At 46.3% G+C, this 1055205-nt stretch overlaps 15 protein-coding genes, 1 non-coding gene and 3 pseudogenes across 51 annotated transcripts; 10 read left to right on the top strand and 9 right to left on the bottom strand.

The window, feature by feature from the left end:
• The first annotated feature begins 100573 nt into the window (after nucleotides 1–100573).
• Nucleotides 100574–131562, top strand: ZBTB43 (zinc finger and BTB domain containing 43). 2 transcript variants are annotated; one of them, XM_012458129.3, is made up of 3 exons: nucleotides 100574–100681; nucleotides 104264–104383; nucleotides 128619–131562. In XM_012458129.3, exon 3 carries the CDS (start codon nucleotides 128642–128644, stop codon nucleotides 130043–130045), a length of 1404 nt encoding a protein of 467 aa, XP_012313552.1. In that variant the 5' UTR covers nucleotides 100574–100681; nucleotides 104264–104383; nucleotides 128619–128641; the 3' UTR covers nucleotides 130046–131562. The 2 variants fall into 2 exon arrangements, with proteins under 2 accessions (XP_012313552.1, XP_012313553.1); XM_012458130.3 differs by lacking the exon at nucleotides 104264–104383.
• A 25344-nt stretch (nucleotides 131563–156906) lies between these two features.
• Nucleotides 156907–182335, top strand: ZBTB34 (zinc finger and BTB domain containing 34). Of its 3 annotated transcripts, none has more exons than XM_064377950.1 (2): nucleotides 156907–157007; nucleotides 175864–182335. In XM_064377950.1, the coding sequence occupies exon 2, from the start codon at nucleotides 175874–175876 to the stop codon at nucleotides 177386–177388; it is 1515 nt and encodes a 504-aa protein (XP_064234020.1). In that variant the 5' UTR covers nucleotides 156907–157007; nucleotides 175864–175873; the 3' UTR covers nucleotides 177389–182335. The 3 variants fall into 3 exon arrangements, with proteins under 3 accessions (XP_064234020.1, XP_012313551.1, XP_012313550.1); XM_012458128.3 differs by lacking the exon at nucleotides 156907–157007 and adding an exon at nucleotides 157433–157495; XM_012458127.3 differs by lacking the exon at nucleotides 156907–157007 and adding an exon at nucleotides 159860–159981.
• A 21836-nt stretch (nucleotides 182336–204171) lies between these two features.
• On the top strand, nucleotides 204172–521576 carry RALGPS1 (Ral GEF with PH domain and SH3 binding motif 1). Of its 10 annotated transcripts, none has more exons than XM_021674032.2 (20): nucleotides 204372–204402; nucleotides 249487–249608; nucleotides 253080–253187; nucleotides 266052–266102; nucleotides 320815–320898; nucleotides 341748–341837; nucleotides 344532–344624; nucleotides 363339–363465; nucleotides 460462–460599; nucleotides 463050–463143; nucleotides 469069–469136; nucleotides 487505–487631; nucleotides 488848–489005; nucleotides 491407–491458; nucleotides 502886–502969; nucleotides 504370–504475; nucleotides 504914–505006; nucleotides 505229–505334; nucleotides 507041–507132; nucleotides 517147–521576. In XM_021674032.2, exons 2-20 carry the CDS (start codon nucleotides 249552–249554, stop codon nucleotides 517174–517176), a joined length of 1758 nt encoding a protein of 585 aa, XP_021529707.1. In that variant the 5' UTR covers nucleotides 204372–204402; nucleotides 249487–249551; the 3' UTR covers nucleotides 517177–521576. The 10 variants fall into 10 exon arrangements, with proteins under 10 accessions (XP_021529709.1, XP_021529707.1, XP_012313543.1 ...); XM_012458120.3 differs by lacking the exon at nucleotides 204372–204402 and adding an exon at nucleotides 205242–205330; XM_012458121.3 differs by lacking the exons at nucleotides 204372–204402; nucleotides 341748–341837 and adding an exon at nucleotides 205242–205330.
• On the bottom strand, nucleotides 381984–417728 carry ANGPTL2 (angiopoietin like 2). Its single transcript, XM_012458126.2, has 5 exons — nucleotides 417283–417728; nucleotides 403197–404062; nucleotides 388772–388965; nucleotides 386708–386978; nucleotides 381984–383762 (listed from the first exon to the last, which is right to left on the bottom strand). Exons 2-5 carry the CDS (start codon nucleotides 404011–404013, stop codon nucleotides 383563–383565), a joined length of 1482 nt encoding a protein of 493 aa, XP_012313549.1. The 5' UTR covers nucleotides 404014–404062; nucleotides 417283–417728; the 3' UTR covers nucleotides 381984–383562.
• A 1507-nt stretch (nucleotides 521577–523083) lies between the features above and the next one.
• Nucleotides 523084–706796, top strand: GARNL3 (GTPase activating Rap/RanGAP domain like 3). Of its 8 annotated transcripts, XM_064377837.1 has the most exons (33): nucleotides 524367–525796; nucleotides 526936–527009; nucleotides 527975–528031; nucleotides 528250–528366; nucleotides 549420–549590; nucleotides 573870–573939; nucleotides 603257–603331; nucleotides 622960–623059; nucleotides 624796–624914; nucleotides 629184–629248; nucleotides 632040–632103; nucleotides 636871–636897; nucleotides 642299–642374; nucleotides 643037–643135; nucleotides 645245–645348; nucleotides 646140–646248; nucleotides 648114–648159; nucleotides 649363–649469; nucleotides 651937–652052; nucleotides 653870–653974; nucleotides 655076–655150; nucleotides 658873–658984; nucleotides 663734–663832; nucleotides 664180–664296; nucleotides 665147–665322; nucleotides 667085–667243; nucleotides 674160–674226; nucleotides 696889–696996; nucleotides 698476–698594; nucleotides 700764–700902; nucleotides 702113–702328; nucleotides 703852–703978; nucleotides 706332–706796. In XM_064377837.1, the coding sequence occupies exons 5-33, from the start codon at nucleotides 549448–549450 to the stop codon at nucleotides 706507–706509; spliced, it is 3117 nt and encodes a 1038-aa protein (XP_064233907.1). In that variant the 5' UTR covers nucleotides 524367–525796; nucleotides 526936–527009; nucleotides 527975–528031; nucleotides 528250–528366; nucleotides 549420–549447; the 3' UTR covers nucleotides 706510–706796. The 8 variants fall into 8 exon arrangements, with proteins under 8 accessions (XP_012313536.1, XP_064233907.1, XP_064233910.1 ...); XM_064377840.1 differs by lacking the exon at nucleotides 527975–528031; XM_064377845.1 differs by lacking the exons at nucleotides 526936–527009; nucleotides 527975–528031.
• Nucleotides 592222–593097, bottom strand: LOC105721186 (prohibitin 1-like; annotated as a pseudogene).
• Nucleotides 613157–614064, bottom strand: LOC105721187 (density-regulated protein-like; annotated as a pseudogene).
• A 3734-nt stretch (nucleotides 706797–710530) lies between the features above and the next one.
• Nucleotides 710531–722492, top strand: SLC2A8 (solute carrier family 2 member 8). Of its 2 annotated transcripts, XM_064377825.1 has the most exons (10): nucleotides 710531–710586; nucleotides 710676–710838; nucleotides 711140–711346; nucleotides 713400–713499; nucleotides 715997–716193; nucleotides 717137–717280; nucleotides 717435–717543; nucleotides 719514–719687; nucleotides 720012–720157; nucleotides 721695–722492. In XM_064377825.1, exons 1-10 carry the CDS (start codon nucleotides 710531–710533, stop codon nucleotides 721830–721832), a joined length of 1434 nt encoding a protein of 477 aa, XP_064233895.1. In that variant the 3' UTR covers nucleotides 721833–722492. The 2 variants fall into 2 exon arrangements, with proteins under 2 accessions (XP_064233895.1, XP_064233893.1); XM_064377823.1 differs by lacking the exon at nucleotides 720012–720157.
• A 9763-nt stretch (nucleotides 722493–732255) lies between these two features.
• ZNF79 (zinc finger protein 79) lies at nucleotides 732256–756872 on the top strand. 5 transcript variants are annotated; one of them, XR_010343212.1, is made up of 6 exons: nucleotides 732256–732954; nucleotides 735816–735904; nucleotides 742667–742793; nucleotides 743427–743522; nucleotides 751619–753071; nucleotides 754598–756872. XR_010343212.1 is itself a non-coding variant. In XM_012458109.2 (5 exons), the coding sequence occupies exons 2-5, from the start codon at nucleotides 735872–735874 to the stop codon at nucleotides 752785–752787; spliced, it is 1425 nt and encodes a 474-aa protein (XP_012313532.1). In that variant the 5' UTR covers nucleotides 732256–732954; nucleotides 735816–735871; the 3' UTR covers nucleotides 752788–756872. The 5 variants fall into 5 exon arrangements, 4 of the variants coding, with proteins under 4 accessions (XP_012313532.1, XP_012313533.1, XP_012313534.1 ...); XM_012458109.2 differs by having other exon boundaries at nucleotides 751619–756872; XM_012458110.2 differs by lacking the exon at nucleotides 732256–732954 and adding an exon at nucleotides 732969–733248 and having other exon boundaries at nucleotides 751619–756872.
• RPL12 (ribosomal protein L12) lies at nucleotides 754672–758364 on the bottom strand. The gene is made up of 7 exons (XM_012458112.2): nucleotides 758230–758364; nucleotides 757692–757765; nucleotides 756573–756671; nucleotides 756245–756326; nucleotides 755347–755433; nucleotides 754890–755002; nucleotides 754672–754726 (listed from the first exon to the last, which is right to left on the bottom strand). Exons 1-7 carry the CDS (start codon nucleotides 758264–758266, stop codon nucleotides 754721–754723), a joined length of 498 nt encoding a protein of 165 aa, XP_012313535.1. The 5' UTR covers nucleotides 758267–758364; the 3' UTR covers nucleotides 754672–754720.
• Nucleotides 755513–755642, bottom strand: LOC135277410 (small nucleolar RNA SNORA65). The gene has a single exon (XR_010345013.1). It is a non-coding gene; the product is annotated as a small nucleolar RNA SNORA65 (small nucleolar RNA).
• A 71-nt stretch (nucleotides 758365–758435) lies between the features above and the next one.
• On the top strand, nucleotides 758436–807715 carry LRSAM1 (leucine rich repeat and sterile alpha motif containing 1). Of its 4 annotated transcripts, XM_021674038.2 has the most exons (26): nucleotides 758459–758621; nucleotides 758884–759024; nucleotides 761055–761158; nucleotides 761614–761670; nucleotides 762184–762228; nucleotides 763630–763707; nucleotides 765764–765832; nucleotides 768947–769031; nucleotides 770012–770133; nucleotides 775344–775434; nucleotides 779530–779657; nucleotides 783677–783706; nucleotides 784425–784547; nucleotides 784882–785021; nucleotides 786252–786296; nucleotides 787618–787688; nucleotides 788953–789052; nucleotides 790930–791017; nucleotides 793263–793337; nucleotides 795028–795108; nucleotides 796588–796683; nucleotides 799404–799502; nucleotides 800036–800167; nucleotides 801299–801380; nucleotides 805004–805137; nucleotides 806968–807715. In XM_021674038.2, the coding sequence occupies exons 3-26, from the start codon at nucleotides 761087–761089 to the stop codon at nucleotides 807091–807093; spliced, it is 2169 nt and encodes a 722-aa protein (XP_021529713.1). In that variant the 5' UTR covers nucleotides 758459–758621; nucleotides 758884–759024; nucleotides 761055–761086; the 3' UTR covers nucleotides 807094–807715. The 4 variants fall into 4 exon arrangements, with proteins under 4 accessions (XP_064233867.1, XP_021529713.1, XP_021529715.1 ...); XM_064377797.1 differs by having other exon boundaries at nucleotides 758436–759024; XM_021674040.2 differs by lacking the exon at nucleotides 795028–795108.
• Nucleotides 807716–809313: 1598 nt separating this feature from the next.
• Nucleotides 809314–874217, bottom strand: NIBAN2 (niban apoptosis regulator 2). The gene is made up of 14 exons (XM_021674042.2): nucleotides 873973–874217; nucleotides 835660–835790; nucleotides 830597–830725; nucleotides 828909–829014; nucleotides 827240–827407; nucleotides 821620–821735; nucleotides 820934–821038; nucleotides 820602–820764; nucleotides 813992–814179; nucleotides 812935–813090; nucleotides 812381–812497; nucleotides 812046–812153; nucleotides 811821–811932; nucleotides 809314–811399 (listed from the first exon to the last, which is right to left on the bottom strand). The coding sequence occupies exons 1-14, from the start codon at nucleotides 874025–874027 to the stop codon at nucleotides 810807–810809; spliced, it is 2247 nt and encodes a 748-aa protein (XP_021529717.2). The 5' UTR covers nucleotides 874028–874217; the 3' UTR covers nucleotides 809314–810806.
• Nucleotides 874218–921078: 46861 nt separating this feature from the next.
• Nucleotides 921079–1010165, top strand: STXBP1 (syntaxin binding protein 1). 4 transcript variants are annotated; one of them, XM_021674043.2, is made up of 20 exons: nucleotides 921079–921242; nucleotides 967335–967384; nucleotides 969738–969819; nucleotides 975901–975977; nucleotides 977169–977247; nucleotides 979163–979266; nucleotides 981270–981418; nucleotides 983156–983240; nucleotides 984015–984145; nucleotides 985600–985707; nucleotides 987405–987465; nucleotides 989443–989508; nucleotides 990584–990664; nucleotides 993826–993964; nucleotides 994669–994778; nucleotides 996358–996459; nucleotides 998134–998219; nucleotides 1000329–1000483; nucleotides 1002265–1002390; nucleotides 1008238–1010165. In XM_021674043.2, exons 1-19 carry the CDS (start codon nucleotides 921206–921208, stop codon nucleotides 1002372–1002374), a joined length of 1812 nt encoding a protein of 603 aa, XP_021529718.2. In that variant the 5' UTR covers nucleotides 921079–921205; the 3' UTR covers nucleotides 1002375–1002390; nucleotides 1008238–1010165. The 4 variants fall into 4 exon arrangements, with proteins under 4 accessions (XP_021529718.2, XP_021529719.2, XP_064233849.1 ...); XM_064377778.1 differs by lacking the exon at nucleotides 921079–921242 and adding an exon at nucleotides 949675–949693; XM_021674044.2 differs by lacking the exon at nucleotides 1002265–1002390.
• LOC105721179 (DAZ-associated protein 2-like) lies at nucleotides 972714–973255 on the bottom strand (annotated as a pseudogene). The gene has a single exon (XR_001108273.3). The product of XR_001108273.3 is annotated as a DAZ-associated protein 2-like (transcript).
• A 15930-nt stretch (nucleotides 1010166–1026095) lies between the features above and the next one.
• On the top strand, nucleotides 1026096–1033255 carry CFAP157 (cilia and flagella associated protein 157). Its single transcript, XM_012458099.2, is given in 10 exon segments — nucleotides 1026096–1026256; nucleotides 1028420–1028691; nucleotides 1029585–1029738; nucleotides 1030222–1030489; nucleotides 1030822–1030952; nucleotides 1031200–1031350; nucleotides 1031687–1031769; nucleotides 1031771–1031848; nucleotides 1031936–1032122; nucleotides 1032754–1033255. Coding segments are annotated over 10 exon segments (1557 nt in total). The 3' UTR covers nucleotides 1032826–1033255.
• Nucleotides 1032585–1034558, bottom strand: PTRH1 (peptidyl-tRNA hydrolase 1 homolog). 3 transcript variants are annotated; one of them, XM_012458100.3, is made up of 5 exons: nucleotides 1034460–1034558; nucleotides 1033893–1034112; nucleotides 1033523–1033622; nucleotides 1033299–1033344; nucleotides 1032585–1033202 (listed from the first exon to the last, which is right to left on the bottom strand). In XM_012458100.3, the coding sequence occupies exons 1-5, from the start codon at nucleotides 1034553–1034555 to the stop codon at nucleotides 1033020–1033022; spliced, it is 645 nt and encodes a 214-aa protein (XP_012313523.1). In that variant the 5' UTR covers nucleotides 1034556–1034558; the 3' UTR covers nucleotides 1032585–1033019. The 3 variants fall into 3 exon arrangements, with proteins under 3 accessions (XP_012313523.1, XP_021529720.1, XP_021529721.1); XM_021674045.2 differs by lacking the exon at nucleotides 1033299–1033344; XM_021674046.2 differs by lacking the exon at nucleotides 1033523–1033622.
• A 509-nt stretch (nucleotides 1034559–1035067) lies between these two features.
• Nucleotides 1035068–1050095, top strand: TTC16 (tetratricopeptide repeat domain 16). The gene is given in 16 exon segments (XM_021674047.2): nucleotides 1035068–1035085; nucleotides 1035736–1035908; nucleotides 1036225–1036315; nucleotides 1036520–1036663; nucleotides 1038662–1038762; nucleotides 1038851–1038980; nucleotides 1041776–1041990; nucleotides 1042778–1042912; nucleotides 1042914–1043020; nucleotides 1043412–1043553; nucleotides 1044993–1045158; nucleotides 1045689–1045715; nucleotides 1045717–1045832; nucleotides 1045993–1046188; nucleotides 1048265–1048352; nucleotides 1049357–1050095. Coding segments are annotated over 16 exon segments (2427 nt in total). The 3' UTR covers nucleotides 1049935–1050095.
• Nucleotides 1050096–1050380: 285 nt separating this feature from the next.
• TOR2A (torsin family 2 member A) lies at nucleotides 1050381–1054379 on the bottom strand. 3 transcript variants are annotated; one of them, XM_012458096.2, is made up of 5 exons: nucleotides 1054209–1054379; nucleotides 1053437–1053702; nucleotides 1052521–1052696; nucleotides 1051407–1051534; nucleotides 1050381–1051124 (listed from the first exon to the last, which is right to left on the bottom strand). In XM_012458096.2, exons 1-5 carry the CDS (start codon nucleotides 1054357–1054359, stop codon nucleotides 1050880–1050882), a joined length of 966 nt encoding a protein of 321 aa, XP_012313519.2. In that variant the 5' UTR covers nucleotides 1054360–1054379; the 3' UTR covers nucleotides 1050381–1050879. The 3 variants fall into 3 exon arrangements, with proteins under 3 accessions (XP_012313519.2, XP_012313520.2, XP_012313521.2); XM_012458097.2 differs by lacking the exon at nucleotides 1053437–1053702; XM_012458098.2 differs by lacking the exon at nucleotides 1051407–1051534 and having other exon boundaries at nucleotides 1050892–1051124.
• Nucleotides 1054380–1055205: the final 826 nt, after the last annotated feature.

The raw sequence follows: 1055205 nt of genomic DNA, 5'->3' as shown, positions 1-1055205 counted from the left end.
GGTACTGGGAGTGGGGAGCGGTGTCTGGGAGCATCCCAGGCTTGTCCAAAACCTCAGAGGCAGGCAAAATCTTGTGAATCTCCTAAACGGAAAGAACAGCAAAGTCTGAGGGCAGGGTCGGACCGGGCAGGGCCTGGCTGCCGAGTAGAGAATAGATCCAATGAGATCGGAAGACTGGATGGAAGGAGGGAGGTGAATTAGGTCAGCAGGTGAGAGGTGATGATGGTTTTGACTAGGATGGCAATTGTGGGGAGAAAGGAGGGGGCAGATCCTGGAGATATTGGTGGGGGGCTGTCCAGGCAGCATCTAGGTCTCTGGATCACCAAGATGGGGGCACAGGAGGCACAGGAAGTGGGGAGATGTGTGGTCTGGCCATGTGAGCTGGGGATCTCATGGGCATCCAAGTGAAGACGTCCTGGGCCAGGGCTGGGCCTCAAAGCGACCGGACGCTGAACACTCAGCTCTTCAGCAACCAGGTGGCTGGCCACTGAGGCACGGGATGGATGAGCTCCCAGAGGAGTACGGCATGGGAGAAGGAAGAAGCTGAAGCCAAACTCTGAGTAATTGTGAGGCCCTGGGATGGGATGTGGCTGGGGTTCTCCAGAGACGGCAGCAGGGATGGCAAGTGTGGTGGTGACAGCAGACACTCAAGGGAATTTGGCTTTCAAGGTGGGTTCCTTGAAGTCTCATGGTTCCTCTGCATGTGTTGAGGAATCTCAGGGTGTGTGTGCACGTGTGGGCGCGCGTCTGTGTCTATGGAGTAGTTCTGTGGGCCGGTTTGCCTGGATGTGTCATGCATGAAGCTGGGCGTCCAGAAGTATCAGGACACCGTGCATGGCTGTGTCTCCTGGAGTGACTGCATGTCTCTGCACCCGGAGAGGCGAGTCCCCGATGTGGCGGTGTGCTCGTGGGGACGTTTGCCTACCCCAACATGGGGCGTCATTGCCTGTCTTTGCATGTCTGCATCTGGGCCTCCTGTCCACAGAACTAATGTCCCAGTGTTCTCCCCCTTCCCCCAGGCCTCTGGTTGCTCCTCGGCCTCCTCTCCCCACCCCTGTGGCAGGGGCCACCGAAGGCCACCTCGCCTTCCTCTGGCTGTCCACAGGCACCAGCGCCCCCTAGGGGCAGGCCCCGCCCTGCACCCTCTTCTGGGCTTGCCGTCCATAGCCCCTGGGCGGTTCCAGCTGCCTCCGCAGTCAAGCCACATGAAGGACCTCTGATTCACGTCCTCATCTACACCCCAGCAACCCCAAGAGGCAGGTCCCCATGTTTCTGAAGGGAAAACCGAGGCTCAGAAGACGAAAGCGACCAGCCCAATGCAGCAAAGCTAGCAAGAGACAGCAGAACCAGGATTCGAACCCAGATGCAGCTGTGTGGCCTTGCCACCATCTCAGCTGTCCCCTCAACGCCAGACTCTCTGGCCCTGTGATCCGGTCCTCCATGGTCAGGCCTAGGGCCTGGGGAACAAGGAAACTCCTACCTTCAGAGTGCCTCACTGAAGCTCAGAGAAATCAAGTCACTCGGCCCAGACTGCACAGCACAGAGGCAGGACTAATGGGCTTCCTGTCCAAGCCCCAGGCTGGGCTCGATGTCAGGGGCCCTCTAACCTCCACCCTCGCCTATAGTGGGCTGACAGCGCTCTTGCCGACAGCAACCGTTTAAAATCCTGTCACTAAAAAATGTGGGGTGGGGGGGTTAAGGGGAGGAGCTGTGCTAATCCGCCTCTCCCTTGTCACCTGCCTGTCTTCCTCCCCTAACCTGGAAGGTAAAGACATAGGTTGGCAGAGAAAATGTAGGCTGAGTCCCGGGGATAAGCAGTCACCCTCTGAGCCACCTTTCTGGGAGTAGATTTTTAATTTTGTTAGAGACAGGGCCTCACTCTGTCACCCAGGCTGGAGTGCGGTGGTGCAATCATAGCTCACTCTAAACCTCAGACTCCTGGACTCAAGCAATCCTCCAAACCGAGCCTCCCAAGTAGCTGGAGCTACAGGCACTCGTCACTATGCCCAGCTAATTTTTTCAGTTTTTCTGTAGACACAAAGTCTCACTATGTTGCCCATGCTGGTCCTGAACACCTAGCCTCAGGCAATCCTCCTGCTTTGGCCTCCCAAAGCTCTGAGATTACAGGTGCGAGCCACTGTACCCAGCCCAGGGGCCAACGTGAAACAGGATGGATATTTGCAAAATTCCCACCCTGCCAGTCTCAGGCTTTGGCCCACTGACCCTCACAACAACTCAGAACAACTCCTAGCCCATTGCACAGATACAGAAACTGAGGCTTGGAGAGTAACTTGTTCCAGAGCGATTCCTTCCAGGAATTTGTGATTGGCGGTTTAGGCCATGGATCCTGTGAAGTTGAGAAAGGAGAGGTCCCAGGCAAGGAAGGTGATTCTGAGGTCACCCTACAAAACACGTCTTCAAGGGCTCTGAGAGCCCCCAGTCCTGCCTCTGGAACCCCTCACTGCTGCCGGTCCCAGTCTCACACCCCAGATTGGAGAAGGTGAGGTATGTGTAGCAGCTGCACAGATTGACAATCAGCCTGGACAGATGGGCATTAGACGAGCCAACAGGCACGGGGGGACAGTCAGGAGGGCCACTGCATAGGGCCATGCAATCCCTAGCGCCATGTGAGTGGCACCCCAGATGCAGGCAGTGTAGTGGCAGGTCAACGCCTGGCTGGAGGAGAGGCAGGGTATTGGGAGAAGCCTGTTGGGTTCCCCTCGCTTCCCCATCAGCAGGGAAGGGAGCACTCAGGGAGCACTCCCACACACCTGATGCTGGCTGAGCCTCCTGTGTCCTGCCTCACTGACACCTCACAGCCCTGGGGGAAAATGATGTCCATTTGGAAGACGAGGACGCTGCCCTCCAAGCCCCATTCCTCCCTGGACTTCCTGTCCTGCAGCTGCCACTGGTCTGCCCCAGAAGCCCCCTTTGGCATGAGTGTCCCCTAACTCTATGCCAGGCAGACCCTGACCCCAGGCACTGATGGACACGGGGACTCTGTTCATGGCTTTGACTTCAGAGCAACCTCTGCAGCCTGACAGGAGAATGGAGAGTGGCTCTGGGCTGCTCCTCGCTCTGCCCTTCAGCCCTGGCTTGGCAGACCCTCCCTGGACCCAGCCCACCTGGGTGGAGCCTAAGAAGGAGTTAGGAGAAAGACATACAGGACTCAAAGCATGGCAGGCTGATGGCTTTGCCTGGGAAATCAGAGAAAGCCTCCTAGAGGAGGGATGTTCGGGATGAGACTGCAAAGATGTGTCAGCATGGGGTGAGAGGAGGCGGGCTCAGAGGCCGGAGCTGCCGAAGTCTGGGGCATCAGGGCACACCCAGCTTGGACTCAGAGTCTGAATGCTGGAGGTGGCGGGAGGTGAGAGCCTCAGCGCTACCACACTGGGCATGCCAGGGTCAGTCAGACCCTTGGCAGCAAGAGGCACTTGACACGTCACCTCCTGTTCTTTGATTTAGCAGGGAATAAAATCAGAGGGGTATACGTATTCTCAAACATACCTATTCATGGCCTAAAGAGGAGAGATAAACACTTCTTTACCCACTTCCTGGATAAAGAAAATGTACATTTTTAATTTCTTAGAGTCCAGGGTGTTCCCCCACCATGGTCTCAAGAGCTTTCGTTTCTTCACTGGGGAAACTGATCCCAATAGCTCAGCCACAGCACAGAAAGCCCAGAATCTCGTGGGAACGGGCCCAGGGGCAGGCGGCCCCTGGTACATCTTCTCTCTCCTTCGAACATACGGGTGGCTTGCTGCGGGGAGCACTCTACTTTCACTCCTCGCCCCCAACCCTCCTCCCCACATCAAATCTTGGGGCGCTTTGCGTTAAATCCCCAAAACAGACCAGAAGCGAGTTTGAATTTCACAGCAAACCTGCAGTCACCCATCAGGCCACGAGGTGGCGATCGGGAGTCAGGCATGTGCGCCCCACGCAGCCCGCCGAGCGCTGAGGGGCGGTGTGGGCAGGAGCGAGGACGCCGCCTCCCCAGAGGCTTCTGTGAGCCCCACGCTGCGTGGGCACTGCGCACCGAGGACACCGCGGATTCCCCACGCAACCCTGAGTGGATGCAAGCGCGCATTCCCATTTCACGGGACAGGAGAGTGGGCTCAGAGATTTAAGGAAGCTGCCTGAGGGCACACAGCTGGGAAGCGGCAGGATGGGGCCAGAACCAGGGCGGGGGCAGTGCAGAGACACGCGAGCAGGAAAATAGAGGGAGATGGGCAGGGAAAAAGCAAAACTGATAGCAACCGCTTCGGAACCGTGTTATGCCCCACCCACGGACTCCTCACGCTGACCTGTGCGGTGGGGACTGTCGCCACCCTGTTTTATTGCTGGGGGCGCTGAGGCTCAGGAAGGCTAAAAGCCTGGCCCCTGCCTACGGCGCTCCCCGAGCGCAGAGGGAGGGTCATGAGGAGGAAGCGGGGGGGGCGGGGACAGCTGAGCTGCCACCCCCCACCTCTCGCCCCCATCCCCTGAGCTGCCACCTCCCACCCCCACCCTCAGCCTCAGCCCAGCCGGCCCCTTTCCCTACAGCAGGGTCAGCAGGCTCAGGCCATGCTCAGACCCCAGGCCAGCTTCCCCTTCCCCAGGACCACCTCGGGGCAACTGAGGGGGCTCCCCGACCAGAGCGAGGCCCATGTCCATCCAGGGCATGAGCCGTCCCCTGTGAAGACCTCCAGAACAGGGGTCACGGGGTCACAGGTCACAGCTGGGAGCCCCTGACTGGGGGTCAGTGTTTCCTGCTCATCGTTTCATCACCGTGACCCGGCAATGCGGAGGCAACGGTTCTGGCAATGCCGAGGCGCCCACACCCCTTTAGGCCAGGGCAGCTTCTGCCAGCTGTGTTTCCTGCCTTCCTTGCCCCATCTCTCTTCCTCGAGGCTGAAGGGCAGCTGGCAGGGGAACAGACACCTGGGCCTCCCGGGACCACGCGGGCCGAGCCAGAGGCGGCATCGAGGCCTGGGCAGTGGGAGCTTGTGCCTGCCAGTCAGGCATCTCTGAGCCTGGTGGCCACAGCACCTCTTTCCTGTGACCCATCCAAGGCTGAAGCTGGGGAGCCTTCTTCGATCACGGTGCGGGGATGCGCTCAGCCATGTTCCTCGCCACGCGGGGGAGCCCTAGAGCTCATGGCCAATTCACAGGCAGAAGGAAAAGAGAGAGGGGCGGGCCCCAAGGCTTCAGTTTATGGAGGCTTAAAGGGCTAACAAATACATGGCCAATAAAGTATTTATTGTTTAAGCTAGTTTGAGTCTCTGTCACTTGTCACCAAAGAGTCCGCACTAAACCCCACACCATCTCACAGAGTTTTAGGTTTTGAGGTGAATAAAGTGAATAAATGAGATTTTTTTTTTTTTTTTTTTTTGAGACGGAGTCTTGCTCCATCGCCCAGGCTGGAGTCCAGTGACACGATCTCGGCTCACTGCAACCTCTGCCTCCCAGGTTCAAGCAATTCTCCTGCCTCAGCTGCCCAAGTAGCTGGAACTACAGGTGTGCACCACCACGCCCAGCTAATTTTTGTATGTTTTTAGTAGAGACGGGGTTTCATATATATTGGCCAGGCTGGTCTCAAATTCCTGACCTCAAATGATCTGCCCTCCTCAGCTTCCCAAAGTACTGGGATTACAGGTGTAAGCCACCCCGCCCGGCCAAATGAGATAACATTTTTAAGTTTCTGGTATAAAAATCAGTGCTCAAAAAAAATAGTAGCTAAAATGATTTTCAACAGAGAACAGTAACTATCTTTGCCCTTTCTTCTTCACATTTCAAAACAGCACTCCACTTCACTTACACAAATATGGTTTGCGAAAACTCTACACCTCACCTGTGCACGGATTTTGAGCTGGTATTTAAGAGGCATTATTTTGGAGACATTTTTTCCACAGATTGCATCCAACAAGATATTGACAAGAGATTTCCTGGGAACAAATGAAAATGATGATTTTTGATGTAAAATACACAATGGACCACATACATCATCTCTGCAAGACAGGTTCCTGCCATCACAGCTCTTGTGGTCACGAGCACCTGCCTGGTGTGGGATCTCCTCTGGCCCCTCACACACACAGAGCAGGGACAGCTCTGATTTACCCACAGCTGGAACTCAGTGTGTGCCCCAGAGGCAGGCAGCGGGGTACTTCATATGCAACAGAGTTCAACTGAAAAAGTGAATTATTGGTGCTGAGTTACTAATAAGCAAATAATCAGGTTATACCCATCACAAAAATGTCCACAAACAGAGTGATTGTGACAAGAGCAGAAAACTGCAGTCATGCTCTGCAAAAATGAAGAGAAGCTGCAATTCTGCAATAAGGCAACTTATAGTATTTGACCTTTTTGCTTCTTAAATGCCCTGCTGATGCCTATTAATAGTGGTAATAATGAGGAAGACCACCAGAATGAATGCTGCTGGGCTTTGAGTCCTTATCATGCTGACTCAGCACTCTCAGACATTATCTCTTTTTTTGTTTGTTTGTTTTTTGTTTTTTTAGATGGAGTCTTACTCTGTTGCCCAGGCTGAAGTGCAGTGACATGATCTTGGCTCACTGTAGCCTCCGCTTCCCAGGTTCAAGTGATTCTCCTGCCTCAGCCTCCCAAGTAACTGGGATTACAGGTGCACGCCATCACACCCACCTAATTTTTGTATTTTTTGGTAGAGATAGGGTTTCACCATGTTGGTCAGGCTGGTCTCAAACTCCTGACCTCAAGTGATCTGCCCGCCTCGGCCTCCTAAAGTGCTGGGATTACAGGCGTGAGCCACTGAGCCCGGCCGTGGTATTATCTCATTTAATTCTCACTCACAGTGTTATTAGTATCCCCATTCCATAGATGAAGACACTGAAGCTCTGAGGGGCAAAAGGGCTTGTTCAAGGTCACAGAGCTGGTGAACAGCAGTTTCTGAGAGCAGGTTACCAGGAGAAACAAGCAACTCTGCCTAGAAGAAAAGCCGGGACAAACCCAGACAGGAAAAGCCCCAAATTTTCTGCAACTATGCTATTCTGAGGGGTGGGGCAGCCTTCACCAACCCAAGCTCCAAGCCAAGGAGTGCCTTGGAGTGGCCTGAGGGACAGGGGTGAAGAGCTCTTTACAGTGAGGACTCAGCGGCAGGGTGAGAGGTGTGGCCCCTCCTAAGCTGTTCCCTGGGCACCAGCCAGCATGTTGGTTCAGACATGACAAGAGGAACAGGGAGAGAGGGAGACTGGGCACCAGAGAGCCACGCTCCTTCTTTTGGCCCATCCCAGCCCTACACAGACACAATCTGGGCTCCTTACATCCTTGCCTTGTGCTGTTCAGAGAGGAAAAGCAGATCTCAGACTGGTCAGTAGCTTGCTAAGGTCACATAACCAAGCACAGATAGGAAATGCTTTATAGAGTTGGAAGGGAAGGGAAGAAAATGGGTTCATTTTTTGCAGAATAAAGACCCTCCAGGAGAAGGCACTGGGTAGAATAGCAGCCTAGAAAGTTGTAGAACAGCGGGGCACAGTGGCTCACACCTACAATTTCAGTACTTTGGGAGGCTGAGACAGGTACATTGCCTGAGCTCAGGAGTTCTAGACCAACCTGGGCAACATAGCAAAACCCCATCTCTACCAAAAATGCTAAATATTATCAAGGTATGGTGGCATGCACCTATGGTCTCAGCTACTTGGGAAGCTGCGGCAGGAAGATCACTTGAGCCTGGGAGGCGGAGATTGCAATGAACAGAGATCATGCCACTGCACTTCAACCTGGTGACAGAGAGAGACCCCATCTCAAAAAAAAAAAATGGCAAACCGTAGGCAGGTGATATGGTCTGGCTGTGTCCCCACCCAAATCTCATCTTGAATTGTAGCTCCCTTAACCTCCACAAGTCGTGGAAGAGACTGGTGGGAGATGATTGAATCATGGGGGCGGGTTTTTCCAGTGTTCTTCTTGTGACAGTTTGTAAGTCTTCTGAGATCTGATGGTTTTATACAGGGCAGTTCCCCTGCACACGCTCTCTTGCCTGCCACTATGTAAGACGTTGCTTTGCTCCTTCTTCACCTTCAGCCGTGATTGTGAGACCTCCCCAGCCATATGGAATGGTGAGTCCATTAAACCTATTTTTCTTCATAAATTACCCAGTCTCAGGTATCTCTGTATTAGCAGCATGAGAACCAACTAATACAGCAGGTCAGGGGAAGCCAGAAGGAACAAGGATCATCCCATGGGGAGGCCAGGTATAGGAACAGGTGTAGGAACTGGGATTGGGAGGCTGGACAAGGCCAGACTGGGAGTGCTGGGGAGCCTGACCATACTCCTTGGGCCCTTTCCAAATCACTGGAGAAGGTAGACAATTTTAGTCTTTCCCTTATTGAAAAGAATAAATCCCCCCTATTTGTTTAGGTCTTCCTTAACTTTTTTCTTTTTTTTTGAGACAAGTTTGCTCTTGTTCCCCAGGCTGGAGTGCAGCAGTGTGATCTTCGCTCACTGCAACCTCCACCTCCTGGGTTCAAGCGATTCTCCTGCCTCAGCTTCTCCTGCCTCAGCCTCCCAAGTAGCTGGGATTACAGGCATGCACCACCATGCCTGGCTAATTTTGTATTTTTAGTAGAGATAGGATTTCACTATGTTGGTCAGGCTGGTCTTGAACTCCTGACCTCGAGTGATCCACATGCCTTGGCCTCCCAAAGTGCTGGGATTACAGATGTGAGCCACCACACCTGGCTCTTTAAATTTTTTTAAATAAAGTTGTATCATTTTCTGTATCAGGTCTTGCACACCTTTTATTAGATTTATTTTTACATTCCTGTCTTTGCTACTATAAACATTGTCTTTTCCTGAATTATTTACTTTTATAAACAAATATGGAGAAAAGCAATTTAGTTTTGAATATTAGTCTTATATCCTGCCACCTCAATTAATTAATTCTAACTTTCAAAACTTGTGTAATGAAGCAAAACAATACTTTATGGAAAATTTAGAGCTTTAAATGCTTTTTTTAAAAAAAAAAAAGGCTAATAACTAATGAGCTAAAGCATGCAACTTAAGAAATTAAAAAAAAAAACAGAGTTCAAAAACAGTAGAAGAAAGGATACAATAAACCAATTAAATAGAAAAACAAAGACTTGATAGAATCAACAAAGCCAAAAATTGAAAGTCTCAAGACTAACAAAGTAGATAAACATTTGGCAATATTTAAAAAGAATAAAGATATATGACACAAAGAAATATCATTAAGAATGGGAATTAATTCTAACAACTTTCATTAATTCTAACAACTCTCAGTAGATTACTTTGGATTTTTCTATGTAGACAATCATAGCATCTGGAAATGATAGTTTTGTTTCTTTCTAATCATTATTCATTTTATTTCTTTTGTTTTAAACACCTTGGCTAGAACTTCCAATAAAATATTGATTTTATTAAGGTAGCTATCAATTGGGATCCTTACCTTGTTCTATTAAGGAGAATGTTTTTCACTTTTTACTACTAGGTGTGATTTTGCTAAATTTTGTGACTTATGAAAATTCCCTTGTATTCCTAGTGAGATAAAAATTTTAATCATGAAAGGATATTGATTTTTATTAAATGCATTTTTGCACAGATTTTTCTCCTTTAATCCACTGTCACTACATTTTATTACACAGTTCATATACATGAAAATAGTATTATATGACATATAACATATGATATACTAATATGTAACATATTATATATAAGCCACATTTCTGATATTAATATGATGTTAATATATAATATGTATTAATGTTTAACCACCCTTGAATTCATGGTATAAACCCAGTTTGGCCATGCATTTTAAAGTATTTTGTTGTATTCAGTTTTCTACCATTCTTTCATGATCTTTGCACCTAGGTACATGCATGAGGTTGTCCTGGTTTGGGTGATAAGGTTATGTTGGTTTCACAAAGTGAGCTGATGAGTGTTTCTTCACTTTTATTCTCTAGAAGAGTCTATATAAAATTATAGTATCTAATCTTTAGATGTTTAAAATCATTTAGGCTTCGTGTTTTGTTTTGTTTTTTAATCTCTGTGTGTGTTTGTGTGTGTGTGTGAGAGAGAGAGAGAGAGAGAGAGAGAGAGGGAGAGAGAGAGAGAGAGAGACTCACTCTGTCACCCAGGCTGGAATGCAGACGGTTGATCTTGGCTCACTGCAACCTCCACCTCTCCAATTCAAGTAATTCTCCTGCCTCACCCTTCTCAGTAGCCACAGGCCTGCACCACCACACCTGGCTAATTTTTGTATTTTTAGCACAGATGGGGCTTCACCATGTTGGCTAGGCTGGTCTGAAACTCCTGGCCTCAAGTGATCCATCTGCCTCAGCCTCTCAGTGCTGGGATTACAGTGTGAGCCGCCATGCCCAGCCAGTGCTTGGTGTTTTCCATGTAAAAATATTTTAACTACCTCCTCAATTATGTTTAGTGGTTATGAGACTATCCAGGATTTTTATTTCTTCTTGGGTCAATTTTAGTAGGTTATATGTTTCAAAGAATTTGTCCATTTTGCCTGTTTTTAACGTTATTAATACAAAGCTGCTCAGGATATTCTCCTTATCTTTTCAATCTCTGCTCCATCTGTAGCAATATTTCCTTTCCCATTCTTAATGATATTTATTTGTGTCATATATTTTTATTCTTTATAAATATTGCCAAATGTTTATCTACTTTGTTAGTCTTGAGACTTTCAATTTTTGGCTTTGTTGATTCTATCAAGTCTTTGTTTTTCTATTTAATTGGTTTATTGTATCCTTTCTTCTACTGTTTTTGAACTTTTTTTTTTTTAATTTCTTAAGTTGCATGCTTTAGCTCATTAGTTATTAGCCTTTAAAAAAAAAAAAAAAAAGCATTTAAAGCTCTAAATTTTCCATAAAGTATTGTTTTGCTTCATTACACAAGTTTTGATGTGTAATATTTTCATTCAGTTCTAAGCACCTTTTAGATTTTCAGTGTGGGCTGGGCACAGTGGCTCACGCCTGTAATCCCAGCACTTTGGGAGGCTGAGGCGGGTGGGTCACCTCAGGTCAGGAGTTCGAGACCAGCCTGACCAACGTGGTGAAACCCTGTCTCTACTTAAAATATTAAAAAATTAGTCGGGCGTGGTGGTGGGTGCCTGTAACCCCAGCTAGGGAGGCTGAGGCAGGAGAATCGCTTGAGCCAGGGAGGCAGAGGTTGCAGTGAGCTGAGATCACGACACTGCACTCCAGTCCGGGCAACAAGAGCAAAACTCAATCTCAAAAAAGAAAAATTTAGTATGACGTTTTTCTTATTTATAAACATATGGGAATTTTTTTATTTGTTGTTTTGTCTTTGACTTTTAACTTAGTTGCATTGTGAGTCACAGAAACGTGATCTGTATATAGTTATTATAATTTGTTGAGAATTATTACATTGTGTTCTTTTTTGTGTTTTTTTTTTTTTTCTTTTTGTAGAGATGGGTTTTATCATGTTGTTATCATGTTGGCCAGGCTGGTCTTGAACTCCTGACCTCATGATCCACTTGCCTCAGCCTCCCAAAGTGCTGGGATTACAGATGTGAGCCACCGTGCCCAGCTGAGAATTACATTACGTTCTACGACCACAATATGTAGTCACTTTTTATAAATTTCCTATGTGCTCATGAATACATTTGTATTCTCTAATTGTTGGATTTAGGATTTTATTTACATCCATTTGTTCAAGTTTGTTAATTATGTAGTTTTAACCTTCTATATCTTTCTTAATTTTTACTTTGAAATATCAATACTTAGAAGAGATATGTTGAACTCTTCCATAATAATCATAGATTTATTAATTTTGCTCTGTGGCTCTATCCTTTCTAGCTTTGTGTATTTTGAGGCTACTTTATTAGTTGAATTGGTACATCTTCCAGGTGCACGAAAACTTTTATCATTATTAGAAACTTTCTTTATCTCGATAATAATGTTGACCTTAATGACTATTTTTTTGATACTAATAAAACCACCCTTATTTTGATTGGTATTTTTCTGATATACTCCTTTGAATATCTTTATTTTCAGTTTTTCAGTGTCCTTGCATTTTAGAAGTGGGTCTTTAGGCAATCTATAGACGAATTTTTAAAATCTTACATCTGATAATTGTCTTTTTTTTTTTAACTAAGGAGTTTAGTAGCACATCTACATTTCTTAAAAACGAGTGATAAATGTGGATTTGCGTTTTCCATCTAACTGTGTGCTTTCTTTCTGATTCACCCATCTTTTCCATAGTTTTTTACTTTTTAAAAAATCAATGATGGCCAGCGGGTGTGGTGGTTTACACCTGCAATCCCTGCTCTTTGGGAGCCTAAGGTGGAGGCATCTCTTGAGGCCAGGAGTTCAAGACCAGCCTGGGCATCATAGGGACACCCACTCTACAAAAAATAAAAATAAATAAATAGCTGGGTGTGGTGGTGTGCACCTGTAGTCCTAGCTACTCAGGAGGCTAAGGCAGGAAGATTGCTTGAACACAGGAGCTCAAGGTAGTAATGAGCTATGATCATGTTACATCCAGCCTGGGTGACACATGAAAGAAAAGAAGGGAAGGGAAGGGGAGGGAAGGGGAGGAAAGAAAGAAAGAAAGAGAGAGGGGGAGAGAGAGAAAGAAAGGAAGGAAGGAAGGAAGAAAAGAAAGAAGAAAGAAAAAGAGGGAGGGGGGAGAGAGGGAAGGAAGGAAGGAATTAAAATCAATACAAAAAAAGGAAAAAAAATTCCATTTATTTTCTTGTACATATTTGGTCATTTCATACTTTTTTGCTATTCTTTCAGTAATTACCCTGTAAATTTTGCCTTGCAAATTTAAAAAAGTCTAAAGTTAATAATTATCTTATCCTCCTGAATAATGCAAGGAGCTTAAAGCATATTAACTCCAATCATGCCTTCCAACTTGCATACAACTGATATCCAGTATTTGAGTTCTGCCCTTTTTTGTCCACAAAGTAGACGTTATTATTACTATTGATACCAATTTATACAGACAATTTCTGCTTAGACTTACGTACGTTTGCCAACTTTTTTGGTCACCATTTCTTCTTGTATATTAGAATTACTTTTTGAGATCATTTTCCTTTAGTAAAAGTCTAACAGTGGTAAATTCCCTCAGTTTTGGTTCATGTGAAGATATATATATATATATATATATATATTTTTTTTTTTTTTTTTTTTTTTTTTTTTTTTGAGACAGAGTCTCACTCTGTCACCAGGCGCCAGGCTAGAGTGCAGTGGTGTGACCTCGGCTCACTGCAACCTCCGCCTCCCAGGTTCACGCAATTCTCCTGCCTCAGGCTCCCAAGTAGCTGGGACTACAGGCGCGCACCTCCATGCCTAGCTAATTTTTTTGTATTTTTAGTAGAGATGGGGTTTCACCATGTTGGCCAGGATGGTCTCGATCTCTTGACCTTGTGATCCACCCACCTCGGCCTCCCAAAGTGCTGGGATTACAGGCGTGAGCCACCGCGCCTGGCCATGAAGATAACATTATTTTGATCTCATTCTTTAAAGATAGTTACACTGGTTGGGGGAGGTCACTTACACCCAGCACTTTAGGAGGCCAAGGCGGAAGGATCGCTTGAACCCAGGAGTTGGAAACCAGCCTGGGCAACATGGCAAAACCCCATCTCTACAGAAAATTTAAAACTCAGCCAGCCATGGTGGGGCACACCTGTAGTTCCAGCTACTTGGGAGGCTGTAGAAGGAGGATCACCTGAGCCTGGGAGACGGAGGTTGCAGTGAGCAACGATCACTCCACTGTACTGTAGCCTGGGCAACAAAGTGGGATTCTGTCTCAAGAAAAAAAAAAGAAAAGATAGTTATATTGCGTGTACAAGTTTAGGATGACAATTACTTTGTCTTAGCACTTCAAAGATATTTTTCCATTTCTTAGGGATTTCCATGGTGGCTGTTGATAAGTCACTAACATTTTGTTTTATTTGTTAATTTGTTTATTTATTCATTTATTTATTTATTTTTGAGTCAGAGTTTCATTCTGTCACCCAAGTTAGAGTGCAGTGGCACAATCTCTGCTTACTGCAACCTCCGCCTCCCAGGTTCAAGCAATTCTCCTGCCTCAGCTTCTTGAGTAACTGAGATCACAGGCATGCACCACCATGCCCAGATAATTTTTTTTTTTTTTTTGTATTTTTAGTAGAGATAGGATTTCACCATGTTGGCCAGGCTGGTCTTGAACTCCTGACCTCAAGTGATCCACCTGCCTTGGCCTCAGTTACTAGTATTTTAAATGTCATTCTTTTGCAGCCAACTTGTTTCTTTTCTCCGATTGATTCTGAGTTCTTCTCTTTACTTTTGGTCTTCTGCAAGTTTATTACAATGTGCCCAGGTGTCAATTCATATTTCTTATAAGTTCTGAAAAGCTCTCACCCATTATCTCTTTGAATGTAACCTCACCTTTACTCTCTCTGTTCCTTCCTGTGGGTCTCAGTTATACAGTAGAGCTTCTCATCTTTCCCTCGCTCTCTCTTAAGCATCTTTCATAGTTTACATCTCCTTTTTCTGTGCTGCAAATTACGCAGAAATACGTACTTTTGTAGATCTATTTTCTATTAGGTTGCTGCAAAAGTAATTGCAACATTGGCCATTACTTTTAATGGCAAAAATTGCAATTATTTTGCACCAACCTAATAATTCAGTTATCTCTTCAGCTGCATCTGATCTGTTATTTAATCATCTGATGAGATTTTTCTATCATCAATTATAATTTTCATTTATGCAAGTTCTATTTTGGTTGATTTTCCAATCTTCCTGAACATTTTTGATAAGTTTGTATTCTGCATTCAGTGTGTGTGTGTGAATTCATCTTGCATTTCTTTAAATATTTTCTACATAATTATGTTATTTTCTGTATTTGGTCATTCCAACAGCTGAAGTATTAAAGGGGTGTGTCTATGCATATTGTTTTATTTGCTCTCACTCATAGTGGCTTGTTTCTGTGTAGTTTGGTGAGAACTGATTGTGAGCTCATATTTTGTTGAACTTTAATCTGTGGGAATCCTGAGGGCCTACACTGGAGGTCTATTTCTACTAAGGCATTTGCATTTGCTTCTGCCAGAAGCAAGGGGCTGAGACTAACCTGGGATGACTTTAACCACCTTTAAGAGACTCTGGCACAAGCCAGGAGCCTCAAGTTCTCTCGCCTTGCCTCTGTCCTAGACTTAATTTGCCTGTCACAGTGCTTATTTCATCATTTAGCTCGATTTTCTTGTATCCCTGTTAGTCATCGCTCCATGCTCTGGCTTCAGCCCCCACGGTCTTGCCATGCTTTTCTTGGCAGAGGACATTTAGTCCTTAGAGATTTCCATTACTCTCTAGAAAGTCCAGCAATGCATTAAAATAATGGATTTTTGTTTTGTTTTCATAATTCTTTTTTTTTGAGACGGAGTCTCACTCTTGTTGCCCAGGCTGGAGTCCAATGGCGTGATCTTGGCTCATGGCAACCTTTGCCCCCTGAGTTCAAGCGATTCTCCTACCTCAGCCTCCTGAGTAGCTGGGATTACAGGCACCCACCACCACGCCCAGATAATTTTTGTATTTTGTTTTTCAGTAGTGACAAGGTTTCACTATGTTGGCCAGGATGGTCTTGAACTCCTGACCTCAGGTGATTCACCCACCTCAGCCTCCCAAAGTGCTGGGATTACAGGTGTGAGCCACTGCACCCAGCCTTATTTTTGTAATTCATGCAGAATCCAGTTATATTTTCATGGAGTGACCTTTGAGAGTACTAGTCCACCATCTTGCCAAAAGTAGAAATTCCATGGTGCTACTACGATCCCCATTTTACAGACTGAAAACCAAGGCTCATAAAATCAAATGTCTTGCTGGAGACCACATAACACACCAGAGCCTGAGTGTTTAACCAGAAGCTGTTGCTCGCCAAATAAGAGGAAATGCATTTTCAGGGTTGCAGCCTTGGCCAGTGCTCTAGGATAAACCCACAAGCTTCTTCTGCAAGGGAAGGAATGAGACCCACCCCAGCCCAGAGAGGGCAAGCCCCAGGCATCCAGCTCTGGCTCAGCCGGTCTGCACGGGGCACTCAGCCTGCAACTCCTCCCACCCTGGGAAGGAGCCAGCAGGCGCTTCCGGCACTTGGGTTTCCATGGCAACCAGTCACCCTGTGCGATGAGATGCAAAAGCCACAGGCAGTGAGTGGAACATTCCTGAATCTGGAGCCCGCTTTGCAGGTGGGTCTCCAGCAGCCTTGGGGACAGTGTGAGGGAGGCTCAGAGAAGAAAGAATTTGTGTGAAGGGGTCATGTTCAAACCAGCCACAATGCCACTTCCTAGCCCTTTTCTTTTTGCCTACAGCCCAATCATGATGGCCCCAGAGGCCCAGGTCCAAGGAAGTCCAGAAACAGGCTGGAGCCACCCTGCTGCTAAGTCCCACGCGATACCAGCTCTACCTTTTTCATTCGACGACAGTCCCCTCAGGCCTCCTCTGGCCAGGCCCTCAGGGCTCCTCTGACAGATGAGGGTCCCTGCCTGTGATGAACCATCTGGCTAGTGCAAGACCCAGACAGGTGCTAAAAACCAATTACAACCAGAGGATAAAGGAGCACAGAGGCCATGAGAGCACAGAAGAGTGAGTGTTCCCTGCAAGGCTTCTCAAAGCAAAGATATTTGAGCCAAGCCGCAAAAAAATTAGCATGCTAGAAAAGGGAGGGAAGGGTGTGGTGGCTCATGCCTGTAATCCCAGCACTTTGGGAGGCCGAGGCCGATGAATAATGAGGTAAGGAGTTCGAGACCAGCCTGGCCAACATGGTGAAACCTGGCTCTACTAAAAATATAAAAAATTAGCTGGGCATAGTGGTGGGCACCTGTAATCCCAGCTACTTGGGAAGCTGAGGCAGGAGAATCGCTTGAACTCAGGAGGCAGAGGTTGCTGCAGTGAGCTGAGATTGCACCACTGTCCAGCCCGGGTGACAGATTGAGACTCTAACTCAAAAAAGAAAAAGAAAGAAAGAAAAGAAAAGAAAAGGGAGGGAAGGGCACTACAGGCAGAAGGAAGCACAGTTTGGTAAACTCAGAGGCAGGCAGCAGCAGTGACTTTAGTAAAACAAGCGGAGGGAAGTAGGAAAGGCAACCACGGAGAAGAGCCATGCCAGAGCTTGTAGGACCTTGCTGTGAACTTGGGCTTTATCCTGGAAAGAGTGGGCCACCTTAAACGGTTTTAGGAGGGTGCGACATGGCCTTATTGTCTTCATGGCATCGAGGATAGATAGGAGTTAGGGAACCCAGCAAAGAGCCCCTTGCAGTAATGCAGAGGAGAGACCACAGTAACCAGCACAAAGGGTGTAGCTGCAGGGATATGCAAGAAAGGGGCAATTCCAGCACTTTGGGAGGCTGAGGCAGGTGGATTGCTTGAGGCCAGGAGTTTGAGACCAGCCTGGCCAACATGGGAAACCCCATCTCTACCAAAAATACAAAAAAAAAAAAAAAAAAAAAAAAAGTCGGGCATGGTGGTGCATGCCTGTAATCCCAGCTACTGGGGAGGCTGAGACACCAGAATGCTGGAACCCAGGAGGCAGAGCCAAGTTCAGGACACGACACTCCAGCCTGGGCAACACAGCCAGATCCCATCTTTAAAAAAGTGTGGAGGGTGGACTGCCGAGATGTTTAGAAGGACAGAGCAGCTGGACTTGGTGAGATATTGGGGTGGAAAAGACGGGAGCATCAACCTGAGGGGGGCACAGGAGCGGGAGGGACCAGAGGAGGGGTGGCCATGCTTTCCTCACACAGATAGATGCTGGGGCTGAGCTCCCTGGAGTATGATATCCAGGACATTTTCTCTCCAGGTCAATAGAGAAAAAGAATGTTCCAGAGCCTTCTTCAGGCTGGAGGCTTCTAGCAGGTTCCAGTCACTCTGTGGGGAGTACCAGCTGCAGTCTTGCCCTGCCCCCACCCACTTGCACTGCACAGCCTCTGCAGGGGGCACTCCAGGTGCCTCCAGGCCACTGGCCCCTGCATCTCCCAGACCAGTGGAACCAAATTTCTGTTCTGTGTCCCGTTTCCTTGTGGCTGCATGCAAGTCACAAAGTTATGTCTGTGTCAGCATGCTGTGTAGTCTGGGGCTGAATTAATAAGGAGTACATTGCAGAGGAATCAAGTTGGTGACTGCAAATCTAAGGCAGCTGGCTTGGGAGTCAGACAGAACCGTGTTCAAATCCTAATTGGCTCTGTGTCTTTGGGCCGCGGCTCAGACCCTTCATGCCCTCTGCTCACACTTCCTCCTTCCTCACCCCTCTGCGGTTCAAGCCCGTCTTCCCTCAGGTCCCCTCTTGTCACACTTATTTCCTGTTCATGCCTCCCTCTCCCCCTTGAAGCCCCCTCCCCTCAAAGCCACACTCCTCTCACGCCCACACCTAGGGCAGGTTCCCACTGTCTCGATTGATGCTGGTCAGTCACCTCAGGCTTCTGAGGGAAGAGCGCTGGGGCCCAGAGGCCACCCCACGCCCCTCCCTTTACCTCCAGCCCCCATCCTGGTCTCCAGGCAGGTGCCAGCCTGGGCTGACCTCAGGGACCTGGCTGGCCTACCCGGCTAGACCAGAATACTCCGCCCTGACTCAGGGTCTTGGGAACACCGCTCAGCCCCCAGGGGAAGTTGGGGGTGGCGGTGGCAACTGGGCTTCCAGGCTGGCCCTCACTTCCGCTCCTCTGACTCCCTCCCCCAGCAGCCCCCTCCCATCGCCCACCCCGCCGCGCTCCCGGGGAGCCGGAGAGAGGCGTGGCCCGGGAAGGAGCCAGGAAAGGGGGCGGGGCCGGACCTGAGCCGCTCCGAAGCCGGCCCCGCCCCCTGCGCCCCGGCAGCCCAGACCCACTCAGGGAAGGCCGGGGGAACAAGAGTGGGGCGCAGGCCGGGCGCCCCGCGGAGTTCGAACGCCCCGGGCCTGACCCGCGCCCGGCCTGGTGGGGCCACCCCTCGGCCGGGGAGGATCCCAGAGCCAGCACCCGCTTCCTCCCCAGGGCGGGGCCCGGCGGCCACGGGCCAAGCGCCGTAAAATTTAAAGAGGTGAGAGAGACACTTCGCAGAAACCTCAGCGGCTCGGGGAAATGAAATAAGGCCTCCCCCCGGGGCGCCCGCCCCCGCCTGCGCAGCCTGGGCCGCGGGTCACCCCGGAGGGTCCAGGTGCGGGCCCCAAGCTCAGCAGCCTCTCCCCCGGCGGTCGAGGCCCGGCTCCCTTCCCTCCGCTCCCCAGGAGCTCGGGGATCGGGGCCCAGCTAGCGGCCCCAGTCTCAGGAGGTGGCCGAGCTGGCCGAAGTCGCTCTCCCCCTCCAGGGCAGAGAGCGTCCCCTCCCCTACGTGGAAAAGCAGACCCAGACCACCAGCCCCTCCACTAGTCCCTCTCCTTTCCCGGTGACCACGGTGAGTCTGGTTGCCGCCCTTCCTCCCTCCCCGCGCAGCCTGAGACCGTCCCCCACACCCTGCCCCGGGCCGCCCCGTCGATCCCAGGTGATGGATGGAGCCTTGAGGGAGCCCGCGCGGGCGGGCTCGGCTCGGGCGGAAATGAAGAGGATAAGATCTGCGAGCAGAGCCGCCTGACACCGTGATATCCGCCTGGCTCGCTGCGCTCCGGGTGATGGATGGGGCGGAGCTCCCTGCCCCCCAGTCCCGGAACCCGGAGCACCTCCCAGAAACACTGCCCCGCTGCCACACACACACGGCCGCTGGACTCCCAGCCACCCGCGCACTCACGCGGCGCCCCCCACGCATCTGCCCGGCGCGCACGCAGGTAACCGTTCCTCTTCCCAGTCCCCTGGCGCTCGCACCAGTAAGACTGCCCTTAGCGCACACCACACCTTACCCACTTGGCCATCACACTGCCTCTTCCGCGCACGCACACACACATCCAGGCAGGATGCACTCCCCCTTCTCCCTCACCCCCACCGGACCCAACAAGTGTTCCTTCCTGAGTTTCGGAGCCACCCTGGAAGAGAGTGTGACTACAGTGAAACTCAGCCCTGGCCGGGAGTCTTGGGACAGGGAGCAGAACTGCAGTTGCTAATTGTGCTCAGCATCTTGTTCGGCCACCGAGCAGGTCGGGCTTGGCATGGACCACAACAGCTGCCGGGCCAGGACTGTCCGAGCAGGCCTTACCATCGGTGTTACCATGGTTACCATCTTCCTAGCCTTATCACTCAGCGACATCGTCGTTACCATGGTTACAGACACCGCATCTCCCTCGTCTGTGTTGCTGCCACTTGATTCCCATCACCATTACCATTCATTCATTCACTCATTCGTGTATCACTCATCCCCTCAATTTATTCATCAACTGGGGATACAGAGATGAGTCAGTCCGTCTCCACCTTTGAGAGCACACAGCTGAAATGGGGGAGGCAGAGAGGTAAGCAGTCAACAGCCTGGTGCATTTTGCAGAGCCCTGAGGAACAATGAGGCCTCGCCACATAGATGGCATCAGGCAGGAAGGACCACAGTAAGAAGAAAGGCATGCAACTGTCAACAGCGTCGTTGCCAAGATGAGGTGCTCCGTGAGCTTGGAGAAGAGCACACTCTGGAGCAGGCAGGCAGGGCAGTCATGGGCAGGCAGTAAAGAGAGGAAACTGATTTGGGCCACACCATGAAGGATCTTTAATGACTCAAGGTGGCTGGGAGCCCTGGCTCATGCCTGTAATCCCAGCACTTTGGGAGGTCGGGGCCGGAGGATTGTGAGGTCAGGAGTTTGAGACCAGCCTGGTCAATACGGTGAAATTCCGTCTCTACTAAAAATACAAACATTAGCCGGGCATGGTGGTGTATGCCTGTTATCCCAGCCACTCGGGAGGCTGAGGCAGGAGAATTGCTTGAACCCAGGAGGCGGAGGTTGCAGTGAGCCGAGATCCCGTCACTGCACTCCAGCCCGGGTGACAAAGCAAGACTCCGTCTCAAAAAAAAAAAAAAATGACCCAAGGTTCCTGTGGCACAGTGATTAAGAGCCAGGCTTAGGGAGTCTGATGGACCTGGGCTTGAATCCTGACTTTGCCAACCCCTGGCTTAGGGACTTTGGGCACGTCATTTCTGCACAGTGTCTGGCACTTCAGAAGTGCTCTGGAAGTCATTGTTTTCATTATTGTTCTTTTTCGACATGCAATGAAGCTTTGGAGAATCACTAGTATGAAAACTTTTGGCCTCTAGGAAAGCTCGGGTTCCTCACTTCCCGAACCTACCGCTAAGCCACACCCCCAAGAAGCCAAAGTGGGTGGTTAAGGCCAAGGGTATACTGGAGAGTGAAGTCTGGGAGTGGAGCTTTCCCAGAACCAGTCCACCTGTGTATGCCCTCTCTTTTGTCTTTGTGTGGCTACGGGCTGGAGGTCCAGAGGTTGTCTGTCATGAGGAAGGAGTTCCTACCCCTGCACATGCTAGGCAGGTAAAGGCTTGTTCCCACTTACCTGAGCCAGGGTTCAACACCATGGCTGGAACCAAGGCCTCAGATAATTGTTCTTTATCCAGGGTTTCCATCAGAAGCACTGCTGGATTTTTTTGAAATATGGGTGCCTGGGAAATTCTGACTTAGCAGGTCTTGAGTTTGGGTCCTGAAAGATGGCCTTGGGGATTCTGATGGGCACCCTGGTTCATTTCCGACATATCATGGCTGCTTATGCCCCTGGGACCAGCCTGCAGTGGGCATCTTTGGTGCTGTCTCGACAGCCCCCTTCTCTTCTCAAGGTCACTCCCCAGCCCCAGCCCACTTGCATATGTGTGGCTGGAGCACAAGTTACCATGTTCTGATATGATGCAGGTGATTGGTCCAGAAATGGGCAACTGACCCAGGATAGGCCAACCAGACTCCTTCTCTGGGATTTTTAGAAATTATTTTATTAAAGTTTTAAAATATGAAACATTTCATACACATGGAAGAACAGAGAGTAATCTTATACAACCCCCTGCCCATCACCCACATTTGGCAAACATTAAGATTTTGCCAGCCCAGTGCAGTGGCCCCTGCCTGTAATCGTAGCATTTTTCGAGGCTGAGCGGGGAGAATTACTTGAGCTCAGGAGTTTGAGACCAGCCTGGACAACATAGCGAGATATTGTCTCTACTGAAAATAAAATAAAATAAATTAGCAGGACGTGGTAGTACATGCCTGTAGTCCCAGCTACTTAGAAGGCTGAGGCAGGAGGATCTCTTGAGCCATGAGATCTAGGCTGCAGTGAGCTGTGATTGCACACTGCCCTATAGCCTGGGTGATAGAGCAAGACCCCGTCTCAAGAAAAAAAAAAAGGTTTTTGCTTTATTATATCTATCTGATTGTGCCTTCCTTGTCTTTTTTTATTACCTCCTTCACGCCTACTCACCCAGAAGTGATTTTTTTTTTTTTTTTTTTTTTTGAGATGGAGTTTCGCTCGTTTCCCAGGCTAGAGTGCAATGGCGCTATCTCGGCTCACCCCAACCTCCACCTCCCAGGTTCAAGCAATTCTCCTGCCTCAGCCTCCCAAATAGCTGGGATTACAGGCAGGCACCACCACGCCTAGATAATTTTATATTTTTAGTAGAGACTGGGTTTCACCATGTTGATCAGGCTGGTCTCGAACTCCCAACCTCAGGTGATTCGCCCTCCTCAGCCTCCCAAAATGCTGAGATTACAGGTGTGAGCCACCATGCCCAGGCGACTACTGCTCTTAACTGGTATGTATTCTGTCTGTTCTCATGTTTACACTTTTACTATAAAGGTATCTGTAAAAATGTAGCATTATTTCATGTATTTACATAAGTTGTTATAAACTGTTACATTCATATTTGCCTGACCAGAACCATTCCCAACTTTTGAGGAAACATTATTTTCTAGGATTTGTTCAAATTGATATATGTAGCTTTCATTCATTCATTTTATCTGATGATGAGTAGTCCATTGTACAAAACGACCGCAATTTCTTTATTTACTCCACTGTTTGTAGACATGCTGATTGTTTCCTGATTTTGTTGCAATGACAAATGAGCATCCTCATGCATTTCTATTTGTGTATTACAGCAAAATGGCTCTGGCACATGTACTAAGGAGTGGAATTGCTGGGTGCGAGGGTGTGTATATTGTCAAATTGTATTTCCAAATTGCTCTCCAAAGTTGTTGCCCTAATCTACCCTCCCACCAGCAGTGTGCAAGTCTACATTTCTCTACGTCCTTACTAATACTTGCTACGGCCAGACTTTTACATTTTTGCCCATTTGGAGGATGTGATATGATACCTTGTTAATCTATTAACTGTCTTCACTCAATTATTAGTGAAGTTGAGCATCTTTTCATTTGTTATGGCAGATTTCCATTTTCTCCTTTGCATATTGGCTGTTTACCCCTTTTGTCTACTTTTTTACTGGTTGTTTGCCTTTATCTTATTGGATTAAAGAAGTTGTTTATATCAACTGAATATAAATCCTTTACATTTTTGATTGTGAAAAATATTTTCTCCGACTTCGTGGTTTTAAAATATTTTTGAAAATATTTGGAAGGCTGAGGCAGGAGGATCTCTTGAGCCATGAGTTCGAGGCTGCAGTGAGCTGTGATTGCGCCACTGCACTCCAGCCTGGGTGATACACAAGACCCCATCTCAAGAAATAAAAATGAAAGATTTTGCCTTGTTATGTCTATCTAATTGTGCCTTCCTCGTATCTTTTTATTACCTTCTTCACATCTACTCACTCAGAAGAGACTACTGTTTTTTATTGAAGAGTGTTACTTCACATATTATTTCATTTTTAGATGACAAACCTAAATGTATATATTATATATTTATGGGGTACAATGTGATGTTTTGATACGTGTTTACATTGTGGAATGATCAAAGCAAGCTAATTAATAAATCAATCACTGCACATTCTTAATTTTTCATGGTCAAAACATAAAATCAACTCAGTAATTTTGATAAATTTTTTCTATACTTCAATGGATGTAAAAACTTTTAAAAATTTAGGATATCTTTATATGTAATGGCTCTGGCATGAGGATAGGCAAATAAAACAATAGAACAGAATGAACAGTCAAATTTACCAGCCTTCAGAGTTAGTGCTTTTCTTCCTCCCTCCCTCCCTCTTTCCTTCCTTTCTTCCCTTCTTCTCTCCTTCCTTTCTCCTTTTATTTCTTCCTTCCTTCCTTTCCTCTTTCCTTCCTTCCTTCTTTCTTTCTTTCCAATGCTGAAGAAATTGCTGGATGTGGTAACTCACACCTGTAATCCCAGCACTTTGGGAGGCCAAGGTGGGAGGATCACGAGGTCAGGAGATCGAGACTATCCTGGCTAACATGGTGAAACCCTGTCTCTGCTAAAAATACAAAAAATTAGCTGGGTATGGTGGCACATGCCTGTAGTCCCATCTACTCAGGAGGCTGAGGCAGAAGAATCGCTTGAACCCAGGAGGCGGAGGTTGCAGTGAGCCAAGATCGTGCCTCTGCACTCCAGCCTGAGTGACAGAGCAAGACTCCGTCTCAAAAAAAAAAAAAGAAATTTTCCCTAAACAAGACCATGAGATATTATTTAATAATTTCTTCTATCTCATTATTATTATTATTATTATTATTATTATTATATGGAGTCTCGCTCATTACAACCTCTGCCTCCCAGGTTCAAGCGATTCTCCTGTCCCAGCCTCCTGAGTAGCTGAGACTACAAGCGCATGCCACTACATCTAGTTAATTTTTGTATTTTTAGTACAGATGGGGTTTCATCATGTTGGTCAGGCTGGTCCCGAACTCCTGACCTCAGGTGATCCACCCACCTCGGCCTCCCAAAGTGCTGGGATTATAAGCATGAGCCACTGCACTCAGCCGATTTTTTCTGTTTTAAGCACTTTGATTTCTTTTACCTTTAGGCCTTCAATAACCTATAATTTGTTTCTATATATGATCTTCCAAATATTATATGTTATTTCATATTGATAGCCAATTCTCCTAGTACTATATATTACACAGTTCCCCACTTCTGTACTGATTAGTGAAGCTGTCACGGGTATATTCAGAGTTTTCATACATAAGGAAGTCAGTTTCTGGGCTCTGCTTTTTGTTCTATTGATCTACTGGTTTATCCTTTGCCCCACTCACACAGTTTTGATGATTGTATCTGTATAAGAAATCTTGACAGTGGGCAGGTGCAACAGAGACTGGCTAGCTCTTCACTACACCTGTTTCCTCTTGTTCTTTGGACCACAACTGGGCTCCATCTCACAACCTCTCTTCTAAGTAGATGTGGCCACTTAAGTGAGTTCTGACCAGTGACGTGAATGGAAACAACGTACACCATTTCAAGGCATTGCCTGTAAAATCTCCCGTGCATGACCCTTCATTCTCTTTCCCCTCCCACCATCTTGATGCAAGTAAGCATGATGACCTTCAAAGATGGAATCCCAGAATGGAAGAAGCCTGAATCTCCAAATTGCTACATAAAGAAAGCTGCCCACTGAACAGGAACATCCATTTTGGATTTTACACCAGCTGGTAATACATTTTTATTATGCTTGAGCCTTGAACATGTTGAGGTTTTTTTGTTTCAGCAACTAGTGTTACCCTAATACAGCATGGCTAAGTATATAGCTACCCTCCCCCTTGTTCCTCCTCTTTAAAATTGTCTTGACTGTTTTTGGCTGTTATCTTCACAGGAATTTTAAGATCTATTGACTGACTTCCTTTAAAAAAAAATTTGATATGTCTTTTGTTGGAATTCCATTTAATTTCTATATTAATTTGTGGAGACCTACTATCCTTACAATACTGAGTCTTATCATTCATAAATACAGTCCACTTACTTAGTTATTATTTACTAAATGTTATTAGATTTTATTTGATTTGATATTATTAGATTAACAAAGATTTATAATTTATTTTATACATAGATCTGTGTATCTTCCATTAAATTTAATTATAGTTATGTGGATTTTGTTGCCATTGTGTATTAATATTTTTCTTTTTTTACATTATATGTCTTAATTGGTTGCTGCTGTTGCATAGAAACCCAACTGGTTTTTGAACATTTATCTTGTATCTAGCAACCTTGCTTAATTCTCTTCTTAATTCTAATATATTTTGTAAATTTTCAGTGTAGAAAATCATATCAAAGATATTTCCACTTGCTATTCCTTTTGCCTGGAACTCACTTATCTGAGATATCTGTATAGTTTATTTCTTCACAGCCTTCAGGTCTCTGTTCAAATATCATTTAATCAGTCAGGCCTTCCTTGATATAAAGTAATACATGATATAAAGTAATACACATGTATACGGTGCTCTTTATTCCATTATCCTACGATATTTTTCTTTTTAGGACTGATATATTATAAATTGTTGGTTTGTTTTTGCCTGCTTCCTGTAATAGAATGTAAGCTCATGTTGGTCAGGCTGGTCTCAAACTCCTGACCTCAGGTGATCCGTCCACCTCAGTCTCCCAAAGTGTTGGGATTACAGGCGTGAGCCCTGGCACCCAGCCAATTAAATGCTAATTTCGTGAGGTCTGCATGATAGTGCTTCTTGGTTACTTTTGATTCTTCTTTTATGTGTTAGAATCAATCAATTTTTATAAACATTCCACATATTCAGAAAGAGAATGTATTTTCTCCATTTGCTACATTCAGAATTCTACATGGATTCTTTACATTAGCTTAATTCTGTTATTTAGTATTCTATATCTTCCTTATCTTTACTAGTTTTTTTTCTTATTCCCTCTGCTGAAAAGTGATAAAATCTCCCAGTATAATTGGGGATCTGTCAATTTTTGCTTAATGCATTTCAGGCTACATCAAGTTCAGTATTATATGTTCCTGAGAAGTTATTTATCATTAATTATCACCCACTTTTCTTAATAGTTCTCTTTTCCCTAAAGTTTATTCTGTTTAGAATTAACATTGCTCTACCAGCTCTCTTTTTGTTACTATCTACTTACTGTTTGTCTCTTTTCATATGTTTACTACAACCCATGTCATTCTTGTAGATGCGTCTCTTGTAAAGAGCACTTATAGCTGAATTTTGAAACCAATCCGAAAATCTCTGTCTTTTAATGGGTTGATTTAATTTGTTTATATTTACTGTGACTATCATTTTATTTAGAACTATTTATAACGTCTTATTTATGTCTACATGGGTCTCTTCACTACACTTTTCTTTGTCCTTTATTTCTTTTTTTCTGCCATCCATTGAATTAATCATTTCCCCTTTTCCCCTATTGGTTCATAAGTTATATATTCTATTTATATTATTTGAGTAGTTATTCACGAATTTTAACATAATTGACACAACAAAGCCAAGAGATAATAATCAGTATCTCTGTTATTCTCTGTAGCCATATGAGGACTAAGATATTTAATTCATGTGTCAGCCCCATCATCCATATCTGTATTGTCTAGCTTTTAGTTTCACCTTATTCTTAACTCTCCCATTAGTTAGTTAGTTATGTTTTACAGCTAAGGCTTACCATATTTTATCAAATCTAAGATTTCAGCAATTGTAAGAAACACTATTATTTTATGGTCCCCTAAGAAAAAAAGAGAGTGACATCAGCAAATGTGGCAGAGTAAGGTCTTCTGAAAGTTCCTTCCTTCGTAAAAGCAATGAAAACACTGGCAACAATTGTCAGAAACAGCTCTTTGAGAATTCTGGAAATTAACCAAAGGCTTGCAGCAACCTGGGAAGTATTTTTTTTTTAAAAAGCCAATAGCTAAATCTCAGTAAGAACAGCAAGTTCTGTGGCATTTTAACTTTCCCTATTCCCATATCCCCGTCCTCAGCTCTGAAGTAGCCTTTTAACTGCAATTACAGTAAAAGTCAACAGCCTGCTAGCCAGTGGAAGGGGCAGAAAGGGTTGCAGCACTTCAAAATCCCATTCCCAGAGAATTGTCATTATTTGACTTGTCTCGTGGTTCCACAGAAGATCCCACTTACAAAGCTGTCTTTATTCCACCTGATTCAGAGCTCGGCCAATAAAAACAACCTTTCTTCAGGGCCATATGTCTAAAATATTAGAGGTAACGGTTGAATATTGGGTGCCGGAGGCTGCCATGGCTGTTGGGGCAAGCAAGAAACTGACCAAAAAGCTTAAAAGGAAAATTTGGGGAGTGAAATGACAATGGGGGACTTTTAAAAGCTCTGACATATCCCAGGGAATCAAGAAGGCGAGACACCTCTGTAGGGCTATGCCCATGCTCAGAAAAGATGTGAGAAGGCCTTAAACTCTCACCTCTGGCTAACCTTGAAGCTCTGTGTCAGCAGGAAGTGAAGGTGAAACTGGACACTGCCTGTCTGGATGTTGAAGGCATGCCCCGAAACACACATAGACACAAATATAGCCCCTCAAAGAGACGTGGGGACTTATTGGTTCCAGGCATTTAAGAAAATGTCTGTCCAGTTATTACCTGGCCCAAGAAGGTAATTAGAGATTTCAGTAGCCATACATGACAAGGAATGTCACAGTAGCCACAGATGACAAAAAATATAGACCTTACAGAATTTGTTCAGAAAAGTCACTAAACAAACAAAGAAAACTTCCATAAAAACAAACCTTGTGGGGCAGAGAGGAGAGGAGGAATTGGATTTCCAGAGTTACCACATTAAATTATTTGAAATGGCCAATTTTCAACACAAATTGAGATATGCAAAAAAAAAAAAAAAAGCAAAAAAAATATGACCCACAAAAAGCAAAAAAGTAATCAATTGAAACAGTACCTGTGGAAACCCAGACATTGAATTTATGAGGAAAGGAACTTAAGGCAGCTATTTTAAGTGTGTCCAAAGAAGAGAAACCACATCTAAAAACTAAAGTGAAGTATGAAAATAATCTCTTATTAAGTAGAGATATCAATATCAATAAAGAGATAGAAATTATAGAAAAGGGCTGGGTGTAGTGGCTTGCACCTGTAATCCCAGCACTTTGGGAGGCCAAGGCAGGAGGATCACTTGAGGTCAGGAGTTTGAGACCAGCCTGGCCAGCATGGTGAAATCCCATCTCTACTAAAAATACAAAGATTATCCGGGTGTGGTGGCACACACCTGGAATTCCAGCTACTTGAGAGGCTGAGGCAGGAGAATTGCTTGAACCCAGGAGGCAGAGGTTGCAATGAGTGGAGATCATGCTACTGCACTTCAGCCTGGGTGACAGAATGAGACTCCTTCTCAAAAAAAAAAAAAAGAATTATAGAAAAGAACCAAATAGAACAGTTAGAAAGTAAAATAACAGAAGTAAAAAATTTACTAGAGGGGCTCAATGCAGATTTGAACAAGTAAAAGAAAGAATCAATAAACTTGAAGATAGGTCAATTGAGATTATTCAGTATGAGAAACAGAACAAAAAGAAAAAAAAAAGAAGAAAAATGGACAAAGCCTCAGAGACCTCCAGGACATTATCAAGCAAAGCAACATATGTAAAATGGGAGTTCTAGAAGGAGAGGAGTAAGAAAGCAGCAGAAAGAATAATGAAGAAATAATGACTTCAAATTTTCTGAATTTGATTAAAAATATTAACTACAAATCCAAAAGTTTCAATGAACTCCAGATGAACTCCAAGTCAGATAATTGAAGAGATCCACAACCTAAACACATCATAAACTGTTAAAAGACTATGACAAAGAAAGAATCTTAAAAACATTAGAAGTAGGCCAGGGGTGGTGGCTTATGCTTGTAATCCCAGCACTTTGAGAGGCCAAGGTGAGAGAATCACTTGAGGCCAAGACTTTGAGACCAGCCTGGGCCACATAGCAAGACCCTGTCTCTACAAAAAAAAATTAAAATTAGCTGGGCATGGTGTCCCATGCCTGTAGTTCTGGCTGCTTGGGGGGCAAAAGCAGGAGAATTGCTTGAGCTTAGGAGGTCAAGATTATAGTGAGCTATGATCATGTTACTGCACTCCAGCCTGGGAAACAGAGTGAGACCTTGTCTCAAAAAAAAAAAAAAAAAAATAGAAGTAAAGTGACTCACTGCAGACAAGGATCCACAACAAGATTAACAGCTGATTTCTCATCAGAAACCATGGAGGCCAGAATACAGTGAGATGACATATCAAAATACTGAAAGAAAAAAACCAAGTCAACCAAGAATTCTATATCTAGCAAAGTTATCCTACAAAAATGAAGGAGAAATTAAAACATTCCCTCATGAAGAAAAAATCCTAGACAATTTATTACTAGGAGGTTTGCTATAACCCTACAAGAAATAACTAAAGGAAGTCCCTCCAATGAAAGGACTGAAGTTCCAATCTGCAAGAAGAAATAAAAATCACTGGTAAAGGTAACAACATAGGTAAACATAAAAGAATAGTATAAATGTATTTTTTTGTTTGTAACATTTTTCTCCTATATGATCTAAAAGACAACGGAATAAAGAAATAATTTTAAATCTGTGCTGATGGACACTAAATGTATAGAGATGTAATTTGTATGAAAATAACAGCACAGGCTGGGCGCAGTGGCTCATGCCTGTAATCCCAGCACTTTGGGAGCCAGAGGCAGGTGGATCACCTGAGGTTAGGAGTTCAAGATAAGCCTGGCCAACATGGGGAAACCCCATCTCTACTAAAAATACAAAAAAATAGCTGGGCACGGTGGTGGGTGCCTGTAATCCCAGCTACTCAGGAGGCTGAGGCAGGAGAATCGCTTGAACCCGGGAGACAGAGGTTGCAGTGAGCCAAGATCAAGCCATTACACTCAAGTCTAGACAACAAAAGCAAAACTACATCTCAAAAAAAAAGAAAGAAAACAGAAAAAGAAAATAATAGCACAAAGAAGGAGGAAGGGACGGAGATATGTAAGAATAAAGTTTTTGTATGCCATTGTAGTCGTATTATAAACTAGATTGTTAGAAGTTAAAACATTAATTTTAATCCCTAGAGCAGTCACTAAGAAAATAAATCAAGTAAGTTTAAAAAATTACAAGATAATGAAAATGGTATCCTGGAAAAAAATATATTTAACACAAGATAAGGAAATAATAGAGAAATAGAAGAACAAAAAAGTCATGGAACATATATAAAACAATAGTAAAATGGCAAATTTAAACACTATCTTATCGGTAATCACATTAAATGTAAGTGAATTGAGTATTCCAACCAAAAGGCAGAGATTGGGAGAACCACTTATTTAAAAAAAAATCAAACTATATACTGTCTATAAGAGACAAACTTTAAATTTAAACATACAAATAGAATGATAGTATAATAAAGGATGGAAAACTGTATACTGTACCAACGTTAACTGAAAGAGTAGTAGAGTAGCTATCCTAATATTAGACAAAATAGACTTAAGACAAACATTGTTACTAGAGACAAAGGGCATTATATAACAAGAAAGGGGACAATCCTTCAAGGAGATGTCACAATTATAAACATATATCAATCTAATAGCAGAGACCTATAATACATGAAACAAAAACAGAATTGAAAGGAGAAATAGACAATCCAATATTCATAGTTGGAGACTTTAGTACCCACTTTCACTAATGGTTAGAACATCTACACAGAAGATTGACAAATAAATAAAAGACTTGAAAAACACCGTGTGCCAACTAGACCTAACACACATTAATAGAACACTTTATTAACAATAGAAAAATACACATTCTTCTTAGGTCACCAAAATGTCTCAACAAATCAAAAATTTTGGAATCAGCCAGGCACAGTGGCTCATGCCTGTAATGCCAGCACTTTGGAAGGCAAAGGCAGACAGATCACTTGAGGTCAGCAGTTCAAGACCAGCCTGCCCAACATGGTGAAATCCCATCTCTACTAAAAATACAAAAGTTAGCCTGGCGTGATGGTGCACACTTGTAATCCAGCTACTCAGGAGGCTGAAGCAGGAGAATTGCTTGAACTTGGGATGCAAAGGTTGCAGTGGGAGGTAAAGATTGCATCACTGCTCTCCAGGCTGGGTGACAGAGCAAGACTCTGTCTCTTATATATATTTAAGTATTTCTTCTTCAACCACAATGAAATGAAATTATGAATCAATAACAGAAGGAAATTTGGAAAATTCACAAATATATGGAAATTCAATAACATAGTCCTAAATAACCAATGGGTCAAAGAAAAAATCAAAAGGAAAATTAGAAAATACTTTGAGATGAAGTAAAATAAAAACACAGCATACCAAAGTTAGCTAAAACAGTGCTATGAGGGAAATTCATAGCTATCAATGCATGTATTTAAAAAGAATGATCTCAAATCAAGAGCTTAAACTTCCACCTTAAAAAACTACAAATAAAACATAAACTAAACCCCCAAAAAAACAGAAAGAAAGAAATAATAAAGATTAAGATGGAAATAAATGTGATAAAGAATAGAAAAAAAAAAACAGCAAAACCAAAAGTTGTTCCTTTAAAGGACCAACAAAATTGACAATCCTTTAGCAGACTGACCAAGAAAAGATTTAATTATTAAAATCAGAAATAAAAAAAAGAAAATGTTACTGATCTTATAGAAATAAAAAGGATGATAAGCAAATACTATGAACAAATTAAATAATCTACATGATCCGCAGGAATTCAAAGAAAGAAAAGAAAAATAATAATAACCTACATGAAATGGCTAAATTTCTAGAAAGACACAAACTACTAAAACTAAATTTAAATATTGAGTATCTAAATAGACCTATAATAAACAAAGAGCTCAAATTAGTAACAAAAAGCTTTCCACAAAGAAAAGCCTAGGTCCAGATGGCTTCACTGGTGAACTCTACCAAATGTTTGAAGAAGAGTTTATACAAATCCTTTACAAACTCTTACAAAAAACAGAAAATGAGATATTCCCTGTATTATCTTAATACCAAGACTCAGACAAAGAAATCACACAAAAAGAAAAGTACAGAACAATATCCTTTATGAATATACACATAAAAGTTTTTAACAAAATATTAGAAAACCAAATCCACTAACATTTAAAAAGGAGTGCACACTATGACCAGATGGGATTTATCTCAGGAATATAAGGTTGGTTCAACATAAGAAAGCCAATCAATGTAATTAATGAACCATATTAATAGAATAAAGGACAAGAACTACATGGCCAATAAATATAGAAAAGCATTTTACAAGAAAGAATGAGATTGACAAAACTCCAATGCAGGGCTTCAATTTTACACTTACTGAAAGCTTTCTAAAAACACCTATTAGAAGATTTATTTTGACATAGATGTTTATCATATATTACTCTCATGAATATATAAGAGGAAAATGTAAGTGAAATCAATGAATTCCTAAAACGTTTTCACATTCAGAGTACAACTCTTCTGAAGAATTGGTCATTATATACGTATATTCATATATTTGTATCAAAGTATGGAAATAATACTCAAAAATACTGCAGTCCTCATTTCTGCAATGGATGACATGGTTATAGTCAGTTTTCAAAATTTCCTTCTTTCCACCACCTAGTTCATAGTCCCTTGGCACTCATCAAGCACTCAGCTGGCTGTGGTTCCTTGCCTTCTAGATTGACCCAAGCTTTTATTCTGAAGGTCTGTGCCACCAGCAGCCTTGCCTGTATTGGGATGTGGTAGTTCTTCATTAACCTTTATTCCAGGACATGAGACTACCAAGAGGTACCCCCAAAACACTTCCTGTATTCCAGACATACTCCTCCCTGCCCTTATTATAGAAATCCAAATTCTGGATTGATTTCTTCATCAATCAACCTATACAGTATAATAAATCCTTCATTGCCATTAGTTCATTGGTATGAGGAGCCCAGTGTGTCCAGGTGGCAAACTCAACTTCCAATTTAATGAAACCACATCTATACCCTCTAATGAGAGCATTCCTCTCTTTGGAACCAACACCTCTAAACCAGCAGAGTCCCAAGTGTCAGGGACATGAAACAAAAATTTTGCTAGTGAACCACTGGGGTAAAAGTGAAAAGAGCCACTCTCATTTCCACCCTTTGATTCCAGGGCCTTGAATCTTATTTATGGAACAAATGAGGCCACATGTTGGTCACAATGATTCAGAGCATATACTATATCTTAGAAGATTCTGCCTTAGCCCTACAAGATGCTGTCACACATCTGGTGTCATAATGAGTCTTCCAAAAGTCATAGGCCAGCCGCCACAGAGTAATGGGGAACCTGATAAGACCAGTGAATTCAATGAGCCAGGAGCCTTCTGCCACACCTATTTTCTGTAAAATGAGTTTTCTCTAGCTAGAAGTGGTGTTGTACAGAATGCAATGACTGTGAATAAGGCTGTTGCTTAGTTTGGATATGGTTTGTCTGTCCCCACAAAATCTCATGTTGATATTTGATCCCCGAGGTTGGAGACTGGGTCTAATAGGAGATGTTCAGGTCATGGGGTTAGATCCCTCATGAACAGATTAATGCCCTCCTCAGGGGTCGGGAGTGAGTGAGCCCTCATTCTATGAGTTCCTCTAAGAGCTGATCATTAAAAAGAGTCTGGCATCTGTCCTGCCCTCTTGCTTCCTCCCTCGCCGTGTGATCTCTGCACATGTGGCCCCCTTTCACCTTCTGCCAAGAGAAGCAGCAACCTGAAGCCTTGACCAGAACAAGACACTGGCACCACGCTTCCTGTACAGCCTGCAAAACCATGAGCCAAATAAACCTCTTTTCTTTGTAAATTACCCAGTCTCTGGTATTATTCCTTTATAGCAACACAAAACAGACTAAGATAGCTGTGGATGGTAATTTTGAAAGAAGCATTGTGAGCAGAGAAAGCAAATCCACATCCAGAGTGTCTATTCCAGTGGCAACAAAGTGCTGCCCCTTTTATGCTGTAAGTAGCCAATATAACCAACCTGCCACCACATGTGGGGAATAGGGCCCCTGTGGGGCCCGTGGGGAGTAAGGCCATCTTGGGGGCTCAGTGTTGGTTTTTGCTGCTGGCCGGTCAGGCATACAGCAGCGGCAGTGGCCAGATCAGCTTTGGTAAGTGGAAGACCACGTTGCTGAGCCCATGAATAACCTCCATCCCTGGCTACATAGACACTTAGTTAATGATCCCATACGGGAGTAACGGGGGAGAGAGGTTGACTGGAGTCCAGAGAATGGGGCATCCTGTCCACCTGAGTGTTATGATTCTTCTCTGCTAAGGTTGCTCTTTGATGAACACTTACATGGACACAAATATCTTCACACCACGTGACAATTTAGAGAGGTTTATTCACGTATCTCTTCCCCAGATCTCTTTGTCACTAGCTATCCAATCTTGTTTTTTCCAAATCCCTGAGCATCCAACCAGACGATCAGCCACCTCCTGCAATTAATTTTTATTAATCACTGCAGATCTATGCCTTGCCAGCTCTCCTTCCAGGAGAAACGAACAGTAAGGTACACTTGTCAACTCTCCACTGGGAGAACTTCCCATTCCCACTGCTTTTCAGAACCACCCTGGAGTGTGATTTAGCACTACAGTGGTCAACCTATAGATTGTGCCAGCCTGTCTTGCAGAACCATTTATTTTCCAGTCCAAATGTTTTCTTTCTCAGATAACTGGTCGCTGGGAAACTTCTCATGACTACATAGGTACAGACTGAAAAGGAGGAGGTAACGTAGCAGAACCAGGAGTCACTTGTACCTTTCAAATCCACTCAAGCCCAACCTAGTACAAAACACTTCTGCTTGCAGAGGGATTGATGGAATATGATAATGTGGCTACTGCAGAGTTGTTTGGGGGCCCACTAGGCCCACAGTGAGGCTGACACAAGCCAAAACTCCATTAATCACCCAATTGCCGTAATCCCCTTCTTTCAAAGTGTCACTTTAGATCCCTAAGCATGCAGTGATCTCCAAAAATCTGGTTCTTTCCCCTTCCTCAGTGTGTAGTCACCCTGGGAAACGGCTGCTGGTCCCTTTAGGAAAGTCTAGGAGGAGGAGTCATGATGTATTGAAAAAGTTGCAGTACACACTTTTGGCAGTGTAGCATTCCTTGTGTTGATTCAAGTCAGACTTCCATTCACCAGACCTAGAGCTCTTTTTCTTATCTAAATCAAGCAAGATTTTAATAATCAATTACAAATGCTAAAGCATTCTTCAGATCAGACCATTCTGAATACTGCTTTGGCTTGGCTGTCCACTACGGGAATCATGCCCACCTTGTCTCTGTTAAGTGCTACCATTTGATCCCTGCTACCCCAGGATCCCATCATCCCTATTGAATCCAGAGAGCTCAGTTTCATGGCTCATGGCATCACTTCCCACTGTAATTCCTCTCTTACAGAGGATTGATACTATGGAACTCTTTGGAGTTGTTGAGACCCCTCATCAATACCAATGCATTGCTTCTTTCTTTCTTTCTTCCTTCTTCCCTTCCTTTCTTTCTCTGCCTGTCTTCCTTCCTTCCTTCTTTTTGAGACAAGATCTCATTTTAACACTTGATCATAGCTCATTACAGGCTTGAACTCCTGGGCTCAAATGATCTTCCTGTCTCAGTCTCCTGAGTAGCTGGGACTACAGGTATGTGCCACCATGCCCAGCTAAGTTTTTTTGTAGAGATAGGGTCTCACTATGTAACCCAGGCTGGTCTCGATCTCCTGGCTTTAAGCAATCCTCCTGCCTCAGCCTCCCAAAGTGCTGGGATTACAGGAGTGAGCCACTGCACCCAGCCTTATTTCTTAAAGACTTGGTGAGCATATTATTTCCTAAAACTAATTATTGGTGAGCTAATTATCTCCTAAAGCCTTGGTAAGCAAAAACGTAGGGCCCTCCTGGGGGACGTAGAGAAGGGGTAGGTGAGTAGGTCATAAATACTGACTCTATTCCAGCTTTCTGTCCTTAAGTTTTGGATACCTCCCTCTATAGTATATCAAGGAAGTTATGAAATTTTACCCTTATACAGTATGGTCCACATTTGAACCCAGATTTCAATCAACCAACTGAGCAACTGTTAGAACCACTCTCAGCCACTCAAACTACTGCAATAAATCTAGACTCTTTGCTTATATATTCATATCAATAAATTCAGCCAGATTCTACATTATATTGCTCCCAAATCTGACAGTTAGGGTCCATTCCTATGTTGATATAAGTTGGAGACACCTCACAATTCTTTTCAGTATGCACAATGCCTCCTCATGAGTCACACTTTGTGTTTGATCCCCTGAAGCTTGCTGGGGCTTGAGTTTGGTTATAGTTCTAGAAGCAATGATTGTGTGTGTGGGGGCAGGAGGGGGGCGGAGGTGTAGGTTCTGAGGAAGATGGCCATTCCCTTGTAGGAATATCATCTCAGGAGAGGCCATTAGAGATTTTCCAGGCAATTAGTGAGTAAACTCCCCAGGGGGAGAGGGAGGGATGCTTCCACTTACAAAAAGTTTGGTGGGATTGGGAGTTCAAGGTTCTTATCTTCATCAGAATCTTCCCAGATATCCCACCCCAATTTTTAGGGTCCCACTCCTGCACAGTCAATGACCTCTAACTTTAACATGAGACCCTCCAAGGTTGTAAATTCAATTAGCATCATAATTTAACTACCTACAGGATTTGGGTAGATTTGGAGTTTGGTTTTTAGAAATCAACCTGCAGAATCAAGAGGTAAAGTTTTGTTTTGTTTTTTGTTTTTTCAGGGAAGACGGAAGTGCATCTTGATTGTTTATCCATTTCTTGATCTGAGAACTTAAAGCCCTGCACTCATCATCATCTTCTCCAAATTTCCCAGTGCACTTAGAAGCAAATGACCAACCCCCAAATCCTTGTACCATTTATTTCCACCAAAATGTTCTACGGCAGTAGTTGCTTGGTCAACCAAAGTCTTGCCTTCTGTAGGCCTTGATGCCAAGGGTCTAAAGATGATAATTTAATAGCTCCTCTCCAGCACATGCCATCAACCACTGGCATCCCCTTTACTCCTAAAAGCAGTATCCTTAATACCTCTATATCTACTCAGACTGGAGAACCAGGATTCATTCCCATCCTTAACATTCTCTTCCCCAGAAAGCATCATCAGTATCGATAACTGTATCAGTCACGGTTTGGCTAGGGAAGCAAAGCCGCTGTGAGACACAGGATACAGACTTATTACGGGGATTAGACCTGAACAATGTGGGTAGAGCTAGGGAAGTGAAGGTGAGAGGGGTAACTGGAGGATCAGAGGCAAAGTCACTAAGTCATCCTCCTCCTGATGCACTGACTTGGTAGGAATCTAGGAAACCAAGCACACTGAGCCACTAAAATGGGACTGCAAATGGGTCCTTGTAGGGAGGTCTTCAGGATGCTGTTGTCTCTTGGTGGCTCCTCCTCTGTGAGTCCACAGCTGAGCACCTTGTGGGGGACATGGAGCTGTTTCTGGTGAACAAGAAGAGCTGGCTGTGGAGCAGAGAACAAGGAAGACAGGCTGGGACCCACCCAGAACCTCAGCATCTGTCTGTAACCATATTTGACCATGATGACGATCAGGGAACCATGGCAACTCCTGCACTTCCACCTGCCACCTCCTCTCTTGGTCCAGCGTCCCCTGGAAGGAGATTCTGGGAGTGGTATTTCCTAGCTTAACCGAGCTGGCACTAGAACATTGCAGTACAGGGAACATAATGGCTTTAGAGCTCATAAACTTACAAGTTATTATTTCAGATGCCGATTGAGACTAGATTGCTCTGTCAAAGCAATCTCCAAATGGCAAGGAGAGAGAATCTGATGGTCTTGGCTTGGGTTCTGTGTTCACAACCGGTCCAATCAGCTATGCCCAAGGGACACATGTTGCATGGTAAAACATGGCCTGTGGCCCTCTCCTGAGAATCAAGAAAAGGGAATCTGTTCACAGCCCTCAACTGGTATTGTGTAAAATCGAGAACTTTGCTAGAATGTTTGCTTGCTTGTTTGTTTTAGAGACAGGGTTTCACTCTGTTGCCCAGGCTAGAGTGCAGTGGCATGATCATAGCTCACTGCAGCCTTGAACTCCTAGGCTTAAGCGATCCTGCTGCCTCAGCTTTCCAAGTGGCTAGGATTACAGGTGTGTGCTACTATGCCCAGGTTTTTAAAATTATTTTTTGTAGAGATGGAGTCTCATTATGTTGCCCAGACTGGCCTTGAACTCCCAGCCACAAGCGATCCTCCTGCCTCAGCCTCCCAAAACATTGGGATTACAGGCATGAGCCTCTGCACCCAGCTGGAATTGAGAAGTTTGGAGAGCAGCTTACTAATGTAAGGTACCCTGATTACAAGAGAAAGTAGAGGCTGTGCCCAGAGAAGGAGCTCACACTCCATTTTGGGTGCCAGGATGGCAGGAACCAAAGGGAATATGGAAATCCTCAAAATATTTTCCCTATGGGCCAGGCACTGCATTGGGCTTCAGAACAAACACAGTATCAGCTTTTGTGGAACTTACAGATTAGAAGGTTTGAAGTAGTTGGAGCCTGGCACACAAAAGAAGAAGGGATCAGAAAACATGCTGAGCCTGCTGGTGCCAGGAGACAAGTAGCTTTTCCCATCAACAACCCCAATGATCCCCTGTGGTGTGCTCACCATTGGGACCACCACTGCCCCCTGCACTGTCACCAGAGAAGCTCATACGTGCAAGCAAAAAAGATTTCCTAAACATCTGTTGCCGTCTAGGAGATTATTCTATCTTCTTTCAGGTGATGGTCAGTTAGGTGAGGCCACAGCAGGGGACATAGGAGAGGCTCAGGAAAAGAAAGTGTATTATTCTCACAGCTCCTGGAGAGACAGAATCACTGCAGGACTCATGGTTGAGTGCCGTTATCAAGGGTCAGGGTGAAATGCACAAGAAAAGGTGCAAGGGAATTTTGTTGGTGGATTTGAATGTTACTAGGTCACGGTCAGCAGAGGGCAGGAGTCCACCCTGTCACATGCGTGCACCCAGTCACCTAGCAGGGTGCTCACAGCCTGTTTGTGGAGACGTGGAGGCAACAGGAAAAAATACAGTTTTAAAAATATGCAATACAGGCCAGGCGCAGTGGCTCACGCCTGTAATCCCAACACTTTGGGAGGCCGAGGCAGGCAGATCGCAGGGTCAGGAGTTTGAGACAAGCCTGGCCAACACAGTGAAACCCCATCTCTACTAAAAAACGCAAAAATTAGCTGGGCGCGGTGGTGGGCACTTGTAATCCCAGGTACTCAGGAGGCTGAGGCAGGAGACTCATTTGAACCCGGGAGGAAGAGGTTGCCGTGAGCTGAGACAGTGCCATTGCACTCCAACCTGGGTGACAGACCAAAACTCTGTCTCAAAAAAAAAAAAATATATATATATATATATATGCAACAAGGTAGGGCAAAGTGGCTCACACCTGTAATCCCAGCACTTTGGGAGGCCAAGGCAGGCTGATCACCTGAGGTCAGGAGTTTGAGACCAGTCTGGCCAATATGGTGAAACCCCATCTCTACCAAAAATATAAAAATTAGCTGGACATGGTAGTGGGTGTTTGATTGGCTGCCCAGCTACTCAGGAGGCTGAGGCGAGAGAATTGCTTGAACCCGGGAGGCAGAGGTGGCAGTGAGCCAAGATCGTGCCACTACACTCCAGCCTAGGTAACAGAACGAGACTCCATCTCAAAAAAAAAAAAAAAAAAAATGCCAATACAGAGATGGAGAAAGGGCTGGGGAGAATGGGCAAGAGAGGTAGATGCCGGAAAGAACTGAATCGACACAGTGGTTTGAGATCAGTGAACATGCCCAGGGTCTTCTTTTTCCCCCTCTCCGTCCCTTCCTTCCACTTGCCTTTCTTTCCTTCCTTCCTTCCTCCCTGTTCCCCTCTCCAGGAGAGATGAGGAGGCTGGGGCAGTCTGCGGCTCAGTGGTTAGCCGTTATATATTACTGGTCACATATTTTATACACTCGGCAGCATGAAAAAAGGGCATAAAACTGCAATTAAATGTCTGAACTGTTGCTATTTTGGAAATTAAAACAGCCTACATTATCCTCGGTGCAACTCCGATTACTGACTCAGGGCTGAGGAGCAGTTATTCCCACCACTTTAACCGACTTCTTTCCCATAAAAACCCGTTGTTAATGGGTCCCCGGGGACCTCTGAAAATAACAAGATCTGTAATAAAGAAATTAATAACATGCAGAGCAGGCCACAGCTAAAAAGCTTTTTAGAATACATTAATGGTTCTGTTCTGAATGAGGAATATTTGCACCCAAATTCCTCCCTCCTGTGTTTGATTTCGGGTTGATGCCAGGGGATGGGGGAAGGGGACTTTCTGGCTGCAGTGGCAGTGGGAGGGTAGTCCCCAGTGGTGGGGGGAGTCGGCCACTCCCTGGTCTCAGCCTTCCTGCAGACAGGAGAGCTGCAGTCCCGAACGCTGCCCGGCCTCTGCCTCCTCTTCCCTCTGCATTTCCTTAGTTGTTCTCATGATTTCTCTCTGTCTCCTCTTCCTCTGTCTCTGTCACTTTCTGTTGCCATCTCTTTCCTCTTTCTCACTACGATTTTCTCCTTCTTCCTGTCCTTTTTTCTTTGCCCTCCTCCCACCAGCCGCCCTCTCTCTCTCCTCTCTTTCTTCCTATCACAGCCTGTCTTTTTTTATGTCTCATTTCTCTCTCCATTGATACCTCTGCATTTGTGTCTCTCTCTTTGTCCTTCTGTGTCTCACTATATTCTGTTTTCTCTCTCTTCATTTTACATTTTTTTTTTTTTTTTAGATGGGGTCTCCCTCTGTCACCCAGGTTGGAGTGAGATGGCGCGATCTCAGCTCACTGCAACCTCTGCCTCCCAGGTTCAAGCGATCCTCCCACCTCAGCCTCCAGAGTAGCTCCTGTATAGCTGGGACAACAGATGCACCACCATGCTTGGCTGATTTTATTTTATTTTTTAATTTTTTTATTTTCGGTAGAGACAGAGTTTCACCATGTTGCCCAGGCTGGTCTTGAACTCCTGGACTCAAGTGATCTGCCTGCCCCAGTATTCCAAAATGTTGGGATTACAGGTGTGAGCCACAGCGCCCTGCATTTGTTTCACAGTCTATCCTTCCCTCAGTTTCTCTGTCTCCACTTCAATGCCTCTCCTACTGCATTTCTGCCTCTCTCTGTCGCTATCTCCCTAACACATACGCATGTACGTACATGCACATGTATGTGTGTGTATGTTTATATATGCATGCATATCACATATACTGTATGTGATCTTTCTACTCACTCTTTCTCAACCACCTGCCTCCCACATCTTGGCCTCCCTCCTACTCCACTATCTGGCCCTCTCTCTCCCTGGCTTTTCTGCCTCTTCAAGTTTGAAAGTCATATATTCTATATCTGTTCTTTCATTGATTATCTTTCAACTTTTTAACGCTTATTGAACAGTCTAAAGTTAATCAGAATCTATGTAATTCACCCCCCAAAAATGCGAGAAATTGGATATTTTTCTGATTCTTACACACACACACACACACACACACACAGACACTTTCAGGTTTGAATTGTGGTTGCAGCTTGTTACTTAAATAATTCCTTGACTTTCACTAGTCATTAAAAATCACCAGCATCATGTGTTATCATTTCATTGCCTTGCCATTGCTTCATATAGCCCACTATTTCCTTTTGGCTTTATTTTTCTTTTCTCTCAACCTCTCCCTCTCTCTCTCTCTCTCCTTCTCTCTCTCTCTCTCTCTTTTTTCTTGAGACAGAATCTTGCTCTGTTACCCAAGCTGGAGTGCATGGAGCGATCTCGGCTCATTGCAACCTCTGCCTCCTGGGTTCAAGCGATTCTCATGCCTCAGCTTCCTGAGTAACTGAGATTACAGGGATGTGCCACCACACCCGGCTAATTTTTTTGTATTTTTGGTCGAGACAGGGTTTTGCCATTTTGACCAGGCATATCTTGACTCCTGGCCTCAAGTGATCCACCTGCCTCAGCCTTCCAAAGTGCTGGGATTACAGGAGTGAGCCACCACACGAGCTAATTTTTGTATTTTTTGTAGTAACAGGGTTTTACCATGTTGGCCAGGCTGGTCTCAAGCTCTTGACATCATGATCCACCTGCCTCGGCCTTCCAAAGTGCTGGGATTACAGGCGTGAGCCACCGCGGCGTATTTGTCTTCTTTCTAGAATTCATCTTTTATTAGCCGTAAGTAGGTCACACACGGCCTACTTAGGGTTAATAAAAGATGGCCTTTCTTGAGTAGCTGAGATACCCTGAAATTTAAATGATGGTGTAGAATTCTAGGTTCAAAGTTATTTCCAATCAGCACGTCCACGTTACTACTCTTTTGTCTTGCATCTGCTGCAGCTGATGAGAAGTCTGATGCCCATTTGATTCTCAGTTCTTCATAGGTCATTGATCTCTTTTGGGAAGGACGGTCACTGTTAGGATTTCTGTAGCTCTAGTAGATAGGTGTTTACAGTTTCAAATCCAGTCTCCATGTCTTTTTTCTTTTAGACTTTTCCTTTTTTTCCTTATACTATGTTCTGGAACATTATTTTAGCTTGATCTTCCAGCTCATTAATTTACACTTCAGCAAACTTCAAAAAACTTTTCAACAATTACCTGCTTCTTATTACAAGGTCTCTAATCCTTCCTTCCTTCCTTCCTTCCTTCCTTCCTTCCTTCCTTCCTTCATTTTCTTTTTCTTTCTTTATTTTTGAGACAGGGTCTCACTTTGTCTCCCAGGCTAGAGTGCAGTTGTGAGATCATGGCTTACTGTAGCTGCCATCTTTCCTGCCAAGTAATCCTCCCACCTCAGCCTGCAGAGTAGCTGGGATCACAGGTAGGCACCACACACCCAGTTAATTTTTTTGTTTTTTGTAGAGACAGAGTCTCACTTTATTGCCCAAGCTTGTCTCGAATTCTTTTTTTTTTTTTTTTTTTTTTTTTTTTTTTTTTTTTGGAGACGGAGTTTCGCTCTTGTTACCCGGGCTGGAGTGCAATGGCGCGATCTCGGCTCACCGCAACCTCCGCCTCCCGGGTTCAGGCAATTCTCCTGCCTCAGCCTCCTGAGTAGCTGGGATTACAGGCACGCACCACCATGCCCAGCTAATTTTTTGTATTTTTAGTAGAGACGGGGTTTCACCATGTTGACCAGGATGGTCTCGATCTCTTGACCTCGTGATCCACCCGCCTCGGCCTCCCAAAGTGCTGGGATTACAGGCTTGAGCCACCGCGCCCGGCCTTGTCTCGAATTCTTGAGCTCAAGCAATCCTCCCACCTCAACCTCCCAAATCACTGGGATTACAGGCATGAGCCACCATGCCCAGCCAGATTCTTTTTCATAAATGCCTATTTGTATTGTTCCATAAATGGACTTCCCTCCTTTATTGCTATGATCATGACTAGCCTTAGTTCATAGTTATTTTTGGGGGTGGGGCGGGTGGAGTCTTGGTCTGTTGCCCAGGCTGGAGTGCAGTGGTATGATCTTGGCTCACTGTAACCTCCATTTCCTGGGTTCAAGCGATTCTCCTGCCTCAGTCTCCCGAGTAGCTGGGATTACAGACATGAGCCACCATGCCCAGCTAATTTTTGTATTTTTAGTAGAGACGGGGTTTCACCATGTTGCCCAGCCTGGTTTCAAACCCCTAAACTCAGGCAATCCACCTGCCTCAGCCTCCCAAAGTGCCGGGATTACAGGTGTGAGCCACCACGCCTGGCCTGTTGCTCTTCACTCTTGGTAGCGCTGGCACCTGGGTGCTGGCCGATTCTCAGCTGATGCTCACCTTGAAGAAGAGCTCCCAGCACAGGCTGCGGCAGCACAGCCTTCTTCTTCCTGCTGTGGCTTTTAGCTGCTTCCTTCTTTTAGAGGTTCCTCTCTATTTCTATTGCTCAGAATGTTCTCTTTTTCTTCTTGAGTACACTTTTGTTTTCATTAAAATATTTTATAAATCTTTTTCTACCATTTCTCGGGTTTAATGGAAGATGGCAAGATTTTTGTGCTCTCTTAGTCTCTGCCAGAAAAATAGATTGCCTGGCCCCTAGGAGTTGGGTGTTCAGCCAAAGAGTCACCCCAAGGCCCATGCAGACCAGGAGTCTTTGGTGCCATTCCAGCCTCACCTTTACTAATCAGTACCCAGAGTCCAGGAAGAAGCAGTCACAGCGTGGGTGAGGTTGTGATGAACCCCGAGAGACACCCTTAGGACAGCAGAGCATCCCCGGGCAGAGACGCTTCTGCCGTCTCCTCCTCCTAGTCTTCTTGTTTCTGTTGTTCTTTTTCTTCTTCCTCCAGCCCCAGCACCTCTTCTCTGCATTAATTAAAATTCTGAGTTATCATGATTTTTTTAAAAATCTACTAGTGGCCGGGCGCGGTGGCTCACGCCTGTAATCCCAGCACTTTGGGAGAAGATCATGAGGTCAAGAGATCGAGACCGTCCTGGCCAACGTGGTGAAACCCCGTCTCTACCAAAAATACAAAAATTAGCTGGGCATGGTGGTGCGTGCCTGTTGTCCCAGCTACTTGGGAGGCTGAGGCAGGAGAATTGCTTGAACCCAGGAGGCAGAGGTTGCAGTGAGCCGAGATTGCACCACTGCACTCCAGCCTGGCGCCTGGCAACAAAGTGAGAGTCTGTCTCAAAAAAAAAAAAAAAAAAAACTACTAGTTTAAGCAAAAAGGAGGATTTATTGGAAGAATCCTAGAGAATCGTGAACAACCAAGTTGAGGAAGGACAGGGGTGCGGCCAAGCCTCAATCCTTGGAACCTGGGGAGTGGAGTGCTGTGGGCTTCTCCATCTCTGCTCATCCCATCTCTCTGCATACCTGCTTCACCCTCCACTCCCACTGTAAACCAACTTCCCCTGCCCCTCAGCCCATATGTCCACAGGACAGGACACTTTTCCACCAAGGGCTCCAGGGTTGGCCATGTTACAGCCCCGCCATCAGGAGAGCCTGACTCAACCCTCTCTACATCCAAGATCCTAAATCCAGGGAGAGGACTCACTGGCTCAGCTTGGGCCCCCGGCCATGGCAGACGTGGAGATGCACCACCCAGATACCCCTTCAGGGAAGAACTTGCTGCCCTGCTGTGAGGAGGGGAGTTAGCTGCCAAGCCTAACGGTTCATTCTTTTGGGTCTGCCTCAGCTTTGCAGCCAAGGTCATGCTCTTGTTGGGGTGATCACAGCCAATGAATGCGCAAGACTGTGGTGAATGTGCCCCCAACACAAGACTCCTCCAACTGGCGGTCACTGTTCTCTGGAGCTCTCCACTGGGCGGGCACAGCCTTTGTCGGTTTGCACAATCATGTCATGGCTCCCACGCCCGTTCCTACTTCCTCCTCCTTTCTCCTTTCACAGGCGTACTTCTCAACAAACTGTTCGCATTCCTCACCCCTTCTCAGTTCCTGCTTCCCTGAAAACATAATCTACACGCAGTCCACCCCTTGGCCATCCTCTGAGCTTATGGGATCAGGCTGACATTGCACAAAGTAGCTGCTCTCACGGAGACGCATGCTTGGAAAGGGGACATCACCCTGAAGAAGAAGTGCTCAGAACACGCCTTCTCTTGCCCCTCCAGGTCTAGATTTTTATTTATTTTTATTTTTATTTTGAGACTGAGTCTCACTCTGTCACCCAGGCTGGAGTACAATGGCATGATCTCTGCTCACGGCAACCTCTGCCTGCCAGGCTTAAGCGATTCTCCTGTCTTAGCCTCCCAAGTAGCTGGGATTACAGGTGTGCACCACCACATCTGGTTAATTTTCCTATTTTTAGTAGAGGCAAGGCAGCAAGTTCTTCCCTGAAGGAGGCTGAAGCAGTAGAATTGCTCCATCTAGGAGGTGGAAGTTGTAGTAGAGACAGGGTTTCACCATGTTGGCCAGGCTGGTCTCGAACTCCTGATCTCAGGTGATCCACCCACCTCAGCTTCTCATAGTGCCAGGATTACAGGTGTAAGCCACTGCACCTGGCCCAGGTCTAGATTTTTTAAAATTAATTTATTCTTAATTGTGGTAAAATTCATCATCTTCACCATTTTTAAGTGTGCAGCTCAGGGGCATTAAGTATATTCAATTCACATTGTTGTGCCACCATCACCACCATCCATCTCCAGAACTCTTTTCATCTCGTGAAACTGAAGCTCTGTCCTCAATAAACACTAACTCTTCACTATCCACCCTTCTCCGGCCTCTGGCAACCACCACTCTACTTTCTTCAGAAATCTGACTTCCTTAAGTACCTCATATAAGAGGAATCACACAATATTTATCCATTTGTGACTGGCTTATTTCACTTAGCACAATGTCCACAAGGTTCATCCGTGGCATAGCATGTGCCAGGATTTTCTTCTTTTTTAAGGCTGAATAGTATTCCATTGTATAGATATACCACGTTTTGTTTATCCATTCCTTCATCAACGGACACTTGGCTTATTTCCACCTTTTAGCTATTATGAATAATGTGCTATGAAGATGGATGGACAAATATCTCTCTGAGTTCCTGTTCTCAATTCATTCAGGTATAAACCCAGAAGAAGAATTCTCAATCGCATGATAATTCTATTCTTCATTTTCTGCAGAACCAGCATGCTGTTTTTCATAGTGGCTGCACCATTTGACATTCCCACCGACTCTAACCCTTAGGCACTGAGTGTATTTAATGCCATACGCTCACAAATGGTTAAGATGACAGAGTTTATGTTTCGTGTATTTTACCACAATTTCTCCAGTACTCACCAACACTTGCTACTTTCTGGGGTTGTTTGATCATAGCCATCCTAATGACTGTGAGGTGGCAGGTCTGAATATTTAAATTGATACAGAATAATTTTACATACTTATGGGGTACATGTGATATGTCAATCCATGCATACGATGTGTAATGATGAGATGGTGACATTTAGGATACCCATCACCTTGCACATTTATCTTTTTGCGTGTGTTGGAAATGTGGAACAAACCTAAGTGTCCATCAACAGGTCAGTGGATTTTTATTGGATGGGCGTCCTGTCATCCCCAGTGACAGGCATGTCTGGGTGTCATGGCGGCTGTGATGAGCTACCAAGATTCCCCTCAAGACCAAGGCATTCACTCAGCTTCCAGAAGCATCACCTGCTGACAGCTCACAACTAAACTCCTTCCTCCCTGGGAGTTGCCCTTGGCTGAAAGGACCTGCCTCCTCCAAGCTTCCTAAGGATGCCACATGCCCAGTGACTGGCCGGTGCAGAAGGGCCCCAGCTTCAACTCAGAGCATCTCTGAAGAGCCATCCTAGCTTCAAAGCTCCTGGCACAATCAGCTGAGGTATCTGCTGTTGCTACATGGCAGTTCACCTTCACCCTCTGCCCAATCCTGCTTCCCTTGCTCCAGCTCTTGGGAGCAGGAGGGACCAGATAAAGGCACATGACAGCCTCCCCAAGGGATTCTAGCACAAATCTAAGTTTGAAGACCACTGTATTTAATGCTGGAGCAGTTCTAACCAGACTTATGGGAGCCCCTGACCACACTGAGTTAGCAGTAGCAGCGTGTGAGGCCCCAACCTCACACCTCTGGGCTTTGAGCTCCATCTGGAGAGCATACACTCCTCCCATGCCCTGGGAGGCACCGACTGACTCCTGCCTACACTTTGGTTCCCTGAGGACCAGTGCCTCCACCTTGATCACCAGGAGCTTTAAGGGACAAACGTTCCTCACCCAGACGCTGACGTGCAACCTACGGGACGGTCCACTGCACACTCCATGCTGTGACCCATGCTGGGACCCCATGAGGAACGCTCTTCCCACTTCTGCATCCAGCTCAACTGACCCCCTTCATGAAGCCTTTTCTGATGCTTCTCACCGCCACCCCACACAGCCAGACACCCCTCCCCTTTTGTGCTCCCACCATGACCCCTGAACCCCCTCCACGCATGTATGTGTCATTCCCCCACCTAGACTGGGCACTCCCTGAGGGCAGAGCTTAGGTTGGATTTTCCTCAATGCTGTCAGTGCCCAGCTAGCACCAGGCCCATAGCAGGCACGTGAGTATAACCTGCAAGGGACAGGCCTGGCTTGGCCCTGGGAACATCAACAGGATTTGTCTGATCTTGTCCCAGTACTGACTAGACTTCAAGGAGGTGTTGGTTCTGTCGAAGGTGAAACTGCTCCTGCTGCCTGAATCCCAGGGGCCTGCTCTGCCCACCAGCCCATGTGGAAGAGTCCTAGATGCTGGGCCAGGACCCAGGTGAAGCACACAGTGTAAGGAGGTGTCACCCTGCACCTGTATACATCTCAGAGTGAGCACCTTTTTATATTTTGCTCCCTGGAAAGCTGCTTTGTGACAATAACAATAAACCCCACACGTGGCTGGGCACAGTGGCTCACGCCTGTAATCCCAGCACTTTGGGCAGATCCCCTGAGGTCAGGAGTTGGAGACCAGCCTGGCCAACATGGTGAAACCCTGTCTCAACTAAAACAATACAAAAATTAGCCAAGGGTGGTGGTGGGCACCTGTAATCCCAGCTACTTGGGAAGGTGAGGCAGGAAAATTGCTTGAACTTGGAGATGGAGGTTGCAGTGAGCCAAGATCGTGCCATTGCACTCCAGGCTGGAAGACAGAGTGAAACTCTGTCTCAAAAAACAAAACAAAACAAAACAAAACAAAACAAAAACCAGCCACACGTGTTATCTGGGAAGCAGGTACTATGTGTGGGGCTCTGAGCCACTCGCACGGCAGTAAATCTTAATCCACTCAACACCCCAGTGAGATGGGAACCTCGGCATCTCCATTTTATAAATGAGGACACAAGGCCCAGAGAAGTAAATGACTGCCAATCTGATGCACAGAATTGCTCCCAGCCCAGCCAGGCACTGTCATCCTGACCCTGGGGAGGAAGCTGCTTCCCTCCGCGGAGCTCCATCATGTGCCCCCAACAGCCCTAGACTGTTCCCTCCTCTGAGTCTTTGCACGTGCTGTGCCAGGCACCAGGTGAAGTCATCCAGTGCCATGCTGCGCTGAGTCCTCGAAACAGCCCTATGTGGTGGGTGCTATGGTGCTCCTCATCTTACAGGTGAAGAAACTGAGTCTCAGGGAGGGATGGTGGCTCGGCCTTGGCCACCCAGGGTGTCAGGGGCAGAACTGGGAAGAGTTCTCTTCTCCTGCCTCCCCACGGGACTCCTCTGTGAGACCTTCCACCAAAGCTCACCTCATCAGGTATTTATGGTTTTGCCCATAAAAGGACAAGCCATTCCGATAAGATAGAAACGTTTTATGGGGCAACAAAAATATAGATAAAATTTTATAGTGCAAATCAGGGGGAGGAAAGTATTAAGTTCCACAAACACCTTTAAATTTTAAACAGCTCCCACTGCAGAGTCCCTGGAGCCAAACCGAAGTAATGGATCAGAAAAAGGATAAATCTCCCCGGTCCCCTGTGTGACGGGGGAGAGGCCTGATCGACAAGCAGACAGCAAAGGTGGGGTGCGGGCGGCGGCCAATGCAGCGCCGGGCCCCGGCGGCCGCAGTGCGGGCACAGAGCCTCGTCTTTATTGTACTTATAAAATATACATGGCCCTTTATTGAATTGCCTGCTGTCGAAATCTGCAAGAACGTTATTGCCTTTTACTGTCCTGGAGAGAAGCAGAGCAGCAACATCTGTGTAATTTCATAAGATGCAGGAGCCATAAATCTGATTGTGCCGGATATAAGATCGATCGTAAAAAATCACGCATTGAACATGGGGGATGCCGGGAAGCAGCAGGGGCAGGAGCAGCTTGGGGGGCCCGCTCCGCACCCCGCACCGCAGTTCCGGTGGGCGCTGGCCGGCAGGTGCTTGGCCTGCTCTGTGAGACATTGGGCCTCTGAGGGAAGATACCCTGTGTCAAGTACCCACCCAGAGAGAAGCATGAACCAGAAGGGGACCCAGGAGTCCCTGTCTTTGGTATAGAAGAGAGACGGGCAGCTGTAGACACAGACACACGCACCCACTCACTCACAGGCACTCCTGTGTCAGGGACAGCCCAGGGACACAAAGGCAGACATACCCCCCTCGCACCTCCACCCACCATGCCCCAGCGACCTGATTCTTCCTTTCTATTAAACCTTGCTTCATATCTTCAATTAAAAACTCAGTGATTTTGGGCCAGGCACGGTGGTTCACGCCTGTAATCCCAGTACTTTGGGAGGCCAAGGTGGGTGGATCACTAAGTCAGGAGTTCAAGACTAGCCTGACTTGGTGAAACCCCATATCTACTAAAAATACAAAAATTAGCTGAATGTGGTGGCACATGCCTGTAGTCCCAGCTACTCGGGAGGCTGAGACAGGAGAATAACTTGAACCCAGGAGGCGAAGGTTGTAGTGAGCCAAGGTTGCGCCGCTGCACTCCAGCCGGATCACAGAGCAAGACTCCATCTCAAAAAAAAAAAAAAAAAAAAAAAAACCCTCAGTGATTTTGGACCAGGTGTGGTGGCTCAGGCCTGTAGTCCCAGCACTTTGGGAAGCCGAGGCAGGCAGATCACTTGAAGTCAGCAGTTCAAGACCAGCCTTGCCAACATGGTGAAAACCCATCTCTACTAAAAATACAAAAATTAGCCAGATGTGGTGTTGCGTGCTTGTAATCCCAGCTACTCGGGAGGCAGAGGCAGGAGAATCACTTGAACTCTGGAGGTGGAGGTTGCAGTCATCTGAAATGGTGCCACTACACTCTAGCCTGGGCGACAGAGCAAGACCATCTCAAAAAAATTTTTTTAATAAAAATTTTAAAACTCAGTGATTTTGAATATACCTATTGATATTTGGGGTAGAGACAATGAATAAAACCCCTCTTTCCATCTGAGCTTGGAACTAATGGGAATGAAGTCACAGAGACGGGTGGAAATATGGATGGGCTGACTGATGAAGCCGGATTGGAGAGCACGGCTGCGTGAGCCACCCGGCGGGCTTCCTCGTGGTCCTTCTGGACTGAATTTGCCCCTTCCACTCATAGGCTATCCCTGCATGGGCAGAGGCTTCTGGGGGTGCCTACAGCACCCCTGTCATGAACAGGTAGCAGGCACCCTCCCTGCAGGCAGGTCAACGGGGTCAATAGAGCCCCACAGGGGCTGGGAGGGGTAGGCTCAGCTCCTGCTCCCAAATGCATGGTCAAGTCTCACCTCCCTTGGGGGAGGAATCAGTGAAGGATGCAGAGAAAAGTCAGGATTATTCCTCATGGAAGTATGAGTCCTCATAGCAACAAGGGGAGCTCCATCCCTGGCCTCTCTCCTGAGACAAAGTCCCAAGAAACTCATCAGAAAATGTGAGAAGGGAAAGGTTTGCAAAACACCTCTCTGTCCTCTGACTGCCTGTAAATTACTTTTTTCTGTTTTTTTTTTTTTTTTTTTTTGAGATGGAGTCTTGCTGTGTCACCAGGCTGGAGTGCAGTGGTGCGATCTCGGCTCACTGCAACCTCCGCCTTCTAGATTCAAGCGATTCTCCTGCCTCAGCCTCCAAAGAAGCTGGGGTTACAGGTGCACACTACCACACCTAGCTAATTTTTGTAATTTTAGTAGAGACGGGGTTTCACCATGTTGGCCAGGATGGTCTCGATCTCCTGACCTCGTGATCCTCCCACCTTGGCCTCCCAAAGTGCTGAGATTACAGGTGTGAGCCACCACACCTGGCCTACTTTTAATCACAACCACCCTTGCCCTAAACTTGTGTGAGAAGAGTGAATTTTTAAAGGGCAGGAAAATGATACCGAGAAAGCAATTGGTCACTCCTAAGGAGATGGTTTTCCAGCAGCGCTGGATTAGTTCTCTGTTGCTGTATGACAAATTACCCCAAAAGGCAGGGTCCTGAAACAAAACGCTTCTTGCAGGTCTGGACTCCTACAAGGTGAGGCTTAGCTGGGTCCTCTGCTCCAAGGTCTCTCAGAGGCTGCAGTTAAGGTATTGGCTTGAGCTGCAGTCATCCTAAGGCTAACTGGAGAAGGATCTCCTTCCAAACTCACTCATGTGGCTGTTGACAGAATTCAGTTCCAGTGGAATGCTGATCAAAAGCGCCCCTAGTCCCACCTTATAGAAGCCTTTCCCACATGACAGCCGGCATCACAAAGCACCCGAGCTGAGAAGGCAATAGAGAGGGGATGGCAGCAAGCCAAGTCTTTTGTGACCTAATTCCAGGTGCGACTTCTCATCACTTTTGCCATCTTCTATTCATCAGAAGCAGACCACGCCCATGGGAAGGTGAACACCCAAAAGCATGAATATCAGAATGTGAGGTCATCAGGAACCAAGTCAGAAGCTGCCACCTATTGCAAGCACTCTTTCTTTCTTTCTTTTTTCTTTGAGACAGAATCTTGCTCTATTGCCCAGGCTGGAGTGCAGTGGCACAATCTTGGCTCACTGCAGCCTTGACCTCCAGTGCTCAATTGCTCCTCCCACCTCAGCCTCCAGAGTAGCTGGGACTACAGGTGTGTGCCGCCACACCCAGTTGATTTTTTTTTTTTTTTTTTTGAGACAGGGTCTTGCTATGCTGGCCTTAGGCTGGTCTCAAACTCCTGAGCTCAAACCGTCCACCTGCCTCAGCCTCGCACAATGCTGGGATTACAGGTGTGAGCCACTGCACCTTGCCTAAGCACTCTTCCTAGAAGCTCCTCTTCTCCAGCCACAGCCAGGACCCAGAAGGATCCCTGAGGTTTGTATTTCGAAGCAGACTACAGTCAGAAGGCAGGCATGGTGGTTGCAGACTGGTGAGTGCCACCAGGGGCTATGATCAGGACGAGGGCTGTGGCCCTAAATTCAACCACGGGATTCTTTACATTAAGGCCTCAGACCTACACTTGGGTAGATGGTATAGCAGACCGTTCTTGTCTAACTAATCGGCCATTGCCAATCTCACTTCCCTCGCCACCATCCACTATAGGCCAGAAAGCTGTTACTCTTTTTCCCAGGCTCTTTTGAAACTGGGATAGTCATGAGATCCAGTTTCAGTAAGTATTCCAGGTGACTTCTGGTAAGAAGCAGTTAATGTCATCTTTCTTTCCTCCATTTTGCCAGGGACAGAGACATGCTGTCTGGAGTGGTGACAGCTACCCTGTGACCATAAAAAAAAGCGAGTGCAGGCCAGGTGCAGTGGCCCATGCCTGTAATCCCAGCACTTTGGGAGGCTGAGGTGGACAGTGTAAGGCCAGTTGCCTCGCTGGGAGTTCGGACTCACACACACCCCCGTTTTGTCCGAAAGTTCAGACATGCTCGGGCATGTTCCCTTCTCCCTTTCTCGCACAGCCTGGCTTTCCCTTAAAGAACCCAGTATACAAGCGGGGTCTTGTGATTCTAGCCAATAGCAGCCGAGTCGTTCTAGCCAATAGCAGCCGAGTAATTCTAACCAACAGCAGCCGAGTCCTGTATGCAAACAAAGGCTTGTAACCTTATCCAATAGTAGTCCTGCTCTCCCACAACCAATCGAGCTCCTTCACTCCCTATAAAACTCCACGTCTGAGCGGAGTCTGTGCAACTTCCCCGGCCCCTCCTGTCAGACCGCAGAACCTCACCCGGGAACCTGAATAAACCCTTCATATTGGATCTTCTTGCGTTGGCCTCAGTTTCTTCCTTTTAAACTTGGCAAGAACCCAAGAACAAACCTTACAGACAGATCACCTGAGGTCGGGAGTTCGAGACCAGCCTGACCAACATGGGAAAACCCCATCTTTACTTAAAAAATACAAAATTAGCCAGGAATGGTGGCAGATGCCTGTAATCCCAGCTACTCAGGAGGCTGAGGCAGGAGAATCACTTGAACCTAGGAGGCAGAGGTTGCAGTGAGCCTAGATCACATCATTGCACTCCAGCATGGGCAACAAGAGCAAAACTCCATCTCAAAAAAAAAAAAAAGTGAATGCAGGTTGACAATCAAAAGAAGAGAGAGGCCCATCTGCCAAGAATATTGAGTTAGAAAGAGAGAAAGAGTTTGGTTTTTTGCTTTTTTTTTTTGCCATCTCGGCTCACTGCAACCTCTGCCTCCCGAGTTCAAGTGAATCTCCTGCCTCAGCCTCCCAAGTAACTGGGATTACAGGTGCACGCCACCACACCTGGCTAATTTTTCTATTTTTAGTTTTTTTTAGAGACACGGTTTCCCCATGTTGGTCAGGCTGGTCTCAAATTCCTGACCTCAGGTGATCCACCCGCCATGGCCTCCCAAAGTGCTGGGATTACAGGCGTGAACCACTATGCCCGGCTGAAAGAAAGAGCTTTGAAGGTGTAAGGAGAGGGTCAGCCACCATAAACAGCCACCTTTCTCCATATTTTTACATGAGCAAATAACATATTTGTTTGGGCCAATGTGTGTTGGGTTTTCTGTCATCTACACAGACCAACGCAATCTCTGTCTGACCAATGATGGTAACCAACTGGGAAAATGCAGCTTTGAAAATGAGTCTCCCCCTCTGCGATGCAACACATTGCACCGTGTAGAGATGAAAAAGTGTTTAAAGGAAATGCCATCCAATTTGGCAGGAGTATGGGGAAATTATCATTCTTATGTACTGCTGGTGGAAGCATAAATTGGTTTAGCCTTATTAGAGGGCAATTTGGCTATATCTATTATACTATAAAATGCAGAAACTCTCTGACCTAGAAGCTTCAGCTCTATAAATCTATCTTAAGGAAATAATCACATGTGTGTGTAACGTGATAAGCATAAGAATGTTTATTGTAGCATTGCTTCTAATGGCAAAAATTGGAAGCAATCTATATTTCCATCAGCAGGCCCACAGTTAAATAAGTTATGGTTAACGCCTATGTCACCTTGTATAGTGGCCCCTGGCCACATGTGGCTACTGAGCACTTGAAGTGTGATTAGTCTAGAGCCAGCATGGTGGCTCACGCCTGTAATCTCAGCACTTTGGGAGGCCGAGATGGGAAGATCCCCTCAAGTCAGGAGTTGGAGATCAGCCTGGGCAACAAACTAAGACACCATTTCCACAAAAATTTAAAAAATATACATATATTAGTCAGGTACCCTCTATCCGAGTTATTTGGGGAATCGAGGCAAGAGGATGGATTGAGCCCAGGAGTTTGAGACTGCAGTGAGCTATAATTGTGCCACTGCACACTAGCCTGGGCAACAGAATGAGATCCCATCTTCTAAGAAAGAAAAATAGCTATTCCAAATTGAGATGTGCTGCAAGCATAAAATACATGCTAGATTTCAAAGACGTAATATTCTGAAAGAATATAAATTATGTCATTAATAATTGTATATAGTTTGCATGTTGAAATTGTAATTGTAATATACTGGACACATTGGATTAAGTAAAATATATTATTAAAATTAATTCCACTTGTTTCACTGGATTTTTTTCAACGTGGCTATGAGAAAATTCAAATTACCTGTGAGGCTCACATTATATTTCTGTTAGACAGTGGCGTTTTAAACACAAACGGAATACTACTCAGGCTTTAAAAGGGTGAGGTAGGCCAGCTGAGGTGTAATTCCAGAACTTTGGGAGGCCGAGATGGGCTGATCACAAGGTCAGGAGTTCAAGACCAGCATGGCCAACATGGTGAAACCTCGACTCTCCTAAAAATACAAAAATTAGTATCCCAGCTACTCGGGAAGCTGAGGAAGGAGAATTGCTTAAAGCCAGGAAGCAGAGGTTGCAGTGAGCCAAGATCGCACCACTGCACTCCAGCCTGGGTGACAGAGTGAGACTCTGTCTCAAAAAAAGGGAGGGGGATGAGGTAAATATGAATGTGCATTTAGCAAAACGCCCACAATATGATTCAGTTGACAACACATTTATAGAACTTGAGAATTAGTATGACTCCAATGTTGGAAAAGAAAAAAAGTGAGTGTCGTGTACATAGACAAAGTTCTTTTTTTTTTTTTTTTTTTTTTTTGAGACAGAGTCTTGCTCTGTCACCCACGCTAGAGTGCAGAGATATGAACTCAGCTCACAGCAACCTCCATTTCCTGGGTTCAATCAATCCTCCCACCTCAGCCTCCTAGTAGCTGGGGCTACAGGCCTGCACCACCACACCCAGCCTGTTTTTGTATTTTTGTAGAGATGGGGTTTTGCCATGTTGCCTAGGCTGGTCTCAAATTCCTGAGCTCAAGCGATCCACCTGCCTTGGCCTCCCAAAGTGCTGGATTAGAGTTGTGTGCTATAGCACCCTGTCCAAAGCTCTTAAAGGACATACTAAGCTGCTAACAGCGGTTACCTTGGAGTGATCTCAAGGAATCACTTTTCATTTTTTGCACGTCTGTTAACGTATTTCTTCTGTAACTGAAATGATTTTTAATGGGAAAGAGAGAGGAGTAACAGCAGCAAAACAGCAGCTGCTGCATTTTAATTATAGAAACTTGCACGTTAGAAACCAGATTTCTGTAAATACAGAGGGGCCAGTCAGGGAAGAGAAGAACTACAGAGAAGGCATCCAGACAAGGGGACCGTGCCAGGGACAGCAGCTCAAATGAGGCTGCCAGCCAGGGGTGAGACACTACACTTGCACAGCATCCTGGCGCACTGCATTGCCCTGCTGTTCTGCTCCGGCATGCCTGCCCTACTGCTTGTTAAATATGTGGAATCTCCTCCCTGACCTCTAGGGACCCAAGGCTGGACGCCTCGATCAAGCCCTCTTGAGAGGGGCACAGGATGTGAGTTTTCTATGGGCTGCTGTTTGCTAATGCTGCAAGTTCACTTCAGTGGGTGACAGATGAAACAGATAGACAAAACAGGCTATTGACAAGGAAAAGAATAAAAAATTGTTAGCGGATATCAAATTTACCATACTAAGTGTGAGAGAGAAGACATCTTTACAGAGTTCTGGAACAAAAAGGATTTTGAAGCTAGAATTCTTTTGATTTTTTTTTTATTTGATGCTAGAATTCTATTCCAGTCAGAATAATATTCATTAACAATAAAAGAAGTACAGACCTGTGCCATCAATATAACCTTTCTGAAAAAGTTACTTCAGGAAGTATCTAGTCAAAATAAGGAATTTTTTTAAATGTGGTCTACAAGAAACATGAGTAAGAAATCACAACTGTTAAGCTGATAGTTTATTCTAATGTCTGACAATGTGGTTGTGGAATTTTATCTTTTAAATCAATAAATCAAGATTTATTTTAATCTTTCAAAAGGGATTCTTGAAATACAAGAGGCATAGAGTAAACAATTAATAATAATGTGTAATTTACCATATTGTTAATTTAATAATGCTTTTGAAGTGTCAATGATAAGAGAAGAGACACTAAGACATTGTAAAGGACAACTCTTTTTTTCCTTTCCAGCGGGAGTCTCACTCTGTTGCCGAGGCTGGAGTGTAGTGGCAAAATCTCGGCTCACTGCAACCTCTACCTCCCAGGTTCAAGTGATTCTCCTACTCCGTCTCCCGAGTAGCTCGGATTACAGGCACACACCACCATACCTGGCTAATTTTTGTATTTTAGTAGAGACAGGGTTTCACCGTGTTGGCCAGGCTGGTCTTGAACTCCTGACCTCAGTTGATCCACCCACCTTGGCCTCCCAAAGTGCTGGGATTAGCACTGACCACTGTGCTCATTTGGGATTTTTTTATAATTGTATTGATGAAATATCCAATCATCAAGAAAATGTAATCATAGCCATTTGTTGAACACTTACATGATTAATTTCATTTAATCTCATAACAATTATGTGAGGTAAATGCTATATTGTTTGCCCCATTTGACAGATGAGGAAACTAAAGCTTAGAAAGATTAAGTAATTACTCTACCCCTACATATCTTGGAAGGGAAAGAACCAAGATTTGAACCCAGGTACGCTAACACCAGAGTTCATGCTTTTGTTTTTTGTTTTCTGTTTTTGAGACAGGGTCTAACTCTGATTCCCAGGCTGGAGTGCAGTGGTGTGAACACCGTTTACTGCAACCTCGACCTCGTGGGCTCAAGCATCCTCCTACCTCAGCCTCCTGAGTAGCGCTGGGACTACAGGTGCCAGCCACTGCTCCTGGTTAACTTTTCTATTTTGAGGAGGCAGGTCAGACAAGGGTCTCAAACTCCTGGGCTCAAACAATCCTCTTGCCTTCTCCCAAAGTGTTGGGCTTACAGGTATGAGCCACCTCGCAGGGCCTAGAGTTTGTGCTCTCAATCACTAATTGGCTGATCACCATCAATCTGAATCAGATACATGGGCAGAAACACTGAAAAGAATATATAAAGCAAAAAACAAAAATTGAAAAAGTAGGAGAATTTTACAAAAGCACGCAGAGTGGGAGATTTTAAAACACCTGTCTCAAAATTTAACAGGTCAGATACTTTTCAAATCATAAAGACAATCTAAATAACAAAATTAACAAGGTTGTTTTAACATATCTAAGTAGAATTTGAATAGGGAATTCTTTTTCTTCCAATGATCACAGAACATATAAACAAATTGATTAAATAATGAGTCTCAAAGTAAACCTTGATAAACTCAAACAGTAGAAACTACACAGGCAATTTCAACAAATCAATAATAAAAAGACAAATGACCAAATAGAAAAGTAGGCAAAGGATTGACAGGGACTTTTGTTTACTCATGAGGATACATAAATGGCCGAAATATGTAAAAAGATGCTCCAACTTCACTAGCAAACACAGAACATGAAATCGAATCAACGAGATACGATTTCTCTTCACCCAACACATTGGGGAAAAATAGAAAGTCGGATATCATTTGTTGGTAAGGAAATAAAGAGAAGATTTTTTAGAGTTCTAGTGTAATGCAAATTGGCATGCCATTTTAAAGAACAATTTAGGGTCAGGCTCAGTGACTCTTGTCGGTAATCCCAGCACTTTGGGAGGCCAAGATGGGAGGATCACCTGAGGTCAGGAGTTTGAGGCCAGCCTGACCAACATGATGAAACGCTGTCTCTACTAAAAATACAAAAAATTAGCCAGGTCTGGTGACATGCACCTATAGTCCCAGCTACTTGGGAGGTTGAGGCACGAGAATCGCTTGAACGCAGGAGGCAGAGGTTGCAGAGAGCCTAGATCTCGCCCCTGCACTCCAGCCTGAGCAACAGAGTGAGACTCCATCTCAAAAAATTTAAAAAATTTAAAAAGAACTACCCATTAATAGCTTAAGCATATGTAACGATGTCACACACCAATTCAGCGTGTAAATTCCACACGTGAGTTCTGATTCTGGCCCAGGCAGTGTGCGCCACCGCAGCTTCTCGTCCTGCTGACTGCCAACTAAAAAGGTCTGGACAAAATACAAAAGCACTGCCTGAGGATCCAGGAAATAACAAGCAGATTGGCAAGGGGGCCAAAAACTTGAAGAAATACCCTGATGGGGTGAGAGTTTCCAGGGTTGTGTTATCTTTTATTACACAGCTTTGACCCGAGGGTGGCCCAAATCTGGATCTGCGTAGCAGGTGCAGGAAACAAAAGCTCCTAGAGAAGCCCATCTTCCTGAAGAGAGAATTGGCAAAAGGGGCCTCTTGTGAGTGACAGAGTGTAGGGTATCTTTTTTTCTGTTTTCTCTCTTTCAACCTGTCCTGAGGGTGAGCCAGTCAGAAAGCTACACTTATGGTGGCAGGAGTGGTGGCACAGACACCCAAAACCCCCAGAGAAAACCCATCTTTCTTGCCAGATGAACCAGGAATGGGAGTATGAGGGGGGAATCCCCCTTGCTTTTTCTCTTTCTTTTCTCTCTGCATCACCCTGAGGGTGACCAAACCTATGTGGAACTAAACAATAGATTCTCCTAGAGTTTTAGCCACCTGTGCTATTGCAGAAGCCAGAAGACTGATCTAAACACACCAATTAAAAAAACAACACTGGCTAGGCGCAGCGGCTCACGCCTATAATCCCAGCACTTTGGGAGGCCAAAGTGGGTGGATCGCTTGAGGCCAGGAGTTCAAGACCAGCCTGGCCAACATGGCAAAACCCCATCTCTACTAAAAATGCAAAAATTAGCCAGGCATGGTGATGCATGTATGTAGTCCCAGCTACTTGGGAGGCTGAGCGTGAGAATTGCTTGAACCCGGGAGGCGGAGGTTGCAGTGAGCCGAGATTGTGCCACTGCACTCTAGCCTAGGTGATAGAACAAGACCCTGTCTAAAAAAAAAAAGGGCAACACTGTCAGATTGGATTGAACACACATATACACACATTTACACAAGACCCAACTACATGCTCCCTACATAAAACCCACTTTAATGTAATTACATATAGATTAAAAGTAAAATGATAGAAAAGTTTAAGTCATATAAATACTAATCAAAAGACAGCTGGAGTGGCTATATTCACATCAAAGTAGACTTCAAAACAAGCAATATTACCAGGGACAAAGAGAGATATTACATAATAATAAAAAGGTTAAGGCCAGGTGCAGTGGCTCACGCCTGTAATTCCAGCACTTTGGGAGGCTGAAGTGGGTGGATCGCTTGAGCCCAGGAACTCAAGACCAGCCTGGCCAACATGGTGAAACCCTGTCTCTACTAAAAATACAAAAATTAGCCAGATGTGGTGGTATGTGCCTGTAATCTCAACTACTCGGGAGGCTGAGGCATGAGAATCTCTTCAACTCAGGAAGCGGGAGGTTGCAGTGAGCCAAGATGGTGCCACTGCACTCCAGCCTGGGTGACAGAGCAAGACTCTGTCTCAAAAAAAAAAAAAAAAAAAAAAAGGTTAATTCACCAAGAAGATATAAAAATCCTAAAGGTTTGTGCATATAACAACAGAGCTTTTAGAAGAATGAATCAAAAGCTAAATAGAACTAAAATGAGAAATAGAGAAATCCACTATTATAATTGGTGAGTTAAGCACTCCAATAGAAAAAATAAACAAAAATTAGCAGGGATATGGAGGATCTGAACATCACTCTCAACCAATGTGGCCTAACTGATATTTATAGAACACTCTGTTCAACAAGAACAGAATATACATTCTTTCAAGTGAGCATAAGACATTCATCAAGATAAACCGTATTCTGGGCCATAAAACAAACCTTAACACTTGTAAAAGAATAGAGAGAATATAACATCCTCTGACCATAACATAATTAAACCAAAAACCAATAACAGGAATCTATCTTTTAAAATCCTCATATATTTTGAAATTAAATAACATACTTCTAAGTAACCCCTGGCTCAAAAATAAAGTCTCAAGGGAAACTTAGAAAATGTTTTGGGCCAGGCGCGGTGGCTTACACCTGTAATCTCAGCACTTTGGGAGGCTGTGGCGGGCAGATCACTTGAGGTCAGGAGTTCAAGACCAGCCTGACCAACATGGTGAAATCCCGTCTCTACTAAAAATACAAAAAATAGCAGGCATGGTGGCACACACCTGTAATCCCAGCTATTTGGGAGGCTGAGGCAGGAGAATCACTTGAACCTGGGAGGCGGAGGTTGAAGTAAGCCAAGATTGAGATTGCGCCACTGCACTCCAGCCTGGGGGACAGAGCAATACTCCATTCAAAAAAAAAGAAAATATTTTGAATTTAGTGAAAATAAAAATACTTATATAAAATTTTGTGAGAAAATTGTGGGTTGCCAGGGGCTACGGGAAAGGCAAAATAGGGAGTTGCTGTGCAATGGGTATAGAGTTTCAGTCACGCAAGATGAAAAAGTTCTAGAGATATATTATACAACAATGGTTAGCAATATTGTACTGTTTTATGTATACATAAAAATGTATTAATATTATATATTTTAAGTTATGTGTGTGTTTTTAAAATTTTCTCCCCTTCTCTTCCTATATATATGTGTTTTATTATAATAAAAAAGTTGTGTAATACAGCCAAAACATTGCCTAGAGGGAAATTCATAGCATTAAGTATTTTTATCAGAAAACTAAATAAAGGTAGCAGACTGGGTACTGTGGCTCGTGCCTGTAATCCAGCACTTTGAAAGGCCAAGGTGGGCAAATTGCTTGAGCCCAGGAGTTCAAGACCAGCCTGGGCAACATGGCAAAACTCCATCTGTACAAAAAAATACAAAAATTAGCTGGGCATGGTAGAGCGCACCTGTGGTCCCAGCTACTCGGGAGGCTGAGGCAGGAACCTGTGCCCAGGGAGGTTGAGGCTGCAGTGAGCTGTAATCAGGCAACTGCACTCCAATCAAGGTGACAGAGGGAGACTCTGTCTCCAAAAAAGAGAGAAAGGTATCAAATGAAATATATAAGCTTCCATTTTGAGAAATTAAAGACCAAATTAAACTCAATACAAAAAAGAAGGAAACTTATAATTGTAAACAGTGAAATCAATAACAGAAAAGCAATAGAGATAATCAATAAAATAAAAAGCTGATCCGGGCAAAGTGGCTCACACCTATAATCCCAGCACTTTGGGAGGCTAAAGTGGGTGGATCACAAGGTCAGGAGTTCAAGACCAGCCTGGCAAGACAGTGAAACCCCATCTCTACCAAAAATACAAAAAAAAATCAGCTGGGCATGGTGGCGAGTGCATATAATCCCAGCTACTCAGGAGGCTGAGTCAGAGAATTGCTTGAACCCAGGAGGCAGAGGTTGCAGTGAGCCGAGACTGAGCCATTGCACTCCAGCCTGGGCAACAAAGCAAGACTCCATCTCAAAATCTCAAAGAAATAAATACATAAGATAAAAAGCTGGTTCTTTCAAAAGATCAATAATATCAGAGTCCATGGGTTATTTTCACCCACACTTACTCTAATGACCTTAAACGATTTTATTAACAAAGAAGAAAGATTACAAATAAAGAAAGCAAGCATTCATCTCAAAAAGTTTGAAGAAAAATTTAAAAGTTGAAAGAACAAATTAATAAAGATAAAAGTAGAAATTGCTTAGGTTTAAATCCCAGCTCCACGTGTATTCGCTGTGTGCCCTTAAACAAGTCACTTACTGATTTTGTGATTCAATTCCTTTATTTGTAAAATTAGATAATAATAGTCCCTAATTCATAAAGTTGTTATGAAGATTAAATGAGTTAATATAGCTTAGAACAGTGCTTGGCACAGAGTAAACACTTTATAAATTTTTTTTTAAATTTAGTATGCTATTGTATTTCTCTACTTCCACTACTATTACATTTTTGATAATTCTGATGAAGAAATAAAAAGAAAATGCAAAAATATGTCATGAGTAAGATGAAATCTTTTTTCCCTTTTCTTTTTCTTTTCTTTTCTTTTGTAGAGACAGGGTCTCACTCTGCTGACCAAGCTGGTCTCAAACTTTTAGCCTCAAGTGATCCTCCTGCCTCAGCCTCCCAAACCACTGGGGTTCAGACATGAGCCACAGCACCCAGCCCTGAGATTAGACCTTTAAAAGAGAGGGACCCAGACACAGTGTCTCACACCTGTAATCCTAGCACTTTGGGAGGTCGAGGTGGGCAGAACATGAAGTCAAGAGATTGAGACCATCCTGGCCAACGTATTGAAACCCCCTTTCTACTAAAAATACAAAAATTAGCTGGGTGTTGTGGAGCACGCCTGTAGTCCCAGGTACTTGGGAGGCTGAGGTAGGAGGATCGCTTGAATCCAGGAGGCAGAGGTTGCAGTGAGCCAAGTTCGTGCCACTGCACTCCAGCCTAGTGACAGAGCGAGACTCCACCTCAAAAAAAAAAAACAAAACGAGGGAAAAACACAGAGGTTTTTAAAAAAAATCATAAGCTAAAACTGTTTTTATGCTAATAAATCTGAACTTCTCCAGGTAGACAGAATAAGTTCTTCAGCAAAATACAAATGACTCAAATTAACTCAATAGTAAGAAACCAGAAATGACTGATAATTTAACAAGTTTAAGGTATTTGTCGAAGGCCCCAGGGCAGATTTTACAGATTAAGTAGCAAACATTTGAAAAACAGATATTGCTTAAATTCCTTAAAAAGTTTTCAAAGTACTAAAAAGCACTAAAATATATGGAAATTTCTCAACTCATTTTATGAATCTTGGATCATCCTGACACCAAAAGAAAACACAGCACAGAAAAAAAAACTGTTGAAAAATTTCATCTACATGAGAAAATTCTAGAAAACATATGAGCAAACAGAATTGAGTAAAAAGAGTAGCACACTATTATCATTTATTCCTGGAAGCAAAGGGTAAGGTTGGTTTCCCTGCCGAGTGTGGGTTTTGGAGGTAAACTGCCAGATTTGCATCTGGCTTCTCTACTCACTAGGAATGAGCGGGGTGACCTGAGAAAGTGATGTAACCTCTCTGTGCTTGTTTTCCAGTTTGTAAAATGGAAATAATAATACATAAATCAGAGGGATGGGAGGATTACATTTAAATTATTCATTTGAGGAACTTAGTTAAGTATTTGGAACATAGCACTCAGTAAGTGTTAGCTGTAAGTAAACATTCAAAAAATAATTTCAAGGCCAGACACGGTGGCTCATGTCAGTAATCCCAGCACTTTGGGAGGCCAAGGTAGGCAGATCACTTGAGATCAGGAGTTTGAGACCAGCATAGCCAACATGGCAAAACCTCCTCTCTACTAAAAAAAACACACACACACAAATGAGCAGGGCATGGTGGTACACACCTGTAACCCCAGCTACTCGGGACACTGAGGCAGGAGAATTGCTTGAACCCGGGAGCGGAGGTTACAGTGCGCAGATCACACCATTGCACTCTAGCCTGGGAAACAGAGCAAGACTCCATGTCAAATAAATAAATAAACAAAAAATTCCAAAGCCCCTTGATGATGCAGTTGGAAGTTGGCTTGAGTTCTTCACCCAGTCCAAGTGCTCAAACTGGAATCAAGTACATGTCTCGGTTTGGGAGTGGGGAGAGTGGAGGGACACGGAACAGAAGGCAAGACAGGGCAGGAAACTCAGATTCAGGGAGCAGGGACCCAGAGGGTGAGTCCCTGTGTTCCTGGGATTCTTCCAGGCCAATCTCTGTATATTGGTTTGACAAAATTAGTACCACGTAACCTAGGGGATTGTGGAATTGCCGCTCCTATCCTAGAAGTCTCAGCCAGCGGGAGCTCAGAATCTTCCCCATAGATTAAGTCATAGCCGCAAAGAACCTCCAGAAGACAGCAATCTGCCACCGAAGCAGGGCACATTAGATGCCACAACCAGGCAGACCCTGGGAGCACTGGGTCTGCTTGCCGCTGGAGCTTCTCCATCACATGCGATTCTCTGATCCTGTGGGATATTTTGAACCACACATAATGCATTGTAGTGGAGTTTCACTATACTAATTTAAAAGAAGAGAATTGGCCAGGCATGGTGGCTCATGCCTGTAATCCCAACACTTTGGGAGGCCAAGGCGGGTGGATTGCTTGAGGTCAGGAGTTCAAGACAAGACTAGGCAACATGGTGAAACCCTGTCTTTACTAAAATACAAAAAAATTAGCCAGGCTTGGTGGCGGGCCCCTGTAATCCCATCTACTTGGGAGGCTGAGGCAGGAGCATCGTTTGAACCCAAGAGGCAGAGGTTGCAGTGAGCCACTAACGTAACACTGCACTCCAGCCTCGGCGACAGAGCAAGACTGTCTCCAAAAATAATCAGTCAATCAATCAATCAATGGAAGAGGAAAATTACCGACCATTTCCATAGACATTTAACAACCGTCTGATCAAATTAACTTATATTTCTAATTTTAAAAAACTCTCAATAAACCAGGAATTGAAGAAAATAGTCTTACCTCTATAGAAAGTACTTCTCTATTCACCCAACAATTCTTTTTCCAGAAATCACAGCAACATCTTACTTGGTGGTGAATTAGAACAGCAGGTCCCGTACCGCCTGCCCTGTAGAACACTACTTAACAGATGTTGAACGAGAAGGCACAGCACGTAAATGTCAGTGGTCAAATTAGTTCAAGACATGTCACTTAGTATATCTCCTTCTTCGACATCCACAAGGCAAGTCAATGTCAAATTTTCTGATTATTGTTGAAGTAAAGAAACAAATTCATCTTTGTTTAACCCAGCATATTCTAAATTTATTTGGAACCAGAACACTTTTTGTCCTCAATACAACTATTAGCATCCTGTGATCTGTGTTCTTCAAATGCCAGTTTTGAAAATATCACATTAGGGTCTTTCTCTTCAAGGTAGCAACATTTCAAGGGTGTCTACCATCACAGCTGTCACTTGTCTTTATTCTAGAGCTGCCAGCCATGTGAATAAGATAACCCATGGCACGGCAGAGACAAAATCCTCATTCTTTATAGACAATGTGTTTGTTCACCCTGAGAAGTCAAAAGAATAAACTGAAAACCTATAAGAACTAGTCACAGCATTGACTATAGAGGCTGACACAAGGTGATAAATATATCGAGATCAGTGCCCGTTCTCTACACCAGCAATAACAGGTTCAAACGCATCAGGGGAACAAAAAAGAACACACTTAGCAAAATAATGTACAAAGATATACTCCGCAGTTGGTTGATAGGCATTAAAAACAAGGTTTGAATCAATGGAGAAATTGATCTTCTTCTCGAACTGTATTGTAAAAGTGTCAATCCGCCTGCAAATAATCTATAAATTTGATGTGATTTCAATGAAAATCTCCACGGGAATTTTTTATCTTGAGAGGCAGATTCTATAGTTCATCTGGTGCAATGATGGCACAGAAGAGTCAAGAAATTTGAGAAGTAAAAAGAGAGTAATGAGGGGCTTGCCTTACGAAGTTAAATACCATAAAACCAAACGAATTAAAATGCTCCTGGACAGTCTGGCAAATAGACAAGAGAGCTTTCAGAAAGGGCACAGAAATCAGCCACGTCTCGGTGATGGTCTCAGGAGTTGCAGAGTAGAAACCACCATTCAGGTTAGTGTAGTCAAAAACAGGGACTTTGAGGAGAGTGTTAGATTATCTCACAGAATCCAAGGAAAAACCGGACAGCCAGACTCCAGAGTGGGCAGGAGCCAGGGCCACACTGAGGTGTCAGCAACACGAGCGTGGGTCCTTCAGGGGACAAGCCTCTGTCCTGCAGTCCCTGTGTCCATCTCCTCTCCTTCCATCTGTGTTTCTTTTATTTTTTTGAGATGGAATCTCACTCTGTCACCCAGGCTGGAGTGCAGTGGTGCAGTCTCACCTCACTGCAACCTTCGCTTCCTGGGTTCAAGAGATTCTCCCACCTTAGCCTCCCGAGTAGCTGGGATTACAGGCACCTGTCACCACGCCCAGCTAATTTTTGTGTTTTTAGTAGAGATAGGGTTTCACCTTGAACTCCTGACCTCAGGTGATCCGCCCACCTTGGCATCCCAAAGTGCTGGGATTACAGGCGGGAGCCACCGCACCAGGCCACCATCTGTGTTTCATTTCAAACCTCAGACTGCTGCTCTGGCTCTCCCCATTCCAGCTGGTTCATCCCTGAACCCATTAGATATGGTTTGGGGTTCAGGAACTTTCCTCTGGATGGAGAGAAGCATGGAGGTGCCTCCTTGATCACACTTGTTCTCTTCCTAGACACTTTCAACTCCACTTGGAGAAAATGAACACAGGGTCTCCCCGGACTAACCTGACCCTTCTCCTGGGGTTCTCTATTTCAGAAGATACCACCATACAACTGGTTGGCCAAGCCAGAAGCCAGAAGCCAGAAGCCCCTGGCCTCCTGGCTCTCCCCATCCCACATGTCCAACTGGCCACCAAGTCCAGTTGTTTTGAGTTCCCAAATATTCCTACAATCTGTCCACTGTTGTCCAACTCCACCACTGTTACCCTAGTTTAAGGGATTGTCTGTTTCACCTGGACCACTTCAACAGCCTTTTGGTAGGCACTCTTGCCCTCTGCCAACATTCACTACGTGACAACAGCAATCTCTGCTCTCCCTTCAGAGCTCAGCTCCGGGAATCACAGTTCTGATTTCTGTAATCACAATTTTGCCTTTTTTTTTTTTTTTTTTTTGAGACAGAGTCTCACTCTGTCACCCGGGCTGGAGTGCAGTGGCGCAATCTCAGCTCACTGCCACCTCTGCCTCTCGGGTTCAAGAGATTCTCCTGCCTCAGCCTCCCAAGTAACTGGAACTACAGGCATGTGTCACCACGCCTGGGTAGTTTCTTGTATTTTTAGTAGAGACAGTGTTTCACCGTGTTAGCCATGATGGTCTCCATCTCCTGACCTCATGATCTGCCCACCTCGGCCTCCCAAAGTGCTGGGATTACAGGTGCGAGCCACTGCGCCCGGCCATAATTTTGCCTTTTACAGGATACCATATAAGTGAACCCTATAGTATGTGGCCTCCTGAGTCTGGCTACTTCCACTTAGTCATCACATAATAATGTAATGGTTGCCTTCCCTGCCGCCACATGGGCTCTGCAGACTGAGGGACCACGTCTGACCCGGCAGCCACTGCATCACCCTCGATTAGCACGGCTTCTTTCACCTTTTTTCCCACTATTCTTCCTTTAAGAAGAAATTTAATTTAAATTCTCCCAGATGAGAGAAATTAATTAAGTAATTAGAACGCATCAAGCTCCGCCCTCCTATACCAAATCTTATTCCATTAGAACTAAGGAGTAAGATTTGATACAGAAGAGCGGAGCTTTGGAAGTGTCTCAGCTCAGACAGCTATAACAAATTACCATAGACTGGATGGCTTCAACAACATTTATTTCTTACAGTTACGGAGCTGGGATGTCCCAGATCAAGGTGTCTGGTGAGGGCCCCATTCCTGCTGCAGGCAGCTGTCTTCTCACTGTGCCTTCGCATGACAGAGAGGAGAGAGAGAGATCCAGTATCTCCTCCTGTCTATTGTTTGTTTGTTTGTTTTGAGACAGGATCTCACTCTGTTGCTAGGCTGGAGTACAGTGGCATGATCTCACTGCAACCTCTGCCTCCTGGGTTCAAGCGATTCTCCTGCCTCAGCCTCTCGAGTAGCTGGGACCACAGGCACACACCACCATGCCTGACTAATTTTTGTATTTTTAGTAGAGATGGGATTTTACCACGTTGGCCAGGCTGGTCTTCAACTCCTGACCTCAGGTGACCCACCCTCCTCGGCCTCCCAAAGTGTTGGGATTACAGGCATGAGCCACCGCGCCCAGCCCTCCTCCTGTTTTTGTGAGGCCTTAATCCTGTAATGAGGGCCCCACCCTCATGACCTAATCTAATCCTAATTACCTTTCCAAGCCCTCTTTCCAAAGTTACCTTAGCAGAGAGCAGGTGGCATGAGAAGCAAAGATACCACAAGGCAGATGCCTGGAGAACAACAGGCCTGAAGGGCGCCCAGCATGAAGAAGGTGGACCACTGAGAAATTCACGTTTACCGAAGCATTCACGTTGAGGTCGCAGCCAGCTTTTTGTTATTCTTGTTAGTTGTTTTGCTTTGTCTTGTTATTGCTAGGATAAACACTGCTGCCATGACTGTCTTTGGGCAGAAAGCCTTTTCTGTGCGTAGGATTATTTTCTCAGGATAGACTCTTAGAAGTGGATTAACTAGGTTAAAGGGTAACACCATTTGTGACTATTGATGTATTCTGCTATGTTGCCTTCCAAACGGTTATCCGTGTGTGGATGTGAGTGTGCTGTCACCAGTACAGGCAGACTTCAGTCATGTTCTTTTTTTTTTTTTTGAGAGGGAGTCTCACTCTTTCACCCAGGCTGGAATGCAATGGCACAGTCTCGGCTCACTGCAACCTCCACCTCCCAGGTTCAAATAATTCTTCTGCCTCAGCCTCCCAATTAGCTGAGATTACAGGCACCTGCCACCATGCCTGGCTAATTTTTGTATTTTTAGTAGAGACAGGGTTTCTGGTCTTGAACTGCTGACCTCAGGTGATCCACTGGTTTTGGCCTCCCAAAGTGCTGGGATTACAGGCCTGAGCCACTGTGTCCAGCCAGCCTTGTTATTTTTAATCTGTGCTAATTTGATAGGAAAGGAAAAAAGGAAGAAGGGAGGGAGGGAGGGAAGGTAGGAAGAAGGAGAGAAGGAAGGGAGGGAGGGAGGGGGAAAGGAGGGAAGAAAGTGGGGGAAGGAGGGAAGGAGGGAAGAAAGGGAGGGAGGAGGGAAGGAGGAAAGAAAGGGAGGGAGGGAGGGAAGGAGGGAAGAAAAGGAAGGAGGGAGGAAGGAAGGAAGGAAGACAATATTGGAGAGGGGGTTCCTTTCACATGCAGACCCAGGTTTATCTGTACACATTCCTGGAATCCTGACCCTGAACCATCTCCATGGAGCCCTGGCTTTGGCCTCCTTCCTGGAGGATGATCGATACCCCTCCTGGAGCTGGGGAAAGGCGAAGAATTGATGGCAGGCTTCCAAATTCCAGGAGAAGCTCTCCCTGCTGGGGATCAGTGCTTGGGTCTTCTTCCTGCCTCTCTGTTGCCCCCAGAGCTGGTGAGCAGGACCCCACCCAAACCCAGGGGGACACTCCAGCATCCCAAAAGCTCTGTCTCCACCCCCGCCTCGCAGGCTCAGACCACTCACCTGTCTTGGACCAGCTGCAGCAGCGCCACCTCCAGATCATCCCGGAGAAATGTATTTTCAGAACCCCATAGTGCACCTGGATGGGCTGGGAGGTGGGTGGCAGGGGCCGGGCTGACACTGCAAGCCGGTAGCCTGGGGACGCTCACATCTCCTCTCTGAGCCCCACTGTAAAATGAGATGTAACCCCTCAAGGCAGGGCTGTGAGGATAGTGAGAGAGCCACACTACACACCTGGAACACGCCTGGCCCAGCAGGAGCCCAGTAACCAATTCTGCCACAGTTTGATGACGTACTTGTCGACCTAGTTTGGAAAATCCCCAAACATTTCAACAATTTCTGAGCCTTATAAAAAGCATATGAGTGTCCTCAGCCCCCCTTCTTTTCTTTGTCGCGTTGGACCTCAGATGCTCGGAACTAGCTCAATCACGACCGTCAGCTCAGCTCACAATCGCTGTAGACCACACGTGGGTCCTCTGGTGTATTTCTTTTGATTTTGATTCTTTCTCCCACCCACTCCTGTCTCTCTCCCCTCTACCACAGGCAAGCATTCTTCTGTCCTTGATGTGTGCGTGTATCCATGAAATCATATATTGCAGCATTCATAAGTAGTATGTGCAGAACACTGTGTAGCATTACTTTTTTTTCTTTTTTCTTTTTTTGAGTTAGAGTCTTGCTCTGTCACCAGGCTGGAGTGCAGTGGCGCAATCTCAGCTCACTGCAACCTCTGCCTCCCGGGTTCAAGAGATTCTCCTGCCTCGGCCTCCTGAGTAGCTGGGACTACAGGTGCTCGCCATCATGCCCAGCTAATTTTTGTACTTTTAGTAGAGACGGGGTTTCACTATGTTGGCCAGGATGGTCTCAATCTCTTGACCTCATGCTCTGCCTGCCTCGGCCTCCCAAAGTGCTGGGATTACAGGCGTGAGCCACCATGCCCAGCCCTGGCATTACATTTTTACCATCTTCCAGAGCTAAAATGGATCATTCTCATTCATTCCATTGAGCTGCAGTGTGGGGTTTCATTATTTGCCTCTGTTAGCGGTAACCTACCCACTCCTTTATGAGCGGACACTTTGATTGTTTCTATCCCTTGGCCAGTACAAATAAATGCTTTCAGGAATATCCTCAGGCAAGTGTCTTCGTCTACTTGTGTGCGAGTCGCTCTGGGCATGTATCTAGAAGTGGAATTGGCTGGGCACGGGTTGCATACTCTCAACAATGGCCACACTGGTTCACTCTCCAGTGAACTGTGAACCAACTAGGACCAGAGTTCCTGAACCTTGTGTCCTCACCAGCAGGAGCCTATCTGATGGGGATCAAATGAGTTTCTCATCACCTCTCTCTCTTTTTCTATCCTACCCGTTCCTCTCCTGGAGGTGCCGCAGAAGGAACTGACGAGGTTTCCTATACTCGAGGTACTTGGTTTTATATATATTTTAAAATACATATAAAATATATATATTTTTTAGACTGAGTCTTGCTCTGTCACCCAGGCTGGAGTGCAGTGACATGATCTGGGCTCACTGCAACCTCTGCCTCCTGGGTTCAAGCAATTCTCCTGCCTCAGCCTCCCAAGTAGCTGGGATTACAGGCACACACCACCACTCTCAACTAACTTTTGTATTTTTAGAGACGAGGTTTCACTATGTTGGTCAGGCTGGTCTCAAACTCCTGGCCTCATGTTCTGCCCACCTCAGGCTCCCAAATTGCTGGGATTACAGGTGTCAGTCACCACGCCCGGTTCGGTTATCTTTCAACACGCATGGCGCCAACTGCTGATGCACCTCCTCATGCCCCATCATAACATCCACGTGCTGTGCTCCGTTAGGGAGGTGACACGGGCACTAACTTGGCTATAGCCAGCTGGACAAGGGATGGCGCATAGGGCTAAAGACAAACCATGGTGCATGGCCGGCCCCAAGATGGCCCCTCCAACTCCACTCATGCCAAAGGTGCCAGTCAACCCATAAAAATGCAAATGCATCAGCCTGGACCACGTCGCAAAACCCTGTCTCTACAAAAAATACAAAAAATGAGCTGGGCGTAGTGGCACGCACCTTTCGTTCCAGCTGTTTGGCTTGGCGGGCTGACGTGGGAGGATCGCTTGAGCCCAGGAGGTCGAGGCTGCAGTGAGCCGAGATCATGCCACTGCACTCCAGCCTGGGTGACAGAGTGAGACCCTGTCTCCAAACAACAGCAGCAACAACGACAAAACACAAAAACCAAAATTCAAATGCAGTTTGCTTGCTTGCCACCTCTCTCCAGGAAGTAGAAACATGCAACAAAAAACAGGAATCTGATCGGTGTGGTTTGGGCTCCTGTCCTGAGCCACTGTTAGCAATCTTCTTTGTTGTCTAAGAGGCAGGAGGGGCCGCTGCGGTGTAGGGCAAACTAGGGCCTGAGACTGGGTGGCCTGTCCCCTTCAAGCTCCAAATCCCTGGTGCTTTTGCATATAGCATATGCCTATAGCTTTTGCATATGACCTCAGAGTCGTAAGCTCTGGAATCAGAGTGTCCTGGGTTCAAATCTCATCTTAGCCACCTGGCAGAGCTGTTGTAAATGACAAAGACTCAGTATATGCCAAGAGCTTAGCAGGGCCCCAAGCACAAACTAAAGCCTCAAAAGCAGCAATCTATTACCATTAACAGCCCATAACATAGGAGGTACATTCTTCATCTTATGAATAATAAAAATGATTCCCAGAGAGGCTGAGTAGCTTGTAGGAAAACAGAATTCAAACCCAGGTCTGGGCTGGCACGGTGGCTCACCCCTGTAATCCCAGCACTTTGGGAGGCCAAAGTGGGCGGATAACGTGAGGTCAGGAGTTGGAGACCAGCCCGGCCAAAATGGTAAAACCCCATCTCTACTAAAAATACAAAGATTAGCCAGGCGTGGTGGTGCTCACCTATAATCCCAGCTATTTGGGAGGCTGAGGCAGGAGAATCGCTTGAACTCAGGAGGCAAAGGCTGCAGTGAGCCAAGATCATGCCACTGCACTCCAGCCTGGGTGACAGAGCAAGACTCCGCCTCAAAAAAAAAAAAAAAAAAAAGGCCAGGCGCCGTGGCTCACGACTGAGGCGGGCAGATCAGGAGGTCAGGAGTTTGAGACCAGCCTGGCCAACATAATGAAACCCCATCTCTACTAAAAATACAAAAATTAGCTGGGTGTGGTGGTGGGCGCCTATAATCCCAGTTCCTCAGGAGGCTGAGGCAAGAGAATTGCATGAACTCGGGAGGCGGAGGTTGCAGTGAGCTGAGATCACACCATTGCACTCCAGCCTGGGCAACAGGGGGGAACTCCTAAAAAAAAAAAGAAAAGAAAAGAAAAAAGAATCTCAGGCAGCCTGACTGACCTCATTGACCTCCATCCCCTGCCAGGGGCTGGGCTGAGTGGAGTACTAGACGCCTTCATAGAACTCTAGGTCCTTGTCTTAGGGTGGGGAGACCAGGCCTCCTCGGCAGGGATCCCTCAGGGAGTGGGAGGACCAGGGCAAACCTGGGTCCAGACCGGGCTACAAGAGGCTCCCAGGTGATGGGGAAGGGGGCTGCCTGGCCCTTCTCCAAGCACATTTAGAGTCAACCCAAGGGAAACCCCGATTCTGTCAGTGCTGGCACGCCTGGGGCACAAGCATCGGAGACATTAAATATTAAACACGTCGGCTGCCTTCCAAGCTTGGTAATTAAAACTCTTATTTCATATTTTACACAGGATGGACGGGGAGGTCACAGGCTGCTCTAAGAGGGTTCATAGTTCCTTGTTCCCAGATGACGAGGCTCTTCCGAAGAAAACCTCCTCTCACTTGGAACCCTCGTGCCCTATTTATAAAGTGATTTCCTGGGAGGGAGGCCAGGGAGTGGAGGAGATCGGGAAGATCTCCGGGGTGTAAGGCCCCAATCAGGGATCCCAGCAGGGTCTCGGGTTTTTCTTCTGCTTCTCCAAAATGGGTCTGGGTTCCCAGGACGCGGCCGAGGGAGCCTCGCCCCTGCTGGAAGAGCAGCCTCGGAGCTGGAGTTGGCAAACGGGAAGGAACGGGAGGAGGCCCGGGGGAGGGGGCGTCTTCCCTTAGCTTCTAGCGCCATCTGCTGGCTATGGGCTGAACTGCCGCTCTCCCGGAGGCCAGCTAGAGACCAATTTTGAGTTCTGAGCAGGGAGGGAGAGGAGAGGTTCCGGGAATATCAGGCATGGAGCTTCCAGAAACATTCCAACGACACACTTTAGGCTTTTCAATTGTTCACTCAGTCATTCTCCCGGGGTCTAGAGAGAAATCGGACTCAGATTCGGATCTTTGGGGACCTACCCCAGCATGATAACCCGGGTGTGCCTGGAGCTCATGGGGGCCTGGGGATCAGGGAGGCCCCTCACTTGCATTCACTGGGTGCTGAGCACTGGCCTACATCACCGACATTTATTTGTTTTGTTTTGTTTTGGTTTTTGAGACAGAGTCTTGCTCTGTTGCCAGGCTGGAGTACAGTGGGGCGATCTCAGCTCACTGCAACCTCTGCCTCCCAGATTCAAGCAATCCTCCTGTCTCAGCCTCCCAAGTAGCTGGGACTACAGGCATGCACCACCACATCCAGCTAATTTTTTGTATTTTTAGTAGAAACGGGGTTTCACCATGTTGGCCAGACTGGTCTTGAACTCCTGACCTCAAGTGATCCGCCCGCCTAGGCCTCCCAAAGTGCTGAGATTACAGATGTAAACCACGGTGCTCAGCCAACCAAGTTCTTTCTGACTTTAGCTCCTTGAGAGGCTGTTCCTCTCCTTGCCCAAGCAGCTTTTCTCTCCCTAAGTAACAAGGAGCTTTTCTCTCCTTGAGGTCCCTGGGGGTCCTGTTCCCTTTACTTCTCTAATTAAAAGTTCTCCATGTCATGGGAACGCCTCACAGAGGCATGTCCTGACCACCCTAAGGTGCACCTGCCCTGCCATTTTCTACCCCAGTCCATTGTTTCATTTTCTTCATTGAATGTATTGTCACTTGCAACAACTGTTTTTATTTGCTCCCTTTAAAAAAACAAATTGCCTTCCCAACTAGAATGTAAATTACGAGCAGGCAGGGAGCACATCATTTTGTTCATTATCGCACCAGACCTGGCACAGAGTAGGTGCCAAATAAATATTTGTGGAATGAATGAAAAAGCACAGTGCTAGGGCAATGGCAGGGTGCCCTGAAAGCAAAGAGGAGGGGCCCAAAACTGAGATATGGGGGGCCAGGGAAGCATTCCAGAGGCAGTGGTATGTGTAGCAAGACATGAAAAGCTGAACAGGAGTATCTCAGCAAAAAGATAAAACCAGGAGGAGGATCCCAGACAAAAGGATTAGCAGGTGAAAGGGTTGTGAGGTAGGAGGATGCTTGACACCTTCCAGAAACTAACCGTGGAAAGAAACCCAGTATGAGGGGGCCGGGCACGGTGGTTCACGCCTGTAATCCCAGCACTTTGGAAGGCCAAGGCAGGCAGATCACTTGAGATCAGGAGCTCAAGACCAGCGGCCAACATAGTGAAATCCCGTCTCTACTAAAATACAAAAATCAGCTGGGCGTGGTGGCGGGTACCTGTAGTCCCAGCCACTCGGGAGGCTGAGGCAGAATTGCTTGAACCTGGGAGGTGGAGGTTGCAGTGGGCCAAGATCGTGCCACTGCACTCCAGCCTGGTGACAGAGTGAGACCCCATCTCAAAAAAAAAATAACAAAAGAAAGAAAGGGGAAAAAAAAAGAAAAAGAAAGCCAGTATGAGGGAAAAGAAGTGAGAATGGGGAGGGTGCAAGACAAGACTGCAGCAGATCCGGGGCTACCGGATTTGAACCTGCAGCTTTAGGGCATGGGGACCATGGAGGGATGACAGGTAGGGAGGAACATAAACAGATTGTGTTTTTAAAATAACCACTCGGGGCCAGGCACGGTGGCTCATGCCTGTAATCCCAGCAATTTGGGAGGCCAAGGCAGATGGATCATGAGGTCAGGAGTTCGAAACCAGCCTGACCAATATGGTGAAATCCCCCATCTCTACTATAAATACAAAAATTAGCTGGGCATGGTGGCGGGCACCTGTAATCCCAGCTACTCGGGAGGCTGGGGCAGGAAAATCGCTCGAACCTGGGAGGCAGAGGTTGCAGAGCGCTGGAGGTTGCAGTGAGCCAAGATTGTGCCACTGCACTCCAGCCTGGGCAATACAGCAAGACTCTGTCTCAAATAAATAAATAAATAAATAATAAAATAACCACTCGGACTGTACGGTGAAGCATCGCAGTGTAAGGAGCAGGGTGGGGGAAGGCTGGAGTCAGGGAGACCAATTAGGAAGCAGCTGTAGTCAGGTGAGAGAGGATGGGGTTGGGGAGGGGTTTCTGAAGTAGGGAAGAGGAGACAGGAGTGGAGATAGTGGATGGACATGGAGATAGAAGCTGGAAGTAGAGCCCAAGAAGTATCAGTGGCTCACATCCCTGCAAAACTGGACATCTGGAGGTGACATTCACTAAAATGAGGCCCACGCCTCTTCCACCACATCTCATCTCACTGGCCAAGAGCAGTCAAGGGCGGGAGCATTTTCCACCTTTGGTGGGAAAGACCAGTTACATGGCAAAGAATGCGCATGCGCGGGGAGGCGGCAGGCTGAAGAATCGGGGCCAATGAAGCACAGGTTTTAGGTTTTTGGTTTGTGGTTTTTGTTTTGAGACAGATTCTTGCTCTGTTGCCCAGGCTGGAGTGCAGTGGCGCGATCTCAGCTTACTACAACCTCCACCTCTCAGGTTCAAGCAATTCTCCTGCCTCAGCCTCCTGAGTAGTTATGACTACAGGCATGAACCACCACACCCTGGCTAATTTTTTTGTTTGTTTGTTTAATAGAGACAGGGTTTCACCATGTTGGCCAGGCTGGTCTCAAACTCCTGACCTCAAGTGATCTGCTCGCCTCGACCTTCCAAAGTGCTGGGATTACAAGTGTGGGCCACTGCGCCCAGCTAGAGCACAGTTTTCTTCCTAGTAATAGACAGTGTCCAGAGAGAAAATGATGTTTAAGAAGCCACCTTCCCCTCGCACACCCTTGCCCTGGTGAAAGAGGAGTCTTGCTTGCTGGTTCAGCTCCTGGCCGCCCTTCTCTTGTGGGAATTCTGGATGAATGGTGAATCTCACATAACGAAGCTAGAAGGGCTCAGTTAATCTATCTAAAAAAGACCTGAGAGTGAGGGCAGGTTCGGGAGAGAAAACTGCTTGGGCAAGGAGAAGGAATACTGCCTGGCTCCCAGCAGCTCCGTGGGCCTCATTCCAGCCCTTCCTAAGGCCTTGCCAAATTCCCAGCATTAGTTCCTTTTAATACGCCATCAGAGGAGACTAGGCTGGGAGTGATGAGACCTGGCGTACATTTTTTAAAAAACACTCTGGCCAAGAATAGCTGAGATGCTCTCAAGGGCAACAGGTACCAAGTGTCAGGCCATCCTCATCACAATGCTCTAGTCATTAAAACAGCGTGGTTTCAGCACAAGGACAGACACAAAGACCAATAGAGGGGAAAGGAGAACCCAGAATCAGACTCTGAAACACACAGGCACATGATACCTGACAGAGGTGGCCCACAGAGCAGTGGGGAACAGAGAGAGTCTTCAGTAAGTAATTCTGGGACAAAATTGAGTACTCACATGGAAAATAAGAAACGGACCTCTACCCCAGGCCTCCCGGAGGGTCTGGAACCAGGCACTGGAGAGCTATCGGGACCGTGGCAGCTCCCGCGTCCCCAGCCCCTCCGTCCCCAGCCCCTCTCCTCCTCCCCTCCTGATGTTTACAGAGTGCATTTTAGACACTGGGTACTGTGCTAAGGGCTTCTTTGCATTCCCATTGAGTCTCCACAACATTCCTCTGAGGCCAGTGTTATGATCCCATTTTATAGCTGAGGAAACTGAGGCTCAGAGATTCAGTAATTTGCCCAAGGGTATATAAACCGTAGGATCAGCAAGGCACAGTGGCTCACACCTGTAATCCCAGCACTTTGAGAGGTTGAGGCAGGTGGATCACAAAGTCAAGAGATCGAGACCATCCTGGCCAACATGGTGAAACCCCATCTCTACTAAAAATACAAAAAAAATTAGCTGAGCGTGGTGACACCTGCCTGTAGTCCCAGCTACTCTGGGAGGCTGAGGCAGGAGACTCGCTTGAACCCAGGAGGCAGAGGTTGCAGTGAGCTGAGATTGTGCCACTGCACTCCAGCCTGGGCAACAGAGCAAGACTCCATCTCAAAAATAAATAAATAAATAAAAGGATGTAGGGTTGGCATTTGAACCCAAATAGGCCAGTTCCAGAGCCTACTGTGTTACAGCACCTGATATGGTTTGGCTATGTCCCCACCCAAATCTCTACTTGAATTGTACCTCCCAGAATTCCCACATGTGGGAGGAACCCAGGGGGAGGTAATTGAATCATGGGGGCCAGTCTTTCCTGTGCTGTTCTTGTGATAGTGAATAAGTCTCATGAGATCTGATGGGTTTATCAGGGATTTCTGCTTTTGCTTCCTCCTCATTTTCTCTTGCCACCACCATGTAAGAAGTGCCTTTTGCATCCCACAGTGATTCTGAGGCCTCCCCAGCCATGTGGAACTGTAAGTCCAATTAAACCTCTTTTTCTTCCCAGTCTCAGGTATGTCTTTATCAGCAGTGTGAAAATGGACAAATGCAGCACCCCTTCTGGAAACAGAAGTTTAATGTGACGGGGTCTGTGGTATTGGGGTTGCGGGGCTTGTGATGTGGAGTCTGGAAGGTGAAAGAGAGGGGTGGGAGGAGTGCCTGGAGAGGGGGGTAGAAACAGACCATCGAGGGCATAGACTGCCAACCAGGAAGCTGCCCCTCCCTCTCCAGGTAGGAAAAAGTGGGAGGGTTGAAAATCCAGTCACGCTGGCTTCTCCAATGCAATTTCCCTCATCACCAGACTATCCCAGGACCCCAAGCCAGCAGTCCTGTAAGAGAACTGTTCAGACACAGGCCGCTCCCTGCCAGCCTTCATCCTTGTCTCTTAGGCCTTAGAAGTGACCCAGTTACGTCCTCCCCTCTGTCATGCCAGAATCTGGCCTCACTGGATGCCACATCAGGGTGAAGGGGAGAACCGGGAAGTAGGCCAGCCAAAGCAGTTAGAATGTTCTGATTGTTAAAAAACAAAAAAGAAAAGAAAGAAAAAGAAAACCTACATGGATTGGCTAATGCCCTAAAGTAAGAATTTGATGTTTCAAACACTGAAAATCAGAAATGCCACCAGGACCTTGGAGGAACTGGAATAAATAAATATAAATCCAGCACTAGGCCAGGTGTGGTGGCTCACATCTATAATCCTAGTACTTTGGGAGGCCGAGATGGGCAGATTGCCTGAGCTCAGAAGTTCAAGACCAGCCTGGGCAACACAGTGAAACCCTGTCTCTACTAAACTAAAAACTTAGCCGGGCATGGCGGCGTGCACCTGTAGTCCCAGCTACTTGGGAGGCTGAGGCAGGAGAATTGCTTGAACCCGTGAGGTGGAACTTGCAGTGAGCTGAGATCACACCATTGCACTCCAGCCTGGACAACAGAGTGAGACTCCATCTCCAAAAAAAAAAAAAAAAAAAAAAGCAGGTGTAAAAATTTTGCTGAAAAACTGAAGACAAAAAGAAAAAGCAGCACTTTGGGGGCTGAGACGGAAGGATTGCTTAAGGTGAGGAGTTTGAGACCAGCCTGGGAAACATAGTGAGACCCCCCAACAAAGAAAATTGTTTAATTAAACAAAATAAAGCCACAATGAGATACGTTATACCCACTAGGGTGGCTATGATCAAAAAGACGGGCAGTAACAAGTGTTGGAGAGGATGTGGAGAAATTAGAAATTTTGTATTAATACACTGCTGGTGAGAATCAAAACTGCAACAGCCACTGTGGAAAACAGTTTGGCAGTGCCTCAAAAAATTAAACATACCGTTATCATATGACTCAAGAATTTTACATCTAGGTATATGCCCGGGAGATTTGAAAACATATGATATCCACACAAAAATTCACACATGAATTTTCATAGCAGCATTATTTATAATAGCCAAAAAATGTAAGTGATCCAAATGCCTGGGATATTCTTCAGCTCTGAAAAGGAAGCACTGATACATGTGACAACAGGGAAAAGTCTTAGAAGCATGCTAAGTGGGGCCAGGTGCGGTGGCTCATGCCTGTAATCCCAGCACTTTGGGAGCCCAAGGCAGGTGGATCACGAGGTCAGGAGATCAAGACCATCCTGGCCAACATGGTGAAACCCCATCTCTATTAAAAAAAAAAAATACAAAAATTATCTGGGCATGGTGGCATGTGCCTGTGATCCCAGCTACTCAGGAGGCTGAGCAGGAGAATCACTTGAACCCGAGAGGAGGCATAGGTTGTAGTTAGCTGAGATCATGCCACTGCATTCCAGCTTGGCAACAGAGTGAGAATCTGTCTCAAAAATAATAATAATAAACAAAGAAAAGCAACATGCTAAGTGAAAGAAGCCAGACACAAAAGGCCACATACTGAATGCTTCTATTTATATGAAATGTCCAGAAGAGGCAAATCCAAAGAGAAAATTGATTCATGGTTTCCAGCAGCTCGAGGGAGGGAAGAATGGGAAGTGATTAGGTACAGGATTTCTTTTGGGATGGTGACAATGATATGGAATTAGAGAGTGGTGATGGTTGCACAACTTTATGAATATGCTAAAAACCACTGAATTGTACACTTTAAAAGGGTGAAGCTTGTGGTATGTGAAATCATGTATCAATCCTAAAAAAATAAAACCTGCAGTGGCTCCCCTGACCCCGGGGACCTTTCATGGTCTAGCCCCTGCCTACCCTCCAGCCTCACCCCGTGCTAGTCCTTCTATTGCTCAGAGGAGCAGGACGTTAGGATTTGTCTTGAGATTGTGGAAGCTGAGTAAGCGGTGTTTTTGTCTGTTGCCCTGCGTCTAAATGCGTGCACTGCAACAGCACCTGACTGAGCAAAACCAAGGATGCTGCTTGGTCTCCACCTTCCTGACTCGTACAAATTTCTCTTGAAGCCAAACCTGACCCAGAGTCACAGAGGGAAGGGCATTCTGGGACATGAAGTTCCAGCTTAGCTAAACGGACACAGTACCAAGCCACCCGGGCTCTTCTCACGTGCTGCTTCCCTGCCCAGAGCATGGTCCCCCTTCCCTTTTTACCCACACATTCCTACTCCTTCTCTGAATCTCAGCTACCCTCGGGAAAGCTCTCTGGCCCTTGCTCTGTTCTTGGATGGGCTCCTCCTCCAATCTTCTCTGGCTTTAGGAGGTCCGGCATGTGCAGTTGTGGAGGCTGGGCAGGACTCCAGGAGCACAGTTCACACTCCTAGTCATCAGAGTCATCACACACACATCCTTACATGACTTTCCCCATGGAGGATGGTAAAGTGACTAACGCTGGAGGCATCTTTTTCTAACACAGGTGCTCATAGGCGGTCCCAGCACTGACTGTATTCCCTTTGTTTCAGCGAATGGAGGCACCTGGGTACCAGGCTGTTTCCCTTCCTAGACTGTGAGCCCCACCTGCCAAGAATCATGTCTGAACAGCTCAATATGGGGTCCCCAGCATTTAGCCTCTAGAGGGTCCAGCCCTATAGGGTTCTGTGAGCCCCTCCTTGCTGGTGCAGAGATGAGAAACTGTAGAAATAAAAGACACAGACACAGAGATACAGAAAAGAGAGTTTGGGCTCGGAGGTCCACGGTCAACCAAAGCGCGGAGACCTGCAGTGGTACCAAGTGCCTGGACGCTCTGACTTTTATTGAGTACAAAGCAGTGGGCAGGGAAGGTGGGATGAGGTAATGGTGGTCAGTGATAGGATCAGGTAAATCACGTGTCTTGAAGATAGGGGCTCAAGACTTTCAAGTAGCCAAGGCGAGGAGAAAACCTAATGCATCAGCGCTCTTCGCATATTTGTCAGAAATATCAAGGACACTAAGATTATGTTACTATTATTAATTCTTATCTTTTAAGGAAAAGTGAAACCAGGTGCAGAAGCAGGGCATGAAAGTAGACATCACATGGAGACAGGTAAGCCCCCGCATGTCTGTGGGTCTACCTGACAGCCGTCAGACCTTGCCACAAGAGCTTGGAGAAGTGGAGTTTTCTCCTAACTTCCCCAGGAAGGAGACGTCTCCTCCATTTTGGACATCTCCTTCCCTAGCCAGCTAAACAGCGGGCGCTTTCACAGCACTGGCGCTGCCGCACAGCCGAGGCGCCCTCCAGCAGCCCTTATGCAGGTGTGACAGAGGGCTTAGAGCATCTTGCCTTAGGATCACTTTATTCACAATGTCACCTCAGTTCCATGCTTCATAACCTGATAGTCATTAGTAAAATTAAAGGTAATATTGAGTATATATTTTTATGATTATAAGTAACTATAAGATTATATACGATTATATAAAGGAATAACTATGTGCCTACATGTCTAATTCTTTTCTAAATCAATTTTTATATGGGAACAGGCTGAGGCTTCAGACCCTTGCCCTGGCACTTACAGGGATTCCCCTCTACAAGCCTCAGGGCTGGCACACAGAAGAAGACGTCCATAAAACAAAGGAATGAGTGAATCTCTGAAGGATGAGAGAGGAGTGGCAGGAGAGAGTGCAGGATGGGTGAGCTGGGGGCTTCAGGAAGGGGGCTGGAGGCAGAAAGACAAGACGGCACAGCAAGGTAGCTCAGACTGTGGATTCAGGAGCCAGACCCTCATCCCCACCACTTACCAGCTGTGCGACCTTCAGTAAGTTACTTCACCTCTCTGTGCCTCAATTTGTTGATCTGTAAAAACAGAGCTAAGAATAGCACCTCCCTTGAGGGGTTGTAAGAGAATTCACTGAACTAATATTTGCAAAATCTATAGATAGGAGTACACAAGTGTTCATTAAACAAAGAAATATATACATGCATGCCTATGTACATACATGAACAAATGAACGGACAAATACAATAAAGGAAAGATGAATAGCTTTGTTTCTTTTCAAAGCCAGGACAAAATGCAGCAGAAGGTGGTACTAGGGTTCCCTATTCAGTGGCGGGAAGGCAGTGTAGTGCTTCGGCTCTGTAAGTACGTAGCTTTAAGAGCATCAAGACAAACGCCCCGGCTGGCAAGAACATCTAGATTAGAGGGTATTGCATTAGCGAACTGTTAGTTAAGGAATTATAGCTCTTAGGATACCAGCTTCTGCACAATAAAATGATTTTTAAAACATTTTAAAAACCCGATTAAAACATAATGCTCTGTTTAGTTACTGCCACAAAATGTTTTCTTTGCAAATTACAGCCTAGCGGATTTAATTTACTTTCTGCTGACACCCGTATTAGACGTGATGGACCAGGCAAGCGCGGCAAGGCTGCCGGCTGCAGAACAGCGTTGCAGGGATTGGAGCTTGCGGCTCCCCCATGGAGGCTCTGTGGAGGAGGCAGCATAGCCAGGCCTCTCCACTCCCATCACTGGGTCCTGAGGGTCTCACTAGTGACCTGTCACCATGGTCCTTCCCATAGGCTCTTTGCACCATGGAGGGTTTGGGGCTTCGCAGGACACTGTACACTGACAGCAGAGACTGGAAAGGGGCCAAGTTCAGCCACCTCATTGCTTGCCTGGCTCATATCGTCACTTCAAAAAATTTGAGCCAATTTTTTTTTTTTGAGACATATTCTCGCTCTGTTGCCAGGCTGGAGTGCAGTGGTGCAATCTTAGCTCACTGCAACCTCTGCCTCCCAAGTTCAAGCGATTCTCCTGCCTCAGCCTTTCGAGTAGCTGGAATTACAGGCATGCACCACCCTGCCAGGCCAATTTTTCTATTTTTAGTAGAGACGAGGTTTCACCATGTTGGCCAGGCTGGACTCAAACTCCTGACCTCAGGTGATCCACCCACCTTGGCCTCCCAAAGTGCTGGAATTACAGGTGTGAGCCACCATGCCCAGCCTGAGCCAACATTTAAAAATCAGGGGGTACCACTTTAAAAATCTGGATGTTTTGCTCCTCTTGAAAAATGGGAAGAATGGGCAACACTGGGCTGTCATTGTCATGGCAACAAAAGGCTAGAGTACGAGTGGTCACGTGCCTTCCGTTTGGCACAGTCTCTACCCTTCCTTACTGTCTCCCTCACATTCAGGAATCTGAGACACTGAAATCCTGTTTGCTGGTGCATGTGAGCTGTTGTTTTTTCTTTGGGTAGAGAAATATTTCCAGACTCCATAGATGTCATTCAGGTACCACCAGGAAACAGATGACACACTCAAGCTGAGTAATTGACAAGAGTTTAGCAATGAGATTAGTTACAAAGGTATGAACAGGGATTAACAAAAGCAACAAAGAAGGAACAATTCAGTACCCTGGGGCTAGGAACCCTGGGACTGTTAACTACCCTCAATTTGAAGGGGTGCAGGGAGGGGACCTGGAGAGAGAGGGCTACTGACAGGGCTGAGGGTGGGTCAAGGCTGTGGCCAGCCCATGGGGACTCCACGGGAAGGGATCCTGGAAAATAATCCTTCAAATGCACTCCTCCCACCCTCCAATCTCCCTTGGGGATCACAGGAGCCACACCAGCTGGAAGCCAGCAGACAGATAAGTCCATATGAGTCAGCCCCCCGGACACAGACTTGGGTGGGGAGGCAGAGAGGATCCAAGGAAAGAGTCAAATGGAAGACAACCAGTCTGTCATATGTCCTTCAAAAAAGGCAAGATGGTCAGGCATGGTGGCTCATGCCTGTAATTCCAGCAATTTGGGAGGCCAAGGTGGGTGAATCACTTGAGGACAGGAGTTGAAGACCAGCCTGGCCAACGTGGTGAAACCCCATCTCTACTAAAAATACAAAAATTAGCCAGGCATATTGAAAGTAGCCTACTTTGGGAGGCTGAAGCAGGAGAATCACTTGAACTCAGGAGGAGGAGGTTGCAGTGACCTGAGATTGTGCCACTACACTCCAGCCTGGGCAGCCGAGCAAGACTATCTCAAAAAAAAAAAAAAAAGAGGCAGGATAAAAAATACATAGAGAGGAGTCGATGTTAAGGACAAATGGGAGTGCATAGCTTTGTGTGGATGTTAAGAATATGCATCTTTATACGGTTAATGTGCAAATGTCTACTGTTCTCATTTGTATCACGGACTTTGCCTCGTGGGAAAGCTTGCCTCCCCTTGACCCCCTCATACCCCCTCTCACTCCACCACATCTTTTTTTTTTTGTGCTGTTTTCTCTTTGGGAAATGGATGGGACTCTCCATCCCCAAACGGAAATAGCATTAGAGGATCCTACCCTTCTGCCCCTCTGTGTGGGGAGGCAGAGGACAGGTGACAGTTCAGACACTGGCCTCCCCAGGACCTGTCCCCCAGGACTTTTCCTCATGAACAGCTTATCCCTTGTTTCTGCTCCTGATGTCAAACAGTAGCTCAGCAAGGCAGAGCATTCCTGCTCCAGGAGGAGGGCTCCCCTACAGCAGGGAGAGAAATTCTGTTCTTGAGGCTGGGTGTGGCGGCTCACCCCTGTAATCTCAGCACTTTGGGAGGCCAAGGCAGATGGATCACTTAAGCCCAGGAGTTTGAGACCAGCCTGGGCAACACAGTGAAACCCCATGTTTGTATTTTTGTTTCTACAAAAAATTAGCTCGGCATGGTGGTGGCACACCTAGCTACTCAAGGGGCTGAGGTGGGAGGATCACCTGAGCCGGGGAGGTTGAGGCTACAGTGAGCCATGATTGTGCCACTGCACTCCAGCCTCGGTGACAGAGTAAGACTGTCTCAAAAAAGTAAACAAAAAGAAAATAAAAGAGAAAAGAAATTCAGCTCTGAGAAGGGGGAGGGAAGAGTCAGTAGCCCCATTTTGGCCCCAGGTTCCAGCTGCATTCTCCAATTTAGATCTACCAAGAATAAAGCTGAAGCTATTATCTCTATTTGATCTCAGTTCCCTATGCCCTGTATTGTATTTTTTACTCCCTAGCGTGAAACTCCATCCTGTATTTGAGGAATTCCCCATTCTTTGAGACTTGGAGAGAGACAGAACCTACCCCACTGTAGAAGCCCAAAGGGCCAGTTCATCGCTTCCTCAGCCTCCCTTGCAGCCAGGAAGCAGGTGCTGGGCCAGGTTCAGCTAACCACAGGACTCTGACTCAGCAGCTAGTGGCACATGAGGGCAGTGGTGGCAGCAAGATCTGCTTCCAAAGCAGCAGGGGCAGCGCAGTGCAAACTGGAGGAGATGGGGGGGTCCAGGTGGTAGTGGCAGCCGCAGTGGCAACAGTGGGGCCATGGTGGTGGCAGCAGTGTTCTGGCCACCCCAGTTCTGTGGCCTGATTGTGGGTACGGTTTGGCCGCATGGTCACAGAGCTTGATTTTCCCACCCTCTTGGGAACCAGATCCTTTTAGTGAATTCCTTTTTTTTTTTTTTTTTTGAGATGAAGTCTTCCTCTATCACCCAGGCTGGAGTGCAGTGACGCAATCGCAGCTCACTGCAACCTCTGCCTCCCAGGCTCAAGCGATTCTCCTGCCTTAGCCTCCTGAGTAGCTGGGATTACAGGCACCTGCCACAATGCCTGGCTAATTTTTTTTGTATTTTTAGTTTCACCATGTTGGCCAGGCTGGTCTCAAATGCCTGACCTCAGGTGATCTCGCCCGCCTCAGCCTCCCAAAGTGCTGGGATTACAGGCGTGAGCCACCGTGCCCGGCCTAGTAAATTCCTTTTCTGCTGAAATCAGCCAGACTCCATTTCTGTTCTAAGCAGCTTAGAAGGCCTACCCATACATGTGCACACATGCCCCAAAAGCCAGAACCCTGGAAGAAAGAGTGGGTGAGTCCTCTGACCACTCCCCGCAGCAACCACCTCGCAGCCTATTGAAGACTGTCTGGACTGTAAAGAAACGAAAACAAAAACAAAATTGCAAACTGATGAGCAATGAAGGGAACGTGTTGGTTCACCTGGGTCTGGTCAGATGAAGCTGGATCCAGATTCTCACCGAGACACTGACTTTTCATTTCCAGCCCCTCCCACAGGCTCCTGAAACTCCAGGTTCTCCCCTTATAGAAAAAAAAAAGCTACAATAGTTCCTGACCTCACATCCTCCCACACCATCCAACAAAAGGTGTGTCTTCCAGTAGCTCCCCACAACTCCTGGGGTGTCCAGCTGTCCCCACAGCCTGAAGCAAGCCGCTCAGTTGAGCCCAGCTCAGACCAGCCAGCCCTTAGCTGATCTGCAGACACATGAATGAGAATAAGTAATTATTGTCGGAAGCCACTGAGCTTTGCAGCAGATTGTTTTGTAATAACAGCAGGCGGATGCAGCAATCGGTGCTGAAACTGAGAGCCTGCCATAACAAAAACCTCAAATATGAGGCACTGGGTTTGGGACCAGGGAATAAGCAACAAGGAAATATTTACAGGGTACCGGAAAGTGGTGAGAAAACTCATAGGAAACAGGAAAAGGCAGCCTGCGTTAAGTAGTGGGAAACATTTAGTAAAACTCCTGTGTATGAAAACTTGAATGAGAAAATGTATCTAATGAAGTTTTAGAAGACATTTAGAGGCAAAATGTCAAAAATAGGATTTTTTCTTGGCTGGGCACGGTGGCTGAGGCCTGTAATCCCAACACTTTGGGAGGCAGAGGAGGGTGGATCACCTGAGGTCAGGAGTTCGTGACCAGCCTGGCCAACATGGTGAAACCCTGCCTCTACTAAAAATACAAAAATTAGTCAGGCATAGTGATACATGCCTGTAATCTCAGCTACCCAGGAGGCTGAGGCAGGAGAATTGCTTGAACCCAGGTGATGGAGGTTGCAGTGAGCCAAAATCATGCCACTGCACTCCAGCCTGGGTGACAGAGAGACTCTGTCTCAAAATATATATATATATAATATATATATATAATATATATATAAAATAAATATATATATACATATTATATATAGGACTTCTTGGTGTTAGACAAATTTTTGCTAGGTTGGAAAAATAAAGGTTTCTAATGTCCAACCTCTCCAGACAGTAAAAGATTCTTAAATCAAAATACAATTTGGGGACAAAAATCAAATCAAGGGCATGGATGCTTTCAGCTGACAAAAGGGCTTCTAGAAAGATTAAGAGGTACTAAGGGTATGTTCCCTCAAAATTTTAATTCCCCTAAAGTGCCAGTAAGTACACTGAGTGTATAGAAAGAGGCACATGTCGAGAAAAATTCTAAGTGTAACTTTGTCATATGAAGTTGACTGGAATCAAATACATACAAAATCTACAATGTCTTTGAGAGCTGTGTACTGGCAAAAGTGCCACCAGTCTGGATGGAAAGAGGCAGAGATATCCCCAACTTTCCATGGGAATGTAGCAACCTGAGAAAGCTGATCAGCCACAAAAAAGTACATACTTTTCAGTGCTATCTTCAAGACATGCTTCAGAATTAAGCAAGGGAGTTGTGGTGAAAGGAAGGATTTCCAAGAGGGCAGAACCGAGAGCTGTGGAGAACTGACTGAGGAGCTACTCTCAAGGAGAAATCAAGAACCTTAATTCCAGCCTAGTGAGACCTGACAATGTTTTCCCCTGGGATTTTGGAATTGCTATTGACCTGTGACTGACTGCTATGAGCCTCCCTTTCTTAACCATGTTCAAATGAGAGTGTTCATTGCCGTTATCTTATTCCTATACTATCGCTGTATGTGGGGTGTGAGGGTGAGAAGCCAGACAACTCGTCTTTCTAGTTCATAGATGTTTTAGAACCCAGAGAAGCCACGTCTAGATCTGATGTAGATCACAAGACTCTGAACTTGGATCCTCATGAGGATTTTAAGTCTGAATAAGATTTCAGAAGGTCTTGGGATTGAAGTGAATGTGCTTTGCATGTGGGAGAAATTTGAACAATTGTGGGTAAGATGGCAGACTTTGGTCAGTTGGTTTATTGTTCCTAATCCTTCACCCCTCCCCGTGTACATGCCTGTTGTCATATGACTTTGTAGTTTCTCCCTCTAAAAGCGAAGTACACTTCCTGCCCTTGACTTTGGGCTGTCATGTGACTTGCATTGGCCAATAGAATATTAGCAAACAAGACATCCACGAAGGTTTAAAATATGCTTGCATGGTAGGGCTTTCTCTTTAGCCCCCTGACATCGTCATGGGATGAGCTCTTCCTGGGTAGCTGCTGTCCCTTTAGCCTGGACCTGCCTAAATTAATACATGTGAAGCAGACTTGACCCCCAACCTGCAGAGAGAAAAGCCAAGCTCCGCCAAAGATGCAGTTCAAAGCAGAGGAAAATACGTTAATATTGTTTTAATCTACCAAGTTTGCAGTTATGTTTTAACAATAGCTAACTCTGCACTTGCCTCTTGCCTCTGCAGTCTGCTCTCAAACTGATTGGTTTATCATTTGGAAGTATATCTGGCTACAAACAAGAGATAATCCCTCAAACAGTGGCTTAAATCGATTTGTTTATTCTCTCTTCTCTAGGTAGATAATATATAGAGAGGGATTTACAGAGATATCTTTGAGAGATACTCTCTTTTATATATGATATATATATCTCAAAGACATCTCTGTAAATCTCTCTCTATGTTATATATCTATCTTATCAATCTTACCTGAGATCTGTCAGTTTTATTAGTCAATTTGAACTAACTTTGGGCTTTTTTGATCTTTCTTATTGTTATCTCTGTTTTCTAATTAATATACAAACTTACCTTTCCTTTCACTTTCCTTGAGTTTACTTTCATTTATCTAACTTTTTAAGTTAAGTGATTAACTAATTAACTTAGACCTTTCTTTTTTTATCAGAATTGTTGGATATAAATTTCCCTCTTAAACTTTTTTTGCTGACAACATAGATTTGGAAGGTAGTATTTTAATAAACATTCAATTATAAATATTTTAAAGTTTTCATTATGATCTCTTTTTTTAACCTGTTACTTCTTTTCTTCCCCCCCACCCCCCCGCCCTGCCCACAACCCCCACCCCGAGACAGAGTCTTGCTCTGTCGCCCAGGCTGGAGTGCTGTGGCATGATCTTGGCTCACTGCAACCTCCACCTCCTGGGTTCAAGAAATTTTCCTGCCTCAGCCTCCTGAGTAGCTGAGATTACAGGTGCTCACTACCATACCCAGCTAATTTTTGTATTTTTAGTAGAGACAGGGTTTGGCCATGTTGGCCAGGCTAGTCTCAAACTTCTATCCTCGTGATCTAACCCACCTCCGCCTCCCAAAATGCTGGGATTACAGGTGTGAGCCACCGCACCCAGCCACCTGTTACTTATTTTCATGTGTGTTGTTAATGTCCAAATAGAGAATATTTTGACTGTATTATTTTGTCAATTCCTTACTTAATTCCATTGAGGTAAGAGACAGAATCTAGGTGATTTTATTTCTTTGAAAATTTTTAAGGTTTGCTTTATAGTCTAGCACACAATTTAAAAACTGTTCTAAACATGTCATATAATAAAATGATGTACATTATCCAATTCTTCTGTGCAGAGTTCTACCTATATCCTCTCCTAGTCTGTTTGTGCCACTGTAACAAAATACCTGAGACTGGGTAATTTATAAACAGCATCCATTTATTGCTCACAGTTATGGAAGCTGAAAGGTCCATAACTATGAGCAAGTTACTGATCAAGGCGCCAGCACGTTTTGTGTCTGGTGAGGGCCCAGCCTCTACTTCCAAGATGGCACCCTGAAAGCTGAGTCCTCCAGAGGAGTGGAAAACTGATGTCCTCACATGGTGGGAGGGATGGAAGGGGCAGAAGGGGCAAAACAGGGTGAACAACTCCCATGCACTTCTTTTATAAGGTCATTAATCGAATTTATGAGGGTGGGTCCTTCCCAAGTGCCCCACCTTCTAATATTATCACCCTGGGGATTAGGTTTCAACATGCAAATATTGGTGGAAACATACACTGAAACCATAGCAACTAATGAGTTGCACAATCTCCATATGAGAGTGCATTTGTCTATTTCTTCTTATAGTTCTATCAATATTTATACAATAGTTTGAAGCTATATATATATATTTGAGATAGAGTTTCATTCTTGTTGCCCAGGCTGAAGGGCAATGGCCTGATCTCAGCTCACTGCAACCTCCACCTCCCAGGTTCAAGTGATTCTCCTGCCTCAGCCTCCCAAGTAGCTGGGATTACAGGTGCCTGCCACCATACCTGGCTAATTTATAGTAGAGATGGGGTTTCACCATGTTGACAGGCTGGTCTTGAACTCCTGACCTTATGTAACCCACCCTCCTCAGCCTCCCAAAGTGCTGGGTTTCCAGGCGTGAGCCACTGCACCTGGCCTGAAGCTATATTTTTATATGGATACAATTTAGAATTATTATGTACTCCTGGCAAACTGAACCTTTTCTCATTATAGATCACCTATTTGCATTACTCATCTTTTGCTGAGTTAGGCCATAGTAACTGCATGGTAGCATGAATCATGCACTCGCTCTTAAAGTGCCCACCTGGAAATGATGCATGTTTTATAATACATTAGTGAAACAAACCTACCTGAACACATCTACCTTCAAAAATCTCTGCAGCTTACAACAGTAAGGGGTAATTTCTCACTCATGTTATGTGACTTTTGTGGGTCATTTGTGGCACTATCCATTCTTTATTCTATGTTCTCTTCATTCAGGGACCCAGGCAGAAATAACAATCAGTCCCAGACCTGTGCGGTGGCTCACACCTGTAATCCCAGCACTTTGGGAGGTCAAGGTGGGTGGATCACTGAGGTCAGGAGTTCGAGACCAGCCTGACCAACATGGTGAAATCAGTATCTACTGAAAATACAAAATTATTTGATTATGGTAGTGCATGCCTGTAATCCCAGCTACTCGGAAGGCTGAGGCAGGAGAATCGTTTGAACCCAGGAGGTGGAGGTTGCTGTGAGCCGAGATCGTACCATTGCACTCCAGCCTGGGCAACAAGAGCAAAACTCCGTCTCAAAAAAAAAAAAAATCAGTCCCATTTGGGACACACTTTTCTTGTGTCAGAGGGAGAGAGAAATGGTTCTGAAGGCTATGCTCAGGAGTGCACACATGACTTCCACTCACATTTCGGCGACCAAGCCTGATATCCATGGGATGGAAAGTAAAGCCTCACATAGGAACAGCCACCAAACTATTGAAAACAGCAGTACAAGCTACCACATACTTCTAGAAATGCTTTTTGTTTTAGAGTCTATTTATCCAATGATTTTTTGTTGTTGTTGTTGTTTTGTTTTTTGACAGTCTTATTCTGTCGCCAGGCTCCAGCCTGGAGTGCAGTGGCGTGATCTCAGCTCACTGCAACCACTCTGCCTCCCAGGTTCAAGCAATTCTCCTGCCTCAGCCTCCCAAGTAGTGGGACTACAGGTGCGTGCCACCACGCCCAGCTAATTTTTGTATTTTTAGTAGAGATGGGGTTTCACCATGTTGGCCAGGATGGTCTCCACCTCTTAACCTCGTGATCCGCCTGCCTCAACCTCCCAAAATGCTGGGATTACAAGCATGACCCACCCGGCCCGGCCTGTTTTTTTTTTTTTTTTGAGACTAAATCTCACTCTGTTGCCCAGGCTGGATGGAATGCAGTGGCATGAATATAACTCACTGCAGCCTCAAACTCCTGGGCTCAAGCGATTCTCCTGCCTCAGCCTTCTCAGTAGCTAGGACTACAGGTGTCACCACACCTGGCTTGTTTTTTGTGTTTTTTTGTTTGTTTATTTGTTTGTTTGTTTTATATAGGGTCTTAGTCTGTTGACCAAGCTGGAATGCAATGGTGAAATCACAACATACCGTGGCCTTGACCTCCTGGGCTCAAGTAATTCTCCCACCTCAGCCTCTCGAGTAGCTGGGACCACAGGTGTGCACCACCACGCCTGGCTAATTTTTTTATTTTTTGAAGAGATAGCATCTCACTATGTTGCCCAGGCTGAAATTTTTTAGTTTTTATAGAGACAGGGTCTCACTGTATTGCCTAGGCTGTTTTCAAACTCCCAGCCTCAAGTGATCCTCTCACCTTGGCCTCCCAAGGGTTGGGATTAGGGGAATGAGTTGCCACACTCATCCTTATTTATCCAATGTTAATATAATTTAACCAGCACAGAATCTTGCAATTCTTTTACTTCAAATTTTCTTTTTTTCCTTTTCTTTCTTTTTCTTTTTCTTTTTTTGAGACGGTTCTCACTCTGTTGCCCAGGCTTGAGTGCAGTGGCATTATCATGGCCCACTGCAGCCTCCACCTCCTGGGCTCAGGTGATCCTCTCACCTCAGCCTCCCAAGTAACTGATATTACAGGTGTGCACCACCACACTCAGCCAATTTTTTGTAGAGATGGGGTTTCGCCATGTTGTCTAGACTAGTCTTAAACACCTGGGCTCAAGTGATCCACCTGCTTCCCAAAGTGCTGGGATTACAGGCGTGAGTCACCATGCCCAGCCTTAAATTTTCTTCAGGTTTGTGTTTTAAATAGTGTATAGCTTGATTTTTTAAAAAATCTCATGTTTCCACTACACTTTGTGCTTTGTATTTTTGCTATTTTTTATTTTCTCTTGTTTCTGCCATTATCTTCTTCCTTCTTTTGCTTTTTTTTTTTTTAATTCTGCAATTTTTGGCCTAGAACTCTACTTCTATTCTTTCAGTGGTAACCCTCAAAATTTTAACATTCATTTTTAATTAAAAGTCTAAAGTTAATCAATTTTTTCTGATGAAGTCTCATTCTGTTGCCCAGGCTGGAGTGCAGTGTCATGATCTCAGCTCACTGCAGCCTCCACCTCCCAGGTTCAAGTGATTTTCCTGCCTCAGTCTCCCAAGTAGCTGGGATTGCAGGCATCTGCCACCATGCCTGGCTAATTTTTGTGTTTTTAGTAGAGATGGGGTCTCACCATGTTGGCCAAGCTGATCTTGAACTCCTGACTTCAAGTGATCCACCTTCCTCGGCCTCCCAAAGTGCTGGGATTACAGGCATGAGCCAACATGCCCAGCCCCAAAATTAATTAACATTTTTATGGATAATAGAAGGAACTTGGATTGATTGAACTAATAGCTTCAATTCTTCACTCCTCCCTGTGTGCAAACCCTTTGCCATAAACCTTCACGGCTCCCTCCTTCTATAATTCAGGACGCAGCTATGTGACTTACTCTGGCCAATGAGACGTAACAAGAGTCTTAAAAATGTGCTTGTGCATTTCCATTGGCTCCCTTTTGCCTCCCTGCCATTGCCATGAGAACTTACCCTGTCTACAAAGCTGGTAAGTGAGAGAAATACTGAGCAGTCAAGTCCCCCAATCAAGGTCATCATAGATCAGCTGACCCCAGATACATAAGCAAGCCCAGCCAAGCTCAGCAGTGCTTCCTAACCCACTCCCAACAGACTCCAGATGTGTGAGCAACAAATATAGGTGAACAGGCTGGGCAAAGTAGCTCATGCCTGTAATCCCAGCACTTTGGGAGGCTGAGGTGGGCAGGTCACCTGAGGTTGGGAATTCAAGACCAGCCTGACCAACATGGAGAAACCCTGTCTCCACTAAAAATACAAAATTAGCCAGATGTGGTGGCACATGTCCACAATCTCAGCTACTCAGGAGGCTGAGGCAGGAGAATAGCTTGAACCTGGGAGGCAGAGGTTGTGGGGAGCCAAGATGGTGCCACTGCACTTCAGCCTGGGCTACAAGAGTGAAAGTTCGTCTCAAAAAACAAAAACAAAAACAAATATAGGTGACCAGGTGTGTTGCCTCATGCCTGTAATCCCAGGAATTTGGGAGGGTGAGGTAAGAGGATCACTTCAGCCCAGGAGCTCGAGACCAGCCTGAACAACAAAATGAGACCCCCATCTCTATGAAAAAATTGAAAATTAGCTGGGCATGGTGGTGTGCACCTGTGGTCACAGCTACATGGGAGGCCAATGCAGGAGGATTGCTTGTGCCCAGGAGGCTGAGTCTGCAGTGAGTCATGATCATGCCACTGCACTCCAGCTGGGTGACAGTGTGAGACTCTGTCTTTAAATAAATAAATAAATATAGGTGTCTGAGGTTTTGTGTTTGATAGACACACACACTGATAGATAACTAATACTTTTATAATGCTTTAATTTCAATAATGCTCTTATACTTTGTATACTAATATTCCATTTTCTTGTTTGCCTTTCTTTCTTTTCTTTTTTTCTTTTTTTTTTTTTTTTTTTTTTTTGAGATGGAGTCTTGCTCTGTTGCCCAGGCTGGAGTGCAGTGGTGCCACCTTGGCTCACTGCAACCTCCGCCTCCGGGGCTCAAGTGATTCTCCTGCCTTAGCTTCCTGAGTAGCTGGGATTACAGGCACACGCCACCAGCACACACCACCATGCCCAGCTAATTTTTTGTATTTTTAGTAGAGATGGTGTTTTACCATGTTGGCCAGGCCTCAAGTGACATGTCCACCTCAGCCTCCCAAGTGCTGGGATTATAGGCATGAGCTACCACACGTGGCCTCTGCATCGGCTTTTACTATCACCTGTTATTCTTCAGTGTTCTCTAGTTTCACCAAAATGGATCTAGGTTTTCTTTTTCCTTAACCTGCTTGGGATTCATTGTGCTTCCTGAGGACTCTGTCAATTCTGGAAAATTCTCAGCCATCATTATTGGACAATTGCCTTGCCCGCATTCATTTTATTGTCTCCGAACATGACTGATACGCATAGGATGGACCTTCTCACTCTTATGTTTCCTTGTCTCTCTGAGATGCTTTTTAGGTTATTTTCTTTAAATCTCTCTTCCAGTGTATAAATCTATCATTTGATATTTAACCTTTCCAATGAGCTATACATATACATCCCAATAAGTTATGTCTATAACTCCTATATGGTTCACTTTTACATTTGCCCTTCCTTTCTTTCTTTCTTTCTCCCTTCCCTTCCCTTCCCTTCCCTTCCCTTCCCTTCCCTTTCCCTTTCCCTTTCCCTTTCCCTTTCCCTTTCCCTTTCCCTTTCCCTTTCCCTTTCCCTTTCCCTTTCCCTTTCCCTTTCCCTTTCCCTTTCCCTTTCCCTTTCCCTTTCCCTTTCCCTTTCCCTTTCCTTCCTTCCACAGAGTTTCCTTCTTCTTGTTGCCTGGGCCCGAGTGCAATGTTGAGATCTAGGCTCACTGCAACCTCTACCTCCCGAGTTCAAGCAATTCCCCTGTCTCCTCATCCTCCCAAATAGCTGGGATTACAGGTGCCTGCCACCATGCTTGGCTAATTTTTTTGTATTTTTAGTAGAGACGGGGTTTCACCATGCTAGTTAGGCTAGTCTTAACTCCTCCTGACCTCAAGTGATCTGCCTGCCTCAGCCTCCCAAGATGCTGAGATTACAGGCATGAGCCGCCATGCCTGGCTACCTGGCAATTTTTCAAGAGTATCTTGATACTCACTTGTGTTTTTAGCCCCTTTGTTTTTCTAAGCATGCTTGTTTTATGTTCTGGCTCTAAAATATCTAATATCTAAAGCAGGTACAGATCCACTTCTACTGCTTGTCTTCTCTGCTTATTTCCTCGGGGGCGGGGGTGTGGTTTCTGGTTGTGAGTTCTTATTTGTTTAGAACCCTATCTGTGAGAATTCTTTGAAACCTGGGTTGCCAGTGAGTTCTTCCAGAAAAGGTTTGTGTTTGTTTTGGCCAAATACTATAGGCACCACCTACCCAAGTTCATTCCAAATCAAAACGTTCAGATTGTGGGCTTTTGGACTATGCAAATTGTGTGGCCATGTGACAGCCAGACTTTTTGGCCATGAATCCTCTGGAGGAATGTTTTCCCCTTCCCCTCAGAAGCAAGGCACAGAGAGACAATTTTAATTGCTGCCCACATCTGTATGGCAGATTTTCCTCCTATAGTTTAACCTTCACCTGAGGACATATTTCTTCTTGGATCCCAATGTGATGTTGCAATTTGGCTCTTATCCTGCCTGGACTCAGGTGGCTGCTGCTATAGCTGGTAGCAGTATCAGTGTTTATCTATCTCCAGAGTGTAAGGTCTTTTAGGCTGACTGACTGCACCATGGACTGCATGGTAACCTCTGTGACCTGCACATACACCTCCAGATGAGTTCCTGGAACTAGGAAGTCTGAAGTAACTGGAAAACCACAAAAGGAGAAGAATGACCAACCCCTGTGGCGCCTAATTAACTTCGAGACATTCTTCTATTATTCCTTATTCCTGCCTCAACTGATAAGGCAACTGGACTTTGTAACTGACCTTGCTCAACTGATAGGTCAACCTTGTGACTCCAGACCCTACGATCCCCTCCCAGCTTGCCAAAAAATGCCCTGAACTGTAACTTTCCACTGCCTACCCCAAACCTCTAAAATCAACTGCCCATCCCTCAATCCTCCGCTGACTCTCTTTTCAGACTCAGCCCGCCAGTACCTGGGTGAATAAACAGCCATGTTGCTCACACAAAGCCTGTTTAGGGGGTCTCTTTATTCAAAGCGCATGTAACACAGACGTAATTTTTAAGATATTTGTCAGTATAGCACATGCGCCAATGGATTGGAACAGATGCAGACTGTACCTCTGCATAATTTCTGAACATCAATTGTTTAACTTCCCAGGCTTGTGTTCTTGTTTTCCTCCTAGCTTCAGATAATTTTCCTTTCTTGCAATTGTATCCAGCATTTAAAAGGGTATTCTAAATATTTCTTCTAGCAATTTTATATCTTTTGTTGCAGTAATATTTGGAGATATATAGTCCTCAATATTGCCAGAAATAAAGTCCAAGTAAGAAGTTTATTTGTCTCATGCAACAAAACACCTACAGGTGTCCAAAGCTGGAACTGTAGCCTAATGTCATATAGGACCTAGGTTCACTCAACCAGCCTTAGCATTTACTTGCCACTTCATAAGCACACGATGGCAGTTGAACTTACAAACTTCAGACCACTTACAGGCAGGAATAAAAGTGGCAAAACACTTAAAAAGTATACTCAACTAGAAGTCCTCATAGACTTTGTAAAAAAATACTCTTCCAGAATTCCCACTCAACAACTTCTACTTATTTATTATTGGCAAAAAGTTGGTCACCCCATCACGCCTAGCCAAATTACTAGCTAATGAGAATGAGATTACCACGAATAGCTTGGACCAGTTATGAGTCACCCATTCCACTGAGGTGAAAGTCTCCCTCCCAAGATCAAGGGATCACCTCTGCTACCTGAACAAAATGAGTGTTTACTTTTAGGGGGGCCAAAAGAGAGAGGAGCATTACTAGAATATCCTACCCTATCTGTGGGAATTCTTGGAGGCCTTGGTTAAGAGCCTGTGCCACAATTGGGTTAAAAAGGGGACTGGAGGCCGGGCGCGGTGGCTCACACCTGTAATCCTAGCACTTTGGGAGGCCAAGGTGGGTGGATCACCTGAGGTCAGGAGTTCAAGACCAGCCTGGCCATCATGGTGAAACCGCATCTTTAAAAAGAAAATAATAATAATAATTAAAAAAAAGGGGACTGGAGCATACATGCTTGAAGTAGAATCTTTGACAAGCTCTTCTGCACCCATTCCCATTTCTGTGCTTCCATATGTTTTCTTTCATTTTGTTTTCTAGAATTTTTTTTTCCATAATTCTCTAGGAAAGCCCCAGACTCTTCTGTGAACACTCCTGTATCCTAGAGCCCAACAATAAGCAAGGCAGGCATAACAGCTGGGAAACCAATCAGCTTAAACCAAGACAAACAGTATCATACAGGCATCTCTGGCCCCAAGAGAGCATCCACCCTTAAGCCAGAAAGCACTATGACCAAATCTCTTCAGCTGTCTGGATTTCAGGCATAAATAAGCTCTCCTACAAAGAGGGCACTTGGTCTGTAAACCGGTCCAAACGTGAGTCTTACCGCTAAGGACCTATCTCTCTTCTACACTAACATGGTGGCGCAGAAAGGGGCGAGAAAGAGGTATGGAGGATTTGGGGAGGGAGTGGGAGAATTGGAGGCTAGAGAGATCATTTCTGTCCCACCATCTTTGTGATCCCAGTGCCCAGCACAATGCAGCCCACAGAAGGGCACTGGTCCTTTTATTGAACATTTACTGAGCGTCTACTACATGCCAAACAGCGGGATGGGTGCTGTCGAGGAGGAAACGGATTTGGACATAATCTCCATTAGGCAAACAGAGGTCAAGGTTTTTGTTTGTTTGTTTAGAGAAGAGATGGAGAAGGTCAAGATGTTTTTGTTTTTGTTGTTTGAGATAGAGTCTCGTTCTATGCCCAGGCTGGAGTGCAGTGGGGCGATCTCGGCTCACTGCAACCTCTGCCTCCCAGATTCAGGCGATTCGCCTGTCTCAGCTTTCCGAGTAGCTGGGATTACACCTAATTTTTGTATGTTTTGTAGAGACGGGGTTTCATCATGTTGACCAGGCTGGTCTCGAACTCCTAGCCTCAAGCGATCTTCCCGCCTCGGACTCCCAACGTGTTGGGATTATAGGCGTGAGCCACCGCGCCAGGCCTATGTCAAAGTTTCAACAGGGTTTAGAATTCGGTATCCGCTCCCTTATTTCCAGCAGCGTAGTCAGTCCCCAAAATTGATTGACCCGCTCCAGACTGTACTGCGCAGGCGCCCGCTACCTCCGCGCTCTCTCCCGACGTTTGGCTCCAAATGTGAGTCCCGCATGCGCACTCCGTTTTCTCTCTGACGCAGCCCCGGAAGCACAGTCAGTTTTGGGGGGCGGGACCGGGAAGCGTTTCCGGGGGCAGAAGGCGCAGGCTGAATCTGTTGCGGCAGCGAAGGCTGGAACGGGCCTGCGCCGGTAGCTGAGAGAATTCCTGGTGCGGGGGATGTGAGTGCTGAGCCCTCGGCAGGTACCGCGGGGCCAGGACAATGGGCGGCAAGGGTAGGGGAGGAGAAGTCGGTGGGGGAGTTAAGGACTCCCCTGGAGGCCCCGACGCACGCGCGGCTTGCCCCACCAGGCCCGTTCCGTGGACCGGCTTGCTAAAGCCCTGCGCCGGTGGTTGGCGTCCGGGCTCCCCAGCTCCGAAACCCGCGGTCTCCTGCCCACATGGCGCGCAGAGCGCGACACCAAGGCCCTTGGGGTAGCCTCTCGCCCAAGGTCACCCCCGCGGCAGCGGAGCTCGGCCGGCCACAGCGCTTGGAGATCCCGCCCCCGTCTGTTCTCTGGCCTTTCGGGGCGTAGGGTGGGCGCGGCTTGGCGGCCTGGGGTTCGAGCCACCTGTGCGTGAGGCCTGACGAGCCGAGCTGGGAGAAAGACTGCGCCTAGACTTTGATCTTCTGTTTCACCCTCGTTGCTGCCTCTGTCACCTGTTGTAACCTGCCCTTTTTGTCTTTCAACCCGGTCCCTGTCAACTTGATATTTCTCTCCACTTTGTCTTTCTCGGGGTATCTGTGTGTATCTGGATACTGTTTTATATCTGTCTCCACCTTGTCTCTGTGTCTATTCACTCTGTCTGCCACTCAGCCTTTACTCTAATTCAGGGCCTGTCACTGGCTTTTTGGTCATCTGTCTGTTTCTTTCTGCCAACTCTTTTTTCTCTTGCTTCTCTTTCCTAACTGAGTTTGTCTGGGTGGGGCAGGACTGCCCAGACCTCTGAGCCATGACTCATGACCCCGTGAAGCTCCCTGCACTGGTGACACTCTGAGTGACTCCACCACAGTTTGGCCGCAATTCTGGCAGGTGTCGCCCAACTAAAGTGTCAGACTGCAGGAGCGTCTGTCAGGGAGACAGGAGGCCCATCTCAGGGCCAGAGTAGCTTGAGTCCTCGCCTTTTCTTGCCTGTGGTTTTTCAGGGCTGCACACCTTCCCAAATCCCTTTGCTCCATTCCCTTACCACGGGATGGTCTCTATGGATCTCTGGAGCCTACTCGTTGAGTTGCAGCTGTTTAACAGGCCTGTCTACAGGCTAAGGAAGGGCCAGGCTGAGATCTCCTTTGGGGCTTTTGGGACAGTAGCAGGGTTTCTGAGAGAGCTGCATGCTTAGTTAAGAGATTGTTCAGTATTTTCAGTTAAATTATAAGAAACCTAATAATGAGGGCTTTATTTTTTGCTTTACGAAAGTACCGCGGGAGAAATAAACCACACACAAAAGGACAAATATTGTTTGAGACCACTTAAATGAAGTACCGAGAATAGACCAGTTAAGAGACAGAAAGTGAAACAGTTTACCAGGAGAGGAGTTATTGCTTAATGGATACAGAGTTTTTGGGGTTGATGAATAAGGTCTGGAAATGGGTTGTGATAATGGTTGCACAACATTGTGAATGTACTTCACTGAACTGGACTCTTAAAAATGCTTAAAATGGTTGTCTTAAAGTTTTATGTCTATTTTACACAGCACAAAAATATTCATTGGAGACACCTGAAACCAATAAGCTCCTTTTAAATGTAATTTTTCAAAATTCCTTCTGTAGCTGTTAGGAACATTTAGTTGAACTTGTGTTTATTGATTCCTACTCGCTTTACAGCAGTGGGTACAGCTGAGAGTCTTAGAAAAGTTTAGTTAAATGAATTTGGTTAAAGTCTTCCTCAGGCTTTCCACTTAGCTTTCTGCCCTGGCTCTACTCCCTCCGCCTTTCTTGGAATCAGTGCAAGAATCTGCTCATAAGTAGGATACTTGATAACTATACTCTTCACAGGAAGAAAATTCTTAAGGTTGAAAAATAGCACTTTTATGATAGTGCAAAATTATGTGTTATTTCTTGAGTTTTCTTATAGGGGATGCCTTTGTGGTTTTTTCATTTTTAAAATTTCCTATTGAAGCTATCTGTTTGCCCTTGAGGTAGTTTATCAAGCTTTCTAATAAGATATAGCAAATGAATTACTACTTTATTTTATTGAATCCTAGATGCTGTGGATTATTTTATGTACCACCAAGGAAGAGAGAAGCACTGCTAATTTAACTATGGCTTAATGTGCTCTTATCATTTAGACTTTTTATTATTGAAAATACTTTTAGACTTAGACATTAAAAAACGATATCAGTGCCTATTCTAATGCATATATACAAAGGAAAAATAAGAATAAATTGGTTAAAGTGTTCATTGAACTTAACAAAGTTCTACTCTTCTGTATACTTTTCAGTTCAGAGTTGTGTCCATGTTTTTTCCAGTGTCATCCTTTGTGCCATCAAGAACATTGCTGAGGCCCTCAGCAGTTCTCTATCGTTGTCTCAGGCAGAGACAGTATTAAAACTCCCACCTAGTGATCACATTCTGATTTCAGGAATTTTAAAATGTGAAAAAGTACATGTCTGAAAATTAATTGAATAGTATCATTTTCATGAACTTTTCCTTTTTTTTTTTCTTTGTTTTTGTTTTTTTCCGAGATAGAGTCTCGCCCTGTTGCCCAGGCTGGAGTTAAGTAGTGCATTCTCGGCTCACTGCAACCTCTGCCTCCCGGGTTCAAGTGATCTCCTGTCTCAGCCTCTCAAGTAGCTGGGATTACAGGCATGTGCCACCATACCCAACTAATTTTTGTATTTTTAGTAGAGACAGGGTTTCACCATGTTGGCCAGGCTGGTCTCGAATTCCGCCTCGGCCTCCAAAAGTGCTGGGATTACAGGTGTGAGCCACCGAGTTTGGCCTGAACTTTTTCTTTTCACTCTGTTTATATTTGCAGTTAGAATAGGGGCTTTTGTCTTATTTGTAACATATTGAGGAAAAAAGATTTTTAAAAACTTGTCAATATGTTGTTAATTTCATGAAATGAGTGCTGTTTCTGCCTTCTGCTTTCTTGATTTCAACTTCTTATCCTAAATTCGAATGCACATGAGGGTACAGTTAAAAACGTTTCCTTGGCTTTATTGAAAGTTGATAGAAGGATGATTGATAAATGGGGGGGTTAGTTCCTAGAACATTACTTTCTCTTTTGAATCTCAGAGAGTTTGCTGTAATGGAATGTTTGTCCTGGAAGTTTTTAAGTAAAACATTCAGCCGTGGCTTAAAATTGAAGGGAGTCATGAATCAAACTTCATAAAGTAGGTGGCTTGTTTTTTTAAAAAAAATCTTAAAATAGATTTTACTAAGTTATTTGACCAGAGTGCTCTGATTAGGAAAGAAATATAAGAATACTGATTGACAATGGTCAGGAGACCGATAGTGCTCTTCCAAAGGATATATTAATTCTGCAAAATTACATAGTCATTGACCATGTTGGTTTTCTAGTTTTAATGAATATGCTGTAGTAATGGATGAAAGGTAGATGGAAATTATTTACTGTCTTTTCAGTTTTTTTAATGTAAAATTATTACAAAATAAGTTTATTTTCTTTTAAATACAAAGGCAGGGGCTATGAAGGTGCAGAATGGAATTTAATATAAACAAAAATGCCAGTCTTGATTACTTTTCTTTCTGCCACTAATGAACACCTCTAGCGAGCGCAGATGTACATAGCCTCTCTTTTACATTTTCACTATTACTCTTCCTTTCAGAAGTCAATGTGATTTTAATTTGAAGCAAAACTGAAATGGGTTCTTCCTCATTCTATTCATATTGCTTTTTGATGGCCATGGCATAAGGAACTTTACCCCAGGAATACAGCTTTGCATTAGGTAAGCTATAAACTTGCTCATAATACCATTTTTAAAATTACTTACTATGATCATTTGTCTTTTAGCACAAATAATGTATTTTGTTAAGATTTTTAATTACTCTAGACCAGAAGATTCTTACTTCTCTTCTGAAGAGATATTATACATTCTAAGGCCAACCAATGCCATACTTTGCACTGATAGGACATTTAATGTTAGAGAAATTTTTCTGCCAAGTGATTTTTTTTTTTTAACTTAGAAAAGTGTTAGATTTGGAGTTATACTTCTGTTTGAATCCAGACATGCCATTTCTGAGATGTGTAACCATGGGCAGGTCTTTTAATTTAAGCTTCAGTTTACTCATCTTTTAGAAAGATGCAATGATACAGGAGTGTTGCACAACCCAGGTTTATGTGTGCTTTGTGAACTGTAAAGCATTTCACTCATGTAACGAGTAGGCATAGGGTATTGGTATTTTTGTACATGTGTGCCAGGCTTTAAATTTACTGAAGCAACATTTACTATGTTTAAATGTGCTTTCTATAGTAAGCATGCAAATTACCATATGCTCTGATTAAAGAAATCTCTGAAGGACTTCATGATAAGTAGCTTGTGGGTCTGCTTTCCTATTATATTGCTGTCATCTGTGTTTTTAGGATGTTTAATCGGTGTTTAAATTACGTATAAAATTTGACTTAACAGTTCCTCAGCTGAATAATAAATAGTGGCTGCTATTAAACTCATCAAAGTTGGAAGGAATTTTGAAGGTCATCTAGTTCAGGAATTCTTCAGTATGTTGTCCTTCATCTGCTTTAAAAAAGCCAAACAGCTTTTAAGAAGTATGGTGGAACAGGCTGGAGTTGGTGTGTTTGCTTTAGAACTGTTGCTATTGGATTAAAAAAAAAAAAGTGCAAAGTGACATAAAACTGCTGGTATCTTATTAAGTCTTTTTTTTTTTTTGGAGTGCAGTGGAAATATCTCCACTCACTTCAACCTCTGCCTCCGGGGTTTAAGTGATTCTCCTGCCTCAGCCTCCCGAGTAGCTGGGACTACAGGTGCCCACCACCACGCCCAGCTAATTTTTGTATTTTTAGTAAAGATAGGATTTCACCATGTTGGCGAGGCTGGTCTTGAAATCCTGACCTTGTGATCTGCCCGCTGTGGCCTCCCAAAGTGCTAGGATTACAGGCATGAGCACCATGCCCCGCCCGCATTACTCTTTTTTAAACTGCTTTATAGAGACATAATTGGTAATTCAATAAAGAGGGGTTTTTTTTTTTAGTATATACACAGAATTGTGTACCCATCACTACAATCTAATTTTAGAACTTTTGTTTCCCCTAAAAGAAACCCAATTACCAGTTGCTCCCCATTTCTTCTACCCCTAGTTTCTATCAGCCACGAATCTACTTTCTGTCTCTATGGATTTGTCTGTTCTGGACATTTCATGTAAATGGAGTCATACAAGATACGGCCTTTTGTGTCCAACCTCTTTCATTTAGTGTAACATTTTCGAGGGCCAGCCATGTTGTCACATCTATCAGTATTCCATTCTTTTTTATTGCCAAATATCCTCTTCTAAGGATATATCCCATTTGTTTATACAGTCAAAAGTTGATGGAACTTATGATGGTTTCCACTTTTTGGCTTTTAAGAATAATGCAGTTACGAAAATTCATGTACAAGTTTTAGTGTGGACATCATATGTTTTCATTTTTCTTGGGTATATACCTAGGAGTAGAATTGTTGGATTACGTGATAACTCTGTTTAACTTCCCGAAGTGCTGCCACACTGTTTTCCACAGTAGCTGTACCATTTTACATGCCCACCAGCAGTGTATGGGAGTTCTAATACACATCTTCACCAACACTTGTTATTGTCTGTCTTACTTATTACAGCCATCTTAGTAAGTGAGAAGGGGTGTGTTGTAGTTTTTATTTGCATTGTCCTAATTACTAGTGATGTTGAGAGGTTTTCATGTGCTTATTGCTTATTCGTATATCTTCTTTGGAGAAATGTCTCTTCAAATCCTTTATCTGTTTTTCAGTTGAGTTATTTATCTTTTTATTCTTGAGTTGTAAGAGTTCTTTAGGTATTCTGGATGCAAGTCACTCATTTGTTACATGATCTGCAAATAGTTTCTCCCACTCTGTGGGTTGTCTGTTCACTTTCTTGATGGTATCATTTTTACCTTGTACTACTGCTGTATCTTCTGCCTACCAGTTCTGTCAGTCTCATCAATTCCACCTCTTTTCCATACCCACTGTTACTTTTTTTTATTTGAGACGTAGTTTCGCTCTTGTTGTCCAGGCTGGAGTGCAGTGGCATGATCTCGGCTCACTGCAACCTCCACCTCCAGGGTTTAAGCAGTTCTCTAGCCTCAGCCTCCCAAGTAGCTAGGATTACAGGTTTACACCACCATGCCTGGCTAATTTTGTATTTCTAGTAGAGACAGGGATTCACCATGTTGGCCAGGCTGGTCTCGAGCTTCTAACCTCAAGTGATCCACCTGCCTCGGCCTCCCAAAAGGCTGGGATTACAGGTGTGAGCCACTGTGCCTGGCCCACTGTTACTTTTATTACTAGTATATACTATAGACTATAGTTGTTGAAATCTTATAATTAGGTTCTACTGCAGACTTTCTTCTGCTTTAGTCCGTCAACAGATCAACCTTCCTTAACCTTGCCTCACAGCATGTCACTTAGAAGTTTTCAGTGCTGCCCCAATGCAGACGTCCCATTGGGCTTTTTCCAAATTTATCTACCATCACTCATTGTCACTTGTAGAAGGAAGCACAAGTAATGATGTGTCTGTCACCAGGGTTAGTCTTGAGTGGAAGAGAACCAAGGGAGATCTGAAATGGCTTTCTGATGGTAATTTCACCATAATCTAGGAACTTGCCCTTAGTGTGATCAGACTAATAACTCAGTTTCTTCAATGTGTCATACTTATGATATACTACACCCACAAGAGATTAAAGTATACAAACCAGAATGCCATGTGATTTATAATATTTCTACATTAATAAATGGGATTGGCTTGTACTGAAAAGTACTCAAATTTTTTGCTGTCCAATTTTGATACCATAGTTTTGTATAAAATTCATGAATTTTCTCCTATCCTGTTCCCTTGTCCTCCTCTTCCCCATCTATTTTTAACATTTCTAGTTTTATCACATTGTGTAATCCATTGTATAGTCACATGTAATCAAATGTGCCCAAGCATTTCTGCTTTGGGAAATTTATTGATCTCTGTAGCCACATATATTATCATTTTTGTAAATGTCCTGCAGACATTGGAAAAGAAGTATTATTTGTAGAGTATAGAGGTATTTCATTAAACTAACTTTATTAATGATAACTGTGTCAACCTATAGATTCTTACCCTTTGCCTACTTGATTTATTAAAAATTTAAGAGGGATATTTATATTTCTTACTACAATTACATTTCTGTTACTGTTGCCTTATTTTCTAACATTGTACTCTGACACATAAAAGTTCACAGAGTAAACTTTATTATGAATTATAGAATTCATCAGTTAACAATAAACTTTCATCCTACTTGATGATTTTTACATTGAAATTTACTTTGATGTTAGTATTGTGTTGCTTGACTTTTGTTTTCATGTGACCTTTTTTTTTCTTACTTTTGACCTTTTTGATGATAAAAATTCTTTTAACTTTTCTATGTCTGAAAAAGTGTTTTGCTTTCATTTTGAAAGATATTTTCATGGGTATAGAATTCTAAGTTGGCAGGCCTTTCCCTCCCACCCCGCCCTTAATTTCAGTACTTTAAAAACGTTGGTATGCTGTTTCCTGGCCTGCAATGCTTCTGAGGTTCTTTGTACACAAGGGCTCCTTTTTCTCTGTCTGCTTTTAAGATTTTCTCCACTGATTTTAAGTGATTTGATTATGATGTGCCTTGCTATAGTTATTTTCATGTTTCTTGTGCTTGGAGTTTGTTGAGCTGCTTAGGTCTGTGAGTTTGTAGTTTTCATCAAATTTGAAAAAGTTTTGACTGTTGTTTTCACCTGTGTATAAAATGTGTGTATGTGTGTATTGTTTTTACATATATATAGTTTTCAATATATAAAACAATATATAAAAAAAAAAACCATATATATGTTGTTTTCACATGTCTCATAGCTTATCATATAAAACTTTTTGCCTTCCCCACCACAATTATGTCTATATTAGGCATCTGGAAGTTGTCTCACAGCTCACTGATGCTCTATTCCCTTTTTGCCTTTTTTTCTTTGCTTTTTTCTCCCCCTCATATTTTATTTTGAGTAGGTTTTTGTTGCCATGTTTTCAAGTTCCCTAATGTTCTGTAGTGTTAATTCTGTTGTTATTCTCATCTCAGTGTATGTTGTGTGTTTTTTAAATCTCTAGATGTTTCATTTGGGTCTTTCTCTTTTTTTTTTTTTTTTTTCCCAGTAGTTTCCCTGTCTCTACCTAACATGCTTAATCTTTCCTCTACTTTCTTGAAAATATAGAATATAGAATTGTCCACCAGTTGTATAAATCTCTTGTCATTTCTGGATCTGTTTCTGTTGATTGATTCCCACCCCCACCTCACTATCCTGGGTTATATTTTCCTAGTTCTTGGCATGCCTGGTGATTTTTAAATTTGATGTCAGATATGAGTTTTACCTTGTTCGGTGCTGGATATTTTTGTATTATGTAAATGTTCTCAAGTTTCATTCTGGAACATAATTAAGTTGGAAACAGTTTGATCCTTCTGAGGCTTGTTTTTAAGCTTTGTTTGGCAGGACCAGAACTGCATTTTGCCTAGAATTAATTTGTCCCCACTACTGAGGTGAGGTTCTTCTGAATACTCAAGGTTTTCCACTCAGGGCAGTTTTCTTCAATTAAATTTATTTTTTTTATTTCACATATTCTGGTTGTTTCTCTTAAGGACATTAACAGGCTGTACATTGATCTCTTCTTGGTTCTCCTGCTTTATCATCTTCTCTCTTGCTGTTTTCATGTTTTTATCCTTTTCCTGTATTTTAGTAGAAGTTCCTTCTACTAAAGAAGGTATTTAGTAAAATAACTACTAAAATGCCTTCTACATTATCAAATCCATTTTTTTGCTGTTGTAATTCTGCTTCTTATCGCCTGTGTAAATTTCTGCTCTATATTAGTTTCCCGATACCCTGTCGTTAATTCAGCCTGCTCTTTTTTCATATCATTCTTCTGTTTTGTCTCATCTTCCTTATACGTTATTCAGAGACTATGTTTTTGTGAAGTTTGTGAAAAAACATCAATTTAAAATTGTTGTTTAAAATGTACTCTTTGTCTATTTCTTGCCATTTTTTCCTTTTTGAATTTCCAGAATATATCCACAGACCCCTTGTTGGTTTTATTTTAATTATTGAGAGGGAAACATTCTGTTCAGGTCTGAAATTTGCTTTTGAGTCCCTCACTGTATACCTGAATATTGTTAGAATCAACTCTTAGTTCTTAAGCTGGATGTAGGGCTGAACTACATTGACACCTGGGATTAGTTGACTGGAATGGCTGGGGCTAGAAGGGTAAGCCTTAGGTACTCTCGGGAGCTAGAACTCTGTGTACTTTCTTTGCAGTTGGTGAAATTGGTATACCAGGAGCCTCTGTTGTCTTTGGCACAGCTGGCAAATGATGGCTATGCTTTTATCTCCTTCCTGGGGCTACCGACCCCCATCCACTTATGTTAATATTTTTTCCTCCTGTTGAGGCAGTGTGCAACCTTTGGTATCCTAATACCACCCACCTCTGAGTTTTACCAATCTGCAGGACCTGTCTGTTTCTGGCTTTTAGCTCTGGGCCCTCCAAGTGAAAGAGTGTTACTTTACTGATCCTGTCAGAATTGCCTGGTATAGATAGGAAGTGGAGTTTCAGGCCAGTGTCTCCCTTTAACTTGGCCCCATTTCTACTATTTTTTTTTTTTTTTTTTTTTAGATAGAGTCTTATTCTGTCACCCAGGCTGGAGTGCAGTGGTGGCAATCATGGCTCACTGCAGCCTTGACCTCCCCTGCTCAAGCAGTTTACCCTCTTCAGCCTCCTAAGTAGCTGGGATGTCAGGTGCATGCCGCCATGCCTGGCTAATTTTTGCATATTTGTAGAGATGGGGTCTTGCTATGTTGCCCAGGCTGGTCTTGAATTCCTGGGCTCAAGTGATCTGCCCACCTCAGCCTCCTAAAGTGCTGGGATTACAAGCATGAGCCACCGTGCCCGGCTGGACTGTGAAATTTCTTGTCTTTGAAGTCCCCCACAGTACGTTGAATATAGTGTTTCATGAGGGTTTTTTTAAATTTTTTTTTTATTAGTGTCCTTATGACAGAGGCCCCACAGAGATACCTTGTCCCTTCCACATGTGAGGACACAGCTGGAAGATGCCATTTATGAACCAGGGCCCTCACTGGATATACTGGTGCCTTGATCTTGGACTTCCCGGCCTCCAGGACTGTGAATAAATGTGTGTTGTTTATTTTATTTTATTTTTTTTTTTTTAAAGGAAGAAAGAAAGAGAAAGAAAAAAAAGAATGAAGGAGAGGAAGAAAAAGGAAGAGAAAGAGGGAAAGAGAACGGGAGTATTGCTTTATTGCCCAGGCTAGAATGCAGTCTAGAAATGGGTATTGAAAACCTCTTTTATGCCAATAATTGTGCTTAACATGGAGACAGGAAGGAATAAGGGAGGAAAATAACAAACAAGCAGCCAACCAATATTTCATTTAAACCTATGAATGCTATGCAATTACTGAGGAGTGATTTACTTCCAATTATATAGTCACTTTTGGAATAGGTGTAATGTGGTACTGATAAGAATGTATGTTTTGTGTATTTGAAGTGGAGAGTTCTATAAATGTTTATTAAATTTACTTGTTCCAGGTCTGAGTTCAAGTCCTGGATATCCTTGTTAATTTTCTGTCTCGTTGATCTGTCTAGTATTGACAATGTGATGTTACAGTCTCCCACTATTATTGTGTGGGAGTCTAAGACTCTTTATAAGTCATTAAGAACTTGTCTTATGTATCTGGGTGCTCCTGTATTGGGTGCGTATATATTTAGGATCGTCAGCTCTTGTTGTTGCATTGATCCTTTTACCATTATGTAATGTCCTTCTTTTGCCTCTTTTGATCTTTGTTGCTTTAAAGTCTATGTTATCAGAGGCGAGAATTGCAACTCCTGCTTTTTATTTATTTATTTTTGCTCTCCATTTGGTTGGTAAATCTTCCTCCATCCCTTTGTTTTGAGTCTTTGTGTATCGTTGCATGTGAGATGGGTCTGGATGCAGCATACCGATGGGTTTTGGCTTTTTATCCAGTTTAAATAATAATATATATGAGTTTAATACTGCCATTTGATGCTAGCTGGCTGTTTTGCCCATTAGTTGATGTAAATTCTTCATTATGTTGATGCTCTTTACTTTTTGATATATTTTTGGAAAGGCTGATACTGGTTGTTCCTTTATATGTGTAGTGCTTCTTTCAGAAGCTCTTGTAAAGCAGGCCTGGTGGTGGTGAAATCTCTAAGTACTTGCTTGTTCGCAAAAGATTTTATTTTTCCTTCACTTGTAAAGCTTAGTTTGGCTGGATATGAAATTCTGGGTTGAAAGTTCCTTTCTTTAAGGATGTTGAATATTGGCTCCCACTCTTTTCTGGCTTGTAGGGTTTCTGCTGAGAGATCTGCTGTAAGTCTGATAGGCTTCCCTTTGTGGGTAACCTGACCTTTCTCTCTGGCTGCCCTTAGTATTTTCTCCTTCATTTCAACCCTAATGAATCTGACGATTATGTGCCTTGGGGTTGGTCTTCTTGAAGAATATCTTTGTGGTGTTCTCTGTATTACCTGGAGTTGAATATTGTCCTGCCTTACTAGGTTGGGAAAGTTTTCCTGAATAATATCCTGAAGAGTATTTTCCAACTTGGATTCATTCTCTTGTCACATTCAGGTACACCTATCAAACGTAGATTAGGTCTTTTCACATAGTCCCATATATCTTGCAGACTTTGCTCATTCCTTTTTATCCTTTTTTCTCTAATCTTGTCTTCTCATTTTATTTAGTTAAGTTGGTCTTCGACCTCTGATATCCTTTCTTCTGCTTGATCAATTCGACTGTTAAAACTTGTGCATACTTCGCGAAGTTCTCGTATTGTGTTTTTCAGCTCCATTAATTCACTTATATTCCTCTCTAAATTGTCTATCCTCGTTAGCATTTCGTCAAACCTTTTTTCAAAGTTCTTAGTTTCTTTGCATTGGGTTAGAACAAGTTCTTTTAATTCACAGAAGTTTCTTATCATCCACCTTTTTAAGCCTACTTCTGTTAATGGAACACACTCGTTCTCCATCAGGCCTTGTTCCGTTGCTGATGAGGAACTGTGATCCCCTGTAGAGGGAGAGGCGTTCTGATTTTGAGTATTCTCTGCCTTTTTAGGCTGGTTTCTTCCCTTCATTATAAATTTATCCATCTGTCGTCTTTGTAATTACAGACTTTCTAATTAGGTCTCTGAGTGGATGTCCAACTTGTTGATTCCCAGCACCGAAATCTGAGCAATCCACTGTGCCGGCCAAAACAGCAGTGTTAAGATTGATGGTGCTTTTCTGCCCGGGAATCTCTGGTCTGGCTCCCTTCTTGAGTCCGTCCTTCAATCAGCTGAATAGGCGATGCTGCCTTCCCGGAGTTCCAAACGTCGGCCAAAAGGGGACCCAGTCCCGCTTACTCTGCACCAAGAACCACCGCGCCAGCCACAAGAGTCGCTCTGGCGACCTGTGGGGCTCCTCCACTGGGAATCTCCTGGTCTGTGAGCAACAAAAATTCATCTGAAAGTGTGGCGTCCTCTCGTTCTCTGCGCTTTCACTGGGAGCTACAATCCCAAGCTGCTAGTGATCAGCCATCTTGGATCTCTCTCTCTCTTTTTTTTTTTTTTTTTTTGAGACGGAGTCTCACTCTGTTGCCAGGCTGTAGTGCAGTGGCACAATCTCGGCTCACTGCAACCTCCGCCTCCCGGGTTCAAGCAGTTCTTCTGCCTCAGCCTCCCGAGTAGCTGGGACTACAGGCGCACGCCACCACGCCCAGCTAATTTTTGTATTTTTTGTAAAGACGGGGTTTCACCATGTTGGCCAGGATGGGCTCGATCTCTTGACCTCGTGATCCACCCGCCTCGGCCTCCCAAAGTGCTGGGATTATAGGCAGTGAGCCACCGCCACCAGCTTGAGGTTTTTTAGTGAGCTAATTAATTACTTCTATGACATCATCTAAATAACTGAAACAGCAGCTATACTCTCTGTATAGGTCACAATTGCCTATGAGTTTGTAATAGGAAAACCTATAGAAGTTTAGCATGTTGCAGGTCAGAGAATATGGAGAAATGCCATATTCACCCAAAGTTAAGGGGAAGGGTTTTTGATAGGGCTTGCTTTCAATCTGTGTATTGCTTTGGTTAGTATTATTATCTTTACTATGTCTTCCAATCCATAATCAACATGGGATATCTATTTATTTGTTTGTTTAATTTCTTTTAACAGTGTTTTGTAGTTTTCTTTCTCTCTCTTTTTTTTTTTTTCTTTTTGGACAGAATCTCCCTCTGCCACCCAAGCTGGACTACAGTAGTATGATCACAACTCACTTTAGCCTAAAACTCTTGGGCTCAAATGATCCTCTTGCCTCAGTCTCTCGAGTAGCTGGGACTATAGCTGTGTACCACTATGCTTGGCTAATTAAAATATATATATATATATATTTTTCTTTTTTAGCCACAAGGTCTTGCTGTGTCATCCAGGCTGGTCTCAAACTTCTGGCCTCAAGTGATCCTCCCAAGTAGCTGGGATTACAGGTGGCAGCCACCACACATGGCAGCTTTTTAGAGACAGGGTTTTGCCATGCTGCCCAGACTGGTCTCAAACTCCTGAGCTCAAGCAATCCGCCCACCTCGGCCTCCCAGTGTTAGTGTTACAGGCGTGAGCCACCATGTCCAGCCTCTTGTTTTTATCATGAAAGGGTGCTGAATTGTGTCAGATACTTTTTCTGTGTCAGTTGAGATGATACGTGTTTTACATGTTTTTTTCTTCTTTCTGTTAATGTGGTGTGTTACATTGATTGATTTCGTATGTTGAACTATCCTTGCATTTCAGGAAGAAATTTCACTTGGTGGTGGTGTATAATTCTTTTAATATGCTGCTGAATTTGGTTTGGTAGTATTTGTTGATATTTACTCTGATGTTCAAAAGGGATATTGGTCTGTAGTTTTTGTATAGTGTTTTTGTCTGGCTTTCATATCAGAGGGCACTCCTGACCTAATAGAATATGTTAGGAAATGGTTTGAGAAGGATCGGTGTTGGTTCTTCTTAAAATGTTTGTTAGAATTTACCAGTGAAGCCATCAGGTTAGAATCTTTTCTTTATTGAGAGATTCCGTGTCCTTGATAGTTACAGGTCTTTAAGGGTATTGTTTAATTTCCACATATTTATCAGTTTTTCAATTTTCCCTCTTATTGATTGCTACTTTCATTTTATTGTGATTAGAAAAAATATTTTGTATTTTTAAAAAGACTCAGTCTTTTAAAGTGTATTAAGACTTGTTTTATGGTGTAACACATGATCTATCCCGGAGAATGTTCTGTGTGCACTTGGTGGTTGACATGTTTTATAAAGGCATACCTCATTTTGTGTTTCACAGATATTACAAATTGATAGTCTATGGCAACCCTGCATTGAGGAAGTCTGTCAGCATCATTTTTCCTTTCCTTTTGCACATGCTCGCTTTGTGTTTCTGTGTCATATTTTGGCAGTTCTTGCAATATTTCAAACCTTTTCATTATTATTATATTATGGTGATCTTTGATCAGTGATTTTTGATGTTACTATTGTAATTGTTTTGAGGCACTACAATCCACATCCATAAGGTACAGCAAACTTAGTCATTAAATGTGTGTTCTGACTACTCAGTGACCCACCATTCCTCCATCTTTCCCCCTCTGCTTAGGCCTCCCTATTCCCTGAGACACAGCCATCTTGAAATTAGGCCATTTAATAAACCTACAATGGCCTGGTGTTTAAGTGAAAGGTGTGATAAGAAATGGCCAGGGGCAGACCTGTGTTACTTAAATGATTACAAGCTTGCTTTGCTTTTTATACACTGAGATTTTGTGCCACGGATCATATCCAAACTATGGTGCAGTAAAATAAAAGCAGAGATCAAGCGGTAACAGGAGGCATATGGTAAAGACCATCTAAGAGCGCCCTAGAACCGGGGAACACTGCGGTGTGGCTGCAGAGCAGGAAAAACTGCTTTGGTCACACGTATCTGCCCAACATAGAGTTTGTGTAAGGATCTCATAAAGGGAGCTTATGCAAAAGACTCTGGGAAGGAAATGCAACCACTGCTCACAGTACTCAGGACAGTCTTTGCAGATGGGAGCTGGTAAGGACGGAAGGCCTTACGGGCAGATATCACTGAAACGCCACAGGCTCTGCCTGTGTTTTTAGAATATGGAGCAATTCCAATTGCTCTATGTCTGCAATACTCGGGAGATAAAAGCCCCTTGATGCATTGTGGGTGGTCAGACCTTACGCACCTTATCCCACTACATCTCTCTTGCCAAAACACCTGGTTAGACAATGGGTGCTAAAATCTCAGTATCCTTAGTTAGCATTTCTTAGGAGAACTACATCTGCTATTGAATGCTGTAAACACATCCCCTTCCCCCAGCTGTCTTCCTCCTCAACCTTCCTCCCCAGACCCTGCAAGATTAACAAGATAATGCACCCAGTAAAAGTACATGAAGCCTAGAGCTCAGTGCCAACCCCTGGACCCATGCTGTAAAATTCTATTCTTGTGTCTTTGTCTTTACTTCTTTTCTCACTCCCTCATCACTGCGGGGACACAGGGCACCCACCAACAGGGTTGGGCTGGTTCCCAACAAAAGGAAGAGTCATATGCTTCTTACTTGAAATCAAAAGCTAGAAATGATTAAGCTTAGTGAGGAAGGCATGTCAATGGCAAACATAAGCCAAAAGCTAGACTTCTTGCACTAAACAGCCAAATTGTGAATGCAAAGGAAAAGTTCTTGAAGGAAATTGAAAGTGCTACTATAGTGATCACGTGAATGGTAAGAGAGCGGCAGCCTTAGTGCTGATAGGGAGAAAGTTTCGGTGGTCTGGATGGAAGATCATACCAACCACAACATTTCTTTAAGCCAAAACCTAATTCAGAACAAGACCCTAACTCTCTTAATTTCTCTGAAGGCTGTGAGAGAGGTGGGGAAACTGCAGAAAGAAAGTCTGAAGCTCGCAGAGATTGGTTTGAGGTTTAAAAAAAAAATGTCTCCATAATGTAAAAGTGCAAGATGAAGCAGTGAGTGCTGATGTAGAAACTATAGCAAGCTATCTAGAAGATCTAAGATAATTGATAAAGATGACTGCACTGAACAACAGATTTTCAATGTAGACGAAAAAGCCTTCTATCGGAAGAAGATGCCATATGTGACTTCCATAGCTAGAAAGTGAAAGACAATGCTTGGCTTCAAAAGACAGGCTATAACTATCTCATTAGGGGCTAATGCAGCTGATAACTTTAAGTTGAGGTCATCGCTCAGGTACCATTCCCAAAATCCTAGGACCCTTAAGAATTATGCTAAGTGGCTGGGCACGGTGGCTCACACCTGTAATCCCAGCACTTTGGGAGGCTGAGGTGGGCATATCATAAGGTCAAGAGATTGAGACCATCCTGGCCAACATGGTAACACCCTGTCTCTACTAAAAATACAAAAAAAATTAGCTGGGCGTGCTGGCACACGCCTGTAGTCCCAGCTACTCGGGAGGCTGAGGCAGGAGAATCCCTTGAACCAGGGAGGTGGAGATTGCAGTGAGCCGAGATTGCGCCACTGCACTCCAGCCTGGCAACAGTGAGAGACTCTGTCTAAAAACAGAAAAAAAGAATTATGCCAAGTATACTCTGCCTGTGCTGTATAGATGGCACAGTGAAAACTTGGAAACAGCCTATCTGTTTACAGCATGCTTTACTGAATATTTTAAGCCCACTATTGAGACCTGCTCAGAAAAAGATTCTTTACAAAACATTACTGCTCATTAACAACACAGTTGGTCACCCAAGAGCTCTGATGGAGATGTGCAAGAACATTAGTATTGTGTTCATGCCTGCTAATACAACATCCATTCTACAGCCCGTGGATCAAGGAGCAATTTCAATTTTCAAGTCTTATTATTTAAGAAATACATTTTGAGCCAGGTGCAGTGGCTCACACCTGTAATCCTAGCACTTTAGGAGACCAAGGCAGGCAGATTGTTTAAGCGTAGGGGTTCAAGACCAACCTGAGCAGCATGTAAAACCCTGTCTCTACAGAAAATGCAAAAAATTAGCCAAGCATGGTGTCATGCACCTGTAGTCCCAGCTACCCATGAGGCTGAGGTGGGAGGATCACCTGAGCCAGAGAGTCAAGGCTGCAGTTAGCCGTGATCGCACCACTGCACTCCAGCCTGGATGACAAAGTGAGACCCCCCATCTCAAAAAAAAAAAAAAAGGATATTTTATAAGGCTATAGCCACTAGAGCTGCTATTGATAGTGATTCCTCTAATGCTCTGATGGATCTCTGGGCAAAGTAAATTGAAAATGTTTTGGAGTCAGCACAGTAGCTCACACCTGTAATCCCAGCACTTTGGGAGGTTGAGGCAGGTGAATCACTTGAGGTCAGGAGTTCAAGACCAGCGTGGCCAACATGGTGAAACCCTGTCTCTACTAAAAAAAAAAAAAAAAATACAAAAATTAACATGGTGGCACATGCCTGTAATCCCAGCTAGTTAGGAGGCTGAGGCAGGAGTATCTCTTGAAGGTAGGAAGCAGAGGTTGCAGTGAGCTGGAATCGTGCCACTGCACTTCAGTCTGAGCAACAGAGCAAAACTCTGTCTTAAAAAAAAATACTAAGAATCAAACAGAAAGAAAGAAAATATTTTGGAAAGGATTCACTATTCTAGATGCCATTAAGAACATTTGTGATTGGTGGGAGGACATCAAAATATCAGCATTAACAGAAGTTGATTCCAACCCCCACGGATGACTTTGAGGTGCTCAAGACTTGAGTAGAGGAAGTAATTGGAGATGTAGTGGAAATAGCAAGAGAAATAGAAACAGAAGTGGAGCCTGAAGATGGGACTGAATTGTTGCAAAATCATGATAAAACTTGAGTGGATGAGAAGTTACTTCTTAGGGATGAGCAAAGAAAGTGATTTCTTGAAATGGAATCTACTTCTGGTGAAGATGCCATGAACATTATTGACAACAAAGGATTTAGAGTAAGCTTTTCCAACCTGTGGCCCAGGACGGCTTTGAATGTGACTCAACACATACTCATAACCTTTCCTAAAACATGAGTTGTTTTTTGTTTTTTTTTTTTTGAGACAGAGTCTCACTCTGTTGCCCAGGCTGGAGTGCAGTGGCGCAGTCTCAGCTCACTACAACCTCCACCTCCCAGGTTTGAGTGATTCTCCTCCCTCAGCCTCCCGAATGGCTGGACTGCAGGTGCGCACCACCACACCTGACTAATTTTTGTATTTTTAGTAGAGAAGGGATTTCAATATGTTGGCCAGATGGTCTCCAACTTCTGACCTCATGATCCATCCACCTCAACCTCCCAAAGTGCTTGGGATTGCAGGTGTGAGCCACTGCGCCCGGCTGAGGATTTTGTTTTTGTTTTTGTTTTTGTTTAAGCTCATCTGCTGTCATTAGTGTTAGTGTGTTTTATGTGCGGTCCAAGACAATTCTTCTTTCACTGTGGCTCAGAGAAGCCAAAAGATTGGACACCCCTGATTTAGAATATAAACTTTATTGATAAAGCATCAGCAGAATTTAAATAGATTGACTCAAATTTTGTGGAAGATGTTCTACTCTGGGCAAAGTGCTATCAAACAGCATTGCATGCTACAGAGAAATCTTTTGTGAAAAGAAGAATCAATTGATGTGGCAAACTTCCCTGTTGTCTTATTTTAAGAAATTGCCAGGCCAGACATGGTGGCTCATGCCTATAATTCCAGTACTTTGACAGGCCGAGGCAGGCGGATTGCCTGAGCCCAGGAGCTCAAGACTATCCTGGGCAACATGGCGAGACCCTGTCTACAAAAAATACAAAAATTAGCTGGACATGATGATGCATGCCTGTAGTCCCAGCTACTTGGGAGGCTGAGGCAGGAGAACCGCTTGAGCCCAGGAGGTTGAGGCTGCAGTGAGCCGTGATCACACCACTGCATTTCATCCTGGGCAACAGAGCAAGACCCTATCTTGAGAAACAAAAAGAAAGAAAGAAATTGTTACGGCTACCCCATCCTTCCGTCCCCACCCTGATCAGTCAGCAGCCATCCACCCAAGATAAGACCCTCCACCAGAAAAAAGATTACAGCTGGCTGAAGGCTCAGATGATTGTTAGCATTTTTTTAGCAATAAAGTATTTTTAAATTAAGGTGAGTGCATTTTTTTAATACATCCTGCTATTGCACACTTAATAGACTATAGTATAGTGTAAATGTAACTTTTTTTTTTTTTTTTTTTTTTTGAGACGGAGTTTCACTCTTATTACCCAGGCTGGAGTGCAATGGCGCGATCTCGGCTCACCGCAACCTCCGCCTCCCGGGTTCAGGCAATTCTCCTGCCTCAGCCTCCCGAGTAGCTGGGATTACAGGCACGCACCACCGTGCCCAGCTAATTTTTTGTATTTTTTTTAGTAGAGACGGGGTTTCACCATGTTGACAGGATGGTCTCGATCTCTTGACCTCTTGATCCACCCGCCTCGGCCTCCCAAAGTGCTGGGATTACAGGCGTGAGCCACCGCGCCCGGCCCAAACGTAACTTTTATATGCACCAGGATACCAAAATGTATGTGGCTCACTTTATTATGCTGTTTGCTTTATTGCGTTGTTCTTGAACTAAACCAACAGTATCTCTGAGGTATGCCTGTATATGTCTTTATAGTAGGCTTAACTGGTTTATGATGTTGTTCAAGTCTCCGATTTCCGTATAGATCTTCTGTCTGCTTTTTTCTGTCCATTCTTGGAAGTGGGTTATTGGAGTCTCCACCTTTTATTATAGAACTGTCTATTTCTTCCTTCAATTTTATCCACTTTTACTTCATATATTTTGGAGTTATCTTGTTAGGTGTGTACATGTTTATAATTGTTATATTTTCTTGATAGATTGAACCTTTTTACTCAACATATAATTATTTGTCCCTTGTAACCTTTTTTGACTTAAAATCTATTATCTCTGAGAATACAGCCATCTCAGGCCATTTTTGTTATGCTTACATGGAATATCTTTTTTCATCCTTTTGCTTTCAGCCTCTTTGTGTCATTATATCTAAAGTGAATCTTTTGTAGACTCCACATAGATGAGTCGTTTTTTAATCCAACTCCTGGCAAGGATTCACTTTACTGTTTAGCTATTTGTTTTCTGTATGTCTTACATGTTTTTTATTCCTCAATTCTTCCATTATTGCCCCCGTCCGACTTTTTGTTATTTAGGGGTTTTGGGTTTGTTTTGCAGTACACCATTTTGATTCTTTTCTTTTGGTGTATGTTTTTAGTTATTTTCTTAGTAGTTACTTTGGGGTTTGCAATTAACATTTTAAACTTCTAACAACTTAGATTGAATAATACCAACTTAGGTTTAGTACAGTCACTGCAATGTATGTCTCCTGTCTGTCCACCTTCATGTTGTCATTGTCACTGATTACATCAGGTTTATAATTATTATTTTATGCATTAGACTTTTAATTCATATAGGAACAAAGGAATTATAAACCAAATGTGCAACAATGATGCCTTTTTTTTTTTTTTTTTTTTTTGAGACGGAGTCTCCTCTCTCTCTTGCCCAGGCTGGAGTGCAGTGGCGTGACTCTGCTCACTGCAACCTCTGCCTCCTAGGTTCAAGCGATTCTGCTGCCTCAGCCTCCCGAGTAAGTGGGATTACAGGTGCATGCCACAATGCCTGGCTAATTTTTGTTTTTTGGTGGGGAAATGGGGTTTCACCATGTTGACTGGGCTGATCACAACCTCTGACGCACCTGCATCAGTCTTCCAACGTGCTGGGATTATAGGAGTGAGCCACTGAGCCCAACCAATGACTTTTATATTTACCTATATAGTTAACCTTTACCAGCAGTCTTTGCTTTTTTGTGTGGCTTTGAATTTCGGTCTGATGTTCTTTTATCTCAGCCTGAAGGACCTTTTTAGCATTTCTTATAGAGCGGGTCTGCAGGTAACAAACATTCTTAGCTTGTTTCTCTGAAAATGTCTTAGTTTCTCCTTCATTCTTGAAAGGATACTTTTGCCAGATCTTAATTGACAGATTTTTTTTAAAAGCACTTAAAATAGATTATCTACTGCCTGTGGCCTCCCTGATTTCTGATGAGAAATTAGCTGTTAATTTTAGTGAGGATTCCTTTTATGTGAGTAGGAGCTTCTCTCTTGCAGCTTTCAAGATCCCTCTTTGGCTTTGGCTATTTCTGCAGTTTGACTATAATGTGTCTTAATGTGGATGTCTTTAACTTTATCCTGCTTAGAGTTTGTTGAGCTGCTTAGATGTGTAGGTTCAAATCTTTTATCAGTTTTTAGAAGTGTTTGACCATTATATATTTCTTCAAATTGGTTTTCAGCCCTTTTCTGTACCTCTACTTCTGGAGCTCCCATGATATGTATGATGGTGTCCCACAGGCACCTCAGGTTGTGTACATTTTTCTTTTGTTGTTGTTGTTTTGAGACAGGGTCTCACTCTGTCACCCAGGCTGGAGTATAGTGATGTGAGCATGGCTCACTGTAGCCTCAACCTCCTGTACTCAAGTGATCCTCCCACCTCACCCTCTTGTGTTGCTGGGACTACAGATGCATGCCACCATGCCCAGCTATTGTATTTTTGGTAGAGACAGGTTCTTACTATGTTGCCTAGGCTGGTCTCAAACTCCTGGGCTCAAGTGATCCTCCCACCCCAGCCTCCCAGAGTGCTGGGATTGCAGGCATGAACCACTGTGCCCAACCCATTTTTCTTCATTCTTTCTTTCTACTCCTCAGCTGGATAATTTTATTTACCTTATCTTTGAGTTTGTTGATTTTTTTTTTCCTTCTGCCTGCTCAAGCATGCCATTGAACCTCCTCTTACGAACATGTAATTTCAGCTTGTATTATCTTGCCAGGGCTACCATAACAAAATACTACAGGCTGGGTGGCTTAAGCAAGGAAATGTATTGTCTCACAGTTCTGCAAGTGGGCAGTCTATGATCCAGATGTTAGCAGGTTTGGCTTCTTCCGTGGCCTTCTTCCTCAGCTTGCAGATGGCCTCCTTCTCACTGGGCCCGTACAGAGTATTTTCTTTGTGCGTGTACATTCCTGGTGTCTCTGTGTGCATCCAAATCTCATCTTACAAGGACACCCATCATACTGTGTTAGGGTGCATGTAAACGGCCTCATTCAGGTTAATCACCTCCTAAAGGCCCTACATGTAAATATAGCCAGACTCTGAGGTACTGGGCTAGGGGAATGCATTTCAGCATGTAATACATCCGTTGTACTTTTCAGCTCCAGCTTTTCCATTTGGTCCTTTTTTATAATTTCTTTTTTTTTTTTTTTTTTTTTTTTGAGATGGAGTCTCACTCTATCACCCAGGCTGAAGTGCAGTGGTGCCATCTCGGCTCACTGCAACCTCTGCTTCCTAGATTCAAGCGAGTTTCATGCCTTAGCCTCCTGGGTAACTGGGATTACAGGCACACACCACCATGACCAGCCAATTTTTATATTTTTAGTAGAGACAAAGTTTCACCATGTTGGCTAGGCTGGTCTCGAACTCCTGACCTCAAGTAATCTGCCCACCTTGGCCTTTCAAAGTGCTGGGATTACAGGCATGAGCCACCGTGCTGGCCCCTTTTTATATTTTCTATCTCCTTATAGATGTTGTTCTCCTGATTTTCTTTATTCATCATTTTCTTTTGTTCTTTGAGAGTATTTAAAACAGTGGATTTAACCTCTGCAACTTGTGAGTACAGTGTCAGCGTTTCCTCAGGGACAGTTTCTAATTCTTTTTCCTTTGAATGCACCATATATTCCTTTTTCTGTGTATGCTTTTACTTTCTTGTTGAGAACCGGGCATTTGGAGTATGATATTGTGATAACTCTGGAAATCAGATTCTCCCCCTCAGGGATTGCTTTTGTGACTTGGTGAGGTTACAGTTGTCTGTACAATGACTTTTCCTATTTTGTAAAGTCTGTATTCCTTGTTGCATGTGGTCACTCACGTTTTTTTTTTGCTCTTATCCATGCAGCCAGCCTGTGACCTGGCAGTTTTCCTTAAAAGTCTGGATCTGTGTATGCACTTGTATAGATGTAGGTATAGGTGTCTTAAATCTTGTGATAGATGCCACCCCGGGAACCACTGTAGCTGAGGGGGCCCAAAAATGGTGAGCGGGTTTCCCAGACTGGCCAAAATGCACAACCGCACATTTTTGGAGGACGAGGTCCTTCCTCCACCTGCCACCCCTTGTATGAACCAGCTGCTGTGGGAACACAGGCCACCTTCCTGCAGGCTGCCTGTGGCAGGGCTGTGGAATGGGGATTTATGCACACTGATCTCTTCTGAGCTTTATTCAGCAGCCTCCCTTCATCCAGCACTCTCTTGGTTGCTGTGAGTGTCTGATCTGCTTCCAGAGTCCCGAAATCGTGATTTTGATTATTTTTCCAGCTTCCTGGTTGTATTGGTGGAGGGACCAACCCATGGAGCTTCTAACTGCACCATTTTCCATAACCTCCCTTGTGGCATTTATTTTTGTAGGACTGGTTTTTTTTATTTTTATTTTTATTTATTTTTTTGAAATAGAGTCTCCCTGTGTCACCCAGGCTGGAGTGCAGTGGCATGATCTCAGCTCGCTGGAACCTCCACCTCCCGGTTCAAGCAATTCCCCTGCCTCAGCCTTCCTAGTAGCTGGGATTACAGGCACACGTCACCACGCCCAGCTAACTTTTTTGTATTTTTAGTAGAGACAGGGTTTCACCATGTTGGCCAGACTGGTCTTGAACTCCTGACGTCAGGTGATCCGCCCACCTTGGCCTCTCAAAATGCTGGGATTACAGGCGTGAGCCACCGGGCCTGGCCTGTAGAACTGATTTTAAATGTCTTATACTCCGTCATCCAGAGTTTCACAGCAGATGACTTGAACTTTATGAAGACAACATAGGTTATTTGACAAATAGTGTTACAGAAATGGCTTGCCTTTATGGAGGAAAAAGGACTGGGTCCCAACCTTACTCTTCATGCCAAGATAAACTCCATGTATTAAAGGTTTTATTATTTTTTTTATGGTACCAGGATAACAACCTGAATAATTATTTTTATTTTCAAAAATAATTTTGGGCCAGATGTAATGGCTTACACTTGTAATCCCAGCTCTTTGGGAGGCCAAGGCAGGAGGATTGCTTGAGCCCAGGAGTTTAAGACCAGCCTGGGCAACACAGTGAGACCCTTCTCTTAAAATAATATTATTATTATTTTGGAGTTGTGAATGCCTTCCTATGTCTGACACAAACCCTTGGCAAAAAAATCTGTAAAATCAGCTAACTGAAAAAAAAATCACAACATAGGATAAAGTTAACTTTCTGAATTTTCAAAAAGCCCTACAGATCAATAAGATTAATTGCCCAATTTATTTGAATCAAGGATGTGACTGATTTTATAAGAAAAAAACACAAATGACCAGTAAACAAGTACAGAGTGCCAGCCTCATTCATAATTAAGAAAATACAGATCAGAACGGGAATGCATCATGTCACTTAGGAGATATGCAGACTTTATTTTTCTTGTTTAAATGATATCCAGTCTTGGTAAGAGTGCTAAATAGACACTGTCATTGATTGTTGGTGAGAGTGTGACTTGGTGTAGGCTTTCTGGCAAATAATTTGGTAATATGTATCAGAAATTTTTTAAAAAAATTAGCTAGGCATAGTGCCATGCCTATTGTCCCAGCTACTCAAGAGGCTGAGGCAGGAGGATTACTTGATGACCCAAGAGTTCAAGGCTATGTCAAATGCACAGCTCTTCAACCAGCAATTCCACTGGTAGAAATTAAGCTACAGGTATTTCCAAAGGTATACAAGATAGTTACGTAAAAATATCTATTGTAGCATTGCTTGTGATTTCAAAACCCCTGCCAACTGAAATTCTGTAAGAGGAGAACTGCTTAAATTACGATACATCCATATAATAGAAAGCTACGTGGTCATTAAACAGAATGAGTTAGTTCTTTTTGTGCTAATGTGGGAAGATCTCCAAGATATATTAAGTGACAAAAGCTAAGTGTAGAATAAAATGTAGGGAATGAACCCAGTTGAGTAGAGATTTTTAAAGGATGTATATGATTTATTCTGATATATGCACAGAGAAGTTTCTAGAAATAAAAACAGGAGTTTAATGGTGATTTCCTTTGGGGGAGACTAGGAATAAATGATGGAGAGATTTTTTTTTTACACCTTTCTATAAATTTTTTTACATGTGCATGTGTTATCCCACACCCCCTTTTTCAAATAGCTAAAAACAAAATTCTACAGTGGTGAGATCTAGCAGAGAATCTGTTCACCCAGATGTAGTTTCCAGAATTTACATACTTTTAGTCTACTCGTTTATATGGTCAACTTTTTTTGAAATTACGAATACCTAATAGTTTTTTTGTGATCTATTTTTGTTTTAAATTACTATAAAATGTTTTAAGATGTATAAAACTATAATACTTCACTCTAAAAACACTGACTTTTAAGATTATTAATGACTAATCTGGCATTTTGGGCATCTTAGAGGAGGCAGAGTGACGTGATGGGAAAAACAGCATCGAGACTTTAGAGTCATACGACCTGAATTTACATTTCAACTTAATACAAACTAGCTTTTAACCTTAGGAAAGTTACTTAAAATAGCTGAACTTCAGATTATCAAGCCCTGCATTTGCAGAGTAATTATAAAGATTAAGTTAAAAAGGTATGCAGTCCCTAGCATGTCGTAATTACTCAAGAAACCTTCATTTCTTCTCTTGTCATCTCTCCCTATCCCTCAAAGATGACTTTCAGTCTTTGTCTGCATTGTCTGGCTCTTTTATATCACACTTAGGAAACTTGGGGCTGGACGCGGTGGCTCATGCCTGTCATTCCAGCACTTTGGGAGGCCAGGCGGGCAGATCGCTTGAGTTCAGAAATTCGAGACCAGCCTGGACAACGTGGCAAAACTCTGTCTCTGCAAAAAATACAAAAATTAACCAGGCGGTGGTCATGCCTGAAGTCCCAGCTACTCAGGGGGCTGAGATGGGAGGATCACCTGAGCCTGGGAGTTTGAGACTGCAGTGAGCTGTGATCACGCCACTGCACTCCAGCCTGGGTGACAAGAGTGAAACCCTGTCTCAAAAAATAAAATAAAAAAATGAAAGAAAGAAAACTTGGTAATTTAGCAATGTTTGGATATAGGATCAGAGCAAGGTGACACAGCGGTGATAAATCGTTTGGGTGTTTTTTTGTTTGTTTGTTTTTTGTTTTAATTACAGAATTGCGGGGAATTTTGGAGTATGGGCAGGATCTCTAGCACAGCTCATCTTGTGTGCCATTGTTAGGAATTGTTTCTAATGCTTGACTTACCCCACAGAGTATATTTACAGTAGCAACACAGGCAATGCCTTATTCTTTGTTATAACTTTGTCTTCTGATTGACTCTGTTTGATAGCAGGGACATACTATCCTCTTTGGTCTATAACTCTTTAGACAATTTGGAAATCATGAGATAAGAAGAATGCCTCACCTTGCAGTTTCATTCGGTTTCCTATCCTCAGAAGCTCTTAAACGGCTAAAATTCTGGCAGCGGCTAGAGAAACCTGCATTGCTCAGGGCATGAGTAACTGTGCCCATCTGGTGCTGAAAGACCAGAGGTGCAATTGTCCTGTCCTTCCCACTCCAGCCCCCAGGCCCCTCATTCCCTGACTGTACTCTAGCCTAATGGTCTCCTTCTAATTCCTTGAAATTGCCAAATTCATTCCTGCCTCGAGCCTTTGCATACACTTTTCCTTGTTCCCACCATTCTGTTCTCCCTCCCTCACCACAGCCTGTCAAGTATCAGTTAAATCTGAGGCTTAGGGCCGGACCCGGTGGCTCACGCCTCTAATCCCAGCACTTTGGGAGGCCGAGGCAGGTGGATCACAAAGTCAGGAGATTGAGACCATCCTGGCCAACATGGTGAAACCCTGTCTCTGCTAAAAATACAAAAATTAGCTGAGCATGGTGACACATGCCTGTAATCTCAGCTACTTAGGAGGCTGAAGCAGGAGAGTGGCTTAAACCAGGGAGTCAGAGGTTGTGGTGAGCCGAGATCACACCACTGCACTCCAGCCTAGCAACAGAGCAAGACTCCGTCTCAAAAAAAAAAAAAAAAAAAATCTGAGGCTTAAAAATTCTATCATTTTGAGCTGGGCACAGTGGTGTATGCGCATAGTCCCAGCTACACAGGAGGCTGAGGTGAGAGGATCACTTGAGCCCAGGACTTCGAGACTACAGTGGCTATGATTGTGCCACTATGCTGCAGCCTGAGTAAAAGAGTGAGACTCTCATCTCTTTAAAAAAAACTCTGCCAGGAGCGATGGCTCATGCCTGGAATCCCAACACTTTAGGAGGTTGAGGTGGGTGGATCATTTGTAGCTAGGAATTCGAGATGAACCTGGGCAACAAAGCGAGAACCCCATCTCTACAAAAAAAAAAAATTTTTTTTTAATTTTTTTAAAAAACTGGCTGGGCATGTACATATAGTCCCAGCTACTCAAGAGGCTGAGGTAGGATGATTGCTTGATCACCCAAGAGTTCAAGGCTGCAGTGAATTATGATTGTGCACTCCAGCCTGGACAACAGAGCAAGGCCCGTCTCATTAAAAAAAAAGTTCTGTTGTTTGAATGGCTATCATGTTTGTTTGTACTTGGTTTTACTTAGGAGATTCGTATAGCTTACAAATCCTGTGACTGAGGATTCAGTTCTCTGCCCCACAGACACAGAGACAAAATCAGGAGTTCCACAAGGAGCAGTGGTGAGTCCTGCTTTTGGCAAACTCACACCTGCAAGCCTTGCTCTAGGGATTGAATTCTTCACCCAGTAGGGCCCATAGGCTAGGAGACTTTGTGGAACTTGGAATTTATCTTAATGATGGAGCAGGGGATAAAATCAGTTTCTCTTTGGACTGGAATTAGTACTAATTTTTCTTTCTCTTACAGCACCAAACAAGATTTGTGATGAAATGGAGCCTGGAACAAACTCTTTTCGGGTAGAATTTCCTGATTTTTCCAGCACCATTCTACAGAAACTGAACCAGCAGCGCCAGCAAGGACAATTATGTGACGTGTCCATTGTTGTCCAAGGCCACATTTTCCGGGCACACAAAGCTGTTCTTGCTGCTAGTTCACCCTACTTTTGTGACCAGGTACTCCTGAAAAACAGCAGGAGAATTGTTTTGCCTGATGTGATGAACCCAAGAGTGTTTGAGAACATTCTCCTATCTAGTTATACAGGACGTCTAGTAATGCCCGCTCCAGAAATTGTAAGTTACCTGACAGCGGCAAGCTTCCTCCAGATGTGGCACGTGGTAGACAAATGCACTGAAGTTTTAGAGGGAAACCCTACAGTCCTTTGTCAGAAGCTAAATCATGGCAGTGACCACCAGTCACCAAGCAGCAGTAGTTATAATGGCCTGGTAGAGAGCTTTGAGCTGGGCTCTGGGGGTCATACTGATTTTCCCAAAGCCCAAGAACTGAGGGATGGTGAGAATGAAGAGGAGAGCACCAAAGATGAGCTGTCATCTCAGCTCACTGAGCACGAATACCTGCCCAGCAACTCGTCCACAGAGCATGACCGACTGAGCACAGAAATGGCGAGCCAGGATGGGGAGGAGGGTGCCAGCGACAGCGCCGAGTTCCACTACACCCGGCCCATGTACAGCAAGCCCAGTATCATGGCCCACAAACGCTGGATCCACGTGAAGCCCGAGCGCTTAGAACAGGCTTGCGAGGGCATGGATGTGCACGCGGCCTACGACGAGCACCAGGTCACAGAGTCCATCAACACTGTGCAGACAGAGCACACAGTCCAGCCTTCGGGAGTGGAGGAGGACTTTCACATTGGGGAAAAAAAAGTAGAAGCCGAGTTTGATGAACAGGCTGACGAAAGCAATTATGATGAGCAGGTGGATTTCTATGGATCTTCCATGGAAGAGTTTTCTGGAGAGAGGTCAGATGGGAATCTAATTGGGCACAGACAAGAGGCTGCCCTCACAGCAGGCTACAGTGAGAATATTGAAATGGTAACAGGGATTAAAGAAGAAGCTTCCCACTTAGGATTCTCAGCCACCGACAAGCTGTATCCTTGTCAGTGTGGGAAAAGTTTCACTCACAAGAGTCAGCGAGATCGACACATGAGCATGCACCTTGGTCTTCGGCCTTATGGCTGTGGTGTCTGCGGTAAGAAATTCAAAATGAAGCACCATCTCGTGGGCCACATGAAAATTCACACAGGCATAAAGCCATATGAGTGTAATATCTGTGCAAAGAGGTTTATGTGGAGGGACAGTTTCCACCGGCATGTGACTTCTTGTACCAAGTCCTATGAAGCTGCAAAGGCTGAGCAGAATACAACTGAGGCTAACTAAAAATAGGATCTGGCCCTTGAGTGGCATGCACAAAAATAAACTATGGTAATTAATGCAAATCTGGGCACAGATGATGCGTGCTACTTGCTATTATGAGAGAAGCTTAAAAAAAAAAGGAAGATATTTCTGAAAGACCAGCTCTAAGTAGGCCAATTAAAAAAATCTAATTCCTGAAATTTGTGTGTTCCAGTCCTGGCCTGGAATGGGTAATGGGGTGAGTTAACCCACTGCCCAGCTGGCAAGGTAAACCTTCCGACCAGTTGTGATTGAGACAGGTGGACGGAGTCACCTGCTCTTGGAACTGGACTCCACCCCACCAGTTCCGTTTCGAGTGGCAACAGCTCTGGATCACTCATTGTTACAAGGTCATGCCGAAATTTTATTTTGCTCTTGCTATAGATACTTAGATAATATAGATTTGATTTGGTAGCTGTTTCACTGAAGGAAATGCTACTATGTAAAAGCTACAAATGATGGGATTTCTAGGATGAGAAATTGGTTAACAGAGCTCTCTTTCTGGTGTATTCTTTCTAAAGGATATTTTAACTAAAACTATGGAGATGCTAAGAGAGTGACTTTCTGATGAAACAGATAACTCACGGTACAAGTTTCAGTTTCTATAAGATGCCACTACTATCACAAGGTGTTTCAGACTCTTGATAAGGCAGTATTTTGTATTTTAGTACTAACATAGAGTTTGAACAGTTGTATCTAATGTAATTCTCTAGGGTACCAGAGAGAGAGATTTCTCATTGGTTTGCTTTCCCAAATCCTGTTTACTTAATTGTAGCCTCCATGCATTGGGGTCTACTCTGTGGCTGGTAGACACCGAGCTGCTGTGACTCTGATCACGGTACCACGGGCCACTGCAGCCCCCTGCTCTGTCTTAGATTATGGTGCTTTACAAAGAGGGCGGTCAGCCACCATGCTTATTGGGAAGGAGCCACAAGTTGTGGCTGAGAGTTCCCTGTGGACTTTAGTAGTTCATAGCGTGTAAGGCGACACTCCACCAATCAGTGGGAGTGCAGATAGGATTCTATAAGTGGTTATACCTAAGGGGAAAAAGCTCCCCAAGAAGAACCTTGAAAATACATTCTTTCAAGGTGGGGGAGATACTCTTTAGAGGGGTACACTGAGCTAATACTGCCAGTTCTTTATGAGTGCTGGAGTGTGCTTTTGAAAGGAGTCCTAAGTTTAGCAAAGTCGTCTACAGATTCATGCTCCCAAATTATAGATAAAGCTGCTTAAATTTACAAGTCCACAAAGCTCTGCCTACCAAAAAAAAAAAAAAAAGAAGAAAAGCAGCTATTCTGAGACCTTTTCTGCCCATCAGTTAGATGGTTTAGGTCAAAAAGAAAGGTATATTCCACATGCTTTTAAGCTGTGTAATCCACCTGAGGTTATTACCAGGGTGGGACAGGGTGCCACTACTATGTCATCTTTTCCATAAATGTACTGGTTTATTTACTTCTAAACAGAAACTTTTTTTCCTTAAAATAAAAATAATTTTTCTTGGATTTGGGGTGAAATTTTATTTTAATTTGGCTTAGCTGTAATGTAATAGACATTGCTGGCAATGGCCTCTGATTCTCAAGCTCCTAACACCAAGGTGTTCACTTGTTGAACATTGTCTGGAAAGAGGAAAGAAAATGCTTATTTACCAGTTAATTTTTGTAAGCAAGATTACAAACAGGGATTTATTCACAACACTGTATCATTCTCGATATATAAAAAGCACTTTGTATTTAAAACTTTATTATAAATATATATATATTGTTTTTTTTAAACCTAGAAACTAGATATTACCTCTTGGTTGTTTGCCACATGAATAGCTTCTCTTAGTATTGAAACGTTGCCGGTTAGCAGTCCTTTCTCTGTACCTGACACACGTATACAGAGGTGACTGTATAATCAAGCCTGATGTCTCCTTTTCATTTTCTCATGGTAGAGGCTAGTGGGTTTTTAGGTATGATCCTAGCCATTATATCTGAGGAGAAATTGTTTTATTACTCCTACTAATTTCAGTACTAAGGTGGTGATGCCATTTTGTTCTGCCAAAAACTGATCACCCTCTCCCATGGTATTAGCAGAACATTTCTGCCTGTTTGGAAGGTTTGGTGTGCTGTTTCTCATTAAAGACTATTCCTATGAGCATTAGGACACTGTGGGAGAAGAGTCTGCGAGGTGAAAATATAGATATTCCGGGAGAGTCGTGGTCCTTCAGTTCTGCTGAAATCAGCATAGTGCCCTTGTCACAAGGAAGAGTTTTTGTTCAGCTGAGAGTGGTGGCCAGCCCTTGGGTGGTAGTTTTGGAAGCAGTCAGTTGTGCCAGGACTTATTAATATGTTGTGAAGAGAAGAGTGTCTTCTTGAAAGCCTTATGTGTCCATCAGCTACTAAATGTAGAACTGAAATAAGTTTCTCACATCTGTTCTTTTTAAGTTTTCTGTGGTATTTGAGGTTTTGGTAGAAATTGGAATCGTTTATCAGGCAGCCAGACCCCATGAGGTGGTAAGTATCTGAAATGCTGGCCATGTTCAGAGAGGCAGGAGAAGGGGATTGCTTTAGTTTGAATATTAAAAGTGAATTTTTATAAACTCTGGGTTTTACCTTTTTTTCCTCCCCACCTTGGGTTGGAGGAATAGTCTCTTCCTTTCACCTCAATACAGCTTTAGAAACCTTTATCCTTCCTAATGAGTTTGGATCGTTGTGGGTAACATTGTTCAAATAGTCTTTCAGGGATCACGTCAATGGCCTACAACCAAGGTATTTGTCCCCTACTCTGAGTCTTAACTGTGGTTTTTCTTCAATCCCTGTGGGAAAGGGCTTCAAGGCACCCCCAGTGGTATTTAATATTCATACTTATACTGGCCAGACATGGTGGCTCACACCTGTAATCCCAACACTTTGGGAGGCCGAGGCGGGTAGACCACAAAGTCAGAAGTTCAAGACCAACCTGGCCAAGATGACACTCCGTTTCTGCTAAAAATACAAGAATTAGCCAGGCGGGATGGTGGGCACCTGTAATCCCAGCTACTTGGGAGGCTGTGGCAGAGAATTGCTTGAACCCGGGAGGCGGAGGTTGCAGTGAGCCTAGATCGCTCCATTGCACTCCAGCCTGGGCAACAGTGCGAAACTCTGTCTCAAAAAAAAAAAAAAAGGTTTATACTTACACCATGTTTTTACCTTTAGATACACACATGACAGTAATCCACATGGTGAAGTGTGTGTCACCATTAACTAAGGAAGGACTGCGATAACTTTCCCTGCAGGACTGTGGGGTGCCTGCAGGTGCTTCAGGGCCCAAGCCTGTTGATTCTGATTTCTAGGTCTCATCTTCCTCTGGTCCCTTTTGGCCATTACTTTAAAAGCTTGCCCAAAAGGATCCCTTCCATTCTCGTGGGCATTTGCTGAACTAACCTGACCCTAAGGTTGGCTTCTAACCACCGGGAAAAGCCACTTAGCCTCCGGGGCTCCCTCCTTGAGAGGCTCACACATCCCCAAGCTGCTGTGGAAGTGAAGCTGAGGCATAGCAGAAGCTTCAAAGCCGCGCTTTCCCTGGGGAAGGGGATGTGCTGCTGCCTCCTGGGTGGGCGTGGAGAGGGTGCCATCACAACAAGTCCATGTTTTTGCTTTTGGAAGGTCTGTGATGATTTAGGGTTGCTGGAAACCAGCCACATGTTATCCCCGATCCCTTCCATGCCACCAGTTTTGTGATTTAGGTTGCTTTAGTGGGTGACTAACTTTGTTCAGTGAAACCAGGGTTGGTTTGGGGTTTTTTCTTTGCTACTTACGTATTTAAAGGTACAAGTTTCTTATTTCAAATCTCTACTGATAGTGCCCTATGGGAAGATGCTGGAACACATTTTGCAAATGTGACTTATTTTTTTTGCTTGAAGCCTGTGTCATGTTAGTTGCTGCTGCCTTCTTTCCTTTTACAAGGTTCCCAATGTTTCGTCCAGAAAAGTACTTTATTTATGCAAGTCAGGTGACTCTTAGGCCACAAAACCATTTGATGATAAACAGATTATCATTAGGTGCATATCTTATTGATATTTTGTGAAATGTTATGCCTATGTTGCAAAAGTTGAATAGTTTTGTCTTTATATATTGCTGTCTTCAGTGCACAGCATGGTTTTACTTAATTGAATGTTAATGTTTAATATTTTCTTCTTATAGAAGAGACCATGCCCTTTTGTATGACATGTTTTAATAAATGTTATCTGTCAACTTTGTAAAAGTTTTGTTTTTCACTATGAGTAGGTGACCACATCTTGTTTGACCCTGGGTTTTACCACCTAAAAATAAAGTTATATGGTGACCTTTTGGTAAGTAAATGCCAAATAATCTGATCCAATGGGCAGTGAGTGACTGCCAGGCTGGCATTTATAGTGACATTTTACACCCCCACCAGCCCCCTTGGGTACTTGGGGTGTGCTAGAGGCTCTCTGTGTACCCCTCCGGGCCCCCTTGCTGCCATGCACTTCTTTCCAGGAGGCTGGCCACTGCTGACCTGTCCTGCTTTCTGTCAGGATCCACAGATACTCTGGGAGGAGAAGTCAGGGAATTCATTCCCCTGGCTCCCTCCTGCCAGCTGTGGGTTGGTGGTGGCTGGGCTTCTCTGCCAAGGCCCACAAGTCCTGTCAGGCAACTTCTTGGGGGTTAGTAGCCACACCCTCCCCTTGTCCCTCAAGCCAGTCTCAGTCCCGACTCCCTGCTTCTGCCAGGCCTCTGGTACATCACAGTCCTTATTGGAGTCTCTCAACCCTGCCTACACCCTTTGTAAATAGTCCCTTTATGAAACTCTCCTCGGTGACTCCATCTGAATGTGCCATCTGTCTCCTGCCATGACCCTGACCGATAGCTTCGGTGTCCTCATTTTACCGAGGAGCCAGGTGTGATTCAGAAAAGGTAGGTGAGGTACCAAAGATCATCCAGTGCCCAGAGCAGAGCTGGGCCTCTGTGCAGGGCCTGTGGATGGCACGCTTGGCAGTGGGTTTCTCCACTGCTCTGTCACACCTCCACGCACATTAGTGTTCATTGGATCTTTGCTTCACTTCTCTTGCCCTCCCCCATGCCCAAAGCCCTGCCCTTGAGAAGCAGCAGCGGTGCTCTTTCAAAGGCTGCAAGCGCTGCGTATTTCCTACCAACAGCTCATTACCAGAGACACTGCTTGTTTTAGACCAAACTCAACCACCTTCCCACACAAACCTTCTGTTACCACTGTTTGTTGTGCGGTTCTTCCCCTCCCCTTTGCTGATTCTGAAGCCAACTACAGATTGCCTCAGCTAGCTTAGCCATTTTCTGTATGGGGAAGAAGTCACCCGGAAAAAAACACTTCTAGCCTTTATTTGAGGCAGGGCCTGTCCATCCTGACCAAGGACGAGTAGCTCAGCCCCTGCAGCACGGTGACCTCTGTCACCCCCACTTTCAGCCCTGCAGAGGACCCTGCCAAGGCCCTGGTTACCAGCCGTGCACATCTGGGAAGCAGGCATCCCCACAGCACATGTATCTCCCCAGGGTGGAAGCTGGTGGGGTTGAAGGAGAGCAGCGCTGCAGTTCTTGGGAGGAGAGAGAAGATGGAGCGGTTCATTTGTGTTTGGGAACAGAAGGGGGTGGGATGTGAGGGGTGTTACCTACGTGGAGCATTTAACACCTGTGCAGTTATTTTGATTCCATCACAGTCAGCTCAGAGACTGCTACTTCCCACCCAACCACCGAAGCGTTCCTTCAGACAGTCCCCATCCCTGAGCATCTTGGAGGGTGCAGGGCTCTAGAATTTACCCCATCAGTGGACCAGTTAGCAGGTCATTCGAAATGAGGTAAGCTTGAACTTGCTGTAACAGTCTGTTATTCCATAAATGATGTAAAATATGTTCTTTCTCAGTGCACATAAGTGAAGGATAAGAACTCTGTGCCCTTGCTTCCAACTCTTAGGTTCTTTTTAAGAAAATGTTCTAGATGGCCGGGCGCGGTGGCTCAAGCCTGTAATCCCAGCACTTTGGGAGGCCGAGGCGGGTGGATCACGAGGTCGAGAGATCGCGACCATCCTGGTCAACATTGTGAAACCCCGTCTCTATTAATACAAAAAAATTAGCTGGGCACGGTGGCGCGTGCCTGTAATCCCAGCTACTCAGGAGGCTGAGGCAGGAGAATTGCCTGAACCCAGGAGGCGGAGGTTGCGGTGAGCCGAGATCGCGCCATTGCACTCCAGCCTGGGTAACAAGAGCGAGACTCCGTCTCAAAAAAAAAGAAAAAAGAAAATGCTCTAAAGTTCAGTGATTGAAGATGGGTACAAATAACATTTTTTTCCTTTAACAGGGAAATAGCGAAGTAGGGATGGGGAGAGGAGTCTTGGAGACTTTTTCTGAACTGGTTTGACTTGTTTGAATCAAAACCAGTTTTCCTGGTGCGCTGGCTCACGCTTGTAATCCCAGCACTTTGGGAGGCTGAGGCGGGCAGATCACCTGAGTTCGAGAGCAGCCTGGCCAACATGGTGAAACCCCGTCTCTACTAAAAATACAAAATTAGCCAGGCATGGTGGCATGCACCTGTTATCCCAGCTACTCGGGAGGCTGAAGCAATAGAATTGCTTCTCCCGGGAGGTGGAGGTTGCAGTGAGCTGCACTCCAGACTGGGTGACAGATACTCCGTCTCAAAAAAAAGTTGATTTTAAAATCTTGTACCACTTTTGATTTCTTCCAAATAAGCCCTGAGTTTAGCCTTGCAAGTAGCTTGATGCAATTACAGGAAGAGTTACCATTGTCCTTTGAGGGACTTTGTGGGCTCTATAAAAAAATAATTCATAAGCAATATTGTAGGTAAATACATATTATTTTTTTAAATTGGCTTTTTACTTAGACTACGGTGATTATGAGATCTATTTTTTTTCCTCATTCCAAAATAAGAAACCAATACGAAAGCCATTAAATGTATTTATAACTTAATAAGATACTATGTTACTCCCCAGAGTATTCTATTCTGGTCTGCCTTTGGCAATAGCTAACCTTTGTTAATGGAAGCTACGGGCTGCCTCTAGAACTGCCACCGTCCTGTTAATTTGAGATCAGCAATGCTGTGATAAAATCTCACTTATTAGGATTCTCAGGAAAGATCCCTAACTGCACAGCATTCCACTCAGGATAGAGGGGTGCCAGACCTGTAAATGCTGCTAGAATTCCTGCAGGATCTGGCGTAGCTAGAAATTCTAGGCGTTAACATGACAGCAAAGTGACCTTGAGCCAAACTAGAAAGGATTCATTTTTGCTTCACATAGAGCATGTCATATTGTGTGAATCTCTTTTGTCTATTCATAATATGAAGAATATAAGAGTGTTTTTCTTGGACAGAATTTTTACTGCAGTTCTGTATATTTATTGGACTCTGAACACCCACTCAACTCACTAAACACCATGCTGACTTTAATAGATATAAGAAAAATTGGGATTATGGAGTAAAAATAACAGCTCTAAGTGAAGACCCACTACATCTTTAACGTGTTAAGTACGTAACTTGGATTAACTCATTTATAACCGAACCATGAAGGAGAATTTCCTTCCAGGCCTCATATCTTGGAAAAGGGTGACAGCTTCCTATTCTGTTGGGGAGATGTTTTTCTTCTTTAGGGAAACCCCTCTAAGGCCTTCCTCCTGGGCCAGCAGGGATGTCTGTGTCTGGAGTGAGATGCAGACGATTGTCCCTCTCAGGACACAAAGCCCAGCTTCTGATGCTGGGGAGCAAGGACCTAGGCCAGGCTGTCCTTCTGATGCTCTTTGGTGGCAGGTGACTCGCCGGATCCCCCTCAGGCTCTTGCGCTGGGCTCTCTGAGGAGGAATAGAGACTCCACCCCCAGACCGTGCTCCAGGCCTGGCACCAGCAGCTAACCCTACTTGAACCCTCGGGTTTAGGAAATACATGTAGAAATTAACCCCAGGAATGCAAAATACAGTGATTTATTTATTTTCTGATGCAGAATCTTGCTCTGTGGCCCAGGCTGGAGTGCAGTGGCACCATCTCAGCTCACTGCAATCTCCACCTGCTGGGTTCAAGCCGTTCTCCTGCCTCAGTCTCCCGAGTAGTTGGGATTACAGGCACCCACCACCACGCCCAGCTAATTTTTGTATTTTTAGTAGAGAAAGGATTTTGCCATGTTGTTCATGCTGGTCTTGAACTCCTGACCTCAGGTGATCCATGTGCCTTGGCCTCCCAAATACTGGGATTACAGGCATAAGCCACCATGCCCAGCCAAAGTCCAGTGATTTTCAAACTAGTAGAAAAGCTTCATCAAGGTCTACTGCAAGGAATGGGCAGGGAAAAGGTTGACCCCCTCCCCATCCACTTCCGATCAGAGCAGTTTTAATTTCACATGGCATGGTGGCGAAGGGCTCACTCCTTGCTAGCATTTATATTTCCCTGGGGCCCACTGTGTTCTGCAGCGTGAAACACTTTCCATGATTAAACCTTCACCCTGACACCAACCCTGCCAGGTAGGTGCCATTGCTGTTCCTTCTAACAGGAGAACACTGACTTTCACAGACAGTAAGAAACCCAGGCAGCCGGTGTCCTGGGCCCCACTGAGCTGTGTGTGCTCTGTGGCTATCTTGTGACTGCCGGCCCAAGGACTGAGAAGTCAGAGGAAACCCCACTCTGCCTGCTGGTGCCCTAGTTAGAGAGGCATTCCAAAGGCCAAGGGCTTATCTGGGTCCCTGACCACTGCCCTAGTGTTTATCTCCAGGAGACTGTGGGTCTCAGCACCAGCAAAACCTGCTTATCCCTGGGTTGTTGGGCCCCAAGCTGGCCTGCCCTGTTCTCATTTGCTCTGGGACAGCCACTCCCTCACAGCAGCCTCCACTGCACACGCAGTCTGCTCCCCTTGACTGCTCCAAGGCCGCCTCCTAAGCAGATCTGATGCCATCACCTCCCACGTGAGGTCCGCCTGGTGGAATCTCAGCTCCTCAGCTTGGCCTCCAAGGCCCTTCCAGATCTGACATCAGCGCACTTGCTGGTTCTATTCTTCTGCGCCCCACTTGGGACCTGGCTGCTCTCCTAAGGTTTCTCTTGCTTCTTGCATGGATGATTCTGCCTTGAATATTCCTTTCTCTTTTCTATCCACTCCCTCTGACTTTTCCCCTCCTGGGTGAGCTCCTTCCTATTGTTCTAGGCTCTGCAAAAATTATTGCCATGACACCTTCCCTGAGCATCCTACCCAGCTGCTCACCACTTAGTGATCCCATTTCAGTTTTTTTGTTTTTGAGACAGAGTCTCCCTCTGTTGCCCAGGCTGGAGTGCAGTGGCATGATCTTGGCTCACTGCTACCTCCACCACCTGCATTCAGGCGATTCTCCTACCTCAGCCTCCACAGTAGCTGGGACTACAGACACCTCCCACCACGCCTGGCTAATTTTTGTATTTTTAGTAGAGACAGGGTCTCACCATGTTGGCCAAGCTGGTCTTGAAGTCCTGACCTCAAATGATCCACCTGCCTCGGCCTTCTAAAGTGCTGGAATTATAGGGGTAAGCCACCACGCCTGGCCCCATTTCATTTTGAACTTAGCTCTGCTGTGGTGCTTGTCACTTTGTAATTTTGTATATACCATCCATTCTTCACTCCTTCCCCCCTACACACCCACATGTCCCCTGCTAGACAGTGGGCTCCTCCAAAACAGGAACTATGACTTAATTGTCTGCCCGTTCCTGGCACAGTCCTGACCCACAGTCAATAAATACTGTTGATTATTTTTTTTTAAATGAATGCAGATTCGCTGTTGAGTCTTTATCTGCCAGTTACAGCCATGGACTTTTTGCTTCCAAGATCTTAGGAAGTACAGGCTCACAACAATCTTACGAAGTGCCCTCTTTCAACTGAGTGTCACCTAAGTGTTGCCAAAATTGCCTGTTAGCTGAGAATTCTGAGATAAGTATGGGTCTTCATTTCTAACCCAAGTGAAGATTTTATGTTTCAGCAGGCACTTAGCTGAAATACTGGACACTGGCTTATGTAGGTAAAGTCAGGCAGAAGAAGGCAATGGGATTGATCAGAAAAGGGTTGCTGGTGGAGTTAGTGTCTGTCAAGAGAATTACTGACAGCTGACAACTAGCTTTGGAGGTAGAACAAATGGAACTGACACATTCTCTATTGAATATACCAGACCTCTAGTTATAAAAAGTGACTAATTTTGTTGTTACTTTCTGCTGGGAAGCTTGTTCTAGAAGGGCATATTTTCAGTGAGATTTTGGCACAAGCTAAAGCAGATGGTTACATGTTATTTGGTGCTTCGTCTAATATTAAAATTTGTGGCAATTGATTAAGGACCGAAAGTTGCTTTTGGACAGCTTTCAAATTGTGATTGCACCAATCCGAGCTTCAAGTAACAGCAGCACGTTGTAGTCAGGAAGCACAGAATGTGGGCTAGACAACTTAGGTGGTTATACATACTAAAAACTGTTTCATGTGAATCAGCTCTGAAGAGCGTGGCGTGAGCCTATGCAGACCACCCGAAGTTAGAAAGGGCAGGAGCGAAGTCTGTGACTCACACAGGGAGCTCTGCCAAAGAAGTGCCATGCGATTATGCTAGCAGGAGCTTCAGAAGCATCTTAGGCCACTGTTTCCAATCTTTTCAAGTACTGCAGAAAGATCGGGGTTTATTTATTTATTTATTTTTGAGACACAGTCTCACTCTGTCACCCAGGCTGTTTCCAATCTTTGCAAGTACTATAGAAGGATCATTATTTATCTATTTATCTATTTTTGAGACAGAGTCACACTCTGTCACCCAGGCTGGAGCTCAGTGGCAGTATCTTGGCTCACTGCAACCTCTGCCTCCCAGGTTCAAGCAATTCTTGTGCCTCAGCCTCCCAAGTAACTGGGATTACAGGTGTGCACCACCATGCCCGGCTTTTTTTTTTTTTTTTTTTTTTTTCTCTTTTTTTTTGTATTTTTAGTTGAGATGGGGTTTCGCCATGTTGCCCAGGCTGGTCTCAAACTCCTGAGCTCAGGCAATCCACCTGCCTCAGCCTCCCAAAGTGCCGGGATTATAGGCGTGAGCCACAGCGCCCAGCCTGTTTTGAACATTGGAAAATTTTGCAGAGCGTCCCCTCCATCACATAATAGTTGGTCAAGAAAAATTCAAAAATCACAAAACTTGTGAATTCAATAATGCTTACTGCATTTATATCTATTCTTCAAAAAAATATACAATTGATAGGTAGTAGTGCAAATATATGGGAGACCTCAAAAGTAGCCCTATATCCTTCCAGGTCTGTTCTTTGGCTTAGTCATTCACGCCTTTATTTACCAAATATTGATTCCTGGGCCTACGATGGTGATTCCCTGTCTTCAGGGGTTGTGCAAATCAGTACAAAAAGTAGATTCCTGTCTGTATCTCATAATTGGCTACACCTCATGAATCCAGACCTGTAAATAAAATTTCACCATCAACTTAAAGAGAACAATTCTCAAAGCTAACTGTGCTTGGTAACTGGGACACTCTTAACTGTGAATGTGGTCCAAGCCACTGAGCTTGATTGATCTGTAGGACAGAACTAAAGGCCGCTTCTTGTAATAGCAATATAGCTACCTTCAATCACATCTCTTTGCTAATAACTTATCACCTGACTTTGAAAGGTGGCAAAACTTTCCCATCAAAGATTTCTACTTCTGCCTCCTAGGATTTTCCCACTCCCCTTTTTGAGCAGAACCCTTTTCTTATGTTTCCCCTGCCGTAGTTCAGCACGTTGACTTCGCAAGGGCAGTATGGAAGCTGTAGAGTAAGTCAGACCCTCAAACGGCACCATCCATCTAGTAGGCAGTCATGCTTTCAAAAAACCATAAGAGTCTAATATGTGCTGTTCTAACCACTGGCGATACAGCAGTAAATAAAACAGACTTTTTAAATTCCTGCTGTCCTAGAGTTCACATTCCAAAGACAGATAAGAGTGGTCCCTCTCCAGCGCTAATGAGAAGTACCATGGACTCTCTTGTAGGAACAGAATGCCTATGAAAGATGCAGGGAGAATGGGTAGGATTCTGACCTTGGGAAACGTGGATTGGAGTGAAGAAGAGGCCCTCTCCCGCCAACACCAAAGTGTCAAGAAAGGTACGGAGATGGGAAAGCAGGAGGTAGCTGTGGAAATACAGTAGGAAAGGTAGGTTGGGGCCAGATTGTTGCCATAGTAACGGCTATCAACTGCCGAGCATTTACTTATGCCAGGCTCTGTGCTACATTCTGGATGTGTAATCTCATTAGGTCCATACTACAACCCAGCTTGACAGGTGAGGGGAAACTGAGGCTGAGACTGGTTCAATGACGGAGCTGGAGTTCTGAACTAGGTCATCTGACTCTAACCCCAGCTCACGATGATTACACTGCATTGCTGCACAAGGTCATGAAGGGCCGCAGATCCCAGGCTGAGGAGCAGTGGACTTGATTTATAGGAGCTCATCAGAGCTGCCAGGAAGATTAACCTGAATGATAGGATCTAGGACGTGGTGTTTGTGCTGCATTCCCTACGTGGGCTGAGTGACTAATAATAGGCTTGCCAATATGGTCTCCTGGGTGTGGAACAGGTGCCTGGAGCGGGGAGCCACTAGGAGCCCAGGTAGGTCAAGTTCAAAGTCAGTGATGAAATGAGGCAAACCCAACTCCTAGAAGCCTAACGCAGGGGGCGGGTGGGGGGTGGCTCTTGTTAGCCTAGGTAGGACCATTTGAGAAGAAGGATTGCAGAGGTTCCTAAACCTGGTTTTCTTCCATGAGACTTTTGCCTCTGGCAGTGGTCACACACCTTCCAGTCATGTATGCCAAACTCCAATGAGCAATTCCTTTCATATAACTCAAGCATTTCTCCATCAGTGTCCTCAGGATGAGCCATGCTCATGCCTTCCTTTCTGTGAGGCTCATGCGGGGAAGGGCGACTGGCAGGGAATGTCAGAAACCCTGTCCCACACACATACTTCGGAGGTCCAATCCTTCAGACCTGGACGGTGATTGTCCCCACCCATCCTCATTGTGTCTCACCTGGGTGATGGCACCAGCCTGGCCTCCCCACTCCATGTCATCCTACACACTCCTGTCTGCCTCACTTTTCAAAAACCTCGTGCTGCCAGGCTGCTCAGAAACCTCCACAGGGTTCCCAGTTCCTGCTGAAGCAGACCTGTAGACCCATGCTTAGTCCAGACCGTAGGCTTGGACTTTCTTTCTGGCTTCCTTCCCCACTTTTGCATTCTACTTACTCTACTCTCCAGCCAAATCTCATATTCCTTGAACTTTCCGGTGAATGTAGGCATTGCTAATGCTGTATCCTTAGGGAGGCCCCCTTTGTCCTCTCTCCTTCTGCCAGAATCCTACCAATTAGGCAAGGCTATTTTTTTGTTTTTGTTTTTGTTTTTGTTTTTGTTTTTGTTTTTGTTTTTTGAGATGGAGTCTTGCTCTGTCACCCTGGCTGGAGTGCAGTGGCCGATCTCGGCTCACTACAACCTCTGCTATCCAGGTTCACATGATTCTCCTGCCTCAGCCTCCTCAATAGCTGGGGACTATAGGTGCATGCCACCATACCTCGTTAATTTTGTTTGTTTGGTTTGAGATAGAGTCTCACTCTGTCAGCAGGCTGGAGTGCAGTGGCATGATCTCAGCTCACTGCAACCTCCACCTCCCAGATTCAAGTGATTCTCCTGCCTCAGCCTCCTGAGTAGCTGGGACTACAGGCGCCTGCCACCATGCCCAGCTAATTTTTTCTATTTTTCAGTAGAGACGGGGTTTTACCATGTTGGCCAGACTGATCTCAAATTCCTGATTTCAGGTGATCCACCTGCCTTGGCCTCCCAAAGTGCTGGGATTACAGGCATGAGCCACCACGCCCAGCCTTTTTTGTTTTTTTTTTTTTCCAGAAGGAGTCTCGTTCTGTCACCCAGACTGGAGCGCAAATGATGCTATCCCAGCTCACTGCAACCTCTACCTCCCAAGTTCAAGCAATTCTCCTGCCTTAGCCTCCCGAGTAGCTGGGACTACGGGCACATGCCGCCACACCTGACTAATTTTTGTATTTTTAGTAGAGACGGGGTTTCATCATGTTGTCCAGGCTGGTCTCGAACTCCTGACTTCAGGTGATTAGATCCACCTGCCTCGCCTCCCAAAGTGCTGGGATTACAGGCATTAAGCCACCACGCCCAGTCTATTTTTTATTTTTTGACAGTATCTTGCTCTGTCAACCAGACTGGAGTGCAGTGGCACCATCTCGGCTCACTGCAACCTCCACCTCCTGGGTTCAAGTGAATCTTGTAGTCTCAGCCTCCTGAGTAGCTGGGACTATAGGCATGTGCCACCATGCCCGGCTAATTTTTGTATTTTTTTTTTTTTTTTTTTTGAGACGGAGTTTCGCTCTTGTTACTCAGGCTGGAGTGCAATGGTGCGATCTCGGCTCACCGCAACCTCCGCCTCCTGGGTTCAGGCAATTCTCCTGCCTCAGGCTCCTGAGTAGCTGGGATTACAGGCATGCACCACCATGCCCAGCTAATTTTTTTTGTATTTTTAGTAGAGACGGGGTTTCACCATGTTGACCAGGATGGTCTCGATCTCTTGACCTCATGATCCACCCGCCTCGGCCTCCCAAAGTGCTGTGATTACAGGCGTGAGCCACCGCGCCCGGCTAATTTTTGTATTTTTAATAGAGATGGGGTTTCACCATGTTAACCAGGCTTGTCTCCTGACCTCAGGTGATCCACCCGCCTCAGCCTCCCGAAGTGCTGGGATTACAGGCATGAGCCACTGCGCCCAGCCTAGGCAAGGCTATTTCTAATGTTACCTCCTCTAAGAAATTTTTGCTTTTCTAGCCCAGCATCATCGGTCCCTCCTTAGAACTCCATAAAGCTTAGGTCGTGTCCTGCACACCGGCATCATGTGGAGCACATTTCTAGTTCCGTGAGGACCAGAGGGCTAGATGACCAGCCTACTGTTCCTTACAGCCTAGGGCCTGCCCCCAACTGCTGCTTGTTCAGTTGAAGTCACAACAGTCTCCTACGGTCTTGAGGCAGGCTTGGGAGTGGCACTAGCAGGGTGAGAGACTAAGGAGACCGAAATACTCCCTGAGATCCAGAAATACCTAATTCCTGTTCTGGTGAGAGCTACAAATGAACAAAACTGCACCCTTACTGGTTGTGTTGCCCCTTGTAAATTCAATCATCCAGTTGGCGGGGCACAGTGGCTCACGCCTGTAATCCCAGCACTTTGGGAGGTCGAGGCGAGGGATCACCTGAGGTCGGGAGTTCAAGACCAGCCTGACCAACATGGAGAAACCCTGTCTCTGCTAAAAATACAAAATTAGCCAGGCATGGTGGCGTATTCCTATCATCCTAGCTACTCAGGAGGCTGAGGCAGGAGAATCACTTGAACCTGGGAGGCTGAGGTTGCTGTAAGCCAAGATCGTGCCATTGCACTCCAGCCTGGGCAACAAGAGTGAAACTTCTCAAAAAAAAAAAAAAAAAAAATCCAGTAAATACAAATTTTTCATAACCAGCCACTCCTAGCCAGGCAGGACTTGCTTCAGAAATTACTGGGTGTCGCAGGTCTGCTTTGTCACATTCAAGTTTCTCCCCTCTTGGGAAGTGAAATGTGCTCACCCACAGAGAAGCTCCTGCAGTTCCTCAACCAGCCTGGCCCACCAGCATCTGTCACAGCTGGCGTGCGGTGCCTGGGATCAGAAGCTGATCACAAGCCAGAGTGGTCTGACCGGGCCGTAGGTCAGTCACCCCCTACTCCACCCCTAGCTGAGCTGCTTCTGCCCCTCCTGGTCTCTGCACCCTCTCTGCAAATGGATATCCATGGTCATTCAGGCTGGATTTTCTTTTGGAACTTAGAAAAATGACTAGCTTAGCTGACTCTAAAAACGCAGTGTCTTGTTCTTTGAGTAATCTTATCAGGGTCACAAACCTTCCTTTTAGAAGTCTGGACCCCAAATTGCCTCCTTCTGCCTTGGGCAGGATGAAAGTCAACTTGTTATTCTACCGAATGCCTGGGAGGCAGCTTGTCCTGTGATCAGAGCTGGGGTGTGGGGGGATTCTACCGGGTAGAAGGGCAGCCTCCTTTGTGGTTGGGAGCCCATCCCCACATATGACCCTTATCTGCTCCAGGCAAAATTGTTACATGCTCTTACAGATTTTCTCCTGTACATCTGCACTTTCCAGCAGCTACTGACCCCTGGCCTCCATCGGGGTAATGATACAGAACTTGCACAGACAGTGATCCAAGGAAGAGACCCTGTATAAGTGTGCCCCCACACCCTTATTCACTAGAAAAGGAAGGTTTTCTCTTGGTAGAGTTTAATGACCCCTGTGGACACAAGAGAATTGGGCTGAATGCACCATTCTTTCCATTGCGCTGTTAAACTTAAAGAAATGTACACAAAAGCTTGCATTATCATTGTGTGATTCAGTCATGGACCTCAGGATTTCCTGCTGGCCACATGCACTTTTTTTTTTTAGTAACTGAAGTATGATCAAGCATAAAAGCACAAATCATAAATGTACAACTCAATGAATTTTCACAAAATCAATGGCCCCATGTCACCAAGTTTCTAGATCCAAAAACATGGAGCTCACAATCTCCCTCATTCTTCTTTCCCAAGGTAACGCAGCCTGACTAGTAGCCCTATAGAGTAGTTTTGCCTATCTTTGAACTCAATATAAATGGGATCGTAGTGGCTGGGTGCAGTGGCTCTTATCTGTAATCCCAGCATTTGGGGAGGCTGAGGTGGGAGGATTGCTTGAGCCCAAGAGTTTGAGACCAACCTGGACAACATAGGGAGACCCTGTCTCTACAAAATAACATTTAAAAAAAAAATTGCTAGACATGGTGGCGTATGTTTGTAGTCCTAGCTACTCAGGAGGCTGAGGTGGGAGGATTGCTTGAGCTCAGGAGGTCAAGGCTACAGTGAGTAGTGATTGTACCACTGCACTCCAGCCTGGGCAACACAGTGAGACCCCATCTAAAAAAAAAATTGTTCAGCAAATACTCTTGCATCTGGCTTCTTTTTCTCAATGTTATGTTTCTGAGCTTTGTCCGTGTTGCCTGTGATTATAATTCCCCACACTCGTTCTGAATTCATTTGTTCTTTAGAGGGGGTGATCCCCCAAATTGCAGCTCAAGCTCCATTAGAGTGCCATACTCCACAGCAGACAGTTCCAGCTATGATGAAGATAGTTGTACACAGTCCTCATCCTGCTAACCACAGCGTTCCCGTCTACAGGAACATGACACAAGCAAGGGACCATGGGTATTCGGGGAGATCGATGTGCAAAACAATATGGCTTAAGCTGCAATGAACAAAGAAAAGGCCACGCTTACAATTTTACTTTCAATTCTTTCTCATGAGTTCCTGGATCTCCTGACATAGAAGGCTATCATCCAACTGTCTTTGGAGTATGATTTAGAATTCAAGGCCTTTCTGCTGAAGAAGTTTCACTGGAAGAGGAATCCAAAAGCTAAGATATCCGCAAGCATGAAGAAGTGCCCCATCCGTTTCACTGAAAAGAATCGCTATCCCACAAGTGGGTTTCTGGAACACATTGTTGGTACAAGATTGATGATGGAGAAGAGGGTGATGCAGGTGGTTCTCCCACTGGGAGAGAGAACAAGGTCAGTTACGCCCAGCCTTCCTGGGGCTTCACTGTTGATCATCTCTTACGAGTGGACTCTGCCTGCTTTTCCACTCTATGGAAAGGCAGGGTGAGCAGCAGTTTTGAGAAGACATTGGCACAAGGACCCAGGAAGGCTGGCATGGTGAGAGATGTTCTGCCTACAGGCAGGGTGGTTGGAACATTGCCTAATCCGGAGGGTGCTATGAATCTGTGTTCCCTGGTTCCAAGCCATCTCATCCCCGCGGGAGCCTGACCTCTTTTTGTCCTTCCTTTGTTCCTTATTTTAAAACATTTACTGAGCACTTGCCTGTGTCCAGCATGGTGTGGGAAATAAGACAGTCCCTGCCCTCAAGGATACCCATGACAAATGGAGATGCTGGTGACTTCTAAGAACCACCAGAGAGCAAGACAAGGTCCCTGTGGTTAAGCTGCTTATGCCTGACAGTCAGCAGATGTCCAGGCTCAGTGTGATAGTTCCCAGGTATGTTGGTGATAGAGAAGCCACAGGAAAATAAGATCTCAACAAACCCCAACCTGGGTGTAATAACTATCTATTGCACGTTTATCACACACTAGACACTTTGTAAAGCACTAGACAATCATCACCTCATGGGACTACTCCCAACCACCCTGTGGGATCAAACTATGATCTTCATTCCATAGATGAGGAAACAGAAGCTCAGAAAAGTTAAGCGTCTTCTTTGTTCAGTGAGTTTTGACAATGGAAACTGGTCCTTAAATTATTGCTTGACCAGAAGTTGAGCCACCTCTAACAAGACTTCAGGTCTGAAAGTTCTGTTGAAGAGAATGGGTGCAGGCGACCCACCTATCTGAATGTCCTGTGAATACTGGAGGCAAGTTTTAGGGAAAGTCTTTCAGTATATTTTTGTCAGCTAAGCCAGGCTTCCAGGTTTGGAAATTAAAAACCTGCTTTGGTTCCAGCCAGGAGTAGGGATTGAAGCAGAGATACTGAGATTCTCTCTGTGCAAAAAAGTGCTCTGGATGAATTTAACCTAATGACTAGTTTGGCAATGAGCGTTAGGATTTCTGGAAGTTCTAAAATCTATTTACTCTCAGGGAGAAAAATGGTATCTTTCAAGCTTGGGAATTAGAAATAAAGAAAGGGCCAAGATACCCCAGACTTCTGGAGTCTTGATTGACAAGGAAGGCATCCTCCCCTTTGAACAGAGGCAGCTCTTCAGGCTATGAGGTGGGAGGGAGGGAGGGAGCAGATCAGTTGAAGGGTTTTCTCATTAAGTGGCCAGAGGCAAAGATTCCACAGAGCTAAGCTCCATGATGAAAGGGGAGCCCAGAATGACAGCAAGTCAGGGGTGGAATGGGGGAAGGGGAGGCCTGGAGGAGAGCAGGGGGAAACAAAGCCAGGGTGCGCCTCCACACGGTGCTGCCCCCTCACTGCCCCTGCATTGCTACCATCTGCTCTGCCCCTCCTGTGCCAACAGCTTCTATTGACCCACCATCAACTGAGTGCAAGGTTCTGCAGCCCACTTTGCCTCTGCTATCTCCTGGGATGCTTCTAACAACCGGCTGGGGCCAGTACTATGACCACGCCCATTTTACAGAGGAGAAACTTGGGGTTCAGAAAGTCTGATTAACTTTCCCAAAGGCTCATGGTTTTTACCACATGTGCCCAATCTTGGAAGTGCAGTGACAGAAGTCAGTTGCCCAGTAACAGTGGAAGCACCGAATGTGAAAACAAGGCCAGTGAAGTTCTGGGCCAGGGATGGTAGGCAGGACTACAGAGCTGGGACCAGGAGACAAAGGGGACCCAGGAGCTGATGAGGAGCAGATCCCAGAGGAGCCAGCAGAAGAGGACTGGTCAGGGCAGGGCAAGCACGCAGGGCTCAAGTAAACCCCTGCTCACCATCAGCAGGAAGGAAGACGGCCAGGAAGGCAGGTCACAGCACCAGGGGTCCCTGCTCCCCTTGGACATCCGTGAGCATCCTTTTATTTCATAGAGTAGGACAAGACTAGAAGTAAAGTAAGAATGCAAACTACTATTAAAACACCCTCAGTCGGGCGCAGTGGCTCACACCTGTAATCTCAGCACTTTGGGAGGCCGAGGTGGGCAGACCATGAGGTCAGGAGTTCGAGACCAGCCTGGCCAACATGGTGAAACCCCATCTCTACTAAAAATACAAAAATTAACCGGGCATGGTAGCGCACACGTGTAACCCCAGCTACTCGGAAGGCTGAGGCACGAGAATTGCTTGAAACTAGGAGGCAGAGGTTGCAGTGAGACGAGATTGCACCGCTGCACTCCAGCCTGGACAACAGAGTGAGACTGTGTCTCAAAGAGAAAAAAAAGCAAAAAGCAAGGTCGTGGTGACAGTGAACAAATGTTTACATTGGTCCAGACTCATCATACCTCATTAAAATTGATTAAAAGTAAAAAGGCAAAAATAGACTCTCCCTACTCCACTGTGCTTGGGACAATGATCTCATAGCCACCTGGGATTTTATCCCCAAAGGGCTCCTCTCCATTCTGATTCTCTTGTAACGAGGAAGGGAATAAAGGACTAGCAGAAGAAAAAAAAAAGGAAAGAGATTAAAGAGAGACTCCCTTCCCTCCTACTCTCCAGATCCTCACATTTGAAATCTTTAGTGAGGTCTTCAAGCAATCAGATGCCATAACTTTTATTTTTAAATAGCTCTAAACTCTGAAGAAAGCCCTGAAGTCATGTCTAAGGTCAGTGGAACTATTTGCTCTAGGGAAATTTACTTAGAGGGAAAAGGTTCCATCTTCCCAGGTATCTATTTAAAAAGCCTTGGTCATCAAAGTCATCCTGCAAAGCCCTCTGACTTCTGAGCGAAGGCGAGCAATGTTTCTGGTCTCACGTTTGATGGACAGGATGTTGGCTTTAGATTAAACACATGTGGCGGCGTGAATGCTCTTCACGTGCAGTTTGCTCCCTTCATTGAAATCCAGGGTGTGCTCAGCAGGTTTCTGCCTGGTTTATAACACTTACAGCAGAAAGTCTCCTCTTTAAACCAGGTTAGATCTTTGAAGATGTCTTCACTTTTCTGACTGCCTGTGAGAAAATGCAATGTGAGTTATATCAGTCCACCCTGAGACACAGCTTTCAAGAATGCCGTTGATTCTGAGCTATACTCTGGATATAATGACTGCCTTTGGGGCAAAAAGCATACAACCATATTAAATATGTGCATCGATTCTAAGTTGTCCTCTGATTCCAGAACAGAAATTCAGCGACATGAGTCCCTGTTTTCAGATGAATAAGAAAAAGTAAAACAGATTAAGTGATGCCCCTAAGACAACTTTAAAGACTCCTCCATTCTCTTCACCAGCACACAACACTGCCTGCCGCAGTACTGTGAGTGTGGTTGTGAAACTGCAATTAATGGCTTTGATGAAAATTGAAAGGAAGCTGCACTGTGTTGTAAAGTGGGTCCTGTTGAAGGCACCCTTTTTGTTTTTTTGAGATGGGGTCTCACTCTGTTACCCAGGCTGGAGTGCAGTGGCACCATCTCAGCTGACTGCAACCTCTGCCTCCCAGGTTCAAGTAATTCTCCTGCCTTAGCCTCCTGAGTAGCTGGGATTACAGGCATGCGCCACTGCACCCAGCCAATTTTTGTATTTTTAGTAGAGTCGGAGGTTTCACCATGTTGGCCAGGCTCATCTCAAACTCCTGAACTCAGGTGTTCCACCTACCTCAGCCTCCCAAAGTGCTGGGATTACAGGCGTGACCCACCATGCCCAGCCTGAAGGCACACTTTTTGACTAGGTAGGTGTGTCTTCTGAAGGAACTGGAGTAGAGAGGTCTATGCAGATTTCCTGAAAATCCTGTTTTTCTAATGAGAATTCCTTACAGATGTGGAAGGCATTTCTCTGTCTTTCACCTATTATCCTTATGGGTCAAGGGAAGCTTCCAGGTAGGGGCTGGTTAGGACCAAGAAAGCATTTACAGTGAGGGGAGAACCAGTCTTAAGGCATGATACAGGTGAAAGGGGAAGAGAAATGGGGCTTCAATCTCTTCATTCATTGATTCATTGATTCATTCACTTCATTCAGCAAATAGTGTTGCCCATTCAGTACCAGGTTCTCTGCAAGGTGCAGGAAAAGTGGATCAATAAAGCAGTCCCTGCCCTCGGGGAACATAGACTTAGAAGAAAAACAGGTAGCTTCTCATTGTCTGTTAATCCAACAAATATTTATTAAGTATCAAGCACTGAAGAAATAGCATGAAAGAAGTCAGACAAGTTCTCATCCTCATGGAGTTTACAGGCTAGTGGTAGGAGACACATATTAAACACACAGGTAATTAATTACCATTGTGATTACTACAAAGAAGTGCAGAGTGCCAGGGGAGTCAGTCATAAGGGAAAGTGCCGGAGAACCAGCAGGAAACCAGGAGGGAGCAGACCAGGAAGAAAATTACAGAGGAGAAGGACTCCAGAGGCAGCACTTGGGCCCAGTGAGTGTCAGCAGGGCTTGGGTCAGAGGGAGGCGGCACCCACATGGAAGCTGAACAGGTGAGACACGCAGAGTGGAGAGAGCAACCCATCTCTCCAGGAAGTGAGGAGTGGCCTGATGCAAATGGGTGGCGGCTCTTGAGGCCATCCTTTCTCCCTTTCTTTCCTTCCTTCCTTTCCTTGGTTTATTTTATTTTATTTTTCTTTTCTTTTCTTTTGAGACAGGGTCTCACTCCCAGGCTTAAGTGATCCTCCCACCTCCCACCTCAGCCTCCTGGAGTAGCTAGGACTAGAGGCACACACCACCACGCCCAGCCAATTTTTGTAGAAAAGGGGTCTTGCCATGTTGCCCAGGCTTGTCTTGAACTCCTGTGCTCAAGCAGTCCTCCCACCCCGGCCTCTCAAAGTGCTGGGATTACAGGAGTGAGCCACTGCACCTGGCCTTCCCTTGCTTTCTTACTGATCAAAAATGTTTATTGAGCATGCCATTCTGAAAACATTAAATTATTATCTTCTTTGTCCACTGAGGTAGATACCATCCCCACTGCTACACAGACGAGGAGGTCAAGGCTCGGTCGAGTCAAATGTCTTGCCCCATCTCAGGTCGCAGAGGTCTTGTATGGCTGAGCTGGGGCTTAGACCCCGATCTGCCTCATTGCTTGGCCACAGGATTCTCTACTGCCCCGTCTTGGTCATAGAAAGGAAGCTTTTCGGCTGGGCACAGTGGCTCATGCCTGTAATCCTGGCACTTTGGGAGGCCAAGGCGGGCGGATGACTAGGTCAGGAGTTCGAGACCAGGCTGGCCAATATATGAAACCCCGTCTCTACTAAAAAAATTAGCCAGGCATGGTGGCGGGTGCCTGTAATCCCAGCTACTTGGGAGGCTGAGGCAAGAGAACCGCTTGAACCTGGGAGGCGAAGGTTGCAGTAAGCTGAGATCACACCTTGCACTCAAGCCCGGGCGACAGAGCAAGAGTCTGTCTCAAAAAACAAAAAAAAAGCTGAATCCTTGGGTAATGGATGCTTCAATATCTCAGAAATCACCACTAAAGAACTTACTCGTGTAACTAAACACCACCTGTTCCCCAAAAACCTATTGAAATTAAAAAAAAAAAAAGGAAGCTCTTCAAATCACATTCCTCAGCATCACCATCATCAACCAGATGAAGAGAAGCTCCGAGGAGGAGACCAACTACCTGGTCCCCATCGCAAAGGCAGCAAGTGTCAGGGGGATCTCCAAGGAAGTGCTCTCCCTGACCCAGGAGGAATGCTCACTCTCCTCTACAGAGGCAGCCAGCTGGAAGGGCCCCTGACCTACTGTGATGATCTGGAAGTCAGTACACATCTTGGGGATGTCTTTGGAGAAAAGGCTCCCCCTGGGACAGTACTGTTCAGGGAGTGAGGCAGGTGGAAGGGCCATACTGGTGGGTCCTGGTGAGGAGGAATAATGAGGAAACCCCAAATAATTCATATAATCTTTTGTTTAAGGGAGACATGAGTTACGTGTGTGGGCTACAAAGATGTTAACAGGTGCCAACAGTTAATAGGTTTTGCCAAACTCTGAAGACTGCAAGGTGGACCAGAGCCAAGTCCTGCAGCCAGACTTCTGGCAGAAAAGGTCCCTGGTGGAGGCCAGCAGCAGAAGCTGGGACCAGTTATAACCTGGCTATGTTGGCTCTCCAAGTGCTCAGGAATCTGGAATCAATGAGAAGCGGAGATTCAGGCTGCATCTGTCCAAGGAGGGGGATAAGAGGAAAGAATGGGAAGGGAATTAACTTTTATGGCAGACTCACACATGCCAGGCACTTCACATGCTACCTCAATTAACACATGACATGGCAAGGAGCTTGGAGCTGTGTTTTAGCCATGTGCTGTGGAAGAAGAGAAGGCAGAACGCAGGTATTGATAAGCATCTGCCATCACCCTCACATAGGCTGACCCCCACGATGGGAAGCACTCCACCTTTTCTTTTTTTTTTTGAGAAAGAGTTTCACTCTGTCACCCAGGCTGGAGGGCAATGGCATGATTTCAGCTCACTGCAACCTCCCCCTCTTGGGTTCAAGTGATTCTCCTGCCTCAGCCTCCCGAGTAGCTGAGATTACAGGTGCCCACCAATACGCCCGGCTAATTTTTGTATATTTAGTAGAGACAGGGTTTCACCATGTTGACCAGGCTGGTCTTGAACTCCTGACCTCAGATGATCCGCCTCGGCCTCCCATAGTGCTGGAATTACAGGTGTGAGCCACTGTGCCCGGCACCCCCCCGCCTTTTTTTTTTTAAGAGACAGGGTCTTGCTCTGATGCCCAGGCTGGAGTGCAGTGTGGTGATCACGGCTCACTGCAGCCTTGACCTCCAGGGCTCAAGTGATCCTCCACCTCAGCCTCCCAAGTAGCTGATACCATAGGCACATGGCACCACACTCAGCTTTTTTGTTTGTTTTTGGAGAGATGAGGTTTCACTATATTGCCCAGGCTAGTCTCAAACTCCTGGCCTCAAGTGATCCTCCGTCTCAACCTCCCAAAGTGCCTGAGATCAGGAATGAGCCACCCCACCTGGCCAGAAAACCCCTTTGTAACTGTGGATTGAAGGGTAACCCCCAACTGCAACAAAATGTGAATTTGATCATTTCATAAATGCTGCTGGGGAAATGGATAATTGTGGAATAAATTAAGATGAGACTTGTACATCACTCCCTAGACTTCTTGATTTCAAAGGAGCTAATGGGTTAAATCATTTAAAACTGCCACAAAGATTATGGGAAAACAGAAACACATATGCACCTCAACTGTGGAGGAGTGACAGTTTTTTAACTAAAATTAGTAGAGACCATGACAGTCAGCTAAACAACAAGAACAAAAAAAGCAAGGGGCTGGAAAAATATGTAACTGATGAGTTTAGTGACCCAGTTAGGTGGGAGAGTAAATATAAACTATGAGGGAAATACCCAGCATCCAATGGACAGACAGATGGCCAACAACTTTGAGACACCTGGCAGAGGAGGGTCAAAAACTCAGGAACGTTTTAATCTTTATAGTCCTTAATGACATGCAAATACTGTATGACAGCCAAAAAGACCCTAACTCTTACCGACAAATTTAGCAAAAATCAGTTAAAATGATGAGGCCCGAGGCTGATCTATAGGAAAAACTCTGGCCATAAGAATCAGTTTAGCAGTCCCGAGGAAACCTGGCCTGACAAGATGTATTCCTGTGCCCTGGGTGCATGCGTATCTCGCCCTTGGGGACAGATCTCAAGAAAACAACTCAAGAGCGATAGCAATTCAAGAGCGAGACTACCTGTCTGCCCAGGTGCCTGCAGTTCTAGGCGGGTTACCTAAAATCCTGTGCTTGAATATTCTGTTACTCTAAGAAGGCAGAGAGACAAGGGAATTCATCATGTTTGCCATTTATTAGCTGTGTGACTTTGGATAAGTCACTTAACCTCTCTGAGCCTCAGTTCCCTCTTGTATTAAAACAGGAATAAACTGCCACCTCCTTAGGTTGTGTATTAAATGAGGTCATGGCTCTCAAGCGTCTACGCAGTGCCCTGCATGGAGTGTTTGACAAGGGGTAGCTGTTGTTTTGGAGGATGACCACTGGATGGATCCTGGAGAGACAGTTCCTGCTTGCAAAGGATGAAGTAACATCAGGAAGTCTCAGCAGCTTTCTATCCTGAAGAGGAGCTGGTACCTTTGCCTCCCAGTTTATTTTTATTACAAAGCAAGAAAAAGGAAAATAAACCTCTGCCACAACTACTGAGGAATCCACCAAAATGCAAAGGGAAGCTCTTCAGAGTGTTACACTGGTCCGAAGCTGAGAGGAAAATGCTGGGTGAGGCTCCCACTCCCACCCAACGGTTTGAAGATTGGGGTGTCCCCAAGGGTCTGGAATGCACTTTTCTGAGGCGTGCTCTGTGACTTGGGTTTTATAATAGTGAGTTGGGAATTTTCACCTCCGTTTTGTTTTTGAGACAGGGTCTTGCTCTTTCACCACTGCTATGTGCAGTGACAAGATCATGGCTCACCGCAGCCTCGACCTCCCGGACTCAGGCGACCCTCCCACCTCAGCCTCCTCAGTAGCTGAAACTACAGGCATGTGCCACCATGCCTGGCTAATCTTTAAAAATTTAGATGGGGCCTCCCTATGTTGCCCAGGCTGTCTCAAACTCCTAGGATCAAGTGATCCTCCCTTCTCGGTATCCCAAAGTGCTGGGATTACAGGCGTGAGCCACCTCCGTTTTGAGAGAGAGAAAACCTGCCCAAGGTCATAAGTCAAGAGACCCCCTATGGCAGGTCCCCAGAGCCCTGCTACCAACCACTGCACCTTGCTGCCTTCTGCTGCCCCGCCAGGAGCGACTTGGGTGCGTGGCAGGCGCCCGAAGAGCTGCAGGAGCGAGGGTCTTGGAAGGGAGGGCTGGGCTGGAGGCAGGCCTCCAGTGTTGGGGGGTTGAGGGTCCTGGGTTCCCTCCCACCCATTCGATTCCGGGAGCCCCTGGGGCGCGCCCCGCTGCGCCGCCCTCCTCCCGCCAGCAGGGAGCGCCGAGGAGAGCGCGGGCGGAAGGCAGAGCCGACGTCGCTCCCGGAGTCGGGACTCCGGGGTCCACACCAAGGCTGTCGCTCGCCCGCTCATCCGCGGCGAGGCTTTGGGACGAAAACCGGGCGGGACGCAGGACCCCGGACCCAGGCAAGAGGCCCATCCAGCAGCGCCGCCACCTGGGTCCGCGCCTGCCCGGAAGCGCGGGCGCTCAGGGGGCGGGGCCGGGAAGCGCTTCCGGGGGCGGGGGGCGCGGGCTGGGGCGGCAGCCGGAGCGGCGGGGACGGGCCTGGCGCCGGCGGCGGCGGACGGGGCGCCGCGGGCGGGCGATGTGAGCGCGGCGCTCTGGACAGGTGAGGCACGCTGTCCGGGGGAGGCGAGCAGCGGGCTAGGCGCGGGCGGGGCTGGCGGGGTGGGGGGCAGTCCCCGGGCCGCTGTCCGGCTCCCTCTGGGCGCGGCGGGGCAGGCGCCTCCGCGCCTGGTCAGTCCAGCGGGCGGGCGGCCGGCGCGGGCGGGAGCCGAGGCCGGGCGGGGTCCGGAGGCCCGGGCACCTGCTGGGGTCAGGCGCGCGCCCCAGAGGGGCCAACTGTGCTCGGTCCTGGAGTCCGGGCGCCGCTGGCCCGGCCAAGGGTAGCGGTCGGGCAGCTGCGCTGGGCTCCCCAGCCTCCGCCCGGGGCGTCTCGGGATCCCCAGCTTCCGGGCCCCTCGCTCTGGGGGCGCTCGCTTTTGTACGGGGAGGAAGGGCAAATGGTTGAGTTCCCTGGAGAGCCGGCCGGGCCGGGGGTCGGCCCTTCGGGTGGCTGCAGAGGAGCCACTGCCTCACGCCACCGCCTTTCTCCAGGTAAACAGGCTGCGGCGACGGGTTGTGCTTGGCCCCAGACGTCTCCATGGTCACTCGCGCTCAGTTGGTCCTGCCATTGCGGAGGGCTGGGCTGGGGCTGACCAGGGGTGTAAACAGTGCTCTTCTAGGCCAAGTGGCTGTGCTTGTAGGGCGACACTAGTCTGGGAGTCTCTGTCCTGAGGCTTTCCGGAAGCCCCTTCCATGCTGGGACTCAGTTTCCCCATGTGATCATTGAGGATTTCAGTGAACTCTCTAAGAACCCTTCTGGCTCTGTCATTCCATGTCTGTCTCAAATTGGAAGGGCTGTCCCTGGTTCAAGATACTGGGCAGTTTCGCTGAAGACTTTGTCAATGTGGACTTTTTAAGCCACTTACTGCATTTTGTTTCAGACAGGCTTTAAAATGATTTCAAGAAGCGCTTTCTAAACCTCACCTTAATCCTCTTTCATCCCTTGCTTTTGTCCCTGGTAGTAATCACATTCCGCCGAGTTTTTGCATGCAGAATTTTTTGTCGTTTATATTTGCCCATTTTCTCTTTGTTCCCTAGTCCAGGCCCTCTTTGCTTCACATCTGGATTATTGCAACAGCTTCTTAGCTGGTCTCTGACTCCAGAGGTTCCCCCTCCCCCATCCTTCCTTTATGCTAAAGCCAAACTTACTATAGGAGGTCAAAAAATAGTTGAGTGCTTGCTTGCTTATTAAATGTCAAGATGCTGTTCCATGTGGTGGGAAAGTAGTAGAAAGCACACGTAGTCTCCAAGCAGGTTTACACAGGGTGCTGAGACATTACCTGTGAACAGGTGATTTTGATGAGACAAGGCCGTGTGCTGTGGAATTAAGAAGGAGAGATGGAGGTCACTGTAGGCCGAGTGGTTAGGGAGGGCTTAGTGAGGGGGCGGGATTTGAGCCGGGTGTTAAAGGATGAGTAGCATTCAGAGAGGAAAATAGGAATCAGGCCTAGTGATCCTATGGAGTTAGTGAATAGACCAGTCTCCTGGCAGAGAAGGGTTTATATCGGAGGGAAGTAGGAGGAGAGGTGGTTCGGAGCTAGTTCCTCAAATAACTTGAACACTAGGTCAAAGTTGAAGCTATACTGAAGGCATCAGTGAAGAAGCTAGAGGCCGGGAGGTCAGCTAGGAGGCCATGTTCAAAGATGAGTGGTGGCCTCTTGCCTGCCACGGTGTGTCCAGCCACCGCCCACCCTGTCTTTTCAAGACTCTGTGGTTTGGCCCCACCCCACCTACCTGAACCTTATCATCTGCTTCTCCAAGTCTGTCTCCTGCAGAACTGAATTAGTTACTGCTGCTTGGGCTTTGCTTCTGTTGTTCCCCCTTCTGAAGCACTGGCCTCCTTTTTCTTTTATGTGCAAATTCTCCATTTCACTTCCTTCAAGCCCCTGCTGAAGATACACTTCCTCCAGAGGGTGTTCCCTCACTGCCCTGCCCCCATGGCTTTGTGGCACTCAGATTCAGCACTTGTTTCTTGGCTGTTGAACTTGTTCCTGTCCCAGCTGGAGTGGGAGTTTTTTTGAGGGCGTTGTGTCTTAATACTTCTCTCAGAGCCCTTACAGTATCTAATACTGGGGCTGGGCTTTCATAATAGGTACTCAAATACTTCCTGATTTTTGTTGGCAAACAACTTTTTTTTGTTGTTTGTATTGTAATTTGCCTTTTTTTTTCCTAAGGAGAATCTTATCAGCTTTCTGTGTCATGTATAACTGATAGGACGTAATGCTGCCATTCAAGGTGGATGTTTTCAGCTTTCTTAGGGTGCAGAAAGCACAAAACGAATCTTTGAAACTTTAAAACATTTACCTCTGATCTTGAGAAAAGAGGAAAGTCATGTGATTCTTCATTCAGAGACTGGGGAAAGAACAACAGCATTGGAATCAGACAGATGTGGTTTCGAATCCTAGCAGGTGTACACCAGCTCTGAACTGGAGCAATTTTTCTCATGTCTCTGAGCCTCCATTTTCTTATTTGCAGTGTGGACGATAATAAAATCCGTTTCATAGGGTTACTGTGAACTGTAAACAAAAATGGTATATGGACGAAGTAGCAAAATTTGCAGCACGTAGTAACTGCTTAGTACATTTTCATTATTATTGTTGTCATTATTGGGTGTACATTTATCAGGGTGGAGAAGTGATAAGCCGTTGAACTGTGATCCACTGAGTTTTGGATTTCTGCATGTCTCTGTATTCCCCCGCTTTTGCCTTCCATTTGAAGCACTTGTCTAAAATGTCAGTATCATGAATCTAGAATGCCATCATTACGTTTTATTTCCACTAATGTTCATGTTACTTTAGTTTAAATTCTGCCTAATGTTTTTCAAACTTCTTAATTGTGTCTATTTAATGTTTTGTAGCTGACAAACTGCTGAATTTAGCTTAGTGAAGGTCATCAACTGAACGCAGTTAAATTTCTAATGGTTGTTTTCTGGTTGATGTTGATGGCAAGGAAAACCTCATGGAAGAATGCAAGTCAAGGTGAGCTTTTCTAATCCTTTTGTCATAAGAGGCAGGATTTAGTGTATTTTCCAGGGCCATTGCCCCTGAAATGCTAGCCAGCAGTAAGCAGATAAGATGCTGTGCCTTAATATTTTTGAGTTCTTTGCCTTAAGAAAGCTTATTCTTTTACCTCAAACAAATCTTTCCAATCAATGATTAAAATAAGAAACATACTTTTGCCGACTTCACTGACAGAAGTAAAAAGAATGGGCATTTTGCAAAGAAATGTTTGCAAACCACTTGGAGTACAACATATTGTGACCCCGTAATCATCACCGTGTCAGACCCAGCCTGACTTTATCTGTGTGGTGGAACATCCTTAAATGGAGTTCTCTTTCTACTCGGAGTTGATCAGTAAGAATCCAGTAAAAATACTGCATCTCACCAGTATGCCTGGATTAAAATCTTGTTCTTATAAGAGATAAGAGTTCTGAGTCTGAGACTGACAAATCTAGGTCCAAATCCTGGCTCAGCCAGTCATTAACTGAGTGACCTTGGCTAAGTTTCTCAGTCTCTGAGTTTGCTTCCTCATCTGTAGAATGGGGAGAAATGCAGCCTCTTAGTGTTCTCTAAGAGCTCACTTAGCATACTGTACACAGTAGGAGTTCACTGACTGTTAGTCCTTGTCATTGTTAGAAAAATTAAAGAGACCATTCCGCCCCTGCTTGGAAAGCTTAGAAGAAGCTTCTGATGATGTTTTTGCATTGACTAAAAGACAAATCACACCCTCTTGGAATTAGTGTATCTGAGCAGACCTGGAGAATGTTAACGCCTTGGTAGGAAATGTAACAGTTTGGATAAAAATGTTCTTTCAGGCTCACATGAATTAATGCAGTAAGAACTCTAAACTTGTTTTCTTTTAAATTAGGATGAGTGCTTCATGAATATCCATCACAGAATGCCATTTTATTTATTTTTTTTTTCTTGCTTTGGGTTTCAGTAGCACCAGAATGTTTCACGCAGCCCTGGTGCTATTTGACTACTGCTTTCTAAAAGATTAGATTGTAGCTCATGACAGCTCAATTTTGGTTTTAATCTAGACCCAGGCAGAAATACCTAGAAAAGTTATTTTTATGTGATTGTTACTTCTGTTACCTTGCCTTTGTCTCCAGTGCTTCACTCTGTGGTCTTTTTAATGACTTCATATAAGAATGAAAATTAGGGATCTTCAGGTTTCCAGTGTCTGACAGAGAAAGCCTAGTTTGAGCTGTGTCTCAGGTATCAGCCAGTGACTGAAGCCAGCAGGTGCAAATCTGGGTTTGGAATCATGAGCATCTTGATTGAGAATAATGGGTACCTCCTGGTGCCTTAAACAACTTCCAAATTTGTAACTTTCCTTTCTTTTCTTGGAAATGTAACTGGATATTTTTAAACAAAGTGTAGTATCTTGTGGCGCAAATTAGAGTGTTTATAGGTTAGGTTGGAATAAGCCACCTTGCTAGATTTTGTGGTTGGCAGAGACTATCTTGCATCTCTGGGGTCTTCAGAAGAAGTTGAGAGCGGAGAATGCAGCTATAGTGGCAGTCCAGGGCTTTTGAGCCACCAGCTTGGTTTAGCTGACAGGTACTGAGAGCCTGTCTGTACCAGACACACTGCTGGGCTCTGGGCACACAGTCCCTGCCTCAGAGAGCCCACCACCAAGAGTGGCAGCCTAGCAGCACGGAGTTTCACAGAATCAGCACACTTCTAGTTGTTTAGCCTTTACATTTTTACTTTTGTTCTGGTTGTTGATATGCAGAGACAGTTCCAAGACTTCACCCAAGAATGTTGTAGAGAAGATTTTATGGCCCAGGTGGGTGTTTTGCCCAGATGGCATCTGAGAGCCCTTTCTTATTTTTCTGTTCTCTGCAGAATGGGTCAGCAGTGTGAGAGGATGTCGTTAGTTTTCCATTATTTAGTTTCCTCACAGCTTAACAGAATATGTGGTGCAGAATTTTATTTAAAGATACTAGCCAGTGGGGCTGGGCATGGTGGCTCATGCCTATAATCCCAGCACTTTGGAAGACTGAGGTAGGCAAATCACTTGAGACCAGGAGTTTGAAACCAGACTGACTGGTCAACATGGTAAAACCCCATGTCTAATAAAAATACAAAAATTGCTCTCGGCCTTAGCGCCATTTTTTTTCGAAACCTCTGCGCCATGAGAGCCAAGTGGAGGAAGAAACGAATGCGCAGGCTGAAGCGCAAAAGAAGAAAGATGAGGCAGAGGTCCAAGTAAACCGCTAGCTTGTTGGCACCGTGGAGGCCACAGGAGCAGAAACATGGAATGCCAGACCCTGGGGATGCTGGTACAAGTTGTGGGACTGCATGCTACTGTCTAGAGCTTGTCTCAATGGATCTAGAACTTCATCGCCATCTGATCGCCGATCACCTCTGAGACCCACCTTGCTCATAACCAAAACTGCCCATGTTGGTCCTTTGCCCTGGACATGTGACATTCTGGACTATTTCTGTGTTTACTTGTGGCCGAGTGTAACAACCATAAAATAAATCACCTCTTCCGCTGTCTTAGCTGAAGAATTAAAAAAAAAAAAAAAAAAATACAAAAATTAGCTGAACATGGTGGTGTGTGCCTGTATTCCCAGCTACTAGGGAGGCTGAGGCATGAGAATCACTTGAACCTGTGTGGCAGAGGTTTCAGTGAGCCGAGATCACACCACTGCACTACAGCCTGGTCACAGAGCAAGACTCTGTCTCAAAACAAAACAAAAGCAAAAGCAAAACTAGTCAATAGAAAGGCTTGAGAGGGCTAGGCGAGGATGTTACTTCCCCTTTTCATCAGGTGCTGTGGTTCCAACTCTTTTCTAGGAGCAAACACCCTTTCTATTCTCAGCCTTCTCTCCTTTTCTCTTTTTTTTTGGAAATGGAGTCTCGCTCTTGTTACCCAGGCTGGAGTACAGTGGCACAATCTCGGCTTGGGGTGATCTCGGCTCACCCCCAACCTTCACCTCCTGGGTTTACACGATTCTCCTGCCTCAGCCTCCTGAGTAGCTGGGATGACAGGCATATGCTACCACACCTGGCTAATTTTGTATTTTCAGTAGAGACAGGGTCTCACCATGTTAGGCTGGTCTCGAACTCCTGATCTCAGGTTATCCACCCAGCTCGGCTTCCCAAAGTGCTGGGATTACAGATGTGAGACACCGCTCCTGGCCCTCTTTTTTTTTTTTTCTCCCTGAGTAACCTCGTTTTAACCCAGCAATCCTCAGTCAGTACATGGTCACTCCCAAATCAGTATCTTCGGGTCTAATACTTCTCTCTAGCTCTAACCCCATTTCCCATGACCCTGTGAAAAACCTCAGCCCAGCTTGTCCTGGCTGAGCTACTTGGCCTCCAAGTGGACATCATGCCTCAGTCTCCAAGTGCTGCCATCAGAATTCTATTTGACTTCTTTGAGTATTCAAGGCCTTCCACCTTCTGACTGTGGCCTTCTCCTTCCATGGCTCTCCTTGTCCCTGAGCCAGGGCCACTGCATGCTGCCTGCTCTACCCGAGACGCCGCCTGTCTGCACTCCCCTGTGCTCTGTTCCTGCCTTTCCTTCTGTCTGGAATGTTCTTTCTGTTCCCTTTGAAATGCAAGGCCCTGTTCAAAAATATCTTCCTCCATGAAGTTTTCCTTTGTTCTATTTTGATTTTTTAAAAATCTTTTTGGTCTAAAGTAATCAGCCTTATATTGTTTCTTGTAGTTCTTTGTTTCTGCCTCTGTAAGTGTCTGCTTGATACAATAATTATTCATTTGCCACCCATCTTTCTCCTCTAGATTCTTTGGTTTAAAAAATTATATATTTGTAGGCACTAACCTACATGTCTTAAGAAAAACTTGTAGTGAGAATAATACAGTTAATGTGATTTTTTTTTTTAAATGCAAAGGTATAAAATAAAGTCTATTTCCCTTCCCTCTGCTCAGTCCTTTTTCTCCACAGTGACCACCATTAATAGTACCAAGTGGTTCCCTCCAGAGTGGATCCAGCAAGGGACATAATGTTATTCCTTTACAAAATGTACACGAAGGGAATGACATGTCTTACTGTTTTTGGTGAAATCTTAGAACTCCTTCCATATCAAAGCGTACAGATCTACCTGCTCTTCTTAATAGCTGCATAGTAGTTCATAGTTGATTTTGTTTTTGAAATGAGTTTCCTTTGGGTTTTTTTGTTTGTTTTGTTTTGTTTGCTGTAGCAAAGAAAAATGCTTAGTGGTTATTTTCATTATATATATCCTGCTACACTTCTGTAGGTCCTATATATTAGTAGGCTTAATTCCTAACCTTTATTTGTGGACCAAAAGGTAAATGCCTTTTATATTTTGATATTACCAAATGATTCCTCAGGACTACACTTGCCATCTCTTTTAAACTGTGTGCAAGGCTGATGGGTTAAAAACGTTATCTCATTTTTTTCTTTTTGTATTTCAAATGACTTTATTCAGAAGTAAAGTTTAGCATCTTTGCTTCTTTTTTTGTCACTTTTTTTTTTTGAACTGTTTGTATCCTGTGCCATTCTTCCATGGGGTGTTCTTGTGTGTTACCTAATTTGATTTATAAATTAAGGAATTTGGAAAGTAGTTTGTCAAATATGTGTATATTTCTCCTCAGTATGTCATTTATCTTTAGGCTTTTGGGGAAAAGGGGTTTTTTTTTTTTTTTTTGTCATATACTTTTATGTTGTTGAATGTATTTGTCTTTGCCTTTGTGGCATCTGAGATTTATGAGATGCTTGGAAAGGCCTTTATGTCAGTATTATAAATAACTTCACCCATGTTCTGTTTCATTTATTTTTTTGGTGATAAATCTTTTTAAAATACTGGCATAGGAATAGAATGGCATTAAGTGGAAGATAATAAGATCCTCCATACATTCCTTGGTGCTTTATAAGAAATTGGTAAACATGTGACACCTTTGAAAATTCAGGAGCTGTGTTTTCCATTGATGGGGCATGGTATTTTTTGTGACTCTCTAATGTTACATAAAAGGGTAGTTAATTGCCTTTTTACTTCTTTTACTAACTCAGTAAGGGTGAGTGGGGGTGAATGCAAGAGCAGGGGCTTGAGTCACTGGTTTCTGTTCACCATTCTGAGCATCAGCCGTGATGTTACATGATGGCCTGCTTGCTTTTCCTGGCTTTGTAGAGTGGTTTTTTGTTCTGGCACCCCTTCGGGTAAAATGCGTTAAACTGGATCAGGGGTGTCTTTCCCTTGTGTGTCGTGTTGCGGAGCAGCCTCTTGCTGTCCTGATGCACGGGCGCAGTGATGTAGCCTGTAGCTTTTTTGAGTGGGTTCTTGCGAAGATGTCAAGCAGCATTACTTACCAAGCCTGTTGTCACATGGTCTCGCATCAGACCTTAGTCTTCTTTTCAGTGCATCCTTGCATGCTTATTTCCAGAGCCCTTGCTTTGACTTTGTACTTCAGTTCTGTGGGAGGAGTGTCCCAGGATGGCTCGTGTGGTCATTTTCAGGCACTGCTGCTCTCCCTGTGGCTTGTACCCACAGTGCCTCCTGTGTGAATGGCCTCCTGCTCTTGTTGCCCAGCCGGCCGTCACTCCGCTGCGTGTGTTTGTTTTCTCCCAAAGCTGCTCACCCTCATCTGTGGTCACCTTCTCAGTGTGGCTTCCCTGTCTGCCGTCCTCTGGTGCTTTCAGACTTGGCTTCCTCACTGCTGGTCAGTCCTGGAGGGCCCCTCACAGTTTGCTCTTGCTTTCAGGGCGCCGGTCTCAATGCTGCTTTGAATTCTGTTGAACTTGGGCTGAACCCTGTGTCGTCTTGGCAGCATCTGCTTTCTGTGACTTTCACCTCCCAACACCAAAAGGACCGGTTTACTTGAGCCCTAGATCTGTGGTTTCTAATTAATTGAGGCTTTAGCATGTAAAGATAGCTTTTTATTTAAAGCAGGTAGGGTTAGCCAGGGTCCAGGACTCTGAGGAGGAAAGGGGGATCAAAGCTATGAATGCGGAGGGCATGATACACGGTGGCCGCGGGGCCTGCCTGCATTTTTCTCCTCATATCCCTTACCTCTGCCGGTGATTCTGGTCTAGAAAAGAGGGAGAGTTTGCTCTACAAAGAGGGTGCTTGACTAAATTCCTGCAGCTGAAATTGCTTGGTCACAGCGGATATGCAGATGGAATCTTGATGGATATTATTAAAATGTCTTCATTTGCCACTCTTTATTCTGGGCAGCAATAGGAGGATGTTTGCCCACCATCTGCCCCCCCCCCCACCACATCTCCATCCCTTTCCTTGACACTTTCCTAGGGTAGGCATGTAACACAGGGCAAGCTCGCTAAGGATAAGGGGTTGTTGTGTGGGGGCCTAGATGTGTACACTTCAGAAGGGTGCTGGGAAAGTCAGTCTCTTGGATCCTCAGTTGCCTCATCTTTAAAATGGGGGGAATAGTACCTGCCTTAATGGGGCAGGTTGGGAGGATTTAGAGACATACTGCATCCTAAGCCTTTATAACATGCCTGGCATGTATCACACATTCAGTAAAAGGTGGTCACGGATGATGGTGGTGGAGGAACTCTGCCAAGTAATCGTCTTTTATAGTTGCCCAGGCTGGTGTGGGGGCAGCTGGGCTCATGGAAGTAGGAGAATGTCAATCCCGCTCATATCAAAGGTGATCGTTCCCAGAAGCCACCTTGGAGACCAGTGGTGGCCTTATGTGGTCATGGCAGAGGCTGTGTGTGAGGTGAAACCTACTTCCACAGGTGTGAAATTAATCTCCTTCTTTGTAAGAAAGTAAGAATTTGAGGCCAGGCGTGGCGGCGTGTGACTATAATCCCAGCTACTCAGGAGGCTGAGGCAGGAGAATCACTTGAACCTGGGAGGTGGCGGTTGCAGTGAGCCAAGATCGTGCCACTGCACTCCAGCCTAGGTGACAGAGCGAGACTCCATCTCAAAAAAAAAAAAGAAAGTAAAAATTTGGAATTAAGAAATTGAAGGAGCAAAAAGACTGTCTTTCCATTGATTGAGTGAACAGAAGAGACGTGAAGAAGTTGAGGAGGTGACGATTTTGAACTTCCCAACAAACCATTTCAACAAAGTTCTATCCCTGTGTATTTTTTAAAAGAAGTATTTCAGATTCTTTTTCCACAGTATAGATTTTAAAAACAAAAATAAAATTTTGTTAAAATACATATTAATGATTTTGAAAAAAAAATCCAGTTTGTATGTGCTTGTTTTTTATATGAAAATAATAGCAGTGTAAATGTCTGGTTTGGGTGTGTTTTTTTCTTAGAATAATGTGACAGAAACAGCTATGATTAATCTCCTGAATTAAAGAATTCTGGTTCCGATGGTTTTACTGAGTGGAATAATCAAATTCATTACTGTTTTCTGAGGCAGCTGCAAACTTAATCTAAATGAAAAACTAATATAAATCACTACTCTGCATTATCAAAAATGAATTCCATTCCCATCTCTCTCTGAGTGGGGAAGAATCTGCATTAAGCCTGTATCAAACTGCAAGACTGGGACTTTTATTCATCTTTGAATTCCCTTTGGTTTTGTGTATGTAAGAGAATGATATTGAATGAATATTTTCTATAAATGTAAGAAAAATAATTTAAATTCCCAGTCACTGTGCCATTTAGTGATTGCAATTAAATCTAATACTTGCAGCACATATGACAAAAGGCTAATTTCCTTAATTTGCGAAGAGCTCTGACAAATCAATAAAAAAGGCAAATAAGGGCAAAGGATATGAGTAGGCAGTTCAAAGACAAACTTAGACAAATTGCCATTAAACGTGAGAAAAGATATCAACCTCATTTATAATTAAACAAATGCAGCCGGGTGCAGTGGCTCACACCTGTAATCCCATCACTTTGAGAGGCTAAGGCGGGTGGCTCACCTAAGGTCAAGAGTTAAAGAACAGCCTGGCCAACATGGTGAAACCCCATCTCTACTAAAAATATAAAAATTAGCCAGGTGTGGTGGCTCGCACCTGTAGTCCGGAGCTACTAGGGAGGCTGAGGCAGGATAATCGCTTGAACCTGGGAATTGGAGGTTCCTGTGAATGGAGGTTGCACCACTGCACTCCAGCCTGGTGAGTCTCCAGAGGGAGACTCCATCTCAAAAAAAAAGAAAAGCACATTAAACCAGTGAAGTACATCTTTCACCTGTCAGTTTGGCTGAAAAAGTAAAAAGATTTGATACTCATTGCTGGCAGTTATGAGGGAGCAGGTCCTTCCCTGCAAATGGATCACTGCTGCTACCTCTTAGAGGGTAACTTGGCATTATCAATTGAAATGAAAAATTTACCACAATTCTGCTAGAAGTTGAGGCTGTAGATTTACTTACGTAAGAAAGCCAAGATGTAAGTGAGGGTGTGTGTGTGTGTGCCCATGCCGCATTTGTAATGGCTATTTTAGTATCAACTGTAACTAGTTAAGTACCTTGTGACACAGCCATCCATGGAATACTATGAAGTTGGAAAAAATTAGGTCAATGTGTATGTGCTGCTGTGGAAAGATTTTAAGGTATATTAAATACATTTCTTTAAAGCAGGGTATTAGAACAGTTTATGCTGACAGATGTTTAAAATTTTCTCTGAAAGATACCCCAAAACTCCTACCAGTGATTGTCTTTGGAAAGAGGGGCTGGGGCTGGGAGAAAGTTTTGCTATTCCTATTCCATGATCTGAAGTTCTATCATATGTGTATATTTTATTTTAAAGATAAAATTAATTAAAAATTGGCCCGGTGCAGTGGCTCATGTCTGTAATTCCAGGACTTTGGGATGCCAAAGTGGGGGATCCCTTGAGTCCAAGAATTCAAGACCAGCGTGGGCAACATACTGAGACCCTGTCTCTACAAGTTTTTTTTTTGTTTTTGTTTTTGTTTTTTATGAGATGGAGTTTTGCTCTTGTTTTCCAGGCTGGAGTGCAATGGCATGATCTTGGCTCACTGCAACCTCTGCCTCCCGGGTTCAAGCAGTTCTCCCTCAGTTTCCTGAGTAGTTGGGATTACAGGCGCCTGCCACCCTGACCAGCTAATTTTTTTTGTATTTTTAGTAGAGATGGGATTTCTCCATGTGGCCAGGCTGGTCTCGAACTCCTGACCTTAGGTGATCTGCCACCTTGGCCTCCCAAAGTGCTGGGATTATAGGTGTGAGCCACTGTTCCCAACCTACAAAAAATTTTTTAAAAGTGGGGGTAATGGTGCTTGCCTCTAGTCCCAGCTACTCAGGAGGCTGAGGTGGGAGGATAGCTTGGGCCCAGGAAGTTGAGGCTGCAGTGAGCCAAGATTGTGCCACTGTACTCCAGCCTGGGTGACAGTGAGATCCTGTCTCTAAGGAAAAAAAGTAATTCAAAATTGATCTAACTTACGTATAGGCCCTCTGACATTCCATGTAGGGGAGAAAATTGAGACCGTCAAGAAACCATTGAGTAGGCCATGTTGCAAAACCGCCAGTGCAGAGGGACGGAGGATCACATTTGAACTTGAATTGTGCCTACATAAGAGGCTCTGACCTCCTCTATCCCGGGATCACTGGACCTGATAAATCCACACATTCAGTGTAGAAATTGTGATCGATGATGAGTTTCTCTCCCTTTAGTCTGGTCACATGCCTCAGACTGAAATTAACTGTAAGTTCACCATGTGCCAGTCATTTAGAAGCTTCTTGTTCAAAAGTGTGGCTTGTTAGCAGCTCTAAGGGGGAATCTTTGAATCTCATTGTCACTGTGGAAAGGAAGTGTTAATGTAAGGGAGAGGAGAGCAAAGCACTTCCTTTCTCATATTGCAGAAAAATGGAATCCCTCTTTTAGGTGTTAATCATGGTGTTCCGTTTTTCTCAGTGATTATCTTTCAAGTGTAGTTCTCCGCTTTTCTTCTGAGAAGTAGATAAGAAAAAAAACCACACAGAGGAGGAGGAAGCCTCATTGGGAAGCCGTTTTCAGTTGTACATTCGATTTCAGAAATGCTCTGTTGCTTTCTTTTCTGTACTGGTTTTTGCCCCAGAGTCCACACCTTTAAAAAGCCTGAACCTACCTTCCTTTTGCCCTTGCATTTCCGAAAGTCACCATTTACACACCCCGTGTCATGAGGATGCCATGATGAATAGGTAATGTCTGACTATGTTAGGTGCCAGCTGAGTTGCATTTTTATAGGTTTTGCCAATTTGAGAAAGAAGTATTTTGTTTCATGTTTATGTATTTATTTATTTTTGAGATGGTGTCTCACTCTGTCACCCAGGCTTGAATGTAGTGGCACAATCTCAGCTCACTGCAACCTTGGCCTCCTGGACTCAAGCCATCCTCCCACTTCAGCCCCCCAAGTACCTGGGACTACAGGCACCCACCACCTCGCCTGGCTAATTTCCGTATTTTTTTTAAGAGATGGGTTTCACCATGTTGGCCAGGCTGGTCTCGAACTCCTGAGCTCAAGTGATATGCCCACCTCGGCCTCCCAAAGTGCTGGGATTACAGGCACGAGCCTCTGTACTTGTCCTCATGTTGATGATTGTTTACTGATGAAGTTGTTATGCATTTTTTTTTTCTTTGCTTTGCCTTTTTTTTTTTTTTTTTGAGATGGAGTTTTGCTCTGTTGCCCAGGCTGGAGTGGAGTGCAATGGTGCGATCTCAGCTCACTGCAACCTCTGTCTCCTGGGTTCAAGTGATTCTCCTGCCTCAGCCTCCCAAGTAGCTGGGCTTACAGACACTCGCCACCACACCCAGGTAAGTTTTGTATTTTTAATAGAGACGAGGTTTCATCACGTTGGCGATGCTGGTCTCAAACTCCTGACCTCAGATGATCCACCCACCTTGGCCTTCCAAAGTGCTGAGATTACAGATGTGAGCCACTGGGCCCAGCCTAAGCATTTTTTTCTCTATGATTACAGGCTATTTTTATTTCTAGTTTAAAGTGTCTGTTCATAGTTGCTTTTTTCAGTTGTTATATTTGGCGTTTATTGATTTGTGAGACTCTGCTCTGCTGTGTATGTTCTAAGTATTTTTGATTGTTTTCTACCTTTTTTTTTTTTTTTGCTAAAAATGTATTTTTTGGATATATAAAAGTTGTATTTCTCCTATAGTTAATACATTTCTTCTGGTATCTTTGTGTGCTTAGAAATGCCTTTTCTAGAGGTTATTTTGACGTATGCTGTGAAGAAGGATCTAAATTTATTATTAAATCAAATTCGCTAAGCAGCATCTATTTCAGTAATTCTCCCCTATTTGCTGACTTGAAATGGCCCAAGAGGCCATCTCAGTCTGACCTCTACCTTGACAACCTCACATGGATTATGCCCTGCCCCTTGCGCTGTGTTCCAGCTGTGCACACACTTCCAGCACATCCTTCCTTCCCAACTCTTTGTACGTGTGATTCCTTCTGTCTGGAGAGTTGCAGCACCCGATACCCACATGTATCTGACTAACCTTTACTTGTCCTTTAGGTCTTATTTAAAATAGCATTTGTTCGAATAGGCTTCTCTGACCACTCCCCTATCATGAAAGATCTCATAGCTCTTACCACGATTTATGATGAGAGAATTAAAACTCCCATGGATCCCTAGTGCCTGACATTTAATACATACTTAGCCAATGAATTATAGCCCAATCATACATTTTGATGTCCATAAGTTTGGCTGTATTTGTCTATTTCTAAAATGTCTCTAGTATTTATTCTTCTAGATCTGCACTATCCAGTTCGGTGGCCACTGGCCACATGCAGCTATTGAGCACATGGAATGTGGTTAGTCCAAACTGAGACATGCTGTGTGTAAAATACACATCAGATTTCAAAGACTTAGTGTGAAAAGAATGTAAAGTGTCTCAACTTTCTAATACTGATTACATGCTGCAATGATATATTGGGTTATATAAAATATTATTACAATTTATTTAACTTTTAAAAATGTAACTGCTACAAAGCATTAAATTACACATGCAGTGTCTTATATTTCTGTTGGACAACAATGTTCTAGATGCATTTTTAAATTATTTTGTCAGGTTTCTAAGAAAAGATTACATTAGGCTATGTTATATTTATAAATTAATTTTGGGGGAAAGTGTCTGTCTTTACAGTCTTGAATCATTCTGCCAAAAGCATGTTCTCTCTCTTCATTTATACAGGCTTTTGTCCGTATTAAAGTGAATTGTATTTCTCTTGCTGACCCTGCTTTTTGCTTATCTTTCCCCACTCCTAGGTATTTTATAGTTCCTGTTGCTATATTGTTGGTTGTACCTTATTGTCATTATCTTACCCTTTTTTAATGTATAATTTTTTGAAACCCTCCACTTAGTAGATGCCGATTCTAACATTTTCCAAGTAATTCTCTTGTGTTTTCCTTGTAAATAGTCTGCATATTATATCTGCATGTAATAGTAATTTTGTCCCCTTTTTTAATGGCTATTTGCCTTAATTTTCCCTTGTCTTGTTGCTTTGGCTAGAAGTTCTAGAATAATGTTAAGTAAAGTAGCGATGGCAGATAACTTCACGTATCTTCCCAGGCACTGATGGGAATGACTTAAGGGTTTGCCAAAGTGTGCTCCAGGGAACACTAATTCTTTGGAATATTAATATGTATGCCTTGAGCGAACAGTTTCACCCTAAATGAGTTTGCGAACTGCTGAGTTAAACAGGATTCTTGTCTCCAGGAGTTTTCAGGTGGGTTATTATGCTAATGTGTTTTTTAATCCCTAGGAGGTGAGGATATTGGGGCTAGCTCTTGGGCTTATGTTCTACTCAATACATTTTGGGAAATGCAGACATTGTGTTTCCTTTTTTTTTTCTCTTTTCTTTCTCCCATTAAGTATACCAGCATGATGCAGTGTTTCCTTTTTAAGGATGATGTTGCCATTAGTTTGTAATAGATACTCTTTATTATATCAAGAAAGGATTGTTCTTGTTTCTACCCTATTTTTTTGCCTTACTCTAAAAGGGCATTTAGCTTTTTCTCACATGCATTTTTGACATAGTATTGATTTGGTCATATGGGTTTTTCTCCTTTGACTTATTGATGTTGCAAATTATATTCGTCTATTTCTGAACATGTAGCCATCCTTACATTTGTGAAACAGCTGTTCTTGGTCATAATATATTATTTTAATAGGTTGTATTTGCTAGTATTTCTGGTAGGAATTTAAAATCTATTTATTTAGATGAAGTAGACAGTTTTCTTCTTTCTGCTATTTGTCATCTTCTGGTATCAGATTTGTGCCATATGAACTGAGATGCTTTAAATGTTTTTACATGCATCTAGAACAGTGTGAACGGCCTGAAGATCATTTGTGCCTTGGCACTTCTGTTTCTTATTTAGTTCTGCCAATTTATGTTATCCTAAAAATATGTTCATTTCATACAGATTTCAAATTGATTTCAGTCATAATCTAGGATAAATAAGGGCACAGTATTCCTCTTTGACTAAAATGTTGTAACTCAAATTTTGACGTGATAAAAAAATTCGGACATGATTTAGTCACATTTAACTGATCCTTTCCTGTGAGCATCTTAGATTTAGATGCACATTATCTTGTCGTTAAATTTAAAAATTCCTTCTGTGATTCCGTGCTGTTTTTCTGTATTAGTTATTTTCCTGCTGTCTTGGGGCATCATGTGTTTTTCCTTTTTTGACCTCCTAAGTTGAGTCATTTCACTTGTTTTTAGTATTTATTGTTTGATGATAAAAACTCTTAAGGCAATGACTTTTCCTGTTACAGCTTTTCGTTACTAAAACTCCCAACATTTCATTTTGAAAAAACTTCAAACATACAGAAAAGGTGAGAGAATTTCACAGTAAGTGCCCAAATATCCACCATGTAGACTCTCCAGTTGTTAACATTTTACTGTGTTTGCTTTATCACATATCTGTCCATCTCTTTTTTTGGAGATACATTCTCAAGTAAGTTGAAGACATAAACTTCGCTTCTAAACACAGATTTTATGTGTTTTCTCATTGTCTAAATAGTTTTACTCCATTTCAGTTTTTTCTGATCTGATACTTAGATGTTGACATTTCTGTTGGTCAGGTTTTAAAATATAATTGTTAGATCTGGTTTTGTTGTGTTTGGGTCAGAGGATGGAGCCTGGACTATATGTACTTAAGTGGTTCTGAGCAATCTGGTGCTGCAGATTTTAGGCCAGAGGAAGGAAACCTGTTGTAGGTGTGCCACAGCTGTGAGCGCTAGTAGAGAGTGATACCTTCTGATGTGTCCATCACCCTTTTCACTCCTATTGTTGAAAATAACTACTGTCTAAAATACTGTCTTGGCTGGGCGCAGCGGCTCACATCTGTAATCTCAGCACTTTGGGAGGCCAAGGTGGGCAGATCACTTGAGGTCAGGAGTTTGAGACCAGACTGGCCAACATGGTGAAACCGCATCTCTACTAAAAACACAAAAAGTAGTCGGGAGTGGTGGTGCACACCTGTAGTCCCAGCTACTCAGGAGGCTGAGGCAGGAGAATTGCTTGAACCCGGGAGGCAGAGGTTGCAGTGAGCCAAGATCACACCGTTGCACTCCAGCCTGGGTGACAAAGTGAGACTCCATCTCTAGAAATGAAATGAAATGAGATGAATAAAATAAAATTAAATATTTTCTAAAATAACCCTTCACTGGCCGGGTGTGGCAGGTCACACTTGTAATCCTAGCACTTCGGGAAGCTGAGGCAGGAGGATCACGAGCTCAGGAGTTCAAGACCAGCCTGGGCAACACAGTGAGACCTCATCTCTAATAAAAAATAGTGATAATAGACCGGGCATGGTGACTCATGCCTGTAATCTCAGCACTTTGGGAGACTGAGGCGGGCAGATCACCTGAGGTCAGGAGTTCGAGACCAGCCTGGCCAACATGGTGAAAACCTGTCTCTACTAAAAATACAAAATTAGCCAGGCATGGTGGTGCATGCTTGTAGTCCCAGCTACCTGGGAGGCTGAGGCAGGAGAATCACTGGGAACCTGGGAGGCAGAGCTTGCAGTGAGCTGAGATCACGCCACTGCACTCCAGCTTGGGCGACAAAGCAAGACTCCATCTCAAAAAATAAAAATAAAAAGGTAATAATAATAATAACTCTTCACTGATAGAGACTGAGCATAGTAAGTCTCAGCCAAATCAACCCAACCCAAAAGGGATATAAAGGTGTACAGAGCTGAAGGGCAAACATACAAATCAAGACAACAGTGTGCTGCATACTTGGAAAATACCAATCAGAAATACGCAAGTAAGGCAGAACATTTTTAGATGAATTTAGTTTTGTTTTTGTTTTCTTTTTTTGAGAAGGAGTCTCACTCTGTTGCCCAGACTGGGATGCAGTGGCACGATCTTGGCTCATTGCAGCCTCTGCCTTCAAGGGTCAATCGCTTGATTCTCCTGCTTCAGCTTCCTAACTAGCTGGGATTACAGGCGCACACCACCATACTCGGCTAATTTTTGTATTTTTAGTAGAGACAGGGTTTCACCATGTTGGCCAGGCTGGTTTGGAACTCCTGACCTCAGGTGATCTGCCTGCCTCGGCCTCCCAAAGTGCTGGGATTACAGGTTTAAACCACTGCGCCTGGCCTGAATTTGGTTATTTTTCACAAAGTACTTCAAACCCTCAAAAGCACTTGAAACGAGGAAATATTTTTCCTAAGAGGATACCAATTTTTCAGTTTTTCAGTCAGAGCCTAAATAGCCCTACTATGTGTAGAATGTTTTACTTTTGATCAAGATGAATGTTAGGCAACTATGCCACTAGGCTAATTGAGCATTAGTTTATTTGGCTGTAGGTGAATTAACCAAAACATGAAAGGCTAAAACAAGAGAAAGAAAGCTTTGGGTAGAATTTAGGAGGTATGATAACCACAGTGGTATTGTTGTTGTAAGCTTGTGTTTATGCCACTTGTACTTAGTGAGGAGTCATTGGTGAATGATGCAAACTCTCTCTCTCCGCAGAGTACGCTTCATGTCAGTAGAAATGGACAGCAGCAGTTTTATTCAGTTTGATGTGCCCGAGTACAGCAGCACCGTTCTGAGCCAGCTAAATGAACTCCGCCTGCAAGGGAAACTATGTGACATCATTGTACACATTCAGGGTCAGCCATTCCGAGCCCACAAAGCAGTCCTTGCTGCCAGCTCCCCATATTTCCGGGACCATTCAGCATTAAGTACCATGAGTGGCTTGTCGATATCAGTGATTAAAAATCCCAATGTGTTTGAGCAGTTGCTTTCTTTTTGTTACACTGGAAGAATGTCCTTGCAGCTGAAGGATGTTGTCAGTTTTCTGACTGCAGCCAGCTTTCTTCAGATGCAGTGTGTCATTGACAAGTGCACGCAGATCCTAGAGAGCATCCATTCCAAAATCAGCGTTGGAGATGTTGACTCTGTTACCGTCGGTGCTGAAGAGAATCCTGAGAGTCGAAACGGAGTGAAAGACGGCAGCTTCTTTGCCAACCCAGTGGAGATCTCTCCTCCATATTGCTCTCAGGGACGGCAGCCCACCGCCAGCAGTGACCTCCGGATGGAGACAACCCCCAGCAAAGCTTTGCGCAGCCGCTTACAGGAGGAGGGGCACTCAGACCGTGGGAGCAGTGGGAGCGTTTCTGAGTATGAGATTCAGATAGAGGGGGACCACGAGCAAGGAGACTTATTGATGAGGGAAAGCCAGATCACCGAGGTGAAAGTGAAGATGGAGAAGTCCGACCGGCCCAGCTGTTCCGACAGCTCCTCCCTGGGCGACGACGGGTACCACACTGAGATGGTTGACGGGGAACAAGTTGTGGCAGTGAATGTGGGCTCCTATGGTTCTGTGCTCCAGCATGCATACTCCTATTCCCAAGCAGCCTCACAGCCAACCAATGTATCAGAAGCTTTTGGAAGTTTGAGTAATTCCAGCCCATCCAGGTCCATGCTGAGCTGTTTCCGAGGAGGGCGTGCCCGCCAGAAGCGGGCTTTGTCTGTCCACCTGCACAGTGACCTGCAGGGCCTGGTGCAGGGCTCTGACAGTGAAGCCATGATGAACAACCCCGGGTATGAGAGCAGTCCCCGGGAGAGGAGTGCGAGAGGGCATTGGTACCCGTACAATGAGAGGTTGATCTGTATTTACTGTGGAAAGTCCTTCAACCAGAAAGGAAGCCTTGACAGGCACATGCGACTCCATATGGGAATCACCCCCTTTGTGTGCAAGTTCTGTGGGAAGAAGTACACACGGAAGGACCAACTGGAGTACCACATCCGGGGCCATACAGATGATAAACCATTCCGCTGTGAGATCTGCGGGAAGTGCTTTCCATTCCAAGGTACCCTCAACCAGCACCTGCGGAAAAACCACCCGGGCGTTGCTGAAGTCAGGAGTCGCATTGAGTCCCCCGAGAGAACAGATGTGTACGTGGAACAGAAACTAGAAAATGATGCATCAGCCTCAGAGATGGGCCTAGATTCCCGGATGGAAATTCACACAGTGTCTGATGCTCCCGATTAAGATGGTAAAGAAGTGCACCCAAACAAAGCACATTAATCAATGCATATTTGTGATTTGCTTTGTTGTAATCTTTGGTTTTCCCAACCATCTGGAAATCTCTTGGTCTCTTGGCAGTTTTTCTAAAGTTTCTGGATGGAACACTTCGTTGTGTTTATCCTTTCCCCTGCCCTCCCTCCCCGAAGGAGCTCAAAGCATGAAGGGCAACGCATCCAGGGAAAACACAGGCTGACAGTATTCCTCTTTGGCTGAACTCTTAATCCAAAATCTGCCAGTGATTTAGCTATGCCAACTGGTTGACCCTCCATTCTCTGCCAAGAGGCATACTCTCTCATTGTGTGCGCTGGCAGCAGTGCACGTCCATGGAGAGAGATTAGGATGCCGTCAGCTGATTCAAATGGGTAACCTTTTCTAATTTAAAATTCCTTTTAGGGAGTAGTTAGACAATTTATATATATATAATAAAACTATTATTATATATATAGTATATATACATTCTCAAATTTGATTTTATTCTGGTTGAGGTGAATGTAAGAGGAATATATAATTTAATACAATGTGAACAGGGCTTTTGAGTCTGTCTCATCCCTACCTACTATGTTAGGGTTTTGCCCCTTCATTTTCCTTAAAAAAGAATGTTAGTAGGTTTATATTAATCATTGTGTCCAAAAGCAAGCAAAGCAAATCACAGTGTTCACAGCTCTGCTTCATAACAATACATAAACCAAATGCCATAAAATTTCTTCAACTCTAGTTGGAAACCGTTTGGAATTTTTGTTAGTTGTCCAGCAGGTAAGCTGGATGACCTGTGGTGCTGACCTTTTTACATAGTGTAGTGTTATATTAGCCAACCCCAAAGGAGCAGTGGTTTTCAAGGTTTTTACTGGCCTACAAATCTACCTTCATTCCGTACTGTAGAAACATACATACCAGGTAACTAAATCGAATCACTCTCTATCATGAGTTAGTACTCACTCGCACTTAAGGAAAGGGATTTGTAGTTCTGTCTACAAAATTCTCCAAGCAGTGTTGTGGGTTTTTTTTTGTTTTAGTTTGTTTTGTTTTTTTGTTTTCTTTCTCTTTTCAAACAGCCAGTTCAGGTGCACAGCAACTTTTTCTACATGCAGTTCCCAGGGAAACTGCAGAACTTAGAATTTGTACTTTTTGTAAAGCTATACTCTATGGGAATTGCAAGCAATATATCTATCTTAGTATTGTGTGTGCTAATGAGAGCCTCAGTGGCTCCCCCACTCTCTCAGTGTTTCCTGCTTAAAGAACCAACAGTTTAAAAGCCCTCTAAGATACTCTGTGTGTCACCAAATCTGTGTGTCACCATTTTTTGGTCATGTGGTGCTATTTTTGTTAAGTGTCTTTTTAGGTCAGTATAGTTGTAGAAAATGTGAAATCTAATGGTAATAATGAATTATAATTGTTTTTCTCTCTTGAGTTCATTGCTTGAAAAGAGACCTCAAAAGCATGTGCCGGCAAACACATTACTGTATGAAAATGTACCCAAGTCCTATTTGAATAATGTTTTATTAGTACTTTCAGAAACGTCTTCAGTTCTGTATGTGTTCACATACACAACAGGCTTTACAAGATTGCTTCGGTACCGTAAACTCTGGCAGAGAGTAATTTTGTAGGCGGTTTGGTGGTAAGTTTGTGCTGCAGGCTGCCTGTGGGATGTCAGCGTTCTGGTATCTGCCTGAGAACCTGGGCTCTGAGACGCACAACCAGTGTATTTCCATAGGTGAACAGTGCAGCCACCTAAAAGAACCAGCCTCAGAGGCTTGAAGTTAAAGGAATGCAGAATTAGATGTTTGCTGGTTTTCTATGTTTTTTTGGCTCTTAAAATACCAATGGTGGATTGTTTTTTTGTTTTGAGAAAAAAAAAGTCATTCAAGCCCTTTGTGTGTAATAGCCCCCAGGGGTGGCAGCTGTGCAGGCGCATCTCTTTAGCACACAGGATCTGTTCACGTGTGAACTGCTGCGCTACACATCAGTGTTAACTCCGTACAGATTACACTCTAATCCCGCTGCTCCCGAGGAGCGGCTTTTGCTAAATCGGGTATATAGTATGCCTTTTTCCTCGTCAAACTGCCTAAGTAGGGGTTTGTTCTCTCCCTGAAGCACTTGTTCAACTCCTGTTAAAGCCGCGTGCCTCAAGGGGAGGCTGGACCCCAAGTGTTTACCCACTTAAATATGTTCTGGGGTTTCAGGTAAATGTTTGTGATTTTTTTTTTTCCTTACATGAATAAGTTTGGTTTTGATTTTTTTTTAATTGAATGCAAAAAAAATGTGTTGTGATACAAATTAAGTTTGTGACAAGAAATGCCCAAATCCAAGGACATAAGAGGTCAAGCTCAGGGAAGGAACCTCCTTTTCACTCAGGCTTGGGGCCTTCAGTGAAGTCTCCAGAGCATTCCGTGGTATGAGAGACAGTGAGGAGGGAGAGCACCTGGCGCGGGCACCTCCAGCGTCCTGGCTGTTGGCATTGTCCGTCTTAACCTTATTTACATGGAGTTCTTTGTATTTGTGAATCTGTTTAACTGGTTTGAGTTTACCAAAGAGTGACTTATCCAAAATTGTCTTTGACAAAAATATCCATTGCTTTGATTGTACAGTTCAGGTTCAAACATTGTAATGGGACTGTTAAGGGGCAGAAAATTGATTGAGTTTCTCTCTAAAATCATGATTCCACATTTTGCAAGTTCCACTTGCTCCCATTCGTGTTGCTAACACTTTACCCTTTCCACTGCTCGCAGTGTTAAGAATGAATTCTCAAGCCATAACACAGTACTGTAAAGTTCCGCAGGGCTTCGAGGGAGGCAGCGCCTAGGCCAGCACGGAGCTGTGTAGCCTCTCTGAGCGTTCGCACTGTCATGCTTCCCAGGGGCGTGACTGGTGAGAGATTACTCCATTCAGATCGGGCAGCAGCAATTAATTGTGCCTTGCCACATGAGGATGTGTCAGGAGGATTAACATGACCACAGAACCGAAACATTCTCTCCCTGAAGTTCACTTCACGTCTCCACAGACGAAGTACGCTGTGTAACTCCTTAGAGCAACTCTTTTTGGAAAGCAAAGTCCCTATTTCTGTACAGTTTTAGGTTAGGTGTTTCATTTATAACAGATGCAGAAATCAATTAAGATAAAGTGATATGTGAAGAAATCTTTTACAGTAAAATATATCCTGAATTCATATAGGCTTGTTCATAATTGAGTCTCTTCTTGAGCTACCTTTTCAATATTAGACAATGTGAAGACAGTGACAGCGTCCTTTTCTAGAGATATTTAGCCTGTTATTACAAACTGTGAAGACAAAGAATTTTATACTTTTACTAATGTTTTGTGGTTTTAAACAGTTATTTTCATTCTAATCAGTTCTCTACCCTCTAATTTCTACTAAAGCTGTAAATACATTTAGAAATTATATTTGTAAATACAGTATATGGAGACAAGTTAATTTTCTGGTCAGTGGAAAGCCTCCCAACCAATTGGCTCTGCCTTGGCAGTTGTGGTTTTTGTTGTTGTTGGTTTTTTTAGTTTAGTTTTTTTTTTTTTTTTAAACAGCAGAAAGGATACTGTCAGTTCACTGTTGAGCAGAATATACTGTAGAAAGAAATTGATAATTTTTAAATCTTCCAGAGCATGAGTACATGTCTTTTCTAATGATAGCAAATATAACCAGCTCTTGGTTTTTCCCTTGGCCCAGACCATATAGACCTGCATATTTTTGTGTGGTTTTGTTTTGATTTTTGTTCTTACAGCCTAGATGGTAGGAAGAATTTGCAGGAACACAAAACAAGGGCTGGGGGGAACATCATCTCTGTGAATGAGCTTTACTTTAAAGAGATCAGTGTATTTTATTTTATCAGCTTTTCTCTTAGTTACTGTGATTGTTGTTGTCGTCCTCGTTATTGTTAAATTCTATAATGGTTTCCTGTGAAGCCTCCACTGAAAGGGACTCAAATATGCAACACCTAAACTATTTTCCAAGGGCACATGCCCCTTGAATGGTGCTTCTAGACTGGTCAGGGTTATTTATTAAATTTTATATATGAAAGTATTGGGGAATTATGTAAATTCTTTATATGAAACTAGTTCATAAATCATAGATTTCATATTACTCAGTGCAACTGAACTAAAAGTTCAGAAAAGTCATTCACATTGTTCCAAATTTGTAATGGTTGTCACATGTCACATGCGTTTTTTTCAGTAAGTGCCAGAGTGTTCCCACTGTTTCTGCCCAGTGCTTGACTTCTCGGCCCAGAAGAGAACCTGCTTTCTCTGGTTTCCTCCCTGGGTCTGGCACAGACAGGGCTATTGTAGTTCTTGATCAAGTCCTGGAGTCAGCCTTGCTTGGCGCTCCTTGTAGCAGATTCAGTACACAGACCTCTTGCTGCCCCTCAGTGACAAGTATGCTGTGAATTCAACCTTCGGACTTGCTGCCCAAGCCTTTGGTTGCTGCCCTGACTATTGTAAGAGGTAAACGTACCTGGTTTGTTTGAGAATGACCATTTTCCTAATGTGAAAACCATCTCTCTCACCACTTTTATTAGTAGGGCTAACATTTTTTTCCGTTATAAATGGTTGAGCAATTTGAATGACTTAACACAGTGTCATTATCTTGCAATATAAACTGGTAACCTCACAACTCCACACTTCATCACCATATGAAGTAAATGAAGCTAGCTAAGCGGATGCTGTATCAACTAGTAACTTGCCATTAAGGATTATTTTATAGCATGGATTTAAGACTATTTATTCAAATGATATTTTACTCTTGTATTCACTTTGTTTTAGATTTGTGACATGAATATTTCAGTGCTGCTTAATTTTGTTCTGAATTCTTGTTTCTTGCTTGTAAATGGCTTTTTTATGGTATAAATAAAGTCAATGGACATTGCTGTTTGTAAATAAAAATGCTGCTAGAGCAAATGTGCTGTCGTCTCCCTCTGCGCAGGCTGCCTTGGCCTCAGTGAGTGTCCCTGGCTCTGACAAACATTTGCAGTGTCATAGCTTCTGTAATCACTGTTTTTGAAAGGTTAGGGTTTCCTGAGAAGCTCTTGTGCCACTATCGTGCTGAGAAGAAGAGAAAGAAGTAAGTGTATTTCTGACCTCTCGTGTGGCGACTGCATTGTCAGCCTGGGTCTACACTGAGGCTCTCCCAGAACAAATCGCCGGTGAATCCCTTCCCCTCACGCCTGCAGAGAATACGCCTCGCTTAGTCACCCACAAAGTGTGGAATTACACAGGCTCTTCTGTCTCCGCTAAGCCAGTTAACTCGCCCTCCTCCTCCAGGTTCCAGCCAGGGGCTCCTCTTCAGCAGCCCCCAGGTCAGGCCTCTCTTACATAGCATTTGTTGAACTGTGTTCCTGCTCTTAGGAGCACCGATTTCAGTTTGTAATTGTATATTCATTAGTGAGATTATTCAGTTAGTCTATCTCCCTCTAACCTGGAGCCTCCCTGACAGCAGGGATTATAAACTCTTTTCTCCCTTGAGCATCCTTAGCACAGGACCCAGCACCACAGTAGGCACTCGGTGAGGGTTTGTTGAGTGAGCAAACGTGTCTCCTGGAGGGTTGCACAAGTCAGTGTAGCTGGGATACAGGCAAGATTCACCTTGGCTCCTGTGGGGCTGCAAGGTGACCTGCTCCTCGCCCATAAGTAAGGGCTGCTGTTAAGCAGATTCTCACCAGGCCTCTTTTGCAGTGAGATGGTGCACCGCAAGAGAGGTCCGTACAGGAACCAGCTTCACCTGCTGACTGGAGGCCTGGGGATTCCTGAGGGAGGCAAGGGAATGATGGAGAAGGTGCGTGAACCAGCCTATCTGGAGGTGTGGCTTTCATTCCTGCCTTTGACTGTGACTTGGAGCAAGTCACTTGCCTTCGTTAGCCCACAGTTTGGTGACGCTGAAATGTGAGGCAGTGCCTTCTGGTGAATTTGCTTACTCCCTAAGGCTGGGAAAGTAGCCCAACATCAAGAATCAGGGGCGAGCCTCTCCCCTAGCAGGGTTCGAGGAATATCCCAAGGGGGTGGGGTCCTGGAAATAGCAGCATCGACTGAAGCCAACGCATGGAGTCGGAGCAGATGTTGTGTAGACCACATTGAGCTGCATTGCTGGCAAAGGCCACTGGCAGTTGTTGGCTCATCTTTCATTTGTCCTGATGTCAGACCTATCTTTACTCTGGTTTCTTCCAATTATAATTCATACAATTGTTGGCCAAGTCTGGGTGGCTTCAGGGATGTTTATGAACATTCTTTATAATGTCGTAGGACAACCACTAATCCCTAATTGTCTGCTAGTCTTCACCTCTGTTTCCTGGAGCACTTCCCTAAAAGCCCCTCAATCCTTGGTGACTTTTTTTTTTTTTTTTCTGAGACAGGGTCTTGCTCTGTCACCCAGGCTCTCACTCTGTCACTGCAGCCTCGACCTCCAGGGCTCAACCGATCCTCCCACCTCAGCCTCTCGAGTAGCTGAGACTACAACTACAAGTATATGCCACCATGCTTCACTAATTTTTAATTTTTGTAGAAATAGAGTCTCACTATGTTGCCCAGGCTAGTCTCAAACTCCTGGGCTCAAGCGATCCTCCTCCTTGGCCTCCCAAAGTGTTAGGTTACAGGTGTAAGCCACCTTGCCTGGCCCAGTGGCACTTATTAAACATCTAGGATGTTTTCCTTTGGTTTTTCACAGCAGATCTACCTTGCACATCTTTTGTCAGCATATAGGGCTCATAACTTCAGAACACGAAAGAAATGACAGAGAGACCTCAGTGAAGGAAAGGCACTACAGACCACGTCAACTCGGGATCACACGTGGAGCCTGTGCTGTGTGCCTGCTGTGCAGTGCCTGGCCAAAGGTGCCTGGCCATTGCTAGAACAATAAAGCTCACTGTTCTAGTACTTACTGGTGTGTGCATATGTGTGTGCATGTTGTGTTGTATTTTTTTGAGCTAAAATCTTGCTCCGTTGCCCAGGCTGGAGTGCAATGGCACAATCTCGGCTCACTGCAACCTCTGCCTCCCAGGTTTCAGCGATTCTTCTGCCTCAGCCTCCCAAGTCGCTGGGATTACAGGCGTGTGCCAACACACCAGGATAATTTTTGTATTTTCAGTAGAGATGGGGTTTCACCATGTTGGCCAGGCTGGTCTTGAACTCCTGACCTCAGGTGATCTGCCCACCTTGGCCTCCCAAAGTTCTGGGATTACAGGTGTGAGCCACTGTGCTTGGCCGTGTGTTTTATTTTTTGAGACAAGATCTATGTTATTCAGGCTGGAGTGCAGTGGCATGATTGTGGCTCACTGCAGCCTTGACCTTTCTGCCTCAACTGATCCTCCCACCTCAGCCTCCCAAGTAGCTGGGAGTATGGGCACAGACCACCCTACCTGGCTAATGTTTTGATTTTCTGTAGAGACAGGTTTTTGCCGTGTTACTTGGGCTAGTCTCGAACTCCTGTGCTTAAGTGATCCTTCTACCTCAGCCTCCCAAAGTGCCCAGCCTATGTTTGTATTCTAAGTGTACAAATGAGAGTGAAGGTCATTTCAAATTCTTTTCCCTTCCCCAGAGTGCTGGAAGTAGAAGGGGAAGACCTTTGCAGTTTCCTAACAGTGGGAAAAGGACCTCACAGGTGAGCTACCACCTGGCTTGCCAGTACCGGGACTCCTGCAGCCGTCCACATAAGTAATCTCCAGTTACGGAAATTGGCTGCCTCTCAAGGAACTCTACAAATTTGACAGCTTTGGATGAGCCCCAAATCTGCCTCCCTGGAGCTTGCACCCTGGCTCTCTGTTCTACTCCATGGGCCCACAGTGTGTTTTAAATATTCAGTGACAATATCCCGTCCGTCTAGCCCTCTTTTGGGCTTCCCTAGGCAAAATGTGTCTCTGGGCTATCACCTTTCCCTGGAGTCCAGGCTGTGGGGACAGATTTCCCCTTTCTCTCTGCCCACCCCTCTTCAGTTTAGGGGCCTGTTTCTGACAGAATTTTCTTGGAACCGAAGTGGTGGAACCCATAACTTGAAGGAACACTTCTTTGGCAAGCAAATTACTTTTATGTATGTGACTGTTATTTTAACTAGCCTGTCTCTGCCAGACGATCTATTCATCACACATCTGGGGCTTGGGCGCTGTTTTCAGGGGTTTTTCTAAAGCCTTTTTTTCCTCTTCAGCCCATTCCTTCTCTCCCTTTTTCTCTCCAGATATTCGGGTGAGAATCAGAAGCCAATCATCACCTATACTTTGAGAGATCTGGGCTCTGAGCGTCTTGCACCCGAATTTCCCCGAGGCCTCTCACGTCATCCATTCCCTTCGAGAGCTTCCTCCCGTGTTGATCACGGATTCCGCCTGCTCTCCACGGTGCTCTGGCTTCCTCAGGGAGCCGGGCCTCAGCTCCCAGTTGCTGGTGCCCCCTCAGCTGGGAAAAGGGCTTCCTGCCTTGCTTGAGTATCACCTTTGCAGAGGGAAGACACTTGGGCCAGCTGGTGGTCTCACCCCCCTTCTCTTTGCCCTTTCATCAGTGGCTTCTCCGGGTTCCGGCCTCTCTCACTCTTTCTTGCCCACTGTGCCCTGGCCAGGCTGGTGGTGAAATGGGAATGCTATTAGGTTCAATAGCTAAGCTACTAGCTCCCTTCTTTTCCTTCCACTGTGTTGCCCCCTCTTCCCCCATAATGGGCCTCCAGGAACCTCCTGCCACCAGGCTCTGTTGAAAGGCTCCACTTCCAACTATGGTCTGGCGATGACCAACTGCAGGCCCTGTGAGTATTAGTGCCTTCCACCGTGAAGATAAAGCCATACCTCTCTGTGATTGTACTCTGGGAAGTGGTTCCCAGGCCAGCACCCCTATGAAGTGTTAGGCATTATCTGAATAGAATGGTCTGGCCCAGATGGAAAGGATTGAGTGGTTCCCTTCCTGGGACTCTGTGTGGAAGATATGGCCCACAGAACTTCATCAACTGCCTCCAGAGGGCTGGCAAAGGCCTGGCAACCCCGAGAGATCTCAAGAGGGCAGAGGATTCAGGAGCAGGGTATTCTGTACCTGGGACTTGCCCTGGGCACCAAGATGGCCCCTTGCTTGGATCCTGGAGGGCAGAACACAGGGAGAGCCAGTGGACACCTCCTGTAACTGGAGGCCTTAGCCTAGGGCTGATATTTCCTGGGGCTAGTTTGGAGGTCCCTTGAGAACTTATATTCTGCTGGAGGGAGGAGCCCTAGTCTGAAGGAGGAGGCCCAGCTAGGTGAAGAGGGAGCAAGACCATGAAACAAAATTCTGGTGAATTAAAACGTTAAGTACAGAGAAATGAAGCCATAAACTAGTTTTTAAAAATATATTTTTATTTTATTATTATTTTTAAATTAATTTATTTTTGAGATGGAGTCTCACTCTGTTGCCAGGCTGGAGTGCAGTGACATGATCTTGGCTCACTGCAACCTCCACCTCCCGGGTTCAAGAGATTCTCCTGCCTCAGCCTTCCGAGTAGCTGGGATTGCAGGAGAGCCACCACACCTGAGTAATTTTTGTATTTTTACTAGAGACACGGTTTCACCATGTTGGCCAAGATGGTCTTGATCTCCTGACCTCGTGATCTGCCTGCCTCGGTCTCCCAAAGTGCTGGGATTACAGGCATGAGCCACTGTGCCTAGCCTATTTTTAATTTTTATTTTTTTGAGACATAGTCTTGCTCTGTTGCCCAGGCTAGAGTACAGTGGCATGATCTCAGCTCACTGCAACCTCCGCCTCTCCAGTTCAAGTGATTCCCCTGCCTCAGCCTCCTGAGTAGCTGGGATCACAGGCACACACCACTACGCCTGGCTAATTTTTTTTTTTGTATTTTTAGTAGAGACAGGGTTTCACCATGTTGGCCAGACTGGTCTCTAACTCCTGACCTTGTGATCTGCCTACCTTAGGCTCTCAAAGTGCTGGGATTACAGGTGTGATCCACTGCACCCGGCCTAGTTTTTATTGTTTGTTTTTAAAGGAGTTGAAGATTTATTTGCTTTTGCAGTGGGGAAGATGTTATTAAGGATAAGACCAAAAAGAAGCAATCTTAAGAGGAAAAATAGATTTGACTATATACAATATAAAATGTGTTTGGTAAAAGCAAAACAACAAAACAAAAAAACCCACATAATTGAAATGTAAGCTACACATTTAGGGGGAAAAAACAACTTTGCAACATATAGAACAAGGATTTGTGAAATTAATAAGAAAAAAGATGAATATTCCAATTTAAAAGGGGAAAGAACGTGAAGCAATCCACAAAAGAAATACTCAAGGCTAATAAATATAATCCATGGTAAAGACATTTTACCTCACTAGAAAGCAATTAAAGTGATAATGAGAGCCAATTTTCCTACCTATTCAGTTGGCAGTACCCAGCATTGACAAGGGGAGGGGGAAATGAGGCATTCATATCCTGTTGTTGGAAATATAAGCTGGTATAACAAGTTCTGGAAGGTAATTTGGTATCATGTTTCAAAATTGTAAATGCATAATTCCTCTCGATATAGCAGTACTACGTTTAAGAATTCAATCTAGGAAGATACTCTAAGTAACTGAAGATGTACAAATTTATTCATCCTAGTGTTGATTATAATATTGAAAATTTGGAAGCCACTATAATGTCTATCTATAAATCTGGTACAATCCTACAATGTCATACTAGGGAGTCATTTCAAATGATGTTGTAAACCTGGCACATGGCTCATGCCTGTAATCCCACCACTTTGGGAGACCAAATTTGGAGGATCACTTGAGCCCAGGAGTTTGAGACCAGCCTGGGCAACATAGCAAGACCCATCTCTACAATTAATAATAATAATAAAATGACTTATAAATGTGTAAATAAACCGCTATGGTATGGGGAAATATCTATGACCCATTGTTGAGTGTGGAAAAGCAACTTATAAAAGAACATGTGTTGTGTGAGACTATTTAAGTTGAAGTATACATGCGTGGCCAGGCACAGTGGCTTATGCCTGTGATCCCAGCACTTTGGGAGGCCGAGATGCGTGGATCACTTGAGGTCAGGATTTCGAGACCAGCCTAGCCAACATGGTGAAACACTGTCTACTAAAAATACAAAAATTAGCCGAGCATGGTGGTGTGCACCTGTAATCCCAGCTACTCAGGAGGCTGGGGCACAAGAATCACTTGAACCCAGGAGGTGGAGGTTGCAGTGAGCTGAGTTCACACACTGCATTCCAGCCTGGGCAACAGAGTGAGACTCCATCTCAAAAAATAAATAAGGCTGGGTGCGGTGGCTCACGCCTGTAATCCCAGCACTTTGGGAGGCCAAGGTGGGCAGATCACCTGAGGTTAAGAGATCAAGACCATCCTGGCCAACATGGTGAAAACCTGGCTCTACTGAAAATACAAAAATTAGTTGGGCATGGTGGCGTGCACCTGTAGTCCCAGCTACTCGGGAGGCTGAGGAGGAGAGTCGCTTGAACCTGGGAGGGGAAGGTTGCAGTGAGCCAAAATCGTGACACTGCACTCCAGCCTGGTGATAGAGTGAGACTCCATCTCCAAAATTAATTAAACAAAATATACACATGTATATACAACATATGATGTTACATTATATAATGTATACATAATGCCCTCTCTATTTGATACCTATAGATTTCTGTTTTTTTTTTTCTCTCTTTTGGAGAAAGAATCTCTGTCACCCAGGCTGGAGTGCAGTGGAGTGATCTCGGCTCACTGCAACCTCTGCCTCCCAGGTTCAAGTGATTCTACTGCCTCAGCCTCCTGGGTAGCTGGGATTACAGGTGTGCACCACCGTTCCTGGCTAATTTTTGTATTTTTAGTAGAGACGAGGTTTCACCTTGTTGGCCAGGCTGGTCTCAAACTCCTGCCCGCTTTGGTCTCCCAAAATGCTGGGATTACAGGCGTGAGCCACTGCGCCTGGTGTATAGATATCTATTTTTATTGATGAGATAATGAGATAGTATATTTCATGAGATAAAATGTAGTAAATACTTTGTAAATCCTGGCAATTAGGAAATGAGGGTGGATAGGGTGGTTGGAGTCAGATATTAAGGTGTATTTTATTTCAAGCCGAGAAATTTGGATTTTACCCTGTGGCCATGGGGAGGCAATAGAACTCAATTTAGTGAACAGTTATGGAGTGTCTGCTGTAGAAATGTCTAAATGAAAAAGGTCTTTTTGTAGAGAATATTGCTACAGAGAATGCTGTTTGTATTAAGTGAAGGTCAATAAATTGGCTCTCCAAGGCACATTGCCTTGGGAACTTCATCAGCATTTGGGGCTAGCCCTCAGCCTTGTAGACCTAGAAATCTATCTTTGGGACACAGGGAAAGTGGGTCTAAATCTGCCACTGACTTACAGTCACTACGTGTAAAACTCACATATAGAATTAGAATATCACTGTGTTAAATTTCAGAGACATAGTGCAATGCAAAAATGAGACATATTTACCACATTATTTTCAACTACTTCTAGTAGTACTAACGTGGATGGCTGCCATTTATTCGACATTTAATGGGTGCTGGACAACATACTAAGTACTTTTTTTTTTTTTTTTTGAGATGGTCTCGTTCTATTGCCCAGGCTGGAGTACAGTGGTGTGATGTTGGCTCACTGCCAGCTCTGCCTCCTGGGTTCAAGTGAGTCTCCTGCCTCAGCCTCCTGAGTAGCTGGGATAGCGCCACCACCGTGCCCAGCTAATTTTGTATTTTTAGTAGTGACAGGGTTTCACCATGTTGTCCAGGCTGGTCTCGAACTCCTGACCTCAAGTGATCCACCCGTCTCAGCCTCCCAAAGTGTTAGAATTACACGCGTGAGCCACCGAGCCTGGCCAAACAATATACTAAGCACTTTTCATGCATTATTTCCTTGCATCCTCAGAACGACTCTGTGAGGTAAATACTATTATCTTCATTTTACAGAAGCAGAAACTGAGACTTCTGAAGATTGAGTTGGTTGTACAACACTGAAGTGCTGTGAAGTGGGGTGTGACTTCATAGCTTGCCCTACTTTAGATAGAACATGTCAATCACGTCCCAAACCTGTGCTAAGCATCAGGGCCACAGTAGTGAGCAAAGCTGACAGCCGGTCCTCATGGAAGCTTCGAGTTTAGCAGTGGAGAAACATCAGTTACATTAATCACATGACCAGAATAGTAGGTAATCAGAAAATGCAATGGAGAAAAGGTCGAGGGAACCAGGAGAGCCTATGGCAGGAGGATCTGACCCCACATGGGGGCCACAGGAAGTGATACTTGAGAGAAACCTGATGGTGAGTAAGTTACTAGTTATTGGAATAGCAGAGAAGGAAAAGCAGTTCAAACAGGAACAGCACACACAAGGGCCTTGAGGCTGGAAGAATCCTGACATATACAAGGAACCAAAAAAGGCCAAAGTGGCTGGAGCACCAGAGAATGGCCCGAGATGAGACTCATGGAGGGCCCGTTCCTGGTGTTCAGCTCTGCATTTCCAATGCGAACCTTGGTGACTTTCTTACAATGCCTCTGTGACCAAGCAACCTGCCTTCTAAAGGGTCCACTCCTCCTTTGAGTGGTTAACTTTTTTTTTTTTTTTTGAGACAGTCTTGCTCTGTCACCAGGCTGGAGTGTAGTGGCGTGATCTAAGCTCACTGTAACCTCTGCCTCCTGGTTCAAACGATTCCCCTGCCTCAGCCTCCTGAGTAGCTGGGACTACAGGGGCATGCCAGCATGCCCAGCTAATTATTTGTATTTCAGTAGAGTTGGGGTTTCACCATGTTTGCCAGGATGGTCTTGATCCCTTGACCTCATGATCCACCCGCCTCGGCCTCCCAAAGTGCTGGGATTACATGCATGAGCCTTTCTTTTTCAGACGACAGTCAAGTTTTCTTAGGCTGAGAGTCAACTTGTTTCTTTTTTTTTTTTTTTTTATGAGACAGGGTCTCACTCTGTCACCCAGGCTGGAGTGCAGTGGTACAATCACAGCTCACAGCAGCCTTGACCTCCTAGGCTCAAGCCATCTCCCTCAGTCTCCCAAGTAGCTGGGACTAAAGGTGGGTGTCACCACACCTGGCTGATGTTTTTTATTTTTTGTAGAGATGGGGTCTCACTATGTTGCCCAGGTTGGTCTTGAACTCCTGGACTCAAGTCATCCTCCTGCCTTGGCCTCCCAAAGTGCTGGGATTACAGGCATGAGCCGCTGCTCCTGGCCAACTTGTCTTTTTAAGTCGTCTTTGCATATCATAATTCTGCTTGCTTCACTTGGTTTTAAAGTTGGAGTTTCAGAAGACTGTCAGACTTCCTTTGTAGTTGTATTTTGGATTGTCCTCTCTCTAGCCTTAGATGATATTATTACTGGTCTTCAAGCAAGGAAAGGCTTTTTCTCTCAGACGTGAGGCCGAGCTGTGTCCCTCTCACAGAAGGGAAGGAAGCTCTCAGAGATTCAGGGGTCTGGGCTTCTCAAATTTATCTGAGTCCACTTGGATAGTAGAGCTTGTATAGAGTCTCTCTTTAGTGCCACTAAGATGCAGTGCATGGTGCTTGCTAGACACTAGGTCACGGACATAAAGTCTTTATGGTCCCATCCCCTGAACAGCTCACAGCCTCTGTTGTAACTTAGATTTCAAAAATGACTGGTGGGCCGGGCACGGTGGCTCATGCTTGTCATCCCAGCACTTCAGCAGGCCGAGGCGGGTGGATCACCTGAGGTCAGGAGTTTGAGCCCAGCCTGGCTAACATGGTGAAACCCCATCTCTACTAAAAATACAAAACTTAGCCAGGCGTGGTGGTGCATGCCTGTAATCCCAGCTACTTGGGAAGCTAAGGCAAGGGAATCACTTGAACCGCAAAGACAGAGGTGGCATTGAGCCAAGATTTAACCACTGCCCTCCAGCCTGGGCGACAAAGCAAGACTCCATCTCAAACAAAACAAAACGAAACACACTCAGCAAACTATACATTAAAAATGAGAATATTTTATTTTAATTATACCTGAATAAAGTTGATTTTAGAAAGAAAAATATATTAATATGGAAATACTGGGAGAGAAGTATAACCTATTTTCCAAGTATTAAGCTGGGTCCCTTCTCCAAACTTCTAAATCCTAATAACCCCAAGCCCTCCCATTTTATTCACCCAGCCCAAGGGAGGGTAGCTTCCTTCCACAGTTACTGCCTCTCACAATTTAGTGGTTTCTTTCCATTTTTTCTTAGATTGCCAATACATATTTAACCTATTTCTTAAGTTATCTCTGCTGAATTAACCAGTGTGATTTCTGGTTTTTTTTTTTTTCCTTTCTTTTGAGAAAAGGTTTCGCTCTGTCACCCAGATTGGAGTGCAGTGGTGCAATCACGGACTGCAGTCTCAACCTCCAGGGCTCAATCGATCTTTCCAGCTTGGCCTCCCAAGTAGCTGGGACTATAGGTGCACACCACCACGCCTGGCTAATTTTTGTTTTTGTTTTTGTTTTGAGACAGTTTCACTCTTGTTGCCCAGGCTGGAGTGTAGTGGCGTGATCTCAGCTCACTGCAACCTCTGCCTCCCAGGTTCAAGTGATTCTCCTGCCTCGGCCTCCTGAGTAGCTGGGATTACAGTTGCACGCCACCATGCCCAGCTAATTGTTGTATTTTTTTGTTTTAGTAGCGATAGGGTTTCACCATGTTGGTCAGGCTTGTCTCAAACTCCTGACCTCGTGATCCGCCCACCTCAGCCTCCCGAAGTGCTGGGATTACAGGCGTGTGCCACCATGCTTGGCCAATTTTTGTATTTTTTGTAGAAATAGGGTCTTGCTTTGTTGCCCAGACTGGTCTTCAACTCCTGAGCTCAAGCGATCCACCCACCTTAGCCTCCCAAAGTGCTGAGATTACAGGTGTGAGCCACCACACCTGGCTGATTTCTTTCTCTTGACTAGGCTCTGGCTGGTCTCTCCAGGATGGGGCTCTGGGACTGGTTTGGTCGTGCTCCTGGTCTTGAATGCACTGTTGCCTCACTTGCCAATGGGAAATGGCAAGTCAAAAATGCACAGCATATAGCACCGTCGTGACTCATGAAATGATCCTCTGAAGTTGATTTTGATGAAACGTGGCTGCCACCTTTACCGACAGGCAGGAATACTAACATCAAGGGCTGAGAAAGGAATATCTTTCTCTGACTGTGCTAGAGCACTTACAGAAAGAAAATGAGAAATTTCAGGCTCGAGTCATGGTTAGAGAATCCACGGGCTTTTATGATGGGTCAGAGCGAATCTCTTCCTTCTTGAGGTGTAGGTCAACCTCAGTGAAAACCAGACCCAAACTTTGTGGGTTGCAGAATTAAAATATTAGTTGAACTCACAGCCTTGCCACATTTCTCATGAAAAATTTAGGGCAGGCTGGGCGCGGTGGCTCACACCTGTAATCCCAGCACTTTGGGAGGCCAAGGCGGGTGGATCACGAGGTCAAGAGATCAAGACCATCCTGGCCAATATGGTGAAATCCCATCTCTACTAAAAGATATAAAAATTAGCTGGGCGTGGTGGCTGGCGCCTGTAATTCCAGCTACTCAGGAAGCTAAGGCAGGAGAATCGCTTGAACCCAGGAGGCAGAGGTTGCAGTGAGATCTCACCACCATACTCCAGCTTAGCAATGGAGCGAGACTCCACCTCAAAAAAAAAAAAAGAGAAGAATTTAGGTCATTGATTTAGAAAAATTGGAAGCCTGAGATTCTGAGTAGGGCATCCAGGCAAACTCAGATAAATTTGAGAATCCCAAACCCCTGAATGTCTCTGAGCTTCCTTCCCTTCCGTGGGAGGGACATGGCTTGCCTTCTCATGTCTGAGAGGGAAAGCCTTTCCTTGCTTGAAGGCCAGCAATCATCTCACCTGGGACAGTGGACTTGTATGGAAATGTCCATTCTCTCCAAGACCCACTCCATCTACCACTTAATCACCCCTAAAATTGTAGCTAGCATCAGATTTCAGCATGCCTCAGAATACAAAGGAGATAGTAAATACTACAGAATGATCTTGCCATTTATTGAAATGATTTTGCCATTTATATAAACAAAAACCTAAGGAGTGTGTTTGGCAGTGGTTAGACCTAGGAGGACCGAATAGAACACTAGACAGGGCTGAATTTATTTATATGGGTGCTTTTACCAGACAGGCTGGATTCACTGGGCCAACTCATGCAGTTAGAAGTCACACAGTTTGCCGGGTTGCTTGACTAAAACTTGGACTCATTGAGGATGATGGGACTCAAGTGACAAAAGTCAAGTGGCGGGTAGTCTTTAAAAACTAGGCAGAGACTGGGCATGGTGGTTCACATCTGTAAACCCAGCACTTTGGGAAGTTGAGGTGGGCAGATCACCTGAGATCAGGAGTTCGAGACCAGCCTGGACAACATGGTAAAACCCTATCTCTACTAAATATTTTTAAAAAGGCCGGGAACGGTGGCTCATGCCTGTAATCCTAGCACTTTGGGAGGCTGAGGTGAGCTACTCTGAAGGCTGAGGCAGGAGAATCACTTGAACCAGGGAGGTGGAGGTTGCAGTGAGTGAAGATCGCACCACTGCACTCCAGCCTAGGTAACAGAGCAAGACTCTGTCTCCAAAAAAAAACATTTCAGCATATGAGGCCGGGTGCCATGGCTCATGCCTGTAATCCCAGCACTTTGGGAAGCCACAGCAGGCGGATCACCTGAGGTCAGGAGTTCAAGACCAGCCTGACTAACATGGTGAAGCCCTGTCTCTACTAAAAATACAAAAATTAGGGCCGGGCATGGTGGCTCATGCCTGTAATCCCAGCACTTTGGGAGGCCGAGGCGGGTGGATCACGAGGTCAAGAGATCGAGACCATCCTGGTCAACATGGTGAAACCCCATCTCTACTAAAAATACAAAAAAATTAGCCAGGAGTGGTGGCACGTGGCTGTGGTCCCAGCTACTCAGGAGGCTGAGGCAGAAGAATCGCTTGAACCCGGGAGGCAGAGGTTGCAGTGATCTGAGATTGTGCCACTGCACTCCAGCCTGGGTGACAGAGCGAGATGCCATCTCAAAAAAAAAAAAAAAAAAAAAAAAATTAGCCAGGAAGGGTGATGCATGCCTGTAGTCCCAGCTACCTGGGAGGCTGAGGCAGTAGAATCACTTGAACCTGGGAGGCAGAGGTTGCAATAAGCCAAGATTGCACCATTGCACTCCAGCCTGGGTGACAGAGGGAGACTCCATTTCAAACGAACAAACAAATACCAGACAGAAGGTGGACATAAGGACCACCACGGGCAGCAAGAATACAGTGGCAATCAGAATTTTATGACATACAGGGAATCTCGGGGTGGATAATTAATCATTGTATTTCCAGGGATGAAACAGGTGGCCTACTGAAGCCTACTGAAATATGATTTGATTCATCTTTATAATAGAAAATATTTCTAATTTCAGAAACCCAACTTAAGTGCCCATAATGGGAAGCTATAACTTTTCACCTAGTTCTGGGCCTAAGACAATTCATAGCCCTAGAGTCCCATAGTGGAAGGGAGATCAGGTTTCCTCAAGAAAGGATTCTACAGTACTGGCACCCAAGGTACCTGTAATTATTTACTAAGGTGACTGTGCATCTTTTGAGGAGTACTAGATACTGGCTCTGTCTTCGTCTGTTCAGGCTGCTATAACAAAATACCATAGACTGGGCAGCTTATAAACAACAGAAATTTATTTCTCACCATTCTGGAGACTGGGAAGTCCAAGATCAAGGTGTTGGGTGAGGACCTGTTCCTCATAGACAGCAATCGTTTCACTGTAACTTTACATGGTGAAAGACACAAGGCATCTCTCTGGGGGTTTCTTTTATAATGGCACTAATTCATTTGTGAGGGCAGAGCCCTCAGGACCTAATCATCTGCCAAAAACCTTCCAAATGCCATCACCTTGGGGGTTAAGATTTCAGCATATAAGCTGGGCATGGTGGCTCACGCCTGTAATCCAAGCACTTTGGAGGCCAAGGCGGGTGGATCACCTGAGGTTGGGAGTTTAAGACCAGCCTGACCAACATGGTGAAACCCCGTCTTAAAAAAAAAAAAAAAAAAAAATTAAAAAAAAAAATTATTTCAGCATATAACCGGGCGTGATGGCTCATACCTGTAACCCTAGCACTTTGGGAAGCCAGGGCAGGCAGATTGCCTGAACTCAGGAGTTTGAGACCAGCTTGGGCAACACAGTGAAACCCTGTCTCTGTTAAAATACAAAAAAAATTACCTGGGTGTGGTGGTGGGCACCTGTAGTCCCAGCTACTCAGGAGGCTGAGGCAGGAGAATCGCTTGAACCCAGGAGGCGGAGGTTGCAGCAAGCAGAGATTGCACCACTGCATTCCAGCCTGGGTAACAGAGCAAGACTCCGTCTCAAAAAAAAAAAAAAAAAAAAAAAGATTTCAGCATATGAGGCTGGGTGCAATGGCTCATACCTGTAATCCCAGCACTTTGGGAGGCCTAAATAGGCAAATCATTTAAGGTCAGGAGTTTGAGTGCAGCCTGGCCAACATGGTGAAACTCTGTCTCTACTAAAAGTATGAAAATTAGCTGGGCATGGTGGCATGCACCTGTAATCCCAGCCACTTGGGAGGCTGAGGCAGGAGAATTGCTTGAACCCCAGAGGCAGAGGTTGCAGTGAGCAAAGATTGCACCACTGCACTCCAGGGTGACAGACTGAGACTCTGTCTCAAAAAAAAAAAAAAAATCAACATATAATCTTATTTTGTGTGTTACTGTTTAGAGACACTTTGTTAATATACATTGTTAATTTGTTAACCTTGAACTCACCTGGGTGTGGTGGCTCATATCTGTAATCCTAGCACTTTGGGAGACTGAGGTGGGTGTATCACCTGAGGTCAGGAGTTTGTGACCAGCCTGGCCAACATGGTGAAACCCCATCTCTACAAAAAATACAAAAATTAGCTGGGCATGGTGGTGTGCACATGTAATCCCAGCTACGTGGGAGGCTGAGGCAGGAGAATCACTGGGACCCAGGAGGTAGAGGCTGCAGTGAGCTGAGATCACACCACTGCACTCCAGCCTGGGTGACAGAGTGAGACTCCATCTCAGAAGAAACCAAGAAAACAAAAACAAAACAAACACACACACCCACCCATCCACATATGCACACACACATATATAAAACTCACACCCAACAGCACTATAACTTACGGCTGAATGAAGCTTTATCTAACTCACATATGTTCTCAGTAAGGTCCTGCCACAGCCAGCTCGAGCTCAGAACACCAGACAGCAGTTCAGTGCTACACCTGGGGCCACTTTAATCAGTGAAATCACCCAGAAAAAAACACAAAAATATAAAAAATATAGCACTAAATAGATGGAGAAAGGACATTTATTTATAATACAAGAGTTCAAACAAGAAGGCAGAGTGTTGTTTGACCTCAGCTGGGAACATATATATTGACCGATGCAAATTTTTTGCTGCTCTGTGCATGTTCATGAATGACCACAAAAGTGCTGCGAGTATTCATTCTGGGATACAAATAAAGTGTAGCAAGCAGGCTAATTCACAAATATGGAACTGGAATCCATGAATAACGAGGATCAACCGTATGTCTGTTTCAGCATGCCCACTTCTGCCATCTGCCAGGGTAGAGGAAGATGGTAGAGAATTTCCACTTCACTGAGGATTGGCCATTGTTTTTGCCAGGCTTCTGAGAGCCACCCCAGTAGCTAGGTTCCTTAAATCCCTTGTCCTGGCTGGGCGTGGTGGCTCATGCCTATAATCCTAGCACTTTGGGAGGCTGAGGTGGGTGGATCACTTGAGTCAGGAGTTTGAGACTCGTCTGGCCAACATGGTGAAACCCCATCTCTAATTAAAAAAAAAAATTAGCTGGGTGTGGAGGCAAGCACCTGTAGTCCCAGCTGCTTGAGAGGCTGAGGCAGGAGAATCTCTTTTTTTTTCTTTTTTTTTCAGTCCTACAAGACTTGGACCGCCTGAAGAGAACTTCTTAAACTTGGGAGGTGGAGGGTGCAGTGAGCCGAGATTGCACCACTGCACTCCAGCCTGGGCAACAGAGCAAGACTCTGTCTCAAATCAGTCAGTCAGTCAGTCATTCAATCAATCAATACCTTGTCCTGAGAAAGTGTCCCTAAGTTAATGATTTCTTGCTTATCAAATCTTACATTCCAGCTTCCCTGATCAAGCACCTGCCAAATCCAATCCCAGGTGTACTCCCCTGGCTTGAGCCAGTATAAACTGGTTAATTTTTGCAATTTATGGATAGCATCTCTGTTCTCCCTTGTTTGGTCCAGTGCATCCCCAGCCAGGTTACTTTGGGATTTAATCCTAGTTTCCAGCCTGGCAGCCAGGAGTGGAAGCAGGGGCAGCAACCAGAGGGGCATGAGTTGCCTGTGCAGAAGAGCCTCTGTAGCATCTTCCAGCACAGCAATAGCTCCAGTGCTAACTCAGGACAGGCAGGCCAACTTGGGAAACCCAGAGTGGCCTGGGGTACATGTCATGGAGTCAACATCCTCAGGGATATCCATCCAGATGTTTTTATCCTATGTTTCAGAATCCTTGGTTAACCCCAGCAGGGGATCCTGACCTTTACATAATAGACTTTCCTTGCCTGAGTATTCAAACATCTCTGGGGCTCTGGAGTGTAGCTTAGCTCTTCAGTCTGCCACTCAATTGTGTCTGTCCTTCACCACCACAGATAATAGGAGCCTCTTTATAAGCTACCACCAAAGCTCTCTGGTTCTCAGGCTTAGCCATTAACTGCTCCTCAACAGCTCTCAGTCTCTCCTTATCCTTCTGCAACACAGCCAGCCAACTAACTTCCTCTGTCTTTGTCCACATTGTTCTCCCCATATTTTTCAGACTCTGGAAAATACGTGCCCACTATAGCATTCTCCTCCATGGGAATATTTTCCCAGGTTGCCGTCAGTGAAATAATTAGCAAGTAAGCCATCACCTTGTTCCAGAGACTATCTGTGCTCCAGCAGAAGGGTATTCTCTTACCTATTGGGCAGTGGGTGAACCATCCCAAATCCACAACTCACCACCTATTTTTGGTGCCTATTCCTGGTACTTCTTGTGTCTGTCCAGGTTCACTAAGGAGCAGGTGTGACAACAGAATTAAATATGCAAGGATTTTATCAGGGGAAATGGGCAGGGAGCTGGGACAGGTTGAGAGAGCCATCAGACTGTGAATCAAGTCTGACCTCAAGTGAAGGAGAGAGTGAAGGGAGTGTGTGGAAGCATCCCATACTACCACACAGTCCAACAAAGGGTCAGCAACGCTGTCAGGCTGTCCTTGAGCCAAAGATTATCACCAGAGGACTCCCATTGTCACCCAGGGACAGGCCTGCCTTGGTATTCTTGCCATGGTGGGTCATTGGGTGCAGCCCATGGATAACATGGCTTTGGTGCCAATGCTTTGATGGATTACAGAGTGCAGAAGTTGGGCCCTTGGTCAAGTAACCTCCCTATAGTTGGAAGTCTCTCGGGTGCATTCTCATGGTCACTATGGGATTAACTCACTTTTCCTTAGGAGCACCCTGTAAGATAGGTACTCTGGATATTATCTTCTCAGAAATGAGCCAACTGAGGCATAAAGAGTTTTGGACACTTGTCCAAGGCCACATAGATGGGAAGCAGAAAAGCCAAGATTGTTCCTAGAACTAAATTCAAAATTTCACTTTCAGTCCCTATTCTTCCACCTCCTTCCTGCTGCCCATATTGATGGCTGTTTTCCCTGACGCCCCTTGGTGGCACCTCACCATTGTACCTGTGTGCACAGGAAAAGCACCTGTGTCCCTAATGACAGTGCTCTTTCCTGCACCCTATTTTCTGTCTTCTGATTTCCCCAGAGATACTAACCGCCAGGTTCTGGAGGATACTTTATTCCAGAATCCTTGTAACACCTGGATATGGATGGCCTCTGCACAGGGGCTACCTCTTAGGCAACAGAAAAGAGTGGGTTATGCCCTGAATTAGTTATCTTTTGCTGTGTAACAATTTTATCACAAATGTGGCAGCTTAAAATAACACGCATGTGGCCAGGCATGGTGGCTTATGCCTGTGATCTCAGCACTTTGAGGGCCGAGGTGGGCAGATCACAAGATCAAGAGATTGAGACCATCCTGGCCAATATGGTGAAATTTTTGTATTTGTAAAAATACAAAAATTAGCTGGGCCTGGTGGTGTGAGCCTGTAATCCCAGCTACTTGGGAGGCCGAGGCAGGGGAATCGCTTGAACCCAGGAGGCGGAGGTTGCAGTGAGCCGAGATCATGACACTGAACTCCAGCCTGAGTGACAGAGTGAGACTGCGTCTAAAAAAAACCAAAAAACAAAAACAAAAAACAAACAAAAAAAACCCCACACATTTATTATCTCAATGTTTCTATAGGTTTCTATTCCTTTCCCTCATTGAGAGTGACTAGGGACAGCCCAGCTAGGTACTCTTTTTCAGAGTCTCACAGGCTATAATCAAGGTGTTGGCTGTGGCTTCATTCGCATCTGAGGTTCAACAGGTGAAGGATCTGCTTCTGAGTTCATGTGATTGTTGGCAGCATTCTGTTCCTTTCAGGCTACTGGGCTGAGGGCCCCAGTTTCTTGCTGGCTGTTGGCTGGAGGCTGCCCTTAGTTCCTTGCTGCGTGGACCTCTCTATAGGGCAGCTCACACCATGACAGCTTAGATCTTCAAGGCCAGCCAGAGAGTCTCCTAGCAAGATGGGTTACAGTTTAATGCAATCATATGCATCCTAAAACCTTTGCTTCATTCTATTGGCCAGGAGCAAGTCAGGTCCTGCCCACACAAGGGCAGGGACTTCATGAGGTGGGGATTATGGGGGGCACCCTAGAGTCTGTCTGCCACACCTTCCTTTTGGTCAGCATCTCTAATGAGAACAACTCCCTGAACCATCCCAAAGTTTGGCTCTCCATGAAATGTAAGTCTGTGTGAAGACAGCTGGGTTGAGGATTGACCCTTGGTGATTTCTCCAATCCTCCTTTCCTCCTGTGGCTCAAAAATTCTTTTCCCTCATTAAGAGTAACTCAAACATATTAGATACTAAGAATGTGTTCATTACCCCAGCACATCACACTTTACAACGAACTCTAGTGGACACAGCTAAGATCCTCTCCACATCCTGTTACACATATTTAAGCATGGGAATGCGGGATTGATCAGACTTTACAATAAATTTTATTTATTTATTTATTGAGATGGAGTCTTGCTCTGTTGCTCAGGCTGGAGTACAGTGGTGTGATCTCAGCTTACTGTAGCCTCCACCTCCCGGGTTCAAGTGATTCTCCTGTCTCAGCCTCCCAAGTATCTGGGACTACAGGCGCATGCCACTGTACCTGGCTAATTTTTGTATTTTTAGTACAGACAGAGTTTTGCCATGTTGGCCAGGCTGGTCTGGAACTCCTGACCTCAGGTGATCTGCCCGCCTCGGCTTCCCAAAGTGCTGGAATTACAGGTGTTAGCCACTGCCCCTGGCCAACAATAACTTTAAAAAATAGCTTTATTGAGTTATAATTAACCCACTTAAAGAGTATAATTTGGCCAGACGTGGCCAAGGGTTCCATTCGCTCCACCTTCTCATCAACGTTTGTTATCGTCTATCTTATTTGTTGTAGCCATCCTAATGGGTGTGAAGTGGTTTTGATTTGCATTTCCCCAATGGCTAATGATATTGAGTGCTTTTTCATGTGCTTATTGACCACTGTGTATCTTCTTTGGAGACATGTCTATTCAGATCCTTCTCTCTCTCTCTCTCTCAGACTGAACTTGGTTTTATTGCTTTAAGAAACCTATTATTTCTCATTTATCACCATCTAAGGTTTCTCTGTCTTCTTTAAAGTTGAACTCCCTTCGTCCCTGCTTCATTTTTCTCTCATAGCACTTTTCTCTATCTAGCCTACTACTGTACATACTGATTTTAATAGCTGTCTTAGCCTACTAGAATGTCAGCTCCACGAGGACAAGAATTTTTGTCTTTTTTATTCACTGTTGTTTTCTCAGCATTTATAGTAGCACTTGGCACATAGCAGAGAACCATTAGATATTTGTAGAAAGAATGAATACATCCTTCTGGAAGCAACAAGAATGAAAATTAAATGACCTATTCCCAATTTAAAATTGGGTTTACAATAACTCTTAATATATCACAAAGAATCTGTGTTCATTGAAGAAAACTTAGAAAGTATGCATAGGCGTAATAAAATTATAGATACCATTTAGCAAGCATACATTGCACACACTGTGCTAAATTCCTTCTGTGCTTGCCCTAAGTCACACAGGTAAATAAAATAGTAGCCAATGTTTATTGAACTTCCGTTAGGGACCAGGCCCTCTTCTATGTATTATCTCATTAATTCCTCCCAACAACCTGTCTAAAGAGGCTGCTACTTTTATCATACTCATCTTTCAATAAAGAAACAGAGGCACACAGAGATGCTAAGTAACTTGCTCACATGCATGCATGCACACAGCTTGCTGGTGGCAGAGCCAGGGCAGAACCATTGCACTATACTGTCTCTTATTCTCCCCGCCCCCCCCTCTGAGACTGGGTCTCCCTCTGTTGTCCAGGCTGGAGTGCAGTGGCACCATCACTTGAGGCTCACTGCAGCCTTGATATCCCGGGCTCAAGTGATGGTCCCACCTTACTCTCCTGAGGATCTGGGACTACAGGCTGCGCTGCCATGCCCCACTAAGTTTTGTATTGTTAGTAGAGACAGGGTCTCGCCACATTGCTCAGTCTGGTCTCACACTCCTCAACTCAAGCAATCCTCCCGCTTTGGCTTCCCAAAGTGCTGGGATTACAGGCATGAGCCACTTCACCAGGCTCTTGTTCTCTTTATGCAAAATAATTAAGTACCTTCTTTCAGGATGACTGGCTTCTTAATACAAAATAGCAGAAACTTCTCCCAGAGGTCTCTTAAGACACAGGTTAACTTCTACTGACTCTATTTCTTTTCTTGTTTCTTTTTTCCTTTCATAAGCTTTGGGGAGCATAGTAACCAATCTTTCCATACTCATTCATGTTACTGCAAAATTACTTTGAAGATGGTAAAAATGACGTTCTATTTGTCTACAGGTCCAAGAATCTTTTGGAGTAGGGCAGGGAATAATACCTCCTGCCTGTGGGAGGCAGAACAGAGTTTTGCTGTGGTTCTAAACTTCCGGAGCTTCACAGACCTGGCTTTAATTGCCTTTGCAATTTATTATCCCTGCGACTTTAGCCAAATGACTTAACCTCTGTGCTCACCTCACCGTGCCTGGCACAGAGTCAAGGATCTGGGAGCAGGGAGACAGGATTTGGGCACATTCCCCAGCTTTGCACCTGTGTGGTCTTGGGCAAGTCCCTTACCTCGTTGGGCCTAACTTTGCGCAGCTGTAAAATGGGTGAGACCCCAGGATTTCTGAGGTTTCTTCTGGCTCTGACGTTTTGGGCGCTGTGCCTACCTCCCAGCTGTGAAGAATGGCGATGTCTCGCTTACAAAATCATTTTTGTTGAAAACGATAAATCCCAGGTACGGATTTAGGGGGGAAATTGGAGGAGGCCTGGACGGCCGTGTGGAGAATAAGATGCGCGGCTATTTCTAGGCAGGGGATGGGCGTGGCGGGCGGCGGGCCGGGTGTGCTGGCAGCGCAGCATCCCTGCGGGAGGAGAGGGCGTCTGCAGACGAGAGCGGAGGCCGAGGCCCAGGAGGACCGCAGATGCAGCGGCTGCGCACTGGCAAGACCAACCGGCCGATTTGCGTGTCTCCGCCCCTGCGACTAGCTGGTTGGGAGGGGGCTGTTCTGGCGCCGCGTGCCGATTGGCTGAGCAGCCTGCCGCTCAGGCCCCGGAGCGGACGGTTCCTACTGCGGCTGGGCACCGGCTCCGCTCCCGCGTCTGCCCGCGCTCCAGCTGCGCCCGGCTCGGCCCCAGCCCGGCTCGGCGCGGCCCCGGCCTCTGAGCGAAGGCGCCGCTGCAGATGGGCCGTTCGTAGGGCCATGAGGAAGCGGCGGCAGCCACTGCGGCCCGCGTCAAGGTGACCGGCCGGGACTGCGGCGGCGGGGAGAGAGGCGGTGAGAGGCGCGGCTGGCGGGGCGGGGCGGGGCGGGCTCTGAGGCCGGGCCTGAGGGAGCTGCAGGTGCGGGGGGCGGAACCCCGAGGGCCGCCGGACCCGGGGAGGGGCCTCGGTGCGGGAGGCTGGGCGGGGCCGTGTCTGCGTGTGCCCGGCGTCAGGGCCTGGCCCGGGTCCGTGGGTTCTGGAGTCCGGGGCCGGGCGCGCGCCGGTCTCCGGGAGCTTGAAGGACTGCGGGGGAAGAGGCGCGGGCGCGGGGGGCGGGGCCGGGGAGGCAGTTGGGCGGGGCACCGCGGCTGCAAGGTGCGGGGGGCGGGGCCGGCGGGGCTGCCGTCGGCGGGGCTGCGGGTGCGGCCGGCGCGCCCGGCCCGTGGAAAGCACAGGTGCGGGGGGCGGGGCCCGGGGACCTGCAGCGGCGGGGGGCGGGACCCAGGCGGCTGCGGGGCGGAAGCAGGGCCCCAGGTGAGGAGCTGGCGAGGGTGGGTGGTCGCCGGAGAAGGGAAGGCCGCCCTCTCCGCTGCCCAGTGGGGCTTGGGTGGGAGCGAGGGCTTTAGGCTCCCTGCAGATTCTGGGGGCATCCGGGGCTGCCGCTGGAAGGGCCCTTCGGGCTTGCTTGTGCTTCTGCTGACTCGGGCTTGGAGCTCAGCTGCGCTGGTTACAGGCCGGCTGCCTCCCCTATGCCACGCCGCGCCCTAAGTGGGGCGCGCTGTTTTTCGCACCTCAGGGGCTTTCCTGTTGCTGTTGAAGGGACATGCCTGGATGCGGGGAGGGGGCAGGGGGTTGGCTGTCATTGGTGATAGACTGTTGAAAAATGTGTTTGCTTGAGGGGTGTTGTGAGGCTTGGAGGGGTCCTGGCTTGCTGGCTCCTGGTACCAGAAGCTGCTGTAGGTCTCAGCAGTGCGTCTCAAAAAGACTGAAATGGCAGCCTGGTAAGTGGGGAGAGCAGGGATGAGAATTCAGAAGCTTTTGACTATGCTACCTGGGAGAGTTTTTCACTCTGTTTCCTCCTTTGCAAAATGAGCATCTTATTACCTGCCTGTGTGCCTCCCAGGGGCCTGGTGAGGATAGGATGAAACAGTGCCTACTGAGCAAATCGCTGGGTAAAGTTATGAGTTTCTCTTTTCTTTTGCCGACGGGCAGGTTGGATTCAGGGACTGGAGAGTCTAAAGAAGAGAGGGTTTGTTAGGAGGTGAGACTGGACCACTTTCTTTTCGCAGTTTGGGATGAGGTTTTGTTGGGAGTTCCCAAAAGACTCAGCTGTGTCTTGGATCGTGACTGCTTCTCCCTGTGAGGCCTCTGAGGGAGCTGCTGCAACGTGGCAGTGGCAAGTAGAAGCAGAAGCAGAACATTTGTTTGTTGACCTTTAGACCCCAACCCTGATGAGGACTCTGAGCTGGAGCATACTGCTCAGGCTTGAGGCTATGGAAGTCTCTCTCCCCCGATCCAAGTACAGACCCCAATTTCAGCACATTCAAAGAAGTCTGGGTGCGTTGGCTCTCACTTGTAATCTCAGCACTCTGGGAGGCCGAGGTGGGTGGATCATTTGAGGTCAGGAGTCTGAGACCAGCCTGACCAACATAGTGAAACCCCGTCTCTACTAAAAAATACAGAAATTAGCCGGGTGTGATGGTACGCGCCTGTAATCTCAGCTACTCAGGAAGCTGAGGCAGGAGAATTGCTTGAACCTGGGAGGGGGAGGTTTCAGTGAGCCGAGATCATGCCACTGCCCTCCACCCTGGGCAATAGAGTGAGACTCCTCCATCTCAAAACACACACAAAAAACTCGAAGACTCCCAAAAGAAGGTAATGCCAGGACTCCACTGGAGCAGGGAGAAAGCAGAGGACAGGGCTCTTTCTGAATTTTGGAAGAGTGCTCTGTACCCATATATGTGACCTTTCAAAGCCCAGTGCTTCTGCTTACTGGCAGTTGACCAGTCCAAACTGTAATGCCTCCTGCCTTTGTTGCATAGACAGAAGAGAAGGTAGGTGGAGGTTTTTCTACTAACCTGCTTTTTTTTTTTTTTTTTTCATCGTAGAAGGTATGGGACTTTTGGGGGCCAGAAACCATGGTGCTGGCCTCCCTCATTACCACTGGTTGGTACAGTGGTGACCCAGTGGCATTGAGGGGATTAGGTCCTTACTGGGGCCCGTGCTTGTGTGGCAGGTACCAGAGGATCTAGAAGCAGCAGGTGAGAGTTCTCCCACTCTGTCTTGGCAGAAACAGTGTTAATGACTCTCAGAGACTGCTGCTCTCTGAATGACCGTCATGCTCTTTGGGTTAGAAGGAAAGCCCAAACTTGGTGGCAAAGAAGAGCTAGAATATGCATTGAATAGTGAGGGGATTGGCAACATTTAGGGTCTAGAGAAAGACTTCATTAATGAAAAATACTGCATCTGAGGCTCTCTGATGTGGCCCACCTCTTCAAATTGATTTTCCTTTTCAGTATGAAGGGTAAGAGCTCTGACTTGGAAGTCAGTCAGGTCTGTTTGAAACTGCAGGCTGCCACCTCCTGCTGAGTGAACCAGCACTACTTTCTTAGCTTCACAGAGCTTTGGTTTCTTTATTTGTAAAGCAAGGATAACCATGCCCACCTTGTGAGGTGGTTATGAAGAATAAATGAGACAGGAGGGGGTAAGGCACCTGATCCACTTGGCCCTCATTGTTAGGGTCCTGTTCTGTCTCTCACTGCCTGCCCATCTTTCAACACAAGCCACTCAGAACAACATGTAACATGTAAGGAGAGCAGGACAGGGAATTCTGAGGCTTCTACTTCTTATATAACCTTGAACAAATCTCTTCCTCTCTCCAGACCTTGGTTTTCTTAGCTGAGTAAGGAGGGTGTTAGACTATGTGATCATCAAGAGTCCTTCTAGCTCTAGTCTTCTGGTTAGCATGCTGTCATATTTTCTTCAGAGGCAGGAGGGAAGAAACTAATGACCTGTTGTTTAGTTCTTCTCTTAAAAATATCTGTCTAGCACCTTGCGTGGCACGCAGTAGGTGCTCACTGAATGCTTGTTGAAAGAACAGATGAAGGACTTTAACTAGAAAGTAGGTGTGGCAAGTTGTCCCTGCTGCTTTTATGCATATGGTATCTACACCTTTAACATGCATTTTATTTATTGCACAAAAATATTGTAACATTAGTAAAATTAGTGAACCTCAACATAAAAGACAGAAGTTGTTGCATGGTTCCATTTCATCGCACATTAAGTTCATTGAATTTTTGTTCATAAACATACATAATTCTTCATGGTTGCAATTGTATGTATGTAAGCATTTGGGAAAGGGCCAGTAATAAATGGTTTCTTTAAATATAGTTTAAAACCTTTTTTTTTTTTAAGAGACAGGGTCTCTCTCTGTCACTCAGACTGGAGTGCGGTAGCGCAATCATGGCTCACTGCAACCTTGACCTCCCAGGCTCAAATGATCCTCCCACCTTAACCTCCCAAGTACTGTGCTACAACATCTGGCTAATTTTTAATTTTTTTTGTAGAGATGGGAGTCTTGCTGTATTGCCCAGGCTGGTCTCCAACTCCTGGGCTCAAGTGATCCTCCCAGAGTGCTGGGATTACAGGCGTGAGCCACCACATCCAGCAAATATAGTTTTCGTTTTATATTTTGAGGAAGTAAAAAAGTCACACATGGATTTTTTAAAGGAAAGTAGGGGAATAAATTGTACAGTTAGTGTCTTTCTTGCCTCAAGTTGACAGTTCCTAGTCCTTTTCCCTATAGGCAACCACTGTTACCAGTTTCTTGTTTATTATATATTCTTTCTCTTACACAAAGAATAGCATTCTGTACATACTCATTGCTGCTTTATGTATTCACTTTGGAAATTGTTCTAACATTGGAAAATATGTCAGTTGGTATGTACAGTTCCTTTTTTTTTTTTTTCGAGACAGCGTCTTGCTCTGTTTCCAGGCTGGAGTGCAGTGGCACGATCTTGGCTCACTGCAGCCTCTGCTTCCTGGGTTCAAGCAATTCTCCTGCCTCAGTCTCCTGAAGTAGCTGGGACTACAGGCGTGCGTCACCACACTCAGCTAATTTTTGTATTTTAGTAGAGATGGGATTTCACCATGTTGGCCAGGATGGTCTTGATCTATTGATCAGACCTTGTGATCCGCCCGCCTTGGTCTCCCAAAGTGCTGGGATTACAGGCAAGAGCCACCACGCCCGGCCACAGTTCCTTCTTAATAAATGTTTTTGACTGATAGAAGCACAATTTTTTACTTCCACCCTTCACTCACCAATGATGTTTACTCAGTATTGGTTAGCAGTCATTATTTAGAAGACTAACAAGAGACATCCTTTGTCCTCCTCTAGGAAAAAATGTGGCCTTGGTCCCAGTGAACAGTAGTTTAAAGGGCAATCCATGTATCTGGATGCAAGGCAGAGTACAGAAAGAGAAAGGAAAAGGAATTTGTTTACTGGTAATTGAGAACTGATTTTCCATTCAGGTCGTGATTCAAAGTCCAGCTCTGTCACTTACTGGCTGTGTGACTTGGAACAATTTACCTAATCTCTCTGCATCTTAGTTTCCATATCTGTAAAATAGATAATGGTAATAGGATCTGTCTTCAGGGATTTTTGTGCAGAGGAAGTGAGATCATGCAATGCAAAGTACATATAGCAATAGCAGTTCATAGTAGGTGCTTAAGAAGGAGAGCTGCTATGTTATTAATGATCTGAAATAGACTCTATTTTTTGTGAGCAGATCGTTACTGGACGTTTAAGGGGGATCCATGGAGAATGCCTAAAGTCCTTGCCTTTGAGGTGCTCCCATGCTCTGTATGGAGATTGGCACACAAGTCATGGATTACCGAACAGTATAGTGGGCCACGTGGTGGGAGGTGAGCAGTGTGTGAGGTCACAGAGGCAGGGAACAATGACTTCTCCCTGGGGTGATTTGGGAATTGCCTCCTCAGCTCAAACTTTCCCTCCTTTGTGAAACCGACTTAATTTTTCCAGGCAGCCTCCTGTTTTTACTCCCTTGACTTTCATTCTGTATGTACCTGGATCAGAGCACATGTCATGTTATTGCATGTGTGACGTTTTGCCTGTATCGCTACTCTGCATGAGGAAAGTCTCCTGCTTTCTTTGCTGCTGGATCTCCAGGGCTTGGCACAGGGTAGGCTCTTTTTGAACAATGTGATGGACCTATGCTGAGATAAATCATGCTACTAAATGGTGTCAAATTTTTATTTATATGTCACCACATCTCTGGTGAAACTTATTCTCTGGGCTCTACTTCTTCACTTCCCCAGTATTTGAGTGCTGGCTCTGAGACAGGCACGTGCTGTGCTGTATGCTAGCTGTAGGCTTTGGGTATGGCTGGTGATACTTGTCCTAAAAAGTCTTAGGGATGGGGAAGAAAAATATTTGTTGCAGATGCTGAAAGTCAAGATGAGGAAGCAGAAAAATGGACAAGTCTGAAATGAGCCACTCATGCTTGCTGAAACTCACCTCTCCTTTCTGCAGAAGTATGGCTGCTCTCCCTTCCCTTGGGCTGGGGTGTGGAGGAGCAAGCCAAAGGAGCCAAGTAGGTGGCCCATAGATTTTAACTGAGGGGAAGAGTTGGTTGGATTGGCTTCTGTGAGGAGTGTTTCTGGGCCTCCTTTCTTAACAGAGAATACACTTGATTTTCTTCAGGTGGGCATTCATTAACCTGCCTTGCTGGGCTCTTGCTTTGGGCTAAGCCTTGTACTGGATGCTGGACACGTGCAGATGCAGCTTTGTCTCTGCCCTTTGGGACCTCACAGTCAGTGGAGAAGTCACCCACAAACAGAAGGTGACTGAAGGTGATTGGCCATAACAGAGAACTTCTTGTGAAGTAGTCGAGCAGATTCAGGCTCAGAGCCAGGCAGACCCGGGTTCAAATCCTGCCTCTATCATAGACAACCTGTGTGACCATGGGCAGGTGTCTTCCCAGCTCTGAGTCTTGGTTTACTGATTTGGTAAAGTGGGGATAGCAGTATTACCTAACATAGGGCTGTTGAAGATTGCAGTGAAATAATGCAGTGCAGTGTTTAGCACAGTGCCTGCCAGGAAGCTAATGCTTACAGAGTGCTCACTGTTGTATTTATACATGGTGCTGTGGGAGAACCAAGAAGTACCTCTTGAGCTGTTTCCTCTGGGTCCTAGTGATAGTGTAGTAGTCATGGTGAAAGTTAGGCATTGAAGGTGAAGGTGATAGTCAAGGTGTCTGAGAAATCAACTCTGAAGTCATAAAGTGCTCAAGGAGTCCTCAGGACCTTCCTCACCAGCCCTGTTGGCACCAGGGCCATGGGCTTGTCTATAAGTGTTTCCTCCCCACTTTCTGCATGAGCTCTTCTGAAAGGTGGGTTTCACCCATCATCATTATGAGCACCTTTTCTTTGTCTGAGCGCCTGCACTGATCAATTTGATGACTTTTCCCCCAAAGAGAGGCATGAGTTGTTCTTGTCTCACCTGTGATTTCTGAGGAGCGCAGAGACCTGAAGACCCAGAACAGCAAATTATTCCTTGGTTTTTCTGTAGAGCTTTCAAATCTGTGGTGTTCTTCTTTGCAGGAGATTTATCTACTGAGCATCAGAGAGGCAGATAGGACAGTGCTTAAAACACAGACTCTGGAGTTGGGACACAAACAGATGTGGGTTTGTGTCCTGACTTCATCACAAGCCATTTGGCTTTGAGCAAATGACTATACCTGTTTCCTCATCAATACAAGAGGTGAGATAGTACATACCTTTGTGTGGTTTGTACAGGGTTTCAGGGAGATGCTACAGAATAGGGCTTAGCAGAGGACTTGCACATTGTGAGCACCCAGGACATGGGAGCTAGAATAGTGTCCTGTTTTCACCCAGGGTCATAAGAATTTTAGGATGCTTTTCTCAGGGTATTAATGTATTGCCTATTTAAGTTATGTGAGTTATTGCACAAGCAATGTGTTAAAACACACATGTACTTGGTGATGGGGGGCTGGCAAACACATCCAAGGCGGTAGGCAGAACTCTTCCTGCATTGGGATTGCAGATGCAAGCCTCAATTCCCACGTAGGGTACTGGTGAGGAAGAGGACAGAGCCATTCTGGGGGCAGGGCCTCTGTCTCAGGCCCATTTAGGAACTGGGGGCTGGCTTCTCAAGTTCTTTCTGTTTAATCATTCTATTATTCCATGTAAATGATGGGTATTTAATATGAACTAATAATGCAACATGATACTTTCTCTCATCAGGATTTAAATATTTCTATTTTATGGTTTTAAGGTCAAGTCAATTTTTGAGTAATCAGAAGAAAATTTAAATGTTCGGCTTTGACGGTCATAGGTTTCTTTTAAAATCATCTGAGATGAAAGGAAGAATAAGGAATGTATTTAAGTCCCTGTTTATTGGATACAATAATTATCACCCACTCTTGTATAAGCCTGATAACTAGGGTAAGGGAAGTTTGTGCTTTTGGCATATTTCTGAATAATTAAATATTTATAGAAAACAAGTTAATAGATTTAAGACAGTTTGCTGTGTCTTTCTGTGGCAATAAAGTTCGTTATGTGGAATTACAGAGAGGATTAGTACTCTCTGCAGCTGTTTTATTTTTTCCTTCTAGGCACCGTATCTCTAACACTTTCAGTCCACTAGCATTTATAGATTGTTCTGCTCGGCTCCCACAACTCTCTCACTGTGTGCCCTGCCGTAGCATACAGTACAGTTGTGCCCACCAATGACTTCCTCACGACCTTTCTCTAGACTTTAGAGAGTAAGAGTCCACATTTGTTCTTGCATATTTAGAGCCTACCCCAGGGCTGGTACAAGGCAGCTAGAATGGTCTGAGTATGTCATTCCCTTTGCTTAAAATCCTCCAGTGGCTTCTAATTTCTGTTAGAAAAAAGACCAAATCATTAGCATGGCCTGCGAGCTATAAGAATATGCTTTCTAGGGTGACTGCTGGATACGTCTCTCTCCCCTGGTGCAGTGCAGTCCCATCAGGTTATGGGCTATGGCTGTTTTGCCCACCAACAGGTCCTCAGTGCCTAGCCTAGCATCTGGCCTGTAGTAGATGCTCCATAAATGTTTATTGGATGAACAAACGGAGCCAATAGTGGGTGCCCAGTGACTGATTTGAATCTATAAAATGAGAAGGTTGTTAGATTTGAAGTTCCATCCATTATACAATATCTCAGTACTTTACAACACTTAAAAAGGTCTCTTCACACCTTTTATTCCAGACTTATATTGATTCTGCAGGTAGGTAGGGCAGGTTTTGATATGCATAGAAGAAAATGGAAGCTCAGAGAGGTTAGATACGTTGCCCAAGATGCAGCTATGAGAGAAGCTGAAGGTCCTAATGCCTCAGGGGCCTCTTCTCATGCTCCTGCTGCCTCAGGGTGTGGTTTCTGACATACTCATTGTAGAAGTCAGGTGAGATAAGGCAAAGGGCTTCATTGGAAAAAGGTACTTAAAACAGTTTTTCTTGATTTTAGATATTTCAGTTCCCTGATAATTGAATTTGAGGAGTTGAGTTAAATTTGGAATGATGGATTTAAGGTCTTGTTTCATTCCACGGGGCAGAAAATACTGAATTTTCCTGTAAATGGTTAAACTATAGTAATTATTGGTACCTGTGATGATTAGTTTGTAACTAGGGTTAAAATTTGTGTTGTTGAGAAGCCCTTTTTTTTTTTTTTTTTAAGAGAGGCAGTCTCGCTGAGTCACCTGGGCTGGAGTGCAGTGGCTATTCACAGGTGTGATTATAGCACACTACAGCCTTCAACTCATGGCCTCAAGTATTACTCCTCCCTCAGCCTCCCAAGTAGTTCCCAAGTGCCACTCCACCTGGCTGACAAGCTTTTTTTTTTTTTTTTTGAGACAGAGTCTTGCTCTTTTGCCAGGCTGAAGTGCAGTGGCATGATCTCGGCTCACTGCAACCTCTGTCTCCCGGATTCAAGCGATTCCCCTGCCTCATCCTCCTGAGTAGCTGGAAATACAGGCACACGCCACCACACCTGGCTAATTTTTTTTTTATTTTAGTAGAGACGTGGTTTCACCATGGCCAGGATGGTCTTGATATCCTGACCTCATGATCTGCCTGCCGCCTCAGCCTCCCAAAGTGCTGGGATTACAGGAGTGAGCCACCGGCGCTTTTTGATAAGATTAGAAGTTACTTGCTGATGGATACATAGCATCCTTTGCTGTTTTCAGAAGATAATTGTTGTTGTTTCAGTTAGTTTATTTCTTTACTATATCTCTGGCCGTATCTGCTATGAGACACCTTGGCAATGAGCACCACTATGGCCTTTGTGTGTGCTTATCACGTATAGTGTCTGTCTGTCCTGATGGTTGATGATGATTCAATGAATGATGGTTACCATTCATTGAATCCACTTTCCAGATGTGGATGGAGACTTTGCTAGAGTTTCCTACTCAGGTGTCCTGATTCCCCACCTCACAAAGACCATGAACTGAAACACATCTATATGCATATGGCAGTTTCTCAACAGCTGCTTGCAGTTCATGTACTGCTGGTAATAAACCATGCCCATGGTGAACCGTTTATCTCAGATGAAAGTGTCTGCTTCAGGAGCCTTTGCTGAATCTTCAATGTGGCTGTATGGGAACAAGGCCCAAACTTGACTTAGCACACAGCTCTAGTATCTAGTTCAGTGTTGGTGGCTAGCTAAGAAAAGACAGTGCCTCTTGTGGTCTGTTAACACCATCATGATCTCAGGGGGCTTCTTAAGGACTGAGAGATTCTTGGAACCTAGTTTTATCAATATTGCCAGTAGTACTTGCGGAACAGAGAAGCAGCCTGGTATATAGAAAGATCAATGAATGTGAAGTCAGAATGCCAAATGTGTCCATTTGCTTTGAGACTCCCACTTTCCAAGTAAACAGGAATATCTCTGGTGTGGTGTGCATGCATCCTTTTTCGGTAGGAAAGCCCCAGTTTTAATATCTGAGATTGTGTTATGAGGCTTAAGACAGAACAAAGAGAGCCGGATGATTATCAAGGATTGTATCAATAATTGAAGGTAACCTTATTCCTCATTCTTCACTGTCCTCCATAACTACTTGCCTACCAGCCCATCTGGCCATCCATCCATCCATCCATCCAGTTCTTGTCCAGGGTCTACTGAGTGCCAGTGTTATGCCGAGTGTGAGGCCACAGTGGTAGAAAAAGACAGATCTGGTTCTTGCTGTCCTTTAGCTTACAGTCTAGTAGCAAGGTTAAATAAATACAAAAACAATAACAAGTACATAAAAAAGTAATTATAGGGGCCGGGTGCAGTGGCTCACACCTGTAATCCCAGCACTTTGGGAGGCTGAGACAGGTGGATCACTTGAGGTCAGGAGTTCAAGACCAGACTGGCCAACATGGTGAAACCCCATCTCTACTAAAAACACAAAAAATTAGGCCGGGTGCAGTGGCTCACGCCTGTAATCCCACCACTTTGGGAGGCTGAAGTGGGCGAGTTACAAGTTCAAGAGTGGAGACCATCCTGGCCAACATGATGAAACCCTGTGTCTACTAAAAATCCAAAAAAAATTAGCCAGGCATGGTGGTGCATGCCTGTAGTCCCAGCTACTCGGGAGGCTGAGGCAGAAAAATTGCTTGAAACCAGAAAACGGAAGTTTCAGTGAGCCAGGATCGGGCCGCTGCACTCCAGCCTGGTGATAGGAGTGAGACTCCATCTAAAAAAAAAAAAAAAAAAAGATAGAAAAAATTAGCTGGGTGTGATAGCACGTGCCTTTAATCTCAGCTACTTGGGAGGCTGAGGCAGGAGAATTGCTGGAACCTGGGAGGCAGAGGTTGCAGTGAGCTGAGATGGCACCACTGCACTCCAGCCTGGGAGACAGAATGAGACTCCGTCTCAAAAAAAAAAAAAAAAAAAAGTAAGTACAGTGCACAGTGTTGTACACCTGTAGTCTCAGCTACTCAGAAGGCTAAGGCAGGAAGATTGCTTGAGTCTAAGAGTTGAGTCTAGCTTGGGCAACATAATGAGACCAGCCTGGGAAACATAGTAAGACCCTGTCTCTAAAAAAGAAAAAATCATAATTATAGCATTGATGTCTACAAAAGAGGAGTATAAGGTGCTAAGAGACCATACATTGAATAGCTTCCCTGCTAGGGGAGTCAGAGACAGCTTACTCGAGGAAGGGGCCTTTAAGCTGACACCTGAAAGATGAACTGAAGCTAGCCAGGTGGAGAGGTGACAGTTGCATCTGCCATCATCCTAGCTGGGGAAAGGGCATGGCAAACTCCAGATGTACTGGGGAGCCAGCATGGCTAAAGCACTGAGAGCAAGGGAGAGAGCAGTGTTCATGTTCTGGTCATGGCTTTGTTTCCTTGGACTGTGCCAGAAATAATGGACAAATTATGTAGCTGCTGACTCATTTTTCATAACTTCCCAGCTGTCACCAAAAGCATCTATTACTGAAACATTACCTGTGGTTTCCAAGGTAGCAGTTGCCCTTATTTTTATTGCTTTAAAGACTGGTTTCTTCCTTTGCTTCTTGAAGGTGTGGAAGAATACTTGGATCTCATTAATGCTTTTCAGTCATTAAGTAAACATTTACTAAGCATGTAATAGGGCTTGACACTGCAGACCCTGCCCTTAGGGGCCCCAAGACTTGACAGATAGAAGTAAATACACAATGATAATGCAGTGTCATGGGAAATATAGTAGTAGAAATGGAAGCTCATGGGACCGAATAACACTCACAGGCTCTTAAAGATTTTCACTTTTCCAGTTTAAGCGGAATACAGGCAGAGGAAGTAGATTGTACAGAGGTACAGAAGCAAGAGAGAGTATGATGTGCTTCAGGGACGGTGGACAGTGTGGTGTTGCTGGAGTGTGAGGTTTGTAGTGGAGGATGGAGGGAGGAGGAGCTGCAGGAGAGGAGGTTAGAGAGGTGGTTTGGGGTCAGTTTGCAGAGGGACTTGCAGGCAGTGCTTAAGAGTGTGGGTGTTATCTTGTGGTCAGTGGAGAATCGTTCAAGTTATAAGAGGAGAGAAAGATTGTCACTTACGGTCCTGGTGGCATTGTGGAGGATGATGGTGTGAAAAGAGTCTAGACATTGGGAGTTGAGTCAGGGTTATTACAGGAATTTAGGAGTGGTCTGATGGGTCCTGGCTAGGTGGATGGGGAGGAGAAAGCAGGTTCAAAAGAAACTGATGTAGAGGCCTCTTCTCCTGGTAGATGGGAGGAAGGGCAATGTCAGAGTTTCTCACTTGGTGCCATGAGATGGTAGGACCAGTCATTGAGCTATGGAACATGAAAGGAATACTGGTTTGGGCCATTTTGAGTTTGAAATGACTGTGGGATCTCTTGGTAGACCTGCCCTCTTGGTGACTGGCCTGCTAATCTGCAGCCGAGAGAGATATCTGGGCTGGAACAGTGGTTCTCATACTCTAGAGCATCAGAGTCCTCTGTGGTGTTTGCAGGGAGGGAAGCTGGTAGTCTTATGTTTAAGAGTTTTCCCAGATGTTTCCGATGCACCCTGGGCTGGGGAGAGATACTTGGGTCATTCTTGGGTAGCTGGCCAAGAATGTTGTATTGTAGTAGAGGATGGGATCACTCAGGAAGGCTGTGTGGTAGTGGATGAGAGTCCCAGCTGAAATGCTGGGGAACGTCAGTTTGAGGGGTGGAGGTGGGAAGAGTCAGGGAAGAAGCAAGAGGAGGAGTAGGCAGCTAGGAAGAAAGACAGGAAGATTGATGGTGTGGAAACTGGTGGTGGGGGCATCAGCCTCCACTTCCTTCCCTGAAGGGCTTCAGTTTTCCCATTTTCTCTCTAGTAATTCATTAGGGAATTATTGCCCTGTCCCCTGGAGCTGAGTCCTCTGTGCCCCTCCCCCCAACCTGTCAACGTTCGTTTACACTAGTGTCAGATCCAGTCTCCCATGAGAGGTTATGCTTCAGTTACCTTTGTCGCTGTGTGCAGAAGACTCTGAAAGAGGCCTCTTGCTGCAGACAGTCTCTACACCCTTTACTGCCTCCTAGCAACCTTCTCAGGCAATTCCCTCATGCCTTTTGTTGCTGGTCCTTTGGACTAAAATCTCTGTCCCCTGAAGTCGGAGAGTTGTGCCCTCCCCCGTCTAACATTGTAAGGTTCAGGATGGATCTGCAACCTCAGCGTGTCCAGGTCCTAGGAAAGGCAGCTGATGGGAACAGTTGGAGTCTGGGAAGATGATTAAACCATTCAGATTAGACTAATGTGATATGTGGGTAGGTATCTGTGACTTGGCATGGGGGTGTATCCCTGGTCCACTCTATATCCCATGCTTGGATGGCAGGGAAAAGCCTGTTATAGAATTTCTGGAACTTATGGGTGGGGTCTAAGAGTTAGAGTACTTGGAATCTACTCAGACTGCTGGTGGGGTTATGAGGGGTGGTATCCTAAATTGGTAAAAGTGGAAGTCTGTCCCTCTGGTAAGCCTAAGTGCCTGACTGCGCTCAGCTTTCAGAACCAGGTGAAGATCCTTTCATCAGACAGATCCAGTGGGAAATTGATCTGTGGTACAGTGTGTGTGTTGTTAGCATTACCTTCAACTGTAAGCCCTTGGAGTGTAGGACAAAGGCACAGACCTAGTTGCCACTGACCCTGGTGCTGAAAGCCACAGCTGAGGAGTAGTGAGAAGGATCAGGGTTAACTTGAGGGGAGTCCTTAATACCAGCACTGACCATCCTGGCTTAATGCCTTTTGCTCCTCAGGAAAGGAAGAAATGGAATTAATGTTGGTTGAGCTGAGAAACCCAAATACTGGGCAAAGAAAAGGGAACAGATCGATAGAAAGTAGAGTCAGGATGATGGGATATGTGAACCAGTACAGAATATAAAATGCTATTCAGCTCCTGTAGAATAGAACATAAAGAAATGTTTCAGAATAACAGGCAGACTGAGCTGTGTTCAGATCCTGCCTTTATGCATACTACCAGTGAGGATACTTACTGTTTTTTGAGACAGAGTCTTGCTCTTGTTGCCTAGGCTGGAGTGTGATGGTGCAATCTCAGCTCACTGCAACCTCCACCTCCTGGCTTCAAGTGATTCTCGTGTCTAAGTCTTCCAAGTAGCTGGGATTATAGATGCCTGCCACCATGCCTGGCTGAGTTTTGTGTTTTTAGTAGAGACAGGGTTTCACTGTATTGGCCAGGCTGGTTTCAAACTCCTGATCTCAGGTGATCTGCCCACCTCGGCTTCCCAAAGTGCTGGGATTACAGGCATGAGCCACCGCGTCCGGCCAAGGATACTCTTACTGTCTGTGAGTTCTTGGATACGTTACCTAACCTCTTTGGGCCTCAGTTTTCTCATTTTCTCTCTAATAATTCATTAGAGAATTATTGCATGGATTTGCTGGTATATTTTTACGAATAAGGTGCTTAGCAAAGTATCTGTCACAGAGTAATGGTTCAGTAAATGATGATGATAATGATGATGACCATCATCTGAGTACCTCTGTAGATATCTCCACTGGACCACATCCTGCCTATATAACATGTTTGAAATAAAGAACATCAACAGTAAGAAGTTCCGTATGAGATTAGCAACATATGAGAGGGAAAACCAGATCCACTGGCAGAAATATTGGAACACTGAGAGGATAAGGATAGCAGTGGAGAGTCATAAAAACGTTACATGATAGAAAATGAAGAGGCCCAGGAACTATTAAGTATGATCAAAGTAGTTTTACTGGCTGTGAAGAAGAGAGGCAAGAGATTCTGAATCAACACCTGGAGGTGATGAGGACAAGTAATCTTAGGCTTTAGTGATGATAGAAATTTTCATCGCCACTTCTACTTCCCCAAGTACTTTAGTGGATAGACGTTGAAGGGAAGTGGCATTAGGGATTTATTTTTATTTTTTCAGAGATGGCGTCTTGCTCTGTTGCCCAGGCTGGAGTGCAGTAGTGCAATCATAGCTCACTGAAGTCTTGAACTCCTTGGTTCAAGTGATCCTTCCACCTCAGCCTCCTAAGTAGTTGGGGCTACAAGTATGTGCCACCACACTTGGCTTAAAAAATTTTTTTTTTAGAGATGGGGTCTTGCAGTATTGCTCAGGTTGGTCTTGCACTCCTGGCCTTAAGTGTGCCTCTGTCTCAGCCTTCTGAGAATCTGGGATTACAGGTGTGACCCACTGAGCTTGGCTACCAGGATTCTTTACCTAATGTTTGTTTGTTTGTTTGTTTGTTTGTTTATTTTTTGGTTAACTCCAAAGTGCCACTGTTATAACTAGGCTTGTTACAGAGGAGCCTCGTATTGAATGGATAAGATGAAATTCAATTAATCAGTTCCTGGCTCTCTCCAAAGAAGTTTAAATGTAGTAGTAGTGATAATATTATATCTCCAAATGTTGGCAAAGATTTAATGCAGTTCTTATGAGATATTTTATAATACTTGAAAAAATAATGATGTTACCTGGAAAAATAAGTTGGTAAACAAATATTTATTGATTGATTTTATTTTTTTTTTGAAATAGGGTCTTGCTCTGTTGCCCAGCCTGAAATATAGTAGTACAGTCTTGACTCACTGCAACCTCTGTCTCCTGGGTTCAAACAATTCTAATGCCTCTGCCTCCTGAATAGCTAGAATTACAGGCCTGTGCCACCATACCTAGCTAATTTAAAAATATTTCTGGTAGAGATGGAGTTTCGCCTTGTTGGCCAGGCTGGTCTTGAACCCCTGGCCTCAAGTGGTCTACCTGCCTCAGCCTCCCAAAGTGCTGGGATTAAAGGCGTGAGCCGCTGCTCCTGGCCAAGATAGTTTTTAAAAGGAGTGAAATTGCCTTTATTTTTCCAGATTCTTACGCATTTCAACAAATGTTTGACTTGCCTGCTATATAAAAACAGTGCTAGACTCTTTGTTGAGGGAATATAAAAATGGCTGTGTTCTATTTTCTCATTTAACTCTTATCACTCTGCTTATGAGAGAGCCACTTCTTCAGCTTGTGCTATGAATGAGAGAAAATGCAAAATAACAAAGACATAAACAAGTTGGAAGTTTCTTATGTGCAGAAGTCGGAAGGTAATTAGCCCAGAGTAGGTATGGAGCCTGCATGGTCAGAGACCCGCGTTCCTTATAAGTCCAAAGTCACTTCACGGCCTAAAATGGCTGCAAGAGCTCTAGCCTTTCCATGTGCATTCCAGCCTTTGAGGGCTATTCTCCAGAAATTCTGCATGATATCTCTTAAATCTCATTCATTTAATCTTGGTCTTATGGCCACAGCTAGTAGTAAGGGAAGCCAGGAAATGTAATCTACACTCAGGGAAGCTATGTGTCTACCTAAAAAAACAGAAATTCAACTAAAGAAGAAAGGGAGGATGACTACTAGCAGGAAGCCTCATCGCAATATTATTAGTAATTGCCAAAAATGGAAACAACCCAAGTATCGATCAGTTAATGAACAGATAAACAAAATGTGGTGTATACATATAAAGGAGTATTATTCAGCCATAAAGAATTAACTACTGATTCATGCCTAATATGGATAAACCTTGAAAACATTCTAAGTGAAAGAAGCAAGACACAGAAGTCCACATATTGTATGATTCCATCTGTATGAAATGTGTAGATGAGGCAAACCCATAGAGACAGAAAGTAGATTAGTGGTTGCTGGGCCTCGTGGCAGGGCGAGTCCTGGAATTAGATAGTGGCAATGGTTGCACTACTTAGTGAATATGCTAAAAATCGCCGAATTCTATGGTTTAAAAGGTGAATTTTATGTTGTATAAGTTATATCTGAATTAAAAAACCTTTTATTAAATTTTAATTGTACAAAAAATAAGAAAGATAGACAAGAAAGAAACAGCCATCATCTCATTGTTAATACTTGGAGAGTATGTATCCAGACCTTTTTCGGTGTGTCTGCCTCAAAGTTGAGTTGATATACACTAAATTCTCTCTCTCCTGTCAGGAGCAACGTGTTGGGATTAGCATAGTCCACAAACATGTTTCTTTACTAGTGCTTCAGAATTCCTCTGTTGTTAAGGTGTTGTGTTGGAAACAATACTTGGTCACGGTGACAACCTTAGCATATTTGGAGTCAAAAGACCTGGGTGCCTCTTCCAACTCACATTAGGTGTGTGACCTTGAGAGAAGCACTTAATCCCACTCTCCTCATCTTGAAAAGGGATTGTGGTACTTTGTGATATCTTTCTTACTAGAATGGCTAAAATGAAGGGGGAAAAAGACAGTATTATGCTGAGGTTGTGGAGTGATCATCTTTCATACTGCTGTGGGAGTATAAATTGGTCTAGCCACTTTGGGAAATTGACATCATCTATCAAAGCTGAACATATATATACCTTATGACCTAGCAGTTCCACTCCTTGGTATCAACCCAGCTTTGAGACAGACACAAAGAAATGCATATGGATGTGTACCAGAAGGCATGCTCAGTCATGCTTCTAGCAGCACCATCTGTAATAGCTCAAACTGGAAACAATCCCAGTGTCCATTGGTAGTAGAATGGATAATACATGTGGTACACGCCCATGATGGACTACTGTAGTCAATTAGAGTTAATGAACAAGTCCATGAAAAAATCCAGATGAACTTCACAAACATAATGTTCATACAGATAGAAAGGTTATAGACTGTTCGAGTCCATTTATATAAAGTACATTAGTATAATGTACATTATAAAACAAAAATGTTGAAATATTAGAGCATATATTTAATTTACAAATACATATATGCATGTTAGAGGTGCTTTGCTTAATTTTTTACCTGTGAGTCATGAAGGATTGTAAAGTTTGATCAACCAAGGCTTGCCGCCACAAGAGGGGGCAGTCTGAGCCGAGGCTGGGCTGTGGACACAGCTGGGTAAGTGGGTGAGCCTCATGCTATTCAGTTGGCGGCCTGTGTTAGGGTTGCTCTCCTTGTTGTAGGATCATGAAGTGTGGGGCAAGGGAGGGTGGTGGTGAAGCTGGCGAGGGGACAGGGGCCTGGGACCCAGCCAGAGGGCTGAGAAGAGGAAGCTTAGTGAGAGGACGAAAGGAAGGCGGCACCGGCATGGCATCCAAACAGAAGAAAGGAGCCAGCAGAGGAGGCCGGAGACTAGCAAGGCTAAGGAAGTGGGAGGAGAAAGAGAGATGGGGGCATCATCAGGGCTGGAGGGATGACCTTAGAAAGAGGGGCTGGCGAGCAGGTTAAAGCTGCCATGAGGTGGGAGAGCCTTAGGCCACTAGTCTCAACAATTAGTAGTAGGAGGTTCTGGGACCCCAGAGGGGCCAGTGTGACCCCAGCACTCAGGCAGGGGTTGCTGAGCAGGTGAATGTCTGATGAGAAAGTAGCCTGGGGTTCTCAAGGGTCAAAGCTGTTGTGAAGATGTTCTCAGGCAGAAGGAAGGACCAAGGGAGTGGCAGAGACTGAGGTTGCAGGAGAAGGGGCTGACTGCCTGACTGGCAGCTGGGAGTAGACCCCAAGCCCAGGGCCTGCCACCAGCCCTGGATCTCAGCGGATGCCTTTCTCAGAGGTGGGAGGGGAAGACCAGGTTAGAGGAAGGCCCTGAGGGGGCAGAAGTCACCTTCCCTCAGTGAAGGAGGTTGTGAGGCCACCCACCTCACACCCTGCCCTGGCTGTTTGCAGGTGTAGAGTGAGATGTGGGTATGGTGAGGGGTGCTTTGGTACAGCTGCCATGGGAGACGGAAGATGAGCCAGTGGCCACTGGACCTGTAGAACCTTGTGCACAGTGCTTGTGTGTGCCTGCATGGGGCGGGGTTGTGTGCCAGGCCCACTCTCCTTGCCTTTATTCTCTTTCAAACAGCAACATCCTCCTGGGGCAGGAGCGGTGGTGTCCAGGTACTCCTGAGGTCCCTTCTTGCTGGGTGGTGCCTGAGGCCTTGGCTTGGTTTTTGGCCTGTCAGAATGCATTTTCCCACAGAGTCAGTTTTTCTTTGGGATTCATTCCCCATGCACACCTCACATGCTTGGGGTAAAGGAATATGGGCACCTACAGGTGCACACTGGGTACAGGGGAGCTGGGTGGTGCTGTAGTCAGAGAAACCTCCTGCCAAGCGGAGACCAGTGGGAATGAGGAGCTGCAGAGTGGTTTTCGGGACATCAGGCAGCCTCCGTGAACTACACAACAGGGGATGTGTTAGGGGCTTCTTACCAGATGAAGCTCTGAGGTTTTCTCTATTAGTTCTCCTGTCCAGGGTTTAACTTCTTTCTCTCTCTGTCTCTTTTTGCACACCTCTTGTAGCTACCCTGTGATGCTGTCACTCTTGTGTTCCCATGGGTGTCTGTTCCCCCGACAGCTGGGCTTACTTGGGCAACCTCCTCTCAACCTCAGTTAGGTCCCTGTACCTACCCAGAAACTTCCCTCCTCTCTTCAGTTCAGCTCCCTTCCTCACTTGGAGCTGTCCTTGCTTCAGACCCTTAATCAGAAACAGCCAGCTCATTGTATGAGTTATGTTTGGCCAAGGGAGAATGGGGTAAAGGAATATGAAGACAAATAAGACATGAGCATTGTCTTTAAGGAACTACAAACTGGTTGACCTCCCTTCCCCACCTGCTGAGGACCATTCTTGCTCCTTGAGATTCTGCCCACCTCGTTTGGCACCTCTTCTAAGAATTCTTTTCTGCTCTCCCCAGCTTGTGGGGAGACTCAAGGTCCGTCTGGCTCTCCTTTCCTTAAACCCTCATGACACTGTGGCGCTGGCCACATTCTGCATTGCATCATGCTGCTTTGATCTACCCTGTACTTCCTGCCTTATCTCCTTGACTAGACTGTAAGTGTCTTGCTCAATGCCTTACACACAGTAGATGCTCAGTAAATGTTACAAGACTGAAAACAGCATGAATCTGTTATGGTTCCCAGCATCCATCCCCTTTGTTGCCATTGCTCTCAGGACTTGAGTAACAAGAAAATATGGGAAGAAGCAAAGAGTGTTTGCCTGGAAGAATCCTAGGTGATTCAGTTTAGGTAGGAACAGCACCACAAATGTTAAGAGCTGAAATACTACAATATTTCTCAGATTCTTCTGGTAGTCTCACTCTTCTGTCAACCTATTTTCACAAAAGAGGCAGAAGGTAAAGTTTCTGATGCATTTTTGCACAGGGGCCCAGTTTTCTTTGGTATTGCATAATAAACAGCACTGTAAGTAACTCATATAGTACTTAGAAGAAGCACGTTCCCAAAACTTAGGTATCAGTGGATTGGTTCTCCTAAGAAGGATGCTAGAAACAACCGGTCTTGGTTTTCTCATATGCTCTCTGCTTTAAACCAACAAAGAGGAGTAATCTCAGAGATGAGATTCAGAGATGAGCAATTTCTCTGAAGTCACACAGCAAGGAAGTGGCAGAGTTGGATTGGACTCAAGGTCCGTCTGGCTCTAGAAGTGGAACTCTCTCCACTGTCTGATTAGAGTTGGATTCCATTAGAAGCACAGCAGCTGCCCACTTACTGCCCATGCTCTTGGAGGGGCTGGTGGGATCCTGCCAGTCCCAAGGAATCTTGGGCTGAATTGGTCCCAGTCCATTCAGCTGGGGGAGGACTGCCTCCCCCCATTGTCCACAGAGACCAAAGGGCAGAGAATCTGTTTCTCATTTCTCTTAGGAAGACAACAGTCTGCTAGCCCATTTCACCTGGGCCCACCTGAATGACAGCTGACCTGTTGTCCCGAGCCTCAGGCATGCTAAGGCAGCAGGAGCTCAAGCAGTGTGTTGTGAACAGGGGATAAGAGAACCTGCACTCACTGACAGGCAGAGACAAGTGACATTGCATTTAAAGGCTTCTGGCCATGGAAGGGAGAGAACGAAGCCAAGCTTCACACTTGGAGCAGTGGTGCTTTTGAGGCAGGATGAATGGAGTGACTGCATAAGAACTTTACAAGGAGAGAACTCCCAGAGAGAGGAGATTAAAATATATGAGAGGCTTTCTGGAACTAAAAAACAAGGCTTTTGAGTTTAAAAGTCAATGAAGAACTGAAATTAGTAGTTTGGAAGGTCAAATGAAAAATATTTCATAATCCAGAGTAATAATGAAAAGAAACAGGAATACTGAAAATGTGAGGTACTTGGAGGCAGTAAGAACAGATTTTTTTTTTTTTCAAAGGAATGAGAATTAGGCTCTCTTCAGGCTTCCCATGTGCAACTCTGGAGGCTGGAAGATAGTGGATGGTATCTCCAGACTGTTAAAGGGGGAGGGCCCCAAGTCCTCTGTATACCCAGCCAAGATGTCAGTCAGGTGCCATTGCAAAAGAAAGCCATTTTCAAACATGTGAGGATGCAAAACATTTATTAAATGTCCCTGAGGAAAATACCCAGCAAAGTTCTCTAACCGAAGGACAATGGAAGCAGAGTAGAGATATAGAGACAGGGAAGGAAGGAGTGCAGGAAACATGAAGAGCACATCTTTTTTTTTTTTTTTTTTTTTTTTTTTTTTTTCTGAGACAGAGTCTCACTCTGTCACCTGGGCTGGAGTGCAGTGGTGTGATACTGGCTCACTGAAGCCTCCACCTCCTGAATAGTTCAAGTGATTTTCCTGCCTCAGCCTCCCAAATAGCTGAGATTAAAGGCATATACCACCACACCAGGCTAATTTTTGTATTTTTAGTAGAGATGGGATTTCACCACATTGGCCAGGCTGGTCTTGAACTCCTGACCTCAGATGATCTGCCTGCCTCGGCCTCCTAAAATGCTGGAATTACAGGTGTGAGCCACACACCCAGCTGGAACAGCACATCTTTTAGTGCATGTAGTTTAATCTCAATGGATATTACTGCTGTGAGTTGGAATTTCTATTGCTAAATTATGAAGAGTTCTAAAAATAAAGGAGACCTATTGTAAGGGAAAACATGATAGGTTGAGACTAAAAATTCTAAACCATTTCTGCAAAACCTAAGGCTTTGGAAGGAATGATGAGAGAGTGGGGAAACAAGTGTTCCCCTTTTAGTACACTTAAGCATAGGGCACACAGAACATGGACACGTAGCTATTCATTGTGTTACAGAAGGAGAGGTAAGGGTTCAATTTTGACTATTAGAGATTAGAACTTACATTAGTTAGGACTATATTTGGTTGCATATCATAACCCCTGAATGACAATGGGTTTACACCATCACATACAAAAGTAAAAAGATGGGCAGCCTAGAGTTAGTATAATGGGATCAAAGACATCATGGACCCACGTTCCTTATATCTTGCCTCTCTTCCATCCATAGCAGATTGTGGCTGCTTGAGCTCCAGTCATCACATTTGCTTTCCAGAATTCAGAGGAGAAAAGCAGGAAGAAGGATGTGCCCCTTCCCTTTGAGACACTTCTCAGAAGTTTTACATAGTTTTAACTTGTGCATCTCCTTGAGTAGAGCTTAGCCACACTGAGCTGTAAGGGAGCCTAGGGGTGCTTGGCTAAAGATGGGAGCTAAAGAAGAAAAGGAGAAAAAAAGGAACTTGGCCTCAAAAGATAATCACTACCAGGATGCAAGTTAAAACAGTAGGTTAAATGGTAGAAAGGTTACAAAGATGGATAAAACCAGTGTTAGCAGATGAATGGGGGAAGTGGGTGGTCCTTTACTTTACTGGTGGGAGTCTGAATTGTTAAACTCTTGGGGAACGTGATCTGAAAATATCTAATAAATGTTAAACTATCTGTGTCTGGCAATTCAGCAGCATTCTCCTGTGAGTCTTGCAGAAATAAAGCACTAATGCAAAAAGTGGTACATACAATGCCATTTTCTGCATCATTGTTTATAGTGGCAAAAAGGTGAAAAGAAGGGGAGTACTCATCAGCAATGTTGGAAAGGAGCCAGCTGTCTATAAATTGGCATGGGGGAAGGCCAGGATATATCATGAGGTTTAAAAAATCTGCTACCCTACCTGAGGAGCTCTGTCTAACCGCCCTCTCTGATGCTTTCTTTGGCCAGTTGAATGCTTTACACCTTTTGAAAGCAGAAAGTTTTAGGTGGTGTAGCCACAGGCCCTGTCTGTCCCTATCTGTTAAACCTGCGGCTTCACCATTGATGTAATCTTTCTGGGCCCAGCAGGCATGGAGAGCATGACCCTGGTCTCTGGCATGAGCCCTGCATCATTACCTGTTGCTGGACAGAAAGGTGTGGAGGAATGTGCTCTTGGCAGCTCCAAGTGAGGTGGGTGGAAGTGGGAGGGTGTACAAGGAAGGATGGGTTGATGGCTTCTTATTTGTATACCCCTACTGGGTATGGCTATAGCAATAAGGATGTATTGTAAAGTAGGCTTGCTCAGAAAAGGGTTTGCGAGTCATGGATGCTGCGGGTGGCCACAGCTGTGACAGTCCAGTGAGGAAGATGAACACACAGTTCACGGCAAATGTTTTGAGTGTTATGGAGAAGTCTAGATGTCCTAAAAACTTGTAGGAGAAGGACCTACATAGGACATCACATGATTTCCCACAGGAAGTGACATTTAAATGAGACTGAAATAGGAAAGAGCCAGGAGTAGAGGAGGGAGGAGGGTTTTAGGGAGGAGAACTAGCCCCTGTTTTTGCTGGTGGTGAAAGAAGCAGGCTGGGTGTGGCCAGGGATGTGCCCTAATGACCTTCTGGGACCTGTTGTGGTATCCACAAATCTCTCCTTCCTTGGCTGGGTTGTACCTACAGTGGAGCCACTTTTAAGGGCTGGAAGTGGGAGAGGCTGGCAGAGGGTCTGCCCTTCCAGCACAGAACGTGCTCCCTCATGGGCTGTGTGATTCTCATTGCTCCCCAGTCCTTCAAGGCCGCTTGTGTCTGTCAAGGCATCTTCTCTCCCTCCAGTCCCTTTGTACTGTCCTTGAGCCTTTTGGGGCAGGAGAACCAGGCAGCTTGGGTGCTCATGGGGTAGCGTGAGCATCACAGTCTCACTCTGACCTTTCTTCTTTCTTTCCATAGTAGGCTGGTGAAGTATTCATTCATTTTTATTGAGAACACAATAGACTATGCTGGGCACTGTACTGGGAACTGGGGATGAAATAACAATATCTGAACACTTATCCCATGCCAGGCACTGTGATCAACACTTAATGCACAGAGATGACCTCAGTTAAGGAATTTAACACATACAGAGCACTTAGACAAGTGCCTGGCACCCCCAGTACTCCTGAGTGCCAGCTGTTGCTGTTAGTTAATCCTTACAGCAGCCACATGAGATGGGTACAATCCTGTATCCACACCTTACAGAGGGGGAAATAGAAGCCGAGAGGCACTTGCCACTTAGGTGGTAGATGGCAGAGCAGTATTCAAACCCAGGACAGTTGGCCTTCCTAGTCCTGTTCCTCTCTGCAGGTGAATGAGATAGACATAGAGGGTGAATGTGATAGACATGACCCTCACCTTACAGAGCTCTTATGGTTGAGCAGGGAGCAGCCACAATTGCAAGTCAGAATGACAAGTGTTGCAGAGGGCTAAGCAGAGAGCCTGCAGAGGAAGGCCGTGGACCCAGGCGGGGGGCCGCTTGGGTGAAGGGGAAGGAAACAGTATTCTAGGTAGAGTCCTCAGTGTGATCAAAGTCACCTCCTGCTCACCTGTGGGATACGTTTCAGTCGCCTCTGGGCTTTGGTGAGGAGGTACTAGTTCAGCCATCTGTGTACAAGCTATTAATGATTACTCATTTGAGTGCAGGGATGTGGCTACTCATCCAAGCCAGTGTCCTGGGCTCTTATCTCTAAGGCACTCCCATTGAGGCTGACCCCTTCTCTTCCGAGCAACCTGTGCCTTGAGGTCCTGTCACACTTCTTTATGATATTCCCAAGCTTCTTGGGGGACACATATGCAAACATCCTGGGTTATGAATCTGTGCTGCCCAGCCTGCCTCTCACTACACTTCTGTTGAGTGAGTGAGTCCATTCAGATGTCCTATTGGACTGTTCCGTTGCAGTTAGAAATAAAGGAATGAAGCATCATTATAAACCTATGATTGAAAATCCAAGCCAAATAAATGTCACTATGATCTTACCACCCAAACAGACTGAATAGTGTTTGTGTTTGTATACTTTTGTGTACAAAAGTGCATCGTTTCTTGCTTCCTTGACATGGTTGGTATGAGATTGAGTAGTTAGTTGATTGGCCACCAGGTGGTGCTGTAGCATCAGGCACCAGACCCCAACCTGGGAACCGCTATCTTTAATACCCGGCTCTGCTGCGTCCTTGTCTGTGGAAGTTCATTTTCAGTTATTTCCCCTAAACGCTGTGTCGCTCATAAATGTTTTCCATACTTATTTCAAAAGAAACCAGAAAATATTGATGTGTACAAAAATAGAAAGTAAAAGTGCTATACAACAATGCCTTTAAGAGGCAGTGATATTAACAGTTTAATGAATATCCTTCTGTACTTGTGTATGTGTGTTCACATGTGTTATAAAGATTTTTTTTATTTTTTTTGAGATGGAATGTCGCTCTGTTGCCAGGCTGGAATGCAGTGGTGTAATCTCGGCTCACTGCAACCTCTGCCTCCTGGGTTCAAGCAATTCTTTTGCCTCAGCCTCCCGAGTAGCTGGAACTACAGGTGCGTGCCAGCACACCCGGCTAATTTTTGTATTTTTGGTAGAGACAGGGTTTCACCATGTTGGCCAGGATGGTCTCGATCTCTTGACCTCATGATCCGCCCGCCTCAGCCTCCCAAAGTGCTGGGATTACAGGTGTGAGCCACTGTGCCTGGCCATAAAGATTTTAAAACATGTTCAAGTGTTATTTTCTAAGTGAGGACTTCTTACATAACCGCCCCCCCGCCCCCGTTTAAAATTATGACCTTGTCTAGTTGGGGGGAGGTGTTGGGGAAGGAGGGATGATTAATGGTACAAAGAATAGGAAGAAGAATGAGTAAAATCTAGTATTTGATAACACAACAGGGTGATTGTAGTCAATAATAATTTAATTGTACATTTACAAATAACAAAAAGAAGTCAAGTACGGTGGCTCACACCTGTAATCCCAGCACTTTGGGAGACTGAGGCAGGAGAATCACAAGGTCAAGAGATCGAGATCAGCATGGCTAATGTGGTGAAACCCCATCTCTACTAAAAATACAAAAAAATTAGCCAGGTATGGTGGTGCATTGCCTGTAGTCCCAGCTACTCGGCAGGCTGAGGCAGGAGAAGCACTTGAACTCGGGAGGCAGAGGTTGCAGTGAGCTGAGACCACACCACTGCACTCCAGCCTGGGCGACAGAGTGAGACTCTGTCTCAAAAAAAAAAAAAAAAAAAAAAGGAGTATAAATGGATTGTTTGTAACACAAAGGATAAGTACTTGAGGTGTTGGATACCCCATTTACCCTGATGTGATTATTACACATTGTATACCTGTAGCAAAATATCCCTTATAACTCATAAATATATGCACCCGCTATGTACCTGCAAAAATTAAAAATAAAAAATGTAAAAAAAAGAAAAAGGAAAATCATGACATGTCTCCCACCCTGCCTACTTTTCTCTGCTTTACTTTTTTCTTACCACCAGCTGGCAAACCTTATCGTTTACTGAATGATTTACTTACTGTCTGTTTCCCCCACTAGAATATACTGGGGGTTTTGGGTTTTTTCTTCACTGCTCTATCCATAGTACCTAGGATAGTGCCTGATATTTACTAGCTTTTCAGCAAATATTTGTTGAATTAATAATGAATGAGAGTGGCTGTACCCTGAGTTTATGGACATTGTTCTCTGTCAGTAAATACTGATCTACCTCATCCTTTTTATCCACTGCTTAGTATCCCATTGAATGGATGTGCTCTAACTGCCTGTACTGGAGCATATTTAGGTGTTTTTTGAGTGTTTTCCTGGCTTTTTTGTAGCCAGTGTTACAGTCAGTAGCTTTCCGGGAACATACTCTCTGATTGTCTATGTGATGGTTTCCTTGCTTTGTTCAAACTCTGGGCTTAGTGCTTTACAAAAAGATAGCTCATATTAATCCTCACACCAACCCTGTGAGAAAGATGCTGCTCTTAGTTTCTCTCTGACCCGATGAGAAAGCTGAGGTTTAGAGAGAACAACTCTCCTGCCCAGGTCCACTCGTCTTCCCAGCGTTGAGCCATCCTGTATTAAGGTTGTTAATTTATCATCTGCCATGTGACACTAGTTTATTGACTGTCTTTGACTTTTTTCATGATGTCTTTTCCTGTATAGAAGTTTTAATTTTAATGTAGCTAAATCTGCCAGTAGTTTTCTGTTTTTTTTTTTTTTATCACTCTTAGAGAGGACTTCTTTACTTCCAAATTGTTTTTAAAATTTGATCTGTGTTTTCTTTAGTATTTCTCCTTTTTTTGTTGTTAAGTCTTGAATCCATCAAAAGTTTATCCTTATGTATGATATTGAGTAAGATTTTAAACCAATTCCTCATTTTTCCAAATGAATAGTAAATTGTTTAATCAGCATTTATGGAAGAATCCATCTTCTCCATTGTTTGAAATGCCTCTTGGTCGTATGTTACTCCTCACATATACTGGATCCTGTGTTCTGGACTGTGTCCTGTCTTGCAAATCTGTTCCTCTGTTTCTGTGCCATTTATCATTGACTGTGGCTTCCTGGCAGGATAAGACCCTTCTCACTGTAGTTCTCTTTTGAAAACTTCTTAGCTATTTTTAATTATTCTTCCAGATGAAATTTTAAATCAATTTGTTGAGTTCCAAAATGAATCCCCCTAGGATCTGGAGTGAAGTTGCATTTTATTTATAGATTGATTAGGGAGAATTGATGGCTTTATAATACTGTCTCCTTATTCAAGGGAGTGAAATGTCTCTCCTTTGATATGTCTTTTTTTTTTTGGTCTTTTAGTAAGGTTTCATAATTTTCTTTAAATGATTTTTGTACATTTCTTTTAAAGTTTATTTCTAGATATTTTTCTCTTTTGTTAGTGGGCTCTTGGGCCATTACGCTTTCTAGCTGATTATTGTTTTTACAGAGGAAATTGTTGATTTTGTGGCTAGATATCATTCATAGTTTTGTCTTTAATCCACTTTCATTTGCTTGAAATCTAGAAATTCTTCATAATTTCTAGTTCATTGATATTATTCTTTCCTGTATTTTAATGCTGTAACAGATTTTTTTTTTTTTTTTTGAGATGGAGTCTTACTCACTCTGCTACCCAGGCTGGAGTACCTTGGCGTGATCTCAGCTCACTGCAATCTTCACCTCCTGGGTTCAAGCTACTCATCTACCTCAGCCTCCTGAGAAGCTGGGATTACAGGCATGTACCACCACGCCTGGCTAATTTTTGTATTTTTAGTAGAGACAGCGTTTTGCTATGTTGGCCAGGCTGGTCTCGAACTCCTGACTTCAAGTGATCCGCCCTCCTTGGCCTCCCAAAGTGCTGGGATTACAGGTGTGAGCCACTGCACCCGGCCTTACGTTTTATTTCCTTGGTCGTTTCAACAAGACCTGGAGAGGGGAAGGCAAATGTATGGACTCATCATCTTCAGAGTCTATTTTTTTTTTTTAATTGCATTTTAGGTTTTGGGGTACATGTGAAAAACATGCACGATTGTTGCATAGGTGCATACGTGGCAGTGTGATTTGCTGCCTTCCTCCCCTTCACCTGTATGTGGCATTTCTCCCCATGCTATCTCTCCCCAATTCCCCACCCCCGGCTGTCCCCCCCAACTCCCCCCCAACAGACCCCAGTGTATAGTGCTCCCCTCCCTGTGTCCATGTGTTCCCATTGTTCAACACCCGTCTATGAGTGAGAACATGCGATGTTTGATTTTGTGTTCTTGTGTCAGTTTGCTGAGAATGATGGTTTCCAGGTTCATCCATGTCCCTACAAAGGACGCAAACTCATCGTTTTTGATGGCTGCATTAGTTGAGGTTGATGTGAAAGTGTTGTTTGTCCCTGTGCCCTTCTGGCACCTCCAGTTCACACCATCAACCCTGCAAGTGCTCTCCATGGAATGTGGGCTGATCCAGAAGAGCCTCTGAAACTGGGCGCAGGTTTTCTGTTTTCCTGCCACCAGGGGTGTGCCCTTCACTCCTGAAGGCTTTCTCCTGCTCCTGCCTGGACTGCTTTCACTCCCCCTTTTCCAACCATACCTTGTCCACCCTGCCTGTCTCTGTAGACAACTTCCCTCTTATTTTAAGGGGAGGACCAGGCTGTTCATTACGAAAATTAGGGCTTAGGGGACTCCATGTTTGGGTTCCCTTCCACGAACACTCCCTTCGTGGAAGCCATCTTTCTCTCTCCTGGATTTTCCTGCTGAAGTCCCCTTCCACACTCTCGTGGAAGCCTGTCTTCCCCTCCTAAACTCCATCTCTCTCTCTATTCCCTTCCACTCAGTGTGGAAGCTGCTTTCCTCTCCTGGATTCCATCTTTCTGGATTCCCTCACTCAGCATGAGAGTTAGCTGTTTCTCTCTCCTCCTGTTTCTTGCCCTAAATAAATGACTTTCTACAGACAAACAAAAAAATTAGGGCTTAGGGCCAAGACTCAATGCTGTTTTTCAACAAGGCTGAATAATGTAATGTGAGTATCCTGTTCTCCCAAACTACCCCTTACCTCAAGGTTTCTGAGGTACCTCCTCACAGAAGGTACAGCAGCCAAGGAGAACTCAGGGACCCTCATTATGAGCCCGGCACCCCAACACAGGGCCCTCTGGTCACAGCTGGGTTGGAGCAGGTAACAGGCTCGCAGCCCATGGGGACCTCCCACTTGCCTGAGCTTGATCTGTGTCTTGATGGTCTCTTACCATCCGCCAGCCAGCAGCAGTATATGGGATATGCAGGCCCCGTGGACACCCTTAGGTGTGCACGCAGGAGTCAGAGAGGGCTGAGCTCAAGCAGGGGCCCTGTTCACCACACATTTCACAGCAGCAGTGGAGAGAAAAGAAGGCCTTGAATAGGTGATCTTTTGGCACTCAGCGACGCTAATGAATGTGGTCCTATCCTTACCTGGCCTGGTACCAACCAGACCAGTAATGCCTCTGCCCTTGGCAGGATCTAGGAGGGAGGGAAAAGTATCCCCTGCTCCCTACAGTGAACTGTCTCCACATGCCTCCACAGTCCACCTTAGACAGGGTGTGTTTGGCCCACACATAACAGGTGTAAAATGCATGGATGGATGTCAGCACCCAGGGCTGAAGTCCTCCAATAATGGTTTTTCACAGGAAATGTTGAGATCCCTGTTCTGAGACCTGTTCCTAAGGGATATTGTGGGGAGGGAGATTGGGTGGGGAGGGAGGTGGGAGAGGGTGGGATAGGATATGAGAATATAGAATCCTTAAATTTTTTAAAACTATTTATTTGGAGATTATTTTAGATTTATAGAAAAGCTGCAAAACAGTGCAGAGCTTACATAACCACAGTACGCTTACGAAATTTACATAGGTGCCATACCGTTTACTAAACTACAGACCTTTTCAAATGTCACCAGTTTTCCCCACAGTGTCCCTTTTCTGTTTCAGGATCCAGTCTAGGGTCCCTCAGTGCATTCAGTCATGGAGTCTCATCAGTTTCCTCTGGTCTGTGACCGTTCCTTAGTCTGTCCAGAAGGTCTCAACTGAGCTTTGATGGATGAAATATAGAGTCTAGTTTTGGTGATTCAATGTATCAAGCCTATAGAATGAAAGAGTCTCATCCAGCCCTGCAGGTGTTGTTGTAGGTGCCTGGCCTGGCTGGCACTCTCTGTGGACATAATGTTCCTGTCCACAGCTTTCCAGTGCTGCCCACCTCCAGGTGAGGTATAAGTGGGCCACTATACTCCTTCCTCCAGTTGCAAGGGAAGCAGCTAACAGGGTCTGACCCTTCCCATCTTCTCTAAGATTTTTTGTCAGGTGTCCTCTCTTTCTTTTGCAATTTTTTTTTTTTTTTTTGAGGCAAAGTCTCACTCAGTCACCTGAGCTGGAGTGCAGTGGCGCAATCTCAGCTCACCGCAACCTCCACCTCCCAGGTTCAAGCCATTTTCCTGCCTCAGCCTCCTGAGTAGCTGGGATTACAGGCTCCCGCCACTACACTCAGCTAATTTTTTGTATTTTTAGTAGAGATGAGATTTCACCACGTTTGGCCAAGCTGCTCTCAAACTCCTGACCTCATGATTCGCCTGCCTCTGCCAAAGTGCTGGGACTACAGGCGTGAGCCACTGTGCCTGGTCTTCTCTTTGCATTTCTAATACTTTGCCTTCTGCTAACTCTTTGAGTCCGAGGACATGCTTAGAAGTCTTTCTCAGTCCCCTCAAAACCCCAGCCTCAATCTGTTGCCCTCATCTCTTGCCTTCCCCTTTCTGCTGTACTTGGCCCTGGGAGAGTTAGGACCATGTGGTCCCCTTGTGCATTGGGCCTTCCTGACACTGCACACAGGGTGCTCTTGCCATTACATCCTCAGGCCCGTTCTCAGGTCTCATCCCAAGTGGTTCTGCAGTGCCTTATGCCTTTGATGGAATTCTTTCTGCAGTTCCTGCTTTCTGTTTCTATGTAATAAGATCATTGCCTGGGGCAGACATTATCTTCTCTTATCAGTCAGGGTATTTCTTCAGCTTCCCTCTGGAGAAGGGGAAGAAGATGCATTCTGTTTTTCTCCAGCTGGGTATGCTTTAGTTATAGGAAAATGCACCTTTATTTATTTATATATTTTTTCTTTAAGCCCTGGAAAATTAAAGCAATTAATTCAGGAAAATGCACCTTTTTTGGTGTGGTGTTCTGCAAGTTATGACTTAGCTTTTGAAATCACTCTATTAAGAATAAACCATAAAGGGCCAGGGGTGCAGCAGGGAGGCTGCGTAAGAGGCCGTCACAGTAGATGGGAGGTTTTGGTGGCTTGGATCGAGATGGAGGGATTGGAGGTGGTGAGACCTGGCCATGTTCCACAGAGAGGAATTTTCTCTGTCCAGGTGGCCCAGGACAGAGACAGGAACCCCTTCTAGTTCCAGACAGTGTTGCCTGCCTATACTCAAAGTAAATGTTCCCTGGACTCTGATTAATATTAAGATGGAGGGCTTGGCCAGGTGCGGTGGCTCATGCCTGTAATCCCAGCACTTTGGGAGGCCGAGACAGGCGGATCATCTGAGATCAGGAGTTCGAGACCAGCCTGGCCAACATAGCAAAACCAGGTCTCTCCTAAAAATACAAAAATTACCTGGGGATGGTGGCACACACCTGTAATCCCACCCACTTGGGAGGCTGAGGCAGTAGAATTGCTTGAACCTGGGAGATGGAGATTGCAGTAAGCCAAGATTGCACCACTGCACTCTAGCCTGGGCAACGGAGCAAGACTCTTGTCTCAAAAAAAAAAAAAAGATTGAGGACTTTACAGAGCTGGGGAAAGGAAATGGGGGATTAATTCCTGACCTGGCTACTGTGAACTGTGATTCCTAATACACAAGAGGGGAAGCTTCACTACTCAGGTTCCAGAATAGTAGGGCACCTCATGATGCAGCCAGGGCTTTTGTGGGTATTTGGTATGTCTGAGGTAGACCACCCTCTTTTCTTCACTCTCCCTTTCACCCTCATTTCTTGATGTTCCCTTTAAGCCCACCCCTAAAATATCCCCTGGCCTCCCAGTTTCCTAAAATTTGCCTCCTTTCCCTATGGAAGAAATCAGGTCTTTCCAGCTAGTGGCTGCAGGGGAGGATTTTTTCCTCATTCACCTGTCTTCTGCAGGCATCTTGTTTTGGAAGGCATCTACTTTGGAACCTTCGATTTCCAGAGTAGATTATAGATGCTTATGTGGGAGATGGAGGCGCAGTGGCCAGCCTTTCATAGAGGGTCTAAGATCAAACTCTCCTGCCAACTAGAAACCTTTTCCTGGTTTTCAGAGAAATGCATATTTCTCATTCACATTTGTTTTATTGCCTCACCTTCAAATTGATTTCTTGGGGTCTTAGGCTAAGAGAGCATTGTCTGTGCTTACTCCTGCCCTGGAAGTGCGGTGGTAGTGGAGGGTGTTACCAGAAACAATAGCTGTCATTTCTTGAATCCACGCTACCTGCCAGGCTCTGCACCAGCCTCTTCTACATACATCATCTTATTAATCCTTTCAGCCTCCTGTGAGGTAGGTACAGGAGTAGGTACAAGATGAGCATCTCAACTCTGATAATCTGAAATAAAAATGTTCCAAAATCTGAGACTTTTTGAGTGCTGACTTGATGCTCAAAGGAAATGCTCATTGGAGCATTTCAGATTTTGGATTTTGGGATTTGGGATGCTCAACTGGTAAGATAATGCAAATATTCCAAAGACCAAAAAATCAGAAATCTGAAACACTTCTGGTCCCAAGCGTTTTGAGTAAGGGATGATCAGCCTATACCATGATTCTCCCCAGAGGAGGAAAGTGGACATGGGTCAGGTCAAGCAACTGGCCAAGGACACAAAGTAAGTGAAAGTTGAGTGTTCAGACCCTAGTTCTCTGTCCCCTGAGCCATGGGGAAGAACCTGGCTTCTTTCACTTGTTCTGTAGCTGCCTTGTTCTGTGCTCCTACCAAGCCTGCATTGCAGCTTGTAAACCCTGGTGGGGGTAGGGGTTGAACTACAGGTGATTTTAAGGCCTCCCCAAATCCAGGTGTGCTCTTAGCCTGTCTATAGAATGAAGGGTAGGTGCTGGCTGTGCCTACCCCCTATTATTACTCAAATATATGTAGATACTGCAGTGATTGTTAAACCCAGGTGTTGGTGAATTTATCATGGCTTTTTGTTACAGAAGGTTTTTTCCCTTAAGAGAAGTCAAAAAGAGAACTACATTTTTTTTTTTAGTGTTGAAAGGCGGGTCTGTAAAGTGTGTTTACATCTATATTTCTATGCCTTTATATCAACATATGTGTGGATATGGGTGGGTGTCATGCATATAGGTGGGTGTGTGCATTAAGATGCTACCCAACACTATGGGAACTGTTAAACTTGGGGACAAGGGACTAAGGGCTTTGGGGAGAGGAGACTTTTATATTTTATATCTTTTTATCCAGTTTACATTATTCTACCATGTACATGAATTACTTTTATTTTAAAAATTCAGGCATGGTGGCTCATGCTTGTAATCCCAACACTTTGGGAGGCTGAGGTGGGTGGATCACTTGAGGCCCAGGAACTCAAGACCAGCCTGTCCAACATGGTAAAACCCCATCTGTACTAAAAAACAAAAAATGAGCTGGGCGTGGTGGTGCATACCTGTAGTCCCAGCTACTTGGGGGGTGAGGCAGGAGAATTGCTTGAACCTGGGAGGCAGGGGTTGCTATGAGCTGAGATTGTGCCATTGCACTCCAGCCAGGGTGACAAAGTGAGACTCCATCTCAAAAAAAAATTAAAAATAAATAAATAAAAATAAAAATTCAGAAAATCGTCATCCTTGAAAAGGTTAGGCATCCCTGGGCTGAACTGTAGGTTTCCTGAGGCCAAAGATGGGCTTTCTCCCCTTCTGCTTCCTCAAATTTAGCACACAGAGCCTGGGACATCGGGGCGCTTGACAATGCCTGTCACAGGATGGCTGCCTGTTTGTGCCAGCCCCACTTCCACTTTGTAAACACAGGCGCTTCCCTTCTCCAAGAAGATGCTCTTCTTGGCCCTTCTCTCCATGCTTGCTCAATCTCCCAAGTTCTCTCCCTTGTTCCTGGTACCTGTGGGGGACCCTGTCTCTAAAGCTAGCCCTCTTTACTGAGCACTGCTGACTTCTCTCCTCCAGAGACCCAGCCCCACATAGCATTTTAGACTCATAGTGACTCCTCAGCTCACTATCTTTCCTTTCTTGGGAAACAGGCCAGAGGTTGGGTGCTGAGTGGTGTAGTTTGAAAAGAGTCAAGGAGGGAGCTGGTAAACACTGGAGTGAGTGATGTGATGGCTATTCCAGTCTGACATGTGCTTACGTGGCCAGGGCTTCTCTTTGAAAGCCTCCAGACACTGCTCCTTGCCAGGAAAGGAGGCTTGGAGAGTTTGGAGAGCGTCAGGAGGAGGTAGAGATAACAGCATGGCCATCCCTGCACAAGGGGGCCTTTCTTGAACTCCTGGCAGGAGGTCCAGACCCAGAGTAATAGTTACCCTAATGGGAAACCTTTTGGTAATACAAAATCTGATGTGCTGTGGTGATAGCTCAAAGTGTGTGTGTGTGTGCGTACGCGCATGTGCCTGTGTGTACATATGTACACTTACTGTTCATGGAGTAGACTGAACAGTTGGTGGAGTGGAACAGCTGTGGGAAAATCCTTCTTTGTTACCTTCCTATTTGTCTTTGTCCAGCTTCTGTGTATGACACAGAAAGGAGGAGTAGGCTGCTGCGGAGTCGAGGAAGAGTTTCACGTCCATACTGCGGAAGTGGGCTCGGAAACGGTGTTTGGGATCCATTTTCATACTTGTCTGAAACATTTGGAAGAAATCACTCTCTTGTAATTGAACATTGCTGGATGTGTGTATTTTTTTTGAAACAACCTCCTTAAGCTTAGGAAAAAGTGATTATTCTGCCTTCTCAAGAGTGATCTCCCTTGGACTGTCTCATGTTATTTCTTGGTTTCCTGAACCTGAAATGTCAAAGGAGAATTCTGGAAGATTGGAAGGAAACCAAGGTTGAATATGGGATTTTCCTTTCCCTCTTTAGGAGCCCCTCACACAGACCAGATTTTGTCATAAGTAGAAAAAAGAGATGTGGGATTGTACTGTGGTTCTGATACAACTGCCACGTTCTTAGGAAGTTACATCATGAGAATCACTTTTTCTCCTGAGTGTTTTGGTTTCCAGGGAGGAATTAGCAGCAAGAGTATGTGTGTGCATGTGTACACGCATGCGTGTGTGTGTGTGTGTGTGTGTGTCTGTGTATAAGAGGTGAGAGAGGCAGAAGGAGAGTGAAAAGAATGGGGAATGGGGTTTTTGGTGCAATGTGGACTAATTTGCCCAAACTAAAAAAGCCGGTGCTCCTACCATTATGCCACACTGCCTCCCTGTGTAGTAGGTGACACAGCCTATGTAGATATATAAAAATGTAGCCCCTACAGTTTAATTTTATCTCTCTGAGCCTTAGCTGCCTCATCTGTAAAATGGGTCTTAAAAATATGAATCCATTCACCTGACACAAAGTAAGTGTCTAGTAAATTGTCACAATGACAATTATCAGACTGTGTATGAACTCCTAGAGGCCCAGGGCTGTGTGGCTCCCTACACAGAGCAGGGCTTGGGAAAATTTTTACAAATTTTGCTGAATGGATGAGGGAGTGAAAGGAGGCAAGATACTGTTGCTCTATTACGGAGTTAGTGCCATCTGTGGAAGCATAAACTTCATGGGGAGCCCTGCCTATCTTATTTGTTGCTGTGTCCCCAGAGCCCATTTAATCTGTGAGGGACATGGGACTGGGGAAGGTGGGAGAGGGCATCTGCTACTCATGCCCCAGCATGCTGGTGTCCCACCTATCCTCTTGTTCCCTGTGTATCCACACATGCCCAGCACCCTCCCCACTCTGCCCACACTTTACTTGGAGCCTCCCATTCATCCTTTAATACTCAGCTCAGTAGTGGTTCTTCTCAGTGATGTCTCTTTGACCCCCAAAGGCATTGGTCACTCACTTCTTTGTGCTCCAGTGAACCACCTATGGGTGAGTGTTGAATAAGCAAATGAACTACCAAGCAGTGTGTGGCAGTTAAACCCCCATCTACTTGTTCATAACAGCCCCGAACTTAGAAGGCAACCTTGGTTCCTCTCTCTTCCTTTCCCCCTACATGCAGTTCATCAGTAAATCTTGTCTGTGTTACCTCCAGAATATCTCCTGAATCCATTCCCCATGGCCAGCAGTCCAAGCCACTGCCATCTATTACCTCCTAACTGGCTTAACTGCTTCTGTTTTTCACTTTTCCAGTGTAATTCTCCACACAGTAGCCAAAGTGATCTTCCAGAACAGTGCAGATCAGATCATGTCATTCCCCTGCTTAAAACTCTAGCACAGCCAGGCGTGGTGGCTCATACCTGTAATCCCAGCACTTTGGAAGGCTAAAGCAGGTGGATCACTTGACGTCAGGAGATCAACACCGGCCTGGTCAATGTGGTGAAACCCTATCTCTACTAAAAATACAAAAATTAGCTGGGATTTAGGTGGTAGGCACCTAAAATCCCAGCACCTGTAATTCCAGCTGTTTGGGAGGCTGAGGCAGGAGAACTGCTTGAACCTGGGAGGTAGATGTTGCAGTGAGCAGAGGTCGCGCCACTGCACTCCAGCCTGGGACCTGGGTGACGGAGTATACTGGAGGGTATGCTAGAAAAACCTCTCTAGCATGCCCTCCAGTATACTCCAAATGAAACTCCAGCTCCTCACCATGGCCTACAAGGCCATTCATATTCTGGCCCCAGCCTGTCCTCCGCTTCCAGGTGACTCAGCTCCAGCCATGACCTCCTCCCTCCATCATAAACCTGCTAGGCTCATGTGCATCTCAGGGCCTTTGCACTTGCTGTTCCCTCTATAAAGAATACTCACATTCTCACTGGTTTGTATGGCTGCCTCCTTTCTAATATTTCAGCTCACATATCGCATCCTTAGAGAGTCCTTCATTGACCATCCTGGCAAATAACATCATCTATCCTATTTCATTTCTTTAGGGCATTTATCAGTATTGGAAGTTACCTTCTTTGTTACATGCATTTTCTGACTCCCTACCTAGATATAAGTTCCGTAGGAGCAGGGACCTTCTGTGTCTGCCCATCTCGCTTGCCCAGTGGCTGAGACAGAGGTTCTTGACCAGAGTATCTATGAATTTGGATAGAAAAAAGTGACATTCATTAACTTCTAACTGAAATTTAGCATTTCTCTCATTTATTAATATAGACAGTGAACCACAGCAGTATTAACGGTACCTGGGACTTTGTCACCAATAGAAATCACAGATGTTTTCATGTCACATGACATTTGTGCACAACTCAGAATATCTATGCTCATAACTACTTTGAAATTATGGTAGTTATTAGACTTCCCAATAGTTCTTGTTATTTAATACAATAATAAAGATGTATATTCCCTTACATAAAGAAGTACATATAGTTCTACGTAACAAATTATTTTAAAAAATAATTTAAGGCCATGTGTGATGGCTCACGCCTGTAATCCCAGTACTTTCGGAGGCTGAGGCAGGTGGATCATGAGTTCAGGAGTTCGAGGCCAGCCTGACCAACATGGTGAAACCCCGTCTCTACTAAAAATACAAAAAATTAGCCAGGCATAGTGGTACGCACCTGTAGTCCCAGCTACTCAGGAGGCTGAGGAAGGAGAATCACTTTAACCTGGGAGGTGGAGGTTGCAGTGATCTGAGATCATACCACTGTACTCCAGCATGGGTGACAGAGCGAGACTCCATCTCAAAAAATTAATAAATATATTTTAATTTTTTTGTATAATTTTATGCATTTAAAAGCATTTCTATGAGAAGGAGTCCATAGGCTTCACCAGACTGCCAAAAGGATCTGAGACGCAAAATCATTGAGAACTGTTGGTTAGGACAGTGCCTAGTTTGAGATAGGAGCACAGTGAATGAATGATGTATATCTTCTCCCTTTCCAGTGAGCCACTGCATTTTCAGGGTGTGGTTTCCCATGGATTGGCATGAACTTGATATTTAGGAACAAGCCTTTGTCAAGGTCTTGTGGAAATCTACTCTAACTGCCTGATGCTGACAGAGAGGCATTTATTGCAGGGCCCTGGGATGTTCTCCTTTTCTTTCAGACACAGGCTCTTTCTTCAATTCCTGCCTGTGCATCTACTTCCTCCCCCTGCTTTGATCCCTCTGGCCAGACTGTCCCTGCATGGGGCCACTGTCTGCTCCCGAGGGTACCTTAGCTTAGTTGACCAGCAGAGACTGGTATCTCAGGGTCCTGAGTTCCTAGGGGAACAAGGGGGTACCCTGGTCTAGTCAGTCTGACTTGGGAAGCACAGTTCCCTATCTTCAGGGCCCCTCTGTGGTAAGGAAACGGTTCTCAGGGAGGGGCTAGGTCAGGCTGACCCCCTCAATGGGAGTCTGCTCCCTGATATAAAGCTGGGGCTCAGCCAGGCCTCAGGGACTGAAGTTGGATGGGTGGGGTTTCTCTGAGTCTTGGAAAGGATGTTCCATTCTACTTGATCCTGTACTTTCCTAGCATGTGAAATATCATTTGTCTGGGAGTTGCTGCCCATAAATAAGGCCATTTTTGTCAGGGGCGAGACATGCACGAGTCAGATTGGAAACAAGTGCTCTATCTTTCCCTCTAGTTCAGGCCTCCCATAGAAAGCATAATGCGTAACACACTATGGCTGCCATACTTCATCTGTAGGTGGGCTTGGGCCACAGCAGGAGGTGGGCAGGTTGAGAGGACTCCTGCACTTGGACCACTGGACTCAGCTGTGCTCCCTGGGGAGCCTGGAACTCATTGCTGGGGATCCCCTTCCCAGCAGTGGAAGCCCATGGTTTTACAAAGCATGAGACTGTTCTTTCTCAGACATTTAAAGTTAGTTTTTTGTTTGTTTTAGGAAAAAAGAATAGGTATAAATGAACAGAAAATTGTAGGATAACACTGACACCAATAGTAACTGGTAATCTTGATTGAGTACTTTCCCTGTGCCTGGCCTGGATGGAGCATCTTATTTTATTTTTTAAAAAATTTATTTATCATACTTCAAGTTTTGGGGTACATGTGCAGATTGTACAGGTTTGTTACATGGGTATGCACATGCCATGGTGGTGGTTTGCTGCATCCATCGCCCCGTCGTCTACATTAGGTATTTCTCCTAATGCTATCCCTCTACAACACTCCCATTCCCTGCTATTCCTCCCCCAGCCCCCACCCCCTAGTCCCTGGTGTGTGATGTTCCCCTCCCTGTGTCCATGTGTTCTTATTGTTCAACACCCACTTATGAGTGAGAACATGTGGTGTTTAGTTTTCTGTTCTTGTGTCAGTTTGCTGAGAATGATGGTTTCCAGTTTCATCGATGTTCCTGCAAAGAACATGAACTAATCCTTTTTTATGGCTGCATAGTATTCCGTTGTGTATATGTGCTACATTTTCTTTATATAGTCTATCATCAATGGGCATTTGGGTTGGTTCCAAGTCTTTGCCATTGTGAACAGTGCTGCAATAAACATACATGTGCGTGTGTCTTTATAATAGAATGATTTATAATCCTTTGGGTATATATCCAGTAATGGGATTGCTGGGTCAAATGGTCATATTTCTATTTCTAGATCCTTGAGGAATCACCACACTGTCTTCCACAATGGTTGAATTAATTTACACTCCCACCAACAGTGTAAAAGCATGGAGTATTTTAAACATGTTTCCTCATACAGTGCTCACCTGGGCTCTTGCAAGAGGCAGTGTCAGGGATGGTGAAGAGCCGAGGCCTTGGCATAGACCAACCAGGGTTTGAACCTCCCAGTCCTGCCATGACCTAGCAGCAAGTCACATTACCTCACTGTGCTTCCATTTCCCTGAAGTCTAAGTAGTCTTTACCTCATGGGGCTGTTGTGAAGATTAAATGAACTAGTCATGTGATGCTTAGCCCGGCACCTTGCACAGCATCTGTACTCACTGTTAGTGCTTGTGTTGGTGTGTGGAGCAGAGTCACCCAGTGATACTGAAGAAGTGGGTAATGTGGTAGTGCCCTTCAGATGGGCAGAGGGTATGTGCTGATGGCCAGTGGCAGAAGAGGGCCTGAGAACTGTGTGGAAGGGCTGTGAGACTTGATAATTCAGTTGTTAGAAAAGCAGGGAGAGCAAGGCTTCTTTTTTGGGCCAGGCTGAGCAGATTGGGCTCCATGTCTGGGCTCCCCTTGGGAAGACCTGTGGAGTGCCAGGCACACCCAGAAAGGAGCTAAGCCCACTTCAGCCGGGGCCTGAGACAGGTTGGATCCACTCAAAGAGGATCAAGCTGGCTGTCTCCCATTTGGTCTCCTGTGGTGACTCTCTGTTAGGCCTGGATTGAGTCACTTTAATCCTGTTTGAACTGATCTGAACAGGTTCCATCCATACCAACTGGTTTGTTCTGGTTTAAAACAGACAGGCTGAGTTGGTTAGCCTCTGACTGCCTTTGAATCTTGAGCTGGATTTACTTTTAGTCTCAGTTTTTTGTTTTCCCATTTTGAAGTGTCTGGGTTTTCATGGGCGTTTCTGTTGGAGGGTCCCAGCCACTTCATCCTGGGAAGCCTTTCCTTGCCTTCAGGACCTGTTCCCCGCCTCTCAGTGCCTTTTGCACTAGACATTCCTCAAGGTTTTTTGCTTATTAATAGTATCCTGGCTAAGTGTGGTGACTCATGCCTATCTATAATCCCAGCCCTTTGGGAGATGAAGGTGGGAGGATTGCTTGAGGCCAGGAGTTCAAGACTAGCCTGGACAATGTAGTGAGACTCCATTTCTACAAAAAATTAGCTGGGCATGGTGGCAACATGCCTGTAGTCCCAACTGCATGGGAGGCTGAGGTGGGAGGATCCCTTCAGCCCAGGAGTTTGAGGTTGCATTAAGCTATGATTACACCACTGCACTCCAGACTGGGAAACAGAGCCAGATGCTGTCTTTTAAAAAAAAAAAAGTATTTCAAGGGTAATGGGTGAGGGAGGAGTTAAACATGTGAGTTCAGAGCACCATCGTGAAACAGAGCTGAAGGCGCTTCTTTATTATGGTATAATTAATATTTCATAAAATCCACCCATTCTAGTGGTATAATTCTATGATTTTTAGTGAATTTTTGGAGCTAACTGGCACCATGATCCAGTTTTAGAACATTTCCATCCCTCAGAAACTCCTGTGTCCTTGTGTAGTCAGTTCTGCCTCTGCCCCTGCCCCCGGCCCAGCAGTAATACACACTTTTGTCTCTCTAAATTTGCCTTTTCTGGACATTTCCTAAAAATGGAATCACACGGTAGATTCCTTTGCATCTGCCTTCTTTCCCCGAGCCTGTGTTTTCAGGTTTGTTGGTGTGGTGGCTATATCGGTGTGTCACCTCTGTTTTGCTGAGTAGTGCTCCATCCTGCAGATGTGTTGATTGAATTGTCTGTCCATTTACCAGGTGGTGAACATTTGGAGGGTTTCTAGCTTTTGGCTTTTATGAATAATGCTGCTATAAACATTCATGTTCATGTCTTTGTGTGGGCGTATGTTGTTTTTTTTAAGGAGACATCTAGGAGTAGAATTACTGGGTCATGTGATAAATTTATATTTAACTTTTTAAGAAACTACCAAACTATCTTCCAAAGTGGCTGTGCCATTCTGCCTTCCCACCAGCAATGCATGAGGGTTCTGTCTCTCCACATTTCTGCCAATATCGGTATGGCCTGTTGTTATTTTGTTTTGTTTTTCATTGTAGCCATCCTGGTGGGTGTGATGCGGTATATCAATATATACAAATACCATTTGTGTTTCCCTGATGGCATTTCTCTTGTTAGCTATTCGTATATCTTATTGATTGATTGATCGATTGATTGATTGATGGAGTCTCACTCTGTCGCTCAGGCTGGAGTGCAGTGGTGCAATCTCAGCTCATTGCAACCTCTGCCTCCTGGGTTCAAGCGATTCTTCTGCCCCAGTCTCCCAAGTAGCTGGGATTACAGGCATGTGCCACCATACGTGGCTGATTTTTGTATTTTTTTTTTTTTTTTTTGAGACGGAGTCTCACTCTTGTTACCCAGGCTGGAGTGCAATGGCGCGATCTCGGCTCACCGCAACCTCCGCCTCCTGGGTTCAGGCAATTCTCCTGCCTCAGCCTCCTGAGTAGCTGGGATTACAGGCACGCGCCACCGTGCCCAGCTAATTTTTTTGTATTAATAGAGACGGGGTTTCACAATGTTGACCAGGATGGTCTCGATCTCTCGACCTCGTGATCCACCCGCCTCGGCCTCCCAAAGTGCTGGGATTACAGGCTTGAGCCACCGCGCCTGGCCTGATTTTTGTATTTTTAATAGAGACGGGGTTTCACCGTGTTGGCCAGACAGGTCTCAAACTCCTGATCTCGGGTAGTCTGCCTGCCTCGACCTCCCAAAGTGCTGGGATTACAGGTGTGAGCCACTGTGCCTGGCCCATATATCTTCTTTTGTGAAATGTCTGTTCAAATCTTTTGTGCAGTTGCTTTTTAAACCTGCACCAGCTGTGGATCTGTGGTCCTTGGTGACAGTGAACATGGCTTCTCTCAGGACAAAAATGACTAACAAATGAGACTTCTCAGCCCGTCTCCTCTCCTTGCTCATGAAAGAGGACTTTGGCCTCTCCAGCTTAGCTTTTTCTCTAAGGAAAAACTTACCTCACCAGTTCTTTTTTTTTTCTTTTTTACTATGAAAATTATCAAGCACTTAGAAAAGTGCAGAGACTGGTACAGCAGACTCCTCTATACCCTCTTGTCTGGCTTCAGCCATCGTTATCATGTTGTCATGGTTGCCTTATCTCTACTCATATATATTTTGCTGACCCATTCGAAAGTAAGTTTTAAACTTTACATCTGTATGTTGACACACACCTCAGTAAGGGTAAAGACTTTTTCCTATATAACCACTACACTGTTATCATACTTAGGAGAATTTATAGCAATTCGGTGGTACCCTCTAAGATTCATAGTCAGCTTTTCCTAGTTGGTTCCCAAATATTGTTCATAGGGCAGGCTAGTTCTTCTGAGCATTTTTGGGAAGAATGGGAAAGTAGAAGGCTCACAGGATAGAACTGAGGAGGGGATATTTAAAGTGGATTATATTGGATTGGAGCAGCTATGAAGGAGGAGAGAAGAGCCACTGTCAGTGCTGAAGATGTACCAGAGCCTGGGTCATTTGTGGACGTTCCTTTTTGGTTGCTTGCCCCCGTTTCTTTGACAGCACACTGCTATTTGCTGGGCTCTGTGACTGAGGGACCTGGGAAGGTTGCAGATGGAGTCAGTATCATCAGGATTTTTCTTCTTTTTGAGCTACCTCCAAAGACTGAAGCCAACTGCAATTATCCAGGCAAATCATCTTTCCCAGTGACCTTTGGGCTAGATCTTGCCCTCCAGGACTGATTTTCTCATAGGCACCACAGATTCGGCATTTCCCAAATCAAATTTATCATCTTTCCCCCAAATCTGTTGTGTCAACTCTGTTCCTTCCTTGAAGAAGGGCATGCCATCCTTCTGGTACTTCATGCCAAAAACCGTCTCATCCTCAGCTGATACTTCTGCCTCACCTCCGCTTCAGTACCTGGGAGCCTCAGTCCTTCCTGTCTTCCTGTCTTTCAGTCTCTCTCCTCTCTGACTTGACTGCTGCAACCTCAGCGCAGAGGCCCTTCCTTATCTCCTGCCTGCATAACTGCAGTTGGTTCCAGTCTTTGTCGTCTTCTTGCCTCCTTCCACCCTGTCCCCCACACTCCTGGTCACTTGCTGCTAAAAGGCTGTCATTGGCCGCAGGTTTCTGTGTTCAGTGATGTGGTAAATGCTCTCCTAGAGGTGTGTGTACTTGGGTGACAAAACAACTGGGTCTGCTTTGGGTTGTTCAGGCATGATACCTGAAAAGGTGACATTCGAGCAGGGTCTTGAATGATGACAGGGTGGTATAGTGGCATGAACAAAGGCATCAAATAATGAGATATATGCCTCCCTGTGCCTCAGTTTCCCCACATGTAATAGGATGTAATGATTGGATCTACTTCAGGATTTTTGGGTTAATGTATGCTAAGAATGGCACATAGTACTATATGGGGTTGGCTATTATCCAGGTTATTATTGATGAAGAAGTATGGTGCCAGGGGAACACAGTAGAATTGGTTTGTCTTCTTCACCTTGCCTTTGTTTTAAAAGAAAAATCAAGGCTGGATGCGGTGGCTCACACCTGTAATTGTAGCCCTTTGGGAGGCTGAGGTGGGAGGATTGCTTGAACCCAGGAGTTTGAGACCAGCCTGGGCAACATAGCAAGACCCCACTTCCACACACACACACACACACACACACACACACACACACAAATTAGTGGGGCATTGTGGTACATGCCTGTAGTCCCAGTGACTCGTAAAAAGATCACTTGAGCCCAGTAGGTTGAGGCTGCAGTGAGCCATGATTGAGCCACTGCACTCCAGTCTGGGTGACAGAGAAAGACCCTGTCTCAAAATAAATAAGTGAATAAAACCAAGGTCACAAACTTTAGTGCCTGCAAGAGCCAGGCATGCGCTGAAATGGTTACACAAGCCACGTGGGAACTAAAAGGCCCTTTCTTTAAAGGTCTCCTCTGAGATGATCTGCTCAAGTCTGGTACAGCTTTCGCCTGGTGATGTGGATAAGTTTGTTTTGAAGACTGTTTTTTATGAGCCCCTTTGCCTTGCAGGACTTCTCCAGACAGGTTATGTTACCTGCAGAGGCTGCCCTGAAGCTCCCTGCGGCCTGGAGACTATGTACAAGAGGAATGGTCTGATGGCTAGCGTGTTGGTCACCTCTGCCACTCCACAGGTACTGAGGCTGCAAGAATTGGGACAGTGGGTAGAGGGGTCTCCTTTCAGCTAACCCAGGCCCCAGCTGAGCTTTGAACAGCAAGGCTGTAGGGCTCTGTGAATACCATCATTCTCAGCACTCCCAAGGCCCCTGGCCACGCCAGGCGTGAGATTTGGGAGGCAGTCAGCCCTGAGTATCAGTATGTTTTCTGAAGTCGTTCTCGTCAAAGAAAAAAAAATACCTGCCCAGTCCAGTCGTTACAAGTGGCACATTCCATTTTGGTGTCAAGAAGGGATCAGACCTTTCCCAGGAAAAGCCGCTGCTGATTATAAATAAGTCACACACATTCCGGAATGAAGTCAGACAGAAGTCATTCCAACTGGCCCTGGGTTCTTATTTACCTTGCTCAGTAGGAAATGGTTGTAAGGACTGGTGGTCTGGAGTGGCCTGGGCTAGGGCCCCTGCTGTGGGGTTTGGGAGTTTGCTTTCCATGCTCAGTAATGGCACAGAAGCATGCAGGAGGATTGGGTGCCATCTGTTACCCAGATGCCACCCTGTTGTGTGTATAATGCCTGCTCCTCTGACAGATTGGCAAGGCTATGCCAGGGTTTGAGCCCACAAGGCCCTCCTCGTTATGCTGGGCTTTTGAAGTGATCCTGGGTAACCAGCCAAAAAGTCACAGGAATCAGTTCATTTCTTATAAACCTTTCAAAAAATTCTGTGTTTTGATCTCTGGTCCTGAAATCAGGATAGGTTTAAATAAAGCTGCTGCTGCAGCAGAATTATCATTACCCTCATCATCATCACCAATAAATGTATTTGAGGCAGCTTTTAATTGAACAAGTCCCCTTGTATGAGTGTGTGTGTTTGGGGCAGATACAATCGTGTGTCACTGGAAAGTTAAAATACCCGAAATCCCAGGAATGGACTCCTTTTTGTAACTAGAGGAGTCAAACTTCTGTTTTCATCAAGAGTGAAACTTCTTTTTTCTCTGCCCTCTGTGTGTATATATGTATGTATATATATTTGAGTGTGTATATATATATATGTGTGTGTGTATACACATACACACACACATATGTGCTGTGTATATATACATGTATGTATCTAGCACAAGGTAAGTACTCAATAAATATTTGTTGAATAAATGAATGAGTGAATGAATGAATACATTTGTAACTGAAGTGCTCAATAAATTTTGATGGCTGAATGATACATTTGCACCCATATAGCCCCATAATTTGTTGCTTACTATATACCAGGCACTTTTTTGCATGTTCCATAGGTGTTGTCTAATTTAATATTCACAATAATCCCAACCTCATCAGGTTTATATTATTTTATCCCCAGTTTATAGATGAGGAAACTAAGGCACAGACAGGTGAGCAAACTGTCTTGGAATCACACAGCTGCGAGGTAGTGGGGATTCAAAGCCAGGCCTCCCTGACTCTTGAGCTCGTGCTCCTAACCGTGACATTATACCATCCAAAAGAAAATCCACCCTGTCACCCTGATAGATTCAGCTTCCTGGAAGGTGGGTGTAGAAGTACAGAATGGTTTGTACAGAATTGTCTGCTTAGGATCTACATATAAGGCTGGGAGATAGAGTAGAATGCCTATGTCAGAAGCATCAGGAGTAGTCTTTATAACTGTTCGAAAGTTCGCTCTGCACAGGTTCTCCTCAGGAGAGAATGTCTTGTCACTGTGGAATTTTAAAAATAGCCATGCCTGGGCTGGGCGCAGTGGCTCCTGCCTGTAATCTCAGCACTTTGGGAGGCCAGGGCGGGTGGATCACCTGAGGTCAGGAGTTCAAGACCAGCCTGCCAACATGGCGAAACCCTGTCTTTACTAAAAAAATACAAAAATTAGCCAAGTGTGGTGGTGGGTGCTTGTAATCCTGGCTACTTGGGAGGCCGAGGCAGGAGAATCATTGAACCTGGCATGTGCAGGTTGCAGTGAACCGAGATCGCACCACTGCACTCCTGCCTGGGCAACAGAGTAAGACTCCCACTCAAAAAAAAAAAAAAAAAAGAAAGCCATGCCTGAGCTCACTCCAGTCCCCTTGAATCAGCCCTCCTGGAGGTGGGGGCAGATTCTGCCAGTACTTTCTAAGCTTCATTTTATAAAACCTGTACTATAGCCCAGAAGTAGGTTTAATATCAGCGTTTTACAGATGATAACTGAGACTCAGTAAAATGAAGTTATTTGTCTGAGCTAAGACAGCAACTGGTGTGGAGCTGGCATTTTAACCAGACCTATCTGACTTCAGAGCTCTTAACCACTCTGGTATACTGCTTCTTAAGATCATCTTAAGAGTTTTTGGTATAGTGGAGTAATTTTAAAACCTTTTGATGACACAGGCCTATCAAAATCTACAGGTTTAAGTTCCTGCTCCTCTTTTTAACCTTACATTTGCAGTTGTTGACTATTAGTTTCCCTCACTGACCTAAAAACACTCTAGTTTCCAGGAAGATTGCAAAGTTTTTCCAGATACAGCCATTTTGGAAAGAGTGAAATAAAGAATAAAAGCATATTCTCTAAATCCCAGTCCAAAATGTTGAGGTTAATGGAAACCACAAAATCCTCCTTCATGAGCTGAGACAAATAAAATCATTTATGAACAGGGCACAATTTTTGGGTGGTAAGCTCAATTGAGCTTGGTGAAGTTAAATTAAAGGGAAAGTATATTCGACATTCTGGGATCCCCACAGTGTTGAGATTCATGAAATCAGCCACATTTGAGGAGTTTTAACCTGGCTTTTTATGGGAGACTCTTTCATATACATGCAGGATGCAAAGTATCCTTAGCACAAAGGACTCTACTAAATATAACTTTTACACCGGCCTCCAAAGCCAGTTGGTTACTTCTCAGCTCATTAGCAAGCAGGCTTTGAATTCCAAGTGGCCTGCATGAGAAATAAGCCTTGAGAGCCACTTTTACATTTTGTGTAACAATTTCCTGCAATGACTTCAAGTAGGAAAAAGAAAGGTAAAACCAGGTAATGTTTGAAAGACATCATGAAGCAGATTGTCTCCTCAGGCTTCCTAAGACATACAGTCCTATTCTCTCTCAAGGAAGATTGGGCTGTAATTTTTTATCCCACCACTAAACCACTGGCCAGAGAAAGTTAGGGTGTGGCAACTGAAGGTGTGTGTTTTGGGGTCAGATAGATACAAAACTAAGTTTACTTCCTAGCTTTCACTTTCATAGCTGAGATACCTTGGAGAAGTAACATTGCCTCTACTTCCTTATCTATAAAATGGGAACAATAATAATGTATATTCATAGGGCACACGTGAGAAGGAAATAAGATGATACACATGAAGTGCTTAACACGGTGCCTGGAATGGGGTAAGGCACTAAACAGTAGAAGCTGTGTTTATTGTACTGTTTTGTTGCTCTCCCATCCTCGATTCCGAGGAGGTTTGGGAGGCAGTGATTCCAAGCCAGATCTCTCAGTTGGCACCATCTCTCCCTGCTCTCCACAGGGCAGCAGCAGCTCGGACTCTCTGGAGGGCCAGAGCTGCGACTATGCCAGCAAGAGCTATGATGCCGTTGTCTTCGATGTCTTGAAAGTGACCCCAGAGGAATTTGCTGTAAGTGACACAGAGCCGGTATGGGTGGCTGGGCACCACAACAGGGCACTAGAGGGAGCCACCACTTAGGCTTTTTGCTCAGATTGGAAACATTCTATATGCCCAACAAGAGGGAGTGTTGAGTAAAATACGTATCACCCTTTATGAAATACCATGCAGCATTAAAAGGGTGCTGTCTAGAAATTAACTACCTTGGAAGGTCCTACGCTATATATATAAAAGTGAAAGGAGCAGACTAAAGCACTGTTTATGGAGAACATGCAGTTTTAAAAATGCATGTACAGGCTGCGCATGGTGGCTCACACCTGCAATCCCAGCACTGTGGGAAGCTGAGGCAGGAGGGTGGCTTGAGCCCAGGAGTTTGAGACCAGCCTGGGCACATAGGGAGACTGTCTTGACAAAAAAATGGAAATAAAAAAATTAGCCAGGTATGGCGGCACACACTTGTACTCCCAGCCACTCAGGAGACCGAGGTGAGAGGATTGCTTGAGACTGGGAAGTTGAAGCTACAGTGAGCTGTGATCATGCAACTACATTCCAGCCTGGGTGACAGAGCAAGACCCTGCCTCGGAAAAAAAAAAAAGCATGTATAACATACATATGACATAAGTATTTGCGTGGGGTCTAGATTTTTTGTTTATGTATTCATACATATCTAGATATATATACCAAACATATTATTTACTGTAGTATTTGGTTATAGATTCCAGGTAATTGGAATTTAATTTTTCTTTTTGTTTATTTATACTTTCTACATTTTTATAACAACTATTTTCTGCAATGGTAAATGATATTGTTTGGGCAATTTTTAAAAATATAAATTAAAAAAAAGATTTATCTTCAACCAGTGTGTTGCTCCCAGTCTGACTAAGAGACTGTCCCTTGTGGTGGAGCTGTGTTGGCTCCTTGTTTGGCCATGACTTGGTTTCCTCCTTTTGCACTTTGACGGTAGAGGGAGAATATTGACTCTGGGGTGACCTCAAGCCTGATTTTGAGTATTGTCCAAGCGTTGAACTCATCTCCAGAACCCTGGACGTGTTTCCAACCCATACCCACTTCTTCTCTACCCTCTTTGGTAAAGAGTTTCTTGTCCTCCAAGGTGCCAAGGGAACTAGCTGGGCCCCATGTCATTGCTCTGCCATCATTGGCTTCTTCCACATTTACTTTGTGCCAGGCCATACTGAGCCTAGCACATGCTTCATTTCCTTCAGTGTGTCTGAGGGATCCTTTTAAAATCTTCAGACTCTCTAATGGCTCCTTCCTACTAGAATGAGACCCAGAGTTCCTCCTGAGGCCTCTAGTACTCTTGTGGTCCTGTCAAGCCTCCTCTTCTGTCCCCACCTCCATGCTCTCCTGCTGTTTCTTTCTTCCCCAGGCTCACCTGCATCCTCTGTCCTTTTCTTTTTCAGTCTTATTTGCTCTTCCTTAGCTGTCTGCTCACTCTGTGTTCAAATGTCTGTCCTTAGGACTTTCACTGGGATAAAGTAGCATCTTTCCATCATTATCTTTCTCCTTACTCTGCTCTGTTTTTCTTCATAACTGTTATTACTACCCAACATTACATTATAGAATAGTAGTTTGTTTTTTTTTTAAAGACAGCATCTCATTCCATCACTCAGGCTGGAGTGCATTGGGACAATCACAGTTCACTGAAGCCTCAAACTCCCTGGCTCCAGTGATCCTCCTGCCTCAGCCTCCCAAAGTGCTGGGGCTACAGGTGCACACCACCATGCCCTGCTAATTCTTTTGATTTTTAGTAGAGATGAGATCTCACTGTGTTGCCGTGGCTGGTCTCCAATTCCTGGACTCAAGTGATCCCCCCACCTTAGCCTCCCAAAGTGCTGGAATTGCAGGTGTGAGCCACCACTCCTGGCCTATATAATAATAATTTTTTATTTTATATTTCCTCCACTAGAATATAAACTCTTTAAGGACAGGAACTTATCTGACTTGTTCACTGCTTTTTTTCCCAGTGCCCAAAATATGCCTGGCTCATAGTAGGTGCTCAATAAATGTGTGTTGCCTTAAAGAGTTTAATTCTTTTCTCTCTCTCTCTCTCTCTTTTTTTTTTTTTTGAGATGGAGCCTTGCTGTGTCGCCAGGCTGGAGTGCAGTGGTGTGATCTCGGCTTGTTGAAACCTCTGCCTCCCAGGTTCAAGCCATTCTCCTGCCTCAGCCTCCCTAGTAGCTGGGATTACAGAAGTGCACCACCACGCCCAGCTAATTTTTATATTTTTAGTAGAGACAGGGTTTCACCATGTTGGCCAGGATGGTCTTGATCGCCTGACCTCATGATCTTCCTGGCTCAGCCTCCCAAAGTGCTGGGATTACAGGCGTGAGCCACCATGCCTGGCCAAGAATTCAAGTCTTACAACAACTCAATGAGGCTTATCATTAGCTCCCAATTTTCTGATAAAGTAAGGATCCAAGAGATTAATTTTCTTGTATGGATTATATAGCCAGGTATTGGCAGAGCCAGGTCTGAAACTCTCATCATCTAATTACCTTCTAATACTAGGAGGTAGTAGTAAGATCATCTCCTGTTTTTGAACACTGATTATGTCTAGGTCTTGTGCTAAATGTTTTACATGCTTTAATCTCATTTACTTTTCATAGCAGCCTTATAAATAAGGTGTAGTTATTATTCCCAAGTTACTGATAAGCAAGTCAACATTTAGAGTAGAAAGTCACCTCTTCAGATGGATAGTACATGGCGCAGCTGGGCTTTAAAACCTGGGCTGTCTGATGCTGTAGACCAGTGATTTCCAATAGAAATATAATGTAAGTGGGCCGGGCGCGGTGGCTCACGCCTATAATCCCAGCACTTTGGGAGGCCGAGGCGGGTGGATCACAAGGTCAAGAGATCGAGACCATCCTGGTCAACAAGGTGAAACCCCGTCTCTACTAAAAAATACAAAAATTAGCTGGGCATGGTGGCGCACGCCTGTAGTCCCAGCTACTCGGGAGGCTGAGGCAGGAGAATTGCTTAAACCCAGGAGGCAGAGGTTGCGGTGAGCCGAGATCATGCCATTGCACTCCAGCCTGGGTAACAAGAGCAAAACTCTGTCTCAAAAAAAAAAAAAAAAAAAGATATATAATGTAAGCTACATATACAATTTAAAATTTTCTAGTAACCACATTAAAAAATAAAAGAGATAAATTACTTGTAATAGTATGTTTTATTTAATCTTGTATTTCAAACTATTATTTCAAAATATAAGCAACATAAAATTATTGAGATACCTTATATTCTTTTTTTTCAAACTAAGTGTTCAAAATTGTGTGTCTGTGTGTGTGTAAGAGATAAGTCACTATGTCACTCAGGCTAGATTACAGTGGCTATTCACAGGTGCAGTTACAGCACACTGCAGTGCCTTGAACTCCTGGGTTCAAGCCATCTTCCTGCCTAAGCCTCCCGAATAGCTGGGACTATAGGTTTGTGCCACTGTACCTGGCTCTAATGGGTATTTTACAGTTTGTAGTGCTAAGAACATTTCAATTGCTCAGTAGCCACATGTAGGTAGTGGCTACTATGTTGGATAGTATAACACTAGAGTCTGCACTCTTAGCCACAAAGCTGTATTGCCTCTCCTTTAGAAGACTTCGTCAGTCTTGCAGGCTGATGGCCTAGCTTCTGTGTTCTATTTATGTATGTTTACTTGTACTTTTAAGAGTCATGTTTTTTAGCTGCGCAAAAGGAAAGAAGCAGCAATGAGGCTTAAAAATCCCTTTATAGCTGTTTACCCTGTGGAATGGCAGAGAGTTAGAGTGCATCATAGAAAAACATTGTTTAACAGGACTCCTTGGTGAGACTTGGGGCCGGGTTTTCTAGCCTCAGCCATAGGGTATTGCTTGGCTTGCTTCAGGCCACCTTTCTGAGGCTGGGAAGACTGTAGGGAAGAATAGTGAATACTTTGGAAATGTAGTGCTAAAACTTTGGCTGTCCCTGCTGGAGCTAGTGTGTCTTTAGCTTACATGAGAAACCAGGTCTCTGGAGTCTTTGGCCTCTGGGAAAGCACAGGAGTGCTTAGGTGTTAGAATTGAATCAGACCAAGTGGCATTTTAGTTTCCCGTCTAGTGAAAGAAAGAAAAAACCCAGACATAAAAACCCACTGAAAGAATTATTTAAAGATTCTGGGAAGATGGTGGTGGCAGTAGCATATTTTTAAATTCTCTCTTAGACCGTGTTCCCCCTCTGCCCCGCTTTGAACATTCATAACTAGATCACAAACCCTGAAACCCATGAACAAAATTACAGTAAACCTAGGTGACAAGTTATTCCCATCACCCCCAAAATAGAAGTGGTTGAAGATATACCATCAACATCTATAAGATCTTCAGGGTATCAGCATCTATAGAGGAGAAAGCAGAATAAGCACTGGGGTATTTGATAGACTTGAGAATAGGAGAACCCCAAAGCTGCCAACAGGTATTTGCTGGAAAGTTCAGTGAGTCAGGGTGGGAATAGCAGCTGAAATTGACAGCGAGTTTGACTATCTAAATAATGGTGAGTAGAAGAGATCTGTGGAATAGCCATTATGATCTCTTGAAACCAGCCATCTAGGGGGTACCTTCTAGAATGATGCCGCATACCTAAGAAAGTCAGTATGGAGTAGAATCAAAATGACAAGGATAGAGATAGTTGTGGCAAAAGCAGCTCTCTCTCTCTCTCTCTTTCTCTGTGTGTGTGTGTGTGTGTGTGTGTGTGTGGTGAAATCTCAAGAAATAGTGGCCATGGTGTTGAACACTACATGAAAGCAACCTAAAACAGAGCTGTGTGAAGTTCGAAAAGGCACTCTGAACCATATTGCTCTCTAAAAGCTCAGGAAAACTAATTTTGCATAAAAATAAGCAACAGGAAATTATTGCTGTCAAATCTCATTCAAAGTTATTATACAAAAAAAGAGACCAGAATCCCTATAGACAACGAAAGCATGCCAGAAAGGCATGCCACAAAACAGATAAAACCTGTAACTATTTATTTTAAAATGAACTAAGAGATGTTAAGATCATGCATAAAGAACATAAATTAGAAATAAGAAAATCTCAGAAATGAGGTGACAGAACTTAGGAAAGGAACATATGAAAAAAATGCTCATCATCACTGGTCATTAGAGAAATGCAAATCAAAACCACATTGAGATACCATCTCACACCAGTTAGAATGGCGATCATTAAAAAATCTGGAGACAACAGATGCTGGAGAGGATGTGGAGAAATAGGAACACTTTTACACTGTTGGTGGGTGTGTAAATTGGTTCAACCATTGTGGAAGACAGTGTGGGGATTTCTCAAGGATCTAGAAACAGAAATTCTATTTGACCCAGCAATCCCATTACTGGGTATATACCCCAAAGAACTAGAAATTGTTCTATTATAAAGACACATGCACATGTATGTTCATTGCAGCCCTGTGTACAATAGCAAAGACTTGGAATTAACCCAAAAACTCATCAATGATAGACTGGATAAAGAAAATGTGGTACATATACACCATGGAATACTACACAGCCATAAAAAACGATGAGTTCGTGTCCTTTGTAGGGACTTGGATGAATCTGGAAACCATCATTCTCAGCAAACTGACGCAAGAACAGAAAATCAAACACCACATATTCTTACTCATAAGTGGGTGTTGAACAATGAGAATACATGGACTCAGGGAGAGGAGCATCACACACTGGGGGCAGTTGGTGGGGGCTAGGGGAGGGACAGCAGGGGGTGGGGAGGGTGGGGAGGGATAACATGGGGAGAAATGCTGGATATAGTTTGCAGCTGTGCAACAACCCTGCATGACTCACATATGTACCCTAGAACCTAAAGTAAAATAAAATAAATAAATAAAATAAAAAATAAAAATTCTTTTGGAAATGAAGATTGAACTGGAAAGAACACAGGAACACATAAACATAACAGAAAATACCTTAAGGGAAAAACTTTTTCACATGAAAATAAGTGAAGAAAGAATAAGACTTTGAGGAAAAGTGACAAATATTCATGATAGGCAAAGAAGATCCAACATACAGATAATAGGAATTCCTGAAAGGGAGCAAAAAGGTAAGGGAACTTCACAAATAATTAAAACTAAAATTTAGGAAAATGTTCATGAAATTAAAAAAAAGATTTGAAATTACATACTGAAAGAGCACACCATGAAACTGAGAATGTCAACCCCAAATGGTCAATACTGAAGACATATTTTTTGTAAACTACTGGGTTTTAAAGGAAAAAAAATCATTTGGGCATTTAGGCAAAAACATTAAATGACATATACAGGAAATTATTAGATTACCAGCAGTCTTTTTGACAGAAACACGTTTTTGACAAAAGGAAATGGAGCTACATAATCAAATAAGGAAAGAAAAAAGTGAGCCAAAGAATTTATAATATATCCAGCAAACTGACTTTAAAGTATAAAGGACACAAACAAACTGTTGTGAACATGCAAGACCTTATTATTTCCCTGAGCCCTTCCTGAGGAATCTATTAGAGAATGAGTCTTAGATAATGAACATAATTAGCGAAACATCACTATAAAGACAGGAGAGAGCAGTAAAAATGCAATTACTTGTAGAATTAAGACTGAATGAGGGTTAAAGGTAGAGGATATAGTTTGTAATGAATGTATGCCCAGATGGTAGATATAGTATGACTGTTTATACAAAGATATAGTATGACTGTTTATATATAGTATGACTGTTTATACATAAACTTTTTTAAAATGAGGGAACATAGAACATATACAAAAATTTTGTAACTTTTTTCAGTAATGATATTGCTGGTGATAGCATTAGTATTGTTATTCTGAGACTGTTGTGTGTGTAATGTAGGAGAAAGTAAATGAAAACTTAGGGGATGCTGCAATCCTAGTATATTCTGTGTCCTTAAGACCAATATTTTCAAAATAGAAAAAGGAGATGCAGATATAATACAGAAGAGGTTAAGTAAGTTTTAAAAAATGTCCTGAATTTGAATTGGAAATATTAATATGAATTCTGCATTGTGGTCTTGAAATAGCATTTCTTGCTAAAGGAACCCAGGGCTTCCAGAGAACTGGTTGATTGCAAGTCTGGGAAAAGACATGTTCAAGATGAGCCTGGTTCATCTCCCCAGTGCCCAGTGAGGAAGCTGTCAAGGAATAGGAGGGTTCATGGCAAAAGGACTCAGGTGCTAACTAGAAGAAGCTCCCATTATTCCATCGTGGCACAATTTGGGCTTCAAAAGGATAATAATTGCAAATAATTTAAACTCATCAAACAATAGGTCACCTTTGGATGATAATAGGGGCAATTTATCATCTTAAAAACTGATAAATGTGAGGAAAGAAGCATTTGTCCTGCCTTTGGCTTTTGAACTAACTACACTGGATAACCAAACAGTAGATAAGGGAAAGTGTCTGTTAAATTAGTCAGTTAATAAAAAGAAAAGAAATGATAGAATTGGAATATCATCATTTTGTAACCCCAGTGAATGAAAATATCTAAGCAATGAACATCAACAGTCACTAAGATTACAAAAAGGGGGGCCCTTGTGTGCCTACTGATGAAGCAGTGCGCCACCACCTATAGTCTTGCTAAAGGGATGAACCTGTGTCTGAAGTCCGTGGGTCCAGCTACTGATGTGCAGACACACCAAAGAATGGAAGAACACACATTGACCTGCTCCATAAGTGTGGAGAGCTGCGTAGGTCAAATGGTTTGGATTCTTCAGTAGATATATTACAAGGAATATAAAGGGATGGAGAGAATATTTGTAGATTAAAAGAGATTTAAAAAGTATGCATCAGGTTGGGCATGGTGGCTTACATCTGTAATCCCAGCACTTTGGGAGGTTGTTGTGGGAGGATTGTTTGAGGCAAGAGTTATCAACCTGGGCAACAGAGCTAGACTCCATCTCTACAAAAAAAAAGTTAGCTGGGCATGGTGGCTTATACCTCTAGTTTTAGCTTCTCAGGAGGCTGAGGCAGGAGGATCACTTTGAACTTAGAAGTTTGAGGTTAGCTCACTAGCTATGATCACACCACTGCACTGAAGCCTGGACAACAGAGTAAGACCCTATCTCTAAGATAGATAGATAGATAGCACTTACCAATTTTTAAAAAAAGTGGATAGGACTACCCTGTGATGTGTAGGTGTGTATACTTAAGTGATTAAATTATTTAAAAAACTTGAAGAAAGGATAATGGTTACTTTTGGTGGGAGAGAGACTCGTGATTGGGACAAGGCACATTGAAGAACTTTTGGGGTGGCTCTTTTTTTTGTTTTGTTCGTGGTAAAATATACATAATATAAAATTTACTCTCTTAACTATTTTTCAGTGTACAGTTCAGCGGTGTTAAGTACATTCACAGTGCTTTGCAACCAATCTCCAGAACTGTTTTCATCTTGCAAAATGGAAACTCTGTATCTGTTAAACAACTCCTCACTCTTCTTCTTCCCAGCTCCCAGCAACCGCCATTCTACTTTCTGTCTCCATGATTTTGACTCTTCTAGTTACCTCATGTAAATGGAGACATTCAGTATTTGTCTTCGTGACTTTTCTGTAGATTTGACTTTTTTTTTTTTTTCTTTGAGACAGAATCTCACTCACTCCCAGGCCGGAGTGCAGTGGCACAATTTCAGCTCACTGCAACCTCTGCCATCTGGGTTCAAGCTATTCTCCTGCCTCAGCCTCCTGAGTAGCTGGGATTACAGGCATGCACCACCAAACCTGGCTAATTTTTGTTTATTAGAGACAAGATTTCACCATGTTGACGGGCTGGTCTCGAACTCCTGACCTCAAGTGATCCGCCTGCCTCAGCCTCCCAAAGTGCTGGGATTACAGGGATGAACCACTGAGCCAGCCTGGTTTGACTTTTTTTTTTTTAATAAAAAGGTTTAAAAAGCTTTAAATAAGTTACTGCTAGATTAATTTTCAAAAGGAACAGAACAATTCATAGGCCCATCCCCTGACTCAGTTCTAAATTGCCAGATCGGGCTTTCTGCGGTTCTATGAGTCAAAGCAGGAGAGATCTTTGGAGCTGATTACTCTTTGTTCTGTGAGCCCTCTTGGCCTGCCTTGGTGGAGTTGGGTAAAGCCAACAGCGTTTTTTGTTTGTTTATTTGGGGTCTGGAAGATCCTTGCACTAAGGCTAAGTAAGGCTTGGAAGAGAGGATTTAGTCAGCCACTGTTAAGAGAAATATTACATGGAAAAAAAATTTTTTTTTTCCTTTTTGGCTAACCAAGTAGCTTTCATTTATCCACATAATAGCACTGTTATGTTAGAGCCACACTGTGAAGTGCTCCAGTAGATCCCTCCACCCTGCAGTATTCATCTCTGCAGAAATGATGTTTGGAGATCAGGCACTTCCCTTAACAGCCTCGATTTTTAGAAGGCCCTGGAGTGGGAGGAAGGAGGAGATGGGAGAACGGACTAGGATTAAGGAAGCCATTGCCAGGTGACTAGCGTGACTGGACATCCTATATTAAGGCTTTATTTCTCAAAACAAGGATAGTCCATTAGGAGACTTATTCATGAGTGTTCTTCAGCCCCACCACTGGCCAGATTTGCTGCTTGGAAACGAGAGTGGGAGGCTCCTTGTCTCATGTTTCTGTTGAGGTTGTAACATATCCCTAGAAAATGCCTTTTCTCTCCAAGAAACCAGGGTACCTCTCCTGAGGGTGAGACAGGGTCCTGAGGTGGTCCCAAAAGCTGGCTGTGAAGTGTGACAGGACCTGACCTCACCTCTTACCACTCCCTCATACCCATACTCCCCACCCCGCTTTTTGGTAAAACTGAGTACTCTTGAGGGTTGAAACTTCTGGGGAAGGATTACTCATCAGCAACCTCTTTAACATGTGTTTGACTTTGTAGTAAAATGGCATAAAATTGATAATCTGATGATCTTTATAAGTATCTTGTATCAAACTATCCCTGCTCTAGACACTGTATCTTCTTTGGTCAGAGTTGAAAGGATAGAAATAGAAGAGAGTCTTCTGAAACCTCATTATGTATTTTGGACTAGCTAGTCTAAGTTTGGTGACCTATGTTGTTGTTTGTTTTGAATAAAACATCTGAACACATTTTCTGACTTACAGTCTGAGCAGAAAGCAGAATATTTGAAACTTGGACCATCCAAAAAATATGAAATGTAAGGTCACTGCTTTAATAAATCATCTGGAAATTCAGTAGCAAACCCTAGAACTGATGGCAGGATGGAAAGGAAGTTTTCTCATTTTCACATTAGCAGACTTTTGGTTCTTTTCCTAAATGACATTGCAAACATCCTGCCGGTTCTCCCGGTTAGGGTGTTAACTTGAACTGCAGGGGAGATCTCCAAGGCCCTCTGAGCTTTCAGTTCAAATCTCCTGTCTTTACAAGGGCTTTCTGTTCCCCAGGATGGCAGACTTAATCCAAATATGAGAAGCACTTGGCTAACAATCTTGATGGGTCTGGCAGAAGAAATGCCAGTCTGTTTGCACTGCCCAGGACATAGCTCTGAGCCCTGTAGCTCTAGGCCAAACACAGACCTATAGACCTTCAGGGCTTACTAACTCAACACCCAGATTATGGGGGCCAGATACATTATGCTGACGTCAAGAGTCCCCTTGACATCAAGGGGTGTTGGGTGGAACCCAGAGGCAGAAGAGCTCAGATTCTGCTCCAGTGCTTCCTTATTCCTCGTGCTCTCTACCATCTCTCAGCCAGGCTTCCATTAGTGGCAGCATTTCACCCCTGTTTGCATGAGGAACACTAGCCCCTGGGAGAGGACAGAGAGGCTCTCCCCTGAAGCCAGCTGCACGTTTTCCTCTCCACTCCGCCTGAGGATGGTATGCTTTGGCTTGTATCCCATGCTCCTCAGAAACCCAGTGACCTTAGACCAGCTTTGAATTGTGCCAAGAGCTGACCACACTTCATCTAGCCCTGGATTGTAGTCACAGTTGGCACACTCTGTGTATTGCCATTTTTCTCCAATATGTCTTAATACAAGGGTTTTTACTGGCTCAATGTAGCAGCCTTTTAAACATGTTCTCTAGAGCAACCTCAGTGCATGGATATTCAACCAAATTAATGGTCCCTTATTTCCTAGCTTGTGTACTGGTCAGGAACCATAAGTTCACATGCCAGTACATGAGCCCATTTGTGTGGCTTCACTTTTGACTGACACACACAGGCACACACTCTCTCATACTTCCATACACATGCACACACATTCACACACCCTCACACATACACACACTTACACACTTACACTCACACACTCTCACACAGTAATACACACACTCACACACACACACTTAGATACATACCCATACATACACTCTCTTATGTATTTATTGAGCATCTGTCAGGTGCCAGGAGCTCTACCTCTTGTCTTGAATTTTCACCAAGATCCTATAAAACAGGAATTATTGTCATAATTTTCTAGATGTGGTACCTGACTGAGAGAGGTTGTGTGTCAAAGAGAACATTGCCGTGAAGTGACAGTGTCCAGACACATACTCAAGCCCTATAGATTCCAGAGCCCATTTGTTCCCTATATCATGTCATCCTGGATAGCCTGTGTTCAGTGGACAGGGTGTCTTCTCACATTAAAGGCATCCAAAGGACTTCAGCTCTCCTTTCCCTGACGTGTCACAGAGGAATCTCTTAACTGACATCTGGCATACCATGTGACATGGAAGTAGGTGGATCATGTCAAGTCAGTTCAGTTCATGCCTTGGTCTGAAAAATGGTCAGCATGATGCTTCCTCTTACTGTCATCAGATGAAGTTTTTTTTATTTTTTAATTTTTGAGACAGAGTCTTGCTCTGTTGTCCAGGTTGGAGTGCAATGGCACTATCTCGGCTCACTGCAACCCCCGCTTCCCGGGTTCAAGTGATTCTCCTGCCTTAGCCTTCTTAGTAGTTGGATTGTAGGCATGCACCACCACACTCTGCTAATTTTTGTATTTTTAGTAGAGACGGAGTTTCACCATGTTGGTCAGGCTGGTCTCGAACGCCTGACCTTGGGATCCGCCCACCTGGGCCTCCCAAAATGTTGGGATTACAGGTGTGAGCCACCGTGCCTGACTCAGATGACACTCTTATGATGGGTGAACCTTTTAACCTGATGTGTGTTTTCTCTGCTGATCACATTACTGCCTCTTAAGCTGGCTGTGGTGAAAGACTAGATTTTTCCATTTTCAATAATTTGAGACTGTTACTTAAAATATATATATACGTACACATATGTATATATAAAATAGAAATGTCATGGTCATGTCAAAAATTGTTATACAAGTTCCAAATGCTTGCTCTCAGCTTCTGTACTTCTCTCATTGTGGGCTGGTGGAATAAACAGTTTGTGGTCCCGCGCTGGTCTGCGGGTGCCTCTTGAATAGCACTCTACCATATAATTTTGGGGCAATATCAATGACTTCAAAAGAAAAATATAATTTCTATAAGCCACAACTTTAAAAGGAACTTAATTTATAGTAATAAGTAGTGTTTCTGTTTAACATTCTAATTTTAAATATTGTTTCTGCAACTTTAAAAAATTATAAAAGTAGTTCATGCTTGAAATAAAAATTCAATAGTACAAGAATTTCCAAATAAAACTGTTCCTTTTATTCCCAGGCCCACCCTCCAACTTTTATCAATTCCTAAATTGAAAGTTCATCTCACATTCAAGAAAGAAGGGTGTGGATCAAGATTTATGAAGAGGGAAGGGATGGGAGAGGCATTTCAGAAATGTATCCAATTTTTTGCTCTATTCTATCTTGTTTTTTATCCCAAAGGGGAAAGAATAACTTTTATGAATATATATTACTCTGTATAAAGTAACATGACAGTAAGTTATCTTTGATGTATAGTATTTTCTAACATTGATTCTCTTTTGTTGCAGAGCCAGATTACATTAATGGATATACCTGTGTTTAAAGCTATCCAGCCGGAGGTCTGTACTTTGTTTTCCTACTCTTCTATTAATGCTGTGGGTGGGCAGCAAGGATTTAGTCAGCCACTGTTAGAGTGACTACGTTTCTCAGTTTCTCTCTTGAAGGCTCTACAAATGCATGTTATCGATTTAAACCCGATTCTATTCTTGATGGTGCTCATTTTTTTGAGCCCAGTACTTGGATTTTCCAGAGACTGTCTTCTGTTTGGCCTACTCTGGCAGGGCTGGAAGTGGCTGATATCCACAGGCCTCCATGCCTGAGAGTCAGGTCTTAACATCCTCATTCCTTTTCCCAGGCTGCTCCTGCTGAAAATGTTCACTTTCAAGAAATGATGTGAGGGAACATTTTTCTAGAAGTTTTCTGTTTGTTGATCCCAAATTCTTGTTGTTGCCTTGTTTCTATTTTTGGAACCATTTGCCATAGAAAAAAATATACATATTTACGTTAACAGCATATATTGGTTAGGTGTGGTGGCTCCTGCCTGTAATCCCAGCACTTTGGGAGGCTTAGGTGGGAGGATCGCTTGAGGCCAGGGGTTTGAGACCAGCCTGAGCAACATAGTGAGTATTAAAAAAAAAAGCATATGTACATGTTTAGAAACAGTATAGTCAATAAAGAATAAAAAATTGATTTTGATCTTAAAAAGAATTCCTGGAAATGTTTGGCAATTGATAACAAGGTTTTGATTATTTTACCCAGGGTGTGTGTGTGTGTGATCAGGTAAACAAAATGCATTTCAAAGTAGCTGAATAGGGAGGCAGGAGAATTGCTTGAACCTGGGAGGTGGAGGTTGCGGCGAGCCACGATTGAGCTGTCGCACTTTAGCCTGGGCAAAAGAGCGAGAGAGTGCCTCAAAACAAAGGTAGCTGAATAGGCTGAAGAGGAATTTATTACAAGGATAAAGGGGAACTTTACAGAATTCATGGGGGTGAGTTCAGGCAGCCCGGAGAGCTACTAGGACACAAGCAGTCCCTGCTTCCTGCTCTGCTTCTCCCTCTCCTTCTCTCTCCTGCTTTCTTGTCTGATCTGACCTGATTTGGCCTTTCCAAAGGGCCTACGTTTACATGATCTCCATTTAAGTCACTATCCCAGACTAAGACCAGCAGATTTCAGTCCTGGGTGTCTAGTGCTGATCCAGTCACCTAAGACCAACAGTATGTGGTCAACATGAGCAAACACTTAGGGACCCAGCCTTGTGAGTGAGGTTCAGACCTCAGAGTAGTGGAATGTGGTTGGGGAGATAGGTCAAAAAGTGCTGCAGCTATGGTGAATTCCAGAATACTCTTAACTTAATGTCTTTCTTCTTACAGAACTGTGACTGTTAAGGCTTTGCAAAACAGCATATCTTAACACAAAGTCAGAGTGTTCAAGCCTTCTGAGAGCTAGCACCTAGTCTACTAAAAATTAGGAGAAAACTAGTACCACTAGTTTTGTTCAACATTTATGTGAAGACGTGGCAATTATTTGTATTACTGTATTGTGTGTGTGTGTGTGTGTGTGTGCACGTGTCTATGTGCATGCTTGTGTCTGTGTGTGTTATGTTCATTAGGGTTGGGGAGCACTGCTTTGTTTGCTTTTTTCTGAATTGGCTGACTTCCATTCTTTTTCTGTTTTGTTCTAATGTGGTATGATCCATTCTTTCTAATTAAAAACAACATCAAATCACTAAATCATTACCTCTTGGAGCCTTTTGGTGGAATAGGTGTGTGAGATGGTTGCCTTAGTTATCAGCTGAAGCTATTTCTGATTATGTTCTCTGCTTAGCTCTGATCTGGAGCAGTTTAGACATTTAGGGCTTTATTCTTCATTTGAACATCAAGGAGGGCAGCCCACCTGCCGTGAGTCCTGAACCTGCATGTGCCCAGGAGACTGGGATCACTGCCCAGGCCATTGGAAGGAGGGAAGCAGGTGGGGGCTCCTTCCTCTTCAGAGACATAGCTAAGGCCAGACCAAGACTTTTCCCCAGGGCGCTGCAGTTTGGAAGGTACTTCATCAACACATATCTTAGTTCAAGTTGTGACAAGACATTAAAGTGTAGATGTTTTATTTTAAAGACTGTAGCTTGTAGCAGTGGTTCTTAATCATGACTGCACATCAGAATCACCTGGACAGTCTTGGAAACATGGTGATACCCAGAGCCCCCTCCCCCACCACTACCCTACAGACCATTAAATCTGAACCTGAATCTCTTGGTGGGAGTCTGACACCTAATCAGCCCTATTTTCTAAAAGTTTCCCAGGTAATTCTGAGGCAGAGTGAGGATTCAGAACTAGCTGCTTTGAGGTATCTGGAGAAACCCCAAACTTGAACATTTTGGATCTATAACATGTTAGCTAAAAATGGAAGGGTTTGTTCCTCATTGTCAAAACTATGGTCAAAGGAAGGACCTGGGAGCTGCCCCAGCTTTTTTGCTGATGCTATTATTGTTAGCAGGCTAAAAACTGAAAACTTTCCTTTTGAGAATGCTTGCCATGTTGTGGCTGGACCACCCCAGAGTTGGAAGGGCATGAATAAAGTATAATTATAAGTAAGCAGAGGCCAGCATCTGAGAGCAAGATGGGTGCTGTGAGTGACCTGGGCTCCCAGGAAATCAGGAAACTTGGGAACCAGTGCTACTCCACTTTCAACCCTGGCTGTGTATCAGAATCCACTTGGGAATTCTTTAAAAAAAATTACAAATGCCTAGACTTCACCCTTAGAGATTCTAAATGCTTAGGTTTAGAATGGGACTTAGGAATCTGCTTTTGACTGGGCACCCTAGTGAGTTCCCAGTTGGATGAGAACCAGGGATGTAGTGATTCTAAGACTCGTAGCAATTTTAGACATTTTCTTACCTAGTTACTACCATTACCCTTAATTAAGCCCACAGAGATAAGAAGAATATTAGCCATGGACCCTGTAGCCAGGACTTGAATCAGGCCTATCTGAGCCCTGAACCTAGAGCTCAAGCTCTCAGCCCCTGTTGTATATAGGTGTAACCTGACTCCTGCACTGCACAGTGGGCTCTTACCTCTTTTGATGTGTAAACAGCCATCTTACCAGGTCTCTATTGTGTAAGTAATATAGTTTATGAGTCCTTCCTAGGCTGTTCAGATCCTTTACAACTGGAGAAGTGTTGCTGGCTGGGGTTAGATATGGTGATTTGGACTTGGGTTGTCCTGGAAGGCATCACCCACTTCCTAGCTGTTTGTTTTTCCAGCCTGGCTCAGGTTTCTGCTTTCCCATCATGCTGTTTGCCAACTCTGTGCTTATTAATGAGGAGCTGGGGGTAGTTAGCTCAAAAAAAAAAGATTCCTGAGGGACATGATTCTTGTCCTTGGAGATCTGAAAGGCTTTGAGCAGGCTGTGAGGAGTTATGGTGAGACCTGGATACTTTTGGATGCTGTTAGGGTTGGTCCTGGAAGTCGTTCCAGGTGGTGAGATTAGCATGCACAGAGGCTGTGGTCAAGGAGACTTGCATTGATGGAGGAGTTGGGGAGATTTTAAAAGAGACTTTTAAAGCTCTCCCAGCCATAGGGGTCCTTGAGTGTCTGGTGTTGCCTGGAGGGCAGCTTCCAGTGATGGAGTGGTGGGCAGCACCCTTGCCCATGCAGACCCTTGTCTGTGTGTCCTTGCTTGACTCCCTAGCCCTCTGACCTAACCCCTGAATGCCCAGTGGCCCGCTGTGCACAGGTTTGAAAAGAGGTGGGTGCTGATATGGACTGTTGTTAGGTAGCCTGGGCTGTTCACATTTTCCTGAACATTTACTGTGTGCAGGCTATAGATTAGGCACCTTAGATGTAGGGTCTCATTTAATCCTCATCACAATCTTATGATGTACCTGCTGTTACTGTCTTTGTCTCCCAGTTTTTATATATGAGGAAGCCAAAACTCAGACATGTTAAGTACTATAATTTGCTCCATGATTACTGTATTAGTCCTCTATTGCTATGTAACAAATTACCCCCACACTTAGCAGCTTAATAATAAGGATTTATCTCTCACAGTCTCTGTGGGTGAAGAATCCAAGAGTGGCTTAGCTGGGTGATCCTGGCTCAAGGTCTCTCAGGAAGTTGTATTCAAGATGTTGGCTGGGACTATAGTCATCTGAAGGCTTGACTGGGGAGGGGAAGTCTGGTTCCAAGGTGGTTCATGCACAATTCCTGGCTGTCGGCAGGAGTCCTCTGTTTCTTGCCATGTGGAACTGTTCATAGAGCCATGGAGTGTCCTTATGGCATGGCAGTTGACTTTCCCTAGAATGAGTGATCCAAGAGAACAAGACAGACACCAGCAATGATTTTTGTGATGTGGCTTAGAAGTCACATACTACAGTATCCTATTAGTATCACAGAGCAGCCCTCTTCACTGAGGGGGGCACTATATAAGAGCCGGACACCAGCAAGTAGGAAGTGGGGGACCCCTTGGAGGCTGCCTACCACAGGCCTCAGGTCAGATGAAATACAGGTGGTTTAACTCTGGAGCTTTCACAATTCTGCCTCTGCCAGTGCCCCAGCTGTGTGATCTTGGGTAAGTCACTTTGCTTCTCTGTTTTAGTTTCCTCATTCATAGAGTGGGGATAGTAAGAGTACCTCCCTCATAGGATTATTTGGATAATTAAATGAGATAATGCATATAGAGAGTACTTAGCACAGAGGCTGGAACCTAGTAAAACAACATCAACTGTTTTTGAATGTGTAGTGCATACCAGGCATTGTGTTGAGCGGTTAAAGACTTTATATGTGTTACCTTATTTAATTCTCAATTTACCCTGGCAGATGCAATTATTATTTCATTTACATCTGTGTTGCCCAGGCTAATCTTGGACTTCTGGCCTCAAGTGATTATCCTGTCTCAGCCTCCCCAGTAGCTGAGATTATAGGTACAAACTGGCATACCTGACTCTTATAGCTGAAATTCTTAAGAAGAATTTTTCTTCATCAGCTAGGACTACTTGTATGTACTTAATTCTTTCCTTTTAATTATCAATTTTCAGAGTAAGCAGTTGGTGCCCCACTTATCTTTAATAGTGACTTGTGGGTTTGTAACTGCTTAGTTTTGTTTTTGGTGAGCAGTCTCTCTCCTCCATCATAATGAACTCGTGGATGTTGGTACATCCTTTGTGTCTCAGTCAGCTGTAGTCACCATTCTTTTTGGTATATAAATTGCTCTGTGTTTGACCAGTAGGGTCCCTTTTATGTTGGCTCCTTTATCTTTTTAACATGATCCCGTTCATTTTTTATCACTTCCCTGCTTTTTGGCCCAACAAGATCCCCAGGGTTATGTTGAATATTTTCTGCTGCAGACCTGGAATTAGGCATTTCTTCAGGGGGTTTCTTTTAGTAGGGAATAATATTTAGAAACCACAATGTGGGTGAAGGCTGCTCAGTATTACTGGGTGGCCATTGCTTTTAGGCCTTTGCCATGAACAGAGCTAGTAAATAGTTATTTTTTAAAAGGAAAAAGTCATGAGTTCATAGTTGGAGTAGATGATATTATTTCACCGTAATTCTTCCTTCTCTCCTTACTCCTTGTCTTACCTTCACTGTGGGTGGTGTATATCTCCCTACCCTATTGACTTTGGGCTTGGCCCTGTGACTTGGTTTTGCCCATGGAATGCGGGCAGCGTGGCAGTGTGCAGATCTGAGCTGAGCTGGTAAGAGGCGTGGCAAGCCTTGCCCAGCTGTCTTGGAACTTCCTTTTTCTCTATGATGTACCAGTAACTCTTGCTTGTTTATCCTTAGTCCTCAAAGGAGGATATTACAGATGACCTGAACTGACCTGAGGTCTAGATTGCACATTAAGACAAGCCAAAGCCAACTCGGCAGAGCTGAGCTGAGCTGAATGGCATCATCTGTAGACCTATGAGCAGGAAATCAGTGTTGTCATTGGAAGCATCTGAGATTTGAGGATTGTTATGCCACATTGTCTTGTAAAAAATTTGACTAATATAATATTGATCTTTCCAGTTCAAATCTAACATTATAGCTATATTATAGTTGTTACTTAATTCCTTTGATATTTATATATTTTATTTTACAATGACAATTTTGGTTCCTAGCAACATTAGTTACTTTTTTTATATTATCCCATCATATATATGTAAAATAACTTAAAATAATAATATCAGTATTATTTTACTGATATTAGTAGTAGTCTACTAATCAACAGCCTACTGGTCAAAGTTTAACATTTCTTTGCAGTTTCATTTGCAGTTAGTTCTTTTACTTCTTGTCTTCTCTCTTTCCTGCTACTTACCTACCGAAGGAGGCCTCCCTCCTGGACTTTTCCCCTAAAAGTCTTTGGAAGCACCAGGACAGAAAAGGAGGGTTATGCTAACTTGGTTCTGGAAGGTCTGCATACTGAGATACCCTGTTGTAATCCCAGTACCTGGAACACATTACATACTCAAGAAATATTTGTTGAATGAGTGGAGTATGAATGGATGCCTAAATGAGAGGGGAAGCTCCATAGCAGAACATTATCTGGCTGTGTTTAGGCACATTGCCAAGGGAGTGTGTCAACCAAGGGAGTGGTATTACCACGGTGTCTGTTTTGTGGTGTAACCACTTCCCTCAAAGCAAGGGTATTTCCTGGTGAGCTCAGCCTTTTGAAGATTCACATTTCCAAAAGCAGTTGATAACTGAGGGTGGAGCTGTGGCTTTTCATGACTTCTGCTGGTTTCAGCAAGGGGGACCACAAAGAACATTTCAAGGCTTAGAGGAAGCCAGGCAGACAGTGAGTTAAGGATTGGCAGAGAGTAAGGAAAATGGAAGTTACAAACACGGAGCCATAACTGCCCTGTCCCCTGGTGACTCTAACAAGTGACCAAGTTTATCAAAAATTGGTGTCTTAATGCAGATAGAGCTTTGCAGCATAATAGCTTACATCTGTTTGAACTTACAAGTTGTGGCCTAGAACCTCATTGCCACTGTGGTAGATTGGATTGCAGGGTGGATTCCTGGATGGATTCCTGTCTGCCAGGGCTTAGGGCAAGGGCTGCATTGTAAGGGAGGTCTGTCCGAAGGTCCTGGTGGCAGCAGCCTTTATAAGAGGGTATGTTTTCAGGGTGGTGGTTTGTCTCTACCAGAATTCCCTACCAAATCTGTCTGTCGGTGTGCCCAGTTCTCACCCTATGGAATTGGAAGGTGCAGCAGTGTCTCAGAGGCTAGTCTGAATGTCAGAACTGTTTTTGTCATTAGTTTTAACATGGAGCAGCATCAAGGGGGAACAGCTGTTCTTAGAATGTGCTGAAAATGGTCACAGCCTGTGCTTTATTCAGCCCAGGGTTCTGTCAGAGCTGAGCTCCTGGGTCTGTTAAAGCTACACAGCTTGAAGAGCATGAACTTTGATCTGATGAAGCTGAGGTTGAGTCCCAGCCTCACCCTTCTAGCTTGGAGACTTTGGACAAGTCATGTATTTTCTTTATGCCTTGATTTTCTCATGTATTAAGTTGGTAGGGGGCAGAAATTGTAGCTTTTACCTTACAGTGAGCGTGTAAGAACTTAGTATGGTGACTATACAAAGCAAGTTCCTAGTCACACGTGGCTATCATTTCACCATGTATAGTTTGAATACGCACTGTGGGTTATGGATGGGAGGTTGTTGCTTAGAATATTCAGTGATGCCTGTGCAGGAGCCAGTGCCCCACAGGAGATGATACCTGAGTAGCAGAGTGTTTAAAAGCATGCTACCTGGGATCCTTCAGACCTAGGTTTCACATCCTGGTCCTCTGGAGAGCTGGGAGGCTGAGGTCTAGAACAAGACATACACATGATGGTGCCCTGTAGGCCCTGGAAACATCATGTGGGATGTTTGGACATTAGTGATAATGTCCCAACCCCACTCAGCCTTGACTAAGGAATTTGAGCTTTATCTTGTTAGCCCTGGGCATTCACTGAGAGATTAAAAAAAAATAAAGACAAAGTCTTGCTATGTTGCTCAGGCTAAAGTGCAACCCTTCTCAGCCTTGGGGTTGGGACGTTATCACTAGCCCTTGAAGGCTGAAAGAGATCATATCTTATTGATGATTTGGGGAGTTGGGGGCAGTTGGAAAGGAAATTTCAGGCAGAATGAATAACCCCCTGAAAAGACAGGTGATGTGTTTAGCAAAATTTAATACTACTTTTGGTGCTTGGTGTTCTTGAGAGAAGAAAAGGAAAACCTGCTCTTCCCTTAGGTCTGTGCTCTGCCAGGGCATCATTGCCAGGGATATAGGTGCATGCCAAAGGCTTACCAGAAGTCAGTGTTTCATTCTCTGCCTACTGGCAGGCGGGGCATGGGTATACAGTGGGCCCCATGGGTATACAGTGGGCCCCAGTGTGATGGAAATGAACTGCAGCGAGGTGGGAAGCTTCTCTAAGTGCTCATGATTTTTCCAGTCTTCTCACTGCCCCTGCCAACATTGTTCCATCCCCACTGTCAGATTTCCCAGTAGTCAGCCCTGCCTTCACTCATTTGCTCATTTATCAGTTACCGTGCTAAATGCTGGAGAGATGATGATGAAGAGGACCTCGGCACATTCCAACTTGAGCCAGGCAGATGTGTAAATAAATAGTAAACAAGAAGTATTCAGGGGTGGGAGGGGCTGGTGTATCAAGGAGAGAGTGAGGGTGGGATGGGCAGGAGGCAAGAAGCGTGTCCCACAGGAGGGATATTTGAATAAGAGAGCCAGGAGAACGGGGTGGCCAAAAGCATTGCAAAAGCAGAAAGATTCAGAAGCGTGTAGGTGTTTGGAGAGCAGTGAGAAGTTTGTCATGACTGGAGAAGTGTATCTAGGTCTCTTCTGCAAGACCAGGACCAAAATCCAGAGGATGAGTGGCCAGGAAATAGAAGGACCAGTGGTGAGGTCAGCAGCAAAGGAGGTGGCAAGAAAGGAAGAGCCTCAAGCCTGGCTGGGGGCGAGAGATTCAGAGGCCTTACACTGAAACCTGGACACACAAGTCCTGGCATCTCTTTGAGGAGCATGGACATGTGTCAAGAGAGCAAGATTGGGCCAGGCAGTTTGAGTTGGGCTGGAGAGGGCAGTGAGGCTTGGAAAGGAGGCTTAGATGTGCCTGACTAAGGAGTTGGAGCTTTATCTTATTAGCCTGGGGCATTCACTGAAAGATTAAAAAAAAAATAGAGACAAAGAGACAAAGTTTTGCCATGTTACCCAGGCTAAAGTACAATGGCATGATCATAGCTCACTGCAGCCTCAAACTCCTGGGCTGAAGCAATCCTCCTGCCTTAGCCTCCTGAATAGCTGAGACTATAGGTATATGCCACCACACCCAGCCCTCTGAAAGATTTTAAAAGGGGAGCACCACGGACATATTTGTATCTTGGGACGTTCGTTTCAACTGAGACAGAACCAAATGCAGTCAGGGAAGCTAGTTAGGAGGATTTTGCAGCAGTCTGCATGAGGCAAAGTGGTCACACTGGAGAGAAGGGGAAGGCCTGACGTTACACTGGTTGTGAGGTTGCTGCAAGGGCCAAGATGAGAGGAAGCAGGCTTTAGGTGTGCCTGGAGAAAAGTGGGCTGTCCACTTAGGGAGCAGAAGGAAGAGCAGGGTACAAGGAAGGAGGCAGAGAAAGTGGTCCTAGAGGTAGGAGGAGGCCTAGTTAAGTCAAACAGGGTGATCAGCAATGTTTGCCTGTAGGGAGGGAGGCCAGAAGGGCCAGAGACAGCTGATGGCCTGAAAGAAGGCTGAAGGACTTGGGGGCCTAGGTGGGAGAACTACTTGAGCTTAGGAATTTGAGGCCGGCCTGGGCAACATAGCAAGACCCCATCTTATCATCATCATCATCATCACTGAAGGACCAAAAGTCAAGAAGAGAGCAAAGCACAGATTTGGTTAGGGGAAGAAGGGGGAGCCAGGAAATAATGGAGGGAGATGGACTTCAGTGTTCAGGGTCTTTGAGGTAGGGCAGCTCTGGTAACTATGCTTGAAGGTGTGATGGCAGTGCCTTTGTGGAGCAGAGGAGGTTGAGGCACGGGGGTATTCAGAAGTGAGAAGTTTAGTGAAGTATGTGGAGATGACAACACAAGAATGGGAGGAGGGGAAGACTCGAGCCAGAGCTACAGGCAAGGGAGCATCATTCGAGGAGAGCAGACGGCATCATGAAGGGGAATTAGAGGTGTCAGGACCTGGCTTGGGCTTCCCAGAAGACAAGCTGTGGGCCTGGACTGTGGGCCTTGGAAGTGAGGAACCAGAGTGTCCCCAATATCTACTGCTGGGTTCAAGGCACAGACCAGGTGCTCATTGTTAGTGGAAGGCAGACCGGGGTGGTCTGGGTGGGCCTGCTGGTCCTCTCCCTCTTCCTCATTGTCTGTGGCCCTGAGGGAACCTGCTAGGTGGTGTTTTAAGGAAAAGGCAGATCTGGTTTGAGTGAGGAGGTGGGAGCAGCATTAACAGAAATGTTTTGAGACAAAGGAGGCATTCTGCAGATAAAAGACATACTCCTGTGGGGCACTTACTCTAGAGTGATTTGATTTCACCCTTCCCTGTATCAGGCTGGAGCTTGAGACCTTGGAGCTTGACTTGGCCAGCATCTGTTGGGTCCCTTTCTGGTTTACAGAAAGGCTAGCCTGCTGGAATGGAAGACTCCCTGCAGGAGTCCACAGTTTCCTCCAGGCCACATGACACGTTGCAGTTCAGGAAAACACTGCCTGTGGGTCCAGGAACCTGACCCTCTGGCCTTTTGTCTGGATGCCGTTTGCCTGCTCTGAAGAAGCGGGCATTCCAGAAAGCCGAGGTCAGTGTTGGACGTCGGACAAACCCTGTGTGTCTTTGCTGCTCCTTGGAATCACAATGTTTGGCCTTTGGAAAGGGAATAACGTGGCCAGAAGGCAGTCATTTGTAAAGTGGAGATCGGTTTCACTGACATCATTAAAACCCCTCTCTCAGGTCACATGCTGGGCAGTTTTCTCAGACCATTTCTCTCCACTACACCAGCCTAGTCTAATCCACTGCCACCCCTCCTCCGAATGATGGCAGCAGCCTTTTCACATCTCCCCATGTTCAGTTCCATTCCCCAGCTCCTCTTTAGAACCAGAGACATTTTTCTAAGGTCAAAGTTTGACCATGTCCCTGCCCTGCTTAGAGCCCTCTGTGGCTCCCCACTGCTCCTAGGATGCAGATCTACCTTCACAGCCTCCCAGGCTCTGTGAAATAGGCCAGCAGCAGACTCCCAACTCCCTCCTGCTCCAGTTCACCACTTCATGTGCCCACAACAGCCTCTTTGGTGTTCCCTCCTGTCTCAGCACCTCCCCACAGGTTGTGCCCTCTGCTTGGAATGCTCTGCTCTGCCTTCTGGAGATCATGAGCAGTGAGAGCTCCAAGGTAGTGCTCCTGCTTCTCTTGCTCCCTCTCAGAGCCGCCTCATACTTCTTACATATGGCACTGTTCACCCTCATACTGAAATATTACAGCTTTTACAAGTTTGAATTATGAGTTCAACGTCTGTCCCCCTCCTGCTTTATGAACTCCAGGAATGCAGAGTTCATGCCAGTACATCTTCATCCCTGACTCCTGTGTCCTAATGCAGTGCCTGATATTGTTTGTCATTTTTCAAATACATTTAGGATGTGGCAATAGTAATAATACTAAGATCCCTCAAATCCTTTCCACTTGTATGCTGTACTGCCTCTCTTTGTTCAAAAAACTGAATCAGGTAGTAGGGGCATTCTTGGTGTCCACCAGTTGAGGCCAAGGCATAGAAAGTATGGCTCCCAGCATAAGACTCATTAGAGCTGCTGTTACTTAGCACCCAAAGGCTGAACAGCTGTCTCATTTGTACCACTCTGAGTTCACATTTGTTATTTGCACATTTTCTAGTAATTGCTCTATCTGTTTTAACAATTTCTCCTCTCAATGGAAACAGAGTAGAAAAGGAATTCCCCACCTCCATTCATTTCATGGTGGAGATAGGAGGAGAGGCTGGAGTTCCTCTCTGAGTCCTAGGAAAAGATCTGCCTGAAGGGTGGGGAAAGCCCACTGGAGTCTGAACTGGCTGCACACACAGGCCAGCAGCACATTTGATCTAACACTTTGAAACTTTGAGACTCATTTTTCTTCTCCTTCTTGAGCATGGACATGACATTAATGTTGGTTAGAAACCAAATTTCCTTTTAAATGAATTAATAACACAAAACAGAGCCTTTGGTGAACAGCTGTTTTCATCCACGCGGACTTGGCGCCTGGTCGGAATTTTTGTCTGCAAGGAAAAGAGGGTTTGTTTGGACTCTTGTCATAGGAACAACTGCATGATCCCAGGAAGTTTGGGGTAGAGAGAAGATCATAACTTCTGGAGGCAGGAAGGTCTGCATTTGAACCTTGGCTCTGCTACTCTCCAGCTGTGTGATCATAGGCAAGTTCCCTCATCTTTCTGTGTCTCCATTTTCTTCTTTGTAAAGTAGAAATGATACCCATCTCATAGTGTTATGATGGTTAAGGAGACTGTGTAAGAGGGGGCCTAGAATGGGCCTGGCACATGGCAGAAACTCACAAATTGTTTCTTCATTTTTGAGAGAGGTCAGGGTTGTAATGAGAAAAGCAATAGGCAGTGCTAATAAGTCAAGCTGAGAAGGGCTCTGGGCTCAGCAGTAAAGCTTCCCAAGGGTAGGACCTCATCTGTCATTGCTATATCCCTTATGGCAAGCAGTGAGTAAGCAGTATCTGGTACATGACAGGAGCAATACTTGTCAATACTTGTTTGATGAATGACAGGTATGTAGAAAAGCATTTCCTTAAGAGCTTGGGCTCTGGAATGAGAAGGACTTGGGTTTCTATCTCTGCTACCATGGTCAAGTCACTGAGTCTTTCTGAATCTTAGTTTCTGTATCTGTAAAATGGAGATTATAATATGACTACCTCAAAAGAATTGGACATGAGGACAGCATGAAATTATTTTCTATGTTATTGAGGTATAATGTACATAGAAACTGTGCATACTAAAGTCAACAATTTGATATGTATGTATCTGTAAAACCATCTCCATCTCAATATAATGAATATACCCATCACCCTAAAAGTTTTTGCATGCCTCTTTGCAATCCCTTCCTCCTCTTCCACTCCTTCCATTGTTCTTAAACTAGGTGGTATATGTCCTTAAAGTTTGTTATTCTGTTTCAAAATTGTTCTGACTATTCTAATCCTTGGCATTTCCATATGTGTTTTAGAATCACCTTGTTAAGTTTTACCAAAGAAGTCTGCTGGGATTTTAATTGGGATTGTGGTGAATCTATAGATCCATTTGGGGAGAATTGAGTCACCTGAATGTGAAACACAATGTATCTCCAAGTATTAAGAACTCATAACACAGTATATCACCTCGTATATATAGGGCTTCTCTAATTTATGTTAGTAATGTTATATAGTTTGCATTGTATAGGTCTTATACATCTTTTGCCAAATATATGAAGGATTTTTACACAGATGATGGTGTCTCTGTGAATAATGACAGTCTTGTTTCTTTCTGAACTGGATGCTATTGTTTCTTTTTCTTGCCTTGTTGCATGGGCTACAGCCTCTAGTACAGTGTTGGGTAGAAGTGGTGAGAACAGATATCCTTAGTGTGGTCCTGATCTTAGAATGAAACTGGTCTTTCCCCATTAAGGATGATGTTTGCTGTTAACTGTAGGTTTTTCATAGATGCCTTTTTTTTTTTTTAAATCAGGTTGAGGAAATTTCCTTGTATTCCTAATTTACTAAGTGTTTAATCTAGAATGGGTATTTGAGTTTTATCAAATGCTTTTCTTGCATCTATTGAGATAAAATCGTTTTTCTTTTTTAGTCTATTACTGTAGAGAATTTCATTGATTTATTTTTGAATATTAAACCAACCTTGTATTCCTGTGGTAAACCTCACTTGGTCATGAATTATCCTTTTTGTATATTGTTGGATTTGATTTGCTAACATTTTGTTTAGGATTTCTGCATCTGTGTTCATATGGAATATTGATCCATATTTTTCCTTTCCTGTAATGTTTTTGTCTGGTTTTGGTATCAGTATAATGCTGCCTTCACAAAATGAGTTGAGAAATATTCATTCCTTTTCAATTTTCTAGAAGAGTTTGTATAGAATTAGTATGAGTCTTTCTTAAATATTTGGTAGATATCAACAGTAGAGCCACCTAGGTCTGGAGTTTTCTCTGTGTAAGTTTTTTTTCTATTAAATAGACTTTAGTTTTAAGAACACTTTTAGGTTTCTAGCAAAACTGAGCAGAAAGTACAGAGAATTCCTGTGTATCTTCCTTCTCCATATATGCACAGCCTCCCTCACTATAAGCATCCTCCCTCAGAGTGGTGGATTTGTTAAAATTGATGACCCTACACTGATACAAGACCATCACCCAAAGTTCATAGTTTTCATTAAAGTTAATTTGTAGTGGTGTACATTTCATCAGTTTTGACAAATGTATAATCACATGTATCTACCATTATAGGGTCATCCAAACTAGTTTTACTATTTTAAAAATCCTCTGTGCCCCTCCTATTCATCTATTCCTCTCTCCTAACCCCTGACACCACTGGTCTTTATACTGTCTCCATAGTTTTATCTTTTCCAGAATGTCATATAGTTAGAATGATACAGTATGTAGCCTTTTCAGATTGTGTTATTTCATATAAGCATTTATGTTTTCTTCATGTCTTTTCATGACTTGATAGCTCATGAATAATTTATTGTTTGCATATACCACAGTTTATCCATTCACCTACTGAGGGATATCTTGATTGCTTCCAAGTTTTGGCAATTATGAGTAAAGCTTCTATGACGATCCGTGTGCAGATTTCTGTGTGGACACAGGTTTTCAACCCATTTGGGTAAATACCAATGAGAATAATTGCTAGATCATTGTGGAAAGCTTTTAAACTATGAATTTAATTTCTCTAACTATTCAGGTTATCTATTTCTTTTTTAGTGAGTTTTGGTTGTGTTTTTCAGTGAGCCTGTGCATTTCATCTTAAGTTGTTAAATTTATTCCCATGAAGTTGTTCATAATATTTTTATTAATCTTTTAATATCTGTAGAATCTGTCGTGATGTCCCCTGCTCTCATTCCTCGTATCGGTAATTTGTATCTCTTTGCTTTTTTCCCCCGATCAGTCCAGCTAAAATTTATTAATTTTATTGATCTCAAAGAGAGCTTTTGGTTTCATTATTTTTTCTATGGCTTTTCTGTTTTCTGATCCATTGATTTCTGTTCATATTCTTTCTTCTGCTTACTTTGGGTTTAATTTACTCTTCTTTTATAGTTTCTTAAAGTAGAAGCTGAAGTCAATGATTTGAGCGCTTTCTTCATTTCTAATGTAGGCATCTAATGCTATACATTTTCTTTTAAGTGCTGCTCTAGCTTGGTACCACACATTTTGACATTTTGGGCTTTCATTTCCATTAAATTAAAAATGCTTTCTAATTTTCCTTTTGATTTCTTTTTGACCCATGGGCTATTAAAGATGTCTTATTTAGTCTCCAAATATTTGAGGAATGTCTTGGTATATTCCAAGACATTGGTAAATGTTTGGTGTGAACCTGAGAACAAAACAAAACAAAACAAAAACAGCCAGGCATGGTGGTGCATGCCTGCTGTAGTCCCAGCTATTAGGAGGCTGAGATGGGAGGATTACTCGAACCCAGGAGGTTGAGGCTGTAGTGAGCTGTGATTGTGCCACTGTACTCAAGCCTGAGTCAAGACCCTGTCTCAAAAAAAAAAAAAAAAGTAAGTTCACACAATTTTTTTTCCTTTTTTTCTTCCTTTTCTGACTTTTTTTTTTTTTTTTTTTTTTTTGAGATGGCGTTTCGCTCGTTACCCAGGCTGGAGTGTAATGGCGCGATCTCGGCTCACTGCAACCTCCGCCTCCTGGGTTCAGGCAATTTTCCTGCCTCAGCCTCCTGAGTAGCTGGGATTACAGGCACGCACCACCATGCCCAGCTAATTTTTTGTATTAGTAGAGACGGGGTTTCACCATGTTGACCAGGATGGTCTCGATCTCTTGACCTCGTGATCCACCTGCCTCGGCCTCCCAAAGTGCTGGGATTACAGGCTTGAGCCACCGCGCCTGGCCTCTGACTTCTTTTTATTTAATTGAGCACACTTCATGATTCCACCTTAACTCTTTCATTGGCTTACGAGGTATACTTTCTTTTCCTTTAGTGCTTGGTTTAGGGTTCTTAGTATATATTTTAAACTTATCATAGCCTACTTTCAAGTTGATAATACACCATTTTATGTATAATATAAGACATTTGCAACAGTGTATGTCTGTTTACCTCCCTCCTATTCTTTGCAGTATCGTTGTTATACATTTTTCTTCTACATATGCAATCATCTCTATATTGTTACTATATTTGCATTAAACAATAATTTGTTAAAGTCTATTGTCTTTTAAAGAAATTTTTAAAAGTGCGCATAATCAGGTAGACAAATCTTAAGGGTATAACTCAGTGTATTTTTACAAAGCAAACAAACAATGTAGCCACCATCTAGATCAAGATATACAAACATACCAGCATCCCGGAAGCCTACCTCATGCCCCCTCCAAATCATCAGCTATATACAAATGTAACCGCGATTCTATTACCATAGGTAGTTTTGCCTGTTTTTGAAATTCATATAAAGAGAATCATAAAATATCTATGTTTTGTCTGTCTTTTTTCACTTGACATTTTATATGTGAGATTTATCATGTTTTTATGTGTAGCCAGAGTTTTTTCCGTTCTCATTTTTGTATAGTATTCCATTCATTGTATGAGTAGATCATATTTTATTTATCTTTTTCAATGGCGATGGATATTTTGGGTTTCTGGTTTGAAGCTATTATGAATAGCGATGCCGCATACATCCTTGAACATGCTTTTTGTTAGACATAAACACTCATTTTTCTTGGATGCAATATGTGGGAGTGAAATTGCTGGCTCATAAGATATGTGTATATTCAGCTTAATAGATACTGCCAAACTATTTTCTTTCTTTCTTTTTTTAAAAATACTGTTTTTTTAAATTTAATTTTATTTTAAATTGTGGGATGCATGTGCAGAATGTGCAGGTTTGTTACGTAGGTAATGTTTGCCATGGTGGTTTGCTGCACCTATCAACCCATCACATCACCTGGGTAAAAAGTGATTGTACCATTTCACATTTCTGTCGGCACTCTGTGATGTTTCAGTTGTCCAGCATCTCTGTCAGCACTTAGTGTTGTCAGAAGACAAAACAGTAGCAAATGCAGAGTTCACCTCAGCACGTTTCTTATCTTTCTCGCATCTTGGGCCCTCAAAATCCTGGATTCTTTGGTTGTTCTCTATTTTTAAATTGCTATGCTTTTGTTATTGTCGTTACTTTATCTAATTTTTATAGTTAGTATCAGTTAAAATACTCTGCCATAGACAGAGTCAAAGTCTCTTTCTCTCTTTCTTTCTTCTTTTTTGAGATGGAGTTTCACTCTTGTTGTCCAGGATGGAATGCAACAGCGCGATCTCGGCTCACTGCAACCTCCGCCTCCCAGGTTCAAGCGATGCTCCTGCCTCAGCTCCCGAGTAGCTGGGATTACAGGCACCCGCCACCATGCCCGGCTAATTTTTGTATTTTTAGTAGAGACAGGGTTTCGCTATGTTGGCCAGGCTGGTTTCAAACTCCTAAGTTCAGGTGCTCCACCTGCCTTGGCTTCCCAAAGTGCTGGGATTACAGGCATGAGCCACTGAGCCTGGCCAAGTCTCTTTCTTTATTTTGAAAACTATCTTCTGTGGAAATTTTTCTCAAATTATATTAAGGCATCATTCTACTCCAAAGGGTATGGGATGGTATGAGGTGCTACTACGTATGTCTGGTAATTGCAGTTTTCATGTCACTGTGTTATGGTGTCTACTGTTATAGTGCCTGGAATTTGTTCCATTTGAAAGGAATTTATGAAACTGTAACTTACCTTTATGATTATATACATCCTTTGTTGATACTGATCTTAGCTTAAGTTGGAAAACGTCAATGAAAAAAGCATATTATGAAGCTTACATATCTTTAGTCTTACTTTCATAAGCAGATGTTTAGCCTACAGTGGTAGGCTTCTTGTCAGTGGTTGCATGATATCTACAAAGGGGAAGGAGCATCCACCTCTGGAAGATACATAAGGGAGAGGGGACCTTATTTGTAAGAAGTAGGCTTGACTTGAAAAGGCTGGAAATTTTTGGAAACTCAGATTTACCCCAACACAACAGCCTTGTTTTGGAATACCCTTCAAAATTGCTTATTGCATTGCCAAGTAAACGAAGTCACTCTGGCAGGAGAGAACTTGCTGATGCTGTGTAACTTAGACATGACTGAGCTGAGTTGTGGCTCGGAGCAGAGGAAGGAGATTAAGCAGTTCCTGTGTCAGGTGATGTGATTTCTAGGGTAGCTCACCTGTCTTCTGGTATTTTGAAGCAGATCATGGAAAGAATTGGCAGCAGTGCCATTTCTCTTAAAACTCATTGCATGAACTGCTAATGATAGTTTTAGTGCAACTCAGCTCCTATTGACATCTGTACCTGCGTATTGTCAACATCCCAGAAAAACTGTTATACTACAAACCCTTTGAGAAATTTCAAAGTCTTCAAAATGGCAAACACTTCATTTGCCAAGCTAAATTTCGACCAAAAGGAATGTCAAGGCTATCTGTGCACAGATGAAGTATCTGCTTTCGCTGGCAATACATCTAGTTTTGTAGCTTTCATGAAGCAAGAAGGCTTACCTGTCACTGTGGCTGTGACTTTCTGTGTCAGCATGCATTGATGTTAAAGATTGCAGTGGTCCTGAAAGCCTGCTTTGACAGCCTGTGATTTCATCAGAGCCAGGCCTTGAGTCACTGCCTTCTCAGGAGGTTTTGTTATGAAATGGAGCAGAACAGAAAGCTGCTTCAACTACACAGGAGTTCACTGGCTCTCCAAAGGATAAGACTTGAAGTACTTGACTGAACTTCAGACTGAAGTTCTACTTTTTTTCCTTTGAAAGGAAAGGAAAACTCAGAAAACAGAGAAAGAGGAATTCATTCATGACTTGGCTTATTTAACCAGATATTTTTGGCCATATGAATGAGGTAAACTTTTTAATTGACCATTATGGATGTTGCTGAAAAGTGGGCATTTTTGGCCACTCTGTCTTCTACAAGAAGAGACGTGGGTGGACAAGTCTGCAGACCTTCTCCTGCTGGAAGAAGTGTTTGTGCAGCTTGGGAGTGACAGTCATGCTGAGTCTTCAGTAGCAGAAATCTGCAGAGACCAATAGATGTGAATAAAACTTTCAATAAAATCCAACATCTCTTCATGATAAAAACCTTCAACGATTTAGGCATCAAAGGAACATACTGCAAAGTAATAATAGTCATCTATGACAGATCCACAGTCAACATCATACTGAATGGGCAAGAGCTGGAAGTATTTCCCTGAAGAACAGGAACAAGACTAGGATGCCCACTCTCACCTCTCCTACTGTCTGCTTTTGAAGGTAACTTCTGCTCAGCAAAACATGAAAATGGAGTATGGATTCACAGTCCTTCTTTGGGGACAAGCCATTCATGAAGAAAACTTGACACTATTTTCCTTAGGGACTTGAGAAAGAAAAGGATGTAGTGTTGATCCATCTGGGAAACCCTTGGAGAATGATGGTCTTCTTTGACATCTAACATTCACTGACTCTTGACAGTGGGCTTTGGAAGTGATGATTTGGTATACCACTGCCTTCCTTTGGGTGTCTGGGTTTTCAAGCATTTGTTAGTATCTAAAGAAGTCAGGTTGACCAAATGTCAAAATGTTGTACATGTCAAATGTCCAGGAGTGTTTCACAATTCCATTGTTACATTCATTAATAATCATTATAACTTTGTTTATTGAATGCTTGTTATGTGACAGGCACTATTCTAATAACTTTTCATGAATTAACCCATTGAATATTTCCAACATTAATATAAGGAAGGCAGTTTTATTATCTTCATTTTCAAATGAAGAGACTGAGGCCTAGAGAGGTTAATAAAACTGCCCAGGGTAATAGCGCTGCTCGGTGGTGGTGTTAGATACAAACATAGGTGGTTTGGCTCCAGGGTCCACATGTCCACACCCCTGGTAATTGCTTCTTTTGTGTTAGGATACAGCATGCTTTGTGTTGTAGTTTTCATTTTAATCTTATTGGCACAATTTGGATTTCTTTTTATTCTTTTTAGGGTGTCATTATTAACTTTTGTGCATGAAAGGGAGAGGGGGAGAGAGGAAGAGAGAGGAGGGGAGGCAAAATTATCTCTGAAAAGATTTTTAAAATGTAACTTTAAGGCAAATTATGCTAAAAATTTCTCATGCCTTTGTTATTTACATTTTACTGGGGAGGGAGCTCATAACTTTTATTAGGGATACCAGAGGCTCCTGAGACCCCAGAGCAGGGACCATATCTGTGTGTCTTTGTCTCCCATATGCTTGGCATAGTTCTGGGCACATAGTATTTGTTCTGTAATTTTTCACTGAGTATAAAGTTTCTGTACTTAAAGAGTTAAAGCTCCATTTTCTGGAAAGCTTCCTTTTTCAAAACACTTTACTTCCAGCTAGTTGATACACGATAACACTCATTTGGTCAGCAGTTAGTTATTCAACACCTTCTATGAATGGGTACTTACTTGGGCACCAGACACACATAGATTACATATATTAGACTGTTAGGTCCCATCCCTGCACATTGCTGATAGTCTATGGAAGGAAGACGTGACTCAAGAAGCAATTTAATAAAGAATGGTAGGGGCTGTCAGGGGAATTACACATGCCATAGAGGTACATAGAAGGAGCATCCAGTTTTCTCTAGGGTATGGTCAGGGGCTCAGGAAAGCTTGTCTGAACTATAGTATATAAGCCAAGACCATAGTATATAAGCCAAGACCCGAGGAATGAGCTGGTAAAGGGGAGAAATTTTTCAGGCAGAGGGAGCAGCATGTACCAAGGCCCGAGGCAAGAGAGAGCAAGACAGGGAAGGCAGAGAACTGAAAGAACACATTTCAGCATGGCTGGGTCATGCCACAATGAAGCCACAGATGAGCTAGAGAGCCAGCCAGGGGTCAGGGCCAAAGACCCTTGTCTGACAGATCAGGCAGTGTAGATCCCTTGATAGCAATGAGAACATTGGAGGGTTTCCCGCACGGGAGAGCTTTGATCAGATTTGCATGGCTTACAAGGATTTCTCTGGCTGCTCTGTGGAGAATGGACTTGGAAGGGAGAGCAGTTCAGAGATTCTCCCATGGTCTAGGTGAAAGGTGATATGATCTGTGTGAGGATAATGCAGTGGACCAGGATGACCCATATAGATACAGGAATTTCTAGGTGCTGTCCTCTGCAGGCTTTGGTGCTAAGGTGGATGTAGATGTTGTGATAGAGAGAAGAGTCAAGGATATCTCCCAAGTTTCTGGCATGGGCAGTGGGTAGACTGGTCAAAAAACCAAAAATAGATGATGTGGAGGTGGGGCAGGTATGTGCAGAATTTGGTTTTGCACATGTTGAGTTGGAAGTGCCTATGTGACACCCCTGTGAGGTGCTCTGTGCCAGCAGCATGACTGTGCAGCTAGAACACTTCTTGCTCAAGTAGCTGGGCTATTCCATGGACCTAATCTTCATGCCTTCTGACAGAACTCTAGGTTCTTAGAAGCAGCTGCCCCTGGCCCTGTCTGTAGGAGGATCTCTAGGCTTGTGAAGGGATCTAGTTGGGACTGTCTTGACACCGGAGCCTCAGTAGTGGCTGAAGTGTCTCTGGGGATTGGGACCCCAGCAGGACAAGGGAAACAAAACCCCTGTAGAGGCAGCTATGGGAAAAGTGGGATGGGGTGAAGTTGAACGTCTTGAATTAGATCCCTGGTTACCTACAACCCTCCAGAAAGTAAGGGAAGAGTCAGAAAGGAAGCTCAAGCACCTTGTCTTCGGGGAGATTGGTGACATCCTGGTTAGTAGCATGAGTTGTGGTACAGACAGAGTTGGGTTTGAGATCCTGCTCTACCACAAACAGATATGTAAATCTGGGCTTAACATCTCAGACTCTTTATTATCTCATCTGTAAAATGGTGAAAATGATAGTACCCACTTTACAGGATTATTGGGAGTGTTCATGTGATAATGGATTTAAATCCTAGTTAGAACATAATCAATGCTCAGGAAATGGCTACTTCTATTTCTTCTCTTCCTCTTTTTCTTCTGCTTTCATTTGTTCTTATAATTATCACTCACATGTCTCTCTGAGATGTATGTTCTTGAATCTCGAATCCCAATTCTATGGCTTCAGAAAGGCCAGAGCTTGCTTTCAAGATCCATGCAAATTCCTAGAGGCTTATTTCTATCACATAAACCATTTTTCACTGCACCACAGTGATGTGGAGACACTTCTGCAAGTTTTTCTCAAAGAATCTGTCATATACAACATTAAGGAGCCACGTAGACTTCATTGAAAGGAAAATTTGGGAGCTGCACTATCAGCTTTAATAGGCACTATAGCATCGCTGTTTCTAACATACCCATTGGATGCCTCATCATTGTGGGCCCCTTAGCTCATCCCAGCCTCTTCCAGCTTTCCCCTGGACGACTCTTTGGTCCCCACTCATCCTTTATTGTGAATTGTCCCTGGGATCATCCATCTCCCTTTACTGTACAGAGCAGTTCAGATTCCCCAGTGCCTGCAGCCCAAAAAACATCCTCCAATCCATCAAGGGGATCAGCAGGTCAGAGCACCCTCCACCTAATAGGACCACCTTTCCTTGAAGTTTGTGGGTATAAATAACCCCTTTTAGTGGGGAAAGGATCTGATTTCATTATTAATAAAGTCGCGGATATCTTTATTTATGTTTCTTTGATTGAGGCCCTAGGAGATGGGTCGGTGGGTGAAATCTACTGAAGGGGTTGTGAGCATGGATTTTGGCCAATCTAGGTTGAAACTTGGGTCTTGCCACTCACTCTTCTGTGGCCTTGGGCAATTTGCCTCATTTCTTTGAATCTCTGAGCCTAAGAGTCTAGGTTGGCTTTTCTCTTCTTTAAAGTTACCACCATCTACTTCATACCCTGGAAAAAGAGTCCCCAGCATACCTGTGAGATGGAATACTGTCTTAGCCTCTGCCCTTCCCACTTCCTTGAAGGATTAGCCCACAGCCCTGGGTTTGTTGATGTTTTAAATGCTGTCCTCCCTGGAGGGAGGCAGGGAAGCAAAGTTGCACACCAGGAATATTGACAGAGATTCTAGAATTCCACAGAATTGGAAACTATGTCCCTGATTTGTGTTTCTTGGGTTCCTGACTTCCTTCCAAGGAGGTCCCTGGTTTCCTGTTTGCTTCCATTTTTCCCAAGAAAGGAGCTTTCCAAAGTCTTTTCTTCCCTTTCCCACCCTTTCCTTCATTGGGGTCACCAGACTGAAGGGCTGTGAGAATAGAACAGTGGGAGACCAGGTGAGTTGGGCAAGCCAACTTGACAAGGAATTTGATCATCCTCACAGGGTGGTGTCATGGAGGGTAGAGGTGGGGAGAGGCTGGAGCCAGGCCATGGACACCTGGCCAGGCTCTAGTTGTTCATCTCTCTTCTCTCTGTCCTTCCTCATCCCTTTCTCCTGCCTCCCCTGACTTCCCCGGACTGCATTAAGGTGGCTGTCCTACCGCTCCCGAGTCCTAGAGACTCATTTACTTTTCTCCCTCCATCTAGCTTCCAAATTCATGCACAAAGAATTTATTAATTGCCTGGAGGGTTCAGATTCATGTCATTCAAAATGACTGCCTGGATTCCACCTCTAGGCTGGGATTGAAGGCAAAGTACTGTTCCCAGAGATATGGGAATGGTTGAGAGCTGAGCACTCTCAAGATGCCAGGAATGGGCTCCATTGTCCATCAACATCCACTTGTCCTAATATGTCATTTGCCTCTTGGGGCCCTTCTGGCTCTGAGAGCCCTGTCTGCTTTGATCAGTGCCTTCCGTGTTCATATTGTGCTGGCTTCTGAACAGAGGCCAAGAACATGGCAGCAGGGCTGGTAGGCTGAGAGCCCATGGAGAAGTCAGGGAATGAGTGATGGCTCCTGCTAATCGATGGCCTCAAAATCATCCATGTTAGGGTAGTCTTTAGTTTTAAATGACTTGGGTCAGATGTGGGGACACTTGGCCATTAGGAAGTAAGCTTTACAGAGCTATTTAGGGTTAAGAAAGTTCTCCTTATATGGCAGCTCATTCTACATTTTTGTAACTCTTCCTGTGGTCTCTGATGTGCTGACTCTTTGTGGGATAAAGTCTGCCTTTGGAAGGTCCTATATACCAGTGGCCCATCTGGGCCATTTGGGTTCTGTAGAGGCTCCCCTAGTTGTCCTCTGGGTTGGAAGGAGTTCCAGAGCTACTTCAAGTCCTTTCCTCTACAGTGATCATGGCAGTGTGGCCAGGACAAGGGCTGTATCTTGGCTGGGCAATGAGGGAGTTTGTCCTGGTGGCTGAAGATGTGTAGGGTGTTCCTAGCCTGAGAGCCTCCCCTCCCAACTTTTTTTTTGGAGACGGCGTTTTGCTCTTGTTGCTCAGGCTAGAGCACTGGCATGACCTTGGCTCACTGTAACCTCTGCCTCCTGGGTTCAAGAGATTCTCCTACTTCAGCCTCCAAGTAGCTGGGATTACAGGTGCCTGCCACCATACCCAGCTAATTTTTTGTATTTTTAGCAGAAATGGGTTTTACCATGTTGGCTAGGCAGATCTTAAACTCCTGACCTCAGGTTTTCCACCTACCTTGGCCTCCCAAAGTGCTGGGATTACAGGTGTGAGCCACCGCGCCTGCCTGAGACCCCATTTTTTATGGAAGTACCTTACCTCGGTACTCTTAGAATTCAGTAGGGTATATTAGACAAATTATATGTCTAACTAGAAAAAGTGCATTTTAAAAGCTTTATTTATATCTGGCTGATATTTTAATAGCTGTCTTGGTAACTTCTGACTATGTTTGTACCTATATTTGACTGAGACAGGTTGACTCTCCTTCCCACCCTAAGAAGTTTAAAAAATAAATACTTTTGTAGGATCATAGGATTTTACATGCCAAGATTTAGACTGAATGTCTGAGCATAAAAATTGGTTTATATGTAACAGGAAGATTAATAGGCATTTCCTCCCATCCCCTGTCCCCCGTCTTGCAGAGTGGTCCTGGCAGCCCCTGCCTACCTGTGAATACTTGGATTTGCCTCATTGGCAGGTCAGCATGGGGCAGGAAGAAGCCAAATGATTTTATGATCCATAAATGCAAACACCAGACATGCTCCAAAATTCATTAGTGTTTACTTGTCATTACAAATAGCCTGTGTTGTTTGCCTTCCGACTAGACGGGGAGACAGTCAGGGCCCAATTGCAGGGTGTGGAGGGCTCCGAAGCCCCGACTCTCTTGGGAAATGAGAGTTTAGAGCAAATTTCAATTTATGGCTGGAGATTGTTTCTTTCTCCTGAGTGTAGGTATTGAGAATCTGAATCTTTAGATTTAGACTGGCTTTTCCTTCAGTGGAAAATAGGAAGTTCTTAGATAAAAGCTACTCATAAAATAAGTACTGATCTCTTGTTTGTTTTGGTTATTTCCCCTTTTTGAATTATAAATTTTTTAAGCAGGGAAAGCCCCTTGAAATATTATGCCCAGATACTTCCCTGGGCAGCAGATTTTGTACCATTTCCCCCTGAGCCTGCCCGCTTTACAGAGAGCAGCCCTGTGTCTCGGCCACCCTTCCCTCCTCTTGGACCTGGAGCACCCAGGGCTTGGGCTGTGGCCAGCCCCTGCCTGTAGCCCCCTTGGTCCATTTCAGACCTGGGTGACACCACGAGGTGATTGTGAGACTGTGGAAACCCCTAAACCACTGCCGCTTCTATGTGGAGGTGGTCAGAATGGGCTGAGCAGTCTCAGCTGCACATGTGCTGAGGCCAGGACTGAGGCAGCCCTTGGAGGCTGAGTGGCATCTGGGGAAGGCTCGTGTGCAAGGGGCCAGATGTCTGAGGTTTCTGAGTGGAGTTGTAGATTTGAATGTAATTAGAGGATAATTCTTCCAAATGATCTTCATGTGGGGCTGGTGTAGGCATTCATGGGGTCTGCTTGGGTTGCTGGTTTCGTGCCTATCAATCACTCAGTTGTTCAGCACCTATTGACCAGGCACATACTGTGTGTAAGACCCCCTGCCTGGTATTTCAGGGAGCTCAGGATGAATGAGGAATCCCTGGTCTAATGGGAAAGGTAAGAGATTTACCAAAATAATTACAAGGGTCTCACTAAAGAGGACCAAGTGCTATCTGGAAGGGGAGCCAATACTTCCAACTAGGACAACACACAAAGCATCCTGGAGGAGCTCCCATTGTGGCCTGGAGAACTGGTATAATTTGGACACAAGATAGGGAGAAATGGCATTCCAGGTACCAGGAACAGCTTGAACACAGGTAAAGCAGTTGAGAAGAAAGTGGCCATGTACAGGGACCAGTGAGAAGATTAATTTTATCTAAAGTAAAGGTGAAAGGCTTTGTGGGAAGTAAGACTGGAGAATAGAGTGGTCCCACTATGGACTTGGTTCTGTAGGCACTGGCAAAGCAAGTGTTCTCTGGGAGCTATGCTTCCCTCAAGAAGCTGAACAGGCAGAAGCCCAAGCCCTGCAGGTGCCGTAGTCACAGCATGCCCCAAACCAAGCCTCATTCTTTCCCCAGAATCCCGCTCTGGTACCCACCCCTAGAGTGGCATGCCTGCCCACCCAGTCAGGCCAGAAGCCTGGTGTCTGTCATTGACGCCCCCTCTCTCTCCCACAGTCTCTGTTCCCAGTCAGTCTCCACTCTATCTCCCCTTCTTCCACCTGTCTGTCCCCAGTGGTACCCCTCAACTTTGGCACTTATCTCCCAGCGGGCATCTCTACACCCGTGTCTGCCCCATCCCTTTCTGTTGCCCACTCTGTGGTTTTAAATCTCTGTCCACATCACTGAGCCTCTTCAACATCTCTGGTGGTTTCCCAGTACCCTTGGGTGATTTCATATCTATAAGGGGTGCATGCAGGTAGGAGTGGCTTATCCTTTCCTCCCATCCCTCCTCTAGCCTCCCAACTCACTCTGTGATTCACCTCCTCTGGCCTCCCCACAGGTTCTTGAACCTACCTCCAAGCCTGTGTGTTTTCTGCTGTCTGCCTGGCATGCTAGTCCCCCCACTTCAGCTAAGCCAGCTCTTCTTATACTCACTGATCACACTCTGAACTTGTCCTTATGTGTTCAGCAACATGTTCATAATTGATGCCTGTCTTATCCACTGGAAGCCAAGCATTGCCTGGTCACTGCTCTATCCTTTCAAGCCTTGCACAGTGCTGGGCACAGAGGAAGCACTCCATGAAGACTGACTGACATTACTGATTAAAGGATGCTGGAGACAGAGTTGGGGAGCTAACTCAAAACAGAGGAATTGGGCCTGAGGTTGGGAACAGTGCCATGGTCTTGCTTCCAGCCTTAAAAAAGGGGTTTCACACCACTGAAGGCTAGTGGCTCCGGTGTCCAAAAGGTTTCCTCATACTTTCAATTAAGTATCCCTGTATAGATCAAACATTTGAAAGGTTGTTTTTCCTTTGAGCCTTTTAGGAGAGGGAACAACTTTCCTGAAAGAGCCGTTCCTTTTGGTCTATGTGCACACCAGCCATCTGTAGCCATCAGCAGACAGTACAAACGCCAGAACAGCCCAGCATCCCTATAAGATGTTCCACTGCATAGCCATTGCTGGAATTTATCAAATTCTGGCATTGTTTCCAGGAATCCTACTCTGTCTAGAAACTTCAAGCTGCTCGTGATCAAAAAGCGAGTTACTGGGATGGGGGAGAAGACTCTTTGGGTATGAAATGTTGAATAAAACTATTATGTTGACAAGTGGAGACTTACGCTGTGGCCCCTTGTGCAGTCTGCCTTGCTCCAAACTGAATTCAGGCCTGACGCTGCAGGGAGGCCTTGGGGTGGGAGGTGTGTCCCCTAGGGTTGAGACAGCCTTCAGTCTCTGTGCAACCTCTAGGCACAGCTTGTTTTACAGCCCCCATCCCCTGCCTCATCAGCCATTTCTAAGTGATGTCTGTCCACTACCTGGTCTCCTGTGTGGTTATCTTACTTCATACCTGGACCTTTGCTTATTAAGAGATCAGGCTCTGGAGTCCGCCATTTACTACCTGGATGAACTTGCATAATCATTTAATCTCTGTGAGCCACAGTCTTCTCATCCGTCAAATGAAATAGTAAAACCTACTTTATGGTCTGGTTTTCAGACTTAAGTAAAATAAAGTAGATTTAAGCCTGTTATAACATAGTACCTAGAATGTAGAAAAGATGCAATACTGTATAGTCCTCTTCTTCCCTTTTTGTTCCTTTTATTAACCCCTGTGGTGCCATTACTTCTATATAGTTAATATTATTCAAAATATTTGTAGAAAATTTTGGTAACCGTGCCTTCCCAGGCTGACAGTGCAGTGGTGAAGAGCCTGGGCTTTGGAGTAAGATCTGGATGTGAATTCCACTTTGTCATTTATTTGTTACATGACTTTGGGCAAGTTAATTATCCTCTCTGAATCTCAATTTTAGTTATGTGTAAACTGGGCGCAATAACAGCCCTTCCTCAGGGTGCCATTGTTAAAAAATTAAGGAGCATAATGTAAGAAAAGTATTTTGCCTAGTGGCTGAAATATAGTAAGCAAACTGTTAGCTGCTATTATTATTGTTTATTATTATTCTCAGCCTAGGAACAGGACTGGAAACAGATCTTAAAGGACCCTATTTACCTCTCAAAGTGAGGAGGAACTGGGGAACGTGGAGGTTGGTTATCTCAGTGTGTTCCTGCTGTATTCTCATCCTGCCTGGTGAGATTTGGGGCTACACAGTTTGGGTCTCAGCCTCCCCAGATGGGTTCCAGGTGTAAGGTGGTCTAGGTTGCCTCCTTGGTATCTGACCATTTGGTTGTGTCTGCTTCTGACCTGCAAACCTTCAGAGACAGCTTTTTCTTGGGAACATGGAAAACATGTGGGACACTTCATGTATGATACCCATTTGTTCCCCTCTTCTCCCAAGTTCTTCTCCTGCCCTGGACATCACATCCCTGCCTCCCTGCCCTGCTCCACTTGGAAGCACTTCTCACACCGTTTCCACCTTCAAAAGATGTACCTGACCCCACCTGGGATTTAACCCTTCTGCCCTTGAATGCCTTTTTCTTCCTTCTCTTTCTTTTTTCTTTTCTTTCTTCCTTCCTTCCCTTTCTTCTCTTCTCCTTTTCCCTTCTCTCTTCTCTCTGTCTCTTTTTTTGGAACCTGAATTTTCCATTTGCATTTTTTTCTGTTCATCTGTTCCCATCTGTCCCCAGCCTCCTTCTTTTTCTGCCACCTCACTGTTTCCTGCCTCCTCCCACATCAGATTGTCTTGTTCAAATCATCCCTGTACAACAGTGCACTGCCTAGAAGCCCCCCGCCTTCCCTTTTTGACTCTATCTCTTGGACTCGACCTCTCCTTATGCCCTCAAAACACTTAAAGAAGGAAAAGTGCTGCAGTTGCTGAGTCTCCAGGAGCAAGTCTTACTTAATAACGTTTTTATGTAATTCCAGATATATGACCTCTGCTTCTCTTAGGCGCACAGAATGGAAGAACTGGGAGGATCTTAAAGACCACCCAGTGCTGCTGTATTTTACAGAGAGGAATCTGAACTCCTGCAGTGGGAAGGGTTGACTTTAAGTCACAGAGGGGATTTAGGACACAGCTCACATTAGAACCCATGACTCCTGACTTAGGAAGTCCCCATAAAAATACAAAATTGCCAATGTGAGCTGCGTGTGTCCTTGTAGGTCTTTTTTTGTATTTGTTTCATTCTATCTGGAACCCGGGGCGGGGGGTCCTCTAACAGTTGCAGCTGGATCTACTTAACTTATTAATGACAAGCCCTACCTCCTTTTGCAGGAGTGAGGCCTGGAGGTGGGGACAGACTTCAAGCAATGGAGATATAAACAACCTAGGTCAGTCATATGCAGTCTCCTCATGTGTTCAGTCTTCCTACTTGTCCTGGGCTGACCTTGCCCTCTGGTTCTTAGCTGCCTGCCTTGGCTCCAGCCTTACTCTAGCCCTTACTGATGGGGCTTCATGGTTTGTCTTTGGTTCTCCTTGATCCCTGCTTTTCAATAAGTATATCTTATATTTCAATGTCATATCTTTTTATGTCAGAGCTGTGTTGTCTAATATGGTGGCTGCATGTGGCTATTGAGCATTTGAAATGTCATTACTTCAAATTAAGATGTTCTGTAAATATTAAAAAAAAAGATCAGATTTCAAAGACTTACTACAAAAAAGGAAAGCATCTCCTTAATAATTTGTTATATTTTCTATTAATTATATTTTGAAAAGATAATATCTTGGATATACAGTCATATATCACTTAAAGATGGGATACATCCTGAGAAATGCATCATTAGGTGATTTTGTCCTCGTGTGAACACCATATTGTGTACTTACATAAACCTAAATGGCATAGCCTACTACATTTAGGTGATATGGCATAGCCTCTTGCTTCTAGGCTACAAACCTGTACAACATGGTAGTACACCAAGTGATGTAGGTAATTGTAATATAGTAGTAAGTATCTCTGTAGCTAAACATAGTTAAACATAGAAAAGGTACAATAAAAATATAAAAGATAAAAGTGGTACACTTACCATGGATGGAGCTTCCAACACCAGAAGTTGTTCTGAGTGATTCAGTGGTGAGTGAATGTAAAGGCCTAGGACATTACTGTAGTACACTGCTGTAGACTTTATAAATGCTGTATACTTAGGATATATTAAATCTATAAAAAAATTTCTTCAATAATAAATTAAGCTTACTGTAACTTTGTGAAACTTACAAAAAAAAACTTTTTGACTCTTTTATTATAACCCTTAGCTTAAAACACACATTGTTCAGCTGTACAAAATTATTTTCTTTTTTAATATCCTTATTCTATAAGATTTTTTGTGTTTTAAAAATTTATTATTTTTTCTATTTTTTCAACTTTTTTGTTAAGAACTAAGACACAGACACATGAGTTTAGGCCTACTCAGGGTAGGAATCATAAATATCACTGTCTTCCACCTCCACATCTTGTTCCACTGGAAGGTTTTCAGGGATGGTAATACACATGGAGCTGTCCTCTCCTATAACAATGCCTTCTGGCTGGGCATTGTGGCTCACACCTGTAATCCCAGCACTTTGGGAGGCCGAGGCAGGTGGATCACCTGAGGTCAGGACTTTGAGACCAGCATGACCAACATGGTGAAACCTCGTCTCTACTAAAAATACAAAAAATTAGCTGGGCATGTTGGTGTGTCTGTAATACCAGCTACTCCAGAGGCTGAGGCAGGAGAATTGACACTTTTGGGACAATTTGAACCTGGGAGGCAGAGCTTGCAGTCAGCCAAGATTGTGCCGCTGCACTCTAGCCTGAGTGATAGCGAGACTCCATCTCAAAACAAAACAAAACAAAACAAAACAAAACAAAACAATAATGCCTTCATCTGGAAGGACCTGCCTGAGGCTATTTTACAGTTAACTTAAAAAAAAATAAGTAGAATGAGTACATTCTAAAATAACAATGGGCTGGGTGCAGTGGCTCACACCTGTAATCCCAGCACTTTGGAAGGCTGAAGTGGACGGATCACTTGAGGTTAGGAGTTACCAGCCTGGCGAACACAGTGAAACCCTGTCTCCACTAAAAATGCAAAAATTAACTGAGCGTGGTAGTGTGTGCCTATAGTTCCAGCTACTCAGGAGGCTGAGGCACAAGAATCGCTTGAACCTGGAGGCAGAGGTTGCAGTGAGCTGAGGTCGTGCTGCTGCACTCCAGCTTGGGTGACAGCAAAACTCAGTTTAAAAAAATAATAATAACAATGAAAAGTATACCAAATACATAAACAAGTAACAGTCATTTATTATCAAGTATTATGTACTGTATATAACTGTATGTGCTGTACCTTTATATGACTGGTAGCACAGTAGATTTGTTTACACCAGCATTACCACAAACCCTTGAGTAATAGGTTGTGCTACAACTTTTCTATGACTACAACATCACTAGGTGACAGGAATTTTTAGCTCCATTATAATCTTATGGGACCACTGTTGTATATGTGGTCCATTGTTGACCAAAATGTCATTCTGCAGTACGTGACTATATTGACCTAAATAAATTAAATTGTCAAAATTAATTTTACCTGTTTCTTCTTTTTTAAAACATGGTATTCGAGAATTTAAAATATATGGATTATATTTTTATTGGACATCACTGGGTTATGGCTTCATAGGCCTTTCTCAACCAGGATTCCATGAGAGAATTAAGCCAAGTGCCTGAAGGTCCATTGTATGTAATGAATGTACCATCTCAGGAGAGTTGAGAAAGAGTCACTTACATCATTTTCTGTGCTCTGTGACTTAGATAAGAAACCTAGATGAGACGAGCTGTAGTCCCTGTTGTTACCCTTTTTTTTTTTCTGTTTTTGGATGCATTCGCTGTTCATTGTTTTTTATTGCTTACTAATATTCTATTGTATAAATGTACCACAATTTGTCTGTCCATTCTGCTATTTGACATTTGGGTTTACAGATTGAGGCTATTATTTCTTTTTATTTATTTTTAACTTTTGAGTTCAAGGGTAAATGTGCAGGATGTGCAGGTTTGTTACATAGGTAAGTGTGTGACATGGGGGTTTTGTTGTTTCTAATTTTAATTCAGATTCCTGTAGTGTTTCTCTCAGTTGTATAATGAGGGCTGTTGGTTTGAGACAGATACTACTAAGCTTCTAAGTTCTTTTTCTCTTTTTTTAAAAATCTCAAAATTTTTTTGCTAATTACCATTTCAATATTTTTTGAGAGGATCATATTACTTTTTTATCTTTGAATTATCAATATGCTGCTTTGACTTTTTTTTTTTTTTTGAGATGGAGTCTTATTCTGTCACCCAGGATGGAGTGCAGTGGCGCAATCTCAGCTCACTGCAACCTCCCGGGCTCAAGCGATTCTCCTGCCTCAGCTTCTTGAGTAGCTGGGACTACAGGCATCTGCTACCACCTGGCTAATATTTGTATTTTTAGTACAGATGGGGTTTCACCATATTGGCCAGGCTGGTCTCGAACTCCTGACCTTGTGATCGGCCTGCCTCAGTCTCCCAGAGTGCCGAGATTACAAGCGTGAGCCACCGCGCCTGGCTACTTCTTTGATTGTTAACATTAGCTGATTCCTGTATTTTTTAGCCAAACCTGTTAAGTTTGGGGATTTTTTTCCCCATCACTTTTTGTGCCCCGGTATAAATTATTTGCTGTAACAGTTATGTATTCTTTAAAAGCCTGAGAGAACTCACTGGGAAAACCATGTGGCCCTGGAACCTTTGGGTTAACTTTTTTTGTTTCTTACAGGGTTTTTAGCATACTCATCAGATATAGAAAAGTTTCTGTCAAAAATAGAAAGCAGTGCAAAGACAAGGTCAGAGCCTGCACCTTCCTGTGCAGCAGGTACTTCCAGAAATTTCATTTTGTATTCCCAGAAGTGGTCAGGATGACCCTGCAGCACATGAGGATCAACACTAAGAAAGATTGAATTGTGCTGAGAAACATGAATTGCAGTGAGAAAAGTGAGCAACGAGTTAGAGATTGCAGAAAACCAAAGTAATAAATTAAGGGACAAGCTAAAATTTTCTTCAAAAACTCAGAGCAAAAACAAAGGAATATGAATGTGATGAATTGTTTCTGGGAGATGTCATGTATTTGTGTCACAGGAATTCTAAAAAGGAAGCGTGGGCAGATGTGAGAAAATGTTTGTAATAAGGACAAAAGCAGATTATGAAACCACAGCTATAGTATGAGCTCAATTGAGAGCAAGTGTGTGTGCCTGTGTGTGCCCCTGCACCTGTGAGTATGGGCATAGCCACTGTCCTGGACATGGATATGCTCTGTGGCTGAGGGTCCAGGCTCCAGAGGCCACAGGCCTGGGTTTAATCCTGGCTCTCACATTGAACACATATGAGGATTTGAGCAAATTGCTGAACATCTCCAGCTATGCCTCTATTTCTTCATCTGTAAAATGAGGCAATAATAGTACCTATCTCATAGGGGTATGGTGAGAATTCAGGGAGTGATGGATAAATGTATGTAAAATGATTGACACTGTGCCTAACACAAAAGTCCTCAGTAAATGTTATTGTTTTTATTATCATTATTATCCACCAAAATGTAAACTTTAGTTTTCTTTGAGTGTTAAGGCTAATAGATGATTTAAATTTTCTTCATTAGAGGCTAGGTCTAGTGGCATCTGCCTGTAGTTCCCGCTACTCAGGAGGCTTAGGCAGGAGGATTGCTTAAGCCCAGGAGTTTAAGGCCAGCCTAAGCAATATAAGACCCTATTGTCCGAGTGTGGTGGCTCATACTTGTAATGCTAGCACTTTGGGAGTCTGAGGCGGGTGGATCACTTGAGGTCAAGAGTTCGAGACCAGCCTGGCCAACATAGTGAAACTCTGTCTCTACTAAAAATACAAAAATTAGCTGGACATGGTGGTGGGCACCTGTAATCCCAGCTACTCAAGAAGCTAAGGCAGGAGAATCGCTTGAACCCTGGAGGTGGAGGTTGCAGTGAGCCGAGATCACACCACTGCACTCCAGCCTGGGCAACAGAGAGAGACTTTGTCTCAAAAAAAAAAAAAAAAAAAAGCATTCACATTAAAAGAAAAGAGTTCTTCATTGGGCTTTCTATATTGTCCAGGTTTTCTATAATGAACATGTATTAGGTCCCTAATAAAAAAAAAAAGCAAAGTTTTTTTTTTTTTGTTTTTTGTTTTTTTAAGAGAACATCTAAATGATGTATTTGGAAAAAGTCATTTCTCAAGAATCTGGAGAAAGATAATTGAACATAGTTCCCAGTGTAAGAGTGGAATGAACATGTGGCCCTGTGGTCCTAGCACCAGCTTGTTAATCTTGTGAGCAGAGCTGCTGGCAGCTGCTCTCAGTCTGCTAATCGGGTTCTTTCTCTGTCACGTGGTTGGGAGATGGTTCGCAGGGTTGCAGTTGTCTGCTGCTCTGCGTTGACAGCTGGTTCTAATTGTGCATAGCTATGTAGTACAAAGGCTGGAGAGGGAAGGTTTTGGGAAATTTGTATCATCTTCCTGACCCTAAGTCTACATGTTTTCCAAGCAGATGGTAGTTTGAGGATTTGATGAAACAGTAGTGACTGTAAATGAGTTGTTATTCTATAGAAACTAGTATGACCTGAAAGCTGAGAAAGATGAATTGCTTCTGCTTATTCAGTGAGTACATAGATGCATATACCGACTTTATGGGAGGCACCATTTGTCCACAGTGATCCTTTCCCCCTTTGTGGTTTGTCTAGCCAGGGATTCTGGGGCCTTTGGGAGGCCTTCATGTTCATTTCTTCCAGGGCCCACCTTGCTTCCTCCCTTTCTCCACACATACAGCTCTAGCAGGTATTTATTTCAAATTACCAAAGTGAGTTGCTCTCACATAAGAAAATGCAGATATCCCATGCAGTTACCAAACTTGATTCTAGTAGAGTAGAAGATGCTTGAAGGGTTTGGCGCTGTCTGCCACGCTCTCCCTCATGGCATCAGAGCAATACAGCCTACCAGACACTCCATGTGAGGGCCTGGTGAGCTTCCTCTACTCAGTCCCTACATTGCTTTCCCATCCCACACGGAAAAAAAAAAAATTCCACTCTTTACCTTCCCTTAAGGCTGGGACCTAGCCTCCCATCCCTGTCCTCTCTCACTGTTTCTTCTCCCATTCCTCCCCAGGCTCCTTCTGCTCCCCATGGGCCACCTTGCTGTTCTCAGGTATCCCGTGGTGTTCCTGACTCAGGGTCTTTACCCATGTACTTCCTTGTGCCTGGGACCTTCCTCCCCTAGACACCTGCAGAGTGTGCTCCCTCACCTCATTCCTGTCTCTACTCCATGCCAGCCTATCAGACAGGCCTGCTGAGACATCCCCTCCAAATATTTCCTACCTTCATCCTCATTCATGCTTTTTCACAGGATTTATCATCATCTGACTTACTAAGATTTCTTTACAATCTCTCTCCTCCTATAGAAGGTAAGCACCATGAAAGTAAGAGCATGTTTGTTTGTTCACTGCTGCATTTCCTAAAACATACTTTAATTTTGGTGAATAAATGAATGTAGATGTACTTTATAAACTGCCAATCACTGTTGTCTCTTCCTTTTTCTCTTCCTTCCTCCTTTATCCTTTCTTATCAGCCCTTTCCCTTCTTCCAACACCATCATTATCATCATCATCATCATCACCATCATCATCCAAGAAAGAACTAAAGATACCTCAGTCCACTGGCAGCTCCCAGAAGGCTTAGACCTAGGCAGTGTCTATTAGGACTGCAGCCTTGGGAAATAAAGCAGGGAAGTCCAGTTGTCCTTTGCGGCCTTAAATTGTGGTAATTTATGTTCCTGTTTGACTCACGGTGGAACTTTTTCAGCACAGTCCTGCACTTAGATGGCTCTCCATTCTTCCTTTCACATTTTCCCTTCATCCCTTCATTCCTCCTCCTCCCTCTTTTTCTTCAGTTTTTCTTCTTCTTTCCTCAATTCCTTTCTCTTTTTGTGTTTTTCTCCTTCCTGTTTTTCTTCCCTGTTTTACTGCAGCTGATCTTGTTCCAGGGAGGGTTTTGGACAGTGAGTTCCCCTGGCAGTGAGTTCCCCTCCAACCATGATTTCTGACTCCCTCAGTGCTAATACTCCCTCCCTCTGCTACCAGGGGACCTGTGTGCATTTGATTCAAGCCTTAACAGCTCTCCCATAGGACAAGTGTGTTTCCCTAAGGTCCAGTTGGTCATGATTTTTGCATGATTACTCCATCAAAAAGTATAGAAGTTGGGCTGGGCGCAGTGGCTCACATCTATAATCCCAGCACTTTGGGAGGTCAAGGTGGGTAGATCATCTGAGGTCAGAATTTGGAGACCAGCCTGGCCAACATGGAGAAACACTGTCTCTACTAAAAATACAAAAATTAGCCAGACACGGTGATGGGTGCCTGTGATCCCAACCCCTCGGGAAGCTGAGGCAGGAGAATTACTTGAACCTGGGAGGTGGAGGTTGCAGTAAGCTGAGATCGTGCCGTTGCACTCCAGCCTGGGTGACAGAGCAAGACTCTGTCTCAAAAATAAATAAATAAATACAGAAGCACCTAGTGGTCATGTGAAATCTGCTTGTTATTTTTAAATGTTGACACTGATAGGTTATAAGCAGGTTATAACTTTATAAAAGTTTGGCATATTTGAGTATTTACTCAACTTCAAAATTTAATTTTTACAAAGCTTACAATGTGTAATATGTCACCTACTAATTTTTTTTTCAAAGTAATCTTGTACATGATAATCAAATAATACAGGAGAGCTTAAGAAGAAGCTCCTTGACCTTAGTCCCCTCCCCAGAGGTAAACTCTTTAAACTAATTTTTCTACTGGTTACTTTTGGAATTTTATTTAGCACATCAAAGCCAAAACTTCTTGTTTAACCAGCTTTGTATGGTATCTTGTCACTGCTCACTTCCTATCCTTTCCCTCCAGTTCTCTGCTGCCCACCTTCCATTGATTACACTTTTACATTGCCAAATTAATGACCTTCATGTTCTGACACTCTGGAGCTACAACCAGACTCATCACAGTTTTCCTTAGGTGGACTCTTAAAGTTGAGACTGGACAGGAAAAATGTGGCACATATACACCATGGAATATTATGCAGCCATTAAAAACGAGGAGTTCACGTCCTTTGTAGGGACATGGATGAACCTGGAACATCATTCTCAGCAAACTGACACAAGAACACAAAATCAAACACCACATGTTCTCACTCATAGGTGGGTGTTGAAAAGGAGAACACATGGACACAGGGAGGGGAGCACTATACACGGGGGTCTGTTGGCAGGGGGACAGCAGGGGGGTGGGGAGTTGGGGAGGGATAGCATGGGGAGAAATGCCAGATATAGGTGAAGGGGAGGGAGGCAGCAAATCATACTGCCACGTATGCACCTATGCAACAACCTTGCATGTTTTTCACATGTACCCCAAAACCTAAAATGCAATAAAAAAAAAAAAAAGTTGAAAACCATCAAACAACACTTATTATTACAGCTACATAACTGTTATGCATAGTCAAGCCATGTACTGTGCCAGGATTATGCTTCATTCCCTAGTAACCCTGGGCCATTCAAAAGAGAATATACCTCCTAAAACCTGTAGATTTTCTTTACTTTTAATCCATTGATTGCTTGATACTGGGTATATATTACATTTTGATTTCTGTTATATTTGTTATTGCTTTTATTTTTCCCCAGAGGCTTCCCTCCAGGAGCCCTTGTCCTACTCCAATTTGAACTAGTTGTTCTTTAGTCTTTTGCACAGCTGTTATTATAGGACCTCCTTTGCAATTTTCTATGATCGGACTCTTTCCTTTTTTTTCTTAGTCATATTTATTGAGCTTTAATTACATCCAATAAAAATCACCTGTTTTAGTGAACAGTTTGGCGATTTTGAAAAAATTAGTGTTCTCATGTGGAGACCTTGTCTGTCAACCCCAGAAGTTCTCTGTGCCCCTTTGTAGCCAGTTTGCCTCCTGTTCCCAGTCCTTGGCAACCAGGGATTTAATTTCTGCCACTGTCATGTTTACTTTTTCCAGAATGCCATGTAAATAATATCATAATACTTTGTGTGATTTCTTTCACTTAGTATAAAACTTTTGACATTCATGTACACTGATGTATGTGTCATTACATCGTTCTGGTTTTTATTGCTGAGTAGTATTGGATTATATTGAAGTACCATGATTTGTTCATCCTCTCACCAGTTGGTGGAAATCCGGGTTGTTTCTAGTCTGGGGAAATAGAGGATGAAGTTGCCATAAACATGCACATACAGCTTTTGTGTGGACATATGTTTGTATTGGGTAAATACCTACCCAGTGGGATTGCTGGGCCTACCAGTGGGATTGCTGGGCTGGTTAAGTGTGTGCCTAACTTGATGGGAAACTGCCCAGCTGCTTTCCTAAATGGCTGTTCTGATCTTCCACAGCACCTGGTATTGTCAGTTGTGTGTGCTTTTTGCAATCATTGAACTAGATGTAGTGTCCATTGTAGTTTAGTTTACATTTCCCTACTGACTAATGACGTAGAACATGTGTTTACTTGTTCCCCTGTGTTTACTTGCCATCCATGCATCCTCCTGGTAAAGTGTCTGGACAAATCTTTTGTTCACTTTTTTTTTTTTTTTTTGAAACAGTTTTCGTTCTGTCATCCAGGCTGGAGTGTAGTGGTATGATCACAGCACATTGCAGTCTTGAACTCCTGGGCTCAAGTGATCCCCTTGCCTCAGCTTCCTGAGTAGCTGGGACTACAGGCAAGCCCCACCATGCCTGGCTAAGTGGTTTTTGTTTGTTTGTTTGTTTGTTTTCTAATTTTCTGTAGAGACAGTGTCGCACTATATTGCCCAGGCTGGTTTCAAACTCTTGGGCTCCAGCAGTCCTCCTGCCTCTGCCTCCCAAAGTGCTGGGATTACAGACTTAGTACCCTTTAAAAAACATTGGTTTATTAGTCAGGGTTCTCTAGAGAAATGGAACTAATAGGAGATATATATACACACACACACACATATATATGTACATATATATCTTATATAGATAGATAGATATAGATATAAAGGGGAGTTTATTAAGTATTAACTCACATGATCACAAGGTCCCACAACAGGCTGTCTGCAAGCTGAGGAGCAAGCTGAGAGCCAATCCAAGTTCCAAAACTGAAGAACTTGAGTCCGATGTTTGAGGACATGAAGCATCCAGCACGAAAGATGTATGCTGGGAGGCTAGGCCAGTCTAGTCTTTTTATGTTTTTCTTCCTGCTTTATATTCTGGCTGAATTGGCAGCTGATTAGATGGTGCCCACCCAGATGAAGGAGTGGGTCTGCCGTTCCCAGCCCCCTGACTCAAATGTTAATCTCCTTTGGCAACACCCTCACAGACACACTTAGGATCAATACTTTGTATCCTTCAGTCCAGTCAATATTGACACTTAATATTAACCATCACAGTTGGGTGGTTGTTGACGTCTTATTGTTGAGCCGTAACAGTTCTTTATATTTTACATACAGGTCTCTTTTTTATCTTATCAGATATTTGTTTTACAAAATGTTTTTTCAGTCTGTTGCATTTCATTTTCTTAACAGTGTCTAAGTATATTAGAAGGTTTTTTCTAAGTTTTTGTCTTTTTCTTCTGAAGTCATTGTCCTTTATTACCTTGGTTTTCTTCCATTCTGTTGACTAAACTCATATGCCTGGTGGCTTGTAGGTGTTGTGATTTTTTTCCCCTGGCTTTTCTCCTGAGGGGAGTCTGCCTGGGAGAGCCAAGTGGCCTGGGCAAGACACAGCAGTTTGCTGACACTGCAGGATGACAGGGTGGGGACTGGTGTGCAGGGTGCAGTTTTCCAACTGTCAGCAAAAGGAGGTGACCTTTATTCTGGGGGGTGCAGCATGGAAGCCTTTAATTCTCCCATACCAAGTTTTGCCTGGGTGGTGGATGCTAGTAGGTAGCAGGTGGGGGTGCTGGCTGAAACAGTGTCCACTACACTGACCTTTCATTTGTCCTCCGTTCATTGTTCCTTAATGACTCTAAGTCAGGAGCCTCTCTGAAGTCCCCCTCAGAAAGCCTGACTTCACCACCTCTGTAGCCCCTTCCCAGCATAGTCTTGCTTGAGACTTTCTGTTTTCATTTAATCAAAAACTGTGCTGATCTCCAGCGTGTTGAAATCTTTCATTTGATGAGGGTAGTGCCCTCCACTCCATTCTCATTCCTAGTTTAGGTTTATCTTTTACTTCTGTGCTTTGTCAGAGGGGTCTTGGGAGTGATGTTAGGCAAATGTTTATGTCAGGTGTCATTTGAACATGTCACCCATTTTGAAGTTAATATGGCACAAGTTGTAGTGGTTTTGGGTTTGTCACAGACACAGATGATGGAATCAGCTTCTCCCTTTTAAAACCTATTTTTAATCATGGACTAACTTTATTGTTCTCCCACATATTTGATTAATGGTCTCATTAAGGGTTATAGAAAAAAAGATGATATTTGATTGTATTTACAGTGAAATATATACAAATACAAGCATTCATATTCTATTAATAACTATTAGGAACTGCTGAAACTGCAGATTTTACCGAGGGGAGAATTATTGATACTAGATGTGACCTTCCCACCCACCAGTGAATGAATGGGGGTTCCCTGAAAGAGATCAGATGAGTATTCTCCCCAATTAGCATATCCATAAACTATGGCTCATTTGCTGCTTAAAAGAACCAAGAAGCTTCTTTGCTTTCCTTAGCCTGCTTTGTAGCCTCAGATTTTTCTGAGTTCTGACTTTTCTGACACCATCTAGAGTGTGGGCTCTGGAATCAGACTGAGGTTTGAATCCCAGTTCCGGCACTTACTAGCCATGTGACCTTAGGTGTGTGGCAATCGCTCTGAGCCTCATAGTCTCATCCATCAAGTAGAGATTACACTGGTACCTGTCTCATCGTCTTGTTTGTGGATTCAGTAAGTTATGATATGTAAGGCCTCTAGCCCAGAGTCTAGCAGGCCATTTAACACTGAGTAAACACTGATTCCATATATCCCTAAGTCTCTGCTCCTGGGAGAGCTCCCTGTGTATCTGTGTACATTTTAACTCTGGATCCTACTATCCGTTTTATCTTTTAAGCCCTGCCTGTGTTGCCAGCGGCACTGTGCCCCCATTCTGGCCATGGCAGCCTGATTCCTGGGGCTGGCCTTGACTCAGGTGTGGTGCTCTAAGAAGCCTGCCTAGGTTCTGCTTTGGTTTATTCCTTCCTGTCACCCAGTTCTCCTCTAGGCTGGGAGCCTGCTGGAGCCCCGGCTAAGGCCTGCAGTTCTGTTCTGGCTGTGGTGAGGATGGGCTCCCACCACTTCTACCATCCACTACCTGTGTGGTCTGGGCAGATTAATTCACCTGCTTCTTACATATTTTTCATTTAGAAATTGGAGGTCAGAGCAATCATATCCACTGTGAGGATGAAATGAGATGGTCTCTGTGGAGTGTGTAGCACATTTCCTAGCACAACCTAGGTGTGCAATAAATCTTGCTGGCGCTTCCCTCTGGCTGGGCCTTGGCCCTCATCCTGGCACCAATGGAGTCCTAGTGTCCAGGGACTGCTCTCCTGTGTGCCTCCTCCATCTCATTCCAGGGGCTTTCCTGGCCTGGATTTTTAGCCCCTGCTCCCATGCTCAGCCCTGCCTTTCCCTGTGAGCATTACTTAATTTAATACAATGTATCAGACATTTTTTTCTAAGCACTTTGCAAATATCAGCCCATTTAATTCCTACAACTACCTCACAAAGGAGTTGTTATTATTAATGCCATTTTTCAGATGCAGAAAGCCAGGCACTGAGAGTTTAAGTGACTTGTCCAGGGTCACACAGCCAGGGAGTCAGCCCTGTTCCTTGTAAGTCCTTAGCTATTATACACTGTGGCCTCTCTTTTTGTGACCCTTTTGTCATCCGAGCTCACTCCTGAGACCAGAGCCAGCCCCTCTCCTGGATCTCAGGTGGGTAGCTTTCATGGAACTCTGCCACTCCTGCTTGGGCCTTGAGACCCCCGACTTCCACACGAGGAAAGTGTGGACATCATGTACCTTTGCTACTGCCACAGCAGTCAGTCCCCCAGGGAGAACTATAGATAGAGAAGAATGTAGACTTCCTTGTGGGTGATAAGGCATGGAAGTCCCTGAAGGACATGCCAGCCACTCTCTGTTATTTGCCCGTCTCCTTAGCCCATTCTTAACTCTGTCACAAGAGTCTAGGCCCTGAATGCCTTACTCCTCAGTCAATCCCCACTCTGGTCAGGTCCCCAAAACTGGCACCATCTCCCCAACTGCCTTACTGGGTCACCTATCTCCTAGGGTGTTTTAGAACTCCTTTGACTAAGTGTGTAATTGTCCCACCAGTTCTTGTGAAGATTATTTATAAGCAAATCTGGCAGATCTTTTCTGTTTTTTTTTTCCCCCCTGCCAGAGGGTGGGATGGGAAGAATGGGAGAAACATGGAGGGAGGAGGAAGAAAATAGCCACTGAGCACAGTGATAATGTGCTGTTGGCTGGTGCCAGCCTGGTGGTGGTCCTGAGGTCTGTTGTAGTGACTTGTCCTTGAGAAAGTGTATCTTCCATGTGAACAGGTTTGATGAACGTGATTTGGAGAAGAGTGTAGTGAGAGGCACATGTGGGAGGGCCATGTGCTGACATCAACTTCATATGGCCTGATGGCCTAGATGCCATGGGGGTCTTCAGAGAGGACTTGTCACCACTCCCCAGGTCTCCTCTCCCAAGGCCTTACCTCATGGACTCCAGACACAGTCAGGGTTGGGCCTTTCTCAGGTCACCTGAAGGCATCTGACTCCCAGACCCCTAAGCACAAAGCCGGCAGCTAGTGAAGTGAGCCTCATGGTGGTGTGGCCCAGAGCAGCTTTGCAGGGGCAGCTGAAACCAGTGTGGATTCTTGCTTTCACCTAGGAATGCTTCCAGGTGGGGGTATTAAGACAAAGTTGTTTTTGCACAGTTAGGGAATATTTCCACAGTGTCTTTGTGATAAACATCCTCCTCAGAGTGAATGTCTAAATGAATCTCATGTTGTTATGTGTTTTTTATTTAAGGCAGTTGGTCAGATACCCTTTTGTTTCTGGGCCTACTGATTTTAAGTTGTCTGTGGGTTGGGATGTGAAAGAAGGTATGGCCAGGAGGTACCTGGCTATCCTGGATGGGAGCTCAGGAGAGAAACTTGGGCTGGACACAGACATGTAGTTGAAGCCACAACATTCAGTATATGTGATCTTCTAGGGAGAAATATAGAAGAATGTAGAAGACAACCTTGGACAAGTTGAGGTGGAGATTGTGTCAGAAAAGAAAAGAGCAGCCAGAAAATAAGACTGAGAGTGAGGGCCTTGAGAGGTGGGGAGACAATAGGAGAACGCGGTGTCCAAAGGCAAGATAGAGGGCAACAAATATGGCGGGGCCAAGAGTGACTGGTGAAGGGGTGCCAATTTCCTAGTTGGGAAGTTGTCATGGGGGAAGAAACAGTTACAGGGGAGCAGGGAGCAGGGAAGGCAGGTAGGAGAGGAGAGCAAGTTTAAGACGTTCTGTGAGGGAGAAGAATGAGCAGGAGCTGGAGGGGACAGGGGTCTGGGAAAGGCATCTTTTATTGTTGTTATTAATATTAATGGGAGAAGTTTATACACATTAAAATGCTAGAAGCAAGGAGAAATTGGAATGGAAGAGGTGAAGATACAGGGGTGACAGAGGGCATCAGAGTGTGATCTCTGAGAAGGCAGAGGGGTGGGATGGGGCCAGGAAGAGAGTGAAAGAGGCCCCTCTTTCATTAAAGCCAGGAGGGAGAGGTTGCAAGGACATTTAAGTTTGGTGGCAGGAAGTTTTATTCTTAAAGCATGTATTTTTCCCTGATGAGCCTGAGAAACACCCTGGTGACAGGAGGAAGGTCTCAGAAGCACCTGGCAAAGGACTGCACAGGTCTTAGTCCCCTTACAACCAGTCGAGATCAGCCCTGAAGTGAGGGCCAGGGACTGCCTGGGCAAGATGTGGGCCTCAGCGCCCATGGGAAGGGCTGTGCAGCAGCTGCTTGGGCAGCTCAGTGGCTCACTATGGACACAGGGCTACCAGGGCCTTACTGGCCTCATCCCAAACCCTTGCCTCCCTTCTAGAATCAGCCTTGTCTCTTCTGGTCAATTTTAACTAAATCATATTCAAATAAGTTCCACAGCATGGACCTTTTTTAGACATTAGTGACTGGGAAAGTTTTGTTCTATTACTTCACATTTTCCTAAACCCACTTAACACACAGATGGAATCTCTTGTAATCCTATAAGGCCAAACACAGAAGAGGAACTGTGCCAAAGCGACCAGGCCCAGTACTTGTTTTAGTACAGATAGAATGGTCTTATTTTTTCTGATGCTGAATTTGGGAGGTCTTGACACTGAGGAGGGCTCATGTTTCATTCATTCAACAGAGGCTGCTTGAGCATCTGCTGGCAGCCAGGCTCTGTGCACTGGATGTCACCTCCCTTGTCAGGCGCTGCCTCCTTCACTCTCCATCACAATTCTATGGAGTTAGTTACAGCATCTTCATATTTAGTAGTGAAGGAACTGATGCCAAGAGAGGTGATTTGTCAGGAGTTTCCCAGGAAATAAGTGACATGGGCTGGGATTCAGAGCGAGGTCTTTTGGCTCAAAATCCTTTGCTCCTTCCATTTTATCAAAGTACCTCTCAGATACAACGTTTTACTCTGCTGATGTTTTAATTTTAAATGTTATGTGCGGGGGAGGATCCAAGATGGCCGAATAGGAACAGCTCAGGATTGCAGCTCCCAGCGAAAATGCAGAGGGTAAGTGATCACTGCATTTCACAACAAATTTTTACTGCCCACAGACCAGGAGATTCCCAGGTGGAAAAGTGCCATGTGTCTCCAGTGCAGCTGTTTCAGCCGGCGCAGTGGGTCTCCACACAAAAACTCACACAAATCTGGGCGCCATTTCAACTGGCAACTGGAATGCCTGGGAGACAGAGTCGCCTGTTCAACTGAAAAAAAAAGGGGGGGCTGAAATAGGGAACCAGGTGACCTGGCTCGACTGGTCCGACCCCCACAAAGAACAGCAATCTGAAACACTCTGGATTGAGTTTCACAGCAAGCACAGCTGGACTTGGGTCCAGCTCTGTGGGGGGAAGGGCGTCCGCCATTACCAAGGCAGTCCACTACTACTGAGGCAGTCTGCCATTACCGAGGCAGTCCACCGTTACTGTGGCAGTCCGCCATTACTGAGGCAATCTGCCATTACCGAGGCAGTCTGCTGTTACAGAGACAATCTGCCATTACTGAGGCAGTTCTAACTGTAACCCCATAAACAAAACTGCAAGGAAGTTCACACAGCAGCTGGGCAGAGCCCACAGTAGCTCAGCAATGCCTCTGCTGGCAGACTGTGACGAGGCTACCTCCTCGCTGAGCAGGGCATCTCTGAAAAAAGGCAGCAGAATGACAGGAACTTAAAAATAAAGCCCCACCTTTCCCAGGATACAGCACTTGGGGAAAAAAGGCTGTTATGAGTTCCACTGCAGCAGACTTAAACGTACCTGCCTAGCAGCTCTGAACAGAACAATGGAGCTCACAGCTCAACACTTGAGTTCCTATAAGGGTCAGACTGTCTCCTCAAGCAGCTCCCCAACCCCCTCTATAACCAAAGAGACACTGGATAAAGGAGAGCTCAGGCTGACATCTGGCAGGTATCCTTCTGGGACAAAGATAACAGAAGAAGAAACTGGCAGCAATCTTACTGTTCTACAGCCGCTGCAGGTGGTCCCCAGGCAAGCAGGATCTGGAGTGGACCTCCAGCAGTCCTACAGCAGGGAGGCCCACTGTTAGAAGGAAAACTAAGAAACAGAAAGAAATAACTTCATCAGCAACAAAAAGGACATCCACTCAGAGACCCCATCTAAAAGTCACCAACCACAAAGACCACAGGTAGATAAATCCACAAAGATGGGAATAAACCAGCGCAAAAAGGATAAAATACCCAAAACCAGAACGCCTCTCCTCCTCCAAGGGATTACAACTCCTCACCAGCAGGTGAACAAGGCTGGATGGAGAATGAGTCTGATGAATTGACAGAAACAGTCTTCAGAAGGTGGGCAATAACAAACTTCTCTGAGCTAAAAAATGATGTTCTAACCCAATGCAAGGAAACTAAGAACGTTGACAAAAGATTTGACGAAATGCTAAGGAGAATACACAGCTTAGAGAAGAGTATAAATGACCTGATGGAGCTGAAAAACAACATGAGAAATTCATGAAGCTTATTTCAGTAGCCAAATTGACTGAGCAGAAGAAAGGATATCAGACATCAAAGATCAACTCAATGAAATAAAATGAGAAAGCAAGATTAGAGAAAAAAGGAAAAAGAAATGAACAAAGCCTCCAAGAAATATGGAATTATGTGGAAAGACCTAATCTACGTTTGATAGGTGTACCTGAATGTGACGGAGAGAATGAATCCAAGCTGGAAAACACTCTTCAGGATATTATCCAGGAGAACTTCCCCAACCTAGCAAGACAGGCCAAAATTCAAGTCCAGGAAATACAGAGAACACCATAAAGATATTCCACAAGAAGAGCAACAGCAAGGCACATAATTGTCAGATTCACCAGGGTTGAAATGAAGGAAAAAATGCTAAGGGCAGCCAGAGAGAAAGGTCAGGTTACGCACAAAGGTTAAGTCACAGCGGATCTCTCGGCAGAAACTCACAGACTCACAGCAGATCTCTTGGCAGAAACCCTACAAGCCAGAAGAGAGTAGGGGCCAATATTCAACATCCTTAAAGAAAAGAACTTTCAACCCAGAATTTCATATCCAGCTGAACTAAGCTTCATAAGCGAAGGAGAAATAAAATCCTTTATGAACAAGCAATTGCTGAGAGATTTTGTCACCACCAGGCCTGCCTTACATGGGCTCCTGAAATAAGCCCTAAACATAAAAAGGAACAACCAGTACCAGCCACTCCAAAAACATACCAAATGGTAAAGAGCATCGACACAATGAAGAAACTGCGTCAACTAATGGCCAAAACAACCAGCTAGCATCAAAATGGCAGGATCAAATTCACACATAACAATATTAACCTTAAATGTCAATGGGCTAAATGCCCCAATCGAAAGGCAGAGACTGACAAACTGGATAAAAAGTCAAAACCCATTGGTGTGCTGTATCCAGGAAACTCATCTCGCATGCAGGGATACACATAGGTTCAAAATAACGGGAGGGAGGAAGAACTACCAAGCAAATAAAGAGCAAAAAAAAAAAAAACGAGAGTTGCAGTCCTAGTCTCTGATAAAATAGACATTAAACCAACAAAGATCAAAAGAGACAAAGAAGGGTATTCCATAATGGTAAAAGGATCAATGCAACAAGAAGAGCTAATGGATTCTAAATATATACTCACCCAATACAGGAGCACCCAGATACATAAAGCAATGTCTTAGTGACCTACAAAGAGACTCTGACTCCCACACAATAATAGTGGGAGACTTTAACACTCTACCGTCAATATTAGACAGATCAACGAGACAGAAAATTAACAAGGATATCCAGGACTTGAGCTCAGACCTGGACCAAGCAAACCTAATAGACATCTACAGAACTCTCCACCCCAAATTCACAGAATATACATTCTTCTCAGCACCACATCACACCTACTGTAAAATTGACCACATAATTGGAAGTAAATCACTCCTCAGCAAATGCAAAAGAACAGAAATCATAACAAACTGTCTCTCAGACCACAGTGCAATCAAATTAGAAATCAGAATTCAGAAACTAAGAACTGCACAACTTCATGGAAACTGAATAACTGACACTTGAATGTTGACTGGATAAACAATGAACTGAAGGCAGAAATAAAGATGTTCTTCGAAACCAATGAGAATGAAGAAACAATGTACCAGGATCTCTGGGACACGTTTAAAGCAGCGTCTAGAGGAAAATTTATAGCAATTAATGACCACATGAGAAGCAAGGAAAGATCTAAAATTGACACCCTATGGTCAAATTGAAATAGCTAGAGGAGCAAGATCAAAAAAACTCAAAAGCTAGCAGAAGACAAGAAATAACTAAGATCAGAGCAGAACTGAAGGAGATAGACACAAAAAAACCCTTCAAAAAATCAGTAAATCCAGGAGCTGGTTTTTTGAAAAGATCAACAAAATAGACCCCTAGCCAGATTAATAAAAAAGAAAACAGAGAATAATCAAATAGATGCAATAAAAGATGATAAAGGGGATATCACCACAGATTCCACAGAAATACAAACCACCATCAGAGATTACTACAAATAACTCTATGCACATAAACCAGTAAACCTGGAAGAAATGAATAAATTCCTGGACATTTACACCCTCCCATGCCTAAACCAGGAAGAAGTCGAAACCCTGAATAGACCCATAACAAGAGCTGAAGTTGAGGCAGCAGTTAATAGCTTACCAACCAAAAAAAGCCCAGGTCCAGATGGGTTCACAGCCGAATTCTACCAGACATACAAAGAGGAGCTGGTACCACTCCTTCTGAAACTATTCTAAACAATCCAAAAAGAGGGAACCCATCCCAAATCATTTTATGAGACCAGCATCATCCTGATACCAAAACCTGACAGAGACTCAACAAAAAGAGAAAACTTCAGGCAATATCCATGATGAACATAGATGTAAAAATCTTCAATAACATACTGGCAAACCGATTGCAACAGCACATCAAAAAGCTTATGCATCACAATCAAGTAGGCTTCATCCCAGAGATGCAAGGCTGGTTCCACATACACAAGCCTATAAACATAATCCACCATATAAACAGAACCAAAGACAAAAACCACATGATTATCTCAAAAGATGCAGAGAAGGCTTTCGACAAAATTCAACAGCACTTTATGTTAAAAACTCTCAATAAACTAGGTATCAACAGAACGTATCTCAAAATAATAAAACCTATTTATGACAGACTCACAGCCAATATCACACTGAATGGACAAAAACTGGAAGAATTTCCTTTGAAATCTGGCACTAGACAAGGATGCCTTCTCTCACCACTCCTATTCAATATGGTATTGGAAGTTTTAGGCAGAGCAATCAGGCAAAAAAAAAAGAAATAAAGGGTATTCAATTAGGAAAGGAAGAAGTCAAATTGTCTCTATTTGTAGACGACATGATTATATCTTTAGAAGACCCCATTGTCTCAGCCCAAAATCTCCTGAAACTGATAAGCAACTTCAGCAAAGTCTCAGGATACAAAATCAATGTGCAGAAATCACAAGCATTCCTATACAACAATAACAGACTTAGAGAAAGCCAGATCAAGAATGAACTGCCGTTCACAATTGCTACAAAGAATAAAATACCTAGGAATACAACTAACAAAGGATGTAAGGGACCTCTTCAAGGAGAACTACAAAGTACTGCTCAACGAAATAAGAGGACACAAACAGATGGAGAACATTCCATGCTTATGGTTAGAAAGAATCAATATTGTGAAAATAGCCTCACTGTCCAAAGTAATTTATAGATTGAACACTGTCCCCATCAAGCTACCAATGACCTTCCTCCCAGATCTGGAAAAAACCACCTTAAACTTCATATGGAACCAAAAGAGAGCCCGCATAGCCAAGACAATTCTAAGCAAAAAGAACAAAGCTGGAGGCATCACGCTACCTGACTTCAAACTATGCTACAATGCTGCAGTAATCAAAACAACATGGTACTGTTACCAAAACAGAGATATAGACCAATGGAATAGAACAGAGGCCTCGGAGGCAATGCCACACATCTACAACCATCTGATCTTTGACAAAACTGACAAAAATAAGCAATGGGGAAAGGATTCCCTGTTTAATAAATGGTGTTGGGAAAACTGACTAGCTATGTGCAGAAAGCGGAAACTGGACCCCTTCCTGACACCTTACACTCAAATTAACTCCAGATGGATTAAAGACTTAAACATAAGACTTAACACCATGAAAACCTTAGAATAAAACCTAGGCAAAACCATTCAGGACATAGGCATAGGCAAGGACTTCATGACTAAAACACCAAAAGCATTGGCAACAAAAGCCAAAATAGACAAATGGGACTTAATCAAACTCCAGAGCTTCTGCACAGCAAAAGAAACAGTCATTAGAGTGATCCAGCAACCAATAGAATGAGAAAAAATTTTGCAATCTACTCATCTGACAAAGGACTTATATTCAAAATCTACAAAGAACTAAAACAGATTTACAAGCCAAAAGAAACCCATTCAAAAGCGGGCAAAGGATATGAACCGACACTTTTCAAAAGAAGACATATATGAGGCCAACAAACTTATGAAAAAAATGCTCATCTATGATGTTCGTTGTGGGCTTTTAATAAAAAACAATAGGGAGGCCGAGGTGGGTGGATCACGAAGTCAAGAGATTGAGACCATCCTGGTCAACATGGTGAAATCCTGTCTCTACTAAAAATACAAAAAATTAGCTGGGCATGGTGGCGCGTGCCTGTAATCCCAGCTACTCAGGAGGCTGAGGCAGGAGAATTGCCTGAACCCAGAAGGCGGAGGTTGCAGTGAGCTCAGATCGCGCCATTGCACTCCAGCCTAGGTAACAAGAGCAAAATTCCGTCTCAAAATAAATAAATAAATAAAAATAAAAAAATAAATTAAAAAAAAAAGCTCATCATCACTGGTCATTAGAGAAATGCAAATCAAAACTACATTGAGATACCACCTCACGCCAGTTAGAATGGCGATCATTAAAAAATCTGGAGACAACAGATACTGGAGAGGATGTGGAGAAAAAGGAACACTTTTACACTGTTGATAGGAGTGTAAATTAGTTCAACCATTGTGGAAGACAGTGTGGCGATTTCTTAAGGACCTAGAAATAGAAATTCCATTTGACCCAGTAATCCCATTACTGGGTATAAATCCAAAGGATTATAAATTGTTCTATTATAAAGACATATGCACACATATGTTCATTGCAGCACTGTTTACAACAGCAAAGACTTGGAACCAACCCAAATGCCCATCAATGATACAGGAAAAAGTGGCACATATACACCGTGGAATACTATGCAACTCATCAAAAAGATGAGTTTGCATCCTTTGTAGTGACATGGACGAACCTGGGAACCATCATTCTCAGCGAACTGACACAAGAACAGAAAATCAAACACTGCATGTTCTCACTCATAGGCGAGTGTTGAACAATGAGAACACATGGACACAGGGAGGGGAGTGTCACACACCGAGGTCTGTGGGGGGCACTAGGGGAGGGACAGTGGAGGGTAGGGAGTTGGGGAGGGATAACATGGGGAGAAATGCCAGATATAGGTGATGGGGATGGAAGCAGCAAACTACATTGCCGTGTATGTACCTATGCAACAGTCCTGCGTGTTCTGCACATGTACCCCAGAACCTAAAATGCAGTGATATATATATATATATATAATTTTTATATATAAAATAAAGTGGGAAAAAATAAAAATAAATGTTACATGCATTCCAGTGCAAAAGGTTCCTTAGGAAATAGTCAGAACCCAGTAACTCCACATACAGTTTTTGAATCAGCGTCTTAGAAATGTTCAAACCAAATAAATTTAGGGAAGATGTAGTAAGTGCCAACTTTGGTTCTTGCTTGCATGACATCAGCAAAATGAAAGGGAAATAATAATAGATTTTGTTAATAATTCAAGACACTAAAGAGAATATGGTGTGGGAAAACTAAGGCATTTGGAGCTCGAGCTGAGTCTGAATACTGCCGTTGTTGCTTAACAGCAGCATGCCCCTGGGAAGAGGAAAAGCAGGTAACCTTTATCAAGTACCTGTCACGTCCTAGGTGCTTTGCATGTCTTCATCTCGTAATTGTTATAATGAGCTTCACTGATACATACAGTATCATATCCACTTTAAGATGAGAAACTGGAAGTTCTGAGAAGATAAGCATCATTCATCTGGTGTGTGACCAGCCAGGATCTGACCCTGGGGCCCACACTGCTCCCTTTCCGGGTGTTGTCTGAAGTGGAAATAAGACCACAGAGTCTGAATTAAAATCACACATGCATGCATGCACACGTATACACACAGACACACACACGCACACACACAGACACACGCATGACTTCTGCTATTTATTCGAAAATTCAGGAAAAATACAAAGGGAGCAACTGTCAGCTAGAAATTGGGCAACAACCATGCCTCAGTCCTGAAACATTAGTTTTATGAGTTGGGTTTTATATTTTATTATAAACCCATACTTTTCCAGGGCCTGCTTTGTGATCCACTGGGGAAGGAAGCCTTTGTCTTCACAAGCAGACTTTAAAAGGGCAGTAATAACATATATTTGCAAAGTGATTCAAGTATGTGTTTTAAAGAGAGGGAGATAGTACATGTAAGGTAGGTCAGACATATATTTGAAACCAAACACAGGCCGGGTGCAGTGGCTCATGCCTGCAATCCCAGCCCTTTTGGAGGCTGAAACAGAAGGATCGCTTAAGGCCAGGAATTTAAGATCAGCCTGGGCAATACAGTGAGACACTGTCTCTACAAAAATAAAAATTAAAAAAAGAAACCAAGTGCAAATATATGTTGTCAGAACAAGGAGAATCATAGTAAACATCTGTAACTTCTACAGCTCAAAGAGATTCATCTCCACTTTTGAAAAGAAGTACAGTCACAATATTCATCCAAGAGAAAGAAACCTCTTTGTTAAAATGGATGTGGTGAGAATTACATGAGATGACATAGGTGAAGTGCCCTGTCCAGCACCTGCCATGTGGGGAATTCTTGCTAAATGGTAGCATCGGTGAATTTTGTTGTCATTGCTATTATTTGAATCTAAGTTGTAAGTATGTGAAGGACATGGCAGGCTTAAGGTTGTTTGTGTTCTCTTGTGTGGGTGACCTTAAGGACAGAAGTGAGGCACCAGGAGGTCCTTGGCTGATTCCTCTGTGTTCCCAAGTCCAGGGCATTCATCTTGTGACCAAGAGCTGTTGTTGCCTTTAACCAGGCTCCCTCTAAGCCCCTGTTTATGGCTGATAGTCAGGTCCTAAGGTGTGTTTGACAGGTACAGCCCTTCAGACATGACTGCAAGAAGCCAATTTTGTCCTTGGCTGTTTCAATGCTCTCTTACCTCACTTTCCTAGGAGACCCCTGATCAATGTCTATTGCAGCTGCTGGGCAGCTGCCTCTCACTAAAGATCTTATGAAAACTCTAGGTGAATGGCAAAAAAGCAATGCTATTAGTAATGCTGAGACCTGGTAGGAATTAAAAGGAGGTCTTGTAACTTATAGGTGGAGAACTTTAGAATTTGCTACCTTTCCTCCAGGCTCTGTCAGGGCTCCTCAAGGCACACGCTGAGAATGCTGGGCATTTGGATGATGGCTTCGCCTTGGTCCATTTTTGTAGCACCAAGTAATCCCATTAGTTTGCCCCTATTATGTCCAGCTTTCATCCCTTGCCTAGAGCCAGCTTTACTGATAAATAAAATTTAGATAATTCAGTTCTTCAAATTATAATGTTAAACCTAGTGGGAAAAAAGAGACGAGGCCCCTGAACAAGATATTAAAGGGGACCTTTCCTCCTGCCTGCTTTTGGTTGTATGAGGAATGGGAGGGGCCAACTTCAGGACAGAATCTGAGGTCATCCCAGAAGCTTCTCTGGTTGCGGTAGGCTTGGACTGGGACTTTGCCTCACACCAGGAATGGTTGATGTCATGTGACCAGTGAAATCTGAGATTTTTTTTTAAGCTAGATTTTAAGTTAGCCTGGAGCCCTGGCATCACGACTATGGGGGAATGAGTTCTGCTGATTAAAACATTTCTGTGCCCTTTCAGACAATTTGCATTGTAAGAAGGACTTCTGGTCAGAGAAGCTGGCAGAGTGGCAGTGGATTTCTTTTGGCACAGAAATCCTGGAAAACATGGCCAGAGTTGTGGAGAAAAGTATTCCATTATCACCCTCACTTCTGTTAGCCCCAGGCTGCACCATCACCTACAAACCCAGCCCTCCTTTTGCACTTGGTGAACAATGGGAACAGTCTTTCCCACCTTCATGCCCATGTTCCCATTCGATCCCCTGGTGTGTTTTGCATCCCGACTAGAATCATTGTTGAAATTCATTCTGTGCTTCCTAGGAACTAGCCAGCTGTGGATGGAGTAAGAAGGAGAAACACAGTCTTGCCCCTAACGTCGTGGCCTTTACCCGGAGGTTTAACCAGGTAAGCAACACCCTTGCATGTGCCTATCCAGAGAGCAATCTGCTGCTGTCCCCTATAGGCTGCGAGCCCCCCGGCCCCAAGGCTGTCTCCCAAGTACCTGGCCCCAGATCCTCCTGCTTCTCTTCTTGAGTACCCACCTTTATCCAGTTTTGTGCCATTGTAGTCCATTTTTACAAAGCAGATGGAACTGAGCATGCCTTTCCTATGCTTAAATCACTTCAGTGACTTCCAGTTTCACTTAAGCTAAGGTTCAATTACCTAATATGCTTTGCGAGGTTAAACATGGTGGATCTAGTTTCTCTCTACCCCTGCAGCCTCATCTCTTTTCCCTCCTCCTGTCCTGCCTTCTCTTACCTGATATACCTTATCTCTGTCCTGTCAGGCTCCATGTGTACTGTCTTCACAGCCCAGAATCCTTCCTCCCTCTTCAACTTCCAGTCAGATCTCAGCTTGAACGTCATTTCTTCAGGAGTCTTCCCTGAATCCCCAGCCTGTATGAGGTCACCTGGTCGCACATCCCCACGTTGTACCCTGTACTCCGTGTGGTCCTTTATTAGTCTGTCCTCATGTTGTGTAACTCTGTAGCCTTTGCCTTCCTTGCTGTCCTGGGACGCCCATAAGCATGTCTGTCTTGTTCATCACTGTGTCTCCCACTATCTTGCCCCATGTCAGGCATATCATAGAGCCTCATTAACTATGTATGGAACGAATAGATGAGGTGCTCAGGAAGTACTTTTTAAATTGAATTTCCTTGAATTCCTGATGGCCTGGTTCCTGGCCCTGCACTACTTTAAACTGACTTGGTCCAACCAGAACCTGTGCTTCAGGTATGAAGATCTGGAATGATAATTGAGACTTGGATCAACTGAGGGAGGTAGGGTATATTATTTCTCAGCCAGACCTGCATGATCTTCAAGAGAAAGCACCCAAACCAAAGCCTCAAATTGTACTGTTGACAGGTTTTCTTCATTCTTATTTTTCTGGTTTCAAATGAGGCCAGTGGCCTAGAGGTTGCGTAGCATGTATGACTTGCCCTATGGCTGATGGGGCCTGGATTCCCTTTGGGCCCTCCCTCCAGCTGGGCCTTCTCTCTCGGAAATGCTTGGTCTTGTGCATCACTGTTGCTCAACCCTCTCCAGGCTTCTTCAGCCTTGAACTTCCTCCCCAAGTCCAGCGGGATCCTCAGAGAGGCACCAACTTGTAGTTTGAAGATTGAGTCTGGAGTTGGCATTATTATTATTTGATGAGATCTAGTAGGAACCAAGAAAGACCTAGGTGCATCTGGAATAGGGGCTGCACACTGTTTGTTTTGAAAAGAGAAGTTCCAAAGCCTTCTGCTTCTTTTTTCGTTGTTTTCAAAAATCGTCTCTTTTCAGCTGATCTTAGTCTTTGAAAAAAAAAAAAAAGTATGAGAATTTTGTCAGGGGATTCATAGTTTCCTCAACAAAACTATTTGACTGGGAGCCAACTCAGTCCCCACCTCTGACCAGCCACAGAGCTCCCAGAGGAGGGGTTGCTGGGGGCTCTGATGTAATCTGCTTTGCATGCAGATGCCAGGTCAGCTTGGCAAAGGCAATGTAGTTTGTTCTGTGAACAACTGTGTTGTGTCCCGCTCAGACCAAGTGATGAAATGAGCCAGAAGCAAGGTCACATTTTTTTTTTTCAAACAATGCTCTGGGAAATGGTCTTTCTGCTGGCCCATCAGCCCCTCAGAGAGCCAGCAACTCCTGGCCATAGCTCTGATAGCTCTGGTTTGAAAATTGGCCAGAGGCCAGGCCTGGTCAGCCATTGGGGTTGCCTTCTTTGAGATGAACTCATTGGCATCCCTTCCTGGCAGAACTTTTTTATGTGAGAACAAGACTGATCAGACTCCAAGTAAAAGAAGGCAGGTCACTTACCTGTTTGAGCTTCAGCTTCCTTTTCTGTAACTGAGAATAATAGTAGTACTCTCCTTGCACAATTGTTATGAAGAATAAATGGAATATGAGGAGCTTTAGCACAATGTCTGGCATGTAGTAAGTATCCAGATGTTTTGGGAGAAGACAAGAGAAATGTGAAGATCAGCTGATTGGGAGGAGGTTGCCAGGGGATTTGACGCTTCTTGTGGCCAAACAGAAACCCAGAGGCTAGTGCTTGCCTGCTTCTCCATGGGATCAGAGTCCCTTGGAATTTGCTCAGAGAGTTGCTGAGATGGAAGAGTTTGGCCAAGTTCACTAAAGGTCTTTTATGAACCAGGCCTATGTTACAACCCCAAGGAATACACCGTGTAGCACAGAAGTTGTCAATCTTTTTTGGGTCATTGGTTCTTTTGAGAATCTGACTATCACGTATGAATGTTACCCAGAAAAAATGCACAGATATACAAATTTGCATTTAATTTTAGGGTGTTCACTGCCATCCTGAAGTTTATGTATGGACATTTATGGGTCTGTGGTCAATAGGCTGAGAAACTGTGATCTCAGGGAGTCCAGCAGGCCTGGGTTTGAGTCTTACCTTGACAACTTAGCTGTATGATCTTGGGTTGGCTTTTGGCCTCTCTCAGCCTCATTGTCGTTATTTATAAAACAGGAAGAATCATTTCAAGTGGTTTTTGAAGACTAAACAAGAATCATGAATATAAATGGGTTACCCCAGTACTTGACACTTAGTAAACATTCCATGTAAGGTTAAACAAAGGGGGCAGAGTAGTGGGAGCTGTGAGCTGAAAGGAAGTTTAAGAACAGACCAAGAAGCTTGGGCCTAAGTGCAAGGTTGGGCTTATATCACAAAGACGCTGAACATTTTGGAAAAGGTGAAGAGGGAATTGGGAGAAACTTGGTTCTAGTCTAGGCTCTGCTGCTAACCTCCTTTAAGGCCCTTCCTCTCTTTGGGTCTCAGAACCTTTTTATATTCATAGAGATTGGACAGGGCCAAATGTTCCCAGCTTTTCTCATGGACACATTTGTGTAGTTCCTAATGACTGAAACCCCAGCTCAAGCTCATGTAAGCACAAAAGAGAGCTTTATGGTTTATGTATAATAACTAAGTCTAGGGAGATACTGACTTCAAATATTGCTGAATTTAGGCAGCGGGGACAGTACCATCTGAACTTGGTCTTGCTCTCTCCACCTCCAGGTTCTGCTTTCCTCTGAGCTGGTTCCACCTCAGGTAGCCTCCCAGTGCGGTTGCAGGATGGCTAGCAACAATTCCCAGCTTGTATCATATTCTGAGGGCAACCCCAGGAGAAAAGACCTGCTTCTTTTTTAGTAGCTCTATCTGATGTCCTGGAATTGAGACTCAGTGGCTCAGATTGCCCTGGCTTGTGGCCCATCTTGTTTGTTATGATCTAATTACTCTGACCAGAAAGACATGAAGCTCTGATTGGCCAGGCCTTGGGAAACAGACCTTCCTATGGAGGAGAGGTGGTGGGCCTAGGTCACATGGACTGAGATTGGAGGAGGGGTATTTCCTCAGGGAAAATCAGGGTGTTCTGGAAGGAAGAAGCTAAGAATGAGGGCCAGAAAGAAAGACAGATACCTATCATAGACGCTCTTTTCTCTTGTACTCTTCCAGTCTGCTCTGAGCATTCTGCCTGATCCATTCTGTTGATACCTTGTCACTCTCAAGTCCTGTCTGCCCTCTGAACTCCCATGCTCATGAGCCTAGTCACTGAATGTTCCTGCTTCCTCGTGGCTTTAGTCAAAACTATTTTAAAAACATTTATTGAGCACTTATGCTGAACTTGTTGAATCAAATACTATGCTAAGCATTTTACCCATGTTATCTAATTCCTTTTTCACATGCCTAATGAGATAGATATTTTACACTCATTTCATATATAAGGAAACTGAGGCTCTGGAAAGGCTGGAGTGCAGTGGTGCGATCTGAGCCCCCTGCAACTTCTGCCTCCCAGGTTTGGCTCACTGCAACCTCTGCCTCCTGGATTTAAGCAGTTCTCCTGCTTCAGCCTCTGGAGGAGCTGGGATTTATAGGCATGTGCCACCATGCCCAGCTAATTTTTGTATTTTTAGTAGTGATGGGGTTTCACCATGTTTTCCAGGCTGGTCTTCATCTCCTGACCTCATGATCCACCCACCTTGGCCTCCCAAAGTGCTGGGATTACAGGCACGAGCCACTGTGCCTGGCCAAATTTTCAATTCACTGGGTATATGCCTAGGAGCACAAGCTAGATTTTCTCTGTCCCATTTTGTATTCTCACCAGCAATGTATGAGTATATGGCTTCAATCCTTGCCAGCAATTGATATTGTCAACTTTTTTGTGTTTTAGGCATTCTAATATGTGTGTAGTAATCTTGCTTTTCTCTACTTTATCTAGACCACTCTTGGACAGTTATGTCTGGTTCTGGATGCCTCACATGAGGGGTGAGGTTGGGAATTATCTCACAGGAGTGGCATATAAGTCTTACAGTGACTAGAAGAGTGAGGGGAAAGAAAACATGTTATACAGGGATAGGTGGAAGATCTGTGAGTGAGAAGACTCAGGGAGGAGGTCATCAAGGTTTTCAAGCAATTGAGGAGTTCTTGATGGGGAAGCTGGATTAAACATAATCTATGGGGCCTGATCAATAAGTGCAGGACCCAAGGGTTGGAAATGGGGAGGCAGTTGGCCTTTTCCAAATATATGTAAGTTCCCTAACCAGGAAGGCACAGGCAGAGACCAGACAAGGGCTTTATTAGTGTAGAACACCATCCAGCTGTCAGGGCAGGGAGTAAGTGGGACCTCTAAGATTCTTTCAAACTAAGCTCTTGATGTCTAAGAAAACTGTGAATGGGCTTATGAGAAGTTTGTGGCAAAAGTAGGTTTTTCATAAGAAATAATAGTATCCTTAAACCTGGATTTTTCTTGTTTTTTGTTTGTTTGTTTTATTCTTTGATTGTTTTTATTTGTGGTTGGTTAACCAAATAAAGTTTTTTGTGTCCATAGCTATTCTGGTTTTTTAAAAATATATTTATTTGATTGCACTTTAGGTTCTGGGGTACATGTGCAGAACATGCAGGATTGTTGCATAGGTACCTGCATGGCAATGTGGTTTGCTGCCTCCATTCCCCCATCACCTATATCTGGCATTTCTCCCCATGTTATCCCTCCCCATCTGCCCTACCACCCGCTGTCCCTCCCTTAGTCCCCCCCAACAGACCCCAGTGTGTGATGCTCCCCTCCCTGTGTCCATGTGTTCTTACTGTTCAACACCCACCTAGAGTGAGAACATGTGGTGTTTGATTTTCTGTTCTTGTGTCAGTTTGCTGAGACTGATGGTCTCCAGATTCATCCATGTCCCTAGAAAGGACACAAACTCATCTTTTTTTATGGCTGCATAGTATTCCATGGTGTATATGTGCCACATTTCCTTTGTCCAGTCTGTCATCGATGGGCATTTGGGTTGGTTCCAGGTTTTTGCTATTGTAAACAGTGCCGCAGTGAATATACGTGTGCATGTGTCTTTATAATAGAACAATTTATAATCCTTTAGATATATACCCAGTATTGGGATTGCTGGGTCAAATGGAATTTCTATTTCCAGGTACTTGAGGAATCACCACACTATCTTCCACAATGGTTGAACTAATTTACACTCCCACCTACAGTGTAAAAGTGCTCCATATCTATCTCCTCCAGCATCTGTTGTCTCCAGATTTTTTAATGACCACCATTCTAACTGGCGTGAGGTGGTATCTCAATGTAGTTTTGATTTGCATTTCTCTAATGACCAGTGATGATGAGCATTTTTTCATATGTTTGTTGGCCTTATAAATGTCTTCTTTTGAAAAGTATCTGTTCATATCCTTCACCCACTTTTGAATGTTTCTTTTTTTTTTTCTTGTAAATCTGTTTTAGTTCTTTGTAGATTCTGGATATTACCCGTTGTCAGATGGGTAGATTGCAAAAAATTTTTCCCATTCTGTTGATTGCCAGTTCACTCTAATGATTGTTTCTTTTGCTGTACAGAAGCTCTGGAGTTTAATTAGATCTCTTTTGTCTATTTTGGCTTTTGTTGCCAATGCTTTTGGTGTTTTAGTCATGAAGTCTTTGCCTATGCCTATGTCCTGAATGGTTTTGCCTAGGTTTTATTCTCGGGTTTTTATGGTGTTAGGTCTTATGTTTAAGTCTTTAATCCATCTGGAGTTAATTTGAGTGTAAGGTGTCAGGAAGGGGTCCAGTTTCTGCTTTCTGCACATGGCTAGCCAGTTTTCCCAACACCATTTATTAAACAGGGAATCCTTTCCCCATTGCTTGTTTTTGTCAGATTTGTCAAAGATCAGATGGTTGTAGATGTGTGGCATTGCCTCCAAGGCCTCTGTTCTGGTCCATTGGTCTATATCTCTGTTTTGGTACCAGTATCATACTGATTTGATTACTATAGCCTTGTAGTATAGTTTGAAGTCAGGTAATGTGATGCCTCCAGCTTTGTTCTTTTTGCTTAGAATTGACTTGGCTATGTGGGTTCTCTTTTGGTTCCATATGAAGTTTAAAGTGTTTTTTTTTTCCAGTTCTGTGAAGAGGGTCATAGGTAGCTTAATGAGGGTAGTGTTGAATCTGTAAATTACTTTGGGCAGTATGGCCATTTTCACAATATTGATTCTTCTTAACCATGAGCATGGAATGTTTCTCCATCTGTTTGTGTGCTCTTATTTCGTTGAGCAGTACTTTGTAGTTATCTTTGAAGAGGTCCTTTACATCCTTTGTTAGTTGTATTCCTAGGTATTTTATTCTCTTTGTAGCAATTGTGAATGGCAGTTCATTCTTGATTTGGCTCTCTCTATGTTTGTTATTGTTGTATAGGAATGCTTGTGATTTCTGCACATTGATTTTGTATCCTGAGACTTTGCTGAAGTTGCTTATCAGTTTCAGGAGATTTTGGACTGAGACAATGGGGTCTTCTAAAGATACAATCATGTCGTCTGCAAATAGAGACAATTTGACTTCTTCCTTTCCTAATTGAATACCCTTTATTTCTTTTTTTTTGCCTGATTGCTCTGCCTAAAACTTCCAATACCATATTGAATAGGAGTGGTGAGAGAAGGCATCCTTGTCTAGTGCCAGATTTCAAAGGAAATTCTTCCAGTTTTTGTCCATTCAGTGTGATATTGGCTGTGAGTCTGTCATAAATAGGTTTTATTATTTTGAGATACGTTCTGTTGATACCTAGTTTATTGAGAGTTTTTAACATAAAGTGCTGTTGAATTTTGTCGAAAGCCTTCTCTGCATCTTTTGAGATAATCATGTGGTTTTTGTCTTTGGTTCTGTTTATATGATGGAGTATGTTTATAGGCTTGTGTATGTGGAACCAGCCTTGTATCTCTGGGATGAAGCCTACTTGATTGTGATGCATAAGCTTTTTGATGTGCTGTTGCAATCGGTTTGCCAGTATGTTATTGAAGATTTTTACATCTATGTTCATCATGGATATTGCCTGAAGTTTTCTTTTTGTTGAGTCTCTGTCAGGTTTTGGTATCAGGATGATGCTGGTCTCATAAAATGATTTGGGAAGGGTTTCCTCTTTTTGGATTGTTTAGAATAGTTTCAGAAGGAGTGGTACCAGCTCCTCTTTGTATGTCTGGTAGAGTTTGGCTGTGAACCCATCTGGACCTGGGCTTGTTTTGGTTGGTAGGCTATTAATTGCTGCCTCAACTTCAGCCCTTGTTTTGAGTCTATTCAGGGTTTCGACTTCTTCCTGGTTTAGGCTTGGGAGGGTGCAAGTGTCCAGGAATTTATCCATTTCCTCCAGGTTTACTGGTTTATGTGCATAGAGTTGTTTGTAGTAATCTCTGTTGGTAGTTTGTATTTCTGTGGAATCTGTGGTGATATCCCCTTTATTGTTTTTTATTGCATCTCTTTGATTCTTCTCTTTTCTTTTTTTATTAATCTGGCTAGTGGTCTATTTTGTTGATCTTTTCAAAAAACCAGCTCCTGGATTTATTGATTTTTTTGAAGGGTTTTTTGTGTCTCTATCTCCTTCAGTTCTGCTCTTAGTTATTTCTTGTCTTCTGCTAGGTTTTGAGTTTTTTTTGATCTTGCTCCTCTAGCTTTTTCAATTTTGATGATAGGGTGTTGATTTTAGATCTTTCCTTGCTTCTCATGTGGGCATTTATTCCTATAAATTTTCCTCTAGACACTGCTTTAAATGTGTCCCAGAGATTCTGTTACATCGTGTCTTCAAAGAACCTCTTTGTTTTTCTCTTTATTTCATTGTTTATCCAGTCAACATTTAGAGCCAGTTGTTCACTTTCCATGAAGTTGTGCGGTTCTGTTTCTTAATCCTGAGTTCTAATTTGATGGCACTGTGGTTTGAGAGACAGTTTGTTATGATTTCTGTTCTTTTGCATTTGCTGAGAAGTGATTTACTTCCAATTATGTGGTCAATTTTAGAGTAGGTGTGATGTGCTGAGAAGAATATATATTCTATGGATTTGGGGTGGAGAGTTCTGTAGATGTCTGTTAGGTTTGCTTGGTCCAGGTCTGAGTTCAAGTCCTGCATATCCTTGTTAATTTTCTGTCTCGTTGATCTGTCTAATATTGACGGTGGAGTGTTAAAGTCTCCCATTATTATTATGTAGGAGTCTAAGTCTCTTTGTAAGTCATTAAGAACTTGCTTTATGTATCTGGGTGCTCCTGTATTGGGTGAGTATGTATTTAGTATCATTAGCTCTTCTTGTTGCATTGATTCTTTTACCATCATGTAGCCCTTCTTTGTCTCTTTTGATCTTTGTGATCTTTGTTGGTTTAATGTCTATTTTATCAGACTAGGACTGCAACTCCTGCTTTTTTATGCTCAGCATTTGCTTGGTAAATCTTCCTCCATCCGTTTATTTTAAGCCTATGTATCCTTGCATGTGAGATGGGTTTCCTGGATACAGCACACCAATGGGTTTTGACTTTTTATCCAGTTTGTCAGTCTCTGCCTTTTGATTGGGGCATTTAGCCCATTGACATTTAAGGTTAATACTGTTATGTGTGAATTTGATCCTGCCATTTTGATGCTAGCTGGTTGTTTTGGCCATTAGTTGACGCAGTTTCTTCATTGTGTCGACGCTTTTTACCATTCGGTATGTTTTTGGAGTGGCCGGTACTGGTTGTTCCTTTTTATGTTTAGTGCTTCTTTCAGGAGCCCTTGTAAGGCAGGTCTGGTGGTGACAAAATCTCTCAGCAATTGCTTGTTCATAAAGGATTTTATTTCTCCTTCGCTTATGAAGCTTAGTTCGGCTGGATATGAAATTCTGGGTTGAAAGTTCTTTTCTTTAAGGATGTTGAACATTGACCCCCACTCTCTTCTGGCTTGTAGGGTTTCTGCCGAGAGATCCGCTGTGAGTCTGATGGGCTTCCCTTTGTGCGTAACCCGACCTTTCTCTCTGGCTGCCCTTAGCATATTTTCCTTCATTTCAACCCTGGTGAATCTGACGATTATGTTCCTTGCAGTTGCTCTTCTTGAGGAATATCTTTGTGTTGTTCTCTGTATTTCCTGGACTTGAATATTGGCCTGTCTTGCTAGGTTGGGGAAGTTCTCCTGGATAATATCCTGAAGAGTGTTTTCCAGCTTGGATTCATTCTCTCCGTCACATTCAGGTACACCTATCAAACATAGATTAGGTCTTTCCACATAATTCCATATTTCTTGGAGGCTATGTTCATTTCTTTTTCCTTTTTTTCTCTCATCTTGCCTTCTCATTTTATTTCATTGAGTTGATCTTCGATGTCTGATATCCTTTCTTCTGCTTGGTCGATCGATTCGGCTATTGAAACTTGTGTATGCTTCGTGAAGTTCTTTTGTTGTGTTTTTCAGCTCCATCAGGTCATTTATACTCTTCTCTAAGCTGTGTATTCTCATTAGCATTTCGTCAAACCTTTTTTCAAGGTTCTTAGTTTCTTTCCATTGGGTTAGAACATGTTGTTTTAGCTCAGAGACGTTTGTTATTCCCCACCTTCTGAAACCCGCTTCTGTCAATTCATCAGACTCATCCTCCATCCAGCTTTGTTCCCTTGCTGGTGAGGAGTTGTGATCCCTTAGAGGAGGAGACGTGTTCTGGTTTTGAGTGTTTTCATCCTTTTTGCTCTGGTTTCTTCCCATCTTTGTGGATTTATCTACCTGTGGTCTTTGTAGTTGGTGCCTTTCGGATGAGGTCTCTGAATGGACATCCTTTTTGTTGATGATGAAGCTATTTCTTTCTGTTTTTTTAGTTTTCCGTCTAACAGGCCTCTCTGCTGTAAGACTGCTGGAGGTCCACTCCAAACCCTGCTTACCTGGGGATCACCTGCGGCAGCTGCAGAACAGTCAGGGTTTCTGCCAGTTTCTTCTCCTGTTATCTTCATCCCAGAAGGATGCCTGTCAGATGTCAGCCTGAGCTCTCCTTTATGAGGTGACTCTTTGGATATATGGGGGTCAGGGAGCTGCTTGAGGAGACAGTCTGTCCCTTATAGGAGCTCAAGTGCTGAGCTGTGAGCTCCGTTGTTCCATTCAGAGCTGCTGAGTAGGTACATTTAAGTCTGCTGCAGTGGAACTCATAACCGCATTTTTTCCCAGGTGCTCTGTCTTGGGAAGGTCGTGCTTTATTTATAAGTTCCTGACATGCTGCTGCCTTTTTTCAGTGATGCCCTGCCCAGCTAGGAGGTAGCCTAGTCACAATCTGCCAGCAGAGGCATTGCTGAGCTGCTGTGGGCTCAGCCATCTTGGATCCTAAATCCCTTATATTCCATTTTTTTATAATTCTGCTGTGGCACTTCCCAGATATCATAGTCCTCAGTAGCTAAATGCCAGTACTAGCTATACCACTATAACAGTGATAGTGATAATAATAACTTACGTATATTAAAAGATTATTAGCACCATGACCCACTGGGGATATATTCCAAGTGTGTTTGGCTCCTTTAGCAGTTGAAAGTCAATTATGTAATCTACTGTATAATAGGCTGGAATACAAAAATTGTATTATATCATTTGACCTGAAAAAGCATCTGACAAAGTTCAGTGCTCATTCATAGTAGTAATAAATACACAATCTCAGCCAATTAGGAATAGAATAGAACCCCTTCAACTTGATAAAGAATATCTACAAAAATATTTCAACCAACATCCTACGTAATGGTAAGATATGGAATACTCTTCCCCTAAGATTGGGAACAAGGCAAGGATGTGCTTTCTTACTGTTCTGTGCAACATCTTACTGCAAGTCCTGGCTAATGCAGTAAGACAAGAAAATAAATAAAATGTATACAGATTGGAAAGGAAGAAGTAAAATGACCTTTATACATAGGCAAAATGATTATCTAGACAGAAAATCCCAAAGAAATCTCCAAAAATACTCCTGGAACTAAGAAGTGAGTAAGCAAAGTTGCAAGACACAGGCCAGTATACAAAATACAATTGATTTTCTCTAGACCAGCAATGAGGAATTGCAATTTGAAGTTAACAAACAATACCACTTACAATATCACCAAGAAAAAAAAATAAAACTTAGATATGAAGAAAAACTCATCATTGCTGGTCATTAGAGAAATGCAAATCAAAATCACAATGAGATACCATCTCATGCCAATTAGAATGGTGATCATTAAAAAGTCTGGTAACATCATATTCTGGAGAGGATGTGGAGAAATAGGAACGTTTTTACACTGTTGGTAGGAGTGTAAATTAGTTCAACCATTGTGGAAGATAGTGTGGCAATTACTCAAGGATCTAGAACCAGAAATACCAATTGACTCAGCAATCCCATTATTGGGTATATATCCCAAAAGAATTAGCCCTATAGGTCAATGGAGCTGATAAATAGACCTACACAAATATCGTCAGCTGATCTCTGATAAAGGTACAAGGGTATTCAGTGGAGAAAGGACAAGTAGTGCTGGAAGAATTTTAATATTTTTGTGTATATGTAAAGAAAAATGAACCTAGACACAGACCTTAGACCTTTTATAGAAATTAATTGAAAATGGATCATAGGCCTAAATGTAAAAGATAACACTATAAAACTCTTAGGAGAAAACATAGAAGAAAACCTATATGACCCTAGATTTGTTGATGAGTTATCAAATAAAATACTGAAAGCACAATTCATGAAAGAAAACATAATTTGGGACTTTATTAAAATTAATTTTTTTTCACTCTGCAAAAGACATGGTAAAGAAAATTAAAAGATTTACCACAGACTGGGAGAAAATGTTTGCAAAACACATAGCTGATAAAGGACTTGTAGCCAAAGTATACTCTTGAAACTCAACATGAAGATCCAAGATGGCTGATCACTAGCAGCTCGGGATTGTAGCTCCCAGAGAAAATGCACAGAATGAGAGGACGCCACACTTTCAGATGAATTTTTGTTACCCACGGACTGGAAGATTCCCAGCGGAGGAGCCCCACGAGTCGCCAGGGTGACTCTTGTGGCTGGTGTCGTGGTTTTGCCGGCGCCCCAGCACGGCGGTTCTTGGTGCAGAGTAAATGGGACTGATCGATGTTTGGAGCTCTGGGAAGGCAGAGTCGCCCATTTACCTGATTGAAGAAGGGACTCAAGAGGGAAGCCAGACTGGAGAGTCCCAGGCAGAAAAGCACCACGAATCTTGATGCCGCTGTTTTGGCCGGTGCAGTGGGTTGCTCAGATTTCAGTGCTGGGAATCAACAAGTTGGACGTCCACTCAGAGACCTAATTTAAAAGTAGGCAATTACAAAGATGACAGGTGGATGAACTCACAATGAAGGGAAGAAACCAGCATAGAAAGGCTGAGGATGCCCAAGATCAGAATGCCTCTCCTTCTACAGGTGATAACAGTTCCTCATCAACAAGAGAACAAGGCCTGATGGAGAACGAGTGTGTTCCATTAACAGATTTAGGCTTCAGAAAGTGGATAATAAGGAACTTTAGTGAGCTAAAAGAACAAGTTCTAGCCCAACGTAAAGAAACTAAGAACCTTGAAAAAAGGCTTGACGAAATCCTAACGAGAATAGACAATTTAGAGAGGAATATAAGTGAATTAATGGAACTGAAGAATACAATATGAGAACTCCACAAAGTATGCACAGGTTTTAACAGTTGAATTGATCAAGCAGAAGAAAGGATATCAGAGGTCAAAGACCAACTTAATGAAATGAAACAAGAAGACAAGATTAGAGAAAAAGAGTAAAAAGGAATTAGCAAAGTCTCCAAGAAATATGGGACTATACGAAAAGACCTAATTTATGATTCATAGGTATACCTGAATGTCATGAAGAGAATGAATCCAAGTTGGAAAATATTCTTCAAGATATTATTCAGGAAAACTTTCCTAATCTAGTAAGGCAGGACAATACTCAACTCCAGCTAATCCAGAGAACACCACAAAGATATTTCTCAAGTAGAGCAACTCCAAGACACATAATCGCTAGATTCACTAGGGTTGAAATAAAGGAGAAAATTCTAAGGGCAGCTAGAGAGAAAGGTCAGATTACCCATAAAGGGAAGCCTATCAGACTCACAGCAGACCTCTCACCAGAAACCCTACAAACTAGAAGAGAGTAGTGGGGGTCAATATTCAATATCCTCAAAGAAAAGAATTTTCAACCCAGAATCTCATATCCCGCCAAACTAAGCTTTATAAGAGAAGGAAAAATAAAATTTTTCATGAACAAGCAAGCACTCAGAGATTTCATCACCACCAGACCTGCTTTACAAGAGCTTCTCAAAGAAGCACTACAAACAGAAAGGAACAACCAGTATCAGTCATCCCAAAAACTTACCAAAAGGTAAAGAGTATCTCTATAATGAAGAATCTACATCAACTAATGGGCAAAATAGCCAGCTAGCATTAAATGACAATATTGAACTCACAAATATTAATATTAATTCTAAATTTAAATGGATTAAATGCCCCAATCAAAGACACAGACAGGTAAATTGAATAAAAAGTCAAAACCCATCGGTATGCTTTATCTAGATCTATTTCACAAGCAACGACATACAAAGACTCAAAACAAAGGGATGGAGGAAGATTCACCAATTAAATGGAGAGCAAAAAAAAAAAGAAAAAAAAAACAGGAGTTGTAACTTCCGTCTCTCACAAAATAGACTTTAATAGTAACAAAGACTAAAAGAAACAAAGAAGGACGTTACATAATGGTAAAAGGATCAATGCAACAACAGGAGTTAATGATCATAAATATATATGCACCCAATACAGGAGCACCCAGATACGTAAGACAAGTTCTTAATGACTTATAAAGAGACCTGGACTCCCGAACAATAATAGCGGGAGATTTTGACACCACATTGTTAATATTTGACGGATCAACAACATAGAAAATTAATAGGGACTCTATGATTTGAACTTAGACCTGGAATAAGTAAACTTAGTGAATATTTATAGAATTCTCCACCCCAGGTCCACAGAACATAGATTTTTCTCAGTATCACATTACACCTATTCTGAAAGTGACCACATAATTGGAAAATTGAAAGTAAATCACTCTTCAGCATTTGCATAGCATTTCACAGACTTACATGAAATATTGGTTGGCTGTTTGTTATTTTCTTCCCTTATTCCTTCCTATCTCCGTTGTTAAGCACAATTATCGGCATAAGAGAGGTTTTTAATACCTATTTTTAGATTGCATTCCAGCCCGGGCAATAGAGCAAGAATCCTGTTCTCTCTCCCCCTTTTTCTTTCTCTTTCTTTCTTTCTCTCATAAAAAAAAGAAAAAAAAAAGCTGGGTGCGGTGGCTCAAGCCTGTAATCCCAGCACTTTGGGAGGCCGAGGCGGGTGGATCACGAGGTCAAGAGATCGAGACCATCCCGGTCAACATGGTGAAACCCCGTCTCTACTAAAAATACAAAAAATTAGCTGGGTATGGTGGCGCGTGCCTGTAATCCCAGCTACTCAGGAGGCTGAGGCAGGAGAATTGCCTGAACCCAGGAGGCGGAGGTTGCGGTGAGCCGAGATTGCGCCATTGCACTCCAGCCTGGGTAACAAGAGTGAAACTCCGTCTCAAAAAAAAAAAAAAGAAAAAAAAAGAAACTCAACAATAAGAAAATAGCCCAATTAAAAAATGGGCAAAAGATCTGAAGAAACATCACTAAAGAAGATGTGCAGATGGCAAATAAACATATAACAAGATGCTCAACATTATTTGTCTTTAGGGAAATACAAAACACTACATACCTGTTAGAAAGCTAAATGAAACAAACAAAAAACCCTGATAATGTCAATTGCTGGCAAAGATCCAAAGCAACACAAACTCTTACTCATTGCTGGTGGGAATGCAAAATCAGACAGATTCAATCCAGCAATTGCACTCCTAGGTATTTACCTAGCTGATTTGAAAACTTACATCCACAAATAAAACAGCACACAAATGTTTATAGCAACTTTATTCATAGTTGTTGGAAATCAGAAGTAACTGAGATATCATCCTTCAATAAGTAATTGGATAATAAAACATGGTAAATCCATACAGTGGAATAGTATTCATCCAAAAAAAGAGAGAATGAACTATCGGGTCATATAAAGACATGGGTGAATCTTTTTTTTTTTTTTTTTTTAAATAGTTTCAGCTTTTATTTTAGATTCAAGAGGTACCTGTGCAGGCTTGTTACATGAGTATATTGCATGATGCCGAGGTTTTGGGGTATGAATGATCTTGCTACCCAGGTAGTGAGCATAGTACTCAATAAGTAGTTTCTCAGCCTTTGACCCCCTCTCTCTCCTTCCTCTCATAGTCTCTACTGTCTGTTGTTCCCATCTTTATGTTTTGGATGAATCTTAAGTGCATATTGCTAAGTGAAGAAACCCAGTCTTGAAAGGTTACATATGGAGAATTCCTTTTCTCTTCTCTTCCTCCTTCTAAATCATTATTGTTGGTTTATTACAAAGCAAAGCAAATGTTCTTGCTAGCATAAATCAATCAAGTTAACATGATTATACTTTTACATTTATATTTCCTTTTTTGACATTCTGGAAAAGATAAAGCTATAGAGATGATAAATCAGTGTTTGTCAGGGCTTTGGAAAGGGGAGAGGGCTGAATAAGTGAAACCTGGTTTTTGTTTTTTTTTAAGGTGGTGAAACTATTCTTCATGATATTGTCATGATGGATACATGACACAGGACATTTGTGAACTTTATAGTACCAAGAGAAACCTTAATATGTACAAATTTTTAAAAATTCAACTTGTGGGATCTTATAATGGAATGCAGAATGTAACAAAAGAATCTATTATAAATGTATGAACAACATCACTGAGGGGAGTGAGAGGAAACATTGCTGACCTAAGTAAATTTATAATAGAGTGGAGCCAATAAGACTAAAGACATAAGCACTGTACTCTATTTGATAAAGTTGTTTTCCAAGGGGCATGGGTAACAATTCTGAAACCATTATCCCTGTTTACTGGAATCAAACAATATAATATAAGAAATTGATGAATATGAGAATAAAAGGAAGTGGCTGGCAAATGGGAACCAAATTTTTCAGTGCTGGAGTGGGAAATTACAGATAAGCTGGGTGAGGAGGCTAGAATGATACAGGTGGTAATAGATACAGTTGGAGACATCAGTATGAACTCATGTTTAGCTTAATATAGATATAGATGGCTATAGATGGCTACATATGGGAATCTTTATAGATAGGTATATTGGCATGGGTTAGCGTGTGCGCACGCGCGCGCGCACACACACACACACAGTTTCTTGGCTCTGCTAGCTGAGAGGACCTAGAAACAATGATACCCCAGTAGCATCAAGCATACGTCACACCTATTTTGTGCTAATCTTGGTTTCTAATACTATTATTTGATAAAAGGAACCAGGGTTCCTTGGAGAAATGACTAATTTTAAGACTAAGGCAAGAAATGTAAAAGATGAGCCTGTTGCATATTTTAGTGCCAGAAGACAAGGAAGTGCTCAAACTAACACACCAAAACAGTACAGGGGTTATGTCAAAGGGATACAGGAGCCAACTGAAAGAACTCTCAAAGGCCAAAGTTGAAACAATTTGAGCAGCATATAAATCACAGTATTGAATTGTAACGCAAAGTATAAAATAAATATCCGCAAGTCTATATAATATAAATAAATGTGGGAGAATCGACAAATCTCTCATACAGAAGAATTTCAAATAATCTCTGTAGATTAGACCTCAAGAAGGTAGAATGTAACTTCCCACTTGTTAAATATTGGCTGAGCTTAATGACTTCCTTTCAGAGTTTGAGGTGGTAGTATAAATTGTGTGACCAATTTAAAAATGGTAGATAGTGCTTCACTGAAACCTTGTATATATGTGTTTGTATATTTCTGTAATTTTATAAGGTAAATATCCTAGGGAGATTATGCCTTAAACATCTTGAAAGATATGTTCAAATTGTTCTTCAAAATGTTATTAATTTCTCTTTGTCCAAACAATGTATAAAAGTACCAGTGTCTACATGCTCTTGGTACAATATATGACTCACAATATGTATTTTTATTTAATATACAAAGAGCTTTTATCAATCAATAAGAAAAAATCTGCTTGGGTGACATAGTGAGACCCCATCTCCACAAAAAAATAAAATAAAAAATAAAAAGCCGGGTGTAGTGATGCGTGTCTGTAACCCCAGCTACTTGAAAGGCTAAGGTGGGAGGATATTTGAGCCCAGGAGTTTGAGGCTGGAAGGAAAGTTGTCCTAGTAGAAAGACAGTTCTTCAGAAGGACCTGAGCAGGCAATTCAGAAGGCACATAGTACAAATGGCCTGTAAATATTTGGAACAAAAAATGTTAACTGAAGAAAAGCAAAAAAAAAAAAAAAAAAAAAAGAAGTAGAAGCAGAAGCCTGGATAGTCATGAAAGAAATGTGAAATAGAAATTGTGACATACTATTTTTTTCATTGAATTAGTTTAAAAAAAAAAAAAGTGATTGTAACTGGTATGTTGCCTGTGTATGGCAACATGGGTCTGCTTCAACTTGTTGATGGGTAAACAGATAGACATTTTGGAGGCCATGTTTTTTTACATATACTTTTGAAAACAGGTACACACACTTCTGTTCACTCCACTTTACAGGAATTTATCCGAGGACCTTAATAAAAAGTATACAAACTATGTATAAAGATGTTCATCACAGCATTGATTATTATAAGAAAATTAGAAATAACCTATTCAACAGTAGATGGTTATTTAAGAAAATGGTGATACTTCTCTATGATGAAATACTTGGAAGCTGCTAAAAACTATAGAAGAATCTTCACTTACAAAAATCCTTGTGATATATGATTAATATATACCAATTTAATTTTAAAAGACAAACATGTTCTATATATAGAAAAAAAAGACGACTGAGCGTGGTGGCTCACACCTGTAACCCCAGCACTTTGGGAGGCCGAGGCAGGCAGATCACCTGAAGTCAGGAGTTCGAGATCAGCCTGGCCAATATGGTGAAACCCCGTCTCTACTAAAAATACAAAAATTAGCCAAGTGTGGTGGCTCATGACTATAATCCCAGCTACTAAGGAGTCTGAGGCAGAAGAATTGCTTGAACCCAGGAGGCAGAGGTTGCAATAAACCAAGATTGCACCACAGCACTCCAGCCTGGGTAACAGAGTGAGACTCCATCTTAAAAAAGTAAAAAAAGAAAAATGGACTAGAAGGACACATACCACAGTGTTTATCATGTTGATTTGTACGTGAGACTGACATTTCTTTGTCTTTTGTACTTACCTCTGTTTTGCTTGCTTTCTGCATCAAACTTCTTAAGTTTAAAACGTTAGTTTTATAGTTAGAAAAGAGAATAAAATAAAAAGTGTTTAAAACTATGCTGATTCTACCTTTGTAATGTCTTCCTTATCTTCCTCTTCTTTCCATCTCCTTCAGCATCGCCCTGGCTCAGACCTCCTCATCTCTCACTGAGACCATTGCATCAGTTTTCTAATGGATGTCTCTATCTACCAAAGGATCTTACCTATCACCCTGCTCAGAAGCCTCTGAAAGTCCCTGTGTAGAATAGTGTTTTAGCTCCTTCTTACCTTGTTGCACCAGTCCTCCCCTCCCCACCACACACCGAATCTGGTCTTCTCCTCCCTCCCCACCTTCATCCTCACTCACTACCCCTACCCACAGCACTCCTGTGACACCAGTCCTGTCAGCATACCCAGCCATCCCCGGTCCTGGAACATACGGTCACACTTCAGTCTTCTCTTATGTAAAGTCTACCCATCTTTCAAGGCCTGCCTTCTTCAAGAAGCCTTCCTCTATCATTACTTCTCTCATACTTTGGTCTACTGTTTGAACTCCTTCCATGGCCACGATTACCAGCTGCCTTCTAATACAGCAGTTTCTTAAGGATTCTGCCTCCTCCTTTGGTCAGCTCAACTTCAGGAAGCTCTGGACTCCCAGTGCCTGGAGCTTGCACGCAGAAGGGGCTTCATGGAACTCTGCTGAATCAAGTTGTTGATTCAGAGTTGCCTCTGCGCAACGTGTACTGCAGCTCCAGAGGCAAAGCTTCCATGTTCCATAATATGCCATAAATGTGTGATTCTTTGGCATGCAGGAATCTATTAAATTATACATGTAAACTGTCACACTTGGGATAATGTGGCATTAAAATGTACACGTATTAAAACATAAGGTTTATGGGCATCCCATTTGGTATTTAGAAGAACATTTTGCTATAACTGGCTAGTAAATATTTGAGTCTGAACTTAATTGTAGGCAATTCCTTGGAAAAAATGATTTGGTGGAAACCCAGTCATGTCCTGGAGGCAACCGCAGATAATTATACTGAGAAAACATTTCTGTAATGCTCCTGCTTAATATAAAAAGCACGTTTTTGATTCTTGGTTTCTCTTTCTTTGTTTTCTCTTTGAAAAGTGATGGTATTTCAATAATGAGAATACATTTTATTGCAGCAGTAAGCTTGCTTTCTTAACTCTGGAATATCCTTAACTGTATTTTTCCCTATAAAGTTTAGGGGTTTTTGATGCCTTGCCTTCCTTTTAATCCTCCCTGTGCCCCGTGCTTTGCCTGGCTTTCCACCTTTCTTTGCAGTGCTGTCATTGCACTCTTGGGCATCTGTGTTTCACATAGAACTGTTGTTACAGAAGTGAAACATAAACAGGAAGAGGTAGCCACTTCCCAGCATTTCTTGGCATGCGTCTCTTCCGTTTCATTGAGGTGCCACGTGAGTCAGCTCCACCCTGGTGGATGACTTTCCTGTTACACGATCAGACACAGGGGTTCGGAGTGTTGCTGTATGTGAGAGGTCAAGCATGAATGGGCTTCTGAACCAAAGCTACCAGCATACCCTTTTTGGTGCATGCTGTCTCCAGGAAAACATGCCCCTGCATTGCTTTATGGAACTTCGAAGATACTTCCATAGCATTTACATCATGAGATGAGCCTCTCTGAAAAAAAATTAACTTTGTTAAAATTGTGCAAATATTGATGAATCCTCCTTGTCTTAGGGCTGGCTGGGGATATGGACCTGACAAATGGCCCTGCCAATATACATGTCCGTTTGGCTATTTGTTCATCTATTCCTCCATCCACCCATCATCCCTGCTCTCCCCACAATTGGGATTGTTCTGAGCAGGAATCCAGTCTGATTCATCTCAGGATTCCCAGCAGCTCTTCTTGAGACTCGTGTCACGGAGGCCCAATACTCCCTGGGATGACAAGGAAAGTGCTGCTTTCTCTTGGCACTGCTGTGTGCACTGGAGAGATGGTGCTGAGAACATGGCCCATTTGCAGGGTTGGGTGCTGTAGAGGAACTCTAACTCATGTGACCCCAGGCTATGCTCTCCCAGTTTCCTGACCTCTTGGAAATCCCGTAACAGCGGTGGGTAAGGGTGACATGGGTAGTCTAGCCATTAACAACTTTTCTGGTGTGTATGTGTGTATGTGTGTGTATTTGACTCTACAGGTCAGTTTTTGGGTTGTACGAGAAATTCTAACAGCACAGACTTTAAAAATAAGGGCAGAAATCCTCAGCCATTTTGTGAAAATAGCCAAGGTAAGCTGTTTTATTATTATTTTTCCTTCCTTTCCCTCTTCTCTCCTATACCTCCTCCCCCAAAATATGTTTCCTCAGTACTTTGGGAGCTGCTTTGCTGTGGGTTTGCTGGGCAGGGTTCAAGCAGGGTGTAGTGGCTTGACTTCCCCAGGCAGAGCCAGCTGTTGGACCTGCCTGGTTGCTCACCAGCCCCCTAGCAGTCAGCCGTTCTCCTTCCCTTGGCTTTCACAGTCTCTCTGCAAGGCAGGACCTGGAGGCTGCCCCTGGAATCCATTCATTCTCCTACTTTAGATTTAGCCAGTTCTGGGGGTTGATGGATTTTAGTTAGCATCAGTGCTCAATGCTTATGATACCATCACATCCTGCACAATATTGTCAGCAATGAGCAGACCCTACCCCGCTCCCACTGAGCTTCAGGTCTGGGCCAGATGACCTTGCAGCCTCCCATCCCCATCTCCTGCCTGCTGGACTGATAGGTTCTGTCCTTGTTGGGCATCACCTTTTGTCTCCTCTTCCCTTATCTCTAGGAATGCTGTGCCATCCCATGGGCCTTCCTGAACCACTCTCATGCCCAGCAGCTCCTCCCCATTTACTGCTTTCAACCACCCAGGCTTGCCTGACTCTTGGCTGCAGCATTGTACTGGCTGCTTCACTGCTTGCCTCATGTGTGCGTGTGTCGTCTTCCCCACCAGGTCCTAGGAAAGCTGCGCTTTACAGAGGCCCCTTATGAGCCAGGCACTGTGCTATGGTCAGCTGCTTTACTGACCTGATTATATTCAGTGCTCACATTATTATTATTCCATTTGCAGAGGAAGGAGAGGCTTAGAGAGGTGGAGTGTCCATGCTTAGGGCCCCATGGCCAATCAGTGGCGGGGCAGGAATCTGAGTTATGCATCTCTGCCTTCAGGGAAGCTGCTCTGCTGCCCTTCATGGGCAGGCTAAGTGCATCATCTATTTATGTTAATTAAGAGCAGTGGCCACATTTACTTCCTATGCATTCTCCTGAAGTACTTGAACTGGTGCTGGTCTTAATGATATTTGTTGCTATCAGTCAGTTCTGTGCTGGGCCACAAGAGAAAGTAGGATGTGGTTCCTGCTCTCCCGGGCTGTCAGTTTGGAAATGTGTTTATGGTCCCCACCCATGGAATCCAAAATGATCCCTCCTTAATCTCTGCCATTTTCTGTATGGCAGACTGTCATGCTGGCTCTGTGCCCTGGGTCTTTCCTTGTGCAAGCCCCTTCCTTTCTTTGGGCCTTGGTTTTCCCATTTATAAAATAAAAGGGGTGGGTTAATTTCCAGAGGCCTTTCAGCTCTAAAAAGAAATTCTGTGACAGGCATAGCAATGCAGATACATAGAATGAAATTCAATTCACTTAGAGAATCTATTCTTACACACAGGAAACAACTAGAGAATGTTGCAAGATGTATGAAATGAAGTATTTAGCTCATATGGTGAGAGAAATTTCCAAGCAGGAACAGAGCTGTGAGGACTAGGTATAAGGACTTTTCCTTTGTTTATGCATTTCACTAGGCCCTACAATGTGCTGGGCACTGTACTGGGTACCAGAGACATGATGGTAGGTAAAACTTTGTCCCTGTTCTCAGGAAACACACAGTCCAGGGTGAGAGAGAGACAAGTACAAAGCAAGTACAATCCAGTGTGCTGCAGATATGCATGGACTTCTGTGGGGACACAGTCAGGAGAGGCATATAAGATGAAGGGGCATCTGAGCTTGGAAATACTTAAGACAAGTGATGGGGCTGGGAAAAGATAAGACTGCGACCCACATCATACTGAGCTCCTGCCCTGGAACCAGCCACTGGTTTAGGCAGTTGACATGCCCTGTCTTAGGTAGCAGAGGGGCTGTGATTGCCTTCTGCACTAAGTATGAGGACACCAAGGCTCAGAAGGATTAGGTAACTTGCTAGAGGACACACAAGTAGTGGGAGCTGGGATTGGAACCAGGTCTTTTGGTTCCATAGAGCCTGCTTAATAACCCAAACTTCACTGACTCCCAAGAATGAGAAATGGCACCCCATCCTGTTAGCAAGTTTCCCTTAGCAGAAAACCAGGAACAGAGCAGTTGCATTTTTCTGCACTTACACTTGACTATGTTTCATTCTGTTTCCCTCTATGGTAAGGGAACTTGTCTGAGACTGAATTGAATCCAAATGTTCTCACTAATTTGGGGACTGGTTCAAAGGAACGTGGTCAAGTGATGGGGAAGCCCCAGCATTGCCTTCCCAGCTGAGAGGGATTATGCAGATTGGTACCATCTCTCCTCAGCCTCTTTCTCCTTCTGGTGTTGGGATAATCATAAAAGACCCACATTGATGCTGTTGGCACAGTCGGGGTTTTAGTTTACAGAAGGCTGCTGGGATAGTATTCAGATTTGTTTAAAAAAAGAACATAATGCACACTATCAAACCTTATATCTCATGCCACGTTTTTGTCCAGACTAGTTAGCTTATGAAATTTTGTAGATATTTTAGGTGCAGACTCACCTTTTGACAATTTAAGAGAAAAAAAGCATATGGTTTCTATGAACTTCCTAGAACTATGTTTTCTACATGAGATATTTTTAAGTGTAATTGAATTTCATAAATATGACATTTGGTAACACTTGAGCATGTTTTTGTTCTGTTGTTTATAGCAGCAGAATAATCTGTTCCATATCTTTTTTTTTTTTCAGAAACTTCTAGAACTCAACAACCTTCATTCTCTTATGTCTGTGGTGTCAGCATTACAAAGTGCTCCCATCTTCAGGCTGACAAAAACCTGGGCTGTAAGTTGATCTCCCTGTCTGTGATTTTGGCTGTCGTTTCATTGGTGAAGTTTTTCATTCCTTAAGTCCCAGCCTTTCTCTTACTGTCTATACTTTGCCAACGACAGAGTTACTATGAGTTAATGACAGTTCTGTAGGCATCCTCACTCCTTCAGTGACCCTAGCCCCATTTTGGCACCAGGGAATGGTGAAGGTGCTGATGTGGCTCAGGTCAGAAGCCCCCAGAGTGAATCTTCCTGGACACCCCCACGTCATGTGTGATGACCGGGTGAGCGACATGACTTCTGCCCTGCACTTGGCTGGAGTTTTTCTCTGGCAGGCTCCATACTGCCCTTGGGAAGGTCTCTGGGCTGGTGGTTCGCAGCTGCCCTGGGTTACTAGCCATACCACTAAGTTTCTCTGGAGAAACCTGTGACCCCCATGTAGGAAAAAAAAAGGATTTTTTTCTTGAGGCCCTGGATAATTTCAGCTGAGAGGTGGAGTCTGATAGTTACATAATTGAGTCTGTAGGAAAATTTTTCTGCTGTAAAAATACTTTAAAAATCTCTCAGACCTCTTTATCCTCCTTCGCTTGGCACAGTGCCTGACATGGGGGAAGTAATTGCTATTTCCATAGCTCATTAGCATTCACCTCCTGGCCTGCCTGATCTGGGGTCTCTCACAGCTACACAGCGCAAGCCTTTCAAGACCTGTTTATATCCCACGGAACTGACAGAAACTGTATGAAATTGTCAGATGTGCTTCTGCAACTCATTTTCGAACTTCTTTCTGCCAATCTGTGGGGCTGGGCTGTTTCCTACTTGGCTGGTTCAAGGGCCTTTAAAATACTCAGGGATTATATTGTAGGTGATAAAAAATGAGCCTTGGTTCTTTAAATTGCAGTTTTCCATAGATCTAGTCCTAGCAAAGTAGAGTGAGAAGTTTAGCCTGGTGTCAGAAAACTGGGTTTGCATTCAGTGCCATTCAGAGCATGACTTCTGTGGGACTCATTTTCTTGTATCAACCTGGGGAGGTTGGCCTAGATTCTTGGTTTTCTATCAGTGCTTCGTGGAGTTCCAGGGGTTCCTTAGAGTTGTCTTGGGTGCCACCAGGGCCTGAGAGACTGAAGAGATGCTGCCAAGTAGGCAGTTTGGGCACTATTTCCACCATAGCAGGTCTGTTTATGTCAGTTTTATGTACTGGACTTCTGGGTGAATTTCAACTGAGCAATGGCTTTGGAGGTCAAAAGCAAGTTTGGAAGCCACTGGTCTTAGCAGTTGCTGCCAGCCCTGTGATTCCAAGTCCATCTGACCAGTGAGGCTTTTTTCAAAAGATGCTTGGAGATTCTTTTTAAAATGAATTTTCCGTCACTTAGGTGCTGCTGTTGTTTCTTGGACTGCTGGGAGCTATGTGAGGACGAAGTTAGATGATGTTTGAATCTTCTCATGATGCCTAGACTTTACTGTCAGTAGTATTGTAACTCTTAACAATCTCTATAAGCTGTACAGTTGGTGAAGGCAGAGATAGTTAGCACAGAGGCCTGGCGTGTCTAAGGGTCTTGCGCAGAGATATGATCCACTCAGTGATAGGGCTGGGCCCATGGATGAAGCGTTGGTGTCCTCCAGGGGATGCTGTGTACTGCCAGGACAGTGGGCAGAGGCAGGTCACGGCACTACCCAGGACTACTCTGTTTGGCTTGACAAGCGCTACTCAAGGTAACTGGGTCTTCGCTCCTGTTGATGGTTCTTTGCTGTAATTGAAATAAACCTCCAGGCCAGGTGCAGTGACTCACTGTAATCCCAGTACTTTGGGAAGCTGGGGTAGGATAATCACTTAAGGCCAGGAGTTTAAGGCCAGCCTAGACAACATGGCAAGACCTCATTTCTGCAAAAATTTACAAAATTAGCTTGGCATGGTAGTGTGCACCTGTGTTGCAGCTATGCAGGAGACTGAGGCAAGAAGATCCCTTGAGCCCAGGAATTCGAGGCAGCCGAGTGAGCTATGATTACGCCACTGCCCTCCAGCTTGGGTGACAGAGTGAGATCCCATCTTTAAAAAGGAGAGAGAGATTGAGAAAGAGAGGAAAGAAACCTCCTTGGGGAGCCTGAAATGGAATTTGCACCCAGGACCCGTTCAAAGGTATGGGCATGTTCACCTAGCTCCCTTCCAGGCCATCTGGGTCAAGTGTTCTTCCTTACACATATGCCAAGATAAAAACATGTGACAGGCACTGCCCTAAATGCTTTTTCTATCTTTCTGTCTGTCTGTCTGTCTGTCCGTCCATCATCTATCCATCCATCCGTCCATCTATTTGTGAGACAGGGTCTCACTCTGTCACCCAGCTGGAGTGCAGTGGCTTGTACACAGCTCACTGCAGCCTCAGCCTCTTGGGCTCAAGCGATCCTCCTACCTCAGCCTCCTGAGTAGCTGGGACTACGGGCCACACCACCACACCCAACTAGTTTTTAAGTTTTTTGTAGAGATGACACCTTGCTATGTTGCTCAGGCTGGTTTCAAACTTGTGGGTTCAAGTGATCTTCCTGCCTCACCCTCCCAAACTGTTAGGATTACAGGTGTCAGCCATTATACCTGGCCCCTAAACACTTTACATATAGTAGCCATTTTGTCCTAACAGCTACCCATTGAGATAGGCACTGTTACTATTGCCGTTTACAGATGAGGTAACAGAGACACAGAAAGGTAGAATGGTTTATGCAGGGTCCCACAGCTGAGGAGCAGGGCTAGGATCAAACAGCAGCCTGGCTCCAGAATCTACACTCTTAACCACCATACCCCACTGAACAAAAAGGACAATTTCAGCTTACCCTCGTTACTAAAAACAAGAGAGGGGTCTTATTTTTTTATTTTTTGTTTTGTTTTTTCCTTTTGTGCCAAAAATATTGCATTAGGAACTTCGAAGATAAGATTGGTAGACCTCTGGTGCCTACTGGGCCTTTGGGCCTCTGTCTTGGCTGTGGCTACTGCTAGCTTGGCACCTGGTTGCTGGAGTACAGCAGAAAGGGCAGTCAGAGGAGGGCCCGCCCGTCAGGGAGGGGATGTGCAGCCAGTGAGCCAGAGAGCTGCAGCTGGACTTTGAAGGCTGCCCTGCAAGTGCCTTCTGGCCACTCATTCCTCGGTTTGTCCACACCATGGCTTCTGTTGCTCCTCCACTTCCCTGGGTTTGCTCCTGTTTTTGCTGCCTCAGTGGACATTTAGCTGGTAGGGAAGAGGAAGATGCCAGGGAACCAAGATTACATGTCACCAAAGAGTAGGGGACTCAGGACAATATCATGTCCCTGTTCCTGTCTGAGAAACCTCCCAATTGTGTCCTAAGGGCTGAGAGCCTGGGCTGTTTCCCTGGTTACAGAGAGCCACTTCCTAGGGCAAAAGGTGGGTAGATGCAGCATCCTAGGAAATGAGAATGGCAGCTGCCACATAGTTGTGTCAGGGAGAGAGGAAGTGATACACCTGTGTGGATTACAACATGAGGTCTCCAAGGTCACTTGTGGGGTATTTGCTTGTTCTTGGTGAAACCACTATTCAGCCTTTGTTTTAGATCAGACTCTCCCCTCACTAAAATATCTTGTTAATCCAAGGACTGCAGTTGGCATAGAGCATTTAGGAAATGGAGGGAGCCAACCTCATCATCTTTTTCTTTCATCCAAGTCACCCCCAGCCCCAGAGGAATGGCTGACTCCACTGCCTGTATTTCTGATGCACCTGTCTTGTAACAGCACACATGGTGTAGCCGGCACTGACTCTGCAGTTTTGTTTATAGGTCTGTCTCCCTCTTGTGACTGCATTCCTCAGTGATGCTGTTGATTTTTCTATATATCCTTGGTGCCCAGCCAGTATACATTTGTTGTTTGAATTATATGTGTTGTCCTGAGTTGCACTGCATCCTTCTTTTACTATTAGTTTCTGGTATGAGATTGCCGTAGAAATGTTGCCCAAAGAGAGCTGTTTCTCCTCTGCTCACTTGTGCTTTGAGTTGAGACTGGTGAGACCTCATGTACCACAGAGTAGGGAGGTGCAGGAGGCACTGGATGTCATAACATCCCCAAAGCTCAGTGCTGTGATAGTTTTTGTTTTGCAGAGGAAGAAACTTTGAAGAGATAGTGTGACTTGTCCAAGATCCAGAGCTAGTGAATAACAGAACCAGTGTGACACAGCCTTGTCTTGCTGGAATCCACAATCCATCTTCTTGGCTGATATGCTGGATGGCTTGCTGATGGCCAGAACCTGTGAGAGAATTAGGCTGGGCACAGGGCAAGGACAGTAGACACATACACTACTTGGGAAATGGGCTGGAGAAATGCAGCTAGCACACAGGCCTCGGGGACAGGGCAGGCCAGCTCTCTGTGCCATCCCTGTGGGTTGCAATGAAAGCCTGAATATCTGGGAAACTTGGTGGAAGGGAGTTACAGGTGTGGGAGGATACCTGCCACTTGGCTGCATCATAGATAACCTCCAGAAAATTGGTTATTAAGCTGGGGCAGGGCATCCTGTTGGCCTCTCCAAGGTAGCTGCTAAGTGCTAGCTGCTGGGTGAGCTAGACAGCACAGACTGACACTGAACACAGGCCTGTACACAGTAGGCCCTTAATAAGTACTGTCTGCATACACAAACAGGAAGGCTACCATGGCTGGCTGGGAAAAGTGCAGACAGGGAATGTTTTATCCCAGCACTGGGACCACTTTGGAATATTGGCTCCCTTAAAGCCATGAAACCTAAGCGAGAAGTTGTAGCAGCCAATTCTGATTTCCTGAGTACATATCACCATGCAGCTCTTACTCATTCTGCAAATCAAACATTTCTCAAATGTCAGGCCCTGAAGCCATAGTCAAGGCCCCTGTCCTTAGAGGCTTTCATGTTGTTTGGGGAGATAGATACGTTATTCAGAGAGAATAAACATGTGCCTCATCTGGCTGGCACAAGAAGTGAACAATAAATGTTTATTGAATACATGAATTAATGAGCAAGGAGCTGTCAAATTGGAATAGAAGTGATGCACAAGACATGACAGAGAATGACTGAGTGTCTGCTTTAGCGTGGCATTGGGAAAGCCTCTCTTCCCTGATGTCATGCTATAGTACAGGCCTAAAGTATATTCAGGCCATGTACTTTCAGTCAAGGCCTGAATGACAAAAAGGAACCAGTCGTGCCAAGATGAGGGGATGAGCGTTCCAGGCAGAGGAGATGGCTGGTGCAAATCCCTGCACAGGAATCAGCTTGGTGTGAGCAAGGAACTCAGAGGTCAGTGTGGCCAGAGCTCAGCGTGCCAGGAGGAGATGGATGTGAGAGGCAGTGGCTGGGCAGCAAGGCCAATCATGTAGGGCTCAAAGCCTGGGAGAGGAGTTAGTTCTATTCCAAGTGCACTGAAGGATTTTAAACAGGAGACGGACACAATCTGGCTTCCAGTTGCTCTTTGGTTTTTGTGTTTTTAATTACTGTTGCTACTGTGTGGAAAACAAATTGGGTGGGGGATGGGGACCAAGAGTGGAAACTGGGGGCCTGCTTAGGAGGTTAGGGCAGAATCCAGGAGCAAGGGGACGTTGGCAGGATCAGGGTTTGGCAGTGGATATGAGAACAGCAGGCTGATACGGGATATGCTGGGGAGAGCTGACAGGTTGTGTGCTGGATGAGATGTCAAGATGAGGAGAAAAGAATGAGCGGTGAGTCCTAGGTTCTGGGCCTGAGCAACTGGGAAGCTGACAAAGCCTTTTCTTTGAGTAGAGTGATTTCAAGAGGAGACTGACTGTTTTGTGAGTGATATAGGGGTATGGAATTCCTAGAGTATGGATGACTCACTCATTATAGTAAAGTAATTACAGTTGGGTGCTGGACATGCCATGTTCACACACCTACACACACACACCCAACATGTGTGCACACATAGGTACATGCTCTGCTTGCTCTGTGCATGTTCTCAGAGTGATTGGCTCTTTCCTGCTGAATTGATCCAAAAAGTTTGAACACAATTGCAGCAGCATTGTGAAAATAGAAATTCTTTGCAGGCAGGAAATCATAGCCGATGGGTCAGGAGGCCTGGTCTGGAGGGTGGTGACCTGGGAGGGGAACTATCCTGGAAGTGGGGCTGTCACGTCTAGATATCTGGGGACACAGTCATTGAGCTCTGCAATTCAGAGAATGGCTCTTTCTACCGAGAGAACTAAGGCCACTTTGCAAATATCACAGGACGGCAGATGTGTGGGGCATTCACGTACTTTGGATTTCAGAGTCTTTCATCCAGGAAGTGCCCTTTGCCTGCCTTTGATGCAGTGCCTCAGTAGCCACCCTCTGATGTTGTTGAGAAGGTGGTGATAGGCATGAGCTGCCTTTTTGAGGCATTTCTGAGCATTTGATCAGGTGGGACGTGAGTCAGGTGAGGGGATAAGGAGATGGATGCATAGGAAGCCAACATTTGCAGCCCCTACTCACTCATCCTCCAGTCATTCCTCATAGTCTGGCTTGGAACTGCTGCTCAGAAGTTCGCAGTCATCAGTCTGCTGATATTTGCAGTCATCTTCCTTGACATTGCTACAACATTGGACACTGTTCATAACTCCCTTCTTGAAAAGTGTCTTTACCATTGGCTTAATTTTCTTCCTCCTGACTCCTTTTGTTTATATGGATGTGGATGTTCTGCAAGGCTGTGACCTCTCCACCTTCCCTGATCCATTTGCTATCCCTTGGTGGTCTCATCTGCTCGTGGAACTTCAAGTGTCACCTCCTGTACCCCAGTGATGGCTGGCTCTTCGGTTATAGCCCTGATCTCTCTCCTATACCCTAGAACCCTGTTACAGCTGTCTGCTGTGTAGAGCCCTCAGCTTGCATGTTCCTTTGACAGCTCACACTTGGCATGTCTAAAGTCAAACTTTGGTTTCCAGGAAGATGATGGTGAGTGCCAGAAGACTCTTAACAGACTGTGTTTTAGGCTCTTAGTCAATATGGTAGACTGAGGAATAAGCCTCTCCCTCCCAGTCTCCTGCTTCAAACACACAAACACAAATTCTGGATAAAATACAACCAAATTAAAAAACCAACAAGCAAAGCTAAATTAGAAGCCAAGAAAGGGAAGTCACCATGTGTTAAAAATAAAGTGCTCTCAGAGTCAGAACAGTGAGCAGAGTTCAGAAAAACTGCTGTGTATAAGCCTTTGCAGCTGGGAGCTGGGGTTTTGTAATGCCTGCACAGAGAGGAGAGTCAGGCTGCACACACATGGGGTGCTGGAATTCAGCTGCCCATGGAAATCAGAGAGACATTAGGTATTGCTGCATCAAAAAGTCTCTGTCCAGCTTAGGAGGGCTCCAAGGGCGCATGAGTGGAAAAACTCATATATGAGAAATTGTCACCCAGGTCTGTACCTCATGCAGCGAAGGGATCTGAATACATATGACTTGCATTGGTGTGGGGACCTCAGACCAAGAAACAAGGGTCATGGAGATTGAGAGCATGGCCTCTTAAATCAGACACCTGGGTTGAGCCCTTGGCCTACCTCTTACAGTAAGGATTAAATGAGTAAATACAAGAAAAAATGTTTAGAATGATGCCTGGCTCACAATGAGGGTTTGGTAAGTGTTACCTATTGTTGTTGTTGTTGTTGTTATTATTTTCAACTCTTCTTGACTATTCTCGGACGGATTTGCAGAGGCTGCCATCCTTGAATGACAGGCCCCTTTATTTACGGCCTGAACTGTCATCCTCTTCAGCTGGTCTCATTGCTTCTGGGTCTTGCTCTCTCTGGGCTACCCTCATACCACTACTGGAGTGATCGCTCCAAAACACAGCTTCAGGGTTCCCTGGTTAAAGATAGTTTTTAGTGCTCTCCCTTAACCCCTCGTCCACCTTGCTAGGATGGGGGCTCTGTGCCACCACTCCTCCAGAGCAGCATTGTGTTCAGATACAACCATTCTGATACCAGTCTTATTTGAGCATTCATTTCACCTTCAGTTTTATGATATTTTCTTAGCCAGTTTTTAACCATCCTGTGGATTTCCAACCCTGTATTTCAGTGATGCCTCTGAGTGAAGGAAAGAGACTGAACTAGAATGAGAGAGAGAATTGGTCTGTCCTCATGAGTGTTTCTGAGAGAAATTTGCATTGAGGATGTGGCACCTGATGAAAGCTAGTGGGTGCTGAGTGCCTTGTAGAGTGCTGAGGACATAATAGAGGCATTTGAACGTTGGCAGCAACCACTAAAAGATTTCATACCTACTTCCTAACCCTAAAAAACAAACCATAAGCCTTTCAGATGTGGCCAGCGGTGCATCTGCTACCAACAGCAACTTAGCAACTCACAGCCCCAAGTCATGTGTGCAAGAGATGGGAGAGTTGGCCTGAGGAATTTTCTGTTAAAACAGGGCCGTAATCAACTCATTCTTTCCCTTTTGATTAGTATTTGCTGTTTATGCTTAGCAGTTTGTGATTGGCACCCTGTTTGCAAGTTGAGCTGGAGTATCTGGAAAAGTAGAATAAGCAGTCGAAATGGTGTTCACATGTCTATGGCATCCAAATGGCCAAGTCAAAACCAAACATTGTCAAAAGGTGAGTTTCTATCTCTCCCATCTTTTCTAGTCTTATTCAAAGCAACACTTACCTCCATTTTAGCCAGACTGCTGTTTCCTTGAACATCCCTTGTGTGCCCACCTCCAGGCCTGCACTCATGCCTTTTGTGGCCTTGGGACCTCTCCAGCCCCATCTGTGCTTGTTGAAATCCCTCTAGACTTGTTTTCAGGACTACATCTTCCTGCAGTTCTTTCTTTGGGTAATAAAGTTTGTTCTTCCCCTCGAGAGCCCTCTCCTATATAGTGTTTCTGATCCTTCCTTGCTAAACCAGGTTAAATAAATGAGATGTATGTTTGGTGCCTGATCCTCTCTAGCACCAGACCAGATCTGGGCCCTTGGCAAACTTATATTAGGGGATTGATCTCGACCTCCCAGCTCTCTACTCTTATTTTTTTTTTTTTTAAAGAAAGAAAGAGAAAGAGAAAGGGGGAGAGAGAACAGGAGTCTTGCTCTATTGCCCAGGCTGGAATGCAATCTAAAAATAGGTATTAAAAACCTCTTTTATGCCGATAATTGTGCTTAATTGCGGAGACAGAACGGAATAAGGGAAGAAAATAACAAACAAACAGCCAACCAATATTTCATTTAAGTCTGTGAAATGCTATACAAATGCTGAAGACTGATTTACTTCCAATTATATGGTCACTTTCAAAATAGGTATAATGTGATACTGAGAAAAATGTATGTTCTGTGGACCTGGGGTAAAGAATTCTATAAATATTCACTGAGTTTACTTGTTCCAGGTCTGAGTTCAAATCATAGATGTCCCTGTTAATTTTCTATCTCATTGATCCGTCGAATATTAACAATGTGGTGTCAAAGTCTCCCGCTATTATTGTGCGGGAGTCCAAGTCTCTTTATAAGTCATTAAGAACTTGTCTTATGTATCTGGGTGTTCCTATATTGGGTGCATATTTATGATCATTGACTCCTGTTGTTGCATTGATCCTTTTACCATTATGTAACGTCCTTCTTTGTTTCTTTTAGTCTTTGTTACTATTAAAGTCTATTTTGTGAGAGATGAAAGTTACAACTCCTGTTTTGTTTTGTTTTTTTGCTCTCTATTTGATTGATAAGTCTTCCACCAACCCTTTGTTTTGAGTCTTAGTGTGTCCTTGCTTATGAGATGGATCTGGACAAAGTATACTGATGGGTTTTGACTTTTTATTCAATTTGCCTGTCTGTGTCTTTGATTGGGGCATTTAATCCATTTAAATTTAGGATTAATATTGATATTTGTGAGTTTAATATTGTCGTTTAATGCTAGCTGGCTATTTTTCCCATTAGTTGATATAGATTCTTCATTATGGAGATACTCTTTACCTTTTGGTAAGCTTTTGGGATGACTGAGACTGGTTGTTCCTTTCTGTGTATAGTGCTTCTCTTAGAAGCTCTTGTAAAGCAGGCCTGGTGGTGATGAAATCTCTGAGTGCTTGCTTGTTCATGAAAAATTTTATTTTTCCTTCATTTATGAAGCTTAGTTTGGCAGGATATGAGATTCTGGGTTGAAAATTCTTTGAGGATATTGAATATTGACCCCCACTCTCTTCTAGTTTGTAAGGTTTCTGCTGAGAGATCTGCTGTGAGTCTGATAGGCTTCCCTTTATGGGTAACCTGACCTTTCTCTCTAGCTGCCCTTAAAATTTTCTCCTTTATTTCAACTCTGGTGAATCTAACAATTATGTGTCTTGGGGTTGCTCTGCTTGAGGAATATCTTTGTGGTGTTCTCTGTATTACCTGGAGTTGAGTATTGTCCTGCCTTACTAGGTTAGGAAATTTTTCCTGAATAATATCCTGAAGAATATTTTCCAACTTGGATTCATTCTCTTCATGACATTCAGGTATACCTATCAAACGTAAATTAGGTCTTTTCACATAGTCCCAAATTTCTTGTAGACTTTGCTCATTCCTTTTTACTCTTTCTTCTCTAATTTCGTCTTCTTGTTTCATTAAGTTGGTCTTCGACCTCTGATATCCTTTCTTCTGCTTGATCAATTTGACTGTTAAAACCTGTGCATACCGTATTGTATTCTTCAGTTCCATTAATTCACTTATATTCCTCTCTAAATTGTCTATTCACCTTAGGATTTCGTCAAACCTTTTTTCAAGGTTCTTATTTTCTTTACATTGGGCTAGAACATGTTCTTTTGACTCACAGAAGTTTCTTGTTATCCACCTTCTGAAGCCTAATTCTGTTAATGGAATGCACTTGTTCTCCATCAGGCCTTGTTCCCTTATTGATGAGTAACTGTGATCCCCTGTAGAGGGAGAGGCATTCTGATTTTGGGTATTCTCTGCCTTTTTACGCTGGTTTCTTCCCATCATTGTAAATTTATCCACCTGTCGTCTTTGTAATTACTGACTTTCAAATTAGGTCTCTGAGTGGACGTCCAACTTGTTGATTCCCAGAACCGGAATCTGAGCAACCCACTGCACCGGCTCAAACAGCGGCATTAAGATTCATGGTGCTTTTCTGCCCTGGAATCTCCAGTCTGGCTTCCTTCTTGAGTCCCTTTTTCAATCAGCTGAATAGGCAACTCTGCCTTCCTGGAGCTCCAAACGTCGACCAAAAGGGGACCCAGTCCCGTTTACTCTGCACCGGGAATTGCCGCACCAGGGCGCCGGCAAAATCGCCGCGCCGGCCACAGGAGTCGCACTGGTGACCCATGGGCCTCCTCCGCTGGGAATCTCCTGGTCCGTGAGCAACCAAAATTCGTCTGAAAGAACTCTCGTTCTCTGCACTTTCACTGGGAGCTACAATCTTGAGCTGCTAGTAATCGGCCATCTTGGATCTCCTCTACTCTTGGGTCTTTGTGGGAATATCTGCTGGGGTTGCCGTGGGTGGAGTAAAAAAACTAACAAAAGTCGAAATAGATGAGAAAATTGTCCTACAGGATTGTGTATGTATGTGTATATGCATGTGATTGGATACATGTATATATGTGTGTACATCTAACTCTTTAAGGATGATGTTTTAAAAAGATAAAATTATGACTCATATAAATATAAGATGAATACTTGTCAAAGATTTTATCTCTCGATTAATGAGAGAACCAGTAAGAAAACTGTATCAAAAGAGAACCTAGAGCATTACATTTTTCTAATCAGGAAAGGAAGGCTAAAATCACTTTAAAAATTGGTGTGAAATTAATTAGTATTCCCACGGTAATAGTAGCATTCTGTGAGGCATAATTTGCCTTTCTGTAGACAGGAATTATGTGTATTACTACATTTTGTTATTGTTGTTGAGATGGAGTCTTGCACTGTTGCCCTGGATAGAGTGCAGTGGTGCGGTTTCAGCTCACTGCAAACTCCGCCCCCTGCGTTCAAGTGATTCTCCTGCCTCAGCCTCCAAAGTAGCTGGGATTATAGGCACCCGTCACCACTTCCAGCTAATTTTTTGTATTTTTAGTAGAGATGGGGTTTCACTATGTTGGCCAGGCTGGTCTCCAACTCCTGACCTTGTGATCCGCCTGCCTTGGCCTCCCAAAGTGTTGGGATTACAGGCATGAGCCACTGCACCTGGCCATATTACTGTATCTTTTACAAATTCACTTCTGTCTGTACAAGGTTTAAAGTAGCTTTAGTCAAAGACAAACATGCACAGCTAGCCAGGATACCACTAAATTTCAGTTACAGTTTTTCCTTGTGTTACATACAGTAGTCTCCATTGCATCTAATATTTTATATTAGGTATGTGACTTTGTGGGTTTTTATTTTTCAGAAATGGGTGTTTTGTATCCAAAGAAGTAAAAAACTATTTAAAAAATTCCAGATTCCATACTTAGTCTGCTGAATCTATTGTTCCATAGATTATCCACAGCCCTAAAAATTCTTTCTATATCAACAGTAGATACTGGAATTGAAATGGAATTTTAAGCCAGTTTTAACATATTTGGAGCAACAGGCTCTTTGCTAAAAAATATTTCCGTGTATCAAGAAATATTATTCTCTTGAGGCAAGGGAACAAGATACCAAAGTCCTCATAAAGAAAATTTGGGACCTTTTTTTCTCCTCCATGGAGACAACCTCCAGATTTGAACTGCTTTACTAGAAAGGGGAGAGGTGGTTCATGATCAGTCAAATACAAGTGCCACATACAAAGTCATCAGAGCATGATGGGAAATTTCCAAAAACCACCCACTTCAGATAATTCCCCAAGATTTTTGATCTTCCTGGCTTTTGACCTTGTGGTTTGTGAGTCCCATTTATCCATTGCACCATGAAAATGATTCACAATAAGCAGGGACTTTACTTTTACCTTGTAAATTTAGTTCATTTTGCATATGTGGTTATGGCCCCTTTCTCAGTCCTATGTTATATATTTTTGCTTTTTAATAGAAATTTTACCTGTCTTATTGGTATTTTATAAAAATTAGCTTTTGGGTTTAGTTATCATTTCTATAGGTTTGATGTTTAGCTTTTTTTAGTTTGATGTTTTGCTTTTTAACATACCAGTTTCTACTTTTAACCATTGATTTATTTCTCCAATTTTCCCACTATTTTCTTAGCTTATTGAATTGAATATTTAGTTCATTTATATTAGTTCTTATTTAATAATAGAGTTTAAATCCACAGATTTTCCCCCTAATGTGCTTTTGGCCTTATCACATAGTTTAACATATGGTATTCTAATTATGTATGGCTTGTAAATATTCCATTATCTTGGCTTTTATTTGCTCTTTTGCCCAATAATTATTGGAATATTCAAAATTTTCCAAGGAATTGGGTTTTTCAGTTATTGTTACTTTTCTCATTATTCTTTTATGCAGCACATATTTCAGCAGTGTTTCCTCTGTGCCAGGAATCATATCAGATGCAGGGAACAGTAGGGTGGATGCAGTCAGCATGGGTCATGCTCCTCATGGAGTCCATAATTTGTTGAGGGAGACACAAATATAGTCATACAGTCAAGCACAGTCATAATCAATATTATGGAAGAAAATCTCAGGGTGCCCCAAGACCTCTAAACTTTACTAGAAGTGAAGTTATAGTTAGTGAAATTTCCCTTAACCTTACTTGCTTATCTCTTTTCTTGAACATGAATGGTTTTAGTATCTATTTGACTCTGGGTAAGCAGACAATTTACCTTCTTGTATGTAGTTCTGGTGGTTTCTTCCTGAGGCTTCCCATAAACTCTAAAATCTATGGGACCCTCAGATTCATATGAGATTTGCAATTTATGGTTCTTATAATGACAATTTAAAATGTGTGAGTAAATGCTGTTATTTTCTGAGTAAACAAGCCCTGTATTTAAAAAACTAAACCTAAAAAAATTTTTTTATCAACATTACATGCACGTGAGTTTTATAAATCACTAAGTACTGAAAGGTTTAGTGAAACAACTAACACTGGTCACTTCTCTCTCCATACCCCAGTTATTCCCTAGAGGCAACCACTTTTAGTTTAGTGACTTCTTCTCGTAGTTTATGCCATGTATTTACCAATGTGCTTTGCTACAGTTTCTTGACCCATCTGCTTTAGATAGCATCTGGTGACTTCTTTGTGTGGTAGATGCTGGTTTAGTTTTCCTGAACCACCTTCCCTTGTTTCTCAAACACATTCATCATTACAGTGAAATCACTTTTGTTAAATGACTATTTGGTGTTTTAATGATTAGGAGTGAGGCATATTTACTCATTCCTAATATAGTCAAGCAGTGAACTATAAATAGCATGTCCTTCCTTGAATATTTTGTCATTTCCCTGGATTGATCTCTGTCTCTGTCTCTCTCTCTCTCTCTTTCTTTCTCTCTCTCTCTCTCTTCCCCTCCCTCTTTCCCTCCCTCCCTCTCTCCCTCCCTTTCTTCCTTTCTTCCTTCTTCCTTGCTTTTCTTCTGTTTTTCTTTCACAGGATCTTTCTGTTGTCCAGCCTGGAATGTAATAGCTCATAGCTCACTGCAACCTTGAACCTCCTGGGCTCACACAATCCTCCCGCCACAGCTTCCTGAATAGCTGGGACTACAAGTGTGCACCACCATGCCCAGCTAATTAACAAAAATTTTTTTAGAGATGGCATCTTGCTATTTTGCCCAGGCTGGTATCAAACTCCTGGTCTCCCAAAGTAGTGAAATTACAGGTGTTAGCTTACTATGCCCTACCCATTTTTCTGGAATTTCTAATTGCCTTAAAAAACCTTTTTTTCTTATCCTATCTACCAGATATCTAAGTAATCCTAAAATTATTTTATGTTTATTTTTTATTAGATATAATAAATATGTCTATCCCTTCCCTTCCATATGCCATTATGTCAGGTTTTCTATCAAGCCTTCTTTTTCTCTGGAGACATCTCTTCAACGGCTGATCCAATGTGGACCAGTTCTTCTTAAGGCCTGCTGTTCATTGATCATCCCAGAATCTCCCTTTCTTACTCCTGCATTGGATCCACAATCCAATCCATGTTTCCCATGTCTTATTATTTCTGGCTTATTCCTTCATTTTGCTAGAGGAAATTCTCAGTTTTCAAATACATCATGGGAAATACATGTTTTGGGTTTTTTTATATCTTCTAGTGACCTATGCACTATTCTTGAAAAATCTGATGCTGTCTGAATCTCATTTGTAGGCACAAAAGGGAGCAGATGAGTAAAGTTAACCAGATTTAACCCTTCTGAATGTGTATGTGAGTGTGTGGGGCAAGTGGGGGACGAGGCATAGAAGATAGGCTGATCACCTCTGAGGTGCTGTCCATACAGGCACTTGACAGGCTGAGCAGCTAAGCTGGGCATGGCAGGGGACATGGGAAGTCCCCCAACTGAGACCAGAGAACCAGTGGCCTGAGCACTGGGAGACAGCATGGCTCAGCCACAGTGTGTGTAAGGAGGGCATCCAGATTTGCTTGATGGCTGGCATTACCAAAGAAGTAAGGGGTTCTAGGTTGCATTAATTTAAAAATGACCTCCTGAATAAGGGAAGTGAGTGCCTGCTTAACAATGAAGCAGTTCTTTGGCTGGGCATGGTGGCTCATACCTGTAATCCCAACACTTTGGGAGGCCAAGGTGGACAGATCACCTGAGGTCAGGAGTTTGAGACAAGCCTGGTCAACATGGCAAAACCCCATCCCTACTAAAAATACTAGGCTGGGCGCGGTGGCTCACGCCTGTAATCCCAGCACTTTGGGAGGCCGAGGTGGGTGGATCACAAGGTCAAGAGATAAAGACCATCCTGGCCAACATGGTGAAACCTCATCTCTACTAAAAATACAAACGAAAAAAAATTAGCTGGGCATAGTGGTGTGTGCCTGTAATCTCAGCTACTTAGGAGGCTGAGGCAGAAGAATCGCTTGAACCAGGGAGTTGGAGGTTGCAGTGAGCTGAGATGACACCGCTGCACTCCAGGCTGGTGACAGAGCAAGACTCTGTCTCAATAAAAAGAAAAAAACAAACCACACACACACACACAAATTAGCTGAGTGTGGTGGCACATGCCTATAATCCTAGCTACTTGGGAGGCTGAGGCAGGATAATCACTTGAAGCCAGGAGTCAGGGTTGCAGTGAGCTGAGATTGCACCACTCCACTCCAGCCTGGGCAATAGAGTGCGACTCCATCTCCACAAAAACAGAACAAATTACAATGAAGCTGTTTTCAAGTAGGTATGTGGTTCTGGTCCGAGTATATATTGTTCATTTGGCAAATACCTCATCCGTAAGTGTTCATTTCAAATACTGCCTCTTTATATAGTTTTCCTTGACACTTCCTTTTCCCACAATTCATTTATTATAATAATTATTATTATTTTAGAAATAGGGTCTCACTCTGTCACCCAGGCTGGAGTACAGTGGTGCAATCAAGACTCACCGTAGCCTCAATCTCCTGGGCTTAAGCAGTCTTCCTGCCTCATAGCTTATTTATTATTTGTCTGGGTTATCAGTCTCTGTTTAGTTACCACATTGCTATACTATATCTCTCTCCTCTGTTCAGTCAAGTTCCCCAAAGATATTTGGAAATGTTACTTAATACTTGTGATTATGAACTGGAAATGGAAGTAAAAGTCCTTGCTCCATTTTTACCACTGGGCTTTGTTTAGATTAGATGGGTTATATATTACAGTGTTTTACAAACAGCAAGTGGCAGATGGTGTTTTCCCCTGTCCATTTTAGCAAACCAGTTAAGCAGCCATTGTCCTGATCATCTGTGTAGCATCCCCACACTGATATGTCCTGAATTCCCCAGCAAGAAAAGTTCACTATTATTCTTCAACTTCTTCAGCACCAGTACCTTCCTTTCGGCATATTCTTCTGTCTCTCCTTACCGAAGTTCGTAAGCTATCACTGCTTCTGTGCAAGTGGGCTGTCTCATGGCTGCATCCTCTGTGGCCCCAGAGGCTGAAGATGAAGGAATCAGGTAGGGCCAGCCCAAAGCAGCCTAGGGCTCTCTAATGCATCAGACATGGCCTGAGTTTGGGATTTGCAGACCCAGGTCTCAGGAACTGCACTTTGAAGCTTATGAACTTCAGTAAGGAGAGGCTTCCCCAGGTGCTGGGCAGTCATTGTCCCACTCCTCTCCATTGCATGATGGGGCTTTTGAACACTGGCCTACATCAGTCTGATGGACATGGTAGGTCTCTTGTTCTAGGTCCTTGTACAGACCATTGAGGTCTGAACACCTTGGCCAGGGGCACTCCAACCCTGGAGCTTCTGTTTATTCCCCTTCTTGGCCTTAGCCATTGACCTCCAATCCCAGAAGCACTGGGCTCTGGCAGCTAGACTCAGGGGTGCTGCCAGCATCAGCCTCATGCTGTGCCTCAGCCACCCCTCCCCCAACTCCTCCTTTTAAGCCTAATCTTTCTGCCTAGACTCCTTTCCTTAAAGCTGTTGTGTTTAGTCAGTCCCGTTGCCGTTTTCTGGCACTGGGCCTTGACTTGGGACTTTCAGGCTGACCACAGCCTGAGTCCTTAGCATAAAGTCTTGAAAACCAGGAGTTCTGATTTCTGGTACTTTCTTTTGAGAAGGGTCCAAATGCACATTGAGCCACTGTTTCCCTGGTGACCAGCTTTACATACCAGAGATCACAGTCACAATGGATCTTGCTTCTCTAACCTCTGACTCTGGTTACCTGCTCATCCTGTATTAGCTTAACTAAGTTGCCCCTTCGATGACTGCATATGGAAAAGAAGATTGTCTTCTTTTGATTAAAATTACCACACCCAGTGTAAATATGACACAGTTGGGCTATGGGGGATATGGAGGATATAGCCTGGATTTGAGTGATGACTTGGCTGTGTGTACGACATGGACATGTGAATTGTGTGGAACTTACTAGGGTTTTTAGCCATGGAGATGGTGAGGAAATAGCAAACAGCTGTGGATGCAGGGAAAGAGACCTGGTGTAGCTGTGAAATAACTCTTCAGGTGACCCTGAGCAGTTTGCTTTTTTACCTCAGTACCTTGCTGTTGTAGGCTCTCTGCACCCACAAGGTTGCTGTCATGTGGGCATTCTGACATCATGTAGAACAGTGGGCTAGGTAGCTTTGGGGGTTAGCTTCCAAGTGTGAGATTCTGTGAAAATGACAAGATTGAACCTTTCCACCTCTGTGATGCAGGGCAGGCAAACCCCAAAATTGGTGCTTAGTCCTGGAGGGTACTTGGCTTTGCCCAGAAGAAGATTCAAGGGCAAGCTGATTGGGTTAGACAACAGCCTTTATTGAAGTGGCAGTGTACAGCAACAGCAGCAGAGATTTTGCTCCTTGTGGCATGGGGCTTACCCCATAGGCATTTTGCCCAGAGTAGCAGCTCAGAGGCACTTCATATTTATATTGTGTTTTTAATTACATGCAAATAAAGGTGCAGATTATGCAGAAATTTCTAGAAAAAGGGTGATAACTTTCAGGTCATTGTCATGGAAAGGGGAGGTAATACCCAGGTGTTGCTATGGCAATGGCAGACTGACATGGCACACTGGTGGGCGTGTCTTATGGAACGCTGCTTCTGCCTCCTCCCTGCTTTAGCTAGTCCTCAAATTGGTCCAGTATCCAAGCTCCACCTCTGGAGTCGAGTCCTGCCTCCTACCTCATATGCATGAAACAGCCTTTTAAAATCCTTAGTTCTGCCCAGGATTTGGCACCCCATAGATGTGCCACTTAGGATGCTTCCTTTTAGTCTTCCAGTTATCCACTCTGTTTAGCTTCTTCTGGTTTATTTATTTTCCTATATTTTCTTCTCATTCTAGCTTTTGAATCGAAAAGACAAGACTACCTTTGAGAAATTGGACTACCTGATGTCAAAAGAAGATAATTACAAGCGGACACGAGAATATATCCGAAGCCTGAAGATGGTTCCAAGTATTCCCTATCTAGGTAGGAGTTTGAATTGGCTTATTATTTTTTAAGAAAACTGCTCTGTGCCAAATAAGATGTTTTTACAGTTTCTACTTGAGAAATTTCCAGGAAGCGACATGGGCCATAGATAAAGAGGCAATTGGTTGGGTCCTTGGGTTGGAACAAGCTGTTGATACTTCCCAAGGATGGAAACCTGGATGAGGGTGATACACAAGGGATGTTCTGCTTTTTATATAAAAGACCTTTGAGCCCCCAGCTTTCCCAGGCTGCAGCCCAGATGGGTCACAGTGACAGTGATAAGACTCTTACTGTTTCCTCCACATCCTCCTGAACTAGGGGATGTCAGGCACAAACCCTCTGTTCTGGTTCACTGGGCATTATTAGTATATTTCATATTTGGACAAATAAAATTATAGTAATGCTTATTAATTTTTCTGGTTAGAAAATAATGCATGTTAATTGCAAGGAATTAGGAAGAGAAAAAAGTTAATATCATTTGTTATCTCACCTAAAGATATTTGCTTCATATCTTACTCATTTGGGCATATCTAAAATATGTATGTTTCCTGTATCCTAAAAATGTTGTCTTTATCTTAAAAATGTTGCCTACTTTTCGATACTATGACTCAGTCCCGTCAGATGGATTTGTCAAACTGGTATCTGCTCTCCAATATTGACCATTTAAGGCAGCAGTCCTCAACCTTTTTGGCACCAGGGACCAGTTTCCTGGAAGACAGTTTTTCCGAGGATGGAGGGTGGGTTGGGGAGAATGGTTTCAGGATGAAACTGTTCCAGATAATTATTCTGATAAGACACACACAACCTAGATACATCACATGTGCAGTTCCCAGTAGGGTTCGCACTTCTGTGAGAATCTAATGCTGCCACTGATCTGATGGGGTGGAGCTCAGGCAGTAATGGTTGCTAACCTGTTGCTCACCTCTTTCTGTGTGGCCCAGTTCCTAACAGGGAGTTGGGAACCCCTGATTTAAGGTGTTTCTACATTTTTACTATTAAAATGTCTCAATGAATATCCTTATTGCAAAAACTTTCTACATGTAGTTATGATTATTACCTTGTGATAAATTCCTAGAACATGGCTTCAAAACATATGCAAAAACGTGTGCCTTTTCACGTGTATTTCCAAAATGCACTCCAGAGAAGTTGTGTCAATTTGTATTTTCATCAGAAGGGGATGAAATTGCCTGTTTCTCCCACATTACGAATACTATGCTTTTTCATGTTTTTTTTTTTTTTTCTTTCTTTCTTTTTTGTCTTTGCCAATTTGATAGGTGAAAAATACTTCTTGTAGTATGGATGTCAGGGTTATGCTAATTTTATGAAAAAGATCTTTTGATCGTTTATGGTCTAAAATAATTTTAATAACAAGAGAAACCAAGATTATATAGAAGTGACTCCAGATATTTGCAGGGGATCTCGTGTAATTTTTTAGAGTTACATTTTTGACAACTTAAAAATTTTCTTTCATTAACATTGTTTATTTAGAGTTTCTAATTCTTTTAATTAAAAATTAATTAGAATTTTAAAATCTTTTAAAGCCAACTTGGAAAATTTGTTCTTTAGTAGAAAATTGTCCATTTGATACAAATTTTCAAAATTATTAACGTAGTTTTTTCCTTATTTAATTTTTTATGATACAGTATTCTCTTATAAATTTGAACATATCTATGTATATATATACACACACACTAAATACTAAAGCAAATATAGCCATATATATATTTGCTATGCAAGTATATAAATATATATTTATATATGAATATAGCCATATATACATATGTTGCTATATTTGCTTTAGTATTTCTAATAGTTTGTATTTTTTGTTTTCTTTCTTTTTTAAAATTTACCTCCTTGCCAGAGATTTGTCTGTTGGTCTTTCCAAAGATTAAATTTTGGATTTGTTTTCAGTCACACTGTCTTTTTGCATTTTGGTTTACTATATTTTATCAATCAAGGATGTTCATTTTCTTTTCACATTTTAGCAGTTCTGAAATTGGGATACATCTTGTAATTAATAATAAAGCGTTGTGACATTGTTTAATTGACAGCAGTTTTTCTTAGTGATATATTAAGAAAAGACACACTTGATAATAGGTGACATCTTAAACATGATAAAATGTGGACTTTCCATGTTTGTCTTTTATAATTCATCTCTCCTATTTTCCTTAAGTTGTTTTGCCATTTCTGTTAACTACTAGAGTTGAATTATTGGTTCATTTGTGTTTATGTTATTTTTTACTTTCATATAGAAAACAGTTAAGGCTATAAATTTTCCTCTAATTGCTGTTTTTGTTGCATCCTACATGTTTCGGTGTGTAATGGTCTCAGTGATATTCTTTAGATACTCTATAGTTTTAATTTTTCTTTTATGCAAATATTTAAGAGAGTGGTTTTTTAATTTTCAAGAGCTTAGGTTTTTGTTTTTATTTTTAAAACAGTTTATAGAAATATAACTAATACATAATCCATTTAAAGTGTACAATTCACTGTTTTTTAGTAATATTCACAGTTGTGCAAACCATCACCACAACCACTTTTAAAGCATTTTTTATCACTCCATAAAGAAGTCCCATGCCCACTAGCAGTCATTATCATTTCCTCATCCTACTGGGAAGTGCTAATGACTGCTAATGGGCATGGGGCTTCTTTATGGAGTGATAAAGTCAGCCTTAGGCAACTGTTAATCTACTTTATGTCTTTACAGGTTTTCCTATTCTAGAAATTTCATCTAAATGGAATCATACAATATGGTGTCTTTATGACTGACTTCTTTCTCATAACATCATGTTTTCAAGGTTCATCCATTTTAGAGCATGATCAGTACTTCATTCCTTCTTATTGCCAAATAATATTCCATTGCACAGATGCACCACATTTTATTTATCCATTTGTTTTTTTAGACAGGGTCTGGCTCTTTTGCCTAGGCTGGGGTGCAGTAAGATGATCTTGGCTCACTACAGCCTTGAACTCCTTGGTTCAAGCAATCCTCCAGCCTCAGTCCCCAAAGTAGCTGGGATTACAGGTGCACACCAACATGTCCAGCTTATTTTTTTGTATTTTTTGTAGAGATGAGGTTTCGCCATGTTGCCCAGGCTTGTCTCAAACCCCTGAGCTCAAGCAGTCTGTTTGCCTTGGTCTCCCAATATCCATTTATTTGATAAACATTTGAATTGTGTCCATTCTTTGACTATTATAAATAATGCTTCTATGAATGGCTTAGGTTTTTAAAAACATAGTTGTCTCTAATTTTTGAGATTTGTTTTGTGGCTTAATATAAGATCGGTTTTTATAATGTTTCATGGTGCATGTTGGAAAAGAAGGTGTAATGTCTCATATTAATCTTATAATTGCATTGTAATGTTTAAATTATGAAATTTTTGACAACTTGGTCTATCCAGGAAGAAATATATGTTACAGTTCCCTTGTATTTCTAGTAGTTTCTGCCTTACATATTTAGTATATAGAGGTTGGTAACAGTCGTAGATTCATTGAGAAGTACTCCATACAAAGCTATCTTGGTTCCATTTGTTACTTGCTTTTACTTCTATTGTCTGATATTAATTGTGTGACATCTATTTTATTTTTCATTTGCATTTTTTTGCTAAGTGAAGACATTATTTGTATAGATACGTAATTTACATGTTTAAGGGACACGTGGTATTTTGTTACATGCATAGAATGTATATTAATCAAGTCAGGGTATTCGGGGGGGTATCCAGCTCCTTGAGTATTTATCATTTCTGAGTGTTGGGAACATTTGAAGTCCTCTCTTTTAGCTACTTCAAAATACACAATATATTGTTAGCCATAATCGCCCTACTCTGCTGTTGAACATTGGAACTTATACCTTCTCTCTAACTATATTTGTACCCATTAACTAATCTCTCTTTATTCCTCCTACCCACCCACATGCCCTTCCCAGCATCTGGTATCTATTATTCTACTCTCAGTCTCCATAAGATCAACTTTTTTAGCTGACACATATGAGTGAGAACAAGTGATAGTTGTCTTTCTGTGCCTGGCTTATTTCGGTTAACATAATGACCTCCAGCTGCATCCATGTTGCTGCAAATGACAGGACTTCATTCTTTTTATGGCCAAATTATACAGCATTGTGTGTGTGTGTGTGTGTGTGTGTGTGTGTGTGTGTATCACATTTTCTTCATCCACCTGCTGATAAACACTTAGGTGGATTCCGTATCTTGGCTAAGGTGAATACTGCTGCAATAAACATGCAAGTGCAGGTATCCCTTTGACATACTGATTTCTTTTCCTTTGGATAAATACCCAGAAGTGGGATTGCTGAATTGTGTGGTAGTTCTATCTTTAGTTTTTCGAGCGGTCTCTATACTGTTTTCCATAGTGGCTGTACTAACATACATGCCCACCAGCAGTGTGTAGTTCCCTTTTCTCTACATTCTCACCAGCATGTTACTTTTTGTCTATTTAATGATAACCATTGTGGCTGGGCCAAGATGATATTTCATTGTGGTTTTGATTCATTTGTGTTTATTTTATAAATCTTTGACTATAGTTTACAGTTTAATATTTTATTTTTTTGAGTTGCAATTGCATCCTTATTGCCCAGGTTGGAGTGCAGTGGCGCTGTCTGGGCTCACTGCAACCTCCGCCTCACAGGTTCAAGCAATTCTCCTGCCTCAGCCTCCCGAGTAGCTGGGATTATAGGTGCCTGCCGCCACGCCCTGCTAAGTTTTATATTTTTGGTAGAGACTGGGTTTCACCATGTTGGCCAGGCTGATCTTGAACCTCTGACCTCAGGTGATCCACCTGCCTCAGCCTCCCAAAGTGCTGGGATTACATGTGTGAGCCATGGCACCCAGTGGAGATTTTAATATTTTAAGTTGCCTTGATTTAGTCATGATTCTTGCAAACAGCATTTAGTTGGACCCTACATGAGAAACCTTGCCTTTTTAGTAGGGGAATATACCACTTTCACATTTGTTTCACCTTATGCCATATAATTGAATTATATTTCTTTCTTTTTTCATGCTTTTGTACTGCAGTGTCTTTCTACTTGGTTACTGGCAAATCCCCATCTCAGGTCTACAAATGGAAGGCACGTTGCTGTGCACAGCTGTCAAGTCCATTCCTCCCACACGTGAGGCTATTCAGTTGAGAGATAGCATTCATGGTACTATGGTGAGGATAGCCTAGTGCAGCCCACTGGTTCCACTAGCAGAGGTGTTCCAGGGTCATTAAAGATGGCCTCTTTTCTCAAATAAGGATGATTATGAGAGCTGCTGTGCATCGTTTGCTTTCTCTGTGCCTAGCACTTTGCTAGGCATTTGAATGCATCATTTCATTGAATGCTCACAATAGCCCAGTGAATAATCAGGCAGTGAGAGGTTGCCTAAGGTCACATAACTGGAAAGTAACAGAGCCAGGACTGGGCCCAGATGGCCTGGCTATAAGCCCTAAGCTCTTGACACTGCCCTCTCCTGACTCCCCACCCTATTCAGGTCATTACTTTCCTACCCACCCTTGTGGTTACCACCTGTGTCCTCTGCCTGTTTATAACTTGTAGGTGGCCCCCATCAGACACTGTGTGAAGGGGATGAATTATTGCTACTCTTTCTTGTGACATTCTCTATTGTGGGACCATAAAGCAGTGCAGTCTTAGGCTTCCAAGGGCATTGGTCAGCCTGGGTGCCAGCCCTCCGGCTTCTTGCCACTCAGAGTTTCTGGACAGATGCAGCCCTCCATATCCTTGATCACCTCGTCTCAGATGCTGCTTCTTAGCAGGTGCTTCCCAAGAGGCTCCATGGAGGCCTCCATCCTCCTGCATTCTTCCTGCTTCTTATTCTAAGTGAGTCCAACTGAACTGCTGTGCTCTTATCCCTTAAGTCTTATAATTATTTTCCCCTCCCCTTAAACCAGGTAGACTACATTTCTCATATTGCATCAGAATGACCCTGACATATACAAGTTAGAGGGAGAGAAGAGGAGGTGACTGCTACCTGGTCTCTGTTCTTGGACTGTGTATGAGGGTTTACCATGGGGTGCCATAGTTTCCTTAAAAAAGAATGAAGCAAGACCTCTTGAGGTATCTAGTAGTTCCACCTACGTGCGTGTCTGGTTGCCTTGGACATACCCTACCCAAATCCAGGTTGTGTATTCTTGAAAACCCAACCTGTCCCAGGGACAGATTTATTTATTTAAAGAGGAATAGTTATATAATTCCTGGAAAGTACAACATAGGAAAACTATTTGAAACCATTTGTTTTTATCTCTGGCATAGTCCTCATTGTAGGTCTTTTCCCCCTTGGGGTGAGAGGAGGCTGCTTTCCGGGAGGAACTATAGGTCAGTCCCAGATATTTCAAGCTGCTTTGTTACTTCTGTTGCTTGAGACCTTGAATGCTGCTTCAGCAGTTATTTGCCTCTAATAGCAAATATGGAGGAGCTTTTTTTTTTGTAACAATTCTTTTAACCTTCTGTGGAAGATTCTATATGCTGGCTGGGCTCCTGTGACTACTCACATATGTGTCTCTTTGCTCCATGTAAAGATGCCTTTATGTAGTACTAGCCTTTGTTACTAACTGTGTGGGTGAGATTCTGACTCCTTTTAATGCAAATTTTAGAGCCAGTTGGCTGTACTTTGGTGTAGTGAGTTCCTGATGAAACATAATTTTAAAAACACTGAGGGGAAAAATATATTACATTTATAAAATAAGACTCTTTGAATCAAAAAATTTCTTGCAGATTACTTCAAAGTGTGAAAATAGTGTTGAGAAATAGGTCAATTATTTGGAGGTGATTTTATCTGATAGCAGCTCCTTGCAAATACCCGTTTAGATTGCAATGTTAACAAAAGCAAGCAAAGAGCTTTGAAGAATGTCTACATCATTTGTTTATAAACAGCTGTATTGATTTAGGGGGTGTTTTGTTCTTACTACTTATTATTTCCTTCAGGAAATAACTAAATTGGAAATGTGATGAATCTTAAATGGTTTAGAGTTGATTCTAAAAGTAACCATAGTAGTGTGGAAAATTATGATCTCTCAAGGAATAAAAATTAGGTATTCTAACACTTCTGGTAAGTAAGAAAACATTTGGAGACATTTTTAGAAAATTTACCCAGACTTCTAACATGTGAAGTAAATTTCTAGAACCTAAGTTATTCCTTCAAATGAGCAAACCTTTCCATTTTCAAAAAGTAAGTTATTTGCAAATAGAAATTCTAAAGTTTAAAATCAAGACAAATTATTTCCAAATATCAAATAAACAGGGCTAAACTGTTGGATACCTGAAAGGACTTTCAAAAAGAAGTGATCATTGGTCAAAAAAAGTGTTTACTCTGATGCCCCAAAGCCCCCCATTCATGATTGAAGGACTCATGTGCTGAGCCGGAGGGCTGCAGGCATCAGGCCCCTCTGCCAGGTGGATGTACCCTCACTGCAGTTACTACATATTCAGTGGGTGCTTTCGTAGGTCAGTCACACACCATCCCTGCCCCTATGGAGCTCACAGTCTGGTCATGATCACCAGCACTGAACAAGAAACTTCAAGTGAGCTGAGCATTATGAAGGAAAAGGCAAAAGAGCAAATCAAGGGGGCCCCAGCTAGTCTCGGGGAACCAGGAAGGGCTTTCTGGAGGGAAGTAGAGTTCTGAAGGATGAATAAGCTGGGTGAAGAGGTGGGGAGGTAAGCTTTTTACACAAAGATGACAACTTGTGCAAGAACCCTAAAGTGGGGAAAAACATGTTTGTTAGAAAAACTGGCTGCAAGTAGAGAATGAGGGGGAGGGTGTCATGTGGAGCAGCTGCAGTGGAAGGGAGGGGAAGATTGCTTAAGGCCTAGATGTGGGAGTCGGTGGGGAATGGGAGCCCAAGGCTCTGACTGACCTAGGAGCAGTAGGGAGTCATGAAAGGGTATTAAGCAAGGGCACGCTGGGTTGGATTTGCATTGAACACCCATCACCTTGGCTGCAGCAAGTGGCTTCGAGGAGATCAGGCTGGAGGAGTGAAGGCCAGTTAGGGGATCCTGTAGAAGCCCATGATGAGTCACTGTATTTCAGAAATTGCCAGGGAGGGGAAAGGCTCTTGAAAAGCAGTTCATTTTAGAGCAAAGCCTTGGAAAGACCTAAAACAGTTGTCAATGATCCCTGATATCTGATAAAGACACACAGCATGTCCTTGTCCTCTGGTTTTGAGAATCCATTTGTGCATCTGAACTGTGGGCCCCCTTAAAGCAGAGAGGAAAGAGCAAGCACAGGAGGGATCAAGCCAAGGATGCAGCAGAGCTGCTGCTCCCCAAAACAGGGATCTGAGTGGTGGCTGTTGCCCCCTTGATGCCACCCCAAGACCAAGGTGCAATAGTTCCCTTGTCAGGATTAGCAACAGTGTTAACTGGCTGTCCCCACATTAGCCAGCATATAATGCCTAACTGAAAAAATTCCATTCCCCATACAGGAAATCCAGCCTTTTTTTCATTTCCCCACCCCACGTTTCCAAGGTTCCCCAAGGAACACTCATTTGTTCCACAGATCCATCCTGGTTGTTGCTTGGTGCCTCAGCCAGCTGCGTGGCCACAAACTTCTGAGCCCTCTCACTGGTCCCCTCCTGCCTTTCCCAACTGGACCTGTGTGGAACCAGGTTCCTTCCTTAGCTGGAAAAGGATGTGTCTGTCAGTCCACAAAGCTTAAGGCTGGATTCTGGTCTGCCTGCCCCTGGAGCCATAGCCCATGCTCCTTTTTCTACTCTGCCCTGCTGACCACATGCTACAGGGGCCAACTTGCTGCCCTCCCTACCCCAAGCCCAGGAATCCTTTGAACAAATCTCCTCTTCCCTGAGTCTAGATATTCAACCCTCTCTGGGATCCAGCAAGCAAGAAGAAGCTTCCCTCGACTCCAGGCTCTAATATGCTTCCCTTTTGCAATCTCAGGATTTGTTACCTTAAAATTCACTTTCTGTTTTTGTTTTTTGAGACAGAGTTTCACTCTTTGTTGCCCAGGCTGGAGTGCAGTGGCATGATCTTCACTTACTGCAACCTCTGCCTCCTGGGTTCAAGCAATTCTCCTGCCTCAGCCTCCCAAGTACCTGGGATTACAGGCACCTGCCACCATGCCTGGATACTTTTTTGTATTTTTAGTAGAGATGGGGTTTCACTAAAAAGTCACATTTTTTCTGGGACTCCATAATCTTTCTCATTTCTTAAAAAAGGCCAGTGGATGTTTATTATAACCTCCATTTTGTCAATGAAGACGAAAACACAGCTTGACTCATGACTTACCCAACATCATATCCCAGGCAGATACCAAGTTTAACTCAAGATCTCATGCTTACTGCTGGAGTTCCACCCAGCCTTAACTTATGCATCCTCCTTTTAATATATCCATCTCCATGGAAATAAACAGTGGAAGGAAGACATGTGGGTGTCAAGAAAGGAGCACTAGGGGGAAAAGCTTGTTTCCTGCATGCTTTGCTTCCCGGGGCGAGAGAACCTTGTCCCATTTTCCTTTCTGGGACAAAGGGAGCATCTACAGTCAGCTTTTCTCTGGGTCAAAAAGTTTTGTCTGACCCTGCAAAACGAGGTAAGAACATAAACTCATTTTGTGCAAGAAAAACTGTTTTCATGGTAGGAATCTTTATACTCATTAGGACGACTATTCCTCTTTGACTTCCTTGAGTTTTTTGGATTTCTAATTAGAAACTAATACTAATTACAAAAAGTCATGTTTATTGTTTTACTGTGTGACTACACTGCATTATCTCATTTAATCCTCCCAACACTCCTTCCTTTGAGGGAGGCATTATTTTTAACTTATTTCCTAGCTGCAAAATATAAACAAGATTCATGTTAAAGTTCATATACTAGTAAATGGTGAGATCAGTGCTTATACCCAGGTCTGACTCCAGTGCCCCAACCACTAACATCAGAATATGCCACATGTTCCCCAGAACAGGCCTTTAACCTCTGGGAAAAACCACAGCTGAGAAGGAAAGTATCTGTAGGGACTCTTCCTGTGTGGAACAAGGAGACTTCCTGGTGGGAGGTCCTGGAGAAGCACATTGACTCATGGGTAGGGACCGAGTGGATTGAGTGGACACTGGTTTTCTACTGACAAATTCTTATTGTACCCTTGTGCCTGGGCTGGCCGTGATAAAGAAAAGGATTGGGGCAAAGGAAAGACTGGGGAGTTTCTGCATCCTCAGGACCAACCTGGGGCCATTGGAATGTCTCCTTGCATTGTTGCAGAGAGGAATAGTTAGGATGACAGTCCTGAGAACCTAAAGATTTCATGTAGTAGACCGCTTTTCAGATGGCCCCCAATGATTTCTTTTCTTTTCTTTTTTTTTTGAGACTGAGTCTCACATCGTCACCTGGGCTGGAATGCAATGGAGCAATCTCGGCTCACTGCAACCTCTGCCTCCCGGGTTCAAGCGATTCCCCTGCCTCAGCCTCCCAAGTAGCTGGGATTACAGGTGCCTGCCACCATGCCCAGCTAATTTTTTGCACTATTAGTAGAGACAGAGTTTCACTATGTTGGCCAGGCTGGTCTTGAACCCTGTCTTGTGATCCATCCGCCTTGGCCTTCCAAAGTGCTGATATTACAGGCGTGAGCTACCATGCCCAGCCGATGACCCCTAATGATTTCTGTTCCCTGGTATTCATATCCTTGTATAATCCCTTCCTCTTAAGCATAGGCAGAATATAGTGATTTACTTCTAACAAATATGACAGAAATAATGGGCTGTCCCTTCCAAGATTAGATAATTAAAGACTATCCCTTTTATGTTGAGTGCTTTCCCTTTCTTACTCTCTTTTGGATCATTCATCTTGGAGGAATCCAGCTGCTCTGTGTTTGGCAGTCTTGTGGAGAGGCCCATGTGGCATGGGATTGAGACCTGCCAACAACCATATGAGGGAGTTTAGAAGAAGATTCTGCTTAAAAGGCGAGCCTTCAGATGAGACTGCAGCCCCAGCCCACAGCTCGACTGAAGTCTCATCAGAGACCTTAGCCAGAGACACTCAGCTAAGATGCCCAAACCCCAGTCCACAGAAACTGCAAGATAGTAAATGTTTATTGTAAGAGGATAAGTTTTGGAATAGTTTGTCACATAGCAATGGATAATGAGCACATTACACAACCTTTATCACTACCCCACATTTATTACTTTGTTGACCAATCTGTATTGGGACAGAATCAACTGTAAAACTCAACACATAAAGAACTGTAACATTGACCTCTAGGGCAGCAGCAAGTGCTGGACCCCTCTCAAAAGCTAGTTTTGAGGTGGGGGATTCAATAGGCTAGAGAGGGTGGTGGCTGCTTTGAGAGGTGAAGAGTTCTTGCAGTTCTGTAAGGAAGATGGGTGCCTGGGGATGACTGATTAGGGTCTGAGAGGGCCTGGAAGGTTACCCTCAGGAAGCCTGTCATTCCTTGATGGAGTATACAGTGGGCTGCTGAGTACTCAGGGGAAACGAGGATATATCCTTTTTTGTGATCATCCAGAAAGGCATTTGGTGCCCACTCATTCTTTTAAAAACTTAAAAATTACTAAAGTAACACATTGCTTGTTAAAAATTATGTGAATCATTTTTACATAATTCACATAAAAGCATTTTATAAAGTAAAAAGTGAATGTGCCATTCTTCTTCTCCCACTTGCCAGAGGCAGCCAGTGTTTGCAGTGGGTGGCTGTTCTTCCAGACATTCTAATCCACAAATCCAAATGGACGTGCCTGTGGAGGGTACATGATACTGTGCTTTTTAATCAAAGTGGGAACTTTTAGATGTATTGTTTTGCACATGTAAACTGTCAGAGATATTGTACAGTGGCAGTAAATCTAGAACTCCCCTGTTCTTTCTGGTAGCTTTTTGGCACTCACAGATGTACGGGCAGTGTGTTGGATATCGTCTGGTTGAGTGCTGATTTTTCTAGCTGTGCCCCAGCTGGTAAATATTTAGGCTGTTTCTAGTTTTTCCCTTTTACATATACAAGTTGAATATACCTAATCTGAAAATCCAAAATCTAAAGCATTTTGAGAGTCAACATGATGCTCAAAGAAAAGCCTCATTAGAGTATTTTTGGATTTCAGATTTTCAGCTTAGGTTTGCTCAACAGGTGAGTATAATGCAGATATTCAAAAATCTGAAAAAATCTGAAATCTGGAACACTTGTGGACCCAAACATTTTGGATAAGGGATTGCTGCAGCCTGTAGTGCAGTGGGGAACACCCTTATCTGTGTCTTTACCCTTCTGTTAAAGCACTTCTGAAACACTGAGTGCTGGAAGTGGAATTGCTAGGGCAAAGACTCTGCAACTTCACAGTGCCTACTGCTGGCATGCCCTCTGAAATGCATGCAGTTATATTTCCACAAACAGGGTATTAGTATGCCTGTTTTTTCTACTCTTACTAACAGTGGATATTATCCACCATGTTTTATTTATGCTAAAATGATAGGCACAAGATGGCATTTTTAAAAAATATACATTTCTCTGCGACTTCAGACAGGCCTCAGGCCTCCCACCCAACTGATAAGCCACCCCTTGCCCTTGCCTCTGCTTCCTGAATATCTATCCTTATTCCCTCTCCCTGTGCCCCCAGCACAGCCCTGCACTGCCCTGATTGATGAAGAAAGGCTGCCTTGCTGTTGGGTTCCTCTGGAGAGGAGGCTGACCTAAATCCATCCCCTGCACACTTGCCTGGGGCTTAGTCAACATTCCAGGCTTGGAGAAGGCTGTGTGCTTCTTTTAATCCTTTTCCCTTGTTGAGATGACTAGGGCGTAGGCGTCTGTCATCACATGGCTCCAGAAGGGAATTCTAATTCCACTCCCTCCACATTAACTATCCTTCTAGGCTCTGGGTCATTCCCAGCTCTGCTAAGGCTTATGGCAAATGTGGCCTGTCCTTCCTAGCCCAAGGAGCCCTCTCCTGGTACTGTGAGATGCCCTTCAGCTTCAGGATGTAATGCAGCTGTGGGAAAGGGAAGATTCCTTGACCAGCCTACGGAGCTGGATTTGTTAATATCATGACCATGCAAGCACGGCATGGGACAGGCAGATGGCCCACCCACCTACAAGGTGCTGCATGTGGCAGTGCTATGGGAATGCCGTGCAGATGGGAGAGATTGTCTGTGTCTAGACTCCCAGTGTGCGCTGAGCTGGCCCAGGATGGCCATTCAGGAGAGACAGGGATACTTGAATGTCTCAGGGATGGTCTACAGGGGCAGACCATCATGTCTACAGGGGCAGAATCCCAGGCTAGGGCTGTTTCAGGGCCTGACTCTGGGGTCTGAGAGAGACCTGTAAGCAAGCGCCAGGCCTGGAGGCATGGATATGGGAGATGAATCACCACTACTGGAACCCAGTTATCAGATGATGAGGACTAGGGTTTGAACCAGGTAGATTTGGTCATCTGGTGACTGCCAGAGCATCCACAAGTAGGATGTTCAGAGTACCAAAGCAGGGGCCTGATGAGTCTGTAGGCTATAGGACAAATGGCAAGAAGAGGAGCTGCAGGCCTGGCAAAGGATTGGTTGGCCCATGGAGCTGTGAAACATTCTCCAGCACTGCCCCTTGTTATTCTGTATCCACCGTTTGAGATAAATGTGGCAGACAGCTATGGACTAGCTTCCTGACATCTAGGGACCTTCTGATACCAAGCTACTGCTGCTGCACAGGCGGGCTGGCTGGCCACCTGACATACCCACTCCTGTGGGCAGGAGGCTCCATAGCACTGTGATTCTCGGACATATTACTGAGTGATATGGGTTGACATAGGAGCTGTAGTGTGATCTCACTTCCTGCCTGGGTATAGTGATTGATGCTGTAGAGGCAGGAGCTCAGGAATCAGACTGACCCGAGTTCACATTCTGAGTGTCAGGCTGCATGCACTTGGACAGATCACTTACCTCTGATGAAAGTTTTCTATTATGTTGAAGAGAGAATAATTATAGAATCCACCTTATAGGGTTGTTGTGAGAATTTGAAGAGCCATGCATACTTCCTGGCACATGGAAAGCACTCTATAGATGGTGGCTAGTATTAGTGCTATCCAGATGAAAATAGAGCTAAGAAGACCCTATCAGTGAGAACCCTCTTGCCCCCTGTATCTAGAGAGACTATGGAGAAACACAGCATACCCAGGAAGGGCAGTGTACCCAGGAAGAGGCCCATCTGGGCATAGCCAGGTGTCATGTTAGTTAGCCACCTGGCCCTAGAAGGGTTGGATATGATTTCTGGGATAGTGCAGGGGTCAGTAGCAGAGGGGCTGGGGAATAGGATCCCATCTGGTGAATAATGTCTGGCTGGCAAAATGTGGTCCTGGAGAGGATGGGGACCAATAACATCTGGAGTATAGTCAAGATACCTTTTTGGATACAGACCCAGCCTGTGACCCCTCCTTCTCTGGGGACCTGGGAACTTCCCCTGCATGCCAGCAACAGTGTTCCTTCTACCTCTCTGCTCCAAGGCCAGAGCCATAGAGTTGGGGTGGATACCCAGCCCCAACTGGGCCAGTTGGATTTTCTACCTGGGAGCCAGCATTGGATCGTAGATGTGCTGGCACTCAGACCAGGAGGACATGAACTGAGAAATGTCATCTGGTGCCATGTGCCAGAACAAGTGCAGAGAGTAGTCCACAGATGGATGCATGATAAGCAGAGAAAGAGACCCTGCAGGAAAGGGAAAGGGGAAAGGAAAGGGCAAGGGAGAGGAGCTGAGAAAGTTGCTGCCTTGCATCTTGAAGGCTTCCCAGGCAATTTCTGGTTCCTGGCCCTTGTGAGGCCCAGCTGTGTCCCTGCCCGTGGACTTGGGGAGATACCTCGTGTCCTTATGTAACCAGCTTATTAAATGAGCTGGACTCAATCAGGTGTAAGAAGAAACCAACCTCATTTTTCCCCCAGTGTCCTTTTGAGCCTACTCTGTGGACTTTTCTTTTCCCAGTCAAAGCTGAGAACTTAGCAGGTCCCTTGGTCTTTCAGGTGTTAGGCATGAAACAGCCCAATAGTCCCTCATTCCAGACAGTCCAGTGTGGTAATTGCAAGTCCAGACTCTTAGAGCTGACCAGCTGTGGAGGCCTGGATTGGGGGAAGACACATGGTCAACTTATTTGTTTTGAGACAGGGTCTCTCTCTCTCTTTTTTTTTTTTTTTTTTTTTGCCCACCTGGAGTGCAGTGGCATGATCTTAGCTCACTGCAGCCTTCGCCTCCCACCTCAGCTTCTTGAGTAGCTAGGACCACAGTTGCATGCCACCATGCCAAGCTTTTTTTTTTTTTTTTTTTTTTTGTAGAGATGGGGGTTTCGCCATGTTGCCTGGGCTTGTTTCAAACTCCTGGGCTCAAGCAGTCCTCTGACCTCGGCCTCCCAAAGTTCTGGGAGGTATGAGCCACAGCACCTGGCCAACACACAGTCAGCTTCTTTGCTGGATCCCTGCCAGTTCCATTGCCTCCCCAAACTGTTGACTGAGGTTTCTGGCCCTTGGGAACAGGGCAGGAAGAAGTGAGAGAGAAGGGCCCATCTTTCATAGCTGTTGGTAACTCAGAGCTTGTACCCTTTGGGTATGCCAGATGCTTGTGCAAGCAACCCAGCTCTGTCTTTCCCCCTCTTGGCTGCTGCTGCTTCAGAATCTCCCTTTGGGCACCTCTGACTCAGGTCCTTTGATGTAGTAATTTATAGCTCCCTCCCTGGCTCTTGTACTTCCTGCCCTGCCCTCACCATCTAGGCAGACCTCTGATCCTAGGAAACCTGAATTTGTGCCTCAGTGGGCTGGCCTCGTGCTGTCAGCGCGGGCCCCTCTTCTCACTGCTCTGTGCCCCTGGCCCTGAGTCAGACAGGAGTGCTTATGCCCTCCCTTGTCAGGCTGTGGGAATGATCCCTTCAAGTCCCTCTCACTTGACTGAAGGTGGCAGGGACATGTGAAGGACAGTTCATTCTCACCTCCCCAGGACCTTCTTTCTGTACTTCTCACACAGCTTCAGGGAAGTCATCAGCTAATACTGGAGAGCCAGTGCGAGGCCATGCCCTTTGCAAAGATGATGTCGCAGCTTTTTTCTTGTCTTTAGCCTTTGGAGTCTCAGATAAAGCTGAGGCAGAAAGTGTCTTAAACATGTTGTTACACTTAAAAACTTCCCTTTTTTCGCTTAATCTAGTCATGTGGGTTTCTCTTACTATAACCAGAGTTTTGATAAGTTTGTGTGAAACAGATGAGGGGGTCTTGGGAGATCAGAGAAGACACCTTGAACGCCCTAAGAGTGGCTGTGAACTGTGAACATGGTACACTCCCATTACCATTGTTTTCAGTAATTTGAAGGTTTCTCTTTTAGTCTTGCTCAAATCGGCAAAATTTGGGGAAAGGGGTCTTGTTCAGTGTTGCTTGCTCAGAAAACATCACTGTCTTCTGGCCCTGTTCCCCACACAAGTCCAGCAGCCTGGTGCCCCTTGCCCCCCAAGTGACCAAGGTATTGGCTAAAACTGGGATACAGGGGTTTGGCTGGGGCAGGAGAAAGTCTGGGCTTCATTGACTTCCTTCTGGGTCTGCAAATGCAATGCACCCACCTTGGAGAACTTAGTAGGACTCCTGTGATTGTAGACCTTAAAAGTTCACGATGGGATAGGAGAGGATGGTCTGGTTGGCCAGTCTCTAGGATGCTGACTGGCTATCTTTGCTGGCAAGTAGAGCAATTCACTGGGTACCCTGGCTAGGGTGGTTGGACAGAGGCCTCCTGCCCCATGCTCTTCTTCCATGCCACCAGCTTAGTGAGCTGATGACTCCCACCTTTCATTTTCTCCACATCTCTGATGAGCTTATTCTTTCCTCTCCGATAAAGCCTGGGTGTGGTTTGATTAAGATTCAGTCTTGGGTACTAAGATGGGGTTTGGGAGAAGTAGCCGGTATCACAACCTGCTTTCATTTAAATCCTAACTAGTTTAGAAAAAGGGTAGCTCTGCAGTGTCCAGCATGGCTTTCCAGAGCTCTCTGTTTGGGATTTTGGAGCCAAGACCAGTGACCAGTAAGGTTGGACCTTGTTTTCCCTTGCCCTTGTTCCCTATGTCCCACACACTCCGCTCCAGGTGTGTGTGGAGGGGTGACTGTAGTCTGGGCCAAGATTGAGATATTTTCTTCAAATACCATTCAGATTCCACTGTGATCCCAACAACTGACTAGGGGCTTAGGAGAAGGGAGTTGAGAACTCTGACTTGGTGCCTGACACCCGGCACCTTCTGGATTAATTGCTGCTGCAGCATTCTTACCAGCAATCTGATTTCAAGTGTCATTTTTGCCTCTTCTGTAAAGTGAGAATAATGATCCCTCCTTCACAGAGCTTCTGTGACGGTGATGGAAAACACACACACACACATTCGTTTCTAAGCACATGGTAGGCTTCAGTGCATATCAGTGCATCTCTAACTGCAGCTTTACTAGAAAAAGCTGTCATATGGTTGTGTCACTTGATCATTAGGTAGAAGGATTGCTGGGGTCCAGGGTATAAGTGCATTTACAGTTTTGATATATACATTGGCAAGTTACTCTTCAAAAATATGGAGTCAATTTATACATCCATCCATAGTGACACATTTGCCCATTCCCTTGTCAATATGGAGATTGGCTTTTTTTTCATCTTTGCCAATCTGAGAGGCAACACATGATGGTTTATCCTTCATTTATAACACCTCTTTGATTACTGCTGAGGTTGACATCTTGTTTACTGGCCATTTGTGAGTCTTTTCATGTGTACATATACTTTGCCAAGTTTTCTATTACAAGATTTGCATCTTTCTTGATTTGAAAAAGGTTTTAGTATAGCGTGAATATTCTCTATTTGCTATATATGTTTCAAATATTTTTCTCTCGTTTGATATTTGCCTTTTAATCTTGGTCGTGTTTTTTGTTTTTCTTTTTGGAAAGCAGAAAATTTGCGTTTTGAAAAAAGTTGTATCTTTTAGTCTTTTCCTTTAGGTTTTGGGGTTTCCTGTTAGGCCTAGAATTACTTCCCCGACCCACAGATTTGCTTTACAAAGAGACAGTTCTGGCGGCTAGTGTGGAAGTTGGATTGGAATGACAGAGATGGAGGCTCCTGGTCTGGAGCCTGTTGTGGTAGTTGAAGGGAGAGGAGATGAGAGCTTACGCTAAGGCAGGCAAGATGGCTTGGCCTAGAGGGTTGGATTGTCCTTGGCAGGGGAAGGGAGGAGTTCTTGTTTTTGATCTGAGCAATTGAGTCACTGGTGCCATTTGGTGAAAAGGAACCAGACCTGGAAGACAGGTGTGGCAGGTGTTAAGTGCACTGCCTGTGAGGTGCTTGGAGGACATCTGGTGGAGATATCCAGGACACAGCTGGATGTGAGGGAGTGGAGCTTCAGAGAGCCATCTTGGCATGAAGTACTTTTGTGGTACTTCTGAGGGTATAGGTGGAAACCAGAGATAGGGAGAATGTGATTTAAATGATTTTGGTGTGTTTCCTGGTGCCAAATCTCTTCCTGGTTTTACTTAAAGAGGCTCTGATATGGGAGGCCCCAGGAAAGTGTTCTAAAACAGTAACACACAGTGTAGATACATCCAAATAGCACTGATGGCTTTTATTGCAGATTCATGTCATTACAAGGATAATCTGGGAATATATTTTTTTAAAACCCTCCCTTTTATATACACAAAACATGCTACATGGTACACTTGTGAGAAATGCTGAGGTAATAGGCACACACCCAGACATGGACAGTACCAAACATCCAACATCTCACACAGCCTGGCCCACGTGCCCATGGGAAGGGTCTCACCTTCTTGACTCATCCCTTGCCCCTCCTTGGCAATAGTCCTGGGAGTGCTGAGGCTGACACTTCGTGGCCAACAGGACTCAGAAAGCCACCATACCGCAGTGCATCAACTGAGGAGTCTGTGGCCCCTGATGATTCAGCAACTCATGAGAAGTGGCCCATTTTCATTTTTGTGACACTTGTTCTCCAGGAAAGTATATTTTGGAGATGAGACGCAGACTAGTCAGCTGGAGAGTGTGGAACCTCTGGCCTGTAGCCAGCTGGGGGCTCTGGTGATCTGATGACTTCTGTCAACCAATTATCTCCCGGCCAAATAGGTTATTATTTTTGTGAAGACTAAAATGACATGTAGGCTAAAGTATGAATGAAAGATACAAAACTGCGAGTACATTATTTATGCGGCTGGTGGAGCTTTTGGCCTGGCCTTCCCTTCCCAACCAGAAACCCGGAGCTCAGAGTGTTTCCTACTCAGAAGCTGAGGGATCTTACCTGGAAAGAAGGGGCCGTGCCACAGAAAAGGCAGGGAGTAGGTAGGCAAGGAGTACAGCAGAGTGGAAAGGGGGCCTTGAACTGTAGTGAGTGGCCAGGGACTGACCCACAGAAGGCACTTAATGAAGGCATAAGTGGGTGATGGATGGTGAATAGTCCTGAGAATGGGGGAAGTATGAAAATGGAGGGGGAGGGATTTTGAAATTTGATTAGGTGCCAAAAGGGGTTCTTAAGAAGCTGGGAACCCCTATGTGATGTGAGAGATTAGCATTGTAGACACCCTGGGACAATCCAGGTACACAGATGCCAAGGATGATCCTTTCAATTGAGACGACACAGTCTGTGATCTGCCCTTAGACTCAAGTAATACAACACTAATGAAGTGCTTTTCTCCTAAGAGCAAGGCTGCTGGTGACAGCTTCGACATCTGAGAACTGAGTATATGTGTATTTAGGTATCTAAGGCAAACCTATATATGGATCTAGATATATCACGTGATGTATATCTAAATGCATATATATGTGGTATATACATATGTGCACAAGGGAGGCTCATACACATGTATATTATGAAGGTATTTTGCAGTTGTGTTTTTATTGTAGAGACTTAATTTAAAGAAAGTTTTCTGTAGTCCTGGCCTGTCCTGGAGACAGGAGGGGCTGTCTGGTGTGAAGGAAAGTAGGAGGGACAGAAAACACTGTATCGATTCAGTTCCTTCATCTGCTACAGTGACTTCGGAAAACAGAATCCAGCACCCCTGTCCTCCCAGCCTCAAGATGAACTGGTGAGGAGTTGCTCTTTGTGCTGTGGCCAGTGTGACCAGGGTGGGCTCCTGGCAATGGCCATGAGAGGTCAGGACGGGGAGCTGGCTTAGTGGAAGGTGTTGGGGTTGGGTCGGATCATCATCACCACTTTCTTAAGTGAGTAAGAGCCTCCTCGGAACTCAGCCCAGTAGACTCCATCCTGGTAGCGGCTCCGGTAATGGCCCCCACGGTACCAGACCCCATTGAGGTTGGAATGGGCACAGGCATTGTACCACCAGCCTCCCTTCTGGTAATGGGCACAGTTTCCTGCAAGAGAGAAGGCAGTGAGAGGGTGTCTGGGAGGAGGCCATTCTACCTGTGTTGATAGTTTTCTTGGGGCCTTCAGCAAAACCCTCTCTGGGAGGCATCTGGAGCAAGAATGCTTGAGGGGTAGACTGTCTCCACGGGTGGCCAGAGGCCATGCTTCAGGCCTGCCTTTGAGGCTCGGCTTTTTTTTTTTTTTTGAGACAGAGTCTCACTCTGTTGCCCAGGCTGGAGTACAGTGGTGTGATCTTGGCTCACTGCAACCTCCACCTCCTCGGTTCAGGCGATTCTTCTGCCTCAGCCTCCCGAGTAGCTGGGACTACAGGCGCATGCCACCATGCCTGGCTAATTTTTTTTTTTAATTTTTTTTTTTTTTTTTTTTTTTTTTTTTTGAGACGGAGTTTCGCTCTTGTTACCCAGGCTGGAGTGCAATGGCGCGATCTCGGCTCACCGCAACCTCCGCCTCCTGGGTTCAGGCAATTCTCCTGCCTCAGCCTCCTGAGTAGCTGGGATTACAGGCACGCGCCACCATGCCCAGCTAATTTTTTTGTATTAGTAGAGACGGGGTTTCACAATGTTGACCAGGATGGTCTCGATCTCTTGACCTCGTGATCCACCCGCCTCGGCCTCCCAAAGTGCTGGGATTACAGGCTTGAGCCACCGCGCCCGGCCTTTTTTTAATTTTTAATAGAGATGGGGTTTCACCATCTTGGCCAGGCTGGTCTCGAATTCCTGACCTCATGATCCACCTGCCTCGGCCTCTCAAAGTGCTGGGATTACAGGCGTGAGCCACCTCTCCTGGCCAAGGCTCAGCTTTATAAATAACTAGCTGTGTGATCTCAGACAAATGACTTAACCTCTCTCAGCCACTGTATTCTCATCTGTCAAATGAGAATAAAAATGATGCCTGCCACACAGGACAGATGTGAGGATTGAATGAGGGTGTGTACTTGACACTTAGCCTAGGGCTGGGTGCAAAGGAGACCCCAGGAGAACTCCACACCTTGTGTTCTGATAGGAAACAGAGATAGCCTGAGGTGGGCAGGGAGAGAGAAAAGTTTCTTCTTGGGAATTTTTAGAGTTGAAACTGTTGGATCAGGAGTCTTTATAGAATGACAAAGAACATGTTTAAGATGAAATGCACCTCCAAGTCCTTCCCGGCTTGTATTCCATCCAATTTTTTGTATTACTTCACAAAGGTAAGGTATTTCCAAAAAACTCTTGGCATTACCACACCATGCTGAATTTTGCTGCCAAGGACAAGCAGTTCGGAACAACAGTAAAAACTGTGGAATGGTACATGCGGGCATGCAGGGGCAGTGTACTCCGTGGCAGGAGGAGAGGGGCCACCATCTGCCGGCATTGTTCTTAGTGAAGGGGGGGGGTTGCCAGTTTCCTGACTAGGCCGGGGGGTGAATCCTGTACTCTGGAGAGGGGCTGCTCCAGTCAGGATTGTGGGTTGGAGGGCCCAACAGAGCAGGTGGCCGAGGCTGTGGGATGAGGTGAGGAGGTTGCACTCAGTCTGAGGCAGAAAGCAAGAGGGGAGGTGCAGCCTAGGTTTTCCCAGAGTTTTTCTGGGGGTCCTTCTGGGCCATAACTCCAAGCCACAGGGACCAAGTGGCAGTGTTGGACTGGTATAGTAGGGAGAGCCTTGGGCACACCATAACTAGCCTTCTCTTTGCCAGCAGAGGCCCCACACACTTCCAGGGACAAAGAACTTGCCAGCCACTGATTTTGCTGCTGGCTATATCTGAGTTTTGGCTCATAGAACACTCTTCCCACTCCCTAAGGAGGTGGCCGATGGACAGGTCGTGTCCCTCCCGTCACCTGATGTTAGGAGAACTACCCTTTAGAATGTGGCTGCCATAAGGCCCTGGTATGAAGATCCCCTCCACCTTAGTATGTAGGTTTCAGGCCCTGCCTGAGGTGTAGGCCATTTATAGGACAGTCCCGAGAATTTGCTTCTCAAGGGGGAGGGAGTAGCCTTCAGACCAAGATCACATAGGAAATGGAGGCAAGAGGGGACTGAGTTTGCCCACGAGAGCAGACAGCCTGAGCCTGGAGGCAGCATTGACCGTTACGTGGTGCCAGCCTCAGGGAGGAGCCTGTCAGGACCCAGAGGCCTTCATCTCAAGAAACTGGGTGTCAGTCTTGGGAGGCATTAACTGTGTGGGAGTCTGATATCTGGACTCAGGGCCAGACCACATCTGTGTTTTTTTTAATTTTCTGTTTTCTCTCTTGTTTTTTGTTTAATAAAGACTTCTTAGTAAAGACCTAGATTTGAAGTGTGTGATCTTAGACAAATCACTTCCTCTCTCCTATCTTGTTTCCTCTTAACAGCTTCCTCTCAGCACTGCACTAGCATTACATGCGGTAACTGACCATGAATAAAGCCAGCTGGTATGGAGCCCTCACTGTGTGCCAAATCCTAAACAAAGCACTTTAGGTACATTCTCTCTACCCTTCTCCCTACCATGCAAGGTAGTTCTTGTCCTTACTTCCAGATGCAGAAACTGAGACCCAGGGAGATTTAGCAGCATGCCCAAGGACACATGGCTGGTAGGAGGTGGGGCCAGCACTGGAGCCTGGAGCCTACACAGATGATTAGGTCTATACCAGGTGCCTTGGACAGAGGTGGTGAGGGCACAGCCTAGCACATGCCTTTCTGCCTTGACCCCAGTTGGCTCTGGTATGTGTGATCTGTATGCCTCTTTATGTACCCCTCCCTGTTTTTTTAAATTTGTAAATGCCACTCTGACCTAGCTTTATGAAGGGGACCTATGGGCAGAAGAAGGGACCCTCAGGGGGTGGGAACAGGGTCAGGCAGCTTGGCCCAGTTGCTCATCACCCTGGGATCTTCCCACTTCCAAGCCCTGGAGTCAAGGGCTCTGGCTCTGGTTGACCTCTTTTCCCTGCCCTGCACCTGGGTTTGACTCCACTTTTCCTACCTGTGTAGACATCATGATCTCTGTCCAGGGTGGTGAACTGCTTGCCATTGTGCCATGTAAAGGAGTCACCTGCATTGCCATGGTAGCGCCCCAGCCGCAGCTTATAATACTCGCTCTCAGGTTCCAGGCGGAAGCTGGCGTATTCTGCAAAGACTTTGCGGCCAGACCAGTCCTCCATGGTCACCAGGAGTTTGTAGTTGCCTTGGTTCGTCAGCCAGTAAATATTCTCCAGGCCCAGCCAGTATTCGCCATCAATGTTGCCAAACCCTTGCTGGGGAAAAGCCAGGAGAGTGTTAATGTGGAGCCTGCAGTGCCTGCAATCAGCAGGCCTGGCTGTCGGACCCTCAGCTCTGCATAGAGGGGCCTGGGAAACAAGCAGAGCATGAAGCAGGCCTGGTTCAGACCCCTGCTCCATCACTTAATCTCTCTGTGACTTACACATTATTCAAAAATATGTTGAGTGCCTACTCTATGCCAGGCATCATGTGAACCCCAGATTCCTCATTCTTATGCTGGGGAGGCTACATTACCTTCCCCACAGGCTTGCTGCAGCAACACATATGCTGTGGCAAGTTGAGGGCCTGGCACTCAGTAGGGACGCGGCAAGCATTCCTCAGACAAATCCCTGACCTTCACTGAGCTTCACCTCCTTCTCTGGAGATGGCTGTGTATGAGGGTCACGTGTAAGCTCTAATGCACCAGACAGGTGTGAGCTGTGACATGTGTCCCATCCACTGGGACTCCCCTCTAGGTCTAAAATCCAGTGGTTTTGTGGCTATTGTTTTTTGCATGTAGTTTTGGGGTCAGCAGCTGAGTGATGGCCACTAAAGTCTTGTGAATAGATGATTCATTAATAATATAGTAATTATTATTTAGTATTTATTGAGTGCTTATGATGTGCTGGCACTGTTATAAGAACTATACATAGGTTGTTTTATTAATCCTCATGTCAACTCTAAGAACTAAGTACTATCATTATTCTCCCTGGAATGGATGAATTGAGGCCCAGAGAGGCTCAGGGTCACAGAGTGTCTGAGGGTGAGCCAGGATTTGAACCAAGAACCCAGTCTTAATCATTGCACTGCATTGCCTCTAAGAAAGGAGGAAAAAGTCTCCTCCTCCTAATGTAGGTGGAAGAGGAGAAGAAAGCAGAAACACAGGCTGGTCAGGAGGTGGGGTAGGGGACAACCAGGACAGGAGACTCAAGAAGGGGCATAGCAGAGCCACATGATCAAGGTATCATGACTTCAGGTAGTTTGTGAGCTTCAATGTCAGATGCCTCAGCTGCAATCACTACTGGGCAGTTCCTAGCTTTGCAACCCTGCGTAAATTACTCCACATTTTCACCTGTAAGCTGGGTCCTTACAGAACCTCCCTCAGGGGGTTGTTATGAGATTAAACAAAGTAAGCACGAAAACCCTTAGCATGGTGCTGGCATGGGGTGGGCACTCAGCAGACAAAGCTATTCTTGCCTTCCTTTGTGCCATCTCTTTGTTTGGAGGGGGAAGAACAATGTATGGCTGAGTCCTGGCAACTTTCCCCGCTACACAGATGAACATTTCAACTCCCTAGGGACCAGGGAGCCCAGAGGATGGGTCTGGAATTAGGACTTGAGCATTGCCACAGTTCCCTACCTGTACCCTTTGGGGGATTCTCCCAGGGACTGTGAGCCTCTTGAGACTTGACCCTTCTAGGCTTTGAGAGCAGGTCTTTCTCCATGGAAACCCCACTTGGAGAGAAATGCTCCCCGCTCCTGGGTCCCCATACCAGTGTTTCTAAACTGTCACCCTGCCCTGTGGGGCTGTGGTAGTTGGTCTACTAACTCTTGTCGTGCAGCAGTTGCTAGCAGCAGGCAGAGGAGGAGCTGGTCCTCACTACCTCTGGTGGGTTTGCACCATGGCCCTGTCTGTATCCTTGCCTCTGGTTTGTGTGTTGTTGGGGCCGCACTGGCCTGGACTTGGTCAGCACGTACCTCTGAGTGGACTCTTCTACTGGTCACTCAGGCCTCTCTTGGGCTGGGCCAGTCACCTTGTGGCAGCACAGATAGCCCCTGCTGGGTCTCACCTTGTATGTCTCCCAGTTCCTGAAGAAATTAACAGAGCCATCCAGACGTCTCTGGATGACGGTCCAGCCCCCGGGGTCATGTCTCTGGTCGCACCACACCTGCATGAGACGGTTGGTGTTCTCCGGCTTTACCAGGTAGATGGAGCTGGTGTCGTGGCCGTCCTCCAGGGCCTGCAGGCAGTCTCTCCATGGGCCTAGAGACACAGACATGCATACACATCACAGACCTACCTGTCACCAGGCTACATCTCCAGCTGCACCCCAAGCAGGCACAACCTTTGGTAAGGCTCCAGCTGGGAGCCACAGGCCCACAGTCTGAAGTAACCAATTTTTGTTTTGCGAGTTTGATAAATAATTAAAGACAGGAGCCTAGGTCAGGGGGTCAGGATGCCCACACTCCAAGCTCACTCTCCTCTCACCCGCCTCACAGTGTGACTTTTGTCAGACTTCTTCACTCTTCCAAGCCCTCAGTTTCTTCCAGTTGTAGAAGGGAGATCATATTTGCCTCATACAGGGTTGTCAGGATTACTAAGATCATTTTGGGGGAAGTTGCTGGAGTGATTTTTTCAAGTTCATTATATTAGGAAAAAGAGGTGTGCACCTACTAAACGTGGCAATATCAGTCAGTGCCGTGCAGGCTCTGATGGCTTTGCTTCTGCAAGGAAACTCAGTTCCACTGGATTACTCTTTCTGGGGGCCAAGTGCAGTTGGCCCCCCCATCAATTCTGACTCCACATCTGCCCTTCCAATGACAGTGCTTTGTGATGACTGCCGCAGCTTTTATGAAATGAACTTCCACAGTCACGGGGGCCTGGGCCATGCCCAGAATTTGGCCGTGTAGCCAGAGACTTTGGGATGTTTCTGGGATTCATTCACTGCTCTTCAAGAGTCTTTTTCGGGGGCCAGGTTCCTTTTCAGCTCAGTCTGTGTGTTTTCCAAAGGAAGCTCAAGGAGGGCCAGATGCTTGGCACTCACGCATTCTGAGGTCTTCCTTGCAGGCCCATAAACCTAAAGGATGATATCTAGGATACAGCCCAATCCATGGCTCTCTTCTGAAACTGAGACCAGAAAGGTTCTGTGATTCTTTGTGACTACACTGAGCTTGGGCAGCCCAGTCAGAAGGAATGGGTGTTATACCACAGGTCTTTGAGCCCTCACCACCCCTGCCCATCAACTCTGCCTTCCCCAGGCAGTTTCTTATGCTCCAGTGTTGGTCACATCAGCAAGAAGGTACAAACTTGAGTCACCAAGGATCAGGACAAGCTGGGGCCTTTCTTATTGATCTAAGGAACCTTTAGAAGGTCTTCAAGACCTAGCCATTCAAATACATATTCTGAAAGAAAGAAAATCATATTTTGCTTCAGTCTCTTCAAAATATTCCCCAGACTGAGACTGGTTAAGGAGAAAAGTGCTAAGAAAGTACCATTGTATGTTTTCTATCAATTTGTGTGTTTATTCAACAACTGCGTACTGAGCCCCAGCCTCTGCAGATATGGTGCTGGGCAGCAGAAGCTCAGGGCAGGGCAGGGCTGTTCTGATGCCCAGCAAGGGAGGAAGTGACCTCACTACTTCCTCTCCACATGAATTCCTGTAGAATCCTGTCCTTTCTCTTTCTGTGTGAGTTGAAGGGAGGTTCCCATCAGTGGCAGGTATACTCAGCTTTTCCAGTACAAGTCACATTTTTGGATTCCTTCCTGGCTGGTGTTTGGGCTCAACTAGTTTACAGGTAATGGTTATAAGCCAGAAAAATTTAGGTTTCTGGTCTCTGTTAGACATCTCAGGTGGACTCTTCCTGAGACCTTGCAGAAAGAAGCCTTGTGTTTAAGCAATCATCCACCTAGAACCTGACGGGAAGGCAGAACTGTCTTGCCCATTCCTTGGTTCCAGTGCCCAGTATTGCCTCGAGAAGAAAGATTGGTTTGGGTGTTGACAGTTAACCCAGGGGGCTTCTCCCTTCATCTTCCAGGGAGAAACTTCTGTCCCATTTACCTTTTGTCAGGCCTCTTCTCCAAGAGACGGGGCAGGACGCAATGCTCCCCACCCCTGGGTAGCAGATGGGGCACAAACAGCTGCTTCCTTTGCCAGTGCCACTTCCCGCCTTTCCCCCACCGCCCCCTCAGTATCCTTCCTGGGAAAGGGGAGGCCAGACCTCCAGAAAGAGCATTTGTGAGGAAGAAAAAGGTTTTGGTTGTGTTCAGTCGAAGCCCCAGGGACGGAGGCAGAGAATGGGAGTCTGTCCCCAGCAGCTGGAGCAGAGCGCCGGTGGGGGTGGGAGGCCTCCCAGCTCCTTACCACGTCAGCAGCACAGGAGAGGCTGTTTGATACAAATGCTGGTGACGGAAGATCCAGCAGAAGCCTGCAAAAGAACGCCCACTGACAGTGAGCAGCGCAACCTCTTACTGCAGAGCTGCCAGGACTGCTGCAGAATTGTCAGATGTAAAGGCTGCCTTTGAAGGAGGCACCAGGTAGGGAGAGGCTGTGGAGGCTGCTGGAAGAGTGGCAGCCGGCCTCATGGCTCCAGCTGGGGCTGCTTTTGTGGGTCCCATCAATGATCTCGGCTTTACCTTTGGGATTTCTGCCAAGGGCTCTTTGTAAAAGTCAAGTGTTTATAAATGTTTTGGGGCTACTAGTCCCCTTAAGAATTTGGGGATGGTTCTCGACCCTTTATTCAGAAAAATACACAGACTCACACAATTTTGTATACAGTTTCAGAAGGTAATGGATCCCCAGAGTCCCACGTTATAAACTGCTTGCTCTAAGAGTTGTGACTGAAATAATAATAATAATAATAATGGCCAGTGTGTATTGAGCATTTCCTGTGGTCCTAGCCATGTATTTCCACAGTGGACCCTCTTGACATTCTTAAGAGGTGGGAAAGCACACCCTGTGGTCACTAGGGCATCCCCTCAAGATTACCTGGTAGGTAAAGGACACAGCAGGTGTATGCACCCAGGAGGTGTCCAGAGCTCACACACTAATGTACTCTTCTTTTCTCCCAATCAGGGTGAACTCAAGAGTAAGGGACCCAGGCTGCCTTAGCTCTGTGTCTTTAGAACTAATTTTAATCTTTTCAGACAGTCAACTAGCTAAAAAATAAAAAATAACAATTTACAGTTCTTCTTTGTTAAGGTGTGAAACTTTTAAAAATCTTTAATGATTTTTTTCTTCTATGTTTACCTTTTGGTGTTCTTTGCCCATTTTTCAACCGTTCTGGTGTCTGTTATGATGTAGAAGAAGTTTTTCTTTTTTAAAAAAAGGCTAAAGTGATAATTATTTTAAGGCTTTCTAGAATAATGGAGTAGGTATCAAATTGTGTAGTAGTGTTTAGTATTTTCTGCTGTTAGAAAAAAATGTACATCTGGGTCTGTACACTGAATTTCACATCACACTCAGGCCCCATTAGCTTCCATCAAAAACACATATTCAAACACAATTTCCCTCAGAACCCTTAGTAGACCTCTATGAGATCTGCATTCAAACACATTTCCTTTTTACACATTGAAAGTACCAGTGGCAAAGGTCAGAAACATAAATGATGGATGAAAATTAGTCAGAAAAAGAGCTAACATTGAAAAATTGTCAGCAGTAAAATTATCAAGTGGCTCCATTAAAATGTCAGAGACAAAACATCCTACTTTGATGGGAAATCCACAACTGTAACATAAATAATACTGTGAAAAATCTATAACTGTTCCATATAAATAGTGCCCTCATGGGGGCCAGGTGAGGGTCTGGCCTTATGGAGGAAGACCTGGCTAAGGAAGCAAGAGCTGGACAAGGACTTCATACTTGGAGTCAGGAGCCCTTGGCTCCAATCTCGATGGCTTCACCTATGCACAGTGTGACTTTGGGCAGGGTCCTCATTGAGTCTCAATTTTTTCTATGAAACAGGGAAGAGACCATAGCTATTTTGAGGCTCTCATGAACACTAGAGTGACCAGCATGGAGGCCAGCTGGGGCAGGTGCTTTGTGAAGATTATCCCTTTCTATTTCCTTTGATAAATGAAAGCTGACATTTTTGAAGTTGTTCACCCCCCTACACACTCATTCCTCCTTCACATACACGTTACTATATATGCTTTTCAATACAAAACTAAATGTGAGATATTTACCAGTAGATGTTTTCCATATATTTTTAAGTCAGAATTTCAGTGGAGAAGACCACAAAGATATATTGACATGAAGAATGGAAATCTTTTTTGTCAATGAAACTGAGTTTTCAATGTGCAGTGGGCAAAGCGCTCCCTTTGGACCAGTGCAGAGTGCCTAGCAGTGTTTAACTTGGCGCCCCTTCTGAGAGGCCAGCTCTGCCCAGAGCATCAGGCCAACACTAACTTAGCGGCACCTGGGCTCAGAGTGGAGTGAGTGCCCCAACCTCATCTCTATAAAGACCACATTTACATTCTTGGCGGAGCTGTGGCCAAATGTTCCACGTGAAGAGAAGTGCAGCCCCGTGGCTGAGCCGAGTCTGTGTGGTTCGCTAGAGAAGCAACAAGGGTGGGAAGGCACACAGGGTCTGGGGTCAGGAGGCCTCCAGAGGAGGGACATCAGCAAGTGGGAGTACCAAGTACACAGGTCTCAGCCCAGACCCCACTGCCACACCCTGGTAAGTGTTGGAGGTGATCAACTTTGGGTGCTTCCTTCTTCCTCTCTGGGGTCCTTGACAGGGATCAAGCACACAAGGATCATGGCCTCCTAGGAAACCAGGACCCACTTGATTGATGGCTAATTCAGTGCTTGCTACCCCCAACACAGGGCCTTTCTGGTCAAGCTGAGTTAGATAGAGCTAGCACTTAGGCCAGGCCTAAGCATGACTTCCTGTTCCCAGTTTTCTCTCTGTGGGTCTGGGGCAGAACAGCATCAGCCTGATTTACCCATCCAGGCCCTAGTGGAGAAATGGGCTCACAAACTGCATCAGCTCCCAGTGCAGTGTCCCTCCTACTAAAAAAATGTGGCTCCATGAATATCTGGCCTTGAGGCTGGGAGCTAACCAGTGAGGCCTCTGTGGACAAGAGGGATGCTTCTTCTCTCTGGCCATGCCTGAGGTGTGGGGAGAGGAGCAGAGTCCTTCCTGCCGACAGCAGGACTGGACCCCGTGGCTGACCAGCAGCCTAACAGTCCTCTTTATCCCCTGAGTCCAGCCCCAGGTGTCAGAATTTGACCACTTTAGGCCACCCAGAGGACCCTGTGGCCTGTGGGAAATGTTCTGGGGGGCTCTTACTTAGTTCTGGGAAATCATTCCCATGATGGGCACCAGGGAGAGGGCTCTGTGATATTACTAAGATGCAGTCTGCTTCTCATGAGAACTGTATGCCATTTTCAGTTACTCTCACTGATGGTCTGTCTCCAAAAAGTCTTCTCATCACTCCCTGAAACATTTTTCTAACAGGAGAAATGACTAATTGTTGAAATTGGATTTATAATTTCCTCCACAAATAAATCCATCTGAGTGCCACGGCACGTGGCCTGCTTAGGTGAGAGTCCCACCCAGGCCAGCATCAGCATCACTGGGCACCCTGGGAGGGCAGGAGAACAGACACTGGGTGGGTGGGGTGGGGTTTGAGGGGTGGCCATGGTGAGGAGCAGTTGTATAAGGGTCTTCTAGTCTCATTTATCCAGAGGCTTGGCAAAATATGATTTTGGTTATGGACATATATGTATATTCTGTGCCAATCACGGCTTTTCAGGGAACCAGAGTACAAAACAACCTAAGCATAGGAATAGCTTGTATGGTCCCAAAGGCATTTCAGTTTCTGCAGAGCCTCAGAGTTGACATCACACATATTATTTCTGATCATTCCAGGGAAAAGGTCCAAATGCTTGTGCCTGCTTTCAGGCCGCTTTAGTCCTCAAACGATGGGCATGGTGCCTGGGGCCAGTGAGTGTTTCAGGAGTTTATGAAAATGTTTAAGGCCTAAAAAAACTTACTGGCTCCAAAATATGAAAAGAAAACTGCAAAATCAAAATTTATTTTATGTAATTAAATTTCTACAAAGTGTAACATCTTGTCAAGTTCATTCATTGTTAAATTTTGTCTTCATGAAAATGTTATTTTTGAAAACAATTTGTAGGTTAGACTTTTTCCACTTCCCAAGAATTCCTGAACATGCTTGATGTTTACGGGGAAATTACATCCAACCATAAATTAATTGAGTTATTGTTAGCCAAATAATTTTAAAAGCAAAATTATTAAATTCTCTCCAAATTGTTACAGTAAAAATTATATTAGATGTGTGAGGTAGGTCATTTCAGTGCATGTGATACAGCCTGAGGCCTCTCAAGTAAGAGCTCTTAGGGCCCAGAAAGGGCTTAAAAAGATCCTGTTTCTGCTCATTTGACCTCAGGAGAAACAGACATTGCAGTACTGCTTTTCAGAGACCACTGTCCAAAGCATTGTGCCACTCTTAGGTTTCCACCAGTGCAGTTGGGCAGGAGGAGAAACAGGGGCTTTAAAGACATTTTTAAAGAGTTTAGAAGGGGCTTTGTTAGTCTCACTGTGTGCAGAGGTGAGCAGCTTGCCTTGGCTCCCTCGCACTGGTGAGAGTGAAGCCCTGGGGCTCCCTGGGGGCAGTGGCTAGCGGCACCCAAGGCTTCCTGGGTGAGGGAGGTTTTTGATGTAGAGGTGGGCAGTGCCCCAGGGTTCCGCAGGCACACTAATAGGAGTGAGCATGGCTCTGTCAGAGACTGTTGCTGTCCTGCAGGCACATCATGGAAGAACTTATCAAACCCATAACTGCAGTACACAGATACTGGACAGGTAGCAGTCCTGTGATCCTTTCCAAGGAAGGGATCAGCTTCATTGGTTTCTTCTTCAAAAACCTATGTTGGCTTTCATTGATGATCTTTTAATCTTCCAAATGCTCACAAACCTTCCGTGAACACTCTTCTGTAATTTTACTGGGGCTTGACCACAAGCCAGTTGTATGTAATTTCTGATATACATTCTTTTTCTGAAAGCAGGACATTTGTCTGGCACCAAGGCTTGTCTTCATGATTTCTTGACTGTCACTGGCAGTGGTTCTGATAGCACTGCAAGGCCCTTACCCTCCTCATCACCTTCCCCAATCCCAGGAAAGCTACTTAATCCTTTTTCAGGGTTCTCAAAATGCCTTATGTATTTATCTCTAATGGAATAAAGTAAGAATGATGATGATCATGTATCTAGAGCCTTTCACCTGGCAGGTGCTTTACACACTGTTTTCATTTCATCCTCAAAAGCCCCTGCAACTGTGAGAAAACCAAGGCTCCAGAGGATCACACAGCTGGAAAATGAAGGATCTGGGATTAGAACTCAGGTCCACTTTCTGTGCTGCAGTTATCACACCACATTAGGATTGTTGGGGATCTGTGTCCCCACCAGACTGTGGGCTCCTTTCAGACAGGAGCTTTCCCAGTTGCAGGCTCACTCCATGAGTCCCTCAGCGCTTTGTGTGCCTCCCTCCCTCCTTCACCCTTCATCCTTCACCATCCTGAGCTGCATCTTCTTTGTTACCTTCATTCTGTGCTTTCCAGCTTGAGAACCAATAATAATAAATCCATCCGGAAACAGAAACCCCACAACAGATGATAATCCACATCCAGACCAAACCCTGGCAAAGGAAACCTGCTTTGTGGGGAAGTCTGGACAGTTTGTAGTTGTCTGTCTGCACGTTATGTCTGGAATGGTGCCAGATCAGTGGATTTTTTTGTTCATTTGGACCCTACTCTAGATAAACCATCTAAGATACTTAATTTCAACTTTATAAACTATTGTATTTATAATTTAAACAAATTCTCTTAGCAAGATTTTTATCTGTATGTATAGTATTTTGACTTATTGTATTCAAAATATAGGAGGAAAGTCACTTTTTTTTTTAAATTTGAGACAGAGTGTTGCTCTGTCGCCAGGCACCAGGCTGGAGTGCAGTGGCGCGATCTCGGCTCACTGCAGCGTCCGCCTCCCATGTTGAAGCAATTCTCCTGCCTCAGCCTCCCGAGTAGCTGGGACTACAGACGCGTGCCACCACGCCCAGCTAATTTTTATATTTTAGTAGAGACAGGGTTTTACTATGTTGGCCAGGATGGTCTTGATCTCTTGACCTTGTGATCCGCCCGCCTAGGCTTCCCAAAGTGCTGGGATTACAGGCGTGAGCCACCGTGCCCGGCCCTATTTTTTTTAAAAAAAAAAAAACAAAGGATCACATAAATGCTCCAGCCCTGTAGCTCCATAGGCTCATCTTTAAATATAAGATGAGGACAATCAGGCTTATTTTCAGCATAATCTTTGACCAGATTCATGCCAGGGAATGCCGAAGTTGAGGCAGCCGTGATGCAGGGATAGTAGGAAAGATCATCTCCAATATTCCCATCAAGAGGTCTCTGCTGCCTGCATCTTTCACTGATGTGGGTATAAACCACTGGAAATAGATACTTTGTTACTTGTTAAAAGACTGAACCTAATCCATTTTCTGCTGCTATAACAGAATAGCACAGACTGGGTAATTTATAAAGAAAGGAAGTTTATTTGGCTCACAGTGCTGGAGGCTGGAAAGTCCAGGAGCATAGTGTCAGCATCTGTATGAGGCTAACTTAATACTATCTTTTTTTTTTTTTTTTTTTGTGGGGTGGGAGAGGGCAGCATCTCAGGATTAATAGTATACAAGTTCAACACAACAATCCATTTGCATGACCAGTTAGCTGGCCACAGATGCCTGATCTCTAGGGTTGTCTATATTTCTTTCAATTTGCCAATTACCAGTCTTGGGATTTTCAGGCATTGAGATGCCAGATCATGGGATTTTTTAACAGTAACAAGTTGATAGTTTATCTCCTATGACTGTAAATACCCTGAGCATTTAGCTAAGTGTCATCTTTGGAAAACTGCCTGAGGAATGGAGCTTTCCATCACACTCAGAAGACTGTGATCAGTTCCCCAAGGTTCCAGAGGAGGAGGAAGCAAGAAGGGAGCTGGCCCTCCTGGAACCATCATCCAGGTGGGCCATCTTCTAGAGTAGATTTTGTTTAGGAAGAAGCTAGCAAATAATGCTCTTTGAAAAATCACTGGATTATGTAGTTTGTACTGAATTTGGAATCTTAATTTTAACAAAAACGTTTAGAAAAAAAGCAAATATAGTACCATGGAAACAGCACACACTCTGGAGGCAGGGGACCTGGGTGGGCTTTTCCCTCAGCCTCTGTGACCTTGAAGGCTGAGTTAGGATTGGCACAGTCACCCTCACTCACCACCATCACCACACACACCCTTTGCTTCTCCAGCTCTCTGCAGTGCTTGGGCATGGACCCCCAGTCTGCTAGAGCTGACCCAGCCACACATGGGCTGACACCTTTTCACCTAGTCTGATGCTTGCTTGACCTCCAGAAAGAATGGGAGCCACAACATCATATATTTCTCTGTTTTAAAACATACCATTGTGCTAGGGAACCACAATCACGTACATGTTTCCTACCTTACAGAGTGGAATAAAATACAGGTGGAAAATCCATCTAGGAAAATACCCCTGTTCAAGTTGTCCATGCCATCCTGGCCACAGCCCGTCTGTTGTGAGATAGGGTGGCTTCCATGTGTGCACGCTTGTCAGTGAAGCAATGTGGGAGCCTCCTAATGTGGTCCAAGGGGCAGGTCATGTCTACTGACATTTATACAATCAGGGCTAACATTTAAAGAAATTAGAACTTCACACTTAGCTATATGTTTAAGACTTAGCTATACATTGAAATCCTAAGTAGAAGTAACCCAAGAGGATATGTCCATATTTGATAACAATTAAAAATTAGATTTCAGTGGGCTCATTTGCTGCGAGTTGGGTGCACATTGTGGTTTCTACTGGAGAGCTCAGTTGGTTCCTGCTAGGCCTGGGGAGGGGGAGCATGATGTTGGTGGGTTGGTAGTGACAGTGTTCTGTGTTACTGGAACCATGAGCATTCTAATAACAAATCCACCACCTCTGTTCCCAGAGTTCTTTTTAAGGAACTGCTTGGAACGTGGCAACAGGAAGGAGAGGTAGAAGGTCAGGTCCCTGTGGCAGCTGGGGCCAAGTCAAGCATTCACGGGGTGATTTTTACACCAGTTCCCCTCCAGCCTTCCTAGGGAAGCGTGCAGTATCCAGAGTAGTTAAGACATACTTTGGTTTGAGCCTTGGCCGAGTCACTTACTAGCTGTGTACCCTTGGCTAAGTTACTTGACCTCTATGAACCTCAATATCCTGCAGGTTACAAGTCTCAAGATCGATCTCTGCTCTGCCACCAACAGGCTCTGTTACAGGAAGGCCATGCTAGGGGTCTGAGAGGCCCCTAACAGTTCCAGTATTTTATGATTTTATGGCCCCCTCTTCTTCACTCATTGAGAAATAAACTGAACTGATGTATTCTCTTTCTCAGGAGAGAAAACAGCTAAAAGTGCTCACTCCTTTTGGTCTTTAAAGATTAGTTTCTGAGAAAGCCTGGCTGTGACAGCTGGTGGTGGCACTGTCCTCTCTGGTCAGTCTCTGGGACAGGCACTGTGCAGGAGGGCTGGTATATGTGTGGCTCTGCCTTGGGTGGGCTGAGAAACAGTAGCAGGCCTCCCAGAACCCGAGTACCTGTCCTGTCCTTTGCCTCTTAGAGAATGACCCCTTTAGCCTTCCTTTTTTTTTTTTTTTTTTGAGACGGAGTTTCGCTCTTGTTACCCAGGCTGGAGTGCAATGGCGCAATCTCGGCTCACCGCAACCTCCGCCTCCTGGGTTCAGGCAATTCTCCTGCCTCAGCCTCCCGAGTAGCTGGGATTACAGGCACGCGCCACCATGCCCAGCTAATTTTTTGTATTTTTAGTAGAGACGGGGTTTCACCATGTTGACCGGGATGGTCTCGATCTCTTGACCTCGTGATCCACCCGCCTCGGCCTCCCAAAGTGCTGGGATTACAGGCTTGAGTAGCCTTCCTTTTTAATAGCAGCAGCAGGATATGTGGGGTAGAGGACCACAGACAGGGCCATTTGGCCCAGGCCTCATCACAACATCATCCTAACCAAAATGCCTTCAGGTCTCGCCAGACCAGAGAGAGACAGGACAAAGCACAGGTGAGGAGCCAGGGAAGCCAGGAACGGCCTGCGCCTCCTCACTCAGGCTCTCAGCAGGCCATCCTGGCCTGGGGCCAGCCTGTTACTGTCTCAGTAAGACTGGGAACAGGCTTGTGAGTGCAGCTTCAGATAAGCAGCCATGGCTCGCTTAGTCCCCTGGGAAAGGGCATGCTGTGGGCAGACAAAGAAGAAAAGAGCACATGGCTCTGAGGTTGCTGAATGAAAGATCTGGAAGCTGCCAAGGCTCAGGTGCAAAGGTGTTTAATTGCAAAGGTGTTTCTGGCTGAGTGATGTCCCTGAGAACAAAGGATCTGTTGGGTGAGAGCACAGAAGAGCGTTTTGTCTTCCAGGATTAGAACCTGCCCCAAGCTCTCTGAACAGACCTGATAAGAATGTTCTCTAATGATTGGATGGCCTGACTGCTCCGCAGAGAGAGACCATCTGTTTTTTTCCTCCCAGTTTAGTCCAGCACCAGGAGAGGGCAGGGCCCTCCCCCAGCTACTCTCTTCCTGGGCTCTGTCTACCCATTCAGCTTCCACAGCTAGGCACTCAATCCCAGCTGGCAGTGCCTTGTGTCAGAGCTCAGTGGTGAGATGGGTCACAATAAATCTGCTAGTAATGAGCAAGTACCAACATTTGGGGATCCTTGCTTTAAAAATAGGATGAATTCTAATGCATTCAAGTTATCTCTGTGATGAAATCACTGCCATTCCCTCCCATGATGGCATGCTTTCTTAAATGGGAGACAAAAGGCGAGTGAGTGCAGGAGTGTTGGATACACATAGCCCACACTGGATTGTGAACTCAGAGAAGCAGGAGATTGAACCATTTGAGGTGCCAGGAGTAGAACTGTGTCCCTGAGCCCTTGCATGGACTCATCTCCATCAGGGACCTACTAGTCACTTGGTTTCCCAACTCCCAGGTCTTCCTGGTAAACTCTTACAAATCCTTCAAGATGCAACAGAGAAGTGCCACCTCTGTCTAACCCCTCCCTTCCCTCTAGGCAGAATTAGTCATGCTACCTTACTGTCCCCCGGGGCACTTAGCACACCAGGGTATTACCACAGTGATCAGACAGCCCAGTTTTCACTGCACTCTTGATTTTAGAAACTTTGGCCTTGGCAGATACTCCCTCCCAGAAAAATCCATTGTCAGATCTGATGTGCTGATTTTAGGGACTAGAAATCATGGGCATTGGATGGATCCCAGATGCGTTCATGCACCTGCCACCTCCCCTAGACTGAGTTCCTGGAGTTCAGGGACCATAGTTGTCACTTGTTCCCCCAAGTCTAGTGCTGTGACCAGCATGCAGTAGGGGCTCAGCAAATATTGGCTGCACTGCATGACATAATGTTTCATACTTGATTGTAATGTGTCCACAGTATAACACTGTGAGGTTATGACCCTTGTCCCCGTTTTACAGAGAAGAAAATTGGGGCTCATAAGAGTTAAATAACTTCCTTATGAGCAAACAGCTAACCAAGGGGTAAAGCACTAGTATTAGGAATAAAGACCTGGGTTTGCATCCGTGCTTTACCCCTTGGTTAGCTGTTTCAAACCCAGAAATGTCCTGAAATGTTTTGAGTTAGAAACCAGAGTCACTTAGGCAAGAGGAGATCTGTTGGGTAACTATTGAGTCCAGCCTGACTCCAGTCAGGGTTATAACAACATTCAGCTGAGCTTTTGTTTGCTGCCCAAGGGCACGTTTTACCCTCTGGGTATTCTATCAAGACAAATTAACACACCCTGCCCTCTCTTTCAGAGCTTCTGATTTAAAGCAGACACGTGTACGGATGGAACACCGGAGCTTAAAAAAAAAAAAAAAAAGAACTGTTTATTTCAGTCTCCTTGTTTTAAGATGAAAAGGCCAAGCTCAAAGGAGACTTGTAGTTTACCGTGAGCCCAGCATTGTGCTAAACATGTTTTTTTGTGGTATTTCATTTCCTAAAGTGACAGGCACCATTTTAATCTATCCTCAATTAACAGATGAGGAAACTGGGCCTCAGGGGGACAAAGTGACTTGCCTAATGTCCCAGAGCTAATCAGTGGAGGAACCAGGATTTGAATCCAGGCCAGTCTGCTCCAAAGTGCTTGCTCTCAACCCTGCACCCAGGCCAGGTCTTTCCTTTGAGCTGCTGCAGCAGCGGATGCTCACCTTGCGTTTAGCTCACCTCCCCTGCCCCATCTGAAAACAATGCTGCCCTTGTCCTCTGCACTGGCCACCCTCCTGCACTCAGCTTCAGCCCCTCTTTGGAATTAGCAAGAAGCTGCTATTCCTAGTACTTGTGGTTATATTTAAAAGTGTGAAATAAGTGTAAAGCAGGATATTTTCAGTAAAAATATCTCCCTGCTTATACAATGAAGTGGTACCAAAAGCACTGACTTGGAGCACATACATGGTTAGTTTTTTCAGAGATGAATATAGTTCTCATATGGCAGCCCACTGGGAAGGCTCAAGTATTTTGGATGAACAAGGGGCTGAGCTGAGCTTCAGGGTACTGGATGTGTGCTGACATTCTGACAGAGGAGCCTCGGGCCTGCTTCTCGCAGTAAATGATGATTCCTAGAGTCCTAGAGCATAGAGGAGTCAGCCAGAGATTTAAAGTGAAAAGACCTGAGCAAATGTAGCCTGAGCATCCTAAGCCTATTAGCAAGTTACTCATCCTGTCCATAAGGAGCTGCAGAAGTTAATTATGTAACATACATGGAAATGTCCAGTGCTAGTATCTTGGTTAAGCTTTAAAACCTGCCAGCAACGCCATTCCTCCCCCATAACGATATTCTGAGAATTGCTATATTTTAAGATGAAACGTGTATGGAAGAGCATGTGGAAGCATCATTGAAAATTCTAGACAGCAGCAGACTCTAGGAAATGTGTGGGCTTTAGGAAGGACACCTTCCCATGCCCAGCCCCTACGATGTGTTTATCATATTCTTAACGCGGGTAATACTTTTTCTTTAGGCTCATTGTTTATTTGGTGAGCATTTACAGAAGGCCAGCCCTGTGCCAGGCACAGTGCAGGAGCTGCAGGAGAGACATTCTGTTCTGTCTGCCAACACACAGGATCTCGTGCAGAGCCTGGAAAACTACAGGCCTTGAGTTCTTTCCTATCAGAAACCAGAGAGTGTTTGCCCTCTTTTGAAACTCCATTTCCTGGTAATACCTTTGAGGATCCATCTAAGGAATATGGTCCCCCCTCCCACCTACCCCTCTGGTTCCAGCACCTTGGCCCAGGGGATTGCTGGGGGATTGTGCATGTCTTTGGCCTAGCTTCATCTGGCCATGGCTTTTCCCTGTTTGTGGTCACAGCCAAGGGAAGCCTGGTGCCTCGCTCTGAGACCCACATGGAACACGATCCCAGAAGGACTTACCCGATGGCTTGTCTGTGGAGGATGGGAGGCTGGTGAGAGTGGGCATAGTGGGCAGAGGGGGTGGCAGCACCTTCAGGTTCTGGTCACTCTGGATCTCGTTGGTAGAGATCTGGTTGATGATGCGGTTGTAGGTGGGTGGCTGGTAGACCCGGGGTGGAGCAGCGGGGGGTGGCTGGGGGATGGGCCTGGCTGCGGGCACCCTCTGGCAGTGCTCCTCAAGTTGCGCAATGATCTCTGATTGGTTGTGGGCCAGTGTGGCCAGGTGCTGGTACTTGTGCTCCAGGTCCTTGTACTTGCTGGCCAGCTGCAGCATGTCGGCCGTCTGGTTCAGGATCCTGTTCTCCAGCTGGGAGAGCTCCAGCGCGTTGTCCCTCTTGCGGATGATCTCGTGCAGGAGCTGCATGTAGAGCTGCGTGACCCGAGAGTTCATGTTGCGGCTCTCCTTGCGCAGCAGCTTCACCTCACTCACAATGCCGCCGTCCACCTCCACCAGCTGCTGCAGCGTCTCGATCTGCCTCTTCTGCTTGAGCAGCTCATTGTTGAGCAGCTCTAGCTCTTGCTTGTGCACTCGATTCTCCAGAAGCACCTCAGGCTCCTTGGAGTTGACACAGATGGCGCCTGTGACCCGCTGCTGGGGCACAATGAAGGTGTAGGTGCACTTGTCCTGGGACTCGCCTGCCCGCTTGTACCTGTTTAGGTAAATGAACTCTCTCGGCGAGCCCTCCTCAGTGCCCTCAAAACCATCCTCCTGGCCTGCAGCAGCTCCCATGGCAGCCAGCAGTCCAAGCCACCAGCATGTCACGCACAGTGGCCTCATGGTCCTTGCAAAATGGTGGTTATTCTTTGTGAATGGAATCTATGAAAGCCTGAAAGTAAACAGAGGGGAGAATCAGTGATGGTCCCACCACTGTCAGTGCCCTGTGCTGCCACGTGATCCCAGCCTTCTCGCCAGGCAGGCAGAGCTTTCCAAAAACTCAGCTTCAGGATGCTGAGTTATATTCTCTTGGAGTCAGAGAACCGGCAGCCATTCTGGAAGCAAGAGGAGACAGGCAGGCCCCAGCAGAGGTAGAAGGGAAGAGGGAGGGCCTCAGGGCATCTGAAGATAGGAGGTCATGGCCCTGCTACTCCCAAAGCCAGCTCCAATGCCTGCAGCCCCCTTGCTGAACTCCTGGCCTAGAGCCTGAGAATCATATCCAGGCAGCTTCAAGCTGGGGAGGGGAGGCAGAGGGAGGGTTTCTGATCTCCCTCCTCTGCTACCTTAGGCTCCTCAGACTGTTAAGTCTCCCCATTTTGTACTTTCACACCCCCTGAACTTTCCCATTGTAATATCTATCACAGCTGTGATGAATAGAAGTTCTGTTTGATCTTCTCTGCAGGATTCTAACTCCATGAGGGCAGGTCCTGTGTCTGATTCAACCCTGTATTCCCAGGATGTTGCACTTTGGGCAAATATTTGATAAGCGAATGAATTATTAGACATTCATTTCATTGACATTGTTTATCAGGGCAGCCTGATAAACAATGTCAATAGAAGGATGTGTCCAGTTATGTGGCTCTGGTCCCTGTGTTAGCTAAGCTACAGAGCCCAAACAGGAACAAACAACTGAGCTCTTCTAAATCTAAATATTTGCAGTAGCCGGTGACAGCACAGTCCCAACTACTGCAATGTGGTTAAGTTAGAAGGGAGTAGAACACAGACATGTGTCTCCAGATTTGCTTCACTTCTATTCTTGGACCATTCATCCCTTCACCAGATGTTCACTGAACATCTGTGATGTGCTGAGCAGCATGCTAGCTGCTAGGGATACAGCTATCAACAGGATGGAGCCAGCCCCTGCCCTCATGGGGCTTTCGCATCATTATGGCTTTCCCAAATGCTGGGAAGCACAACTATCACATGCTGCAAAAGGGTATTACAGGGAATTGACCTAATTGGAGGGGTCAAGAATGCTTCCCTGAGAAAGTGCCCTTTACACTGACCCTTGAGGAATGAGTAGGAATTAAATAGGCCAAGAGGGAAGGGAGGGCATATGTTAAATCCCTCCACTTGCCCACCCGAGGTCTTTGCTCCAGCAGTCCTCACCATCTCTCCAACATCATCATGGTTTTCCTACAATCATACTGTTAATTCTCTCCGCTTAAAGAAAACCCTCTCTTGACCTTACATCCCCTCTCCAGCTATTGTTGCATTTCTCTGCTCCCCTTTTTAGCAAAGCCTCCAAAGAGTTGCCTGCACTCACCATTTCCAGAAAGTTCCTCTCTTCCTGGTCTCTCTTGAGCCCACCCTCATCAGGCTTTGCCCCCTTCCCTTCATTCTAGGTGCTCTAGACAGGATCACCAGTGGCCTCCCTTTGCCAGATGGAAGGGCTAGTTCTTGATTCTCATTAATGTTTTCCCTCTCACACTGTGGGACACAGTTGGGCTCCCTTCTTGACCTTCCTTTCCAGAACGCCACCCTGCCTTCTGTTTTGCCAGCTGCTCCTCCTCAGATCCTGTGCTGGTTCATCCTCATATTCCTGTTCTTTCTCTTACTGTTGAGGGGGGCCCAAAAATCAGTCCTCAGAATTTTGTTTACTTTAGTGATGTCATCCAGAGGTCACCTTGGTGATCACCTTCAAGTACTTATATTTATTCATGTTTATTTCTCCAGCCTGGAACTCTCCCCTAGACTCTAGACTCATGCATATAGCTGCTTCTTTGACATTTCCACTTGACTGTCTGCCAGGTGTCTCAACTCATCCAGAAATGAACTCCTATTTTTCCCCACACCTCCAGCCTAACCTGTTCATCCCAGTTTTTCCTGTGTTAGTAAATGTCCACTCTAGTTGCTCAGGCCAAAAGCCTTGAAGTCATCCTAGATACCTTACCTTATATACCTTACTTTCTACCTTACTATACCCCACATCTAATTCACTGCCAAATTATGATGCCAGAAATATTCTCAGAGTCCTGTGTCTCCCCACCTCCCTGCGACCGTCCTGGTGCAACCCACCTGTGCCATTCACCTGGACTATGGCAGTAATTTCCTAACTAGTTTCCCTTCCCTGGCCTTGCCCATCCTACCTTCTGTCCTCAGCTTGGCAGCCAGAGTGGTTGGTCTTTTTTAAAAAGTCCAACAGGGTCACTCTTCTTTTCAAAAACCCCCCAGTAGCTCACCATCTTGGAGGAAAAGCCAGTGGGTCTCCAAGGCACTCTATGATCTGGCCCAACTTCCTCCTGGGTCTTGTCTCTGAGTCCTCTCCCCCTTGATCACCTCCACCAGCCACCTGGTTGGTCTTCTGGTTGTCCCTCAAGTGCTCTAAGCACACTTAGAACTCAAGGCCTTTATACTTGCTGGTCCTGCTCCCTTCTTCATTGTTTGTTCCCTCACCTCTTTCAGGCTTTGCTGAAATATCACCTTCTCAGTGAGACCCTCCCTGCTTATTTAAGATTGTGACCTCACCACCTTCCCCCTCCAGTGTCCTTATCATTATCAGATACACACTGTGTCCTACCCATTCCCTTGAATGCAAGCTCCATGAGGGTAGGGGTGTGTTTCTGTTGGTCACCGCTCCATTTGCAGTGCCTACCACATGGCCTGAAATACACAGGAGCTCAATAAATATTTAATGATGGAATGACAAGACATACCTGCCAACAGCTGTTGAGCAGTTGGGAGTGCTGGAAAGAGGGATAGATTGGGGCGGGAAGCCCATGGACAAGTGACTGCCTGAGGAGGTCAGAGCTGTGCAAGGAGGATCCACATATGTATTTATTAATAACATCCATTGACCAAGGTCCACTATATACCTGACCCTGTACTAAACATTTTGCAAGTGTTTTCCACTTTCCCATATTCTTATAATGTCCTTTTAAGGTAGATACTGTTGCTGTTTACATTTTACAGATGAGGAAACTGAGACTCAATGAGGCTGAGTGACTTGCCCAAAATCAGAAAGCTAGAAGGTGGCAGAACCAAGGCTCAACCCTGGTCTGATGGATTCAAACCTGCTAACTCTTAATGACTACACAGACATGTATTTAATCTGGTTTTTACTAGTAAAAGGGTATTAGCATCACTACTTTCTGATTTCACATTAATCTGTGCTACAATAACAAGTATGACACAGGACCTCAAGATTTTGTCCTCCCTGAACTCCTTCGGGGGCTTCTCCAGTGAGGACCCTGGGTCTCGGCTCCACCTTGTACCAGCCAGTGAGCAGTTACAAGAGAGACCCTGTGCTTCCTGGGGCCTTGCTGAGCTGTTTTCCACTTAAATGACAAAGCCCAAGCATTGTTCCTACGGCCTACTCAGGCCTCTCTGGCCAGGCAGAGAAAGGTGTGCAGGAGCTTCTGGCTTGGGCTCTGCTAGGGGGTGGGGCTGCAGTGATGTCAATGGAAACCCAGCTAAGTTTGGAAGTGTTTGCCTGGTTTCCAATGGTGCTTTGGCTGCCGCAGTGCTGGTGGCCACACCCACCCCAAAACAATGGGGAGGAGCCGCCTCTGACCCTGGGCTAGGGCAGGCCTGCTGGGCCACCACCTTCTTCAGGCTGCTCACCTGAGGCAGTGAGTGACAAACACCTCTCTGTGCCCATGTGGGTGCAGGCCTCCACTGTGGCCAAGAAACTGCCAGAGGCCCAGGGAGGCAACCTGGCTGCAAGACAAGGTTGGTTTCCAAGCCTTCCTGGACCTCCAGATTTGAGAGGGCTGCACCGTTTACAGTTGAATTCTGTCCTCTCCCAAACATGGGCTCTCACGGCTCCCTGGCAGAGTTCTTGCCATTGGACTTGAGACCTCAAAGGCCGAGTCTCTTCTGTGAAATGGGGTGATCCAACCCACCTTGCACACTGGGTGAGCAGCATGAAAGCACATCAGAATTGAGAGATTGGTATAATGTGTTAGCAATACAATAGCAAGAATAACAAAGCTGAAACAAAACCAACAACAGTAAGGATGCTGAGCATGGGCCAGGCAGCGTGCCAGGCACTCACACCATCTTGGCTAACACTTGCACAGGGCTTTAGGGCTTCAGGGCTCTTCACATATGCATTCTCTCATTTAATCATTCCAGCACTTGGGATGACTTATTAATATTAGGCCCATTTCTAGGCTGAGGAAACTGAAGCTCAAAAAGGTGTGGGTGTTGCTGACTTGAGGTCACATTTCAAGCATTGGGACCTCTTGAAACTGGATGCTTGATTCTGAGTCCTACTGTTATATCTCTGTGGGGCCTGGGCTTAGTGGGGTGACTCGCAACTGATTGGGTTACAGGAAGGAAGGGAAGGAACGGGGCACTGTGCTGGGTGCATGACATACATTGTCCCAGGTAATCCAGTGGGTTGTTATTCACCCCTGTTTTATCAGTGGAGACTGAAATCCGGACAGGCTCAGTGACTTGCCCAGGAAGACACAGCAGATAACAACCAAAGCTGACTGAGCCTAGGACTTAGGGCAGCCTGATAACCAAGGGCCACGCTCTTTGTGCTTCCCTTTGAGTCTCAGAGTCATTTATTTTCCTTGGAGTCTAAGACTCCAACCCCAGTTCCTCCCCTCCCCCCATTAGTTTTTTGCCAGTTTGGCAGTTCTTAATGGGCAGTAATAAGTTTGTTTACTTTTGCTCTCTTGATATTTATTCAACTAATTGCATCTCAAGAGAAACAACACCCCCCGCCCCCAGCATTCCAGCCATCTTAGAACTGGAGAAGAACTCAACTCCAATCAAAGTGATGCGCCTCACTTTTTTCCTGTGTCCAACAAAGAAAAGCAAATCCAACTGTTTTCCTTGGCTTCAGAATTAAAATAAAAACGATTCTTGAAATTGCTTTTCCACATTGTATTGTGAGGAGTTTCCATCATGCATGGTTTTCCCTCCCCACAAGTGAGGCTGGTGTGACTGTGCCACGTGACAGCCTTTGCACACTAGGAGGCAGCCTCTCTGGGGCTTGGGTCCCACCCAGTCTCTGGTGGGCTGCCTCTGAGTGTCCCTGCTTGGCTTGATGTGGTGGGGCCACACACCATGTGTCCACATCCCTCTCACCACTGTGGTGCTACAGCCCAGGCAAGGGGCCGCTTTGTGGGAAGAGTTGTCATTTTCATAAGATAGAGCTGTGTGCTCTGCTCTGTAGCAGAAGCTGCCGACCTGGGATACTCTTTTGAGTTCACCACAAAGGTTAGGAATGAGAAAAGTTCAAGTAATAAAAAGAATAACAACTAATTGTCACTATCGCTTAAGCACTTTATATACATTGTCTCACTTAATCCCCCCAGCAGCCCTCGGAAGGCGGCCCATTATTTCAGGGCCGCCATTCATGATGGCCCCAGTCGTGCACTGTGCAGTTCTAAGGGGCACAGCTCACATTCATAGTCTTTATAATTTTTATATTTATATTGAAGCAATTTTCTAATGCCTACAAAGATGCTTTTAAGGCTAACAGCAAAGCTGACGTTTATCCCTATTTGCAGGTAAGGAAAACTATTGAGATTTGATGATTGTGAGTTATTTGCCCAAATCATAAATTACTAAGTAGTAGAGCCACTAACGACCCCAAAATAACCCCCAAAGATACTATACTGTGAATAAAGAGAAACCAAAGTGCCAAAGTGACAGGAAACCCAAAAGAGATTGTTCTCTGACGCTCTAGGCAGGAGGGCCACAGGAGTGCTCTTGCAGTCCTTGGCCCTGAAAATTCCAGGGAAGCCTCCAAATTAAATCCGGATCTTAGTCCAGGTTGTAGTCCAGCCTGGGGGACTTACAGAACCACCCCCTCACCACCTGCCCTCTGGGCAGCACTGCCCATTGGTCTGTGATCACAGATGAAGGCCAATTATGGGTCCACGCCAGAAGAGGTATCCCAACACTGCAGGAGGCCTGAGAACAGGGCCTCTGCCAAGGCAGTCAGGGAATCTGGAACTGCCAGCTGGCCCCTGACGTCAGGGTTCTGGGAAGCTAGAAGCCTGAGCTGTGCTTGAGCGAGTCTGGTGGACCTGAGCGTGAATCAAGTTTGTGAAACCAGCATCATGACAGAAGACAGATGAAAACATCAACATTAGCCAGCAGCTGTTCCTACTAAAGCTGTTGAAATGTATGGTGTGCTGGTAGGGAATTATCCAAAGCAATTGGTAATCCAGGATATGGGAGGGATCCAGTTGAAGGAAAAGGCCCAGCTGATCCCATGACCAGTAGTAGTAATAATAATGATAGTCATTTGTTTGTTGTGAACTTGGGTGCCCAGCTGCACTCTATCTCATTGGCTTATAGCCTTATGAGTAGGGGACCATACATCCTGGTTAGCCCCAGTTCAGGTCTGCTGTGTTATGTAATTATTATTATTATTTTGAGATGGAGTTTCGCTCGTCGCCCAGGCTGGAGTGCAGTGGCGCGATCTCGGCTCACTGCAACCTCCACCTCCCAGATTCAAGCAATTCTGTCTCAGCCTCCCGAGTAGCTGGGATTTACAGGTGCCTGTAATCCCAGGCACCACACCTGGCTAATTTTTGTATTTTTACTAGAGACAGGATTTCACCATGTTGGCCAGGCTGGTCATGGTCTTACGTAATTATTAATAGCACCCCCTTTTCACTCTCAATATTGTCCTGATGGAGCAACAAACTATACAGTCCCCTTATGTAGGAGAAAGATGTGGTTTCTGCATTTGGCAGTAGAGGAAACCCAAGTCCAGAAAGGTTAGATTACTTGCTCAAGATCACTTGGAAGTGAATGTTACGACTGGGATTTAGTTGTCAACTTCTAGGTCCAAACCCTGACTTGGATCAAGATTGTCTCTTCAACCAGTATGAATAAAAGTGCTTGTTTGTTTAATGGCTGAGATGCAGCTTACATCTTACTCTGTGTTGATTGAATACGTAGAAATAGCTTTCAGGTCAGCACAAGCGTGTGTTTTGTTGGATGTTGGAAAGAGCTGCTTGATCATGCAAGTGGTAAGACCCCAAAATGGGCATCTGGGATGAGTGGTGACACCCTCACCTTAGAGAACCTGAAGAAAGGACTGTGCATCGTTTATCCCTGATGATTCACCATCAGCCTGGAGGCCAGGGAGGGCATATCCAGATCTCCAACTGCCCTCCCCTTTCAGATGAGGATGCTATGAATCATTCCCCATCAGAAGGCACTCAGAGAGTCTGGAACCAGTTCCCAAACCCTTCTAGTTCAACTCTCATAAGACCATTGATTGAACCATTTGTCCATCCATCCAGCCCTCCATCACCCACCCATTTAGCCTTCCCATCCATCCAGCCATTGTGCATTGCTACTGCCTGGCCATGGGTGATGGGAACACAGCCATGAGCCAGAGAAGCAGGGTAAGACATTTGCCTGGAGGAGTAACACTGGGGGCTTCAATATGCCTGATGCTTTGGGCACTTGTGCTTCTACCATTGGTGAGTTGTTGGCTCCAGGAAGAGTTCATGGAGGAGGCTGGTTGTGGTCACATCATGAGATGATAGGGTGGGGTGGGGGGTAGGATGTGGTTAGGGAGTAGGGAACTAGTTGCCTTTGCCAGGGGGACGAGGACACTGCTGTTACTTTTTCATAGTTCATTATTTGGGAACCATTTTGAGATTCCCCCAAAGTCTGTGCACTGAGCCCTCTGTGCCAGGAGCCTCGGCCAACAGAGCAGAGGCGGGGAAGAGTCTGCAGAAGCCATTTCAGAGTCGGGCTTCTGAGTTGGCTGTTGCATTTCCGGCAGCGCCTAGTGTGCTCTGGAGCCCTACAACTGGGAAAGCCTTAGACAAGAAGTCGTGAAGGGCTGGGTGGATAGCACTGCCACAGGGTGGCTTTCTTGGGAAATCCAGGCTTTCCCTGGAGCTGCTTTTCTGGGCCAGGCTGAGAAGTTGGCACCAGGGCCGTCTTGGCTGTTTGGATGGACTTGTTCTCAAACACTGGGACAACCACTTTTTGTGCCTGCCTCACTGATCACAGTAACTCTTTGAGGCAGGGGCTATAACTATCCCCATTTCACAGATAAGCAAACAAAGGTAAGAGATTAAGTCACTTGCTCAGGGGTACAGTGCTACCAAGTGGTAGAGCTGGGTTCAGAACCCGATTTGTCTACTCCAGGGCTAGGTTTCTTACCCACACAATCCTAATTGTCCTCGCTGCCTTTGGGTGCTCTCCCCCTGAAGTCTACGCTGCATGAAGCACCAAGGCTGTCTGTCTGAAACTCAAAGCTGATGTCAGTGTCTGCTTAAAAACAGACCTGGTATTGTCATGCCTTCTTGCCTTTGCATGTGCTGTGCTTCCTGCCTTGAATGCCTTCCCCAACTGTCCTGGCTGATGCCTGCCTGTCTTCCTAAGTTAACCTCACCATGAAGCTGTCCATTCAGTGAACTCCTCTCTCCCTCCTTCAGTTCACAAGTGCAGCTGTTTCTGCTTCCAGCCCAACACGCAGCACTCAGATTGCACTCATCTGGTTATCAGCCTCCTGACTAGCTTCTTAAAAAAAGCAGGGTCAGGGCAGATTCCTCCTCTGAATACCCAGTATCCAGGATGGCACCTGGGTTACTAAATAGGAATTCAAGAACTTCATTTATATCACGTATTTCCCAATACTTTCACCTCTTCTAGCCACTGTGCCAGGGGCTGGAGATAGAACAGGAACAAGGTGGGTGAGGTCCTTGCCCTCAAGAGGTCCACAGTAGTAGGTGAGACAGAGACGAGGCATTTGTAATGCAGAGAGATCTGTGCCTAGATGGGGAAACTTGGGGGGCTGTGGGGCACTTGGTCTAGCCCCAGAAAAGCCCTTGGCTGGGCAACAGAGAGGGGAATGGTGTGGCACCCTGGGGTAGAGAAACTTGCTTGCTTGAGAGCCTGGGTCTGAGGCTCACTTCATTGTTTCATTCATTCCATAGATATCTTTCCTGCCTGGCCCTGAGTGGGAATTAGAGATTCAGCAGTAACTGAGACAGACACAATCATTCCCTCTTGGAGGTTGGAGTGGGACCACCTCAGGCAGGACTTTAGGCATTCTTGGAGCTGGGCAGGTCCTCAGGCATCTCTTGAAGATAAGAACTGAGTCCATTCTGGGCTTTTCCTTGGTGGTCTTGAGCCTGCCTGTCTGGAGGACTAGGCAGCAGGGGGTGCCGAGGCTCTGGGGCTCCTGGCCCCAGACAGGCTGATTTGAGCTGACACAATAGCTCAGTTGTGAGAGGCCTGGCTCCCCATACTCAACTTTTTATTTTTTATTTATTTTTTGAGATGGAGTCTTGCTGTGTCACCAGGCTGGAGTGCAATGGTGTGATCTCAGCTCACTGCAACCTCTGCCTCACCAGTTCAAGCAATTCTCCTGCCACACCCAACATTTTAACATTCCTGTGATCAAAATGTGGCTCACGATTGATGTGTACATGTAACAGGCCATCGTAATGTTTCAACCCCCAATACTGTTATGAACTCAGTCATATGGCTTATAGTCCATGTGAAAGAACACAGTTTTGTCATAGAAACTACCCCCAGAATGAGGCTTCTGAGGTGACCTGTGTATCACCACAAACTCCAAGCTGCCTGTGGCTGAATAACTCTTCTATTTAGGGTGTTTTGTATAAATTCACAAAAAAGAAATGCTATTCAATGAATTGATTGTTTCTTGAGATCTCCAGAGTGTGGTTGTCCAGGATGGCAGCAGGCTGGGGTAGAGTGAGCACAGGTCTGGGTTTTGACTTTTGCTTTTTGGCCCATGAGTAGAGAGACCCTGGGAGAGGTGCTGCAACCCAACCCTCAGTTTCCACTTCTGTAAGATGGGGACAGCACCACCCACCTTGAGGACCCTCTTAGCTCCTCGGGCCACCTCTTTACAACTTTCACACAGTTGTGTGTTTGCATGATTATTTACCATCTGCCCAGTCCTGCTGGGCTGTGGGCTCTAAAGCAGAGCCCTTCCCCCATCTGCCTGCTGTCAGTTGAGACCATTCCAGATTAAATGGGCTGTGATTCAGAGAGGCCAGATGCTGAATGTACCTGCCTTGGCAGAGCTGCTGTCTGTTATGTTTGTTCTATTGTAGCTACCTGTTGCCATCTCCCTGATGTTTTCTCAGGAATTGCTCAAGTGTGGCTCAGTGTGGGTGAGGAGGACCTGAGCTCTGATTCTTCAGTCCTAAAGGAGCCTCCAAGAAGGGATGTAGAAAGTGCAATAGTGTCTCGGTCACATGGACCAATGTCTCCCTGAGGCTTTGTCCCCACTGGGCTGGGGCCAGAGTTTCCTGGTGCTGATGTGGTCAGACAGTATCGCAGAGCACCCAGGCATGTGGAACAAGTCAGCCAACCTGGTTTGGAAGCTCACTTCCTCTTGTCACTGACCATATTACCACAGGTGCCCTCACAATTGTGCTGAGGCTCATCTCTAAGGGTAACAGTAATGTGTGTTTTGCCTCAGAGGTAAGCGTTCATGAAGAGCAAGGGAGGCACTAAAGTCAAGTAAGCACATGGTTTTCAGAGGGGTTGGTACAGCATTCAGTGGGACAGCAACCAAAGCAGATGTGGCTACTGAGGACACTGGGCAGGGATCCAGTGACAGTCAGGATAAGAGAAGTTGAGGCATCTCGAACAAGGCACTGAAGTGAGAGGAAGGCAGGGGTTTTGGAGCTAGAGAGAGCTGGATTCCAGTCCCACATAATCACGAAACTGTGACCTTGGGAAAGTTAACCTCTCGAGCCTTAGTTTTCCCATCTGTAAAATGGGATGCTAAAACTAGAACCTACCTTCCAGGGTTGTGGTGAGGATGAAATGACATAACGTATATGCCTTATTTAGCCCAATGGGTACTTCCTAAATCACTGGGGGATGGAGGGCCAGATGGAGGAACAGTTTATTTGCTCTACCTGTGAGCTTCAGCAGTTACATGCAGTCCCTTCCTGACATTTTTGTCTGTTTCACCCAGACTGCCTCACTAGTAGTAAGTAGTCCCACTTTCTTTTAGGCAGGCTCATGAAGTCAGTTAGAGCCTCTGCTCTACCTGAGCTGCCTGGAGAAGTCAGTGAGTCACCATGGTTCCAGGCTGGAGCAGGGAAACCTGTGGCTTCAGCAGCCCCAGAGGCCTTGTGCTAGAGAAGCAAATACTTGATATCACCTTTTCAAAATGCTTCCAATAGCACAGGGTGCCTGCTGGACACTCTGGGGGCCACAGGCCAGAAGCTGTCCTGGGCTAAGATGTATCAGTGTTGTCTGGTGTAAGATCCACCAGACATGGCCACCATAGTGCCAGACTTGGTGATGGCCATTCTTTGTCTCTTCCTCTGCAACTCCGGGGCAACCCTGACTATGGATTGTCCTGATTTTGTGAGCTTCCCACAGCACTAAGGTGGCTCCATTTTCTTATCCACTGTGGTTCTGGTGGGGAGATCAGTAGGCAGACAGGCAGTGCCCATGTGGGAAGCAGGATACCCTTCCTCCTGTAAGGTTGGTTTTGGATCTTTTTGTTAATATGTCTGCACTTTTTCTTAGTATGAACTTCTAGGATGCAGGCATGCTGCAGGTGGCCCTAAACCCCAGACATCAAGCCCCCCTCTCCTCAGGTTCCTGGAAAGCCCCCCAGTGTGGGCTGTGGTACTAGCCACAGTATTGTCTGTTTTATGGGATTTTCTGAAAACCCTAGCAGGATATGTCCAAAAGAGGGAAAGAATTGGGGTCTCTGCTCTTCCCTTCCCTCTGTGCCAATCCTGATTGTTGTGGTTTGTAACAATTAGTGACCAAGGTTTGCTGAGGGTTTGCTGTGCACCAGGCACTGAGCCAGCCACTTCCTAGGCATGGGTGCCTAGCTTTCTCCTAGAAAGCAGTGAGGTGTGGTTCAGGGTGGCTCCGGAGCCACATCACTGGGTTTGAGTCTTGGTCCTGGCACTTACTAGCCATGTAGCCCTGGGCACATTACTTAGCCTCTAACTCAGTTTCCTCACCTGTGAAACGGGGATGAATAATAACACTTGTGCTATAGGGTGGTCGTGAGGATTCTACAAGTTGAGTCTGGCACAGAGTAAGTACAATATAAGTGTTAGCTGTTACTCTCTTCTGCGTTGTTACCACCTAGGCACTGTTATCCCGTTTTCCAGATAAGAAAACAGGTTTGGAAAGGCTAAGTGTGCTGCCAGAGCCATTGGCTAGTAGGTAGAGGAGCTAGGATTTGAAGCCAGCTTATGAGCACTGCCCTGCTCTGCCTCCATTGGGAAAAATATATGTGGGGAGCATTTGGCTGGCTTCGGAAGAGGCATTCTCAACTTTCCTCAGAGCCTGGGGTGAAAGGAGATCCTTTTCTAAGTAACTGAACTGGCCTCTGGGAGCTCTCATAATCCCACAGCAGAGGCAAGAGCTGACCCATGACACACATATCACAGAAGGAGAAGGGAAGGATCAGTGAAGAATTTCTGTTGGGAAATGTTATCTAATATTGAGCGCTTTCAAGGGACTTGGTATGTAGAGCCCTGCTGTCCGTCTGCAGGGGTACCAGGGAAGCCGCATCCTCCCTATAACTTGGCCACATCCACTCAGTTGGAGACCCGCGGTACCATCCAGTGCAGCAGTCCCTGGGTGGTGCGTCCCTTCCCGTGCTGGGTGCCTCCGCTCTCCTCACTAGTGGGAGGGTGTGAGCAGACGCAGCCCAGCTCCAGGAACTCTCTGAGCAGAGGCTCCCGGCGCCTCAACACAGAGCTTGCCTCTGCCTCACATGGGCCCTGGCCTGGGGCACGGGAATCCAAAGCTTGAAAGTGACTTCCCAAGCCCTAGAGCCACCCCTGCTTTCTGCAGCTCTTCAGTCTGCTGCCCTCTAAGTACACACCTACACACACGCACACTCCCAGCTGCCCTGCCGTGTCGGCAGCCGCCGGCCAGCACCCCGAAGGCTCTTTGTCCAAAGGAGGAGAGTAAGGCTTTCTCATGAAGTCCTCAAGATGCCAGCCCATGATCATGTGCCCCCAAACACCACCAAGCGTCCACAGGTTCTGCCCTGGACATGCCTTGTTTGGCTCCAAATGATAGCAGGAGTGACCCTCTGAGATCCAGCTGCACACGACCCCAGCTGGAGGGGCAGGGTTCTGGAAGCCCTAGCCATGGGGCCAGCGGCTGCCCCTCGCCCTGCCTCTCACGGCCGCAGAGCTGGCCCCTTACCTCTTCCCTCCTGCTTGGCTCCGGGGCTGATCCTCACATGCTTCACCTTGGCCGTCAGCGGGGCAGCCTGTCCATGGCCTCTGGAGGGGGTCCTGAGTTGCAGGCCGGTGGCTGCCAAGCAGCCCTGCCTCACTGAGCTCCACTGCCTCTGCCACCACAGAGGGCTCCGGCGGGGTCTGGGGCCAGGGCTGGCCAGGGGTCCTATGGGGCTGCTCACAACCTGCTTTCCCTCACAGTGGGGTCAGCCGCTGCCTCAGTGCCATGCTCTGCAGGTCCGGGGCTTGGGGTCCATCCTCAGGCCATCCGCAGCAGCCTCATTTGAACTCCCAACTCCTTTGTGGAGCCTTTACATGCCGCCAGAGGAAACTGTGAGCACAGCCTGACCCTGGTTGGCTGCAGGCGCTTCTCTCCACCCACCAGTGCAAGAGGATCCCCCAGGCCCCAGAAAGGCTCTGGGCCTCCCCTCAGCCCCAGACAGAGGCGGGCCGCCTGGTGATGTCACACCAGCTCCGGCCCCAGCTGGCCTGGCCCCTCCCGCCCAACCCGCTTTGGCGGCCTCGGCAGGCCCCCTCCTTCCTTGGCACGGGCAGCCTGGCCAGCTCTGCTCCCTGGCCCGCCCTCTCCCCAAAGCTCCGGCAGCTCCCGCGTGCTGCGAGGCGGAGCGCTTCCCCTTTGACTCAGGGAATGGGTTTAGATCTGCTCCAGCTGTGCATGCAGCCGCGTGCGAGCAGCAGGCAGCGGTCCTCCCCCTGGCTGCCTTGTTGGGCACTGCCCCACTGAGCCCCAGGCCGGTGGGCGGGGCAGCACAGCCCAGAGCGCCTCTCGCCATCAGCCGCCCTTCGTGGAGGCCTCATTCTCATCTCTAAACCCTGGGGAAGGGAGCTCAGGGCTGTCCACACAGAAGCTGTGGCGTCAGAGCTGCAGAAAGTTAGCAGGAGGCAGTGGCTTAGGACGGTGGAAATAACACAGGCTGAGGGTGGAGGCAGCACTGCAGGAAAGCTCTGTCACTTCCCACCTGAGTGGCTTTATTAATTCACTTCAGCTCTCTGGGCATCCCTTCCATGCATCAGTAAATGAGCTAATTAATACTAGTAATCTACCTGCATCAGCTGCTGGGAGGACTCTGTGAGGTCACGTGGGAAGGAGCTTGGCACAGTGTCAAGGACACCTCCTTGAACTGAGCTTAGGACTCTAGAGATGGGTGGATCAAGGGTCTCCTGCTCCCAGAGCCTTTGCTGTGTGATCCTGTTTAGCCTCAGTGTTTTCATCAAAATGTGACCTCCTGTTGGGCTCTTTGAGGAACAAACACTGGAACTCCATCAGAGTCCTCAGCATGGAGCCAGCCACATAGGTGGAGCTCTGTGAATGTTGATAGAGTAAGAAAGGAGAGGATGGCACTGGACCCCACAATGCAAATATCCTACAGACGCATCGGCATTGGCAGTCTGGGAGAAGGCACAGTCAGTGCCGGGAGGACAAGCCTGCTGCCGGGCACCCTGCGGGGATACAGAGAGTAGGAGGATGGCAGGCACCAGGAAGGGAGCCCCAGGGCACAAGTTTGCCCCTCTGCTTAGACAAGAACTTGTTAAATACTGGTGGTGATGACTCTTTCCTTTTAAAAAAAAAAGTTTTAGTGATGGTGGTGATGATGATGTTTGGGTAAAAATTGGGAGAAAAACTTTATTGGGACTCTCCCTGCCCTTAGGCATCCTCCCCACCACTAGGCACCTCTCCCAACCCTGTGGCAGATTCCTCTTTTAAAGATGGCCCAAGCCATCTCTCCCAGTCCCCAAGGAGACTTGGACACTTCACCCATGGAGCAATGAGGTCCCTGCTCCTCGCCTTGAACCTGAAAGGATTTGTGATTTGCTTGTGACCAGAGGAATGAGGTGGAAGTGGCACCACCTGACTTCTGAGGCTGTGTGAAGAAAGACAGTGCAGTCTTTGCCTTGTTCACTCTATTTTAAAGCCCTGAGCCAAGCTGGAGCCTAAGAAGTCTAGAAGCCACGGTGTAGAGGCCACACACACTGTAGGTCCCAGCTGACAGCAGCGTCAACTGCAGACACGTGAGCAAGGAAAGATGCCTGTACATTAATCCAGCCCCTAGCCATAGAATCATCCCAAATGCTGCATCACTGTCAGCTGTAGAGTCTTCCTGTTGAGGCACCACACACTAGAGAGCAGATTCTGCTGTTCCATCTCCAAATTCCTGACCCACATACCCGGTGCTGTCAGGCGGCTAAGTTTTGGTGGTGATTTGTTACACAGCGTTAGTAACTGGGACAGACTCAGGCCAGAGCAGTTGGAGGGAGTCCTTTAGAGGAGCTGAGAGAAGTGCATTTTGGCTGAGGAGAGAAGATGGGGTCTTATTAGAGAGGTAGGACTTTATCCCGAAGACAGTAAGGAGCCACTGAAAGGTTTTGAGCAAGTCAGTATTGAGACTTGGTTTTATTTTTTAAAAGCTGCATTAGTTATTGAGTAGAGACTGGACTAATGTGAGCTACAGACAAAGTGTCCCAGGACTTTCCCACCCTCTGGGAACAAGTCCAGCACAAGCCTCTTGGTTACTAAAAGAAAGTTGTTTTCACGATTCAAAGTTCTTAGGATCCCCTCAGTGGAGGAAGAGCACCAGGGTGCCTTGCCTTGTTTGTCTTTGCACACCTCCTGCCCCACTGGTAGCATTGGGCACTGGGGAGCTTAGGAGTCAGATTCTTGTTCTGCCATTTGGTTGCTCTGAGCCTCACTTTCCTCATCTGTAAAATGGGAATGATATGAGTATCTCCCTCACAGAGCTGTGGGCTGTTATGAAAACGAAGTAAGATGTGATATGTTAAGTGTAACACACACTGCCTAGTACAAGGCCCAAAAAAAAGCTCTTGTAGTTTCTGTTGCTTCCTTCATTGGGTTGTCAGCACCCTGAGGCAGGGGTGTGTGTGGGCCATGTAGAGCTCTCCTTTTGCATAGCCTAGTGCAGAGGAGTGAATAAATGAACTGCTGGCTGGAGAAGGATGAAGAGCCATGGCTCAAAGTCTTAAGGGACCTGGGCTCAAATCCCAACTCTCTCACTAATCTTGGGCAACTTTCTTATTTTCCCTGAAACTTTGTTTCCTCATTTGTATAAAGGGGATACTACTACTCCTGGGGCTACTATGAGGATTGAGTAAGATGATGGGCCTTGATGGGCCTGAAGCATTCAGCCCAGTGCCTGGCCACAGCATTTAGCAGTTGTGCAGGAACTTGCTGCTATTGCCGCTTCTCCTGCCCTCAGACTTCTCCCCACTCCCACCCTGATCCTCTCCAGCACGCTTCTAACTCGGTGACTCCTGGATCACAATGTCCCCCGACCTCCTTGAGGAGCACCATTCCCACATTTCCACTTGCCTATCAGACAGAAGCGCCATGTGACTAAAGCATTTGAGGAGAAGTGAATCTTCATTTTCCTTTTAATAGTTCTTATCAGGATGAAAAATGTGTGACATTTACATGGTGGTAGAATACAAAGACTCTTCATGTAAATCCTACAATTTGTAAGAATGGTTTCATGTCTTATCACCTTCCTGACAGTTACAGGTTTTTTTCTGTTGGAAACAGTGGGATTAGTTCTACTGGGAGACTGCATATATATGAGGGCTGGTGGGTCAGAGGATGCAGGTATAATGTGTTCTAGAGGGGTGTACTTGGGAGGGGGCAGTTTTGCTGTATCTTGCATTCTCAGAGTCCCACCAGCATTTGAAGCTTCACACATCCCAAACTGACTCTCTCCTGTACCCCACCCCACCCGTACCCCCAACTCCCTGCTACCTTCAGTACTTCTTAAATGTCTTTCCATTGTCTTCTGGCCAACATTGTTTCTGATGAGAAGTCAACTGCCTTCCTTATTGTTTTTCCTGTAAGCATAATGGATCTTTTATTTTCTGGCTTCTTTTAAGATTTTCTCTTTATCTTTGATTTTTTAGCAGTTTGACCATGATGTGACCAAGTGTGGTTTTCTTTTCATTTATTCTGTGTGGGTTCACTGAACTTCTTGGACCTGTATGCTTTTCACTAAATTTGGGTATGTGGGGAGAATTTTTAGCTATTATTTCTTTGAATATTTTTTATATTCAATTATCTCTCCTCTCTCCTTCAAGAACTCCATTCTCACACCTGTTCTTCCACAGGTAACTGAAGCTTCATTTGTTTATTTATCATTTCTTGTCTCATGCTTCCGTTTGAATCACTTCTTTCTGTCTTCACATTTGCTAACCTTTTTTTCTACAGCATCTAATCTGCTGTTAATTTCATCTAAATTATTTTATGTCAGATACTATAATTTTTGGTTCTAGAATTTTCATTTGGTTTATTTTTATAGTTCCCATTTCTCTTCTGGGATTCCATATCCACTGATTCATTCTATCTTTCATGTTCTGAAAATCCTGTGCATATTTATAATAGCCATTTTAAAATCCCTGCCTACTAATTCCAACATCTGGGTAGGTCATTAGTGAGACTGATTTTACTGTTTTTTTCTTCTTGATTATGGGTCATATTGTCCTGCTTCTTCATATGTCTATAATTTTTTATTGTATACTGGACATTGTGGATAATACATTAAAGATACTCTGTATTTTCTTGTCTTCTTATAAAGAATGTTGTCTTATGTTCTAGCAGGCAGCTACATTGCTTGATCTTGTTGGGGCTGGTTTTTATACTTTATTTTTATAGGTTTATTTTGCTTCTGCCCATAGTCCTAGGGCATGACTCTTAGTCCTGGGCTTACTTGTAAAGCATGACCTTTCTGGGATTAAGTCAAATGCCTTAAGTATCTGCTAAGCTGCTTTGACTGGGCAGGACTTGAACACCAAACTCCAGCCTCCAGGCAGTTGCAGAGACCTCTTCCTCTCTGCTGCTGCCTTCAGTTGTGCTCCTCAAAGTCTCTCTATGTGTATACAGTTAAGGAGTTAGCTAAGGATTTGAGGGGAATTGGTGTAATTTTGGGGCTTCCCTTTCTGTAGTTCTGTCTTTTCTGGCATTTCCCCACTCAGTTTCCACCCTCAAAGTCCAACCTCTTTCTCATCTTCCCAGACAGTAAGACTACTGCGTTCTATTTCAGGTTCATTCTTCTGTATGTCACCATGAACTGGGAAATGCTCCAGTGTGCTTTCCTTCTTTCAAGGACCATGTCTCCTCCACTTTCTCTGCTTTTGATTTTTCTCCAGGGCTTTCAAGCAGATCTCTTTTTTTTTGGTCCTGAGTTTGTAATTGTTATTGACCAGAGCAGTTGTTCAAAACAGTCTGCTCCTCTGTTTCAGGAACTGGAACCACATATCTCAATTGAATTTGTTTTATCATCCAAACTTTCTGTACCCTGCTGCTGTTTTAAGCCATAAGCCTAGTTGGTTGATGGTTCTTAATCCAGTTGTCTGTCCTCCCTGCTTCTGATAATAGTCTGTTGGGAAATTTCAACCCGAAGATCATAGATTGGTTCATCTCAGTGTACCACCTGAGCACTAGAAGACGAAAGAGATGCACTGTCCTCACAAGCCTTGTTAGAGCACCTTATGTAGCTACTTGTGATGTGCTAGACATTGAGCTCAGCATTTTATAGGGATCATTTCATTTTAAAACCCAATAAGTAAAGTATTACTATTCTATTTTACTAACAAAAAGATTGAGACTTAGCAGAATGAGGTTCCTTGTACCAGGCCACACAGCTAGGAAATAATGGGACTGGGATTAAAACTTGCATCAACGCTAGGAAGAATACAGTTGTCCTGGGAAAAAAATTGCCCATCTTTAATATCAGCATGCTTCTTCTTGTTTTCAGGTCTCTGACCAACCAAGATGCTTCTCACTGTCAATGGTCTGTCATAGTCTAATTGGCAGCACTTTTTCTTTCCTGCTAGAATGTGATGCATCTTACAGTTGATGACTGGTCAGATTCAAGTGTGGCAGTTTTAGTCATCAAGACCCCAGTGAGGTTGGCCTATGGCTGAGGAGCCAAAAGGCAGAGCCCCTCCTCTCCTGGTCAGCTGACCTTGGAAAGGTCTGGGTGAGTGTCCAAGCATCAAGAAGCTTGTGGAACTGCCAGAAGCCTCCATCCATCCAGATTTAATAAAACAGCTGCCACTAGACTGAGTGTGAGCCAGCTGGTCCCCTCCTCTCTTAGAGGCATGTGGTCAGGTCCTGTGACTCTCTGTACCATGCCAGGGAGGGGAACCACATGTTCTCTGGCTTTGGTGAGGAGAAGTTAGGAGACTTGCACTTGTGGGAAGATTCTAAGGCGGTGCTACTGTCCAGTGTCACAAAGGATATCCAGGTCCCATGGAAAGCCCTTTGAGGACACTGTGACTGTTAAATGCTTGCCAAACAAGAATATTCCAAGAGTTGAAACAGGATGCATGCTTGGGTACAAAGCAGCTTTGAGAGCCTGTTGTTAACTCACATGTGACTTCTCAATTCACTTCCCAGGGGACAGTGAGGGCAGCACCTCTCTTCAAGTGTAGACGTCACCTAACAGTCAACAAATATTTGTATTAAGCTCCATCTGAGCACCAGAGTTGGGCTCTAGGTCAATTTGCCCAAAGACAATTTGTTGAGACTTTTGGTTGACCGGTTTTCATTTTGTCTCATAGCAGTATTTTAAGCAATGTCTAGCTCTTTCATCCTACAGCTGCTGCATGGGCCCATCCCCAAGAGGGGATACTGAGGACTGGCAAGAGTAAAAATTTAATTTTCATTTGCTGGTTTTCTTTGTTTCTTCATAGTGGAAAAGTTCATAGAAACTTTCTAAAGCTGTTTAAAATAATTCCCATCCAATATACATTTTTTAAAAATACTGTCACTTCTGGAACATTGTCTGTGCCAGCCAGGACCTATGTCCCAAACAGGAGACAAGGTACTAAGGGCAGTTTTATAGTCAGTGGGGGAGGATTCCAATCCCCTCACATGGATACCTGCTGAAATTCCCATTCCAAAGAGCAGCCAAACTTTGCTGATCTTGTTTATCTCTCCTGGGACCCAAGGAGGCAGCTGATCAGATAAATCAGGGCTTCCGGCAAAAGATTGATGAAGTGAGCTTCCCAGGAATGAGGGCAGGGTGGGGGTCACCCCAGATAGAGGTGCTGGTGCTGGCCAACAGGGGCTGCTGGCAGAGAGCTTTCTGACTAGTAGGCCTGATGTTGGGGGGTTCAGGGGCACCCACATAGGCCCTGCAGGGAGTAAAGGCAGCCAGTGCAGGAGGCTTACTTCATCCCTGACAGCCTCCAGACTACCCCACTGCCCTCCCTCTTCCCTCCCTGGATTGGGCCAGGTAATCCTGGCTCTGAGGCCTGGAACCCTGGAGGGCAGGGATCTGTTTTTCCTCTCTGCTGGATATTCTTCATCTACTCCCGGGATCTGCTCTTTGGCACCCTGCCCTGTGCCCAGACGCTGGCTGACCTGTGGGGATTGCCTCTCTGGGCTCTCTTGCCTTCTGGATTTGGGTTAGGGTTGGCCTGTGGCAGGAGCCCCCAGGAAATGAGATGGTGGGGAGTGAGTGAGGACACATGTGTCACTAGCTCCCTCCCTGCTGGACCATGGCTGTCTTGGTCGAGTGATAGGAGTTAGCTAGGCTTGGGTTTGAGTTCCACCTCCACCACTTATTAGCCCTGTAACTTCTGAAATATACCTATCCTCCCTGAGTCTCAGTTGCCTCATTTAAGAACTGGAGATAGTAATATCACTTTCCCAAGATGACTGGGAGTAAAAAGTGTGTCCATGTGAGTACAGATGTCCTAGTGCAATATTGGAGACACAGCAGGTGCTCAGTAAATGCTGGCTGTCTTCCTTTAGTAATTTGGAGTCCTATTCTCTTGAGTTTCTAATACACTTGGGTCCTCTGAAGGTCGTCGGTCATTTCATATCTCTCTGGACAGCTTTCCTTTAAGTTGTCCCTTTTTGGTTTGCATATCTGTCACTGTCCCCAGAACCACTGCCATAGAGCCTCACTTCTAATACTCTTTTAGTCAAAGAAGTATTTATCTGCCCCGTCCTTTGCCTGTAGCCTGTATGTGAAGTCTGCTTAACCAAAGAAAAGAATGCTTTTAACATAGTGGAAAGCATGCTTATAGAAAGACAGTGCATGTATTGACATCCAAAAATAATTCATACTATTAACTGAGCACTTACTGATCCTCGCAACAATCCTATGAGCTACAGTAGGTCCTTTTATTATTCCCCAATTTTCAGATGCAGAAACTGAGACTCAAGTTAACGGAGTTATCCAGGGTCACACAATGGGCCAGTGTTGACCTTTGTTCAGTCTGGCACCCAGAAGCCTGCCCTTTCAACCTCTCAGTTATTTGCCTTTGTGATGAAGAAGGCTCAGCTCTCCAGCCCCTGGGAACCAAGTCATTTTAGACAATTGAATTGGCTGGAAAGCTACAGGGTTATCTCTTTAACATCAGCGTTTTAAAATTTGTATTCATTCTTGCTATGTTTCTGCACAGACCCACACATGCATATGTGCACTGCCTCCATAAACTTGGCTGATTACACTATTGGCCACTCCTTGGTGACTCAGTTGTCTTGAATAGACTGACTTTACTATGGGCTGTCTGGGTGGAGAGCACTGTTGACAGGAGCCCTGTAAGCCCCAGGCAGCTGTGTTTGTTGTTACTTTACTAGCAGCCTCTCATCCCTCTGCTGATTTGTTGCTTCTCACCCAGCTGAGGTTCCAGAAATCTGACAAGAGTTATTTGTAAATAAAAATAAATGGTCACTAAACTAGTCTAAAGGGCTTTCCTGTGAGTAGAGTACCTGAGACTCACTGCCTGAACTTGATCACATCCATTTTGGGTACTCACAGGCCTTTGGGGCTTACAAGACCTCTGTTTTTATGTAACAGCCAACAGCCGCCATCTGTTATACACTCACCACATGCCTGGCACCGGGGAGGCCTCCTGCATGGATTACTTCATTGAGACCTCAAAAACGGAGCCTCTCAGTTTTCTTCATCTGTGTTCCACTTTAACTGATAAAGTAGCTCAGGCTCAGAGTAGTTAGGGAATCTACACGTCTATACAGCCAATAAGCAGCAAAGTCAGGATTTAGATATGAACCTGTTTGACCCAAAGTCCACACTCTTAACAGACTTCAGTCTCTACAGCTTCCCAGCAGCGTGTGGTTGGGCAACTTAGGGAAGCTTCCGACCCTTGTGTCTTCATCTGTAGGATCATCCTGTTTATGTCCAGAGCTATTGTGAAGGTTCAGCGAGGTGTTGTGTGCTTAAGATACGCATAGAAGGCACCCATTCAGTGGCGGTTCCTTATGATCACCACTTCAGCCCGACCTAGGTCAGTGGTTCTCAAGCTTTTGCGCTTCAAGATCAACTGAAGGTTTGTTAAAAGTTTGCTGGGCCCACCCCCAGAGTTTCTAATTCAGTAAATCTGGGGTGGGGCCCAGGAATTTGCATTTCTGACAAGTTCACCTGAGGCCCTTGCTGAGGGTACCATGCCTCGAGTTAGAGGAATTTGCCATGAAGGAGAGTCAGAGTTGGCCTGGCAGTGACCATAACCTACATCTCAGAGCTGTGTGCAGATGCCGGTTATGTATCGTGCAGGAAAAATGCGATTTGGCTTTTCTCAGGCATTTCCTGGGAGCTAGCTGTCTTGCCCTTTCCCTCTTCTGAGTGTCATTGACCATGGGAAAATGTAACGTTTAAGCCACATTGCGATATCTGGACATGAAACAAGCTTCATTCGCCTGATTCCATTAACACATCCCTAATTTCCAATTACTTTCCTGATACAGAAAAGGAAATAAAAGGTGCATTTTACAAAAGGTAATGAATCATCTTGCAGAAATTGCTTCTGTAAATTATCTACCACCACAACAACAAAATACCTGAAGCACTGCTCAGACTAGGTGTATTTGTGCTTTGACTTGGAATTTTAGGTTTGTTTACATGATGGTGTGATTAGTGTTCTTCCCTCCCCAACGTGTTGTGTTGGCAGAGCGGCTGCCTCATTGCCTTTGGGTCTCCAGTGCCCAGCACAGTGCTTGATACACACCAGCAGGTGCTCAGTCAGCACTGCTGTCACACAAATGAGTGAAGGGTGCAGTGCTGGGTACTAGAGTCAGAGGACCTGGATTTGAACCCAGGCCTGCCCCTAACCAGCTGAATGGCCCTGAGCAAGTAATTTAACATTAGCCTTTATTTCTCCTTTTCTGAATTGGGGATTATAAAAATAATACCTGTATTTCATAAGGTTGCCACAAGAATTAAATGACATAAAATATCCAAAGTGCCTGTCATATAGTAAGTACTTAATTTTTTCCTCATCATCATCCTTGTCCTCATCCTCAGCCTGCCAGGAAGGCCAGTATAGACTATGGGCTCTGGAACCAGACTTTTAGGTCCAAATCCCAGCCCCACTGCATGCTAGCTCTGTGCCCTTATTCACATCACTTCTCTATGCTTCAATGTCCTCATCTGCAAAGCAGGAATTAAAAAAAAGCATCCACTTCATAGAGTTCTTGTGGCCATTGAGGACGTGTACATGTCAGGTGCTTAACTGTGTGGCTGGCACATGGTAAGCATTAACTCTCTCCCCTCCCACCTCCACAGAGGGTCAGGGAAGGAGCCTGTGGAGAGAATGGTGTGGCCCCATGAGGAGGGCATGGGAGAAGGAGGCACCGTGCCCCCAGGGAGGCTGTCCTGCCCTCTGCCCCCCACCCTCAGCCCCAGCCCTCAAGGGGAGAGAAGGGCCTCCTAGCAGAGAGGGAAAGTGGATAAAGAAAGACCCTTAGACTTCTGACACTGGAAACCCCCTCTTCCTGGCAGCCCTTGGAGGCATAGCTCAGCCTTCACTGTGAGTTGACAGACTCAGCTGGTTTTATTTACTTAGTGAGCTTGAGAGCATGCTGAGGTGGCATCCCCCTCTGCAGAGCCACCTTCTCCTGCATATATCACCCCCTTTCTGCTACCTGCCAGCCAGGGCTGTGGGTGAGGTGGACCCAGAAGGGACAAGCCCCACCCTGCCACCCACTCACACACCAGCCTGCCTTTGCCTTTCTTCCTCTGCCAGACTTGCTCTGGGCAGCCCCAGGGTTGGCCCACCTTCCCAGCATTCCCAGAGAAGATTCCAACCTCAGAATCCACCCTAGGGGGACCTTCTCCATTTTCTTTAACGTGGAACCAAAGCTATCCTGGTTTCTATGTGTGCAGAAACGTTTGGTAAACAGAATGCTTAAGCCGTGACTTGCTGGAAGGGGTAAATCCCAGCTGACACCCCAGACACTCAGCCTATTTTGGGCCTGGTCTCTGTGGTCAGAGTGTTCATCTGTGGGCCTCCCAGCACCCACTGTGGGTGTCAGATGCGCCTTTCCTGCCTAAATGTTGGCCTGGCCCAGTCCCCTGCCCCTGCCTCCCAGGCTGCCCCAGGTAATGCCCAGTATCCACTTAGTAAATGCTCTTGTCCTCACTCCCCCCGTGAATGCTGTGATTCAGCACACACAGAGAGGAGCTTCACGTAAGAAAGAAAATATTCACGGCCGCCATCCAGCTCCAGCAGGCGCCGGGAGACAGCTGCTGGCTCCTGCCTGGCCTGGATGGGATGGCTGCCCACCCTCCTCCACACACGGGGCGGGGGGGGTCTCTCCTCCTTTCTTTTTTTAAAGACCCACAGTCTCCTTTGGTTGCTAGACGAAATGCAATTTAAATCTGTATTCAGAACTGACCTCTGATAAGCAGCAGATAAATAGAATCCTGGAATTCAGAGGATATCACCCATTCAACAAAACACATGTTATAGGTCTGCTCTGTGCCTGGCACAGTGCTAGGCTCTGCTGCAGAGCTGGGAGTAGCCTGCAGGACACCAAGCCAGTGGCCTGGATCCTTTCCCCGGCTAAGACCCCTTTCATTACCTCTTCCTAGCTCTGGGTTTTGAAAATGCCTATCAGGGCCGGGCGCGGTGGCTCAAGCCTGTAATCCCAGCACTTTGGGAGGCCGAGGCGGGTGGATCACGAGGTCAGGAGATCGAGACCATCCTGGTCAACATGGTGAAACCCCGTCTCTACTAATACAAAAAAAAATTAGCTGGGCATGGTGGCGCGTGCCTGTAATCCCAGCTACTCAGGAGGCTGAGGCAGGAGAATTGCCTGAACCCAGGAGGCGGAGGTTGCGGTGAGCCGAGATCGCGCCATTGCACTCCAGCCTGGGTATCAAGAGCGAAACTCCGTCTCAAAAAAAAAAAAAAAAAAAAAGAAAATGCCTATCAGTAGTAGCAGCCACGCCCACTGTAAAGTTGAGTATGATGTGAAGCTCTTTATTAACTCATTTCTTCCTGTCCATCACTCCTCAATATGGGTATGATGATTCTAATCTCCATTGTATAGATGAGGAAACTGAGCCTGAGAAAAGAGAAAAATCTTGCCAGGGTTACAGAGCAAGGTCTTGCTCCCTAAACTGACTCAGAAATACTTTGTTTTGTTTTGTTTTTTTTCTTTGTTTTGTGTTTACTGTTGCAATGTATACGGTCTCTGTGAAACATGCTGCTTATATTAAATAAAAATAAATGTCTTTTATCCCTTTATTTTTAATAACTCATAGCTCACTGTTCAGAGCTTCTGAACAGCTGAGAGTAATCATATAATGTCTGTCAGAATAAAACCAAAGTAATGGTTCCCTGCCCAACCCCCATGCTCAGTTCCTCCCCTACCCTCTCTCCTGCCCAGTGCATCCAGATGGATGGACACTATGAGGAAGAGAGAGGGTGCTGAACTTGCAGCAATTGTAGTGCTGAGATGAGACAGGTGGGCCTGCTGCCTGGGGCACTTCAATGTGATGAGCTACAGACCTTCGGCCCACCAAGGAGCATGGGAGAAGAGGGGCTGTGTCCTTTCAGTCCTCTTGCCCTCTCTGGGGTGGGAGAGTGACACATAGCCGCTGGAGTTTGGGGCATATTGAACCTAGAAACTGGTGCCTGTTTCTGGTATAGAGATTTCTGAAAGCAGAAGCCCGTGAGGTCACGAGGACTTGGAAGGACTTGAGTGTCTGGGAAGAAGTGGGTTCTACCCTCTCATTCCAATCTCTGTGGCCCTTGCAAGATGCCAAGAACTACACCAGAAGTTACTGTTGCTCCATATGAAGGGGCATAGAAGCTGGAGAGGGGCTGGAGCTGTGGCTAGCCAGGCAGCCACTGCACCAAACAAGGGACACCTAGCCCAGAGAATGGTCCAGGGACATGTGCTCCTGTGGCAGGGAAAGACTTGAGTGCCTTTTGGCGATGGAGAGTCCAGGACAAAGCCAAACATAACCCTAGGAGACCCAGATCACCACCTCTGTGGGGACTGGCTTGGCAGGAGGCCACCTACATCTGAGGGAACCAGACCAGGTGCCTCCCCACCACTGACAGACAATTCTGTGGGAGCAGATCCTGCTTGAGAGAGTGGGCCTCAGCCAGGGTTTGCTAGAGTCTGTGAAGGAGGTAAGGAAAGAAGTTTACAAAGACAAAGGCAAGGGGACTTGGTAAAGAGAGGAAATCTATCCTACCTCCTCCCAGCTCCAAGAGCCATAAATAACTGTGGGGAAGGGGCATGCAAGGAGAACAAAGATGAACTTTGAATTGAATTTGACTCAAGTTTTCAAATAAAGAGAACCAAGTGTTAAATCTTGAAATGAGACTATTCTAATAATGGAAAGTGACTGCAAAGTTACAGAATCTGGCCCAGATTTCATTTAGGGACTTGCTGCCCAAAATTGGAAAAGGGAGGCAACACAGCATAGTTGGGGAGTGGGTGTTGGAGAGAATGAAGCATTTTGTGTTTATACCCCCAGTAGATCCAGATTCCTCAATCAAATAGTAACGGCTCAGGAATCCAGTGATTCCAGGTTGTGAGTCCATGGTCTGGCCACCTGACCTTCCCACAAATGCCCAGAGGACCAGGGTTACCCAAGGAGTCTCTGCACAGTCTCTGGGAGAAGTGGCAGTAAGGGGCCGAAACACCCCGAGCTCCAGCTGGCTGCAGCCCAAAGGGGGACCCAAATACGTTAGGCCTGTCAGCACTGCCAGCCAGGGAGGTGGAGGCCTATGGCAGCAGAGATGATTTGGTGAAGTGAGAGGGTGAAAAGAAGAAACCAGGAGCTGAGCCAGAGAGCCTTGTGATCATTTCGGAGCACCCATCTTCCTGGGACCCTGCTGGGGGCTCCCAAAGGCTTCCTCCTCCACTACTCACTCACAAAGCTGCAGGAGTGGAGTTTGCATGCCAGCTCCCTGCATGGGACTGTGTGCCTTGGGAGAAGCACAGCCTCTCTGAGCCTCACTGTCCAGGTCTATGGAACAGCAATTAAAACAGTCCCCTCCTAGGGTTGTCATCAGGATACAGTGAGCAGAAGCACAGGGAGTACTGAGCTCAGCCCTGGCCCCCCAGAGGCATCGACACTTGCAAGCCCTCCCCAGCATCACCTCACCCTCATCATCTCCTCATTGTGATGACATAGGACCTGGCACATGCCTGGTTTTCTGGGTGGGATGCCTTTGTCTTAATGATTAAGGGACAGGGACTGGATTCAGGTCTGCCTCATTCCAAACCCAAGCTCTTTTCTGCCTTTGGCCAGAGTCAGTGGGTGCTAACACTGCTCTAGAGTCTTCTCACCAGAGGCTCTGTTCTTGTCATCTTCCTGGGAGGGAGGAAGCAGGGACTCAAGACAGGGGAACCAGTAGACTTTCAAGTGTTGAGGCAACCTCAGTGGTGGCTGGGAACAGATGGCCACAGGAATGACCCATGTCAGAGATTTTAACCTCAGCCTTGGGAGTGGAGTAAATTTTTAACTACCCCACAATTAATAAGAATTGAATTTAACAAAAAGCTGAAATTATACATGGGAACTGAGATAATGGTCTGTTTGACAAGGTTGCCTAAGGGGATGCTACCTGACTGTAGAGAAGGGCATGTGACCCAGCTGCCCCAGCCACGGCCTCAGACTTGTGCCCCAGCTGGGCCACAGTGTATCCTATCCCTCCACCCTCCAGACTAGTGGCCCACTCCAGGCCAGTTGGAGTCCTTGCCTGGATTTTTTTTTTTTCCCTGAAGCCAGGGGAGAAAGGATCTCCCTTCCTTGATTATAGAACTGTCAGGATGACAACACAGCTGCCCATGGCTAACCTGGGTCGCATGGAAAGGCTGAGTGACTGTAGGGAAGTTACTCCCTGAGAAGGGCAGCAATGAAGGGTAGTGAGAGCAAGATGTACAGGCAGCAGGCCACCAGCTCTAGCCCCCACCCCACCCTGCCAGTGGGGCTGTCCTGGGATGCACCTGCAGCCTCTGGTCTCATGAACCATTTCAGGATTCTTGCAGTCCTTTTCCCTTTTAAAGCTAGCTCCAGATGAGTTTCTGTCACTGGAAACCAAAAGGATTCTGACTTATACATCTTTTTCCCCCGTCTTTCATTTAAGAAATATTACTGAGGTGGAGCAGAGACTGTGCTGGGCACCAGAGAGATACATGACATGAGCAGAGCAGGTGTGGACCCTGCCCCTGCAGGACCTGCAGCCAGGTGGAGGCACGTGTTGAGTACACAGCGTGTAGAGGCTAAGGGGTTAGATGGATATGGCCATTTGACCTTGGACAAATTGTTTAATATCTCTGAGCCCTGATCCCTCATCTGTAAATAGGGTTAACGGAGATAATGTGTGTTGTGCTCGCAGGGGGCCCTCAGAGAATGGAAGCCACTAATATCAATATGATTACAGTCTTTCAATTACAGAGTGACTGATTATCACAAAGCAGAGGGCAAGGGCCCATGAGAACCTCAAATGGGAGAGCTATCCTGTCAGAAGGCAGGAGGGCTCAGCTTTGCAGGGATGCTGTACACCACAGCCAAAGAATGAGAAGGCCTTTCCCAGGTAGTGAACATGTGTTCATTTCCACAGACTTATGCTCTGTGTGGTGTAGCATTCCAATCTCTGGAATCAAAATGTTCTTGTATGTTAGAGCTGGAAGTTCCAACCCCCCCATTTATCAGTGAGGAAACTAAGCCACAGAGAAAGGTGGCAATTTGTCTGTGGCTGCATTGTCAGTAAGGAAGAGCTGGGAAGAAAGGCCAGAACCCCAGGTCCTGCTCAGCCTGGTTAAATTGTTGGTTGAGCACTATGGCCATGAAGCCACAGTGAGAATGAGGCGTGCTCCAGGGTGCCCAGAGTCTGGATGACAGAGGGTACATGGGCTTCACTAATCACAGTGACAGTGCAAGAGGCAGAAATATCCTGGGCATATGCCATTCCAGGGAATAGACATTGGACCAGCCTACAATTGCTGCACATACTCTTTAGAAGAAACTCCTGGAAAGAAAAGGCCCTTGGTGTTAGTCATCAGCCCTGCAGAGCCACAGAATCCAGTGGAGGTCAGCCACGGAAGGACAAAGAGTCTAGGTCCACATCTGCACACACCCTGGCTAGCTGTGTGACCTCGGGTGTCCCCAAGTCTCAGTGCCCACATCTAGGAAGTGCCTGCCTCAGAGGGCTGTGTGAGGACTCCATGGAACTCATTAATGCAGATAAAGCCTGGTGTGACATCCATCAGGAGCTCAGCTAATGGTAGCCATTCTCACTAGTTTATTATTGGTACACTAGGGTTACTGTTACTAAGGGCAGGGGGTAGATAGCTCTCTAATTAGCCATAATTTTTAGTTCACACTGAATCAGAATTCTTCACATTCCTGTTCTGGTCCTATCAGAGATGGAGATCCCTGGTTTGGGATTTACCCAATTCTTCTATCTCTCCCTATAATTTGCTGCTCCGTAATTTGGCCCCTGCACCTCAGCTCTGTCCTTAGAAGGGATGGAAAATGATCCTTCCTGGAAGCCAGGGACAGACCTCAGGGCCAACAGTGTGTTGTCTGGGCTTGCCCTGCCTCAGAGGAAGGTTTGGCCAGAAGGTGGGTGACTTAGTCCTGTGCTGACACACAGCAGACCTAGCAGGGTATGAGTCGACAAGCCACCCACGTTCCCATCTCCAGAAGCTGCCAACCTGCCATTCCTGGGTCACTCTCACTAGTGAGGCTTCAGAAAGTTTTGAGTACCAGGTCCAAGACCACCCCGTCTTCTCCTCTTCAGGAATGGGGCCTCTTGTTCAGCAGCGGCACAAACATGAACCCAACCCATCTTGTGCCCAACTGTGCCAGCTGAGATGCCCAGACAAACAGGAACAGTAGTGGAGGCTTGTCAGGAGATGATGTCCAATGGCCAGTCGCATGACCCAGCACTTGGAGTGTCTGCCTTGGGCTTTGTGAATAGCAGCTGGGATGGGGGTGTCAGCATCAAGGGCAAAGGGAGGAGAAGCAGAACCTTCCTTTGCAGGGCCCTGGGCCAGTGGAGGCCCACCTCTGACAAGACAGACCTGGGCCCTAATCCCAGGTACCACCAGTCAGGCATGAGGTTTAGGTGGTCTCCCTGTGCCTCAGCCTCTGTGTAGGTAGAAGAGCTGCTGAGAGGAGTCAGTGAGATAACACAGTGTTTTCCCAAAGCTCAGGCATCTGTGACCACCTTTGCCATTTCTATTAACTTTCTTGCTCAGTTTTTCTCTTTAAGTCTATTTTATTCATTGTCTGAGTTCAGGGGTTTGATGTGCCAAAGTTTTTCTAATGCATGTTAAGAATAGATATAAATCCCTGTTCCCGTGCCACCTGCCATCCGCTCAGTGGCGTGAGTCCACCCTTTGAGAAACACGGAGATGACACATGTTGATGGCTTGTCACAATGCTTGGCATGCAGGAAGTTCTCAATACTGGTTAGCTTTTGTATATTATTATTATTGTTGTCACACTTATCACAGCAGTGAGACTATGGGAGGAAAGAAAAAGGGAGCTTTGACTGTCTTGTTAGGGCCAGCTCCTCTTCTTTACCAAGGAGGCCAGTCCTTTTCCTTTTTCCACTTTTCTTCCTGCCTTGAGAGTCGACTTTGGGGCACCCTGGAAGGCAGTGGAACAGGTCACTCTGGCTGACAGATCAGATGGACATGCTGTGGCTGTCCATTCCCAGACCCCAGAGCCATCTGGGCACTTGTGTAAAACGATAACTCTGATTATTTGTAGTCAAGAAGGGCCTGGATGGGATGTACCCGGGGGCCAACAGCCCCTGTCTACCTCCTTAGATCTTCATGAAAGGCCTCTGGGGGCACCCAGCACTTAAAACAGTGCCTTGGTGCCCACCTGGGCTGGACCCCTTTCCACTTCCACTGAAGGATGGATCCCCTGGGGTCTTCCACCAACAGAATATTCCACCAGGACCATGTGGCAGCATGTGATCAGCTTGTACAGGTGTGTATATGCAGAGGACACACCTAAATCCAGAGAGTGCTTACTTCACAATGATGGGATCACAGGCAGTTGTACTTCTCATTATACCTTTCTATATTCTCTAGAATGATCGTAAGTGCCCTTTTAATTGAAAAAATTGTTTTAAATCCCCCCAAAAATCTAGTAGAGACATTTAAGATAAACAGAACAGCATGGGGCAGCCAGGGAATCCATGCTGGAAGAACTTGGGCAAGGGTAGAACATGGAGGTGACAGGCAGACTGGCCATGTTCCAGAGGCAGGCCCTGGAGAAATGGAAGGGTGGAAACCCTGGCAGATCAGTAAAGGGGCAGGGGCAGGCAGCTGGGGTCATTCATTTAGGAGCCAAGTTGCCTGCAGGGCTGAACAGCAGGGACTTGGAGGTAGGCAGCTGCTGGGAAAGACCAGGCACCAAAGGGAATGGGACAGGACCCAGGTGGTGATACGGAGAGGGCTGTCCAGGGTGTGGAGGGATGGCCTTTCCGCAGCGGTGGTGATTTCCTTCAGCAGCGCTGGGCAGCCAGTGGAGCATCTGGGAGACTCCTTCTGAGATGGATGCAGAGATGGGCTTTGCTGGGTGGTACCAGCGGTGCCAGGGGTTGTGGGTGTTCATGAGATTAGGGTTCAGGTGATAAGCCATACAGTAAGACATAAATTCTGACAGAGAAAGAGGGAAGAAGTAAACTCAAGTTTGAGATTTCTGTGCCAAACTGAAATTCCTGCTTAAATATTTTAAGTTTTAAAGGTCCTCCAGCCAACAGTAACGCAAAGCTGCCTCCCTCCCTAGCCATCTTGCTTTCCTTGCTCAGAAGCATTCTTGGGGGTTTCCAACTCAGTCACAGTCCATGCCAACCAAACAGTCTGACTGCTGCCAGAGAACCACGTGTGATCTCAGGCCAGTGGATCCCAGACTTTGGATTTCATGGGCAAGGGAAACTTCAAAATGAAACTTCAGAGACTCTCACAGGGTTGCCAATTTTTTTTTAAATGGCAAAAAAAAAAAAAACACAAAAAACTATTCTTATCATTTCCTGGAGAAAGGAACATTTTAACACCTACAATGTAAGCAGGGAATAATCTCAGAATAAAGAATATTTTTTCCCAAGCAAGGACAATTGACAACCTTTTGCTAATATATTTTTAAAAGTGTTTTTTAAAGTATTTTTTATTTTAAATATAGAAAATTGGAATGTAAATTTTTATTGCATGTTTTACCTTATATGTAAATGAATTATTGATATGAATTTGTCATTTGGGGTTATGTATTCAATAAATTATTCAATAATATTATGGATTTAATAATCATGTTATTGAATACATAACCCTATTCCAGTATAGCACTTGGTGTTTTCACACTTGTTTGCATAGGTTTGTTGATAATTGACAGGAGCAGCACTCTCAATGCTAGTTGCTTCATTTGGAACATTCTGGGAGAAAATACAAGTGGCAGGCTAGCAAAGGCTGTGGGCACTCCTGCCCAGTGGTCTGAGCCCTAGATGTCTTGTCACATCATAGAGAGCAGGAGATGCCTGTAAGGGGATTAGGGAGTCCATCCTTACAGACCAGCCTCATAAGAAGTTGTATGGGAAACCCTGGTCTCGGGTTGCAACAATAGGAGTAGAGTGTCTAAGAAAAGGGAGGTGATCATCCACTGTGCGGTGTATTCATTGGTGAGTGCCATGCTATGCTGAGATGGGTCAAACTGCAGATAGCCTAGAATGCCAGACAAGTGATCTCACCTAATTGTTTGGATGAAGAGGACTCTGGAGGCAGTGGGAGGGGTGAGCATGATGAGCGTGTCTGAAGGGAAGCAGAAGCCAGGGTGGCTACAGACCAGCACCATGGAGTGTCCAAGCAGGTCAGGTTGAGTCAGCAGGTCCATGACTCCCTCTGCAGGAGGGCCTCCAAGCTCGGTTCTCTCGGGTGGCAAATAAGACCCTGGAGTCATAGCAGGACCACAGACATTTCACTTGCTGCTGGCTTAGAGCACACAGTGATCAACCAATTAAATAACCAAGAAGAGGGGTGTATAGTTAATTGCCTGGCATTTTGAGAAGAAACCACTTTTCTTTGAGCTTGTTCACTCTTTATATTTACATTCTACACATTTGTGTATGTGTATGTATGTGAGTATGTTGCTACTCTGATAATAATTAAATCTGGAGAGTAAATATCAATAATTAGAAGAAAGTTCTATCTTAATTAATTGTTAATCAGCTCTTTTTTAAAGTGTACAAACTGTATAACAGTGCTGTAAAATTTTTAAGGCACTTAAAATTCCACTATTCCAGGGCTTTGTGGTTCTGTATTTTTGTTAAGTAGTTATTTTAATTTCCTTAGCTATTTCCCTATTGTTTGACATTAGAATGTTTCCAAGTTTTCGTTTGTTTTCTTTTAACCACCGTAGATTTCTCTGCAATAAATACCCTTGTGTGTACAATGTTTTCCCTTCTTTTAGAATTATTTCCTCATAATAAGTTCCTGGGATTGCAACTACTGAGTCAAAGGATACCAACATTATTCTGGCTTTGGAATCCTAATACTTTCCCAAAAGGTTGTACCAGCTCCCCCTGCTCCAGCAGTATATGTGTTTCCCAATTTCACCACAACCCTGCTAGCTTTCACACTGGTCCTATTTTAAATTCAATAATGACTGAATTTTAGATGGTGGCTTTATTTATTAATTTACACCTCTCAGTTCACTCCATTTCTCTGCCCGGAGCTCCTATACTGTTTCTCCATAGCCCTGTGCCGCGGTTTGATTGATGTCTGCCTACCACCCAGACATGAAGCCCTAATGAAAGAATGATGATTGGGGCTAGACATTCCTCCTTGTTTATGTGGAAACTACCTCAACAGATTTTAAGAAAGAGCAGTTGAGAGATGTTTAAACTATAAATAGACTTGGTGACACCTCTTATTTGGTCAAGGTGGTCCCAGTAATGAATGCAGACTCTGTGCTTCTGGGAGTATGTTTATGTCTCACTTGCATTCTAGAAGACATCAGAGTTAACGTTAAGTCATGATGTATAATTTAAAACAGAGATGAAAGAGTCCCTACTGAAAACAACCCTTCTTTCTAGGTGCTCCGTAATTACCAAGACAGAGGTCTCCATATAGGGGCAGGACTCCTCCTTGGAGAATGTCTGAAGGAAGCTGAAGGCAAGCCCCTTTGCTCTGCCCTTGCCCTCCCCTTCTGGGGACCTGGAGAGTTGGCCGCAAGAGCTGCAGAGGATAGATTAGGCTGTGGGAGGGGCAGCCTGAGACTAGCCTCGAAATCCCCTCCTTGAGCCTCTGCTCTGAAGTCATCTCTGTTGTGGGTGCTGAAGCCTGGAACCCTTAGCTTTGTTACTTCTCTACCACCTCCTTTTCTCCTCTCCATCCCATGTTCTGAAGGCTTAGCCCTGAGGCCTAAAAATGGAGCCACTTCTATGGCTCAGAGCCTTGGCTGTCCCCCTCTTACAGTGCTTTTGACCCATCAAGTGACCACTGGATCCCCACCCAGCATTAGCTCCTGGACCCGTACTACCCCAGCAGTGGCCCTCATGGACAATTCATGCAGGAACACATAAAATCTGAGTTTCCCAGAGTGTGGGCATGCACTATTTTCGGTCATCATGATTTTAGATGGCATTGTAGATAACCTCTCTTATTTAGATAGCTAAGTATTTATCTTAATGTGATTAACACATCGAACTAATAATTTCACTGAAAAGGTTAAGTAAGATATAATATAGTGACCCAGCAATTCTACTCAAGGTATGTACCCAAAAGAAAAAACACATGTTCAAACAAAAACTTGTACATGAAGGTTCATAACAGCACTAGTCATGATAGCCAAAGCATGGAAACAACTGAAATGTCCACCAACTGACGAATAAACAGAAAGTAGTGTATGCACACAGTGGAATACCATTCAGCTATAAAACGCAGTGAAGTACTTACCCATGCTACAACATTGATGAACTGTGAAAGAAGGCAGACACAAAAAGTCTCATAGTATATGATTCCATTTATATGAAATGTCCAGAGTCAGTAAGTCCATACAGACAGAAAGTACATTCATGGTAGTGTAGACTGGAAAGCAGGGAATGGGGAGTGACTAATGGATGTAGCATTCCATTTTGAGGTGATGAAAATGTTCCACAACAAAATAGTGATGATAGTTACACAATAGCATGAATGTACTAAATGTCATTAATGGTAAATTTTATGGTATATGTATTTTGCCAAAATAAAAAATATAATATAGGTACTATGTTGGCAAAAATCATGAAGGTGATATGTAAATGAGTAAGGCAAAAATAGCCTTACAGTATATAAAGCTAGATAAGAAATAGAGCTGCTAGGCTCTGACACCTCAGCTGGGTTGTATTTCATTGCTGAAATCCACTTTGCTGGAGGGAGGACCAGCTTGACTTTCAGTGTCTACACAGGATAGCTGCTCCATGCCTGGCTCTGAGTTAAGCACTTTGTCGGTATTATCTCACTGTAGCCTCACAGTGGCCCTCCAAGGGAAGTGCTCTTATTCTCCCTGTTTTATAGCGGAGGAACCCCAGGTCACAGGTTGGTCAGTGAGAGAGCCAGGTGGGCACACCTACCCTCCAGGCCCTTGACAACCTGCATCTTTTCACCCAGAGTTCCTCTGAGGCATCCCAGTTGGATTGTCACCTACTGGTGATATCTGCTGCTCTTTGTTTTGAAAAATGGGGTAGTTACTTTTCTAAACTCATTTGTTGACTATTGGAGGACCTAGAATTCTTCCTCATGATGCCTTCTTTTCCAGGGTTAAGTAACTCCAAGGCACCAAGCCCTCCATCTTTCTGACTCAGGCCCGGGAGGGCTACCTGGAAGCAGAGCAAGCCTTTTGCTGATTCCGCCTTTACTCTGAGCAGCTTTTAGACTAGAGGTAGAGCCCCAGAAGATGTAGAGCTCTCTGTAGGTGCTTTTGGACTCTGATACTATTATAGGCAAAATAATTCTCATTCAATGAGATTTGAGACCTAGCCCTGCCACTTACCAGGTCTGTGGCTTGAGGCAAGCTTCCCACTCTCTGACCTTTAGTTTCCTCATCTAGAAAATACATGTAATGGCATTTATATAAATGGAAGACTGGATGTACTCTTTGTTGTTTATATCATTCAGTTTTAATTAAGTAATTATTCATGCAGTTATTTGTTTACTATCTTATACCTCTGCTAGGCAATAAGCTGCACAAAAGCAGGAACTGTATTGGTTTTGTTTCCTGCAGTATCTGTGGCATGGAGAACATGGTGGACTCTTGACATGTGTCTGTTTTTTAAATTTCAAACTTTTATTTTAGATATAGGGGGTACATGTACAGATTTGTTACATGGGAATATTGCATGATGCTGAGGTTTGGCATATGGATCCCATTGCCCAGGTAGTGAGCAGGCTACCTAACAGGTAGTTTTTCAGCCTACACTCCTCCTCTCTCCTGCCTCTAATAGTCCACAGTGCCTGTTGTTCCTATATTTATGTCCTTGTGTACCCAGCATTTAGCTCCCACTTATAAGTGAGAACATGTGGTATTTGGTTTTCTGTTCCTGTGTTAATTTGCTTAGTGTTATGGCCTCCATCTGTATCCATGTTGCTTCAAAGGATATGATTTCATTTTTTATGACTGTGTAGTATTTCATGGTGTATATGTACATTTTCTTTATCCAGTCTGCCATTGGCTGTTGTGAATAGTGCAGTGATGAACATGTGAGTGCATGTGTCTTTTTATTTTTTTTATTTTTGTGAGATCAAGTCTTGCTCTGTCATCAGGCTGGAGTGCAGTGGCTCAATCTCAGCTCACTGCAATCTTGGCCTCCTGGATTCAAGTGATTCTTGTGCCTCAGCCTCCCAAGTAGCTGGGATGACAGGTGCCCACCACCATGCCTGGCTAATTTTTGTATTTTTAGTAGAGATGAGGTCTTAACCATGGCTGGTCTCGAACTCCTAACCTCAAGTGATCCTCCTGCCTCAGCTTCTCAAAGTGCTGGGATTATGCACGTGAGCCACTGGGCCCAGCCTGAATGTGTCTTTTTGATAGAAATGATTTTTATTTTCCTTTGGGTATATACCCAGTAATGGGATTGCAGGGTTGAATAGCAGCTCTATTTTAAGTTCTTTGAGAACTCTCCAGACTGCTTTCCACAGTGACTGGACTAATTTACATTCCCACCAACTGTGTATGTGTTCCCTTTTCTCTGCACCCTGACCAGCATCTGTTGATTTTTTGACTTTTGGATAATAGCCATTCTGACTGGTGTGAGATGGTAACTTACTGTGGTTTTAAGTTGCATTTCTCTGATGATTAGTGGTGCTGAGCAGCTTTTCATGTTTGTTGGCTGCTTGTATGTCTGCTCTTGGGAAATGTCTGTTCATGTCTTTTGCCCATTTTTTAATGAGTTTTTTCGATTTTTGCTTATTGATCTGTTTAGGTTTCTTACAGATTGGTTATTAGGCTTTCGTCAGATGTATAGTTTGTGAATATCTTCTCCTATTATGTAGGTTGTCTGTTTACTCTGTTGATAGCTTATTTTGCTGTGCAGAAGCTCTTTAGTTTAATGAGGTCCCATTTGTCTATTTTTGTTTTCGTTGCGTTTGTTTTTGAGGACTTAGCCAAAAATTATTTACCAAGGTGATGTCAAAAAGAGTATTTCCTTGGTTGTCTTTTAGGATTTTTAATGAGGTTTTACATTTAAATATTTGATTCATTTTGAGCTCATTTTTGCGTACAGTGAAAAGTAGGGGTCCAGCTTTAATCTTCTGCATGTGGTTAGCCAGTTATCCCAGCAGCATTTATTGAATAGGGAGTCCTTTTCTCATTGCTTGTTTTTGTCAGCCTTGTTGAGGATCAGATGGTTGTAGGTGTGCAGCTTTATTTCTGCATTTTCTATTCCCTCGATACATATTTATTGAATGAAAGAATGAATTAATGCCTGAGAAACACTTAGCACAATGCTGGACACACAGTAAATGCTAATAGATGTTAGTCATTGGTAGTGGCATTATCATTATCATTACTCTTGGTGTATTAAAGGCATTCACATGAAAACTCTGATTCTCAAAACAGCCTTGCAAGGTTGGAGCTATGTTCATCTTGCAAAAATGGCAATTAAGACTCAGATAAAGTAAATATATTAACTTGCCCAAGTCCTTTAGAACTTACAGCAAAGTCTGTAACCTAAAATTCCCCTAAACGACTCCTCAGTAGGTATAAAACCCTGAGTCCCTTCACACAGACCAGGAATTGGTGGCACTATTAATATATAATTATACTTTTTTGAGCACACATGTCTTAGAAATAAAGCACATTTCGTGGGAGGCAGCACAGTGCCTGTGCGTTTGGCGTATGAGAAATTGTGGTGGCCCAGAAGATAAGCAGAATTCCCAGGCTGCCACCCGTGTTCAGACTGCAGCTGGCCTCCTAAGCTGTGAGCCCCCAACCTTGGATTCTCCCTGTATACCCTGGTGGGGGCCAGCCGGGCTGGATGTGGGGCCCCCATGGAAGAGGGGAAGGACACAGGCACTTCTTCAGTGCTTGGCCATTGTCAGGCCCATGACGGGGTAGGGAGCACGTCTGGTTTTTCTCAGTGTTGTATCCTGTGAGCCTAGCACAGAGCTTAGCTGAGAAAGTGCTCAGCAGCTACTTTGTGAATAAACGAATGACTGACTGAATGAATGAATGAATGAACCTGCTGTGTGCCAGGCACCGTGTTGGTTTGCTTATATGACCTCGTTAATGCTTAGTATGGACGTGTGAGTTGAGAGCACATGAGATGAGGCTCAGAAGGGCGAGGCTGTTTCCCATGGGCCACCCAGTGGGGTGGGTGTTCAAACCAGGTCTTCTTTCCTCCTGTGCTACCCCGGAGAGTTGGGAGGGCTCCCAGGCCATGGAGAATCCCCTTTCCCAAACAAGAGCCCATTTCATCTCTGGATGTGATAAAGACTCAGAGAAGAGGCAAGGGCAAGGGAATAAGTTGTTCTCAAGGCAGCCACATGTTTTTCCAGCCTTCACTGTGGATAGAACAGAATGTGGGGCTGGAGGAGGGAGAAAACAGTGGAGAGGAGTGGAAACTGAGGCCTTGGTCCTCGTTTCTCTGTAGTCTGGGCCTGCTGTTTTCTACTAATGTCATCACTATCACCCTAAACTTTATTGAGCAATGATCTCATATACACCTCATTCTTACACTTCCACATGAGGGAGGCACCATTATTACTCACCCTGGTTACAGAGGCCAAAACTGAGGACCAGAGGAACTGTCTGGCTGAGAAACTGTCCTGAAGCCACAAATCAATGGCAGCACTCCCCCCACACTGAGACTACCTGGCTCTAGAGCCCCACCCTGCCCAGGCTGGCCTGCAGAGGATCGCTTGGTCCTGGAGCAGCTGCTGCTATTCCAGAGTGCAGCAAGCCTCCTGGTTCTGAGTCTAGCCCATCTACTGGTTGACACTGGTGTCTTATTGTTGTCTTCCAATGTTGGAGCTGAGAAATCTCAGAAGGCTTTGTTGTGAGGTCCATGGTAGGGGTGGTGCTGACACCAGGATCCCACTGAAGGAAGTGTTTGGCTCTGGAGGCCTGACCCAGCAACATAGTGGAGCTGGGGACCATGAGCCTGTTGAGTGAGGTTTGATGGGCTATAAGTCAGACTTGTCTTCCTGAGCTCGTGATAATCCACTTGGCACTAAGTCCTGTTCTGGCCTGGAGATGTTTCCAGCCCCCATAAGGACATTTGCCCTCTCTGAGGGCAGGGCCTCTGCCCCCATTCTCCAGGACTGGATTAAAGATCACAGAGAGCTGGGACCACATAACTCAGCTCCCAGTGTGAACACAAAACAGAGGTTCATGGCTGACAGGTGGGCCCTGGAGTCTACCCAGCCACAGCCAGAAAGTTGAAGGAGCAGGGTTTGTGGCCAGCCAGACCTGGATTCAAACCTTGGCTCCTCCAACTGTGGGCCAAGAGACCTTGGGAAACTCACCCTACCATTCTGAGTCTCAGTTTCCCCACCTGAATGAAGGAGATCATGATGCTTTCCTTGGAGCTCTTTTGGTAGATGAGCTGAGGAAATGGCTGAGATCAGTCCATATGTCAGCAGCCCTGCCCTGGCTCAGCAGCTTCACACGTTCACATGCAGTCAAGGCCAGGATGGGAAGGGCAAGCCAAAGCCATGTCATGGATCAGAGCCCAGACTCAAGAGTCAGACTTAGGGTGCAGTGTCAGCTCTGCCACACACTCACTGTATGATTTTGAACAAACAACTTAGTCTCTCTGAGCCTCCCTTTCCTATTCTATAAAATGAAGACTCCATGAAATTGTGCAAATGCTGCTCAGCCCAGAGCTTGTGACTATGGTCACCATTCCCAGCATTTTTTTGCCTGCAGGCTCCTGTTCTCCCACCCCATGCTCTGAGGCAGCTCCCTGGATCCAGGAGCCTCATTTGAGCCCCACCTCTCCCAGTGACCCTGCTTGTGGGCTCTGGGTCAGGGGCCAGACCACTGTCAGGAACCCTCACCGAGGGAGAGGAGCAGGCCTTTTCCCAGACGAGTACCCGTTGCAGCTTTTGAAGAGAACATTTGCAAATTACTCCTCTTTCACCATTGCTTTAGACTTTCCAACCTCCAAATGGGCCGTCTTACTGGTGTCCCTAGGATAGTTTACCACTCCTCCACCCCACCCACACAGCCATCAGCTGTACTAGGTGCAGCACGTGCAGAGTGGGCATTAGTATGCCCTTCATGGCCAAGTACAAGCTCCTGCTTCATGCATTTGCGATGCTTATGCTCAGGGAGTTGGCATAAGGCATCCTCACCCCACCTCAAGCTGGACTCGACAGAGATGCCCTTTCCTGGGCTTTTACAACTAACTGGATTACCAGGGCCACCTCACTACTGAGCCCCAAAGAAAGGTGTTCATCCCCAGAGCTCACCAGATCAGATGCAACTGTAAAAGCCACGCCCAAATACTTGCTTTCTGCCCCAGGAGTTTGGGTGGCATCTGCAGAAGGAGTTTGTGGGCATCACAGACTGCTGACAAGGGATCGTGGCTAGAGCGGGTGTGATCCATTAAGAGTGAATTCAGAAGTTGACATCTGCTGCTGCCGCTGGTCTGTGATGGTGAAACAACCCCATAGATTTATATGGAAAAAAATGTGCATTGACCAGAATTTTATGGCATCCAAAATCCTATCTCTTTGGGTCTTTATACCTAAGTATCACAATTACTAGGGGGAAATATCCTTAAAAAAAATCAAAGCAATTGACATGTCATCAGGTGTTCACTAATATTTATGTTTCATGGATAAACAGTCCTTCCTGCCATCAAGAAGCTCATCCTTCCACAGGGAAGCAGTTGGGCAGACCAGCAGCTACCATACAGCGTCATAGCTGATCTGGTGGAGTGTATAATTCAATTACAGCAGAGAGAAAAGGGACGTAAAACTCAGTTAGAGGGTCAGGGGTCGGTCACTTTTATGTTTTTTTGTTTGGTTTTGCTTTTTATGTTTTGCCTGGGTCTTTGCAAGATTTTGTTTTGTTTTGTTTTTAAATTCAAATATTTAGCCAGAATGTGTCTAAGGGATAGATTTCTTTCCTGGAACCTAATAAACTCAGAATTTATCTAGGGATAGATCTCTTTCCTGTGGAGCCTGATAAACTCGGTTCTATCCTTAGATACATTGTGTCTGACTACTTGAATTCAGGAAAATACCCTTTCCCGGGTCATCTCTCTATTCTAAGCCCCTAAATCCCCTATGTTCTGTCTTCTGCTTCTTCCTTTTCTCTTTTCATTGGCACTAGGGGAGAGCTTGCCAACCTTGCCCACCACATCCATGATGCAAATCTTCACAGTATCTGCCTCGCTCCTTATTGCCTCTGATGTTTAATTTTTTAATTCTTCTGCCATATTTTTAGTATTTTTTGGTTTTTTTCATATCTAATGCATCTCTCTTTCCATCACATCCACCTGCAGTTTCATCTTTGACAGTTCTCTCCTTTCACAGAAGACGTGTCTTCTTGTACTGTATTCAAAAGAAAAGCCGTTTGAACTTTCTTACAGATCCTGGAATAGACTGTTTAGGGAGATGTGGTGTCTCTTATCTCTCTACTTCTTCTACAAGCAGTTAAAACCCATTACTTGGAAGTATTCTTTCCTGTGCTTCTTTTGGATTTTCTTTCCCCTGAATGTATCCTTGAATGTAGTAAAATCTATTCAGCTTTGGGGTTTATTAATAGGCAAAGCCTTTGGGTTTCCCTCCAGGTACACTCCAGTTCTTTTCTGGAAGTAGCAATCTACAAAAATGGATGTGAGAAGATGGGGGGCAAAGGGTGAGTCAGATCATTCTAGAACTCCTCTGATCAGCTCCTACTGGGCAGTGAGTGTAATGGTCATTGGCCCAAATTTTCTAGTTTTTATTAGCCCTGGATCTCTGTGTCTTGGGAAAAGCCCCAGGAGGTACGAATTATTTTGGTTTCAAAAGATAACGTGTAAATTTATTCCATTTCTGTCCTGTATATCTGCCCTATAGTGTATTAAATTTCTTCTTAGATTCTGGCACTAAGGCTGTCTGCCCATAAGTCTTAGTTGGTAAGGTGGTTTTTAGTGGGAAGTCAGAGGAAGTTCTGTGAGGGGCTGCCTAGTCTCTTCTGGAAGGTTTCCAGAAACTGATCTGTACCCCCATCTCCTCCTAAAGCTTCAGGGTTTTTTTTCTCAAGTAACTTCATTGAGGGCCAACATTTTCCAGATAATCTGCAACCCTTTCGCATGCATTATCGCCTTTCCTCTTCACCGCAGCCCTGTGAGAAACTTATGGGTGCTATCTCTGTCTCCCAGATGAAGAAAGCAAGGTTCCAGGACTTGAATAACTCACCCAGAATCACACTGAACAGTAAGTGGCAATGCCAAGATTTGAACACAGTTGCCTCAAGTTTTCATATCTTTCCTCCAGTGTATGTGTTGAGCTACATGTGAACATCACATATGACATGGTATATGTGAGTGTGGGTTCTGCAGTCAAACTGTCTGGGCTGGAATCCTACCATTGTCACTGAGTGACCTTGGGCACGTTTCTTAACATCTCTGAAGTTGAGGAGAGTAACCAGGGCAAGGGGAGAGCAGATGAATGAACTCTGTGAATGGTAAATACATAGCTGTAACCCGCTTTTGTCTCACTCATCTCTGATTGCTTCCGGGTCTCTCATTAGCATCTGAGGATGATTCCCCCAAGTAAATATATGCTAGTTGATTTTTTTTTTTTTTATAGCAGTTTCATGCCCTTAATTGTTTGTGTAATTAAGCCTCTGTTGAATGTCCCTCTTCTGGCAGGCTGTATGCCTCGTGGGTTCAGGGACTATGCCTGTCTGGTTCTCCTGTATACCCCTGTGTCTAGAATGTGGGAGGCCCTCAGTGAATATTTGTAATGCTAAGGCCCTTTCATGATGGTGGCACACATGACTGAATTAGCTGGTCCCTAAGTACATCACCCTGTGCCCTTGCAGCTTCTTCTCCCCACAGTGACCCACCACCTTCTTTCAGGGTCCTTGCTGCTTCTAATTCGTCAACAGATATGCTTTCCTGCCACTTTGGCCTCTCTGTTCCTTACAGAGCATCCTCTGATGATGTAGCAAGAGTCCTGAGGGGAGCATTGGCCCCAGGGCCTGCTAGTATAGCAGAAAGGGAGGAGTCAGAATTGAGTAAAATTGGTGCTTGAGAACCAGTGCACCAATTGGTGCAGAGAAAAAGGATAGGTCTCAAGGAGGTGACTGGGAGACCAGAGTCCAGAGGATCAAGTTTCTTGGCTCCTTTTCCAAGGGAGTTGAGTCTCATGGGTAGGGGAGAGGCAACACAAGGAGAGTAGGTACGGGTGGGCCTTCCAGTCTGAAGCTGACCCCAGCCAGTGACAGCTCAGCCTCTCCCCTACCCTCCCATCCCACCCCACCACACAAGACCAGACCAGCAAGAGCACTGGCTATTCCATCACCCGCTGCTGGCGGGGCTGAGGACTGAGTGCTTGGCCTTGCCTAGGGGAGATTGGCTCCCAGGTTTAGTGGGAATAGCTTTGCCTGTGGACCCTGACCAGGGAGTTAGGGCTGCAAGAGGCAGGGCTGTTGCTGGGCCAGCTGGATGTGGCTGGGCCAAGTGTCTCGTGTCCATAGGGTGTCCTGGAGAAGGGTGGAGCTCACAGAGACGGCTCCTGCCGTGGAGTAGGAGGAGCCCCTGCCCACTGAAAGCCTGGGCCCTCCCCATGGGGACTCACATCCTCTCATCTCTGTTGAGAAAGGCAAGGAGAGATCAAAACACCTGAGCCTGAAAGCCACAAATAAGTTAGCAATCAGATACCTTCTTCCTTCCAAAGGGCCCAAGGAGCCTTTCAGTATTTCATTTCAGCAAAATCAGGAAAGAATTTGCTTTAAGAAAGTGAAAATCAGTTTTGATCTAGCTACCCCTCTGAAAATCTGTTGCTTGTTTTCCAGAGAATGCAAGAATTGGTGATTGAGGTTTAGAATGTTGTCTTTTGTTCACAGTTGCCATTGAATAATGAATAAAGCTGACAGTTTTGCATCTGCCTCCATTATTATTTTTGTTATACTTTAAGACTAGGTACAGTGTGGTCACAGATACATGAGTGCATTAGTGGAAGTGGAAAATACTTTGGCGATTGAAGCAGCTGTCTGTGATCTCACTCTCTGGCCGGGATCCTGGTGGCCTCGGACGTTCAGGGAGCCTTTCTGTGCACAGTAGCAAATCTCTGAGCCAGGGTTGGAAAGACAAGCTCAAGAGTGTTTTCCTTGGCACATGGGCAGCCTCGGTTCTACCCAATATAGAGGCAGGTTTCTAAGGCTTTCACTGGGGGAATCATCGTGTATTTCCTTTTAGTGACGTTAGCTCCTCTGGAAGCACTTTATAGCACTCTGAGAAATATGAGTATTTAGCGTACAGATATCACAGTGTGGGGCTGTCCCTTGACAGAGTGGCTGTGGAGTGGGATGCCTGGCAGCCACAGCCACCCTTCCACTGAGCAGTAGAATTTCAGAGGCCAGGTTGAAGGGAGTCATGTATGTACAAGTAAAGATTGAATATGGGGTCCAGTCATTTCTCTAGCCATTTTCTGAGCCCCTGCTCTGTGCTAGGTTTGGTGCTGGGCCCTTGAGCATGCAGAGATGGATAAGGCATAGCTCTTGCCCTCAATAAATGCTGTAATCGAGGGAAGGGCAGTGTACTCTGAGAGCCCAGGAGGAGCCAGTTAGCAGTCAGGAAGGAGAAGGAGGCACAGGGGCAAGGGGAAGAAACCCCTCTGCTGAGGCTCAGGAGTATGAGACAGAGGGCACATCCAGGGGGCCACATGGAGAGGGCTGGCATAGTTGGGGCATCTCATGAGAAGTGGAGGAAGAGGCTGGAGAGGTAGTGTGGGGCAGAGCCCAGAGACCTTGGATGCTGTGCTAAGGAGTTTTCACATTGCCTGTTGGGATGGAAAGCCACTGAGTAGTTCTAAGTGGGTGAGGGGCATGTTCTAATAGAGTTTGAGAAAGATCACAGGGTATAGACTGGATTGGAAATAGAAAGACCAAAAGCAGGGAGACGAATGAAGAGATAGGAAGCACTAACAGACTGGAGTCAATGTCTGTGGCCTTTAAATCTAAACCTAAAGACCAAGCATGGGCTAAGAACACTCAGAAATACTTGTGCTTAACATATCGCTTTCCTTCTCCCTGCCAAAAAAGGATTTGCTTCTTTAAATAAGATTTTGCTTTTTTTATTTCTAAAACTGTAGTACATATTCGTACCTAAAGGCTAAAATAATATAAAATTATATAAAGTAGAAAATAATCCTGAAGTTCCATACCCAAAGATGGCGATTGATAGCAGATTGAGCAATGCATTCTGTGTGTGATCTCTATATTGATATAGGTATACTTGATTTTTTTCACTTAAAAACATCATGGATATGATGGTTTTTTTCCATGTCTGTTCTTAGAAATATTTTTTATCCTTATAATAGCTGCATGATGTTCTGCTACTTGGATATAAAATAATTTATGTAAACCATGCATTTTTTGTACAATTATAAATTACAAACAGTGCTGCAATGAACATTTCTTGTTAATGTTTGCCAATTTGGAGTAGTTTTGCCATAGAGTAAGTTTCTAGAAGTGGAATTGCTGGGTCCTAGAAAACACATTATTTGAAATTTTTGATAGATACATCCAAATTCTCCTCCCCTAAGTTTCTACCAATGTATACTATAGTTACTCTTGTATAGTGTGACTTTTTCTGCACACTCATCAACACTGTTATCAATTTTTATGAGCATTGTCAGTATAAACGGCAAAGAATATCTTGTGTTACTTTGTAATTCCTTGATTATTAGTGAGTCTTGGGAATCTTTCACATTTTTATTTACATTTATGCTCTTCCACAAAGTGCTCTTTTTCTGCTAACAACTATTATCTGACAACAAGTGTTCTGATAACAACTGTTATCTTTTATAACATTATTTGCATTTATTATAGGATCTCTTTATATATTAGAACTGTTGACTGTTTTATAAATCGCAAATATTTTTCCTACTCTGGCATTTGTCTTTCAGCTTCATGTATGGTGTTTTATTTGATCATGCAGAAATGCATGGGTTTTAAAAAATGTACTCCAATATGTCAGTCTTTTTTTAATGGTTTTGGGTCTTAGGTCACACTTAAGCCTTTGCATACCTCAAGATTATAAAATTGTTATCCTGTATTATATTCAAGTACTCTTATTATTTAGATTTCAACTCCCTAATTTATCTGTAATTTATTCTGTTTTAGGAATGAGGTAGAGATGCAGCTTTATATTTTTCCAAATCAATTCATGTATTTCCTCTTTGGTATTGGAATCATTTCCAAATCGTATGAGATGAATATGTTAATTAGGCAATAACTGACATCATTGCAATGTTTTGTCTTCCTATCTAAGAATATTGTGTATTTCCTTACTTATTTACATCTTCTTTCAATCCTTCAGATATGTTTTACTTCATTAGTTTTTATCTTAATTACCAAAGTATTACATTCTGATTGTGACAACTCAAATACAAAGAGATGTAGATAAAAGGTTTGTATTCTTATGAATTGTGCCTTTATTTTAGTAACATGGATTCTTCAAAGAAGAATTAATAAGCCCAGGTTATATGCGTACTTGGTTTTAATAAATGTTATATGTTATTTTTCTACCAAATATGTTTTATTCATATAGGCCTTACACATTTCTTTCTAAGTTTATTCCCAGATGTTTTATAGTTTTGCTGTTACTGTAAATTGGCACTGTTTTTCATTGCATTTTCTAACTGACGATTACTGATATACAAGAATGACATTGATTGTTGTGTATTTATTTTGAAGTTAACATCATTATTCTAATAGTTTTTCAATTGATTATCCTAAAATTGTCTAATTATATCACTGTGATAACTAATCATATCACCTGCAAATAATCACAATGTGACGTGAATCTTTAATATTTATTAACATTTTTTGTCTTGCTTTATCCCATTGGCTTGTGCATTCAGCATAGTGTTAAATGATAGCAGTATGTGAGGTGTTCTTGATTTGTTCCTATTTGATAGGATTTCAATATTAAGAATATTGTTTTAATTTTCTAATATGCATCTTTTATCACATTAAGGAAGTCTATGTCTAACTCAGTGCGTTATCAGGAAACGCCAGTGAGTTTTATTTGATAATGTTTTATTTGGAATCTGTGCATCTTGATTTATTAATGTGATTGGTCTCTTTTTTATGCCACCTCTGTCAGGTTTTGGTGTAATGGTTATGCTGGATTCATAAAATGAACTGCAGATATTTCTGATTTTTCCTGCTCTGGAACAGTTTAAGAAACATTAAGTTTTTCTTTTCAGGTTTTATGCATGAGCTCCTTAAAATCATCTAGATATCATACTTTTAATTATATTAGGTTGGCGCAAAAGTACTTGTGGTTTTTGCCATTAAAAGTAATGGCAATTACTCTTGCACCAACCTAATAGTATCTTTTTCCAATATTAATATTTTTCTCTGTCTTAGTAAATTAAAGTTTTTTCCCTCTTCTTGAGAGAACTTTGAGAAGATGTATTTTCCTATTAAGCATTCATTTCATCTAGAGTTTCAAATATGTTGCCATAAAATTTACACATACTACTATTTTAACATCTCTTCCATATTTGAAATCATATCCTCTCTCTCGTCCCTAATATTGTTCATCTGTGTGGTATTTCTTTTTTCCTCAATCATACATACCAAAGGATTGTCCACTTCATTGATTTTCTCAGAGAACCAATTTTCAGTTTTATCATTCTGCTAGACTTTTGATTTTTTTAAAATTAATTATTTATGCTTTTATATTTTAAATTGTTTTCTCCTTTCTTTTGTTCTTTTTCTAGTTCTATATAATGAATACTAACTTCACTTTTTAAATATTTCTTAATTATTAACATAAGCATTTGACGCTGTGGACTTTTCTCTCAGTAATTACATGGCCTTGCATCATTGTGGATAATTTTGATATTTTAATTTTAACTTCTTCTTTCACTTCGAAATTATTTGGTGAATGTTTTTTCTTTCCCAAATAATTATTTTTAAAAATTTTGTTTTTATCTCTGGAACAGAGAAGGAGATGGAATTGTTCCAGATGCCCGAAAGCACATGGGTTATGAGTGTGGGAGGTACAATTTCCCCAAAAGGAAATCAAGAGCTGTTTCCAAAATAGGGAGTGGGTGTTAGGCAGAAAAAAAAGTGTCAGTTTCTTCTCTATTCCCAATAGTTGTTGAAGGGTTAAATGAGCTAGCACATGTAATATACTCAGCACAGTGTCCAGCACAAAAAAAAGGCCAATAACAGTAACCAGATGCATGCCCTCTCCTCGTGCCCTTTCTTATTGCCAATCAGAACCCCAGCTCACGCTATGCCATTCATTGCACTCTAGGGGAACATTTGCAAACAGTGGGTTACTTCCTTGTGCCTGTACATTACCAGGCAATCACCAGGGTATGAGGGGATCTATAGGTGTGTCCTTATTTCACCTTGGGGAGCCAGGAGGTGACTTGGCTTCCCTGGACTTCAGGATTCTGTCCAGACAGCAGGACTTTGCCCACGTGCCTTTGTGATTCATGAGCCGCAACCCCAAGTCATACACAAGGCCATGTGCTCATCCAGAAAGCATGGCCTCTGACCACTTGCCATGTGACTGCCTACGCCCGCCCCCTTCTGCAGGCTGAGGAAACTGTCTCATTGACAGTTAGCTTCCAACAGCTTTCATAAAAGGAATACTCTCTAAATGAGGATTTGTTCTGAAGCCCTGTTTTGTTTGATGGATATTAATTAGCAGGTGCTAGTTAATACTCATGGTCTTCCCCATCTCCTCGGGGAGCCTGGGCTGCCTGCTGAGATCTTGTCATGCAGTAGATGGAACTGCTTTGTGCTCTCTTAAAGAGAGCACACACACCCTAATGAGCTGCTGCTCTGTTATTTCATTTGGAATTTATCAGGACAGTTTATGTGATCAAACCACACAAGTATAGTTCTGGGTGCCAGCACTCCTCAATCCTGAAATTTGAAAGTGGTCTTTTCAAGTCAGAGCAGGAGAACATGGAAAAAAGTCTTTCATTTCAAACTTTGAAAAAGGGAGAGAGGGAAAATGGAAAGTATAAGATGGAAATGTGGCACATTTTTATGCTGTAGAGGTTTTTTTTTTTTTCCTCAACACAGCAGAATTTTTCTTATTAAAAAGATAGCTGTATGAGAAAAACCAAAACCAGACTCGGGATGGAAGTGAGACGGGGTGGCGATGGGAGAACAAGGGAGCAGTGAGTCTCTGGCCTTGTGGGAAGCCCTGGTGCCAGCCGCGGGCTTTGGCTTGGGGAGGCTGTGAGCGCTCAGCTTCAAGCAGGCTCTGGGCCATTGAGCATGGGTGTCCCTCAGCTTCAGAGAAGGTGTCTGTTTAGAAGAGCGCCTCTTTTGTCAGCCTGACACTCCCTACTTGGAACTGGGTGTCCTGTGGACATCTCTGGTGGGGAGCCTGTATTCACTGTCAGGAAGCAGGCTTGGCCATCTGCCCCTTGTGTTGAGGCCAGCCCAGCTGCAGAAAGCTTCTGTAGCAGAGCAAGCTGAGAGCTGCTCACTCCAATCCTGGGGGTCTGCCTCATTATGGCAGTCTGCTTGGCACTCATGTGGCAGCTATAGCAGTGTCACCAGGCCCTGTGTGGGGTATAGAAGGAGGGAGCAGAGCCCAAGCATGGTCTGGTATCTGTTTGTCTCAGAGGAGGTCCAGTATGGGGGTTGGCATGGCCATGGGGCAGATGCCAGCTGCCAGCAGTGTCCTGGGCCTTGAGGGAGACGGGCCACAGCAAGGGTCCTCACACCCCCAACTCTGTGCCTGGGACCCTCATCCCTGTGCCAGCCAGTGACTTCTAGCCCCCAGCCCCTAGCACTGCTCTCTGTCCCAGATCTTTGGAGTCAGGCAGTCCTGAATTCAAATCCAGATTCCCCCACTTGCAAGTTATATGATCTTGGCCAAGTCACTTCATTGAGCTTGTTTCCTAATCTGTAAAATGATAGGGAACAAGGGTGCCTTCTGTACAGGTCACTGCTAAGGTGCCATGGTAAAAGCAATACCTACCTTCCCTGGAGTAGATAGTGGCTGTTACTGTCAGGGTCGTTTACCCTAATAGGTCTGCACCTCTCAACCTTGCCTGGTCCCTGGCACTGTCCAGCCCCAAAGCAGCCAGGGCCTGTAGTTGATCCAATCGCTGTCCATCTTCATAAGGCCAACATCACAATGTCATTCGCTATAGTAACTCTGTGTAAATAGGAATAGGAGCTGAGATGTCCAGCTGTGCCATCCCAATCCAGGTGACCTTGGGGAGCCAGGGATGATTTGGCTTCCCTGGACCTCAAGATTCTGTCCAGACAGCAGGACTTTGCCCACATGCCTTTGTGATTCATAAGCCACAACCCCAAGTCATACACAAGGCCATGAGCTGGTCCGGCTGAGGGGTGACCACCACGCAGTCGGCATCTGGGCACCATCCATGGTCATGGCAAACCCAGCTGGGCCCATTCCTCCCATGCTGCTGCTTCAAATAGGGCCTTGCAGGACCAGCCATTAGGTCAGCTCAGCTTCTTGGGCACTTCAGTGGTCCAGGCCCTGGACTGGGAGACTCCTGTAAACCACTGTTGTTAAACTTAGTCAAGGAAACTGAGGCCCTGGGAGGTAAAAAGGCTTGCATAAGGCCACCCAGATGGTGAGTGGCAGAGCCAGGGTTCTGAGTTCCCTGGCTCTGGACCCCACCTTCTCTCACTTATACCACAGCTGCTTGTCATGTGGCAGAGCTGGAAAGGCCCCCAGGACTAGGTGAGCCACTGATGATGGGACCTGGGACAGACTGATGACCACAGTGGCTGTGAGGAAGGTGGAGAGTAGATAGAGCAGGGGAGGCAGCTACAGCAGGGTCATAATCCCTCTTGGAGCGTGTTGACCCCATAGGAGAAATCAGGCACAGATAGCCATAGCCTGGGTTCATCTATGCACGTATCTTGCCTCACTGGCTGCCACACACCAGAGAGTCTGGCTGGAGTGAAAGAAGGACCGACAGTAGACAACCTGGACAGACCTGTGCTCAAATCCTGCCTCTACCACTTCCCAGCTATGTGGCCATAGACGAGTAATGTAACCATTCTCAGCTTCAGTTTCTTCCTTTTATAAAATCACAATAAAACCTCCCTGACAACAGCATTTTTCTTATGAATCAATAATCTGGGCAAAGCTCTTAGTTTAGAACCTGGCATACAGTAAGTGCTCAGTAATGCTATCTTTATCATCACTTGACTGGTGGTGGCTCTCTCTTCAACTATAAAACGAGGGTAGCATGTGCTGCATAAGGTTATTGTATAAGTTAAATAAAATATGCCTTCACTCTTGCATCCCTTCGTCAGCTAGTGTTTACCAAGCAGCTCCTGTGTGCTTGATTCTAGATGCTGGAGATTGAGCTCCTGGAGCAAGATGCACTTCCTACCCCTTGAGGCCTTAGGTCTGATGGGGAGTCAGGTTTGAAATACACAAATGAAGCAAACAAGTGTTTGAGTGCAGTTGTGGGGAGTGCCAACTACATGTAGGGCTCATGTTGTGCCTGACACAGTATGAGTGGAAGGTGGTCATTCTTATGATTTCATTATAGTTTAGGCTTATGCATATCTCTGTTGTGGACTAATACAATACTAAAAGAATTTCTGTGGATTTGTGCAGTGTTAACTGTAGGAGACTTGCTGCTTGTGCTGTGGTTTTTGTTGTGGGAGTGAAAGGCTATTTATATGGAGGCTCTTTCCAGGCATTGCCTAGGCTCAAGGTCTCCCCATGTCACTGGGGCCAGGAGGCTTCCTTTTGAGGGGTGCACTACCCAGTCCTCAGCAGGTATGGCCTTGGCTCACACTCCTGGGTCTTGAGGAGTAGGCAGGTGTGGGCATCTGCATGTTTTGTAGAGGAGAATTATGAACTCTGTGGGCCACAGTTCGCAGAGCACCACTCAGGGATCCACCTCCAGGAACCCAAGAGGAGGGCCAGTGTCCGGCACCTGTCCTCACAGTGCGGCATAGAGTGCACCTTTCATGTTGAGGGTGTTATGTGAGGAAAGGCAACTCCCTTTGTGTTTCTGATGACCAGTGAGTGGGAACATGGGTACAGCAGCCTGATAGACCTGGGTTCAAATTCCATTACCCTTGCTGTGAGGCCTTGGGCAGGTTTCTTAATCTCTCTGAGCTGTAGCCTTTTCCTCTACTTTCCAGCATTGGTGGCAGGATCCCATGAGACGGGAGGGAAGTTCCTGTCTTGGAGTTGATCCCCAGGGAGGAAGTTTCTTTTCCCCTCATCCTGCTCTCCAGTTTCTCTGCTCCTGGGCTGAGCTTTCACTCTGCCACTCTGAGCCAGCTGGGCCGAAGTCTACACATTGCTTCTGGAATAAAGCTGCCCTGTGTCCCACGTCCCTTCACTCCCTGCTCTGCACTAGAGGATGCTTTTTGTGTTGGTTGAAGCAGTAATAGCATTTTCAGGATTGCCGTTGCTGACTCTTCAGGGTGGTAACTGAGTTACATTTTTAAAAGGGGAGAAGAAAAACAAGGAGAAGAGAAAGAATAAATCTGTAGATTTAAACTCACCAAACTTGGAGCTTCTCTACAAGGGAAATTATTTCTAATTATTAAAATTTTGGAAACATGGTACTGCCAGAAAGAAAGGAAGTGGAAATGGCTCCTGTGAGAAGTATTAGCATATGTTTCTGTGATTTAACAGTTTCCCATGACAATATGCAGCTATTTTAAAAGCAGACGAATGACTCATGGTATCTAGCACCAGTGGTCCACTGCAACAGCAGGAAGTGTGCACTCTGGAGGGGCAGGCTTGGGTTCGACTCCTGTCTCTATCATTTACCAGCTGTATGACCTTGAGCAAGTTACACATCCTCTCTGAGTTTCCTTTTCCTCCTCTGTAAAATAGGTTGTTAGAAGGATAAATAAGAGAACGAACATATAACTCTTAGTACAGTGCTCATCTATCCATGCACAAACCCTCACAGCTTTCATAGAATTAACCAAGTTAATTCCAATGTTTGTAATAATTCTTAGTTGTTTAATAGTAAACTTTTAAGGCTATAAGTTTCCCCCTGATTACCACCTTGGTCAGAACCCATAAGTTTTGATGTGTAGTATTCTCCTTGTCATTGTCTTCTAATAGATTCTTCAAACAGATTTTTTATTTTTTCTTCGACCTATGAGTTACATCAGTGTGTGTGTGCACATGTGTGTGTTTTCAAGGGGTTAGATTTTTTTTCTATATTTATAGTTAAATCCTAGATGTAGTAAGGTCAATGAAAGTAGATAATATGGCATTTACTTTTTAGAACTCACTGAGGTTTTCTTTGGATAAATCAATTTTTGTAAGTACTCCATGGGTACCTGAAAAGAACTATATTTTCATTTATAGAAAACCTAGGTTGTTGTTATTATTATTATTTTAAGACAGAGTCTTGCTCTTTTGCCCAGGCTGGAGTGCAGTGGCCTGATCTCAGCTCACTGCAGCCGCTGCCTCCTGGGTTCAAGTGATTCTCCTGCCTCATCCTCCCGAGTAGCTAAGATTACGGGTGCCCACCACCACACCTGGCTAATTTTGTATTTTTGTTAGAGATGGGGTTTCACCATGTTGGCCAGGCTGGTTTTGATCTCCTGACCTCAGGTGATCCACCCACCTCGGCCTCCCAAGGTGCTGGTATTACAGGCATGAGCCACCGTGTCTGGCGCATACATATGTGTGTGTGTGTGTGTGTATATATATATATATATATATTTTTTTTTTTTTTTCCTAGACAAGAGTCTTACTCTTTCGCCTAGGCTGGAGTGCAGTGGCACAATCTCAGCTCACTGCAGCCTCCACCTCCTGGGCTCAAGCAATCCTCCTGCTTCAGCCTCCCAAATAGCTGGGACTACAGGTGTGCACCACCATGCCCGGCTAATTTTTGTACTTGTGTAGATACAGGGTTTTGCCGTGTTGCCCAAGCTGGTCCCAAGCTCCTAGTCTCAAGCGATTCACTTACCTTGGCCTCCCAAAGTGCTGGGATTACAGGCATGAGCCACCATGCTCTGCCTCAAGCTTGTTAACTTTGTTACTATAATACTATATCATTGCATTCATATGTGTATGTGTGTGTATGCTTATGTGTGTACACATACCATACTTAAGTGAATTCTGGAGAAGACATACCAAAGCCTCCCTCTATGGTTGTGTCTTTGTTGAACTCACTTTTTATTTCTAACATTTTTTTACTATGTATAATTTGATGTGTTGTTTCTTTATGCATAGAAATTTTTAACCATTAGAGCGTCTCTATCACCTGGACTTTTGTTTTTAGAGCAAGCACTCCTCTTTGCTTTGCTTAGTGTTTTCTGCCTTGAATTCTGTTTTACATCACTTCTCCTGCCCAACTTTGCCAGTGTGGTGGGCACAATAGCAGTGCCCATGGAGAACGGCTGAAAGGACATCCCATCCATGGCCCATGCACATCTCCAGGTGGCCTGGAGTACGGCCTTGCGGCTAGTCAGCCCGCTGAGAGCTATGTGGTGGCTGCATATCCAGTGCCCCTTCCCCATCCCCAGACAGTCAGTTTGTCCTCACATCCCCCCAGCTTATCACTGGCCTGTGACAGATCTTATTAAGATCCTTTCAGACACAGGTTTGATCTTCAAAAGCTGTGCAAACTAGATGTTACTATTTCTGTAACATAGCCATATTTTTATTTCGCATCTTATTTTCTTATTAAGCACCCTTGGCGAAATTCTGTCTCTCGCTTTAGTTCTTTGTACTGAGAGCTGTTGCTTTTTAAATTTTTTCTTTTGTTTCTTAGTTAATGTATGGTGGGGTATGGGTAGGGGAACAGACAGACAAATAGACAGACAGCTGGGTAAATAAAGAAAAAACTGAAATCAGCTCAAATGGGTGTTCTCCTGGACATGGCACTTTAGACCTATTAAACTTTACCAGTTGGTGAGAAACACAAGTATTCATCCCTTTCATGTCCTGTTATTTTCTAGTTGGGTTACAGGTAAAAACCTTATTGCTGGAGAGTATTTTAACTAGAAATGCTAAAATCTTGCCAGCGTACATTTTGGCTGTGGCTCAGATATTTGATTTATAGTTGGGCAGTCTGTGTGAAAAAATTAGTAATCAGGACTGGAATTAAAGTCCAAATATTATCTCAGTTTTCCATAAGTCACCCTTTATATTTTTTAGCAGATTAGTACTATTTTGTGTGATTTTGTTCTGGTTTGTGGTAAGCTCCGTCTATCATAAAATATCTTCTTTATTTTAGGTATCTATCTTCTGGATTTAATCTACATTGATTCTGCATATCCTGCCTCAGGCAGCATCATGGAAAATGAACAAAGATCCAATCAGATGAACAATATTCTTCGAATAATTGCTGATTTACAAGTTTCCTGCAGCTATGGTTAGTACCCTTGTTGTTGGAATCGTGAAATCTTACCTCATTGAAATTTGGGTCTTATCAGTGAGAAAGCTCTAGAAACCAGACAGAGAACTACGAAGTTTCTCATTTTAATATCTTGAGCGTCAAACATGTACTAGATCCTTTTATACATAAGTTTGATCTTCAAAAGCTGTGCAAACTAGATGTTACTATTAGTATTACAGGTGAGGAAACTGAGGCTCTGAAAACAGTTTAGTTACTTGTCCACAATCACATGTCTAGTGAGTGGCAGAGCCCAGGTCTTTCTGGCTTCTGGCTCATTCGTTCATTCATGAAGAGCTTTCTGGGCAGCTCCCCTCCAAGCAGATTCAGGGATCAGCCTACTTTTGCCTGTGACTATGCCGTCTCCCATGGCCTCAGAATCCTCCACTGGAGTCTGCATCTGGCTGGCAGATGCAGGAAGAGAGAGAACCATACAAGGGTGTGTTTTATAGGCTAGGCTTGCAAGCGGTACAGATCACTTTTGCCGACAGTGGCTAGGAAATGTAATCTAGCTGTGGGCCTAGAAGGAGAAGGAAAATGATGTGATAAGTGATTGGCCACACCCTGCTGCACGTGGCCAGATCCACAGTGTGCCCATGATGGTGGGTATGTAAGAGGGATGGAGAAAGTCACTGGAGTTGATGTCAGAATGCTGGATGGGCCATCTATGTGAGGATTGATTTCACCTGAGAAGATGGCAGACTTGGTGTGTGGCACTTGACTGTGGGCCAAGTGCTCAGGTCTTCTGGGAATTAGCACTGACGAGCAGGCAGCTATTCAGCAGAAGTCAGCAGTGAAGAGGGCATGGCACATAGGAGATGGGGCTCTAGGCACCTGCCTCTGAAGAACAAGGTTTTCACAAGAGAGCAGAGGAGTAAAAGTCTGAGAGCACCAAAGAGAGGTGTAGGAAGGAACCCAGCCTCACCCACTGTGCATAGAATGTGAGAAATCCACAGCTTCCATTTGGGAATATCACAGAGAAGCCAGGGTAGGTTCACTGAAGCAAGAGCCCTGCTCACAAGCCCCTCCACAAGCATCCCCAGGCAAGGTGGGGTTTCTCATACTTCAGAGCAACTTTTCTCTGACAAAAGGGGTGGGAGGCACCTGAATTCCCAGTACAGGTCTCGCCTGGCCCTGGCCCTTTCTACCAAATACACTGACACCTCTTGTCCCACTGGACAGCAGAGCAACCACAGACATGGGCTTCAGGGTCAGATGGACTCGGGTTCCTATTCCAGCTCTGTCTCTTGAAAAATCATTTTCTCCCCTTGAAGGTTTTCTCAGGCATGAAAATGGGGATGTGATTCATGCAGAGCCCTTAGCACAGTCCCTGACATTTCATGAGAGCCCAGCAAATGCTGTCTTACCATTGTTGACCTTCACCTACGTCATCTCCACCATCAGCTTTGTAATACAGGTGTCATCCTCACTTCAGAGAGAACACTGAGTCTTCAGAGAAAAAAAATGATCTGCTCAGAATTTTGCTGTGAAGGCCCAGAGCCATTGGGTGCTCCTGCTGCACCTGGATGCACCTCCCCGGAAAGCGAGGGTCCTCCCCACCCTCTTTTCTACTCCTCTTCACAGCCTCCTCTACTCCCTCCATCTCTGCTCTTGGCTTGTTCTGTTCGACCCAGTGGCCCTCTCAGAAGGAGTGCAGTGACTGTGAAGATCTGCAGAGAGCAGCTGACACCAGTCACTCCAGAGACAGGCAGCACTATGTGGCAGAAGGCTTCCATCACTTGGAGTCCAAACCCAGGTTGCCACAGTTTCTTCCTCTGTGCAATGGGGATATTGTTTCTCCCACATGAGGCAGTTGTGAAGGTTAACAAAGATGACTCCTATAAAATTACCTGCTGCAGAGCTTGGCACAGCCATATTTTAGGTCCCTGGGTACCTCCCTTTCTTCCTAGGATGCAACAGCTCTAGTCTTGGGCCAGCTTCTGGGTTGGGCCTCCATATCTGGCTGGACAGGGTCTGTTCATTCATTCTTGCATTCATGTCACACAGCAGGTGGGTAGGTATGGGAGGCTTGCTCAGTTACCCCAGTGGAAGCCTGTTTTAGGGCACAGACACCTAGCTTTGGTCTGTTCTGGAGGCCAGGGAGCCAGCCATCTTTACCCAGCCCCTGATCTCTGAGTGGAGGTACAGCTCCTCCTTCCTGGCTGAAAAACCATGGTGACCTCAAAGTATGGTGACTAAGGCCCAGCCATCTGGGGGGCACCCCTTGAGGGCAGAACCGAGGCCTGATGAGCCCTCTGTTCCAGTGCTCAACACAGGGCCAGTCCCCAAAGAGCATCAGCAACTGCTGGAAGAGTGAATGAATCTCAGTGTCCCAGGAGCATCTAAAATTAATGATCTCCGTACTTCTCATTTGGGGGCCTAAAGATGGAGAGAGTCTGAAGTCTCTGGATTTTGTCCACATTTTACAGATCACCTCACCACCCTGCCCCATGTGCAGAAGTACCTGAAGTCCGTACGCTACATCGAAGAGCTCCAGAAGTTTGTGGAAGATGACAACTACAAGTAAGTCCCCACCTACTCCTATGTCAGTTAGGCCCCTCAGCCCCACTTTTGTCCTTAGCACTCAGGTCCCTGCAAGTAGATTTATCAAAGTCCACTGCAGTAGCGCCCATGCCCCAGCACACACAAGCACACGTGTGCAGTGTGATCTCTGAACCTCACAGACCTCACAGTGCTGATGTCTGAATAGCTCTCATACTCATCTCTGCCCCATCCTCATAGCACCCCCCCCACCCCCCCGTTCAGAGGAAGGTGTTGTGTTAACTTCTCAGTGTGGCTTTCCCATATGGCATGAATAATATGAACTTGGACTCCACTCTGTGAATGGCACAGGCTTGGTACTCTGGTTCTCACAAGTGACTCCATCACCCACAGTGCTGGGTGGCAAGGCAGCTTCTAGCCGTATCTCCATACCAGCAGACAGTTCTCCAAGAGTCTGTTTCAAGGATGAGACAGTTCCTTTTGACTCTCAGCTCTCTACAGGATTCAAGGCCCTACCTCCTTCCCTGTACAGCCCCTGTAGAGTAGACCCAGTTCTCATAAGAACCCCATGGGCCCTCTGGCCTCATTTTCTACTAACGCTGCTGTGGCTTTCAGTTCTTTCTTCATTTGTGGCATCTGGGAATGTATCCAGCATTTCTATGTATTTGGAGGGAAGAGAAGGATTTTTCGTGTTAACTCTTGTCTGCAATACTGCTTGGAAGTCCTCCTGGCTCATTTTCAGCTTGAGACCAACTAAGAACCTCAGTACTTTTTCATATGACCTGATATTAAGGCAAGCCCCAGCCATCTTATAATCAGTCATTTACCACTTAAATGTCAATTTCACATTCACAGATGGTCCCCAACCTGGGATGGTTCAACTTATTTTTCAACTTTACAGTGGTGCCAAAGCAACATGCATTCAGTAGAAACTTTACTTTGAGTACTCATACAGCCATTCCATTTTTCATTTTCAGTACGGTATTTAATAAATGCCATAAGATATTCAATACTTCAGTAGGCTTTGTGTTAGATGATTTTGCCAAACTGTAGGCTAATGTAAGTGTTCTGGGCACATTTAAGGTAGGCTAGACTAAGCTATGGTGTTTGGTAGGTTAAGTGTATTAAATGCATTTTTGACTTGTAATATTTTCAACCTATGATGGGTTTAGTGGGATGTATCCCCATTGTAAGTTGAGGAGCATATGTATTCTTTTAAATCTTATCTTATGGTTGCTTCCAATATGCCATGATTCCTTGGAATCTTGTTATTCAGTATATTTTTTATCTCTTCCAGTTTTGTTTCTGTGAATTTGATTAGCCAGATTACATGGTCCTCATCTAAGTTAGTGAAAACTGTAGAGAACTGTGGCCACAGAGAAAACCACCACATTACCCATAATTCACTCACCAGTAAAGATCCTAAGGGGAATGGATGTTCAAGCAGTGCCCTACCTGGTCAGCTCTACAGGAGCATCTGCAGGCTTGTCTGTGAACCAGAGTCACCTGGGAAACTCTCTAACCATCCAGATGTCTGGGGTGGGACCTGAAAAGTTGTATTTTTTCAAAGCTCCCTAATGATCTTTTGGAACGTAGACATAACGCTTTCTAATGATCTTTTGGAACATAGACATAATGCTTTTAGTTGTTTTATATAATAATTTGTTAAAATATAATATGAAATTGTGATCTGTTACATAATAGTAACAACAATAGATGAAAGCCAGAGATTACCTTTAAAATTATGTTCACCACAAATCAAGCTCATTTTATTTATTTACAAAGCATTTTCTGTTCCTGAAAAGAGTGCCCTGCAGTACAAAATTATTCCCACTTAGTTTCTGGGATATTTTCCATTTATGCACCAGCATTATGATAAAGGAGACAGTGGTTTTTCATTAACACTAATATGCTTTAGAGAGAAAAAATGGCCTATAAATACTTCTACCCATGAGATAATCTTTGGACAAGCTGCAAATCATGAGTAATTACTCCTTCTATGCTGAAGAACTTTGAACACCCCAGCACCTGATACTAAACAACAGTCAGCCTGGGTTTTTACAAAGGCTCTTTGTTGTGGTCAAAGTGGACAAACCCAGGGAAGAAGCCTGCATTCTTATCCCCGGCCCTCAGACCATCAAGGGAGTTCCTTCCCAGGGAGGTTCTGGCTCCAAGTGGCAAGAGATGGGCAGAGCCTGTGATTCTGCTTGAGGACCCACACTCTGTGGCTCAACTCACATCTGGAGGCTGACTTCTCACCCACAAGGATGCAATGGCTTAGTTATTGCATTAGTGACATTGCATTGCTGACATCCTGCCCCATCTGCTTTGGAGATATTATGCCAAGAGGTCCAACTGGTGCTTTACTTCCCATAGCCTTTATTCTACTTTATGTTATTTAAGAAAATTTACCCAATTTCCCATTACCTAGAAAGCATGGCTGTTAGCATTAAGTGAACATACTTTTGGACATTTTTCTAGGCATAGAAAATTTATATATATGTAGGGAAGAATGGATAGATAGATGGATGCAAGGATAGAATATTAAAATTGGATTATACCACACTGGCTATTTTTAATTTAAAATACTAACTTTAATTTCATTTTAATTTAACCAGAAAAAAACTGAAATAAAATGTGAAAAAAAAATACTGCTCTTTAAATAAATATTTACTTACCAAAAGAGAGATTATTTTCTAAAAGAGTCTTCTAAGATTAATAAAAGAGGACTGGGCATGGTGGCTCATGCCTGTAATCTCAGCACTTTGGGAGGCTGAGGAGGGCAGATCACCTGAGGTCAGGAGTTCAAGACCAGCCTGACCAACATGATGAAACCCCATCTCTACTAAAAATACAAAAATTAGTTGGGTGTGGTGGGGTACGCCTGTAGTCATAGCTACTTGGGAAACTGAGGCAGGAGAATTACTTGAACCTGGGAGGTGGAGGTTGCAGTGAGCCGAGATCGTGCCACCACACTCCAGCCTGGATGACAAAGCAAGACTCCATCTCAAAAAAAAAAAAAAATTGGCCGGGCGCAGTGGCTCACGCCTGTAATCCCAGCACTTTGGGAGGCCGAGGCGGGCGGATCACGAGGTCAAGAGATCGGGATCATCCTGGTCAACATGGTGAAACCCCGTCTCTACTAAAAATACAAAAATTAGCTGGGCATGGTGGCGCGTGCCTGTAATCCCAGCTACTCAGGAGGCTGAGGCAGGAGAATTGCCTGAACCCAGGAGGCGGAGGTTGAGGTGAGCCAAGATCGCGCCATTGCACTCCAGCCTGGGTAACAAGAGCGAAACTCCGTCTCAAAAAAAAAAAAAAAAAAAAATTAATAAAAGAGGTCAGGAAAAACATTAGGAGGCTTGAGTCAGTAAGTTTAATTTCAACTAGGTTTACATTGTGAATACTGTCAGCCTACTCTGGTTATGAAAGATGAGAATTAGCCCTCTCCCCCCTCCTTCACCTCCACTTCACCAGCTTCCAATTTTTTGGGTTATATTATTATTACAACGTAGTCCAAGTCTATAACATAAACATGATATTCAGGAATCATAATTCCCAATGTTTAGTATATTTAAACAGATTCAGTTTTTACCACCTGTTGTTTCTCCACAGCTTCTCCATTCCTGGAGTCTTTAATCTGTCCCTTATTTAGCTGCATTTCTTCAGGAAGTAGGTCCCCCTACCCTATTCCACCAAAATGATAAAAGCGCTCACAGGGCCTGCATGCCCGGCTTTCCCTCAGGGAAATGCCTGCATTGGACTGGGCCTGGTCTTGCTGGCTGCCCTCCTTTGCTTCTCTCCCTCAGTGCTGCAGGCGGTGTGCTATTGACTTCTGGCTTTAGGTGTTGTAGAGAATGAGCCCATCTGGCTTTTTCTTTCTTCTTGTTAGGGGACTTGTCTGCCTTGTAGGCGAATTCCTTGAAGTTTAACAGCTTAATAAGACAATGCCTCAGAGTAGAGGTTTTCTACCAGATTTCCCCAGACCAGGGCTTAGTCTTTCTTCATGGCAGAAGAACTCCTTTTGTTTGTATATTTGACTACTTCTGTGCTATTTCATGGCTTCTCTCTTCCAGGGATTCCAGGAATCTCTGTGTTGGATGCTCTGCCCAGCATATCCATTCACTTCTTTCTAACAGCGACAGTCTCCACCTTGTTCATCAGCTGTCACTGGGGTGGTCTATTTCTACTTAGATATTTGTTCGTCACTCTCTTATTTCAGTCCTGGATTTGTTCCCCCTAGGTCTTCAATCTCCTTTTTCATCTCATTCCTTTGTTTTAGCATCTCATTTTCTAGGTTTTGTTTTACTTGTGTTGTTAATAAGTTGTTCCACTGCTCCAAGCACTTCAGGGGATTTCCCCTGCTCCTGGGGCTGCCTTCTCGGTTGGGCCATTGGGCAGTGCTCACCTGTTCTCTTTCCTTCTTTGGTAGGAGGATGTTGGCTGTATTGCCATACCATTTCTTTTCTTATTGCTCCCGTTTGAGAGGCTGTGTCTGGATGTTCCATGGCTCTGATATGAGGGTGGCGGAGATGTCTGGCCCTCCTACCATGTGTGTAAGAGGGGCTGGTTTTCCCTTACTGCTAGCTGGGAGGTCCAGGGATTTTAGTCTTTCTTCTCTTCTCTAGCCTGGGGGATTAGGAGACTCAGGTTCTGTGGAGGCAGTAAGCAAGAAGTCTGTTTCACATATGTGAGTTCTGGCAAAAGACCTATGCTGGAGTTTCCACCTCATTGGGAAGCCATATCCCATTCCAGAAAGAGATCCCCTCAGGTTTCACATCATGCCCCATGGAGGCTTCGTTTCCATCAGAGGATCCACCATGCTTTCCACCTATTTCCTCAGCATCTGGTGCCATTCAGAAGAGGAAATGATAAGGACCCCCACTCAGACCCAGCGAGACCTCTCAGTGGGCTTGAGAAGAGCCATGCCATGATGCAACTCTTGGTCCAATTTCAGAATTCTGTTTTTCTTTCCTTGACTGTAATTCTTTCCATTCATGGCTTTAAATTATGCCCCTTCCCTTGTTTAGTTGCACCTGGTGAGTTCTTTTACTCGTAAGCTTTTATAACTTTTCGTTGGTTTTGGGAGGAGAAGAAGAGTCTGGCATCTAGTTTCACTCTGTCATTTCACCCGGAAGTTCTTAATTGGTGCTTAAAAAAATATATAGAAGTGCCAGTCCTCATAGCATGTCCAATGCCTTGTCTCTTTTTAAGGGCATCTGATGACACGTAGTGCAGTGTAATGATTAAACACTCCAGTTCGGAGGCCCTGTGCAGTGGCTTATACCTATAATCTCAGCACTTTGGAAGGCCAAGGCGGGCTGGTTACTTGAGCTCAGGAGTTTGAGACCAGCCTGGCCAACATGGCGAAACCCTGTGTCTACTAAAAATACAAAAATTAGCCAGATGTGGTTGCAAACACCTGTAATCCTAGCTACTCAGGAGGCTGAGGCTCAAGAATCGCTTGAACCTGGGAGGCAGAGGTTGCAGTGAGCCGAGATCCTGCCACTGCACTCCAGCCTGGGCAACAGAACGAGACTGTATCACAAAAAAAAGAAAAAAAAAAAAACTAACTCTGGTTCAGAGTTAGACAGTCCTGGGTTTGATCCCCTACTTTGCTACTTGCTAATCCTATGAATTTGGGGAAGCTGCTTAACCTCACCACTCCTCAGTTTCCTCATCTAGAAAACGTACTGGTTCGGAGTGAACACACCTGTACTCAGTAGACAGTAGGCCACACTTAACTCCTTTTCACGTTGTCTTTCTTAACGATTGTTTCTTAGCCATGGAAACCCCCTGAAGACCTCATAGGGAAGTGGCTATGATCTGGAGCAGATCTCACGGTTTTCCTGGCTTCTGTGACAATAGTAGCCATTCCCAGCCCCAAACAGGCTCCCATGTGGTAAACCAGAACTCAACTGATCTTATGAAAATCTTTATTTTCAGACTGTCTCTCAGAATCGAACCAGGAAGCAGCTCTCCAAGACTAGTCTCTTCCAAGGAAGATCTTGCAGGTATCGTAGCTACCTCAAGTGGGAGCAAACCCACTAATAGCCTAATTGTGGCTGCCAGAGTTGGCCTTGACCGGGGAGCCCAAGGGCAAGTCAAGTTTGCAGCTTAGCAGACTCAGCTATCCCTGTTCATAGCCCTCCTGCACCAACCTGCCCAGGCTCCTGATCATGTGGGACTTCTGTGGTTCCCCTTTGTACTGGGCTCCCTGGAAAAGCCTGGGTGAACAGCCTCAGGAGAGGCAGGATCAGAGCCCCAAGTTGGGAGCACACACAAGGTAGAGAAAACACTAGCATATTCTCCAGGCTCTCTGGATCCTTAGCAGGGCTGCTGCTTAAGCTTGGGTTTATGTGCCCTGGAGGGGGATATGGAGGATGCCCAAGGTATTTGGTGCCACCAGATGCAAGTGGCTCATCAGACTTGTGAAACACACACACACACACACACACACGCACACACACACACTCTCCCATAGTGATTTGAACCCAGGCTTTGCAGTCAAGCCCGAGCTCCGCTGTTGCCTGGCTTTGTTGCTTTACCTCTAATCTTCAGTGGCCTCATCCACAGAATGAAGGCAATACGAGGACTCACCTTCTCAGGTTATTGTGATGCCTGGGTAAGCTCATGCCTGCCTGTAAAGTGCTCTGCTCATACTGACATTGTGAAAATGCGCTCAGTGTTGGCTGCTTCGTTGTTATTATTTAATGGTTACCTCTTACTCATATTCCAACCAACTCAGTGACAGGAGCTAATCTCCACCACTGCCCAGGAGCAGGTCTGAGGGGTGGGGGTCGAGGGGAATCCAACAGCACTTCATCCCCGTGGTTAGAGCTCTAGGTCATACCACCCTGGGTTCCAGGCCACTGCAGTCTTCGGCAAGTGACTTAACCCTTTTGGGCCTCGTTTTCTTTTTTACCTATAAAATGGGATGATGACACCTTCCTCCCAAGAATGTTAGAATATCAAAAACAAAATACTATTTGGAAGGCACTCAAGAGTCTGACATGCAGTATTTGTAAGAGGGTGGCTGCTGCAAGCTGCTGGGGCCACACCTTCCCTAGCCCGTTGACCTGCTCAAGCCACTCTCCCCACTTTCTAGTGCCAAGCCAACCTCTGTAACAGCTCCTAGTGGGCACAGAGCCACAGAGCCCATAGAGCCAGTGTAGCAGCCTCATAAGCCCCACCCAGTAAGGCTCTGCCCTGATTCCCGGGGGGACTCCAGGCTGCTTGGCTTTTCCAGCCTCTCCTGGCTCCAATATGTGAGCTAGACCTTGCCTCTAGAACCCCTGGGGACCTCTGGTAACTTAGAGGGACATGCTGGTTGATTCTCAGAGCCTTTGGAAATGCTGTTGTCTATACCTCAAGACAGTCCTAGTGGAAGCTTGATTTTCACATGGTTTCCATGAGCCCAATATTACAATATTTCTTGCAGTCTTCCAAATTCATTGCCTTCCATACATAGCAGATTATCTCCAGCAAGCTGGCCAGAAGGAAAGCTCCTGGTGCTGGTCTTGTCTCTACCTTATCATCTCTGCCGTTCTAGAACACCTTCCCCCTCTCAGTCAGCATTGTTCCTTTCAGGGGCTCAGTTACCTACATCTGACCTGGGGAGGAGGAGGGAGCAGGGCAGAGTTCCTATCAGAAGATTGTAGGAGACAGCAGCAAAATCCTAATGCAGTTGTTTAGCGCTACAGAAGGAACTCTAGCGAAGACCAGCCTATTGCTTCTGGAGATAGTGCCAGAATTCTGGAGCAGAATGAAAGTGGTGGTCCGTCCTTCCGAGTCCCCTCCAAATTAGTGTGAATAAGAGGCCTGTTTAGCCTTTGCAGCCGCTTCAATTCAAAGCCTTAACAGGATGAGCCACAGCCCTGGACTTTTCTAAATGCCAAGAAGTCTCCATGCCACACTCGCTGCCCTCGCTGTTTTCAGGCAGATGGAATACTGATTTCCAAGTGCCCCTTCCTGCTGCCTGATTCCATGCTGGAGCCACTGAGCAGAGAGACATGGGAGGGCCCAGGGTCATGGCACAGGGATGGTGTTCACCTTGGCATGAACAACCTCTGCTTCTCCCTAGTGGCTCTGTCCATCCACAGCCCAAACTCTAGCCTCACTTCTGCCTGAGAGTAGCAAAGCCTCTGTAAAGTTCTCCTCCCCAGGCCCTTCACTCGAGCCTTAGACATTCTTCCCCTTGTGGTCTGCTCCTACTCATCCTGTTGGGCTCAGGGTGGCCTTTATTTTAGCTCTTTGCTTCTTTATGGCACTCACCACAGCTTGTCATTATTCTTTGTCTGGTCGCTGGGCCCAAATCATTCCTGGTTGGATCTTCACCACCTGGTATTATGCCTGCCCTTTGTAAATGCTCAAATTTTGTAGGGTTTTTGGAGGAGAGGGATAAATGGGTGAGTGGGTGGGTGGATGGAGAGCCTGGATACAGCTCAGGGTGGGCTTCTAGTATATACTGACCCAAGCATGGAGGGGGTCCTGTTGCTGCAGCCTCATGACTGAGGCTCAGAGGGCCCCCTCCTCCCTGGTGCCTCCACCCTCACCTCAAGCCCAGGCCCTGATCTGCCAGCCTGGCCCTCCCTAGCACCAGCCATTCAACATGCCTGCAGGCTGCTTCCTGCCAGGACGATGGCAACAGAGGCTTCCCCTCCAGGCATCTGTCTGACCCAGTTGGTCCCTTCACTTCACCACCATCTGCACCACTATCTCCTCCCTGAGGCTCTGCCTTAGCCTCAGCCCCCAGCCCAGGTCTGTGCTGAGCGACACTGGCTCCCCTTGCTAGGGTTAGGGAAGAGACCAGGGGGTTGCAGACCTGGAGCAGGCTCAGAAAACTAAAAGTACGAATTGGGGACCTCAAGAATGGGGTCACTCACTGGGTCCTGGTGCAGGAGACACTGCATTTCCTGGTCTCTTTTGACCCCTGACTGTCCTGGAAGTCAGCCGGGGAGCCAGGAGCCAGCCCTGGCCCAGCCTCCTCAGGTACAGCCAGACTCTCCTTTCCCACCATCTACCCACACCTCTGCTTGGCTCTGTTGTTTATTAGCCATGTGAGCCAAAAACCAGCAAGCCAGCTACCCTTCCAGCATCAGAGCCCTGGCAGGGGACAGAATGGACCCCAGATGGTTCACATGAAGAAACTTTAATGAACAGAACCAATAAACATGGCGAAGGACCCATGGGGAGGCCTAGCATCCTGGGGAGGATGGGGTCCTAGGCTGAAGGGCATGGGGAAGAAGTGTTAACAACCCCAGGGATGGCTGAGTTCTGGAGGATGGTTGGCTGTGCAGGGTCTGTGGGCAGGGAGGGGGAAGCAGGGAGGGAGCAGAGAGAAATCCCTGACCTCTCTCTCCCCTAACCCCCAGGCTGCTGCCAGAGCCTTTCATTGGCCAAACCCAATAGGAAGCTGGGGGCAAGGGGTCCAGGAGATGCATCTCAAGGGGCAGGCTTCCCCCACCAGAAGTGGCAAGTGGGCAGGGCAAAGAATGCAACTGAATTGTGCAAACAGACCACCCAGGATACTCAGAAGCCTCAGTGTCTCCATCTGTAAAGTGGGCATAAAATCTCTCTCCTTCATAGGGCTGTGTTAGCACAGTGCCCAACACAGAACACACATTAGGTGGAACTTTATCATGGTGATGTGATTATCATAATTGTCAATATCGTGATTCTGCCTCCATCACTGAATCAGCCTGCAGCTTTTAGCTAAACATCAGTGCCTCGGGGAAGCCTTCTCCCTACCATCACCCCGACCCCTGATCAGGTCAGGCCGCGTAACACCACGTCCTGGCAAACTGTGGGACAAATCTGCCCCCTGTTTTCATATGGGCATAGCCACCCCCTGTTTGGTTGACATATTGCCTGTGGCTGCTGTCACCCAGCAGTGGCAGAGTTGAGTGGTTGAAACAAAGACCCTGTGGCCTGCAGAGCCTGAATTATTTACTATCTGATTTTTACAGGCACACACTGACCCCGGCTCCTTTCCGCAGCTGGCCCTCATGCCCCTCCGTGGCAGTTCCCTCTGCAGTAATGGCACAGTTAGCTGTGTGCTTTCTGTGTCTGTCTTCCCCACCAGACTGAAAGCACCCTGAGCCCAGCACAGAAATCTCGGGGTCACCTGTCCTCACGCCATCAGCCACAGCCTCCAAGCTGCTCACAGGGCCCTGTAGGCACCTGGTCCTCAGAGGCAGCTCCAGAGTGGGCCGACTGCTGACTCGGCACAGCCTTGGGAGAAGTGCTGATGCCGGCAGTTTTCCACAGCAGAGCAAGTCCCAGCTCATAGGAGTGTTTTCAACCAATTTTCCAAATCCCTGACTTCAGCCCTGGAAACAGGATGTAAAGGTTTTCATTGATCACCAGGGTGTCTAGGAGTGCCTGGAAGGCTTCAGACACACTCAGTGGTCCCAGCTTCCCACTAGCAGCCTCAGAAGACAGAGCAGATGCTGCTGCACCCGTGGTGCAGCCCGGGGTCCTGGGGAGGGTGGGGCCAGAGGGGCAGCTCCAGGGAGGCCTTTCTGGACCTGGCAGTCAGACTGAGCTGCGTGGCAGGAGCCCGACCAGACTCAGGGACAGGAATGTGCCTCTTGCAGTCCTAGGAATGGGAGGAACGCAGGCTCCCGTGGCTCCTCAGGAGGGGGTTTAAACTCCAGCTCGGTGCTCTTTCCAGTAGGCACACCCCCCACACCTGCCAAGGAGAGGCCCTAAGACACGCTCATTCATTCATTCACCCAAGACTTCCAGGCCAAGGGCTTGCTATGAGCCAGGTGCCCAGTGAGAGAAGGCAAGAACATGCCTCCCAGAGCTCACGTTTGAGTGGGGGAAACAGGCAGCAAAAGCTGCAGGGGGCAAGGACTGGCACACTGAGGAGCTGAAAGGAGGCAGTGGGTCTGAGACCAGCATGGCCGGGCCCTCTTCTAGGCAGTGCCTGTGCCTCTACCCAGCCCACCTGCCCTCACATTGACAGTGGCCCAGGTCTCGAGGCCCTCTTGAGGCCTTGATTCACATCTGAAGTGGTCTGTGGGCTCAGGCTGCCCTTTGTCTCTGTGGTGGCCCCTGCCCCCACAGAGAACTGCCCCCCACTTTCCACCCCTGCAGAATGACTGTGCAGGCAGTTCCACACCAACAAATAGGCTGTGAGAAAGGAAATGGAGAAACCTTCTCAGTTTCTGTGTCTGTGGAGAAAAAAAGGCAAGGAATGCCACGTTTTCGATTTTCCCTCCACATGTAATGTTTAGTTTCTATAAATGAACTAATATTTTCCTGGAGAGAAAAAAACATAAAGAACGTTGACCCCCAGAGAGGGCAAGTAATGTTTGTGTGTACTTTGGAACTGGTGAAGACATTTCCAGATTTTGTTAGTCCCGCCTCCACGTGGCTTTACCAACTGACAGGTTTTCTTGGAAGATTCCTGGGCAGCCTGCGAGTCCAGGAAAATCTTCGGCCTTGGCCTCTGGTTTCTGCACTCTCACTATGAGGACTGCTTTCTGACATACCTGTGTGTCTCCCTACTGTATTGCTCGGTGGTAAAAACCACCTCTGGAGTCAGAGCTCAGTTCAGAACTTGGCTCCAGCAGTTCTTAGCTATAGGCCCTTGGGCCATTGGTTTGATCCTCCTAAGGCTGTTTTCTTATTGGAGAAATAGGAATAGGAATCTTCACACAGACATACTTCACAGGGTCTCTGGGGGAGTCCCCTTAGCCCAGCGCCTGTCATACACTCACCTCTCAAGAGTGTTAGCTCATGGCCTCCCAGGCAGGCTCTGGTGCTGTCCTGACATCGAGGAGTTGGTAGGGGGACAGAAGGAGCTCCCACTGAGGCACTCAGCAGCATACCAGTACTGCTGTCACCTCATGAGCCACCCCAGAAACTAAGGATGTGAAACAACCATTTTATTACATGCACAGACTCTGTGGGTCAGGAAGCTGAACAGGGCTGAGGCTGGAGCTGGAGTTACCCAGAGCCATCTTCACTCACATGCTCAGTGCTTGCTGCCAGAGGAGGCTGGGGCTACAAGGAAGCTCGGAACACCTACCCGTGGCCTCCCCCTGTGGCCTGGGCCTCCTCACAGCATGGCAGCCTCAGTATCAGCAGCCTCCTACAGGGCATTTCATAGGTTTAAATGAAATATTGGTTGGCTGCTTGTTTGTTATTTTCTTCCCTTATTCCTTCCTGTCTCCATTGTTAAGCACAATTATTGGCATGAAAGAGGTTTTCAATTCCCATTTTTAGACTGCATTCTAGCCTGGGCAATAAAGCAATATTCCCGTTCTCTCTCCCTCTTTCTCTTCCTTTTTCTTCCTCTTCTTCATTCTTTTTTCTTTCTTTTTTTTTTCTTTCTCTTTCTTTCTTCCTTCCTTTTTCTTAAAAAAAATAAGTAAATAAATAAATAATTAAAAAAAAAAGAATCAGAACGCCAAACCTCATCTAACATTAAATCTAATCTTGCCTTAACCTAGCTGGGGTGCTGCAGGCCTGGCTGCTTGTGGGAAGAAAGCAGAGGTGTTTGGCCCTTCTTTCTCCCTAAGCCTTTCTCCATCTCTTTGGCCTGCAGGGACTCGGGGAGAGGATACAGTCATAACTGGAGCATAGGGTGATATGATTTTGAAGGTTTGTCCCCTGCAAATCTCATTTTTAGGGACCAGGCATGGTGGTTCATGCCTGTAATCATGGAACTTTGGGAGGCTGAAGCAGACAGATGGCTTGAGCCCAGAGTAGAGTTTGAGACTGGCCTAGGCAACATGGCATAACCCCATCTGTAAAAAACAAACAAACAAACAAATTAGCCAGGCGTGGTGGCCCACACCAAAGCTTCCTGAGGCCCTCGCTGGAAGCAGATGCTGGCACCATAATTCCTTATAGCCTGTAGAACCATCAGTCAGTAAACCTCTTTTCTTTCTTTCTTTCTTTTTTTTCTTTTTTTTTGAGATGGAATCTCACTCTATCACACAGGCTGGAGTGCAGTGGCATGATCTCAGGTCACTGCAGCCTCTTCCTCCTGAGTTCAAATAATTCGCCTGTCTCAGCCTCCTTGAGTACCTGGGATTACAGGCGCCCACCACCATGCCCAGCTAATTTCTGTATTTTTAGTAGAGATGGAGCTTCACCATGTTGGCCAGGCTGCTCTCGAACTCCTAACCTCAGGTGATCTGCCCACTGTGGCCTCCCAAAGTTCTGGTATTACAGGTGTGAGTCACCAAGCCTAGCCTAAACCTCTTTTTTATAAACTATTCAGCCTCAGGTATCCTTTTATAGCAATGCAAATGGACTAATACAGAAAATACCCCACTTCTAGTACCTGTTTTCTGTGTCAGGCCATTCTTGCATCACCATAAAGAAATACCTGAGGCTGAGTAATTTTAGAAAGAGGTTTAATTGGCTCACAGTTCTGCAGGCTTGACAAGCATGGCACCAACATCTGCTTGGCTTCTGGTGCGGGCCTCAAGAAGCTTACAATCATGGCAGAAGGTGAAGGAGGAACAGCCATGTCACATGGTGAGAGCAGGAGCAAGAGAGCCAGTGGTGAGGAAAGGGGAGGTCCCAGACTTTAAACAACCAGACCTCACATGAACTGAGTGAGAACTCATATATCACCAAGGGGATAGTGCTAAACCATTCATGAGGGATCTGCCCAGTGATACAGTCACCTCCCACTAAGCCTTGCCTCCAACACTGGAAATCACATTTTAGCATGAGATTTGGAGGGGGCAAACCATTTCACAGGGCCTTCTAGCTGGCAGCTGATACCACTGATGCTTCTTGTCCCAGGCACTTTCATGGGTATTTCAGAGATTCCACGAGTCCCTTGACCCAGGCAGATGCAGATCTATTTTGGGGACCCCTGCAGCCTCTTCCATGCCCTGCCAAGTCTGGTGCACGCTGCCAGCTTTCTGATGCTTGGGTCCCCTCCAGCCCTCAACTGCTTGCCAGCTCTCCTCACACGGGCCACCTTGGTCCACAGGAGGCCATACCTGTCCTCATTTTAACAGACCTGTGAGCAGAACAGACCCACCTGTGGCCACCACTGTCTTCTGGCACAGCTATTTGGTCTTGTCAGGCCTGAGTAAGGCACCGCAGGTCCCCTGGGTCTCCTGACTGCTAGAGGCACAGTTCAACTTCCCCAGGGGGCCTGTGGAGACTCCCCTAACTATGTGTGAGTAGAAAAAGAGAACAGCCCAGGGCAAGGGGTTGACCCTCTCTCCACATGCTCCCCTCTCTGGAAACACTCTCTCTCTCTGCCCGTTTATAGTTTCAGAATGGATGAGTGGGAGGGGCCCTCTGTGAGGAGCTCCAGGGCTAGAAGGCCAGTGGTGGCCCACTACTCTGGAATTTCACATCTCCTTTGATCTTGGAGTCCCCCATCTTAGCAGCCTCTCGTGTCAAAGTCAAGCAGAAGAGGCAAGACTCAAACCTACATGCCTAGATGTGGCCCAGCTCCTCACCAGTACAAGCAGCTCCCCCAGCATCTGCTGCTCCGCATTTCCTGTGGCCTAGGAATCTGCCCTAGGAAGGTGATTGGATGCTATTTGCAGAAAGAAATGATCCAGGCCAGCCAGGCGCAGTGGCTCACACCTGTAATCCCAGCACTTTGGGAGGCCGAAGCAGGATGATTGCATGAGCCCAGGAGTTCAAGACCAGCCTGGCCAACATGGCAAAACCCCATCTCTACAAAAATAAAGAATTTATCTGGGTATGATGATGCATGCCTACAGCCCCAGCTCCTCAGGGGGCCTAAGTGAGAAAATGGCTTGATCCCAGTAGATGGAGGCTGCAGTGAACCATGATCACGCCACTGAGCTCCAGCTTGGGTGACAGAGCAAGACCCTGTCTCAAAAAAAAAAAGGGAAATGAACCAGGCCCTCTGAGTGATGTGTGAGACAGCTCTTGGCTCAGTGAGGACCTGTGAGAGCCGCATGTGTGAGAAACAATGTGTGTGAATGTGAAAGTGACCAGCTCCCAGGCTCTACTGTGAAACCTGGCCAGAGAAGGGTTTCAACACAGACTTTCTGTGCAGAGGGCCCCAGTGTGCTGGAGAGATGCAGGGTCTGGAAGACCTGGAGAGGGCCTGAGTCTTTGGGAACTGGATTCTCAGCATGGGCAAGAGGGATACAGAGAACACTGAGTCCTCTTCACATTGGGCAGAAATCACCGTGTGCACCAGAGGCTCAGAGTGGTACCCGCAAGAGCTCCCAGTTATACAGTTGTCAAGCCTCCTCCTCCAATGAGAAAGTGCAGGCTCCAAAGGATGAGACTGGACTGTGAGCTCCCAGCTCAGCATGAGGCAGAGGCTGGACTGGAACCCAAGTCTTGTGACTCCAAGTGGAGTGGTTTCCCCTCTGCCACAGCTGCTTCCCATTAATTTCCAATGAGCAATACTTGGAAAGTGTCCATGTAAGCAGCAGCAGGGCTGCCAGGCTGCTTAAATAGGGCAGTGATGTCCCAGGCAGGCCACTTGGATGTTGCCGGAAATCTGTGGGAACAAGGCTTCCCATCCCAAACACGTGTCCTCCTCAGCAGCCATGAGCACTATGCCCATCTTCACAGATGGACTATGGCCTCCAGACAGCAGTCCCAAACTGAACTTCTCATCCTGTCCCCAAAGCCTGACAGTACCAGGGATACCACTCCACTGACGGTCACCCCAAATGCCCCTCCCTCCACACCCCCAGCCTATGGCCTCAGGTCTTGGCCACATCCAGTTGCTCTCCAACCAAAGCAAACTTTCTAGGGTACACATCTGAATGAATGCATCAGCGCCCCTTCCTAAAAAATCTCTACACCTTCCCTTCACTGAACTCCAGGCTTCTTCAAAGGCCCTACCCTGTCACACCAAGCCTGTGCACATGCTATTCTGTCTGCATCCATCACTGTTCCTGGAGCTCTTGCACCCACCTGGACATCAGGCTTTCCAGGGGTTCCCTCTGTGTTCTCATGTGCACCGTGCTCAGGGCTCTCGTTCACTGGCTGCTCACCTGGGCAAGTTCCTGAATTCTTCAGGTTCTGCATCCTAAAATTGAGATAGCAACAGTACCTGCATGGCAGTGTTATTGTGAGGCTTAAATAAGATCAGGTGTATGAAGCATTTATTACAGTTCCTGGCACCTTGTAGATGCTCAGTAAATGTTAGCTGCTGTCATTATTACCATCATTATTGTTGTAGTTATATTATTGGTGTAGTTGTTACCTTTATGTATTTATTATTGTTACTATTGCCATGTAAAGTAGATGTCTCTCCTGGTGTAATTACCTGGTTACTTCTCTCTCTCCCACACTCGACTGTAAACTCATCTTTCTAATCCAGTGTAGTATCTCCAGCTCCTACCCCAGGGGCAGGCCCAATGTCTGGGCTCAGGAAAAGTTTGTCACGTGAAAGAGGGAGGGATTCTCTATGGCTTAATCCTCACAGGGAGACTGTCAGTCAGGGTCACTGGTCCTTTTTGCAGATGTAGAATTCAGGTTCAGAGGTGTGAGGTGACTTGTCCAAGGTCACTCAGCCTGCAAGTGGCAGACACAGGTGAGGTCCCAGGCCTGTCTGAGTCTTTGCCGTCGCTGTTCATCATCCCTTCTGCTCCAAGGCTATTTCTAGGAGGCTCTGGGCTCTTTGCTGTTCCAATCAATGAGTGGTCTGTTGGGCAGCATGTTGCTTTCTTGAAAGAAATGTAATAAAAACCAGATTTTTTTTCAACATGATATCTCGTTCCCCACAGAGACCGTCAGTTCTCTTATGTTCCAATAAAACTGCTAAAGAAACAGCCACTTAAAGAGCTTTAAAGATTATTCATGGAAAAATTATGCTGAGGAAAAATGGAGCAATCCTCTGAGATAGTCAAGCCACATGGTCAGTTTTTCCAGCTGTCCGTGCCATATCGGGGCTGGCAGCAAGAACTGCACACTGCTCAGCCAGCCTAGAGCCCTGGTGCATTACGACCACCCACATCCTTGCCCCTGCCCCAGGACATGGAGAAACAAACTTGCCAGCCACCCGGCTCACAAGCGGTCCCAGAAGACACGTGTCCCTGGTGCTATCACGTGGTGGCCACCCGAGGCTTGGCAGGGCAGGAACATGAGGCCTTTCAGTAGCAGAGGGTGTCACTTACTGGCAGAGAGGCCCCCCCATCCCTGGGGCCCAGCTGAATGGGAATTCTTTTGCTTCCGCGTCAGACTCAGGCTGTTGGTCAACAGTGCAGGAGAGGGGAGGAGCTAAGACCCTGAGCAGGGCGAACAGCATCAGCTTTGAAATGGCGCCCAGGGAGTCTGCAGGCTCTTCTGCTGGGTCCCCCACCCTTCCTCCAGTTGGGTCAAGGGGCATCTGAGGCCAGGCATGCCTCCCAGGGCCATCCACAGCCAAAAGAAGAGGGGGTGGATCTGGGCCTAGTCCTAGAGGAAGAGTCAAGAATTGAATGGAAGAGACCAAGGGCAAGTCCAGGGGGTTTGGGAGAGACTGAGCATGGGAATCAGAGCTAGAGGCAGGAAGCACATGGAGACAGGCGGGAAAAGGAGTCAGGCAGGAGTGAGCAGGAAGGGCCAAGGAAGTTACCAGAAGAGCCTTGGAGCCTCTGGATCTCACTGCACCCCTCCAGCTTTGTGACTGCAGAGTGCCTCTGAGCCTTCCTTTAAAGTGGCAGTGATAAAAGTACTAACCTCGTAGGAGTCAATGAACAGGACTTTGACATGTTGACTCAAGCCTGGTACACAGTGCATAATAGATGCTAGTTCCCATCACCTTGCCTTTCTCAAGAGTAGTAACTGGGTCTTACTCACTACAGACTTCCTGGAGAAAGTGTCCCCTGTTTACTAGATCACTTCAGATACGGTCACTGTGTCCTCCTTCCTCATGTTCTGACCAGGACCCAACCTCTCAACAGCTAGCCTTCCTCCCTAGCCACAAGAGTGCCATACACCTTGATTCAAGTCCTGCCTCCAGCGTGTTGGAGCTCTGTAAGCCCCACCTTCCAATCTGTAAATGGAGCTACTAAGAGTTTCCTCCTCAAGTATGATAGCACAGGCACAGAGCACAGCACCAGGTGCATAACATTAGGTTATAATTATCATTGTTATTACTACCACAACACCGGGTAGCCTTGGGTTCCACTCCAAACCACAAGAGAAGGAGCAATGCAATTTGACCTTTAGAAAACACTTTTCTGAGTCAGGGTGGGAGCCAGAGTGACTCAGGCAGTGAGACTGTAATCCCTCACACACGGCTGCTGATAAACAAGGCAAGATCCACCCTCTACATGGATTCGTTTCTTGAGCAATATGGGCAAAACCAAAACAAAGCAGGATGGTTTTCATTCTTCCTTTTCCTCTCTGGAACAACTGCATGAGATGTTTCCTTCAGAACAGAGCCTGCCTGTATGACAGCACTTTGAGCAGAGTTCCTTCCCCAGGGGTGCACAGCAGAATCACCTGGAGAGCTGTGGCCGACTGCAATGCCCAGACCCACCTGTGGCCCACAAAACAACCTCCAGGGATGGGCCCAAGAAACTCCTTTTTTAACACTCTCTCCAGATGGTTCTGATACGTTCCTTGGCTAAGAATTAGAGCCTCAAAGAAGCTGATGACCACATGGAACCCCTTACCAGGAAAATGCACACATACAAAAGCTGAACTGCTCTTTCAGTCCTCTGTGCACCTCAGAGGCCTTCCATACACCTCTCCTGGAAGAGAGGTGAAGTCTAAGCCAAGAACCTTTACTTTAGAGTCACACCTCTTCAGTTCCGTTACTGTCCAGCAACAATACTGGTCTGTCAGATCCTGTTCTTGAGATGCCATCTGAAAGCAGGAACTGGGGCCTTGGAGAGCCTCCCCTCTCTCCTGACACCAGGCTAATTTATTTAGGCAGCTGCACCAAGAGGCAGTGTGGGGTGGTGGGGTCTTTTTGTTAAGGTTCTTTGAACTGCAGCAACAAAGACAGACTCTGGCTGACTTCTACCAAAAGAGGAACCATTTGGCTGGGTGTAGTGGTTCATGCCTGTAATCCCAGCACTTTGAGAGCCTGAAGTGGGTAGATCACTTGAGGCAAGGAGTTTGAGACCAGCCTGGCCAACATGGTGAAGCCCCATCTCTACTAAAAATACAAAAAAAAAAAAATTTAGCCGGGCATGGTGACACATGCCTGTAATCCCAGCTACTCGGGAGGTTAAGACTTGAGAATCACTTGCATGCAGGAAGCGGAGGTTACAGTGAGCTGAGATCATGCCTCTGCACTCCAGCCTGGGTGACAGAGCGAGATTCTGTCTAAAAAAAAAAAAAGGAACCATTGACTCACAGAATCCAGAGAGGGCTGAACAGCCAGGCCAGGGAAGGACAAGGATGCACTGGGTGTCAGGAACAACTGAAACAGAACTCCCTTCCACCTCACTTGGTGGCCTTACTCAGTGAGGTTACTTTCTTTTTCTGTCACCACAGATCAGATTCCTCATCACAAGCAGGGAAACGTGGTCATCCATAGTATCTAAGTTTTATTTCTCATTAATCAAACAGAGATTGTCCTCAAATGCTTTCTAGGCTCAAATCGAAAAATCCTGGGGAAGGTGTCTACTGGTAGACCCATCAGCTGAGGTCAGAGGCAAGGCTGCATTGAACTGGCATTGCCTCCCCTGTCTCCATCAGTGGGAGGAGAAGGTGATTCCTGAGAAGGTCCTGGGCAAATGGTCCCAGGTGTCCACTCCGTGCACTCATGAGGCCTAGATGTGAACCTAACCCCATCGCCAGCCAGTTCCTGGACGCATGCTTGATGCCTACCCACTGAGCTTCCACTACTCTATTTGCATGTTAACGCCAATAATACCTCAGAGGAGAGCCATGTGGATTAAATTTGAAGGCACTGCAGGGTCAAGGCAGACACAAATGACACACTTAAGTTGGGTGGTTGAAGGAGAATTTCACAATGGGGCTATTCACAAAGATGTGGGCAGAGTGTAGGGGAACCCCAAAGGACAGCTCGGTACCCCAGGGATAGAAACAGACTGCCACCTCTCAGGAGTGACCCCACAGGGAGAGAGCCAGAGGAGGCAGTGCCCCAGCCTGCTTCCCATTAGCCTAACCCAGTGAGGAGCAAGAGGGGGTCAGGGAGCCCCCTGACCTAGCCCCACGTGCAGCCCCCTGGTTCATGGCATAGGGTGGAGAAGGGTGGAGGACAAATCTGGAGGAACAGATGGAAGATTCCAGCACGGTAACAGCACCTGGCATAGAATAGATGGCCACTATTGTTAAAGTAGTTTCACTTTAAATAATGAAATTGTTAATGCATAGATAATACCCATCCCCACCATCTGTATTTAACAGCAGTGAACATTTTGCCAGCTGGAATGTACTCATGTGATACCAGCCCCCTACAGCCTCCACCTCCTGGGCTCAAGCAGTCCTCCCACCTCAGCCTCCTGAGTAGCTGGGACTGCAGGTGCACACCACCATGCCGGGCTAAGTTTTGTCTGTTTTGTAGAGATGGGGTTTCACTATGTTGCCCAGACTGAAACAGAAGTTTTTATGATTTATCTATATTGATACCTGTAGATGCAGTTTCTTTTTGTAGAATTTGTTGAGTGAATAAACCACAGCTCATTTATCTATTTCCCTACTCAGGGGCATGTAGATTGCTTCTACTTTTTTGCAATGATGCACAGTGCTACCTTGATCATCCTTGTGTATGTGGCACCTCCTGTATATATGCAAGAGTTTCTCTAGATTAAATACCTAAATTAGAATCACCAGGTATAAAAGGCAGGGCATCTTCCTTTATTCAGCGTTGCTCATTGCTTTCCAAATATTTTACCTTCATATAAGCCCCAAACTGGAGTTCCTATTCCTCTACATCTGCCAATGCAAGACATTGTCAGGCTACATTTTTGTTTTGTTTTGTTTTACCATCTGTTGAAATAAAAAGATACCTCCTTTTTCTCTCATTTGCATTTCCACTATTTCCAGTGGGGTTAAGCATCTTTCCTTATTCTTACTGGCCATTTGGAGATTCTGTTCCGTGAATTTGCCTTTCGTATATTTTGCTTGTTGTCTCTGTGTGGTTTGGCCTTTCTTACAGACATTTGAAGTTCTCTGTATATCTGAAAGCTAATCCTGTGTTGGTGTAGGGGTGACATATACCTTCTCCCAGACTACGACTCACCTTTAACATTGATTTTGATGTCTTTTTTGGTTGGTTGTTTTGGTACAGACATGTTTCATTTAAATGTCGTCAAATTTATTCATCTTTTCCTTTAGAATTTGTGTTTTTTCTTTCTTCCCTTTCCCCAAGATTATAATGATTATCTCCTATTTTTTTCCCAGTAGTTTTGCTTTTCATATTTGTGACATTAATCCACTTGCTTAACGTAAGGCAGGACTCTAATTTTGTCTTTTTCCACATGGAACCCAGTGGTCTTGCCCCTCATTCTGAAAAGCTCCCCCTTTCCTTCCTCACTGACTGGTAATGCCGCCACCGTCAGGAAGCAGGTCGGGCTCTTACTTTGTATTCACTGAACTGTGTCTGCATCCATGTCCAGTACCAAACTGTTTGAATATTACTGTTTAGGTTTTGTTCTGCATTCCAGTAGGGCAAGTCTTGACTACTTTGTCTCTTTTCTTTTCCATCAGGATTTTAAGATCAGCTTAAATGGCCAGGTCAGGAAGAACTTTGAACACCATGTCATGGACGGTTTCAGGCAAGGCGGTGGCATGGTCAGCTTCACATTTTTCAAATACTTGTGAGGCTGTGCTTGGGTTAGATTTTAGAAGATCTTACGGGAGGCAGGAAGACAAAGTGTGGGGGCCCAGACCACTCAGGGACAAGAGAGGAGGGCAAGGAGGCAAGGAGTGCAGAGCCTGGAGGCCCTGGCGACTGCAGCAAGTGAGGAGGGGAAGGGAGGAGAGAAGAGGCAAGTTGCTGTGTGGGAGGAGCCGAGGGTGGCCCCCCATTCCAGGCTAGGCGACTGGGTAACCACAGTGCCTCCTGCCAAGACTGGAAACAGGAGAAGGAGTTGCAGGCTCAGCCTCAACTGTGCTACATTTGGGACATCTTAGGAAAGGGCAGATGGAGGGATAATGCCAAGAGGTGGATATATGGGTCTCAGGCTCAGAAACGAGGACTGGGCCAGGCCAGGTGGCACCCTCCTGTGGTCCCAACTACTCAGGAGGCTGAGGTGAGAGGTTTGTTTGAGCCAGTGAGCTGGGGATGTCGAGGCTGCAGTGAGCCGTGATAGCATCACTGCACTCCAGCCTGGGTGACAGAGCCAGACCCTGTCTCAAAAAAAAAAAAAAAAAAAAAAAAGGGAAAGAAAAATAGGACTGTAGTCAAGATTTAAGAGTCGTCAGCTATCTAATCAAATAAAAAACAGGAGCCATAGAGGGAGGCCTATGTGGACAACTCCAGCATAAGGGGTGTTAGAGGAGGAGGAGCTCACAGAGGGGGTGGTGACAGAGATTGAAGAGGCACAGGAGAAGCAGGAGAGTGTGTGGTATAGCACCTGCCACAGAAGGAGGGCATTTTGAGAAGGAGTGGCACCAGGTGCCAAGGGCTCTGGGAGGAGGCTGGCAAGCCTTCATTGGTTTGGCAAGAAGGAGGTTGGTGGATGTGTCTTTAGGTACAGAAGTCAGAGCTGAGTGACTGGAGGAGCACAGACCTCCATTTGCTGGGAAAAGATCCAGTGAAGGACCTTGGTTTACAGGAAAAGAGAGACTAGAGCTTGCCTATAGGCTGGAGGAAGGAGCCAGAGAGAGGAGAAGGGGAAAGTGAGGCAGAGAATTCACAGATGGGTAGGACCTAAGGGGAGAGATGGGCCCAGGCCTGGCGGGAAGGCCAGTGTGAATGGAGGTGTGCATGGCCGCTGCAAGGGTGGCTGTGAGAGAGATCCCACCTGACAACCAGTTTTCTCACTGAAGTAAAGAGTGGCAGCATTTGAAAGGGTTGGAGTCTAGGAGTTGCCTGGGGGTACTAAGGAAAGAAGGGACATTTTAGACTGTTATTGAGAACAAGAAAGTTGGCTAAGGCCTAATAAAGGGATTGGCAGCGGGAAGTGAAGAAGGTGCCTGTGCAGAGTCGGGCTGGGAAGGAGGGGGAACAGCAGAGGAGACAACTTATGGGAAGTGAACACTCAGCTGGCAGCAGGAGTTCAGAACTGGAGGTGATGCCCCTGCCTCCTGAATCCGCCAAAATGTCAGACGGGGCCAGACTTCCCACAGTGTATGAGCTAGGGGTGTGGGTCATTATTTTCGACATTAAGAATGACCCAAGCAGGCTGGAGGACATGGAAACCTGTAGGCCACTGGTGGGTCTGTAGAGCCTTGTGGTAGAGCTCTGTGAGGGCTTGGACTTTATGGGACCCCAGGGAAGTTCTCCAGCTGTGGCCAGGCGGCTGACCCCTTGGCCCCTTGATCTGCTCTGCTTTTGATGTGCTCTGCAAGAAGCAGCTGCGCCCCAGTGCCTGGCTCAGATAGCCAGAGCTAGGCAAGCCTCTGGAGTCACCTCCCTTAAAGACCTCCCTTTCCAAGCCACAGAAACTAAAGAGTGCCACAGTGGCCAGGGTCACGTTCCTCCTGACGCAGTGGAAGACGTGGCCAGCATGAAGGATTCAGCCTCGGTCTCTGTGTATTGTGCACAGTGAGGCTTGCACCCCCAACTCCCTGGCTCTGATGACCTGTTAGCCCCATGACTGGATTGAGAAGGACATGGTAATAATTACCATAATAAATTAAGTATGAGGGCTAACTATGAAAGTCTGCATACATTACCTCATGGACTTCCTCCAACCACCTGCAAGGTGAGTTGAATTATTCCCACTTTTCAGATGAAGAAACTGGCGCTCAGGGGATAAGTTCAATAACCTATCCATGGTCCCAGGTAGTAAATGAAAGACCTGAGATCTGAACCCTATCTGTCTAGCTGTGCTCTTGCCCCTTTTTGTTAAATGCGTACACAGAGACCAGAAAGTGGCTATATAAGGGCTCAGGGGTAAGGGAATGGACTTAGTGTTAGAAGACGCACTTTTTAGTCTCACCTCTGTCGTTCACCAGCTGGGTGTCCTTGGATAAGTCATGACATGGGGAAGCAGGGCCAGGACTAGGCTGCTTATCCCCATGTCCATCCATAGTGCCCTCCCTTCAGCCAGTGGGTGCCATGCACAGCAGGACACTGGCCATCCTGAGAGTTGGTTGTCTGCCTTGGGAGTCAGTTGCTATTGACAATTACTATTGGAAGAGGGAAGAATCAATATCTAATAAGTAGGAAGCTACAGGGCTCATATGAACCTTGCCCCACCTATGACAGCTGGGCCAGTTGCCTTACTCCAAACCCGGGGCCCACCTCCACACCCCAACCCAGGCTGCACAGCCCCTGGCCCTCCCGTCATAACCCCTGTCGTTGCTCTCTCTGCTCTGTTCGCAGGTCCCTCCGCTGGCTCCGGTTCTGCAAGGTTCAGCCGGAGGCCCACCTGTCCTGATACATCTGTTGCTGGCAGCCTCCCCACACCTCCAGTCCCCAGACACAGGAAGAGCCACAGCCTAGGCAACAAGTGGGTGACTGGGCAAGCCCTCCCCCAGGGCTTCAGACAGTCCTGCACATGGGCCTGGACACAGTGCAGGGAAACACTTGCTGTCTGGGTCCCTTCCCTGCCCTGTTCTGGGAGTTGCTGATGAGAGCTCTTGGAATCCTGGCCAGTGTGCTTTCCTGAGGCTGGTGTGGGCTCAGGAAGAGCTGAGGGGCACTGTGGCAGCACTGACTCCATACCACTGACAGGTGTCTCAGGCTTAGCAGCTAATGGAGGAAAGGTGCAGGGAAGAGCAGGGAAGTAGCAGTGACATTCCAGAGAATTTGCCCAAACCCAGTTAGTGACTCATGGAGAACCCCAAAGTCCAGTGGACACCAGTGACTGTCATCCAGGGCAGTGTTCAGTTTTTCATGGCATCTGCCTACAGAGCAGTGATCCTGCCGGCTCAATCAGCCCTGTGAGGCCCACAGCCAGGGACATGTGTGAGTCCTCAGCATGGCTGGGGCAACTATGCCTGTGTCTCCAGAACATGAGGCACAGGCTTCCGAACAGATGAGTCCCTTCCTTCCTTTCTTCCTTCCTACCTACCTACCTACCTATCCACCCACCCACCTACCTACCACTTCTAAGGCATAAGCCTCAGCCCAGCCCAGGCGGGCCCTGGAGGAGCTCCAAGGCTGGAGGAGAAAGAGTTGCTTTCTGAGTGTTCCGCAGCCTTCTCTGCTAGGCACTTTGCACATGCCTGTCAAACATGATCTCCCTGAGTCCTCATGCAGGCCTCTGAGGTGGGTGCTATTATTACATATTTTGAGAATGAGTCTAATGAGGTTCAACAAGGTGAAGTTCCTTGCAATGGTGGAAAAACATCAGAGTGAGTGTCTGGACCAGGTGTGTGTGACTCCAGGACTAGACACCCTGGCTACAGGCCCACTGCCCCTCACCTGTGCAGCCTCATCACTCACAAGCAGCATCTGCTCATTTGAGCCTCCTAACCACCTGGGAGACAGGCAGGGCAAGTATCATTATCCCCATTGGATGGATGGAGAAACTGAGGCTCAGAGAAAGGATGTGACTTGCCCAAGGTCATGCCGTGAGAGAGGACAGAGCCTGGGCTGTACTGTGACTCTGGGTGGAGGCCTTTTTCCTGCAGCTGCACCATCTGCTCCGGCCCCAGGCAGATGTAACCACTGTCACTCCATAGATAAGGAGCTTTGCCTTCTTTCTTCCTTTCCATTTCCAGTATGATGTGTCAGTTGAGTGTAGTTGAGAGTAAAAGTGCGACATTCCCATCGGAGAAAGCAAGGCACCTACTGGACGACAGTGTCCTAGAGTCCCGCAGCCCCCGAAGGGGCCTGGCCCTGACCTCCTCCTCTGCTGTCACCAATGGACTCTCCCTAGGTAAGCGTCTCCGGCCTGCACATGATAGGCTGGTGGGCTGTAGGCCCAGCGTGTGCTCCATGTCTGTCTCTGTGTCACTGTGCCATGCCCAGTGGCGCTATCATTCTGGGGGACCCAGTGGCCCCTCACCTCTCTGCAGAGGTGGCTGCCTGCAGGAATTGCCCAGAGCCAGGGAAACCTTGTCTCCTAGTCTCATGGGCTTCATGAAGAACCCTGAATCTGTCCTCATCCTGCTGGTGGCATGGCAGGCAGGTAGAAGAAGCAGCCAGACACATCCCTGAGACCAGCTGCCCTTGGCTGGCAGCTCCCCACACCAGACTGGACCACAGTCAGGCTTCTCTCCCTGAGGGATCATGACCCATAGGGCCCTGCAGGGCAAAGCAAGAGAGGCTGCCAGGGAGGGTAGCTGGGTGGGCCACTGGGTTCTCCCTGCATACTTGTCTTCACACTGGTTAGCTAGAAGGAGGGAGGATAAAAAATTGATGTTCATGGATGAAATTGCATCACTGAGTGTCAGCCAGACATGATGCTTATGACAACAGAAGAGACAGAAATTGTGCTGCTGAGGCTGGGATAGGACCAACTTGACATTAGGACTCAGGCTGGTGTTGAGCTCTGCTTGTAGGTCCGTCCCCCTGCAGTGTCCAGGTCAGCTGAGGACAGGTGGCACCACCCTGTCATTACTGCCATTAGGCCAGTGCTCTCTCTGATGGCTGTTGCCTTTCAGTGTGCCTGTGACTCTGTGGTCTGTGTCTGTTGGCTTCCCTTAGCAGGAAGTCCTTCCAGGGCTGGTGATTCGACCAGTTGCCGAGCTAGGAGTTGATTTTGTGAAGACTGCAGGGCAGAAGGCCCAGAGCATGGGGGTGGGGGGGGTGGGTGGGGGTGAACAGGAGAAAGAGGCAGGAATCACGCCCACATCCCTGTGAAAGCAAGTCAGTCTCAGAGGGCGTGGGCAGTATCAGTCCAGGGGTCGCCGTCTCCCACGCCCTGGAAGTCTGACAAGCAAGTTCTGTGTCTGCCTCTGTCCTCAGAGGAGGTCATCCTGTTTGGAGTCAGTCAGGGTTATACAACGGCTCAGGACAGTGCGTCCAGGTTTCCAAGGTGTGCCTTGGGAGAAGAGTTCCAGGGCCCATGTGTGGGGAAAAGCTGGGTTGAGCGAAGGTATGCAGGTTTCTTCCCAGAGACGCAGCTCTGCTGGTGGTGGGGAGGAGTGCTCTAAGAAGGCATCAGAGTCCACAGTTCCCACATTCTTTGGTCATGGAACCATTTTCCTTGGAGTGTCCAATGGGACCTGAGTTCTGAGGAATGCCCTCTGGGAAATGCCAGCCCAGTGGCACTCAGCTGGGCAACAGAACAGCTGTTTTCTATCCAGAAAACTTTCTGAGCTGCCCGAGTCCAGGCCTTGCTATTCCTGAGACAGAAAACGGAGTCAGATGCAGAGCTGTCCAGCATCCAGACGGGGGAATCACAAGGTTGTTTGGTTCCCGCCTCCTCAAGTTGGGGAATTGAAACTGTTTTTCTTTTTGGGCCCAAAGCCCTGGGTAAGTGGCCATGTGTGCATGTGCCCTGTTGGGAGCTGGGCTGGTCCTCCCCTTTGTGATGAGGGCCATTACTCAGACAGGTGCCAAGGGACCTGGGATCCCCTGCCTCCCCCTTTCCCAGTGCTTGGCCTTGGTGCTCTTTCAGGCAAAGACCACTGAACCTCAGAGCCTCAGATTTTCTCCTGTCACCCAAGCATCCAGGCACAGTCCAGAAGCATCGTGCATGGATGCTTGGGTGACAGGAGAAAATCTCTCCTTGGAGAGATATTAGAGAGCCCAGGAGAAACAGGGTCACCCACTCAGCCCAGAGGGACAGGCCTGAAGGAGAAATAGGTAGCAAAGCTGTGGGGCCCAGCCCCTCTCTGTGACTTCACTGGCCAGGGTTCTGCAGGGGCTCTACCTCAAGGCTTCTGTCTAATGCCAGGTAGCTATGCTGTGACCCTTGGGGAAGAGGTACTCATTTGGCCTCACCAGGTGAGGGCTATTCTAGTCCTGGCTTCACTTGGGCCAGAGGGAGGCAGTGGTAGAGTCAGGTCAGGCCCAGAAGAAAGCCTGAGGACCCAGACCCCAATGAGCCAGTGGGCAGGTAGCTGCAGCCCTCAGAGCGGCAGGAAGGTAATAGAGGATCTGCCTGGAACAGTGGGATGGTGCGGGGGGCGGGGTGGGGGTGGTTCTTTGACCCTCTCAGAGCCGAGTTAGAACTAGCAGCAGCAAAAACTCAAGTACGTTGAGGCTCCCAGCGTCAGGAAGCAGTTTCTGTGGCACTTCTGTGAGCTCAGGGGCCTGGGCCTGGTGACCCAGGGGAACAGGCCCCTCTTCTGTGAGGCCATTGTGCTCATTGACCTGTGTTCCTTTTCCAGGCAGTAGTGAGAGCTCAGAGTTTAGTGAAGAGATGTCTTCAGGGCTGGAAAGGTGAGTGTGGCCTCAGCATGGCCTCCCTCCCAGGGGAGGTGCTCAGGGCCAAGGGAGCTGGAGACAGGCCCCGGGCAAGGACAGGCCCTGTCCCACCCACCCCATGCCGGCGGCCTCTGTGAGGCTGCTCTGTGGCTCCTCCAGCCCCCTTGCCGGGGCAGGGCCGACTAGGAGGGAAGATGGAAGAGCAGAATGGGTGTCGGGGCCCCAGCCCCCATGCTCTGAGCAGCCCCACGCCTCCTCCGGTCCAGGAAGCTCTTCCTCCAGCACAGCTGCAGGAGGCCTGGGAGTAGATTTGGCCCGAAATATGGGTTCTTGAAAATGGAAGCCTAAGAAGTGGTCTGGTCTTGAGATGGGCATGTGGCTCCGCCTGGTGGGATATGAGAATATTGCACCCAAATGGCCTCAGGCCTTGGGTATTTATTGACCCCCACCCTGCTAGGCACTGGTGACCGGAAAGCGGCCACAGCCTCTGCCTCCCTTGAGGATCCCTCAGCCCAGGGTTTGGCTCCCTGGGAGAGTCTGTTTGTCAGGGCCCCAGGCCTCCTGCTCAGGAATTCCCATTGCACATACTCCATGTACTGGTGTTTTCCTGTGCCAGGTGCCAGGTGGTCTCTAGTAAGGCAGGAGATACTGTGAAGGGGGTGCCCCCACAGCCATGGCACCACCAGGGGTGAAGGGCATCATGGTGACTAAGGTCTGATGGGAGGTGGGAAACATCCAGTGACACAGAATGTCCAGGAAAGACAGGTTTGCACCAGAATCCAGGACCCTGGGCACACATGCACACTCACAGTGACACACAGGTACGCACACCTTACACACTCACATATACCCAGGCACACACTGTACACTTGCACTCACCTACTACATTCAGTCTCACACATACACAGGCACACACACGTGCTTGTATACACATTCCTATAATCACTGTCACACATGTGGGTGTATATACTCACACATGCACATATGCATGAATGCATGTACACGCACACATTTTTGTGCACACACATACATGTGTGTGTTAACACATACACACACACGCACACACCATTCCTCCTCTGGAGCAGAAGCTTCTCTCCTCGGTCCCCATAATCATAAGTTGACCACAGAGAAGATAGGTGCTGCCTAGCAACTCCTCCCAGCGCAGAGGAGCTGTCTGCTGGTCATTGCTCTTGGTGGAATGCTGCACAGCAGCCATTCATAGTGTCCCCATTTTATACATGTGAAAAACAAGGCTCAGAGAGGTGAAATGACTTACCCGCTCCACACTCTGGTATGGACAGAGCTGAGCCACACCCAACAGCCTCCTGACCACTGAGCCACCTCTTCATCACTGCTCCACACCTCTGCCAGATACGGGGACTGCGCCATATAGGACAGTCAGTCTGTCTGCCTATGAAACCCAAGATGGGGGATGGCGGGGGAGTGACGATGTGCCAGCCCTCAGAGGCTCTCTCTTCTCCCTCTCCACCCATCTTGGTTGCTCAGGCAAATGAGCCAGTAGCTTTCACCCTGGGAGCCACCCCAGCAATGGCGAGGAGAACCGGACAGGCACAAGGGCAGACTCCAGAACTCTCAGCACCAGTCAGGGGACTCCTGGGGACACCCTAAGGGAGATGGCTTACAGGCAAGCAGTACCTCCCCTGGCCTCAGGCCAATGAGAAGACATCAAATGGCAAACATAGTCACAGATCCTGAATAGCAATTAGACCTGAACCTGTCTTTCATTCATTCATTCTTTCACTTGCTCATTCCTTCATTAACCCACTTATTCATTCAGTAGCTGTTAAGCAACTGCTCCCTGCCAGACACCACACTAGTAACTGAGGGTGTAGCAGCTATAGTTCCTGCTAAGTACTCATGACTGAGATTAGAGCTACTAGGAAGGAGGATGGCAAGAGAGAATTCCTTGTCCCAGGAAGACGATGCTGTTTGCAATGCCGTCATGATCACTGTGGGCCACAACATTTCACAGCATTTAGATCACTATCCATCTGAGTATCTGGAGTAAGTGATTTGGGGATGGTCTCATGGCTGGTACAATTGCCTGGCCCCGCCTCCAGCAGCCTGGAAACAGCCCTGCAGGGAGGATGTCCTGTTTCTCATCCTCTGAGGATGGCTCTTGTCCCAGCCCCACATTGCTGAGGGGAGCAGGAGGCCACCTGCTTGGGAGGATGCCAGTGGGCCTCCAGTCAAGACCCAGGCTCCATGCAGTCTTAATGACCCCAATCAAGACCCAGGTCCCTTGGCCACTGGCCTCCATCTCCATCCTGCACTGCCTCTTACATTCCCTGAAGTAATCCACACTCGCAAAAGCACAGGAGCATTCTGGGCCTTCCTGGAGAGTCCATGGGAGAGTTGGAAGGGAAGATTTACCTCTTACAGCTTGAAAATTTTCACTACATGTGACTCTTTTATTTCAGTTACTCACCTTCATGCTCTTACCTGGGTCTTCTCTATTCCTGACCTTCATGGGCCCAATCCTTAGCTCCTCCAGGTCCTCCCTCCACTCCCAGCTCTCCCCCAGGCCAAATCTTCCTACTCTATAATGGGAAGCAGATTCCCTCTTCCCCAGAAGACTGAGTGTCAGCCTGCCTGGGCCCAAAGGCCAGCACCTGCCCTGAAAGAGCCTCTCCTTCTCGGAGACCCCACCAGCTGTTCCCTGAAGATGCCGTAAGAACACAGCTTTCTCAGCATGTTACACTGCTTGAGCAGACAGAGACTGTGGAGCCAGAGCCAGAGGTGCAGGGGAGGCCTGGACCCCACTCAAAGAAATGAGGGTGTAAGAGAGGAGAGAAGAGGCTTGGCCATGGTGGGGGAGACAGCATTTTCCCCCACAGCTCTGAAGCTTAGGGCCCACAGTCTTCTATTGAAGATTGCCACCAGCCCCTGCCCCTCAGCCTTGATAAGCCTTCCCAGGCTAGGAAGAGAAATAGAGCTAGATACCAAGGTGAAAGGCAGGGAGACTCAGGGCCAGTTCCTCCACACCACACACCCCTGGCGGGTTGAGGGCACACCTTCATCACCATGAATGCCACTGTCAGCAGGCAGGCAGCAGTTTCTGTTGTCTGGCCAGGGGTGGGACCCTGTGTGCCTGTCTGGTGAGTTTGCCTTCCCTGAGTTTACACACATAGATGTCTCCTCCTTGAGTGGTAGCCAGAGTTCAGGCTGCAGATGCCCAGTGGATCCCCAAAGTGTCTGTCTGGCCATGAAGAGCTCCCACACTGGAGCTGGAGCCCACTGAGGCCTGTGGAACCGCTGTACTGCCCCTGGTAGGAATGGGCCTATTCCTACTGGACTGTGGAACAAGGGTGCAGAGAGCAAAGGGGACCCTCTTCTGTTCTGTATCCTATCTCTTCACCCGTGTCAGCCTTGGCAAGGTCATGGGGCCTGTGGGGCCAGGGAGGGGCAGTGAGACCCAGGGAGGTGTGTGTTAATTACTTCTGAACTCCCAGGCTGTCTTAAAGACCCTCCCCTACCCTCGGGACCCAGAATGAGGACAGGGTGGTTGTCCTGGGCCAGAGGGCCATGGGCAGGAATGGGCCTGCTCTTCTCTGTGACTGTACCTAGTGTCCCTAGTCAGTAGTTTTCCTCACCTCATGCCCAGGAGAGTAGGGGCGAGGAGGGAAGGGGAGCCCCCAGCACACTCTGCTTTCCCAGGGAGGCGGGGAGGCAGCCCCGCAGGGCATTCAATGACCTGGTGAGGAGGGCTGTGGGCTTGTGTCAGGATGATCCCCAAGCAACCTCAGGCCCCTTGGAAACAAACAAGAAAGGGAGCGTTTAATCAGGAGCGGCAGTAATGGATAATAGGTGCCTTTTTCTGCTGATTTGGAAAGCAAGTGTTGGCACTAAGATGAAAACAAGAATACCAGCCTACGAGTTGAAGTATTTTAAATGAGATATTTTTTAAAAGACTTAACAAAATGGATTGCAGAGGCGATCATATATGTACATACGAAAATAGAGTCTCACTCATCCTATTTCTGGGCTGTAGGTTTATTGAGTGAGTTTTTATTCCCTGTATTCTCCAGATTTTCCACAATGGGTAAATGTTTATTTTCTACCCAGAAAAACAATTAACATTTAACTTTATAAAAGAAGATGTAATCAGAAATGATTACTAATCAGTTTTTAACAACTGAAATATGATAGTGCCACAAAGTTGATTACGAAACACTTGGCCACCATCTCCCCTGGTCAGAATCACCAGAATCCATGGAAGAGCCTTCTCGTGTGAGGCATGGGCTGTAATGCAGGTAGTGGGAAGAATAGAGGATGGGGGTCCTTGGAAGGCCCAGGATGAGAGGAAGCCCCTCTAGTGGGAGAGGGAAGTGCAGCTGGGGCAGGGTTGCAGGGGCATAGTGCACAACCCTCTCTGAAGAGCCTGTTCCTCTTCCTGCTCTGAAGGAAGTGAGGGAACAGGTCAGAGCTCAGAGTCTTAAATAAGTCCTGCCAGGTTCACAAAGGATGGGAAGCAGTTGTGCAGGATGCAGTGGGAGCCCCCAACAGGGCAACCTGCATTGGGCCCTAGGCTCAGAGGTGGTTTCTGGAGGAGGGGATGGTTAAGCAGCAGTCCAGGACATTTAGTGAAGAGGACCCTAGAGAGCCCTCAAGGAGGGTCCTGAGGAGGCTGTGGGCTGTGAGTCATGCACCAGGCTGGGACAGGTGGCCTAGGGTGTGATATCTGTAAGAGTCTCATACAGGAGAGCTGGGCCCCATGGCAGGTTCTGTTCTCTCGAGTTGTCAGTGTTCCACAGTGAAAAGCACAGCCAGCCATGTCAGGGGACCTGAAGTTAGGACCACTGATCCTCCCAGGCCCTTGGGTAGCTCTCAGTACCTCTGAGCCTCCATTCCTCAGCCCTGTGATGAGGCTAGGCACGGTGAAGACCTAGCACATCTGAGGAACTGATTTAGGGACTTTTTTTTTTTTTTTGAGGCAGAGTCTCACTTTGTTTTCTAGGCTGGAGTTCAGTGGTGCTGTCATAGTTCTCTGCAGCCTTGATCTCCCAGGCTTAAGCAGCCCTGCTGTCTCTGCCTTACAAGTAGCTGGGTACAGGTGCATGCCACCATGCCTAGCTAAATTTTTTATTTTCATTTTTCAGTAGAGATGGGGGCTCATTGTGTTTCCCAGATGGTCTCAAGCAATCCTACTCCTACTTCCCAAAGTGCTAGGAGGACAGGCAGGAGCCATGGTGCCCAGCCTGAACTGGGGACTTTTACGAATTTCCTTGATAGGTACTACTTACCAGCAAGAAAGCAACCCAGGAGTCTAAGGCTAGGTAGGGGGAAGAAAAATGTCCTCAAATGCAATTCAGTCATCAAGGGAGGGATGGACCAGAATGATGGCAAATTTCTGCCAGCACCTGCTGGCCTCGAGGATGACACTGGACTGTGGGAGGGCTCCTCCAAGAGGTCGCTGCAGACAGTGGCCCCCAGAGTGCTATAGGGTGTTCAGGGAGTTGGGTGATGCAGTTTCTGCCCATGTGAGGTTTACCTGTTTGTTTTAGCTGGCAGGATCATCTGACATCCTTAGGGAGGCACCAGGAAGTGGAGTCGTGGCAACAGAGCACCAAGCCTGCTGTCCTCAAAACTGAGTTTTAAAAGACACTTGTTTCCTTCCTTGAGAAAATCAGAGGACCCTGGCATATGCCCAGGTTTACCATGTCACAAGGATGCCTCTCAAGCCCCAAACTCTGCAGTATTTTGGGAGAGTCGGGCCAGGCTCTGGAGGTGATCCTGCAGGTGATGGGTCCCTTTGGCTGCCATGCTTCAAGGGTGGGGAGAAGTTGGAACATCAAATGGATACAGGAAGTGAGTCTCCTAAGACTGAAGAGGGTAAAGGAGAAAGAGGGTCATTCTCAGGGTGACTGCCACAGAGGACTTCGCTGTCCCCCCAACCTGTGGCTGAGGCCAGGATCCCAGGCTCTCATTCCTCCCTTGAGTCTGGTTTCCTTGAGTTCATCCTGCTGCCAGGCACCTGGCTTCAGTGCTCTGAACTCGTGGCCTGTCTCTCCTGAATGAGACTCAGAGACACTGAGCCCTGGGCCACCTGTCCCAGCTTGGTGCATTACTCAGAGCTTGAGGCCTCCTCAGGTCCCAGGACCCTCATCGAGGGATCACTAGGATCCTCTTCATCAAATGTCCTCTGGGTGGCAGCCCAGCTAGACAATCTGCCAGCTTCTGATTTGGGTTTCCCTCCAATATGTGATCTTTTGCCTCACTCCCTTAGCTGCAGACACTAAAGTCTGGCAATTGACATTCCAGCCAGCAGACTGAGGTAAGTCTGCAGAGAGATGAGTGCACAAAGAACCCCCTGCCCCTAGGTGCCAGAGCCTTTTGCTTGACTTTGTTTTTGAGCCCTGCCAGGCAGCTACTGCTGCTTCATGGTTGCTAAGAAATTTCTGCCCACAGCTTCTCTGTTCAATACCTACAATTTTTCCAGAGTCAGCAGCTAGAAAGTGGGCAGGACACTCTTTCCATCTCGTGTCTATCCTTCTCTGCACATATCCGCTTTCCCCTCCCCAGTCTCTCTCAGGCAAGATTTCTGGACTTCTCAGTGCACAGAGGGGAAGATGGATGATACCTCAGAGCTCTCAAGTTTACATGTGATAGTTTTGCCCAGCCACTGAGCCTCGCTTTAAGCCTCTCAAATCCGTTTCCTAATCACCAAGAGAGAAGATCTGGCTTACCTGGCTTGGACCACTGCTGTTGCCCTGTCCCCTCAGCTGTCACAAGGTTGGGGGCATGCAATATAAATGTGGTTCCTAGGGACCCACTTAGTGAATCAGGGACATTGCCCAGAGAAGAGTGGGTAACCCATAGAGAGCAAATATCCTTCAAAAAGACCTGCTAGAAGGGACATCCCAGGGCCCAGCAGAATTCAGGGTGGCAGCTTCCTGCCTGAAGATGAGAGTGAAGCATCAGAAAGTGGCCAGGATAAGCCATGGCCTAATTGGACTGGCTTCCCATCCAGAGTGTGCGGGCGCAGGTGGACACTGCTGATGAATAGCATCACCTGGACCCTTCCACATGTGCACTCCTACCCGGGCACTGTGTACTTGAGGCTGGGGCTCTGTGTACAGAAGATTAGGGGAAGTGTATTAGTCTTTTCTCATGCTGCTAATAAAAACATACCTGAGACTAGGTAATTTATAAAGGAAAGGGTTTAATTGACTCACAGTTCAGCATGGCTGGAGAGGCCTCAGGAAACTTACAATCATGGCAGGAGGGGAAGCAAGCATCTTCTTCACATGGCGGCAGCAATGAGAAGTGCCAAGCAAAAGAGTTTGAAAAACCACTTAGAAAACCATCAGATCTCATGAGAACTCACTCACTATCACAAGAACAGCAGCATAGGGGTAACCACCCCCGTGATTCAGTTAACTCCCACTGGGTCCCTCCCATAACATGTGGGGATTATGGGAACTACGATTCATGATGAGATTTGGGTGGGGACACACCCAGACCCTATCAGGGAGGGAACCTACTTCTGCTAAGACCAAGATTACCAAGGCCTCAACATAATTATTTTCTGCTCCTCAACCTGCTAGCCCAGAAACAGGGACTTAGGGCTTTATGAAATGTAATCCTCAGGATATTTACAACCTAATGTGTACCTAGAAAAAGATGGAGTGAAGATGGCCTTTCAGACCCACTTGACTAGTCTGCATGCTCATGATGCTGTTGGCCCAGGCAGTACCCTGGCTGCTTCCACCTCAAAACCACCATCCACTCTTCCTCTTCCTCGTGTTGTGATCTTGGGCAAGTGACTCCACCTCTTCAAGCATCAGATTCCTTATCTATAAGGTGGGGATAATGATAGTGCCTACCTCACAGTGTTATATGAATAAATGAGATGCTGAACGAATCCTGCTTAGCACACTGCCTGGCACCCATCGTCTCATCACCACCGCCACCATCGTTACCACCATCACTGTCATCATTCCATCCTCCCACTTTCACCATCACCACTACCACCACCACCACCACCATCATCATCCCATCATCTCATCATCATTGTCATCATCCCATGACCCCATCCTCCTCCTCTTCCTCCTCATCTTGCACACCCTTTGGGACTGTTCTACCTTGTTGCCAGTCGATGTCTTCCCTAGACCCAGGTTCCCTCAATTGCCTGTTGCAGCCCTCCTTCTCCTGACTCCACCTAAGATCCCTGAGAGGGGACAGTCAGATGGCCTTCCTAGGATACTGTGTTCAGCCACATGTTCCCAGAATGACACTGGGAAAGGTGTCTGGTTCTGGGTTGTAAGCCCCCATTTCAGTTACCAAAAAAAAAAAAAAAAAAAAAATCCATGATTTCTGGGGCTCCTCTGATACCACCACCCGATCATTTTGCATTTTCTGGCCCTGAACATTCAAATAACAAATTTTCTCAAAGCATAGACACTTCCAGATTGTCTGGTTCTAGTGGCTGAAGATCCTAGCTCCTCTGTGCTAATGCTGGCCTTCTAGACAGCCAGAGTTGCCTTGCCCAGCACAGTCCTCCTCCAGCTCTGGAGGGCTCACCTGGGTTGGAAGGCTGGCTGCTTCCCCCTGACTCTGTGTCCTAAAAGCTGGCCTGGAGAAAAGTCACACTGGTGCTGCCCTTCAAGGCCTGGGGTTGCTCCCCTGGCTCCAGAGAGAGCAGGTTCTGACTTCCAGAGCCTGGAACAGCCACACTGGCACAAGCCCTCCACCCACACCAGAAAGTGAGCCTCCCTTTGTGAACACTTGTGTCTCTATCTCTAATGGCAGGCCACTAGGGTGGGACAAGTGGCTTCGCTTCCTTGAGTCGCAGTTTCCTCATCTAAAACTGTGAGAACAGGGCCCCCTCAAAAGCTGGGCATGCTCGTGTGTGAAAGTATGTAGCTGGCACGTGGTATGCAGTTGAGAAGAGGCAGCTGCTCTTCAGCGCCAGGCAGCCAAAACTGCCAGGAGACTGCCCCACTGGGGCCACCAAGGGACCAGGAGACCTGGGATGTGGCCCCATCCTGGGAGATTCCAAGGCCTAAGAATCTTGTGGTCATTTTGTCTCAGACACTGACAAATCCCAGGCAGCATGACTGCAGGTGGGGACCCACAAGTAGAGGTACCTCAGAGAGTAGAATGCCAGAAGGGGCCCCACATGGGCTCAGTCCATGTGACAGAGCCCACCATGTTCGATGGTGCTGCCTCTTCTTCTATCCTGAAAGTCTGCATGTCACAGTGTGGTGAGGAGCTTGGGCTGTAGAGTCAGACAGTCCTGGGTTCAAGTCCTAGCTTACAAGGCTCATGCCTTAGTCAAGTAGATTCACATCACTGAGCCTCAGTTTCCTCATTGTGGGGAGGGTAAGGGTGCTTTACACAAAACTTCGGTGACAGCATGAGTGCACGTGATTAGGTTGCAGGGGCATCAGAGCATGTGAGCGCTCACTGCCTAGTGACTGCTTGGTCTGTCGAGAGCTACCTGGTGGCCCCTGGTGTCCTTGTGCTCCCCGCCAGTCCACTCCTCACCCCTTTTGGGAGGACATGAAGAAAGGCCTGCCTGGAAGATGCTCGTTTCAAGCTCTCCATCAAAGATGTCATTCCATCAAACATCTGTAAAATACAAAGCCATGTGTACTGTCTCATGCAAAGGGAGAGAATGATGGAAAGAAGGTAGCTACGCTGGCCCCCGTACCCTGTCTCAGGTACTGTGGGAACTGTGGATGGTCCACTGCCATCACATATTCTCCTCAGGTAACAGGGAAAAAGACTCAGGAGAAGAAAAGTGGCAAAGAGGCCAGAGGGCCCAGCTCTGGGAAGGGGGACTCTATCCTCAACTCCAAACAGGTGGCAGCTCAGAGCTGGAATCCAGCTCAGATGAGGAGGAAACATCCCTGGGTAGCAGACAAAGCCACAAAGGATCTCACTGCAGAAAAGGCCATTGTCAGATCCTGCTTAGAAGAAATCCTGGTGATGGCTGGAAGAAGAGCAGCCCCAGAGGCAGCCATGGCCGGTTCCCCTGAGCAGCATGGCTTCCACACAGACTTGGGACCTGCCGTGCTAGTGCACTCACCTGTGAGGTGCTCAGTATGTGGTGCCAGGAACAGTGACTTTGGGGACTGTTACGCTTGTCCAAAATGAGAGATTCACAGTTATCTGCATGGGTCACATTCACTCACTGCACTCCACCCCTCTTTCTGGGAGGGAGGTGCCATTGGGCCAGTGGCCAGGGAATTGGGCACACCAGGGCCTCTCTCCTCTGTGCCACAGCTCAGTAGGGGTGGGGGTGGGGTCAGCCTATGGCCACCCTGACACCCATTATGTTAGAGGACTGGGGAGCCAAGCTCATGCTATGATACACCATCACCCAGAGAGGAAGAGCTGATGGACAGGAGGCTTGAGGGGCCAAGAGCAGCTGTCCCAGCTAACCATCAGATTCCCACCAGCCCTGAAATTGGGTCCCTGGACAGTGGACCCAAGATGGTCATCAAGAAGAGCTCCTTCCTAGAGGGAGGACAGAGGCCCCTGGGCAGGTATGATGCACCTGCTGCAATGTGTGAGGGCGGCCCCACACTACCCACAGGTGCCGATGTCACAGAGCGACATGCAGCAATGTACGGGTGACTGTGGAGGACCGAGGGGATCTTACAAAGGAACTCCGGGCCTCATTATTAAGGCTTTATTAAGTTGACTACATTGTCATCTAGCCAATGGGCAAGAAGACTTGTGGTCAGAGAATAGGCCATGCTTCAAGGGTGGGGGAAAGGTTGGAACATCAAGTGGATACAGGAAGTGAGTCTTCTAAGACAGGAGAGGGTAAAGGAGAAAGAGGGTGCCTCCATGCAAAGAGGCTGAGCAGGAAGCTGCACGTTGCCCCGGAAAGGCTCACTGCCGGGGAGTGCAGGCAAGAAGAAAGCCAGAGGGCTGCCCACGGAGTAACCCTGGAGTGTGAACTCCTGGCTGCTGCAGCAGGTCACAAAGCAAGTTTGCAGAGACTTCGCTGGAGCCGCAGAGGAGACTGTCCAGCACAGAGGATGTAGCACACAGAAGGCTCCGGTTGCATTCTGGTGAATGACACATAGGCCCAACCTGCAAGGTTGCCCACAATTCTGTGTGCACTGTTAACGTGGACTTGCCATGGACTATCTGGGCTCTACAGCCCTAGGCTGAGGCAAGTGGGTGTGCCTGGATTTTAGTCATGATCTTGACCCTGGAAAAATGGTGAACACTCAATTAAAAGTTGAAAGAATTAACTGGGGACTTGGGGACTCTGAGGGGTGCTGTGTTTAGTGGCCTGGCTACTCCAGGTGTGCTTGCAGTGTGGCTGAGGAGGCTGGGAGGGAGGTTGCTCTGTGGGGCTTCCTGAGCTAATTGACCATGTAATCTGGGGTACTCTTGCCTCCTTCAGGAGCATCTGGTCTTTCAAAGCTGTTGCTTAAATTTAACCCTTTTCCTCTGTAGCAGGGGACGTCTCTATGCCACCCTGGGGCCCAACTGGCGGGTTCCAGTTCGGAATTCTCCTAGAACCCGGAGCTGTGTCTACAGGTATTCATGTGTTCATATGTTCATTTGTTCAACACATAGCTTGTTATGTGGCCTGCTGGATGCCAAGCACTGTGCTTGAGGCTGCCAAAAGAAACAGACACAGCCTTTGCCTCCATGAGGCTACTTCCAGGTGCATTGACTGTCCTAGAGGAGGTAAGGGGCACTCAGGGAGAGGAGCGGAAGCACACTTGGTTGGGAGATCAGGGAAGGCCTCCCTGAAGAAGAGACTGGAAGAATGATAGGAATTTGCCAAATAATTGGGAGTGGACAATGAGAGTGCAAAATAATTTGCCAAATAATTGAGAGTGGACAATGAGAGTTAGGGCAATGAGAGTGCTCCCAGCAAAGGGACAGCTGTGGACTGTGAGACAGGAAGAGCCTGGTGATTGGAGTGAAGGAAAGGCAGTGTTTGAAGGAATGAGAGAGGGCAGGGACATGAGATGAGCTGCAGCTGCATCCAGCAGGGGTGAGGATGGTGGCTCAGATTTTAAAAGCAACAGGGAGCCATGAAAGGGGCGTGCTGTGAGCAGGTGGAGGAGAGGAGAGAGGGAGGGTGGAGGCATTGGCCAGTGTGGACCCAGGAAGGCCAGTGAAGTGCACTCAGCAATGGCTGGAAGGAAGGCCCCGTGGCCTAAGGTGTGGTGGGATGGCTAAGATGCATGGTCAGGCATATTTAGTATCTGATCCCCAGTGCATCCTTGGGATTGATTAGGTTGCAGGGGCATCAGAGAAGAAAACCCCCAGCTTTCTGGCTGAAGTGGCCAGTAGGGGGTGGTGCCATTCATGGGGCGTGGGCAGATCTGGAGCTCAGGAGGGAGGTCTGGGCTGCCATGCCCTTGGATGCCTTGATCTGTAGATGGTGTTTGAGTCCCCAAGGGAGAAGGTGAGAGAAGAGCCTGGGAAAGGTGTGGGGAATGGTGCGTGTGGGCTCCTGTCCCTCTGCCACTCCACACTGCCTCTTTCGTTCCTCACTGCTCCTCTGAGGCTCCTACCAACACCAGAAGGAGGGGCTGCTGCAGCTGGGGCTGTGTAGGCACTAGCTCCTCAGGTGTGGAGGAGCCCACACTAGCCCCAGGGAGTGGCCAGGCTGCAGCTGTGACAAAAGCATCCTTCAGGATAAGGTAGGGGTGCTGATCGGGGTCTGGATTATAAGGAACTTGGTCACCAAGCCTGGAGCTTTATAGCCCCAGAGAGACAGGTGTGGGAGTCCTTGGCGGTGGGGTCCTTCATGTGCATCATCACCTGGCCCTCTCCTCCAGGCCTTGCCCTGCGCTGTTGAGTCCTCTGGATTGCTGGGACATCACAGACTTGGCAGTGGGGCACCTGTGGTCCCCAGTGAGTGAGAGGGTGCTTGACCTCCGCTCCTCCAGGGCAATGTCTGACTGATGGTCTCTTCTCAGCCCCACTGGCCCGTGCATCTGTTCTCTGGGGAACTCGGCAGCGGTGCCCACCATGGAAGGGCCTCTGAGAAGAAAAACCCTGCTCAAGGAAGGGCGGAAGCCTGCAGTAAGTGCAGACCCATATCCACCTGGGGCAGCAAGTGCAGCAGTGAAGGGCCTGGATCCAAAGACTCCAGCCCTGCCTGGGCCACTGAGTTTCCACATCTGTAAATAGTGCCCACTCCTAGAGGTCTCAGCAAGAAAGTCACATGTGTGGCAGAGGCCCTGTTTGCAATAAGTGTGCAGCGAGCTGAACTCTCAGAAATTATGCCTGGCACTGCCTTGAAATGAACAAAGGAAAGGCTCCCTGAGTAAAGGAGCAAGAGGGGATGAAAGACACCTTCCATCTTGGTCCTAGATGGAAGCTGGCATTGCCAGGGGGTGATGGAGGGCCAGGAGCCTGCACTGGCATTGATGGGGTAGCTGGGTCTGGAATCACAGAGCCAGGGGGCCTCTACCCCCCACCACCTCTGGTGGCATCACTCAGCTTCCCCTTCCTCTGTAGCTGTCCTCGTGGACGAGGTACTGGGTCATACTCTCAGGATCCACCCTCCTATACTACGGAGCCAAGTCCTTGCGGGGCACAGACAGAAAACACGTAAGTCCCTTGAAAGGACTCTCATGCTGGGACTTTGTCTAGTGGGAAAGGGACCTCTGTGAACTGTGGAGGATGGGAGTGGGAAAGGGATCAAGTGAACTGAAGAGTATGGGGGTGGGAAGGTGGCAGGGGAGGGAAGGAGCCTGCCTGGCCCAGGTCGGCTTCCCCTTTGGAGTGGAGGGCTGGGCCCCAGCCTCCGGCTATGTTGTTGCTCTCCTCCAGTATAAATCCACACCTGGCAAAAAGGTTTCCATCGTGGGCTGGATGGTGCAGCTGCCTGATGACCCCGAGCACCCAGATATCTTCCAGCTGAACAACCCTGACAAAGGTAGGCAGCAGGCCAGAGCCGGCGCCTGCAGCTGCTCTTTGCCCATTTCCTCTCCGTGCATTTTCAAGTTATTAGGATCCTTTAAGGCTGCTGCCTTTCCTTTTCTTTAGGTTCTGATGTTCATGGGGTCCATGCTAGTCCACAAAAACTGCATAGATCATGGTTGGTGTGTCCATTGAGCAGGGTACGAGGCACAGGGTGCTAGAATCCTTTGTGCGGCCTTACCTACGGCCACTGGGGCCCATCACTCCAGGAACTGTAGCCTCATGGTCTTGGAATAAACAATAAGGTTGGATGAGGCAGGACCATGAGGCTGGAAGGGTCTTGGCTCTGGGGAGATTTCAGGGACCCCTGACATACATGTGCCATGAGACTCTGGCAGTGTCCAGGTCGAATGCCAACCCAGAGAAGAACGCTTTTAACTTCCCAAAGCTCCGACTTTACCTTCTCTAGCTATCTCCCAGTTCCTCCTAGTTCCCACTTCATGATCACGCTGGGAAGAAGGAGAGATTCTGGATGCCATCCTGTCCAGCAGCCCTGTCTTCATCAACATTCAGAACAGACTACAGCAAGTCTCCTCAGTAACCCATGTCACATGACAAAAACCCAAAAGTGCCTGGATCAATTGGATTCCAACCAGGCAAACTGATTGGAGCTGGCAAATCCCCAATCATTTTCTCACCTTAACAGGAATGTTTTACTATAGGGTTCATGAACACACAAATATCCTGGGGATCTGGTTAAAATTCAGATTTGGATTCAGCAGATCTGGGGTAGAGACCAAGATTTCCAACAAGCTCCCAGGCAATGCAGATGCCAGTGCTGGTGGAGAGACCATGCCTTGAGTGTCAGGCTCTAATGTTCTTAGCTGAGAAGCAGAGAAACAAAGGGAGCCTCAAAGAGTCCGGAGTGGGGAAGAAAGAAACTGCCAAGTTTTCCGCTCCGTGTCTAAGTGACTGAAGCCACATTTGTTGCACATATGTGGCAGTGTGTCCTAAGTTTGGTTACCATTTGAGTTTCTTTCTCAAAAGTCTGGACTGGATTAGCAGTGTTTTCTTAAGGAAATGTGACACAAGGGGTGGCCAGGGTCCATGGATAAAATTCAAGAGGTCTGTGAACTTGGGCAGAAAGAAAATACATGTCTTTGTTTTCAGAGCCTTCTGACTCCTTCAGTTATGAGTATAAGCATCCGACAACAAAACTGTTAGTAATACCTGTGATTTTATCTCGAAGAGAAATCAGATATTTCAAATCACATATTGTTACAGACATTTCAAAATGTCACGTATGCTCATCTCTTTGAAATTACAGTGCAGTATCAAACCTGTACTAGATCTTGTTCTTAGTGATTTAATATAGAACCACCTATAGAATTTTACTGCTGATTTGTTTTTTAGTAGTTTAAGAACTGTATTTGAGTATTATCAATTTCCTTTGTATCTATACATTTGAAACATTATTCTGAAAATGGTCCACAGGCTTAACCAGACAGCCAAAGGAACCATGGCCCCAAAATGGTTAAAAGCCATGGTCCAAAGGGACAGCTGGAGGGAGCCCAGGAGGCTGCTTTCTCTGCATGTTCCAGCTCACCTGGGGCCAACCTTCCTAGTTTAGTTACCCGTGTTTACATTTCTCTTTACGCTACAGTCACCAGCTGACCCGCCTATGTGGCCCTCTTCTTAACCCATGGTTTCTCTACCCATCAGGCAATGTTTACAAGTTTCAGACTGGTTCCCGATTTCATGCAATACTGTGGCACAAGCATTTGGATGATGCATGTAAAAGCAACAGGCCTCAGGTAAAGTCACCAAAATCTTGCTTGTTACCTGAAATATCCTCTCCCACCCTTGGAACTAAGGGTCCTTAGAAAACAGGGTTCCCTTCTTCCTTCAGAGCCCATTAGCCACACTCTGAGATACCCTCTTCTGATCAGCATCTTCCCTTGAGACAAAGCACCCCCTTGCTCAGCTTAGAACTAAGCCCAGCTCCAGACCAGAACATTGAATCTGGTTCCTTGTCTTTCCCACAATAGGAAATGCCACAGAAACACCCACTGGGAGATTGTTATGTGCAGCTGTAATATCAGCTTCTAGCATCTATTTAGGTCATCCCTGCCAAGAGTTGACTTCATGGGAATCCTAGAGACTCACTAAAGGGCCTCCCTGCCCCACAACCCTTGGGAATAATGCTGCTAGCTAACTCATTGACAGCCAGCCATGGGCCAGGCAAGGCTGCTGGTGAAGAGGGGTCCCTAGCTTCTCAGTGTGTTTGAACCCATGGGATCTGTATTGAGGCAGGCCTGACTGATGGTATGGCCCCCTCTCCTGGTTGCCCCTAGATGTCCCTTGAAGGGTGTTATGCGAAATGCTTCACATGCAGGAATTGGCTGAATTCTCCCAACATCCCTGTGAGGTAGATTCTCTTACTGTCTGCATTTTATGCTGAGGATCCTGAGGCTCAGAAAGGGGCAGACACACATTTAAGGTCCCACATTAGTGAGCAGTGGAGCTGGGATCAAACCCAAGTCTGCCTGACTCCTCTGATTCTGTACTTGTTTCCCCTGAGCCCTCCTGCCTCTCCTGCCTCCACTTCCCTGATAACCCCTGCAATTAAGCAAAAGACTGGAAGCACAGCCCCAGCTGTCCAGGCTTGCAAGAGAAATGGCTGCCTCAGCCCTCAGCAGCAGATGAGGGTGAGCTGAAGCTTTCTGCTCCCTGGGGGTCAGGTGGGCAGCACTGATGCTTCTATCCCTAAATGTCCACATGTGTGTTCCCCAGGGAGCAGCCAGAGGAGAAGCGGGGGAAGCAGGAGTCGTCTCCTAGCAGGGGAAGCAGGAATTCTCTCCACCTCTCCTATGCCATACTCCTAGCCCTCCCTTGGCATAGAGGGTGGCGGTTCAACGAGGACAGTTGGGGTAGTGACTGGGAGTAGACTTGCCTTTGCAGAGGCCCCTTGCAGACAGCAGCTCTGGGGGACCTCAGCAAAGGCAAGTTCATACCAGGCATTTGGGTCCAGGAGGGTGGGGACTTCATGGTGCTGCACAGCACACTCACAGACTTCTTGGTCCTTCCAAGTGGTTCTGGAAGCTGGAGGGAGGTCTCTAGTGACAGCTCTGAGGCTCTGTGCTCAGTCCTCTTCAGAATTTTCATCTGTAACACAGATGAGGACAAATATGAGAAGCTGATTGAAATTATAGATCATAAGAAGCTAGAAGCAGAATTAGCAAATTCTCAGAATTAGTCCTCAACAAACTAAAACAACAGGACAAGACCAATACAAGAACAGACATGAGGCTCCACATCAATTGCAGTTGATCCCCTTGACTCACCCATCTGACTTTGGGGAATCTGTCCTAGGGATGCGCTTACACATGTGCTCAAAGATGTGTTTAAGAATGTTCACTGCACTGCAGCATGGTTCATGATAGAAACAAACCTTGGAAGCTTCTGTGACTTTCAGGGGCCCTGTTGCTCAACACTTGATAGTTATTACAAAGAGGCAGATCAGGGCAAAAACGCTGGAAAGGATGATCTCATCTGTATAAAAGTTCTAAGATGATACACAAGAAATGGTAATTCTGTAGTTTCTAGAGAGTTTTATGTATATTTGTACATTGAATAAATGTAATTGTCCATCTGTATGACAGGAAGACAAGGGTTTTGGTTGGCAGCCATCTCAAGGTGATCCCTTGAGACAAGGTGCAGAGACCTAAACAAGGCTCCCGCCGCCTCAGCTTGCATTAAGAGAGGAAGAACATCCTGGCCTCCTCAACACTGGTCACACTGTGTGTGTCTGGGGTCCCTCAGTAGCTCTGAGGGCCACTCTCTAAGAGCACAGCACATAAGCTCGCCTACCACACACAGGAGGCCAGAGCAGCTCCAGGTCCAACAGGAGCTGACAGCCCCAAGGTAGCTACTGGGAGGGCGGCTTGGAGAAGGAGATAGGGCCCTGTGCCTGAAGCCTCAGCAACATGGTGGCCCCAGCCAGGAGCAACAGTGGTAGCCCTAAGCAAAACCCATTGTCCATCTTCGGAGGAGCAGCCAGAGGATGACAGCAGCCCCAGCAGGCAGCAGTGCCTGGGCAGCCTGATCCAGCAGAGCACTAATGGGTCAGTTTCATGTACTGGCAAATGTGAGTGTAGCATGGCAAGGCTACAACTATTTTTTCTTTCAGAAGTGATTTGTATTGAATATAATTCTTTTTTTAAAAAAATATATTTTATTGCACTTTAGGTTCTGGGGTACATGTGCAGTACATGTAGGATTGTTGCATAGGCACATACATGGCGATGTGGTTTGCTGCCTACATCCCCGTCACCTGTATCTGGCATTTCTCCCCACGTTATCCCTCCCCAACTCCCTAACCCTCACTGTCCATCCCCTAATCCCCTCAACAGACCCCAGTGTGTGATGCTCCCCTCCCTGTGTCCATGCGTTCTCATTGTTCAACACCTGCCTATGAGTGAAAACATGCAGTGTTTGATTTTCTGTTCTTGTGTCAGTTTGCTGAGAATCATGGTTTCCAGATTCATCCATGTCCCTACACAGGATGGCTGCATAGTATTCCATAGTGTATACGTGCCACATTTTCCTTGTCCAGTCTATCATCGATGAGCATTTGGGTTGGTTCCAGGTCTTTGCTATTGTAAACAGTGCTGCAATAAACATACATGTGTATGTGTCTTTATAATAAAACGATTTATAATCCTTTGGATATATTCCCAGTAACGGGATTGCTGGGTCAAATGGAATTTCTATTTCTAGGTCCTTAAGGAATCCCCACACTGTCTTCTGCAATGGTTGAACTAATTTACACTCCCATCAACAGTGTAAAAGTGTTCCTATTTCTCCACATCCTCTCCAGCATCTTTTGTCTCCAGATTTTTTAATGATTGCCATTCTAACTGGCATGAGATGGTATCTCAGTGTGGTTTTGATTTGCATTTCTCTAATGACCGGTAATGATGAGCATTTTTTCATATGTTTGTTGGCCTTGTATATGTCTTCTTTTGAAAAGTGTCTGTTCATATCCTTCGCCCACTTTTGAATGGGTTTGTTTGTTTTTTTGCTTTTTTAAATCTGTTTTAGTTCTTTGTAGATTCTGGATATTAGCCCTTTGTCAGATGGGTAGATTGCAAAAATTCTTTCCCATTCTATTGGTTGCTGGTTTGCTCTAATGATTGTTTCTTTTGCTGTGCAGAAGCTCTGGAGTTTAATTAGATCTCATTTGTCCATTTTGGCTTTTGTTGCCAATGCTTTTGGTGTTTTATTCATGAAGTCCTTGCCTATGCCTATGTCCTGAATGGTTTTGCCTAGGTTTTCTTCTCAGGTTTTTATAGTGTTAGGTCTTATGTTTAAGTCTTTAATCCATCTGGCGTTAATTTTAGTGTAAGGTGTCAGGAAGGGGTCCAGTTTCTGCTTTCTGCACATGGCCGGCTAGCTTTCCCAACACCATTTATTAAACAGGGAATCCTTTCCCCATTGCTTGTTTTTGTCAGGTTTGTCAAAGATCAGATGGTTGTAGATGTGTGGCATTGCCTCCGAGGCCTCTGTTCTGTTCCATCGGTTTATATCTCTGTTTTGGTACCAGTACCATGCTGTTTTGATTACTGTAGCTTTGTAGTATAGTTTGAAGTCCAGTAGTGTGATGCCTCCAGCTTTGTTCTTTTTTCTTAGAATTGACTTGGCTATGTGGGCTCTCTTTTGGTTCCATATGAAGTTTAAGGTGGTTTTTTCCAGTTCTGTGAAGAGGGTCATAGGTAGCTTGATGGGGATAGTGTTGAATCTATAAATTACTTTGGGCAGTATAGCCATTTTTACAATATTGATTCTTCCCAACCATGAGCATGGAATGTTTTTTCATCTGTTTGTGTCCTCTCTTACTTCCTTGAGCAGTGGTTTGTAGTTCTCCTTAAAGAGGTCCTTTACATCCTTTGTTAGTTGTATTCCTAGGTATTTTATTCTCTTTGTAGCAATTGTGAATGGCAGTTCATTCTTGATTTGGCTCTCTCTAAGTCTGTTATTGGTGTATAGTAATGCTTGTGATTTCTGCACATTGATTTTGTATCCTGAGACTTTGCTGAATTTGCTTATCAGTTTCAGGAGATTTGGGGCTGAGACGATAGGGTCTCCTAAATATACAATCCTGTCGTTTGCAAATAGAGACAATTTGACTTCCCCCTTTGCATTCCCAGGATGAATCCTACTTGATCATGATGGATAAGTTTTTTGATGTGCTGTTGCAATTGGTTTGCCAGTATCTTATTGAAGATTTTTACATCTATGTTCATCATGGATATTGGCCTAAAGTTTTTTTTCTTGTTGAGTCTTTGCCAGGTTTTGGTATCAGGATGATGTTGGTCTCATAAAATGACTTGGGAAGGATTCTCTCTTTTTGGATTGTTTGGAATAGTTTCAAAAGGAGTGGTACCAGCTCCTCTTTGTATGTCTGGTAGAATTTGGCTGTGAACCCATCTGGACCTGGGCTTTTTTTGGTTGGTAGGCTATTAATGATACCTCAACTTCAGCCCTTGTTATTGGTCTGTTCAGGGTTTCGACTTCTTCCTGGTTTAGACTTGGGAGGGTGCAAGTGTCTAGCAATTTATCCATTTCTTCCAGGTTTACTGGTTTATGTGTATAGAGTTGTTTGTAGTAATCTCTGATGGTAGTTTGTAGTAATCTCTGATGGTAGTTTGTATTTCTGTGGAATCAGTGGTGATATATCCTTTATCATTTTTTATTGCATCTATTTGATTCTTCTCTCTTTTTTTTTTTTTATTAATCTGGCTAGTAGTCTGTCTATTTTGTTGATCTTTTCAAAAAACCAGCTCCTGGATTTATTGATTTTTTGAAGGGTTTTTGTGTGTCTTATCTCCTTCAGTTCTGCTCTGATCTTAGTTATTTCTTGTCTTCCGCTAGCTTGTGAGTTTTTTTGATCTTGCTCCTCTAGCTCTTTCAATTTTGATGATAGGGTGTCAACTTTAGATCTTTCCTTGCTTCTCATGTGGGCATTTATTGCTATAAATTTTTCTCTAGACACTGCTTTAAATGTGTCCCAGAGATTCTGGTACATTGTGTCTTCATTCTCATTGGTTTGAAAGAACATCTTTATTTCTGCCTTAATTTCATTGTTTATCCAGTCAACATTCAAGAGCCAGTTGTTCAGTTTCCATGAAGTTGTGTGGTTCTGAGTTAGTTTCTGAATCCTGAGTTCTAATTTGATTGCACTGTGGTCTGAGAGACAGTTTGTTATGATTTCCGTTCTTTTGCATTTGCTGAGGAGTGATTTACTTCCAATTATGTGGTCAATTTTAGAGTAGGTGTGATGTGGAGCTGAGAAGAATGTATATTCTGTGGATTTGGGGTGGAGAGTTCTGTAAATGTCTATTAGGTTTCCTTGGTCCAGATCTGAGTTCAAGTTCTGGATATCCTTGTTAATTTTCTGTCTCGTTGATCTGTCTAATATTGACAGTGGAGTGTTAAAGTCTCTCACTATTATTGTGTGGGAGTCTAAGTCTCTTTGTAGGTCATTAAGAACTTGTTTTATGTATCTGGGTGCTCTTGTATTGGGTGCATATATATTTAGGATCATTAGCTGTTCTTGTTGCATTGGTCCTTTTACCATTATGTAATGCCCTTCTTTGTCTCTTTTGATCTTTGTGATCTTTGTTGGTTTAATGTCTATTTTATCAGAGACTAGGCAAATCCTGCTTTTTTATGCTCACCATTTGCTTGGTAAATCTTCCTCCATCCCTTTATTTTAAGCCTATGTATCCTTGCATGTGAGATGGGTTTCCTGGATACAGCACACCAATGGGTTTTGACTTTTTATCCAATTTGTCAGTCTGTACCTTTTGATTGGGGCATTTAGCCCATTGACATTTAAGGTTAATATAGTTATGTATGAATTTGATCCTGCCATTTTGATGCTAGCTGTTGCTTTGGCCATTAGTTGACGCAGTTTCTTCATTGTGTCGATGCTCTTTACCATTTGGTATGTTTTTGGAGTGGCTGGTACTGGTTGTTCCTTTTTATGTTTAGTGGTTTTTTCAAGAGCCCTTGTAAGGCAGGCCTGGTGGTGACAAAATCTCTCAGCAATTGCTTGTTCATAAAGGATTTTATTTCTCCTTCGCTTATGAAGCTTAGTTTGGCTGGATATGAAATTCTGGGTTGAAAGTTATTTTCTTTAAGGATGTTGAATATTGGCCCCTACTCTCTTCTGGCTTGTAGGGTTTCTGCCAAGAGATCCGCTGTGTGTCTGATGGGCTTCCCTTTGTGGGTAACCCGACCTTTCTCTCTGGCTGCCCTTAGCATATTTTCCTTCATTTCAACCCTGGTGAATCTGACGATTATGTTCCTTGCAGTTGCTCTTCTTGAGGAATATCTTTGTGTTGTTCTCTGTATTTCCTGGACTTGAATATTGGCCTGTCTTGCTAGGTTGGGGAAGTTCTCCTGGATAATATCCTGAAGAGTGTTTTCCAGCTTGGATTCATTCTCTCCGTCACATTCAGGTACACCTATTAAATGTAGATTAGGTCTTTTCACATAATCCCGTATTTCTTGGAGGCTTTGTTCATTTCTTTTTACTCTTTTTTTCTCTAATCTTGCCTTCTCATTTTATTTCATTGAGTTGATCTTCGATGTCTGATATCCTTTCTTCTGCTTGGTCGATTCGGCTATTGAAACTTGTGTATGCTTCACGAAGTTCTTGTGTTGTTTTTCAGCTCCATCAGTTCATTTATATCATTCTCTAAGCTGTTTATTCTCATTAGTATTTCGTCAAACCTTTTTTCAACGTTCTTAGTTTCTTTGCATTTGGTTAGAACATGTTGTTTTAGCTCAGGGAATTTTGTTATTACCCACTTTCTGAAGCCTGTTTCTATCAATTCATTAGAGTCATTCTCCATCTAGCCTTCTTCCCTTGCTGGTGAGGAGTTGTGATCCCTTGTAGGAGGAGAGGCGTCTGGTTTTGGGTGTTTTCATCCTTTTTGCGCTGGTTTCTTCCCATCTTTGTGGATTTATCTACCTGTGGTCTTTGTAGTTGGTGACTTTTGGATGGGATCTCTGAGTGGACGTCCTTTTTGTTGATAATGAAGTTATTTCTTTCTGTTTTTTAGTTTTCCTTCTAACAATCAGACCTCTTTGCTGTAGGACTGCTGGAGGCCCACTCCAGACCCAGCTTGCCTGGCGATCACCTATGGTGGCTGCCAAACAGTAAGGGTTGCTGCCAGTTTCTTCTTCTGTTATCTTTGTCCCAGAAGGATACCTGCCAGATGTCAGCCTGAGCTCTGAGGTGTCTCTGTATACACAGGGGTTGGGGAGCTGCTTAAGGAGACAGTCTATCCTTTATAGGAGCTCAAGTGCTGAGCTATGAGCTCCGTTGTTCCATTCAGAGCTGCTGGGCAAGGTATGTTTAAGTCTGCTGCAGTGGAACTCATAACCACCTTTTTTTCCCAGGTGCTCTGTCCTGGGAAGGTGGGACTTTATTTGTAAGTTCCTGATGTGCTGCTGCCTTTTTTCAGAGATGCCCTGCCCAGCGAGGAGGTAGTCTAGTCACAGTCTGGCAGCAGAGGAGTTGCTGAGATACTGTGGGCTCTGCCCAGCTGCTGTGTGAACTTCCTTGTGGTTTTGTTTATAGAGGTATAGTTAGATAGAACTGCCCTTGGTAATGGCTGTCTGCCTCAGTAATGGCAGACTGTCTCTGTAAAGGCAGACTGTCTCTGTAATGGCAGACTGCCTCAGTAATGGCAGATTACCTCGGTAATGGTGGACTGCCTCGGTAATGGTGGACTGCCTCAGTAATAGCAGACTGCTTCAGTAATAGCAGACTGCCTTGGTAGTAGTGGACTGCCTCGGTAATGGTGGACACCCTTCCCCCAGCAGAGCTGGACCGTACTTGGTCCAGCTGTGCTTCCTGTGAAACTCTCAATCCAGAGCATTTCCGATTGCTGGTCTTTGTGGGGGTGGGACCTGCCAAGCCAGATCACCTGGCTCCCTGTTTCAGACCCCTTTTTTTCAGTTGAATGGGCAACTCTGTCTCTCAGGCATTCCAGGTGCCAGTTGAAACAGCTGCCCAGATTTGTGTGAGTTTTTGTGTGGAGACCCACTGCACCAGCTGAAACAGCCGTGCTGGAAACTCGTGACACTTTTCCTACTGGGAATCTCCTGGTCTGTGGGCAGTAAAAACTTGTTTGGAAATGCGGTGATCACTCACCCTCTGCATTCTCACTGGGAACTGCATTCCAGAGCTGTTCCTATTCAGCCATCTTGGATCGTCTTTCAAGGCTACAACTTTTAAGGATTTTTGTCAGATTTTCAGACCTGGAGGAGGGGAGTTTTTTTCCTACCTTTTCCCCTTTTCATTTCTAATTTACTTTCAACCAAATATCCCCACTCTGTATTATATATAATATTAAAAAGTTGACAACAACTGAAATAGTCAACAGCAGAGGATGATTAAGTCGATCACAGTGCATCCATGTGATGAAATGCCAGGAGAGTGTAAGAAAGGTGTGGCAGAAATGCATCTGTCCACCTGGAAAAATCACAGTGACTAGACTGATTTTCTGTTTTCTGGAATTGCATGTCTTAAAATTGTTTTATTAACATTAAATACACTTAAACTTTATAACATATATATAGCTATAAACAACAGCAGTTAAGCAACACCCTCTTGCCACCATGCACCTAACAGCAGAGCCACCAGGGCCTTGGAATGCTGTCCCTCACCACAGCCTCTTCCTAATTTGGTTTCTCTCCCTCCCACCTGTGCCCCAGAATCACTATTCTGATTTGTTTGCTGATTATTCTTCTAGAATTGCAGGTCACGTACTTGATTTCTTCATGTATTGTCTGGGGTGCATTTTTAAACTTTCTTAAATAGAACCATAACTATGCATTTTCTTCTGTGTCTTGCTTTTCTCCTATAACATGTTTCTAGGATTCATCTGTGTCACCACATGTAGCAGTCATTCATTTATTTTTACTGATTTTGTTTTTATTAGTTCTTCTGTTGGGCATCCCAGGAAGGATTTTCTGCTTTTTTGCTATAGTGAGCAGTGCTGCTGGTGACCATTCTTATAACTGTCTCCCGGTACATGGAGAGGCATTGTTTTCCTAATTCATCATTTGACCGAATTGACACCAAGATGGATTTTTTTTGATGAAATTATTTCTAATCAAATCCTCCCACAGCAGTGCTGAGGGAGGAGGTCTGGGGGCTGAGGGCCTGTTGGCAGCTTTTGGAGGTGGCAGAAACACTTGGACCTTGGGGCTAGTGGTCCTGCCAGTAAAAGGGGCTAGGATCTTGTCCTGGGGGCAGAGCTATGGGAAGGTCTTGGGGTTTCTGATATCCTTGAACTTACTCTTTCTCCCGTGCTTCCCTTTGCCAACTCCTGCCGTTCACTCTCAGCACACACCCCGGGCCTTCAGGATTTGTCTTCCTGCCCCAAGTGCAGTTTGATTTTCACTGGAGGAGCTGGGTTGAGAGCGTGGGCTCTGGGGTCTTAGCCCTGCTGCTTACTCGCTGTGTACTGAACCTCCCTAAGCCTCAGTTTCCTCATCTTTGTAATGAGGATGATTCCAGTCCCTGCCCCATGGGGTTGAAGTGAGGACTCGAGGACACAATCCATATGGTGTATTCAGAGCAGTGCCTGGCACGCAGCTGCCACTTCACATGGGGTGGCTATTGTTATTGTTATATTCTTTCCCTACCCTGCTCAGACTCACGGGGAAAGGCTTGTCCCTTCCCCTACGGACTACCCCTTGTCCTCTGAGGTCGGAACTTTAACAAGAAGCTGAGCTTTCTCTTCTAGGTACCTGCAAATCTTATGTCATTTGAGTAAGTCTCTGCAGGATGTGGCGTGACTTCAGAGACTTCTGGGAACCCAGGCTGGGCCTGGTGGTGAAGAGCAGTCCTGGGCACAGGCTGTGAGCCAGGGTGCTGGGAAACTCACAGCTGGACTCAGGGGACACGGCCTGTGGCCTCACCATCCCAGAGGGCTCCACCAGTGCAGGATCCACCTGTCAGTCCCCAGCGACTCTCATGACACTCATTCTGCAGCACCGCCTCTCGGGGCAGTGGTCAGACCCCAAACTGTATACCCCGCTCTCCCTCTCTGGGCCCACGACCTGCTTCTGCGACTGGAGAGCACTCAGCCCATGTTGGGTTCTCAGTGCTCTCTACTGCACAAAGTGGACAGTGCTCTCTACTGCACAGAGTGGACAGCGAGAGGGGCCCGAGAGAAGGAACAGCTGTGGAACAGGCTTTTTACACCCCAAGTGCACGGGGTTGCTCGCCCACAGGGCTGCCTCAGATTTTGTACAACCCCAAAGCGTCCTGTGCGTGTGCGTGCTATACGTGTGTGTGAGCGAGTGTGAACTCTTCAAGAAACATGCATTTTGGCACAAGACTTGTGACATCACACACTTCATTCGCTTTGAGGCCCTGCTTTAACCTTAAGTTATAGCCCTGTCCACTGAGGAAGGTCAGAGTGAGAGCCTAGATTCCTCCTGTGTTAAGGGTCCCTTGCATTCTTTTACTGTAAACAAACAATGCCTTAAATTGTGTCTTGTTTTCTGTTCCTATGGGTGCTATTCATCTGGAAGGCCTGCTCCTTGGGGCCCCAAGTCCCTTCCAGGCCTCTTTGCTGTCAGCCCTTCTGAGACAGGACCTGGCTTCAGGACCATGGACTGGGCTGCTGGCCCGCTTGCTTCTTCCTTTCCCCATTCCTAGCAGGGCCTGAGGCCCTCCTTTTCTCACCCCTCCCACCATGCCAGAATGGGAAGTTGTGATGTTGCAGCTCTGAGGCTGATATGCTCATAGGGATCAGCTGTGCAGAAGCCACGAGGTGCCAACCTCTCCCCGCAGGGCAAGGCCCGTGCCCCCATCATCTCACCCCTTTGCTTCCACTGCCAGGGCGGGGCCCACCAAGATTCCTGATCACGACGGGAAACTGAGTGGCCCTGAGGCCTTAAGGTTCCCCAGTCTTGGCCCCAAATGCAGTCACCAGCAAGTTTTCCACTTTCCAAGTCCAAGGGCACAATTGTTGATGACTGTGGGACAAGAGAGCAAAGCCCAGGGAGTGAACAGTCCAACCTCTGCATTCAGTTAGGAGCTCTTCACATGAACCATGTCCTTATCTGTTACCTTTTGTCACATTTTAAAGTGACTTTTATTTTGCACAAATATATTATTCAAAATAATAAATTACTCTTTATCACAATATCTTCTCTTCCCCCTTCCCCTTCAGTTTGGATAGCCTAACTCTGAGAAGTTAACCCTTAAACAATTTTCTGAAAGAGACTGAATTTCTGGGTCCTTGCAGCTATCATGGTTTCAGAGCTCACACTAATCAGGCATCAAGCTACCCTCAAGAGTTTCTGAGCTGGATGCTTCAAAACATCTACACCAGTAAACTGTAATAGGTCAATTTCAAAATGGCCAAAAGACCCACCACTGTATTTTGACCAAATAATGACAACTTCTCTAAAAATCTGAATGACTTGGTGAGAAAAGTAGTTGTCATCTGGGTCTCATTTTGTAGTTGAGCCTTACTGTGCTTAGTAATAAATCTTCCTTTTGAGCAAAGACTAGAGTACTTTCCTGCTAAGAGAAACTCCAGATGATAAAGCTGATGCCATCAACCTTGACACTGGGTGCTTTGCACACCCACACAGATGGTGCACCTAATTCTTCCAATGACTATTCAAATCAGCATCTGGAGGCTGAATGACAATGCCAGACACTCCAGACACCTTTAACAGAACCATGCAGTGTTAACACTTTAACCTACACTGAATCGGATTCTACCTGTTAACTTTTAAAAAGTCATAAGTTCGGATGAAAGTGCAAGACGTGGAACATCAACTACTTATTTTCCTTGGGGTTTTCCACCCTGCAAACTGTCCTGGTTTTTCACATATGAAGTATAGATGCCAATCCAAAACCTCAGAATTTCAGGCACCACAAAAACAGGTAATTTTCTGTCCCTTATAAATTTGTCTTTTCTTTCACAAATATCTCTTAGCCTAATTTGAAATAGCACAATCACAATTCAAAATGGTTTAGTCTTCTCACTAATTGATTCTGCTACCACAACTTCTCCCAAGAGCATTGTTAGCTTGGACTCTTGAAGAATCTCTTTAGACTTTGTTGGCAAAAGCCTTATAGAAGCTGTAAGAGCCTTGAACACACTGGAAGAGTCCTGGAGATAAAGCTGGAAGATACTCAGCTCTTTAAGCAGGAGCTCGGGCCAAGCATGGGCTTTAAGTACTGATTGTCTTCCCAGTGTTGGTTTGTCCTCAAGCTGCAGGAACCCTGAGAGCCTGAGACGGAGGGGAGCCAGGCACCGACCACAAAGTGTGAAAGTCCATGGGTAGATTCTCCCCCTGGAGGGAAGCATTTCTAGTTTTTGCTCCTTGACTGTCCGGAATGCACAAATGTTTATGAAGCCATTGAAAGGATTATTTCTTGCATATGCTGTATTTTTTTAAGCAAATGGATCATGACATCCCAAAATGAAAGTTATAGAAAGCTGTCTACACATGTGGTGCTGGTAGCTGGTAACATTGTTGTCCCAAGAACAACTCACCTCTCTCCCTAGGACTAATTTTTGGCCCTCTCAGTTGAACATGTTTTGTCATTCAAGATCAGTCAAGTGCATTCTGGCAACTGAAATACTTGATGGAGGATTAGTATGGTAGAGAGCAGTAGAAATCTTGTTCTAACTGTGCCCAGTGAGAGACTTTGGCCCCTTCCCTCCCTGCAAGGCTGTGGAACCTGAGGAAGTAGATACTTGAAGAGATTCTGTTTAGGAAGGAACTCACTCTCTTTTGCCAAGTGAATTTATAGAGCAAGCATTTTTATTTTCTTACCAAGATGGCCAGTATCCTCTTAGGCCCACCTCCCAAGCCCCAAGAAGTGTACCTTTTAGGATGCCATTTTACAAATGGAAATGCTGTTAAACAGGCAGTCACTTGCAAGCAACATCTGCTATGTTCCTCACGTGGGGCTCAGAGCCCTTCCCCCACACTGCTGATGTCCTTAACCACTGGGGAGCATTGCCAAAAACACAGCCATCTAGTTTGTGACCCCATAAATGACTTAAATCAGCTTTACATCATTTTGACATGTCAAGTGGTTTCATGTTTAAAAAAAAAAAATTCCTAGTCCTTTAGAAATAACAGATTCTCTGCACAAAACCACCCATTCATTCGCATCACTAGCGAGTGTTGCCTGTGCTAAGAACAAGTCAGATCTGATCCCTGCCCTCATGGACCTGACCACTCAACAAATAGTCCCCACCACACATATCTCCTTAGGCAAGACTTTGCTTCTCTCCTAGCCCTGAGTATAAATCCTGTGCATAGACTCCTCCAGAAAGGCATCAAAAGACTCAACAGACTGAATAGCCTCTTGATCTGCGAGTTCAGTTGCAATGAGGATGAAGTCACTATCCCAGAGGCTGATTGGCCCAGAAGAGCCAGGCACAGAGCTGCAGTTGGGCATGCCAAGGATTCCAAAGGTGGAATGAGAGAGTAGGGTCAGAATGTCACAGTGTCACAGTATTTGCTCCATAGGTTTTTGTTTTTAATTTCAGTGTCAGATACAACTACAGTATGAGTGAGAACTGCATTTTCTTGGGTGTTGAGAACTTGTACCATGGACTTGAGACATGGGCAGCCTCAAAAACCCGCTTACAGCAGCAACACAGGAGATCATCTGTCCATTCTATAACCATTAATCTCTTTATCCATTTCTGAACGACTGTGACTATTCAGTAATGAAATAATAGTAATTAATTTATTAGTATGGTATAATCTTTAATAAATTTCGTGCCAAAATGCATGGTTTTCCACTTAGCATTCAAAATGTTGCATAGAAAGTAGTTTTCAATTTCTTATGTACTCTTCAAAGTAAGTTGAAAATCAGTTTCTACATTTTAATTCGTTTCTTGTTAAATATGTTGCACTCTCCTGGGCTGTCTTTTTTTCCAGCAGACCCCTGCATGCTGTTGTGTAAGGACTTTCTCTAATTCTTGTGAATTGTCTCACCTGCAGTAACCACTGAACATCAGCCCTCTGTGGGGTTCTTTAGATTTTTGGTGAAGTATTTTGTTACCTCAGTCTTGTATCAAGTTGCTGTATTTTTCAGCTTGTTACATTGATAATTATTTCACTAATTAAATACTTTAATGTACAAACATCTTTGTTTACTTTGAGATTAAATGTGTTTTCCAATGAATATTGCTCAGTTTATTAAAATCACACACATTCACTTAGCAAACAGTTGCTGTTTCAGATAGACACAAAGGAGGAATAGGGTGCCCAAAACTTAGCTAGGAGAGAACTAGAACATAAAAACCATGCAGGAGCAGTGTCCTCAGGAAGGGATAAGCACTCCAGGGAGAGAGGCAGGAGACCTGGGGATGCTTTAGAAGGCAGTGGGTATTTGGAAATTAAGTTCAAGACTGCAGAACACATGAAGGGTCGGGGGAACAGGGAGACAGAAATGAGAAGGAGCAGGATGAGGCTGGGAAAAAGGAGGCAACCTGATCTCACAGAGTAAAGGTTTTCTGGGAATAATGGGATTTAAGTCTGAAAAGATATGTTGGGAGGACTTCATGATGTTAGGCAAAAACCCAGAACGCCACTATACCTCATTGGAGAAAAAGGAGGGCTCTCTTAAAGGGGTTACCTCATGGAAACCTGAGGGGAGGACCAGAGGCATCTCCACAGGGGCTGGAAGGAGAAACAGAAGGCCTCCTCTACATCTTTCTCTCAGTGCTATCTGAGCAGCCCCTTCATCTCACAACGGAGTTCAGGCCTTACCAAGGAAGAGCCTGGAAGTCATTGAGGAAATGTACACCAGGGGGTGATGTGATCCAAGTTGACCATAGGATCCACTGGCCCTGACTGCCTCAGTTTCCCAGCCAGTGCCTTCCAAAGCTGCAATGGCCAGTCCTCCAAGCACAGGTTCCCCCCACAAGCGCACTCCTCAGGCTCTGCTCCACCATCCCAGTTCCAGGCCCGCGTGGCCACACGTCCCTAGCTGCGACAAAGCCTCGCTTGCTGAGGTAGCCCTAGCTCACCTCCTGCTCCTGATTTAGGCGGCACGGTGGCCCCAGCTTTACCCAGATGGGGTTGCTGCCCTCAGTCACAGTGCAATGTTCAAGGGCCCTGAGAAGAATGCATTTGACTTAGAGAAGTCAGGATGGGGTTGGGGGTTGTCACAGTTGGAAACTTAACAGTCAAGACTCGACCCCACAACTGGTATCCTGCAAAGCTCCAGCCCCTTACAGGCGCCACAAACGACCACCAGGCGACAGTAGTACCTCCCCTTGGTGGATGGCGGGATCCCGGAGCCAACGCAGACCGCACGGCGGAACGCCACTTTAGCGACGGGTGCGGGAATCCTATCCGGCGCGGAGCCTGCGGGCGGGGCGGGGCGGAGCCACCAAGTGTGGGCGGGGCCTCTCGCGGGCGGGGCGGGGCTGTGGCGGGCCCTGTCGTAGAACAACTGAAGAAACGGTGGAGTTGGGTTTGTGCGCGGACTGGGGGCTTCGGAGGGAAAAGGCGGGGTTCCAGGGGGCGGGGCCAGGCCTGTGGGCGGGACATGGGAGAGGAGGGCCCGAGGGGCGGAGCTACAACAGAAAGGGCCAGGAGGTGCTGAGGTGAGGAGGGGCCTAGCTGCAAGGGGCTGCGCTCGAGGAAGCAGAGGTTTGGGGTGAGGGCCAGAGCCTTGCGCGAGCTCAGTAGTACAGGAGTAGGTGAGCGGGGCCTGGGTCTGTTCTGAGGGGCACGCAGCAGGAGGGGCGGGGTCGTGGACGGGACGCAGTCGAGGACAGGGTGGGCGTTTTGGGCCTGTGAGCTCCGCAGAGGTGCGGAAAGCCGGTGGCAAGAACCCGGAGGGATCGGCGCGGGAGGGGCGTTACCGGAGCGCGGGGCGGGGCGTGGGCGGGGCCTGCTCCGGGCTGAGGGCGCGAGGCGAGCAGAGCTGGAGTTGGGTGCGGGGCCGGGACGGGACCGGGGCGGGACCGGGGCAGGTCCTGTAACAGGCTGAGCGGGCGCGGGGTGGGGCTGGGACCAGGGTGAGCGGGCGCGGGGCGGTGTTTGGGCCCGGCGGAGGGTCCTGGCAAGCTGGGGTTCGGGGCGGGGCCTGGACCAGATGAGAGACGCGAGGCTGGCTGGGCCATGGTTCAGGGCGGGGAAGGGGCGGGGCCTGGACCCGGCGAGGGGTATGGGGCGGGGCGTGGGTTGCGGCGCGCGAGCCGAGCGGCTGGCCGAGGCCCGAGCCCACCCGAGTGCGCCCGAGCCCGCGGTCCCCGCCCTGGGCGATGGAGCCGGAACCCGGCGGGGCGGCCGCTGCTCTCCTGCGGCAGAAGAGGGCGGCGCTGCGGCGCAGGGGGTGCTCCTTCGAGAGCCCAAGGTACCGCGGCCGGGGAGGGCTGCGGCCGGGCGGGGCGCCGGCCACGTGGGGGTATGGCGATGTGAAGGGACAGCGGTGCGAGGCCGAGGCGTGGGAAGGGTCGGCGGAGGCTCTGAGGAGACCGGACGCGGAGTTCGGGCCGAGCGGCGGTGGGCTGTGGGAGGGGCCTGGCGGTCGGGCGGGAGGTGCGGGAACCTGTGTCAGGCGTCCAGAAGCGTTGGTCCTGTGGCAGGCCCCGCGTGCCCGCGGCTTCGGCGTGGCACGGGCTGAGGAGAACGTGCCCTGCCCGCCTCTGGTAAATGCTCAAGGGCAAGGTCGAGATCGGTCCACTGGAGGCTTCCTTCCTGCGCCCCGCGTGCCCTGGCAGCTGCACACCTGCTGCCTCCTCGCTCTGGCCCGGCTTGGCCCCTATTCCCCTCTCCCTCGCGATGCCGCCCTCTGCCCGGGCCGCCGGTGCCCCTCGGCTGGTCTTTCCCCGGGTCCTCTCCCGGGACGACCACCGCCCAGCTCCGAGCCTGGCCCCACAGACACGTCTTCCCCGCTGCGGCGAGTGCCCTCCCTCGGCTTCCCTGGCATTCCTTGAACTTGGAGCGGATTCTCCTTCGAAGTCGCTCAAGTCGGCCCTACCATTTTCTCAGGTCTTGGAGGTGACTGCAGCAGCTTCTCAGCCACACTTCTGTCTCTGTTCTGACACCTCTGAAATCTACACTCCAGCCGGCCGCGGCAGGGGTCTTCCTAAAGTGGTGACTGTGCCCTTCGCGGCCAGCACCCCTTGAAGAGCTCCCTATCGCCCGCAGCAGTGTTAGGGACGAGAGCGGGGGACTGGGAGAGAGAGAAGGATGGGGACTCCGGCTCCCACTGAGGCCAAAAAGAGGGGTCCATTGCTAGGATAAGAAGCAAACTAACCAGGATCCGTAAGATGAGGTGCGGGGCCCTTGACTTGGCCTTTTCCCTCCATCCTCAGTTCTTGACATTCCCTGCCTCACCCTTGGCACTCCAGCAGTACTGGTGAGCCTGGCATGTGAGCATCACGGGGACAGGAACCAGAGCTGTCCTGGTCACTGCTGGGTGCCCAGAGCTGGCTCAGTCCTGGCCCATGGGACATCAACTGTGTATTGAATGAATCAGTGTCTAACCCGCTGGTTTTTCCTCCCTTGCGCTGCGCTATTTCTCATCTGTTCCCTTTTTCATATCACACTCTTTTCTCTACTTAGAATATTCTTTCTTTTCCTCTGTATGCGCCCACCCCTCCTTCTTCGGAAGTCTTCCTTGAACCCTAGATTGAGCTCTTTGCTATATCAATAATCTGTGCACCTGTCTTCGAGTCCACATAACACTGTGTGTAGTTACCCAGGTAGTATGTCTCCCCCAATAGACTGGGAGAACCAGCCAGATATGATATCTGTTCTCATGGTGCTTACACGCTTGTTGTTAGAGCATGAAGGATGTGAGAAATTGAACCAAGGGATGTGGCTGAAAAGACAAGATGGAAGCTGGATCCCTCAGGCCTGAAGTGGAATGCATGGAGCAGCGCTGTCCCATGGAATTTTCCGAAATGATGGAAAAACCCTCTGTAATCCATGCTATCTGTTATGGTAGCTACTAGCCACCTATGGCCATGGAGCACTTGTAATGTGGCTGGCTAGTTGAACTAAGGAACTGAATTTTACATTTTATGTAGCTTTAATTAATTTAAATAACCGCCTAGGACTAAAGTCTGTTATATTAGGCAGTGCCAGTTTAGAAAATGTTTCTCTTTCTTTGAATTCCCACATTTATTACCCTCTCCTTTGTCTTCATAACCTTGCACCTGAAAGACTAGTGCCTTCCTGGCTTCCAGAGTTTTCTTGTTCTCTACTTGGTTCTCCATGACATTATCTTATCAGCTGTAGGATAATAATGATTACCATTTTTTCTTACTATAAAACTAATGTGGGCCAGGTGCAGTGGCTCATGCCTGTAATCCCAGCACTTTGGGAGGCTGATGTACCTGGATCATTTGAGGTCAGGAGTTCGAGACCAGCTGGAGCAAAGTGGTGAGATTCCATCTCTACTAAAAATATAAAAATTAGCCAAATGTGGTAGGCACCTGTAATCCCAATTGCTAGGAGGCTGAGGTAGGAGAATCACTTGAACCCAGGAGGCAGAGGTTGCAGTGAGCTGAGATTGTGCCACTGCACTCCAGCCTGGGTGACAGAGTGAGACTGTCTCAAAAAAAAAAAAAAAATCTGTGGCCCGGCACAGTGCCTCACACCTGTAATCTCAGTGCATTGGGAGGCTGAGGCAAGAGGATCACTTGAGGTCTCAGGAGTTCGACACTAGCCTGGGCTACATAGCAAAACCCATCCCTACAAAAAATTAAAGAAATTATCCAGGTATGGTGGCACACGTGTGTAGTCTCAGCTACTCTGGAGGCTGAGTCAGGAGGATCACTTGAACCCAGGAGTTTGAGGTTTCAGTGGGCAGTGATTGCACCACTGCACCTCAGTCTGGGCAACAGAGCAAGACCCTATCTCAATAAAATAAAATAAAACAAACTGTGTTTTTGAGAAGAAATCTGAAAAATCAAGAAAAATATAAAGAGGGTAATTAAATTTTTACTTACCCATAATACCACTAGGTATCAACTAGCCTTTTTTCTTAACTATGTATGTGTATATCTATATTAATGTTTTAATTTGCTTTTCCACTTAATATAGTGTAAGGATTTCCATAACTCTTAAATGTTTCTGAAATCTATTTTAAATTGCTGCCTGGTATTCTGTCATATGGATATATTGCCATGTATTTATTGGACACATGTAGTTTACTCACAGTTTTTCACTCTTACTAAAGATGCATTTGTGGGGGTTTTTTTGGCGTATATATATATATGTATATATATTTTTTTTAATTGTACTTTAGGTTCTGGGGTACATGTGCAGATCATGCAGGATTATTGCATATGTACATACATGGCAATGTGGTTTGCTGCCTCCATCCCCCGTCACCTATATCTGGCATTTCTCCCCCTGTTATCCCTCCCCAACCTCCCCACCCGTGCTGTTCCTCCCCTAGCCCACCCCAACAGACGCCAGTGAGTGATGCTCCCCTCCCTGTGTCCATGTGTTCTTATTGTTTAACACCCACCTATGAGTGAGAACATGCAGTGTTTGATTTTCTTTTCTTATGTCAGTTTGCTGAGAATGATGGTTTCCAGATTCATCCATGTCCCTACAAAGGACACAAACTCAAGATGCATTTGTTTAGGTATGAAGAGGTTCTCTTTTATAAAGAGTTCATCATAAATTTGTAGAAGTAATGGGAGTTATTGGATCAAAGAAAATGAACATTTTAAAGCCTTTCAAAGCATAAAGCTAAATTCCTTACCGGAGAGTTGTACCAATTTATAGTCCTTCAAAAGCATATGAGTATGCCTGTTTTTTCCCATCCTTAACACTAGGCATTATCATTTGTAAATATTTGCCAAAGTGGTAGCTTGGTTTAATTTGAATTTCTTTTTTTCATAGTAAGGTGAAACTTTTTATCATATCCATAATTTATACTTATTTTTGTGAAATATAGATGCATATACTTCATTTTCCTTTGGAATGCTTATGCTTTCCTTATTGAACTGAAACACTTTTTATTTATTAAGGAAATTAATTGTTTGGGTCAAATATGTAGCAAATATTTTTTCCAGTTCATTATTTGCCTCTTTATTTATGGTGGTTTTTGATAAAGCTTTTTAAAATTGTGGTTGTTGTTTTAAAATGATGTAGTTAGATCTTCTTCCTGTTTATACTTTTTTGTTTGTTTTGTGTGTGTGGTTTTTTTGTTTTTTTTGTTTTGAGACGGAGTCTTGCTCTGTCACCCAGGCTGGAATGCAGTGGCTCAATCTCTGCTCACTGCAACCTCCACCTCCTGGGTTCAAGCAACTCTTCTGCTTCAGCCTCGAGTAGCTGGGATTACAGGTGTGTGCTACCACGCCCAGCTGATTTTTGTATTTTTTAGTAGAAACAGGGTTTCACTATGATGACCAGGCTGGTCTTGAACTCCTGACCTCAAGTGATCTGCCTGCCTCAGCTTCCCAAAGTACTGGGATTACAGGCGTGGCACTGTTTATGCTTAAGTATAAGTGAATTCCTTAACTTAAAACAGATAAATGTTCATCTATACCTTCTCCCCTTATTTTTGTTGCTTAAAAAAACTACCTCCTTAATCCATTAATCCAGATTACCTCAACCCTGACTGTGTGTCAGAATCACCAGTGGACCATCTTAGCCATACAGGTACATGTGGGTGCTGCTGCTCCAGGCCTATTGATTGATTCAGAAAGTCTAGGGTGGCACTGGGCCTGTGGATGTTCAGAAAGCTCTGTAGGTGCTTCACAGGCAACACATCTGCCTCAATTATGGGACTGTTGCCAGATTAGCCTCCTTTATCTAGAGTCCTTAATTTCTTCTCATTTCCTGTTATGTCAATTTTTATTCATTTATTTTTGAGACAGGGTCGCACTCTGTTTCCCAGGCTGGAGTGTGGTGGCAGTTAGAGCTCACTGCAGCCTTGAATTCCTGGACTCAAGCAGTTCTTCAACCCCCCACCTCCCGAGTAGCTGAGACTACAGGTGAGTGCCACCATGTCCAGCTAATTTTTAAAATTTTGTATAGAGACTTGGTCTCACTTTGTTTCCCAGGCTGATCTCAAACTCCTGGCCTCAAGCTATCCTCCTGCCTCAGCTTCCCAGAGTGCTGGGCTACAGGGCTGAGCTATCACATCCAGTAGTTTAAATGCCTCATGTTTAGGGCCTTTCCGAATCGGTTTAGCCATATTTACCTAAGCATCTTGTTGGCATTGGGGAAGAAAGGCCTTATTTTCACTTTAGCAACTCTACTGGCTAAATATCTGGTTTCAGCTCTGAAAACTAGCCTGCAGACTCAGCAAACTGATGAATGTAGAGGCGAAGGGAATAGCCCAAGCGTTAGGCCTCCAGGGAGGGACAGTGAGAGACTAGCTGGGAAACCTAGAGGCAGTAGAATAAGACACTTATGCTGTTAAACCACTTGCCCTAGATGTGTTTGCTATCATTTTGTAGGAAGCACATCAGATAGTGTTCAAGAACAAGGGCTTTGGAGTGAGACAGACTTGGGTTTAAGTTTCTGTCTTTTCACTCACCACATGTGAACTTGGACAAGTTGCGTAACCCCTCTGAGCCTTGGTTGACTCCTTTATAAAATGACCTGCCTCCAAGTATTCCTGTCAGCTTTTGGTGAACTAATTTATGCAAAGTGCTAAAAACAGTGCCTGGCACAAAGCTTTAGTAAATGATAACTGCTCTGGACAAAAATGACAAACATTCACATAAAAGTTCTCCACCCTTTCCTCCCCTTGCCTAATTGAAACTTTAGCTTTGCCCATTCAGTTTTTCCTCCTCCCCTGCCCTCAGAACAAGGTTCTGTTTTGCTTTGTTGCATTTTTGAGCTGCAGATTTAGGAAGAGAAGGGGTGAGGAGAAGGACAATAGGGACCTAGGGCAGTGGTTAGGATTCGCTGAGCAAAACTTTTAGGGGTGTTGAGAGGTGAGACACATAGGAAAACCTACTTTGTGTGAGGGAGGCTAATACAGGCAAATGATATTTTAAGACATTTTTCTGTTATCTTTTGTCCCTTTGTAGTGATCAAGAAATTGATGAACCAAAGTTATTTTAAATTGTTTTCTATTGTTGAGTTGTTCATTTTGGGTGCAAAATTTCATGTAGGCCAAACCACATGTGAGCTACAACATGAGCAGGGTTATATATTAGTAGGATTGAATTTGTGAGGTAAATGCTGAAGATCAACTAATCTCAACTTTGGAACTTTAGACATCACCTAAGTCAGCTGCTCAGACAGTGCTTCTTAAAGTGTGGTCCCTGGACCAGCAGCCTCAGCATTCCCTATGAATTTGTTAGAAATACAAATTCTCAAGCCTCACTGCAAATCTTAGTCGGAATCTGTGGAATGGGGCTCACGAAACTGGGTCAGATTGCTAGTACAGAACATACATAGGAGGAGGGCTTCTTAAAACCCAGTTACTTGGGCCCCACCCCCAGAGATTCTGATTCACAAGGTCATCAGTGGGTTATATGAATCTGTGTTTCTAACAAGCTCCTAAGTAATGCCATACTACTGGCCCAGGGACATAAAGTACTTCAAAAAGTACCCTCTGGGTAATACCAGAATCCTTCCTGCAACAACCTTTGTAGTTGATCATCCATCTTCAGTTTCTTACATCTAAGGTCCAGGAGTCTACCACTTCATAAAGCAAGCCTTTTTAGTATTGAGCAGTTGCATTATCTTTCCCTAAGAGTGAAGTCAAAGCTTGCCTCGTTATTCTTGCCACCCATTACTCATGATTCTCTCATGGCCACTTGCAGTACCAGTACTTGTAGGGCTGATTCCCGGTGTCGCCTCAATCCTCAGGTGGCTCTTACCCAGTTGTAATCACCATTTAACACTTCTCTTTCAGCTACTGAAGCAGGACTAGTAACACATCAACATCCTTTCTGTTTGTCATTTTTAAGAGACAGAGGTTTACTCTGTTGCCCAGGCTGGAGTACAGTGGCATGATCATAGCTCACTGCAGCTGTGAACTCCTGGGCTCAGTGATCCTCCTGCCTTGGCCTTCTGAGTAGCTAGGACTACAGGTATGCACAACTACTCTTGGCTAATTTTTAAATTTTCTTGTAGAGATGAGGTCTTCCTGTGTTGCCCAGGCTGGCCTCAAACTTCTAGGCTCAAGTGATCCTTCCACCTTGGCTTCTCGAAGCACTGGGATTAACAGGTGCAAGGCACCATGCCCAGCCTGCATTGGCATCTTTTCTGATTGGCTGATATCAGTGCCTTACCAGTAGTTAAATTTTTTTTAATAATGTCAAAAGCTATGAATGACAAGCAAAGGACAATTATTTGGTTCCTGCAATTGCAAAATGCTGGGGTAGACCAAGCATTGGGAAAAGATGACTCCAGGTGCTTAAATAATCCTGTTAGTAGTCTTCATCTTCTGGATTGGCTTTATTCTCAAAGCCTTTCCTCACTGAGGCAAAGAAAGTTAACTACTCCAGATTTACTTTCAATGTATGATCCCAGCAGAAATATAGGGCTGCTTTCTCAATGATTCTAGCACATGACTTGGCACAGTGGCTCATGCCTGTAATCCCAAAATTTTGAGAGGCTAAGGCAGGAGAATAGCTTGAGCTCAGGAGTTTGAGACCACCCTGAGCAACATAGTGAGACCCCCATCTCTAAAAAACAAAACAAAACAAAACACTAGCTAGGCATGGTGGCATGCTTGCAGTCCCAGCTACTCAGGGAGGCTGAGGTGTGAGGTGAGCAGATCATTTGAGTCCAGGATGTCAAGGTTGCAGTGCCTTATGATTGTACCACTGGATGCTGGCCTGGGTGAGAGAGCAAGACCTTGTCTCAAAAGAAAATAAAAAATAAAAATTAGTTGGGCATAATGTTGCATGCCTGTAGTCCCAGCTACTCAGGGGGCTGAGATGAGAGGATCACTAGAGTAGGAGCTCGAGGCTACAGTGAGCCAAGATCATGCCACTGCACTCCTGCCTGGGTGACAGAGTGAGACCTTATTTCTTAAAATAACGATAACAATAATAATGCTAGCACATGTCCCTGAGTTGACATTCATTGGATCTCTTGGGTTCTATGGTCATCCTTGAACCAATTGCTTTGGCTAGAAGTGGGTGAAACATACTAATTGGCTGGGCCTGGTCACATGCTGAAATACTCCATTCATAGAGACCAAGAGGAACCAATTTCTCAAAGGAAAACCACAGTGCTATTACCAGAAAAAGGGAATTGATATTGGGTCGGCAAAAAAAAAAAAAAAAAGTTATGATGCAGACATGATGCTTTTCCAAAATGCCACCCAGGGTCACAGAATTAGGGTTTCTGTATTTTTTTTAGTTTTTGTTGTAAAAGACTGCCTTAGTTAAGTGGTTAAATTATGCTTGCTAAGTTTAGCCACTGTGGGTGCAGAGCCCTACCGTGGACAGAAGATTTTGAATTACAAATGGAAAACATATTTTCTACTTTCCCAAATATTGCTCCGTACATGGTGGTTTTCTTATTAGTAATGCATAGAACCCACGCCTTGTGAGAACAAAGTTGATGCCAAGACAAATGCTTTCTTGCTCCTGAATATTGCTTTCCAGGCCAAGATAAGTTCAGAAGAGAGCAGTTATCCATTATGCACTGGGGTGCCTCCTTTTCTTCTTCCTTATGTTTCTTGGGACTCTTAGAGTTTTGTTGTTGTTGTTATAGTTTTCCAGACTTTCTTTTTTCCAGATAGTTTTATAAAGTATTTTAATGTGAGCTTTTTTTCACAGTCTTTATTCCTCTGTGTTATGTTGTTACTCTTTCTGTTTGTATCAGGCCCTTAAGTATTTAATCACAAATAAATCTGCTGCTGTCAGTTTTCTTTTGGAAAAACAGCAGTCTTCTTGGGAAAGACTATTAAAAGCTGTCCTGTATTGGGCTGACATAATGGGCCCTTAAGGCCAGCAGAAGAAAATTAATTTTCATATTATGTCTGTTCTCCTAAGAGCAGAGAAAAAACAACTTTTATTATTCTCTAAGATTTTAAATTAATGCAAACCAGCTTCCTTTCTTGGAGGAAAACAATAGTCAAATTAGTTTTGCTTTAGAAAGTTAATATGAGAAATTATGTTTGGTTGTCTGGTTTCCAGAGTTAAAGATCTGAAGAGAGATGAAGTCTGACAAACGGTGCTGTAGGAAAATTGTAAAAGATTTGTCCTTTGCAGTGAGACTCACGGCTGGTTTTCCTGGAAGGAGAAATTCTAAAGCAGCATGCAGAGATATACAGAGGCAGAGTGTAGAGATGTGGAAAAATAGAAACCCCACATCTAGTTGTGTCTAGAGCTAGGATCTTAGAGGACAGTAAGCAAGTATGAGTTCGCAATGAGGTGTGACTGCCCAAAGAGATTTATGAAGAAGGCTATTCACTATAGTCTTGCTTGTTGTCTTAGTCCATTTGGGCTGCTAAAACAAAATCCTTTAGACTGAGTAATTTATAAACAACAGAAATATATTGTTCACACTTCTGGAGGCTGAAAAGTCCAAGATTAAATTGCCAGCATATTTGGTTTCTGGCGAGGGCCTATTATAGCGGCCTTTGTGTCCTCACGTGGTAGAAGGGGTGAATAAGCTCTCTTGGGATTCTTTTTTTTTTTTTTCTGGATTTTTTTTTTAATTGCATTTTAGGTTTTGGGGTACATATGAGGAACATGCAAGATTGTTGCATAGGTGCACACGTGGCAGTGTGATTTTCTGCCTTCCTCCCCTTCACCTATATGTGGCATTTCTCCCCATGCTATCCCTCCCCAACCTCCCACCCCCCCGCTGTCCCTCCCCTATTTCCCCCCAACAGACCCCAGTGTGTAGTACTCCCCTCCCTGTGTCCATGTGTTCCCATTGTTCAACACCCGCCTATGAGTGAGAACATGCGGTGTTTGATTTTGTGTTCCTGTGTCAGTTTGCTGAGAATGATGGCTTCCAGGTTCATCCATGTCCCTACAAAGGACGCGAACTCATCGTTCTTGATGGCTGCATAATATTCCATGGTGTATATGTGCCACATTTTCCCTGTCCAGTCTATCATTGATGGGCATTTGGGTTGGTTCCAGGTCTTTGCTATTGTAAACTGTGCTGCTATGAACATTTGTGTGCATGTGTCTTTATAGTAGAATGATTTATAATCCTTTGGATATATACCCAGTAATGGAATTACTGGGTCAAATGGAATTTCTATTTCTAGGTCCTTGAGGAATCGCCACACTGTCTTCCACAATGGTTGAACTAATTTACACTACCACCAACAGTGTAAGAGTGTTCTTATTTCTCCACATCCTCTCCAGCATCTGTTGTCTCCAGAATTTTTAATGATTGCCATTCTAACTGGCGTGAGATGGTATCTCAATATAGTTTTGATTTGCATTTCTGTAATGACCAGTGATGATGAGCATTTTTTCATATGTTTGTTGGCCTCATGTATGTTTTCTTTTGTAAAGTGTCTGTTCATATCCTTTGCCCACTATTGAATGGGATTGTTTGTTTTTTTCTTGTAAATCTGTTTTAGTTCTTTGTAAATTCTGGATATCAGCCCTTTGTCAGATGGGTAAGCTGCAAAAATGTTTTCCCGTTCTGTTGGTTGCCGATTCACTCTAATGACTGTTTCTTTTGCTGTGCAGAAGCTGTGGAGTTTGATTAGGTCCCATTTGTCTATTTTTCTTATGTTTAAGTCTTTAATCCATCTGGAGTTAATTTTAGTGTAAGGTGTCAGGAAGGGGTCCAGTTTCTGCTTTCTGCATATGGCTAGCCAGTTTTCCCAACACCACTTATTAAACAGGGAATCCTTTCCCCATTGCTTGTTTTTGTCAGGTTTGTCAAAGATCGGATGGTTGTAGATATGTTGTATTGCCTCTGAGTCCTCTGTTCTGTTCCATTGATCTATATCTCTGTTTTGGTACCAGTACCATGCTGTTTCGATTACTGTAGCCTTGTAGTATAGTTTGAAGTCCGGTAGTGTGATGCCTCCTGCTTTGTTCTTTTTGCTTAGAATTGATTTGGCTATGCGGGCTCTCTTTTGGTTCCATATGAAGTTTAAGGTGGTTTTTTTCCAGTTCTGTGAAGAAGGTCATTGGTAGCTTGATGGGGATAGCGTTGAATCTGTAAATTACTTTGGGCAGTATGGCCATTTTCACGATATTGATTCTTCCTAACCATGAACATGGAATGTTTCTCCATCTGTTTGTGTCCTCTCTTATTTTGTTGAGCAGTGGTTTGTAGTTCTCCTTGAAGAGGTCCTTTACATTCCTTGTTAGTTGTATTCCTAGGTATTTTATTCTCTTTGTAGCAATTGTGAATGGCAGTTTGTTCTTGATTTGGCTCTCTTTAAGTCTATTATTGGTGTATAGGAATGCTTGTGATTTTTGCACATTGATTTTGTATCCTGAGACTTTGCTGAATTTGCTTATCAGTTTCAGGAGATTTGGGGCTGAGACGATGGGGTCTTCTAGCTATACAATCATGTCATCTGCAAATAGAGACAATTTGACTTCCTTCTTTCCTATTTGAATACCCTTTGTTTCTTTTTCTTGCCTGATTGCTCTGGCTAGAACTTCCAGTATTATATTGAATAGGAGTGGTGAGAGAGGGCATCCTTGTCTAGTGCCAGATTTCAAAGGGAAAGCTTCCAGTTTTTGCCCATTCAGTATGATATTGGCTGTTGGTTTGTCATAAATAGCTTTTTATTGTTTTGAGATATGTTCTGTCAATACCTAGTTTATTAAGAGTTTTTAGCATAAAGGGCTGTGAATTTTATTGAAGGCCTTCTCTGCATCAATTGAGATAATCATGTGGTTTTTGTCTTTGGTTCTGTTTATGTGGTGAGTTACAGTTACAGACTTGCGTATGTTGAACCAGCCTTGCATCCCCGGGATGAATCCTACTTGATCATGATGGATAAGCTTTTTGATGTGCTGTTGCAATCGGCTTGCCAGTATTCTATTGAAGATTTTTGCGTCTATGTTCATCATGGATATTGGCCTGTAGTTTTCTTTTCTTGTTGAGTCTCTGCCGAGTTTTGGTATCAGGATGATGTTGGTCTCATAAAATGATTTGGGAAGGATTCCCTCTTTTTGGATTATTTGGAATAGTTTCAGAAGAAATGATACCAGCTCCTCTTTGTATGTCTGGTAGAATTCGGCTGGGAACCCATCTGGACCTGGGCTTTTTTTGGGTGGTAGGCTCTTAATTGCTGCCTCGACTTCAGACCTTGTTATTGGTCTAGTCAGGGTTTTGACTTCTTCCTGGTTTAGGCTTGGGAGGAGGCAAATGTCCAGGAATTTATCCATTTCTTCCAGATTTTCTAGTTTATGTGCATAGAGTTGTTTGTAATAATCTCTGATGGTGGTTTGAATTTCTGTGGAATCTGTGGTGATATCCCCTTTCTCGTTTTTTATTGCATCTATTTGGTTATTCTCTCTTTTCTTTTCTATTAATCTGGCTAGTGGTCTGTCTATTTTGTTGATCTTTTCAAAAAACCAGCTCCTGGATTTATTGATTTTTTGAAGGGTTTTTTGTGTCTCTATCTCCTTCAGTTCTGCTTTGATCTTAGTTATTTCTTGTCTTCTGCTAGGTTTTGAGTTTTTTTGATCTTGCTCCTCTAGCTCTTTCAATTTTGATGATAGGGTGTCAATTTTAGATCTCTCCTTGCTTCTCATGTGGGCACTTATTGCTATATATTTTCCTCTAGAGACTGCTTTAAATGTGTCCCAGAGATTCTGGTATGTGGTGTCTTCGTTCTCGTTGGTTTCGAAGAACATCTTTATTTCTGCCTTCATTTCATTGTTTATCCAGTCAACATTCAAGAGAAAGTTGTTCAGTTTCCATGAAGCTGTGCGGTTCTGGGTTGGTTTCTGAATTCTGAGTTCTAACTTGATTGCACTGTGGTCTGAGAGACTGTTGGTTATGATTTCCGTTCTTTTGCATTTGCTGAGGAGTGATTTACTTCCAATTATGTGGTCAATTTTAGAGTAGGTGTGATGTGGTGCTGAGAAGAATGTATATTCTGTGGATTTGGGGTGGAGAGTTCTGTAAATGTCTATTAGGTTTGCTTGGTCCAGGTCTGAGTTCAGGTCCTGGATATCCTTGTTAATTTTCTGTCTTGTAGATCTGTCTAATATTGACAATGGGGTGTTAAAGTCTCCCACTATTATTGTGTGGGAGTCTAAGTCTCTTTGTAAGTCATTAAGAACTTGCCTTATGTATCTGGGTGCTCCTGTATTAGGTGCATATATATTTAGGATCGTTAGCTCTTCTTGTTGCATTGATCCTTTTACCATTATGTAATGTCCTTCTTTGTCTCTTTTGATCTTTGTTGCTTTAAAGTCTATTTTATCAGAGATGAGAATTGCCACTCCTGCTTTTTTTTGCTCTCCATTTGCTTGGTAAATCTTCCTCCATCCCTTTATTTTGAGCCTTTGTGTATCCTTGCATGTGAGATGGGTTTCCTGGATACAGCACACCGATGGGTTTTGGCTTTTTATCCAATTTGCCAGTCTGTGTCTTTTGATTGGGGCATTTAGTCCATTTACATTTAGAGTTAATATTGTTATGTGTGAATTTGATACTGCCATTTTGATGCTAGCTGACTGTTTTGCCCGTTAGTTGATGCAGATTCTTCATTGTGTTGATGCTCTTTACCATTTGGTATGTTTTTGGAGTGACTGGTACTGGTTGTTCTTTTCTATGTGTAGTGCCTCTTTTAGGAGCTCTTGTAAAGCAGGCCTGGTGGTGATGAAATCTCTGAGTACTTGCTTGTTTGCAAAGGATTTTATTTTTCCTTCACTTACGAAGCTTAGTTTGGCTGGATATGAAATTCTGGGTTGAAAGTTCTTTTCTTTAAGGATGTTGAATATTGGCCCCCACTGTCTTCTGGCTTGTAGGGTTTCTTCTGAGAGATCTGCTGTGAGTCTGATGGGCTTCCCTTTGTGGGTAACCCGACCTTTCTCTCTGGCTGCCCTTAGCATTTTCTCCTTCATTTCAACCCTGGTGAATCTGACAATTATGTGCCTTGGGGTTGCTCTTCTTGAGGAGTATCTTTGTGGTGGTCTCTGTATTTCCTGGACTTGAATATTGGCCTGCCTTGCTATGTTGGGCAAGTTTTCCTGGATAATATCCTGAAGAGTATTTTCCAGCTTGGATTCATTTTCTTCGTCACATTCAGGTACACCTATCAAATGTAGATTAGGTCTTTTCACATAGTCCCATATTTCTTGTTGACTTTGTTCATTCCTTTTTACCCTTTTTTCTCTAATCTTACCTTCTCGTTTTATTTCATTGAGTTGATCTTCGATGTCTGATATCCTTTCTTCTGCTTGGTCAATTCGGCTGTTGAAACTTGTGCATGCTTCGCGAAGTTCTCGTGTTGTATTTTTCAGCTTCATCAATTCACTCATATTCCTCTCTAAGTTGTCCATTCTCATTAGCATTTCATCAAATCTTTTTTCAAGGTTCTTAGTTTCTTTGCATTGGGTTAGAACATGTTCTTTTAGCTTTTGGAAGTTTCTTATTACCCACCTTCTGAAGCCTGATTCTGTCATTTCATCACACTCATTCTCCATCCAGTCTTGTTCCCTTGCTGGTGAGGAGTTGTGATCCCTTATAGGAGGAGAGGTGTTCTGGTTTTGGCTGTTTTCATCCTTTTTGCACTGGTTTCTTCCCATCTTTGTGGATTTATCCACCTGTCGACTTTGTAGTTTCTGACTTTCTGATTGGGTCTCTGAGTGGATGTCCTGTTTGTTGATGATGAAGTTATTTCTGTTTCTTAGTTTTCCTTCTAACAGTCTGGCCCCTCTGCTGTAAGACTGTTGAGGTCCACTCCAGGCCCTGCTTTCCTGGGGATCACCTGCGGCAGCTGCGGAACAGTAAAGGTTGCCACCAGTTTCTTCTTCTGCTTTGTCCCAGAAGGATACCTGCCTAATGTCAGTCTGAGCCCTCCTTTATGAGGTGACTTTGGATATACAGGGGTCAGGGAGCTGCTTGAGGAGACAGTCTGTCCTTTATAGTTGCTCAAGTGCTGAGCTGTGAGCTCTATTGTTCATTCACAGCTGCTGGGCAGATGCGTTTAAGTCTGCTGCCGCAGAACTCATAGACCCCTTTTTTTCCCCAGGTGTTCTGTCCTGGGGAGTTAGGGCTTTATTTACGAGTTTCTGCTGTGCTGCTGCCTTTTTTTTTTTTTTTTTTCCAGGGCTGCCCTGCCCAGCAAGGAGGCAGCCTAGTCACTGTCTGCCTGCAGGGGCTTCGCTGAGCTGCTGTGGACTCCACCCAGCTGCTGTGAGAACTTCCTTGCAGTCCTGTTTATATGGGTATAGTTGGGACTGCCTCAGCAATGGTGGCCTGCATCTGTAATGACAGACTCTCTCTGTAATGGCGGGTTGCCTCAGTGACGGCAGACTGCCTCTGTAGTGGTGGAGTGCCTCGGTAATGGCGGACGCCCCTCCCCGACAGAGCTGGACCGTACCGGGTTCAGCTGTGCTTGCTGTGAAAGTCTCAACCCAGAGCGTTTCCAATTGCTGTTCTTTTGGTTTTGTTTTTTTGTTTTTGTAGGGGTGGGACCAGCTGGGCCTGATCACCTGGCTCCCTGTCTCAGAGCCTTTTGTTTTTTAGTTGACCGGTCGGCTCTCTCCCAGGTGTTCTGGGCGCCTGTTGGAAAGGCTCCGGGATCTGTTTGATTTCCCGTGCGGCGACCCACTGCGCCAGCTGAAACGGCGGCTCTGAGATTTGTGGCTCTTTTTTGCCCAGGAATCTCCTGGACTGGCTCCCTGTTTCAGTCCCCCCCTTTTTTTTTAATCAGAGGAATGAGCAACTCTGCCTTCCCGGAGGTTCCCGGAGCTCCCCGGAGCTCCCCTTGCTGGCTAAGAGGGAACCCAGTTCCGTTTACTGTGCACTGGGAACTGCCACGTCAGTGCTCAGGCAAAACAGCCGCGCCAGCCAAAACAGCCGCGCTGGCGACCCGTGGGGCTCCTCCGCCTGGGAGTCTCCTGGTCTGTGGGCAATAAAAATCTGTCTGGAAATGTGGTGTCCACTCACCCTCTGCACTTTCACTGAGAGCTGCAATCCTGAGCTCCTCCTAACCGGCCATCTTGGATCATCCCCCTCTTGGGATTCTAAAGGACACAACAGGACACATTCATGAGAGCTGAGCCCTCATGTCCTGATTGCCTCCCATAGGCCCCACCTCTTAATACTATCACATTGAGGATTAACTTTCAACATATGAATTTTGGAGGGAAACAAACATTAGACCATAGCACTTATAAAAGTTTTTTTTTTTAAGTCCATCAGAAGTATGTCAATACAATATGAATCATCTGTTAGAAAGATTGCTGTGAATATATATTTCTGCTTGGAAAGGTATCTAGTATATACATATGTGTTAAGAGAAACAAGCAGCTTCTGATAACAGCCAGGTTACAGAATTGGATATGTAATTTTAAATTGTCTAGTGGCCAAATTATTGAGACAGTTTACTTTTTTCCTATACTGTCTTCAAAATCTAGTATGCATTTTACATTTATAACACATCTCACTTTAGGCTAGCCACATTTTAAGTGCTCAGTAGCCACCTGTGGTTGGTGGCTGCCTTAGGACAGAGCAGATATGGATCCTCAGGTAGGAAATGTTTGAAAGAATGCACCAAGGTTTTTGTTTTGTTTAGCTTTGTTCTTTAATGTGACTGTGAATCACAGTGAAATAGGGAAATGTAAAAATTTTGTGGAAAAAAGGGATATCAGGAGATGTTAGGAATGAGAATCACTACAGAAACTTTATTAGTCAGGAAAGGTAACCTGTGATTTGGTGGACTTCAATTAACTGTTCATATAAATCCCATGTGAAATGTAGACTTCAGACTTGAATGTGAAATCATTGTGTCATGGATACATAATGTGATTGACATTTTTTATTTGGGAGATATAAAATGAGTATGGTTGGTTTTTTTTTTTTAAAGAAAAACAGAGGGAATGATTTTCTGTATCATATGTTAATAGGTCAAACAAAATGAAGAACTAAGAGTTGACCATTGGATTTAGCATCATTGGTTCATTGGTGGCCTTTGACAAAACTGTTTCTTTGGAACAGTGAGGGTGAAAATCTCACTGGACTGGCTTCAAGAGATAATGAGAGGAGATGATTGGAAACAATGAATATAGTCAACTCTTTGCACAGGTGGAGGGAATGTTAATTGAAAATTTGATTTTGTTTGTTTTTGTCTGGGTTTTTTAGCTCTTGTTTTATAAGGATGTTTGTATCTGCTGGAAGTGATCCAATAAAGGGAAAAAAATCAATATAGGAGAGTAATGTTTTACATGAAAAAGAAAATTCATGGAGAATATAGCAGCTGCCTTACCACAGTTGAAAGGGTTTCGTATACAAAGAAATTAGGCCCACTCGGTATATGGCCCTTGGCTAGATCTAAAATCACAATGGGTATGAGGTATATTAAAATAGGTTGGACGCGGTACCTGAAAGTACATTCCTGCAGTTACTTCTGCTCCAAGCTAGGATGGTTTACTATAAGGCGCAGTAAAAATGTTATTATCAAAAATGTCAAAGCACCTATAAGTTAGAGTAGTATTTCTCAACTATTTTATGTTTTCTGCATACTTTTGAATATAATTTTTGGTAACAAACTCGAAAAGACTCAAAACAATGTTAAGCAGGTCAGCAACAGTGGTAGCACAATCACACGCCAGTGTAACAGTGACCTCAGAAGTATTCTCAATTAGTGTGCTGTTAGAAACAGGGTCTCTAGACCTATTGTCTCTAGACCAGACAGTCTGGAACATAGTGGCGTGATCATATCTCACTGTAACTTCAAACTTCTGGGCTCAAGTGATCCTCCCACCTCAGCCTTCTAAGTAACTAGGACCAAAAAAAAAATTTTTTTTGAGACGGAGTCTGTCACCCAGGCTGGAGTGCAGTGGTGAGATCTTGGCTCACTGCAACCTCTGCCTCCAGGGTTCAAATGGTTCTCCTGCCTCAGCCTCCCGGGTAGCTGGGATTACAGGCACAAGCTACCACACCTAGCTAATTTTTTGTATTTTTAGTAGAGACCGAGTCCATGTTGGCCAGGCCGGTCTCAAACTCCTGACCTCGTGATCCGCCTACCTTGGCCTCCCAAAATGCTAGGATTACAGGCATGAGCCACCATGCCCAGCCAGGACTAACTTTTTTTGCATGCAAGGTCTCACTATGTTGCCCTGGCTGGTCACAAACTCTTGGTCTCAGTTCTCCCTGCCTAAGCCTCCTAAAGTGCTGGGATTACAGATATGAGCCCCCGCGCGATCCTAGTGTGCTATTCCTATGGTTGCCCCTCAACACTTCTTTGCTGCTTGAGCAGAAATACCTCGTGCTTTGAGCAGGCTCTCTTTTATTCTAAAAGGCAACATTCCTATGTATTCCTGTATAAAAATATGCAGTCTCTTTTTGTTGCCCACTGGAGGTTATTCCATTGCTTCTACCAGAAAAAATGTGTGCCCTACTCTACACTCTGCACAGGGTCATTTAAACTGTCAAGCTCACAATCCAATCTCACAGACACTATAAAAGGCCTATCAGTCAGTAATCTGTTGCAGACAACAGAATCCACTCTACCCATTATAAGCAGAAAGGGATTTTGTACTGATCCACAGAATTAAGTGTGTACAAATTTATTGGAAGGGCTGGAGAGCCAACTGCAGTCTGAGCTCCCAGGACCACTCTGCTCTGTTGTCTTCAGGAAGGGAAAGCTGTCACATCATGACAAGAAGCTGATCAATCAAGAAGCAAGGAGCTGCTGGCACCTTGACTAACTACAGACCCATGCTGCCGACCCTGCCTGGATCCCCAGAGCCACCACTGCTACTTCAGAAAGCTGGAGAATCAAGAAGCTGCTGACTCTAGAACCAAGATACCCTGACACTGTCTGCAAAAGCAAAACGATACTTGTATCCCCTCTTTTGCACCACTGACTCAGTTCCAAATCAGAGTCTCTCATGAGTGCATCTGACTCGTGGAATCTAAATTACATCCAGAACTCTAACTGCAAAGGAGTTGAGGACATTTAAGTTTTAGCTTTCCAACTTTTGCACAGTGGAAGGGTACTGAAGTGGGTATGGAGCAACTCATTCCACAGTATCTGCCATAGACAGTATCTTTCTCTAATAACAAAAATAAATGAGACATATTGATGGAAAGTTGGTCACACACTAGTCAAAAGTTTCCTGTACATGAATGTGCTGTTGCATAGCTGACATGCCCATATGGGAACCACCTTATTGGGTGAAGAGGTAAAAATGGGCAATCCAGCCTCAGTTGGGTGAGATAGACTTTCCAACCATAAGTGTCAGTGATTGCATCATTTCAGCACAAATGGAAGTAAGGACATAAATATCTGTCTTGCATTTTATGACCAGAGAAAAAAATGTCTCTAGAAGCACTGCCAGCCACTAAGTATTCCCCAGTGTCAGTTCCATAGATCAAGCCAGGTTGATGTTTTGCAGATGGATTGCCTTTGCTCCTGTACACTTGTCACAGTCCTCACAAAGCAGCTGCCTGTCAGAGACTGGTAAAGCAGTGGAGCAGGGTTCCCATCTGCCTGACTGAAGCCAGCAGTGACCTCGTTCAAGAAAGGCCAGATCACCTGACATGTTTTCCCTATGCCAGATGAATATCTTTCTAATGCTTTTGGCATTCACATAGTCACGTATTCATTCAACAGCTATTTGTGGAGCACTGCTATGTTCTAGGTGCTTGGGACACACTGTGAATAAGAGGTTCCTGCCCCCTCATGGAGCTGACATTCTAGTGGAGGGAGATAGACCATGTCCCAGTAAACAAATGCATATCTAGGATGACTTCTGACAGTGATGAGGACTATGGAGTAGGAGGTTATAGCATATGAAGAGTGTGTGTGGGAGGGGGCTAGTTTAGATTTGGTGACAGGGAATCTGGTGTCCACTCCTGATTTGTCCACTGACAGCCGGCTGCTTGCTGTATCCTCCCACTGCCCCAGCTCTGTGGGGGTTGCTGCTCACTTGATGGCTGCATCAGCTGCAACCTCAAAAGTGGATACTAGTTTGAAGACCTACAAGAATGTTTTATGCCTCTGTCAAGGTTGTTTTCAGTGAACAATCAGAACAAGGAATGTGCAGAATCAAGGGTGCAAGTGAGTGGGTGTAGCTTCCTGAAGCTTCCCATGTTCCCTGTGGGATATAGCTGAAGGTCAGTGATCAGGGTGGTGAAGTGGCTGCCAAGTTGGAGTCAAAACTGAGATCTTGTCTTTTTTGCTGTTGTGCTGCATTCAAGGGTCTCCCTACTAGCATTTGAGATGCCTCTTGGGCATGGTTGTGTTCTTCCATGGTCGGTCTCTCTCTTTTTTTTTTTTTCTTTTTTTTTTTGAGATGAAGTCTCACCCTGTCACCCAGGCTGGAGTGCAATGGCGCAATCTCAGCTCAGTGCAACCTCCACCTCCCAGGTTCAAGCGATTCTCCTGCCTCAGCCTTCTGAGTAGCTGGAATTACAGGTGCCCGCCACCACACCTGGCTAATTTTTTATATCTTTAGTAGAGACAGGGTTTCACCATGTTGGCCAGGCTAGTCTCGAACCCCTGACCTCATGATCCTCCCGCCTCAGCCTCCCAAAATATGGTCTCTTTTAGACTTCATAAGTAGGCCTCCTCAGGACTGTCTGTGGCTGCCACAGCTAGAGGAACCAATCTGGAGCTCCCAGACAAGTTCTCTGGACTGCTGTTACTTCCTTGAGGCCTTGAGGAGAGGCCTAACTGTGTAGTAGGCTGTGTTTCTCTTTACCCTAATCCCTTTGGACTCACAATACTAAGACTCAAGGCACACCTAGGGCTTGGGAATCACAACATAGGAGGGGAAAACTATAAACTATGCTTCTCGCCGGGCGCAGTGGCTCACGCCTATAATCCCAGCACTTTGGGAGGCCAAGGCAGGTGGATCAGGAGGTCAAGAGATTGAGACCATCCTGGTCAACAAGGTGAAACCCTGTCTCTACTAAAAAATACAAAAATTAGCTGGGCATGGTGGTGCACACCTGTAGTCCCAGCTACTCGGGAGGCTGAGGCAGGAGAATTGCTTGAACCCAGGAGGCGGAGGTTGCGGTGAGCCGAGATCGCGCCATTGCACTCCAGCCTGGGTAACGAGCAAAACTCCGTCTCAAAAAAAAAAAAAAAAAACAACTACGCTTCTCAGGGCTGACTTCCATCAAATAGGAAACCACATACATACAAAAACACTTTCCATAGGAGTGTTTTAGTGCTCAGGGATACCCCATCTCCTCTCCTGCAGGTCCCCTGCCCCCAGAAAGCACCTCCACACTGAATCATCCTTTCTCCTACCTTATTCTGGGTTATTTATCCTAGAGCCTTGTTAAATCTCCCTATTGCAGTATTTGATGTTTTGAGAGAAGCCTTGTTCTCTTGATGTCTTATTTTTCATCTGCTCCCTATGGAAACCTCCTGATCTGTACTCCTCATCTGCTCAGTGCTGCCATTTCTCATGGGTCCTGTGCTTGGTAGTCTTGCATGTTCATCTTTGCATCTCGGTAGTCTTTGTAGCTCTCCTGGGTTGTGTACCTACTAATAATATGAGTGGAACCACCTTGACTCCCTCACGCTCTATCTGAGCAATGGTTGGGTGTTCTTTTTTAGAACCTGAGCTTCAGGTCTGGCCTCAGGAAATGGAAAGGGTACAGAGGCAGTAGGAATGTGCCATCTCTTCTTACCAATCCCATATTATTTTCCCACCAGTCCACCTAATTCCCTGTTCCCATGCTGTATCTGACACCCTGGCAGGGCTTCCCTTGAATTACCAGCCTTCACCCCCACTTGAAGGCAAACACACCCTTCCACAGAGGGTCTGGGTAGGTCAGTGTGATAGCCCCTGACTTGTGGCCCTTCTTTGGGCAGGTTCATAGGTACTTTTGGTTAATGTCTTTCAAGAGATCCAAGTGGCTCCTAAGACATAACTATCCTTCTCTTCCTCAGCCTGTTTTCAGGAGGTCACACTTTCTCATTAGAAAGCTGGGGCAGTGAAAAAAAGAAGAGGAAATCCTCTACCCAGTCCCACCTTTGCTGTCATTCCTCACTTCTCCAAATCAAACCTAACCAGGCCTTCAGGATATGCCAGGTCATTTCCCTCACATTGTGGGAGATGTACAGAATCTCAATGATTTCTTTCAGTTTGTCTGCACTTAACCATATGTAGCAGGTCTCAGAGTTCTAGCATGGAGTTTGGCCACTCTCTTGTTTCAATAAGTTGTCTTCTATATATTGAGCTATTTTTTGCTTTTTTTCCAAGAGTTCCAAGGAGTTAGGCAAATGAGCACTTATTCCACTTCTTTCCAAGAAATTCTTCAACTGTTATATATTTTAAATAGTGAAAAGATAAAGATAAGATATGTCAGAAAGTTAAGAGGAAAATATATTTTTTAAAATTAGAAAGTTAGGTCTAGAAAAGATAACAGAAATGAGTAAATGGATGAAAACAGTGATGAGACAAAATCTGAACAGTTTCTGAAGTCAAAGAATTAGATGAAAGTGTAAAGAAAGAACTCTAAGAGTAAAGTATGGCAAAAAGATAAAATTAAATGAGAGAAAAGGTTTAAAATAGCTAACATTTTAAATTCTTAATAAAGTCTTAAAGGGCTAGGAAAGAACATGCTAAGACAAATCATCTTAATATTTAAAGACTTAAAAGCTAAAAGAATGTAAACAATGTATAAGGATATCTCATTCTGTAATATTCCAAATGAAGGATGCATGCATATTTACTGATACAGAAAGATGTATAAGACCTCTAGTTTAGGTAGAAAAGCAAGTCACAGAACATTGTATAGTCCAAGCATATATGTTGCATAAAGGTTTGCAGATAGAGGAAAAGAGTGGTAGGAAGCCAAACTGCTAATGAAGAGGAAAGGGAGTGGGGTCAGGGGGTGTCATGGACATCGTTAGTCAGTTCCCTTAGATGCCCTCAGGTCCTTTTACCGTTCTGTGCTCTTTTTCCCGTCTCCAGTTCCATGCGCTTCCAAGCACTCACAATGGGGACTCGTGGGCAAACTGCCCTTGCACCCCTGCACCCCACATGTGTAGAGAGCTTGAAGGACATGGGCCTCTACATCAACCCACCCTCACTCCTACCCTGTGGCCCTCAGCCAGTGACTGAGGCTGCAGGAAATGAAAGCCTCGCTCCTTGTCTCAAGTGGGGACAACTCTGAGGTGTCAGTTACCTTGAGCAGCAGTGCCCCAAATATAAAGCAAGCCACGTATGTGATTTTACATTTTCTAGTAGCCACATTAAAATTCATTTTAATAATGGGCTGGGTATGGCATTCATGCCTGTAATCCCAATACTTTGGGAAGTCGAGGTAGGAGGATCACTTGAGCTGAGGAGTTTGAGACCACTGTGGGCAACATAGGGAGACCCCTGTCTATACAAATAATGTTTTTAAAAATTAGCCAGGTGTGATGGTGCACACCTGTGTTCCCAGCTATTCAGGAGGTTGAGGCAGGAGTATCTCCTGACCCTGGGAAGTCAAAGCTATAGTGAGTTATGATCGTGCTACTGCACTCCACCCTGGGCGGCAGAGTGAAGGCCGGTCTCAAAAAAAAAAAAGATTTTTTTTTTAAATTAAAAAACATCATTCTAGGTCAGGCACGGTGGCTCATGCCTGTAATCCCAGCACTTGGTAGGCCAAGGTGGGCTGATAACAAGGTCAGGAGTTCGAGACCAGCTTGACCAACACGGTGAAACTCCATCTCTACTAAGAATACAAAAATTAGCTGGGCGTGGTGACGCGTGCCTGTGATCCCAGCTACTCACAAGGCTGAGGCAGGAGAATCACTTGAACCTGGGAGGCAGAGCTTGCAGTGAGCAGAGATTGCGCCACGGCACTCCAGCCTGGGTGACAAAGGGAGACTCCATCTCAAAAAAAAACATCATTCTAACAATGTATTTTTATCATTCAACATGTAATCAGTGTGAAACGTTATTGAGATGTTTTAAATTCATTTTTATTTGTACTAAGTCTTCAAAACCCAGTGTGTATGTTACTTCAGTTTGGATGCCTCCATTTCAGTTGCTCAGTAGTGGCTACCCAGTTGAAGAGCACAGCATCAGTCACATTGAAGCTGTCCCTCCATAGGGCTCTGCCTGAAACTACTGGGTTTCTTCTTGTTCCCTGTCCTGCTTCCTTCACTCCCTTATCAGTATCTTTTGAGAGCACTGCTTAATAAATCTTCTGCATACAATATTATCTTTGTAATTAAAATGAATCTGGAAGATTCAAAAGAAAGAAAAAAGAAAATGTTTCTCATCCTGAAGCCCTGATTTGTTATTTATTTGTTGGTGTATGACTAAGGCAACCTTAAACTCTAGTGACAATGGGTTTTAGAAAACTTGGGGTTCCTTTGGGTAAAGAACAACTGATAACATAGCAGAACCCTGATTTCTTGCCCTTTGTCCTAAGTAGGAGACTTAAGCCTTTGATATCTATCTAGTTACTGCCAAGATTAGTGGCCTGAAGGCAGCTTAGGGTGAGATTACCTAGAAGTCTGGGTGAGGTATGCAGCATGTGGCTTCTTGGACCCAGGAAAGGTGATGGGGGAAGCCAAGTCATCATTTATAAAAGGAATACCAGAGGGACCTGGCAAGAGATAAGACAAAGGGGACAGGTAGGAGGTTATGTGAGTCTTGAATCCTTCCTGTGTTAGGCACAGGTCATTAGACTGACTTTTTGGGGGTTTTTTGTTTGTTTTGTTTTGTTTTGTTTGAGGCAGTCTCACTCTGTCACCCAGGCTGGAGTGCAGTGGTGCAATCTTGGCTAACTGCAACCTCTACCTCCCAGGTTCAACTAATTCCTCTGCCTCAGCCTCCCAAATAGCTAGGATTACAGGCGTGAGCCACCACCACTGGCCTGTTTTGTTTTTTTGATTTTTTAAAAATATGCCTTCAGCCTTGCGTCTAATTGGCACCACTATAGAACCTTCACAGTGGGCAGTGCCTATCTGATTCCAAAGCCCCAGCCTATGTGGAGTCACTTTTCTTGGCATCCAGCCTCACAGCACTCCTTCCTCATGCACAAAACCTTGCTGAACCATTAGGCCTTTTGTCTTTTCACAGTCTTTCTTTTTTTTTAATTCACTAGTGACTCTAGCCAGAGATGTCACAATGTTTCTTAAGAAGACATAAAGAGTCCCCTTTTGACCAAAGTGTTATATAAGGTTGCTTTTATTTTTATTTTTCCATTTCCAAGTAATTGGATTTTTCTGGCTTGTTTGTCTGTCACTTGAGGCAGAGGTGAGTGAAGAGCCCTGCTAATTGGCTCAGAAAATAATTCCAGTCAGAAGGAGTGTGATGCCTGCATTTCCTAACAGAGTAGCCCCATCATCCCACAACTGCCTTTTCCACCTTCCTTGACGCATCATTGGAGAAAGGAGCAGACACATCTCAGGAATGCATTTCTCAATTTATTCCCATGAACAAGCTTTTATTAATTCAGCAAGCATTTATTGCTTATATACTATATGCTATCAACTCTTGAACTGTGGCTTTTGATCCTTGTTTCACTGTTGTTGCCAGTCTAGGCCCAGGCTTTTCTTGGATTTTTAAATGAGGAGATAAACCAAGTGCTCCTGGACTGCCCCAGTGATGGCCATGAGGTTCTACCACCAGTGATTCTCCAAAAGCATTCTAGACATAGCTTCCCTTACCAAATTAATACTGCCTTTTAAAAAATAAGTTTGTGATTGTTCAAATGCTCACTGGGCTTCATTTTACTTTAGACTCTACTGAATTAACTCATTGCTGAGGGATGTAACCGGACTTAGATGGTTCCATGGCCCAATGCCTTCCTTTATGCAATAAGGTCATATGTGGTCTTAGTGGGACCCCCTAAGTCTTAAGGGTGCCTCAGTGTCGCCCTCCTCCTTGCTTACCAGTGGGGCTGCCCTTAGGGAGGAGGGGCAGAGCAGGCCAGGGATTGGCCTGCAGTTCTTCTCTGTCTCTCAATGCTTTTCCCAACTCTTCTACTTCAGGACAGCAGCCCAGCCTCCAGGCCCACTGATGGATCCATTAACGAAGGGGCCCTGTGGGAGTCAGATGGCACAAACCCTTCTGTGGAAAGCAAAGTCATCTCTCTCTTTCGGCATCCAGCCCCTTCAGACATGGCCAACAAAAGAGCCTGAACTAGAGTCCCAGGTCAACCTGTAAGTAAGTAAAAGAAGCATCATCTCAGTTTGGGCTTATGTTCACTACAGCTTGAAATCCCTTAATGTTTAGGAAGAATATACTCTTTACTTTGTGGTGGATAGCGGGGAAGGAGAGAGGAGTGGATGTTTGGTTGGGAGACTGCATTTCTGTTCTTCCTTGTGTATTTAGTAGTATTCATTGAGCACGTACTCCGTCCAGGTCCTGTGTCAGATATTATGAGCAAAATAGATTCAGCTCCTGTCTTCAGTGGGCTTGCAGCTCATGGGACAGATAGCCATTAATAAAATAATCACACAAATACTAACAAATTGTAATAAGTTCTATGAAATGTGCTGCCTTGATTCAATAAACATTTACAGAATGCCTTCTGTGTGTCAGCAACATGCTGGGGATATTAGAGGATAAGACATTTTATCTACATTTGAATATAAATAGTTTATGGAAGCAAAAAAATCCAATGTAATACAAAATAAATTGTAATAATAACTAGAATAGAATTAATACAACAGTAGACTCTAAGGCCTATAGGGTAGTAACTGTGTTTTTATGTTTACTCCTGAATCCCCAGGTCTTTGTTATGGTGTATGATAATACTCATTGGATAAATGAATAAGTAAATGAATAAAGATGATATTACAAGAGAGGGGTGCTTAGCTTTTCAGGGGGAATCAAAGGCAGCCAGATGCAACAACATGATTGACTTCAAAACAAATAAGATGCTTCATCAGTTCAATGCAACAAATACTTGGATGCTTACTTACTGTACCCAGTGCTTTTGTGAAGTCAGTTCCTAGGTAGGGATATGGATCAGAATCACCAGTGGGACTTAAAAAATCATTTACGCCTGAGACCTACCCCTCAAGATTCTGATGCAGTAGATCTGAAGTGGGTGAAGGAGGACACTTTGTCTGCCCGTAAGGAACTCACTGCTTCTCCAGGGAGACAGACAAGTCACCAGGTCATGCCAGTGATGCTGGAGAAGCAGCATGAATAACATTCTAAAGGAAACCATCACCTGCTGGAGGACAGGGAAGAGAAGGGATAATAGTTGAGCTCAGCCTTGTAGCATGAGCATTGATCAGGCAACAGAGAGAGAAAAAGTCCCCTTTAAACCGGAGGATGACACAAAGCAAAGGCTCACATGCATGAGGATGTGTTGATAGGCATTAACCAACAATTCTTAAACTGGATTGCACGTGAAGATCACCCAGGGTAGCTTTAAAAACATAAAAGTCTGCCCTGTCCCTCTGTTAGAAACAAGAGCTCAGAGTTGCAAAGAAAATGAATACTCAATTAAAAGGATTTCTCAGCAAGTCAAATTTACTTCTGCAGAAGGGTGCTGCTCGCCCTCTCGTTGCTGGGAGGGCACACTGAATGAAGGAGGGAAGAGGTTTTTATCCCTAACACAGTCCCTGCTTCTCTGTCCTGTCCCAATTGGCTGGAGGTGGACCACACAATCTAAGTGAACTCAGTTGGCTATTTTAAACGTGGACTGGAGGGAAAGTTGTTTACAGAACGGGTAGCTAGAAGTGAGAAGGTATGAGGAAGTCGATTGAGAACAAAGAACAAGGAAGTTAGACTTTGAAGAGGAATCCATTATATCTGACACCCTCTAAAATTCTGAGGTCTAGGGTGGGACACAAGAGCGCATATTTTTACAAAGCTCCCCAGGTGATTCTCGCATGTGGTAGATGTTGAGAAACGCTGCTTTTAAGAAATGTAACCACAAATAAGTAAATAAAAAATAATTATGAAGCACCTTATGTGCCTAGCTAAGGGGCCTAAACTTTACATCTTAGGCAATGGGAGTCATTGACAGCTTTTATGCACTGAAGAAGTGATGCAGTTTGGAATGTAAATGGGTCACATCGTTTAGATAAAATCGTGATGGTCAGTTCTGCCATGGCTTCTTAAGAGAAACTAGCAAAGCCAGGAGTCACTGTTGTTTTCAGAGCTTCTGCACCTTCCAGAAACTGCCTCTTAGGTGAATAAGAGAATTGAATGTCTGCTTGATCTGAAAAGGAAATTTCAGATTTCAGGCAATACTGAATTATCTGAGCAAGATGGACCTGGGTGGTCTCGGGGTCCTTGGTGGCCCCAGCGCACTGCAGAGCAGGGGAGGGAACCCAGGGCTTCAGCTCCAAAAGTGGGGCAAGTGGGTGGCCAGTCTGCCCTCTTCATCACTAACTAGAGAAGGAATTTGTGTCCAGGGAGTTTAGAAGTAATCCGAGGACCCTTAGCGCAGGAGCTCCTGGCAAGAGTTAAAGTTGCCACGCTGCCTCCTTTCCAGACTACAAGCCCCACTGTGCACTGAGCAGATGACGTGTAACAAGGGCGGGCAGGACTGCTGGAGAGCCTATGAGCACAGCAGAAGCACCCCGAGGGGCTGCCTTCTGGGCTCTGTTGGTGAATCTGGTTAGGGGTGGGACTGAGCCCTGGTAATTGGCGGCCGGAGGGACTACAAAACCTCAGGGCACATGGGGTGGGAGGGGCTGTGGGACGGCAGCTGCTGCTGGGTAGGACCGGGTAGTGTGCACACTTCCATCCTTAGGAAGGAGCCCATCGGCAGATTCTGGACTTCGGTGGCCTCACCTGCTGATCTCACCCAGCTGCACATAGGAATGGGTGGGGTTAGGCCTTGTTTTGGACCCAAGACTAAGGGGCCAGACTTGAAACTGCATTCCAAGGCAGCCAGAGATTGGGTTCTCTGGAAAGATGTATCTTTAAGAACCACTACCATTTTGTGGACCCCCTATTCATTAGCTCATTCATTGAGCAAATATTTATCGATCACCTGTGTACCAGGCACTTGCCCAAGCATCCTAAATGTATCTTCTCATTTATTCACAAAACCCCGAGATAGCTGCTGTTATCTCCATTTTACAGGTAAGGGTACAGAGGCCCAGCCTTTTCTGGGACACACAGCTTGTAAGTGATAGAACAGGGATTGGACTTAGGTTTGTCTATTCCAGTGCCCATCTCTTAACCTCAGCGTGCTCAGGTGTGCAATCAGGAGAAAAATATTTATGGGATGGCAGCATCCACAGGGTTTCTTGGTGCTGTCAAGTGAAGTATATAACAACAGTCCAGTGCTGAACACCAATGAAATTGAACAAGCACCAAGTTGGGTCTTATCCTAGACACCATAGTACCTCAAAAACCTACTTCCTGCCAGAAAAGCGTTCTGGTAAACAATTTACTGGCATCTGTATGCTGTGCTGGGCCTTGTGCCAGGCACTGGGGATGCAAAAAAGGTATCTCCTTCCACATCAAGTGGGGGCTTACAAAAGTGCTGTTACCCACCACAGTCCAAGAAGATTACTCAGTAGAGGAAGAAGAATGAAAGATGAAAGATGGGAACTCTACCAGGCAGAGGTAGTGGGGAGGCCTTCCTAGATCATGTGTATAAAGACAAACAGTATTAAAGCACTGGGGGTGTTAAGGGAGCCACGAACAGTTGGTGCTTCTTAGGGAGTGGTGGGCAATGAGCCTGCGAAGGGAGACAGAAGTCAAGCCGTTGCAGAGTGGGATCCATTGGTCTTGACTCTCTAGACAGGGACATGGCATGCTCAGATTTGAAAGTTGGAAAGATAATTGGCGTCAGTGGGCAATTGGATTTCAGTAGGATGAGGCTGGTGGCAGGGAGACCTATCAGAACAGAAGATATGAAGGTAGATGTTAAGAGTTCTGATGAGCGACAGGAATGATGGGATTGATTTGGAAGTATTTTGAGAAAGATTAGAGTCCGACCTGGTAATTGTATAGATTATGGAGTGAGGAAGGGAGGCTCAGAGTTTTGACTCAGGCAGCTGAGTAGTTGGTATTGTCACTAATAAGTGAGCATTGAGATGAGACAGCACAAAATCTAAGACAAAATAAAACAAAGGTTATGTAGAAAATGCTGTCAGGAGCCAGGCACCGTAGCTCATGCCTGTAATCCCAGCACTTTGAGAGGCCAAGGTGGGTGATCACCTGAGGTCAGGTGTTCGAGACCAACCTGGCCAACGAGGCAAAACCCCATCTCTACTAAAAATACAAAAAAATCAGCTGGATGTGCTGACACATACCAGTAGTCCCAGCTACTTGGGGAGACTGAGGCAGGAGAATCACTTTAGCCCAGGAGATGGAGGTTGCAGTGAGCCGAGATTGCATCACAGCATTCCAGCCCAGGCAACAGAGTCTCACTCTGTCTCAAAAAAAAAAAAATTTGCTGTCAGAGCCAAAGAAGGGTACAGTAACATCTTAGGGGACAGGAGGTACTTAGGAAAGTCTTCCTGGAGAGAAGAAGATGAAATGGACCTTGAGAAAGGAGTAGACCTTCTTTTTTTGCGTCAATTTTAATAGGCAGAGACTGGGGAGGAGAGGATTCTAGATGGTAAGATAGGCATGGCAAAGGCACAAAGCAGGGACACTTGTTCAGCGCATTTTTGAGGAATAACAGATGTCCTAGTTTGCCTCTTGTGTGGTAAAGTAGTGAAAGTCTGGAAAGTCAAATTGGGGGACATATTGTGCAAGATGTTGTACTGAATCCTGGAGTCATTGGGAGATGCTGAATGGCTTTCGAGACAGGCAAGTGGTGGTTTGATGTCTGCTTTAGAAAATTAGTTTCACCATTGTGTATATTGAAAAGCGCAGTTATGAGATAGACTAGTAAGGGGTTTGTTGGTTGTAAATGTCAAAAATTCAACTCAAATTAGCTTAGGCCAAAAAGAGAATGTATGAGTGCATGGAACCAAACTAAGAAAAGGGATAGATCTGGCTTCAGGGCTGATTAGATCCAAGGCCTCAAATGCTGTCAAGTCAGATGGTTGTCTCCTGTTTTTCACCTCCCATTCTCTCTTTCCCCATGTTTCTTGACCTGCTGGCCTCCCTGTCTCCTTCTCTCCATGGATTTTCTTCATGCAGCAGGTCATGTGAGCCCAGGTAACATGTGTATTCTGACAACTTTGCAACCTGGAAGGAAAAATCTCATCAGTTAAAAGAACTCTGAGGAAGGACTGTAGCTGCCTAGCCTGGGCCACATATCCATTCCTGGTTCTGTCGGCGGAGTGTCTATCAAGGGAAGAGGAGATAGTTCTTGCTTGCCCAGGTGAGCAAAGCAGTCCTGGAAGAGAAAGGAGTTGTCAGGGAGACCAGGATTCAACTGGGTCATGAAAGCCAGTGGAGGAATTTCAAGAAAAAGGTCTTTGGCTGATCACAAAAATAACTCAGGAAGTTTTTCAAAAATGTGGATCAGGGAACCTATTAGAAGCCCTAGTGGTGGGACTCAGGAACCTGGTTTAAGGTGACAAATTCAACAGAAAGTTTGAAGATGAAAACTAAAAGCTGACAGTTGAATTTGGTGATTGAGAAGCCATGGAGCACCTTTGAAAAACAGTGTCATTTGGGATGGGAGGTTAGAAGGCAGATAGCAAGACTTTCTGATGCATTCCTCACTTTTTCTAATTTATACCCTTGTTTCAGGGCTAGTACTGACCTTAAATGAGATAAAATTTCTTCATGGAGTGTATTAGTCTGTTCCCATGCTGCTATAAAGACATACTCAAGACTGGGTAATTTATAAAGGAAAGGTTTAATGGACTCACAGCTCCACATAGCTGAGGAGACCTCATAATCATGGCAGAAGGCAAAGGAGAAGCAAAGGCACATCTTACATGGTGGCAGGCAAGAGAGTTTGTGTAGGGGCACTCCCCTTTATAAAACCGTCAGTTGGCTGGGCATGGTGGCTCATGCCTGTAATCCCTGCACTTTGGGAGGCCGAGGTGGGTGGATTACCTGAGGTAAGGAGTTTGAGACCAGTCTGGCCAACATGATGAAACCCTGTCTCTACTAAAAATGCAAAAAATTAGCTGGGCATAGTGACGCACACCTGTAATCCCAGCTAGTCAGGAGGCTGAGGCAGGAGAATCGCTTGAACCATGGAGGCAGATGTTGCAGTGAGCCGAGATCACGCCACTGCACTCCAGTCTGTGCAATAAGAGTGAAACTCCGTTTCAAAAACAAAAAACAAAAAACTATTAGATTTCATGAGACTTATTCACTATCACAAGACAGTACAGGAAAGACCTGCCCCCATGATTCAGTTACCTCCCACTGGGTCCCTCCCATGACATGTAGGAATTATGGGAGCTACAATTCAAGATGAGTTTTGGGTGGGGACACAGCCAGACCATATCATGGGATACTGTAACTCAATACATTAGGAGAAAGCCAAGGAAGGCTATTAGAAAGATGGCTATTAGGGCCATTCTATCTTAAAAGGATATCAGCCAGGAGGAGAGAGAAAGTTTGAAAAGTTTTTAATCCCCTCTGAATTATGTGCTAATTCATTTTTTACTCAGTGTTTTGTATAATCAATTAGGACATACTGCAGTGAAGTTAGATTCCTGTTTTTTTAATTTTGCTTCATTGTTTATTGTAATATTTTTATGGTATGTATTACAAAAAGAGCTTCACATCTTTATTTTTTAAACTGAAAAATAAAAGATCATGAAATGCACACATTCTTATGTGACATTCCTTGGTTCCACAAAGTTAGATTTGTTAACAGCCTATAATTCAGACTTAATTTTCCCCAGTCAGCTGAATTAGCGATAGTTACCACCCCCTCTCTTTTTTTTTTTTTTTTGAGACAGAGTCTTGCTCTGTCACCCAGGCTGGAGTGTGCCATCTTGGCTCACTGCAACCTGCGCCTCCCGGGTTCAAGCAATTCTCCTGCCTCAGCCTCCCGAGTAGCTGGGATTACAGGTGCCTGCCACCACGCCTGGCTTCTTTTTGTATTTTTAGTAGAAATAGGTTGTCACCGTGATGGCCAGGCTGGTCTTGAACTCCTGACCTCAAGTGATCCACCTGCCTTGGCCTCCCAAAGTGCTGGGATTACAGGCATGAGCCACCATGCCTGGCCCAATAGTTTACTTTTTGATCTTTTGAGGAAAGTTGCCATGTATTTGAGTTTGTCACCAATGTATTATACAAATATTAGGCAATTTTGTTATTTAGATCTTTTTAAAATTTTTATATTTTATTTATTTATTTTAGTTTTCATGGGTACATAATAGGTGTATATATTTATGGGTTACATGAGACATTTTGATACAGTTAGGCAATGTGTTATCACATCAAGGTAATTGGGGTATCCATCACCTTAAGCATTTATATTTTGTGTTGCAAATAGCCCAATTATACTCTTTTAGTTATTTTTAAATGTACAATTTAATTATTTTTTACTATACTCACTTTGTTGTGCTAGCAAATACTAGGTTTTACTCATTTTTTCTGTTTGTTTGTTTTTTTTTGTGCTCATTAATTAACCCTTCCCACTCTCCACTGTTCCCTACTACCCTTCCCAGCCTCTGGTAGCCCTCCTCCTACTCTCTATCTCCATGAGTTCAATTATTTTAATATTTAGTTCCACAAATAAGTGAAAACATGCAAAGTCTGTACTTAGACCTTTTTTTAATAGCTTTCAAAAGCTTTGAAAGACCTAGTTTGCTCCTAAGTGAAGGGCTACTGTATTTTAAAACAAGTGCCAGGAAGTAAGCTTTTAGTTTACTGTTAGGAGAAATTCTATTCCCCTGCCCTTGTGTTTCCATAAGAAATTTCTGCTTTACTTCCATGAAGGAGAGAGGTTGGATGGGTGGCTGACTCGTCCCCTACCCCCTTTCTTCTCTCCCTTTTGGGATCTGGTTGCCCACAGAGCTTATGTGTTATCTCACCTCCTGTTTCTATGTGGGAAAACACACCCGAGTCGTCTAGAGGTAGGCGTGGGGACCCATCTGTTTCCATCCCCCTGTTGGAGCTTGACAGTCCTGAGACTATTTCCCTTGCAGCCATCCTGGCAGGTTTCTGCCTCTCTGCAGATCAAACTCTCCCATCATAAAAGGGTTGCCCCAAGGTCTAAACTTGTGGGAAATTGTAGGAAGCCCATCTGGCTTTTGGACTCAGCTTTGTTTGCCAATGAAACACTGACAGCAAGGAAATCTCTCTCTCTCTCTCTCTTTCTCTTAATATCTCTTTCTTTCCTTTCCTTTCCTTTCCTTTCCTTCCTTTCCTTCCTTCCTTCCTTCCTTCCCCCCCTCCCTCCCTCTTTCTTTCTTTCCTTTCCCTCCTTCCCTCCCTCCTTCCTTTCCTTCCTCCCTTCCTTCTTCCCTTCTCCTTCCTTCCTTCCTTTCTTTCTCTTTCTTTCTTTCTTTCTCTCTCTCTCTCTCTCTTTCCTCTCTCTTTTTTGAGACAGGGTCTCACTTCATTGTCCAGGCTACCGTGCAGTGGTGTGATCTTGGTTCATTGTCACCTCCACTTCCTGGGCTCAAGTGATCCTCCCACGTCAGCCTCCTGAGTAGCTAGGACCACAGGCACTCACCACCATGCCCAGTTAATTTTTTTGTATTTTTGGTAGAGACATGGTTTTGCCATGTTGCCCAGGCTGGTCTTGAACTCCTGGACTCAAAGCAGTCTGCCTGTCTCAGCCCCCTAAAATGCTCAGATTGCAGGAATGAGCCACCACACCCAGCCAGTATTTTTTTTCATTTGCCTGACTCCTGTCACTAATTCCCAACTAATTCTAAAAAGACAAGAAAGGGTTGATTTATTAATAAGTTCCCAAAGCTCCAACATCTGTGAGATATGCGAGGATTTGTGGCCTGGGGCTGGGTTTTCTTTTTTATTCCCTTTTTCTTCCCTGTCTTAATAGAGTACCTGGCATATAGAAAATGCTTACTATTTATTATATGTAAGTTAAAAGTACTAGAGTAGAGATGCCAGTTAGAAGGCATCTGTAGCAGTGAAGGTCTGAGCTAAAGTAAAGAAAGTAAAACTGGAAAGGGGAGAAGGGGCAATAAATTATGACAGGGTGGAATTTCACAAATATTCTCATGTGCAAAATGGCATATACAAGATTATAGACCAGGTACAGTGACTCACACCTGTAATCGCAGCACTTTGGGAGGCTGAGTTGGGTAGATCACTTGAGCCCAGGAGTTCAAGACCAGCCTGGGCAACATAATGAAACCCCAGCTAATTTTTCTGCATTTTTGGTAGAAAAAAATGCATGGTGGTGTGTGCCTGTGGTTTCAGCTGCCTGGAAGGCTGAGGTGGGAGGATCACCTGAGCCCAGGAATTTGAGGCTGCAGTGAGCCCTGATCATGCCACTGCACTTCAGCCTGGGTGATAGAGTGAGAACTTGTCTTAAAAAAAACAAAAAGATTATGCATTGCAGCATCATTTGTAATAGAAAAGATTGAAAACTATTTAACTTTAGTAATAGAAAAGATTGAAAAACATTTAACTAGCGGCTTGGTTAAGTAAAATATGGTACGTCTACTGGATTTAAGAAAGAATACAAGAGGCCAGGTGCGTTGGCTCACGCCTGTAACACCAGTACTTTGGGAGGCTGAGGCAGGTGGATTACCTGAGGTCAGCAGTTCATGACCAACCTGGCCAACATGGTGAAACCTCGTCTCTACTAAAAATATGAAAAATTAGTCAGACATGGTGGCACATACCTGTGATCCCAGCTACTTGGGAGGCTGAGTCAGGAGAATTGCTCGAATCCAGAAGGCAGAGGATGCAGCAAGCCGAGATCACACCATTGGGCTCCAGCCTGGGCAACAAGAATGAAATTCCACCTGAAAAAAAAAAAGAAATAATATAAGAGCTTTTTTGTTACTGATTTAGAAGGATCCCTGAGATACATTAAATGAAAAGAACAAGGAGTAGGATTGTGTGTAGTATGTTACCATTTGTGTAAAAAAGGAGAAAAGGGGAAGATGTATTTATTTTTCTTTTAAATACATACAGTACCTCTGGGAGTTACACAAGAAACAATAAAGGTCGCTTGTGGGGAGAAGATGAAGATGGGGAGAACTTTTCCTGTTCAGGAAGATGGGCAGAAGATAGGGACTCTTTTTCCTGTACAGCTTTGTATACTCTGAGTTTTGAACCAACTGAATGTGTTATCTCTTTAATAAAATACAAGTACAAAAATACAGTCATACATGTTTCAAAAGCAATGTGGTGGTGGGAGCTGTGGCAGGGCCTGGTAACTGATTAGTTGTGGGATATGAGAGAAGATGTGGGAGATGACTCTGAACTTGGTAACATGAGTCACTGTCAAGAGGGCAGCCCCTCTGCTAACAGAGTCAGGAATGCAGGAGTGGCAGTAAGTCTGATTAGGGACATATGATGTTTTGGGGGTTGCTGGGCTATACATGGAACCATGTCCAGTATTTTGAAGTCTGAGTTTGCAGTTGGGGAGAAAGATTTGAGTTGGAGGTTTGGTTTGGAGAGTCATTAGAACAGAGCTAATATGTAAAGACTCAGGCACAGTGAGATTTTCAGGGAGGGAGGTGGCCTGAATTGAAGGGAGAGGGATGTGGATCTTCACCATTCAAGGTGACACACAGAGTTAAGGATGCTGCTCATAGACTTCAAGCACAGAACAGGACTTGTTTGTTGCTGCTCCTTGTGTCCTAAGAACAGGGAGGAGGATGATCTTGCTCCCTGCCAGGATATCCTAGCCCTTTTCTGGGTGCCCTGCTCACTGTTGAGCTCAACATCCCCTGCAGAAATAACTGCTAAAAGTAATCATTTTTCCTCAAGGAGGTTATGCCATTACTAAGAATTCTATTCCTTTGACTATTCCAGTCTTCAGTTCTTTCAACTTTCAGATTCCTCAAGGACCAGCAACCCATTTCTGGTGCTAACCTCCTCTCAAAGTACAGTATAGCACACCATAAGGGCACACTATAAATAGGGATTAGATAGTATTACTATTTTTAATCAGTACTTTTAAGAGGCAAAAGGCAATTGTTTGGGCTGCCCTGCCCTAAATTCACCTTAGCCAGTACTCGTTTTTATAAATCTAATTTTGGCCTTAGAAACAGGCTGGTTGTTTTCTTGTCATCTCCTATAGTAATAAGTCTTCTTAGTTCAAATACTTTTGCTTCCTATATTTCCGTAAGTTTGGTTTATCTATTATTTTGCTTTCTTTAAAGAACATCCTCCATTCCCTCATCACTCTCAATCATCATTGATTTCATAGTTTTATTTTTTCAGGAGACTATATCAGAATCAGAGCAGCTTAGTGAAGTAAACATTTTAGAAAACCTTTCAAAAATATAGTTTGACCTTAAAAGCACAGAGTAAGCTGCTTTTCTTCCACTACATGGTCTGAATGTGCCTGAAGAAAAACTGAGCATGAAGTGGATCTAAATTGGTCCAGAAATTTGGAATACAATACAGAGACCATTTGAAAAGTAGCTCTGCACCTCCTGATCTCTTAAGGCAAAATTCATGTCAGTTCCACAAGCATTTATTTTTATGTTTGAGACTGAGAATGTCTCACATATTGGTATTGGCAATGAAAGGGATCAGAATATGCCACCCCAAGATACAACACTTTGGCAAAATGATTCTTTTGAGCTGAAGGCAGTTGAAAAAAAGCAGACAGAGGAAGAACTCTCTGCCCTTTTTCTGTCTGCCTAAAAGCAGGGCATAAATTTCCCCTTGTGACGATGTCCCCTCCCCTGCCTGGACCAAGAGGAGAACAACACTTATCACCAGAGATGAAGATAGAGATAAGACAAACCCTACTAAATAACCTTTAACTACCATTAGTTTCCCCCATATATACCTTCCCGCAAGTTACCAGCCCTAGAAACTCAGAACTCCTTTTCCTTTGTCTAGTCATTCCTCCACAATTTATCACCCTTTGTCAAAATAGTATATAAGCCCCTCAGTCTAAGCGCCTTTTTGGATTTTTATTTATTTTCTGTGGAACCTCCCAGCATGTAAAATCAAACAAAAAACTATATGTTTTTTCTCCTGTCAATCTGTCTTTTTCCAGTTAAATTTGCTGGCCTCAGGGAAAGAACTAAGAGTGTAGAGGAAAAGTTTTTCCTCCCTAATTGTTATGTTTCTAAAGCAACAAAATTTCAGACTGCAGCAAATTCTAGCTAGCCCCTAGCATCTACAGAGACCTTGTTTTCTTCTCTATTGTTGATGAGAAGCATGGATGCACAGCCTGTTTATTCAAATATTTATTGTGTTGAAGCTGGACACTACAGTAAGTGCTTCATATGTCTTTTTTCATTAACTCCAGTGGGAAGGTACCATGATGATCAATATTTGTTGAGTTAATTCATTAAGCAAACCATCAAACCCCATTATACAGTTGTAGGAACTGAGGTCCTTGAAGGTGATGTTTATTGCCTAAGATCAGGCAGTGAGTTAGTGGTAAGTCAGACAGGGCTAAGTAGATACTGGGAAATACTTATGCACATATAATTTCTCTACACATGTAGATTTTTATTTAGATTTAAGTTCAGCGTTCTATATTTTCTATATGTGATCTTTGTTTTGGAATATTTTTTAAGCTATAATTTACATTCCATAAAATGTAATTATCTTAAATACACAGTGAGATGAGTTTTGACAGTTGTAGCCGATTGCTTTTTTAATGTTATGGTGTCAGTCAGTCCCACTTAGTTGCATTATCTATGTATTGAGAAACACCAATCTCTAGACATGGGAAATGTCATAGTGAACTGACAATTAGTGAGCCATGTCACAATTTATTCATTGTGATTGCTCCCACAGTATTTTCTTTGTTCACTTATATTAGTGGCATTGTATTAACCCCTGAAATGAATTTTTTGAGATGAACCTGAGGCAACATTTATAGTATTTTTATGTCTGGCTCAAAAACAAATTTCATGAACATGCTATATAAGGCAGTTCACTTCAGCTGTTAGTGGAATTGTGAGCCCAGGGATTGTCTCATGGGCTTGACCCTACAGAAAATTATGAACTGGTCTATGTGTTTGCCCTGTCCCTTCTTTAGACACCTCCCGAATATAGCTGGCCTCACCCTTCCCTGTTACTCCCAGCCTCCTGTACAGAAGGAAAAAACCCAGGGGACATATGTCCTCAGATATTTGAGGTATTTGAAGGGCTTTCCTATACAAGTGATTTTAACTTATTTTATATAGCCCGAAAGGACTAGCTGGCTTGCTTGCATTCATTCATTCATTCATTTTCATTTAACAAAACCCTACTAAGTGTTAAATCTGTACCAAATTGTATGTTAGGTGCTTAGGCTCAGTACTGAAAAAACCAACAGGGAACCTACCATTGTGAAGCTTTAATTGTAGGTGGGAAGGCAGATGTTAATCAGATTCCCTCTTTGTAATTCCTAGTTGGCCAGGGAGAGTCAGGAAGGAGGAGTTTTGGGGGAGCATTCTAGGTGCTAAGGGGAGCTCAGCAAATGGAAGGGAATGGGAGAAAGGCAGTGTGGCTGAAGTGCTGAGCGGGGAGTAGTGCCAGACTAGGCAGGTGGTTGGGAATGTGGGAGTGATGGTGAGGAAGTTAAGAAAAAATGAAGGGTGTAGGTGTAGGACCAGCTGGTGGAGATAAAGGTGTGATGGATTTCAACTCAATATAGGAAAAAGCTGTTTAACAGGAAGAAGGGATGACCTGGGTTGAGGGATATTTCTTATCACCAAGAGTGTGCAAGCAGAGACTGAATGGCTATTTTTCAAATATCTGGTATAGGATACACAATTGCAGATAAAAGATTGGACACCAGAAGGTCCTTAAGTTTCTGGGCCTGGAAGTCTCTGGAAGTATCTTCCAATCCAGTGAAAGAGACAGAGATGAGATGACTTCATGGGATTTCATAGAGAAGATGCCTTTTATTAGCATCTGGTGGTTGGGAAATGAGTTGTTGAGCATCTCTCAGGCTGACTGTAACAGAATCACCTATGAAATATATTTTAGTTGAAAATATAGGTGCTTGGATTCCATTCCTAAAGATTCTGATTGAGGAGATCTGGGGTGGGAACTGGACATTTACTTATTTAGATGAAAAATATTATAAAGCAAACTTTAAAACTTTTGCATGGAACAACAGAAACTATCTTTAGAAAATCATAGTGGTGAAGGATTTCTTAAGTCAGAAAAACAAAGACCATAAAGGAAAAGATTGAAAATGTCTACATTAGAATTTGAAAACTTGTGCATGATCAAAGATATCAGAAACAAAATTTAAAAAGAAAAACAACTATCTGGAAAAAGACATCTGTAATTTGTTAACTAAAAAAGGGTTGGTTTTCAGAATATACAAATAATATCTACCAGTTCTCATGCCTGTAATCCCAGCACTTTGGGAGGCCTAGGCAGGTGGATCACTTGAGGTCAGGAGTTTGAGACCAGCCTAGCCAACATAGTGAAACCCCGTCTCTACTAAAAATACAAAAATTAACCAGGCGTGGTGGCATGTGCCTGTAATCTCAGGTACTTGGGAGGCTGAGGCAGGAGAATCATTTGAACCTGGGAGGCAGAGGTTACAATGAACTGAGATTGCACCACTGCACTCCAGCCTGGGTAACAGAATGAGATTCCATTTCAAAAAGAAAAAAAAAATCTACCGATTAATTGGAAAAAGACTAACAACATACAAAAAAGGAGAGGGCAAAACATTTGGAATAGGCAAACCATGGAAAAGCTAGCCCAAAAGTCCAGTAAGCAAAGAAAAAGATGTTCAAGCTCTTGAGCTATCAGAGGAGTGCAAATTAAAGCCATACCTCAGTGAGACACCTTTCATATTCTTTAGACTGGCAAAAACTAATGTCTGACAATACCAAGCATTAGCCAGAATGTGGAGCAAACAGAATGCATATGCTGCTCATGGGAGAGTAAATTGGTATATTCACTTTGGAAAGCAAATTTGACACTACGTAGAAAAAATAACAATACATACACCATGACCTTGCAGCTCCACTCCTGGGTATGTAATCTAGAGATATGATTGCACTGGTATTCAAGGAGGTGTGTAAAAGGATGTTCATTCAGCATTGTTTAAACATTGGAAACAACCAAAATGTTCAACAATAGAAGAATGGAGGATATTGATGCAGCAGGATATCATATAGCAGTTAGAGTGGGTGAGTTAGAGCTATAGGTATCACCAAGAACAAACCTCAAGAGCGAATTGTTCATCCAGAGGATCTAGTTGCAGGAAGATATATGTGGTATAGTATTTGTGTAAATTTTTAAAACATGCTAAACAATGCGGTATATTGTTAATGAGTAAGTACATAGTGTAAATATAAAATTGTAAACAGGAGGTATAAGCCCAATTAGTCAGTGATTGTTTCAGGGGAGGGAGAGATGAAAATGGAGTCAGGGAGAGGTACACAGGGGTTTCAAGTATATCTGTAATGTTCATTATATTATCCTTCATTCTGCATCTTGAAATATTTCATAATAAAACAAATTAGAGACAAAATTCTAGTTGATTCTGATACCTAGCTAGGTTTGAGAACCAGGATCTAGAATCAGTGCTTCTCAGATTTCAATGTGCATATGAATCCCAGGGAAATCTCATTAAAATGATGATTCTGTTTTATAGGTCTGGGGTGGGTCCTGGGACATTGCATTTCTCACCAGCTCATATCAAAAGAACACACTGAGCAGCAAAATCACAATGACCTTGGTGTTCTCTAGGAATCTTGCTGCCTAGGGACTGTGCAGAAATACCTGTTCCAAATAGTAGGCATCCCTTCAGAGTCTGGGCACAGCTGGGGGCAGATCTTAGGAATCCCTGTGAGGAAACCTTATGAACCTGGAGAGACAGACTTTCGAGGGATTTCCCCAAAGATTTAGATCTGCAGGTGGTTAAGGGAGGTATGCCACAACATATGTTGTCTATGGAATTATTTTCCTTATATTAAGTTTCTGTTTAATACATTTCGGTCATGCTTTTATAGATCCCATGTGGAGTAATGTTTCCCAAACCAAATTATACTCTGGGCTGGAAAACCCTAAAGTCTTGACCTTACAGGAAAAGGGAAGCCAAGGTCGCTGTCACTGAAGAATTGAGAAAGGAGGGAGCAGGTGTGCAAACATCGTACTTCACAGGAACCACTTAGTTGGTAATGTTTCCCAGGTTTCTGGATGATGGGTCTTGAGCTGAGAAGAATGTGACAGACCTCCCCGGCTTCTGCTGTGGGCACCCACACCCAAAGACTGCATATGCTACTGACGAAGGGGATAAAAAGAGGCTGTTTTACAGTTTGCCAGATTTGCTATATACATATTGTGCTTTGCTTGCACAATATTTTTGTTCCTGTGAAGTCCTGTGTACTTTGTATCTTTCTCTCCCACTGCACTGTAAGCTATATGAGAGCAGGGACCACATATCTCAGGTTCAGCATCTGGCACTGTGCCTGTTACCTTGTAGGTACTCAGTAACTGTTTATTAAGTGAGTGAAAGAATTTTGACTCAGATACAGTTTTTTAAATTAAACTTTTTATTTTGAGATAATTATAGATTCATATGCAGTGGTAAGAAATAACACAAAGACATCTCATGTACCCTTTACCATTTCCCCCAGGGGCAGCATCTTATGTAACTATAGTACTATATTGCAAGCAGGAAATTGACATTGATACAATCCACTGATATTTAGATTTGCCCTGTTTTACATGCAATTTTATTACATGTGTAGGTTTTTCTATCTACCTGTATCCACAGACAAGATACAGAACAGAGCCCCAAAGACCCTCTCATATTTCCCTTTTATAACCATACCCCACTCTATCCTCCCTCTATAAATTGGCCATTTTAAGAATGAATCATACAATTTGTAACCTTTTGTGACTGGCATTTTCCACTCAGCATAATTCCCTGGAGATTCATTCAAGTTGTTGCATACATAAGTGGTTTGTTCCTTTTAATTGCTCAGTAATATTCTGTGATGTAGATGTACTACAGTTTGTTTGACTGTATGACCTTTGAAGGACATCTTGGTGGTTTCCAGTTTTTGGCTGTTCTCAATAAAGCTGCTTTGAACATTTTTGTGAGGATGTTCACCATAAATTTTCATTTTTCTGGGATAAATACCCAAGAGGGCAATTGCTGGGTCACATGGTAACTGCATATTTCACTTTTAAGAAACTGCCAAACTGTTAACCAAAGAGGCTTAGCTTAAAATTTTATAGTCCCACCTGAAATGGATGATTGGTCCATCTTCTCTACTTCTTTGCCAGCATTTTATATGGTTGCTATTTTTTATTTTAGAGATATAATAGTAAAGGCATTGATAGAGATCATTATTGAAAGGAAGCTTGCAGTGAATTGCCACAGGACTTTATTAATGCTAGTGAACCAGATACATTCCAGGGGCACATGTCTGTATTAGAAACTTAGTGGACATACCGATTCTGTAGGAGGCATGCTTTCCAGAATTAGAGAAAAGAGAAGTAGAATGAGAAAGATGACTGAAAGATGATAAAAAATAACTTCAAATATACTTGAAAGTATGCCTGAGACTATATACTCAGTTGGTGGGGGAATGCAGGGAGATGAGAAAGGGAAAGGAACCCACCTGTGTTCAAGTAGAGCAAATGAGAGCAAAGGTAATAATTTATTCATGAGTAATTTATTCAACAAATATTTATCAAGTGGCCCGTTATGAACCAGGAACTCTATAAGGTACATCAGGGCATGTGATGGCCAAGACAGATAAGATCCATGACAGTTAGAATAACTAGCATTTACTTAGTGGCTACTGTGTGCCATATGTTGGGCTAAGCACCTTATGATCTCTTTCAGTCCTCCCATGGAGACAGATAATTGTTTTAACCCCCTGTTGCAATGAGGAAACAGGCTCAGAGAGGATAAGTAACTCGTCTGAGGTCACAGAGGTCATGTGTGATGGTGCTGAAATTCAGATCCAGGACCTAACCACTTTATGGTTGGTGGATCTTGCTAAAATCCTGGTACAATGAACACATGGTATCATACCCCCAGAAACACAACAGGGGAGCAGGGAGCTGTCTGGAGAGTTAGAAGAATCAAAGTGTCCTGATTTCCTGGGCCTCATTTGATTTGGAAATCTTTCTGCTTACTTCCTACTTCCTGTGTCTCAAAGGCCTTCAAGAGGACAGAATTTTTCCATTTAATTATTAGAAGTTAATGTGGGCGAGGTGCAGTGGCTCACACCTATAATCTCAACATTTTGGGAGGCCGAGGCAGATGGACTGTTTGAGCCCAGGAGTTTGAGACCAGCCTGGACAGCATGGCAAAACCCCATCTCTACAAAAAATATGAAAACCCCATCTCTACAATCGTGTGGTGGTGCATGTCTGTAGTCCCAGCTACTTGGGAGGCTAAGGTGGGAGGATTGCTTGAACCTGGGAGTTGGAGGCTGCATTGAGCTGTGATTCTGCCACTGTACTTCAGCCTGGGCAACAGAGTAAGACCCTGTCTCAAAAAAAAAAAAAATGGAGAAAGAGAAAAAGAAGAGAAATTATGTCATTGCATCCCTGCTTTTTGTGTCACTTGACTTATCTTCAGGAGGTGAGACAGCTGGTCCCTTCTGTGCAAGAAGCTATTCTAGCACCTATTGTTAGGAGGTCCTGGGCTCCCTACAAGCCTAAACCTACAGTCTGGCACATTATTTAGCTTCTCTGTCCCTCAATAAGGAGAATCCCTTCCATCTGTCTCTTAACTGTCTGTCTATCGTGGGGCAGGGGCTGAGGCCTTGTCCTAGAGCTCCTGACTGTTGATAGGCTTCTAAACAACTGCCTGTTACTTCTCACAAATTCTCTACTGATCTAGGAAGAGTCTCCCTTGTTGCTGTTGGCCTTAACTCTTCCACCAGGCCTGGACATTGCTGAGGCCTAGCCTTGTGGGATCTGTTGTGAGGTCAGAACTAATCTCAGTGTCAGTTGAGTGACGAGCTAGATCACTGAGTTTGGCTTCCCCTTGGGGGCTGCCTGACTCCCTTTTCTTTCCTTATCAGTTTCAACAACTCTTGACTCTTTGGAGGAGGTTGACCTGCTTTCTGGGAATGTGACTTACATCATGGAAATCTGTCTAACTTCTACATGGAGTTAGAAATCTTTGCTCTCATCCCTGGCCATATTTAGAGATTTAACATGGAGGTCCTCAGCTCTGTTTATGCCAGCCAAGCGTGATCCAGCATCCTCACACATTAATTTGCCAAAACAGAAGCATTTATATTTAGAGCCTGGACCATGTTGCCTGTGGGAAACTTGAGGTTCCTTTTGGTACTTGCCTTGTTCAGGTGACTTCCTCTAGCCAGGTTTCAAAGTCTCTTCCCCCTGTCATGGCAATAGTGGGTCCTGGGTATTTTCTAGGTGAGGTCAAACTGCTAGGCCAGTGCTTTTAGGGAGGAGATGTAGTGCTGAAGCATGATGCCACCCTCATCCCTGCCCTGGGAAGCCTGCTGCTTGGCCCTGGGTCTCCTTTACTGCTACCTGGGGATAAGAGGCAAATCATTTTATGTTAAAATTATTTTAAAATCTAGTAATCATTTATGCCACCTTTCCAGATTCCTTCCTAAAAACTTGAGAGGAATTCATATTAATAATAAGCGCTGGCTGGATGTGGTGACTCATAACTGTAATCCCAGCACTTTGTGAAACTGAGGTGGGAGGATCACTTGAGGCCAGAGTTCAAGACCAACCCTGGAAACATTGTGAGACCCACATCTCTACAAAAGAAAAATTTGAAAAATTAACCAGGCGTGGTGACTCATGCCTGTGGTCCCATCTACTCAAGAGGCTAAGGTAGAAGGATCACTTGAACCCAGGAGTTCAAGCCTGCAGTGAGCTATGATTACACCACTGCACTCTAGCCTGGGCAGCAGACATTGTGCTTAGAACTTTGTCTTCTTTTTCTTGTTTATTCTTTACAACCCTGCTAAGTAGATAATATTTTCTTTTTTTTGAGACAGAGTCTTACTCTGTCACCAGGCGCCAGACTGGAGTGCAGTGGTGCGATCTTGGCCCACTGCAACCTCTGCCTCCCAGTTTCAAGCAATTCTCCTGCCTCAGCCTCCAGAGTAGCCAGACTACAGGCACGCGCCACCACCCTAGCTAATTTTTGTATGTTAGTAGAGACGGGGTTTCACTATGTTGGCCAGGATGGTCTCGATCTCTTGACCACGTGATCTGCCCGCCTCGGCCTCCCAAAGTGCTGGGATTACAGGCGTGAGCCACCGCGCCCGGCCAGTAGATAATATTTTCCATTGCATTGTACAGATGAGGGAACTAATGCCTGGAGAGGTTGAGAAGCCATATCTGTGACTGAAGTGCATGTTCTGAGGGACTACATTGCATCTCCTCCCATGGATAGAAACCTGGATCAAGGCCTTGTCCTTCCTTATAAAGAGTTCTACAGAATGGTTAACAGGTTTCCCAGGATTCCTGAGTCATCTGTAAAAGCAGTATGTTTCAAAGCATTGTTTGTGGACCACCTACATCATAATTCCCCTGGCTGCTTGTTAAAAGCATAGATTAACTGACTTACAACCTCTTGGAATAGGGCCAAGGAATCTGCATTTTTGCAAAGCTCAGACTGTAAAGTCTGAGGAACATATCCTCTGACATAGTCTCAGAATTTTTTTCACTGACACACTAATCAGTTTCTGGATAGGCCTAAATCTAACAGTAGGGATTTAGGAGACTATACTACAGGGGTTGGCAAACTGTTTCTTTAAAGGGCCAGTTAGTTTGGGCTTTGTGGGCCATATGGGTCTCTGTTGGAGCAATTCAACTCTGTTGTTGTAATGCAAAAGCAACCATAGACAGTTCATAACCAATGGGCATGGCTGTGTTCCAATAAAACTTTGTTTTCAAAAACAGGCAGTGGGCTGAATTGGGCTATAGTTTGCCAACCCCTGATATAGAGTCATCCTGGCCCACCAGCCTTCTGACAACCCCTGTTTGTGGAATTTATTCTTACACTACTTTCTATTACCTATGGAGAGCTATATCAACTAAGATACAATTGCCTAATGTAACAAATAGACCCTGAATCTTAGTCACTTAAGACAACAAAAGTTATTTCTCACTCATATCAGAGCCCAGTGAGGCTAATTCTGGTTGAAATCTTCTCCGTGGTCATGTAAGACCCAGGCCCCTTCATGTGGCTTTATCCCTCTTGGGCCCCAGAGTCCTCTCCATACAGCTGGCAGATGAGGAAAGAGACCAAGGTTTATTCGTGGGAAGTTTCTATGGGCTGGGTCTGGTAGAGGTGCCCCTCATTTCTACCCATATTTCTTTGGCCAGAGCTCTTACCATTTGGGATCCAGAAATAGTGATTTCTCAAGCCCATGAGGTCCTTGGTCTCTAGATTTGTTCTGTTTTCATCTGTCTTTGCTTGAAATCCCTCCAATTCTTTCCTGGGCTCATCTTTTCCTTCTAAAGAATCTTGCTAAGTTCAGCCAAGAGGAACCAGTGCTCAACTTCACTCTGATTGTTTCTAGCCACTTTCACTAGAGCTGCAGGCTCACTGAGTACATGGTCCACCTTCTCAATGACTGCAGGTGTAAGTTTTACCAAATATTTTGCTACTGTATAATATAGATCTCTATCTTTCCAGCCTCTGAAATCAATTTCCTCACTGGCTGCTGCCTGCCTACTACTTTAGGTTGTTGCTACGGTGGCACCCCGCTGCAAGATACCTACTTCTGTATTAGTTCAGGTAAAATGGCAGCTTTAACAGGTAAATTCAAATTCTACCTGATTAACACAACTAAATGTTTACTTTTTGCTCACATCATATTCTAGTACAGATGTTCTTTGTGGTATAGCCCTCCATACAGATGTTCTTTGTAGTGTGGCCTTCCATGTGGTCATTCAGAGACCCAGGTTTTTCCATCTTGAAGCTCTGCCCTCCTGCAGGTCTCTACAGTCTCTTTGTCCAGCTGGCCACAGGCCAGGTGATCAGGCACATTTCAGAGGATGTGCTGGGAGTGATGCATATCCATCACTTCAGCCCATATTGTCTTGGCCAGAGCTCAGTCACATGGCCACACATTCTGCAAGAGGGGCTGGGAAATGTAGTCCATGCCCAAGACAAAAGGAGAAGAGGTTTTGCTGTGCACATAGCAGTAGCTACCTTATAGGCCAGGACTCTGGACTGAGGGAATAATAACCAGTAGGGAATAATAATGGCTCATTAGTGGGGGTGACAGTGTGCAGCCTGCCCTGGTAGTTAGAAGCGGTGCTGTCAGGCATTAGCTATTATGATTCAAAAGATATACAAATACCTTCATTAATGCAATAAGCATCTACTGCATGTCCACCATGTGCTAGGTAGCAGGCCAGACACTGGGGCCTTGAGAGGAGAACAAAGCCCCCCTTAGAGCTCTGGGTGAGCCACTCTACTCATAACCTTTGTACTGAGGCCTAGGGGCCAGAGAGCCTGGGAAGGAAAGAGGGAAGTGGGTAGGGCTTTTTAACCTGGCTGGTTTGAGTGCCTCCTACAACCCAAGAAATGCAGCCCATATAGTTCATCCTGGTTCCCTCTATTAGCAAGCATCCTCTCTGCAGTGTATTGAATGAAATGTAATGTGAGGGAAGGGAGGGCGACACATAGTGGACATTCTCTTTATAGCTTCCTGGTTGTTTTCAAAGGATGTTGTTTTTGTTCTGTGAGACATCTAAGGGAGGTGGTAGCTCTGGGATGTAGGGTTGTTATCTTTTTATGTGTTTGTGCCTGGCTGCTGGTAAAGTTAGGAAATTGGCACTGTGTCTCAGAACCTCCTCAGCAATGCTGATGGCAGCACACGGGGGACCCAGTGCTCTACATCCTTGCTTTTTTCATGTTACTGGCTATTCATGTTAGAAGCTATTGCTGTTGATGTCCTAGTGGGCCTGGCTGAAATTGAAGTGGTGGGTTGAGTTCTAGGCAGACAGAGCATTCAGTCAACAGCCATTGGGCATCCGCTCTGTGCCCAATCCCTGTCCAAGTCCACTGGCACTTCTCTCACTGGAGCAGCCAGTGATGCGGGCTTGGTAACTGATATGTAGGGCAATGGCAGTAGCCTCCAGGAAGGTTTTCAAATGGACTAAGAAAATGGGCATAGAGGACATATTTAATACAGACTGAAATCGACCATGGAGGGAAGGTTTTTATTCTTTTTTGGAGACTTTTGGGTAGAAAATCATATCACTAGAAGCAAGAATGTAACCTGGGTAATTTCTGGAACACTCTTTCAAACTGCACGCATTGATTTGTTGCCCATTTTCAGCTAAGGGATGGAGGACTACAAAAGGTTAAATTTCTCATATAAGATTAATTCAGCCATCTCTGTGTAATGGTGGAAGCAGAATACCATTAAACTCTCTAATCTCATTTCTCTCATGCTGTCTTTCTTGGAGCCTGTCAAACAGTGTCCTGGCAGAGAGTCAGTTCTCTGGTTGCTAAACATCAGAGTCAGTCTCTTTCTGCATGTGCCAAGAGGGCTGTAATTTAGAAAATGTAACCTACCTTTTAAGGAAGGATGAAAAGGTACTAAATGCACCTTTCTTTGCATGTTAGATCCCAAATATTTTGAATATAGTAAACATGTTATTCCTATATAATTTTATTTTCTATGTTATAGTAGAGTTATCTGCATGACATATTAGAACCAAACTTATTAAAACGGTTTATATTTTGTGGATCTCATGTGGTTTCATGAGTATTGCTGGGGTGTTAAATATACTAACTAATAAGATATGTGCCTTTTGAGTGTGCAGCTATGCATTCAGGATAAAAACGTAGTAACAATTTTGCCCTTGTTTTAATTGCTCTTCAACAACACGTGATTTTTGAAATCCTGATTTGAGCCTTTTTTGGGTGGGTAGCTGCTGCTATGTAAAAAGCTGAATATACATGGACATTAGATTTTCTGTTAGTTCTGCTCTTTTTTCATATTGCCACATAAAAATCCTAAATTAAAGGGGAGCAGGAGGTGGAGCTTACCAGGATTGTGAAGTTTCTTTCTCTTACTTAAAATATAGCATTAAATAATGCTGGTTATTTTTATGTTCCATATTTGGGACAAAGAGACTCTCTTAAATGAAAGATAATTGCAAGATCCGGTTCAGCAGCTTTGTCCCTTGCTTCAAGTTTACTGCAGGGCTTCTCTCCTCTCTGGTTATACAGAAATGAAATTATGAACCACCAGTAGCCTTGGAAATTTCAGTCGATTCCAAATGACTAAATATTTAATTCAATCATTACCTATACTTCCAGAGATGACTCTGACATTTGCTTTTTATTGAAGGCTCCATGAAAGCCAGGCTCTGCAATGGCTGCTGGGGACTGTGTCTGTTGCAAGGAGGCTCCCCTGCAGTGAGGAGCCGGGGCACTGCAAGTCTATTCCATAGCAGCCCTTTTTGCAAATGGTAGTCGATTTTTGCAGAAGGTTTGTGGCCAGATCGCTATGTATAATACTGATGAAGCATTTTTGTTCCAGCTCTGTCTCGGAAGACCTAGGCTGTAGACGTGGGGATTTCAGTAGGAAACATTATGGATCTGTGGAGCTGGTAAGTTTATGCTGTCTGTTCAGTGGTAGTACATTGATTTAGAATTAGAGACGATCACCAAGCTCATCAGATCTTTTGTATATTTACTGTTAGACCATGTGGGTACAGTGTAAGAATTGGATTGGAATAAATAAATATACAAAGGCTATGATAATTTGATCATCTTTATCTATTTGTTTTAATTGTTACATACTTTTAATCTTGTCTGCCAGTTTGTTAAAAATATGTTGTGGCTTGGTATTTTTCTCTGTGTATATAATTAAATAAAATAATTTATGAATTAAGAAAGGTGGCATTTGGCTTATATATGATCTTTTTCCTAAAAGTTTATAAATCTAGTTTTCAAGGTTTAAATATTATTGAAAAACATATTCTGATTTTCTGTATCTTTGCTTTCTGGGTATGTAGTAGGGGTTAGAATATTTATGAGAGCTGTTTTTCCTGTTAAAAGCATATTGGTTGGACTAGATAAATGACTGTTATAGATGATCAATATTTGGAATTAAAATATCTACATTTTCCTTAATGAGAGACATTGGGGTTTGTGTTATGATTTTTAAAAATTATATGTTTTCATTTTAAAAGAGCAATAATGAAGGCATGTAATAGTCTCAATATTTTTTAAAGATAGAATATGATTTTTTCCAATTACATGGAAATCTGAAAAAATTTTCAGAAAAAAATGTGCTCATAAAATTTTATTGATTATTATTTAACGCTTAATGACACTGTCTACTATTTCTATTTATTAAAAATGAGTTGCTTATATCTATTTGTGTAGTACCCAGTTTTCTCCTATTAATATAAGCTGCATCCTTGCGGAGTTTAAGTACTAGAAAAATTTATACCAGAGTTGCGTACCAGTGGCGTTCTACTTGAATTCAAGCATATATTATGGACTTGACTGTGTACCTGGCCTGGAGCTGGGTATTCTTTAAAATATAAAATGAGTAAAAGATTTGGTCCTTGTTCTTAAGGAGCTTACTGTCCTCTGGCTGGGCAGATAAGACACGTAAAATATCTGAAGAATGAATTTAGCCACATAAAAGATACCTCAGTTGATTTAATCAACACCTGTTCTGTCTGTCACTGGTGACACCATGCCACTTAGACCACCACCTCCCCTGAAGGAGTGGGTGCATAGCTGTAAGTCATAGCAGGAATTGGTACTGTGAAAGAGATGCGTGTAGAGCATCATGTGGGTTCAGAGAAGAGAGAGAGCACTTATTCTGGCCAGGGATCTCAGAGACACAGCTTGGAAGGCCTTGCGGAGGGCTGTGAGATGTGGGTTGGTGGCAAAGAGGATAGATAGTAGGTATGAGCCAACAGCATGATTCCTGGCAATGCTATGTTCCAAGACGGTGAGCAAATGGTCTTGCCTCGAAGAGAGCTTTGTGATTACAAAGCAAGCAAGCTTTGGAATCAGGTAGGCCTGGGTTCCCATACCAGGTCTATTACTTATCTTTGTAACCAGTCAGATTACTTCTCTGAACCTCAGTAATGCTTGAAAACATGTGCTCTGAAGTCATTATTGTTTAATCATTAATTAATTGTACGATATTGGACTTCCTTTGGCCTCAGTTTTCTTATCTATAAAATGGGGCTATTTCTATTATCTACTTTAGAAGATTGGTATAAGGATTAAATGAGATCATGTACATAAAGTACTTAGCACATAAGCACAGCTTATGTTAACTAGCTGTAGTTGTAAAGACAAAATTCAGTAGCAAAAGTAGAACCTTGACTGTCAGGTGAACACTTTGGACTTGGCCTAGTATGTAATATGGAGCTCTTATAAACAGTGAGACTATTACCTGGGGGAGATAACATGGGTGTGAAAGATGGACTCTTTAAAGATATGGGAAAATCACATAATATCAGAATGGAAAAGTACTTGAGAGCAGTGGTTCTCAAACTTGAGCAGACATGAGAACTCTCTGAAAGGCTGATTAAAACATAGATTCCTGGGCCCTAGCCCCAGAGTTTCAAATTCAGTGGATCCGAGGTTAACCTACAATTTGCAGTTCTAACAAGTTCCCAGATTGATATTGATATTGCTGGTCCTAGGATCACATTTTAAGAAGCTTTGCCTTAGAGGACCTCAGCTAGATCATCAGTTAACCTTGGCCTGATGAGGTAGCCAATTGATCAAATATTCTTCACCATTTGTTCACATTTTTCCTCTAGGGACCATGACTGTGTGTATGTGTATTTATAGTTGACTTTTTAGAATATTATAAAATAAATTTTAAATGTTTTTTTAAAATTCTGTGTATAATCTCACCTTGCAGCAACTCTTTTCATCTCCTTTTGGTTCCTTCCAATCCTTATAACTACAAACCTTATTTTTACATTGTTAAAATGAAATTATATATTTAATTTTACATTCCTCTTTTTCCATTTATGCTGTATTTTCTAAATGTCTTATATAGTCTTAGGAGTCTTCATTTTATGGGTGCCAACATAGTAATAAATGATTATCTGTATAATTTTGTAAAATTAGGTTGTTTCTCATTTTCTCATATTAAAAATGACAAGTGCTCTGGTAGTTGGAATCGTTGGGGAAAATGAAATGAGCAGAGCTCCATTTTTGTTGTCAGAGGATCTCTTGAAATTCTGACCACAGCATTTTAAAAGGAGAGTGATGTTTTCTCTCACTTCTGAACAACAGATATTATTAAATTACAAACCATTATGTATTGTAGGTTTATGAAAAAGTGAGTTTGACTTTTCTTATACCTGGTGTGATGAAAATTGTTGGGAACCCAATAAGTGTTGGGCATCTTGGAACTCAAACTTTCCACAAAGGCACCAAAGATTATATAAAATTTAAATTTTAGCATGAACTTCTCCTGACCTTGAACAAGTCACATATAAGTCTTATGAAGAATGAAACTCAGCCATTCACATCAGTAATGAGAGAAGATTTAGGGCTTAGTTCTCTAGGCTTCCATCCTATATAAGTTTGGTGATGACAATATGGAAGCCCAGATCTTCACAGACTCGTGAGAGAGTTTCTTAGCATTCTTTCAACACATATTTATTGAGGGTCTATCATGTGTCAGGCACTGTGCAAGTCACTGAGAGTGAGGGGAGAAAAGCAAAACCATTTTTCTGCTCTCATGGAGCCTTCACTTTAGAAACTAACAGCCTAACACTGTGTCCCCAGATTGTGTTGTATCTGGATCTCAGCTGTGTCCCTGCCTTAACCAGGGATTGTTTCCTTATGAGGAACAGAGATCTGTTCAGTCTAGGTCAAGTATAAAGCTATTCACTGAAAGGATATGGGTGAATCTCACAGAAGGGAAGCACAGCTATGCCTCATGTGATGGAAAGCCAGCAAGCCACTATTTTCTCTTTCTCACTGGTCCATATGCTTTCTTGTCTTTACATTTCTCTGTGTCTATATCATTCACCTCTCTGCAGAACAGCTTCGTCTGATGGCACAGTTGCCTCTCTTCAGCTTATTTTTCCCGGTAGCCAGAGTGGTGTTTTCTTTTTTAATTTATTTTTTATTGTGGCAAAACAGACACAACATAAAATTTGCCGTTTCAACTATTTTTAAGTGTACAGTTTAGGGGGCATTAAATACATTCACACTAGTGTACAACCATCACTGCTATGCACTTTCAGAATGTTTTCCATCATCCCAAAATGAAACCCTTTACCAATTAAACACTAGATTCCCATTGGCAGTTCCTCAAAAAGCTAAAATCAGAGCTTCCCACTCTCAGGTAACCTCTATTCTATTTTCTGTCTCTATTAATTTGCCTATTCTAGATACCTCCTATAAGTGCAATCATACAATATTTGTATTGTACAATATTTATATCTGGTTTCATTTCTCTTAGCATAATGTTTTCAAGGTTCATCCATGTGATAGTGTGTATCAGAATTTTGTTCCTGTTTTTTTTTGTTGTTGTTGTTTTTGTTTTTGAGACAGAGTTTTGCTCTTTTGTCCAGGCTGGAATGCAGTGGGATGATCTCCGCTCACTGCAACCTCCACCTTCTGGGTTGAAGTGATTCTTCTGCCTCTCAGCCTCCCAAGTATCTGGGATTACAGGCACTTGCCACCACATCTAGCTAATTTTTGGATTCTTAGTAGAGTCGGGGTTTCACCATGGTGGCCAGGCTGGTCTCGAACTCCTGACCTCGTGATCCATCTGCCTCTGCTTCCAAAAGTGCTGGGATTACAGATATGAGCTACCACGCCCAGCCACAATTTCATTCCTTTTTATGGCTGAATAATATTCCATTGTATAGATACACCACATTTTGTTTATCCATTTATCTGGTTGGTTTGTTTGTGACAGAAGCTTGCCCTGTCACCCAGGCTGGAGTGCAGTGGCACAATCACGGCTCACTGCAGCCTTGACCTCCTGGGCTCAAGTAACCCTCCCAACTCAGCCTCCCAAGTAGCTGAGATTACAGATGCATGACACCACACATGGTTAATTTTTTTGATTGTTAGTAGAGACAAGGTCTCTCTGTGTTGTCTAGGCTGGTCTTGAAATCCTGGGCTCAAACAATCCTCCTGCCTTGGCCTCCCAAAGTGCTGGGATTACAAGCATGAGCCACCACACCTAGCATGTTTATTGATTCATCTGTTAATGAACACTTGAGTTGTTTCCACATTTTAGCTATTAAGATTAATGCTGCTATGAACATAGGTATACAGATACCTGTTGGAGTCCTGCTTTTGATTCTTTGGAGTATATTAATTAGGAGTGGAATTGCTGAATATGGTGATTCTGTTTTTAGCTTTTTGAGTAACTGCCAAACTTGTTTCCTCAGTGGCTGTACCATTTTACATTTCTACCAGTAATGCACAAAATTTCTAATTTCTCTACAATCTTGCCAACACCTGTTATTTTCCATTTTTAAAATAATAGTCATTGTAGTAGTGTGAAGTGGTATCTCATTGTGGCTTTGATTTGCATATTCCTAGTGATTAGTGATGTTGAGCATCTTTTCATGTGCTTATTGGCCATTTGTATATCTTCTTTGGACTAATGACTGTTCAAATCCTTTGTTCATTCTTGAATTGGGTTTTGGGTTGTTTTTTGTTTTTTGTTTTTGCTGTAGAGTTGTAGGAGTTTTTGATATATTCTGGCTATTTGTCCCTCATTAGATGATTTGCAATTGTTTTCTTCCATTCTGTGGGTTATTTTTTTTTTTACTCTGTTGACAGTGACTTTGATGCACAAAAGTTTTTAATTTTGATGAAGTCAAATGTATCTGTTATTTTTTTTGTTGCCTGTGTTGGCGTTATATCCAAGAAATCATTGCTAAATTCAATGTCCTGAAGATTCTCCTCTATGTTTTCTTCTAAGACTTTTATGGTTTTAGCTGTTACATTTATGTCTTTGAGCCATTTTGAATTTCTTTTTTCTATATGGTGTGAGGTAAGAGTCTAGCTGCATTCTCTTGCATGTGGGCATCCAGCTTTCCCAGCTTTTTCTTTTCATTGGTTGAAAAGAGTATCCTTTCCCTATTGAATGGTCTTGGTTCCTTGTCAAATATCGATTGACTGTAGATGTGAGGGTTAGTTTCTGGGCTTTGCTTCTATCTCATTGGTCCATATGTCTGTCCTTATGACAGAATGATGTCTCAAAATGTTGACAATACAATGTCTTTTCCTTCTTAAAATCTTTCTTCAGCTGTTCATTGTACTTCAAGGCCAGACCATGTACCCAATCCTATAAGAACCTATGTGATTCCTACCCTGCCTTTCTCTTTCACCTTCTTTCATGCCTCTTGCTCACTATGTCTCAAATGTCTGGCCTTTATCTTAATCTCTAGAACACACTAAGCTCTTCCCTATCCCAGAACTTCTGTGCTTATTAGTCCTTCTTACTGATGGATTCTTTGGGCTTCTCACAGCTGGTCTCAGCTTAAATGCTGTCTTCTCAGAGGGTCCTCCCCGGCCATCCCATCAATATTAGTTTCCCCCTCTGCTATTCTCTAAATCAACATCCTATTTGGTTTCTTAGTAGTGCTTATCACAATCTAGATTCATTTTCTTTACCATTTACTTACTACTCTCTTATCCACTGAGATGAGGCTGGGAACCATGTCTGACTTGTTCATTGTTTTATTTCTAGAACCTGGCACAGGGCCTGGCACATACTAAGTTCTTATAAATGTTTTTTATTACCAAATTGATTTCTGGCCCCCCAATCCCCATGGTTTACACTTGTTACAGCTCTGTTGGATAGCATGGTCTCTTTGTTCTTGGTTTTAATTTCAAATTCCAAATAGAATATTATGGATTGTTTCCTCTTTGTTCAGGTATCTATCCCTGATTCAAACACTTGTGCTCAGGGTAGTGGGGTTATGGACTATAAACATAGCTTTTGAAGCCCATCCCCTCAGCAATCCTTGTGGGCAGGGCAGATTTTCTCCCATCCCCTCAGCAATGTTTGTGGGCAGGGCAGATTTTCTCTGGAGATGATATAGACAAGTCAGTTTCAAAGAAGAACATCATGAGCTGAGCTGAAACTCCCAAATGTGTCCATTAACATTCCTTCATATAGTGAGAATTTAAAAGCTGAAACTAAAGGCACTTAGTGAAAATTTCTTCCTCTGCTGATGGACTTCCTTTATCTGTGTACTTTTTTAAATACCATAAATAAAGATACAGATTATGAACTCCCTAAAAATAGGAATAATGTTTATTTGCCACTGTATCTCTAGAACCAAACACGATATAAGCATTAGTTACTTAGTAACTATCGATTGAATGATCCAATTTGGTTGAAATTAGAGAGTGGCCTAAACCATCAAAAATAAATAAAGGAAAGAGAAAACAAGCCTCTTTGATTCCTTCCTCAACCAATGTACTTAGACTCATTAGCTTGCAGTGCATTTCATCTACAGCGTGTGCCATTTCTCTTCCTGATGAATTGCAAGTCTCGTCTCTCATGGCAGCATTCTGGGCAAGGCACAGCTATCACACCATCAACCATTCTTCATCACTCTATATTGAAATCTGTCAGAAAAAGCATAAGATTGTTTGTAGCTTTTATTGATCTTTTTGTGGCCTTTAAACTGGATGGCTAGGAAATTGATACAGTATCAATGATAAAAAGTATCGACACTATAAACAATATAGACCTCTCCCCTGCCCAGCTGCTGACTCTCATACAACCCCGTATCTTGATACTTCTGGGTAAGTAATGATCTGCTGGTGATTTCAAGTCAGGATAAAACAGGGTAGTATATTGTCTATTCCTTTTTAAACTTATTTCTTAATGACTCAAACCTGCATTTAGATGAGCTGCATGCATGCTCCCCTGCTATACAGGAAATAAATATATCAGTGCTTCTCTGTACAGATAGCATGATTTCGTTGTCATGAACTCAGGGTAGCCTCAAAGGGCATCTGGCTATACTGTCTAATGACTATCAAAAGAACAGTTGATGATGAACTTGCTTGGCATCTGCAGATTTTAACATTTGAGGTTTTGACTGTTTGAGGACTCTCAAAGTCTGATATGTAGTAATTTGTGTTTTTGTTCAGGCACAGATTTCCATTATACCTGTGAGACTGTTGTACAGGAAGACGATGCTTTGCTAATGAGTGATTTAACTCTCTGTCCAGCATCCCTAACACAGCTCAGTTTTGTTCTCTACTCAGGGTTAAATAGGCTTTTTGCTTTCAAAGGCAGTTTATGGGAGAAACTGTTTTCTGTCTAGTACTACTACCAAACTGAGAAATTAGTGAGGGTACCAGCATATTTCCCTCAGGAACATCAAAATATCAAGACTTCAGCATTCTGCAGCTAAAATCATAATTTTGACAGATACTCTTTAAATTTATCTGGCTTGTAAAATGGTGCAGTAGGTGGCTCACGCCTGTAATTCCAGCACTTTGTAGGCCGAGGCAGGCTTATCACCTGAGGTCAGGAGTTCAAGACCAGCCTGGCCAACATGGTAAAACCCTATCTCTACTAAAAATACAAAAAAATAACTGAGCATGGTGGCAGGCCCCTGTAATCCCAGCTACTTGGGTGGTTGAGGCAGGAGAATCACTTGAACCCAGGAAGCAGAGGTTGCAGTAAGCCGAGATCACGCCATTGCACTCCAGCCTAGGCAGAAAGAGCAAAACTCCATTTCAAAATAATACTACTACTACTAACAATAATAATAATAATAATAAGGTAGAGCATAAACATAAAAGTATTTCTGTATCTAGCCCTTAACAACATAATCCTTCTTTCCTCCATTGACAAGATTTTGGTTTGTAGAATAGCTTTGACGCTTGTCTCCTCCCTACCCTACTTTTTGATGCAGTATGATTTTATGACCTATTTTTCTAGGATCAACAAAATTTGGGGAGAATTAGCACCACCTGACCAGCCATTTGGTGACCATCTTGAGCTCCGAGTGCTGTATTAATGACATGCATAGCCAAGGCACAAACTGTAACAAATCTACCAGCTGAACACATGCTGTAATAAGAATACCAGACCTCTCCAAATTTTCCCAGACAAAATCAACTTTAGAAAGAGCCACCTCAGTGATACCAGGCATCAGCATGCTCTCCAGCTTCAAAACCAGAGCTACAGGCATCCCACTCCCTCCTTTCCGGTCCTGGCTTCCTCATCCTCTCCCTAGAGGCCACAGGAGTCTCCCATTCCTGTGCCACTCAAGTCTTTCCTCCTCAGGCAAGTCTGTCTGTGCTTCTGTGCTGCTCTCCTGCAGCCACCTTGGCTCAGCTCACAATCTCAGGCTCTTCAACCTTATGCTGGTATCCTGGGGGTCTCTGTTCTTTGACTTCAGTAGTCTTCAACTGGTAGGATATGGTCCCCTGATATATATAAAAACACTTCCAAATTTTGATGAATGTATAATAGTTTACTTTTCATACAACCAGAAATACAAACTGTGAACATGCCACTTACCTGGTTAACTCTTCAGCAAAGGTAATTGAGTAGAACAGTTTTCTACCTTGATGGTGGTTTCATACACTCAGGAGGCAAAATTCCCATGAGCAGACTTTCTTGGTGTCTGTTTGGTGACAGCCATTGCCTTGCACAACTTCCTTGTACCAGATCATTCTCTACCCTGCATCATGGCTTGTCATGTGCCCACCTCAACTTTCAAATAAGCAAGATGGGGCTCAGTGATATGCATCATCTGTTGTAGCAGGAATAAATTTTAAACTTGATTAAAATATATAATGTAATATACCTTTATATACTGCTCTTAGCAATAGAATATGTTTTGTTTTCTCAAAATTGCTTGTTTCAGAACCTGTGTTTTCTTCTGAACTTATGCAGACCTTCTCTCAAAATTGTAGTATTTGACAGTGTGCCATGAACATGCATAGAGTTTGAAAACCACTCTTTTTATTTCTTTGGGACTGTTAAAGATAAGGAATTTGGTGTTTTTGCCAACCTTTCCCCACATGGGCTGTGGACTTTAAGAGCTCTTTTTTTAGGTCCTCAGAGGAAAGTCTAGCCTAGTTAACTTATTAACTGCCCCTTGACAGGCAACTTGGAACAAGTTTCCCTGGGGTGCAGGATCCAAGAGCATTTGAGGCTTCATCAAAGTCTCTCTCGGTGCCCTTAAGATGAAACCCTTGTCTTTCAGCTTTCTCCTGTCTCTGTTTGCTTAGGGCACATATTCATTCCGTGAGTTAGAACAGCCCTTTTGGCCCTGTTTAACTGTTAAAGAGGAGAACATCTGTGGGTTCTGAAATTTCCTTGCCCTTTATTTCACTAATCAAATTTAGGGAAAGTCATGCAGAAAAATCCAGCGTAGCTTTCCATGATTGGCTTACCATAAATGGCTGGCTCCTAAGTAATATTTTTATATTGAACTATTTTACCCATGTAATTAAAGCAGTTACTTTGGGTTCTTTTATGTGTAAGAAAAGGATTGTATGCTTTTTGGCCTCAGCTTTTTAATTGGTCTATTGCAGTTATCATGTTGCAGTCTTTTAAAATAATAGTCTCAAACTGTGTATGTATAATAGATGTGAAGGCTTTTTAATTACTTTGGGAGTACATTTCAGCCATTCTCTAATTTCTCTTTTTGCTCCTTGTAATGGTTCCACAGTTTCCTTTCTGACTTTCTCCTTTTGATGCTTCCCCTCCTTGTACTCCATAGAAACTGCTCTTGCCAAGGTCACCAAAGATCTCCTTGCTACCAAATCCAGTTAGCATTCCTCAATTCTGCCTTTTTTTTTTTTTTTAAACATTTTGAGTTTATTTTGTTTTTGTTCTTGTTTTTTGTTTTTTGTATAGACAGAGTCATACTATGTTATCCAGGCTGGTCTCAGACTCCTAGCATCAAGTGATGCTCCTGCCTTAGCCTCCCAAGGTGAGACTGGGATTACAGGTCAGTCTTTATCTTATGTGACAGATAGCCCTGTTAAAACTTTCTCCTCTCTTGACTTCTCCATACTGTCAGGTTTTCCTTCTGCCTCCCTGCTTCACCTCTCAGCTTTTTGTTTGTTTGTTTCTTTGTTTGGATCCCTTCTCTTCTTCCTGGCCCTTAAATGTTGGTGCTCTTCCAAGTTCTGCCTCAGGCACTGTTCTTACTATACATGCTCTTTCTGAGTAATCTTTCCTACCATCCTGGCTTCAGTCTCTGTCTTAAAACTGGTGACTACCAGATCCATATATTGAGTCCAGATTTCTAGCCACAGATTTCTATGCATGGGCCCATTTGCTCAAAAACCCACTGGCGATCTCTCCTGGGATGACCCATAGGCAACTGAACTGCAACATGCCCCAAACTGAACTCACCCTCTCCCTCTTATGCCAAACCACTGAGTGAATGGCACCATTGTGCTAACCTAACCTGTGTTAGCCTGACAGACTCCATCTTGCTGAGAGCCAGACAGACTCCATCTTAACGTCTGCCTCACTCCTCAAGCCATTTCTCCCTTAAGTGCATACCTGGGTCATGCTACTGTGCTGGGTCATGCTGTGCTTAGAACTATAGAGGCATATAACCATTGTAACCATATCCTGCTTGGTAAGCCCACTTGCTATTGTGAATACCCCCTTGATTGATTGTATAGCAAGTACCAAATACCTCCCTTGGTAACCAGCAATCATGGGAACCACTTGCGTATACTCTCCTTAGTAATCAACAATCATGGGAACCTCCTGCCTCCTAGTTACCAGCCTCCTTATCTAACTTGCTTGTTCTGCTTCTGTAAATTCCGCTTCAGCTAGAGTTCCCCTCCCCTATCTTAAGCAAGGTATAAAAAGGAATCAAGCCCCTTCTTTGGGGCCAAGAGATTTTGAGTGCAAGCTGACTCTCAGTCACCAGCAATAAAGGACTCTCAATTGGAACTCAGAGTGTGGCGCTTTCCTTATAACGCACTAGGCTATAACAACATTTTCCTTTCAGCTGATAATTCCAGAAACCAGGAAATCACACATAGCCATGTCCCAGTCTCTGATCAAATCCTGTTGGTTCTATTACATATTCTCAATGGATTTCATGGCCAGTTGCTTTTTATTCATGTCACTGTGTACAGCCAGTGTCAGACAGCCTTTTGAGTGCTTTGTATGTGTAAACTATGTTTCACAATGACCTAATGAGATGGGAGTACTGTTATCATCCCCATCTTAAAGATGAGTTAATTGTGATTCAGAGAGGTGAATTAACTTGTCCAAGGTCACAAACTGATAAGTTGTAGGGTCTCTGTCCCCCAACCCCCAGCCACAGTAGGTTGTATTTATTTGAAAGATCCGTGGTCTTGCTGTTGTTATAGGCTGCTCCAGTGCCTCTCAAACTTGATTATGCATAAAAATCTCTTGAGCAGTTTGTTTAAAATCCGTATTCTGATTTGCCATATCTGGAGGAAGCTGAGTAGTGTACACTTTTTACAAGCTTACATTTTGAAAGTGACTTTTAATTCCTTCTGTGTTTCTTCTTTCTTTCTTTTCTTTTCTTTTTTTTTTTGAGATGGAGTTTTGCTCTTGTTGCCCAGGCTGGAGTGCAATGGTGCAATCTCGGCTCACCACAACCGCCGCCTCCCAGGTTCAAGTGATTCTCCTGCCCCAGCCTCCTGAGTAGCTGGGATTACAGGCATGAGCCACCACGCCCAGCTAATTTTTTTTGTATTTTTAATAGAGATGGGGTTTCTGCATGTTAGTCAGGCTGGTATCAAACTCCTGACCTGAGGTGATCCCCCTGCCTCGGCCTCCCAGAGTGCTGGGATTACAGACATGAACCACCGTGCCCAGCTGTGTTTCTTACTTAGACTCTTGAAGAAATACAAATAAGAAAAGAACAGAGATGTTTGCTTCTATGTAGTCCTTCTTTTGTGTGACATTGATATCATTTCCTCTTTCACTGAGCTGTTGGCTCTTTATCTTGCTCTCCCTGACTTCTAAAAAATTCCATTTAACAGGTTCTTGATAAGATTACATCTAGTTTGTCCGTGTCCTCATATGTAATTAACCTAATCCTGGGAGCTTTGATTTCCTTAACCCTATAAGGAGTACTTTCCCTAATGTACAGCTCTAGCAACATCATCTTTATGCATTCAAACAAACAAATCAAACCTTCAGCATCTCTTTTTTGCTTATGAAATAAAGTAGGTAGTCTTTAGCTTGACATTCTAGGCTTTCTGCAGTCTTGTTCCAACCTATCTCTGAGCCTTAGCTCATGTGGCCCATGATCCAGCAAACAGGCCTTTACCCACCATTGCCCAGGCCTGAGACTTCCTTATACCTTTTCATCATTCTAGAATATTCTCTTGAAATATGCCTCTGCTGAGTCTCCTTTTTTTCCATGCACCCTTACCTGATTCCCCTATGGGAAAGTTATCTTTCACTCTCTAGAACCCTAAAATTGTTTGCATTTCTCTATGGTACCTGTCATATTTTACATTGTCATTATTTGTGGGCATTTCTTAATTTTCCTAGTAGGCAGAGATTATGGTACTTTTCTTGTTATATCCCCAGCAGTACTTAGCTCATTGCCAGATATCCGCAAATCAGCTAGAAGATGAGTTTTGCCAAAAATCTATCTTACAAATTCTTTTTTAAATTTTTAAATATTACTTCATAGTATTTGTGTGTGTATGTGCATGTGATGCTGATATACTTTTTAATATATTTTTCTCATTATGAAAGGAATACTCATTATAGAAAATTTGAAATATACTGAAAAACACACAGAGAAAAATTAAATTCACATATAATCCTACAAATAATCACTATTAAGATTTAGTACACATAGGCCAGGCTTGGTGGGTCACACCTGTAATCCCAGCACTTTGGGAGTCTGAGGTGGGCAGATCACAAGATCAGGAGTTTGAGACCAGCCTGGCCAATATGGTAAAACCCCGTCTCTACTAAAAATATAAAAACTAGCCAGGTGTGGTGGCAGGCACCTGTGGTCCCAGCTACTCAGGAGGCTGAGGCAAGAGAATCGCTCAAACCCGGTAGGCGGAGGTCGCAGTGAGCTGAGATCACGCCATTGCATTCCAGCCTGGACAACAAGAGAGAGACTCTGTCTCAAAAAAAAAAAAGTTTTTAGTACACATTCATTTAGTAATTAAATTTGTATACAAAATGGGTTTTTGTATTTTATTGGGCTTCTTAAAAACAAAGTATAGTCTTTTGAAGGCATTAAGTTGTCTTTCATTGACTTTGTCTCCTCATATCCAAATCTCTTTTTCTTCATCATGTGTAATTGCATTGGCTGTGACCTCCAATGCAATCATAAATAGCAATGGTTGCACATGTTCTTATCCTGGAGTTTCAGGTAAGTTTTTTAGGCTGTACATGAGGGTGTCTTTTCTTAAGCGTTATATATCTGAGCATGTCTCTGATTCATAGCTTTCACAGAACAACTTGACCTGCTTTTAAGTGTCTGAGTCATCACCTTTTTCCTTTAAACTTCACAAATTTTGATCTGTTACTGTGTTAGTTTCCTAGGCCTGCTGTAAGAGTTTATCACAAACTGGGTAACTGGGTCATTTAAAACAACAGAAATCTATTCTCTTACAGTTCTGGAGGCTAGAAGTTCAAAATCAAGATGTAGTAGGGCCATCCTCCCTCTGAGGGCCCTGGGGAAGAATCCTTCCTTGCCTCTTCTAGTTTCTGGGGTTGCAGCAATCCTTAACCCCTTTGGCTTGTAGCTGCATCACTCCAGTCTCTGCCTCTGTTATCATACGGCCTTTTCTCTGTGCCTCCGTATCTGAATCACCCTCTCTTTTTCTCTTATAAAGACGCCAGTCTTAGGATTTAAGTCCTACCTGAATCCAATAGGACCTCATATCAACAAATTACATCTACAAGGACCCCATTTGCAAATAAGATCATTTTCTGAGGTTCCAGGTTCCTGAATTTATGGGGGACATTATTCAACCAGTACAGTTACCTTCTGCCCTTCAGTGTTCTGAAGAGAAATCTGAGGCAGTTCCAATTCAGTTTCTTTCTTGGTGACCTTTTCCGGCTGGGTTTTTTCTTAGTGTTTTGTTTTGTTCATTTCATTTTTTCTTTTTTTAAATGTTTCCCATAATTTCTCTACACCTTTCTATTTTCATTAATTTTTGCCTAAAACATTGTGCCTCTGGGATTCTTAGACCCAGTCCTTTAGTCAAGGATGAATATTTTCTTCTGTTATATCTTTGATTATTGCTTATTTTTCCCCTAAAACAGTAAAGACCATTTTCTCTGTCATCTGTGACTGTCTTTTCTTTCTCTTTGTTTTCATTTTGTTATGTTTCTTTCCATTCTATATTCAGCATCTAAAATGATGGAGATAGTACTGTTTTAGTTTTCTAAAGTTAACATTTTTTTTCCTCCTCCAGTGAACATTTTAATCCTACATTTGCATTTTTTGGTCCTCTTTTATCTCACCCACTTGCACAAGGTTTATACACTATTGCAAAGAGCTCATGTCTTCTGTCTCCCTGAGGACAGCAATGGCTATTCTAAAATTTTATTTTGGTTTCGTAGTAAAGATGGTTAGAGGTATGCTTCCCTCTTTTAGTTTTCAGGATTATGTGTACCATTTTTTTCATAGCCCCCATGTTTTTTTGTTTTGTTTTGTTTTGTTTACTTCAAACAGAAACAAAGAGCCATTCAGACTTTCTGTTTTTTAACACTCAGAATGTATAACTGGCCCTCAGCTATCATTGTTCATTTGGGACTGTAGCTTCTCTGAGCTAAACAGCTGGATGGCTGGAGATTACACAAAGCTCCTTGATAAATTTGCAAGGTCTAGTTGGTGTTTATCTTATAAAGCTCTGTTGCAGTGAGATAGGACGTTCTCCTGTGCTTGGCTTTTTGCTGCTCTGAACCAGTGGCTCTAGAATTTGTTCATGACAGGGGCTTAGGAACTACCAGTAGCAGTCTGGTTGAAAGAGGGGTATTGAGGTAATGTTTGCTTAGCTCTTTACATAAGCTTGAGAATATGCCAGCTGTTTAGATCAAAAAACAGGATGTGCATTGTGAAGAGGTTAAATCTTCCCCAGCCCCTTGGCATGTTGGGGAAACTGAACTCCCCAAGATGCTCTGCACCCAGGACTCTCCATGTCTCACTCCCTACCTAGGGCACTTGGTTTATGAAGACTGCATTGTCTAAGATGGAATCGCCCTGCCTCCCTACTTCTTGCCCAGTGTTTTCTTGTCATGAAAAAGAAGTGCTTGTACGAGTGACGCTATCTCCAAAATGCAGTGTCCATGAAGTAAAAAGATGATTCCTAGTTTTATTCTTACTCTTCTGAAAGACCCAGTGTCTCTAAGCCAAAATGAAATGGTATGGGGAAGGTTAAAGTGCCTTCCAACCTTCTGTAATTATCACACATTTGTTCTGTTCCAGGCAACAAAACCAGTCACCAAATAGGTTTCTCAGTTCTTCTCCACTAGCCATATAGTAAATAGAAAATGTCAAGCTATTTTGACCATAAGATTGCCAATCAGTCCTTCTTAATACTCATGAAATTGTCATCATTTGTGGTGAATTTTTACAAGTCTTTTACTGGGAAAAGGGGTATCAGGGACTGCTGTTCAAATATGATTTTAATTAGGAAGCCAAGACAGATATATTTTGAGCTGGAGAGCTACATGACTGTTCATCCTGAATTGCCTCACGTTTCTCAGTATAATAGCAGAAAGGTCATCTGTTAGGAGAGAGAGTGTTTCTGCGGTAGTAACCTGTAATAGACAAGGTGGAGGATGTGATGGGAAGTAAAAAAATGGTGGATCAAAGGATTGGATGGTGGTGAGGATCTAGCCATAGTCAAGTAGCATGAGCATGTTGTAGGCCTGCTCAGATGGAAACTCTTGTTTGAACACAGAAAAAGAGTGAGAGTTCAGTTGGTAGGGGTGAGCAAGTGACTTGACTTGGTGGCATGAGAAGGAGTGAGCAGCATGCAAGATCTATGGGTTGGTAAGTACAGCCTCATTAACCACAGAGCCCTGGATAGAACACGTGCCAAAAAGAGCCTGAGTGGGTTATGAGGTCCCATGGTGCCACAGCTGTGCCGGTGGAAAGGAGAGGATGCTGTTGGAGTTAGGAATGGATGGCAGAGCCATGGAGTTGGGAGTATTAGATTTGAAAAGGCAGAATAACATGAGCTCAGGCTGTCAGATCAATCATAGTGATGGGTGTTGAGTTTGCTGAAGACACGGGCCAGGGACAAGGATGATAAGTAAAGTCAGAGTCCAGATCCAGGGCCTTGGTGGCTCTCCTCCAGCCAACATTTGTCCTCCTGGCTGGGGAATCTGCTAACCAACCTGGGTGTTTCTACATGCAGCATGGTGCTCTCAGTGCCCCAGCTGCCCAGCTGCTCAAATCTTCTCCCTGTCCCCCAGCACAGGCAGAATAAGATTGAGGTGAGGAGTGGGAGAAGGAGAAAAAACCCCACTCCTTCCCCCTACCGTGGTCCCCACGCTGGCTCCCTCTCCCCTGTCTTTCCCTGCAGGCACAAAAGTAGACTAAAAGAGACCAGGAGACAGGCCCCAGGGCAGCACTGAGCAGTGAGGGGATGGCTCATTCTACCTATGTTTGTACCTTTTCTCACCCACTCTTTTTGATGCAGACATTTAAACTTTTCTTTCTTCCCTTCTGAACAGTAGTGCTTTCTAAGTCAGAAGTGTGTCTGTGTCTGTGTCTGTCGGTAATTTGCATGTGCAGGGTCCAGTATTTGCAGTTTAAATAAACCTGCTTACGTTGGAAATCATTTCTCAAAGGTCCTGTACATCTTCCAGAATAAATTGCATTGTACAGTGCAACCTTCCCCAGTTCCCCCAGGCAGAGTTGGTCCCTCCAGAGTCTGTCCCCAACAGCATCCTGTTCTTTTGTCTGTTGTTATGGCATTTAACCAGGTTGTATCGTGATTTATCTGATAATATGTATGTGTCTCTCTCTCTCCCTCTAGGATTTGCAGTCCTCTAGGGGAGGGATCATGTTGGATTTGTCTTTTTAAGTCCGGCAGTTAGTACAGGCCCTGAAAAAATCATTTCTCAGTAATGTTTGCTGGGTGGACAGATGTTTAAACAGAACTTCTGAGAGTTTAAATGTAGCATTAAAGTGGCTTAATCATGCTAATCAGAGCATTTTATATTAACCTCTATCATATTACTATAATATGTATTATAGCATCATAACATTTATTGAGCGCTTATTATGTCCAGGCACTATTCTAGACTCATTATGCTTTTTTTTTTTGAGACGGAGTTTTGCTCTTGTTGCCCAGGCTGGATTGGCTCACCACAACCTCCGCCTCCTGGGTTCAAGCAATTCTCCTGCCTCAGCCTCCCGAGTAGCTGGGATTACAGGCATGTGCCACCATGCCCAGCTAATTTTGTATTTTTAGTAGAGATGGGGTTTTTGCATGTTGGTCAGGCTGGTCTCAACCTCCTGACCTCAGGTGATCCACCTGCCTCGGCCTCCCAAAGTGATGGGATTACATGTGTAAGCCACCACGCCTGGTTCATCATACATTTTACATTATTAAATCCTCACCACAAGCCTAGAAGTATGTACAGTCATTGTCCCCATTTCAGACATAAGGAAACTAAAATTTAGAGAGGAAAAATTTTTCCAAGGTCACAAAGTTAACAAATATGGAACTGAGATTTGAACCTGGTCTGTTGAGCACCAAAACCCACACTCATAACCACTCCTTTTTTTTCTTTTTTTTTTTTTGAAGTGATTTTACCTTTATTTCCTTCACTTTAAGCCAATCATGAAATTTCACAGTGATTTCTGGGGTGGGGACAGAAGGAAGGCGGCGTCAAGAATCATTGGGGCTGTGGCCCAGTCGGCCCATGGAGGTGCAGGTAGGGTGGACCCTCACTGGGGCAGCTGGAGGAGCACGGACTGCTCCGCCGGCAGGTAGGTGATGTTCTGAGAGTGTGAGAGCTGGTATGCGATGTCCTCCGCAGCTTCCAGCTTGCACAGCTCGATCAGGCCATCCCCTGCGGTGCCCAGTGAGTTGGCAATCAGCTCAGCTGCCTTGGAGTCACCCTCAGCAGAGATGATGGCTGCCTTTTTCTGCTGCTCAGCCTTTTCCACCACAGATCTGGCCCTCTCTGCTTCCTGCTGAGCCACCTGTTTGGCTTCCACCGCTTCTGTGAACTCCTTCCCGAAGGTCAGATGTGCCAAGGACACATCGTCCAGGATGAGCCCAAAGGTGGCTGCTCGTTCCGTAAGGTCGTCGCTCACCTGCCTGGCGACCAGCTCTCTCTGGGTGATTAGTTCTCCAGCATCAAAGCAAGCCACCACTGACTTGAGGATCTCGGTTGTGATGGACGGCAGCACACGCTCATCATAGTCCTCTCCAATGCTGGTGAAGATGCGAGGCAGCTGGCTAGCAACGGGCCAGAAGAGGATGCACAGTGTGATGTTGACATTTCTGTAAATCTTTGCTACCAGTGATGACTGGCACATTACGTGGCCGAGAATGGCAGTCAAAGATAATTGATTTCTGTACCCATGGGATGAGAAAGTGAATCCCTTCCCCTACCACAATGTCCTGTACTCCACGGAATCAGTCAAAGATGACAGCTCTGTGCCCAGCATCCACATTATATAAGGCTGAGTTCACCACGCCTCCTGCAACAGCTAAGGCCAGGCCAAACTTGCCAATGGACTCAAACCCTTTGGCAGCCATGTTTTCTTCTGCTGGACCCTCTCACACCTGCTTCCACTCTGACCTCCACATGAATTCCCCAACCAACAACTCCTTTTAAAGAAAGGAGATCTAGGAGAAAATATTACATATTATGTTTAAAGATATACTTTACATAACCTTTTTGAGTTTTTTTCTAAGTAAAACTATTGTTCCTGTGATTTATTTACCTGAATGCCACATACACAGTGCATGCTGAACAGAGATCATAGAGAATCCTAGCACTGATTTAGAATAGAAACAGACGCCAGCCCAATGAAACAAAGCAGTGAAATAGACAAGGAAGTGCTTTTTGTTTTTGAAAAATTATATATTCGTATTAATTTAAGAAACATCCTCATTTAATAATAATTGCCTACAATTTGAAACTAATGATGTTTTTATTTAAAGTAGTTAATGAATAACATATTATGCTTTCTGTTTTTTAAAAATTAATTTGTTAAATTCTACAAACAAGTATTCTTGCTTGGATCTTATTTTTTTTTCCTGAAGTAAAACGTCTAACATATTGAATACTGTTCAGTGTTAAATAAAACAGTTAGTTTTGCTGAGATGAGACCAGAGCTTCTACTCAGGATGTTAAATCACATGAATTTTCACTATTTAACTAACTGAATGGGAAACCAATTTGATTCTGTTCACCCAGAGCTGCATGAATGTCCAGCATGTAACAGTCCTGTCCAATAGAACTTTCTGCAATTATGGAAATATTTATATCTATGCTGTCCAGTGTAGTAGTCACACATAGCCACTGAGCATTTGAAATGTGACTAGTGCACTAGTGCACTCAGGAACTGAATGTTTTTTACTTTAATTAAAATTAAATCTAGGCTGGGCACAGTGGCTCATGCCTATAATCCCAGCACTTTGGAAGACATTAGCAGGAGGATCACTTGAGACTCAGAGGTCGAAACCGGTCTGGGCAACATAGTGAGATCCTGTCTTTACAAAAAATAAAAAAGTAACCAGGTATGGTGGCATGTGCCTGTGGTCCCAGCTACTTGGAGGCTGAGACAGGAAGATTGCTTGGGCCCAAGAAGTCAAGGCTGCAGTGAGCCATAATTGTGCCACTACAGTCCAGCTTGGGAGACAGAGCAAGACCTTGTCTCAAAAAATAAAAATTAAAATTTAATTTAATTTAAACAAGGCTAGTGGCCACAGTATTGGACAGTGCAAGAAATCACAAGGAGTCACTCACAGTACCTGGCAGTTCCTTGCCAAATGATCATTTAATTTGTTTGTTTGTTTGTTTGTTTTTGAGATAGAGTCTCGCTCTGTCATCCAAGCTGGAGTGCAGTGGCACATTCTTGGCTCACTGCAACCTCCAAGTCCCTGGTTCAAGTGATTCTTCTGCCTTAGCCTCCCGAGTAGCTGGGATTACAGGCACTCGCCACCATGCCCAGCTAATTTTGTTATACTTTTGGTAGAGACGGGGTTTCACCATGTTGGCTGGGATGGTCTGGATCTCCTGACCTCATGATCCGCCTGCCTCAGCCTCCCAAAGTGCTGGGATTACAGGCATGAGCCACCGTGCCCGGCCAATTTTTTTTTTTTCCCTTTTTCTCCCTCCTGGGCACGGTCTTCCTCAAAATCTGATTACTTGGTATATGACCATAGCAGAGATGCAAGACCAAATAAAGTAAAAAAAGTCCTGTCCTCTTTTCTTAGCATTAATGATGCTACACATATATGTTAATACCCTTTTCCTAAACATATCCTTCAAATAAATGCAAAAGATCTGGTGCCTCTTCTCAAAGGAAACTGCCCCGCTTTTCTGTGAGTATGTGGCTCTTGTGTGGCTCTTGTGTGGCTCTCGTGTAGCTCCAGTGTGGAGGATCAGACCCTTCACTTCCTCAGAAGACCTTCTGGGCCAGGGCTGCCCTTGTGGGGCAGTGTTCTGACAAGTTCTTCAGTTTTACAACTAGTTTTTGGTCTACTCAGATTGCTTTCTTTTCTTACAATAATTTTCATTGTGTATGTTTTCCTAGGAAATTTTCCATTTCATTGAACTTTTTGATGGTATTGGCATAGTTTCATATAGCATTCTCTTAATCTTTCAAAAATCTCTTTCTTCTTACTGGTTCTGTTTTCTTTATTATCACTCTATGTTTGTCTTTCTTCTTTGCTTTTTAAAATCAGACTTTCCTTGGAATATCTTGAATATGTTAATCACTTATACTATCTTTAATTTTATAATATCTACTGTGATCTTTTACTGATTCTTTTCCCCTGCTTTCCTTGGGTTTGTTTCATTGTTCTTTTTTTAATCTTCTAGTGGTTAATGCTTAGTTTATTGTTTTTATCCTTTTTTGTTTTATAATAAAAGCATTGAAAATGTGCCTTTTTCTGTAAATATAGCACCTGTCACATTATGTGTTTTGATATGTACTGTCCCTATTTAACCCAAGAATTTATATATGTATATATGCATATGTACATTTTCATTTGATATCTTTTTTTCCTAAGTTCTACTGTATGATTTTATTATTCCCTTACTTTCTTTGCCTCGAATATTTTTTATGTTGCCTTTCTTTTTCATGATTGCTTTATTGTATTTGATATGTTTCATTTATGTTACCAATCAAGTCTTTTTTGTTTTAGTAGGGAAATGTAACCCATTCATATTTATTAAAACATCTCTGCTGTTCTGTTTACCTCTAGGAGGAGTTCCAGACTCCTCTTTATCCACTTTCTTATTTTGTCCCTGCCTCTCACTCCAACCTGGATGCTGTCCAGTATAGTAGTCGGCATCCAGGATGGAGTGAGAAGGAGGGACAAAATGAGAAAGTGCAGATCTGGATTGATCAAATTAGAAAACATCTTACTAATTACTAAACTCCTGGGTAGACAAAGCTGTATTTGCAAAGGTCAGAGCACACATGCAAAGGTCTCTTTTTTGAACCCTTTTCCCAGAAGAATAACAAAGGACTGGATGTATTCCAGTGTGAGAGGAGACCTAACCAACTCCCTCCTCTTTGCTGGCTTCAGACTGCCTTGCTGTCTTCTTTCTTTCTACACCGTGTAGGCTGATCTACCTTCACTAATAGTTCTCATTTAATTTTGGTCTCACTCATTAGTAGAGAACCTTGCTAGAGGGGGTGGTTAGTCTAGGAGATGATTTGCTTATTCCTGTGTTCTCTTCCCAAAGACTACTTTCATGACACCCCAGTCCATTCTTTATACTTTCTCACATATATTCTGTATGTCTTTCATAATCATTTTCCTCTATTTATCTCAAACTGATATTCTAATTTACTCTTTAGGGCATTTTCTTCTCAGTATCTAGTTTTTGCTTCACTGTGGTCACTACATTTTGAAATTCAGTAATTACACTTTTCATCTGAAAGCTGATTATAGATTGTTCCATTTTCGTAGATCCAGTATACTCCCAAATTATTACCATAATTAGGAATTTTTTAAAACTTCCTTGTATTTTTATAGTATATCTGTTGAAAAAAGGCTTGATTGGTAAATTTTCTCTGATACTTCATGTCACTTTTTACATTTTGTATTATGAACTTATCATAGAATCAGTGATTTTTCTCTTGATTCTTCCTTATTGGGTATATTAGTTGGCTTAGAATGTCACAATGTGATAAAAAACAAGTTTATTTCTCTTTCATATGCAGCCAGGAATTCTAAGTGGGTGATAGGTCTGTGCCACACATTCAGCCTCAAGAAAAAGCTACTGTCTTCAATATGAACTTCCAGGGTCTCTCTGGTCATTGGGGTTCTGGCCAGTGGAGAAGGAAAAAGTGCATGGAAGAGGGACCTTCCCTCTCCTAAAGGGCCTGGGTCCATAAATGTACCCAGGTGGGGTTTGGCCCACCTTCCAGTGGAGTTAATTCAGTCACATGGCCACCTCTAGGGAAATGGGGTCTAGCCTTTTGTCCAGCTACAATTCTGCACTGTGACAAATAGCAAGAGTGGATTTTAGTGGCAGCTAGAGCTCTGTACCATGTGGATGAATTGAGGGAGAGGGCTTCTAGGTTGTGCAGTTTTGACATTTATATGGGTTCTGATAGAGAGTATGTCATTCCTGAGCCAAATTTTCTCCCAAAAAAAGAAAATGTAGATTTTCTATAGTTGTAATTATCTCACAACTGTAAGATATCTGTAATTATATCTGTAAATATCTCACAGATCAAAGGTTTGTGAGGATAATAGAAAGAAAATGAACTGTGATAGCTACCTGACAATCAGCTTCTCTACTGTGTTAAAAAGATTTTTTTCCTGAAGTGTTAGTTTTTTCATTCTCTAGTTTGCTGGGGCACTGTCTCCTTTCATAGCAGCTGATGCTCTCCAGCTGATGCTGGAGAGGTGTGGGGTCTTCATCAGGCCCCCAGCCACCATGGCCCCCTCTGCTTTAGTTAGCAAGCTCTGTGAGCCAGCTAGTGTGGGGGGCACTGAGACTGCCACTCTGTGCCAGCCTGAATGTGACCAGTAGGATCTCCTGCCTGCCTACTGCCCTCCCACACACGCTCTCCTCAGGCAGGCCCTGCCAGCATGAGCTCATGGTGTTGGTGTGAACCTGCATGGTTTAATTAGGTTACTGCTCAGCCGACTTTCCCCAGCCAGTGGTGCTTCTGGTTATCTGGCCTGCTCTTCACTTTGGCCTTTCCTTCATGATAGAGCTGGTAGAATTTCTTTGACATTTTTTCCATGATTAATAAACCTCTGGTTTCCAGGGCTGGGATAGGTCTTACCCCTATTTTTATATCTCTTTGGTCATTTGCAATAGAAATTTGGCATTCATCTATTTGCATATTTCTTGTTTATGAATATGTAATGAAAATCGATACTGTGTCAGGTGGTGTGCTTAGCTCTGGGGATGCAGTGGTGAGAACAAATAAATGTAGTTGCTGTCTTTTTGAAGTTTGCTGGAGAGCAGAGTTCTGCCTGAGGAAAAACAGGTGCAAACCAAGTAATCACACAGATAAATGCAAATCACAACTCTGCAGAGTGCCCCAAGAACTGATGACAGGGCTATCTTCCCAGACAGTGAGTCAGGGAAGGTATATTGAAGGAGGGGGACTTTGGTGGAAACGAAGGATGAGTACTAGGGTTTTAAAGGGGAAGGTGAGGAAGGAGGGCCTTCCAAACCGGGAAGTCCCAAGCATGTGCCCTCTGGTGGGAAGAAGTGGGGGTGCTGGAATAGAGGTGGGACTGTGGCCCACAGTCATATTTCCAGTTTGCGTAATCACCCGGGCTGCAGGCTGCGATGTGAGGAGCTGCTTGGAGAGGAGCAGTGGTAGCTGGTGTCTAGACTCAGTAGGAGGTGGTTGTGGTCATCCAAGTGACAGATGATGGTGACTTGAATGAAGTTGGGGACGGGGAGATGGTAAAGGTGATAGTCAAACCCCATTAGCATGATCTCTGTCTTTATGGATTTCATGAGTTCAAAGGGAGCTAAATTTCTTTTTACCATCAAATCATTAAATGTGTTCTTCCTTTTTTTCTTGAACTTTTTAAGCAATATAAGCAATACGCTTCTTGTTCTAAACAAATGAAAAGAGCATTATTGCCTATGCCTTTGTCTAGAATATAGTGTTTTCATGATGTTTAATTTATATTTTTATGTGAATGAATGACTATCAGCTCTTTTCCCAAGCCTTTGACTACTAGATGAGACTAGTTATGGTTAGGACTATCTCTAGCAACCTCTATTTCAGGGGTTACAAGTAAGGCGAGGGTGTGTCCCACCTCTCTATAGACCTGTGTCAGACATTATTAATTGATTATAGCGCTCTTTTCTTGCTAAGTCCAGATGTCATCTCAGAATGCTCCCCCCAAAGCCGTTGAGGCAGCCTATACCAATAACATTCCACCTGAAATCTACTTGCTTTTCCCTCCATTTTAACAATGAGTAGAAACCCACAAAGAAGCTGTTGATGCTGAATTTTCTATACTTCCCCTGTGAAAATGTCAGTGACCCTATGAGATCTAAATTTATCTTTCTCTTGTACTTTAAAATTGGCCTCTGTAAAGTTAGAGAACAGTCCACAAGATTACCCTCACTTCTGGCACCAACTACTACAGAGTTCAGAAGTTCCCAAGACCACTCTCAGGTTTGATAGTTTACTAGGACTCACAGAATTCACTAAGAGCACTTAAGCTCACTTATGGTTTATTACAACAAAAGGATACACATTAAAATCAGCCAAGGGAAAAGACACATGGGACAGAGTTCAGGAGAGTTCCATTGCAGAGCTTCTTGTTGACCTCTCCTAATAGAGTTGTAGACAGCATTACCTCCTCCTGGCAATGATGTGTGACAACATCAGCATGGAGTGAAGTGTTGCTCATCAAAGAAGCTCACCTGAGTTGTGGTATCCAGAGTTTTAGCAGGGCTTGATCCCATAGATGTGGTTGACTACCCTCATGGCAGACCTGAGCCTTCAGCCCCTCCAGAAGTAGAGCTGATAGTGTGTGACCCAAAGCCCTCACTATAAATCAGTTGTTACTACCCAGTGTGGCTCAGAGCCCCTAAGTAATCAGACACTAACACAGGTCATTCCCAGGTCTTAGAGATCACGTCCCAGAAGCTGAGGGCAAAGGCTAGACCTCTGTTTGGACAAGGTGAAATTCATGACTACACAACCTCTTGGGCTCATCCACAGTTTAGCGATAGTGTAGTGATCTGATGTCATCAAAAACATTTGTTTTTAGAAATTATTTTGCAGGAGAAAGATGAGATATAAACACTCAACCTAATCATGGACATTCTCTGGAGGATGGTTAGGGAGGGTAGTGGTTAGATGAGGATAATGGGCTTCTGGGGTCTGGCTGCCTCTGTTCACATCCCAGCTTTACCTATACTAACTAGTTGAGTGACTGTAGCCAGTTATTTTACCATTCCCTGCCTCAGTTTCCTCTTTCATAAACGAGAATAATAATACCTACCTTGTGTTATTGTCATGAGAATTAAATAAGATAATACACATTAAGAGAAAAAGAATGCATGACATTCAACAAATACCAGATACTGTTTTTATATTTATCATAGGAAAAATTTATCAATTTTTTTTTTTTTTTTTTGAGATGGAGTCTTGTTCTGTTGTCCAGGCTGGAGTGCAGTGGTGCAATCATGGCTCTCTGCAACCTCTGCCTCCCAGGTTCAAGCGATTCTCCTGCCTCAGCCTTCCAAGTAACTGGGACTAGGGACTACAGGCACATACTACCACGCCTGGCTAATTTTTTGTATTTTTAGTGGAAATGGGGTTTCACCATGTTAGCCAGGATGGTCTCAATCTCCTGACCTCCTGATCCACCCACCTTGGCCTCCCAAAGTGCTGGGATTACAGGAGTGAGCCACCATGCCCAACCCCATCAATCCCTTTTAAATAATTTCACGTGAGAAAATTCGTTGGAGTTTTTTCTTTTTTCTTTTTTTCTTTATTTTCTTTCTTTCTTTATTATATATATTTTATTGCACTTTAGGTTCTGGGGTACATGTGTAGAACATGCAGGATTGTTGCATAGGTACACACATGGCAATGTGGTTTGCTGCCTTCATCCCCCCGTCACCTATATCTGGCATTTCTCCCCATGTTATCCCACCCCAACTCCCTACCCCCTGCTGTCCCTCCCCTATTTCCCCCGGACAGACCCCAGTGTGTGATGCTCCCCTCCCTCTGTCCATGTGTTCTCATTGTTCAACACCTGACTATGCGTGAGAACATGCAGTGTTTGATTTTCTGTTCTTGTGTCAGTTTGCTGAGAATGATGGTTTCCACATTCATCCATGTCCCTGCAAAGGACATGAACTGATAATGTTTTATGGCTGCATAGTATTCCATGGTGTATATGTGCCACATTTTCCTTGTCTAGTCTATCATCGATGGGCATTTGGGTTGGTTCCAGGTCTTTGCTATGTAAACAGTGCTGCAATGAACATACGTGTGCATGTGTCTTTATAATAGAACAATTTATAATCCTTTGGATATATTCTCAGTAATGGGATTGCTGGGTCAAATGGAATTTCTATTTCTAGGTCCTTAAGGAATCCCCACACTGTCTTCCGCAATGGTTGAACTAATTTACACTCCAACCAACAGTTGGAGTGTAAATCCACATCCTCTCCACATCCTCTCCAGCATCTGTTGTCTCCAGATTTTTTAATGTTTGTCATTCTAATGGGTGTGAGATAGTATCTCAATGTAGTTTTGATTTGCATTTCTCTAATGACCAGTGATGATGAGCATTTTTTCATATGTTTATTGGTGTCATATACGTGAAGTGTCTGTTCATATCCTTTGCCCGCTTTTGAATGGGTTTGTTTCTAGGAAATCTGTTTTAGTTCTTCGTAGATTGTGGATATTAGCCCTTTGTCAGATGGGTAGATTGCAAAAATTTTTTCCCATTCTGTTGGTTGCCGGTTCACTCTAATGATTGTTTCTTTTGCTGTACAGAAGCTCTGTGGTTTAATTAGATCCCATTTGTCTATTTTGGCTTTTGTTGCCAATGCTTTTGGTGTTTTAGGAGCTTTGCTTGAAGTCTTTGCCTATGCCTATGTCCTAAATGGTTTTGCCTAGGTTTTCTTCTCAGGTTTTTATGGTGTTAGGTCTTATGTTTAAGTCTTTAATCCATCTGGAGTTAATTTTAGTGTAAGGTGTCAGGAAGGGGTCCAGTTTCTGCTTTCTGCACATGGCTAGCCAGTTTTCCCAACACCATTTATTAAACAGGGAATCCTTTCCCCATTGCTTGTTTTTGTCAGATTTGTCAAAGATCAGACGGTTGTAGATGTGTGGCATTGCCTCCAAGGCCTCTGTTCTGGTCCATTGGTCTATATCTCTGTTTTGGTACCAGTATCATACTGATTTGATTACTATAGCCTTGTAGTATAGTTTGAAGTCAGGTAATGTGATGCCTCCAGCTTTGTTCTTTTTGCTTAGAATCGACTTGGCTATGTGGGTTCTCTTTTGGTTCCATATGAAGTTTAAAGTGTTTTTTTTCCAGTTCTGTGAAGAGGGTCATAGGTAGCTTAATGAGGGTAGTGTTGAATCTGTAAATTACTTTGGGCAGTATGGCCATTTTCACAATATTGATTCTTCCTAACCATGAGCATGGAATATTTTTCCGTCTGTTTGTGTCCTCTCTTATTTCCTTGAGCAGCGATTTGTAGTTCTCCTTGAAGAGGTCCTTTACATCCTTTGTTAGTTGTCTTCCTAGGTATGATCAGAGTAGTGGTATTTCACTGGCAGCCCACAAGGCCGGCAGACCCCGCCCCACCCCCTCACCGGGACAGGTCAGGAGGGGGGTCCACTAGGGGCCTCCCACTGGAGTTTTTTCTTAAATTTTTTCTATTAATTTTATACTTTCATATATCTTAAACACTAGTGAAAATATGAGATAACCATCTTTTCTGAGAAATCACATTTCTGTTTTGCTGAACGAGCCCTGAGTTAGAGAGGTGAGAAGTGCCCCTCAAGGCAGGTGTGTTCTGATGAGTCTGCTGTTGGCAGAGCTTTGTTGCAAATTGTGGGTAGATTTAAAAGCTAAAAGAAGATGTGTTGTTTTCCCAAGCCACTACTGAGAAAATCTAGAAGGAGAAAATAAGTTAAATCTTGAGTCAGTACTTTTAGGACTCAAGTGCCAAGCCCAGGTCTGTTCACTCACCTCTTTCAAATATCAGGCCCCTTGGAGACTGTCTGTTTGCAAGCATCACCTTGCCAGAGCTAAAACACAGTCTGCATGCCTGGGGAGGGACTAATTGGCCTTTGGAAACTGTTTAAAACTGAATGAAGCACAGGCGGTTTCTCTGATCATAGTAGAGCCTTGAGTTCATGCCAGTCGCTAATTATTCTTTAGGCTTTCCCATGAAGGCGGCTGAACTTGAGAGTCGGCTTTGGGTCTTGCCATCTGTGAACTGCCACTTGTCTACATGTGGTGTGTATTAAGATTGTTTCTGCTGGGAGCATCGCTTTCATGTTTTTCAGTATTGGAATGTGTTCAAATTTAAATATGATGCTCTTGTTTTCTACTCTTGTAGGTTAGGCATTCCTTACTCTTAAGTTCCCAAGGACAGTGGGAACCAACTGTATGAGGACTTGGCTGATAGAGCTTTAAAAAGACTGTTAGCTTCTATGCTGGGCACTCCAGCCTGTCCTTAGATGTGGCTTACTTAGAGGATAGATATATACAGATAGAAGAGACATTGTAAATGCTACCTAATTGAATGCTTTTTTCCCCTCTTAGCTTATTTCCAGTGATGCAGATGGAGCCATCCAAAGGGCTGGAAGATTCAGAGTGGAAAATGGCTCTTCAGATGAGGTAAGGAAGCCTCCCCACTTCCTGCAGTGCCACCAAGCACATGATTGTAGTGCCTGGGATATAGCAGTAAAAGAGTTCTGGAAGAGGTAAATAGAAATTTTCAGAGCTTTGCTTGAAGCAAATGGAAGGGAAATGCCAGTATTCTGGCATGGAAGGTGCTGTTCATAGGGTGACACATACCCTTTAAAAGTTCTGTGTTAAAACCAGGTAGGCACTGGAAGTTGTTCTGCCAGGATTGGGACCAAAGACAATTCTACCACCCTTTGTGAATGGCCCCGAGTCCCAGTACTTCCTCTGCCAGGCTGATCAGCTGGGCACAGCCATCCGAGCAGTGCCAGGGTCCAGGAGGGAGATGCCAAAAATTACTGCAATGACAAAATGTCACTAGGAAAAGAGGCTGGTACTGCTTACTGCTCCTTGGACCACACCCACTTTCTGGGCTCTCTGGATCTTCCTTGCTGCAGGCCACAGGAGTCACCTTGCTTTTTTTTTTCCTTTAAAACTGCCACTACCCTCTCTATTCTGCGAGGTCTACCGTTTAAACTGCAGAGTATGGCAAAAGCTCCCCAGTCTTTTTCTTCTTTGCTGCCTTTTTGCACGGTAATTCATCATAGCTCTGGCTCCCCCACCCTGACCCTGGGCAAGGATCCCAGCTTCCCTGAGCCTCGGGTTTTTTCATCTGTAAATTAGAAACTGTCTCAAGATTATTGCAAGCATTCAGTGAGCTGTACTTGTAAAACTCCTAGCACTATGCCTGGCACATGGTAAGCATTCAGGAAGTGCTAGTTAATGATGCCATTGATGGTTATTGTTACTGTCACCACTTCACCACTGCCACATTGCCAGTCTTCTCCTGACCACCTCCTAATACAAATTCTTGGTGAAGAGCTATGCATTTAACTTGAAAGCCTATGGCATTTGGGAAGTTATTGCTCATTTTCACCTTTGGCCTTAGCTATACACATTCACCTGGCATGTACCCTCAACATTGACATGTGAGCCAAATGGGGGCTGGGCCCCTGAATAGGTACCCACATACTCCTTGTTCAGAATGATGTTAACTGACCAACATAGAAGAAGGAACTCACGGAGAATTTTGCTTCTGAACCTTAGAAACAAGCCCTCCCCAAATGACCTGGCCCCTGGGACTAGATAATCTCACAATGACAAGATCAGGCAGCCAAGGGTTCCCAGGAGCTAAGCCAGGCACAAAGGCACTGAGTCTTTGCTTTCAAGTGCTTGGAAAGCTAGCGGCCACCATGCTGAGTTTCTGCTTTGAGAACCAAAGTAGCAGAGCCCCTGGAGGCTGTATACCTCAAGACATCTTTCTGCTACCAAAATTTTGCAGAACTTCAGCCCCGCCTAAAATGAACAAACCACACTGGACTTTGTCACCTTATGTAAGCCCAGCTCTGCCCCTGCCAGGTCCAGTGTCTGGAAGAAATATACACCTCCCAGGAAAGACATCAATTGGGCCTTCATGTAATTCTTAATCACCATACACTTGGCAATCAAACACTGCTCACCTGGCTATGTCACCAGAGGATAGGTTCTGGGACCCAGCCACAGATTAGAAATGACCTGTGCTTGGGTCATGATCAGGAGTGGCTTAAGAGTCAGACTTCCCAGGGTTCAAATCATGGCCTTACAACTCACCAGCAATGTGGCGTTGGTCAGTTCAGTTGACATCTTGGGAACAGTTTAGAGTAGTTACTGACTTCACAAATCACTGCAGTCTGTTGTGTTCAAAGCACAGTCCTGTCTCAGATTGCTTCTCTGGAAATACAGTATCAAGGATCAAATACTGTTTTAGGTTTTATTTCCACCAAAACTGCTGAGCATGAGTGCTCCATTGGAGCACCTTGGCTGTTTTGTATTGATGGTCTTCAGTTGAAAGTTTTTGGCCAATGTGACTTCACTTCCTAAAAGACCTTATGGGCACCTGACATCTAAAGGGAAAAAACAACTGACTTGCTCTGAATTAGTTAAAGCTGTTAATGCAGTAAAAGACTCACTATATATAGCTGCTTAAAAATTCTCAAACCTATGAACAAACAAATTGCAAATTTCATTATTGGGTTATTTGTCCTTTTATTATTGAATTGTAAGAGTTTTTTATATAGTCTAGATAATTAGACCCTTATCAGATATATGATTTGCAAAAATTTTCTCCCATTCTGTGGGTTCTCTTTTCACTTTCTTGACTGTGTCCTTAGAAGCATAAAAGCTGTAAAATTAGATCATGTCTAGTTTGTTATTTTTCTTTCATTGCTTGCACTTTTGTTGTCATAGCTGTGAAACCACTGCCTAATCCAAGGTTGCTTGGTCACTTTTTTTTTTTTTTTTTGAGATGGAGTTTCATTCTTGTTGCCCAGGCTGGAGTGCAATGGTGCAATCTCAGCTCACCACAACCTCCACCTCCCGAGTTCAAGCGATTCTCCTGCCTCAGCCTCCTGAGTAGCTGGGATTACAGGCATGAGCCACCACGCCCTACTAATTTTGTATTATTAGTAGAGACAGGGTTTCTCCATGTTGGCCAGGCTGGTCTCGAACTCCTGACCTCAGGTGATCCACCCACCTCGACCTCCCAAAGTACTGGCATTACAGGCGTGAGCCACCGTGCCCAGCCACTTGGTCACTTTTTATAGTTTACTGTTCCCTTGAGATGATGTCAAATTTGTCTTTTATTTCTTTAAGCATAATGTGATGGTTTTATCATCTGTGACTGAGAATTTCAGTATGTGAAGTTTCTGTGGCTGTTGTTTAATTGTAATATGCCTATGCTCCTGGCCTATGCTCTTCATGTAACGTGCTTCTTTATGCTAGGCTGCCTGATTATGTGCCATTTGTTGTTCCTGAAAATTACTTTTTAGGAATAATATGAGGCCTAAGATGAATTGCTTTTTGGTAGGGAGGACTTATGTTTGCTTTTGCCATGTGCCTTTAAACTAAATACCCAGCTTGAGACCTTTTAAACTACCAAAGTGCTGCAGATTAGACCTGCAGGTTTATGTGAAAACTGGCTTATGGTCACCACACCTCAGAGACACTCTTCTGCTCAGCTCTACTCAGTGCTGTGACAACTTCCTTTTAGTTTTGGTGGTGGAGGTGGTTTCTTCTGATTCCCTCTTCCTTGAGTATGTAGCCCTTTGGGATCTTAGCATAATGTGGGGCAGGGCTTCTATTGGACGTGCCTACCTCAGTGGGTCTTGGGATTTGATTCTTTTCCCCCAAAAGCTCACCGAAACCCAAGTTCAATTTTGCTGGCATTGACAAACATCTTCAAGCTAAAAAAGACTTTCATGCTGCATTTACCTCTCTGGGTTCCCACTTGCTTTCAATTTTAGTTGGCAATTCCTACTATCTGGTAAGCACTCCCGTGCTTTTTTCTTTTTCCCGAGATGGAGTCTTGTTCTGTCGCCCAGGCTGGAGTGCAGTGGCGTGATCTCAGCTCAGTGCAACCTCTGCCTCCTGGGTTCAAGCAATTCTCCTGCCTCAGCCACCTGAGTAGCTGGGATTACAGGCATGCGCTTCCATGCCCAGCTAATTTTTGTATTTTTAGTAGAGACAGGATTTCATCATGCAGTGTCTAGGCTGGTCTCGAACTTCTGACCTCATGATCCACCCACCTTGCTGTGCCCGGCATTCAGTGCTTTTAAGGAGATGATTTTAAATTTTTCTAGCACTTTTAGTTTTTTAAGTGGGAGTGTTGATATGAATAACCTAGCCTGCCATTAACAAAAACATAAGTTATATTGGGAGTGCTTTTCATATAATGTGACAAAATATTTATTCAACTGGCATTCATAGGGTCACTTTCAAGCGCCAGACAGGCTGAGTGCTGGATACAGGATTGAATAAGCCTGCTGAGGTCCCTGCTCCTAGGGGCCTACAGATGGCAAGGAGAGCCATCAGTTACCAATACAAACACATAGAAGGATTGCAAATTTTGGTAATTACTATGGAGAAAACAGAGGACCATGGTACGAATAAACAGGAAGAGTCCTAGTTAAGATGGGGTCATCTGGCCGGACACAGTGACTCATACCTGTAGTCCTAGCACTTTGGGAGGCTGAGGCAGGTGGATCACCTGAGGTCAGGAGTTCAAGACCGGCCTCATCAACGAGGTGAAACCCCGTCTCTACCAAAATACAAAAATTAGCCAGGCATGATGGCAGGTGCCTGTAATTCCAGCTACTTGGGATACTGAGACGGGAAAATCACTTGAATTCAGGAGACTGTGGTTGCAGTGAGCCGAGATCATACCACTGCAAAGCAGCCTGCGGGCAGCTGAGCAAGACTATCTCAAAAAAAAAAAAAAAAAAAAAAAAAGATGAGGTCGTCAGAAAGCCCTTACCAGCAACAGCCAGCAGTGAGGCTGAGCCTCTGAGTAGTGCTTCTCAAGCTGTCTTTTTAATTTCCATTCAGTTGCAGGAAATTAAATATGTGGTCCTGCTCTGCATAACCAGTACACAGAATTCACTTTATGCAACTCATCAGGTAACTGGATATCATCCTGATTTGTCTGGACTCTGTTTCATGAGATGAATTCACCAAGCATGTACTTAGATGCCACAGGCATGTCAGAGCGCGTACTTAGATGGCACAGGCATGTCAGAACAGTGTAAAGGTTTCCTGTACACTTTGTCATGGGCTAGTTAACAGTTTGCAGATTGGCGTCCATCAAATGGACCATACCTGAGAGTTCATCTGGGCCAATCTGCTTCCCTATGCATGAGTTCCTGCATCAGCTTTGCCAACAGTAAGCTGATCTGTACCTGCTTGCGTATATCTCCAGTAATGGGAAACTTGATACCCCCTGAGAGGATTTTTTTCCTCCTGACACCAATCAATTCTGACACCAACTGAGTGTCCTACAATTCAGTTCTGACACCAGCTACCTGGAGTTAGTGTCAGACTCCACAGGTTTAAGGGCTCAGTCCCACAAGACTGTCCTCACTTCAGAAGCCAGTCAAAAGTATTGGATCCCCAGGTAACCCACATTCCACATTTATGACCAACTTGGCTACAAAGTCACAGTTACCACAGCCTCCTTCTCAGCTTCCATAACTCCCTAAAATCACTCACAGAACTCATGAAACGACTTTTCTTACTACTGCTGATATATCATAAAGCAGCAGTCCCCAACCTTTTTGGCACCAGGACCAGTTTTGTGGAAGACAGTTTTTCCATGGACCAGGCAGTGGGAGATGGTTTCAGGATGATTCGAGCACATTACATTTACTGTGCACTTTACTTCTATTATTATTACATTGTAATGTATAATGAAATAATTATACAACTCACCATGACATAGAATCAGTGGGAGGCCTAAGCTTGTTTTCCTGCAACTAGACAGTCCCATCTGGGGGTTACAGGAGACAGTGACAAATCATCAGGCATTGGATTCTCATAAAGACCACACAACCTAGATCCCTTGTATGTGCACTTCACAATAGGGTTCATGATCCTTCGAGAATCTAATGCTGCTGCTGATCTGAAAGGATGTGGAGCTCAGGTGGTAATATAAGCAATGGGGAGTGGCTGCTAATAGAGATGAAGCTTTCTCACCCACTGCTCACCTCCTGCTGTGTAGCCCGGTTCCTAAGAGGCTATGGACCAATACTGGGGGTTAGTCTGTTATAAAGAGTACAACTCAGGAAGAAACAAATGGAAGACATGCATAGGCCAAGGTATGGGGTTGGTGATGTGGAGCTTCCACACCTTCTCCAGTTGTATCCGGACTCTGAGTATCTCAGTATCTCAATATGTTCCCCAACATGGAAGCTTCCTAAGCACCATGATGTAGGGGTTTGTATAGAGGTTTTATCAAGTAGGCATGATTTTTTTTTTTGAGATGGAGACTTGCTCTTGTCATCCAGGCTGGAGTGCAATGGCATAATCTCAGCTCACTGCAACCTCTGCCTCCTCGGTTCAAATGATTCTCCTGCCTCAGCTTCCCAAGTAGCTGGGATTACAGGCTCCCACCACTGCATCGAGCTAATTTTTGTGTTTTTAGTAGAGACAGGATTTCACCATGTTAGCCAGGCTGGTCTCAAACTCCTGACCTCAGGTGATCTGCCCACCTCAGCTTCCCAAAGTGCTGGGATTATAGGTGTGAGACACCATGCCCGGTTGGGTAGGCATGATAAATTAAATCATTGGTCATGGATGACTGACTCAATCTTCAAACCGTCTCTTACCCTGGAAGTTGGGGTATGGGGCTGAAAGTTTCAAGTTTCTAATCAAGGCTTAGTCTTTGTGGCAGCCACCCCTCATCCTCAACTATCTGGGAACTCCCTGAGAGCCCTGCTCCTTAGAACAAAAGATGCTTCTACCACCCTGATCACTCAGGAGCTCTGTCCTAGAAACCAGAAACAAAGACTGAATACATATTCCCATTATACCACACCCCCAAAGCAGTTAATTGCATTTTTCAGAATCTCTAATTGCTAGAAAGGTTTTTTTGTTGAACATAATTCACCTGTCTACTGTGTTTTCTCTCTCTCTCTCTCTCTCTCTCTCTCTCTCTCTCTCTCTCTCTCTCTCTCAACCTCCAGGGCTCAGGTGATCCTCCAACCTCAGCCTCTTATGCAGCTGGGTCTATAGGCACAGGACACCACGTTTGGCTAATTTTTGTATTTTTTGTAGAGACGGGGTTTTGTCTTGTTGCCCAGGCTGGTCTTGAACTCCTGGCTTCAAGTGATTCACCCACCTCAGACTCCCAAAGTTCTGGGATTTCAGGTGTGAGCCACTGAGGCCAACCTGTGTTTTCTTTTTTAACACAAGGACAATTTTAATCCTGCATTTTCCTGTAGTATAACATCCATTGCTGGCTATCTATGAATTGAAACTGCATTTGCTAAGAACTGTGAACATTAAGAAACTTTACATGAAGTCACATGTGTTGATATGACATCTTCCAGCACCAACAGAATACATATATAACACATACCAAATGATCTTGATGTATAAATTTGCTTCACCACGTAATTATATTTAGTAAAATTCACAGTTAATGCAGAATCCGGTTTTTTAAATTTACATCTTTATTACACATTTTTTATTTTTAAAAGCAGTCATTCAAGATTGTCATTTGCGGCCGAGTGTGGTGGCTCACTCTTGTAATCCCAGCACTTTGGGAGGCTGAGGCAGACGGATCACGAGGTCAGGAGTTCGAGACCAGCCTGGCCAATATGGTGAAACCCCATTTCTACTAAAAATACAAAAATTAGCCAGGTGTGGTGGCACTCACCTGTAATCCCAGCTACTCGGGAGGCTGAGACAGAAGAATCGCCTGAACCTGGGAGGCAGAGGTTGCAGTGAGCCAAGATCGTGCCATTGCACTCCAGCCTGGGCAACAGAGTGAGACTCTGTCTCAAAGAAAAAAAAGACAAATTTTAATTTGCATGGCAATAAACAATGGTTTCATGGGTTCTAAGTTTCTTAAAGGTGTCTATAGCAATTTAAAACACCACAGTTCAGCCTGGCACGGTGGCTCCTGCCTGTAATCCCAGTATGCTGGGAGGCCAAGGCAGGCAGATCATGAGGTCAGGAGTTTGAGACCAGCTTGGCCAACATAATGACACCCTGTCTCTACTAAAAATACACAGGCATGGTGGCGCATGCCTGTAGTCCCAGCTACTTGGCAGGCTGAGGCAGGAGAATTGCTTGAACCAAGGATGCAGAGGTTTCGGTGAGCAGAGATTGTGCCACTGCACTCCAGCCTGGGCAACAGAGTGAGAATCTGTCTCAAAATTAATTAATTAATTAATCAATTAAAAAAACCCACAAGTCTTCTTTTCAATTTGCAGCACCTGACTTAGTTTAAATTCATCTAATGCACTCATTAAAACTGTTCAGTTTCTCTTGTGAGAAAGATATGTATCAATTGCTTTTTCCCAAACTATCTTTTAAGCATGGATGTATATTGTTTTTATTTGGTTAGCAAGGTTACTCACACAATTTATAGCCAGAACAAGAACCTCTAGCCTCTCTGAGTGGCCTTCCACTCAGAACAGTGTTGTTAATAAATGTCTAAAATATATCTGAGGTCTGCCTCAACTTGATATCACCAAACATGTTTCCAAGTTTTCATTTTGTTTTTGTTTTTGTTTTTGTTTTGAGATAGAGTCTTGCTCTTCTTTCCCAGTCTGGAGTGCAGTGGCATAATCTCAGCTCACTGAAACCTCTACCTTCCGGGTTCAAGCGATTCTCTTGTCTTAGCCTCCTGAATGGCTGGGGTTACAGATACCTGCCACCATGCCTGGCTATTTTTTTTTTTTTTTTTTGAGATGGAGTCTTGCTCTGTCGCCAGGCTGAAGTGCAGCAGCACGATCTCGGCTCACTGCAACCTCCACCTCCTGAGTTCAAGTGATTCTCCTGCCTCAGCCTCCTACGTAGCTGGGACTACAAATGTGCACCACCACACCCAGCTAATTTTTTTTTTTTTTTTTTTGTATTTTTAGTAGAGATGGTGTTTCACCATGTTGGCCAGGATGGTCTTGATCTCTTGACCTCATGATCTACCCGCCTCAGACTCCCAAAGTGCTGCAATTGCAGGCGTGAGCCACGGCATCTGGCCTAATTTTTGTGTTTTTATTAGAGATGGAGTTTCACCATATTGGCCAACATGGTCTCAAATTCCTGACCTTAGGTGATCTACCCACCTTGGCCTCCTGAAGTGCTGGAATTACAGGTGTGAGCCACTGTGCCCAGCCCACTTCCAAGTTTCTTAGAAAATAATGATTTTTAACCATATGCATAATACTCTACCACATGATGCACCATCACTGCTTTATTTCCCAGTTGTTCATTTGTATCATTTTATACTTGTAAATTTTTATATTATAAATAACATTGTAATGAACACCTTCATCCATAAGTTTTATGCGAAACTGGTTATTTCTTTAGAATAGTATCAAAGAGAGGGGCTTACTGGTTCAAACAGTACATGTGGTTTTAAGGCTTTGAATATAATTTACCAAATAACCTCTGGAGTAGCTCAAAAAACTCCTACCCACAGTATGTTATTGTGCCCACAGAGTGGACTTGGTAACAATGAAGCACATTCATCCACAAATGTATTAGATTCTCACCTATCTCAAGACTATCACATCAAAGAAGCAAGAAGATGTATTACTGGTGAGGAAGCCAAATTCAAATGCTTTAAAAAAAATCACTCAACTTTAGATATGTAAAATAGTCAACAGAAATGCTTCCCACAAAAAGTCTACAGGATCTTTACAAAAATAAAGTTAAAAAGAGAGAAAGAGAAAAGTCAGTAGTAAATGACCAAAATTTTTTATTTGACTAAATTATATTCCATGCATAAGTGTGACAGTCTCCCTGTTTATCTGACTTCAGCAATAAAAAAACAAACAGCCTTGTACAGAACAGTGAAAATGCCAAAGACGAGGGTAGTCTGCAGTTTTACTGTGGACTATAAATATACTTTTTTTTTTTTTGAGAAGGAGCTTCACTTTTGTCACCCAGGCTGGAGTGCAGTGGCGCGATCTCGGCTCACTGCAACCTCCACCTCCTGGGTGCCAGCGATTCTCCTGCTTCAGCCTCCTGAGTATCTGGGATTATAGGCACCTCAGCTGGCCAATTTTTTGTATTTTTAGTAGAAACAGGGTTTCACCATGTCAGTCAGGCTGTCTTCAACTCCTAACCTCAGGTGATCTACCTGCCTTGGCCTCCCAAAGTGCTGGGATTACAGGCTTGAGCCACCACGTCAGACCATATATACATTTTTTAAAAAAAGGCCTGTCTCCCTTTGGCCATATCAAGATTAAGCTCAGGTCATTAAAAACAGAAAAATTTTCAAAACCACTTCTTCACTTCTCCAAGATCTTCAATGCTGTCATCTACCTCTTGCCAGTTTTCCTGAATAATGTCAATTATGTCATCTGTAAAGTCTCCCTGAATGATAATTTCTTCCTCTTCTGTTACTGAGGCACCACAGAATTTTTGAGCAGAAAATCTTTGTGCTTCTTTAAGATCAATTTCAAAAGTTGCAAGGCCACACATTGATGTTACGTATTTGTTCTCTGCTCTGGGAATTTTGGCTATGTAACCTTTTCTGGTACAGCTTTCTTTTCTTTGTTTTATTTGACCCCTTTCACCTCTCTTTTGTATTTTCTTGTCCTCTTTTTCCCCTGCTGTTCCTTGACCCTCATTAATTCCAGCTTCTTGTTTGGGTGAATTTTCTTTTTTTGAGATGCAGTCTCATTCAGATGCAGCATAGACTGGAGTGCAGTGACGGGATCTCAGGTCACTGCAACCTCCACCTCCCAGGTTCAAGCGATTCTCCTGCCTCAGCCTCTCGAGTAGGTGGGACTACAGGCACACACCTTTTTTTAATTGTTAATAGAGACAGAGTTTCACCATGTTGGCCCGGCTGATCTTGAACTCCTGACCTGAAGTGATCTGCTTGCCTTGGCCTCCCAAAGTGCTGGGATTATAGGCGTGACCACTATGCCTGGCCCTGTTTGGGTGAATTTTTTACAGTAAGTTTTGCAAATTCATTTGGAAAATTCTTCTCTAACCATTGTCTACATTTAGCAACATCAGGCATATATTTACAGTAGCCTGTTGGGAATGAACAGACTCCACGACAAAGGACTTGCAGTGGGTAATCAGCAGCTGAACTTGGCACTGTTCCTTAGGTCTCCTTTGCACTTGGCCCCATTGGATTCAGAAATGTCCACCACCATTTCACAAACCCAGGTGGTTGCCTTCGCTATTGCCAATTGAAGTGCCACATGGAACTGTCATCTGTATTTTCCACTCAAAGTTTCTATTTATGTTCTCCACAGCCCCAGGGTGTAAGTCTGAGCCCACTTCCATGTGACATCTGTTCTTTTCCTCCTAAGACACAGGATCAGTTCCATCATTGTCATCCTTATTGCTGTTCCTTGGACACATGTGAGGTTGTTAAAGAACTTTTTGGACTGAAGTGCTCAGAACTGAACACAGGGCTCTGGGCATGCTCCACACAGCCACAGAGTGGAGCAGGCTCATCCCCTTCCTTGCTGTAGACATTCTACCTCTTCTTATGGACCCTGATGACTCATTAAGAACCTAAATATGCTACTTTGCCCACCCCCATCTTTTTCACATGTTCTGGTATTTACCTGTGGGGCAGCACCATGATATAATGGCGATCATTTTGGAGTCTAAACCTGGGTTCAGACCTCAACTCTACCACTCTTTAGTTGACAATTCAGTGTCTCTGTGCCTCAATTTCCTAATGTATAAAAAGGGAGGTGAATCCTTCTTTACAGCACCTGACCTTGTTGTCCTTGAGTAATTTGTATTTTGTATCTAAGTGTAGGATCCTGAATTGTCTATGTTGAATTTAATCTCATGAGTGTGTCTCATAATTGCTAATTTTCAAGATTTTTTGGTGACATCTTGATTCTTTCACCTGTCCTGTTAACCCACTGAGCAGCTTTATTTTACCTTCCAATGTGCTTGTCTTGCCATCTGTGTGCTTATTCAGATTATTAATTAAAATGAGTGTGACCCTTGGGTAGATCACTGGGGACCTCCCTTACAGCTCACTCATATGTATCAGTTAGTAGATGGTGCAGCAGAGGGGGCAATCTTTCAGCTTTTTACAAATGTATCTTCCTTAGCATGGGGAGGACTCTCTTACACACTGTTGGGGTATATGTAAAGTAGTACAATCTTTTGGGAATGCAATTAGCAATAATTAAAAATGTGTATACCATTTGGCAAGACCTTCTATTGCTAGGATGTATTTTGTAGCATTATTTAAAATAGGAAAAAACTGGAAACAACCTCAATTTCTTTCAGTAGAGGAATGATTATGTAAACTGTGGTCCATTTACACAATGGAATGGTTAGTAGCTATTAGAATGAGGTAGACACATATGTACTACCACAAAAAGTGTTTAAGATACAGTTTTAGACACAAAAGCAAGTTCTAGAATGACCTGTTTAATATCATGCCATTCTTCTTAACAAAAAAAGGTATATATGCTTGTCAAGATGCAAGAAAATTTCTAAAAGATGCATAAGAATATAATAGTAATAGCTTCTGGAGAATGGAAATGGGAGCTCAGGAAAGAAGTTGGAGGACCTTAACTTTCCACTCAATGCCCTCCTATATTGTTTTCATATTTTATAAGTCTATATTCATTCAACTGAAGTGTTGAATTAAAAAAAAATCTATATAGTTGTTAAAAAGAACAAAGTAGATCTATATGTACTGACATAGAAATATTCACAAGATATTTCTTTGGCAGAGAAAAATTTTTCAGTGTAATCTATACTATTGTCCCATTTATGAAAACAAATTTTGCATATGTGTATATAGGCTTATGTATTTATACATATTTTTGTACACATATATGTATGTGAATGTGTGATATGTATGTATGTATGTATGTATAAAGTAAATACATCTTTGTAAATGCATAAAAAGATCTGGGATTATTTAGACCAATCTGATAGTGTAGTTACTAGAGGGAAAAGAAGTAAGTTGGGTCATGGAGAACATTCCAGTAAAATCAGGGTATCATATATGGATTTTTATTACATTCTCCTCAAAATTCCTGGCCAGATTCAGTCTTCCTCCGTCACATCCCACAAGTATAAATGGTGGGGTGGGAGGGAGTTAATGAAGGCAATGAGAAGCTTTGGTGGGCTTCGGATTTGGTGCAGAAATGATTCAGGGTTTTTGGGTCTCTGTAGGCATGTTCAGGCATGAATACAGCATGGAGCAATTTGAATTCATTTCTTTCCGTTGTAGCCTTTCACAAATGTTTACCTAAAGAGCATAAAATAAGCATGAATGTTTGCAGTGTTAAGCTTCAGTTATCTGGAAAATGTACTCATCAGCCTGTTTTCTCCTAACTTTCTAGTTGATGTCAAATAAATAATATGTTCCTGTTTCACTGTCACTTTAAACTGCTGTAGACAGAGTTTCTGTATCTCCAAGATCTTTCGTAAAATAGGTGACACTTAAATTAATTAGGATTTCTTGTAGATTAAAACGACAATTAGATACTACTTCACCCACTCCAGAACTGCAAGCACTAAAAAGCTAAAAGTTTGGTCAGAGAATGTGGAACAACTAGAGCTCTCATATATCTTGCTAATAGAAGTTTAAATTGGTGTATCCTCTTTTGAAAATTTTTTGGCAGTATCTACTAAAACTGAACACATGTATCGTCTGTGTTCCCGGATGTATACCCAACAGAAAATGAGTGCTTGTATCCACCAAAAGACAGACACAATAATGGTCATAGTGGCTTTATTCTTTTTTTGTTTTTGTTTTTGTTTTTGAGACAGACTCTTGCTCTGTCACCCAGGCTGGAATGCAGTGAGGTGATCTCAGCTCGCTGCAACCTCTATCTCCTGGGTTCCCGTGATTCTTGTGCCTCAGCCTCCCAAGTAGCTGGGACTACAGGCATGCACCACCACATCCAGCTAATTTTTAGTATTTTTAGTAAAGATGGGGTTTAGCCATGTTGGCCAGACTGGTCTCGAACTCCCAGAAACAATCCAAATGCCCATCGATGGAAGAATGAATGCATAAATTATGGTATCCATCTGGTAGACTGCTGTATGGCCATGAGAAAGAGCGAACCACTGCCACAGCAGTAACATTCAGTCTGAATGTCACAGACTGAATGACAAAGGATAAAAAGCTTGACTCAGATACACATCATACAAGTTCTGTAACACTTGAGAGCAGGTATAACTAATCCATGGTGGTAAAAGTCAGGACAGTGGTTCCCTTTTGGCATGTGCTTGGGTAATGACTGGGGAAATGAACAAGGGAGCTTTCTGGAATATTGAAAATATTTTCTATATTGATCTAGGTAATGGTTATGAGAATGTATAAATGTAAAAAAAAAAAAGAAACTAGTTTGGCTATATACTTATTTGTGCCCTTTACTACCCACTAGTACTACACGTCATCAGAATCTGGAGCTTGTTTTCAGAGTTATTCTTCAGGGTCCTGGGAGAAGTGGGATTTTTTGTTGTTTTCTGTTGCCTAGTCTCCATTGCTTTTGTCAGTTCCTGCATGTATTCTTGTCTTTGCACCTCATCATATGTGCTTTTAGCAATGGTTGGGAAGTGTCTTGCTCTGTGAGACTCACAACATTTTTGGTGTTGGGTTATTTCCCCCTGTTTTGGTTTTCAGTGAAGAGGAAAGTGAAATATTTATTTTAAGTTTTGAAAGTTTTTTAATTTTTAATTTTTTTTTCTTTAAGGAAACAGGGTCTTGCTCTGTTGCCCAGGCTGGAGTGCAGTGTCACTATCATGGCTGGCTGCAGCCTTAACCTGCTGGGTTCAGGTGATCCTCCTACCTCAGTCTTCCAAGTAGCTGGGACTACAGGCACATACCACCATACCTGGCTACTTTTAATTTTTTATTTTTATTTTTTAAAAGATAGGATCTAACTATGTTACCCAGGCTAGTCTCAAACTTCTGGCCTCAAGTGATCCTCCCAACTTGGCCTCTCAAAATGCTGGAATTACAGGTGTGAGCCACCATGCCCAGCCCAGTAACTTTTTAATCATTAAAGAAAACTCCTCATATTGACAGTTGGTACTCAGAATGCCTCTGCCTCTGGAGTCCCATCTCTCCCTCTGCAATGCTGAGCAGCACTTTGCACCTCCCTGTGATGATCTATTCTGCACTTGGCAGTGTTCAGATCTCTGGGAGGCAGACAGATGCAAGTGCTTTAGAAGCCTAGAGTATGCAGGTCATTTTCTATGCCTTTGAATCCCCTTGAAAGTCTGGTAAACCTGTAGACTCCATCTCAGAATAATGTTTTTAAATACTTGAAATTAAATACATAGGATTCCAAAGGAAAACAGTTGTATTGAAATAGTTATCAACATGATTTTTGAAACCTAATTTATGATACAGTAATATATATGATTTTAAAATGCATTAAGTAGGCCAAGCGCGGTGGCTCATGCCTGTAATCCCAGCACTTTGGAAGGCCGAGGTGGGCAGATCACTTGAGGTCAGGAGTTCCAGACCAGCCTGACCAACATGGCAAAGCCCCATCTCTACTGAAAATAAAAAAATTAGCCAGGTATGGTGGCACACACCTGTAATCCCAGCTACTTGGGAGGCTGAGGTAGTAGAATTGCATGAACCTAGGAGGCACAGGTTGCAGTAAGCCGAGATCATGCCACTGCACTCTGGCCTGGGCAACAGAGCAAGATGCCATCTGAATACTTAATTAATTAATTAACATACATCAAATAATAAATCTAGCAGCAGGCACCATAAATACTGTAATTTTGAAAAGTGAAGAGTGTAAATAGTATTTTGAGATATCTGCAATCAGTATAATGAATTCTGAGAGTATCTTTTTTTGTTGTTGGCATGGTTACCAGGACTGTCCATTTTATGGGGGGATTTTTGCATATAATCATAACTGAATGAAACACTAAATTTTAGTTAGAAGTTAGGGAAAATAAAGATATATTTGTTTTGCCCCATCCAAGTTTATGTCCCCCTCTCTGTTCTGGATTCTTTTTGAACTGGCATAGAGCATTGTTTCTCAAAGTTCAGTTTTCATCAGAACCACTTGTAAAATATCTATTTTACAATTTACTGGTGCCCCACTCATAGAGATCTTAAGGAAGAAGTTTACAGTGGGCCCAAGAGTGCACATTTTAACAAATTTGAGAAGCACAGAACTAAGATTTGTTGCTGCTACCTAAAAGAAACTTCTCTGTGCCATCCATGCATCTCTTCGAGGCCCCAGAAGTTTAAATGTCCTGATGACAGCTTAAGAGTTTACTCTGTAGGCTCTGCTCTAGCTTTCTAGGATCTAGGGCCTTGGGACCATGACACCAAACACTGTAGAGTCTGGCTCAGGCCAGCTTCCTTGGCTGGACTCCCCCATGTCTGGTCAGCTGATGCCTCAGGCTGGCTGGTAGGCCATGTCGTTGCTGCGTGCCCTGCAGTGGCATAGTGGAAAGACCTGGAGACCAGCAGTACTGCCCTTAGTTCATGGTTATAAAGTTAATAGCTGTTGATAATGAATCATGCAAATATCCTACAAAGAACAAAATCCAATGATGAGCTTTCACCAAAAGGTCAAAACTAAGAGGTAATATTTGAATAGGTGATCAAAATGAACATCACCACTGACGAACAGATTAGTATTTTGAAATATGATAAGCTGAGGACAAACCTCACTTATATGGTATTCCAGCCAAGTCTGCATACCCTGATTCTAACTGGGAAACATCAGACAAAGCCAGAATGAGGAGGGAAGATGCTGCATTCTTCAAAATGTCAATATCAGATACAAAGAAGGGAACTATAGACACTGGGGCCTACTTAGGGGTAGAAGGTAAGGATTGAATAATTACCTATTGGGTATTACACTGATAACCTGGGTGACAAAATTATCTGTTTACCAAACCCCTGCAACACAAAATTTGTCCATGTAACAAGCCTGAACATGTACTTCTTGAATCTAAAATAAAAGTTGGAAAGAAAAAAAAAAATAGTGACAGCCAAAAAAATTGCCAATGTCATAAAGACAAAGAATCTGTGGAAATGTTACAGATGAAGGGAGTCTAAAGAAACACAGTGAAATGATCCTGTACTGAAGAGAGAAATACTTAAAATGACATTGTTGAGTCCATTGACAACATTGGAATATAGATGGTATTGTGTCAATGCCAAATTTACAAAAGTTGAGAAAGCTCTGCTGTGGTTATGTAAGAACATATCCCCACTTTCGAGAAATACGCACTGAAGTATTTAGGGATGAAGGCTGTTATTTTACATCTGAGTCTTAAATGGTTCAAAAAAAATATTATGTATGTGTGTATGTTTGGGGGTTATGTGAACAAATGAGCCAGTGGGCTAAAACATTAACAGTAGGTGAATCTGCTAAGTAAAAGGTAAACATGTTTTTTTACACTGCTCTTATTCATGCAACTTTTATGTAAATTTAAAATTATTTCCAAATAAAAATTTATATGTATGTAGCAATAGCTAGGTTTTTAAAATTCCAGAAAATCTGATAAAAGCAAAATAATACTAAAATTTTCACCTACGTTTTTACTCCTTAATAGGCTTAAAAGGCAGGACATAAAAAAGGACACAGAGGATGACGTAATGGTTAAGATTAAAAAAAAGAAAAAAGAAGAAACCTCTGGAATTGGAACTGGTTCTGTTCCAGCTCCACTACTTATTATTTCTGTAACCTTGGGCAACATATTTAAACTCTCTCAGTCTCCATTTCCTCATCTGAAAGCAGGGGTATAAGATAGAATCCATCTCATAAGGTTGATGGGTGGTTCTGGAGATAATGCATATAAAATGCTTAGCCTAATATTTGGCATTTAGCACTCTATCAATGAATGTCAGTATTTCCAGAGCAATGACAAGAACAGAAAGCTTCCCATTTCATTTTATAAGGTAACATAACCCTGAAAGCATGACAGAAATAAAAATAGAAAGGAAGCCTATAGATCTATCACACAAACAAATATGATACAGAAATCATTTGTTAAAGACAAACAGCATATTAAAAGAATAATATTACATGACCTAGTAGGGTTCATTCCAGAAATAAGAGAACCTTTCAATGTAAGAAGAGCTATTACTATATTCATTCATTACACTACATACTACGATTCTCTCTCCCCTCCACCCCACCATTTAACCTGTTCTCTCAATAATTGCCCCCCAAAAAAGCTTTTGGTAAATTTAATTTTCCTTCCTGAGAAAAGCCTCTTTGTAAACTTTGAATTGAAGGAAACATCTTCAGCATGATAAAGAAACCGACCACAAACATCTAGGACATCGCTAGAGGCATGTCAAAGTCAGAGAGAGTATGTTCCAGTAGTCTGCCTTACATACATGGCACAATGGAGATGTCAACAAAGCTGCAATAGAGTGACATCAGTCATTCGGGACAACTGACATCTAACACAGTCTCAGCATAGACCATGCAAGATTCAGACATTTACTGTAAACATATTTAATGCCTTATAAGAATTGAAAATGATAGAGTGTTCAATAAGTAGAACTGAGTTAATTGATAAATGACTTGGGGGAAATTGATCCTTACCTCATAGCATCCATCAAAATAAATGATAAGGAATGAACTATAGAAATGAAACATCTAAAAGAATATAAAGGTAAATAGTTTCATTAATGCTGGGATGGAGGACTTTTTGATACTAATTAGGCAAAAGCCATAAAGGGAAAAAAATGAAAAATTTGCTTATATAAACATTTTGAAACAGCTATGTGGCCAAAAATAACATAGAACAAGTTTAAAAGCAAAAAGTTGATCAGAAGAAATTATATGCAATATATTTCAAATATTTCACAAATCATTAAGAAAAAGAATACAATAATCAGAAAACTGACAAAGAACATAAACAACCCACAAAATAATTGTAAATGACCCATAAAAATATGAAGAAAAGCTTCAATCTAAATCATATACAGGCCAGGCGTGGTGGCTCACTCCCGTCATCCCAGCACTCTGCGAGACCAAGGTGGGAGAATCACTTGAGGCCAGAAGTTTGTGACCAGCCTGGCCAACATGGTGAAGCCCCATCTCTACTAAAAATACAAAAACTAGCTGGGCTAGGTGGCATGTGCCTGTAATCCCTGCTACTCAGGAGACTGAAGCAGGCAAATCACTTGAACCCAGGAGGCGGAGGTTGCAGTGAGCCAAGATGGCTCCACTGCGCTCCAGCCTGGGCAACATAGCAAGACTCTGTCTCAAAAATACATATATATACACAAAGAAACAAAAATAAAAACAACGTTGAGATTACATTTTGCTGTTAAATTGTAAAGAGGCAATGTCGACAGTATAAGGGAAGATGGTACCCTCAGCCGTTGCTGGTGGAACTATAATTTTGTATCAGTCCTCCTAGATGTTAGATTGGCATTGTTTTGCAGATCCTCGACAATGTACATACCCTTTGACAAAGCAATTTAACTTCTAGGAATTATCCTAAAGAAGTAATTGGACAAGTAAGTATGTAAACGTGGAATTAGAAGATGATCAATTTTATTTACAATAACAAACAATTGTAAGCAGCCTAATTGTCCAGTATTATTAGTTATATCTATATAATAAAAGAGTATCAAACTAATAACATTATAGGATTATATCTATTGACATGTAAAAAGGTTATTGACAAAGAAAGCCACAAAACTGTATATTCAATATAATTTCATCTTGTTAAGAAAAATGTGCATATGCACAGGAAAAAAAAACATAGATGGATTCTAGATGAATTGTGCCTGTTACAGGGTAACAAAAAGAAGGGGGTTCCTCTAGGGGGCACCAATTCCCAAATATTATGGAAGTTTCAGCCCAGAAAGGAGAGGTACTTGGTACCCATTTTAGGAATAGCTGAACGGGTTCACTGATTCTTTTTCCTTCACCTCAGAGACCTCCTGGATGCTCCCATGATGTGAATTTAGACTGATTGTCTTTTCTAGTGAGAACATGCAGCGACAGCCCTAGGGTGTATGCTTTTAACAATGATTTTTTGGTTCCTTGGCCTCTGGTTCATTGCCAGCTTCATGTTTACTTTCTGAATAAGCCTCTTAATGTCACAACTTTGTTCCATTACAGAATGCAACTGCTCTGCCAGGTACTTGGCGAAGAACAGATGTGCACTTAGAGAACCCAGAATACCACACCAGATGGTATTTCAAATATTTTTTAGGACAAGGTAATTATACTATTGTGGTGGTTGGGAAGAAAGGGTATTCAGAATGAAAGTTAGTGTTAGTACAATTTCTGGTAACCTATATGAGTGAAACTAGCCATTTTAGGAGCACTAGCATCAGAGCATTTCACTTCAAGGTTAGTAGTAACCTTTGTAGGTTAAAAGATTCAATTCAGAGTCTCAGCCCTAAGAGTTTTTGCTCATAGTTTTCTTTTTTTATGGACATTTTTATCCCTGGGGAACTAAAGGAGATTAGACCATCTGAATAAGTGATTTGAGAAATAAGATAAATTTTCCAGGGTAGAAGAACAACTTTAGACTTAACAAGGCAATTGCCCTGTCAATATTGGGTTTTGAATTCTTAGTTCAAAGTATTCGGTACAAGGCAATGAGGGAGACAATTGGTTCTCTGAGCTCCAAGGCCTGTATAGAACTAGAGAGACATGAGACTGTAGGCTCTGGCATCATTCATGCATTCAGCCATGACAAGTATTTATTTATCACCTACTACATGCCATGTGCAGAGCAATGGGTATACAGTGGCAAAGACACTCATGATATGAGTTTGGATCCTGATCCTGCCATTAGTAATCAGAGAACCTTACACTAGCTACTCTCCATTTCTCTGTGACTCAATTTTTTTTTTTTTTTTTTTTTTTTTTCTGTAGAGATATGAGTGCATACCTAGTAGGTTTGAATGGAAGTTTCAGTGAAATATGCAGGAATAACACTAAGCCCACTGTCTGGCACATACCAACAGCTCAGTCATTAATAGCTATGTACATTTAAAGTGAAAGGCTCAACTGAAAATATACAGAAAGGTGGAAAACAGGAATATGGCTAGTGACAAAAGATTTGAGGAATGGAAGAGTAATCACTATTTTGGGATTCAAAATGAATTAGAGAGATTGTTTCTGAGGCTAATGTATTCATTTATAGATATGATGCTTGAACTATGAAATGAGAGTGAACAGACCTAAATGATGCCTTTAAAGAAATCTGACTCTGTATTATTGTAAGAAGTTCCTTTATTTGGCCAGGCAAAATTTATTGCTGTGTTAGGGGGGAGATAGAAGCATTTATTTTAAAAAAAGAAAACAGCAGGAAAGTCATCGTCTTCCCAAATGCTTGTAAATAGTGCTCAGAGCAGTGAGGACTTTACAGAAAAATGGTGTCATGAGTTTGGATGCCTTCAGGTGTAGTAACAGAAAACCTGACTCAAACTGGCACAAACAGTAAAGAATATAACAAGAAACCCAGAGACAGGGCAAGCCCCAGGGTTGGAGGATTGAGAGTCCCAGTAATGGCAAGGACCCAGGCCTTTCCCTTTTCCTGCTTCCCCATCCTTACTGTGGCAACTTGGCCCTTGGGCTGGCCCTCTTCAGGGTCACAAGATGGTTTCAGCAATTCCAGGCATCACTTCTAGACTCCACCATGTCCAGGGGAAGAAGAAGGCCGTGTTTAGGAGTGAGGAAGCCTCTCTAGAAGCCCCTTGGCAGATTTCTCCTCCTGTCTCATTGGCTACAATTTGGTCACATGTTCATTCCTGAACCAGACACAAGCAAGGGGAAGAGGAGTGTATGATCAGCCAAGAGAGATCAGAGTCTATCCCAAGCTGGCTTTGGGATTATTGTTCCCTGAGCATGTGGGAAGGGCTGGACACCACCTGCAGTGTCCTCTACCATCTGTGACTGGCAGAACCAGTTGCATTCTCACTGTTCTAAACCTTTCTTTTCCAGTCCATCAGAACTACATTGGAAACGACGCAGAGAAGAGCCCTTTCTTCTTGTCCGTGACCCTTTCTGACCAAAACAATCAGCGTGTCCCTCAATACCGTGCAATTCTTTGGAGGAAAACAGTAAGTATATGGCTCACACTTGAAGCAAAATTCATGCATCGGTTTCAGGATATGACCCCTGTGTGGAGAACTGAGTGCCAGTTTCTTCTAGTGCATGCATCATAGTTTTCTCATGATTCACTTATGAGAAGTGACATTGCCTTTGCCCAAAGCACCTTGTCTTCTGCACCAGGAGGCTGTTTTCTGGCCTTTTTAAAAAAAAAAAAAAAAAAAAAACTTAATTTATTTTATGTTTACTAATTACAGCATTCTAGTCTCTTCTGGTTTAAATAGTCTCTTTAGGATGACTCTGTCTCTTTTGGGCAAACAATCAGTCTTTCCAATTTTTTCCCTCCTCCTGCTCCTCTTGCAGTTGGTATTTGTGCACATGGGGAACAGGCTTATGAGACCTAATGGTCGAGAAGAGAACCATGGATCCACATGGGCCCTCTGAGTTCTGTCTGATCTCTGTTGTGGAGTGACTGATATAATTGATTCCTCTGGCTTTTTTAAGTCATTGGAAAGCATCTGCCCCTGAAACCCATGGTGCCAGCCATTTGGCTCTTGTAAAGTCACTCCTTGTCCTGATCCCAGGTCTCTGCTAGTCTCTGAACCTCTCAAAGCTCTCCATCCCCTCCTGGGGCACATCCTCTATGAGCCATAGCTCAGATGTGAGGAGGCAGGACCATTGCCATAGGCCTGCGTGTGTCATATTTCTGGTCATTAACACTTGCAACCACTGAGTTGCTACCCTTCACCAAGATCAAACCAGGTGCTGCCTGGACTTAAGATTCCTGTGCAAGGCCATGCCAGGGAAGGGGCCTCTGGTTCAAATGCTCTGAGGTGCCTCCAGGTCTTCCCTTGACAAATTTGCAGCATCCCACCACCCCTTCAAAGCCTGTACTTGGCATGGGGGCATCAAGGACCCTGGTGTCCACCTCTTGGCTGCCCACCTGCCTGCCTACCTACCTGCCTGCCTTCTTTCTTTCCTTCTTTCCTTCCTTCTTTCCTTCCTTCCTCCCTTCCTCCCTCCCTCCCTCCTTCACCTCTCCTCATCTCCCCCTCCCTCCTTTCCCCCTCCCCCTCCCCCTTTCCTCATGTCCCCCTCCCTCCTTTCCCCCTCCCCCTCCCCCTTTCCTCATCTCCCCCTCCCCATCTCATCTCCCTCTTCCTCCCCCTCCCCTCCCTCCCTTCCCCTCCCCCTTCATCTCCCCCTTCCTCCCTTCTCCCACCCCTTCCCCCTCCTCATCTCTTCCTCCCTCTCCTCCCCCTCCCCCCTCCTCATCTCCCCCTCCCTCATTTCCCCCTCCCCCTCCCCTTCTCCTTATCTCCCCTTTCCTCCCTCTTCTTCTCTCTTCCCCTCTCCCTCCCTCCAAGGCAGGAAAGGGTGGGTTTTCCCCTTCTTCCACCTTTCTGGAATGGACTTTCCCAATGTCATATCTTCTTCCTCCAGGAAATAGCTATCACATCCTCACTGAGATGACTGCCATATATGAGGGGAGACATAGTGGGACAAATGCAGGGGGAACATTTGCTTATTTCAATTTCCAAAGATACTGTCTGTATGACATTGTAAGTTGTGATAAGGACTCTGAAGACAGAGAATGACAGAGCATGATGCAGGAGCCCTGCTTAGATGGACAGTTTAGGGAAAGCTTCCTGAGGTGGCACCCAGCAAATAGAGACCTGAAGAATGAAAGGGAACCAGTCGCATGACGAGTTGAAGGGGAGTGTTCCAGGTAGAAGGAGCAACAAATGCGAGACAAACAAGGGTTACTCATAGCTGGTATTAGAGAAGCCAAGGAGGTGGAATTTAAACCCCAGTCTTGCATATCTCTACTGTTTCTTCTGTCATAAATGGCTGATGCAAAGAAAATATGAAAAATGATTCGTACTTGTTGTAAAAATTCCATCCAAACAATACAGCAAGTAAAAGGAATCCAACTGCTTGGAGATAATCACTGCAACAGGCTTCTAGACATCTGTCCATATACACACACACCTGCACACACACACCTGTTACACAGGTAATCTTTGACGTATACTTCTGCATGCTTGCTGTGCTCACTTGGTATTGCCTGATACATACATGCACTGGACTCTACCTGTGCATTTGATGTTTCCACTGAACACAGAACTATTTTACTTGAACATTGACTCTGGAAACTAGTAGCTTCCAGGGAAGAGATGAGGAAGAGCTTTACCAGTTTGTAGTGAAGAAAAACAAACCCACAATCCCAGGAGCCCTAGGTTTCACACCCACATAGGCAGCTCACAAAGGTGTCACTGTCACCTAGTGTAGCACTGGAGCCCTGTGCTGTGCCATACATTCCCCCTGAGCTGCCCTTGGCTTCTCTTTAAAAGCCTTTGGGCTGGGCATGGTGGCTCATGCCTATAATCCCAGCACTTTGGGAGGTTGAGGCAGAAGGATTGCATGGGACCAGAAGTTTGAGACTAGCCTGGGCAATGTAGTGAGACCCTACCCACTACAAAAAAATAAAAATAAAACTGCCTTTGGTGTGTTGGGTAAGAAGAAAATGTAGACAAGGTAGGATCTGGGCTAGAGGGGCAGATTTAGGACCCTCCTAGACAGGGGATGCAGTATAGACTGGAGCCAGTTAAAAAGCAAAGCCGCAGAGGAAATCAGCTCTCAATGGGTAGGATCTGTAGAATCAGAAAACATGTGTGTATTTCTTAATATTCCTCTATAATTGGGAAAAAAATAATCTCTGTAACACAAACTACAAAGCAAAAGCTCAGCCCAGTTTCCTTGGCTAATGGAGAACCTATAAGAAGGGCTCTCTCTAGTGTAACTTCTTATCCTCAGCTGCAAAGACATCCTCCTCCCTGGCCTGGAAAGGGGTGAGAGTAGCAGGCCTCCAGGGGTGTAGGCATGAAAGTTTCATTTATGCAAAGAGAGTGTGGGCTTGAAAAGTTCAAAGAACTCCACTCCATTGCCATTGTTCAGGGCTTGGACAGATGAATTGACAGATATGTCCCAATAGCAGAAGAAAAATTATATTTACTTCAGCTGGGTGTGGTGGCTAACACTTGTAATCCCAGAACTTTGGGAGGCCAAGGCAGGTGGATCACCTGAGGTCAAGAGTTTGAGACCAGCCTGGCAAACATGGTGAAACCCCTTTGCAAAAGAAAAGAAAAATCATATTTACTTCTTTGCTCATTCCCTAAAAGAAATGTTCTTAACCTCCTCTAACTGTTTGTGATGACAACTTTAGTACTAGTCTAAGTCAAGAAGAAAGTTTTAAATGTGCAGTCTGTGATAATCTTGTTTGCTAACTGTGTAGTGTAAAGCCTTTGTGAATTCTAAATCTGTGTCACCTCTTCTTAGACAATTAGGAAAAGAGCAGCACTCATCTGTTCTGGGTGGTGTGGACATTAGACTGAATCAGTTAGGCAATTCTTCATTCCTTTTTCAGTCAAAAAAATATTCACTGAGCATTTCTATGAATGAGTCACAGTTGGTACTCGTTTAGGAGAAAAGAGACTTCAAATAAGAAAACAGATAAATATAAAAGTACATATTATGAAAACCTCTCTGAAAGATTCGGGGGATTTCTAGTTCAAAAAGTTTTTGACTGGGAGACATTATTTTTGAGTCCCATCAGACATGTGGAAACTGTTGTCTTCTTATGATCTTTGAGGCTTATTTGATGTTCGGCTCAGAGACCAAATTCCCAGCTGGGTGCAGTGGCTCACACCTGTAATCCCAGCACTTTGGGAGGCCGAGGCAGGTGGATCACCTGAGGTCAGGAGTTTGAGACCAGCCTGGCTAACATGGCAAAACCTCATCTCTACTAAAAATTAGCCAGGCCTGGTGGCCCATGCCTGTAATCCCAGCTACTCAGGAGGCTGAAGTAGGAGAATCACTTGAACCCAGGAGGCAGAGGTTGTAGTGAGCTGAGATCATGCCACTACACTCCAGCCTAAGCGACAGAGCCAGACTCCATCTCAAACAAAAAACAAAAAAACAAATTCCCTTCTTATCTGGTTCAGGTGGCTCAGGTGCTCTACATAATAGCTAAGACACTGAAGACCTGTATATTGAAGGCCATGCTGAAATCCACATATGTTGGGGAGGGGAGATGCTGGAAGTTGCTATTAAACTTGAGCAAGATTGTTTTCAGACGTAGAATGTGTTTATTAATATACATGCCCCTTAAGGAGAAAGTAGAAAGACTGGGCATGGGTTTCTTTTGAGTGACCAGAGAGGCTCTTTTGGAGATGGAAGTTGTATAACTTGTCACTGATTTGATGTTTGGACTTTTCCAGGGTACCCAGAAAATATGCCTTCCCTACAGTCCCACAAAAACTCTTTCTGTGAAGTCCATCTTAAGGTGAGTTCTAATGGGTAGAAACCCCACACATGGATTTGGAGCCCTTTATACACTGTTTTCTCCTGTGATCATTCTGATGTTACCTTTCCATTGTCTTGAGCATTGACTGTGTGCGAGACATTTTCTAAGCACTTGACGTGACATGCATCACTTTGTGTCATCATCACAGCAACCCTGTAGGGCAGGTGCTGTGACCGTGCCTGTTTTATAGATGAGGAAATGGAGGTTCAGAGAGAGAAAGCCAAGGTCAGATAGCAAGTGTGTGGTGGAACCAAGTCCTGTGAAACCAAGGCCTGAGTCCAGGTCCAACTGATTTTGAGCATTGCTCTTAGACATCTCCCCATACAGCATTAGTTGCCAGCTTCTTTTTTCTTGTATGCACTCAGAAACTTTAGTTTTATAAAGATAATCAAGAAATATTTTTCCTTCCATTTTTCTACCTTGAAATAGAAACCCAGATGTCAGCAAAGAATGTGCTTATTCTTCGCCAGACAGAACGTTAAATGGATGGAATATCTGGGTGCTCCCTGCTCAGCCACCTCTTGTGCCCCCACCCTCCCACCTCCCTCTCATCTCTCTCCTATGCTTAGGTGGCAGCCTCCCCTAGGAATGCCACCACTTGGATCCAACCTGTTGCTTTGTCACCGGCTAAGATGTTACATCATAGTAATGGTAGCTTCTGTTTGTCAGGCACCGTGCTGAATGCTTTACAAGTGTTCTCTGAGTCAATCTTTAAACTAGCTCCATGAAGTAGATCTAATATTATCTCCACTCCACTTATCGGGAATTGGAGCCTCAGAGAGGTGAAGGGATCTGACAAAGATCTCACAGCTGGTAAATCACAGAGCTGGAGTCCATGTGACTCCAGAACTTGGGTTGTTTAAGCAGTAATGCCCTATCATGTGAAGGACAAAGCTTATCTCAGAGCCCTGGTGATTTCCTCTCTATTTGTCTGGAGCTACATGGTGGTAGATGTGTTTCCAGTGTTCTAGGTGACACAATAGCTACAACTCATCCTTACCAAAATGGCTCTTACAGTGACAAACTTGACTCTATCTGTTGGGGATTGTATCTGCTAATGAAAAGGCACCAAAGCCAGGTGTGGTCACTCATGCCTGTAATCCCAGCACTTTGGGAGGCCGAGGCAGGCAAATCACGAGGTCAGAAGTTTGAGACCAGCCTGGCCAACATAGTGAAATCCCATCTCTACTAAAATACAAAGATTAGCCAGTGTGGTGGTGGGCGCCTGTAGTCCTAGCTACTCTGGAGGCTGAGGCGGGAGAATCACTTGAACCCTGGAGACAGAGGTTGCAGTGAGCCGAGACCACGCCATTGCACTCCAGCCTGGGTGACAGAGTGAGACTCTGTCTCAAGAAAAAAAAAAAAGGCACCCAGACTAGGAAGTAAAAAACGTTATATCCCACTTTCAAGCTTTGTTTGGTCTCCAGATTGCAGACCTTTTCCTGTCTGCTCTGTGCCTTCTGATTTTTCTTCTGAGTAGTTCTGAAGCTTGAGTTAAGCCTCCCCACCAAGAGGCTAACATTTTTGCTGAGCACAGAAATATTCTGCTGCTTTCAAGGAGCTATAAATCTTAATTTACTTGGAGAGTAATACCTTCGCTTACACTGGTTTAAGATTTCTGTGAATTCTTTTTTTCTAAAAAGCAGTTTACTCGGCTGTGTGCGGTGGCTCATGCCTGTAATCCCAGCACTTTGGGAGGCTGAGGTGGGCAGATCACCTGAGGTTGGGAGTTAAAGACCAGCCTGACCCATATGGAGAAACAGCATCTCCATTAAAAAAAAATTAAAAAGAAAAAAATAAAGAAAAGTTTACTCTAGCTCCTTTCCTATTTATATTTAAAAACTAGTCATTTCATTTTGTTGTAATTTCATTTAGTTATGAGCAAGGCCTTACCTTTTCAGTACATCCTCATAGCCAGAGCAAGGTATAGCAAGATTTTAAAGATATGATAGACTACACGTTCTACAGTTGCTGCCAGCAGAAGAAAAGATTTTACCTTCTTTTGTTACAAGAATGAACTTGAAAACTTCAAAGGAAATTAAAATATAAATGCTATAGAGTCACATAAACCTGAATTCAAGTCCTGGCTCTGCTTTTTACCAGATTTTTATCCTATTATTTAACTTCTCTGCTTCAATTTCCTCATCTTTAAAATGGGGCTAAAATAGTACTTGCCTCATAAGGACTAAATGAGACAATCCATGAAAAGCATTTATCACAGTGTCTCGTGTATTGTAAGTACTCTAGAAATTCTTTATTATTTTTAACTTTCACTTATAAATATTGGAATATTAGCTGAAAGGAACTCTAGAGAGCATCTATTTCAATATCATTGTTTTACCTTTATAGGAACTTAGGTTCAAAGGAATTTACATTGCTTGTCCAAAGTAAAACATTTTAAAAAATCTTATTAAGGTTGGCCTAGAAATTTCAGTTAAATATTAATTACATTTCATCACTTTAAGAATCTGGAAGAGTGGCCAAGGTTACCTGAAACAGATGTTCCTGATTTCTCTCTCCGTCTCTTATTAGATGAGTATCATTAGGAGTCAAGTTTTATAAGTCAAGTACATGTGGTGTTGGTTACTTTCATCTATTCATTCATTGATCACTCATTTATTGATTTGTATCTTCTGAGTGTCAGGCATTTAGGGAAAACAGCTGTGATTTTCTAGAAACTACTTTTTAGCTTCTCTAAAGAACCAAGGCTTGCTCTACATTATTTAAGTTTCCAGCACGCTGCAGCTCATCCTGTCCATTCTTATTTCAGTGCCATGAATCTGGACAAATTTGAGAAAGGCCCCAGGGAAATTTTTCATCCTGAAATACAAAAGGTAACAGAACATTTTATGCTTCATAATTTTACAAAATTGATTATAGTGTTGGGATAGAACTGACAGGTCATCAGTAATCCTTAGCCTAGGATACAAAGCAAAATCACCTATGCAACTTTAAAAAAATCATCATGAGAGAACCTCACACCTACGGTTCTGATTTGATGGGTTTAGGGTAGGGCCCGGGTATCTGTGTTTTTCAGAAGTTCCTGAAGTGATTCTGATGCATAGCCATTCCTAAGAACCACAGAGCTATCCTCAGTCCACATACCAATAGGGTGTACATTCAGAAAACTCTTATTGGCTTAAAAGCCACCCTCTTTACTGAGTAATATAGAATTGTGTGGAATGTTAAAGAGATTTTCTTTTTTTATTTTTTGAGACAGAGTTTCACTCTTGTCGCCCAGGCTGGAGTGTAGTGGCGTGATTTCGACTCACTGAAACCTCTGTCTCCCAGGTTCAAGTGATTCTCCTGCCTCAGCCTCCCGAGTAGCTGGGATTATAGGCACCTGCCACCACACCCAGCTAATTTAGTAGAGATGGGGTTTCACCATGTTGGCCAGGCTGGTCTCAAACTCTTGACATCAGATGATCCACCCACCTCAGCCTCCCTGAGTGCTGGGATTACAGGCATGAGCCACCACGCCCAGCCAGGAATGTTAAAGAGATTTTTAAAAAATTAATCAATACAAAACATGGTTGATTGAGCTCTTACTCATGTAGTACACTGTGCTGGGTACCATCAAGGATAAAAGGTATCCAGAAAGCCATCCCTGTTTTCTTAGGGCTTAATGTTAAGGGAAAACAGTCTGCCTTGGGAGAGAAAAAAATTTAGTCATAATTTAGGTGATGGTTTATCAGAAAAATGTCAATGAAACTTTTGTCTTGTCATTATAACCAATTTAGCTTTGAAACTTAGAAACACAGAAATCACTAGTAGTGTGCCTGCCGTGTGTCAAGCTGAGATTGAAGTAGTTGAGTACACCAGGGACAGGTGACAAAGGAGGAGGCTGGAGAGGCAGGCTAGAATTTTATCCAGGAGGCAGCAGGGAGCCAGTAGAACCTTTAAGCAGGGAGCATCATGCTCAAATTTGCTTTTTAGGAAAATAATAAGAGGAGGATTTATTGGAACATGAACAGTCTTTGCTTGCATATCTTTAAAATACAGTTAGCTTTCAAAATAAGGTTATCAACTCTCGGCTTACCCCAAATATAGAGTTGTGAATTCCCATATCTTTTGTTTTGTTGTAATTTTTAAAATAGTGTTTATACCCAGCCTCAACCCCAGACAGAAATCAGGCAAAAATGGGTATGTTAGGTTAAACTATAAGCGACTTTAAGCCATCCAGGCTTATTACAAGTGAATCTTTATAACAAATTTTAAAACAAACTAGAATTATAAATATGTCAGTACCAGTGTGCCCTTATTACTTCACCCACACAGGTTATTATTCCTAATCCTTCTTTAAGCCTTGGTCTGATTCCCCACACCAACTCTGCTTCCCAGACACTGAGCCCCAAAACCTACAGAGCCAGCTCTGTGACACTTCTTTCTGCCTCTTGCAACTGAGCCAGTTCCCTCAGCAGAGCTCATCCCTGCTCAGTCACCCCTGTCTGATTTCTCTAGAAGAGGAAAAAAGAAAAGAAAAAGATATAGCAGCATTCTGCCTATTTATATCACAACTCTGTGCCTGTTTTTACCAAGAGTACTTTTATGCTTTCCTACATTTCTTTAGGAAAGCATATGACTTTTTTCCCCTTAAAAAAAAGGAACCATTCATGAACTTTCCCCATGTCCTCTGTGTGTGTGAGTGTGCACATGTGTGTGAGCCTCAGAGATGCAGGGTGAAGGCTGTCATCACATTTCTGTAGGTTTCCCTTAGGAACAGTTGAGCAACAGGCTTTAGGTAGAGAGGAAAGAGTTCTTCAAAATTGTAGGAGCCAAAGAGTAAACAGAAGGTAAACCAATTGTGTTACAAAGAAGGCATCTTACCACAAAGAGAGAAGGTGGCTGGTACTGTTTTTAAATGTTATTTGTCTGTTTCTGGCTGCTATACTATAGTAACATCTTCCTTGACCAAAATCCAGAAGAAATGTGTGATTAAGTTAGCTTTAAATAGATAGAGAAATCAAGGTATCTGTGTGCTTCTTCCTACTTCTATCTATCAAGTTTGTTTCCAGATAGTTGTGACATGTTTCCTAAATGACCAGGTATTTTATAAAAACCTGTAGAGCTAAACTTGATTTTTAAAACATTTCTAGGTTTAAAAAAAAAGTATGTGGCCGGGCGCGGTGGCTCAAGCCTGTAATCCCAGCACTTTGGGAGGCCGAGGCGGGTGGATCACGAGGTCAAGAGATCGAGACCATCCTGGTCAACATGGTGAAACCCCGTCTCTACTAATACAAAAAATTAGCTGGGCACGGTGGCGCGTGCCTGTAATCCCAGCTACTCAGGAGGCTGAGGCAGGAGAATTGCCTGAACCCAGGAGGCGGAGATTGCGGTGAGCCGAGATCGCGCCATTGCGCTCCAGCCTGGGTAACAAGAGCGAAACTCCGTCTCAAAAAAAAAAAAAAAAAAAAAAAAAAAAAAAAAAAAAGTATGTGTAAAATCACTCTCCTATATCCCATATATATGAAAAAAATCAGTGTCAGCCTCAAACTAATGATTACAATCATGCATACATCTAAAGCAATGCCAGTAGGACTGTATTAAGAAACACCATTACTAGCCAAAATTATACCTTCTGGGCTAAAATTACACACCAGAAACCAGCAAAAAGAGGACTTAGCTGCACAAATTCAGGAACAAGAATATTTTAAAAATCTGAATCATGTTAAGTGGGACATTAGCAAACCAGGGCAAATTACAGGACCATTTGCTTCTGAACAAATGTAATCCAAAATAAGGAAACTGCAACATAAATGTAACCTGACAGCCTATGACATCCCTCCTGCCTCTACAGCTGAGTGTTGAGACTCTAGCCCTGAGCTCAGCCAGGACTCCTATTGCAAGGCTATGATTCCTTCATCCTAGCCCTCTGAGGAGCAGCCCCCATTACCAGGCCAGGGACTGGTTGCAAAACATTTCAGTCCTAATGCTTGCAGGGCTAGTGGCAATTGAGAAGCTGAGAGGTGTGACTTTTTTCTTATTCACTACAGTTAGCATGGAAGGAACACTGGCGTGGGTATTAAAAGGACTGGTCATGAGATTCAGAGCTGACACAGGCCACATGACCTTAACTGGAGATCCAATTCCTCCACCTGTGATTCAGAAACAATTAAACTGTCCCCACCATAAATAAATATATATATATATATATAAGTTTATATATATATATGTTTATATATATATATAAGTTTATATATATATAAATATATGTATTTATACCCCCATAAATATATATAAATATAAATTTATACTTACTGATATAGGTATAAATATCTATAAATATATATTATTTATGTATATATGTATAAATATATATACCTACATCAGTAGGTATACATCAGTAGGGTATTTATATATATATATATATTTATTTATTTATTTACTTATTTATACCTACTGATGTACCCATAAAAATTAAAAATTAAAAAAATAAAAACCACAAGATGTTGAGAAAGATCAAAATAAACCATGGAAAGAGCATTTTATAATGATATATACAGTGACATGCAAACATAAAGTCCCAATGTAAAAAATACGTAACATAATTTTATTTTTTCCCAGAATTCAGAAATAATACAAGCGCGTGGTGGCTTGCGCTTGTAATCCCAGCACTTTGGGAGGCTGAGGCAGGAAGACCACTTGAGTCCAGGAATTGGAGACCAGCCTGGGCAACATAGTGGATCCCTGTCTCTACAAATAATACAAAAAAATAGTTGGGTATGATGGTACATGCCCATAGTCCCAGCTACTTGGGAAGCTGAGGTGGGAGGATTGTTTGAGCTCAGGAGGTCGAGGCTGCAATGAGCCAAGGTTGCACCACTGTGCTCCAGCCTGGGGGACAGAGCCAGACCCTGTCTCTTAAAAAAAAGAGAAGAAAAAGAAAGAAAGAATAAAATAATAAAGATGGCTGAGTTCTGAATGAAAGAGGCTTTCTGTTAAATAAAATCCAGGTTTGTGTGCATCTCACAATTCTTTCAGAATTGCCTGGTCTCCAGCTGACACAGCTCTTCCCCAGAGACTCTAGGGCCAGAAGGAGGGTGAGGGTCCCTCCAGCCTCCCTGCCTCCATCCTGACCCTCGCCGCCTCTGCACTGTCCCCATGGCTCACCTGGGCCATTCCTTACCACTTCACCCAGCCACAGGGTCCCTGTCAGAGCCTTGGCTTTGGTGTCCACTTATCAACCAGAATCTACTTTTTTAGAAGTTCTGTAAAAGATGGGACTTCCTTGTAATAAATTTACAAACTTTTATATGGAGTGACCCAGAATGAAAAGGAAAGTAATTTAAGGTTTATTAAATCTCTGTTGTGTACCAGGTCTTCCACACATACTCACAGTGATCTTTACAAGAGTTAAGACAGATGTTATCCTTGGACCATGGAGAAAAAGGCAGAGACCCAAGTAGATTAAATGACTTGTGCCCAAACACAGTTAAGGATGCGACAGCAGGGATTCTAAGGATTGGTTATAGGAATAACCAACTTTTAGCATTATTTTCAAAATGTCAGTGTGAGCAAACCAAAGCTTGGCTTTCACAGCAAGTCAAAATGAAATAACTATTGTTATGCCTGCATGTAACTTTTAAAACTTTATTTGACAGGACTTGCTGGTCCTTGAAGAACAAGAGGTGAGTAACTCTATGGAGATATTTGCCCCTGCTCAGCTCTGCCTCCATGTTTGTAAATAGACTTCTCCTTTTACTGTAAACCCAGCCTTTGCTTTCGGCCAAACCTCCGTGTAGATTTGCGTAGTGGGACACATTGCACGGAAAGACCTTACTGGCATGAATTTTAAGGTATATTTTTGAATTTTCTATGCATCTAGCTACAAAGCTATAAAAACAATCAAACTACTTAAATCTTCCTGGAAACATTTAATGTGTTAAGCTTATGATCAAGGTGAGTAATGAGGTTTTAATTTTCATTAAAGTAGGGTGTTTGTGCTTTATTAGGATGCTCTTCAAATATAAAATGCTGAATTTATTTGCATGTTGCCATTCCCTGTTGCCCCCATTAAAAATATAAATATATTGGATTTTCTTTTTTTTTTTTTTTAAGACAGAGTCTCGCTCTGTTGCCAGGCTGGAGTGCAGTGGCACAATCTCAGCTCACTGTAACCTCCACCTCCCAGGTTCAAGCTATTCTCTTGCTTCAGCCTCCTGATTAGCTGTGACTACAGGCACATGCCACCACACCCAGCTAATTTTTGTATTTTTAGTAGAGACGGGGCTTTACCACGTTGGTCAGGATGGTCTCAGTCTCTTGACCTGTGCTCTGCCTGCCTCAGCCTCCCAAAGTGGTGCGATTACAGGTGTGAGCCACCGCACCCAGCCCAATATATTTGAGTTTCTAAATATATAACTAACATAGGAAAATATCTAAAATATTATTAATAGGCAATGGAGTAAATAAATTATGGTCTATGTATCTTATGCCTCAGTAAATAGCAATATCTTTTGTCTCATTGCTCAGGCCAAACTTGGAAAAATTCTGAATGCATGTCTTTTCTCTCCTATATCTAACCTATCAGCACATCCTGGTGACACTCTTCATAAAATATCCCTAATCCAAACACTTCTCAGCACTTCTACCACAACCACTCTGGTGTGGGGATGCCACCCCATCTTCTCTTGCCTGGGCTCTGCAGAGTCTCCTAACTCTTCTCCTGGATTCCTCTCTCACCCTCTCGTCTGGTTTCTAGATAGTAGCCAATGGTCCTTCTGAAACATGTGGAATCAGGTCATCTCTCTGCTCAAAACTCTAAAGGCTTCCTGTCCCATTCAAAGGGAAGCCTCAGATCCTGACCCTGGCCTGCTGGAGCCTGCACAATCTGGCCCCACTACCTCTCCAGTCATCACACTAACTATATTGACTTTGTTATTCTTCCATCTCCTCAGAAAGAGTCTAGGGTTCCCAGGGCTGGGGATGCTTGTTCCCCAGACCTCCAACTCCTGGGTTCAAGTGATCCTCCCACCTCAGCCTCCTCAGTAGCTAGAACTACAGACTCATACAACCATGCCTGGCTACATTTATCCATATTTTGTTCATCTTAGATTTATGTTTGTTGCAGGAGAATTATGGACTCCATATGTAATTTGTAAAAGGCAAAAAGTAAGAATAATCACATTTCTGGTAAAAATTTGAAAAATACAGAAATGCACAAAAGATAAAAGAAAAAAAATCACATGCAGCCACAGAGACAACTGCTATTAACATTTTGTTATATATGTTTGTTATATTCCACATAAAATTAGGATTATATATAGCTTTTGTATCTCAAAATTACTCTCTTCATTAATCCACAGATGTTTATTGAGCGCCCACTACTCTACATGCACAAGCCTGTTGTAACGAACAAACAGTAGAGAAAATGTACCAATGGGGAATGTGAATGTGCCCCCTGCCCTGACTTCACCACTTCCAGCCCCTGAAAGAATGCCTGTTAACTGTTTATTGCTTCCTCCTCTGCTTTTTTTGAAACTCCCAAGTTTTGAAAAATAAGTGGCTGATCTCTTTATTTCTCAATTTTATTTCCTTGCTAAGGAAATATTAGCTTGAGGCAATAGTAGTCACTTGTCATGACAACTTGAAGTGTGAGCAATGGCCATGATCCTCCAGAGCTTGTCTGAGAGCTGTGTGGCAAGGCATTCTATTTAATCCTGCTGCTTCTCTACTTGGATCAATTGGGAGCATTTTTCCCAATTCCAGCCTATTGTAGTGGTAAACTATTAGCTGCAAAGATGGGCAGGGAACACAAACAATACTAGTGAGGCTTCTGAAAGGTTAGCATGTTGGTAAAGTGATGGCAGTGTCCTGAAACGCATGTTTTGTTTGCTGCATAGAGAGGCACCCCCATGAGAGAACACAGTATCCCAAGCTGTAATACACATGGAATGAGGAGAGATGTGTAGGAACATGTGGAACCCTAGAAATATGGAGGCGTTGCCTAAATAGGAGTAACAAGGAACCAGGGGTGTCTCATTTTGAATAAGGCCATCATTTCTCAGTTCTAAAAAATTCTGAAATCATTGGGACTTTACTTTCCCCTCATACTTTGCTCTTCTCAGAAGAACTGTAATTCGTAGCATACTACTAATTTCCAAGAATGTGACTGCACATTGGTTTGTAATCAGGTTGAGTTTTGTCTTGTAAAATTTAAAACTTAGAAAATGTAAATTTCATCCAAGCAGGAATGACAGATGTGACCTTATCTGTAAGTTGAATGTTTGAGCAGGACTTCCATCCTGAGAAAACCAGTGCCTGTGGATTCCCTCTAGCAGTACCTCCCTCCAGGGGCCCAGGTCTGGCCTTGAGACCTTGAGAGCTCTGAATGGCTGGTTAAAATGTTATCTGTTACAGTCCAGTTGTCCAAGATCAAACTATCCCCTCCTAAAATATGAAATAACTCATTACAATGAGCCATACCTTGATTTCTGGAGATAAGTGAAAACTGTTAGTCATAGACATCATTTGGGAAGTCCTGGACACCATGTTACCTAAATGAGGCCCTATAAGTAGGTTCAAGTACTTAACAAGGCCTGTGTAACACCAGTCTTTCTGGAATCTCTACCTGAAGCAGGAGAAATTCATATAATTTATCATTTACACTGGGACCCTTTGAGAGTAATTATTAATAACATCAGGACAATAAATAAAACAGATATTACTTTATGTACTTTTTAAGGGATCCTTGAGACATGTGCTTACTGTCATCACTTCCAAAACAGAGAAAGAAAAGTTACAAACTAGAAAACCCTAAAGTGAATAGAGGTCCCTGAAAAAATTCCAAGAAATTTATCAAAAGCTAGTTAGTGAGGAAGCAGTGATCATTTGGAGACATCATTTGAAAAATAAGTTGTTTTTGACCAAGTTTATTTTTTTTCTAATTATGCATATGACCACTTATGTCATTAATATTTATTAATCTTTTCCAATGTACTCTGGTCAGCACTGGGGACTCAGTGCAAAGGAAACAGTGTATGATCTCTCCTGCACAGGACTCAGGTTCTAGTGGTAGAAACAGACAAATATGCAAGTTCAATAAAAGATTTACAGAGTGTGAATAGTGCTTCGAGGAGAATAAACAAGGTGCTCTGATGGAGAATAACAGCAGGAAGGAGGGTGGCTTTATATAGGGAGATCAGGAAAGGCCACTCTGGAAATTGACACTTGAGCTGAAACCTGCATGATGGGAGACAGCCGGCCATCCCTGGAACTGTGGAAGAGTCCACAGTGAAGGAGTCAGTTTGTCCAGGTGAAGGGGTCAGTTTGGGAGTGTCCTCCCTCTTCCTAATTCTATGTAGAAAACTACTGTTAGTGATGGGTGTGCATCTCAGATGTGTTGTGGACAAAAAAATGTTTGGATGCACAGCCTCAGTACTTGGATTTTCAGATTCTTAATTCTCCCAGATCTAGCTATCCGGAATGCTGGCAATTGCCTTGACCTCCCACCTCTGACTCACTGGCCAATGTGCTTTAAATGTCTTTTTCCCTTGTCTACCTTTAATTGACCACCAAGAATTTCTCCATCTAGTGGTGAGTCAGCCAACCTTGTAGGTTGATTCTCTTCCAACATCAGATTTTGTGTTTATTATGAAATACTCAGGTGCACACACAAAAAAAAAAAATAGAGAGAATAACATAACGAAGACTTATGAAATCACTACTGACGGCATGGTGGCTCACGCCTGTAATCCCAGCACTTTGGGATTTCCAAGGCAGGCATATTACCTGAGGTCAGGAGTTTGATACCAGTCTGGTCAACATGGTGAAACCCTACCTCTACTAAAAATATAAAAAAATTAGTGGGACGTGGTGGCATGCGCCTGTAATCCCAGCTACTCGGGAGGCTGAGGCAGGGGACTATTGCTTGAACCAGAGAGGCGGAGGTTGCAGTGAGCCAAGATCATGCCATTGCACTCCAGCCTGGGTGACAGAGTGAGACTCTGTTAAAATAATAATAATAATAATAATAATAAAACACTACCCAATTTAAGAAAAAACATTAAAAGCTGGGCATGGCGGCTCATGCCTGTAATCCCAGAACTTTGGGAGGCCAAGGTGGGTGGATCACCTGAGGTCGGGAGTTTGAGACCAGCCTGACCAACATGGAGAAACCCCATCTCTACTAAAAATACAAAATTAACCAGGCATGGTGGCACATGCCTGTAATCCCAGCCACTCGGGAGACTGAGGCAGGAAAATTGCTTGAATCCAGGAGGCAGAGGTTGTAGTGAGCCAAGATCGCACCATTGCTCACCAGCCTGGGCAACAAGATCAAAACTCTGTCTCAAAAAAAAAAAAAAATTACAATTGAGGCCCTGTTTACCACTCCCTGACCCTGTTCCTATGTCTTCCTCCCTTCCCTGTGGAAGCTGCAATTTATCATTTCCACCAGATCAGAATTAATTCAGTTTAAAGTTGGAGATGGTAGACTGCACATTTGTACCAGCTACTGCTTGCTTGGCTTGGGCTTTTTTTTTTTTTTTTTTTTGGGCACAGCTGTTTTTTGACTTCTTCAGATTAAATATCTTTAGGAATTGGGAAAAACGAGCTTTTAGTATAAATTGCCTGTAATTTTCATTTCTATTTCTAAAAGAGTCCACAATATATCAGCCTGAGATTATGTTAAGCTTTGAATTATAACAAACTCTTCTTCTCTGACTGGAATTTGGGCTGTCGCCCTTGGTTGATTGGAAGATGGTGCCAGGCCTATGAGTTACTATGGCCATTTGTTGGAATTCTGTTTTGCTGCAGAATAGAACTGCTATCCTAAAGATGCCATTAATAATGAAATTACAAATGAACTAATTCATAAAGGCATATAGTCTCAACCATAAGCTATAAATACCTGTAAAAATGAAGGAATGATTGTTGTTAACATTGGTCAAAATCCAGATGGATGGGAGGAAGGGCTCTCCCGACTGTCCATCCTGGTGACTGTCATTGTGCTAAGTCACAAACAGCACATCTCAGAACTATTTATGTTTTGATGATAAAGTTAACTGTAACCCCTTTTGTTATCCTAAGGGCTCTGTGAATTTCAAGTTTGGAGTTCTTTTTGCCAAAGATGGGCAGCTCACTGACGATGAGATGTTCAGCAATGGTGAGTGATCTCCTCCCACTCTCTGCTGCCAGAGACCCTGTCCTGCCTTGTTGCATCCTTACCAGTTGCAGCTGAACTTATCTGTTGAGTTGGAGTCTTTAGTACGAGGAGACAGTTTTATACAATTTCAGGGTGAATTTTGTAGGGCTGTTGTTTTGTTCATTTGGCAAATATTTATTGACCACCTCGTTTGTACCCAGTCACCATTTTGGGCACTGGAGAGAGAGAAGAACATATGGGATTTGGAGAGTTTGGTTCTACATGGTCCCAAGAGCAGTGGAAGATTTTTCTGTGATTTTTATGAGAGGGAGAATTATAAAATGGTGTCATCTTCCTAGTATTTAGCACTTTTCATGTTAAATACCTACTTATTCTGAATATAAGCAGTAACAACATTTTCATTTTGCAATATTAAACACCTGTGGTCCCAGTCCGGCAGTAGTAAGCTGGGTTCATCTGGTTCTATAGTTTTCCTTTCCTTGGAATCCTGAAAATTGTGGGACTTCCTCATGGTCCTCAAGAAGGAAATGTGACTTACCCATGCTGTATACCATGCATATATCGGCAGAGCCTAGTTAATTTGCCAGTGATTCTGGTGCATAGTTAGAAAATCAGGACTTGCTGATGCCCATACTTTCTTCATACTCTACCTCTTCCTGCAGAAATTGGAAGCGAGGCTTTTCAAAAATTTTTAAATCTCCTGGGTGACACAATCACTCTAAAGGGCTGGACGGGCTACCGTGGCGGTCTGGATACCAAAAGTAAGCCTGCCTCTTGATCTGTTCTGTTGTAATTTGTGTAACTTTTGTAAGTCAGCCTGATCTGTGTCTGAACTTATACCTAAGATAGGTGAAGGGATGGACAAGAGACGACTGGAGGGAGGTAAGCATCACACCCTGTTCAGCATGGAGTCATGGACCTGTTTGGCACTTCCATTGAGCTTCATAAAACTAAATCAGCCCTCACAGCCCTGGACAGTGTCAGAAGTCCTGGTCTGCCCATGAATATTACTGGCTCAGCAGTGTCTGTGTGCCAGGACTCTGCTGGGCTCTGGAGATATCAAAGTGGATAAACCAATATGGGGTCCTCCTTTCTAGGAGTCTACAGGGGACAGCACAGATGTTATGCAGATAATTATCAAATGGTTTAGCACTAAGTACTGAGGGCAATTAAGAAGAAAAAGTACAGAGTGCTATGGGGCATTTTGCCTAACCTGGGGGATTAGGGAAGGCTTCCCTGAAATTTTTTGAGACCAGAGGGAGGGGTGAGTAGGAGTTAATTAGAAGGTCTCAAGGGGAGAAGAGAATTCCAAGCAAAGAGAACATCTGTGAAGTCCTTGAGGTAGCAAAGAACATGTTGTATTCTAGAAACTAAGAGAATTTGTTTATGGCTGGAGGGAATGAGGCACTCAGAATGATGCAATATGTCCTGGAGTAGGAGAGCGGGCATGACCCTGCAGGGAGTTTGAGGTTTTCTTAATAAGTCTGGATTTTATTCTCTGTCAATAAGGGGTTTCAAGTAGGGGAGTGGTGAGATTAGATCTGTACCTTTGAGCAGACAGGGGAGGCAGAGGAGAAGCCTGCTCTCAAAGGCTGTTGCAACAGTCCAAACAAGAGATAGGGTTGCCTTGGGAGAGGGCTGCAGGTCAGAAGGGAGATGGGGACTAATTCAAGAGCCATTTTCATGATAGAATTGGCAAGTGGAAGATGAAAGAGGAGAGAGTAGTCAAAGACACTTCAGGGTTTCTGCCTTGGTAGCTGGGTGAGAGTGGCACCAGCAGTGAGATTGGAAACACCTGAAAGGAAGCATTTTGGAGATGGGGGCCTGCGTTGGGGAAGGTAGGTAAGATTACAAGCTTATGTTTGGAAGCACTTTCACCATCTCATTTTTTGCTAGCTTTTCCCTTTGTTTCTAGTGTTTTGTTTTGTTTTGTTTTGTTTTGTTTTGCTTTATTTGATCTTCACAGTTGGTCCTTGAGGTAAGTCAGGCAGGGAATGTGAGGCTCTTTTGGCCTAATAGTGATAGGCTTCAAGTCCAGGTACCCTCACCCCCTGGGAGCCTCATCTTCCCACCACAGCATCACAGATTCTGAATTTGGAAGAGCTAAGTGTACCTTAACTGACAGATGCAGGAATGAAGCCCCAGTTGTCAGGCTCCAGTTTCACTGAACACACATAAAGTGCACGTGGTGAATTCTTCAATGCCTGACACTCATACGCTCACTGGCAACCCTCAGCCTCTCCATTAGGTCATAACCACCATCCACTGAGCCCTTGATACAGCCAGGCATTCTGCTAAGCATTTTGCAAATATCGTTTCATTGAGTCTCCCCAATATCCCTAGGAGTTACGTGTGGTTTTTATCCTTATTTTCAAATTAAGGAACTGAGGCTTAGAGAGAAGTAACTTGTCAAAAGCCACATAGCCAATGACAGCTTGAATCCAAGTCGGTCTAATTGTAAAGCCTGTACTTTTAATCACAATACAGTTCTGTCACAGATGCCACTTCCTTTTGGTTTATGGACATAATTGTGTTATCTTGTGTTAATTTAATTCTGTACTGACCACTGCAACTGTAGGGCAAGGAAGTGCAATACTCTCTTCTTTACCCTGGACTTCTTATGACCTCCTCCATTCTGAGGCAAGAATTGAATCAGATAGCAAGTGAACTTAGGGGGAGAGGAAGAGGCTTTTCCATGTGGGGGGTTGCATCAAGTGGAGGGTTGTTGCTTGCTTCCGTGCAGGTGGATAATCCAGACTGATCTTTGAGAATGTCCTGTGTACTGTATTTTCCTAGTCTGCAAATGAAAAGACTTTCCTTATGGCTCTGGAATTCTCTGTGCTCACTAAATGCATGTTTATATTTTGCAGATGATACCACAGGGATACATTCAGTTTATACTGTGTATCAAGGGCATGAGATCATGTTTCATGTTTCCACCATGTTGCCATATTCCAAAGAGAACAAGCAGCAGGTACATGTGAACATACAAACCATCTAGTGATGTGAATGTGGAGAGGGCACCATTATGATTCCATAGAATTAGAGGCTATGTCAGTTAACATATGAGCCGAACTGCACCCACCAGTTTAGGTATGCTTTTGGCAGTCTGTTTTGGAACTTTCAAAAAATCTTAAGAAGAGCTGTTCTCACTGGTGCTGTCAGCTTAGAGAAATAAGGGATCAGAGATAATAATGTGCATGCATGTTTATGTGTAAACATGTATAGGTATTTGTATGTGCACGAGTGTGGTTTCATACTCTTTTTTTCCTCTCTCTTTTTTTTAAAATATCTTTGATTTACACATTCTCCTATCTAACATGGACTCTTGAGAGACTATTTTATATAGATACTACCTTTTCTCTGTGACGTCTCTAAGTGTGCCTTGTGTCTTGTCAAAATGAGACTATCCAAGACATAGCATAAGTTGGGTCCTGCGTGATGGTTGACAAGTATTCTTTTCAGGTCGCTGCAGGAAGTTAACACTGAATGTCTACCTGGGCTGTGCCAGGCTGGGAAAAAAGTCTCTATCTAAGATACTCCTCACCCACCCTAGAGCTTGGCCACTGAGACAGGAACAGAGGAGATGGGTTGGAGAGCAAGGGCCTAGGCTGGCAAAACATGGGAGGCTGAAGTCTAAGATGTTTGAAGTTCAGGGCTCTGTCGTAGTGACTGTGGTTTATTGTATTGGATTATGTTTTTTAACTCTGTGAATGTACCGTGTTTGAGAGTCTTTCTCAGTGATGTTATTTATGCTTACTACAGGTGGAAAGGAAACGCCACATTGGAAATGATATCGTCACCATTGTGTTCCAAGAAGGAGAGGAATCTTCTCCTGCCTTTAAGCCTTCCATGATCCGCTCCCACTTTACACGTATCCTGGGCCTTTGTAAATGCTCCAGCGTGGCGAGCTGTGCTTCAGCCTCATTAGACTTCCATGACCCTTAAACCAAATCTTGTCATGGACTTGTTTTGTATTTCTAGATTTAGACCCACTTTTTGGGAATTTTTCCTAAGCATTATATATAGTTCCCTCTTCCTCTCTCCTTCTATTTCAGTAGTAGTTGGATTAATTCAAAGAATTCTCGACTCCTGAAATATGGTTCTTTTCCTCAGGTAGTCTATAAAATGAGGGAAACTTTCTGCCATCCTTTAGTCATAAACAATGTAGAAGAATTATAGGTAGTGAATTATCTGAGAAATTTGCTTTAGGCATAAAAACTTGTAAGTTAAGATAAAAGGCCAAAACAATTTTCCTTGTTGATTTAAGCCCTGGCAATAGCTAGCTAGCTGCTGCATTACCATCTCTTGAAATTTGAGAAATGATGGAATTAATAGTATTTTTATCTGATTCCTCTAATCCCTGTTCAGCTCATATTGCTGGCAAAGTCCAGCAATAGGGCTGAAGTTCCTATGGTGTCTGAGCTCAGTTCTACCAAACAGGTATGGGCCATGAGCTTGGCCCGCCCAGCAGACTCACTGGCCACTCAGTTGTGGCCCTAGTGCTCTGAGTCCCAAGCCATGACAGCATAACCCAAAGTTGATGGCTCTACTTGTTGTACATAAGAAGCAAAAGGCAACAAATCAGCATTTTCAGAATAAATTCTACTTGAGTTACTCATTTCCCTGGAGGCTCCAAGTAAACATGTTTGGAGACAGGCCCACTATGACTCATTGCATCTGGAGACTTGGACTTGTTCCCTGTAACATAAAAATAGAGGATGGAAGTAAGTGTTTGAACGTTAACAATTTCCAAACTTCCATGAGGCTGGGAAGAAAACGATATGTACTTGCACCTTGGTTAGAATTTTCTCCCCTTTTCATCCCTGTTTTCTGAGTAATAGCTTCCCCTGTCCCCTGGGATTTAGGACTAATATTTCCCCTTTCTAGAGGTGGTTCTTCTTGTATAACAGAAAACTTCTCCAACTTTATAGCAGAAGTGGCAGTCAGGTGACTGTTCAGGTGATTGAGAGGTAGTCGTTTTTTATAATTTTCCTAAGTTGTACGTTTTAGATTTGTTCCTGAAAAGGGGCAAGCAGATCATTAAGGCAGATTCATTCCAGGGAGCCTAGGAATGGAGACACTAAGGAATCAATGGCTTCATAGTCCTAGCTAAGACAGACGGTGGGAGATAGTGGGTAGAGGTGGGAGGGGAGGAAGAAGAGTAGGAGAAAGGAAGAAGCTGGATGGATTCTTTCCAGCTATTTTAGACTCCGCAAACCCCAGCACAAGCTAAGTAAATTCTGCTCAGAATCTGCCACCAGCTACAACAGGCTTGTTTTGTTTTGTCTACCAAACCCAAAACGAGAGAAAGGGAAGGTGTTCAGCGAAACATTTAAATTGCTTTCGCTTTCCAAATGTGTAAGATGAAATGTATTACTAATTTTCTATTGGGATCTTGTTTGTATTTCCAGGCCAGGGAACTGTTCTTTTTGCTTTGCTGACTGCTTGGTTGTTTAATAGCTATATTTCTGTTGCTTTTCTGACAGCTTTGGAAATTTAACACTTTCCCCCAAAGGAGGCGCACACAAACATTGAACCTACTCATGGTGCTATCACATAAGGCTCCCTGGGCTGTCTCTTGGAAAGAAGTATGGGTTCTGTCCCAACCTAAGAGTGATAGGTGCCCTAACCACAAAAGCACTGGTCGAGAATGACTCTGCACAAGGGATTTTCAGAGCACAAGCTGTCAGTTGTGAGCATCAGTGTTGTGATTAGTTCCCTTAACCATCACCACAGATATTTTTGCCTTAGTGAGGTACGATCAAGAAAATGACAATTACAGGTAGGTAATGACTTTGTCTTGATTGCTTGTTCTAATTCTCACGCTTGTTAACTTAGCGTTGATTTTTTATAAGACTCTTGATATATGTATTTCTTGATTGATTTAATATGAGTGCCCTCACCTTACAAAACTTTCTTCAAGGCCACCATCTCCTTAGGAAACATTTACTCCATCTAGTGTTGTTCCATGCAGGGGACCCAGGGGTCAGGGTTAGTTTGATATTTTATCGTACTTTACCATGGGAACAGGTATGATATATTTGCTGTTCATCAGAGTATCCTCTTTCCTAGTCTACATTCCTGTCTGCTTGTCTTTCTGTTCTCAAATATTAATCTGTTAAAAGGTATTATGTTGTAAAAAGAACCTGAACTTTGAGCCAAATAGATTTGGGTTTGAATCCCAGCTCTATAATTTATTTGAGACTTCGAAAAAATTATTTTATCTTCTTGGAGCCTCAAGCTTTCTGTGTAGAGTGAAGGTAATGACACTACCCTGGCAGGTGTAGTGAGAATCGGAGGCAATGCTGTATCTTAAAATACCATATACACTGCCTGGTATGTGGCAGGTGCTCAGTGATGGCCATTGCTATTCTTCCTGGGTGCCTGGCTTGATAGATTGGACCATGAAGGATTCAGGAAGATTTGGTCTTTGCCCTCAAAGCACATTGACTAAGCTGGAGGGGAAAGCAAGTTGGTGGCCTTGGCTCCGGCAGACCAGAGAAGTCACTCCTGCCATGGAACAGATATTCCTGACACATTCCATTATGTGACTGGACAAATGGAAGGACAGAACAGTGGTATATTAGTTCATTTTCACATTGCTGATAAAAACATGCCTGAGACTGGGAAGAAAAAGAGGTTTAATTGGACTTACAGTTCCACATGGCTGGGAAGGCCTCAGAATCATGGTGGGAGGTGAAAGGCATTTCTTACATGGCGGCAGCAAGACAGAATGAGGAGGAAAGAAAATTGGAAACCCCTGATAAACCCTCAGATCTCATGAGACTTATCCACTTTAAGAGAATAAGCATGGGAAAGACCAGCCCCCATGATTCAATTGCCTCCCCCTGGGTTCCACCCACGATCTTGTGGGAATTCCGGGAGATACAATTCAAATTGAGATTTGAGTGGGAACACAGCCAAGCCATATTAAGTGGTGATCTTTGAAGAAAACCCAACTAATTCTGTAATACTCTTTACATAGGCTGAAAATATTTTCAGAAGAGAGTGTACCACTCTTTGGCCCTCCCTTGCCAACTCCACCAGTGTTTACAGACCACCAGGAATTCAGGGACTTTTTGCTAGTGAAATGTAAGTTTCTGTGGACTTTTTGCTAGTGAAATGTAAGTTTCTGTTTTGAAACAATTTTATAACTTGTTCCATGTCAGAATATATTTCTTCAGATTCTCCCAGGATGCTGAATAAGAAAATGTCATTGTTTAAGCATTAATTCACTGCATGATGTATGTTTAGTATTCTGGCCGTGTTGTGCACATTTTCTCCTATGTTTTCTTCCCCACCTTCCACGTGCCACCTGCCTTGAAGCTTCTCTACACTCACCCACTCAGGACCCTGGGGCCTCAAATTCACCCTTTTGTCCTGTGTTCTGATAGAGCCATTGCTGAATCTCTGCTTATATATGTATCTGTGTCTGTGTTAGAGAATGGGTTGTAGGTGAGGGAAAAAGTGGTTGTGGATATATGCTTAGGGTTAGGGAGAGTTGTTGGGGAATGTGTGTGCACACTTGTGCGAGTGTATATGTGCACCTATGTACATGTGTGAGAGAGAGACAAAATGAGAACATATTGTGTGTAGACCGTGACTGCCAGGCATCACTTGCCGGTGAGCACATATTTTCACTCTACTGGTTATACCCAAATACCTGACTCTGAGCCCACATCTGCTGAAGCACAAGAGCTCTGTGCATGCCTCCCCGGGGCACCCCTGGGAATTATATCTGGGAGTCCCATGGTGGGACTGTGTCATTGGTGATCAGAAACAAGTTACTCGAGTTCATCCACTGTAGCTTGCCAGCACCACACCCTGGCAGGGCTGCTCAGTCTGTGCCTTCCATGGAGATACTGCTTTGCAGCCTCCTGCCAGGCATGCTAGGCCTTGCAGCTGCTTTGCTGTCTGCCTCTTGTCCCCACCCCAACCCCTCCCCACTACAGTCTTTGCCTAAGTCTGTTACTGTTGCCATGCCGCTTTGAGACATCTGGAATGCCCCTTTCTTCTCTCTGTCTATCCTGGTCACCTGGCCTCAAGGTAGCATTGACTGAGTCCAAAGCCTCACTGAGTCCTCAATGGACAAAGGTTCCCCAACTTCCAATCTTAATCCTACTCCAGTATTGTCCCAAACCAGTCCCTCAGGCCAGGGCAAGGGACAGGCACATGTTGTCTCTCCTCTATCTTCCTATCTCCCCAGTCACTCCTTCACAGCCCAGAACATGATTCCTCCTACCCAAAAACAGATAGTGCCAAGCATAACTGTCAGTTCCAGTCACCAGAAACATCCCAGTCCTGACCAGGCTATTTGATAGCCTCTCTTCTATGGAAAACCCCTCCCTTCCCTTACAAAGACCTCTGCATGATTCCAGAGCTTTCTCCTGGATAACAGAGACAAGAAAGGTGCCTTTGCTGAGGCTCCCTCTGCTTTCCAGCTGGGCTACCAGCATTGTTACCTCCCATACTCCAACCTATACCAGGGTCCGTGGGTGATGTCTCCCTCGACACATTAAAGGCAGCAGACACTGCAAACCATGTGCAACAGATGATAATTTTGTCTTTCCCTTTCCAGTGTTTATACTCCTTATTTCAAATGCTAGAACAAGGTCCCCAACTCCAGTGCCTGGAGACCCGGGCAGGAAGCATGAGCAAGTGAGGTGGGCTGAGCGGAGGACAGTCAGGAGTGCTGGGAGTTGTGACACACTGGAGAGTGTGTGCTCACTCCAGCCAGCTGAGGCCTTTCAGAGCATGCTCCATGACCAGGCTTGCCAGATATTCTGAGTTTTCAAATCAACCCAGAAAGCTGAAATTGTATGTGACATTGCCCGAGTCTTAAAACTGTAGGGTCCATGTGTTCAAGCCCAGAGGATCAGGTAGAGAGCCAGAAACCGATCTGAAACAGAGTTAGCAACAGAGTAGGTGTAGCTGCTGGAAGCTGAAAGGGTCTTGGCAGCATGGGGCTCAGGAGGAGAGCATTTTCTGTAGGGGGCCTGTGGCAGGGAAGGGGTCACTAAGGACCTATAACCACCAATTAGAGATGACGCAGCAGCAGTAGGGACCCAGCTTATAAGTGGAGCCAGTCAGCAGAGGGATTTTCATCACCATTGTCAAAGACTTGGGGTGAAATGAAACAAAGGGCTGGGTTGATTTGACATTGAAGATTTGAAAGTAGAAATAGCAAAAGAATGCAGGCTTGAGTTGATGGAGAGGGTGCGTTGAAGAGATGGAGTATGAGGCCAGAAAGGATTACTGAGAGGACAGGTAGCAGCCGGGCGATCAGAGGCTCTTGGAATTCCACAGTGGATTTAGCAGTGAGGTTGAAAACTCTGAGATGACAGAAAATGGTATTTCAACAAAAATCTTGACCTTTTCCCTTTTTCAGCCGAAACAAGGCTTTAAAATGGATTGTTCTAAGATATTAAGCAGAAAAAAACCTCAAACAAAAAAATTCCCAGTCACAGAACTAAAGAAAAAACAGGCATGCATAGTTTAAATTCTTTTGTGTGTGGCAAGAGGTATCTTGTAATTCCCTTTTTAACTTGATTTATTTTAGTAATTAATGGCGAAAAAGCCACTTTGGAAACCCCAACATTTGCCCAGAAACGTCGCCGTACCCTGGATATGTTGATTAGATCCTTACACCAGGATTTGATGCCGGATTTGCATAAGGTAACTCTGGGTCCACAGTTTTCTTTCCTTCTTGTGGAATCTAAGTTGAGAACACAAGTCCTCAACTCAGCGATGAGGCCCTGGTGAGAAAAGCATAGGAGGCTCCTTGATCCTTGCTGTCAGGACTGTGCTGTGGCTACCATGGGGTGACAGTCTCTCATTGTGACACAAGAAGGAAGGACACTGGTTTCCATATACAGGAACATGATTTCCAGAAAGCCAGGGCCTATGGAAATCAAGATGCGAATAAGGGGCAGGGAGGTTGTGTGTCAATCAGCAATCTCTAGAACACTGATGAGTGCTTTTTGGGGTGGCTGTTCTTGGTGATGCTACTTAGCATTGCCAGTCCCATGAGCTGATGGGTAGGCGAAAGTGGGATTATAGAAAGAGATAGGGTGCTTTTTTTTGGAGATTTATTGACCAGCTCCATATTCAGGTACTGAAACAAACATTCCCATTTACTGAAGATCCAGACACTTCATAGGTCAGAGGCATATCCACAGTGATAGACCCATCATCTTCCTATAACTTCCAGAGGCACATGTGCTCTTTAGAGGCCTCCTGACTCAGTGTTAGTTCAATTACAAGGACTCATTAATGCAGAGTAAAATCATCATTGTTTAAAACATTTCTCTATCTAACAAGGAAGCACAGAGCAAGTGCATTCATAAACTCCAGGAAAAGGAATTGCTAATGATGTGTGTACATAAATTTTGCATCAGGTTTCAGGTGCTCTCCCAGGGGAGATATAGAATATCAAAATGAGCTAGTGTTCCCTGGTCCTTCCCCTTTGGCTCAGTGACTAGCACCATTTTATAGGCACCCCTTGACTTCTGCCTGGTCGGTATACCCCAACTACTCATAGAGATTGGGCCAGGCTGACTCCAGGACCCTAAAGAGCAAACCATAATTGGCAATCTGTCAATTCCCTAAGGTCAGGGAAGATACAGAGAGGGTACCAAGGTGAGTAATGATGTCCTTCAGGTCCCAGCTGAAGCATCACTGCCTGAGCCAGACTTCCCCAGCCCCGCAGTTGAAGCCAGGTTTGTTAAATGTTCTCATATACTTGCCACATTTCCCCTTCATAGCAGTGATCACATGTGCTAAACATGGCATTGCTTAATCTCTATCCCCAGTAGACTTTGTGCTTCACAAGGACAGAGACTATGTCTATCACATTCCCAAAATCTGGCAGAGGACTAGGTGCTCAGTTGGTACTTGCTGATTGAACGAGTGTACCCCATTCAGTGACTATAGTTTTAAAGAGAACTAACATTACTAAATATGCACTAGGCACTGTGCAAAGTACTTTACATGCATTACCTCATTTAAACCTCATCACACAACTAGGAGACAGGTATTAACCACACAAAGACACTGAGATTCAGAAATTAACTAGTTTGCTCAAGGCAACCCACAGGGCCACATGTGCACACCTCTAGAGGCACTATTCTCATAGATTTCAGTTTGTTGTGTTCCAGGGGGTACCTCTGTGTAAGATTGGCATCCCAGAGCTGTGCAATGTGGTGGCCTAGGTCACACTGTTAGTAAGTAGTAAGTGATGGAGCTGCAGGTCTGCTGATTTCAAAGCCATGTCCTCAGCCCTCACACGTTGCTTGTTCTCCACCTAATGACTCTGAATCTAGCATCTACCATGGACCTGGTACACAGCAGGGGCTCCATCAGTGCTTAATGAGTGAATGAAATGGAAGGTAGAAATAGGACCATTTGGATAAATAGTTTTGTAAACTAAGAGAAGCCAAAATATGAGACTTAACAACGGTTTGTGGAATTCATAACTTGTTTTTCTTTTTTAGAACATGCTTAATAGACGATCTTTTAGTGATGTCTTACCAGAGTCGCCCAAGTCAGCACGGAAGAAAGAGGAGGCCCGCCAGGCAGAGTTTGTTAGAATAGGGCAGGTGGGTTTTATTCTGAAACCTTTTCTGCAAGACGTGTAGTTTTGAGTTCCATCCTAACCAGATGGCCCATGTGCAAAGACTTTGTTTGCCTGCTGCTGTAGGAGCTCTGTAATTTCCCTTAGGATTGTTGTGGCAAACACGAGTGAGATTTTTGAGAACCGAGTAGGTGCACTTCTCTGCAGGCATCACTGAGAGAGCAGCACTCTGCAGAAGTAGGAATGCTACTGCCTCAAGACAAGTAGCCACAGGGCCCAGCTCTGGGCTCTTCTCTTCCAGAGAGCACAGACCACTTGCCTGCCTTCTAGGTTTTCTGAAGAATGAGGAGCCAATTTGGGAAATGCCCCTTGAACCCATCACTGGCAGGAGGAAGCACAGAGTGGTAGTGGCACTCACAGAAGACCTGAATTGCCACCCTGTGACTTGGAAACAATAATCACAATTAGGTGGTGCCCAGTCATCCCCTTATTCCAGGCGTTGGAGAAAATCACTCTCCCACTGATAAATATGAGTGGTTTGCACATGACACTGGTGTTTATCAGTTCTGGGAGGTGACACAGCTGTCTGCCTTGATCCCACATCACAGCACGGAGAAGTAGGAGTGCCCTCAGCTGCAAATAAGGTTCTGGCTCAAAAGTAGAAAGCTGGGCAAGGCAGGTAGAGAGAGGAAGGCCATGTAATCAAGGGAAGCTTAGAGGCAGAGATAGCTTTTTCCCAAAACAGGTGCATTATTACAAGGTCCTCAAACACTGGCTCTTGTTTAAAGATACCCATACTTTATTCCCAGAGATTTTGATTCATCAAGTTTGAGGAGGGACCTGAGAATCTGTATTTTTTCAATGCTCATGGTTTATAAATTACAGTAATGATATTATCGATTAATTGAAATGACAGAATGCATTTGGATAATTTGGGTGGGGACATTGTCATTAAGTCTTCACTGTATTCAGCTAACTTCATTTCTTGATTAACAAGTCAGTAGAGGAACCCGAAATGTTAGTCAGCAATTACTCCTGTTTTATTAAATTTTTTTCAAATGACGATTGTTATCCTGCTGTACTTTTGCCACCTGATAAACTTTAATAGAGATCTCTGTTCTGTAAGGCACTAAAACTGAAATCCATTGTGAGAGGGGATGCTCCATCAAGCTTGGCAGCTTCAGGGATCTGTAAAAAAGAGGTGAGTTCATGGTACTTTCAATTTGAACTGTCAATTCCCCTTTTCCTTCATGAAATTATTGAGATTCTTAGACAAACGTTTGGGAGCAAAAGGAAGAAGAGCATGTCTGCTGCAGAGTCCTCAAGGAAATCCCTAGATAAAATTGAGTGGCCATTTAGTGAGAGCCTCTGTGTTGTCATGGTATGCATGTGCCTTGGAGCAGAGCTGCTGGACCGACCTGGTCAGGCCGACCAGGTCCCACAGGGCCTCTCAAGCTTTATGTGCATACACATCACCTGGACACCTTAACCAAATGCATGTTCTGATCCAGTGGGTCTGGGGTGGGGCTGAGAGTCTATGTTTCCAACAAGCTTGCACATGGTTCCTGTGCTGCTGAGCACAGACACGCTTTAAACAGCAAGGCTCTGGGCACTTGTTCAGGCTTTAATGTGTATTGGACTCACCCCTAGAGTTTCTGATTGAGCAGGGCTGGGGTGGGACCCGAAAGTTTGCATCTCTAATTGCTTCCCAGGTGATGCTGATGCTGTTGGTTAGAGGACCACAGCTGAAAAACCACTGCTTAATCTACAGTTCACTCAGCCAGCCAAAAAATTGCTTGTTTATTTATCTACATCCTGTTCCACTTTCCATGGGGTAAAAAACTAGGTGATCATCAAGAATAGAACAGAAGCCGGGCGCGGTGGCTCACGCCTGTAATCCCAGCACTTTGGGAGGCCGAGGCGGGTGGATCACGAGGTCAAGAGATCGAGACCATCCTGGTCAACATGGTGAAACCCTGTCTCTACTAAAAATACAAAAAATTAGCTGGGCATGGTGACGTGTGCCTGTAATCCCAGCTACTCAGGAGGCTGAGGCAGGAGAATTGCCTGAACCCAGGAGGCGGAGGTTGCAGTGAGCCGAGATCGCGCCATTGCACTCCAGCCTGGGTAACAAGAGCGAAACTCCGTCTCAAAAAAAAAAAAAAGAATAGAACAGAAAAAAATACACAAATTGTATTATGAATATGATTTTGTATTATAGAACAGTACCCCATGTACTTAATTATATCTCCATTCAGAATACATAAAAGTTAAATGGGGCAGATTCACAGCACATCACCAGAGAAGTGTCCATTATAAAAGCAAAAGAATTATGAATACATTTACCTTACTGATAAAGATATAGATGATGTGAGCCTACATGCTTTAAAGTCTAATTTCAGGAAAATGATGAGCTTAAAATATAATTAACCCTAAAAACCACAACCAACTTCAGACAAGACTACTGGCAAATCATCCTTCCCAAAGGCTGCAGTAGTTCTTAGTGTCTGCTTGTTCCTGTGCACAGTAGGAATTTACTGTTTCCAAGCACGTTATAGATACCAGATTCCAGTAAGATTTAATAACATTCTTAATAAGAAGTTCTTAGGCTTATATTAAAAACAGAAGTCTGTGGAACCATAACTTGTTCACCAGAGAACAACAAAGAGCAAGCTTCCATTGTTGAGGTCAGTACTTAACCCGCCCGTGGGCCATAGGCCACCCTTGGAGAAACTCTACTCCAGAGGGCCCCATGGGCCACTGTGCAGTTGACTCTGCAGAGGCCAGAGTCCCCTGCTGTTCCCAAGAGGGTTCTGGGTCCAAAGAACCTGGCTTTGCTCACCTCTTCAGCACTCATCGTTTCATGAGCCATGGTCATGTTCTTAGAGAGAGCCCAGGAAGAGTCTGCACTTAGACATGAAGGCCTGGAGACCACATTCTCACCCTATGGAATCCACATGAAGCACCCCATGGAAGAGAGTCCAGGGCAATGGCAAATATTGTCTGTCCTCAGACCAGAGTAACTGTAGGGCCAGATCTGAGTTTGCTGCTGATACTGTACACCCCAATATTCAACAGTTCCTCAGACCTCACATGGTCACTGGCACCCATGAAAAGCAATGGACACCCTGCATGCACCTGCCCATTAAAATGGGGCCGGGTGCGGTGGTTCATGCCTATAATCCCACCACTTTAGGAGGCCAAGGCAGGAGGACTACTTGAGCCCAGGATTGGAGACCACCCTAGGCAACATGGTGAGACCCTGTCTCCACAAAAAATCAAAAAAATTAGCCAGGCGTGGTGGCTCATGCCTATGGTCCCGACTACTCAGGAGGCTAAAGTAGGAGGATTGCTTGACCCAGGAGGTCAAGCTGCAGTGAGCCATGTTCACACCACTGCATTACAGTCTGGGTGACAGAGTACGATCTTGTCTCAAAAAAGTTAAAATGGCACATATATGCAGCATTTGAGTACAATTTTGGGGGCTTCACAGACCTCCTTGAGACCTCTTGGATCTTCCAAGGGAAGAACTTCTTTCTGCCTTACTGTTCCAAACTTATGTCCTCTGGGCAGAAAACATACTGTTACTAAGAACTGGTTGTTCTATCTTGGTGTTACCTAGTGCTGATGTCTGTGTCTCTTCCCTATTGACATTTATATTAACTTTGCTTTTTTATGTCCTCTTGGTGTAAGTCACAAACTCAAAATTGCCAGAAATGTTCTTGGAGAAATGCCATTTCAATTAATGACCTGCACTTATATAGCCTTTTTTCAGTTTATAAAATGTGCTCACATTCTTTAGGGTATCTTTTTAGAACATTACAAGTCCCATATTGGCAATTAGAATATTCTTCTTGAGGCTGTGCATTTTCTAATGGGAGAGCATCCTTTCCTTTTCTAAGAGAGCAGTAACACACAGTATTTACCCTCAGCCCTAATGCCATTCTTAAAGGTGGTCCTCAGAGCTCTTTGCTTTACCTTAAGTATGCGAGTGCATGTTTGCCTAGGTACTTAAGAACACACCTACACGTGTACACATAGGTGCTACTACAGCCCCAGGTGGGACACATCAGGCCCTGATGCCTGGTTGAGAGTAAAGTAAAAATGTAAAACCTTAGCTTGTACCTGAGAATCTCTACAAACTTCTTTTGTCCTTTGAGGCTCATCCAGTGCTTTGGAGGGAAGTTAAGGATTCTGTTGAAAATGTCCATAATTCCGGTGTGACTAAGATCACAGTACACAGTGCCTCCTACTCCACACATCCACACGTGGCTCTAAGGCTCCCCCTTTATGCCTGAGTTGGAAATGAACTAAGAAGAGTTCGCTTGATGTAGATATGTTATGTGGAAACCTGAGTAGCTCTGTTCACAGCACTTGCCATTCTACCAACAGGCATTATTTTTTCTTTAAGATTTTATATCCTATGTGGGTCAATAAGCATTTTTCCGTGAACACAGTATCAACCTCTTAATACATTGCATATGTTTTACTAATTTGCTGAATCAGCAACACAGGAATCTGACTTTTTTAGAGAATTACGTGGGACTTCTTAATGATGAACTAATGTGAATTCTCTAAAAAAACAGGCACCATTTGGCCCAACTCCCAGGTGTTAAAGCAAAATGCTTGTTTAGAAACCTTTACGAATGTGTCAGTTGCCCCTGAGAAACATTATGATACAGAAACAGGTTATGGTGCCAGAAACCTGTGAATTCACTCTTTTCCTATTGCATATGTATTTGAAAGGAGACTTTTCTTCCTAACAAAGACAATTGAACCCAGACCCCAGAATTTGGAGTGACTCTGCTCCCACAGGGGTATCTGTGTTACTGTTTCAGGTGTGGTACTGTACATTTCCGTTTGGTAGGCTGCAGTGTATTTTTTCTGGTGCACTTATCTTCCGATGCTTGTATTGCCTCGCAGCCGTGGGAGCCCCAGTGTTTCTGCAGTAATTTCCCTCACGAAGCCGTGTGTGCAGATCCCTGGGGCCAGGCCTTGCTGGTTTCCACTGATGCTGGCGTCTTGCTAGTGGATGGTTAGTGAGTAGCTGCTCCTACAAATGTCTTTTTCATATAACTTGTAGTACTTCTGAAATGAGTGACCACCAGCCAACTCCCTTTGGACCATAAATGTGTGTTCTGCAGAGAGTTTAGTGAAGTTTTATTTCCTTACAAAATTAAACCCTTGTTTTCAGGGCAAGCAGAGGAAATATACTCTGAACCAAGCATGCTGGAGGGTGGGCCATAGATTCTCTTCCCAAAATATATAATGGGACTGTGGATATCAAATGACCTGCAAAAAGAATCTCCTTCTCAGTCAATACTACTTATTATCACTCCAACATTTTACTTTAAATCAACAAGGATACATTATTTAGAACCACTATCTCAGAGACATGCCTCTCTCGAAGTCTTTTTAAAAAAAAGGATTTCTGATTCAAAAAGTACCTGATGTCTAAAACAAACAGGAATCTTAGATAACCCTTTTTTGATGGATATAGAAACAAAAAGATTTTGACAGCGAGACAGATTTCAGCTCGATATAAAATCACACATTCTGACAGCCAGATAGATCAACCTGCCTGGGGAGTTAGTCAGTTCTCTTTCGCCCAGAGAGGGTGCAGCCTCAGAGCAGGTGTAGATTCAAGGATGGTGTGGTCCCTTCCATCAGGAGGCTCTTTAGATTATTCCAGACGCTGAAAGAATGATAGAGGAGCTAAACACTAGTAACAGGTTGTCTCCTGGGCTTCAGAGGGAGCCATAGGCACAGAGACAGTGTCTTCAAAGGGCATTTCCTCAGACTGCCCAGAAACAGCTGCCCAGTCTCTGGTTACCATAGTGACATTTTGTGAGAATCCCAAAGCCACCACTGTGAAAATGACATAATGGCCTAAAACTGTAGCATCTTCCCACCTTTTGGTACAACCTATACTTCCTCCAGTGCTTACTGGGCACGTTTACTAAGCACCCGCTGTGTGCCGGGGCCCCGTGCCAGGAGTCTTCTGAAGTATAGGAGATGTGAGCCATGCTTCATAATGGATCTATTTCTGACCTCATCTGTTATTTTTGATATGTGTTTCAATTGCGTGCCCATAGTCATTGTATCTATAAGAACCTTAACAAAAGGAAGATGAATTTAAAATTCATAAATTTATAATTTAACATGTAATTTTTGAAATTACAAAATGACTGGAAACTATGATCTTGATAAAAACTCAAAGTCTGTGAGCCTCGAGTTTCTCTAAATTGGGGATAATTTTTTAAGATGCTGAAAATAGTTTATAATAATGAAAATTGGTGAAACAAAATGGGATGATGATCAAAACTACAAGGAGGGAATTGTAGAGGCTAAATAAAGCTATCTGTATTAAGTGTTTACACAGTGGTTGGCACATAGTAGTAACTTACTAAATGGCCAGCTATTATCTTTACTATGTCTCTATGAACTTGCTCCAAAAGTGAAACAATAACAAAAAAAGGAATTTAAAATACAAACAGATGGCCGGGGGTGGTGGCTCATGCCTGTAATCCCAGCACTTTGGGAGGCCAAGGCGAGCAGATCACGAGGTCTGGAGCTGATCAAGACCAGCCTGACCAACATGGTGAAAACCCGTCTCTACTAAAAATACAAAAATTAGTCAGGTGTGGTGGCACACGCCTGTAATCCCGGCTACGCAGGAGGCTGAGGCAGGAAAATCACTTGAACTTAGGAGGCAGAGGTTGCAGTGAGCCGAGATTGCGCCACTGTGCCTGGGTGACAGAGCGAGATTCCGTCTCTTTTTTTTTTCTTGCAGATTCATTAGGAGAGACTCCTTCTCAAAAAAAAAAGACTTTAGTTGTTTAGTGCAGTCTGTTAGTCTTATTGATGAAGAAACTGAGGCCTAAAGAAATGGTGTGAATTACCCAAGATCACACAACTGGTAGTGGCACATCTGGAACTAGTACCCAGATGTGATTGTTAGTCCAGGGCTCTTTCCACTAAACCAACTACATTATATTAAACTCTACCAATGTCTCTAACACAGATTTCCAAAAATATAGTCCTGGGCAAATAATTATGAAAAATTTTGTGATTTAAAGAATGTTCAGTCCTTCCCTTTTGCCTTTTTGGGAAAGAGAAAGCATGCTTCATAATGACTATTTGTAAGCTTGCCTAAAACCCAAAGATTCTATTTAAGTTGCCTCTTTTTTTTTTAAATGCAAAATCCAAACCGAGATTACCAAGTTCCTTTCTGAAATTTTTATTTCTGAAATTTTATCATAAAGATCCAAAATTTAATGGAAATGTCAGATATAAGGAGTATTGTGATTTGCCAGGAAATTCTTTTCTTCCAAATTTGAAGGAAGTCATCTTCGACACGATGGTGGGTGTAGCTGTTTACACCCACCACTGGCTTAGATTTTTAAATTAGTTTTTTCGTGTCCTTATTATACAATAATGCTTCTGTTTGTTTTTGCTTTAAAAAAGAATAACCTTCAGGGCCTTCTTTGTATTTCTTGTTGTGCTTTTAAGCCACAATTCTTGTTATTTCTTTGTTTACCTTTTTCTTGTCTACACTTAATCATATTATGAACTGTTTCCATGAGTGAATCCATCCATTTTGTTTCAGGCTGAGTTCTACTCTATCCTATTAGCCTTTGCTTAATTTCATTAGATGTGTCCCTTGCGAGTCTACTCCTTTCAAGGTCATTATTAAAAATCAAGACCTTTTGTATCCTAAGTTAGCAAAACCTACTTTGAAAGGAAACTAAATACTGATCAAATATGCTCGCACCATGTGTTTTGGTTTTGCAGTAATAGGAAAGCTGGTTCTAAAAGACTATTCTTCATAAAGGGATTACAGGAAGGAAAACATTGTTATCAATCAGTCATTAAATCCACCTGTCACTGTCAGATCCTTGCCTCCTTTTCCTTCTTGTGTTGTACACAAATCTGTTCAGCCATCTGAGAAAGACTGGATGGAGAATAAGTGCTAATTCACTCTGTACACAGCTCGGCAGCTACACAGTATATACCTCTGTTTCTATGTAAAATGAAGGGTCCCTGTCATTGATTAATTCCTTGCAGTGCTGTTGCTGCTGTGGTTGCATCTCTATCCACAGGGATGTGGGGCTGCTCCAACATCCCATTTTATGCTCCAACACTGGTGAAGAGCATGGCTTTGTCCTTGCACAGGCTTGGGCTCCACATGCTAGAGGTGTGACCTCAGTCAAGTTATTAACATCAAGCCCCAGGCTCCTCCTTTGTTGAGTGGGAATATTACAAGTTCCTACCTAATAGGATCATTTAAGTTAAACATATGAAACCCTAAGCATTAGGGTGTGGCATGTAGAAAGCCCTTAGTGTGTGTTACCTGTCCTTGCTGTGATTGCTATTCTCCCAGAAAATGAAATAATCATAGTTATTTAGCCAACTATGATGATGGGTATTAGAGGGATCATTCCGTGTTTTGAAAAATTAAATCTGCCCCAGCAGAAGTATAAAGACTCTGAGAATCAGTTCCATTTTGTGGAAGCCCAGGGTAGAGGAGGAAGAAAAGTGGTTGATGAGCTATCAAAATTTACATTTGCCCCAATAATTAAGAGGAACAAGAGACAAGCTCTAGGTGTAATACTAAGCTTAGCTTAAGTCTGTGCTCTGACAAACCTGAGGCCTCACAGGCCTGCAGGAGTGGGAGATCCTCTCCCAACTAGGGGGTGGTTATTAATCCTGATGGTGAAAGCTCTGCTCCCTCCTCCATACCATCCAGGAAGGGATGAACTCCCAACCACACTTAGATTTCTGGAAAAGGAAAGATCCTCAGTGTCCCTTGCTCTCCTAAATTATAGTTAAACAAACTCAACCCCACAGCAAAGCATTTGCAGAATAAATACAGGTGAAGAATGAGCCAGCCACTTCTGCCCCAAATGTCTCCACCATCCTGGACACCTCTGCCTTCCCCTGATGCTGCCATCCATCTCAGAACAGACCCTTTTGCTTACGGAACTGAATGGAACAGCCTTAGTAATTCTTTTAGCCCCCTGTATCCTCGGTCCCCCAGGAGCAAAGTAATTGTTAGCAACTTAGATCCCAGTAAGTAACCCCAACAACAAATCCTATGTGGAAGTGCAATGTCTTTGTCCATTTACCAGAGATTTCCCTGAGCATTCCCACTTCAATTCATTTTTCCTGCTATTTTGGCAATTTAATTGATATTTCTCTTTATGTTTTTGTCTAAAAAGGAGATTTCCTATTCCTTTGGGAAAAAACATGAAAATGTATAGGCAAACTACTATTGATACAAACACAGGACATGTTAGGGTAGAGTATGTTAGTATTTTTCTTAAATCCAAAAGGAAATTTTAATTTTGCTTTCTTGAGAAATATACAATATGATATGCAATTTCAAATATTACATAAAAATAAGAAAATACTTGAGAGAAATGGCTGCTTTTTTTTAACGGTGTTCAGACCTTTGGTATAACCCCAGTAAAAATTGGTATTGAGAGATGTTGCTTTTTCTTTGGTGAACATGAATACAGTTTTCATGCCTCTGCTGCTGTGTCCCCTATGTAGAATTCGGGATATAGAATTCCCTATGGGAAGAAAGCATCAGCACTTCTTCCTGAGCTAGGAGGAGAATAGTGCTTGAACGTATTGCATAGAGTTTATGAAAGCCCTAGAAGCTGGCTTCCTTCCTTACCTAGAGAGAACTGAGGTTCAAAATTACCCATAGGCATGTTTCATGGGTTCTGGAAAGCATGGGCTGGGTTGCAGTGATGGTTAACCAGGTTTCCTTTTCCAGATGACCTTCCATCAGTGCCCGTGTTTGACAGAACTCTGCCAGTGAAGCAGATGCATGTGCTCGAGATCCTGGACCTTCTGGTTCTCAGAGCAGACAAAGGTGGTATCCCCTGCCTGATGGCATGCTGTGGAGGAAGGAACACAGTTGCCTTCTGCGGCCCACCCCACAGGTCACCGGGGTCTGAATGCATAGGCTCCACCAGCTGTTTCTTTTCCTGATGCCCAGTGCTTGGGCTCCCTCAGTGGCCCCTTTGTTCTCTGGGGAGGGGAGCCATGGGGGAAAAGGGGTGCATATGTAATTGCATTGTCAGGTAAAGTGGTGTGGGGTGCCTCTCGAATTCCGGAACACCTCCAATCCTAGTTTTCCTACACAGCTTGCCCTTGGAGGCCTTCCAGGTCACCTTACTTTTCCATTTAATCTCCTCCTCTGATTTTTTATGTCACCAGGAAAAGATGCTCGCCTCTTTGTCTTCAGACTAAGTGCTCTGCAAAAGGGCCTCGAGGGGAAACAGGCTGGGAAGAGCAGGTCTGACTGCAGAGAAAACAAGTTGGAGAAAACAAAAGGTGACTTGTGTCTTCACATCTTGGGAGATCTTATTGGTTTGTTTTTTTTGTTTGGAAACATCACAAAATAGCATCACTGTTTGCATAATAGGCTTGAAAGCTAGAAAAACACTACTAGAAGAAATTCTAGGCCTTCCATAACAGGTTCTAGAGATGCATTAAACTTTTTAGCAAATCTGTTAGTGAAGAAATGTTTAGACTTTGGACCCTGGAGCTCTGATTACTTTAACTGATACCATGTAGTAGGTTTGAAGTTAAGCCCACAAATCTAGAATATAGGAAATAGAACTTTCTTTCTTTTCTTTCTTTCCTTCTTTCCTTTCTTTCTTTCTTTTCTTTCTTTTTTTCTTTCTTCTTTATTTCTTGGCGGAGTCTCACACTTGTCACCCAGGCTAGAGTGCAGTGGCACAATCTTGGCTCACTGCAACCTCTGCCTCCTGGGTTCAAGTGATTCTCCTGCCTCAGCCTCCTAGGTAGCTTTGATTACAGGTGTGCGCCACCATGCCCAGCTAATTTTTGTATTTTCAGTAGAGATGGGGTTCCACCATGTTGGCCAGGCTGGTCTCGAACTCCTGACCTCAGGTGATCCACCCACCTAGGCCTCCCAAAGTGCTGGGATTACAGGCATGAACCACTGCACCTGGCCAGGAATAGGACTTTCTTAATTTTCCTGTAATTTGACCTAATTTTAATATCTAGTCTCCGTTTTGCCTGGCGTAAGAAACATTCTCAGTCTATTCACTAAGTTATACTTAATTTCCAGGGTTCTTAGGTATTGCCAGATTGTCAAGGCCTGGGGACTTCCACACCTGCATGTCATGTGTAGGGCATTATTTCTTTCTCCTCCCAGGCTGCCACCTGTATGCTGTTAACACTCACCACAGCAGAGAGCTGAGGATTGTGGTTGCAATTAGGAATAAACTGCTTCTGATCACAAGGAAACACAACAAGCCCAGTGGGGTCACCAGCACCTCATTGTTATCTCCCCTGGTTGAGTCACCTGTTGAAGAATTCCAGTACATCAGGGTAGGTTTGCTGTTTAAATCATTTATCTCCCAGCCTAGGTATCATGAGGCAGACTCTCTCCTTCTACCCAGAGTTTGTTGTTATGCACTGAGGTTGTCCCACTGTTTAGTAGCCAACTAGGGAAACCCTTACCTGTGGTGCCCTTGTTTCCCCTAGAAGACTAAAGCTAAAGCTCATTCATTTGAGTGAACATCTATAGGTGCTGTCTAGGTACAAAGGACACAGCCATGACCAAAACAAAGTCTTATGATGAGTATTGCTTTCCAGTTGAAAGTTAACAGAAATAAGCAAATAAAATCTATGATGGCTGGCAGAAAGAAGTACTAAAATTAAACATATAGGAGGGCCAGGGAACAAAGGATAATGGAGCAGGGAGTTGGGAGATTCTGTTTTAGAATGTCCCAGGAAGCCCTCTCTGAATAGGTTGGTTACCTCTGAGCAGAGACCCAAAAAAAGTATAGGAGTGAGTGATGAGGATATCTAGGGAAAGGATATTCCAGGCAGAGGGAGCAGCCAGTGAAGAGCTCTGAGGCCCTATTGAAGGCAGAGTCAAAAGCAGAGGGAACAAGGCAGGTAGGTCAGAGAGAACTGGGAAATATACTCTTGAGCCCTCAGGCCATTGCAAGGACTTTGGCCTTGACTCTGAGTGAGATGGGAAACCATTAGAAGGTTCGAAGCAGAGAATCGGCACATTTTAAAAAGACTGTTCTGGCTCCTGGGTAGAGGGGAGCTTAGGAGGCCAAGGGTGGAAATAAGAAGGCCTGCTAAGAGACTAGTGCAGAATCCTGGCAAGAAAGGTTGGTGGCTTTGGTAGCAGGAGAGATGAGAAGAAGCAGTGGGCAATGCTGTCTTGCTTGCCTCAGTCAGGAGGATTTGCTGAGTGACTGAAGGGAAGCCTTGTGAGACAAACCTTCTCCAGGGTCAAGTTCTCTCCCTAACATCACCATCTCTTTTAGAGACTAGGATACATTAAGGTATGGACTATATCTAACATTGGCCACTAAGATGAAGTATTTCTACTGGTGAACTGAGAATTATTTTTGCCTAGAGTTAAAGCCTTTTGAATTATGCCTATCGATTTCTGCTAATGTTCAACTTCAGGGGACTGAAGTTGAGCAACATGACAATTAAGTTAAAACACATAAAATCTTGCTCTAATTAGATGTTAGCTTTCTGGATACAGTGATTAGCTATTTTAATGAAGATTTACATGCAGCATATACATTTATGTAGTATGAACACTGAAATTAGATCTCCTGAGTTTATATCTTGGCTCTACCCTGTGTAAACTTTGTGATTGACTTTTGAGCTTCAGTTTCCTCATCTGTAAGACAGAATAGTAGCTGTACCTACCTTACAAGGTTGTTATGAAGATTCAACAGGAACAGTGCCTAGCACATGTTAAATACACAAATAGATTCGTTAGCAATTATTAATACTATTACTGAATCCCAAGACAGGACCAAATTATGTAAGGGATAAAGCAGATCATACTATTGAATCCATTTTGTAAAATTGCTTCCTGGTCTTGATCCTTTCCAGTAGACAGAGGCCTGAGTCTTTTGAGGAGAGGTTATGGGAAGGAGATGTCTGATGTGACCCCTGGCACTTCTCTCTTGTCCCTTCTTCTCTGTAGCACAAGGCTCTGCAGGAGCCTGGAGAGGGTGCCCTCTCTGAAAGGAGGGAATGGGCAGTGGGGCTTAGCATGGAGCTGACTGCTCTGTTCTGACCCCTGTCTCTTGCATCCTCACCAACCACACAGGAAATCTGTCTGTCCGACTCTCCCGTGGTGATGACCTTAGTGGATGGGCCAACTGAAGAGAGTGACAATCTCATCTGTGTGGCTTATCGACACCAGTTTGATGTGGTGAATGAGAGTACAGGAGAAGCCTTCAGGCTGCACCACGTGGAGGCCAACAGGGTAAGCCAATGGTTGTGGGGACAAGTGGGAATCAGAGAAGACTAATCATCATTGTGTCTTCTAACCTTGAGATGCCATGATTTGGATTTCTTTAAACTTATGTACTATTCATTACATCAGTATTATGTGATTCACTATTTAGACTGAACCATGTGAAGTTGCCATTTTTATAGGTCAGAATGACTCCATCTGTTATCATGTGACTGTCCCATTTGCCCTGTTTAGCTTTCAGATCTTTCCTTGCCACTCCATCTTTCTGAATAAAAGAGACATGAACAGGTCAGGCGTGGTGGCTCACGCCTGGGATTACTGTAATCCCAGCACTTTGGGAGGCCAAGACGGGAGGATTGCCTGAGCCCAGGAGTTCAAGACCAGTCTGGGCAACATGGCAAGACCCTGTTTCTATTTAAAATTAAAAAAAAAAAAAAAAAAAAAAAAAAAGACATGAAGAGTCAAAAGGCTGAGTATAATAACAAAATAAATGAGAGCATTTGTTAGATGATTTGTCCTGGGAGGGCCCTTGGAGAATAAGCTTGCCCTCTGAGGCCCTGCAGACTCTCACCTTGGGGACTGGGTGGCCAGAGTGGGTACAGCACCCTCCCTATCCCTTAAAAGCCCACTAGGAAAGGAGAGAGTGAGCAAACAGATATGCCCTGAGAGTCTACACCCTGGCCTGATGCACAGAGAACAAGGATGTCCTAGTGTGGCACAAAATCTAAGGCCACCCAAAACTGTGCTCATGTTCTAAAGGTGACTGTGGGGGTTTGAACCTTGGCACTCCTGGATGGTGATGAGCACTCACCACCCTGAGGCCTGGCAGCCTGTCGCTGGAGAGCGTTCAACACTGACACTGACATCAGCAGATCACAGAGCTCTTCAGCCATGTGACACTGTGAGGCAGGACAAGGCCTGCTGTCAGTGGGCCACTTGAGGTTTGTATCACGTAGTGCAAGCCAGTATTCTAGTTTAGGTACTGAGGAGACCACAGAATGGGGATGTCAGCGCCAGGGAGAGTGTAGTTCCTAATGAGGGCTTCCAGACCCGCAGGCTACCCCCAGTCCTGTTCAGCTAAATCAAAGAGACTGGGGAATTCTTCCAATTATGCTCTACGACTTGTATTAGTTGTAAATATGCTCCATATAAATATTCTTTAAAATTGCTAATTACTATTTTAGGAAGACTTAAGACCTACTTAGAGCAAGATTTTAAGAAACAGAACAATCAGAAATAGAAAAATCTAGATGTTATTAGGAGACCTTCTTGTCTTCAGCTGTTATTGACCACAGCGTGGTCTATCATTTCTCTTATCTATATTGGTGGTGGCTAGACTTGTCTGCAATTGGAGTCCCTGAGGAGTTTGAAAAGCTACCACTGCCTGTGTTCCTCCTCCAGGGATTTCCTGGGTCTAGGGTGTGCATGCGTTTGGGAATGTTTACATGGTCCCCAGATAATTTTAATATTTAGCCAAGTTGGGAATCCCTGGTCTATTTCATTGCTTTGCAACCCTGGCTATCTTCCCATGGAGAGCTTTAAAAAGGTCTGTGTCTGACCCCAGGCCAGGCCAATTGTATCAGAATCTGGGGGTGTGTGGTACTTGGGAACCAATATTTTTTAAGTCTCCCCCCAGGTAATACTATCATATAGAACTAGAAGAAGGAGTGGATCCTGAAACTTCCTAATTTAAAGCTGGAAGGAATGCCACCCGCTCCCCTGCTGCCTGGGCATCCCTGGACCAGCATGTCTTCCTGCCCACTGGCTTCTGAGGAGCAGGTGCCCTGGTTTGTCCTTTAAAAGTTCTCTCCCCCTTCTTCTCAAAACTCTGTGTGAGCAGCCAAACAAAGCAGAAAAGCCATGGTGAGGCAGGTCTTTGTTCAGTCAGTCCTTTTCCACTAGTTTCCTAGGACTTAGCCAGCTTTTGCTAATGGAAAAGTCCTCACCTCATTTCAGAGAAACTTTCTGATACGTTCTAGTTTAAAATAAATTGTGCTTAAGTGACTGAAAATTGTGCAGTTTGCTTAGTGTAGCTGTAGAGAAAAAAATCATTTTATTAAATTTCTTTTATATCATGGTTTTTACTTATATTTAATGTCCTCTTTTTTTTCCTATGATTTGTAAAGACCCTGGATAAATTGGGTTAAAAAACATTTTCTTTAATGACGTCTATGTTTTGTTTTTTGGATGGCTGTCAGGAATGACTCTCAAGTTTTCTGTCCTTTTTAAAAGACAAATATACAAAGCTTTTTCCTAAGAGAAAAAAAAAATTTTAAGGAAAAAAAGAGAAAAAAAAACCTTCCCTAGTCTCTGGCTCTGAGAGGATCAGTGTGCACAGCCCTCCTGTGGTAAAATGGCAGCCACATGGGCTTACTTAGATGCACTCAGTCATCTTTGCAAGGAGTGTACTGTCATGGGGAGATGAGCTCTAAGAAAATGAAAAAGATAATGAGCTGTATGTTTTCTAATAGCTGGTTAGAAATAGGCCTTGTGGGAACAGGACTAGCTTTTTACCTAGATATCCCTGCAGCTCAGCACCCAGGGCAGTGAGGACAGGAGAGAGAGGCTGACCCATCCTGGGTCATTGGAATTTCATTTTCATTCTGTCTACCCTCACTGCCTACCTGCCTGTGCGGGCACCAGTGTTAACTGGGCAGTCATCGCTTCCTGCTCCCATTCCTCTTCTCTTAGCCAGGACCATTTGATCCCTATTTCAGGCTTCTACCCACCCCTGGTTCTATAACAGTCCTAGCTCAAGAAAGGAAATGTTTAAGAAGCACTAAAGCAACATTCTGAAAGTCATTGTCAAGTTCACTGTACCAGTGGGACTGCTGTGACCCACTACTGCTGCTCTAACCACCAGCACCGGCCTTGTTCCCAAAACCAAGTGGTCCTCTGGGAGGAACTACAGGCATGGTCATGGGATCTGGGTCCCTGGTTTATGAGAGGGTGCAGGTTGTCATCTTGGCATCTGCCCAGAACCCAGTGGTTCTCAGCTGGGGGCTGAGCCCAGAACCATAAGGGAAGGCTGAAGGCAGAGCCAGCTGGGGGAGGTATAGTTCCCATTTTACTTGTTACAAGTTTGTGTTTTGAATTTTTACAATCACCATATATTATTTGTTATTTTAAAATGCCAATAAAATGAACTACACATATTACTTTTTTTTAAGAGAGAGATACAGGGTCTAGCTCTGTCCCAGGCTGGAGTGCAGTGGTTCAATCATGGTTCGAGGCTGCAGTCAGCCTCCAACTACTAGCCTCAAACAGTTCTCCCTCCTTGGCCTACCAAAGCACTGGAATTACAGGTGTGAGCCACCATGCCCAGCCAGACTTCTTATTTTTAATCAAACCTATAAAAATTTAATGCCTATGTCCTACACCAGACCTGCCATATCAGGATCTCTAGGCGCAAGAACCCTGCCAGGCCCTCTCCCAAGGTGGAGACAGACACCTATATCAAAGTATAAAATAGGTCTCATTGTAATAAGTGTTAATAAAGGTCTGAACAATAAAGTGCTGTGGCATGTCTAGGGACGAAGTGGTTCAGTCCAAGCCTGTTCCTGAATCCTGGCCCTGGGGCTTCATGAAGCCTGCCACCACCTGCCCTGCAGCCCAACTTTCTGAATATTGCCACGTTTGTCTGCCTGTCAGCACAGTGCTGGAGCCCCTTGGTAGACTTACTTGCTGCCAAGTACCCCCCTGGTGTCTGTGGTCATTGTTTGTAGATCTTGGTCTAAAAGGCTGCCTGAACTTCCTCCACACCTGTCACCACTGCCACCCTCCCCCACCCCACCCCACCCCAAACACACACACAGACCTTATCTCTAAACTAAAGGCTGTCTAGTTCCACTTTTCAAACTGCAGTCAACCCTCCTATAATTATAATAATTGTGGCCACCATTGAATGGCCACAACTGTGTACCAGGCCCTGGGTCAGAGCATGTCATAAGCATTATATATATCTCAGGGACTTTTCATTTCTCTTTTTTTTTTTTAAGATGGGGTTTTGCTCTTGTTCTCCAGGCTGGAGTGCAATGGCACGATCTTGGCTCACTGCAACCTCTGCCTCCCAGGTTCAAGCGATTCTCCCGCCTCAGCCTCCCAAGTAGCTGGGATTACAGGCACCTACCACTATGCCTGGCTAATTTTTTTTTTTTTTTTTGCATTTTTAGTAGAGGTGGAGTTTCACTATGTTGGCCAGGCTCGTCTCGAACTCCTGACCTCATATGATCTACCCGCCTCAGCCTCCCAAAGTGCTGGAATTACAGGCATGAACTACCATACCCAGCCCATTTTCTCCAAAAGAAACTGAAGTCAGAAAGAAGAAGTCACTTATTTATCCCAGAGCACACAGCTAGTAAGTGGCAGAGGCAGGACTTGGACCCCAGCTGGCTGATTCCAGAGACCATGCTACCACAGCTGGTGGGGATGGTAGGTTCAGCCACAAAGCTGGTAGCAGCATTCGGCCCCTCCGGTGGAGAAGCTCCCAGTCTGGCAGAGCAGACATGCTGCAGCACTAAGCCTCTAGCTGAGATAGTGAAGTAAAACTGGCACGTACAGGGGTATCTGAGGAGGAAGTGATTCTAAGTCAAAGTGGTGGGGCCAGGAAGGCTCCTTTCTGGGGTCAGAGGTAACTCAAGGACTGTCCATGTAATATATCCATTGGTGCTGGCTCCTTATCTAAATAATGATATCAGCTAACATTGAGCATTTACCAAGCTCCAGGCCATGTGCTAGGTGCTTAGATAAGTTATCTCCTGGAATCCTCAAGCCAGTAGGGGTAGATATTCTTATTTCCTACCAGCTTACAAGTGAAGAAACTGAAGGTCCAAGATGGGAAGCAACTGGCATGAGTACACACGCCTCTGAAGTGATGGAGCTGGGATTTCATTTACTCATTTGTCTATCTGATTAATTTATTCTGTCCCTGCCACCCACCAGGTCCTGATCAGGATGCTGAAGGGATAGCAGTGAGCAGCACTGACAGGACTTTGCATCTGAGCCTTAGATCTCATGGGGAGGGGAGCCACAGGGAACAGACAGACAAGAGGCACCAGAGGATGAGGCACCTCTTCAGAGAGCCTAAAACACAGGGCATGATAGGAGCAATGGGGATTATTTCAGATTTGACAGCCCCCAAGTCTCTCCAATGCCAGTGCTGGAGCTCTTGGCCACTGGTCCTCACTGTCACTCCCTGCTAAGCTCCCACAACTTTTGGTTGAGGCATTTGCCCCATTACACCTTGTTTTATGTACTTATGTTTCTGGTTTTTTTCTTAAAGGGTGGAACCTCACCTTATTCTTTTCTATATCATAATGGCACCGAATACAGTGTCAGATAATGGGAGAGAGCCAGGGGTTCCATTGGAAAAGCCATCCAACCCCAGGTAGCGGCACTGGCTGGGGGTGGCCAGTTAGGGCCTTGGCACCATAATGAGACTATTTAGAAGTGAAGGCTGTGTTCTGGTGACAGCAGTGAAGAGGAGGGTCAGCCAGCACAGGGCCAATGGGAGGAGCACAGTATGGACCGAAGGGCTGGGAGAGGGGAGCCAGCAGGAGCCCACAACATGGTGCTCCTGTGAAGAGGTCAGGGCCTAGCCTGGAACAGCAGTAGGGACCCAAAAAAGACACCTGAGAGACTGTGTGAAGAGGCTGCTGCTGGACTTGGGTTGTAGGTGGCCCTGAGACTTTGAGAATAGTTCTGCTAACAAAAAGGAGGAGATTTAGAAGGAAAGCTGGTTGTGTAGGAGATAAAGCAGTAGCCTTTATTGAGTGCTCATCATGTGTGAGGCCCTATGCTAAAATCTCTGCCTTGTCTCACTGAATTCCCATTACAACCCAGCAAGGTCAGTGTTCCCATTATACCTGCTTTACAGACAAAGACCTAAGGCCAGAGGCTAAGCCATTTCCCACATGCCACAGAGGTAGTAAGTGGCCTAGACGGGGCTCGATCTCCCATCTGTCTGCCCAGTCTGTGCCCCTCCAGCGCCCCCACCCCGACCCACTACTTCATTAAAAATGACTTAGATGTGGAATCAGTTGCATCTAAGAACAAATGACATAGACTAGGGGATGCAGCCCTGAGGAGAATGTGTGCCTGAGCCTGTGGATTTAGGGTTTTGAGTGCAAAGCAAAATTTGGGAGGCCATGCTTCTAGGAAAATGGTTGACAATACAAGTGAGGAAGTGAAAGGAGCAGGAGGCTCTTAGAGGGCTGGAGTTTTGAAAATCAAGAAGGACCAAGGATGCCATCACCTTGAATGCCCTCCTCTCAGATGCAGAAACTGAGGCCCAGAGAGAGGAGTTTGCCCCAGACCACAGAACTAGGTGTTCTGATACCCTTTTTGTTGCACCATGCTGCCTGTCTTGACATGAAGAACAGAGAAAGAATAGAAGTGTGAATACAGGCCGTGGCGATTTTAAGGTACACAGACTGTTGGAGGCAGAAGGATGTCTCACTAGAGGTACGAGAGCAATAAGATAGGAAGAGAACCGGAATCTTAGTTCAGATGTTGGCTGTGGAAATAATGGCAAAAACTGCAATTACTTTTGCACCAACCTAATACTTTCTGGGTTAGTGTGAGTGAGAAGACCAATTCTTGTGAAAAAGCTTTAGGAGCTAGTACATAACATATAAACCTGAGGCATTTCAATAGAGAGAGGATATATACCAGACACAGAGCTTCTCAAAGGGTATGAAAAGATGATGAGAAAGTCCCAGAGAAGAAAGAATGGAGAGACTTTTCTTTCTTTCTTCCACACCTCCGATGTATTATAATGTGCATTGTGGGTGCCATGGGGGCAGACATGACCCCATGGCACCTGCATCAGAGGGCCACCGTCCCCGCAAATGCTTACAACTTGAAAAAGTCTTTTCACAGGGTCATCATCCAGCCTGCACACTACCATTGCCCGTTATCATTGCAGGTTAATTTTGTTGCAGCTATTGATGTGTACGAAGACGGAGAAGCTGGTTTGCTGTTGTGTTACAACTGTAAGTTAAGGATGTGTTTTTATCTTTATTTGCTAAAATGGACTGTTTTTTTTCTGGGCAATCTAAAAAGATTTTCCTTAGATTTACCCAGTGTACCATCCCTGGGTTCGTAATTGCCTTCCAGGAAGCAACTGAAAAATATCTTTCTCCTTATGTCTCCCACTGTGCACCAGGCTTCTTGGTGACACAGTACAACAACTGCCGCCTGTGGTGCTACCTCCAGGATTCGCCAGTGATGACAGTGGCTTCCAGTTAGGGGGCCCTTACGGTGTGCCAGGTGCTGTACTTTGGATGCTGTGGTCATTGTCTTACTTAATTCTCATAGTGAATTCCCGCAGCAGGCTCTGTTATTATCCCCAGTTTAGAGACGAGGCAACTGAGGCCTAGAGAGGTGAACTACCTTTGTCAAGGTCTTGCAGCTACTAAGCAGCAGGGTTTGCATCTGGTGCTCTCTTGACTCCAGCACCCACAATTTTAACCACTGTTACTATTCTACATTTTACTGTTTCTCTGGTATTACTGAAATTAGTCTCAACCCAGGGTATCCGGCCTCAGTTGGGCTAGTTTGTATTAGGTGGCAGGTAGGTGTTGGGCAGACCAAAAGTATCAAAAAGGGTCTTTAAGGATTTTCAGCATTTCAAAGGCTAATATTATAATACGTTTTAATAAAAAGGATTTTTTAAGGCTAAAAGAAAAGAATAAGCAATTTTTCTGGATAAAGCTGTCCCGTCTAACAAGACATAAAGCATGTTTTTCAGCCTAAGATTTAATCTATTTAGAGTGGTGATGCTGGGTCAGATATTTTGATTAATTAATCTTTGATTAATAAATATAAGAAAGCTAATTATTAGTAGAGAAGGTTGTTTTATAAACATAATCTTTCAAAATTTGAGCTTTATGGAGAATAAGTAAGGAGAAGGTGGTCAAATCTCTTCAACAATAAATTGATCTTTGGGGATATTTTATGCACAGAGCTGTGCAGCCCTCCTCAGAACAGCAGGTCATGAATGGCTCGTGTGATGAGAAGGGCCCCATGCAAGGCAGCAGGAACAAGCTACTCTCCCACACCCCAGGAGCCAGGCCACCACTGCTGCTTCTGACCTCTGTCCCCAGGTTTATGGGGACAAGGGGGCAGGGAGCTGCATGGTAGAAGTCACTTCTGTAAGAAATTCATCTTTCTAAAGTATGGTCTTTTTGCTTTATTGAGACATCTGTGAGAATAACTTGTGGCAGAATCTTTTAAAAACTGATTTGGATTTTTTTTATCCTTTAACCGCTTGAAAGAATGGAAGGGGTTTTAGGTGGAAGAGGAGAAGTTAAGAACAGAAAGATAGAGCAGGTTTTTAGAGTTGGAGAATTAATCCCAAACAAAAAGAGGGCATGGAAACAAATGTGGATGACATCGGCTCCGTGCGAGACTTGCCAGGGCTGACGGAACAAGCTGGGCTCCTCACTCAGCGGCTGCTGCATCAGCTATGGTTCCTGCAGCCTCTGGATCTCACGGAGCTCTTCCTTGGGAGTTCCATTTCCCATGGCCTTGCTCATCTTCTGGCTTCAGGCTCTGACTTCATCTCAGGATGGGATCAGTGTGTGTCTGATTTCAAAGATCCGCTACATCGGAAAGTAATCTCTGTATCTTTAGATCCCAAGGTCAAGGCCTTGGCAACCTCAGAGGTTCCCATAGCCTCAGTCTTCCCCAAACCATGCCACTTCCTCCCATTTCTGTGGGTCAGGAATCTGGCTTTTGTTTTCCATATTTCTTTTTCTCAAGACATTGGGAGACATCTGGTGAGCAACTCCAGTAAAACCAGTCGTCTCTCCCTATAGTCATCCAAGTCACTTTTCTAACTCATTCCTGCGCATGCAGCACACATGGAATTTGCCTGTTTGGGTCTATGTTCTTGACTTGATCACAGACACTTGTACAATAAAGGCCCTTTTCAACAAGCTGCTGCAGAATGATAATGCTCTCCCAAAATTTCAAACTGATTTGTATCAATGAAGTTTTTTTCTGTATTAAAAAAGCAAAATTAAAAAGAACTTTTTTTCCTTTTTGTTTTTTGAGACAGAGTCTTGCTCTGTCACCAGGCTGGAGTGCAGTGGCACAATTTGGCTCACTGCAAATTCTGCCTCCTAGGTTCAAGTGATTCTCTTGCCTCAGCCTCCCGACTAGCTGGGACTACGGGCACACGCCAGTACGTCCAGCTAATTTTTTATATTTTTAGTAAAGACAGAGTTTCATCATGTTAGCCAGGATGGCCTCAATCTCTTGACCTCGTTATCCACCTGCCTCAGCCTCTCAAAGTGCTGGGATTACAGGCATGAGCCACTGCACCCGGCCAAAAATAACTTTTAAACTCAGAGTTTTATATGGAGGAATTTTTGTCTCAGATATGTTAAATTGCAAATAATTTATAATGGAGATTACAACTTTCAGTTATGTGTGATTTGAAAAAATATATATTCACATGGTAAACTTTAGGGGAAAAAATAGTATAAATAGTTCAATGTGCTATTGATTTTAGGTTTTTAAAGTAATTAAACTATTTTGATTACCAGGGTCAGTATTTAACTGTTTAAAAAGAGAAAGATAAAACTTGGCTGTTCCCTTAGCACCCAGTAATCATTCACCTTTAATGCAAGTAATTTCAGTGCTAAGGGTGAACTCTTATGTTTGCTGATGCTGCTTTAAAGATAATCGTGCCAGGAAAACTAGAAAAGCTCACATAAGTGCCTCTCATTTTTGATGCGATCATATGTGACCTCACTAAATCTTGACTTCCAGATAAGTAATAGTAAGAATACAAAACCTGCTTCTCGCAGCTGTTGTGAGGACTAAACAGGATGATACCTGTAAAGCCCATAACACATGACATGACACAGCAAGAATTTATTTTTCCACCATTTATTCCAGAATCATCAGAATATTAATTCAGAACTCAGTTTTTTTAACCTTCGTAAACTTTTTTTTTGTTTTGAGATGGAGTTTTGCACTTGTTGCCCAGGCTGGAGTGTAGTAGTGCAATCTCGGCTCACTGCAACCTCTACCTCCTGGGTTCAAGCGATTCTCACGCCTCAGCCTCCTGAGTAGCTGCGATTACAGGCATTTGCCAACATGCCCAGCCAATTTTTGTATTTTTAGTAGAGATGGGGTTTCACCATGTTGGCCAGGCTGGTCTTGAACTCCTGACCTTAGGTGATTCGTCTGCCTTGGCCTCCCAAAGTGCTGGGATTACAGGCATGAGCCACCACTCCCTGCCCTTCATAGATTTTTTTTTTGAGACGGAGTCTCGCACTGTCTCCAGGGCTGGAGTGCAGTGGCACAATCTTGGCTCACTACAACCTCTGCCTCCTGGGTTCCAGCAATTCTCCTGCCTCAGCCTACCAAGCAGCTAGGATTACAGGCGCCTACCACCACACCCAGCTAATTTTTTGTATTTTTAGTAGAGATGGGGTTTCGCTGTGTTGGCCAGGCTGGTCTCAAACTCCGGACCTTGTGATCCTCCCACCTTGGCCTCCCAAAGTGCTGGGATTACAGGCATGAGCCACCACACCTGGCCCTTCATAGACTTTTTTACATGCAGTAGGGACTTTCTTCAGATAAATTTATTTTAAAATTAAAAGTAATATTTGTCATCTTTGTTCTCCACCAGCTTGATGGAGACAAAGGAGTGACACCGGTAAACTCTGAGCTTCTTCCTGTGCAGTGACATTCCTAAAACTCTCTCCCTCAACCCAGCCCTTCGACCTCCTGCCCCTCCATTCAGGCTGTCCTATGTAACTGCAATGGGGGACCTTCTCTGTGCCAGGAACATTCTAGGCTTTAAAAACACAGCACTGAGAACCACTGCCAGGGACTGTAGTGAGCTTGCAGTTTAGAGGAGAGCCAGGTGTGGCCACCAGCACAGAGTGTGAATGAGCTTCACAGGCTTGGGGGTTTAAGAAACATGCATCACTTGTCTTCTAAATCCTTGAGTCAGATTCTCCCTCATCAGGGGCAGAGACCACCAATGTTAATTATTGGAAGAAAGAACCTCTACTTCTCTAGGGTCACACTGGAGTCCTTGGCACTTATTGAGTTAGAAAATGCAGGGGTGGGGCCCCTGAACTGCAGTCTGGGCCCTCTAAGCAGCTCCTCTTCCACACCTGTGGGACCCTTCTCTAAGGTGGGAGCCCACTCCCTAAGATAGGCTGAGGCTTGGCCTGGCCTCCCTAGGCTCAAACACAGCCATCTTCTGCCCACCCGGGACACTCTGGCTCAGGTAGTTCAGGTCTCCTCTCACTCAAACTCACCAGCAGTTTGTCTCCCCTGGTGGGAGTCAGGGTGGGACAGGATTGTGGCAAGATGTATGCATGGACCGGGGCCTTTCAAAACACAATGCTGCCCTCCCCTTCCTGAGTGGGGATGGGAAAGAAGACACATTCCTTCAGTCAACAAATATTTACTTAGCACCTACTGTGTCTAGAGGTTTCAGCACTGAATAAAATATCCACAAATTCCTGCCCTCAGAGGAATTTACATTTTAAACGGGACAGCTTGGACAACTAACATGATAGATAAGAAAAATATCTAATATTTTAAATGATGATGAGAGCCAAGGGGAAATAATGCAGAGAAGAGAGATGATGCTTAGCAGGGGTGAAGAATGCAGGTCGCCATTGAGATAAAGTGAAAAAGGAAGCTGAGAGCTGAGAAAAGACCTGCAGGGAGGCAGACGGAAGAGTATTCCAGGCCGAGAGACAACAGCCAGGGTGCAGCCCTTGAGACGGGAACATCCTGGCATGGGCCAGATGACCCCAAGGTGACCAGTGATGCTCTGCAGAGAGAGCAGTGGATAAGAGTAAGATAAGCAACGAAGAGCAGAGTTCGGTCAGGTTTGGTAGGCATGTGCCTTGGGGAGCCTTATTCTGGTGAGCCAATGGGGGGCTTGAACACAGGGAGACAGGATCCACAAGGTTGAAGAGGAGCACTCTGGCTGCTGTGGGGAGTTCGCTGAAGCAGGTAGGGTTAGGGAGACCAGGGAGAAGACAACTGTGCATGTCTGATGAGAGGACAGCAGCGGGACCAGAACTACAGCAATGGAGGTGCTGAGAAGCAGTCAGGTCCGAAATGCATTTCAAATATAAGGGCCAGGTGCAGTGGCTCACACCTATAATCCCAGGACTTTGGGAGGCCGAGGCGGGCAGATCATTTGAGGTCAGGAATTCAAAACCAGCCTGACCAACATGGTCAAACCCCGTCTCTACAAAAAATACAAAAATTAGCCGGGCATGGTTGTGTGCACCTATAATCCGAGCTACATGGATGGCTGAGGTAGGAGAATCACTTGAGCCCAGGAGGTGGAGGTTGCAGTGAGCCAAGATTGCACCACTACACTCCAGTGGGTGACAGAGTGAGACTGTCAAAACAAAAACAAAAAAACAAAAAAATGTCAAATATAAGAACCAAGATCCAGTACTCGTTCCTCAAATCTACTGCTTCCCCCGCCTTCAGCTTCCAGCAGCAGCCACCAGCCTTCCATGGCAATATGGTATCTTCGTGTAGCTTTCCTGTTTACACTACTTCTTTTTTATTAAATGGTGTTCAGTTTAAAAAAAAACAAAAAACAAAAAAATAAACCAAGCTAATTCACTGATGAATCAAATTTGGGATGTGAGAGGAAGAGGAAAAAAAAGGAAGACTCTGCAGTTTGGGGCCTGAGCAGCTAGGAGAATGGAGAACACCACTTCCTGATTGAGGAAAGCTCAGCGAAGAGCAAGTTTGAGGCAAAGCTTAAGAGTCTAGCCTGGACCCATCAGTGCCTTCCTTGTATCCCTGTGGAGATGCCCAGTGACCTGAATGTTCAAGTCCAAGGCACTCAAGAAAGAGCTCTGCCTGGAGCTCTGACTCTGTTTGGGAGTCATTAGCATATAAACTATGTTTAAAGTCATAAAGCTAAGGAAATTACCTAGGGGAAGGGAGAGACAGAGGCACCAGCAAAGTAGACTGAGGAGGAGTGGCCAGAAAGGCAGGGATTACCAGGAGCCTACAGGAAGGAGGACATCCTCACCTGTGCCCTGGCCAGAGCAGGCGAGGCCTGTCTGAGAGGGACCCTTGGACCCAGCGAGGTGGAGGTCATTTGTAAGCCAAGAGCAGGCGTCTCTGGAAAGCAGGGGAGGGGGTCACCTGTTAACAGGGGTTGCAAGGCAGTGGGAGAAGAGAAAACAGACTGGGAGCACAGATGAGTCTTCAGAGACTAGAGACTTTTGCTTTAAGGTAAAAAGAGACAGGGTGTAATAACTACAGGAAGGGCGTTCAAATGGGCTTTTTGTTTTTCTGAAGTGTGGGATAAATAGCAAGTTTGTAAGGCCATGAGGGAAGCTCCAATAGGGAAGCGGGGAGTAGTGGTGCCAGGGAGAGGGAGAGAATTGCTGGAGCAAGTCCCTGCGTCTGAGGAAGCCATCAGAACATAGTGGGAAGAGGGAGAATTGACCATACCTGAGAGTATCAGAGCCACGGATGGCCGTGGCCGTGGCACCCAGGGTGTCCTGTCTGGAGCATTTGTTTTCTCCGGAAGTAAGGGCTCCCTTGACTGTGGTTAGCTTTTTATCTTAATTCACTCTGTCAGGTATACAGCTATAAGACACTAAGATAACTGTTTTACAAGGCACAGTGGTTACATCAAAGGAGTCCCTAAACCCTGATGGGCCAGGATCTTCCAAAAAAATTCAACACGTTGGGAGAGGTGCTTGTTCCTGGAGCTTCCGATGGCACTGTCACCTCCCCCGTTCCTGCCCTGCAGCGCAGGCCTTGATCAGCAGCTCTGGCTTCCACACCTCTCTCCCACAGAAGTGGGAAATATCAGGAGTTTAAAAAAAGAACTGTTATACTGCATAGGATTCCATATGACAGGATACTGTTGAAAGTGTGCTGGCCAGAGAGAAGGGAACAAGGAAGCAGATGGCATGAAAAGAAAAGAAGGGGACAGCCCCCTTCACTGAACCACAAACACCCAGAAGGCCAGACTATGGCCCAGCTCTCTAGCCCGGACCCCGGCACCCGGCTGGCACAGTGCTAGTGTCCATAAACTTTGCTGGACTGAGCCAAACTTGTGCCCCGTATCAGAGAGCCGTATCAGAGGCAGATCTATCCAAGGAGATTTTTCTGTCCCCACCTTTCTGACATTGCTGTCCACTCTCCTTTTCAGATTTCTTTCTCTCCCAGCTCCGTCCCATCCTCTTGCTTTCTTTCTGCCTCTCTGGCTCCCTCAGTGCTATGCCATTCACAGTCTATTCTCCAGTCACCCCTTAAGGCCAGCATTCCAGAGGGCCCTGTCCTCGCCCTTCCATCTGGCATGCTTGTTCTCCCCTGCAAGCTTGATTGCCAATTTGCCGTTGCTGACTCCCAAGTCTTTCCAGTCTAAACCCACTGCTGAACTCTGCACCAGCACGTCATACTCCTTACTGTACAGCCACTTCAGCAGCTCAAGGACACCTTGGACTCAACCTGTCCTCCCTGAACTCAAGATCTTTCCTCCTCACATGTGCTCCTCCTCTGATGTGCCCCACCCTAGTGCAGGGCATCACCCTCCACCCATCAGCCAAACCAGAGAATGGTTGGCACACTGGACTTCTCCCTGCCTTTACTCCCTACCTCCGAACTGTCTTCCCACACAGCTCAGATTCATTACAAATGGCCTATCTTTTATGAACCAGTCACTCCTCACCTGGTCAGTGTAAAACGCACTGAATTTCTTGGACTCTGGCTCCATCTTGGAGCAACTCACCTCTCCCCTCTCCACTTCTGCTAGAGTCAGCTTCCTAAAACCCTAATGTGACCGTCTCACCTTCCCTGGCCAGGACTCCCTTCCCAAGCCAGCCTCTGCCTCCGTCTGCCTTCCTTCACATAGGAAATTCCTATGTGACTTCCAGAGACTCCTGGAGACAGGGGAAGGCATGCCCTGATTCTGTGGGAAGCCCGGAAGGAGCTGGTGCAGGCTGTGTGTGTCACAGTATTGGGTGACAACAGGAGCAGCTCACCAGTCTTGTTCTGAGGAAGAGGCTGAAGATGGAGGGATACATTCCCCATCTATTTACTCACCAGCTGTGCCTTGGTTCAAGGGAAATTTTATGTAGAATATAAAATGCTATCACAGGATAAGTGTCATAAGGTTTTATTCAAGATTTTCAATGTCATAATTTTTAATTTCATAATAACATATATTTTAAATGTTTTAATCAAGTGAATAACATAATTACATATAACTATAATGTGTTATATATTTTGTCATCACATATAATTACATAAACAAATTTGTCAATTGAACAGAAGAAAGAATCCAGAAATAGATCTACACATATTTGGCAAATTGACTTTTGACAAAGGTGTGAAGGCAATTCAATGTCAGAGTAAGTCTCTCTTTTTTTTTTTATTGCATTTTAGGTTTTGGGGTACATGTGAAGAACATGCAAGATTGTTGCATAGGTACACACATGGCAGTATGATTTTCTGCCTTCCTCCCCATCACCTATATCTGGCATTTCTCCCCATGCTATCTCTCCCCAACTCCCCACCCCCCGCTGTCCCTCCCCTATTTCCCCCGGACAGACCCCAATGTGTGATGCTCCCCTTCCTCCGTCCATGTGTTTTCATTGTTCAACACCCACCTATGAGTGAGAACATGCGGTGTTTGATTTTCTGTTCTTGTGTCAGCTTGCTGAGAATGATGGTTTCTAGGTTCATCCATGTCCCTACAAAAGACATGAACTCATCATTTTTTATGGCTGCATAGTATTCCATGGTGTATATGTGCCACATTTTCCCTGTCCAGTCTATCGTTGATGGGCATTTGGGTTGGTTCCAGGTCTTTGCTATTGTAAACTGTGCTGCAGTGAACATTTGTGTGCATGTGTCCTTATAGTAGAACAATTTATAATCCTTTGGATATATACCCAGTAATGGGATTGCTGGGTCAAATGGAATTTCTATTTCTAGGTCCTTGAGGAATTGCCACACTGTCTTCCACAGTGGTTGAACTAATTTACACTCCCCCAACAGTGTAAAAGTGTTCCTATTTCTCCACATCCTCTCCAGCATCTGTTGTCTCCAGATTTTTTAATAATTGCCATTCTAACTGGCATGAGATGGTATCTCAAAGTAAGAGTCTTTTTTAACAAATGATGCCAGAACAATTGGATAGACATATGCAAAAAAAGAAAGAAAGAAAGAAAGAAAAAAAACCATTTTTTTGTTGTTGTTCTGTTTTGAGACGGAGTTTATCTCTTGTTGCCCAGGCTGAAGTGCAGTGGTATAAATTTGGCTCACAGCAACCTTTGCCTCCCAGATCCAAACAATTCTCCTGCCTCAGCCTCCCAACTAGCTGGGATTACAGGTGCATGCCACCACACCTGGCTAACCAAAAAGTTTGATCCATACCTCACATTTATTTATTTATTTATTTTTATTCAAAGCATTGACTCATTTATTCAGAATATGTAAATAAAGAAGTACAGTGTGTCAGGTATTGTTTTAAAGAAGGAAGACACTGTCCTTGTCTATCCCCATCCCAGGATTGTTGAAACATAAACAAATTGGTACAAAGTATTATCAGAGATGTGTAGGGGAATAAGAGTACCAAGAAAGAAGCCGTGAGTGTTATGGGTGTTTGTGGGGCTAGGGATACAAGAAGTGTTTCCTATAGGAGATAATGTTAATATGTGTTTAGTCTACTGTGTATTCTTAATCTGTATTTGTAAAACAATGGGCCGCATGATGATATCTGACTTGTACTCAGTATTTTTGGGGGGCAATAGTAGTTTTTATGCCGGCAAATTGAAATTATGTAAGAACTTTGGGGGAGAGAGATCCAAGATGGCTAATCACTAGCAGCTCGGACTCGTAGTTCCCACTGAAAGCGCAGAGAACGAGAGGATGCAACACTTTCAGACGAATATTTGTTGCTCACGGACCAAGAGATTCCCAGCGGAGGAGCCCCACGGGTCGCCAGGGTGACTCTTGTGGCCGGCGCAGCGGTTTTGCTGGCGCCTTAGCGCGGCAGTTCTTGGTGCAGAGTCTGAAGATTCCCGGGCAGAAAAGCACCGTCAATCTTAACACTGCTGTTTTGGCCGGCGCAGTGGATTGCTCAGATTTCAGCACTGGGAATCAACAAGTTGGACATCCGCTCAGAGACCTAGTTAGAAAGTCGGTAATTACAAAGACGACAGACGGATAAATATATAATGAAGGGAAGAAACCAGCCTAAAAAGGCAGAGAATACTCAAAATCAGAATGCCTCTCCCTCTACAGGGGATCGCAATTCCTCATCAGTAGCGGAACAAGGCTTAATGGAGAACGAGTGTGTTCCAATAACAGAAGCAGGTTTCAAAAGGTGGGTGATAAGAAACTTCTGTGAATTAAAAAAACTTGTTCTAACCCAATGCAAAGAAACTAAGAACCTTGAAAAAAGGTTTGATGAAATGTTAATGAGAATGGACAATTTAGAGAGGAATATAAGTGAATTGATGGAGCTGAAAAACATAACAGGAGAACTTCGTGAAGTATGCACAAGTTTAAACAGTCGAATTGATCAAGCAGAAGAAAGGATATCAGAAGTCGAGGACCAGCTCAGTGAAATGAAACGAGAAGACAAGATTGGAGAAAAAAGGATAAAAAGGGATGAGCAAAGTCTGCAGGAAATATGGGACTATGTGAAAAGACCTAATTTACGTTTGATAGGTGTACCTGAATGTGACGAAGAGAATGAATCCAAGTTGGAAAATACTCTTCAGGATATCATTCAGGAAAACTTTCCCAACCTGGCAAGGCAGGGTAATATTCAACTCCAGGTAATACAGAGAACACCACAAAGATATTCTTCAAGAAGACCAACCCCAAGGCACAATAATCGCCAGATTTATTAGGGTTGAAATGAAGGAGAAAATACTAAGGGCAGCCAGAGAGAAAGGTCAGGTTACTCATAAAGGGAAACCTATCAGACTTACAGCAGATCTCTCAGCAGAAACCCTACAAGCCAGAAAAGAGTGGGGACCAATATTTAACATCCTTAAAGAAAAGAACTTTCAACCCAGAATTTCCTATCCAGCCAAACTAAGCTTTATAATCGAAGGAAAAATTAAATCTTTTGCGAACAAACAAGTACTTAGAGACTTCACCACCACCAGGCCTGCTTTACAAGAGCTTCTGAAAGAAGCACTATACATATAAAGGAACAACCAATATCAGCCTTTCCAAAAATATATCAAAAAGTAAAGAGCATTAACACAATGAAAATTTTACACTAACTAATGGGCAAAACAGCCAGCTAGCATCAAATGCCAGTATTAAACTTATATATATTCTAATTGGATAAAAAGCCAAAACCCATCGGTATGCTGCATCCAGACCCATCTCACATGCAACGATACACAAAGACTCAAAACAAAGAGAAGGAGGAAGATTTATCAACCAAACAGAGTAAAAATAAACAAATAAACAAAAAGCAGGAGATGCAATTCTTGCCTCTGATAAAGTAGACTTTAAAGCAACAAAGAGCAAAAGAGGCAAAGAAGGACATTACATAATGGCAAAAGGATCAATGTAACAAGAAGAGCTAACGATTTTATAGATCAACGAGACAGAAAATTAACAAGGACATCCAGGACTTGAACTCAGACCCGGAACAAGTAAACTTAATAAATATTTATAGAACTCTCCACTTCAAATACACAAAACATACATTACCACCTCACACCTATTCCAAAAGCGACTATATAATTGGAAGTAAATCACTCCTCAGTAATCGCATAGCATTTCATAGGTTTAAATGAAATATTGGTTGGCTGCTTGTTTGTTATTTTCTTCCCTTATTCCTTCCTGTCTACATCAAGTATAATTATTGGTATAAAAGAGGTTTTCAATACCCATTACTAAACTGCATTCTAGCCTGGGCAAGAAAGCAATACTCCCATTCTCTCTCTCTCTTTCTCTTCCTTTTTCTTCCTCTTCTTCATTCTTTTTTTTCTTTCTTTCTAAATTAAAAAAAAGAAAAGAAAAAAAAAAAGAACTTTGGGACCCCTTAAGTTTTCCTGGGTCCTACTTATTTTGTAAATTTTATTTTATTTATTTATTTATTTATTTTGAGATGGAGGCTCACTTGGTCACCCAGGCTGGTGTGCAATGGCATGATCTTGGCTCACTGCAACCTCCACCTCCCGGATTCAAGCAATTCTTCTACCTCAGCCTCCCAAGTAGCTGGGACTACAGGCGCATGCCACCATGCCCTGCTAACTTTTTGTATTTTTAGTAGAGACAGGGTTTCACCACATCAGCCAGCATCATTTCAATCTCCTGACCTTGTCATCTGCCTGCCTTGGCCTCCCAAAGCGCTGGGATAACAGGCATGAGGCACCTCGCCTGGGCTACTTTGTAAATTTTAGCTCTTCATAGTGCTAAAATATATGTTTTCTCTGAATGTTGAGACACACTAAGGAAGAACACACTGTTGTTTTTGCACAGACTGGTTGCAACAGCTTTAGAATGTGTTTACCAAATTAAGAGACAAAAACACAAAACGCTACTGTTCAAAATTGGCTTTTTATTAGATCTGTTACTTTGCTTCAAACTTTAAACTGTACCCAGATAATGCAAGATACAGAGAAGTACCAGTTGCACAGAACGTTCTGTGTTGATTGCCTTTTGGGAATTTTAACATTTGCATGTACTTCCCAGTGTGGAAGCATGGATTCAAGAGTGAACTCCAGAAGATACAGGGGCCTATCTAATTGTTACCACATGATTATGATGAACAAAATTACAGCTGAATTAAAATTTGAAGGCTGTCCTTGAGGATGTGCATAGATAGTTGTGTGTTACCTAATAGATAATTTGTGAGCCTGAAGTCATTCAAAAGCCAGAGAAGAAATATTTGGGCTAAAGCAAAACTTGCTACTTGGTTAGAACAAAGAGATTGCACTTCATGTTGAAAAGCTAAATCCTAGGAAAGAAAGAATAAATACTCCATAGATTGCAAGTCTCAGAGAATTTTACTTTTAAGGTGAGTAAGATCGAGCCACCACATGAACCAGGGATCTTCCTAGAGAACTGAAAAGAAGCCTCAAGTATTGCTATTGCTGTAGCATACAGGCATTAGGCATCAGAGTGGATGTTTTAGTGAGTTAGGTTGCGATCAGATGGCCTACATGAGCTCTGGGAAAGAACCAAAACAGCATAGGAATAGAGGGTAAATGTGTGAGTGGTGCTATGACTGAGTGGCTGAGTTCAAGATAATTTACAGAGATTTGGTCCTAGATGCTGTTATACTGGGCACCCGCCCAGCCTTTTTAAAAAGATAAAATAGGCTGGGTGAGGTGGTTCACACCTGTTTTCCCAGCACTTTGGGTGGCTGAGGTGGGAGGATCTCTTGAGGCCAGGAGTTTGAGACTGGCCTGGGCAATATAGTGAGACTCTGGTCTCTTTAAAAAAAGAACATCAAAGCCTAAAAGTACAAAAGAGGTCTTTCAGGTTGTAGAAATAAGGCATGGTCCGTCTCCCCCTTGGTGGAAGAGTGAATGAAAATATCTGCCACTTCAACTTTGCTGCTGTTTAGAAAGACTCCTGGCTGGGCACAGTGGCTCACACCTGTAACCCCAACACTTTGGGAGGTTGAGGTAGGCGGATCACTTAAGTCTGGCCAACATGGTGAAACCCCGTGTCTACTAGAAATACAATAAATTAGCGGGGCATGGTGGCGCACACCTGCAATCCCAGCTACTTGGGAAGCAGAGGCACAAGAATCACCTGAACCCAGGAGACATACTGCAGTGAGCTGAGATCAGGCCACTGCACTCCAGCTTGGGCGACAGAATGAGACTCCATCTCAAAAAAAAAAAAAAAAAAAGAATGCTATAATCCCAGCACTTTGGGAGGCCGAGGTAGGTGCATCACCTGAGCAGCCTGACCAATGTGGTGAAACCCCATCTAAATACAAAAAAAATACAAATAGTTTTTTGTACTAAACACAAAAAATTAGCTGGGTGTAGTGGTGCCTGCCTGTAATCCCAGCTACTTGGGAGGCTGAGGCAGGAGAATCACTTAAACCCAGGAGGCGGAGGTTGCAGTGAGCCGAGATTGCGCCATTGTACTCCAGCCTGGACAACAAGAGGGAAACTCTGTCTCAAAAAAAAGGAAAAACTCCTCTCACATCAGATTTAAAAATTCATTCAAAATGGCTCATAAAACTACATGAAAAACCTAAAACCTAATAAAACTACGAGAAAGTGTAGAAGAGATTTATGAGCTTGGATTGGCAATTTCTTAGTGCACCAAAAATATAATACATAAAAGAAAAAATTAATAAATTGAACTTCATCGAAACTAAGAACTTCTCTTCCTTGAAAAACACAAGAGAATGAAAAGGCAAGGCACAGAGAAAATATTTGCAAATCACATATGTCATACAGGACTGGTCAAGGGAAAATATAAAGAACTCTCAAAACTTAGTAATAGGAAAACTCAATTAAAAAGAGGGAAAACACTTGATCAGATATTCCATCAAAGAAGATTTATAGATGATAAATAAGCACATGAAAAGATGTTCAATATCATTAGCTGTTAGGGCATTGCAAATTAAAAACAATGAGGGCTGGACAAAGTCGCTCACGCCTGTAATCCAAACACTTTGGGAGGCTGAGGTGGGAGGATCACTTGAGACCAGAGTTCAAGATTAGCCTGGGCAGTATAGTGAGACTCCATCTCTACACACACACACACACAAAAAAAAAAAAAAACCACAATGAGATACCACCACACATCTATTAAATGGCTAAAGTGAAAACAATTGCTCGTAATCAGTGTTGGTAAGGATATGAAGAAAATGGTTCTCATGTGAGGCTGTTGGAAATGTAAATTGGTATAATCACTTTGGAAAACAGTTCTTCAAATAGTTAAACATGCACTCGCCATATGGCCCAGCCGTTCTACTTTTAGGAATGAATGCAAAAGAAATGAAAGCATAGGCCGAGCTCAGTGGTTCACGCCTGTAATCCCAGCACTTTGGGAGGCCAAGGCAGTTGGATCACGAGGTCAGGAGCGCAAGGCCAGCCTGGCCACCATGGTGAAACCCTGTCTCTACTAAATATACAAAAATATTAGCCAGGTGTGGTGGCGGTCACCTATAATCCTAGCTACTCAGGAGGCTGAGGCAGAAAAATTGCTTGAACCTGGCAGGTGGAGTGAGCAGTGAGCCGAGATCACACCACTGCACACCAGCCTGGGTGACAGAGCAAGACTCCGTCTCAAAAAAAAAAAAAAAAAAAGAAATGAAAGCATATGTATGTCCCCACAAAGATTTGTATACAAATATTCATAGCAACATTATTTGTATTAGCCCAAAACTGAAAACAACCCAAATGTCCATTGTGGAGGTTTTAAAATATGTCCACAAGTTCTTTGATACTTCTTCCTTCAAGAAGTGGGTATCATTCCTCTTCCTTTGTATGCGGGCTGGACTTGTGATTTCTGTCTACCGAACACAATATGGTAGAAGAGGAGGTATGCAACTTCTGAGACTAGGTCAAAAAAGGCATTGCGACTGCCTTATTGTTCCTTCTTGTGTCACTCACTCTGGAGAAGCCAGCTGCCATGTCCTGAAGATAATCAAGCAGCCCAGCCCAGGGGAGAGGTCCCTGTGGTGAGGAACTAAGTCCTCTCCCAGGAACCCTGTGATTGCACCATCTTGGAAGGACACCCAAGTCAAGACTTCTGATGACTATAACCCACAATGACATCTTTTTTGTTGTTTGTTTTTGAGACAGAGTCTCACTCTGTCACCCAGGCTGGAGTACAGTGGTGCGATCTCAGCTCACTGCAACCCCCACTTCTTAGGTTCAAGCGATTCTCCTGCCTCAGCCTCCCAAGTAGGCTGAGATTACAGGCATGCGTCACCACACCTGACTAATTTGTATATTTTTGGTAAAGACGAAGTTTCACCATGTCAGCCAGGCTGGTGTTGAACTCCTGACCCTGTCCACTTGCCTCAGCCTCCCAAAGTGCTGGAAGTAGAGGCATGAGCCACTGCAACCGGCCTCTTAACATTTTAACATCTCTGAATTTAGCATGCATTATAATTATAGTGGACAGCTTTCTTTCTTTCTTTTTTTTGACAGGACATTTTAAATGATGTATCTTATTACTTTTGCCAGAAAAACTGTACATCTTTTATTCAGTGACATCCTAGATTCAATGAAATATGGTAAGTTTTGAAATCTAGGTAAGAAGAACAATTTTGTAGTTGAAAATAAATTCCTAAAATTGTCCTAAAAAATGGCAGAAAACCTGATTGAGTCAGTAAGTATAGAAGATATTGGAAAGTTTTTTAAAAACTAGCCTCCACAAAAGGGTCCCAACCCTAGTGGATTTGCGGACAAGGACAATTCAGCATCACTGTAGATTTAAAGTTTGAACAAATGGACAAATATACTATGCTACTGAATGGGAAGACTTCATCTTGCAAAGATGTATATTTCTCCTCAGATGAAAAAAATAAATGTAAAGTGATGCCAGTCAGAATCCCAATTCTTTTCTCTTTATGCCTGGCACATAGTAGGCACTCCATAAATATCTGCTGAGTGATTAGATGAATGATTTGCCAGAAACTTTTTTAAAAGTTTTTTTTAACATTATAATTTATTGCAAATCTACAATAATTAACACAGTATGATGCTGGTGCAAGAATAGACAAGCCACTCAATACAACAGAATAAAGTCTAGAAATAAACTCAAGTATATATAAAATGTATATGATGAAAGTAGCATTTCAAATCTGTAAAGATATGATGAATTTTTAAAAAAAATAAGATTGGGACAATTGGACAAACTTTTGGAAAAAGTTTGCCTCTGTTTTTAGCTCTAAATAAATTAAAAGTGAAATATAAAAAGTGTCTGAAATTTATAAAAGAAAATGTGAACCACTGTGTACCAAGTCTTAACAGTGGAGTGAGCCTTTCTAAGGACATTAAAGCAGAAGCTGGCCGGGCTCAGTGGCTCACACCTGTAATCCCAGCACTTTGGGAGGCTAAGGTGGGCAGATCACTTGAGGTCAGGAGTTCAAGACCAGCCTGGACAACATGGTGAGACCTCATTTCTACTAAAAATACAAAATTAGTCAAGCGTGGTGGGGTGTGCCTGTAATCCCAGCTACTTGGGAGGCTGAGGCAGGAGAATCACTTGAAATCAGGAGGCAGAGGTTGCAGTGAGCCAAGATCATGCACTCCCATCCAGCCTGGGCAAAAAAGCAAGACTGTGTCTCAAAAAAAAAAAAAAAAAAAGTGCAGAAGCCATGAACAAAGTTTGAAAGGTTTCTATACACAAAACATAAAATTTCTATGCCAAAAAGAACCATAAAATTAGAAATAGCAAACTGGGGACTGTATCTGTGATGTTTCCAAAAGGGCCAATATCATTAGTATAGGCCAGGCACAGTGGCTCATGCCTATAGTCCTAGCACTTTGAGAGGCCAAAGTGGGTGGATCATTTGGGGTCAGGAGTTCAAGGCCAATCTGGCCACATGGTGAAACCCATTCTCTACTAAAAATACAAAAATTTAGCCGGGCATGATGGCACACACTTGTAATCTCAGCTACTCAGGAGGCTAAGGCACGAGAATTGCTTTAACCCAGGAGGCAGAGGTTGCAATGAACTGAGATTGTGCCACTGCACTCCAGCCTGGGCAACAGAGCATGACCTTATCTCAAAAAAAAAAAAAAATCTTTAATATAAAAAGATTTTACATATCAAAAAGATAAAGGCATGAGCATTCGTTAAAATATGAGGAAAGGATATGAGCAGATAATTCACAAAAAAAGAAATGCAATTACCCAGTAAGCATTGTTAAAAGATAAATTTTGATGCATTTAAAATTTTTAAGAGTTTATTTGAGCACGTGGTGATTTGTGTATATATATATATATATATATATATATATATATTTTTTTTTTTTTTTTTTTTGAGACTGAGTCTCACTCTGTAGCCCAGGCTGGAGTGCAGTGGTGCGATCTTGGCTCACTGCAACCTCCGCCTCCCAGGTTCAAGTGATTATCCCACCTCAGCCTCCCAAATAGCTGGGATTATAGACCACCCCTAGGCTAATTTTTTGTATTTTTAGTAGAGATAGGGTTTCACCATGGTGACCAGGCTGGTCTCAAACTCCTGACCTCAAGTGATCTTCCCGCCTTGGACTCCCAAAGTGCTAGGATTACAGGCATGAGCCCCTAAGCCCAGACAACAGTGATTTATTAATCAGGCAACAATGAGGGGAACAAAGGGAGGCTTTTATAGGGTGAATGCAAAAGCAAAGTGAAGCAAATATTTGATTGGCTAAAGCGGAGCAGTAACTTCACTTGGATCATTCCAGTGGAAAGTCCCTGCTTAGAGGTTAGTTAACAGTTTCTGGTTGGCTCCTAGAATATGACGTTTTACCCTGAGTTGGGTTTCAGTTTGCTTGTGTAGGAACTCACGGCGCTGGGACCACCTCATTCTAATGGCCTCCTAATTATTTTAACAGCATGGGAAAAGCTTTGCCTCACTGAGAATTTTAATATCCAAATTACCGTGGAAATAATTTGGTCACTCAGACTGGCAGAGACTGGCAGAGTCATGGATTCAGACACCCTCTCTCTGCACTGCTAGAAGTCTAAATGGTACAGGCTTCTGGGGAAGAAGTTGGCAGGATGTGATTCTAAATTGACATAGCCTGTGTACTCACAGGAAATTGTTTTGAGATATAATCAGCAAACTGTGAATAATAAGTTCTTGATTGTTACAACATCATTTATAAAGCAGATAGCTTTGGAAACTAAATGGAAACAGGAGGAAACTGGTAAAGATGTTTTGTTACATTCAAATACTGAAATGCCATACAGTGAGTTAAACTCATGTTCTTGAAAAATGCATAGAATAAAATATAAAATATAGTGAAGAAAGCAAATTATATTTTAAAGTTTAATTCTATTTTTCTTTATAATATTTCTCTTGTTTATTTCGTAATAAAAATACTTGAAGGAGAAATAACAAAATACTATCAGTACCAGCCGGGTGTGGTGGCTTACACCTGTAATCCCAATGCTTTGGGAGGTCAAGGTGGGTAGATCACTTGAGGTCAGTTCAAGACCAACCTGGCCAAATGGTGAAAACCTGTCTCTACCAAAAGTACAAAAATTAGCCAAGCATGATGGAGCACACCTGTAGTCCCAGCTACTCAGGAGGCTGAAGCAGAAGAATTGCTTGAACCCAAGAGGCAGAACTGAAGAGGCAGAGGTTGCAGTGAGCTGAAATCATGCCACTGCACTGCATTCCAGCATGGGTGACAGAGTAAGACTCTATCTTAAACAAACAAACAAAAAAAGTGATGAGTATTTCTCCCTGGGACATAGGGTTGCATGATTTTTAAAATTTTCTTCTTTGTGTTCTTCTTTGTTCCTCAAATATTCTACAACAAAACAGAAAAAAAATGAAGCTCATAAAGATGTAGCTATAGATACAAAGTATTTAACAGTAAATAACATTCTGAATAAAATAAAATTATGTGACTTACATATAACCCAGCAATCTGTACAAAAGAAATGAATATATGTTCACATATATTCATTTCTTGTGCAGGAATGCAGGAATATATGTTCACATATATTCATTTCTTGTGCAGGAATGTTCATGGCATCTTTATTCACAATAGCAAAAAACAGAAACAACCCAAATGCCCATCAAATGGTAAATAGATCAACAAAATATAGACTATCCATACAATGGAATATTATTTGGCCATAAAAAGGAATGATGCACTGACACATGGATGAGCCTCAAAAACATTGTGCTCAGTGCAACAAGCCAGACACAAAAGGCCATATATTGTATGATGCCATTTATATGAAATGTCCGGAAAAGGCAAATCCACAGTAAGGAAGTGGTTGACCAGGGCTTGGGGAAGAAATGGGGAGTGAGATTTCATTTTTAGGGTGATGAGAGTTCTAAAATTAGATCGTGGTGATGTTGGACAACTCTGTAAATATACGAAAATTCATTGACTTGTACATTTTAAATGGATGAATTTTGTGGTCTAAAAATGATCTCAGAAAAGCTGTTATTTTGCTTTCTTTTTCTTTTCATCTTTTTACTTTTTTTTAGTGAGAAAGTGCCTGCAGAAAAGCTGTTATTTTTAATAATTAAAAAATAAAATTGGCTTTGTTATTTTTCCCACAGTACACATACTAATGCAGCCAAGACCCAATTGCAACAAAACTATATCTACAGATTCATCAGGTTGCTAATTATATCATGTTTTCTTTCCTTTTTTTCCGGAAATTAGAAATGTGATTCTAAAATGTGGTGGGGACACAGGTGAACTAAAATACATTAGCAGAATCCAAGTTATTGGTGTTACATGTCATTATCTCTTCTCAGAGGTAACACTACCATCTTTACCTCTACCCTCTGTAGACAGTTTTAAACATTTAAACAAATGAAATTATGCAGTATGTACTCAGATATCTAGCTTTTCTTTTTTGCTCAATATTATATCTGTGAGTCATCCCTGTTGTTGTGTGTCAATAATTAACATTCAGATGTTTATTAACATTCATTCTTTATGATGTTAATAAAAATTCAGGCCGAGCGCGGTGGGTCACACCTGCAATCCCAGCACTTTGGAAGGCCGAGGCGGGTGGATTACTTGAGGTCAGGAGTTCGAGACCAGCCTGACCAAATGGAGAAACTCTGTCTCTACTAAAAATGCAAAAACTAGCTGGGCATGATATCAGGCACCTGTAATTCCAGCTACTTGGGAGGCTGAGGCAGGATAATCGCTTGAACCTGGGAGGTGGAGGTTTCAGTGAGCTGAGATCGCACCACTGCACTCCAGCCTGGGCAACAGAGCAAGACTCCGTCTCAAAAAATTTTAAAAATAAAATAATAGCTGGGCATTGTGGCTTGTGCCTATAATCCCAGCACTTTGGGAGGCCAAGGCGGGTGGATCATGAGGACAGGAGTTTGAGACCAGGCTGGCCAACAAAGTGAAACCCTGTCTCTACTAAAAATACAAAAAAATAAGCTGGGCAGGTGCTTATAATCCCAGCTACTTGGGAGGCTGAGGCAGGAGAATTACTTGAACCCGGGAGGCAGAGGTTGCAGTAAGCCGAGATTGTGCCACTGCACTCCAGCCTGGGCGACAGTGTGAGACTCTGTCTCAAAAAAAGAATAATAAATAATAAAAATTCAGTCTGTCTTTCATTGAAAAAGAAATGCATGGCTAAAACATGATGGTTTGGGAGGCTGAGGCAAGAGGATTGCTTGAGCTCAGGAGTTGGAAACCAGCCTAAGCAACATAGTGAGACATTGTCTTTACTTAAAAAAAAAAAAAAAAATAGCCGGGCGCGGTGGCTCAAGCCTGTAATCCCAGCACTTTGGGAGGCCGAGGCGGGTGGATCACGAGGTCAAGAGATCGAGACCATCCTGGTCAACATGGTGAAACCCCGTCTCTACTAATACAAAAAAATAGCTGGGCATGGTGGCGCATGCCTGTAATCCCAGCTACTCAGGAGGCTGAGGCAGGAGAATTGCCTGAACCCAGGAGGCGGAGGTTGCGGTGAGCCGAGATCGCGCCATTGCACTCCAGCCTGGGTAACGAGCGAAACTCCGTCTCAAAAAAAAAAAAAAAAAAAAAAAAAAAAAATAGCTAGGCATTGTGGTGTGCACCTGTAGTCTCAGCTACTTGCTGGGGGGCTAAAGTAGGAGGATCACTTGAACCTGGGACGAGGAGGCTGCAATCAGCTATGATCGCGCCACTGCACTCCAGCCTGCATCACAGAACAAGATTCTGTCTCCAAAAAAATTTTTTTTAATTTTAAAAATGTGATGGACCTCTGTAATAAATGGGGCCTTCGTTTCTTCATGGACTTTCTCACTGTAAGAGGGTCTGAACCACATGGACTTGTGTTTAGAGCTTGCGGCAGGCCAGGAACTATGTAATCGAATGAACCTGGTCTTAATCTAGTACTGATTCAGGTTCACCAAGGGGATGCAAGCATATGGCTTCAAGTCCTCTGGAATAATAATAAAACGTTTAGGGGTGTATCTGTCTCCTACCACCCTTGTCCTGAATGAGGCTGAAGGTGTGATCTGCCTTGCAGGAGGGCATCCTCTACCCAAGGGCTGCCATCAGGTGTCCCTTCTTGAGTGTTGACAAGTGTGGGAGACAGTAGGGCTTAGGCATGAAGCACATGGGCTCTGCAGTCATGCATACCTGTGTTCAAACCCTGCCTCCCCCACATGGTACTTGTGAGACTTTGGACAAACTACTTCGCCGCTCCTAACCTCAATTTTCTCAGCCGTAAAGTGAGTGTAATAATGGTATCTACTTTGTGAAGTTCTGCAGATTAAATGGGGTAATGGCTTTAAAGCTCAGTGCCTGGCACATAGTAAATTCTCCCAAAATGTCAGCTGTTATTATTTGTAGTAGTAATATTATTCTGGCTAAGAATGCCTTTGACCTTAAGTATCCAGCATCCTGGCAGTATTCATACTGGCTATTTATAAAGAACTAGCAGATAGGATACTATTCTTGTTGCCTGTTTTTCATTAATTACAGTCATCTAAGTCTTGTCTCTAACAAAAATGAGTTGCTGTTGTTTTCATTGCAGACAGTTGCATCTATAAAAAGGTTTGCCCCTTTAATGGTGGCTCTTTTTTGGTTCAACCCTCTGCATCAGATTTCCAGTTCTGTTGGAACCAGGCTCCCTATGCAATTGGTAAGAAAAATCTTTATCGTAACGCTTTCCTCCTTCATAGATACGTCTGAACTGTTCAATCCTATGTAAGCAGAGAACTGGCTTACTGCGAAATTGTCATAAATTATGTACGTATGATTAGTATTCAGAGTGTTCTTTTTCTTTTTCATTTTTTAAAATTTTGTTTCCCTTTTGGGACTATTGTCTTCTACTGTTCCTCTTTATTTTTCTCAGTGCCTCTAAGCACGTATGCATTTGACAGCAATTAAATGTCATTTTTCAGTACTTGGTTATCATTCAGTACCTCAGTTCATTTCTGGGCCTCACTTTCCTTTTCCTAAAATTCAAGAGTAAGGTCTCCAGCCTCAAAATGCTGACAGACCTGGGGGAGAAGCACAGTGCTTTCAGCGCCACTAGTATATGTTTCATAGAAACTCAGGTAGCTGCCTGCCACTAAAATGTCAGGACATGAGCCGTGATGCTTTGTGTTTGTGATTCAAGATCCACAACTGGGCATTGCCTTTTGAGAGTCAGATCAGAGCCAAGAATGTTCTAGTTCATTCTTTTGTCCTTACAATAAAACTATGTGTTAATAGGTCCAAAGGACAGCATTTTGAGAGGAGGGACTGACCTAAGATCCTGGGAGAACCAGTCAGGCTTGATGACAGATTCAATCTGGTAGACCGGAGAGGGAGGTTTTGAACCACATTGCTGGATGGGCTTGTAAGTCATGGCTAGAGGCACAGATATGGTAGAAAGAGTCACGAGGAAAGCCAGGAGAGCAGATGAGCTCATCAGTGGAGAGAGTGCAGAGAGAGCCAGTGCAAAGGAGGAACAACACGGAGTGCCAGGAAGAAAGACAGAGGTGTGCCACAGGGCAGCCGAGGTGGGCACAGCACCTGGAAGCCAGTGTATCATCCAAGTCATTTCAAGCACAGGGGCTGGTCCTTAACAAATAGCAAACCCATTGATCCTGAGGGACACTGTGAGGGCCAGTAAGGAATGAGATGCAGCCCCTGCTCAGATACACAGCAGGAGGAGCACCCAGGAAGAGCAAGGAGCATTGAGGGACACCAGGGCTTGGCCTTGAAGAGCAACCAAAGGGAAGGGTCCCAGGCAGGATGGCCTGGGCTTGCAGAGAGAGTGTCAGGCTGGCATCTGGACAACAAAAGGGACTCCTCACAGGGCTTTGGCAAGTGACTGCCTTGCTGGAAGATCAGGCAATGGGGTTTCCATAGGGGAAAACAGCAACGAGCTTGGTGACAGTGCATACCTCCTGGGAGGCACAGTATGGCAACTGAGGAGAGGCTGTCTTGGGAGCCAAGGCTACCTTAGGATCAGGGCTACATGCACACATGAAGGAGGGAGAGAAGCTGCCAGAGGAATGAGAGAGATGGAAGTTTCTAGAGAAGTAAGCATGAGCATGACTGTGATACAATCACAGCCCATCCGCAGCTACCGAGCCAGCAGCTGAGAGGTGACACTCCCATTCCCTTGCAGTCTGTGCTTTCCCGTATCTCCTGGCCTTCACCACCGACTCCATGGAGATCCGCCTGGTGGTGAATGGGAACCTGGTCCACACGGCAATCGTGCCGCAGCTGCAGCTGGTGGCCTCCAGGGTGAGTAGGACTGGGATTTTATCTCTGAGCGGTTTGCGGGGTGCCCAGCACTGTGGGATTTCAGGTGAGCACAGAAGCTACCTCTTGTCAAGTTAGGCTGATGATGACATGTGTCAAAATGCCAGAATGAGATGGAAAGCCTGAAACCAGGCTGATTTGTTGGGTTTTCATATGTGATTTCCGTGAGCTTTCAAAACACTCCTCAGTTTTGTTAATAGTCATTTGGTGCTGGTGGCAGCTGGGGAGTACTTAGTTGAAAAGAGATATCCCCAGTCAGAGACTGGGTCAGTTATTCATGTCACTGTGGCCCCGAAGGACAGTCCGAGTCTAGAAAAGTCAGAGTTTGCAATCTTTCTTCCTTTTCCACCCTCTGCCCTCAATTTGAATTCATATCCTATGAAACATGACTAATTGACTAATCTATGCCTCATAACCCGGAGCTAGAGCAAAATGGAGGAATGCAGGAACAAAGATGCCTTCTAAGATGTCTTTTGTCACTGGCACGTAATCTGGGGTTCTTGTTCTAGTCCCCTCCCCTGAGTCAGCCCCACAAAGTCCTCCCCAGCCCTGCCAGCTGGTCTGGCTCCCCTGCTGTGTCCCCTGTTCCCTTCCCTGGTCCTGACATCCATCACATTTAGTGGTGGGTGAGTGCTTATTTGTTCATCTTTGCTGCTGCACCAATGGTTCTGTGAGAGCAGGGGCCGTGCTGTCTTACTCCCTATCATGACACCACATGTGCTCAGTGCTCTGGAAACCGTGTGTATGTGCACATATGTGCATATATGTATTATATGTGTGTACATATGTGCATGTGTGTATTATATATGTGTACATTAATTGATTGTAAATAGCTTACAATTTACAAATAATAAATATACACTGTTGTTTATCATAAAAATCCACTTAGCCAATTGGTTCTTACAAAATGCTTTTGTTGGCCGGGCATGGTGGCTCACACCTGTAATCCTAGCACTTTGGGAGGCTGAGGTGGGTGGATCACCTGAGGTCAGGAGTTCAAGACCAGCCTGGCCATCATGATGAAACCCCATCTTTAAAAAAAAAAAAAATGCTTTTGTTAATATTTGCTGAACTCTTGTATCCATAGCCAACCTACAGTTGTAGTTCAACCATAATTTTACACTTGGAGTTCTATCTCAATCCACCCATTTTGTTCCAGTGTTTATTGTCATTTAATCTGATATGTGATCTGCTATAAAACAATTTTTCACCCTCATACAACTCACAGTCATTAAACTGAAACTTCTTTCAGCTTCTGTACCAGACTAAACACACTTCCCTATCGAATGTTCATTACTAATATTTTCTCCATCACTGTAAGTCTAGACAGTCAACAAAACAACAAATCGAAGTCGAAATGATAGTCTTCGCTGGTTTCCATGGTGTAAATAGTCCCTCCATGATTGATTTCAAGCTTCTAGTGTGATGCCACTGCAGGTGATGTTGGGGAGATGTACATTATCCCTCATGATGCAGTATCTCTCCCCCAAGCCCTACACAGACACTATTGGTGTCAGTAACTCCAAAGCAGATGTAATAATAAGTGCAATCAAATAATTAGGAATGGTTGAATTTGGATATTTAGGGCCTTTGTTGATTTAGGTTTGTATAATTTAATTCATAATCATGTGTGTTTAATAGCCAGTTGGCAAAGTTCTTGAAAATTGGATCTCATAAGTCACATCCAGCACACCACTGCTGTTAGCACCAGCGCCAGCGCATTGTGGGTGTGCATGAGTATCTGCTGAATCAGTGAATGAATAATCCATTTCCCCATCTGCCAAATGGGCCTAACTGAATCCCTAAGATCTTTCCAGTTCTAACACTCCAGGTGCCTGAAATTCCCATTAGGGAAGTGTTTGCTGTGTTTGTGATTGTAGAAGATGTGTGGTGGAACACTGACTAGTTTCTGTTGTGGATCAACAAATAGATGAGGAAAAGTGGTGGGGGGTGGAATACTCAGGAAGAGTGTAACTAGCCACGCTGGGCTTTCCTCTGGAAGTCTCCCTCCATCCCTTCCCTGGCATCCTGTACTGTACCACATGCTTCAAGGATGGGACCAGTTGGAGGGTTTGCAGTGATGGCAGGAGGGCCAGTGGATGCAAGACCTAGAACACCAGCAGCCCAGTAATGCTTTCTCTTTCTTTCTAGTCGGATATATACTTCACAGCAACTGCAGCTGTAAATGAGGTCTCATCTGGAGGCAGCTCCAAGGGGGCTAGTGCCCGCAATTCTCCTCAGACACCCCCGGGCCGAGATACTCCAGTATTTCCTTCTTCCCTGGGGGAAGGTGAAGTCCAAGTTTTACTGTTTTATTAATATTTTTAATCCACTCTAATTTCTCTAGTTCATTGTCTAATATCTACATGTGATTACTGCTTTAAAAATTTATTTAAAGCCATTAAAAAAAGAAATGTTGCAATTTGAATGCATTGGTTGGGTTCTTTAGAAACCTGTGATAACAACAACAAAACTCCATTGTAAAAGAAAAAGAAAAGAAAAAAAAAATTAGGCTAGGCACCATGGTTTATACCTGTAATCTCAGCATTTTGGCGGGCTGAGGCAGATGGATCGCTTGAGCCAAGGAGTTCAAGACCAGCTAGCTAGGCAACATGACAAAACCCTGTCTCTAAAAAAAATACAAGAACTAGCTGGGTCTGGTAGCATGTGCCTGTAGTTTCAGCTACTTGGGAGGCTGAGGTGGGAGGATCACCTGAGCACCAGAGGTCAGGGCTGCATTGAGCCATGATTGCACCTCTAAAATTAAATTAGCTGGCTGTGGCGGCATGCATCTGTGGTCCCAGCTACTCAGGAGGCTGAGGTGATAGGATCACTTGAGCCTGGGAGGTCAAAGTTGCAGGGAGTCATGATTGCATCATTGCACTCCAGCCTGGGCCACAGAACAAGACCTCGTCTCAACAACAACAAAAAAGTCAGTGGGGAGGAGGGAGTTAAAGGCTACATAGTTTCCAACTTGCAACAGCAGTTATTTTTCCTTCAGGGCTGTTAACAGTAGTGGGTTTTGATAGCTAAAAGAATAAAGTCATCAAGCCCAGACATTCCTCAGTACATGCAGTCTTTCACTCTATCTGGCTTTGCCTGCGAACCCCAGAGGCCTCTGCTGTGGTTACCTCATCTCTTTGAACACAGCACTTTTCATAAATTCTTACCACATCATTTGTCTTTATTGCACACAGTTAAGATAAAGCACAGAAGTCCCTAAGCAGGGCAGCTTTTTGCTTTTCTTGTCTAGTGTTTTTTTCTGTGCAGTCACAAGTGCATTTTACCTAATTTACACATGAAAATGCTCTGAGAAAACGCAAAGCTATCACACACCCTCAAATAAGTGCTCCCCACCAGCCCTCCCAGTGGGACATTAGAGATCAGTGTGTGACATAAAGTCTTCCTTCATGCTATGTTAAGGAACAAGAAATTATTCTCTTGTAAATAATATGAACTTTTGTTAAAGTTCTGATGTTCTTTTTGAAATCACATTGCAGGTGAAATTCAATCAAAAAATCTGTACAAGATTCCACTTAGAAACCTCGTGGGCAGAAGCATCGAGCGACCTCTGAAGTCGCCTTTAGTCTCCAAGGTCATCACCCCACCCACTCCCATCAGTGTGGGCCTAGCTGCCATTCCTGTCACGCACTCCTTGTCCCTGTCTCGCATGGAGATCAAAGAAATAGCAAGCAGGACCCGCAGGGAACTACTGGGTAATGGTTTTCAATCCTGGTTTCCACTGTCTCTGAACAGACTAGCTGGTTTTACCTTTGTATATGAATTGTCCTCAAAACCAGTGAGTTTAGAAGGTAACTTTCCGTTTAAGAAGGGATTTATAAGTTCTAATACATCTATACCAAGGAATACACTATAGTGTAGCCAGCAACAGTGATGTTGTTGATCTGTATTTATTGGTGTGGAGAGCTGCCCAAACCATGTGAAGGGAGGAAATGGGCAGTTTATAAAACACTATGTCTAGTCTGATAATTTAAAAAATCAAAGTACCAATATATGTATGATTTCCTACAAAGGTGTCTCGATGGATTTATATCCCACAGTTCTCAGGCAACATTTTATGTTCCCCAAGTGGAAATGTACCATGTTTTTACACATGTGTGTTCAGTTCCCTTATTACTTCTCCCAGCCCTAGACAGTGGGGGCAGGTCTGTAGACAGAACAGATTCTTGCAAGATATTTGTTGAGCTCTTTTCTCTCAGTATAAAGATGGCACAGGCTCACACCTGTTATCCCAGCATTTTGGGAGAGGCTGAGGCAGGCAGATCACTTGAACTCAGGAGTTCAAGACCAGCCTGGGTAACATGGTGAAACCCCATCTCTACAAAAACTATATAAAAATTGACTAGTCATTGTGGCATGCGCCTATAGTCCCAGCTAGCTACTCAAGAAACTGAGGCAAGAGAATCAATTGAGTCCTGGAGATCAAGGCTATAGGGAGCCATGATCATACCACTGCACTCCAGCCTGGGCGACAGAGTGACACCCTGTCTTTAAAAAAAAAAGATGAGAGGCCATACCAGAGAAACATACAGCCCCTGGTAAGTATGAAAATGTGAAAAGATTAGACTGTTAGAAACCTTTCTGTTCAGATTTGTGGAAACAAAATAAGAAAAAATGGAACTGACATATTAAACCAGTAAAAAGTGGTTTGAAAACTTAGATTGGGATCTGCATGACATAAAACTGCAAGGACAGTTGGCCTGAGCACATCCCTGCCCTGCAGTAATATTTCCTGAACAACTGGAGGAAAGGATCTGGGCCGCTTGACAGGGCAGGCCTTCACACTAACAAAGTCCATTGCTTTTTGAAGTTGGTGCCTTCCACTGTTTTTAAAATAACATATTGCTATTTTTAACACAGTCTTCCATATCAAAGCTTGATCTGCCCACCACTGTTTACAAACCACTGAGCTTTTGAAAAACGGAACCACTGAATTGGAGAATTATAGGGCTACCAGCAGTAGGACTGTAGATCATCTCTCCTCATTAGGCTCTTTGAGTCTCTAATTTGTTTTGCAATGTGTGTATACTTTATAATCGGAAGAGAAAAACCTTCTACCAACAAGAAAACCAATAATTTGAAAATATATATTCGATCATCTTTCTTCCTGACTCTAACACAATGATGTACCAGTTCCCAACCAAGAAAAAATAAGGCTATTTCTGTCTCCATGGAAGCCCTGTGGTAGTGACCCTTTGACCTATGATTCTCAATCCAGGCCTCTCGGATGAAGGTGGACCCAAGTCAGAAGGAATGCCAAAGGCCAAGTCCAAACCCCGGAAGCGGTTAGAAGAAAGCCAAGGAGGCCCCAAACCAGGGGCGGTGAGGTCATCTAGCAGTGACAGGTAAAGAGAGGGAGAGGCCCCTGCTTGAGGTGGTGGACCTGTGAGTCACGGCACTGCCCAGGAGGCCCCTTCTGTGGATTGATGATGCCACTAGTGACCTCTTTGGCAGCTGCAGCAGAGGGCTGGCAGCCTGCTTCTCTCTGAGGGTCCCCAGAGCCTCAGGCCTACCAGGGAGGGGTCTAGACGAATGGGCACTCTCACCAGCAGCCAAATGCTCATTCAAATATATTAGACCTGGCCAGGCATGGTGGCTCAACATCTTTAATCCCAGCACTTTGGAAGGCCGAGGTGGGCAGATCACCCAAGGTCAGGAGTTCAAGACCAGGCTGGCTAACATGGTGAAACACTGTCTCTACTAAAATACAAAAATTAGCTGGGCGTGGTGGCATATGCCTGTGGTTCTAGCTACTTGAGAGGTTGAGGCAGAAGAATCACTTGAACATGAGAGATGGAAGCTGCAGTGAGCCGAGATCAGGCCTTTGCACTCCAGCAAGACTCTGTCTCAAAAAGAAAAAAATATATATATATAAAATATATATATATATTTTGTGTGTATATATATACACACACACACACACACACACACACACATACACACACACACACATAGAGAGAGAGGGAGAGAAAGAGAGACTTTTCACCAGATTGACAGAGAGTTTTTAAGATAGAAATGCTGGCTAAGACATGGTGGCTCATGCCTATAATCCCAACACTTTGGGAGGCCAAGAAGGGAAAGTCACTCGAGCCCAAGAGTTCAACCCCAGCCTCAGCAACACAGCAAGACCCATCTCTACACAAGAAAAAAAAAAAAAAAAAAAATCTGGGTCTGGTGACATGTGCCTGTAGTCCCAGTTACTTGGGAGGCTAAGGCAGGAGGATCACTTCATCCTGGGAGGTCAAGGCTGCAGTGAGTCATGATCACGCCACTGCACTCCAGCCTGGGTAACAGAGAAAGACCCTGTCTCAAAAAAAGAACCACAGCCACTTAGTAAGACTGCAGGGAAACAGGCACTCTCTATGCAGTAATGCAGTACCGGTAGCACATACACAGTCCAACCTTTCTGAATGGCAGGTCAGCATCACATGTCAATGAATAGTAGTTAAGTCACACTGATTTGTCCTATAAGATCTCTGTTGTCCTTTAAGCAACATCACACATGCTCCAGTGTGGAGAGTGACGGTTCATATGTCCAAACTTCATTCATTCACTCAACACATATTCTTGGAGTATCAAGGACATAGTTGTGTGTTAAGATATGGAGAAGACTAAGCCCCCACCTGTTCCTTCAAGGGGTTCCCAGGCCAGGGGCAAAGACCAACAGGTATCCAGATAATTTCTGCATTCCAGCGTGGCAAGTGATGTGTAACGAAGATTGCCATCCAGCTCATACCTGGGGCAGAGAGGGTCTCAAACATCAAGGGAGGCTGAGCCTCCTCTCATAAGTCATAACCTGATAAGGCCCCTGCCCTCAGGGACTTTGCATTCTAGTGTAGGAAAACAGACAGCAAACCTGTAAACAAGTAAGCAAATAAAATCATTTCAAATAGTGACAAGTACTATAAAGAAATTGAAAAGAAGTTAGTGATGGGGCTGGCAGGTAGAAGGTCTACTCCGAGAGAGAGGTCAAAGAAAGCTTTTTGAGGAAGTAGCATTGGGCTGGGCTTGGAATGAATGATAAGAAGCTAGGGGAACAGCCTTTCTGATAGCACCCTCAGGGCAAGGGCCCTGAAGCAGGCCTAGCATGGCCAGTTAAAAGGCAGGAGGAAGAGTGGACAGGCTTCGGCATAGAGAACAGAGCCAGGAACTGTGTGAGGTCAAGAGTGGGAGTGGCTGGACCAGGTGGGCTTTTGCAGGCCAATGAGTATTTGTGGAATGCATTAACTCCCTGAGAAGTGGAAACCAATTTTGGTCAAATTAATGAGGTAGCTATTGAGAGGGTCCTGAGGAGCTGGAGGAAACAGAGGGAGTCATGGGTGGCCTAGGAGGCTGGAGGGGTCACAGGCCCAGTCCCAGAACCTTGGCTATGAGAATGAGTTTCAGCCTGATCCTCAGGCCCTGGCCAGCCATGGGAGGGTTTTAGGCTGGGTGACATTATCTGGATTTGCACTTTAGAAAGGTAGGTAAATAATGCCTTACAAACACCTTCCATGTGTCACACACTCAGCCTTTAATCCTCACAACCCCATGAGGTGATGGGGTGGTATTCCAGCACTTCCCCACCTCTGCCACATAACAGTGGGGATTTGGGAAGCCAAGCTCATGAGCTCAGATGAGCAGGAAATTGCCAGAAAAAAATAGCCCCAGTTCCATGGTGCTCCCACAGATCCTTTTACAGTGACTTGTCTCTTCTAGGATCCCATCAGGCTCCTTGGAAAGTGCTTCTACTTCCGAAGCCAACCCTGAGGAGCACCACCACTCAGCCAGCTCTGACCAGGACCCTGTGGCAGACAGAGAGGGCAGCCCAGTCTCCGGCAGCAGCCCCTTCCAGCTCACGGCCTTCTCTGATGAAGACATTATTGACTTGAAGTAACAGAGTTCAAATCTCATTTGCCATCTTTAGTTTTCTTATTGAGGTTTATACTCTTTAAACAGTTCTGATGTCATTTCTCAACAAAATGTGGCTTTTAGCCTGTCAGTGATCTATTAGACCAAACCTTCTGCACACTCGGCCAGTTTGGGTCCCTCTCTAATGTCCGGTGCCATCTTTCTTGACCTTTCTTTCTGTTCAGGAACCATCAGTCCCCTTGTAATAAAGGTGGTAGATTTCATTGAGGTTTTAGATTGAAACTTTGAATAAATCAAAAATATTCATTCTTATTTACTGCAACCTTCTATTTTATATTCTTAGAGGGAAAATTATTTTTTCATTACAGTTTTGATTTATGTCACATAATGTGTTTCTTTTATAAAGAAAAGTTATTGCTTTTAACTTTATTATAAGTAAGTTTTATTTCTGCACCTTTGGCCCCGGTTCCTGTTTCAGTTCAATGTGATTGGAACCAGCTGTGTTCCTGCCTATAGACTTTTGAGAAAAGCTGAATGGTTAGATCTTAGAAGCTCCTCCTTTTTCCCTGCATCTCATGAAAAATATTAAGGTGTAGGAGCTTGTCAGAAGTCTTCAGATTACTTTGTGTGGTTTATTGTTACTCTGCAATAATGGAACCAGAGAACAGCAACTCCTTGTGGTTAAAAGTATTCTCATTGTAATCCCAGCGCTTTGGGAGGCCGAGGTGGAAGGATCACTGAATCCAGAAGTTCAAGGCTGCAGTGAGCTATGATTGCACCACTGTACTCCAGCCTGGCCAACAGAGGGAGACCCTACCTCAAAAAAAAAAAAAAAAAAGGCAGGGCAAGGTGGCTCATACCTGTAATCCCAACACTTTGGAAGGCCAAGGTGGGTGGATCACCTGAGATTGAGAATTCAAGACCAACCTGACCAACATGGAGAAACCCTGTCTCTACTAAAAAAAAACAAAGAAAAAAAAAATACAAACATTGGCTGGGTGTGGTGGCGCATGCCTGTAATCCCAGCTACTCGGGAGGCTAAGGCAGGAGAATCGCTTGAACCAGGGAGGCAGAGGGTACAATGAGCCAAGATTGCACCACTGCACTCCAGCCTGGGCAACAAGAGCAAGACCCCATCTCAAAAAAAAAAAAAAAAAAAAAAAAAAAGCATTCCCAAAGTCCTCCTTCTTTTTGAGTCCCCCTCACTCTTTCACATAAATGATATGAAGATAATAATTTGGTTTATCTGCCTTTCCTAGCTCCCTCTCCAGAGCGAGCAGAAAGAAATCTGGACTGGGCCAAGTGCAAAAGAAATAGTGAAATGTCAGCCACTAGCCAAGGGGAGATCCAGTTTCACTAGCATTGTTTGTAAATATTTTAATCTGTGTGAAAAGGTATTTTAACTTTGGCTTTAGTCTAACCCATTCAATTTTATTCTATCTCTTCCTGCTTTCATTACTCATCAAAAGAAACTTTCTGTTACTGACCTCAGCAACTCTGAAGAGTTCTTCTGCAGGCCTTCTTTGTGAGTGTGGAGAACTGAGTTTGACAGGACCTTGGTCTGACAGATTTCATAGAAGTTTGGATCCTACCTCCTAGTGGGCCTTGCACACTGTGGAGAGAGCTCCCCTCTCTGTCCTTTGCACAAACAGATCAACATGATGAGCCCAGGCTGAAGGCTGCTTGGTTCATCTTTGGCAGAAGGCAAGAGGCAAGAGTAGTAAAGAGTGCTTTTTAGGTATACCCAGATGGGGCTGTTTATAACCAAATGTGTCTGTTCATATTCTTTGCAGCATTTAGCATACCCATTCTTTCTTTGTTTTTTATGCCCTTTTCCTACATAGGAGGAAAAAACACTGTGTCCCAACCCCACCAACAGTTTCATGAATTATGTTTTTTTATTCTTGCTTTTCAAATAAGGAAACAGGCTCAGAAAGGGGCAGTCGTTTGAACCTGCAAGTTCTTTGACTCCAGAGCCCTTGCTTTCCTCGTGTCTGCCACGCAGAGACAGGCTAAGTGCCTTGTGTCAGTTGGATCTGGCTGGTGTTTTTCATGTTAAACTTATTTGTAAGCTTTATGAGTTTGTATCTGTGTTTTTCCTTTTTTTTCCCCTGAAGTGTCTTGCTTCACAGCGCAGCATAAAAAAACCCATGGGCTATTTTAGATCATTTTTCCAAATCAGCAGCATTAGAGGCACCCACAATTTGACAAGAGTCATGGGTCTGAGGAGTGATGTAGTGAGGGCAAGAGATGGAACCTACTGATCCGGCTGATGGTGCTTTGCCTATGGAAAGTGGGCAGGAGGCTGTTTTGGCAACATTATTTGTTGACAAAGGCTAAGAAGTCAGTTCTGCACACTCGTGGGAAGGGAAACCATTGGCCACAGGGTCGAACGGGTTTGTAGGAGTCCATGGCTCAGAGGGCTGTCTGGCACTGGAGCATCCTGCCTACATAATCCTTTCTGTGTACCTGACTGGCTGAGTCACAGAGTAAATCATCCAAATGCAGTGTCTACCCATGGAGTTTGAGGCATTCATCCACTCTCCAAACACCAAGTGCCTACTCTCCAGAGGAGGTCATGTCCATTGGGGAAGGACAGAAGTAAATGGGGTATCACAAAGCAGTGATAAATGCTGTGATAAGAATACATAACTCAAGCGCTAGATGCTGTGTAAGTACAGAGGGCAGTTGCCTAAGTCTTTAAGATAGTCTTGTGGTGAGGATGGAAAAATGTTGGTTGCTAGAACCATCAGGTGACAGCAGTATGTCAAATGAGTATCATAATCATACCGGTTAGCATTTGAGTGTTTCACATGTCTTTTATATACATTACCTTTTTTTACAACTCTCCTGGAAGATAATGGTCATCCCCACTTAGAGATGAGGAAACACAAGGCCCAGAGAGGGATTATAAGCCAAGCCTCTTACTTCCATGCCCTGGCTCTTTCCAGAATTATACCCGCACTCCACCGCAGCTGCCTGCACCCAGAGTGTCGAGTATGAATTGGGTACAACTGGTGAGATCCAACAGTGCCTCATCATTCGACTTGGGTGCACACGAGAAGTTGCCATTCAAATCCCCAAGGAACTCAAACTTTGGAGGCAGGTAGATGAAGATTCAAGAGTCAGGATTCCCTGTGAAGTGAGTGAAACTTATGAGGGAGCGTGGCGCCCAGATCTGTCACACAGGTGACAGGGACTGATGGTTCCACACAGTGGTGGGGGACCCCTCCTACCACTGGTCCTCAGCACCTGTAGGCCCGAGCCTTCGGCAATCTGGAAGGCATGAAGGTGGGTTTCGGTGTACAGGGCCACGCCTCCGCCCCCAGCAGCTCAGCTGGAGCATCTGACCAGTCTCGGCGTCCGAGAGGAGAGGGAGGCGGCCCAAGACAGTCTTTTTGGAGGATCCCTCCCCTGCAGAGCTGGGCCCAGGCAGAGGTCGGACGCCTCCAATAAGGCCCCAGGGCAGCGATTAACGCGGGGCAGGAAATGCAGACCTGACCTAGGGAGGTCTGCAGCTACTCGGAGTTGGGGGCAGAAAGTCAGGGCTGAGGTCCACGTGCTCCGCCTTTGCCCCGCCCCTACCCTCATTGGTCGAAGCTAGATTGAGAGGAGGTGCCAGGCAAAAAAAAAAAAAAAAAAAAAATTCCTCCCTCCAATTTCATTGGGTAGCCCAGTTCAGAGGCAGCTCTCTGGCCCCGCCTACGGCCTCGCACCACACTCCAACTGGGTGGTTGTGCTCCCAGACGGAAACTCCGCCCCCCCTGTACTTAGGCCTCTCCGTCCTAGGGGCGGTTCCAGCGCGCTTTGCTAATTGGCTCCATGCTTCCATTGGTCTGCTTTAATATGAAGGGCGGGTCCTAGCGGATTCGCTAACCCCGCCTTGCATTTCTATTGGCTGCTCCTGCACTGCTGTTCTGATTTCGTTCCAGCCCCGCCTCCCGCCTCCCACCGCCCATTGGCTGCGAGAAGCCGGTGCGGGCCGCACTCGCGGGGCCCGTTTCGGTTCACGCGCCGGAGCCGGCAGATTGGCGTTGGCCGTGGATATGATCCCCGAAGACCCTGAGGAGACCCAGCCGCTTCTGGAGCCGCCTGGCGGCAGGTGAGCTGCGGGGAACCCGGGCCAGGACGCGGCCTTGCCCTCCCGCTCCTCCGCGCCCGCTCCGCTCACCCTCCACCCTGTCTCCGCAGCGCGCCCCGCGGCCGCCGCGTCTTCCTTGCCGCCTTCGCCGCTACCCTGGGCCCACTCAGCTTCGGCTTTGCGCTCGGCTACAGCTCCCCGGCCATCCCAAGCCTGCAGCGCGCCGCGCCCCCGGCCCCGCGCCTGGACGACGAAGCCGCCTCCTGGTTCGGGGTGAGGCCCCGGGCTCACTCCTCCAGCCCCGGGACCCCGCATCCTCCCCTCAGGACGGGCATCGGACCCCTCCGCCTCCACCCCTCCCCTCAGGACGAGCATCGAGCCACTCTGCCCCCAACCCCTCCCCACGAGATGGGCATCCGGCCCCTTCCCCCCCACCCCTCCCCTTAGGACGGGCGCTGGGCCCCGTCTCCCCAGCCTAGGGTCGCCCACTTCCCTCTGAGCCCGCGGGGGTGGGCGGAGGGCGAGGACGGGCCGCGGCTTCAGCGCCTCCTCCTCAGCCGCCGCCCGCCCCCAGGCCATCGTGACCCTGGGCGCCGCGGCAGGGGGTGTGCTGGGCGGCTGGCTGGTGGACCGCGCCGGCCGCAAGCTGAGCCTCCTGCTGTGCTCCGTGCCCTTCGTGACCGGCTTTGCTGTCATCACCGCGGCCCAGGACGTGTGGATGCTGCTGGGGGGCCGCCTCCTCACCGGCCTGGCCTGCGGTGTTGCCTCCCTTGTGGCCCCGGTGAGTGTCCCGTCTCGGGGCCTGAGACCGAGGAGGAGTGGGACAAGCCGCTCCCCAAATCTGGGTGCGCAGCTCCCCCGGCGGGACCTTCTGGGTGCCAGGCCTGAAGTCCCTGCGTTATCTCGTAGTCCCTCCCTTCGACCCTGGGAGGGAGACTGCTATTATCTCCATTTTACACTGAGGTCATGACATGGAATCTTGGAAAGATGAAGTCCTTTGCCCAGGCAGTGTCCACAGCTAGTCAGAGGAGAAGCGGCGGCTGGAACCCAGGGTTGCCCCGCTTAGCCGTGCCCCTCTTTTGCTCTGCAAACCTGCAGATGATCCACAGGAGCCCACTCCTCACACTATGGTTTTCATCCCTGGCTTCCAGTCACTGACTGCAATTAGCAGGAAGTTCCTGTCCTGATTTGTCCTGGGGTTGCTGCTGGCCTCTGCTTTCCCCTTCCCTTCTTACAGGCCAGCCCCTCTGGCTTCCCCATCTTCCCCTTCTCCCTCTCGTGACCCAGGCTGCCCACAGCTGGGTCAAATCCCAGCTCTGCCACTGGCCTGAGCAGTGCCTCCCTGGGCCTCAGTTTCCCTTTCTGGAAAACAGGGATTATGGCATTAGCCCCTGAGGTAGCGGTCAGGATTCAGTGGTCAGGATTTACTACAAAGTAGGTAGCGTCTGTGAGGTTTGTTCTTGGGTTCTTGCTGAGTTTAAAAAGAAGAAACTGAGGCTAACACAAGAAGATCCAATATGAAGGAATTTATTCAGGCTCCCGGGCGAGGTTCTGCAGTCCGACAGGAGGGGCCGGAGAAGTCGCACGGACTCCTCTCAGACGTGGGGTTTTATAGGCGGTGAAACAGTTCGATTGGTTTGGGAGAGCAGGGTGTGGGCAAAGCAGGACTACTATTGGGTATGGTTACAAGCATTTGTTTGAAGGCCAAGCTGTGCGAGAAGGGGAGGAGGGAACATGCCCTAGCATGTCCGAGCGGACAAAAGCCGGGGCGGGGGTGTGCGACCGAGCTCCCGGCGAGGCCACCGGCCTTACAGTGTCTACTTTGCATAGACAGCCCCTGGCATGGCTTGTGGAGGACTGGACCCTGACAACTCGGTGACCCATGAACTGCCCCTGGTCATGGGCTTAGACAATACCTCACCCGAGTGAGGTTGAAAGCAGCCACTCAGTGCTCATTTTACCAACATTTGCTGAGTAGGAGCAGCAGCTGGACTGAGACAGAATCTCGTGCTGTCGCCCATGCTGGAATGCAGTGACACAACTGCAGCCTTTACCTCCTGAGTTCACACGATTCTCCTGCCTCAGCCTCCCAAGCAGCTGGGATTACATGCACACACTACCACGCCCGGCTAATTTTTTGTATTTTTAGTAGAGATGGGGTTTCACTATGTTGGCCAGACTAGTCTCGAACTCTTGACCTCGTGATCCACCTGCCTCGGCCTCCCAAAGTGTTGGGATTACAGGCATGAGCCACCGAGGCCCGGCATCTTTGGTTTTTTTAACTGGGCAGAAACACACCTGTGTTAGGGCCTAAGCTATGGAATAACCTTAGATGATGGGTGAGGACCTGGTGGCCTGTGGGCCCAGGAGGGAGCAGTGGCAGCCACTGGTAGTGACTGAGGTGGAGAGTTCCTACTTCTGGTCCAAGGCCACCACTCAAAGCGTGGGTCTCGGGCTAGGATCCTGGGTGGTCGTCACCTGGAGTTCGTTAGCAAGACGGACTCTTTCCCCTGCCCAGACCTACTGCATCAGAATCTGCATTTTATCCAGGGTGTCTGTGCACATTAAACGAAGGCTTGAGAAGCTCTGTGCCCACCGCCTCTTGCCATCACATGCAGCCCTCTCCATTACCCTTAATCCTCTTTAAACACCTGCCAGAGATGATTCAGTGATGGGGACCTAGGGATGGCTCTGCTCACCTGGGCAAGTTCCACTAAGGGCCCTCAAGGCCTGCCGTAACCCCAGTGAGGACTTTCCTCAGCTCTGAATGACTGAGATTTTTTAGTTTTAAGAACTCCTGGAGCCCAAGTAAAGCCTCATCTTATTGCTGGCAGGTCTACATCTCTGAAATCGCCTACCCAGCAGTCCGGGGGCTGCTCGGCTCCTGTGTGCAGCTGATGGTCGTCATCGGCATCCTCCTGGCCTACCTGGCAGGTATAGTTGTCATTATCTCTTGCTTCCTGTTCGTGGTCATGTGACCATTTTACAGATGTGTAAACAGATTCAGGGAGGTCAAGGGACTTTTCTGAGGTCACACAGCTAGTGCCCAATGTGCCAGGCTCCAGATAACCTTCCTGGGACCTTGGGATAGGTGGGTCTGAGTTCCAGGGAGAGCTGGAGAAGGTGATATCCTCATCTTCCCTGAAGCCCCCTCTAGGGGTGTAGGAAGGGCTGACTGGTTAGGGCAATACCTTACTGTGCAGTGACGAACAAGAGGGCTCCAGGGGTGGGTGGGTCCCTGTAAAAATCTTCAGCCCAGGTGCCTGAAGGGCTGAGCAAGTACCCTTGAGAATGTCAGTGCTGTATTCACCATGTTAATGAGTTGCAATGTGAAGAAGTCCGGTTCCTGGGAACCCCGAGGGGCAAACCTGGGCCAGCATGAAGAAGCTTTAAAAACAGGGCGGCCAGGTGTGGTGGCTCACGCCTGTAATCCCAGCACTTTGGGAGACCAAGGCGGGCAGATCACAAGGTCAGGAGTTCGAGATCAGCCTGGCCAAAATGGTAAAACCCTGTCTCTATTCATAAGGCAAAAATTAGCCAAGTATGGTGGCACCTGCCTGTAATCCTAGCTACTCAGGAGACTGAGGCAGAAGAACTGCTTGAACTCAGGAGCTGAGATTGTGCCACTGCACTCCAGCCTGGGCGACAGATCAAGACTCTGTCTCAAAAAAACAAAACAAAACAAAAAAACGAGGGCAGTCTTCAAATCTGACCATCCTGGGTTTGGGGATAGCCTCTCCTACTTGCTGTGTGACCTTGGCCAAGTCACACCACCTCTGGAAGCCTCGGTTTCCCTGTCTTGAAATGGACATAACCTCTAGTCCAGTACCTGTCCATTAAATTAAGTGACACATGAAAAGTGCCTAATAGTGGGTTCCAAATGAGAATTGTCAAGGGATGACCTGAGAACCACAGGGGACCATCGGGGTAGGAGGCCTTAGGGGCCTGACAGGCTGTGAACTGGCCTAGCGCACAAGCCCTCTGCATCTTCAGGGTGGATGATATACAGGTCTTCAGTCTTTCATTTTTACCCATTTAACCACCCTACCTAATTCAGAATCCTGTCTGGCTACTTTGGGAGACTTGAGTAAACCAAAGCCCCCATGTGTGCAGGCGTTGACATTCATAGTTTGGGGGACAGGTACTGGGTGTCCCTCTACCCATGGCATTATCTTCTGAGCATCTTAACATGTACTTGTTGCTTCTCCTGCCTTTCACCAATCAATTTCTGTCAGTTTTGATCCACTGGGGTGGGTCAACTCTGTTAACCTCACAAAGTGACATGGTGGTGATACGTTTGCTTCACATTGGGGCAATAATGTTCCCACAACTAGACTTCATGGAACAACTGTCTGCACCCCAGCACAGAAGAACAATAGGATATCATGTCTATCTTAGAGGTATTTTTCCACTGGGAACTGAGGATGGGTAAGCCTTAGGCTTGGGAAAAATTAATAATTAGAGCAGGCCAGGTGTGGTGGCTCACACCTGTGATCCCAACACTTTGGGAGGCCAAGGTGGGCAGATCACAAGTACAGGAGTTCAAGACCAGCCTGAACAACGTGGTGAAACCCCATAATGTCCATGTCCCATCTCTACTAAAAGTAAAAAATTAACCGGGCATGGTGATAGGTGCCTGTAATCCCAGCTACTCAGGAGGCTGAGACAGGAGAATTGCTTGAACCCAGGAGGTGGAGGTTGCAGTGAACCGAGATCATGCTATTGCACTCCAGGCTAGGTGACAGAGCAAGACCCCGTCTCAAAAAAATAATAATTAGAGCAGCAATGCCCTAGATTGATTTATTCCAAGGCCCCTTTGTAAGAGAACCTTTTGACTTTATACAAGGCTAGATGATTCTGCAGTTACGCTGTCCTTCATACATCAAGACAGCGAAGTCCTCTCACCTCTCTACTTTCATGTATACTTTGAATAGATAGTGCATTCAAATGATTCAGCACTCAAGTGCCAGAGTGGGGAGATGTCCAGTGAAAAGCATCCTCCACCTCTGTCACTTTCCTGTCTTGGGGAGCCCGCATTGCCTGTTTCTTGGTAGCCTTCAGACAATCTATGCATATGAGGGATATGCATATTTTATCTTCCCTCCCCCACCTCTTGTACAAATGGTACCACATCATACCACGTGGACACGCAGCAAGCATTTCATCCTTTGTTTCATGGTTACATAAATGTTTCGCTGAACAGACGTAGCCTAGTAATGTCCATGTTGCCATGCCCACCATCACTTCTACAGCTGGTGTGGTTGGCCGGTGCCAGGTGCCTTCGTGAACAATTGTGATAATGGCAGTAGCAAACATGAGGCAGATGTGCAGAGGCAGCAAGGCCCCATCTCTAAAGCTGAGTCTTTGAGGCTGGCAAGGCCCAGGCTGGCTTGCCCTGGCTCTGACGCCAGCCTCCCCTGCCCCTCTGCAGGCTGGGTGCTGGAGTGGCGCTGGCTGGCTGTGCTGGGCTGCGTGCCTCCCTCCCTCATGCTGCTGCTCATGTGCTTCATGCCTGAGACCCCACGCTTCCTGCTGACTCAGCACAGGCACCAGGAGGCCATGGCTGCCCTGCAGTTCCTGTGGGGCTCCGAGCAGGGCTGGGAAGAACCCCCGATTGGGGCCGAGCAGGTGAGAGGCTGGAAGTCAGAGCAGACAGGAGTGGGACAGCAGTTAGGGGAGGGTGGCACAACCTGTTCCCAAGGCCACACACCTGGGAGGGCAGGGGACAGGGAGGTGCCTGTCCACCCTCCACCCTCAGCAAGGACAGGCCCAGAGTTATCCTGTCTTTGAGCAGGTGGAGACAGCTGGAGCCCCACGGAGCTGGGCCCTAGCCTCCGAGGTCACCAGCAAAGCTCGAGCCTTGATCCTTACTGTCCCAGGAAGAGAATAGCCAGGCCTGGTGGGGGAAACAGAGGCAGAGCTGAGGACTTGGATTTAACAAGGGAGTTGTAGGGCAGGGGAGAGGGTTAAGAGTCTGGTTTGAGAGTCACCCAGGTATGGGTTTGAAGCCCCCATGCTGCCCCTTACCTGCTGTGTGCCCTTCTGGTCTTTAAGCCTTAGCTCTTCATCTGTAACTTGGGAGTCAGAGTACATGCTTCACAGTTGTGGGCAGGGTTCAGTGGGGAAGGTGGGGCTTGGGAGGGTGGGGCTTAGTCCAGAGGGCGGGGCTCAGTGAGGGGTGGGCTGGGGAGGGTGGGGCTTGTTGAGGAGGGAGGGGTCAGTGAGGAGGGTGGGTTCAGTGGGAGGGGAGGGTCAGTGGAGACGGCCAGGTCCAGACCTGAAGCAGGTACTGGATGTGTTGGTGGTGGCAGGGATGAGGGCAGCAGCTTGCTCTTTGCCCAGATCACCTCTGTGTGGCTCCCCCCACCTATCAGAAAGTGCCCTGGGCAGGTGAGGGTCTTCTTACCTGACACATGGGGAGGCTGGGACTTGTCTGCACACCTGAGGACACAGGGGGCACTGGGATGAGCCGAGACTCACTCTCCAAGCCCTTAGGACAGCGGGCCCACAGAGGGGAGCCCCTTGCAGGAGGGAAGAGAGAGATCCTGATGGCCAATCTCCGTCAGAGCAGGGCTTCCACCTGGCCCTGCTGTGGCAGCCTGGCATCTACAAGCCCTTCGTCATCGGCGTCTCCCTGATGGCCTTCCAGCAGCTGTCGGGGGTCAATGCCATCATGTTCTATGCAGAGACCATCTTTGAAGAGGCCAAGTTCAAGGTAAAGGGGCCTCTGCCTGGCCTGCCTGGTCCAGTCCCCACAGAGATGGAGCTTCCTCCCCCAGCCTAGGGCCCAGCCACCCAGCACAGGCCTGTAGAGGGAGGGACCCAGCTCTCAGCTGATGCCCCTGACGCCTTGGCTCCGTCTCCCCCAGGACAGCAGCCTGGCCTCGATCATTGTGGGCGTCATCCAGGTGCTGTTCACAGCCGTGGCAGCCCTCATCATGGACAGAGCAGGGCGGAAGCTGCTCCTGGCCTTGTCAGGTGAGGGCTTGACCCTGTGCAGGATGGGTGCCCTGGGCCAGTCTCCCCGCCATGGGCTAGAGGGCCTTTGCCAAGGCCACCACATTGCAGGAGGAGGACAGGGGGCATTTGCGATGACAAACATCGTGGTCTAATGTGGCCATGATTCGACGGCAGCTCACCACCAGGCACTCGCAGCAGGCCTGTCCACGCTAGCGGTGCTCCCACACCATGCCTTTAACCTCTGTGGTGAACCCACCAGAAAGTACCAGCACGGGCCCAGCTTATGATGGGGAAACGGAGGCCAGGAAGGTGAAGTGACTCAGTGTAGGACACCCACACATTGGGAGCCAGATGTAGGGCTGTGGAGTGTCCATTATGCTGTGTTGAGGTGCAGGATATAAGAAGTAAAGAGACAGGACACTGAAGAACTGGTGAAGAGCATCAGGACTCGGGGCCACACCACCTGTGAGCGGAGAACAGCAGTGGCGGCCCCCAAATGCCCAAGAGCAACTGTATTTATTAGGTACAAGCAGAGGGCAGGGTCGTGAGTGAGGTCATCATCTATAGGCTTAGTAATAGGGCATACATAATCACGTGAGTTACAAGTGAGGGGACCACCCCATTATGTCACCTGAGCAGAGGTGGGGGGGGTCCGTGCGCAGCAGGGGGCCGTGCCGTGTGCAGTAGTAGGGGGTCATGTACAGAAAAGGGGTCCACCCCATTAGGTCACAGAGGCAAGGAGGTGGGCTGTGTGTAGCAGGTGTCATGCACAACACTTCTTATCTGGGACCTGGAGACTTCAAAGGATTTCTAATAGAAGGATACTGTAAGCCAATGCAGTGGGAGCTGACAGATTTGTGTTCTTCTCTTAAGATATTTATGGGAGGATGATTTGAGCTGGCATAGAAGCGAGAAAAGACTGACAGGGTGTACAGCTGCATGACTGGCCACACCAGAGGAGTTCTTCTCCCTTGGTTACTTCCAGGATCTCAGGCCTGAGGCCTACTTTCCACGGGAACTGGATGCAAGGTACTACAACTCCTTTATCAGGAGGAGAGGTACTTGCTCCAAGCCTGCCATACAGCGTATGCCCTTTCAGGCAGGGACGTCACCGCCTGGGTCTTTGGTTCTCATCCTGGTCTGGCTGTTTTCCCATGTACTGCTTCTGTTCTGTGACCGCTCTAGGCATTCCTCCTACTACAAACTACTCTGTGGTTATATGGAAGGATTCTATAAATCAGCACTAAATGTGTCAGTACAGCTCCGACTACAATACCTATATGATTATATAGAAAGATTATATAGAACTAAGTATGCTATATACATGTAAGCAGTAAGTTACACTTCAAGCACTAATTCCATAAACTAATATATGATTATATATGAAGGATTATATAAAGGAAACAGCTGAGCAATAACACTATAAACTAAGATATTCTTCAGGCACTAATTGTGCCTGGGGTCAGGACAGTTCTCCTTCCTCAGTGCCCATGGGGGATGTTACCCACAACTCAGGAGCTTGTGGTCCTTTTGGGCAAGTGACTTTACCTCTCTGAGCCTCAGTCTCCCCCTCTGGGAAATGGGGGTAATAGCAGCACCTCCCTCAGCGCTGTTGTGAGGAGTGGCAGGTGATCCACGTGAGGCCTTCAGCAGGAGCTGGGTACAGACATTTGGTCCTCAGTGGCTGCTGCAAAGGCGACTGTTGGGGCTGGGGGTTGCCCACTGCTGCTGCTGCTGCTGCACCCCTGCTTCCTCAGGCCAGAGGGTCTGCTCCAGGAACTTCCTGCGGTTCACTGAGGTGAACGTCCACAGAGGGGTGGCTGCCACCCAGTCAGGGCTCCTGGGGCCAAGGTGCCAGAATACCAAGCTGGCTGCTCTCTGGGAGCCAGACCCTACCCCCACCCCCGCTCCCGAGGTGTCCAGACCACACTGCTGTGCCCTGGGCCATTCTCCCGGCGCCCCGCCCACTGTCACCCTCCCGCCTGCAGGTGTGGTCCTGGTGTTCAGCATGAGTGCCTTCGGTGCCTACTTCAAGCTGACCCAGGGTAGCCCTGGCAACTCCTCGCATGTGGCCCTCTCGGCATCCGTCTCCACAGAGCCTGTTGCTGCCAGCGTGGGGCTGGCCTGGCTGGCTGTGGGCAGCATGTGTCTCTTCGTCACCGGTAAGGGGCCCATGGGAGACTGGGCGAGGAGTGGAAGGTGATCCCCCAGCCCTGCTCTGGCAGTCCTGGGCAGCTGGGGTCTTCCCCAGCTCACCTCTCGCATCGTAGATCCCAGGCTCTGCGTTGATAGCTCTGACCACACACAGATGCTGAACTAGGCCACTCTGCATTCCTTTCACTGAATCCCCTGATCAGCTCTCTGAGCAGCTCACATTGGGATCCAGCACCCCTCAGCCCTACAGGCTGGGAAGCTGGGTCTCTTGGCTCTGCGGCGAGCCAAGGAGCCCAGCCCTGTGGGCCCTGATGCCTGTCTCACTCTCGCAGGCTTTGCCGTGGGGTGGGGGCCCATCCCCTGGCTCCTCATGTCAGAGATCTTCCCTCTGCACGTCAAGGGCGTGGCAACAGGCGTCTGTGTCCTCACTAACTGGCTCATGGCCTTTCTCGTGACCAAGGAATTCAGCAGCCTCATGGTGAGCGCAGCCCTCTACCGACTGCATGTCAGAAAGAAGCACTTTCTAAAACCACTTGTATGGCAGAAGACCCAGGGGCGGGGCCATACATGCAGGCTGAGCCCCACCATGCCTGGGCCACTGGCCATCTTGGACAAGGCAAAGTAGAGGCAGATGGGCTGGGCCAGATGGGGAACCCAGGCTGTGACCCCTCAGGAGTCCTTGCCCGTTTTGGCAGTCAGATGGCACAGCTGGCTTCTCCCCTTAGAGACTGTCAGGAACGTGGGCCTTGAACCTAAGGTCTACATGGGAAGAGCTGACAGGACTGGGCTCCAGCCCCACCCTGGCTGTGTGACCTTGGGTATGATGCTTACCTTCTCTGAGCCTGCTTCCTTGGCTGAAACTGGAGGAGAGTAACAGCAGCTTGCTCTCAAGGCTGATGGGAGCATTCATTCAGCTCATCATTTTGTTGTCTTCTCACGGATGGACCAGCACAGTCATGGTCCCTGCCTCAGGGCTTCCCAGCTGACAGAGACAGCTCTGGAGTAGATGATCTGGTGGTTTATTCAGTCATTTGTGCCCTCAGGTCTCCTGACATGTGCCATGTCCAGCCCTATTCAAGGCACCAGGGACAGCAATGAACAAGATAGACAGAGTCCCCATTATGACAAGGACTGGAAAGGCCACGGCAGTGGTGGGAGAATGAACCCCAACAGGGCTGGGTTAGGACGTGGTGGGGTGGGTTGGTGAGGGGCCAGCCTGGAGTCTGTGCAGAGCCTGGCACCCACTTAGGCAGGGCTGCCCCAGGCTGATGCCTGGGGTGGAGATGACTTGCTGGGGGCTGGGAGGGGATGGGCAGCAAAAGAGGGAGGAAAAGAAGCCAAGAAGGAAGTGACAAAGGACCTAACAGTGACCTGGGGAGCCAATGTCCAGGAGGCCAGGAAAAGGCCTTCAAGGAGGGAGAGATCACCAGGTCCCAGAGGACGAGGAGCTGAGAAGCACCTTTTTAGTTCTGGCACATGGGAGATCATGGTGGTGGGGGATGGAGGGACAGGCTCTAACCGAAGGGGACGGCTTACTCCTGCCTTCATGCCACTAGCCCTGAGTCCCCATGTGCTCCTGGGGCCATGCTCGCTCTGCCCTGTCTCACCCATTCCCACCACACTCTGAAAGAACCCCCCAGGGGTCTCAGGGTGGGGCCAAAGCTGAGGGTGGAGGGTGGGTCTGTGGGCCCTGGAGTCAGACTTGGAGCAGGCGCCTAGCTGTCACTGGATAGCGGGTCTCTGGCCTTGAGGCAGTCACTTCATTGCTGTGAGCCTCAGTTTCCCAAGCCATACGACCTCGATACCTTGGACAGTGCTCGGCCCAGGCCACCAGACTGGATGCCAGATTATCCTCCAATTTCCCAGAGCTGGGTGGAGGTAGAATGGGTGTGGCCTTGGGCAGGACAGGCTGGGGTCAGAGGACTGGACCCCCTGGTGGCAGAGCTGCCTCAGTGATTGCATGGGGCCTCCTGGTTTCCCCCCATGTCCACCCATGGTCTTTCCTCTCTCTGTAGGAGGTCCTCAGGCCCTACGGAGCCTTCTGGCTCGCCTCCGTCTTCTGCATCTTCAGTGTCCTTTTCACCTTGTTCTGTGTCCCTGAAACCAAAGGAAAGACTCTGGAACAAATCACAGCCCATTTTGAGGGTCGATGACAGCCACTCACTAGGGGATGGTGTGAGCCTGTGACTCTGAGCTGGGCCCGAGCCCCGAGCCCCTGCCTGCCCCAGGGGAGCCAGAATCCAGGAGCACAGCCCCTTGGAGCCTTGGTTTGCAGGGTCTCTCCTTCGTGTCGAGCTCCCTCCAGCCCCCAACCTGGAGCTAGGAGGCTCACCTGCCTCCTGTTCCAGTTCCTGCTGCTGCTCTGTGGACTCGGGATCACCTTGGAGCTTTGCAGACCTGCAGTCAGCCCTCCACACATGACACTAAAGCAGCAGAAGGGGAGGTCGGCCTCTGGGATCTTTGTCTTCTGGCTGGAGGTGCTTTTGGAGGTTGAGTGCTGGGCACCTGGTCGTTCCTCTCATGTGGCTGCCTTATTGGGAAGGAACTTTGTTTGCCAAATAAAGATTGACACAAAAAATCAGGTCAGTGTCTCTGGGCTCTTTGTGAAAGCTCAGTTTGAAAAGGGCTTGTTCTTTATTCCCATGACTTCTGGGACTAGATGCTACCCAGGACACCCTGTGGATTTACTTTCTCATGGTCAGTCAAGCTTGCCCTTGGCACCAAGAAGTAATTTCTGGCTCCTTCCTTGGGCTCAGTTCCCTGAGTCATCAGCCATCAAATCTTGTTGAGTTTAAAAAATAAACAACAACAAAGAAACCTCTTGTTCTGTTGACTTTAACTGGAAGTCTTTTATAATTTTATTATTAATTAGCTAAGTAATATGTGTTCATTTTAGGAAAATTAGAAAACATTTAATTTTTTTTTTTTTTTACTTTTTTTTTTGAGACAGAGTCTCACTCTGTTGCCCAGGCTGGAGTGCAGTGGTGCAATCTCGGCTCACCACAACCTCCACCTCCTGGGTTCAAGCAATTCTCCTGCCTCAGCCTCCTGAGTAGCTGGGACTACAGGCGCACACCACCATACCTGGCTAATTTTTGTACTTTTAGTGGAGACAGGGTTTCACTATGTTGTCCAGGCTGGTCTTGAACTCCTGATCTCATGATCCACCCGCCTCAGCCTCCCAAAGTGCTGGGATTACAGGCGTGAGCCACCATGCCTGGCCTAATATTGTTTTTATAGCTGTTAACCAGCTGCTAGGCACTGTCCTAAGCAATTTACAAATATTAACTCATTTATTGGATAAACAATGATATAACTATTTTCAGCCACCACTTTGCAGAGATGATAATATCTCTGTTGAGATTTTGTTCTGCCAGGCACAGAGGCTCACACCTATAATCCTAGTGCTTTGGGAGGCTGAGGCGGGAGGACTGCTTAAGCCCAGGAATTTGAGGCTGCATCACTGCACTGCAGCCTAGGAGACAGAACTAGACCCCAACCCCCACCCCCACCTCCCAAAAAAAGATTTTGGTTTTATCTTGAAAGAGCTCATTTCTAACACAGACGTTATCCTGCAGCCCCAGCGCCTGCCCACTTTGGCATTTCCCTTTAAGTCACATAATGAAAGCAGAGAGCAGGGGCCTGTTTTTGAGGATACTAAAGGTCCAAAGCTTGGACCAGGCAGAGCAAGGCTCCAGATCAGATCAGTTTCTAGATCTGCAGCAGCTGCTCTTATTTCATTGAAATGTGTGAAGCCACGCACAGGACCCTGGACAACGCTCAGCTGTAGCAAATCCAGTTTCCCTGAGGGCCTTCCAGAAGCAGGGTCCTGTCTCCGAGCAGGAACATCTCCCCTGGCAAAGGCCGCACCTTGACAGTCGCATTCCCAACACTTGTGTGGCAGGCAGTCCACTGATCGGGTGAGAACCATACTGCTTTTTGCATCTCGATGTAGTAATCTTAGCAAATTGTCAAACACTTTTTTCCCAGACTGGTATAAAATTGTATGTGCTTTTGTAAACCTTTTAATAACAAAAGTAAAATACAAAAGGGCACCAGGCCTGGTGGCTCACGCCTGTAATCCCAACACTTTGGGAGGCAGAGGTGGGTGGATAACCTGAGGTCAGGAGTTCAAGACCAGCCTAACACGGTAAAAGCCTCGGCTCTACCAAAAATTACAACATTAGCTGGATATGGTGGCACATGCCTGTAATCCCAGCTATTCAGGGGGCCGAGGCAGGAGAATTGCTGAGGCTGAGGTGGGAGAATCACTTGAACCTGGTAGGTGGAGGTTGCAGTGAGCCGAGATTGTGTCATTGCACTTCAGCCTGGGGGACAGAGCAAGAATCTATCTCAAAAATAAAATAAAAATCATTAGAGGTATGTTCTCTTTCTACTGGCCTTGTGCCTGGAGGTTATGGATGTGGGGCTCTGGCTGCCCTCTTGCCACCAACTGGAGCTTCAGACTGAAGCTTAACATGGACTGAAGCAAGCATGTAGGAGATATGGGGAGGTGGGGGGAGATGATGAGGAGATAATGGGGAGATGATGAGGAGATGGGATGAGATGATGGGAGGTCGGGGGAGATGATGGGGAGATCGTGAGAAGGCAAGGAGTAGATAATGGGAAGATGATGAAATGGGATGAGATGATGGGGGGGAGATGATGGGGAGATGATAGGTGGGGGAGATGATGGGGAGGTGGGGGGAGATGATGGGGAGGCGGGGGGAGATGATGGGGAGGCGGGGGGATGATGGGGACAGGGAGAGATTATTGGGAGACGGGAGGGGATGATGGGGAGGCGGGAGAGATGATGGGGAGGCGGGAGGAGACGATAGGGACAGGGGAGAGATTATTGGGATGTGGAGGAGATGATGGGGAGATGATGGAGAGTAGGGAGGACATGATGCGGCGGGGGAGAGATTATTGGGAGGTGGGAGAGATGATGGGGAGATGAGGAGGCCGGAGGAGATGATGGGGTCGGGGAGAGATTATTGGGAGGTGGGGGAGATGATAGGGAGGTGGGGGGAGATGATGGGAAGGTGGGGGGACATGATGGAAAGGTGGAGGGAAATGATGGGAAGTACATATCAAAATGTGAGCAGTGCTGCCCCGCCACTTTACTTTTTGAAAGCTGCCTTGAGAATAAGCTTTCTGGGTCCAAATAAGCTTTCTGGGTCCTTTGCTCCAGCAAAGCCATTGATAACATGGCTTTAAGTTAGTAATATATAAAACCCAGACCTTCTTTATGAGTGTGGGGAGGAAGTGTTTATAACATTATGGTTACATAAACATCATTACCATAAACCCAGTGGAACGGACTCAAAGACATAATCCTATGTCAGCCTGTGTTATTCAAAAAGGAATATTCTAAGTATCAAGATAAAATGGATTTTTTCTTATTCTATGTCAGTTATTTAAAATAATGCCAGATTTGGATTTGTACCTTATTTAAGACATGAGAAAATTAATTTCTTTTTTCCTGGAGTTTTTGTCTTTTTTTTTTCCTTCTTAAGAAACATATCATTTTCTTCACCATTTGACTAAGGTCTTTTCCTTCTGTAATACGCCAGCCCTTTTATGGAATCCATTTATTTCTCCTTGCTGACCTATTATTCTGGGGGACCTGCTGCAAAGCTGTTAGAGTAGGTTTCCTTTTCATTGAATTCTTGGGTTAATTTCTCTGTTTCTTGGGTTCCACACCTTGCTCCTTGGATTCCATTGTAATTTGCAGGGGTACACCTTCACAGGGCTACCATGTCTGATACCAGTAATTTTTTCAGGACAGGTACAGAAGGAGCGAGTTTCTGCAGGCCTAAAAAGCCTTTATTTTACTGTCACTTTTTTTTTTCTTTTTTGTAGAGACAGGGTCTCACTATGTTACCCAGGCTGGTCTCAAACTCCTGGCCCCAAGTGATTCTCCTACTTCGGCTTCCTAAATTGCTGGGATTACAGGTGTGAGCCACTGTGCCCAGCTTACTGTCATTTCTGGATGGAAGTTTTGTTGTCTTTTAACACCCACTGTGGCTAATGAAAAGTACGTTGCCACTTAATTCTTTTGCAAGTTAACTATTTTTCTCCTTCAGTAGCTTTCATAATTTTCTCTTTGGCAACGTAACATATCATAGGCATGAATCTAACTGTAGGTTTTCATTTATCCCATTGTAACAGGAAAGGGGTCCCAATCCAGACCCCCAAGAGAGGGTTCTTGGATCTCATGCAAGAAAAAATTCAGGGTGAGTCCACAGAGTACAGCGAAAGCAAGTTTATTAGAAAAGTAAGGGAATAAAGATAAAGAATGGCTACTCCATAGACAGAGCAGTCCCGAGGGCTGCTGCTTGCCCATTTTTATGGTTATTTCTTGATGATATGCTAAACAAGAGATGGATTATTCATGCCACCCTTTTTTTAGACCATATAAAGAAACTTCCTGAGGTTGCCATGACATCTATAAACTGTCATGGCGCTGGTAGGAGTGTAGCAGTGAGGACTATCAGAGGTCACTGTCGTCACCATCTTGGTTTGGTTGGGTTTGGGCCAGCTTCTTTTTTTTTTTTTTTTTTTTTGAGATTGAGTCTAGCTCTGTTGCCCAGGCTGGAGTGCAATGGCGCGATCTCAGCTCACTGCAACATCCACCTCCCAGGTTCAAGTGATTCTCCTGCCTCAGACTCCCAAGCAGCTGGGATTACAGGTGCCTGCCACCACACCCAGCTAATTTTTATGCTTTTAGTAGAGACAGGGTTTCACCGTGTTGGCCAGGCTGGTCTTGAACTCCTGACTTTGTGATCCACTTGCCTCGGCCTCCCAAAGTGCTGGGATTACAAGTGTGAGCCATTGCATCCGACCTTGGGCTGACTTCTTTACTACAACCTGTTTTATCAGCAAGGTTTGTATGACCTATATATTGTGCTGACCTCCTGTCTCATCCGTGACTTAGAATGCCTTAACCGTCTGGGAATGCAGCCCAGTAGGTCTCAGCCTCATTTTACCCAGCCCCTACTCAAGAAGAAGTTGCTCTGGTTCAAACACCTCTGATACCATGAGATTTTGAATCTCAATACTTTCTTCTGGGAACTTGTTCTTCTTTATCCCAGCCCTGATTTTCTCTGTTCTCTCTCTCTGAAACTTCTAGTAGATACTGTACTTCCTGGCACAGTATCCTCCCTCAATTTTTCACTTATATACTTTTTTTTTTTTTGAGATGGAGTCTCTCACTCTGTCATGTAGACTGGTGTACAGTGGCGCGATCTCAGTTCACTGCAATCTCTGCCTCCTGGGTTCAAGCAGTTCTCTGCCTCAGCCTCCCAAGTATCTGGGATTACAGGTGCACACCACCACACCCAGCTAATTTTTTTTTTTTGTATTTTTAGTAGAGATGGGTTTCACCATCTTGGCCAGGCTGGTCTTGAACTCCTGCCCTCGTGATCCACCCACCTCATTCTCCCAAAGTGCTGGAATTACAGGTGTGAGCCACCACACCTGGCTGACTTATATTCTCTTTTAGTGTCTCTGTATTCTAGGAACTTTTTTAAACTTTATCTTCTAGCTCTTCTATAAAATGATCTGTTTTATTAATCATGTTTTAATAATTTTGATCCTTTTAAATGTATTTCGACCTATCTTGGTGAATGTTCCATGTGCAACTGAAAAGAATATGTACTGTGCTGTTGCTGGGTGGAGTGTTCTATAAATGTCACTTAGGTCAAGCTCTAATAGTCTGCTTCAGGTCTTCTGTATTAATCAGAGTTCTCCAGAGATTAAACTAATGGTTTGTGTTTAGGGGGGTGTATATATATGTAGAGAGAGATATATAAAGATATATCTAGAGAGAGAAATAAAAAAAAATCAGCACACATCATGGCCAGACACGGTGGCTCACGCCTGTGCTGGGAAGCCAAGGCAGGCAGATCACTTGAGGTCAGGAGTTCGAGACCAGCATGGCCAACATGGTGAAACCCTGTTTCTACTAAAAATACACAAAAAAAAAATTAGCTGGGTGTGGTGGCACACGCCTGTAATCCCAGCTACTTGGGAGGCTGAGGCAGGAGAATCTCTTGAACCTGGGAGGTGGAGGCTTCAGTGAGCCAAGATTGCACCACTGCATTCCAACCTGGGCAACAGCATGAGACCCCATCTCAAAAGAAAAAAAAAGAAGAAAGAAAGAAAAGAAATTAGCTCACATGATTATGAAGGCTGAGGTCACAAGATCTGCAGGGTGAGTCAGCAGCTGGAGACCCAGGAGAGCTGATGGTGCAGTTCCAGGCTGGAGATCCAGGAAGAACCAATATCACATTTCAAGTCTGAAGGCAGGAAAAGACTCTCATCCCCACTCAAGATAGCCAGGAAGCATTTTTCCCTTACTTTTGTTCTACTCAGGCCTTCAAGGGATTGAATGAGGCTCACCTCCACTGAGGAGGCAATCTGCTTCACTCAGTCTACTGACTCAAATGTTCATTTCATCCAAAACACCTTCACAGAAACACCCAGAATAATACTGGACCAGTCAGGTTGACACATAAAACTAACATCACATCTTCTCCACATTTTCTGTCCACTTGTTGTTTATTTTATTTTATTTTATTTTATTTTATTTTATTTTATTTTGAGATGGAGTTTTGCTCACATTGCCCAGACTGGAGTGCAATTGCACGATCTCAGCTCACAGCAACCTCCACCTCCAGGGTTCAAGCGATGCTCCTGCCTCAGTCTCCCGAGTAGCTAGGATTACAGGCATGCGCCACCATGCCTGGCTAATTTTTTTATTTTTAGTAGAGACGGGGTTTCTCCATGTTGGTCAGGCTGGTCTGGAACTCCTGAACTCAGGTGATCCACCCGCCTCAGCTTCCCAAAGTGCTGGGATTACAGGCGTGAGCCACCGTGCCCAGCCAACTTGTTCTATCACTTACTAAGAGAGGGTTGTTGGAATTTCCACCTCTGCATGTGTATTGTCCAGTTCCGCAGTTCTGTTGGCCTTTGTCAGGCACTTTGGAACTCTGTTCTTAGGCACCTGTGCATTTAGAACTGTAACACTGTCCTGATTGTTCCATCCTTTATCTTTAGGAAATGGCCCTCTTTGTCCCTGGTACTGCTCCTTGTTCTGAGGTCTGACCCTGTCTGATATGAAAATCACCACTCTGTTTTGGCAGTAATTTCTAATTCGGTCTTATTCCCTGTGCCTTTTTATTTATTTACTTATTTTTTTAATTTTCCTGGTTTCCTTGGTATCTTCTAAACCTGTGCCTTTTTTGTAGCATCCTGTGCTCTTTTATTTAATGGCTTGCCTGTTTGACTTTCCCTAAGGATACATATTTTCATTTTTTAAAAATCAGCTTTAGGCTGGGCATAGTGGCTCATGCCTGTAATCCCAGCACTTTGGAAGGCCATGGTAGGCGGATCACTTGAGGTCGGGAGTTCAAGACCAGCCTGGCCAATATGGCAAAACCTTGTCTCTACTAAAAATACAAAAATTAGCTAGGCATGGTGGTGCACACCTGTAATCCCTGCTACTCGGAAGACTGGGGCAGGAGAATTGCTTGAACCCAGGAAGTAGAGGTTGCAGTGAGCCGAGATTGAGCCATTGCATTCCAGCCTGGGCAGCAAGAGCGAAATGCTCTCAAAAAAAAAAAAAAAATTGGTCTGCAGACCTGTAATCTCAGCTACTTGGAAGGCTGAGGCGGGAGGACTGCTTAAGCCCAGAAGTTCAAGGTTGCAGTGAGCTATATGAGTGGTGCGCCACTGCACTCCAGCCTGGGTGACAGAGCAAGACAGTGTCTAAATTAAAAAAAAAAAAAGTAAACCAATCTATGAGAATTTATTCAGAAGTGGAGAATGCTAAAAGGAAATAAAAAGTCATGCGAGTAGCAAGGGCTGTTATTAAAGGGTACTAAGTGAGGCCCCTTCTGAGACCTAGGCTCAGACATCATGCATGGGAAGCAGCCAGCCTTGTGAGTGCTGCTAGTCATCACCCTGCAGGTGCAAAGGTCTTGGGGCAGGACAGAGGCTGGTGTGACCTTCTGAAGCCATTAACAGCCAGTGTGACTCTTAAAAGGAGAGGAAGGGGGCCCAGCATGTGCTTATAGAAGGAGGTAGCTGTCTTGTGGCCTTTCCCATGGCTGATTTCTTTTCTTTCTTTTCTTTCTTTCTTTTTTTGTTTGTTTGAGACAGAGTCTTTCCTAGTGGCATGCTCTCAACTCACGGCAACCTCCGCCTCCTGGGTTCAAGTTATTCTCCTGCCTCAGCCTCCTGAGTAGCTGGGATTACAGGTGCATGCCACCACACCCAGCTAATTTTTTTACTTTTAGTAGAGACAGAGTTTCACCCTGTTGGCCAGGCTGGTCTCAAACTCCTGAACTCAGGTGATTCACCTGCCTCAGCCTCCCAAAGTGCTGGAATTACAGGTATGAGGCACTGCTCCCAGCCTTGGCTCATTTATTTTCTCCGCAAAGCCATTTCTTCCGAGTCAGTGATTCTCAAACTGTATAGCATATCAACTAGAAGGATTGTCAAAACAAAGGCTGCTAAGCCCTTCCCCCAGAATTTGTTTTATAGGTGTGGAGTGGGACCCCAGAATTTGCTTTTCTAACAACTTTTAAGGGGGGTGCTGCTGCTGCTGGCCTGGGGATCCCACTTTGAGAACTACCACATTATGAAGGGGACAGGACACTGATTGCTCATGCCAGCTGAGAGGCAACACAAAGGAGAATCTTTTTAAGCAGTGTGTCTGTGCTTCAGGTCACACAAGGGCCGAGTCAGGGCAGCCAGGGCCATGACCCTTTTGGCTGCTGTTGGGAGGGGAGGGGTGGTACTTGCTCCTGGGTGCTCCCTCGTCTCCACTGTGCTATCAGCCAGGTGGGGTGGAGACAGCCTGAGGCTGGCCAGATCTTTCGGGGCCCTTCTCCTGTCTTCCTTCTGCCAGCTCAGGCCTCCTCAACACAGGAGGCCAGACAGAGGGGCAAGTTTGCCTCATTCTGGCCTCTTGGTCCAGGGTATGGAACACTTCCTCTTCCCCAAGCGTCCCATCCATCCCTGTCTAGTTATGCTTCTTCTCCTCAAGGTAACAAAGTTTCTCAGACAAGAAACCTCTCTAGTCACTTGAGCCCAATTCCTCTCTTCAGGATCCAGGACTCTCAAGCATGGGATTGGGATTACATCAGCAACACTGATGTAATCCTGATCACGGATTCAATCCTGAAACGACCAAGGCAGTGAGTCTAGAGTGAGGCCAGGTATTTCCCTGTGATCCAAAAAGCACTCTGCATGCACTTTCCTGAGAGTTGACAGGTCTGGGACACCTCTGCCAGCCTCACACCAGCTGGATCCTAGATTCCTGGTATCCATTCACTTCCATCTGGTTTTCTCATCCCTGCTGTGGTCAGCAGAATACCACCCTCCCATATCCATGTCCTAATCCCTGGAACCTATGAATATGTTACGTTACATGACAAAAGGGAACGGAATTGCCAATGGAATTAAGGTTGCTAATCAGCTGGCCTTAAAGATTCTCCTCAACTATATGGGTGAGCCCAGTGTAACCATGAGGGTCCTTGAAAGTGGAAAAGGGCTGCGGAGAGAGAACCACAGAGAGGGCAGCAGTGGAAGGACTCTGGCTGAGGCTGCTACTTTGAAGATGGCAGAACGGGCTGCAAGTTAAGGGATGCAGGTAGCCTATGGAGGTTGGAAAAGACAAGAAAAGATTCTCCCCTGGAGCCTCCAGGAGGAATGCAGCGCTGTCGACACCTTGATTTTAGCCCAGTGAGACCCATTTCAGTCTTCTTACAAAACCGTAAGCCCCAAACTGCAGATGCCTAAGGTAGTGAAGAGCTAACTCAAAGGCATTTGTGGGTGTGCCTTGTCCTATGGAGCGAATCCCATTAAGATTCATAGGAAGATCCCACAATTAAGAAGCTTACATTAGCAAAAATGCCACCAGCTGTGATTGAAAGGGACCGCGACAATACAAAATGAAGAGGCCTTAGCATCCCCACACTCATTTCTTTCCTGGGTAACCCAGTCCTTTCCCCTTAACGACAAAATGCCTCTAAAACGGAGTCGATAGTTGGAAAATTGCTTGTGGAGTAATTTCCAACGGGCTCGAGGGAAAGCCCATTGAAACATCCCCAGCCTACATACAGCAAGGAAGCCCTTAAGAGAGACAGCATTCAGGAACCTCCTCCCGCAGAAATGCTGATCAAACATGACACAGCACTTCCCGCCGGCCGACAGGTTTTTTTTATACTTTGAGGGTTCCAGGCCACCCACCCATGGCTGCCCTGTTCAGACTGAGGGACTTCTCATTTCCTCAGTCTTCCCAAACTTCGGCTCAAGAGGACCATGAAAGCGACCAGGGGGTGCCCTGAGTCGAAGGCCAAGGAGGGACAGGCATCCCAGCACCAAGAAACCGCGGAGGAGAAACCAGGCGCCCACCGCCCACGAAGGTCGGCGCCTGCGTACGCCCAACGTTCCCAGGACCCTTCGCGGCGAACTCGCTTCCTGTCGCCGGGGCTCCTTGTTGTTGGATTCTGGTGGACTTTAAAAGTGTACAACAAAAAAACACGATAGATAATAGATTCTGGGAGCAAGAACAGGCGGAAGTCTTTCTGGGAAGTAAAGTCCCTGAGCGTGTGTGTATCACAAACCTGGGGGCAGGAATGAAAGACTTTGACCAGAAACAGAGCCCTGCGGCTACTTATGGGAAATGGAGTCCGGTGAGGCCGCGACGGGGCGTGTGCGCATGACCGGAAGTGGCGAGAATCGGGCGCCTCCCTCTGGCGCCGGAGCGGGACCTGGCGTTGGGCAGTACTGGATCCGTGGTTCCTGAGCTCACAGGGGTCGCCTGTCGATTGTTGCCAGTTGCCAGTCGTTTTTCGGAAAGCCGGCAGCCGGCTTTTTCACCTGGTTCTGCTTGAGGCCGAGTCAAAGAGTGGCTGTGACTCGGCAGACGGAGTGGGACACCCGGCTGGGCAGGCCTGGTCCGAGCACCCGCGACCCAGCACCACAGGATGAGCCCGTGCCTCTGAGGCTAGAGGCTGGAGAGGAAGAAGTGTCCGGCCTGAGAGCCGTCAGAGCAGCCCTGGAAGACTGGTGGGGGCTGCTGTAGATAGACCTTGACGCCCAGAGAACTGCTGGGAGGCTGTGGCGCGAGGTGGGACTCAAATGCTGGAGGAAGGAGATGAGGAGTGGTAGAGGGAGCGATCGTCAGGAGATCGGCCGCTGCTTCGTTTGCCAACGACTGCTGCTGTGAGAGCCGGATCAGAACTCTCTTCATCTCTTCTACAGGTGGTTGGAGACAATCCTCTTTTCTTTCTTTGCCCGTGACACAGCCCCAGGAGATCCTGAGAACATGTGCCCCGACAGTCCTTTTTTTGAGTAAAGAATTCGGGGGTCTAAAAAGTTTGAGGACCTCAGGGCTGCGCGATGTATGAGTATTGTACCACGTACCCCAGTTTGCTTGATGGACCAATGACAGTGGAGAGTAGGGAGAAGTGGGTTCCTGAGGACTCTATCGCTTTTCTCCTTCTGGCCCTTCGGAGCACCAGGGATGCCTGCAAGCCCAGGAAAGTTTGAGGGCAGGTCAGCCCAGTAGGATTGTGAAGTTGTGGAGGACAGGGGAATTTGCAGTTAGAAGGCACAGGTTCTTGTGAAAGCTGTGAGGTATTGGCCATGTCTCTTAACCTGTATTTCTCCATGGAAGAAAGGACAAAATAACGTTACTTTGTTTACCTCAGAGAATTGTAATCATTAAATGAAATAACACTTTTGAAAACACCCTGACTGTGGTACAGAACAAATGTGTAAGCAGGCAACCTCTGTAAGCCTTACCCACCAACGCCTGCGGTGTCCATCCCTAGATCAACTATATTTGGTCTGTTATTCTCCAAGTGCAGTTTTAAATCCAGCATTTGGTGCTGTCCACAAGATCAAGAGGTCCTTATATATATATTTTTTGTTTTATTTTGTTTTTGAGACAGAGTCTTGCTCTGTCACTCAGTCTGGAGTGCAGTGGTGCGATCTCGGCTCACTGCAGCCTCCGTCTCCTAAGTTCAAGTGATTCTCCTGCCTCACCCTCCTGAGTAACTGGGACTACAGGTGCCTGACATTACAGATGCCTGATATCCGGCTAATTTTTGTATTTTTAGTAGAGACAGTGTTCCACTATGTTGGCGAGGCTGGTCTTAAACTCCTGACCTCAAGTGATCCACCCACTTCAGCCTCCTAAAGTGCTGGGATTACAGGTGTGAGCCACTGCACCTGGCCAAGAGGTCCTTATATTTGGTCTTGCACTTGAAGAGTAGAGAGTGCAATTTCACATCCAGCATGTTGTGTTATCTTCCCTAGAGACCTGGGAAAACAGGTGGTCTTTCATCCTCTCCATACCACGAAAGAGTGAAAATATGTGTTGTCAGGTTAGATGACTCAGTAGCAGAGGGTCTGTTCTAAGATCAGTATCTAGATCTATTTATTTATTTTATTCAGACATCCTTCACATATCATAATACTCACCCTTTTAAAGTGAACAATTCAGTGCTTTTTAGTATTTTCACAAAGTTGCATAACCATCACTATTTAATTCCAGAACATTTTTATTAACTGAAGAAGAAACCCCATAGCCTTTAGCAGTCACTCACCAGTCCCCTATTTCTTTGCAAATCCCTGGCAACCACTCATCTACTTTCTGCCACTATGGATTTGCCTAGGACATTTCAAATAAATGGACTTACAGCGTGTGACTTTTTTTTTTTGAGATGGAGTTTTGCTCTTGTTGCCCAGGATGGAGTGCAGTGGCGCAATCTCGGCTCACTGCAACCTCTGCCTCCCGGGTTCAAGTGATTCTCCTGCCTCAGCCTCCCGAGTAGCTGGGATTACAGGTGCCCACCACTATGCCCTGCTAATTTTTGTAGTTTTAGTAGAGATGGGGTTTCACTGTGTTTCCCAGGCTGGTCTCGAACTCTTGGGCTCCCTAAGTGTGATTACAGATGTGAGTCACTGCACTCAGCCTCTTCACTTTCTTGACAGGGTCTTTTGGAGCACAAAGTTTTTAATTTTGAAGAAATCCAACTTACCTATTTTTTCTTTTGCTGCTTGTGCTTTTGGTGTCATATCTAAGAAATCATTGCTGAATCCAGGCTCACAAAAATGTATGGTTTTCTCCTAAGAGTTCTACTCTTCTTTAAATTTCTTTGGGATAGTGTCTCACTCTGTCAACCAGGCTGGAGTGCAGTGATGTGATCACAACTTGCTGCAGCCTCGACCTCCCTGGCTCAAGCGATCCTTCCACTTCAGCCCCCCAAGTAGCTAGGACTTTGGCACACACTACCAAGCCTGGCCAAATTTTGTATTTTTTTTAAAAAAACGGGATTTCACCATGTTGGTCAGTCTGGTCTTGAACTCCCAATCTCAGGTGATCCACCCGCCTTGGCCACCAAAGTGCTTGGATTACAGGTGTGAGCCACCATGCCCAGCCTAACTTTTGTATTTTTAATAGAGATGGGGTCTTGCCATGTTGCCCAGGCTAGTCTCAAACTCCTGGGCTCAAGCAGTCTGCCCACATCAGCCTTCAAAGTGCTGGGATTATAGGCGTGAGCCACCACACCTAGCCAAGAGTTTTACCTCTTAACTTTAGATCTTTGATCTATTTTGAGTTAATTTTTAAATATGGTGTGAAATGAGCCTCTGTGCCCAGCCTCTTCTTTTCATTTAAGCAAATGCCTTAAATTTGCAGAGCCACTTTCTCCAAAGAACTAAGTAATAGATAATCTTTTTAAACTATATACTTAGGCGCTGGGCATTTGCAGACAGCTTTATCTGTATGTTCCTTTAATCTTCACAGCAACTTTACAAGGGATTATCATCCCCATTTTGTAGATGAGAAAAATGAAACTTAGAGAGGTTACACGATTTGCCCACTGCTGCTGAGTGGTAGATCATGGATACATGAGAGTCTGTTAACACTCTAATGCCTCCCTACATCTGAGTGAGTTGGCATTTCTGAAGCAGGAGGGAATGGGGAAATTTACATCACACAGGTCTGCAGATTCAGCCCAAGTGCCCTGGTAGCTGCTATGTCCCCTCTTCACAATGACAATTGGTGACTTCATAAACTGCTTTTATACCTTATTAGTTTTGTTCTCTTTCTCTAGTATTACCTTCCCCAGACCCTGCCCTTCCCCAGGAGGAAAACACAGGAGAGGAAGGAATGGCTGCTGGTCTCCTCACAGCTGGGCCCCGGGTAAGTTGCAAATGAACTTTGGGAGGCATCCTTCCCCCCCAACCCCCAGGGTTGGCTTGCTTTTTGATGTCGTTTATTTGTTTATTTATTTATTTATTTATTTATTTATTGAAACTGAATCTCATTCTTTTGCCCAGGCTTGAGTGCAGTGGCATGATCTCGGCTCGCTGCAACCTCTACGTCCTGGGTTCAAGCGATTCTCCTGCCTCAGCCTCCCGGGTAGCTGGGATTACAGGCACTACTACCACACCCAGTTAATTTTTTTGTGTTTTTAGTAGAGATGGGGTTTCACCATGTTGGGCAGGCTGGTCTCAAACTCCTAATCACTCAAGTAATCTGCCCGCCTCTGTAGGTGCTGGGATTACAGGCCTGAGCCACCACTCCCAGCCTGTTTTTTTTTTTTTCCCTGAGACAGAGCCTCAATCTGTCACCTAGGGTGCAGTGCAGTGGTACAATCACGACTCACTGCAGCCTCGACCTCCTGAGCTCAAGCAGTCTCCCCACCTCAGCCTCCCAAATAACTGGGACCGCAGGCTCATGCCACCATTCCCAGCTAATTTTTTAAGTTTTGTAGGGTCAGGATTTGGGTGAGGGTTTCGCTGTGTTGCCCAGTCTGGTCTTGAACTCCTGGGCTCAAGCCATCCTCTAGCCTTGGCCTCCCAAAGTGCTAGGGTTAGAGGGTGTGAGCCATCCCACCCAATCATTGTAGGTTTTGTTTTGTTTTGTTTTGTTTTGTTTTGTTTTTTACAAGTTTTCTGCAATGAACAAAGTAATTCATTTTCACTGGAAAATAGAGAAAACACGAAGAAAAAGTTAAAAATCACTCTTAATCCCACAAAAAAATAGCACTAACATTTTAATTTGTGTCCTCAGTCATATTCTCTCTCTTTTTTTTTTTTTTTGTTGGAGTCTTGCTTTGTCGCCCAGCCTGGAGTGCAGTGGTACGATCTCAGCTCACTGCAACCTCTGCCTCCTGGGTTCAAGTGATTCTCCTGCCTCAGCCTCCTGAGTAGCTGGGACTACAGGTGCGCCCCACCACAGTGCATCCTACCACACCTGGCTAATTTTTGCATTTTTGGTAGAGACGGGATTTCGTCATGTCAGCCAGACTGGTCTTGAACTCCTGACCTCAGGTGATCCACCCGCGTCAGCCTCCCAAAGTGCTGGAATTACAGGAGTGAGCCAGCGTGCCCAGCTCATATTCTTTCTTTTCTATATTTTTCCCAAAGTGGATTTATTCTGCTCTGTAATGTTTCTGTTTCCACTTAGCAGAATTCAATCAACATTCTCCCATTTCACTGCATATTCTACCAAATCATGTCTAACACATTCTTGTTTTTTTTTCCTTAAATAATTTCAGCTTACTATTTTAGATTTGGGGTAGGTGTGCAGGCTTGTTACATGGGTATATTATGTGATGCCAGGGTTTGGGGTACAAATGATATCATCACTCAGGTAGGGAGCATAGCACCTCGTAGGTAGTTTTACAGCTGATGCCGCCTTTTCTCTCTCCTGCCTCTAGTAGTCCCCAGTGGTTTTTGTTCCCATCTTTGTGTCCATATATACTCGGGGTTTAGCTGCCCTACTCATAAATGAGAACATGCGGTATTTGGTTTTCTACTCCTGCATTAATTCACTTAAGATAATGGACTCCAGATGCATCCATGTCACTGCAAAGGACATGGCTTCATTTTTTATGGCCGCATGGTATTCCACATGTTTATCATATTCTACGTGTATATTTTCTTTACCTAGACCGCCATTGACGGGCACCTGGGTTGATTCCATGTCTTTGCCGTTGTGAATAGCACTATGAGGAACAAGCATGTGAATGTGTCTTTTTGGTAGAATGATTTATTTTCCTGTCAGTATTTACACTCAAATGTTTATTTTCCTTTGAGTATTTATACCTGGGATTGCTGGGTCGAATGATAGCTCTGTTTTTAAGTTCTTTGGGAAATCTCCAGACTGCTTTTCCACAGTGACTGAACTAATTTAATTAACATTCCCATCCACAGGTATAAGCTTTCCCTTTTCTCTGCAGCCTTATTGGCGTCTGTTAGTTTTTACTTTTTAATGTTAGCCATTCTGCCTGGTGTGAGAATATCTCATCATGGTTTTGATTTGCATTTCTCTGGTGATGAGTGATGATGAGTATTTTTTCATCTATTGGCCACTTGTATGTCTTAAGTGTGTCTGCTCATGTCTTTTGCCTGCTTTTTAATGTGATTATTTGTTTTTTGATTGTTGCTTTAAGTTCCTTATAGATTCTGGATATTAGACCTTTGTCAGATGCAAATTTTTAAATATCTTTTCCCATCCTGTCGGTTGTGTGTTTAGTCTGTTGATAGTTTCTCTCTCTCTCTCTCTCTCTTTTTTTTTTTTGAGAGTCTCACTCTGTCACCCAGTCTGGAGTGCAGTGGCACAATCTCAGCTCACTGCAACCTCCACCTTCCAGGCTCCAGAGAGTCTCATGCCTCAGCCTCCAGAGTAGCTAGGATTACAGGTGTGGGTCACCACACCCAGCTAATTTTTGTATTTTTAGTAGAGAGTGGGTTTTACCTTGCTGGCCAGGCTGCTCTTGAACTCCTAACCTCAGGTAACCCTCCCACTTGGGCCTTCCAAAGGATTACAAACGTGAGCCACCACACCTGGCCCTAACAGTTTCTTTTGTTGTACAGAAGCTGTTTAATCAGGTCTTGTCAGTTGTTTGGGTTGCAATTGCTTTTGAGGACTTAAGCCAAGAATTCTTTGCCAGAACCAAGGTCAAGAAGGCTTTTTCCTTGGTTTTCTCCTATGGTTTTTATAATTTAAGGTTTTACATTTAAATCTTTAATCCATCTTAAGTTAATTTTTGTATATGGTGAAAGGTGGGGGCCCAGTTTCACTCTTCTGCATATGGCTAGCCAGTTATCCCAGTACCATTTATTGAGTAGGGAGTCTTTTCCCCATTGCTTGTTCCTGTTGATTTCCTTGAAGATCAGGTGGTTATAGGTTTCTGGGTTCTCTTTTCTGGGTCTATGTGCCTGTTTTTGTACCAGTGCCATGCTGTCTAACACATTGCTTCTTTCATATAGTCCTATGAGAGTAGGAACTGTCCTTTTTTCTTGACTAGGTAATTAGCTATTTCTTTTCTCCCGTCAGCCCGCCACCCCTCCCCAAAAAAACCAAAAGATGGAGTTTTGCTCTTGTTAGGGAGAATGGAGTACAATGTTGCGATCTAGGCTCACTGCAACTTCTGCCTCCCAGGTTCAAGCGATTTTCCTGCATCAACCTCCTGAGTAGCTGGGATTACAGGCATGTGCCAAGACACCCGGCTAATTTTTTGTATTTTTAGTAGAGATGGGGTTTCTCCATGTTGGTCAGGGTGGTCTCGAACTCCTGACTCAGGTGATCCGCCTGCCTCGGCCTCCCAAATTGCTTGGATTACAGGTGTGAGCCACCATGCCCAGCCTATTTTCATGTTTAAAGTTTGCTGTTGGATTTCCTTGTCAGGAAAGAGCATTACTCTTTATTAATATATTTTTCTTTATTAATCTTTTGTTTCTGCTTTCCTCAGGTTTATTTTAAAATTCATTTTTTAACTTCTTGAGTTGAATCCTTAACTCACCTTCTTCCTTGCTTGTTTACATTGAAGATTTTTGGCTACGTATTTTATTTTGCTTAGCTATTCCAAACTTGTGATTTGGATTTCTTCGTCTGCCCATTTGGCTGGTCTGTGCTTCATGAGGATTGAGTCATGTCTCTTGTCAGCACAAAATGCCAGCACAGTCTGATTGCAGGGTGTAGGGTTTGTTAGCTCTGTCAGCTCAACCTTATTAAATTGGTCTGTCTTCCATGTCTTTATTCTTTTTTGTGGTTTATTCCCTTTGGGCTGTCAGTGACTGAGTTATTTTGACATCTCTCAAAACCCTAATATTCTAAATTTCTCATTGTATTTTCTGCAGCTGTTTCTTTATTTTTTATTTTTATTATTTATTTTTATTTTTTTATTTTTATTGAGGCCAATACCCACGGAGTGACATTTTACCCCTGCTGGCCTGGCCTACCAAGCTGTTTCTTTATGTATTATATATTTCTTTGCTCATGACATTTATATCTTTTAATGGATATTACTTTCTTGATTATTTTGAAGTTACACGAAGATTTTAAATATTTTTTAGTTTTTTATATTTTTAGTAGAGATGGGATTTCACCATGTTGGCCAGGCTGGTCTGGAACTCCTAACCTCAGGTGATCCTCCCGCCTCAGCCTCCCAAAGTGCCAGGATTACAGGTGTGAGCCACCATGCCCAGGATAAATATTTCTTAGTTTTAAAAGGTGACCCTCAAGCCGGGCGCGGTGGCTCACGCCTGTAATCCTAGCACTTTGGGAGGCCGAGGTGGGTGGATCACCTGAGGTCAGGAATTCAAGACCAGCCTGACCATCATGGTGAAACCCCATAAAAAAAAAAAAGGTGACCCTCTTTGTTCCACTGAACGTACCTTTTGGCGTGATGAATGGATTGGAAGAGCAGGTAAAATCAGAGGCCCAGAGACTGGTTCCAATATGGAAGTTGTTGCTGGTTTGCAAGGCAGTGGTAGAGGAATGGAAATAAATGGGTGAATTCTCATGATATTAGGAGGAAGAGTCAATGGGGGAGCTGCAGGAAAGGAGAGGATAATACCCAGATTCTGGCTTGGCCAACTAGGTGAATGGAGGCCCCTCCCCGAGCTGGGAACAGACAAGGAGCAGCAGGTGAAGATGGGTTTCTCTGGTGCATTTTGTCGAGTTTGAGTTCCTGTGGGACTTGGCCAGGAGATGATTTCTGCCTTAGGTTAATACTGTGTGTTAGCTCCTGATTCTTTTCTTCTCTTTCTGTCTGGCATCCCTGCCCCCGAGTACCTAGCAGAGGGTGTATTACATGGAGCAGGTGCCTCTGTGTTACATGAACAGCTTCAGCTGAACTGCGTGCCTTGCAGCTCCTGCCCAGTCTCCTAACTCCAGACCCGCGTTTTCACCTGTGATAGAACATCTGCACCTGGATTTCCTATGGCCACCTGAAACTCTGTGGGCCCCAAAACAAACTCGTTACCTTACTAACAGACCCCTTCCCATGTTTCTTTTTGTGATGACACTGTCATCTGTCTGGTCTTCCAAGCAGGAAACACCTTTGATTCATTCTCAGATCTTCTCTCAAAAAGTTCATTTCTGGCCTTGCCTCTAGTTCCTCTCCTCAAGCAGGATCCTCTCTCAGCTTGACACTGACACTATTGGAGTTTTCTTTTTTTGAGACAGAGTTTTGCTCTTTGTTGCCCAGGTTGGAGTACAGTGGTGAGATCTCAGCTCACTGCAACTTCTGCCTCCTGTGTTCAACCAGTTCTTCTGCCTCAGCCTCCCAAGTAGCTGGGATTACAGGTGCCCACCACCACACCTGGCTAATTTTTGTAGAGACAGGGTTTCACCGTGTTGGCCAGGCTGATCTCGAACTCCTGACCTCAGGTGATCCGCCTGCCTCAGCCTCCCAAACTGCTGGGCTTACTGGTGTGAGCCACTGCGCCCGGCCTGTTGGAGTTCTTAAAACCACCTCTCCCCACCTCCATCTCAAGACACAGTGGCCTTCCAGCAGCTCCTGTTGCCTGAGGGATAAAAGCACCATATTTATCAAGTGATTCAAGGCTTTTTACATTCTGACTTCAACAACCTTTCTGCCACTCTTCATCCCCTCACCCCAACTGCCTGCCATTTCCTAAACACACCAGGACTGTCTCGCCTCCATGCCTCTGCTCATGGTGCCTCTTCTGCCTTGGATAGCCTACTCTTGCTCCATCCGGGAACCTTCTCCTTCAAGGCCAGCTCAGTAATTGCCTTCTCTCTGTGGTCCTCCCAGCTTGTCCTCCCTCCCTGCCTTTCTGTTCTCCTGGCAACTAGTCTGTCTGTTTCTTTGACACGTGCTACATTTAATTGTATACATACCTGGCTCTCCTGCTGTACTAGGTGATATGTGAGTTCCCAAAAATATTTGTTAAATGTTCTGAAAACTCAGCTTTCACATTTCTTTGATAATCTGTACCTGATTCTTCACTGTATCAACTCATTCTAATTTTGTTCTTTATTATCTCTTCAAGTCCCAAGCACCCATTAATTGTTGCCCAGTTACTACACAGACACACACATACTCTCACACACTCACACTCACACACTGTTTCTCTCTATTTATACGTAAAGTCTACCAGGATTATAAGTGTGTGAAGACAAGAGACAGTGGTGTGTGTGTGTGTGTGTGTGTGTGTGTCAGAATTATCGTAGTATTAGGCACTTCAATGCTAATGATCAATAAATGCTTTTCTGTTTTTTTTGAGACAGAGCCTTGCTGTGTCGCACAGGCTGGAGTGCAGTGGCATCTCAGCTCACTGCAATCTCTGCCTCCTGGGTTCAAGCAGTTCTCCTGCCTCAGCCTCTCGAGTAGGTGGGATTACAGGTGTGCACTACCACACCCGGCTAATTTTTGTATTTTTAGTAGAGACAGGGTTTCGCCATGTTGGCCAGGCTGTTTTCAAACTCCTGGCCTCAAGTGATCTGCCTGCCTCGCCTCCTGGCCTCCCAAGGTGCTGGGATTACAGGCATGAGCCACTGCACCCAGCCATTTTCTTCAACTACCCAGAGACCTGAATCTTTTCAAAGACTCTTCCAGCTCCCCCAAACCTGCCAACATCAAGCACCCTGTCACCTCTACCCTGATCCTGAGGCCACTGGCAAGATGAAATGTGCTTGTTTTTTCAGGGATCCACATCCTTTAGCAGTGTGACAGTAGCTTTTGCACAGGAAGAGTGGAGGTGCCTCGTGTCTACTCCAAGGGACAGGTTCAAGGAGGGGCTACCAGAAAAGTCCAGGAACCTTGTCCTACTAGGTAAGGAAACTGTTTTTTTTTAAGATTTAGAACCACTTAATTCTGAAAATCTGTGGCACTTGCTTTTCAGTATGTGGGGGTCTCTGATGGCTGTGATGGACCAGAGGGATGGTCTGGTCCCTTTGCTTCCTCCAAGGCTGTACCTCCCCATTCTCTCATTCCCAGGAGGGGTGGGGTAACCCTCAGGTCATTTCCTCTATGTTCAGTTACGTTTCCATCTTCCTAAATTAGGAACTTGCTGAGTTTAGCTTAGCTCCCTGGCTTGAGCCCTCCTTCAGGCTGTTTCCTAGCTCCTTCCAGAAATGTTGTGTGTAACCTTGGCATGGCCTGGTGAGGTGGCTCACACCTGTAATCCGAGCATTTTGGGAGGCCAAGGTAGAACAGTCAGCTGAGACTGAGGAACATAGTGAGACCCTGTCTCTAAAATTAAAAAGATGTTTAAAGAGACCTTGACACTGTGTCTGTTACTTCTGCTGTAGTCCCTGGTGCATGCACCAAGTAAGTGCTCAATAAGTATTTGTCTGCTGAATGAAATGAGAACAATCCGACTGACCTGCTTGCTCTCCCCTGAGTTCTGGGTGGCCATTCATACTTATTCACAATTTCTAAAGCCTGTTTTTTTCTGTCGAATAGGACTTCCAGTTTCCCAGCCTGGCATGAACTCCCAGTTGGAATTAAGGGAAGGCGCATGGATGCTGGAGGGCGAAGACCTGCGAAATCCCTCTCCAAGTAAGTGAGCAAGCATTAGCCAGCGGGAGTCTTGGAAGCAAAAGTGCCTTGAAATCACAAGAGTGCCTTTGATTATTGTAACAACTGTGAGGTAGGCGCTGTTACCTCCATTTGAGGAAATGGAGCTGAGAGGCTGACTCACTGGTTTAAAGCTGAGATTTGAAGCAAGCTCTGTCTGCCTCTAAAACACACTCTTCCTCACCCCCATCCTTACAGAGGTCCCCAGGACCAAGAGGTGTTTGGGGGTGCTGTGATGTTCCTAGCCTCTGAAAGAGTATCCTTCCATATTGGTGGGGAACAAGAGTCATCTTTGTTGGCCTGGCACATTCCCTGCTTGGGGTCTACCTCACCGAGGATCCTTTACTCATGCCACTGGCTGTCACGGCTCCTGCTGCCACCCCATCTGCCCCTTAATTCATTCTGCTCCTCCTTTCTCACTGCATGGCAGTGCCAGAATTTTCCAAAAGGCTGATACTAAGAAACTCAGGGAAAACGGAAGGAAGGGAGACCGTAGTTTCCACTGCATCTCTCTTACTGCCCATCTACAGCTGCTAACCTCTCTCAGCCTCTGCCCCGGTGTGACCTCTGGCAGGGCCTCAGCAGCTTTTCCCTGGGGACCCAGTCACTTTTGATGTTTGAGATGTAAATCATCAAAGGTACAAATGAATTAAGCCACTTTGAGGTGACAACATTTGACCTGTTTCTAAAGATGCAACCTGTCTATGCGTTGCTTTATTTCTTTAGTTATAAGTTACTGCTGCTGATAGGGCAATGGGCACAAAGGCCCTGGAGCATCCTTTGCATGGTTCCCTGGAGCTGCCTCTCCTCCTTCCCATCTTACCATCCTCTAAGCAGCCTGTCGCTTGTGGCTGCCTGGCACCACTCGTGCTTGTGGAAACTGCCTGTGGCAGGGAGCCTCCCTGGCCCTGCTGCTTCTTCCTCCGAAGGCCCCTGCTGCCTTGGTGTTTCTATGCTCTATACAGTCTTTCCGTCCTCTGTGGAGCTTCAGAAATTGAGAGCAGTGTTTAGTGGCAAGGGGAACAACTGCATTTTTCTGGGAAGTGTGTTCATCATAGTCTCAGAGGGATTCAAGAGCCTGAAAAGATCACTGTATGAGTTTTCTTGGGCTCTCATAAGAAATAATCACAAACTGGGTGAACTAAAAACAACAGTGGTTGATGCACTGACGGTTCCAGAGGCCAGAGGCCTGAAACCACGGTGTCAGCAGGGCCGGCTCCCTCCACGGGCTCTGGGGAGTGTCCTCCCTTGCCTCTTTCTAGTTTCTGGTGGTTGCCAGCAATCTTCAGTGTTTGTTGGCTTATAGCTACATCACTCTAATCTCTGCCCCTATCATCACATGACATTCTCTGTGTCCAGATTTCCTTCTTTTGAGGGTACTAAAATACCCGAGTCCAGTTTGGCCTCATTTTAGCTTGTGATTACATCCACAAAGACCTTATTTCCAAGCATGGACACATTCTGTACTTTGAGGTGGACACGATGCAGGGGCACCGTTCACCCTAGTACAGTGGCCCCAAAGGTTAAAATCACCACATCATAGAAACAGGAGTTGGAAAGGGTCATTTCCAGCAAGGGGGTGCTCGGAGGCCTCAGTGTAGGGCAGTAGAAGCAGCTCTGGGTGTGGGTGCGCCTGAGCAGAGAACCAGAGCTCTGCTCTAGCACAGCAGTTGTCAGCACAGGAGACTTCTGTGAGCAGAGAGGGCTAAGTTTTTCCCCACACACCAAGCAAGCAATTAATTCTGTAGCAGACACCATCTACCTGGGGATAGCATCAGATCCCACAGGTTGAGGGCTCAGTCCTACAAGGCGCCCCCTGCTCTTTCCTACCAGTCGCAAGTCCAGTCCTCCAGAACTTTTGACCCACTGGCTGCAGATTGGGGTTCTCATGACTCCTCTTTGGATTACATTAATTTGTTAGGGAAATTACACAGAACTTGAGGAAGCACTTATTTTAGGAAGGATGAAGATGAAGAGCTGCATGGGACAAGGTGTGGGGAAGGTGCAGCGAGCTTTCATGGCTTCCCTGGACAGCCACCCTGCAGGAGCCTCCATGTGTTCAGTTCTCTGGAAGCTCTCCAAAACCTGTCCGCTTGGGTCTCTTATTCATCAGAGAGGCATGACTGAAGCAGGGGCAGCATGTTGAAATGAGATTGGACAGAAAGGGCCTGACTGAACACGAGTAGACTGAGTGGGGACACCCAGCAGGGCCTGTCTGTGCAGATTCTTCTTGGCCTCTGCACAGCCTTCCTTCCTCCAGGGTGTGGGGCAGGATATTCTCTGGAATAAGGGTCATATGGGCCACACTCAGATTAGAGTCCTACCTTAGGCAGGTGAAAGAAGGGCAGGGGGAGGTCAGGGAGAGATTCTGTTTTCTGAGGCCTAAAGTGCTCTAACGTTTTAACAAAAGACTGTAGCAGTGACTGTGCGCAGTGGCTTATGCCTGTAATCTCAGCACTTTAGGAGACTGAGTCAGGCAGATCACCTGAGGTCAGGAGTTCAAGACCAGTCTGGCCAATATGGGGAAAACCCATCTCTACTAAAAATACAAAAATTTGCTGGGCATGGTGGCCACGCGCCTGTAGTCCCAGATACTCGGGAGGCTGAAGCATAAGAATTGCTTGAACCCAGGAGGCAGAGGCTGCCGTGAGCCAAGACTGTGCCACTGCACTCCAGCCTGGGTGACTAAGTGAGACTCTGACTCCAAAAAAAAAAAAAAAAGACTGTAGCAATGACTATGGGAGTTATGAGTGAGGAACTGTGGGTGAAATACACACACACACACATGCACACACATGTATACACGTATATCTCATGTCCTGGTGAGTATGAAAGACGCATGCTCACAATCCCTGCTTGCCATGCATTAACTACATGGATTCCAGGCACACTACTGAACTATGTAGTCATGTTTCCATATATGAAAAATGTAGATGATAAAATCTTATTTCGCCAATTAACATATGTATGAAAAAAGTTGTCAATTGTAGAGTTACATAAGCTATACAATAGTGAACAGAAGTGGTTGGGGGCAAGTTTCCACTCTGGCTGTTCGAGGAGCTCAACATGACCTGTTGGCCTCTGCCGTGACTCACAGTATGTCTTGGCATCACTGTGCCTCTGAGGGCTTGGTTTGGGCCCCATGTTATTCTACCCTACTCCTCCCAAGTGACAGACCCAGGAGTTTAAAGTGCCATTCTCCCTGCTGTTCACTTTAGGGACTTCTGTGGTGGGTGTTAACGTTTTCCCAGACCCTGCTGGCCAGTACTACTCATTCTGATGCATCGAATTATTCATCAATCAGCAAGTGTGCATTAAGAATTTGGTGCGTGCCTGGCATCATTTTAGCTGCCATTGGTAAAATGTATCCCCTTTGTTGAGTGGGGATGAGGACAGACACAGTCTCTGCTTACGTCTTAGTGAAGAACATGAACTGAGCAAACAGTAACTAATCCACTTTTTATGGTGATGAGTTGCATGAAGAAAATAAAGCATTGCAAGGGATTAGTGACTGGGGCACAAGGCCGAGTTGGGAATAGAAGGGGAGGGAGCTGTTTGAGAGCAGATGAAGAGGAAAGACTCTTTGGAGGTGACATTGGAGCCGAGAGTTGAAGGAAGAGGATGAGCAGCTGTGTGGAGACCTGAGAGAGGAACATTCTGGACCACAGCATATGTTGAGGCTTTGATGTGGGAATGAGCTTGCTTGTTTAAGGATTGGAAGACCTGTGTGGCCAGAGCTTAGTAAATGTGAGGATGAGTGGTATGCAGGGGCACTGGAGCCATGCTAAGGCATTTGGGTTTTAGTCACCTAGGAAAATAAGCCATTAGAGGGTTTGGACGCAGGGAAGCAATGAGATTTACGTTTTTAAATAATTCAACATTTGGCAAGTGACACTGGCGAAAAAAATTAAAAAGAATTCAGCACATGGGCTGGGCGCAGTGGCTCATGCCTGTAATCCCAGCACTTTGGGAGGTCCAGGCGGGTGGATCACAAGGTCAGGAGTTCGAGACCATCCTGGCCAACATGGTGAAACCCCATCTCTACTAAAGATACAAAAAATTAGCCAGGTGTGGTAGCGCACACCTGTATCCTAGCTACTCAGGAGGCTGAGGCAGGAGAATTGCTTGAACCTGGGAGGCAGAGATTGCAGTGAGCTGAGATTGTGCCATCGCACTCCAGCCTGGGCAACAGAGCAAGACTCTGACTTAATAATAATCATTTAGCATATGTGTGAAGAATGGACATTCAGGGTCAGGCATGGGAGCGGGGAGGTTATTAGGAGGAGGCTCTTGCAGACATGGGATGTGAGGTGATAGTGGCCTGTAAGAGCAGGGGATAGGACATACTTTGCTGTTAAAGCCAACAGGACTTGCTGGTGGATTGGTTGTGAGAGGTAGGGGCAGGAGGCATTAAGGATCACCCTAGGTTTTGGCCTGAACAGTTGGGTAAGTAGGAAGATTAACAAAGGCACTGGGTTGAAAGGGAGATCAGTAGCTCTGTTCGGGGTATGTTGGGCCTGAGATGTCATCAGACAGTCTTCTAGTGGAGCCAGCACTCGAGAGAGGTGAGCTGAGGGACTGGCCATTTGTGAGCATCACGCGGTCCTCTGAATTCCCCCTTTTCCCCATGGCTTCTTTTCTTGTCACTCTTCCTCTCCTTTTGATTGTTCTTACTCAAATAATGGTCTGTGATGGTGAAACCCCGTCTCTACCAAAAATACAAAAATTAGCCAGGCATGGTGGTGCGCGCCTGTAATCCCAGCTACTCAGGAGGCTGAGTCAGGAGAGTCGCTTGAACTCGGGAGCCGTAGGTTGCAGTGAGCCGAGATCACGCCACTGTACTCCAGCCTGGGTGACGGAGCGAGACTCCATCTCAAAAGAAAAGAAAAAAGCTGTAAAACCCATAGATGATGGGATTCCAAGTTACACAGAGACGCTCTCAGCCTGCAGTGGGGGCCGCTGTGCTCTTGACTGACTGGAGGCATTGGTGTGCGCTCGCAGTTGTGAGGGAAGCCTACTTAATGTTTTAGCAGGGTTTATAAGGAGAAGGTCCAGAATAACAAGAACCACGCAGCTAACACTTACTGCACCTCAGCTACGCTTCTGGGTCCTTTATGTGTCTTAACTCATTTAATCCTCACAGTAATTCTGTGAGGGCGCTGCTTTCACATATGATAAATCCAAGACTTCAAAAGATTATATTAATTTGCCCAAAGTCACAGAGCAAGTAAGAGGTGGAGCCCAGATTTGAATCCAGGCCGTCTGGGTAAAGACTGTGTATAGAAATTCAACAAAAGGGTCGGGCGTGGTAGCTCATGCCTGTAATCCCAGCACTTTGGGAGGCCGAGGTGGGTTGATCACCTGAGGTCAGTTCGAGACCAGCCTGAACAACATAGTGAAACCCTATCTCTACTAAAAATACAGAATTAGCCGGGCATGGTGGCACATGCTTGTAATCCCAGCTACTTGGGAAGCTGAGGCATAAAATCACTTGAACCCTGGAGGTGGATGTTGCAGTGAGCCGAGATCGCACCATTGCACTCCAGCCTGGGCAACAAGAGTAAAGCTCCGTCTCAGGCCAGCCATGGTGGCTCACGCCTGTAATCCCAGCACTTTGGGAGGCCAAGGTGGGTGGATCACCTGAGGTCAGGAGTTCAAGACCAGCCTGGCCAACATGCTGAATCCTGTCTCTACCAAAAATACAAAAATTAGCCAGGTGTGGTGGTGGGCACCTGTAATCTCAGCTACTCAGGAGGCTGAAGCAGGAGAATTGCTTGAACCCAGGAGGCGGATGTTGCGGTGAGCTGAGATTGCGCTACTGCACTCCAGCCTAGGCAACAAGAATAAGACTCTGTCTCAAAAAAAAAAAAAAAAAAAAAGCAAAGCTCCATCTCAAAAAAAAATTCAAGGAAAGGATACCTAGAAGTAGTCCTGCTCCTCTCTCCTCTGAGAAAGAAGGTAGATAAGGGGAAGAGACTTTTCAGAAAAGTGGACTTTTATGGAAAGAAGCATAGCTCTCCCTAAAACTCTACTCCCTCACTGCAGGCCCCTGTGTGGGAGACAGGGAAGTCTGGGACCTATGATTTACCTCATTTTAACACATTCCAAGTATTATACAGTCATATGCTGCTTAATGACAGGGATATGTTCTGAGAAATGCATCACTGGGCGATTTCATTGTTATGCTAATATCATAGAGTACTTACATAAACCTAAATAGTATAACCTCCTACACACCTAGGCCATACGGGATAGCCTGTTGCTCCCAGGCTACAAACCTCTACAGCATGGTACTGTACTGAATAGTACAGGCAGTTGTAATGGTATTTGTATACATAGAAAAGGTGCAGTAAAGATACAGCATAAATTTGATACATAAATAAAGATACAGATAAAAGATAAATAAAGATACATAAATAAAGATAAATAAAGATACATAAATAAAGATACATAAATAAAGATAAATAAATAAAGATGATAAATAAAGATACATAAATAAAGATACAGATAAAAGATGGTACACCTGTATAGGGCACTTAGCACGCGTGGAGCTTGCAGGACTCCGGGTGAGTGAGTGGTGAGTGGATGTGAAGGCCTAGGCCATCGCTGGACATAAAGTAGACTTTAGAAACATTGTGCACTTAGGCTACACTAAGTTTACTTTATGTATTTTTCTTTGGGAGGCTGAGGTGGATGGATTGCTTGAGCCCAGGAGTTTAAGACCAGCCCAGGCAACTTGACAAAACCCTAGTTCAACAAAAAATACAAAGATTAGCTGGATGTGGTAGCACGGGCCTGTAGTCCCAGCTGCTCAGAGGCTGAGGTGGGAGGATCACTTGAGCCTCGGAGGTTGAGGCTGCAGTGAGCCATGATTGTGCGAGATCGCGTCTCAAAATGTGTGTGTGGTGTGTTTGTGTGTAGTACTATTTTTTACTTTTTAAACTCTTGTTAAAAACTAAGAAAAGGCTGGGTGTGGTGGCTCACGCCTGTAATCCCAGCACTTTGGGAGGCTGAGGCAGGCGAATCATGAGGTCAGGAGTTCGAGACCAGACTAGCCAACATGGTGAAACCCTGTCGCTACTAAAAATACAAAAATGAGCTGGGCATGGTGGCGAGCACCTGTAATCCCAGCTACTCAGGAGGTGAGGCAGGAGAATTGCTTGAACCCGGGAGGCAGAGATTGTGGTGAGCCGAGATCACGCCACTGCACTCCAGCCTGGGGGACAGAGCGAGACTCCGTCTAAAAAAACCTAAGAAACACACACATTAGCCTAGACCTGACAGGATCGTGAATATCACTGTCTTCCACCTCCACATCTTGTCCCACTGGCAGATCTTCAGGGGTAATAACAAGCATGGAGCTGTCATCTCTAAGATAACAATGCCTTCTGGAAAACCTCCAAAGGCCCTGCCTGAGGCTATTTTACAGATAGCTTTTTTTTTAGTAGGAGTACAGTGTAAAATAACTATTAAAAGCACAGTATAGGCTGGATGTAGTGGCTCATACTTGTAATCCCCAGTATGTTGGGAGGCTGAAGTGGGAGGGTCGCTTGAGTCCAGGAGTTCAAGACCAGCCTGGCCAATGTGGGGAGACCTGTCTCTCCAAAATATCAGAATTACCCAGGCATGGCGGTGTGCTCCTGTAGTGCCAGCTATTCAGGAGGCTGAGGGGAGGATTGCTTGAGCCCAGGAGGTTGAGGCTGCAGTTAGCCGTGACTGCACCCCACCTTCCAGTCTGAGTGTGACCCTGTCTCAATTGAAAGAAAAAAATTAAGTATAGTAAATACATAAGCTGGTAACATAGTTTATTAAGTATTAGTACAGTGCATCATCTTATGTGCTGTACTTTCATATGACTGGTAGCGCAGTAGATTTGTTTACACCAGTATCACCACAAACATAAGTAACACGTTGCACTACATTACAATGACTTTGAAGTCACTAGGTAATAGGCTCCATTACACTCTTATGAAAGGAGGTGAATCATTAAACGTGTGTATAAGAGCTTGGCCAGACTCCTTCAGCCTTTGGTATTCCTTCCACCAAGGGAATACAATGGCTTTTTAATTTTTTTTCAGACTGGAAGATTGTATCTGAATCGCCACCAAAAAAAGCCCTTTCTGAAGAACCGTTCCAACACCCAGGTGTAGAGTTGCCCCCTGAGGATTCAGACCACAGGACCAGTGAACATGAGAAGAGCTTCAACCTGAGACCAGTCCTCTCTCCACAGCAGAGAGTGCCTGTGGAGGCGAGACCTCGCAAATGTGAGGCACATACCAAGAGCTTCAAGAACTCAGAAATACTGAAACCTCTCAGAGCAAAACCGTATGCATGTAATGAGTGTGGCAAAGCCTTCAGTTACTGTTCTTCCCTTTCTCAGCACCAGAAGAGCCACACTGGAGAGAAGCCCTATGAGTGCAGTGAGTGCGGGAAGGCCTTCAGCCAGAGCTCATCTCTCATTCAGCACCAGAGGATTCACACTGGAGAGAAACCTTACAAGTGCTGTGAATGTGGAAGAGCCTTCAGCCAGAATGCCAACCTCACCAAGCACCAGCGAACCCACACCGGAGAAAAGCCCTACAGATGCAGCGAGTGTGAGAAAGCCTTCAGTGACTGCTCAGCTCTTGTTCAGCATCAGCGGATTCATACTGGAGAGAAGCCCTATGAATGCAGTGACTGCGGGAAGGCCTTCCGTCACAGTGCGAACCTCACGAACCACCAGAGGACTCACACCGGGGAGAAGCCCTACAAGTGCAGCGAGTGTGGGAAGGCCTTCAGTTACTGTGCAGCCTTTATTCAACACCAGCGAATTCACACTGGGGAGAAGCCCTATAGATGTGCCGCGTGTGGGAAGGCCTTCAGCCAGAGTGCAAACCTCACCAACCACCAGAGGACTCACACTGGGGAGAAGCCGTACAAGTGCAGTGAGTGTGGGAAAGCCTTCAGCCAGAGCACAAATCTTATAATCCACCAAAAGACCCACACCGGCGAGAAGCCATATAAATGTAATGAATGTGGGAAATTCTTCAGTGAGAGCTCAGCCCTTATTCGACATCACATAATCCACACTGGAGAAAAACCTTATGAGTGTAATGAGTGTGGTAAAGCATTTAACCAGAGCTCATCCCTCAGTCAGCATCAGAGAATCCACACAGGTGTGAAACCCTACGAATGCAGCGAGTGTGGGAAGGCCTTCAGATGCAGCTCTGCCTTCATTAGACATCAGAGACTTCACACCGGAGAGTAACCAGGAACACGGTGGAAGTGGAGAGAGCCCCGGGAATGCCCACTCAGGACTAAGGACGATGGGTGAGGACCCTGAGAAATGCTAAAGGCTTGAAAGCATCTGAGGACATCTAGTCTGTAGCCCAGAGCTACATGCAGAAACACCTTCAATAAATAGCCACTATTTCATATGCTGCATGTGGATGCTCAGTAGCTCTCCTTCCTTCTCTAAGCATCAAAGGATCCAGGGCTCCCTCCATTCCAGTGTACGTTTGCCTTTATTCAGTGGGCCAAGCACTTTATTTGGTAAGCACTCTTAGAAACCTGAGTTTATTCGGAGTAAGTGACCAAATCCATGAGTAAAGAACTTGGTTCCTACATCAAAGCCAAGTCTTTGGGCAGTGCTGGCAGTTTCTCCTGGAGGTAAAGAGAAATGTTGTGAAAGAACTTAAGAGCACTGGCCAGAAATCATTGAAAAACCATCAAATTTGGGGCAAGGGGAGGTGTAAATACAAGTGAGAAAAGGGATTCTAGAGCCAACTATTAAATACCAGAATCTCCTTAAAGTGGGGAACATTCCTTAATATTCCAGAACTCAGAAAAGCACGGCCAGGCCTAGCCTTTGTAGAACTTGTTGCTGTTAGAAAGATCTCACCCAGAGGCTACTGGGGTTGAGGGTAGAGCATGCTGCTAATGAACTGAGGCACATCCCTTTCCATGGAGTAGGAAGCACCCAGAATGGGGAGATGTGACAGCCATGCCGGACTCAGGCAAGTGAGGCATGCATTGCCCCAGGCTCTTCCTCCTCCCTCCCTCATGGAGAACAGTACAACATTCCGTTTGTACTAAAACCCCAGATTTTTGGCTTTGGCCTGCTTACTGTTATTTACTGTTAACTTGAGTTGGTACAGTTCCTTCTAGGACACTGGAATGGAATGCTTTTGTGCCAGTCCCTCACTCTCATCACTTAGGCTGGAGTGCAGTGGTACAATTATACATGGCTTACTGAAGCCTCCACTCCTGAGAAAAGGTCTGGCTATGTGGCCCAGGCTGGTCTTAATTCCTGACCTCAGGAATGCTCCTGCCACAGCCTCCCGAAGTGCTGAGTGTAGGAACAAACCACTGCACCCAAAATAGAATCCTCTATCTCAGGGGATTCAGGTAGTTCTTTACACTTAAGGCAGTTCTCCAACGTGGGGTGACATAAAAGCACTGATTTAAGAGAGACCACTGGCAAAAATTAATGTGCAAAGAAAATAAGTTATATGGGGGAAACTCAGTTCTTGGGGCAACCATTTCCAACTCCCTTTACTCCAGTATCCAGAATCCTCCCAGGCTGTGCGTCACACTACTCAGGAGTTGCAGGGTTCATCCCAAAGCAAAAGGGAGTGACGAGCATAGGCTCTAGAAGTAGATCAGAACAGAACAGTGGGGAAGATGAGACAGCAGAAAATACTTTAAACCAAGTGAATTCAGAGAAAAGGCTGGAAGACCAGTTTAGTCACTGCAACAGATGACTGGAACCTCACTTTCACAGGACCAAAGGATGAGTGCAGGAGTCACAGTGGTCGGGTTTCTTTGTTGCATCATTGGTTCTGAGCCCTGGAATGGCTACAGCAAAATGGGTCCTGGGCCCCCAACCCACTCATAGCTTCAGGTGGCCGGGGATGGAGAGCTGCACTCCCCATGTGTTTGTGTTGAACTGCAGGTTTTGTTAGAGCATTTCTCAGGAAAGACTTCATCAACAGTCAAGTGCTTCCTTTCTGAGCTCAGCCCAGCCCATACAGGGCAGTTTTGTTACCCACGACGAGGTGCTTCTTTCTTCTCCACAGGTTCTGCCACCCTGACCCCACTGACCGCCCCGCAAAGGAGCTAGCTCCCTCAAGGAAGACGCCACACCAAAAAGTCCACCAGTTGTTAAATGACCTTTATTGAAATATTTTTCTTTGTGCTTCTTAACTCTGTGGGAAAAGGAAAAAAAAAAATCAGTAAAATAGGGAAAGTTTAAAAAGATTATCTCCTAACGCCACCAGTAACCATTTCCAAAACTTCTTAATCTCCATGAATACACTGGATGGCCCCCCTTTTGCCCCTACTGCAACAAGTGAAGCAAAAGTCACTTACAGCTGGGCATTCCACAGCACCACTGTTGATGTCATCTATGATGTCGTGAGGGTGGCGGCCATCAACATTACAGCCCACAGACTGGGCAGTCCCCAGGATCTCTTTAATGGTTCCTTTAGGAAAGAAATGGTAGCGTTGGAGGTGCTGCCTCAGTCCCTTACAATCCTCAGATACTGGGGAATACTTAAGGGTTTCATAGCAGGCAATGGAAACAATGTTACTGCTCCCCTGTTAAGAGTGCAGAGCTCCATCTAGTCACAGCCCTGAATGCAAAGCTTCCATGGGTCCTTGATGCCCAGATTAAACACATCCAATTTAAGATCCATCCATTCTTTCAATCCCAGAAAACTCTGCACCCCATCTTGGGTCTCACTGAGTACCCTTCAAGTGGGAAGGTTAACCACTCAGTGGAAATACAACTACGGGTTACAGCAGTTACATGTCGTCCTGCTCTTACCAGAGAGTTCTCTGGCTAAAGATCGGTGCCGCATCTGTCGAGCAATGTTGACAATCTCATCGAAAGTGATATTCCCGCTGTGTTTAACTGCAGAAAAGAGGAAACAGCAAAAGCTTTGTTACAGTCCGAAGCCAAAGCAGAGCAAGAGTCCTTCATCTCATTTCTAGGCTGTTCCCATGCTTTCGGCACAGAGTCATCCACATGCAGAACAACCCTGTTTCCTAAGCTGGGGTTTCCTATCAGCTCACCACTGGACTGCACCAACCAACTGAGACCTGGTCAGGTGCAGTGGCGGGTGGCTAAGGGCAAAACCAAGCCTTCACAAATCTGACGTGGCAGAAACTTTGAGAGATGAAATATGACAAGCTTAAATTACTGGGGACAGTTAAACTACCCAGTACCTGCCAGCTCTATATGGCCTCCTGATTATAAGTCACCATTGACGACATCTTCCTCCCACATACACTGGTTGGGGCCTGCCCCACACAGGGACTACATGGCACTTTTGAGACAGAGTCTCGCTCTGTCACCCAGACTGGAGTACAGTGGCACACTCTTGGCTCACTGCTGCAACCTCTGCCTCCTGGGTTCAAGTGACTCTCCTGCCTCAGCTGCCCAAGTAGCTAGAACTACAGTCGTGCACCACCATGTCAGGCTAATTTTTGCTTTTTTTTTGGTGGAAATGGGGTTTCACCATGTTGGCCAGGTTGGTCTTAAACTCCTGACCTCAAGTGATGCATCGCGCCAGGCCTACATGACATTTTGATACTGCCTGGCTCTAGCAGCCTTAACCAATCAACACCAAATACCCATGTCAACTTCAAGGGAAAACACGGCCATGTATATCAAACATGTCACAAACCATTACCAAAACCAAACTAGGAAAAAGACAACTCACTGTTTTTCTGTTTCTTTCTGTCTCTTGGTGGTTCCTTAAGGGCTTTGATGATCAGGGCAGAGGCAGAAGGCACCACCTCAATCTGCAAAAGAGATTTGAGTAAATCAATTACTCCACCTCCAACGAATACTGCCATGCACAGCGGCTCTCAAAAATCATGGGCCTCACCATCCAAGTCTCTGCCCTAGGTCTGTGCTCTTGACAAAGCCTCCCCAACAAGGTAAAATTACTCTCAGCTCACCACTGGTGGCAGAAATACTCTATTCAGGAATCCCAGAGGGTGGCTACCTCTGTCCCCCGCCCCCAAAACAAGCGGACAAGTAAATACCTGGGCCTGTCTGTTCTGAATGGTCAGTTTCACTGTAATCCTCAGGCCCTTCCAGTCACCCGTTGCCTTGGCAATGTCATCACCAACCTTTTTTGGAGACTGTAGAAATAAAGGCATGTAATCAACATGGTGTCCACAGATGAACCACAGCCTTGAAGCCTGTCCACCACTTCTCACTTGGCAACAAAGGAAGCTATTTCAAGTACCTAAGGACACCCTCCCAATAGGAGCACAGCTATCACCACAGCATAAATTGGGGAGCTGGGGTTGTGTTATCCAGGACTGTAAGATGCAGACTCGGCCACAATGGAGCCTAGACCCCTTCATAAGTGCCTATGTGCTTTAAGGAGGGGGATTTTGAGCCCCGATGGCATTAGAATCACCTAGGGAGCTTTCAAGATACTAGGCTCCCATGTCAGGCCACCCACATCCACCTGCCTGGATGGGAGTCTGGACATTTGCTACTCGGAAATTCTCTATTGACCCTTAGCCTAAATAATAGGCTAAGTGTCCCTTAAGTGCCAGCTGAGCTAAGGATCAAGGAAGAATAGTTAAGATGCAGGTTAAGAAAAACCGATGGGAAAGAGCATTTGGGACAGGGGACCACTGTGCAGGAATTAGATAAAGTCCTAATGAAATCCAGGGAAATCCAAGTACAGAATGACAGGGAAGCTGGCAATTGCTCTGTAGGCTTGAGGCACAGCCTGTCACGTCAACCGCTAGGTTTATATCTACAACACAGCTGGAAATGCTCACTGGATTTTCACTCCTACCCCATTTAATCTCCCTGACAATGCCATGCCCACTTCCCTAACGAAATACAGATATTGGCTGCCCGATGTCACAAAGTCACTCCTGACTTCCAAACTCCCTTGGGCCCACCCCTCACGACCACCAAATCAGCAGTGGAGACACGTGGAGGTAATTACAATTTAAAGGTACCGGGTTCGATTTTCCACTCACGACTTTCCTAAGGTACCTAACACTAGTTCAGTGGCTCAGGCCTAGTGAGGGTGACAGTCCAAGCCATGACGGCACCTCTGGCATAGTCGTGACTCCACGAGCCGGCGCTTAACACTGCTCTAAAGAAAGAAATGCCCCTTGGCGGGGATTACCTACCAGACCCAGGGGGCCGATCTTGGGGGCAAGCGCAGAAGTGGCACCGACTTCACCCCCAGTGCACCTCAGGTATACTGGGGGGGGAAAAACGGTTAGTGTCTCTGCAGAGGGATCCCCGAACCACAACCCTCTCAGTGTCTTTCCGGAACTGGACACACACACCCCCTGCCTCTTCTCGAAACAGCACCGAGCGAGAGACTGGCCACCCGCTCCTCCCTCGGGGTGGGCAGCTCCGAACCTCACACCGGTGAGGCGTGGAGAGCGCCCCGTCGCCTGCGAACCCAGGCCAGTGGGGCTAAACGCCCTTACCCTGAGGCGTGCGGGTTCCCAAGCCGCCACAGGTGGTCCGGTCCTCCCTTCTCACTTACACGTGGAGAAGCTAAGACCCAGAAAGGCTGAGGCTTGGCCGGGACGGCGCAGCACCGGGAAGGCCTCTAGGAGGCAGCGGCTTTAGAGCCCCATATGGGAAAGCTTTCCACGCGCGGCGGGGCCGAGGGATGCTGCATCCCGCAGCCCCGGCCACAACTAGAGCACGCACCAACTTTGATCTCGTTGGGGTCGAACTTCGGCGGCATGGTGGAGGCGGCTGGTGTCGGATGAACCCGGATGCGGGACGACCGAAGAAAGCTGCACCTTGGCCTCCTCCGAGCCGAACACCGAAAGACCGGAAATCGCGCCGACAACGCCGGATATAGGTAGGAAAACTCGGCACTCGCGAGACTGTCGTCACTGCCCAGCCTTCCTGAGACGCCCTTGTCGCCATGCTTGTTGTGGGCATGCGCCTGAGGCTGACGGCTGGTGAGCCCGGGCACCGCGGTGCGCTGAAGCTAAAGATTCCGAAAGGGGGTTCGGGTAGTTTGCTTCGGAGAAGTCTGAGAAGACAGGTTGCTCCCGAGATCCCAGGCCTAGCTGTTTCCCATATTCTTTATCGTGAGTGTCACCCTGGTCCCTGTCACCCAATCCCAGAGCCCCGCCCCTCCCTTGAAGGGTCCGTAGTTCCATTCCGGAACCCCAGTACAGCAGCGACCCCTGCCCCTCGAGCACTTGGTGTGTACACTTTAGTTATCAAAACAGTCTGCTTATGTGGAAATCTAGTGCCGCTCTTCATTCTGAGAGCCCGCGGTTCCGAGAGCCTCAGACTTCGTCATCCCGGTCTGCGTGACTTTCTGAGATTCTGAGTTTCTGTCCCCAGCACCTGCGTTTGAAGACCAGACTCCGGCTCCGCCCGGCCCGCGCCGGGTGGTCTGCGGCCGCGAGTCCGTGACCAAGCCCTCCAAGTGATCGACCTGCCCGCGCGTCCCAACGTAGGGGACCCCTCCGTCCACAAAGCCAGGTCAGCCACTGCCCACCCTAGCCCAGGAAGTATGGGTGTGGCCCTCCCCTTGCTTCTGGGCTGGACGTCGGAGAGGGAGGGACAGGCAAGTGAGGCAGTCTGAAAAGAGCTGATCTTCTGGGAGGGGTGGGAGAGCGACGGTGGTTGGAAGGAAGTGAGGAGGGGGAGGTGGGTGCAGGAGGATTAGTGACTAGGGAGCAGAAGGGTAAGTGCTGGTCTTCAGGGAGGGATGGGGGAGGGCTGTTTTCAAACCATTTCGCATCCTTGCAGGCAGGTGGGATGGCAAGAGGTGCCTGAGCTGGCTCTGCAGGCCTGGCTGCCTCCCCAGACAGCCCTGCCCGCTGTGGGTGCAGAGCTGGCATCTCTGCCCATCCGTCTGAGGACTGGGTGTGTCTTCTTCAGCTGCATCTCCTCCCATGACTGTCTTCTCCCTAGCTCCTCTAGCAGGCCCTGAGTCTGCTAGACTGTTGGTTGCATGTGGGGTGCTTTGTGGCTAACATTTATTGAGCACTCATTGTGTTCCAGGTACTGTACTATGGGCTTGACATACATGAAGTCATTAGATCCTCACAGAAGCCAGTGTTGGTAGCATGGTTACCCACACTTTACAGATGAGGAAACTGAGGCTATAAGACGTAAACCAAGATGATCTCTGCAGTTGTGGGTGGCAGATCTCAGATTCAGACCAGTTCTATTTCATCCCAAAGCCTGTGCTGCTCACCATGCATTTCCCTGGGTGATTGCTTTCTGGCCCATTGCCATCACTGACCCAGCTCTGCTATTTACAGACACTGTGCAGGCCCTGGGCAGGCAGTGAGCACCTGGCTTTGAGTTCAGGACAGTGTACTTGGTGTTGCCAAGTTATGTGAGCACCAAGGAGTCAGGCAAATCCCACAGGTCAGGACTTGAGAGACCAGGGTTCCAGGCTGGCTTTTCTGTAATCCAGGCTGGAGAGCCAGGCCACTGAACTTAATAAGCGTCTGTTTCTTCACTTTATGTATGTATGGTATGTGTGTATTATTATTTTCTGAGACAGAGTCTCCCCCTGTCACTCAGGCTGGAGTGCAGTGGCACGATCTCAGCTCACTGCAACCCCCGCCTCTTAGGTTCAAGTGATTCTCGTGCCTCAGCCTCCCAAGTAGCAGGGACTACGGGTGCACGTCACCATGCCCAGCTACTTTTTGTATTTTTAGTGGAGACAGGATTTTGCCATGTTACCCAGGCTGGTCTCGAACTCCTGGGCTCAAGTGACCCACCCATCTTGGCCTCCCAAATTGCTGGGATTACAGGCGTGAGCCACCACACCCAGCCTGTTTCTTCACTTTAAAAAGGGATATGGTGAGAATAAAATAGAATAACAACTGAGGTTGGTAAGCTGAGAATGGCTTTTTAATTTGTGTTCTCCGCAGAGGTCTCTTTGAGCTCCCCGAGGTTCTGACTGGTTTAGGTTTGGTCCTGCTGATCCTGCTCTGACAGTGTTTGCGGGGCTAGAAGTGATTCATTGACAGAGTCTGTTAGAGTCCTCAAAGAACAGCCTTGGAAATTGCCTGAGGAAACTTCTCCAAGTTTCCCCAGAATGGGGAAAGGATAATGTCAGGGTCTCACTGTGGGTTGGTGGCAAATGTGGGCCCTAACCCAGGTCATCTGGCTTGTCTCTGTCCCTTTCCACCTCATTCTGGGCTTAATGTTTATTCAACAAAGAACAAGGAGTACTGACTGCCTGCTGTGGGCTCAGGGCACAGGCAGAAGGACTAGAAAGACATAGCCCTGACCCCATGAAACTCACTAGAAAGACGCATTCCTGCCTCCATGGAACTCACTACAAAGACGCACCCCCTGCCCCCAGTGGAACTCACAAGGAAGACACAGCCCCTGCCTCCATGGAACTTACTAGAAAGACGCGGCCCCTGCCTCCATGGAACTCATGGTCCAGCAGACCAGCTGCATGCTCTGTGTTACTGTACTACCTGTCCCGGCTGTTGGGGGCTGTGACAAATTCTCCAGGCCCTAACTTCTCTTCTGTACCCCAGGGTCTGAAAGATTGCTCTGGGAAAAGGGAAGGATGCCACTCTTCTTCCGCAAGCGGAAACCCAGCGAGGAGGCTCGGAAACGCTTGGAGTACCAGATGTGCCTGGTGAGGGAAAGTGGGTTTCCTCTCACTCTTTCCCAGCTCCTCCTCTGTCCCTGTGGAGTAGGGCTCCACACTGCCCCCGACAAGCGTGCTCCCTCCCATCTGCCTCCCCAACCCACAAAAGAAATTTGAAATAGATGAAACAGATGAGGCCCCCTGTTAAGGGTGTGTCTCCCCTGTTAAGGGTGCGTCTCCCCTGTTAAGGGTGCGTCTCCCCTGTTAAGGGTGCGTCTCCCCTGTAGACTGAGCGCACTGTCATTGCTTTTCAGTCCCTCATCCCTCTGGGCCTCAAGCTCCAGGAAAGCAGGGGTCACTGGTTCACCTGCCGAATGGACCAGTGGAACCAGATAGTGTCTGTGGTCCTTTGCAGCTGCTTAAGTTTATGTTCTTTGCCTGGTTTGTCTACTCTGCAAGGATGTTTTGTTTTAATACTTTTTAAAAATTATTTTTATCCTTAGGCAAAAGAAGCTGGGGCAGATGACATTCTCGACATCTCTAAATGTGAGCTCTCAGAGGTAAACTGAGCACCGTGTTGGGCTGTGAATTGCATCCGTCCCGTTTTCTTGGTTCCTGTGTCCCTCGGAAAGACAGAGGTGGCCTGGGGCTTTAGAAAGGCCAGAAGCACTAGTCACGAGATGTTTCCTTAGATTTTGTTCTTGTCCAAAAGAATTGAGATGATCCTTTGGCCTCAACATAATATAGTTCCCAAGAGTCAAGGAGTCTAAGTGGAAAATACAGACTCCCAGGATGCTGGAAGGGCCTGGCATTCTCCAAACCCCGAAGGGGTTCATGATGGGGACAGGGTGGGTGGGGCAGGGCAGTCTCCTGCCATCTGACTGAGGGAAGGGGTGGCCACATCCCCAGCACCACTGCCCGCCAGCCTTGCCCCTGGGCTCAGTACTACCGCCTGCTGCAGGGTTTTGCCCTTGTTCACCTCCTGCCCGTCTCTTCCTCACATGAATGCCGCTCAGAGAACAAGTAAAAAATCGACAGATGGGAGAAACTTACTCTTCTTTATCTTATCTTAGATTCCCTTTGGAGCTTTTGCAACGTGCAAAGTTCTGCAGAAGAAGGTGAGAAGGAGCTTCATCTTCGGAAACTTGCTTATTGCTTGTTTGTTTGAAACCACAAGGGACTTTGAGGAGCTGTCTTTCTGGCATAGACACCTCCTTTCTCCCTGTTTCTTATGCTTTTGGCCTACAGCAGGTGTTTTCACAGACAGGAGAGTAGACTGTGGGGTTGGACCCCCCCACCCCGTGTCACAGTCTGACTCTGGCTTCCCTGGCTTCGTAACTTGGGCAACTTCCTTAAACTCTTACTTCTCCATTTCTTCATCTGTGAAATGAAGACATTCATAGTTCTTCTCTCTCAGAGGCACTTTGAGAATTAAATGGGTGGTAGAAAGCTAGATAGAGATAGAAATATGCTGAGTAAAATGCCTGCCACGTAGTAAAGGCTGATGAACCCTGGTGTTAATAATAATAGAAACTCTCTCCTTTTATTCTGGTCACCCAGGAGAGATTCCGAGGGGAGCGATTGATTTTTCAGCAAAGCATTGCAGCTTTGAATGCAGATGGGTAGAAATACTCTAAGTATCTAAATGAGAATGTGTAAAAAAAAAAAAAAGTGTTCCATGCCAACAGGCTAGTGAGCTCCTTGGTGCTGTAAGTGTGTGGTTTTTTTTTGTTGTGTTATTTATTTATTTATTTTTTTGAGGAGGACACTTTGCTCTGTCACCCAGGCTGGAGTGCAATGGCGCAATCTTGGCTCACTGAAACCTCCACCTGCTGGGTTCAAATGATTCTCCTGCCTCAGCCTCCTGAGTAGCTGAGATTACAGATGCCCACTACCATGCCCAACTAATTTTTGTATTTTTAGTAGAGATGGAGTTTCGCCATGTTGGCCAGCCTGGTCTCGAACTCCTGACCTCAAGTGATCCACCCGCCTTGGCCTGCCAAAGTGCTGGGATTACAGGCGTGAGCCACCGTGCCCAGTCTGTGCTGGAAGTATTAGGCGGCAGTTGATGCCTAAGAAAAATAGCCATAGATGACCTGGATTGAGCCCTGGCCCCTCTGCCAGCCTTGGACGTTTTGTGCATGAGCTTGTTTAACATCATGTCAGCCTTGGGAGGCAGGCACTTTATTATTCTCTATTTTCCACGTGAAGATGCTGGCGCTAGGAAGGTTATGATCAGGAATGGCTGCAGGGGGATCCTTTCTCAGGATAGAAGGAAGATTTAGACCTCTAAGGTCTCTTTCACCCTTGAAGATCCAGATTTTAAGGAAGGGCATCAGATTCCCCATGAGGTTGGGAGAGTTCACGATTCTGACTTGCCTCCCCCCCACCCCTGTCATGGTGTCTGGGAGAGCAAGATGGCTGGGCATGGCAGGGCGCTAGGCTGGCTCCCATGCCCTTAGCCTGTGCTGTCTGCTGCTCTTCCTCAGCCCAACATGGCCCCACATCTCTCCACACAGGTGCTGATCGTCCACACGAATCACCTCACTTCCCTGCTTCCCAAATCCTGCAGCCTCCTGAGTCTGGCAACCATCAAGGTACTGGGCCCTCCTCCCAGGCGTCTGGGCTCTGCATGGGGTTGCAGGTGGCAGCCGATGGCCTGCTCCCTTTGGGCTGCCTCTTGTATGTCAGAGGGGTCTGATCTACCAGTCAATCTGGGATTTGATCAGCATGATTCATCAGGCACTTCTGTGGGCTGTGTGAGATAGGGTGACAAAGATGACCAGCCACAGGCCCTGCCCCTGGGGAGTTTACATGCTAGGAGGAAAGTCAAATGATAAACTCATGACGAGTCAGCTAGCAGAGGGCTGACAGTCCCAGGCAAGAAGGAAGAGAAGGGACGTTCAGGTGACCTCGAAGGATTCCCTGCTGACTGTGAGCTCCTCCCCTGACGGGCTGGAAGGCATTCACACATGTGGGAGGTATGACCCCAGGGTTGTTCTGTGCAGACCTGAGCTTGGGAGAGTGGTATGTACCTTCAGAGCAGCCCGGCAGCACAGGCCTCAGAGTAACTGTGGCTGCTGGGATTGGGGGCAGTTTTTACTGCTTTTATTATTCTGGTCCAACATGTATTATTTTGTATTCAGAAAAAAGAACATTTTAAAAATATTTTTATATTTATGTATATTTATATTTCATATATATGTATATCATCTATACAGTTGTCCCTTGATATTTATGGGTGAGTGGTTCCAGGAATCCCCAAGGATACCGAAGTCTACAGATGCTCAAGTCCCTGCTATAAAGTGGCATCGAATTTGCATACAACGTATGCACATCTTCTGTACACTTTAAATCATCTCTAGATTACTTATAATACCAAATACAAATGTAAATGCTACAAAATTGTTATAGTGTATTGGTTATTTTTTCTTTTTTGAGACAGGGTCTCACTTTAATCGCCCAGGCTGCAGTGAAGTGTTGTAAACATGGGCTCAAGTGATCTTCCCACCTCAGCCTCCCGAGTAGCTGGGACTACCATGCCCAGCTAATTTTTGTAAAGACAGGGCCTAACTATTTTGCCCAGGCTGTTCACAAACTCCTGAGTTCAAGCGATCCACCCACCTCAGCCTCCCAAAGTACTAGGATTACAGGCATGAGCCACCATGACCAATCTGTTACACTATATTGTTTAGGGAATTATGAAAAGAGAAAAGTCTGTATGTGTTCACTACAGATGCTTTTTTTTCCTTCAATATTTTAACCTCAGTTTGGTTGAATCCCATAGATATGGAACCCATGGATATAGAGGGTACCTGTATGTGCATATGTATAAATATTTCTCCAAGGCCTTTTTTGTGCATTTTCATTTTTTAAAAATTAGCCCTTTGAAGGAGAGGGCCCTGGAGGCCTCTCTTTAGCTCTAGGCCTCCTAGAAACTACTAGAAAAAAAAAATTAGCACCCAGGTGCGGTGGCTCACACCTGTAATCTCAGCACTTTGGGAGGCCAAGGTGGGCAGATCACTTGAAATCAGGAGTTCAAGACCAGCCTGGCCAACATGGCGAAACCCTATCTCTACTAAAAATACAAAAAAAATACAGAAGGGCACGATGGCTCACGCCTGTAATCCCAGCTACTTGGGAGGTTGAGGCACGAGAATCACTTGAACTGGGAGGTGGAAGTTGCAGTGAGCTGAGATCATGCCGCTGTACTCCAGCCTGGGTGACAGAGTGAGACTTTGTCTCAAAATAAAATTAAATAATTAGCAAGTACAGTTAAGCAAAGAAAAAGGGGAAACATCTATAATTTTACACTGTGGAGTACCACTATCAATATTTTATCACATATTTGAAAGTCTTTTTTCTATGCAAATATATATTTATACTATGGGGTGTTTCTTTTTAACATATAATTATCTAGGCATACTGTTTCATAGCATAGTTTTTTCAATTAACAGTAAAAATAAATATTTGATACATAAGAAAATGGTATGGTGGTTTGAGAAGGAGAACGAGACGGGAATGATCACCACTGAGTTGGGGCACTCTGTTTCAGCACTGGGTGTGGGGCGGCCTCAGCCTCTCCTCACCACTCGAGCTGGGAGTCTAAGGGACTTTCTCCCTTGGCGACTCTTGGGGGCCTTCCTTCTACAGGTTCTAGACCTCCATGATAATCAGCTGACAGCCCTTCCGGATGATCTGGGGCAGCTGACTGCCCTCCAGGTAAGGCTGCAGAAACAGAAACCCACTTCAGATGGCCCTAGTGAGACCAGGCAGTCACTTGAGCCTGGAGTGTTCTGGCTGGGCTCTAGCCAGTGGAAGCTGCACGAGTGCCAGCTCCACCTTCCCCTTGGCTCTTCGTTTTTGTTTTGTTTTGTTGTTTTGTTTTTTTTTTGTTGTTGTTTTTTGAAGCAGTGTCTCACTGCATTGCCCAGGCTGGAGTGCAGTGGCGCCATCTCAGCTCATTGCAACCTCTGCCTCCCGAGTTCAAGTGATTCTCCTCTCTCAGCCTCCCTAGTAGCTGGAATTACAGGTGTGCACCACCACTCACAGCTAGTTTTTATATTTTTAGTAGAGATGGTGTTTCGCCATGTTGTCCAGGCTGATCTCAAACTCCTGACCTTAAGTGATCTGCCTGCCTTGGCCTCCCAAAGTGCTGGGATTTCAGGTGTGGGCCACCACACCCAGCCCTCCCCTTGGCTCTTAAGACACCCAGCGGATGCCCCTGCCGTTGCGGTCTGCGCTGTGTGTGCCTCTCAACCATATTTCTGGCATGTCCTTTTTGGAATTTCATCATGAGCTTCCACAGCTTTACAGGAAAAAAGCACCCAGTGAGTCTGCCTTTTAAAAATGGTGAATTCCGTGCCCTGACTCACATCTTACTTCTAACCCTTCAGAGATAGCTCAGCACAGGTCCAACCTGGCATTATCTGTGGATTCCTCACAGCTGCCACCTCATACCAAGGTATTTGTTGTGGCTCAAAGTGATGGCAGTTTGCTGGGGGCGGTGGCTCATGCCTGTAATCCCAGCACTTTGGGAGGCCAAAGCAGGTGGATTATTTGAGCTCAGGAGTTCAAGATAAGCCTGGCCAACATGGTGAAACCCTGTCTCTGCTAAAAATACAAAAATTAGCTGGGTGTGGTGGCACATGCCTGTAATCCCTGCTACTTGAGAGGCTGAAGCAGCAGAATCTCTTGAACCCAGGAGGTGGAGGTTGCAGCAAGACAAGATCATGCCACTGCATTGCAGCCTGGATGACAAAGCAAGACTCTGTCTCAACAACAACAAAAAATTACCGAGGAAGAAATGACCCCCACCACACTGAGACTGAAATCCACTCTCCTAGCAAGGATCCAGAAGACCCCATATGGTGGGCTCTGCCTATCTGTCTACCGTCCTGTCCTGCCCTCACTCCTTGGCTTTCTATAGTCAGCTCCTAAAACCCGCTGTACTTCCATGCCCCACCCCAGCAGGGCCTGTCCCTGAGGGCTCTGCCTTCTGCCTGAGCAACTTTTCCTGGAGCTGTTTGCGAGGCTCATCCTTTATCTCTGAGCTCCGTGGATGCCCCTAATTTGCTGTCTCCACCTGGATTACTTCCCGAGAGCAAGACTGCAATCTGTCCTTCCTAATTACGTGTCTGCTGGCTCGCTGCCTGTCTCCCCAGCTAACCTCTGCAAGGGCAGCACCTTTACAGAGCACTGCCTGGCGTGGAGAAGACCAAGGAGTGATTTGAATGAACACCTTCCCCACCCCATGTAGGTGACATCTTCGGTTGCGTTTTATGGAAAACAGGTCCAGAGAGATGGCTGTCACTTGCCTAAGGTCACATAGAAACCATGTGGCAGAGCAGTAGTAATTGCCACCACTTTTTTTTTTTTTAAGATAGAGTCTCGCTCTGTCGCCCAGGCTAGAGTGCAGTGGCGGGATCTTGGCTCACTGCAACCTCCGCCTTCCAGGTTCAAGCAATTCTCTGCCTCAGCCTCCTGAGCAGCTGGGACTACAGGCATGTGCCACCACACCCAGCTAATTTTTGTATTTTTAGTAGAGATGGGGTTTCACCATCTTGGCCAGGCTGGTCTTGAACTCCTGACCTCATGATCCACCTGCCTTGGCCTCCCTAAGTGCTAGGATTAGAGGCATGAACCACTGTGCCCAGCCACCACCGCTTGTTTTTGAGACCAAGTCTCACTCTGTTGCCCAGATTGGAGTGCAGTGGCACAATCTCAGCTCACTGCAACCTCTGCCTCCTCAGTTGAAGCAATTCTCCTGCCTTAGCTACCCAGTAACTGTGATTACAGGTGTGCACCACTAACTTTTGTATTTTTAGTAGAGATGGGGTTTCGCCATGTTGGCCTGGCTGGTCTCGAATTCCTGACCTCAAGTGATCCACCCACCTTGGCCTCCCAAAGTGCTGGGATTATAGGTGTGAGCCACCGCACCCGACCAATTGCTACTACTTTGAGCCACAATAAATACCTTGGTGTAGGACTTTTTGTATGTGTATTTTTTTCTCACTCTGTCGCCCAGGCTGGAGTGCAGTGGTGCCATCCCAGCTCACTGCAACCTCTGCCTCCTGGGTTCAAGCCATTCTCCTGCCTCAGCCTCCCGAGTAGCTGGGATTACAGGTGTGCACTACCAAGCCGGCTAATTTTTTGTATTTTAGTAAGAGACAGGGTTTCACCATGTTGGCCAGGATGGTCTCGATCGCCTGACCTCGTGATCTGCCCACCTCGGCCTCTCAAAGTGCTGGGATTACACCGTGCCTGGCCCCCATTGCATCTGTTTTTAATGGTTACTTAGTGTGTTATCTTGTTGACCTTGCTCACCTCGAGGTGCCACCTTCTGGAGGGAGCACAGCTTTGGAATCCAGTAAGCCCTGGTTCAGTCCTAGAACCACTGCTGGCCTGAGGCCTTGGGCGGATCACACAGCCTGGGGCAGCTGGGTTTCCTTTTCCTTAATGCGGGGGGAGCTAGAGCCTCCTGTGCTGCCTCCCCAGATCCCGGAATCTGTACTCTCCTTCTCCCTCCCTCCCTCATGATGGGGCAGTTACTGAGCATTTTGTGGTCGGTATAAGCGGTAAAACCTCTGCCAGAAGCGGGTTCAAGGCCTGGCTGTGCTCTCCTGAGCACATGACTTCACCACCCCGAGCTTCAGTTTTTTCCTATCTATCTCCAGTGGAAATCTAAGAATTTCTGTCTTCCTCAAGGGCCGGCAGGAGGAGATGAGGGCTTGTGTGTATAGTACCTGGGTGGCCTGGCCTGGCAGGGCGAGGGGTGCAGGAGTCGTCACTGTGGTCTGTGTCTGGGTTCTCGTGTCACCTCCTCCTCTTTCTTAGGTCTTAAATGTGGAAAGGAATCAACTGACACAGCTCCCGCGTTCCACTGGGAACCTGACCCAGCTCCAGACTCTCAACGTTAAAGGTAGGAGCCAGGAAGCCGTGTCCGTGTGACCCTCCATCAGCTCTGGGCCGTCCACAGGCTGCCTCACCTGGGAGCCACTGAGCAGGAGGGCAACCAGTCTCCAGGGGTTGCCGTAAATGGACTGACCCCTGCTGGGTCAGCCATCTCCATGGTAACCAGAGACAGCCTGTCTGGAGGGTTCCTGTGACTCCTCAGGCCTGAGCCAGGGCCTTACAGGGAAGCGGGTAGCTGGGCCCCGAGCCTCGGTCACTCGGATTTATAATGGTGAGTGTAGTGGACTGACTGATGGGCGAGAGCTCCCAAGGAGCTGCAGTAAGGTTCTGAGCGGCGCTTCCACCTCCAGCGACGCGCCGAGCCTCCCGAGAAGTCCACGGGGCAGGCTGAGGGCGGTGGTGCCATCCCCAGTTTACACATAAGGAAAACAAGGCCTGGGAACGCGAGTGTGACTTGCTCAAGACCACCCAGTGAGATGGTGACAGAGCCAAGACCACCGCACAGGCGCCTTACCGCGGGAGCGTTCGCCTCGCCAGACCCAGCTCTTTCCCGTCTCCTTGCTGTCCTGAAGTAATTCCTGCACAGAGTGCCTCAGTTTATCAACTGGAACATATGAGTAATGATAACAGTGGCGCCCCATTGCTCAGTCATTACAGCGGGAGGGTCCCCGTGCAGAGGACCTCACACATCATCTCCCTGAACCTCCAATCTCCCCGTGTTCTTACGAGGCTGGGTCGTAGTGTCATCCCCATTTTCCAGATGAGAAAACCGGCCCAGGGAGGCCAAGTCAGTTATCTAAAGTCTCTTGGCTGGTAATTGGTGGAGTGAGGACTTGAACTGGAATGCCACCTTCTTGATCCTACGAAACCTTAGGGTCTGGGACCCAATGTGTGCCCCAGAGGTCACAGTGGCTTCCAGCAGGCATCAGTCAGGAAGCTGGTGATGGGGATTTGGGGTGTTGAGCTGTGCTATTGGGGTCTCTGCAGACAATAAGCTGAAGGAGCTTCCGGACACCCTGGGGGAGCTTCGAAGCCTGCGTACCCTCAACATCAGTGGGAACGAGGTCCAGAGGTTGCCGCAGATGCTGGCTCACGTTCGAACCCTGGAGGTAAGTGGGAAGCCGCTTTTGCCTGGGGTGCTCTCTGGCCTGCCCACCTCCCCTCTCACATTCCTGAGTATCTGCCCTGATCTCAGGGTGCCAGGGTCACACAGATCCTAAGGCATGGTCCTTGGAATCTCATAGAGAGGCCGATGTGTGAACATTCGTAATTATGTGACTTTTGCTGCCATAATAGAGGCAGAAAAACATACTTTAAGAGTGAAGAAGAATGAATGCTGAATCTAGACGAGGTTGACACTTTAAGAAAGTTGTCAGTGGGGGACAACACACTGAGGCCTGTCGGAGGGGACTGAGGGGAGGGAGAGCATCAGGAAGAATAACTAACAATGGATGCTGGGCTTATTACCTAGGTAATGGGATGATCTGTGCAGCAAAGCACCGTGGTACACATTTACCTTTGTAACAAACCTGCACATCCTGCACGTGTACCCCTCAGCTTGAAATACAAGTTGAAGGAGAAAAAAAAAAGTAAAAAATAAAAAGTTGTGGTATTCAAGCCAGACCTTGAAGGAGGAATAAGATTTCTGGGCCAGGTGCAGTGGCTCATGCTTGTAATCCCAGCACTTTAGGAGGCCAAACCAGGTGGATCACTTGAGGTTAGGAGTTCAAGACCAGCCTGGCCAACATGGTGAAACCCTGTCTCTACTAAAAATACAAAAAATTATCCAAGTGTGGTGGTGCACACCTGTAATCCCAGGTACTTGGGGGAGGCTGAGACAGGAGAGTCACTTGAACCCAGGAGGCAGAGGTTGCAGTGAGCCAAGATCATGCCATTGCACTCCAGCTTGAGCAACAGAGCAAAACCTTGTCTCAAACAAAAAAAAAAAAAAAAGAAGATTCTGGCTGGGCGTGGTGGCTCATGCTTATAATCCCAGCACTTTGGGAGGCCGAGGCAGGAGGATCACTTGAGGTCAGGAGTTCAAGACCAGCCTAGCCAACATGGTGAAACCCCATATCTACAAAAATACAAAAATTAGCCTGGCCTGATGACGGGTGCCTGTAGTCCCAGCTACTTGGGAGGTGGAGGCAGAGGTTGCAGTGAGCCGAGATCACACCACTGGACTCCAGTCTGGGTGACAGAGTGAGACTCTGTTTCAAAAAAAAAATAAAGGTTCTGAGTAGACCTGGATAACAGAGGCAGCCCAGGTGCAGCAGGCAGCTGGTGGGGAAGCACAGGCTGGAAGCTGCTGAGCCTGCATGATATGGGGCCCAGAAAGCTGGGAGGGAGAGAAGGAGGGAGGGAGAGAGCCGCTGGGATGGAGGCTCAGAGGTACCCAGGTCAGGGCAGTTCTACAGGCCAGAAGTCCAAGATGAAGATGTTGACAGGGCTGGTTACTTTCGAGGCCTCTCTCCTTGGCTCATAGGCACTGTCTTCCCTGCGTCTTCACCTTGTCTTCCCTGCGTACATGCCCATGTCCAAATTTCCTCCTTTTAGAAAGACACCAGTCATATTGGATTAGGGCCCAGCCTAATGACCTCCTTTTAACTTAATTACCTCCTTAAAGACCCTGTCTCCACATACAGTCACATTCCGAGGGACGGGGGTTGTGGGGGTGGACGGGGGTTGGGGGGAGTGGGTGGGGGTATGGGGGTGTTTAGGATTTCCACCTATGAACTGGGGAGGGGGACACAGGTCAGCCCATACCAGGCACTGACAGGGGCAGCTGCTCAGGGAAGGTGGCTCTCACGTTCATGCTGATGAGGTGGCTCACATTTATCTGTTGCTTTCTAAGGCTGGGCATGACCTGGAATCGTTCCCTGAATCCTCGAAGAAGTCTTGTGAGGCAAATATTGTTGTGCCACCTTGTAAATGAAGAAACTGAGGCACAGGCAGTTTAAGAAATTTGCCCAAGGGCCACGCAGTCAGTGACAGCAGAGATGATTGTAACCAGACCGTCTGAAGCTGATGCCTGTGCTCCCCGCCCCTGGGCCACTCGGCATCTGGAACAGGGACGTCTCCATTCATGGTGACATGCAGTCTGGCCAGCATTTCAGAGTGGCCTGGGGTAGACCCCTCTCTCAGCCAGCCCAGCCTGCCAAGCAGAGGCATCTGTGTCGGAGCGGGCGGGTGAGCACAGACAGCAGAGGAAGGGCTGACCTCAGCAGCTGGGGCCCTCCTACCTGAGGAAGGGCCGGCTGGGGAGACAGGCCAACACAGCTTGTCCTCTGCTGCCCACTGGAACTCTGCAATGATGGAAACGTTCAGTGACCGCGCTGTCCAGAGCAGCCACTAGCCATGTGTACCTATGGAGCACCTGGAACGTGGCTTGTGTGTTCAGCCAGGGACTGAAAGTTTGATTTCATTAAATTTTAATTAATTTATATTTAAATAGCCATGGGTCCTTAGTGGCTATCATTTTAGACAACACAGCTCAGAGCACATGTTCCCAATCCTGAAACCATCCTCAGACATCTAGTGCAAGCTCTGGACACTTCAATCTTTTTTTTTTCTTTGAGACCGGGTCTTATGCTGTCACCCAGGCTGGAGTGCAGTGACGCAATCATAGCTCACTGCAGCCTCAAACTCCTGGGCTTAAGAGATCCTCCTCCTCAGCTTCCCAAGAAACCGAGACCACAGGTGTGCCCCACCACACTTAGCTAATTTTTTTATTTTTTGTAGCGATGAGGTCCACTGTGTTGCCCAGGCTGGTATCAATATCGGGCTCAAGCAATCGTCCCACCTTGGCCTCCCAAGTAGGTGGAATTACAGGCATGAGCCACCACTCCCAACCTGGACACTTCATTTTATTTTGATTCCTTTAAAAAAAAAAATCTTTTGAGTTTCTTGGTGGCACCTCAGACAAACCTTTTTTTTTTTTTTTTTTTTTTTTTTGAGAAAGACTCTCGCTCTGTCTGCAGGCTGGAGTACAGTGGCACAATCTCTGCTCACTGCAACGTCCCACTCCCTGGTTCAAGTGATTCTCCTGCCTTAGCCTCCTGAGTAGCTGGGATTACGGGCACGCACCACCACGCCCAGCTAACTTTTTTGTATTTTTAGTAGAAATGGGTTTTCACCATGTTGGCTAGGATGGTCTCAATCTCCTGACCTCATGATCTGCCTGCCTCGGCCTCCCAAAGTGCTGGGATTATAGGCGTGAGCCACTGCGCCTGGCCCAAACAAACCTTTTAGGATGAGAGAACCATCCTGAGCTCAGGCTGTCCTGTGGGCAGGGTCTTCTTGAGGTGTCACACGTGTCACCCACCCAATAGCACGCCAGGATGGTAACACTGCCTGTTTGGCTATGAGGGGCCTGCATGCAATGGCCAGATCTGAAGCCAGGGTGGTGTCTTTGACACAGCAATGTCCAGTCGCTGCTCCTGCTGCCCACGATGAGGATGCTGTATGATCTGTGTAGCCACTTGTAGCTGCTGGGCCCTTGAAGTGTGACTGCAACCAACCGTGGACCCAAACTTTAAATCTGGTTTATTTTCAGTTAATTAAAATGTAACCATAAATGGCCACACATGGCTTGTAGCCAGCATCCGTGCTCTGGCGTAGCCGAGTCCATGCCCTTAAGTCACCACGTTTTACTGATGGTGACTAAGCACCCATGTGGGGTTCATTTGCTCCAGATTGGGTGCCCAGCATGGGTTTTTCTGCCGTCGGGCCCTCAGCATCTGCGCAGTGAGTTCCTCTTCCCTGGGGTGGTCTCCCTCTCTGCTGTGCAGGGCGTGTTCACGCAGCACCCACCGTGCGAGGGCTGTGCTGGCCAGGGCTGGGGGGCTGGAGCCACCCTTCCCACCCAGCCACTTGTGCTACAGCAAAATCAGAGCTTCCCAGGCCTTCTCCTTTTCCAGGACTCCCCTGACACCCAGGCATAGAGGATATCCGTGCCTGCCTGCACTCGGTGAGATCAGAGGTTGGCAGGGGGTGACTGGGTCCAACGTAACTCAGCCGCAGAGGGGGCAGTTCTGTGGGTGTGAGCTGAGGCCCCTGCTTCCTGGGCTTCATAAACACGGAGGCATCTGCATGTGTGTGCCAACAAACTTTTGTCATTACATAATTAAAAAGTCATACTGCATATTGTAAAAAAAAAAAAAAAATGCAAATATTAAGAAACATTTCGGTCGGGCACGGTGGCTCAAGCTTGTAATCCTAGCACTTTGGGAGGACGAGGTGGGTGGATTACGAGGTGGGAGGATGAGGTGAGGTCAGGAGTTCGAGACCAGCCTGGCCAACATGATAAAACCCCATCTCTACTAATAATACAAAAATTAGCTGGGTGTGGTGGCATGTCCCTATAGTCCCAGCTACTTGGGAGGCTGAGGCAGAAGATTTGCTTGAACCTGGGAGGCGGAGGTTGCAGTGAGCCAAGATCACACCACTGCACTCCAGCCTGGCCCACAGAGCAAGACTCCATCTCAAAAAAAATAAATAACATTTTATGTAGATAGTAACTCAGAATCTCCTTTTAAAGGAAACTGTTTTGAGTTTGATACATGTTCCTCCAAATTTTTTTCTATAAAATATTAATGCGAAAGTATATGAATATATCATCTAACAAAGGAAAAAGGAAGAATGATATTCTTTTTTTTTTAATAGAAATGGGGCATCTCACTATGTTGCTCAGGCTGGTCTTGAACTCCTGAGCTTAAGTGATCCTCCCACCTTTCCCTCCCAAAAGTGCTGGGATTACAGGCATGAGCCACCACACTCAGCCAGTGGAATCATGTTCTGTATGCTCTCCTGTAATTTCCTTTTTTACACTCACTTATGTATTTATCCAAAGTAAACTGAGAGGCCTGTTGTATAACTCACACCTGTAATTCCAGCACTTTGGGAGGCAGGTGAATTGCTTGAGCCCAGGACTTTGAGACCAGCCTGGGCAACATAGCAGGACCTTATCTCTACAAAATAATTAAAAAATTAGCCAGGCATGGTGGCATGTGCCTAAAGTCCCATCTACTCGGGAGGCTGAGGCGGGAGGATCGCTTAAACCCGGGGAGGTCAAGGCTGCAGTGGTCAAGCCAGCCTGGGTGATGGGAGTGAGACCCTGTCTCAGAAAAATTCAAAAAAAAAACGACCTGAATGTTTGCTGCCTGCCTGCAGCCATCCCAGGTACTGGGAACGCTGCTGCTGTACCTGCTGGGTAGAGAGGACAGACAACACACAAATTGATAAGGAAATCAGGTAGTCTCTGGTTGTGCTGGTAGCGAAGTGAACTGTACAGTAAAGCGGTTTCCCCTTGTGTCTGCAGATGCTGAGCCTCGACGCCTCCACCATGGTCTACCCACCGCCGGAGGTGTGTGGCGCCGGCACCGTGGCCATCCTGCAGTTCCTCTGCAAAGGTAAAGCCAGGCCATTGCCTCCTCCCCACACTGAGGAACCATGACCCCGTGGCCATACCAACCCAGGCTAGGGGACGGCAGAGACAGAAATGGCCATAGTGCCTATCTGCTTGGAGTTCGAGGTCTGGCAAGAAAAACAGGCAAAACAAGTGATTACACAGGGAAATAGTTACAGACTGGTTATGAGAGTACAGTGGTGCGGCTGATGTAGGTTGGAGCCGTGGGGAAGGCCTGTCTCAGAGTGTGGCTCTGCTGACATGGAGGCGTGGTTAGGACTTAGAAAAGGCAGAAGGCAGTTCCACCAGGAGGTGCATATGGAAGGGCCTTAATGGGAAGTTTGACAGAGAGAGGGCCAGTGTAGCTGGAGTGAGGAAGCAGAGAGAAGAGAGACAGGGGAAGCCAGAGACAGTGCCCAGGCCCAGTGTCCGGTGGGAGAGCATGCAATCAGTCATTAGGCTGCAGGGAGGAGAAGGGGTTGGAGGAGGAGAGAAAGAGTGCAGGACAGGATAGGGGACCAGTTAGGGGCCATCGGGGTCATCCAGGAGAGAGATGCACAGCAGAAGGAGCTAAAACCCGGAGCCAGCACTGGCTGGAGGTGAGGAGGAGAGCAGGATGCCCTGTCAGGCTGGAAGTTCTTAGCGGTTCAGGGCACCTATGGGACTTTCAGAACGCAGCCAAGACACACATGCCTATGGTGACCTGACTTATCGTGGCCGTTGCAAAGCCGTGGGGAAGGATGGTCTTTTCATTAGCTGATTCTGGAGCAATTGGATGTCCCTGTGGGAAAAATGAACTTTAACCTCTTCTTTAAACAGGAGACAGGCAGTAGTCATCATAAAAGATTGGTACATTAGATTTAATTAAGGCCAGACATGGTAGCTTGCACCTGTAATTCCAGCACTTTGGGAGGCCGAGGCAGGAGGATCTCTTGAGCCCAGGAGTTTGAGACCAGCCTAGGAAACATGGTAAAACCCTGTCTCTACAAAAAATACAAAAATTAGCCAGTTGTGGTGGCATGTACCTGTGTTCCCAGCTATTTGAGAGGCTGAGGTGGAAGGATCGTTTCATCCTGAGCTGTGATCATGCCACTGCACTCTGGCCTGGAGCAAGACTCCAACAAAGCGATACCCTATCTCAAAAAAATTAATTAATTAATTAAAGGTTTAATTAAAATCAAATTTTCTTAGCTGTGTATGGTGGCTCACCCCTGTAATCCCAGCACTTTGGGAGGCTGAGGTGGGCGGATCACCAGGTCAAGAGATTGAGAACATCCTGGCTGACATAGGTAAACCTCGTCTCTACTAAAAATACAAAAATTAGCTGGGCATGGTGGTATGCGCCTTTAGCCCCAGCTACTCAGGAGGCTGAGGCAGGAGAATCACTTGAACCTGGGAGGCAGAGGTTGCAGTGAGCTGAGATTGTGCTACTGCACTCCAGTCTGGGTGACAGAGCAAAACTCCATCTCAAAAAAAAGAGACAATATCCAGATAACCAACAGTATCTGAAAAAGTGCTCGACATCATCCTAGTCAATGGGAAAATGCAAATTAAAACTACAAAGAAATACTTTGACATACTCACTAAAATGGCCGAAAGTTTTCAATGAAAAAAAAACAAACTTCCTGCTGACAAGTCAACCAGAAATAAAAAACAAAAAATAAAATGGCCAAAATTGAACTGTTGATACCAAGAATTAGCAAAGTTGTGGGAGCAACAGGAACTTCCATATACTGTGGGTGGGAGTATAAATTGAAAATTACCTTAAAAATTATTCTCAATATCTACTCAAGCTGAACATTCAAATATCCTATGGCCCATGAGTTCCATTTCTACCTACGTGCCGGTATTAGTCTGTTCTCATACTGCTATTAAGAAATTACCGATTTGTTTTTTGAGACGGAGTCTTGCTCTTTCACCCAGGCTGGAGTGAGCCAAGGCTCACTGCAACCTCCGCTTCATGGGTTCAAGTGGTTCTCCTGCCTCAGCCTCTTGAGTAACTGGGATTATAGGCGTCTGCCACTACGCCCGGCTAATTTTTGTATTTTTAGTAGAGACAGGTTTCACTATGTCAGTCAGGCTGGTCTCCAATTCCTGACCTCAGGTGATCCACCTGCCTCTGCCTCCCAAAGTGCTGGGATTACAGGTGTGAGCCACTGGTCCTATAAAACTCCCAATTTCTATGAAGATATTCTTTATAAAGAAAAGAGGTTTAATTGGCTCACAGTTTTACCCAGCTGGGAGGCCTCAGGAAACTTACAATCATGGTGGAAGGTGCCTCTTCATAGGGCAGCAGGAGAGAGAAAGAGAGCCAAATGAAGGGGGAAGCCCCTTACAAAACCATCAGATCTCGTGAGAACTTACCCACCACCATGAGAACAGCATGGGGGAACCACCCCCGTGATCTGATTACCTCCCATGAGGTCCCCGCCCCAAGACGTGGGGATTACAATTCCAGGTGAGATTTAGGTGGGGACACAGAGCCGGACCGTATCAATGCCCAACAGAAATGCATATGAACAAATGCCAAAAGCCATGTGCAAAAGTGTTCATAGCAGCACTATTTATATCAGTCCAAAGTGGAAACGGCTCTAATGTCCATCAGGAGTAGAATGGGTAACTAAACTGTTTTACGCTCATATGTGGATACCACACAGCATCTGGAAAGAATGAACCATTGCTCCTTGCAACAACCTGGATGAATCTCACAAACAATGTGGAGTGCGAGGGGCCAGACACAAAGGAATATGTGCTCCTATCAGTCACCACAGAGCTGTGAACCAGCACTGGTTCCTGGTCATGAGCGTGTGTTCGCCTTTAAACATTCATCAAGCTGTGCCTGAAGATTCTGTGCTCTTGGCTGGCCCAAAGGCAGTGAGTTACCTCAGTTGATTACCCACAGTCAGCGACAGATTGAAGCCCTTGTTCTACTCTTTCCCCATGGCTCACTGCTGCACGTGACTAATCTTTAAAAAAGAGATTTTATGCTCTTTTCTGTATGTATGTTATATTGTAGTTAAAGAGAAAGTGGTGGGGGGTGGCTACAATCATAGCCACCAGGCCACACATCTGCAAATTAGAATCTTCAAGCAACAGGTGATTCCAGGGTACCCCCTGGCCAATGGCTAAGCTAGACCAAAGCCTTTATTTTCTTTAAAAAGATGTAGGGGCTGGACAAGTTGGCTCACGCCTGTAATCCCAACATTTTGGGAGGCCAAGGCAGGTGATTGCTTGAGCCCAGGAGTTAAACATGGGCAACATGGCAAAACCTCATCTCTACAAAAAATGCAAAAATTAGCCCAGCATGGTAACACATGCCTGTAGTACCAGCTGCTCAGGGGGCTTAGGTGGAAAGATCACTTGAGCCCAAGAGGCAGAGGTTGCAGTGAGCCAAAATCTCGCCACTGCACTCCAGCCTGGATGACAGACTGAGACCTTGTGTTAAAAAAAAAAAAAAAAAAAAAAAAAAAGATTTTGGCCAGTGCAGTGGCTGATGTCTGTAATCCCAGCACTTTGGGAGGCCAAGGCAGGTGGATCACCTGAGATCAAGAGTACAATACCATCCTGGCCAACATGGTGAAACCCTGTCTCTACTAAAATACAAAAATTAGCTGGGCGTGGTGGCGGGATCTGTAATCCCAACTGCTCCGGACACTGAGGCAGGAGAATTGCTTGAACTCAGGAGGCGGAGGTTGCAGTGAACTGAAATTGCACCACTGCACTCCAGCCTGGGCAACAGAGCGAAACTCCGTCTCAAAAAAAAAAAAGAAATTAAAAAGAAGAAAAACTTTCTCTTTGTTAGGACCCAGGTTTCATTTCTTATCTCAGCCTTTTTCATCACCTCATTCTCACTTGGATGGTAAAGAGGTGGAAGGCGTACGTGGCACCCATTGACTCACTCCACTGACATTTACTGAGCACCTGCTACACTCCAGGCCCAGGGCTAGGACTGGTGAAAAACACGGGGCGCCCAGGCTAGGGAAGAGGAGAGAGTGGCTGAGTCGGGGTGGGGCAGGCTGCCCCAGCGGTAGGAGGAAGTGTAGCCGGGTACCTCGGCTGTCTCCTCCCTCCTGGTCAGCTTGTGTCCCATCTCTTACAGAGTCAGGGCTAGAATACTACCCTCCTTCTCAGTACCTGCTGCCAGTTCTGGAGCAAGATGGAACCAATTCTTGGGACAGCCCTGATGGGCCCACGGACAGAGTCTCAAGGGAGGAAGTAGAGTGGCAGGTAAGACAAGCCAGCCTGCTGCACGCATGCATGTGTGTGTGTGTGTGTGTGTGTGTGTGTGTGTGTGTGTGTTTTGAGGGAGCTGGGAATGGGAGGGGCTGGTTCAGAGCTGTAGTTCCTGGATTCTTCCATGGAACTAGAACTGGCCTCCCAATGAGCTGAACTACTTTTTCAAGGCCTGCTGTGGCAGCCTAACCCCACCAGCTTGCCAACCACAAGCTGTCCCCTGCTACTCTGTTTCCTGAACTAACCACCATCCTTCCCTCATCAAGGCCTTTGAACAAGCTGCTCCTTCTGTCTGGAATATCCCCACTCACTTGTCTTATCCTCTTTTTTTTTCTTTATTTGGGACGGTCTCACTCTGTCGCCCAGGCTGGAGTGCAGTGGTGCGATCATAGCTCACTGCAGCCTCAACTTCCCAGGCTCAAGTGATCCTCCTGCCTCAGCCTCCCAAAGTGCTCGGATTATAGGTGTGAGCCACCGGACTCAGCCTCCTTCAGTTCTCAGTTTAAACTTATATCCTCTGAGAAACTCCAACCCAGGTCAAGTCTCCTGTTGTGTGTTCTCAGAGTGCCCTGCACAGTTCCTTGGTAACACTCATCACAGCGCTAAATTGGTGAAGAGCTGTACAGGAAATGATCTAATGTCTGTCTCCCCCTCATGAACCTTGGTGAAAGAATAAGGATTGTGTCTGTAATGTCCATTGTTATCTCTCAGCAAATACTTCTGGACCAAATGCCACTCACTGTCCAGGACACACACCCCCGCACCGTGCTCTGGGTCTAGCGAAGGAGTCAGAAAGGCACATGGGTTAACACCAGTGATAGGCTGGCCCCGTCAGGTCCTGGCGATGAGCTAACAGGATGACACAGAGGAGGAGGCTCAAAGTGTTTGCCACATTAGCCTGGGTGCACCCTCTGCCCCATCCCCAAGGCTCATGATCCAGGGTCCTCGGCTGGCTGGTAGATGGGGAGGCCATCACCAGGTGGGAGTGCCAGCTGCCGGACATTTGTCTTCATATCTTCCAGTGACTCTGTCTTAATCTCTGGTTCCTAGATGCCACCCTTTCCCGTTTTCCACTGCTGCTGGGAATGCATTTGGGATTTTATTTATTTATTTATTTTTGACAGTTCAGCAAGAATTAGAGAGGAAGGAGAAGGCTGTGTGGGAAATGGTGCCAGTTTATGTTCTCAAGAAATATTTGCAATACACACACTTGCTAAAGGATTCGTAGACTGAGCATAGGAAGAACTCTTTCAAATCAATAAGAAGAAAACCATCCCAGTAGAAAAAAATATTGGGAGGCCAAAGCAGGTGGATCACTTGAGGCCAGGAGTTTGAGACCAGCCTGGTCAACGTAGCACAACCCTGTCTCTACTGAAAATGCAAAAGTTAGCCAGGCATGGTGGCATGCACCTGTAATCCCAGCTACTCAGGGACTGAGGCACAAGAATCACTTGAACCCAAGAAGCGGAGGTTGCAGTGAGCTAAGATCGTGCCACTGCATTCCAGCTTGGAAGACAGAGCGAGACTCTGGCCAACACAGTGAAACCCCACCTCTACTAAAAAAATGCCATGCATGGTGGCAGGTGCCTGTAGTCCAGTTATTTGGGAGGCTAAGGCCAGGCGCGGTGGCTCATGCCTATAATCCCAGCACTTTGAGAGGCCAAGGTGAGAGGATCATGTGAGGTCAGGAATTCATGACCAGCCTGGTCAACATGGTAAAACCCTGTCTCTACTAAAGATAGAAAATTAGCCAGGCATGGTAGTGCATGCCAGCTACTTGGGAGGTTGAGGCAGGAGAATCACTTGAACCTGGGAGGCAGAGGTTGTAGTGAGCTGAGATCACAGCACTGCACTCCAGCCTGGGAGACAGAGCAAGACTCCATCTCAAATTAAAAAAAAAAATTTTGGGGGCGGACATCTACTGTCAAGTTATCCTCCAAAGTAGTGATATCAATTTTCACTCCCAAGAGCAGTTTGTGAGGACACCTGTTTTCCCACATTCTGGCCAACAGAAATTGCCATGCCAGAATGTGTGCCAATCTCAGGAAGGGAGTGGTATTTCATTGTCATTTTAACTTACATACCTGTCCTCTGATTACCAGCAAAGTTGACATTTTTAAATGTTTTTTGGTTTGGTTTTTGTTTTGAGACAGAGTCTCAAAACAGTCTCACTCTGTCGCCCAGGCTGGAGTGCAGTGGCACAATCTCAGCTGACTGCAACCTCCACCTCTCAGGTTGAAGCAATTCTCCTGCCTTAGCCTCCTAAGTAGCTGGGACTACAGGCCCCTGCCAACATGACTGGCTAATTTTTGTATATTTTTAGTAGAGATGGGGTTTCACTGTATTGGCCAGACTGGTCTTGAACTCCTGACCTCAAGTGATCTGCCTGCCTCAGCCTCCCAAAGTGCTGGGATTACAGGCATGAGCCACTGCACCTGGCCAGAATTGTTTTCTATCTTGATTGTGTTTAGAGGTTACAGAACTCTATGCACATATAAAGATTCATACAATTGTTCACTAACATTGGGTGAATTACAGCACATAGATTATTCCTTGATTTAAAAATATGTTTATATATGCACACACATACAAATATATTTCTTTCCCCAAGGCACAAATCATACATGTACAGATGGATGGCTTTGGGCCTGATATTGATAGTTATGCCTGACAGGAGGTGTGGGATGGGAGGGGAACCAGGGTTAGGCTGGAGTGGTCAGAGGTACTTTAGTTTTTTTTAGGCCATGTTTCAAACTTTTACAAAATGAATATATTCAGATGTTATCTGTATAATTGAAGATTAATTAAAAAATTATATTCCTACCATTGGCATAGGACAAATCCTATTTATAGGATGCTGCTTTTATAATTCAGAGACTGATCCTGTTCTCAGAGCAAGAAAACTAACAGAAGGACCATTCAAAAAGTTCTTGTACGCTGGGCTCAGTGGCTCACGCCTGTAATCCCAGCACTTTGGGAGGCTGAGTCGGGTGGATGCTTGAGCTCGGGAGTTCAAGACTATCCTGGGTAACATAGCAAGACCTTGTCTCTACCAAAAATACAGAAAATTAGCCAGGCATGGTGGTTCGCACCTGTAGTCTCAGCTACTTAGGAGGCTGAGGTGGGAGGATCACTAGAGCCCAGGAAGTCAAGGCTACAGTGAGCTGAGATCATGCCACTGTACTCCAGCATGGGTGACAGAGTGAGGCTCCATCTCAAAAAAAATTAAAATAACTTGTATATATTGATGTTTAATTATAGAAGTAATTCCTGCTCCTTGTTATAAATTTAAACAATACAGACAATTAAACACTAAGTGAATGTCAGCCTTCCCACCGTGCACTCCCGTTGCCTGGAGATAGTTATCATTGACTGATCAATGACTGTCCTTCCTTTGACTCAATACATACACACATATGCTCAGAGTTGAGTTTTCTTGATGATGTTTTTGTAAAAGCAGAATCATGCTACACATGAGGGATTGCACACATTTGCCCTGTTGACAGTTGTGTAATGGTCCACTGAGTAGATGCACCATGACTTACGGACAGATGTTGGTATATGTTATTTCCCGAGTTTTTGCTCTTTTGAATAATTCTGCAGGAAGTTGTACCGACATCTTTGTGCATTGTGAGTATTTTGGTGGACTGGAGCTGGGTGCTGTAGGTGTGTTACACAGACATCCATGGGCATCACATATCCCATTTCCTGCTCTGCTCTTGAGACAACCGTCCCTGCCCAGTGCTGGATCCCAGAACTGTCTTGAAGAGCTCCCTGTTATGGTGCCACGCACACAGTGGCAGCCCAGGGGTTCTAACCAGCTGTCCACCAGAACCACCTGGTGCCCTTGATCAATACTGATCCCCTCATCCCCCGACCCCGCCTTTCTGAGGCAGTGGTCTGGGATGGGCCAGAGTCTGTATAACGTCAGGCCGCCCGGGGTTCCTGGGGCCCATGCCAGTGAGAACCACTGCTGCCACCCTCTCTTGACCACTGTCTTTTTTCCCTCCCAGAACAGGTTCTCAGACTATGAGAAGAGGAAGGTAAGAAAACGCCTTTACTCTTCTGTCACTCTTTTCTCATTAAAGATCTCAACTCATAAATTTGAGAAAATGACTTCTTCCCAGCTCAGAATTAGAGGTCACAGTAATGCCTTCCTCCTACGAGCACGGTCTGCTGCATCCTCACGTGCCTCCGGTGGGTGGTAGAGCATCCGTGTGATAGGCGCAGAGACTGAGGCTCAGAGGGGTTGAGCCCAGCACTGGGCTCTAAACCACCAGCCTCTGCCTGTGAACAGCTTGTTTTATTTCAGTTGGGCCCCAGAAGGAGAGGAGTGGGGGTTGCTCAGCATGGTCAGTGTTGAGGGGTTGATTCCGCCCACTTCTTTTTTTTTTTTTTGAGGCGGAGTTTCGCTCTCGTTGCTCAGGCTGGAGTGGTGGAGTGCAGTGGTGCGATCTCAGCTCACTGCAACCTCCACCTCCCAGATTCAAGCGATTCTCCCGCTTCAGCCTCCCAAGTAGCTGGGATTACAGGCATGTACCACCATGCCTGGCTAATTTTGTGTTTTTAATAGAGACAGGGTTTCACCACGTTGGCCAGGATGGTTTCAAACCCCTGACCTCAGGTGATCCACCCACCTCGGCCTTCCAAAGTACTGGGATTACAGGCGTGAGTCACCGCACCTGGCCAATTCCCCCCACTTCTATGTCCTAACTCCCCCAGGGCCTGTGCTGACAGTCACTAAGGATCTGTGTCTTGTAGGAACAGAAGATGCTGGAGAAACTCGAGTTTGAACGGCGCCTGGAACTGGGGCAGCGGGAGCATGCCCAGCTCCTTCAGCAGAGCAGCAGCCAGAAGGATGAGATCCTTCAGACAGTCAAGGAGGTTTGTGAGCCGCCTGCTGGGGCCCGGCCTGGCTGCATCTCCCAGCCAGTGGCCTCCTGTCTCTGGCCGAGGTCCCTGGGATATGGAAAGGCAGTGGGATGAAGCTGTCACTTCCTTCCATCACCTAGCACCTGGGATGGCCCTTACAGATCACCTAGCCCAGCCTCCCCATATGCACATGGACACTCTGAGACTTAGTGGGAGGAGCTGGCCTAAGGTCACAGAGAAAGGACTAGCAAGGCAGGGTGGGAAAGCAGCCTCCTAACCCCAGTCAGTACCCCTTGGGGCATCTGATGGGGTCCCAGGGGCTCAGGACCCCTGCCTCCTGCTGCAGGAGCAGTTCCGACTGGAGCAGGGCCTGAGTGAGCGCCAGCGCCACCTTGACGCAGAGCGGCAGCGGCTGCAGGAGCAGCTGAAGCAGACGGAGCAGAGCATCTCCAGCCGGATCCAGAAGCTGCTGCAGGAGAATCAGAGGTCGGGCTCTGGTCCTCAGCCCCACCCCAGAGTTTTCCCCCGCTGTGCACTCGCCTGAGGAGCCGGGAGGAGCACGTTTCTCCCTCACCGCCTCTGCTCCTGCCCCAGGCCTACCCCTGTCAGGATCCAGTCTGGGTACTCTAATTGGCACCAGTGTACAGAGAAAAGCATCTGACACAGGCATTACAAAGTCTGGTTTCTTGTCATGAAACTGCTACAGACTGGACCTGTGGCCTCGGGCAAGTGTTTCCCCACTGGGTCCCAAGCTTCCCATCTATTAAGTGAGTGGGTTTGACAAGATAGCTGGGATCACATCCTGCTCCAATATCTTGGCTTCTACATAACCTGTTGCACTGAGGTCAGCTATTTACCTATAGTGAGATTTGCCTTAACAAACTCTGTGCAAGGTAGGAGCTACTAAGAGCAGATCTTGATGGGGCTGGGGAGAGGCACCAGAGAGATCTCAAGAAACCTGAGAAATCTAGTGAGGGGGTCCATTGCAGGAAGATTCCAGAAACAGGCCCTAGCCACATGCCTTGCTACTTCCAGGCCTCCTTTTTCTAACCTTGAATCACTTGTTCTTCCATCATCTGTCAGTTTCCAAGTACCTTCGTGAGTTCAGGAAACCGGTCACTTGTTGGGTGCTTCTTATGTGCCAAGCTCGTTACGTCTGTTTCCTCTACTCTTTACAAATGCACCAAGAAGCTGGGTTGGTTTTGTTTTATTTTCTTTTCTTTTGCTTTGCTTTGCTTAAGACAGAGTCTCTCTCTGTCACCCAGGCTGGAGTGTAGTGGTGTAATCTTGGCTCACTGCAACCTCCGCCTCCCAGGTTCAAGTAATTCTCTTGCCTCAGAATCCTGAGGAGCTGGGACTACAGGCTTGCGCCACCACACCTGGCTAGTTTTTGTAGAGACGGGATTTATCCATGTTGACCAGGCTGGTCTCCACCCCCTGGCCTCAAGTGATCCATCTGCTTCAGCCTCCCAAAGTGACAAGATTCCAGGTTTAAGCCACCGTGCCCAGCTGAGTTTTTTTAATTCTTCTAATTTCATAGGTGAGGAAACATGGGACTTGAGTGGTTTCAGTAACTGGCTAAGAACCCAGAGGTCCCAGGTGGTGGAGCTAAGGTGCCCCCAGCCCAGTTCCGAAGCGCCTCTGCACAGCTAGTGCGGTGATGCTGAAAACAGGCCTGCTCATGACTGCTGGGACCTTTTTTGATTTTCTCCACAGACAAAAGAAGAGTTCCGAGATTTTGAAATCACTGGAAAATGAAAGGTAAATGTTCTTTCAGGGGAGGGCAGCTTTGTGGAGAGAGTGTCTTGTGATTCTCCAGAGAATTATGCCAGGACGTTTCCCTAAAGCTATAAGGAGATTCACTTCCTTAGAGGATGTTTAATTACAAAGAATCATTGCCTTCAAGCTCATTGAAACATATGTACACTCCTGAGAAACACTCAGACATGAATAAGGCTACATATATAACGTCTATTCCTAGTGTAAAAAGTTCAGGCCAGGCACAGTGGCTCACGCCAGTAATCCCAACGCTTTGGGAGGCCAAGGTGGATGGATCACTTGAGGTCAGGAGTTGGAGACCAGCCTGGCCAACATGGCAAAACCCTGTCTCTACTAAAAATCAAAACTTAGCCAGGAGTGGTGGCAGGGGCCTTTGGTTCCAGCTACCAAAAAAAAAAAAATCAGAAAACCACATTTCTGGGAAAATTATTTAGTTACATAAATTATGTACAGAGGAATAACTTGCAGCCACTAAATGTCTTATTGAATAATATTCCTCATTAAGGGAAAACAATGTATCTTTTTTTTAATTTTGAGACTGAGTCTCACTCTGTGGCCCAGGCTAGAGTGCAGTGGTGCAATCTCGGCTCACTGCAACCTCCACCTCCCAGGTTCAAGTGATTCTCCTGCTTCAGCATCCCGAGTAGCTGGGACTACAGGCACGCTGATTTTTGTATTTTTAGTAGAGATGGGGTTTCACCATGTCGGCCAGGCTGGTCTCAAACTCCTAACCTCAACGATCCCCCCCACCTCGGCCTCCCAAAGTGCTGGGATTACAGGTGTGAGCCTCCGCACCTGGCCGTGTGATTATTTGTGAAGGAAATATTTAAAGGACATTTTGCTAGATGCCAGCTTACCTTCCAGAAAACATTCTGCTGGTTTACACTCCTCCCAGCAGTGTAGGAAAGTGCCCGTTTCTCCACCACTGTCACCATCACCAGCAGTTGCCAGTTTTCTTAATAACCAACCTAGTAAATGAAAAGATTTTACTTTCTTTAGTAACCAGTAATGTTACGCATCTTTCCAGATGTTTATTGATCACTTGAATTTCAACATTGGCTATTTACTTCTCTTGCTCATTTTCTAAGGGAGTGTCCATCTTTTTACACAAGATACTCAAACTATAGGCTAAAGGTAAACTGGGCCCCAACGGTTGTATGTGATGTGGTAGGCATCCAGAGAGCCCATCCAGGTCTAGGTTGGCAAATCAAGGAGGCCTTCCTGGAGGAGGTGGTGCTCATCTGCTGGGATTCCCTTTTGGAAATGTTAAATTTGCTGAATGAATGCATGGATTTTCTTCTAGAATAAGAATGGAACAGTTGATGTCCATAACCCAGGAGGAGACTGAGAACCTACGGCGACGTGAGGTTGCCTGTGAGTTGCGGGATGGGGAGCTTGTGAGCACGCTGCCTGCTGGCTGGGCTGGCAGAGTGGATGGCCCTCCCTCTGTTGGCCATGCATGAAGGGTGCTGAGTGTTAGCCCTTGAGAGGGGTGGTCAGATCCCACCATGGAGCACAGGCTGTGGGGTCAGCCTAGACATGGATTCAGAGTCCCAGTTCAGACACCCACCATGTGATTTTAGGGACATTACTGCTTCCCAACTTTTCCAAGCCTTGGTTTTCTTAGCTATAAAATGAAGGAAATGGGCCAGGCGTCAGGGGACTCATGCCTGTAATCCCAGTGCTTTAGGAAGCTGAGGCTGGAAGATCACATGAGCCCAGGAGTTCAAGGCTGCAGTGAGCTGTGATCACGCTACTGCACTCCAGCCTGGGTAACATAGCGAGACCCTTTCTCAAAAAAACAAACAAACAAACAAACAAAAGTCCAAACGCCCCCAGATAGAGGCTACTTAAATAAACGTTGGCGATCCTTGTGCTGCGGCACTGCGCCGTATTAGCATCCCATTAGCATGTTATCACGGGGAGCGTTCATAAAAAGTGGCAAGTGGGATGTCATTTTCATTTTTTTATTTAAAAATATGCATAATGTAAAGCTTACCATCTTAATTGCTTTATTTTATTTTATTTATGTTTTGAGACAATGTCTCGCTCTGTTGCCCAGGCTAGAGTACAGTGGTGTGATCTTGGCTCACTGCAGCCTCTGCCTCCCAGGTTCAAGCTATTCTTGCCTCCACCTCTGAGTAGCTGGGATCACAGACGCACACCACCACTCCCAGCTAATTTTTGTATTTTTAGTAGAGATGGGGTTTTGCCACGTTGGCCAGGCTTGTCTTGAACTCCTAACCTCAAGTGATCTGCCTGCCTCAGCCTCCCAAAGTGCTGGGATTACAGGTATGAGCCCCCGTGCCTGGCCTATTTTAATTTTTTTAAATTCATAAATATGCGTAAAGATTGACCAGAAGAATATATATCAAAATGGAATAATATATCTGGGTGACAAGATCACAGAAGGTTTTTTGTATGTGCTATTCAGTGCTTTACAATTAGCCTTCCAAGCATAAGTTGCTTTTATAGTTAAAAAGAACAAAGGGTTTTTTAAAGTGACTCTCAGGTAGGTAACCAGGTGAGGCCTCAAGGCCTGTTCCTCAGTTCCCGTGGAAATCCCTGCTGCATCCCTGCCCAGGCGCCCCAGGAGCAGCGCCCCCGCTGAGGCTGTCCCCACCCCATGTTCCCGCAGCCGCCATGCAGCAGATGCTGACTGAGCGCTGTAAGAACCGGCTCATGCAGATGGCCTACGAATCTCAGAGGCAGAACTTGGCCCAGCAGGCCTGTTCCAGGTAAGGTAAGGAAGAGGAGTCCCAGGTGAGGGAGCTGGGGGAGCCGGCTAGGGGCCCAGGACCATGGGGTGAGAGCTGGACAGTAAACCTCCCACCCTGGGCCACCCCAGCCTCCTTTGTGCCATCAGGTGCAAGTGATGGCTGCTGTTCCTGACTTTCCAGCCAGATCTATGGTTCAGCGCCGGGCTGTGAGAAAGTGCTAACAGTCACTCCCATCTCTTGTGCGCTCCCTGTGTGGCAGGCACTAGGCTAAGCGATGAACCGCATTCTCAGATCGATTCTAGGAGGGACTGTGTTGTTATTAGCCCCATTTTACAATAATCGCAACTCAGGTTCTGAGCAACTGTATAACACACCCAAGGAAGCACAGCCAGCAGGTGGCGGAGCCTGGATTTGAGCCCGGCAGAGAGGTGGGGTGTGCTCTTGATTGTGGTGCACTGTCAGTCTGTCTCCAAGGACCCCTGAGGTTAGGGGTGGGATGCCCCAGAGGGATAAGTGAAGGGGCCGCTTTCCTGCCAATGGCCACTCTGGATTCGGGCTCCCTGTGCTCACTGTGGCACTGTGCATTTGTTCGAGTTTCCACAGGCGCCCAGCAGAGCCAGTGGGGAAACCTCAGTCAGTGCTCAGGAGCCCCAGACGGACAGGACAGCAGCCCTGGATGCCCTGTTTCTCCTCCCATGCAGGTGACTGGCACAGCTGCCACCCTCCAGGGTACCTGAACTGTGCCAGTCTCCCCTGGGTCCCTGTAGATGTGGGAATTTCTAGCCCCTTTCCTGCTATATGACCCTGTGCTTAGGAGTTGCAAGCCCAGGGGTCACACAGAGCTGGATACAGGCCCCACTTCTGCTTACTAACCGCGAGGTCTCAGGCAGGTCTCTTTCCTTCCCTGGGCTTCAAATTTCTTATCAGATGAATCATAGAACCTACCTGTAGAGTTGGTGGAGGATTTGATGAGTGTTAATAAGCATAATATCTAGTGCATAAAAGTCCAATAAATACTCGCTATTGTCATGAAGCAGGAACCTCACTGGAAAAAAATAATTGCTATTATTATGAAATAAAACCAAGATGGTGGCCGGGAACGGTGGCTCAAGCCTGTAATCCCAGCACTTTGGGAGGCCGAGGTGGGTGGATCACCTGAGGTCGGGAGTTAGAGACCAGCCTGGCCAACATAGCGAATCCCTGTCTCTACTAAAAATACAAAAAATTAGTCGGGCATGGCGGTAGGCACTTGTAATCCCAGCTACTTGGGAGCTGAGGCAGGAGAACTGCTTGAACCCGGGAGGTGGAGGTTGCAGTGAGCCAAGATTGCACGGCTGCACTCCAGCCCGGATGACAGAGCGAGACTCCGTCTCAAAACAAACAAACAAACAAAAACACACCAAGATGGTACCAAAGCACAGCACAGATATACGTGAGGCTGCAGGTTCTTGTGCCCAAATTACCAGCCTTGTTGGAGGGCTGAGAGCTGTTCCTTGACCAGGGTAAGAATCCCAGGAAGGACAGCTTTGTCACACTCCAGTGGCTCATCACCCATGGGAGGCGGGAGCTCTGCACCCATGGAGGTGGCTGGGCAGAGGCCAGGCATCCACTTCCAGGGGTGCTGTGGAGGGTATTCTGGTGGAGTGTTTGGGTGAGAGGACCTGGAAGCGTCTCCCAGCTCCCAGCTCGATCGCCTTCCCTCAAGGCCGTGGGATTCAGACAGACTCAGTGTCTGTGCCCCATCCAGGGCCCGGCTCCCAGCAGATGCTCCATGAGTGAGGTCCGGTGAAGAAATGGATTATCTTGGTCTCCTCTGAGGGGCCTCGCACATAGTAGATGCTCAGGAAACATAGTAGATGTTCCAAAAATGAATGAATTTGCTGTCTTTCTGGCAGCATGGCTGAAATGGATGAACGGTTCCAGCAGATTCTGTCATGGCAGCAAATGGATCAGAACAAAGCCATCAGCCAGATCCTGCAGGAGGTGAGCCCTCGCCCAGGACCTGAGGGTGGGGGCTCAGGAGGGAGGCCCAGGAGCCAGGGCAGAGCACAGAGATCCACACAGAGCCCTTCTGAGACAGCATGTGGGACCCAGAGGTTTGTGACCATAGAAGTGTGTAGTGATTGACCAGGCACAGTGGCTCATGCTTATAATCCCAGCACTTCGGGAGGCCAATGCAGGCGGATCATGAGGTCAGGAGTTCAAGACCAGCTTGGTCAATATGGTGAAACCCCCTCTCTACTAATAATACAAAAATTAGCCAGGTGTGACGGCACACACCTGTAGTCCCAGCTACTCAGGAGGCTGAGGCAGGAGAATCACTTGAACCCAGGAGGTAGAGGTTGCAGTGAGCTGAGATTGCACCACTGTACTCCAGCCTGGGTGACAGAGCAAGATTCTATCTCAAAAAGAAAGAACTGTATAGTGATCAGGGTGAGGGGCAGAGAGAGGCTGAGTGGGGACCGGGGGCATGGTCTTCTGGTCACTAAAATCCACAGAAACCTCCATCTGCTCCCTGGGAGGCTCCCACCCCCAACCTTTGTAGGGGCTCCACTGGAAGGACTTAAGTGGCAGGAGGTGATGGTGACCACACCATGGAGGTCAGGAGGCCACAGAGGATGCTGTGGGACCTCTGACCTCTTCTCACGTCCAGACTTGCTACGCTGCTGTCTGCTCTTCCTCCTCCGCGGTGCTCAGGAAGTGCTTGCCAGAGCCCTTGAGTGGATGGAACGAAGGACCTCAGGGACCTCCCCTTCAGTGTCTGTATTACCCTGTTTTAGCTTTTTTTTTTTTTTTTTTTTTTGAGACAGTGTTTCCCTCTTGTTGCCCAGGCTGGAGTGCAGTGACAAAATCTCAGCTCACTGCAACCTCTGCCTCCTGGGTTCAAGTGATTCTCCTGCCTCAGCCTCCCAAGTAGCTGGGATTACAGGCGCCCACCACCATGCCTGACTAATTTTTGTATTTTTAGTAGAGATGGGGTTTCACCATGTTGGCCAGCCTGGTGTCAAACTCCTGACCTCAGGTGATTCACCTGCCTCGGCCTCTCAAAATGCTGGTATTACAGGTGTGAGCCACTGAGTCCGGCCTGTTTAGCTTTTTCTTTTCTTTCTTTTTTTTTTTTTTTGAGACAGAGTTTCACTCTTGTTACCCAGGCTGGAGTGCAATGGCGCGATCTCGGCTCACCGCAACCTCCGTCTCCTGGGTTCAGGCAATTCTCCTGCCTCAGCCTACTGAGTAGCTGGGATTACAGGCACGCACCACCATGCCCAGCTAATTTTTTGTATTTTTAGTAGAGATGGGGTTTCACCATGTTGACCAGGATGGTCTCGATCTCTTGACCTCGTGATCCACCCACCTCAGCCTCCCAAAGTGCTGGGATTATAGGTGTGAGCCACCGCGCCCGGCTTCTTTTTTTTTTTTTTCCAAGACAAAGTCCTGCTCTGTTGCCCAGGGTAAGTGAAGTGACGTGATAACAGTTCACTACAGCCTCGAACTCCTGGGCTCAAACAGTCCACCTTCACCTGCGTTGTAGCTGGGACTACAGGGCCACCACACCAAGCTAATTTTTTTGATTTGTTATAGAGACAGAGTCTCCCTATGTTGCCCAAGCTGGTCTCAAACTCCTGGGCTCAAGCATCCTTCTGCCTCAGCCTCCAAAGTGCTGGGATTACAGGCATGAGCCACCGGCCTGCTGAGCTCTTTCCCACGCCTGTGGGAGTCTTGACGCTGCCTTCCTTCTTCCCTCACCTTTCTCCTCTGTCCTCTGTGTGTTTGTCATCCCACCTTGCTCCTTCCTCCCTAACTTCAATCTCTGTTCTAAAATGGTTTGACTTAGTATCTGTGGAGCTTGTCTGAGGAAAATTCTCTATTTCTCAGAAGAGGCATCTGCCTTGTGATGAAGTGGGGCTCGGGAGCTGGATAGGCTGGGTGTGTGTCCCAGCGCCGCTGGTTCATGCCTCTGAGTGTCACTTTCCCCATCTGCGAAATGGGGCAGTAAAAGCACCCACACAGTTCGCTGTGGTGGGAATTCAGGGTGGGATGCCGGAAGAGCATCAAGTAGAGCCCAGCCCGCCGTAAGCCCTTAGTGAGGTGGAATCTTCTCTCTCTCTCAGAAACAAAACCCATACGTTAAGGTGATTGGTACACAGGTTTTGCTTTTCCCCGGGATGGGCCTGCAGGGAAAGGCGTGGGCACGGCCCCTGCTGAGGACCGGTGGTCTGTGTTGCAGAGCGCGATGCAGAAGGCTGCGTTCGAGGCGCTCCAGGTGAAGAAAGACCTGATGCATCGGCAGATCAGGAGCCAGGTGAGCTCTGGGGCCGTGGCCCCGGGCCTGCCCTCTCAGAGACTCGCGGAGTGTCCCTCCAGGGCAGCAGGTCGCAGCAGTTGAGGTTTGAAGTCCAGCACCTTGGCTTGCTAGCCCAGCGAGAGGTCGAGGCCTCGCCCTCGGCACCTCCCTTTGTTCCCAGCCTTGTGTTGGGGATCCTAGGCGGGTGCCTGGAGGCCTCCTATTCTGGGGTTGGGCAGGGTCTTACCAGCAAGCGTGGCCTGTTCAGTCTCCACCATGCCTGGGCCAGGGAGGGCGGCATTCATGCGTGGCTGTGACTGCTGGGGCCGCCTCTGCTATCCATGCTCCAGGCAGGACACTGGGAAAAGCAGCCTGTGCAGGCCCCCGCGCTACCGCAGCTCAGACCAACAGAGACCCATACATCTCAGGGCTTATGGGATTTCCTCTGGAAGTGGGCAGGTGGGGCCGTGAGCCACGGTGGTCCTGACACCTGCTGAAAAGTGACCTCGGCCCAAGAGGAGGACATCCTCTTTACGGGCCCTCCCTCACGTGACAAGATCTCCCCCAGGTGGCTGCTGATCTTCGAGGTGTCCTTGGTCAAGCGCACCTGTGTGGCCTTGTGGCCACCGCCTGTGGAGTGGGGCTGGGGCTGAAGTGAGCTTCAGGCTATGGGAACGCTCCTACATCATGTTCAGCACACTGAATTGTACATTTTTTGCATGGTTTTTTCTTTCTTTCTTTCCCTATTTTCTTTCTTGCTTTCTTTCTTTTTGGACCAATTTACCTTTTCAATTTCCCTCTTTAATTTCAATTCCACATTGCCGGACATGAAGCTCATTCCTCTGACCAGGGGTTGGTGATATCATAGGGACTTAGAGATGAGGGTCACAGGGTCATGGGCACAGGATAGGGAAGTACTGGCTGTGGGGCCTGACCCCGCCAGCAGGGCTAAAATCCCCCGGACACACCCAGGAGAGTGTGCGAGGCCCCTGACATTCTCACTGCAGATGGTTTTGACCAGGTCAGCTGTTCCCCTTCAAACCCTGAGCTGGGGCATCCCAGAGAAAGGGATCTCTCACTTACCTGCTCTGTGTCCTTGGGCAAGTGACTTAACCTCTCTGAGCCTCAGTTTTCTTGTCTGTAAAATAGAGGCAGTAATACCTCCTACCAGCCAGAGAATTGATGAAATATTACACATAAAGTATACAGCACAGGCCTTGCACATAGTAGGTGCTGAAGACATAGCATCTACTACTACCATTGTTACTCAGTCACTTACTTCCACCACCCTCTGCTCTCCCCTGCGACAGCGATGAGGGGCACAAGAGACCCTGGCCAGCAGGAGGCTGGGTGATAGTTCTGTGTCTGTTCTTTACTCTGGCCTGAATCTCCAAGCAAAGCCCCCTCTCCATTGCATAAACCTTTCTTCTGTGCCCGCTCTGGGACAGATCCTGTGCTGGGCTCTAGGTAAACAATGTGGGCCATGACAAGCCCGTCCATGACCCCAGGAACTCAGCACCATGAAGGAACGAATTCTTGTTCAAGCCCCTTGATGAGGTTCCCAGGCCTAGAGGGTCCCCTATTCCAGAGCCTCCCTAGCCTCCCCAGAAAGGCTTCGTAGACCCCACTTGGTCATCAGAGAGTAGCAGCAGGAAACTGAACCGTGGTTAATGTGAGTAAAAAAACCCCTGTCTCGTCTTCTGTTTAGATTAAGTTAATAGAAACTGAGTTATTGCAGCTGACACAGCTGGAGTTAAAGAGGAAGTCCCTGGACACAGAGACACTACAGGTATGTAGGGCTCCCTGCACCTGCCCTCCCTCACATGCTGAAACCCCCACCTCATGCCCCTCCCAGCCCCTGGCAGCTGCTTGTCAGCCCCTGGAAGTCAAGGGCTTCCCCAGCAGACAGAGGGCAGAGTTTTTCTGTGGCTGTGATACCAGAGGACGCCCCTCAGCCCCAGAAGGCCCAGCGCAGGCTGAGGTTAGAGGTGGTCAGCCTGTTGTGAGGCAGGAGGGTCAGAGGAAGGAGGGTTTCATTGCCAAGGCTCCCCCTCTCCATCTCCATCACTGTCTCCTGTGCTGGGTGCGGGCCCACGCTGAGCTCCATCTCTCTCTGTAGGCCATGCTTCAGGCCCCTGGGCAGACATCCTCTAGGGCTGGAGCTTTTGGGTGTCCCTGGGATGTCTGGAGGAGAGGGCTCAGCCGTGTCTGTGTCGCTCCAGCCCGGCAGTCCTGCTCACACAGACGAGAGGGCAGCAGGGACTGGCAGCTGGTGTCCTGGACTGGATGCCTGGGAGCCAGGTGTGGCTTGGCACAGCCCTGCTGCGCGACCTTGGCAGGTGGGGGAGGAGGGGCAGCCCTTTCCCCTCTGTGTACCTTAGCGCCTCCAGCTGCAGATGGAGGGCTGGATGGGGTGGTGTGTGAGGACATGTGCCTGTGCCAGGCATTCGAGCAGAGCCTTCTGTCTGTCACTGTCCCTGTGTCTGTTCTCAGTAGAGAAGTCTCAAGTCATCCCACGGACTCCTCAGTGCAGTGAGAGGTCAGGGGTTTGGATCCCTGGTCTCAGGTGCACCGCAGGTACACTGTGTGCCCTTAGGCAGGCCTCTGCCCCTCTGGGCCTTCTTCCCCTACTCCATAAAATGGCTGCTGTCCTCGAGGCCGAGCCTGTGCCATCTGGCCATCGGAGAAGGCTGAGCTAGCAAGGCAAAGCCCTTTGTGAGCTTTGAAATGATCTCCAGAGATGAGGGGACTGGAGCTGCTCTCAGAGAAGCTGTGGCCATCGTGCCTGGCAGGTACCCTAGTCCCTGCCCACGAGAGCAGCAGGGCTCCACCTGTCAGGGCCCCCATGGGGTTTCCAAGAGCAGGCACGGGAGTGGAACAAGGACCCCAGGCTCTGATTTGCACACCCCTCCGTTTGTGTGAGGCCCCATACCCCCTCCCCACCATTTGCTTCTGCCCATGTGCTCTGTTGTCTGGGAGACCAAAGGCAGGTACCTGTGGCTTGTCGTTTCTTTTGTTTGATGTTTCTTACCATTCCATTGTCATCAGTCACCAGGATCCCATGCCTGACTTCACCCCACAGGGAAGAGAGATGCAGGCTTAGGGGAAGAGGGGCAGAAGGGCCTCAGCTTTGTCCCCCAGCTCAGCCTGTAGGCATTGGGCAGAGAACCGAGTGAGCGGGAGGCCAAGCCCTTCTCCATCCTGCCACTGCGGGACTCCTGAGGTGCCACCAGCTCATGGTGGTGCGGGGTGTGGTCTTGTGTTGCAGGAGATGGTCTCGGAGCAGCGCTGGGCCCTCAGCAACCTGCTCCAGCAGCTGCTCAAAGAGAAGCAGCAGCGAGAGGAAGAACTCCGGGAAATCCTGGTACGTGTTGGCTTCTGTGCTCAGCATCACACATGCGTTTGCTTTTCTCTAACAGACTGGCCATTTTTAGAAACACCTGTTATTTAAGTAAGAGTTGTTCATCAAAGAAAAACTGGAAAGTGCAAAGGAAAATAATTGCACTTCCAAGAGTTATCTCCTGCTGTTTTTTGTTGGTTTGCTTGTTTAAGACAGGGTCTCACTCTGTTGCCCAGGCCAGAGTGCAATGGCGCAAATCTTGGCTCACTGCACTCTTGACTTCCTGGGCTCAAGCGATCCTCCCACCTCAGCATCCCGAGTAGCTGGGACTACAGGCATGTGCCACCATGGCTGGCTAATTTTTTTATTTTTCATAGAGATGGGGTTTCGCCATGTTGCCCAGGCTGGTCTCGAACTCCTGGGCTCAAGCGATCTATCTGCCTTGGCCTCCGAAAGTGCTGTGATTACAGGCATGAGGCACCGTGCCCAGCCTCTCCTGCTGTTTTGATGCATATTTTCCAAACATTTTGTGATGCATCTTTATAGCTATTTGTGTATCTGCCTTTTAAACATGACATGGTACATACTTTTACGACCAGCCTGTTTCCGTACGTTCTTTTCAAGCCGTTAAACCCTTCCTTGACATCCTTTCTCAAGGCTGTGCTTGGCCCCTGTCGTTGAGTATGTGGATTACTTCTGGTTTTTAAACTTACGATGCTCTCTGAATTCCTCTGTAGTTGAGTATTTGGAAACAGCCATGAGTATTCACTCCAGAACAGGACTTGCTATGTCCAGGACAGGCTGTTTGATAAGCTTTTGGCAGGAGTGGCCCGACTGTCCCCTGTCCCCTAATAAGTTTGATGCTGGCACACTTTCAGAGTGGCAGAGGCCCCCTTGAGAGTGTCTTCTCTAGACCCAGGGTCACCCAGCAGCGAGACCAGAGGCCAGGCCCACTATCTGGGGCGGAAAAGACCGAGTTATTCCTGTGTCACTGTGAATGCACCAGACGTCCTCTGAACTGCATCCTAGACCTGGCCCTGTGCAGGTTTTTTTTTCTTTTCACGAGAAAAAGGTTCGCTTTTGTTGCCCAGCCTGGAGTGCAATGGCATGATCTTGGCTCACTGCAACCTCTGTCCCCTGGGTTCAGGTGATTCTCCTGCCTCAGCCTCCCGAGTAGCCAGGATTACAGGCACGCAACACCATGCCCAGCTAATTTTTGCATTTTTTTTTTTAGTAGAGACGGGGTTTCACCGTGTTGGTCAGGCTGGTCTTGAACTCCTGACCTCAGGTGATTCACCCACCCTGGCCTCCCAAAGTGCTGGGATTATAGGCTTGAGCCACCGCACCTGGCCCCTGTATAGGTTTAGAAGAGAGACCAGCTTCTTCTGGAGTCCTGAACAAGCCAAGTGGTGCCTGTGCCCATCAGAGGAAGCTGCCTATTCCTCACAGTGCCCTGCTGCCATCTCCTATGCATCAGGTTACTGGGCAGATGGTGCCCTGGTGCTGTGCCGTGGCAGCCAGGTGCTGTGGCTGGTGCTCCTGCCCTCATATGCCTTGGGGGTCAGCACCAAGGGAGGAAGCATCGCCCCAGCAGAACACAGCCAGTCCGAGCTCCTGGGTGCCAGAAGAGAGGGGCTGCAGCCCAGGAGGGGCAGCGATAGAATGGAGCAGTGGGTGTGGCCAAGTCCACAGTGGGGTCCCCCAAAGGGCAGTCAGGCCGAGTGGGGATGGGGAAACGCCTCCCCATGTCATGCCAGCCCTCAGTGCTGTTCTAAGCAAGACAAGCCTGGGGCCTGATTCCTGGCCCCACCCTAGGCAGGGTACTCATTACCCTGAACCTCAGTTCCCTCACCTGGGAGGTGGAAGCGACTTCATGGAGTTGTGAGAATCAGTGAGTGGCATCTGTAGGTGCACAGCACGGCCTGGCGCGTGGGGCTGTGAGCACATCAGCTGCGCCTCTTGTCACTGTGGTCGTTATCAGCGTCATTTGCTCACTACTTTATTCCCAGCACCTAGAACAATACTCAACAAAGAGTTATCGAATGGTGGAATAAGAGAATTGTGTTCAGTAGCACACTGATCGTTCTTCAGCTCCGTCAGACGGTGAAGCCCACTCTAGAAGCTGAAGGTGTCCTTCGCACCTGTATGCCCCCGGCCTGGTACCCAGGAGGCAGCCTGGGCTGCATAATGCTTGCTGTCCCACAGGCAGACAGAGGGTGTCCCTCCCAGAGAGTGGTGGAGTATGGTGCCAGGTGGCAGAAGCTCAGGTTCAGGTGCCCTCCCTGACCAGGTGTGCAGCGTCGAGCAGGTCAGAGAGTGATGCTTCCTGCCTTTCTCATTTCTATAGTTTAAACGGTGGGACAATAAGTGGGTGGGAAAGTTCTCTGTAAAATACTAAGTGCCAGCTGGTCACAGTAGCTCATGCCTATAATCCCAGCACTTTGGGAGGCTGAGGTGGGTGGATCACTTGAGGTCAGGAGTTTGAGACCAGCCTGGTCAACATAGTGAAACCCTGTCTCTACTAAAAATACAAAAATGAGCTGGGCGTGGTAGCAGGCACTTGTAATCCCAGCTACTTGGGCACTCCAGCCTGGGCGACAGAGCAAGACTCCATATCAAAAATAAGATAAAATAAAATGTCAAGCATGTCCAGCTGCTCAGAGGAGCATAGTTCACAACCATCATTGTTAGTACAGGTTTTATTACCATTTTGTAACTAACATTGCCTGCTTCATTCCTGGCAGACGGAGTTAGAAGCCAAAAGTGAAACCAGGCAGGAAAATTACTGGCTGATTCAGTATCAACGGCTTTTGAACCAGAAGCCCTTGTCCTTGAAGCTGCAAGTAAGGACTGCCGCTGCCTGCCCCGGCCAGGGAGCCCCGGGGTCTCCTCCCAGAGCACCTCTGGCCTCCACCATGCTCTGCCTCTTGTTACCTTTCTGGTGACTCTGGCATGCCAGATCCTGTGCCAAGCCCCGGTGGGGACAGAAGTGAGAACGAGGGAGTATTTATTCTGGTGAGGGGGACAACAAGTGGTCTCTGCCGTGCGGGGCAGAGACCACTGAGCCCACAGTAGAGCGAAGCCTGTGCCCGGGGGCCGCTGTCTGCCCAGCACGTGCAGGGACAGGGTGGTGGATGAAACAGCCTCCTCTTAGTGGATGTTCAAGTTGCTTACTGTTTCCAGGTTTGCAGACAGAGTGGCAGTGAACCCCTGGGCCTATCTATCTCTGTGTGCCTACATATGCATTTCTGTAGGAATAATCCTGAGTACGTTCTATGTATTGTGTTGTTATATTCAAACCCTTCATTTCCCGTTGTAAGTGGGTTCTTTTCTTCCTTCCCACTCATGGTACGCTTTTCCCTGGTCTGTCTTGCAGGAAGAGGGCATGGAGCACCAGCTGGTGGCCCTCCTGGAGGAGCTGTCGGCCGAGCACTACCTGCCCATCTTTGCCCACCACCGCCTCTCACTGGCCCTGCTGAGCCAGATGAGCCCCGGGGACCTGGCCAAGGTGGGCAGCAGCTGTCCATGGGGAGGGTGGGGAGGGTGGGGAGGGATGCGCAAGGCCGCTGGCCTGACCAGCGGGGGTTGACCTGCTCCTCGTGGAGTTCTCAGTGAGGCCTGTCCTTACCTAATGGCCTAGGCCCACCTTGTTTCCACATGGCCAGAACGCATGCCCATCTGCCCCAGCCGCCTGTGTGTGACCTGGACACCATCTCACTGGGAAATCCTAGGGAGGTGGGTCCTGCTGACCTGCTCAGACTGGATCTTCAGACTGGAGGGACAAGACAGGCCCCTGGATTGTCCGATCTAGCCTCCACCCTGTCCCTCGGTGTGACAGACCGTCGTGACCGCAGCACTGCCTGAGCCCCTATTCTGGGCCCAAGCTGGGCTCTTTATGGCACATTAATCCACTTACTCTCCAAAACAGAATTATCATCGCTGTGCCAGCTAATACCTTCGTACCACCCGCATGTGCTGGGCATCATTTTAAGCACTTTTCGTATTTGAACTCACTGAATCCTCTCGACGGCCCAGGGAGGGTACAGAGACTTATCATCATCTTTCAGATGAGACCCAGTAAGGCAATAACTTGGTCTAAGGTCACACAGCAGAGTGAGACCTCTACCCCTAGCAATCCAGCCCCAGAGTTCCTGTTCTTTGCCATGAGACTGTCCTGCCCCTCCCTGGACAGATGCAGACGCCAAGGTCCAAAAGGACTGGATGGCACTGAGGGTCACAGGCCGTGCTGCTTAGGTTCCGAAGGCTGAGGGGCTGTGGGCTCAGGTGCTGCTGCTTAGAGGCTTGGCCTCAAAGGCTTCTCTCCTGCCCCACCTGGTGGGAAGTGGCGTGGGGTGTGCAGGTGCAGCCGGGTGCCGGGAAGCAGTCGCTAAACCACGGCTGTTGCTAGTGCTGCTTCCCTTTGGGCCTCAGTTTCCTTCCCACCCCCACCACGCTGATTGTGGGGCTGAGGCCTGAGGAGGTTGCCCTCGCAGTGATGGTGCCGCACTGCCTCATCCTGACCCCGGGCCCCGCTAGGCCCGGTGCTGGTGCTTCTGTGGGCGGGGCCTGCGCCAGGTGGCTCGTATCATTTAGCAGGCTCCCGGCAGCCTACAGTCTGCTCCTCCCTGAACTGTCACAGCTGGGCGTATCAGAAGCTGGCCTGCAGCACGAGATCCTCCGGAAGGTCCAGGAACTGCTGTATGCAGCCAGGATCCAGCCAGGTACCAGCGCAGCTCCGGCCTCCTCCGGGCAGGGCTCCAGCCGAATGTGTGGCTGTGGTGGGGACAGTCATTTGCTTACATTTCAGGATGAGTCCTGAGGGCTGCTTCTAGCCCCTGCCCGCCGGTAAGGTTCCCTCCCAAGGACCAGGCTTAGGGATTAGTGAGCCCATTTTACAGATGGGAAAAACGGGCCACCAAAGTGGGGAAACAGGGAGACCTCCAAGTAGCAGTGAAGGGCCCTCCCGGCTCCCCGTCCCTCCTTCCCTCAGCCCACCTACATGCTGGGGTCCACACACTGAGGGACCCCGTCCCTCCTTCCCTCAGCCCACCTACACACGCTGGGGTCCACACACCGAGAGACCCCGTCCCTCCTTCCCTCAGCCCACCTACACACGCTGGGGTCCACACACCGAGGGACCTCGTCCCTCCTTCCCTCAGCCCACCTACACACGCTGGGGTCCACACACCGAGAGACCCCGTCCCTCCTTCCCTCAGCCCACCTACAGACGCTGGGGTCCACACACTGAGGGACCCTGTCCCTCGTTCCCTCAGCCCACCCTACCGACACTGGGGTCCACACACCGAGGGACTTTGGACTAGAGGGAGAAACAATCCGTCCCCAGGGCCTGCTGCGTGCCCAGTGCTGGGCCTGAGGGGTGCCTGTGGGCGTGGAGAGATGTCCACAACAGGCTGGGAAGGGGTGAAGGCAGGTCGTGAGGGCCGTGGGGAAAAGGGGCAGTCGTGGGGTCCGGGGTCTGTTGTGTGCTGACCATGACTCGGGAGCCTGGCACCTGCCCACGGCCGTGCGGGAACCATGTTGCAGAACCTCCGAATCAACCCCATGGGGGGCACTGTTGTGGTCCTCATTTTCAAGATAAGGAAACTGAGGTGGAGAGAGATTAGCATGTCCCCTGTCAGGTCCCACTGCTGGCACTTGGTGGAACCACTGGGTTTGACTGCCTCCCTGGGGAAAAGGTGAGGGGCCAGAGCAGTGGTGAAGGAGAGGGCAGGCTTGTGCAGCCGGGCTGGGTGAGCTGCAGCCTAGCCGGCTGTGGGCAGGGCATTTTTAGCCAGAGCCAAGGAAGAGGCGAAGCAGCCGGGGCAAAGATGGAGTTCCTGGACTGGACCTCAGTGGGGAGGCCCAGGACTCCAGGAGGCTAGGCGGACTGCAGCCCATGATAGCTTCAGACGCCAGTGCTACGGCCACTTTACTCCAGGGACACTGACTCAATCCCCCAAAAGTCACTAAACTTAGTTTTTTGATATCAAGTCATGTGCGGCATAGGCCCCTTCTGAATGTTCCCAACCCTTCAGCTCTCAGACTGGAGATCAGGAAGAGTTTGCCATCAGGAGCTGGGGTCACCCCCAGCAGACAAGCCTCACATGAGCAGGAGTCACAAGCAGGTGCCCCTCACGGAAGCAGGGTGCAGTGCCTCTGAGCCCAGTGGTCCTCAGGACTGACTGCTTCTCACTCTTTGGGTCATCTAGAGCTCACAAGCAGGCCTTCCTCTCCATAGCTGATCGGCCACAAGGGCTTCCTGCTTGTGCCAGTTGGCAGGGGAAGGGGCCGTGGTGGGATCCAGCCTCAGTTTCAGAAGGCACAGGAAACCCTCAATTTCCTGACAATTCTCTTATTATTCCCAGAAATCGGTATACTTTATATCAAATATAGAGGCTGGGGTCGGGCGCGATGGCTCACACCTGTAATCCCAGCACTCTGGGAGGCTGAGGTGGGCGAATCACCTGAGGTCAAGAGTTTAAGATAAGCCTGGTCAATGTGGTGAAACCCCACCTCTACTAAAAGTACAAAAATTAGCTGGGTGTGGTGGCAGGCACCTGTATTCCCAGCACTCAGGAGTCTGAGGCAGGAGAATTGGTTGAACCTGGGAGGTGGAAGTTACAGTGAGCCAAGACCACGCCCCAGCACTCCAGCCTGAATGACAAAGTGAAACTCTGTCTCAAAAAAAAAGCCAAAAAAGCAAATAGAGAGGGGTTGCCTCTGAATGTGTTTTCTTCAGTTATCTAAGTATAGACAGATCTCCAGTGGCTCATGGCTGTAGTCCCAGCATTTGGGGAGGCCCAGGTGGAAGGATCATTTGAGCCCAGGAGTTTGAGACCAGCCTGGGCAACATAGACCCCTTCTCTACACAAAGTAAAATAAAATTAGCTGGGCCTGGTGGTGAACTTCCTAGTTCCAGCTACTTGGGAGGCAAACATAGGAGGATCACTTGATCTTGGGAGGTGAAGGCTGCAGTGAGCCATGATTGCGCCCCTGCACTCCAGCCTGGGAAAGAGTGAGACTGTTTCAAAAACAAAACAAAAAAATCGAAAAATTAGCCCCAGCTACTCTGGAGGCTGAGGTGGGAGGATTGCTTGAGCCTCAGAGGTTGAGGCTGCAGTGAGCTGTGATCATGACACTACACTCCATCCTGGGTGATGGAGCAAGACCCTGTCTTAAAAAAAAAAAAATACACACACACATATGTATGAGAGCCCCCTCAAAATGGTGGTTTGGGGGCAGCACTGTTACCTTTAGAGGATCTAGTATTGTAACAGCCTTTAAAAAATCTGTAGTATTTATCCTGTTATAAAAAAAAATAATGCTTGTAATTCAAGCCATAGAATAAATTAATAACATGAACCATGATCAGAAAGGGAACCAGGGATAGAGTCAAGGAAGTGGGTGGCTCACATTGCATGATAAAAAAAAAGAAAGAAACTTAGCGGCCAGGCGCCATGGCTCACGCCTGTAACCCCAGCACTTCGGGAGCCAAGGCGGGCACATCACCTGAAGTCAGGAGTTTGAGAATAGCTTGGCCAACATGGTGAAACCCCGTCTCTACTAAAAATACAAAAATTAGGCATGGTAGCGCGTACCTGTAATCCCAGCTACTCAGAAGGCTGAGGCAGGAGAATTGCTTGAACCCAGGAGGTGAATCGTGCCACTGCACTCCATTCTGGGTGACAGAGCAAGACTCCATCTTAAAAAAAAAAGAGACTTAGCATTTCGTAAGGGCTGTTTCTGATGTCCTAGCAGGGGATGCCGGCTCCAGGGCAGAGCAGCCAGCATGGTGGGGACTCTGTGGGGCTGGGGGCGGGGGAGCAGCCTTGGGGGGTCCTCTCATTCTGCTCCCCTGGGTCGCCTGATGGGCAGTAGCCCATCCTGTCTCCTGGACAACCAGGTGGAGAAGCTGAGAGCCGGCCCTGGCCCCAGGGCTTCAGTACTGCAGCTGCACCACCAGATGGCCACGTGGCCCTGGGCCAGTGACTCCCCCCATCTGAGCCTCAAATGCCTCATCTCTGAAAGTGCCGAGCCCTTGCAGGGTGGCTATGAAGGGTCCTGGGGACATTAGAGATCAGAGGACCCAGTTAACAAGCTTTGCAGCCATCCCTGCAGAGAGAAACTGCACTCCCTGCACTCCCCTTCTACAGATGGGAAATGAGGCGAAGAGAAGAGAAGAGGAGAATGTGGGGCAAGGAGAGCACTTCCCCAGATCTGAGTGCAGAGGCTCCCCCACCCTCCAGCTCACTCACTGTGGGGATAGGCTGGGCCACGAGGAGCCCCTGGGGGTTGGGGTCATCGGGATTGACCCTGGCTCAGTCTGTCTATCTGGTCTCCACAGAGCTGAAACCACCAGCAGGTGAGGTGCTCACCCCCACAGCCCCCCAGGAGCCTCCAGAGTCCGTGAGGCCGTCGGCTCCCCCTGCAGAGCTGGAGGTGCAGGCCTCAGAATGTGTGGTGTGCCTGGAACGGGAGGTAAGTCTGGGTCTCCCACTGCGCCTGCCCTGCCTGCGGCTGCGTCACCAAACTCTCCAGGCACAGGGGTTGCCTCTGAATGTGTTTTCTCCAGTTACCTAAGTGTATCGTGTCCATCTAGAAAATTTGGAAAACACAGAAAAGCAAAGAATGCAGGAAATAGAAATGACCCCCCGATCCCACAACCCAAATATGAGCCATGCTCACATCATTTTCCAGACCTTTTCCTTTTTGTTCCTACTTAATAAATACATTAGGAAAAAGTCTTCCAACTCGTGAAATATCAACAACATGATGTACCCTGCAGAGGCTTTTAAAAAAATCTTTTGGCCAGGTGCGGTGGCTCGAGCCTGTAATCCCAGCACTTTGGGAGGCCAAGGCAGGTGGATCACCTGAGGTCAGGAGTTGGAGCCTGGCCAACATGGTAAAACCCCGTCTCCACTAAAAATATAAAAATCAGCCAGGTGTGGTGGTGGGCGCCTGTAGTCCCAGCTACTTGGGAGGCTGAGGCAGGAGAATTGCTTGAACCTTGCAGGTGGAGGTTGCAGTGAGTCAAGATCCTGCCACTGCACTCCAGCCTGGGTGAGACTCTAAAAAAAAAAAAAAATTTGAAAAATTCTTGCAGAATTAACACTGATTGTAGAAATTACACAGAGCAGTAAATGAAATACAAATCGTCCTCTGCCTCCACTGAGGGATCCTACTTAGAAAAGCAGCCATGTTTGCAGTTTGATGATTCTAGGGTCTCCAATTGACCCGGGTCATGCCATGATACAGATGGACCTGTTGGTTCAAAACTAATCCCTGTTCTGGGGCCCTTGGCATTCCAGACAGCTTTGAGCGGCACTTGGATCAGTTCCTAAAAGCAGAAGATGCTCAGGCAATGGCTGAGTGTGGTTCTGAGTCAATGGCTGCTGCTCCAGGTTGGGATCATTTTCAGACTGAGGAGTTCAGGGCCTGGGCAAGTGCATCAGCAAGAAAGAAGCCTGAGCACCCTGCACAGCCGCCGGCAGGGGCTGCTGGATAGACCTCGGCCCCTTGTCCGGAGGGCCCGAATAGGGGCCAGGTACAGTGGCTCATGCCTGTAGTCCCAACACTTCGGGAGGCAGAGGTGGGCAGATCACGAGGTCAGGAGATGGGGACCATCCTGGTTTTTTAACACGGTGAAACCCCATCACTACTAAATATACAAAAAATTAGCTGGGTGTGGTGGTGTGTGCCTGTAGTCCCAGCTACTTGGGAGGCAGAGGTTGCAGTGAGCTGAGATCAGGCCATTGCACTATAGCCTGTGTGACAGAGCAAGACTCCATCTCAAAGAAAAAAAACAGTTGTGGCATATAGGTATTTTTATTTTTTACAGACTTAGAGAAATAGACAGCAAACTGCTAACAGAAGGGCTAGGTCACCCCTTTCGTCCATGCCTGTTTTGTTTCTGTGGCGTTCAAATGCCTGGGCGCTCCACTGTCAGGTGCTTATGGTAAAGAATAATGCAGGGGGCCGGGCATGGTGGCTCACGCCTGTAATCCCAACAGTTTGGGAGGCCCAGGCACTTTGAGACCAGCCTGAAACTCCGTCTCTACTAAAAATACAAAAAAACTAGCTGGGCATGGTGGCGCGTGCTCGTAGTCCCAGCTGCTTAGGAGTCTGAGGCAGGAGAATCACTTGATCCCAGGAGGACAAGGTTGCAGTGAGCCAGGATCGTGCTACTGCACTCCTGCCTGAGTGACAGAATGAGACTGCCTCAAAAAAAAAAAAAAAAAGAAGGACCTGGGGCCTGGGACTCCTGGAACGCGGCAGTGCTGGCCACACGTTCCCACTCTTCCTCCCCAGGCCCAGATGATCTTCCTCAACTGTGGCCATGTCTGCTGCTGCCAGCAGTGCTGCCAGCCACTGCGCACCTGCCCGCTGTGCCGCCAGGACATTGTCCAGCGCCTCCGGATCTACCACAGCAGCTGAGTGCTGCCCGCCCACCTGGGCCTGGCCCTGCCTCGGTCACTGTGAGCCCAGGCTCCTGCTCAGGCTTGCGCCAGCCAGACTCATACGAGGTCCCTCCTACCCTGGGCCCTTTCCCCACTGCCCAGGAGCCCCCACCTTGAGCTCCAAGCGCCTCTGGGCCAGGTAGAAGCTCTCCTGATCCATGATACCACCAGTCTGATTGGTCCCTGGGGCTGGGGCTGGAGAGGCTGGGGCTGGAGAGGCCACTGCACCACCACCCGAGCCTGGGAGCCAGCATCCCAGCCTAATCACCGATCTGCCGCCCCAGTTCTCTGACTGAAGGTCATTCTGCTCCTTCCGGAGCTTGGGTCCTCATCTGGGGACCATGCACAGTCCTGTCCCGCTCTGCATGTGGGGAGTAAGCAGGAGGGCCCAGCTGGGTGAGGGGAGGCCGTGGCCATGGGGGGCCATCCTGAGAAGGCAAGCAATGCAGGCCTATGCTCACAGTGGTGCCAGCACCCCTGGGCCTCCCTCTCTGCTGCTCCCCAGCACCCTGGGGCCCTCCTGCTCTCTGCAACTGTCCCTCCTCACACCATGTGGCTTGATCCAAAGCAGGAGTGTCAATAAACCCATGTTCAGTGCGCTTCTGGCCAGAGTCATTTGCAGGGTCCTCATGGGAGCCCGGGAATGGGAGGGGATGAGGTCTGGGGATGGGGCTAGGACAGAGGGCACCTCTTCTTGGGGAAGGAACCAGGAGCGCGCTGCCCCTCAGTTGAAAGGAGAGGTCGGTAGAGCCATCTTGAGGTGGAGAGGCTGGGGCCCAGAGGGAAGGCACCGAGAGGCAGCCAGGGCCGATGATGGTTGCAGCCTGTGCCTCTGTGAGTGGAGGAGCCCTGTGGGTGGGCTGTGTGTTCCGTACATTATCTCAATGAGGCAGCTGAGGCTGATGGGGGTAAATGTCTAGGCCTTGCAACTGGGACACGGTGATGTGGGGTTTGAGGCCCAGAAGCTTCCTCACCCTCAAACCTGTGCAGTTGTGCAGATTGGTCACTGCGCAGTTCTAGGAGCCATATACGCTTGCACTCGCTGCAGGGCTGCACGTTGATTATGCATTTTCTGGCAGATGGTGTTGAGCCAGGGGAGACTCGACCTTGGGCGCATGGCAGGACTGCTGAGAGCACCTGGGCTCTACCTCTAGCTCAGTGACCCTGCCCAGTGTTTGGGCCTCAGTTTCAGCTAGTGGCCTCCAGGGGGCGCTGAGTGCTTGCCCCAAGTACAACATCCACAGGAGTAGGCAGGAGGGTTCAGGTTCTGGGGTGGCAGAAAAGTCCCTATGCCCAGGCCTGTTTCCCCGTCCCTGAGACCATCATCAGTCCTGTGCACGGAACACGGGTGAATACTCTGTTTTGTGAGTCCTGTTTCCCAGGCAGGAGCTGGGTGGCCTTTTCCCATGTCGGCACCCTCGGTTCCCCCTCCTCCCAACTACCTCCTGGGTTCAACTTGCCAAGGGGGAGAGATCGAGGCAGGTAGAGCTACCTCCTGGAGCACAGCGCTTTGCAGATGTCCTTCTGCTCTCACTAGCCCAGGGAGGCCTCATGGAAGAGCCTGCGGCTCAGTGACCTGCCAAGGACAACAGCAAGCCACAGCTGCATCCCTGTGTTCCGGTACGTTACCCCGCTGAGGCTGAGGGGAAATACCACGCAGCCCAGTCTTGCACCTCGGCCTTTGTTGACCGAGGGAGGCTCAGGCCCAAGCCCTAGGATGCTGCGGACAGGCCAGCACCAGGAAAGCCAACGTTCCCCAAGGTGACTGGCTGCCACCCCACCCAATAAGGACATGCTTTTACCCATAGGTGGGGCAACCTACCCCCAACAGCTGCAGGGGCTTGAGGGGTGTTCCAATGCCCCATAAGCTTGGCCCAGTTTCCCCACCTTCCTAGGCCTCAGTTTACACATTGGTGAAATGGTGGTGACAGCAGTGTCCATTTTCTAGAGCCACCGCGAGGCTCCTGTTCCTGCACACACTGCGTTTGGCCCCCAGTGAGCACTTGGTAAACACTAGTGTGTGATCTGGAGTGCTGAAGGGGCTGGCTGTTTGGGTCCAGCCCGGTCCTGGGCCCACCCCCACTGTGAGCACCCAGGGTCCCGAATGGCCCTGAAGCTGCTGCCCACCGCTGTCCCTCTCAGCCTCGCCATTGCCCAAGGCTGCCTCTACCCCTCAGCACCACTCAAGGCAACTGGCTTTAAATAAAGCGTTTATTGATTAGTAGAAGCATGAACAGCGTGCATAATATTTTCAATACAATATTGGGGGGATGGGAACCCCCCAAAAGGCACTAGAGGCACAGATCTTCAGTACGAGAGGGGAAGAGATGCGCTGGAGACCAGGGCTGGGGGCGCTGGGGGACTAGGGGGGGGTCCCTGAGTGCCAGGTACCACTGTGGGTCAAGGCCCCTCCTCTGGGAAGCAGGTCTAGGGCACGGAGGATGCAGGGCTGGGAGGAGACCCCACCTCAGGACCCTGAAGGAGCCCATTTCGTCCCTGCCCCACTGCAAAGCAGCATGTGAGGAGGTCTGGGGGGCTCTGGGGTGGGAGTTGCCAGGCCGGGGCCGTCCTGGCTTGACCCTTGTCCCAGGAACAAGAAGCTGAGGAGAGACAACAGCCAGACCCAGAGTGACAAGGACATCCAAAGAGGGGCCTGGATTTTCAGGGGAAGGTGACTTGGTGACTGAGAGGCATCAGAGATCAAAGCACAGCCGGACCCCAGACCCTCAGGGAGCGCCCCATACCCCTCAGGGGCCCCGCCCGGCTCCCCAGGCAACCAGTGAGGTGGCTGATAAGACAGTGGAATCCAACCCCACTATACCCCTTGCTCCCACTCCCTCCCCAAGCACCAGTGGGACGGGGATCGGAGGGAGACCTGTGGGGCGGGCAGGCAGGACGGAGGCAGGCTGGGGCCGGAGAAGCGGGTGCACAGGCCCGCAAAACCTCAGGCTCCCCACAACCCTCACAGCCATCTCAGCCTCATTCACTCACTCCCAGCATCCCTGGGGACCCCTCCTTCTCTCAGAACACTTCCCCTCCTCACACCTGCACGTTCTGGGCCTTTCTCATTCCACCCACCCCGCAAGGCACCCCCTAAATCCCATCCCTCCCCCCAGCACCCCCAGCCTGGCTCCAGCCTGAAGACCCCCTCCTTCCCCTTCCCTCCGGAATGGTGGGGAAAGTGAGGCTGGGTCCACCCCTAACTTTGGAAGGAGCAGGGCCAGGGGCTGCAGCGCTCCCCCGTCCCCATCCTAGCCCAGCCAGCCCCTGGGTGAGTGGGCAGGAACCCACTGGCTTCACAGCAGCTTCCACCTCCCTCTCTCCAGGAAGGTTAGCAGCAGCACCCACGAGGGGACAGAGGCCACAGAAGGACAGGAAAGGAGGGGCTTTCCACTTTCCAGCCCCCCAGCAGTGTCCAGCCCTCGGCACAAGCAGGAAAACCCCAAAACCAGCCCCTGCGTTTGAGATCATCCCATAGAAGAGAAAACAAACAGGGAGCAATAAAGTGTTGGCTGAACCCAGTAAAGTGACTCAGGCAGGCCCGCTCCTCCCGACCCCTGGCGGTGCCACACTGCCCTGTCCCGCCTCCACCCACAAGGCACAGACCAGGGTGCCCTCCCCAGAGCCAAACCTGCCTGGGCCCCGAAGGGAGTGGCCTGTGCTGTGTGCAGCAGGCTGGGACCCACGGGCCTAGAACTCAGTCTGCACCCCTGCGCTGTCCTCAGTGGTGGTGTGGAGGGCGGGGTGGCTGCTGGGGCTGGATACCTGCTCTCCGGTCTCCTGGTCACTGGGCTTGGGAGGCCCAAAGTCCACAGCCTTTCCAGGCAAGACATGCTGGAGGGGTGAGTCAGGCGGCGAGGAGGCCTCGGGGGCGGCCTCGGGCTGGGGACTCTCCCTGGCGAGGGCCCCATTAGGCAGGGGGCTGGCCGGCGGGGAACTCTCAGCCCGCAGACCTTGGGCCAGAAGGCCTCGGATCTCAGTGACACTGTCCGGGGACGTAGGTGATGGTGACTCAGGGCCAGCCTCGAAGGGCATCCCTGCCTCCTCATCCTGGACCACGGAGACCACCTGCTTGGCACGCCGTCGCTTTTCCGAGAGGGTGGCTGCCTCCGGGGGGCTGGGGCTGGGGCTGGGGCTGCCGCCCCCACCGCTGTTGCTGTACTCCTCACTCCAGTCGATGGGGGCGCCCTCGGCCAGCAGGTGCAGGTTGGGGTCGCTGTTGTGCATGACCATGCTGTCCCGGTACAGGTTGTGCTTCCTCTGCACCGCGGCCTCCTTCACAGCTGCAGGGCCACAGTGGGGGAGTCAGGACACAGCACTGATCCCGCAGCTGCCCCGTGCTGGACTCTGCTCAAAGGAGACTGGTCTCATCCCGCCCTGGGTGTCTGTGGACGTGACTCATTCCAGGCCTCATTGCTGAAAGCAGCAAGGCTGTGATGCTAACTCCAGGCCCAGCCTGGTGACCACGTGTCATCTCATCACTCATCTGACCCTCCCAGCAAAGACAAGGACTGAAGAAGAAACTAAGGCACAGAGATGCAAGGCTAAGGCCACTCCTGGGGCCACACACTGAACAGTGGGCTTCACCCAGCCCCCAAGTGCAAGTCTTTTCTTTGTGCCTTAGCTGACCCCCTCACCTGCCACCACCTCTCAGCTGCCCCCCAGCATCCTCCCGGCCACAATCCTGCCCTGGACGGCACCCACCCTGCAGGATGTCCTTCATGACAGTCTGCAGCACCACCTCCTCGTACGTGTTCTCCACCAGGATGAACCTGGCAAAGTCCTCGAAGATCAGCTCCTGGAACCGGGGCAGCTCCTGCCCGGGTGGGGTGGCAGAGATGAGAGGTCAGGGCCAGGGGTAAAGTGAGGTCTGCACGCTCCATCCCCCACCTGGGGCCCACACGGCTGAAGCGGGTGGGGGCCGCTCACCGACTTGCAGGTGGGGGCCAGCTTCTTGAGCAGGAACGGGATGCTGATCTGCAGCAGCGCCTCCCGGAAGAACCTCTTCCGCACGGAGCTGCTGTCGTAGTCATATTTCTGCAGGGAACGAGGGGGTCAGGGACCCGCCAGTCATGGACTCCACTGGCCCTGAGGTTAGGACGAGGCCAGTGGTCTGACCCAAGCCTCCAAGTCCTCATACACACGAGAGGACCACGATGCCTCCTTGCAGGGACAGCAGTCCTAGTGGTGGCCGGGGATGGGGCTCAGGGCTCAGGGCTCAGCCTCGCCTAGGACGGTCCAGGGCAGGGCATGGGGCCGCTCACCTTCAGCACCCGCTCCAGGACCCGCTGGATGGACTTGCACAGCTCCTCCTTGGTGGGCCCCTTCCCCAGCTCCTGGTGCAGGAGGGTCTCGAAGGTATACACAGCATTGTCCATTTGCTGCGGGGCACACCATGGACACATGAAGCCCCCAGGGACACCACAGCCCCTTCCTGGATGCTGCTGAGGGGTCCTCACCCTCAGCCAGCCTCCCACCCCGAGGCCTGCCAGGGCAGCATGGTGAGCGGTCTGTGCCCTCTCACAGCACTGCACGCTGGGGCCAGTCCCTGCCTCAAGGCCACAGGAAACGTGGGAAGGGGCTAGGGGGAGCAAGGAGAGCTTCCCGGAGGAAGGGGTCTCTAAGCTGAGACCTGGGAAATGAGTCAGAATTAGCCGTGTGGGCAGAGGCACAGATGTTCTGAGCAGAGGAGGAGATTGCGTGCCTCGCAAGCGTGGCTACGGCATGGCAGGGATGGAGCAGAGGGGACCCCCCCGGTGAGGGGGCCTGTGGAGGGCAGTGGGTAGAGTGTGGGTGGGGGTGGCAGTCTCGGGTCTACCTCCCGCATGTGGATCTGGGCTCGCTGCTTGAACACCGACGTGCTGGACACATCGAACCGCTGCTGCAGCCCGTCCAGCCGCAGCGACTCCATCTTCTCGTAGCAGCTGTGCATCTTCAGGGGGTGGAACGCCAGCCGGGACAGCTTCTCCATGTACTGCAGGGGTGCGACGCGAAGACTGAGCGGGGCCACCCCATGGCCAGGCAACCCCCACACACATTTTACCTGGGTCTTCGAAGTCCAGGCCCAGGGGCTGGCGCCTGCTGCCAGAGATGACCACCTGGTGCTGGCACAAAGGTAAACCCAGGAGAACCCAGGACAGAAGGATGAGGCTCTGAGGGCACAGGGGGCACAGCATTGTGGAGAGGCAGCCTGGGTGCTGGGAGAAGCGCTTCATCCCTCCTGGGCTGCTGGGTGACCTTGGCCAAGCCATTTACCCTCTCTGAGCCTCGGTTTCCCCAGCTTCAGAATTGGGAGTTAGCTTTCATGCTCTCCAAGGTCCTCTCTAGGTCTCAGATTCTGTGATTATTATGGTCTATGGACCCCTCATTTCAGAGTATAGAGGATGAAACTAAGATACAGGATAAATTTAATCTGGCAACTACGTGGGCTCCAGGCTGCCACCCCAAGAAGGGGACTGTGGAAGGACATCCACCCCAAGAGCCAGGTAACTGAGGTCAAGGGAGGGCGATGGCTGTCTCCGTTTGGAGGGCGTGTGCCTTGTGAATTCTGCGTTGCCCATCTCATCGCTCCGCCTGAAGCCCTTCCATCCCTCTCCCCTCCTCTCCTTTCCCTCCCTCCTTCTCTTCTCTGTTGAATTCTTTTCTATTTTCTCACCACTCTTGGTTTATAAAGGCTGGTGGCGGGGAGTTGGTGTTCCCTCTTTCCTCTAACTGCAGGCCCCACGGCCTCAGCCCCCAGTCCCCAGCAGCCCCTCCCTGTCTACAGGGACAGCCTGGAGGGGAACGGCTGCCCTGAGTCACACAGTCAGGGCCCTCAGGGACAGACCAGACCCACACTCAGGAGACTCCCTCCCAGGGGGCGGTGCCAGCCTCACCTCGCCCAGCTTGTCAATGCCACCCTCGTTGATGACATTCAGGTTCATGTCCGTGACCTCCTTGAAGAAGACGTCCCGCACTTCAGTGAACCCCTGGCTGGTGGGCACCATCAGGGCCTCCAAGATGGACGGGATGTAGGGCTGGACGTGGTTCCGGACGCACACCTCCGCCTTGGGGAGGATGAAGGCTGTGCCCCGAGGGAGCCGGGTCAGGGGGGTCCCTGAGGAGCAGCTCCCAGCCCTCCTGGAACCCAGATGCTGAGGCTACTCTTTTACTATTACTATTGTTATATTCTTACTATTATTATTTTATCTGAGACAGGGTCTTAATCCAATGGGAGATTGCCCAGGCTGGAGTGCAAAGCTCCCTGCAGCCTCAAACTCCTGGGCTCAAGCAATCCTCCCACCTCAGCCACCCAATCTTGTTATCATTTTTATTTCATTTTAGATTCAGGGGTGCACGTGCAGGTTTGCTCCATGGGTGTATTGAGTGATGCTGAGGTTTCGTGTAAACTTGATCTCATCACCCAGGTAAGCACGGTACCCAAAAAGTAATTTTTCAGCCCTCCCCCAACTCTCTTCCCATTATTATTATTCCTATTAATTTTTGAGACAGTCTCATGCTGTTGCCCAGGCTGGAATGCAATGGCATGATCTCAGTTCACTGCAACCACTGCCTCCCGGGTTCAAGTGATTCTTCTGCCTCAGCCTCCCAAGTAGCTAGGAATACAGGTGTACACCACCACACCTGGCAATTTTTTCTTTTTTTTTTTTTTTTTTTTGAGACAAAGTCTCGCTGTCGCCCAGGCTGGAGTGCAGTGGTGCGACCTCGGCTCACTGCAAACCTCACCTCCTGGGTTCAACCGATTCTCCTGCCTCAGCCTCCCAAGTAGCTGGGACTACAGGCGCACGCCACCACGCCCAGCTAATTTTTTGTATTTTTAGTAGATGTGAAGTTTCGCCATATTAGCCAGGCTGGTCTCAAACTCCCAACCTCAGGTGATCTGCCCACCTCGGCCTCCCAAAGTGCTGGGATTATAGGCATGAGCCACCGTGCTCATTATTATTATTACTATTATTAAGAGGCAGGGTCTCACTATGCTATCCAGCTGGTCTCAAACTCCTGGGCTCAAGTGATCTTCCTGCCTTGGCCTTCCAAAGTGTTGGGATTACAGGCATGAGCCACCAATATTATTTTTAAAGAAAACCACTGGGGGCAAGATTAGCAAGCTGAATAATTCCAGAGAAACAGTGGATCAAGATGAGAAATCCATGCAGGAAAAATGACAAGGTGTTCTGAGATTGGTCCCTGATCTTTCCAAAACCATGATGGCAAAAAACTAAGAAAACTGCCATTTAACAAGAGATTAATAATCAGAATATATAAGGAGCTCAAGCAAGTCTATAGGGAAAAATCTCAGTAATTCAACTAAAAATAGGCAAAAAGGCCGGGCAAGGTGGCTCATGCCTGTAATCCCAGCACTATGGGAGGCCGAGGAGGGTGGATCACCTGAGATCGGGAGTTCGAGACCAGCCTGGCCAACATGAAGAAACCCCATCTCTACTAAAAATACAAAATTAGCCTGGCGTGGTGGCACATGCCTGTAATCCCTGCTACTTGGGAGGCCGAGGCAGGAGAATCATTTGAACCCGGGAGGCAGAGGTTGCGGAGCCAAGATCATGCCATTGCACTCCAGCCTGGGCAACAAAAGCAAAACTCCATCTCAAAAAAAAAGGGGGGTGGGGGTGGCAAAAGATTTGAATAGACATTTCCCCAAAGACATATAAATGGCAAACAGGCATATGAAAAGGTATTTGACATCACTTATCAGAGAAATGCAAATCAAAACTACAATGAGATGCTACCTCGCCCCAGTTAAAATGGCTTTTATGCAAAAGACAGACAGTAACAAATGCTGGTGAGGATGTGGAGAAAAGGGAACCCCCATACGCTGTTGGTGTGAAAGGAAAGTATCTTAGGCCCCCAAAATCACTAAGCTAAGGGGAAAAGTCAAGCTGGGAACTGCTTAGAGCAAACCTGCCCCCCATTCCGTTCAGAGCCGCCCCTCCCTCAGAGATAAATGCGTCTCTGATTGCTTCTTTAGGAGCGGCTAATCAGAAACTCAAAAGAATGCAACTATTCAGTCTCTTTTCTTCCTCTGACCTGGAAGTCCCTGCCTGCTTTTCCTTTGAGACAGGGTCTTACTCTGTCAACCAGGCTGGAGTGCAGTGCCTTGCTGTCGGCTCACTGCAGCCTCTGCCTCCCGGGTTCAAGAGATTCTCATGCCTCACTCAGCCTTTCAAGTAGCTGGGACTACAGGCGTGCACCACTACACCCAGTTAAGTTTTGTATTTTTTTTTTTTTTTTGAGACGGAGTTTCGCTCTTGTTACCCAGGCTGGAGTGCAATGGTGCAATCTCGGCTCACCGCAACCTCCGCCTCCTGGGTTCAGGCAATTCTCCTGCCTCAGCCTACTGAGTAGCTGGGATTACAGGCACGCGCCACCATGCCCAGCTAATTTTTTGTATTAGTAGAGACGGGGTTTCACCATGTTGACCAGGATGGTCTCAATCTCTTGACCTCATGATCCACCCGCCTCGGCCTCCCAAAGTGCTGGGATTACAGGCTTGAGCCACCACGCCCGGCCAAGTTTTGTATTTTTATTAGAGATAGGGTTTCACCATGTTGGCCAGGCTGGTCTTGAACTCCTGACCTCAAGTGATCCACCCGCCTCGGCCTCCCAAAGTGCTGGGATTATAGGCATGAGCCACCATGCTGGCCCATTTTACTTAAGTTGATTGATGTCTCATGTTTCCCTAAAATGTATAAAACCAAGCTGTGCTCTGACCACCCTGGGCACCTGTCATCCGGACCTCCTGAGGCTGTGTCGTGGGTCCATGTCCTCAACTTGGCAAAATAAACTTTCTCATTTAACCGAGACCTGTCTCAAATTTTGGGGGTTCACAGTGGGATGTAAATTAGTACAACCACTAAGGACAGATTGGAAGTTCCTCAAAAGCTAATAGAGCTACCATACGATCCACAGCCCCTGCTGGGTATCCACCCACATGAAGGAAATCAACCTGTCACAGAGAGACCTGCACTCCCGTGTCGGTGGCGGCTCTGTTCACAACAACCAAGATTTGGAAGTAATCTAAGGGTCCATAACAGATGATTGGATAAAACAAATGCGGTGCATATAGATAATGGAGTACTATTCAGCCATAAAAAAGAATGACATTCAGTCATTTGCAACATGGATGGAGCTGGAGGTCCTTCTATTAAGTAAAATAAGCCAGGCACAGAAAAACAAACATCACACATGTTCTCACTTATGTGGGACCTAAAAATTAAAGCAAAGTGACATTTTGGAGGGTGTCTCCCCTGTGGGGGCAACAAAAAAGGTTAAAAAAAAAAAAACAACCACCACCAAAAACCCAAAGCAATCAAACCTATGGAGATAGAGAGCAGAAGGATGGTTACTAAAGGGTGAGCGGGTAGTGGGGGGAGGGGGAGGTGGAGACGTTTAATGGGTACAAACAATAAAACCGTCAGAGGCATTTGAACCAGAGTAACTCCATCCTGAATAGGTGCTGGGTAAAAGGAGGCTGAGACCTACTGGGCTGCATTCCCAGACAGTTAAGGCATTCTAAGTCACGGATGAGACAGGAGGTCAGCACAAGATACAGGTCATACAAGCCTTGCTGATAAAACAGGTGGCAGCAAAGAAGCCAGCCAAAACCCACCCAAACCAAGATGGTGACGAGAGTGACCTCCACCAGTGCCATGACAGGCTACAGATGCCATGGCAACATCAGGAAGTTATCCTACAGGCTCTAAACAAGGGAGGCATGAAGAACCCACCCCTTGTTTAGCATAACATCAAGAAATAACCATAAAAATGGGCAAGCAGCAGCCCTCGGGACTGCTCTGTCTGTGGAGTAGCCATTCTTTATTCCTTCACTTTCCTAATAAACTTGCTTTTGCTCTATGGACTCGCCCTGAATTCTTTCTTGCTTGAGATCCAAGAACCCTCTCTTGGGGTCTGGATCGGGACCCCTTTCTGGTAAGAGAATGAATGAATAAGCCCTAGTACTTGATAGCACAACAGGGTGACTAGAATCAATAATAATTTAATTGTATACTTGGCTGGGCGCGGTAATCCCAGCACTTTGGGAGGCCAAGGTGGGTGAATCACCTGAGGTCAGAAGTTTGAGACCAGCCTGACCAACATGGTGAAACCCCATCTCTACATATTAAAAAAAAATTTTTTTTTAAATTGTACACTTAAAAAAAGAGCAGATGTGATGGCTCAAACATGTAGTCCCAGCACTTTGGGAGGCTGAGGTGGGGAGATCACTTGAGGTCAGGAGTTTGAGACCAGCCTGGCCAACATGGTAAGATCCTGTCTCTACTAAAAATACAAAAATTAGCTGAGTGTGGTGGCGCTCAGTGAGCTGAGATGGCACCGCTGCACTCCAACCTGGGCAACAAGAGCGAGACTCTATCAAAAATAAACAAAAAACAACTAAAAGAATATACTTGGATTGTCTGTAACACAAAGGATAAGTGCTTGAGGGGATGAATGCTCTGGAATTTTCTATGATGTAATTACTACGCATTACACGCCTGTACCAAAACACCTCATGTACTCCATAAATATGCACACCTACTATGCACCCACAAAAATTAAAAATTAAAGTAAAATAAGAAAACTGCCAGCCCAGAGGTGTCAGCAGTATTCTGCTTAGCTAGAAATAGACAAAAACTCCTTGTTGGGGGTGGGGGACGGGTCTTGCTGCTGCTTTTAAACAAAAAGAACAAGGCATTAGTAGATTCAGTGAACCTCTTGGTTTTACAAAACCTGGGCGAATCCTCTCTGGAATGGTGTGGCTGGCTCTGCATAATATAAAAGGCTTCTTCCTTGTAGGCAGGGACCATCTCCAGAACATTCTAACCAAAGCATTTCACCGAGGATATTTAGATGTCCACCCACACCCCAGCCCAGCTAACGTTCTTTGTTCCACACAAGAAATGTCAACTCTCAGTGTCCTGTCCAGCTCTCAGCCAGCACTCAGGGTCTGGCTAGTGAAGAATAACCCACAGGAGCCCGGCAAGGCCGCGCATGCCTGTAATCCCAGTGCTCAGGGAGGCTGAGGCAGGAGGATTGCTTGAGGTCAGGAGTTCGAGACCAGCCTGGACAATACAGTAAGATACCCTTCTCTTTTTAAAAAAATTTAAAAAGAGTTTTGTCCAGCCAAGACCCCTTCTCTACAAACAATTTAAAAATTAGTTGGGCATGGTGGCATGCACTTGTAGTCCCAGCTACTCAGGAGGCTGAAGTGGGAAGATTACTTGAGCTCAGGAGGTCGAGGCTTCAGTGAGCCATGATTACACCACTGCTTTCCACCTAGAAGACAGAGCAAGACTCTGGTTCTTAAAAAACAGGCCGGAAGCCGTGGCTCACACCTGCAATCCCAACACTTTGGGAGGCCAAGGTGGGCAGATCACAAGGTCAGGAGTTTGAGACCAGCATGGCAAAACCCTGCCGCTACAACAATGCAAAAACTAGCTGGGCATGGTGGGGCATGCCTGTAGTCCCAGCAGCTACTCAGGAGGCTGAGGCAGGAGAATTGCTTGAACCCAGGAGGCAGAGGTTGTGGTAAGCGGAGATCGCACCACTGCACTCCAGCCTGGGTGACAGAGGAAAAACTGACCTGGGAAAGCTACACTTGCCGAAAGTAAATGTACTATAAAATGACACATGATAAAATTTGTGATGAGTCAGAGATTAAAAGAAGGCTTGAGGCCAGGCTCGGTGGCTCACCTGAGGTTGGGAGTTCAAGACCAGCCTGACCAACATGTAGAAACCCCGTCTCTACTAAAAATACAAAATTAGCCAGGCGTGGTGGCACACACCTGTAGTCCCAGCTACTCAGGAGGCTAAGGCAGGAGAATTGCTTGAACCCAGGAGGCAGAGGTTGCAATGAGCCAAGATCACACCATTGCACTCCAGTCTGGGTAACAAGAGCGAATGAAACTCTGTCTCAAAAAAAGAAAAGAGAGGCCGGACGCGGTGGCTCACGCCTATAATCCCAGCACTTTGGGAGGCCGAGTCAGGTGGATCACCTGAGGTCAGGAGTTCAAGACCAGCCTGGCCAACATGGTGAAACCCACATCTCTATAAATAATACAAAAAATTAGTCAGGCATGGTGGCATGCACCTGTAATCCCAGCTACTTGGGAGGCTGAAGCAGGAGAATCGCTTGAACCCAAGAGGCACGGGTTGCAGTGAGCTGATATCACACCATCACACTCCAGCCTAGGCGACTGAGTGAAACTCCATCTCAGCAGGGGGGGTAGAAAAAGGCTTGAATCTACTGAACAAAAATTTTTATATTCAAGATCTGGGTTTATAGAAATCATAGCCACAAAACAACTCACAGGGGTTGGAGGACCACAGTGCAGATTTGACTCTAATTTTTTTTTTTCTTCCCAGGCAGTGCTGAAGAAATTGACTCTAATTTTTACAAATGATCAATGAGCAAGTCATTGCTGTGAAACTTACATGGATCATGGAGGGCCCATCGGACATGGGGGTGCCACCTACCTCGGATCTTGCTGGCAAGGTGCTCCTTGGAGGTGATGATTTGGTCCATGTCTGTGCGGATGATGGCCTTCATGGCCGGCCGTGCCTGCTGCACCTTGGCTAGCACCTCCTCGAAGCGTGCCTTAGCCTGTTCGTACACCATGCGGTACACAGCGTCCGAGATCTGTGGGCGGAGCAGCTGTGTCGGCACCGGGGCTGAGGGCACTGCGCCAGCTGCAGGTCCCAGCACCAGGGCTGAGGGCACTGCGCCAGCTGCAGGTCCCAGCACCAGGGCTGAGGGCACTGCGCCGGCTGCAGTCCCACCCCCGCTCCAGGGCCCCAGGCCCACCCACCTGGATCCACTGCCGCTGCCGCTCCTGTGGTTTCCCCTTCAGCCTCGGGGCGAGCTCTGCCTTCAGCTCGGGGCCCAGCTCCTCCATCACCAGGTTGCTCAGGATCTAGGTAGAGGAGGCACAAGCCAGGGCAGGGGTGGAAGCACGCTCAGGTAGCCTGTTTCTCTCCGCATTCTTGCAAGCCGGGCACTCCAGCCCCGACCTCCTCCAGGCCTGGCCCGTTGCTCCACCCCCACGCTGCCATCTCTCTCTCCTGAGCTTCACTCCCACAGGTCCTGACCGATCTGCCTGGGTGTCCTGCAGGATCCTCAGACTCGGGGGCCAGCCCCAGGGCCTTTGCACACGCTGTCTCCCCCACCTGGAATACCACACTCCCTGCCTGCTTTGTCTGCACATGGAAGTATGCATTGATTTGCTGAATGTCTGTTTCTCCTGCTAGATGGAGAGCTCCCTGAGGGCCAGGGATATGTCCATATGGTTCCCAGCTGTACCCTGGCGCCTCGTCCAGGGTAAGTGCTCAGGTGCTCAGTAAGTGATGAATAAAATAGCAAGTATCTCCATTTGCATGGGCCCTGCGCCTGTCCAAATCTGAGCTAGTCATCTTCCAAACCGGCAGCGCCCCCGCCCTCCCCTGCTGGGTCCTCACATGACTTCCGAGGTCTCCTCCCCAGCCCACCTGGCCTCACCTGCACCTCGTTCCCGCACAGCATCTCCCAGGTGCCATACAGCTCCTTGGACTGGCGGTACATGCGGATGGCGTCTGTGAACGCGGGGCCCTCCACCTTGGAGTCCTCGGGGATTCCTGCCCAGGAGAGGCAGCGGGAGAGGTAAGCAGATGGCCCAGTGGCCTCTACCAAGGCCAGCTGACAACTCACCAGAACCTCCCCACACATACAGCGTGCACCTTGGGAGGGGCGGCTGGGACCCCCTCACTGCCCTCGTGGTCATCAGAGCAGTCATGGTCGTATCTGATAGCAAGAGCGGTACTGACCTCACCACCAACAGCAGCGAGGCAGCCCCCCTTGCCTCCTCCTTAGCTCCTGAAATCCTCCCAACCACCCCAAGGCCTGGACACTATCATTCACTTTGCTTTACAGATGACGAGATAACCAGCTGGAGGCCAGGCCATGGGCCCAGGGTCACAGGGCAGAGAGTGGCAGAGCCAGGACTGGAAGCTCCCATCCCATGAGCGGCCACCCAGAATGGCCCTAGAGGCACCCAGAGACCCTTGTTCTAACCCCAGTTCCTCCCTTACTGCTGGACCACGGCCCTTCGAACTTTGCCCGGAACAGGCTAGACAGTAGCTATTCTCAGCCCTGCAGGCCATAAAATCCCTCCCGCAATGCTCGCCTCGACCATCACAGCACAGAAACAGCCACGGACCATCCAGAAACAAACGAGCGTGCCTCTACTCCGATAAGCTTTGTGGACAAAAACGCAATTGGCTGATTGGAGCCCACAGGCCATAGATTGCTGAGCCTGGTTCTAGATCCCTGAACCTGAGAAGGCCTGTTTCCTCTTCCGAACAATGGGAACGGTGACCGTGGCCTGGCCTCACAGACCCACTGTGGGGCTCCATGGGCCACAGTATAGGGACGGGAGAGCAGGGCCCAGCACTGCCCTGACCACACTTTTTATCAATAACTGAGGAGCCCGCTGGCTGCCCCACCAGGCCCAGGGTCTGTCCTGTTCACCGCCGAGTCTAGGTGAGTACCTGGCACAGACGATTGAATAACTTTGTTAAAGAATGAAGCTAGGCTGGGTGCAGTGGCTCACACTTGTAATTCCAGCACTTTGGGAGGCCAAGGCGGGGGATCATCAGGTCAGGAGTTCAAGACCAGCTTGGCCAACAGTGAAACCCTGTCTCTACTAAATATACAAAAATAAAAAAATTAGCTGGGTGTGGTGGTGGGCACCTGTAATCCCAGCTACTTGGGAGGCTGAGGCAGGAGAATCACTTGAACCCGGGAGGTGGAGGTTGCAGTGAACCGAGATCACGCCACTCTAGCCTGAGCAACAGAGCCAGACTCTGTCAAATAAAAAAAAAAAAAAAAAAAAAAATGAAGCCAGGCACACTGGCTCACACCTGTAAGTAATCCCAGTACTTTAGGAGGCTGAGGCAGGTGGCAGGGGGATCACTTGAGGTCAGGCGTTCGAGACCAGCCTGGCTGACATGGTGAAACCCCATCTCTACTAAAAATACAAAAATTAGCTGGGTGTGGTGGCGGACGCCTGTAATCCCAGCTACTTGGGAGGCTGCAGCAAAAGATTCACTTGGACCCAGGAGGCGGAGGTTGCAGTGAGCCAAGATTGTGCCACTGCACTCTAGCCTGGTGACAGAGTAAGACTCTGTCTCAAAAAACAAAAAAAAAAGGAAGGATTTGCTATTGATAACAACTAGAAAAAAACACCATTTCTGTATTTGTGTCACTGTTGGTGCTGTCAGTGGCCCAAAGGCCAGTGAGGTGGACTCAAGTGAGGTGTGGACCTCCAGACTCCGTGCCGGGGAGGCAATTGGCAGGAAGTTGCAAAATCTGACTTGGGGTAAGAACGTGGTTAAACATCACTGAGCCAGGCAGCAGGCAGGCTCCCCTGGCCGCGTGCCTCTGACCACTGTGTCCCCAGAGCCCAGGAAGGGGAAACGGAAGCCTGTGCATCAGAAACCCAAGGCTCCCACTGCCATGACTATGGGCTGAGTCACCACGGCAGAGAAAAAGCCCCTCGCTGGGTCCCTCCCTCCCCACACCCAGCTGACCACAGAAATCACTGCCTGTCAGAGCCACAAGGGAGCTGAGCAGGGGGAGGCCCAGTGCTCATCCCTACAGCGCAGCTGCCTGGACAGGGATGGGGGACTGCGGGAGTCTCACCCCTGCATTTCAGGGACCGGAAGTCAGGCAGGAGGGACAGGAGCAGGGTGGATGTTCCAGCCGGGGGTGCTGCCCACCTGGGCCAGAGGAGGTGGTCCCCCCCGCAACTCCAACAGCCTCTGAGGGCAAGATCTCCTAGAAACCCAGTTTTGGCTGGAAAATCTGGATGGTGTGTTACCTGCAGGCTCCCCCACGGGAGAGGGAATTTTCATTCTGCACGTACCAACTCAGGTGTGCAGGGCGGGGCCGCTTTCCAGGTGGCAGGAACGTGAGACAGCAGGGCTGGGGAGAGGCCAGCCAGCCTGGAGCCTTGGGACTTGCTCTTTCTGCACACCCAGCTGCTGAGTGTGACAAGTTTCAGGGTTGCCCCTCCTGAGCTCTTCCCATGAGCTCAGCTCTTAGGGACTGAAGCGTGCCTTCACACTCCCCAAATTCATACACCGGAGTCCTAACCCCCAGTACCTCAGAATGTGATTGTATTTGGATCCAGAGTCTTTCTTTTTTATTTTTTGGAGAAGAGTCTCACTCTGTCACCCAGGCTGGAGTGCAGTGGTGCAATCTTGGCTCACTGCAGCCTCTGCCGCCCGGGTTCAAGCCATTCTCCCACTGTAAGCTCCTGAGTAACTGGGATTACAGGCACCCCCCACCATGTCCAGCTAATTTTTAAATTTTTAGTAGAGATGGGGTTTTACCACGTTGGCCAGGTTGGTCTCAAACTCCTGACCTCAAGAGATCCACCTGCCTCAGCCTCCCAAAGTGCTGGGACCAAGGCGTGAGCCACTGTGCCCGGCCTTGGTCCCAGGGTCTTAAAGAGGTAAGGTAAACCAAGAGAATTACCATGGGCCCAAATCCAATACAATTAGTACCCTTAAAGAAAAGTACATTTCTTTTTGAAAGAAGAGAAAACACGGGCACGCAGAGGCATGAGCCTGCGAGGACTCAGGGAGAAGGTGGCCGGCCACCAGCCAAGAAGAGAGGCCTCGGAGAAACCAGCCCTGCTGACACCTTGACCTCGCCTCAGGCCTCCAGCGGGGAGAGAACAGATTCCTGCTGTGTCGCCGCCTGGTCTGTGGTATTCATTATGGCAGTCTTAGGAAACTGAGGCCCCAGCCCTGGCTGAGGCTACACACACATCAGCTCACTGAATCCTCGACTCACTGTGCCCTACTTTTCCCAGAGAAAGAACTGAGGCTCAGAGAGGCAGTTACTGCTTGAGGCCACTCAGCTAGTGGACGGCAGAGCGGGGCTCGAACCCAGGACCAGCTGACTCTAGCCAGACCTGGAGACCTTCCAAGAAAGAAAATGGCATTCCTCGCTCCCAGCAGCAGAGGGGGACCACGGTCAGACAGGAAGACCTCTGCATCCCAGGCCCACACTGAGGACCCGGCATAGCCAGTGCCCCAGCTGCCTCCTGCCACCCCCAGCTGCTCCAGGAATGCAGGATGTGAAGGGGGCCTGGGACCGCTGGTGTCTGCCCAGCTTGGCCTCCTTCCCCCCACCCCCTACTTCCTGGCAGCCCCTGGAGTGAGCAATTCCAGGCTCCACAAATTCCAAGCCCAGCCTCCGAGACGGAGGAAGCAGAGAACTTTCTCACAGTCTGTGGGGTGGAAGGAAGGCCTGAAACCAGCCTCGTCAGCTCCCAGTCTGGGGTGAAGGGGCCACCCGGCAGGACACCTTCCTGGCACTGGACACTCCTTCATTCCCTGGCCCAGCAGCTCTCCTGGGCCTCCCTCTGCTCCACTACACCCTAGACCCAAGAATCCCCCCATGGCCTCCCCGCTTAGCACCCACTGTGCGTGCCAGGCTCACCGCCAAGAGCTCCACACAGACCAGCTCTTCCCAATCAACTCTCCAGCACGAGTTTATCATCATCCTCACTGCATACATAGTGGGGTGGCCCTTCCCCACCTCCCTTCTCTATCTGGCCCACTCTGCCAGGCCAGGTCAGCCGTTAGCCTTGGAAACCTGGAGGAATGGCACCAAGCCAGGGGCTGGGGAGGCGGAGAGCCCTTGGCCAGGCAGCCAGAGCCTTGAGTGCCTCCACCCAGTCCCAGCCTCAGCCCACAGCACCCAGGACCCGGGAACAGGAGGCCCTTTGTGAGTGGCTGGGCCCAGGTGGCAGGGGCTGGCCTGGCTGAAGACCTGGCTTGGCAGAGGCCAGACAGGGCAGAGGCAGCTCTGGAGAGGCAAGCAGGAGGGGTGGGTGAGCCAAGGCCCGTGGCAGCAGCTTAGAGGGCACTGGAGCCCACCCTGTCCCCTGCAACCTTCCACCTCTGCACTGTGTGGCACTGTGCCCAAGGGTGGAGTGGGGGCAGGCGCCTCCCTCAGGCCAGATCACCAGGAAGCAGTTCAGGGTCCAGGACTGCGTTGCTCCTTCCCCAGGGCACCACCCTCACCTTGGAAGACCATCCTTAGCCTTCCTGATCAAATTCCTTAGAGGCCTTCAAGGCTCTTCCAGACCTGACCCCAGAGGCTCCCCCCTCCAGCCCCATTTCAGGCCATCCCCTCCCCGCTTCAGGGCCTTGTGCAGTTCCTCCTCTAGGCCTACCCCTACCACCCTTCATGCTGGCTGCCTACTTCTGCCTGGCACACTCCTCCCCGATGTGAGGGGCCCTGGCATCTCCTCCTTCAGGACTCAGCTGAAGCTGAACCATAACCTCCTCCTGAAGGGAGCCTGCCCTGACCAACCCTTCCCCCAACACACACACACACCCTCAGGGCTCCCGGGGTGGCTCTGCCCAGCAGCCAACATAGCTGTGAGCCATCGCCCCAGCAACCTCATCTGTCTAGCATCTGTCTCCCCTACCAGACTGCCAACTGCATGAGGGCAGGGAATGTTTCTTGCTCCCTTGTTGCACCCCAGTGCCTAGATCTGGGGCTTCTCAGAGTAGACACTAAAAATGTTTGTTGAATAAACCTGGAAGAGTCGCCTCATAAGTTTACAGATGAGAGCAACGAGGCCCTGAGGGAGGCAGGGAGGTTTCCAAATCACCCTGCTGGTTGGTGGAGGAAAAAAAAGATATTAAAAAAAAATCTTTACCAAGCATGAGGTAGACTGTGTGAATCCTCACAAACCCTTTAAAACACACAAGGGAGTATCCCCACTTTACAGAGGCTCCAAGAGGTAAGTCAGTTCCCTAAGATCATATAGCTGGAAAACAGAATCAGGATTGTGATGGTGACTCAGCATCCAAGGGATCAACAACCACACCTCTCTGTGAATAATTTCCTACTTTTTTCTAAGCAGCACAAAACTGTTTTCATCAAGAAAGAAGATTAAGGGCGGTATTACATGGTTTCTTATAACCCCAGAAGAGAAATTAGAACAGCTTGTAGAGCAGGGTTGCCACACCACACTCAGCCACTAGGTGTCACCATTTAGCAATAACCCAGGTCCTGCCCCTCCCTCCCACCACCCCTGCACCCACAGGCTGCTCACCATTGTTGCAGTGCCGGATGCAGTCCTGCAGCACAGCCTGCCACTTGTCCTGCTCGGCTTCTGTCATCATGCAGAAGTAGTAGTGACGTGCATAAGGATGCCAGAGGATGAGCGGGAACTGTGTGGGGCACTTGAGGATGGGTGCGCTGCCCGACTTTGCTGTGGTCCCTGTGGAGATACAACCTGCTGAGCAGATAACCCTCTGTGGTTACCCTCAGAGAGCAGAGGATGGCAGAGAACTGATCCCTTGGCCCCAGCTCTGATGACAGGCTCAGGCCCAGAGAAGGTTGGCCTGTGCCAGGCTGACCAGTGAGCCAGGGGGATGGGAGCAGCCTTCTTTCTGGCTGTCCTTCTCAGCTCCAAACCTGAGTCCAGCATCTGTGCAGACCCATTTCTTTCTTTCTTTTTTTTTGAGACGGAGTCTTGCTCTGTCTCCAGGCTGGACTGCAGTAGCACGATCTTGGCTCACTGCAACCTCCAACCTCTGCCTCCCGGGTTCAAGCTATTCCCCTGCCTCAGCCTCCCAAGTAGCTGGGACTACAAGTGCATGCCACCACACTCAACTAATTTTTTGTATTTAGTAGAGAAGGGGTTTCACCATGTTGGCCAAGATGGTCTTGATCTCCTGACCTCATGATCCACCCACCTTGGCCTCCCAAAGTACTGGGATTACAGGTGTGAGCCACCACTCCCGGCAAGACCCATTTCTCAGAGTGGGTAATAAGTCACATCCACCCCACTCTTGGGTAAGATTCTAAACTCTGTGTAAAGCACAAACAACACAAGGTCAGAGGCCCAGGTTCAAGAGCCAAGCACTACCTTCTTGGGTTTCCCTTCAAATTTCGGCTGTGGAGGCCAAAGTGTGGCTTAAGTGTCCACATGGGGAGGGAGGCATGTGGGGAAGAACGAAATACAGCAAAAGGAATTTTTCCATCCTTCGATTTCATTCTCAAGGATATGTAAGATCCAGCGAGATAGCTGGTCCTGGGCTGTGACCCTGCCACTGTTGTTAAGAATACAACAATAACAGTTATTCTCTCTGCCCTGGCTCTGGGTTGGGCTGTCCTGGGCACACAGCCCCTCCAGGGTCCACACAACACCCTGAGGGCAGTCCTCTTAGTGCCTGTGCTTTGTAGGCACTGAAGAGGCTGAGATTCAGAGGGGGGAGTGACTCACCCGAGCAGACACAGTGAAACAAAGCCAGAGTCACCCTGGAATCCAGGATGCCGCTCACCCGAGCTCTCCGTCACCACAGAATTAAAATAAGACTCTACTTTCAAGTCCCTGAGGCACAACCTGCCCCCCAGGTGGGCATATCCCCTGCCCCCTGGTTCCCAGGGATCATCAGAGAGGCCAGTGTTCCTGTAAGGCTGCTGGGGAATTTCAGCCAAGGTGAAGCCAAAGCAGGATGCTAAGAAGAATAAGTGCCGACACATGCAGTGGTGACTTACGGATTTACAAGGCAAGGTCACCAGACATCTCCCAGGAGGCCCTCTAGGACTTAGGGAGATGGGAAAGGCAGACGGCGAGGTCCCCAGTCACAGCTCTAGGCCTAGCTGGTGTCTCCACAAATGTGGGGCTGCAAGCAATGGGCTCAGGGCCACCCCTCCCCTGGCCAGCTCCGGAGGCCTGTGGAGGGCATCGTGGCCTGAGGTGGGTGTTCCTTTACCTGGTAAGGAGCTGCCAACAAGCTCCAGGTATTGGTCCACGGAAGTGAGGATTTTGTAGCCTGCACTGTTGATGACAGCTCGTGGTGGGACCTGCCGCTCATAGGCCTGAGGAAAGCAAGAGAAATGATCCCTGAGGGTTAAGGGTGTGGCCAAGCCTAACCACCACCTGGCTTCAGGGCCCTACTCAGTGTGGCCCAAAGTAAGGAGGAGAAGGGGAAAGAGAAGGCACAGAGGGAAGAGTGTGACTATCATGGTGATTAGAGCAGGATGGTACAGCAACCTAGACCCCGGCTCTGGGCTCAATTCCTAGCTTCACTGGGTAGTGTCTGTGTGATGCTGAGGATAAAGTTCCTTAAATGCCTGAGCTTCAGCTTCCTCATCAAGAATATTCTTCTTTCTCATCAAAACCAGGGAATCAAGAATATTCAGGATGAGGAAAACATTTTAAAATAAAAATAAAACCAGGGTAATAACCATTCCTGCCTCACAGAGCCATGTGAGGACTGAGTGAGCTAACCGGTGGCGCCTGGCACACCACAGGGCCTCAACAGGCCTGGCCGAGGCGGTGTTCTCACTGCTGCCTCTGTTGCCAGCAGCTCCACTAGTTATTTCTTACATATCAGGCCCTGTGCTAAGGCATCGCATGCTTCATTTCACAGAATTCTCCCATCCGAAACATGAACACCCACAACTTCACATAGCTGGGAAGTAGCAGAACTAGGACATGAACCAGGACTATTTGTCTCCAGAGCCTGGGGTATTTGACAATTACCCTGAACTGCCCCCACCAACTTCCTAGGCTCTGAGCATCACACAAATGTCCTCTGGAGGAGAATTTGCTCCAGAAACTTACACCAGTAGCAGGGGGTGAAAGCGGTTTTGATGGAATAGCTCATACAGCAGGGCTGCCATGCTACTCCCTGCCACTAGGTGTCACTATACAACCCAGTTCCTGAAAGTGGCTCAGCACCTGTAGGGCACTGATTTGCAAAACATGGTCCCAGATCTTCAACACCACCCTAGAATTTATTAGAAATGCAAATATTGGCTCCAACCCAGATCTGAATCAAACTTGGAGTAGGGGGTGAAAGCCCAGCATCCGGTCTTTCAACAAACCCTCCAGGTGAATGGGATGCCCTACCATTTGAGAACCACTACTCTGGGGCACGAGGTTGTTCCTGACTTTATGCTGCTCTAACACTGATCTGCCCCGAAATACAGGGCAGAGGCCTGTTCTTCTGGCTGCTCTGGAGAAATGTGCAATTGAAGAAATCAGGTCTGTGGCTCAACCAGATGGGGCTTTCCCGAGGTAAGGAAAAGACAAGGCACAATCCTCCCGGAGAGGCAGGAAGTCCAGTGAGAAAGGAGGTGGCAGGAGGAAGGGGCTCAGCACCCTGGAGCTGGAAGGACTGGAGAGAGATTAGAGGGATGGGGAGGAGTGAGTGACAGTTGGTTATAAGGGACAGGAGTCAGCGGTATTCCCCAGAGATGAAGAATGGGCTGCTGTCCAGAGAGTGCACCCAGGGCAGCCTGCAGGTTGGGTGAGGGGAGGGGCTGCGGTTGCGCTCTGGCCCTGGTGACCACGTGCGGGCTGTGAGGGTGGCTTCTGGGGCCTAAGTTTCCGAGTGGGGAGGAGGCACACGTGGAGAAGGCGAGGAGGCTCAGCACGGCGCCGGGGTGGCCTCACCACTTTGTTGTCATAGAGCACCAGCCCGTAGTTATGGGGCACGAGGCTGAAGCGGTTCCTCCACTTCTTGCTGTCCTCCTGGTACTGGAAGAGGTTCCCCGAGAAAATGATGCGCTCGTCCAGTGGCACCTGTGGGCAGGAGGGGGCGGGGAATGAGGCCCAGATCAGGGGCTGGGGGGGTGCTCCCCATGAAGCTGACAGCCCAGCCAGCAGAGCCTGTGTGCAAGCCCCCGGCCTAGTACGTCCTCCACTTTGGATCTCCCAGGGTCCTCCCAAAGCCTGAGCCTGGCTGCCTCTCACCCATTCTGCAGATGAGAAAAGTGAGGCTCAGAGCTGTGGAGGGGCTCACCCAGGGTCCAGGCAGTGTGGCGACATCAGGTCTTGAACCCAGGACAGGAACCCACCTACTGCACCAGGCTGCTCCTCACCCACCTACAGCTGCAGCACTGGTGCCCCATGGTCGCTCCAGGCACAGGGGACACACCCACAGACCAGGACTTCAACAGCCCCAGTGCCTGGGCAAGTCTATCCCTGGCTCTAGGCCTCCATTTCCCCTCAGGGCAACGACAACTTGAACAAGGTGGCTCCAGAGAACCTCCCAGCTCTGATGGCTGATGAGACGGCCTCCCTCAATCTGGGTGCTGATGAAGAGTGCCTCTGTCTGGGGGTGTTTGATGTCTGACCCGCGTCCTGGCAGGCTGGTGACCTATGTAGGCTGGTGACCTACGTGGGCTGCAAAACGCCCGGACCTTCCTACAAAGCCCAACTCTGCCTGACTCACAGCATGTCTCGTCACTTTGAGCATCAGTTTCCTCAGCTGTAAAATGGGAATCATAAGAGTTGGTACGCATAATACACAGGACCGCCATGACCACTACTGGTAGGACTCAGTATCTGTGACAGCTTCCCAGCCCCAGGGATTGACTTATCTGGGGATGGGGAAGGAGGATCTTTAAACCAGGGTTGGGGGCCCAATAGGAAGCTATGGCCAGGTGCAAGGCGTCCTGAGCAGACAAGCACCAGGAAGCTTCTGGAAGGAGAGAGACCACAAGGGGAGAGGCTTCATCTTGGATGGGAGGGAATCCAGGGGAGTACAGTGTTCCTCTGTTTCTTAGCAAATTCTATTTGTTCTACAATAAATAAGGTGACTTTGGCCTGACACCGTGGCTCACGCCTGTAATCTCAGCACTTTGGAAGGCCAAGGCGGACAGATCACCAGGTCAGAAGTTCAAGACCAGCCTGGCCACCATGGTGAAACCCCATCTCTACTAAAAATAGAAAAATTAGCCAGGCATGGTGGCACATGCCTATAATCCCAGCTACTTGGGAGGCTGAAGCAGGAGAATTGCTTAAACCCCAGAGGCGGAGATCGTGATGAGCCGAGATCGGGCCACTGCACTCCAGCCTGGGCAACAAGAGCGAAACTGTCTCAAAAATAAACAAGGTGCCTTTTGCAAAAAGAAACAATTCTCCGAAGCAGTCACGGGAGAAAGGGTGATTGCCATTGTGCCTGCACCTTCCCAGCTTCCTGGCTCTGCCCGGGCCCATCCTCGCAGTCCTGTCTCCTCTTGGCCCTGCGCACCCTTCACCGTGTCCCCCTCTCCTCACTCCCTCCCTGCTGCTTTTCAAGGGGAAACACTACATACTCCTCGAGAGGGAGAGCCCATTGTGCTCACACAATAGGACCTGCAGGCTTCTTCCTACCAGGGACAAAAATATTTACAGGAAAAGAAAATGGCTCCCCTACCACCCTCCACCTCACACACAGTGGGCTTTGCCCAAGTCACGGAGCTGCCCTCAGTGGTCTATATATAAACTTCCCATACCCAGCTCAAATCCCTGTCTTTTCTAGAAAGAGCAGAGAGCTCTCATAACACCCTAGCAAGAGGCCTCTGGTTTTCGTCTTCCTCCCCGTTTAGGGCAGGAGCCCCAGGACATAGGGACGTGCACTCAGGGACACGGCAGTCCCAGCAGGAGGCTGTGCAGAAGTGGGCTAGCAACCCAGGCAGGCTCAACAACCCCCACCACCCAGTCCGCTCTCAGATCCCAGGGAGCTCGCAATGGGTGGCTGGCTGTGGGTTTGGGTTTTATTTTTAAGACTTTCTTTTTTTTTTTTTTTTTTTAGAGGGGATCAAGTAGATTTTATTTTATTTTTAAGACTTTCAAATGGCAGAGTCGTGTTTCTATTGGAAGGCCTGCAGGAAATGAAACAGAACTCGACAGCCCAGGCAAAATAGTCTAGACTCTGCAAGGCTCTCCAATGCCTCAGTCAGAGACAGCACAGGCCCCAAGGTCATAGACAACCAGGACTCCTGTCTCGGCACCACCACCCACCGCCAGAGCCTGGACAAGCAGCTCTGCCTCTCTGAGCCTCAATGTCCACATCTGTGATGCGGGCATCATCATAGCCCCTCCCTCAGAGTGGGGCCAGGTGGCTGAGCAAACAATACAGGCACAAGACAATTGCTGTTTTAGCCAGGCACAGTGGCTCACACCTGTAATCCCAGCACTTTGGGAAGCCAAGGCAGGCAGATGCTAAGGTCAGGAGTGCGAGACCAGCCTGGCCAACATGCTGAAACTCTGTCTCTACTAAAAATACAAAAAATTAGCTGGGTGGGTGGCGGACACCTGTAGTCCCAGCTGGTAGGGAGGCTGAGGTACGAGAATCACTTGAACCCGGAAGGCAGAGGTTGCAGTGAGCCGAGGTCGTGCCACTGCTCTGCAGCCTGGGAGACAGAGTGAGACTCTGTCTAAAAAAAAGCAAAAAACAAAGACAACTGCTGTTTATTCTTATTTTTGTTGTGTTATTATCACTATTTTTATTTTATTTTGTCCTCTATGAGAAGGAATTTGGTTCAAATTTCATGGTATTCTATTGTTTCTAATAAAAACCATTGGTGTTTTTATCACCACTGGTGATTAATACTATCTCTAGTATTATGATGTTATTGTGACTTTACATTGTGATAATCTGTTTCCTGAGTGGCAGAATAAGACCAAAAATACCTGCTTTTCAGGGATTGTGGGTGAGTGATTTCATTTCACTCTCCTTGCTTACATGTTGCTCTTTTTCTATAATAAATACACACTCCCGCCTCCCCAGAGTAAACGGGGCGTCACGCAGAGGAAATGCTTCACGCCCTCAGCTGGCACCCACTTGTCTTAGATTATTAAGACTTGGGCTGCCTGTGACCTTTCTTTCCAGACAGGGGAGCCATTCTGGCCCCACTCACCTGGGCTGCGTCCAAGGCCTCATTTCCTTCCTTTCCTACAATCCAGGTGCGCACCTGCCAGACGCCCAGGCTAGGCCACAGCTGGGCCCCTCTGCTGCCACGGGGTTAAGAGGTTACCACAACACTGGGGAAGAGGCAACCTCTTCTGGATCCAAAAGCAAAGGTGATGCTCTGAGTGGCTCCAACACACGGTCCTGATCTCCCTCTACCAGGCGGGCTGCAGTCACAGCAGAAAGGGCCCTGGGCTGGCCCTGCCCCCGCCATCCTGAAGGAGCCACTTAAAGGCTCAGCCCTGGCCAGGTGCATCAGCTCAGGCCTGTAACCTCAGCACTTTGGGAGGGCGAGGTGGGCGGATCTCCCGAGTCCCACCCCCGGCCCTGTGTCTGAGTCAATCACAGTTTCCTTTTCCCAGAAGGCTTTGCCAGCCCCCTTTGGCCCATACTGACCCTCAGGCTGGAGCCAGGCTTCTTCCAGTCCCTCACTTGACAAATATTTCCTTAGAAAACAGCATCCTACTATTTATAGCAGATCATGAGGCCAGTGACAGCACCTTCCCTGCTTCAGGCACAGCCACCCTGGGAAGGAGGTGTTCTCCCATTTGACAGATGAGTAAACTCAGGCTTAGAGGAGGAGCTTGCCTTGAACCGGAGACTATCAATACTCTAGAGCGCCAGCTCTGATGGTGGGGGAGGTGAGCTGGGAGGAGTCACCCATGGTGACTGAAGGGATCTCAACAACACCACCTGGGTTACCCACCCATTCAGAAGTGGGAAGGAGGCTAGGCGTGGTGGCTCCTGCCTGTAATCCCAGCACTTTTGGGGGACTGCAGCTGGAGGATCACTTGAGCCCGGGAGTTTGAGACCAGCCTGGGCAACACAGCAAAAGCCCATCTCTATAAAAAATACAAAAATTAGCCGAGAGTGGTGGTGTACACCTGCAGTCCCAGTAACTGGGGAGGCTGAGGTGGGAGGATCACTTGAGTTGGAAAGGTTGAGGCTGCAGTGAGCCATGATTGCACCACTGCACTCCAGCCTGGGCAACAGCAAAACCCTATCTCAAAAAAAATTAATAGGCCAGGCATGTGGCTCATGCCTGTAATTCCAGCACTTTGGGAAGCTGAGGTGGGTGGATCACTTGAGGCCAGGAGTTCAAAACCAGCCTGGCCAACATGGTGAAACCCCATCTCTTCTAAAAATACAAAAAAAAAAAAAAAAAACCTGGGTATGGTAGTGTGTGCCTGTGGTCCCAGCTACTCAAGAGGCTGAGTCAGGAGAATGGTTTGAACCCAGGATGCAGAGGTTGCAATGGGCTGAGATTGCACCACTGCACTCCAGCCTAGGTGACAGAGCAAGACTCTGTCTCAAAAAAGAAAATAATAATAATAATAACAAGAGGCCAGGTGGGGTGGCTCACGCCTGTAATCCCAGCAGTTTGGGAGGCTAAGGCAGGTGGATCATGAGGTCAGGAGGTCGAGACCGGCCTGGCCAATATGGTGAAGCCTCATCTCTACTAAAAATATGAAAATTAGCTGGGTGTGGTGGTGAGCACTTGTAGTCCCAGCCGCTCAGGAGGCTGAGGCAGGAGAATCGCTTGAACTTGGGAAGCGGAGGTTGCAGAGAGCCAAGATTGTGCCATTGCACTCCAGCCTGGGCGACAGAGCGAGACTCTGTCTCAAAAAAAAAAAAAAAAAAAGCAGCAGCCTGGGGAGGGGGACCTTAAAGGCCATCACAGTAACAATGAAAACTGAGGCCCAGAAAAGTCAAGTTACTCCCCCGAGGCCACATGGTGAGAGGCAGCAGAACCCACCCGAGCCCTCTCAGCACCTCTCACCTTGCGCCAGAGCAGCTGGGCCTGCGGCAGCCCCGTGCCCTCGATCTCGTGGCGCATGCTGTTGAAGAGAGCCACGCCATACTGGTCTTCATAGAACTGGAGGAACTCCGTCAGGATCGTCCCGGTTTTTTCTGGAAGAGAAGAACAAACAGGAGTTTGAGGTCCTCAGGGAAGTTGATGCATCTCAATCCTCCTCCAGGCAGGGGTGGCTGCAAAGCCCCAAATTCCTGCATGTGGAATTGTTTGCACAAGCTCCTTGTGCTCATCTGTGCTGAATTTCTGGCCAGAGCCGCGAGTTTCCTGTGAAAACCAAGCGCCTTGGTAAAGGGTGAACCTCCAGATGGGGAAGTGGGCAATGGCCATAGACAGAGAATCAAAATTCACAAATGCAAACGGAACCAAGACTCCATTTCCTCTCGTCACACTGGTGGGGACGTGCAAAAACAGGCCATGTCACCCAGAGCTGGGGGTGTCAGGAATGGGGACAGCCGTTTTTTGGGGGTGGGTGTCCAGTCCTTCGATGCTCCCACCTCTAGGAATCTACCCCATAGAACGAAGCGCAGGAGGCCACGGAGGTGAATGTGCACTGAGGCCATAGCGCGGGGAGGCGGCGGGGAACAGCTGAACGTGACCTCTAGAGATGATCGGTATATACTGGTTCACCCAGGATGGTAAAAAGTAAAAAGATGGAGGGGGCCGGGTGTGGTGGCTCCCAGCACTTTTAGAGGCTGAGGTGGGTGGATCAACTGAGGTCAGGGGTTCTAGACCAGCCTGGCCAAGATGGCAAAACCGTCTCTATCAAAAATACGAAAGTTAGCCGGGTGTGGTGGCAGGCACCTGTAATTTCAGCTACTCAGGAGACTGAGGCAGAAGAATCACTGGAACCTGGAAAGCGGAGGTTGCAGTGAACCAAGATCGCACCACGTACTCCAGCCTGGGCAACAGAGCAAGACTTCATCTCAAAAAAAAAAAAAGATGGTGGGACCTAGCCTGATAGGTGCCAATAAAAGGAAGGGAGCTCGTGCTCCATTAAGTAAAGCAAGCAAGTGACAGAGTCACCTGTTGACTATCACCTCATTAAAAAAACTCTTTCTGGCCAGGTGCAGTGGCTCACACCTATAATCCCAGCACTTTGGGAGACGAAGGCAGGTGTATCGCTTGAGCCCAGGAGTTTGAGACCAGACTAGGCAACACACCAAGACCATGTCTCTACAAAAACAAAAGTTTGGCGAGGCGCAGTGGCTCACACCCATAATCCCAGCACTTTGGGAGGCCGAGGTGGGCCACTTGAGGTCAGGAGTTTGAGACCAGCCTGGCCAACATGGCGAAACCCCATCTCTACTAAAAATACAAAAGTTAGTCAGGCATGGTGGCAGATGCCTGTAATCCCAGCTACTCAGGAGGCTGAGGCAGGAGAATGACTTGAACCTGGGAGGCGGAGGTTGCAGTGAATCAAAATTGTGCCACTGCACTTTAGCCTGGGTGACAGAGCAAGACTCCGTCTCAAGGAAAAAAAAAATATACAAAAATTAGCCAGGTGTGGCGGCATGTGCCTACAGTCTCAGCTATTTGAGAGGCTGAGGTAGTAGGATCATTTAAGCCGGGGGAGGTCGAGGCTACAGTGAGCTATGATTGTGCCACTGCACTCCAGCCTGGGCGACAGAGCACGACCCTGTCTCAACACACATAACAAAACCATAACTGCTCCTGTTTGTGCATATAGATGCCTTAGGCTTGGGCGCTTGGAGGAGGTCTGGAGGGCAGCATGCCAGGCTGGGAAGGGCAGGACTGCTGGATGTGGGAGTGGGGAACGCAGAGTGAGCTTCCTTTTCTATTTCCTTTTATAGCATTCGAATTATTTTATAATCATGATTCCTTTCATAATAAAAAACATTCTAAAAGTAATGCCTCTACCAAGTGAACACGCTTTCTGCTTTCACTGGCCATTTGCTCCTGTCTCCTAAGCAGTTTCTGAATGGAGGTGAGTGTTATGGCCTTGAGAGGCTCGGGCCACATCAGGCTCAGTATGTGTGCTCCCGGGCACCCCATGTTCAGATGAAGGACAAGGCCCAGAGAGGGTCTTGGACCCATGAGAGGAGATGCTTCCTGTTCCTAAGAAGCTGCAGCTCTCGTCCCCACCAGGATCTGTGCTGGCCCACTGTGTGGCTCTCCTCTCTGGGCCTCGGTTTCCCCCCAAGCACTGAGAGGCTGGATTTGATGATGGACAGGCCCCGTCCCCTCTGACAGTCTTGGATTCCAGGTTTCAAAGACCTGGTCCTTTCTCAAAAGGAGCTGGCAGGACCCTGCCCCCGCCTCGGCCAGTCTCCAGGTACCGAGGGCACCTGGCTAGGATGACACCTCATACCATCCTCTCCGTAGCTCTGTGAGGTAGCACCCGTGTTATCCCCACTGTACAGAGGAGGTAACTGAGGTCCAGGGAGGTTAAGTCACTAGCACAAGATCACACAGCCACTGGGTGGTGGAGCTAGGATGCAGTCCCAGGTCCCTGCCAGGAGGTGGTGGCCTGCGAGGGCTAAGAGTACATGCCACGTGCCATGCCTCACAGCTCATATCCAGGGTACCGGGCACATGACCCTCCTGGGTGTCTGCCCACACTCCGGGCCCTGCCTCTGATGGGGGTAGGGGGATGTCCCCCAACCCCTCTCCACAGACCCTGTCCCTCCCTGTGCTCCCCTTTCCTGGAATGAGGTTACGTCTGTCCAGATTCCAGTTTTGGGGGAGGAAGGGGAGAACAAATGAGGAATTTGCTTTGAACGCCTATTTTTTTTAACACCATAAACAACCAGAACTCTCTCCGAGACCCATGGGAATTGTTTTGAAAAATGATGAGGCAGAGAGGGAGCAGGTGGAAGACAGTCATACACTGGGGCTGATAGAGAAAAAAAAGAGGATGGAAGCTGACAGTAACGTCGGTACCATCATTGTCATCGTCATCATCACCATTTACGGAGCACCAAACCTGTGCTGCGGCAGGTTTTACGCATGTGAACCCAGAGAATCTCCATGACAACCCCAGGGAGCCAGTGCTGCTGTTCTCCTATTTCCCAGGAGGAGTTCAGCCACGCACCCCCTGGATATTCTATCAATGTGGCTGGCAGGATGGGCAGGCTTGGGCCTGTAGGTCTCAGAGGTCCTTTGGCCGTGGTTCCGGGGCCCCCAGCCAGCCCCGGTGCACCCAGCCCGCAGACAGAGCATTCTTTCCACACAGAGCATTATTTCCCGAAGGGCTAGAGTCTGCCCTGGAAGGAGCTGCCATGGCTGTGAGGACTCACACCCAGCTCTGCCTGACCGCAGCCCATGCTCAGCTGCCCGGACAGCACAGCCCAGATATCGAGTCCAGGCAGGGAGTAGCTGGGTTCAGAAGGACCCCTGCACAGAGCTGGGGAGAACATAAGAGGGCAAGATGGAGCCAGGAGAAGGCCCAGGCATGTCCCATCAAGGGACAGTTGAGGCCCAAGTTGGGCAGGGCTGTGGACCAGAGAGGAAGGTGCAGGAAGCTCTGAGGAAGGGAGGGATGGGAGCGTGGGGACCCGCTACCCTTCAGGGTGGGAGCTGAAGGTCAAGGCAGGAGCTGAAGGTCAAGTCTTTGGGCCAGGGCGGTGCTGGGCCAAGGGGGCCCAGGCAAAGGCCAGGGGTCCATGGATGCAGTTCCCTCTGGGTTTCTCACGTTGGCCCCAGGTGGAGCCAGAGTCGCTCACTACCCAGCCTTGCTCTCAGAATTCAGGAGTCAAGTGGGTCGGGTAGGTAGGGCTGGAACTCTGCTGGAGGGTCTGGTCTCCTTTTGCTCACCATTGGATCCTGGGCACTGGGCCTGGCACAAGCAGATGTCGGGGAGGGGTTGGAAGAGTAGGGGGTTGGTCCAGTGACCAAATAGTTACTAAGTCCAAACAAGGGAAGGCCTCAGGGTAGGCATCGGGGGGAAACTGAGGGAGCAGCAGACTGGAGGTAGGGGGACGGCATCAGCAAGGGGTCAAGGACCTTAAGGATGGTGCCCAGGCAGCATCAGGAAGCCAGCCCTGCTCAGCAGAAAGGTGGCTGCCAAGGCAAGCTGGAAAGGGAGGACCACGGGGAACAGGGCCACGGACAGCTTCTTGGCACCTTCTTCCAAGCACATTCTTGAGAGATGTCTTCAGCCAGCGTGGAAAGAACCGCCATGTGCTTAGTACAGAGGAAGCAACCCAGACACGCAGAAGATGAGGACTCAGGCGCTGGGGGCCCCAGGTGTGGAGGCCAGAGGGGCCTAGCCTGGACGAAGGGTTTGCAGGGGCCTTCCTGGCCAGGCCCTGTTGGAAGAGGACCCAGGTGGGCACTGCAACCCTGGCGGGGGCTCAAACATAGGGCCCAGCCTGGCCACGGCCTCACCTGCTGAGCTCTGGGGCCACCGCCCAGGCGGCCCCCACCCAGTACCCCATTTCTTCCTCCACCCAGTACCCCACTTCTTCCCCTGCCCCGTACCCCACTTCTTCCCCCCGCTCAGTACCCCACTTCTTCCCCCTGCCCAGTACCCCACTTCTTCCCCCCACCTAGTACCCCACTTCTTCCCCCACCTAGTACCCCACTTCTTCCCCCCGCCTAGTACCCCACTTCTTCCCCCCGCCCAGTACCCCACTTCTTCCCCTGCCCAGTACCCCACTTCTTCCCCCACCCAGTACCCCACTTCTTGCCCCTGCCCAGTACCCCACTTCTTCCCCCACCCAGTACCCCACTTCTTCCCTCAGTACCCTTCTTACCCCACCTAGTACCCCACTTCTTACCCCGCCCAGTACCCCACTTCTTCCCCCACCTAGTACCCCATTTCTTACCCCGCCCAGTACCCCACTTCTTCCCCCACCCAGTACCCCACTTCTTCCCCCGTCCCAGTACCCCACTTTTCCTTCATGCTCCCTGCAGTGGCTCTCTCCCTGGCACTGTCACTTCAGGATTTTACAACTCAAATTCCCATGTGGCATCCTGGCCTGGGTGTCTGTGGGGGTCCCGAGCCCGGGCACCCCTCTTTCCTCCACACTTGCCCACAGCACCTCTTCCCATTTCCTGCCACAGCCTCTGGAGACCCACACACCACGGATTTGGGGCGGATGTTGAACAGGGCCTCCAACACTCAGGCTTGCCACCCTGTTAGGGGAATGTGAGCCAGAGAGGGTGAGCGGCTCAGCTAGGTCACACAGCCAGATGGAGGCAATCAGGTTCGAGCCATAGCCGGCTGCATGCCCCCCTCCTGGTCCTGGCTCTGGCCACTGTCTACAGGGCCCCAAAGGCCCCCCTACCTCCCCTTAGAGGGCGGAGAGGAAACGGGCTGTGGCCCCATCTGCAGAGGCAGGGCTGGCCCGCAGGTCCCGGAGGCCTCAGCTAGTAGGAGCGATCACTCACTTCTGCCAGCTACAGAGAGGCTGGGGCGGGGCGGTCTGAGGTGTGTGCCAGCCTCGTCGCCTTCCACATTTTCTCATCCATCCTGCCTCCCTGCACTGACTCAGCCCAGGTGCTGCTGGCGAGAAGGCAGGGGATGGAGGGGGTGGGATTGACAGAGCCTGTCCCACAGTTCCAGGTGCCCAGCCTCCTGGTGAGGAGCTGGGAGTCAGGGCCAGAGTCCCCGCCCCGCCACATGCCAGCCCTGCAAGCGCCTGACTCTCTCGGAGCCTCCCGTTCTTCCTCTGTAAATGGGCCTCTCCGAAGAAGAAGCCGTTCTGAGCTCTGCACTCCGCAGGAGGAGGATAGCGCTTGAGGTGCTCAGCCCCAGGCTCCACAAATGTCACTGTCAATCACCACAGCCCTCAGCTTAGAACAGCAGTCCCAAGAGACTGTGAAATGTTTATTAGCAGTGTAACTTTTATAGTTTGAAATAATCCAATAACGATTTGTTTTCTGAAGAACTGGGACAAGAATCACAAAATAAAAATAATGATAAGGGGCTTTCCACAGATAAAGACGCGGGGGCCGAGGGAGACGGCGGGGCCCTGCATGTGGTGAGGGGTCCCGCCTGACCGTGGCTGGGCTCCCCTGGCTCTGGCACCCAGAGCCATCGGTTGCCCCCTTTTCACCCTCTGCCAACAGGAGCTAAGCCCACCCCAGTCAGACACAGGGCCCACCGGTCCTCTGCCGAACACATACCATTCTTCAAATGGCCCCAGAGGTGAGTGCAGGGAAATCAAACCATCACTTTACAGGTGTATAAACCGAGGCTCAGAACAAGGCCACTCTGCCAGTCCACAAAACCTGCTGAGATCCCTCGCAGGCTGTCACCAAAGACGCCTGCCTGTAGGGGTCCCGATTCCCTTCTTAGCCCACGAGGGCAGCGTGCGAATTCTGGGAGTGGAATTGAGGGTCCTGGTCTGTGCCCAGGAACCTCGGGGAGCCACCCCAATCCCAGGCCTCTTTCTCCACGTGGTGTCTCCATAGGTACTGGGCTGCATCCACCACTGAAGAGGCCACTTTTGGCGATGCGGAGCCAGAGCAAAACTTACGACACACACTCGTGGGTTTGTTGTAGAGCTGAGTCAAGCCTTTCTGCGAGTTGATTGAATAAGGGGGTGCTCTGTGGATCGTAGGGGGGCTCTGCTCCCAATATGACTGGAACCTTGCCTCCAAGGACTGCACCCCATGGGGCTATTGAGGGTGACTGAGAAGGACCCCCTCACAAGCCAGTCTTCCTAATTCTGTCCCTGGAACCACAGAGTTTGCCCGGGATAGGCACCTGTCCACTGAAAACTTACTGCATGCTCCACAGCCTGTTTCATCCTAATAGGTATTAGTATCCCATCTTACAGATAAGAAAAGTGAGACTCAGGCTAAACACAACGGCTGCCACCCAAGAAGTGCTCAGTCAGTGTCATGTGGCTATTTAGAAACGCAATGGTGCAGCTGAGTGTGGTGATGTGCACCTGTAGTCCCAGCTACTCAGGAGGCTGAGGCAGGAGAACCACTTGAACTTGAGAGACAGAGCTTGCAGTGAGCCTAGATTGCATCACTGCACTCCAACCTGGGCAACAGAGCAAGACTCCATCTCAAAAAAAAAGAAAAGAAAAGAAAAGGAAAAGAAATGCAGAGTTGTGCGGCCAGGCATGGTGGCTCCCGCCTGTAATCCCAACACTTTGGGAGGCCAAGGTGGGTGGATCACCTGAGGTCAGGAGTTCAAGACCAGCCTGACCAACATGGAGAAACCCCATCTCTACTAAAAATACAAAAATTAGCCGGGCGTGCCTGTAATCCCAGCTACTTGGGAGGCTGAGGCAGGAGAATTCTTGAACCTGGGAGGCAGAGGTTGGGGTGAGCTGAGATCGCGCCGCTGCACTCCAGCCTGGGCAACAAGAGCAAAAAAACTCCATCTCAAAACAAAACAAAACAAAAAAACAGAAATTAGCCAGACGTGGGTGGTGGGCATCTGTAATCCCAGCTACTGGGGAGACTGAGGCAGGATAACTGCTTGAACCCAGGAGGTGGAGGCTGTAGTGAGCTGAGATCGTACCACTGCCCTCCAGCCTGGGTGACACAGTGAGACTCCATCCCCACCCCCAAGAAAAAAAAACACACACAAAAAGAAATGCAGTTGTGATCACATCTGGAATTCACTATATACTTAAAATGGATACTTTATACAAAGACTGTGTGTTAGAGACATCTCACAGTAGGAAAAATTACGGATCGGGCTGACTGATCTTTTGGGAATGATAGATATGTGGAAAAAATACAATAAAGATCTAATTCAGGTCAGACAAAAAAAAGAAAGTGAGGCTCAGAGAGACTCACTGACTCACTCAAAGACACACAGCCTGGAGGAGAAAGAGGTGGGTTTTGGACCTTGTCTCCCACCAAAGCCTGCCCAGAGCCCCACCCTGCAAAGCCTCTCATCCCAGTGGCCCCTCACGAGGACCCACAATGCCATTTTCAAAGCCCTGGCTTTCCATTCTCTTGCCGGGTTCTTGCCCAGTCACAAAAAGGAGGCAAGACAACGCTTTACTATCCTCATTTTACAGATGAGGAAACTGAGGCTCAGAGGGCAAAGTGACCTTCCTAGGCCACAGCTGGCAGGTGTCAGAGCCGGGGCTGAGGTCTAGGGTCTCCAGCTCCACTGGCCCCCGTCGGGTCGGAGCTGGTGGAGAACCAGCAGACCCACTGGAGCCTTACTTCTTCATCCTCACTGGGCCCTAATTTTCCTACCTTTAAAATGGGAGGGTGGGTCCCTGTCAGCTCAGCTGACTGAAAATCTCAACGACAATCTAATCAGTATTTCCCTGGCCCGAGGAACTGACAGGGATGCTGGCCTCAGCACCTCCTGTGAGCTGCTGGTGAGTCAGCTCTGACCAGCAGCTGATCACAGCCCCCTCAGGCTTGGCAGAAGGATTGAGGAGAGGACTAGGCACCCCCGCACCACCACCTGCAAACGAGGCACCATTTCTTCACGGACACACAGGCTCTGGGTTCAAGTCCCAGCTCTGCCACCTATGAGCTGTGTGGCCTTGGCCAAGGCACTTCCCTCTCTGAGCCTTTATTTTCCCCTCTGCAAAATAGCACAACAGTATCTACCTGATTATGTTTTGAGAGGATTAAACGGGCTGCTGAGCACGAAGCCCTTTACCCTGGCAAGAAGGGGGCACGTTACCAATGGGGACACCTATGAAATGTCTCTTGTCAAGGTTCCTCTAACCCACAGTGAGGCCTTTGAAACAGGCTGAGTGTGCAGCCTGGCCCACCCAGGACCAGTGCCAACAGCAGCCAAGGCGGCCACACGTTAATTAATCTCTGATTTTTCACACTGACAACGTTAAGGACCACACTACTTCCTGTGCAGATAGCGAGGCTGGGCAAGAACTGGGGAGGCCCCAGGGTAGCCTGGAGGCTTGGGGAGCTGGGGGATGGGATATCAGGCCCACTGTGCAGATAGGGGAACTGAAGCTTAGAGAGGAGAAGGGGCTTGCTGAGCTGAGAATGGAGGAAGGAGGACACAAGTCCTCAGAAAATGGACCTAAAAAGGCGCATCCCGGAGAGCCTCAAACGCCAAGCTAAGGAGTTCCTTCTTTGCCTTCTCATGACGCTCCCCAGACCCACTACGTGCCGGACCTGTGCTAAACATCTTACTTGGACCCATCCCCCAGTTCTTCAACTCAACCTCAGGCCAGGTGGTATTAGTATTGGCAGAACATTTCAGACCAGGTGACTGAGAGCTGAGTTCCTCTACCAAGTGACGTCGCCGAGGAGAGGCAGAGGCAGGATCTGCACCCAGGTCCCGATCTTATGCCTAAGCTTGAAACCCTGATCCACGAGGACGGTGGGCCCAAGAGGAAGAGGGCCACCTCCCGCTGTGACTGCACCCAGCTCATGTCCACCATGGGGACTGCACACAGGTGCCAGCCCTGGTTTGGCCCAAGTGGAGGGCACCATGCCAGACCCATCCCTGGCTCATCTGGTCTCTCCAGTGGGCTCCGAGGACACACCTCACCCACGAGGCCCGGCCCGGTTTCAGGGTTTCAGGGCTGAGAGGTTTGCCGACAGAAACCAGGCAGGTGACAGCACCCTGCAGGGTGGGGCAGGCTCAGAACCTGCCCACCTGGTTCCCAGGGCATAGGGAGCAGGTCCAGCATGGGGAGGTAGGGGAAGGAGGGGGGCGCCGACCCCACCCACCCCAGAGCCGTGGGACCAGCAGAGGCAGAGTAGGGGCAGGGATTCCATTTTCCCAGGTCTCAAAGTTGTCCAAAGCACCACCATCTCCATCATGTGCCTGGGACAGCAAAGAGAGCTTGGGGTCCAGAGAGGTGGTGACACTCTCCTAGGGCCACACAGCATGTCCAACAGAGCTGGGTTGGCATAGCCCAGTGCCTTGCCCAGGGCCTTTCTACTCACCCCCACCTACTGTCACAATCAGCACACAACAGCAGCAGCCACTTGTCAGCACCACCTCTGTGCCCAGCATGGCACTGCACATGCAAGCTCATTATTTTATGCATTGTCCCCACTTCCCAGAGGAGAACACTGAGGCTCAGAGAGGCTAAGCGACTTCTCCAGGGATACACAGCTTGTAAAAGACATGAACTCAGAACAGGAAACCAATGTTTGGGCAAATCCATCTCATACCTGGCCTCCACGCAGCACCAGCCCGTGGGCGGCACCATGGGAAGGGCGCACACAGGGCTCCTGCTCAGTCCCTGTAATCAGGTGGAAAGTAGCAGGGGCAGGAGGAGTAATGACAGGCTCCATCAAGCAGCAGGAGGGGACCAACAGCCCACCCACGGGAAGAGGCTGAGCCAGCAGCCAGAACCTGGCAGCCCAGGGAGGGACAGGTCAGCTGAGTATCCCCCACCCAGTCAATTCCTGTCCAGAAGGGGAACAGCACCAGAGAAGGCAAGGGACGGATCCCAGGTCCCTCCACAAGCCACCCCTGGAAGAAGGGGCACAATGGCAGATCCCTGGGATGCCCCCCTTCTGGGCCCAAAAGAAACAGGGCCTATGAGATTCCCACCCCCACCATGACCTGGCCCCCAGCAAAGGCCCAACAGGGTGAGGTAGGCTCGCCAGTGCCCAGGGGCCAGTCAAGGGGCCAGTACAGCTCCACCCAGCCTGCACCTCTAGTCACTGCCCCCCAGACAGGCCACTCCCGTCCTGTGCCTGCCGCAGCCACCAAAATCCTGCCTACACCATCCTGGCTGCCTCTGATCCTTCCCACACACAGGGGCCACAGGGGAGTCGCCCGAAGCTTCCTGGTTCAGAAAACTTCCAGTGGTACAGCTTCTGCCGCCTCTGGGATGGAGCTGAGCTCCTCGCCATGCCCGCAGCCCCAGAGTCGTCTGGGGTCTTGCAGAGGCTGCTACCTATGTCCAGAGCACATTCTTCTGCCAAGCTCACTCTTCAGCCCTCCACCGTGCATCCTTCCCCTGGAAAGCCCCAGGCTGGGTGGGAGTCCTCCGCCTATTCCCACAGCCCACCGCAGGCCTCCTCGTGGGTAAAGGTCTGTTCCTGGTGTGACTCCCACAGGCAGCACCCCTGCTCCTAGGGCAGGGCCTGGCACATAGCGGAAAAGGAAGGGAAAACCACAACAAGAAGCCAGAATCTCAGGCCAGACCCACCCCCAAAAGAGAGCCACCACGCCACTGAGAATAAGCCCCCACACGCCCCGGAGATTGCTCACCACAGAAACGGAGGCTTACCTCCAAGCAGACCCTTGGCTGGGTCCTGGGGATGAGGACATGTGCACTGCACTGTCCTTCCTTGGGAAGGTGGCTGCCACCAACATTTCCCTCCCTGCTGGCCTTGGGTGCCCCAAAGGGACCCTCAGCTGGGTCACCCCTTCCCTGAGGCAGTATTTTTTTTTTTTTGAGATGGAGTCTGACTCTATAGCCCAGGCTGGAGTGCAATGGCACGATCTTGGCTCATCGCAACCTCCGCCTCCCAGGTTCAAGCGATTCTTCCGCCTCAGCTTCCCAAGGAACTGGAATTACAGGGTCCCGCCACCATACCCAGCTAATTTTTTGTGTTTTTAGTATAGACAGGATTTCACCCTGTTGGCCAAGCTGGTCTTGAACTCCTGACCTCAGGGGATCCACCCACCTCGGCCTCCCAAAGTGCTAGGATCACAGGCATGAGGCATTGCGCCTGGCCCCCTGAGGCCAGTTATGAACAAGGAAAAACTTCTTCCCATAAAGACATTATCCCACAGCACGCCGAGGCCAAGCCATGTGGCCCTGCACAGGCCAGCCCTCAGCTAGGGACTTCCAGTGCGAGATCATGCTCCACTCTCAAAACGGCGCAGGGAGAAAAGCTCTGCCACCACGCCAGGAACAAAGGCACAGAACAGTTAGGGAGCCCCCACCCCGCAGCAAGTGGGTGTCGTGCTGGCTGCGGACACCTCACACCATTTGACATAGACCCTGACAAGAGCTGCAGGAAGTGGTGCAGGAATCACCCCCCACCCATCAAGACAGGCTGGAAGGTCCAGGGCCTTGTCCCAGGTCAGCCGGGAACCAAAATCCAAGCTGGGGTGTGAGCCTAGGCTGGCGGAACCTAGACTGCAGGGACTGTGGAAACATCTGGAAGCTGGTCGGGTAAAGCATTTGTAAAGCATCTCCCTGGGCTCTGATGGTCACAAGGGACTGTGGACTCATCTGTCACCACAGGCCTGACATGCTGAAGCCCACAAGCAGGTTACAGAATCACATCCAAGATCCGCAACCTCGGCCCCCTCTCCTTCCCGTCCCCACAGCCTGGGCATCTCTCGCCTGCATCAGGCATTCACTACCTCCACATCTTCATCTGTGCTGCGCCCTCTGGCTGGAACACCCTTCCCTTCAATTCCACAGTTCACAATCTTAGCCAGACTTATTATTTCTTTTTCTGAGATGGAGTTTTGCTCTTTTTGCCCAGGCTGGAGTGTAATAGCATGATCTCGGCTTACTGCAACCTCCAACTCCTAGGTTCAAGCGATTCTCCAGCCTCCAGAGTAGCTGGGATTACAGGCACCTGCTACCACGACTGGCTAATATTTTTGTATTTTTAGTAGAGAAGGGGTTTCACTATGTTGACCAGGCTGGTCTTGAACTCCTGACCTTGGATAATCCACCTGCCTTGGCCTCCCAAAGTGCTGGGATTACAGGCATGAGCCACCGCACCAGGCTAGCCAGACCGTCAAGGCCCTGCTCACACACCCTCTCCTCCATCACACTGTTCTTCAGTGTCCCATTTGCATATAATTATAATCATAACTGCAGCATGAGCTAATACGTGTAACAGCTCAGTGCCAGGCACAGAGGCAGATCCCATATATGTTAACAATTATGGTCCAAATTATGTCATTTAACCCTCACTGGGACATACTGCTAAACCCATTTTATGGATGAGAAATCTGAGGCTCCCAAGAGGTTAAGTGACTTTCCCAGTATCACAGAGGTAAGAGCAAAACTGGGATATGAGCTCAAACCTGCTTCTGTTCACTGCTCAAACGGCACCAGAAGAGAGAAGAGCTCAGAACCATTTGCTGACTCTCTGCTGGGACATTGCTCGCTCAACTGGCAGCTTCCCGGGTTGGAATGGTATCTCATTCACTTCTGTATCCCTGGCACCTAGCATGGCACTGGCCTTGGGAGAGGAGGGTGGGTTTCTCACAGAGATGGGTATGTTCTGGAGCCATGCTTAAAACAAGAAGCAAACCCTGAGCTCAGAACAGCCTCTCTGGGCCTCAGTTTCCTTATCTGTAAAATGGGCATAATATCATAGCCCCCCACCACCACCTCCCCAGGTTGCTGGGGTGGGGGGCACTCAGGAGACATTGGCTTTTGTTGCTAACACCAGGACAGGTCTGGGTGAGCCCATAAGGACACATGGCTGTTCCTCCCTCCCTCCCTTCCTCCCTTCCTTCCTTCTTTCTTCCCTCCCTTCCTCCTTCCCTCCCTTCTCTCTCTCTCTCTCTCTCTCTTTCTCTCTCTCTTTCTTGTTCCGCTCTGTCACCCACACTGGTGTGATGGTGCGATCTCGGCTCACCGCCTCCACCTCCCAGGTTCAGGCGATTCTCCTGCCTCAGCCTCCCGAGTAGCTGGGAATACAGGCATGTGCCACCACAGCCAGCTGATTTTTGTATTTTTAGTAGAGACAGGGTTTCATCATGTTGGCCAGGCTGGTCTCAAACTCCTGATCTCAGGTGATCCACCCACCTCAGCCTCCCAAAGTGCTGGGGCTACAGGCGTGAGCCACCACGCCCGGCCATGGCTGTTACCTTGGCCTTTGGTGCTGGCAGAATCCCTGCCATGGCACGTTCCCTCATTCATGGGCCAGCCACATACTCCTAACAGGCCACTGGACCTGGGAAGGGACCTCCAAGATCAGGTCTAAACTATCTTTTGGACAGATGGAGAAACTGAGACTGGGGAAATGGGGAAAAGTTGCCCAGGGTCCCATTGCCCTGTTCATGACCCAGCTCCTCTGAGACCAGCGTGGGAAGAAACGAGTGGGACTTTCACACCCAGAGCAGGAAATCTGGCCTCTGGCCTTGGGGACCCTGTCTAGAGTGCTCTCCTAGCACCTTGGCGTGGCCAACTCCTCTTTCTCCTCCCCAGGCTCAAATGCCACCTCCTCGGAACCCTCCCTCCAGACAAGTCCCGGCCTCCCAGGCCTCCACACCCTCCCTGGCCTCCACTCCCACCGTCCCTGGCTGGCTTCCTGGCATCCCCCTCACCCACAGTTAACGCCTCATCTGAGATACTCCCTGCTGCTCTCCACTGTCTCCCAGCACCTGGCTCCTGCCTAGCCCAGGGGGGTGCCTGATAAACAAGTGAACAGCCTCAGGCGCCAAGCAATGGGCTGGGGCGCAATCGGAGGGCACAGGCCGTCTGGGTCTCATCACGGAGGCAGGTCAGACCCAACAGAGCCAGGAGTCAGCCGGGGATTTTCATAAGGCCGCCTTGAAAACTCTTCTCGGTTAGCAAATATTTAACCAGGGCTGGGCCACAACAGGTCTGGTGGGGAAGGGTGAGCTTTGAGGCAGGAGGGCTGGGAGGGGAGGGCAGTGAGGCGGAGGCCCAGAGAAATGCCCCCAAAAAAATGGGTGACGGAAAACCCACCCAGTGGGGCTGCCCTTTCCTTTACACCTCGAGGCCGCCTGAGTGGGAGGAAGTCATTCCCATCTTGACACAAACAGAAGGAAACAAAAGCCCTCTCATCCCCTCCTGCCCCCAACCCCGCCTGCCTGGCAGCGGCCCCAACCCACAGCCCACAGTGGCGGCTTGTTCTGGGAGCCCAGGATGAGGCATCCCTGCCGGCTGGGAACACAGATCCTCGCTGGGGAGGGCAGTGGAGGGGGTGCACAGGCCCCCAGCAGCGTCACCACCTAGGGCAGGACCCACAGTCCAGGGGATGGGCACTTGAGTCTGCCGCCTGCAGTCCCCCGACCGAGGCCACGCCTGAGGAGGAGGCTGATCTATGACAGGAACTGTGCAGACACGACCCTCCCCTCCCCTCACATGGAGTCACCCATTCCTGTTGACTTTTTCTCAGCAACATCTCTGACCTTCATTCCTTTCTTGCCAACCTCACCACCTCCGTGGGAGCCTGAGTCTCAGTCAGCCACCTGTCAAAACTGCCCCAGGCTCCAGAGAAGCATCCCCACACTGTCTGTCCCCAGGTGTTCATAACCCCTCTCTCGGCCACGTCCAGGGCCGAGGCTGGACTGGGAACCAGGGTGGTTTGTTGTGGCTCATGTACATTGGCAGGTGCCCCCCTCGGGCATGGACCCCTACCCTGGGCCTGTTTGAGACCCCACCACCAACGTTCCTCTTGGCGTCCAGCCTGGAACTGGACCTTGAGATGTCCAGGAAGAGCCTGTGGTTGAGCCCTTCCCCCAGGATGTCACCAGTGTCACCACCCAGCCCCGCCCCATCAGCCAGGTCACAACCACTAGGGCAGGGCTGAGGACAGGACCCAGCCCAGATCCCATGTCCTCCATCAGCCAGCGCACGCCAGGCCAAAATGGCAGATGGCAGGTGAGGTGCCAAGGTCAGAGGAAGCTCTGAGGTTTCATCACGATGGCCAAGAAAGGGTTTATGTTGCTTTCCGTCATAATCAGCAATCCCAGGTCATTGAATACTCAGGAGAGAGTACCCAAATGAGGGAGACAGATTGTCAACAAAAACTACAATTTCTAGGACCCCCAACTGAGAGAAGCACAGGAGGTCACAGGAGCCCAGGAAGGTGACTGACCCAGCCTGTAGGGTCAGGGAAGCCTCCGGGAGGGAGGTAGCAGCTGAGACACGAAGAGTCCCTGCTAGCAGAAGGAGGAAGCTGAGAAGGGAGTGTGTGCCAAGCAGAGGACCCAGGAAAAGCAAAGATTCGGAAATGCATGAAAGAGTTAATCCATTCCACAAATATTTACCAGTACCTCCGAGGTCAAGAAGAACCCTTCAACAGTACAGTGTCAAGGTTCTGGAACCAGATCTCACTTCGAATCCTAACTCCACCCTTTGCTGGCTACAGGACTTTGAGCAACACATGGCTCAATTCTCTCTGAACCTCTGTTTCCTCAGCTGTAACGTGGGAGTAACAGCAACCTGGCCAGGTGCGGTGGCTCACATCCATAATCCCAGCACTTTGGGAGGTCACCTAAGGTCAGGAATTCGAGACCAGCTTGGCCAACATGGTGAAACCCCGTCTCTACTAAAAATACAAAAATAGGCTAGGCATGGTGGTGCGTGCCTGCAATCTCAGCTACTGGAGAGGCTGAGGCAGAAGAATCGTTTGAATCTGGGAAGCGGAGGTTGCAGTGAACTAAGATTGTGCCACTGCACTCCAGCCTGGCAACAGAGTGAGACTGGATCTCAAAACAAACAACAAAAAGAAAATAGCAACCTTATGATCCCCCATCTTGCAGGGTGTCATAAGGATTCAATGAAATGAGTAAACCCGCAGGGCCTGGACAAACACGGGCTCGTGTTATCAATGGCAGTGATGGAACCGCTCAAAGGAGCTCCATCTGTCCCAGCATTGGTGGCCAGACACCAGACACGCATGGTCAGGGTATACAGTGGTGTCTCTCTCTCTCTTTATTTTATTTTATTTTTTTTTTGAGATGGAGTCTTGCTCTGTCACCCAGGCTGGAGTACAGTGGTGCGATCTAGGCTCACCACAACCTCTGCCTCCCAGGTTCAAGCGATTCTCCTGCCTCAGCCTCCTGAGTAGCTGGGATTACAGACACATGCCACCACGCCCAGCTAATTTTCATATTCTTAGTAGAGACAAGTTTTTGTTTTTTTTTTGAGACAGAGTTTCACTCATTACCCAGGCTGGAGTGCAATGGCGCGATCTCGGCTCACCACAACCTCCGCCTCCTGGGTTCAGGCAATTCTCCTGCCTCAGCCTCCCGAGTAGCTGGGACTACAGGTGTGCGCCACCATGCCCAGCTAATTTTTTGTATTTTTAGTAGAGACGGCGTTTCACCATGTTGACCAGGATGGTCTCAATCTCTTGACCTCGTGATCTACCCGCCTTGGCCTCCCAAAGTGCTGGGATTATAGGCGTGAGCCACCGCGCCCGGCGAGACCAGGTTTTACCATGTTGGTCAGGCTGGTGTTGAACTCCTGACTTCATGATCCACCCGCCTCGGCCTCCCAAAGGGCTGGGATTACAGGAGTGAGCCACCATGCCCAGCCAGTGGCATCGTTCATTAGTGCTCATGGCAGTTCCCTGTCCCACATTTCATGCCACACAATGGGGACAAGCAAAGGGTGACTGAACAACAGCTCCCTGGTCCCTCAGCTGGCAGGTCACAGGATGAGGTGACATGCTTCAGTTCAATCTCTCTGGACCCTCATCCCTCACACTAATTAATCAGAAGGGAAAGTGGAGCAAGAAACATCAATGAAGACCTCTGAAAGCCAACACCCAAACAAACTGCACACATGAGACCCTGGGCAGACCACAGCCCCCTGCCCCGGGACACTGGCATGGAGGACGCTCTGGCCTCGCCGCCTCTCCCTTAGCTGTTGCATCTGTCACCAGAGATGCTGGCTGGGAAGATCAAGGGCCCTGAGTCCTCATCCAGCTCTGCTACTAACTCATATGTGGCCCTGGGCAATTTCCTGGTCCCTCCAGGACTCTGCTTCCTGTAGGCAGCCTCAGGGGGTGGAGATGTCCCAAGACCAAAAATGCTTTGTTGTTGCCAACTGCTGAACTCCACGAGGGCTTTCCTGCTGTCTTATATTTGTACTTCTCTTTTTTTTTTCTTGTCTTATTGCATTGACTAAGACGTCCAGATTGATGCTAATGAAAATACCTCTGGGGTTTCAACATTACGTTTCAAACTTGCTTGGTATGTGATGAATGAAGCTGTGACGGGCTGAGTATCAGGTAGGGGCTGCAATCAAAATACCTCTGGGGTTTCAACATTACGTTTCAAACTTGCTCGGTATGTGATGAATGAAGCTGTGACGGGCTCAGTATCAGGTAGGGGCTGCTCAGGGAAAGGAGGGAGGGCTTTGCTCCTCTCCCCAAACCTTAGAGTTGGATAATTCCCTGAAAAACAGATGCTGGGGAAGGTCAGCCGTAGTCATGCCTGGCCAAACAGAGCCCATCCTCAAGTCATCCACAGAAGACAGACAGGATCCCAGCAAGGGCTTTCTAACTGCCTCCAACGCCCAGAATAGGGTAGGGGACCCTGGGAGGTAGGGAGTGCCTCATCACTGGAGGTGTGCAAGCAGAGGCTGGAGGGTCAAAGAGCACCCACCTCCAAGAGTTGTTGTGAGGACTAAAGATGTGTGAGGCGCACCTGTCACCCTGCCTGACTGCCAAGAAGAACCCAATAAATGCCAGCATCTGTTCCAATAAGAACTAATAACTAAAAAGTGCCAGTCACTGTGGCCCAACCCCAATGGAAAAGGACTAAACTTGGATACACAAACCCCACACATCTCATTAGCCAAGCACCTCTACAGCCAACACCCTTTTCACTAAGTCCAAGTCGGGTTCTTCCCAAGCTGCCCTGTGACCTCTGCTCACCTACCACTCACACACATGTGTACGCCCACACACATGCACTCACAGGTGCATGCACACACATGCACATCCACGACATGTGGGTGCCCACACACATGTATACTCACACATGTGTGCACTCACACACATGCACACTTACACATGTGCACACACATAGGCATGCTGCTGCCTGCAGCTTCTGGCTCGCAGGGTCTTCTCAGCAAGTGGGATTGAGGAGGGGGGATTCTGCCTTCTCAAAGCCAGGGAGGGAAAGAAGGGGGAGCAGAGAATGAGAAAGATGAGCCAATATGAAAATCTACTCATGTGCTTGCCACTGGGCCAGAGGAAACCCAATCCCAGGCTGAAATGCCTTTATACGAATAGAAAAAGGAAAGTTTATTCAAATAACAAGACTCCCTTGGTCTGTGTTCTGAGCTCGGCCAGCAGGCGCAGGGTTTGCCCCACCCTCAGGTCACCAGCTGCAGGTGTCTTTAGGCTCCAGAGCAATAATTCATTGTTCTGTGTCTATCTGCCCCAGGACGGCAGGGACCCTGTCTATCTCACTCATAACATATGCCCAGCATCTAGCACAGCACTTGGCACATACATATTTGTCCCCTGACTGTGTGACATTAGACCACACAGTTCAGTCTCCCTGATGTGTTAAGACACCAGAGGAGGGGCCGGGCGCGGTGGCTCAAGCCTGTAATCCCAGCACTTTGGGAGGCCGAGGTGGGTGGATCACGAGGTCAAGAGATCGAGACCATCCTGGTCAACATGGTGAAACCCCGTCTCTACTAATACAAAAAATTAGCTGGGCATGGTGGCGCGTGCCTGTAATCCCAGCTACTCAGGAGGCTGAGGCAGGAGAATTGCCTGAACCCAGGAGGCGGAGGTTGCGGTGAGCCGAGATCGCGCCATTGCACTCCAGCCTGGGTAAAAAGAGCGAAACTCCGTCTCAAAAAAAAAAAAAAAAAAAAAAAAAAAGACACCAGAGGAGGATGAGGTTTTCCCAGAAAGGTTAACTCCAGCTTAAGGACAGACCCTTCCCAGCCCCAAGGGCCATATAAACCAGGGCCTCTCCAACCCCAGCATGGCCCAAGAGGCAGGATCATTCCTGCAAAGGTAGGGCTGGATTTGGGGCTGGGCCAGGCTAAGGTCACACATCAGCAGCAGAAAAGGTCACCACCCTGTCATGCAAACTAAGGCAGTCACCTAAGCTCAGATTCTCCGTGTCCTCTTCCTGCTTGGATCCTGTTAACTGATCCTTCACCTGCAAAGAGCCGGGAAACCAGAGCTGGCAGATCCTGCACTTCAAGCCCCTCTGGTCCCTCTGTGTTGGGCCGATGAAAGGCTGGAGTCCGCCAGCCACTCCCCTGGGGCACACAGTCACTCTGCTTCTGTGTCCCCATTAGAAAAAGGGAAGCCAGCGACCTCTGCCCCACAAAGGACAGATGGGACGGCTTTTTGAAAAAAAAAAAAAAAACTACAGGCCAGGTGCAGTGGCTCACGCCTGTAATCTGGGAGGCCAAGATAATCTGGATCACGAGGTCAGAATTTTGAGACCAGCCTGGCCAACATAGTGAAACCTGGTCTTTACTAAAAAATACAATATTGGCTGGGCACTGTGGCTCATGCCTGTAATCCCAGCACTTTGGGAGACCAAGGTGGGCGAATCATCTGAGGTCAGGAGTTCGAGACCAGCCTGGGTAACATGGTGAAACCCTGTCTCTACTAAAAATACAAAAATTAGCTGGGTGTGGTGGTGGGCGCCTGTAATCCCAGCTACTTGGGAGGCTGAAGCATGAGAATCGCTTGAACACGGGAGGCAGAGGTTGCAGTGAGTGGAGATTGCACCATTGCAGTCCAGCCTAGGTGACAGAGCAAGACTCCATCAATAAATAAATAAATAAATGACAAAATCAGCCAGACGTGGTAGCACATGCTGTAGTCTCAGCTACTTGGAAGGCTGAGGCAGGAAAATCAATAGAACCCAGGAGGCAGAGGTTGCAGTGAGCAGAGATCACAGCACTGCACTCCAGCCTGGGCAACAAGAGCACAACTCCATCAAAAAAAGAAGAAAGAGAGAAACAGAGAGAAAGAAAGATAGAGAAACAGAGAAAGGGAGAGAGAAAGAGAGAGAGAGAATGAGAAAGAGAGAAAGAGAGAGAAAGAAAAACACTACCACAGTGTCATGCACATGGGAGCTGCTGCCAGGCTGGCGAGAACCACAGCACCCATCTCTGGGAAGTTTTGGTTCCCTAGACACCCGTACTCTCACTCCTCTGGGCCTCTGTAGAGCTGCCCTCTGCCTGTAACTCTCTCCTCCTGTATCCTTTGTGGCTCACCTGAGAGGTCCCCTCCCCTAACAGGCCTCCCATGATGCTCCAGGTCTGGGTCAGGACTGCTCTCTGGTTCCCAAAGATGCCCTAAGCCCCAACCTCTGCTGGCGTGCCGTGCCAGGCCTGTCTTCCCAAAGGGGCCCCCAGGAGGATGAGAACCATGGCTGCCTCTCCATCCAGCAGCCCCAGTCCCAGCACACAGCCTGACACTGAGCAGGCTCTCAAACCATGGTGAATCAGTGGATTAATCCCATTAATTGATTTAAGCTTTCCAACACAGCACCGTTTACAACAACAAAAAATAGAGCCAGGCGTCATGGCTCATGCCTGTAATCCCAGCACTTTGGGAGGCCAAGGCAGGAAGATCACTTGAGGCCAGGAGTTTGAGACCAGGCTGGACAACAAAGTAAGAATCTATCTCTACAGGAAAAAAAAAAAAAGAAAAAATTTAAATTAGCCAGTCATCGTGGCACAAGCCTGTAGTCCCAGCTACACGGAGGCTGAGGTGGGAGGACTGCTTGAGACCAGGAGATTGAGGCTGAAATTGGCCATGATGGTGCCACTGCCCTCAAACCTGGGCAACAGAGCAAGATGACATCTTAAAAAAAAAAAAAAAGAAAAAGAAAAATAGAAAAAGCCTAACTGCCTAGCAATAGGGCTTTGGCTGAATAAGTTAAAATACAAACTATTGAGGTATAATAGAACTAACTTATTTCCTTCCTTTCTTCTTTCCTTGCTTCCTTCCTTCCTCCCTCCCTCCCTCCGGCTGGAGTGCAGTGGTATGATCTCAGCTCACTGTAACCTCTGCCTCCCAGGTTCAAGCAATTCTTCTGCTTCAGCCTCCCAAGTAGCTGGGATTACAGGTGCGCACACCACCACGCCCAGTTAATTTTTGCAATTTTAGTAGAGACAGGGTTGTACCATGTTGGCCAGGCTGTTCCCAAACTCCTGACCTCAGGTGATCTGCCCGCCTCGGCCTCCCAAAGTGCTGGGATTACAGGCATGAGCCACCTTGCCCAGCCATAATGAAATATTCTGTATCTATTTCACAAGGAGTATGACAGGTACATGGAGGCCCACCGCCCACTATTAAGGTAGAAAAACAAATTATGTATCAGGAAGGTGCCTGAAGGTCCTTTCTGGGTGGTAGGATTATTGGTGATTTTCATTTTCTTCCTATTACTTAACTGTATTTTCTAATTTTCTTTGACCACTAGATATTGCTTATGCAACAACAACAACAACAATAATAAATGGGGGGAAATGACAAAAGGGGAAGACTGGGAAAGCTCACAGTTGAAAGGTCAAGCCTCCAGGTCTGTGAGAACCTGACCTTTGGCAGATGCTGGCAGATGGGAGCCAAAGAGGGTCTGAGAGGGAGATCAGAGCTCACCACCCAGCAACCTGATCTAATACCATCCTGTCCGTCAAGTTCAGGCTGCTGAGGCTCCTCCAGGAGGGAAGAAGTCCCCTGGCTGGGGACTGAACCCCGAGGACAGAAACTCTTTTCCTGGGCGTTTGCTGTGTGCCAGATACCAGGGTGGCCCCCGTGTAAAATTCACAACAACCCTCTTGAAGGTATCTGCAACCACCTCCACACTACAAATGGATAAGGAGAGGCAGAGAGCTGAGGTCATCATGGAGACAGGCAGAAGGGAAGCCCTAAGCACTGCAGAAAGGGGTCCTTATGCTCAGCCTCGTGCAGCACATGCCTCACCACCCAAGTTCTATGGCAGGTACCAGCATCCTGTGCACATTACCCCGGGAACCTGAAGCTTTGTCTGGCCTGGAGGCCTGTCTTGCTCTGTTGCCCAGGCTGCAGAGCAGTGGCATGATCCAGCTGATTGCAGCCTCAACCTCCCAGGCTCAAGCAATCCTCCCACCTTGGCCTCCCGAGTAGCTGGGACTATAGGCTTGTACCACCATGCCTGGCTTTTTATTTTTTAATTAGCAGGGACACCTCCAGGCTGGAGATATGAAGGGTCATAGGCTTTCCCAGTTGGACAGGACCCAACCACTCCTCACCATCCCAATGCCCCCACCCACACTCAGCCTTCAGCACTCATCACAGAGAGAGACTCAGTATTTGTAGAATCCATCTGCCATCTCTGGGCTAAACTACTGCATCCCATCTGCTCACAGCCACTGGGGGCTCACAGGCTGGCCACGCAGAAAGAGCCTAACACAAGTTTGTTACTCTCCTTGCCCTTGTTGCAGAACTTAAGTCCTTGTTCTGAAGTCCAGCTAACAAGCATTTATGAGAAGCACTCCCCATTCCCAGCCCCTCTGCCTGGCGTTCAAGGCTACGCTCAGCTCCCTGCCTTGGATAAGCAAGGGTCTATGCTAGGCCACGCCCCCTCTCACCCTTACCCCAACTCTGCTGGCTAAAATCCCTCCTGCCCTCCAAGATTCAGCTCAAACATCTCTCTTCCAGAATTTTCTCTGCCTCTTCCCCTCTCTGGAGCCTGGCCTGTGCTTGTAACCCCCTTGGGGCTCCGGTCAGGCCAGCATGGCTTAGATTCTGAAGTCAGACAGGAATCAAATTGTTCCACTAAATACCGTCAATAGAGTTATTCTTTTTTTTTTTTTTTTTTTGAGGCAGGGTCTCACTCTGACACTTGGCTCACTGCAACCTTTGCCTCCCGAGTTCAAGCAATCCTCCTGCCTCAGCCTCCCGAGTAGCTGGGACCAGAGGCGTGTGCCACCACACCAGGGCTAATTTTTGTATTTTTAGTAGAGATGGGGTTTCACCATGTTGCCAGGCTGGTCTCAAACTCCTGACCTCGGGTGATCCACCCACCTCAGCCTCCCAAAGTGTTGGTGGGATTACAGGAGTGAGCCACAGTGCCCAACCAGGTTATTCTTTTTGATTCAACATACTCACTGTAAAAAAAAAAAAAAAAAAAAAAAAACAGGAGAGACTAAAAAAAGTTTAAATCATCCATTATCCTGCCACCCCAAAATAAATCTCTATTTATATTTTGGTGAATTTCTTTCCTTATTTTGTTCTATGCCTATACAAATATACACCCTTTCAGACATACGAAAAGGAATCATCACTTTTAATGACTACATATTATGCCATTGAACAATGCCTATTAATACACTCTTTCCATTCCATATCCCCCATGCTGTAATGTAACTATTTTGTTACTTAATGGGGTACATTCTAGGTATGAAATGTCCCAGTAGGTTTCTCCCAGTGCTTTGGGCCACCTTTCTGCTGTCCCATGTATTGGTGGAGGGAGACGGGAGGGGGACGAGGCCCTCACCAGCCCCCATTTCTTGCCTAGCCTTTAGAAAGTCCCAATACTTTAGTCACAGTGGTTTCTGGGACACACATATTTCTGTCTAGGGACACATAAAGGAGGGATTTCAGGTTGACAAACCCAGTTTTCACTGCAGTTCCATGGTCCCCAGGCTAAGCCTGATGCCAGCCCACCCACCCAGAACCATGGGGGGCCAGTGGCAGACTCCGGGCCTCCTGAACAGCACACCTTGGCAGGGAGCAGCAGCCCATGCCTGGAATCCCAGCACTTTGGGAGACCAAGTTGGGCATATCACTTGAACAGCACACCTCTAAGACGTGCGACGAGATCCTGAGGCCCAGCTGGGGATGGGACTTGCCCCAGATCGGAGCCTGCTCCTCCACCCACTCAGTGGGCTGTGTGTCCTCTTCTGTGATGGGAGAGCAAACCACAGGCACAGCTGGGGAGATCCCAGGACACATGAGCTCCCAAGGAAGAGTGGCCATTTTTTTATAGCAATTTGCCCTCCAGTAATGATTTTAATTAATGACTGAGTGGTAACTGTTCGGTGTGTCTCCTGCTCAGCCAGGAGCTCTGCAAGGGCAGGACCTGGGCGAGTGTGACTGGGTTGTTTCAGCCACACCAGCTCAGATCCAAGCCCTGGGTGGGCCCTCAGTGGGTGCCCACCCCAGGCCTGACACACAGGGGGTCAGTGGGGCTGCCAGGACCAGGGCCCAGGTGTCCACCCCACCCTACCCCCACCCCTCCATCCCTGCCTGTCACACTTAGGAGCTGCAGAAGGGCCAGGAACAGAGAGGAACCCAGAGAGAGGGCTGGCCCATCCAAGAAAGACTCTCTACCTGCCTCACCCTCAGGGCTCAAGGACAAGAATGAAGGGCTGGAAGCCAGTGAGTCATGCTTTGAGGAATACAGGCGGGAGGAAGGAAGCTGTGGATGGCCACACTCGATTGGTGCCTGCGGGTCTGAGACACGGAGGGGCCCAAACCACTCCTTCCACAAGGGCAGGGGGGAAGTCACCATCCCACGCCCCTCCCACATCTGTCCTGCCCCTTTGTAACCACCACAGCTCCCCCTCCCTCCCCACCACACACATATTCTGCACCTACCAGGCCCTTCATCCAGAGAGCTTCGGGGTCCCTGTGCTCCCAGGATGTAGGACTTTGCAATGGCATGCATGCATGCATTCATTCATTCCTTCTAGGGGACTAAAACAATCTGCACTAATAAATCTTCATTACAGTTATTGACTCCCAAGCATTTTTTGTGCTTTACACACATAATTTATAACCTATACAATCCAGTGGAGAAGTATTATCATGCCCATTTTACAGCTAATGAAACTAAGGTATAAAGCGTCATGGCACCTGACCTAGGGGCACTTGTTCAGCTGCTGGTGGAGGAAGTCTGAGCTGTGAGCCACCTGTCCACCTCAGGGGAGCCCAGAGTGAGTGAGCCCTCAGGTATTCGTATCATAGATGGGAATTAGAATCACAACCATGAGCTGGGTGTGTAATCCCAGCAGTTTGGGAGGCCAGGCAGGAAGATTGCTTAGCTCAGGAGTTTGAGACCAGCCTGGGCAACACAGGGAAACTCATCTGTACAAAGTATAAAAATAAATTAGCCCCATGTGGTGGTGTACACCTGGGGTCTCAGCTACTGGGGAGACTGAGGTAGAAGGATTGCTGGAGCCTGGGAGGTCAAGGCTATGATTGCACTAATGCACTCCAGCCTGGGCAACAGTGCAAGACCCTGTCTCAAAAACAAAAACAAAAACAAGGCCAGGTGCGGCGACTCACGCCTGTAATCCTAGCACTTTGGGAGGCCGAGGCGGGCAGGTCATAAGGACAGGAGTTTGAGACCAGCCTGGCCAACATGGTGAAACCTCGTCTCTACTAAAAACACAAAAATTAGCCAGGTGTGGTGGCGTGCACCTGTAGTCCCAGCTACTTGGGAGGCTAAGGCAGGAGAATCGCTTGAATCCGGGAGGCAGAGGTTGTGGTGAGCTGAGATTGCACCACTGCTCTCCAGCCTGAGTAACAGAGCAAGACTCGGTCTCAAAAAAAAAAAAAAAAGAAAAAAGAAATGCAACCATGTAAGAAGGGCTACAGGTGCACACAGGTAACCAAGGGGCTGTGTGATCTCGGAGGAAGAGCCTGATTCAGCCTGCCAGGAGTGGGGCTCTCGACTGCAGGGCTTGGCCTGTGAGGACATTTCAGGGTCTGGACTTGACCTTGAGGGCACAGAATAGACTGGAAGGGTCAATCTGAAGGAGGGTGACATATGCTAAATAGCAAGGTCACTCAACTACCAGAGGCTCTTATCCAACCTCTCGATTGAACCACGGGGGAAACTGAGGCCTGTAGGAGAGGTAGGAGTTACCCAAGGCCACAGAGGTCTGAGGCTAAACCGGCCTCCCACCTACAGAGCTGGACTCCCAGAAGCCACACAGGGAACTGCAGAAAGAGGGGAGGGAGGGCGGGGGGCCAGCCCCAATCACACAGGAAGTCTGCCAGACCCCACCCGGGGGGCCTCCAGGCAGGGTGAGCTGCCCAGCCCCCAGCCTGCAGGGCAGGGACCAGAAACAGCTCCTCTGGGATTCTGCCACAATCTCAGCAGGAAGACAGGAAAGCTGAGCTGGGCAGCCTGCTACAGCCGGGCCAGGATTGGAGGTTTGGCCTCCCAGGACCAGGCCCGCTCTCAGGTCACTGAGAAAGTCACTCTTCTGCTCTGAGAGGGGCCCCTGCCTCTGGCCAGAGAGAAATGAAGAGTTTCTGAGATCCCAGTTGGCCTCGGGTCAGGGTGAGAGAAAGGGCTCAGTGTATTCAACCCGTTGGCTTAAATCTTCCCCATCCTGCCACCCTCCTTGAGAGATGGGGTCCCCTCCACTCTAGAGATGGGGAACTGAGGCCCAGAGGAGAGACACCCCTAGACCAAGGTCACACAGTGAGCTGTGACTGTCCCAAGCTGGGCCAGGAGGGTTGACCCCAGGAGAGTCCTCAGGGGTCAGCCCCCACCCCTTTGGAAGGAAGCGCTCCCCTTTCCCCCTCCCCTTTTCCTGGCAGCCTGAAATATAGGAGTGGGGGTGGGAGGGGAGTGTGGCTTTGGCTTTTCCAGTCTAACACAGCCCCTCACTGTCTGCGCAGAGACAGGCCTGGGCTGCCTCCTCAGACACAGGCCCATCTGTGAGACCTGCGCAGGGCCTGCTTCTCTCCTGGAGAGCTTGTTTGTTTACCCAGTTCTCATAATTATAAGTTCTGCAGCCCCACCCGGCCCAATCATTCCTTCCCTGACCATCCTCTGCTGTCTGGGGCACTGCATGGGTGCAGGGGGCCGGGAGTAACAAGTCAGAGGGAAAAACTTCATGCTGGGGTCAAGGCCATGCGTGCCGGCCAGGCTCTGCAGCTGCTGAGAGCACAGGCATGTCCCTTCCTCTTCCTGGGCCTCAGTGTACTCGGACATGAGAAAAACGAGGGGATTAGTTAGAGGATCCCATAGGGTCCTTGTGGGCTAGGAGGAGGAAAGGTCTGGGCCTGGAAAAGAAAAGCAGACAGTTCCCATCAGCACCTCAAAATCAAGGGGGGGCTATGGGAGGTGCAGTGGGGTGACAGGCAGACACCTCCCCCAGCCCACCAGGGCCTGCTCGCCCCAAAGCTCAAGCTCAGCTCTCTTTTCTCCCCTTCGCCTCCCAGAGAACACTGCTCTCAAAAAAAGCAAAACCAAAAAGCAAAACAGAAGTGCAATTGTCAGCTCCCTCCTTCTCTAGATGCCTGAATCACCCCTTAAATCTCTGACAGGCCAGGCAAATGGCACACAGCTCCCCTAAGAACTCAGCTAAAACGCAATTGCCAGCTAGGCACAGTGGCTCACTCCTGTAATCCCAGCACTTTGGGAGGCCGACGTGGGCAGATCACAAGGTCAGGAGTTTGAGACCAGCCTGACCAACGTGGTGAAACCTCATCTCTACTAAAAATACAAACATTAGCCAGGTGTAGTGGTGAGCACCTGTAGTCTCAGCTACTCATGAGACTGAGACAGGAGAATCGCTTGAATCCAGGACGCGGAGGTTGCAGTGAGTTGAGACCACACCACTGCACTCCAGCCTGAGTGACAGAGCGAGACTCCATTAAAAAAAAAAAAAAAAAATAGGCAACTGCCATTTACTGAGAACCCGCCACAGGCCAGGAACTGTGTAGTGCACCCATCACAAAGGCAGGGAGCACCAGTCGCATCTCAGTGACAGCTAGAGCTGTGAGGAGGAGAGCTGAGTGCCAAAGGCCACACAGCATTCAGTGGTGGAAGCGTACTGCCACCTGGTCAAGGCCAGACATGCTGCTCCTTGAGATGGGCCCACTGAGTACTGAAACCAACATGCACTCTGGGAAACATAAGATCCACGGGCTTTGTAACATGAGCCACAGCACATCCAGCTTGATGGAACCGTCTTAGCTGGCATGGAGCTCCATGAGATCAGGGCTCATGTCACTGCTTCGTCCCCAGTTCCCAGCTCAGGCCCAGGCACAGGACAGCTTTCAGAGCAAGTTCTTCCTTCAACAGCAAGATAGCCTCCTGAAATCTGCACCTGCTCTGTGCCTTCAGTGCAGCCCAGGGCCCACAGGTGCCCAAGAGTTCAGAGCTGGAACAGATAGGCACAGATAGGCAAAGTGAGGAGGAGGCACAGAGAGAAGGAAGGACTTGCCAGAGGTCACCTGGCACCCATCCTGGGGAGCCTGTCTCCTAGCCTGCACCCATCAGTGGCTCCTGGCAGGTGGAGTAAATCAGAGGTGAGTGGAGCACGGGTGGGTGGGTGGCTTCTTCCCAATAGACTCCTCTTCGAGAAGGTGCTAAGCTTCACAAGCTTGGCTGGACACAAATAGCTCTGCTCAGCATGGGAAAGACGGACGGCAGTCGCAGTTGGCTTGGCCACAGATGGGTGGGTGGGGAAGCGTCTGCACTTTGCAAATCACACTTTATTCTTCCTCCCCTCCTGGATGCCTAGTTACCACCTGGGCCTCCACCCCTACTGTGGACCCTCCACCCAGCACCCTGGCCCACACCTGGCACCTCTGATCTGCGAGAGAAGGGCCTCCCTTGGCCAATGTCCTGTGTGAAACATACATAACAGTAACGGCGGATGAACCAGGAGCTCTTCATATTATCTCACCAACCCCGCACAACAACCTCAGGGGTCTGGGATGCTGTTGTGCCCACTTTACAGATGAGGAATTTGAGGTCCAGAGAAGGGAAGGCAGCTGCCAAACGACAGGGCAGTCCTGACAGCATCTCAAAACCAGGCTCTCTGACTCCTAGCCTCTTTCTTTCTTTCTTTTTTTAAATTTGAGCTCTGATACTCAGGCTGGAGTGTAGTTGCATGCTCACTGCAACCTCCACCTTCCAGGTTCAAGCGATTCTTCTGCCTCAGCCTTCCGAGTAGCTGGGACTACAGGCATGCACCACCACCCTCAGCTAATTTTTGTATTTTTAGTAGAGACGGGGTTTCACCATATTGGCCAGGCTGGTCTCGAACTCCTGACCTTGTGATATGCCCACCTTGACCTCCCAAAGTGCTGGGATACAGATGTGAGTCACCGTGTCTGGCTAGGCTCTTTCTGCTCTGTCCTTGAAGGAAAAGAAGGTTCTCGTTTTCAGGGCTGCCTGGGAAGGGAATGAGTTTCCTGTCACTGGAGGAATGGGAGCAGATGCTGCAGGACCAGTGGTTGGAGGTCTGCCTTAATAAAACAACCTACAGAATCCATACACGTTTTCCTGTAGGCCAAGAATCATGGACATCAGCTCGCCCCAGCCCTGCACAGCACCATCACTGAGGCCTGGCCACGCCATGCCCCTGTACACACATGTCCCTCACTGCACCTGACCCCTACCCCGCAGGTCCAGTGCCTCCCACCATGGGGTTCACCTCGCTCATGCAAGCTGACCCACTAGTGCCACTTCTGCCTGAAAATGCCTCCAAGGCCTCCCTGGGGCCCTCAGGACAAAGGTCCCTCCTCACCAAGGCCAGCCCTGTGGTTCTTCCCTCTACCTCCCCATCCTGAGTCCCAGCAAGCTGGCCCACCCCAGGCCAGTCTCTCTTACACCTTCCCGAGGAAGGTCTTTCCCTTTGGGAACATTGCCTGCCCTGAGGAGGGACAGCCAGCAAGGAAGCACCCACAGGCAGGCACCATGTGAGTGTGCAGCTGTGTGTCCCTCCTGCCCAGCACAGCGCTGGGCACATAGTAGGTGTTCAATAACTATCAACTGAATTAATACAAGAAAAAAGGACTCCGTGTGTCATGAGCCAGACCTCATCACACCCACTGATGGTCTCACAGGCATGCACCTCTGTGTCTACATAGAAGCCCAGCCCTGCTTTGGAAGGCATCTTCAGACCCCTACCAAGGGTTTTCAGAGGCAGAGAATTTCCAAGAGTAGATACTAGTATTGAGGTCACAGACGGGGAGAAAAGCCACAGAGAGGTATAGTCATTGGTCCAGAGTCATACAGCAGATGGTCAATGGGACCAGGCTTAAGGCTTACAAGTCTAGTTCTTAACACACGGCTAGGCAGGGAGGGAGCACATTCCCATTCATCTTTTTACCCTTTTCCTCTGTGTACTTCCAAATCCCAGGCACAGAACAGATGCTGCTGCTGAAGGACCAACCTTGTTGTAACCACGTCCCCATCCTACCAGCCTCCAAGTACGCGCTGAATACCCCAGGTGTCCAGGCCCATAGGCTGGTGCTCCTCTGACCTTGGAAGGGAAGAAAGTTCTCATATTCAGGGCTGCCTAGGAGGGTCATGTCGACTTCCTGGAGCACATGGCAGGGAGCAGGTGGTGCATGAGGCCACAGGACAGACCTGGCACATCTCCCTGGGTGCCAAGTTAGCGCAATGAACAATCATAACAGCTGCCACTCATGTATTGTCACCTCCCACCAACACTGTGCTGCACTGACTGGGGACTTGATCCTCATACCTTAAGATGCCAGAACTAACATCCTCTTATACAGTGGGCTCTAAGGCTCAGAGAGTGTGACTGACTTGTCCCCAAACATCCTCCCATCCAGTGGCAGAGCCAGGACTCAAACCCAGGGAGTCTGACTGCAAACCCTTGCCCCAAAATCTCTGGGCTCCCTGCTTCTTCAAGGTTACCACCCACTACGTAACCAGGCGGGCCCCTTCACCTTCGTGGGCCAGAAGCAGCATTGCTCTAAAAACGGGACCCATCCCAGGAGGTAGATACTTCCTGTTCTTCCAGTTTTAAAAATTTGTGAGATCAAAAGATTGTAGCCTTCCATGACTCAGGCCCTAAGATTCTACCAGGAGAAGAGAATGGCTTTGCTCCACCCTCAAGGGTTTTAAACCTAGGCATCCGCCCGGACTCCTTCCTTAAACTTCTGCCCAGCAGCGTCTACAGAATACCCTTCTTCCTCCGGCAGAGAAGTGGATGGGGGTGGGGCAGGGGAAGGAAAAAGCAGTGCAGGAATTTCTGCAACCGCAGGATGATGCTTGCAGGAGTCCTGGGTGGAGTGAGTCATGAGCTCTGCCCGCGGCAAACGAAGAGGGGGGCGCAGGGAAGGAGAATGCGGCTGGTCAGAGAGGCCATGAGTCTCAGACTGAGTAATGACGGGTGGGATAGATTTGTGCAACCTACAGGAGCCTGACACAGCCGCTCTGTTCCCACTTGGCTCCTCCTCCCACTTCCTCTCCCGGCTTCCGAAAGCCTGCCTCTCTTGGAGGCCTTTTTCACAGTGTCCCCCTGCCCAATCTGGGCACCACAGATGACATAGGCATAGCAGAACATGGTTTAAATAGCTAAGGCCTTGGACTACCCGGCTCAGGCCTACCACTGACGTGTGGATTCAATGAGACAATACAGACAAAGGAAGGTTTGGCACATAGCAAGTGCTCAGTTAAACCGTTGCTAATCTTACAGTTATCACTCAGAGCCTGATTACTGCCCCTCCCTGCTCCATCAACCATGTCTTCAGATAGAAAATACATCCATCCCTACACATCACAGGCTAGACTATATGGCTACACACCCGGAGGCCATGGTCATCAGTCCCTGTCCCCAGCTCACAGGCAGCCCCTTCAAGCCCACTACCCGCCAAACGATGCTCAGAGATGTCAGGAAGGAGCTTCCCTCTAAACGCCCAGGTTGGTGGAAGCAGAGTAGAGGAAGAGTTGGGCTGGGACACGAATTGGCCTTCGGCAGGGAAGCTGACCAGAGCCAGAAACGAAACACACACAGTGGCTCTGTTTGCCCGTAAAAACCAACACATGAGAAACAACCTAATGTCCAGTATTAGGGAAAAAGCTGAGAAAATGTCCTTCTCTGTCCTCAGATGGAATAAAATGCAGCCTTTGGGGATGCTTCCAGGGAGGTTTTAATGACCTGGGAGACATGTTTATCATAAATCATGTGGTGAAAGCAGCAAGACATAAACTTGAGTCATGGTCCGGCAAAGTCGAACCATCGACGCAGACGGGAAGTACTCCCAGAGGATGAAGTGGTTATCGCAGGATGGAGGCTGAGTGGTTCCTATTCCTGTTTTTCTGCTTCGATCCTCAGGCAGCAGGGAGGGCAGCTGTGACCTAGCTTGGGTTTAGAAAGGTCTCTTTGGCAGTGTGTGTGTGGGAAGGACTAGAGGCTCCAAGGAGGCTGGGGCAGCTCCCAGTAGGCGAGGCCAGCACTCAGGCCACAGCAGTAAGAAAGGAACAGAGTCTAGGGGACTGGAAGAGGCTAGATGGAGGGGAAGGCAGGGTCAAAGCCAACAAAAGCATGTTATGTAAGACCCAACAGAGACAGCAGCATCCCCAGATGCTTTATCCCCAGGAGCTGACCTGGACTTTGGCTAAGGGCAGCCACCCAGGCCCAGGCACTGCTTCCGGCCAGCCTGATCTCTCTGCAAAGTCCAGAAGAGCAATGAGGAAGCCATGCAGCAGGGCAAGGGGTGGCAGAAGGCAGAACCTCTCCACCCCGTCACTCCTGGCACCTACAGCCACTTCCCCAATGTTGAGAGGTAGACTTTTTTTTTTTTTTTTGAGACAGAGTCTCACTCTGTTGCCCAGGTTGGAGTGCAATGACACGATCCCATCTCACTGCAACCTCTGCCTCCCAGGTTCAAGTGATTCTTGTGCCTCAGCCTCCCATGTAGCTGGGACTACAGGTATCCACCACCATGCCTGGCTAAGTTTTTAGTAGAGATGAGGTTTCACCATGTTGGTCAGGCTGGTCTCAAACTCTTGACCTCAGGTGCTCTGCCTGCCTCAGTCTCCCAAAGTCCTGGGATTACAGTCATGAATTACCACGCCCAGCAGAGAGGTAGGTTTTTAAAATCACTTTGGAAAAAGGCATTATTTGTTTTGCTCAATAAATAAGTGAGACACCTTTCTTCTCATATCTGGTTGTCAAAAGGATGAAAATGCTCAGTGCTAAGGTCCCCTTGGCAGGAGAGTGTCAAACGCCTGCTGCCTTGTTAAAGCCCATGTGTCCATCTACCAAAAGGTTACCCAGGCTGGGCATAGCGGCTCATGCCTGTAATCCCAGCACTTTGGGAGGCCAAGGCAGGTGGATTACCTGAGGTCAGGAGTTCAAGACTAGCCTGACCAATATGATGAAACCCCATCTCTACTAAAAATACAAAAATTAGCTGGGCGTGGTAGCAGGCGCATGTAGTCCCAGCTACTCGGGAGGCTGAGACAGGAGAATTACTTGAACACGGGAGGCAGAGGTTGCAGTGAGCCAAGATAGCACCACTGCACTCCAGCCTGGGCAATCAGAGCTAGATTCCGTCACAAAAAAAAATTAAAAAAGGTGACCCAGGAGTTCTATTTCAGGGCCTCTCCTATATGGAATATTACAGAGGGTATGTACCAGGAGGTTTAAGCAGCACCGTGAATACTAGCAAAACACTGGAAACCACCCTAATGCCCATTCACAGGGGGCTGGGTAAACGAACCATCCATGCACAGGAATGAACTCATCAAGAAAAGACCGAGGTAGTCCTGTGTGTTCTGACACAGAAAGAGGTCCACCAATTTACCAAGTGAAAAAAATCAAACCACAGAAGCACAGAATAAGATCTCTTTTTATAGGCTGGGTGTGGTGGCTCACGCCTGTAATCCCAGAACTTTAGGAGGCTGAGGTGGGTGGATCACAAGGTCATAAGTTTGAGACCAGCCTGGCCAACATGGTGAAACCCAGTCTCAATTAAAAATACAAAAATTAGCCTGGCGTGGTAGAGCACGCCTGTAATCCCAGCTACTTAGGAGGCTGGGGCAGGAGAAGCACTTGAACCTGGGAGGCAGAGGTTGCAGTGAGCCGACATTGTGCCACTGCACTACAGCCTGGGCAACAGAGTGAGACTCCGCGTCAAAAAACAAAAATCTGTTTTTATAAACCAAACTATCGTGAGCATGTACAGAGAGAGGTAGGTTTGGAAACAGTGACACACCACACTTAAGTGATTTCTTCTGGGAAGTGGGATTTAAGGAAGAAAGATGGAGGTGCTTTCATTTTTTACTTTATCCTCCTACATTGTACATGCATTACTTTTGCTCAGGCAAGGCTTCCAACTCAGCCTCCCATGCAGCTGGAAGCCCAGGCGCACATCACCATGCCCAGCTAATTTTTTGTATTTTTACTAGAGACGGGGCTTTGCCATGTTGCCCAGGCTGGTCTTCTCCCGAGCTCAAGCAATCCGCCCTCTTCAGCCTCCCAAAGTGCTGAGATTACAGGCGTGAGCCACCACCCTGGCCTGTGCACACATTACTTTTGCAATTAGACAAAATGTTCGGTGGGTGCCTAAAGTTGGGAAGGACTAGGAAGAAACAGGAAGGACTCCTAAGGAGCAGGGGATTTCTTTCAGGGCTAATGAAAACGCTCTAACTCCCCACAGGTGGCAATGGCTGCGCAATTCTGTGAATATATTAAAAACCACTGAAATGTACACTTTAGGTGAGTGAATTGTATGGTAGGCGAATTATGCCTCAGTAAAGCTGTTATTTTTGGCTGGGCATGGTGGCTCACCCCCGTAATGCTGGCACTTTGGGAGGGTGAGGCAGGTGGATCATCTGAGGTCAGGAGTTTGAGACCAGCCTGACCAATATAGTGAAACCCCCATCTCTATTAAAAATACAAAAATTAGCCAGGCATGGTGATGTGTACCTGTAACAGGGGACTGAGGCAGGAGAATTGCTTGAACCCAGGAGGTGGAGGTTGCAGTGGGCTGAGACTGTGCCACTGGACTCCAGCCTGGGAGAGAGAGAGCCAGACTCTGTCTCAAAAAAAAAAAAAAGATGTTACTTCAGGGACAGGAAGCTCACAACTGTAATCCTAGCACTTTGGGAGGCCAAGGCTCCCAAAGGAGACTTGCTTGATCCCAGGAGTTCAAGACCAGCCTGGGCAACATAGGGAGACCCTGTCTCACACACATACACACACACACACACACACACAAATAGCTAGGCATGGTGGTGCACAGCTGTAGTCCCAGCTACTTGGGAGGCTGAGGTGGGAGGATTGCTTGAGCCCAGGAGGTTGAGGCTGCAGTTAGCTATGATGCCGCCACTGCACTCCAGCCTGGGTGACAGAGCAAGACCCTGTCTCAAAAAAAAAAAAAAGATGTTAGTCCATGGTTGCAAGGGTTGTATTGGGACCTTAAGCTGGCTTCAGTCTGGGGGAGATTTGTGGGGAAAATTTAGGATCGTTAGGCCCTCAGAGCTGAAAGTAACTTTGGCCATTGAGTAACCCACCCACTTTGGTTCACAACTAGGGAAACTGAGACCCAGGGAGAGGAAGTGGCCTGCCCAAGGATCCTCAGGCCTCTCTGCTCCCAGACCAGCGCTTCTTCCTCTCCGCCTGCTCCCTCGTGTAAGGAGGAGGGAGTCACCCTCCCACCAGCCCCATGGGGCTCCCAGTGTGGAAACAAGCCTCTGCTTGCCAGGGGCTTTGAAATCCCAGGATGAAAGGTGCCGTGGCAGCAAAACAGCACCGTGGCCGGGAGCACGCCTGACCTTCGCCAGGACTTGCACACAGGCTGGCATTCACCTGCTCACCTGCACGGGGAGGGCACGAAACTGCAGGTCGAACTTCAGGGCCCTAACAGACCTGGGAGCTCAGAGCACTGTGGGAAGGGATGTTCCTAACTCTGACATTTTTACTGGGGCAGAGAGCAAGGCCTCAGGTAGGGAGGGCTCTGGAATTTTAATTGCCAGCTTTGAGAGGACCTACAGCTCCTTGGGTGGGGTGAGGAAGGTGCATGGATCACTGGAGGTGGCAAAGACACGTCCTCATTCCCCTCCAACCGAGATTCTAAGGCAGCTCACTTCCTCTGGAGGAGGCTGGGAGGCTTCCCGGCAGGCCCCTTCCAACCCCCTCCCCTCTACATCAGGAACTCCCCACAGGTGAGCCTGGACCAGGAATTTGAGGCATTTAAAGAGGGTTATAAATAGCACTGAAGTGTCCAGAAGAGAGAGGCCAGCAGGCTCTGAGTGGGCACAACCATCTTCCACCCAGCCTGATATCCAGAAAACAAATCCAACTCTCTCCAGTAAAGGACACTTCACCTGTGGTCTCAGTCCCCTCCCCTGTAACATGCCAGGGGACAGAGGGTGGGCTGGCAATTCTCAGCCCAGGAGACGGGAAGACAGGCAGGCCCAGCACTGGGTATGAGGAGAGGAAAAACCCCACCGAAGCATGGTACACCCCACCCAGGCCCCTCGAAGGGCCTCAACAGGAGGTCCTGAATGGTAGGACTGTTGAAGCGCCCCAGGAGGTGGCCGCAACAGGGAGGGAACAGGAAGACTCCGCCCTGGCCATTCCTCCTCCCAGAGTCCAGGCCTGATGGGACAAGGAGGCTTTCCAGGACTTAACCCCGCGCTGGTCGGAGGCTAGAGTCTGATTCACTTCCACATCACCCCAATCGCCCCTGTGCCCAGCCGGCTCCAGGCCTGGCACAAGGGAGGGACTCGGACCTTGGGACTTGGCTCAGGACCACAGTCACCCGGCAGGCCTCCCCAGCTCCTCCCTGTGCCCAGCATGGGTGGGGCCCTGGAGACATGGAGTTAAAGGACACCTGACCACTGCTCTCAGGGCCTCCTGCTCTCAAGGGAGCGTGGAGAACACGGTGGTGAAACTCTAAAGGGCACGAAAGTAAGTGCAGGCGGACGCGGTGCTCAAGGCCCTCTGGACATAGAGAGGCGACCCACCTGAACCGTCACCCCAAGTATCAGTCCCTCTCCTATGCCAGCCCTGTGCTAGGCAAGCCAGTGAGTTACCCCACATAAGCCTCCCAACAACTCATTAGTAAGAAAGAAATCACTGACCCCATTTCAAAGAGGAGAAAACCAAGGTATCCAAAACAGATGTCTGGGAAACAAATGCTGGGCTTCCACCGAGGGCAGCTCCACCAGCCGGGAGAGCTCGGCCAGAGTGGAGTTTCTCAGGCAGCCGAGATCCTCAACCTCTCTCCCCCTCCTCCAGAGTCTGTGGGGAAAAGGCCCCTGCTACAGCTCCAGCTTCCCCAGGAGCCTTGGGGACAGCTGTCCTTGGGGAGAAGTGGCCACTGTGCAGTAATAGGCTGAGAGCAGGGCTGGGTGAAAGGCGGCGCTGAGGGGGCTGGCGACTGGCCCTGAGGGCCCCCCACTCTGGTGACCAGTCCCCTGGCCCCTGCTGCCTGCGCCAAAGGACATGGAACCCCACCGCCTCCAAGGCGCCCTAACGATCCCTGGCCCCACTCCCCAGGATCAGTCCCGGGCCTTCACTGGCCGGTCCTCAGGAAGCCTCCGCCACGTGTACCAGGGCTGGGGCCCGGCGGGGCTGGGGACGAGACGGTTGGGGAGGAAGGTGAGCGCGTGCCGGCTGGGTCCGGGAGATTCCAAAGCGGGTAACGGATGGGCTTGGAACGCTTCTGAGCAGGGACAGTCAAGGGTGGGCGGCAGGCTGCGACCCCTGTCCCAGCTTGGCCAAGGGTCGTGGGCTGGGGGTCTGCCAAGGCTGGGCTCCCAAGAGGTTCCAGGAGATAAGGGGCTCCAAGTACTTTTGAGCCGGGAAAGGTGGCGCCCACAGGGCGCGGGAAGGAGCTCCCAGGCTCGGAGGGAATGAGCTCGAACGCGGGGCACGCTCCCCGGCGGCTCCTGCCCGCCCGGCCTGACTCTCCGGAGCCCCCATCCCCGGCACGGACCGGGGTGTGGGCGTGGTCCGGGGGTTCCGGCGGGACCCCCGGCGCGCGCGGCGCAACCCTCACCTGCGATGTGCTGGCGCCGGGCGTCGTCCAGGTGCGTGGACAGCACGTCGCCCATGGCCGGGAGGAGTCGCGGCCCGATCCGGCCGCCGCCGCCACTGCTGCCCGCGCCGCTCAGGCGGACGCCTTTGGCGCCATGGAGCCCCGCCCGCCCTGCTCCCGCCGCTCCCGCCGCTCCCGCCGCCCCGGCTGCGGCTTCCGCTCCGGCTCCGCTCCCACTGGGGCCCAGTCCCTCCCGCCGGCAGCCTCGGCCCCCTCTCTGCCCTCGGCCCTGCACCCCTGCGCCCCGCCAGGCCCCGCCCGCGGCTCTACACCCCTGCGCCCGCCGCGCCCCACCCCGCCCCCGCCCCGACACCGCCCAGCCCCGTAGGCCGGCCCCGCCCGCAAGCCGGCCCCGCCCCCTCCTTGGCTTCGGGCGGGCGGGGCACAGGGGCCGGGGACAACCGGGACCGCCCGGCAGACAAAGAGAAGGTCCCAGAAAGGGAGACTGCGGAGAACGCGCCCGCCTAGACCTAAACGAAAAAAGAGACGGGGCTGGTGGGAGCATCTGAAAAACTGGGGGTGCTCTAGGGGGCTCCAGTCTGAGTGTCACCTCCTCCCCTCCCAACCCTGCCAGCTCGGGAAGAGAATCACGCCGAGGAGGATATAGAGCATTGACAGAGGACGCCTGGGCCCACAACCCGGAATTAGGGGTTCGGCCCCCTCCTCCTGTTCCCTGAACCGTGCCCCCTGCCCCCCTAGTCCCGCCCGCCACTGCCCGCGCTCAGGAAGTTCCCTGGCCTTGATTCGACCTGCCCCAGAAGGTGTGCTGGCCGGTCTTGCACAATAGCTATGGGAAGGGGGTGGGGAGGGCTCCCACCGAAGGCACCCCGGCCCCAGTGCCAGGCGGGCTTTCCTCGGGCCCAGCATATGGGCATTTCACTCGGGAGGCGGCTTGTGGGACAGAGCAAATCAGAAAAGGAAAAAGCAATAGCACTTTACAGTTTGCAAAAGACTACCGGAATCCAAACCCAGAGACTGACATGCACCAGCCCATGGAGCTGGGCGTGGATGGGTCGCCAGTGCCAGGGGAATGTGTCTCAGTCTCAGGACTTCCCAAGCTGGTAGGGGAGACAGTCAGGTTAACGAGTGGGATCCCCAGGTCCCAATCCTCCCTTGGCTGCTGGTGCTCAGGTCTCCTGCTCCGCATTGGGACAAGGCCATCCACTTTCTGCTTGTTTACCCCTGGTAGCTACTTACCACTTCTCCATGCATTTCACCCTGTTATTGGACAGCTCTTAGTGTAACTGTGACATACGGCAGAAAGTGATGATGATAACAGTTAAATTGCTGAACACCTGTACTTCAGGCCTATGCACACCACAGGAGGTAGGTTTGAAATGGATTAAAGTGATGCAGGCATTCATTCATGCATTGTCACTTACCAGTCATTCAGCAACAGGTGGTCAATACCTGTGTGCCAGGCCCTCTCCTAGACACTGGGGGTGAAAAGAGGAGGAAGTCCAAGCTGCCCTCCCCTCTGTGACCCTGGACAATTGGCATTACCTCTTTGAACTTCGGCTATCTCATCCGTCAAAAGAGAATGACGCTTTTTGAGGGAGGATTAAATGAGATAACAAAATGCCCAGCACAGTGCCTGGCACAGGGTCCGTCATCTCTCAATAAACAGAACCTGTCATTCTGTTACTCGTAGTCTCTGCCCTCTAGAGCTTAGAGAAGCTTGAGGAAGGAGCAGAACATTCTGTTTTAAGGAAAATCACAGAGGGAGTAGGACCGGAAATGGAAGTTGAAAAACAAGACTTTTGACAGCAGATACTGAGAAACAGCATTCCAGGGAGTGGGGACAGCACAGGCAGAGACCCAGCCTTTCAAGGGCAGGATGCATTCATGCAGCAAAAAGTCATCATCAGGTGGAGTTGAAGTCAGGCTGGCAGGGATCACTAATTTCCTTTCATACAGGTTGGAACTGAGGCCCAGAGAGGGAAATGACTTGCTAAGGGCACACAGCGAGGCAGGGGGAGAACCTGGCCAAAGGCACCAGTGTCTGATTCTCTGAACAACCAGAAACAAGTGATGCTGATAACCTCGTTTCATTTTTCCCACAGCCCAAACTGCAGGGTCTGCTCTGCCCAGGGAGGAGCTAGCCAGAGCTAGCTGGCATCTAGACACTGAAGGGAATCTCCTAGGCGAGGCTGGAGGCCTAGGCCAGGCTGGGTAGAGATGGGGCCACAGCAGCCTTTCCCCAGCCTTCAGGGCACACCCATGCCTGTGAGCCTGGAACCCCTTCAGGCTCCCTACCATGCAAAGCCCTGACCCAGGGACCCCAGATGGGGAGGCAACTTGAGCACCCAGGTCTCCTCTTGCTTTGGAGAACTTCTGTCATATGTCACCTAATCCATTAAGCATACATGGCCTCATATGTGAGAGGCACAGGAGATGAGAGTGGAAAGGTGGCCACGCACAGTGGCGCGTGCCTGTAACCCCAGCTACTCAGGAGGCTGAGGCAGGAGAATCGCTTAAACCTGGGAGGCAGAGGTTGCAGTGAGCCGAGATTGCACCAATGCACTCCAGCAAGACTCTGTCTCAAAAAAAAAAAGTCTGAGAGAAAGCAGGAGAGATCCAAGATGGCTGATCACTAGCAGCTCGGGCTCATAGCTCCCAGTGAAAGCGCAGAGAACGAGAGGACAGCACACTTTCAGACGAATATTTGTTGCTCACGGACCAGGAGATTCTAAGCAGAGGAGCCCCACGTGTCGCCAGGGCGACTCTTGTGGCCGGTGCGGCGGTTTTGCTGGTGCCTTAGCGAGCCAGTTTTTGGTGCAGAGTCCAGAGATTCCCGGGCAGGAAAGCACCATCAATCTTAACACCGCTATTTTGGCCGGCGCAGTGGACTGCTCAGATTTCGGCGCTGGGAATCAACAAGTTGGACGTCTGCTCAGAGACCTAGTTAGAAAGTCGGTAATTACAAAGACAACAGACGGATAAATATATAATGAAGGGAATAAATCAGCGTAAAAAGGCAGAGAATACTCAAAATCGGAATGCCTCTCCCTCTACAGGGGATCGCAATTCCTCATCAGTAATGGAACAAGGCTTAATAGATTACAAGTGTGTTCCAATAACAGAAGCAGGCTTCAAAACGTGGGTGATAAGAAACTTCTGTGAATTAAAAGAACTTGTTCTAACCCAATGCAAAGAAACTAAGAACCTTGAAAAAACGTTTGACGAAATGTTAACGAGAATGGACAATTTAGAGAGGAATATAAGTGAATTGATGGAGCTGAAAATCACAACACGAGAACTTCGCGAAGCATGCACAAGTTTAAACAGTCGAATTGATCAAGTAGAAGAAAGGACATCAGAAGAACCAGCTCAGTGAAATGAAACGAGAAGACAAGATTGGAGAAAAAAGGATGAAAAGGAATGAGCAAAGTCTCCAGGAAATATGGGACTATGTGAAAAGACCTAATTTACATTTGATAGGTGTACCTGAATGTGACGAAGAGAATGAATCCAAGTTGGAAAATACTCTTCAGGATATCATTCAGGAAAACTTTCCCAACCTGGCAAGGCAGGGTAATATTCAACTCCAGGTAATACAGAGAACACCACAAAGATATTCTTCAAGAACACCAACCCCAAGGCACATAATTGCCAGATTTATTAGGGTTGAAATGAAGGAGAAAATACTAAGGGCAGCCAGAGAGAAAGGTCAGGTTACCCATAAAGGGAAACCTATCAGACTTACAGCAGATCTCTCAGCAGAAACCCTACAAGCCAGAAAAGAGTGGGGACCAATATTTAACATCCTTAAAGAAAAGAACTTTCAACCCAGAATTTCCTATCCAGCCAAACTAAGCTTTATAATCGAAGGAAAAATTAAATCCTTTGCGAACAAACAAGTACTTAGAGAGTTCACCACCACCAGGCCTGCTTTACAAGAGCTTCTGAAAGAAGCACTATACATATAAAGGAACAACCAATATCAGCCTTTCCAAAAATATATCAAAAAGAAAAGAACATTAACACAACGAAAAATTTGCACTAACTAATGGGCAAAACAGTCAGCTAGCATCAAATGCTAGTATTAAAGTTATATATATTCTAATTGGATAAAAAGCCAAAACCCATTGCTATGCTGCATCCAGACCCATCTCACATGCAACGATACACAAAGACTCAAAACAAAGAGAAGGAGGAAGATTTATCAACCAATCAGAGAGTAAAAATAAACAAATAAAAAGCAGGAGATGCAATTCTCGCCTCTGATAAAGTAGACTTTAAAGTAACAAAGAGCAAAAGAGGCAAAGAAGGACATTACATAATGGCAAAAGGATCAATGTAACAAGAAGAGCTAACGATTTTATAGATCAACGAGACAGAAAATTAACAAGGACATCCAGGACTTGAACTCAGACCCGGAACAAGTAAACTTAATAAACATTTATAGAACTCTCCACTTCAAATACACAAAACATACATTACCATCTCACACCTATACCATAAGTGACTACATAATTGGAAGTAAATCACTCCTCAGTAATCGCATAGCATTTCATAGGTTTAAATGAAATATTGGTTGGCTGCTCGTTTGTTATTTTCTTCCCTTATTCCTTCCTGTTTACATCAAGTATAATTATTGGTATAAAAGAGGTTTTCAATACCCATTATTAAACTGCATTCTAGCCTGGGCAAGAAAGCAATATTCCCATTCTCTCTCTCTCTTTCTCTTCCTTTTTCCTCCTCTTCTTTCTTCTTTTTTTTTCTTTCTTTCAAAAAAAAAAAAAAGTCTGTGTATTGACTGAGGTGGTGGTAGGAGTACATATTTATCTGAATTTATCAAGCTGTATGGATGCATCAAACAGACACATTTTATTATATCAAAATTACACTTCAATAAAGTTTATTTTATTTCTATTTTTGAGACAGAGTCTCTCTCTCTCGTACAGGCTGGAGTGCAGTGGTGCAAACATGGACTCAGTTCAGCCTTGACCTCCTGGGCTCAGGGCTTCCTCCTATCTCAGCCTCAGGCTACCCCACGCAGCTCATTTAAAAATGCTTTTAATAGAGGGGGGATCTTACTGTGCCGCCCAGGCCGGTCTCCAACTCCTGTGCTCAAGGGATCCTCCCTTTTAAGCCTCCCAAAGTGCTAGGATTATAGGTATGAGCCACCATTTATTTTAAAGAGTGAAAAATAAATATGCAACCACCTACTATGTGTTAGGTACTATTGTAGGTATTGGGGATATATCAGTATGGAAGACAGTCAAGGTCCCCGTCTTCATAAAGGTTATAATCTTATGCTGGGGGAAAATACAACAAATAAGTAAAATGACTTCAGAGAGTAATAAACATTAAGATGGGATAGGGTGACAAGTGGTGTTGAGGTGGGATGTCACCTAGGAAAGTAGTCTAGGAAGGAGAAAGAGATGACGCCTTGGGACCTGACTGGCAAGAAGGAGCGTGCTTGCAGAAGGTTCAGGAAAAGCTGCCATTTATCATATGGACCACATACCACAAAAGGGCTTTCCTGCCTCCTACTGTCCTCACAGCTTCTTAGGTAGGAATGATTATGCCCATTTTATAGTTAAATAAATTGTTGCAAGGAGTTTTTTTAAATGATATTCAGGCTGGTCACAGTGGCTCATACCTATAATGCAGCACTTTAGGAAGCTGAGGTAGGAGGACTGCTTGAGGCCAGGAGTTCAAGACCAGCCTGGGTAACAGAGTGAGATCCTGTCTTTAAAAAAATTTTTTTTTTTTTTTAGACTGTCTTGTTCTGTCACCAGGTGCCAGGCTGGAGTGCAGTGGCGCGATCTCGGCTCACTACAACCTCCGCCTCCCCGGTTCAAGCAATTCTCCTGCCTAAGCCTCCCAAGTAGCTGGGACTACAGGTGCGAGCCACCATGCCCAGCTAATTTTTTTTATTTTTATTTTTTAGTAGAGAAACGGTTTCACCATGTTGGCCAGGATGGTCTCAATCTCTTGACCTCGTGATCTGCCTGCCTCGGCCTCCCAAAGTGCTGGGATTACAGGCGTGAGCCGCCGCGCCCGGCCTTTAAAGAATTTTTAAAAAAATATTAGCTGGGCAGCAGAAATACACAAAACAATTTTAAATGGGGGAAAAAAATAGCTGGGCATAGTGGTGCATGCTTGTAGTCCCAGCTACTAGGAGGCCGACTCAGGAAGACTTTCAGCCCAGGAGTTTGAGGCTGCAGTGGGCTATGATCTTGCCACCACACTCCAGCCTGGGTGACAAAGTGAGACCTTGTCTCTCGCCTCTCTCTACGTCTCTCTCTCTCTCTCTCTCTGTCTTTCTACATATACACACACACACACACACACACACACACACACATGTACATATGTATATATATTTCATCGTATGCATATAGCAATCCTTGTTCAAACACTGGAATAGGTAGGCACACAGAAGGCATGACAGGTAAAGCTGTGAGTGTGAGAAAAAAAGTAAGGTGAGTCCTTGTGCGTCCCAAGCCAGAGGGCTGATCTAGGACTTTCTGCAGGGAAGGAGAGATGGGCCTTGGCATGGACTGGTGGGAGCCCAGATGGGGAGGCAACTTGAGCATCCAGAACAGACTTTTTTTTTCACCCTGGAAAGATTGTAAAGCTCTTTAAACATTCTCAACTCTCTCTACTATATGTTAATACGTCTGTTCTTGTTATAAAAAAAAAAAAAATGTTACAGTCTTTGGGTAGCGAAGGAATGAAGTTATTTGCTCTTTTTTTTTTTTTTTAAGGAAAGAAAAATAAATAAAGTCATCAGAACTATGAAGGATTCCAGGAAGTCTGACATCAGAGAATTTCTCAACTCTAAAATGCTGGAAACCCCTGCTCTTATGCTGGAGGCCATTTTGATGTCCACTTGTTAGTTTGAGTAAATATTTAGTGGCCATTTGTGGATTTTATTTTTATTCTTATGTCTTATTTTGAGGCAGGGTCATGTTCTGGTCATTGCCCAGGTTGAAGTGCAGTGGCACGATCTCTGCCATCTCTGCTCACTGCTCTGCTCTCTGCTCCACCTCCTGGGTTCAAGCAATTCTCCTGCCTCAGTCTCCCAAGTAGCTGGGATTACAGGCACCTGCCACTATGCTCAGCTTATTTTTGTATTTTTAGTACAGATGGGGTTTCGCCATGTTGGCTAGGCTGGCCTCGAACTCCTGAACTCAAGTGGTCTGCCTGCCTCGGCCTCCCAAAGTGCTGGGATTACAGGTATGAGCCACCGCACCTAGCCTGGCCATTTGTGGTTTTTAAAATGTATATCCTCTACCTGCTTTTCTGTGGGAATGTCTATCTCTTTCTTAGTTATCTGTAAGAGCTGTTTCTATAGCAAGAATTTCCAAACTCTGCAAGGCAGGGGGATATCTGTTCTTTTTCTTTTCTTCCTTCCTTTTTTTTTTTTTTAAGATGGAGTCTTGCTTTGTCACTCAGGCTAGAGTACAGTGGTGCAATCTTGACTCACTGAAACCTCCACCTCCCTGGTTCAAGCAATTCCCCTGCCTCAGCCTCCTGAGTAGCTGGGATTATAGGTGTGTGCCACCATGCCTGGCTAATTTTTTGTGTTTTTTTAGTAGAGATGGGGTTTCACCATGCTGGCCAGGCTGATTTCGAACTCCTGGCCAGGCTGTTCTCGAAATCTGTTTAAATAGATCCTCAAGAGGTCAGGAGATTGAGACCATCCTGGCTAACATGGTGAAACCCCTTCTCCACTAAAAATACAAAAAATTAGCTGGGTGTGGTGGTGCACGCCTGTAATCCCAGCTACTTGGGAGGCTGAGGCTGGAGAATCACTTGAACCTGGGAGGTGGCAGAGGTTGCGGTGAGCCAAGATCACACCACTGCACTCCAGCCTGGTGACAGAGTGAGACTCCGTCTAAAAAGAAATAAAAATAAAAATAAGGCCGGGTGTGGTGGCTCATGCCTGTAATCCAAGCACTTTGGAGACCAAGGCGGGCGGATCACCTGAGGTTGGGAGTTCAAGACCAGCCTGACCAACATGGTGAAAACCCGTCTTTAAAAAAAATAAAAATAAAAATAAATAAAAAATAAAAAATAAATAAAATAAATAAAAATAAAAATAAAAATCATGACCTCAGGCAATCCACCCACCTCAGCCTCCCAAAGTCCTGGGATTACAGTCGTGAGCCTCCGTGCCTAGCCTATCCATTCTTTTTCTAGGACTCTGGACGCAGTCTCTATTCACCAGGGGCTTCCACCCCCTTTTCTTGGCTCAGGCCCCAGAGCCTGGTGTAAAATGCCAGGGCTGTGGACAGAGAGTAGCAATGGTCTACATCTGGAGCAGAAAGGAAAGGTTCTCCCTGCCCAACTGCTGGGCCTGCCCCTCTTGAACAGAGAATGCCACCTACAGCTCCTGACTCATCAGCCCTTTGTCGGGAAGTGGCTTCTGCCCACTGCCTCCCTGCAAAGCTGCCCCACCCCACCCCACCACACCACACCCTCAAGCATATTTGGAAGCAGGGACTCAAGCACTAAGAATAATAATATTTGGCTTTGAAAGGGAGGGTTCAGATGGTCAGAGCGAGAGCTTGGACCAAGACCCAGAAAAAGAAGGGGATTTGCCCGAGAGTGTTCAGCAGGAGCCCAGCCCAAGACCCCTTCCTAGTCCTGTAGGAAGAAGGAGGGTCCTTTCTCTCCCCAGGAGTCCCTCTCCCTCCCAGTTGGCACAGAGTCCCAGCTCTGCTCTCCCCACAAACCTGTCAAACCTGAAATAGACCAGGAGAAGAAAAAAACAAACACCTCCAGTAAACAGCAAGGAGTGTGAATGAATCAGGATTTTGTTTTTAAGGAATATCATGTATCCACCTCTGTTTACCCAGTTGGCATAGCCCTTTGTGCAGAAGGGACCCTGGCACCCAGCCCTGACCTCCCCTCTTTATTAACTGTTGGGTGGCGGAAAGGTCTGCAGCTCATAGCCTGTTCCGTCTGTCATCTGGCCTTGGGCTGCTAAACTCCCTCTCACTCCTTCAGTGGCCAAGCTGTCACCTTTCCCTAACTCCACTGCCACCCTAAGTCCAGGGCACTGGCCTCCCCGCCTCCAGTCCCCCATGAATTCCTCACTGGGAGCCAGAGGAATTTTTTTTTTTTTTTTGAGATGGAGTTTCACTCTTGTTGCCCAGGTTGGAGTGCAATGGTGTGATCTCGGCTCACCGAAACCTCTGCCTCCTGGGTTCAGGCAATTCTCCTGCTTCAGCCTCCTGAGTAGCTGGGATTACAGGTGCGCGCCACCGTGCTCAGCTAATTTTTTGTATTTTTAGTAGAGACGGGGTTTCACCATGTTGACCAGGATGGTCTCGATCTCTTGACCTCATGATCCACCTGCCTCAGCCTCCCAAAGTGCTGGGATTACAGGCGTGAGCCACAGAGCCAGGCCCGAGGAATTGTTATAAAGCACAGATATGACCTTGCCATTCCCCCACTTCAAATCTTCTATGGCTTCCACTGTCCTAGAGAGAGAGTCGGACCTCAGACATGGCATTGGGAGCCCCTGCCAGCCCCTCCTCCCCTCTTCTCCTCCCCCTTCTCTAGCCACACTGAAATTTCACATCTTCAAATTGGCCCTGCTTCATCCCACCTCAGGGCTTATGAAATATGGATTTTTGTGTGTGTGAGACAAGTCTCGTTCTGTCACCCAGACTGGAGTGCAGTGGTGTGATCGTGGCTCACTGCAACCTCCACCTTCCAGGTTCAAGCAGTTCTCTGCCTCAGCCTCCTGAGTAGCTGGGATTACTGGTGCCCGCCAACACGCCTGCCTAATTTTTGTATTTTTAGTAGAGACGGGGTTTCACCATGTTGGCCAGGCTGTTCTTGAACTCCTGACCTTGTGATCCACCTGCCTCAGCCTCCCAAAGTGCTGGGATTACAGGAGTGGGCCACTACACTGGCCCCCCCCTTTTTTTTTTGAGACAGAGTCTTGCTCTGTTGCCCAGGCTGGAGTGCAGTGGCGAATCTTGGCTCACTGCAACCTCCGCCTCCTGAGCTCAAGCAATTCTCCCACCTCAGCCTCCCGAGTAACTGGGATTACAGGCACCCACCACCACCCCGGCTAATTTTGGTATTTTTAGTAGAGACAGGTTTCACTATGTTGATCAGGCTTGTCTCAAACTCCTGAGCTCAGCTGATCTTCCCCCCTCAGCTCCCAAAGTACTGGGATTACAGGCATGAGCCACCATGCCTGGCTGTATGAAATATGGATTCCCTCCCCCATCATCTTGCCCCACCAAGTCGCATTCAGCCTTCAACCTCAGCTAACTACCCTTCATCAGAGAGGACATGTCTGCACCCCTCCCCAACAACTAGGTCAGGCCTGTCATTATTATCACCCCCTTCCCAGTGCCCTGTACTCCTCCTTCATGACAAGTAGCACATTCAACATGATTTTGTGTATGCAATTATCTGTTTAAATAGATCTTTCTCTCTGAGGACCAGGACCGTACTCCCTCTACATGACATCACTAGTGTCAGACGTAATGGGAGCTTGACGGAGCACCTATGATGTGCAGAATGCTATCCTGGGCATTGGAGGGGAATGCGACAGTGAGGGACCCACCTGTTCCTTGGGACCTAACAGGCTTGTTCATAGACTTGTACCTATATGCTCATGGCTGCAGTGGCCATGCCCACCTCATGGGATACAAAGTCCCTTCTACAATGCGCCTGGGCCTCTGCTTCTGTGCGGAGCTTCTGCTTGCAAACTTTCAAGAAGGGGGTGCCTCACCACCTTCCCAAGTCACAATTCCGTGGTTGGATCCAACAGCACTGAAGTCAGGCAAAGGGCTACTGAAGTGCCAGCAGGCAGCCAGGGAGTAAGAAATAACTTCAGGATGATACAGAAAATGGAAGCACCCGTTCATTGCAGGCTCCTGTGCTCAGTTCAGTGCTTCGTAGCTTCTGCTACATTGAATCGTCACCACAACTTTTGGGGGATACCCGTTCTACAGGAGAGAAAACTGAGGTTCCATGAGGTGTAAATAAGAGATGAGGATGAGATGGGCACGGCAGCTCACGCCTGTAATCCCAACACTTCGAGAGGCTAAGGCAGGAGGATCACTTGAGCTCAGGAGTTGGAGACCAGCCTGGGCAACATAGCAAGACCCCATCTCTATTTTTTTTTTTTTTTTTTTTGAGACGGAGTCTTGCTCTATCACCCAGGCTGGAGTGCAATGGCACAATCTCAGCTCACTGCAACCTCTGCCTCCTGGGTATAAGCAATTCTTCTGTCTTAGCCTCCTGAGTAGCTGGGACTACAGACACGCGCCTTTGCACCTGGCTAATTTTTGTATTTTTAGTAAAGAAGGGATTTCACCATATTGGCTAGGCTGGTCTCAAACTCCTGACTTCATGGTCTGCCCACCTCAGCCTCCCAAAGTTCTGGGATTACAGGCATGAGTCACCACACCTGGCCTCTATTTTTTTTTTCCAAGATGGAGTCTTGCTCTGTCACCCAGGCTGGAGTGCAGTGGTGCGATCTTGGCTCACTGCAACCTCTGCCTCCAGGGTTCAAGCCATTCTCCTGCCTCAGCCTCCCAAATAGCTGGGATTACAGGCATGCACCACCATGCCCACCTAATTTTGTATTTTCAGTAGAGACGGGGTTTCTCCATATTGGTCAGGCTGATCTCAAACTCCTGACCTCAGGTGATCTTCCCACCTTGGCCTCCCAAACTGCTGGGATTACAGGCATTAGACACCATGCCCAGTCTTTTTTTTCTTTTTCAGGGATAGGGCCTCTTGTTCTGTCACCCAGGCAGAGCAAGTAGGTTGATCATGGCTCACTGCAACCTCAAATTCGTGGGCTCAAACAATCTCCCAACTCAGCCTCCTGAGTAGCTGGGACTACAGGCATGCATCACCACACCTTGCTAATTAAAAAACAAAAGGTTGTAGAAATGGGGGTCTCACTGTGTTGCCCAGGCTGGTGTCAAATGCCTGGCCTCAAGCGATTCTCCTGTCTCAGCCTCCAAAATTGCTGTGTTTACAGGCGTGAGCCACCGCACCCAGTTTGCTATACTCATTTCTTTTTTTGTTGCTGTTGTTTTATTTTTGAGAAGGAGTCTTGTTCTGCTGCCCAGGCTGGAATATAGTGGCATAATCTCAGCTTGCTGCAACCTCCACCTCCCAGGTTCAAGCGATTCTCCTGTCTCAGCCTTCTGAGTAGCTGAGATTACAGGCACCTGCCACCATGCCTGCCTAATTTTTGTATTTTTAGTAGAGACGGGGTTTCATTATGTTGGCCAGACTGGTCTCAAACTCCTGACCTCAAGTGATCTGCCCTAGGATTACAGGCGAGAGCCACCGCACCCGGCCAATGCTATACCCATTTCTGTGTTTCACTCAGCACTACCATGTGAATATTTTTCCATGCCAAATTTACATACTAAATTTTAGTGGCTGCATTCTATTCCATTGTATGGCTCCATTAAGTGGTTCTCCTATGACTGGACACTTATTTTTGTAATTATTTTCTAAGGATAAATGTCGAGATGTGAGATTGCTGGGCTAAAGCTCCTTTTGAGGCTTTTGATACATGGTGACAAATTGCCCTTCTGAAGTGATGGTAGCAGCCTGAAATTTTCCCTGCTCTTGTCATGTGCTGGCTGTCATATATCCCTCGGCAAGAACCCCTTGTCAGGCTGGGTGCTGTGGCTCATGCCTGTAATTCCAGGACTTTGAGAGGCCGAGGTGGGTGGATCACTTGAGGTCAGAGGTTTGAGACCAGACTGGCCAATATGGTGAAACCCTGTCTCTAGAAATGCAAAAATTAGCCGGTGTGGTGGTGCGTGCCTGTAATCTCAGATACTTGGGAGGCTGAAGCAGGAGAATTGCTTGAACCTGGGAGGTGGAGGTTGCAGTGAGCCGAGATCGTACCACTGCAATCCAGCCTGGGTGACAGAGCAAGACTGTCTCAAAAAAAAATAAAATTTAGCTGGGCATGGTAGCCTGTGCCTGGAATCCCATTCAGGAGGCTGAGGCATGAGAATTCCTTGAACCCAGGAGGCAGAGGATACATTGAGCCAAGATCGAGCCACTACACTCCAGCCTGGGCAACAGAGTGAGACTCTGTCTCAAAAAAAAAAAAAAAGTGGCCAGGTGCGGTGGCTCACGCCTAATCCCAGCACTTTGGGAGACTGAGGCAGATGGATCACCTGTCAGGGATTCAAGACCAGCCTGGCCAACATGGTGAAACACCGACTCTACTAAAAATACAAAAAAGTCTGGGCACGGTGGCTCACACCTGTAATCCCAGCACTTTGAAAGACCGAGGCAGGCAGATCATGAGGTCAGGAGTTCGAGACCAGACTGACCAACATGGTGAAACCCCATCTCTACTAAAAACACAAAAATTAGCTGGATATGATGACGCACACTTTTAATCCCAGCTACTCAGGAGGCTGAGGCCGGAGATTTGCTTGGGAGGCAGAGGTTGCAGCGAGCCGAGATCACATCATTGCACTCTAGCCTGAGCAACAGAGTGAGACTCTGTTTAAAAAATAAATAAATAAATAAATAAAAATAAAATTAGCTGGGTATGGTGGTAGGCACCTGTAATCCCAGCTACTCAGGAGGCTGAGGCAGGAGAATCGCTTGAAGCCGGGGAGGCGGAGGTTGCAGTGAACCGAGATTGTGCCATTGCACTCCAGCCTGGGCAAGAAGAATGAAACTCCATCAAAAAGAAAGAAAGAGAGAGAGAAGAAGGAAGGAAGGAAGGAAAGAAAAGAAAAAGAACCTCTTGTCAGTGGGTGCTGTAGTGACTCAAGCTTGTCATGCTTTGGGAGGTCAAGGAGGGAGGATCCCTTGAGCCTTGAGCCCAGGCATCCGAGGCTGCATTGAGCTATGATCATTCTGCTGCATTCCAGCCTGAGTGACAGAGCAAAACCCTGTCTCTAAAAAAAAAAACAAACCCACGTGTGCCTCATGTCCTGGGAACTTGTGCACAAGTCTTCCCTCCCATCCACCCCCTCCTCCAGAGTGAGCCCCCAGAAGGAAGGGCCCGGAGCTGGCCCAGTTCCTGACTCCTGGCATGTTCTGGAGAGCTGTTTGCCGTGAGCCAGTGCCAGTCACTCCCAGTTCCTCCAAGGCCAGCCTGGTGGGGTTTCGGGCCCCACCACCTCCCTCCCACCTCTTCCACCCTAGACTCTGTTTCCTGCTGGGCTGCAGCTGCTCCTCACCAGCTGGTGACTCAGAGCCCGGCCAGGATGGCAATGTCGATTGGGCCCTTACAGCCCACTGAGCCCTCTGTGACTCAGCTTATGGTGAGGCTGTGCCAGGCCTCCCGGGTGGGGCACCTCCACCCTAGCCCTGCCCTCCTTCATCTCCCGCTTAGGTCTTGCTGATTTCTGTCCTCCTGGCCTTCTCAGTAGAATGAGGATAATCCTGAATTCAGAACTTATTTCTTGAGTACCAAGAGTGCCCGGGAGCTGAGAGCTGGCTCCCGCGCTCTTGAGAGCACAGTTCCCTGGGCAGGACCAGAGAGAAGAAAGATGGGAGGGAGGCAGGGCAAAAGATGCCATGGGAAGAGCCCAGAGCTGGGCACCAGGTGGGCAAGGACCCCTGTGTGTGAAGGACTGGTCAGGGACCTGGCAGCAGGGAGCTTACAAGGATGGGGACTTCCCACCCCACATGGCACCTCGTGAGAATTAGAAGAGTCAGTGAAAACAGGCTGGGACTGTCTTGTGCCAGGGCTTCAGCTGGCTTGGCAAGTGCAGTGTGGGCTGGATTCAGCGCCCATCACCGCACCCCCCACACCGACGCATGTGTGCAGGGAGCCCCGAGTGAGGAAGCAGGGATGGTGCCGCCCCTTAGGGGGTGTTTGGAAATGTGTCTATGGAGGTGTTTCCACTGCCATTAACTATGTCTGGTGTTTGTGTGTGGGGCTGTGGGGCACGGGGAGGGTTATTGGCGTTTAGTGTCTGAAATCTGGGGATGTTAGGTATCCTTTCAAGGTGGCTGGTCCAGCCAAGCAATGAAATACTCCCTCTACTCCCAAATCCAGGCCTGAGACCTCTCTGCTGTCCAGTTACATCATGGAGAGGATCATAACAACTGTGACCTTGTGAAATTCTTCCCAGCGTTCTAAGTGTTTTTTGTTTGTTTGTTTTGAGATGCAGCCCCGGCTGGAGTGCAATGGTGCGATCTCGACTCACTGCAACCTCCAATTCCCTGGTTCAAGCGATTCTCCTGTCTCAGCCTCCCAAGTAGCTGGGACTACAGGCACATGCCACTATGCCCGGCTAATTTTTGTATTTTTAGTAGAGACGGGGTTTCGCCATTTTGGCCAGGATAGTCTCAAACTCCTGGCCTCAAGTGATCTGCCCGCCCCAGCCTCCCAAAGTGCTGGGATTACAGGCGTGAGCCACCACGCCCAGCTGAGCCTGGTTTTCTACCTATGCTGCCTACTTTCTCCAAGGTTGTCCTGCTCTGGAAGTCTTCAATGGAATGCCTTTTACCTTAAAGTAATTCCCCTTCTTCCCTATCAGGTATTTTTGCCTAACTCTGAAGAGTTTTGAAGATGCAAAGTCCCTCCTCTCTGCCCATCCAGGGAAGCTTCTGGCCGCCCTGGGAGTGAGTGGGCAGTGCTGGGTGGAAGTTCCTCAACTTCATTACAGCTGTGAGGCCTTGGATTGGCTCTCACCACTCTGGGCATCCGTTTTTGTAAAATGGAGCCAATAATTTCCACTCTCCTGGTTGTTGTAAGTTGGCAATCAGAGCATCCACGGATGGCACCTGACACACTCATCAAATGGTAGCCGCCGTCTCTTGTGATGATTGTCAGCATCTAGCGTGAAAGATGGGAAGGGCAAGGCTGGGCAAGGTGGCTCACGCCTGTAATCCCAGCACTTTGGGAGGCTGAGGTGGGCGGAACACCTGAGGTCAGGAGTTTGAGACCAGCCTGACCAACATGGTAAAGCCCTGTCTCTACTAAAAATACAAAATTGGCTGGGTGTGGTGGCACATGCCTGTAATCCCAGCTACTTGGGAGGCTGAGGCAAGAGAATTGCTTGAACCTGGGAGGTGGAGGTTGCTGTCAGCCAACATCGAGTCATTGCACTCCGAGAAACTCCATCTCAAAAAAAAAAAAAGATAATAAGTGTGGTTGTTTTAAGCCATGAAGTTGATGGTAATAGGTTTGCAGCATGGAATATGAATACAATAGTTGACTTGCTCCAGCTACTCCTCCCAAACATAGGTTGCTCTGTTATTTCTCTCTCGATGATTACAAAAGAGCTTATCACTTCCTAGGAAATATGAAAAAAAGGAAAACAAAACAGAAATTCGTATCTTAATCAACTAGTTTGCCACAAATAGAAGTAATGCTGTTAGTAGACTTCCTTGAAAGTGGAAAAAGCATTTAATAAGAGAAGTGTATTAAGAAGCTGTGAAATAACTAAGTTATAAGGAAGTTTAGGATAAATGCAGGAAGTCAGTTATCTGAGAAATTAAACCGACTTGGGAAGTTAGAAGACTTTAATAACTTTTTTGGAAAATCAATATGTATTCTATGTAGGGGAACTTATAAACTCAACTAAACGTACTAACACACAGTCTATGATAGTTCTCAGTGACCAGGGCTTTTTTTTTCTTTTTAAGTAAATTATCTTAATAGTCTATTCACAGCATAATATTCATTTCATGGGTATTCACTAAGCATAATTGACTACCAACTACATTTTGGAATCTGTTGAATTTGACATTAGTTTCTTTGGAGTCAATGTTTTGTATTCTTTTATTTACTTAGCCTTTCCTTAAATCCTTTTTACGTTCTCCTTTTCTTGCTACCAAATTCAGTTCTCATATGGTGGTCTGGTATCAGGAATCCAGTTGTAAGTCAGGGCTTTATATTTGCAGGACAGTTTGCACTTTTAAGCCTTCTCTCCTTCATTCATTCATTCATCTGACGCATTTTTTTGTGGAATATTATCTAGATATCAATATGTTAGATGCTGGGAACATCTAACGAATGGTGAGCAAAACTAATATCAGAAATTACAGCCTCTAACCAGCATGGGTTGGTGTATTTTGAGGTTAGCCTCCTCTGTATCATTGATACTATAAAATCTTTTGGCCCAGAGAGACACACTCTTGCCCTGAATAGACCTACTTCTTGAAACATATGCACATACTGCAATGACTCCATGATTAGTGGATTGCTGAAAAGAGCATATCCTTTTTAAAATAGGACCATTGCATATACTCTCTGAGTACTTCTGAAAGGCTGGCAATGAAAGCATGCTCTATCTGTGGCAGAGAGGAGGCGCTGGGCTGCAGAAAATGGGAGCTAGCTTCGTAGCTTCTTGCTCGCTGTAGTGGAGGCAAATTCAGTGATGGAAGAGAGACTAAGCAGCCGTGCCTTCATCATCAGCACGAACTTAGTGCCCCTGAATAAACACCCACACAGATAAGAACTGTTTTTGAGGTAGGCTAGGTTGCTCATTGCTAATGATGTCTGAACTCAGTTCTGAAAAGATTAATCTGACAATGGCCTGGAGTTTAGGGTCAAGGTAGTGACAAAAAGAAAAGAGAAAAATGAAACCAGTGTGTATAGTTTATCTATTGAGCCTAATATAATTATTGATGGGATGAGGGGTTAACATATCCCATACGTCTCTTCATATTTTTTGTTCTTCTAAACATTATTTCCACTGTCATTCTCACCCTCCCACAAATGCCTGTATTTTTTTGTTTCTATGTGTTTTTGACTTTTTTGTTCCTTACTTCAACATTTAATAGCTCACTTGTATACCTCTGGGATAACCTATTAATAAACTGAAATTAGTGGGTAATTGAAAAGGTAACCTACTGCACCGAGGATTCTTTGGTGTGTAATAAATGTGGAAAATGCTGATGATAAATCTAGATGTTTTTCTGATAGTGTTTTTAAAATAATGGGTAAGAAATAAAAGTAAAATCTGAGCTGGGCGCAGTGGCTCAAGCCTGTAATCCCAGCACTTTGGGAGGCCGAGGCGGGTGGATCACGAGGTCAAGAGATTGAGACCATCCTGGTCAACATGGTGAAAACCCGTCTCTACTAAAAATACGAAAAATTAGCTGGGCATGGTGGCGCGTGCCTGTAATCCCAGCTACTCAGGAGGCTGAGGCAGGAGAATTGCCTGAACCCAGGAGGCGGAGGTTGTGGTGAGCCGAGATCGTGCCATTGCACTCCAGCCTGGGTAACGAGAGTGACTCCGTCTTGAAAAAAAAAAAAAAAAAGGTAAAATCCGTTACCTCATTAAAAAAAAAAAAAGATGGGAAGAGTCTATGTCAATTCTTTTTCTTTTTTTGGGATGTAATTGCCCAAGCTGATCTTGAACTCCTGGGCTCAAGCAGCAATCTGCCTGCCTCAGCCTCCCAAAGTGTGTGTGATTACAGGTGTGTGTCCCCAAGCCAGGCCTGCATTGGATTCTCAGTCTGATGACACAAGGTGGACAGGGTCATGATAGAGGCTTGAGCCAGCAGGGAGAGGGTGGCATGATGATGATGGCTTCCTGGAGGAGGAAGTGTTTGTACTGGGCCGTTGGAGACAGAATAAATTCACCGGGAGGGTAGATATGTGTGCCAGGTGCACCAGCCGGGCTGCCAAGCGCTGATTTGTAGAAATTCTCTGGGGGGCTCTCTGAGTGAGGAAGAAGGATCTCATGGGGCCTGGGCAAGGCTAGAAGTGCCAGCCTGGGAAACAGGGTCGGGAGTACAAGTACAGTTTCTTCCTTTCTTTTTCTTTTACTTGTTGAAGCCTAATTTACATCTATCAAATACACCAGTCGCAATGAGTTTTTAAAATGTTTTGGCAGTTTTATGGAAGTTTAATTGGCAGATAACCTGCCCGAATTCAAAATGTACAATTTGGCAAGGCTGGGTAGCTCACGCCTATAATCCCAACACTTTGGGAAGCCGAGGCAGGTGGATCATCTGAGACTGGGAGCTTGAGACAAGCCTGGCCAGGCTCCCAATTGAGAAATCCCATCTTTGCTGAAAATACAAAAATTAGCCAGGTGTGGTGGCGTGTACCTGTAATCCCAGCTACTTGGGAGGCTGAGGCAGAAGAATCGCTTGAACCTGGGAGGCAGAGGTTGCATGAGTGGAGGTCACGCCATTGCACTCCAGCATGGGCAACAAGAGTGAAACTCTGTCTCAAAAAAAATAAATGTACAATTTGATGATTTGGGGCCAATGTGTCCACCCATAGAACCATCACCATGGCCAAGATAATGAATATACAAATCACCCCCAAAGTTTCCTCTCACCCCATGTAATCCCTCCCTCTCTCTCTCATGCACCACACATCCTCAGGCAACCACTGTTCTGATTTCCATCACTATAGATTAGCTGCTATTTTCCAGAATTTTTTTTTTTTTTTGAGATGGAGTCTCGCTCTGTCCCCCACGCTGGAATGCAGTGGCACAACCTTGGCTCACCGCAACCTCTGCCACCTGGGTTCAAGTGATTCTCCTACCTCAGCCTCGTGAGTAGCTGGGATTACAGGCGCATGCCACCACACCTGTCTAATTTTTATATTTTTAGTAGAGATGGGGTTTCACCATGTTGGTCAGGCTGGTATTGAACTCCTGACCTCATGATCCACCCACCTCGGCCTCCCAAAGTGCTGGAATTACAGGTGTGAGCCACCACGCCCGGCCTTAGAATTTTATAGAAATTGAATCATATATTATCACTCTCTTTTGTCTAGCTTTAAAAAAAACTCATCATTACGGTCGGGCTCAATGGCTCACACCTGTAATCCCAACACTTTGGGAGGACAAGGCCCTGGATCACTTGAGGTCAAGGGGTTTGAGACCAGCCTGGCCAACATGGAGAAACCCCATCTCTACTAAAAATACAAAAATTAGCCAGGCATGGTGACGTGCACCTATAGTCCCAGCACTCCAGGGGAGGAGAATTGCTTGAATCTGGGAAGTGGAGGTTGCAGTGAGCTGAGATAGCGCCACTGCACTCCAGCCTGGGCGACAGAGCAAGATGCCATCTCAAAGACAAAAAACAAACAAACAAACAAAAAAGAAAAAACAGGCAGGCCGTCTCGCTTTATTTGCATCGCACTATGTGTCTGCAATTCAACCATGTTTTGCTTTGCATTTCCCTTGTGACTAACGACTAATGTTTAGAGCAGTTTCATATACTTACTGTACTTTTCTAAAACTACTGTATCAATAGTCTGTTTCTTTCTTTCTTTTTTTTTTTTTTTTTGTTTGAGACGGCGTCTTCCTCTGTCACCCAGCCTGTAGTGCAATGGCACAATCTTGGCTCACTGCAACCTCCACCTTCCAGGTTCAAGTGATTCTCCTGTCTCAGCCCCCTAGTAGCTGGGATTACAGGCACACGCCACCATGCCTGGCTAATTTTTGTATTTTTAGTAGAAATGGGGTTTCGCCATGTTGGCCAGGCTGGTCTCAAACTCTGACCTCGGGTGATCCACCTGCCTCCGCCTCCCAAAGTGCTGAGATTACAGACCTGAGCCACCTCACCTGGCCAGTAGTTTGTTTGTTTGTTTCTTTTTTTTTTTTTTTTGAAACAGAGTCTTCCTCTGTCACCCAGGCTGGAGTGCAGTGGCACGATTTTGGCTCACTTCAACCTTCGCCTCCTGGATTCAAGCAATTCTCCTGCCTCAGCTTTCCAAGTACCTGGGATTATAGGCATGTGCCACCATGCCTGGTGAATTTTTGTATTTCTAATAGAGACAGGGTTTCACCATGTTGGTCAGGCTGGTCTCGAACTCCTGACCTCGTGATCTGCTCGCCTCGGCCTCCCAAAGTGCTGGGATTACAGGTGTGAGCCACCGCGCCTGGCAGTTTGTTTCTTTTATTGCTGTGTAGTGTTTCAGTGTACAGATCCACCAGAAGATGTTTATCTTTTCTCCTTCTGATGGACACTTGGGTTGCTTCCTGTTTTGGCTATTGCAAGTAAAGATTCTACGAATATTTGTATACAAGTCTTTTTATGGACATATTTTCATCCTCCTGGGTAAATAGCTAGGAGTAGAATTTCTGGTTCAGAGAGGAAGTGTCCTTATTAGTCGAAAATGTCAAACATTTTTTCAAAATGCTTCTACCATGTTATACCCTCACAAACAATGCATGAGAGTTCCGGTTGCTCCACATTCTTGCTAACATTTGGTATTGTCAGACCTTGAATTTTAACCTTGCTGGTGATGAGCAAAGGTAGTTCACGGTGGTTTTGTTCGGCATTTCCCTTGTGACTAATGACTAATGTTGTAGAGCATTGTTTTGTATACTTACTGTACTTTTCTAAGCTTTCTGTTATTTATTATAAAAGTAAAACATGCTGTGCATGCTTGTGATCCCAAAGCTTTAGGAAGCTAAGGCAAGAGACCAGTGTTTGACACAAGCCTAGGCAACAGAGCGAGACCCAGGCCTTTTTTTTTTTTTTTTTTTTGAGACAGAGTCTCACTGTGTCACCCAGGCTGGAGTGCAATGGTGCCATCTCGTCTCATTGCAACCTCCACCTCCCGGGTTCAAGCGATTCTCCTGCCTCAGCCTCCCGAGTAGTTGTGATTACAGGTGCCTACCACCATGCCTGGCTACTTTTTGTAGTTTTAGTAGAGATGGGGCTTCACCACGTTGATCAGACTGTTCTCGAACTCCTGACTGCAGGTGATCTGCCCACCTCGGCCTCCCAAAGTGTTGGGATTACAGATGTGAGCCACCATGCCTGGCCAAGATCCCACCTCTACAAAAAAAAAAAAAAAAAAAAAAAAAAATTAGCCTGGTCTGGTGGCACCTGTAGTCCCAGCTACGCAGGAGGCTGAGGTGGGAGAACTGCTTGAGCCCAGGAGTTCAAGGCTGCTATGGGCTGTTTTCACACCACTGCACTCCAGCCTGGGTGACAGTGAGATCCTATCTTTAAAAAAAAAAAGGAAAATGTGCTTAATGTAAGACATTAAGACATCTAACTACAGAAATCTATAAAGTACAATAGAAACATTTTTACCTTATTCCTCCAATTTCACTCCTTGGCATTAGCTAATAATAATTGAGTTACTGGTTTATTACATAGCCTTCCATATATACATTTTTATTTTTCCATGTCTACACAAACAGATATAATTGCATACACACACACACACACACACACACAACTTACATTTTTGTAACCACACACACGCAATGAAAACCTCTTTTTATTTTTTAAGTAGAAATGAGGTCTCGTGCTGGGTGCAGTGGCTCACACCTGTAACAAATTCCAGCACTTTGGGAGGCCAAGGTAGGCAGATCACAAAGTCAGGAGACCATCCTGGTTAACACAATGAAACCCCATCTCTACTAAAAATACAAAAAAATTAGCCGGGTGTGGTGACATGTGCCTGTAGTCCCAGCTACTAGGGAGGCTGAGGCAGAAGAATCGCTTGAACCCGGGAGGCGGAGGTTGCAGTGAGCCAAGATCGTGCTACTGCACTCCAGCCTGGGTGACAGAGTGAAATTCTGTCTCAAAAAAAAAAAAGGAAAGAAAGAAATGAGGTCTCGCTTTGTTGCCCAGGCTGGTTTTAAACTCCTGTGCTTAAACAATCCTCCCACCACCTCAGCCTCCCAAAGTGCTGGGACTACGGCTGTGAGCTACTGTGCCTGGGCCCCTCTTGTCTTTATTGATCATATACTATAGGCAGATTTTTGAGCTAAGGGATTGACATGCATCTTATCACTGCAACTGCTCAATACTGTAGTAACTGGATGAGGAGACTGGGGCTCAGAAAGGTTAAGACAGTTGCCAAGGTCACACAGCTCACAACTGGCAATGCCCTCACTTGAACCCAGGTCTCTGACATCAAAACCACAAGTTGATGAACTGAGATGTTCTCCTCTTGCAATGTTATATTCACTCACTGTTTTTTTAGAGACAGAGTCTTGTTCTGTCCCCTAGGCTGGAGAGCAGCTGTGCAATCATAGGTCACTGTAACCGACAACTCCTGGACTCAAGCCATCCTCCTGCTTCCAGCCTCCTGAGTAGCTAGGACTACAGGTGCACACCACTGTGCCCAGCTAATCTTACTTTTTTTTTTCATTTTTATTTATTCTTTTATTTTTATTTTTTTTTATAAAGATGGGGTTTCACCATGTTGGCCAGGATGGTCTCGATCTCCTGACCTTGTGATCTGCCCATCTCGGCCTCCCAAAGTGTTGGAATTACAGGCATGAACCACTGCGCCCAGTCTTTACTTTTTATTTCTGTAGAGATGGGAGTCTCACTATTTTACCCAGCCTAGTCTAGAACTCCTGGTTCCAAGTGATCCCCATGCCTCGGGCTTCCAGAGTGCTGGGATTACAGGCCTGAACCATAGCACCAGGCCTTTGCTCATTCTTTCATTCATTCAACAAATATTCATTGAGCCTTCAGAGTCACAGATGAGTTGAGGAGACAGCCAGGTAGACTGACTACTAACATTTAGGAAAAGGGGGTGTGATGGGAGAAGTAGGAGGGATAGCTCCAACCAGGGCCTGAGTCAGGAAAGGGTCCTAAAGGAAGGGCCCCTGAGGGATGTGTAGGATACCCAGGGGAGGAGACAGCGTCAGTGGAAGAACGTGTGTGTGTGTGTGTGTGTGTGTGTGTGTGTGTGTGTGTACAGTGCCTTCTTAGGGAGCCCAGTCCCTCTCCAGGGTGCTGAGGTTGAGTGGAGGCAGTCAAGGGCTGGCAGCAAGACCCTAGGACCATCTTAAGGAGGCTGCCTCTGTCCTCAGGGAAACCCCGGAATGACTAGAGTGACAGTTTTCAGACTCTAGGGTTTTAGGATTTAATTTCTTTCCCTTCCCCTCCCACAAGATTCTGCTGCTAGGAGTACAGTGTCCTGGTGGCTCAGAGGCCACCGAGGCACCCTCAGATCCCCATGCGCTCCCTGGGCCTGCAGGTGGACCATTCACTTAGTCCTGCTCCAGGATTCAGCCTGGCTCTTTGGTCATAAAGGACCCCATTGCCCCCTGGTGGTGGCTGGACACAGCTGTGGAAGGAATTCCAGACTACGGCAAGGTGAAACGGGGATAGGTCCTGCTTCTCCCCTAGACCTCTCCATCTCTGTCACCAGCATCCCCACCCAGGTGTTCAGGGTGGGCTCACCCTTGAGCCCATTTCTTTTCTTTTCTTTTCTTTTCTTTCTTTCTTTCTTTCTTTCTTTTTTTTTTTTTTTTTGAGACGGAATGTTTCTGTTGCCCAGGCTGGAGTGCCGTGGCACTATTTCGGCTCACCGCAACCTCCGCCTCCGAGGTTCAGGCGATTGTGCTGCCTCATCCTCCTGAGTAGCTGGGATTACAGGCATGAACCACCACACCCGGCTAATTTTAGTACTTTTAGTAGAGTTGGGGTTTCACCATGTTGTCCAGGCTGATCTTGAACTCCTGACCTCAAGTGATCCACCCGCCTCAGCCTCCCAAAGTGCTAGGATTACAGGCGTGAGCCACCGTGCCCCGCCTGTTCTCTCATTTCACGAACTCCTGCAGGCTCCACCTTTGCTGTATCTCACCTTGGGGCTCCCCTAGCCTCTCAACTGCTTGCCTGTGATCTGTGTGGATCGTCACTCTAGTTTCTGCACAGAAGAAAGGGGGTCAATCTTGTCTAACATCATTATTATTATTATTATTTTTTGAGACGGAGCTTCACTCTTGTTACCCAGGCTGGAGTGCAATGGCACAATCTCGGCTTACCGCAACCTCCGCCTTCTGGGTTCAAGCAATTCTCCTGCCTCAGCCTCCCAAGTAACATCATTATTTAAGTAAAAGTTATATACAGTAAAGTGCCCAAGTCTTAAGGTCACACCTTGATCCACTTTTATGTATGTAATCATCCATGTAGCGCACACCCAGATCTGGACCATTTCCAGCCCCAGGAGCCCACCTTGTCTCCACTCCCTCCAAAGTCAACCAGTATTTTTTTTTCCTTCCTTCCTTCCCTCCTTTCTTCCTTCCCTCCCTCCCTCCCTCTTTCCTTCCTTCCCTCTCTCCTTTCTTTTCTTTCTTTTCTTTTGTTTTTTGAGGTGGAGTTTCGCTCTTGTCACCCAGGCTGGAGTACAATGGTGCAAATTTGGCTCACTGCAACCTCTGCCTTCTGGGTTCAGGCAATTCTGCCTCAGTTTCCCGAATCTCTGGGATTACAGGCATGCACCACCACACCCAGCTAATTTTTGTATTTTTAGTAGAGACAGGGTTTCATCATCTTGACCAGGCTGGTCTCAAATTTCTGACCTCAGATGATCATTCATTCTTTCATTCATTTGCCTCAGCCTCAGCCTCAGCCTCCAAAAGTGCTGGGATTGCAGATGTGAGCCACCACACCCTGCCAGTGTTTTGTATTTTTCATAGAGATGGGGTCTCACCATGTTGGCCAGGCTGGTCTCAAACTCCTGACCTCAGGTGATCCGCCCACTTCAGCCTCCCAAAGTACTGGGATTATAGGCATGAGCCACCACGCCTGGCCTAATTTTTAAATTATTATTATTTTTAAAATATAAAGACGGGGTTTCACCATGTTGGTCGGCTGGTCTCGAACTCCCGACCTCAGGTGATCCGCCCACCTTGGCCTCCAAAGTGCTTGGATTACAGGTGTGAGCCACCACGCCCAGCCAATTTTTAAATTTTTAATAGAGATGGGGGTCTCACTATGTTGTCTGGGCTGGTGTCAAACTCCTAGACTCAAGCGATTCTCTTACCTTGACCTCCAAAATTGTTAGGATTACAGGTGTGAACCACTGCGCTCTGCCCTTAATCTTATTTTATTAATTGATCCAGTAGCACCCGTTGTAGCATTCCATAGTGCACGATCTAGTTAGTCGAAGATTAGGTATTACATTTAGTTGTCCGGTCTTGTAGGCGCCATCAATCAGGAACACTTCCACAGCCCTTCTTTGCTTTTATGAGTAAAGTAATGGTCCTCAACTGGGGGCAAGTTTTCCCCCAGGGGATATTTGGTATGCCTGGAGACACTTTAGGTGTCACAATTGTGGTTGTATTACTGGCATCTAGTTAGTAGAGGCCAGGGATGCTGCTAGATATCCTGTAGTGTACAGCACAGTCCCCTGGACGACAAAGAGTACCTGGACCAAAATGTCAATAGCACTAAGGATAAGAAACCCTAGAGTAGAGAGATCTGCTACAAACGTTAATTATGGGGCCGGGCGCAGTGGCTCATGCCTGTAATCCCAGCACTTTGGGAGGCCGAGGCAGGCAGATCACCTGAGGTCAGGTATTGAGAAATGCTGAGTGTATGATAGAATATATTGTTTGCTAAGAAGAACGATGGCAAGGAAAACCTCGCGCCCCCTCAGATGGAAAACTGCTTGGGGCATTCTAAAGTAGCAAAACAGTATCTGTATATCATACACCGGTTAAAACAATTCTTTAAGCACGGGATACGTGACCCTGCCCCCGGGGCTCCCTCGTGGAGAAAGAATACTTTTTAGTTTGTCTGTGATCAGTGGTAAGCGGGCACCATCTGCCTACCTAGTTTATTTTTGTTCTATGAGAAAACACAGGACACCTGTTTGTTAATAATAATCACCTGTTCAGAGGGAATAAATACGCGGGTCAGAGTCCGCTTGAGGCCCTCAGCCTGCAATGCTGTCAGCCCCTGAGGCTCTCAGCTCGGAAGGCTGCTGGCCCCTGGATAGTCCCGCTTTGCTGTTCTATTTGGGTGTCTGCTTCTTAATGCCTTCAGCGCCGCCTGGGTGGAAATCTCTACGGCTAAGCTGGTCTCGGTGGTCGGGAGTTCAAGCCCAGCCTGGCCAATATGGCGAAACTCCGTCTCTACTAAAAGTACAAAAATTAGCCAGGCGTGTTGAGAAACATTAAGTTTACCCTGCCCCCATGATTCCCTTGTGGAAGATACTTTTAGTTTGTAATTAGTGGTAGGCGGGTAACAGCTGCTTACCTGGTATAGTCTGGAGTTACGTGTATATGTAGAACACCTGTGTATTAAGACTCACCTGTCAAAGTAAATAAACACGTGGATGAATCTCTGCTCAGGGCCATCAGTCTGGAGAGCTGTCAGCCCCGCAGGCTCTCAGGCTGTTGGTCCCCAGGATAGATCCACTCTGTTGTGATATCTGGGTGTCTGCCTCTCAATACCTTCAGCCCACCTGGGTGGGGGTCTCCTGACAGAGATGGTTCTTGGTACAGACGTAGGGGCAGGTGCCTGTAATCCCAGCTATTCAGGAGGCTGAGGCAGGAGAATTGCTTGAACCTGGGAAGCAGAGGTTGCAGTGAGCCGAGATGGCGCCACTGCACTTCAGCCTGGGTGACAAGAGCAAGACTGTCTAAAAAAAAAAAAAAAAAAAACACGTTAACTGCATCACATCACCTTCCTGCTTAAATCCCTCCAGTGGCTTCCCACTGCTTTCAGGATGAAATCCAAGCTCCTTGTCTAGGTCTACTAAGCCCTGTGTGACCTGGCCCTAGACCTCCTTGCCCCCCTCCCTCCTCTTTGTTCACTGTATTTCAGTCACATCAGTCTTCCGTTTGTTCCAAAAACGTGCCCAGCTTGCACCTACCCCAGGGCCTTTGCACTCCCTATTCCCTCTCCCTGGAACACTCCTCTCGATAGCCACTTGGCAGATTCCTCTCTCTCTCTCTATTTATATATATATATATATATATATATATATATATATACGTATATATATATATATATATATATATATATATATAAATTACAAAGATGGCGTTTTACCCTGATGGCCAGGCTGGTCTTGAACTCCTGACCTCAGGTGATCTACCCACCTCAGCCTCCCAAAGTGCTAAGATTACAGGCATGAGCCACCGCGCCCGGTGGCAGATTCCTTAATATTCATATGTCATTTAAAATGCTCCTCTTCAGAGAGGCTTCCCGACCACCCATATATTCTCTCCCATTACCCCACACTTTTTTTCTTTTTCTTTTCTTTTTTTTGAGACAGAATCCAGCTCTGTCACCCAGGCTGTAGTACAGTTGGTACAATCTTGGCTCAATGCAACCTCCACCTCCTGGGCTGAAGTGATCCTCCTGCCTCAGCCTCCTGAGTAGCCGGGATTAACAGGTGCACACCACCATGCCTGGCTAATTTTTTTTTTTTTTTTACTAGAGATGGGGTTTCACCATATTGGCCAGACTGGCCTCGAACTCCTGACCTCAAGTGATCCTCCCACCTTGGCCTCCCCAAAGTGCTAGGATTACAGGCATGAGCCACTGTGCCCTGCCTGCTTTACTATCTGAAATGATCTTGTCTATTGCTGGTCCTCCTTTGCCAGAATGAATGCTTCATGGGAGATAAATCTTTAGCCATTTTCTTCATAGCTATAACCCCAGCACCTAGAACAGGTCCTGGCACATAGTAGGCATGCAGAAATATTTGTTGAATAAATGAATATGGCCTAATGATGACAAGAATGGGCTTTGAGTCAGGCAGACCTCAGTTAAATCATTTCTCTGCCACTTACCAGCTGAGGGAGTTTGAATGACTTAACATCCCTGAGCTGTATTTCCTCATTTGTATATTAAGGTAAAAGTGGTGTCTATCACAGGAGTGTCTGTTGATCTGGTGAGCTAATGCTTATAGAACACTTTGTGCCAGGTACTAGCAAGTGCTCGATAACTTATTGTGTTTCAAACATGAACAAAGCAGCAGGTATACATGGGCACTGGACTGAAGCCCATGCAGGCTCTTTCCCTCCCATAATCCCACATGCGATCCTTCCCTTGGCCATTTAAAGCTCTTGTAACTCTTTATTGCATTTCAGGTGTCTCCTTACTTAACAGCTGTCTAAGGGCAGATACACTTCCTGAATGTTTAACATAGCTCCCTGCTGGGAAGGAGGGAGGGAAGGAAGGGGAGAGGGGAGGGACAGACTGAGGGGGCGAAGGAAGGCAGGTGGGCTTGTGTTCTTGCCTGTAGTCTTATGGAAGGGGTGAGGTCCTCTGGTGAGATGGCAGTACTGGGATGGGGGATGAAGATTCCAAGTGTTGGTAAGCTGCAGAATGGGAAGTGAGTGAAGTACTCAAAATTTAGGGTGCAAAATTTTAGGGGGTACCAAAAACCTCAGTAATCAAGATAAATAATTGTTTAAAATTAAAAATTAATGCAAAAAAATTCCAGGATGGACAAAATGTCAAAATTTTAATCCAAACCAGGATTGGCAACAGTGCTATGCTGAGCCATATCGGAGCCTGCTGTGAAAAGAAAAACGATTTCATCACCTGAGTCCTTGCCCTTAGGCTCCTGCTGTTTCTCCTGTTAACCTGCAGGTGGCGCCTAATTCTGAGAAATAGTCTCCCGCTGGGTCCGTTTTTCAGGTTTGTGGAAGTAAAGAAGATTCTCTTCTGGCTAGACATCGTTCTGTGAAAGATGGTTATTCTGAAATCTAGGATAAGAGCCTTCCCCTCTTTGGATCTCCGTTTTCCTGTCCGCAAATTTCATTTCTAGCTGGAACATCCCAGCCCTGAGTCCTCATTCATCCTTACTATTCATGCCACATCATCAGGTATGTGATTGTTCTTGCAGGGGTGAAAGTTAGATGAATTGAATTTGTGGTAGACAGATGAATGGGAGGGAGAAAAGCATACAATTTTATTTAATGTGCAAAGCACAGGGGAATCACAGAAGGACCACCTAATAACCCCATGGGGTATAGACACATATATCTTTCTTTGTAGGGGAAGGGGGAGATGGGGGATCCAGGCAATTCTCAATTGATTGATTGATTCATTGATTGAGATGGAGTCTCTGCTCTGTCACCCAGGCTGGAGTGCAGTGGCGCTATCTTGGCTCATTGCAACCTTTGCCTCCCAGGTTCAAGTGATTCTCCTGCCTCAGCCTCCCTAATAGCTGGATTACAGGCACCTGCCACCACACCCAACTAATTTTTGTACTTTTTTTTTTTTTTTTTTTGAGATGGGGTTTCACTCTTGTTGCCCAGGCTGGAGTGCAATGGTGTGATCTCAGCTCACAGCAACCTCCGCCTCCCTGGTTCAAGCGATTCTCCTGCCTCAGCCTCCCAAGTAGGATTACAGGTGCATGTCACCATGCCTGGCTAATTTTTGTATTTTTATTTGAGATGGAGTTTCACCACGTTGGCCAGGCTGGTCTCGAACTTCTGACCTCAAGTGATTCGGCTGCCTCGGCCTCCCAAAGTTTTGGGGTTACAGGCGTGAGCCACCGCGCCCGGCCCCTCTGCCCTTATTTTTGTTTTGTGTATTAAATATCTGCCTAAACATCTCCATGTACCCAGGGCATGGCTAGGATGTATTCACAGGGGATGTATCAACAGCTGGGGGAGGGTTATAGCCTGCAAGGAAGTGAGGGAAGAATTTGGGAGTTAAGAAGACAGAGCAGCCGGGCACGGTGGCTCAAGCCTGTAATCCTAGCACTTTGGGAGGCCGAGGCGGGTGGATCACGAGGTCAAGAGATTGAGACCATCCTGGTCAACATGGTGAAACCCCGTCTCTACTAATACAAAAAATTAGCTGGGCGTGGTGGTGCGTGCCTGTAATCCCAGCTACTCAGGAGGCTGAGGCAGGAGAATTGCCTGAACCCAGGAGGTGGAGGTTGCGGTGAGCCGAGATTGCGCCATTGCACTCCAGCCTGGGTAACGAGCGAAACTCCTTCTCAAAAAAAAAAAAAAAAAAAAAAGACAGAGCATCAGAGCGGGGTGTCTTTGTGAAGTGGGGAGGAAAACCCACGTGGTACCCCACTTTGGAATGCTCCAAAGGTCTGTGCAGTGAGCCCAGCTGCCTGTAATCCCAGCTACTGGGGAGCTTATGGACAATCAAACCAGAGACCCCAAGCCTGCCTCCCGTGCTCACCTGATGACGGGCACCTAAGATATCACCAGGGCCACCGCGGATGGTGAGAGGAGCCAGGGCCCCGGCGTGAGCCCCCTCGTCTACCTGCTTCCTGACTTAGGGAAGAGCTAGAGACATCTGCTGTGCTTCAGGACAAGGAGCCAGGGCCCAGGTTATATGTGCATGGGAAATGGGGAAACTGATGTCCAGATAGAAGTGACTGCCTGGGGTCACCAGCAAGGCAGGGCCAGACTTGGAGCTCGAACTGCCAGCTCCACCGAAGCTAGGAGTCCTGCTCAGTCTGTGGGGAGGGCTCTGGGCCCTGATTCTGTCGGGTGAAGCGGGGAGGCACTGCTGTCAGGGAGAGGGGTGAGTGGGAAAAAATCGAGGGTGGGGAGACAAAAGGAGAGGGAGGGAGGGAGGGAGGGAAGAGGCAGGAGGCTGGCAGGGCAGACAACCCGTGTTTAATGTTGAGTTATCGGGAGGCGCCTCTGCTTGTCACAGCAAAATATAGTCCGATCTTGGTGGCTCAGTGATCCTCTTGCCTTGACCTTTCAAAGCTTTGGGATTATAGGTGTGAGCCATCCAAATTGTTGAAGCTTCAGGCCCCACAAAACCTGGACCCTCCCTGGCTCCGTGGGTGGCTGGAAAGATGGGTGGCCCATCACGAAGCATCATGGCAGAGTAAGATCCCGACTTGGGAGTACTTAGCCCTCTCCAGTTCATGACAGTGCACCCTGGGCGTCCTCATTGCCCGCCCCCAGCACCAGTGTCTTGAAAAGAAGACCTAGAAAAGCTTTCAGTAGCCTGAGGCTCTCTTTAAGAAAAAGAAAACAAGGCCGGATGCCGTGGTTCATGCCTGTAATCCCAGCACTTTGGGAGGCCGAGGCAGGTGGATCACCTGAGGTCAGGAGTTCGGGACTGTTCTGGCCAACACGGCAAAACCCCGTCTCTACTAAAAATACAAAAATTAGCAGGGTGTGGTGGCATGCACCTGTAATCCCAGTTACGCGGGAGGCTGAGGCAGGAGGATAACTTGAATCCAGGAGGCAGAGGTTGCAGTGAGTGGAAATTGCACCACTGCACTCCAGCCTGGGTGATAGGGTGAGAGTCCATCTCAAAAAAACAAAACAAAACTACAAATACTGAATTAGGTGCAGGGCCTTGGAAGGAGCCATGCCCTTGGAAGGAGTACATCTGTCTCCTATCAGAGCCAGCTCTGGTTTCTGCCTCCTCATCCTTTGTAACCCAAGTCCCACTGCTTCCTGACAGGAAGGAGCAGCAGTAGCAACGGCATGGATGTCGCGTCAGACGAACCGCAGCTAGAAATCTGGCCAAGCCACCTCCTGCGTGACCCAGCAAGTCTCTGAATTCTTTAACAAATTTTATTACTGGCTGCGCACTATGGCTCACACCTGTAATCTTAGCACTTTGGGAGGCCAAGGCAGGCAGATCACCTGAGGTCAGGAGTTCGAGATCAGCCTGGCCAACGTGGTGAAACCCTGCCTCTACTAAAAACACAAAAATTAGCCAGGTATAGTGGTGATTGCCTGTAATCCCAGTTACTCAGGAGGCTGAGGCAGGAGAATCCCATGAAACCAGGAGGCGGAGGTTGTGGTGAGCCAAGACCTCACCACTGCACTCCAGCCTGGGCAACAGAGTGAGACTCTATCTCAAAAATAAATAAATAAATAAACATAAAAATAAAAAATAAAATTTTTTTTACAGTCTCCCAATAGCACGATCTCGGCTGACTGCAACCTCCGCCTCCTGGTTCAAGTGATTCTCCTGCCTCAGCCTCCCGAGTAGCTGGGATTACAGGCATGTACCACCACACCTTGCTAATTTTTGTGCTTTTCGTGGAGACAGAGTTTCACCATGCTGGCCGAGCTGGTCTCAAACTCCTGACCTCAAGTGATCCGCCCACCTCGGCCTCTCAAAGTGTTGGATTACAGAGGTGAGCCACTGTACCGGCCAAAATACATGATTCTTATAGTGAGCAGTTCCATGAATTTTTACGTAAATATGCACCATGTTACTGCCACCCAGATCAAGACATAGAACATTTCCAAAGTCCCTCTTGTCTCTTTAGTCAATACTCTTTACCCTCCATCCCCACGGGACAATCATTATTCTAATATCTTGTGCTGCCGGGTGCGGTGTCATTCGCCTGTAGTCCCAGCTACTCTGGAGGCTGAGGTGGGATGACTGCTTGAAGCCAGGAGTTCCAGGCTGCAGTGAGCTCTAGTTATGCTTGTGAATAGCTACTGCACTCCAGCCTGGGCAACATAGTGAGACCCCATCTCTAAAAAAAAAAAAAAATTAGATATTGTGCATGAAGCACTCAGCACGTAAGAGTTCTCAGGAAGTGGCAGGTGTTATTCTTATTAGTGTCAATTATGTTCAGCCCCTCGAATCCCTGCCCCCATGCTAGGACTCCACAGTCTCCAGCCTGAACTATTGCACCAGCCTCCCACCCTGGTCCCTCCATCTGTGTTCCAGCCTCCACTCCACTGCCAAGTGGGCTATGCCAATGTGAATATGTCAGATAGGTCACTGGGCCTTCTTCACCCATGCTGTTGCCTCTGCTCAGAATATTCTCTGCTTCCCACATCCCTCCTCCACCTGCAAATTCCAACTCAGGCTTTAGGTTTCAACTTTGCCTTCCCCAAGAGTCCTTTCCAAGTCCCAGGCTGGGGTGCATGTCCCCATCTGTCCTCCTTGGTCCCCTGTTCCCCCCACCCCCAAGAGCACTCAGCCCTGCCTCACTGGAAGTCTCTGAGGGCACGATTATGTCTGTAAATTCAACCTGGAGTGCTCCGCACAGGCAGAGTGCCCCGGACACAGTGGGCGTAAGCAGGCAGCAGGGCCCCAGGGATTCTAGAAATTTAATCAACTTGAGCAATCAGCTTGCTTTACAGCCTTCTGCCCTGCAGCCTGTTCCTCCCCAGACCCTGTAGAATTCGGCCACCTTGTTGGTTTAAACCAGCTCTTGACAGACCCTGGCAACTTATAGATGAACTCAAGTGAACTTTCTTCATTATCATGCCGAAGTCTCCACCCCGGAGGGCCTCTAGCTTCATTACCCTAACAGAAGACTCCTGTGCTGGCACCTTGACATGCTGTCTCTGGGACCCCTCCTCTACATGCCTTAATACATCCTCTCCTCTCTCCGTTGCCCCCTAAAACGCTCCTGTCACTTTCCTTCGGGGAGACACTGCTTTGGAGAATACTCCCAGTGTAATAAAATTCCTATTAATCAAAACCTGAGTCCTTGTGGTTACTTGCCAGACGAACAAACACTGGTATTTTATTTTTGTTTGTAATACAGGCATATGATAAATATTTATTGAATGTTAAACAGATGAATAAATAAATGTCACTTCTTTTTTTTTCTAATGGAGTCTCGCTCTGTCACCCAGGCTGGAGTATAGTGGCACAATCTCGGCTCACTGCAACCTCCGCCTCCCAGGTTCAAGCGATTTTCCTGCCTCAGCCTCCCAAGTAGCTGGGATTACAGGCACTTACAACCATGCCCGACTAATTTTTGTATTTTTTGTAGAGATGGAGTTTCCCTATGTTGGCCAGGATGGTCTTGAACTCCTGGCCTCAGGTGATCCACCTACCTTGGCTTCCCAAAGTGCTGGGATTACAGGCGTGAACCACCATGCCCAGCCTAAATGTCACTTCTATATTTGAAAACCTTCCACGGTTTCTCATGGAGAGAGAAAAGAAGTACAAACCACAGAGTACTGCGTTCCACTTCCATCCTCATCTCCCACACGCCAGGGTCTAAATCCTTTCCCTATCACTTATTGGCTGTGTGACCCTGGACAAATGGCTCTTGCCTCATCTGTAAAATGGGGATAATAATAGTAACTACCTAACTTCTGTTTCCTCCCCTTCTCTTTCTCCTTTCTCTCTCTCCCCTTTTCTTTGCCCTCTCTTTGCCCTTCTGCATGGGATGATGCAGCAAGAAGGCCCTCACCAGATGCCATCTTGATCTTGGACTTCCCAGCCTCCAGAACTATGAGAAATTTTTGTTCTGTATAAATAACCCAGTTTATGGTATTCTGTTTTAGCAGCACCAAATGGACTAAGACGCCACGATTACTTATTTAATGGGATATGTGTACTTTCTTGGAACCTTGGAATCACATCAAATACCAACACTCACTTCTCTTTCTTTCTTTCTTTTTCTTTTTTCATTCGTTCTTTCCTTCCTTCGTTCCTTCCCTCTTTCTCTTTCTTTTTCATTCTTTCATTCTCTTGTCTTTCCTTTTTCTTTCTTCTTTCTTCCTTCCTTTTTCTTTCTCTTCCTCCCTCCCTTCCTTCCCTCCCTCTGTCTCTCCCTCCCTCCTTCCCTTCCCTCTCCTCCCCTCCCCTCCCTCCCTTCCTTTTTTATTTTTCTTTTTATTATTATTTATTATTTATTATTTTTTTATTTTTTTAAAGACAGGGTTTCATCATATTGGTCAGGCTGGTCTTGAACTCCTGACCTCAGGTGATCCACCCGCCTCAGCCTCCCAAAGTGCTGGGATTACAGGCATGAGCCACTGTGCCAGGCCTTTCCTTTTTTTTTTTTTTTTTGAGACAAGATCTTGCTCTGTCACCCAGGCTGGAGTCCAGTGTTGAGATCATGAACTCCCAGCTCAAGTGATTCTCCCACCTCAGCCTTACTAGTAGCTGGGACCACAGGCATACACCACCATGCTCAGATAGCTTTTATTTTTAATTTTTAAATTTTGTTTGCATCCAAGTAGTCAGTGAATAGCTAGCTTTTGTATTTTTCCCAGAGACAGGGTTTTGGCAAGTGGCCCAGTCTGGTTGCAAACTCCTGGGCTCAAGTGATCCTCCTACCTTGGCCTCACAAAGTGCTGGGATTATAGGTGTGAGTCACCACACCTGACCAACACTCTCATTTTCTGTTCCACATTGATTTTCATGAGTAATTTGTTTTCTTCTTTTTTCTTTTTTTTTTTGAGACAGAGTCTCACTCTGTTGCTCAGGCTGGAGTGCAGTGATGCAATCTCAGCTCACTGCAGCCTCAACCTCCCTGGCTTAAGCTATCCTCCCACCTTAGCCTCCCAAGTAACTAGGACTACAGGCATGTGCCACCATGCTTGGCTAATTTTTGTATTTTTTGTAGAGATGAGGTTTTGCCATTTTGCCCAGGCTAGTATCGAACTCCTGAGCTCAAGTGATCCTCCCATCTCAGCCTCTCAAAGTTCTGAGAATTACAGGTGTGAGCCACCTTGACTGGTTGAGTTATTTGCTTCTCATTGTTAGGGAAGCAAGAGCCTAGGAGAGCCAGAGTAACGCCATTTTAAATTCAGCTCCATCTAACAAGGCACATTTCTTGCTGGTTACCACCCATAGTCATGGGATGTTTATAGTTTAGATGTTCCAATACTCATAACAATATATGCTTTCAAGATAATTATAGTTATGCTTTGATGTACTCACACACTAAAATGTTAAGGAGAGTTGAAATCAATAGAGTAATAAATTTTGTCATGCTGTCTGCTTACCTGCACGTAGACACAGCTTGGCAGACAAGACCCCCTATAAGAAATAAACAAAGACAGGGCATTCTTCCTCTTGCTTTCTCAGGATGCTCCTCTGTAATGGAGTAGCTTTCTTTTTTCTTTTCTTTTCTTTTTTTTTTTTTTTTTGAGACAGAGTCTTACTCTTGCTGCCCAGGCTGGAGTACAATGGCGCTATCTCGGCTCACTGCAACCTCCCCCTCCTAGGTTCAAGTGATTCTCCTGCCTCAGCCTCCCGAGTACTTGGGATTACAGGTGCCCGCCACCATGCCCAGCTAATTTTTGTATTTTTAGTAGAGATGGGGTTTCACCATGTTGGCCGGCCTGGTCTCAAACTCTTGACTTCCAGTGATCAGCCCAACTCAGCCTCCCAAAGTGCTGGGATTACAGGCATGAGCCACCATGCCCAGCCCAGAGTAGCTTTCAGTAAACTATCTTTTCTCATTGCACTTTGCAATATGCCTTGAATTCCTTCCTGGGTGAGATGCAAGAACCCTTTCTTAGGGTCTGGGTTGAGACTTCTTCTCTAGTAACATTACCACATCAATTGCTGAAAACCCAGTACTACAAAGCTATAATACTACAGAAAGCAAGGTTGTAAAGCCTGTTGTTGAAATCGTGTACTGCTTCCAGCTAGTTGTTTTCACACTGTTTACCCAAAGATGAGTATAATTTTGTTTCCCTCCAAAGTCTGAAATATTCGGCTGGGCACAGTGGCTCACACCCATAAACTCAGCACTTTGGGAGGCTAAACTAGGAGGATCACCTAAGGTCATGTGTCCAAGACCAGCCTGGGCAACATAGGGAGACCCTGTCTGTATAAAAAATACCAAAAAATTAGGCCAGTCATGGTGGCTCATACCTGTAATCCCAGCACTTTATGAGGCCGAGGTGGGTGGATCACTTGAGGTCAGGAGTTCAAGACCAGCCTGGGGAGAGAGATCCAAGATGGCTGACCACTAGTAGCTTGGGATAGTAGCTCCTAGTGAAAGTGCAGAGAACAAGAGGATGCCACACTTTCAGACGAATTTTTGTTGCTCACGAACCAGGAGATTCCCAGTGGAGGAGCCCCACGGGTCGCTAGCGCGACTCTTGTGGCCAGCGCGGCAGTTTTGCTGGCGCCTCAGCGTGGCGGTTCTTGGTGCGGAGTGAGCGGGACTGGGTCCCCTTTTGGCGGATTCCCGGGCAGAAAAGCACCATCAATCTTGATGCCGCTGTTTTGGCCGGCGCAGTGGATTGCTCAGATTTCGGTGCTGGGAATCAACAAGTTCGACGTCCACTCAGAAACCTAATTTGAAAGTCGGAAATCACAAAGACGACAGGTGGATAAATTTACAATGATGGGAAGAAACCAGCGTAAAAAGGCTGAGAATACCCAAAATCAGAATGCCTCTCCCTCTACAGGTGATCACAGTTCCTCATCAGCAACGGAACAAGCCCTGATGGAGAACGAGTGCGTTCCATTAACAGAAGTAGGCTTCAGAAGGTGGATGATAAGAAACTTCTGTGAATTAAAAGAACTTGTTCTAACCCAATGCAAAGAAACTAAGAACTTTGAAAAAAGGTTTGACGAAATGCTAACGAGAATAGACAATTTGGAGAGGAGTATAGGTGAATTAATGGAGCTGAAAAACACAACACAAGAACTTCGTGAAGAATGCACAAGTTTTAACAGTCGAATTGATCAAGCAGAAAAAAGGATATCAGAGGTCGAAGACCAACTTAACGAAATAAAATGAGGAGTCAAGATTAGAGAAAAAAGGATAAAAAAGAATGAGCAAAGTCTCCAAGAAATACGGGACTATGTGAAAAGACCTAATCTACGTTTGATAGGTGTACCTGAATGTGACGAAGAGAATGAATCCAAGTTGGAAAATACTCTTCAGGAGATTATTCAGGAAAACTTTCCCAACCTAGTAAGACAGGACAATATTCAACTCCAGGTAATACAGAGAACACCACAAAGATATTCCTCAAGAAGACCAACCCCAAGGTACATAATCGTCAGATTCACTAGGGTTGAAATGAAGGAGAAAATACTAAGAGCAGCTAGAGAGAAAGGTCAGGTTACCCATAAAGGGAAACCTATCAGACTTACAGCAGATCTCTCAGCAGAAACCCTATGAGCCAGAAAAGAGTGGGGGCCAATATTCAACATCCTTAAAGAAAAGAACCTTCAACCCAGAATTTCATATCCAGCCAAACTGAGCTTCAAAAGCAAAGGAAAAATAAAATCTTTTGCAAACAAGCAAGTACTTAGAGATTTTACCATCACCAGGCCTGCTTTGCAGAAGCTTCTGAAAGAAGCACTACACATATAAACGAACAACCAGTATCAGCCTTTCCAAAAATATATCCAGATAGCATCAAATGGCAGTATTAAACTCATATATATTATTAACTGGATAAAAAGCCAAAACCCATCGGTACGCTGTATCCAGACTCATCTCACATGCAACGATACACAAAGACTCAAAGGGACAGAGGAAGATTTACCAACCAACCAGAGAGCAAACATAAATAAATAAATAAAAAGCAGGAGTTGCAATTCTCACCTCTGATAAAATAAACCTTAAAGCAACAAAGATCAAAAGAGGCAAAGAAGGACATTACATAATGGTAAAAGGATCAATGCAACAAGAAGAGCTAACGATTCTATATATACACACACCCAATACAGGAGCACCCAGATACATAAGACAAGTTCTTAATGACTTATAGAGAGACTTAGCCTCCCACACAATAATAGTGGGAGACTGTAACATCACATTGTCAATATTAGACAGATCAACGAGATAGAAAATTAATAAGGATATCCAGGACTTGAACTCAGACCCGGAATAAGTAAACTTAATAAACATTTATAGAACTCTCCACTTCAAATACACAAAACATACATTACCACCTCACACCTATTCCAAAAGTGACTACATAATTGGAAGTAAATCACTCCTCAGTAATTGCATAGCATTTCATAGGTTTAAATGAAATATTGGTTGGCTGCTTCTTTGTTATTTTCTTTCCTTATTCCTTCCTGTCTCTATTGTTAAGCACAAGTATTGGCATAAAAGAGGTTTTCAATTCCCATTTTTAGACTGCATTCTAGCCTGGGCAATAAAGCAATATTCCCGTTCTCTCTCCCTCTTTCTCTTCCTTTTTCTTCCTCTTCTTCATTCTTTTTTTTTCTTTTTTCTTTCTCTCTTTCTTTCTTCCTTTTTCTTTAAAAAAAAAAAAAAGACCAGCCTGGCAAACACGGTGAGACCCCCATCTCTACTAAAAATACAAACATTAGTAGGGCCTGGTGGTATGTGCCTGTAATCCCAGCTACTTGGGAGGCTGAGGCAGAAGAATTGCTTGAACCTGAGAGATGGAAGTTGCAGTGAGCCGAGATCGCACCACTGTACTCCAGCCTGGGTGACAGAGCGAGATTTTGTCTCAAAACAGAAAAACAAAAAAACAAAAATATTAACTGGTCGTAATGGCATGCACCTGTAGTCCCAGTTACCCAGGAGGCTGACGTGGGCGGATCACTTGAACCCAGGAGTTTGAGGTTGAAGTTAGCTATGATCATGCCATTGCACTCAAGCCGAGGTGATAGAGTGAGATCTTGTCTGCAAAAAAATAAAATAAAAATTTAAAACATTCTATCATGCTCCTGTCAATGTAGTGTGGTACACCAGGGTGCCTCTATGCATAGTTTGAGAAGCATGGGTCTATTCTGTTTAGAAAATATTTTTGGCTGGGCGTGGTGGCTCATGCCTATAATCCCAGCACTTTGGGAGGCCAAGGCAGGCAGATCATGAGGTCAGGAGTTCAAGACCAGCCTGACCAACATGGTGAAACCCTGTCTCTACTAAAAATACAAAAAATTAGCCGGGCATTGTGGTGGGCACCTGTAATCCCAGCTACTTAAGAGGCTGAATCAGGGAAATCCCTTGAACCTGGGAGGCAGAGGTTGCAATGAGCCGAGATCGCACCATTGCACTCCACTCCGGGCGACAGTGCGAGACTCTGTCTCAAAAATATGTATATTATTTATTTATTTATTATATTTATTATTTTTAATTGACAAATAATTTTTTTAGATGGAGTCTTGCTCTTTTGCCCAGGCTGGAGTGCAATGGCGCAGTCTCGGCTCACTGCAACCTCCACCTCCCGGGTTCAAGCAATTCTCCTGCCTCAGCCTCCCGAGTAGCTGAGATTACAGGTGCCTGCCACCACGCCTGGCTAATTTTTGTATTTTTACTAGAGATGGGGTTTCACCATATTGGCCAGGCTGGTCTTGAACTCCTGACTTCATGATCCACCTGCCTCAACCTCCCAAAGTTCTGGGATTACAGGCGTGAGCCACCACACTCAGCCAATAATTTTTTTTTTTTTTAGATGGAGTCTCACTCTGTTGCCCAGGCTGGAGTGCAGTGGTACAATCTCAGCTCCTCCAACCTCTGCCGCCCAGGTTCAAGTGATTCTCTGGCCTCAGCCTCCCAAGTAGCTGGGATTACAGGCATGTGCCACCACCCCAGGCTAATTTTTGTATATTTTTAGTAGATACTCCATCTCAAAAGATAAATAAACAAACAAATAAAAATTGTATTTTAACCCCTCTCTCTTCTCAGCCTCCAGGCTCAGCTGAAATGCCAAATTGGCCAGAAACAAAACATATGTGAACAAAACAGTTTCTCCAGTCGGAATGAAAACTCTTTCCTCTGGGATTTGACTATTTATTTATTTATTTATTTATTAGACAGGGTCTCATTCTGTCGCCCAGGCTGGAGTGCCATGGTGCAACCTTGGCTCACTGGAGCTTTGACCTCCAGGGCCCAAGCAATCCTCCCACCTCAGCCTCCAATTATCTGGGATTACATGCATGTACCACTATGACCAGCTAATTTTTGTATTTTTAGTGAAGACGGGATTTTAACATGTTGCCCAGGCTGATCTCAAACTCCTGGGGTCAAGCAACTCATCTCCCTTGGCCTCCCAAAGTGTTGGGATTATAGGCATGAGCCACCATGCCCAGCCTTGGCAATAATTTAATCTGTTAAAAGGTATGAATTTTTCTCTGATACCCAAGATGTAAAAAATGCCATATTTCGCCAGGCGCAGTGGCTCACGCCTGTAATCCCAGCACTTTAGAAGGCTGAGGCGGGCGGAACACGAGGTCAAGAGATCGAGACCATCCTGGCCAACATGGTGAAACCCTGTCTCTACTAAAAAATATAAAAATTAGCTGGGTGTGGTGGCGAGCCCCTGTAGTCCCAGCTACTAGGGAGGCTGAGGCAGGAGAATTGCTTGAACCCGGGAGGCGGAGGCTGCAGTGAGCTGAGATTGTGCCACTGCACTCCAGCCGGCGCCCGGTGACAGAGCAAGACTCTGTCTCAAAAAAAAAAAAAAAAAGCCATATTTCTTTCTTTCTTTAATTGGATAAAACCTGCCTTAAATCCTCACTGGCTGAGGTCACTGAGACTTCTAATATCTGGCATTTTTTTTTCCCAGTGGCTCCTCTTTGTTCCTGGACTTGTACCCGGACTCAGGGGCTTACACAGTCCGGGCAAAATTGAGCTGCCTACATCAGCTGCTCTCAGACGCTTCTACTACAGGGCTTACCAGTCCAAGAAAAAGGGGCTGGCTCTACTAGCTATATGTGCTGCCCCAGGGCCTGGCTAAGCAGAAGGACCCCTCTGTGGCCCTAGAGACTGAAGTCCTAGTGCTTGGTGCCCAGGCATTTACACCATGCCCACCCCTAGTCCAAAGCCCTGCTCACTAGGGGACTTTATGTGAGTGAGGGAGCACCAGTGCCTCTCTGGGTATCTACTGCTCCTTCTTCTTGCCCTTGGGGGAATCCAACCTCCCCCTTTGGGAGGAAGTATTCCAGCTCCTTACAGTTTGCATGGAGGTAGTGCTGGGATGAATGTGGTCCTCATGTGTTTTGTTTGGCCAAACAATTTTTAAAATGCAGGGCACGTGTTCTCAGGATATCCTGGTGCTGCGTTACAGGTTAAGAAAAAAAATCCATTGCTGCTGGGCACGGTGGCTCATGCCTGAAATCCCAGCACTTTGAGAAGCTGAGGCAGGAGGATCATTTGAGGTCAGGAGTTTGAGACCAGCCTTGCCAACATGGTGAAACTGTGACTCTACTGAAAATACAAAAATTAGCTGCACATGGTGGCACACACCTGTAATCCCAGCTACTTGGGAGGCTGAGGCAGGAGAGTTGCTTGAACCCGGGAGGCGGAGGTTGCAGTGAGCCAAGATCACCCTACCAGCCTGGGTGACAGAGTGAGACTCTGACTCAAAAAAAAAATAAAATAAAATAAAATTCATTGCAACACCTAAACATTGAGAAATTTCACGTTAACTTCTACATTCTAGACCCTCAGTTGCTGCATGGAACCCACTGACTGGAGCTGAGCAAGGACTGTTCCTCTGGGTAAATCATGTGCTCTGCAGCTGGCTACATCTGTGCTATTACATTACCCTGGCCTCTGCAGTCCCTTGAAGTTGAGACCCTCGCCTGGGCTTTTGAAAACAAAGCCTTTTTGATACTGCAGTGTGGTAGCCTCAAACTAAAAAAACTGTTAATTGACTCTTGAGGGCAAGGATGTCTCAAACTTAAGTACTCCAGGCCCAGCCGCTCTTTGTAGATGCATGCCTGGTAGTGGGGGTGGGGTGACAGCGACAGAAACAATTACTTTTCATTCTTCCCAATGAATCTAGGGACACAGATTGAACTCTCCATAACCCACACCTTCTATTTAGCGTGATTTAATTCAGCTTCGTGTCATTTTTTTTCTTTTTTCTTTTTTTTTTGGTCAATCTTGGCTGGCATAACAAAATACTCGTGTCATTTTTAACAAGGATATTAATAGCTAACATTCATTGGAGCCTTACCAGGTTTCCAGTCCTGGGTAAAGTACCTTACAAATATTATCTTATTTTATTCTTTAGGAACTGCTCCTAAAGGAGTGTCCCGGAATTAAATGGCCCAGAGGCCAGGAGGAGGGAGGTATGGGTGAACACAGAACATTGCAGCTGATGATGCAGCTTAAAAGCAGAAGGGAGGGAGGTGCACCCCGATGCTATCGGAGAAGCGGCCCAGATGGCCCCAGGGCTCTGCAACAGGCTTCAGGTGTGTAGGGGGCTCAAGCCAGTGAAACCGTGTGAAGGACTCAGTGGTTGTCTCCATTGCTATTTCTGTCTCCTCGCTCTCAGTCTCTCCAGGCCGCTCCCTCGCCATCTGTCCTGACCAGCAGCCTCTCCCACGCTTCTCTCTGCAGTGGTCGGCCCACCTGGAGCACTCCCCGCCGTCACGTGACCCGTGCATAAATCACAGGACTCTTCCCACCTCAGCGCCGGGCCGGTACCCGGCTCTGCAGCGGCTCCAGGCCGCGCATGCGTATCTGCGGGCGCACTTGCCGGCCCGCTGGTTGAAGCCGCGGACCAACCCTGCGCATCGTGTAGCTGCTATCCCGGCTGGCCCTGGCGCTTGGCCTGGGCGGGGGAGGCGGACCCACCTGGATCCAACTCCCAAGCGTGCTAGTTCTCTTTGCCGATACGCGCTCCCAACAAGCTGTCCACACAGCCAAACCTCACCTTAGGTGTGGGCACTGGGGTTGCACCCTGGGTGCTGGACGTTCTGCCCTGGGCATCAGGAAGTCAGAACGCGAGTTCTGGCTCAGCGCTTAGAGCTGTGTGACCTTGGACAAGTGACTTGATCTCTTTGCGCCCCAGGGAGATAATAATAGCACCGACCTCAAAGGGCTGTAGTGAGAATCGGTGAAAATTGACGAGAGCTTTTTTGCACAGTGCCTGGCATGTATTAAACTCCCAGTAAAGCAAATAAAGAATACAGAGCAAAGGGTAGTATTGTGTGATAGCTGAGGGGGGATTTTACCCTTTAAAGTGGATCATTTTGCTGGCTCCTCAGTCACCCTGGGAGAGAGGCCTGGAAGTTTTATTTGTCCCCATTTCACAGATGGGGAAACCAAGGCTCAAAGATGTCAAGAGGTCTCCAACCAGGTCTTGGATGCCAAATCAGCGCTCCTAACCGGACATTCCAGAGGCTGGGGTTCCTGGGTGAATTCACAGTCTGTCACCCCACTCTATCTTTCAGTCATGCTATGTTAAAAAACATCTGTTCTGATTTTTGTCATCTCCAGGTACACATCTGCAGGAAAGGACTTTTTTTTTTTTTTGTCCTCCTTTCTGCAGAAAATAAGAAGCTGCTATATTTCATTTGCTGTGACCCTTGAGAAGGTTCCTGCACACGGATCCCAGGCTAATAAGAAGTCCTGGAGCCTTGGCTCAGCTCAGCGTCTCACGCCTGTGATCCCAGCAGTTTGGGAGGCTGAGCGGGTGGATCACAAGGTCAGGAGTTTGAGACCAGCTTGGCCAAGAAGATGAAACCCCGTCTCTACTAAAAAAATACAAAAATTAGCCAGGCACACTGGTGGGCACCTGTAGTCCCAGCTACTTGGGAGGCTGAGGCAGGAGAATCTGTTGAACCTGGGAGGCAGAGGTTGCAGTAAGCTAAGATCGCGCCACTGCACTCTAGCCTTGGCAACAGAGCCAGACTCTATCTCAAATAAATAAATGAATAAATAAGTCCTGGAGCCCTGCATCCAGGCCTCCCTTGGAGGCTCTTTCTCCTGCCCTACCCCTCTGGCTTTCTTCTCTCTAGTCCCAATGCCCCCTCTCTGTCCCTGAAAGAGCCAAACTCCTTTCCACCACTGGGTCTTTGCACCTACTCTATATCTGCCTAGACACTCTCCCAGGACCTTCTCACCACCATTTCCCAGGAAGCCAGCTCTGACTGCACCCCAGCCAGTCCACTGGGCCAGGTGCCCTGTTATCCACACTCACAGCCCCTTCTCCATCTGCTTCAGCACATGTCAGATCAGTAACTCAATGCTGTAACACCTTGTTTCCTGTCTGTCCCGTCAGCTAGAATACCGGTTCCTCGAGGGCAGAAATTGTCTCCATCTTACCCACAGCACATGGCCCAGACCTTGGCCGCACTCAATAAACCTTGTTGACTGGATGAGTGACAAGAGGAGCCCTTGGCCATTCCTTTTCCTTAGCTGCTAGGGAATTTTCCAGCTTTGAATTTATATTTTCATGGCAGATGTAGAAACTGTGGAGTCTACATCTGGTGAAGAAGGAAGCATGTGGCATTACCAGTGAATCCTAGGTGCCCCCACCTTTACACACTATCTCCTCCTCCAAATGCCCCCAGGGGCTATCAGTATGTTTCCTAGACAAAAGGCAAGGCCCAGACATAGAGAGTTGACACATTAATGACTTATCTCTCTGTAAAGCCATCTGAAAGTTCTGTTGGGGGTAGATTGGGGTGGTGGTGAGAAGATGGTCCAATCTGCTTGTTTTGGGACTGGTGACTGAAATAGGACATGTGGCCTCTTGTCCTGGCTCAGCCACCATTGGCTTCTGTGACTTTGGAAAATTCCTCCTTAGTCCTCAGCATTTTTTTTTTCTCAGTACAAAATAATGGTTCAGAATTCAGATTCTAGAATTGGATCTTTCCTTTGTCATTTACTAATAAAGCACTTATCTACTCTGAATCTCAATTCCTCATCTGTAAAATATTATTACATGTCTTTATAATATGAAGAAAAAAACTCTAGCTCAAAGGTATTCCAAAAATTTAATGAATATTCACTGATTTTTACTACTACTACCTCTCTTGTTCTCTTTTATTTTTAATTGGCTCAATTTGTGTTACTTTGAAGCCAAAAGCAAGCCCGGTCCCATACTTCAAAAGCAGTATCTCCTATTAACAGAGAAAGTCGAGCAAAACTGACCTGGGTCCGCTTTAGTAAATATGGACTCCAGGAAGGAGATACTAAGACCAGAGTTGGTCCCACAGTATATTCGTATCAGATTTGGGACTTAGAAACTTCTAGATTCTGAGCACCCCATAAGTAGGATGAGATTCTGCCTTGTACATGGTTGTAGCTCCAGGGAATAGAATAGCGGCTTAATCATAACAGTGAATGAATAATGAACATTAGCTAACGGATGCTACGTGGCCTGAAGGTAAATCTAGTGCTATTTTCAGTATCTCCTCGCCTCGGTTTTTTCATCTGAAAATGGAGATTAAAAAACAATGTCCATAGGTATGAGCTAAGAGGAGTGTAAACAAAAAATAAAAAGCAATGCCCAATGATTGGAGGATTTGATGAGATGATGCCCGTGAGGCGCCTGGCACGGAGTTTGACACTAGAACTCAGTGTTGGTGGATTCACGGATGCAGGTGCCCAGCGAGAGGGAGGTGCTGTGGGTGGATTCACCCTGGCTTCGCTGCGGCTGGGAGTGGGCACTGCTAGTAAGAGATCTCACCTCCCACCTCCTTCCGAGGGCAGGGAAAAAACGGAAGCTCCTAGCAAGTGGAAAGACAGGACTCGCGCGGGGTTTCAGGCAGATGCAGCGCGTCAGTAGCCTGTGGCCAGGGATCCCAGCGCGGAGGTGGAAGAGGCGGCCTGGGGACCCCGCGCCCTAGGCGCGCGCGGCCCGTGAGGTGAGGGGGAAGGCGCGGCTCCGCACCAGCCAGCCTCCTCCTAGCGCCCAGCCGCATCTCGGAGGGCGGGGCTGAGCCTCCGGGCCGCAGTGCGATTGGCGGAGGAGAGTAGGGGACGCCGACGGCCGATGCGAGGCCCCGCCCCCGACTGGCCCCGCCCACGCGCGCGCGCCGGCGGTCGGGCAGCCTCGCTCTGGCTCGCCCCGCGCCCCCGCGCCCAGTCCGCGCGTCAGTCGGTCCCGAGCGCGGCTGCAGGGCGGAGAGCTGCGGCTGGCCCAGAGCGCCCACCCGAGGAGGCGGCGGGTTCCGCGGGCGTCACGGGAGGAGGAGGTCGAAGCGTAGAGACTCGTGCAGCGCCATGGCCCCCATTGGCCTCAAAGCTGTGGTCGGAGAGAGTAAGTGGAGCTGGGGTCCTTCCCTCAGGCGGGGGCTGCGGCTGTCGGGGAGCCCCGCGCGGCCCTTGCTCGCAGCGTCCTGCCTCCGAACGGGCTGCCAGCCCTGCGTCCCCGGCCCTAGGCTCCTGGCCCGCGGGGTCCCGTTATTCAGGCGCCGCCCGCTGGTGAGGAAGGTCCCAGCCGGCCGCCCGCGACCCGGGCGCTTCCCCCGCTCTCTCCTCCCTCACCTCGCGTTTCACCCCAGCCTTCCCCCTGCAGCCCGCCCTCCTCCCTCCCCATCCTCCTTACTCGCCGTCACTGTCTTCCCTTTTCCCTGCATCCTCCTTCCCCTCCATCCTTCTCTTACCTTCACCCCTATTTCTCTCCGCTCGCTCCATCCTCCCTCCTGCCCCCCCACCCCACCTCTCTCCCTCCCGCCCCCACCCCCCCCACCCCACCTCTCTCCCTCCCGCCCCCACCCCCCCACCCCACCTCTCTCCCTCCCGCCCCCACCCCCCCACCCCACCTCTCTCCCTCCCGCCCCCACCCCCCCCACCCCACCTCTCTCCATCCCGCCCCCACCCCCCACCCCACCTCTCTCCATCCCGCCTCTCCCGCTCGCCAGACCCCCTTCCCCTTCCTCCCCTTCACCCCCAGCACCCGTCCTTACCCTTCGCCTCGCCTCTACCCCCTGCAGCCGGTGTCCTCCCCTCTGCACCCGTCACCCTCCCCCTCACCCCCATCCTCACTCCCGTTACCTTCCCCCAGTCCCCTGGTCCCCTTTTCCCTTCCTCGTCTTTATTCCCTGAGCGCCTCGACTCCGCTCCCTTTTCCTGCAGTCCTCCTTCCCACCCTCCTGGTTGAGTCGTGACGAGCAAGATCCCGGCCTGCGTCCTCCTCCCCCGCCCTCGGCCGCAGGGCGGTCGGCGGCTGCGAGACCCACCTGGGAGGCTGGGCCGTCCCCGGGCTGGGGAGGAGACGCCTGTTTTCCTGAGGCTGAGCTCTGCGGGTCCGGGGCCTCCTCACTCCTCCCCTTCCCGGGGCTTGGCTTCCAGGGCGGGGACTTATCCGGGTCCTGAACCCCTGAAATCACTCGGGAGATGAGGAGAGCTTCGGTGTCCGCCGCCCAGCGCCGCAATCTGCAGTCTTCCTGCTTGCGGGGCTCGGCCTTGGTGTGGCCGAATGCTTCGGGAGCCCAGACCACGGTGGCAGGGAGGAAATAGTTGTTTATGGGTTTGGATGAAAGGCACCACCCTCATGAATGGATTTTTAAAAATGGGTGGCGGCGAGTGGCGGCCGCAGCGGAGCGAGGGCTGATGGTGGGTGACATTTGCAAAACGGCGTCCTCAGTACTAAATAAGATTGGTGATATTTGTGTAAAAACAGTGCCTCGTCAATATTTTGGCTATTTCTTTATAACAAAAAATGTGTAAGGATTGCTGTGGCTTTAGCTGTCTCTGGGGATTAAGTGAAGATTAAAACTAGGCTTTTCTCTGTAGGAGAGGATAAGAAAGGAAAAATAATAAAATGGTGGAAATTTGCAGTTTCCTTTCCAATGATTCTATGCTATCATAGCGAGCGCTCGCTGTGGAATGCTTTTGGCCATGTAGTGTTCTTGTTGGGCACCATAGCTGTTTTATTTCCCCTCCCCATTCTTTTCATTGATAGATGGGAAATGCTCCTACTGAGGAATCTTGTTGTAAAACCTTACCTCACTTGTTACATCAGAAGAAAATTGTTATAAAAACTGAGCTCCAAATAAAACAAAATTTAAAAAGGTGCTCATCATAACACCTGCATTGTACCCATGCAGTACAGGTTCTGATTCTTGGACTTTTTGTTTTCTAAGGAGAATCGGGGTGTTTAGGGCTAGGAGGACCCATAGGGATCCTCTAATGTCCACGTCTCATTTTACCCATAAGTAAGAAATGGAGACTTGGAGCAGTTAAGTGACTTGACAAAATCAGTGTTAATTTTGTAAAACCCGGTGGGCATTTCCTTGCAACATTAGTAAAAAATAACTTTCTTCATTATTCTGTATATATCTTTTCTTTCCAATAATAAGCTTTTAAGGGGTTGTGAAATATAGAATAGAATGTTATAGGTTGTATTATTTAAAATGTTATGTTTGCACTTTGGGAGGCTGAGATGACAGGATTGCTTAAGCCCAGGAGTTCAAGACCAGCCTGGATAACATAGTGCGACCCCATCTCTATAAATATAAAAGTAAAATAAAATGGTGTATTTAAATACTACACATTGAAGATAAAATCCCCAAGTGTTATAGAAATAAAGATTTTGCATCATTTTGCCAGAACCCTTGTTTATGCAAGTGACTCCATAATGCCCCTCCCCCACCTTTAATTAGAAGCAAGCATAAAGGTAAAAAAAAGTCAATATGCAACATGGTCAGAATTTCCTTTCTGAAATAAAGCAAAACCATTGTATAAAAAAAAAAAAAACACCAAACCAATTTTACATAAAACCGGTGAGTATGGTTGGGTACAGTGGATCATGCCTGTAATCCCAGCACTTTGGGAGGCCTAAGCGGGTGGGTCAGTCTGACCATCATGGTGAAACCCCGTCTGTACTAAAAATACAAAAATTGGCTAACCTTGGTGGTGGGCATCTGTAATCCCAGCTACTTGGGAGGCTGAGACGGGAGAATCTCTTGAATCTGGGAGGCAGAGGTTGCAGTGAGCCAAGATCACGCCATTGCACACCAGCCTGGGAGACAGAGTGAGACTCCATCTCAAAAAAAAAAAAAAAAAGAAAGAAAGAAATGGTGATTATGTGAACAGAGTTCTATTCCTGTAACAATTAGGTATAAATTTTGGAAAAAAATATTGCAATCCTTTGTCAATGACAGTTTAATTCTGGCTTCTAATTTTGGATAGGGTTTCTAGCTTTGCCCTTTTCTCTAAAGAATGAAAGTAAAAGATGTTTTTTAACCTCTATGCACCAGTTTAAATACCACCTTCATGTCTAAGCCTTCCCAGTCCAAATTGACACCCCATCATATCATATTAAAAAAATTTTTTTGGCTAGGACCGGTAGCTCACACCTGTAATCCCAGCACTTTGGGAGGCTGAGGCAGGGGGATCACCTGAAGTCAGGAGTTCGAGACCAGGCTGACCAACATGAAGAAACCCTGTCTCTACTAAAAATACAAAATTAGCTGGGCAAGGTGGCGCATGCCTGGAATCCCAGCTACTTAGGAGGCTGAGGCAAGAGGAGGCAGAGGTTACGGTGAGCCGAGAGTGGGCCATTGCACTCCAGCCTGGGCAACAAGAGCAAAACTCCTCAAAAAAAAAAAAAAAAAAAAAAAAACTTAGCTGGGTGTGGTGGCTCACACCTGTAGTTCTAGCTACTGAGGAGGCTGAGGTGGGATCACGTCAGCCTGGAAAGGTAAAGGATGGGTTGAACCATAATCACGCCACTGCATTCCAGCATGGGCAACAGAGTGAGACTCCTGTCTCTAAAAAAATAAGTAGAGACAAGGGTCTCACTGTGTTGCCCAGGGTGGTCTCAAATTCCTAGTCTCAAGCTTGGCCTCCCAAATTGCTGGGATTGCAGTGGTGAACCACCATACCTGGCATGTTTATATTTTTAAATGATAAATGCAAATATTTATAACAATTAAAATTATCTGAAATGATTTTGTTTGGTTTCTTTTTCTTTTCTTTCTTTCTTCCTTTTTTTATACTTGTTTGATTGTTGCATCCACTTGAATGTTACTCCTATGAGAGCGGAGTGTTTATCTGAAATGTTCTGGTGCCAAGAATAGTGGCTGGCTCACAGTCCGCATATTTGTTGACTGAATGAATATTATTAAGGATATGAAGGAGAATGAGATAAATGTAGTTTTCAGTCCCTTACCCTTTTTTTTTTTTTTGATCTTGGCTCACTGCAATCTCTGCCTCCTGGGATCAAGCAATTTTCCTACCTCAACTTCCCGAGTAGCTGGGTTTACAGGTGCCCACCACCATACCTGGTTAATTTTTGTATTTTTAGTAGAGACAGAGTTTTGCCATGTTGCCCAGGTTGGTCTCGAGCTCCTGACCTCAGGTGATCCACCTGTCTTGGCATCCCATAGTGCTGGGATTACAGGCGTGAGCCACTGTGTCCGGCCATCCCCTCATCCCTTCTGAGTTGAGCTTTGAGTCACCAGTAGCTACAGGTACAACAAAAGTAGAGGAGATGGGTTGACTTTAGTTGTTTGCTCAATATTTGTTCAGAGCCTACTATGAGGGAACTATGGGAGATATAGAAATAAATAAAACGTGGGACCACTTTATATGTTGTGACGGGCAATTCAGGGCGACAAACGTAGGGTATACTCAGCGCACTTATTTATGTTGGTCTTGCCATACTAGATTGTAATTTTTTTTCAGAGGAAAGTTGGACCTTGTCTTATTCATATATCTATCTCCAGTGTGTGAATTAGTGTCTGGAACTCAGTTAATGTTGATTGAATGACTGTAATGTATAAAAATTAAGAGAATGGGCTGTGGAATTAGACTACCTGGGGTAAGATAAATTCTAACTCATCAATTGTTAGCTGTGTGATTTTGGTAAATAATGGAACCTTTTTGTGCCTCAATCTCTTCATCTATAAAATGGGCAATAATAGCACCTATGTTGTGGGATTTTATGAGTATTAAATGGAGTGATGCAGATATAGCATTTAGCATGGTTCTTGGCATACAGTAAGTTTAGTAAATATTATGAAAAGAGTCACAGAGGGTCAGTAAGTGTTAAGGGATTTAGGGAAGAAATAGACTGCCTCTGTTCTGTGGAGCTGTAATGCCATGGTGCAATCTCAGCTCACTGCAACCTCTGCCTCCCAGGTTCAAGCGATTCTCCTGCCTCAGCCTCTTGAGTAACTGCGATTGCAGGCGTACCACCACGCCTGACTCATTTTTGTATTTTTAGTAGAGACAGGGTCTTGCCATGTTGGCCAGGCTGGTCTTCTCTCTACAAAAAATACAAAAATTAGTCGGGTGTGGTGGCGCACACTTGTGGTTCAGCTATTTGGGAGGCTGAGGTAAGAACATCACCTGAGCCTGGGTAGGCTGAGGCTGCAGTGAGTGGTGATCACACCACTGCACTCCTGCCTGGGCAGCAGAATGAGACCCAGTCTTAAAAAAAAATTTTTTTTTGGCTGGGTGCAGTGGCTCATGCCTGTTATCCCAGCACTCTGGGAAGCCAAAGCGGGTGGATTACCTGAGGTCAGGTGTTTGAGACCAGCTGAATAACATGGTGAAACCCTATCTCTACTAAAAATACAAAAAAGTAGCTGGGTGTGGTGGTGCCCACCTGTAATCCTAGCTACTTGGGAGGCTGAGGCAGCAGAATTGCTTGAACCCAGGAGGTGGAGGTTGCAGCGAACCAAAATTGTGCCACTGAACTCCAGCCTGGGCAAAAAGAGCAAAACTCCATCTTAGCCATTCTGATAGGTAGTGATATCTCATGGTTTTAATTTGCATTTGTTAAACATTTTTTGTGTATATCTGTATAATCTTATTTGGTGAAGTGTCCAAGTCTTTTATATATATTTAATTAGGTTGTTTTCTTATTATGGAGTTTAGAGAGGTCTTCATATGTTCTGGGTGAAAATCCTTTATTAAATATGTGATTTGTGAATATTTTCTCACAATCTGTTCATTCTCTTAACATTTTTCAAAGAGCAGGAGTTCCTAATTTTGATGAAGGACAGTTTATCAGTTTTTTCTCTCCTGGATTGTTTTTGGTATCCATCTGAGAAACCTTTGTCTAACTCAAGTGGACACAAATTTTCCCCTTAGTTTTCTTCTAGAAGTTTTATAGTTTTAGGCTTTACATTTATTTGACCCATTCTGAGTTAATTTTTATGTATTGTATGAGGTCTGATCAAGATTTTTTTTTCTTTTGTATGTGAATGTCTACTTGTTCCAGCACCACTTGTTAAAGAGACTGTTCTTTTTTCCATGGAATCATCTTTAAATCTTTGTTGAAAATCAGTTGGCCATCTATGGGAAAGGCTATCTGGACTCTGTTTTGTTTCATTGATCTGTGTGTAAGCTGTCACCAACACCCATTCTGTCTTCATTATTGTAGATTTAAAGTAAGACCGGAAATCAGGTATTGTGATTATTCTAACTTTGTTCTGTTTTATGATTATTTTGGCTCACTTGCTTTTCTATATAAATTTTAGAATCAGCTTGTTGATTTCTGTTAAAAATTCTTCTGGGATTTTGACTAGAATTATGTGGAATCTAAAGATCAATTTGGGGATAATTAACATTTTAACAAATTTACTTTTTTTGAGATGGAGTTTCGCTCTTGTCACCTAGGCTGGAGTGCAGTGGCATGATCTTGGCTCACTGCAACCTACATCTCCTGGGTTCAAGTGATTCTCCAACCTCAGCCTCCTGAGGAGCTAGGACTACAGGCACCCGCCACCATGCCTGGCTAATTTTTGTATTTTTGTAGAGATGGGGGTTTCACCATGTTGGCCAGGCTGGTTTCGAACTCTTGACCTCAGGTGATCTGCCCACCTCGGCCTCCCAAAGTGCTGGGATTACAGACATGAGCCACCTCGCCCGGCCTACAAATTTACTTTTAATATTTCAGTTTCTTTACTATATTACTATGTGAATATCAATTCTCAGCTTCACAAATAAGGGAGCAACTAAGGAGAACTGCACGTAGTTTAGCAAGGTCTTAGGGTACAAACTCAATGAACAAAAATCTGTGTTTCTGTTATTAGCAATGAACAATTAGAAATTTAAATTTAAAACAGTACCATTTACAATAGAGCAACAATAACAAAAACCTCTGAAATATTTAGGTATACATCTAACAGAATGTCTTCTAGTTTTGTATGCTGAAAACCACAAAACCCTGATGAAAGAAATCAAAGAAGGCATAAATAAATTGAGAAACATACCATGTTCACAGACTGAAATAATGTTACATTTATTTATTTATTTTTGATACTGGGTCTCATTCTGTTACCCAAGTTGGAGTACAGTGGCACAATCTTGGCTCATTGCAACCTCTGCTTCTCAGGCTCAAGTTTTCCTCCCACCTCAACCTACTGAGTAGCTGGGACCACAGGTCACCATACCCAGCTAATTTTTTTTGTATTTTTGGTAGAGATGGGGTTTTGCCATGTTGCCCAGGCTGTCTCAAACTCCTGAACTCAGGTGACCCACCTGCCTCGGTCTCCCAAAGTGCTGGGATTATAGGTGTGAGCCACCATCCCAACCTCATTTATTTATTTTTTAATTAAAAAAAATTTTCTTTTTTGAGACAGAGTTTTGCTCTGTTGCACAGGCTGGAGTGTAATGGCACAATCTCGGCTCACTGCAACCTCCACCTCCCAGGTTTAAGCAATTCTGCCTCAGCCTCCCAAGTAGCTGGGATTACGGTGCCTGCAACCATGGCTGATAATTTTTGTATTTTTAATAGAGATGAGTTTCACCATGTTGGCCAGGCTGGTGTCAAACGCTTGACCTTAGGTGCTCTGCCGGCCTCAGCCTCCCAAAGTGTTGGGATTGTAGGCATGAGCCACCACCCCACCCCACCCCACCCCACCCCAGCCTCATTTACTTTTATTTCATCTTTTTAACATGTGTTTTCAGTTCCCTTGCATATATACCTAGGAGTAATTGCTGGGTCTTAGGGTAACTCTATATTTAGTCTCTTAAGGAGCTGCCAAACTCTTTTCCAAATCAACTACATTATTTTACGAATTTCTACCAGCAGTATATGAGGATTCCAGTTTCACACCTTCCTCACCGACCCTTGTTATTATCTATCCTTTTGATGATAGCCATCCTAGTGGGTGTGAAGTGGTATCTCATTGTGGTTTTAAGTTATACTTCCCTGATGACTAATGATGTTGAGCATCTTTTCCTGTGCTTATGGCCATTTGTATGTCTTCTCTAGAGCAATGTCTATTCAGATATTTTGCCCATTTTTAAATTGGGTTATTCAATTTACATTTTTAATCTACCTGTTATTTTCATTTGAAGTTACTTTTTACTTCATCTTTTATTGATTGATCAATCATTGATTGAGACAGGGTCTTGCTGCTCTTGTCACCTGGGCTGGAGTGCAAAGGTGTGATTACAACTCACTTCAGCCTTTTTTTTTTTTTTTTTTTTTGAGACAGAGTTTTGCTCTTGTCCAGGCTGGAATGCAGTGGTGTGATCTCTTCTCACTGCAGCTTCCGGGTTCAAGCGATTCTCCTGCCTCAGCCTCCAGAGTAGCTGGGATTATAGGCATGTGCCATCATGCCCAGTTAATTTTTTGTATTTTTAGTGGAGATAGAGACAGGGTTTCTCCATGTTGGTCAGGCTGGTCTCGAACTCCTGACCTCAGGTGATCCACCTGCCTCAGCCTCCAGAAGTGCTGGGATTATAGGCGTGAGCCACCACGCCTGGCTCACTTCAACCTTAACACCACACCCCCCACTTCCGCCCAGGCTCAAGCAATCATCCCACCTTAGCCTCCTGAGTATCTGGGACTACAGGTGCGTGCCACCACACTGAGTTCATTAAAAAAAATTTTTTTATAGAGACAGGGGTCTCAGCTGGGCACGGTGGCTCATGCCTGTAATCCCAGGACTTTGAGAAGCTGAGGCAGGTGGATCACCTGAAGTTGGGAGTTGAAGACCAGCCTGGCCAACATGGTGAAACCCTGTCTCTACTAAAAATATAAAAATTAGCCAGGCAGGGTGGCATGTGCCTATAATCCCAGCTACTTGGAAGGCCAGGGCACAAAAATCGCTTCAACCCAGACAGAGCAAGACTCCCTTTGTCTCAAAAAAAAAAAAAAAATAGAAACATGGGTCTCGCTATGTTGCCAGGGCTAATCTTAAACTCCTGGGTTCAAGTGTTCGGCCTCCCATAATGTCAAGATTGTAGGCATAAGCCACTGTGCCTGCTGTATTTCATTTTAAATATAAAAGTGGAATGCTTCATCAGTGAACAATGAATATCCACTTAAATCTGAACAGTTTACCTATTTCATTAATCTTCTACCTTCTCTTTTTTCTGTGTACTTTTGATAAATATGACTTTACTTATTATATATATATCTGTTTTTGAACAGAGTCTTGCTCTGTCGCCAGGCTGGAGCGCAGTGGCGCAATCTCGGCTCACTGCAACCTCTGCCTCCTGGGTTCAAGCGATTCTTCCACCTAAACCTCCCAGTTGCTGGAACTACAGGCGCGTGCCACCACGCCCGGCTAATTTTTGTATTTTTAGTAGAGACGGGGTTTCACCATGTTGGCCAGGATGGTCTCAATCTCTTGACCTTGTGATCCACCCACCTTGGCCTCCCAAAGTGCTGGGATTACAGGCGTGAGCCACTGTGCCCAGCCTACTTATGATATATTTTATGTCTTATTTTATTTTATTTTTGAGATGGAGTCTTGCTCTGTTGCCCAGGCTGGAGTGCAGTGGCACGATCTCAGCTCACTGCAACCTCTGCCTCCAAGTTCAAGTGATTCTTCTGCCTCAGCCTCCTGAGTAGCTGGGATTATAGGTGCGTGCCTGGCTAATTTTTGTATTTTTCGTAAAGATGGGGTTTCACTGTGTTGATCAGGCTGGTATTGAACTCCTAATCTCGTAATAGGCCTGCCTCGGCCTCCCAAAGTGCTGGGATTACAGGCGTGATGTCCAGCCTATGTCTTTTTAGATAATTCATTTAAAATTGAAAAATTGTTATTGTTGAGTGGTCCCATTGTGTTTTCATTCCTAGTTTATTAATTAAAAATGTTATACTTTTGGAACTTCTACCTTTTAAAAGAATTCTAGTATACCTTGTTCATCCTGAGAATATCCCCATTCTTCGAGGCCTGTTTAATACTGTTTTTCCCAACAAGGTATTTTTCTCTTTCCTATCTGGAATAGAAATTTTACTTTAACACTTTTGATGCCATTCATTTCTTTATTATGGCACTTTCTGCATTCTGCATTGCGTTATAGTTTTTTTTGTTATTGTTGTTATTTATTTACTTATTTATTTTTGAGACAAAGTCTCGCTCTGTTGCCCAGGCTGGAGTGCAGTGGTGCGATCTCAGCTCACTGCAGCCTCTGCCTCCCTGGTTCGAGCAATTTTCGTATCTCAGCCACCTGAGTAGCTGGGATTATAGGCGTGTGCCACCATGCCCTGCTAATTTTTGTGGTTTTAGTAGAGATGGGGTCTCGCCATGTTGGCCAGGCTGGTCTGGAACTCTTGACCTCAAGTGATCCACTCGCCTTGGCCTTCCAAAGTTCTGGGATTACAAGCATGAGCCACTGTGCCCAGCCTATTATAATTACTTTTTTTTTTTTTTTTTTTTTTTTGTGACAGGGTCTTGCTCTGTCACCCAGGCTGGAATGCAGTGGCACAATCTAGACTCACTGCAGCCTCCACCTGCCAGGCTCAAGTGATCCTCCCACCTCAGCCTCCTGAGTGACTGGAACCGCAGATGTGCACAACCAGGCCTGGCTAATTTTTTGTATTTTTTTTTGTAGAGACAGGTTTTGCCATGTTGCCCAGGCTGGTCTCAAACTCTCGGACTCAAATAATCTACCCACATTGACCTCCCAAAGTGCTGGGATTACAGGCATGAGCTACCACACCTGGTCAAAAGTTTTGCTTCCTTGTTCTTGAACTCCCAACTTCAGGTGATCCACCCGCCTTGGCCTCCAAAGTGCTTGGATTACAGGTGTGAGCCACCACGCCCGGCCGTGCTTCCTTGTTAAATCATAAGTCATAAATTCCTTGAAGGCAGGGACTGTGTCTTGTTCCTTTTGCTATTGCCCATAGTGCCTAGAATAGTTTGTTATAGATGGCAGGCAGGCAACAAATAGCTGTGGAATTAAATTACATGTGTATAGCATCTTCTCAGGTCCCAGACCATTACAGGTCTTTCCCAAATTTTTCAGCATTACGTATTCTTGAACCCAAAGCTGATATCCTGGTGGTATACACCAGTTTGGCTGCTACTAAAATAGTGGAAGTCTTTCATACTGGTTGGTATATAGTTGCTGCCTTGAGCCCCTCATCTCCCTGCTGTGGGGGTCCTTTTCCTGGGACCCGTTGGATAATTCCCATAACTCAGCAGCCAAGAAAGCAATGCTGGCACAACCTAAGTCACCAAGGTTTTGCTCCTGTGTAACAGCAACATCTGTTTGGATGAGTATTTTGTATTTTTCATTTCTTTTTTTGGAGACAGTCTTTCTCTGTTACCCAGGCTGGACTGCAGTGGTGCAGTCTTGGCTCCCTGCAACCTCTGCCTCCCGGGTTTAAGTGATTCTCCTACCTCAGCCTTCCGAGTAGCTGAGACTATGGACACATGCCACCACACCCAGCTAATTTTTGTATTTTTACTAGAGACAGGGTTTTACCATGTTGGCCAGACTGGTCTCAAACTCCTGACCTCAGATGATCCACCTGTCTTGGCCTCCCAAAGTTCTGGGACTACCTGCGTGAGCCACTGTACCCGGCCTCACCTTTGCTTTTACCTGTTCTACCTTCCTATATAGTTCCTAGGAAAATTGTTTTTTTTCTTCCAAAACCACATCTAGGATAGTTTTTTAAGACAATAGGCCAGTTGTGGTGTCTCACACCTGTAATCCCAGCACTTTGGGAGGCTGAGGCAGGAGAATTCCTTGAGTCCAGGAGTTTGAGACTGGCCTGGGCAACATAGCAAGACCCCATCTCTAAAAAAAATACAAAAATTAGCCAGTTGCGGTGGTGTGTGCCTGTAGTCCCAGCTGCTTGAGAGGCTGAAATGGGAGGATCACCTGAGCCTGGGAAGTTGAGGCTGCAGTGAGCCATGATTGTGCCACTGCTCTCTAGCCTAGGTGACAGAGCAAGACTCTGTCTCACAAAAAAAAAAAAAAATTCTACTAAATCTGTTATCAGATAGTTATGATTTCCCCCCCAGCTGTCTCACAGTTACATGGAAAAACTGTGACGTGGATAGATAACCCATAGAATTGTATTTAACTTTGAAGTAAAACAAATGCTCATATTTAAGCACCCTCCTCCCTGGAGACCCAGACTGTGCAATTAAATATTGAAGTCCTCTTTCTCATTGTAAATGTTTTAAACCGACACTCTTTTAGAAGGACTTCCTTGATGATGTGCATTTAAGCAATACTCCAGGGAAAGTACAGGACAAAGGTGTCGACTGGGCTAATAGCTTACCTTTAAAGTTAGCTTGTTCTCTCTCTCTCTCTTTTTTAACATCTAAAAACTTATTATTCAGATGTAATTCACATAAGCTTTGCCATTTTATTTTATTTATTTTTTAGAGACAATGTCTCACTCTGTCACTCAGGATGGAGTGCAGTGGCATGATCTTGGCTCCCTGTAGCTGGTCAGAACACTCGTCACCCAACAAGAAGCCCCAAACCTGTTAGCAATCCCTCCCCATTCTGCCCTCCCCCAGTCCCTGGCAACCACAAATCTACTTTTTGTCTCTGGATTTGCCAACTCTGAACACTTCATATAAATGGGAGCATCTAGTATGTGGCCTCTGAGTCTGGCTTCTTTTACTTAGCATCATGTTTTCTTTTTTTTTCTTGAGACAGAGTCTTGCTCTTGTCGCCCAGTCTGGAGTGCAGTGGCGAGACTTCAGCTCACTGCAACCTCTGCCTCCTGGGTTCAAGTGATTCTCCTGCTCAGCCTCCCAAGTAGCTGGGATTACAGGTACCCACCACTGTACCCAGCTATTTTTAGTAGTGATAGGATTTTTGCTATGTTGGTCAGCTGGTCTTGAACTCCTGACCTCAGGTGATCCACCTGCCTTGGCCTCCCAAAGTGCTGGAATTACAGACGTGAGCCACCGTGCCCGGCCATCATTGTGTTTTCAAGGTTCATCTGTGTTGTACCCTATGTCAGTGCTTCATTCCTTCTTATGACTAATATTCCATTGTATGAATAGGCCACATTTTGTTTTATCTACTAATCACTTGATAGACATTGGATTGTTTGGCTGTTATGAATAATGCTGCTGTGATATTTGTGTATAAGTTTGCTATGGATGTATATTGTCATTTCTTTTGATTGTATACCATGGAGTGGAATTGCTGAGTCAGATGGTAACTCTATGTGTAACTTTTTGAGGCACTGACAAACTACCCCTTTTTTTTTTTTTGAAACAAGATCTCACTTTGTCTCCCAGGCTGGAGTGCAGTAGGGCAATCTTGGCTCGCTGCAGCCTTGACTTCCTGGGCTCAAGCAATCCTCCTGAGTAGCTGGGACTACAGATGGGGAATACCATGCTTGGCTAATTTTAAAATTTTTTATGGAGACAAGATCTCACTATATTGCCCAGGCTGGTTTTGAACTCCTGGGCTCAAGTGATCCTCCCACCTTGACCTCCCAAAGTGCTGGGATTATAGGTGTGAGTCACTGTGCCTGGCCTAAGTTACCTCTTTTTACAAGTCAAATTTCACCTGAGTTTAAGGTCAAGAGGATTTGCAGTACATTAAATCATTACTAGTGGGAAAGTGCTAGCTTCAGTGTCTTGTTAGCAGAGCTGTGACTTACCCAGTGTCACCCATGTGTCAGGGGCAGAACTCAGAATAAAATCCAGAGGACCTGACTGTCTGCCACTTGGATCCAGTACATTTTTGGAAAAATTTAGGGAAAGAATATTCTCAAGTATCAAAAACCAAGGAAGAGAGGTTAAGAATACAGGCTCTATGTAATCTTAGCACTTTGGGAGGCTGAGGTGGGAGGATCACTTGAGCTCAGGAGTTTCAAGACAAGCCAGGGCAACATAGTGAGTCCTCATCTCTACTAAAAATTTTTTAAAAATTAACTAGGCTGGTCTGATGGTAGTGGGTTATCAGAACTTACTAACATTAGTGTCACTAAAGTTGGTATACAACCCCCCACTGCTAAATTTGACTGGCTTTTAAAAATTAAAAAAAATAAAATAAAAAATTAACTGAGCATGGTGGTGTGGTGCATGCCTGTAGTCCCAGCTACTAAGGATCCTGAGACAAGAGGGTCACTTGAGCCCAGGAGGTTGAGGCTGCAGTGAGCTATGATTGCACTACTGTGCTCCAGCCTGGGCTACAGAGAGAGACCGTGTCTCTGGAAAAAAAAAAACAAAAAAAAGAAAGTACAGACTCTGCAGCCTGTGAGCCAGAACCCAGATCTCAGAAGACAGGTGTTGAGGTTAAGATTGATGCTCCAGCCGGACCACAAGGGTCCAAATCCTACATCTGCCTCTTCTCACCTGTGGGACCTAGAGCACATTCTTCACCCCTGACCTCAGTGTTCTCAGCCATAAAGTGCAGGAAATGCACTTCTCTTACAGGGTAACTATAGACATTTAACAAGTTAGCATATACAGAGCATTTAGTTTAGTGTTTGGCACTTGTTGACGCGATATAAATATTAGTTTAGTTTTTTTTTTTTTTTTTTGAGATGGAGTTTCACTCTTATGGCCCAGGCTGGAGTGTAGTGGCTCGATCTTGGCTTACAACAACCTCCACCTCCGGGGTTCAAGCAGTTCTTCTACCTCTGCCTCCTGAGTAGCTGGGATTACAGGCATGCACCACCACACCTGGCTAATTTTTTGTATTGTTAGTAGAGACAGGGTTTCTCCATGTTGGTCAGGCTGGTCTCAAACTCCTGACCTCAGGTGATCTGCCTGCTTTGGCCTCCCAACGTGCTGGGATTACAGGCTTGAGCTACCATGCAAAACCTTTATTTTTTAATTTATGAAAGTAGAGCACACTATAAATTTTAGAAAAGAAAAATAATACAGAAGTATATAAAATGAAGCCATCTGGTTGCTGGCTTGCTCTTCTCCCCGCTTTCCTACTGTGTTCTAGCCCAGTTCTGGAGCTCTTGTTTTCATTCTAGGGTAAGAGAGCCCCCAGGATGGCCTCTCATGGTTCCTGGTTCTGGTATTCACATGCTTGTATAGTCCTCTCCCAGCTTGTGCCAGGGTTCGTCTGTGTGATGGATAGGATATGGTAAAAGTGATGATGTCCCTTCTAAATTAGGTTAAATTAGGAGACTGTGGCCTCCATCTCTTTTCTGTCACTGGCTCTGGAGGCATCTGGTTGGCCATGCCATGAGCTGCCCTAAGTGAGGCCCCTATGGCAAAGAACTGAGGTATCCAGCGTATAGCCTGCTGGATAACTGAGGCCCACCAACAACAGGAGTGCCATTGGAGGCGGATTCTTAAGCAATGGTCTGGTCTTGAGATAGCTGCAGCCCATTGATGTAACCTCCTGAGGGGCCCTGATCCACGTTGCTCAGGGTATCTGAGACAATGAATGTTCATTGTTTTAAGCTGCAAAGTTTTGGTGTAACTTGTTATGCAGCAATAGATAACTAACATATGTCCTTTGTCTATTTTTTATTTAGTTTTTTTTAAAAAACGATTTAAGGAAGCTTTTTACAGATAAGTAGATATTGGCCTTTTGTTATATGCTGCAGATACTTTTCAAGCCTATTTGTCTTTCAAATAGCTTTTTGGTATTTTTACTGAATAGAAATGTAGTCATATCTGTCAGTCTTTTCCTTAATGTTTTCTAATAATGTTTAGAAAGCTCCTGCACAATAATAAAGGAAAAGTATATATGTTATTATCTACTACCTTTATCATTTTATTTAATCCCTATGGGACTTGTTTTTGTAAACATGCAAAGTACAGAAGTAAATTTATTTTCCCCAACAAAATGTAGCCAATTGCCTGAATATCATATGCTGAGTTTTCTTTCCTCACCGACTTAAAATGCCACCTTTGCCATATAAAGGATTCTCATTTGGACCTACTCTAGACTTCTTGTTCTATGTCAATGATCTTTTTATTTTCACCCTACATTTGGAAATGCTACAATGTTTTGGTAGCCATAGCTTTACAGTATATTTTGAATCTGGTAGATGAAAATTTCCATTTTCTTTTTTTTCCCCCCAAAATTTCTTAGCTCCTTTTAGCTTAGCCTTTACCATTCTAGATGAATGTTGGGACTTTTGTAGGAATTTTATTAAATGTATAGGTTAATTTAGGAAGAACTGATATTTTTTCATATTCTTCCATAAAGCAATATAGCATTCTTCTCCATTTATTGTCTTACTAATTTCCTATTAGACGTACTCCTAAAGTTTGTTGTGACAGCACTGTGCTAGATACTAGTTTTTACCCCCAGGGAACTTATGGTCTTACAATTAGTATAAACAATTTATTAATTGCAGTTGTGATAAGAATTACAAAGGAATAGCCCAGGGAACTGTGAGTGCAGGGAGGCCTGATGGGATTGGGGAGGTTAGAGGTTTCTCTATAGTGACATTTAAACTATTCCTTTTAGTTCTGGATTACTAAGAGGTTTTGTTTTGTTTTTAAAAGCAGATTAACTTGTTTTTCAGTTTATACTGAAAAGATTATATAGTTTAAAACATTTTCTTAATGTAATATAATTCTAATATTGAACTATTGTGTTTCTAAAATAAGCTCTACTTGATTGTCATGTTTTTTTAAAATTTTTATGTATAATTAGGTGTTTTGTTTTTTTTTTTTAAGATGGAATTTGGCTCTTGTTGCCCAGGCTGGAATGCAATGGTGTGGGTGGTCTTGATTCACTGCAACCTCCGCCTCCCAGGTTCAGGCGATTCTCCTGCCTCATCCTCCCAAGTAGCTGGGATTATAGGCGCCTGTCACCAAGCTTGGCTTTTTTTGTAGTTTTAGTAGAGATGGGGTTTTACCAAGTTGGACAGGCTGGTCTCGAGCTCCTGGCCTCAGGTGATTCACTTGCCTCAGCCTCCCAAAGTGCTGGGATTACAGGCTGAGCCACTGTGCCTGGCCTAGGGTCTGCTTCTTATTTTTGCATCTGTTCATTCGTGTTGGAGGCTTTTTGCCGTTCTTTCATCATTCCAAGTATGTTCTTTTCTCAGGCCTTTGAATTTACCGTTCCCTGGGTCTGAAATGTTCTTACTTCAAATATTTGGATGCAGGTGCTCTTAATTCTTTTAGGTTTCTGGTCAAATGCTACCTTACCAGTGAGATCTTTTCTGACTACATCATATAAAATGAAAACTCTCTCCTGCTTTCCTCCAGGACATCCTATCCCCCTTACCATGTTAAATTGTCACTTGTCACTACCTGGCATTTTATACTTACTGCTTTATTTGCTTACTTGTTTATTCCTGCCTTTACCATTCAAATTAAACACCATGGGAGCATAGGCTTTGTTTTGATCACTGCTGTGTCCCCAGCATCTAGAACAGTGTTGGCACATAGTAGGCATTCAATAAATATTTGGAATGAATAATTGAATTAAATATATATATATATATATATTTTTTTTTTTTCTCTCAAATCCTTTTCAGATCTTCTATATGGGGATTTCTCATTATATGAATTGGGAAGTTTCTCATACTTTTGTATGTTCCAGGATAGACCAGATAATGTGGGAATTCTTTCCTTGGTTGTTAGAAACGATTTATTCATGAAACTATTTGAACCTGTTGCATTTTGCAGGGAGAAGATAAATCTTCACTCAATTTTGACTACTTTGTGAGTCAATTTAGAGAATTTATATTTTGTTATAAAACAGCCCTTTCAATTAAAAAATTCAAATTAGGCCGGGCGCGGTGGCTCAAGCCTGTAATCCCAGCACTTTGGGAGGCCGAGGAGGGTGGATCACGAGGTCAAGAGATCGAGACCATCCTGGTCAACATGGTGAAACCCCGTCTCTACTAATACAAAAAATTAGCTGGGCATGGTGGCGTGTGCCTGTAATCCCAGCTACTCAGGAGGCTGAGGCAGGAGAATTGCCTGAACCCAGGAGGCGGAGGTTGCGGTGAGCCGAGATCGCGCCATTGCACTCCAGCCTGGGTAACAAGAGTGAAACTCTGTCTCGAAAAAAAAAAAAAAAAAAATTCAAATTAAAGAGAGAGAGATCCAAGATGGCTGATCACTAGCAGCTCAGGATTGTAGCTCCCAGAGAAAGCGCACAGAACGAGAGGACACCACACTTTCAGACGAATTTTTGTTACCCACGGACCTGAAGATTCCCAGCGGAGGAGCCCCATGGGTTGCCAGGGCGACTCTTGTGGCTGGTGTGGCGGTTTTGCCGGCGCCCTGGCGTGGCAGTTCTTGGTACAGAGTAAACGGGACTGGGTCCCCTTTCGATCGACGTTTGGAGCTCCTGGAAGGCAGAGTTGCCCATTTACCTGATTGAAGAAGGGACTCGAGAGGGAGGCCAGACTGGAGATTCCCGGGTAGAAGAGCACCACGAATCTTAATGCTGCTGTTTTGGCCAGCGCAGTGAGTTGCTCAGATTTTGGCGCTGGGAATCAACAAGTTGGACGTCCACTCAGAGACCTAATTTGAAAGTAGGCAATTACAAAGACGACAGGTGGATGAACTCACAATGATGGGAAGAAACCAGTGTAAAAAGGCTGAGAATACCCAAGAGCAGAATGCCTCTCCTTCTATAGGGGATCACAGTTTCTCATCAACAAGAGAACAAGGCCTGATGGAGAATGAGTGCATTCTGTTAACAGATTTAGGCTTCAGAAAGTGGATAATAAGGAACTTTAGTGAGCTAAAAGAGTATGTTCTAGCCCAATGTAAAGAAACTAAGAACCTTGAAAAAAGGTTTGACCAAATGCTAACTAGAATAGACAACTTAGAGAGGAATATAAGTGAATTAATGGAACTGAAGAACACAATATGAGAACTTTGCGAAGTATGCACAGGTTTTAACAGTCGCATTGATCAAGCAGAAGAAAGGATATCAGGTCGAAGACCAACTTAATGAAATGAAACAAGAAGACAAGATTAGAGAAGAAAGAGTAAAAAGGAATGAGCAAAGTCTCCAAGAGATATGGGACTATGTGAAAAGACCTAATTTACGATTGATAGGTATACCTGAATGTTGTGAAGAGAATGAATCCAAGTTGGAAAATATTCTTCAGGATATTATTCAGGAAAACTTTCCTAACCTAGTAAGGCAGGACAATACTCAACTCCAGCTAATCCAGAGAACACCACAAAGATATTCCTCAAGTAGAGCAACTCCAAGACACATAATTGCTAGATTCACTAGGGTTGAAATAAAGGAGAAAATTCTAAGGGCAGCTAGAGAGAAAGGTCACGTTACCCATAAAGGGAAGCCTATCAGACTCACAGCAGACCTCTCACCAGAAACCCTACAAACTAGAAGAGAGTGGGGGTCAATATTCAATATCCTTAAAGAATTTTCAACCCAGAATCTCATATCCCACCAAACTAAGCTTCATAAGCGAAAGAAAAATAAAATTTTTTGCGAACAAGCAAGCACTCAGAGATTTCATCACCACCAGGCCTGCTTTACAAGAGCTTCTGAAAGAAGCACTACAAACAGAAAGGAACAACCAGTATCAGTCATCCCAAAAACTTACCGAAATGTAAAGAGTATCTGTATAATGACGAATCTATATCAACTAATGGGCAAAATAGCCAACTAGCATTAAATGACAATATTGAACTCACAAATACTGATATTAATTCTGAATTTAAATAGATTAAATGCCCCAATCAGAGACACAGACAGGTAAATTGAATAAAAAGTCAAAACCCATTGGTACACTGTATCCAGATCTATTTCACAAGCAACGACATACAAAGACTCAAAACAAAGGGATGGAGGAAGATTCACCAATTAAATGGAGAGCAAAAAATAAAACAAGAGTTGTAATTTTCGTCTCTCACAAAATAGACTTTAATAGTAACAAAGACTAAAAGAAACAAAGAAGGACATTACTTAATGGTAAAAGGATCAATGCAGCAACAGGAGTTAATGATTATAAATATATATGCACCCAATACAGGAGCACCCAGATACATAAGACAAGTTCTTAATTACTTATAAAGAGACCTGGACTCCCGCACAATAATAGCGGGAGATTTTAACACCACATTGTTAATATTTGACGGATCAATGACATAGAAAATTAATAGGGACATCTATGATTTGAACTTAGACCTGGAATAAGTAAACTTAGTGAATATTTATAGAATTCTCCACCCCAGGTCCACAGAACATAGATTTTTCTCAGTATCATATTACACCTATTTTGAAAGTGACTACATAATTGGAAGTAAATCACTTCAGCATTTGCATAGCATTTCACAGACTTAAATGAAATATTGGTTGGCTGTTTGTTTGTTATTTTCTTCCCTTATTCCTTCCTGTCTCCGCTGTTAAGCACAGTTATCGGCATAAAAGAGGTTTTTAATACCTATTTTTAGATTGCATTCCAGCCCGGGCAATAGAGCAAGAATCCTGTTTTCTCTCCCCGTTTTTCTTTCTTTTTCTTTCTTTCTCTCATAAAAAAAAAAAGAAGAAGAAAAGAAAATTCAGGAGGCTAAGTCAGGGGAATTGCTTGAACTTGGGCAGTGGAGGATGCCATAAGCCGAGATCACGCCACTGCACTACAGCCTGGGCAACAGAACAAGACTCTGTCTTAAAAAAAAAAGAAAAAAAGAAAACTCAGGCAGTTTTCTTTAAAACTAATGAAGCTTTAGTTTTGGATTGATACAGAGTGCATGCCAACCTTTGTTATGTGTCTTCAACCTCTGTCAGTTCATTGACTCTTCAGGATAATGGCAAGTTATCATATATAGACATTATACTCTGTTAATTTCCAAATTAAAAATAGGGATAGCTGACATTTACTGAGCAAATCCCCTGTAAAAGTACCTTTCTAGGAGTTTCCTGACAATGATCTAGGAAATTAACATAATTTAATCACAATTATTATTCAATTTGAAGTCCCTTTTTATTTAATATTACTCAATTGTTTTTATAAAAAAATTCAAATTAAAAAAATATAGGCCAGGTGGGTGGCTCATGCTTGTAATTCTAGCACTTTGGGAAGCTGAGGCTGGCAGATTGCTTGAGTGCAGGAGTTTGAGACTAGCCAGGCAACGTGGTGAAACCCCTACAAAAAAATACAAAAAAAAAAAAAAAAAATAGCCAGGCATGGTGGCACACTTCTGTGGTCCCAGCTACTTAGGAGGCTGAGGTGGGAGGATGGCTTAAGCCTGGGAGGCAGAGGTTGCAGTGAGCTGAGATTGTGCCACTGCATTATAGCCTGGGTGACAGAGGAAGACCCTGTCTCAAAAATAAAATAAATGTCAATAAACTTGTATAATTTTAAAAATATATTCTACAGCCAAGCGTGGTGGCTTACACCTGTAATCCCAACACTTTGGGAGGCCCAGATGGGTGGATCACCTGAGCTCAGGAGTTCAAGACCAGCCTGACCAACATGGAGAAATTCCACATCTATTAAAAATACAAAAAATTAGCCGGATGTGGTTGTGCATGCCTGTAATCCCAGCTGCTCGGGAGGCTGAGGCAGGAGAATAGCTTCAAACTGGGAGGCAGAGGTTGTAGTGAGCTGAGATCTTGCCACTGTACTCCAGTCTGGGCAACAGAGAAAGACTCTGTCAAAAAAAAAAAAAAAAAAAAAAAAAAAATATATATATATATATATATAAATAAATAAATATATATATAAATATATATATATATATATATATACACACACACATACATATATTCTACAACTGTAGTTTGTGATCCCCCTTCTCTTTCTGTCCTGTTTGTGTTATTATTTTCATGGAAATACTTGCTGGAAACTTATTTTACTTGCCTTTAAAAAAATCAGTTTCTTCTATATTGTGTGTACATATTCTAATTTTTTGAATAAAATGCTGGGATAATTTGTTAATTTTTTTGTTTGTTTTCTACTAAAAGCATCTAAGGATATGAATTTTCATCTGAATACAGCTTTGCTTGAATTCCATAGGTCCCCCCACCCAACCCCCGGCTCCATAGTTATTTATTTATTTATTTATTTATTGAGACAGAGTTTCACTCTGTCGCCCAGGCTGGTGTGCAATGGCATGATCTTGGCTTATTGCAACCTGTGCCTCCCGGGTTCAAGTGATTCTCTTGCCTCAGCCTCCCAAGTAGCTGGGATTATAGGCCTTGAGCCACCGTGCCCGGCTAATTTTGTATTTTTAGTAGAGACAGGGTTTCTCCATGTTGGTCAGGCTGTTCTTGAACTCCTGACCTCAGGTGATCCTCCCACCTTGGCCTCTCCAAGTGCTGGGATTACAGGCATGAGCCACCACACCCAGCCAGTTTTTTATTTATTTATTTTTTGAGATGGAGTTTCGTTCTTGTTGCCCAGGCTGGAGTGTAATGGTGCGATCTCGGCTCACTGCAACCTTTGCCTCCCAGGTTTAAGCCATTCTTCTGCCTCAGCCTCCCGAGTAGCTGGGATTACAGGGATGGGCCACCATGCCTGGCTAATTTTTGTATTTTAATAGAGATGGGATTTCTCCCTGTTGGTCAGGCTGGTCTTGAACTTCCCACCTCAAGTGATCTGCCTGCCTCGGCCTCCCAAAGTGCTGGGATTACCGGTGTGAGCCACCACACCCAGCAGTTTTTATTTTTATTTATTATTTTTTCAGACAGAGTCTCCCTCTGTCACCGAGGCTGGAGTGCAGTGATGTGGTCTCGGCTCACTGCAGTCTCCACTTTACAGGTTCAACTGATTCTCCTGCCTTAGCCTCCTGAGTAGGTGGGATTATAGGCATCTGCCACCATGCCTAGCTAATTTTTGTATTTTTAGTAGAGGGGGGTTTCACCATGTTGGCCGGGCTAGTCTTGAACTCCTGACCTTGAGTGATCCATCTGCCTGGGCCTCCCAAAGTACTAGGATTATAGGCGTTGAGCCACTGTGCCCAGCGCTGCTTCATAATTTTTAATATGCAGTATTCTTGCCATTTTTTTTTTTAAATACTATTATTTTAGAGACAGGGTCTCCGTCTGTCACCCAGGCTAGAGTATAGTGGCACGATCCATAGCTCACTGCAGCCTCAACCTCTAGGCTCAAGCCTCCTGAGTAGGAGGGACTATATGTGCATGCTACTATGCCTGGCTATTGCTATTTACTTCTAAATATAGTCCTTCTTTGTTTTGTGGATGTCCTCTTATAACTGGTGATAAGTAGTTTAAATTGGGCAAAATTTCCCTAAAAGGTGGTTTGGGACTCCGGTGTCATCATCAAATGTAAGAGAGCATGTATCTGCCTCGAGCATCCAAAAACGAACGTGCAGCGAAAGGTGTTCCCTCTGGATTTTTGGCACACAGCACCTCAGAGACAAACAGATGCTTGACAGCTAATAAAATATCTTTAGTGAAGTTGTCAGGCCAAATTTTATAGTTATCACTGGCAGTGTAACAGCCGTAAATTTCAAGCCCTAGTCCCGTGCTCACCTGTACAGGAAGTGCTTTGGGAATCCCCAGTATGATCCTCTTATTTAATTAGTTGCTTCTCTGTGAGGCTGTTGCAAGAGCTAAAGTTAGAGTGAGGTGGCTGAGACTCTGTTTTCCTTTAGTAAGTATGAGGTTTTTCTTATTTTTTTTCCATGCCTTTTTTCTTTTCTTTTTTTTTTTTGCGGGGGTGGGTGGAGATAGAGTCTTGCTCTATGTACCAGCCTAGAGTACAGTGGCACGATCACAGTTCACTGCAGCTTTGATCTCCTGGGCTCAAGTGATTCTCTCACCTCAGCCTCATGAGTAGCTGGGACTACTGGCTGATTTTTGTATTTTCTGTAGAGAAAATACATGTTGCCCAGGCTGGTTTTGAACTCCTGGGCTCAAGTGATCTGCCCACCTCGGCCTCCCAAAGCGCTGAGATTACAGGCATGAGAGTCGCCATGCCTGGCCTTATTTTTTGAGATGGAGTCTCAGTGTGTTGCCCAGGCGGGAGTGCAGTAGCATAACTTTGGCTCGCTGCAGCCTCAACCTCCCAGGCTCAAGCCATCCTCCCACCTCAGCCTCCCAAGTAGCTGGGACTGCAGGCATGCACCACCATGCCTGGCTAATTTTTTTCTTTGTTTTTTTTTTTGTATTTTTTGTAGGGATGGGGTTTCATCATGTTGCCCAGGCTGGTCTTGAACTTCTGAGCTCAAGCAGTATGCCTGCCTCAGCCTCTCAAAGTGCTGAGATTATAGGCATGTGCCACAGCACCCACCCTGATCTTTAACTTTTTTCTTTTCAACATCCACCTATCTCTATCTTTTACTTTATTTTATTTTTATTTTGAGATAGAGTTTTACCCTGTCACCCAGGCTGCAGTGCAGTGGAGTGATCTCAGCTCATTATAACCTTCACCACTGGGGTTCAAAGGATTTTTCTGCCTTAGCCTCTTGAATACCTGGGATTACAGGCGTGCACCACCACACCTGGCTAAGTTTTGTATTTTCAGTAGAGATGGGGTTTTACCATGTTGGCCAGGCTGGTCTCAAACTCCTGATCTCAAATGATCCTCCCACCTCAGCCTCCCAAAGTGCTGGGATTACAGGTATGAGCCACCACACCCAGCCTCTACCTTTCACTGATGTCTACTATTTATTTAGTCTAAGAGCAAACCTTATTGGAAGTGAATGGGATATTAAGTATTTATTATAGTAGGAAAGCCTGTTTTATTCTTGGGAAGAAAAAAATTCAGAGGGAGATAGAAAAGTAGAGAAAAACAGACAAAAAAATATTTGGAGCCTGGCTGTATGAATTCAAATTTGTACAGATTTGAATTCAAGTCTCCAGTAGCCACCCCTTATTTGGTGCACTTCTGAGATGTTAGAGAACTCCAGGACTACAAATCATAGCCTGTTTTCATTCCAGCATGGCCCTGTGGGGTCTGGGACCAAGTGTTTTCATTCATTCAACCACTATTTGCGCTGTCTCTATGTGCCAGAAGCTGTGCCACATGGGCAGGAGATATAGTAGTGTGTAAGTAGACCAGGTCCTTGTGGGATTTAGACAGACAGTGGTGACACAGCAGGAATGTGCCCTGATAGGGCAATGTAGGTGATGCTGGAGCACGTGGGAAGTCCCCAATAAGGCCTGGGCATGAGGTGGGTAGAGTGAGACCTGCAGAATGAGGAGTTAGCCAGGCAGGAGATGGGGTCCGTGGGGCCTGGGGGAGAGGAAGGTCTAAACTTGGCAAAAAAATAAGAAAGACTCTGTTTGACTGGAGATGTGGGGAGTGTGTGGAGAGCATGGGGCCTGCTTAGCCTTGGTAAGGTTGTTTATCTTTATTCCAGCAGCTGTGGGAAGCTACTGAAGGTTTTGAGTCGGGGAGAGGCATGGTTAGAATTGAGTTCAGAATGCTCTCTGGTTGCTGTGTGGAGGGTGGGTGGGAGGCAGTGAGAGGGAGGAGGCTGTGGTACTGGTGCTGGCTGGGGATATGATGGTGAGGATGGTGATCTAAGGTCCAGGGAGAGAGCAACAGGGTGAGGAGGGGGACCTCGACTTGAAGGCATATTGCAGAAGGGTCAGGTCATGGTGATGGCTGTGCAGGAAGATGAGAGAAATAATCTGAAATGAGTCCTAGTTTTCTGGCTCGGGTGGCCAGTTGGAAGGTTGTGCTGTGCACTGAGAGATGAAAGGCAGGAGAAGAAACAGGTTGTGGGGGAAGATGAGGTTTTATAGACACAGGCTTCAGGTCCTGTGCACCACATAGAGGGGATGCTGATGGGCAGCAGGCAGACATGCTTGAGGTTGGCATCATCTATTGCCAGAGTATGGGCAGGTCAGATGCACAGGAGAATGAGAGAAGAGGGCTGGGATCCCACCCCTTGGGACACTGGCATTTACAGGATCGGCCCAGGAAGAGCAGCCAGCAGACCTGAGAGTCTGAGGGGGAAGGCAAGGCTCACAGCAGTGTCTCTGATTTTGTGATTCATGGGACCCAATCTCAGATTGAGTCACTGCAAGCTGAGCTAGCCACTGGGAGTCTCCAGTTTAGGAACAGCCCCCACTTTCTAGGCTGGGAGGCTTGGCTGCTGGAAACTTCTCAGGAGTTTTCCTGTATGTGGTGTTGCCCCTGTGTTTAAACAACACTTGCCTGTGTTAACTTCATTGCTCAGAATTATTTTGAGAAGGAAATGAGAAAATGGTTATAGTTAGTCAATGTGCAAAACTCTGAGCATTTGGACTTTACGCTGTGTTAGATGGCATCAGATTGGCTGAATGTGGTGGCTCACACCTGTAATCCCAGCACTTTAGGAGGCTGAGGTGGGTGGATCGCTTGAGCCCAGGAGTTTGAGACCAGCTTGAGCAATGTGACAAGACCCTGTCTCTACCAAAAAAAGTTTTAAAAAGTACAAAAACTAGTCAAGCGTTGTGGCACACACCTGTTGGTACTCAGGAGACTGAGGTGGGAAGTTCACTTGAGCCAAGGAGGTCAAGGTTGCAGTGAGCCATGACACACCACTGCACTCCATCCTAGGGGACAGGGCAAGACCCTGTCTACTATGGTTTTGTTCTGTGTCCCCACCCAAATCCCACCTTGAATTGTAATCCCCACGTCCCACGTGTCCAAGAGGAGACCAGGTAGAGGTAATTGAATCAGGGGGGCGGTTCCCCCATACTAGCCTCATGATAATGAGTTTAGTCATCATTATCACGCTAAAGGTTTTATAAGCATCTGGTATTTTTCCTGCTGGCACTCTCTCTCCTACTGCCCTGTGAAGAGGTGCCTTCCACCATGATTGTAAGTTTCCTGAGGCCTCTTCAGCCATGTGGAACTGAGTCAATAAACCTTTTTTTTTTGGGGGGGAGACAGAGTTTCGCTCCTGTTGCCCATGCTGGAGTGCAATGGCACAATCTCGGCTCACTGCAACCTCCGCCTCCTGGATTCAAGCGATTCTCCTGCCTCAGTCTCCCAAGTAGTTGGGATTACAGGCATATGCCACCACTCCCAGCTAATTTTGTATTTATAGTAGCGACAGGTTTCTCCATGTTGGTCAGGCTGGTCTCAAACTCTTGACCTCAGGTGATCTGCTTGCCTTGGCCTCTCAAAATGTTGAGATTACAGGCGTGAGACACTGTTCCTGGCCTAAACCTCTTTTCTTTATCAGTTACCCAGTCTCGGGTATTTTTTCATAGCAGCATGAGGATGGACTAATACAGCATCTCAAAAAAAAAAAAAAAAAAATAGATGGCATCAAATTGTAAAATCTTGGCTCTGGAAAGGATCTTAGAAGCATTTATTCCAGACTGTGACCCAGAGTAGGAAGTCAGATTGTGCTAGTCTGTTGGATTGATCAAATTGGCCAGTTTTTTTTCCTTCTTTGTGGCTATTGGAGACACAATATTATCTTCATGTTCCATACCAGTGTAGAGTCACAATGGCAAGTGTAAGCCATGAGGACTGTGTAGAGGCAGAAAGGCTGCTTATGCTATGCTTAGATGTGGCTGAGGACTCTCTGGTTGGTTCTAATCCGGTCACAGATGAGCCTCATGAGCCTCCTTTATGGCAGTAGGAACAAAGCTGCTTCATTTTGGTAGCCAAGGGAGGAAAAAGGAAGAACATTTAGGCCTAAATGGTTTTTGGAGCCCCCATACTAGTTATGACAAGGTGAACCAAACCCACTGATCTCTTCTGTCGGTTTCTTCTGAGCATTGGTGTGGCCAGGATGGCATTGGAGGGGAGCCCCTTGCCCAGTCTCTGGACACATTGGTATTGATGGTTCTAGTTGCTAAGGACTTGAGGAAAATAAAACACTGGTGGTAAGCAAGAGTTACCCTCTGGTCTAGGAGAATTTCACACTGTAGGCTTTAAACAGTAGACTACAGTGAGGCAGAGTCCTTAAAAATCACTTAATCTGCAGACCTCCTAGTGTTGTGGGTCAAAGTGCTGCTTCAGAATTGTAGGATGAGGCTATTGTGTAGCTACTCAGAATGTTTTGCAGTTTGCTTTCCCTTTGATAATCTTAGGGTGGATTACCTGCAGGGTGACTCTTGCTGATTCCTCAGTAATGTTACTAATTGACTAGCAAGAAGATCCCTTTAAAAAAGTCACAAGGCCGGTGTGGTGGCTCACACCTGTAATCCCAGCACCTTGGGAGGCCAAAGTGGGCTGATCACTTGAGGCCAGAAGTTAAAGACCAACCTGGCCAACCTGGTGAAATGCTATCTCTACTAAAAATACAAAAAAATTAGCTGGGTGTGGTAGCGGGCACCTGTAATCCCAGGTACTCGAGAGGCTGAGGCAAGAGAATAGCTTGAACCCAGGAGGCAGAGGTTGCAGTGAGCTGAGATTGCGACACTGCTCTCAAGCCTGGGCAACAGAGTGAGACCCTGTCTCAAAACAGAAACATAAACTGATTGGGAGCTCTCGACTTGTGGATGGGCCTGATCTGGGTGGGCTGATTGTTGGGGAATCCCCAATGTCAGCATGTTTAGATTTTTCTTCTTGGTCTCTCATTTCCCAGAGAGGTCTCCTTTTGTCTGCTGTCTGGGAGATAAAAGTCTGGCTACCAGAATTCTGGGAACTGACTGGATGAGCTGGGTTCTCAACAAGCTTTATGCCCCTCCCGTTCTCTTAGGTTCCAGAGGCTCCTGGTGCTGGCAGTTCCTGACACTTGAGGATTCTGCTGTGAACATTTGGTTGGTTTTCACTGCTCCATACTGCCGGATTAGGATTCTACTTTCATGGGCCTGCTAAGTCAGTTACCACGCATCTATTGTAGAAAATAAGATGACAGACTCAGAATGTAAAAACACAACTTTATCATTTATAAGAACTGCATTCCAGGAAGGAGGGGAGTAGCCACCAGCCAGAGGCTGGTGACCACCACACCCGTTCCTTAACATAGCAGAGCCTCTGGCTCTTTTGGCCACTTGTTTTTGTTTTTTTATTTTCTCGCTGAGAGAAAATAGAGTCTCTTAGAGTTGGCAGCAAACAAAAGCCTGATAAACAGACCGAAAGTAAAAACAACACAAATCCAGGAATTTAATACTGAACTCTAGCCTATCAGCTCACTTTGAAGCAGGAAATCAGGTGAAGCCTAAGGTCATGACTGGATACACCCTCCCAGACCCCAGGAAGTATCCTCACCCTCCCAGACCCTGGGAGACATCCTCACCAGAGTAGTCTTTGGTATAGAACTTATAACTAAATTACACAGTGTGGAGAGACAAGCTTCAGTCATTTCTCTGCCACCTATTCAGTCCCTGGCAGAAGGCAGGCAGCACAGACCATCATCCCAACACACAGCCTTCACCTTGGAATATGAGGGCAATATTCGAATCATGCCTTAGGGGAACAGGGAAGGGAGTCAGAGACTGCCTGTGATTTTGATACAAGTAGATAGATGGTCTGTGGTCTAGATGATTTCAGCAGAAAAGAAGGAAGATTCATGTGGGAATTTTATAAATGTTTTATGGGGAGAAAAGATAGCATATAGGTAAAGAGAAAATCCCAGCACAGAGAAAACCATTTATCATCCCAACATAAAATGATTAACCAAGAGCTCAAATGTGAGGTAATGTGAGATAACAGAATGAGGTGGAAAATGGGCTAGCAGGGGAATTCAAAAACAACAAATCATGCCATTGTAGAATGAATAAACCAATTTTACACCTGCTATGGAATATAGAAATTGCTTGAGAAGCAGCCTGCATATTCATGAGCATTAGTACGCCCTGTTTTTCTTTTGGATTTTTCGTGTGTTCTCTTCCTGGAGCACCACCTCCTTCCTGTGCTTGATTTTTGGCCCTAACCCCAAAAGGATGTTTTTCTGGTATCTCATTGTAGCCAGTTCCACAGGTTGGGGAAAGGAAGCAGCCCTCCTGACACTGGCCCTTTGTGTGTGTGTATGTATGGGGTGTGTGTGGGGGGAGCATTTCCTTGTTTCTGGAAGTTTCTCTGAGGCTTTTGTCTTAAGTGGGTTTGACATCTATAACATGACTGAATTGAGGGTTCCAGAGAGAGCATGAGCTTATGGCCTTGTCATGTTGTGTAGGACTAAACATTTCTTAATATCTCAGATCTGTAGACCTGAAGCAGGCTAAATCTTAGAGCAGAACAGATTGGGCTGATCAGAATCTTGGACTTGAAAATAAGACACAGCTGAACATGGTGACATGTACCTGTAGTCCCAACTACTCAGGAAGCTGAAGCAGGAGGATTGCTTTATCCCAGGAATTTGAGGCCAGCCTGGGCAACATGGTGAGACTCATCTCAAAAAAAAAAAAAGAAAGAAAGAAGTTGACTGTTAACACTATTGTCATGGATAAATCATGTGATATCTCCTGGATTCGGTTTCTTTATGAGATAGACTACATCAGAATTTCTCAATCTTGGCATTATTGACATTTTGGGCCAGATGAACTTGTGCCTTGTGGGATGTTTAGCAGCATTCCTGACCTCTACCTGTAGATTCCCATAGCATCCCCCAGTCGTGACAACAAAAAATGTATCCAGACAATACTGACTGTCTCCTTGGGGAGCAAAATCGTTCTTTGTTGAGAACCACTGGACTAGGTGATCATTTTTGTTGTGTTGTTGTTGTTTTTTGAGTCAGAGTTCTGCTCTTGTTGCCCAGGCAGGCTGGAGTGCAATGGTGTGACCTCGGCTTACTATGACCTTCGTCTCCCAAGTTCAAGTGATTCTCCTGCCTCAGCCTCCCAAGTAGCTGGGATTACAGGCATGTTGCCACCATGCCCAACTAATTTTTTTGTATCTTTAGTAGAGATGGGTTTCGCTTTGTTGGCCATGCCGGTCTCAAACTCTTGACCTCAGGTGATCCACCCTCCTTGGCCTCCCAAAGTGCTGGGATTACAGGTGTGAGCCAGTGCCCCCGGCCCCACTGGACTAGGTGATCTTATGTCTCCTGTCTGCTGCTGGGTTTCTGGGATTGTTTGAAACACTCCGTTCTTTTCCTCTCTCTTTAGTTTTAGACTCATCTTTAAGTCCTTAGGGAAACTCCCATTCAAGTCAAGAGATATGATTTGGAGCCATTAAATGCTGCATCTACCAATTTACGATGCTGGCCACATCTTGGGTTCCTGCCAAGATCAAGATACATATTCTGGGCTCCTGCAGTTGAAGGAGGAATTCCTTCTCCTACTACAGAGTCTATAGTAGGAGCATAAGCTTTTTTTCAGAGACACAGATGTAGGTTGACAGGCCAAGTGGGCATTAACAAATGAGCTCTGCTGCTGTTGGTAAAGTGTAAGGGCAATGTCTTTTCTTTCTTTTTTGTTTCTTTTTTTCCTGATCAGCTGTAGTCATGTATCTTTTTTTTCTTTTTTTTTTTTTTGAGATGCAGTCTTACTCTGTTTCCCTGGCTAGAGTGCAATGGCACGATCTTGACTCACTGCAACATCCACTTCCTGGGTTAAAATGATTCTCCTGTCTCAGCCTCCCGAGTAGCTGGGATTACAGGCATGTGTCACCACACCTGGCTAATTTTTTGTATTTTTAGTAGAGACAGAGTTTCCCCAGGTTGGTCTTGAACTCCTGACTTCAAGTGATCCAGCCGCTGCGGCCTCACAAAATGCTGGGATTACAGATGTGAGCCACCTCACCTGGCCCCATGTATCTTTTTTTTGTTGTTGTTTCTTTGGCAAATGTAAAATGCTTCCCAAGTAACTGAATGCTATTATCACTGTGGTGTATAAAAATGGTCCTCACCTTCCAGTTCTTTCTTTTTTTCTTTTCTCTCTCTGTTTTTTTTTTTTTCTTTTTTTGAGATTGAGTCTCACTGTGTTACCAGGCTGGAGTGCAGTGGCGCCATCTGGGCTCACTGCAACCTCTGCCTCCCAGGTTCAAGTGATTCTCCAGCCACAGCCTCCCAAGTAGCTGGGACTATAGATGTGCACCACCATGCCCAGCTAATTTTTGTATTTTTGGTAGAGACAGGGTTTCACCATGTTGGCCAGGGTGGTCTTGATTTCTTGACCTCATGATCTGCCCACCTTGGCCTCCCAAAGTGCTGGAATTACAGGTGTGAGCCACAGTGCCCAGGCAGAGTCCTTTCTTTTAAAGACATCTTACATAGCAGAGATTTATGTGGTGAAAGTAGAGTTTGCTCCCTGGAAGGTTACTGTTTCACAATTTTGTCTTTCTTTGGTCTTTTTGGTTCAAAATATCAACATAACTAAATAGTATTGATGACAATAAGCTGTTGATTTTAAGAAGATATGAATTATTTGGTTTCCATTTTTGATTGGTTTTTTCATTTGTGTATATTTTGTAACTTCATAGCTCCTTTTATCCCAGGAACATTGTTTCAGGCAACATAAGGAAGAAATAATTTTCCTTTAGAACTGAGGGAAGATGACTGCTGCCTCTAACATACACCTAGGAACTCCAGTTTCTTATCTCCACTAGGCCCTGTTTGAGATTTTTTTTTTTTTTTTTGAGACAGAGTTTCGCTCTTGTTGCCCAGGCTGGAGTGCAGGCACAGTTTGGCTCACTGCAACCTCTGCCTCCCAGGTTCAGGTGATTCTCCTGCCTCAGCCTCTCAAGTAGCTGGATTACAGGCATGAGCTACCATGCCTAGCTAATTCTGTATTTTTTTTTTTTTTTAGTAGAAACCGGGTTTCACCATGTTGGTCAGGCTGGTCTTGAACTCCTAACCACAGGTGATTCATCCACTTTGGCCTCCCAAAGTGCTAGGATTACAGGCATGAGCCACCGCACCTGGCTGAGATTTTCTTTTTTTACTAATCAATTCAAAGGTTTGTTCATGAGTCTTTGCTTAGAGATTTTCTAGCTCCTTAATTTTTTTGGCTCCAAACCTTATGAAATAGATAATAAGATAAAAAATGAGACTCTCCCTTGAAAGAGAAAGTGAATAGTCATTTCTGTAACCCTACCCAGTATTTTTATGGGTTGAGGTTAGGATTTGATTTCTCAGATACTAGGCATTTATCATCAGGCACTCCTCTCAGATATTGGCAGTAACCCAGGTTTTGTCTGTTACAGCATTGGACATTTGAGGCTTATATAATCTTTGGGTGTGCTTGGTAGACCAATGTAATCAAATCATTGTTAACTCATCACTACATGTTGTAAAGCTTGTGACAACTCCAAACAATTAGCCCTCACCCTTTTTTCTCACTATCCAATACCCAAAAATCGAACCTAATAGGAATGTTCCTAGATCATAACCAGGCTAATCAGTTGTCATTCAACAGTTACAGGGAGTGATACCCAGTGTTTGCCCTGTGGCTGACAATTTGAGATCTCTATTTTGGTCTTTCCCACTTCCCACAAATGCAATTTAGATACAAAATTATAATAAATTATTCTAGATAACTAATAGTTCATAGTTACTGTCTTCAGATGAAGGCACTATGAAACAGTTTTATATTAAATATAACTGCCTTTTTTTTTTTTTTTTGAGTCTTGCTCTGTTGCCAGGCTGGAGTTCAGTGGTGCGATCTCAGCTCACTGCAACCTCCTCCGCCCGGGTTCAAGCCATTCTCCTGCCTCTGCTTCCTGAGTAGCTGGGACTACAGTCGCGCCCCATTACGCCCAGCTAATTTTTGTATTTTTAGTAGAGACAGGGTTTCACCATGTTGAAACCCAGGATGGTCTTGATTTCTCTACCTCATGATCCACCTGCCTCAGCGTCCCAAAGAGTTGGGATTATAGGCGTGAGCCACCACACCTGGCCTGTTTTTGTTTTTAAAAAAATTTTTTTAGAGACAGGGTCTTGCTTTGTTGAGAGGGCCAGGCTGGTCTTTAACTCCTGGCTTCAAGCAGTCTTCCCACTGTGGCTTCCTAAAGTGTTGGGATTACAGCCATTGTGCCCAGCCAGTTTTTTTAGCTTGAATTTGAAATTTTTCTCTAAAATAGAAACAGCTTTATTGAGATATAATTCGCATACCATACCATTCACCCATTTAAAGTGTACAGTTCAGTGGCTTTTAGTCTATTCATAGAACAGTGTGTTCATCATCACAATTTTAGAGCACTTTCAATTACCCCAGAAAGAAACTCCATATTTCTTATATGTCACCCCTAAACCCTCCATCTCCCCTGCTCTATCTAGGCAACTACTAATCTCCTTTCAATTTCTATGGCTGTGCCTGTTCTGAACATTGCATCTAAATGGCATTACATAATATGTGGTCCTTGATGACTGCCTTCTTTTACTTATCGTGTTTTAAAAGTTCTTTGGTCGTATAACATTTATCGGACTTCATTCCTTTTTATGACTGAATAATATTCCATTGTGTAGATATACTACGTTTATTCATCTGTCAGTAGGCATTTGAGTTGTTTCCACTTTGGTTATTATGAATAATGCTGCTAGGAACATTCCTGTACAAGTCTTTGTGTAGACATATGTTATTTATTTATTTTTAAAATTAATTAATTTATTCTGTAGCATAGTGTAAGAGAAGAAAAAACAACAGCAAAAAATAAAATTAATCAATTAATTATTTTTTGAGTCAGGATCTCACTCTGTTGCCCAGGCTGGAGTGCAGTGGCACTATCTCGGCTCATTCCAACCTCTGCCCTCCGGGTTCAAGCAATTCCCTTGCCTCAGCCTCTCAAGTACCTGGGATTACAGGTGCATGTCACCATGCCTGGCTAATTTTTGTATTTTAAATAGAGACAGGGTTTCACCATATTGTCCAGGCCAGTCTGGAACTCTAGACCTCAGGTGATCTGCCTGCCTCAGCCTCCCAAAGTGATGGAATTACAGGAGTGAGCCACCGATCCCAGCAACATACGTTTTAAACATCCTTAGCATATACTTAGGAATAGAATTGCTGAATCTCTGTGGTTATTTGAGGAATTGCCAGCCTGTTTTCCACAGCATCGGTACCATTTTACATTCTCACCAGCAGTGTATGAGGGTCCAGTGCCTTTTTATCTTACTGCACTTCAGGTGTAATGCCTTGCTTCTCAGACTCTTTGAGGTAAAGAAATTGATTTATATGTTTTTTGTATCCTCTATAGGCTTCAAGTGGTTATGTGCATTTTATTATGCAATTGCTAGATACTTTGTTTCTCTGAGCTTCAGTGTTTTACTTTGTAAAATGAGGGTGATATAATTCTTGACCTCTGCGGGCTGCTGGGAGCTTTAAATGAGATGATATATGTAAAACACATAAGGAACTATCTCGCATATAGTGAACCTTCAATAAATTTCAGATATTGCTATTATTATGGGCAGTTTTGGTTGTTATTGAGAATAAATTAATAATTGAGTTTTTTCTTTATTTTGAGAAGGAGTCTCGTTCTGTTGCCCAGACAGAAGTGCAGTGGTACAGTCTTGGATTCCTGCAACCTCTGCCTCCCAGGTTCAAGCGATTCTCTAGCCTCAGCCCCCCGAGTAGCTGGGATTACAGGCTTGTGCCACCACACCTGGCTAATTTTTGTATTTTTAGTAGATATGGGGTTTAACCATGTTGGCCAGGCTGGTCTCGAGCTCCTGGCCTCAAGTGACCTGTCTGACTCTGCCTCCCAAAGTGCTGGGATTACAGTGAGCCACTGCACCCAGACAAGTTCGCCCGTCCTCTCTCCCTCCCTCCCTTCCTTCCTTTTCTCTCTCTCTCTCTCTCTTTCTTTCTTTTTCTTTTTTTGATGGAGTTTTACTCTGTCACCCAGGCTGGAGTGCAGTGGCATATTCTCAACTGACTGCAACCTACACCTCCCAGGTTCAAGAGATTATCCTGTCTCAGCCTCCCGAGTAGCTGGGACTACAGGCGGGTGCCACCATGCCTGGCTAACTTTATTTATTTATTTATTTATTTATTTATTTATTTATTTTTTATTTTTACTAGAGACAGGGTTTCACTATGCTGGCTAGGCTGGCCTCAAACTCCTGACCTCATGATCCACCTGCCTCGGCCTCCCCAAGTGCTAGGATTGTGCCTGGCCGAGGTTTTTCTTTAATAAGAGCTTTGAAAAGTATTTTGGCTAAGGTTGTAATATCTCAATCAGACACTGGTTAAAAAATTAGCATATAGGGAATTATCAGACTGTGGACCTTCTCCCAAGCCTCCAGCACAATTAAAACTGTTGAATTTCCTTTGAGCACTGATCACTTTCCTAGGTGATGGTGTTTATTTCTTTGTATTTATTGGCTGTCTCTCCCTTCCACACCAGAATTTAGGCATTTTGTTTAGCTTGCCCATCATGATCTTTCTGATGCCTAGAAGGATGTCTGCCACATAGCAGGTGTTCAATAAATATTGTTGAATAGATGAGAAAAAAATGTATGCAGAGAAAAAAATTAGGAGACAGGAGACATATTACAAGCTCATGGAGAAGCAATAAGTCACTAGGAAGGTAAAAATACTATTTAAAATAGGTGATAATGGTGCCAGTGATAGCCAACAGGGGTTAAGTACTGTTGTAAACACTGAGCTAAGTTCTGTACAAGCATTCACTTATTTAATCCTCATAATACCCCTATGAAGCACTAGCAATCTTCCCATTTTACAGATGGGGAAACTGTGACACACAGAGATTTAATAACTTGCCCAAAGGCACAGCTAGTGAGTGGAGGAGCAGGGATTTGAACTTTAACTGTCTGGCTCCAAAACCTATTTGAATATCTTTGCTCTACTATGTCAAGCTGATCATAGCAATATGGCAGAGAAAAGGACACCTGAGTTCAGTGTCAGAGTCTAGCCCATGCTAGCACCAGAGAGACCACATGTGCAGTGGGAAGAACATGCAGACGGGGGTCCAGAGAATAGTTTCTGCTCATGCTAGAGAGACCTATTAGTGGCTTACCCACTCCAGATGGCTGTCTTCTGCAGGGAATATCTCAATCCTCAAATTGGGACCTGGGACTTGGAACCTAGCCTTAGCTGATCTCAGGTTCTTTTCGATATTAAAGTTTTCAAGCCCCAAAGAAGTAGAATAATTGAAAATTACTTCGCCTCCCCAGGCCACAAAGTGACATAGATCAAAAAATTTTACTAGCCTCCTGTGTTAGTGTTTATGTTTACAATAAAGTCCTCACTAATTTGATTGGAATAAATCAGCCGGCCTCCAAGTAGACTGTCTTATGAATACATTTAAGGAGATTTGTGCAAATTATTGTATGTTCGTATTATGGAATGCTATGTACTTTAAAAGCATATGGTAGGTCTATGTGAAATGATACAAGAGAAAGTCTATAATATATAAGTAGAAAATGTACTTGCAGAACAGTGTGAATAATATCCCAACCGAAGAGCTGTGTACATGTGCATACCTCCTCACACTTGGGTGTATGTGCCTAGGAAAGGATCTGTAAGGGCACGCCCGAAACCTTTAGTGGTTGTTTTTCCCTCAAGAGTTGGGGTAAGGAGGGAAATTTCACTCTGTATTTATATATCTATTGTTTGATTTTTTTTTACAAGAATGTGCTACTTTTATATTATTAAGAACTACATAAAGGCAAAAAGTTAAAGTGGTTTATAATTAGGTTACCAATAGTGTATGTGTAAAGGATATTTCCAAGAAAGGGACCTTGAGAGTACTTGGAAGGCCTTTTCTCAAGTATTTGCACCATTTCCTAAAATCCTGTTGAACATTAACTATTCCACCTGGGAAGATGCAGTTGTTTAGCAAGGAGACTCTTCAGCCCCGCACAAGACATTTGAAGAAACTTGGTTGCTGCCTTTGCTGTCAGGAAAGAGGAACAGACTACCCAGAGCAGAATTTCCAAAAGCAGATTGAACCTTTGGGGGCAGAGTCCCAGCCCAGTGTAAACTGGTAAAGAGTGAGTCCTCTTCCTACAATCTGGTTATTGCTGCTGTGTAAAAAGTCCTCTTGATTTTTATGTATTTATTGTCTACCGCCTTACTACATGTTTTAATGTGGCTAATTGTTTTGATTTCTGCAGATAGATATAAATCAATATTACCAATATTGTAACTCGTTTTATTTTATTCTCTGCTTTTGCTCAGCATTAACTCACAGATAGCCAGAGGCCACTCTCTGTCTTCTTAGAAGGGGACAGGAGTCCTTATGCTTAACTTCATATTTTCTTTAATTTGAAACAGGGTCTCACTCTGTTACCCAGGCTGGAGTGGTGCAGCAGCAGGAACAGCTCACTGTAGTTTCTGGCTTTCGGGCTCAAAGGGATCCTTCCATCTCAGCCTCCTGAGTAGCTGGGACTACAGGCGCGAGCTACCACACCCAGCTAATTTTTGTTATCTTTTGTAGAGATGAGGTTTTGCCATGTTGCCCAGGCTTAACTTTATATTTTCATTTAGGATTCATATACATTTGGTGCTATCTATACGTCCATTATTCCAAAAACATATTCACATGTTTACTGCAGATCAGAGAAGTTTTGAAATTTTTGGTGAAATAGCTATGTAGTTTGCTATCAGAATATCTTTATGATTATTTAAAAACTATTTTAAACATTTGTTTCCTTTTTTTTTTTTTCTTGAGGCAGAGTCTCTCTTTGTCGCCCAGGCTGGAGTGCAGTGGCGTGATCTCGGCTTACTGCAACCTCTGCCTCCCCAGATTCAAGTGATTCTCCTGCCTCAGCCTCCTGAGCAGTTGGGATCACAGGTGCCTGCCACCATGCCTGGCTAATTTTTGTATTTTTAGTAAAGATGGGGCTTCACCATGTTGGCCAGGCTGGTCTCGAACTCCTGATCTCAAGTGATCTGCCCACCTCAGCCTCCCAAAGGGCTGGGATTACAGGCGTGAGCCACTGCGCATGGCCACATTTGTTTCCTTTTAAGAGGATTTTTACATTATGTTAAAAATCTTGATTGGTGGAAGTTAAGTTTCATAATTTTCCTTTCTCTGTATGAATAATATGCTTTTATAGTGCTGTCACAAGAGGTGCCTTTTGCAGAGTGCCTCATATGTGGCACTGGACTAAGTAAGCATTTTATCTCATCTTCACAACAGGCTATTGAAGTATTATAATTTTAATTTTTCAGATGAGAAAACTGAAACTTAAAATGTTTTAAACTTGGCAAGGCGCCTGTAATCCCAGCACTTTGGGAGGCTGAGGCAGGTGGATCACCTGAGGTCAGGAGTTTGAGACCAACCTGGCCAACATGGTGAAACCCCGTCTCTACAAAAAAAACCACAAAAATTAGTTGGGCATGGTGGCGCGCGTCTGTAGTCCCAGCTACTAGGGAGGCTGAGGCAAGAGAATCACCTGAACCCAGGAGGCGGAGGTTGCAGTGAGCCCAGATCTTGTCGTTGTACTCCAGCCTGGGCGATAAAGGGAGATTCCTTCTCAGAAAAAAAAAAAAAAAAAAAAAATTTTAACTTGCCCAAGGTCACACAGCCAGCAAATGCCTGAACCTGGATATGTTAGCCCTGGTCTAACTTTAGCACTTCCTTGGGCATTTTGGGGGGTGATTTCGGCTTGGCCAGCCAGCATTACTCCCTGAGACCCCTGGAGTTCGGTCAAGTGGATGCCTTAAGGAATGTCTACTGTTGAGCCAGAATAACTCTGGAATTCCCTGTACTCTGAATTGGTAAAAAGAGGCGGGAGTTGACTGAGGTTGGACTCGCTTAGTTCCCTCAGCGACATGAAGGCAATTTCTCCCAACCTGGAGAAAGTGGATCCCTGTGCCTCTGCTCTGGGGCTACGGTGTAGAATCTTTGAATCGCCTGCAATCTTGAGGACTTTGGCTGCACTTCTCCTGAGCTTCTGGCCCATCTAATATTAGTCACGCTACTCAGGTGTTTGCATGTGCCCTGGGCTCAGGGCATCTGGCATATGTCACTGTGGAGGGCAGTTGTAAGTCCCTCCTGCGTTGTGAGGGTGGAGCTTCACGGGGAGCTGCAAGCCCTGAGCAGTCCCTGTAGTGATCCCTGGAGCCTGTGTTTTGGGACTCTAGTTGAAATATTGGGTGCATTTGAAGATGTCCCAGATCATCTTAGACCACCAGCCATTTTTCTGAGGACATGGCAGAGATTTGCCAAGTTTGGGAGTCACCCAGGACTTAGAGGGTGTGATTAAGAAGGAACCTGCTTTGTTGCCCATTTGTCTATGAGGGAAGCAGAGCCCACCAGATCCTTGAGTATTATGAAGAAATTGAAGCTGCCCCAGTCTTTCAACACATCTCCATAGACTAGATGGATGGCGGAGCAGGCATTTGGCTGTAGATACACATGGTTTGGTATGCAGAAGTAAGACCTCCTGGCTGGACCCGCTTCAGAAGCCTTCTTTGTTTCTCTCCACATGAAGAGGACTTAGGAAGGAGATGAAATGCGATTGCTAGGGATTGTGAGGAGGTAGCCCAAGCTACTTGATTCTTAATGCTAAACTGAATTCTAATCCTTGTTTCCTTTTTGGTATTGGATTAGAAAAATGTAGGGCAGGATTAGAATCGGCTGTTAACAGTACCTAGAACAAATATATACCCTGAGAACTTTGGAAAGGAAATAACTTCCTAGGAATGGTTGCGGCTGCAGCAGTAATTTATGTGTCTTTTAACACTTGTGGTACTTGTTTATTTTTATTATTATTATTATTATTATGTCTTTATTATATCTGTCTTTTCCTATCAAAAGGTGACTTAAGTATAATTTTTTTCAGTGAATTTATATTAATTTTTAGTGACAAGAAAATATATTCATCCTCAGTAATATAATACATTCAAATGAAGACAGTGAAATATACTGTTTTCTGCTGTCATTGTGGCAAAGATGAAAATAAATAAACCTCAAGATATTTGATCAGTTGGTATGTTAATTTGGAGAGCCACATAGTGCTGGTGAGGGTGGGAGACATACTTTTGGCAAGTTATTCAGCAGAATTTATCAGGAGCCCAGAACATTTAGACATTTTACCAGTTTATTCCATACTCAGAAAGCTGCCCTAATAGAATAGTTCATGCTAAGAAAAGCCCTGGGCACAAAGATGTTCACTGATACATTATTTTGAGAGCATTTTTCTTATGCAGAAAGCTTGGGACAACATTGGAAGGCACAAATTGGCAAGTAAAGATTAATTATAACATTATTGCACACAAATAAGCTTTTGGTGTGAGTTTTTCTAATTTTCCTGTGCATATCTGCTTTAAAAATAGTTGTAGCATGTTTTTTTCCCCCTTCGCCATATATTTTGAACATTTTCTTCCTCTTTTATACTTGTATATGAAAACTTTAACCTTATTTGAAACCAACCTTCCTTTCTTGCACATCGACAACTGAACATTATTGGGAAAAAACATTAAGCTGCCTGGTCTAACTTTAAATTCACGGTCATGAACGTTAAAGTAGTCCTTAGTACTATCTGAATGCTAAAACATTTCCATAGTAAATTTACTTGCCCAATCTCTGGGAACATATGTAATACCTTCTTTCTTCAAAGCTTCCATATATAACCTGCCTCTGCCACTCTTAGCCAATGACTTCATCTCCAACAAGGAAACCCCTCACCTCTGCCACCATGTCTCCAAGCCCATTTGTGGCTTCCTTCTCCTTCCCAAAGGATGCCTCCTGTCCCAGGTCAGGCTCTCCTCTTGTGTCAGCTCCAGTTCCTTCCTCCTCCTCAGGGACTTCCTTCTTTTATTGCTCCATTATCTCTCCTGCATCATCAGTTTCCCCTTCCCTTTTGACTTTTTGCCAGCATCACTAAAAATGCTGTAATCTTTCACATCTTTAAAAAACAAATCCTGCCCTTGCATTTATGTCTCTGTCTACCCTGTTCATTTTCATGACTTTTCTTCTGCTTTTTTTTTTTTTTTTTTGAGACAGAGTTTCTTGTTACCCAGGGTGGAGTGCAGTGGCGCGATCCCGGCTCACCGCAACCTCCGCCTCCTGGGTTCAGGCAATTCTCCTGCCTCAGCTTCCCGAGTAGCTGGGATTACAGGCATGCACCACCATGCCCAGCTAATTTTTTGTATTTTTAGTAGAGATGGGGTTTCACCATGTTGACCAGGATGGTCTCTATCTCTTGACCTCATGATCCACCCGCCTTGGCCTCCCAAAGTGCTGGAATTACAGGCGTGAGCCACCGCGCCTGGCTCTTCTGCTATCTTTTAAAGCAAAACTTCTTTAAGAGTTGTTGAGATAGTCTGTCTTGTCTTCCTCCTCTTCTATTTTAGTCTGGCTTCATTCTTATTATTTCACTGAGACACTTGTCAAGGTCCACGAAGACCATGTCTATCCTCATCTCACTGATCTTATCAGAGTCATTTTTGGCAGTTGTCCCTCCTGCCTCTATTTGATGATAAGTCCCCAGTGTTTCACTCCAGCTGAGGTTGTGCTTCCAAGCCCAAGAGCTACCTCCAGCCACCTATTCAGTGTCTTCCCTTGAATGTGTCTTAGCCATCTCAATCTTTTCTTTTCTTTCTTTTTTTTTTTGAGACAGAGTCTTGTACTGTCGCCCAGGCTGTAGTGCAGTGGTGTGATGTCGGCTCGCTGCAATCTCCACCTCCTAGGTTCAAGCAATTCTTCTGCCTCAGCCTCCCAAGTAGCTGGAACTACAGGTGTGTGCCACCACACCTGGCTATTTTTTTTGTATTTTTGGTAGAGACGGGGTTTCACCATGTTGGCCAGGATGGTCTTCATCTCCTGACCTTGTGATCCGCCCACCTCGGCCTCCTAAAGTGCTGGGATTACAGGCGTGAGCCACCATGCCCAGCCAGCCTTCTTATTCTTAAAACAACTAAAATAGAACTCCTGGTGTTCTCCTACAGACCAGTTCTTCTCCTGCTAAAGCTCCCTGAATGTCTCTACATCAATTTCTTGGCTTAAACGAAAAATCTGGGAGTTAGCTATGTTTCTTTTCTTTTCCACCACATCCAGTTTATCAGCTAGCCCTGCTGGCTTTACCTCCACAGTCTATTATGTCCAGTCTACCCACTGCTCCCCATCTCCTCTGCCACTGTCGTGCCTGCAATGTTGGAAAGGCCTCCTGACTCCACTCCCTGCTTCTGTTCTTGTCCCCTCCCTCTTGGATCTCAGTAGCTCATCAGATTACGTCCTTACCTTCCATGGCTCTCCAGTGCCCTTCAGATAAAATCACACTCCTTATCAAGGACCATGAGGCTCTGTATGGTCTGACCTCCAACTTCAGCCTATATCATCTTCATTTCCCAGAAAATGTCAAGCTCATTTTCCTTTTTCCACAAGACTTTGTGCTGTTCCTTCTTCTTTTCATAGTTCTTGGCTGACTTCTTCCTCGTCAGGTCCATCTTGCTTAGAGTGGCCTTGCCTGACTCCCTACTTAAGTAGGCAGTCCACACCCTTTTTTAAAAAAATCATAGCACCCTATTTATTTACTTCGGAGCACTTATGAGAAGATGTAATTGCTCTTTCCATTTAGTGGCTGCCTCTTTCCCTAGAGCAACAGCTCCACAGGAGCTGAGCAGCATAGTATCTTGTTCATTCCCAGGGCCTAGTACAATGGCTGGCAAGTAGTGGTTACTTATCAAATGCTTATTGAGTGAAAACTGGAATGAGTGAGTATGTATTTTCCCATATAATTATTTCCAGTGGATACATAGTATTCCATTGTACAAATGTAACCTAATTAACTTAATTAACTTAACCACTGCCCTATTATAGATATATTGGTTTCCAGTTTTTCACTATACTGAAACATGCAAAGTAATCTAAATGGTTATTGGGAATATTGTTGACAATGGACTATTATGCAGGCATTTAAAATCCTAGGAAGCATTTTTATTAAAATGTGTGAAATGAGTATGTTAAGTGACAAAGCATAATATAAGATTATATACCTACAGCATGATCTTCTTTTTTTGAGTCAGAGTCTCCCTCAGTCACCCAGACTAGAGTACAGTGGCATGATCTTGGCTTACTGCAACTTTGCCTCTCTGGCTCAAGTAGTCCCACTACCTCAGCCTCCTGAGTAGCTAGGACTACAGGTGTGTGCCACCATAATTGGCTAATTTTTGTATTTTTTGTAAAGACAGAGTTTCACCATGTTGTCCAGCCTGGTCTCAAACTCCTGGCTCAAGTGATTTGCCTGTCTTGGCCTCCCAAAGTGCTGGAATTACAGGCATGAGCCACCACACCTGGCCAACATGATCTTAACTATGTAAAAGTGCATAGAAAAAGCTAGTATGAAATAAACTGTGTAAGTTTTTTTTCTTTGAGATGGAGTTTTGCTCTTTTTGCAAAGGCTGGAGTGCAATGGCACTATCTCGGCTCACTGCAACCTCCGCCTCCCGGGTTCAAGGTATTCTCCTGCCTCAGCTTCCTGTGTAGCTTGGATTACAGGCATGCGCCACCAGGCCCAGTTAATTTTGTATTTTTTAGTAGAGACAGGGTTTCACCCTGTTGATCAGGCTGGTCTCCAACTCCTGACGTCAGGTGATCCACCCACCTCTAGCTTCCCAAAGTGCTAGGATTACGGGCATGAGCCACCGTGCCCGGCCAATAAACAAAAATGTTAATTATGCATTTCAAGTTGGAATGATTAGAGATGCCACACCCAGCTAATGTTTGTACTTTTAGTAGAGATGGGGTTTCACCATGTTGGCCAGGCTAGTCTTGAACTCCCGACCTCAGGTGATCTGCTCACCTCAGCCTCCCAAAGTGCTGAGATTACAGGTGTGAGCCATCACGCCCAGCCTGATTGTTTTTCAGTACATAAGTAATATATGGAGCCAGGTATGGTGGCTCATGCCTGTAATTCTAGCACTTTGGGAGGCCAAGGTGGGCGGATCACCTGAGTTGGAGACCAGCCTGATGAACATGGAGAAACCCTGTCTCTGCTAAAAGTACAAAATTAGCTGGGTGTAGTGGCGCATGCCTGTAATCTCAGCTACTTGAGAGGCTGAGGCAGGAGAATTGCTTGAATCTGGGAGGTGGAGGTTGTGGTGAGCCAAGATCATGCCATTGTGCTCCAGCCTGGGCAACAAGAGTGAAACTCCGTCTCAAAAAAACAAAAAACAAACAAAAAAAACAAGTAATACATGGAATTTTTTTTTTTTTTTTGAGACATAGTCTGGGTCTGTCGCCCGGGCTGGAGGGCAGTGGCGCAATCACGGCTCCACTTCCCAGATTCAAGCAATTCTCCTGCCTCAGCCTCCTGAGTAGATGGGGTTACAGGTGCACACCACCGCGCCCAACTAATTTTTGTATTTTAGTAGAGGCAGGGTTTCACCATATTGGTCAGGCTGGTCTTGAACTCATGACCTCAGGTGATCCACCCACCTTGGCTTCCCAAAGTGCTGGGATTACAGGTGTGAACCACTGCCCCTGGCCAGAATTTTTTCTTTATACTTTTCTGTCTTTTCCAAGTTTACTGCACTGTATGTGTGTATGTGTGTGTGTGTGTCTGTTTTATAATCAGGAAAAAAGTGCTTAAAACTTTAGACACTTGGCCGGGCGCGGTGGCTCAAGCCTGTAATCCCAGCACTTTGGGAGGCTGAGGCGGGTGGATCACGAGGTCCAGAGATCAAGACCATCTTGGTCAACATGGTGAAACCCCGTCTCTACTAATACAAAAAATTAGCTGGGCACGGTGGCGCGTGCCTGTAATCCCAGCTACTCAGGAGGCTGAGGCAGGAGAATTGCCTGAACCCAGGAGGCGGAGATTGCGGTGAGCCGAGATCGCGCCATTGCGCTCCAGCCTGGGTAACAAGAGCGAAACTCCGTCTCAAAAAAAAAAAAAAAAAAAAACTTTAGACACTTATGACATATCAGATTACTAAAGATAGTCAAAAGCAGAGTTAGGAACCATCGAGCCTTAGAGAATTGTCTAACTGTTTGAAGCATATGTGCTGATGACATGCTGATGACAGCTGTTGCCCTTCGAGTCACTCCTGACATGTGTTACTTGGGTTTACAGAGTAGCAAGAATGGACTTTCCTATGGAGCCTCACAGCTGGTCAGGTGTGTGTGTGTTTGTGGTGTTCCAGGAAACAGGGCTTACCAAAATCGTGATTTGGGGATGAGAGCTCTCTGCAGATGTGCTCGGGGTTGGGCTCAAGCCATTTTCCTATCTCAGCCTCCCGAGTAGCTGGTATTATAGGCATGCAGCACCATGCCTGGCTAATTTTTGTATTTTTAGTAGAGACTGGGTTTCATCATGTTGACCAGGCTAGTGTCGAACTCCTGACCTTAGGTGACATACCCACCTCATCCTCCCAAAGTGCTATTTTGTTCATCACTGAATCCCTAGCATCAATTACAGATGTGAGCCACCATTGCCTGGCCAATAACTATTTTTATGGTGGGTTGATTATGGCTCAGTAAACCAGTTGGTGAATTGCATGATTCAGAAGCACAAAGCCTAAGGTGGGAAATGATCTTGTCTAACAGAGAGGTGGAGAAGTCTTTGATATTATATTAAATTTATTTTCTCTTTCTCTCCTTTTTTAGAGATTATGCATGATGTGATAAAGAAGGTCAAGAAGAAGGGGGAATGGAAGGTGAGTAGAAAGTGCAGTTAGTGGCCTTAAAGGTGAGTTCACATGGAAAAATCAGAAGGGAATGGAGCTGGAGGAAAATTGTAGGCAGGAATGAGGGCTTTTGCTATGTTCAAAGAGTACAGAACACTCCTGGATTGGAAAAAGTTTATCTTCTCTGCCTTACATTTCATATGGCCTTGGTTAAGAGGTCTGTCTGTCATGAAGCTTATCTTAAAGACTACCTGGTCAGGCAGTTAGCAGTGGAGCTCTTTTGTTCAAGCAAAATACTTCCTGGAATCTGTTAGATAAAGTAGAAGAAGGTATAATTCTGCTGGCTCTGGGAGAGGAAGAAGAGGCCTTCTTGTCCTTTTGTGGTGATAATGCATCTCCATAGAGCCCATGTACAGTTTGTGCTCAAAGCCCTCATCTGGTATATCCTCACTGATCCTCACTACATAAGACGAAAATAGTAAGCTGGTTTATTCATATAAGATTGAGAGCAGTGCTGGAAACTGTAGTGTACTTGAAATAAACATTTAAGCCAATCAAACTGAAAATGGCCTGGGACTGGAATGTGTCATACAGGAGTGGCACCTGCTGCCCCCTGTGCATGAAGTCAGCATTTTAAGGACTACTTGGTTGTCTGAGGCTGAGAATTATACTGGCCAAAAGGGTGTGCAGTTTTACTTGAATTGTTCTGCATGTTGTTGAAGGATTTATACTAACCTTTCTTGCCCTCAAGTTTTCCTGTAGTTAAAAGCCCATGCATTTTCAAGTGCATTGGGCCTTGGAACAACAGAGCTGATTAGTACAGGAGGATTTTGAAGTCTCTTCCATGGCCTTTGTTTTAACCAGCATATCTGTCCTTACCACCCAGAAGGGGAGGTTGTCTGGTGGGAACTCTTTATGCATACCTTTCTCTCTTACCCTTCACATCAGCGATGGGCTTATAGACATGTGAATTTTAAACTAATCTTGAGGAAGCTACCTTATATAATACAAACTAATTGGCCCTTGTACTGCAGCGGAAAGCTTTCTCATCCACACTGTCTCACCTGATGTGTCTTCCTCCTGTTGCCCCCCTTCTCAGTTTATAGTATTACAAAAAGAGAGAAGAGAAAAAAAGAAAAAAAAGAGAGGACAAATAGCTTTGTTTTAACTGCCAGCTTCCTCTCCACTGTGGGCTGAATGAAGATAAGAAAGGTTAGCTGAAGAGTTGCAGGTCTGAAGTTTTTAGGCCAGGACCGGAATGTTCTTGTTCTTCCAGCCTAGGCTGAGGTACACTATGGTCCCAGCTGACATATGTGTTAGTGGCACAGTTCTGATGATGCCTTTCATCAAGTCCTCACATGCCAGACCACATGTACAGGCACTAGTGTTCACTCTCCCCTTAAACACAAGTTTATGCCCTGAAAAAAGTACTCTCTAATGTGATTATCTCTGAATATTGCAGCTATAGATAATTTTTTCATTATTTATTTATTTACTTATTTATTTGATGGAGTCTTGCTGTCACCCAGGCTGGAGTGCAGTGACGTGATTTTGGCTCACTACAACCTCTGCTTCTCAGAGGATTCAAACGATTCTCCTGCCTCAGCCTCCCAAGTAGGTGGAATTACAGGTGCCCGCCACCACTCACAGCTAATTTTTATATTTGTAGTAGAGATGGGGTTTCACTATGTTAGCCAAGCTGGTCTCGAACTCCTGACCTCAAGTGATCTGCCTTCCTTGGCCTCCCAAAGTGCTGGGATTACAGGCATGAGCCACTGTGCCCAGCTGATTTTTCTTTTTTTTTTTTTCCTTTTTTTTTTGAGACAGAGTTTCGCTCTTTTTGCCCAGGCTAGAGTGCGATGGCACAATCTCGGCTCACTGCAACTTCTGCCTCCTGAGTTCAAGCAGTTCTCCTGCCTCAGCCTCCGGAGTAGCTGGGATTACAGGCGTACACCACCACACCCAGCTGTTTTTGTATGTTAAGTAGAGATGAGTTTCTCCATGTTGGTCAGGCTGGTCTTGAACTCCTGACCTCAGGTGATCTGCCCGCCTCAGCCTCCCAAAGTGCTGGGATCACAGACCCGAGCCACCACGCCTGGCTTTTTCATTTTTTTAATGGGTACTTTATCATGGGAAATAAAAACCGTTTTTTTTAGGTTTATAAAATTAAATCAGTGAAAGGAAACTCTAATTCCTAGAAAGTTAGGTTAGAGTGTGGAAGGTACAAGCAAGCATGTATCCCAGTGGCCTTCTGGTCCATAGGAAATATGGTTTCTTCAGTCTTCCGCACTTCTGGAGCTCCTTTTAGAGTCTGACACAGTAAGCTGATGTGAGAATCACAGCAGATGCCATGCAGCTCATATGCTGTTCTCTGTCCTTGCAGGTGCTGGTGGTGGATCAGTTAAGCATGAGGATGCTGTCTTCCTGCTGCAAGATGACAGACATCATGACCGAGGGCATAACAAGTGAGCATGCTCTCTGCGATTGAGCAGTACTCTTTCCTATTCATTATTATCTCCTTTGATTTTAGATTCTTCCGGCAACCTGTGTGCCAAGACCAGAAGCTCCTGAGAGGCCCAAGGCTATCTTGTTCATCACTGAATTGCTAGCACCAAATCCAGGGCTAGATGCTCATTAAATGTCTGTTAAAGGAATGCCGAAAGAATGGTTAAATCAAGAAAGAAAAGGCAGCTCACCCAATAGAAAAAACGTTCTGAGCAGGCACTTAAAGGAAGAAATCCAAATGGCCAATAAATCTATGAAAATTGCCCACTGTCATTAGTGGTCAGGGAAATGCAATTCAGAACAGAGGGAGATGCCAATATAGACTCAAAAGATTACACTGTTTAATCTCTGATAATGCCAAGTGACGGTGAGGAGGTAGAAAAATGGAAACTCCTATGTGATGGAATGTCTGTTGGTGTAGCCCCTTTGAAAAGCACTTGGCAGTGTCCAGTAAAGTTAAAGTTATGCCTGTCCTATGAGCCAGCAAGTCTGTGGTCAGATGTGTGTCCTAGACAACCTCAGGTATGTGTGCCCAGGATACATGTGCAGGAATATATGTGCAGTGTTGCTTATAGGTGCCCCAAGTGGAAAACAACCCAAACGCCCATCAAGTGTAGAATGATTAAACCGGTTGTGGTGCAGTTACACAGCAGAATACTCTACAGGGATGAAAATGAGCAAGCCCTGAGCGCTCACAGTAACATGAATGCACCTGACAAACAACGGTGAGGAAAGACAGCAAGACACGAAAGACCACTGAGAGTGAGTTTTCATTCCATAGAGTCAAACCGCAGAGCTCAGCTGTGTTTTAAAATGCAGATGTAGGGAGTAAAACCTAAACAGAAGAGCTCACCATTCAAGGGATGATAATGATTCTGTTTGCAGGGAAGAGCAAATGGTGCTGACAGCCAGGGCACTTTTGTGGTGCTGATAGGGTTTTGTTTCTTAACTATTTAGACATTTGCCTTACAGTTATTTGTATGTTTATGTTTTATTCACTCTTTGGAATGTGTGCTGTAACTTTTGGTAAATACCAAGGAGCACAATTGCTGGATCCTATGGTAAGTGTGTTTAGTTTTGTAAGATACTGCCAAACCGTTTTTCAAAGTGGCTGACCATTTTGCATTCCCAGTAGGAGTGAATGAGAGTTCCTGTTGCTCTGCATCCTTACCAGAATGTGGAGTTGTCAGTGTTCTGGATTTTGACCATTCTAATAGCTGTGTAGTGGTACGGTGTTGTCATTTGAATTTGCATTTTCCTGATGACCTAGGATGTGGAGCATCTTTTCACATGCTTATTTGCCATCTGTATATTGTTTTTTGGTGCAGTGTCTGTAAGGTCTTTGGCCCATTTTTTAATTGGGTTATTTGTTTTCTTATTGTTGAGTTTTAAGGGAGCTTTATATATTTTGGATAATAGTCCTTTATCAGATATGCCTTTTGGAAATATTTGCCCTCAGTCTGTGGCTTGTCTTTTCATTCTCTTGACAGCATCTTTCACAGAGCAATAATTTTTAATTTTAATGAAGTCCAGCTTATCAATTCTTTTTTTCATGGATTGTGGCTTTGATGTCATATCTAAAAAGTCATTGGCCACCTAGCTTTTCTTTTATATAATCCTCTAGAGTTTCATAATTTTGCATTTTACATTTAAGTCTGTGATCCATTTTGAGTTAGCATTTATAAAGGGTATAAGGTATGTGTCTGTTTTCATTTTGGTTACACGTGGATGTGATTCCTTTATTTTTAAAAAACAGATCCAGTGTATCTGTCAGCAGAAGTATAGTCCTGTAAATGTCATACACACTTTTTTTTGAGACGGAGTCTTGCTGTCTCCCAGGTTGGAGTGCAGTGTCGTGATCTCAGCTCACCGCAACCTTTGCCTCCTGGGTTCAAGTGATTCTCCTGCCTCAGCCTCCCAAGTAGCTGGGATTACAGGCGCCTGCCACCACACCCAACTAATTTTTGTATTATTAGTAGAAACAGAATTTCACCATGTTGGCCAGGGTTGTCTCAAACTCCTGACCTCAAGTGATCTACCCGCCTCAGACTCCCAAAGTGCTGGGATTATAGATGTGAGCCACCACACCTGGCCTGCATACATAATTTTTTTAATGCATTCCATTTAATTACAAGTAATATAAACCAAAGATTTAAAGGAGATTAAAGACCCATCAGAATAATTTGGCAACTTTAATTCTTAGGAAGATCAAAGTTCCCTCCAACCTAATTTGATGTTTTATTACTAAAAGCAAAGACCAGTATGGTACAGTATTACTCCAGAGAAATTAAAGGAAGATCCTTAGGGCAGCTTCACCCACATTCATTTTATGAATGGATACCTTCCCTACCTCAAAATGCTTTAGAGAGGTACTGCTACCATTACATGGTTCCTTATTAAATTTGAAAAGCGCCTGAAAGTTTGGGCACCAGAAAGACACTCCAACAACATGTATCTAAACTGCAGCTTCAGGTTAATAGGACTAAAGCAGTTACATTGTGAGAAGTGCTGAAGGGGCCGGGTGCGGTGGCTCACGCCTGTAATCCCGGCACTTTGGGAGGCCGAGGAGGGTGGATCATGAGGTCAAGCGATCGAGACCATACTGGTAAACATGGTGAAACCCCGTCTCTACTAAAAATACAAAAAATTAGCTGGGCATGGTGGTGCGTGCCTGCAATCCCAGCTACTCAGGAGGCTGAGGCAGGAGAATTGCCTGAACCCAGGAGGCGGAGGTTGCGGTGAGCCGAGATCGTGCCATTGCACTCCAGCCTGGTTAACAATAGGGAAACTCCGTCTCAAAAAAAAAAAAAAAAAAAAAAGAAGTGCTGAAGGCATATGATATCTTTCTGGCACAAAGGTGGCCTTGGTTCCTCACCAGATGGTGTAGCCACCGTCTAAACCACCCATGAAGAAGTTCCCCTTCCGCTGAGTTACGAGGACGTTGGCTCCCTGCATGACTGCCAAGCTGAGCAGCATTGGGAGGGCATCCAGGAGATGGAGGGGGAATGTTGCCAGCAGTAGCCCCAGCTCTAAATCTGGCACCTGCATTGTACCCTCCTTCCATCAGCACTGTAGAGCCAGATGGATAGATGGGACTGACTGAATAATAAGCCATGGGGATTGTGGAACCTAAAGGCCCAACAGCCACAAACTGGGCCATGGGAAGATACAGAGAGGCTCCAGGAAATGTGGCCGACTTGGTGGGGACCGTGGCAGTCCCTGGGTGCACAAAGCTCGGACGATAGAGCTCTGAGTAGGTAGGTGGAGCATCAGTATAATGTGGAGCCTGAGGAAGATACAAGGTCTGAGGGTATACTGGATTCCCAGGAGGCTGCACAGGGTAGGTTGGCTGTGTTGGATATTGACCTTTGCTGTTCATGGTGGCTGTGGGTCCCGCATATAGAATTTTTGATGAGACTTTTATGTTATTTATCCAAGTCAGTGTGTTTTTTTGTTTGTTTGTTTTTGAGACAGAGTCTTGCTCTGTCGTCCAAGCTGGAGTGCAGTGGGGCGATCTTGGCTCACTGCAACCTCTGCCTCCTGGGTTCAATTCTCTTGCCTCAACCTCCTGAATAGCTGGGATTACAGATGTCTGTCACCACACCCAGCTAATTATTGTATTTTTAGTAGAGAAGGAGTTTCACCATGTTGGCCAGGCTGGTCTTGAACTCTTGACCTCAAGTGATCCACCCACCTTCGCCTCCCAAAGTACTGGGATTACAAGTGTGAACCACTGTGCCCGGCCTGCATGCACAATTTTTGATGTGATTTTTATGTAATTTGGTGATCCAAGTGTGATTTTTGTTTGTTTTTGAGACAAACAGGATACCCAGGATGGAGTATAGTGGTGTAATCTTGGCTCATTGCAACCTCCACCTCCCAGATTCAGGCAATTCTTGTGCCTCAGCCTTTCGAGTACCTGGGATTACGGGTGGGCACCAGCACACCCAACTAATTTTTTTTTTGTTTGTATTTTTAGTAGAGATGGGTTTCACCATGTTGGCCTAGCTAGTTTCAAACTCCTGGCCTCAAGTTACCTGCTTGCTGTGGCCTCCCAAAGTCCTGGGATTGCAGGCATGAGCTACCGTGCCTGGACCCAAGTCAGTTTTAAGACTAGGCTTGCCCCTATTTTGAGCTTACAATGTTATTTTCTTCATTGAATTTTTGAAACTATTTTTTTTTCTGTCTATCAAAGCAAAAACAAAAGCAAAAAAACACAAAAGTAAAGGGGAAAAATGCCAAATGGAGCTAACAAGAATCTAATAAAAGAGCAGTGATGTCCTGTCCTCCTCTCATCTCCCCATCCCTGAGGTCCATTACCCCAGAGGCAGCCACCTTGCCCTTCGTTCTGGTCATCTTTTTGACTTTTCTTTATAGATGCTTGTTCTATTATATCTTGATTCAGTGCTATTAGATATTATTAATTGACTTCCTGTGGGAGATGGGGATTCAGATATTTCCACTATACACAGACTCTTTCGTACCCTGAAAGGTGGTTTTTAAAAAATGACCTTATGGCTGGGTGTGGTGGCTCATGCCTGTAATCCCAGCACTTCAGGAGGCTGAGGCGGGCAGATCACCTGAGGTCAGGAGTTCCAGACCTGCCTGGCCAGCATAGTGAAACCCCGTCTCTACTAAAAATACAAAGATTAGCTGGGCACAGTGGCATGTGTCTGTAGTCCCAGCTACTCGGGAAGCTGAGAATTGCTTGAATATGGAAGGTGGAGGTTACAGTGAGCCGAGATCAAGCCATTGCACTCCAGCCTGGGCGACAGAGCAAGACTCTGTCTCAAAAAAAAAAAAAAAGTTCTTACTTAGCAAAATTTAAGCCTTTGTTGAAGCCCTGAAACATTTTGAGGGGAAGTATTAGTGGCCTATGAAATTACAAAATCTATAACCATTGGTAAAGTAGATGTTTGGGGATTTTGGTATTAATTTGAACATTATTTGGGGTGAAAAGTCTTTATAAATGTTACAAGGGATTCCTCTAAAGTGATGCTTTTATCTACTTAAATCATTTGCATAAGAAGAATAGCACCTGTATAATTGCTTTGCTCCCTCCGTGCTAGAGGACAGTAGATAATACATTTTAAGCATTACCAGGTGACTGGTAAGATTCTCCCAAAAGCTGTTCTTTCCAGGTGAAGTCTTTGCTATAACTGTAGAGGAAACAAGCAAACCAAAGCCCATGGTTTACTTTAATAAAATAGAATGTTTAATTTTTACACTATTGAAGACAGTGTAAAAACTTTACAATATTGTAGAGAGGGTGTGGTTGGAATGTCTTCATTTGATATGCAGAAGAAAGCAATGAAACTGTCCAACTGTTGACAAATAAACCCAACATGGATATTCTAAAGGAATTGGAATTATCTAGGGCAGATGAGACAAAGCTGAAGGAAGAGGCAAAGGACCCATTCTTGACAGAATTAGATAGCATGTTCCATTTTCTCTCAGAACAGATCAAGGAATTTACATAAACTGAAATGGGAAGTGAGAAATACCTATTGTGATAAGATTTCAGATTTTCCTTTTTTTTTTTTTTGAGATAGAGTCTCCCTTTGTCACCCATGCTGGAGTGCAGTGGTACAATCTTGGCTCACTGCAACCGCTGCCTCCCAGGTTCAAGTGATTCTCCCACCTCACGCTCCTGAGTAGCTGGAATTACAGGGACATTCCACCACTCCTGGCTAATTTTTGTACTTTTTTAGTAGAGATGGTGTTTCACCATGTTGGCCAGGCTGGTCTTGAACTCCTGACCTCAAGTGATCTGCCCGCCTCAGCCTCCCAAAGTGCTGGGATTACAGGCATGAGTCATCGTGCCCGGCCCAGATTTCAGATTTTCTAACATCTTGGGCATGTTGAGACATGGAATTCACTCCCATGGAATGCGGTAACCTTAAGGAATGGGTGAATGATTGTTTCCACCCCACCGTAGATATTTATCTGCAACAGTCTGAAGGTGGCCTCTCTATATTGCTTCTAGTTTTATGGTCACCCATCATGTCTTCTTACACACTATGGTTTGTTTTGTTGTCTAGTTGTGGAAGATATCAACAAGCGCAGAGAGCCGCTCCCCAGCCTGGAGGCTGTGTATCTCATCACTCCATCCGAGAAGGTAAACCTTCCACCAGAGAACTCTGGCTAAGGTTAGATGGACTGGCTTGGGATTTATGTGGCACACTGACATTTCTAGGTTAAGCATGCATTTAACACACTGCTCTGTTTAAGCATGCAGTCCACAATGGGGTGGGGCGGAGGGTGGTGTTTATGCAGCAAGAAGTAAAGAATGTATTAAGCGTTCTTAAACACAGTAGCTATGCAGAAAACCAGAGCCTGTGTTCCATGGCCCTGGATCATTCTAGTTTTCCCCCTTGTGCTCCCTCTTCAGGTAGGATCTACTCTGTCTAATTAGCAGTCCATCTCCAGACTTTGGTATTTTATGCTTTCATTTTACTGTTCAGATTTACCTGTCTTATAATTTTAGAGGTTATTTCAAGTCACCATCCAAACAAGGTCCACCCACCTCCTTGCTTCTGAGTGATATTTGTCTTAGATGGATTTGTTGTTGTTGTTGAGGGCGGGGGACATATTTTTGAGATAGGTCTCACTCCATCACCCAGGCTAGAGTGCAGTGGTGTGATCACAGTTCACTACAGCCCCGACCTCTGAGGCTTAAGTGATCCTCCCACCTCAGCCTCCCAAATAGCTGAGACTACAGGCACACGCCACCATGCCCAGCTAATTTTTGGTAGAGACCGGGGTCTTGCTTTGTTGCCCAGACTAGTATCAAACTCCTGAGCTCAAGTGATCCACCCGCCTTGGCCTCCCAAAGTGTTGGGATTTCAGGCGTGAGCTACCACACCAGCCTTAGGTGTCTTAGTCTATATAAATTTCCTCCAATTTTCACATTTTCTTTTCATTTTGAAAATTGGCTTACATATGAGTTTCTAAAGATGCAGCTACATTGCCAAAAGGTCATCAGTATGAATCTCCTGGAGGGTTTCTGCCCAGTTTCCTTTTTTGTGGGTGTCTTCCTAGCAACTAATTACGGTGCCTCCAAAGAACTGATACTGTCATTCTGGAATGAGCTAAGAAGGCCTTTATTCATCTAAACTCTGAAATAATCCTAATTTCAAGTCCTCAGGACTTGGTTGTGGCCAAACATGAGTGTCACAATTATGCATCACAAATCCCCTGCTATTTTGCACAAGTGGCTTGAAGCCATTGAATTTAACTCAGTTTAGATACAGGTCCCATTTGGCTCTAGAATTGGATTCAGGTCCCTCTTTGTTCCCCCTGTCCACAGTCTGTCCACTCTCTCATCAGTGACTTTAAGGACCCGCCGACTGCTAAGTACCGGGCTGCACACGTCTTCTTCACTGACTGTGAGTACAACTGAGAGCTGTCCCCAGCCCCCGTCAGGCAGGTTAGCATTTCTGAACAGCTGGGCTGAGCCAAAACTAAGGCAAGTCAATAGGGAAGGAATGGGTTGTTACCATGCTTGTCTCGATCTGCTAGTTTCTCTTCAGAAGATAGATTACATAAGAGACAAAAGTAAGTGCACACAAATAAAAACCCACTAGAACATGCAGTCCTTCCTGCTGAAAAATAGCACACAAGCACCTCTTCTTGAGACTGAGAACAACCTTCCTGATGCTTGGCATTTCATTATGTAGACTTACGGTTATCATTGTACACTGTAGTATGTTTCCATCAATTTTTCAGCTACAAAGATGTTCCAATCCTGTAGTCTTTGTATTAGAAAGAACCTGCGTCATTACCCTGGAATTAGTTTTCTTATATTGTGGGGATTTTATGCTCAGATCCTAGCAGAAAAGCAGTGAGAGAGGAATTGACCTGGATAGCTACAGAGTATAAAACGGTTAAGAATTCACCCAGAGTTCTTCTCTCTAGGAATAAACTCCCACAGCACTCACTACTGAGAAAGTAGAAAGGATATAGCAGAAGAATAATTTTACAGTGTTTGAATATGCATGACAATGAGCAGACAGATAGCATTAATAATAAGAATCCGGTAACACATTTCTGGGAACCCTGAGGCCATTTGTTTGGCCCAAGAGATTTCCTAGAAATCATGGTTTCCCCATCAAGGGGGCCTTCTGTGCTGCTGAGCTCGAAGTTCTAGGGGAAATGCCTGCATCACATTTCTAGTGATTTCACTTTTCTTTCTTATTTCATTAATCCTTAACATATTAGATGTGTGGTATTTATTTATACTAAAGGCCTTGTCATTGCCCCTTCTTAATCTCTTCTGTTTTTTATTCCTTCCTTGAACTCTTGGCCTCAAGCAATCCTTCCGCCTCAGCCTCCGAAAGTGTTGGGATTACAGGCATGAGCCTCTCTACCCAGCCCTGTTTTTTCCTTCCTTTTCTTGGTATTAGAAAATAGTTTTGATTAGCTTTCAGTATCTCAATCTTTATTGCCGTTTGTTTTTCTATTATCTATTGAAGGCCATGCAGGTGGTTTTACATTCCTTTTATACCCTAGAGCAGAGGCGTCCAATATTTTGGCTTCCCTGGGACACATTGGAAGAATTGTCTTGGTCCACACATCATCACTAATGATAGCTGATGAGCTGAAAAAAAAACTCATAATTTTTTAAAAATTAAATTAAATTAATTAAATTAATTTTTTTAGAGACAAAATTTCACCATGTTGGCCAGGATGGTCTCAATCTCCTGACCTCATGATCCGCCCATCTCGGCCTCCCAGAGTGCTGGGATTACAGGCATGAGCCACTGCGCCCAGCCTTAAAATCTTACAATGTTTTAAGAAGGTTTATGAATTTGTGTTGGGCTGCATTCAAAGCTGTCCTGGGTTGTGGGTTGGAAAAGCTTGCCCTAGAAGTACTGGATATTTTAGGATGGAGTGAATTTTCTAGTTGTCTTTTAGAAATCCTAATAAAATGGGCCGGGCGCAGTGTCTCACGCCTGTAATCCCAGCATTTGGGGAGGCTGAGGCAGGTGGATCACCTGAGGTCAGGAGTTCAAGACCAGCCTGGCCAACATGGTAAAACGCTGTCTCTACAATAATACAAAAATTAGCTGGGCCTGATGGCAGGGGAGGCTGAGGCAGGAGAATTCCTTGAACCCAGGAGGCGGAGGTTACAGTGAGCCGAGATCTCCCCATTGCACTCCAGCTTGGGCGACAGAGCGAGATTCCATTTCAAAGAAAAAAAACAATTCTAATAAAATGAAGAAGAACCCACTGTACATGTGCAGCTGTTAAATGAACCAGCAAATGGACAGGAAAGCCAATTGTCTTTTATCATGCTTGCAGCTTGTCCAGATGCCCTGTTTAATGAACTGGTAAAATCTCGAGCAGCCAAAGTCATCAAAACTCTGACAGAAATCAATATTGCATTTCTCCCGTATGAATCCCAGGTGAGCCTGAGCAGGGGTGCATAGGAAATCTGCATCTTCTCTTATTTTGAGAGGGTGGGGCGTGATCTACCAAAGAGTTGGGGAGGGAAGGTACTATCCTCTGAATTGCCTAATGACAGGTTATAATTGGATGTTTACTGAATGGAAATAGTATTCCATATGGCCTGCCCCCTGCCCTCGTGGTACTCTCCAGTTGTTTTTGACTTTGCATCAGCCATTGTGCTTTTCTTTGTGTGCATTTCATCCTTGCTCTCAGTGCTTACTCCTGTCGGCTGACTCCTTGAATAACCACAGAGTAGCCAATCAGAAATGAGCTTGGAAGGAGAGCAAGGGAGGGGAGCAGAAGCTTCCCATCTGCTGCGAAGGAGACTGTTTTTACGTGGAGATAACCTCAGCTTGTCATGTGCTGCAAGAGCAGATGGCAGCCTTCGTCATTAGTCGTTAACACTTCAAGTGCCAAATGCCAGGGCCATAAAGCACTCCCTTGGAAATAAACAAAAGTTATTAAATGAATAAAGGTGAAGCTGATTGTGAGAGAACAGACACAATTTGTCTTGGTATTTTAAGAACTGTTAAAATGTCTTCTCTTAGCAAACAAAGAAACAAAAACAACAGGACTTTGATGCATTTTATGGAGCTAAAAGATGATTGTGGCATATTGGATCTTTACAGATCAGCTTCAAGACACCAGTGACCTATTCTTAGAGAGGAGAGATGGAAAAGTTATAGTGTGAACATTTTAAAACAGGCTCCTTTCTCACTTGGCCTAAAGCCTGTCTCCTGCTTAGGGGAAGGATTTTTTTTTTTTCTTCTGTGTGTTCCGTCCCTACCTGGATAGAACAAAATCCAGCTTTAGCATATTCAACAATATTATATTTCAGAAATTTTAAGAAAGTAATAAACTCTTTTTTAAATACCTTTTTCTGTTTTCCGAGATGGAGTCTCGCTCTGTCACCCAGGCTGGAGTGCAGTGGTGCGATCTCGGCTCACTGCAACCTCTGCCTCCTGGGTTCAGGCAATTATTCTGCCTCAGCCTGCCCAGTAGCTGGGATTACAGGTGCGTGCCACCACGCCTGGCTAATTTTTTTGTGTTTTTAGTAGAGATGAGTTTCACCATGTGAAAACTAGAGACCAGTTTCACCAGGCTGGTCTCAAACTCCTGACCTTGTGATTCACCAGCCTTGGCCTCCCTAAGTGCCGGGATTACAGGCATGAGCCACTGCGCCCTGCCTTAAATACCATTTTTTAAGATTAAGGTAGTTTATATAAATGAGAATTTGAAATAATACTGATAACTGGAAGACTCAGTTGTTTAAGAGAGAATCTCAACTTCTAGAACACTCCAAAAAAAAAAAAAAAAGAAGAGGAAAGAGAAAAGACAAATACTTACAACATGCTACTGAGGATAAGGTACTATTAAATCCATAAATAGCTCCTTTATTTGCCTACAGTCACAGCACAGTATCTGGCTTGTCTCTTATTTATTGAAACAAAGCTTACAATGGCCAGCGTAGTCTCACACTAACCCCTTCTTCTGCTCTCCTCCTGGCCTCGTCACTGTTCTCCAGGAACCCTAGGCACATGCCCGCCTGAGGTCCTTGGCGCTACCTGTTCCTTCCATGTGGAAGTCCCCTACTGGTGATAAACATCCCACCTTCAAGCCCTTGCTCAGACGTCACCTTCTTAGCAAGTCCTGGTGTCCTCCCTGTCCAGCCCTCCTGGGCATTCTCCCCTGCTCTGATATTTTCTCATATACTTACCAGTTTCTCAGTACCACACAATTTGCTTTTCATTATGTTTATTGTCTGCTTTCTCCTACTAGATTGCAAACTCCTTGCAGACAGGGAGTTTGGTCACTAATAGTTCCCAAGTGTTTATCACATTGGCACATGGTAGGCACCCAGCACATATTTCTAAAAGAAACCCTCTTTCTTCTACACTGCCAGAGTTGGAGAATACTCTGATAGTTTACAATATATATTAACACTTTTTCTCCTCCCCAGGTCTATTCCTTGGACTCTGCTGACTCTTTCCAAAGCTTCTACAGTCCCCACAAGGCTCAGATGAAGAATCCTATACTGGAGCGCCTAGCAGAGCAGATTGCAACCCTGTGTGCCACCCTGAAAGAGTACCCGGCTGTGCGGTATCGGGGGTAAGTTAGTGCACCAGTCTACCGGAGTCACATCCCGTGTGTCCCCCAAGTGAGGAGCTGGCTCAGACTCCTCCTCTGGCCCTAAGGATCAGGATTTGAGCTTCTCTCATTTAAAATTATTCTTCCAGTGGTTTTATCTTCTAAATGTAATAGTGAAATATAATAATACATGCAGAAAAAAAGCATAAAAGATATATAATCAAATCTACTATTGAACAACTAAAATGTGAACCCCCACGTAACTGTACCTCAGGTTGCCTACAGTTTTTAATCTTTTTCTAATCTTTAAAAACAATTACTATCTTTACAAAAGATGTTTCAGAGTAAGATAAAATACAAAGAGAATAATTTTCCAAAGGACATGTTCCTCGGATTTTATAAAGCCACGCATTCCTTACTTGCTTGCTCTGTGCTGAATGCTGGGGGCACCTGAAGCTGAAGACCTGGCTCGTGATCAGGGAGGTTGGGTGGTTGTGCCTTCCAACATGTGTGTGTGCACGAGAGATGCTCACCTGCAGGTTCCACCCTGCAAGACAGGACAGACCAAGGGCTCGGGGCATCCCCAGTAGGGAGAGGGCGCTTTGAGCCAAGGGTGAAGCCTGTCTACAAACCACAGATGATGTTAGGCTGATGAGGAGAGAGGGGCCGGCATTTTGTGTGGACAGTTGACTTTTGCATTTGGTATAAGCAAAAACTTGGAGTTGGGAAAATGTGGGGCACATTTGGGGAAGATGGGTAGTCTAGCACAGTATGTGTTGGGCAGTGAGTGGGGTGGGACGAAGCCAATTCTGGAGGTCTTGGGTGCCAGGTTTGGTATTATGTCCTTTGGTGGTTATCACTGGAAAGCTATGGAGGATTTGGAAAGGGGCATGACCACAGTGCTCTGGGAGAGTGAAGGCTGGAGTATGAGCAGGAGTCAGGGCAAGGAAAAACCAGACAGGGTGACTAAACAGGAGGCCACTGCAAGAGGAACAAAGGGCCTTCCAGCAGCCCTTATCGGGGAAAGACAGAGGGCTTAAAGCATCTTGCCTTAGAGTCACTCATTTCACAAAGTCGCCCCAGGTTCACACTTCTGACCTGAGAGGCATTAGTAAAAGAATTAAGATCACCTATGAATAACTGAGATCACCTATGAATAACTAATAACTACTATGGTTATATTTCTAGTTACTTTCCTCTTTATTATCTATATGGAAACAGGCTGAGGCTTTTGGCTTCTGCCTCAGCACTTATGAGGTCTCCCCACTACACAGGGAGTGCCGTCAGACCCAGCCATTGGGAAAGGTTCAAAGGTTCTCACATTGTTCCGGCCATGCCAGCTGAAATGTCACTCTCCAACAAACAAAACAAAACAAGACCCAGGGGAATGTGAACTGAGGGAAGTGAGAATCATGGGAGTCAGGTTGAGGGCCTGATCCTGGCAAAAGGTTGACTGACTGGTCAGGGCCCCCAACAGAAGCACGGTGATTTATCTGAAGCTGCTTGGAAAGATAACATCCATTTCACTTAGATCATTTTAGAAAAAAGCAATAAGAAAATCACAATCACTTATTTATGGTCCAGGCGCTGTTTATTTTGCTTTTCCTTTCTAAATATACTCTCATTGTAAAAACACAAATACAGACAATGCTCACATCTCCCCTAACCCTCCCTGCACTTCTTGGCTTCCTTTCCCGGGGCAGCCAGCACCATCATGGGCGCTGGGTGGTTCATGCTCTGTCACTCCTCCTTTGTCAGGGAATACAAGGACAATGCCCTGCTGGCTCAGCTAATCCAGGACAAGCTCGACGCCTATAAAGCTGATGACCCAACAATGGGGGAGGTAAGTCTGGCTTGGGCACGCGGTTATCTTACCAAGGACCACAGTGTTTGTGTGACAATCCCAGAGACAGCTTGGTTCTCTTGCCACAGAGCATATGTCAGTGCTGCTTTTCCTGGGGACTGGCCTCCAATGAAATGCCTGAAGCCCCTGGTGCAGGGTGATCTACATGTATTCAGTGTGGCCAGGGTGACCAACTCGTTCTGTTTGCCAGGGCTTTCCCAGCTGCAGCTCCAAATGGCCTGGGAAACCCCCAGAAGCACAATAGCAAACCAGAAAATCGACACTGACGTGCTCTTCAGAGCTCACTCAGCATTCACTGGTTTTTACATGTGCTCTGTGTGTACAGTCCTTTGCAGTTTTATCACATGGTTATATTCATGTAACCGTCTTACAATCAAGATACAGAGCTTGTTCCATCACCACTTTGATTTTAAAACTGAAAGTCCCATGTCCTGGGAACCTGCTCAGTCCCAGGCACACTGGAGGGTGGTTGCCCCATTTGTAGTTGAACTTGGGTAGCACTCTCCTACAGAGACTCACTTCGGCTCCTAGCATTTCATATCTGTCTGTAAGTGTTCTTGTTATGAAATGGAAATACTGGAGTCTTGCAGGGTATTTTTAGTGATCTTGTCTAGTGGTAGACTTCTGTGCTGCGTTAAGTAGGTTTGCACCTCAGAGTTCACTTCCTGCTGGCCTCCTTTATAAGAGGGGTTTGCTAGGTAGAGAAGCTGGGGTTGGCTGGGTGGCTTATGAAGCATCTCTGTTTTCCCCCAGGGCCCAGACAAGGCACGTTCCCAGCTCCTGATCCTGGATCGAGGCTTTGACCCCAGCTCCCCCGTGCTCCACGAATTGACTTTTCAGGCTATGAGTTATGATCTGCTGCCTATCGAAAATGATGTATACAAGTAAGTATAGTGTTACAGACCCTGGAGTGCATGTGGCTCTGCACATGAACCAAAAATGTGTCTAGAAAAAGAGTGGTTGTTTTTTTTTTGAGACAGAGTCTCACTCTGTTGCCCAGGCTGGAGTGCAGTGGTGCAATCTTGGCTCACTGCTACCTCTGCCTCCTGGGTTCAAGCAGTTCTCCTGCCTCAGCCTCAAGTAGCTGGGATTAGAGGCATGCACCACCATGCCCAGCTAATATTTTGTATTTTTTGGTAGAGATGGGGTTTCACCGTGCTGGCCAGGCTGGTCTCGAACTCCTGACCTCGTGATCTGCCCACTTTGGCTCCCAAAGTGCTGGGATCACAGGCGTGAGCCTCTGTGCCCAGCCGAAAAAGAGTTTTTAACCCTGGGAAAAGTGGTTCATTGATACAGGCTTGCAAATTAGCCTGTTAAGTTCTGCAAGTTCCCCAAATCCACGTGGCACTTCTAGGCATGAACTCATGACTTGTCCTCTTTTTGGGGAGGACAAGCACTTTAGGTCTTTGGTTCCTAGCTTATATCACCTCAGCTCATAACCTACACAGATATGTCAATATGTTGATTTTTGTGTTGATGTGTTAATCTCATTCAGAGTTGAAAATTTTTTTCTCTTTTATTGGTTCTGCCTCTCTGGAGGCAGAGTTGAAACTTCTTGTTTATAGATCATGAAATATAATGATGAAATACATCAACAGAAGTTTCATACTGAACTTTCCTTACAGAGGAGCTGTTTTCTTCATTTATAAAAAACGTTTTTCTTGGTAACAATCATCAGAAATTTACTTTCTAAAAACCAGTTTTTCTTTTTATGGAACTAGACTGTATGAGAACGAGACTGTATAAGAACAGACATTGTTCTCATGGCATTTGTTTTAATAGCATCAATCATAAAGACAGTGGTTTCAAAATGAAGATTCTAAAAATATGAGTCTCAGTTCTCCCTTTTGGTGTCTATAATTTGTGCTTCCTCCAGCTGTTCATGATTTCCCATGTGATGGAGTGCCGAGGGCCCATTGCAGGCAGCTGCTGGAAGCTATTTAGGTACCACACATATTGAGGATGACATCCTAGTGCCTTTCCAGAGGGACAGATATGATCTTTGCCTTTCCCCTATAAATAATTAAACTCATGTATGACCTGACTTCATGCCCTGGACCAACTGGCTCATGTGGAGCTTGTATCAGCTGACCCAGAAGATTTTAAGACAGAATTTGAAGTTGGTTGACTTTGAGTCTCTCCTACCCGAGGAGTCGCAGCCTGGGTCAGTGCTGCCATAGCAGGCCTGGCTGACACGTCCAGTGGTCCGGACTTGCTGTGATGGCACTTGTGAACATCTGGCAGCTGAGGGCGGTGAGCTGCTGCTGCTGTAAACTGAAGGGGTTCGATGAATGTTGTGGAGACAATGCGCTCCACCTGAGTCCCGTCTCCATTGTAGGTATGAGACGAGCGGCATTGGGGAGGCACGGGTGAAGGAGGTGCTCCTGGATGAGGACGACGACCTGTGGATAGCACTGCGCCACAAGCACATCGCAGAGGTGTCCCAGTAAGAGCCCCTTGCCCCCTTCTCCAGCAAGGCGCCTCTCCCCAACTGCTGTTGATGATGCACTCACTCTGGGCACCTCGAGGGGGCTCATCACTGTATGAATTCGTTTCCTTGGCAGAGTCACCAGCGTGCTAACCCATAATGATAAATCCCTTCTGTTCTCTGAGCTTGAGCCACTCCAACTTCATGAAGTAGAGAATCAGTTCTGTATTGGGCTGCTTTTCAGATTCTTGGAAAACATATGTAGCTCTCTCAGAAAAATGCTTTACAAACATTAAAAATTTAAAGCTAGTTCATTCAATTGAAAGACCCAAACACCACAGTATACAATTGAACTTTCTTTTTTATAGCTGGTATGCAACCTTCCCTGTTTTACCTGTCCTGAGCAATAGCTGATGTCTCCCTACTAAACTGTACCCAGCTCTGAAAATGTTTCAGAATGTTTCTAATATTTAAATGTTGTAAGACCTTTAAACTGTAGATAATGATTCTGCTTTTTCAGAAAGACACAGTCTGCTACATTGAGTTGATGGTATACTCAGGAAATTCCCAAGGAGGAATGAGAAAATAATAAAGCCTTGGATAGTTCTGTTGTTTAGAGAAGAGGTCTCTAAACGTTTTTGATCACTCAACTAAAAAGATAGTAACCCATGGCCTGGCATGGTGGCTCATACCTGTAATCCCAGCACTTTGGGAGGCTAAGGTAGGTGGATCACCTGCGGTCAGGAATTTGAGACCAGCCTGGCCAACATGGTAAAACCCCATCTCTACTAAAAATACAAAAATTAGCTGAGCATGGTGGTGTGTGCCTATAGTCCCAGCTACTCGGGAGGCTGAGGCAGGAGAATCACTTGAACCCAGGAGGTGGAGGTTGCAGTGAGCCAAGATCATGCCATTGTACTCCAGCCTGGCCAACAGAGCAAAACTGTCTCAAAAAAAAAAAAAAAAAAAAAGATATTAACTCACATTTCAGTAAATTAAATGTATTTATGAATTTAAAATATGCTTTATTGGACTTCTATGTATATTTACCACATGTTTATATGTTTGTATATTTTTCAAACATGAATTATGTTTCACTATTTATATTCCAACAAAAATTTGAAAAGAATGAGGTAAAATAAACCTAAGTAGATATCCTAATATTTTCTTCTCTTTTTTCCTTGAATAATCTGGTACACCCCACTCTGGAGACCACTGGTTTCTAATAATTAGAAAAGCTATGTGTCTCTCTTCTCTCTTGGAAAATAACTTTTTTTTTTTTTTGAGACCGAGTCTCACTCTGTTGGCCAGGTTGGAGCACAGTGGCGCAATCTCAGCTCACTGCCATCTCTGCCTCCCAGGTTTAAGCAATTCTCATGCCTCAGCCTCCCAAGTAGCTGTGATTACAGAAGTGCGCCACCATGTCCAGCTAATTTTTGTATTTTTAGTAGAGACGAGGTTTCACCATGTTGACAAGGCTGGTCTTGAACTCTCGACCGCCCGCCTTGGTGATCGACCCACCTTGGTCTCTCAAAGTGCTGGGATTACAGACGTGAGCCACCATGCCTGGCCAGAAATAACTTTAAATGCATACCTTACTGGCAGGAAAACTCACCACATACTCCTAAAGGAAAAATATTGCATGACTCCTATAGCATCCATAGTAAGGCCCATGGTGCTGCTTTGAAACTTAGCTGCTTCCTTTTATTTTCCAGGGAAGTCACCCGGTCTCTGAAAGATTTTTCTTCTAGCAAAAGAATGAATACTGGAGAGAAGGTAAACCCATGCCAGTGCTCAAATGTTCAGTAAATTAGTCCCTGCTTTCTCTCTAAGAGCAGGGAAGCTGCCTCCTCCAAATAGGACTAGTGCGTTAGCATGGTCATATCCCTCTATTTGTTTACATCATTTTGCCTCATTTTTACTTTTTTGTTCCCCTCCAGGCTGGAGTGCAGTGGTGTGATCTTGGCTCACTGCAACCTCCGCTTCCTGGGTTCAAGTGATTCTCCTGCCTCAGCCTCCCAAATAGCTGGGATTACAGGCGCTCACCACCACGCCCGGCTAATTTTTTGTATTTTTAGTAGAGATGGGGTTTCACCATGTTGGCCAGGCTGGTCTCAAACTCCTGACCTCAAGCCATCTGCCCACCTCAGCCTCCTAAAGTGCTAGGATTACAGGTTTGAGCCACCATGCCTGGCCATTTTTAGATTTAAGATACAGATCCAGGCCGAGTGTGGTGTCGCACACCTGTAATTCCAGTACGTTGGGAGGCCGAGGCGGGTGGATCACCTGAGGTCAGGAGTTTGAGACCAGCCTGGCCAACATGGTGAAGCCCCATCTCTATTAAAAATACAAAAAATTAGCCAGGCGTGGTGGTGGGCACCTATAATCCCAGCTGCTCGGGAGGCTGAGGCAGGAGAATCACTTGAACCCAGGAGGCGGAGGTTGCAGTGCACCAAGATCACACCATGGCACTCCAGCCTGGATGACAGAGCAAGACTCTGTCTTAAAAAAAAAAAAATACAGATCCAGAGCCACTACATTTTGATGTTTACAGAGAGCTGCTTTTTATTACTCTGAGGATTAATATTTACTGTTTTGGATCATGATTCATTTTAAGCCAGAAGAACGAACTGTGAGACCTTTTTTTACCTTGTGGTGAAATTAGAATTTATAACCTACCTTACCTGGGCCTCTCCATATCCTGCCTGTTTGTCAGAGGTGGCGTATCTTTCTTAGTCAAGGGAAGCAGAATAACCAAAATGTAACTCTGGTTGTATTTTTCCCTTGCTTAAAATATTTAGGGACTTCTCGTTCCCCTTAGAGTAACTCCCATTGGCACCACACACACACCCCTTCCAAAGCCCAGATCCTCAGCCCTACAGGCCTCTCTCTGGTCTCATCTCTGCCCCTGTTCTTTTTGCCATGCCTTCTTGCTCCAGGCATGCCAGGGTCCTCTTCCCTTGGGCCTGGCCAGGTTCTTTGGCTCAGGCATCATTTCCTCATGGAAACCCTTCCTGGCCTCTACCTAGACTAGGCAGATGCCTATGTCACATGCACCCACACTACCTGGTAAGTCCCCTTGAAGGGGCCTGATCTCTGCAGTACTTTGTCTTGCTTCTCTTCTGGATGCTAAGCTCTGTGTGAATCAGAGATTCTGTTTTTTTCTTTTGTCCTTGTATCTCCAGCACCTAATAGTGCCTGGTGTATAGTAGTAATTCAATAAATTTTTGTTGGGTAAATGGATGGGATTAGATGGCTCACACAGGAAGCACACAGACCCGTCTTGCCCATCGGGTACAGATTCCCACCCTCTCTGACCTCCCTGTGCTCCTCCTGTTGTCCACACAGCCACAGTCTTTCTGCCAGGAGGAAGTGCAAACTTGATGCTAAGGCCGCTTGGGCTGAGGATGAATAAAAGCAGTGGATAGAAGGATTTTTCTTCATCAGCAAGAATTATTCTCTCAACAGCTTTCTAATCCAATAAGCATAGAAAAAAATGTAACTGCTAGACTTCAGAGTTCAGTTCCCAACCTGTAAGACAGTCATATTTGGATCAAAATAATATTTGAGCCAGAGCCCTGGAAATCTAAACACACACAATCTGTGTTTCACAGATTCATTTTGAGGGTTACAGAGCATGCATTTGGGAAGCCTAGTGTGGGCAGCTGTCCTGTCCTGTGCCCACCAGCCTTGCAAAGCCTCCTAAGATCAGGGCCATTAGAGTGACACCATGTTCTTTTCTTTCCCTTACAGACCACCATGCGGGACCTGTCCCAGATGCTGAAGAAGATGCCTCAGTACCAGAAAGAGCTCAGCAAGGTATGGCAGCCTCAAATAATGTGTTTGAATTATTGAGTACAAACAGCTGCAAAAAGACTTCTCAAAGCCCTCTTACTCTAATTGATTCATGGAAATTCATAGATTTTTAGGCATCTTCAATTTTTATTAGAAAAGATGTGAAAGGCTGGGATAAGCACCTATTTCCTGTTACTTTCTTTTCTCCTCTTTATTTTTCTCTTTGTCCTTCCTATTCCCCTGCTGTTGGCAGGAGGTCTCAGTTCCCACCACATGGGCCTCTCCACAGGGCTGCTTGAGCGTCCTTCCAACAATGGCCACTGGCTTTCCCCAGAGTGAGCCATCTGAGAGAGAGAGTGCTAGGAGGAAGTCACAATACCTTTTATATCCTGATCTTGGATCCATACATCATCACTTTCTCTACATTGTTTGTTAGGAGCACGCTACTAATCCAGCCTACAGTTAAGGAGGGAATGAAGCTCTGCCTCCTAAAAGGAGGAGTATCAAAGAATTTGTGGATGCATTGTACTAATAAAACCTTCATTGGCCAGGTGCGGTGGCTCATGCCTGTGATCCCAGCACTTTGGGAGGCCAAGGCAGGTGAATCACCTAGGCCTGAGGTTGGGAGTTTAAGACCAGCCTGGTCAACATGGTGAAACCCCGTCTCTACTAAAAATACAAAAATTAGCTGAGCGTGGTGGAGCACACCTGTAATCCCGGCTGTTTGGGAGGCTGAGACAGGAGAAGCACTTGAATCTGGGAGGCAAAGGTTGCAGTAAGCCGAGATTACACCACTGTACTCCAGCCTGGGCAACAGAGCGAGACCCCATCTCAAAAAAAAAAAAAATCGTGCCACCTACCCTCATAAAAGATTTTTCCTTCCTCTTCACTCTTTTAGAATGTGGTTTGTCCCTCTCTTTTGACATGTAACACTTTCTACTTTGTGATGTTTGTGTACCCACTTGTACACACGTTTTACCTCCTTTCTGAGGCTAGAGACTCCTTGGTGCCCAGTATTGTATTATATGTAGTAGGTGCTCATCTGTTGCATGCATCAGTGATGAGTCCCTTGGTCACAAACTGTTGTGCTTTTTCCTAGTACTCCACCCACCTGCATCTTGCTGAGGATTGTATGAAGCATTACCAAGGGACTGTAGACAAACTCTGCCGAGTGGAGCAGGTAGGACTCTCCTCCTTCTGCCACAGCAAGTTTTTGCCAGGCGCATTTACTCAGCAGAATTTTAACATCTGACCTTGAACATCCTGCAGAATCATAGGAAATAGAGATGGGAAGGCCTGCTAGATCACGCTCTCTCAACTCTGGAGCCAGTGCGGTTCCACTGTCTATGGTAGGGACTAGATTGGTCTGGAATGCTGTGCCGTTTGTATTTTGCATGCCTATTTTGAAAGGCTCTGTTTTCCCTGGAATGACTGAAGAAAGATGTGTGGGGTTCTGAGCACTACATTGACAGGGCTGGCAGAATTTTATATTTTGAAAGTATTCTCCTCCTGCCATGACCAGACCAGCTTTGGAGACCTTGAGGCTGACAGAGGGTAGAGCAGCAGCAGTCAGAAATGTGCCCAAAGCATCACTGATCACAATTAGGATTGTAAATTGAGAATTTGGGATTTGAGTTCTGTCTATGTCACTGATTATTTGATATACCTGTTTCTTTATGTTTCATTTTTTTCATCTGCAAAAGGGAAATCAGTGCTGACATTTTTCAAGGTTATCTTGTGGAGTCACTAATCCTGGCTTAGATTCATCCTAATTCTTCAAGTGTTGCAACATTATAAAACTATGGTTCAACTTCCAAGGGAAGAGAGGATGTTAAAAGATTCTGAAGCTGGCTGGGCACAGTGGCTCATGCCTGTAATCCCAGCACTTTGGGAGGCCAAGGCAGGTGGATCACCAGGTCAAGAGTTCAAGACCAGCCTGGCCGACATAGCAAAACCCTGTTTCTACTGAAAAATTAGCTGGGTGTGGTGCCGGGCACCTGTAATCCCTGCTACTCTGGGGGCTGAGGCACGAGAATCGCTTGAACCCGGGAGGTAGAGTTTGCAGTGAGCTGATATTGCACCACTGCACTCTAGCCTGGGCAACAGTGAGAGACTCCATCTAAAAAAAAAAGAAAAAAAAAAAGAGGTCGGGCACAGTGGCTCACACCTGCAATCCCAGCACTTTGAGAGGCTGAGGCTGGCAGTCAGAAAATTGAGACTATCCTAGCTATCCTAGCAGTCAGAAAATTGAGACTATCCTAACATGGTGAAACTCCATCTCTACTAAAAATACAAAAAATTAGCCGGCATGGTGGCATATGCCTGTATTCCCAGCTACTTGGGAGGCTGAAGCAGTAGAATCGCTTGAATCTGAGAGGCGGCAGTTGTAGTGAGGCGAGATCGTGCCACTGCACTCCAGTCTGGGCGACAGAGCGAGACAAAAAAAATTTCTGAATGCTTAGCTTGGTCTCTTTTCATAGAAAAAAACAATTCAAGATCTCAGTGTGAAGCTAAGATTTCAATCCTCTGGCTTGATGTAACAGGCTCAGCTTAGGATTGTAAGCCCTGTCCTGTATCATTGGATATTTCATAAGGGGAAGCAACCCTGCTGAAATCCATCAGTTTTACAGGGGATTATAGCAAACACAAGGTGTCCTCTCAAACAACCTGACCATCCAGAAAATAGGTCATACCTAAATCAGTAAAAATGCAGTTCAGGATTAAATTTTAGAAGTTTACAAATTTTCAGAAGTGATCAAAAGTATTGTTGGACTAGTTGCATTTAATTGGCCTTACAGTATGAAAATCCGGTCCTGTCAGTCAAATGTCTGTTGAGGCTTGGTGGTAGAACTGAAAGGTGAAGGGGCCTGTGAGAGGTATCCTGCCTTTCTGGGACATAGACTAGAGAGAGATTATGAACTCGAGATCATAATTCGTGTGGACTCTTGAGATCTTGAGAGAAAAAAGAGAGCCTCAGGCGACCTCCTAAGAGCCACAAAGGTAGCTGCAGCTGTGAGTCCTGGTTGGCTGAGACCAGTATACTGCCCTCTCTGGATCTGAGTCTCGCTTGCATCATGAAATGGGGCCTGGAGCTTGTGTTCGCTTCACTCCTTTTCATTTCTAGTTCTTTTTCAGCTCTTGTCTTCTCCTTCATCTCCTGGGGTTTGGATTTGCTGGTTTGGGGGTGATTTTTTTCCCTTCCTTACCCATAAAACATGGTAGAAAGATTAAAAACAAGCTAAAACCCTGGAGCAGTTCAAACTCAAAAAGCAAGTGCTTCAATGTGAGGGGAAGCAGAGTGGAAGGAATCTAGCTACACAGAGGCATCCTAAAATCCTGGCTGTTTTCATGGGAGGCAAGTGCATCCCTTTAAGCCCTGATCCCTCACAGGGCCTTGTACCTCCAGAGGGCCTACCAAGATTTAGTCTTATTATTATTTTTTTTTTTGAAATGGAAGTTGCACTCCTGTTGCCCAGGCTGGAGTGCAATGGCACAATCTCAGCTCACTGCAACCTCTGCCTCCTGGGTTCAAGTGATTCTTTTGCCTCAGCCTCCCAAGTAGCTGGGATTGCAGGCATACACCACCATGCCTGGCTAATTTTGTATTTTTAGTAGAGATGGGGTTTCTCCATGTTGGTCAGGCTGGTCCCAAACTCCTGACCTCAGATGATCCACCTTGGCCTCCCAAAGTGCTGGGATTATAGGCATTAGCCACCGCGCCTGGCATTTTTTTTCTTTTTTTTTTTAAATGAGCCAAGGTCTTGCTTTGTCACCCAGGTTAGAGTGCAGTAGTACAATCACCTCACTGCAGCCTTGAACTCCTGGGCTCAAGCAATCCTCCTGCCTCAGCCTCCTGAGTATCTGGAACTATAGGGCTGGCCAATTTTTTTATTTTTGGTAGAGACGAGGTCTCTGCTGTGTCACCCAGGCTGGTCTCAAAACTCCTGGGCTCAAGAGATCCTCCCACCTCAGCCTTCCAAAGTGCTGAGATTACAGGCGTGAGCCACCAGCCCCAGCCAGGATTGAGTCTTTATCTGAGAAGTTGGCACAAGTACACTGGCACTCACCTACAGTGAACAGTGTACTTTAAAACAAGATGGCAAATCACCATGGTTTCTGTTTGGCAAGTGCCACTCAGGGCTTTCATCCACTCTCACCGATGCTGTGGGAAACAGTGCCGATCACACTTGTGCTAATTGTAGTGCATTATGAGAATAGAACCACCTGTTTAAGACCTTCCCCAACTAAGCTGGCAGTTCTGGACATCTGTGGATCCTGAATTTCCTAAGGCTGTCACCAGAGAGATGGGGCCAAGGGGCCAACGAGGTATGTTTTCCATAGGACCTGGCCATGGGCACAGATGCCGAGGGGGAGAAGATCAAGGACCCCATGCGAGCCATCGTCCCCATTCTGCTGGATGCCAATGTCAGCACTTACGACAAAATCCGCATCATCCTTCTCTACATCTTTTTGAAGAATGGTAGGGCTATGGGACCTAGAGGAAGGCACAGGCCCTGTCTTGGGGAAACTAAGACAACCGAGAGAGAGAGGAAATGAAGTAGAAAAGTCATTTAAAAGACATGGACTGGGGAAGGAAAAGAAGATCCTAGAGGCCCTTTTTGTTTGGGGAAATACACTGTAGTCAGATCATTGCAGCTAGAGGCTGAATGTCTCCCCATCATTATAGAGTTAATAAATGGTATGGATTAGATGGAAGAGGACAGGGCTAGGGAAAGAGGGAAAGCTGCTTGGCCTTGTGGCCAGTTTACCAGCGCTATGCCCATCAGGTATTTTTAACTTGCATCACATTGGTAACTTCTGCAATTAAAGAACTGACTTTCACCCAGTTCAATCACAGTTGCCCAGGAGTGTCCATTGTCCAAAAGACAGATAATAAGACTGTCATCCAATTTGTCTTTGATTCAGGGCAGGGGTGGGCAGGGATCGCTGAGAAGTGGGGGGAGGGGCAGAGGGAACCAGACCATGAGGGGCAGCTGCTGATGGTCCTCACTCAGGCAGAGTAGCTCAAGGAGAATCTGGAAGCTCAGGTTGTCCTCATCTACAGTGAAGCTGATGAGGTAGAGGAGCGATGTCCACTAACCTGAGGGGAGAAGGGCCACCATCTGGCCAGTGCCATTGGGTACATGGGGGCTGGGTGTGGTGATCAGTATCTTGTGTCCTCAGGCATCACAGAGGAAAACCTAAACAAACTGATCCAGCACGCCCAGATCCCCCCGGAGGACAGTGAGATCATCACCAACATGGCTCACCTTGGCGTGCCCATTGTCACCGATGTAAGGGGCCAGCTCAGGTTCCGGGGGGAGGAAGGAGGGGAGCTGGCAGATCTGTCTGCTTCTGCTCTGACTGATGTACAGCATCTTGATACACACTCGTACGTCAAGAGAGAGAGAGACGCGGAATCAGAGGGATAAAGGTGTAAAGCTATATATAAACTAGAGACACAAAGCCAAGAACCTAGACCTGAACAGCAGTGAGTCATGCACAGTCGTGAAAGCTGAGCTGTCTTGGAACCAAACCATAACAGGGGTCCCCACTGTTTTATCTGTCATGTCTCAGGGTCTATCTGGCCTCACCTTTGGACAACTTAGCCTCAGTGCCCCCTGTGAAGATGAAAATATGACACTTAGAGCTAGCAGTTTGGCTACCTTTGAGTCTTCTGAACTGGGTTGGTTCAGAGCCAAGTCAGGGCAGGTTGTCTGGGAGGCCTGGACCATGTGATGTGCTCTAGAAAAGGCGGGGTGGGACCTCCAGGACCCTTGCAGAGCACTCTGCCATAAGCCTCACACGTCACAGCCCCACTGTGTGCTTGTCTTCTATAGGCACAGCACTAACAAAGCTAGGGTTGCAAATATTCTCCCTCTGGAATCTTATAGACAGAACTGTTCCAGTGCCACCAGACCATAGCCCTGTAACCAGCAGTTTGGTGTTTTTAAACTCTTGTTCACAAGAGGAATCAAAATGAGAATGGAGATGTGCATTCGTTCAGTGCAACTGTGCTGCCGCCTGGAGTTTACTTTTTTTAATGGCATTTATGTACTTGACCTATGTATGCCATTTTTTATGCCTTTTTTTCTTTTTTGAGACAGAGTCTCACTCTGTCGCCAGGCTGGAGCGCAGTGGTGTAATCTCAGCTCACTGCAACCTCTGCCTCCCAGGTTCAAGCAATTCCTCTGCCTCAGCGTCCCTAGTAGCTGAGACTACAGGTGTGCACCACCACACCCAGCTACTTTTTTGTGTTTTAATAGAGACAGGGTTTTATCATGTTGGCCAGGATGGTCTCGATCTTCTGACATCATGATCTGCCCACCTCAGCCTCCCAAAGTGCTGGGATTACAGGCATGAGCCACCATACCTGGCTTTTTTCTTTGAGATGGAATCTCACTCTGTTGCCCAGCCTGGAATGCAGTGGTGCAATCTCAGCTCACTGCAACCTCCGCCTCCCAAGTTCAAGTGATTCTCCTGCCTCAGCCTCCCAAGTAGCTGGGATTATAGGCACCTGCCACTACTCCCAGCTAATTTTTGTATTTTTAGTAGAGATGGGGTTTCGCCATGTTGGCCAGGCTGGTCTCAAACTCCTGACCTCAGGTGATCCTCCAACCTCAGCCTCCCAAAGTGCTGGGATTATAGGTGTGAACCACCACACCCAGCCTTTTTATGACTTTAAAGAACAAGTTTGATCCAGGTTCCCAAAAGGGCACATTTTGGGCTATTCCAAGGAAAACCATCCCCTCCATTACTCTTTGCCAGTGCTGCCTCTGGGGTCCTTCAGAGAATCTCCAGAGAGTAGCAGAGATCACCTAGGGCCCAAGTGGCCCTGACTTGGGTTCTAACCTGGTATGTGTGTGCACGCAGTCCACGCTGCGTCGCCGGAGCAAGCCGGAGCGGAAGGAGCGCATCAGCGAGCAGACATACCAGCTTTCGCGGTGGACCCCGATTATCAAGGACATCATGGAGGTCAGTGCTGGGGTGTGGGGAGGAAGAACCAGGCCCAGGGCCCTGACTTCTCAGCCTGGATGCTTCCAGCTTCATCTGCTGCAAGGTGCTGCTAACTTCAGGGTGCTGCTTCCACTTGAGGATTCACATCCAGGCCTCCTTTGGCCCTCCTGGCATGCCTTGCCCTGGGGGTTTATGAAGAGCTGAGAGACTGAGAAGCACAGCCCCAGATCTATTTGTCATTATATTTTGGAGGACTCAGCTCCTATAATAGAGATCTCTCTAGGGTGCCGCATCCAGAGGGGCCCAAGTGCATCTCAAAGGTCAGATGAGTGACGTCACATCTCCACACAGGTGCAGTGGCGCAGCACACCTCCCCAGCGCGGCCCTGCCTGCCTTGCCCTGCCCTCCTCCTCCTGCTCTCGCCCTAAGCCTCCACACACCAGCAAGTTGGACTCTGCTCTTCTGCCCAAACCAGCCCCTTTCCTGGCACGTTCTTACCTCCCCCACTCCCTTCCCAGATCCTGCTTTCCATTACAGCCTCTCTTGGGTCTCACCATTTCCATCCACTGCCCCACCTGTCTGCCCACCCAGCACGCAGAGGCTGCCCCTGGACTCCTTTATTGCACATGTGCTGCCAGGTGCCTCGAGTTGTCTTTTAGTATGTTGGTCCTGTCCCCTCAGCCGCTGTGTCGTCTGTCTAGAGCCTCTAGTGCAGCAGGTGTTTTTGCAGTTGTTGGCTGGAAGGTGTATTGGGTGGTGGGCACCACAGTAGCCCTGTGGAGTCACTCCCTTCTCTCCTTGTAGCAGGAAGAGATGCTGCATAGAATCCTGCATGATTTTTGGGGATGGACCTGGAGATCATCTGCCCAACTTCCAACTTGATCAGTGAACAAAACTGAAGTCTAGAGAATGAAGAGGTTTTTCTCAGGATCCCTTAGTTAATTCCTGGCAGCCCAGGTGTTCCTACTGAATTATACATTAATATAAATGTATTTTAAATATATAGAATGTGTCAGCTTCCATTTTAAAATCCACAGACTAAAAGGATGGGTTAACATGAAGCATCTAGAAACCAATTATATCTCTTTGCTTGTTGGGATAAAGCCAACCCCTCTGTCTCATTCCCTCCTTTGTTCTCTGCTCCCTTTTTCTTCCCCTCCTCTCTGATGCCCTAAAGAGACATGTATAGGCTTCATGTGGGAGCTGTAAAGAGGAGTGTGGATTTCTAGGCAGCAGGAGGTAGATGGTGAGAGTCCACCCACCAGATAATTGAACACTTGAAAAACAGGGGGGGTAAGGCTCCTTTGAGCAGGAGAGACACTGCTTGTGCCTGGTTTCTACAAGGCTGATGGCAAGTATCAGGAATTTATTGGACAGAATGCATCATTGATAAAAGCCTCACATGAGCTGCATGTGTGTGTGTGTGTGCACATGAAAGTGAATAAACTGGAAGAGAAGCAAGAAAAACTTCTTTTAAAAAGCAGACTATCTCAGTATAGCAGCCAGTTACAAAGCATCTGGTGAAACTGAGCCCTGTGCTAGGCACCTCTGGCCACAGGGAAGGGAGCTCTGGTTGTTGCAAACCTGGCCGTGGTTTTGCCAAGTGCCACGTTCTACAGATCATGTGGCCTTGGTTCCTGTCAGCACGTTTTAGACAGATGGCAAGCTAATATCTGTCTCTTTTTCTTCCAGGACACTATTGAGGACAAACTTGACACCAAGCACTACCCTTATATCTCTACCCGTTCCTCTGCCTCCTTCAGTACCACCGCCGTCAGGTGGGTGAAAATCCTTGAGCAAGGACAGGTGTGGGCCAGCTGTGGTTGGATGTCAGCTCCACGGCAGTCCTACTGTGCATCTGTGTGATCCACCAGAACCCTCTTGCCGCTGCTCCCCACAGCTGCAGCTGGGCCAGGTCCACAGAGTGGCCCCATGGCCCTTCCCCCTCCGGCGTCCTGTTTCTCTCTGATTCATCCCTTATACCTCCCTCCCTCACTCTGCATCAGCCAAATCCTTGCACTTCCTGGAATAGTCAGGCTCACGTCTGCCTCAATACCGCTGCACTTTTCCCTCTGCCTGAAATTATCTGTCCCCAGATACATCTGCATGGGCTGGGTGCGGTATTCCATGCCTGTTATCCCAGCACATTGGGAGACCAAGGCGGGTGAATCACTTGAGATCAGACATTCGAGACCAGTCTGGACAACATAGTGAAACCCTGTCTCTATAAAAATACAAATATTAGCTGGGCATGGTGGCTTGTGCCTGTAGTCCAGCTACTCAGGAAGCTGAGGCAGGAAAATTGCTTGAATCCGGGAGGCGGAGGTTGCAGTGAGCCAAGATTGCACCACTGCACTCCACCCTGGGTGACAGAGCGAGACTCTGTCTCAAAACAAAACAAAAGATATGTCTACATGGCCTGCCTCTTCTCTCCTTTGGTCTTTAATCAAGTGTTACCTTCTCCAATCTTCCCTCACCACCCTGTTTAAAATTGCAGCACATCAGCCTTCATAGCTTTACTCACACTGCCCAAGGGTGGAAGCAGCCCACATGTCCCCAGCTGACAAGTGGGTAACACACGTGTTCTCTCCACGCAGTGGCTCCCAAGAACAGTCAGGGCTGAGCACGCACTTGGGATGATAGAGTTAGCAGCTTGAGAGGACAACCCTGGCACTGTAGCTCTGCCACTTCTGGCACCCAGATGTGCACTTATCTGTCCCTCCTCTCCTGCTTTCCCCACCTGTCTTCTCTCTTGCGTCTCCTCTCCATGTTCACTTTTGGCCTCAGCTGGGCCAGAGACTTGTGGTGGTATCTTCTCATGCAGCAGAGGTGAAACATTTATTGCCAAACATAACATAAAAACAAAATCCCAAGTAGTGCCACAATCAGGCTGGGTGACAAGAACGGGATAGCAAGTGATTGCACAAGGAAAGAAAGTGACTGAGATTCTCTGTTGGCCCAAACAGTGCCCCAGGTGCCTTCCTGGTTTGGAAAGTGACTGTAAGGCTGTCATGAGTCAGGAAGAAGGGGAAAGCATTGCAGTGGCCAGAAAGGACTTGCTCATTTCATCTTATTTTTTTTGTTTTCTTCTCCTGGGAGCAACCCTTCTGTTTTGTTTCTAGGTCAAAGGTAAAGAGCTATTGAGGGAAGCCCAGGGACAGAGGGAGGCCCTTTCTGGGAGCAGCCCTGCCACTGAATACTCTTCTTCCCTGGCTACGTCATGATTTCCAGGAGGCAACTCCAGATGGAGAAGCCTCCCCAGTGGTGCCTGGACAGGGTTCCACGGCTTCCCTGTGCTTGGCCCTATGGCACAGAGCTCTTCATCAGACCAGGATTTGGGCTTACTTCCTTCTCCCCACCCACCCCATTAAACAGCGACCACTTGGTTAAGGCCTGTGTCTCCCTGGGATGTGGTGCTGGGGAGGCCCTGTCCTCCAAGAGGCATTTACTCAATACATGTTTTCACTGGATCTGTGTGCCAGCCTGAAGGCAGATCTTAGGCTGTCATCACTGCGAACTGACAGCAGAGCCTCCCAGGCAAGCTCAGAGGCACGAGTGACTTGGAGTAGACGTCTCCATGAGCCTCTTGCAGGGGGAAGCTGCTGAACTTGACACGGCAAACGTCAGAGGTGAACTGATTGTGTCTGTCGCCTGCATGTTTATAAGAGTGACAAGGTCACAGCACAGGCGCTCTTAGTGACTCTTCTCCTGGCAGCCAAACGACTTGAAAATTGCATTGCAGTTAAATTCAGCCAACACTCACTGAGCGTCCACTCTGTTTGGGGCACAAGTGTGCAAACCTAATATGTAAACAGACTACTGGGGTATGAAGTACTAGATGCTGTGAGTGCAGATAAACTGACTCTCTCTCTGTCTCTCTCTCTCAGCGCCCGTTATGGGCACTGGCATAAGAACAAGGCCCCAGGCGAGTACCGCAGCGGCCCCCGCCTCATCATTTTCATCCTTGGGGGCGTGAGCCTGAATGAGATGCGCTGCGCCTACGAGGTGACCCAGGCCAACGGAAAGTGGGAGGTGCTGATAGGTGAGTGGCCATGCTTCAAGCAGAAGGCGCTGCTGCATCGCACCTCGACTTCATTCCACGCTTTGGTGTCGCATTCTGTCATAGACTCCCTTGACCCACAAAACTTAGTCTCTAGGTAACTGTGGACAACAGAAGCTAGGGGCGAAGGGTTCCCTCCTTGGTCTTCGCTGCTGCGTCTGTCATTGGAAGGCAGCCTCATAAGGTAGGAAGTGCCTGATTCCAGGGTCTGGCAGACTCAGGCTCAGATTCCTGCTCTGCAAACTGCAAGTGGGAGACTTTGAGCCAGTAGCTCTAGCTCTCCAACCATTTCCTTCCCCAACAAAATGGGGTGAGTAACACTCACTCACAGCCTTGAACTAGGCCCAAGATGAGGTCAGTTTCCTGGCATTGGCCTCAGGCCCAGGCAGGAATGGGCAGTTAATGGCAGTCAGTTGTTGCCCTCCTCACCTGTCAGGAGGAGATGAACGGACAGCTGTGAGCAGGTACTGCCTGAAACTACTCCCCAGCTGCTACACTCTACCCAGGGCTCCTCCAGCCACTTTCTAGGTCTGCGATTCCCCTTCTTGTATTTTCTGTTCATCTTCCAAAATAGAGGAAGCGAATCGTAGGAGCTGGCTTAACGCAGCAGAAGCCTTTTCTCCTTTTTTGTGCCATTGGGGGACTCTCTGATTTTTAGGGCTGGAACAAGATGAATGAGCTAAGAAAAGCCTTGCTTTCTCCAGATGCCTCCCTTTTTGTCCTATTTTGCCCTTAAGAAAATGGAGGGCACCTGCCACCGGTGGTCCCGCTTAATACTGCCTGGCAAGAAGCAGCCACTACCCTGGCTGGGCTTTGTCCTTTGTGGAAACAGTCTCATGCTAAGCAAGGAGTGAGGCCAGGGCTCTTGGTCTCCCTTTGGAGGGGGGTGTGATCTGCACCCATTGGGGAATTATACTCTCCAGGGCCAAGGATGGCCTCTCAGGCCACTTACACATGAGCTACAGGGAGAGGCCCTGAACTGCCCCAGCTGGGAGGCATCTCTGACCTCCCATAGGTGCCCACTGCTGGTCATAATCCCAGGCACAGTCATCTCAATAACAAGTGGTGGTTTTATACCTCCAGTTTGGGGTTAGCAAGTCACAGCAGCCTCTAAGCTATCCAAGCGAGTAGATTCCATAGACCAGTTCACATGGCTGTGCCTAGGTTTTTCAAGATGGACCTGGGGCTGTCAGCTGCCTCTCTGATAGCACGATCCAGTGGGGGGACTGTACCTCCCCGCTGCAGTCCTCAAGCTTCCATCAGGTCACCAGCCCTCCGCCTAACTGTTTTTCCCTTCTGTTATGTAGCCCTGGTGAGAAAGCTCTCTGCTCCCTGCTTGCATATGTGTTGCATGAATGTAGTGAATTATGAGCTCAAACACAGCTTTTCTGGACAGAAGCTGTCACAGCTAGGCTTTGGGTATAAATCTTGCCCTTCGTCTTTAGACCTGACTTGAGGTTCCACATACTGGGAGGTGGGAACCTGGGGTATGCAGCTGCCCATGAAGATTCATGGAGGGGCCTCGCGCAGACAGCTGACGTCCGCTGTGTGGCCTCCCTGCTTTGTGCATTGCATGCCAGCCGCCTTGCCGCCCTGTGTGTGCTTGCGCACTTGTGTGTGTGTGTGTGTGTGTGTGTGTGCATGTGTGCACATGTGTCTTGCTTTCTCATACCTCATTGGCTGCATAAAATGTAGGCCTAAGTTGGCATGTTCCTGTGACATACCTTTGTTCAAGCAGTCAGCTGGCCTCTGTTCTCCCACAGGTTCTACTCACATTCTTACTCCCACCAAATTTCTCATGGACCTGAGACACCCCGACTTCAGGGAGTCCTCTAGGGTATCTTTTGAGGATCAGGCTCCAACAATGGAGTGAGAGCCAAAGAAACAAAGTAAAAGCAGCTTATTACAGAAAAGAAACTCTTCCACTCTGAAGGGCTTTCTTTGATTATTCCGTCACTCTTTTTCTTTATTTCTTCCTTTTTAGTTTATTATTTATTTGATTTCGTTTCAACAAGAAAATGCTTGCAGTTCTCAACACCGATTGAAAATGTGTCCAGTGCTGCCCTCACAACCCTGCCATGAACCCTCCAGGCTCCGACCTGCTAGCTCACTCATGCCTTGGGTTCTGCGCTGCTCAGTCAGATGCCCGTAGGCCGCTGGGTGTAAACCAAAAATGATAATGACTGCTATGAACAGTTGTCAGAGAAGGAACTGAACTTTTGGGGGATGGCTGAGGCACAGTGCCCAATCCTGCTGGTCTGGGATGAATTTGTGGCCCCCATAAGGAATGTAGAGTGTCCTGGTTGTGCTGGGTGTGGGAGTTTCAGAGTGAGGCCAGAGGACATTCCGGGAATGCCATGTCCAGGAAGTCAGGCAGTGGTGGAGATGGCTGGTGGTGAGGGAAGCTTGGCAGGGAGCGTCAGAATAGACCCCAGGTTAGTGGCAGCTGGACGGACGGTGTAAATACCTTTTTCCTAGGACAGGCACTTCTCAAGGAGTAAGTTAAAAGGGGTAATTGGGTCACAAGCCGCCATATGTTTGGGGAACTCCAATCTTTAGCAGGAAGAGCTTTTGTTTGATGTTTCTCTGCAGGAAATGGCACTTAATAGTCATTTGTTCTTTTAGTAATTACTTTTAATTCGGTGGATCCTTTCAAGAGTTGAGTAGTTATACCCCTCTCTCTCCCACTGAAGTATCTTGGTAAGGTTCGAGAGCCTTTCAGTAGAAATCTATTTTTTTTTAGATGGGGTCTCACTATGTTGCCTGTGCTGGAGTGCAGTGGCTCAGAGGTCTTAGCCTCCCGAGTAGCTGGGACCATAGGCGTACACCACCATGCCCAGCATAAACCTGTTATTAATGCTCTGTGTGGTTTTAGAGAGCATTTTTGTCTCCACCAAGCTTGTTACCCAAACCTGTTGTCTGATTGGTAGACTATCCAAATTTTGATGTTCAAAATTGTCCTCATTCCCTCCTCTCTCTTTCCATCCTTCAGATATGATGGGAACGTCCTACATGTTTAAATGGCAGGCTTCCATCATCACATCAGTGACTCCTTAGCTTGTTAAACATTCTGTCAAGAGGCCATATTTTGTGTACCTGACTTTGTGTACATCATTGACAATGGACCCTGAAAAAGCCCCTTCACTAGAGCTGAGATGTGGCCGAGTGAATCATGGAGTGTGAGTCCCTTGTAAGCAGTGGAGAAAGATCTGGACTCAGAGCCAGGAGGACTGGCCTCTACCCCAGCTCCTCTGTGTGGCTGTAGGAAGACACTCTCACTCTCTGGGCCATAGCATAGGAACACAGGGAGGCTGGATTGCAGTGCCCCCAGGTGTGCAGGAAAGAGAGGTAGGATTCTGTACATTCAGTGATTACGATTTGTGGATTTGTGCCTCAAACCATGCAGTCCTGCCCACTCTCCCGCTCTCTGGTGAGTCTCAGGAGAATGGCCCAACAGAACCTTAGCTAGGTGACATCAGAAGCTGCTTGTGTATGTAAGGAAAATGGTGCTCCCTCCTAAAGGTAGGAACAGGAGGCTACGCTGCTTATGTCCCCCTGTCTCCCTTCCTTGACATGAACGCCAGGGCAATAGTGTCCTAAGGAACTGAAAGTAGTTGGGAACCCAGAAAGTAGACCTGGTTATAGCCCTAGGCTATAGCTCCCATCCTGCCTGGGCTGGCCCTCCCTAGAAAGCAGGCCAGTAGTTGGTGAATGAAAGCCATTGTTTTTAAAAAAATCATTCCTTAGAAGCACCTTGATAGGTTATAAATCAGAGACATCTGGTTCTATGTGCAGACTGCAGGTAGGTGGATGGATTTGCTGCAGTATGTATTTTAAGACTTCTAGAAAGACAAATGTTCAGTCGAGTCTGCAGCAATAGCAGACCACTTGCAGGATCTGAAAGAATCACAGACTTAAACTGCAGAGGCTCCTGCTAGGATGAAGTCTGGGCTTCCCTGCTTCACAACAAGCTTCTCCTTTGCAGAGTATTTTCCTTTGCTTTATATTTGATCAGCAGAGGAGGTCTCAGCTGCCATCAAAACAAAGAGAAAGTAAACAGGCTCCATATATTCCTAGCTTCTGAAATAATTTGCTGAGTGATGTTGGGTTTTAGAGCATTCAGTTAAGTGAGACACAGAACCCTAATACCAGTGAGATCAGAAAGCAGATTAAGATCTGACTTGCCCTCTTCTGTTGTGATCTTCCAGGTGACCAAAGTACAGGACAATGCAGACCATCAGAAAGCCTGAGTTTGCTCCTAAAGACCAGTATTGTGGCAGCATAGCTTTTGTGTCTTTTTTTCTTTTGAGTCCGAGTTACACTGTTATCCAGGCTGGAGTGCAGTGGCATGATTTCAGCTCACTGCAGCCTGGACCTCCTGGGTTCAATCGATCCTTCCACCTCAGCCTGCCTAGTAAGTGGGACCACAGGCATGCTCCACCACACCCAGCTATTTTTTGTGTGTTTTTGGTAGAGACTGGGTTTCACCATGTTGCCCAGGCTGGTCTTGAACTCCTGAGCTCAAGCTATCTTCCTCGGCCTCACAAGTGCTGGGATTACAGGCGTGAGCCACTGTGCCTGGCCCAACGTATCTTTTAAGAGAAGATGAATTTTCTTGCCGCAAATGAGAGGGTTCCCAGCAGGCACCGTGCATGGGTGATGATGCCTTGCCCTGTCTTCCTGGCTCCTTTCCTGTAACTGGGGCTGGCTCCCCGTAGTCAGGGTTAACCGTAACTCACCAAATCCTCACCAATCATCCCTCCACATTGTCTAAGAAATGAAATCTTTTGATTGAGTTTTACCTCTCTGCTCTGGTTGGTTGATGATAAAAGTACAAGTCATTGGGGAATGCCCAAGAGGCTGTCAGAAGCAAACAAGAGAGAGCTAAAGGCTGGATCAGATCTTTGTAGTACAAGGGACCATTTGGGAGAAAGTTTGTGGGTTTTTATGTTGAATATTTTGCTTCATTCTAGATTGGGGTCAGTATGTTTCATTTTTCTTTGATACTCAGATTTGAATCTGAATTCAGAGCCCACCTATTGCCTTGCTGCTGTTCAAACAATCACCTACCCATCCCCTTCCCTCCTAGGGGCCACAGGGTCCCCAGAATCAAGAGCCTGGAGGGCACGGCTTCTAGGCCTGTCTGTGCCACCCACGCTGAACAAGCACCTGACTGCTCTGGCCTTCACGTGTCCCATCTGTTAAGATGAGAGGGGTGGTCCGGATTACACAGTTTTCCAAACCTGGCTGATCATCACACTCACCTGTGCTGCTCTTAAACATACACATTTTCTGGTGCCACCCTGCATATTCTGAGTCAGTAGGTCTGCTTCAGCCAAATTCAAGAATGCTTAGACCAGCTAGTCTGCAAGGACACTTTTGATTTTCAGATTCTGTCAGTGTAGAAAGGAGGATTTTGTCCTATCAGATCATGTTGTGTCTGGCCCACAGCTTTGAAAACATGTAGACAGTCATGTGGACGGGCCTCAACTTAGTTTTTAGAGACCACTGTTTACATTTCATAATCTTCCAGTTACAGGGACTAAGTGAGGCCCTCAAAGCCATAGAGCCCACTTGCTGCTCTATTCTGGAAACCAACGTGGTCAGCCATCTGTGGATGCAAAATAAGAACAAGTGCAAAATGTGGATTATGGACTCACCCAACTTCATTTGCAATGTTTATGGTGGTGAAAAGCCTGACCAATTTATTAAAACAACACAGATGATTGTGAAGAGTTGGCTTTCTGATGATCAGCATTTATACCAGCTAGTCTGGTCCCCTTAAAGAAACCATGTAGGTGAAGGCCTGGCCAGTGCCTGTGGCCAGGGGTCTTTGAGGCCTCACTGATTGTCTCCAATACTCAGTTCTAGAATTTTTCTTCTTCAGTCAAGACTGAGAGCCCTGGATTGTCAGTGATTAGATAATATCAGAGACTTGTAGTGTATTAATTTCCTAACCTCTTTTTAGCCTCCCACAAATCCTAGATTTACACATCAGCAAAGATAGGGAGGACTTTGGAATCAGCATCCGATCAGAGGAACCCCTTCGGATGCATCCTCTAAGATGAGTTGGCCCTCTTATTTCCTGGAGTCATTTGGATAGCTAAGAAGGGCCTCGGGGATGTTTTCTCTGGCATATGCACTTCTTGCTGTTGCCTTTAACGAGGAAGCTCCCAAGCGAATCCCCACGCTCTGTAGGAGAGGTCATCTTCCAGCATCTGGACACATGGGCTACATGGTGTTGCAATTTGGAGGGCCCCCATCCTGGCAGCAGTTCACGCTTCAGAGTTTGGGGCAAGCCTTGTAATACGCATCCTTTTTCCTCATTTGTACAGCAGCCTTTGGCCTCTTTTAGGACTAGCAGGAGGATTGGTAAGGTCACAGAAATAAGTGGACTTCAGGGCAAAGGAGCGCTATAAAAAAGCCCAGGGACACATTCATGTAACCCGCATCGAATTTGCTGAAGGAGCCTTGGGTCTGCAGAATGATGAGTCAGCTTTCCAGCACAGGCCACCTACAGGCTGCGTGCACAGGGCATCATGCCGAGGACAAGTTCCTTACTCAGCCGAGAGTGGGCAGCTGGGGCCTGAACTGCAGGGAGAGGGATGTTGGAAGAACAGAGAGGGCTTTCCAAGTTTCTGCTAGTCTGGAGTGAGCAGGAAGGGCTGCAGTTCCAGCAGTCTTGGGTCAGCTGAGCGAGTAGTGGTCACAGGCATATGGGTCCTGGTATTGGAGTCATGCCCAATGAGCCAGCCAAAGCCTTCTTTTGCCTGCCCTTGGAGTGGAAATCTGACACCTGGTGGTTTCCGCTCCCCTGTTCCTGTGAAGGCCCATTCCTTTGCCATGTCTCCAGGGAGGCACATTTTCAAGTACGGGTCTCTTTTTTTCCGTTCTTCTCTTCCACCAGGACCTTTCTTTGAAGCCCACTGCTGCATGTGTGCGGGCCTCATGCTCACTCACACACCACCCCGGTCACCTCTGTTCTGTTTGATTAAGTCCATGTCCAAACCACACGATCCATGCATCTTTTTTTACTGCACTTATTAGATCTCTCTCTCTCTCCTTATGAAAAAGACTTTCATTTATTTTTATTTTTATTTTTGCAGTAGAAGTATATCTAATTCCATTAGCTTAAATTTTTGCAAGCATTTCTAATCTCTTACAATTCGCGGTCTCTGCAAGGTAAGGCCTCAGGTCCCCTGGCCCTTTCCCTTTCACACCTGAGGTCCCACCCACCAGGGCAGTGTCAACCAGCTGGTTCCCAGAGGTCAGTGGATTCTCCCAGGGGACTTTGCCTGTCAACTTCTCCCAGGCACCATGCTTTCCACACGAGCCCCCTATCAACTCTGGCCCCATTTTCAACCTTTCCCCCACTGCCATGTTTGGAATTTCTCTGCCTGGCTTCACTTGGAGTTTTAAGAGTGAATTAGAAACACAGCTGCCCATCACCTGCAGATGGCTCTGCACCCTGATGGCAAGGCGGCTCGTTCCTTGGTACAGCCTGGGACCCTGCCTGAGCCAGAAGATGTGTTTTCTTTATCCACAGTCCCTGAATATCTCCCAGGCCTATTGCGATGGGACCCCAACCCCAATCCCCACTCCCTTCCCTACTTCTACTAGACCCGACCAGGGTTGGGGAGGTGGGTGGGTGCAGATCTGGGAATGGAGAAGCGCAGGAAAGGAAAAGTGTTGGAAACCAGAACTGGCAAGCTCACTGTCTTCTCTGCCTCCTCCAGGATCCACGCACATCCTCACCCCACAGAAACTGCTGGACACACTGAAGAAACTGAATAAAACAGATGAAGAAATAAGCAGTTAAAAAAATAAGTCGCCCCTCCAAAACATGTCCCCCATCCCACAGTGCTCCGCAGCCTCCCACCACCACCCGCCTCAGTTCCTTTGCGTCTGTTGCCTCCCCAGCTCTGCACGCCCTGGCCGGCACTGTTGCTGCTGCGTTCTCGTGTTCAATGATGCCCTCTTCTTGTTTGAAACAAAAGAAAATAATGCATTGTGTTTTTTAAAAAGAGTATCTAAAAAGAAGTTTGTGTGCAATTGGTGCACAGCAGAAATTTCTGGACTGTTAGGATGGATGGACGCCTTCTCCCTGTTATTTAAGATTTGTGACCTTGTACATAACCCTGCGTGACATGTGCACATTGCTTGGGTATGGAAAGGTAGAAGTTTGGGTGTTTTTAAAACCTTGTTTGGGGTTGTTCCTGTCTTTGTTGAGAATCATAGAGATGTCTGTGTTCTTGGAGTATTTCACACTGAGGATTAATCTGTTATCTTCACTCCAGTCCCTACCCCTCATGCCTGCTCATCCAAATAACCCGGGAGGTGACAATCAGGGGACATCTCAGGAGGTCTGAGGTTAAACAGACCTCTTTTCCTTTCCCAGCATCTCATGCCCCCTGTGGTGCGGCTGTGGGTGGAGGCTGGGGTGTCCATGCGAAACGAGGCCAGTGTCCCCTCCTCCACAACCTGTCCGTACCCGCTCCCTGGCCTGCATCCATAGTGCTGTGATCCTGAGGGAAGTCCTCCAGTCTAAGTCACAGTACCCTGACAAGTGAGAAGCAAACTCCTGTCGGGAGCCTCCATGTCTTTGGAAAAGCAGTTAGTCCAGAGCCTGTGGACCAGGCCCTTTTGTCCCCAGGCATCAACCCAACAGCTCATTTTCTGTAGTCAGCTTTAGTTCAAAGTGTCAGGAATGGATGAGAACAGATGGGTTCTGGAGGCCCCTGAGCAGAGGGCTATGACTGTGGAGAAGGTCTTTGGCCCGTTGGACTCACACAGACCCTGAACCCTCTCGGCAAGCATCTTCAGTCAGATTATCCTCAGTTTCAGATACTTCATAATACCTTATTTTGTGTCGTATTGGGGTTATACGCCATCGTGTTCGTAAGAGAAGATGGTCGTTTTATTCTCTGTATAAAACTTAGCTCTAAAGCAAAAACTAAAGCAGCAAATGCAGGAAGGCTGTCTCGCCATCCTCAAGACTCAGCAGCTTTCATTCTCCAGCGGTGAGCACACCATTTGTGCTGCTGCTGTTGTCGTGAAGTGTAATAACAGTGGAAGTCACAAAAATGTCCCCTGCCCAGCCCCCTCGCCGCCCTTGACCTCCCGCAGGCCATGTATGTATTACTCGTCTAGTGATGTCCTTGCAAAGTGGTGTACGCGAGCCCAGCACCGCCGCCTCCCTTTCAGAGCCTGCTCCTTGCCCTCTCCGCTCGCTGCATCGTGGTGTTCTCTTCTCAAGGCTTTGAAATCTCCCCTTGCACTGAGATTAGTCGTCAGATCTCTCCCCGGCCTCCCTCCCGACTTAGATGACCTGATTTCCTTAGGACAGAACCGCAGGCCTCTGCGCCAGGCGTCTCACTCCCGCTGCTTGTTCTGTCCCCTCCCTCGGACCAAACAGTGCTCATGCTTCAGGACCTTGTTTGTCAAAGATGTTGGTTTCCCTTTATCTGTTATTTATATAAAAATAATAATTTATCAAAAGGATATTTTAAAAAAGGTAGTCTGTCTTGAAACTTGTTTACCTTAAAATTATCAGAATCTCAGTGTTTGAAAGTATCGAAGCACAAACATATATCATCTCTGTACCAGTCTGTACTAAAGCACCTGAGTCTAATAAATAAAGATATCGGCACCCCTTCCTGGCGTCCAGGGGGCTCCAGTCTGGCTTTCCTTTGGGCAGTGGAAGGAGAAAACTTCTGCAGTGGTTCATCGCAGAGGCAGCGGCCACCCCAAGCTGTGGCATGGAGTTTTGTGGACCCAGGTCCCCATTGTTTGCGTTAGATCTGTAGCTGCCTCACACTGGGAACTAGCCGTGGAGCTTGTCTTGGGCCGCTATCAGCAGCAGGGCGCTGCCTAGGGATGAAGTCATTCTTCTATCACACTTCTCCTTATCTAGAATGCTTTTCTAACGCAGACACTGCAGGGCTCCATCTTTGCAGATGCCCCCTATCCAGTTATGTGGTGCCTGTGTATTTAGGGCACACAGTGAGGTCACTTCACCAGCATTACTGCTCCTCTCCTCTGCTCCTGCTGCTGCACCATCCACCCCGCGTGTGTAATGAACTTCTCTCTAGGATGAAAGCTGGTGTGTGTCCTGTTTGTCTTGGAGCCTGCTCATGACCTGAGGAGACTGCGATGAGGTGGTCCCAGCTCTCAGAGTGGACCCACAAGTTAGGGTCGAGACCACATAGGAAACTGGTTAGAATGCTGGGCCCAGGGGAGCGAGACCCTTGGTAGGGACTTGTCTCTACTTTTTTTCCCCAGTCATTCTCATTCTGATCCTGATCTCCTTTACAGCACTGAGAAAGCTACCAGCTCAAGGCCAGTCGGTGGACTTTGCACCACCACAGCCTGCTATAGTCTGGTGAGACATGCCTCATAGGGAGGCAACAACCATATCTGGACCATGCCAGGCCCCTCACATACTTGTCTGTGAGGCAGATCCTTTCCCATTTTACAGATGAGGAAGCTGAGGCTCAGAGAGATGCAGAAATTAACAAAGTCCACTCCCCTGACACTCATTGTCTGGTCTTGGTTGTTGTTTTTGGGTTTTGGGGTGTTTTTTTTTTTTTGAGACTGGGTCTCACTCCCTCACCCAGGCTGGAGTACAGTGGCCCAATCACAGCTTACTGCAGCCTCAACCTCTCGAGCTCAGGTGATCTTCCCACTTCAGCCTCCTGAGTAACTGGAACCACAGGCACACGCTACTGTGCCCAGCTAATTTTTGTATTTTTCTGTAGAGACACAGTCTTACAGTGTTGCCCAGGCTGGTCTTGAACTCCTAGGCTCAAGTGATCGGCCCGCCTCAGCCTCCCAAACTGCTGGGATTACAGGCGTGAGCCACTGTGTCCGGCCCCCATTGTCTTTATCGTTAGTTCACCAGTAAACAGAAGACTTTGGAATGAGATCCAAGATTGGAATTTTTTAAATTCTAAATTGTTCTCAGCTGAATTTACATTAAAGCAAAATCAGCACTGTTTGCTGCTTCCCAGGATCATGTGTCCCTCCAGGCTCATGGGAGTGGCTTTCCAGTATCTCCCTGGTTATTTCTGAAGTCTTCTGTCCAGCTTTCTATCACCTCTCTCCGTTCCACCCCTTCACTGCCACCCACGAGCAAATGATTGTGGCCTTTTAGGTTCTTGGCCAAAGCCCTGGTCCTCCTGTGTTACCCAGAAGATATGGAACCCATGGGTCACTCTGCTAAAAAGTCTCCAATGGTGTTAAATATCCTTGGAGGAGCAGGGAGTTCTGAAACAACCCAAAGGATGCGACACTAACTGAGCCATTCTAACGCCAGGTCTGTGAGCTGCAGCCAGGCACTGTGCCTTTCCAGAGGTCCTGGTCCTGGCTGTGGGGCTCAGCAGAGACTGCCAGGGGCCTGGACACCCACCTCAGAATGACACCAAGCATTCGTTCCTAAGGAAGCAGAGGACAGAGTGGCTAGGAACACAGATTTAAGCATCAGCAGACCTAGGTCGAATCCATCCTTGGCCTCTTTCCACATGACCCTGACTGTGACCTTATTCCCTCTTGTAGTGCCCGTGGAGGCAGGAAGCTGAGCCCGGCTCCCAGGAAACACAGTGAGGGCTCAGCCGATGATGATGGTGATGATGATGATGACAAATCCAAGCCAAGCCTGGGAAGAAAAGAATAAATAATCTCATAAATTTAAAAATGCCCACTGCCCATCAACAAGAGGACAGATAAATCATATATTCACCCAATGGTGACTTTAAGGCAGTTAAAAATGCATGACATACAGTTGCATATATCAACATGAATAAATCTCAGACACTTGGTGACAACTGAAAAGAGCACAGTACGGGAGGATACAGACAGGATGGTGCATTTATATAAAGCTTTGAAACCTCACAAAGAGCACCATATATTGCTTATGGATACATATGTTGTAAATGTGTGAAAACATGCATGGGAATGACAAATGCCGAAGTCAGGATAGTGACTGCCCATGGGGAAGGGATGGTTATTATTGTGTTGTCTTATATCTTCAATTCCAAATGAGCCACAAGCTTAAAGTGCTTCATTGAATCATAAAGTATTAATACACTCATTCTGATTGTGGTTATGTATTAAGGCCAGACACAGTGGCTCATGCCTGTAATCCCAACACTGGGAGGCTGAGTAGGGTGGATCACTTGAGCCCAGGAGTTTGAGACCAGCCTGGATAACATGGTGAAACCCTGTCTCTACAAAAAATTTAAAAATTACCCTGGCTAGGCAAGGTGGCTCACCCCTATAATCTCAGCACTTTGGGAGGCCAAGGCAGGTGGATCACGAGGTCAGGAGATCGAGACCATCCTGGCCAACATGGTGAAACCCTGTCTCTACTAGAAATACAAAAATTAGCTGGGCATGGTGGTGTGTGCCTGTAATTCCAGCTACTCAAGAGGCTGAGGCAGGAGAATCACTTGAACCCGGGAGGCAGAGGTTGCAGTGAGCTGAAATCATGCCACTCCACTCCACTCTGGGCGACAGAATGAGACTTCTTCTCAAAAAACAAAAAAAAAAAAACAAAAAAAAACCCTGGCATGGTGGCATGTGCCTGTAGTCCCAGCTACTCAGGAGGCTGAGGTGGGACTGAGACTGGGAGTTCGAGGCTACAGTGGTGAGCTGTGATTGTGCCACTGCACTCCAGCCTGGACAACAGCAAGACCCTGTCTCTAAATAAATAAATAATATATGGCACTTATCATGTGCCAGGCACTGACTGCTTTATATGTGACTTGCTGAATCTTCTCAACAATGCTAGGAGTTAGGTGCTATCATTAGCCCTATTTACAGTTGGGGAAGCAAAACCACATAGAGACAAAAGTCCTCCAGTTATTACATGGCAGAGACTAGATTTAAACACAGCAGTCTGACTCCAGAGCCCATGTTCTCCACTATCAGAAAAACATTATTGGCTGGGCATGGTGGCTCACACCTGTTAATCCCAGCACTTGGGGAGGCTGAGATGGGTGGATCACTTGGGATCAGGAGTTCAAAACCAGCCTGGCCAACATGGTGAAACCCCATCTCTACTAAAAATACAAAAAAAAAAAAAAAAAAAAAAAAAAAGCTGGGCGTGATGGTGGGCACCTGTAATCCCAGCTACTTAGGAGGCTGAGGCAGGAGAATCACTCGACCCCAGGAGGTGAAGGTTGCAGTGAGTCGAGATTATGCCATTGCACTCCAGCTTGGGACTTGGAGCAAGACTCCATCTCCAAAAAAGAAAAAAGAAAAAACATTCTTGGTATAAGCAGACAGTGGGATTCCAGTGTGAAAACAGTTCGTCTGTATGGGCTGGAACAAATGACTCTTCAAGGATGATGATTTTACACAAGCAACAAAAAAGAAGAAAAAGAATGAAAATAAAGTGGCACAATAAAAATTGGATTTTCCTGGGCCAGTGAGTTATACCTGTCTGGTCCCCATGCACTACCTGTTATAAAAGAACATTGTCAAGAAGTAGATGAACACAGTAAAATATTTCAATTACTTCAATCAAATATTTCAATCGATTTCAAATGAAGCACAGTAATCTTGTCCATAAGCCAAGCACATTTTTCCATCACAAGAATACATTCTGGAATGAGACTGATGAATTCCATTGCTAAAGGTTGGAAGAAACCCAAACTACAGAGACAGTGATCAGAGTTACGCTCCTTGGTAACAGGTGGCACCGACTATTGCCAAGAAGCTTATAAAACCAGCTGCTGTTGTCCGGGCACAATGGCTCATGCCTGTAATCCCAGCACTTTGGGAGGCTGAGGCAGGTGGATCACCTGCTGTCTGGCCAACATGGTGAAACCCCGTCTCTACTAAAAATAAAAAAGTTAGCTGAGCGTGGCGGCATGCACCTGTAGTCCCAGCTACTTGGGAGGCTGATGCAGGAGAATCACTTGAACTCAGGAGGTGAAGGTTGTAGTGAGCTGAGATCACACCACTGCACTCCAGCCTGGGCGGCGGCAGAGCAACAATCTGTATCCAAAAAAAAAAAAAAAAAAAAAAGGCAGCTCCTGTTGACCTCCAGCATCCTTTGAGCAGCTGACACTGTTGGCTGGTAGGAAGTGTTCATGACGGGGTATGTGGAAGGACACTGTCGACACGTGCTCCCTCTTACAACTGGATTGAATGGTTTTGAGCAGAATTTGAGTCTCCTGGTGGGAGCACTGCCTCTTCGTGAAGGGGAAGTGCTCAGGTAGTGCTTGCTCTGTTTATCATTAAAATTGCATGCTCAGATGACACCGAAAGCACAGACAAAACAAGAAAAAATAGGTAAATTGTTCTACTTCAAAATTTAAAACTACAATCAAAGAACACAATCTACAGGGTGAAAAGGCAGTCTCAGAATGGGAAAAACTGTTTACAAATCACATATCTGCTAAGGGGCCAATATCCAGATGCAAGAAATCCTATACTCAACAACAAAAAAAGATCTGATTTTAAAATGGGCAGAAGTTGGGCATGGTGGTGTGCCCCTGTAGTCCTAACTACTTGGGAGGCTGAGGCAGGAGGATGGTTTAAGCCCAGGAGTTTGAGACCAGCCCAAACAACATAGCAAGACCCCGAATCTATTGAAAAATAAAACCAAAACCAGAGAAAATGGGCAAAGGATTTGAATAGCCATTTCTCTAAATAAATTATACAAATGGCAGATAAGCACACAAAAAGATGCTCAACTTCACTAATCATTAGGGAAACGCAAGTCAAAACCACAATGAAATACTACCTCATACCCATTAGAATGGCTACTGGAAAAACAAAAAACAGGCTGGACACGGTGGCTCATGCCTGTAATCCCACACTTTGAGAGGCCAAGGAGAGCAGATGCTTGAGCCCAAAAGTTCACAGCCAGGCGGGCAACACAGTGAAACCTCATCTCTACAAAAAAGAAAAGTTAGCCAGATGTGGTGGCACATGCCTGTAACCCCTACTACTTGGGAGGCTTGCTTGAGCCTGGGAGGTCGAGGCTACAGAGAGCCATGATTGCACCACCGCACTCCAGCCTGGGCAACAGAGTGAGACCCTGTCTCAAAAAATACAAATACAAATGGTTGGGGCAAATTCCTACCCATTCTCTGTGAAGCACCTGTGCCCCTCCCTATGGCATAGAATCCCTGGCTCTGGGGGATAATGGTATGGGGATCCACCACCTTGTCTGTTTCTAAGAAAAAAAGGGGGGGATGGGCTAAAGGTCCTGAATTAGCCGCCCCTATCCCAGCAGTGGCTTCCCACAAGACCAACACAAGACCTTTTTTTTTTCTTTCCACCCAGGCTGGAGTGTAGTAGTGTGATCTCGGCTTACTGCAACCTCTATCTTCCGGGTTCAAGCGATCCTCCCTCTTCAGCCTCCGGAGTAGCTGGGACTACAGGCTAATTTTTGTATTTTTAGTAGAGATGGCGGTTTCACCATGTTGGCCAGGCTGGTCTCGAACTCCTGGTCTCAAGTCATCCCCCACCCACTCCGGCCTCGGCCTCCCAAAGTGCTGACATTATAGGTGCGAACCACCGCGCCCAGCCAAGACCAACTTCTTGGTGTCTGACAGAAGCCAAAATGCCCAAGGAACGCCCAGTGCTCCGGCAAGGGCAGGACTCCACCCAGAGCAGCCCCAGGGTGCCTTCTGCCTGGCCGCCTGCGCTCCACTCAACCAACGCGGAACCGACACTCTAGGCTGAGACACTGTGAGCGAGGAAAAGGCCGCTGTCCGACACCTGTTACACAGTGAGTGAGACGCGGCCTTGGGACTGGGCTTGGGAAGGCCGGGCTTCCGGGGTTGGTGGGCGTCTACTAGCCAGGCAGTTTAGGGATTGGTCACCTCTGGCCCTGGAGGCGGGGTTCTTGCAGTAAGACCATTGCTGATTGGCTGGCTTTCCAAGGCCAGTGTGACATGTTGGTCATTTTATCTGGGTGCTGAGTTAGGCAGTACGTATACTAAAATTGGAACCAATGACACAGATAGGTGAAGCGTTCCATATTTTTTCCATGCGATACCCTAAAGTAGGATGAAAGACTATGCTGAGCAAAATAAAATGAGCTATCAAGGAAAAAAAAAAAAGGAACGGGTTCTGGGAGTTGGCTGTTACCAGAATAGTCTCTTCCTAGAACAGGCACTTTTAATTTTCCGTGTTTATTGCATAATGATTACCAGTCAGGCTATGGAGTTGATACTTGACCTAAGTTTTCACATCAATATAATGGGAATAATGTAAGTGCCTCCCATGTAGGACTGCTGCAGAGATTAAATAGAATCATCTATGTAGAGCCTTAGGACAACGCTTCGCAAATAGTTATGACTGTCACTCTGTAGTGGCTATGTAGGCCTGTAACAGCTCACCCCTCACTTCATTCCAATCCTTTACCTCATGCAACTGGAGAGATCTTTCAAATGCAACTTGAAGGCTGGGCACGATGGCTCACGCCTGTAATCCCAGCACTTTGGGAGACTGAGGCGGGCAGATCACTTGAGACCAGGAGGTCTAGACCAGCCTGGCCAACATGGTGAAACCACGTTGTTGAGAAATGTTAAGTTTATGAATATTGATGTTGGGAAATGTTAAATTTATGAATATTGATGAATGCTGAGTGTATGATAGAATATATTGTTTGCTAGGATGAATGATGGCAAGGAAAACCTAGCCACCCCCCTCAAGTAGAAAACTACTCAGGGCATTCCAAAGTGGCAGGACAATATATAAATATCACACACCTGTTAAAACAATTCTTTAAGCTATCTGACCCTGCCCCCATGGCTCCCTCGTGGAGAATACTTCTTAGGTTGTTTGTGATCAGTGGTAAGCGGGCTCCAGCTGCCTACTTGGCATGTTTTGTGTTATAAGAAAATAGCGAACACATTTGCTAATAATGAGCAGCTGTTCAGAGAGAATAAATGCATGGGTCAGCGTCTACTTGGGCCCTTCAGCCTGGAATGCTGTCGGCCCCTGCGGCTCTCAGTTCAGAAGGCTGCTGGCGCCCCCCGCCCCTGGGTGTCTGCCTCTCATTTCTGTCAGTGCTGCCTGGGTAGGGGGTCTCTACGGCCAAGCTGGTACTTGGTATCCTGTCTCTACTAAAAATACAAAAACTAGCCAGTTGTGCTGCACTCCAGCCTGGGCAGCAACGCAAGACTGTCTCAAGAAAATAATAAAGTAAAATAAAAATAAAGCAACTTGGAACCTGTACTTCTGCTAATCAAATAATGCACTGCTCATTCTCTGGTCTAGGAAGCTTACGTGTTAGGCTGTCTCTCTGCCTCTCTTTTACCTGCTCCCTCCTTTTCTCAGCTGCAGCTTCTCTGGCCTTCATCAAACTTGAGTTGTTTTTTCTTGTCTGAGGTCCTGCGCTCTTTCCACCTCCACCCACACCTCTTATGGGCAGCACCTCCTCCTCCAAGCCTAGCGCCTCCATGATGGGGGCTGTTCCTGGCTCCTCCTCATGCTTTTGGAGCTCCCTGTACTTTTCCTCTGTTGACTAAAAATGAAATCTGTCCTTCATCGGCTGAATGGAGCCCCTCTTGGCTAAGGAACCCCAGAAAAACCTTAAAACAGTTCCCAGCCATAATGAGATGGGAGGTCAGACACGCCTCATGAAACCCCCCTCCCTTTTACAGTTTAGAAACAACAGACCAGCATTCATGTTAAAATAGAGATCATAAGACCGGCAGAACAGACTCTTTGTGGCAATAAAGTAAAAAGCTATAAACAGGACCTCGGGCCACGGCAGGTAGGGATGAAGTTACACACCCCACGCTTAAAGAATAGGCTGTTCTCCAACTGCCACAAGGTTTTCTTCTTTAGCAGCTAAACAAGCTCTAGATGGCCTGGAGATAAGCAATATTAAAACAATTACAATTCATCCAGCTCCCAGAGGCTGAGGGACTGACCACCTTTCCACTAGCCTAACTATAGATTTCACTGGACAAGAGACTGATTTCAGATAAGACCATGGACTGACTGGCCAGTTCACAAAGATTGTGCACTTGAGTGTCCTCATTTTTGGAAAAGCCCTTTTGACAAATAGGGCCTAATTGTTAATATATTTAAATGCCAAATCTCCACCCCAAAGTTAACATGGGTCAAATGGTACATGCATGTTTGTTCAATGTGCATGTTTTGAACCACTTTTATGAATATTCATAGCCCCTCTTATAACCTACTGAATATGTATGTTTGGCCAAATTATGCAGCATAAAGTTCCTACCCCAAGCCCTCCTCCTACCTGTCTCCAGTCTTGGCTGGAGGCACGCTTCTCAGACTGTGGGATGACCACCTTGCAGGCTGTAACTTCCTCTAAAGGAGTCTCCTCCTCTCCTTTCCCAAATTTATTAATGTGATTTTTTTCAAGTTAACATGTCATAGTACCAAATCACAGGTGAAATTCTGCTACTTATGTTCACATCTGATTGACGTCTTCCCAACACACACGGGGCCACTCACTTTAATAAGCATAGGAGCAGGGACCTATTAGATGAATAAAGGGAGTGAATGGATGAATGAATGAAGGCACTTAACAATCAGCTGTTTGCCAGACAGGCTCCAGCCCAAGGATCAGGAGTACCTGACCTGCTGAAGAAAGTGCTCTTCATCTCAGAACTGATAAATCTGAATGTTTCCATCATTTCTCTGGTAAAGTGCCCAATTTACTAGAAATCTTTAAAAATTGGCATGTTTGGCTGGGCATGGTGGCTCATGCCTATAATCTTGACACTTTGAGGGGCCAAGACGAGGATCACTGGAGCCAGGCATTCGAGACCAACTTGGGCAACACAGGGAGACCGCCATCTCTACAAAAAAAATTGTTTAAAAATAGCCAGAGGATGCCTGTAATCCCAGCACTTTGGGAGGCCGAGGCGGGTGGATCACGAGGTCAAGAGATCAAGACCATCCCAGTCAACATGGTGAAACCCCGTTTCTACTAAAAATACAAAAAATTAGCTGGGCATGGTGGCGCGTGCCTGTAATCCCAGCTACTCAGGAGGCTGAGGCAGGAGAATTGCCTGAACCCAGGAGGCGGAGGTTACAGTGAGCCGAGATTGTGCCATTGCACTCCAGCCTGGGTAACAAGAGCGAAACTCCGTCTCAAAAAAAAAAAAAAAAAAAAGGCCAGAGGTTGTGCATACACCTGTAGTCCCAGCTACTGGAGGTGGGGGGTGGAATCACCTGAGCCTAGGAGATCAAGGCTGCAGTGAACCATGGTTGCACCACTGCACTACAGCCTGGGAGACAGTGAGACCCTGTCTCAAAACACAAATAAACAAAAATGGGCGTGTTTGTGTCACCTAAATTGACAAGTCACCATCATGATTATTGTCACTACAGCCATTTGTTGTGAACTCATCAGGTGTTAGGTGCTGGGTTTTTGACATGAGCCTCTGACATGCTTTGCCCACATTTGTAATTTTTGAGTGCAGTGTGGCATGATCTCGGTTCACTGGAACCTCAGTCTCCTGGATTCAAGCAATTCTCCTGCCTCAGCCACCTGAGTAGCTGGGATTACAGGCATATGCCATCACACCCAGCTAATCTGTGTATTTTTAGTAGAGATGGGGTTTCTCCATGTTAGTCAGGCTGGTCTCCAACTCCTGACCTCATGATCCACCTGCCTCAGCTTCCCAAAGCGCTGGGATTACAGGTGTGAGCCACTGCTCCTGGCCCTTTTTATGTATTTTTAGTAGAGATGGGGTTTCACAATATTGGCCAGGCTGGTCTCCAACTCCTGACATCAGGTGATCCGCCTGCCTCGCCTCCCAAAGTGCTGGTATCACAGGCGTGAACCACCGTGCCCGGCCAATTTTCTGTATTTTCTGTAGAGACAGGGTTTTACCATGTTGGCCAGGCTGGTCTCCTGGCCTCAAGTGATCCACCCAACTCGGTCTCCCAAAGTCCTGAGATTACAGGCGTGCACCACTGTGCTCCTGGCCTGCGATATTGTTTTTAAGCTTGGATCCCTAGGAATTACTCCTGGATCACAACAGTTTATTGTTTAGGCAGTATTTCCTCAGTGTTTAATCCCCTTGTGCCAGTGAGGGCTCTGCCCCATGTTGATGGGTCTCTATGGGGCTTGGCCATGCTTTCAAGTCAGCCCCTTGTCCTGCACTGTTTCCTAAGTGGGTATAGCCTTGCGTCTGAGCACAGCCTTCCTGACCCCTGTGTTGACAATTATCCCAGGAGTGCTCCTTGGCTGTCTCTCTCTCTCCAGTTCTATTCTGCTGCTGTCATCAGGAAAGGAGCTGCCAGCCTCCTCTAAATTGCTCTCTACAAGATCTCCGTTATTTTGTATGTGTTTGTTTTGAGGTGGAGTCTTGCTCTATTGCCCAGATGGAGTGCAGTGGTGTGATCCTGGCTGACTGGAGCCTCATACTACTGGGCTCAAGCGATCCTCCTGCCTCAGCTGCAGGCCACCAAGCCCAGCTAATTTTTAAAATTTTGTAGAGATGAGGTCTCACTATGTTGCCCAAGCTGGTCTCCAACTCCTGACAATGTTTTTGACAATGCTCTGTTAAATAAAATTTACAGAAGGCCATTGGTTTGGATTGAGTCCCTGCAATAAGCCCAAATGGCCAAACTAAAATGAAGTCATTCATGCTTTTCTATGTGACCAAGCCGAAACTAAGTTATTTATCTGACTTTGCATGAAGCCAGAAGAGTGAGAGATAAAAACCAACTCCCTAAACAATTGAGATTTAGCCAGCATGACAAGGAAGTCCCCTGTGCTTTAACCTTTATAACGAAAGTCACTTTTTTTTTTTTTTTTGAGATGGAATCCTGCTCTGTCGCCCAGGTTGGAGTGCAGTGCCTCGATATTGGCTCACTGCAACCTCTGCCTCCCGGGTTCAAGACTTTCTCCTGCCTCAGCCTCCCAAGTAGCTGTGATTACAGGCACCTGCCACCACACCCAGCTAATTTTTTTATTTTTAATAGAGAAGGAGTTTTGCCGTTTAGACCAGGGTAGTCATGAACTCCTGACCTCAGGTGATCTGCCCATCTCGGCCTCCAAAAGTTCTTGCCACCGTGCCCAGCTGAAAGTCACTTTGAAACAACCAATCTACTTTTTGTCCTATTTCTGCTTTTGTCAGCCTTCTCTATCTGTAAAACCAGCCTCTTCTGTTCAGCTCCTAGGAACACTCATTCTATCACCCAATTCTAGAATCACAAATAAAAGCCAATTAAGGCTAGGTGCAGTGGCTCACGCCTGTAATCCCAGCACTTTAGGAGGCCGAGGTGGGCAGATCCCCTGAGGTCAGGAATTCAAGACCAGCCTGGTCAACATGGCAAAGCCCTGTCTCTGCTAAAAATACAGAAATTATCTGGGTATGGCGGTATGTGCCTGTAATCCCATCTAGTGGGAAGGCTGAGGCATGAGAATCACTTGAATCCAGGAGGTAGAGGTTGCAGTCAGCCAAGATTGCATCACTGCAGTCCAGCCTGGGCAACAGTGTCTTAAAAAAAAATTAAAATTTAAAGTCAGCTATGATCTTTAAACTGATCGGTTGTAATTTTGTCTTTGGCAGCCCTTAGCCATGGAGTTTTTGAAGCAGTGACAGAAGTAAAGTCAGTTTCCTCCGCAGAGCCACAGAGCTCTGTTCTCTTCCCCTGACTCTTTCCCCAGAGCAAAACCCACCTGCCACTGCACTCAGGGGGAGGGAACTACTTTTCCTAAGTCACACCCTGCTCTATAAGTGGGCACCAGGGGGTGGCAGTCATGGCATTCTCAGCTGGTCTCACCCGGCCTGGCATGAAGCCTCCACCCTATGAGCTAGCTGGAGTGAGGCCAGCAGGGCCCAAGCATTCTCAACCTGCCGCACCTGGAGAAGAGCTGCCACGCTCCAGGTGGCCCTTGTGGGAACGTCCTCCCTGCTGTACCTGCGTGGAATAGAGATTCTGCAGCACAAGATGGGGGTGGGGGGTGCTGTGTAGAGAAAGGCCAGCAGCCTTCCCCTCCCAGGGCGAAATGAAGAGCCAGACTAGGAGCTGGAAGGAGAGCTCGCCCATGTCTTTCTGACCACACCTACCTAGAGTACAACACCCCAGGTAAAACTTTCACAACACAGAACTGGGGGATTGGGGGAGAAATGATGTTTTTCTAACACCAAATATTTGCTACTTTTTGTACCAATTCTGACACCAGCTGGGTGTCCAACATGTCAGAGTAAGATTTAAAAGCTGGCCAGGTGTGGTGGCTAATGCCTGTAATCCCAGGACTCTGGGAGGCCAAGGCAGGCAGATCACTTGAGGTCAGGAGTTCAAGACCAGCTTGGGCAACATGGTGAAACCCCATCTCCACCAAAAAATTTTTAAAAATTAGGGTCAGGCACTGTGGCTCACGTCTATAATCCCCGCACTTTGGGAGGCTGAGATGAGTGAATTACAAGGTCAGGAGTTCAAGACTAGCCTGGCCAACACAGTGAAATCCCGTCTCTAAATAAATAAAAATTAGCCAGGCATGGTGGCGTGTGCATGTAGTCCCCAGCTACTCGGGAGGCTGAGGCAGGAGAATCGCTCAAAACCAGGAGGCAGAGGTTGCAGTGAGTTGAGATCGTGCCACTGCACTCCAGCCTGGGTGACAGAATGAGACTCTGTCTCCAAAAAAAAAAAAAGTGTAAAAGCTGTTGGAACCCCAAAACCACTTTAAGTCGAGAGGTGACTGATGTGAGCCACGCAGCCTGTTTTGCAGTTCTCCTTCAGACTGGAGCTTACCTCCCACTGCATTGTTCCCATTCTGTAAATGACGAGGAAAGACCAGAGACCAGAACTCCCCCTCCCAATCACTGATCTTATTGTAGATTAACTGCCTCCTTTATTGGCCTGTACCTAACTCAGACCAGATGGCGTCCTGAACAGAGACCATGTGGCATGATCATAACTCACTGCAGCCTCGAACTCCTGGGCTCAAGCAATCCTCCCACCTCAGCTTCCCAAGTAGCTGGGACTACAGGCATGTGCCACCATGCCTGGTTAATTTTTGTTTTTAAGAGATGGGGGTCTTGCTATATTGCCCAGGCTGGTCCATGAACTCCTGGCTTTAAGTGATCCTCCCACTTTGGCCTCTCAAAGTGCTGGGATTATAGGTATGAACCAGTGCTACCTGGCCAAGGGCATGTTTAGTGATGCCTGGCCTCCCTGCCTTCCTAGGGCCTAGGTTTCTCCCCTCCAGAGCCTCCCAGAGGTGACAGTGGCCCAGGCCACTGTCCAGTCCTGGGCTGGATGCAGTCTGCATGGCTTTGTGTACTGCCTGACTCCTCTCAGGAGACCCAGCTCTGGCACGGTTGCTGACTTTGTGTCTCACAGCTCCAGTAGCTCTAGGCCCATCAGTCTCAGTCCCCAGGAGACTACAGAAGGCTGCTGGAGAAGCAGTCATGAGACGGTGCCCCTGTGGCAAGTAGCGGCCTATGGGCCAAAGTAGGGAGCTTTGGGGAGAGTCTCCAAGCAAGCCCCAGAAAGTCCTCTCCCTCCAGCCTACAGCCTCCCCTCCCTGCCTCCGCCTGGAAGGCTGGCCTGGAAGTTCAGCTCATTCCTCTTGCCACATGGTGCTGATGAAGCCATCCTGGTGCTGAGGAAGGGGAGGAGGGCAGGTCTCTAAGCTGACACCCTCTGTGGGCTCCAAGCTGCCCGAGAGGCTGTGGGTCCATCAAGCTGGGAATTCGAGCTATCCCCTGCAATGGCCCTGGGGAAAAGACAGTAGAAACTGGGGAGGCATAGGGAGGCCCCGGGTCAGCTGGGAGCACCGTGGGAATTTTTGCCCACCTAGGCTCCTGCGGGAGCAGCTGTTCAGGTGGGGAAGGGGGCAGTGTCCAGCAGGAGCAGGGGCATTGAGTTGGGCTGGAAGGGCACTGGGCCAGGCCTCTTCCCCCGAGGCCTCAGCATCAGCATCATCTGCAGTCCTGGGCTGTTGAGAAATGCTGAGTGTATGATAAAGCATATTGTTTGCTGAAAATGATGGCAAGGAAAACCTGGCAGCCCCTCCTCCCCTCTGCCCGTGGAAAACTGCTTGGAGCACTCTAAAGTAGCAAAACAGTATCTGTATATCATACACCAGTTAAAACAATTCTTTAAGCACAGGATACGTGACCCTGCCCCCGGGGCTCCCTCGTGGAGAATACTTGCTGGTTTGTCTGTGACCAGTGGTAAGCGGGCAGCAGCTGCCTACCTAGTTTATTTTTGTTCTATGAGAAAACACAGGACACCTGTTTGTTAGTAATAATCACTGTTCAGAGAGAATAAATACATGGGTCAGAGTCGGCTCGAGGCTCTAGGCTCAGAAGGCTGCTGGCCCCCTAGATAGTCCCACTTTGCTGTTCTGTCCAGGAGTCTGCTTCTCAATGCCTTCAGTGCCAGCTGGGTGGGGGGTCTCTATGGCTGAGCTGGTCTCGGTACTGGGCAGCCAGAGCTCCCTCACTGTTGTGAATGCACACAGGCTGAGGCCTATGCAGAAGCATGGGCATCTCTTCCCTCTGCCAGACACACTTCTGCCCTCCCAGGGCTGCCCTGCCTGAAGGGAACAGGCACCCTGGGAAGGACAGACCACCACAGGTGTCAGAAATTCTAGTAGCTGCCTGCCCACCACATAAAGCGGCCGGGAGCTTCATGGGCCACCACTCACTAAGTGCCCCCAGCATCCCTGCACCAGGAACTTTATGGATGAGGTCTCACGAGCTCTTTCACAGAGCAGGGTTCAGGCCATTGGCCCAAGGTCCCACTGGAGGTCAGACAGAGCCCAAATGTGAGCTTACTTTGGACCAACTAATCACTTCTTTGACCTTTTTCATCACCAACAGTAAAAACGCCCCCACTTCCCTGTGTTTCTGACCCCTCATGGTGCCCCCAAGGCTTCCTCATCCCCCTGCCCCCACCCCAAGAGTCCTGCAACTCACAAGATCTAGCTGCTCCAATAAACCACACTTGTGGAAGTACCACTGCCATCCACCTTGGCTATTGTCAGACTTTTTCAGGGTGGTGCTGTAGCCATCTCTTGCTGAGTGCCAAGCCCTGCGAAGACAGGGATGGAGAGGACCTGCCCATTGTCCCAGGGAGTGCCTGGGATGGTTGGGGAACACAGGCAGGCACTCGGGCCTGGCTGGCTGAGATTGGGGCTGGGGTTGGAGCTCATAGAGGCACCCAGCTGCCGGCCAGGGCCACACCCAGCTGGACCCCCTACCACACCCACGCCAGGACACTGCCACCCCAGACCAAAGCTGCAGAATGGGATTTGTGTGCCCAGGGTTAGTGCTGTCCATCTCCTATCAGCACAAAGGAGAGGATGGCGATTTCCAGGGCTCCGACCCACATGAACCAAACACAGCATTTATTTCCACAAGAGGGAAAGAGGGGTCTCCCCAGAAGCCCAAAAGGTTGCCCTGAGAGCCAGGGGTCCTGCCTTCCATGGCCTAGGACTCCCTTGGGCCTGGGGCCTCAATGATGCCATCTGCCTTGGAGCAGGACCTGGTACTGGCACCCACAGGAAGAGGGCAGGGTCCCTTTAAGCCCAGCCTCACTACCTCAGCCTGTTGCTATGTACGGGACTGGCTTCCTTAGCAACCACCTGGTCGCTTACTGGGGCCTGGAACCCTGGCTGCCATCAGCCATGGCTCCCAAAAAGAGTGTGAGTAAGGCAGGCAAGGAGCTTGAGGTCAAGAAGAAAGCGGGAAAGAAGGAGCCCATGGTGGCTGTGGAGGCACCTCTGGCCACAGAGGTGAAGGAGTTCTACCACATCCAGATCCGAGACCTGGAGGACCGGCTGGCCCGGTGCGTGGGCTGGTGGCCAAGAGTCTGGTGCCCTGGGTCAGAAGCCCATGCCCAGGGCAGGTTTGGCCAAGGGGCCCTAGGCCTGTGTTCTGGCCTCCCATGAGATGTCCAGACCCCACCCGACCCCAGCCTCATTTCCTCATATGTACCTTTGGGAGGTTTCAAGAGTTTGAGGGTAAATGGATTTCCCCCTTCCCAGCTCCTAGAACTCTGGGCCCATGATGCTAACTCGTGGCCCCGCCCCAGGCAATCCCTGCTTTCCCCTGCCTCACTCCTGCCCCATGGGACCACAGGCTTCACCAAAGGGTGCAAACAGCCCTCTGGCAGGCAGGGGAACCCCTGGCGCCACTTCCACTTCCTGGCAGTGGCACCTGTGCCCCACTGACCCACCCAGCACATGAGCCCAGTTGTTTCTCCACGCCGGGCCTCAGTTTACCCAAATGTAAGTGGGAAAGGTTTATTCCTCCTCCATGGCTGTGACATTCTGTTCTAGAGCCAGTTTTGTGTGTGACGTGGTGGGAGCAGGGACAGCCTCGAACTCTTCATTTAGAGCCATGTTCACTTGCCCATCATTTTCTCATGTTTCCTCCCAGTTATGAGGCACCAGCCCATCTCAGCGTGACCTAAAAAGACAAGCAGGGGCAGCTCTTCCCCAGGTGACTGATGCTGTGGGTAACCATAGCTAATGCTGAGTCCCTGGTGGTGCCAGGCGGGCCATGTGCTGGTGCAGAGTCCTCACAGAAGTCTTACTAGAGATGTCCCGATGTCATCCGCATTGCACAGATGGGGGAGACTGAGGCTTAGAGAAGGAAAGTCACTTCCGGGAATAGGAGGCACCAGGATGGGAGCCCTGGCCTCCTGACTCCCCCATGCAAGGCTGCTTTCTCAGGCCACAGCTCTGAAGTGCTCTGTGTGCAGTCACCACTTGAAAGATGTTGGTCAACTAAATTACGATATAAAACAACTTTCCAAGTATCTTCAATTATTTCATTGGAAACCAGTAAATTGGTTATGTGATGCTGATTGACTTCCCTTGAAATTCACAAACTTCCCTTGAGCTGAGACATCAGGTAGAATGTATTCAAGGAAAATGTATTTAGCAGAGTTATTGGCTGCTTACTATTTGCCAAGCGGTCTGTCAGGCTCTGAGAATACAGAGGTGGAGGAGAGGGGCATGTTATTAGATTTCAACCACCCAGTGGGACAAGGGCCAACTTACAGGAGAGCACCAAAGACAGGGCCGCAAATGTGGCTCAGGGCCAAGAAGGGTCCACCGGGGTTATGGGATGGAAAAAGGTAAGGGACACGGCAGGTACAAAGACTTGGGATTTGAAAGCGTGGGAAAGTTATGGAGGCATGCAGAGCTGGCTGACTGCAGCAGGCAGAATTGTGGCTAAGAGCCTTGATTCTGGGGGTCAGACTGATACCTGGCTTTGCCACTTACAAACTCAGAGTTCCTTTATCCTTCTGAGCCTCAGTATACCCTTCTGTCAAATAGTTATAATCATCATAGTACCTACATTTTTTTTTTTTTTTTTGAGATAAGAGTCTTGCTTTGTCACCCCGGCTGGAGTGCAGTGGCACAATCTTAGCTCACTGCAACCTCCGCCTCCCGGGTTCAAGCGATTCTCCTGCCTCGGCCTCCTGAGTAGCTGGAATTATAGGCACGCACAACCATGCCCAGCTAATTTTTGTAGTTTTAGTAGAGAAAGAGTTTCACCATTTTGGTCAGGCTAGCATTGAACTCCTGACCTCATGAGCCGCCTGCCTCGGCCTCCTAAGGTACTATGATTATAGGTGTGAGCCACTGTACCTGGCCAGTACCTACATTCCTATAAGTTGTTGTAACAATTTAACAAACACTGCACACCTGGCTATGTACCAGGCACAGGTGTTGGGGACATACTTGAACATAACAAGGCCCTGCCCTCATGGAGTTTACATTCTAGTGGTGTAATAAAAATAACATGCTAAGCACAGGCATTGGCTGCGGTCATGACTGCCAGATCAGGGGAAATAGTGGGAGATTAGGCTGGATTCTGATCACAAGGAATCTCAAATGCCGCTTTATGGGACAGGGGGTCCAGGAGAGTGGGCCCAGCTGCACTGCAGGCCTGGCTTGCCCAGCCTGACCCCTGGACCACTGCCCTGCCCCTGCCCCAGGTACCAGCGGAAGTGGGATGAGCTGGCTGTGCAGGAGAAGCTGTTCCGCCAGGAGTTCGAGCAGCTGGCCAACAACAAGAAGGAGACTGTGGCCTTCCTCAAGCGCACACTGGACCAGCAGGTGGATGAGATCACCGACCTCAACGAGCAGCTCCAGAACCTGCAGCTGGCCAAGGAGACGGAGAAGGACGCCTTCGAGGCGCAGCTAGCCCAGGTGCGCCACGAGTTCCAGGAGACCAAGGACCAGCTCACCACAGAGAATATCGTCCTTGGTGAGGAGGGGACTGGCTGGCGAGCCTGCAGGCACCCATGGTGGGGACAGAACACAGGGCTCACATCCCGGCTCTATCGCTGACAAGAAACAGGGAGAATAGCCCCGTGCTGCTTGGCACACACTGTCTTCCTTAACTGTCCCAGCAATCCTACGAAGCTGGAAACATCCCCCAACCAGTCCGTAGACGAGGAAGCACCTCAAAAGGTGAAGTGTCGTGACCAAGGTCCCCCAGTTGGCAACGGTTGTGAGGCTCAAATGTCAGACGGCATTAGAACCTGGCCCAGAGAATACATATAATCCAGCTGCTGGCCAGGTGTGGCGGCCCATGCCTGTAAACCCTGTGCTTTAGGAGGCTAAGGCGGGAGGACTGTTTGAGCCCAGGAACTCGGGAGCAGCCTAGGTAACATAGTGAGACTCCACCTCTACCAAAAAAATAGAAAAATTAGCCAGGTGTGGTGGTGCACGTATGTAGTCCCAGCTACTTGGGAGGCTGAGGTGGGAGGATCTCTTGAGCCTGGGAGGTTGAGTGATTGTGCCACTGCACTCCAGCCTGAGTGACAGAGCAAGATCCTGTCTAAAAAAAAAAAAAATCCAGTTGCTGTTGTCACTGTTACTTCCATGAGAGTATCAAGGGAGGCTTCTTGAAGGAGGCAGAATCTGAACAAAGCTTCATAACATTAGTGGAGGGGAAGAGGGAGGGAGCCCGGATGAAGGCAGTAAAGGTGGCAGGGCCAGGCAGGACGGGTAAGGGACGGTAGACCTGCCCCACTGAGTCAGATGGCACAGGGCACACGGGAAGGGACAGGGGCCTAAGGGTCATCTTTAAGGTCCTCGCCAGGCCTTGTCCTCTGAGGCAACCCCTCATCGGGCCTTGTGCCCTGCGGTGGCCAGGGGGGAAGCTGGCAGCCCTGGAGGAGTTCCGGCTGCAGAAAGACGGTATCATGGACAAGTTCACGTTGCTGGAGGACCAGGTGCAGAAGCAGGAGAGTGAATTCAGGGACTATGCGTACGACCTGGAGAAGAAGTCGGTGCTGGACAAGGACAGGTGGGCAAGCGGGGCACCCTCTGGGGCCTCCAGAGCCTTCATCCCTGGGGCCATGAACATCCTAGTCTTCAGGCCTCAGCTTCTAACTGGGAGGTTAGATGGGTAACTGACCCCCCCCCCAACCTGCTACTCCTTGGAATCCCAGCTGGTGATTATGGAAAGATGTGAGAAAAGGAATCAGCTCCCAGATGCAGTCCTCTTGCTGGCACTGGAGACTACCTGGGTGTCCATTTGCCACTGATTGGGATTAAATCATTTTTATTTAATAGTTGAGAGTACATTGAAATGGTACCAGTTCCAAAGGTCCAGAGGCTCCACAGGGAAAGTCCTGCCCATAGCTCCACCCCTCCCAGGGAGAGAGCGTGCAGGTGTTTCACACCCCTAGGTGCTCTGGAAACCTCACAGAGGAAAGGGGTGTGCCCAGGGCTTGTGCCCGCTCCTTCCTCAATCCGGCCCCGCTTCCCCTCCTGTCTTTCTGGCCAGACTGAGGAAAGAGATCATCCAGCGCGTGAACGTCGTGGCCAATGAGTTCCACAAGGTGACCACAAACCGGATGTGGGAGACAACCAAACGGGCCATCACGGAGAACAACAGCATTACCCTACAGATTGCCAGGATCTCCCAGCAAGGCGCGCAGCTGCTGCAGGAGAATGAGCAACTCAAGCGAAGTCAGGACTATCTGTGCAAACAGGTGGAGCTGCTGGAGAACACAGAGAAGGTCATGGCCAGGCACAAAATTGACTACCAGAAGGTTTGCCTGCAGGCCTTAGCACAGGGCGTTTGCATGCAAGGCAGGAGGTGACCCCAGGGGCCTTGCAGGGGTGGAGTCGAGTCAGGAGGGAGGGAGGTAGTGGACAGAGGACTGGGCCTCCTGTGGGGGCTGAAGGGCAGTGGGCCTAACTCTGGATTTTATTTATTCAAAGCCCCCGTAACTTATATAAGCAGAGCGCAGCCCTGGAAAGCTTGGGGCTCTGCCCAGTGGCAGCACTGGCCACTCTGCACAGAGGGGCTGGGGAGGCCTGGCTGTGTCTGGAGCTGGGGACAGGGCTGGCTGATGGCATGGCCACCTGCCGGCACCCATAGGTCATCCTCATGCTGACCAAGAAGTGCCAGGAGCAGCAGCAGGGCACCAAGGAGGCCAAGGAGCTGCGCCTCTTGCTGAGCCAGTTGGAGCAGAGAGTCATGCAGCTGCAGGTGGACAACCAGGCACTGACGTGCGTATAGCCTGAGGAGGGGCGGGTGGCAGGTGGCGGGTGCAAGCTGGGGCCAAGCTCCAGCCCAGCTCTTTCTGACCTCACGACCTGGGCCAGTGACTTCCCCTCTAGAGGAAACTGCCAGACGGGCTGAGGCTTGGGGCTGGCTAGGGGTCCCTGTGGGCTTGGAGAGAAATGGCAGAGCCCCTGGCCCCAGGTGGCGCCAGTCCTGGGGAAGGGGGAACGCTGTTGACTCATTGGGGCCCAGGAGCCAGAGAGACCAGCTGAGCCTGCACCTGGAGCAGCGGCAGGTGGACTTGCGGAGGCTAGAGCAGGAACTGGCTGATGAGCAGAAGGTTCGAGCCAGCCTGGAGGCAGCCCTGGCCCAGGCCACCTCCTTCCTACAGAGCATTCTGCAGGTGAGCAGAAGGGAGTGAGGGAGGGCGTCAGGGGAAGGGGATTGAGCCCAAGATGGAAGCTGCTTGCAGAGAAGGGGCTGCCTCAGGGTCAGAGGCCCCTCTTCCCTGAGAGCCTCCCAGAAAGTCTGTCCTTTGCTGATTCTGGCCTTTTCTGAGGAGCTGGATTCCTTCTCTGAGGCTCTGAAAGGTCTCGGGCCTCAGTCTTCCTGAATGGAGAATGGGTATCCCACCATATTCAGGAAACACTTCGTGGAAACAGGCACTGAGTGTGGAATTTCTTGGAGGAGTATGGGTACTGGGGCCACTGTGGGCCTGCTGCCACCCCGTCACCCACAGATGCGCCTTGATGAACAGGACAGCGAATTAGACGTGACGTTCCGGCCGTGGCACAAGGAGATGCTGCAGCAACTGCTGGTCATGCTCCACTGTGGTCCTGAGATCCCAGAAGGCTATGTGTCCCCACCAGGAGTCACAGTCCCATGGTCCACCCAAGGAGAGGTGAGCCTTCAAGCCCATGCTCAGCTCACTCTGGGCCAAAACCCAGGCTCGCCGAAGTCTCGGTGACCCTCAGCCCCTTCCCTACAGCCAGCCCAGCATCCAGCTGCTCAGGACTGGGTCTCTGCTGCCGCAGCTCTCTCACATCACACCCTACCGGCTGGGGGATCTAGGCCTGGTACCTCGCCACGCCCGCATCCCACCCAACCCCCAGGACCTCAGACTGCTGTCATATATCACCCACGTGGGGACCTTCCGGACACACAGCAGGCATGAGGTGAGGGTGCTAGGGGCCCCAGGGACAGCAAGATTGCAGCAAGTCCTGGGTACAAATGAAGGATCTGCCAGGCCACAGCTGTGTGGCCCTGGGGATGTAACCAGACCTCTCTGAGTCTTCCCACCTGTAAAATGGGCTGAAGAAAGGAGTGTCCGGGTCTCAGTGGGCCAAGGCATGCCCACACATGCCCCGGGAGCAGGGCTGGCTGGATCCTGCTGTCCCCTCCCCCACCAGCAAGGGAAGAGTGAGATCCCCCCGAAGAGGCCTTAGCTTCCAAGCTAGCATCTTTTTTTTTTTTTTAATTTTTTGTTGTTGTTGTTTTGAGACGGAGTCTCACTCTGTCACCCAGGCTGGAGTGCAGTGCCGCAATCTCAGCTCACGGCAACTTCTGCCTCCCGGGTTCAAGTGATTCTCCTGCCTCAGCCTCCCAAGTAGCTGGGATTATAGATGCCTCTCACCACACCTGGCTAATTTTTGTATTTTTAGTAGAGACAGGGTTTCGCCATGTTGGCCAGGCTGGCCTTGAACTCCTGACCTCAAGCAATCCACCCACCTCTGCCTCCCAAAGTGCTGGCATTACAGGTGTGAGCCACCGAGCCCAGCCTCAAAGCTAGTATCTTTAATCTTACAGATCCATGCCCCTGGTTCTCTAAAAAGGCTCAAAAAGTTTAGTCTTCCTGAATTTCCCCTACGTCCCAAGTAGGGCACAGAGAGAAGAACTGACTCCAGAAACGGACCATTCCAGCCACAGTCACCCCCACTTTAATCTGTGGGCAGCCTGGAACAGTCTAGAGGACAGCTGTATAAAAAGTAGATACCAAGGCTGGTGTGGCAGCTCTGTGACCGAGGCTGGGTTTGTGGGCACTATAGTCAGGCAGGCAGCCATGGCCACTGGTGTCAGGGCCCCAGTGAGGGCCCCTGGCTTCGCTCACGGATGTGGTCCAAGATCAGGTCGGCGGCTCGATCCAGCACCAGAGGCAGCAGCTCCTGCTCAGCAGGGGAGAAGGAGCCCAGCACATGGGCCTGTACCGCCTCAGGGTCTGTCGGGCGCCCGATGCCCACCCGCAGCCTTGGCATTGCCTATGGGAGAGCCAGAGAGGTCCAGGGAGCTTTGGCGAGGTGCTGGGGGACCACTGGCCCACCCCACCCAGTTGCACAACAGAAGGGTAGACTCACATTGGAGTTGAGGCAGATAATGCAGGACCGCACTCCATTGTGGCCCCTTCAAGGGATATGGGAGGGGCAGTTAGTGCCTCCCTGGGGCAGCATTCTTCTACCCCTCCCTGCCCTGGCTGGGTCAGAGCAGCCCATCTCCTCTGATGAGCAGGACAGCAGCCCTACTCCACCCCAACTGGGAGGACTGCAGCCCTATCCCAACCCTGACCATCTCAGGACCTCACCTGGCACTGCCCCCCAGCTTCAGAGCCAGTTTCCCCAGGGGCTTGTCCAGCTCATCATGCACCAGGTAGACTTCCTCAGCAGTCAGCCCAAACAGCTCCGCTTAGCACAGGGAAACGGCATCCCTGGTTACTGCCCATCTGCCCAGAGGAGCACCGTCCCAACTCCCATGAGTAGCGGCCACAACTAATCCCACTTCACATATAAAGAAACTGCGGCCTCCACAAGTACCCAAGGCCATGCAGCAACTGGAGCTCAACAGGCACTTGGAGGCGAACCCGCGGATCTGTCACAGCCAGGCCTCCTCTGGCCCCTGCGCCCCCACCCCCACCCCCGCGGCCTGCCCACCCACCCCTGGCGCCCTAAACTCACCAGCCCGGGCCACGCTGCGCCCGTTGGCGTTCATGAGCCGCCGTGGCCGGAGCAGGACCACCTGAGCATCCCCGAGCAGGGCCAGAGCTATGTCCGCGGCACAGTGCCGGTCGCGCGTCCAACTCTCCGCCACACCCAACCGCCGCGCCAGCTGCCCCAGAACCGCCATGCCCACGCTGTGTCGCGTGCCGGGCAGTCCGGGATTCCCCAGGCCAACCACCTGCAGGCGGCACCAGGGAAACTGAGGCCCGACAACTCTCGCCACCCCCTATCTCACAGCGTCCCGCCGGCCCCAAAGCAGAGGAGCGGAAACGCAGAGCAGCGCTGCAGTGGGGAAAGGGCGCGGAGAAGGAGCCCAGACACCCCACTCCCTAGGACTCCAGCAGGCTGGGCAGGCAGGGCGCCCTAGTGCAGAAGCGGAGCTTCTGGAAGTTTGGAGCCCGTCGAGCACTGGACCCACCAGTTAAGAAAACAGAACAGCAATTTGGAGGCACTAGGCCCGGGACATAATGGCCGAACTGAAGTTAGGGTCTGGGAGCCCGTACGTGGCCGCCCCACGCCACTCACCATCCACCGCTTCCCCGGGGGCCGAGGCTCCAAAACGCACCGGCTCATGGCCCGACTCAGCCGCTGTCCGGAGCGCAAAAGGCAATGCGGCCTCATGCCGCCCCCATTCGCCGCCCGGACAACGGGCCCTGACGTCATAAGCCCGCAGCCAATCGCGTTGCCACCTATCTGGCGTCAACCGCCAGCGTCCAATCCGGGCCGGGCTGCGTGGCCGCCTTTGTTCAGACGGGCGGAAGCGGCGAGGCGGTTGCTGTCTACTGGAGCCCAGAGGCCTTCCGTGGCGCGGCGTCACGGTGTCCCCACGGGGTTTGTGCGGGACGCTCGGAGCTCTTGCTTGACGTTCGGTTGGGGGGCGGAAGCCTCGTTATGCCCCCCCGCTATGGCCCTGCCTTGCGGCGGAAATCCGGCAAGTCCTTTCTCCGCTTAGGCCTCAACCTCCCCGGCTAATAAAAGATTTCTACCCACTTCCGGCTCAAATGACTTGGTTCCCGGGGGCGTGGCCTGAGGGGCGGGACCTGTGGGCGTCCTGGTGATGGTGCCTAGCAACGTCGGGACCGGGGCCGCGACGAAGTGGGCAGAGGTCTCGGGATCCTCTTGGAAGGGGCTTCATGACAGATTCCGACAAGGTGCAGGCTAGGGAGAGACACCGAGGCCGGGTTCGCAGGAAAGCCTGAAGGCCAGGAGGGGCAGGAGCAGCAGTGCGATTCAGGGAAGGCCCTGGCCGCCTTACCAAAACTCAGGGATGTGAGAGTTCCTTGTAAGACTCGGCGGCTGCTGGGACGGATGTCTCCGGCTTGGGTGGCTGGTGGGGGGAAGTGACCTCACCAAGGTGGGAGAGCCTGGGGCAGAAGTCAGACGAGGTGCACAGTGTGGCCTGCTGGAGTGAGGGTAATTGAGGGTATCCAAGGGTCTGTAGGACCCCCAAGGCCTGAGACTTGGGACCAGACCTGAGCTGCAGACCTCAGAGCTTGGGGTGTCAGTAGCCGGAGGTGGAAGCTGGGAAGGCCCAGGAGGAGAACAGATGGTGTTGTAAGCGTGAGGACCCTGATCCCTGACCTTGACCACAGGAGAGGGAGAAAGGCAGGGCTGGAGAGGACCGATTGGAGCATCCCCTAAAGGGAATGGGGTTAAGAGCACCACCCCGCCCCACCCCATTGGGAGTGCCTCCTTCCAGGCCTCACTTCCGCCCCCCTCCCTCCCTGCAGAATGCTGGGGAGTGTTAGTGGGTGGGGGTCGTCTCTGGGGCCTGCTCCAGCTTGCCGTCCTTCCATTCTAGGATGCCCTGAAGGTGGATCAGGCCCCCTCACAGGACATCCCAAAACCATGGGTGAATCCAGCCCCCAAAGGGGTCCTGCAGCGCATTTTTGGGACCAGCCAGGTGTTCCAAAGCATCTGTGAAGTAAAACCAAAGGTTACGGGGTCAACAGTGCCCCTCAAAGTCAGGGAGTAGTGAGTGACTACCTTGCTTTGGGATCCCAGGTTCCTGCCCAGCACAGCCATTCACATACCACGCAGCCTTGAGCCACTGACTCTCTTTGGGCCTCAGTAAACTCGACTGTCTAACGAGTCTCTTCTGCCTCAGTGGATAAGAGGCTGGTGGCCTAGCTGGACTCCAGGAACACCAGCCTGATCTCCCTGTGCTCTGTATGTGCCTCCTGCCTCTCCACCCAGCTCCCCTGCCTCCCCCAACCCCCGCCCCAGCCCTATGCCCTGGGCTAGTCCACAGTCAAGGCCACCCCTCTGCCTGTCCCCGCTTCCCCCACAGCTACTCCAGAGGCCAGCAGTGCTTGGAGCAGGCCGACTGGGAGACAGCTGTGCTGTTCTTCTCCTGCGCGCTCCACCTGGAACCACAGCTGGTGAGAGGCAGACCTGGGTGGGCATGGGCAGTTATGAAACATGCCTCCAAACCCTGTCGCACCTGCCAGATCCCTCCTCTCAGGACCACAAAGTCCCTGATGGAAATTGGGTGTCAACCCTCAGGGGGACAGAGACTTTCCCCTACCCTCCAGGGGTAGATGGTGGGGAGGAGGATCCAGCGGCCTGGGTCCCCTCACCCTCAGGTGGAATTCTACGCCTTGCAGGCCGAAGCCTACTTCCAGCTCTGTGACTTCTCCTCGGCCGCCCAGAACTTGCGAAGGGCCTACTCCTTACAGCAGGACAACAGCAAGCACCTGGAACGCCTCACCTTTGCGCTTTACCTGCAGGTGCCTGGGGCCACCTGGGCCTGTGTGGGGCACCCGCCTCACACCACTGGCTCTCCCTCCCGCTGTGGGGGGGCTCTCCTGGCTCCTGGGCCCAGCTCTGTCTCCTTGGATTCCTTCTTGTCCCTGTGTCTGGGTCCCCACCTGCTGCTCCTGTGACCTCCCAGGCTGGTTTACTGCCAGGCTTGGCTCAAGTTTGGCAGCACTGCCCAATCGGGCTCTCTGCAATAGCAACAGTGATCTACATGGCACTGTCCAATATGCTAGCCACCTGCCACGTGGAACAGTTGAGCCCTTGAAACGTGGCAAGTGTGACTAAAGAACTGAATTTTATATCTATTTTTATTTTAATTAATGTAAATGCATATAGCCACACAATGCTATAGACAGCACAGATCTAGAGTCCCCAGGCTCTAAGCACTAAAAAAGTCACAGTGACCCCCAAGTGAATTGCAAAGTAAAAACAATATTAAACTATAAAACACCAACAAAGTCTTGTTTTCTTCCATTTTGGCAACCTTGATGTCTTTTTTTTTTTTTTTTTTTGACACACAGTCTTGCTCTGTTGCCGAGGCTGGAGGGCAGTGGCACGATCTCAGCTCACTGCAACCTCCACCTCCCAGGTTCAAATGATTCTCATGCCTCAGCCTCCCAAGTAGCTGAGATTACAGATGTGCACCACCATACCTGGCTAATTTTTGTATTTTTAGTAGAGATGGGTTTTCACCATGTTGGCCAGGCTGGTCTCCAACTCCTGACCTTAAGTGCTCCGCCCACCTCAGCCTCTCGAAGTGCTGGGATTATAGGTTTGAGCCACCGCACCAGGCTTGATGTCTTTTGTTCATGTAAAAAAAAATTCAGTTCTTAAAAAGAAACATTTGGGGCCCTCAGATCATGTGCTGAATCTGTTGGGGGCCTGTGTCCTGCACTGCCACTTACTGTGTGCTCTTGTACAAGTCACTTCACCTCTCTGAGCCTCAGTTCCTTTATCCATAAGAGAAGCATGCTGGCCGGGCGCGGGGGCTCACGCCTGTAATCCCAGCACTTTGGGAGGCCGAGGCAGGTGAATCACAAGGTCAGGAGTTCAAGACCAGCCTGACCAATGTGGTGAAACTCCGTCTCTACTAAAAATACCAAAAATTTAGCCAGGAGTGGTGGTGGGCGCCTGTAATCCCAGCTACTCGGGAGGCTGAGGCAGAGAATTGCTTGAACCCGGGAGGTGGAGATTGCAGTGAGCTGAGATTACACCACTGCACTCCAGCCTGGGGGACAGAGCAAAACTCCGTCTTTAAAAAAAAAAAAAAGCATGCTAGTGCCAGTGAGAAAACAAGTTCAAGTTCTTAGCACAGGGCTCAGCAACCAGGGCCCAGGTCCAGGCTAGAGCCTGTTCCTGTTAGTTCTGCTGGTCTTTCTGCCATTTGAGTTTTCTTTCTTTTTTTTTTTTTGAGATAGAGTCTCACTCTGCTGCCCAGGCTGGAGGGCAGTGGCATGATCTCAGCTCACTGCAACCTCAGCCTCCCGGGTTCAGGAGATTCTCGTGCCTCAGCCTCCAAAGCAGCTGGGATTACAGGCATGCACTAACATGCCTGTCTAATTTTTGTATTTTTAGTAGAGACGAGGTTTCACCATGTGGGCCAGACTGGTCTCAAACTCCTGGCCTCAAGTGATCCACCTGCCTCGGTCTCCCAAAGTGCTGGGATGGGATTACAGGTGTAAGCCACCATGTCTGGCCCAGCCATCTGAGTTTTCTCGATTTCTCTTTGTTCCTGAATCTCTGTATTCCTGTATCTTGCCCACTGTCTCTTGCTGTCTTTCCCCAGGTCTGTATCTCTCTCCCTCTCTGTCTCTGTGTCTCTGCCTCTTCAAGTCTCTCCCAGATCTAAAAGGCTCTGTCCTTGCCTCTTGCCTCTTTCCCTCCTGCCTCAGTGCTTTCTGCTGCCAACGGGGGGGTACAGCTGGGCTGGGCTGACAAGCAGAATTGAGTGTCCCCTGTGTCCCTAGGGGCAATGGCTTTTTGAGCAGTGTGCCTTCCTGGGTGCCCTGGATGTCTTCTCACATGGTGCTGAGCTCCAGCCCGAGAAACCATGCTTCCGTTACCGATGGTGAGCGCCCTTGCCAGCCCCTTCTCCCAGCAGACGCTTCCTGCTGCCCCACCCAGGAAATAGAGCACCCTGTGCCCTCTGCCCTCAGCATGGCCTGCCTCCTGGCCCTCCAGCGGCATCAGGACTGCCTCTTGCTTGTCACCAAGGAGCTGAAGCAGGACACCACCAACGCTGACGTGTACATCCTCCGGGCCAGACTCTACAACTTACTCCAGAAGGTACAGCAGGGAGGGTGGGCAGGGGCATGCACCCCAACCTGGGAGTCCTCAGTGTGCCCCAAGATTACAGGAGGAGGCAAGACTGTCAGCCAGCCCAGAAGCCCTATCCCACGGTGCAGTGGGCGCTGTCCTTCCTGGGAAGAGGCCCACGCTGGCCTGGACAACTCAGCTGCCAGGCCAGGTCCTTGTTCCACAGTTGCTCTGCCCTGGCTCTGTGCCAAGCCTGTGCTGCACCCCATGGGAAGCAAAGGATGAGAGACTCATGCCATCCATGTCCGGATGGAGCTCACAGCCTGGGGGAGATGTCCCTGAGCAGATGAGTATACTACGAAGAATTTAGCCACAATCCTGTGAAGCCACGCACGGGGGCACTCAGGGCACCTAACACGAAGTAGCCCTTTCCCCCCGCCCCTGCTTGCCCCTTCCTCCTCCCTTCCCCGTTCCTCCCTCCTCCCTTCCCCCTTTCTCCCTTCCTCACTTCCTCTCTCCTCCCCTCCTCCCTCCTCCCTTCCCCCTTTCTCCCTCCTTCCTTCTCCCTTCCTCCCCCTTCCTCTCTTCCTCCCTTTCTTCCTCCCTCCCCCCTTCTTCCCTTCTTCCTTCTTCTTCCCTTCCTACTCTCCTTCCTTCTCCTCTTCCTCCTCCCTTTCTTTTTTCCTGTTTGCCTGAATGAACCATCCCTAACCCTGACCACCCACACAGCCTGGGCTGGGCACAGGGACAGATGGTCCAGGGAACAGCTTGGGAGTAAGAGAAACTTGGGGTCACGAGGGAGGAGGCAGGGGGGTGCTGGGCAGCAAGGAGGAGAGGGCAGGGATGAGAAGTCTCCCTGGAGGCAGTGGGGGCCTCCACCAGGTGTCCCCAGGGCAGGGAGCTTTAGGAAGATCATTCTGGTGTCTGCAGCGAGTGTGGGTCAGGGGGAGGCCTGGAGCCCAGAGCCTGAGGAGGAGGCTGGGCACCATTGCGGGATGGGGTGAGGTTGAGGGAAAGGTGGTCCTGAGAGGGGCAAGGAGGGGCAAGTCCCACTGCCCTTCAGAAGGCAGGGCCAGAGTCTGGCTTGGCAGAGGGCTTGAAGGAAAAGGAAGGATCCAGAAGAGTTCCCAGTGTTCTGGCTTGGCCGGGTGGATGGGGAGCTGGGAAGCTAGGATGGGAGGAGCAGGTGGGTGGGGTGGAGTGGGCTGGGCTAACCTCATTCTCCAGGCAGGGCATCCTGGGCGCGGCTCAAATGCCTGCCTGCCTTACAGTAGGGAGTGCCGCCACCCTGGCAGGAGTGACTCTGGGGAACGAGGTCCACCCTGGCAACTTCTCCCTGTGCCAAAAGTTGAGCTGCAGTGTTCCACAAGTGATTCAGTGGCGTGAGACTCATAATTTTTTTTCTGATACAGAGTCTCACTCTGTCACCTAGGCTGGAGTGCAGTGGTGTGATCTCAGCTAACTGCAACCTCTGCCTCCCGGGTTCAAGTATTCTCCTGCCTCAGCTTCCTGAGTACCTGGGACTACAAGTGCCCAACACCACGCCTGACTAATTTTTGTATATATATATATTTTAAGACAGAGTCTCGCTCTGTCGCCAGGAGCCAGGGTGGAGTGCAGTGGCGCAATTTCGGCTCACTGCAACCTCCACCTCCCAGGTTCAAGCAATTCTCCTCCTCAGCCTCCCAAGTAGCTAGGACTAAAGGCACTCGCCACCACGACCTGCTAATTTTTGTATTTTTTAGTAGAGATGTGGTTTCACCATGTTGGCCAGGATGGTATAGATCTCTTGCCCTCGTGATCCGCCCACCTCAGCCTCCCAAAGTGCTGGGATTACAGGCATGAGCCACTGCACCCAGCCAATTTCTGTATTTTTAGGAGAGATGGGGTTTCACCATGTTGGCCAGGCTGGTCTCAATCTCCTGACCTCAGGTGACGCCCCCTGCCTTGGCCTCCCCACATGCTGGGATTATAGGCGTGAGCCACCTCACCCTGCTGAGACTAGTAATTATTGATAATTATTGGTGACTGTTGTGATTTGAGCCCCTGCTGTGCGTAGGCGCATTCTCAGCACTTTGCCCTTGTTTAGCTGTGAGGTTTCCAGCAACCCTTCGGGATAGAGACATATTGTCCTCTTCAGAGAGGAAGAAGAACCAGCCCGGCGTGACTTGCCCAAGGTCACGCAGCCTGTTCCCAGGGACACTGCCTGGAGCCCAAGGCTGCCTGCGCCAAAGCCCTGCCCCTAGCTCCTGCCATTTCCCTCCCAACATCCACCTGTACCTGCTGTCCACACCACCTGTTCACCTTCCAGCCAGTCACCCTGCAGGGGACAGAGCATTGCCTGTTGCCTGGCTGAGCTTCGCCAGAGACTTGCTGGGGGAGTTTCTGCTGTACCCAGGCCTGAATCTGGGCTTGGGCAGAGTGGTCTTGGGCTCAAAGGTCAAGGAGGGGAAGAGGAAGTGCAGGGGAGGGGATAGGGACACAACCGTCAGAGTCAAGAGGTCACACACTCCCCACCTTGAGTGGGCTTTACAGAGGCCTGACAGGAAGGCAGTATCTGCAGAAACCACTGGGGCTCACCTGGCTCACCTGAGGTCACATCTGGGAAGGGCCAGCTGGCACGGGGCCTGCGATGGAATTTCCCCACCATGCTCCGTGTCCTTGAAGAGGCAGAAAGGGTGGAACGTGGAGGGATGTGGGGGGCACGGAGGAGGCATGGTGTGATACCACCCCGCCAGAGAAATGCCTCTAGGTCCCGTGCAGCAGGACAGGCGTCGGCTCAGTCCCCCCGCCGTGACCCTGATGCCACCCCCGGCCTCCTGCAGCCCCACCTCTGCTACCGGGATTTGCACAGCGCCTTGCTGTTGACTCCCAGGCACCCGCAGGCCAGGATGCTGCTCCAGAAGATGGTGGCCCAGGCACAGCAGGCGCGCCAAGACGCAGGGATCCTGGCCGTGCAGGGCAGGCTGCAGCACGCACTGCAGCTCATCAACTCTGCCATCGACAACAACCCTCTGGACCCCAGTCTCTTCCTCTTCCGGTACTGCACGGGGAGGTGCGGGCCTTGGCTCCCAGGCCCTGCCAGGCCACAGACTTGCTATGTGGTTTAAGGAGAGTCCCTGACCCTTTCTAGGCCTCAGTTTCCCCAGCTAGCCCCTAACAGTCTTTCCCTACTTCCTACTGGGTTAAGGCATCACAGAGGTGGTCTCTGTTACTGCTGGAAGAGGGCTGGCAACAACGTCCCAGTTACCCCAGGAATCCCGCAGCCCCCGCCTGCCGAGCAGTTCATGCTGGGACCGAGCCCAGCTCAGTGGATGAGACTTAGGTCTGAGTTTGGTCCCCGGGAACTTACCACATCCTGCTGGATTTCAGGAGGGAGCGCCGCTGCCCTGGCAGGAGTGACTCCAGGGGCCGGTCCCCCCAGGCAACTTCTCCCTATGCCAAGGGGCTGGGTTTCAGCATCCCACAAGTGATTCAGTGACATGACAGGCCACTGTGATTTGGGGCCAATTAACCTATCTAAACCGTGGTGGCAAAACACCTCTTTCTTGTACAAGCTGCTTTAGTGTAGAGGATGGCATACACCTGGCTCCCAAAGAGACAAGCTATTTTTGCAAAAATTAAAATGATCAGTGCCTGTGGGTTATCTGAGTAGCAGTGAAGAGCTGGCCCCACAGGACAAACCAAGCAAATGAGGTGGGGATCCCCACTGCCTCCATGGGTCAGGAGGCCCAGAGCCGGCAGTGCCTTGTCCAGCCACTCGCCAGGCAGTAGGGGTGCACTGGCCCTCATGTCCCTCCTGCCGTCTGCCACGCCCTCCCCCACAGGGGCATCACGTACCGTCGGCTCCAGGAGTTTGATGGGGCAGTGGAGGACTTCCTGAGGACGCTGGACATGGTGACCGAGGACCAGGAGGACATGGTGCAGCAGACACAACGCCAGCTGCTGCTGACCTACAATGACTGCCGTGCACTGCTATAGGCAGGGCGCCTACCAGGAGGGCGTGCTGCTGCTCAACAAGGCCCTCCGGGAGGAGCAGCGGGAGAAAGGGCTCTACATCAACAGGGGCGGTGCGCAGCGGCCAGGGCAGGGGCAGGGACAGGGGAGCCTCACCAACTCTAAGACCCCACTGGGCACTGGAGACCCCTGGGGGAGGGAGGAAGGGAGAGAGGAGGGAAGGGAGGGAAGAGGAAACGTAATAGTCTCAGTATCCCAGGAACACACTCTGGGAAATGTTGCATTAGACAGACTGGCTTCAGACTCCTTAAAATGCTCAAAACAGGCAGCTGGGGAAACAGTGCCCAGACGCCCAGAAAACTAGAGGGGATCGGGACCGCGACCGCCTATGGGGGTTATCAGCCACCAGTTTGAGGCCCCGCTCCCCAGGCTGGAGCCAGCTGGGCTGTGGGGCTCCCGGGCACTGGGAGTTGGGGTCCACTCACCCCCACCCCCGGACCCTAGATTGCTTCTTCCAGCTGGGCGACCTGGCCTTTGCCGAGGCAGACTACCAGCAGGCGCTGGCCCTGAGCCCTCAGGACGAGGGTGCCAACACGCGCATGGGCCTGCTGCAGGAGAAGATGGGCTTCTGCGAGCAGAGGCGCAGGTGCGTGGGCTTCGGCCCCCACAGTGGGCGGGGCAGGCCTGGGGGGGTGCGGGCAGGAGGCCAACTGCTGGGATCCCTGGGTCAATCAAGATGCTTCTCTGGAACGGGTGTGGGGCTCACGTCTGTAATCTTAGCACTTTGGAAGACTGAGGCGGGCGGATTGCCTGAGGTCAGGGGTTCGAGACCAGTCTGGTCAACATGGTGAAATCTCATCTTTACTAAAAATACAAAAAACAGCCTGGTGTGGTGGTGTGCACTTTGTAATCCCAGCTACTCAGGAGGCTGAGGCAGAGGAATTGATTGAACCTGGGAGGTGGAGGTTGCAGTGAGCCGAGATTGTGCCACTGCACTTTAGCCTGGGTGACAGAGCGAGACCCTATCTCAAAAAAAAAAGAATGCTTCTGGTTATTATAAACAATATAATAATATTATAAATAATAACTCCTGGTTATTATTCCTTTTTTTTTGGAGACAGGGTCTTGATCTGTCATCCAGGCTAGTGGTGGGATTTTGGCTCACCTCAACCTCTGTCTCCTGGGATCAAGCGATTCTCCTGCCTCAGCCTCCTGAGTAGCTGGGATTACAGATGTGTACCACCATGCCTGGCTGATTTTTGTATTTTTAGTAGAAACAGGGTTTCACCATGTTTTCCAGGCTGGTCTCAAACCCTTGGCCTCAAGCGATCTGCCCATCTTGGCCTCCCAAAGTACTAGGATTACAGGCGTGAGCCACCGTGCCTGGCCCTATGTTTCCTAAATATCCATTTTGTTTTCCAAGTCTCCACTAAAGAGCCTTCACTCTCCTGTAATCCTAGCACTTTGGGAGGCCAAGGTGGGTGGATCACAAGCTCAGACATTCGAGACCAGCCTGGCCAACATTGTGAACCCTGTGTCTACTAAAAATACAAAAATTAGTTGGGCATGGTGCCGTGCCCCTGCAATCCCAGCTACGTGGCAGGCTGAGGCAGGAGAATCACTTGAACCCAGGAGGCGGAGGTTGCAGTGAGATGAAATTGTGCCACTGGACTCCAGCCTGGACAACAGAGCCAGAATCCATCTCAAAAAAAGAAAATTGGTCATGAGGGTTCTTTGTAGACTGAGAATATTAGCCTATTGTCTACTATATGTGGCAAAATATATTTTGGAACTTAATCACAGTCAAATTAACATTTTCATTTTAGCTGATGGGTTTATGACATTCTCAGAAAGGCCTTCCCTACCCCAAGATCTTAAAAATATTCATTGATGTTGGAGTTTCACACTGGGATCTAAGTGTTGGTTCCATCAAGGACGTAGCTGGTGGAGAGAGCGGAGAGGGGCATGGTGAGGGAAGCAGACCCAGCCTGGTTTCCCCCTAACTCCTCAGTGGAGCCCAGAAGCCACCATTTTCCCCACAGATGGCCCAGCTCATGGCAGTTTGGGACCCACTGTGTCCTGCAGGCAGTTCCAGAAAGCAGAGGGACACTTCTCCACGGCCACCCGGCACAACCCCCAGAAGGTCCAGTACTACCTGTACCGGGCCAAGAGCCGGCAGCTGCTGCAGAACATTTTTGGGGCCCGCCAGGATGTGGCCGCTGTCCTGCTCCTCGACCCCAAGCAACCTAAGGTGGGTTCCTGCCACATCAGGAGGACAGGCTCCGGAGTCATGCCTGGTGCATAAAGATACTTCTCGGCTCCCAAAGAAATCTGGTTTGATAACAATCATGAGGCCAGGCGCATGGCTCACGCCTGTAATCCTAGCACTTTGGGAGGCCAAGTCATGTAGATCACGAGGTCAGGAGTTTGAGACCAGTCTGGCCAACATGGTGAAACCCCGTCTCTACTAAAAATATAAAAATTAGGCAGGCGTGGTGGTGCACACTTGTAATCCCAGCTACTTAGGAGGCTGAGGCACGAGAATCGCTTCAACCCGGGAGGCAGAGGTTGCTGTGAGCCGAGATTGTGCCACTACTCTCCAGCCTGGGCGACAGAGTGAGATTCCATTTCAAAAAACAAAGACAATAAACTTTGCAAAACTCTTCTTTCTTCAGCCCTGGGAAGGGCCAAGCTGGGCTGTGCAGGGGGTCAGGGCAGCATCACACCATCTGCTCCTTGCTCTGGCCCTCACCTGACTCTGGTCACCCCCTTTCATGGCAGCTGTCCCTGCTGATGACCAACCTCTTCCCCGGGCATGTCAGTGGAGGAGGTGCTTAGCACCCAGGTAGCCCACCTGGCCAGGCTGCAGCTGGAGCAGATGGTGGAGGGCAGACTGCAGGCCGGTGGCCCACAAGGCATTGTGGGGTAAGTGCTGGAGCAGGGGGCACAGGCTAGGGCTGGGGAATGGCTGTAGCTCCAGGCTCCTCTGGCTCCAGCTGCATGCCCGGGTCATTGTCTAGTCTTGGAGTGACCAGCATGGGCCAGGGAGGCTGACTCAGTGTCTTGGGGGGGCGTCACTTGGCAGGATGCTCAGGCAGTGGGAGTTGGAGCGCCAGAAGGCCTGGGCCCTGCGACACTCATGGATGCTGGGGAAGCCTTTGATTGAGAACCGCGAGGAGCTGAAGGTGGCTCCTGAGTTCCTGCTGGTAGAACCAGAAGGCTCAGAGGGAGAGGCTGAGGCCCCCGAGGAGAAGGAAGAGAAGAAGGAGGAGAAAAAAGAGGTAAGTGGAACACATGCCAGGGCCTGGGGCGCTTGGGGTCTGGGGCAGAGCGTACCCAGCCCGGGGCTGCAGGATGCAGGCCAGTGGAGTCTGGCTTCCAGGCCTGGCTCTGCAACCCCTCAGCTGTGCGAGGGGCTGGGGACATCTTGCTATGAGATGGGGATGGCATCAGCAAGGGGTGCTCCTGAGGGAGGGTGTGTGGGGATGTGGGCACAGGTGCACAGACTCACAGCGGGGAGTCACACTCCTGCCCATGGTCACTGTCACAAATTCTGTGTGCACTAGCCACTTGCCACTTGTGACAGAATTTTTTTTTTTTTTTGAGATAGAGTCTTGCTCTGTCACCTGGGCTGGAGTGCAGTGGCATGATTTCAGCTCACTGCAACCTCCGCTCCTGGGTTCATGTAATTCTCATGCCTTAGCCTCCCAGGTAGCTGGGATTACAGGTGTGCGCCACAACGCCCAGCTAATTTTTTGTATTTTTAGTATTTTTGTTGGGCTTAAGTGATCTGCATTCCTGGACCTCCCAAAGTTCTGAGATTACAGGCATGAGCCACTGCAGCCAGCCCCAAGAATTTTCTTAATTCTTAAATTTGTTTCTGAAAACCTCTTATTGAATGTAACATGAATATAGAAAAGTGCACAAATCCTAAGTACCAGTTTGATGAATTTTCACAGATTGCATTACACTCATGATACCATTATCCAGATGGAGAAAGAACACTTTCCCAGCTCCCAGAAGCCCCTTGGGGCCCCCTTTGAGGGCCCCCCATCCCATCCCACCTACAAGGCTGTCCTGATTCCTAACGCCAAACGTGAGTTTTGTCTTTTCTTCACATAAACGGACAGCATGGTGACATCACCCACGCTGCGGCTGGTGGCAGCAGCCTGCTCCCTCTCACTGGTGCTGTAGAATATTCCGTCCTATCCCACTGTGTGTTTCTCTATTCTACTGCTGGTAGATGTCAAGTACACTTATGTTCAAAGGAAAGTTTACGCAATTGAAGTACAGGAATACCAGCATCCTTCGCCATCAATAGAAAATGTGGGCGGGCGCGGTGGCTCATGCCTATAATCCCAGCACTTTGGGAGGCCAAGATGGGCAGATCGTTTGAGCCCAGGTGTTCAAGACCAGCCTGGGAAACATGGCCAAAACCCTATCTCTACAAAAAATACAAGAATTAGCCAGGCGTGGTGGTGTGTGCCTACAGTCCCAGCTACTTGGTAGGCTGAGGCAAGAGGATCTCTTGAGCTCAGGAGGTTCAGGCTGTGGTGAGCCGTAATCATACCACTGCATTCCAACCTGGGTGAGAGAGCGAGACCCTGTCTAAAGAAGAGATAAAAGAAAATGCTAGCTCTTCCATTTTCTAGCTCATGTTAGAATGAATATTAAAGTACACACCTTCCCTCTGTGTGCCCCCTGAAGTCAGGGGCTCGGGAGATGCTGGGCTGAAGTGGACGGAGCCCAGGGCAGGAGCCCAGAGCGCAACTCTCAGCTGGCGGCTGGGGCACTGAGGTGCGCCTTGTCTGCAGGTATAAATGTGGGCAGAGACCCGCAGCCTGGATTCAAACCCAGCCTCTCTGCTTCTTAGCTGAGTGGCCTTGGGCGGGATTTTGGGGGCTCTGAGCCTTGGTTTCCTGGTCAGTGAGATGGTCATTAGTACCAGCACTTCTCCCATCCCTCCACCCGACTCGTGCCGGGAGAATGGAAGGGGGTGAGGCAGAGAGAAGCCCCTCAGAGCCTCAGTAAGCATTCCCCAGGGCACGGCCCTTTACCATTTACAGAAGCCTGTCCCACAGCTGAACTAATTTTCGTGTTGCAGCTGAAAAGATTAAGGTGCCAGCATCCCCTTAAACACAACCGTTCTCATGGCACCACGCCTGTCTAGCCTGGCCACTCCCCTTCCTGCCAGGTTTAGCCTCTCCACGTCCCTACCCCACCCTAACCTGGCACCTTGAAGGACCTCTGAGCTCAGGGGAATGACCACTGAAGAGTCCCAGGGCCTTTGGTCTTCCAGAGGTACAGCTGCACGGGCCTCCTACCATCTCAACTACAAAGCCTGTTTCTTGCCATAGGAGAAGAAACCAGAGCTCATCCTTAGAAAGGTGGAGTCCCTGTCTGACAGCTACCTTGATCAGACCTCTTCAGCCTCTAGCATTGACTGTAAGTCCCTGGTGCTCCCGCCAGGCCTCAGGAAGCCAAGGGAGCAGGATGGTCAAAGGTCAGGGGTCTAAGACCGCTGGCCTAGGTGTGAGTTCGGCCGCTGCTGACAGCTGGGTGGCCTGGGGCGAGCGGCTCTAGAGTGCGAGTAATGCTCTTACAGAGCCTGCTGAGGACACCCAGCACGGCAGGGAGGCTGAGGCTTGGTCCAGGCACTTCACGGAAGCTGCTTCTCCACTCTGGTTCCCTCCCAGGCCTGTCCCTGAAATAAGCTCACAAACCCTGTGCATGGCCAGGGGGCTTTTAGCCCCAGTTCCACAGGGCCCCCGCCTGGAGGAGACAGAAGTGAAGAACCGGGACGCTGCTCCTTAGAGGCCCTAGGACGAGTGCGCACAGCCCTCGGTGGGGAGGGGAGTGGCAGGGCCCAGCCCCTTCTTCATTTTGTGAATCCAGCAAACGCACCGAGTGCCTGGGCCAGGCCTGTGCTCAACACTGGGTGCGGGGATGACTGGCATAGTCCTTGCCCTGGGACATGAGCTCTAAGCTCCAAAAGGAAGAAGGCTGCCCGGTGACCTGACAGCCAGGAGACAGGGCAGACAGTGTGGGGGAAACCCGGGCCGTGGGCGCATTTAGGGCCTTTTAGTGGGGGTGAGGACGGAAGGGCAGGAGGGTGGGATGCAGGTAGGGGGGTGCAGGGGCTATCTGCTGCAACGGGAACACAGAGGGCAGGGGCAGCCTCAGAGCAGAGGCCTGGGACTGGAAGCCTGGGACCAGAGGCCTGGGACCGGATGAAGGGGGCTCTCGGGCATCTCCCCCCATCTCACAGCCCTGCCCCTTAGGGTCTGGGTTGCTGCAGGGCTGGGCGGGGGTGATCTGCAGGCCTTTCCCTTTGGCGATACAAAGCCTCAGGGCCATAGGCCGGTGTGAGACTGGGAAGCCCCTTTTCCTGGAGCTGTCCAGGGCAGGTGTGGCAGGCCTGATGGGTGCTCTTGGTACACCCTTCCCAGTCAGGACCACAGGCACCTCAGGGACTGAGACGTCAGCTACCTACCAGGAATACAGGAGCACCTCAGCCACCGCTGTGACATTCTCTGACTCGTCACAGCTGAAGACGCAATCCTCAGACTCTGGGAACAACCGGGAGGCACCGAGCCATGGTCCCAGAAAAATCAAGTCCAGCCAGGGCCAGAGGCAGAGCTCCAGCAAGATCGAGGCCACCCAGAGCCCAAGGCAGGCGCCCAGCAAGACCAAGACCACCCGGAGCCCAAGGCAGAGGCCCAGAAAGGTCAAGGCTGCTTGTGGCCGGAGCTGGAGACCCAGCAAGGTTGATGCCACCCAGGGCAGAAGCAGGGGACTGCTCTGAAGTTCTGCCAAGACTGAGGTTTTCTATGATTCAAACTGGAGCCTCAGCAAGACTAAGGATGTCCAAGGCCAGAGCCAGAGGCCCAGCGAGGCTGAGGCTGCCCAGGGCAAGAGCCAGAGCATGAGCTCAACTTCCAGCAAGGCCGAGTCTATCTGGGGATGGAGCCCCAGTCTCAGCAAAACTGAGGTTGGTCAGGACCTCACCCACTATGAAGCTCTCTGAAGGGACCACCCAGCCCCTCACTTCTTGCTGGGGAGGGGAGCAGTTCTACCCACCACTCCCCACACTGGCACTCAGCCAGCTGCCTCCTTCCAGAGCAACTAAAAATCTTAGCTGCCAGGCATGGTGGCTAATGCCTATAATCCCAGCACTTTGGGAGGCCAAGGCCAGCAGATCACCTGAGGTCGGGAGTTCAAGACCAGCCTGACCAACATGGAGAATCCCCATCTCTACTAAAAATACAAAATTAGCTGGCACGGTGGCACATGCCTGTAATCCCAGCTACTTGGGAGGCTGAGGCAGGAGAATTGCTTAGAACCCAGGAGGCGGAGGTTGCGGTGAACCGAGATCATGCCATTGCACTCCAGCCTGGGCAACAAGAGTGAAACTCCATCTCAGTAAATAAATAAAAATAAAATAACATAAAATAAAAGTCTTAGCAACAGTCCTCTGGTCCCATAGCTGAGTTTATTATACTTATTCTCTTCTTTTATAAAATTAAAAACTTCTAAAACCAGGCCCGAGTGGCAGCTTGAGTCCCTCCATTTCTGGAAACTGAGAAGTCTCCACCTGGCTTAATGATACAAACACAGGGTGTGGGGCGGAGGGGAGGGGGTATGGTGCCCGACAAGGAGGCAGACTGAGGAGGGGGCGCCGCCGCGAGCCACAGTCCCTGAGTTATAATTCACAGTAAGAAGGCTCAGGCTGTAGGCGAGGTCAAGGCTCCGTGAGGTTCTGGGGTGACCAGGGGTTTCCCTGGGGAAGGTGGCAGCGGCCAAGATGCTCTCGAGCCAGTTTAGAGGCCAGGGCCCTTCCTAGCCATCTGTCCCGTGGCCTAGCCGACACTCTCTTTATCTCACTTGGTGCTCTGGGTCCCTGTGACAGAGGCCCCAGGCCTTTCCTGCATGGCCTGGCCATGAGGGGAGGACAAGGACACCACCTGGGGAGTCAGAGGAAGAAGGCGATTCGGGAGGCCACGGTCTTGCAGCCGTTGGAGGAGAAGAGCTGCTCATCCTCAGGGAAGAAGGTGGTGCTGTCCAACACAGCCTGGACAACCTCATCCCTTGGCTCCAGGCCCAGCTGGGCCAGCTCGTTGAGCACACAGTGCCGGACGTGGTGCCGCTGGAGCGGGAGGAAGGGCACCACTGCGTCTAGGAGGCGCTCTTCCATGATGCCCAAGCGTGAGAAGCCATCTGCAGAAAGGGCGGGTGGGGAGAGGAGTTTGTGCTTCACAAGACAGGAGAAGCCGGCCCCACCTCCCAGGGGCAAGAGGGAAGATGCTGGCCTCGGTCCCCTCAGTCACCTTCTGGGTGTAGGACTCAGGGGCTCTAAGGCTCACCCAAGGTCACAGAGCTGGGAGTGCCAAAGCCTGGCCTCAGACTCCTGGGCCAGCGGGCAAACCATGAAACCCAAGACAACCTGGCCCCTGGGTATGGGTGAAGCCCCCCAGGAGGGGGTTACTGAGCCAGACTCACGGAGTGGGTTGTCCAGCACTGCGCGGGTGATGACTGGCTCCAGCTCCTGCAGGAGGATCTCCTCGCGGTCCCGGCGGCTGCGCCACGCCTCCAGTACCACCTGGTTGATCTGCTCGCCACCCGTGTTGCTAAAACCAGGGGAGACCCAGGCTGAGACTCAGACGAGGATTAGCACAGGGCAGGATTTGGCCCTTGCTTCCCCACTGCCACCTGACATGACCTAGGAGCATGGCTCAGTGCCTGGAGGAGCCAACCCCACTGAAAATGCTCCACTTCCCCTCATGCCCCTGTAATTCACCTATACATGCCACGTACTTTACAGTTTACACAACACTTTTGTGTCCCTTAACTGACTTTCCCTCACTGAACTTCCAGGAGGACATCAGGGTATCATCATCGGCCTCGCTATTCAGAAGCAGAGGCAGAGGCTCAGAGACGGGAGCCATGCTGCCTGAGGAAACACAGCAAGGATTCTGAGAGCTGGGACTAAAGGACAAGAACTCAGCTCCTGTTTTTCCCAGGCCTGTGTCCTCCTCGCCACAAAAGAAGGAAAACTTCTTGACCTGGCAGGGTTTCCACAAAGAAGTGGCAATCAAAAGGACTGAGCCCAGGCCAGGCGCAGTGGCTCACGCCTGTAATCCCAGCACTTTGGGAGGCCAAGGCAGGAGGATCACCTGAGGTCAGGAGTTCGAAATCAGCCTTACCAACATAGAGAAACCCCATCTCCACTAAAAATACAAAATTAGCTGAGCGTGGTGGTGCATGCCTGTAATCCCAGCTACTCGGGAGGCTGAGACAGGAGAATCGCTTGAACCCTGGTGGTGGAGGTTGTGGTGAGCTAAGATCGCATCATTGCACTCCAGCCTGGGCAACAAGAGCGAAACTCCATCTCCAAAAAAAAAAGACTGAGCCCAAGAATGGACTGAGAGCGTCCAAGGGGAAATCAACCAGGCTGAATGACAGTGTCACCTCTGAGAGTGTTGGGGGCACTGGGAAGGCCCAGCTGGGCCCAGGGGGAATTGGATTCTGCTGGAAGCACAGGCCAAGGCTGTATAGACAGATGAACCTCCGTGAAGTGGCCCCCCACCGTGCCCCCTGCAAAGCCAGGCCCCACCTGATGAAGATGAAGATGGCTTTGCGATAGTTGGTCCCGTATACAACCCAGGAGGAGCCCAGAAAAGGCTGCAGGACTTCCATCAGACCTGGGGGCATCTTGTCCATCTCATCGAAGAGGAAGAGGGAGCGGCCACAGGCAGTGAGGTTCCCTTGGACCCAGCTCTTAAGATCCTTCTGCAGGGGAGAGACAGGAGTTCCAGGGAGGCTGGAGAAACTCCCCCAACCCCAGACCTCTTCCCAAACCAAGAACTAATTTCCTTTCTAGGGAGATGTTTCCCAGAGAGCACCAAGCGCTTAGTGAGACTGATGGTGAAACTGTATCCCAGAGAGGGGCGGAGACTCATCCAAAGTCACAGAGCCGGTGCAGGAGAACAGGGACTCAGACCCAAGCCTCCCACTTCCCTGTTCGGGGCTCTTTCCATGACACCTGCTGCTTTCTATAAAAGGGGGAGGCTCCTTCTTGCTCCCTGAACCTACCCAGCAGGATGATCTGAAACAGACCAGCCTGGAAGGTACCTTGCAATCAACAACAGTAGTAGTAAGAGTCAGTATTTCCCCATGCTTACTCTGAGCCACAAATTGGGGCTGATTTCCAGCAGGACAATAGTGCAGATTATCTGACAAACATAGGTGCTCAATAACTAATATCTGCAATGATATAATCTCATGTCCCTCATAACAAAGCAGGCAGGTAGGTACTGCCAGGGTTCCTTACTGCCCCAAGGAATCAAAGTGCTCCCTGCTAGGTAGAATGGCACCTTCCCAAGCTCTGTGCAGGATGGGTCCTGAGGGCTGGGGCTGCAGCTGGCTGTGTGGCCTGGAGCAGGTGACTCCCCTGTCTGGGCTCAGGACTTATTCCCTAAGGTGTCACCGCATGGCGAGGAGAACAGCGGTCAAGGACGCATCCAGCCTACCTTGTAGCGTTCGATATGGCTGGGGCGGGGAAAGTGGATGACGGGAGAAAAGTGGTGCACGCGGGGGCTGCGGAGGCCGCCCTGGAAGAGGTAGTGCGCCAGCAGGGAGCTGACATAGGACTTCCCGGTGCCGGTCCAGCCGTGCAGGGAGAGGACCAGCGGCTTGGTGGGGGCTGGGTTCCACACAAAGGCCTTCAGCGCCTTCACCACCAGCGCCTTGGCCAGATGCTGGCCGGCTAGGTGCTGAGCCAGGTCACACTCCAGACCTAGGGCCACAGGAGGATGGTGAGGACACATCCCACCAAGGCAGAGGTTCAAGGGGAACGTCATGTCTGGAATCTGGTCTGGGACTCCTGTGTCCTTACGTTTGTCCAAGCTGACTAAACACATGGCATGGGGCCCTTAGGGTCTGTGGCGGAAAAGAGCCACCTTCAGGCCTGATTCAGCTCGGCCCCGCCCCCCACCAGGCGATCCTCTAGATTGCACTCAGCCATAAAAGCGAGCTGTCAACGGGGTCAGCCCCAGAACCCCGCCATCCCCAAGGCGCGTTTTTCCCTTGACAGCCAGACCATTACGGGGAGGCCCAAGACCTCTCTCCAGATTGGCAGGTGCTCCTGGACCCCAGCGGGTACCCTCCACCCTCGCAAGTCTGCGGGCCCCGCCCCCCGGTCCCACGGCCCTCTGGGTCCTCAGCTGCTCCGGCCACGGCCAGCCGGGCTCCCAGCGCTCCCGAGCCCGCCAGCCCCTCGCTCCGGGCTCCCTGGCACCTCACCCGGCAAGTCAGGCCGGAAGTCGCATTCGCAAAAGGAGCCCAAGCTGCAGCGCAGAGAAGCCAGGTCGCAGGCGACGGCCGCGGCCGAGACCAGCCCGAGCAGCCCGAGGAGCGAGCCCCAGGGCCAGCAGCCGCGCGTCGCAGCCGCCATCCGGGTGAGGCCCGAGCTCGGCGTGGGGCAGCCAACCGCCTCGCCCGGGAACTACAACTTCCGGCGCGCACCGCTCCGCGGCAGCCACGCCCATCGCCTACAACTCCCGACACCCCTATCCCCGCCTCCAACGCCGGCCCAGTCTTTCCGCAGCAGAACCGGAAGGTGGCCTCCAGGGGGAGCCCGCGAACCGTCCAATCCGGGACGGCGGGCCGCGTTTCCATGGCCACGGTAACTAGGGGACCATCGTAGTAGCTGAGAAAGAATAAATAAAGGATTATGACCACAAAGGGCGACGTAACAATTACAGCAAAAACTTGTGCGGAACCTTACGCCTTCCAAAGCGCCTTTTCCACGCTTTTTTCTTTTATATGACAAAAGTGCCCTCACTAACGGCTTTTGGTGAGCACTTACTCTGTGCCATTAGTGCTAAGTGCCTGTATACCTTATAATGTGATAATAGTACCTGCTATCCAGAGAAATGGTGGTGTTTCAATGACATAAAGGCACACAAATTGTTTGGCTCAGAAAGTAATTAATAAATGATCATCGGCATTCCATTGTGTATGAAACAGGACTCTCCCTCACCTAGCAGCAACTGTCGCCCAATGCTTGGCATCAGTCCTAGGAGACGGCTTCTGTTGTTGTCCCGGTCTCAATAAGGACGTATTTGGGACCGAAGAGGTTAAGCCTCTTACCCAATGTCACGCAGCTGTTAAACAATAGAACTAAACCCAAGTCTGGCTGTTACCAGAGCCCTAGTGCTCGCTGCATGTTATCAGTCTCTCTTGGTCAAAGGATTCAGAAGGCAAAGGACTCCAGACGTTTGAGGTTCAACACACAGGC

The sequence above is a fragment of the Aotus nancymaae genome, unplaced genomic scaffold, assembly GCF_030222135.1.
Source record: "Aotus nancymaae isolate 86718 unplaced genomic scaffold, 86718_ANA_hifiasm-v0.15.2.pri h1tg000003l, whole genome shotgun sequence".
Taxonomy (NCBI): Eukaryota; Metazoa; Chordata; class Mammalia; order Primates; family Aotidae; genus Aotus; species Aotus nancymaae.
Note: the sequence above shows the minus strand (reverse complement) of the source record. Positions and strands in the feature narration are given on the sequence as shown.

Coding starts and splice junctions, on each gene's coding strand:
- ANGPTL2 (XM_012458126.2), bottom strand. CDS start 404,013: ATGAGGCCACTGTGCGTGACATGCTGGTGGCTTGGACTGCTGGCTGCC. Junction 388,966..403,196: donor CTCCACAGACAAGCCATCGG/GTAAGTCCTTCT, acceptor CTGTGTCTCTAG/GCCCATGGAGAGACTGCCTG. Junction 386,979..388,771: donor GGAACTGGGAGACATACAAG/GTGAGACCCAGC, acceptor GCTTTTCCCCAG/CAAGGGTTTGGCAACATTGA.
- ZNF79 (XM_012458109.2), top strand. CDS start 735,872: ATGGCTGCTGGTCTCCTCACAGCTGGGCCCCGG. Junction 735,905..742,666: donor TCCTCACAGCTGGGCCCCGG/GTAAGTTGCAAA, acceptor TTGTTTTTTCAG/GGATCCACATCCTTTAGCAG. Junction 743,523..751,618: donor CCTGCGAAATCCCTCTCCAA/GTAAGTGAGCAA, acceptor ATTTTTTTTCAG/ACTGGAAGATTGTATCTGAA.
- TOR2A (XM_012458096.2), bottom strand. CDS start 1,054,359: ATGGCGGCTGCGACGCGCGGCTGCTGGCCCTGGGGCTCGCTCCTCGGG. Junction 1,053,703..1,054,208: donor CTTCCGGCCTGACTTGCCGG/GTGAGGTGCCAG, acceptor CTGTGGCCCTAG/GTCTGGAGTGTGACCTGGCT. Junction 1,051,535..1,052,520: donor GCCATCTTCATCTTCATCAG/GTGGGGCCTGGC, acceptor CCCTGGTTTTAG/CAACACGGGTGGCGAGCAGA.
- SLC2A8 (XM_064377825.1), top strand. CDS start 710,531: ATGATCCCCGAAGACCCTGAGGAGACCCAGCCGCTTCTGGAGCCGCCT. Junction 711,347..713,399: donor TTGCCTCCCTTGTGGCCCCG/GTGAGTGTCCCG, acceptor TATTGCTGGCAG/GTCTACATCTCTGAAATCGC. Junction 717,281..717,434: donor TTGAAGAGGCCAAGTTCAAG/GTAAAGGGGCCT, acceptor CGTCTCCCCCAG/GACAGCAGCCTGGCCTCGAT.
- NIBAN2 (XM_021674042.2), bottom strand. CDS start 874,027: ATGGGCGACGTGCTGTCCACGCACCTGGACGACGCCCGGCGCCAGCAC. Junction 829,015..830,596: donor TGCTCTATGACAACAAAGTG/GTGAGGCCACCC, acceptor TGCTTTCCTCAG/GCCTATGAGCGGCAGGTCCC. Junction 821,039..821,619: donor TGTGCGGGAACGAGGTGCAG/GTGAGGCCAGGT, acceptor TCCTCTACCTAG/ATCCTGAGCAACCTGGTGAT.
- RALGPS1 (XM_021674032.2), top strand. CDS start 249,552: ATGTACAAGAGGAATGGTCTGATGGCTAGCGTGTTGGTCACCTCTGCC. Junction 253,188..266,051: donor TGACCCCAGAGGAATTTGCT/GTAAGTGACACA, acceptor CTTTTGTTGCAG/AGCCAGATTACATTAATGGA. Junction 363,466..460,461: donor TCCAAGTATTCCCTATCTAG/GTAGGAGTTTGA, acceptor TCTTTATTTTAG/GTATCTATCTTCTGGATTTA.
- LRSAM1 (XM_064377797.1), top strand. CDS start 761,087: ATGCCACTCTTCTTCCGCAAGCGGAAACCCAGCGAGGAGGCTCGGAAA. Junction 769,032..770,011: donor CCAGACTCTCAACGTTAAAG/GTAGGAGCCAGG, acceptor GGGTCTCTGCAG/ACAATAAGCTGAAGGAGCTT. Junction 775,435..779,529: donor CCTGCAGTTCCTCTGCAAAG/GTAAAGCCAGGC, acceptor CATCTCTTACAG/AGTCAGGGCTAGAATACTAC.
- GARNL3 (XM_012458113.2), top strand. CDS start 549,448: ATGGATCCATTAACGAAGGGGCCCTGTGGGAGTCAGATGGCACAAACC. Junction 629,249..632,039: donor TCTGTGAAGTCCATCTTAAG/GTGAGTTCTAAT, acceptor TTCTTATTTCAG/TGCCATGAATCTGGACAAAT. Junction 636,898..642,298: donor TGGTCCTTGAAGAACAAGAG/GTGAGTAACTCT, acceptor TGTTATCCTAAG/GGCTCTGTGAATTTCAAGTT.
- RPL12 (XM_012458112.2), bottom strand. CDS start 758,266: ATGCCGCCGAAGTTCGACCCCAACGAGATCAAAGTTG. Junction 757,766..758,229: donor CCCCAACGAGATCAAAGTTG/GTGCGTGCTCTA, acceptor TTCCCCCCCCAG/TATACCTGAGGTGCACTGGG. Junction 756,327..756,572: donor TTCAGAACAGACAGGCCCAG/GTATTTACTTGT, acceptor TCTCTTTTGCAG/ATTGAGGTGGTGCCTTCTGC.
- ZBTB34 (XM_012458127.3), top strand. CDS start 159,962: ATGGAAGAATGCAAGTCAAG. Junction 159,982..175,863: donor ATGGAAGAATGCAAGTCAAG/GTGAGCTTTTCT, acceptor CTCTCTCCGCAG/AGTACGCTTCATGTCAGTAG.
- ZBTB43 (XM_012458130.3), top strand. CDS start 128,642: ATGGAGCCTGGAACAAACTCTTTTCGGGTAGAATTTCCTGATTTTTCC.
- PTRH1 (XM_012458100.3), bottom strand. CDS start 1,034,555: ATGAGGCCGCATTGCCTTTTGCGCTCCGGACAGCGGCTGAGTCGGGCC. Junction 1,034,113..1,034,459: donor CCCCGGGGAAGCGGTGGATG/GTGAGTGGCGTG, acceptor TGCCGCCTGCAG/GTGGTTGGCCTGGGGAATCC. Junction 1,033,623..1,033,892: donor GCGCAGCGTGGCCCGGGCTG/GTGAGTTTAGGG, acceptor CCCTGTGCTAAG/CGGAGCTGTTTGGGCTGACT.
- STXBP1 (XM_021674043.2), top strand. CDS start 921,206: ATGGCCCCCATTGGCCTCAAAGCTGTGGTCGGAGAGA. Junction 921,243..967,334: donor CAAAGCTGTGGTCGGAGAGA/GTAAGTGGAGCT, acceptor CTCCTTTTTTAG/AGATTATGCATGATGTGATA. Junction 989,509..990,583: donor ACCAGAAAGAGCTCAGCAAG/GTATGGCAGCCT, acceptor GCTTTTTCCTAG/TACTCCACCCACCTGCATCT.